The 1119402-nt window shown below is 39.0% G+C and overlaps 4 protein-coding genes, 11 long non-coding RNA genes and 1 pseudogene across 80 annotated transcripts; 8 read left to right on the top strand and 8 right to left on the bottom strand.

Annotated features, from left to right (window-relative positions):
* Positions 1-14869: 14869 nt before the first annotated feature.
* Positions 14870-323262, top strand: AKT3 (AKT serine/threonine kinase 3). Of its 11 annotated transcripts, none has more exons than XM_072830375.1 (14): positions 14875-15112; positions 25594-25751; positions 148034-148159; positions 178381-178492; positions 191769-191913; positions 199809-199940; positions 228100-228165; positions 229525-229593; positions 254263-254385; positions 262505-262633; positions 274763-274977; positions 282385-282472; positions 313391-313493; positions 319863-323262. In XM_072830375.1, the coding sequence occupies exons 2-14, from the start codon at positions 25706-25708 to the stop codon at positions 319946-319948; spliced, it is 1440 nt and encodes a 479-aa protein (XP_072686476.1). In that variant the 5' UTR covers positions 14875-15112; positions 25594-25705; the 3' UTR covers positions 319949-323262. The 11 variants fall into 11 exon arrangements, with proteins under 11 accessions (XP_072686480.1, XP_072686476.1, XP_072686482.1 ...); XM_072830383.1 differs by lacking the exon at positions 14875-15112 and adding an exon at positions 77106-77167 and having other exon boundaries at positions 25686-25751; XM_072830372.1 differs by lacking the exons at positions 14875-15112; positions 25594-25751 and adding exons at positions 70501-70619; positions 77106-77167.
* LOC140635551 (uncharacterized) lies at positions 24875-26462 on the bottom strand. Its single transcript, XR_012032878.1, has 3 exons — positions 26434-26462; positions 25764-25864; positions 24875-24989 (listed from the first exon to the last, which is right to left on the bottom strand). It is a non-coding gene; the product is annotated as an uncharacterized lncRNA (long non-coding RNA).
* On the bottom strand, positions 287203-300445 carry LOC140634830 (zinc finger CCCH domain-containing protein 15 pseudogene; annotated as a pseudogene).
* LOC140635549 (uncharacterized) lies at positions 320288-324194 on the bottom strand. The gene is made up of 2 exons (XR_012032873.1): positions 322098-324194; positions 320288-321857 (listed from the first exon to the last, which is right to left on the bottom strand). It is a non-coding gene; the product is annotated as an uncharacterized lncRNA (long non-coding RNA).
* Positions 324195-324858: 664 nt separating this feature from the next.
* Positions 324859-560306, bottom strand: SDCCAG8 (SHH signaling and ciliogenesis regulator SDCCAG8). 17 transcript variants are annotated; one of them, XR_012032860.1, is made up of 20 exons: positions 557734-557914; positions 556910-557070; positions 546280-546432; positions 545477-545562; positions 542459-542572; positions 527532-527657; positions 520868-521008; positions 514440-514504; positions 511002-511190; positions 502123-502261; positions 491911-492063; positions 481921-482055; positions 477311-477427; positions 443100-443242; positions 409448-409575; positions 407255-407363; positions 397650-397781; positions 333783-333909; positions 325459-325597; positions 324859-325204 (listed from the first exon to the last, which is right to left on the bottom strand). XR_012032860.1 is itself a non-coding variant. In XM_072830371.1 (20 exons), the coding sequence occupies exons 7-20, from the start codon at positions 520881-520883 to the stop codon at positions 325175-325177; spliced, it is 1533 nt and encodes a 510-aa protein (XP_072686472.1). In that variant the 5' UTR covers positions 520884-521008; positions 527532-527657; positions 542459-542572; positions 545477-545562; positions 546280-546432; positions 556910-557070; positions 559286-560306; the 3' UTR covers positions 324859-325174. The 17 variants fall into 17 exon arrangements, 13 of the variants coding, with proteins under 13 accessions (XP_072686472.1, XP_072686471.1, XP_072686465.1 ...); XM_072830371.1 differs by lacking the exons at positions 325459-325597; positions 557734-557914 and adding exons at positions 517787-517836; positions 559286-560306; XM_072830370.1 differs by lacking the exon at positions 325459-325597 and adding an exon at positions 553286-553400 and having other exon boundaries at positions 557734-557911.
* LOC140634713 (uncharacterized) lies at positions 365637-375047 on the top strand. Its single transcript, XR_012032102.1, has 4 exons — positions 365637-365850; positions 368081-368172; positions 370012-370112; positions 373077-375047. It is a non-coding gene; the product is annotated as an uncharacterized lncRNA (long non-coding RNA).
* LOC140634714 (uncharacterized) lies at positions 417590-427986 on the top strand. Its single transcript, XR_012032103.1, has 2 exons — positions 417590-418044; positions 427180-427986. It is a non-coding gene; the product is annotated as an uncharacterized lncRNA (long non-coding RNA).
* Positions 432961-477696, top strand: LOC140635550 (uncharacterized). 3 transcript variants are annotated; one of them, XR_012032874.1, is made up of 7 exons: positions 432961-433201; positions 465179-465341; positions 466335-466431; positions 470004-470112; positions 473845-474004; positions 474589-474722; positions 474914-477696. It is a non-coding gene; the product is annotated as an uncharacterized lncRNA (long non-coding RNA). The 3 variants fall into 3 exon arrangements; XR_012032877.1 differs by having other exon boundaries at positions 474917-477696; XR_012032875.1 differs by having other exon boundaries at positions 473875-474004.
* On the top strand, positions 488447-521050 carry LOC140635546 (uncharacterized). 4 transcript variants are annotated; one of them, XR_012032869.1, is made up of 6 exons: positions 488447-488593; positions 494352-494455; positions 495226-495272; positions 503996-504106; positions 518448-518722; positions 519116-519467. It is a non-coding gene; the product is annotated as an uncharacterized lncRNA (long non-coding RNA). The 4 variants fall into 4 exon arrangements; XR_012032867.1 differs by lacking the exons at positions 518448-518722; positions 519116-519467 and adding an exon at positions 520891-521050; XR_012032870.1 differs by lacking the exon at positions 518448-518722 and having other exon boundaries at positions 519116-519461.
* Positions 559703-691241, top strand: CEP170 (centrosomal protein 170). 19 transcript variants are annotated; one of them, XM_072830347.1, is made up of 21 exons: positions 559703-560458; positions 591237-591382; positions 611938-612027; positions 619762-619840; positions 630325-630383; positions 630479-630641; positions 631528-631662; positions 638473-638952; positions 643314-643477; positions 643664-643957; positions 655211-655360; positions 657849-657975; positions 660906-662735; positions 669387-669624; positions 675446-675623; positions 677660-677830; positions 681082-681170; positions 686132-686225; positions 686966-687017; positions 688882-689004; positions 689123-691241. In XM_072830347.1, the coding sequence occupies exons 2-21, from the start codon at positions 591278-591280 to the stop codon at positions 689239-689241; spliced, it is 4740 nt and encodes a 1579-aa protein (XP_072686448.1). In that variant the 5' UTR covers positions 559703-560458; positions 591237-591277; the 3' UTR covers positions 689242-691241. The 19 variants fall into 19 exon arrangements, with proteins under 19 accessions (XP_072686448.1, XP_072686453.1, XP_072686449.1 ...); XM_072830352.1 differs by having other exon boundaries at positions 689482-691241; XM_072830343.1 differs by lacking the exon at positions 559703-560458 and adding exons at positions 560863-560923; positions 561282-561442 and having other exon boundaries at positions 688882-691241.
* Positions 658248-668187, bottom strand: LOC140635548 (uncharacterized). 2 transcript variants are annotated; one of them, XR_012032872.1, is made up of 4 exons: positions 663389-663538; positions 662233-662794; positions 660123-660264; positions 658270-658411 (listed from the first exon to the last, which is right to left on the bottom strand). It is a non-coding gene; the product is annotated as an uncharacterized lncRNA (long non-coding RNA). The 2 variants fall into 2 exon arrangements; XR_012032871.1 differs by having other exon boundaries at positions 658248-658411; positions 662233-668187.
* Positions 691242-731609: 40368 nt separating the features above from the next.
* Positions 731610-774812, top strand: LOC140634715 (uncharacterized). 4 transcript variants are annotated; one of them, XR_012032107.1, is made up of 4 exons: positions 731610-732357; positions 732755-732805; positions 737576-737705; positions 774673-774812. It is a non-coding gene; the product is annotated as an uncharacterized lncRNA (long non-coding RNA). The 4 variants fall into 4 exon arrangements; XR_012032106.1 differs by having other exon boundaries at positions 732766-732805; XR_012032105.1 differs by lacking the exons at positions 737576-737705; positions 774673-774812 and adding an exon at positions 734923-735314.
* An 82288-nt stretch (positions 774813-857100) lies between these two features.
* On the bottom strand, positions 857101-858136 carry LOC140634716 (oligosaccharyltransferase complex subunit OSTC-like). The gene has a single exon (XM_072828478.1). It carries the CDS (start codon positions 858106-858108, stop codon positions 857659-857661), a length of 450 nt encoding a protein of 149 aa, XP_072684579.1. The 5' UTR covers positions 858109-858136; the 3' UTR covers positions 857101-857658.
* Positions 858137-901228: 43092 nt separating this feature from the next.
* LOC140634717 (uncharacterized) lies at positions 901229-911143 on the bottom strand. Its single transcript, XR_012032108.1, has 3 exons — positions 910942-911143; positions 907568-907616; positions 901229-901584 (listed from the first exon to the last, which is right to left on the bottom strand). It is a non-coding gene; the product is annotated as an uncharacterized lncRNA (long non-coding RNA).
* Positions 911144-965938: 54795 nt separating this feature from the next.
* LOC140635552 (uncharacterized) lies at positions 965939-1073593 on the bottom strand. Of its 12 annotated transcripts, XR_012032886.1 has the most exons (12): positions 1073139-1073593; positions 1071532-1071604; positions 1035966-1036140; positions 1028867-1028939; positions 1023045-1023692; positions 1011022-1011152; positions 1003001-1003255; positions 984672-984855; positions 982944-982999; positions 976481-976590; positions 972236-972358; positions 965940-966076 (listed from the first exon to the last, which is right to left on the bottom strand). It is a non-coding gene; the product is annotated as an uncharacterized lncRNA (long non-coding RNA). The 12 variants fall into 12 exon arrangements; XR_012032882.1 differs by lacking the exon at positions 1035966-1036140; XR_012032889.1 differs by lacking the exon at positions 1023045-1023692 and having other exon boundaries at positions 984672-984852.
* Positions 1072442-1100066, top strand: LOC140635553 (uncharacterized). 2 transcript variants are annotated; one of them, XR_012032892.1, is made up of 4 exons: positions 1072443-1072544; positions 1073560-1073719; positions 1077938-1078072; positions 1099904-1100066. It is a non-coding gene; the product is annotated as an uncharacterized lncRNA (long non-coding RNA). The 2 variants fall into 2 exon arrangements; XR_012032893.1 differs by lacking the exon at positions 1073560-1073719 and having other exon boundaries at positions 1072442-1072544.
* Positions 1100067-1119402: the final 19336 nt, after the last annotated feature.

Consider the following 1119402-nt stretch of genomic DNA (forward strand, 5'->3'; position numbering starts at 1 on the left):
TAAATAAAATCTTTTATTTTTTTAATACATTTATTTTCTTTTTTTTTTAAAGATTTTTTATTTATTCATGAAAGACGCAGAGAGAGAGAGAGAGAGGCAGCGACAGAAGCAGAGGGAAAAGCAGGCACCTCGCCAGGAGCCCGATGCAGGACTTGATCCCAGGATCGCGGGATCATGACCCCAGCCAAAGCCAGATGCTCAACCACTGAGCCACCCACCCACTGAGTCCCAATAAAATCTTTTTAAAAAAGAAGTGGTTAGAGAAAAATGTATAGCCTTGCATACATATACTGAAAAAAGAGAAAGACTAAAATAAATAGGCTCATCATCCATCTCAAGAAGTTAGAAAAAGAACAGCAAAATAAAACTAAAGAAAGTTAGAAGATAGAGAGTAATAAAGATAGCAGCAATTAATGAATTACAAAACAGGTATAAAATAGTCAAGTAACCAAAAGTTGTATTTTTCAAAGCGTTGTTGAAATTGGCAAACCCCTAGTGAGAATCAACCAGGAGAGGGAGAGAGAGATGAACAGGGAAGGAGAGACAGGGGAAGGGGGAGAGGATGAGAGGGAGAGGGGGAGAGTGAGAGAGAGGGGGTGGGGGACAGGGCATATCCATAAATGGTATTAAGAATGAAAAAGAGGACATTACAGATTCTTCAGATATTAATAAAAATGAGATACTATTTTTTAAACTTTGTCATTAAATTTGAGAGTTAGAAGAGATAAACTCCTTTAAAAATCACGATATATTTATTTATACAACAGAATATTATATAGCATCAAAAAGGGGGGGTAAATCCAGTTCCTCACAACAATATGGATAAATCTTAAATCCATAATATTGAGAACAAGGAGAAAGTCAAACAAAAACAAACTGAGAACTTATGGACTGACAAATTAGAGGAAACACTATAATGAAAACCAAGGGGATTATTATTCCAGGAGAAAGGGCAGCGGTTACTCTTGAAAGCAGAAGAACACTGGATTCAAGAGTGTTGCTTATGTTCTGGTTTTTGGACCTGGATGCTAGATGTCTATTTTGACATTTTTGGCCAGCCTCTATACCTGTTTTACACACTTCCTGCACAAGTATTGTAGTTCACAATTAAAAATGGAAGATAAATCAATACAGGACTTAAAGTCTACATGAATTCTTCATTCCATACATATTGGTTCAACATCTCTCTCTCTTTCTCTCCCTCCCTCTCCCTCATGCAAATATAATATACTGCATACTGTAACTAAATAAAGCACTCTTTTCGCAGGAAAGCAGTTGAGCTGATTTTGAGTCATCTTGGAATTAGAATTTGGATTACCATAATAAGGTAGTGTGTATCCTACACATATTTATTGAAAGCAGTTCTTTTAATAAAGAATTTATGAAGACAAGAGAATCAAATGCGGGTTTAAGCAGATACAAATATTCCCACAAATTACAAACATTAGACTTTTGATGTTAAATTCCAATTTCTATTCACTAAGGAGCTGTGAAAACTCTGCCAGTAGGACTAAAATGAAATTTTGCTTAGAGTCAATCCACAGAACTTTATGCCTTTTCAAGTTTCTTCCAAGTCACATGCCTATTGGTCTACATGGTCCTGTCAATTTCCTGTGTGTGGGTCTTAATTGCTACTTGTGGGAAATGCTCACTGTTTCTGTAACTGTGTAAAATTCACTTATTTAAAAAAAAATGACAGGAAAAAATAGCCTCTGAGAGTAAAGAAAATGCTTTTCCATTGCATGTAAATATGGTCACCTTGATACCTTCCCTCATCCTTATCCATCCCTTCTTGTCTTCTTATTAATCTTCCCTACCTCCCCAATTTCTTGGATTTTCCCCATTTATTTTTTTAATTGAGTAAATTTGTTGCACAGCATTGTGTATATTTAAGGTGTACAATGTATATACTTTGATACATTTACGTACTGTAATGATTGCTGTTGTAGCAATATTTATCATATTACATGATTATAGTGTAATATTGTCTACATTCATTATACTATACATTAGAACTCTATGGCTTGGGGAACCCGGATGGATCAGTGGGGTTAAGCACCCAACTCCCCATTTTGGCTCAAGTCATGAGATTCAGTGCCTTGCCCCCACACTCAGCTCCGCCCTCAGCAAGATTCTGCTTGAGATTCCTTCTGCCTCTCTCTCTGCTCCTCCCCCCCGTTTGTGTGTGCATGCTCTCTCTCTAAAATAAGTAAATAAATATTTCTAAAAAAGATCTCTGTGGCTTATTCACAACTCATTGCAGGTTCAAAACCTCCGACATCAGTCTTATCCCCCCACCCCTGGTACCCTGTTAGTCTCGGGGTTTTTCTTTATGACTTTGACTTCTTCTTTTTTACTATGATATAGGTGCAGCCATAGCACATTAAATTGACAACCTGGGTCTTGTTTTTATGTGCACTCGTTAAAAATCAGTTGAATTGGAGGAAGTCATCAGATTAATCAAGATGAAAATGAAAGAAAAATTTATAAAGAAACTTTGATTTTAAATATGCTGTATTGTTGAGGTATGTATTCAGTTGAGTTGAAGTCCAAATTCAAGTCTATTTAGAAGGTTGGACTTCTTTTTTGTGGCAGACTGTGGATTGGTTGGTTGGCTGTTTTTCCAAAGTCAGGATATTAATTGTGTAAATGGTAAATATATTTTAAAAATACTCTGAGATTAGGAGTAAAGAAAGCCTTCTAATGAACATCAAAACAAAGAAAAATAAAGTGAGGAAGAAGGTCAGGTTCATTTGAAACCCAATGGTTTGGGAGAGCTGAGATTGTTGGGGTGGTAACTCTCAGCAGTCACTGGGCAGGTAGGAGGGTGCTCTGAAGGCATGTCTTGACAATTTCAAAAGTAATTCTAGAATTTGCAATGGAATAAGCTTCCTAATGGGAAGCTGATTTGCCTCCTCTTCTGTTTCCCACAGCTTGGGAATATTCACTGAAGAATAATTGGCAATAGGATAATTATTATTTCATTTTTAATGATTTCCTTACAGTGATTTGGGTTGATAAATTGCCTGTATATTTAAAAAATTACCTCTTCTTCATTCTAAAGTTATGATATTATGATTTGAAAACACACTGGCTGAATTGAGGGCAGTGCTCTAGTGCAACCAGTGCAAACACTGAATAGAAGGGTTGACAAATGAGGACACTGTTACCAGTTTAATCCCCATATGGGCCAATTAGTTTCACATAGAGAAGAACTCTGTTCCAAAGCCACAGATTGCACCATTAACCCCAGTCAGCCGTCTCCAAATTGTGTGTCATTGATCACAAGAGGCCCAGGTATGAGTGTCGATAGCTCAGAGCAAACCCATCATCACCTCTGAGAGCCGAGTCATTCTGGTAGCTCATACATTCCTCATCTCATAGAGGGCTAGGAAGATTACAGTAAGATGAGAACTTGAAGGCTTTATCTCCCCCTCTCCCCCCAGTTCCTGCCCCTTGTAATCTTATTATAAGCAGTGGGATAATTACACTTGCCTTGTTTTCGTTCTTTTAGCAAATCAGAATGCCTTTGAGAAAACTGATAATACCATTATATTTTTAGGATTTATTTATTTATTTAGTGAGTGGGGTGGGGGCAGAGGGAGAGAATCCTCAAGCAGACTCCCTGATGACTGCAGAGCCCCACATGGGGCTCCATCTCACAACCTGTGAGATCATGACCTGAACCGAAACCAAGAGTCGGGTGCTCAACTGGCTGAGCCACCCAGGCACCCCTGATAATATCATTATTGAAAAGTGATACAACTGGTAAGCAACAAATGATTTATAGATTCATCTTATCAATACTTAATGGTACCTTAGAAATCCTAACATTGACCCAAACAGATGAGAAGGGCCAAATACACGCTTTCTAGCTCTTGTAACCTTGTTCTTCCTGGTTCATTTATAGAATAACAAAAATGAGCATCAGATATAGAATTACATTACATGTGGAATCTGCAAAATATGATACCTGAAACACTCAACTTGTCTAAAATATAAATGTTCCTTAATCTTTTTTATTCTCAAAACAAAATCTTGCCTAATTTCTGGCTGTGGACAAAGTTTCAGAGTCATCCTTAACTTGGGAGTAAGCCTGAAAAATTCATTTGGAGGGTAATTTGGGGTAAAATGAGGTCAAATTAAAGTAATTTAAAAATAGGCATTAATAAAAATAGTGTCACCCTTACCATCACTTCAGCAAATCTATAATAGATGTTTTGATACATGGATCCATTTAGCATACTTATCTTTTGGTAATAAAATGTAATTAAGTTAATGGTAAAACTGATTTCAGCAAAAAGCTGATGCAGTTCTCTGTAACAGAGCCAAACACTCTTGGTTCTTTATGAATCTTTTGAATTAAGCCAAAAATCTGGAGAATAAAAGAACAATGATTTAAATCTAACGACTGGGAGCCTGGGTAGATTCTGTTTGTGATTCTCTTCTCTTAGGCGGGAACTGCTTTGCATATAGGAGTAGAGATCATGGATATTTTCCAAACGTTGCAACCACTATATTTTTCTTTATCTTATATTCCACATCATGTTTATTTTTCACATTCCTTGTCACTCTGGCCATTTCTTGCCCCCCTCAAAGCCACCCAAACACTAAATAGTGTTTTCTTTCCTCCCCTCCAAAAGTGCCACAAGGGTGACGTTTTCAGAGAGTAAAACAACTGTCCCCTTTCCTTTCTGTGAATTTGGATCCCAACAGAGAGACAGAATACAAAAGATAGGCATCAGATCAGAAAATAGCCCGGTACAGGTCGGGTTGGAGAATGTGAATTTAGGCCTGCATGCAGGTGAGGTCACTAACACCTCATCCCAGGACCAGAAAACCACAGGCCATGCCTGGTAGAGAAGTCTCTATTGGCATGGGGGGAGCCAACTTGTCTCCCAGACAGACCCCAGAATGGGCTAAGTGCCCAGTTACTTCCTTCCAAACTCCCCAATCAGATAAATCTCTGGGGACAAGGGTGTAGGAGTGAGAGAGGTCAGGAGTGTAACTTTAAACTGCATGGGAAAAAGAGGGCTGGGAAGAAGGAGTTTGTTGCCCTCCACAGAGCTGTTCATTCACAGAACCTTGGATTTCCCCAAGGCATGTTGGCTTGTTTCCTCCCAGGTTGAATTCCCAGTTACTGCAGTGTTGAAGGAATTCAACCAAACGCATGGCATATACCATCTGACATTCAAGGTGCTGAACACGAGGAGCCATGGTCTAGCCTTCACCGTGCATGCACCCTCCAAGTATCACCACCCTGCTTTTCCTCCTCCGTGCCACCGAACTCCAGCGCTGCCAAATTTCTCCCAACCATCTATGATTTTTCTACCCAAGCCCAGCCTTTCCATGTTCTCTCCTATCTCTGGGAAGCATCCACCTTCCATTCAAGGTTTATCCTTTTATATTTCTTCTCTTTTCACACCCTTTAGAATCATTTCTTGAGAAATAATCTTTTTCCTTCATTTTCAATATCTCCTCTCACTGGCTTTTCCTCCCATTTCCCATTTATATTGTCTAATTTCTCTAGTTCTTTAAAAAAAAGTTCCATCACCCCAAATCCCCTTTTGGCTATCACTCCTCTTCTCTGCCAAATTTTTTCCAAGAGCGAAGTGGTCTAGCGGGGAGAACATTGGCTGTGGGGTAAGAAGAACCTTGGGGTGACAAACTGGGGTTTGTCCCTTGCTTGCTGGCCTAGAAAGTTCCTTTAACTCTCTGAACCTAGTTCATTGTCTGTAATGTGGAAAGGACATTACCTATTTGTGCTATTGTAATGAGGAGGAAGTGTCAGAATACGGTAGGCATGAATTTAATTCCCCCAATTTAAGTATTTAGGAAATATAACTTAATTTCTAGAACTCAACTTTATTTCTTTTTGGAGTCTCTATTTTGCTGGGTGGTTAGAAGCTTCCGTTCTGTCTGGGGTCATGATAGAGTTCTGGAGGGAAGGTGGTGGGAAGAATGGCTTCTGTGGTACCAAGTCATGGAGAGAAAGGGCTCTTGGTCTTGGTTGTGCGCACACTGGCATCCTCTGAGATATCAATCACCTCAATTGCCCCTTGGTCTTGGTCCTTCAGAGTTACTGCTGAGCTGTCCCTTGGTCTCTTCACTGTCATTTGCTGATGTGTTAGAACTGCAATGATGATCCTTCATAACAGTTGAGTTTGGGGCTCTCAGGTGTCTGCCTAGAGCCCCATGCAATCTCAGAAATCTTACTCACATGGGAATCCAGTTGGTGCTCTTGTCATGCTGAACCCCAGGAAGCTCTCCAAATGCCCACATTAACCACAGGGACAAGTCACCCTCTGGTTCTTCTTCCCTCCACCTAGTCTCTTACAAGGAAAGAAACACAACTTCCCTCGTTTTGGAATTGTGAAAGCCGTCAGGTTATTTACTCATTTTTCCGACTCAGGCTGCACCCTGTGGGCCAGGGTACAGGGCCAGCGCCAGAGACCCACCTCTCAATCTGTGTACTCTCTTCCTCCAGCTAGCTGGAGGACTGTTTTAGCAATGGTGGTGGTGGTGGTGTGAAGCCTTGTTCTTGGCCTCAAGATTCTCCCAAACTACCTGTTTTAAGTTCTAGAATCATTTCCACCCTCCACCCCTGCCCCCTGCCCAGGGTCAGGCTTTTGAAACTAAAAAGCCAGGAGAGGACTCCTTTCCTTATCAATCTACTCTGTCATGTTTCATGAGGCAATTATCTTCTGGCTCTCTAAATGGTGGGAAAGAGCTAGGGGAATTGGAAACCAGAAAGCAACAGTCAATACTTCAAAACCTCATCCTGCCACACTTCAGCAAAGTGCCGGCACAAAGCTGAGCCCGTAGTAGGTCTCATTAAATATTTGTTCCTATCCCCACCACTGCACTACCCCCTCCTCCTCAATCAGCTGAATTCTCTTGAACTCAGTTCGGTGAAGCTTTCAATCCCCATTATGATGAGATCACTTTCACGACGCTAACCAGTGACTCCTCGGTTGTAAAAGTCAGGAGGTATTCACTTGATTTTCTCCTTTACTTGACTTTCCCTACATCATTTCCACTGGATAATACAGCCTCCTTTTTTTTTTTTTTTAACATTTATTTATTTACTCATGAGAGATACAGAGAGATACAGAGACGTAGGCAGAGGGAGAAGCAGGCTTCCTGTGGGGAGTCTGATGCAGGACTCGATCCTAGGACCCCAGGATCACGACCTGAGCCAAAGGCAGATGCTCAACCACTGAGCCATCCAGCAGTCCCTAAAGCTTCCTTTCTGAGACTCTTTCCTACGTTGGCTCTCATAGCCTCTCCTGTTTTTCTACTTACTCATTTGGCTATTTTTTTTCTCCATCTACCCTCAAGTATGAGTATGTCTCAAGATTCAGTTCTTGTGTCACACTGCTGCATGGTGTCACTCACCCTGTGCTCAGACCTAGAATTTCAGGCCAAGTCTTTAAATCTCCATATTTTCACATTCCCAAATGCTGCAGATACTAAGTCAGTTAATTCTTATAGAGGGCATAGCACAGGGCTTGGTACAGGGTAAGTACTCAATCACATTAGTAACAGTGTTTATTACTATATCTACCTGAATGTCTCACAGGTGTCCATCAGTTTTAATATGTCCAAAATGGCTCATTCTCTCTTTTCTCCTTCATAACCCTGCCTCTTGATAACCCTCCTCCCCAAATTAGATAACAAGTTGTGTATGCATGCTCTCTCTTTCTCTCTCTCTCTCTCTCTCTCACACACACACACACACACACACACACACACACACGATCCTTCCTCCCAGCGAGCAGTAGGAGGACAGAATTCTGGGCATCATCCTGCCCACCATCTGGTCACTCGGTCCTCCTGACTCTGCATCATAAGTTCTCTGAAGAGCCTTCCTTCTTCTCCTTCTCAACTGCTCTTGCATAAATGTACACTCATATTTCCTCTCATGATAATTCTTCAGAACCAGCTCAAATTTTTTCATGTTCCTAAAACTTTTTCTGCACCCATTTTTTCCCTTGGAGTCCTTGATGTTAGTTTTCTTTGTGTTTCTTTCACTGCCTGAAATGTCTCCTGCTGTCCCATCAACTTTTGACCTCATTTTAAAGCTCAGCTAAAATGTCATTAAGTTCTCTTTAGGTTGCCAGACTTATTCCCCTCTCATTAATTTTTAATGCTCCCATGGTGTCTTCTCTTATCCCTTTATACATATTTCTGTTGTCACACGTATTTGGTGTATCATTGCTTATTTACATTTGGTCTCCCAATAGATGGAACCTCTTGAAAGTAGGCGCTGGTTTGTACTTGTGTCTGCCTCTAGACCTTCATCTGTATAGGGTTAACAAGTCTTTATGGAACTAAGTTGAGGTGAATGTTCAAACATGGACTATCCTGATCTCGGGTGTAAAACATTTTATCAGCGAAGACAACTGGACAAGCAAATGTGCAAACAAGCTTTTAGAAACTCTGGAGATTTAAGAAAAAGAGGTTACGATAACCCATCTTTCACTTTAAGGAGGAAGTGCAGGAAGAGTAACAAAAGTGGGGAGTGTGCCTTTATGAGTTTTTTTCTTATGAATCATCTAAAGAAGCTTTGGCTCATAGATAAGACTTGTAGATATCATGCAGCTCAAGGGTTTTCTCAGGTATTTTGAAAAAGACAGCTATAAGGGAGGAACTTTTCAGAAGATGAGAGGTAGTAGGAGGCCTACTATAGGCAAGCATGGCATGTTTATAAATTATTATTCTCTGACTTGTATACTCCAGGCTCACAGTAACACTTTTTCTTTTTTTTCCAATATTTTATTTATTTATTTATTTATTTATTTATTTATTTATTTGAGAGAGAGAGAGAAAGTGTGAGTGTGTAAGAATGGGGGAGGGGCAGCGGGAGAGGGAGAGGTAGAGAATCCCAAGCAGACCCTGCACTTCTATCAACATGGAAAAGGAACAGAAAATGTATGAGAAGTGCCCTGAGAGTACTGAGCAGAGATGCACCATTCAGTGACTTCAGAATCTTCCATAAAAAGCAAGATGTACAATAAGTGCCCCACACTTGCCTAACAGTTGGTCTGCTGGAAGGAGGTGCAGGCACTCAGCTTGAATAAGGAGATCATACCCCATGTGAGTCTTGAAAAAAATACTTTGTATATTATTTAAAAATAAAAAAATAGGAGTTAAAAAAATAAAAACATGAGCTAAAATCAAGAGTTGGATGCTCAACTGACTGAATCATTCTGGTACTCCCACAGGAGCACTTTCAGTGGAGCAAGATGAAGTCAAGAAGGTTACACTAGACACCAAAGTCCATTCCAAAGTCTATCATATTTTTTAAAAATTAAGTTTATATAGGGATCCCTGGGTGGCGCAGCGGTTTGGCGCCTGCCTTTGGCCCAGGGCGCGATCCTGGAGACCCGGGATCGAATCCCACATCGGGCTCTTGGTGCATGGAGCCTGCTTCTCCCTCTGCCTATGTCTCTGCCTCTCCCTCTTTCTCTCTCTGTGACTATCATAAATAAATTTAAAAAAAAATTAAAAAAAAAATTAAGTTTATAATTTTAATTCCAGTAGAGTTAATATACAGTGTCACGTTAGTTTCAGGTGTGCAATAGAGTAATTCAACATTCTCTGCATTACTCATTGCTCCTCATGGTTATGTGTACTCTTAATCCCCATCACCTATCTCAGCTATCCCCCTCTCACCTCCTGTCAGTTTGTTCTCTATAGTTAAGAGTCTATTTCTTTTTTTCCTTTGCCCTTTGTCTTGTTTCTTAAATTGCGTGTATGAGTGAAATCATATGGTATTTGTCTTTCTCTGACTGACTTATTTCCCTTAGCATTATATTCTTTAGCTCCATCCATGCCATTGCAAATGGCAAGATTTCATTCTTTTTTATGGCTGCAAAATATTCATATATATATATATACACACATACCATATCTTTATGCATTCATTAATTGTTGGACACTTAGGCTGTTTCCATATCTTGGCCATTGCATACACTGCTGTATAAACATAGGGGTGCATGTATCCCTTTGCATTAGTGTTTTTGTATTTTTTTGGGAAATACCAAAAAATACAGTAGTGTGATTACTGGATTGTAGGGTAGTTCTAGTTTTAAATTTTTGAGAAACCTTTATACTGTTTTCTACAATGGCTGCACCAGCTTGCCTTCCTACCAACAGTGTTCCTTTCTCCTCATCCTCACCAATACCTGTTGTGTATTGTGTTGTTAATTTTAGCCTTTCTGACAGCTGTGAGGTGGTATCTCATTGTAGTTTTGTTATGCATTTCCTTGACAGTTAGTGATGTTGAGCATCTTCTCAGGTGTCTGTTGATCATCTGGATGTCGTCTTTGGAGAAATATCTGTTCAAGTCTTCTCCCCTTTTTTAAATTGGATTATTTATTTTCTGGGTGTTGAGTTGCATCAGTTCTTTATATATTTTGGATACCAATCCTTTATTGCAAAGACCATCATTTTCTAGATTGTTTATACTTTGATATAAAACAAAGCAAGGCAACTCCTCTTTGGCAATCACAGACATCAAAGAAAACTCAAGGCAGTCGTATGCTATTAAAAAAAAAATCTATCTGACCTTCATGTACTGTACTTATCTGAGACAACTGAAGAAGGGTTGGGGTAATTATCCAGGGGACGGTTGGAAAATCATTGTCATGACTTTACTGCAAGTTGTCCTGTTGAGAAGTTCAGTCCCCACAGAGCAGGTTCTGAAACACCTAAATGCATACACCATCTTGCGAAGTTAAAAATTATGTCCTCAAATGATGTTCTGGGAATATAATATGAATGTGTTAATTTTATTGCTTACCTTGATTCTCCTGCACAGCCAGGAATAATAATTATGTATGCTGGTTGCTTTGGAATTAGATCATGAATTCTAGCTCTGAGCAATTATATAACTGTGGACAGTAATTTCTGTGACTCAAGTGTCCTGAAAGACTGCATATAATGTCCAGAGACTGCTTTGCTTGCTATCAGACTTAGTTGTCCAAGACAAAGAAGGACAATATGAATGGAAAAATAATGTTCATGCAAACGAAGTAACATAGCTGGGAGAGAAAATTTGATGACGAAATAAGAGGGAGGTTTCCAGAGGGCTTTAAGCATCCCAGATTGGTGGCATCAGATTGGTGGCATATCTGTCTTCAGGTATTCTCATGTGTTACTAACACAGACATTTGACCTATACCTTAAAAAAGACATCCTCAAAAAAGACAATTTGTACTAATAATTATTGCAATCGACCCTTCTGCTACTTACTCTTCTGGTCTTTTGAAAATGGCCTTAATGTGGTTATTTCAGAAACCAACTGTGACAGAGTCTCCCTGGCTGTTCATCAAAACTAATTTTTTTTTTTTTTTTCCTTTTTGGGGCTAGACTCCATTTCATGGCCTGCCTTGCACTTAGGTGGATCTGGAGGAGAATTCTGGCCAATGGAACGTGAGTGGAAGTGAGGTGCGGAAACCTTACCTGAGAGATCTCCATGCTTTCCTCTTTTCTGCCTGCTTGATGTCACAGTTATGCTCTGAACGTGTCAGAGCTCTGACACGGAAGAAACATGGGCCCTAAATATTTATAAGACTAAATGTTTGGAGGAACCTTCCCTGTATTCAGGACTTTACATGGATGAGAGCTACACCTCTGTTATTGTGTGCATGGATAGATTTTTGTGTTGATTTATCGTAGCAGCTAGTGTTATGTTAATGAATACATTCACATTTAGGATAAAGGAATTTCAGCTTGGTGTGCACTTACTACGTTTTAGATACTGTCTAATATTTCACTACATTTAATTCTCATAATAAGCCGTTGAGTAGTTGTAACTGTCAGTTCACAAAGGAGGAAATTAAGGCTTAGAAAAGTTAAGCAACTTGCCTGACATATAAATTCTGCTGAGAGAGGATTTGAACTCAGGCCTGCAAGTCTCCAAAGTGCATTTATGATCTTGCCAATAAGCCATCTCAAGAGGAAAGTATTGTATAAACTGTACACAGGGTACAGATTTTTTTCATTTGTTCATTCATTAATTTATTCAACAAACACTCTGTGTATGCTTTGTGCCATGTCCTGTCCTAGACACCAGAGACAAGATAAACTTTTTATTAAGGCAGAGAAGTGGCACTGTCCTGAAATTTCATTTTATTATTTTTAAAGATTTTATTTATTTATTTATTCATGAGAGAGAGAGAGAGATAGGAGAGAGAGAGAAGCAGAGACATAGGCAGAGGGAAAAGCAGAATCCACGCAGGTGGGAGCCCCATGCGGGACTCGATCCTGGATCCCCAGGATCACACCCCAGGCTGAAGGCGGCGCTATACCCCTGAGCCACCCGGGTTGCCCTGTCCTGAAATTTTAAATGTACCTTCCAGTTTAAGTAACTCCCCCTAAATGGTAGAAGAACTTAGAAATAGCTCTCAGTATCTAATTTAGTCATTGGTAGTCAAGAAGAGTGAAGAGTTTTCTTAAGATGCATAAATTACTACAACTGAGAGATGTTAGCCAAGAATATCCGGCTTAAGAAAGAATGAGGGCTTTCTCCCTGAAGTTTAGGAGGGACATTCTCATGGCTAAACGTGCTCTGCTCCCTGTGTGACTGTGATGCGTTGACAATGAAGAGGAGAAATCTAGCATATGCTCCGAATGGAGTACCATTATGCCATAATGGTCAGATTCTGCCAAATTCATGATAGCATGGTCTAAGGGAAAGAATAATGCTATTTAAATAAATAGTAGTTCCGTAATAAATAATAATAATTCTGTAATAAAAGCTGCCATGCTTTTATTATAGAGATTTATGAAACTACTATAGAACAGCAAAGTAGAAAGTTTATCATTTTTCAAATACATGAAGCTCGGAGTATATAATCCACTGTAGTTTATATAATACTTAATTTTAGGATTTAATCAGCAAAGATATATAATATAATATGGTGAGACCAGGAGAAATATTTTGGGGCAGTATGGCTTATAGGACAGATTTGGTTCTCCCAAAGATGTTGATGTTCAAATTGGAAACAAATGAAAATTAAAATTAATAAGAGATTCTAGTAATTCAGAACACCACACCTATCGGAGTCGAATATTTTACAAGAGCTTTGGAGACACTTTTAAGCTCTGGTGTCATAGGCGCTCTTTTCTTAAAGATAAGTGGAGTGGATTATTATCGAATAAAAATGTGACCCATTACTGTGTTTTACAGCAAGAAATCTGTAACCGAATGGCTTTGCCAATAGGGACTGTTAGAGGTCTGATGATTATGGGAATAAACTGTGTACGTTATACACCGATACAGTGTATCAGGAAACAAGTCTATGTTCACTAATCAGTTCTTGATGTGTTGGGAACTATGGGGAAAGAGGAAAAGCAGCAATTGAGGACTTTTCCACCAGGGAGACTTGTGTATCTTAAAGAAGGCAGATTTTGTTGTGGCATCGTCCCCGACCAGTGGGGAAAATGGACTTAGCCCCCGTTCCTCCCCCTTTTTCCTCTTAGGTTTCATGCTGTGGTGCACCCACAGGAGGAGAGCTCGGCCGCTGTCACAGGTAGGCAGGCCGCGGGGAAGCGGGGGAGCGCGCTCGTGCGGGAGGAATTCTGCGGAAGGGAGCCAGGGGCACCACCAGGAACCTGGCGTTGGGAGCAATAGCAGGTACCCCAACAGCGACAGCCACGTGGTGAGACAATACAGGTCTTTGCAAAGTTCCAGAAGCGACACAACACGGTGTCCACAACAACAACATCAAAAAACAAAACAAAACAGAAAAACCCCCAAAACAAACCCAACAACTTCTTTCATAACTTTACGGACCGCGATGGACAGGAGAGCATGGCCTTTTGCACAAGCCGTGTCTCCACTGCAAACAGTCTCGGGAGCCGTGAACTTCAAAGGAAAGAGATGGCTATCTCCTTCGTAGTGAATGCAGCACATCATGGCTTCCCCCAAGTCCACGCAAACTACTCTCCCTAAGAAGGGTGTCGTGCGAAGAGTCCCGCCGGTCCCGCGCGGCCGCGGCTCCCCGGAGAGGCGTGCTCGGGCCGCGCGGCCAGGTCTCCGCCGACAGCCGAGGAGGCTCCGCGCTCGGGGCCGAGCCCGGGGGGCGCGGGGGCGCGGGGGCGCGGGGGGCGCGGGGGCCCGGGGGGCGCGGCCCGCCCACCTCCCCGGGGGCGCCGCCGGGCCTCGGGGGGCCGCCGCGGGCCACGAGGGCGCGGGCACCGCCAGAACTTCCCGCCCGGGAGCGCCTGCCCCCGCTGCCGGCTCCGGCGGGCTGGGGGGGATGTTCTCGCGAGAGGAGAGGGGGCGCGGGGCGCCGCGGGTTGGGGGGCGCGGGGAAGCCTGCGGACGAGGGCGCGGCAGGGAGGGGAGCCGAGGCGGCGGCAGGGCCGGGGACGCGGGGAAGCCGCTCCCGCCAGTCGCCGAGAGCCAGCCCCTGACGTCAGGAGTTTTCCTCAAAGTCAACAACAAGCCCCGCGGCGGCGGCGGCGGCGGCGGCGGCGGCGACGAGCAGCGATCGGCGGCGGGGCCCGGGAGGGAGGAAGGAGGGGGCGGGGAGGCGGCGGCGGCGGCGGGGTCCCCCGGGCGAGGCGCGGCCCCCTCCCCCCCAGAGGAGGCCGCGGGCCCCCGACCCGCGCCGGGCGCGCCCCGGGCCCCGCAGCCTCCGCCCGCCGCCGCCTCGCCGGCGTGACCCGACCCCCGCCCGAGCGGTGTTTTCTGGTGATGAATTGAATTTGTAGCCGATATCCGATTCCCATGTAGAGTCTCCGCCTCCTCCTCCCCCCGCCGCCGCCCGCCCTCCCTCCCTCCCTCCGCCCTCCCCTCCCGCCGCCGCCGCCGCCGCCGCCGCCTCCCGCTCCAGCTCCGCGGCCCGGCCCGGCCGGCTCCCTCCTCCCTCCCCTGCAGCCTTCGCCTGCCCTCCCGCCGGCCGCACCGGGCTCCAGGGGGGCCAGAGGCTCTGCGGGGTGGGGGGAGGACAGGAGGGGAGGAGGAGGGAGGGGGGACCCCCGAGTCGCCCCCTCTCCTCCCCCCGCCCCCCCGGCTCCATCCTCCGCCGCCGCCCGAGCAGCTGCGGGGCCGCCGCCGCCGCCGCCGCCGCCGCCGCCGCCGCCGCCGCCTTTGCAGGTAACAGCCACCGCCCCCCGCTCGCCCCCTCCCCGCCGGGCCTCCTCTCCCTCCGGGCCCCCGGCCCCGGGCCTCCCTAGGGCGGGGGGGTGGTGTGGGGGGAGGCGGGGGCGTCTGGGTTGTCACCGCGCCGGGGGCGTGGGCGGGGGCTGGGTCACCGGAGGCTCGGGTGTGGGTGTGGGTGGGGAGGCCGGGGGATGCCCGGCGCCGCTGACACCGGCACCCCCTCACTTTCCGGGGGAAGCTGGGGGGCGGCGGCGCGCGGGGGGCCGGGGAGGGTGTTCCCGGCCTAGCGGTACCGGCCGCGTCTGCGCTGCCCCGGCCCTGGCGCCTCCAGCCGCTGCGCAGCGCCCGCTCCCCGCCGGCCCGGGCGGCGCGGCGTGGGGAGGGGGCCCCGGCCGGGCGGGGGCGGGGCGGGGGCGGCGGCGGCGGCGGGGGCGGCGGCGGGCTTATATAACGCGGGGACGGCCGGTGCCGGCGTGTTTGGGTTGGGGGGAGGGGGCCGTCTGCCGCGCGGCCCGGCGCGGGGGCTGTCTGCGCGCGCGGGGTGGGGTGCAGGCGAGGATGCTCCGGCGTCCCCCGGGGTCTCCTTCCTCCCCACCCTCCCCTGCTGCCGGCGCGCAGGAAAAGACGGCCCTGGGGGGGGGGGGGGCGGTGTGTGTGTGTGTGTGTGTGTGTGTGTGTGTGGGAGGTGGGTAACGTGCTCGTCTGTGTTTTTAATAGTAGTGGGGTTTTAATCCGCTTGGGAGTTGTGTGCTAAGAATAGAAATGTGCGGAAGATGCTGGGTTTGGCGGATCCAGTGATGCTGTCGCTGCTGGCGCGGCGGCGGCTCAGGCTGCAAGTAAACAAACCAGCCTCTTCCTCGTCCACCTCCTCCTCCTCCTCCTGCGCATCGGTCTGCATCAGCCATGATGCTTGCTGGGCCCTAAGAGCCCAAAGTTGAAGCCTAGCTGGTCGCCGCGTACACCCTGACTTCCAGGCGGGGTCATTCCTTGTTTGGGATTACCCGGGGATCTTCACTTAGGCTGAATTGAGTCTCTTTGGGGCCAGGGTTTCAAAACCGGTATTTACTGTATATTTTCTGAAAGCAGGGGGGAAAGGCTTACCCATAAGCCAAGGGTAGGATGCTCCCATTTCTTGCACCAAGAGAACGTTGTGAAAATAAAACCAACCCATTTCACCAGTGTGGTAATTGGTCGAGAGCCCAGTAGTTTGTAATTGATTACGTTTTCAAGTAGAAATTCGCAGCGAAACCTATGTATCTGTATTAAGTAGTACCATTAAGAAAATGTTCACACTTTTCTAGTTCATCTTGTAGCAAAAACCTGTGAGATGATGACTTCTTGCAGTTAATAATACCTTGCCAACTGCTTCAAATCATCAAGTTAGACATATGTTCCATATTTGTAAAGGCATGGTCATTTTATATCTTTTAGTAGGCTGTAAATTACTAGTCAACCCCTGGGGTTTGGTTTTTGGTGGAAGCTCATTAAATTAGGTTATACGTTGTTAGGAAATAGTTGAAAAAGCCAAAGCTAGATGAGTCCAATAAACATGGTTTAGGAAAGTTTGTTTTCAGAACTTAAATATCCTTGCAAAATATGTATAAATGAATATGAATATTCCAGGAGGTGGTGGTCCAAAACCAATACACACATCCAGGAAGTGGTTGTGTAAAACGTGAACGTGTTTTTTTTTTTTTATCACGAAGTCTAGTTTTTAGTAAACTATTAGCTTTTTAAGGTGAATGCATAATAATTTGGAGTATATATATAGGGACTGTTGGTTTTTTTTTATTTTTTTTTTTCTTTTGCCAACACACAATCTTGATTTTGAAAGTTTACCGAGGAGGTTGTATTTGAAGATCTGCTTCTTGTTTGTCTCACTAGGGCTGACCCCAATATCTTTGATTGGCTTGAGCTTCTAATTTTAAAGTGAGGGAGTGCATATATCACATGAATGAGACAGCACTGGAATTTAGATGAATGTACAGCTGTAGCGTTCTGTTGTATGTTTGCGGTATGTGTTTTCAGTAGTAGGTTTTCCTACAGAATTAAAAAAATACCTAGTCCAAAGTATTTCTACCAAAAAACTTAGGAAACTGTTATTTCTATTCATTTTGTCCTCTATACTTAGTCTTTCTGTAATGATTACTTCTGTAATGATTACTTTAGTGAGTTTTCCAACTTAAAATTAATTTTTAGTTTGACAACTCTAAGTTGTGTATGTAAAGGTACTTAAGGGGGTTCAGCTTTGGACTTTCAGTTTATGTAATTTTATAGCTGTAAAAATATTTTAAATAAGATTTCATTCATTCCAGCAGGTATTAGAGTGTGAACTGTGTGCCAGGAGCTAGTTTGATTAAAAAACTTTTCTTATTTACATTTCATTCACAAGATTACTACTGTTAGATATGAGAATTTGTTTTCAGAATCATGGCAAATCTAAATATGTTCTGGTTAGACATATCATAGGACAGATGTACTTAGCATAATAGATTTTTGTGCAAAGTAGGGATTTAAGATTCTTTAAACTCTGGCTTTTGATTTAAACATATAAGAGATTTTATTTCTTAAAAATTCAATGGAAATTTCCAACAATTTGGGTTTCTTGAAAAAGAGGAACCTGTTTTACAAATTGATATTGTGGAAGTTTAGAGTTTACTTGATGAACTTTGCATATTTTTGTGAAAAGATAGCTACACTTTTTTTTGTTGTTACGCTTTTTAGTTCAAAGAATTCATCCTTGGGAAGATAACGCAATTATTGTTAACTCGTGTTAATTGCATTTTTAGCATGATTTGATAGAATCTTGTCTTAATAGTGTGATTACGTTTTAAGCATTAAAAGATACTTAATTTACAATAATTTATATTTGAATACCGTAAAAGACAAGGCAGAAAAAGAAACCATTTAATTTGTTTTGACCAAATCATTTTATAATTTGACTTGCATTTTTTATTTTCTTGACATAAATTTGCACATAATGAATTTTTGTAGATTTGTGTTAGAATATTTAAATCATTTGGAGTTGCCCTGTTTTTAACTCCAGGTTTCAGGAGTGTGCATTGGTATTCTGAATCCTGGTTTTATACAGCATATACTCTTATGTAGTCACCTGGAAAGGATAGCCCTGAATCTTCTGATGTTAACTGACAGACAATTTTATTATGGTCTTTCACTTATGGCAGCACTAGGTCAGCTTTAGAGTCAGTGCCAGCCAGGGCCTGATGAGCACTTGCCATGTGCCAGGCACTGTTGTGTGTGTTTAACGTGTGTCAATTGGTTTAATCTTCACAACAGCCCCTGCTACTTTTGAGGTGGTTTTCACAAGAGAAGACACTTATTAATGCAGAATTATAAACTCCCATTTCTGTAGAACTTTCCTTGTTCTTTTTTTAAAGATTTAAAAAAAATTTATTCATGAGAGATATACAGAGAGAGGCAGAGACCTAGGCAGAGGGTGAAGCAGGCTCGGGGAGCCTGATGCGGAACTTGAACCCAGGACCCCGGGATCACGACCTGAGCCGAAGGCAGATGCTCAACCCCTGAGCCACGCGGGTGTCCCACTTTCCTTGTTCTGAAACACTTTTTTCCTTAGCATTTCTCCTATGTTGCTGGTACCTACCATTAGATTTCCCAGTGACATACCAGTTTTGGTAATGTAGTGCAATAATTTCCACAGAAATCACATTAATATGGTAAAAACAATTATATATCGACAGATCCATAACATTCTTTTTTCATTTCAGTTGTTTCAGAGGCCAGGTTAAATGCCTCAGATGTTTACATATGTTATTGTAACGGTATATAGCCTTTTGGTGTTTAGATGTAGACGCGTTTCTTTTGCCAGGTAGCCTTCAAATGGTAGTTGATAGACAAATTAATGTATGTTTCTTGACCTGGAGATTGGCTTTTCAGTACTCTCTTTATATTTATCACCAACTGCAGTGATTTCACTTTTTGTAAATGGGTCTATTTTGCTGATGTTCAGAGGGAAAGGCCAAATGATTTACCAGAAGAAATCCCTAGAAGACTTTCAAGTGAGAAATTTTCTCTCCTATATTAACTAAGAAAGCCTCTGACTCTGTTCGTGAGTCTGGGGGATGGGAAGGGGAGGAGGATGCTGTTTTGCCAGTATTGGAGTTCAGTCCAGGTTTTGTGTTAGTGGAATTGATGTTTGGATGTTTTATCTTCCAAACCACATACTAAACTTCTGAGGACAGGAACTGTATAATCATGATAGTGTCCCCTGAAATGCCATCTATAAGTGAAGTAGACCCGTGGTAGATTTGAACTTGAAGAATCCTAAATATTAGCTCTGGAAGAGCTGTGAAGCTATTTAAGTTTGTCTAGTGCTACACTTTAATTTCTATGGCTGAGAAGATTGAAGCACAGAGAATTAAAGGCCCTTAAGTAGCATCACTCCAGTGGGGCAGAGTTGGGAACAGGGACCCCAGTTTCTGGGCCTGCCCAGTGCTCTTTCTGATGAACTATTGTGGTAAATAAGCTTTGTTATAGGATATCATACCTGTGGGTTAACTCTCGGTTTAACCCCGGGGTAAAAATCCATCAAGCCAATTCCCGACACTTAATGGATCTTATACCAATTGTATTTTGTGTATATGTGCAGATTTTGTTTCATTTTATTGTCGAGGAGGTCCCCAAGGCAGATTATAGAAGGATTTTAAATGTGTGTTGGAAGAATATGGCGAGCTGTGTAACCAAAATTCTTTGAGTGGCAACCTTCAACCTGTTCCTGTTACATTACAGGTGCCTTCACATAGAGACAGAGACAAGCCACACTTCATATGAGAAATGTAGGGGATTGTTTGTCTGTAGCTTGTTCAGGGCTTTCGGTGAAACGGGAATCCAATAGGCATTTTCCTAGTTGTTTCAAATTAGAATATTAAATATAGCACGCAGCACAAGTTGTTTTTTTTAATTTGGTTGATAATGGATGTGTTGGTTGAAATGGCATTTAGATGTCATAAACTGAGGTAGGGAGAAGGGGGAAATACTCTCCGTTTTTGTATACATACATAAAAGTTTGCAAAGTTGATTTTTGAGAGTTGGCAGTTTGAAAGGACTGAAATTTTGCTTGAAAGTTGGAAATCTTGCTTATGTGCCTATTCAAATATTTTCCTATAGGGTGGAACAGTGAAGATATCTATTAGTTTTAAGAAAGTCCACAGAATCTGTTATTGTACTCTGAAGAGAGGATCCAAAATATATCGTTTGTTTGGCTCACTTTCCCATAGGACAAGTTTATGAACAGGATAACAACTCTTAAGAAGGACAGGCTGGCTGAGGGTTATTTGAAGTACAGAGCAAGCTGCCTTGAATTTCCGTTTCATTTCAGTATTTTTCCTTTCCCTCAAACCCTTTAAAAATTTTTATATAACCTTATGTATTTATTATGGCATATGTTAGTTTCACTTATTTCATGAAATTGGGAGATACCATAGAATTGTATTTTGGTTACCCTTGATAGTCATTTGTCTTTCAAAGAAGCAAGATTCTATTGTCTTTGCACATTAGTTGTCCTTTATGAATTTAATTGGACTAGGCATATCTAAAGAATGTAAAAAATTGTGGTGCAGGGCAAGTATACTCTATATAGCATTAATTATAGCGAAGGATATAGTTTAGAGCAAGTTTTATTATAGATAGTATAGTGGCTTTAAACTTAAGAATTAACATGTAGGAAATTGCCAACCTGTGAATCTTGTTCTAGGTTGTAAAAAAGAAAATTGCTGGTGTGCCTTTCAACTTTGTCAACCTTCTAGTCTTCTGTTGGTATAATTTCCTTTATGATGCCACGGTTATATTTGATTTTTAATTTATTTGAAAACATTGTGTTTACTGGACTTTTGAAAAATATTTCGATACAAAAAAAGTGTTTTAAGTGATTCACAAATGTTATTATACATCTGAGAGTTCATATTGGGTTATTTGGTAGAAAGCATACCAAACTGATAGAAGACATGGATTGTAGGCAGTCATTCTTGTTACTTGTCACTATCTGGTTATGGTAACAGCGAAGAAATAATATCATTTTTGGTTGGTCACAGGTTTCCTAGGTTCAGAATTGTAGCTGCAGTAGCTACTGTACAGATTTGTTTTTAGTCAGATTTGCAAATAACATAAAAGCACTTTGATAACAAATTATTACATGGAAAAGATTTTTTTAAAAAGTTTGTTTTGCTTGCCTCTCTATATACTCAGTGTGGTCCTTCTCACAGAGTAGGCAATCAGTACTTTTTTACTGACTACATATGTACATTACATGTTTCTTGAGTGATATTTTAGAAAGATGTTTGAAGAACTTTAGTGCTTAGAACTGAGTGGTTTGTTGCCATAAGTAAACAAACATCTTTAAAAAATTTTTATAAATATCATTAAGAAAATATGCCATTCTTTCTCTTTTTTCCTTCCACAATAGATAACTTTGAGCATCGTTGATGCTTAATTGTTTGGGACTTGAAACTTGACCTCATCTCAACAAAAAGTATTAAACGCAGAGAAAAGGAAGATAATTTTAATGTGTGCTAGTAGTCCTCACAATTAGTGCAGGTCTATGGTAAATCTACTTTAATGAATAAGGAAGAATGTTTATTATAATTTATTTCTGAGTAGGTGCTTTCGTAACATTTGAGTTCAGGTTTGTCTTCAAGATGACTTAATACCGCTCTCTCTGTTGACTTACAATATTGGTTTGTCTTGTCTGTCCTTCATTAGTTATGTAAAGCTACATCTTCGCTCTTTCATTCATCCACTCATTCATTTACTCTGTATTTGTTGGGTATATCTTCTGTGCCAGGCACTGTCAAATTGCTTTACTAAATAGTAATGCTATTGAATGAGGTACAAGATGTGAAAATGTTTTGTAAATCGTGAAGTGATATTCAAATGCTGTTATCAAATTCTCAAATAGTTTTGAATGAAAGTACCTTTAGTGTAACTGCTTTGTTTAAATTCTAAATTGAATCTGCCAAGAATTTTGTATGACATTTTTTTTAAGAATAGACAAAATTAGATTATTCAGCAATGAAATATTTAATGCAATAGGCTTAAAAGAAAAAGAAACCAAATTTTTGCCTATTAGCTCATTGGATAGAAACATACTTCTGAAGAAGTTGGGACTGTAGGAGGAGGTGAAGTTCATGTCCAGCTCATCATTTTGCAGATTAGTGTTTTTAGCAACATGGAACACTGAGTGGGAGAGCATAGATGACTTAGTGCAAGAGGTTTGCCACTATAGGGAAATTAAACCAAAGAATATGGTGCATTGCTTAAGAGTCAGTTTATACACACAAGATAGCATTTATTTCTAGTCTATTGGTCATAATTCTGGAGTAGTATACTTTTAAATGTCTTTTAAGCTATTTTCAAAGAATATCATTTTAGCTGAGAGTCCCAGGAGCAACTTTAAAGCTGGATATTATGTGTAGAATTTGGTAACATCTTAAGATGCAAGTGGATAAAGCCATTTCTATAATGAGTGGCTTTAGTGGTCCTGATGATGATTGTAAATTTTGTCCTGTTGATTTAACATCCGTTTAGCAGTCTAATCTAAATATATAAGTACCAGATAAACTTTTTTATCTAAAAAGTTTTTTTAAAGTTTCGTTTTCTTTATTTTTTTTAAGGCTTATTTATTTGAGGGGGGGAATGGCAGGAGTGGGGGCAGGGGAGAGAATGAATCTGAAGCCGGCTCCGTGCACACCGAGATGGCGACCTGAGCAGAAACCAAGAGTCAGATGCTAAATGGACTGCACCACCCAGGCACCCCCAAACAGTTCCATTTTAAAAGAAAATTCATTGATTTGTGTTGATCTGCATATTTCACTGTTTTGTTTTGTAGTGAAGGGGTAGTGCTAGTGGAAAGAACATGTGCCTGGTTGTCTGGTCTTGGTTTCCTCAGAAAGCAGCTGTGTGACCTTGGGCAAGTCTCTTCATCTATCTGGACTCTTGTTTCCTCAACTGTAAAATGAAGGTCCTTACCTGCTTTGAGATCCCAGCAATGAAATGTCAGCTTAAAACCATGGAATAAATTTTGAAAGTATTTTTTTAGTGTTCTTTAGAACATGTGTTGTGATGCAGATTATTTTAATAGAAAGGGATATGTTTTATCTATGTTTCTTGAATTTGTATTGTTTTTTGGTTATTAATAAATGTTGGCCCCTGATCTCTTCCATTTCCAATACCAAGAATATTAAGATAGGAATTTTTTTTTTTACCCAGATAATGTAATTTTATAGTCAAACCAAGAATGGCTTGAATGAGATGAGGCTCTTTGCTACAGGTGCTACCAAAGAGGCCTTCTAAAGTCATCAGTTTGCACTCGGGCTCCCTATATTTAATGTCTTTATAATTATGTGGTGTAAGGAGATAACCTTTTTAGTTACCTCGTTCTGTATGTAGCCAGTTTTCAGAAAGTTACCTAAATCAAGCTAAAATGATGTTTTGATTCTTTACTGAAGGTTTCTTGCTCTTTTTTAACGGTGTAATAAATCTTGTCTTGAATTATGTGGCCATTTTTCAAAGCATGTTCCCCTAGATATCAGTACATATGACTAAAAAAAAAAAAAAAGAGCCCTGTGGGTTCAGTAAGCTTAGGATTTGCTGAGTTACATGAGGTTATACACATCTTATATCTTTAATATGTTAATTGTGTTGTTCTAAGAGAAAGATATGGTTTGTGGAATTTTCCTGAACTATTTGACCAAAGAATTTTTTTTCTTTTTTCATCATTTTTCTCTTATTTTTCTGGAATTTTTCTTGGAATTCTTTCAAACATATTTTGGGAAAATAGACCCAGGTTTTAATATCCCTTTAGACTCTCTGCACTAGCAGACACCAGTGATTCTGTGGATAGTCTTGGCCTTACCTGTAAGTGCCAAGGGCACATATGGGGCTAGTTTGCTATTCAACCACACAGACTTTGTCAGGCTTTCTTAAGAGTGTTAGTCCTGATTCCTCACTGCTAAGTGAATTAGGCTTTCTACTTAATTTGCATTGGAAAATGAGCCATAATTTAGTTTGATAGTCGCTCAGAAGTCTGACCTTGAACTTGCCACTATGGACTATTTGTCAAAACCCGATCTGAGAAAACAGTATAATTCTACAGTCCCTCCATCCATTCTTCTGGTTATCTAAACTCTTTGCCTGTGTTTTTGGACCACATAATGCCAGTGTACCCTGGACCACATGTTTTGGTCCCTTTCTGTGGAAATATTTTTAACTCTGTTTTATCTTGGCATTTTTCCTTTTTAGGTTGAGAGGGACAATGAGAAATAGCCCTATAAAACTCATTACTGTATATATAAGGACATTTTTGAGGACTTTGTCTGTTACACTACAAGGTATCTTACAAAGACCCGTGGGATAAATTTTAGATTTTTATTCTAGAAAAAATGGATTCCTTCTGAAGCAGCAACTTTTTTTTTTTTTTTTTAATATTTATGAATGCTGTAAATACCGAGACCCATTGTGTTTTCTTATTTGCATTGCTTCCTGAAAGCTTTCCTGCTAAATTTGTGGCCCCACTTTTACAAATATGTAGACTTTTACTCTGGCTTTTTTTTTTTAATCTTTATCTGAAGGCAGTCTAGTTTTAGAGTTAGGACTGCAGGCTCTGGAGTCAGAGAGCCTTTTTCAGATCTGGGCTCCATCATTCAGTAGTTGTGTTGAACCCAGGCAAGCTGCTTAATCTCTGTGAACCTCAATTTACTCATCTCTGAAATGAAGTTAATGGTACTCTCATAGGTTTATTGTGAGGATTACCTGAGGATAATAGATGTAAGCACTTGTTCTTGACACATCTTGGAGACTTCATATTTTTTCCACTTTCATATTCCCTTTGTTTCAATTCCTGTATTTTAAAAAAGTAATCAATTTTATGTCATTTATAATGTTTATTGTAATCTGAAAATTTGTTGTACTCTAATTCATCTATTGTCTAAAATATTTCTTGGAGTAAGGCAGAGTAAGTATACATAAGTGTTGGTTTCTTAGCACATTGTGTTATACATAAAATACAGCTATTAAAAACATTCACAGTTGCTTTGCCATAAATATTCCTAAATCCACAGAGATTTTGAAACTAGACATACGTGATAATGTACTTTTAGTTCACTTAACTTTCATTTTCTTCCCTTTTCACCTCAAACACATAGCACCAAACAGATTTTCTGTATTATTTGTATAGGTGTGACATTGGTTTTCTTTAAGACATTTTTTGTTACAACCTCTTAGGTTAAAAGTTTCACTATCACTTGAAATCTGTCACAAGACCAGGGAAGTGCTTTCATTATAGAACGAACCATTGAATAAATAAGTTCCCCAGTTTGAGGAGGTAGAGTTTTATGTGAGGTCAGGCCAGTTGAAGACATTTACAAAGAATTAGTTGTTTGTTATTGCTATGTGAGTTGCAAGAATGGAAAAAAAAGAAATTCTTTCTTCAATACTTCTTCCAGGCTGAGTCATCACTAGAGAGTGGGAAGGGCAGCAGCAGCAGAGAATCCAAACCCCAAAGCTGATACCACAAAGTAGCATTTCTCCAAGTTGGGGGCTCAGAGGGGAGCCATCATGAGCGATGTTACCGTTGTGAAAGAAGGCTGGGTTCAGAAGAGGGGTAAGTACTCACCAAAGCCAAAAAAGTTGTATGCTTGGTAAGTGTGCTAACAGTTAGCGGTGTCCTAGGAGTTGATAATTGTTCTGAAGCTGTTCACCAGGTCAACAGACATACTATGTCCAGTAAAAGAGAAATGATATTTAACATATGTGTTAGGATTTGCTTGTTATTTAGGGATTCTTTGTAATTCTTGATTTTGATCATTTATCATCAGCATTAACGAAAACTTGGCCTTCTGGTATGTTGGGTGCTGCATGTTGTGGAAGGTTCGTGTTTTGTGTTTTCGAGCCATCCACAGAGGTGTCTTTTGGGTGATTTAGTATCTAAAAAGTGTCTGACTTGTATGCATTTAAAGACATGTACATTTATATTAAGCCAATTTGGGTGGTAGCAGGGGAGGGGCTTACAGGCTTAAAGGGGAAAGAGTTCACCCACAAACTCATGGCTTTGGCAGTCCTGTAAGTTAGCTAAGGAAAGTCCTAAAGTGAAAGACCAAAAGAAGAAAGGGCTTTCGTGTTGTGTGTGTGTTTATGTTTCATCTCATATTTTTATTTTTCATGATCTAGTTTTAGTATTTCTTGTTCACTGCTACTTTAGATAAATAATTCATATGTGTTATTATTCGTTTTTAACACTGAAGAACTCTTCAACGTAAAGCTTAGTTTATCCTCTTTGAGATTACCTGCTAATGTGGTCAATGTGTTTATTAAGAAATCTGGATGTAGACTGGTTGCCAGGCAACTAGTGTTTATCCACGTGGCCAAATTGAGTAGAACGAGGACTATTTCATTCTCAGGACTTTTAAGTTCCTGTGTACTGTGTCTATTTTCTGATTAAAAGTTGCCTTTTAAATAGCGATTTCAATGTCCCTTATGGATCTGTAGTTAATTCCTATGCTTGAAAAGCTGTCGTCAGTAGTTAAATGGGATTATGTATGACTGAGTTTTAAAAAAATTATCCTTATGGAGTTATAATTTCCATAACAAAATACACCAATCTTAAGTGTACATTTTGATGAATTTTGCTACGTTTATATGGTAGTGTAACAAGCACCTTGGTTATGACTTCAAACATGTCCATCACCCCCAAAGTGCCCTTTCCCCTATATCTTCTTTCCTCAACCCTGATAGCCTACTGATGTACTACCACTGGAATCTTCCTTTTCTAATATTTCTTATAAGTGGAGTCATATGGCCCTTTGTGTTTGGTTACTTTTACATAGCATAATACTTCAAGGTTTCATCCATGTTGTGTATATCATTAGTTTGTTCCTTTATTGTTGAGGCATATTCCTTTATTGTTGGCCATACCACGATTCACCTGTTTTACCAGCTGATGGCTATTTGGGTTGTTTCTAGTTTCTGGCTATTATGAATAAAGCTGCTATGAGCAAGAGAGTGCATGTTTTGGTGTGATGTATTTTCATTTTTTCTTGGGGAATAACATAGGAGTGAGATTGCTGCTCATATGGTAAGTGTGTTTCATGATAAAAACTGTTTCAGCCAACTATTGTTAAGTTTTATTTGTTGTATGTTCTATTTTAAATTTAGAAGGGATTTTCAGATTTTACTACTGTATGAAGGCATTTTTTCCTTTATTTTTTAGCTTGTCTGTTACATTTATACTACCTTTCCTAGTTTCTTTGTCATGGCAAATCACTTAAACCTTTTGGGGTAATACTTTATTAATCTCTAAAAATAAGACCGTTATGGGGATAATGGATGTGGACTTGTTTTGAGTTTTAACACCAGTGTAAACTATTGCTGTCACTGCATTTTGTCAGAGATTTAGGGTGGTTCTTGAGTTTGTTTAATTAATTGTGTCTTGAAGAAATACCGTAAGAGAAGGTTGGTATATATAGTGCATGGGATACAGAAACAAGAAAAAAATGGACAAAGGTTTCTCTGTGTTTTTTCCTGCATTGGTTAATAGGACACAAAGGTATAAAATGATAAATATAAGTCTTTTCTACCTTTTACCTCTTCAAACTGGTTTCTCTCCTCAAAGATTGCCATTTTAGACCTTTTTTTATTTTTAATTTTTTGGTGATTATTATTTCAATTTTATGTATTATATGCTAAACTTTATAGAGTAATCTCACATAATTGAGTGTATCACCATTGTGAAAAATGCAGAATTTAATGTGTAATACCTATTCTTTTCTTACTTCCCTGAAGGAGATTGATAAGGCTTTATGGTTATACTTTCAATACTTACACTCTTAATTCTAGAAAATACTTAGGCATCATCTCTGAACTTGCCACTTTATGAGTTGAGAAAAATCAGTACCCTTCACAGTTTTTCCCTGAATTCCTCATTGTTCCCTACCAGGGGGGACATTTATTTTATGTTGTCAAGGTTTGTAATAGTAACACTATGATTCCGAGAAGCAATAATCAATTTTGTGATAAGTAAACATTACCATCCAGTGCTGAGCAAAAAGTAGTGTGATGGGTACAGTGGGAACCATGGAGAACAAATGAACTCCTTCTACCATGTTGGTATTCAAGATCAGGATGTACTTTAGTTTGGCTTCTAGTTTGGGCTGTAACTGTTTTTCCTGGATTTTCTAGTTGCCACATTGCCTCCATTGTCCACCTTCTTCATTTTATCACTTGCTTATCTGGCTTTTTATCATGGTATTTGTTGAAATTCTATTGTAAACTGACTTTTTTCTGGGTAAGATGCTCAGCTAATAGCATGTTATTTAATTGCATTCTTGGGCACAGTCTGTGCTTTCTTAGATCTCCTGTCTTTCCACTATTTGTTTTGGATTTATTTTACAATGTTCTAGAAGTTTTTTAATTTTTTAATTTTTAAAAATTTCCTGGAGTACTTTCTCAGAGAAAATATGTGGGAGTATTAACAGAGTATTCAAAAATGTGCTTTTCACTTTCACACCCGGTACATACCTTGGCTGGATATAGAATTCAGTTGTGAAACATTTTTCTTTGCATTACCTTTTAAGAAACAGTTTCACTGATAAGAGGCTTAATGCTGGGGCAGCCTGGGTGGCTCAGCAGTTTAGTGCCACCTTCGGCCCAGGGCGTGATCCTGGGCGTGATCCTGGAGACCCGGGATCGAGTCCCATGTTGGGCTCCCTGCATGGAGCCTGCTTCTCCCTCTGCCTGTGTCTTTGCCTCTCTCTCTCTCTCTTTCTCTCTCTCTCATGAATAAATAAATAAAATTAAAAAAAAAAAGAGGCTTAATGCTGATAGGAATAATTTCTTTCTAGGTAACCAGTTTCTGTTATCTGGAAGCTTGTTCTGTCCATGCCTTTTTATCCTTGACATTATGAAATGTAGTTCTTTTTAACTTATCCTATAAAGATTTGGTGGACCCTTTTTCATATGTCCTCAGTTCTGGGGAATCTTCTGTATTTATTTCATTATTTCTTCCCTTCCTTTCTTCCCTGTATTCTTTTACAGCTTTTTCCACTAGAACATCTATATCATTGCTCTGGTTTTACAATTTTTCTTTCACTTCCATGTCTTCATTTTCCTGCCTTGTTCTGGAAGATTCCTTGACTTTTTCTTTGAGCCCTTTACTGAGTTATTTCAGCTGTTACTTTATATTTCTGGGAATTCTTTGTAGTTCATAACCACCTGCTCTTATTTTACAGATAGAATCTTTAATCTTAGGACGCTTAACTAGACTTTAAGTTTTTTCTCTCCTCTGAATAACTTTTTCAGTTTATTTATTCTGGTTCTTTTTTGGTAGTGTTGTATTCCTCAGGTATCTGGTGGTCTTGTTGGTGTGTTTATACTTGTGAAGGAAAGACTGAGGTTGCTGGTTGTGTCTTCTATTTGTACAATTTATGGATTTTCCCTATACTTATGACAAGTTAGATTCACTGAATTGAAGATTTATGATGGTAGTTTTAACTGTACCTTTGGAAGCATTAGTTGAAATATTAGGGGAAGCCAAACTGGGCATTCTTTCTTTCTACTGTTCTTAATTTATTCCTTCAGAGATTTTCAGTATGATTTTAATAATAACCTTGTGTTTTAGTCAAGCATTTCATTAGGTAGTCTATTGTTGTTTGGCCATATTTTGGTTCAGAGAATTTCTTCTAAAGAGCATTATTTAAAAAAAAAAAAGAGCATTATTATTTGCTGCCTGTTTACCCTGGGCAAATAGATAATCATCACCTGAACTTGGGTATACTGGTTTGAAAATACATTCAATAACATCTGCCTTCTTTCCCTCAGAGTGTGGTGATGAGCATTATGAGCTAATATGTATAGAGTATTTCTAAACTATTAATAAAAGTATTGACAAAAAGAGTTATAATAGCCCTTAACTTTGAGTATTAAGTCCTTTTCCTCAAACTTGTATTTATGAATCAGTTCTTATTAGCTGCTGCCCAGATATAATCTCATTTTTTAAAATTTTTAATGTAAATAAGTTGTTCTTCAGTAAATATCATCCCAGAAAAGGAAAAAAGCAGGCTTAAGGATAGTTAATGGTACTATGTGGGACAAATGCTTTCCTAACTTTGGTTCTGGTGACATAATATTGAAACTTTTTTTTTCTGTACATTGTTGGAGTAGTTACAAAATGGTAAGTAGGTAAGTATTAATTGAGATAACACAGTAACATGGTATCGTTGATGTTAGAGAGGACAGTCAAGAAAACATCATGTAGCACACATGGAATAAAGTGCCACTTGCATTTTCCTCCCTGATGGTTAGCCTAGGAGTTATCTGCAGATATGTTAAGCACTTGTTAACATGATGTCCTTCATAGACCAGCCTATGGCTATACTGTTGGTAACTACAGATTTCTAAAGTTGATGTCAAAAGTTTTGCTCTCTCTGGGACGCCTGGGTGGCTCAGTGGTTGAGCGTCTGTCTGCCTTTGGTTCAGAGCATGATCCTGGAACTGGATGGAGTTCCGCCTTGGGCTTCCTGCATGGAGCCTGCCTCTCCCTTTGCCTATGTCTCTGCCTCTCTCTCTCTCTCTGTGTCATAAACAAACAAACAAACAAACAAACAAACAAAATCTTTTTTAAAAACCCCAAAAACACAAAAGTTTTGCTCTGTTGGTTTTTTAATCCCATTCCAGCTAGTGGTGATATTTGCTGCAAAAAACTTAACCCCATTAATAAAGTGGTAAATTTAACCAGCCTAAAAAGTCTAAATTATAGAATTAAGTAGACTGCAATACTCTTAACCAGGGCTGATTGTAATTTATAAAATTTCATTTGCTTAATAGTACTGTTTCTTAAAAAGGTAAGTGTTCTCTTATACATGTGGAGAGCCAGTTTCTTGATAAGTTAAAATCTGTAGTGTGTTGTTAGTCAACTCATAATCTTATTGTTTTGCAATTGGTACAAATCCAAGAGATGGTGCTGCATGCATGTGATAATTTCTTAAACTTTTTGTTGCCTTAAAATCTAACAAATTGAACTTTCACATTGTGTTCTGTGTATGTAACCAGTTTGTGCTTTCAAGAAATTGTTCCTTTATTTTGCCTTGTACTAAACAGTTTGTGGTTCAAGGATATCCATAAACCATATCCTTGGAATGATATTTGTTTTATATTCTTTGAAATGATTTGTTTAGAGAAACTAGAATGTTAGTATTTGGTAACTCCAAGCTAAAACTTAATAAGTGTATGAGTTTTCTCTCAAAATAGCTTAATGCCACTATGCAGAATATTTTAGTAATGTGAAGAGTGTAAGCTGGCCTATGTTTAATGTGTGATTGTTGTGATCTGGCCAATTATAAGCTATTATGGAAAGCAAAACGCACAATTTTTTGGCTGCTTGTCCAAGTCCAAGGGCCTTCTCTTTTCCTTTGTACATACTTGCATACCTTTTGTTCATGTTTCATTCACAAAATGAGTTTTGAAATAAATTATCAAGTGATTATGGAGATAGAAAATGACAGTATGATTTTGTTTACTACTCAGCAGCATTTTTCCGTAGAAAGTAAAGAGCTGTGATAGCAACCGAATAAATCACATGATAGATTAGAGAAGTTTATTTCAACTATTGATGTTACAAATGGAGCATAAACTTGAAAAAATTAAGTTTATTTTCTAATGGCGTTGGAACTCTGAGATTTAATGTATTTACTATAATGTGAAATTTGGGGAGCTTGGGTGACTCAGTTAAGTGTCTGACTCTTGATTTCAGCTTAGGTCATGATTTCAGGATTGTGAGATTGAATCTCAAGTTGGGCTCAGTGCTGGGCATGGAGCCCGCTTAAGATTCTCTTTACCAACCACTCTACCACACCACCTCCCCCTTAAAAAATGTGAAATTTATTTTTCTCATATTTTGAATACATTTATTTTGAAAATTTTAACCAGGAAAACCAAATGAAGAGAACCATCAAATGATAAGGCTTTCATATGCATTCTAGAGTTACAGAATTGTAGAGCTGCTAGGGTAGCACAGTCGGTTAAGTCTCCGACTCTCTTAAAATAAATGCATAAAAACAAGAATTGTAGAGCTGCTGTGATGCATACACATACTCATACACTCTGCTTCCCAATCAGCCCTTGAGTTTTGTGTATTGACTTTGTATCCTGCAGCCTCATTAAATTCACTTATTCATGTTAGTTAGTTTTATGATTTTCTGTGTAGATGGTCAGGTCATTTGAAAAGAGCCACAGTTCTGCTTCCTTTGCAATCCTTATGCCTTTAATTGATTTTTCTGGTCTTGTTTTGCTGGTTAGGAATTTGGTGCAATTTTGAGTAAAAGTGGTGAGAGTGGACTTTTGGCCTTATTTCTTGGGTTATTGGGAAAGCATTTATTTTACCATTATCATAATATTCTATAATAATCAGTATTGTATTAGTTGTGGGTTTTCTATTGCTGCCTTTGATCACGTTGAGAAAGTTCTCTTCTGTTGTAGTTTGCTGAGAATTTTTATCATGAGTGGGTGTTCACTTTTTTCAAAAAGTTTTCCCAGGTCTGTTGAAATGGCTATATGATTTTTCCCATTACTATTGACAATGGTGTATTACTTTCATGGCTGGAAAAATTCCATTTGGTCATGATATATTTAATTTACCAGTTTTGATATACTAATATGTTGTTAAGGATCTTTTTTTTTTTTTTTTTTTTTGGTGTTTACATTGGTCTGTCATTTTCTTTTTTTTTCTTTCTTTCTTTTTTTTTTTTTTTTTGGTCTGTCATTTTCATTTCAGGTTTTGGTATAATGGCTATGCTAGACTCCTAAAATATGTTGGGAAGTATTTCCTTCTCCTTAATTTTTGAAGGAATTTGGATAAGATGGAATTTATTTCTAACTTAACATGTTCGGTAAAATGCATCAGTGAAACCATTCAGGTTGGAGCATTTTTGGTGAGATTTCTGATAACAAATCCAGGTTCATTAATAGATAGATATAGGACTATTCAGATTTTTTGTTTCATCTTGTGTCAATTTGGACAAATTGTGATTTTTAAGGAATTTGTCCATTTTGTCTAAGTTGATATATTTGCCATGAAGTTTTTAAATTTACTTATTCTTTAAGTAATGATAATCTCCTTATTAAATTCTGATATTGGAAAAAAAATTCTGATATTGGTAAATTGTGTCCTCCCACTTTCTTTTTTTTCTCTTTGATCAGTTTTTTTCTTTTTTCTTTTTTTTCTTAAAGATTTTATTTATCATGAGAGACACAGAGAGAGAGAGAGGCGGAGACATAGGTAGAGAGAGAAGCAGGCTCCCTGCGGGGAACCAGATGTGGGACTAGATCCTGGATTCCACGATCATGCCCTGAGCCAAAGGCAGACCCTTAACCACTGAGCCAACCAGGCGTCCCTGATCAGTTTTTCTAGGAATTTATACATCTTATTAATCTTTTTTTTTAAAGATTTATTTATTTATTTATTTATTTATTTATTTATTTATTTATTTATTTATTTATGATAGACACAGAGGAGAGAGAGAAAGAGAGAGAGAGAGAGAGAGAGAGAGAGGCAGAGGGAGAAGCAGGCTCCATGCTGGGAGCCCGACGCGGGACTCGATCCCGGGACTCCAGGATCGCTCCCTGGGCCAAAGGCAGGCGCCAAACTGCTGAGCCACCCAGGGATCCCCTCTCATTAATCTTTTGAAGGAGCCAGCTTTTTACTTTGTTTTCCTTGTCCTTTTTATCTATTTTATTGCTTTTGCTCATTATTTTAATTTACTTGTCTTTTTTTCTGGATTATGGTAAAATATTATATCATTGTAATGATGTAATATATTTATTACATCATTGTAATGATGTAATATTTTTTTGAATATAAGCATTTAAATCTATGGATTTATCTTACTTAACTGATTAAGTTCCATAAGTTTTGATGAAATGTGTTTTCATTATTATTTATTATTTAGTGTAAAGTGTTTTCTAACTTCTCTTGTGATTTCTTCTTTGAATCATGGGTTATTTAGAAAAATATTGCTTAATTTGAAAACATATAGGTGTTTTTAGATATCTCAGTGTTTTAATTTCAGCTTTTTATTTGATTGTATAGAAAATAATATGTAAAATTTCAGTCATCTGATTGTATAGAAAATAATATGTAAAATTTCAGTCACCTGGAATTTTTTGTTATTTAAATTTTTTTTTTTATGGTCCACCATATGGTCTCTCTTGAATTTTCTGCTGTTGTGGGTGTAGTTTTTCATAAATGTCTGGTCAGGATGGGTGATGATGAGTCCTATCTAACTTTACTGATTTTTTTCTTTAGTTCTATCAATTACTGAGAGAGAGGTAAATCTCTAGCTATGATTGTGAATTTATGCTTCTTTTTTCTGTGTTTTGCTTTATATGTTTTGAAGCTCTGTTATTGACTGTGTCCACATTTATAATGATTGTATCTTCTTGATGAATTACGTCTTTTATGCATATGAAGTGTTCTTATTTTTCTTTGGTAATACTCTTTGTCTTGAAATTCAGTGTGTCTATTATTAATGTAACCACTCCAGACTATTTCTGATTAATGTTTACATCTTCTATCTTTTTAAATGTTATTTTACATTTAGCTTATCTGTGTTTTATATTTAAACTGCCTCTTTTGTAGACAGCAATTTTTGGGTCTGGTTCTGGTTTTTTTCTTAATCTCATTTGACAGTCTTTACCCTTTAATTTGGATCATTCATATTGAAACCATTCATATTTAATAATAACAAGGTAATTAGTAATATGGTTGGGTTTCCTTCTTTCCATATACCTGTACTTTTTGGATTTAGAATTTTTTTTTTTTTTTTTTACTTTCTCATGTTATCTCTGCTATTGGCTTGTTAGTTATGCCTCTTATTAAAATATAAAACAAATCTGTAGTTAATGTTGTTGATTTGATTGACTTTAGGTCTACTGTTTTGTTATTTATTTTCTATTTGTCTTATTTAAAAAAATTTCTCTGTTCATGTGTATGTATATATTGTATATGTATATACATACATGTGTGTATGTGTGTGTGTATATATATATATATATAAATATATATTCTATTGGGTTAATTGAAATTTTTTTAGTATTTCATCTAAATTCCTCTATCAGTGTGCATTCTCAGTGGAGGAGAGGATATTTCCCCCAAGGGGGCAATAGTTGGTTCCAGGAGAGGCAAAAAACATAGATATTACAGTCGTTTGTGCCTTTCCAATAGGACAGATTATATAAATGTGTAAACATATACATATATCCATGGTATTAAAATTTCATGTAGGAGGTTAGAGCTATTAGAAAAAAAAAGTCTAGTCTTGTTAGCTGAGCCATAATGGAAAAAACTGAACTGCTCTATAATCTTGCATTACTTAATGGTTGTTATAGGGCAGTAGTTTTCAACCAGCCTGGGGGGCATTTGTCAATGTCTAGAGACATTTTTTTGTTATGACTTGGGTTGGGTGTGCCATTGGCATCTAGTAGGCTGAGGATGCTGCTAAATATTCTACAATGTACAAGATAGTTCTTCCCAAACAAAAAATTTTTACTTCAAAATGTCACTAGTGCTGAGGTTGAGGTTGCGATTATAATGTGCATCCTTCATTTATCACATTCTATACTGGGTTAATATTTTACTACTTCCTGTAAAATATAACTTGAAATACTATAGTTCTATTTACCCCTCTTCTGAGTGCCTTGTGCTGCAGTTCTCATATATATTAGATACAAATTATGTTATAAAACTCTGGATATTTTAATTTTTGTTTTATGTCATTTTTATGTCTTTTAAAGAATAGTAGGACAAATATAGTCTTTTATGTATAATTACCTACAGTGTTTCTACTTATTTCTTCTTATAGATTTTGAGTTTCTGTCTGATACTGTTTTCCTGCAGCCTGAAGAGCTTTCTTTAGCCTTTCTTTTAGAGCAGACCTGTTGGTGACTAGTACACTCATATTTTTGGTTTATCTTAAAATGTTTTCATTTTATCTTTATTTTTGAGGGATTTTTTAATTGTATATAGAATTATGATTGTTAGTTTCTTTCACTTTAAAGATGTTATTTCATTTTCTTCTGCTTTTCCTTGTTTTTGATGAGAAGTAAGCTGTTATTTTGTGTTGTTACCTATGTACAACATGTCAGTTTTCTTGACTGCTTTCAAGATTTTTCTAGCTTTGATTTCAGTAGTTTGAATGTGATGTGCCTACATGTTATTTTCTTTTTACATATCCTATTTTGAATTTACTGGGATTGTTTGTATGATATATAAATTTATGTCTTTTTTACCAAACTTGGGAAATTGTATTGACCATTAGTTCTAAAGAACATTTTCTACTTTGTTATCTCCTCTGCTTCTGGGACTCTGGTTATACCTGTGAAGATACTTGACAATGTCTCACAGGTCAATTAGGCTGTCTTTTTCAATTAGGCTGAGTTTTTTCAGTATTTCTTCTCTCAGTTCTAGAGGTAGAATACTTGCTAGTAAACTGTTAAGTTCACTGACTCTTCTGCCATCTCTCTTCATTATTTACTGTGGACTGTATTTATTGTTAACTATTTTTATAATAGTTGCTTTGAAGTCCTTGCCTGCTGACTCCAGCATTAGGATTTTCTCAAGTTGTTTTCTGTTGACTTTTCTTTCTTTGCCCACTTTCTCATTTCTTCATATGTCTAGTAATTTTCAGCCATATAGTTCATTGTGATGATATATTTGCAGACTTGTGATCTGTTGTTTTCTACAGAAACTTTTGGTATTTCTGCTAACTGGTATTGTCCTTCTGTTCAAATTCAACACTTTGTTTCACCTATTGTGAAGAGCAAGTTGAAATCTCAGCTTTTCTGTCCACTTTTTGATTTCTGCTGTCAGGCTTACTGGAGTTTTTTTCTATTCATGCACAACTCACGGTTTAGCTAGAATTTGGGTTGAGTTTACATGTAGGTTTTTAGGCTGCCCCATTATCATTTTTGTGGGATTTCTCTCTCTTTCTAGCCATTTTGGCATCTGACTCCAGCATTTGACTCTTTAAGCCAACAAGACTATATAGTTTTTGGTCTGAATTTTATCCACCTTATTTGAAAGGAATGGGGGAGCCCTCTCAAGCAGAAAGCCAGGTAATTGCAAATCTCACCCAATGCACTTCCTTGTTTCAGGTACCAACTTCTTTCCAGTTCCTGCTTACTTTTGGTGCTTTCTACTGGCTTAAAATAGTTGTTTTTTATATTTTTATATAGAGTTTGTAATTTTATGTATGGGAAGATTAGTCTAATGTAAATCACCCTACAACTACTGGAAGTGAAATTCTAATAGGTATAGGCTTTAATGTATGGACATAAAAATTGGTTTAAGTTTTATAATTCGCTTAATTTTGTTATTTAGTTGCTCATAACAAGTCATGTGCAGTAGAAATTTTTTTTTAAAGATTTTATTTATTTATTCCTGAGAGATAGAGAAAGAGAGGCAGAGATGTAGGCAGAGGGAGAAGCAGGATTTAGATTTGAGGAAACTGATGGTTTCAACTGGCTGAGTTCCAGTCACCTGGAAACAGCTGAACCTTTTTTCCAAGTGAATTTATGGAATTTGAAGCAAGGAGAGACATTAGAAGTCATCTTGTCTTAGACCCATTTATCTTCCAGATTAGAAAACAGGTCATTTTTGGAGTTAGGGGCTTAGCCTGGACCAGTAGCTGAGATTTCTTTATTGTCAATTTTATGCTACTTCATATTTTGTTTCTTTCGGACACTCAGACATATATTGGAGTTCTTTTTTTAAAAAGTCTCTTATTAGGACCTGGTGAGAGAGGGGCTCAGAACTGTTGACAGGAGGAGAGTGTAAAAACCCTGTGAGAATGGAAAAAGGGGAGTATCTTCCATCTGGTGGAATCCTTACACTATTTGAGTAGTATCACTTATTTTTTTTTTTTTTTTGCTTTTCTTTGTATCTTTTATTTTTTTATTTTATTTTATTTTTTTATTTTTTATTAGTGTTCAATTTACTAACATACAGAATAACCCCCAGTGCCCGTCAAGTAGTATCACTTATTGATGTATGTCCCAGTGGGGAATGCAAGGAAGCTGTACCTCTAGAACTTATTCTGTTACCTCTCTTGAAGAAACTGTTTTTATACTCTTTGACAGAAAGAAAATTTCTTTAATAATCTGTTCACATTCTGTAATCAATCACATTATTTTACTGATGTGATTAACCATGTACCTACCACCAAATATTCTTTTATGTATGTTGTTGCCTATGCCAGTTTTTCTACTTGGCATATTTTTTTCTTGTGTCTTTGTCAATGCAAACCCTTTGTGTCCTTTAAATATACATTCTGATATAATCTCAGTTTTTTCCCAGATCACACAGTCTTAGAAAGTTAGAATGATTTCTCTTGTCTGCGGTATTACATCACTTTGCTTCCTCTTGGCTTTATATTGGCTATTACAGAGATCCATTATTTCTTTTTATCCGTTGTCAACTCCCCAAGGGCAGGAACTGTGTCTAATACAACTGTATTTTGCATCTAGGATCTACCAGGACTTTGAACATAGTAGGCTCTCAGTCTTTGAATGAATGAGGAAGAAAACAGTTTTAGAAGGTCAAATAACAGTATGTCACAGATTTCAGGGCAAGGAATTAGAATTGGGACAGCTGAAGCAAGGCAGGGAATACAAAATAGATCTCAATTATGAAAGCAGCCTGTATCTAGGATAGACTTTTGGTAAGGGCAATGCTGGGATTCTAGATCACGGTGTGTATCTGTCAAGTTTTTTTGGAGGAAAACAGAATTAGGAATTGGTAGTAATGACTGAATGGTTATTCCTGGCAGAGGTGGCTGTGCAAGACTCTGATCGACCCAGAATGGATTAGTACCTAAAGTATCTAAATCTGATAGGTGCAACCTGGACACTATAGTAAGAATAGAGTTAGTGGTCATAGTCCTGGAATATTTATCCACATTTTACTCTTAGAACTACAAAGTACTTTTGTGAGTTCATGACACCTAACTTTTCCAGCCTAGAAGAATCTTTTCTACTACATTTCTGATGGATCGTTATCTCAGATATTAATGGGTAACTAAAATCTCACTATGTAAGACCTAAGTGTTTCATTATTTAACAGCTCTGAGTACTAGTGGTCTTTCATTTGCCCTCCTGAGCAATATGAAACAAGTTCTATTTTCCATGTAATAGGCCTTTGGACTATTAGGCCATAGCACTTCAGAAGTGCTATGATATTTTCCCTAAAATCTTCTTTTTAAGCAAAATGTTCTCTTTAATTTGTTCATTGTGTGACATGGTTTCTAGCCCTCATATATAATTTTGGTGTCCTACTGTGGAAATACCTCAGTTTGTCGATGTTTTTCTTAAAATGTGGTACCCAGAAGTGAACATGATCCTGCAGGTGTGGTCAGTGTAGGGAAGAGCATAGCAGGACTATTTGTTCCTACAGTACATCACAGTAGGGCTGCCACTGTCCTCCAAGGCTGCAGTCAGTTTTCTCTATTTTACCTTTCAAAGGAACTTTTATGATGTTTTGTTTTGTTTTGTTTATGCAGATAATTTGCATATGCCAATTTGTTGTCCACATGTTACCAGTTTACATTCCTATCACCAGTATGTAAAAGTTTCTGCTTTTTCATGCCATAATTATCACTGGGTGTTACTGTTTTTAGTTCTTGCCATCATATTGCTGTTTTGTTTTACATTTATTTGTTACTGAGGTTTAACTTTGTTGTTAATGCTTTTAGCCTTTTTTTCTTTGAATGAATTGCTTGTTTGTGTCCTTAGTTGATTTTTATATATGTGGCCCTATGTCTTTAGTTTTATAAATTTTACATGTTTTTATTTATTTGTAAGAGCTTTTTGTAATTGCAGAATACCAATACTTTATTAATCATTTTTTTGTTACAGATATTTTCCTGGCTCGAATAGATCTTTTAACTTTATGTTTTTGTCATGTAAAAGTTTTTAATTGTTCTGTAGTTTAATACATAAGACTTTTCCCTTCCAAGGAGGCCATTGAGGTCACATTTAGAAACTTTTGCCGTTTTCTTTGAGCATCATTATGATTAAAACAATTTGTATTATCTATTACTCCCTTTTGTAAAAGATCCAAGCAGTGTATAAATAAATAGAGTATGATAAGATTTCTCCATTCCCAATTTCCTTCTCAGAAATAACCACTGTCAAGTGGAATGTACTACTATAAAGCCAACGTTTTTCTTAAAATAGGTAAGAACCAGAAGGATACATACCAAACAATAAGTAATATTTGTCTCTTGTCAAGAGATTAGAATCCAAGAGATTAGGTGAGGGGCAGGAAGAGGGATAATTAAAGAAATGGGACTTTGCACTTTATTCTGTATACACATTTGGATTGTTTGTTTTATCTCACTTTTCATAAATGGCATCATAATCATTTAACAGTGTATCTTAGAGATCTGTCTATGCCATTGTAACATGGTCACTCAGAAATTTTGAAAAAAAGTGTCTAACTTGATACAGCTTGCTTTAGACAATCTATTCTTACCCGTCTGCTTTTTGCATTTTTAAGTATTCGTGTACTGTCAGTTTAGTCCACTGGTTAAGAGGATGGAATTTAACTTCAGATCTTGGCTTTGCCATTTATTAGTGACTGTGGGCAAAATACTTAATATGCCTTAAATTTCTCATCTGGAAAATGGTGATGATAACAAGACTCTTGATTAGCTCTTATCACAGTGCATGGGACATACTAAATCATTAATACACAATAGCTATTATTTAATAATCTCTTATAGGATATTGCTAAATTTCCCATCAGGTTTACTAGTATTTAATGTTTAGACTCATCCATTGTGTTCCTTAATAAAAACAATAAGGATACTTGCCCTTTTCAGTTTTTTTTTTTTTTTTAAATCCCTTTTGTTGCTTTGCATTTCTCAGAGATTATTGATGCTAACTGGAACTCAGCGATAAGTCATTTACTGTCTTCTCAGCACCTTTGGGCATCAATGTTTGCATTATGATGATTCTCTTTTGAGAAGATAAGTGTAAAAGAGGAGTTAATCAGTATTCCTTTCCTATTGTCTGGGCCTGAATGCTGTGCTCTCTTCCTCTGGCTTCATCTTTTAAAACTTTGAAATTCATGTTGGTCCATAACTGTTTTTCTCAATTCATTGAGGACTTAAAGATCCTCAATGGGGCTTACAGATTATAGACTTACTTCTTCTAGGTCTCTGTATCTGTTCTTTGTTACATTTCTTTCCTAACACTTTTTCCTATGTTAAATGAACTAGTGCTTCAAGCAACGAATACATACTTTTTTTCTTCCTCATTCAGGGTTGGGTAAGGTCAAATGATAGGCACATTTTAATCTTGTGGTTGAATTTTATGACTAAAACTATTTGCCATATAAGAATACTAATTTCCTTACCTTGCATAATTGGAAGCAAAGACATTCTATTCAATATTCATTGGCCTAGAAGTAGAGGTTAAGTGTATTTTTTTAACTTTATAATATTAAGCAAGAGAGAAACCAAAAATGAAAATAAAAGTAGTAAGAATTGGGAAGAAGGGTGAGGGAGAACCCAGGTTTTCACCTTCAGAATGGGAAGTCAGTTGATGTGGTTACAGGTGATAAATCAAGAGACAGAGGCATAATACCAAAAACATTATAAGTGTCCGTTTTTGAGAAGTGGAAAAGAGATCGAGGCTGTGCGTATTGTGTGTGTGTGTGTGTGTGTGTGTGCAAGCACATGGGGTGGGGAATGGTGGAAGAGATGCTTTTGTTTTTCAGTTTTCTATTCTTTCATATGCTTTCGAATTGTTGTTAATTGGTGCATGTATCCTTTTATAATAATAAATCCTGTGGCGCCTGGGTGGCTCAGTCAGTTGAGCATCTGCCTTTGGCTCAGGTCATGATCCTGGAGTCCTGGGATCAGGCCCCGCATGGGCTCCCCGCTCAGTGGGGAGTCTGCTTCTCCCTGTGCTTCTCCCTCTGCTCATATTCTCTCTCTCATACTGTCTCTCTCAAATAAATTATTTAAAAATAAGTTCTATCCTGCATGATCCCAGTTTATAAAAATAAAAAAGTACACTTTTGTATATTGATGTCTTTAAAAATTGTTTGGAAGGAAATATACCAAATATAAAAAGTGATTATCTCTAGGTAGCGAGTTTTTTCCTGCCATTATATTTTTCTGTATTTTGTAAAATTTCTAAAGTGAATATTGTGACTTTTATAGTTAGAAGAGATGTTATTAAAGAAAAATATCTGTCCTGGATTTAATTTGTCATACTTACTTGGCATCAAGAGGACTTTTTTATTTATATAAGTACTATAACTTTTTTTTTTAACTAAAAGAATTGTACACCATATTCTCTAAATGTTTGTAAGTCTATTTGTAAGGCAGGCATTCTGCTAAAAATAACAGAAAACCCAGCCAACAGTAACAAAACAAAGACTGGTTATTTTTTTCACTTTAAGAAGGGTAAAGGTGAGCAGTTGCTAGCTGTTTAGCAAATAAAGATAAAATTATAGGAGAATCAGACTCTCTCTGCTGCATTGCCTGTAGCTTGTTGGCTTTTTGTCCTGCACTTGTTGCTCTAAGGTTTCAAGATGGCCGTGCTAATAAGCATGACATTTCTGTTCAAGGCAGATGGATGGAAGATGGCTAGTGTTAGCTACACTGTCCCTTTTATTAGGAAACTAGCAGCTTTCTCAGAGCTCACTATCAGACTTCCTTTTATGTCATGTTGCCCAGAACTGGGTTACGTCTCCCCACGGCTCCAAGAAAGTGAATATTTGTCTTTCAGCCTCTGTAGGGGGAAGTGGCAAGGGTAGTGGGGACTGGAAGTTGATACTATGTTAGCCAACCAACAGTGTCCCCTATGAAAAGTTTTGATATATACAATTATAATGTTTGTACTTTGGTTGCCAGTCACATTTCCAGGAGATACAACAGCCTTTCTAGAGGTTAGGTTGAGAATGCCCTTACTGCACGGGCATTTCTAGAATATACTCCTGTGGTGATTACTCCAAAATGTTGCCATTTTGTCTGGTTGTAGGAGTACTAGGCTTGTGCTCCCTTTCATATTTTGAGGTGATAGTGAGTTAGGGGTTATGTCTGTAAAATACTCCCTAATTTGACTTTATTCCTCTTATAAAATCCAAATTTCAGTTTCTATCCAGTATTCAAAGGATTGTGAGTTTTTAAAGGGTGTCAGGTAAATTATATATAAAGATTTTCATTTTTATTTTTCAGTTAGAGTATGCAATGAAAATGGTAGTCACAAGTTTTATAGCTGATGATTCCAACTCTACCAACCCACATAGTACTGGGTTAGCCAAAAGTACCCAGATGACTTTGTTCAAAGTATGAGGTCTTATATTTACATGGATTTTTTCATGCACCTATTTTAATGGATATTACCCCTTATTTCTTATTCCTTATTCCTTATTCCTTTGTCATGGACTTCTTTAAAAAACTTTTAAAACTACAGATATATGCAGTTGCCATTGTGATGTTTATGGGTTTCAGCATTAAAATGGTGCTAAGTAAAATATGGTACTATCAAATTAGACTTGTTTATAAGTTTACGATGAATTGTCAAACTTTAATTTTACATTTGTTTTACTGTAAATCAGAGATATTTGTTTAGTCCTAGCCTATTTTTCCTTAATCCTAAAAGGTATTATTACTTCTTGCTTTTTTTTTTAAGATTTTATTTATTTTTTTATGAGAGACACACAGAGGGAGAGGCAGAGATATAGGCAGAGGGAGAAGCAGGCTACATGCAGAGAGCCCGGTATGGGACTCGATCTCGGGACTCCAGGATTATGCCCTGAGCCAAAGGCAGATGCTCAACCACTGAGCCACCCAGGCGTCCCACCTTTTGCTTTTGAGGAGTGAAAAATTGTCCTTGTAAAGGAAATGATCAAAAACAACAACAAAAAAAGGAAATAATCATACTCATTTCTAGTATTTGAAAAATTTATTTAGTTATAGAGAAATATGTGCTGGAGACTGGGGAGGATATGAAGATGAAGAAACAGCTCACCTGCCCAAATGGAGTCTAGAGTCTTAAGTAGGGGAAGAGACTCTGCATGAGTCAGTTTCCCCATCTGTGAAGTGGGGTTAGTGATACTTCTTACCTACCTCGTGATGGTTGTCATGAGGACTGAGTGAGTGAAATCATGTGAGGCTTAGAATTAGGCCAGGCACATAGTAAATGTTCCGTAAATGTTTGCTGTTACTATTATTATTATCACAAAACAGAGATTTGCACAGAATGCTTTGCAAGCACAGACGAGGCAGGGATTGACTTTCTGGAAAAGCTAGAGGAGTGTTAAATTTTTACCTGCCCTTAATTCCATGTTCATCTTTGCCACTCTAATGCCGACTGCTTAGTCAGCCCTCAAAAACTGTAGATGAATGAATTAATCAGAGAATGAGAATACACTTAGCCAAGTGGAGTTTTCTTAAAAGTATCTTTAAGTAGATATAAAATTTATAAAATTTGAAGATGTAATATTAAAACTTACTGATCTTATATGCCTGATTTAATCCTGGGATAGAATTTAGAGTATTTTTTTCAAGTAAGTAAATAATAGAAGATAATTTAAGAAATAGAAGAGCTATTACTTTCAACCTGGCTTTTGAAACAAGCTGGGTTTTCAGACAAATTAAGACATATTATTTTCTAGCAAGGACTTGGGATGCAACTATACTGCAGACTACAGCTCTGTCCATAGATTTTGGCAGTATTGTGTTGTTTTAGATCTGTTTAGTGACATCCGTTACCTACTGTTGCAGAACAGACCACCCAATACTTAGTGGCTAAAACCAATGGTTTATTATTTTTCATGATTTTATGATTTGACTTGGAAGCTACCCTGGTGGTCTCACTTGGGGTTACTCCTATGGCTGCATGGGAAAGCTGAACTGGGAGATCCAAGAAAGCCTTGCCCCCAAATTTGGGTCCTGGGTTCATTGTTGGCTGGGAGTGCCTTCGTATTCCTCCATGCCTCCCTTCCCCCACAGAGCAGCCTAAGCTGCTTGAGAGCATATAGTTGCCCCCCTCTGAGGGTGGAAGCCACTGACCCTTCCCAAGGCCAGTTCCAAAGCTAGCACAGCATTTGTTTTAATTCTATTTTGCTGGTCAAACAAGTTACAAGGCCAACCTAGATTCAAGGGGAGGAGAAATAGACTCAATTTCTTGATGGGAAGAATGGCAAAAAATTTGTGGTCCTCTTTAATCCATGATAGAAGCCTGGGGCCTTACTATTTTTGATTGGATATTTATCTTCCATATTTATTATTTCTTCCTTTATGTTTTTTATGTCTTTTCCTCTTTCCTTTCATTCTCAGTGAACTTTCATAGTTTGTCTTCAGACTGTTTAAGTGACTCAAGTTTCTGTTCTTTTGATACAAACTTATTTTTCCACAGTGTGGATCTTAGTTCTGCCCTGCTGGTTTTGTTTGGGCTATATGTTTTTCTAGTTTTATGTTAATGTATTCTATATTTTAGCTATCTCCCTTTGCTTTACTTTTTTTAACTTTAATTTTATACAGTCTATTAAAAGTTTTTAGTCATAACATACACCATAGATAGGTATGGTAGTAGGACTAGAGGCAGTATCAGAAACACTGGGGTGGTGTCTATGATACTGTGTTAGTGGCATGAGGAGCCTGAATCTTTGGTTTAGGGATCTAGTGAAACATGACCAGATTGCCCCTTTGCCTTGAGACAGTCTTCAGCTTTTGCTAGTCACTCAGCTTTTACATAAAAGTGGTTGTGAAAATGATTTTAGCAGGTTACCCATAAAACTCCAGTGAAATTATGAATTACCCAAATTTTGTGATTTAAAACATGTAAAATAAGATGTTATTAGGCTAGTTTAGAAAACAATTCAACCTAGTGCTTAACTTGGAAAAGCATTATTCATGTAAAAATAGAGTGGCCGCTGAACTACTTTTCTTATCAAGAATGTGGAAGGGATGGTGGCACAGTCGGTTAAGCATCCAAAACTAGGATGCTTAGATCATGATCTCAGGGTCGTGAGATTGAGCCACATGTTGGGGCTGTGCACTCAGTGGGGAGTCTGCTTGTCCCTCTCCCTTTGCTCACCACTCCCTCATAAATAAATAAAATCTTTTTTTAAAAGAAGAATATGGAATTACAGGCCACAAGGTATTATGAATTTGTCAGCCACTTGAGTAAGCCATCTTGGAAGAAGATCCAGTTCAAGTAGAGCCTTTTGATGATCACAGCCATGGTCATTGTCATTGCCTGTAGTGTCATCAGAGATCCTGTTTCAGGCCAAGCCACTCTTGCTCCCCTGAAACTGTGCAGTGAAAGCTCATTGTATTTAAAGTGCTGACTTTTGGGGTAGTTTGTTACATAGCGATTGCTATTACAGATTTTGTACTGGTGGTTTTGTTTTGCCAAAATAAAAATTTACAATGGAGGACTGTTTTTGGAACTTAGTGGTGGATACAAGCTGGAAAGATTTGAGGCATTTAGTGAAAGCCTGAAGATCCTTGGTAGACTGTTGATGGTGAGTTTGGTGGCCTCTGGGAAAGCTGCGGGAGAGCTTAAAGAACAGTGAGAAAAATGTTCGTGGAAACTTGAGGAAGGAAATCCTTGTTCTGCAGCAGCAGGAAGCTTAGCAGTTCAGTTGCTAAAATGTAGAAGGAGAGAAATAACCTAAGGGAAATATTGTTAACAAAAAAGAGCAAGGAATGGTTGAGTTTTAAAATTCCTGGCCTCTGTGTGACCAGTATCGCTCACATTAAGTAGTATGTTCTGGGGAAGATCCAATACGAGACACTTTCAGGAAAATGTGGTCTGCCAGTGAAGCTGAAGATGTGACTTGAAAATCCTGTGGGATCTCAGAAAGATCCCAGGTGTTCCATTGGAGATTGTTCAGTCCCCCATTCGGGGTTCTGAGGACAAGAAGAGAGCTGGCCTCAGCACTTCCTAAAAAGGGGCTTGTCTTCAGGAGAGTTGTGGGTGTGGCCTTTGTCTCCTAATGGAGTAAACCATGAGCAAATGCACCGGGGACCCACAGAATGGTTCCTTTTCTGTCTCCCTCTTTCTCTCTTTTAAAGACTGTTGAGTTGCCAGAAACACTGTTGGCTTGGATTGGACTGATAGGGCCAGAGCCAGTGCATATGACAGGCAGTATTTGGATCCCTGAGTCCCTGTGGTCAGGAAGCACACTGAGAAAATAAAACCACATGGCTTCACAGCTGGGCTCCCCTCTTGGGAAGAGAAAGATGGCTCCAAAAATAGAACCAAGCAGTGGGAGCGCAGACCCTCAGCAGGAACTGCCTGGGCCCCACTGGATTTCAGAAATGCTGTGAGCCACTGATGGCCATCCACCTCCTTCCTTACTCGCCGCCCCATTTAAAATTATTTATTTATTTGAGAGAGAGTGAGAGGGAGCACAAGCAGGAGGGGGTACAGAGGAAGAGGGTGAAGCAGACTCCCCACTGAGCAGGGAGCCAAATGGTACTGGATCGCAGGACCCTAAGATCATGACCTGAGCCAAAGACAGATGCTTACCCAACTGAGCCACCCAGGTGCCCCAATAGTTCTTTATCTTCCTTACTCCTTTTTGAGCAGCAATGCCTCCTGCATTATTGGTCCTGAGTTCCTTACTCCCAGAAACCATGAGATGATAAGGTTTGTTAAAGTACGAAGTCTTGTGGCAATCTGCCGTGCACTGATAGAAGACAAATGAAGAGACACTTAAATTGAAATTGCAAGACTGGGAAGGCAGATGTGCACGGGTGGCAGGCAGTAGGGGCAGGGGACACTAAACGCAAGGGTGAGGAAGGCCTCCCACACAGGGGCCAGGAGCCAGTTGACTCACTTGAAGAGCATGCAAACTCAGGCATGTTCGCAAATGGATGTTTTATGAAATATTGGAGAAGGAAATTATCTGACCAATAATTATTACTAAGAACTACAGAATTTTATGTGTGAAATGAGAAAAACATTTTTCTGCTTACATTACATTTAACCATTTAGTCTTGTTTGTTAGTAAGTAATGTCTACATAGTATATCTTCTCAAAGGTTAACTTATGTATTTCATAAACATACTTATTTATGTTAAAGATTTTATTTATTTGAGAGAGAGCATTTGTGTGAGCCAAGGGAGGGGCAGGGGAAGAGAGAAAATCCCAAGAAGACTTCCCACTCAGCACAGAGCCTGACACGGGGCTTGATCTCACGAGCCTGAGACCATGACCTGAGCCCAAACCAAGAGCTGGTTGCTCAAATCCACTGAGCCATCCAGGGGTTCCATTTCATATGCATGTATATAAGATGAATAAATGTTAGATACAGTGGGGCTCCATATTCTCAGCTCTTACTTCCACTCATCTGTAAAGTGACTGGAAAGAAGAAGAGATTACCTTCACTCCTAACTTTTTATTTTGGAAATTTTAAATATACAGAAAAGTTGAAAGTATATAGTGTTAATGAGTATGTAAACAGCCTTAATGTTTTGCTACATTTATTTTTTTTCCAGCCTTATTGAGGTGCGCTTGACAAAAAAAAATTGTATGTTTAAGGTGTGTGGTGTGACGTTTTGATACGGTTATACACTGAGACAGTTACAATACCAAGCTGATTAACCTATTTAACTTCTCAGACAGTTACAGTTTTTCTTGTACTTTTTTTTGGGGGGTGGGGTGGGGTTGAACCATTGGAAGAAAGTTGCAGGTATTGCTCTGTCTGTATGTCCTTTTAGCCTAAGTCCCCAGGAATAAGGTACCATTAACACACCTAAGAAAATCAATTCATTCAGTAATTGCAACTAATATGGTAGTCCAAAAAAGCACATTTTTAAAAATTGAGGGTCCATACTGTTAATTTGGTTGTGTCTCTGGCCCATATTATTTTGGAATAATAAAATTATGACATAGTTCTTTCTGAGAAATTCTAAATTTGAGGAGGGGTGGATTTTATTTCTTCAGTTGTCTTATAGAATGTCCCACATTCTGGATTTGTCTGATTTTTCCTATTACATTCATGGTGAACCTTTTGGTGAGAATATTGCATAGATGATACATACATGATCAAGAAGCTGACTTCTGAGTCTCTTACCTATAAAGACTATTTTCCCCACTTATAAATCTGTAGGGTCATAGTTCCTAACAACACTTCACTTTGTTTAAACTTCCACTGATGATACTTGCCTAAATCAATTTTTACATTGTGAATTGTAGAGAAATTGCTTTTTAATGTCCATGTATAATAGATTCATATTTGCAAGGAAAGAACCCACTGTTGCTTTTTCTTTTAAAAATATTATTTGGGCTAGGATTTAAAGATATTTATTATTGTCTGAGTTCCATGCATGGTTTTTTCCCTTAATGATAGATTTGGAAAGACCGTGGTTTAATTTAAAACAATAAGTCAAAAAAAAAAATAAAAAAATAAAACAATAAGTCAATACAGATCAGTCAGATGGTTCTTAGAATTGCTAACAGTGAGGCTCATCGAACAATCATGTAATACTTAACGCCTGGTGGGGTGTAAGGAATCACACTAGATAGTTTAATATGCTTAATATTAAAAATCGTACCTCTCAAATACTTACCCAGTTGAGAAGATAAGACACATGCATATACAAATAGAATAATAGTCACAGCAGAAGATCATAAATGCGAAGTTACTGGTGTAGTCAATAAATAACTCTGGGAAACGAACTAGGGGTGGTAGAAGGGGAGGAGGGCGGGGGGTGGGAGTGAATGGGTGACGGGCACTGGGGGTTATTCTGTATGTTAGTAAATTGAACACCAATAAAAAATAAATTAAAAAAAATAAAATAAATGCTTTCAGTGTTCAGAGAGCAATCACTGAAATTCGACGTGTGCAAAGCAATGTAGGTATATGAAATGTTTTAAAATATCGGTGACATCCTGAACCTAGGCCTTTTAAGCATGCTTTCTAGCAAATATCATGTGCCTACCATGTTCCAGCAACTAGAAAAAGAATGAAATTTGTCCCTTACCCCTGACACAATTATTGAGTGAGATGAAACACATGGGAATGTATCCTCCCTATGATCATAAAAATGCTGTAATATAATTATCTCTTTAGTGCCGTGGCTGTATGGAGGAGAGAACTAGGACTTCATACTGCTTTGGAGATGGGTGTGGGTGGAAAGGCTTCATGGGGGAAGTGGCATTTGAGTCTGATAGGCAGCGTTTAGATTGAGAATGGAAGGATATCCTAGGCATTGGAAGGTGGGCCCACATGTGAGGGGTGTGACTGTACATGTCATGGTTTTAGGGGTGCTAGTGATGCCATTTTCAGCTGGCTCAAGAGTGGTCCTGATTTGAGAGGGTGACAGCAGTGTGTTCGTGTATGTATGCCTGTAAAACTTTTTCTCATATAGGAAAAGAACACAGTTGAGATTTTAATGGTAGGTATAATTTTTCAGAAAACATGGAAAGATGAGCAGCGGACTGAGGAAGGAACTCAGGAAACACTCTAGTAGCAAGTGGGGAGTGGGAGGAAGAAGAGACTCTTTAGGCAAGCACAAAAGGAGTTATTAAGAAGAGCGCAGGGATCCCTGGGTGGCGCAGCGGTTTGGCGCCTGCCTTTGGCCCAGGGCGCGATCCTGGAGACCCGGGATCGAATCCCACATCGGGCTCCCGGTGCATGGAGCCTGCTTCTCTCTCTGCCTATGTCTCTGTCTCTCTCTCTTTCTCTCTCTGTGACTATCATAAATAAAAAAAAAAAAAGAAGAGCGCAAAAATAGTAAGGTCAGAGCTAATAGAGGAGAGGTTTTACAAGCAGATAGTTAATGTCACATACAACAGTGTACATAGGGAGTGAAAACTGAAAGGCTTTTGGGTTCCACAGTAAGAGGATGCTCTGAATTCATTTTCAGTGATTTTGGGGGGAGAGCGGTGTGGTAGCCAGATTTCTGGGGAAAAGGGAGAGTCAGATGCTTAAATACCAAATTGAAGCCATTTTTGGGGTAAAATTTGGCAGCAAAAGTAGAGGTGAAATAAAACGGGACTGCTTGGTCAAGGGAAAGTGTTTTTAAAAGACAACCCCTTGTTGTCAGCACAGAGGGGAATGGCAGAGGGGAATGTGGTGGTGGGTTGTTAGCAGGGAGAGAGCAGGCAGAGGGTGGGAAGAGATGAGAGCAGGGGGTTGCTCTAGGAAAGAAGGAGAGGCGAACCTCAGTGCAGAGGGAAGGAAGGATGAGGGAAGAGCAGAGACAAGGAAGGAATCTTAAGGCAGAGAAGAGGAAAAGAAGGAACTTGCATGTGATGGGCACATGTGCTATGTGAATTTGGTTTTAGCCCTCCCTTCTCTGTTCATGCCCCCAGGTGCTCTCAGGGAGGAGGTCCCCTCTGCCTGCACCCTCTGCAGGTGGAGAACTGCATGGCAGAAGGCTAAAGGGCAGGACAGTAGTCACATGGTATTTTCTACCCTGAGAAAAATGTTAATACAAAAAAGAAAATAAACACCAAATCTGGGCAGCCCCGGTGGCCCAGCAGTTTGGCGCCGCCTTCAGCCCACGGCGTGATCCTGGAGACCTGGGATCGAGTGCCACGTCGGGCTCAATGCATGAAGCCTGCTTGTCCCTCTGCCTGTGTCTCTGCCTCTCTCTCTCTCTCATGAATAAATAAATAAAAATCTAAAAAAAAAAAAACAAAAACCAAATCTAATAGTATTTTAAAATGTGATTATTATTAATACATAAAGATTTAAAATCACCTGCTTAGAAACAAAAAGCATTACGGGACTTAATTTTAAAAGTTTTGCTAGTATTTACATTCAAAAGCATGTCTTCGGTGTAAAAAATGGTTGAATTTTTGAATGTTTAGAATTTTGCAGCATGTCATTTTTTAAATTATTTAATTATTTATTTATTTATGTATGATAGACACAGAGAGAGAGAGAGAGGCAGAGACACAGGAGGGAGAAGCAGGCTCCATGCCGGGAGCCCGACGCGGGACTCGATCCCGGGACTCCAGGATCGCGCCCTGGGCCAAAGGCAGGTGCCAAACTGCCGAGCCACCCTGGGATCCCCATCATGTCATTTTTTTTAAAATGAGGATTTTCTCTATGAGGATAATGCATCAAGACTTTAAACATTTTAAGCGACAAGAACCAACACAAGCTTGAGCAATGAAAGAAAAATTAAAAGGGGATGTATTTAATAGATTATGTAAATGAGAACAAACTGATTTCAGGTATGCCTGATGATGTCAAACGTTCTCTTTTTGGTTCTATTCTATTCTGTTTCCATCTGTGATGGTCTCGTTGTCGAGCAGGCTTCTGCTCAGTAGCATGCATGTGGTTACTGGCAGCCCCAGGGCAGCAGCATCATGGCTCACTATCCAAAAAGAAGATAGACTTTCCCACCAGCCATGTGGTAACTATTAGAGAGATTCTGTTTGTGTAATTTTGCCATCCCCAGTTATCACTGTAGCCAGGAGTACAGCATACGCTGATAGTGGAGAGCCTGGGTTGAGGGAGGTCACCATGATTGTGGGAGGAGTGGGGGCTCTAAAATTTTGGCATGTTCCTTTCCTGTCTTATGCACATATGTATGTATGTGTGTGTATGTATTTGTTCTATAACAAACCAGGTTGTCTAGTGAAAGTCTTGTGTTGAAATCAAATTCCTGAGGAAAGAATCAGCCTTTGATTGCTTATATAAATGAGCCTTAACAGCTTCTTTAGTTTATGATTTCATAAAGATACTCTAGAAGCCTTTCCTTTTTTATAAGTAAAAGTGTTTTCCGTGCCACATATCACAATATTTTTATGTCTTCACAAAAATGGAGCAGCTGTACGTGGGTCGATTTTAGTAGCAGCAAACACAAACACAGAGAAACAAAACAACCATCACAACACGCACACAACCTGGGTTTCTAGTTGGGATTTTGAAAGTGGTTATGATGGAAACACAAGCATAGCTGCCTTTGGAGTCAGCAGTTCTGGGCTTTTAGAGAAATTGTGGGGGGATTTAAGATAACAACACAGGATACCTAGTGTAGTTCAAGGCTTCTGAAAGGTGCTTGACAAGTGATAGGTATCAGTATAATTTTTATTAATAAGCATTGATCTTTTGTGATGCTACAGAGAGCTCTGTGTGACTCTAGGAGAAGTCCTGGGATTTTTATGTCAGCTCTTTCCGTGACCAACTGTGTGCACCCAGCATATCAAGGTACTCAACAACACTGGGTCTATAAAACAGAGACGTGGGGGAGATCTTGTCAAGCTCTAAAGTTCTATTATTTTCACTAGAATGATTTGGGTCACAGAAAGATGTTAAGTAGGAAGAATCTTTGTATACCGTAAAGAAAATAAATGATCCTAGTTTTGGTGTTAGACAGATTTGGGTTTGAATTTCAAGTCCTCTGCTCACCAGCTGTGCACACCTAGACAAATTGCTAAACCTTGTCCCCTCATGTAAAGAATGGCAATAATTAGTAATAATACCTGCTCTACATAGTTTAAGGATAGAAATTCAGAAATGCATTGGATTTATCTTCAATAACATTTTACTTTTTTTTTTTTTTTAAGATTATTTATTTGAGAGAGTGAGACTGAGAGATAGAGCCTAGTGAGCATGAGTGGCGGAGTGAGAAGCAGACTCCCCACTGAGCGGGTAGCCAGGAGTGGGGTTCAGTTCCAGGACCCTGGGATCATGACCTGAGCTGAAGGCAGATGCTTAACTGACTGAATCATCCAGGCACCCCAAATCATTTTACTTTATAAGAATCTGTAAAGTTCCTTCCAGCTCCAAAATTTGATATGTGGTATTATTTGTATTATATGAATATTCCATCTTTTCTGGTAAATTCCAGCTAGGAAGATTATTGTAAGTCATGATTATTTTAAGTGTATGGTTATAAATGTATGGTTATATAGGTGACCTTTGGCACAGCAGCATTTGTGCCCTTTGAGACCTAAACATGCTGCCCTTTGAGACCACGTGATGTAGATTGTTCATATGGACCATTTCATAACAGGATTTGAGCACTTCTTAGTTAGCTACCTTACCAAGTAGTTAGGTAGTTAGGCTTAGTGGTGGAGTGTGTTGAAATTTCCCCCATAAAATTGTGCCAGCAAAAAAGAGGTGTATAAACTTACAAAAAGGAAAATCTCAAGTTGTGGACATGGGATCTACTAAGGTTCCCATGACCAAGCCAGATATCACTTAAAGATTATTGTGAAGGTCAAAGGAAATAATGTATGTAAGCCCTTGAACATAATATTTTCCATATACATTGGCTACTACTATTGTTATTTTTATCTTTCAGGAATATTTTTTCCTCTTGGATCACCAACATATTTAGTCATGGGCAAATCCAGGGGACCACCCAGTGCCATTCTTACCCGAGGGCTCTACTGGAACTGTGTATCAGAAAAAACTGAAGAAGCTCAACTAAAACCCCAAATTAAAATTTACTTTCTTTCTGATCTAGCTTTAGTTTCTGAGACAATTTTCAATGAGAAATTTTTTTATTATTCATTCATTCAGCGAATCTGTAGGACTCATTAAGGGTCTAGGTACCAAGGAAAAGAGCAGTGACCACAGATAGGTAACATACTTTGTGTTAGAAAAAAGCCAGGTTCTCACTTAAATTTCATTTCATAATAACTTTGTAGTTGCAAAATAAAATTAATCGAAGCTCTAAAATCAAATAAGGCACCCTGGTAGTATACCAATGACTTTCAGGTAGAACCTAGATGGTAAAGAAATTTGTTTAATTTGGTATTTCCGAAACTTTTTTGACCTATTCTACTCTTTCCCCCCCTCCACTGAACCCACTTTCAGAATTATAGTCTAAAGTAGGTTTGTTTAACTGGAAGTGAACAATATTAGGTTATTCTGTGATATTTGTAGGACAGAAACTACTGCCTACCAAGAATATTTTATGGTTCGTCTTAAACTAATTGGGTGACTCCGTCCTGGTTTGCCAAGGACAGTTCTGGTTGATGCCTGTTGCTCCAGTGATTAATAGTCTCTTCTTTAAATCTCAGAAGTGCCCTGGTTTGGATGATAAATGAGGTGGTCCCTTGCTTAGCGAACACTTTGGGATCACATATGTGCTACCCAGCATCCTAAGGCTCGGGTATCTAGAAACTTGGTTCTCGCAACACTCTTGTGAGGTCGGTACTGTTTTGCCCTTTTCTTTTTTTTAGCATGTGAGTAAACTGAGGTATAGAGAGGTTGAATCTTGGGATTCCACACCCAATAGATAGTGGGGTCAGGACTCAAGCACAGGTAGGCACATCTGGTCCTGTAGGTGTGCTCCTGACTGCGGAGCCTGTATATGCAGCCGTGCATGTTCAGTGAGCTGCTTTGATAGGCCAGGGTGGAGCCCAGGAAAGGGGAAGACGGGAACCCCTGGGAAAGGGGTTTGAAATCGGGAACAGGTGGAGAGCAGGAGCCAAGAGCAATGCTGCTTCTGGCTACATAATGTAGAATTTGGTTTTCTTTTTTCCTCAAGGAATTGCCCTCCTAACTATGAAGAGATGTTTTCCTTTTCACTTTTAATTAATGTCCAGAAGTCCTAGTTTTCCCTTGAAACCTAACAAAAGAGTGTTATTTAAAGCAATTTATATGTATTTTGTTTTTAAATTTAGGGATATCTTCTTTTTCCTTTGGTAACAGAAATCACACTTTTGGAAAAGCCGTTTAAAACCTATCCCAATTGATTTATGACAGGTTCTTCTGAGATCTAAAAGTTAATTCTAGGAAATATATGGAGTTTCTGTACTACCCTCTCTCTAGACTTCAGTGATAACATTTGACTTGCCCCTCATCTCAAAGGGACTCCCAATTGAACTGTGCCATCTGGAAGTTGAAGAATGCTAAAGTGTGTTATTATTTTGTTGACTGGTAATTTCTAAAACTGGACAACAGTAGTTAACAGTGTGATTTTTATAACCAGACTTGTAAATGTATAATTCTCAGAATTTTAAATGTGAGTATTCAGGGAAATTGAGCCAAACCAAACCATTAAATAAGTGGTATCTGTGCATTCAGTTAGACTGAACAAACATTAACTCAGATTCTCTTATAGTTCACATTTCTGCTTTGTACTTAGGAATAAAAAGATGCCTGTATCTCCCGCTCCCTCCCTTCATCCCTATCCACCTCCCCAGGTCCAGTCCTTCCTTCTCAACCTCCCACAAACCTTTGCTGTGTGTCTGCTTACTTAAGAGGAGTAAGTAGTGCCTGCCTTCAAGTAACTTGTCCTTTGGGAGACACACTGGCTCCTGAATCAGCTCAGAAAAGTGTGGTCAATGTTGGACTGGGTTCACACCCTGATTAAAATGGGATGACCAGAATCTAAGTCATGTGGAGGAAGGAGCGGAACTGGAATAGTAGTGGGAAATCCATGGTATCAGAGGGGCTCAAGGTGCTGGCCAGGGAGGACTGTTGCTGTGTTAAGGGGTCGACAGCCATGTTAGTTACCACGAGTTGAGGGTTGAGGAATCAACGGGAAATGAGAAAGCACTCTTGCAAGAAGCTTGATGTGGTAAAGGGGGAATAGATAAGATTGTAGGTTGAGTGTGTAGTAAGATCAAGTGAGTGTTTTTTATAGAGAACGGTAGGTATATTTGCTGCTGAGGAGGGAGCAATAGAAATGGAAGGGGATATTTAAAGACAGGAGAAAGAAGATAATAGAATCCTGTAGGAAATTATATTTCTCAAGAGCATAAATGGAAAACAGTTTTGTTTTTTCTAACTCAGAATTCAAATTACATGATAAAATAGATCATTAAACATCTTTATGATGTGAAAGCTTTTCTCATAAGGCATATGTGCTAACATTTTAAAAGAATTATATTAAAGGAAAAATACTTCCATGTTATCAAGAATTCCTGTTTGGAAATAATGACAAACTCTTTTATCTCACCTTCCTCATTGCTCGGTCCTCTAATCAAAAGCAAATGGGTTTTTGCTGAGAATAGAATATCTGTTTTAAGGGTCAGATGTGTCAACTTGTTTTGACTAGCTAGAAGAAGGGGTGCTAATTGGGTCATAAATAGCAAATTTTCTCTTTTTATAAGTCAGAGCTTGAGAATTCCGGAATCTTATTCAATAGGTCTAGGTGGGACCCAGAAACCAATTAATACATTTATCTACCAAATGTTTATCAAGTGCTTTCCTACCATATTCTTATTACCATAATAATAATACCATAATAATACATAAGTGAGGTTTGAAGGTGGCCCAGGTGCCTACTGTAATTGGAGGACAGAGATAATTAAATAGGATAATTTCATATAACAATAAGTGCTACAAAGAAAGTAAACTGTGGGATATACTAGAGACTTACCCTATCCAGGGAGAAAGATAATTTTGCACAGGGTGATCTTGGAAGTTTTGAGGAGATAGCTTTTTTAAACCTTGCTTTAAAAAAAGGTGTTTTTTTTTTTTTTTTTAATCATGGTAACATATACAAAATAAAATATATGTCAGAAAATTTATCATTTTAACCACTTTTAAACATACACAGTTTGGTGGTATTAAGTCCGTTCCCAGTGTTGTGCAGCCAGCCATCCAGCTCCAGAACTTTTTTCATCTTGCAAAATTGAAAATCTCTAAAGCTTTAAAAAAACTCTCTATTCCCCTTTGAATGGGATTACAACAGGAGATGGAAATTGCTATACTTCTTTTGAAATAGGGAAGCAGATGGATACATAGCATTGGATTTAGCAGGGAGGAAAAGACTAAGTGCATAATACTTGCAAGAACTACAGGACGGTGGCCTGAAGCTCCCCAGAGGCTCGGCTTTGGGAGGTACCAGACACTAAGGAAGGCAGGCATCAGAAGTGGAGCTGAAAATGAGTTGATTGGATCCTTAGGTTCTCTCCCTGTACACTTGGTGTAGGATAGGTAACCATCCACTACCACCACTCCTGGCCTCAGGAGGCCAAGATTGATTGATTGATGATTTTTAAAAATTTATTTGAGAGAGCTTTTGGGCATGCACGGGTAGGGGGGCATTGGGGGCAGAGGTAGAGAATCTTCAAGGATACTCCCCACTGAGCATAAAGTCCACTAGAGGCTCAGGCTCAGGACCCTGAGAATCATGACCTGAGCAGAAACCACGAGTCAGCCCCTTACCCGACTGAGCCATCCAGGTGCCCCCAAGACTTATTCTTTATAAAATTTAAATGATAAAATATAAAATTGAAGAAGTGCTTGCTTTCTGAACCAGGGGCAGTAGGTGGCTGATTGATTCAAAACAGGAAGATTAAGGGAAATCTACACCTGAATTGTGGAACTTAGTCTGTTTTCTCTGCTCTCCTTCCATAACACTGTGAAGCCTATCCTGCTGATCCCCTGCAGAAGACTGAAATATCTTCAGATATGGATAGGCTCACTACCACAGAACCCTTAAATGGATACTTAAAAGCCCCATTTCCCCACACAGACCTTTGAAGTCAATTTTTTTCAGAGCCTCATTTCTAGATAGGAGTTAACATTCCAAGACCATTGAACATTTGGGGGAAAGCCTCTATAAAAAGGTCAAAATAAGCAAACAGAAACAAAGGGGTGGAGGATGGAACGGTACTTGGGAGTATTGGGAGAAAACAGACACTGTAAGGGTCAAGAGAAAACCCCCCAAAATCCAGCCCTCTAATAGTAGTATCAGAGAAAATATGTTTTTTCTTCCCCCTAAAAAGAAGGAGAAAACAAAAGCATATTTCCATGAGGGTAAAGAGAACTGGATGGGAGATGATAGCAGACCAGAGGCACCAGCTGCATTCTCAGCTATGAAGCTGAGAACCTGACCATGATTGGTAACAGACTTAGCAGAGCCCAGACAGTGGAAACATACTTCAAGGATATGGGTGGGTGGTGTGCAAGCCAATATTGATCTTCCTTTAATTTTGATGTGCATCGCTCTATTTGGACTACTGGTTCTTAATTTTTTCATAGTATACTCTTTCCCACTTGAAGCTATGAATGAGCTGTCTATCGGTGGAGAAATTAGAATTACTAAATTTCTTACAGTTCTCTTAAATGATTGTGCTTTACTACATCCTTCTCCTTAGTGCTTGTGAGCCAGTGTTTCACAGAAGTAGATAGCTGATGCTTTTCTGGGTGCTAGAGACAGTGAGTTTGATAACGCTGCCAAAAAGAAAATAGACAAAATATTTAACCTAAAAGTATGTTCTACATTTTGTTTTAAAGTAGTTGTTTAAAACTTGGTACTTCCTTTTGGAATAATATAAAAAATGATTCTTGGATTCCCAGACTACACTAAAAGACTGTCCATCAGCAATTAAGTGGCCATTGGTGGGTTCTCTGGGAGACCTCACTGCTTTTGTAAACATCTTCCTAAGAAAAAAAAGACTTTTTTGTGGTACAGTGTCTCTGGATTTGGAGTCCCACAGACTTGAATTCAAATCCTGCCTCTACCATTTTTCTGCCGCGTATGTGTAACCTTGGAGAAGTTATTTAATGTTTTTGAATCTCAGCAGAATGGGATGAATAATGTCTAACTCAGAGGACAGTTATGATGATTAAGTGAAATTAAAGTAGATAAAGCACTCAGCCTGCCTCCTGGATGCGGTAGGGTCTGTTAAGTTTCCTTCACTTCACCTTTCTGTGGAATGTGATAAGAGGGAACATTATTTTTCTAGGACTTAAGGGAAGTGCAGACAAATTAAATTGAAGGTGTGTAACATTTTCAAAATGGGATTCCCCTGTTTTAAAATTTGCCTTATTTATTTGCAACCCATGTGTTCCTTGTAGTCTGATAGATTTGCTCTTGTAATGCTGTGGAAGGAGCATGGGAAGGGGACTCAGGAGATTCAGGGTCTAGTTAGCCTCCTTTTTCTACTACTGACTAGATGAGTGATGTCATTTGTGTGTGTTACTTCCCCACTTTGGGTCTCCTTCCTGATTTGCAAAATGAAAGTGTTCTCTTGCAATATGATTTCTCACAGTTTGCTTCTGCTCTAATGTGATCCTGAGACCGATGAAACTTAGATATCTTTTTGCGAGCTGGGTTTTATGGGGTGTTGAGGTTTGGGATACATTTATTAATATAACTCATTTTATGTATTTGAGGACTTGAGGCAATTGGACATTACTAGACTAATAGCCGATGTTTGGCTTTTCATTGGACAATAGTTCTAGCTGTGAAACCTATTTTTGCATGGAAATATGCCAGAAGTGGCCATTGCTTTTCTTCCTATAGATTTAAGTGCTCTTTGGTGCTGTTCCCATGAAGCTATCACCAGTATTTTCAGAGTCCTGTGGATTTTACCATTGCGCTTACAAACCCCTTTGCTCCCAATGGTTATGGACATTCTTATTCCTCAGATGATTTTGGGGAGTGGTGTGTGTGTTTGTGTTTGAAATTATCTTTAATGTTTGTTATGCTAATCTCAGCTCAGCTGTCATTACCAAAGGAATCCTTTTCTGACCCCTGGGCTAGATCGTGTTGTACATTTACATGTTTGTTTGTTTTTTTCCTTTTCATTGTTTGGGTTATATACACATCTACTTTCATAATAGTTTTCTTCTCAGCTGGATTGAAAGCTCTTGAGGACAGCGACCACATACATCTCTTTTGCTGACTTTCATCTACAAGGATCTGGCACGTAATTGACATTCGGGACATATTTTTTGAATAAGCGAATAAAATAAAATTGTTCCTTGACAAATATTAAGCGAGTAGAAATATAATGGTAATTAAGAGCTCAAAGCACTTACCAGAGTTAATGACTGTAGCCTTTGCTGTTACTGAACAGTGAATTTAAAAGGAAAAGACTAATGAAGGTGGTTGTATAAATGACTTTTATTATTGTTTGTGCGAGAACAGTGAACATTCCCTAGTACAGGAAGCAACTTTTAAAAACTGCTGGCAGAACTTACGAAGTCCGAGTGTCCTTGACCCTTAGATCAAATGTCTTCGAGCTGAGTTTCCTTAACTCTTCTTCAGTTTGGGATAAACATCTTGACACAATGAAAGATTTATTTCACATAATTTTTGGTCTTCCTAAACAAAGAGCTTAACTAAAGTTGCTGAAACGGAAAACAAACACTTTCTGAATTTTACTGGTTCCATTTGAAAAAAGTTTGTTTCCTTTCAAGTGCATAACGTTCAAATGAGCTCAGCTGTATTCGCAGATAAACATGTTGATTCATTTGACCCAAAGCTACTGAATGAAGCCTGGAGGGGCACAGGTTGTTCTCCCCCACCCAGCGGCACAGTGTTTTTCTTCTTCTCTGCCCTTTGGAGGGCAGGGGCCTGGAATTAGTGACCCTCCCTTACCTGAATTGTTTAGAAGGGAAGGGAAAAAGATTGGCTCACCATTTACTTCTCCTTTCCCTTGCCTTGTTGTTATCTTTAATTTATGGCACAGGCTTCTCATCCAGCACTCATAGTATAAGGGCTATTTTGTGTAGTCACTGTGACGTGTCATTTGACAGTTTTTACTGCTCTATTTTGGGTAATTAATCTATTGTGAGTCAGGTGAGATTCATTTTGAGGATGGACTTCGTTTTGAAAGCAAAAAGAAGTATGCTATATGTAGTGGTGGTGGGATCATAGATGGACTCACGTACAATGAATCCATGCAGAGCTTTTATCAGGTATCTAAAGAACTTTTCTAAGAACTTGAGGATGAGCCTTGGTATTTTGGAATAGTAGTTAGGAAATAACCACAAATATGTGGCTTGTACTGTTTTAAAAACCCTGTAATTGTTTCTTTCAGCATATATTGTGTCCCAGGTGTTTCAGATTTGCAAAGATTAATAAAAAGTCCTAGCTGCCTTCCAGTAGCTTACCATCAGTGTACCATTTCCCAAAGCATACATCATTAGTAGGTGAATTTTCCTCAAAAATAGATTTATGTCATTGAATAAGTTTTGGAAATACCTGGACTAAAGAAAATAAAAGGTTTCTTTAGTATAAGTGTACATTGTGGAATTCCAAAAAGTACTTATGCTTTGTAAGATTGTTCAGAGTTCCTCAACACCGTTTCTTTTTCTCATGAACCTTCTGCGGTGGGATCTGAGGGGAAGGAGGGGGAGAGATATTGGCAGTGATTTGTGCAGGAAGAGGATGATTGAGGACTCATGGAACCCTCTTTGGGAAACACAGGACTGATGTTATCTTCTTACGGAGCCCATGCCTCTAAATTCTGCCTCAAACGGCTAGCATTTGCTGCAAGGGGCTGTTCATGCTTCTTCACCCCTTTTAGGTCAGATAAGGGACTTGGGTCTTTTGATTGAATAGATCAGTTGGATGTGGGGATTAGTAATCGCTATGAGAAATGGTGCTTCTTTTCTCAAATTCAGACTGTCTTTAAGCATACTAACCATTTCTTCCAAAACAGGTACACTTCCCACCTTTTCTGTTCGATTAGACTGTTTTGCACCTTTTCTAGGCAGACAGGAGACCACAGTCATCATTGAATCTTTGCTTTGTCGTATTCAACCAGAGCCCCAGTGCCTGTAACCAAACACTGCCTGATTTTTCCTTAGCATTCACTGGTGTTTTCTCCCTTTCCCACTGCCATGGTTCACACAAAGTAAGTAATTAGTAAATATTTGTCGAATGATGGAATCTGGACGACTAATGTCCTCCAGTGACAGATGGGTCTCAGGCACTCCTTAGTCTTTAATTCTGAAGCACTTTGTTCCTGGTACACTCTGACTTACGCTGGATTTCTGCTCTGATATCTCAGTAGCTCATTGATGTGGGGAAGGTGGCCCAAATGTCATTACCTGGGGACCTTGTCTGGGGGCCTTGTCATTACTTGGGGCACAGGTCATTCCAACCTGGCCCTCACTACTTTTTGATATGTACTCTTTCCCCTGTACTATTGCTCACCATTTCTGTTTGTCATGAGGTTCTTAACCTTTCCAGGTTTCACCTGGTGGCATGTATCACTTTTTTTTCTTGGAGTGCCTGTTTTTGGACCACATATTTAATACTTAAATCTTAGCCATCAACAAACTCATGTTAAAAGCTGATGCTTCCACAATCTCTCCAGCTGTGAGAGCTGTTGTTCATCTGCACACACAGCTTTTCTCTATAAATACAAGTTTGTCCACTCTTGGTGCTGTTGGTATATATTGTGGTAGATAATAATATGCCCAGCTTATTGCCTCTGAAGGTATACGTTTCTCTAGGCAATACGACATTGAGTTTGCTGAAACAGATAAACCTCAAATCTCTGTGGATTAATATCACTTGAATTTTGTGTCTTGCTTGGCAAAGTCCAAAACAAGTACGATGCTCCTGCTTTTTGCTCCTTCTGTCTGATGACTGCATTGTCGTCAGCAAATGGTTCAACATGTGCTCATCTGCATGAAGCCGGAGAGGGAAAGAACACAGAAAGATCACCCTGGGGAGGTTTTCGGTGGACCAAGCCTAGGAGTAGCACTCCTCATTTTTCATAATTCATTAGCTAGAACTCAGTCGAGTGGCCACATTTGACTGCAAGGGAGACTTCTGAGGAAGCATGTGCCTGGGAAGAGAAGAGGTTTTTGTTAATATGAGGCAGTTTGTCAGCGTGCTTAGAAGCCTGCTTTCTGAAGTCAGACAAACCAGGATTTTATTTTAATTTATTTTAGAGAAAGCAGGAACGGGGAGAGACAGAGGGAGAGGGAGGAACAGACTCCCTGCTGAGCAGGGAGCCAGACTCAGGGCTCCATCCTTAGGACCCTGGGATCATGACCTGAGCTGAAGGCAGACGCTTAACTGACTGAGCCACCCAGGTACTTCCAAACTAGGATTTTAATTCTAGCTGTGTCACTTAATCAGCTCTGTGATTTTGGACAAGTTACTTCTCTTTTCAACTGTAAGATTTAAGCAATACTGCAGATAAAGTACTTGGCATATTTAATTATTCAATAAATTTTAGCTGTTATTGCCATCCTTAGCAACATATCTTGTACCTTTGTTGCGTAGGTGCTTATTAAATAAATGGTAAATGACTTTAAGCATGGCTGGTTTTAGGAGCTATCCGTGTTGTCACTCTTTTCTTTCATTAATAGTATTTTGGTGAGATCTATCAAGAGATCTATCTATACCAGAACTTACACATTATGCTATGCTACACAGCATACCTAGTTCTATTGCACTTTGCAGATACTGCATTTTTTACAAATTTTACGAAATTTTACAAATTGAAGGCTTGTGGCAACTTTGCAAGGAGCACATCTGTTGGTGCCATTTTTCCAATAGCATTTACTCCTTCATGTCTCTGTGCCGCATTTTGGTAATTTTCACAATATTCAAACTTTTTTCATTATTTGTTGTGCTGATCTGTGAGCAGTGATTACGACTTGCTTGAGAGCTTATGTGATAGCATCTTTTTTTTTTTTAGCAGTAAAGTATTTTTAAGTTAAGGTATGTACTTTTTTTTTTTAGACATAATGCTGTTGCATATTTAATAGACTGGTATATTGGAAACAGAACTTTTCTATGCACTGGAAAACTGAAATACGTACTTGACTCACTGTTGCAATATTATCTTTATTGTAGTGGCCTGGAACCCAACCTACAATATCTCCAAAGTTTACCTGTACTAAATTATATTATTCCTACCAATTGAGGATTTCATAAAGATACTTTGAAAAGAAGAATGAACAATGTTTTTGTAGACGTCAGAAGATAAAGTAGGAAAATCTCCCAGAAAGTACAGTAAAAGAAAAAGTTGGAAAATAGGAGGAAAAAGCTAGGAAAATTAGAAAACTGGTCCAGAAGTTTTTAACATCAGAATTACTTTCAGAAAGAAATCAGAAGAAATGGGGGAGGGGGATAATCATGAGATAAATCAAGAACATATTCTAGAAAAAGGACATGATTTTCAGATTGAAAGGGCCTGTTGGATACCCTGCACAACAATTAATGGTGACCCCACATTAAGGCACATAGGAAGAACCAGGAATCAGGACCTTTAGAGGTCTCAGCAGTAGCAAAAGCAGAAAGATAATGGAGCAGCAGTGCCTTTCAAATTCTGAAGAAAAATGATATCCAAAACTAGTCTAAGTAGTGTAAATGATTAATCAATATATATTTTTAAAGATTTTATTTATTTATTCATGAAAGTCACGGAGAGAGGGGCAGAGACACAGGCAGAGGGAGAATCAGGCTCCATGCAGGGAGCCTGACGTGGGACTCGATCCCGGGACTCCAGGATCATGCCCTGGGCTGAAGGCAGGTGCTAAACCGCTGAGCCACCCAGGGATTCCCATGATTAATCAATATTAAGAGTAAAATAAAGATATTTTGAGAAGGACAGATCCCGTGAGAAGGAGGGAATATGTCAAGAAAGAGGAGGATCCAGGAGAGCCGAGAGGTGGGTTTGGACCCAGGAGAGGGTGAAAGGGCCCCCAGGGTGGTAGCTACACAGCAGGCCCAGGGGAACCTGTCCAGATCAGAGCAAGTCAGAAGGCAGGGAGGTACTTTTTCAAGGAGATGAAATTGGTAGAAATCTGATGTGAATGAATATATTCAAAGGGGATTTGTCAGACTGAAGAGTCTCAGGTTAATAAGAGATAAACATATAGTAGATACATATATAGGGATAAATAATGCAGTAAACTAAGTAAATGAGAAGCCAGGCAATTATTAACTCCAGGGAAGACAAAATGTTACGCAGGAAAAGAAGGGTAATTGGTGTTTACTCCTTGGCTCAGTTCTGAATGCCCTATGTAGTCATGATACAAGCCTCCAGTATTGATCTAATAACCGGAGTATTGAAACAGTGGGGGCGGGGAGTGTGGAGAGTGACAGGACTAGGAAACAGCTCAGTCACTAGAGAATACTCCACCCTGGCCGTTTAAGAAGCAGTGACACAAATATACTGTGTTACTTAGAGATGTGGAGGTAAATTCCAGAACAACTAACCAGGGAAAGTTTGGTGGAAAGAAAATATTGGCAAGATAGGGACCAGAGGCTAGTGTTTCTTAACAAATCTTATAGATCTAGTTGATTCTTAAGAAACTCTATGGGTTGCAACGTTTATATCTGAAACTCTGGATTTTAGAGAAGCCATTAACTTTAGTGGTTTTTTTCCTAGATCAGAAGCTTTTCAAGTGCTTCAGTTTCTCACTTAAATGTTAGATTCAGTTAAATTTTCTGTAGTATATATTGGATTTGAAATGCTTAAATTCTTCTTGTTGTTGTCTTCATTATTTAGATTTTATGTATGAATAAGGTGTTGCCTGGGAGTCTGTCCACATCAGCTGCTGTAGGACCAGTTTTCCCAAATCCCCTCTTCCTGCAGTGGTTCTGCTCAGTCTCTCAGACCTAGAATAACTATTCCATCTGTGTTAGGCTCTTCTGGGTGTTAGGTTAAGCGGGGTCAATTCTTACATTAGACTCCTCACTTAGCACCCCTTTTGGGTCTTTGCTGATATCTTATTTCTTTGTAGCATTTAAGTAGTATGAATGCTTGTGTAGTACGAAGCTCTGTGCTCTTCTGACCCCTTTTCCCAAAGCTCGGGTGGAGGGTGGAACAGCGGGGCTACGGTGAGTAGCCCCAGAAGAGGAGGGTATCACCAGGCAGCATTTCTGGTTCAGCAGCTTCTGATCATTTTGCCATCTCCATCCTGGCTCTTTCTACAACTTCACAGTTCTTGATGATTGGTTTACTATTACCTGCTTCTTGCATACTTACCTCTTCAATTCAGAGTTCTTAATTGTTTGTAAAAACGAAGTTACTAATTAAGTTTTGCTAATATATGTAGAAAGGGGATTTCTTAGCACTATTGAAGGTTTCCCTGAACCAGTGGAAAGGCTAGGATTGGGATCTCAAGATGGGGCCATGTAGCTGGGAGCAGTGCCTCTGTTCCTAAGATAGCTGTGGAAGGACACTCGGTAACTGAAAATCCTGTGTTTGAAGGTTACCATTCTCTATCACATTAATGTAGCTCTTAAAAACTTGTAAACTGAGAAATTATTCCTTTTCAGGTACAGGTCATAGTGGGGCTAGTGATGATGACTGGATTTGTAGTTACTGGGATTTTATTTATTTATTAAAAAAAAAGATGTTTATTAGAGAGAGTGAGCACACCCACAAGTAGAGGAGACAGAGAAGCAGACCCCCTGCTGAGCAGGGAGCCCAGCACATGGCTCCATTCCAGGACTCCGGAATCATGACCTGTGGCAAAGACACGTGCTTAGCCAACTGAGCCACCCAGACACCCCAGTTCCTAGGATTTTAAATCCAGAGATTAGAGAAAGAGGAAATACAGTTTTTCATGAGGTAAAAGCCTAATTTTGGTCTATTTTGTACTCAAGTACTCCTTTTTGAGGAGAGTTAGAGGCTAGCCTTAGGTCAGTGCATTTCTGGGTGTGTTCTGGCTAAAATGGAATTCAGATCCCTTGACCAAAACCCTCCCCTGGTTTCTCGTCTCACGTAGAAGCAAAAATCCAAACTGCTTTTGATAGTTTTTAAGGCTCAGACTGCCCTGGACAGAGGTGAGTTTACCACAGAACTAATAATGTTTACAGCCTCTTGCTGGAGTGGCCATTTCCTAGGCTGGACCAAAATCGCTTGAGGCCGCTATAGCTTTCCACTGTGCCTTTCTTGCTGTCATATTTCCTGTCCTTGCAGACTGTGCTGGAGTGGACACTGGCAGTTTGGGAACCTCAAGGAGAGGGGTGTGAGATGCAGTACTGTGATTTGACAGTCACTGTCATGGGTAGTTTAGTGATTGCAAGCTGACACAGTGTAACACCTTCCGGCTGACATCTGCTCACGATGGTGTTGGGCCCAGGATGAATGGGGATTGGAACTTGTCCTGTGGCACCCATCCTATACTGGAAGAACATGGGCAATGGAGGAGAAGCCAGGACAGACCATTTGCAAGTGTGTTGAATATTCCAATCTTCTTGCTCAAGTGTGAAAGAAACATAAAAGAGGTTTTCACCAGTTCAATAATTTGAAATATTTACATGGTATCACCAATAGTTGTGAAGGTGCAAGAAACCTTTCTAAACAATCAGTAATAAAAAACAAATTTTTACCCTTTATTTCAGATAAAAGACTAAACTGTTGTCTCTAAAATTAATATAGAAGTGCACCGGTGAGTTAATTATTAAAAATATCATGTTATAGTTTAGGATGTTTTGATGTGGTCAACAACTTTTCAAGAATTATAATTTGATGTAGCTTCCTTTCTCAATCCAAAGAAATACCCAATTAGGACCTCATTTTGTTTTCATAGCTGTATATTCCTTTTCTTGAGAGAGCTCTTCCCCCCCAGTTGCATAAGCTTCAAGCTCCATTGAAACCTGGGTTTCCTCGTCTGCCTCTTTTCCACCTCATGTCATGTCCACACATTCCCACTCACTGGAGTCCAGGCTTACTCCTCCTGTTGTTCCTCAGGAGGATTAGCTTTGTTCCCACCACAGACCTTACACACCTGCCCAGGACACTCTTGGCTTTTCAGAGAACTTTTCATTGACTTCTCAGGTGTCTTCTCAGAGCATCTTTGACCACCCATTCTATAGTATTCTTTTCTTCCTCCCTCATCTCTGACATATCACCTGCTTGATTTTCATAGCGTTTGCCAACACCGGACCTTCTATTGGTGTTTTTATGGACTGCCTCTACCTTTTGGGACAGAAGCTCAACGTGTGAGAACTTGTTCACTGCCATGTTGAAAAGTGCCTGGACCTTATCAGGCACTCAGTGGATATCCATTGCAGGAAAAGTTACGAATAAGCTAGCGCATGTACATTTTGCTGAGTATTTGCTAGTTCAGTTTCTTATTTTGTTAATTGTTTTTGGCATGTTATTAGACAGATATTATTATGGTTTATGCATCCCTCCCTCACATCCTACTCTGCTTAATACAGGGGTATACTGAGTTCAGTGTTTAGCATTCTCATGCATTTGTATTTTAAGTTTTTTCTTATGTGTAAATGCATATATAAACAATAGATATGTTTAACAATAGAACTAGTATGTTTTTAAGCTTTACATAATGGTACCATATTGCACATTATCTCCTGCACCTTTTTTTAAACATTATGTTTTAAAGATGTTTTTATATTGATACACAGAGTCTTCTTATTTCTTCATTTGCTTTGCTGTGAGGTTTTGCATGAATAAATCACACTTTACTGAACTGTTCCATTGAGGGGCTTTAAGTGGTTGCTATTTTTTTTTCCCTATCACAAACCATGGTGTGAAGAGGTTTTTTGTAATGTTTATTTGAAATTTTTTTCTAGGATATGTTATTGAGGTAGAAATTGCCAAGTTGTAAAGATGCTCATCATTCACCTTACCTAAAAGGTTGTCACCAGTCTTCCACCAGCAGTTCAGGAGAGGCGTCATCTCCTTGCCATCACTTCAGTTTGTCAAATGTAATCATTCTGATGTGTGACAGCGGTATTGTGTGTTTAAAATTTGCATTTCTCCAGTTACCAGTGGGGTTTCAAAATTTTTTATGTGTCTGTTGCTATTTAATTTCTTTTGTAAATTGTTCTTTCTTGTCTTTTCTCCCCAAAGTTTTTTTGTATTGGATGATTTGTCTTTTTCCTATTGATTAGTAGGAATTCTTTAGCTATTGGTAGTAATAATTTATCTAAATCACAGATATCTTCTTTCAATTTGTGGCTTGTCCTTTTAGTTGCACTTGTACTAACTTTTGTTGTGTCAGACTTTTTCATTTTGATACAGATACACTTATCAATCTTTTTCTTTATAGTTTTAGCTTCTGGTATCATAGTTAAGAACAGTTTTGCCTACATTGAGGTTGTAACAGAAGTCTATTTATTAATTATCTATTAATGCTAGTAAATTGCCACTCAAGCCTACTTAGTTTATTTATTTATTTTTTTTAAATTTATTTATTTATTTATTTATGATAGTCACAGAGAGAGAGAGAGAGAGAGAGGCAGAGACACAGGCAGAGGGAGAAGCAGGCTCCATGCACCGGGAGCCTGATGTGGGATTCGATCCCGGGTCTCCAGGATCGTGCCCTGGGCCAAAGGCAGGCGCCAAACCGCTGCGCCACCCAGGGATCCCAAGCCTACTTAGTTTAAAACAAACAGTAAGCATTATGATCTCTCCCTGCCCTTGGGGACAGTGTGGCAGGGTGGTTCTCCCCTCTGTCTCTGTTTGCAGGTGAGATGGCAGTTAGTCTGCCATCATCTGAAGGTTTGTCTAGAGCTGGAGGACCTGCTTTTAAAGAGAGTCTGTTCACATGGCTGGCACTGGGTGTGGGCTATTGGGAGGGGGCCTCAGTTCTTTGGTCCTTTACCAGAGTCACTTGAGTATCCTCATAAGGTGGAGGCTGGCTTCCCCTCAGTGAGGGAGGCAGACAGCAGAGTGAGGTGGGAAATTCGATGTGTTTATGATCTAGTATTTGAAGTCACAGCCCTGCTCACTGGGGAGGAGATCCTATGGGGGCTGCAGGAGCTGGGTGTGCAGATCACTGCGAGGTATGCATATCACTGCAGGCTGACCTGGAGGCTAGCTACTGGAGTGTCTTCTCTTTTCTTTTAAGGTACCTAAAAGTTCTTTCACATTTTGATTTCCTTTCCTCCACTTTGAGGGTTTTATATTGCATGTGCATGTGGTGTTAGGAAGGGGATCTAACTTCACTGTTCTCTACAGGTATAATTTGTCCCAATCCCATTTAATTAAATAATCCCATCATTATTGTTCTGTTTGTATGTGGGTTTGTTTCTGGACTCTTTGTACTTCTTTAGCTTCTCTTTCCCTTCCTCTGCCCATACCACTTTACAATAAGCACTGATCTCTATAACGCAAGCCTCAAACTCCTTTTGTTCTTCATGGTTGCCTTAGCTCCTCTTGTCCCCCGAGGACCAATAAGAGAGAACTTGTTAGATAAATCTATTTGAGTTTTAGGATTAGTCTTCTAGGCTCCATATAAAGTCCTGATTGGATTTTGCTCATTTTAAGGAATACAAAGATATGACCTTTTTTTTTTTTCATTAAAAAAAAAAATAATAGCACTCCATAAAGATTTGTAAAATATAGATAAAAAGAAACTTAAAAAAAGAAGACCCATGACCTCATCACCCAAACATCACCATTATTGTGATTAGGAATACATATTAGGAATCCTTAAAGATTTGATTTTGTAAAAGTTAAATCTGCTCTGTAACAAAGGGCATGATGTATTGGGAAAAAGTAAGGGATTAACTAATCTTTCCTTTCCTTTCCTTTCTTTTCATAGTAGGCTCCATGCCCAGCATGGAGCCCAATGTGGGGCTCAAACTGATGACCCTGAAAGTAAGACCTGAGCTGAGATCAGAGATCAGGAGTTGGATGTTAAACCCACTGAGCCCCCCCAGGCGCCCCTAACATTCTTATTATACAGTGTGCTTCCATAAATTATTGAAAAAAAAGAATAAAGGACCCAGTGGAAGAATGGGCAAAGAACACGAACAGGGATTTGACAGAGGAGGATGTACAAAGAAGTGCATATACACCCATTCCTCAGATGGTAGCAATTTTCTACATTTGTGTTTTTTCTTCTCATCTCCTTTTCTCTCTGTCGCCTTCTTTGTCCTTCTTTATATATGATATTTTGAATATATTTATAGAGAAATTATGTAGATAAATTTAAAAATATTTAGATGTTTAAATGCATTTATGTTCAAATGTATAGATTTTTTTTCTGAACCATTTGAAAGAAAATTTGAGGTATAATGTACTTTGTGCCCTTATATATGTCAGTCTGTTTCCTAAAACGACATTATGTTACATAATGTGTAGTTATCAAAATCAAGGAATTAATCATCAGCATAATACTATTATTTCAATATTGCCAATAATAAACTTTATCCCCCTCCACCCCCCAAAAAAAACCACCTTAGGTCATCTTACACATCTCATTATGTGACATCATGATGTCTCATCCTGCGGCAGAGACATGGGTTGTCCTGTCTCTTCAGTTTCCTTTAATCAGGAGGCACAAGATGATCTTGACTGTCCCAGTCCTGGTGATGGAAACCTTGATCACTGGTTACAGTGGTGTCTCTGTGTGTTTGATACTTTGTGACTGTGTAATGTCTGGTTACTCCTCAGACATTGACCTGCCAGTTTTGGCATCTGTTATGGTTCTTGTTTGAATCAGTTATTAAGGATTCATGGTGATTTTCCAGTTCTCTTGTACCTTTTTTCATTTTAATTGACTTTTTATGAGAAAGAAGAAATTTATTTTCCCTCGTGAATTCTGGTTTTATTCAGTGGATAATAATCTTTTACTATCATTATTAACTTTTTAAAAGTTTATTTTTCTTTAAAATATTTCTTTTTAAAATACCATTATAATTATCTATATTATATTAGTGTCAGGTGTACAATATAGTGATTCAACAATTCTATACATTACTCAGTGTTCAACGTAAATAGTGTGTCTATTTCACCTATCCCTCCACCTCCTCTCTAGCAACCATCAGTTCTTTATTTTTAAGAGTCTCTCTCTCACTCTTTTTTAATATTTTATTTATTTGTTCAGAAGAGACACACAGAGAGAGGCAGAAACATAGGGAGAGGCAGAAGCAAGCTCCCTGCAGGGAGCCTGATGCAGGACTTGATCCCAGGACCCTGGGATCATGACCTGAGCCAAAGGCAGATGCTCAACCACTGAGCCACCCAGACGTCCCTAAGGGTCTCTCTCTCTCTCTCTTTTTTTTTCCTCATTGTTTGTTCTGTTTCTTAAATTCTACATATGAGTGAAATCATATGGCATTTGTCTTTCTCTGACTTATTTCACTTAGCATTATACTCTTTACATCCATCCATGTTGTTGCAATTTTTTTTTGTTTTATTTATTCATGAGACAGAGAGAGAGAGAGAGAGAGAGAGAGAGAGAGAGGCAGAGACACAGGCAGAGGCAGAAGCAGGCTTCATGCAGGGAGCCCGACGTGGGACTCGATTCTGGGTCTCCAGGATCACACCCCAGGTTGAAGGCGGTGCTAAACCGCTAAGCCACCGGGGCTGCCCTACAAGTGTTTTTTTTATGACTAAATAATAATCTATTGTATATGCACACTGCTTCTTCTTTATCTGTTCATGTATTAATAGATGCTTGGGTTGCTTCTATATCTCCTGTATTCCTTTGGCATGTCCCATCAGTTTGTAAAGCTTTTCTGACATTCTGACATGGTAAGGTATTCCAGGCTTATCATATCCTTTCCCTTTTCCAGTTTTAGAATCAGCCATTTCTCCACAGAGTTCTGGTTCCTTCTAGTGGATGATAGTATTAGCTTTCTTTTATTCTTCTATTTTCAATTACCCTTATTCTTCCTTACTGTACTTTTTTACCCTATCTTGATCCATTCTGTTTTTTCATGAGTACCATGCTGCTTTAATTATTAAATTTTATATTTTAGTTAACTATTATTTTAGTAGATCTCTTTGCTATATATTTGACACTGTGAGCAGTCATCTTTTCTTACTTCTAGAAGCTCATAGTTCCTCTTTGATTAGCTTCTTTGACTGCTTATCTCATTCTTCTTCTGGATTATTCTTCCTTGATTAAATTTTTAAAGGATAGAGTTTCCTAAGATTCTGTCCTTTCTCTGGGGATCTAGTACTGTCAATGCTCAGTCTGCACTGGTTCCATCCCTCTGGGACAATTTGATAATGTATATCAAAATTACAAGTATATGCTCCTACTTCTGGGAATGTGTCTTACTAGTATCACTGCTTATTTCATAAAGACATGTGCAGAATTATTTATATGAACTTTGTATATGATAGTAAAAGATTATTCATACAAATTTGAAAAGTTTATTAGCTTTTTCTCCCCATATCTACATGAGGCTAGATTTTTTTTTACATGTGTGACCCAAAACCTAGTGCAACAGAATGGGGGAAAAAGCCCAAATGTCTATTAATAGTGGATTTGGGGGGTGCCTGGGTGGCTTAGTCAGTTAAGTGTCTGCCTTTGGCTCAGATCATGATCCCGGGTCCTAGGATTGAGCCCTGTGTTGGGCTCCCTGCTCAGTGGGGAATCTGCTTATGGATTCTCTTGCCCCGTCTGCTCCACCCTCCTGCTCATGCTTTTTCTCTGTCTCAAATAAATAAATAAATCTGTTTGATTTGTCACATATGAAGGATACTAATTACTTTTTATAAATGTTTCTAGAATAGCTTAAAGCTAGTTTTGACACAGCACAGACTTCTACTTTGTAGTTCTAAGCCACTAGCCCACAGCATAATGTTCCTTAACACACTTTATATAAAGCCTTTGGTCTTGTTAGGTGTTTACTTTGTCATTTTTGGCGCTATATTTCACATTCTAGCAAGATTGAATTTCTTCTGGTTCTTCTCATACATGGTGCTGTTTCATATTTGTGCCTGTTTTACTTATGTTCTTCTTCATATTCCTTGTTAAAAACCAGTTTATCTTCTCTGCAGGCTGAGTTAGGCGGTTCTCTCACAATGCTCTGTATATTTGTCTCTTACTGCTCTTATCACATCGTAAGGATCAGGTCCTTTATCATACATGGACACAGACGCTCAAAAGATTTGTTTTTTTTTTTTTTTTTTTTTTTTAAGATCTTGGCCTGTAGGGTCAGGGCCATCCCTCAAGCAGCTGATCTAGTTGTTCCTGGAGATGGACATGCAGGAATGTAGTGAACATAAGACAGGTCTCCTAAGTGAGATAGTAGGCAAAGTTATACTTCCACAGAAGGTCTTTTACAGGGTCTTGAAGGTGGGCCAGAGTCCAGATGGAGACATTTCCACAGCCCATTGAGGAGCAGCACATAATCTGGTGGAGCTTCAGCAGAGAGGAATCATGACTCAAGGTGAATTGGGAAGAAAAGGAAAAACAGACACAGATTGTGAGAGGTCTAACATTCTAGTCTAAGGAATTTAAATAGTATCTTGTGGGCAGAGTAGGACTGTAGAATGTTTCTGAACAGGGAGTCAATCTGATCTGTTTTAGGATGATTACTTTTATGCTTTGTGTAGGGTGGTTTGAAAAGGAAGGAATGTGACAGCAGGGCACCCGTGAAGATACTTTATACTGTAAGCTACAGTGTTGAATATGGGATCAGAAAAGGAGTAGCCAGTAATTTTCAGACTCCGTGTTTTTTTCCGTACTGTCCATTCACCCTGGTATCACGTGTTATTCCAGCAGTGAGAGTCTATTCATCTTTTTTTTTTTAAATTTTTATTTATTTATGATAGTCACAGAGAGAGAGAGAGAGAGGCAGAGACATAGGCAGAGGGAGAAGCAGGCTCCATGCACCGGGAGCCCGATGTGGGATTCGATCCCGGGTCTCCAGGATCGCGCCCTGGGCCAAAGGCAGGCGCCAAACCGCTGCGCCACCCAGGGATCCCGAGTCTATTCATCTTTGAAGAGATGGTTTGTGTTACTTCTGTTTGTAATCCCTGGTTAATTCCCTCCAAAAGTGATTATTCGTGCCCCCTTCTGACTGTGTTTCATTTATTTCTTTTGTAACCTTTTTTATACTTTATGTATCTTACAGTAATTGTTTTAATCACCCTTGGAGTTATTAGTTGCTTTGTCCTAGGAACCTGTGTTGTTTTATGTGACCCATTCATTTAACACTTAACAAATTACATTGTTGTTTGATGGTTTTTCTGTTTATTTCAATAACTATTTCTTGGGTATCAAACCTCAAGGAAACCTTGGCGATCCCTATAATGTATGGTTAGATGTGTGAGTTCTTGAGGAGACCTTATTTTGATCTCTTACACCGAGCACAGCTGGCAATACATGTTAGACACCAATAGTTAGAGACATCAGTGCAATAGTATTGGTTAAAACCAGGTTTAAACCCTGGCTCTGCCACTGTAGCCTGGGTCCACTATAGAGAAGTTATTTAAGCCTGTCTGAGCCATAATTGTTTCATCTGTAATATAGGGAATTAGCATGGGCTGCCATAATAAAATACCAGAGACTGAGCAGCTTAAACAGCAGAAAGTTATTTCTCACAGTTCTGAAGAGTGGGAAGTCTGAGATCATGGTGCCGGCACGGTTGGGTTCTGGTGAGGACTCTCTTTTTGGCTTGTGGGCAGTACTTTCTTGTATCTTCACATGGTAGAGAGAGACAGATCAAGCTCTCTGGTATATCTCTTTATGGGCACTGATCCCATCATAAGGGTCCCCCCCTTATTACCTTATTTAAATGTAATTACCTACCAACGGGCCCTTCTCTAGACCCCATCACGTGGGGGAGTTGAGGCTTCCACATATGACTTTGGTTGTGGTGGTGAGGGGGACGTAAACTTCCCGTCCATAACACTGTCTTATATAGTGGTTGTTAGAATTAAGTAATTTATGGAAAGCATTTAGCACTGTGCCTCTAACATAGCAAGTGTTGTGTTTATTTAACCTCTTGTTATCATTATTTTGACTTGGCATAAATTTTACATGTGTAATGGTGGAAAGTTCAAAATGATCTGATGTTTTTGCTCTTCATTGATAGGGAACATGTGATAATATTAATTAAGAAGGGATGTGGGAAGAAGGGTGGGATTTCTGGCATGTGGGCAGAGATGCTGCTTTTACTCTACCTGCAGGGGAGAAGAAGGTAGATGAGATTGTCCAGTTTAGAGACGGAGCCTAACTATGCTAACAGTAGAAGGAAAGAGAACTTTCACATTCTATTCATGTGTGTGACCTTAAATGTACTTCCTGATTTGTTTATATTCAAATATTTCTTTTATTTTCTCTGATTTCATTGATAGATTGAGTTTTTTTTTGTGAGCCCAGGAAAACAGAAGTGCCTTTTAGATCTTTCTTCACAAATAATATTAAATTCATTTTCTGGATTTTAAAAAGTTGTATTTTAAACATTAGATTTGTTTTGATGTTTTAGAATTGGAGTGTAATCTATTCCTACTCGCTGGCTTTTGGATTTTGACTTTCTCCTCTCAAACTTAATGAATCAAAGACTTAATTTATGAGCCTTTCTAGAACTATTAAGAATCTCTAGGTCTTTCACTTTTGGCAATAATTGTCTCCACATTTACTTTATAGAGTCCTCTTTGGTGGAGCCCACAGGCGGAGAGGAAGCACAGGATTCGTAAGATGGCGGGCGGGTGAGTGACTGAGAATTTGGGCTGGAATTTGGAAAAAGTGGTAGTGATTGCCCCTTAATAACAGAAATAACACATGAAGTGTAAGTTTGGACATTACATTGTCTTGTGAGATCTGTAGACAATGTGATGGGCTTTTTCTTATGTAAATCTTACTAATAATTAGTATGGTGTAGTTATCATGCCATCTGTACTAAGATTTTATCAAAATTCACACTGTGACTCAGCACACAATTGACGGTTTGGAAAACGGCAAATAGTTGATCCGAGGGTATGTCATTTCTTTGGTGATAGTGGTCAAAAGTGCATCATTAAGATGCAGTTTGGGGCTTTTTGTTTTAATAATAAAAATTACACTCTTAATAAATACTATTTTAGTTGTAATTACCAGACAAATATGCTTCTGGAGCTACAGAAATCAAACTTGAAAGAAAGTAAGAAAACTTACAGGGAGGTGGTATGCAATTAATATTAAGATAAAATAATTATCAGGTGACGAACATTTTCATTCAGAAGAAAAATGATGTGTGCCCAAGATTAACTTTATTATTATATAGTATGTAACCTCAAAGCTGTGATTTCATATAACATAATCAGTATTGTAGCAGTGATACAAACAAAGGGAAAAAGTCAGTAAGTTGACATCAGAAAAGATATGGAGCCAGTAAAAGTGGAGCCATTAAAAAAGGGCTTATACATTTTACAAAATATAAAAATAACAAATTGGTTGTATTGGTTTACTGGTCAATTTATGAGTTTTCTAAGAATGTATGTAGTGGCACAGTTAGGTGAGACTGCATGTAATATATATAGGAAAAGCTTCATCTCTGGGACTTTTACTGCTTTTTCTTTTTCTTACTCCTTTAACTTCATTTGGGATCACCCTCCATAGGCCTCACCCTGTTTTATCACGGTTGAGGGGATGCCAGTACTTTTGGGCCTTGACAGGCTATCTTTGATAGATGAGTAGACACGGTTAATGGCAGGTATTTTACACTGAACTGGGGCTTTTGAAAATCCAAACAGAATTTCCTTAGGGTAAAACCTCAAACATTGGGCAGCCTCCGTGGCGCAGTGGTTTAGCGCCACCTGCGGCCCTGGGTGTGATCCTGGGGACCCGGAATCAGGTTCCACGTCGGGCTCCCTGCGTGGAGCCTGCTTCTCTCTCTGCCTGTGTCTCTGCCTCTCCTTCGCTCTCTCTGAATAAATAAATAAATCTTTAAAAAAAAAAAAAACCTCAAACATTGACATCTGTTGGGGGAGGCCTGTCAACATGCTGATGTGTGGGTGTCTGGGCTAGGCCCCCATTGACCATTTGATCTCAATGGTGAGATGGGCATTCTTACCTTTTACAGAAGAGCACCTGCAAGAGGCACAGGGAGATGAAATAACCTTTCTAAGGAGGTCACAGTGGAAGCACATCTCAAGATCAGGACTTCCAGACTCCAAAGCTTTTACCTTCGCTTCCAGGCCAGCCTTTAATAGTCATTGTTGTCTTCTTTTTACCCAAACCTCTGTGGTGGACATACAGCATCTCACCCTCAGGGATTTCTTTCCTTGGTTCTATAGAGATGAGTTCCCAGGTCCTGTGTAAATCACCATACAGACCCTGCGACTTGTGGTCCATTAGTAAAAGAGATGGCCAACAACTGCAACATTGAGTTCTAAACATACTCAGGTTTATTTTTTAGCAGATTGGCCAACCCCGATCCTTGTACTTGAGTAAGGAAATATGGATGAGTTACGTGAGAATCGTGATGTTTGGGAATGATCACAGTAAGAACTGATGAATTTGTTGTTCTTAACATTTTTGAACAGTTGTGTTCACTATCACAAACAGTTTGAAAATATTCATTCAGCAAAGAGCTATCAAGTGCATACTGTGTGCCGGGCAATGTTAGATTCTTCACTGAACCCAACACTTGAAAACACCTGGTTCTGGCCTCGGTGGGGTGGTAATTTAGAAGGGAGACAAATAAGGGAGGTCCCTACTAGCACACACTATCCTCATATGATAATGTGGGTGCACAGAAGAAGTGGGGGCACTCTGGAAGGAATAGCTAGCTGCTCAGGGGGACTCATGGAGGAGTTCAGGGAAGAGAGTGTCGTTTCACTGAAGTTGGAATATGTCCTCACCTACAAGAAGCTGTCTAGTTAGCTTACACATACTGTGTGTGGAGCACTTGCGCCCACAGCGGTTCCCTCATGTGGACACGTAACTGCAGCAGTGAAGCTTGAATGCTTAGCCTCTTCCCTTTCCCCCAGTTATCCATGGTCATGTATCTTCTTTTTCTCCCCATATCTTTTTGAAAGCTTGTCTTAGAGCTAGCTGTTCACTTGTTACCCCTTACGTTTCTGCTTTCCACTCTTAGATTTCTCTGGTTTTTGGAAGCAAGCAGATAAGTTTCTGGGTGGTCAAGCAAAATCAGATTAATGTTGATTACCAATAAAATAAAGAAATAAATCTTTAAAACAAATGTCAATTGTCTATTTCTTCATTCTTTGCAACACTGTGGTGCGTGAAGGGTCACAGTGGTGGTGGGAAATGAAGAGATGAGGGTAATGGAGGCGACCAGGCACCTGGTCACTTTATCATTTTGACTGTGGCATAAATGATTTCCTTCCATTTAGAATTAACCTCAGGACTGAAAGTGTGACTAGCTGTGTTCTTGAGCCGAAAATGTAATGGGAGGACAGTTGTCTGGAGGGGAACATTGTATTCAGTGGTGTATTATTTTCTGGCCCATTTTGGTTGTAAGGCTATTTGGTGAATTACCCTTATGAAGGGTTCCCCTTTGATTAAGTATTCTCGTGCACAGTTGTCTATCATGTAGTTTTCAGAGGCACACTGGCAGATGTCAAAGCAATTTGGTGTACTTGAGAAGCTGCATGACATTGTGGAAAGAGCCCTGCACCAGAAGTTAGGAGAGATGAATTTTGGATCTACCTCAGTCTCTTGTTCTTTGCCTTTGAGTTAGTCAACTTTTTTAGGTCTTAGTTTTTTGCTTTGTAAATGATGGGCTTAGGATAATGCTCTCTGAGGTATTACTTGGCTCAAAACTTTCATCCTTTCATTATTTCTTTAACTATAAAATCTTTTGTTGAGTGCCTCCCACATTTTGTGCTGTGAAAAGCAGACATGGAGGATGTAGGCCCTATTGGTGATGGAAGAAAATTGAGAGTCCAGAAATATACCCATACATCTGTGGGCAATTGATTTTTGACTGGGGTGGCAAGACCATTCAGGGGGGAAGAATAGTTTTCAACAAATGGTACTGGGACAACTGGATTTCCACATGTGCCAGAATGAATTTTGAACCCCTACCTCACATTATATATGTAAAAAATAACTGAAAATGGACTTAAACATGAGAACTAAAACTATGTATCTCTTAGAAGAAAATGGGTAAATCTTTGTGACCTTCAGTTAGGTGATAGTTTTTTAGATTTGACATCAAAAGCACAAGCAACCAATGAAAAGCTGATAAATTGGAATTCATCAAAATTAAAACCTTTTCTGGGTCAAAGGACACTGTTAAGAAAGTGAAAAGATGACCCACAGAATGGGAAAAAGTATCCGTAACTTATATATCTAATAAAGGTCGAGGTACCCAGAATATATCAAGATTTTTTTCTAACTCAATTGTAAAAGATGACAAATAAAAATGGGCAGAATCCGAATTGACATTTCTCCAGAGAAAATATACAAATGGCCAATAATACATGAAGAGATATGTTCGGTGTTATTAGCCATCAGAGAAATGGAAATCAAAATCTCATGAGATACCACTTTACACTCGTAGGATGTCTATAATTAAAAAGATCATTGAAAGTATTGGTGAGGTTACAGAGATGGGGTCCCTCAGACAGGCTGCTGGGATTGTGACCTGGTGAAGCTGCTTTGGAAAGCAGTTTGGCAGTTCCTAAAAACCTTACACATGGAGTTGCCAGTAGTTCCACAGCTAGAGAATTGAGTGTATATATCCAAGAGAATCGAAATCCTGTGTTTCCATAAAATCTTGTGTATGAATGTTCATAGTAGCGTTTTTCATAATAGCCCCAAAGTGAAAGTCATCCAAATGTCCAGTAACTGATATGTGGATAAACAAAATATGATGTAATCCATAAAATGGAGTATCACTCATCCAGAAAAGGAATGAAGAAGTACTGTTACATGCTCCAAAGTGGATGTACCTTGAAAACTTTCTGCTAAGTGGAAAAAGTTAGACAAAAGATCGCATATTGTATGATTCCACTTACATAAAATGTCCGGGATAGGCAAATCCAGAGGTGGACAGCAGTGTAGAGGTTGCCAGGAGCTGAGAGGAGGCGTGGATGGGGAGAGACTGCCGATGGATTCGGTGTTTCTTTCTAGGGTGATGAAAAGTTCTGGAATTAGTGGTGATGGTTGCACAACCTCTGAACAACCTGAAACCCACGATTTTTATACTTTAAAATGTGATTTTTGTGATATATGAAGTAGATCTCAATAAGATTTTTTAGAAGACGTGGCCCTTTCCTTCTTGGTGCTACAGTGAACTGTTTCTGTAATAGGGATAAGGGTTCCATGGGAGGATATGGTGTGATATTGTCTCCCAGTATGTTTAGCTGGGGTCAGACTCCTGAAATAAGTAATGTGGTGACCTGAAGGATGAATTGGAATTATTCAGGTGAAAAAACATCTAGTAACAGAAATGAGGAAGAATATGTGAGAATTAACAGCTTCCAGCCAGTGTCAGCTGTAACAGATATCAGCTCCTACCTCTGTCACTGTGTAAGACTGTCGGAGACCTTTTGCCTTAAGTAATTTAATTTTACCCCATAATGTTTATTATGAGATATATGTATGTATGTATATATCTCACCTTCTTGGGAAAAACATAGCATTTATATTTCATGATTTGACTGTAAAATTTTAGTCTTATGACATTTTATAATTTACAATGTTCATGAAACCAAAGCTAGCTTCTAGAATTTGCTTAATGCTTATTTTCTTCTATTTATATGTTTGATAAGTTCAGTTTATAGAAATTCTACTGTTTTCATTCCTTTTGACACTTTGAGGTTAATTTCTGATCCTCGTAAGCATGATTTACTGTTGAGTTAGAATAAATACAAATATTTATTTTTGTTTTCTTTTAGGTAATAAGCTGTCTTTTATAAAATTTTCAAACATGTACAACAGAGAGAACAGTATAATCAAAACACCATATAATTAATACCAACTGTACATCTACTTACTCCTTTACCTCTTGGATTATTTGGAAGCAAATCTCAAATGTCACATTGTTTCATACAGATCTTTCATTTATCTCTAAATGATAAAAAAAGAAACATATTATTGAGTATTTTTTAACTTGGAAATTTTTTCTTATGAAAACAAATTTGAAAAGTGAATCTGTTACTGGAAATTGTTACTGTTACTCTTACACAATTTTAAAAATTTGTTTTTATATTTGCATCTTCTAATAATATTAGATGTGTTTATAAAATAATAAATTGCTGTTACAAAAATATGGTTCACATATTGGTCCTTATGTTCCTCTTAGTGATTCACTAGGACTTAGGCCTGATAAAACTATTCTCTAAAGCTAGTCATTACCTGTGTTTACCATAGTCAGTGGCCTTCACCATTTGGGCTTCTAGGAGCATTTGTATCATGTAATATCATTTACTACCCACTACTTATTGGACACAACATCTCTCTTGGCTTCCTTGACATCTGACTTTCTTAGTTCATCCCTGTGTCAGAGCACTCTTTCATTGACACATTTTCTTTTGATACTCACAGAATGTTATTATATCTCATCCTTACTCTGTTCTTGAGCCTCTTCCAACCTCTCTGCGAACTCTTAGTTCTGCTCTCATGACTGTATGGTATATTAACTGTGTTAGTGAATCCACAATATTTGTTACCAGTGAATGAAAGAACCTCTTTTTCATGTTCTAGTTGAATATTTATTTTTATTTTTTAAAGAAGATTTTATTTATTTATTTATTTGAGAGAAAGGAAGAGAGAGAGAGTGTGTGTGTGTGGAGAGGAACAAAGGGAGAGGGACAAGCAGACTCCCCACTGAGCAATAGAGCCAGATGCAGGGCTCCATCCCAAGACCCTGAGATCATGACCTGTGTCAAAACCAAGAGTCAGTTGCTTAACCAGCCAAGCCACACAGGTGCCTCTCTTTGAAGATTTTGAAATTTCCCATGGATATCTCAATGTCTTCATGAATTTAGATCTTCAAAACTGAGCCCATCTTTTTTTTTTTTTGTTTTGTTAACACTTATTCCCCTGATCTTTACTGACAAATTGCTAGGTTTCTTCAAATCGCTGGGCTGGAAATGTTTCTATCTTCCACTTCCTTTAGTTTCCTCTGTACATGCTATTATCTTGTCCTAGTAATTCTTCCTTCAAAAGATGTAAGCTATTTGCATTTTTAAATTATTATTATGGACCTTTTTTTTTTTTCCATTTAGGAAACTTCCTAACTACTTTTAGGTTAGCCAAGTGCTCTTCTCTATGACTCTCTAAGCCTCATGCATTATCTAGTCCAGATGATCTATGTACATGTCTCTCCCTCATTAGAAATCAAGCTCTTCAGGACTAAGATGGGATTTCATTATGCTCACATTGTGGCACATGAGGCACTGTGATATTTATTAAAGGCTAATTGATTTGACTTGAACTTCTAATCTCTTTACCTGCATTTCTGCAATATCTACCTAAGGTCTTATCTTTTCCCTTGCAGTGCGTCCTATGTAAAGTAGTCTGAAACCTTTGAGTGTCTAAGAAAGCAATAAAATATCAGTGTAAGTCAGCCTTGTAAATTTCCATCACAGAACTTATTGCAGTCTAAAATTATTATTTATTTTCTTTTTAATTATGGGTTTTTCCACCCCTGGAAAAACCCTCTGTGATGGTACAAACCCATATCAGTCTTTTACATTTTTGTGTCCTGTAATATAACCTTATATATGGTAAGACCCTAATAAATATCTATTGAATGTGAATGGGTACTCTCCCCTCCACCCCAGTAGAGAGTAGTGCACTTATACATAATACAGATAGTTTCACAGCAGTTATAAACCTCAGTCTTTGAATCTTTTGTTTTATTGTTATCAGAATGGTCTTTCTTTTTTTAATCTTTTATTTAAATTAAATTTAGTTAACATATAGTGTGTTGCAGAATAATCTTTCTAAAATGGTACTTTTATTAGTGAAAAGTCCCTTTAAACTCCTGGGCCAGACTTAAGATAGGTTCTGAGAATACAAACATAAATAAGAATGTCATTTCTGGGGATCCCTGGGTGGCGCAGCGGTTTAGTGCCTGCCTTTGGCCCAGGGCGCGATCCTGGAGACCTGGGATCGAATCCCATGTCGGGCTCCCGGTGCATGGAGCCTGCTTCTCCCTCTGCCTGTGTCTCTGCCCCCCCCCCCCGCCGTGACTATCATAAATAAATTTAAAAAAAATTAAAAAAAAAGAATGTCATTTCTGCTTTTTATGGAATATAGGAGTAAAGAGGTAGACATACTTAAGCCTCCTTGAGGAGGAGGTCAAGGAAAGCTTCCTAAAGGACATCTGATATCTCTCAAGTTTTTCTCCAGCTCAATAATTACATAGTCAGCGGGTGGCATTCTCCTTTGCAGGAGGCTGGAGCCTGGGGCCCTGCAAAGAGAAGAGTGAGAGCTACCAGCAGGTGTTCCTGGCAGTTCCAGCAGGTTCCAGTGGCCGCCCTCCTTCTGATTAAGCTGGACAGTTCCTTCAACCTAAAGAGTAACTTGAGAATGGAAATCTAGTTCTTTACTAGATAGAGATGATTGTTAGATTACCCCTTGTTTTGTTAGTTTAGATAACTGAAGGAGAATCCACTAGTGTCTTCCATGGCTTTACTGAAGCTACTGCAAGCTTTTGTTGTTTGTGGTTTATTGGATTTTTGTTGGGTTAAGGGAATCAGGAGATGTTAGCACTTGGCACTACTGAAGTACTGTTTACTCACCAGACTCCTTTCTACCTCTTATTTACAAATTTACTACGTTTATTTTCCCTTTCATTCCCATTAGATTGTAAGCTCTGTGAGAGCAGGATCTTGTCTGTTGTGTCATTCATCACTCAACAGATACTTAATGAATGAATACTTAGGAAGTGGTTGGTAGCCTTGACAGAGTAGTTTAAATAGTGGAGATGGGGCAGCCTGGGTGGCTCAGCTGTTTAGCGCTGCCTTCAGCCCAAGCTGTGATCCTGGAGACCCGGGATCAAGTCCCACGTCGGGCTCCCTGCATGGAGCCTGCTTCTCCCTCTGCCTGTGTCTCTGCCTCTCTCTCTGTGTCTCTCATGAGTAAATTAAAAAAAAAAAAAAAGTCTTAAAAACAATAGTGGAGATGGAAGCAGGTTTATATGGTTGAGGATAACCTCAGCTGGTAATTTGAAATCAAACAGAACTCTTCTTGCCCCTCTTAAAAAGTTTGGTAAAGAGAATATTCATGAAAATTGTCTGCTTGGTTACTTTTGTTTCTTTTTTACTGATGATAGCATGTAAAATCTCTTTCAAATGAACATGTCCTCTTATGTATCTTTCTTTTAATTTATATTAGTTTTATAATTATAGAATTTTATTACTGTAAGTTCTCTGATCTCAGTTCTTACGACGTTTTAGATATCTGGAGAAAATGAAAATTTTAAGTGTTCTTTGACCTAAATGCAGCTGTGAAGTGATGTATCAGTAAATGGTTCTGGACGTTCTATTAACTTTATTTTGAAAAATTAACGTAGTAAATGTGCACCACAAGTAAATGTATGTGTAAATGACTTTACATTATTCAAAATTCTAGAACTAGACATCTGTCTAATGAATGCTGTTCTAAATGTTGCTAAATCATTAATAGTAATTAAAAGGTTAAATATAAGCTGAAGAAAGCTTTGAATTTTGAAATGTTTGCAATAACTAGAAATCTGACTGATGCAGACGTTTTTGTCAAAGTTGAAAAAGTTAGAACTAATTAATTTCTTGGGAGACATATGATGAATTGTAGGTGTGATAACATATTTGAGTAACATATGGTAGTAATGGGGCACCTTTCTAATGACAGAGCAGCCAGTTAAATATAGACTTTTTTGGTGTTTTTCTTTTATTACCGTTCTTTGTTACAGTGTATTTTTAAACCAATCTTATTTTCTAGAGGTCAGTGCTCAGGATTTAATGCTTTATATTTAAATGTTAACATGAATATGTAATTCTATTCTAAGTTGGCATAAATTTTAGTGAAAGGTTTTCTTAAAACTGTAGCCAATAATTTTTTTCTCTCAACAGGCACACGCTGCTTATCTGACTAATAAGTAAACTCCCTGTTTGGGGAAGCATAGTCTCAGTGTATATGTTGTTTAACTCCAATTGCCCTTGAATGAGGGCCAAGAAAAAAAATGTTAGATAGTTACGTTTGGCGGGTAGCACATACAGGCACTTATTTTAAACATTTATCTGTACTTTTCTTTCAGGAGGATTCACTGTTTGCATTTTGACTAATTTCCTTCCTTCTTTCCACTTTTACTTTCTGAATATTGCTTGATTATGACAACAGATTAAAAAGAAATCAACCATTCTGTTATTTACAGCATCTAACACAATTGATAGAGGAGATCTGGAGTTAAGAATTTTGCAAATAGAGGCAATTTTAGGTAATGATGTACAGTTTTCATTTTTTAAAAGTTGAGTTTGTACTACAGTTGAAAGGATTGTAATCAGGTGTCTTAAGTTGATGGTTTTGTAACTGTCCTTCAGAGCGGTCCACAGTGAAATGAGAGCTCATGATGACAGTGCTTCTGTTGTGCTGCAGAGCCAGCCACTGGAGGGTGTTCAAGGTAACGCCTCCCCGTCTTAATATTGTGCCGAGGACATAGATGGAGTGGAAAAGGTAGTGAAGGCTGTGCGTTTCCAGATCTTTTGACATTAAAGCAAAAGCCATATTTATGTCTAAAAGGTAATAAACTGGAACAGAATTTAATTTTAAATCTTAAGGGAAAGAGGTATGTAAATTCTAGAATGATTAAGGAGATAATTTTAACACTCTTCTGGCCTCTACTCCAGATGCTGTGGTTTGGGATATACTTACTTTAAAAATTGCCATGCAGCTAGGGGGTGTAGCTTCTCTAGAAACCTTCCAAATTGATTTACTAAACTTTTTTGATATCATCATAATTGTCTTCATTTACATTTAAGTATTCTATGAAGAATTTTGGTATGGGCATCTGTTCTATGAATTCTTTCTTGTTCTAAATCTGTTGTGAAACTTTTCTTGTTAATTGGTGTGCTTTTAGCCAATGGGAATAATGACATATATCCCTGAGGGGACTGCTAGAATATTTTGTCCTAGGTAGGCTTTGACCTCAAGCCTTAAGGTAGATAATGAAGGTGAACTTGCAAGTAATTCACTGGAAAGCACTAGCTGTTCAGTCATTTAATGAAATGTATAAAATCTGTGAATACTCAGTTTTAAAGGTAGCAAAGTTCCTTGAAATACAGCTTACCAGTATAAAAAATGAGTAGGGATTTATTCTGGGAGTAATAAACTTTAAATAATTTAATTGATGTGATTGTTATAATGATTAGACTCTCCAGAAACAAAATGCTGGTGGGTAGGCTGTTTATTTACTATTTAAAACTTATAGGAGTTTTAGATAGAGTAAAATGATGATTTATAAGTTGATTGGTTTTATTAATTATCAACAATAACAAACTTTAAATCAGATAATATTTCTTTATGAAAATAATCCATATAATTCTCTGTAGCTAGTAGACAGTATTTAATGAAGAATAGAAAGATGATAATTTTTCATTCAGTAGGAAAATCTGATATTTGATTTCATAATTGAGGAATTACACTTAGAAATAGCTTTTTTTTTTTTGCTTTCATAAGTTGTTAAAATATTTTCTGTTCAGATAAGGCTGTCTTTATGTCATAAAGTAAGTAAATGGCAAATACCAGATCTATAAACCAACATTAAAATTCACTATAAAATACTTGGCCCCAATCTGGAAAGCTATGGTTAGTTCTAGAAATATTTCTGGAACCAAGAGAGTGAATGATTTTGGAAGATTAGGAGATTTACATTTTAAATATAGTGTCAACAGTCCTTACCTTGCCATGCATAATTGGCAATTGCCAGATGTGCTCAGGTCAGTCTTAACCATTCACATATCTTACTTTTTTCCTGAAATTACTTGAATTTCAAGATGAAGAAGTCTTGAAGGGACTTATTGAAAAGTAGGGTTTGAGAGGAAGTCTGTTAATAGCCTTATTAATAGTATGGAAAACAGTCCATTTTGTGGAGCATGATGCACTTTGTCACATAGCAACATTTTTTTTTGGTTGCTTTCATAGCCATCTGTAGAGGGTGGATCATTGATTATATATAAGTCAGATAAAAAAGATAATTTTGACACTATCCTTCCCTAAAAAACTTGTTTCTGGGAAATGGTGTGTTAGGTTGTTCAAATCATTACATAGAGTCTCAAATTTGGCAGTTAAAAAAATATATAGTAAATTCATTGTTATGATTTTATTTTAGTATTTTCTGTTGACATGAAAAATTTTGAGAACAGATGATCATCAATCTAGCCTGAGAATAAATGATTATTTTTTTGCCTCTAGAAATGAAAAATTAATTTTAATAAACATATTTTAAATTTATCCATTTCACATTGTTTAGTCACTAAATCCATGCCAGAACTTCTCAGAAACTCAGAATTACCATGACAGTGTTAAGCTTTTTTTCAGAAATTTAGGGGGGTACTGTAGATGCTTTCTTCATTTAAAATTACCAGGTATGCTGATAAAACCCTGTTATTTTGACTTTAAGAAACTGCCCTAGCAACATAATTTCTTTTTTAAAGATTTATTTCTTTATTTTAGAGAGAGGGAATTCACATGTGGGCATCAGGGGGCGGAGTGGGGCAGAGGGAGAGAGAGAATCTTAAGTGGGTTCCATACCCAGGGTGAAGCCTGACATGGGGATTGATCTCACAACCTGTTGATCGTGACCTGAGCCAGCTGAGCCACCCAGGAGCCCCATCTCATAATTTCTTATGAGATACGGGATTTGGATTAGTATCAGGAGTTCAGTCAACAAAGATTCCTGGATGAAAGAACCAAAACTCTGGACATTTTGTCTTTAACAATAAAATAAGCATTTCATACAGTTCTTAAAATGCTTATATATTATATTCCTTGAAATACTTTCATATAATTGTCTTTGAAAAGGTTGTCTTTAAGTTAACTGGTATTTTTTTCTACCTAACATTGAATCCTTATCAGGCAGTCCTGTGTGCTTTGTAGATCACTTCCTATGTATATGTGGCTGATGATTAAACAGAGAAAGATCCTTAGATCTCTGCATAGAGTCATGGGAGGATGGTCATTGTCTTATTTGGCCCAGACATCTAGGTAACTGGGACAGAGCCTTCATTGGTGCATATCTATGCTGTAGCTAACTGTCACATGATCCCAGGGATTGGAGAAATCTTTCTAAACTATTGTTCCTTGACTTACCGAATTTTCAGGAGCCAGGGGAGGATGTTCTGTCAGCATCTCAGCTTTAAACTTAATATTTGGGATTCAGTGAGTACTTGGAGCAAGGGTAAGGTAAACGGGCTTGGCTGCATGGGAGCAGAGTCTGGCCTCAGCCAGCTGTCCTCTGTCTGTTCTGATTGAATACTTAGGTAATGGGAGAAATTCCACTTGGTGAGGTGTGCCTCCTGTGATAGGGGTCTTATCAGTGACCAGAATCTAGTCTTTCAGTACCTGGGTGATATACTGCTTTGCTTTGTGCAGGTGGTTAGGCAGGAAGTGTAGCACAGAACTGGCCTCAGAAGACAAATACTGTATGATCCCATCCTCTTATATGAAGTACCCAGAGAAGCCAAATTCATGAAGATAGTAGGTAGAATGCTGGTTGCCAGGGGCTCAGAGTGTGGGGTTGGGGAGTTACCGTTTAATGGGTACAAAGTTTCAGTTTTACAAGATGAAAGGAACTATGGAGTCATGGTGGTAATAGTTTGCAGAATGTGCATGCTCTCAATTCATAGTTCCAGGAAGAGATGAAAGAATGACAAAAGTGAAAAACAAAATGTGCAACCTCATTAGAAACCAGAGATTTGTTGTTGTTGTTGTTGTTGTTTTTTAAAGATTTTATTTACGTATTCGAGCGAGGCAGAGACAGGAGAAGCAGGCCCCATGCAAGAAGCCCGATATGGGACTCGATCCCGGGACTCTGGGATCACACCCTGAACCAAAGGCAGATACTCAACCGCTGATACTCACTCAAGCATCCCAAAACCAGAGGTTTATAAATAAAAATCACCATATGATAGTTTCTACACAAACACCACATTGGTAAAGACTAGAAATCTTGATAATACCAAAGGTTGGAAATGTTGGCAAAAACAAACACTGGCCCAACTAGAACAGTTTGGTATTATCTAGTAGAGTTGAGAATAACCATACCTTCTGACTCAGTAATAGAATTCGACTTAGAGTAATGTGTATATGTTTTCACCAGGAGACACGTATGGGAATGTCCACAGTAGCATGGCTTGCAATGACAAGAAACTGGGAACATGCCTGTGTATGATGGAATAGATAAAGAAGTTGTGGTACGCACAGTGGCATACTATACAACAAAGAAAATGAATGGACTAATGCTACACTAGACACGTATGAATCTCACACCCCTGATATTGAGTGAAAGAAGTAAGGTACAGATGATGCATAAGGTTTTCTTCTAATATAGATGACCTTCAAATGCAGCAAACATTCTGTATTTTGGGAGACATAGCTAGGTGCTAATACTATAATAAAACTAGGTAAAAGTCAGGAGAATGTTTATACCTCCAGGGGAAGGATAAGAGGATGCAAGCAGGAGGGGACATTTGGATGGCTCTTGGGTACTGGCAGTGTTCTGTTCACCTGCTGACCAAAGGCAAGTTCACTTTATAATCTTTCATCCTACTTTATTGTGTTTTATAACATGGGGCTGGCACTGTGGAGAAGTTAGTTTTGATTGTTAATGCTCATCCAAACTGTCCTTGTCCCCCTTTATTCTGTTTTCCAGGAGTACCTTCCATGTGATCTTCTAAGAACTTGAGTTAGGGTGCCTGGATGGCTTAGTCGGTTGAGCATCTGCCTTTGGCTCAGGTCATGATCTCAGGGTCCTGGCATCGACCTGGGATCCCTCGTTGGGCTCCCTACTCAGCAGGGAATCTGTTTCTCCCTCTCCTTTTCCTCGCTCTTGCGCTCTTTCTCTTTTTCTCAAATAAATAAAATCTTTATCTATCTATCTATCTATCTATCTATCTATCTATCTATCTATCTATTTAAGATTCATTTATTTATGATAGACATAGAGAGAGAGAGAGAGAGAGGCAGAGACACAGGAGGAGGGAGAAGCAGGCTCCATGCCGGGAGCCCGATGTGGGACTCGATCCTGGGACTCCAGCATCGCGCCCTGGGCCAAAGGCAGGCCACTAAACCGCTGGGCCACCCAAGGGATCCCCAACAAAATCTTTAAAAAACAAAAACTTGAGTCAGATGATCTGGCTTCTCTACTCAGAAACCTCCCATAGCTTCCACTTCACCCATGGTCTAAGCCAGAATCTTCCGTGGGATCTAAAAGGCTTTAGATTCCTCATTACTTCTCTGACTTTTTCTTACTGATTCCTTCCTTGTTCTTCATTCTCTGGCTGTCCCAGGAGGATGGCAGGCATGTTCCCAGCTCAAAGCCTCGGTGTTCTCCATGTCAAGAAATCTCTCCCCCATCTTCCCTCTCCCTCGCCTCCAGGTACTTGTGCCTAGTTTCCTCACATCTCTTCAGTTTTTCTTAAAAGTTATTTCTCAGTGATGTCCTTGGCTACCTCATCTAAAACTTTAGTCCTCTCCCTGTTTTGTGTTTTTCTCCTTGGAACTTATCAGTATTTAACATATACTCTACACATAACTGTACGCTCTACTTGTGTCTCTCCCATCAAATACAAACTCCATGAAAGCAGTGATTTTTCTCCACTTGCTCCTGTTGTGCTCCCCTTGCCTGTCAGAGAGTAAGGGACACAGTGTTTGTTGAGTGAATAATGAATGAATGAAATCTATCTATAGAACCTATTAAGAGCTTTGTTAGATAAAGCTATGTCAAAATGCAAATAAGGAATGCAAGTGTAAAAACCTTTACATTTTATTTACTCTTAATCTACATTTTGAGATAATTTCAGACTTATAGAGAAGTTGTAAGAATAACTCCGAAGCTTTTCTTTCCTGATCTATTTGAGTGTAAGATGTTCTAAGACTCTCAAATACTTTGGTGGATATTTCTTAAAAAAGGAGGACATTCTTCTGAATGAGGAGAGTATAACTATTAAGTTGAGAAATTGATATTGATAAAACAGTCACTACCCTCTAATCATCAGGCCCTGTTCAGATTTTGTCAGTTCTTTCAATAATGTTTTTTTTATTAAGAAATTCTAATCTGAGATCTTGCATTGCATTCGGTTGTCTTTATTTTCATTTAGCCTGGAATGGCTCCACAGTCTTTACTTTTATGGTCTTGATGCTTTTGAAGATTACATGCAAGTTATTTTGTAGAATGTCCCTCAAATTGGGATTGTCTGATTTTTTTTTTTTTCCCACTGTTAAATTCAGGTTATACATTTTTGGCGCTATCACAGAAGAGATGCTGTGTCCCTGTATCCTCTGGGGTGGTGTTCAGTTTCGATTTATTCCATTGCTAGTGATGTTAGCTTTGATCACTTGATTAAAGTAGTGACTGCTAGTTTTCGACACTGTAACGGTACTCTTTCCCTTTTGTTACTATTATTTTGTAAAATTATCTTTTAAAAGGTTTAGGCATATCTTTTTACTTATTCCTTTTTACTTATTCCGAATCAGGTTGCGCTGTAGCCTGGTAAGATCAGAGTTTGGTAGAGGGAAGAAGTATATTTTGAAATCTGGGGCATTTGGGAAAGTGAAGGCAGATCAAGATGGTATGACATAATATAAGAAAGCATGAAAACCTTGAAACTGGTAGAAATAACAGCAGGGTGTGGGAGAAAAGTTTGTATTGGAAAGGATGTAGAAATTATGCCCAAGGTACACTTGCCCATTTCAAGTACTTGATTACAGTGAATTCTGTGCCTAGAAGGAGTAACAAAAACTTTAACTTCCTTTTCCTCACCTTTCCATTCCAAGGACCTAGATTTAAGGTTGGGTTAGCTGGTACTGATTAGTACTATTTTACTGAATTAAATAGACCTTGGATGACATCCTCCAGTTTATAGCATTTTCTATTTATAGCTTTATTCTCTGGAACAAAACACTTTTGAGTACCCAGAAGCTACTGATGAACATAAAGGGAGCAGACCACTTATAAACCTGCAAAGGGTTTCTGTTATTTAAAAATTTAAAGTGTAGTTAAGTTTGAAAAAATAAAAAGTTGAAAACACCAGATCTAAGACTAGTGTGTAATTGAAATGAGGTTGTTTTAGACAATTAATTTTGGCAAGTGATTAATCCTTAATAAAGAATAATTGTTTTATCTATTTTAGGGAAAAATTAATTTAACAAACCTATTATTATGTGAAATTTAGGTAATGAACATGGGCAGTACATAATTTCCGTAACATTTATAGCATCGACCACAAAAAAGGCTGAATTAGTATCATCAAATACAAAGAATGTTCATTTCAGAATCAGAGCTGTTCAGAAAGCACTGCTAGTGGTTAACTATAATTAAGTCAACATTTCAGGGCTACTTAAGATGCTATGCCATGTCATTTTACTAGAGATACCTTTCAGGTGCTTATATGCTTATATGCTTTATATGCTTATATGCTTTTGGATACATATCACTTTTTTTTTTCTTTTTGGTACTTTCCAGTATTGAGTAGATTTTTTTCTTAGTTGAAAATATTCTCTCATTTAGTGATTTTTGATTTTGTATCAAAAATAAACTTCCAGTTATGTTAAATAATAAAACAGAGGCCTGCCAACAAGCCCTGATTAGAACTCTGTACACAGTGTTAGCCCTGGCTTAGCAGCTGGTTGTGATTAGCTGGCCAGACTTCTGTAAGGTAGGTTCTCCCACCATTCCCTGGACCCAGTGGAGTTTTGATTGGGTGGTGAATGGATATAGAAATGAAGAGAGTCACTAGGTTATTCTTTTGAGTTTTTTTTTTTTAATATAAAATGAAAGAAAATAGATTACAACAGGTCAAAGAAAGATGCTGTTTGGATGGGGTGGGCATGTTCATAGGTTGTAGGGAAGGTGTCAAAATACAGAGGGGAATTTTGAACATTCAAGAGAGGTATAATCATTGATGTAACCAGATCTTACATATAACAACAAAAATGGAGCACAAGAGTAAGGACTATCCCTTGACAAAGAGGATGTCCGTGTCCTCCTTGGAGGAAGAGAAATAGAGGCTGTTCTAAATAAAGCATCTGCTTCGAAATGCAGAGTCCGGAAGTTGAGGTTACTTACTTTCAGTGGTTTCCATGTTTTCTAGGAGGTGAGCTTATTAGAGGATGAGAGAGATGGAGTTTGGGGAGAGGAGTTTGAATAAGGATAAAGAAGATGTGACATGATTGATTTTGGTAAATAATCATCTATCAATTTGACTTGATAGATGTTCAAGTCAACTGGAGATGAATTAAGTAATTGCCCAGGGTTGCATGAATTATGGTTGATGCATTTGGCTTAGTTTCATGGTTTAATATTGCCATGCTCAGAGCAATTCCACAGAAAATGGATTTTACAAAAGACATAGGGTAGAGATTGATAAAATGTGTACAGTGAGGACACGTGGGTGACTCGGTGGGTTATGCAAGCATCTGCCTTAGTCTCAGCTCACCTGAGATGAGCTGGGATGTCCTGGGATGGAGCCCTGCGTCAGGCTCCTTGCTGCCTCTTCCTCTTCCTCTGCCCTGCTAATGCTCTCTATCAAATAAATAAAATATTTTTTAAAAGATGTGTACAGTGAAGGAAAAGTAGATGGGAAAAATAGAGGACTGACTAAGGACTCCATAGAGAATGAGACAAGTGAGCAAGTGTGGAGGGGAACTTGTAGACTGGGAAAACAGGCAGAATGAAGGCCTGGAATGGTGGGAAAGGAAGGAGGAAGTTCAGTAAGAATGGAGAAATTAGGATATTAGGGTAAAGTATTAATGGTAGAGTAGCTGATGGATGCAGTAGTGTTTGAGTGCCTACCATGTGCTGGGTACTGTTCGTTTGTAGTTACAGGAGATGGGAATACCAAACATGTACTGTTCAACGGAGTTGCCACTAGATGTCACTCTGAATCATATGGCAGGGCTAGCCTCGACACATTACTCTTCAAAATGCAAGGCTTTGAAAGCCTGATGTATATAAACAGGCAATCTTTAGGAGTTTTTGCAGGTAAAAACTTTCTACTAAATTAAAAAAATATATTGTATTTATTTGTTTGAGAGACAGAGAGCAAGAGAGAGCACAGGCGGTGGGGAGGAGAGGCAGACTCTGCACTGAGCAGGGAGTCCCATGTGGGGCTCAGTCCCAGGACCTTGCGATCATGACCTGAGCAGAAGGCAGATGCTTAACCTACTAAGCCACACAGGCGCCCCTATTTTTACTAAATTAATCACACTACATCAAAGTTTGTGAAATTGTTTTCTCTCCTTTGAATACTGTTTCAGTTATTTGTCTGCTAGATTGGTTCTGCTTTTATAGGGACTAATGAATTTTTATAAGCACACTAGTAAACCACTTATTTCTAAGTTATCATGATTGTGCCTTTCCACACCATAAGTGTCAAGTTTTACTTTATGTGACCTTTCTCCTCTTCCCTCAGCTGTTAAGGAAGAACATGGTATCTATCCAGCTTTTTTTTTTTTTTTTAAATCCCATTCTTGTTTTCTGTTTCAAGCAGATAGGATCATCAAGTGTAGTTTTGCTTCTTTATCTTCCTTGCTCAGATAAAGGAGCTGTGTTTAGGGAGCTTGTCCAACTTCCTGCCTGCCCACAAGATTTTCCAACTTGGTTCTTTTAAAACCTCTGAACTATTTTGGACAGCTGTGAAATATAATTATTAAATAAGCCTGTGAAAACAGACAAAGTAACAACCATGTTGACTTCCTCAACAACATAGATAAACAATTCTCTAGCACATTATGTATTTTATAAGATCTGGGTGTTTTGATTTTTTTTTAATCTGTGTATCTTAGGGCTAGGGTTAGGGTTTATGTTCAATTTTTTCTTCATTTGACGGAGGAGAGATTCTGCTAGAACTATTGGGTCTCAGTATAAAACAATTTGAAGATCATAATGGTAGAAAAGGCATAGTAGTATCACATTTTTGTGTGTGTGATATTCTGACCATATATATCACTGTGCTTTTTACCTACCTCTCTTCACTGATGACCTCTAGTTAGCTTGTGATTTCTTATGACCTTAAATCATTCTGCAAAAGCTTATACAGTGTCTGAAGTAAATTGTCTTTAATTTATCCCTTTTTGAAGTTTGTGGACAAAGTCAGTTTATATTTTAAGGTTGGTTTTCTGTAGTACTTCCCATGTAATATTGACCCTTTTGTTTGGAAAGGTGCCTGTTTGGTAACATCACATAATCAAACAGGATTAATCAGGAAAGCCTTTTACAGGACGCCTGGGTGGCTCAGCGGTTAAGCACTTGCCTTCGGCTCAGGGCGTGATCCTGGAGTCTCAGGATCGAGTCCCACGTCAGGCTTCCTGCATGGAGCCTGCTTCTCCCTCTGCCTGTGTCTCTGCCTCCCTCTCTCTCTGTCTCTCATGAATAAATAAATAAAATCTTTAAAAAAAAAAAAAAAAAAAGGAAAGCCCTTTACATCAAGTGGCACAAACTTGGTAAACTACAAAGAAAGAAACAATTATTTGGAATAACTGGAAATAGGCAGAGATGCCACTGCAGCTTGCTTTGAGACTTGTATGGTTGGGGAAAAAAGGTACTTTTTCATTGGTTTTTAAGACCAGATGTTATTAGGTGATATCTTGGTCTGTGAGGATGGCTTCTTTAAATCTTTTCATGTCTTTTGCAAAAAAGAAAAAAAAATATTTTGCTTTTTTGGACAAATGACCACAAATCACAAATACATTATATTTACTGAGGTGTAATGAGTGGAATGCTAGCGAGAGAGGAGGCCAGTGAGAACTTCCCAGCAGCACCATCAGAATTCTGCTTCCTCAAAATTATGTTGAGCCAATCATTATGAGTTACTGCCTCTGTGTTATAAAGGAATGAAGTGGGATGCAAAAATGCTCCATGAATGAAATTCTCCTGGAAGTTATTCTGTAATTACTTCTTTATTTTTAAATTCACTTTGCCGTGTAATTTTCAAAATGAAACTTCTGACATTTTTTGTTGGTGCATGGAGAGACTGATTGTTCATTTCATTTTTTTGTTTTGTTCGTTTGGAGCTTCATAGTGAAAATATCACATACTCTTTTCCAGGAATATATTCTTTTGTTGGGCTAGGAACAATACGTTTACTTAGATAATAGCCATCTATACTCTCTATCTCTAATCCCCCAAGGTCTTAACCTCCATTAGAAACAACTGTAGATTTTTGTTTGCTTGGAATAGCTTCCTGGGCATGTAAAAACTCTTTTGACATCATTATTTAGGGGCGCCCATCCTCCCAGTGGAGCCACAGCCTAATACAAAACCTTTGCAGCTGGTGAGCTCCCAAAGCCCCTTTTGGTGATTGTTTTTAAGCTCAGCATGGCAGCTTGCAGTTGTTTCTTTCCTGTCCTGGTACTCCCCCCCCACACACACACACCCCACCTCACCCCTATGTTCATGTTCTTCAAGACAATAAGCGTTTTCCAGAGATAAAATCCAGGGCTGAAAATCTCTGATGGTTTCTTTATTCTCTATTCTTCCTGATTCTTTTCCATAAGTATATTAATACAGTTTATTGGAGATTTTTAAGGGAACGGTCTCACTACTTCCCTCCTCTATCCCTGTATCTCTGTCTCTGTGTCATCTCTGATGCTCACTGTCTTTAATAAACTAATTTCTTTGATAAATTAAAAAAATACTGGCAGCACTATATATTCAGAGGTAATGGGGTGACTCTCCTTTTCTATAGAGTGTTAATATGAGACAGACCTGGGATTAGATGTTCAATCTGCATTTCTGATTATGGCCTAGTTATCAAACTTTGAAGTTTCTTCATCTCTCTCTGTTCTCTAAAACAATGGTGGTACAAATATCCCAAGCAAGTGACAATTAATGCCTTGTTAACTCAGTGACATACTGGTTAGCAAAAGAGTAAAATTTTTTTGTTTTGTTTAACTAGCTTTATCAAATATAGGCTTATATTGGTATTATTTACAGGGAAAATATTATTTAAGACAAATCAGGTTTACTTCACTGGTATATAAAGATGGGATACATTTTAACTGAATAATTAAATAGAATATGATTTACATAAGAATATATAAAATACACTGAGATGATCTGAGAAGACAGGGGACTCACATGCCAAGTTAAGCATGGATGTTAAACTACTACAAAATACACAGAGAAACATGTTTGACTAGAAGTGCTACTTGTATTTTGAATTTAGTGAAGAAAGTATCCAACTAGGGCTAACTGGAAGTAGAAACAAAGCAGAGTAAAAAATCATCAGTGAATCTGGAAGATCTTTTCATTTTGGTTCTACTTTGGAAATTTGTGTTTCTTCAGTGTGTTGACACTTGTATTAAAGTTATGTTCTAGAGTCAGTGCAAATTACTTATTTTTTTGTACAAATTTTGTACAAATTTTGTAAAAACTTTTTGTAATTTTGTAAAATTTTGTAAAAATTTTTTTGTACTTATTTTCAGTACAAAATTTACTTATTTTTTGAGGCTCTACCTAACATAGTTTTATTGACCTTATGTAACTAACATTAATTCCAAGTATACATCATACTAATTTGGTATTTGTATATATTGTGAAATGATCACCATGTGAGTCTGAAGCACTGTCTTAACAGCTATTTTCATGAATAATACTACTGCAGATGCTCAGTTTATATAGCTGATATATGCCTTGAAGTCACTAAATCCAACTTCAAAGACATTCTGTAGGAAAACCCCTTGTGTAGTAAAATTTTCGTTCCCAGTGTCAGTGATTAAATGGGCAGAAGAATAGTCTAGAGGTAAGAATAATAAACTTTCATTCTGGAGAGCTGAATACTAATTTCATCTGTTACCACTTATTTTTGTGACGTTGGGGTAATCATTTTACCTGTTTTTGTAAAGTAAGAGGAATTATTATCTAAATTATCTCTAAAATCCCTATATATTTAGCATGGTGATATCCATGTCTTTGGTATCATATTTGGTATCATACATATATACACATACCTACCTCATACTTTTATTTTAGAACTGAAATATTCAACAGGTTCATTACAAATAATTTAAAAATCGTCTGCATCACATATTCAAGAAACCTATTTTGAGAAGTTAATAAAAAATATTTTTATGAGTGCCTGGATGGCTCTCTGTTGGTTAAGCATCTTACTCTTGATTTCGGCTCAGGTCATGATCTCAGGGTCTTGAGATCAAACCCCACATCAGACTCCCTGCTAGGTGTGGAGCCTGTTTAAGATTCTGTCTCTCTGCCTCTGTCATCCTCCCTCCGCACTTATGTGCATGGGTGCATTCTCTATCCTCTCTCTGTAAAAAAAATAAAAATAAATTTTTTTAATGAGCATGGACCTTAATGAGTAATAATTATTGCAAATGTGATTCCTACATGATGACTAGAAGAGCCATTTCAAAAATTACCATTGGCCATAGTAAAGAATATTGGAACTAATAGATGATGTTGCAAAATATAACAAAATGAAGAGATTCTATTTCTGTTGCCAGTAATAATTTTTAAGGTAAACTTATTCTTAAAGTATAAGATATGGTAAAGTTAAAAGTCCTAAGAATACCCTTCTGTGAATTTTCACCCAAGTGAGTACACCATGTAACATACCCATATAAAGAAGCAGAGCATTACCACTATGTTCTAAACCTTTCCTTTCTACCTCTCCATGTCAGTATCCTCCACCAAGCTAATAGAGTGGCTTTTACATCTTAGATTAGTTTTGCCTGCTTTTGAATATGGAATCTATTGGCTTTGTTTCCCCAATGTCATATTCATGAGATTCATTGGATTTGTTGCATGTAACAATATATTGTTCATTCCTGCCTTTTGTTACATAATGTTTCCATTGTGTGACTATGCCACAGTTTGTCTGTTCTACTGTTGGATATTTGGGTTGTTTGTACTTTTTGGCCATATGTCTTCTGGTGTGTTGTGCTCATATTTTTGTTGGGTATTTTCAGTTCTACAGGTAGGACTGCAGGATCACAGGATGTGCATGTGTTCAGCTTATTCTGTAGATACTGCCAAACAGTTTCCAGAAATGTTGGTTTGTTTTTTTTCTTTTTCCATTGAAGCATGGTTGACATTGAAATGTTGGTTCTTCATAATCCCATTGGCATTTTACAACAGTTCCATCGAATCTGTTTCTTTGTCAGCACTTGAGATTGTCTTTCTTATTTTAGTCATTGGTTGGTGATATGGCTTTGTGGTTTCAGTTTTATTTCCCTGATGACTGCTGAAGTTGAGCATTTGTTTTTTTAATGTTTGCTATTCACTTGCAGTCCTAAAATAATTTTAGACACTGCATTTAAAAATAATTAAACTTTCTTATGTTAGGTAAGAGACATTGTAAATTAGATATTATCTAAAACATTTGGTGTAATCACTTGCTCTAATACTGTGATGAATTGTGAAATTCATTGGAAGTCTTTTCTAACCTAATAAAACTGCTTTTTGTATTTCAGACCATAAAATTAATTTTAAATGCTTATCTTTTTAAGTGTTCTTAAGACTGTTGATACCATTTTAAAAGACTGTCAAGATGAGATAGTTTAAATAAATAGCATACATTTTTCCCCCCACCAGGATAAAAATACTCAACATGGTAGAGGATGCAACTTAATGTTGATCTAACTTTAGTTTTATTGAAAATCAGTTACACCCTTATCTCTTAACAGGGAATTTGACATTTCCTTCAGCATTATTTTAGAGCTGTGTTTCAGAGGTAGAGACCAACTTTTCCCTGTGTTCCTACGTTTTCCAGCTTTCCATGCAGTTATGTTGCATCCAGGTGACTAATTTTTAGCCAGTGGCCTGAGAGTGAAAATCTTGTGTGTCACTGTGGACTGAGGCACTGTTCTTGCTTCCCTGATCCTTTCTCTTGCCCTGGTGACCATGGAGGCTGTGCCCTCCAGGGTCATGCATCTAGCTGGCCAGCACTGGTCTGCGTTCCCTAGCCTAATACAGTTTTATTTCAGTGAATGTTCTACACACTTTTTAAAAAAAATACTCTGAGATCCCTGAAAGTACTTTTATGTGCAATGTTTCTGTGAGCAGAGTGCTGTCTTTCTCAAGACTTTATGGAATTCAGAGGAGATGTTTATAAGGGGAGGTAGGTTTCTGATGAGAAAGTAAGGAAGACTAGAACATTTGTTTTGCTATGCTACCAAAAGAGAAGACCACATAAAAACAAATGTTTGTTTTGAATTCCCTGAGAGACATATTTATCATTTACATGGAATCTCATCATTTTTGTATGATTCTAACTGGTTCTTCTTTTAAATTTCTTAATTTTCAACTTAGGAAGGTGACAGCTCTCCTAGGAGACACCTGTCAATATATTGAAGGATTGTGAAAGTAGTATTGTAGTCTCTTAAGTACTATGAATATTATGAATATTATGTATTCATATTATGAATACAAAGAACTCATGGCCTAACTGAGATGACAAATACTTTATTTAAAAACAATGAAGGTCCTTTCATCTTCAGCTATCATTTTATTTTTTTTTATTTTAATTTTGCACAAATTTCTTTGAAAAGCTCTCATTTGCTTATTTCTTACCCTTGGCTTTGTTTTAGGAAGTATTCCCAGCAACCAAATATAAACCTGAGTTAGTACAGAGGTCAGAAGTATTTTACATATCATCACGTGTCTGCTAACATTCTTCTATTAAACTACTTAAGCAACATGAGTAGAAAACTGGAAATGTGAGATGTGTAGCTCCAGGGAAATGATAGGACAAACTTGAAATGAATAAAAAGCATGTGATAAAAATATGTAACTCTCTGATCTATTTAAATATTTTGTGAAAGATTATTGTTGGACTGTGTTCTATAAACTTGTAAAGGGAAAACCTTCTTTCCCTCCGTTTAACGTCCTTATGGTTATTGTCAAGATTAATAATCTTGCATGTAAATTTTCACAAGTATGTGTGATAGAATCGTCTCTGAAGGGTTGTAGTTAAACAGCATCAGTATGGGATAAAAAGATAAATGCTCTTTAATAAATTATGAGAATAGTTTTTTACTGGCATTCCTGGAAATAGGTGCTCTGAGGCTACTTTTTGAGTAATACTGATTTCTTTCAAGAGAAAAAGAAACATTCAAGGAAACAAAAATCAATACTGTCCAAAGACTGTTTTGTTGCAGAAAGAATACAGGTATTATACATGTTTTCCTAAAACAAAGGGCATAAATGAAAACTTAACACTATAAGTCTTTTTTTTTTTAGATACAAAAAACTATTTGCTTAGTAGCATTTAGAATGTCAACAAAACAGTGGCAACTTGTGTGTGTGTGTGCATGTGCGTGTGTGCAGTTTACAGAGGGGTATTCAGTTACCAGAGTGACAGTTACTTCATACAAGCTGCATCAGAGGCAGCTGAAGGCAAGAAAACTCTGGTTCCCATAAACAACGAGCTGGAGCAGGAGCCTGCTCTCAACTGTCGCCGGCAAGGTCAGTGGCTGTCAGAAATGCCACCAGGCCAGGGCCGTCTTAAAGACACATTAGGTAGTATGTGAACTATGCAAAACAAGACACTGTGCAGTTTAACAACAAATCTTACACAGCCGTGCCTTTTTTTTTTCTTTAAAAGGAGTGAGTTGGCTGCAGGGGGTTGAGATGGCTTTCCTGGTCAGGAGGAAACCTGCCCTAGAGCCAGTTTAGTCATCATTGTCATCTTCCTCTCCCTCCCCACCTTCTTTCCCTTTTTTTTTGGGGGGGGGTGGTGCTTTTTCAGCCTTGGTGGTGACTCCCGTTTTTGCCTCATCAAGCCTTCCTTGAGCCTGGCATGCAGCAACATCTTTTTTGTATTTTTCCTTCAGCTTGGCAACCATCTCTTCATAAGGCCACTCACTCATCATCATGCAGAGTCATTCATATCTCTTCCTGTTTCTCTGTGACATCACCATTGCATAGGCCAAGATGTTCTCCTTTGATTTGGGGCCATGCTCAGAATGAAGGAGGCCTCCTGGGATCCTTGAATTTCTTTTTTGGTTTCCCCTGTAGGACGAAGATAAATCTTCATTTCTCTTTGGTCATGGGCCTCATCCGCCTTTGGTGTGTCTTTAGGTTGTCCTTTCTTTTTGGCAGATATGGTCTTCCATTTCTCTGGCTGCTTCTTCCTGTGCCCCTCCTGGCAAGTTGGCACAGAGAATGCACACGATGACATTTTGCCTCTTGCTTCTTAGGCTCTCCTTTGCCCATGTTCAATTATTTTCCTCAGTGAGGCTCAGTGTCACCTGGCGCCCTGCCTGGCCTCTGTGGTGCCCTGTGGCCTGCAGTGGCCATGAGGGAGGGAGCCAGGCATGGCCTGCATGCAACTCTGTCGGTCTTCAGTGACCTAGGCTGGCATTTAGAGGGCCATTTTTTTTTCACTGAAAATGGAAAGATAGACGATTATGTGTGTGATGAAGTTAATGTCCGTGAGGTATGCTTCCCAGATGTAGGGCCAACGTTCCTCTCAGAAGATATGTTTCCAGGTACTTGGTAGCCTCAACAGGTACTTGGCTGTGACCCCTCCCCTCATGCCTTGGTACTCTGGAGCTTAATAACTATGCCTATAAGACTTCCAGAGACAAAGCGTGGCGGTTTCTAGAGGCCATAGGGTAAATAATTACTCATTATCCAGCCTGTATACAGTATTTGAAATACAGAGCAAAGATAGAGGCCACAGCAGATCACCGATAAAGATTAAACTGGACGCCTTAGTGTGAGAGGCAAAGGACTTGCCGATTGAATTACAGAATCAGGTAGACTTTCCAAGTGCATTTCAGCCAGCACAAGGAAGACGGTGCCATAGAGCATGGGTCTGTTTCTGCACAGTGCCAGATACTAAAGTATCTCTGTAGGCCCTACAGTTTCCTTCACAACCGTAGCTACTCAACTCTGCAGGAAAGCAGCCATAGACACTATCTAGAGTAATGGGTGGGGCTGTGTTCCAGTAAAGCTTTATTTAGAGAAAAAGGCTGCAGGCCTTGTGTGGTTAGTTTGCTGGTCTCATGTAGGAACAAAGACAAATTTGCATTTTCTACTGCAGACTAACTTCAAAAGGAAGGAAGAGAATTAGACTGAATTCCACATGCCAGGATGTTTTCCCCACATCTCTCCACCAGGAAAATGACTCCATCTCACCAGAATAGAGTGAATAAAGGGAGAGAAAGAAACCTGGGACTATGCTAATGAACTCCCCTTATAAGAAGTGAGGGAAATGTTCCTCTGACCTTCACTGTCCTTCTAGTAGACACACAAGAATCTGTTAGGCACAGAGGGTTAGTTCATACTAAAGATTCCAACTTTGAGAGTCTTGGGGTTTCAGAATTCATTTTGGCATAGTCTCATGGTCAGTCTGTTTCTGGTTGGTAGTAGTAAAACCACGTTAATGAATGCACAGGACACTTATCTTCCTGCCACGTGTGTTGAGTGAGGGCATGCATAAGGTAAGCTCTGATCACTCTTTTGATTAAATCATGTTTATTGGGTGCTTCTAAAGTGCCAGGCATTTTGATAGATGCTAGGTGTGCAGCAGTGAACAAGAGTGATGTGATCCTCCTCCCCCGCCCCGCCCCCGAGACCTTGTGTTGTATGATAGGAAGGGATCTGAGAAAAGACAGTGATGTCTCAGTTGAACCCTGAAGGATAAGCTGGAGGTGGCCAGTAGACAGGGAGTGGGGAAGAGGAGTGTCAGCTCAGCATGTTCCCTACCAGAGCCCGTTGACCACCTTGGGGAAGGGGGGAAGTGCAGGGAAGTGGGTACAGATGAGGCTGGAGAGAAGGACAATCTCATGTTGTAAGCAGGCTAGAAAGGTTGGTTTTTGTCAGAAGATCACTGAGAAGTGGACGAAGGGCTTTACGCTGGTAGATGATGGGAATGGTTTGCACATTTGAATATATTAAGTCTGGACTGGAAGAGACCAAGATTGAAACCCTATAACTGAGCCACAGGTGGCTGTTCAGCACTGGAAATGTGGCCCATGTGGCTGAGGAGCTAGATTGGAAATTTCATTTAACTCTAATTAAAAGCAGAAGCAGTATAAAATCTTTTCCCTTTCACTTTATTGTTTTGGTAGGATTACATTTCACTTAAGCTGTTGAAATGTAACATCTAAATTGAGACGTACTGTAGGTGTGAAGTACATGCTGGATTTTGAATTCATGCTCTGGAAGAAACAGAATGTAAAATATCTCAATTCTTTTTATTGATTATTTTTTGAAATTATAATATCTTGGATATATTTGGTTAAGTAAAGATATATTATTATTTTTTTTTAATTTTATTTATTTATTTATTTATTTATGAAAGTCACACATAGAGAGAGAGGCAGAGACACAGGCAGAGGGAGAGGGAGAAGCAGGCTCCACGCACCGGGAGCCCGACGTGGGATTCGATCCCGGCTCTCCAGGATCGCGCCCTGGGCCAAAGGCAGGCGCCAAACCGCTGCGCCACCCAGGGATCCCAAAGATATATTATTTAAAATAATTCCACCTGTTTGTTTCTACATTTTTAAATGTGGCTTTGAGAACATTTAAAATTATGCATATGGGTTGCAGTATATATCTGTTGGACTGCTCTGGCCAGGGACCAGTTTGGAGACTCTTGCAGGAATCCAGGTGAACCATCGTGGTGATCTAGAGTTAGGGTTGTGGCAGCAGAGTAAGATGCAGAAATTTGAGAGCTGTCCAGGAAGTAAAACAGAATTTGGCATCGATTAAGTAAGATTTAATTGTAAGGAAGAAACAGGAAGCCTCCAAGTACTAAAAATATAAGGAAATATATACTAGTAACTGAATGGCAAACTAAGCAAACAATAGTGTGTTATTTTTCATTGACAGGTGAACTAAAACGATGTAAGTTGAAATGATTTTTCTGCTTCTACTGGATTTTTTAAAGCATTTTAATATTTGTAGTTAAGTAGGTTCTAGCTAGGAATTGGTTCTTCAGAGAACCAATTTTGGTTTTCTTAGATTGTAGCCAGACTAAATTTTACAGTGTAATGATTTACCATCTTTATATTTGTCATTCATCTCCTTCGATCAGTTACCAAGTGGGGACTGGGACATGGGTTTTTTTATGTAGTTTTGAGCAGATAAGTTCTCTAGACACCCTCTGATGTGATGATTGAAACTTATTTACACTTCTCTTTAAGATTAAGTTTATTCCTATTAGAAGAAGCAGGACTTTATTTACATTTAAAGGCTTACTAGACCCCCTCTAATTTGAAGTTGAAGTCCTAAAAAATATCTGATGGATGTTAGATGCTTAATACTTTTTCCTATTGTCCTCCTAAGAAATAGGATGCATTTCTAGCTTCATTTTCCAGTCTCTTAAGCTTATGAAAGTAGTCGAGACGGTTTGTTGACCCCAAAGAGACCTTTTAGTCTCTGGCTTGTTAGACAACCAGGGCTGACTCTTCATTGGCATTCAGATCACAGGCAGCCACTGGGCTCAGTGCAAAGCCAAGCGCAGCTTTAGGATTTAGACAAAGCCACTCTGGCAGAGGAACCCAGTTGTCAGGGTAGCTGGCTGTATTGTAAAGAACTGTTGCATAATAGGGAGGCCAAGTAGGACTAGTAGGATGCAAATGTGAAAAAAATGGTGGCGCTAACCTGCAAAAACAAACATTTCTTTTTTGGTGAAGAGTCTATTCTTTGTTGCTTTCTGCTGTTTAACTTCCCTGGTCTGTAGATGCAGTTGATGGAATTTGGGCGTGTTTACCTCAATCTCTGGTCCTAACGCTACTATGTTATTTTAAAAGGAGCAGCTAATTTGTATGAAGGGACCAAAGTACTACAGTGTTTTGGAATCTTCGTCATTTACAAGTGTGTCCTACTTTAGCCTAGACTGGTATTTGTTTGTGACTTTGATTCTCATACTCGGATGTGGAATCATTTTGACTCTTGATTTCGTTTCTTTTGATTCATAGCGAAGTCTTATCCTCATTGCTGCCACCCAGTCATTTGCCCCAGTGGATGCAGTTGTCCTCCTAGTTAGCATGGAGTCTCTGTGGGCTCAAGAAAAACATGTGGAAGGCCTGACAACAAGAGTTCAACTTTATTTTATACGATCTCATTACGGAAATGTACCCTTTCCCAGTCTCTCTTGCTCCCTTCATCCCTGTCTTAAGTGTCCATTTTTTTTCTCTTGCCTGCTATTTCTTTTTCCTGCTTTTTCTCTGTACTTTTCAGCTTCCTTAGCAGAATACAGTGGAGTCCACACTTGGGTAAGTGCTGTGGGAGGAAAAGAGGTATGACTGTAATAATACATGAAGGGTCCTCTGCCTAGAGTTGAGGTCAGGGAGCAACGAAGAGAGCTGCACTTTTAAAAGTGGTGACTACTTGCCCAGCTCTGTGTCCCACACCTCACGTGACCACCGTCCTTTAATTTTCTTAGCAATCTTGTGAAGTGAGCACCATCAGAAGCCTTGTCTTGCAGGTGGGTGTGCTGAGGCCCAGAAGAACAAAGTGACTTGTCCAAGCTCGTGTAGCTTGTGTGCAGCAGAATTAAGAAGGGCGTCCTGGAGGTCATGAAGAAGGAACAGCCCAGACTGAAGGAAGTGGAAGAGTGACTTCTTGCTGTGTGAAGGGAAGCAGGTTGTTGGAAGTGGCCTAGCCAGTGTGACAGGATGGGATCCAGACCTTTCTGGAAGGAAAAGGCAATCTGTAAGGACTGGGGAGAGTTCCTGAGGAAGGGATGGGTAAGAGAGGGTGCTTAGGAGATAGCTGCTCTCCATTTACATCATGTTGTACAAATTCTCTTGAAGTTTGCCATACGTGGCCATGAAGTGCCACGAAGTATCATGAAGTGCTGGCCCTGTAGGCACTGTTCATTGAACAAGCGGAAAGAAAGTAGCAGGATGTGGCGGGCACTGGGCTGAATGGGATCAGGTGGACTTTGAGGGTTTTTAAAGGAGGTAAATCTTGAGCAGAGTCTTCATAGCTCTCTGTTCTGTTTTGTTCTAAGGTACCTCGATGGTCTCATTTAGGAGTCAGGATTCTACTTCTTTCTCTTAACTCTGAGCACTTTCCATGGGTCCCAGTTTCTTTAAGATTGTCCTGTGACTGTATTCGTCATTCTTGTTTCGCTTGCCTTTGAAGAAGTATCTTTAGACCCAATCTGCTCTAGGCCAGTGTTTTCCTGACACTCACACTTTTACCAGTTGAGCATGCCCTCCCTTCCTTGTTCTTCATTCTGTTTTTTTTTTTTTTTTTTTTTTTTCAGGGCTGTGCTTCCTTCAGCCTCTTTTATTATTAGAACCTTTCTTTTCTGGTGGATTTTTGTTTACATTGGGCATCAAGTGCAAACATTTGAGGCTTTTTGCTTTTTCCTTGACCGCAGTTCTTAGGAATTTGAATGTTGATCATTATAGCTGATACTAATTGGGGATTGCCATTTCTAACACATATTTATCACTCACCACAGTATGTACCAGGCACTGTGCTTCTTGCTTTATATGTATGATGTAATTTAAGCCTTCAGTTATGCTCTCATTTACTCACACATTCATTCATTCATGAGTTATTTATTGGTCAGTCTTTACTGTTCTCTGGAAACACTGGGTAGGCCCAAGAGATACACCTACACGCAGGGCTGAACAGTCTCCACCTACATAGACTTGATGGCGTATCTGTCACTGGTTTGAAGTTTAAGAGCATCAGCCCTCCCCAAGTTTTCTTATTGAGAAGCCCTGCCATGTATGACTTTTATGTTTTGGGTTTTTTTGTATTAATGTTGGGAAATCCTGATTATTTAAAAAAGATTTTATTTATTTAAGGAAGCACGAGAGAGCGAGTGAGAGTACAGCAGGGCAGAGGAAGAGGGAGAAGCAGACAATACACTGAGTAGGGAGCCTGACGTCGGGCTCGATCCCAGGACCCTGGGATCATGACCTGAACTGAAGGCAGATGCTTAACCTACTGGGCCACATAAGTGTCTGAAACCTGATTTTAGATGGATGCTTGTAGCTCTGTAGATAACAATTTGGTTACTCCATACTTTTTGTGATGGTTAGGCTTTTGTTCTTGGCATTCTGAATTTTCCTTCTTTTCACTCTGTTGCATATGTGCGCTCTATTCATACTATGTAGTTACCACATGGCCCTCTTAGGTCCTGACTTTTAACTGCTGTGTCATATGCCATTTGAATAGATGGCTCTGCATTTTATTTATTCTTTTTTAAAAAATATTTTATTTATTTATTCATGAGAGACAGAGAGAAAGGCAGAGACACAGGCAGAGGGAGAAGCAGGCGCCATGCAGGGAGCTCGATGTGGGACTCGATCCTGGGACTCCAGGATCATGCCCTGGGCCGAAGGCAGATGCTAAACCGCTGAGCCACCCAGGCTGTCCTAACTTTCTTCCTTTCTTTTCCTTTCTTTTCCTTTCTTTTCCTTTCTTTTCCTTTCTTTTCCTTTCTTTTCCTTTCTTTTCCTTTCTTTTCCTTTCTTTTCCTTTCCTTTCCTTTCCTTTCCTTTCCTTTCCTTTCCTTTCCTTTCCTTTCCTTTCCTTTCCTTTCCTTTCCTCTTTTCTTTTCTTTTCTTTTCTTTTCTTTTCTTTTCTTTTCTTTTCTTTTCTTTTCTTTCTCTTCTTTTCTCTTTCTTTTCTTTCCTTTTTTGCATTTTACTTACTCTTTAATTGATGGACTTTAGAATACTTACTCTTCCAACCTTCTGTTTTTCAGTACTATAGTAATTTTGGTGTTCTCTGAGTCAAAAACATGAATAGCTTTTGAAAAAGAACTCTCTCTTATTAATGTAGCTTTAAAACAAAAGTTTGAGTTGCGCTTTAGTATTTTTGGGTGGGGTGTTCTACAGAAGGCTCTGGTTTAATTAGTTTAAGTTGACCCTATTCTCTCCTCTTTTTATATCTTCAAAGTGAAAGCCGTGAAATGTTGGTCACTTAGGGTTCATAAGCTGGCATAGCATAGTGCCGAACAGGTAAAAGGAAACAAAATGTAGGAAAGCAGCTAATTATAGTAATTGCAGCTGGTTTCAAAGTACTTCTAACAGTTTGTGCATAATGCTTACTTGAAAGCATCAAATGGGTGCGAGTTGTGAAATAGAACACCTGTTTGTTGTTGAGCATGTGTTTATGCAGATGATTGTTGTTGTCAAAGCACCTTGATGTAGAGTAGTCCTGTTTACATTTACGGTCTCCCCAAAGGATTAACAGTGTTCTCTCAATAAATTTGCAGTCTATTCTCCTCTCAAAGGCTGCTGTTTGGAGGGTGGTGTGAAAGAGGCAACAAGTGCTTGCTAATCACTTGAATATACATAATTAGCTACAGTCTGGTGCACTGGATTCTTTGTCAAACCGTAACAATGCTGATTGGCAAGAGCATATCACAATAGTTGTGTTACCATCTAGCTTTGAGGATACTTGTTTGTTCATTGGTATTTATTATTTTTCTGAATTTGAGTGTATTTCTCAGTACACAGGCTCTTCTTGTTCTTTTTCAACGAACCAGTGTCAGTTACACAATAGTTCTTTAAAGTCACCTTGGAGCAGTAATGTAGCAAATTTCTAGACCAATTAGGATTTAGAGTTATTATTTAAAAACAAATTTGATGTATTTAGTAATTCCAGAGATTGAGAAATATTTAAGCTTGTTGGGTAGATAAGCTCATTCCACATTGGAGCATTTTTAAACCTATTAGAAAAAAAGGTAAGTTTAAGATGAATAATGGATCTTTCCTGTAAGCGAATACATTCTCTTTCTAGTGTTCTAGCTTAGCATCTCATTATTGTAGGAATTATTTAGACCTCAAGTTTTGCATCTTGAACTATATATGGGTGCAGACAGGGTCACTGGCTTTGCAAATAGCCTTCTATGGAAGCTGTTAGTCTGTGGTAATAGTTTTCTTTTCCTGCTCCCTGCCACATTCAAATCCATGCAGCCTTCCCTTCCTGATCCCTTTAAATAGTGGACAGGTGGTCAGTCACTAACTTAGCATTCTAGAGGTCTGAGACTTTCCTCCCTGTATTATAAAATATTCTGGTAGCGGGACGCCTGCATGGCTCAGTGGTTGAGCATCTGCCTTTGGCTCAGGGCGTGATCCCAGAGTCCCAGGATCGAGTCCCACATCAGGCTTCCTGCATAGAGTCTGCTTCTCCCTCTGCCTATATCTCTGCCTCTCTATGTCTTTCATGAATGAATAAATAAAACCTTTTTAAAAATATTCTGGTAGTGCCATCAGACTTCAGAAGTTCTAATTTAGAAGTATTAATAAAGAAGATGCTTTTTATATAGATTAGAAAGGAAGCTTTTTAACTTTATGTCCCCAGGAGGTTGTAGTGTTGACCTGTGTGAGAATTCTACAGGTGGTTGGCAGAGCTGTCTACAACCCGGTGCAACATTTCCCAAAGTATGACATTTGAAAATTATTTTAGGTGGTACCTAGGGGGACTTTTACATTTTATTCAATATTTATTTTTATATATTAGAATAAAATTAGTCTGTCAGACCTGTCCTTCCCTGTGTGGAAATCAACAGTCTGCCCCCAAATAAGAGCAGAAATAGTTTCCTCAGAGTTTGTATAGCATAAGGAGTCAGCCACCTTTAAACTGTCTCTGACTCAAAGGCAGGTAGAAGAGTAGGAAAGCTTCATAGCAAGAATAGGGAAGGCTCCAGGTGTGTGCCCTGATGGGCGATTGTTAGCATGAGGAGATGGGTATCTTACATGATTGGTTTGGGAAGCCTGTTTAGCTTTTTACTGGTTGGTCACAGCTGGACGCAGGGGCAGAGATTTGGGAATGGGCCAAGTCTTTACTGTTCTGGGCAGATTTCTGCAGAGCTTGTGATTTTTGTCTCCCCAGGCTGGTTGTAGGGGTTGGGGGGCAGAGTTTTGTTGTCACATATAATCTGGCCACTGTCTGTGTTCATAGCCCCTTAGTAGCTAGTATTGCAAGGTGAAACTAAATCTATTTAGGGAAAATATATGTACACCTATATAAAGAAGCATATTAAATAGATAATACAGATGGCATTTGGACATGGCAAAAATTTTGAAGGTGGTAAATGAAATTGGAGAAGAAAACTAAAAATTGGAAGACTATAATTATGTATTAGGCTTTTCACTAAATGGTTTCTGTATTTTATTTCATTTCATCCTCTTAATCACTCTATAGGTAGAATATTACACCCTTGAAATGAAATATGAGGATCCTGAAATTTGAGGTAAAATGTGAAGCAAATGGTCCAGGGTTGCACAGATAATAAACAGAGGGGCTGAAATGATAAACCAAAGCTTCTTGACCTCAAAGACATTGGTCGAAAAGGAGGAATGAACCCTTCCGTGAACCGAGATACTGGCTGTGTAAAAATTACCTTTCAGTTTTCCACTTCTGGGGCCTTCTGTTTTCTCTTTTTCTTCACAGAACACTCTTTTTGCCTGAAGCGGGTCTAAATCATAATTTCTTTCTCACAATTTTTAAATGTCTGTGGCTGTTAGTCTTCAGTGCTATGGCTCCATGCTCCTTGTTTGAGGCTGGCCTTGCCACGTGCCTTAGAGGATGCTTTTGCTCATGGTTGTCACCTCTGCTTTGAGATCATTCAAGAAGTCATGTGGGTCTTGCCCTTTACCTCTTCTCTTGCCCCCTCAGTTCTTGCTGCTATATTAAAGCAAATATTCTCTGCATCCTCAGAGACTTCACTGTGGCCTTTATCATGAGTGATGCCGTTATGCCATTTAACTTAAAAGTGTGGGTTGCAGGAAACATGAATGAACCCTTCCACCGCCGTATCTAGTTGCAGCAGGCGTTGCACTCCTTTGCTTTCACTCTAGATTGTGATGAATTGCTTTTAATGCCCCAGATACTGACATACTGGTTTTTTACTTATATAAAAAATAACCCAATGATGGTTTTGAAACATAAGTATTTAATCATGTTAGGAGGGAGTAAGTACAGAGGCAGGCACTGAAAACATAGACAATGTGAAAACAAATTGTTTTATTCTGGTATTTAAAATGACCCGTTCAGGGGTGCTCAGGTGGCTCAGTCAGTGAAGCACAGGACCCTTGTGTGCTCTCTCTCTCTCTCTCTCTCAAAGTCTTTTAAAAAAATAAAAATAAATAAAATGACCCATTCATTGGGGGGAAATTTTTAAAAATATCTATAAAGAAGAGGGAATCCCTGGGTGGCTCAGCGGTTTAGTGCCTGCCTTCAGCCTGGGCGTGATCCTGGAGTCCCAGGATCGAGTCCCACATTGGGCTCCCTGCATGGACAGCCTTGCTTCTCCCTCTGCCTGTGTCTGTGCCTCTCTCTCTCTGTGTCTCTTATGAATAAATAAATAAAATCTTTAAAAAAAATCTATAAAGAAGAAAATTATAATCTTTTATAATCCTCCTATCCCCAGAGTTAAGTTATTAATATTTTGTATTTTTTTCATTTTTTGTCTATACATGTATTTATATGTATTTGAAATCCAACATGTGGAATTTTATACCCTGCTTTTTTCTTTTAACACTATAAACATTTTCCCATGTTGTTAAGGACTTTTCATAAGCATTTTATATCATATTGTAATAGTTCTCCTTTATCATTACATAGTTAAGATCATTCCTGCATTTTTTTTTAGATAGAGTTTTGCAAATGAAATTACTGGCTCAATGATAGTAATTTTTATATTTCTTTGTAATGTATAAAGTGCTTGATCTGGAAAGGTCATACCAGTTTGTATTCCTGCCATGTACTAATGTTTAGAATAGCGCGTTTTCTGTTCTTTTCCTGTGTAGTTTGGATGCCATCCGTCTTCATTTTCTCTAAGACCTCTCAATTATGTCATCCCTCTCTCGAAGTGCAGGACCCTCCCTCACTACCTTCTGTCATCATCCACACCAGCATCCGAACATGACCTTGTACCTTCCATCTGAAAAACAAATGCCCTCTCCCTGGACACGTGCTACCCATTCCAGCTCCCTCCTCTATTACTGCTTCACCTTTTAATACAATTTCTTGAATACTTTGTCTATATCCCCAGCCTAGACTCTCTTACCTCGTGGTTACCGTTCTACTTTCTAGCCCACTCCAGGCTAGTTATATTTCTTACCACTTCGCTGGAAAAGCTCTTGTCAAATCACAAATGACATCTATGGTTCTCATCCATTGGACGTATTTTTTTGCTCCTCTTTTACTTCTTACTATCATTCAGCACAGTTAGCAACTGCTCCTTGTTGAAACACTTTCTTATCTTTGCTTCTTCTAACTCATTGGCCATTCCCTTTTTTATTGGCTTTTGAAACTCTGGCTGAGGCCTACATAATCAGAAGGCTTGTGCCTTAACCTAGGGCTCTTTCCCTAAAGACAGCTAGAACTCCTTAGGTGCTTTTTTCCCTAAGAACCTCCTTCTTCTCCCAGGAAGTCTGGCATTTGATTCCTGCCTTAAAGTCTGTGGACTGTTAATGGGTTTGTAATTTTAAGGCTATGTGCTTTTTAAACTCAATCTTAGAAAATTCTAAGATTTTAGTTTTCTGAGGTTTTCTTTCAACTGTTATCCTTTGAACATTAAAGAACTGACAGCATGACCAGAACTGTTTTCTAAAAGAATATTGTGATTGCCTGTCTAGTCCTAACTGTTCTTGTCAAGTTTTAGGTAAAATAAGTTTTGTAATCCAAATTCACAATGGCTCCTATGTTGCATTGGCAAGCTAAAAGTTCTCAAAAACTCTTTAAATTTTTTATCTGGAATAATTAAAATATATAATTGACATAGTATCAAATGCTGGCTTTCCGAATATCTTCCTCACAATGCATTAAGACAAAACTGAGTTTATTGCTTCCTGCAGTTTATTGCTTCCACCACCTGGACAGAACCTTGGCATGTCTTAGAAGGAAGAAGGCAAGGTTGGTATGTATTGAGGACCAATGTTTGGCTTAAGATGAGTTCATCCAGGGGTGTATGTGTGTGTATTTTATATAAAGATCAATATACGGGCAGCCCGGGTGGCTCAGCGGTTTAGTGCTGCCTTCAGCCTAGGGCCTGATCCTGGAGACCTGGGATCGAGTCCTACATCAGGCTCCCTGCATGGAGCCTCCTTCTCCCTCTGCCTGGCCTGTGTCTCTGCCTCCTCTCTCTCTCTCTCTCTCTCTCTCTCTCCGTCTCTCATGAATAAATAAATAAATAAAATCTTTAAAAAAAAAAGATATACAACAGTAAAGAATTGAAAGAATCTTAAAGAGACTAAACACTTGATACTTACCATTGAATAATTGACGGGTGTTTCAGAAAGTGAAATAATGAACAGTCTGATTCTGTGCCTGGGCCAGGGTCTCCTAAATCCTTTTAGTGTAGATGGTAAGTTGTCTTAGGGATGCAGTAGTTTCAGTCTTCAGTATCTAAGTTGTATGGGGTTTCTGTTAGGCTATTAATGTCATAGGATCACAACATTTTGCATTAAGCTTTTATACTGGTGGTTTTTCACTTGGTTTAGAGAGATGGAGCTAAATGCCACACAGGTCAATTCTTATAAAATGTTAACATTCCCTTACAAGTGACTATCAAACCAGTGTTACAGTTCTCTTGTTGTTGTTGTTGTTGTTGTTGTTGTTATTATTATTATTATTTTAACTCCAGTCAGGTTCAGGTCTATTTAATTTTAGAGTTGATATTGATAGAATGTTTGTGATGTTTCATTTTCTTGGGTCTTTTTTTTTTTTATTAGAAATATTTTGAAATACGAGGGTAGAGGTTCCTTTTCTGTGGACCAAGAGAATGTGGTCATGAGTCCTAAACCCCTAAAGTATTTTTTGAAGAAGACTAGACTTTTCAGCTTTGCATAATTCAACCTAGAAATTGCAAGTAAGGGCAAGAATCCTTATAATAATAAACCTTTGAAGTTGATTTATGAAGACTGACCCTAGGATGAAATGTTGTCTGTTGTCCGCCCTTTATTTTTCCTTCCTTAACAGATGTCAAGTTGAGCTGCCTTGTCCTGATTTTGACTGGTAGTGCGTATTTAGCCCCAGAATCTATTATGTAGGTTGGGCTTTTAAATGTTAATGTGTCCACATTCACCAGAAACACTTAGACTTATGTGAATTGCTCATTTTTTACCCTAACCTGGGGATGTGGAAGGAATCTGTTGAAGGACCCAGTGGGGCCCAGGGCTAGAGGCAGGTTTTCCCACAGTGCTGACCTCGCTCCACTTGGCTCAGGCAGGGAGCTGGGGCTCACTTACCTATACACCTGCTTGCAGAGGATGGGGTTGGCAGAATTTTATACGCCTTATTTTGGCTTTGTATGGATGGATTCATGTAGGATGCCAGGTGTTTGGGTAAAACAAGTTCCTCTTTGCACTCTGTCCCCAGCTCTTTTCATGAAGATGCTTTAGTCTTTAAGGGCTGTGCAAACCATAGAAGAAGACATATTTGACTCTCAGTTTGTGCATTCTGATCCATTTAGAATTTCCTATCTTACACCCTTGGTCCATTTTTTTTTTTTTTACGTTGTTTTGACAACTCTTGTATGGCTGTGGGACTGAGTACTTGTCCCTAGATGAAGAACTTTCTCTATGTTGAGAGGATATTGGTTTGATATATTGAGTAACTATGAAGTTTTTCATGAAAATTGTTATTTTGAGAAATTACAGTTATAAGTTATCATAAAAGCCAAGCTTAGATATTGGTCAAAAACCATATTAAATATTTACTATATTTTTAGGTTATTTTCTCCATTAGTTGAGTTCACCTTATATGTTAAAATAGTTTTCCATCTGGTAGGTAGGTCAAACGGTACTGACCCTGCTTTTTCCGGTAGATTAAAAAAAAAAAAAAACTGACTTGATCCAGGGAGTTTTTTCAGGTGTTATTGCCAGGATTCACTAAAGTGTCCTTAAACACATATTTAATCAAGTCTTGTACCTTTCATAAATTATTAAAGTGGATTTGGTCTTGATACTGGGGAGAATGTTATCTTGCTTTTGGAGCTATAGATGGATCAAAGTTAAGATCCATTATAGTGCTCAGAAATAGAGGAGTCAGGACAGACCTGAGAGGACCATTAGCACCCACCAGCATAATACCATATTAATGTTGGAGGTGTTTAACTCCAAATCTGCCCTGTATTAGGCCTTTATGAGCAGTAGTAACTTTTACTACAAAAAAAGGCAGTAGCTTCTGGTCTTCTACTAAGTGCTTGGTAAATGAGTGGAATGCACGTAATCAGTTCTGTGTGTACTTGTAGCTACTACTGTGAGAAATGTACTGGTGTGTTGCTTATTCATTTTGAATCATTATGACATCTTTTAGCCACATACATTTGGCATATGTATCTTTTTCATTAATACTCTCAAATCTCATAAGACATTACCATTTTCGCTAATTTTTCTTGGCAGTGTTGTTTTGGAAGAATTAACATATATTTGAGCTGTATTTTGAAAGAGCCAAAGTGGCCTTTAAAAGGAAAGACACATGTTATTTTCTTTTACTTACTTGCCATTCAGGACCTAATTTCTGTGCTTCATGTCCCTGCTTCCAACCCTCACTGATCCCTGTGTGCAGCAAGTGACATTTTTGCTCGATTATATATATGACTCTCATCTTTGAAGTAGAGACAGAAGAACAGCTGAGATCTGCTGCGCTGTGTTCCAGCCAGGAAAGCACACGTAATTTCTCTTCCCTGCACCTTTGCAGAGAGAGAGTGCACTTTTCCCTCCAGGGGTATAGCAGCACCCCCTTATCTGTGGTTCTGCTCGCCATAGTTTCAGTACCCGCAGTGGTGAAGCAGATGATCCTCCTCCTGAACCTCTGTCAGCTCAGCAGTAGCCTTGCGCTGTATCACAGCATTGGACTGTTCCTCCCATCCCACAGGCATTTTATCATCGCAAGTCACCTCACACATCAACACAGAAGCAGCAAGATAGTTTGAAAGCCAGGGAGAGACCGCATTCATAGAACTTTTGCTACAGTTTATTGTTACTGCTTCATTATTAGTTATTGTGGTTAATCTCTTAGGCATTTGTGAATTAAACTTTATCACAGGTGTGTGCAGAGGGAAAAACACAGTGTATAGAGCGCTCAGCACCTCCCGAGGTTCAGGTATCATTGGGGGTCCCAGCAGGTATCCCCTTCCACGGGGGGCCTCCTGTATTTTCCTCATTCCAGTTAGGTGCTGAGATCCTGCCCGGTAGTCCTTCAGGGTTAGCTCCCCTGTCAACACTTGGCCGAGGTTCCCCTTTGGGCCCCAGTGAAAGTGAATTCTCCTTCCTGGAACTCTGCCAATCCCTTGTCAAGACTTTTCTTATGTAGTTGTAATTATCATGGTAGGGGAACACCTTGTGTACTTGATTTCCCCGTCCATATATGAGGGCAGATTAGCACAGTAGTTGCCTTTCATTTATTTTTCTCCATCACCTTGTGAGTTTTTGCTGACTTGTGATTTGTTGAGGGATGGATTTTATTTTAAAATTTAAGTATCTGTCATCTCCCCGTAGGAATTTAACACTTAAGTTAATATTTTTTAAGGATGAGCTGTATCTGTGTGCTGTATTTTTATTTATTTTTAAAGAATTATTTATTTGAGAGAGGGGGCTGAGGGAGAGGGGGAGAGAATCTCAGGCAGACCCCATTTGGAGTGTAGAACCTGAGGTGGGGCTTGATCTCATGACCCTGAGATCATGACCTGAGCAGAAACCAACAGTTAGATGCCCAACCGACTGAGCCATCCAGGTGCCCCTCCACCTGCTTTTGTATCCTGTGGGATGCTTATTAAAAATGCAATTTTTCAGAAACTGGAATTCAGATTTTTAGGTTTGATATCCTGCAAGATGGTTATGTGTGCATTAAGTACTCTGGTAATTCATATTTACACTAAAGTGTACGCCTTATTTGCTTAAATTTTGAAGGAAATCAGTAGGAAAATCTAGTTCAGTTTAGGGTATTTCTTTTTTTTTTTTTTAAGATTTTATTTATTTATTCATGAGAGACACACACAGAGAGAGAGAGGTAGAGACACAGGCAGAGGGAGAAGCAGGCTCCATGCAGGAAGCCTGACGTGGGACTTGATCCTGGATCTCCAGGATCACACCCTGGGCTGAAGGCGGCGCTAAAACGCTGAGCCACCGGGGCTGCCTAGGGTATTTCTTAATACATAATTATGTCAAAATATAACTAACTCTAAGATTCGGTAAGTTTTATAATGTAAAAATTTTCCCTCAGTTTTGTGTTTAAAAAATTATGTCTTTGGAAGGAAACGAACTTCCTTATTGATTCTGTTTTTTATTTTGATTACTGATTTTTCATACAATAGCTCACTGATGTATGTGGGTTTATGTATAACTAAAAATAGAGATGTAGCCAACTGGTTCTGTTACCATGTAAAGTAGAAAATAGGACAACTGAGTAGTACTCGGTGAGGAATAGTCTCAACTGTTCTTTGAATTCTACTGGTTTTTTTCCCCTTATTTTCCCCTGATTTTGCCCTGTTTCATCTTGTCTCCATTATTTTTGGGTATATGTAGACTTTTTCATTTCAGGACCTCCTGTCTCACACAACATTGGGACAATGGCCCAGAAAAGCATTTCTGAATCATTTGAGGACGATGTATATGTATGATTTGTTGTATCTGACTTGGAAAAAAAAAGGATGTGGATTTTGTAGGAATCAGTTTCAGATGAAGGTTCTTGAGAGAGACAACTGTATTTAAATGGAATTTTGTAGTGTCATCGAACAAGAAGCCAGTGAAAATATTTGATGCATTGTTGTACCATTTCCCGTAGGGGCTGGTAGTCGGGTTATGCTTTTATCTTCTATCTGGTTCTGAAAGTAATGGTGAGGTGTGGAGGCTTTGAGTGTAGGGATCCGATCCTTGAATTCAATAACTACATAAAGTGGGAAGTATTAACGTGACCCAGTGGCTTGTCTAGAATTCTGAAGAACATTTAACTTGTAGTCTCAGATCTGGAGATGGAAGGGCAGTTGAGTCAAAATCAACTAGGTTCAAAGTGATAAATTCTATATTTACCTCTACTGTGACATATAGAAAAAGAAAATAGCTTTGAAAGCCTGGCTTTCTTTTCCTTTTTTTTTTTTTCTTCTTCTTTTTTTCTTTTTTTCTTTTTTTCTTTTTTTTTTTTTTTTTTTTTTTGAGTAGTGACAGGCATCTATGAATAGTGATGAATTCAGGAAAGCTCCTAGGCTAGACATTATCTTGACAGTTGGCGGACAGATGCTTCTGATTTGAGTGTGAGACTGAGGTATTCAGAAAGCACTTCAAAATACTCTCCTATGCCAGCCAACTTTGTTTTCCTTATATCAGGATTGAGTTTTTAGCTGCTTTACAATAATGCTTCTTGAGCTGGTCAGATATTTATGATTTGCTTATTTTGACTATAATAACACCTAGTTGATTTTATAAATTGTCTTTCAGACCGTATTACTACTTGTAAAATGATGTATTTAAAAAAAAAAGGACAACAGATAGACACCAACAGTTTCATTTTGAATATTTTAAATAAAAATTGGAAATGTTAAATGAAAAGTAGCTTTGATAATTTTGAAAAAAAAAAAGTACCCAGATTTCTTTCATCTATTTCTGGAGAAAGATAAATTACTTCCTAGACAAAGTATTTATAGTGATTTGTTTTTATGTTACATATTTGAGGTAGGATTTGTCATGAAATTTCTTTTTCTGAGTTGATAACTTTATTGAAGACATGAATCTTCACATCATTTTTCTGCATTTAGGAAGAATTTTTCCTTTTCAGGTGGGGATTAGACTGGGCGTTCTCATCCAGGTTTGCTCCAGCTTGGAATTTGCTCATCTTGTTCATTTGAAAGAATGTGTTGACTCTCTATGTGTAATGTGAGGATCCTCTATTTAAAGGCTTTTTGGCCTGGGAGTATGAGGGTCACTGGAAAAGATGTCTTGTGATTGGGGAGTGCCTTTTGTAAAACAAATTCTGGTAATTATATTGTTTTTCTCCTTTAGCATTTTATTCATGTGCATGAACTCAAAGGCGTGCATGGAATATATTTTAGAAAAATAAAAAAATTAGATGGAGCTGCTTTGATGGAATTGTAAATATAGGTTCTTTCTCCTTCAACCTATATATCTTTTTTTCTTAAAGTTTCATATTATAGTGTGTTTCTCTTATGATAACAAGTTCAAATGTAAGCATACGTGCAACATGATTTCAGCAGATATGTCAAAACATATGCATTGTTCTTAATGTTAAACGTTTTGTTCATGAGAATGACATAACACCTGCTATGACCTTTTAAGCTGTATAAATTTCAGCGACTGCAAAATTAAAATGTATTCATTTCCAAAATGTGTTTGGAAATTATTTGGAATGTTTTATGCTTGGCTCTTTTAGAGATTTTTATTATGTAATATGAAGAGATTCAAATCTAGTATAAAAATGGAAGCATATCATCATGCCTGTATTTATTTTATCTTTTAAAAAATGTTATTTATAGGGTAATCTCACCTCTGATGTTCCTTGTCCAGGAGCAACAGATAGCAAGCATTATCCAATACTGCACTAATAATGTTTCCTTTTAGCACTGACAGCCGTTGATTCTATGCCTATATTATGCGGATACCTTCTTTAAGAAGGCAGGATAGAATAGGGTTATAATGAAATAATAAATTTTATGGGTTTGTTAATTTCTTTTTCTTCCATGATATAAAAAACAGTGAGAAGATATAAGAATTGTAAGAGTGCTAGTTATTTATCCTTGGCAGCCCTCTTTGCCAGTGGAATGTGTTACAGCATCTACTTTGAAAGAATGGTTTGTATGCTTATTTTTTCTGAAAGATATACCGTGAGCTAGGAAGATGTTAAAAAAATAAAAAGACAAGTTGTGATTACATTTTGTGTTGTCCCAAACTGCATTAACATTCATTGCCTATTACTAGTGTATAATTTTAAAAGATACTTGTATTTGAGGAGAGTATCTCTTTAACTGGCTAAATTCTTCTTTTAAGGCAATATTGTGATGTTACCAAGTCTGTTTTTCTCTCCTCACATCTTTTAGATCAGCACAAGTAGGCCACATCAGGTTGAGACCTGATACAGGATAAAAACCTCAGAACTCTTAAGAAAATAGTCAAGCAAAGGAAGATTGCACTTATTGTGTTTTAGTGATATTGGACCTTGCTCATATGTGATTTAGTACTTTTTACTAATGAAACGTGTTTTTTGACTGTTTTGTGTGTGTGTGTGTATGTGGGGTTGGGGTATCTTACAAAAAGATTTTAAGTTCCTTAGTGGTTGAGACTGCCTGCCTGCCTGCCTGCCTTCAGCATGGTACCATTTATAGCTAAACAGTTGCTTTCGTTCTTTATGTGTCCTTCACAGTACAAGGCAGTAATGTAAGAATTTACAATAAGTTCCATATAGCAGAGATTGGCTACATAGTCACTCAGTCTCTGTGCATGCCATCACCAGCACCCCAGCAGGAGTTAGACCATATTTCCCAGCTGACTTAATGGCTGGTGTGGCCAACAGGCCCCCTTCTGGCCTCTGAATTGTTAGCAGCATTAAGATACGCCACTTCCAGCCATGCCTCATAAACATCTCCTGTGTCAGTTCTGTTCCTCTTGTCCCTTCTCCTGGCAATCATAAGGCCAAGGAAGGAGTCTGGGTCCCTGAATCACTGCCTGGAAAAGAGCCACCTATGGAGAAGGTGCATTTGTTTGACTTTATGTGAGCCTCAAGTCAATTTTGGTTGTGTTTGCGAGTAAGATCTTGGTGTTTAGCTCTTTCAGTAGCTCACTAATACATTCGACACTGGTTAGAGTGAATGATTTCATTTATTTAAAATTTAATTCTCATTTGTTAGTAACTAGAGGTGGGAGTCAAGAAAGGGAAGTGGAACTGAGGAGTGAGAAGTTGAGTGTGACTCCACTTGGAGGGAGGAGTCTGCATGGAACTCAGTGAGGGGAAGCAAGTGGGGTGCTGTGTTAGGAAATTGGTAGGAACAATTTAGAGCCTGGAATTGTAATATAGGCAAATTAAGAGGCCGTCCTTGGGAGTTGGAGATATAGGAGATGTTGTGAATAAGAAAATCAACTCTGAGAGTTGGAGAGGTTTTTTTTAAAAAAGAATTTACTTATTTATTTTTAGAGAGAGAGAATGAGTGAGGAGAAGAGGGGCAAAAGGAGGGGGAGAGCAAGAATCTCAAGCAGACTTCACACCCAGTGCAGAGCCTGATGTGGGACTCAGTTTCATGACCCTGAGACCGTGACCTGAAATCAGAGTTGGACACTTAACTGACTGAGCCACCTAGGCGCCCCTTGGAGAGGATTTTAAAAACACTATTAGTTGTTTAAAAAAGAATTTTTGCCTCCTCATTCCCTGTGCAGTTTTTTTTTTTTTTTGGTTGCTTATTGTAGGTTAATGAATATCTTGACACAACAATGATATTCAGAAAATGTGACATATTTAAATGAACAGAGGAGTTGCCAACCTATATATCTTGTGTGCTGTGATTTAGATTCATTACTTGAATTATTTCCTGAATGAGTCATTCTGTTAGGTACATGAAGATAATTGAATTATGGCCGTGTTTTATGCATATCTTTAATACAGTATATCATATTATACGATGCCTAAATATAGGTGAATATACCTTGTGTTTCAGACATTAAAATATTGGATAGAATATTTAAAGAGGAAAACATTCAACAACTCATTTTACCAACATTTACACTTTATATTTTCAGTTGTTAGCTTTTAACTTTTTGTGCCTCACAACTGGATTTTATCACCCAATAAAGAAAGCAAATGGTAAAATATTTGTGGCTTAGACAGCTTTTCAAAAAAGCTTTAAAAATGAAGAGCTAATAATATGTTAGTTAGAAATATACTACATGACTGACCTGATATTTCCGATTTTCATATCCTTTGTAAATGATAGTAAAGAGAATATGTGTTGTTGTTAACTTAGGAATACCCATGTCCTTAGTCTTGCCAGTGGTGGCAGTGGCTTTAAGAGGTAAAGGTTTTTAATCACTGTCCACAACTGCTTTAGCTGCACATGTGCTTAGTGCTAAGAAACTATGTGACCTGGGCCTTGGGCATCATTGGTCTGGAAGCAGTGGCTACGTCTGATGGAAAGTTTTCTTTCTTTCTATGCATACCATGCGTCATAAAAAGAATATAGTTCTCAGGGTGCTTGGGTGGTTCAGTCAGTTAAGTGTCCGACTCTTGGCCTTTGGCTCAGGTCATGATTTTGGTCCTGGGATCAAATACCACTTTGGGCTCCATACCCAGCATGGAGTCTGCCTGTGATTCTCTCTCTCCCCCTCTCCCCCTCCCCGCTGCACATTCTCTCTCTCTTTCTCTCTCTCTCAAATCTTTCAAAAAAAAAAAAAAAAAGAAAGAAAGAAAAAGAATATGGCAGTCTTCTTTTACCATATACTTCCTCCCATGCATGTAGAAGACCATAGATATGTTGTATGTTCAATGTCTTGAACTCATTATAATTCATCTTAAAAATAGAAGTGCTAAAGGTGATTTATGTTTCCAGGATTTCTAACAAATATAGCATAGAATGTATGCTCTATGGCATATAGGTTAGCTAGAACTGTACTGGACTTGCAGTCAAAAGAACCAGTCCATGCACATTTCCCTTGCCAGCCCATAGTTTTGGTTTCCTAATCTGTAAAATCATAACATTCTAGAATCTGAGTGTTACTAGCGACCTAAGGAACAATCTGGCACAAGCTTACACTCCGATTTCTTTTTTGTCTTTGATACATGGTCATCTAACAAGAAGAGGCTCAATTTCTTATCTCTTCTCTCAGGTACATGCAGTTTGGAAATGGCTGAACAAAATATCTCCCCATTCTCTGTGTGCTGTCTCCTAGGGCAGAGAATAGTAATGGGGATATTAATACCCAGCCTGTCTCCCAGGTTGAGGGGGGGACATTGTGAAATGAGATTGAGAACAAAATGACGTGTTGTAAAAACATGAAGTCTTGGGATTACATCTACTGGGTAGTGGTTTTTCAACTAAGGGCTTTATGGAGGAATGGACTACCATTTATATTAGTAACATTTTTTCCTGTGGTCAACTGAGCCTGAAATCTCTGACAAATAACCTTTGGAGGCTTGTCTATGGTTTGGCCAGTGCTTCTAGTATTTTTTATACTGCCTCATCTTTGAAAATGAATGATCCTCATGCACAGTTTAAAAACTACAGAACAAGACTTTTCTTGAGTAGACATTTAGATCCTTGTTGGGGTGGGGGGTGGCAGGAGTACAGTTCCTATTGTAACTAAAGATTGTGATACAAACAGGACCTGTAATATGGTTACATAGAAGTCATTTATTTACACAGTAGTTCCTGCCTCTCCCCCACCCTGGTGGATTATTACTTACTCTTGTAGTCTGCCTAATTTACAAATTAAACTTTATCATGGATATAAAGATTTACTAGCTGTATTACGGATTTTAGGGAAAAAACATTGTACATACAGGGTTCAGTCCTGTCTGCAGGACAGTCTCTGCAGTCTCAGGCCCCCATGGGGGGTCTTGGAATGTACCTCCTGCAGATCTTGGGGGACACTGCATGCTTCTGCTCTGCAGTTTGTGTTCTTCTTGAATATAGTGTATAAAACTATTCATTGGGGTAAAAACATAACTTTTTCATGTGCTAACAGTAAATGATGGATTCAAGTGACTTCTGCCTATGCCTTAATAGTTCTGTTTGGTGGTTATCAAAACACAAAGCAGTTTTGGGGTAAGTTTCTTTTATATATATAACATATTCAGTGACTTACTCCATAAGGCCTTTAATTATTAGTAATTTTTCCAGTTGTTTAATCTGCTAAGCTAGAAATCTCTTTCTGGAAACATACACATGTATACACACACACTTAACCTGGCCAAGTGTGCTGGAGATGCCAGTGATCTGTTGCTTTATCCACAGCCCTTTCTGAGGGAAGCTCACTGTCACCCCCTGTTGTCTGGGAGGTAAACACCCCTGTCCCAGTCAGGTTGATAAGTGGGCATCTGACCCAAGAGCTTCTTCAGGTGATTGGAGAGGCCAAAGACCGAAGCAGCAAAGCAACAGGGAGGTGAAGCCCTAGCTCATGTTGCAGTTGGAGTGGCCATTACGGGCTGCCCACAGTCTGAGTTTAGTAGGGAACAGCCCCTGTTAGCAAGCTGAGGAACTAGCAGGTAGAGACAATATGACAGATGCAGCAGACATTCTGGTGGGGAGAGGAGAGGGCTGGGGAGAGGGGGGAAGAGAGAACAGATAGAGACCCTGACCACACAGTGCACAGTCCTTGAACAAGACCAAAGGGAAGTGGTGTTTGCAATTTCACAGATCTCTTTGCTGAAGTTCTACCTGCGCTAGCTCTTTTCTTTGGATGAGGTGTTTATACTCTTATATATATATTTTTTGTTTATACTTTTATAATAAATAATCCTCTGCTTGTATTAGCTTCAGTGGGTTTTCTCTCCTGGCATCTGGAAGAGCCCTGAAAGCGCACTGAGGCTAAAGAGAAAATATCAAAGGTGTATCTTTGAAGCTTCCTACTGAATATGATTCTGGAAATACTGTTCTTCCATTTCTACATCATCATAATGATATATTAAGTAATCATTTTTAACTTGTAGGCCCTCTTAATTTTAAATTCTACAATAGGGATTATTATTAATTGCTCTGCTTTTGTTACAGAAATGAGAAATGTATTATAACTGTGGCATGGCTTGTATTTTTGCTGAGGAAGTCCACGTGCTTGGGTTAGTCTTGAATCTTGAAGGCTTGGCTCCTGTTTGCCCTCAAAGTGAGGGCACCAGTAGCCCGCTGCACTGTTTGCCCAGTGCTGTGTCACAGCTTTTGACTAACTGTTCACAAGTATTTAGGAATACGCCATCCACTATAAATTGTGTTACCTTTAAACCTTTAGGGGGACTTTAGTATTTCACATTTAACAAGAGGACCTCCCAACTTCTGTGATTGGGGGTTAGGCATGAGCCCTTAAAGAGATTCATGGTGGGTAAATCAAAATGATGATGCCTACTGGACTTGCTGGTATCCTTGGGTTGTGCAGGTCTAACTTATGCACATTTTCTTAACCTCTGCTTCTACCTGATTTTCCTTCTCTCCCTCTCCGTCTCCTGCTTAGGGAAAGGATAGTCCTCAGAATTGTAATTACACAAAGAAAACATTCTTTCAGAGCTATCATTTGTACTCTTGACAAATGCTTCATATTAGAAAGGACTTTTAAAATAGCCTTAATTTGTCTCTGTGTACAATTAGATTTTTTGCACTGTTATTGAGATAATGAGAAATGGTTTCAGGTAGTTTAGACACTGTTGATGGATTTTGCTAGGAAGCACTAATGATCAGATAAAGAAGTCAAGCTCATCATTCCCTTCAGTTTTCAGATCTTATATTCATATCCAACATCTTAAGTATTGTAACTGAATGGAGCTTTAAGCTTACAAACACTTCCTCAACCTGATTTCCCTAAATGGAACCAAGTACCTATTTATCCAAAGAATGGCTTTTTACTGTGGTGTAATAAAGAGGCCAGTCATTTGATGGCCACGTCTTTGACCCTATTGTCCAAATGATTTTATTCTCTTATTTCTTTCGCTAACTAGGATAGTTACTGTACTATATATATTTCTGCACAGTTTTAGAAAAACATTTATTTTTCTCATTGTGTAGATTGAGTCTTTTTTTTTTTTTTGACACCAGACAGTATGATGACCTTATTTACATAATAGGATTCACCTAGTTTGAAAGTTTACAGACTCAGACATGTATTACTGGCCAGATAATTCCCCAAACAAAGCATCCGTGTATATGTCAAATCAAATTATCTGTCAGAATGAGCTTTTAAGATCATTTTAATATTTGAAAATATTCCATAAATTGTAAAGCAGCATACAAAAATGAGATATTTTTATCTTAAGGTAAATTGGTCCTTTGGCCTGATTGGTACCATGAAGAGAAGCCACTATACCGGTAATGGATGATAAAGTTTGTATCTTCTAAGCCAAAATAGAGATAGATCCTGGACATTGGGGGAGCTTGTTCAATAGGGCTGTTCCTTCTCAATTTAACTACACCTGCTTTCTTCAGTAGGATCAGTCTTCTAGTATACTAACCATTGACATATGTATTTTTAAAATCACAGATGACTTCAAGCTTGAGTGGGGACTCTTTATTTCTATGTTGACCTAATAATTCAGTAAAGTATTTTACTTTTTCATATCCCCAAAATAGCGATCAGGGCAATACTTGTGGGTACATGTAAATCATAGAAATTCAGACCTATGATTTCATTCCCCTTGAAGTTTCAATGATCCTATGTGTTCTAGTCGAGTATTTCGGTTTTAGAGTGTAGTTTATCGAAGATAAAGACTTTATATTTTGATCTTTAGAGGCACACAGCTGGCATTGAAATGAATTTACTTCTGATTAGAGAAAAACTCTTACAGTTGTTTTTTACACAATATTTTGTCAGAAAAATGTCACTTTGATGTATATTGGACCTTGATAAGCAGTGCTGTTATTGATAAGCAATGCTTGATAAGCAATGATGTTATTGAAGACTTTTTTCAAATAGTAGGTGGATTTTTATAGGGTTTTGAAGTAGACAAAAATATTAAGCGAGTTTATATTCAGATTTTATTTTAGATATGTGAAGACTTTTTGACATTATATCCTCCTCCCTGTGCCTTAGCAGGGTGCTTGGCACATAGTACTGAATTAAGTATTTAATAATTGACAGATTTTCTTGGAAAAAAATTTAGGACACATACAAGGAAATTCTTTTAGGTCTAGATTTACTGATATGTATGGAGAAGAGTTACATCTGCTTCAGTGAGATACAGAATTGAACCAGATGGTCTTAATGAAAGATCATTTTGGTGATCTGGTATCTTTGAAATGGGTCCGTAGAAATGTTTTCAATAGCTATAGCTTCTTGTTTTGGAATTTTCAAAATATACCATACCTTAACTTAGCAACACTCTGAACCTGTCCTGGTCGTCCTTCTTTTTTACTGAGTTAAGGAAAAAACATTTTACCAAGTGGACACATTGTTTAATTTTGTTTTGCATTTACTAGATTGCAGTGCGAGGCCAATAAATTAAAGCCAGGCAGTTCTGTTGCTAATTACACACAACTTCTCTTGAGTATCAGATATTCAAATCCATTTTATGAATATGGTAGGGAGAATAACAACTGTAAAACAAAGCAGTGTGCATGTAAGTGACTGTTAGCGTGCATTTCAGAAAGGATAAATGCTCACCATATGGTACAATTACTGTGTCCAAGTTTTCAAATTAGCTTCTCTCATCCTCCTTATTACTGTCTTTAAAAAGAGAGGAAAAAACCCAACATGATTTATCTACTCTGCAGCAGAACTCTTGACGCAAAACAGCAGCCCAGTTCTGTCCAGTTTTTTTTTTCCCTTAGCATAATAGAGGCTGTCGGACTTTTTTATACTAATTACTGTGTGAGCCTCAGATGAACCCCCTTCAATTCACAGGGCTTTGTTAAGGGAGGAGCTGTCAATGTGTCTGCCCGTTTGCAGCTGTGCTGTGGCTTTAGCTTGCTTAACATTATGCTGCTTTTTAGACTTGACAGAAGGGATTTTTTTTTTTTTTTTATTAAGGCAAAGCAGCCTTGTAGCGAAATGGTTTAAGCAGCTGCATTGTAGGAAAGCACAAAGAAGTTATTATTGTGTCTGTTTAGGGGGGTAGGGACGGAGGGGGAGATATTCGGCTGCTGTTGATGCCGATTGTTGACTTGCCATCTGCCAGATAGGGAGAAGAAAAAAAATGACAGCTCCAGCAGGGTGTTCAAGAGGTTGTTTGGAGAGACGCATAAACATGTGCAGATGTCGAACTGAATAATGGCTAGAACTTGAGACGGTTTATGATGCTGCTGATGTTTGTGCATATACAGAATGAATGTATGTGTGGATTTGGTTAACCAAGGGTACATACTAATTATCATTGTTTTCCTGCCTCCCCCCTCCCCCTTATTTTGTTAATTAGTTTAGGGACTTAATACTTCCTCTTCCTTCTCTTATGCACGTATAGTTGCGGAAAGCAGCTTCTCCACTAAATGGCAACGCAGACTTTCTGGCTGCCCTGTAGAGACGACAGCTAATCTAGTTGCTTAATACTGGGTGTGAATTGTTAACTGCTAGTGGGAGATTTTGGTTAGGAAGTCGGGCCGGTAAATTGCCATGCTTCTAGTTGTGTACACGAGCCACGAGCAGTTTAACACTCAGTCCCTTCAACCGTTACTTGGGACTGAATGGATTTATTTTATGGCCGACCACTAGGGGTGAGATAGAGAGTCCCGAGTTTATTTTACCAAGTAATTCTGTCCTACTTTGAACTTAGATGGGACTAGCCGTGAAGCAGAGTTACATGGGAACCAGGCCTTCTTGGTTAATACTCTTTTTCTCTCTCTCGATCGTCTTTGATTCTGTAAATGACAGGCGTGCATTGTCATCATGGAGTATTGGCTTGGCGGCAGGTTTCCTTCTGAGCCATTCTTGTCATTAAGTATCAGAGATGTGGTATTGCTGTAATTTTTTTTAAATGCTACGGTCACACTTGGAATGTTTACCAAATACCTGTTTAATCCCTTTTGACTTTAAACACTTGAGAAGAAACAGGGATGTGAACTCTGGTTTCTCAAAGGCGTTTCTCTTCCAGGACACTAAATTTTTGTAAAATTTTATTTTATTTATTTTTTAAAATGTTTGTAAATCTTAAAATCAATCAGTATATGAGTAGAATTAACAAAGAACAAAAAGAGAAGCCTTGACTTCTCTTTCCCCCTTTTTCCTCGTTTGGATTTATATTACCAAAAAATGTGTGTGGTGTAATTATAAAGAATTTTTACTTTGACTTTTGGTAAACTCCTGTTTTCCTAAAACGTTTAGGGTTTTGTTGCATAATTATTAAGCAGAAATGCCTAACGTGTGGTTGAAAGGGAAACATAACTGACAGAGCTTTGTGTCCAGAGTAACGTCTTTCTGAAAGGACGGAAGAAAGATTATCTGTTATTTTCCACTCTTTGTAAAGAAATAGAGGTCAGGTCTATTTAGAAAAACTTTTGAGCTCACTGTCAATTTCTCTTCAAGTGAACTCTAATCTGTGTTTGCTGGAAAGGCTTAGAGACTCAACAGCCACACTGGACCTTGCCTTTGTCTTGTTGTGTTAGTTTTCTCTTTTATTTAGAAGGCCACAGATATGCCCTTGTTTTTGTATGTGGAATTATGTATAAATATTTGTAGTTGCATGGTCAGTGCTGACATCCCTGCTAAGTTTTGTAGGTAGGGGCATTATTAAACCGAGCGAGTGTGATGTGACAGGATGCCACTGAGTGGCTGAACAAAAGCAAGCTTGTATAAGAGCAAACTTGCAGTTTTGGGCTTTATTCATCATGTCTTATTCTCATTTCTTGAGACCCATTGACAAAATCTGAGCGGTGTGGACAAGTATACATGCTAAGGTGATTAAAACATTAAAGGCAGAGCATCTTTGAACTTAACACAGACCAGATTTAAATATCACATCCCTTAGCTGAATGACTTTATGGAAGTACTTTCCCTACTTTAGGGTCAGTCTCTTCACATGCTAGCAGAAGGCCACAAGAAACACTACGCAGAGATCTCGTGAGGACTAAATGAGATGCTGATATATTTAGAATGTCTGGACCCTGTGCCATTGTAGCTGTTAGTATTTTGGTTTTGGGAGATGTGATGCGTATGTAGGTTTGCAGGTCTGTAACTGTTGTGAGTGGGGCACCTCACGGTGCTCTGAGTGTTGCCTGGTGAGCATGCACTGTCCTTGAGGTTGTGTAAGAAATGTAAGGTGCTTTCATAGAACCTATGTCTAGTTATTTATGATTGTTTCATAAATCTAAAGGGAATTTGACTGTTTAAAGAGAATGTAAGAAAACTTTTGAATGTAACTACTTTTGGAGTGTGATATGAGAGAGTATTCAGGCATGATTTCATACTGTATCTTGTAAAATCCTTTTTCTACTTAAAAATTCAGCAAAATAGATAAATTGTATATATTCCTTTAATTCAGTATTAATCTCATTATTTTCAAACTACCGTTTTTCTCTGCTATGGCCAACACTTAAGCTGTATTTGGGTTATGATTATTTTTAAAATGAGATTTTCAGACACATCACAGTGACTAAATTTAATGATCGTAGTGAACAAACAACACTAAAAATAATGTTTTATCCTCTTGTGGAGTTTTAAAACATGATGTGATCGTCCCAGCTCTTGATTTTGCAGATGGAGACACTGATGAGGCTCACGTAGTGCTGGGTGCTGGGGTGGCACAGCGTTTTCTGGAGGGGAAGAGGGTGGCCAGGGCCGGCCACAGTGTCGGTCAGATCAGCATAGCCTGTTTAGTACCCACATGTGTGTAGGTGGTTCCGCAAAGTTTGCCCTTTAAAAACAGTGTTTTTCTTTACTAAGGTTTCCTCCCTAATTTTAGGTGAAGAGTCCAGGAATGCTGCACCTGGGAGTGCTTGCCTGATTTAGCTGTTGAAGTGGTTAATAGGACTGGGTATAGTGACTAAGGACTTCTGTTTTGGTTTTGAAGAATAAATTGGTTACACTAAAAAACAAAACAAAACAAAACAAAACAAAAACCCTCAATCTAAATGCTATAAACACGATGCTGGCTTCTCAGAAGGAGATTTTCACATGTAGTAACACATGGTGATAAATGCCAGTGTTCATATACAAATAGTTCATTGTTATCGTTTAATTTTTTTATTTTTTAATAATGGCATGTTTACCACAAACAACTTCCAGGACCAGAGAAGCAGAAATATCCCAGAGTCCATGAAATGTAGCGTCACAGATTAGGAGGAGACTCCCACAGTGAAGACCTATGAGGGAAACCGGTACTTGGTGTGTTTTCAGGATAATCCAAAAAACCTGGAGGAGCTTCTAGCGTTAATGATATATAGATGTATTTGAATTGTGCCTCAGAAAAATCCTGCATGAATAGTAATTTTTAAAAATATTGGCCAGTATGTTGAAAACAGAAGAGTATTTCTCTGTCTGACATATTCTTTAAGGCATCTTGCTAAATGTTTTGGCTTAAATTTTTTAATGTGTTTTAGTTTCAAGAAAATCTGATTAAAGATGTTGGTAAACTTGGTAGCACTTTTTAGAACAGAAGATGATTAAGATACAAAGGCAGAAACCGTGAAGTTCGTGTAGTTTTTTGGCTGGGCAAGTCACTTATTTGCTTGAGACTGGGACACAGCATCAAAGTTCATAATTTTATACTTTTAAGTGAAAGCGCATAGAACAGCAGCTGTTGTTTCCTGGCATCTCTCTGAGGAGATATTTAAACTTAAGTATATATATTTATTACAGAAAAGAATTTTATGAAGTGACCTTCTTTCCCTTCTCTGCATTTACATTATGTTCCACTGACTCTTAAGCTAATTCTTGGTACTTTTTGTTTTAGTAAACTAGGTTTATGGAATGTAAGAATTTTTTTTCTTTGACCTTAAACTTTCTGTAGTGTAGTATAGTATAATTTAAAAAGAATAAAACTGTTTAATTCCAGTAGCACATATTTTAAGAACCTCGTTTACTCAAAGTTATGCCAGGTACTGGTATAGTTCCTGAGAGGAGAATCATCCCTTAACCTGGGGAAGCAAAGGCTTTTCTTAAAAGTAAATACAAATTCTATGTAAGAGTGTATTTTCACTAAATGGAAACCATATGTCAGTAGATCTTACCGTGTAAAAGGAAAGCTTGGTACTTACCTGCATATAATAATTTTTATCTCCCCTCAGGAGGTCACTCACCATAAGATAGCTCTGTGGTTTGGGCTGGGTTTATTGTGGGACATTGGTGGTGTGCTGTTGGATGGTCACTGTATTATGTAGGGCTAGTTAGTGTTTTGAACAGCCTAAAAAAAAATCTTTGATGAGTGAATGCCAGAAAAGTTTTTTCCTACTTTGGGTGAAATAGGTACTTTATGAGGAAAAGGAAGAAATCACCCAGTGCACGTTGCATTAGGTCTAGGAAATTTCTTCATGGCCTGTGGAGAAATTTACAGTTTTAGGAGCAGTATGAAAATGAGGTCCTACCCATTTGTCATTTGTCTTATATTTTATTAATCAACGAGGGATTTGTAATAAAATCCTTTTGGCTATTGGCTGCTTGTAAGAAGATACCTGATCACCTCTGGTTTGGTGCTGAATATTAATCTCTTTGAATTACTCTATCTTTACTAAAAGGTTCATATGTTCTGGTGTCCTACAGTTTTTATTTATTTTTTTATTTTTTTAAGATTTGTTTATTTATTTATTCATGATAGAGAGAGAGAGAGAGAGAGGCAGAGACACAGGCAGAGGGAGAAGCAGGCTCCATGCCAGGAGCCCGATGTGGGACTCGATCCCGGGACTCCAGGATCGCGCCCTGGGCCAAAGGCAGGCGCCAAACCGCTGAGCCACCCAGGGATCCCCCTGTCCTACAGTTTTTAAATAACAAATTACAGAGTTCATTATGACAGAAATGTAATAGAACTTAGTATTTATATAATGCAGAATCATTTATATCATTTTTCATTTCATTGGATTTTGAATGACTTTCATGACATACCTCAAGTCATTTTCCTTGATGATGCCTTGATTTTAAGATCTTTCCTTTCAAAGTTACCAGAAACACTTGAGAACACACTCCTATGCCTGTAGAGGTACAGATAATGATGAGGAAAGAAATATTCATGTATAATGAGAAATACACCCATTTCAGGTTTTTTTAGAAGATCATTTTTATTGGAAGGGTAGGTAGATTGTTTTCTGAAATATCCTGTCTATGTGTTAGGTAATACTGCCCTCAGAGGGCCAAGGTAAGTAAATTCATTTTTAACATTAAGGAGCAGCTCTTCTGCTCTTTATTTGATCGATAAGCTTACTGTGAGGAGAGGAATGGACTTCTTTGAATAATTGAATAGTGTTTGATTTGGTCTGTTCTTTTGAAAATGTTAGCTGTCTCCATACTTGGGGTGCTGAGCACATCAAGCCCATTCAGTCCTTTTCTAAGAACATGAAGGCAGGGGACTGGCCCCAGATTGCTACATTAGATCAGTTTACAAAGAGGCTAAGAAAATTACCTAGGAAAGTTGAGATGATTTTACTTGAGTATCTTTTGCTTTCTGTCTCTTGGATAACAGATGCTCTGATGTTCGAAATTATTTGAACCACACTTTTGAATATCTAGCCACGTTCATTGAAGTGGAAACATTATATTCCCTTCCGTTTTATAAACTTAAACATAATCACATCATTACAATACAAATCAAGAATAATTAACTTCACTGCACATGTAGCCATTACATGTAAATATAAAATGCACTACAGTTGAAATACAGTATCATTCCTAAGTATTTATGAAAGCCTAACATGAGTGTTTGGTTTAAGGCATATCCAGATTCAGAGTGGTTTGAGGTTAAATAATTAACTTGCACAATAAAAAACTTGCACTTTTGACTGGTGTCAAAGTAATGAGTTGTATACTCTTGTGTTTGCTTTTTGTATGTGCTAATGTTTTATGAGATAATTAACTTGAAAGAAACATTGAGATGTTTTGTAGTAGATCCAGTGGAGTGCTTGATTTTTTTCCTCCATAGTTAATAGATACTGAATCAAGAAAGACTGTTTCTGTGACAGCAGCATTATCATTTGTAACAACAGATTTCAATTGGTTGAGCATAAATGATACACAACTCATTGTTATCGGTAATAACATGGGATGAAAATAGGATATAAGCAAAGTGGGTAACAAAAATTGATATTTCATTCACAAAGACCCAGCACCTATTCTGCTCAACTAATGTGGAATAATGGTCCCGCCAAATGAGATTATAAATTCCACCTTATTTTAAATACTACACTTTTGTTAGTTTATTTTTTATTTTAAAGATTTTATTTAGTTATTCATGAGAGACACAGAGACATAGGCAGAGGGAGAAGCAGGCTCCCTTCAGGGAGCCTTATGCGGGACTTGATCCCTTGACTCCAGGATCACACCCTGAGCCAAAGACTGACACTCAACTGCTGAGTCACCCAGGTGTCCCACTTTAATATGTTTACATGTATTAAGCACTCACTGCATCTTTTTTGTGTAGCCATACTTTATTCATTTAGCAAATGCTGTGTAATGTTCCGTATTAGCCAGATGTTGTTCTGTGTACTTCATAAATATTAATTCATTTCTTCTGAACTATTGTCCCCATTTTCCAGAAGGGGAAACTAAGGCACAGCTAGTAAGCAGTATGCCCAGAGACACACAGCTAGTTAGTGGTAGAGTCGGCGTCTGAACTTTGGACTTCAGAGGATGTGCTCCCCACCACTGTGATACGCTGCCTCCTTCCAAGGGCTTGAGCAGTATGGCAGAGCAGGATTTTGTTTACTTCAGGAGATCTTATTCAGATCTCAACTTTGTCCTTTGCCTGTCAGCAGTGTCTCAGGGCCTCAGCATGGCTGTGCAGGGTGAGGACACCCTGGCCCCTGTCTCTCCGTGTCACTGAGGGGAGATCTCAGGAGTAAAGCCTGAGCACGTCTCCTTTATCCCACCTATTAGCACTTCTGTTCACCACTTTGCTGTGAGACAAGTCACGGTCAGCCATTGCCTAGGAAAAAACGTAGGTGTTGGGAAGGCCATGGATTCAGACCCAGAATATCAGGGTTTGTGGCTTGATCATTTTGGGGTCTTGTGCTACTGGAGATTTATTACAGGAGATACTCCCATCGGTCGTGGTCTAAGAGAAAACCCTATTCTGTTTTGTTGGGCTTTATTTTACGAGGCAGCAATTAGAATATAGGGCTGGGAGGGTTGAATCACCTGAGGGTTTTTTCAGATGGCACAGGCCTCCTCCCTAGGTGCTACTGCCACTCCTGCCAGCTGCCCCAGGGACCCACTGTGATGGCTGTATATGCTGTCCATCCATTGGTGTGTTATAACAGAAATGGGCTGAGTTGTGCTAGGTTGTGTTGGACTGAGATTTCTGTTTGAGTGAGCTTTTCTGACATGAATGTGCTTTACATAGAGGTAGGTTTATTTATTCAATTAATGGATAAATACCAGCCTGCTCTGTGGTAGGTGCTAGAGATACGTGGTGAGTAGGTTGCGTTATGTACTCCCTGCTTCCGTATCTGATACTCATTGAGGCTATTTATTGCAGCACATATATAATGTAGGAAATTACATTAATTTAAACATTTAGAGAATATGGTGTGGCAAAGTGAAGAAGTTGGAAAATGTCATCTTTTAAAATTTGTCCATTTCTTCAAAATTGTTTAACGTTCTGTGGCCCTTGCTACTTTGTTAAATAGTGCAAGAATGACTGAGTGTTTAATGCAGTGTGTGGAGTTGGAGACTTTTTGCTATCATGCAGAAAGCAGATTAAAAAGAAAGCTCTGCTTTCACAATCTACAAGGGCGTAAATGTAAGCAAAATAATAATTTAGCTCACATTTAACCCAGCAGGAAGCTGAGTGCAGATTGAGTAATTCTCCACAACATATCTACTGCTATGTAAACTAATCTCATGGTTTGTTCTTCATTAAATTGCCAAGATGCTATTTTTCTGTTGGCTAGTTTCTGTGGATGCGTTTTGTTCTCTCTCATTCTCTCTCTCTCCATTCACCTTGCTTTTCTCTCAAAGTAAAACTTAATGCTGTAATTGCATTAAGATGTCTTATATTTATAAGAATAATTGGTAACTGTCACATTTTAGGTTTGAAGTGTAATGTTTTCGAAAAACAAAGGGAACCAGAGTTGTTTGATTAACTGATGTATAGAATACCTGGAAACAAATACCATAGTGCTTAAAGGTGAGTGATCATTGTGCAGTTTTCTGGAAAACAGAAGATGAGAAAGTAGGTAAAGTACCAGTGGGCCAGCCGTTCTGACCTTAGGAAAGGCTGCACTGGAACATCTGTGGTGTTCAGTGTGGGAGTCCTTTTCTCATCACTTGCTTCAGCTTCAAAGCAAAACATGGACCCCAGCCTTCTTTAGTAAGGAGATATGAAAACTATACCTAATATAAAAATGACAAGTTCATGCATTATGCAGTGGAAGCACAATTTCTTGACTATAATATACTTTTCAAAATAATCATGAAGGAGCATATGTGGGAAAGCAGAGGAATGTGGGTACATCTGGAAAACTTTTAAGGCATCTTGGAAGCACAATGCAAAATCACCAAAATTGTAAACACCTTCCATCTGGTCAGTTGTAGTGGTAACATTGACCAGTACAAGAGCAGACAAATCTCTCAGTGACCTTATGTGACAGGCAGACAAGCAGGGTGAAATCATCCTAAACATTTGAGTGTTTTGCAATATGACCTCATTAATCAATACTGTGCAGAAAACCATGAGAGAAAAAGACTGCACAGGCGGGATCTTGAAACTTGAAAGGCTCAGGTGTGTTCTACGTTATGTTAGGTGAAAGAAGCATCCTAAACTATTACCATGCCTCTGCTTATACTGTCATGAGGCTTCAAAGAGGAATGGGTACAGTGCCTGATCCCAGAACCAACACAGCAGCAAACCAGCTAGCTCTTCCATGAAATGTTGAAGGATCATGTGCTAGTAACTTCTGCCTCCCCTTTCCCCACAGGAAGGCATCAGACCGCAGTGTTACTGAGCACCATTTCCATAAGGCCCAAGAGTCCCATTGGGAAATGCCAAGCATGGAACATCTTCCTACCCCTCCATGTGACTTCTTTTATCATGAAGAATGACAAAAGACATGGGAGAGTTTCTCATCTAGCATTTTAATTGCTCAAAGCATCCACTTTTTTCAGTTCTCTCTTCTTGCAGCTGCCCTCTACACTTAAAGCTCTGTGAGGCAGGTCCTGTGGCTGGATCCTGCATTCTCAGTGCGCGTGTGTATTTTGATGCTCAATATATACTTTTGAATGAATGTATCTATTAGAAGCCCATTTCCCCCAGTTCTAAATGAAAGTGTTTCAAGAAGCTTGTTCTTTGGGTTGTGATTCTTTGAGCTATGAGCAGTACCTGAAAATGAGGGAGCAGGGCAGGAGCCTGTAGTGCTTTGGGTGGTGTTGTAGACCCCATTGAATTTCAGACTATTGAAACACAGCCAGCACTGGTTGATGACAGTCAAGGAGATTGCACAGATGACACCTCAGAGTGTGACACTTTTAATTTGCCCAAGGGCAAGGTAAGAACATGCTTGAAAGGACTTAAAAAAGGGGAATGACAACCCAGACCTTTGGGTTTGTAAGAGCTGGAATACCTGATCAACATATATTTAGTAAGCTTGTAGAATGTAGAAAAGTACTTCCATTTTTTAAAAAATTATGTTTCAGATGGTCCCTGTGAGTTGAAAAATTGTTACTATGCTAGCTCATTGCAGTGTAGAAAATACCAACAAAAAAAATTCTTAGGGTTATTTTCAAGACACTTGTAAGAGAGGACGATGATAATTTCAGTGAGAGATTGTACTTCTTTTATTCCCTGAGAAACATTCATAGGGCTTTTACTTAGAACTAATTGGAATGGAACACTTGCAATCCACTATATAAAAATGGAACAGACAATTTCAGAGATTGCAAATGTTTTGTTATGTTTATCATCATACATTTCTGCAGTAACTATATCTGGCTTTACTATATTTACGATATTTAAGACATAGCACACTATTGTGAATTATATATTCAGTATTTGTAGTGCTAATAATTACTTGCAAAAATCTCCTAATCGAAAAAAGATTCCACTCTATTTTCTTTTAGATAGTTCACATGTGTAAATTTGGTTGGCATCGGTCAACAAGCAACTAAATACTTAACTATATTGTGAATCATGAAAATCGACTTGACATTGCTATTAATATTAAACCTCTTTTTTTGTCTTAGGTAAAAATTGTCCCATGAGACTTTCATTTAAGACTAATGCTTTCTTAAAGTCCTATAAATTAATTTAACTGAAAGTTGCCATCTCTGGATTTAAAAGCTATTCTTGGGAAATTTTTAATTATTTGATTTTCACAATACTGTGCCCTGTATCATTTAATAAAAATAATTCAGAGAGATCTAAGACTTTAGCTCTTTAAAAAAAAAAAAAAACAACAAAAAAAACTCTGATATCCTACCCCTGTCTTGAAAAAGAAGTATTAAAAAAAAAAGAAAAGAAAAAGAAGTATTAAATCAGTGCTGTGTTTTGTTGTGGGATAGCCCTTTCATTTCTTCAGAGAATTCAAGTTTTATATACCCGACACCAGCTAAAGAGACTTTGTTTTTTGGGGCAATAGAATACATTTATTACCCAAGTGAGGCTTGTTGCCTCACTTACGACAATATTCCTGAATAATGTACTATGGTAATATATTACGTGGAATATATAATAATTAGTGGAATATATAATGTAAGGTTGGATATGAGTTTTAAATGATATTGCCATAAATGACAATGATATTTTTAATAACAAAATCTAACTCATGCTGCGCTCAGGTGGGCGCTTGCACATCTTGTCCTTTAGGTGGGCACAGTTGTGTTTCTCTGATTTCAGATCTGAGTTTGGGAGTAGAGAGCTTAAAGTTCCTAAGGCTGAGATGTGGAAGAGCCAGGCATCAGACCCATACTGGGAGGCTGGGAGGCTGCGAAGTCCTTGCCTCCGAAGCATTGTGTTATCCTGCCTAGAGCATTCCAAGGGTGAGGCAGAGTGGGGAAGGAACTGAGGCCTCACTGCAGAAATTTCTTGATCCTATATTGACAAGGACTATTTGTTGTGACTTTTATTATACAATATGGCATTTGTCTTAAGTAAAGTTTCTTTGGTCTGAAAATGTGACCCATGTGCCTTAAGCTGCAGTGGTAACATGGCCTGCTGCTTTTTTGTATAAATACTATTAGCTCTCCCCCTCTATTAATAAAGAAGGTGTAAAGAAGTTATAGCGAGTGTGGATATTATTCATATTCCCCCTCTGAGATAAATAATAATGTATCTTAAAAATGTGGATTGTGATTAAACTTTAATCAGGAGAGCTGAGCTTATAGTTGTTTCAGCTTTGTGATGATAACAGTGGTGCCTCTGTCCGACACGCCCATGAGCATATCCTCACCCTCTTCTTCAGGGAGCGATTAGCTTGGGAAGCCTATGTGATCTCACTTGTGAGTGGCTGTTAGTCATTTTAAAAGCCATGTCACCTGTCTTGTACAGAAATCAGAACTCCTGATTTGTTTGCAGTACAACTGTTGATAACCAGCATCTTTCATTTTCTTCATATTTTATCTTAGGAAAGTAGCTTATTTTGAAAATGATGCTTCAGTGTTTTGTCTAATTAAGTTCTAAATGATCATGTGTGTAGGATTTGTGAAAAACAGTGCTACACTTGTATAGGCTTCTTTTCAATTGGATTCTATCTATATCTATCTTAATGACATCTTAGTTCATCTACCTAATTGTGTTTTTAGCATAGCACATGATTGTGGAGGCTAGGCCTCCAATAGATGAATGAGTATTTCTGCACTGTTCTCGGCTAGTGCAGAATTGACTGCACATCTGATTTTCTGCTTCTTGAGAAATTAGAGTTAGGACCAGGTTCTAGAACACAGCCTAGCCTTACAAACAAATGAATGCATGAACCAAATATTTATCGACACAGTTCATTTATGAGGATACCAGCTGATTCATTTCTAAGGGTCTTTTTTCCATCTGTAAGTCTGAACAAATCTAGTCAGTTCCTGGTTATTCTAGATGTTAGACCATTTGAATGTTTTCATCAATCTCTTTTAGTTTTTAGACATACATTCCTAGCTCCTGCTTTGGCACTTTTTTGATGATTTCAGCTTCTAAAAAATGCAAATGTGATTCTTATTGAAGTATTAATGAAATAATCTGTAGTATGTGAGGATTAATTTAGGTTGATTCATTTATTATCAAATAAAAATGTAATTTGAAGTTAGGTGAGTAGTGGGAAATGAACCTGTCAGCTTCATCAGATAACCTTGAGTTGAATGCATATTGTTAATAAAGATGATCCACTTGAATACACTATCAAAATATTGAGGTACCGAGTGAGGATGAATTTAAACTCCTACCATCTCCCATCTGAGATGGTTATTAAAGATTAAGCCTGAAAGCCAAAATATTATTTGTACTCAGCTGGGGAAATCAAGAATGTTCTCTGTGGCCAACATTCACTGAAAAACACTGAGGTTTTTTTATTTATTTGTTTTAAGAACCTACAGGAAATAAATTAAGAAAGCTGGCAAAAAAAAAAAGAAAAAAGAAAAAAGAAAGCTGGCAAAAGTCCAGAACCTGAAAGCATTATAACCAAGTAAACTGAACTCTAGTAGACAACCTCCTCTAACCCCACATTTGACAAATAGCATTCTTTCCTATTGATAAGAGCAAGGTAAGATTTTTTTCCTTTGCGTTTATAAGGTATTAACTATTAACTATGTCTCTGTATTAGTGATGCCAAGAGCTTAATCAATAGGGGGTTTTTTTTGGTTCTATAAACAAGCCTTTGGTTAAAGTGCTAAGAAACTGCAGTAAGTTTTCTAGGGCTGCCCTAACAAATTACAACAAATGGGTGGTTCAAAACAAAAGACAATGGCAAAATCTCTCGTAGTTCTGGACACTGAAAGTTAGAGATCCAGGGGTCAGGCAAGGCCATACTCCATCTAGAGGCTTCGGAAGAGAATCTGTTCCTTGCCTTTCCAGCTCCTGGGGTCTCCAGGTGTTTGTTGGCTAATGGTATGGCACTGGATCACATGGCCTTCTCCTCTTAGTGTGTCAAAAACCCCCTCTGCCTTACACTTCTACCCTCCTGCAGGGATATTTGTGATTGGATTTAGGGCTCACTCAGATAATCCAGGATAAGCCCTTCTTCTCAAAATCCTTCACTTAATCCCATCTTTTGCCATTTTAGGTGGTGTTCCCAGGTCCCAGGGATTAGGGTGGATACATATCTTCTGAGGGGTCACCATTCAGCTCACTACAGAAACCAAACTATCAGGATTCTTATTGGGAAGTGTATGTGTTTTGATATTGGAAAGGGCCCTCTTCAAAATACATAAAACCTTCTGCCAGGGAGTGTGAGAGAGTTGCAAGGACCCTCATTAAGGTAGATAAGAAAGTTGGAAAGAGATTGTGCTGGAAATCCTGTCCAGGTGTGGCTGTGGCGCTTTCTGCAGGTTTATCATGACAATGCATGTAAATGTTGAATTGATACCCCATAAATGCTGTTGCTTTTTAAAACAAGACTTCCGCCCTGTTACAACCAAGCTGTGTGTCTTAAATTAGTTGAAGCCTATGGGCTATAAATATAAAAGTATGATACAGCTTGGTTTTAATACAGCATGTATAAATTTAGGTGTAAATGCTATGTTTAAAATACAAGATGTGGTTGACTTTTAGCAGTCTATCTTAAAAGGACTGGTGGCAGAGAGAGCACCTTTGTTCTGGGCATTTAGCCCCATAAAAGCAACGACTATCTGGCTGTATTTTTAGAACAGCCTGAGAATATGTTCCTTATCCAGACTCTCACTGCTTCAATTACCGAGTCAGTGAGGAGAGTGTTCAGATCCTTTGTCAAGACCAGCTGGACAAGAACCTCAAGGCTGCAGGAACAGTTCTACCTTTCCATCAGTGGGCATGGTGTCCTGCTGTGGTAACATGGAAAGCTATGACTTTTTATACTCTTGAGCTAGGAATGTTCTTCTTTTGTTTTAGGCCTAGTAGGTGGCAGTTAAGCTTTTTTTTTTTTTTTTTTTTAATTTCTACCTTGTGAATTTGTGTCCTTACTAAGGCCCATTTCTGTGGCAGAAAAAGAATCCCTTTTCAGTTCCTCTTTTGGAACTAGAAAATAAATATTTAATTAGGCCAGCACATCATGCAATTGTATGAACTTGACTTGAGAATGTTAATGGGAACCTATAAAAAAGGATCTGCTTTCAGGAAGTATTCAGAAGCCTCTGAATTTTAAGGGGTATCTGAAACCTGGTATAGTACTAGAATACAAAATCCAAGAATTAGAGTCCTTGTCTTTTTTATTTTTTTGTCCACCACTATGTCTCCAGGACCCAGAACAAATAAATAAGTAAATGTACTCTAAACATCTTCTCAGGAAGTCCATTCATATTATAAACAACAATCAAAAATCAAGAGTCTTAAAGTTTGAGATCCAGTTAGCTCCACATGACAGTACAATTGTTGACTTGATTGAACTGAAATCAACTCAAAATTGTTAACCAAAATTTGTGGCAAATAATAATATTTTTTATTTTATTAAGAGTGTAAATTTTGACTTTTCAATTTTACTCCTGTGTGAATGACTACTGCACTGTCTTGGTGTAATGTATTATGTGTCAGGAAGACATAACAGATTGATTTTTAAAAGAACTTTTTGGCAACCGGAAGTCTTGCTGGAGACCACATAAAATATTCTAAATTTCCCAAGATTTGTTTAACCAAAAAGATAGAAGATTTATGTGATGGTGTTTTGTGTCTTTTGACTGAGCATGACAGCATTAGTGGCTGACAGGAAATTATTCTTAGAAATGAAAACTTGATGTTTGTTTCTTTTAGTTTCGTATTTCTTGAATAAGTGTTTTCAGTACTTTGCTTAAATAAAGAATAGTGCTGTCCCATTTTTCTTTCAAAATTTTTAGACGAATTTATTTTGTCCTTTGTGTAACTATTAAGCTATTGCTTAGTTTTTAGCCTGATAGACTTAGAGCATCTTATACTAGTATGAATCTATTGTTTTATAGGAGCATTTGAAATCTAAATATGACATTACTAATTAGAGGTTTAATGTCTAATGATTTTAGATTTAATATAGGAATCCATAAGTAAAAAAATACAATAAGTAAATAATAAGTGCAATCAAGAAAGGAACTTGCTTCATCTTTGTAATGGGAACTGTGAGTGTAGTATTCTTTTTTTTTTCTTTAAGATATTATTTATTTATTCATGAGAGACATACACAGAGAGAGGCAGAGACACAGGCAGAGGGAGAAGCAGAAGCAGGCTCCACACAGGGAGCCCGATGTGGGACTCGATCCCAGGGCTCCAAGATCACACCCTGGGCCAAAGGCAGGCACTAAACTGCTAAGCCACCCAGGGATCCCGAGTATAGATAGCATTCTTGTTTTGCAAATTTGGCATGTGTTTATTAATACCAAGGCCATGTTTTTTTCAGTAAAGCAAAATGAGGGAGGGAAGTTAGGGTTTCTTCTTTTTCTTTCCCTTTGGGAGGGAAGTTAGGGTTTCTTTTTCTTTCCCTTTAAGTGCCTTTTATGTGCTGGGATGGTATTTGTATACATCTCTTTCATTTATTCATTCATTTGGTAGATTATTATTCAGCACCTATCACGTGGTGAGCACTGGAGTGGGTGCTTGGAATATATCACTGCAAGGAGAAAGAACTCACAGTACTTAGGACCAATGGTGAAAATCAAGTTCTGAAGAAAAAATAGAATATATCTGCCATTGTGAGCTTGATGGCTTCCCAGTGCCTACTTTTCTGATGATACTTTGCTAATAAAATGTGTCAATACTTGAAAGATTAGTATATCTCAGTGGACCAGTGTCTCCTAAATAGCCAAAGTGTGGTGTTGCAGAACCATGCATAGTATAAAAGATTCACTCAGTGTGTAATATAGACCAGTGGATTTTCACTTAACGGGGTGCAACAGTTTCCTTGACATGGTTTCAAATTCTACGCTGCAGTTAGCCTTTCAGAAAACTTCAAAGAAAACCATAACTATCTGAATACTCCTGCCCTTCCTGGCTACATACCTGTTGAACCAGATTGCTTTCTGTATTTTAAACTGAAACAACATACCACAGTAGATTGAATACAGAAGCAGGTATGAGAACCTGGCTATCTTCTGTGAAGCCAAACATCAAAGAGTTTTTTTAAGTGGAAAGAAGTTATGCTCTTTCACTGATTTTTTTTTGTTTTAGAAAATGTAACTATTTTCATAAAAATGTATGAGTTACATTACACATAATGAGTTTATTATTTTTAAAGGAAGTAATAAAAGAATTTAAATTTTCATTTTGGTTCCTGATACAGTAAACCTAGATGTAGTCTACCTACATACACTGTTGAAGTTGTCAGAGTTAAAGCTGTAAAGAGGTGTGAGTTAAGGAGCTTTAAGAACTGCTGATCTACATCTGAAATATATGTTAGAGTGAGATTATGAAGGAGCTTACGTTTGATGCTAAGAGACTAGTGCTAAACAAGAAGGAGTCAGAAATTTTTGAGCAGAATAGTGATATAAATCAAAGTGGTACACACATCAGGATTAATCTGGAGGGGGATAAATGCGTGAGGATGAAAGCGGGGTGAGCAGGACTGGGCCCAGGCACAGCACAGCAGCAGAAGGGTGAGGTGTGAGAGCCCCCTTTAGGTTGGCCTGGATGAGAGACTTGCCAAGGCAGCGCTGACCTAGCGTCAGCACGGGGAATAGCCCTGTGTTGTTAGCTAAAGCTTGCGTAGCTGCGGTCCAGGGAAGAAGCTTACCTGTAGGGAAAGTGGAGCTCTGTTCAGTTTTTTGTGGGACTGTGATTCAGCATTTTGAGATTGAAGAACCAAGTAGAAATATCCAGGAGAGAACTGACGAATTTGAGACCAGCTGGCCTTCTGTGTCTTTTGGTGTCACACAGAGTACCTCTGTTTCTTAAAATTAAGATGAGTCCCTCCTTAGGCAAGCATCTTGGGATCTGGTTGCTATAAAGGTCTATTTTGGTAGTTAGGTGATAGTTTATATCAAAATTTGATACATATGCATTTATTGATTATTATGTGCTTGGCATTGTACCATGTGTTCTTACAGTTATTACGGTTTGTGTGAGCATGTGTGTGGTTTTTAAGCTCCGGTAACTCATGGTCTTTCAGTCTTTCATTTCCTTGACTTATTTACAGAATTGCACAGAAGGTAATTTCTCTATTCAGAACAATAAAATGTTGTTTAAACAAGTTCTGATCAAGATTTAACAATGAAAACAGACTTTTCCCCCTTTCTTCTTAAAAAATGACACAATTAGTCAGTTAGTACTTGGAAAACAAACATCTATTTTATGTTCCTCCTTATGATAAGTGTTTTTCATCAAAATTCCTTGATACTGTGTGTGGGTGATTTACCAAGGCTTTTTAAAATGGTTGAAATATGCTCTAACAACCATCTGATAAAATGAAAAACTGAATAAAATGTGTACTCAGATGAATGATTCTCTGAAGAAATAATAGTGCAAATGAATTATCAAAGTGTGAAATCATTAAAAACAAAACATGTTTGAGTTTTTATTGAATCTTAATTGCAGGCTTATGTATTTTCTTTTGTAAGCTAAGTTAAAAGAAAATTGCCTAACTAAATTTTTGGAGGCCAGTGTTGTAGGACATATATTGTACCATAATTTATTTTTCACATAAAAGCTGCTGTTCATTTTTTTCCCCAGCATTAACATGCATGCTTTCCTCATGTAGGAGAATATATAAAAAACTGGAGGCCAAGATATTTCCTTTTGAAGACAGATGGCTCATTCATAGGATATAAAGAGAAACCTCAAGATGTGGATTTACCTTATCCCCTCAACAACTTTTCAGTGGCAAGTAAGTTCATTATGATTATTGATTCACCTTGTATTTATTTATCTATATGACCTCATGTATCAGATATACTGCATTACAGGAGAAGCCTATGCAAAAGTTTAGGTTTGTATTTAAGTGCTGGGAAATTTTCAGCTTTGATAGAATTTCAGTTTCTTAGTATAGGGGTTATTGATAGTATATGGTCTTATATAATTCAATATTGTTGAATATAGAACTTAAATGTGATAAATACAATTCACCAAATATGTACGTCAAGTTTTTCTTTATAAAATATAAATAGAGACCTTTGAACTCGGTTGCTAAGTGACATTGATTGTAAGATGTTGCAGTACCTGGTACATTTTTAATCAGTTTCCTGTCATGACCTTAGCTCTTTTTGTTGATCATATGATGAAAAACAAGTGATCTACTTTAGAAATTATCTTCTGGGGAGATTTTATGTTTGAAGTTCAATTTTTCTTCCTTACAAATACTTCAGAAAAATGTTTGTAATGAAAATTGATTTAATTATATATTTTCATGAACATAGCACAAAATAAATGGAAAGATTCTGCTGCTGGTGACACTGGCAAGGTATCATTGCTGTGTTATAACCAGGCTCTTAAAGCTGGTGGTTTTACTGATTAATCAATGGAAGAGTTTTTCTACATCAATTCAGAAATATATTTGAAAACTCATGTTAGGTTAAGATAAACTTGCATAAAAGCTAAAGTCTGTACCCTTGAGATAAAATCTTTAGCCAGACACCATTCTTAATTTTGATTTTGGTTGTATGTTGTTTTGTGTTAGTTTCATTTGAAAAAGATAGGAGGTAAAGATTGAAGCAAAAAAATAAAATGAAAAATAACATCAAATAGCAACAAAAAACCCAAGATAACAAAAGTCCTTGAATGTTATAAAAGTCATTTTAAAATTGGATAGAGCCCCAGCCCGTTTTATGGATACTATTTTTTAATTTTTTAAAATAAGGTAAAGCCATAAACCAAAGGGTTTGTGAAATCAGTTGAGTGGCAAGAATACTAACTTAAAAAAAAAATAAACCCAGACACCTCTCCATTTCTATAAATGGATTCTTATGTAGGGATTTCATTTTTTAAGAAGTGACAACTCTGTTAATCTGTATGTATTAGTTAAGGAAACCATTTTTCCCCTAACTAGAATGCTTGTTAGGTATTTATGGCTTTCTTTTAGTAGAGAATGATTTTTAAAATCCTGTTGTCAATTGAAAATAATATCTTGTATTTTGTATTGACTTAAGAGTATGTTTTCATTCTATAGATCTTTTGGGTGAGCATTTACTTTAAAGTGATAGAAATTGGCTTTTAAAACACTAACTGCACATATTATCTCCTACATGAAACAAGTCCAGTTTCTTAGTTTCTCTATTTTACTAGCAAATGGTATTGGTTTGCCTGCAATAATTTATAAAAGTACAGAACTCCTGTATCTGCTGATCAAAATGCAGCATTTTTTGACCTTATGAAATTTCACACCCCAACAAGTTTTAAAGACATACTGTATGTCACAGTCTGCCAACATCTGCTCCAACACTTCCACTGGCAGAGGCGACGATAAATGCTGCACTCTTGGGGAGAGATCCTGTTTAGTGACTGACTGTCAGCCTACCCACGAAATAAATATTAGTCGACATCTGGAATCTTCACTGGTAAAACCAAGTAGTCGTAGGTGATTGACTCCAGCGAACAAGTGAGGTTGTGGAGCAGCTCCTTCATTTTCAGCAGGGTGTTAACATGTGTCTTACACCAGATAAACTGGGTAAAACTGATGGTTCTTAAAATTGGACTTCCTGCTATCTTAAACTGCCATGCAGAACAACAAGCAATGAGATGGACGCTGGCTGGCAAAGAAGTACCAGGGTCAGCTTTGCCACGGGAACGAGTGTGACCTGGGATGGGTGATTCTCTGGAGTTCTGGGCGTGATAGGAACACTTGTCTCCTCCCTGCTGTGGTTCTGCTAGGGGTGGTTTGAGTAGCCCTTGAAAAAGGGACTAGGAATTCAGTCACGTAGGGGAGAGTGGTATTTTGGGCCAAGGGGGACAAAGACTGTTTTTATGAGACATTAAGAGGGGGAACAGTTGGATGAAGGGAGTGTTTACTTGGCCAATGGTTTCCCTCTGGCCCTGGCCCCCTTGAGCATGTGAGAAAAGGGACGATTTTACCAGGTATTTCTAAAGTGTGTTGGGAGACATATTCGTGTACATTTTGCTGATAGCTACGCGAGTCCTCTATTTTTCCTGACAATTAAAAATGTTACTTAATTTTAATTTAAATTTAAGTCGTGGGTTTTCTTGGAATTTTACCAAAATAGGCTTCTTATCCATCTGAAAAAGTGAAGTATGAGAACTAGCAGGGACTTGGAATCCCTCTTCCCAATCTTCACTGAATTCCACATTCCTTCCTTTCTGATTTAAAATTCCCCCAGAGATGCCATATGCTCATTGTTTCTCTTTCTTAATCCACCACCGCCTAGCTTTCTCTCTCTGTCACATGATTGAAACCAATCTCAGTAGGTTCTCCAGCGACCACTTACCTGCTCAGCCAAGCAGAAATCCTGCCATCCTACTTTTCTTGGATTGACACCTTAGACTGCATTTCGTACCTTTGTTCACCCTTCTCTCTTGGCATAACCTCTCCTGTTGTGTCCTGGGAGGCTGTCTTCCTGGTTTTCCTTTGCCTGTTCCTTGCATCATGGTATCTCACTGGTTCTGGCCAAGGATACTTCTCATTTTGTTCCTGCTCCCTGGGTGATCACCTTCACTTAGAAGGTTTCTATTACCCACTGGATATATCTTATTACCACAGTACATATCTTTGGGGCAGGCCTCTCTCCTGAGCGACAGGTTGTTGTATTCAAGCAATTGTTGGACATCTCTCCCCATGTATTTCTGGGACTCAGCCTGTCCTAAGCTGGATTCAAGATAATCTTGTCAATTATACCCCCTCCAGAAACCTGGGTCCATTCCATGCCTTCCCTCCCACCTTTCACATCTTCACCCCATTCCCAATTCATTTGTTTCTACTGATTTTGCAGCTTACTGTTTGAACTTCTGTCCATCCTTTCCTATAATCACCCTAGAACATGTGCTCACCATCTCTACTCTAGGTTCTTTTTTTTTTTTTTTTAAGATTTTATTTATTTATTCATGAGAGAGAGAGAGGCAGAGACAGAGGCAGAGGGAGAAGCAGGCTCCCTACAGGGAGCCCTGTGTGGGACTCAATCCTGGAACCCCAGGATCACACACTGAGCCAAAGGCAGATGCTCGACCACTGAGCCACCCAGGCGTCCCTCTACTCTAGGTTCTTAACTAGGCATTCTGCCTCTAGATTCGACCACTTACATTCTTCCTTTTCATGACTTCTCATGACAGTGACCTTTCCACAGGTAAGTGCTGACTATGCCATTCCACTGTGAGAGCCCTGCCCTAGATCCTCATTGCCTGCTGGACAAAATCCAGCTTCCTTAATATATCCTGTGGGCATGTCCTCAGTCTGACCTCTGCTTTGGACCCTTGCTTTCTGTGTCTCCTGCTGGCCAGTCACACTTCAACAGCACTGAAGCATGTGTGTGATTCCCTGTGCTAACTAACTCCACGGCTCTTCTGCTCTGAGAATTTGTTTATGCTCTTCCCTCTGACTGGACTGGCCTTCTCTCCTCTATTTGTGTGGATAATTTTTTTTTTATCCTGTAAGCTTTAATTCAACCCAGCAAATGTACCACTGGGTATTTACCCTAAAGATACTGATGTAGTGAAATGCTGGGATACCTGTACCCCAATATTCATAGCAACAATGTCCACAATAGCCAAACTGTGAAAGGAATCATGGTGTCCTTTGGCAGATGAATGGATAAAGAAGATGTGGTATATATGTATGTATATATATGTGTGTGTATACATACATATATATACACACACACACACACACACATATATATATACACACACTATGGAATATTACTCAGCCATTAGAAATGACAAATACCCACCATTTGCTTTGACATGGATGGAACTGGAGGGTATTAATGTTGAGTGAAATAATATAGTCGGAGAAGGACAATCATCATATGGTTTCACTCATCTGTGGAATATAAGAAATAGTGAAAGGGATTATAAGGGAAAGGAGGGGAACTGAGTGTGAAAAATTAGAGGGAGACTAACCATGAGAGACTCCTAATTCTGGGAAACAAAGGGTTGCAGAAGGGGGAATGGAGTAATTGGGTAATGGGCACTAAGGAGGGTACTTAATGGAATGAGCACTGGGTGTTATGCTATATGTAGGCAAATTGAATTTAAATTAAAAAGAAAAAAGATTTAGGGGCAGTTGGTTAAGTGTCTGCCTTTGACTCAGGCCATGATACTGGGGTCCTGGCATGGAGCCCCATGTTGGAGCTCCCTGCTCAGTGGGGGGTCTGCTTCTCTTCCTTCTGCCCCCCACTCCTCGCTCATGTTCTATTTCATATTAATAAAATCTTTTTTAAAAAGATGTAATTTAGACTTAAATTCACAGCCTCATTCCTTGCTGAATTAGTCTTCCCTGCTCTTCACAAAACTGTTCTCTTTTGTTGTTATTGCATTGTTTTGGTGTTATGTGTTCATATGTTATGTCTCATCTACTTATCTGAGTTATTTTAGGATAAAGAGCCTAACGTTAAATAATATACCTCCTTATATCTCCTAGGGCTTATATATTAGGGCCTAATAACCGTTTTTGAATGAGTGTTTGAAAACAACTAATCCGGATTTTTCCTGTTTTAGATGAGAAGAAAGAGGCTTTTAGAAATTGAGTGATCTGTTTTAGGTTGTTGAACTAGGGTAGTGGTAGCCAAGTATTAAGGTTAGAACTCAGATTTCTCTCCCCTCATTTACATTTTGTTTCCCTCCCCCACCCCCTTGTACCATTTTCTCTAGGTTAAGAGCCTTGAGATCTAATTTGGGGTTAGAGTTCCGACACTTCAAATTGCTAGGTGTCCTTTGGCATGCAGAATGTAGACTCCATGCCCCCTGAGATATGGATAAAAACATTTGACTTTCATCCTTCTTTGGGAGGATCACATATGAACTTTATGTGAAGGTTCCTTCTTAAAGATAGTGTTGTGGAGGGATCCCTGGGTGGCGCAGCTGTTTAGCGCCTGCCTTTGGCCCAGGGCACGATCCTGGAGACCAGGGATCAAATCCCACGTCAGGCTCCCGGTGCATGGAGCTTCTCCCTCTGCCTATGTCTCTGCCTTTCTCTCTCTCTCTCTCTCTCTCTCTCTCTCTGTGACTATCATAAATTAAAAAAAAAAAAAAAATTTAAAGATAGTGTTGTGGAAATGAAACGTCAGTAAAAAATTGTTTTCAAGCAAAGTGTATCTTAATCAGAATTATGATTTGGTCAGTTGCTCATTGTAGAATGAGATTACCCTTGCACAGGAAACATTACATCATGACCGAAGGAGGATACGGGCACATACACACCAGCACTGCTGCAAAGCTGTGCTCACACATACTTTGAGTGCAATAGCTGGGCTACCCAGTATTCATGGTCTCAGACATGTTGACAGTTACCAGCCCAACTGGTAAAGTAAAGCAGTTCCTCAGTGGAGAGTTGGAACATCTGTCCATGTCTTGGGGCTCATCCTACTTTTAATCTCCTCCCTTTACTCTCAGTGGGGGGAACAGAGAGGTGTCCCTGTGTCCCTAGCACCACCTCCTACCTTCTTCCATGTTGCAGCTTTTGGTGCATTCTGACACTATCTCTTTCCTCTCTGAAACCTTTCTTCCTTTTTTCAAAAAATAGATCAGTCTGAATTGCTTAGGCCAGTTTTAAAATCGAAATGAAATATTTACTCACTAACCTGTTTTTCTTCTTTTCTTTGTAAGAAGATAAGGAAATTATGGGGCTTAAACCTGCCAAAAAACATCTTTACCTCTGAATAAATATTAGACACGGAGATTTTAAATATGTAGAAAAATCAGTTGATTTCTACTACTGCTTTCACTGTGGTTATTTATGGCAATAGAGAAATTGCTTATGGCTTGATCCTTAGTCTTACATAACATATAATACAACCTGGAATATCAACCTATAAATCTAGAATAACTCTATACCATATAGGTATAGAATCATTGCAGGGGATCAGAATAGCTCACTTTTAAAGGGTTTATTGATCATCAGAACCATACTAGCACTAACCGGAATATAAGGTGCAGTTTTTGAATGTAGGAATTTGTCAGTGACTCTGGAAGACATGGACACACATAACAATGGGAGGAGAGAGGACGCTGGTTGCCAGAATAAATTTTATAGAAAATAAGTGGCTGTAGAAGTTGAGAGACTAGGTAAAGGTAAACAAGGGTGACTAGGTAACAATTTTAACAGGAGCTCTGAAGGATAGGTCATAACAGAAGATTTTGGAAGAAGGAGGATATTCACGGTGAAGTTAACAACATACATAGGCAAGCATATGAAGTCTGGAATTAATGAGTAGCTTATTTTGTGAATAGAATAGGCAATATCATAGGTAGAGAATTTCTGTTGGAGAGAAAACAAGATTAGATACATTGTAATCAGATTGTAAAAGGTCTTGAATGCCAGTATGATGTTTTTAGTGGAAACCAGTTGGAAACCATTGGAGACTTTTAAGCGTTAGGTGTCCAAATCAGTGTTTGATTAAAAAAAAAAAAAAACGGAATCTACCTGGTGATAATGGAAGGCAAACCATGCTCTTCCCTCCGTGAGTCCATTGGTCACCAAGGCATTGTCTTGGTTTCCTTAGTTTGCCATCTCACTGCTATCATCCTAGTTTAATTCTTCATCAGTTCCTCCCTGGACTATTTGGATAGTCTACTAATGGATCTCTTGCCTTCTATATATTCTTCTCTCTGGAGTATTTGAAGCAATGCATAGGATAGATTCAGCTTCCAAAAAAATTCTTTTTCAAGTATCATCTCCTTCCTCAGAAAAATCCCAAATTTCTCCCTTTGTCATGGGAGGAAGATGATCATTGTGATTTTTTAATGTGTTTTTAAAAAAGGTTTTATTTATTCAGAGCACACAGGAACGGAGGGAGAGTGAGAGAGAGAAAAATCTCAAGCAGACTCCCCTCAATCCCATGACCCTGAGATTTTGACCTGAGCCAAAATCAACAGTCAGATGCTTAACCAACTGAGCCACCCAGATGCCCCTATTTTTAAATGTATTATATATCAACAGTTAAACACTTGCCCAAGTCAAAACTGTGTTTATACTCTATATAGTTTCAGGATTACTTTTTCCTTTTTATTATTCCATATGTTTTCTTTTTGACATACATTGCTACTTCTATTAGGTTGAGTTACATATGAAGTTCTTAACCTCATTTTTGTTTTTAGTGATTTTTAAACAATTTTATGTACTTGACTATTTGAAGATTTGGTGCTTTTTTCCCCCTACTAAATGTGATCAGATTTTTAGGCAAACAAAAAGTTATATCTGATAATAGTAGCATCTCACTGTATGGAGTAGATGCCTTACTTAAAAATTGATCATACAGTGAATGAGTGCAACTGTAATCCGCTTTCCTTCTGTCATTTTTATAGGTGGTACTATATTCATTTATTTGCAAATTTTAATCCATAATCAAAGTTTAGAATGGGGAATGGAGAAACCCTATTTTTTAATATTTTATTTATTCATTCATGAGAGACACAGAGAGACAGAGAGGCAGAGACACAGTCAGAGGGAGAAGCAGGCTCCATGCAGGGAGACCGATGTGGGATTCCATCCCAGGACCTGGGATCACACCCTGAGCCCAAGGTAGATGCTCAACCACTGAGCCACCCGGGCGTCCCAGAGAAAACCTTTTTAAAAAACACTTTAAAAGGAGATCATAGGGCAGCCTGGGTGGCTCAGCAGTTTAGCACTGCCTTCAGCCCAGAGCGTGATCCTAGAGATCCGGGTTTGAGTTCCACATCAGGCTCCCTGCATGCATGGAGCCTGCTTCTCCCTCTGCCTGTATCTCTGCCTCTCTCTCGGTCTCTCATGAATAAATAAATAAAATCCTTAAAAAATAAAAAAAAATCATGTTTGGAAAATGACGACGAGTAATAATGCCCTAATTAGTCACATATTTTCTTCCTCTCATCTAATACCGCAAGAAAAAAATTTCCACAGAATTTCTCTTCTTCCTTCTTTTTTTCTGTAATAAACAACAAATGTGCAAAAAGAAAAAGTAGAATTCTGTTTTCATGGATATGGCTGTGGAATCCAGAGTTTCAAATCCAGCTCCTAGGTGTGAGAGCAACCCTCTGCATCTCTGAAATATTTCATCAATTCCATGTCTTTTATAAGCATAAATGTACACATGACTTATGTGAGTGTCCTATTAGTTAATCTCACTGTTGTAACACTTCCTTCAGTGGAATATTGTCAGTCTTCTAATGTCTAGTGTCATCACCTCCCTAGAGGCTTCCCTGAGCGCTCTCTTACCCCCTTCCCTGATTGACTTGAATCTAATCTATAGTTGGGCCTTTACCTTCAAAACCTCATTTGTCAGAATATAAATTAGTGGCAGGGGCAGGGGTGGCTTATGTAGAACCCAAGGGAATGATAAATTTCTAGAGCACAATGCCTGTGTATACTCATTTAAAACATTTCCTATAACATTTATTACAGGATCTGTATGCCAGAAGGTCATCTGACTGGAGTCAAAAGACCTGAGTTTGAGTCTTGGTTCTGCTCCTTTGCTAGTGTGTGATCTTGGGCAAATCACATAACTTCTCTGATCTTCATTTTTGTCATCCTTAAATATGAAAGTTAATAAATACCTACTTCTCAGGATTATGGTGAGGATTAAATGAGATGCTGTAAAAAAAATATTTAAAAACCCTAAATGCTGTATGTGAACACACTTTATAAATTGTGAAATGCTATACAAATAAAACTATTACTGTAGGATGGGAGATACTCAGTAAAATTTTGCTCAGTTGAGTTAAATGGCAGCCATTTCTCCCTCTCCAGCTAAATTACATTGGAATGGGAAGGAAACTGCTTGATTGTTTTTTTTTTTTTTTTCTTTTTTTTTTTTAAAGATCACTAGAAGTTTGAGGTAGAAAGTATTTGCAGCACTCTTCGAGTTGAGGACAGATGCTATTGCTTGGATGGGTGGGGCGGGAATCTCAATTTCATTTAATACCAAGAACTTTGATCTGTAAGGGTGAGGTCTTGTGACTAAACCACATGAGCTAGACCCTCAAACCACACTTGTAGCCTCCTCTGGCCAAGGGAGGGAGGATCAGGGCTGGTGCAGGGGCATCTCCCTGGCCTCCGAGGACCTGGGTGCAGACCACATTCTTCAAACTTTCAAGCTTGAAGGTCAGAACTTCCACAGGGGAATGATCCGAGTGACTGTTTTTATGCCTTATTTTAATCACAAGTGGTTTTTGGTTTTTGATAAAAGTAATAAAATTATCCAGTATCTTTCTGACTGTCTTAAGAGGATCCCTTGGTTACCATCCATTGGGGGAAATTTTTAAAATAATTTGGTTTTTCCATTAGATGATGACTTTTTTGAAAGATGGAGGATGCAGTGGGGCTTGTTCTTAGGGGAAGGCGAGCTTCAGTAGCTTACCTTAAATGATGTGAAGGTACCCTGGCAGAGCCAACCTTCCTCCCTCCCTCTTCCTCCTCTTCACTCTCTACTCCCCTGTACTACCTTCCATCCCTCCCTCTTCTCTTCCCTCCCTCCTCCTCTTCATCCTCTCTTCTTTCCCTCCTCCCCTCTCTGAACCTTCCTGAGGTTAACAGTTAACTGCCATTTATTCAAAGATATTTCCATAAAAGAACAGACTACATGTAATTATTTTCACTGAATTATTCTTAAACATTCTGCCTTGGACTCTTTCCTTGACTCTCTTTCCTAGATGCCCCACCTAACAGTGTCACAGGCTGAATTCTGTTTTTGAAATCCTCCACCTTGTGTGTGTATGATTTAAAGTAACACAACTTGGGGACGCCTGGGTGGCTCGGCGGTTGAGCTTCTGCCTTCGGCTCAGGGTGTGATCCCACGGTCCGGGGATCGAGTCCCACATCAGGCTCCCTATATGGAGCCTGCTTCTCCCTGCCTGTGCCTCTGCCTCTCTCTCTCTCTCTCTCTCTCTCTCTCTCTGCGTCTCTCATGAATAAATAAATAAAATCTTAAAAAAAAAATAAAGTAACACAACTTGGAAACATGAGAGTTTCACAATAAATATTGAAACGTAGTTTTAGGAAACCCAACTTCTAATGGATATTCAGGAAGTTTTTAGTGAGAGTCTCTGGTGGTCTCAACATTGTACTAGGTACTGGGGGAAAACAGAACCAAGGAAGGAAAGAAACCAGCCTTCCTTTGGGCACTGCACTATGCCAGGCCCTCTCACATGTGTTCTCCCATCTAATCCTCACAGCGCTCTGAGGAGAGTATCATGTTCTCTCCTTTAGAGACTGAGGAAGGTGATGTGACTTGGTTGAAGTCACTTATCTGAAAGATAGCTGGGCCAGGATTTTACCCCATGTATCCCAAGGGGCTAACCTTGAAGCCTCTGTTCTTTTCATAATCCACAGGTCTGGGTTAGCCCTTGGTTTCAGAGAGTTTATAACCCAGTAGCAAAACTCTGCCCCAGACCATTGGGATTGGTATTCTGAGATGTCTCCTGCTTCAGTCCTGAAGTAAGTTTTACAATTAACACATTGAGAAGAGCTTGGGAGAAGGGAGGATCATTAAGAAGACGTTCTTAGAAATTGAGATTGTTTAGAGAAATAGTAAGATTTCGAAAGATGAAGCACATTCCAGGTAACAGGAATAGCCTTAATTTGAAATGTTATTTCTGAGAAAGTTCAGCTGAATCTCTTATTGTTGATTTAAATGAGTATGAGCTCCTCAGATATGAATGAAAGCTCCAGATGGTATGTTATTTTTTTTATCCCTGTATGGAGTGAAAAATATCAAAGGAGGAAGGAGGATAAATGATAGGAATGAATATGGCACTTGAAATCTGTAGCAGAATGCTGTGATAGTACCAGACACTTTGTTTTCTCAGGGTCAGAGTTAGGCACGAGCCTTCCTGTTAGCTTACCTGGCATGGCATGTGCAGCTCATGTAGTAACATTGCTGTCCATTGTCTTTCCTATTAGGGTATCAAAGAATTTTACTGATGCAAAGAAATACTATTCCTTTTTAAAATCCCCTCCTGAAGCCAGTGTGTTTTCTTCAGCTAAAAAGGTTTTAAATGATAGCTTTTCTCTTGGAAAAGGGTACATTATCTTTTTATCTGTTTATTTAAAAAAACATAAACCCCTGACTCTTAAATAAAGGAAAGCTAAGGTGACATAGACGATGGGTACTGGGTGGGAGGCTCTCCGCCTGCAGACTGTGTATAAGAAGCAGGTATGTGGATTTATCCACACACTTGTGTACTCTTTTACATTAAGTTAATTATTAATGGGCCAATATAGCTCATTGTTTCAGGTAAAAACTTACTGAATATGTAACACCTCATAACATGAGCCAGCCTGTGATGCTAAGGATCCCTGTACTGTTGTTTTATCTCTATTACTGATCCTAGCATTTTCCTCCATGATACCCTTCCATCTCTGAAGGGTAAAAATAATTCTTTTTGCACACCATTCTGACTATACTCATTTATGACCTGATTAGGTTTATAGATTGTTTTGGGTTGAACTGAATGTGGATATCTACCTGATTTATTTGTTTAATTTCCAGGAAGGAGATGTTTGTGTAATTTTTTTTAAATTGTAGAGTAAAAACTGATTATATGCCCATCAGATTTGGTGCTTTCTGCCACTTTATAATTAATACATAGGAAATTAAGAGGGACCCAAGGAAGGGATGCCTGGGTGGCTCAATGGTTTAGCGCCTGCCTTCGGCCCAGGGTGTGATCCTAGAGTCCCAGAACCGAGTTCCGCATCAGGCTCCCCATGGGGAGCCTGCTTCTCCCTCTGCCTGTGTCTCTGCCTCTCTCTCTCTCTGTGTCTCTCATGAATAAATAAATAAAATCTTTAAAAAAAAAAAAAAAAGAGGGACCTAAGGAAGCAAGGAAAGAGAATTGGTATTTATAAGGAGCCTGCTCTGTACCAGGTTCTTTATTTATGTGATCACGTTTTGTCTTGACAAGAAGAACATGAAATAAAATTACCTAAAAAACCCCAAATGAGATAATGTAACCCAAACCTGGAGAGATTAAGAACCTTTCCCAAGCCTCAAAGCAGATAGAGGGCAGAGCTGTGATTTGGGCTCTGGTCCATCTGACATCTGGCTATAGTGCATTGAATCATATGTGGAGCTCAGAGATGACAGCCCTCTTCAAGTAGGGTCTAGTCAGTGCCCCCAGAAACTCTGTGCTGTGCCCAGGATTATACACAGTAGGTTTAATAGCAGACTCTCAGTGTTCTCCAGAACTGTATTTTATGCCATAGTGATTCTATTTATGCTGTAGCAAGGGGACAGACATGCAGGTGATACCTAGGTGGCCAATCATTTGATAGGAGTTTATTATGTAATATTTGTTGGTCCTGCAACCACCCGGGACTCATGTGTGGTGAGGGAAGTAGGATGAAGGATCTTTGTAGTCCTTCCTGGGGACACGCAGTGATTTGCCTATCAGCAACACATAGTCATTCCTTGAGACATTCAGTCTACTGAGAAGTACAATAATAGTAATTACCACTTGTGTGCTCTGGACTTTATATATTTGTTGTTAATCCTACTAAAGGTTTCTGGGATATGTAATATCTCTTCCTGATAGTCGGAAAACTAGGCTCTTGGAGTTTGCCAGTGGTCATGTCAGGTGATAGAGCTGGAAACCAAACCCACAGCTTTCAGGTTTCAAGGTCAGTGATTTTTCTATACCACGGCTTGACTAAAGAAAGCATCTCAGGCCACCTCAGGTGTACGAGATTTTCTAGCATGGGCAGTTCAGAAGCTACGGGCTCTCCATGCTTCTAGATGAGTTTGTATGTCAGTATCAGGGATCAAATCTTGTGATTTTCAACTAGTATGGGAAGATTTGTTTCAGAGCTTTTGGCTACTTCTCTTTAAGGAAACAAGCTCAAGGCAGAGGATCCACTAATGTGTGAACATTTCCGACTTCTAATTATGTTAGAGAAGTCAGAGGAGAAACACTAATTTTTAGAAGCAGAATCATCTGGATATTTAGTATGACTCATGATCATTGTATTTTCACAAATTGAACTTGAAGGACACGTGTTTTGTGGATCTCTCTGCAGTTGTATGCTAAATCACTGCCTTTCTGTTTTTTCCCCCCCGTCCTATCTTTATGTTAATTTAAATGCATTTATTTATTTATTTATTTATTTATTTATTTATTTATTTATTTATTTATTTGAGTAATGTTAAATGAGGCCCAAGGCTGGGGTGCAGGGAAGGACCTTGAAGCCTTGGAATTTGGGACCGCTGTGGAGGAGTTCTTTTGGGGTGGAAATAATACACAATCGAGCAGATGCTAATGGAAAAATGAAATGCAGGGAGAGAGAAAAGAGGCTAGGGTGGCTGTGTGAGAGTTTCATGGAGGAGAGGACATTGCCCCTTTATTACAATAATGTTTCTGCCCTATAATAAGGTCTTTCATTGCTGGTTCAGCTTTTTTCATTCACTTGTTTTGTGCTCTGCTTCCTGTTACTAATTGTCAGCACAATAGTCTTCCAACTATGAAGTCTCTGTGTCCTTTTGGACCAATTTGTCATTGTCTTTCTCCCTCACCCCCCAACCCATGCTCTCAGAATCTATTACTATGGTTGCATTTTTAGACATTTTTTATGTTTTAAAATGGCAATGCTTTTGAAACATGCCAGAATAGTTTATGATAATTGAATCATCCAACCAGCAACAGTTACTGCTTCCAAAAGCACACTGATGAAGTTTAAAGTTTCTGTCTCTATAGGATATTCTTATAAAGTAATTGAAAATAAACATGCAGTACTCTCTTTATAGCATTATTTCATGAGCATCATGTCCTTTGAGCTTCATCCTCGTCCTGTGGATGTAGGATATTTTGTTAAACAGTATTATTGATGGAACTCAAAGATTCTTAGGAGTATCTATGCCTGTAGGAAGTTACATTTTTATTGTTTTCCCACCAATGGCTCTTGATTCTTATTTTTTTTAAAAAAAGATTTTATTTATTCATGAGAGACACCAGAGAGAGAGGCAGAGACATAGGCAGAGGGAGAAGCAGGCTCCCTGTGGGGAGTCTGATGTGGGACTCAATCTCAGGACCCCAGGATTGAGACCTGAGCCAAAGGAAGACAACCACTGAGCCACCCAGGTGGCTCTTGATTTTTATAGATTATTATTATTTTAAGAAATCTGCAAATCTGTAGGGTTGGCTTAGATTGACAAGCCCGAATAAATTCTGGCTATCAGATTCCAGGCACGTGGTACATGTTACATGTCAATTCTTGTTCAGTTTTTAACATTTTGGCCAATAAATATTCTAAATGTGCTCTCAGCCTTGTACCAATAATTTAATACTGACAGAGAGACATTTTTCAAATGTAATTTCTATGAAGAAATTCTGAAACAGTATTATTCCTTGACAGTTGATCTTCCACTCGGAGCTTAGAGCTTCCCTTGTCTTATGATCATGTGATCCAAGTCTATTGGTGCTGATTTTCAGTGAAAATAGATGATTTTCATCTATTTTCTCAATAGATGGCAGTTTTTTTGAGGGCACAAAAACTAAACAACAAATTTGGACAGTTTTCTTTGGGGAAAAGATTTCAGTACTCTCTATATGTCACCTGTTTCTGTCAATTCAACTGCAGAAAACCCATAAGTGTAGTATACAATGTTCATTAGAAAGAAAGAAAACTTTACTTCTTCTCTCGTAAGTAGCTGACATTCCTAAAACAGAATGTGACATACGAAGAGGAGCCACGGATTTAGGGCTAGAAAACGTAGATTTGAGACTCTGTTTTACAACCCTAACAACTTGATGGTTTTGATTAAGTGACTTAAAAACCAGATGCTTCCATTCTTTTATTTGTGGAGTAGAAATGATAAAGATGCTCTAAAACATTATTGGGGAGATGAAGGGAAAAATAATGCATGTAAAATCTTAATGTGGTGAGGCAGCAGATAATAGGCCAAAATAATGACTTGGTACTTCACTCTTCAAAAAAATTTTTGGAGAAATGTGTAGTGGAAATCAAGGTCTCCCTACTGATTTAAATTGGGAAAAAAGATTGAAGATGAGTTGTTGTTTTTTTGTTTGTTTGTTTTTTGGGGTTTTTTGTTTTTGTTTTTGTTTTTGATTTGGTAAATTCTGCTGGACTCGGCGAACTGCTTATTCCAAAGTATGCTCTTCATTTGCAGTGCAACATAGCACTTACACTGATTTTGACATGAAGTATTTTGGTTCTATAGTGAAAGCCCAGAGGCCTCTTTATGGTAATGATCGAAACTTTTTAAAGTCAGGATAGCTTATCTGGAGTCAATATTCCCAAATGGAAAATGAGACATCTCTGTCTTCTCCTTAAAGTCAGAAGTTGTTAGAGAGTTTTCCAGATAGGTCAGATTGTGACAATGACTCTTTGGTTATCTTTATATATGTTTTTCATGAAATTAATAGGCTTGTTGGTTTATAATCTTCCAAAACTCATTGTTTCTTTGGACTGTTCCCTGTCTTACTCTGAATAGATAGGCCCATCTTTTAATTTTTCTCCAAGGGAAAAGTCCTTTAACTATTCTATAACTCTAATCCTTTCTATGAGGGAAGGAAAGTTATCTCTTAAGTGTTAGAGCTATAACTGTGCAATCAAGGATTTGATTAGGCTTTATTTTTTTTTTAATTTTTATTTATTTATGATAGTCACACAGAGAGAGAGAGAGAGAGGCAGAGACACAGGCAGAGGGAGAAGCAGGTTCCATGCACCGGGAGCTCGACGTGGGATTCGATCCTGGGTCTCCAGGATCGTGCCCTGGGCCAAAGGCAGGCGCTAAACCGCTGCGCCACCCAGGGATCCCTTGATTAGGCTTTAAATACTTTTTTTTCAAATTGATGTTTTCAGGATTTATTTATACATATATGTAAACTAAACTGTACAATTAAATTTTGAAGATATAAGTAAGATTGAGTTGGGAGAGATCATAAAGTAAATTGTGTTTCTAAGGGCATGTGAACTTTAAAATATTGAGATTGTTACACAAGAGAAAGAAGATTATTTGTGATAAACTCTTACATCAGAAATGTTTTCTGAAGCTTTTTTTTGTTTGTTTGAATTCTGGCTGTGATGAATAAAACAGAACAATTAGAAGTACCAGATCCCCTGAAACTTAAAGTGTAGTTAAGGAGACGTGCATGAAACAGCCTGCATGTAATAGTGTGTGATCAGGTACCGGCATGTGGAATGTAAATGTTAAGTGCACTAGATCTGCAGGAATCGAGAATGAGGACTGGAATCATGAGAGATTTTCAGGGACTAGAATCTAGGTAGAAGGGATGGAAAGTGTTTCAGATGAGGGAATCTGTGTGAATTAGATCCCGAAGTTAAGAATGCTCAGGGACAAAAAAAAAAAAAAAAAATAGGATACTCAGGGACATTTTAAAAAATCAAACAAGCAGAAGCAGACCCATAAGTACAGAGCGCACAAACTGATGGCTGCCAGAGGGGAGGGGTGGGGGTGATGGACACATTGGGAGAAGATGGGGTACACGCTTCTAGTTGTAGAATGAGTAAGTCACAGACTAAAAAGCACAGCATAGGGAATACAATCAGTGGTATTGTAATGGCGGTGAATGGTGACAGATGGCAGCTACACTTGTGGTGAACCCAGCATAACGTACAGAGTTGTTGAATCACTGTGTTGTACACCTGAAAGAAAAGAGGAGTCAGGGAATGTTTAAGAGTCAGTGAAGGTAGGTAGGTAGGCAGGTAGAAAGAAAAAGAAAGAAAGAGAAAGAATCAGCAGAAAGTATATTCATTGTTGTTTTTAGACTCTACATGTGATGCCACAGAATTTGTCTTTCCCTGTTTCATTTCACTTAATGTAATGCCCTCAGATGTCATCCATGAAATCTCATGTGTTGTTTTTTCTTACATCACATGTTCATTATCTATTTATCCGTCATAGGGAAGTTAGGTTGTTTCCAAAAGATGGCTACTGTAAATCATGCTGTAATGAACACATTACAGTTTTTGGAGGTATACCCAGGAATGAGATTCCTGGTTCATAATGGTAGTGCAGTTTTTAATTTTTTTTTTAGGAACCATCATACAGTTGTCCATAATGGCTGTTACCAGTTTCTCTTCCCAGCAATAGTGTATAAAAGTTCACTTTTCTCCACAACCCTTGGCAACATTTGTTATTTCTTGTCTTCTTATTCTAGTCATTCTGACAGGTTGGTTTTGGTTTGCATTCCCCTGAAAGATTAGTGATGTTGAGCATCTTTTCATGTCTCTGTTGGCCATCTGTATGTCTTCTTTGGAAAAATATTTATTCAGCTCTTCTGTCTTTTAGTCAGATTATTATTATTATTTTTTGGTATGGAGTTGGGTAAGATCTTTATATATTTTGGATATTAACCCCTTATTGGATATGTCATTCATAAATATCATCTCCCATTCAGTAGGTTGCCTTTTTTGTCTTATGGATGGTTTTGCTATACAGAAGCTTTTAATCTTAGTGTAGTCTCATTAGGTTAATTTTACTCTTGTTGTTTCCTTTGCCTCTGGAGACATATCTACAAAAATGTTTCTACTGTTGATGTCAGAGAAATTACTGCTGTGCTCTCTTATAGGAGTTTTATGGTTTCAGGTCTCATGTTTAGGTCTTTAATCTGTTTTGAGTTTATTTTTGTGTATGGTCCAGTTTCATTCTTTTTTGTGTAGCTGTCCAGTCTTCCCAACAGCATTGTTGAAGAGACTGTCTTTTCCCCATTGGACATTCTAGCATCCTTTGTTACAGATAAAATGACAAAATAAGTATGGGTTTATTTCTGAACTCTCTGTTCTGTTTCATTGACATATGGTCCGTTTTTGTGCCAGTACTATACTGTTTTGATCACTAGAGCTTTGTGGTATAGCTTGAAACCTGGGATTGTGCTGACTCCAGCTATAATATTTGCTCTTCTAATCCATGAATATAGACTTTTTTTCATTCATTTGTGTTGTCTCCAATTTCTTTCATCAAAATTTTATGGTTTTTGGAGTACAGGTCTTTCACCTCCTTGGTGGATTTTTTGTTAATCTCTCTTTCTGCTACTTCATTTTTTAAAAAGATTTATGTATTTGAGAGAAAAAGAGAGGGAGCACAAGTGAAAGGGGCAGAGGCAGGGAGTGAGAGAGAATCTGAAGCAGACTCCATGCTGAGTGTGGAGCCGACGTGGGGCTTGATTTCATGACCCTAAGATCATGACCTAAGCTAAAACCAAGAGTCAGATACTTAACCCACTGTACCACCCAACCACCCCTGCTGCTTCATTATTGGTGTGCAGAAATGTAACAGATTTCTGGATATTAATTTCATATCCTATGACTTTAGTGAATTCTATTAGTTCTTTTGGTGGGATATGCATTGTTTTTATAGTAGGGAATAAAGTTTTGAAAAGATTCTGGCTTGCTTATGAAATTGAAAGTCAGACTAATGGGATTGAGCTTTCTCTTGCAGAGACTAGTAGATTTTTTATTTTTGAGGAGAATGATCTATGGAATACGAGTTTGAGTAAGACCAATGAGGCCAGTAATATATGGGATGCATTGGACAGGGAGAAAGGTGGGCATGGGGAGACCATCCAGGAGACCACTTCAGGGATCCAGATTTTGGTGGTAAGTTTCTGGTTGGCTGTTACCAGTGGAAAGAGGCATGAAAGAATTGTTAAGGTGAATGTTCCTGCCTTAGCTATGGGTTGAGAGTCAAGGATGTCTGACGATGTGTTTCTTGGGTGATTAGGAAAATTAAACAAAAATAAGGTAAGTAGAAGCACTGTTGGATGTGGTCATTTTCAGTTTGAAGTATCCAAAACAAAAACAAAAAAATGAAACCCATTTAGGTTTGTTGAGAATGAAGAAATAATAGGGCCTCATGAGAGACATGCCAGATGGAAGGTTCAAGTTTGAGAGTCATCAGACATCAGGTGACATTTGAGGCAAAGTCACCAGTGAGCCTCCCCAGGATTACATCTGTACCCCTTACCAGGTCATTGAAGATCTTCCCAACCTCATTTCCTGCAGTGTCCTGAACCTACTTTTTACTCCAGCCACTCTGGACTCCTTGTTGTTTCTCATGGGCTCCTTCTAGCGGTGGGTCTCTGCACTTACTGTTCCTTCCACCTGCGTCCCTCTTCCCACAGATGGTTGCTTGGTGCCTCGTTTTCCTGAGAGATGCCCTTTTAACAACCCTTCTTTCTAAAGTAATACCACCTCCCTGTCATTTTAACTTGTTGCCCTCCCTCATTTCTCTTTGTAATCTTTTTGAGTACCTTCTGTGTTATAAATTAACTGTTCTACTTGGTTATTGCTTGACCATTCCTCCGCTCAGTAAAGTACAAGTGTTATAAAAACGAGGGACCTCGTTTTGTTCACTGCTCTACCCTCAGCACCTAGCTTGTTCCCTGGAAAAATGTGGGCACACAGTAAATATTTACTTAACAAATATCTAAATGTACTAAGGATGAAATTATCATTTAAAAAAAAGTTTAACACAAAACACTGAGCCTAAGGGAGCAGTGCAGCTGGGAGGAGAGAACCAAAGAAAAAATGCTCGAGAGTGGTCAGAGAGATGGCAGCAAAACTGGGCAGGTCAGTGTCCTGGGGACCACAGTGGGGGTGCAGTGGGGGCCAAGAATATCAGGTACAGCAAAGAAATGAAAACGAGAACAAGTAAAAGATACCTAATGAGGGGATTTTAGGAGGGACCCTAACCATCATCAAGGCTGTTGGAGAGGTGACAAAGGGCCATGACTATAGCTCGTGGGTTTGAGTAGCAGGAGTAGTTAGGGGAAGGAAGGTACACTTAGTGCACAGCCAGCTTGGTCTGTATGTGTATGGTTCGCTCACCTTGCTGTGCGCCTGCACAAAGCAACACAAAGTGGTGTTGAGCATGTGTGACTAGAAATTGTCCCACTGACATAAATAGAAGTGCAAGGCATTTAAGTTATAGAGTCTGTATTAAATAAGAGGATTATTCCAGCAGTGATTCCTATAAACGTAAATGCCCAGTGAAATATTCTAAAGTGTAAATTGCATTAAATGAGTTTAATTAAGTAGAAGTGGCTTTTAGATATTCTCCTGTATATTTTATATTTTAAAAATAGTTTCTTTCCCACTGTCAGCCATTTAAACTGTGGGTAGTTTATTTTGGGACGTACTTTGAGGAAAGAATCTAATATTATCTTGGAGAGGGTTTCTATTTTTGACTTTATATGATGGGAAATGTCAGACATACAGATAAATAGCTTCTTGGACTCTCTTATCCATTACTAGACTTAACATTTACCATTTTACCAGACTTGCATTATCATTTTGTTAAAACATTTAATGTAAATTAGGAAATTATAACATCTATCCTTAAATTCCTGAGTACAGATACGTGTAAACAATAAGGAATTTCCCCACATAATTACAGTACCACCATTTTTATTAGAAATCTAATAAAAAATTCATATTCAGATTTCCCCAGTTGTCACCTAAAATACCTTTAACAATTGGTTTGTTTATTTTATTTATATTAATTAATTTATTTATTTATCTTTAAAAAAAATAAAGATTTTATTCATTTATTCATGAGAGACACAGAAAGAGAGGCAGAGACATAAGCAGAGGGAGAAGCAGGCTCCTTGCAAGGAGCCCGATGTGGGACTCAATCCCAGGACCCTGGGGATCTCGCCCTAAACCAAAGGCAAGACACTCAACCACTGAGCCACCCAGGTACCCCTGCAACTGTCTGGTTTAAAGCAGAATACATGAAGGACCTCACAGTATATCTAATAGGCATGTTTCTTAAGCCTCTACTGGTCTGGAAGAGAGCTGTGTCCTCTACCATCACCCCCACTTCAGTTACATTCACTTAGTAAAGAGACGAAGCTCTTTGACCTGTAGAAAGTCCCTTCTTCTGGAAATCTCTGCTGATTGCTTTATTGAAGTGTCATTTAACAAGTTACATGACTAAATTTGTCCTATATTCTCTCCTTATGTTTATTCATTTAACACATTTGACACACACTGTGCCTAACACAGATTGGCTGTGTTGTTAGGCACAATACTCGGTAATCAAAGAGCATGGATCTTGTCCTTAGAGAATTTGGAATCTAACATACATTCTTGTCAGATTCTTTTAAAATTTTGCTATCAAATTCTAGTTTCATCATATTTCAAATATAAAGTAGTTTTTCTTATTTAGTTGAAACAACTGGTGCTTTTGATAATTTTTCAGATTTTAACACAGTACCTAATGGTAAACTATGTTAAAATGCTTAGATGTCATCCTGTTTACATCTGAATGGTCCACTTCTATTTGTTTTTTGGATTATTATAATCTGCCTACTGTGATATCTGAGTATAGTGGGCTCTTTGCCACTGTTCAGTAGGATGATGTAGACCTTCATTTATTGAAATGAAAAATTCGCAACATTAAATGAGCAGAGCACTTATGTAATATGTCCCATATGCTAGTCTTTTTTTAAAAAGATGTATTTATTTGAGAGAGAGCGAGAGAGAGAGAGCACATGCATGAGTGGGTGGGGCCGAAGAGGAGGAGAGAGAATCTGAAGCAGACTCCCCACTGAGCATGGAGCCCAATATCGGGCTCCATCACAGGACCTAAGATCATGACCTGAGCCAAAACTAAGAATTGGATGCTTAACCAGCTGCCCCGTCCAGGAGCCTTTGATGTCATTGTTATTTTTTTAAAAATGCTTAGAGAAGATCTGAAAGAATATACATTAAAACATAAACACTGGTCATACCTGTGTAGTAGAATATAGAATGATGATTACTTTTCTTTTCATTTTAGCTGTACCTGTTCATGAATTTTTCTATAGTAAGCATAGCTGATTTATACAGTAAGAGTAAATAAAACAGCTTGGTCACACAACATCGTGAATGTACGTAATGCCATAGAATTATACATTTAAAAAGGGTTGAAGTGGTAAATTTTATGTTTTGTGGTGTGTTGCTTTTTTTCCCCCACAATTAAAAAAAAAAAAAAAAAAGACTCCATGGCGATTATACTGCAGACAACAAAACCAGAAAGCAGCTTGCCTAGTCATATGTTTTGAGTCCACTAGATGTTTGCATACCTCTTAGAACTCTTGTTAGCCTTATGTCATTTCATATCTTAATTATTGTTCCATAGCAACCATAGTATATTTTTACTTGAAATTTCAAGTATGCAGAGGGTAGGCAGAAAGCAGTTGTTCTAGAGGATTCTGCAGGTGTTTTCTTTGTTTAATTAGAGGCAGGATTTGGGACTTCTGGGAGTTGAGCCATCTGCAGTTGGCTCAGGGCATGATCCCGGTCCTGGAATCGAGTTCTGGTCCCGCTTTGGGCTCCTTGCAGGCAGCCTGCTTCTCCCTCTGCCTATGTCTCTACCTCTCTCTCTGAATAAATAAATAAAATCTTAAAAAAAAAAAAAAGAGGCAAGATTTGGTGGACAAGACAAGATGGAGAAATGTTGATCGGAAACATGTTGGCTCTGAAAGTACACTTTCAGTAAATAGTGATATCTGTGGTGACCATTTTCATTAAAGAAAAATGTATTAGGAGAGGTTAACTTTAACATGTCATGATTTCAGTCCACAAATAGTATCCCATGTTAAAACCAGAGTAATGAAGTTTATGATAATTAAAATGTCAGGATTTGAAATGTGTATCTTAAAGTGAAAAACATCTTCTAGAGTGCAGTATAGTGTTAGAAACCCAATCCTACTCCCCTCTTTTATAGAACTTTTTGTATTATTTCTCCCTTTTTTCCTTCCATGGAGAAGGCTGTGTCAACTCTGGGTCATAGGTAGATACTTTAGACACAAACAGCTACAAACATGGAGCTGGATCAGTGCGAGTTTGGCAATTGCTTTTTCATTCTCAGTAATTGAAAAATCTTACTAGCTTTATTGGTATTGTGGGATGTGAGACTCTGCAGTGAGAGGACCCAGAGATTCTGCTGCCTCCTTACTACCTGCCTCTGCTCCTCATTCTCAGTCACCTTCCCTCTACCCACCTCCTTGGAAAAACAAGAAGTGCCAGGGTCCGGATTCCCTAGGGCATAATCCTCATGTTTGTCCATCCTTATGCCCTGTTCAGAGCCAGGAGCAAAGAAATGCATCAGGGCCCTCCCCCGTCCTCAAATATTGTTAGCAGGTGGAAAATGTCCTGGATTTCTTTGTAGGAGAAGAGATGTCATAGAAAAGAGGAACACCATGCACTGGGAAGGGATGGGGAGTGTAGAAGATGGAGTGCACTGCCCCGTGCTTGGACAGATGGCCACTGATCCTTTAAGGCACTTTTCCTAGCTCTCCTGAAGAGCATGCAATTTGGATTCAGCTGACCTGAGGGTAAATCCCTCTACCGTTTCTTACAAACTGTGCATCTTAGGGCAAGCTATTTAGCTAGTTTCTATTCATTCATTTATGGAATGGAGGACAAGAACACCTTATAGGCTTGTCCTCTGGATGAAACAGGAAACACTGAGGGACCAGCAGTGCCTGCAGTACTTGGCACATAATGGCACAGAACAGGTAGCCTCTACTAGACTTGCTCTTGACCAGTGCACCTGCCACACCCACGACTCATCTCTTTCTGTGGATTGAAGGAATCTTTTTTAGGACTAATGTGTTGAGTCTTACTTGCACCCTATGCATTTTGGCTCCCAGACAGTAAAAACTTAAAAGGAAGAAATGCTTTCTGTCCCCTTTAAAGAATATCCACAATAGTCTTATATCTGAGGGCTTAAAATACACTCTTTATGGTCATTATAATTGACAGCGTTGTTGACACATAATGATGTGATTTAATTATAAATGGAATCTATTATTATGCCTTTGTTTTTCATGTTAAATATTAGTACAACTTATTTTTAAAAGAAAAAAATAGTATTCAAAGGTTATAGAAGTTGAAATAAAATCTAATTTTAATAGATTCTGATCAGATGACATAAAAAATTCTTTTAGGCATACATTTTTTGATTTGACATATTCCCATTCCTCTAATTGGCCTCCATGTTTAGAGTAATTACAACTTCAAATAAACTTGGTTGTCTGTGGTTCAGAATGTGTAAAAATAAGCAGAACACTTGAAATTTGGCTTGTAGTTTAACATGCTCAGGTGAGTTTAGTATAACTAATTCAAGTACCAGTGTAACAAACACTTTGCTGGTAAGTGTCATGGGCTGTGATACTATAAAAGTTAGCTACCTGGCATTTTATATTAGAACACATGCTTTTTTCCTGTATGCAGGAGTCATACAAGAAAATGGGGTAATCATCGGGGTAATAGCTTTTTAGAATTGCTATTCGAAGCTTCCACTTTGGATTGTAAAATTTTAACATGGCTCAGCTTGAATTGGGAACATTTACTTAATTAAAAGGAAGATATCCTTCTAATGAAGTGTTGGCTAATCTATTTATTAACCACTATTGTCTTTAAAAATAGAGTCAATTTAAGAATAAGAATCCCTTTTGAGAGTTTTCAGACTTGAACCATGTTCTGAAAACGTCCATATTTTTCTTCATTTTACTGAAAACTAAGATGTGTTCATGATTCTGTATTATGGCTAGGATGAAAGAACTAAAGTTTTCGGGTTTAAACTGGCCCACATGTTTAAACATGATACTTTAAAATGTCAAGTGTTTTGATGTCAGATTCAGCTCTTTAACTACATTTATTTATGTACAGCAGTAAACCTTGGGATTTGGTGGTAGAGTGTCCTCTTCTCTTGGTACTGACCCAAGTTCCACTTGAATTATGTTGAGCCAGCTTTTGGTAGCTGCTTCTTTCTTTTACCATCTCAATCTAGTGAGTATTGTTTAGAAATAGGATTCATTTATAGAGTATTTCATATTGAAACATATAAAATATAGGCTTATTTATGTTTTACTACTTGTTCATAATAACATTTTTGTTCAACTAGGCTTCAGAAAGACCTGGTTGATACCTTTATACCACTTGTGAGATACTACTTTTTAAATTTTTTTTTTTTTTTTATGATAGTCACAGAGAGAGAAAGAGAGAGAGGCAGAGACATAGGCAGAGGGAGAAGCAGGCTCCATGCACTGGGAGCCCGATGTGGGATTCGATCCTGGGTCTCCAGGATCGCGCCCTGGGCCAAAGGCAGGCGCCAAACCGCTGTGCCACCCAGGGATCCCTACTTTTTAATGACATGTGTTAGAATGATTAATAACAGAGTTTAGTATATGTTGTAAGTATGTAGAGTTTCTTACTCCTTTTTCTTTCTATGCTCAGAATCTTCCATAGTGCTTGGCCCTTAATTGGCATATGTCGTTGAGTCCATGAATATTTCACATATTTACTCAAAATAGCCAAGTTGTGTGTAACTATATAGATCGTTATATTATTATTTTATTATTTTTCTAAAACCATCCTTTTTGTAAATACAAGCATTTTGTTCATTTCTAAACAATTCCTTTTCAGTGGTCTGTGTGAGAATGGTAATTAATCACTTTTGGGGATCCCTGGGTGGCGCAGCGGTTTAGCGCCTGCCTTTGGCCCAGGGCGCGATCCTGGAGACCCGGGATTGAATCCCACGTCGGGCTTCCGGTGCATGGAGCCTGCTTCTCCCTCTGCCTGTGTCTCTGCCTCTCTCTCTCTCTGTGTGACTATCATAAATAAATAAAAAAAAATTTAAAAAATCACTTTTGTTATTATTTTTGTAAATTACAGTAATTGATAATTACTTAGAATCTCATACATAATAATTTAAATAGCTTATTAGATTATAGCATGGAGAAGTTATTAAGATCATACCACTTAAACTTCATTTACGTATAGTGTTGTAAATACGTTGCCTTTAAAAATCTTAAATTTCTCATAGCTCTGTTAAAGATGAAAAACCTGGGGGCTTGGAGGTGTGCCTTGCCTAGGATCACCCTGCTGCTTATGTGAGAGAGACTAGATTTGGATCTGGTGTTCTGATATTAAAGTCTGTTGTCTTAGTCACCCTGACATCAGCACAACAGTGGTAAAACTGAAGAGTAGGTGGACTTGATAGGGCATTCTCTCCTCTCTGCTTTATAGAGTCCATTTTTTAATATTTCTGTTGGGCCTGCCCATCTTTGAAGTGTCTGTCCTCCATTCCTTGATTGATTGATTGGGAGGGGATGGGGGGGGGGTACATGAGTGAGAGGGAGGGGCAAAGGGAGAGGGAGAAGTAGACTCTCCACTGAGCAGGGAGCCCAACACAAGGCTCCATCCCAGGACCCTGAGATCATGACCTGAGCTGAAGGCAGATACTTAACCAACTGAGCCCACCAGGTGCCCCCTATCCTCTGCTTTTTACATTAAAAGCCACTGAATCACTTCAGTCACAAGGTATTTACGGTGTCCCCCTTATGTGCTGTCATATCCTAGGTGCTGTGTGGGGAGTTGTGCACATAATTCCTACCTTCTCAGTAACTTCTTACTAGGACATCACGTCAGCCTGTATTAAACACTGAGTAGAAGCATAATAGGGGTTTTTTGAAGAAGGAAATAGGAAGAACAGTGGTCTTCAGAGAGAGTCAGGTTGGGTCTCTGCTTTATAGATCTACATGTAAACTCTTCTGGTTTATAGTGTTGATATCTTAAAACTTTCGTATTTAAAACAAAAAGAGAAATAGGCATTCTGTATTTGGTATTTTTTAGCATTCATATTTTCAGAAGATATGTAACATTGCTGTACAATATTTAACTGTGAAACGAGATTTTATGTTGTCAGTTCTCCCACCTTTTCATTATTTTACCCACTATCAGCTTCTCACTTTCCTTCTTACGCATTTTAAATTCATCAGCTGATTCTCTAAACCACAATGTCTTGCATCCTCTCTTCTCTTTCTTGCTTTGCCAAACTTACTTGGTGAAATTACAGCTTGGCAGAAATCCAGTCCTCTGTGACCTACCTGCTGCACCCATGTAGCTGAATATATCTGGGGGAAAATACACAACCATGATTCCTGGCATTCGCTTGAATTCTTGATCATTAAATTTTAGCAGGCCCCTGATGCAGCCCAGTTGTCTTGCTATATTTCCCTAGTCTGTGTGCTGTTCCATTCTCCTAGAGGGCTGTTAGATATCTTCTCAAAGCACCAGTCCATCTTCTTCCAACTTGATTCTTAAAGATGGTTTTATATCCTCATGCCTTGAAAAAGTAGAAGCAACAAGAAAATCATTTCTGCCAGCTCCTACTTGCTGTGTACTCCCTTGACTGCATTTGGGAACCTTTTGACTCCATGTCTTGTTATGCCACTAAACTGTCTATACTGAATAGAACCAGCCCTCTACTTGTCGAGCAAATCCCATCCCTTCTTGACTATATAAGGAAGTTGCTCCAGAAATTTACCCCTCTTTTATGTCATCAAAATTACCTTCTTGTTGGTTTAGTACTATCAGAATTCATCCAGATGGACAACATTCATTCATTAAGTGTCAGCTAGGGGGAAAAAATATACACTGCCTAGGCACAGGTGGGCACAGTTCTTGGTGCTAAGAATTTATCAATGGAACTTACATTCCTATTGAGGAAACAGACAATAAGCAAAAAAGATACTATTTCAGATGTTTGAAGATGATGGTGTGAAATAAAAAGTAGATCAGGTAAGAGGGGCTAGGGAGTCCTGGATGAGGGGTGCAGATCAGTGTTTAGGAGCGTGGTCAGAGTAGGTGTCCGTAAGAAGGTGAGATCTGCTCAGAGTTTTGAAGGTGGTGAGGGAGTAGCTATGGGTTGTGTGAGGGGCAGAATGCTAGGAGAGAGGGTGCAGCATGTGTCTGAGGGAACGCACGGAAGCCAGAGTAGCATGAGAGAGAATACTTAACTAGATGAGGAGGTCAGAAAATAAAGTGGGGTGGGTGGGAGGCTCAGGTCACGTGGGACCCTTGTTCATCATTGAAAGACCTTTGTTTTCTATTCTTCATGAAATGGAAACACTACAGATTATTTCTTTTTCAGTTGATCATGTTAAGGAGATTTCTGGCTGCATGTATTGTTAACAGACTGCAGTGAGGGGCTTGGAGAGCTATTCTAGAATTTTCAGAGTGGTCAATGTGAGAGATAATGATGCCTTGTTCCGATAATAGTGAAAGAAGTGAGAAGTGATACTGGATATATTTTGAAAGCAGAGCCAACAGGATTTCGAGAATGAGATATGAGAAAAAAGAGGAGGACTTAAGGGTGAGTCCAGGGCTTCTAACCTGAGCACTTGAGAGGATGGAGATGCTGCTGTCTGAGATGCAGCTGTAGTGGAAGTTGGCAGGGGACCAAGGGTAGAAGAGATTGGTTCACTTTTGGATGAGTTCAGGTGTCTTTTTTAAGTTTTTATTTAAATTCCAGTTAACATGGCAGTGTGATATTAGTTTCCGGTGTACAATATAGTGATCCAGCAATTCCGTGCATCGCCTGATGCTCATCACAACAAGTGCTGAGTCCCAATGTATTTTAGGATACAGTTTCTAGCTTTAAGTAATGGATCTAGCCCTTCCATGTTTCTGAGTTAGGAAGAGCTGGTTTTATGGGGAGGTTGAGGCATTTGGCAGTGAGAGTCTGAAGTAAAACTGCATCCTTGGAAAAGCCAGGTAATGGCAGATACTACCAGTATCAAACAGGAGTACCCCATGTTTTCAGTTTGGATGGTAGAAAAACTATCAAAGCCAGAAAGAGGAACAGAATCAGGAGGAAAGATAGTAGATTTTAGGAACAAGTAATTTAACCAGGTAGATATGTCCACTGTCTAGTTAATCATGGGCATCACAAAATAAAGATCCAAGATGGAAAGAAGTTTGGATTTTTATATTGGTCAACCAAGAGATGATAGCTGAAACCCTAAATCTTGTTAGAAAAGAGAAGAAAAATAAGCATAGACCCTTGGGTGAATGATCTTTTTTAGTATAAGGAAGTCAGTGAACTAGTCCAGTGTGGCTAATGACTGGGTCCTGCAAAGACTTAGAGATAGTAGTTCATCATTGCTAATGATGGAAGTAGGATGATAGAACATGCAAACGCTGAGGAAACACAATTTTGTCAACTGCAGGGAAATTGTTTCTTCCAAAGAGCAGTGTCAGTAAACAACCCTACCCCACTTTGTCTTATTGTCCAGTACCATGTATCCTTAAAGTCCAGTTCAGGTATACACCTAATAATATTAGCTAACATTTTTTTTTAATTTATGAAGTGTCACACACTATGCTGAGTATTGTACCTATTTATTATTAATCCCCACATCAATTCTATGATGTAGGTACTTGTTTTTCCTCTAATATTTGAACACCAGAGAGGTTAATTAACTTGTCCAAGGTTACATAATGGCAGGAAAAGAAGTTGAACCCAGGAATACTGGTGTTAGAATCCATACTATTAGAATCCACACCCACTACAAAATACTACTTTTCTTTGAAGTGTTCCGAGATATTCCCTGACATAATTTATTCCTTTTGACCAACTGGCTCTATGGGTTATGATTACTAAGAGTTTAGGTATATATGGTCTAAAAGGTGTATAATTGAGGTAAGGGATAAGAATACCTTTGTAAATGATACCTAATAATACAAAATAGCATAAAATGAGGGATACAATAATAAGTAATGAGAATATGGAGAGGGGGATGTTTGATTTAGGACCAGATTGATAGGTAAAGCTTCATGGAAAGGTAGGATTGGTTCTAGGCCTTAATGGATAGGTATTCTTTAGACTGTAGGTGATTACATATGGGTAGGGGTGAAATCAGTGGACACTGTTCTAGGTAGTCAGAGCAGCTGGAGCAAGAGTGTAGATTCAGGATGGGGCAAGATGTATTTGGGGAAACTTAGATGGTCCAGTTTGGTTGGTTAACCGAGCATGTGGCCAGAATGGGTGTTGGATTGGAAATGAATACTGAGGTCAGGTTGTGAAGAACCTGAGTATAGGTCCATGGAAAGCTGTGAGATTGCAGTGCTTTTTGCCTGGGACTGAACTCTATGGTTCTCAACTATTTACTTCTTGGTTTAAATGTAAGTGTATTCAAAGAGACATTTTATGTTATTTCTAGAATGCCAGTTAATGAAAACAGAACGACCAAAGCCAAACACATTTATTATCAGATGTCTCCAGTGGACCACTGTTATAGAGAGAACATTTCATGTAGATACTCCAGAGGAAAGGTAAGAATTTTTTTTTTTCCTATCTTGAGAAAAAGCCACAATCGGTACAAAGATATATGTGTATCTGACTTCACCATTTGTAAATATATATGAACATATTTGTAAAATCCTATAGTCCATTAATAATTCTGTTTCTGGTCTACTAGATGAATAATCAAGGCTTGCAGCATATTAAAACTTCTAGAACTGCTGTAAGATACTTAAGAAAAAAACAGGACATTTAAAAATTAAAATACAAATTGGGACATTTTTATAACTAAGCTACCTTTAAAAAATGATTGAATTGATTGTGTTCATATTTGCAATCTTGAGGCTAGTGATAGCAAAATGTTTCAAGTAGTATACCATCATGCAGGTGGCTGCCCCGGAGTATTACATTGAAAAGGATTCTGATATTGGGACCAAGCTCCGTGAGAAAAACAGTACCAGGATTGATAGGCATCTACTTGTCCTCATTGCCAAAGAGGGGAGTGGCATCTTCTTCAAGGCCATATTGTCATCCTCCTGATCTATGCATTCCTGCAACCCTGCCTCAACCCCCAGTTCTATGTTAATACCCTCTTATCTGCTGCTGAGTTAGGTCCAACAACCACAACCACAAAACCATTTTCCTGCACGGATGTTGTCATGTTTGATCCAAATCAGCAACTTTGTGAAGTTAAATGTTCTTAGCCTTATTTTCCAAGAGAATATAGTAGGTCTTAGGAGACTTGTCTCAGATTTAAAACCAAAAAACAAAAATAACCTCCCATAAAACCTAGTAAATAAATATTCTTTTAATAATGCTTTTTTGATCAGTAAGCAAAAAGGTAATGTGTGATTACTTTAGAAAGAAAAATAGAAGAGAACTAGAAATAAAATTATGAGTACTTTGAAATATATATGAAATACTCATAATTTTATAGTCAGAGTTAAGGACAGATAATATTTTCTTTTATACACTTCCAGTCTTATTCTGTGCAGATGTATTTAGGTCTTGAATATACATACAATTTGATAGGTCTTCCCTGTCTACCCCTGTCTTCCTTGGGCATTTCTTTTTTCTTTTTTTTTTTTTTTTTTTTTTTTTTAATTTTTTTTTTCCTTGGGCATTTCTATATGCTAAGTCCTCAGTTTGCTTATACTTCTACCCATAATTGTGACTGGGCTAATTCCTGTTTTTCAGATCTGAGCTTAAAAATACCACATTTTGTACAAAACCTTCTCTCACCCTTGTAGACCAGGTATCTTTGTTTACCTTTCTCACTAGACTATGAGATTCTTGACTAGCAAGGAAGATACGGTTCTTGCTCAATATTCTATCTGTACAGGATAGTCCAGGACCCAGCATAGTATTCGTTTACTGGCTGAATGAATGGAATTGTTCCCGTCGTATATTCTTTGAAAATATTATTCTTAGTAGATTTACAGTACCCCTTCAAAGCATGATTAATTTTGCCATTTTATGTTTGCAAAGCTGGATTTATGTCATACCTTAAGACTTTAAAATTAGTTCCTGTACTTATATCACTACTTTACTTTTCTGAACAGTTTTTATTTGCATTTATGACTAGAAGAAAGCAGTTTTAGTAAAAATGAAAAAACAGCATCTTTGTATTTACCATTGGAGTCTGTTTTTCTACATTCATCTAGAATCTGGTGTTTAGAGATTTAATATGACTTTAATGGTAATGAAAACTTAGAAAAATGTAGTGAGAACTAGAAAAGCTGTGTATTTTCTGTGTTCTCTCTGCCAGTCTAAAAATCCATTCTTGCTGTATCCCTATCTTTAAAAAAAAAATCTTCTATTTGTTTTATTGCATGATACAAGTTTGGAAACTATTTTTTCCCAAAGGATGAGACCGTTGTATTAGCTCTGTTCTTCATTTCTTTTCATTGAATAATCCATTCTGTCCTCACTGATTACGGATGGCACATACACAAATATTTGTATTTTTAGTTTTTTTTCTTTTTTTCCTTTTGATTTCCTTGTCATTCTAGCACTAAGACCACATCGTTTTAATTAGAGAGTCCTTATAAAGTTTTTAACTTCTGAGGGAAAGAAAGGACCTTAGAAGTAAGAAAATTGAGAAAAGAAAAAATTTCAGGTAATAGCAAACATGTAGTAAAGGAGAACTTCAGTTATTACTGGGTTTTTTTTCCCCCAAAAACGTTCTTTGCCTTTGCAGGCATAGCATCTGCAGATATTAATAATTTTATCTCTTTCTTTCAGATAGGATGGTTTGTTGTTTTTTGTTTTTAAATAATGCATCATAATTTTCATGATAGCTTATACGTTTATATTTTTCTCTAGTTTTAATGAATGTACTTCAAATTATTCACTGTCAAATATGATTTTTCATGTATAGTTTATTTTGTTATAGTGGAACCACTTTACAGACCCAGATAATTTTCCTTTCTTAGAGCTATCACTTTCATTATCATCACTATGGGCCTGCTGCAATCAAAACCGCATGTTCATGTGCATGAATATATGCCCTCTTATGTTACAACTACAATGTACTACATGTAGTTTCCCGAGTACTAATTCTGTAGTGACTCTCACATCACTTGTGGCTCTTTTTGGCTCTTTTCTCCCTATGCCAGAAATATTTTCCCTTGCTTGCTTCTTCCTATACCACCTCATCTTGTACATCTCATTTACAAATCATTCTTCTCCTTTGGTCCCCACTTCAAGCTTAACATTGTTTTTCCTAGAACACCACTGTTCTCAGTGCAAACTTGTTATTATTTTTACCTATAAAATTTTGTTATATTTGTTTACAATATCAAATTTACCTATATATATACACTATGGCTTATTGAACTTTAGTAGGATACATATGTTAGACATTTTAATTAATGTTTATTTTAAATAAACTATCAGCTTACAAAAATTGTTTCAGTTTCCTATAAGTACTATATATATTTTAAAGTTAAATTTACTTGCTTCATAGGGATCTCCATTCTGTTTTCTGAATTGAATACATTTGCCAACATTAGTTAGGAATGAGAAATTACATGCTTTCATTAGTGAGATATTTGGGCCCAATACTTGTTTGCAGAGCATATATACATATTTTGGTTATGGTGAATGAGGTAATTTATGTCAGTAATCCACCTAAGAACTCTTAGTAAAGGTGGGCAAAACGTTAGGGGAAAAAAAAAAGGCATACATGAGGCAATTTGACTGCAAAGAATTAAAGGACTAAAATTTAATGGAAGGGTGAAACCCAGAGAGATGAGCTCACTCTTTTACCAGGGGTGCCTGCCAATTCTAGATAATAATAGAAGGGGATATGTTGACATTTGGAATAACTATCAAATCTAGGAATCTTATTCTGGAACCCAGGGCCTACCAGAGAGTGGTCATTGTACATCAGTACATTTTAAGTTGGTACCTAAGGATAAACTAGATTTAGACTTACCTTTAAAGGATTAAAGTCTAGCTTTAAATTATTTCAGATCTTAAATTTGGTTAATGTGAACCACTTTTGCTAGTCTCTTTGGAACCTGTTAAAAACAAATATAAGTAATCTCAAACTATTTACATTTTTAATGTACATTATTTGATAAGCATTAAGAAATAAACAAGTACATAAAGATTCAAAGATTCAAAAACCACAGAGACAAAACAACCAAATCAGATTCATAGGCTCTCTAGATAAAAGCAGATAGAAAAAATAAATTGCTTTCAAAGACCACCAATTAGATGAAAAGATGATATCATTAGAAACAGTTAACATGGAATATATGGGATGGAATGATAATTGGGATAATGGAATGATATTCTCAAAGTGCTGAAGGAAAATAAGTGCTAATGAGCAAAAATACTTTTCATGAATGAAAGTAAAATGAAAATATTTCAGTCAAAAATTTCAATAACTTCAGTTAAGAATTGATAGAATTTCTCACCAGCAGACTTGCAGAAGAGGAATACAAACAGTATTCTTCAGACAGAATAAAATAATCCCAGATGGGAGAAGAGATATAGGAAGGAATGAAAAACAAAATGGCAAATAAGTTGGTAAACCAAAAGAATATTGATCTGATGAATAATAATAACATTTTATGGTTTAATTATATGAAGATTATACTATTACTAAAGTAATAATATGTAAACTAAGGTTGAGGGAAAAATGGGAGTTAGTGTTGTATGACATTTCTACATTTTCTTAGAAGGCTTAAAAGTATAGACATATAATATTAGACTTTGCTAAGTTGAGGATGAATGTCATGATTTCAAGGAAAATTGCTAAAAGGAAAGCAAGTACATAATGACTACAATGCTGATATGAGGAGAAATAGAATCATAAAAAATTAATTAACCCAGAGTACATTATGTAAGTTGACTGTATGAAGTTAATGCTATATATAAAAATATGCAGGGGCACTTGAGTGGCTCAGTTGGTTAAGTGCCTTTGGCTCAAGTCATGATTCCAGGGTCCTTGGATCAAATCCTGCATTGGGCTTCTTGCTCAGTGGGGAGTCTGCTTCTCCCTCTTCTTCTACCTCCTGCTCCCCCTGCTCTGTCAAATAAATAAAATCTTTAAAAATAAGTAAATAAATAAAAAATAAAAATATGGAAAAAAAAAAAGACTGAGAAGCCAACAGGAAAATTGAAATGGAATTCTGAAAAACTTTAAAATAATGAAAAAAAAAACAGGCAGGAAGAAAGAAAGAAGTAGAAAAAAATGGTAGACTTATGTACAACCATATAAATAATTGCATTAAATATTAATAGGTTAAAACTGCAGTTAAAGGGCAGAGTTACAGAATTAAAAATACAAGGTCCACTTATGTGCTGTCTATAAGAAATGTACTTTAAGTATAAAAACATACTAAGTTGAAAGTAAATGGATTGGTAAAAATATATCATACAAACAGCCATAAGGAAGATAAATCAGATTTCAAAATAATATTCTAGAGAGTTCCAGGACACTTGATAATGATAGAAGGGGATATGTTGACATGGATGTTATAACAGTCATGAATATGGATGCATGCAATAACAGAATTAAAGAAAAGTAGACAATTCCACACCCATATATGTAGGTTTTTAAATTCTTTCCAGCAAGTGATGGAGCAGCTAGATAAAAAAAATCAACTAAATCATAGAATAACACTATCAATCACCTTGATGTACTTGATATTTACAGAATGCTACACTCAAAAGTGAGAGAATGCATATGGTACATTCACCAGGATAGGTCATATTCTGGATCATAAGCAATTCTTAATATATTTAGCAAGATTGAAGTTTTATAAAATATGCTTTCCAGCTTCAGTAGAATTGCTTAGAAATCAATAAGAATAAGAACCTGAAAAACTCCCAACTATTTGGAAGTTAAACAACATACCTCTTAAAAATCATTGGGTCAAAAACAAAATTCACATGAGCCATTAGAAAATCGTTTTAAAATGAATGATAATGAAAATAAAGCATATAAAAATTTGTGAGTGCTGAGAGGGAAATTTATAACAGTAATGCCTGTACTTGAAGAAGTTAAATCAATAACCTAAGCTTTCTTTTTCAGAAACTAGAAAAGTAAATGCAAAGCAAACATCAAGAGGAAACAGTAGAGCTCAGAAATCAATGAAATAGGAAACAAAAATAATAATAAACCTGAGCTAATTCTTTGAAATAAAAAAAAAAAGAATAGAAAACATCATGGAAGATTGTTAAAATGATAAGACATGAATTACCAATATCAACCCAAGAAAACATTAGAAAATTTGAACAGCCAGTGTCAATGAGCAGAATTGAGTTAATAATTTAACTATTTTTCCTCAATAAAAACTCCCAAGTCCACATGTCCTCACTGATGAGTTCTGTCAAAGAAATATTACCAGTCCTATACAATCTATTTGAGAGAATAATGGGGGAAGAGAACACTTTCCAACTTAAAAGGGCACTCTTGTTTCAAAAACCAGGCAAAGCTATCATAAGAAGATGGAACTATAGTCCAATATACTTGTGAATGTCAGTGCAAAAAAATTTTTTTAAAAAAGATTTTATTTATTTACTCATGGCAGACACAGAGAGAGAGGCAGAGACACAGGCAGAGGGAGAAGCAGGCTCCATGAAGGGAGCCCGACGTGGGACTCGATCCCAGGTCTCCAGGATCATACCCCGGGGCTGAAGGCCGCGCTAAACCACTGGGCCACCAGGGCTGCCCTGTCAGTGCAAAATTTAACAAAGTTTTGACAAATTAAAAAAAAAAAATGGAAAAAGAATAATACATCATGACCAAATAGAGTATATCTAAGAGTTCAGTTGCATTATCATGTGAAATCATTAAACTAAATTCACTATATTCAGAGGATAAAGTAGAAAAACTAAATGGTCATCTCAACAAATGCAGAAAAAGCGTTTGCCAAAATTCAGTATCCTTTCATAACTAGAACACTCAGCTGACAAGGAAAAGAAGGGAACTTACTCAACTTCTATCTATAAAAAACCTACAGCTTATATGATAATCAAAAGTAAAAGCCTTAGTGCTTTATTTCTGAGATCTGGAACAGTAAGAATGTCTTCTCTCACCACTTTTATTTAACATTATTCTAATGATCTGATATAGGGCATTATAAGGTAAGAAAAAGAAGTAAAATTGCTCTTATTTGTAGACATGTTTGCATGTGTAGAAAATCCAGAAAAATAAAAGGTATTAGAATTGGTACATCAACCTCTTAGTAAGGCTTCAAGGTCAACATAAATACCAACTTTAAGAACTACTATGAAAAATTAGAAAATTACACATTTTTAAAGGCATATTCCAATAGCATAAAAACTAGTTAGCAATAGGTAACTCAGAAAGGGATCTCTAAGAAAGTGAGGAATGCTGCCAAAGAAAGGAACATCCTAAGAAAACAATGAATTGGGATGCCTGGCTGACTCAGCAGTTGAGCATCTGTCTTCAGCTCAGGGTGTGATCCCAATTTCTGTGATTGAGTTCCTCATCGGGCTCCCTGTGAGGAGCCCGCTTCTCCCTCTGCCTATATCTCTGCCTCTCTCTCTCTCTTTTTCTCTCCCCCTCTCCCTCTCTCTCTCTTCCTCTCTCTCTCTCGCTTTCTGTCTTTCATGAATAAAGAAATAAAATCTAAAAAAAAAAATCAGCTGATTTTGTTCAAGGGAGATGGCAGAGTAGGAAGATCTTGAGACCACCTCCTCTCATGGACACACCATTGCTGCAACTATATATAGTACAACTCACTTTCAGAAAAACCTGAAGACTACTGAACAGCTCTTCCGTGGCTAAAGATATATTTTAACAATCACAGCAAGAAGAGTAGGAGATAAAGAGACAAACTTGGGAACCAAACCCCAGACACATTGATCCATAAGCAGGAAATCTATCACAGGTGCAGAGGTCCTCTGGGAGGAGCTCTTGGGCACCCCCAGCCCTGGGCATTTACACTGGGAATGCAAGCCTCCATAGCCCGTGGCTTTGAAAATCAGTGAGGCTTAACTCAAGAGCTTTGAACATTAGTGGGTCTTAACTCCAGGAGAGGTGGAGAGCTATATATAGCAGACAGTGCTCTTAAAGGTTCTGTGCACAATATCACTCACTCTGAGACCCACTACAGAGGCAGTAGTTTGAAAGCTTCTGGGCTCATATGAAGGAGCTTTATTAACTGATTGTAGGGTTGTGCTGGAAGATCAGGGATCTGTAGGCACTTTGGGAATGGAAGAACTGGCCAGTGCCATCTCTCTTGACTTCCTTCAACATAGTTGGCCTGATGCTGACAGGCACCAGTTCTGACGTACTCCTACCTTGCTAGCACTGCGTACCCCTGCCCTGTGGACCTGTGCTGGCAGGTGCCCCTCCAAAGCCACTCCTACCCCTCCACACCCAGCAGGAATCAATAGGAGGAAATTGACAGCAGACTAAAGGATAAAGATGAACAGATCAACAATCTGAAGACACCAAGTGAACAGCAAAAGTAAGAGGAATCTAAATATATGAAGATGTGTAAAGGACAACATCAGACTTAGTGACATTTGTGTTATAGCATTCTCAAAGAAGAGAGAAAAGGGGGAAGAAAACTTCTTTGAAGAACTACTAGTTGAAAACTTCCCTAACCTGGAGAAGGAAACAGACAGCCAGGTCCAGGAAGTACAGAGTCCTAAAGAAAAAAAATAAACCCAAAGAGATCCACATTTAAGACACATAATAATTAGAATGTCAAAAATTAAAGATAAAAATAATCTTAAAAGTAGCAAGTTATATAAAAGGGAAATGCCATAAAGCTATTGACTGGTTTTTCAGCAGAGACTTTGCAGGCCAGAAGGGAATGGCATGATATAATCTAAGTGATGAAAGGAAGAAACCTACAACCAAGAATAATATATGCAGCAAGGTTGTCATTCACAATGAAGGAAAGAAAAAAGAGTTTCCCAGATAAATAAAAGTAAGGTTTGTTACAACTCAACTAGCCTTATAAGAAATGTTAAAGGGACTTTTTTTAAGAAGAAAAGAAAGGCCATAATGAGAACTAAGAAAATTACTAAAAAATTTCACTAGTAAAAACAAACACACAGTAATGGTAGTAGATCAATCACTTACAAAGCTAGTAGGAAGACAAAGAGATGAAAGTAGTAAAATCAATTATATCTAAAATAATTAGTTAATGGATATACAAAATAAAGATGTAAATTGTGAAGTCAAATACATAAAATGTGGAGAGTGGTAGTAAAAATATGGTGCTTTTGGAATGTGTTAAATTTAATTGAACCTCAACTTTAATAGGCTGATTCATAAGTAGGGTTTTATATATGAACGTCATATGAACCACAAACCGAAACCCTTTAATAGATAAAAAACCTGAAGAGAAAAGAGTCCAAGCCTAGCCCTCAGGAAAATATAAAATCACAAGGGAGAGAACAAGAAGAGAAGAAGAAAGGAACCAGGAAGACTACAAAACAACCAGAAAATGTTACATGCCAGTTGTATATGCCAACAAATGGCAATACATACCTATCAATAATTACTTTTTTACATAAATGGTCTAAAGTTCCAATCAAAAGATTAAGGGTGACCAACCCAATGGGGAAGAAACAAAACAAGACCCAATATGCCATCTCCAAGAGCCTCACTTTAGACCTTAAGATACCTATAGCCTGCAAGGGAAGGGCTGGAAGAGCATATACTATGCAAATAGAAGTGAAAGAAAAACAGCTGGGGTAACAATACTCTTATCAGACAAAATAGACTTTCAAGCAAAGTCTAACAAGAGACCTAGATTGGAGTTACATAATGATGAAGGGATCAGTCCAACAAGAGGATAATAATGGTTGTATATTTCTATGCACACAACATAGGATCACCTAAATATATAAAGCAAATTAACAGACTAAAAGGAGATATTAACATAATAAGAGGGGATTTTGGCACCCCATTTACATCAGTGGATAAATTATCTAGAAAAAAATCAATAAAGAAGGAAACAGTTCTTGAATGACACATTATGCCAGACAGACCTAACAGATATATGCAGAACATTCCATCCAAAAACAGCAGGATACACATTATTTTCAAGTACCCATGGAACATTCTCCAGGACAGATCACATATTATGCCACATAACAAGTCTTTAAAAATTTAAGAAAATTGAAATCCTATCAGCCAGCTTTCCTAACCACAAAAATATGAAGCTAGAAATCAATTATGAGAAAAACACTGGAAAAAACCCAGAAACTTGTGGAGTCTCAACTCAATATGCTACCAGACAACCAATGGGTCAGTGAAGAAAATGCAGAGAAAATAAAAATTGGTTGCAGACGAATGAAAATGAAAACACAGTAGTTCAAAATCTTTGCTACCCATGTCCAGTGATACAGGCCTAGCAACAAACAACAACAAAACAAAAATCTCAATCTAACCTTACTCTTTAGAAACTAGAAAAAGAAGAACAAAGCCCAATGTTAGTAGAGGGAAGGAAATAAGACTCCAGTGGAAATAAATAAAATGGAGACTTTAAAAAACAATAGAAAATATCAGTGAAACTAAGAGCTGGTTTGTTGAAAAGCAAAACAAAATTGGTAAACCTTTAGCCAGACTCTTAAAAAAAAAAAAAAAAAAACAGGACTCAAAATTAGAAATGAAGCAAAAGTTATAGCTGACATCACGAAATACAAAGGGTTAAAAGTGACTAACTATGAAAAATTATATGCCAACAAATTATGCAACTTAAAAGAAATGGATAAATTCCTAGAAACATACAATCTTCAAAGACTGAAAGAAGAAATAGAAAATCTAACCAGACCAATTAGTAGTAATCAAATTGAATCAGTAATCAACTCCCAGTAAGTAAATGGTGCAAGACCACATGACTCCACAGGTAAATTCTACCAAACATTTAAAGAAGAGTTAATAGCTATGCTTATCAAACCATTCTAGAAATTGAAGGATTTCTTCTAAATACATGAGGCCAGCATTACTGTGATTCCAAAACTAGACAAATACACTATAAAAAGAAAATTATAGGCCAATATCTCTGATCAATGTAGATGCAAAATAGTCACCAAATGTTAGCAAACTAGACTCAAAGTACATTGAAAGGATCATTCCCCGCGATCAAATATGATTTATTCCATGCATGCAAGGATGGTTTCATATCCACAAATCAGTCACTAAATGTGATACAGCACATTAACAAGATGCAGGATAAAAATTGTATGATCATCTCCATAGATGTAGATAAAGCATTTGACAAAATGCTATATACATTCACTTGCAACAAAATGGGTAGAGAGGGATTGTACTTCAACATAAGTCAGACTCACAGCTAACATCGTACTTAATGGTGAAAATTTGCTGGCTTTTCTTTTAAGGTCAGGAGAAAGACCAGAAGGTCCATTCTCACCCCTTTTAATCAACAAAATACTGGAAATATTAGCCCCAGCAGTCAGACAAGAAAAAGAAATAAAAGGCATTCAACTAGGCAAGGAAGAAGTAAAACTGTCACTATTTGTATGTAGGTGAATGATACTATATATCAAAAACCCTAAAACTTGACCAAGAAAACTATTGGAATTAGTAAATGAATTCAGTAAGGTTGCAGGATACAAAAGTAACATACAGAAATCTTTTGCATTTCTATACGCTTACAGAACTATCAGAGAAATTAAGAAAACAGTCTCATTTGCAATTGATTCAAAACGAATAAATGTAATCTAGGAAATGAAAACCTGCACTCTGAAAACTATAAGACACTGAGGAAAGAAATTGAAGGTGACACAAATAATTGGAAAGATAAACCACTTTCAAGGATTAAAATAATTAGTATTGTTAAAATGTCCATACCACCTAAAGCAATCTACAGAATCAATGCAAACTCTATCAAAATATCAATATTTTTATAGAACTAAAATTTGTATGGAACCACAAAAGAACCTGAATAGTAAAAGCAACCTTGAGAAAGAAGAACAAAGCTGGCGGTATCGCAATCCCAGATTTTAAGATACAGTACAAATCTATGGTAGTCAAAACAGTATGGTACTGGCACAAAAATAGATACACAGATCAATGGAACACAACAGCCCAGAAATAAACCCACACTTATTTTGTCATTTCATCTGTAACAAAGTATTCTAGAATATACAATAGGGAAAGACAGTTTCTTTAGTAAATTGTGTTAGGAAAACTGAACAGCTAAAGTATAAGAATGAAATTGGATTACTTTTTTCTTTTTTTACATCATATACGAATATTAAACTAACTGGAATGAATACCTATATATTATAAAGCCCCTAAAAGAATACATAAGTGGTAACCTTTTGGACAATGGTTTCAGTAGTATTTTTTGGATCTGTCTTCTAAGGCAAGGGCAACAAAAGCAAAAATAAACAATTGGAACTGCATCAAACTAAAATGCTTTTGCAAAGGAAATAATCAACAAAATGAAAAGGCAGCTTACTGAATGAGAGGACATATTTGTAAATGACATCTGATAAAGGGTTAATATCCAAGATCTACAAAGAACTCATACAAATCAATGCCGAAAAACCCAATAATCTGATTAAAAAATGGGAGAAGGCTTGAATAGACATTTTTCCAAAGAAGACATACAGATAGCCAACAGGCACATGAAATGATGCTCAACATTACTCATCACCAGAGAAATGCAAATGAAAACTACAATGAGATAATCACCTCAAAACCAAAACAAATGAACAAACAAACTGCAAACAGACTCATAAATACAGAGAACAAACTGGTTGCCAGAAGGGAAAGGTATGGGGTGATGGGTGAAATAGATGAAGAGGATTAGGAAATACAAATTTCTGGTTCTAAAATAAATAAGTCACAGGGATGTAATACAATACGGCATAGCAGATATGGTCAATAATATTGTAATAACTTTATATGGTGACAGATGGTAGTTACACTTACGTGATGAGCATTTAATAGTGCATATAATGACTATGTTGTACACCTGAAACTAATATAATACTGTATGTCAACTGTACTTCAATGAAAAAATAAAATATTTCAGAATAAATTCAATTTAAGATATGCAAAACATTTTCACAGAAAGTCATAAAAGATTGCACTGGGAAATTAAATAAATGGAGACAATACTATGTTTATGGAGTGAAAAATTTAATTTTTTAAGATAGCAATTTCCCCCAAATTGATCCGTAGATTTAATACAATTCCACTCAAAATTCTAACAGACTTTAAGAAACAGATGCTGATTTAAGCATTTATATGAAAATGAATAATTCTTGATCTATAACACAAATTTCAACGAGTGCTCCTGAGACTTATTTTACCTACAAACTATGGGAACAGTGCTCCTGAGACTATTTTACCTACAAACTATGGGGACAGTGAAAGGCTTTAGCTTTGAAAACCTTTTCTTGGAACTTCTGTTGGACCACAGTAAAGACCTTGACCATGTCAATGATGAACTTAACAATGACTAGACAAAGAAGGATTTTAAGGGGCAGCCAGCTTTTGGGGGCCAGTTTACTTTATAGGTAAGTTGTATATATGCAATAAAATTTAACTGTACTTTTAAAGGATTTTAACTGAATTTTTGTATAATCCTTTCCTTCTTTTTTTCTTTGACATACATTTAAATAAATGTTCCAACAATCATAAGGTCTGTAATGTTAAATGCTTTGGGGATTAATTTCACTTTTGAGTAAGGGTGGGAGGGTATGTTTACATGTATGTGTGTGTATTATCCTGGAATAGACTTTATTTGTATTGATGTCATATTTTACACAAGGGAAATATTTGAATCATTTACCATTCTTTATTAACGGGAAACTGTACTTGTTTTATAGGGAAGAGTGGACAGAAGCTATTCAGGCGGTAGCAGACAGACTTCAGAGACAAGAAGAGGAGAGAATGAATTGTAGTCCAACTTCACAAATTGATAATATAGGGGAGGAAGAGATGGATGCTTCCACAACCCATCATAAAAGAAAGGTAGAGAATAGTAATTTATTCCCTACTTAGTATAGCGCTTATTATGTGTATGGAAGAAATATGCACAGTGTTACATGAAGTATTGGCCAATGATCTTACGTTATGCAAATATAGAGATGTGGGTGTTATTTATCCTGGTAAATCTGAAATACCTGTCATTGTTTAAAACCAAATAATATAAAAGTCACCTCGCTTTCACTGCTTAGCGCTTACCACTGCTGGTAGGACTTCTGAGGTACTTGTTGACTAAAGTGCCTTCGTGCTGATTTATAATTTGCATTTTTCTCTTATTGTTTTTAATATCATTTTAGAACTTGGAAATAATGTTTTCCCTAATGATTTGACCCTTTTCCATTTGGTGTTTTGTTTGCTCTGAAAGCAGAAGTGGTACTCATGTGCTTCCCACCTGGCACCCCAGCTTCACTGATATCAGCAGAAAAGTGAATAGTCTTGGAAATAATAGCTTTTTATTTTAATGTCTGCTTCTGAGCTAGTGAGAGAAAAGACTTTCCTTCCCCAAGTGCTCCAGATTAGTAAATGTCAAGTTATATATTGATAGAATTATAAATTATGGTTTTTATTGATATAGAAAATTAAAAAGCTGGGTGCCTGGGTGGCTCAGTCACTTAAGCATCTGACTCTTGATTTTGGCTCAGGTCATGATCTCAAGGTCCTGGAATTGAGCCCCACACTGGGCTCTGCACTCAGTGGGGAGTCTGCTTTAGGTTCTCTCTCCTTCTCCCACTCCCACTGTACGCATGCACATGTGCTCTCTCTCTCTCTCTCTCAATTAAATAAATAAGTCGTTAAAAAAAATTAAAAACCTACTTCCTTGTATGAAAATGGTATTTTAAGATTAAAGATCTAAGTGTTCAAAGTAAATGAACGTGCCATTTATCATGTTAGAATATATTTGTTATAATGAATTGTAAATTTAATCTCCATGTAGGAAAACACTAATTTTTAATGTAATTGCCCATGTAATTTGATATTAGCATAATGATTAAGAACTCTTTGGAGTTAGACTGCTTGTTCAAATCCTCCTTTTTCCAAGTGCTAAACATGAACTTGATGAAGTTGTACTGTCACAACCTAGAGCTTATTAATTACTTTCTCCTTATCTAAAATTTCTATTCTAATTATAATAATATTTTGTGAGTGATTTTGATCCAGTGTCTGAGAACTCTTTGTGTCTTCATTAAAGACTTACCCTTTATTTGTTAGTTGAAATGAATCCCTCTTTTAAGTCAGTGTAACACCAGCTTGCTCTGTAGTCATTGCAAAAAACAAAGAAACAATCTAGCTTTACTCACCTACTCAGAGATAAGGAAGCTTCTTTTGGATATATATGTGCACATGTACACAATAAATATAAAATTTGATTATGCTCATAAATTTAAAATCAGGTCCCAATTAATCTTGCCTTTGAATTCTATGCTACCACATTCATAAACAAGCTATAGTAGCTAACCACTAAGTCTGTGGACCTCCTAAAACTCTGCTTACTAACTGACAGTAATAAGCTGCTATTGAGGTGGTTGTAAGTTAAAAGTGGGGAGTTTAAAGTGCCCTAACTAGAAGTACTCTTACTATGAATGAGAGAATTTGGAAATGAATATAGAAATTATTTACCAGAAAAACTTTGAATGAAGAAAGACAAACATTTTCAAAGATGTAAAAATGCAAAAATATGGAGGATTTTATTATTTTTCTGGTAAGACTGGTTATAAATCATAAAAGCACAATGTGATTTCCTTTTTCACAGTTACCAATGTGGATTATCTTAGAAATCATCACCTTCACTAACTATCACTTGTAAACATTTATTTTGTGCTCTGCTCTCAGGAGTACTTTTATATCTATTATCTCATTTAATCCTCACAAAAATCATATGAGGTTAGGTATCATTATTATCTCACTTTGCAGGTGATTCATCTGACATTCAGAGATTAAATAATCTTGTTCAAACTTGTAAGGACTTATAATTATATACTGGATACCTTCAGTGTGCAACTTATTTCTTATAATTGATATATCATAAGCCTTTATAATCACTATAATTATTATACTCATTATATGACCAAGTTGTATTAGAGAACAGAATTATACAGATACCCTCACTTGTGATTGTACTTGGTTTCTCAAATATTTATGTCAAGCTATTGTACTTAGTGTTTTTGTTAATTTCATTTTTTATTGGTGTACTGTTGGGAAAATCAGTAAAATTTGAATATCACAGAATAGTGATAGGAAGTGAGGTTTTTAAAGTAGATTCTCTAAGAAATCTTTCACTGAAACTGGATCTCAAAAGCCAAAAATTGAGGGATTCATTGTTTTATTTGATCTATATCTGATTTCTATTGTCCTTTTTTATTTCGGTCCATTTCAAAAAAATTTTTTTTTAAGATTTAATTAATTTAGAGAGAGTATGTAGACAGAGGAAGGGACAGAGGGAGAGGGAGAATCTCAAGCAGACAACAGTGCTGAGCATAGAGCCGTGTGGGACTCGATCTCATAATCTTGAGATGAGATCATGACATGAGCCAAAATCCAGAATCAGACACTCAACCAACCAAGCCACCCTGGGCGCCTGTTATTTCATTTCATTTTAAGTGAGATGGTATAAAACTGTTTTAAATGACAAGGAGTGTAAAAAGAACCTCTGTAGCACTCTTTCGTGTGGCCCTAACAACTTGGTTAAAAAGGGTAAGATAGTCATATCACTTTCCTGGGTCTCTAGTACTATATCCTTTGTGTATATCAGGTATCCTAAAAAGAATTGCAGAAGTTTTTATTATTTTTAATATCAGACTGCATACCCTGAAATAAGAATGCCTTTCTTATAATTTACAGCGCACATTTTCTTCTTTGTTCACTTTTTTGAAAAATGAGCAATAGGATGAAATAATAGCTCCTAATTGTGTTAGCTTTGCTAAGAATTGTCTTAGCTGTTTTCTCTTGCCTCAAGCAGATAAATGGTTACTTCTCTTAGTGGTAGAGTATTACCCAGTATCTGATGCGCAGGGTGAAAAATCTTTTAGGGAAAGATACTGGGTGGTGGAAAAGAGGCAGAGGCCTCCTAACCAGATTTATGTGCTGTTCTGTGTTTTAACTAAAAGATGATCTTTCAAAGGAATTTGATTAGAGGACTCGGAAGTGCCTACTCTTGGTCTGCCAAGCAACCATTCTCTATACTGTCAGGTCTGTGAAGGAGCACAGCATAGAAGGATCAACAGCCAATAGGAGTCAAAGTTCTGCCTAATTTTAAAGTGACCAGTGTAGACCTCTCTGAGAGTAGTAGCTGCTTATCATCTCCTGACTTGGTGTAAAGTGTAAGCTGTATGTACTACTTTCCCATTATGTCTGGCTCCAGTTCTTGGAGTGTTGTTATTTAATGCCTGGCTACACTAACTCAAAGCAATGGCTGGCATGTGGAGAAAGAGTGAAGAAGTTTCCATGGAATCTGCAGAAATCATGTGCTCTCTCACTGCCTGTCCAAAGAAGGAGCAGCTGCCTAATCAGTGGTGGAGAGGTTGGCTGGACAAAGGTGAATTTCTTGAAAGCCCCGTTTTTACTTAGTACCACATGGGGCTTTGTTTGGTTTAGTTCTTAACCTTGACCAAAGGTGCTAAAACCCTCCCTGTATTCTTTTCCGAGAGGTTTCTCATATTCGTCTTCAGTTATATGTTCATATTCTTAACCTAAATTTTGTACCACATAATTAGTCTTTTTCTTATATTCTAGTGTGTATTTGAATTGAGTACATTTATTAAGTATTTGTTATATATGCCCATGCATCTCTTAACCTAAAACAGCTACATTGATGTGCTGGAGATTATGCGAAGGAAAATGTAAAATATTTACTTAATAAATTTTGGGAGTTGGGTTTTAGAAGATTAATTTTTCTGCAGGGGATCCATGCTCTCATCTTTTATTAAATTCTTACTGTATTTTTTCCTTTAACATCATCTAAAAGAGGGAAACATTTTGTAATAGGTTGCATTTCATTTGTAAAGACTAGATAATTATTGTGTATATCATGCTAATGTGAGCATTTGGTATCAAAAATACTTTTAAAATTTTCTGAAGTTTTGTCAAAATAAATACAAAATCTGTTTCTGATTTTTTTCACATACGATGTTTTTACTAATATTAATTTCCATGCAAATTCTCTTTTTTTAAAGTTTGACAGTCAAACTGATAAAGCTGTGAAATATAAAGATAAGGCTATTATATTTTTTAAAACCTCCTTTTCTCTCAGAAGTGCAATCCTTAAGCAGTATAATAATATTTTATTACATATTGCTTTTCATCTGAAAATGTCATAAGACAATTTATAAATTCCTTTTTGATTTTTATCACTAAGAATTTAGTTTCCGTTTCTATGATATTTAATAATGGGACATAGCAAAGATCATTTTTCAGTGTTAAATAAACATTGAAGAGAGTACGGCTCAAATGAAGCTTTGAGCAAAAAATATCATGGCCTAGTTAGGAGAATGATGTCTCTCAGTTTGTTATTGACATAGAATAAACTACCCAAGTTCAATGTCTTAAAACAGTAACACTGTATTTCTTCTCAGATTTTGTGGTTTGTGTGAGTACTTCTACTGGTCTCATGTGGATCTCTCAAGCATTTGCATTCAGTTAGCACACAGGCTGGTCTGGAAGATCCCAGAAAGCCTTTCTCACGTTTCTGGATTCTTGGTTTCTCCTCCATGTGATCTCTTGGTATGTGGTATCTCATCATCTAGGCCCTTTCTACATAGTATCTTTCTTTACGGCATGAAAGCCTGCTTTGAATTATGACTTTTCCAAAAGGGTGAAAGCATAAGCCGCCAGATTTAAAGGCTTCTTCTGGAACTGGCATACTATCACTTTGATCCTATTCTGTGTTTAAAGCAGGACACAAGGCTAGCTCAGGGAGAGAGAAAGTTGAGTCTGCCTCTTCAAGGGAAGGATGGCATGTGCATCCAGGAAGTCAGGGCACTAGTGGCAACCAGTGTTGGAGACTACCTAGCACAGATAGCTTTGTAGTTATATGGTTTTCCTTGAGTTTTAAACATCTATTAATAGAAACAAAATTTCTTAGCACTATGTACTATTCAAATGACACTAACCTTGTTGAGTATATTCTGTATATTTAGTGCCACATGTTTGATTTTTAGTTGAATTAATAAATGTATTTTCCTTTCTTCCCTGATACATTTTGCTGCTTCTTTTGTGAACTGGAGATATTATTGACTGGTTAAGACATTACAACTTGACATTTGGAAAAATTTTCAAATTTACAGGCAGCAGATAATGTTGAAAGTGAATGTAAGCATTTGTTTCTAAAATTTTTAGAATTTTTACAAATAATGAGCATGAGGAATATTTAGTCTGTAGTTTTCTTGAAATGTTTTTGTCTGGTTTTGATAATCAGGGTAATAATAATGGCCTCATAGAATGAATAGGGAAGTATTCTCTTTTTTTCATCTTTCTGTAGGAGTTTATATAGAATTGGTATCATTTCTATATAAGATTCTATAAGAATTCAGCAGTGAAACCATTTGGCTCTCAGGTTTCCTTTTTGAGAAGTTTTTGGCTGCAAATTCAATTTTCTTAGTAGACATAGGGCTATTTAAGTTATTTGTTTCTGTTTGAGTGAGCTCTGATAGTGTGAGGCTTTCAGGGAATTTGTTCATTTCATGTATATTGTTGTATATTGTTGATTTCATGGGCATAAAGCTGTTTGTAATACTCCCATAGGATCCTTTTAGTGTCTATAGAGTCTGGAGTAATGTCAGCTCTTTTATTCCTGATGTTGGTCATTTATGTCTTCTGCCTTTATTTTCCTGAGCAATCTGGTTAGAGGTTTATCAATTTCATTGATCTTCTCAAAGAACCAGCTTTTGGTTTCATTGATATTCTCTACTTTTAAAAAAATTTTAATTGATTTCTGCTTTTATCTTTATTATTTTCTTTATTCGCTTTCTCTTGAGTCAAATTTGCTCTTGTTCAGCTTCTTAATGTGGAAGCTGAGATCACTGACTTGAGACATTCTTGATATTTACTTCAGATGAATGGTAGAAAGGAAAAAAATACAGTTATAAAATGGCAGAAAAGTCTTCAATAACTTCTCATTATCTATAGGATAAAACCCAGATTCTTAACTTGTTATTCATAGAGGCCTGAACTGAATTTAAATTTACGATGATAGGGCAGCCCTGGTGGCGCAGCAGTTTAGCGCCGCCTGCAGCCAGGATGTGATCCTGGAGACCTGGGATCGAGTCCCACATCGGGCTTTCTGCATGGAGCCTGCTTCTCCCTCTGCCTGTGTCTCTGCCTCTCTCTCGCTCTCTCTGAATGAATAAATAAATAAATCTTTAAAAAAAATAAAAATAAATAAATTTAGGAAGATAAACTGAGCATACCCGGTTGTCTCTCCTTCTATTTAAAAGCCCATTAAAATGATAGTAAAGGCATTAAAAAAGACACGCAAATGAAAAGCTGGGTAGAGGAAAGGCATTAGTGGACAACCATATCAAAATTATGGAAATTTGTGGAAGAACACTAATAGAGCAAGAAAAGCATGCATAAAGGGGGCTGTAGAGAGCAAATAGCAGATCTGCTTGGCAAAATCCTGGGAATCAGCTAACTTAGGAGTGAGAAATGAACCTGAAAACAGATTAATTAAAGGCATTCTTAGACGTCCCTAACTTTTCTATTCTGAATTGCACCAATTGCTTTCTCAGATATAGTACTGCTGCTTTTGAGATTTCTTCTTACTGAGCTCCAGGGTTATTTTCAACATTTCTTACACACCTATCTTTCACTTCTGAGGATTTCATCCTAATTTTGCTAGAGTACATTCTCAAATAGCTTCCCTGAAAGGTACTGCTCCCTTAGATGTATTTGGAAAAGTTTGTGGGGGCATTTTTGATGACCATGTTGTTTGGGGATGTTGCACTACTAAACCCCAAAAAACCTGAGTCCTTGGAAGACAGTATCTAAGTTCCTCAAAAAATTAAAAGTAGAATTACCATATGATCCAATAATTCCACTATTGGATACTTACCTAAAGTAAGTAAAAACACTGATTTGAAATATACATGCACACCCCTATGTTTATTGCAGCATTATTTGCAATAGCCAAGAGGTGGAAACAACCCAAGTGTTCACTGATAGATGAATGGGTAAAGAAGACATGGTATGTATACACAATGGAATATTACTCAGCCATAAAAGAGAATGAACCCTGCCATTTGCAACAACATGGATGGAGCTAGAGAGTATAACGCTAAACAAAATATCAGTCAGAGAAAGGCAAATACCATATGATTCCACTCATATGTGGAATTTAAGAAACAAAACAAATGAACAAAGAAAAAGAGACCAAAGAAACCAGACTCTTAAATATAAGAGAACACATTGGTGGTTGCCAGAGAGAAGGCAGGTGGGAGGGATGGGTGAAATAAAGGGGATTAAGAATACAGTTAACTTGATGAACACTGAGAAATGTGTAGGACTGGTGAATCATTATATTGTACACCTGAAACTAGTATAACACTATATGTTAATTATACTTCAATCAATCCAAAAAAGGCTTGAGTCCTCGAAAGTAAATGAAAATGATTCTATTTTCCATTTGCCCCTGCACTTGACTGATAGCTTGAGTGGCTGAGGGATTTGAGGTTCAAAATTATTGTCTCCAGTATCTGAGAATTGCTTAAATTATTTCTAGTATCCATGCTTGCTGGTGAGGCAGCCATTGCCGATCTGATTCTTACTCATTTAAGTGTGTTTAGAAATTGGTTAAATTTGCTTTTGAGATGTTGCAAACATATACCTATATATTTATAAATAAATTGCATCAAATATTTCATACTATATTTTTAATTTGTATTTTTCAGACAATGAATGATTTTGACTATTTGAAACTACTAGGTAAAGGCACTTTTGGGAAAGTTATTTTGGTTCGAGAGAAGGCAAGTGGGAAATACTATGCTATGAAGATTCTGAAGAAAGAAGTGATTATTGCAAAGGTAATTGATTACTAGAGTTAATTACTAAATTTTGCTTTATGGTATGCACTCATGGCATACACATGACTGAGGCGTAGAAATTCCATTAAAAAACCAAAATGTTGATTGTAGGCTGTTGTTGCAGTAGTATCTGTATATCAGGATTTATTTATAACATTATATATTTCAAAAATTTATAATATTATCTGAACATTGTATACTGAAGCTATTTTATTCTCTTGAGGAGATAAAAATATTTATTCTATGTTTTTGTGTTTGGGGGAATGTTTTGACTGTTTTGACCTATATCACTAATCCACTAGTGTTGCTTTTTGATATTTTTCCTCAATATTCTGAATTTTTTATTATTAAATTAAAAAAGTAATTCAAATAGCATAAGTGATTTGCACCCATAAGTTTACACAGCTCATATTGCATCCATAAGTTACACAGCTCATATAAGAATGAATGGGAAAGCATCCTTAATAGATTTGAAAATATGAGAATCCTAAAATTAAAAGAAATAATAGTCTCTGAATTTTTTTCAGGAACCTTTAACTCCCACTTTCATAACTTTATTCAGCTTAGACATACACAAATAACTAACATGTTAATGATGCCAATTCTCACCCAGAGTTCTGAACTGAATCCTAATACCCTCAATAAACAAATTCAATATACTTTACAAATTGGTCCATGCCTTATGTTTTGTTTGATTGAACAAATGATACATAATATTATTGGTGTACTTAATGGACTACTTTAACTTTCAAACCACAGTTGACCCTTGGACAACTTGGGGGCTAAGGGTGACTCCCTGCTCAGTTGAAAGTCCAGTGTCACTTTGGACTCCCCCCAGATTTAACTAATAGTCTACTATTGACGGACAACCTTAGCAATATCATGAACAGTCACGTCTTATATAGTGTATTTGTACAATGAAGTAAGTTAGAGAAAAGAAACTATAATTTAGACAATCATAAGGGACATAAAATATATTTACATGACTGTATTGTATTTAAGTGGACCCCTGCAGTTCAAACACATGTTGTTTGAGGGTCAACTGTATAGTTTCCTCATCTGGAGCATATTGCTCTACACACTATGAAGCTGTGCTCCTCCTGTCTCTAACATTTGTTTTCATTTCAACTCTTACACAAGTCTGTGTCTGGTATTGGAAATAACACTGACCTTGGAGTCTTATAGGCCTGGATTCACACCCTAGCTTTGCATCTTAAGATTTCATAACCTTTAACAACCCATTTTTTGGGGCAGTACGGCTCTCTTAGAGACATTTGCAGTGTTTTGGGGGAGCATATTTGCTTATCACAAGCATATTTGCTTATCACAGTGAATCAGGAAAAAAGAAACTGCTGACCATCATAAGGCTAATAAGGCCGTGCATGCTGAATGTCCTGCAATGTGTTGAGCAGCCCAGCACAGCCTTGCATTTTTTATTTGCAAAATTTCACTTGTTAAAAGAAAAAAAGTCATTTGAAGTAAGGAGCACTAAGTGTTGTATGCAACTGATGAATCACTGAATTCTCCCTTTGAAACTATTAATACAGTGTATGTTAACTAAATCTAAATTGAAGAAATTTTTTAAAAAGGTATTTCTGGACAGGAATATTAAGGATTAGGATAGGCAAAATGTTTGGCATCATACCTGACACTGTTCATTAAACTTATATTTTCTGGGAGCTAGTATAGTGCTACTTACTAAATGAACCCAAACAAATTACTCTTTATGCCTTCATTTCCTCAGTTGTAAGATGAGGATAATATAATGCGTATCTCATAGATTTGTCATCAGGATTAAATGAATGAAGAAGTATAATTGCATTTGCTGAAAATAAAATTGAACTAAGATTAAAATAGTATTAAACGAAAATAAATACATTATCACTCTAAGTATTTGCTATGATTATTATTACTCTTACCACCTACCCTGTGTGAAGCATCAGTAAATCATTTCTATTTTGTTTTTTCTTTTATGCATTAGCCTCACTTGAAGCCTATTTTCCCTAACTATTAATTATACTTTCCTGAATAACTCTATAGAACTGGGTATATTTTACAAGTGATAGCATATCCAGTGTGGTGTACTATCCTTGATATATTTTCACCATAAATCCATTTATCCATTTCTTGAAACAAAATATGTCTGCTTATAGTAAAATGATTAACAGTATAATGTTTCAGAGTCTGTCTGATAAGACCTGGGGTTTGAATCATGATGTGCCCATTGCAGAGCCTCATATCAAGGAATAAATGATGTCCATGGGCCTTATTACTGTTGATGTTAACACTAACCACTTGATTAAAGCATTGTTCCCCAGGTTTCTCTACTGTAGGCATTTTTCCCATTGTAATTATTAACTATCTTAGGAGGGATATCTGACACTATACAGGTATTTTTTTTCTTCTTAAATTTTTGCCCACTCATTTTAACTTCCATCAGTGGATCTTGTCTACAACAGTTATCACTGTGGGTACTAATGGTATTTTCTATTTCCTTCATTCTTTATGCATTTATTCTATTGAGTCTAACTGAATAAAGGTTTGATAATTTTATCTTTTCAAAAAGTGAACTTTTACTTTCATTTATTTTTCTCTATTTTTCTATTCTCTGTTTTATCTCTGCTCTAATCATTATCATTTCCTTCCTTCTGCTAGTTTTAGCTTTAGTTTATTCTTTTCTCACTCCCTGAAGTTGTAAAGTTAGGTTGTGGATTGGAGATCTATCGTCGTCTTCTTCGTTGTCATTGTCATTGTCATCGTCTTTGAGAGAGAGAGTGCATACATATGGAATTTGGGGCTGAGGGGCAGAGGGAGACAGAGAATCTTAAGCAGGCTCCAACTTCAGCAAGAGCCTGACACAGGGCTTGATCCCAGGACCCTGAGATCATGACCTGAGCTGAAATCAGGAGTTAATCACTTAACCAACTGAGCTACCCAGGTACCTCAAGATCTGTTTTCTTTTTAAGCATAAGCGTCTAAGGCTATAATTTTCCACTTAGCATTGCTTTTGATATTTCCCATAAATTTTGGTATGTAGGTTTTTCTTTTCATTCACCTCTCAGTGTTTTCTAATTTCCCTTATGATTTCTCCTTTGATCCATTGATAAAGACTCTTTTAATTTCTACAAACTTATAAATTTTCCAGTTTACTTTCTGTTTCTGATTTCAGACTTTATCTTATTGCTGTTAGAGAAGGTACTTGGTATGATATCTGTCTTTTTAAATCTGTTGAGACTTAATTTGTGGTCTAACATATGGTGTATGCTGGAGAATTTTCCACCTGCACTTGAAAAGAATGTGTAATCTGTTGTTGGGTGAAACATTCTCTGTGTGTCTGTTAGATCTAGTTGGTTTATAGTGTTAAGTTTTCCATTTTCTTACTTCTCTCTAGTTGTTCTGTCTCATTATTGCAAGTAAGATACTGAAGTCTCCAACTATTATTGTAAAACTATTTCTCATTTTAATTGTCTTATTTTTGCTTCATGCATCTTGATGGTTTGCTATTAGGTACAAAAATGTTTATAACTATTATTTGTTGCTGGATTTGAGCTTTTGGTAAATATATAATGTCAATTCTTGTCTTTTGTAACTTAAAAAAAATTTTTTTTTTTGGTCTGATAATGAAATAGCCACCCCTGCTCTCTTTTGGTTACCTTTGTATGTAATATTTCATCCTTTCAGTTTCAGCATATATGTGTCTTTGCCTCTAAAATAAGTCTTTTGTAGACAGTGCATATTTTGATCATCTCTTATCTTCTGATTGGAGGGTTTAATCCATTCACATTAAAATAAATACTTATAAGGAGGGAGTTCTGTCACTTTGCTATTTTTTTTCAATATGCTTTATACTTTCTTTGTCCTCATTGTCTGCAACTGTCTTATGTTTAGTTGATCTTTTTATAGTGAAACATTTTAATTCCCTTCTCATTTCCTTCTCTATGTATTCTGTAGCTATTTTCTGTATGGTTACCATGGGGATTACATTTAACAACCTAAAATTATAACATTCTAATTTGAATTTATACCACCTTAACTTCAGTAACATACAAAAACTGCTTCTCTGCTGCTATGCTACTCTACTCAACCCTTTTAAGTTATTTATGTTAAAAATGACATCTTTATTCTTTTTGGTGCAATTATAAATGGGATTGTTTACTTAATTTCTTTTTCTACTACTTTGTTATTACTGTTTAGAAATCCAAGAGATTTCTGTATATTAATTTAGTATCCTGCAACTTCACTGAATTCATTTATTAGTTCTGGTGGTTTTTTGGTGTTTCTGGGTTTTCTATATATAGTACCATGTCACTGCAAATAGTGACAGTTTTAATTCTTTCTTACCAATTTAGATACCTTTTATTTCTTTTTCTTGTTTTATTACTGTGGCCCAGACTTCCAGTACTCAGCTGATTAAAAGTGGTGAGGGTAAGACATCCTTGTCTTGTTCTTGATCTTAGAAGAAAGGCTGTCAGTTTTTACCATTATGATGTTAGCTATGGGTTTTTCATATATGGCCTTTATTATGTTGAGGTATGTTTCCTCTAGCCCTACTTTGTTGAGAATCCTACAGTGAATGAATGTTGTAGTTTGTCAAATGCTTTTTCTGAATCTATTGATATGATCATATGGTTTCTATCCTCTTACTAGTGTGATATATTACATTGACTGATTTGTGAATATTGAACCACCTTTACCTCTCTGGACTAAATCTTACTTGACTGTGGTGAATGATTTTTTAAAAATGTATTGTTGAATTTGGTTTGCTGATACTTTGTTGAGGATTTTTGTATCCATGTTCATCAAAGATATTGGTCTGTAATTTTTATTTATTTACTTTTTGTAGTATCTTTATCTGGTCTTAGTGTCAGGGTAGTGCTAGCCTTATAGAATGAATTGGGAAGTTTTCCTTCTTCTTCTGTATTTTGGAGTAGTTGAGAGTAATAGGTATTGATTATTTAAGTGTTTGCCAGAAGTCATCTGTGAAGCCGTCTGGTCCTGGACTTTTGTTTGTTAAGTGTCTTGGTTACTGACTCAGTTTCATTTCTAGTAGTTCATCAGTTCAGATTCTCTATTTTTTCCTGATTCAGTTGGAAGATTATGTTTCTAGGAATTTATCCATTTCTTCTTGGTTGTCCAGTTTGTTGGCATATAATTTTTAATAAAATTCTTTTATAATCCTTTGTATTTCTATGGTGTTGGTTGTTATTTCTCCTTCATTTCTGATTTTATTTATTTGAGTCCTTTTTTTTTTTCCTTCTTGATGAATCTAGCTAAAAGTTTATCATTTTTGTTGATGTTTTCAGGGAACCAACTCCTAACTTAATTGATTTTTTATATATATTTTTTAGTCTCTATTTCATTTATTTCTGCTCTAATAATGATTATTTCATTCCTTCTACTAGCTTTAGGTTTTTCTTTTTCTAGCCCTTTTAGGTATAAAATCAGATTATTAGTTTGAGATTTTTTTGTCTCTTTAGGTAGGTCTGTATTACTATAAACTTCCCTCTTATAATTGCTTTTGTTGTGTCGCCAAATTTTGTACCATGTGTTTTCATTTATCTCCATGTATTTTTAAATTTTCTCTTTGATTTTTTGGTTTGTCCATTCATTGTTTAGTAGCATGTTGCTTAGCCTCTACTTGTTGTTCCCAGATTTCTTCTTGTAGTTGATTTGTAGTTTTATGTCTCCGTGGTCAGAAAAATTGCATGATATAATTTCAGTCTTAAGTTTATTGAGACTTGTTTTATGGCCTAAGATGTGATCCATCCTGGAGAATGTTCCATAAGCACATGAATATAATATGTATTCTTCTGCTTTTGGCTGAAATGTTCTATATATGACTGTTAGGTCCATCTGGTCTAATATGTCATTGAAAGCCACTGTTTGCTGGCTGTTTTTCCATCTGCATTATCTCACCATTGATGTAAGTGGGGTGTTAAAGTCCCTTCCTGTTGTATTACTCTCAATTTATGTCTGTTAGTAAATTGCTTTATATAAATTTATAGTTATAATTTATGTAATTTACAATTGTGATATCATCTTGTTGGACCGATCCCTCTATCATTATGCAATGCCCTTTTTTGTCTCTTGCTACAGTCTTTTTTTTTTTTAAAGATTTTATTTATTTATTCATGAAAAAGAGAGGCAGAGACATAAGCAGAAGGAGAAGCAGGCTCTCCAAAGGGAGCCTGATGCAGTACTTGATCCCCGGACCCTGGGATCATGCCCTGAGTAGACACTCAACCACTGAGCCACCTAGGTGTCTCTACAGTCTCTGTTTTGTGTATTAGGGAGGTCAGCCACATCTCCTGGTTCTAAAAACAGTGGCCTCATGTAAAAGAGGTCCTGTGGTACCCTGTAATGCCATACCCCTCCCAGGTCACTAAATAAAGGTGCTCCAGGGGTGTCTGCTATGTGGGCTGTGTGTGCCCTACTGTTGTGGCTGAGCCATGTTTGCCTTCATTCCAGTCGGCTGCCGTGACCTGCTTGGCCTACTGCGGGAGCACGGGGCAGGATTTGGTCCCTGTGCTGTTGGGGTGCCTGCCAGAGGCTAGTGGGATCTCAGCGTTGGGTGGGATCAGCAATTAGGCTGAGTGTCAGCACTTAGTCTCTCTTTCTGCCACAGTGGTAAGCACACCACGTGGCAGGACTTTTCTTTCTGCACACTCAGCCAAAAGGTTCTGCTGCTCAAACTAGGCATACAAGTGTGTGGGTTATCTCCCTACCTCTCTCCATGACAGAAGTCACTTTGGAATGGCACCGATCCCTCATGGGGCTGCTTGTGGGATGTGGCATGGCAGGAGTCACTTTGGAGGGTTGAATGGGACTGGTCTTCAGGGGAACACCAGGGCAGAACACCATTGTTAGCAAGGTAGGAGGAGGGTGCTGGTGCTGGCTCCCACAAGTGTCTAGCTCTCCAGACTGGGGGAGGGGAAGAGAAATGGTGCCCATAGCACTTTTCTTCTTGGAGATGTGTCCTGAAGATGCCCACCTCTCCAGCACATGTTCTGAGATGAGTAAATAAATCTTCATGTATACCCCAGGTGCTTTTTTTAACTACTGCTTCTGTGCTGTGTCTCAGTGAGTTACTTGCTGGCCCTTTAAGGATGGTAAGTCCACTGATTTTTAACGTACCTGGAGTTAAGCTCCATTGACTTGAAAAGCTCCTAAAGTTAAGCCCATTGGTTTTCAGAGCCAGCTGTTAGCAGGATTTTGTCTTCCTGATGCAGGGACCCAACATCTGATGGCTCTCATGTCTCCGTGGTTGTGGTGTCTCTCCTGTTTGTGGTGAGTCTTGCCAGGAGTTTGGTTCTCAACTCTGCCTCTGCCCCTCCTACCTTTTTCCAATGGCTTTCTCTTTACAGTGAACTATGGAATATCTGTTCTACCTGTCTGCAGATTGTCTTTGGTTAGTTGCACAGATGTAACTGTTGTCTAGGTATGTCCATGGACCAGGTGAACTCAGGATCCTCCTGCTCTGCCATCTTCCCAACCACCCCTTGAAATGTACTTCTAAATACAACTCAAAAGTCAAAAGTACCCCTTGATCCATGGACTACAGAATGGATGTTGTATTAGTGGGCATGAAAACAACACTAATCCTGTTGTCCATTTCCATTAGAGTTCTTGGGCAGTCAGGGGTGTTGTCAGTAAGCAGTAATATTTTGAAAGGAGTTTTTTTTCTGAGCTACTCAGTGGTTGGCTTAAAATATTCACTAAACCGTGTTGTAAATAGATGTACTGTCTCATCTGGGCTTTGTTGTTCTGGTCAAAGAGCACAGGCAGGGTAGATTTAGCATAATTCTCAAGGGTCCTAGGATTTTTGGAATGGCCCATGAGCATTGGCTTCAACTAAAAGTCGCCAGTTGCATTATCACCTTTAAAAAAAAAAAAAGAGTCCGCCTGTCCTTTGAAGCTTTGAAGCCAGCCATTGGCTTCTCCTCTCTAGCTATGAAAGTTCTAGATGGTATCTTCTTCCAGTATAAGGCTATTTTGTCTGTATTGAAATCTGATGTTTAGTTTGGCCTCCTTTATGAATTCTCTTAGCTGGATCTTCTGGATAACTTGCTGCAGCTTCTGCAACAGTAGTTGGTTTTTCATCTTGTACTTTTGTATTATGGAGATGACTTCTTTAAACCTTGTGAGCCAACCTCTGCCAGCTTCAGACTTTTCTTCTGTGGCTCCCTCACCTCTCTGAGCCTTCACAGAATTGATGAAAGTCAGAGCCTTCCTCTGGGTTAGACTTTGGCCTAAGGGAATGTCATGGCTATTTGATCCTCTATCCAGACCACTGAAACATTCTCCATATGAGCAGTAATGCTGTTTTGCTCCCTTATCATTCATGTGTTCACTGGAGTATAACACTTGCAATTTCCTTCAAGAACTTTCCCTTTGCTTTCACAGCTTGGCCTAGCTTCCAGCCTCTCAGCTTTGACCTACCTTCCTCACTCAGCTTCATCACATCTAGCTTTTGATTTAAAGTGAGAGATTATACATCTTCTCTTGAACACTTAGAGGCCATTACAAGATTATTAATTGTTTAAATATTAATTTCAATATTGTGTGTCTCAAGGAATAGGGAGCCTCAGAGGGAGGGAGACTCGGGAATAGACAATCAGAAGAAGATTCTGAACACACACACACAACATTCGTTGATTAAATTTGCTTTCTTATATAGGCAGGGTTCGTGGCACTACAAAATAATTACAATAATAATATCAAAGATCACTGATCAGATATCTCCATAAAAGAAATCTAATAGTAGTGGGATGCCTAGATGGCTCAGGGGTTGAGTGTCTGCCTTTGGCTCAGGTCATGATCCCGTGGTCCTGAAATCGAGTTCCAATCGGGATCCCCAGGGAGCGTGCTTCTCCCTCTGCCTATGTCTTTGCCTCTCTCTGTGTGTCTCATGAATAAATAAATAAAATCTTTAAAAAAAAATCCAATAGTAATGAAAAAGTTTGAAATACTGTAAGAAATGCCAAAATATGGCACAGAGACACAAAGTGAGCAGCAAATGCTATTGAAAAAATGGCACTAATAGACTCTTGATGCAACATTGCCACCTTCAATTTGTAAAAAATGCATTATCTGCAAAGTGTAGTAAAGTGAAGCAAAAAAAAAAAAAAAAAAAAGTGAGGTATGCCTGTACAGCATTTTAAACTCACTTTGATTAGATGAGCTGAGTCAATCTAATCCTGCTCATATCCTCAGCCATACACAGTGATTGGGTATAATGTTTATGTCATCAGGATAAAAATAGAACTGACCTTCTTACAATGTTACTGAGTTGTCTGACTTAGGTAGGCTAGGTTCCCAGTTCTGGCAGCTGGCACCCTCTTTTCTTGGACATTTCTGGGGTCAGAATGGAGTGGTCAAATTGCTTTTCTGTTTTCTACCTCATCAGAGTCTTAAAGTGTGCCAGCTCGTTTCCTAATTCACATAGTAGAATCTATTTTCAGCTTTCCCATTCAACAAGAGAACCCATGTTCTATTACTCTACCTCGTTAGTCATTCAAGAATATGAACAGAGGACTGAGGATCACCAAACAGATGAGAAAAATCTAAAGACAGAATAAAATAGAATGAAGAAGAACAAAGGAATAGTTGATCCTCATGAAAACAGACAAAACAGGGAACTGAAGATACATTCACAATCTCTAATTAGTATTTGCAGAGAAGTAGGAAAAAATGTTGTATTACAAAACAAAAATAGGCTGAAAAATAGAGCACAAGAAAGTAATTATAAATTTAATGCGTGATTACTAAAATAAAACATTTAATACAAGGATTGTAAACAAATTTTGGGGTAATATCTAAGAATGAAGAGCCAAAAATACAGCAATAGAAAATACTGAAAGAATAGTTAGGACATGAAGGCTTAATAAAGGGCACTCAGCATGTGTAAGAATTTAAGGGAGAAGGAAAGAGTTTAGAAGTAATCAAAGAAAATAAAATTGATTGTAGCTGAAGGAGTCTTCAGATTGAAAGTATCTACTGAGCGCTGAGCCCAAAGAAAAGAAAACTGGGCCCCTGACTGGCTGAGTCAGTGGAGTTTGTGACTTTTGATCTCAGGATTGTGAGTTTGAGCTGCACATTGGGTATAGAGATTACATAAAAATGAAGTCTGGGGGAAAAAAAGAAAGAAAAGAAAATGGACAATAGACACCTTCTTAAATCATTAGGAAAGTTTTGAATCTTAAAGCTAAAAAGATCCTCTAAAAGTTTTCAGAAAGCAAGGAACAGACTACCTTCCATTAAGGAATAAAAACAAAATTGTGTGGTACTTATTTTAGCAAAATTTAGAAGGAAATGTCATAGTCAGAGATGGAGTCCATGAGGCAAGAGAACTTACGTTCAATGTGCATGATAAGAAATCTCAAGATGACATATGTATAAATAGCCGGTCATTCCATAGTAGATCATTTGACTAAGGTCGATTCTAATGGTAGAATAAAGAAGGAGGAGAAAAAAGGAGGTAGGACCCTACAAGGAAAAGTAAATATTTCCTCGAGAAAGATATAGTCCAAATGTGAAGCAGAGTGAAATATGGAATGATCATGACCAATGGATGTAGCATCAGAGACAGTTTGGCCTGGACACATGGAAAATTGTCCCTGGAGGAGCTTAGGATTATTGATGAACAGTAACCTTTCCTTTTTTACTGATTAACCATACTAGGTGATTCTGCTGTAAATGATATTTACCTATTTTTATAATATTACAAACACCACATTGGTGTTCAGTTTTCAGAATAAATCAATAGACAAAGTGTACAAGACTTATTTAGAGTTACAGGATAGACTGAAACTGTTACGAGCCCAGGCAGTGTAAAAGAAATGGTACAATTGGTGGATGCCGCTGAAAACATGCTACTCTGAAACAGGAAGTGTGACTCTGAAGCCAGAGCCAGAGAAAGGCACAGATGCAGAGGCTACAAGGCCCTCCATGGGCCTAGAGAGTGGAAATGCAAATACCAAGGATTTCTCAGACCTAGGGATCTAAAGGAATCTCCTCTGCTGAACTTGAGATGGGTGATCTCTTTATTTCCAATTCCTCCCTTTCAGAATGGGAATATCTGTCCTATGCCTGTCACACCATTGTATTTTGGAAGCGAATATCTTGTTTTCTGGTTTAATAGGGCAACTGATGTCGATGAATTTTGCCCCAGGATGGGCCATCCCTGCATCTCTCCCGTATCTAACTTCACTATTTAGATGATGAGATTTGAGACTTTTGAGCTGCTGTTCTTTAAATGAGGTTTTAGCCTTAAAGTTGATAGTGTGAGTCAAGACTTTTGGAGATGTTGGAATGCGTAAATATGTTTTGCCTGTGAGACAAAAGTGAATTTGGGGCACCAGGATTGAACTGTAATGGTTGAATATTGAACCCCAAAACGGTATTTCCACATCTTAATTTCTGGAACATATTAATGGGACTTTGTTTGGAAAAGCCCTTTTCTCAGATACAGTTAAATGAAGGATCTTGAGATAAGGAGATGGTTCTCAATTATCTGAGTGGGCCGTATATCCAGTGACAGTTGTCATTAAGGCAGAGGCAGGTTTGATTCACATGGTAAGCAGAGATTAGAGTCCTGGAGCTTCAAGGCGAGAAGCTCCTGGCAGCCCCCAGAGGCCAGAACATCATGGAATGGATTCCCCATCCCCCCAGCACCCGACCCTCTGAATGGAGCTTATTAGCTCCCAATCTTGATTTTGGACTTCTGGTCTCCAGAACTGTAAGAGAGTAAATTTTTGTTGTTTCAAGCCACCAAGTTTGTGATAATTTGTGACAACAGTCACATGAAATGAATACAGGCAAGTACCTAGAGATATGAACTTCCCATTTAGGGTAAGTATGTGCTGAAGCAAATTGCCTGCAGTACTGGAGGTCTACCACATACCTTTCCTGCAGTCCAGTCTCACTCATAGGGTGAGTTACAGAACCAGTGAGCTCTCTTGACAATTAGGCAACACAGCCACATTCACTGTCAACCCTGCTTTTCCTGGAGGGAGTTCATCCCATCAGGGCCTTAGGAATTCCAGCATAACACTAACAGGTATAGTTACAATTTCTTGCTAAGGAATGAGCCCTCCTTCAAGCACCCATAGTGGTAGCCCTGGTCCAAGGATCACAACATCCATCAGGTAGGAAGAAGGAAAATTGTGGTGATGTGGTGAAGAATTTCAGAGTCATAACACAATCTTCTGCTACCCCCTCTTTCCCATGTCCTCCAGGAAAATGGAGGACTCTATCAAGCAGGGACCCACCCCCTTCAGCCTTCCTCGTGTTCAGTATGAGCACACCTCTGAAGGCATGGACTCCATGAAGGGCTCCTGCATGTCTTTATCTTCTCTCATTTTAGATAACAGATGTTACAATTTCCCATTCCAATTCTTTATCAGACTCTTAGATACCCTGTCCATTTGATGTGCTACCTCTTTGCCTGTTATTGGTTGCTATGGGCTATAAAGGATGTTTCTTGGTTGGATGACCACCAAGGTCCAAACTGGTATGTTATCTTCTGTTCTAGTCTTTTTATAGTATTTTGAATTTTTATCTACCACTGAGTATGCAAAGCTCAGTCCAGAATAAGTTTCTGTCCCTGTCCGGTCCCATGTATAGCCTTGGGGAATGCTGGTGGGGACTGCTATAGTGCACTTGCCAACTGTGTGCAGCAGGGAGGTCTTCCTCTTGGGGAATCTGCCGCCTAGGCATCTACTCTCTCTCTCTCTGGCAGACTAGATAGTTCTTACTGATATTTTGTGTCTCAGGGGGTGCAGAGGAATATGTTGATGGTCAACCTAACTCTGCATTGCCACAGCTCTCCTATATCTACTCATTTTATGAACTCGGGTGGCCACCTCAAGCATAGGAGGATGTCCACTTGCTGGTTCCAATCATCTGCTGATCTCGGAAGAAGGTACTTCTATGAGCATCAACTTGCCCTACTTTGATGAACCTCTTAAATTCCCATTATGATTTCCGTAGTACTGTGCCTTCTTGGTAGTCCATCCCTCCAATAGTCTAGCTCTGCACTGCCCATCACACTGACCACAAGGCCAGGCAGATGGCCACTGCCCATGCATCATCACCTGCTTTGTCATTTTTCCTTTTCCCTAACAAAGCTCTGGCCACATTTTTTTTTAAGGATTTTATTTATTTATTCATGAGAAACCCAGAGAAGCAGAGACATAGGCAGAGGGAGAAGCAGGCTCCCTATTGGGAGCCCGATGCAAGACTCGATCCCAGGACCCTGGGATCATGCCCTGAGCCAAAGGCAGACACTCAACCACTGAGTCACCCAGACATCCCATTCTGGCCACAATTTAGCAAGTCAGAGTTGTTCTAAAAAGTTTTACTTTTTTTTTTTTTCCCCAACTTTGAGGTGTAATTGACCAATGCAAATGTATTTAAAAGTATACAACATGATTATTTGGAATCATGGAGTGATTACCAAGATTCAGTTGGTTAAAATATCAGTCAGAACATCATAGTTGACCTTTCATGTGTGTGCGATGAGAATTCCTAAGATCTACTCTGAACAGCTTTCAAGTATAACATATGGTGGTATTAACTAGAGTCACCATGCTGCACATTAGATCCTCAGAACTTACTTTTCTTGTAACTGAACATTTGTGCCCTATGCCTTATACCTCCCCATTTTCCCCTCTCCAGCCCCTGGCCATACAATCACTCTCTCCTTTGTTTCTATGAAATCAACTTTTTTCAGCTTTTTTTTTTTTTTAAGACTCCAAATGTAAGTGAAGCCATACAATATTCGACTTTCTCTGTCTGGCTTATTTCACTTGGCATTATGCTCTCCAGTTTCATCCATGCTGTCAAAAATGGCAGAATTTCCTTCTTTTTTATGGCTGAATAATACTCCATTGTGTATATATACCAAAGTTTCTTCAAGGACATTTAGGTTGTTTCCATATCTTAGCTATTGTGAAAACACTACAATGAACATGGGAGTATAGATGTCTCTTTGACATCCTGAATTCATTTCCTTCAGATATATATAAGGATAGGATTGTTGGATCATATGGTGGTTCAATTAATATTTTGAAGAACCACCATACTGTTTTCCTCAGTGGTTACATCAATTTACATTCCCACCCACAATGTGTAAGGCTTTCCTTTTCTCCACTTTCTTGCCAATACTTGTTCTTCTTTTTTTGATAGTAGCCATTCTAACAGGTATGAAGGACATCTCATTGTGGTTTTGATGTGCATTTCCCAGATGATTAGTGATACTGGGTACCTTTTCATATACCTGTTGGCGATTTGTTTGTCTTTTTGGAAAAATGTTTAAGTCTTCTGCCGCCTCCCTTTTTTTTTAAGATGTTATTTATTTATTCATGAGAGACACACAGAGAGAGACAGGCAGAGGGAGAAGCAGGCTCCATGCAGGGAGCCTGACATGGGAGCCTGACTCGATACCGGGTCTGCAGGATCAGGCCCTGGGCTGAAGGCAACGCTAAACCGCTGAGCCACCCGGGCTGCCCCCCCTTTTTAATCAGATTATTTGCTTTCTTGCTATTGAGTTATATGAATTCTTTATATTTTTGGAAATGAGCCCCTTATCAAATACATGGCTTGTAAATATTTTCTCTTGTTCTGTACCTTTTCAATTTATTGATGGTTTTGTGCAGAAGCATTTTAGCCTGATGTAGCCTCACTTATTTATTTTACCTTTTGTTGCCTTTGGTTTTCGTGTCTACACAAAAATCATTGGCAAGACCAACATCAAGGAACTTTTCCTTATGTTTTCTTCTAAGAACTTTACATTTTCAGGTCTCACAGTTAAGTTTTTAATATATTGAGTTAATTTTTGTGAGTAGTGTAAGATGGAGGTCCAGTTTCACTGTTTTAAACCATATGGTCTTGCTTACTGTATGGTTTCTTTTATTATAGCTTTGGAATATAGCTTTTGGAATATAGTTTGAAATACAGAAGTGTTTTGCCTCCAGCTTTGTTCTTTTTTTAGATTGCTTTGACTTTTGGGGTTTTCTTTGGCTACACACTTCACTTCAGAAGAAAAAACTACACTAAAATTGGTGTGTAAAAAAAGGCCATTGGAATTTTGATAGGGATTGAATTGAATCTGTATGTATCACTGACATTTTCACAATGTTAATGTTTCCAACCCAAAAACATGGGGCATATTTCCATTTGTCTGTGTTCTTCAGTTTCTTTCAGCAATTCCAGTAGTTTTTAGTGCATAGGTCTTTCACCCCCTTGGTTAAATCTATTCCAAAGTATTTTATTCTTTTTGATGCAGTTGGAAATAGGATTGCTTTCTTCATTTCTCATTCAGGTATTTTATTGTCAGTATATAGAAGTGCAACGGATTTTTGTGTGTTGGTTTGGTATCCTGTAACTTTACTGAATTCATGTATTAATTCTAACAGTTTTTTGCTGGAGTCTTTAGGTTTTTCTTTATATGTATATAAGATCATATCATCTGCAAAAGATAATTTTACTTTTTCTTTTTCATTTTATGTCTTTCTCTTTCTCTCTCTCTCTCTCTCTCTCTCTCTCTCTCTCTCTCTCTCGTTTTCTCTTCCTAATTGCTGTGGCTAGTAACTCCAGTATTGTGCTGAGTAAAAGTGCTAATAGTGGGCATCCCTTTTGTTCCTGATGTTAGAGGAAAGGCTTTTAACTTCTCACCACTGCGTATGATATTAACTGTGGGCTTGTCATACATGGCCTTTGTTATGTTGAGGTACAATTCCTTCTATACCTAGTTTATTGAGAGTTTTTATCATGAAAGAGTGTTTATTTTTGTCAAATATGTTTCAGGATCTATGGAAATAATCATGTGCTTTTTATCCTTTAATCTGTTAATGTGGTATATCACTTACTGAATTGTGTTGAATCAGATGTGTTGAATCTTTGCATCTTAGGGATAAATCCCATGTAATCATGGTATATGATCCTTTTAATGTGCTCTTGCATTAGGTTTGTTGGTTCTTTGTTGAGGGTTTTTGCTTCTAAATTCATCAGAAATGTTGGCCTATTATTTTCTTTCCTTGTAAGGTGTTTTTGTCTGGCTTGGGTATGAGAAATATTAGCTTTGTAAGACAAATTTGAACATGTTCCTTTCTCTTCAATTTTTGAAGAGTTTGAGGAAGATTGATATTCTTTAAATGTTAGAATTCACCCATGAAACCATCTGCTTTTGAGCTTTTATTTCTAGGGAGATTTTTGATTACTAATTTAAACTCTTGCTCTTTATTATTCTGTTCAGATTTTCTGTAACTTCAAATTGTGTGTTTCTAGGATTTATCCATTTCTTCTGAGTTACCTAAAATTTTGGTGATAATTGTTTACGGTGGTCTCTTAGGATTCTTGTATTTTTGTAGTATCAGTTGTAATGTCTTCTCTTTCATTTGTAATTTTATTAATTTGAATCTTTTTTTTAAAATCTTTGTATCATTAAAGATTTGTCAATTTTATTGAACCAATTCTTAGTTTTGTTGTTTTTCCATTGTATTTCTAGTCTCTATTGCATTTATTTCTTTTCTAATCTTAATTATTTCTTTCCTTCTACTAACTTAGTGTAGAATGTTCATTTTTTAGTTCCTTAAGGTGTAAATTCAGGTTATTTTGAGATCTTTCTTTATTCTTAATGTAAGAAACTTCCTTTTTATGACTGTAAACTTCTCACTTAGAACTGCTTTTGCTTGTTCCATAAGTTTTGGTATGTTGTATTTCTATTTTATTTGTCTCAAGATTTTTAAAATTTACCTCCTGATTTTTTCTTTGAACCATTGCTTATTCCACAGTATTTTAATTTCCATATATATGTGAAATTTCCAGCTTTCCCCCTGTAATTCATTTTTAGTTTCATACTGTATTGGTTGGTAAAGATACTTGATATGGATTAAACTCCTTAAATTTATTAAGAGTTGTGACCTAATTTTTTTTTAAGATTTTTTATTTATTTATTCATGAGACACACACACACACACACACACACACACACGGGGGGGGGGGGCGGGCAGAGATACAGGTAGAAGGAGAAGCAGGCCCCATGCAGGTAGCCTGATACGGAACTCGATCCCAGGTCTTCCAGCGTCACTCCCTGAGCCAAAGGCAGGCGCTAAACTGCTGAGCCACCCAGGCTGCCCTGTGACCTAATATTTGATTTATCCTGGGAATGTTCCATGTGTACTTGAGAAGAATGTATATTATTATTGGATAGAATGTTTTGTTTCTGTTAGCTCCATTTGGCTAACGTGTAGTTTAAGTACATTAGTTCCTTACTGATTTTCGATCGGGGTGATGTGATGATGAAAGTGGCATATTTGAGTTCCCTACTACTGTGATATTGCTGTCTGTTTTAATATGCAGATTTGTTAACTATTATATATATTTACAATTGTTATAGTCTCTTGGTGAGCAGACCCTTATGTCATTATATAAAGACTTTCTTTGCCTCTCATTATAGCTTTTGACTTAGTTTCTTTTGTCTGAGATAAGTATAGTTGCTTACCCCTGCTCGTTTTACCTGCAACATCTTTTTTCATCTTTTCACTTTCAGCCTATGAGTGTTCCTAAAGCTTAAGTATCTTTTGGGCAGCGTACAGTTGGATCTTGGTTTTTTGTTTTTTGTTTTTTGTTTTTTAATTTACTTAGCCATTCTCTTTTAATTGGAGAATTTAAACCATTTGCATTTAAAATAGTAATAAAGACTTGCCATTATTATTTTGTTTATTGCTTTCTAATTGTTTTGTAGTTCCTTTGTTCTTTCTGCTTCTCTTGCTCTTTTATGAATTATTTTTTTGTAGTGGTATACTCTGATTCTATTTTTATTTGTGAATCTATTGTAAGCTTTTGCTTTATGATTACCAGGATGTTCATAGTACATCTTACTGTAATAAGTCTTATATCAAGCTGCTAACAGCTTCAGTTGATTGAGAATATTCTACACATTTACTTGTTCCCCCCAACATTTTCTGTTTTGTTTTTTTTTTTACATTTTCTGTTATTGATGTCCACATTTACTTGTGTGTGATGTTGTAGCAAAATACTGTAGCTATTGTTATTTTTTTATTGTTATTATTTTTTAACATTTGTCCTTAAGCCTGTATACTGGAGGTCAAAGTGATTTACACGCTATTATTTCAACAATATAGAATTTGACTATATTTTTACCTTTTCTAGTAAATTCTATTCTTTTATATGTTTTCATGTTCCTGCTTAGCATCTTTTATTTCAGCTTGAAGAACTTCACTTAGCATTTCATGTAAGGCAGGTCTGGTTGTGATAAATTCTCTCACCTTTTGTTTTTCTGGGAAAGTCTTTATTTCTCCTTCATTTTTGAGGGACCACATTGCTGGGTAAAATATTCCTAGTGGGTACTTTTTTCTTTCATCATGTAGAATATATCATCTTACTGTCTCTTGGCTTGCAAGGTTTTGCTGAAAAATTCACTGACAGCCTTGTTGGGCTTTCCTTGTATTTGATGAATATATTTTTTCTTGCTGCTTTCAAAATTCTCTGTGTCTTTGATTTTTGAGGGCTTGATCTCAATAGAGATCTTTTTTCGTAGAATCTCCTTTGGTATCTTTGAGCTTTGTGTACCTGAATGGTCCTATCTCTCCCCAGATTTGGGACATTTTCAGTTGTTATTTCTTTAATAAGAAATATTTCTTTGTTATTTCTTTAAATAAATTTCCTATTCCTTCCTCCCTCTTTTGTCTTCTCCTGCTGGGACTTTCACATGTGAATATTGTTTTACTTGGTGGTATCCCATAAATCATATAGGCTTTCTTCACTCTGTTTCATTCTCACATCTTTTTTTCCCTCTAACTGGATAATGTCAAGAGGTCTCTATCTTCAAGTTTGTACATTCTTTCTTTTACTTGACTGAGCTTGATTTGAAGCCCTTTGATGCATTTTTTCATTTTGTTCCCTGTTTTTTCCAGCTCTAGAATTTCGGGTTTGGTTCTTTTATATGATTTCTATATTTTTGTTGAAGTTTTGTTCATGTATTGTCTTTCTGAGTTCTATTGAATTATTACTGTGTGTTTCCTTGAGTCTTGGTGAACTTTAATTATTTTCAATTCTTAGGTAACTCTCAAGTCCATTTCTTTGGTGTCAGTTACTAGAAAATTACTGTGTACCTTTGAAGATGTCATGTTTCCTTCCCTTTTTGTGTTTCTAATGTCTTTGTGTTGATATCTGAGCATATGAAGGATGCTTCCCTCTGTCTTGCTGAAGGAGTGGTCATCTCTTCTAGCCTTTCTGAACTGATTTCTTTAGAGAGAGACTTTTGCCTGAAGGTAACTGTAAGCACACCAGCTAGCTGTGGCCCAGTGTCTGATTCCTGGGAGGGTACAGAAGACTGGTCCCCATGCAGCTCTGTCAGCTGAGACCAACATCAGTGAAGACTGGGGGTGGTCAGGGTCTTCTATGGCTAAGCCTGTAGAGGTTCTGTGGATGGCAGTGGTGTCTAGGGCTACTCAGATCCTTAGAGATGAAGTTTGCTGGGGTTCTCCTGTTCTTTTTTTGCCTGTAAAAAGAAGTTCTAGCTGGGGGAATCCCTTTTGGTACCAGATGTGATGTGCTGACAGTGTCCGCAGAGCTGGTGTCATGGGATCTAGTACACACAGAGCTACCATGGCACCTGAGCCCTGGAGCACAAGTGTATTTGGGGGGGGGGTGCTGGTATCTGAGATGCAGGTATATGCAGGTTTCCTCTGGAACTGGGACCTGGGTCTCTGGGGATCACCACAGTGTTCAGGACTTGGGGTGGAGACAGATGCACCAGTGGCAGGATAACAGTGCAGTGGTGCCTTAGGACCCAGTGGCAGTGTACAGAGCATTCACAGCACCAGTCCAGTTATGTTTGGTCAAAGCCCCTGCTTGGGACACCAAAGGCAGGGTGCAGAGCCACAGCAGTGTGGCCCTGGTGATTGTAGGTCAGAGCCCCAAATTAGGATCTGGGTAACTCAGCCCCAGTTATGAATGGTCAGACCTACAACTTGAGACCCAACGTTGGGTACAGAACATTATTGGCACAGCCCCATTTATGGCAAATAAAAGCTGCAACTGGGTGCTGGAGGCAGGCTGGGGTGGGCAGCAGCAGCACAGTCCTGGTTATAGCAAGTTAGAGTCCTAGTTTTGAACATAGGAGGATGCAGAGTGGTGGCAGCAGTATAGGGTAGGTCAGATCCCTGACTTAGGACTCAGTGGTAAGGCCTAGAGCAACTGCAGCTTGGCCCTGTGGATGGTCAAGTTTTGTGGCATCCTGATCCCAGAGAGTGGGCCCAGCAGCAACTTGGGTCCCCAGGGGTGGGTTTCACTGCAATGACATTCTAGTCCCAGGGAGGAGATGCAGTGGTGGGGACTTTGGGCAGCGCTGTCAGCTGAGTTCAATGTTAGTGAAGACTGTGGGCAGCCTTGGTAGCCAAGGATGCAAACATATGTGGTGGTGATAAAGCTTGCTGGGTTCTCTTGCTCTAATTTTCCCATAAAATCCTACTGAGCAGATCCCTCTTGGTGCCTGGCTCCTCTGGATTTGAGGATGGAGTGCTGCAAAATGTTTCCTATGCTTTCCTATTAGCCATCCTTGTTTGTTTGTTCAGCTTTATAAGATTTCTGCTGCTTTATTGTTTTCTGCTGACTTCACTGTAGTCCAGAAGTTTTCCAAAGCTATATTCGTCAGTCTGTATTTGTTCACTGTTTTTTTTTTTTTTTTTGGTTTTGGTTTTGGTTTTATGGGGGAGCCTAGCACTGGGCCTCCAGCCCTCTGTCTTGCTGATGTCACCCCTAATAAATCCCATAGCTGATGCTGTGTCCGTTGTCCTTAAGACCCACCTCAGGCTAACTATTTTGTTAGGACCACAGGATTCAGAAAAGCTGATGTACTTACGGTTACGGTTCATTATACCCAAGAGATACAGACTGAAATCAGCGAAGGGAAAGGCACATGGGACAGAGTCCAGGAGAAACCAAGTCTAAGCTTCCAGGTGTTCTATCCCAATGGTCTCGCATGGCCATGCTTCATCCTCCCAGCATCAGTGTGTGACAGCATGTACAGAATGTTGTCCAACCTAGGAAGCTCACCAAAGCCTTGACGTCCAGGATTTTTGTGGAGGTCAGTCACATAGGCAAGCAGCACTGCTTGACTTCCCTTAGCTGCTCAGATTCTAGCCATTCCGAGCAAAATCAGGAGTGTAGCCCTCACCATTCTTAGAGTTGTTTGTATAAACTATCCAGTCAGACTGGTACTGTGTGGTCCAAGATCTCTGATAAAAACAACTATCATACAGAATATTGAAAGGGGTCAGAGTTTATTTCCCAGGAGCTGGCCGAGTGCCAGTCCTGAAGACTGGCCATTCTTATGAATGCAGAGTCTAGCAGCCCAAGCCTGCTCCATCAATCCTTTTCCTGCACACTTGCCCACTAAAATATAAACTCAGTGGTTTGGCTTGACCACTATATCTCTGTGTCCTTGGATCTTCAGTTATTGCTGGTAGACCTTAAACAGAACTTCTTAACGTCATCTGCCAGCTTCTCTGATCCACTCTTTGAGATTCTCTTGAACCTCTGTATTAAACATTGTGCCAGTGATTGTGGTTTACTGTGGGAGACAGATAGTGAATGGATTTGGTTTGATCTGCTGTATCTTTATCTGCTCATTGTGCTCTTGGAGGAATTAGTTCATTCATTTGTGTTCTGGTTTGCTTCTTGGAATTTATGAAGCTTGTCATTCTTCAGTAACATATGCTAAAGAATAATTATTTATTGATTCATTCACTCATTCTTTCAATAAATATAAATTGAGCCCCAAATTATTTAACATGCATGCTCTAGACACTGGGACTTTGTGAATGAATAAACCTGACCAAACTCTACCTCCCCCATTGGAAATTACACTCTAGTCTGAAGATGGACAATAAATACGCATTAAATGAGTAAATCACACTGTATGTAAGAAGCTAATACATACTAATGGAGAACAATAAAATAGGGCAGGGAAATGAGGAGTAATGTTTGTGGGTTTTGCAGTTTTAAATAGGGTAATCACAGAAGGCCTCACCATTACGGTAAAATTTCAGTGAGCATTTGACGGGGTTGAGGAAGCAAGCCTTTGAGGTATTTTGGAGGAGAGAGTTGCTGCAGACGGAGGGCTTCACAGTTGAAAAGGCCCCGAACAAGCAGCATAAGTAATATGTTCTCAGACTAAGCTAGGAGTCTACCGTGACTTGCATGGGTAAGAAGAGGATAGGATTGTGTAGGTACTTGCAGCTGTCATAAGAATATTAGGTTTTACTTTAGATAAGTAAGAAGCCACTGGAAATTTTTAAGTAGTGTAACATCATCTGGTTTTCATTTTAAGAGCATCTCTTCTGTTGTAGAGTTGAAAATAGACGGTGGGTAGGAAGCAGGGAGTTTGCTAGGAGTTAATTGCAATAATCTTGATAAATGATACTCGTGGCATGCATCAGGGTAGTATCAATAGAGGTGGAAAGACACATTCAGATCCTGGTTGTATTTTGATGCCGAGCCAACAGATTCCTGACAGGTTGAATGTAGGGTGTGAGAGAAAAGGGTTGAGGATCAGTGCCTGGTTTTGGCCTGAGCAACTGCAAGGATGGTATTGCCATTCTCAGCAATGGAGATTTTTATTTGTTTTGTTTTGTGAGGGAAACAAAGCTTTTTGATGGCAGATTAGAAATTAGGTTTGTCTTTTTGTGGGTTTTTTAATATATTTCATTTATTTATTTTGAGGGAGAGAGAGCATGAGCAGGGGAGGGGCAGTTGGGAGAAGCAGACTCCCTGCATGGAGCCTGATGCAGGGTGGATCCCAGGCCCTCAAGATCATGACCTGAGCGAAAGGCAGATGCTTAACGACTGAGCCACCCAAGCACCCCTAGAAATTAGGTTTTGGATGCCAAATATGATGTTTCTGTTACACATCCAAGTTTAAGTCCTCTACTAGACATCGATGGCAAACAGGCGTTTTGGGGGGTGAAGGATCTGTTTGGAAGTCCATCACCATAGAGACTGTTTGGAATCATAGTGAAGGCAAGACATCTGAGGACTGAGTTCTTGGGAGGGTACTCCTAGAATAAGGATTCAGAGATAAGGAAACAGTAAAAGTTTGAGAAAATGGAACTACTGATGAGGGAAGTAAGAGATTGTGATGTTCTAGAAACCAAGAGAAGGGATCCCTGGGTGGCTCAGTGGTTTGGCGCCTGCCTTCGGCCCGGGGAGTGATCCTGGAGTCCCGGGATCGAGTCCCACATCAGTCTCCCTGCATGGAGCCTACTTCTCCCTCTGCCTCTATCTCTGCCTCTTGCTCTCTGTGTTTCTCATGAATAAATAAATAAAAATCTTTAAAAAAAAAAAAAAGAAAAAAATCAAGAGAAGAGGTCTTCAGGAGGAATGCGTCATCAAACGTATCAAATGTTATTAATGACTAATACTCTGCAAAGAAAGTAGATCACATTTTGAAAGTATGTGGGAGCAAAATTGAGATAAAGAGAGAAACTTAATGAGAAGCTCCTAGACTTGAAAGTGACAGACCTGGGCCTCTGTCCCAGCTCAGTAGCTTGACAGGTGTAAGTAGCAGACGTACCAGGCATGGTAGTAGCCCTGGGAACGTTTTAAGAGCACTATAATAAGGACTGGAAGAGTGACAAGTAAAAGAATCCTCTGAAGATTCAGCTGAGATTGAAGAGGAAATTGTAATGGTTCTAGTCAGTATGTTTATGTGATTTCTTAACCCTTTAGATGTGGGATAGAAAGGTGAGAAGGTAGAGACTGGTTTATTCCAATATTGGGAATTCAAAGGGGTAGAAGAAAAGAATGCAGTGCAAATAGGGGGCAGGATAAACAAGCAGCATACTGTACAATTTAAGAAAGACTAGGTTCCCAAGTGATTATATCATTATCAAAGTCAGAGGAGCCCACATAGCCCTCCATCCAAGCAATATTTGGAACAAGAGGATCAAGAACAAAGTATCAAATGACTATCCTTGAGAAAGATAATGTAGTGTTCATAGACAACCGAGGACAACTGTGCTTTCATTCTCTGCATCAAAGTGAAAAAAAATCATAAAGAAAAGAGAAATAGTAGTTAAGGAACAGTGAGAAGACAGTGTGGTGCCTGGAGAGTGGGAGAGCAGGACAGGGCTGATCTGGGCAGTGCCCTAGTTTTGAAAAGAGGAAGTTAGGACCCCAAATTTAGAGCTTAAAATGTGTTACGTCTTTCCTATGGGGAAAAAAATGTATAGATTGCTAACCTATGGTGTCAAGACAGAAGAAGTACATAACGTGGGAGTGCCCATGGTTTAGTTGAGAGTAAATGAAATGGAGCACAGACCTCTCTGCCCTATTCTGGTTATTTCCCACCTGCCTCCTCCCCTTCTGGGTCTTTGTTATTGCTCTGATGGAGGGAGGAAGGAAGTGCTTTGAACTTGCCATATCTTGATTTCAACTGGCTTCTGATAGAGCAGGTCATTAAAGTCTTGCATTCAAGTTGGAGAAAATACTGTGAACAGAGTGATTGTGCCCAGTTAAGGAGATACTGAGCACTTGAATGGGAGGCAGTGGTGTGGAGCAGAAGTGACCCTAACATGGGCCTTAGATGTGGAATCAGTACTGACTCTTTCACTGCAGCCTGAACAGGTTAATTTCTCGGCACCTCAGTTTCTTTATGCAGAATGGGAATAAGAAAGCCTACCTTGCTGAATTGGTATAGGGGTGAAGGGACCTGAATCCCTTGTCCCTGGCCAGCGGGTTAGAGATCTCTTCGTTCAGTTCTCTGCCATGTCCTACTCCTGACCCCTCATGAAATACCCAACAACTGCTCGACAGTACGGGGCAGGAGGAGGCAAATGAAGGCAGAATTTTAGACCATCTGCAGTAGAAGGGAGTGGTAAATTGGAGATGATTGGGAAAATAAATGTGAGAAGAACTTTTCTCTGCCTCATGTCCTCAAGAAATAAAATCCTATTCCTATGAGAGAAATTAGATTTAAAATTCATTAGTTACTATTTTGCCGTGGGTGAATATACATGAAACTGATTTTCAGAAGCTTTTTCATTAAAACATTAGACTTCTATTGTACACTCAAGCATTTTTAGCCCCCTTCATTTATAGTCCTGATCAACGAGTGGATTTTTTGAAAGGCATCACATTGTTTTAGCCACTAAGTTTTATCACTGTTATTTTTAACTTTTTGTTTTGACATATTGCTTTTAACTGTAATTAAAAATTATTGGCATCTGTGTTTACTTTTTAGCTGATGCATACCTTATCTTCATAGCAGAAACTAATTAGTATGTGAAGTATAGTACTATTAAATCTGCATTAAGGGGGAAGAATTCTAATCTGATCATATGTAAAATATGGTAAAAAATACATTTTAACATTTGAAAGATATGTACATGGTATTAATTCTGTTCACATTCTTATGATAAATATTGGTTTAGCATTTGTTGCCATATATCTTGCCTTGGCTTCTTCTCTGTGGTTAGGCAGATTGCAGAATTTAGGAAAAAACTAATCTTCTATCCTGAAACTTACAAAGTGATTTATAAAAATAGCTATTGTATGTGGTAGGCTTATTTTAAAAAATAGAATGGGGGTACCTGGTGGCTTAGTCGGTTAAATGGTTAAGCTTTGAACTCGATTTTGGCTCAGGTCGAGATCTCAGGGACATGGTATTGAACACCCGTCCTGTAAGACTCTGTACTTAGCGGAGTCTGCTTCTCCCTCTCTCCCCCGCCCCACTCACTCACTCACTCTCTCTGACTCAAATAAGTAAATAAATCCTTAAAAATAAAAAACAGAATGAACTACCCTCTGGAAATATTTTCTGAAGTATTAGAATATCTTTTCTGGTTTCAGATGGGTTTCACACTTACCTTTCTGTAGTCTTTTCCTGGCTGGCTGCTTCCAGCCACTTAGCGTCCTCAAGCATAACCTGCAGAAATGTTATCTCTTCTGTGAATCTTCTTCTGACTGCCTGCAAAGAGATGTTTCTTTTGAGTCACGCTCATGGTAGAGGCAGGTAACTTTTGAATTATGACTGTTAGTTTTATATCTCAAAAAGATTTCAAAATGGTCCCCCTTTTTTCCTGCTCCTACTGATAACACAGTAGTCTAACCCATCCTGGTTTCTCTCTTGGACTCCTTGTTGTTTCTGCTTGATCCTTGCTATTTTTGTTGTCCTTCTACTCAGAGGAGCCTGCGTAAACTTTTAAAAATAGATATTAGATTATGTCACACCCTTGCCTCCCACATCATCACATTACCCACCCTATATAGTCTTTCAATAATGTTAGTTTTCTTTCATTATGCCATTTATGATCATAGATTCCCCCATTTTTTCTTAATGTCAGTCATCAGAATTAGTAATTTATTTGAAGTTGGATATTTACCCATCTGTTATGTCTTCTCCACTAGCTTGTGACTCCATGAGCAGAGAGATTGTGTCTTTTTTTTTTTTACCACTTTATACCTGCACTGTCATTAGCATTTAAGTGCCCATCAAGGGTTTTGGTTTTTAATGAATTTGGTTGTGTTTGTCACAAAGTAGCCACTTGTGTAATGCTTCCGTATGTAAATTTGGTTGTGTTTGTCACAAAGTAGCCACTTGTGTAATGCTTCCGTATGTATTTCATGTTCATTACAAGATGCTCCTAAACTGCAATAGCCCTGGCTCCATTTTTTCCCCCTTAGCATTGATCACCATCTGTGTAGAGAGACAGAAAGTTCCCTGAGGGCAGAGATCCTTTTGTTTTTTTGTTGTTGTTGTTCAGGGCCCTATTTGCACCCAGTAGGTTTGGTTGCATATTTGTGGAGGGAATGGGTGATTGATTTAATGGAGTCATACACTCCTGACATCTGGAATTTATTCCTGTGATAAACAGTTCAGTTCAACAAACATTTATTGTCTATTGTGTGCTAACCACGATGCTAGGCACTGTGGGTGTCAGAAATCAGTAAGTCATGCTCTCATTTCTGCTTCTGATTTAGTTTGCATTAAGATGTGTGCTGTTCTAATTAGTTTAGAAACTGTGACTGACAGAGGCTTTTGAATTGTTTGAGCACTTAATTCTAATTTTTATTAAACAGATAATTCAGGAGTGGTTTCATACCCATACTTTGTTTCACTATTAGTTTTAAACTCTGTGTTGTAAATAACACTTGGCTTGTTCAGATGAAGCTGGTTCTGCCCTCTTGGAATGGCTTCCGGGGCTTAGCATTTTTGATCAATTTATTTCTCATTTATCTTCTAGGTCTGATTAAGGTCAGATGATAAATATAATGTAGTGACCCAATGTTTTGCTCTCCACATCTTACTTATAATTTAATTGTGATTTGCTGACAGTGTGGAGACATTAATCCAGCAAGAGCCTTGTTTAGGCTCTTGCTGGAGGCAGAGACCAGAGAGACCAGCTGTATTAATTTCAGCAGTGTCTTCCTTTCCTTTCTTCTTTAAGATGCTGTTATTTTTGAAATATGAAACATTCTTCCAGTTTTCCATATGTTGAAGAAAATCTCTCCTAGTTCATTTTGATGTCAAGATGAGATTTATGTACAAGATTGGGGAAATACACTTATTTTTGGTTTGAAATAAACCCAGATTTTTAAAATTGTCACCTAAGTAGGTTGTAACTTTTTTTTAAGAAGCATGTTAAAAAGCCACAAACAAAAATATACAAATTTTATATTCTGTTGCTATTTGTAAAATGTATAGTTGATAATTAAATCTTATCTGTATATTCTGTGTTCCTATTTTCAGGAACTGATTTTTTCTTTTAAGTAGGAGACTTAGAAATTCTATGTTCTTTACTGAAATACATCCTTTATATCCTCCTGAATAAAATATACTACAAACATGGGAATATTAACTACTCCATGCCTGAATGTTAGCTGCTAAGGCATTGCCTCAAAGGAGAAAGGTTCACTATTCAATCACCTGTGTCCCTGATAACTTTTTGGTGACTTTTATATGATTATCAATATACTTTGATTAACTATGAGTGTATATGTGTTTATTACACCTCACAGCCATCTGATTTTTTTGTCTCTGGGTTTAACCTCTTCTGGTCTTAGAGAAATAGTGAATATTTTCTATTGCTGGTGCTTAGTCCATATATTAAAGGTTTACCTTTTTCTTTTGTAGGATGAAGTGGCACATACTCTAACGGAAAGCAGAGTGTTAAAGAACACTCGACACCCCTTTTTAACAGTAAGTGACTGAGGCCAGGTGCGCTCACCTGACCTTTACGTTCAAGGGAGGGCAGGTGTACTCATCTGATACTTACATTCACAAGAGTGTTATTGCAAAACTAAGCCATGAAAAATCTCATTTGTCTACGTATGCCATTTTCTTTGTAGACAGACTCTAGGTCGTATTTCTTTCGAATGATTGCAGTGTATGGCTGAAGTTTACAATATGTGTGTGTTTGTGATCCTCCTCTTACATGGCCATTACTTTTCTGAAACTTTTTCCCCCCATGAATGTCACTGCCTTAAAAAACAAAAAACCATAGAGCAAATATACAGAGACCACTGAGAAAATGGTAGACTTACAAGAAATTCTTAGTATCAAATGTAAGGATTTTGTGTTTCCTCTGCTTAATGGCTTCTGATACATATTTCAATGATCAAGCAACATTGTCTCCAGATATGAAAGGCAGAAAATCTTTACTGAATATTTTTCATAGAAATTGAAACCTCCCATAGGTAGAGAGTACTTGAAGAAACAGGAATCCTGAATACAAAAATTAAAGATAGGATAAGTCATGATGTTTTTCTTGACTGGACAAAGTGTAAACAGTGACTTACATGCATATTACTTGTTTTGAAAGAACTAATTTTTTTAGGCCTGTACTTAGATTGCTTATAATAGAGACATAATTTGTTCTGGTTCTAAAGAAGTATATTAAGATGAAAAATAACTCATAGAAAAGAAAGAGGAAAAAGAAGTAACAGGTAGATGTTCCAAAGGAGGAGCCTTTTAGAGATTTAGGATTATGTAGTAGGAGTTTTTTCAGAAGAATAGTTACATACCTAGGCTTACTTTGTTACATTGCTGTCAGTCTGTTGTCCAGTGTATTAAGATAGCTCTAAAGTTCTGATACCTTTATAACTTATACAGTTAAATGAAACAGCTCTGTTGAATTCACTCATGTTCTGCACCCAGTATGCAAAAAGCAGTGTTGAAACTGTATTAGGAGCAGGAGCATAGCTACTCCAGTTGTATTCCTTAGACTTCCTCACTTGAAGATCCTGAGGGTGAGGACCTCAGGAACTAATACAGTTGCAAATAGCACAATATATTGACAGGTGCTCATCACAATTACTAAGTGTATTTTTACTTAAAATTTTAATTTTAACTTTTTCCCTAACAATAGCCAGTGCTGATCTAAACAAAATTTGTTTTGTGTTCTTCCAAACTCTTAACACTTTTAAGGAGTTAAATAGACTCGTCAGGACAAGAACAATTCATTTCATCCCTGGAGCTTACTGTTTCTAAGTATTCTATTTTGGTATCGTTATAAGAATTCTGGATTATAATGTAACATTTTTTCTTTTTCATTTCAAGTCCTTGAAATATTCCTTCCAGACAAAAGACCGTTTGTGTTTTGTGATGGAATATGTTAATGGGGGAGAGGTGAGTCAAGAAGTAAATCCACCACTTGAATATGCATGGTAGTATTGTCATCATTTCTTTAATTATTGAAGATATAAGTTATAATGTAATAGTTCTCTTCTTCCTGGCAAGGATTTGTGTAGCTCCATCTACCACTGGGTAGATGGGAGCTGAATCATTTATAATGAAACATAATGATCACTAATTTTTTTATGACTGCTTTTACATATTGGAAAGCATAATTATATTCTTTTTTTCCCTATGTTTTTTAAATGTAAAATATTTTATCACAAATGTGCTTTTGGAAATCGTGTTATTTAACTTTGAAACCTGGAAATACAGGATTTATGATGCTTTGCAAAGTTCTTTTCAAGTGTTTGTGAAATTGGTAAAAGATTTAGCCCATTTTAAACTCACTTGAGCAATAGTCCATAGGCACGTCATGGCTAGTTCTCTCTTCTTTTACATAGTAGTTAGAATAACTTTGACTATATTTAAGAGATTTGAAAGGTTTTTGTAGCTTTGAAGAGAAATGCAGTCAGCGTAGTGGTACATCTCACCTCTTTGTTCCCTGTCCTTTGTCCTCCCCATTTTGGATTGTGAGGGAAATTTATAATTTACTGGCACACTTAACTGGAAATATTTCACATTGTGGGTTTTCTGAAATAAATATAATTATTAAGCAGGGGATTGATTGTATGTCACAGACTTTAAAATAGTCTTATTTTTCAAAAATAAGTGGATTAAATATCCTCTGTGGAATATTTTCTCCTGTAGAATTATATGACTTATAGGAATTAATTGCAAAAATGCATTCATTCATTTGATAATCACATTTTAAATGCCAAGGCAGTGTGGGTTTATCAGAATGTGCTAAGACATGATCCTTTCTATGAAGGAGTTTGTAATTTACGTTGTAAGTGTACTATAAATTAGAACATATATAGTGAAAGACCTAAGTGTTCATAAATTCATATTAGAAAGTACTTTATGAAAATAAAAAAAAGAAGATGCTTTGTGGGTGATTTGGCATTAAGGGTAGACCTTTGATTCTTACTGAGATCTCAGTAGGGGAACTGACTTGAGATACTTCAGGCAGAGAGAGGATCACGTGAACAGAATCACCAGGGTGAGCACAGGACTGGAGGCACTTGAGTGGCTGGAGGAGAATAATCCAGGCATTGGACTCAGAGGTGTCTGAGAAAATACAGAGAAGGTGAACATCATAGAATGGCACAGGATTGGTCCATCTTCATGACCAGTGAATTGGGTATGGGTAGAAAGAGAGAAGGATCAAAAGTGGCTTTGGGTTGGAATTGGGGATAACAAATACAGTGTACTTAAACAAAGAATATGTTAAGGGTAAGATTATAAATGTGGTGGTTTTCCCTAAGGTTCCTAGGAAATGTGTATGTGGAAAGAACGTGAGAACATCAGAGAGAGTAAGTGGGGAGTCAGAACTGTGGGTACAGATTAGGGAGTCATTTTTTTATAGGGATTATAATTTATGTTATGAGGGTGGATATTTCCCATTTTATGGGGAATTAAATGGTTGAATCCTCTACATTAGTATCTGTCGACATAAAAAGTGCTCATTATTTTTGGAGCCAGCAGTTTCACTTCCAGGAATTTATTCTACAGACGTATTCAGAGATACACCACAGAATGATACATGGATAAATAGATTCATTGCAGCATTTGTAGAACCTTAGATAAGCATTCGGTAAGGAGACTGCCTAAATTAATTGTGTTGTATCCACGCAGTGGAATACTTTATATCCATTAAAAAGAATGAAGGTAGCCCAATGTGGGCTAATAGGGAATGACTTCTAAGATACATTCTGAAGTGAAAGAGACAAGATGGAGAGGATAAAGCATGCCACCATTGTAATAGTTAAAAGAAACTAGGACCATGTGCGTGTGATACATGTTTCTGTGTATGCGTTGACTGTCTCTGCAGGTATGCACTGATCATTAGTGTGTACCTTTGGGAAGATAAGACAAATGGCTGGGGACAGTGTGAGAAAGACAACTTTTTAAATTATGTGTTCTTGAGCAGTTTGTGTATTTTGTACCACAGATACATATTTAAAAAATGAAGGAAGGAAGTTAGATGGACCAATGTGGACGGATGGATAGATACATGACCAGGGAAGACCATAATATCAGAAAAATGATAAATTACAAACAAAAACTTGGAGAAATACTCTTAAATTATAGAAATAGTCTTACACAGTGTCATACATTTACACCTGTTAATAACAATTATCACTTTGTTTTAAAATTACCTATTTACTTGTGTATCCTTCCTGCTAGACTCTGTGTGCTCCTTAAGGGCTTTTTTGCTGGTATAACCCCAGCACCTTACACACTACCTGGCAAAGTAGGAACTAGACAAATAATTTATTGGGTTGTTTGAGTGAATAAATTAAGTGAATGGATGAATAAATTCTCTCTGGAGCAAGGATCAACAGGGACGTTTAAACTGGAAACTGCTGACAAGTAGGAAGAAAAATAGAAAGTAATGTACTACATAGTTTATTTTGGGAAAAAACTTGAAAATGTTTTTTTCAGGAGGGAGTATCTTTGAGTGTCTTTATAAAATAGGCATTTTTTGAGGTTTTGTGCAAGTCACTCTAGTAGGTAATATGGGATATAAAATCTGAATTAAACCTGGATCTTACCCTCAAAGAGTTTATAGTCAGGTGGGGGAGATAAGGTACAAAGCCCACACTAAGTGTAAAGTGATAATTATTGCTTATATCAGAACTACAGATGAAGAAACACAGGACTTCACAGGAGGGAAGAGGGTCTGTGTGGTGGGAAGCCTCCTGGGGGGGCCTGCTGCACCCACACTCTCGTTCTAAACCTAGAGTACTTCTGAGATTAATTAAATGATAATTGTTGAAAAAATTTTACACACAAAAGCAGATTTTCAGACTAGCCAGATGGTTTTCTTTAGCACTGAAACTCCTACATTATTTCTCTCTTTTTTCAGAATTTCTGTTGTGAGAATATGTTATAGATAAAGACTAAATTATTTAATGGATTGCAGCAGGTGAACTGATTCTGTATGTGGTCTGTAATTTTCAAGTGCTTGGATCATAATCACAGCATTGCCATATATATATATGTATATGTATATAGTAATATGTATATTAGTAAAAATGAAAGTTTTATATATATAATTTCCCAATTTTTCTTTCTTTTAAAAAATTATCAGATACACTTTTTAGTTATCAGATACACTTTTAAATACAGTTTAGATGTACTTTTGAATGTACTTTATGAATACTAACAGTTATTTAGTTCTTGAAACTTAATGTGATTATTTCTGTTCTTAAATGTATCATTTCTGCAAAGGAAATCTATGTTCACTATATCTTTCTTGTGACTTACTTGATTTTGATTTTGCTTTAGGTTCATTGTGACATTTATTCTGCCCAGGGATGCTTCCTAGAAATTTAGAAAACTCCATTGCTATAGAAAAAAACCACTAAAAATGGTACTTATGTTTGGAAATAAGGTTGAAATAGAGGTAAAGTAAGGGAAGCCATAAGCTCACACAGTCCATAAGTTACCCTGTGGGGAAACTCTGGGTGGCATCTAAGAACTGTGGGTAGGAGATGCCCGGCCTGTTGAAAAAGAAGCTCTGGGAGTGCCTAGGTGGCTCAGTCACTTAAATTTCCAACTCTGGATTTTGGCTCAAGTCATGATATTGCAGTGTAGGATCGAACCCTGTGTGTTGGGCTCTATGCTCAGCGGAGAGTCTGCTTGTCCTTCTCCCTGTGTTCCTCCTCTCTCTCTCTGTCTCTCAAATAAATAAATAAAACGTTTTCTTAAAAAAAGAAAGAAGGAAAGAAAATGAAGCTCTGATAAAATGTTGCTCACCAAAAGGGCAGCATCCTCAAATCTCTTTATATCCAACCACTGCCCTGAGGTGGGCTTATTCAGTGGGCCTATTTAAGTAATTATATCTAGCACAATTTTTACTTAATTCATGCTTGTCTTGATTTTTAATTAGCAATAGTCTCCTTTTAGCCTGTGTTCTGGAATGTTTATCATGAAATATACATAAAACAGACTACGAGACTGCATGGAATGTAGCATGCTCATGGCCATGCTTTTTATTGTCCCTGTGTTTGCCAGTGTTGCTTAAAGCACTAAATAATCTTGATGGAAGTGGATTGAGAGAGGATATTGGTGTAAAAAAATCGATAAATAGATAGATACAGTTAGAAAGGAATGGAGGAAGGAAAGAAGGAAATGGTGATTCTGCCGTTCTTCTCAATAACTGTGTTCACAGAGTCACCTTAAGATGAGAAATAAATTTGCTATTTTACTCTATGTCAGTTTCTACTTGCCACCCACTGAGTTTCATGGGACATAAACTCTGATGTTTAAAAATACATAGTTTTCATAAATCATTGTCATTAAGCGCATTGTAACTACAGATATCCGTCTAAAGAAACTGTGGTATTTCAGCGCTGGAGGAAGAATTGCTGGGCTTAACTATATTGAGACAATATGTTGGGTCTGCAGTGTAATACCTTCCTCAGGAATTTTCAAGAATGATTTTGATTATACTCGATAATTTATGTATGAACTTTAGAACCTATTCCATTATAGTCCATTTGCCTATTAAATATTTAATGAGTAAGTACCATCGACTGGACCTCAGCAGATGCAGAAATAAGGAAAACATAGTACTCTCTTTTAAAAGATAACCATCTAATTGGGGTTATAGACAAGAGAATATGCATGTACTTTATAGTGTCATTATTGCTATGATAACACTGCTTATTGTGGGATACAGAGAATGGGCACTGGAATCAATCCAAAAAGGAAGAGAGAAGAGAAAGGGGGAAGATGCCAGGTAGGAAATGAAACCCTTCCTCAAGTGATTGCTAAGCTAAGACTTTAGTTTAACTATAAGTTCGATCACTATGAATGAAAAGGAGCACATTTCTGTACAGAGGAAACAAAATATGTGGAATGTGCAGGAATATGCCAATCCTCCACCACCTGCCCGGCTATATAATACAGTGTATTGGTGACGCACAAAGTCCTGCAGAAGAAAGCCAGAAGATTCTGAACAAATAGCATCGTATTAGGATAGATTTTCTCTCCCAAGTAATTTAGATTTTATCCTGAAGACAGTGGACCATCATGGAAGGATTTCTGTAAGAAAATCTTTCAGAAAGAATATTTTGTAGCAATATGAAACTTGGATTGAAGAAGACAGAATTGGGAACCAGGAAAATACTTGAGAGGATACTGTATTTAGGTTTTTAGTAATCCATTTATAAACTTATAGGGTCATTAACTGAAGCAATATTAGAAGGAATAAAATTCTAATCATGTTTAGGTACTAGAATTTCCAGGACTGATTGATTTTTAAAGATTTACTTATTTATTTTAGAGAGAAGAGATAGTGTGCTGTTGAGGGGTGGTAGGGGGGTGGGCAGAGGGAGAAGAGAGAGAATCCCAAGCAAACTCTGTGCTGAGCATGGAGCCCAACATGGGGCTTGATCCCACCACCCATGAGATCATGACGTGAGCTAAAACCAAGTCAGATGCTCAAATGATTGAGCCACCAAGTGCCCCTAGAATTTCCAGGATTTAATGACTAAATGGAAAGAGAAAAATGTCACAGTTTCCTGTTTACTGCTTGGGGGGAATTGTGTGGATACTGGACTGTTCAAAAAATCAGGAAACACAGGATTAAGAATGAATTCTAGTGTGATTATCTTATATTTGAGGTACCTAGTGGGGCTAACAGGGAGGTAGAGTTAGGTCAGATATACAAATAGGCTTCATCAGGAGTGCTAAAACCAAAGAAGGGAAGAAATGTCCAATGTGAGAAAAGTATGTAAAGTTAGAACATTAGTGGCCAAGAATGGTGCCTGGAGATACCAACAGTAGGGTTGTTGGTGTTGAAAGAAGCCTAAGGAGCTTCTTGGCAAAAGGACCCAGGCAAGAGAAGCCTGTGAAGCTGAGTATGGTATATGAAGTATTACTTTGTAGAGTGAATCCTGCAAGATAACAATTGAAAAAAGTGCATTGGATTTGACAAATACTAGCTCCTAATCAGAAGCATGGATTTTTCCTTTTTCTTGGGTTGATGCAAGGTGTGAACCTTGGCAATAGAATGGAACGTACAACACTTGGTTTGGATCTCAAGGTTTGACAATGAATTCAGGGCAGCCTTGGATAAACAGTCATCCAGCATCTGAAGAACAAATTATAAAAGCACCTGAGTAATGTGACCAGTAACACTGCTCCTAACATACCCAGATCAACTCTCTTTTGGTAGCTTAGGTATTAAATTTACAAATTTACATAAGAAGGGACGCCTGTAGTTAAAGCTCACCCTCACAGTTAAGCTTCTGCCTTAGCCTCAGGTCATGATCCCACATAGGACTCCCTGCATGGAGCCTGCTTCTCCATCTGCCTGTATCTCTGCCTCTCTCTCTCAAGAATAAATAAAATCATTAAAAAAAAAATTTACATAAGGAGAAAAATATTCTGGGAAAAAAAGAAAAAGTAAACTGAAAACCGACTAAGATGGTGGTGGTTGGTTTAAAATGCCTCTACGTAGGGGCATGTGACTGGCTCAGTTGGTAGAGTGTGACTCTTGATCTTGGGATTGCGAGTTTGAGACCCACATTGGGAGTAGAGATTACTTAAAAATAAAATTCTTTAAAAGCTAATAATAATAAAAAACAAGAATGCCTCTACTTAGGACTCTTCCCCCAGATCTTACCCAGCCCTATTTCTTTCTGGACCTCTATAAACCTCTCCAGGCTGAAATTGGAAGTTAAGATATCCATTAGGGCATAAATGAAAATCACTATGTAGAAATGTATACTCTTCTGATTAAATTCTTCACAGTCCTCTACTTATGTGGATATGATATGGATGAAACTGACACTTTCAGTTATTCGCTATTCTTGCCTATACTTAGCCCATGGTACACTATATTAATTATTTTGATAAAATTCACTTCATTTTTTTCATTTGCCTTTCAATTTCATGCCAATCTTGAGATCCTCTCATATTTGTTTCAGATTTTCATTATTTGGCTGGCATTTTTGTCTTCAGTGAACCAAAATCATCTCATTTTAAATTCACATGAGGCAGAAGTGCCGACAGTCATCATTCTAATTCTACTTACTAATTTATGGAGGTGTGATTTGGGTGATTTTTAAATTAAAAGTATCATTTTATATTCACAATGATGATTTTGAAAGTTTTACTAAATTTATATGTATATAAATATCTTTATTGTCAGGAGTCTGATGAGTTCATTTTTTAGCTGTTTTAGTTATTAATATATTATGTAGGTTATATCAGAATTCTATAGCTTTCATCTAAAGCTTTTTCAGAAATTCCTAAGCCAAGAAAGTTACATTATAATATTCACTTTAACATATAAAGTTGAAGGCAAAATAAATTTGGGAATATTTTTAGTGTATACTTTAGTATATACTGTATTTTAGTATACTTTTATAATAAATTTCAAGGCTAGTTTTCTAAAATAAATCTTTAAACCAATATATCACTCCATCTAAGGTAACAATTCAAAGCCTTGACTAGCCTCAACATCTAAGAGGCTTACTTACTTTCATTTCTGGAATCTCGGATGAGGTGACTGAACTGTAGGAGCTGACCAGGTTATCGTACAGCACCACATTTTCAGGGTAATTAAGCTTCTCACACAAAGGTTGGATTATCCAGAGTGAGCATACAAAGGAGAGAAAACCAAAGACACAATATATGTACAATTGGTGACCTTGAAGAAAAAAATACAGGGCAGTTCAACACGATACCTAAATATTAAGAATTATAACTACGTTCCCCCCCCCCGAGTATAATTTCCAAGCACAGTATTTAGTCATTTATGTTCTGCATCTTTCACTTAGCATAATACTTTAAAAATTCACAAAATGGTTGTGTATATCAGTAGCTTGTTTCTTTTTATGGATTTACTTCATTACATAGTTGTATCATAATATGCTTATGCAATCATTAGTAGATAGACATTTGGGTTCTTTGCAGTTTGGGCTATTATGAAAAAGTGTGAATATTCTGGTACAAAACTTCATATGGACATATATTTTCAGTTATCTTGGGTAAATATCTAGGAATGCAGTTTCTGTATCATTTGGTATGTTTGTTCAACTTCTTAAGAGACTGCCAAATTGCATTTTGCGTTTTTAGTATGTTACTTAACGTCGTCACCACACTTGACATGGTTAATCCTTACATTTTACCCCTTTTGGTGGGTGTGTAGTGGTATTTTGTAGTTTTTTGAACTTCCTGAACAACTAATGATATTGATCATCTTTTCCTGTGTTGATTTGCCACTTGGAGATTCTTTCTTTCTCTTTCTGTCTTTCTTTCTTTCTTTCTTTCTTTCTTTCTTTCTTTCTTTCTTTCTTTCTTTCTTTCTTTCTTTCTTTCGTAAAGATTTTATTATTTATTTATGACAGACAGAGAGAGGCAGAGATATATGCAGAGGGCAAAGTAGGCTCCCCGCGGGAAGCCCAATGCAGGACTCAATTCCAGTTCCCCGGGATCACAACCTGAGCCTAAAGTAGATGCTAAACCACCGAGCCACCCAGGTGTCCCTGGATATCTTCTTTTGATAGGCTTTTTTAGAAGTATCTTTTGAAGGTAAAATCTTCAAAATTAGATGAAATACATTTCATACATTGTGTGTGTGGTTTGTGCATTTTGTGTTTAATTTAAAACATGTTTTCCTCACCCAAATTTAAGATTTTTCTCCCATGTTTTCTTCTAAAAGGGTGAATAGTTTTAATACTAACATTTAGGCCTGTGATCCATTTCAAGTTAATTTTTGTATATGGTGCTATATTAGAGTCAGTGGGTTTTTTTGTTTTGTTTTAGATTTAGATATTTAATTGTTCCAGCATATTTGTTGAAAACAGTATATTTTTCATTACCCTGACATCTTGGTCAAAAATCATTTGACCATGTACATGAGGGTCGATATCTGGACTCTGTATTGTTGCATTAATCTATATATCTATCCATTCTTATACCTACCACACTTGATTTTAACACTTTCATGACAATAAGTTAAAAGTCTTCCACTTTTGCTTTTTAAAAAAATTGTTTTTGACAACCTTATTTCCTTAATATTTCCACATAAATTATAGAATTAGCTTGTTGATTTCTATGTAAATGTCTCCTATTTTTTAACTGAGGTTGTATTAAACTATTGATCAATTTAGAGAGAATTGATATATTAACAACATTGTGTTCTGATCCATGAACATGGTATATCTTTCCAATTATTTAGATTTTCTAAATTTTTTTCAACAATATTATATAGTTTTTAGTGTATAGGTCTTGAACATTTTTTTGTTAAATTTATCCTGAACTGTTTTATGTTTTTGATGTTATTGTAAGTGATTGGTCTTCCAAATTTGATTTGTTGGTTGATAATATATAGAAATGCCATTGATATTTATTGTCCTTGAATTTTGCATTCTTGCTAAAAAAAGTTTTGAGATATGTTGACATTCTCTGTGTAGATGATCATCATGTGAGAAGAGGCAGAATTTTACTTCTTCTTTCTAATCTCATGCATTTTTCTTCTGTTATTGCCTAGGACCTCCAGAACAGTGTTAAACAGCATAGTGAGAGCAGACATTCTTGCCTTATACATGATTTTAGGGTGAAAGTATCCATATTTTCACCAAAAAGTATATTGTTAGCTGTAGGTTTTTTCATAGATGCCTCCTTCATCAAGTTGGAGACTTTTTTTTTAAATTTATTTATTCTTATTCCTAGTTTGCTGAGATTTTTAAGAAATCCTGATGAAGTATACTATTTTGTCAAATGATTTTCCTGTATCTATTTTGATGGCCATATAGTTTTCTTCTTTATTCTGCTAATATCTTGAATTGTGTTGGTTGATTTTTTTAATGTTAAACCAATTTTGCATTTCTTATATAAACCCAACTTAGTTATGAGATATTATCCCTTTGATGTTTTGTTGGATCCAATTTACTAAAATCTTATTAAAAATTTTAAATATTTGTTCCTTAGTAATATACTTTAGGTCTCTCTTTTTCCCTATCCCATGTAATGTCTCAGGGTTTGGATTTAAGTTAATGCTAACCTCTTGAAGTGAGTTGGGAGGCATTGCTGCCTCTTCTGTTTTCTGGTAGATTTCATCACTGAAATTTTTGGACCAAGAATTTTCTTTGTAGGAAGGTTTTTAACAATGAATTGAAAGAAAAAAGAATATATATGTGTGTGTGTGTGTGTGTGTGTGTGTGTGTAGCCATGCATTTTATTTTTTCTTGAGTGAGCTTTGATAGTTTATGTTTTTCTAAGAATTTGTTCATCTAAATTTTTAAGGTATTTGCTTAATATTGTTAATAACATTCTGTTGTTACTGCATTAGTGTCTGTAGGGAGCAATGGTTAATGTCTCTCTTTTAATATTGCAGTGTGTGTCTTCTCTCTTTTTATTTCTGATCATTCTTCCTAAAGGTTAATAATTTTTATGGATATTTTCAGCTCTAGGTTCGATTGGTTTTCTATTATTTTGGGGTTGTCTATTCATTGATTTTTACTCTTTATTATTTCCTTCCTTCTGGCTACTTTGATTTAATTTGCTTTTCTTACCCTTGTTTCATAATATGGAAACTTAAAGCATTTATTTAAACCTTTTTTCTTTACTAATATAAAATTTTAATGTATAAACTAACCTGTAGAAACCAATTTTATATTGTACTTATATATGAATATAGCATATTTTACATATGTATTCTCATGTTTTTTATTTGTTAGAACTGTTCTTTTCCTAAATTTACTAATTTCTCATGTCATGTTTTCATTGACCAATGGTCTATTTAAAGGTGTATGTTTTCCAAATAAGGTTTGTTTATCATTCAGAAATGTTTATTGAGTGCTTATTGTGTTCTGGTCTTAGGGTGTACTGGGATGATTAAAACAGCCATATTGTGAAATAAACTCAATAAATGTATTATAATAGCAATGAACAGAACCCTGTGGTATGAGAGAGAATAATGGAGAACCTACTTAACTATAAATTGAGTTACTCGTTTGAGGAAGTAGCACTTAGACTGAGGCTTGCTAGCAAAATATTTGGGGAAGCAGAAACTGGGGAAGAACTGCCTGCACAGAGGCTGTGGTGAGGGCAGCTTTTTGAGAGTGAGACCCTGTGTAGGTCACAGTTCTAGGTGTACTGATCTTTCAACAGAGATGTGCTGTATTCCTGTTCTTGTTCTATACTTTGAGAAGCTGTGTTCTATGACAAGTTCTTTCTCTTACGTAGTTCATATTATGCAATTATGAAGGAAATTTATGAAATTTCTTCTTACTAGAATAATTTATACATGTATCATCTCAAATTAATAGAAACTATAATTTTAGCATGATAAATAGATGATATGCTTTAGAGACCACCTAAGTTTGAATCTCAACTTTACCACTTAATAGCTATGTGATGCTGGGCAAATTTTATAACATCTCTAAGCCTTAGTTTTCTCATTTCTGAATGCAGATAATAATTTTATCTATTTTATAAGAGTGTTTTGAGGACTATGCATGTAAGTCACTTGGTACAGTACCCAACAAGTAGCAGTACTCAAAAATAGTGCTTCTCGTGGGGCGCCTGGGTGGTGTAGTCAGTAAAACATCCAACTCTTGGTTTTAGCTCAGGTGGTAATCTCAAGGTCATGGGATACAGCCCCGTGTAAGGGCTCTGTGCTCAACCAGGAGTCTGCTTGAGATTCTGTCCCTCTGCCCTTCCCCACATACACTCTGTATCTCTGTAAAATAAATAAATCTATTAAAAGTTAATGCCTATTGTGATAGATAGTAATGGGAATAATCACTTATTACATTTAGTCATCTGTACTGTGGAGGTGACATGTAGCTTTTATGATTGTTGCTAGAATGTACTGCTATTAATGCTCAAAAATGATAATGTTTATTATTTTTATTGTACTGGTATTGGATATATTTCACAAATAGCCCAGATATTTCACATATATCCTAATAAATATAAATATTTTAGAATAATTACCTTGAGAACTTTTTACCTTCTTAAAAGTATATTTTCCAAATGAAGAAATCTATTAATATTTAATGTGATTAGAACTGAGCAGTTTCTTCTTTAATCTTGATAATATGGTTTTAATAAAATATTTTAATTTATTTTAATTACAATATTGGATTGGGAATTTAAAATTATTTTTTAAAGGAAACTATTTTTTGTACTTTTCACATTATTAAGTATTTTCAGTAGGTGATTTTTTAATCCCAGAAAATTTTCTTTTTTTTTTTTTCCCAGAAAATTGTCTTAACTTGTATTGCATTACTTTTTTAAAAATTGCCAATGTACGGGCTACTCTTTCAGATTTCAGGCACCTAGTTGGTAAACTAGAATTCTTATTTTTTCAGACTTGTAAGAAAGAGGCCAAGAAGTAGACAAATAGGACTTAAGGCCTTAGCTAATAATTTATGGCTAACACAGTTGCCATCAAACAACTGTTCCACTGTCCAGCAGCTCTGACTTTAGATCCTTTCAATTTTTCTATGGCATCCTAAAGGATGTATTTCTTGAAATACAAATTAAACTATGTTTTAAGATTTTATTTATTTATTTATGAGAGACACAGAGAGAGGCAGAGACATAGGCAGTGGGAGAAGCAGTTCCCTGTGAGGAGCCTGATGTCAGACTCAATCCTAGGACCCCAGGATCATGCATGACCTGAGCCAAAGGCAGATGCTCAACCATTGAGCCACCCAGGTGCCCTGAACTATGTTATTAGAATATGACATTTTTATACTTATGTCTATATCACAGTCATTTCTGAAAGAACCTTACTTAAAAACTACAAACATAGATTACTTTGCATTAATTTTTCTGTGTGAAATAAATACAAACTATGAGCTTAGCTTGTGAAAAGGATAGACATTATCTGGAAGATAATTATATGAAGAATTGCCTGTTAAATGTAAGAATACTTCCATTTGATCCTATAAAATTAAGTATTGAGGTGTTTATTTCATTATGTAATTAATACTATTCCAATTGTGTTGTATTTTCGATAGACTGAGTATTTGTCCCCTTCTCACCAGAAAACTCATGTGTTGAAGCCTAACCCCCAGTGTGATGGTACCAGGAAGTGGGGCCTTTGGGAAGTGATTGATTAGTCATGAGGGTAAAGGCCTTGTGGGAGGAATTAGTCCCCTTATAAAAGAGATCCCAGAGCTTACTTGCCCTTCCTCCATATGAGAATGCAGCAAAAAGACAACCATTGGTGAACTGGGAAGGAGGTTGTCACCTGACACTCAGTCTGCCAGTGCCTTGATCTTAGATTTACCAGTACTATGAGAACTAAATTTCTCTTTTTTTATAAACCTCCCCAATCTTAAGTATTTTGTTATAGCAGCCTAAACAGACTAAGTAAGTGTCATTGCGTTGTTTCTCTGTGGGTGAGCCAGAGCCATTCTTTAAGTCTTTTTGTAAACCCAAGGGACATGTTGATCTGCATATGATGCAGACTGACATGTCTTGTTGCTTAATTAATTAGTCATCTTCAGGATATGCAGGTTTTAAGCTCAGTGGATATTATAATAATGTCATCATTGGAAATAAGCATATTTTGATACTCTCTAGTTCACCTTTTTTTTAATATATATATTACCAAGGAATGACTGAAAAATATAAAAGTAGTATTTGCAAGAAAAAAAACTGAATTTAAAATATTAATAATTCTTTTTTTTTTAGATTTTATTTATTCATGATAGACATAGAGAGAGAGGCAGAGACACAGGCAGAGGGAGAAGCAGGCTCCACGCAGGGAACCTGACGTGGGACTGATCCCGGGTCTCTAGGATCACACCCTGGGCCAAAGGCAGGGGCTAAGCCGCTGTGCCACCCAGGGATCCCTTGCAGTGATAATTCTTAGAAATTTTCTATGTCTAGATTTTTTTGTTTTTTGCAAAGTTTGTTGCATTAAAAAGTAAACTTTTGCACAGTGAGGGAAACCACCAATGAAATGAAAAGGCACCAATGAAATGAAAAGTTCTACTGAATGGAAGAACATATTTGTAAATAATACATCTGATAAAGGGTTAATATCCAAAATATATTAAAAATTTACACAACTTAATATAAAAAAGAACTCTGTTAAAAATGGGCAGATGACTTGAATAAACATTTTTCCAAAGAAGACATGCAGATGGCCATCAGACACATGAAAAGATGCTCAACATCACTCATTGTCAGAAAATGCAACTAACAGTGACGATAGGATATCACCTCACACCCATTAGATTGTTAATAAAAGCAGAAAAATTAACAAGCATTGGTGACAATGTAGAGAAAAGGGAACCTTTGTGCACAATTAGTGGGAATTCAAACTGGTGCAGCCACCATGGTGAATGACATGGAAGTTTCTTAAATTAAAAATAGAATGACCCAACAAATTCCACTTCTGGATATTTACTCAAAGAAAATGAAAACAGTAATCTGAAAAGATATATGCATCTCTATGCTCATTGCGGCATTATTTACAATAGCCAGGATATTTGAAAGCAACCTAAGTGTCTACTGGTAGGTGATTGGATAAAGAAGATGTCATATATACATACACACACATACACATATAACTTAGTTTTATTATTTTGTATATACACCCGTGTATATATACAAATATACACATATACAATGGAATCTTACTGAGCCATAAAAAAAGAAAGAAGTCTTCCCATTCATGACAACATGGATGGATCTGGAGAACATTATGCTAAGTGAAGTGAGTCAGAGAAAGATAAATACCGTATGATTTTACTTATATGTAGAATCTAAAAAACAAACGACAAAACAAATCTATTGATAAATACAGGAAATAAGCTGTGGGTTACCAGAGGGAGGAGGGCGAGTAAAATAGGTGAAGGGGGACTAAGAGATACAAAATTTTGGTTATAAAATAAATAAGTCATGTGGATGTGGTGTACAACATAGGGCTTACATGGTGTCTGGTGACAGATCATAACTAGAATTACTGTGGAGATCATTTCATAATATATAAAAATACCAAGTCACTATCACTATGATGTATTCCTAAAACTAGTAGGACATAATATGTCAATTTTTCTTGAGTTAAAAAAAAGAATAGAACTTTTTCAAAATACAGCAATTTATTTTCAAAAAAACATTATTATGAGTTTTGTAATGAAGTACAGACTTGTTTATTTAGTAAGTTAATCTATTTACATTAGTGTTTTCTAACAGCATGACTAAGTACAATACACAAAAAAATATGTAGTCTTTCCCTTAAAGGAGCCTAAATTTCTAAACATACACTTTTTGCCTGAGTACCAAGTAATGCATTATTATTTTTGAACAAAGGAACCTTCAGGTATTTTATATGATTTTATTATGATTCTAATAAAAACACTTTATCTTTAAAACTGTTAACTTTATTTTCCCTCTAAATAATTATTTGAAAAGTATTTTTGAATTTCCCTTTATTCTTGACATATTTATTAAGCACATAATACATGTGTGCATAATACTAGGTGTGGTGCCAAGAAAGCAAAACTATAGGGTACTTGCCTAGTCTTTCTCTTTTCCTTGTGTATCTGCCAAGAAGACAAAGTTAGAGTATTAAATTTGTCACAAGGGTTAATATTAATAGTACATGTATTTGAAAGCTTTGTACATTTTTTACTGATTATAAATGTAACAACTGCATGTTCATTGCAGAACATCAAAAAGCCAAAGCTATTTCAGTTCAGTTGAAAAATTTATTGACTGCTTTCTATAAGCTAATCACGGTGCTGTGTACCTAGTATATGACGTGAACAAGACAGATGGTCTCTGTATTTAAGGAATGCATGGTGTTTTGGGGAATTAATATTAAACAAATAATCACAAGTAATTTTCAATGTATAAAACAGAAAAACCACTCTAAATCTCACCATCTTTAGCAATAATTGCTCTTAGCATGTTGGTGTATTTTCCTGGTTTTATACTGTACACATATTTTCCATTTTATTCACTATTTTAAAATATATCCTAATTGTCTAGTGATTGATTATATAGATATACTATAATTTATTAAGTCCTAACCAAATTTTTGAACATTTAGATTTTTCCATTACCTAATCAACTTTGCATAGGTATAATCTACATACAATAAAACATGCTTACTTTAAATATACAGGTACATGAATTTTGACAAACATGTATATGCATGGAGTCCCCATTATAATAGAGAGGTGGACTATGTCCATGGCCTCAGAAAGTTCTGCCACAGCCTGTCATGCCATGTCTCATTCCATCCTGCACCCACACCTGGCCCTAGGCAGCCACTGACCTACCTTCTGACACTAAAGATTTGATTTACCATGTCTGATATTTCTTTGAAATGGATTCATACGATATTTTCTGTTCTGTGCGTTTCTTTTCCTCAACCTGTTGTTTTGGAGTTTATCCATTTTTTGCATTTCTCCCTAGCCTTGTGACTTTTCTTGCTGAGTCTTGATGCAAATCCTGGCTATAGGAAGGCTTGTTAATCTACCCTGCTCTTGATGTACATTTGGATTAGTTCCACTTATTGCTTATTATTAAAGGGGATATGCACATTCATGTACAAGTTTTCTTTTCTCTTGGATAAATACTGAGGAGTACCATTGCCGAGTTTATAGTAAGCATATGTTTATGTTTTTTTTAGAAATTGCAAAACTGTTTTCTAAAGTAGTGGTGTCATTTGACATTTCCAGTACTGGTTTTATGAGAATTCTTGTTATTCCACATCCTTACCAGCACTTGGTTTGGTCAGTATTTTAATTTAGTTCTTCTAGTCAGTGTATAGAAGTGTATTATGGTTTTAAGTTGCATATGTCTGATGATTAATGATAATAAGTATCTTTTCACAGACTTCTTGGCTGTTCAAATACATTTTTTGTGACCTGTCTAAATATTTTGCCTACTTACTGATTGGATTGTTTTCTTATTGTGTTATAAGAGTTCTTTATATGTTCTGATTACAAGTAGTTTGCCAAATGTTTCACAGATAATTTCTTCCATATTGTACCTTGTTTTATCATAATCTCCCTGATATTTTTTGACATCAGTAGTTTTTAACTTTGAAATCCCAATTTATCAATTCTAGTCTTTTCTGGCTTTTATTTTTTGGTCTGCTATCTAAGAAATCTTTGTCTATTCTAAGTCACAAATATTTCCTTCTAGAGCTTTTATAGTTGTACCTATGACATTTAGGTCTATGACCTATTTTAAGTTGATTTTTATGTATATGGTAAGGTAAGGCTTGAGGGTCATTTTTTTCCCACGTAAATATCTAGTTACTCCAGCATCTTTTGTTGGAAAGGCTATACTCTGCCCAATTGAAGGACTGTGACACCTTTGTCAAAAATTGATGCCAGATATTTGTTTCTGGATTCCCTATTATGTTCCATCAATTGATGTATTTTTCTCTACACCAGTACCATACTGACTTGATTACTATAACTTTAAAGTGTATCTTAAAATCAGGAAGAACACTGTTGTTTCTCAGAATTGTGGTGTTCCTTCTAGATCCCATGCATTTCCGTATCAGTTTAGTATCAGCTTCTTAATCTTTATAAAAGAGTCTGCTGGGACTGTGATGGGATTGCTTTGAGTCTATAGATTAGTTTGGGGAGAATGGACATGTCAGCAATAGTACTGTTCTGATCCAGCAGTACTCGGTATATCTGTTTACTTATGTCTTCTATAATTTCTATTGAAATGTCTTGTAATTTTCAGCATATAGGTCTTGTATAACTTTTTAAGTTTTTCCTTACATCCTTCTTTTGTATTTTTTTCATTACCAGTTGTTTGTTGCTAGCATATAATACAGTTGATTTTTTGTGTACTGACCTTGTATCCCATGGCCTTTTGTAGCTCACTTACTAGTTTTATAATTTGGGGGGTAAATTTCTTTGGAATTTCTATGTAGATAGATTTGCACTTTGTGAATAAAGGCAGTTTTACTTCTATTCCAATCTGTATGACATTTATATATTTGTCTGTCTGTCTATCCTTATTTCAGTTGGCTAGGAACTCCGGTGTACACTAAATGAAAGGAGTGAACATCCTTGTTCCTGGTCTCAGGGAAAAGAGATTCAGTCTCTCATTATTAATAAGTGTGATGTTAGCTATACATTTTTAAATTCCTTTTATCAGGTTGAGGAAGTTCTCTCTTGGTTCCTCAGTTTTTTAAGAGATTTTAGTATGAGTGGCCATTAAGTTGTCTTAAAAGCTGCTTCTGCATTGTTTGCGGTGATCATATGGTCTTCCCTTTTTTTGTTTGTTAATATGACAAATTATATTGGTTTCAAATGTTAAACCAATCTTTCATTCTTGGAATTAACCATCACTAGTCATGACATATTATCATCTTTTGTTGGATATGATTCGGTAAAGTTTTGTTAAGTTTTTACATCTATGATTTTGAGGGATATATAAGCACTGTTTCATATAATATCTTTGTCTGGTTTTGTATTAAAGTGATGCTTGCCTCGTGTAATGTGTTGAGAAGTGTTTCTTCCTCCTGTCTTCTGGAGCATGAAATTGTTATTAACTCTTCTTCAGGAGTTTGGTAGAATTCACTAACACATTGTTTATAAATTAGGGGGGGGGAACTACAATTTGGGGGGGTTGGTTTTTAAATGCAAATTCATGTTTAACTTACTCCATTTTTTAAAAAGGTTTATTGATTTATTTGAGAGAGTTGAGTGAGTGAGAGTGGGTGTGAGCATGGGGAGGGGCAGTGGGAGAGGGAAAGAGAATCTCAAGCAGATTCTCTGCTAAGTGTGGAGCTGGACACAGCGCTCAATCTCATGATCCTGAGATCATGATCTAAGTCAAAAATAAGAGCCACTCAACCGACAGAGCCACTGAAGCACCCCAAACTTACCCCATTTTATATTCAAGTTAGGCTGTACCATTTTTAACTATTGTAAGACCCTTCCACCAGTACACCTTCATTTTCCCCCTTCAGGCTTTGTGCTATTGTTAATACATTTTACCTTTACATATGCTATGAATTCCACAATGCATTATTTTTGTTTAAAATCAGCACTGTCTTTTAAAGAGATTAAAAACATAAGAAAAATCCAACGTGTATTTACCCACACAGTTATGATTTTCAGTCTCTTCTTTACTTTGTGTAGACCCAGTTTTACATCTGGTACCATTTTGCATCAGCCTGAAGCATTACCTTGAGCATTTATAGTGCAGTGTTTCTGAGGATGATTTCTCTAACCTTTTGAATGTCCCCAGAAGACTTTCTTTTGCTGTCATTTTTGGAAAGATATTTTAGCTATGTATAAAATTGTGGTTTGCCAGTTCTATATTTAATTACTATGAAGCTGCCTCTCCTCTTTCTCCTGGTTTGCACCATTTCTGACAAGAAATCTGCTCTCATTCTTTGTTCCTTGTGGTTACTGTATCTCATTACCACCACGCCCTGGCCTGTCATGGTTTCCTTTTACCACTTGCTTTCAGCTATTTAATTCTGATGTGCCTTGTAGGATTTTCTTCACATTTCTTTCCATTTTTTTTTTAAGACTGTCAATCTGGGCTTAGAGTTTCCATCAAATTTGAAAGCTTTCTGGACATGATTCAAGTATATTTTTCTGTTCTTTTCGTTTCTCTAGTCCTGTCCTAAGAGTTCACTTACGCACTTGTTAGACTGTGGGATACTGTCCTCACGGTTCATTAATGCTCAGTCCATCTTTTTCATATCTTTTCCTATATTTAATTTTGGATTTGGTTCCTGTGTCTTGAAGTCTGTTATCATGGTTTTCCTCCAGTGTCTAGCATACTGTGTTCTTTCAATCCAGTTTTTCATTTTTCATCTAGGACGTCTCAGACTTTATTTCTTGGAATTTAATTTGTGACTTTTCCTTTTATATTTCCCATTTTATTTCCTTATTATGCTTCTCTTTCTACCTTTTGAACTTTTAGACTATATCTTAATAGCTGTTTTATCACAGTGTTCTATTTCAGTCATCTGTGTCACTTTCTGAGTCAGTTTCTACTTATTCATATTTTTTCCTAGTAATGGGTTCTATTTCCCTTTCTTTTTGGGCCTGATAACTTTTTATTGGATGAAATTGTTCTTACTTATAAACAGTGATCTTTTCCAGGCTTGCTTTTAAGCTGAGCCTGGTCACACTAGCCTTTGCTCTAACACTAATATTGCTGTGCTACGGAGGCCATAACCTCACAGACACCCCCAGGTGCCACATTTCTTAGGAAGCCTTTCCTTCCTTCCTGGAGAGGATGCAAAGTACTTTGGGCTCTTTGTGAGCCTGTGGTCATGTCACTTGATCTTTTCCATTGTTTTTTTCCCTGGCCTTAGTATTTTTCTCACATACATGTGCTTCCTATTTTATGGATTATTCCCACTGGATGCAGAATTTTTAAGATACTTTTTTGTTTTTTATTTAGCCGTTTGGGTGTGTTGTTCCATTGCCTTTTTACTCATATAGCCTCTGAGAAGTCTAGGATTATCCTCCTATTTGTTCCTCGATATGTAATGTTTCCCCACTCACACATAGAATTTTTTTAAGATTTTCTATCCTTGGTTTTTCTGTGATTTGCATATGGTCTGACTTCTTATGTTCTGATTGTTTGTGCATGCTTGTAAACTTTCATCATGTTGGGGTTCATTGAAATACACTTATCTATGTGTTTATCATTTTTATCCAAGTTGGGAGAATTTCAGGCATGATTTTGCAAGTGTCTCCCTCCCCGTTTTAGGAACTGCCTTTATACATATGTTAGCCTCTTTGACACTGTCAACAGGTTCCTGAGGCTTTTTTTTTTTTTTTTTTTTTAGTTTCAGTTTATATAGTGTCTTTTACTCTGATTTTACATTGATTGGGTTTTTTTTCCTCTTACAATGTCTATTTGTTGTAAATCCCATCTTGTGGATTTTTTACTTCATATATTATAGGTTTTGTCTCTAGAAGTCACATTTACTTTTGCTTTTATTTTCCTTTATCTCTTCTTTCTACTCAATTTTAAAGTCAAACTGTTACATCATTTCTGCTATTTTTAAGGTCTGTGTCTAATGACTGATTTTTCTCTTGGTTATAGGTCACATTTTCTGCATCTCTCTGTCTCATAATTGTTAATCAGAGTACCAGATCACTGGAATTTTACGTGGATGTCTGGATTTTGTTCTCTTCATATTTGTTAGCTTTTGTGTGTTTAACTTTGGCTGTTTTAAAATGTCTACTGAATGCCAGGCTGTTGGGTAATGACACTGTTCTGACTGGTTAGAAATTGAACATCTCAGCTCTGAGTGACCTCCAGGAATTATTTGGCATACAGATGTCCATTCCTTCTCTGCTTGTTCTCATAGAGCTTAACCTGACCCACGCATTGTTATATATTCAGCAGCAGACTCAGTGTGCGGATTTTGTATAGCATCTTCCTCATTGATATTCATTCTGACCTGCAAATGCTAGCCACCTTACCCTCCTCAAAATCTGCTTTTCACTTTCCAATAGTGAGACCTCTGAGTTATGCTTGGGACCTCCTTTCCTGCTGGTCATGTTCCACAAAGTGCCCTCAGACAGAAGACCAGTGGTTTTAGGTCTCACTCATTTGTTTCTCTCTTCACAAAGATCTTAGTCCTGCACTGCCTGTTGTCCAGCATCTAAGGAGGATTCTGTTATAAATTTTTTTCCCAATTGTCATTTTTCCGTTTTATGTATTTTTGCCCAGTTGTATAGAGCAAGGGGGTAAATCTGGCCCTGTGGGCTTTTCATTCTTATTTTCTAGTTTTTAATTAGCTTAATATTTTATATTTAACTATGAATTACATCAGAATTTTATTTTGTGTGATACTAGATGAAAATCTAATTTTATTTTTCCACATGGCACGAAGGCTGTTTTTGCATTTTTACCATTATATGTACTACTACAGAGAATATCCTTTTGAAGACTTCTACCTTTCCTTTTTTTTTTTTAAAGAGGAACTATGGTATTTTAAAAATTATCTTAGTATCTATTGCCAATTGCCCTGTGAAAAGTTGCTATCTGCTTACATCCCAGCTACCAGTGTATAAAGATACTTATCTCCCAGCACTTTCACTGACAATGCTATTTCTGGATATGCTAAATTCTCTCATTTTTGTTTTTATCTCAACTTCATTGATTATTATAAGTGATATGTTTTCATAAACTGTATTCATTTGTGTTCCGCTCATTTTAATTGTCTGTGTCCCTTCCATTTTTTTCTTTGTGCTTTGGTCTTTTATTGTTTTCATATGATTTCTTTATGTCTGTATGCCATCTTTGTCTCTCCCTGGTGCTCAACACAGTGACTTTAAAATAATTAATGCTCATTAAATGGAAAGTTGGTTCAAAGCCAAGGTAGAAAACTGAGGATATAGAGAATTAGGTAGAAAAGCAGGAGAGAGCTTTATCACCAAAGCCAAAGAGAGGCCAACAGCCGATGTGCTCAGGTCCAGAACAGGAAGAAGTACAGACTATAAATAGATCATTGAATTTGGCAATCAAGAGATTCTTGGTTATCTTTGCAAAAATAAGTTCCATAAGGTAAAACGGGTAGACATCAGAGGACAGCAGATTGAGAAATAGTTTTCTCCTTAAGTATCGTTTTTTTAGCTGATATTTTTATAGAAATTGGCTGGGAGACAAATTGAAGAATATGGTCTAAATAAAGATCTAGAAGCTTGCATGTATTATATTGATTTAGGGAGGATCTATATCTTTAATACAGTAGATGAGGAAGTAGTAGGCTTTACATTATTTTTCTAAAAATTCAGAAATGTAAACAATATTTTCATCCCATTAGAAGATTGCCATAAATTTACATAGAGATCATAGGAGTTCCTTCATCCAAGTTAGTGATATTTTGAATAAAGCATGGCAGAAATTATTTTGACCCAGAAATTTTTCAGAATGGCTTTACTGGTGATAGATACTTCTTTCTCCTCTCATCCCCATTTGAATGGTAACACATTAATAATATATATTATCTGCCTATATAAAATGAGTAAATTTGAAGAAATATTCCTGAACAATTGTATGCATTGGTTTGATTTTTGGCATACTATATTGGATCATTTGTAAGACGTATTTTAACATTTTTGCAGTCAGAATGCCTTTTACACTTGATGGTTGGTTATAGCTTTAATTGGCAACTTCTTTGTTTCTGGCTATCTTAAAATGATGATGGAATTCCAATCAAGAACATCGTAGACCTGATAAAATATGACAAGATAGTAGAGAGCATTAGAGTTTAGAGACTGTTAGTCAGATATTTTAGTTTTACTATAACTAATGTTAAGCCAGTCTTTTTTGGCAATTCTTATGTCATATTCCCTCCCACTCTACTGTGACAATGGGTATGTGTAAAGATTATCTTAAAATAATGATAGACTCTTCAGTGGAGGTGGAAAAAGGAAAGAAATCTGTCAGAAGGAATCTGTTTTTTATGTTGCTTAAATTAGGATTTGGTGTGTGAGGAACAAATCTTGGTTAACTGTAATTCTTACACATTTGTAGAAGCGCTAAGAGTCCGTAATCCATGAGAAGGTGTAGTTAGTTTGTGATCTTATAGTCAAGGAGACACTGATTGATTGGTTCATTTCTTTAATCACAGATGTGTATTAAGTACCTACCTTGATACCTGGCAGTGTACTCAGCACTGTCAACAAACTTTCATTGTTCTTGGCAGATTTCTTAATACAGTGAAATAGTGCATTGGAAGTCCATTCATAGTGCCTGGAACCTGCTCCTTCCCTAGATGCATTGTTGAACTGAGAGACGAGATGGGCAGTTTTCTAAATAAGGAGCTGGCTTAGGCTTTAGAGGGGAACTGAGTGTGTGGCCACAGTGAGCAGCCAGGAAGGAAATACCTGTTGACTGCAGAGTGGTCTGTCCTGTAGATGATGAATAGGAAGTGAATGAGCTTATGGTTTTAGGTAATTATATGAGGGGAGGTTGGTGTGGCAGTTATTGTAGACATAGAACCATAAGGGGAATAACAAGAGCGTCTCAGTCCCTTTTGGCCATTACCAAAATGAAGCCTTATAGTTTGTCATTGTAGAAAACATTGATTTGGACTTTGAAAACATTTCTAGAGATTTGATGAAGCAACAACAGTTGTAGAATATCACAAGTTCACATCCATCAGTTTTAGCACATCAACGATCCTTTCTCTGAAATCAAATGTAAATCAAATAATTAAGTAGAAATATTACATCTCTGTTCTCTACATTTATTTTAATCATGTCTCAATGCAACGCCTAATCCTTGAAAGAGGGAAGCAACAGTATAGTGAGGAGGAAATGCAATCTGATGATGTATACTTTTTTCCTCTGGTAACTGAAGGTTAAATGGGTAGCAAGCAGAATGCCTTAAACAAGATTGGTATATTGATTAAAACGCTGATTTAACAGCTCGCAGTCTCCCCTTGGAAACCTGGAGAAGATAAGCCAGCTGCTGTGTAAGAGTGCTCAGTGTCCACTGAGAGTACACTATCTATCATCACAATATGGTGATGAGAGGTGTTTTATGTTTGTGTTAATTTCCCCCACTAAATCAGTAATTATTACAATCCTGTCCCTGCTGTTTACCCTGCAGCTGTTTTTCCATTTGTCGAGAGAGCGGGTGTTCTCCGAGGACCGCACACGTTTCTATGGTGCAGAAATTGTCTCTGCCTTGGACTATCTACATTCCGGAAAGATTGTGTACCGTGATCTCAAGGTAAAAAAAAAAAAAAAGTAATCAAAATTTGTTTTTGCAGAGACTACAGGGACAAACACAAAGTAATTACAAAGTTACACAGTTTGGAGAAAAGCAGATTTAGTTGGGAAAAAAAGCACTCTGTTTAAGAACGTAGTTCATTGCATTTGACAGGAATTCCATTCACTGATACGTACATAGTTCCTTTATGTCCGAGTCTTTCACGTGCGCCATAGTTTCTGCTTGACTGCTCTGATCAAATATGACCTACCAATAATAGTTTCCTTTTTCTGGAAATTTATGAGTAACGTTAAACATCCGACAAAGTGTCAAGTGACTTTGCCAGAGACATTCTAAATTAAGTTTCACTATTACATTCTACCATCATATGATGTGTTATGAAGAAACGTTTATAATACGTAAGATATTTTTGGGAGGAAATACTTAATTTGATTTTGGTATTCACTTTGTGACGGGTTTAAATACCTGAAGCATTTTAATAAGGCCTTTGATTAATTTGTTTAGTTTCCATTTTAAAAAGTACTAGATTGTTTTATGGACAGTAGTGACTTGACTTCTCTGAGTTTTTCCTGACAAGACTCTCGGAACAGCTCAGGGATTGGCAGACCTTCTGTAAAGACTAGATAGGCTCTGCTGCCCATAGTCGCCTCTGCAACTGCTTCCCTCTGTGCCTGTAGAGCAGTAGGTGCATGAACATGGCTGGCTATGTTCTGGTCAAACTGGATTTGCAAAACCAAGTGGTAGGCTAAATTTCGCTCACAGGCCATCCTTTGTCAAACCCTGGAGTTGCCCATAAAAGATAGTAGTAATTCTCATGACACTCTTTTGTTTTTTTTTTTTAATTTTTTTTTAAATTTTTATTTATTTATGATAGTCACACACACACAGAGAGAGAGAGAGAGAGAGAGGCAGAGACATAGGCAGAGGGGAGAAGCAGGCTCCATTAACCGGGAGCCCGACGTGGGATTCGATCCTGGGTCTCCAGGATCACGCCCTGGGCCAAAGGCAGGCGCTAAACCACTGCGCCACCCAGGGATACCTTTTTTTTTTTTTTAATTTTTATTTATTTATGATAGTCACACAACTCTTTTGAATTAGATTGGCCACGTTAAGGAAATGTGTACCATGACACATTTTGAACACATTCTAAATGTGACTGTCTTACTTTGTAAAAAAGTAAATCATTTAGTAATCTTGGCTTAAGATTTGATACAGAGTTGCTCGATTTATTAAATATTAATTCATTTCAACTATGATTTGTAGAAATAGAAGTCTTTTATGAAATCCAGTCTGTATGAAATGAGGTATACATTTACATACTGTAACAGAAATCACAATTCTCCCCACCCTTTTAAACACCTGGGGTTCCTAAGTTTTCTAAGCACTTGCCTGGGTTCTTTTAAGATGTTCTTATCATGTACATTTACCCTGTGAATGACCCTAAGGCTGATCATCTCGCAAAGTATTTGGTACGCTGACAATGAAGTTTATAGTATATGTATAACCTATTATGTGTTAAAGTTTAAAAGAAGCTATAAAATACTATATTTAGGAAAAATGAACTATACGACTGTAAACCATTTAGATCACGGATGCCAAAGTGCACCAGAAATGAACCCAAATCAACAGTGTGATTGTATTTAGCCTGAAGTCTTTGTAATCAGGAATGTGACAAAATGAAGCCCCCTGTTTGATGTCTGCATGGCCAAATAATCCAGTGATGTTTACATGTCTTGAATCTAGGTATTTTTTGAAAGGAAAGTTAGTTATATGACATGCTGAAATGTAGCATTTCCAGAATGACTTAGAAGTAGCTCTTCTCTGAGGCTGTTCTCCCCATTCATGAAGTGTCATGTTCTATGGATCTTAGTTATAGGGAAAAGGAGGGCTTCCTCGATTCAGGGAGATGAGAATAATTTGTAAGTACTCAGTAACCTATTCAGAATACTTCTGCTGGAAGCAGGAACTATCAACCTAAACAAACGGGAAAAGAATGCTCATCTGATTGCCAGTATTGAGCAGTGAATGATATCATTGGGATGGTCTTGGTCAATAGTCTTTGTTAATCATTTCTTAAAAAATGAATCAACATGTTGGTATATTAAAGTGCATTTAATAAGAGTTTCATTGCCCTGTCCTTTCTGATGTTGGAATTAGACCAAGATCATTAAATAGCAATATATATACATATATACCAGTCCATGTAGTTACTTATTCATAAACCACTAAGTTTACTACTAGACAGTTAGGTGGTCTCTGCTCTCTGAAGTTTATTTTCTTAAAATATAGTATTAGCTTAAAGGTCTGAGTAAATATAGAACACAGGACAGAAGCCACATGAATACACACTGAGAAGAATACATGTGACATTAAAAGCCTAGCATTCAAATTTATACAAGTGTTATTGGTATCTGTAGTGCACAGGTTTGTGCGTAACAGAATGAGATCCTATAGGTGGGATCATTGATATTTCAAATTGGTCCATACTTGACAGGTGGTGTCATTGAAGCTGGAAGCCTAGCAAGTGACTTACTTGAAGTCAGGGACTAAGGTGGTGACTTGGTCAAGATTATGAAAATCATGAATCCTAGATCCAGGCCCGGTATCCTGCTCCTTACACCCTTCTGCCTGTCTAGAGTTGAAATGAAATCTGCATGGGGGAAGGAATGCATTGGATTAACTAGAGGACATCTTTGTAAATCTAAAATTTGAATAAAGCTGCCAAAAATAGGAAAATGGGTGTTTTAAATATATTTTCACCAGATACATTGAAAACAGCATCATCAAATACTGATTTAGGTACCCACTTTAATTGATCAGCCTCAGATTTGTCTTGATCATCTCCTTACTAATGACCTTATGTTTATTGAAATGCAAATCCATTTGCAATGCCTATCATTGCTGCGTCTCTCAAGGAAATCCGTACCTATTTGCTGGTGCCTGACTGATCATTGGAGGGAAAACTTTATTTCATGTGCAAGTTAATTTAAGATATTTTATTAGTTCATAGTTCCTAATGAAGTTGGTATTCATAGCAGCAGATAAATTATTACAACTTTTGTTGCACTTTTCAAAGTAAGTTTGCTTAGTTTATCAATACACATCATAATATGAAATTCTCTTTTAGTGAGGACTCAAATCTCTTGTGATTACTTAGGAAAAACTGGCATATCTTCATGATAGTGTAAAAATTTGAAGAAGTCTCTTTTGAGATTTTATCAGTAATGCGAATTATATTAAATCTTCCTTTCTGCTTGTTCTTATTTTGCAAGTGAAAGCTTTCTTTTCAAAGTCCATGCCATCCAAGTACAGAATGAGCTGAGTAGGGACATATGCAAAGGTGCATATAAGGATACTGGAATTCTTTAAGAATTAATTTCTCTAGACTTTATATAAGAGGGCAAACGGCAGAAAATCATACATCAATTGCTACCACATTCTATTGGTAGTTCATCTGATCTGGTTCTCTACCTAATTACAGCATTTCATGGTTAATGTGACCATTTATATTATTAGCATGAGAAACCAACAAATAGATTAGGTAGGTTCCGATGCTCGATGCTGGTGCAAAAGGATAGTCTGAGAGTCTTCTCGGTCTTCTTCAGCTCGTGACACTTGCCCCAGATAAACCCGCAGGCTAAACCGGAGCAGTGTGTTGGCTTTACCTACGAGTCTCGAGACCCATCCCCCAGCTCCTACTTCTCTGACTCTTGTCCGTCACTCTGGATTCCCTCTTCTATAAAAATTTTAAGCCACTGCCATTAAGAACCCTTTCACCCTCGAAAATCAAATTGTACTGTTGGGCTACATTCCTTATGTGTAGGCGGGTTCTTAAGCAGCCTGGCCGCACAGGTGGGGTCTCTGCTGTTATACGTCAGGAATCCTGTACTAGCTCAGGCAGGTCAAAGCAGAGACGTTTTTCCTTCAGTATTTCAACACACAGTCTTAACTCTGTGGTCATTAAGTTCCTACAGGTCAACTTGTATGACATGTTGACACTGATACCCCTAAACCTGAGAGGGCAGTATGCAGAGGACATTCCTTATGCCATCCTTGGGCCCGAAGGCAGCTTGGTATGGAACATTGGGTTTGACATAATGGTGCCATGATGGAGCCTAAGAGTGAGTGAGGGGGATTGCTTATACTGTCCAACAGCTGTCAGAGCCCTTGGGAACTGCTGTTCTCATTCCTTCTTTTAATCACAGTGTCATCCATTTAAATAAAATGATACCTCAGAGATAAGTACAATACTTAGATATTAGAATGTGTATCTATATTAGAATATTAGGGAGTGTACAAAAACTTAGCCAGCCTGGCGTGTATCAGAGCTTCCCAGCCTGTGCACCATAGATGGGTCACAGGTGTGCCCAAGCCATGGCCTCCCGCAGTGCGCAGGTGGCTCAGGGAGCCTCTGGGTCAGTCAGCTCTGGCCTCAGGCAGCCTGTCCACTGATCCTGATACGCCCTACAGATTTCATTTGTAATTGTACTATGAAGTGTTGAGAAGCACTATATTAAGGACAGCAAGGATTTTTAGGGTTTTATTTTATGCTAGACACCAGCAAGAACAAGAAAGAGCATAGTACTTTCTTGCAATGATTTCTTGTCCACAAAGCATAGAGGAAAAAAGATGTCAAATCTAGTATATATTTTTTTATATACACTGAATCAAGACCTTTTGTCAGGTAGAGGCTGTCCACTCCTGTTGGGTAAAAATGTTACCATTTTTTTTATGGGAACCCTGTGAGGTAAGGTCTAAACATTTTTTTTCTCTCCTCAAAGAACGAAATGTTAGAAAGCAACCCTCTCTAACTGGACAGATAATAAGCATCACTCAGATTGTTAATAATTATAATTTTTTCTCTCAAACCTCCTATTTGACTTTGTCATTGCTTTTGCCAGTGGAGGGACCCATGGGGCAAAAACATAATGCCTGTGTTCAGTCTTGGAAACTAGACTGATTGGAGGTAAAAAACAAATGGATTTGAAATTTACAAGTAGAGAGCACCTGAACAGTAAGCGACACTGTGCATTGTGTGCTTTCCAGCCAGCCAAAGGAAAAAGGATAGCCATGAGATTTAGGAAAGAACCAAAGAGATCATTTGTAAATATTTTTATTTTTATTTCTCCTTTACACAGAATGTGTGATTAAGTAAGTCCCCTTTAGTGTTAAATGCACGAAGGAAGTGATTTCCAGGTGAAATTTATTATACTTAAGCCATTGATCTGCTTTGAAAAGATTTCCAGGTGATTCTGTGCATCCTTCACATTCGTTAATCACAACACTGATGGTATTTAACATTTTGCAGAAACTTTGCTAGGCATCTGCATCAAATTATTATGTATTTTTTAACAAGATCGGATACTTGGCTACCCCCAATTTATCTTTATACAAGAGTAGATTTGGAGATATCCTTTCTGCAAGGGGATGCATCTCTATTGTTGATACTTTTGATGGATAAGTTGTTTTTTTTTGGCAGTCGTTCTCAAAAAAAATGATATTTTAAGATGGTGAGAAAGCAAAAATAGTTGGTGGGAGGAGGTGGACACCATTAAAAAACGGGCTCAGGGCAGCCCCAGTGGCCCAGCGGGTTTAGCGCCGCCTTTGGCCCAGAGCATGATCCTGGAGACCTGGGATCGAGTCCCATGTTGAGCTCCCTGCATGGAGCCTGCTTCTCCCTCTTTCTCTGCTTCTTTCTCTCTCTGTGTGCCTCTCATGAATAAATGAATAAAATCTTTAAAAAAAAGAGCTCAAAAACAATGAAGTATTTATGTTTTGTTGTTTTATTCAGTAGAAATATCGACTGTGTTTTTAACAATGTCACTGAGCTGACCAAAGTGTTTTATTGGGTTCTGTTCCAGAACTTTCCTGTGTTGTCTTGAAGAGCACACACCGTTGTGATAACTTTTAAGTCATCATTAAGCTCTCCACTGTTAATAAATGATCAATACATCTATCGAATGCTTATGGTGTGTAAAGTTCAGCACTCCATATCTAATTCTCAAAGCAACCACCTTGGATGCTCCTGTTACTTACCTCTGTTTCATAGATGAAGTTGAGGGACATAGAACTCAATAGCATGCTTAAGGTCGCACAGTTAGAAAGGACAAAGCTTGAACTTAATATGTGTTCCCTGACTCCATATATGGCCATTTTGCCCTCTTCTGCCTCCCCTGCAGTGTGCTACCTCACTCCACCTCTCACTGTCATCCCTTAGGCTGGCCTTATTTCTTACTATTTTATTGTAATCACTTTTTAAAAAGCTGATTTATAAAACAAGCAGGAATTTTTATAATGTTAATGAAAAGAGATTTATTAAATATTTTCAGAAGACGTTTCAGCATTTTATGATTTAATTTGAGTTTTTATTTTTTATTCAACAGACAGACTCTCTGGCATATACTTCTCAGTAGGGCGAGATGGGAAAGAGTAGAAGAGGGTGTTTTTGAAAGAGAAGGAAAAGGGATAGAAAACAAGAGGCATGAAGAAGAGAAAGACCAGAGCCAGGCAGTGGTGATCTGAAGAAAGGGACATAGAGAGACTCTTTCTGGATGTTTTTGGCTGGTTTCAGTATTCAGGACCTGTTGCCACTGTGCAAATTAGGCTTGGTTTTTAGGTTCCAGTTAGTGGAGGAGCAGAAGGAAGATGCAAGATATCTGAATTTAGATAAAATTAAAGAACTTATATTTTTGAAAGAGTCAACAATATATTTAGGGTTCGTTCATCTTCCTATAGACCAAGGAAAGACATACTTATGTCCCTGAAGTCTGTACAGTACATGAAACATGCACTGAGCATTTAGTTCAGCCAGAACCACATCTAAGTACTATATTCAAGGACTTAGGTCTCTTCTCATGTTTTCTTTAGTGAATATAGCTTCCTTAACTGTATTTGGTTTTTCTTTTTTTTTTTTTTTTTTTTTTTTGTATTTGGTTTTTCATTTGTAAGACCTTGGATAATATGACAAAGTACAATATCACATTTTATATGATATCTATTTATATTCTTATATGGAGTTCTGTTTTGAAATTGATATTGACTTCAGAAGTTCAGGTAAGCACTGTTATATGTCATCACATAAAGGAGGAGAATCAGTATTACTCCTTAACTAAGTTAAATGTCATTTATCCTGCTAATACATTTGTCACGTGTTTCTTGTGTATGTATTTTCTTGTGTGTACCTTTAGGTTATATCTATATGACTGAGGAAGCTTAGGAGCCTTGTCTATATAATGCTGCAGGATCACAAGTTAGAACTCCTATGTGTACTTGTGTGATGATAATCCTAAATTTAGGTTCAAATTGGGAGGAAAAGATCAGTTATTTTTGCTATTTTTAATTGCATTGATTTTGCACAAACTCCTCCCTCCACTCCCCACCTCCACTCCCGACATTTATAATTTCCACTTGAGGTCAATGATCTTGCTCTTTGGTTCTTTGGTTAAGTCTTCATGATTCTCTTTGGTGTTTTTGAATTAATGGGTTCAAAGAGATTCCAGTTTTATAATATTTGTGCTATATATTTTCACTAACTGTTGAATGTTTGACTTTGATATTCTTTTTCTTTTTATGTTTAAAAGGGTTGGTATTTCTTTATTACAAAGATCTTCAAAAAGAGGATATCGCCTTACCTTACAAAATAAGATTTAGGTTTGATTTACAACAACCACCAAAAAACATTTCTGTAAGTGAATATTTTATAATAGCAATAGATTCCCAAGAGCAATTGTTGAGAAAACCTTCTGTATATATCTAGAAGAAGATGCTCGTCTCTTTGGGGTTGTTTAGATCACAATTTATTAAGAAAAAAAAAAAAAAGGATCGCTGTTATCTTTGAAAAGTTACTTAGGTTTTAGTACTCAGAACTTACACAATAATGGTTCTTACTGCCATTGGTTTAAAAAATCAATAATTTTATCATCATGAAGTATTTGATAAAACATGTTTCTTTTTACACATGACAGGAAGCTGTAGGGTTTGTAAGTGCTGAAAGTTCTATTAACTACAGCAATGTCCTCTTTCCAAAATAACTTACGCAGCATTCAATAATTTTGCAAAGCAGTATTTTCCTATTTTTGAAAACTATAAAACAAATTATGTCATTTTTCTTACTACACAGTTGGAGAATTTGATGCTGGATAAAGATGGCCACATAAAAATTACAGATTTTGGACTTTGCAAAGAAGGGATTACAGATGCAGCCACCATGAAGACATTCTGTGGCACACCAGAGTATCTGGCACCAGAGGTAGGCTATGCTTCCATTCATAGGAAAAACTAACATGGCCATAATGTTTTATGAAGTAAACCATATAGCTTTAAAAAAACACTGCAGTACCTACTACTTTTTAAAAATTTTTAATTCCGGTATAGTTAACATACAGTGTTTTATCAGTTTCAGGTGTGCAATATAGTGATTCAACATATCTGTACATGACTCACGGTTCATGATAAGTGGGCTCTTATTAATCACCATCACCTATGTCATCCATCCTCCCACCACCTCCCCTCTGGTGACCCATCAGTGTGTTCTTAACTACAAAGAGTCTGTTTCTTGATTTGTCTCTTTCCCTTTGCTCATTTATTTTGTTTCTTAAATTCCACCAATGTGAACCAAAACTATTTTTCTCTGACTCGTTTAGCATGGTATTATAGAGCAAGAATAATGTAGCGGTTAAATTTTTTGAACACAAAGGTACTAATAGCTTCAGTAGAGTAAGTCACTTCTTATTTTTGGCCATATACATTTTATTTCTAGATTATGCCCATTTTGATCCATTCATTAAAATCAAATAATCGAATGGCATCAGCAAGAATGTTTGCGGTTTTATAAGCCATCTTGGATTTTCCATCAAAACAAAGACAGTTTATATTCATAGTATTGTGGATTTCCATACTTCATTATTGGAAAGTATTTTATAGGGAAAGTTAATGAAATGACAGTAGCTACATCTTGGAATTCATGCCAAAGGAGGTCCCAAACAGTGACCTCCCCATGCTGAGGGTTCCATGATAATTTGTTAATTTGTTTATTCAATAAATATATATCGTGTGTCAACTACGTATTAAGTATTTGCCTGGGTGATGTGGTTACAGGAGACATAAAAGACCCTGCTCTCTGCAGCAAAACAATAAAAATAAGTAAATACCATAATGTCATCTAATGAATATAAGGGTCAGGAAGAGCAATAAAGCTAGATAAAGGGAAGGGTGTGGTATGGTAGCTATTTTAGATAGAATTCAAATTACTATTGCCTTGTAACAAACCATTCCAAATCGTAATAGTGAAAAACAAGCATTTTATGTGATCTCTGATTCAGAGTCAGGGATACTCAGGGGACAGCAAGGATGGCTTATCTCTGCTCCACAGCATGTGGGGCCTCAGCCAGAAGGACTTTACAGCAGTGTTGGGACCATGTGGCTGGAGGCTGGAACGTGGAAGCATCCTCACTCATCCGGCAGTCGATGCTCCAGTCTGCTGGTACCATGACATGCTATCAGCTGGAGCAGTGACCTAGAGCCTCAGCCTCACCATGGGTCTGGACTTCTCTGGCTTTGGATTCTAAAAGTGGAAGTCCCAGGGAACAAGTCACCAGCTGCTTCCCATTGTTTTTGCTTTTTTGTTCCCCTAGTAAACCATTAAGAAATGTTTTGTTGGTTTTTTGCAAATTCTTTTTCACGGTATATTTGTAATAATTTTATTAGAGTACAGGCCACATACCATAAAATCCAGCAGTGGTTTTTTACTACATTCACACAGGTGTGTAACTGTTACCACTGTCAGATTCCACAGTATTTTCATCATTGACAACAGAACCCAGACCAGTCTACTTTGTCTCTGTAGATGTCATTATTCTGGATATTTCATATCAGGGGAATCCTACAATAGGGAGCCTTTGTAGGCTAGGTAAATACATACTTTGAATGTATTTACTCTTACTGCGTTCTGTGTCCTGGCTTCTTTCACATAGTGTGTTTTCAAGATTCATCCATGTTTTTAGCATGTTCTTGGTACTTTGTTCCTTTTAACAGCCAACTAATATTCCATTGAATGGACATGCCACATCTTGTTTATCCGTTCAGCAGTCAGTGAACATTTGGTTTGCTTCCAATTTGGGGCTATAATGCTGTTGTGAACATTTGTGCATTGCTTCTCCTTTATGGCCTGGTTTAGGAAATCATGTATTATCTCTGTCATAGGCTGACTGCTTGAGCAGTCTGAGCCGACACCTGTTGAAGGGGTGGTGACATCGATCTCCACGTCCCCATTGTAGAAGAGCACAGAAGGCACTGTTGCAGTTGTCTTTGGAAGATGCAGTCTTCTAATGACAGGCTGCTCAAGGAAGTGATGGTTGACCAGACACCTGAATGCTAAGAAGGCAAAAGCTCTTGTGGAAGTAAAGGAGACAAGCTTTCCAGACCCATAGAGCAGCTAGTGTAAAACCCTGAGACATTAACGTGCTCAACTGAGAAACTCTTCCCTCAAACTCTAAGAAGATTGGTGTGGCTGGAGCCAAACAGGGAGGCAGTGATCTTTGGTGGATGGATATTAGTTTATTGAACATCTGCTATATATATGTGTTGCATGTTTGGAATGACCTTTGGTGATAGCATCCCAGATGGTTTTTTTAAAGGTGAGAGAACTGAGGATCAGAACCTCTTTTTAATGGAGTCTGTACACAGCAGGGATTTGTCAGCAAGAGGATCAGGGGTCTAACTAGGTCCATCTCATAAAGGCCACTCTTCCTATTTTAACTACATATATGATGGCCCCCAAAGTCACAATTTCAAGACCACTTAATAGACATGAATAATTGTCATTTTTAAAATGAATGCTTTAGGAGATCCCTGGGTGGCTCAGCGGTTTAGCACCTGCCTTTGGCCCAGGACGCGATCCTGGAGTCCCAGGATCGAGTCCCATGTCGGGCTCCCGGCATGGAGCCTGCTTCTCCCTCCTCCTGTGTCTCTGCCTCTCTCTCTCTATGTCTATCATAAATAAATAAATTAAAATAAAATTAAAATAAAATAAAATAAAATAAAATGAATGCTTTATAAATGCTCAAAAGGAAAAGGTAATTAAAAGAAATTAAGAAGTAGGAATACATAGAGAACACTAGCATTCCCTATACCTGTACCTAACTCATAGCAGTTTGTTATTACATTTCAAGAATGTTGCACTAATATAAATAAGTGCTAATAGTTTGAAGGACAGTACATTTCCAAATATTATTTCCTTGCAGGCTGCCAACAATATTATTTTTCTCTGTTATAAAATCTGGAGTTTAAGATCCTCCATTTTTGTGATGAATTAGGTAAAATTTTCGGAACACTTTTCCTTATTTATTCAAATATGAGATCATATTTTCTAGAATAAGGTTGTTTTGTGAATGTCATGAAGAACACACTCTTTGTTTCTCTGGAGTTCAAGTATCCCTGCGCCATAGATAATACTATCGTGTATTGAGAATAACAAAATTAGTTGTGTCACAATCAGGGGAAATTATTTCTGAAGAAGATAAACACATTTCATACAGAAGCAGTTGATCTAAGAGGCAAAGGTACTGTTTTACATGCTTATATCATCAGCTGAAGAACAAAACCAAGAATTTCATGCAAGAAGAGTCCAGTTGTTTCTAAATTGAAACTTTATAATTCCCAAGAAATTATCATTTTATTTTTAAAAACAAGTAAGAAATTTCTGTTTACCTTTTTCTTTTCTTTTTTTTAATATTGCAGATGTCTGGTCTTTAACAGCTATTTCTGTATCCATGGCTGATGTGTATTGATCTATAATTACAGTCTCAACCCCCTTTTTTTCCCATTTACTATCCTTACCATTTGGGGATGACAGTTCCTGAAACAACTAACTTCTCATGCAATTTAAATTCTTACATTTTAAGCATTTGTGTCAATCATTGCATTTTTGTTAAATAGGGGTAACTTTGAATGTATTTACTCTTACTTTTAAGAACAAGAATTTTAAGTTCTTTTCTCTGGTCTCTGATAGGGGCCATTTCACTGAAGAACATTCTCGTTCGTTAAAGAGATATTTGCAGAGTATTTATTAGGTGCCATATGTTATGTTAGGGGCTGGGAATACAAAGATAGTAAGAAATTGGTTTTGTCCTCAAGTAGCTTGCTGTTTACTCGGGTGATAAGAGACAGATAGCATGGAGCAGCGGTTTAGCACCGCCTTCAGCCCAGGGCCTGATCCTGGAGACCCACAACAGGAGTTCCACATCAGGCTCCCTGCATGGAGTTTCTCCCTCCCTCTACCTCCCTCTACCTTCCTCTACCTGTGTCTCTGCCTCTCTCTCTCTCTCTGTGTGTGTGTGTGTCTCATGAATAAATAAAATCTTTAAAAAAAAGAGAGACAGAAAACAATCATTACTGTGCAAGAAAATAATTGCTTTACTAGAGTTATGCCCACCATAGTGGGAGGAGAAGTGTAGTGGGAGGGTGGGTAGGCCTTCAGGGAGGGTCCAGTGGCAGTGAACGGGAAGCAGGAGGACAGGAGATAGGGCAGAGAGATGGGGACTGGAATGCAAAGGAGTTGAGGTTTGATCTCTTGGATAAAGAAAAGTCACTTTTGAATTGAGAGCCAGGCAATAATGTCATCAGATCAACATGATCAGAGTTAGAGGGGTGGGCAAGAGCTGAAACCAGTCTCTTCCCTTCAGATGGTGTCTCTCACTTTTCTTAAACCTTGAAATTTCTAGTACATTCCATCATCAGTGCCAGACTTTCTTCATGGTGTCTAAGTTGTAGTTGCTTGTCAGACCTGGAATACGTTCCTGATCACTGTTTCCCTGGTTCACTGTCAGCGTTTTCTCTTCCTACACAAGACTTGTTTACACATTATGGAGAGGTCTCAGTGTCACCTGTGCTTCATCTAGCGGTGGTCACCCCCTGCCTTTTCCATTGTCTTAATCTAATCTGGCAGAAATGCTTTGCTACTTAAGGATATATGAAAATATACTTCAAAAAAGACTTAGCAATCAAGTCAAAACCGATTGTTAGCTGTCCGAGATGTTAGTCATAGCTGATGTTAAAAACAAATTTTAAGTAAACTTAAGCTTTTTCTTGCTCCAGAGAACACCAGGAAAGATGACTCTTACGATATAAAAATGCCATTTCTGGGAAAAAGTATTTACAAGTATTTGTTCTCTTATCTCTTTTGATGAAGAATTAGAGATATTTATTGTTAAAGGAAAAAAATCATGTCTTTTTTTTTAAGAGGTTGAAGAAATAAAGTCCTAACAGATGTATAAAGTATGCATTTAGTGTCCCACATCTCTAAAAATGCATTACTGTCTGTGGTTGTAAATGAACATGTTTTTGCTCTTTCCTATATTAGAAAGAAAGAAACTTCACCTGCCATACATTATGGACAATAATATATTTTGAGGAGATTTTGTTTTTGTGATTGATACTGTATTTTCAACCGAGAAATCATAAAAGAAACTGGAAATCACATATAAAATCTTACTGTTAAATTTTATTATTTGATTTGGCTCTCAGTGAATCCAAACCATTTTATGCAGTGCTAATTATTTAGTCTCAGCTTTGCTCTTGAGTTAGCAGTACCTGATCAACTTTCCAACTGTAAAACAGTTTGAAAATCAAATGTAGCTTACATGCAAGACCCAACAAAATTAAAAGTGTTAAGTACGTTTTGGCAGTTCACTTTTATTATGCCCAGTCCTCAAATGTACCAGCAGATAATCATCTGAATGTTAGTTATTTTTCACATGCTTATGTGATCACACAAAAAAGTACATGCTAAAAAGAAGCAGATGGTGACAGATGGGGAAGGTTGAATAAGGTGGTTTTGGAAACCTAGAGAAATGCACTTCTGTAATAGTGTAAAAATAAAAATTATTTGATAATCAAGTTAGAACTAACAAAAAGATTGCAGAAAAATGGCTTGGCTGTTGGAAAATACATAGTATCGAGTTGTGGTTGATATTCAGAAAAAATATATACATAATTTGATTTCATGTAAGTGTAAAATATTTTTTTCCAATGTCTAAAGATGCATTGTTTGATGTGTTCTTAGTTTTCAGAACCTCATTTATAGAAAACGTTCACTTGCTGTCATTTTATTCCCTTGTCTTTTGAAGCCTATCACCTTTACTATCTTTCGTATAATGTATAATTTGAAAATATCTGAAAGAGACCAGAATATTTTGCTGATGATTTTAAGAAAAAGATTTTGCTTGAAGTTATCGTGATGCTATAGAGGTAGTAGCACAAATGGATGTTAAATTTCTTAGAAATTTAAAGCCAGAGATACACAGTCACTTGTTCCGAATGAACTGGGAGCATCCATAAATTAAGAATAAAGGTAGTTGCTAGCACAGAGTGGTATAGACGTGGGGAGCAGTTAGATCCCCAACTTGATTTAAAGGTATGAAATGGAATTTGTATGTATTTATCTTAAATGCAACAAAGAATAGATGTAAAAGACATCATTACATGGGTTCTTGTCAGTATTGTCTCTTGGAGATTTTAAGAGATGAATGAGTCCAAGTTAACATGTGTTTGCACATTTAATCCATAGGTCAAAATAGTAGCACACAGTTGCAGTTTGCTGATCCCTTGGATGAAATTCTACTACATCTAACAGATTATGAAACTAAGTCCTGAAATGCCTAAGCATTTTGTAAAAATACAAAGTTTTAGTAGCCCTTCTTATACTGTGTGCATCCTTACTTTATGTATTTATAATTCATGCAACACTCATCCTCTTAAGGCCTTTTTGAAAACCTTCATCCTCCTGAATGGCTCCAGAAAGGATTCATCAATATTAAGGCAGAAATGAAGTGAAGGAGCATGGTCATTAGTTCAGGTAGATCATTGTCTGTTCACGTATAAGCATAGTTAAGGACTTGAAACTGTTGTGAGTCGGCTTACTGCTTATATTGTTTCTGGATAATATTAAAAATCATCCCAGGGGATCCCTGGGTGGCTCAGTGGTTTGGCTCCTGCCTTCAACCCAGGGCATGATCCTGGAGTCCCGGGATCGAGTCCTGAATCGGGCTTCCTGCATGGAGCCTGCTTCTCCTCTATCTGTGTCTCTGCCTCTCTCTCTCTCTCTCTCTCTCTGTGTCTCTTACGAATAAATAAATAAATAAATAAAAGAAAAAAATCATCTCACTTTCTCCCCAAATTGGATATTATTTAAATATAAATGAAAATAATATTTCTAGTTCAACTTTGACGGTCTCTTGGTGTCAGTAAGTTGGGGCTCCTTCCCCAGAGGCCAGTCAGTTCCTGTGGCGGCTAGTTTTCACCTAAAGTTCTTCTCAGCTATGTACAGTGTTTTGGCTTTAACAGTATGAATATTTGCATTCAGTGCTTTAGGATGATTCTAGGTTAAGCATAAAGTGTAATTGTAGATTCTCTGAAGCATAAGAACAGAGACAAAATCCACCCCAACTGGCTGCATGCTGGTGATTGCCTGTAGTATGTTACATCAGCTGTTTTAACTTCAGTGGCAAAGGCCCCAGTTTCCTGAAATCCCTTGATGTCTGTTGTTCCGGGATACCAGGGAAGTTGAGAAATTTCTGGGAAGCTGTGCATAAGAGTGATTCGGCCACTAGCGTTGCATCTTGTTCAAGCGTGTTGCCTGTGCTAGCCAGAGATTGCTTTAGAGAGCGCGCGGTCAGCTGTACTGAGGTGTATGTGCTAGGACAGAGCATACAGCTTACAAGAGCTAGTGGCCTGTACAGTTTCAGTCTCTTGAGAATTAACAGAGCAGTGAAGCTCCAGGCAGAAAATCTGTATTTATGAAGAAAATACTGAGAAACCTTGGAATTCATAATTCTCATGAAATACATACTTCCCCTGAAGCTGCCGTACATTTTAGAATCTGGATCAGAAGACTTAACAACCCTCCCTTTTTTTTAAAAAAAGATTTTATTTATTTATTCATGAGAGGCAGAGACATAGGTAGAGGAAGAAGCAGGCTCCCTGCGGGGAGCCCAATGTGGGACTCGATTCCAGGACCCCAGGACTATGCCCTGAGCCGAAGGCAGAGGCTCAATTGCTGAGCCACCCAGGTGCCCCTTTTTTGTTTTTTTTTTAAAGCAGATTCCTATGATGATAAGGATACGTAAAGGATTTCCACAAATGACAAAGTATAGAAATGTATGTTTATATAGAAAATACATGCATACCCATTACCTGAAATACAAGGTTACCAGGGGGAAAAACTCGTTTTTGAATTAGTGGTAAATTGGTTCATGCAAGCTCGCAGTTTACTTTCACAACATAGGTGTACAGACAGTTTGTTTGGATGTTTAATTTTTTCCCCCATCTGTTCTGTCTGGATTATTGATTGAGCAGCAAGCCACTTAGGGGCATGCATCCCCTCCTTATAATCGCTTGCCTTAGGTGCATTGTGTGGCCTGGTGGCCTCCAGTCTTCCAGTAAGTCCTGGTTGGTAAAAGAATACTGGAGGGAATATTGTTTTTGAAAGTGCCCATCAGCCAAATAAGTATTCAGCGTTGGGAACTTTAACCAATGGTACCGTTTTAAAATACATAGTTTATAATTTGATGTCATTCTTGAAATTTGTAACCATTCAGGAGCCACTCTTGCTGATTTCTGTTTAACTCATCTGGCTGTTTTTAGATGTGGAAGCATCTACCTCAAATAGTACCAAATATTCATCAGATATTACCAGAATATTTAATAGTAATGGATACCTGCTATGACCTCTTTGAAACCAGTTTTATTATATCAGAAAGTGAAGCTTTCTGGTAGAAAAATGGCTCCTGGTAGAAAAATGGAAACTCAGCCTTGTTTCCTAGCCTTTGGGTTCTGTTTGGATGCTGATTCGATGTGACCTCTTATCATTGTTTAATATTTACATTACTTTTAGGGTTCCAAATCACCTCTTGTTCTTTATGTCTATCTTTTGCATTAAATGTAGTTACAAAGTAAATCTACCTCTGTGGTGACAGAGATAATAGGGTTAAAAGGAAATACCAAATGTCTGCATTCATATTGAAACCTTGAGTTCAGTTTAAAATGTACAAAATAAAAAAATAAAATGTACAAAATCAATGATTTTGTGGAAAAGGGACACTTTCTTTAGATTAATCCTTCAAGACAAGTCTTTCAGTGGGTTGTTTCTCTAGGAGCAGGTTTTGATTTGCATTTATATCCAAATTATATGATCAGTCTCATGGCAATGGAGTTGAAATCCACTTTGCCATTGTTGGGCCTCCGTGTTACCAATTATCCTACCTTTTGGATCTGCTCTCCTGATAACCAGGAAGTATAATGGCCTTTTTTCTAGGGGGGAAAATCATCAGAAGTAGCCAGAAGGAATTGCAACTCTTAGGTTAAAGAATGTGAATATTATATGTTACTGTAATTTGGGGAAAAATATGTGCTTTGAGTAAGGGAGAAAAAAATCTCTTTAAGAAATAATATAGGGATCCCTGGGTGGCGCAGCGGTTTAGCGCCTGCCTTTGGCCCAGGGCGCGATCCTGGAGACCCGGGATCGAATCCCACGTTGGGCTCCCAGTGCATGGAGCCTGCTTCTCCCTCTGCCTGTGTCTCTGCCTCTCTCTCTCACTGTGTGACTATCATAAAAAAAAAAAAAAAAAAAAAAAAAAATATATATATATATATATATATATATATATATATATATATAAAGGAGGCTGTGGATTTTAATTTCACTCAAATTTCTAGAGCATTTTGAAGTACTGTCTTCTGAGATAATTTAGATTTAGGGAGAGAAAAGATATCTGAATAGTGGTGTTACATGTTTTATATACTGTATCCACATGTAAAATATGATCACTTTTATTTTCATTCCTTGTGTATTTCATCTTCCAGCTGTTTGGAGAAATCTTTCTTTATAATTGATAACAAAGACTCTTAGATAAAGAGGGCTGGCTGAGTTTTTAGGGTTTTTTTCTCCTCAACATTGCTGGGTTTCACATGTCGATAGGAGAATATATTACATCAGACTTGTTCAGTTCAAAGTAATAGAGCACACAGTCATTGTGGCGTTATGTATATATATATTCATTAACCCCCGTATGTTCAGAAGCAAAACCACTTATTTTGAGAATCAGTGGTCATTTTACAAAGCTAAATAAAATATATTTTATTTTATCAAACAGATTTTTTTACAATATAGTTTTATTTTTCAGTTGCTTTTTTCTCTTCAAAAATAAAACCCCTTTTTTATGTGCTCACTTTCCCTTCTGGCTGCAAACCAGGTATTTAAACAAAAATAAAGGATTGCCAGTTTTGCCAGCTGGGGATGAGAACCCGGCTGGTGAAATGTGGGTTCGGGAAGCAGTTAATCCAGCTTTTATGCTTTTTATGGTTTTATGAAAAAAGAGGTTAAAAACCACATTTGGCTCTTTTTCGCATGTGCCACTGTTTTGTTGGTGTTGTAGGAACTCAGTAAAAGGTTACTTAGATTTTAAAATTGTCTGTCGTTAGGTAAAATCCTGATCTCTTCGATTCAGGCCCACAAACAGTACATTCTACTAATTGGACAGGAGATAGATTCTTGAATAATCAAAAGTCACTGGTATTTAAAAATCATACGTACATTTCCTTTCACTGAAGTTAAGTATACAAGCTGAATTTTTTCTGCTTCTTTAGCTTATTTCTTCTTTTCTGTGTGTTTTTACGTTATTCATTTCAAACAAGTAGAAATTTGAAATATTTTTAGCCAAAGGGGAAAACTAGAATTTGTTATTCTTCCCCAAAATATTTTGCTTAGATTGTTACTCTACAGAAGATTTTCGGAAAAGACACAGGAACTAGACTCCTGTTCATATCTTGCAAATGCAGTTCCTGTGTTGTCTTGGAACTGTAATACAACTGAATTAAAAATCTTCTCATCATAACATTTGAAAAACATTGCTGAATTAAGTAACATAGTTTTTTTCTCAAAATTACATTCTCCATGCATATAAATACACTGTCTACCAAGCCTTTCGTAGTGTCCGTAGGTAATCATAGTATAACTGTCAAACATACCATGTACAATTCTATGAAGTTGTTGGTAAATTTTAAGTAAAGGTCACATGGGGTAATCTTCAACAACTTACTTAACTCGAGCCAAGAAAGTTTAGAACATGTACACTAGTTCTGTATCAAATTCTTATGTAATCGGTTATGTTTTTAATTGATAAATTTCACGGGTATGGTTTTCTTGCTCTATTTATCCCAAAGCTAAGAGAATCAAATAAAAGTAGGGTTTAAGGTTATTCAGATACAGTAATTTAAAACAAAATATTGAAAGACCCTGGGGCACCTCGGTGGCTCATTTAGTTAAGTGTCTGCCTTTGGCTCAGGTCATGATCTCAGGGTCCTGGGATTGAGCCTCGAGTCAGGCTTCCTGCTCAATGGAGAGTCTGCTTGAGATTCTCTCTCTTCTTCTGCCTCAATACCTGCTTGCATGCTCTCCCTCTTTCTCTCTCAAATAAATAAAATCTTTTAAAAAATATATTAATAGATTCAAATAGATGAAAAAAATTGCATTAGACAAGGAACATACCTAATAAAAAAGGTAAAAACCAACACTTTCCTGAGACAAATGGCAAATTATTATGCCTCAATTTGAATAGGTGGCTCTAACATACCCTGATATTGTTCTATTCTTTCTTTCTAAATTTATTTTGCGTGGAATGTATTTTGGGAAATAAGTTTAAGGGCATATACCAGAGACAAACTGCATCCGTGATTTTTGTTGTTTGTGTTTAACAGAAATTTTATTGTGAGGTACTAAAGTTTTGGACACACTCCAAATGGTAAATCTTTATATCCACTTTGTTGACTATTTCCTTAAAGAGTTTAAACACATAGGGGCCTCCAGAAGTTTTCAGCTTGATCATCTTGTTTGCCTTGCCCTGAACTCGTCTGTCTGTAGGACTCCTCCTACATGACTTCTGTCTTTCACAGTTTGATTGGAGTTACTTAGTTCTCCTTCATGCAAGAGAGTATAAGGTTCCTCGTATGCTCAGTCAGCATGACTTGAATTACTTGAAGTCCACATTAGTGGAACCAGAGTGAAAAGTTCAGTAGGCCTCAGAGAAAACAAATTGCAAACAATTTTCATGTGAACCCTGCATTGTCATTTACTTGGAATTTGCTGCATGGCCTGTCCCCTTTCTCATACACTGGCCACTTCAGGACATGTATTGAACACTTCACATCTCTGATGTAATTCTTGTCTTTTGTGGGATCCTTTCTAGTTTAAATGTGAAGATATCAGAATAGCCTACCTAGGCTTTGCAGGTTAGGATTCACTTAGATGTAAAATTCGTACGTTTTGTAAATGTTGCTCTAAAAGTTAATGTGCAATAATGAATCTTTTCACTGGTTTCCCTCTTAGGTGTTAGAAGACAATGACTATGGCCGAGCCGTGGATTGGTGGGGACTGGGGGTCGTCATGTATGAAATGATGTGTGGGAGGTTACCTTTCTACAATCAGGATCATGAGAAGCTTTTTGAACTAATACTAATGGAAGACATTAAATTCCCTCGAACACTCTCTTCAGATGCAAAATCATTGCTTTCGGGGCTCTTGATAAAGGATCCAAATAAACGGTAAGCCACAAATGACACTCAATGGGTTACTGATGAATGTGGTTATAGAGATTCTGATGTGTAAATTAATTCAAATATAACTCCAAGGAGCAGTGTATTTGGTGGAGACATCTTTCCATGGAAATACTGACTTATTTTTAACTGCATTATAGAGAAGATTTTTTAAATTTCTGTAACTCTTTCCTAACTTGGAAATTTATTCACATTTTACCAAATAAGGATTTTGAGGGGTTTATCCATATTGTGAGCGAACAATTTCTTAATTGCCCTGATACCTGCTATTGTGGGGATAGGAAGTATCCCTCCCCTTTTTCTTTCCTTTCAGTCTCTGGGCCTTTATATTTATGCTTATTTACATAATAAAAAGGATAGCCATGCTCTCTACTCTCTTCTAGTTCCAACCTGTGTTAACATGCCCTACTACTTTTTTTGTTTGCCATTTGAAGATACTCTTTTCCCTGTGTGACTGAGAGGATTAATGGCAACATATCTTTACAAGATTTGTTTTTCTTTTGTAGCTACAACTGTGACCTAAAGAGTCCTACAGCCCTTTGTTTAATTAGCGAACTGTAGTATTCTTTGTTCATATTTGTATATTCATTTACACATACAATTTGTAAGTCATATATGAAATGACTATTACTGTAAAAATGTCCTATAATCTGTGTTTGTGTATACATGTACGGAGCCATCCTTTCCTGTCAATTTATAGGCATATCAGCATTGCCCTGAAAATCACTTAGCTATTAAGCATCTTGAGGATAGATTTCAATATTTTAATGTCAAATCTTCCCTCACATAATGTGTTTTTACAAAGTTCTATTTTTGGTTGCTGCCCATTTTCTATTTATTGACAGACTGAATTAATGAAGGAAGGAATAAATGAATCCTCAAATGTGGGTTTAGTTTACCTTCTAGATGGTTTCCATCACACACTTCTAGCTTCTAAGTTCACGAGGATCGTGATTTTACCTTTGGCAGAAATAAGCAAACATAATAAAAGAGAACACCATCCTTTTGCTTCGTGAAGAACCTCTCAAAACTGTGTTTTGTGATCCTGGTAATGGAGAGTTTACCTAGTATTTATAGAGTGATTTCAGGTTGTCTTTTTCAGGGCATTTGCATCTGTTTTGTGCTTTTTGCTGTTTTGGTAGCCTTGCAGTTGATAGGTAGAGTTTATTTTCATTTACATTTGATTGAGGACAAAAGTGAGGCCTGGAGAGGTTAAGTGATTTACCCTACAGCAAATTCCTGTGGAACCAGAGTAATCAACTTTCTTGGTGCCTACTTGGTATTTCTCTTGTGTCTTTTTTTTTTTTTTTTTTTTAAAGATTTTATTTATTTATTCATGATAGTCACAGAGAGAGAGAGGGGGGCAGAGACACAGGCAGAGAGAGAAGCAGGCTCCATGCATCGGAAGCCCGACGTGGGATTCGATCCCGGGTCTCCAGGATCGCGCCCTGGGCCAAAGGCAGGCGCCAAACCGCTGCGCCACCCAGGGATCCCTTTTTTTTTTTTTTTTTTTAAAGATTTTACTTATTTATTCATGAGAATACACAGGAGAGAGAGGCAGAGTGTGGCAGAGGGAGAGGGAGAAGCAGGCTCCATGCAGGGAGCCTGACGTGGGACTGGATCCCGGGTCCCCAGGATCACACCCTGGGCTGCAGGTGGTGCTAAACCGCTGAGCCACCAGGGCTACCCTCTCTTGTGTCTTATTTGCAGTGCATCCATTTTATAGTTGGTTCAAGTTTTGAAACGTGTTCCATTTAGTGTGATTACTTCACAAGTAATGTAAGGGACAGCACTTGGTGATAGGTGATCTTTAAACAGAGCTAGGATTTCCATTTTATCTACTTGATTTGGGGATCTAATATTTGGCTTGGATTTCAAGGCAATGGATTTTTAGCCATCCTTTCCAGACTCCTTCAGGTAACTTGATGGCCCCTTCTGTAAGGAGCTGGTAAAACACACTTATATTTGTGTTTTTTCCTGTCTGTGTCTCTCATTCCTTTTCCTATCTCGACTCCCCACCCCTCCCCCTATCCCCAGGGCAGGGAGGAGGAAACAAGTAGCAGATACTAGATAATTGTTGAGGAAACATGAGGAAAATTTCTAGAATGATAGTGGCCCATGTGTAGGACAACCCCTGAAGGTTTGGCCACGTAGAGGTTGGGATTAATCTAAAGGAAAGGCGGGGTATTTTCAATGATTTGCTGTTTTCATTTAGGGCAGATGTCGCATTAAAGTATCAGGAATGCAAGGATAAGCAAGACAAAGAAGCTCTGCTCTCAATGTTCATAGAATAATGTGGGACACAGAACGGGTATTCACAGATGCTCAGGCCTGTTGAAATTATTAGCTGGGGGTGGTGATGGGAAGGGTTGTTGTCTGCTAAGGTGTTCATGCAGAGAAACTGATGTGGGAAGGAATCTAGAATTGCAAGTGAACGTGCCATTTGAGAAGTTCAGTGACTAGAGTGTAGACTGAGTTGGGTAACACTGGGAGAGGAAGCTGGAATGGTAGATTGCAAAGACTTTATGCTTCTTAGAAAATATTTACCCTTTATTCAGAAGGGGATAAAAAGCCACTGAATTATTAAAAGTAAGCAATAGTGTAATTGGATTTGTGTTATGAAAGGTAACTGGCAGCTTTGTCTTGGATGAATTAAAACACGGAAGGGCCTGGGGCAGGTAGGCAGAGCCCTTGAGAATGTGTAAGGGATTGTCCAGATAAAGGATGGGGTCCTTCCAGGGGCCATGGTAAAGGAGCAGTCATTCGGACTTTGTGAACAATTAAGTAGAAATGGTGAGGAAGGGGAAGGAGTGGAGGTGGTGGGTGGAGGGATGCCTAACTCCGGTGACCCGTTTGGAGAATGGAGTGTTATTAACAGACAGGGAACACAGGCAAAGGAGGCTTGTGGGAAGGATGCTGCTACTCACTTTGGCTGTTCCAAGTCAGATCTATAAGAAAACCTGGATGAAAGCGTGAAGCTGGCAGTCGAAAATCCTGCCAGTGTTTAGTAGACACACAGTGGCTGGCTATGTGGTTTGGGGACCCACCGACGTCTCAGAGACAGCTGGAGCCATGAGAATAGTTGGGACAGACTTATACAATGGGAAGAGGCCCGAGGACGGAATCCGGGGAAACATCAGAATTTAAAAGGTAGAGGGCAGCCCCAGTGGTGCAGCGGTTTAGCGCCGCCCGAAGCCCCGGGTGTGATCCTGGAGTCCCACGTCAGGCTTCCTGCATGGAGCCTGCTTCTCCCTCTGCCTGTGTCTCTGCCTCTCTCTCACTCTCTCTGAATAAATAAATAAATAAATCTTAAAAAAAAAAAAAAGAATTTAAAAGGTAGAAAAAAAGATAAAAGCCACTAAAGGACTGAACCCTGAAGTCTTTGGAAGTGTAATAAGATAGTGTTATGGTAGATCTCATTATTCTTCCTATTCAAAGTTTGAAATACTGACGAATTTTTCTGATACTCTTTACTGAATTTCTGTCAGTTCTCCCAAAGGGTCACTTGTGATTTTTGCCTTTATTTCTTACTCTCCATTACTTTATGTTCATTCTGTTAGAATCTCCTTAGTCCCTCTATGCAGTTTATGGGGAAAACATGACCTCACAGTGCAATCAGTAGCACCAGGAAAATACACATTCCATGATGTTCCTAATAATGAAGAACCCATAGTAGCTGAGGATTTAGTTTGGCATTCTGATATTGGAGTTTACTATTCTTAGACATAAATATCTTAGTGCAAATCATATTTTGATATTATTTTGAAGTCTTAAATTGTGTATTAGGGAGTCATTGACATTGAAATTTTTGACAGTTTCACACTTGGAGGAAGTTCGTGTTAAAGAATCTCTCCCAGCTTCTAAAATGGCAGTCTAAGATTATATTCTTAGACTTCGCATAGTACTCATGGCTGATACTTTAGTTTTTTATGTATTTGATAAATATAGATTAAATGCTGGCAATGTCCAAAGCCAAGCTATTGCTAGAGAACAGAGGGGTGACATAAAATGAATAACTGAAGCTGGATTAAAACCTTCTATTTACAAAATGATTATGGTTCTCTACGCCCAGCTCCCACCTCCCCCATCATCTCATTTGTCATTCAAAATGAAAACAATAGCGTAAGGGTAAGAGAATACCATGAGCTCACACAGACCACTTTGATGCATACTTTGGGAAGTTAAATTCTTTTCAGCGCATATTTTGGTGTCTCTGTTTTTCTGGCTCCCTAAGTAGAAGCTCAGAATGCTTTTTGGATCATCCAGTACCAGTCTCTGCCGTCAGAAGAATTTGCAGCCCAGCCAGGGAGGGACACATACAACTTGGAATAGAGAAAGAAAGAGCCAGGCCAGGGGGTGGAGTGCTGGCATTAACTAAATACAGAGCCGCCAGTCGGAAAGTCCTGCATACGAACACCGAACACTGCTAGTACCATCTGGTCCAGTCTAGAAGTTCCCTGTAAGTGCTGTGGTTCGTTCTGTATGATCTGAGGACAGGAGACCTAGATTGTGGGAACCATGGATCATGACTACAGATACTCAGATATAAGTTGGTTGTATTTTCCTCTCTGACTGTGTGTCAGGGAATCCTGGATTCTTCCCCAGTTCGTGTATTCCTTATACCTAATAATAGCTAGCACTGTTAGATTGTAGTATTGCTTGTTTATTATGACCTATTTGTGTTTCTTCCTACCCAGTGTTGTGTGGGAGTTGGCATGTACCAACTCATGAAAACCAGATGTTAAACTTCAAGGATTTTGTGAGCTGATTGTTTAATACAGTCATTGTTAAAAATCAAATTTTATAAACATACGAATCAAATCAAGTACATTAAAAACAAAAGTAATAAATACTCAAGTCATCAGTCTTTAATAATTTTGTTAAATTTTACTCTTTTCAGTGTTTTTGAGGTTGCTTTTATCTGTGTGTCTGTACAGAAATACTATGTAACGACCTGCTTCTAGAGTGCACCTCTTCCCACTTCTGTGTCAGTGACATCAGGTTGCTTACTTGAGATTAGCCATGGGGGAGTATTTATATCACCAAAGTTGGCAAACTTTGTAAGTCAGGGCTTGCTTTATTGTTTTGTTGATTGTTTAGACTTTAGAAACTAATAGAGAAGATGTTAATAACACAGATTACATTTTTATTTCTGTGTTTTTTTGTTTTTGTTTTTTTTTTTTAGAACCGAGAATGCAGGGGAGAGAGGTGAAGGGGGAGGGAGGAGAGAGAACCTTAAGCATGCTGCATGCTCAGCCCAGAGCTCATGACCCGGAGATCATGACCTGAGCTGAAATTGAATAAGACACTTAACTGACTGAGCCCCTCCAGGTGCCCCACAGATTACATTTTAAAGTTTGTTTTGTCTGTATGCATAACACTGTGAATAGCACTCCAAAATGAGATTATTCTTCCACTGTTCCAAGATGATTCACCATTCATCAAAGAAGTCACTCCTATAACTGACAAGCCAGGGAAAGTCTGACTGTGTGTCTTTGTTGTTTCACTCTCACCACAAATGACACGAACAGCCAGTATTTGTGTTGGAGCTCCTCCTAAGTCAGTTAGTGGCTTTCAAGTTTAGCAAAATTAACAAATGTTTTCTGCGAGCATCACTTGGCTACTTTAGAGAAAAGGGCATTCTATATTTTATTATTCTTAATAAATTTTGTGCCTTGTGTCCTTTCTATCTGTAAAATTATAACAAACATATCTATATAATCTGCACATGTAATATTGCACATGCATCATTTTGCCTGGATTGCTGGCTCTTAAACATTTATGGGCACACACTGTCCCTAGTAGCCATGAGCAAGAACAGAGAAAGCTTGCTGTATTGATCCAGATTTAAATGGATTTCCTTTCCTTTCTTTTTCTTGTTCTTTCCACATTCTTTTTTTTCCCCCTTCTCTCTTTCACTCCCTCCTTGCTTCCCTCTGTGGGTTATTTTTTTCTTTTTTCATTCCTTCTTCATAGTAACTAGTATGAACTATAGGAAGCTTAGGAAGCCAGAAAGCACCTGAATTTCACACTGTGCCCACTCTCCGTTAAGTAAGAATACCTGCAAAGCTGGGGGGAACATCTTTAAATTCATAGTGTGTATTGCGCTTTGCATAATAAATTATGTAGCAGTGGTATTTCCTAGATTAGTGATGTCATTTCTGTGGAAATTCATTTGAGGTATGAAAATAGCCCTCACGTTTCTATCTATTAACAATCACTGTACAAGTTGCTTTTTCTAACTAATTACTTAGTTAGTTTGGAATTTATGGTAGCAAGGATGCAGTTTAATCTGAATCTTAATCAAAATAAATATGGTTTATAGAGGCACCTGAATGACTCAGTGGTTGAGCATATACCTTCAGCTCAGGTCATGATCCCGGGGTCCTGGGATCGAATGCCACATCGGGGTCCCTGCAGGAGCCTGCTTCTCCCTCTACCTGTGTCTCTGCCTCTCTCTGTGTGTCTCTCATGAATAAATAAATAAAATCTTTAAGAAAAAAAATCTGGTTTATAGAATCGACTGTGGTAATTGCTACCATTTGTTGTGCTAGGTGCACTTATCTGTGTTATGGCTAACCTTCATGGTGGCCCACCAGGCTGGTATTGCCCACACACACACACACAGTAGAGACACTGGGAGTAAGCAGCTTGTTCATTGTCACATATTCATAAGTTCCAAAGCTGGTTGCCTGTTTCAGTTTTGTCCCCAAAGCCTGTACTCTTTTCAGGTACCACATTGTCCTGAGGCTACTCCTTTTTTTTCCTTCTCCTTTTCTTTTTTCTTTTTTAAGATTTTATTTATTTATTCATGAGAGACAGAGGGAGAGGGATAGACATAGGCAGAGGGAGAAGCAGGCACCCTGCAAGTAGCCTGATGTGGGATTCAATCCCGGACCCAGGGATCACGACCTGAGCTGAAGGCAGATGCTCAACCACTGAGCCAACCAGGTGTCCCTTTTATTCCTTTTTGAAGATTTATTTGAGAGAGAGCATGCTTGCAGGGGTAGAAGATTGGGGGAGAGGCGAGGGAGAGAGAATCTCCAGCGGACTTCACGCTGAGTGCAGAGCACAATGTGGGGCTCAATCCCATGACCGTGAGATTGTGACCTGAGCCAAAATCAAGAGTCAGGTGTTCAACTGACTGAACCAGCCAGGCGCCCCGAGGCTACCTCTTACTAATAGCAAGTTAGGGAAATCAGATCTGACAGTAAAAGCTTTTTATTGGTACAGCTCTTGATCTCAGGAACTATGTATACCACAGAGAATTACATTTCATGGACACTTTCTTGTTTCCTTTTGGGCTTATATAGATCTCTTAATGTTCTCTCTTAATGTTCTCTCACTCTTGTTTTCTCTCTTAATGTTCTCTCCACTCTTGTTTCTGTCTCTTAGCCTTGGCGGGGGCCCAGATGATGCAAAAGAAATTATGAGGCACAGTTTCTTCTCTGGAGTCAATTGGCAAGATGTATACGATAAAAAGGTAGGTTATTTTCATGGAACAATCCTTATATATTTTGCCTAAGATGAATTTACGGCCAAAAAAAAATTTTTAAGTGAATAAAATTTAATGATATTAATAATATTCTTCATTTTATTCTACGTATTTGAATATAATATTGAACTTCTTAGCCCAAAAATTTATCGATGATTCTGACTCCCAAAATGCAGGTTGAAATGTTACTCAGTGTGGTCAGTTGATTTTTCTTTTATCCCAGTAACATTAATTTGCTTCTCATTGTTTCCTAAATATTAGGAGAAAAAATAAAAACCTTGATGTTACGTTATTCTTTAAGAAAACTAGCAAAACGAAATCAGAATGTTTTTCCTTATCTTCATGTCTTTAATTTTAAAGTGAACTCTATAAATGTATTTATACAAAACCTTACTTGAAAGGGAATTAAAAGCAATTTAGTTTTTAATATTTAACAAAGGAATGGATATTTTTCTTAGTTGGGGTTTCTCTGTTATTTGAAATGGAATTTTAATGTCCACAAAGTGGATGCTACTGATTTTATAACTTTATTTTTATTATAATCTGCTTATTACTTGTGTTTAATACTGTAATTTTTCCTTAGGACAGGAAATTATTGTGTCTAGTCCTTTGTTGTAATCTTTGTCTATTTTATTTCTACTATTTAAGGTATTGTTAGTACAGGCACTGATTTCACTGATTTTGATTTTTAAATGCTCATGTAAAAATTTTACTATGAAATTTTTATGTAATACCATAATTGCTTAGAATCTTTAGTTCTTTTGTGTAGTTAGTCCTTCTATTTCATTTTATTCCAGTTTTCCCTGTTTTCTCAGAATCATACATAATCAACATCATTTAGAAAATGTCTGTTTTGGGCAGCCCCTGTGGCGCAGTGCGTAGCACCACCTGCAGCCTGGGGTGTGATCCTGGAGGCCTGGGATCGGGTCCCACGTCGGGCTCCCTGCATGGAGCCTGCTTCTCCCTCTGCCTGTGTCTCTGCCTCTCTCTTTCTCTCTGTGTCTCAATAAATAAATAAAATCTTTAAAAAAAAATTTTTTTTAAATGTCTGTTTTGTGCCAAATATCCTTCTTTATTAATCCCTAAAGTAAAGATAGAATGAAATCATTATGACTTACAAGGAAAAAGACAAGTACTGAATTTCTGCAGTACGTTATGGGAATAGAGAGTATGGTGGTTTTCTAAGCATTTCTTGTGAAATAGTTGTATGATATTAAACACTTCTCAAGTTTAGACTCCCACCATGTACCAAGCACTGGGGTAGATGTTGGATCCTTCTCAACTCTTATGAGAAGCATGTAACCATTTTTAAATGTTTATTAATTTCATGTAGAAAACTAGACATCTACTTTATAATAGTGATGGTGTTCTTTATGGGTTGCATCCCTATTTAGACCCTAATGATGGCTGTGTGCTATTTTTAATAGATCAGTTCACTACAAAAGACCCTTGTAAAAGAGAAAGATCAGAGTCTTCTTATATCTCCCAGAAATAATACATGGTCAGAGGTTTTCTTTGGCATACAAAGCTGTAAGCCACAAACAGAAGTCCCTTTTACATACCATCACCAAGGATAACTCAGTAATAAAGGGGGTAAAGAGGAAGAGAGAGAAGGAAGGAGAGAAAACATTCCTTGAGGAGACAACTGTGAGTCCCAGGTGTGTCACTGCTAACTTCAATAGGAGGCAAAACATGTACTTTCTTCAGTCCTGTCAGGAGACTAAAATATACCACAAAGATTTCTTCATCAGGTTTTGGCTCTCCATGTTAAGTGGGAGTTTGGCATCACTCAGGGAAAGCTCTGACATGCCATGGAGCTCGACACGCCCAGAGCAGTGACAGTAAGACACTGGCCAGCTGCCTTGAGGTGAATGGGCTTGGAGGGGGCTAGCAAGCCAGGAGAAGGAGCTGCCAAAACATAGCTTTAAATGATGTATTGTGGAGACATGGGTTTCAATTGTTAAAATTGATAAAAATAGATGCTACTTAATCTGAGCAAAGACGTTAAGTGTCTTATGTAAAGAAGCACAACCACAAAAATTACGAAGTTTCTGTGAACAGAATTCATCAGGAGCTGACCTCTTCTGCAGGTTTACTTGGATGGATGTCCGATGAGGCTCTGGTGTTTTAACCACCTTACATGCTTGAAGGACACTACAGCAGCATTATAATAGCACCCTCACATTTTGAGTCTGTCTCTAAAAGGCTTTGAAAATGTGATCGGGTCTGTCTGGATTTGTATCATATCACTAAGAAACAGAGAATTATGGGAATGTTGACACCCGTAACTGTAATGAATCCAATTATAATTCTACTCTTCAGACAGTATAAATTAGGAAATAATTTAGAAAATGAAACACTTTTATGGGACTCATATGTCTTTAAAATATGTAACTGTTTCATAAGAGGTTAATTTACTTCTAAGATCAGGTATTTTTTTAATTACAATTTTATTAATATTCTTTGGGAGCTTTACTCTTTTGTAGATTTATTATCACCTAATTATTGGCCACTTTTCAATATATTGTGGCAAAACTAGAGATAAGACATAGAGAGAGGCTAGTATCCTTAAGGGAAATCTAGATCTCTTCCTAGGTTAAGTAAAAAAAAATAAATTAATCTTAATTGTGAATGTAATGAAGAGCACAGGACTGAAGTGTGGAAATCCATGTCCTAGATTTGCTTCTTCCTTCCTATGGGGAAATGGACAAGTCATTTTACTCACACAAAATTAGGATCTCCGAAGTGCCTTCAAGCTTTAAGATTTAAGAAGATATTTTATAAGATGAATTTATCCAGATAAATTTCTCTGTAGACTTTGCACTCAGTTTGTCGTCTTATACAAAAAATCTGCTGGGATTTTGTGTGATACTGTGTTGAATCTAAGGATCAGTTTGGGGCAGAATTGACATTTGAACAGGATTGAGGCTTCAGATACATGAACATCATATACCTTTCCATTTATTTGGCTTTTCTTTAATGTCTCTCTGTAATGCTTCATAATTTTCTGTGTTCAAGTCTTACCCATATTTTGTTACTTGTCTTTAAGTGTTTTATGTCTTCTAGTATAAATGGTATTTTTAATTTTTATTTTCATATTGTCTTCTATGATTATATAGAAATACAATTGATTTTGTATATGTACCTTATGTCCTGCAGATTTGCAAAACCCACTCATTAGCGTTAGTAGCTCTTTTTTTTTTTTTGGTAGACAAGTCTGCATAGGTGATTATATCTTTTGTAAATAAGTTTTTACTTCATTTTCAACTGGTATGTATTTTCTTTCTTTTTTTTGCCTCGGTATATTGGCTAGGACCTCACTATAATGTTGAGTAGAAGTGATGGAGTGAACATCCTAGTTTTGTTCTTGATCTTATGGAGAAAACATCTTTTATCATTAAGTATGATGTTAATTATCACAGACAGTGCAGAGATCTTAATTTTTTAAAAATATTTATTTACTTATTCATGACAGACACAGAGAGAGAGAGAGAGAGAGGCAGAGACATAGGCAGAGGGAGAAGCAGGCTCCTTGCAGGGAGCCCAATGTGGGACTCAATCCCGGATTCTGGGATCACGCCCTGAGCTGAAAGCAGACACTCAACCACTGAGCCACCCAGGCATCCTGAGTCTTAGTTTTTAAATATCATTCTTCAATAAAAAGAACCAAGGTTACTTGGAGAAGTAGTGACTTCAGCACTGGGATGAAGAAGATAAAAGACAAGGCCAAGGAATTTAGAGGTGCCAAAAAAGTAAAACAAAAAAAACAAGGTTAGATAGATAAATAGAAGTACATTAGTAGGATGCAGGAGCCAACCCTTAAGTCCCAGGGGTGAAAGCTGGAACCATTTCAATAACAAAATAAATAAAGCTTATTTATAATTATACCTTAGTCTATCATGACTCAAAGAATAAAATATATATCTGTAAGTCCACACTACAAAAATAAATGATTGAACAAATAAATGTTGAGAAGAGACATGTCTTCTTGATAGATGAATTGCAATTAATAAATGTAGAATGAAGTTACCTAAAGGAAAATGTGTGTATATACTTCTTATGCATTATATTGCTGGAAACATATTAAGATCCTGGTAACATTGGTTGCCTTAGGAGAGGGAGCTAAGTTAATGATCCCTCTGGTGTGTGTTCAACTTTTCATTACATGTGCTTTTGCAACTTTTGAATTTTCAACTATGTAGATATATTATATAGACATAAGTAACATTAAAACTTTAAGAAGACAAAACATTTAAAAATCTATCAATATTTAGGGCAGCCCCGGTGGCTCAGTGGTTTAGTGCCGCCTTCACTCCAGGGTGTGATCCTGGGGACCCGGGATCAAGTTCCACGTTGGGCTCCCTTCATGGAGCCTGCTTCTCCCTCTGCCTGTGTCTCTGCCTCTCTCTCTCTGTCTCTCATGGATAAATAAATAAAATCTGTAAAAAAAAAAAAAAAAAAAGTCTATAAATATTTAAAGAATCCCATGAATGTCAAAATAGAACAAAAGTAGAAGGAATGAGGTAACTAGTAAATCACCATAAGACCCCCAGGGTGGGACTTAACTACATGTAGGATCTACCAATGAGTGTTAAAATCAGTGGGCAAAAGTTTAAGAAAGAATATTTGCATAGCCTTAATGTATTTCCTCTCAAACATTTGTTATTTACAAGCTTTAGAGAGTAACTTTATGGTAGAAAAACTTGGCCTACCATGTGTTAAGCCAGCTGACCAAGATTCAGATCACTGGTAGTAAGACCGACTGCTGCCATGTAGCCTGTGACCGGAGACTGTGGGAAGGCTGTGTCACTGCTGTGGTATTCTTTCTCAAAATGCATGACCTCAGCGTAATCTTGGAACCACCTGGAGGGGACACTCCTCAAAATCACTGGCCATGTGGCCTCAAAAGCATCCACTTCAGGAAAGGCCAGGAGTGGCTGTGGAACCAGGGACAGTGGAGATGGAGAAGAGGGGCACAGTGGGAAGGTGGTGACGTCCAGATGACAGTTCTGTACTAGCGCTGATTTCTTAGTTTTGAGCATTGTGCTTTGGCTTTATATTAGCCTTAGGGGCAGGTGTGATAACGAGATAGGAGATCTTTTGTACTACTTGTAGAAGTCTTCTCTAAGCCTAAAATTATTTCAGTATAACAAGTTCTAAAAATATGTTAGTGTAAGCTTTCTATACCTCCTTTATTAGGATGAGGAAGTGCCCTTCTGTTCCTAGTATGCTAATAGTTTTTATCTCGAAGAACTGTTGAATTTCATTACAAGTTTTTCTGCATTTGTTGTAATGACCCTCCGGTTTTTCTCCTTTATATTCTATTAAGATGGTGAATTGCACTGATTGGTTTTCAAATGTTAAGTGAACCTTATATTCCCAGGGGAAAACTCACCTATTTGTGATGTCCTTATTATGTATGCCTAGATTTGATACAATGTATTTCTTTCAGGATTTTTGCATCCCTAAATCACAAGTGATACTGGGGCTGAGGCCTCATCTTCTTTTCCTAAAATGTCTTTGTTTGATTTTCATTCAGGATCATGTTTGATTTTTTAAAATGAAGAAGTATTTCCTCTTCTTCAATTGTATGGGATTGTTTGTTTAGAATTCGTATTATCTGTTCTTAAAATCTTTGATAGAATTTACCAGCAAAGCCACTTGGGCTTGGGGTTTTGTATTTGTTGGGAGGTTTTTAGCTATGAGCTCATGTTCTTTCATAGTTGTGAGGCTATTCTGGTTGTCTGTTGCTTCTTAAATGTTTCCGGACCTTTTGTCTTCTAAGCTTTCTAATTTATTGGCTTAAAAATATTTATAATATTCCCTTATTGTCTTTACAGTGTTTGTTATATATGTGATGATGATCTCTCTTTTAATCCTAATATTGGTAATTTGTGTGTTCTCTCCACTTTTTCTTGATAAATGTGGTGAGAGATCCATCAATACTACTGTTTTTTGTTTTTTTTTTTTTCAAAGAATCAGCTTTTGGTTTCACTGATTTTCTGTATTGTTTTTCTGCTCATTATTCACTAATTAATTCTGCTACTTATTACTTCTCTATTCTGCTTCTTTTGAGTTTGCTTTGCTCTTCATTCCCTATTTTCTTTGAGAGAAGCTAAGATTACTGTTTGGGGACCATTCTCTTTTTGTAGCATAGCACTCAAGGAATGCTGTGAGTTTCCATAGAAGGGCTATTAGCTTTGTTTTGCAAGTTTTGATTTGTTATGTTTTCATTTCAAAATAGTTTTAATTCCTCTTGTGATTCCTTCTTAACTCTGAGATTATTTAGAAATGTGTTGCTTGATTTCCAAATATATGGATTTTTCAGATTTTTCTTTTACTGATTCCTAACTAAACTCTCCTGTGTTTGGAAAACATAGTATATATGATACTAGTCCTTTTAAATTTGAGACTTGTTTTATGACCCAGAAAATGGTTTCTTTTGGTGTATATTCTATGTATACTTGAATGTATATTCCGCTTTTATTGCACAAAGTGTTCTACCAGTAGCCATTAGTCAAGATGGTTGGTGGTGCTTATCTTTCCTGAATTCTTACCAATTTGCTGTCTACTTGTTCTGTCAGTTACTGGAAAAGGATTATTGAAATCTAGGGCTATGATTGTGGATTTGTTTCTCTTTTTAGTTTTGTTTCATGTATTTTGAAGCTTCATTGTTGGTTGTGTACACATTTAGGTTTGTTATATCTTCTTGGTGAGTTCACACCTTTATCATTATGAAGTGTTCCTCTATATCCATAACCGTAACCTTGTTTTGAAATCTACTTTGTCCAATATAATTAATATGAGTACTCCAGCTTTCTTTTGATTTTATTTATCATGTCCATCGTGTTAGTTTTAATCTACGTCAGTACATTTGAGTGAGTTTTCTTTTAAGCATCATATATTATTTGTGTGTGTGTGTTTCCGTGTATATAACACTCTTTGTTTACAACTTTATAGCAAAAAAAGAATAGGGAAAAGTTTAAAACAGGGCATTCCAACTGATCTTGTCAGATTAGAAAAATTCCATTGTATTTTATTAATTTATTTATTTTTAAAACATTTTATTTATTCATGATAGACACAGAGAGAGGCAGAGGAGAAATTCCATTTTAAATGCCCATCCCAGTGCCCAAAGGTAAACAATAATGAATCTACATATGCAGTTTCCTTTATGAAGTGCAGTGTTCATATTTTAGGCATCTTTTAAACATAAAAATTCTAAAAAGTGGATTCACTCCTTAAAACTACATAAATTAAAGGTGTTTTAAATTTAAATTTATGTTCTCGTAATAACACATGCCCAATGAAAATCAAAAGCGGAAAAGCAGCTGCACTTCCTATCTGAGTGGACAGTTACAACAATCAATCATTTTATGCAATGACCTTTATATTTTCAATTTATCATTAGCTACTTTGAATTTACCATGAGATGTGGACAAAGTCAGAAGACAAGACTTAGGGAGAGGACTTCTTTTTTGGAGGGAGGTTAAGCCTTTCAGAACTGGCATGGGAAATATCTTGTTGAAGGATTCCGCATGGAAAAATTAATGTAGTCCGTGTCCACTCCTGCTGAACTGGCTTACTGTTTTCATTGACATGTTTAGTGTCATTTTAAAAATCTACTGTGTTTAACTCTTCTAGTTGATCCAAATCTTCAACAATACAGAGATTTTCATTGATAGGAACAACAGCCCTGGCTCCGAGTTCCTGCCTCTTCCCTTTGTTGTGCTATTTCCAGATCACTTCCTTCACCACTTCAGCCCTACCTCTGGAAGGCTCACTTCATTGTTTTCTGAAGTACATGTACTGAATCTTTCAGGACTGGTTACTTTTCTGCCTCTCTCATCTACATCTCTTGGAATGTACAGGTTTAATTCTCCATTGTTTGTGTGCACTGAAGCATATCCCACCTCCCCACCCCCACCTCCCCACCTCTTGCCTGGATGTCACAGATACTATCTCCATCCTCATTATCATCGACCAAAGCAGGATGAAATTCCAGCTCTTCATGCCCACTGATCACCAGTGCTTTCCCTGCTTTGATGTATGCTTGCCTTCCTTCCATATCTTGCTCAAGTTCCATCAATGTTTTCTTGTTTTTCCTTTCTTTTCATGCAGGAAAAGGTTCAAGGGTGATTTTGGTAATATTTGAACCTAGGCAAAACACTCTCAATTAGATCTCATGCAATTTCATTTTCTTTCTCTTCCTTCTTTATATCTTTCTTTCACACAAATCCAGGAGGAAATGCACAGTGAAACATATAAGTATCATCCCCTCAGGCCAGCCATATTTGTTGTTTTCAAAAGCTTCAAGAAATGTTTGCACACTATTTAAGGGTTTTTTCCTCTTTTCCAGCTTTTTGTTCACTGTTTACAGTTTTATCTCATCTCACTTATCCATAGTATCTTTTTCAAGCTCTTTATGTCTTGCATCACATTTTCTCCCCAGAGTCAATTATGGGAAAACATACAATTACCTCCCTTTGTTCACTGCCTTTGCTCGAAGAGCACACATACTGCGATTTGAATCTGCACCTTTGCTTGTTTTTTTGAGCAACAAGTATAGATTTAAATAGCTCATTTAGCTCTTGCAATTCTTTCTTGTTGTCTTTAGTTTCTTTTCAGCTTCACTTTATGCTGACATGGATTTTGTTGATTAAATTGAACTTGATGACTGATAGCTTTGATAAACTTATATATATATATTTTTTTGCCCCCCTTATTATTCTTTAGATCAAATACTTTAGGGGCACTAGGGTGGCTCAGTTGGTTGAGTGTTCAACTCTTGATTTTGACTCAGGTCATGATCTAAGGGTCATGAGATTGAGCCTCATGTCAGGCTCTGCACTGAGTGTGAAGTCTGCTGGAGATTCTCTCTCTGCCCCCCTCAATGCTCTCCCTCCCTCTTTGTAAAAAAAATAATAATAATTTATGTTCCGTAATTTTCTCTTTTTTTGCTCCATCTTTTTGCTGCCAACAGCCTGACTCTGTTTCTTGGAGGGCATTGTAGAGACAGGTGGCACCAGCCAGACTTAAAGCTTAGCTGGACACCATCAAGAGATCTGGTCCCATAGCAGGAGGAGGAGGAAGACATGGGCCTCCCTAGCCACCATTCTGTGCCTTTTTTCTTATTCATTAGGTAATATATGATTTTTAAATGGGCTCTGAAACCCATTTTTATTTAATGTAAGTATTGACAGAGTTGGGTTTATACCTGCTATTTTGGGATTTGTTTTTGGTTTCATTTTTTATCTGTTCCTTTCTTTATCTTTGCCTGCCTTCTCTTGGATTTATTGAATATTTTATGATTCTGTTTTGTCTTGGCTCCTATCTTACTAGCTATCTCTTTTTTTTATTGTCTTGAAGTTGTTTCTAGAGTTTGCTATAAACATATTTAACTTCTGACAGATTGCTTTCAATGGATACTAGAACCACATCACATTCAACAGCACATTAGTTTTGTCTCCCATTCTTTATGCTATCATTTTACTTTCACGTTATAAACATCATAGCATAAGAGACCTTTATTTTGCTCTCAAGAGTTATGTTTTAATAAGACTAAAACTATGTATTTATACTTTTAGCATTCTCCATTCCTTTATGTAGATCCTTGCTTCCATCTGGTATCTGATTTTGGGCTTTTTCTTTGTTGCTTTTCTTTAACCTTTATTCAAAGGCTCATTTATGTAGCTTCACTTCTCAGACATGACTCCCTGGGCTTGGAAAGATTCCTGGAAAAAGAGGGTATTTGAAGGAAACAGAGGATAGGATATGATGGGAATGTGACGTTTCAGAAGTGGAGGCCAACGTGAGAATAAATCAGGCAGTGAGAAATGAAGTACGTGAAGATCTGCTGACTGTGAAGAACCTACAGTTCAGGGTGGATTGAGACTGGGTGCAAAAAATGGAGCAGGGCCCCTGTTGATTTGGGGTAGTTCCTGCAAGGTTAGCTCCTCCTGTTTGCTTGATGCACCTGCTTACTAGGACAGTAGCTCCTCCAGTAGGGAAATGCTATAACATGATTGGACCCTTTCAGCTTTTGTTCGTATAGACTTTTAGGCAAGAGAGCTCGGAAAAGAAAACCTCGGAAAATCAAGAGACTGCACAGTGATAGTAATGTTTGATTCTGAATGCAGTTACCCAAGGGCTAGAAATACAGGACTAGCACTAGAAGTGAGAACAGGAATGGATATGGCTATCTGGGAACTCTGTTATTGAGGGCTGTGGGAGTGGATTTCTTCTGTGAGCAGGAGAGGGATGCGAAAATCGATGGGAAAGAAAGTTGGGGAGGGAAGACGGTGTAAGGACACTTGAGAGCCACGGGTGTGTTAGAAAATGTCCAGTCAGGAAGGGAAGTTGGTTTGAGGACATGTTTTTACAAGGTGTATCCAAATCCCTTGTGAAGAATCATGCAATAGTTGCAGGGACACCTTTCTGACTAAATCATGACTCTATTTTCTGGCTGAAAAATTCATCTTGAGGAGTTTGGTGATTGATGGCAGTTATGCAGATGTTAGTGATCACTGTGGTTTCCGTCAGTGAAGCAAGGTTCCAGTATAACACAAACACTAGCAGAGAAGACAGATCATAGCTACAAATATACTTCCCGGGCATTCACACTGATACACTCCTTACCTGCTCTAATGATGGCCCATTTTTAAGCTTTGGATCAAAGAAAGATAAGCTCCAAATATCTACCAGACACTCTTATGGTTTAATGTTAAAACTACTTCCGGTATGCCTGGGTGGCTCAGTGGTTGAGCCTTTGGCTCAGGTGATGATCCAGGGTCCTGGGACAGAGTCCCGTATCAGCTCCCCACAGGGTGCCTGCTTCTCTCTCTGTCTCTCATGAATAAATAAATAAAATCTTTTAAAAAAATAAAATAAACTACCCTTTCATTGATCAGGGACGTTGCACTGTGGATACAAAAGAACACAGACAGCTGTCCAAATGTTAGTTACAGTGCAAAATGTGAATGACCAAAGTTTTAAAATCCCTCAAATTGGATTAAAAACAAAATATAACAAGATGTTCCTTATAAGAATGTCGCCTAAAACAAAATTACACAGAAAAGTAGAAAAAATAAGAGGATGATTAGAGATTTAACAGTCCAAATGTTATAAACAATAGTAACTTTGGGCGAAGTTGATTTCAGTATATAAGTATGAAATGTGAAAGGTCATTTTGGCATAATGTACAATATTCACCAAATAGTAGCATCTACAAGCACAAAACACTATCAGAAATGCCAGAGGACTTGGTAGAAAAACAATTTATTGCTCAATGTGGCAGAGGTTTTAGCTGACAAGATCTAGCTTGTGGTTTTGTTGATTTTCTTCATCAATTTTTTTTTTTTTTTTCAGTTTCATTGATTTCTGCTCTGGAACTTATTTCTTTTCTTATCACAGATTTTATTTGCTCTTTTATTTCTAGTTTCCTAAGCTTGAACCTTAGATAATTACTTTAGATCTTTCCTTTCAAATACATTCAAGTGCAATAAATTCTCCATTAAGTTCTGTTACCCCACGAGTCTTGATAAGTTGTACTTTCGTTTTCATTTAGTTGAAAATACTTCTCCTGGGACTTCCTACTTGACTCATACATTACTTAGAAGTGTATTATTTAATCTCCTAAGTATTTGGGGGTTTTGAGCTATCTGTCTCTTACTAATTTCTAGTTTAATTCCACTATGGTCTGAGAGCATTCCCTTGAATGTTTGTTCTTTTAAATTTTTTAAGGTATGTTTTTTAGCCTAGGATGTGACCTATCCTGGTCAGTGGTCTATGAGCTTGGGAAGAATGTGTATTCTGCTGTTGTGGATGAAGTGGTCTGTAAATGTCAGTTGGATCCAATTGGCTGATGGTGTCTTTCAGTTCAGTGATGCCCTTGCTAATATTCTTCCTGCTGGATATGTCAAACCCTTATAAAGGGGTGGTAAAGTCACCAAGTATGATAGTGAGTTAATCTGTTTCTCCTTGCAGCTCTATCAGTTTTTGTCTATTGTGTTTTGATACTCTGTTGTTCTATGCATACACATTAGCAATTCTTATGTCTTAATGGAGAATTGGCCAAGTTATCATTATGTTATATCTCTCTTTATCTGTGATGATTTTCCTTACTCAGAAATCTGCTTTGAAAAAAAAAAAAAAAGAAATCTGCTTTGTTTGAAATTAGTGCAGCTACTCCAGCTTTCTTTTCCCATTAGCATGGCAAGTCTTCCTCCATCCCCTTTTAATCTCTTGGTGTCTTTACATTTAAAGTGGATTTCTTGTAAATAATACACAATTGATTCTTTGGTTTTTATACACTTTACAGTCATTGTTTTTGTTGGTGTTTTTAGACCATTGAAATTTATTTATTTTTTTAAAGATTTTATTTATTTATTCATGAGAGACACAGAGAGAGAGAGGCAGAGACACAGGCAGTGGGAAAAGCAGGCTCCATGCAGGGAGCCTGATGTGGGACTCGATCCCAGGTCCCCAGGATCAGGCCCTGGGCTGAAGGCGGTGCTAAACTGCTGAGCCACCTGGGCTGCCCAAGGCCATTGAAATTTAAAGTGATTATTACCACAGTTGGATTAATATCTGCTATAACTGTTACTGCTTTCTAGTCATTGTCCTGTTCTTTGTATCTTCTAGTGTGTTGTACTCTTTTTCTGACTTCTCTGGTTTTAACTGAGCATTTTCTAAGACTATTTTTTTCTCCTCTTTTAGCATCTCATATTTTTTTTTACATTGTTTTAGTGTTTTTCTTTAAGTTTGCAATATATATTTATAATTAATTGAAGTCCTTTTTCAAATAATACCACACCATTTCATAGTGTAAGTACCTTAAAGCAGTATTTCTAATTCCTCCTTCCTGTCCCAAGTAACATTACTCATTAATTTCACTCATCCATAAGCTATAATTGTTGTATATATTATTGTATTATTATTTCAAACAAACTGTTACCTGGTAGATTAATTAAGAATAAGAAAAGGGGGGCACTTTGGTGGCTTGTCAAGAGTTAAGTGTCTGACTCTTGATTTTGGCTCAGATCATGATCTCATTGTTGTGAGCTCAAGCCTCACACTTGGCCCTGCACTGAGCATGGAGCCTCTCCCTCTGTGCCTCCTCTACCCACCCCTGTCCTTCTCTCTCTCAAAAAAAAAAAAAAAAAAAAAAGAATAAGAAAAAAAAATATTTTACCTCTGTTGGTTCCTTTTCTAGCTTTCTTCCTTTCTATAGAACTAAGCTTCTATATCATTCTCTTTTTTTCTGATGACTTTTTTTTTTTTTTAACATTTTTTGCAAGGTAGGTCTGCTGGTGACAAATTGCCTCAATTTTTGTTTGTCTAGGAAAGTCTCCATTATTCCTTATTTTTGAAAGCTAATCTTCCTGGATACAGAATTCTAGGTCATTGTTTTTATCTTTCAATATTATGTATTTTACTGTATTTTTTTTTCTCACTTACATGGTTACTGAAGAGAATTCAGTGTAATTCTTGTCTTTGAACCTCTATAGAAAAGATTTTTAGTGTGCACATGTGTATGTTTCTGGCTTCTCAAAATTTTGTCCTTGTCTTTGATTTCCTGCAATTTGAAGATTTTATTTACTTATTCATGAGAGACACACAGAGAGGCAAAGACATAGGCAGAGGAAGAAGCAGGCTCCCTGTAGTGAGCCTGATATGGGACTTGATCCCAGGACCCTGGGATCACACCCCGAGCCAAAGGCAGACGCTGAACCACTGAGCCAATCAGGTATCCCATTTTCCTGTCCTTTAAATATGATATGGTGTATATTTGGGGATCTTTATCTTGAGTGCTATTTTCTGAACTTAAGAGATACGTGTCTTGGTGGGTAGCACTAATTTTGGAAAATGCGCAGTCATTATTGCTTCAGTATTTTTTCTCCTTTCTTTCCCTGTCATATTCCCGTTTATAATACCTATTATAATTGCTTAATGATTTTTGAATAGTCCATTTTCATATATTCTTTTTCCATTTCAGTTTTTGAAGTTTCTATTAACATTTCTTCAAGCTCACTGAATCTTTCCTTGGCCATGCTCTGGTTATTAATGAGCCCATCAAAGGCATTCTTGATTTCTCTGATGGTGTTTCTTTATTTCTAGCATTTCCTTTTTATTATTTCTTAGAGAATTAATTACTTTACTTATAGTACCCATATGTCCTTACATGTACTGCAGTTTTCCATTAAAAAACCCTTGCTGTGGGATCCCTGGGTGGCCCAGTAGTTTAGCACTTGCCTTCGGCCCAGGGCATGATCCCGGAGTCCTGGGATCAAGTCCCACATCGGGCTTTCTGCATGGAGCCTGCTTCTCCCTCTGCCTGTGTCTCTGCCTCTCTCTCTCCCTGTGTCTCTCATGAATAATAAATAAAATATTTTTTAAAAAACGCTGCTGTATTTTCATAGAGGAATTAAATTCCAGTCTGATAATTCCAGTATCTCTTCCATATCTGAGGCTGGTTCTGGTGCTTGCTTCTTATTGTGAAACTGTATTTTTTTTATCTTTTAGTATGCCTTGTAATTTTCTGTTGAAAGCCAGACATGTACTGGATAAAAGAAACTGAAGAAATGGAGGTAAACAGGTTTTGAGTTGAGGTCTTATGAGTTTTTCAGGCTAGTTTATCAGGAGAGAAGGGCAGAGGGAGAGGGAGAATCTCAAGCAGACTCCCAGCTGAGAGTGGGTCCCCTCACAGGGCTTGATCCCACGACCCTGAGATCATGATCTGAGCCAAAACCAAGAGTCAGGTGCTTAACCAACAACTGTGCCAGCCACCCAAGGTGCCCCTAGGCAGCTTTTATCATAGATTCTAATAAGATAAGATGATAAAAAAAAAATAAGAAAAAGAAATAAGGGGTATTTGATTTTTAAAGGAAAAAAAAACCTTAATAGATCTTTGATGGTGGAATATGTAATAATTGCATTTTGTCTTATTTTAACAGTGGAATACTATACTGAATTAAAAAATGAATAGGTTGGATTTATAAGTATCAATTGGTAAATTAAGTATTTATTGGTACATCTCAAAAAGACATAAATATAAAAAATCAAGTTACATAAGATATTTAGGGAATGATACCATTATTGTAAAAACTGAAAATGAACTAAAGAAAATTATATCTCTCATAGCCTATCTATGGGAGAAAAGTACATGCAATGATATAGAGCACCACAATATTTGCCTGAATTATATGTAATTGTAGTTTTGGGGGATTAAAAATGGGTCAACAGGGATGCCTGGGTGGCTTAGTGGTTGAACATTGGCCTTCGGCTCAGGGCATGATCCCGGGGCCTGGGATCGAGTCCCTGCACAGAGCCTGCTTCTCCCTCTGCCTATGTCTCTGTCTCTCTCTGTGTGTCTCTCATGAATAAATAAGTAAAATTTTTTTAATGGGTGAACATTAATGAGGAGAAAGCAATAGAAATAGAAATAGAAAGCAATAGGTATGCAGCTGCATCTCCATGTTTTATATCTTAAAAATATCCAGAAGTGCGAAACTATCTATGACTAAACATAACATCAGATTCAGTTGTTGTTTTATATTATTTTCTATTCTTTCCTTTATGTTCAAAATAGTTCTTTTTAAATTTTGTAAATGCAGCGGGAGGTAAAAGAAATGGAAGCACCAAGCGTAGTCTCCTCAAGAAAATGGAAGAATAATGAAGGAAGGAGTAGGGGTGAACCGGGAAACAGCCTACAGAAGGGATTAGATTTTAGATTTGGCCTTGCTCTTGTGTTGGTCTGTCCCTGGGGGAAAATCCAATCAGGACTCTGGAAGTGGAGGTGCATGGAACAAGGTAAGTTTCTATGCAGACAGCAAGATGTATTGTAATATAGAGATTGTAGGTGTGAGACTGATAAACATGGGGAAAGTGAGATAAGAACAAGCAAGACTGTGAGGCCTTGCCAGAGGGCTTAGTTTTCACAGAAGAGGTGGGGCGCCTTCTTGGTGACACTGATGGGAAAGAAAGGGAAACGCCCTCTGAGGCAAATATTTTTATAACTATTTGGTCCTGAAGCTGAGGTAGTAGTTCCTGCCTGAAGGCCCTGCCTTCTTTCCAGGAGTCCTGCCTTCTTAGAGTGAGAAGAAAGTATGAGGCCCACGTTAACTGCCTGAGGAGAGGGTACTGGGGGACCCTCATCAGGGCCAGGGCAGGGGCGCCAGCCAGTGTGTGGTGGGGGGAGGGCCCAGCTGAGGCAGAAGATTCCAGAAGTTCATGGAGACTGCTGAAGCTCTAGTCTTTGTAAGGAAAAAACATTCTACTATAAAACATGAAGACCACTAAAGGGGCTTTTAGAGAAGATGGATTTGGAATCTTTGGCTCATTGTGATCTTACTAGAATCTTACCTCATTTTGATCTACCTTTTACTTATCACAATTGTACGTACTTGCCAGAGATTCCCTGCAGAAAAGAAAACTTGCTTTTGTTGTGCCCAAGATTGCGAATCCAAGAAACCACCAAGGAGCCGACACCCATGCAAGCGCATGAGGGTTTATTAGCAAGCTCGAGCTTGGGTCCAAGTATACCCAACACAGCCGAGCAGGCACTCGGACCCTGAGGGGGGTTACAGCTGGGTTTTTTATAGGCTGGTCTAGGGGATTTTTAGAAGGAGTGGAGGAATTTCTCAAGTTCTGTTTACATTCTGATATGGGGCTTTCAAGGGCATTGAGCTCTGTTCTCATTCTAATATGGGAATTTCTACCACGGGCGTGGGCTCTGTTGTCTTTCTGATATGGGATTCCCTGCCGAGGACATTCTGCAGTTTTTCCTGTAAAGTTCAGCTCTTATTCACAGGGGCCTAAGATGGCTGTACTTGTGCTAATACTAAACTTTAGGTGGCATGGCCTTAATTTTTCTCGGCCTCCGCAGCTTTTAGAGAGTAATTTAGGTACTTCATAATTTATTTTGGTCACTCATTTGATACTCATTTCAGTGAAATGGCAACTGTTTAAATGGGCAATTATATTCTAGTCCCTAGTGGGAGGAACAGAGACGGGCCTGAATGAAATAATGCTTGAGGGGGGTGGGGAGGAAGGGTCACCGGGATCTTCCACACCTTATTATATGAGTTTAAGTCTTTGGCTCCTTCCTTACGCTTCTGTGTTCCAGTTTGAATATTAACCTTCACCTCTGTCCGGATGCTAAGTTAGAACTTTAAGTATTTGTTATCTTTTTCCATGTTCACCCTTCTTTCAAATACTCTTTTTTTTTTTTTTTTTAATTAAAAAACAAAAATTGTTTTTGCTGAGCTCTGATTCACTCTATAAAGTGTACACATAAGGTCAATGTTGGTATTGACCCGGAGTCCCTGGTGCTGCTGTGGGAAGCAGAGCAAGTGCTCCTCTCTCATCATTCCTTCTTGAAGACCCAGTTCCTTTCTGGTACACTCCCCTTCAGTCCAAGAAACTGCCCTCATTTCTCAATAGTGCATGTATGCTGCCAAGGAACTTGTTTTCTTTATCTGATGGTGTCTTTATTTTGCCCTCACTTTTGAGGGATATTTTCACTGAATATAAAGTTGTAAGCTGATAGTTTAGTGAGTGCTTATTCAGTTATGTGTCCCTTTGTAAATTATGTGTCATCATTTCTCCTGCTGCTTTCAAGATATTTTCGTTTGTGTGATGGCTTTAGAATAAATCACTGAGTAGGCTGAGCTACATTTTCCAGAATTCTCCTGTAAGATTCCAAGAGCAGAAGTGAAGCAACAGCCACTGGTAGCTCCTGCTCTTGTGGGTTGTCTGTTAGCTCACTTCCCCAGTGCTGACCCTGAGGCAGGGGTGAGGCCTGCATCTGCTCCTGGTCCCCCTGTGAGCCCGGTCACCGGTCACCTCTGCCACTACTGGGCCAGCGTGCATGTTCAGCCTCATGATGCAGGTCCCCAGCTTGTGCAGGAGTGCCACACCATTGAGGTCCAAGGTGGTGACCATGACATGGATTTCAGCCATCCTGTGGGCTCCAGTTCATGCTTCTGGGTTTCATATTGCTCTTCTCCCTGCTTTACATGCATCCTCCCCTCCCACCTCCTGTCCCATGGACACCAAGCTCCACATGTCCTTAAACATGAAGACAGCAGCCTCACAGAGACTGTGGCCAGCCTCCTCCCTAAGTTGATGGAGTTCAGAGCCCCCTAATCCCCTTCTCTGCCCTCTCCTTCTTTTTCTTCCTCCCTCCTCTTCTTCCTTCACTCTCCCTCTCTCACCCTCTCAGTCTCTTTGTCTCTCTTTCACACACACACAAACACAGACACACACACACATGCACACACACACATGCACACACAGTGTTTCTGCTTCTCTGTTTGAATCCTGACTGAGATTTGGTTTTCAAACTATACTGTTTGTAGGTGAGGTTTTCTTTGTATTTATCCTACTTGGAGTTCTCTGAGCCTTTTGAATCTCTTACCTTTCACTAACTTTGGAAGAATTTTAGCTATTATTTCTTGAAATATACTTTTTGTCTTATTGTCTCCTTCCTTTATAATTCCCATTACAATACCTTTGACCCTTTGACATGATCCCACAGATCTTTGAATTTCTGTTCATTTTTTTCTAGTTTTTGCCTGTGGTCATCAGATTGAATTGTTTCTATTGATAAATCCAGTTTACTGACTCTGCTGTAATCTTTAAACCGCTGTAAACCCATATGGTGAATTTCTTATTTCAAATGTATTTTTCCATTTTAGATTTTCCATTTGATTCTCCTTTTTTAATAGTCTCCATTTCTACATCTCTTTAAGCATTAGGAACATATTTTACTTCACATCATTGAGTGCAATTATAAAATCTGCTTTTGAATTTTTGTCTGCTAATCCCAAAGTCCAGGCCTGGTTCACATCAGCCTCCCTCATTATCTCTTTGTGGTACATGGGCCATCTTCTCCTGTTTGTTTTTATGTTGAGTCATTTTGGAATATGTCCTGGGCATTGTGACTGAGACACAATAGGGCCTCTGAAATCTATTAGATTACAACAAGAATATTGATTTTTTTTCTTTGTATTTATGGACAGTTTATGATGGCTTAAGTCAAACTGCAGCCTCTATGTCCTCCCCAGTGAGTGTCAGTTAAAATTTGAGGTTGGTTTCTTCAGACATCCCTAGGGAGCTCAGACTCTGCCCTGAGTGTGCATGGCTCAGGGAGTCAGCCAGAGACCTGGGCAGACTGTACTCAGAATGTGGCATTCTCCCTCCTTTGCTCCCCTACTTGAAGCTGCTGTACTTCTCCCAAACCTTCATTCTTTGTGATGTAAGACTGTAGATGTCTCATCCAGATTTTAACCCTGCGTGGTATAGACTGGAGCTAAGAGCCACAAAAGTGGGGAATTCATTCAGGACCATTCCCTTCTTCCTACTTTCAACTTCCTTCCAAAACATACCTGTTTCCAGTTGCTTCCCAGACGTTCTGATTTTTTCCTGAGTTTATAATTATCTGCAGGAGGGTGGATCCAACAGGAGCTGCTTGGCTATTAACAGAAGCAAAACTTAGTATTTATTTTTGATTATGCATTATTGCAAGTCAAACATAGCCTTGCTTCTGGTGACATTTTTTATTCATGCAAAGTACCCCCCAAATTCACATTTGTGCAGCCTTCCAAAGAATGTGTGTAGGTTAAAGAGCTTTTTTAGATGCTATGAATTAGCAGTGAATGTGTCGTTATTTCAGTGCACCTCCCAAAGATAACTCGGCTCTTCCCTTGTTTGCTTGTTTGCTTGTTTGCTTCCCTCCTTTGCTCTTAGTAACAGACTCAGACTCTCCTAGAAAATGTGCAGTTTGCATCACCTTTTGTCTTGAGTGAGCCACAATCACCGCAAGACCAGAGGACCTCATATGACTGTTTTACACTGGTAACTCACCATTTACTGCTCATCCACTTTGTAGCAAGGGTTAGGAGTGTGCTGAGCATCTAAAGGGAAGATCCGTGTCCCCAAGTTGTTCACAGTTTAGTAAAGAAGGCAAAATTAGCAGACTGTTGCATTTGTGTGACCTCAGGGCTGAATTAAAAGTAATTGGAATTAGAGGCACCTGGGTGGCTCAGTAGGTGAAGCATCTGCCTTCGGCTCAGGTCATGATCTCAGAGTCCTGGGATTGAGCCCCACGTTGGGCTCCCTGCTTAGCGGAGAGTCTGCTTCTCCCTCTGCTTCTCCCATGGCTCGTGTTCTTTCTCACTTGCTCTCTCACAAACAAATACAAATCTTTTTTTAAAAAAAATAATTGGAATTTTATTTATATTCTTATGCTTTTGGATAACTGACTAGTATGAAAATTTGGGGCCTCAATTTTTTTCATTTTAAAATGAGGGGATTGGATTAGATCTACAAGATTTTTCAATGCAAATATTTTATAATTCAGTTAAAAATGTGTTGAAAAGAAGAGGTACTCAAAACCCCACTTCTTTGTTCTTCATAAGGATTTGGGTATGTTGAATCACTTAAGCTATAGCTTCACTGAGAGGTGCCAGGATTAGCAGGTAGTGCTGCTTGTTATAGCTCCCATCCTGTACAGCCTAGCTGCACCGTGCACACCTGCAGGGGTCCTTGCATGCATAATCAACTTAGGAAAAATGCATGTGTGTTTAGGTCCTCTTATGCCTTACCTCCCTCCTTTTACCCTTGTTGGGGGCCAGCACAGCTTAGCTCCTGCCTTTGGGATTCTTCATCCAATTCTGGTTAGTTTCTACAAATCCATGAATGAACACTGTGACAGGGCCATAGGAGCTCCTCACAAACCCAGATTCTTTCTGCCCTCAAATTGAGCCTCCACATTTTCCTGCTCTGCTTTTAAATTCCCTACTTTCCTTCTTCCCTTGCCACCAAAATCTTATCCCCAAACCCAGAGGCATTCAGATCACTGGGTCCTTTGTAGATATTGGTCTGATGTAATCATGAGAAAGTGGCTGTGATGGTGGTGGGAAGGTGGGCACAGGGATAGGTTCTTGGTCATCTTCATGGGAATATGATACGGATGTCTCTGGAAAAATACTATAAATCTTGTTGGGAGCTTTATTATTATTACTGTATCTTTTTCTGTATTTTAGGTTTAGACTTTGACTAAGTCTGTACAAGTCTGTACAAGACAGTACTGTGACTGCCTGGGAGTCTAATCATATTTTATAGGGTTTTTGTTTGCTTTGGTTTGGTTTTTGTCTATTGATACAGGGTCTTGAGTTTTTTTCAGCTTACACCATTTCTCCCCAGTTTACTTCCTCATTTGTGCCCATGTTCATGAACATTTCTAATCAGAAATACTGATGAGTGGCTACCACACTGCTGATGCTGGGCCATGCCTGTGCGGTCAGCTGGAGGGAGGATGAACAGTGGACTATTACAGCAGGTTCTTAGTGAAATCCTGAGGCTTGTAATGGATGCGGCTTGCCCATCGTCACTGCCATAGCAGCAGTCTTTTTACTAACCTCCCCTGCCTTTCAGAAAGGGCCCTGTTTCACTGATGAAAGTTATTTTACCTCCATAAGCAACTCTTCTCCAAGTATAACTGAGATGCTCAAATGATATGATGTGCCTGTGGATGTTTGTGAGCAGCATCACCTGTCCATAGACCCACAGCCAGCAGAATGTTTGTGAAGCTCTTTTTAACCGAGGAAATTGAGGGCAGCCCGGGTTGCTCAGCAGTTTAGCACCATCTTCAGCCCAGGGCCTGATCCTGGAGACCTGGGATCAAGTCCCACATCAGTCTCCCTGCTTGGAGCCTGCTTGGAGCCTGCTTCTCCCACTGCCTGTGTCTCTCTGCCTCTCTCTCTCTCTCTCTCTCTCTCTCCTGAATAAGTAAATACAACCTTTAAAAAAAAAATAAATGAGGAAATTGATCAAGGAAAAGAAAGCATGAGTTCAGATTTTGGGGGATTACTTTCAAAGCAGTGCAAACCATGCATACTGTGTGTTAAAAAGCCCTTCTAAATTCCAGCAGGGAAAACAGATGTATTAATTAAACATTTAATGTTTGTTATAGCTAAAATATTCACTTTGCTGAGTTCAACTTATGATATAATATTTGTATATTAGTGTGATACATTCTGTGGGAACCTTGGTGCATTTTTTTATGGGATCAAGGTCAACATTATGGACCTGAATTGCTATTGTGTGGTTTTGTGAAAATGAAGTATAGTTATGAGTTTCTGATCATCTTTAAATGTTAATTGGTATTATAAAGCTTAGCAGATAATATACTTAAGTAATGTTTGCCATAGATTTACTAGTTTTGGTAGAAATAAATCCTCTTTCCATATTCTCATTTTTCCTGTGTGTGTGTGTGTGTGTGTGTACATGCGTGCATGCATATACATATATATACACACATACAAAGCACCATAAAACCAGTTTTTCAGGAGGAGTGCCTGGGTGACTTGGTTGAGCATCTAACTCTTGATTTCAGCTCGGGTCGTGATCTCAGGGTTGTGAGATCAAGCCCCATGTGTCAGGCTTTGTGCTGGGCATGGAGCCTGCTTGAGATTCTTTCCCTCTGTACTCCCACCTTCCACTTGCACTCTGTCAAAAGAAAAACAAAAGCAAAAACGGGTTTTCAGAGGAACAGAGATTAAATAAACTAGAATCGCTATCTAAGCTCAGTTACTCTCTTGAATTGTTTTAATAAGGCAGGATTACAGCAGTAAATTATCATCCATAGTAAACCTAAGCATTCAGTAGTGTTGGCAGTGTGTGTGTTCCCAGGCTTTTTGATCCATATTAGAGTGGTGGACATTCAAACAGGATGACCATTAAGGTTCTGTAGTCACTGTCTGTATCAGCTTTCCCTATAAGTTTCAAGCCCTGCTATTTTTTTAGAACACCAACACTGAAAACAGAAGAAAGAACATAGAGACCAGACAATAACAATTGATTTGTTGCTGAGGAAGGTTGGGGGAAGACTGACCCTCAGAGACTTTGGTGTCCATATTCCCCTGCGGTCATTGTAGCCACACCATGAGTGGGGACTGTGACCTACTTGAACAAGTGCAGGGGCATGTTTTCTCTGTTCTTTCACTTACACTATGAAGAAACACAGAGTGACTGGGTACCATGTCAAATCTGGTAGAGGGTCAGCATGGAAGGATTTCAGGGGCTGCATTGTTGCCCACCACTCTGTGGTCTTGAGGCTGCACAAGGAAACACAATCCTATAAATGCCTCTTCGGTAAACTGGAAGTCCTGAACCCAGCACTGTGATCTTCCTGTTTACATCGTCTGGAACTATATTTCCTGAAAACCAACGAGCTTTTAAAGACAGATACATTCAAGGTTTAATGCATTCATTGTCAGATTCACAGTTAATGGCATCCATTGAGTTAACATATAAAGGTAGCTGAGATTTCCAGTTGCGTGCTTCTGACTCTGCCAGTACTTGTACATTCCTAAATGAGAGTCTGCAGTGTGTCAGTTGGTACAGGAGTGTTTTGAGAGAGATTTCCAGAGCAAGGGAGGGAAAACTAAGATGATACTGGTTTAAAGGCAAAATAGAAAATTAACATTACATAGCACCACAGTCTGGTGCGACTTAACAGAAATTTGTTTCCCCATGGTTCTGGGAACTGGACATTCAAGATCAAGGTACTGGCAAGGCTGGTTTCTTCTGAAGCCTCTGGTTGGCTTATGGATGGCCACCTTATCTATTCTTCCTCACATGGCCTTTCCTCCATGTGTGTGAGCATCTGGAGTCCCTCTGTGTGTCCGTATTTCCTCTTCTTATAAGGACATCTGTCAGGTTGGACTAAGGCCCACAGTAACACCTTGTTTTAATGTAATCACTTTTTAAAAGACCCTCTCTGCTGATATAGTCACTGGGGGGTTAGGACTCCCAATATGTGGATTTGAGGGAGGAGGCACAATGCAGCCCATAAGTATGAATATTTGAAATGTGTTCAGTTGTTTAAAGTGAATGTATGCTCTGGGAAAACCCGTGGCTGGGCATACCCAGGATGGTGTGTGGTAGCACCTCTTTTGGGACCTGTGGCAGTTCTTTGCATGTTCTCTCTCACACTTTTCCCCATGTACAGAATTAGGGTTCTCGCTTCCCTGTTAGATTTTTATACTTTACTGTGTTGTCCTCTGCTTCTGTGTGTGTTGAGGAGAGAAAATATGCCCCCAGCATGCATGGCTTGACTTTGACTAATGTCTGGAGAAGCACTCAAAAGCAAAAGCATTTTCACACCATGTCTGTCCAGGCACCACACTAGAGAGAGCTTGGGATTTAGAGGTGGAGGGTTGGCTGCTCTTGTTGCTGATTGTATCATCTTTAGCAAGTCATTTTACCAAGTGTCCTCATTTCTAAAAAGGTAGGGCTAAATAATAGGAGTGCAAGAAAAAATAGACAAATCCACATTATAGTTTGATATGTCAATGCCTATCTCTAAGTAACTGATAGAAGAAACAGAGAGAAAGTCATTAAGGTTATAGAAGACAATAGTAGTTTAATTGACATTTATAGAACACTACCCTACAACAGAAGAACATTCATTCTTCTCAAGATCACACGGAACATTTGCCATGTTATACCATATTTTGAGCTAAACAACTCTGTAGATTTTGAAGGATTCAAATAATTTAAAGCATGTTCTTTTGAATGAAAAGGGAATAAAATTAGAAATCAAAACAAAGATATATATTATATGTAAATATAATATTTATTATAACATTTATATTATATAATATATAATAGTATATATAGTTATATATTATATATAAAATTATACTTTGCATAATTTTAGCAAGTCAAATCAATAATAAATACAAGGAAACTCTTCAAGTATTTGGAAACTAAGTACAATTTTAAATAATCCATGGGTCAAAGAAAAAAATCAAAAGGGAAAGTAGAAAGTGTTTTGGACTGCCTAAAAATGAAAATAAAACATGTTTTTCTGTGGGATACAGCTAATGTAATACTTCAAGGACGATGGGTAGTACCAGAGGACAATATTCAAAATGAAGAAAGATCTGAGATCAGTGATCTTATCTTCCATCTTGAGAAACTAGAAAAAGAAGAATGATTTAAAGTCAATGTAAACAGAAGAAAGGAATTAATAAAGATTGGGGAAGCAGTCAGTGAAATAAAAACTGTAAAATTATCAAGAAAATTGATGAAAGGTGGTTCTTTGAGAAGATTAACAAAATTGATAAATTTCTAACCAAAGTGAACAGAAAAGCAAGAAGACAAGTTATTAATATCACGAATGAGAGGGGTAATGTCACTACAGATTTTATGGATATTAAGTGGATAATAGGAAATAATATGAAAATCTTCATGCCCATAAAGTCAACAATCTGAGACGCCTGGGTGGCTCAGTGGTTGAGCATCTGCCTTTGGCTCAGGGTGTGATCCCAGGATCTGGGATCAAGTCCCACATCGGGCTCCTTACATGGAGCCTGCTTCTTCCTCTCCCTGTGTCTCTGCCTCTTTCTCTCACTCTGCTTCATTCTCTCATGAATAAATAAATAAATAAAATCTTTAAAAAAAAAAAAAAGTCAACAATCTTGCTGAATGGACAAATCCCTTGAAAAATGCAAATTAAAAAAAAAAAAAGAAAAAGAAAAATGCAAATTGCCAAGAACTAGATATCATGAGTAGCCTGGTATGTGTAAAAGAAATTATATTTGTAGTTAAAATGTTTCTCACAAAAAAAGACTCCTATGGCTTCACCAGTGACTTTTCCCAAACATTTAAATGAAGAATAGTATTGGTTCTACACAGAGAATTGAAGATAAAAGCAGTATGTCCAGTTCATTCTATGAGGCTCGCTTAACCTGATATCAAATCAAGCAAAGATAATACAAGAAAACTAGAGACTAATTTCCTTAATTAACATATATGTAAAAATACTTCACATAATTTTAGCAAAGTAAATCAATAAATACAAGGAAAGCACATCATTAACAAGTGGGGTTGATTCTAGAAATACAATATTGGTTTACTATTCAAAAGTCAATCATTATGATTTATCATATCAATAATAAAGAAATATACATGGTTATCTCATTGGATGCAGAAAAGAAAAGCATTCAAGAAAATCCAACACCCATCTGATTTAAACAAAAGCAAGCAAACAAAAAGACTCCCCCCCCTAAACTAGAAATGGGAAACATCTCTACCCTGATAAAGGACATCTGGGGAAAACTTACCACTAACATCCTACTGTGGAAAGACTGAGTGATTTTATAAGGTGAAGACGTTTGCTATTCAACATTGTACTGGAGGTTCTGGCCAATGCAGTAAGGCAAGAAAATGAAAGTAAATGTATCGGATTGGAAAGAAAGAAGTAAATCTGTCTTTTCATGGACAATGTGGTTATCTATAGAAAATCAGATGGAATCTACAAAAAAGCTAAGAAAGTTTAACCCATTAGTTATTTGATACAAAGTAAATATGTAAAAGATTGCACCACACAAAAATAATTTATACAGCTGCAACAGACAATCCAAAATAGAGATTAATAAGAATATCACTTATGATAGCAACAGAAATATGAAGTACTTACGGATGGGGAAAAGATGTGAAAGGCCTTCATACTGAAAACTAAAAAATATTGTAGAGAAATTAAAGACAGCATAAAGCAATGGAGAGATCTAATGTGTTCATGATTTAGAAGACTCAATATTTTTTAGATGATAGTTCTCTCGAAATTAATACATAATTGAACACAATCCTAATCAAGATGCCAGCAGGCTATTTTGTAGAAATTGTTAGGTTGATTCTAGAATTCATATGGAATGGAATGCCAGGAAGTTAGGGTAGCCAAAACAACTTTGACAGAAAACAAAGTTGGAGAACCTGCACCACCCAATTTTAAGAGTAAGTTACAGTAATCAGGATAGTTTGTTATGGACTGGTGACATCTTTTTTTTTTTTTTTTTTTTTTAGATTTTATTTATTTATTTATTTATTTATTTATTTATTTGAGAGAGAGTAAGAGAGCAGGCATAAGCAGGGGGAGTGCAGAGGGAGAGGGAGAAGCAGACTCCCTGCTAAGCAGGGAGCCTGACATGGGGCTCAACCCCAGGACCCTGAGATCATGACCTGAGATGAAGGCAGACGTTTAACCTACTGAGCCATTCAGGCACCCCCATCGTTAAAAAAAATAAATAAATAAAAATAAAAAAGATTCATTTGGGGACACCTGGGTGACTCAGGGGTTGAACATCTGCCTTTGGCTCAGGGTATGATTCTGGGGTCCTGGGATTGAGTCCCATACCCGGCTCTCCACGGGGAGCCTGCTTCTCCCTCTGCCTGTGTCTCTGCCTCTCTCTGTGTGTCTTTCATGAATAAATAAAATCTTTTAAAATTATTTATTTGAGAGTGTACGCACACACACGTGCAGGTTGAGGCAGAGGGAGAGAATCTTAAGCAGACTCCCCACTGAGTGTGGAGCCCGAAGCGAGGCTCAGTCCCACAACCCCGAGATCATGACCTGAGCCAAAATCCAGAATTGGACACTTAACCAACTGAGCCACCAAGGTGGCCCCTGGACAGATAACATCTTTTATTTACCTACAAAGAACCTAAAAATCTAGACCCTAATGTATGATTGACTTAAAATAGAAGTGCAAAGATAATTCAGTTCAATAAATTGTGATGAAACAATTAGACATCCCATTTTTTGTTTGTTTTTTTAATTTGCAGCATATCCAAAGTTATCTCAAAACTGATCATAGCCATTAAGTGTAGAGGCTTCTGGAAGAAGACACAGGAGAAAAACCTTTGTGGTGTTAGGTTATGCAGAGATTCTGTAGATGAAGGCAGTACATGACCCATAAAGAAAAACTGATAAATCAGACTATGTGTAATTAAGAATGTGTGTTCTTCAGAAGGCACTGTCAAGAGAAGGAAAGGAAAAGCCACAGACTGGTAGAACAGTTGCACATCACAAATCTGATTAAAGACCTGCGTGCATATTATGTAAAGAACTCTTGAAACTAATTGACCAAAAAAAAAAGATAGGCAAATATTTGAACTGACCCTTCACCAAAGAAGTGAACTCAACAAAAAAGATGATTATTCATTCATTTATTCATTGTAAATTCAACCCATAGTGAAACACCAACACACCCTGGAATGTCTGATAGTGAAAAGACCGACCAAACCAGCGCTGGCAAGATCATGGAGCGACTGGAAATTTTGTACACAGTGGTAGTAATGTCAAATGAAGTGACTGCCTTGGGAAACAGTCTGGCAGCTTCTTAAACAGTTCAGTGTACATCTAGCATGTGATCCAGCCAGTCCACTCCTTGGTATTTGTCCAAAATAAATGAAATCTCATCTCTGTTCAAAGACTTGGGACACCCAAGAGTCCTAGCAGCTTTATTTGCAATAGCCCCAAACTAGAGGCAACCCAGGTGTCCGTTGACAGGTCATGGATAAACAGATGGTGGCACACCTGTATGGAGTGTTCCCCAGCAATACAGTGGGTGAGCCAGTGACACTTGAAGTGACAGGGATGGACGTTAAAGTAATCATGCTAAATACCAAAAATCAAAGGATACATGCTATATGATTCCATGTACATAAAAGTCCAGAAAATACAAACAAATCCATCGTGGCAGAAAACATGTCAGTCATTGCCTGCCAGGGTATAGGAGGGAGGACAGCCCACAATAGGCTCATGAGAAAACAGACACTTCACCATCCTGGTTTGGGTGATGGTTTCATGGGTGTATACATATGTCAAAATGCGTCAAATTGTACACTCTTAGCATGTACAGTTTGTTGCATATCAGTCATACCTCAGTAAAACTGTTCTTATAAGTCCTCACCATCACAGAGCTTAGGTTTTGTTGGAAGAAGGTATAATGGTGGTGGCATGGAACAAATATATGTATGTTTCGTGCATGTCTGTGTGTGCACGTGTAGGTGTGTTGAGTCAGATGTTGAAACTCCTGTGAAGGCAAAGGAAGGCAAAGTGTGAGGATGAGAGGTGGCGGGAGGGTGGCTGTCGGAGAGTGGGGTCAGGGAAGCCTTCTGGTGCATGGGGGCTCCTGAACAGAGGCTAGCTTAAGCCCCCTGTAACCTTTGGAAACTTTTAAGATCTGTTCCAGCTTTTGTTGAGTGTCAGCTACTCTCTCTCACTTAAAGGTTAGCACCTTTCCCCCAAACCTGAGGCAGATTTCTGGTTTTGCCCTCAGAAGGAAGCAGATGGGATGAGTGGGCAGAGGTAAGCACAGCCTACTCCACATGCCCAGAAGCCCACCTCCGCTAAAAAAAAAAAAAAAAGCATTTCTTGTGGTGAAGTTTTGACCGGAAGGATGAGGAAGAACCATTTGGGGGGCATTTGTAGGATGGGGACCCCAGCCGGAACCCCAGCCTCCAGTCTCCTGCAGGTAGAAGCAGTGACCTTTCCGTTTCCAAAGAGGAAACCCCCAAGTTGTCTGGTCCTGATCACCCTTGTTGTTCTTGTATGCTTGCGTGTGGCACACGTGAAATGCATGTCCTTGTGTCTTGAGTGGAAGAGGGAAGATTGCCATCAGCAGAGTGAATGTTTGCATGGCCCAGGCCGTGTCACAGAGCAGGGCCCACACGACAGGAGCTTGGCCCAGGTGAGGTCAGGGGTGTGGAAGGAGAGCCATATTGTTCTGTTGAAGCTACTGCCCATCAGAAGTGGACCCTAAATAGGGTCATCCCCCAAAAAAGTGCCTGCTCCTAACAGAGACTTTAGAAGAGCTGTGTCCTTGGGCAGAGAGAAAGGATGATAAGAGGCCCAGAGATTAAAAATGCCTTGTTACATGTGCCATAAACCGAGATGTGTGGTCCTTTATTCTAAAACATGCTTTTCCTTCTGCTCACTCCCTGGTTTTTTAAAACATAGTCTGTCTAGAGAATAATGTAAAGATTTTTGCCTTATTATTTAACATAAATTTGGTGACAAGAGTGGGAAAATGTATTGAGCCAAAGCCAGTTGTGTGTTTCTGTTTGTTTCAGTAAAATTTTTATAAAACATACAGATTTCTGTCTCTCTGTTTTCCGTATTTCTGTCTGCTTGGGAATTTCTTTCTACAAGCAGCATCTTCTGGTCAGCAGGGTACTCATGAGAGCATGGACTGGGACGCCAGGCCCTGGGACAGGACCCCCTCTGTGAACATTGAACCATAGACTCTCTGGCCAGAGCCATGAGATCTAGGAGTCCCATCCCTGCTTCTGCTCATCCCTGCTAGTGGAGGTCACAGAGGCTTGGGCTTCTGTGGCTTTCAGCAGCCCCAGACATCCCCTGCCCCGTACCCCCATGCCGGGTACAACTCTGAGGGAAATGCGTCCAGCCCTGTTCAGTCCTCAAAGCAGTTACTCTGACCCTCTTTTGGATCCTAGTCCCCTTTGAGAATTAGACGCAACCTTGGGACAAAATGTTCACCCGTGGCTTCAGGGGCTCCCAAGACCCCTGTCCCAGAGCAGAGCAGGCATTAATGCCCATCTCAAGTAAGCGGGTGTGCTTCTTTTCAAGTCTAGCACTTTGTGACCTAGAGAATAACTATCATTTAGTTGTGTTCTTCATAATAAACTGTTGGACCAGGCGTCAGGAAGGAAGACGGGATGAGTCATGCTTTCACTGCATGGGGGAGAGCCTGCATTTTGTCACTGGGGTTTGTATCCACATGCTTTTTGTGTGTATGTGTGTGATTGGGGGGAAATTAGGACTTTGCAGTATCCTCTTTCCACCCTATTCTTTGGTTCTCATTTGTTCTATTTCACATAATCCCTCAAATTTTATACAGAACAACCAAGTACCTCCTGTTCTGTGCTCAGACTGTTGACTGGGAAGCCAAACGCCATGTCTCCTGTACGCAGTGACTCAGCGGTCTGGTCTCTGGCACCGCTGAGTTCATTATTTGCTCTCTAATTTTATCCTAGAAATGAATTTTCCTAAAATGAAATCTGTTAACAGTACTTTCTTTGTTCTGCTTGCAGCTTGTACCTCCTTTTAAGCCTCAAGTAACATCTGAGACAGATACCAGATATTTCGATGAAGAATTTACAGCGCAGACTATTACAATAACACCACCTGAAAAGTGTAAGTAAATTGAATGGGCAGTTGATAATATTCTGATAGAACAGAAGACAACAGCTGCTTTTTTGGTTGGATCTTTTCAAGGTCAAATTCCAGTGGCTTACTCCGTTCCACTTAAGAATATGGAGTTAGGAATGTGGAGGTGTCAAAGACAGGTAGCTGAGAGAGAAGTTTTGGGGAGTAAGAAAAATTGTAGACTGGGAATTACAGACCAGCTTGTAGACAACATAGCCCTTCCTTACTGTTCTAATACATTCTTCCACCATCAGCCAGAAGGACCAGAAACTGACTCTTCCCGTGTTTGCCCTACAGTTTACCCACATGCCCCCTTCTGGTCTCGTGCTTACTTAATAGTTTTTAAAAATTACATTAAATTGAATCACCTTTTTTTAAAATTTAGCTTTGTCTTAATAATATTTGTGAAGACATGGTGTGCCAGTAATTTGTTGAAACATATAAATTAAATTACATGTCTATTAAAACAGTACATTCATATACCACTTTTGTTTCACGTATACTAGTGTGTACACACTTCGATAAATGTCCTAAATAAGGTATCAGATTTAACTAATAAACACTCTCGTACTGATAGAGGACTATGAATCTGTTATCATTAGTTTAGCAATGAGGATAAAATCGAGTTTCAGGGTCATATTTGGAAAGCCAAAGATTCCTTCAGGTCATACATCTTTTGGCTCCCAATCCCATTGTGTTAGCTCTTCTTTTCTTTTCTTTAGATCCCCTCCTACTTTTCTTCTCCCTTCTCTCCTTTGTCGAAGTACACCAGTACTTCCAGAGTAGCTAGAAGTATTGGTGTACACAGCGAGTATCCACAAGAGGGAAAGTTGACTCACGATGTCCTTCCAACCATGGATACGGTCATCTGATTGGATGTGGAAAGACAAACCAGGAGTCATCCTGGTCTAGAGTTTTCAACCCGTGGCCTGACAACAAAGGCCCGTGAACGCACCCTGAGATGAGACATATGATTATGTCCGCATGTGTGCACTTTTCTTTCCTTAGACTTTCCAGAAGTTAAGGACCTCTTAACTTTCATTTTGGAAGAGAAGAAATTGAAACCCAGAGAGACACTGAGCTTCCCAGGTCGCATAGTTAGCATCAGCAGTAGCCAGGGTGGGATTCCCCAACATGGCCAAGCTGTGAACTATTAACGTGGAAGAACTGCTCATGGCGTATTCCCAGTGGGACGATGGGCCCCCAACCTGTGTTGTGTGCCATTGCTGACATTTTAGCATCCATCAGCATAGAAGACAGTGTTGGAAAGCCTGTAGATTGGCGGGCAAGTAGCTCAGGGCTACAGGGGGCTCAGGCCTCGGCAGTCTCCCCTGGCCCCAGATGGACTGTGGGGGGTCTCGTTGTCTCAAGTGCAAGGCAGACCAGGGAGGTGTTGGAATGGCCCCTGAGGCTTTCCACTTCAGAGCATTTGCTCGGCCTCATCACTGGGATAGGACCTTAACTGTAATCAGACCCCACCATTCCCCTGCCCACCAGCCTCCAGTGGCTCAAGCTCTGCACTCTCAATCCAAACTGCTCACACTGAAGTGCACAGCCCTGTCAGGTCCCTGCTCCTGCTCCACCTTGCCATGCACCCCACCCCCCTACCCCACCTGTGATGGGCCACCCCTTGAAGGCGCCGTGCCTTGCCTTGCCTCGCCTCAGGATGCGTGTCGCCCATTGTCTCTGCCTGTGGTGCTCTTTTCCCTGACATTTGCATGAACAGCTCTTACTCCCTCAGATCTCAGCTTAAATGTCACTTCGCCAGAGAGCTTTCTTTAACCTCCCAGCATCTAAAGAACTGTGCAGCCCATTGGCCAACGCCTCCCCCACCCCTTGATTCTGTACATTGACAACTTGCTGATCTTCTGGTTAACGTGTTTGTTTCTTTGTTTACTGTCTGTGCAACTTGGAGGCCATAACCCTGAGGAGAGGGGCTTGCTTTCCCATTCGCTGCTGGCCCCAGCTCCTTGCTGGGTATCTGGCCTGGCGTCGGTAGTCAGCAAATATGTAGGAAGCAAAGGAATAAACACGTTATGGCGAAGGCCTGTGGTTTCCCGGCCGGGAGGAGGCCCAGTCTTTACAGATGGCACTCTTGCCGGGATTTTGTGCTTCGACTTCCCTCCCTGCATGACGCCACAGTGGCACTGAGAGGGTGAGGTCCCTCAGCCTCGGCCTCTTGGAGGCTGCTCTCTTTGGTAGTAGAGCTATGACATTTGTAGAGTCGTTTAAGAGACCTAAACTTGTGGTCTCTGGAGTCACAGGGATAGGAAGGCTCCGCAAATGCAGAGCCAGAGCACGTAGTTGCTTGAGAAGGGTAGGAGTCCCATCCTCATGTGGAAGAGAGCCTAGAGGCTGAGTCTCAAGGAAAAGTTGCTGAAGAGGTGAAGAGAGCCCGGTGGAGTGACCGTGTCACACCTGGCCCTGCCACTCCCTCCCTGGAAAGGGGGTGCAAGGCTGGGTAGTGTCCCCGAGACCTAGCTGTGCCTGGGAAGCCATCCCCCTGAGAAAGTACCCGGAGTTGGACAGCTTCGAAGAACCCTAGTTTTGGTTTTATTGAAGTGCCGGGTGAACCAGTCTGGAGCATTCTTTGTTCTGGACACACTGCCTGAAGCGTGAGGCTGAGTCCAGAATGACGAACACCCTACAGATGAGAGTGGGCGCAAATCTGGGGTCAGGGGACAACTGATAGATACCGGTAGAGCAGCACCCACGTCCATGACTAGGGATGAGTTCAGTCTAAAGCTCTGCAGTGTCCGCTACCCTGGCCGTCAGGATTCCCTGGATTCCAGAGCCCTGGCTGTCAAGATCCAGATCCCTTCAAGGGTCACCTTGCCTGCCTTCCCCTCACTCCAGACTCCCATGGCACTTGTCACCCTGAGAATATGTCATTAACAGGCACACTGTGGCTTTGTTTCCAGAACTTATAAAATGAGACAGAGATGTTAAAAAGTGTCTTAAGTCACCCAGCAGGGTTTCTAGAATATCACCTGAACCTGGTGTTTCAGCTTCTCTATCAGTAAAAGAATGGCACATCATCATAGAATGTTTCATCACTAACAGCAGGCTGTTCTTGAGAGACTCTACATCATTGTAGACTCAGGGAGCGCTCTATACGCCCAGTGACTCCGGGTTCTGGACTGAGACAGGGATCAGCAGGAGGCTCACACATTGGAGTCCCTCACATCGTGGGTTCCAGAATCCACCTGCTGTGGAGGCCTGTGAACCTGTGGCTGTTGCAGGCATCTGACCCCAGAAACTCGAGTCCGCAGCAGCACCCTGTGTCTGTTGGATTTCCCGGCTCAGGGCCTCAGTAGAGGGAACAGGTGACAGCACCTGGCAGGACCCCCCACCCACCCACCCCTACCCCTGCCTTGGGCAAGGTTGGAGAGCTGTAGCTCCTGGGTTGCCCCGGGCACAGGGGCCAGGTCTTCAGTGGGATGGTCACTGGAAGGATCCTAGATCTCCTCAAGAGGTAGATCAAAGGGGATTCAAGGAAACCTCAGCCTATGATTACTTGTAACAAAATCTTCTCGCAGCTTTGAGGGGTGTTGCTGGCGAGTGGCCCTGCAGCCGCTAGAGCATGAAGGTTTGTTCATCAGAGCCCTCCGTGGTACTCTTAGTGACTGCTGTTTTCCCACTTGCCACCTGGCTTTTAGGACAGAGTAGAGTTACTTTTTAGGACAAATCAGCAGTTAGACGGCCAAGTGTTTCTTGCCTACAAACAGCTGCGGTCACATGCCAGATTGTTCTCACTGGTGTTAATTGAACAGATTTTGGAATGTGTCGTCTTGCATTCTGTCCCTTAATGGTCCTCTGCCTTCCTCTTATGGGAAAAGAGGATTTCTTTGAGATCAAGTAGCTCTTAATGCATGTCATTACATTTGCTGAACACTGTAAGGAAGTTAGGCTCCTTGGGCCGTGGATTCTGATGTGGGATGGGGAGTCAATCCCTGCTTTCTGGTTTCAGACATGTCTTGTGTTTTTAGCATGGCTCCTGTATGTCATCAGCATCGCAGGAACACGTTTGTAGCTGTTGGGGGGTGTGACGGTCTCTGACTGGGGCAGTTTGCTGCCCCTCCCTCCACAGCCCCCCACCTGTGGGCACAGGGCACCCCCCCCCAACAGGATCAGATACTGGCCCCTTGCTGTGACTGAGCAGGAGGAAGCCGAAGCAAGTGGTGTAATCAGGCTTTAAAGAACCCCAGGGTGTGGGCTCTTGCTTGCTCATCTGTGAGGTTGAGATTTCTTTATGTTTGGAAACGTGATTTGTTTGTTACCAGAGTGACAGAATGAAGACTCTCTTAATTCTCAGCTGACGTGCAGCCTAGAGCACTAGATGCTCCTCCTCGGACTGGAAGCCCGGTGCCTCCCGTGGAGTGTGGAGGGCCTGCTGACCAGGGCCAGGCCTGGGGCCACCCAGGGAGCCAGGGCTATGTGGGCCCCAGCCTCCCACATGAGCGGTCTGGGGCCCTGTGCACATTCACTGCACAGAAACACGCAGCCAAACAAAGCTGTTAGTGGGGAAACTGTTTCTTTGAAATGTGATTGGCATATGTCAGAATGTGAACATGAAGCTTTCAGCTGCCTTTTCTCTAGTTTTTATTCTTTGTGACTCAACACCAGAAAGTGCATACTGCCTTTCGTGCAGCCAAAAATACTGTGGAAGGTATTTGATCTGAGTGATGCATGTGGTTTGCTTGGGAACCTAACCAGTATTTGATAAGGAGGCAGAGATCAGTGGTCTACACGGAGCAGGGATTCCCAAATCCTCTTCATGGATTGGTTCCCACCTAATCCAGTGATATTTTCTAGTACATTCGAGACCACACATTTTGGTTAGCAGCTTGACCCCATTTCTAGAATCTTCTGTATTCAGAATAGAATACTGAAGACAAGGACAGTGAGAAAAGAGTGCAAACATTTGCTCTCCAGAGGAATGCATGTCCTCAGGGAGTATAGAGTATTATCCTTGTGTGATAGGGTCGGTGCCCCCCATACAAAGGCCTGTGTGCTGATGTGACATCCATGCTCCTGGAGAGGCTAGAAAGTTTAAAGAATTGACACTGTGCTCCCTATAGGGATCTGAGGAAGTAGAATTATTTTGCTTGAGGAAAAGTTTAGGTGTTTGAACCCCTCTTCTGGTGCTTCCCCCGTGGGACAGCATCTGACCCCATGCAACTGGAGGAAAACAGGAGAGGCTTCGTAGGCATCTCCTGCATAGATGGGGAGCCCTGAGGGTGGCCGGACTTGGCCCAGTGCCTGGAGCAGGTACACAGGAGATGGTGTGGCCGGGGTGACCAAATATGTGACCACATACAAGGAAGAGCTTCCTGGCCGTGCAGGACTTTAATCACTAGGAACATTACAAGAAGGGCTTCGGGGTGGGGATCATCTGAGATCTTTCAAATACAGGAAGGCAGGGAAGGTGAAAGGGGCAGCCCAAGTGAAAGCGGCTTCCTTCCAGGCCTTCATGTCTCTGCCCACTTTTGGTTTCCTGCAGAGCTAGTGTTAGATGCTGACATCTCACCCTCTTTGTCTTACTCTCTTCACTCTGGTTTAAAGTTGCATCTTACAGGACACCTGGGTAGCTCAGGCAGTGAAGTGTCTACCTTTGGCTCAGGTCATGATATCAAGGTCCTGGGAGCAAGTCCTGGTCCCGTGTCAGGCTCCCTGCTCAGCAGGGAGTCTACTTCTCCCTCTGCCCTTCCCCTGCTTGTGTGCACGCACTTTTCTCCCCCCTCTCTCTACCTCTCATATAAATAAATAAAATCTTAAAAAAAAATTATGTTGCATCTTAGGGAACCTGGGAATGGTGACCAAAGGCAGATGTGAGATGGAGAGTAAATAATGTCAACAGTGTCAGATCAAGGATGCATACAAAGCTTGATTTCACAGTCACACCTAAAGCACCCCCCCAAAAAAAACAATAAATAAACCACACATTTGAAGGTGTTGGGACCAGATGCCAGACGGATACTTCTGGTGCCTTAGGACTGACTGGCTTCTGTAAATGTTGACGTGTAGTTTCATGAAATTGAAGGTTACTGAAGATTGTTCGCTCCATCTTATTTTTAAAAATCTGGTTCTCTTCAATAGTAGTTCCTTATAGTGTCTTGAATCTTAAGATGTTCATGGCTTGAAGGAGACGATGTGATGGTGGTATTTCTTCACAGATGGTGTGCTTAAAAGGGAGATCGTTTGGGGAGTTAGTTTAATTCCTCCGTGTTAAGAGCCATGAGTTTGTAGGAACTTGCCGTTGTTGATGTTCATTGTGCTAGAAGTTAGAACCACATAGACCAGTGATACCATTGCAAAGAGTAACCATGACGTTAAGTGGCCCCTCTCTGCCCGCAGATGACGAGGACGGTATGGACTGCGTGGACAACGAGCGGCGGCCGCACTTCCCTCAGTTCTCCTACTCCGCCAGCGGCCGGGAGTAAGGCCCTCGTTCTGCTCCTTCACTGTCATCCCAGATTTCTTCCTGAAGACGATTCCTGGACATCACAGCAGTCGTAGCTCTTACAAAGCAGGAGCGCCTCCAGACACCCCAGCCCACTCTCACCCCCACAAGAACACACATGTACGCAAACACACTTGTTTGTTTTTGCATGAAATTGTATCTCCGTCTACGGTCTCATGCTGCTGCTGCTACTGTCTTACTATTCTAGCAACTTTAAGAGGTAATTTTACAATCTTTGGAAGTCATGAGCCCACCATTGTTCATTTGTGCACCAGTTGTCATCTTTCGATCTTTTAGTTTTTGTTTTTCCCTAACAGTGAAGGCTAATCTCATTTAGATACACTGATTCTAGGTACATTTTTTAACTTTCTAGAAGATAAATCAAAAACTAATTAGACTAAGAAGATTTAGTTTATAATTCAGAACAAACAATTGTGGCAGGGTGGTGATGTGCATATGCAGAATTTTAGGAAGGCACAGGAGATCAGTGCGTACCATGGGGATCTCGCACCCAGACCTGGCCGGAATCCATAGGGAAGCATCTGAGAGAAGGACCGAACAACTGTTGAGCTAGAGCGATAGATACACACGTAGTCCCTGTTGGACACTGCTGAGGAAGCCCGCTATTCCACCTGGACATCCAGATTTCACGGGCGGTCGTTGGCAAGATGAACACTGTTCTTCCAGGGAAGGAGGCATATGCACAGCAGAGGCAAGGTCGCTTACAGGCTCTATGACACGATTTGCACCAGAGAGCATTCCCCCCCCAACCCCCACCCCGTGCTTGGAAACCTTTTTCCCTTCTTGATATTTATCACCTCTGATGGCTGAAGAATGTAGACAGGTATAATGATCCTGCTTTTCACCAAAATTCGTACACCAAGGTAAACAGGTGTTTGCCTTATTTGTTTTAAGTTTTGACTTTCAGTTCTTCGTGGATTAGCTTTTTCTCGGATGTTAAACCTTTGAATGTCCTTTTATGATTTTGTTTATATTGCAGTAGTATTTATTTCTTAGTGAAGAAAAATTGTGTGTCATGTTAGCAAATGCAGCTCCAACTTACATGAACTAGACTCACTGCAGTTTATTTTGACCCATGTGCAAGGAATGTACACGCCAATGAGAATCATGCACTTTTTCTCCTTTGTAACAAAATCTGATGAGGCTCTGAAATTGTACATATTGGTTAGAATTGGGCTCTGGGAGAAGAGATGCTGGCACTGAACCCCTTGGTGCTCAAAGTGAGAAAATCCCCAGGTCTCCGTGCTGAGGGGTTAAGGAGATGGAAGGATGGAAGGATGTTGCTGTTGCTCGTTTGAGATGGAAATGCTCTGACGGCCTGGTGACATGGGGCCGTGAAGGAAACAGAATCTGCGTGACCGTGACAAATGCACCGTACTTGGCAAAATGCACACATCTCGAGTATTCAGAGTAGGCAGTAAGGGATAAGAACCTGGTGTGTTTATTCCGATCATGGTACATTTATCACTGAATTAAGCCATCAGGGAGAAAACAAAACAACACACAAAAAGAACACCTCCAACTTTTCTTTTTCTGTATATACTCATGTCCCCAGATTCCAACATTTCTCACTGAAAGGGGACATGTATGCAAACCTCATCTTTCTCCTTCATTAATGATGATCTTCAGATTAAACCCTTTGGTGCTAGGAGCTGACATTTTCCAAAGCAGCCTATGAAGTCCAGGGGCCGGGGCCGTGGCTGCGATCCTGGAGAAGGATGTGGTCACCCGATCTGACAGCTCCCCGTGGAGGACGGCAGCGTGACCGTGACGTGGGATCACTGTTGTCAGAGGAGCAAGTGACTTTCTGAGGAGGATGAATCCCATTCATATGCAGATGTCTTAGCCTCGGACGCTGGAGTGTGGATCTGTAGACGAGACACCACTGCTGGCGGTGGGCAGGCCACTGGGACTGACGGGGGTCAAAGGGCATTTTACTAAGGCAGCTAAGACATATTCAGACATAGGTTGATCCTAATTTTTCATCTTCCTACCTGAGTGAAGTTCATCCTTAGCATGGAGTAGGAAGTTACAGGAAATGGTAGTTCATTCTTACTTACACATGTAGCTTCACTTCTTCCCCCTTGGAATTCTGTTGACTGTCTCACCTGGACCAGAGAGTAGCCTAGAAGGTGTGTCCTGCAAGTCGTCTCGCAGCGTCAGGGCCGAGGGGCGCGGGTGCGAGGTGCGAGGCCGAGCGGGCGGCTGAGGCGCCCGGTCCTGCGGAGCCGCGGACCTTCTGGGCCCTTCGAGGGGGAGGCGACCCCGTACACCAAGCACTTCCGTAGCTGCCCCCCCTCAGGGGACTTCCGTGACCTTGGCCAAGGCGGCCTCCTGAGGACGGGTGACCGCTGGCCGGGCCGCGAGCCGGGCTCGCTCCCTCGGGCCGCGGGCGTCTCCGTGGCTTCCAGGCTGCCTCCGCCTCGCGCTCGCCCCCGGGGGGGAGGGGGGGCGGGAAAGCTGACGCGTGCGTGAGAGTGCGTGCGTACGCACACGAGTACGTGCGTGTGCGTGCCCTGCGCGCGTGCGTGGAGGTCCCGCGCCGCCCCGCCCGACTCCCCTGGCGCCTGCCCTCCCGCCTCCGCGCCGCCATGGGGGGGGGGGGGGGGCCGTGTCCGCTTGGGTCGCTGGCAGGCTGCTCACAGCTTTGCTTTCTACACTCACTCCGTCGCGTCAGTCCAGTATTGTTTGCAGCGCCCGGTCCTGGTTCCGGCTTCTTCCAGCTGACTGTTCTTGCAGGGGCCCCTCGCTTCTCCTCGAGGGCAGGAGGGAGGGCCGCCCTACTAACTGCAGGGTCTCTGTATTACACCTCAACGTACACACTTTGCTGCTACTGTTCGTACTGTCTACAGTAGAATCTCCTTATCTTGCTCCTGGTAGTGCGTTACAGGCAAGCATGAAATGTAAAGTATTTATTTAAATAAAAAGAAAACCTCTAAATTGGTAATTGAATTACCTCCCTGTAGCTTTATAGTTTGTGACATTTCTTGACCTTGCTAGTTCTTTCATTAGATCCGCGCAAGATCTAGTCATCTGGTTAAGGATTTTAAGCAGACGCAACTATGAACCCAAGAAAAACTGTATTACTATTATTGTCGGTCATACTAAAACTGTTCATTTCCTTAAGCATATGACCCACAAGGATGTGAAATAACTACAAGAAACTGTTTTTGTACACTGTACATCCTTAGTATTTTTACACGTATATGATAGGGATGCACATTATTTTCCTTCGTACAGACGGCTTAAATAAAGCACTATGTCAATCTGCTACTTCTCTGTTTATTGTTGTTGGACGTGCTTCTGTAGTCTCAGAAAATGGAATATTATTCTTTTCTGGAAAAAAAAAAGATTCTTAATAGCTCCAGCTGGTATTAACGCCCCCCCCCCCCATAAAGTGTGCAGGAGAATGACGTCCGTCTCTCATAGCCCAGGTCGCACACAGGATGGCTGTGCTCCTCCTTCACTAAGATGGCAGTAGTGCGGTTGTGCCAACGCGGACGAGGGGCCCCACTTCTGACGGGGAGGTGCCGACCGCTCCGCGAGTTCTGGGGCAGGAAGAAGGTCTCCTTCTAACTTCCCACCAGGCGGCTCGGGCCCAGGACGCTTCAGGAGTGTCGCTCCTCGGTAGTTGAGTCTTCCTGAGGACGTTACCCGTGTGGCTCCGCAAACTTCTTCCTCAGAGTGTGTGTTGGCAAATGAACAAACTTAGTCGTGGGTGAGAGGTGGGTAGGGCGGCTGGCCTACAGCCTGATCATCTAGACTTGTTTTGGATGGGGCCTTTTTCTGATTTTACCTCATAAACCTACTCTTGTACAGACTTGGCTTTGCTCATGTGACTAATTGGCTTTGGGACCAAAGTCAGGCAGGCACGCATGCGTATGTCGCACGCCGACTCTGAGGGCATCCTTCCGTGTGCTCTTACCGCACAACCACCGGGATGGACAGATCCAGGAGGCTAACATAAAGTGACCTCTATAATTCTTTAAGGGTGCTATTTGTAGAATATCGTGTGATTTATTTACTGTAGTCCTAAAACAGAATTAGGGACGACTAACCGCTCTTCCGTGACAACCTCGATGTCTAGCACGTTAGAGCAAATCAAACACTGAATCCAGATAGAAGTTCTGCTCTCTCAGGCTGGAACCTTTTCCATGCTCCAGAGACTTAAGAACAGGTCTTTGCGTGTGTATCATCCCAGCCTAATCTCGGCCCTTCCCGAGAGGCCACAGGGGGCCCAGGGAGGGGGGCCCCGGGGAGGGCGGGGGGGTGGGGGGGGAGGCCTCATGCCTGCCGGCTAGCCAGGAGACCTGCCTGAGGTCCGGGCCTCCGCCTGCAGCCTTGCCTTTACTGCTTCACTGTCCTTCTCAGAGACAACACGACACTTTCAGTGCCCGTTTCTATTACTTTTAAGCATCTGAGGGCTTAACTGTGTGTGTAGTAGAAATACTCTCTTAAACTAATGATCTGTGTACAGATACCTGCTAGACCTCGAAGTCAATTTTGTAATTCCACGAAGTACATTTGTAGGCTTCTCTCAGATACCGCACATTGGAGAAGAGACCCGACCACCAAGCCAAAGACACTTTGTCTGTTTTCGTTGTGAACAGTGGACAGGATACAGAGTGCTTCCTGATGCCTCCTGACTGTGCAAAGAGTAGCAGGATGATAAATAATGGGAGACTTCCGAGATGTTGATTCAAAGCATAAGCAGTGGGAGGATGATCCCTAGCTCCTGAAGAGGGAAGGAAACGTGAATGGCAGGAAGAAAGTCTGGTCCTTCGTACCCTTTGGCCTAGTTAAAATATGTGCCTTTTTGGTGTGTTTCGTTCATCACTACAAGGTAAAAAGGAAACATTACAATTCAGGTCTTTAAAAAGTTCATTTATTGAAATCCATATGTGTAACAGCATTACAAATGAGCATATCTAAAAACATAATCACTTCAAGCCATTTCTGGAAACATCCTGCAGGAGGGCTCCTTGTCTGGCACCAGAGCTGAGCTGCAGCCCACCCGGCTCGCAGGTGTCTCCAGGCAGTGGACAGGGCGCGGACCCAGCAGCCCGCTGCCCTCCAAGGCTCTGGCCGCTGGCAAGGTCGTGGTGCGTTGTGGCATCTCACGAACAAATCAAATGAATGTAAATATCTCTTTGTAAACCATTTCTTTCACTCTGTTTCGTCCAGGTCAGCAATCAGATTGTCGCATGCTGGGTAACTGGAAAAAAAAAAAAATGAAAATAAAAAGTGAATTTAAATAGATCCTGTTCTTCCCTGTGATTTGTCTTCTGCTGGTTGAGAGGTACCCCTTCTATGTTTACAGAGAAAAACAACTCTTGCTAAAAATGCAGAGAGTGTATGTAAGCAGACACAGGAAAAGCTTGCGCTCCCCCCAACCATGGATCAAAGGCCTTGTCAGATAGAAGGGTGAAGTGAAATATTTTGTTTAAAGGCTTTAAATCTAAAAACCACCTGGACTCCAGACGTGTGTCTGCCTCTTGAGGAAGGGCAGTCCAGTGACAGGGCAAGGCTGGCGAGCCACCACTTCCCTGTCCTGGGAAGGAGACCTCGATCCATGCCAGGGTGTGTTTATGGATTACAGCTGCTGAAGCTAGAACAAAAACAGGATGTAGGCCGTGTGTCTCTCAGAAATTCCTAGTGAAATCAAAACGAGCTAAAACCTCCCAAATTTTTAGAGTCACTTTATTATAACATCTATAAAGGCTTTTTTTTTTTCACATGGAAACAACCTCCTGCATGCTGGAAGAGGGAATTTTGTGTATCTGGCCTCTTCATTTTAAACAGGAATAAATCTGGGGCGCCTGGGGGGCTCTCAGGAGCCGAACCATTTACCTTCGACTGGTCACCATCTCAGGTCTTGGGATTGAGCCCCACATCAGGCTCTCTGCTCAGGGGGGGTCGCTTCTCCCTCTCTGCCCCTCTCCCGGCTTGTGCTCACTATCTCTCTCAAATAAATAAATTCTTTTAAAAAATAAAAATAGAAAAATAAACCAGAATAAATGTTTCAAGACTAGGTGGTGAAAACTGGGTTGAAGGAGTGACAGATCAGTGGAGTTGAGAATACCATTGTCTGCCCTGGCCCACGTGGCTGCTCAGGTTAGCTTAAGCCACGGCCAGAAGTGGTGCCAGAAACCACTGCAAACAGCTGCACTCCACACAAGGCCCCTACTGTCTACCTACCCTGTACCACATGGGAAGATGAATAAGGCACAGTCCTTGCCCTCCAGCAGCGGGAGGTCCTAAGATGGTGCGCAGTCCCCTCTGGCTGGCTGGCAACCATCTTCCAGAAAGATGCATGGGCCTTTGCACACACCCCAATGCAGATTTCCTGAGCTAGAACTGGCAGGGGGGCCGGGGCCTCCTGGGAACCCAGGCTAAGCCACGATTACTTGAGGATTTCCAACACGGGACAGTGAGGGAGAGATCAGAATTCACGCAAGAGAAATAGGGAATCCAGTCTGTTGCCTCTTTTGAGAAATGCAAAAAGGTAATGTTGACATCCCGGGCAGGCTTCTCCCGCTTCTCCCTGGTGCCGGGATCTGTGAGGAGGAGGCCACCAGAGGTCAGGCGCGCCGCCACCGCGCCGAGCGGGACAACCAGCGGATGCGCGTGCGGAGTCCGCGGAGACGCAGAAACGGGTCAGGCAAGAGCAGGATGTGACCGGACCCCAGGCAGAAGCCCCCCCCACCCGGGCCGCGCACAGAGCGGAGGTGAGGTCCAAAGAGGCGTCCCACAGACTGCACCCCGAGCGTGAGGGCGGGCCTCGGCGGGGTGCGTGCGGCCTGTCCGCTGGGGGCCCGGCCGCTGCCGCCTCCCCGGGCCGGGCGTGCAGGTGCGAGCCCCGCAGCCCCAGCCTGCGCCCCCCGCCCGCCTGCCCCTCGGCTTGGGCCGATGCCGGGCCGTCCTGCGGCCGCGGAGACGTCGGGGCCCGGTCCCTCCCCGCCACGCCGCGCCGCGGCTGGGTGTCTCGTGTCGCCGGAGCTTCGGGACGAGCTTGCCCGGGCCCGGGGCGGCGGCTCGTCCGAGAGGCCCCCCACGCCAGAAGGGCGCCCTCCTAGCGCCCGCCGCTCGACCCCTAACAGCCTTCTCTCCACAAACCCTCACTTCTGTGTTTCTTCCTGGGGTTTGACTTGAATTCGGAGTTGAAAAACGGAGTCTCCGGGTGCTGCGAACTGCTCCCCAGGTGACCCACTGTGGGGGCCGCAGAGCCTTCTCTGCCCCCCCACCCCCCGCGGCTCCTCTCTGCGGACCCCCACGCACTGGTCCCCCCAGAGCCGGGACCCCCACCACCTTGCTCATCTGCACATTTCCTGTCTCTGTGTGGCCAGGTCCAAAAATGGCCCTGCTCCTGTGCCTCTGGCCAGAAAGCCTCTATTTCTAACCAGAGACCAGAGTCCCGCCCCCACCTCTGCTGGGGCTTCTGAAGCTTGTCCCGAGGGAGCCGAGCCGGGGAAGCCACCAGAACCGACTGTCGGGGAGCCAGAGCTGGCTGCTCCGAAAGACACACAGGTGGACGCCCCGGGGTACTAACACCACGTTGTCAAGAAGTTCACCTCCCTGCCATTCACTTTCCAGTTCTGCTCACCTCACCTCTAGGCCTCATTTGTCCTGCCTGTTGGGAAAGAACGTCAAATGACTGATGCAATGGCCCCTTGACGCCCATGATCTCCGCGCCAACAGGGCTGGCCTCATGGTCACCTGTGCTGGAGGCAGGGTCATGCGGGGGTCCCTCTTGAGGGAGGCTGGCTCTAGTTTTAAGGGTTTGTTTTTTTTGTGTTTCTGTTGTTGTTTTGGGGTTTTGTTTTAGTTTTAAGGGTTTTTCTTTGGGTTTGGGGTTCAATTTTGACCAGGACCTGAGTGATAGGAAAGCTACACAATTTGCCAAGAGTGGTACAGAGCAGAGATCTGAACCCCGGCAGTGCGACCTCCAAATCCTGGCTCTTTCATGCGAAAGAGCACACAAGCCACCAAGGGTGATCTGGAAGGCCAGAGCCCGAAGGGCAGCTGCATACACGGGCCTCATGGACTGAGTGGTCACCGACTGGCTCTGGAGGAAGCTCTCCTCACCAGTCCTCTGCAGACTTCGCGGAATGTGGCCTGTAGGGGGGACCGAGACGTGACAGATGCCGCAAGGCACACGGCGGGTGCCCCTGAGTCAGCAGAGGCCTGCCTTGCGCCCAGGGGAGTGACCCACACGCTCGCTGACCTTCCTGGAATCCAGCTGTTGGCACACCCAGTCCTTTCTCCCCTCGGGCTGCCCGGCCCCGCCTCTGACGACCACAGGTCTGCACGGGCAGAGGTCAGGGCCCCGGGTGCCCTAGACCACGGGGACCATGGGCCTGGCTCCCTGCCTCTGGGCTCCCCAAGAGGGAAGGGGCCATAGAAGCCAGAGAAGGGAAAGGTAGAGGCAGGAAAGCCTTGCAGAACGAAGGCAGGCCAATGATTCCTCGGCTTTCTGGAAAACAGAAGCTGCGGCTGGACCGGGGACCCTCAGCCCCGCGGGAGGCGGGAGGCCTGTGCACCCAGGGCCCGGGTCGGAGTGCCAGGGCGCCGCTCCTCCCCAGAGCTCTGCAGACACAAGAGTCCTACACCTCGTGCCATGCGGCTGTGTAGTCTTCCAGCTTTCTGGAATCCCTCGAGTCCTGCGAACTTTCTCTGCACATGGGCAGGTGTCTGCGTTTTATAGGGACCATGTTTCCATGGTAAATAGATTTTTTAAGAATTCCCAAAGGACAGACAGTGTCACCAACAGCAGAGAGAGGAGCCTCTGGCTGCCTCATGTTTGAAAGCGTTAAGAATAAAGACAACACTGACATTTGGGGTTGTAATGTGACGGAATCACAGTCTTTTAAAGGCAAGAACCACTTCTCTACACTCCATGCAATATTCAGTGTTTTGTTCACTTGTCTAATTGGATTAAAATATTTAGCTCCCTTTAAAATCTTGATTGTGAATTTATATTGCAAAATGTAATGTCTGACTCAGGAAGCAATAAGTGCAGCAAGTATGTATCTGAAGCAACAGAAAATCCCATTTATTTTTCTTCCATGAGTCTCATTCTGAAATTATTCACTCTTGGACAAAGTGAACTGTTAACGGGAGAGCAAGTGTGGCTTCAATAGAGCCGTATGTGCTTTTCAATATTAATTACACACAGGGCCTTCCATGAAGAGGAAAAAAAAAAAAGTTAAACTATGCTATTTGAGTTGCTCAGGGAAGTTAGTCTGAGGGTCATGAGACCCTTATGTTAGAAACACAGCACCAGGGGTCTCGTGTCACTCTTTAAAAACATTCAGGCAGCAGGGAGTTAATGACATTTTAGCTGCATATGTTCAAGTGTATTTAAAAAAATATGCAAGTCACTTTGGTTGACAGTGTCTTGTACACAGTTTTGAAAGAATCAGGGCAAACTTTAACAGAGTCAGTTTTTATTTGAAAAATATTTTCTGGGAATGTATCAGTGTTTATTTTTGAGACTGACAATTCGGGTGAAAATCAGGATAAAAACAAAAAAACAACAATTTGGTTGAAATCAAATTGTTTGTTTTCATCTATTTAGAATTCTTTCCAAAAAATCTTGGTTCAGGAGGAGGCTTTCTAATTTATTTTATTCAGTGTATTTGCTGTTCTATTCAAGCACCATCTGTCCTGCAGGTAGCTAACTTTGTGGAAGCGCCCACGGGAGCCGGGCGAGGCCCCCAGGGCACAGGAAGGACCCCTGCAAACCTGTGTACACCTCCAGGGCCCACCCTGGAGGAGCTGCTGGCGCCCTCTCCTCAGCAGGACCCCTGCCTGGTGGCCCTCACGTGAGTTGGCATTTCTGAAGCTTCAGGTCACAAATGGGTCCTGACTTCCCTGCTCCTCTGTGCCCATTTCTTGTGCTCATTTGGGCTCTCTTGCACGGGCCCTTCAGAGTAATGAGATAATGTCCATGATTTTGAATATAATCACATATGGCTGCTGGATCCACGCAGGAGTTTGAATCAAATTAGAAAGTCCATTCACTGCCAAGAATGCTCAAAAGTCACAGGGCCAACTGATTCATCACTGATAAGTCAGCCTCTGGAGCTGCTTCCTGCCTGTAGAAATGTTTCCTCCACAGGGAGGAAAGGGAGCCCCTCCCCAGACGGAGCACTGACCACAGAGCCCCAGGCCTGTGGAGAAGGCGGCTATCACCAAATGCCAATCTGCTGAACCCCAAGTCATTGCCCAGTGAGTAGCAGTACACAGGCAAAGTCTCAGCTGTATAAAGCCATCCTCGAAATGGCCAATTTCTGTTCCTTCCCATCTCTCAGATGCTTTTCTCCCCAAGAAAAGGCTGATTTCCTAAGCAGCTGGCACCTCCCTTCCTGGCCAGATGTTAGAGCCCCAGGGTGCTGGGTCGTTCAGAACAGCGCCCCTGCTGCCGGCTGCCAGGCCCTGCCTGCATTCCCCTGTCGCCTCGGACACCAGCCCCATGCCACCATGGCCAGAGTCTCTCTGTCCCCCCAAGAAGAGGTGACAGGGCAAGTGCCCAGCCCCGCCTGTGACAGAGCTGCCTGCTGTGCCTGGGGACAGCCTGGGGGGCTGTGTTTGCAGTCAGCCTGGGTGGGTGTCTTCAGGCTCTTCTGTTTCTCCACAGTGACCAGCAGAGCCATTAGAGGACGTTTTAAAAGCCATTTTCTGGAAGTCACCTGTCTGCAGCATGAGGCAGGAGAGTGACAAGGCCAGTTTCCAGTCACACAAATAATAAGTCAGATAAGAAGCCCTGATGAGTGGTGGGCACCCTGCACCATGCACCTGACTGGCCCCCTGCACGAGAGCAATGTGAGGCCAAGCCGGGAATCCTCATGGTTAAAAATGTCACTGTGGCCCAGTTACAACGATGACCATCTCCCTCTGCCAGACATGCTGTTGTGTGCCTTTCAGAATTTAAGCAGAAACCATTTAGAATAATAAGCCTTCTGAATAGACATAGCTGCTTCCTGTCAGAGACCACAAGCCAACCCGAGGCCTGTCATCTGCTCCAGGGCCCAGGGCTCAGGACACAGGAGCAAACCAGAGGCATGGGACTCAGCCGCAGAGCAGCTGCCCAGGCCAGGAAATCTCCACTTTCTGTTGGGTGGTGGGTGGGCAGAGAGACATATAGTTTGACATACACAATTAAGTCATTATGCCTAATCCACCCAGGCTGAGAAAACGGAAGCCATCCCTAGGCAGAGATGAACCAGTGTCCCTCCAGGAAAACAGGGAGCACAGTTGATCACTTGGGAGCTTGCAGCAGGCAGTGTCCTCTGATATCCCTGCTGAGGGCGCACAGTGGCCTTGTTCACTTCAGGGGCTGGAAGCTAAAGTCACAGTTTCAGGGTATTCCATGGCCAAAGCAGGTGTAACACCACACTTGGGTAGAAAGAGCAGGGCTGCGGTTTAGATATTCAGCAGAGAACTTGCAAAACTGGATCCCTGCCTCTCCTTTGAACAGTAGTATTTGCTACTGAAAGCCAACAGTCCCTCTATGAAATTTCTTTTGTCGTGTTCATATTAAAATAACTCCAAATGTACTATTTGAATCTGAAAGATCCCTTTAGAGATGAGCCAGATGGGCTGATATCAGATAACTCAGGATGGTCAAATCATCTCTGTTGCTTCAGGCAAGAGAAGAAAGACCTGCTCATTTTTCTAAGGATTTTTTGAGGTTTGGGGTTTTTTTTTTTTAATGCATTTTATGAAAATTTCGCAATCCATTTGGCAATTATCAAGTTTTTAAAGCCCTGGAAGAGGTTTCTAAGCATTGATGGTCCATGTTAAGATCTGAGTGATTGTAAGGTAGGCAGATGGGGAGTTAAAAGGGAAACCCTACATGATAATGATCTGGTCCAGAATGGACAGGAAACTGCCATGTGCTCGGAGCCCGTACAGAAGACTACCCATAAGTCATTCTGAAGTGGTTCTTGGCTCCTAAAGCCAAAGGATTTGCTCACGCTATGAGCCTCTGTCTCTCCACCACGTGTGACAGGAGCCCAGTCACCTGCCTAGAGAGCCGGTGGCCCCCAATCCTTGGCGGGCACCACCAGGGCCTCCTGTAGGACCTGCCCAGGCATTTAGAGTGTGGCCGCGTCGGCCCCACAGGGGCCGTGGGAGGGGCCTGAGGGCGTTGGAGAAGAGCAGGGGAGCAGTGGGCACAGTGCTGCTGGCCCCAGAGGCCTCTGCCTTCTCGCGCTTCTGCTGGGCCTCCTCAGGTCTTGGGCGGGGAGAGGCAAGGGAAAGCCCTGACATTTCCTGGGCCTACCGTGTACAAGTGATTCTGCGCAGCACCTGAGGGCTATACTCATGACAATTCCAGTATCCCTTGGGGTTAGACTTCAGTTGACTTATTCTGAGCCTCACAACAGCGGAACAGTCTGGAATCATGCTCCACTCTTTCTGCCTCCAAATATTTCAGAGGTTCTCAAACCTCCATGTCCCTCAGAATTATCCAACCAGCTTGTTAAAATGCAGATTCCTGGCCTGTGTGAACACAGGCCCCGGAATCCGTGTTCCTCAAAATTGCCCATTTACAAGCCTGCCGGACGACTGTGCTGCGTGGCATGAGTATCACCAGGGCGCAGAGTATAGGTGGGTCCCCAACCCCAGGCCTTAATTCAGGACTGGCTCTGGGAGCATCCTCTTACTATACGTGGAAAAATGAGTAGTATATGGCGGGGGATTTGGTTCACTGAATATGAAAATTCACTCAGAGGACAGCAGCTCCCCAGTATCCGTTTGGCACATTTGAAAGAATGAGAGACAGTTTCCCATCCTTTTCATTTCGAGAGGCATTTTTCCCATTAATCATTCCAAGCACTCGCTGTGTGGCATCCCCAGGTGCTCACAAGGCATCTGGGTGCCATCCTAATCCAAAGCGGAGACCATGGCCAGGCCCTGGACCATCCCATTATCCTGACAACTGCTTGATGGGGCACAAAGTACAGCTTCTCTGACAGGAAGAGAAGTAACTTTGGGGAAAGAAGTCTCATTGCACACTCCAGACTCCCCTAGATATTCTCTTTCCTCCATTACCCCTTCTGGCAGCCCCAGATAGAACCTCAATGGTGAAGGCCTGGGCTGTTGCATCAGACTTAGGTGCCACTGGTAGTGTCCTTACTTGCTAGCTGTACAGGCTGTTTGTGCCTCAGTTTCCCTACCTGCAAAGTGGAGACAATAATCTATCTTGCAGGCTCGTTCAAGGGTAACAAGAGTCCGTGCAGTGCTGCCAGACCTTCCACAAGCACTCGGAAGTTCAGCTCAGTTATCCCACAGCTGACTTCAGACAAGACCTCTGCATTCCACTCACAGTGGCTCCCCCAACTGGCAGCACCTCTTTCCTCAACCAATTCAAACCATACACATCCCAAGTGGCAGTTCTGAGTCTGCCTCCTGCAGAAAGCCTGCTCACCACTACAGCCCTCCGCATCTTTCCACTGGCTGTGCCACAAGGGAACCGTGCCCACACACAGCTCAGCACTTAGCGTGGCCTGTTCGATCATGGGTTGTTCTTGCACACAAACTTTAGCTCCCTAAAGACAGCAGGCTGGTGGCCCATGCAACCCATGTCCCCCACAGTGCCCAGCACTATCTTCAGGATCCCCCTGCCGGCTTACTAGCTGAGCCACGTGATCACTTGGGGGTTTCACCTGCGAAGATACAGCTCTGAAAAAAGGAACAAGAATAAGACCCATATGCAGACCCCTGCTGGGTTCCCTGGTAGGTGAGCTGGCCCTGAAGATCCCCACCCCTGCATTAGGTTTACACAGTACCTGGGATCTCAGACGCCCCACCTCTTCTGACAGACTCTGTCTCTCCAGCAGAAGCTGGTTCTGCTTGTTGAGAAGCTGTACCAGCTGCTGGGCCGTGGCCTGGCTGTGCTTGTCCAGCTGCTTTAGCCTGCAGAGAAATCCACCACAGAGTTAGGGATGGATCCCGACACATGGGGGCAACAAGCTTTAGAGAGCAAGGGAGACAATGGCCAACCTAAGGCCTTCAATGTGCTCCACTGCTGTCTGTGTCTGCGGGCAGCTCTGGACAGTGAGCCAGGAGCCCTAAATCCACGTGACCCTGAGATGTGAGGCTCCGGCTGGCCGGAGGCTCTTGGAATGCAGCATTGATGACACCGAATGGAATTGCATCAGACGTGAAAGGGAATCAGGAGCTCTCTCCATGACTTGTCAAATAGGAAACACACAGATAAGTTGGATAAGAAGACAACTGAAACCTTAAGCTCACAGAGGTGGAGGACTAGGGGCCTCAATGGCTCCATTGTTCAGCTGGAAACGTCTCTGGCAGGCTGGAGCAGACAGCCCGCCCTGGCTGGGGAAGTGGGCGAGGGATAGCAGAAACACTGAACTAAGGGGTTTCCATTATTAATCACTCAGTCAATCATGAGCTCCGGCATCGCTGACCAGATGTCTTTAAAGATCCTAAATTTGTCATTCTGCTGATGGGCCCTCCTCTCCAGACTTGCTAATTCGCTCAAACTATTATCCTCATTTGTCCACAGACGGCTTCCTACAGCACACTCACCCCTGGAAATGTAGGCTTTGGATTAAATTTAGAGTTGCACAACTACCCAGAACTGTTCTGGAAAGAAGTTGAATGTGTCAGGCACCCTTCCTCACTGACCAAAGGCACCGTTGGTAAAATTAACTTGTATTTTCTTGTTTTTTTTTTTTTTTTAAGATTTTATTTATTTGAGAGAGTGAGCAAGAGGGAGAGAGAGAGAGAGCATGAGTGGGCGGTAGGGCGCGCAGAGGGAGAGGCCGACTCCCGGCTGAGTAGGGAGCCCAATAGGGGGCTGGATCCCAGGACCCTGAGATCATGACCTGAGCCAAGGGCACACACTTCACCACTGAGCCACCCAGGCATCCCTATTTTCACAAAGAAAGGATTTTAAAAGCTGAGATGTATTTCAAACTCCAGGCTACCCATGCAACACTCACTGGGCCCAAGGCCCCGACGGGACGCCCAGACGCTGGGCCGTCGGCGGTGCAGCACTCCCGGCACAACCAAGCACCGCCAAGGCAGAGACTGGGCCTGGGGTGGGCGCGCTCCTCTCCCCACATAATAGGGAGCCGGCACCTGCGGGCAGGCCAAACTGCATTCTGGGAAACCTGATGATGTTCTAGTATCGACTCCCGCCCGCCCAGATTCTCGTGCTACCTGCAACCCTGTCCATTTCCGAGACGGCATCCACCCCGGGCCCTGCCCGCCCTTCCCAACTTGGGAAGGATCTTTGTTCAAGCTGCCCCTGAAGGCACACGTGCCGCAGCTGGGGTCCCCACCCAGGTCTCCTCCTCCTCACGCACCGCGGGCTCCCGCTTTTCAAGCACGCCGGGCCTCCTGCTACCTCCGACAGCGGCAAGTGCGAGGAGCGGGAGACCCCGAGCGCACGGCAGGTGCCCAGGCAGCAGGGCACGCGCTCACACCGGCCGCCCCGCCCCCTGGCCCTGGCCCCGCCCACCGGCCCTGGCCCCGCCCCCTGGCCTCCTGCCTCCTGCTGGGTTTGGAGAAAGAGCAAGGGCATGACTTAGTTCTTCCACTTGTGTGTGTGGCCGGCCAGGGCCAGGGTCAGGGGCCCCGGATCACAGTGGGACAGAACCGAACACAAGGAGCCACCACCCGAGTTCGAGCGCTCCCTCCTTCGGCACCGTAATGCTTCCTTGCCCCTGGCGCCCTGCTTCTGATCTCGGTGAAGCCAGGGCACTGCAGCTTTGGGAAGCCTCCTCTGTCCCCACCACCACCCATCACACTGTCACATGGGGACAGTTTTTCCTGAGAGCAGTCTCAAAACCACCCCACGGGTGTCAGACCGAATACTTTTCCTGCACCACCTCCTGGACAGAGCACAGCAGGGAGGGGAAAGGACATCCCAGGGCGGCAGAGAAGCCCAGCCAGTGGGCTTGGAGGGCATGGGGCAGGGGCATCTGCCCGGGCTGACCCTCGGACAGATGCAGGCAGCCACCACTCATCTGAGTGGGTACTGTGCTGTCAGCATTGGATCGGGTCCTCTAGAAGATGCAGAGTTGAGAAGAGCCTTTTTCCTTGAGAAGCAGACAACCTAACACTTGGATATTTGAATCAGACTGGCCAAAATCATCATCATTAGCAGTGGAGCTGTCTAAATCCTTGGGTGGCTTTCCCTCTCCAATCAAGTCCTCGGTGTGGAGATGGCCACAGGCTAAGAGCTCTAGCCAGGTAGTAGCCCATTGGCTTCACGCTTGCTGGAAACAAATGCAACAGAAACATGTGATAAATAGATGACCCCATTAAGGCTTAAAGGTAACAAGGTGCCAGGAGTGGCCTTTCTCCATGTGGTCCCTTGCCCTGTGCTTTGATCAAATGGGATCACAGTCCTATGGACTGATGGCTTCAGTATGTGTTTCTGGGCTCCTGGAAAGAGGTGGATGCCTGGTCCAGAGCTATGGGCTGAGCCAAAACCTGCTCTCTCAGCACAAAACGTCCACATGGGCTTACAGCCAGAAATGGAGCCAGTTCCTGCCTAGACCCTCCTCCCTTGGAGCCCCTAAAACCTAGATGAGGCTCTCTTGGCGATGTTCTGCAAACCGAAGGCTTCAGATCCCTGTGGTGATTACCAGAGTGCACCCAGGCCCCACCCGGACTGGCTGAATCAAGTCCCTGGGTGTCATCCAGCAGAGCACCACCCGGGCATAAGGAGTAAGGACCTCAGGAGAGCCCTGCCTCCCCTGCCACCCCTAGCTTCACAGCCAGAACTAACCTGAACACTCTAGGCAGTCTATCTTGGGGAGCTTTTCTTCCTTTACAAGACATGCTCCCTCCTTGTTTGTCACTGTCTATTATGTCGCTCCACGTGCAGCAACAAAGTCAATCACAAACTCAGAAAAGGTAAAAGCAACAAACCCAAAGCCACATTTGTTAAAAGACAGAAACAAAGAAAGAAACCCAGATTTTAGATAAAAGGGACTTGGTTAAGGAAATTGATTTCAACAGCCGCTCTCTTGAGGCCTTTTATTTATATTGGGAAGACATTTTTCTTTTCTTTTTTTTAATTAACAAGCTATTTTTTGGAACAGCCTTCCCCAAACACTGCAAACCCTACACATGCTCTGTTCTTGGATGTTTCATTACTGTCGGTTAGAAGAGATATCTTGGGGTGTCCTATGACACTAATGTCATCCTTCATTTTCCATGCTGCTTTTTGCTCTCATTTTTGTCCTTCTAAATTTGCGTGCTCAGCCAACCACAGCTGCAACTACCACCACTGCGAGGAGCTAATATTTACTGAGCCCTGTGCTGAGTCCTCTGTATAGGTTATCTAATTAAAAGGTGGGTGCTAGCATCCCATTTTATAGATGAGAAGCTGAGAGGTTCAATGAACTTGGACAAAGTCATCCAAGAAGCTGCCCAGCCCAGAGGCACATGGCAACAGTGCACAGGTGTTCTTAACTATTGTTAATAGATGGTTTATTCATTTAGTTAATTCAGCCAACCAAACGGTTAACCCTTGATGAGCACCTCTCCTTCATGGGTCAAGTACTATACGGTAGATACTTGGAATACATCAGGAATTACAACTGGTCCCTGCCTTTGGTGGTGGGGGGCGTGAGGGGGACTTCCAGCCAATTAGGGAGAAAACAGCTGGAAAAGGAAATGGTAGGACCCTGAAACTGGACCATGTAAAAGCAGGAAAGCCAGGGGGCACAGGGCAGGTGCGGGGTTCAGGAGGCTGGCACCTACCAAGGAAACAGACCACATCTCCGGAGCGCTGTGTGCCAGGCACTGCACTAAGTGCAGACAACCACCCCACAAGGCAGGAACTAGTCTTACTCTCACTTTGAGGACCAGGGAAGCCCAGGCACAGACAGGGTAAATGGCTGATTGGGGCCACTGAACTGGCAAGTCAGGATGTGAAAGAGGAATCGGTGTTGTCTGGAAGGGGCGGGGCAGGGGTTCCCCACAGGAGAAGGGGTGCTGCAAAGGCAATGCTGTCTGCTAACTGAAACCTGGGCGGTCCGGCTAGACAGAGTCAGCAGGCTGCTCACAGAGGTGATGCGGGCCCCAGCTGAGCTTCGTAGCCAAACTAACAGATGTGGATCTTGCCCTCCAGGGCAACGGTGGTGCCCTTCACCAGGAAGGAGAAGATGGGAGAAGGGACAGGCCTGGGATAGAAGTTCTGGGGTTAGGGGGAAGAACTGAGCAGTTTTGTGGCCTGGTGCCTAGGACAGGTCTGGCTGGACGTCTGGTTGTGCCAGCTAAACCTGTTGAGAGGTGAGGCCATTGAATGCAAAGCAAGATTCACCCAGGAAAGCTTGGAAGAGCTTTTCAAGCCTGTTAATAATACAGGTATTGTTGGGGGCACCTAGGTAGCTTAGTCAGTTAAGCATCCAACTCTTGGTTTAGGCTCCTCATGATTTCATAGTCTTGTGATGGAGCTCTGAGTCAGACTCCGTGCTCAGAGGCAGTCAGTTTATCCCTCTTCTTCTGCTCCTCCCAGTGCTTGTTTTTGAAATATTTATCTCTCTCAAATAAATAAATAAATATCAAAAATGTATGTTCCCCCCAAAATATATGTTCCCTATAAGCTATTGGCTATGCATGTCTGCCACAGTGAGAGGCAACAGGGTCAGGACAGGGCCTCGGGGATCAGCCACATTTACAGGCTAGTAGGGGACAGGGAGCCACGGAGACAGCCGCCCAGAAGGAAAGAGGAAATCCAGGAGAAAAGAACCTGGAGCTCAAGGGAAGAAAAGATTTCCAGAAGGAAGAGGGGGCCTTTGTGTGAGATGCTACTTGGTGGTGGAACATGCTGTGGACATACCTGGCCAAAGTGGCCTGCCCTTCCAGCAGGATGGTCGTGGAAGCCTGATGGTAGGATGTTAGAGGGGAGACCATTCTGGAGAGGGGCTTGGCTGAGCGCAGGGAAGCAAGAGGGGGGTAGAAGATGGAAGAGGCTTGAGAGGGTGGGCAGGAGGCCCGCAGGAGAGAAGAGAATTCCTCAAGGCAAAGGGTGCCAGGCTTCCCAAGGCAGGAGGGAACCTGCAGCAGAGCCCAGGACCTTCCTCCCAGACGCAGGGGGGAATGCCGGCAGGGTGAGTGAGGGGAAGCCCCCATTCAGCAGCCTTCCTATTCTGTCCCAGTTACAGGGCACAGGTATTGGTTGAGAAAGGCAGCGAGGCGACAGGGTGGTGGCCAGGGAGCTGCTATGAAGGATGTGGGCACTGGCCAAGGGCAGGGATATCAGGGCCAAGCCACTGGAGAGCCTTCTCATGTGCATGAGGGCACCCTGACTCATCCTTTGGACGATCTGTCTCGGCCCTGCAAGGACCCCTGCTCTCCAGCCGCCCAGACGCCCCTCTGCTCTCCCACATATGTTCTTGGCACTGGACAGTCCCTCGGCCTGGAGTGGGACCCCCTCCTATCTTCAAGGTTCAGCTGTCAGTGTGTCATTCTGAGAGCTAATTTCTTGTTCTGTCTGGGTCCCTTGTTTGAGCCGTTTCTTCCTCATGGCACGAAGGAATTAAAGGAGAGTGGGGCTGCCCTCCCCAGGTGCACTTTGGAGTCTCTCTGGGCACCAGCCCCCCACCCCACCCCCCCCCACCCCCGCGAGAAGGAGCCCCTGACAGCCTGCAAAGCACATGGCAGGAGAGAGAGGTGGAATCCTCAGATTTCAGAGCTCAATCCCTAACCTGGACCTTCTTCCCCAAGGCCTACATGCACCCCATCTCTGGAACAGGTAGCTACCCTGTCCCTTCCAGATGCCTCCAGGACAGACTTGGCATCTGCACTGTGCTGTCACAGTACCCAGTGAAGCTATCGCCAGGCCAGGCTGGCCAGGGGCAGGAGGCCAGTCCTCTCCATGAGGTAGCTGGTGCTCCTCTGCCCTTGAGGGTGCTGAGGGCTCACCCAGTTGGTGAGGAAGGGCCCCTCTAGGCCCCTCTCTACCCCAGGCTGGGCTGACCATCCTGACTGCAGGTGCAGAGCCCATTTCCTTACAGACCTGTGGGTGTACAACCACCACCACTCAGTAGAAGTGGGGCCTGTAGGGGAGAAGAGCAGCCATGCCCAGGCTGGGGCAGAGGGGTCAGTAGGGCTGGCCTGTGCAAAGGCTCCCTGGGGATTACAGGCGGGGTGGGGGAAGTAATGGTTACCATGGGAATTAGCACCTGGGTTTTCAAAACCCAGGATGCAGATCAGATGTGAAGGGGCTGGTGTGTGCACTGGACCTGGACACAGCTCTATTGATCCAACAGTGATCCTCCCTGCCACACCCCGCAGGCATGATCAGAACCAACATTTTTTTTTTTAAATATGCAAGACTTCAGGATAAGATGGAGCAAGTGGCGCAATACAAAACAACTTTATAGAGCTGAGTGGGCTGGGTAAAATATCTTATGCAAAACAGAAGCGGTACAAGCTGCCAGCTCTGGTCCTATGCTTCAGACACTCATTTGCTATGAATACTGTGAAAGCAAGTGAATACATATATTTAAATTTTTTTATGTTGTATGTGATACATACAAAATATATGCAGTGTATAAATAAGTGATGAGGTATAATAATCAAATGAACACTTGTGAAGCTGGTATCAGCACCCGGGGCAACCCTCCATGTCCTCATCCCCAAGCCCGCCTCCTTCTTCCTCCAGAGGTGGCCAATATCCCCATAAATATACATTTTTTAAATGAGAGGCTTTAGTTTCACTCAGTAATTTCACCCAGGAGCTTCCTACCAGTTTACTTTGGGGTTTGTTTTTTCTTTCTGTTTTTGTATTGTTTTGGTTTCGGTTTTGGTGGTGGTCAAATGTCCTTTATCAGAGAATGTTTTCAGACCGGAGCCCCTCTGTTTGGTTACTCTGGTTATAGAAAAGATTTGCCCTGCCCTTCTTAGATAAGTGTTCTCAAATGCTCAGACCAAAAATTCACTGGGACAGGGGGCCTCCTCAAGGAAATGAAGAGCATTTTTCAACCAACATACGGACTTAGAAGGTACAAATATTTGGCTGTAAAATATACACTTACTTCTCTGTTATTCCCGGTGAGTAATAAGCATTTTACATTCATTAACCAATTTAATCCTCCTAACAATACCAAAGGGTAGGTATTACTATCATGTTCATCATTTCTTGCTTGAGAAAAGCCAGGCACAGAACTTAGTCACTTGCCCACACTCAACTAGCTAGAATGACCAAGCCACAAATGGCTTCTCACTCTGTGTCTCTCTGTTGTGGGTGGGACCATCTCCAATGGCCTGGATCTGAGTCCTCCATGCTACTTCCTCCCTCGCCCTTCCAGTCCACACGGCTCAGACTCCTGGCTCTGAAGACTGGGCCCTGACCTCTCCCCAGCTTTCTGCAGTCCATCATCCCAACCATCCCACCGTGTTCCCATCTACTTACTATAATCGTGGCCACTCCCACTGAACTCACTCAGGTTCCCTAAGGACAGAAATGGGGTCTCATTCAGCTCTCCATCTCCAGCACTTAGTGAGGTGCCTGCCATTTAGACTGTGCTGGATAAATGTGTCAGGATGAACAAACTACCTACCAATGGATAATATTTACACCAAAGAGAAGACCTGTGATTTCATCTATGGTATCAGGATGCTTTCATATGTAATAACTTTGAAAAAAACATAACATATACATTAAATCATTTGTAGTATGCTACTGAAATTCACCCCTAACTTAAGAGGATCCTAGAACAGATGAGTGTCTGCTGCATGTGCATGCAGAGACACGAGTTCAAAATCTCACCATGAACTACCTATTCTGCTTGGGCAAGAGGCTTGATCTCAGTCTTAGGCAACCTCACATTCTTCATTTCTACAACTGAGAAGGGAATACCTCCATACCTCCCAAATCAGCTACACTGGGGTGGGGCCCAGCAGTACATGTTTTTATAGGCCCTCTGGGTGATTCCTGTGCATTCTCAAGTACGGGAACCACTGGCATGCCATACTTCACAATATTATTCATGCATACAAAATAAGTTTTTGTGAAGAATGGTTTTCTTCCGTGGCTCCTACTTTGATCATCAACCAACTGTCCGAATGAAAACTGCTGTAGTCTACTCCCAAGCTTGGATGTTGGTCATGATAAGTTAAGCAAAGCACACGATCACGTTGTTTCCTCCCCTGGGAAATGAGAGAATGAACTAGAATAGGGGTCAGTAAATTTCACAGCCCAGGGCCAATCCACTGCCTGTTTTTGTACTGGCTTCAAGTTAAGGATGGTTTTACATTTTTAAATGACTAACCTAAAAAAAAATCATAAGAAAAATAACGTTTTGTGGTGCAAACATTCCATGAAACGCAGCTTTCGTTCCCTGAAATAAACTGTCACTCAAACACTAGGCTCTTCGTACACATGGGTGCTATGACTGCTCTGCCCTGTAACAGCCAAGGTGAGAGGCTCTCACTGAGCTTAAAATGTTGATGCTTTGAACCTTAGGGCTGCTGGGCTCGGGGACAACTGAGTTCTCAGCTGGTGCACACATCCACAGTGCCCTGACCCTACACAACCTTGCTGTGTCTTCATCCTTACCCTGCGGCCAGCTCTGGTCCCAACAACCCCTACTGCCCAACTTCAAGCTTGAAAACCTATGTACCCCCAACTTATGGCTCCAGGTAATTAGCTGTGGTGCATAAGCCACATTCATATAAAGTTGTACATTTGGGGGCAGCCAGGGTGGCTCAGCGGTTTAGCGTCACCTTCAGCCCAGGGCGTGATCCTGGGGAACCAGGATCAAGTCCCACGTCAGGCTCCCTGCATGGAGCCTGCTTCTCCCTCTGCCTGTGTCTCTGCCTCTGTCTCTCTCTCTCTGTGTCTCTCATGAATAATTAAATAAAATCTTAAAAAAAAAAAAGTTGTACATTTGGTTGTCATACTTGAAAATCACTTGCCACAATTTACATAGTTCTGTTTCAGTTACCGTAGCTGCACAGAGTCAGCGAGAAGCAGCCACGTTCTGAGGAATCTGGAACACATGCTAGCCCGTCACCCTCACTTAGATGGTGAAAGCAGTTTCCAATGGCTGCTCTGCCATTCCAGTTTCCTTTGTTCAAATCCACCCCACTCCAGGTGATTGTCAGAGAGTCACTCATTCTGAAGATGCTGCAAATCTGGGGAGAATCTATATTCCCAGCAAAGAGATTTATGTTCTTGTGGCACCCCTTTAGTTTTTCTGCCTTGAATTTCCAATCGGCCTTGGCTGCCTGTGGAAGTGGGGCAGGCGGCTGCTCAGGGCAGCAATTAGGGAGAAAGACTTGGGCTCTTCTCTTCAGAAGGATCAGATCACAAGGTCACGTAAGATGTGAGGTCATTCAGTCCAGCCAGCGACGGTGAACCCAAGGCCCATAGTCACATAGCCTGTGTGCAGGAAATCTAGGACCGCAACCCATGTCTCCTGACCCTAAATCCAGTGCTCTGGAAAGCTTGTCTGAATCCTTTAGAAAAAGGCCTGACTTCTTTTCCACACTAAAAATAATAAGGATTTTCGGCAAAGACCATGAGAAAGGTGACCACTGGGTGACCCAGTGGGAGCCAACAGAACAGAGTCATTCTCCGAAGCCTGGGGGTTGGGGAACCCCACACCAGCTCTCTTCCACCTGGCCCAGGGGAGGGACGGTTTGAGGTTTGCTTTTTATTCCTTTTTAAATTTCCACTCTGCTGCCAACTTAGAGTTTTGGGAAGTACCATAAAAACACTGGGGCACTGATGGCCATAAACATTTCTAAACACTGCTTCTGTTCTTATCTTGTCACCAACCAGTTTGTGGCCTCCTCAGTCTGGACACCACACCGACTAGTCCAGACTGGTGTGGGCATGAAGGATGCACAAACTAGAGGCCCCAGGCTCCAGAGACCCATTTGGAGAGCTTGCTGTGGGCTGGCTCCCCATGTCCTAGCACCCTGAGGGCTCTGACAGTGCCACCATGCTCTCTCACAGACCAACTGCTTAAAACAGAGCATCCACTGGAAATGAGCCTCACTCAGCTTCATCACAGAACTCCAAGAACATCTGCTGCATCACTGCCTTGTCATCCTAAAGAGCAAGTGCTAGGTGACACAAGCTGATCTTGTGATCCCCTTGCAGGGCCTGGCAGGAAGAAAGGATCCTTCCTGCACCGTGGAACAGTAGGGACTGGAGCTGATGCGTCAAGAATCTGAGACTCTCCAGAACCAGGACACCACTTGCCTTAAGCCTCAGTTACCTTTAGCCAGCTCTTTTTAAGGCAGCAACAGTCAGGGACACTGTGCAAAACCAAATGGGACAGAGGAGTGAGAATGGTTGAAAATCACAGTGTTTGCAGAGTAGAATCCAGGCCACATCTGGCTCGTGGCCATTTAGAAATCCTAGCAGAAAAACTCAGACTGTGTCTCATACTGTTCCCTACCTAAACTTAAACTTAAGCATCCTCTTTTTAAAAACTATTTGGAAATAGTAACATGCTTATAAAAAGTTGCAAGAATTGTACAAAGAATACCCACATACCCTTTATCCAAATTTACCTACTGTTATCGGGTTTTTTTGTTGTTATCATTTAAACCCATTTATTATTCTGCTCGCTCTCTCTGTCCACCCCTTCTAACACACACATGTATATTTTTTATTGCTTTCTGAGTCATTGGACAGTAAATCGAATATATAGACCTCAGCGTACATCCTAATGATAAAGACACTCCAATATACCATAGTATATTTTCAAGTGCAGTACTGGAACAGAGATATAATAGATATAATATCTTTTTCCAAACTACCGATTTCCAATTTTGTCACCTGATCCTAAAATGTGCTCTTTCCTCCCTACCAAAAAGATCCTTTGCACTTAGATAACCATGTCTTTATCTGGCACAATTAAAAGATCAGTTTTATTTTGAGGACTATTTGCAACACAATTAAATCATCTTAAAACCAGATATGAAACTATCAGAACTTGAGTCTCCTGCCCAGTTGCCCTCTTAGAGCTTTTTTTAAAACAAATTTTAAAAAATATTTTATTTATATTAAAGATTTTATTTATTTATTCATGAGAGACACACAGGGAAAGGCAGAGATACAGACAGAGGGAGAAGCAGACTCCATGCCGGGATCCCGACGTGGGACTGGATCCCAGGACCCCAGGATCATGCCCTGAGCCAAAGGCAGACACTCAACCGCTGAGCCACCCAGGCATCCCTTGGAGCTTTTTTTAAAAAGAGATTTTATTTATTTATTTACTTAGAGAGAGTAGGGGGAGGAGCACAGGGGGATGGAATGAGACTCTCAAGCTGACTCCACACGGAACATGCAACCCAATGCAGGGCTCCATCCCATGACTGCAAGATCATGACCTGAGCTGAAACCAAGAGTCAGATGCTTAAGCAACCGTGCCCCCCAGGTGCCTCGACCCTCTGGAGTTTTCGCAGCAGTGTGGTGTCTGCGTGAAGATTCGTTTCCAATGAGGTCCCCCTGGTGCTCCCGGACACTCAAACCATCTGGGAGCAGTCCTGGAGCATACCAGGTTCACAATGTGGCGAGCTTGCTCTCTATTCCTTCATGTTTGACCATCCTTGGGATAGGCCAATTGGTCACAGAGGTGTGATCCAGTAAGAGTGAGCCCACAGCAGCTAAGTAACCAGATCCAATCACTACGGTACATGGATTGGCACATATCTTAATTAGGTTTTAATGCAAGTAATTTGATAAGTACTCCTGGCCAAGCCACTACAGAACTGTCAATGCTGAAAGCTTTTTATTTAGCTCCTCTTCCATCTATAGTCTATACCCAGGCAGCCTCCCTGCTGACCCTTGTCAAAGAACCCCATCTGCTGGTTGCCACGGTAACTGAAGGCGACCAATTGAGCTGAAGAGAGTGACTCAGAAATAAAATCTGCAGCCAAAGGAATTCTGCTAAGAGTAATAAATCATTTAGTAAAAGGGGGTCCTCTGCACAGTGATGAGTGTTGGGATAATGTGGTGGCAGAGCTCTTCCAGCTAGAAGGGCCGGCCGCTCGTTTGGTTTCCAGTGGGCTCCGGCAGCAGAAGGAAGAGTCTGATCCTGCCCAGTTGCATGCCATCGTCAGGGAGAAGGAACCAATTACATCAACGGTTTAATGTTTGGGCTAGGAAATTTTGAATTTTAAAAGTGGCAAGAGAACCAGTCTAGGCTTCCAACTCTCCTTCCTCTATTTAAAAAAAAAAAAAAAAAAAAAATAGAACCAGGACACAAAATGCCCCAAGTAGCTCAGGAAACCATTGTGGCCCTGAGGGAGGTGGCAGGGAGATGGAATATTAAGATTGCTCTAGAATGAGGAAGGCTACCACCACCTCCCTGTCATCAATCAACTTTTAGATGCTCCAAGCAGAAGCCAGCTACGTGTCCAAGGCATGCAGTCCTTGAGACAGCAGGAGAGACAGACAGGCTTCAGTTCAGAGTGCTGGGAGCCTCATGACAGTATGGTTGAGGAGGTCAGGGGCTTTCTCTCTATGGCAGTGGGGCCATGTTCCTAACAGAGCAAAATATGTATCTTAAATCAAGATTTCCTGAATGAGAGGAACAGGAAGGAAAGGGAAAGAAGGGGCTTCCTGGGGACTACCTCAGCCACAATAGGCAGCACACTGCAGGCCGCAGCCGGGGCTCAGTGTTGTGCCCTAGGCCCTGATGGCACAGGCCCCCTGGTGAGCTCCTGCTGGGTAGACTAGGAATCCCCTGTGGGCAGCAGTGCCCAGGTTTTAAGAAGAAGAAACCCCAGGTATGCTAAATCATCCATACAACATTTAATCTCTACAGGTCAGTTCCTTGGTGGTTGTGATAGAGCAGCAGTGGGAACAAGAGCCCTGACGGCCAATTACCAGGCAGTGAGGGGCTAGAGGACGGGCGGGACAGTGGTGGCAGGCTGGGGACAGACTTACCTTGCCATTGCCTCTCCCCACAAGCTGCATATTGGCATTTTAAGACGTGTGGGTGCAGAATACGGCCAGCCCTCCAGCCCTGATCCTCGCGGCAATGGGAGGACCCTGCACTAAATCATCCCCAGGGATAAGTTCCTGCTTTACAAAAGAGCAACTGCTAAACAGAAGGTAGTAGCTGTCATATGCGCACCCTCCCCCCATATTCTAGATGCTGCCAAAGAGAAGCTTCATCTGAGAGTTGCAGTGAGATCCCGTGGACCGAGTTGGGAGCGCCTGGAGCTCGCAGCCGGCCTCCCACCGCGCGCTGGCCACCTCCCCCTGCGCCCGCTGCGCACCTGCACCTGCTCTCAGGCCGTCTCGAGCGCCGGGCCCGGGGGCGGCCCCTCCGCAGGGGGGCGGGGGGCGGGGGGCGGCCGGCTCCCGCTCCCTGCGCCCCGCAGACGGCCCCCGCCCGGGCCGCGCCCGCCGCGACCTCCGGGCCACGCCGGCGGGGGGGCGGAGTCGGGGAGCCGGGGCGGCGCCCGCACCTGCTGCGAGGCCGAGGCCGGGGCTGCGAGGCGGGTCGCGCGGGGCTCTGAGCTTCGGCGGCAGGAGAGGCTGAGGCCGAAGTGGCAGTGGTGGAAGGAGATGGGCGAAAGCCTCATTAACTCCGGGCTCACGTCCCCACTTCTTTCCCCGAAGTGAAAAAAAGTTTGGTTTCCTGGTGATGGGAAAGGTGCAGCGTGACCGTCTTTGCTTTTCTTCCCTTTCAAGTCCTTATTTGTAAACCAAACATTAATCGTTTGTTGTTGATCGCGGAAGACTCGGATTAGAACAGGAAAAACATCCTGGCTAATAGGCCGAAGAAATATTACAGCCCGCTTTAATTTCTGGTAGTGATTAGGCTTCTCCTGTTACTTAACTCAAAGTGTCAAACATCTGAAGAACTCGAGCACATCAAAGTTAAAAGGTGCTGAGCATGACATTGCTTTATCGGATCCCCCCGTTATGGTCCAATAACCCAACTGTTTTTTACGATCTGTCCTAAAATGTGCCACGAGAAACAGGACTTCGTAAAAAATAATTTAAGCGGCTTTAGGACACAGTTGTTCCTACTTGAATTCCCTCCGTATCCTTACAAAGTTACCCTTAGTTTCACTTCTAGATAAAACTTCCCATTGCTTTGTCTCCACTCACTCCAATTCCCCTCCATATTTCAATTCCCAGATACTCTTGAACTTTTGCACACGCTGCCAGTTTGAGCCTGCACAGAATAATCAGTATATTAATTCCACTCGGAGAGAGTGAGGTTTTTCTAACACAATCTGCGCAACCTGAACTCTTTCCTTCAGAAACACTTTGCCTTTAAAAAGAAACTCCCAGCATGAACCTCATAAGAAGCGACATGTAACAGACAGTGCATGTGGCGCTGGGCATGCAGCTCAGAATTAAAAGAGAATTTTTTACTTTGTTTCTTCGTGCCATGTGCATAATGTACATGTGGACGAAACTGACATCAGACATTTAAAGCAAAAAGGGATGGGGGGAGGGGGATGTGATGGTGGCGGGAAAGAAAGAAAATGTGTTGATAAAAACAGTAACTTCTGTTAATCTACATTTTTCAGTTACTGTCTTAATTAAGAATGTTAGGAAATATGTTGCAGTTTAATTGCATTGTTTCAAGAAATTCTAATGCTGACAAATTTGGGCCCATGTACACTTGGATGGTAAAAGGGATTAAAGTGGTAATTTCTTCCAATTGGTAGATAACAATTAAAATTATACTTCCCCCTCTGCGCCCCTCCTTCATCTCCCCAGATCCTACGTTCCCAAGACAAAGTGAGAACAGCCTAACACTTGAGGTGTTCAACATGAAATGAGCCCCGGGGGGGGGGGGGGGGCGGGGGGCACAAAGGAATGTGTTTATAACCTGTGTAGATGAGATAGGAATGATTTTTTAATACAAAGAATTCACAAAATGAAATAGCACTCAATCTGAAATTTCTGGGTGATATCGGTATTCTTAAAGAAAATAGTTATTTATGAAAGAAATTGGTAACAATCTCCAGAGGTAATTTTCAGATGACCCTGTGTCAAGACAGTAAAAATCATTTGCCTCAGACACAAGTACACAAAAACGACGACAGTGTGAAGACGTGCAGATTTCTAGACACTGTGCCCTTTCCTCCCACTGGAGCCCAGTCGCAAATGCTCTAGGTTTCATTTCTTTTGGGGGCAAGGGGAGCCTTTGCATCATTATGCAGCAAAATAAACTATTTTCATTGCTCAAAGTACTTTATTTTTTTATTATTTTTTTTAAAAATTTATTTATTTATGATAGTAACAGAGGGAGAGAGAGAGAGGCAGAGACACAGGCAGAGAGAGAAGCAGGCTCCATGCACCGAGAGCCCGACGTGGGATTCGATCCTAGGTCTCCAGGATCGCGCCCTGGGCCAAAGGCAGGCGCCAAACCGCTGCGCCACCCAGGGATCCCTCAAAGTACTTTAGATAGAAGTTGTAGTAGACATTTCCCACAGTTGACCAGAGCTTGCATTTTCTGTAACCTGGGTGCTCACTCCTTACTTGCTACCATTCTCTGGGGCTTGTACAGTTGGCCTCCCCACTTGTCATGGGCGGGGGGGGGCTCAGACCCCGAAGGAGGTGTTACTGTAATTCAGGTGTGAGGCACATACTAGGCACCAATCAGAGACTCCCACCAGACTGGCAGCATCATAAAACTGGTTTGATCATTTGGTCAGATACCTCAACCAGTTCTTTCACTGAATCAGCTACTCATCGCACCTTCCGTGAACCACAATGTATGATACACCATGGCGCCTCAGACATGGTCATCCATCTCAATGGAGAGGCACACCCAACTTTCTAGTGGCTAAAGATGCTGCACTGAATGCTTTAGTGGCTCTGAAATGACAACAAAATAAGATCTGTTTGCCCTAGAATGCAGCCAAAATGTCCAAAGAGCTTGCTCAAGAGAACAACTGCAAAGATCTGCCCTGCCAGAAGGGCTCCTGGGTCTTTCTGCCTCCATCTCTCAAAACAAGAACGGACAGAGAATTTGGCCATGGATAAAATACTGTCAAAGCGTTGAATCACAGAGCCACCTCTTAAACATTTTGTATCAGGGAATAGAGTCCTGAGGTCACCAAAACTTCTCGGTAAACGGCTCATGTGACCTGAATGTCCAAAGAATTCGCTGCTATGGAATTAGTACTTTTTTTTTTAATGCCACACACAAGATCCAGAATAGTGAAGGGACACATTTCTTATGTGCTCAACACCTGGGGCCGCATAAAACTCTGAGATGACCCACTAAGGAATGAGAAGAGTTTCCATCTCTTAGGGTTTCTGGAAATTCTGGTGGGAGTGCACACACCCCCAATAGCCAGGCAAGCTCCCTGGGAAAGGCCTTTGTCAGGAGGCACCAGAAGGAGGGGAGCGCGGTGCCCAGACCCCCCGCAGAGGGCCACGGGAGAGGACCCAAGGATCATTAATTTCCAGGTCAGAGAGAAAGGAAAGTTCAGGCAGACATCCAGGCAGGGAGAGCCGGGAGCGTCATTCTAAGTTGCAAAGTTCAGAGTCAATTCTCCGAGTTTGAAGAACACTAAAAGAAGAATACATAACACTGGGGGAGAAAAAAGGGAAGCAGTACCCGCCGGAGGGCCGATTGCCTCTCCAGCAGCGGCAAGGCTGTTCCTGGGCTCGCAGGACCATTTGTTCTATTACACAATCTCCTGAAGCCATTTAGAGAGAGCTCAAACAACTGCCTGTACCAACACGACACATGGCTTCCCATCCCGACTCTTTGCTAATCCAGACGCTCCAACCATCTTTCTTTAAGATGCCATATGGTTGGCAGAAGCCTGTAGATCTAGCAGCACATCTGCTTGTATGTTTCTTCTTCCCCTCCATCCCCCTAACAAAAGAGGGGTAGAGAGACAGACCGAGAGGAGGGCATGCATGTTACCTCTGCCCACAGAATAGTTATTTCTTTGGAAGCTGGCTAACGAAACAAAACTATTAAAAGGGATGATCGGATGATCGAATATTATTCAGGACTCGCTCGCTCGTTTTTTTTTTTTTTTTTTAACTTGACAACAGGGCGATTTATTTGCTAGTCATGATTTAAAACAAGATTAGAAAAACAAAGGATGGCTGGTCTCCTTTTTCCAAAGCCTGATTACTTGCAAACCACTTCAAAGCTCTCCCTCTGGGAATCCTTGGGATGCTTTCTTGCCACAGGAAAGGGACAGCACCCTTGCCTGAAGCTATTTCTCCTCCTTTTTGGTCAAGGAAGACAGACAAGCTGCGAAACTAGCAGATACTCAGAGCCTGCTTTGTTAGCAAGCACGGCGCGGCTGTATGCTAATGAGCCGGCACCGACCCACTGCTTTTCGGTATGATGAGCAAAGATTGTTGACACTGTTGAAATCCTGGCTCTCCTGGCCTGTGAGCGCACGGGCTGCCTCCTTGGAATCCGGCCCCCAGAAAGACAGGCTGCAAAAAAATAATACATTCTACTCTCCTGATGACTGAAATCTGGCCATTTGTAACTTAGAACAGTTGGGGGTGGGGGAGCGGGATTGGGAAAATATTCTAAAATATTTTATCAGGCCAGGAATCAGAAAGACACAGGTGACAGTGATGCGCTTCTCCCAAACTAAGAACTTAAAGACGGTGGACGCCTGTGAATGATGCGGGCCAGGACTCTGGCTTTCGGGAGCAAAAATCTGAAAGTGGGGGTGAGGGGCAGTTGCTGTAGCCTCTGGGACTTGGGGACAGCTGGGACATTCCCTCGGCACCCTGGCAGAGAGCCCTCTGCAGATGGGACAGCCCCACTGGTGGCACCATTCGGCTACAGGTGAAAAGCTAAGTTTTTGATCTTGGAAATTTGTCTGAACCGTGTGTTGGTTGCCCACGCATGGTTTTCCAAGTCTGTGGAAATGAGAGATGGTAAAAAAGCAAACCAAATAATCTACTGTTGCAAAGACCTTTTTTTTTTTCTTCATAAGTCAAAGGGTGGAAAGGAAGCTCTGCAGTTTGAGTGCTGAGCAAGTTAAATGAAATATCCCTTCATCTAAGGGAATTAGATGAATCTAAGGAAACTAAGGGACAGGTATTATTATTTTGATTTAATAGATGTGGAGGCTGAGGCTTAATAAGGATAAAAAAAGAAGCAGAACTTCAGCAAAGCTGTGCAGCTAGGAACTGCCAACCCCAGAAGCCACATCAACCTCCCGTCAGGTTTGCAGGGACACTGCTGCACAGACACACCTCCTAGGATCTGCCCTGGGTCCAGGATGCCCACCTGAGCAGACCACTGTCAGCTGGCGACCAATAGGCTAGTTCAAATTCATATGCAGGCGAGAGCACCAAGCTGTAAATTCCGTTTACTTGAAATCTACACTATGAATGAAAATTCATGTAAGTGAAATGTAAAATGTAAAAACATGAGGAGCGACTAAAAAAGCATTGAATGTTATGATGAAAGTATGAGAATGCAGCCATTCAAAAAGTCTGCCCTTTAGATATCCCCCATGAGGATGGCACAAGTCTTCAGACCACATTACCACTGCCTAGGTCTTGGGGCACATGTTCCTTCTTTCTGAAACTCCCTCCATAGCCTCGGGCTTTATAGACAGACACACACTCAAGTGTATAATAAACTCATTTCCTCAAAATCATATGTTTTAATATAAAATACACGCAGAGGATATTATACCACTCATTGAAGACACAACTGCTCAGATTAGATGCTGGAAGCCCGATTCTATTATCAACAGGAACAATAAACTATTATTGACAATTCTGTTGTTACCATTGAGATGTGGCTATGTAGAATGATGATTCTGAATCTTAAAAAAAAAAAAAAATCTAGGTTGAAATCTGAGCATGATCCCAGGCAAATTCTTCTAAGCCTGTTTCATTTTCAATATAAAATGATTCTACTATCTCTCGGGACTATTTGGAGAATTAGAGACAATGTGTAAAGTGCCAGGCACTGTAGATTCTCAGTAAGTGAAAACACAATCATTGTTATTAATATTTTCAATAAAGTGCTTCAGAGCATATGCGAGGTGCTTCCACATACATGCACTTACCTAACTCTGAAAACAGCCCTTCCTCTCTCTCTCAAATAAATAAATAAAATCTTTAAAAAATAATAATAAAAATATAAATAAAATGATAATAATAAACTAAAGCAATAAACAATATGAACTATTATTACTATTTATTGAGCCTTTTCTCTGTGCAGTTACTATGCTAAGTGATTCCCCAGCCATTTTTAATCATTAACCTTCTCTTAAAGAAGGTATTATTGATACTATTGTGATTCTCATTTTATCAGAGATGCCACCAATATCTTGCCTACCTCACACAGTAAGTGGAGAGCTAGAAAGCAATTCCAGGTCTATCCTCTGAACCTATGATCCTAACAATAGTTATAAAATAGTGAAGGCAGGCCAGATGTCTCTGTTTAAAATCTGGTGCTCCTTTGTCTATACCATGCTGTCCTTGGATGGAACTTAAGTAACGCTACTACTGGACATTTGATAAGGAAGTTTCCTAGCATAAAAATCTTTGTCTACCAAATGTCCACACATGCTTAGTAGATTCTATAGGGTCCGTGATTCCAACCATGTACATTTACACAGAGCCTAAATGCTGGGTGCTCCCTACAGCACAGTGAGAAATTAAAGCAGGACATGGCATGTGCATTTGAATGCACTGCACACAGAAACACACACCGACAGAGCTGTCATTACGTATTTGAAATCTAGTTTAACATCACTGATATTGTTAGAAATTTCTTATCAAGAGAATAGTTTTTCAATACAAATTAACTATCAATAGAAGGCTTCTAAATCCAAATTATCTGCTTGGGATGCTAGAACATTTGCAGGCTGCTGCTTACATGCTGACGTGGGGCCCTGGGAGCTGTGATGCACATATGTGCCTAAGCAGACAGCTCTCCCCAGACAAAGCCCCGACCCCTCCCTGTGCCTCTCTCTTCTGGCGTCTGGGGCAGGGGACCCCAGGGGCTGTCATCTCAGGTGAGTTTTTATCTGACCTCTGCTCTTTCCCTCTCTGCCTCTCCATCTGATTGCACTCGGACTGATTTCCAAAATCCCCAGTTCCCCCACTGCTTCTAGATTCCTAATTTCACCACTGACTTCAACCCGTTTCAGAATGGAGTAGGATTTTAACCAACCAACCAACCAACCAACCAACCAACCAACCAACCAACTTTGCTATCACTTCAATGCTTCCAGATTCATAAATCTTTAGTCACGTTTTCAATCAACAGTCAATAGCTTCCAGAAGGGTCTGAGCATAAGAGATTTGTGAACAGAGATGTGATGCTTGGAATGAGTGCTGTAGAAATACAAAGTGCCCCAAGGATTTCAAATTTAAAGGATTTAAGGTTCTTGAGAGTATTCTGGAATGGGAGCATTCTGATCTGTCAATGTAGGGCTATTAACCATACCCCTGAAGGTGAGACCCAGTGCCCCAGAGGCAGACACTGTGAATTGTTTGTCCTTCATTCATTTCAAGGCTGGAATAGCTCTGGATTACAGCACGAGAACAAAAATGCTGTTTTATTCTAATTTAGCTAAAGGTGTGGGGAGGACCTATTTAATACCCACCCCTCCTGGGGAAAAGTACCAGCTCTGATTATGCCCTGGTCTCTGGGCCAAGCACTTTAGCAACTCACAAAGCTAATGCTGATTGAGTTACTTACCATGCGCCAGGCACTGCTCTGAACATTTCTCTGTAATAATTCACGCAATCCTCCTAAGAACCCCACGAGATCCATAACACCACTGTCATAATCTTACAGATGGAGACATTTAGGCCCATGTTAAGTAGCTTGCCCCACATCACAGAGCCCAGGGGTGGGCAGAGCCAGTACTGGAAACCATGCCATCTGGGTTCAGAATGCACACTCTGAATGCCCCTTCCCTACGATGACTCTCAGGGACATTTAGTAGGAAAGGATATGATTCTCAGCCTACCAGCCATGGGAATTTGGTGCTACTTAGCTTCTCTGTGCCCAAATTTCTTCAAAGTAAAATCTCTTTTTCCCCATACTTGTCCCACCTGTTTCACAAGATTATTGGGAGACTTCATCTGATTCATATTCTCACGCATGTGATTCTCTGCTTCCTTTTCCCTTTGTGCACAAGTCTTGGGTAGGCCCAAATTGTGACCGTTTTGAAGGGAGGGCCAGCACCTGATATATCTAGGTAGCCCCTGTGGCCAGGACTCATGGTTGGCTGTGACTGCCTTCATCACTGCCTCAGAAATGGCCTCTTTGGGTGTGTTTAGGGGCCCTAAAATAAAAAACCAAGGATCTCTTGCTTTGCAGTTGAAGAAGGGGGCATAGATTAGTTCAGCCTGTAGTTACTGTTTAAATGCCTTTCCTGAATGATCTCAGATAAAATGAAAAGGCAGTGAAATCAGCCAGCCAGCCCCACTAAGTATACAGGGACTCTGATCTGGAATAAAAAAACATGTGGTGTCTTCTCTCCTGGAAGCCCCTGAGGTCAGCCTTGTCTTCTGCCCATGGCACTCAGGGGATACAAAAAATACTGCCACAGCAAGGGAGTGAAGGCAGCTAACGTGATGGGAGACAAGATTAGATATAAAACAGAAATACTGCCTTTCCAGAGAGAGAAAATTGTTAATACAAATGAACAGCTGTTTGGGAAGAAAACATTATTTCCCAAACCCAGACAAAGCTCTATTTATTACATTTCAGAGACACTTAAATTATAGTGTCTGAAAGCTATCTTATCATGAGTATATGTGACACCTAAATTATCCCAAAATCTGAAAGGTTAAGCCACAATAAAGGCTTTACTGTGAGAAAGACACACAGAGAGAAAGTTCCTTTTTTTCCTCAAAGGAGCAGGTGAATAAATTCAGTGTGTAGCAGAACCAAAGGAGTACTGAATCCCAGCACCAAACTTTCTGGAAATCCAATAGAATATCAAATTCAAACTTCATTCCAAGATGCTAATGTATGCTATTTAAAAATCTAAATGTGTATTCACTATTCCCAGTGGTCTGTTCATATTCTTGTGTTCACAAGGGTTCTCCTGGCACTCGGCTGCTCCCAGTTCCAGCCCTGCCCCAGGTGCTCCACAGAAGTCCTGGAATGTTCTCTGGAACATGCTCACAGTGCTAGGCCAGTCCTGTTATGGGAGCTGCTAGATGTGGCATCAACTCTGACCCTCCCGAGGCTCACCAACACCTTTCCCACTGACTAGCTGTGTTTGACCACCTGGGGGCATCTCTGGAAAGTAGACTGTCACACCCTGGTAAAAAATTCTGGTTAAGAGAGAGAGAAAAAAATTTATATTTACTTGGGTCTAGGGAATGTTGTACAGTGGACCACGTGGCCAGATTAGGAGACAAAATCCACAACTGCCTGTGATGCTCTTCAGTCTCGTGCTCCCTTACCTCGGGGTGACTTGAACTCCAATGCCAAGGGGCCACCCACTATCTTCATCACCCTGTGTGAGCACAGTTGCTTCTCTCCTTCTTCCAGTGTCTTGCTTTGTTCTACCTTACTTCTGACGCACCTCGTGGGGTGCTGTACAGCTTAGTGAGTTAGCGAAGGCTTGAGATTCCTCGAACGAGAGGTGTTATGGTGTTATGTAAATACACAGTATTATTTTGTCTTTATTCCAGCATTACTGGTTTGAAATAGTTCAGTGTGTGTAAATATGTTTAATAATGTGTATTAATTAGATTTTTTTAGTAATTCCCTGGCATCCCAGTTAACTAAGTTGTAGCAGGCTCACTTGTACAGTCAACTATTAAGTATAGTCTCAAATAACTATCCACTGGTCTTTGTCCCACTCAAAGCAAATTCTAGTGAAGTGAATATCTACTCAGTGCTTGTAATCGTTTACCTGAAGACAAGACCGAATCACTACGTTGTGACCTCCTGTGGAAATAAAGAGGCAGGTTCACAACAGAGCCACCAGCTCAATCCAGAGAATGGGAATGTGTGTGCAAGTTCCCTGTAAACAATTAGTATGACCAAAAAGCCCAAGTGTACAATATTCAGAAGAAAAAAAAATAGTTTAAGTACCACCAATACCACTACCCCTTTAAAATGAAATTTCCAAAAATAAATATTACTCAGAAGATCAAGTGTTTGTCAGGGCCATGTTAACTCTTGCTAGCCACTTTTGTTGCCTCCATGAATATCATTGTGTCCAACCAGGTCAGCAATGTTGGGTCAAGAGGATCTGACCATGGCAACCCAACTTGCTTTACAAGGTTCTGAATAAAGGGTTATTTCTATCCTTCTCTCTAGACAACAGCCACCTACACCTACTCAATTTCATAGGAACACTGAGAGTTCACACGATTATACAGACAGGTATTTCCAGGAGATACTGCTTTTTAAATATCTTGTGTGGGCATGTGCCCATGTGGCAGAGTGGTCTCATTATCTTCCCCATCACAGATGGCAGAGAGTACCTCCCATGCAAATGGAGTCAAAAGCACAGGCTCTAGAATTATCATAAAGATGGGGAGAAGGTGTCAATGAATTACTGAAAAACTCACAAAACTCATCATATGCTGAGTTAAATGAGTAATGTTACCATAGAGAACATGTTTTGTTATGTATATTATTTTCTCCCTCCCAAGTTAAAAATCTGCTCAGAGACCCACACTGTGATTGGATTTTGCTATAGGGGCATTATAAGAAGTGCTTGAGTCTTGGCTGGACAGCCATGGGAACACTCCCTGCTAGCTGACTGAGCCACCAGGAGGCATAGAACCATGCCTCAACATTGGGAACATAAAGAGGTCAGACAGAAATCACGTGCTGCTTCTTATCTTGGGTCTTAACTCTAAAATTATCTTCTAGGGGCGCCTGGGTGGCTCACTTGTTTAGGCATCCAACCCTTGGTATTGGTTCAGGTAGTGATCTTGGGGTTGTGGGATCGAGCCCCATGTCGGCCTCCATGCTCAGTGCAGAGTCTGCTTGTCCATCTCCCTCTGCTCTTCCTTCCACTCTCTCTCTCTCTCAAATAAAATAATTTAAAAAAATAAAATAAATAAAATGATCTTTCAAAGTGTGGAATCCAAAGAATATGGTTAGAAAAAGTAGGGTCTTTTTTTTTGTTTTTCTCTCTGCATGCACTGTGTTCTCTTTAGGAATCAAGAATCACTCCTCTACAAAACCTTATCTGATCTCCCCCTACCTGTTCCTTCTTCTGAGTTCCTCTTTATGGCTTTTACTGCAGAGCATTGTAACTGTCTCCAGCACTAAGAGGCTGGTTCTTATGGGTATCCACAATGTCCAGCACAGAGCCTACCAAAGGTAGGTGTTGAACAAAAGAAGGAATTGCAATGCTGGCATCATAGATTGTGCTTATAAAGCACCTACTGGCCTGAAATCAGATAGCACCACAGTATAAATTCAAAGATTTGCTCTACATAGAGAGCTTTCAAAGAAACCTCAGCAAAAGCTACCATTTCCACATTCAGTTGAAGTAGAGTTAGTTTCATCTGTGGAAGTCATGTTGCTTTTGCTTTCTGAAGAATGTGGGTTTTTTTTTTCCCCCTAAAAGAAAACCAGATGAAAGAAAGGGCAATGCCTTGGTGCAGAGAAGGCCTTGGGGACTTTCTAGGAAAACAATTTCATTGGCAGCAGCTGGAGATTCAGCAGCACTATGATTTTGCTAAAGCTGTTTAAATACCATACACACTATAGATGCTCATGTTTTCTAGCTGACCAAGAGGCAGGGACTTTACCACAACGTGAAGAAAAGACCACAACATTCATCTGTTTAACATACATTTACCAAACACTTCCAATGTCCTCTCTACTGGGTACTGAGAAATGGGGGAGAACCAGACCGATAGGATTTCACTCCAAGGAAGTCATGTGGTTGTTAACAAGATCCATATTTGTGGGAATTTTGCAAAGATGCTTTGAGAAAAACCTCACTGTGCTAGGAGAAAAACCTCACTGGTGGAAAGGAGGCAAGTTAAATCTAACCTCCTCTGATTGAGATTAAGAAATCATAGAGTGATGTCATTGAGGTGACGTGATTCAGTTAGATTTGTTTAAACAGAATTCAAATGCATTTTTTGAGCTCCAGTTACAGTGGCTACCCAAATATATTGGATACCAGCCCCTCCCCTCACAGAGGTCACCGCACCTCTACAAAGACCTTTGCACATGGGTAAGGAAGGCAACAAACAGGTGTGCGAGCTGAGGGCCCAGGGGCAGGTGAGTAGTCTTTGACTTCAGAAGACAAATTCATTCAAGAAAGTTTCTCCATTAACTCCACAGCATTGTGTGTTACTGATAAACAACAATAACATAAAGGCACCACAGTACATTTACAGGCACCAATAACCCTGAAATAGAATAGGATGGAAATAAAATGTACTAACTGATAACAAAGGTTTCAGTGCAATCAGTTTCAAAACACCGCAGAATAGTAATGTAGTGCAAATCTGACTGGATGTGCCAAGAGAGAAAATGTTTCCCATCGATGCAGATTTTTTGGAGACTAAGAAAATGGACTTCTAAAGCCTCACAAGGACTCTGCTAGTCATGCCACAGACAGAAGGAACTGCTAACTCCTGAAGCCACACTGCAGGATTAAAACAAAGACTGCAGAGATGCTGCTTTCCCCAACCAGCATGCACGGGATGGCGAGGCCAGGGACACCGTTCAGAGTGCATAAGGGAACTGGCATGCTGACCCACTGTACTTTCTCTTTGATCAACCTTATATTTGACTGTATTTTAGTAAATTATCCATGTAGTTGTATTTTGACAGCTCTCTTTACAGCAGTAAAACAAAATGTGTGCATCGCAAATGGCAAAGATTCAAATTTCAGCTATGTTTATCCAAAATAGCACTGAACTGCTTCTGTACTTATGCTATACTGCCTACAGCTTTACGGAAGGGAAGACAGATGGGATGAATTTAGCAGGGAAACAGCTGTGGCTTGAAGAAGAGACAAGCAAAAGTTTTGCTATCAGGCTTCATTATGTATCAAGGTACCAGTAAAATGTGTATCCGTAAGGCAGCCAAAAAAGTGTTTTTCATTTGACTAGTGATAATTACCCTTTCTCAACAGCTGACAATGTTCTAAGTGGCATTAAATAGGTATAATAATTAAGCAATAAGATACAACAGGCAGTGCCCTACTGGGAATCATGGTTCCCCTCAGGTGAGCTGGAAGGCGCAGGCAAACGGCCGCTGACTTCAACCACCTGAGAGATGCAGCAAGCCCCACAAATGGCTGGCAGAAGTGCACACAAATAGGAAACGGGAGTAAGAACTCCCAGGCAAGACTGGACGTTGGGAGCTTATCAGCGTGACGGTGACATCACTGAGAGAAAGTTATGCACTCACCCCCAGCCTTGTCCCCCCACTCTTAATGATCAACATGCGCCCTTGGCACTTTGCCCCCACTGGACCCATGATTCCTCAAGCTGTGGAAATGGAGGTTTGGGCTGCTTATCCTCCAAAACATCTTTGCCTGTGTTAAAATGTCCAATTAGATGTTCCCCAAGACTGGGCTGTGTCAACTGTCAGTGAAGAGGAAATTTCCAGGCTTCACAGTGGTGAGGTGGTGATCAGTCACTTTGCCAGTTAAGCACGCTGGTGGACCATTCCTGGCTGCTACTGATTCCAACCTCACGTGTACCCTCAGGGAAAACTGATAGTTGCGCTGCTGCAAATCATAGAGACACTCTTATTCAATAGTGCTCACTGCACAAACTCTGCATTTAAAGGAAGAAACCATGCATTTTGTGGAAAAAAAAATTGTGTCTCTTTATTTTGCCTTAAGTAGAGGCCTCTAATTGGATGAACAAAAAAGAGAAAACATATATACATTTATATTTCATATATGCACATGATTAACACCTGATAAACTGCTCAATTAAAGTTTTTTTTATAAATCTAGTTTGGGTCTTGCTGATGAATAACACCCTTCTGCTCCACCCAGATCCATAACATTCATACTCCACTCAGATCCATAACATTAATACTCCACTGTAACAGAAAGGAGCCACACACAGCCTAAAAATGGAACAAACATACTGCAACAGATAGGCAATACTCTCCCTGAGTGGTAAGATGTGGAAAGCATTAACATGTTCAAAAACATGTGCGAACAGATGAGAAACTCACTGCCTTCCTGAGTATATCAGCATTGCCTTCTATTCACACTTGGGCAAGGGGTTGTCCTTTTTTTTTCTTTGACATACACCTATTGTCCCCAGGTAGCCTTTTTGTAAGGTTCCTCCACTTTTCCAGTGACTTTTGTTCCTGGCAACACTTCTCAGAATCTACCTGACTGCGTCTTGACAAGTCCCCCGAGAGTCACTGCTTCTCTAGGTCCACTGGTACCATCATCCCCTTTAGAGGAAGAAAGACAGTGTGGTGTAGCGAGCACGCAGGCTCTGGAGTCAGGCAAACCTCTTGTAGGGCACTGAGTGTCATGTCACAGTAAATTGTCATACTTAGCAACGACGTTTTTTATTATGGGGAGAAAAGATTTTACTAAATTGCCCTTCCTGCCATTCCTTTATTTTAAATTATCATTACTCTTCATTTCCTTCTCACTATTCATCAATCTCAAATTAAGGTAACAGAAACATATTTGAGAGGGTGACTGTTTTAGGCTTTCTACCCACATTTTATCCCACTGATCGGCATGTCAGGTTTTCACATGGAGACACAGGATACTCAGGTGTAAGATATGTGTACAACACTTACGTCATGTATGTTGGGACTCCAGATACTGATTGGATGCTGCTGTGGGACCACAGTCATGGTTTAGTGCCAGGATAGCAGCTCAGAAAACATAAAATAATACCATATTTGATTGGTACCACAGCAAGAACTCTTTAAAAATTGGTAGCATGCAGAGCACCTGGGTGGCTTAGTCAGTTAAGCATCTGACTTTTCATTTACTCAGGTCATAATCTCAGAGTCGTGAGATCGAGCCCCATATTCACTGCGGAGTCTGCTTAAGATTCTCTCTCTCCCTCTCCCTCTGCCCCTCCCTGCAGGTTTGCTCTATCAAATAAGTAAATAAATCTTTAAAAATCAATCAGTCAATAGATAAATAAATAAATATTGGTATGATGGGAGCTAAAATATTCCTAAGATTCTTCACATCTGCATCCCTTCTTCATAGACATGGGAGCAATGCTGCATGGGTTCAACTTCCACCTCTGTCCTGTAATAGCTGTGTGACTCCACTGTGCCTCAGTTTCCTCAGTAGTACTTGCCTCATAGGGTTGATGTAAGAATTAGACATGTTAATAAAGGTAAGTACTTAAAACAAAGACAATACTATCTAAAGTTAGCTGCTGCTATAATAATTCTTTTTTTAAAGATTTCATTTATTTATTTGAGGGAGAAAAAGAGAGCAAGCAGGGGGAGGAGCATAAGGAGAGGGACAAGCAGACTCTACGCTGAGTGTGGAGCCTGACACAGGGCCTGATTCCATGACCCTGAGATCGTAACCTGAGCCAAAATCAAGAGTTGGACACTCAAGTGACTGAGCCACTCAGGTGCCCCAGCTGCTGCTATAATAATGATAATAATTGTAATGATAATTTACTACATATTTATTACGTGTTATATAATTATGTAGTATGTAATAATTATCATTACTGTGAGGTGTGTCAGAAAATTTGTACATGGTAGCAACAGGTTTAGTACAATGTATAATGGCTATCAAACCACAAAAACTGGGAGTCAAGAAGTCTGGAACCAAGAACCCTTAAGGCATGAAATGAGAGTACAGACAGGGTCCTGGGCCCATAAGGCTGAAGGTGTGGATGAATTACTCTTATAGCAAAGATCGTAAGATCATCATCTTGAATGACCAGATTTCTTTGTAAGAAGTATGCTCCTAGAATTAGTGACTTGCTCAGACACAAAGTCAAGATCAAATTGAACTGTGTCTTGTACCTCTTGAGACCTCATATCAGGATGGATCCTGAAGGTTCCTACAGAGACATCTCTATCCATACCAGGATGCTTAATTATATTTCTGACACAGAGAGATATGGTAGATATTGCAGCCAAAAAGAGAAGAAAGCACATGCCAGTCCAGCAGCAATGCTGGCTCAGTGCAAGTCAACAAAGTCTCGGTCTCTTGCTTTCCTCATGTTGTAAGTGATGATAACCACCCTTGATAACCACTTAACTGAGGGGATGGAGAGTGCCAAATGAAATTCATAAAGCATGCATGAGGTTGCAATCATACAAACACAGAAATGATCTTTCAAGAATCAATTCTGAGTGACTTCAATCAATACATTAATGACAAAAGCTTTCTAAAACTAATGAAACATTAAACTTAAGATACTGTACTTTGACATCAACCACCAACAGTACAAATGTCATGTTTGCACAAGGACTGCCACCAGCAAAAAGTTTGGAAATAAATATACTGCATTTAAAAAAAAACATTTCTCAATGCACAATGTCAGTCAACAATGGTGGGAAGCCATTATGAAAATGGAGACTGATGCACCAGGCAAAGCCAAGGCATTTCTACTTAAAGGGTAGATTCTTTCCCTCTATTTTCTGCATGGCTGCTTTATTACATTTAAAAAGAAAGAACTGTGCCTTGGATGCAAAACCAACTCTGAAACAATGTGGACATTTACATGAGTTATCTCTAGTTTTGTGATAATTTTCATTGTGATTGGACAGAGAGAATGAAACTTCCTTCGTTTCTCCAGGATCAACACAAGAGACACAGGCTAAACTTGAATATCCACAGGATTCTTTGCATAAAGAAAAATTAGGAAATAATCAATAAGCCAATTGTGATAAAGCAGGACACCCATTTATTACTCCAAGCACTAATGTTTCTAGCATGCGAGATGAATACCTCTAATTCCTGCATCCATTTTCATTTTTGGAAGTTCATCTCTGTATATTCTGTGACAATCTGCTCCCCTAGAATTTGGAATTTGAATAGAGCAGATTTGGTTGCTTTTTTTTTTCCCCAGATGAATGCACAAAGACCCTTAAAAAACAAATGTTCTTTAGAAGACAGCACGATGAGGGTATTTCACATTTATTAAAAATACAGCATCCACCAAAAGACCTTCAGGCTGAGCTCTGGCCACACCCCTCCCCCAGGCCAATCCCACAATAGGAAGTTAAATAAAAGCATAATAAAAGGTCCAGGAAAAAGCACAATGAGAAAGAGGGAATAAAGATGGAAGACTGCCCCCTCAAAATAAAAAGAAAAGAAAGAAAGAACCTCCCTCTCACCAAAGACAAAAGGTAAACTACTTTCCCTGGCCCCACCTCCCCTTTTTAATGCTGGGAGTGACCCACTCTGACCTAGGTATATTAGAATAAAAATAAAGGCGAAAAAGACTTATTTTCCTTATGTGTTTGCATGAAAAGAATCACAGGCACAGCTAACAGCTCACTCTAATGTCTTCTAAGAAATCTTTTTCCAAAGCAGATTCTTCCACACTGCCTTCATTATAACTGAGGCATCCATTTTTTAAAAATACTTTTTCTTTTGCCACTGTCTGCCCAAATTTGTCCTGACTCTACTGCAGGCTCTGTGAACAAATCCCCTAAGATGCACCTCCCCACACACATCTTTTAGCTTTCAATAACCCGAATGGCCCAGTGAACACATGACCTGCACCTGCATGACCCAGACCAGCTCCAGAACTGTAAGGGAAGGAATTTCCTCACTGGCAAGGGCAGGATCAAGGATGAAGACAGAACCTAACCCATCTTCTCACACCTAATTACATCAGGCTTTTCCTTTCAGTTGACCAACACAAGAAGAGGAAGGAGAGGCAAGACTTTCCATCAAGACAAACTCTACAAGCTGCTGCATGCCCTGGATGAGTTGGAGGACACACAAAACTTGGCTGGTGAAGACCAGAGGGGAGGCTAGTGCTCCGAGCTCCCCCTGCGTGCCCCCTTCCCCGCTAGGGGAAGGTAATCATTCCACTCCTCCAGTCTCTGAAAATGCATGCCTTGGGCTCAGAGCCCATTGTGACCCATGTTTGTTCCCTTAGGGCCCAGGATAAGTGCCCTAACAAATCCTGGGAGAAACATGAAATGGCTGGTTTGTTGGGTCACATCCTCAAATGTACTCTGCCCTTGAAATGTGGCACAGAGGGTTCTAACCAACTGAATCACAGTTTATAAGCATTCCGAGGAAAATTTACTACAAGGATTCTGTTGCTAAGTGAGGAATGACCACTTAACTAATCCATTTTGGAAATTTGGATTTAATATACCGGGTTTGCCTAGAGCGAGATATAGTGACACCAGCTTGGCTTTCTATCAAGCTGAATTTGGAGTAGACATTTTGATTTAGGGTCATTTATTAAATTCCAGAGCCTCCGGTTTCTTAGCCCAATTGAGTGTGATCAAGATAGATTGAAGCAAAGCAATTATATGTTTAGCAGTTGGCCCACTTTTCCACATGAGGAGAGAAAAAGACTGCAAAATTGCCTAGGAAAGTTTTTGTTGCAGCTTTTAAAACCTTATATTCCTTCATTCTGAAATACAAAGATTCCCTTCTTTTAATACTGTTGTACTTTTCTTTAAAATTGTGCCCTCAGTTTTTCTTATTTTATGCATTGTAACATTTTTATTAAAAGCAGTATACATAACCTTAAAATTAATACTGATTTGGGTTATGGAAACTAAAATGAACGCTGTTACAAAGTTAATCTATTCTACCTCCCCCAGGAAATTTTCTCGGACCAGCAGACACCCGCACTGTGAGCGGCACATCTGGTGCACTTACTGAAATCCTAACCACACAGATGGTCTCATCCGGCTGCTGTGTCGCTCACTGTGCAAGACACGGGAGCCAGTAGTGAGCTCTTCTCTCCAGCTGCTCAGCACCCAGTGGAGACAGGCCGATGTAACCGGGAGACAGTGCAGGTTACAGGTGGAGCATGCTTTTAGAAACCTCAATGATTTCATAATGTGACCTCTGATAAAAACTTTTGACCAAACCTGGTCGGGTTTCTCTGAGCCTCCTTCTCAACTCGGCTTTGACTTTGGGCTTCAGGGTCTGCCCTTGTCAGGCCTGCATTGCCCAGAATATTGTCTGATATTTGATCAACTTTGACATCTGATCAGAATTCCTCCTCCTCTTACCATTCTCCAGCTGGTATATGTTCACCCTGCCTGCTTTCAGGAAGAGTCCTCTCTCGGGCTGCTTTAGCCAGAACCCCCTTTTGCCATCTTTCCATCCACGGATTCCCCTGCACCCACTCCATCCTGCTCCTCACCTATAGAACCCCACTCTCTCTTCCAATTTGAAATTGAGGCTACTTCTATATTATGGTCTCTCCTCCTGCCCCCAATTTGCAATAGGTCCTGAATACAATTGTTCTTACTGCCTTAACTCCTGTCAGGCTCTGATTTTTTCCTTGACACCTCCCCAAGCCACACTCTGCTCCTCTGGAGAACAAGCCCATGACTATCAATAGTAATAATAAATGAAATAATAATATATTACGCTTAGCTAGAGCCAAATCCATATTAGCCACCCCCTAAAACGCTACCTCTTTTCTTATTCATACTTCAGCTATGCTTCCTAATACCCCAGTGGGATACGTAGACCATAATGTCCTGGACTTCAGGGCAGGAAGATATGCACTTGGAGAAGATGCATTACCTGTACAGTCCCAAGATGACCCCATGTTAAGGAGGCCTTTCCACCCCAATGACAGTGTAGCCTGTCAACAGAAAACTTAATTTTTTATCCTGTGACAATTAGTTCTCAGGTGTTCTGCTCAGGCTGTACGTCTCAGACCCATTGTCTCAAAGGGAAGACAATACTAATAATCCATCTTGCACAGCGTATATGAAAAAGAAGTATCTATTTCATGTTTTAAAGGTCATTGAATATATAACAGCTAGATAGTTGAAGCAAAATACCATATTCATCAGTGAAATAGGAAAGTTTAGCAGCATTCATCTGTTCTCATTTTAAATTTACCACAGTATGTAAATGAGAGGATTTAAAAAAGCACCAAGCAAAAATCTGAGCTAGGTGCGAATGAAAAGCACAATCAGAAGCAAATTTGTGAGCTTGAAGTGCAGGAGTTTGCCAAATGGGCTGGTGCTTAGATTTTACTACTAATCTGAGTTTATATAAAGCCAATAGAAAGATCCCAATTATTGTTAAATACCCAGAGTAGAAATTTGCTGCTAAACTGCTGTATAGTATCGGTCTCAGGTTGGCTTTTGTAAACATCTTATTTTATGTACTGAAATTATCACAGGAATACCACACACAAAGCTGAACTTTAAACACAGTCCTAGTCACACATACAAAAAAAATGTCTGAAGAAAATATACAAAATACAATTCGGATTAGAGATGGAATTGCCTGATTTTAAAAATATTTCGTTAGTTGAGAGAATCTGCTTAACCAGAAACAGCAGTTATTCTACCCACTTAACATCTCAAAATATAATTGACGGCAAAATGAGATAATCTGATCATTCTCTGCAGGAGTTCCTTAGGTTTAGAACATACATCCGCAGTATCAGACATTCATACCGCATCAGTAATTGCACAAGGGTGAGTTTGGGACTCATGTTTTTGTAGATCTTGGTGGGCCAGTATGTCACCTTGAGACTTCAGCCCACTGTTTAAACAATACCCAGTCTGGTTTCTATAGAATGAACTACCTTCAAACACAAAATGAACCATATTACATGAAGCCAAAGGGAAAGCAAAACTCAAAAGCCTTGTACCTTCTGTAACCTAAGAGTTAGGAGTCAGGAGGTCTGGGTGTTCCTACTGTGCTAATCCTATAGACTTGGCCTGGGGCCCTGAGCCTACCAAGGAGTGGAATTTAGAGACAGAAAGAGCCTAGGCAACCACAGGGTCCAGCCTGAGAGACAAGGAGACAGACCCCAATGCAGGTGCTGATGGAATGCTGTTCCACAACAGTCAATTCTGTGACAGCATTGAGCATAAAGCCCAGGTTGACTTTCCAGAGTCTCCTGATGCTTGTGATTACCTTTACCTCTTTTCTTAAGTAACATCATGACATTTATTCAACTCTGAAAAATGGGGATAGTAAAAGAAAGGTCTTTTCTACCTCATAATGTTGAATCACTGGAAATGTTTCACTTTCTGAGTGCCCCACTATGTTTCAGGCACTGTTCTAGGCAGTAGGAGACTGGTGATGAGCAAGACAGACAAGTCTCAACTCATGGCACCGACATTCCAGGCAAGGAAACTAAACAGAGTAAGTATGGAGAATGGGGGGAGGTCAGGAATTCTTTGATGTTTTTGAGAGTCTGACTGAGGATCAGACCTAGAACCTTGCCTGGCATAATGCAGGCACTCAAAAACTAACTGGATCTGATTCCCAGAAAAGAAATGCATAAACATTAGATTTTTGCATCCATTTTTGGAAGATTCACTTAATCTTTGGATTTCAGCTTAAGAATTTCATTGCAGGGGTGCCTGGGTGACTCAGTCGATTGGGCGGTCTGCCTTGGGCTCAGATCATGGTCCTGGGGTCCTCGGATCCAGCCTTGAGAGCCCACTTCTCCCTCTGCCCCTCCCCCTCCACTTATATGATCGCTCTCTCATCTCTCTCAAATGAATAAATAATAACTTAAAAAAAAAAAAGGACTCTTGTTACAGAGGGAAGGGAGAAGAGGTCTATGACGGTGATGAAGCCAGGGGCGGGGAAGGAAACCAGGAGGAAAACATGATGAAAACAGATCATTATAAGGCAAAGATACAAGTGCTGGACAAGAAATCAAAAGGGCAAAATGAACAAACAGAGGGAGGAAGCTAACCATGCTTGGAAGGGGTTAGTCAGGGAGGGTTTCTGAGAAAAAGGAGCAGAGCCTTGTCTTTAAAATTTTTTCTACTGTTTCCATTTCCTTTTACAACGTAACACTGCTCAGTGCAGGAAACTTACAAATTCTTGGAAAACTGAAGAAAATACACCAATAACCCCAGTGCTTAGAAACAGCTAAGTAAACTATGACACTCCTAGGTGTGCACATGTATGTGCCTGTGTGTGTGTTTGTGTAACAGGATGGGCAACAATGTATTTACTGGGTGTTTGGGTGAAACAATTTGATAATCTGAGAAGATTCCAGAGGTACTGCTGAAGTTCTGTGCTCATGAGCTGGCCTCCTATGCAGTTTCTTAAACTCTGGGTCATGAGCCACTAGTAGATCATAAAATAAAAAAAAAATATGGATTGCAGTCTACAGTGAAGGTAAGTACTATTTTATTAAACTTTCTTTTGCTGTATGTGTATGGGTGTGAGGTTTTTACTCCAGATGCAGGCTCCTTGAATGTATGTGCTGGGGCCAATTTGGATTATTTTCCATAACAGAGGGGTAAGGAATTAGCATTCTCAGGGTGTGACAAAGCAAAGACTGGGAGTGATAAGGAGAGAAAAAGCCAGAGAGAAGACACAGGTGCCTGAGTGGAAATACAGTCTTGAAAGGACTTTGAAAGAGAGAACCATATCAATGGAGACTGATAGGTTGCTTCTACGGGATGTGTGGTATGAATGCCCATCATCTTCTTTCTTATAATATCCTCTACAGTAACACCCATGCTGATCAGCAGTGCTTTGTGCATATGAAGCCTTTTGGGGAACTCAGAGAGATGCCGAGTTCCACATATGAGTTGGCACAGAGCAAAAATTGAGTCCACATGTGTGGGATATAAAAGCTAGAGTGTGAAGAAGATATTTTGGGTATATATCTGTATCTATTTTTTTTGGCAAAAATGAAATCATATAAGATATACTACTTTTATCCTATTTCCCCTTGCAGATATGGAGATATTTTGAACATCTGTCATGTCAATAAGCACTTTTCTATGAATAAGTGACTTTATTGGCATTTTAGAGTTCCATTGTAGGGAATTTATGTAAGCCGTTTATGTAACTAATCTTCTAATATTGGACATTTTGATTACTTAATATTTTGATTTGATTATTTTAATGCTCTTCTCCTAGAAATAATATACTGCTTAGAGTTATAATCAGTAGGGCTGGCCAAAGAAAAGTATCTTTGCTTATTACAGTATATATACTTTATTATCTATTTAGGTGTCTGTCCTATAAAGGAGGACCCTTTTACCAAGCACCAAGGACAGTACCAGGTGTACGGTCGGTGTACTGCAGGGAACAGGGAGCAGCCTGGCTGGAAGGTGAAGGACGACTATACATTTGAAATGTTGGGAATTAGTAAATCAGCTACAATCTCTCTTCTGATACAATTCTTGACACTCATTTCTTGGGATTTAAAGTGCTTCCTGTAAAAACTACAAATCTAGTGTGAATAGTCATAGAAATATACGTAAATCTGAAAATAAAAATTAGACTTGTGTTAGGGAAAATTAAAGCCAAATGGAAATATGACCAACAACTGTCATTTTAAAAGTCATTAGCTTTTCAGGCCTCCTGTAGGTTCATTCCCAGAGAAATAAAAAAATGTCACTGGGGGGGCACTTGGGTGGCTCAGTTTGTTAAACGTCTGACTCCTGATTTTAGCTCAGGTCATGAGATCGAGCACCATGTCAGGCCCCATGTTGTGTGTGGAACCTGTTTAGGATTCTCTCTCCCTCTGCCCTTCCCCCAGTCGTGTATATGCACACATACTCTCTCAAATAAAAATTAATTAATTTTTAAAAACCCACTGGGATTTAGACCAAAGAAATAGGTACTAATAGTAATAGTCATGAGCAATATTATTTGATTCTTGATTTCTCTACACTTCTCATATCCCATCAACAGCTACTTTACCTCCTAAATATTTCTCTAATCTATCCCTCCTCTTCATCTCTATCACAGGCACCAATCATTTCCTGTCTTGTTTCCCTACTAGGCTCCCTGAAATCCACCCTTCAGGCTACCACTAGTGTGAACTATTTGAAATGCAAACCCACTATTGTGCCCTATTTACCACTCTTCATTGGTTCCCTAATACCTATGGGAAGCAGAGACAGGTAGGTCTCTGGCATGGATCTCCAGTGCATTCCTGCTTCTTCCCACCTTCCAACATGGCCCTGTGTGTTGTTGCTATTCCATATGACATCACTTCTCTCTCCAGGTTTCCTCTCTGCCTGGCATGAGACTTCCCTCTAAAGTTAAGTCGTGGAGGTGCCTAGGAGGCACAGTCAGTTAAGCGTCCAACTCTTGGTTTCCGCTCAGGTCATGGACTCAGGGTCATGAGATCCAGCCCCACAAGGGGCTCTGAACTCAACACGGAGTCTGCTTAAGACTTTCTTTGCCTCTCCGTCTGTGCCCCCCTGAGCTCGTTCTCTCTCTCTAAAATAAATAAATAAGTCTTTAAAAAAAATAAATTTAAGTTTTGGTGTTCCTTCTTCCAGAAAGTCTTCCAACATCTCCCAGACCAGATTTGTATCTCTCTTCAGTGTTCCTATGCAGGTACACAGTCATCTCTACCAAAGTCTTTACTACATGGGGCCTATGGAGCTAGAGTAGGACTTCATACCTCTTTCTCCAGAGAACAGAAGTCAGGGATCATTTAATTTATTTTGTAGATCTCCATGGCCTGTAGTTCCTATCATGTAACAGGTATTCACATTCCTTTGTCTGGTTTTTGTTGTTGCTATTGCTGTTGCTGCTTTGGATGGACCAAATCATATTATAGCTTAAAGGTTGAAAAACGTAAAAGGTTGAAAAACTGCCTAATAAAAGCCAAGTGAGTTCCAATCCTAAAAGGCTAATGGAAAGAAACGAGGGCACATATGCAATCAGTATATATTAATACTAAGCATCAGCTAACAGCTTTTAAGTTAAAAGAGTTGCAGTTCCTGGAGGATTATTCATTAATTCACATAGTTTTATACACTTGAATGTCCAAGATTGGAGACTTCACAATCTGACAACAGGAGAGGATGTACAATGCCATGAATGCAGTGCTCCAAGTGCTGGAAAACAGAAGCATGGGAGAGAAGAGGAGGGGGTGCCTAACTAGGGAGGATTAAGCAAGAATGGTCCTCAGTGAGAGCTCAGAGTTTCCATTAGCCTCACCAACCCAACCTTCCATGTAGTAGTTCTCATGTGAGATATCTAGAGAGCAAGCCCAAACACATTTTGCAGCCTTTCCTTGGGGTCATTTACTCTTCATGCTCAAGAGAGGGAGATCTGGAGCCAAAATGGGAGCATGTACCCCAGCAGGGGGTGAAGTGCGGGAGGGAGGAAGGGCCCTGCCTGGGCTGCTCACCTACACTCGCTCAGGCCTTCCTGTTCTAGCAAAAAGCTAGAGGAGCCCAGGACGCTCTCTCTGATCCAGCCAGGCCCTGCAGGAGACAACCCTGCAGCTGAACATGGTGGCATAATTCAAAATAACTATGAATGCAAGACTGATGGCCTTATCTTTTAAGGGCCATGTGGAAAAACTGGAGCGCTCCAGACACAGGTCACAGAAATGATTATTTTAAAGTGGGAGACATAACAGAAGTTGAGTATATTCGGTTGGAGCAAGAAATGATAACCTCTTTCCAAGGATCAGCTTTCCAAGGATTGTTCTGCCTGGCCATGTAAAACAAGAAAAATTTTCCCTTCCCTCGATTCTATATTATCTCCATCGCCTGTGATACAGCAATCACTAGCATTATGTAAAACGTCAAATTTGGCTGATTAAAAAAAAAAAACCTCTCACCAGATTTGCAAGTTAACAATCATTCTTTAATATATCAGGCCACTGGGGAAACTGAAGGCTTGGAAAATATATAACTCATTCCAAACGACTGTCATAAAATTTGTAAAGTCAAAGACATTTACGTAACTGCTAACAACCCTAACCAGCAGCTCCATTAAACATGACCTCCAAACCTTAAGAAGCAACTAATAACACAACGAGTAGTTCAATGGCTTGAATAGAGTGAGGGAGCTCTTCCTGTTTTAATGAGACCAAAGCATATTAAATGGTTGTGATTGATATTTATCGAGTGTTTACTGGATACCCATCATTACACAATAAAACTTTAGATTTGTATTACTTAATGATAGTCATTAAAAACACAGATATTGAAGATTTTTTTCCAAATGTTAGGATATAGATAAGAGGTTATAAAGTATTTTTTAAAAGTTGTACATACACATAAATTCTGCTTTTAACTCATTATTTTTCCCCCCTTCTACAGTTCTGGCAGACTGAAAAAGGCGAACTTGAAGATAAAAACCATTAACAATTCACTGAGTGAGTATCCTGTAAGTGCCTGGCATTGGGCTACATGCATAAGAAACAAAAATGACCAGGATATAGGCCCTGCTCTCAAGGAACTCCTGTCTAACAAGTCAGACATTCAAAGAATAACTATGACGTCCTGTGCCCTTGATCAAAGTGTGGTTTGAACAAGTGTTGAAGAATGTGGACAGTGAGTTAAGGAAGGCTTCCCTGAGATGACAACTGACCTGACTCTTCAGAAACAAGAAGTCTCTAGGCCGAGAAAGAAAAGGTATTTCTGACTTCAAGAAACATAGGCAAGAACATCTGGCCTGTGTGTTCTCCAAGACCAGGGTTCAGCCCCCTGCATCTTTCACCCCGAAGCCTGCCACAGGTCCCTGCTACCACAGTTGACAATCAGGAATTATCCTAAGTGTGTATATATAAACACCGAATGAACAAATTAATAACGAAATGAACACAAATCTTTCTGTAGATTCTCAGAAATGATTCTAGATCCCTGAGAAGGAAGAACATAAACAAAAAGTCCTTTTTGAGAGCCTTTGGACTGAGAAAAAGATGTTTACTCTTCTTGCTCATCACAGCCACGTCGGCAGTGATGGAGATATGCAAGTCCTCCTATTTCTCATGAAATCCATTCCACAACACAGTCTTGGGTCATCACACCTCAAAGTTCACCTGCAGCTAAAAGACCTGCTGTTTGGCAGTGCCTGTGTATGCTGTAGCCATGAGCAGTTCTTCCTGCCTGTGAGAGAGAGAGCATGGACCTGGTGATCATACCACACCATAGAGTACAAAGAAAATGCAGTGAAAGTAAAGCCCAGAGCTGGAACACAGTGGTGAAGGGATGAACGATGATCACAGAGCCATGAGAAACCATGTGATCCTCTGGGAGGTGCCACATGGTCACTTCTCTGCTTAGACAGGCGATCTGTCTCCTGCAGGGCAGCCTGTAGCCCTTCATGCCCTATCTGTACACCCTTGGCTGTAAAGTTTTAAAGTATTACAGATATTCTTATTTATATTATTATTTCAATGAAAGCTAACTTAAACTTTAAAAATATCTAATGATTTCTAAGATTTTCAAGGCAATTTTAATATACTAATGTATATCTTGCGGCTCCAAAGAGTGGGTAGACTTTACGCAAAATGTCCCAAATTAAATCCTGTAAGGCTTTTCTCAAAGACCATTTTGTGGAACTGATTGTTCATAAAATACATAGGGAAAAATGCTGTCCCATCCCTTTGGGCCACAACAAAGGTAGCAAGGCAGTAAAGAGGCAGCTATATTGTATCATTTTTTTGGTGTGTGAAGCAGCTGTGTGCTATAATCACCATTTTGGCAAATACTATGATCTAAAAAAGGAAAAATGGATGGATGCTTGGACAAAAAAAAAAAAGATAAAAAAGATAAGTAGAAAAATTATATTCACCCAATTTAGAACAGAGGTTAGTTGTTCATTACTTGTTGGTTTCTTCGTTCATCATTATTCTAGGAAAGGGACTTTATGCATTTATAGTACCCAGGCATAGGTTCTCAATCCAAGAATTTATCTAAACCCATTTGGAAACCATTTGCATTTTCAGCAGCCCAACCACCTAAGAAAGCATTCCTTCTAGGACACTTGATGCAAGGAATAGATCAGCTCCCTAAAGAATGCAGGGCTACAACCCCTATCTTCCCCAAATGAGTAGCAGGTCACTCACAAATCCATACATGAGCAGTGACTCTCTAGGCTGAATAATGGCCACTGCTTTGACTGCCAAGCGGCTGTGGAAAGTTCGCTTGGTATAAGAATGCTCCAGGGCAGCCTGGGAGGCTCTCCAGTTTAGCGCTGCCTTTGGCCCAGGGTGTGATCCTGGAGACCCTGGATTGAGTCCAGTGTCAGGCTCCCTGCCTGGAGCCTGCTTCTCCCTCTGCTTGTGTCTCTGCCTCTCTGTCTCTCATGAATGAATGAATGAATGAATGAATGAATAAATAAATAAATAAATATTAAAAAAAAAAAAGAATGCTCCGTTGGCCCAACTTTTGGGTGGTGTGAGCCTCATCTTCTTGACCCAGGGGAAGATAAGGGAACAGGGCAAAGGGAACAGGGAAAGCTCCCTTTCTTCTGCCTGCAGGTTGGCTGTCTCCTCTCTGGTACAAAGGGAATAAATGTCCATGGAGCATGCTCTGCAGATTCCTCTTATAAAATGAGTTAGCATTCTGCCTATTTTCATTTGTCTGACTCCACTGGTTCCCTCCAAAGTAGAGCTGAAGCTCCCTGAACTGATGGCCACTTACCCTGACCATCTAATGAACCAACACTCTCCTTTGCTCTCCATAAAAGGTACTGAGTAAAGTCCAGGACACACTCAGTACCTGTGGCCACTGGCTGCCAGTTCCCAGTACGATTGCTCACCACTGCTCCCACCAGTCATGCAGTGCTTCCAGGCAGTTGTGTCTCTTTCCAAGCCTGGTTCTGCTGCTTACACAAGCATAACTTAATGTTTCGTGAACTCAGAAATATGACTGCTGATTCAATGAAAACAAAGTGGAGTGATTTAGAAAGAATCAACAAAGCAGAGGGTTTGTTTTTGTTTTTTACAAAGTCTGTCAAATTAAGTGTGTGTGTAATAACTGTAAAAGACATGGTGGGAGGGGGTCATTGAAACAGTCAATTCTGCAGGGAAGTTTCTCCCCAAGTGTCTTTATGTCCTCGGCTGGTTTAAAGAAACCCAAATTGGAGGCACCAGAAGATGCAGCTTTGGTGTGGTGCACCCAGAAAAACTGATGTGACACTCCAAATTGGGTGATCCATACACAAAGAAAATGTCTTCGTTCAACATATCGATCACTTGTTTTGATTTCCTGACCTTTGAATTAACCATCCAACTTCTGGTCTCAAGCTTACTGGATCAGCCGGCTTTACTAAACATCTATTTATTACCTGCACTTAATATTTTCCTCCCTCCTTCTTGAAACATACACATTATTGAGTGAGTTCAGTAGAAAACACTAGAGCAGCAGTCAGAAATCACAGATTCTGGTCAATACCTGAACCATATCTTAGGAGTCACCCTATGTCGTCAGGTCTGTTTCCTTACCTAGAAAGTGTCTGCTGGGGTAGAGGATGGAGGGTGAGAAGTAGATGCTAGGACAGGGGAGGTCACTAATCTTTCAGGTGTCTCTGACTCTTTAAAATGCCATTCTGTGCAGTTCAGCTCATAGAATACACACAGTGTTCCCCAAAACATTTAGTCATCTTTATTTAGGATACAAAATACAAATATTTGGAAAAAAAATATATATTTTTTGTTAATGTTCAGAATAAGTAAATGTACTTGAGAAAGGTAAATACTATTTAAAAATTTTTACTTTAGAGAATAAAATGTGAAGTGATATATATTCTTCTAATGCAAAAATACAAGCTTAGATATATAAGCATACCATATGTGCGAGTATGTGCATGTTTATATAATGATTCAAATACAATTTAAGTTACCCACATAAAATTGATTATTTGTTTCCTTCTGACTTGTGAGTGGGAAAAAGTCTCTAAGATGCCACATCTTCAATGTCCATGCTTCCTATAAGAAACTTCTGGAAGAAGCTATACTTATTAATTTGCAGTTCCAAAGTAGACTGCAGAGCTTTAGTTCTGAGAACAGCATGTATTATGAAACTGTTTAAATATTTTCCAGGATTAATTTCAATTTCACAAGCACAAAATTACAAATAATTCCTGACTGGAGAAAATAAACTACTCAAAGAAACTAATGCTGCCTTTGTTAAAATTGTAGTTCTGCAACAGAACGACAATGAAAAATTATGCTCAAGATTCAATTTAAGCCACGACTGACTTTCTTTAACAGCAGTGAGGCTTGTCAAAAAAAATGTACTTGTAGATAGGAAGAAAAATTATTAGAGAGCACTAACATTGTTTTGATATTTCTTTCACTTTAATCAGAATGGCACCTGAGTTACACTTTGTGCCACAAATATGAGACACAAAACCTAGGCTCCTATACAAAGATAAGATTTAAGTTGAGCATCCACCATCTTTTAAAATAAGCGTTTGCCACCTGTAAGAGGGAAAAACAATTGTAATATTCAGTTTACATGCTGCCTTAGAGTCTATATCAATTTCAAGTTTTTCTTTTATGATGCAGCTATTCTAAGAGTTTGAAAATGTTTCATTAAAAATTAATGTGTTATCCACACAAATGGCAAATATTGAAAAATGGGAATATAAATACAAACTAATAAAAATAGTAAGTCTACTAATACTGAAGAGGAAGGAAGACAGGAGGGGGGAGGCAAGCATGTGAAAGGGAGAGAGATTTTAAACATCCGGTTTCTATTCTGGACCGTTTATAGAAACAGACAGACACAGCAAGCGGAAGCCAAATATATTCTCGGGCTCTGACAGGATTTGTTTTCTAGCTTGTCATTATTTGTACTATATTCTTCCTAATACTGTTTCTCCAGTGTTCTAGATTTCCTGACCGACAATCCCAGTCTTACTCAGAGCTTGTGCAGGAGAGCTGGAGAGGGGTGGGCACACTCCCCGAGCCTGGCTGCCTGGTGAACTGAGTCCCTGTGGTTTGCGGCTCTCCCAGGAACCCCTCAGCATAAAGGCATGCAGCCACCGCAATTGCATCCTCCCAAATTCCTCTGAATGGCTTTCTGAGGCTGGAGCACTTGATCCCTGGTCTGCTGCACAAAGGTAGAGATGGATGCCTGGTGCCTATTTCACTAAGGCAGGCACAAAGGCAACAAAATCACTCAATCTGCATCCTCTTTGTTTGCTCTTTTTATAAGAATGATTCATGTCGAACAGCAAGCAAGGACCTACCTGATTCTATCTCAGCTCTTGCAATTTAAATGCCTTTGAGAGAAAGTCACATTGCTTATTAAACATGCAGCCACGGACACACATTTGTCCCTACATCAAAATAACACACAATAGAGTTCTCCTACACCAAAGATAATGAGGGAACTATTTTGAAAATATGAAAGATTTGTTTATGCAGACTATAAAAACATCCCTTTGCATCAAAATAAGTGTCCCTCTTTATTGCACACTCATTATTTTCTATAGAATTTAAATTGTACATGAAAGTATAATTGTGCCTTGTTTAATGTAAATTGATTGTCTCAATTATTGGGAAAGGATTTGAATTTTAATGGACTATTTTGCTGGAGATGTGCCAAGCAAATCAGCAAAAACTCTAATAGCTCTAACTGTGGAGGTACACAGCCGAACAGTCATATAAATCAGGAAAGATGGTGGGTTCTAGAATCGATCCTAAAGTGGTCTGGAAATGGTTAGTAAGCTTTTCTCCCCGAACAAGAAATCAGCCGTTAACTTTCAATGTTGAAAGATTCTGTATCAGTGAGCCTGTAATTTGGTTTCTCACTCTGAAAAAATGGTAAAGTCTACCATATTTTAATGTTCTTTCTTTCTAAAGATTAGGTTATCTATGGAAATCAGGGATTTACCCTGAAGGTAGAACTGACATAAAATCCAGCAGCACTTGGGGCACCTGGGTGGCTCAGTGGTTGAGTGCCTTTGGCACAGGTCGTGATCTCAGGGTCCTGGGATCAAGTTCCACCTCAGGCTCCCCGCGGGAAGCCTGCTTCTCCCTCTGCCTATGTCTCTGCCTCTCTCTGTGTGTCTCTCATGAATAAATAAAAAGTATCTTAAAAAAAAAAATCCAGCAGCACCGTGTCACCCAAGAGCTAGGACACACTTAAATGTCCAAGGGAAGCCACCCCAGGAAGCTGGCTGCAGACATACCCATCCCAGCAGCATGCCACCATAGTTACTGCTTGACATATCTCCTTTTTTATAAATCCAGTGTCTAGGAAGTCAAGCAAATCTCCTCCACACTTACAATCATGTGCAAGAGCAGACCTCAGCTGTTTGGCTACCCAGATGGTTGCAACATAGCTACAGTTAAATTATAACCAGTGATGCCCGAGGTATAGATACACATCTGCCCAAAACTGCCAGTTTCCTACAATCTTTTTCTCAAAGCCTCAGCCTCAAGAAGCACTGCTGATAGACGTGCAAAAATCACCTCTGGTCATAGCATGATGAACTACACAGCCAACCTTCTATCTCAGCTATAAACCATCAGGAATTTACTTTAACTGCTATTTGAGATATTTTAGGAACTGCATATACGAAGTTTTAATCATTTTACTCTTGAAAGAGCCTTTTTTGCAATGGAAAAGTATTAAGCTAGACATATATGCAGATGTTATGTGCAGAGTACAGGTTAAGATTTGGGAGTAAAAATTTCTTCTATTCATCAAACTCTCCTGAATGAAAGTCTATGATGTTAAAGAATCAAGCTGAATATAAGGCATTTCTTTTTATAACAGACTCCAGAAACAGCAATAAATTATGGCCAACTATAGTTTTGACTGACTTATTCCTAAAAGCTGATCTGGCTTGTAAAAAGCAACCTCATTAAGATAGTTCAATCTGGGGTGCTTAGGTGGCTCAGTTGGTTAATCATCTGCCTTCGGCTCAGGCCATGATCTCAGGATCCTAGGATTGAGCCCTGCATCAGGCTCTTTGCTCAGTGGGGAGCCTGCTTCTCCCTCAACTTCTGCTGTGCTCTCTCTCTCTCTGTGTCAAATAATAAAATCTTTTTTTTTTTTAAGATTTTATTTATTTACTCATGAGAGACACACACACACAGAAAAGCAGGCTCCATGCAGGGAGCCCGATGTGGGACTCGATTCTGGGACTCTGGGATCACGCCCTGGGCTGAAGGCAGGTGCTCAACCACTGAGCCATCTAGGTGTCCCACAAATTACAAAATCTTCAACAAAAAAAAGATAGTTCAATCTTTACATGTCTTATAACTTTTCTTTTCTCTATGAATACAGAATTCCCTGGCAACTAGATGTTTGATTAAAACGCCACTTTTCAGGCACTCCTGGGTGGTTCAGTTGGTTAAACCTCTGAATCTTGATCTCAGATCAGGTCTTGATCTCAAGGTCATGAGTCCAAGGCCCCAACTGGGTTCCATGCCAGGCATGGAACTCACTTTAAAAAAAATTCTGTGTTTCTTAGTAAGTCTCAGATTTTGGATAACACAACCTAACACTATGAATTTTAATTAAATGCCACACCCAAGGTACACCATTTCACTGTATGAGTATGAAATCTGGCCACAAATGGGTATCTAAAAATAAAGAGCCAAAGCAAAGCAACAGAACCATCACAAGGGAGAGGAAAAATAATGTAAAAGTGAGGAGAGAAAGAGACAAAGAAGGGTAAGGAGGGGATGTGGCAGGTGAGTAGCCCTGGCTGACTGGAAAGCAGTCATGGATTTGGCATCTTTGATACCCATCCTCTCCCCATCTCCACATTTGCAGAGGCCTGACTGCAAATTTATTCATTTAGCAGCCAGAGTCAGTAACGCATCAGCTAGAAGGATGTCTACTTTCTCTTTTGTCTAGCATATAAAAATTAAAATTTATATTTAGTGGGAAAGAATGACTCAAGTCACTTAATGCTGCTTTTCTGTATTTCTACAAAGTGCCTTTAAAATACCTGCTCTTTTGGGGTGCCTGGGTGCTCAGTCAGGTAAGCATCTGTCTTTTTTTTTTATTTAAAAATTTTTTTTAATTATTATTTTTTGTTTTTTTAAGCATCTGCCTTTGGCTCAGGTCAAGATCTCAGAGTTCTGGGATTGAGCCCTGCATTGGCCTTTCTGCTCAATGGGGAGTCTGCTTCTCCTTCTCCGTCTGCCCTTCCTCCCACTTGTGCTCTCTCTCTCTCTCTCTCAAATAAATAAAAAAAATCATTAAAATACCTGCTCTTTAAATTGTTGCATGCTAGGGATGCCTGGGTGGCCCAATGGTTGAGTGCCTTCAGCTCAGGGCGTGATCCCGGGGTCCTGGGATCAAGTCCCACATCGGGTTCCCTCCAGGGATTCTGCTTCTCCCTCTGCCTATGTCTCTGCCTCTCTCTGTGTGTCTCTCATGAATAAATAAATAAAATCTTTTTAAAAACCTGTTGTATGCTTTTCACGGATGATGTGAAAATGGCTCTGCTCATGTTCACACACACACACACACACACACACACACACACACAAAATATTTCAAGGACAGTAGTAATTTTTTACACCAATTAGTTTCTAGAAAATGAAAGCCCAGAAAATATCACTGTATATCATCAGGATATCGTTCCCAAACTAAACATTCTCTTTAATCTGTTAAATTTCCATTGCCAGCAGCCTGCATGTTATACATGGAGAGACCAATGCATCAAATTGCTTCGCCCTTTCCCCTAAAAAGTACATGTTCAACTCTACAAAGGAAAACAATTTAAAAGGTCTAAAGGCATTGTTCCTGGTATAATCACCTCAGAAGTTATTTTGCCCAAAATTACCAAAGAAATGTTAAAAACAACATGGAATTCCACAAAGGAATCCATTCATTATATTCGATTGACTCTAGATTTCAGTCTTTTGTGCAATGCAAAGAGCTACATAAGCACAAAAGCATAGTGCCCAAAGGCCCAGGCACACCTCTTGCTCTGCTTAAGTTCCCACCTGCCAGGCTGAGAGTGCCTGCTCTTCCTGGAGCTGCCCAGTGGGCTCTGGACAGGGCAACTGAATTGCCCTCCCTAAGTCAGCTGCCTCGGAACAAACCCCACAAAAGAGCCTCAAATAGTATTTCCTGAGAAAAAGTGAGGTCTGGCCATTCTACCAACAGAGCCTATGTAGTTTCAAAGTGAGACCTGCTATTTTGTGTTTTTCTTTCCTTCTGATTTGTTTTTTTATTTAGTGATGATACACGATTTAATCTGAATTACAAAATAAGACCCTGGAATGAATTATTTTATTTAATGAAAACACATATCACAGCCACAGACTCGAAGTTGAGGCAGTGGGAATCTTTCTTCTCTTCTGTTATGGATGAGGAGGCTGAGTCATTGAGAGAGAAGTCACTTGCCCAGGAGAGGAGTGACAGTCTGTTCAGTGGTGGGGCTGGGATTAGAACCGGGGCAGAAGGCTTCAGAAACTGCATGTTCCTAACTACTATGCACCATATGCTGTGTTAGTAATTAAAAAAATCTTTTCAAAAGCTCATTTAGTCTGGCTGTAATGGGTGGGGGGTTGGGGGGTCTCTAAGGCACATTAGCCCAAAGAGTCCCTAGCAGAGAATTTGACTTAGATGCCACGCTGTCACTCTTTGGTTGGAATGGGAAAATCTGCCAGGGAGCTTTGGAGCTCAGGGCTCTGGGGATCCTGAATTCCAGGCCCAGCTCAGATGCCGGCTGGCTGGGGACACTTGGGGAGGCACTGCAGTGTACCCAGTGAAGGGTGGGCTCTGGCATCAGATGGCCCTGCATTCCCCAGACTGGCCCTATCACCATGTATCAGCTAAGTGAAAATGGTGACCATGGTAAGTCACATAACCTTTTAGAGCCTGCTTCCTCTCTAAAACACAGAAGACAAGAATACTATCTAATAGTACTGGTCTAATAGTCAAATTCCATATGGCCTCTCTGCTTCAGATTCTTTAATTATAAAGCCGCAGTCTTGTGTCAGAGATCACCAAGTCCCAGCTCCCTAACAAATGTGATGTCATGCTGTAAGACGGTCGATTTAATCATAATACTGCACTATATTTATACGGTGCAGAGTGTCTCCCTCCCCCCACCAATTTTCATACACAGGATCTGATATGATCCTCATAACTATCCTGCATGGTCTTTAATCCCCATTCCATGGATAAGGAAGTTGAGCCTGGAAGAGTTTATGTGGCCTGTCCAAAATCATAGAGTAGTAGGTGACATCAATCCTGAGCTTCTGCTCCCTAGCCAGTGGTCTTTCCTTATTACAATTTGTTGTTTCCACAGAAAACATGAATGACGCCTTTGGTGTCATTAGCGTCAATTAGCTTACAAATTGATGGAGAAAGTGGAAGACTATGAAAGATAGAAGTAAGTACGGACTGATGAAGGGTCCTAGAGGAAAGGAAAAGCTGTCTGGCTGGGGTGTGTCATGCAGTTTGTACTGAGGGATGGTCTTAGGCATCCAGAGAGTGCAGCACTCAGGCTTGCCTGGAAAGGAAAAGAAGCCAAGCTAGAGATTCCAGAGGAGAATGAAAAAAAGAAAATGAAACCCACCTAGCCAAAGAACACATTTGCAGATATGTGCATAAGCCAAGACTAGTGGATGACTCTGGAAGAGAAGCAGCAGGAGAGAGAACAGGGCATGCACATAACTGAGTTTCTCTCCAGGGCTGGCCTTGAGGCTGACACTGTTTAATGTTATCATCCCTGATAGGTATGTCAGCATCTCTCAGGGCCACCCTCTCCTGGGCTCTCAATCCCTCGCTGCTGCCTTTGGTGACCCTCTTGGTCTGCCACTCGAGTCATGCTACCCACACCTTGAGTCAATGTTCCCTCCTACCACTTGGGAGTCAAATGCCATGCCAAAGACAAGAATTTAGGATTTGGTTTCTGAAGCAGCTGCTAAAAGGACTGGTTAATAAAGTCTAAAGAGCAGGTGAATTCTTTCCCATGGGGAAAATTCTGGACCCATGGGAGATAGGAGACAGAATCTGGGGAGATAGAATCCCTTCTCTTTTCCTCCCTCTGGTGGGCCATTTGGAGGCAGTTTCTTTGTAACAGGCTGATCCAGAAACATCCGTGTGGTTGTGTCTCTGTGGCTTATCATGAAACAGTCAGTACAGGATAACACATTGTCTTACATTGTTCTGCATTCTTCCGTGCTTCACCTTCCTTTCCCTCGCTCTTGATGCCCTGAGACTGCAGCCAAAACACTGACCCTTAATTCTTGCTCAGGTACTGAAACAATGGAAATGAAGGGATTGGCAAAATCTTCACAGATACCATCCACTTGGGTAGTTAACATATCTAAAAATGGACAGAGAAAGATATATACCAGAGGAATAAGTCATAGAAATGGAAGTAGTCTGATAATGCAGGCAAAATAACTAGTGAAAAGAATCAAGGAGCTCAAGAACTAGAAGCAAGCTACCAGATTAAAGATGGGAAATGCTGAGCAGAAAGTGATCAGTGGGCCACTCTGGTTGAGCAAGTAGGAGGTAGACATCACCGTGTTTAAGAGATTAACATCACATAACTGTCTCACCCTGCTGAAAAGCCTTCAAAGGCCTTCCCCCTCCTTCGCAGTGCTCAGAATAAACTCCAGATTTATGTTTTACATGATGCAAGGGAAAGACTCTTCCAGACCTAACAGCTGAGCGTTCTACTTCTTCTTAGGATGCAGGGAGCCACACATGAACATAACTCTTACCCAACAGGAGAAAAAAAAAAGTTAGATAATCAACAAAACCATATTTTTTCTTGAGCTAATCAGAGCTGAGGTTGCAAGATAATCAGGTGAAATCATTCAAAAGGGTGATTTGCCTCTCTGAGGTGAGACTGAACCCTTTGAGTTGTTCTTTGATAGAGCATGGCAAAGAGTGATAGCTCCTATAGATGTGTAAAGAGGGAAGGAGGCAAAATTTTCCTGGATTCTTAAAGTGTGGGCTAGTTGACCCTCTAGAATCCCTGGAAGCCCCAGACACAGAAGGATAAGAGGATTTGCACTCATTTTTTTTTTTTTAAAGATTTTATTTATTTATTCATGATAGTCACAGAGAGAGAGAGAGGCAGAGACACAGGCAGAGGGAGAAGCAGGCTCCATGCACCGGGAGCCCGATGTGGGATTCGATCCCGGGTCTCCAGGATCGCGCCCTGGGCCAAAGGCAGGCGCCAAACCGCTGCGCCACCCAGGGATCCCAGGATTTGCACTCATTCTCAAGCACTTTTCCACAGGCTTCCTTCTACTAGATACTCATAAGAAAGATGGTGGCAGGAGAGGAAACTAGAGATATCCCCTGGCACCACACCAGGTGGGGCACAAGCACAAAACCCTGCCACCTCACCAGACTCCTTTTTCATCTGAAACAAAAGCCTCAAGCTTCTGGAGGAAAGGTAAGAAACCTTCCCAGATAGTTTCTGGGGAAAGGTGAAAAGCCAAATGGGTGGACACTTTGTGCACCTGACCTGAGAAACAGATACATTGTTACTAAGGGAGGGGTAGAAGCAAAATCCATCAGTGGTATGATTGCAAATGTTTGAAATACAGTTCTCTTGGGGCAAAGAGGTCCTGTTTCATGATGTCTGCCAATTTAGCTGATGTGAATACTTCCGCCATGGTCAATTTAAAACTATCAACATGATGTTGAATGCCCCATATGTTTATAAAAACTTAATAAATCAGCTCCAAAATATAACTGCATCTGACCCTGAGGAAGCAGTAGGTGGTCCTGTTCCCCATCTCCAACATAAGCCATGACCACAGTCAAATAAACAAAAAAGTATCAGAAATAAAGAATATATTTGATGGGTTATTGGCAGAATGAACTCAACAGAAGGGGAAAATCATTCAGTCTGAAGACTGGCCAACAGACATGATCCAAAGTGAAATACAAGAAGAAAGAAAGGAGTTCAGGTCGGGGACAGTGCCTGGAACAGTGCGCCTAAGAGCCATGGGACAGCCTCAGATGGTCTAACCAATGTGTAAGGGGGGGGGGGCGGTGCTGCTTACCATCTCCATCTCATCTATTCTCCCTCCCCCATTAGATTTAAAAGCCATGGTGTCATTCTTGAAGAGACCATGTTCTCCTTGACCCCCGGGACCTTCAAACATGTACTTCTTTATCTCTGTGAAGATTACTTAAAAACGCTAAATTAAATTTTAAATCATAAGGGTTAAGAAAGTGAAAATGCTAACCAGAAGTTCTCGATCTACTTAAACAATAAAAACAGAAATTTGGCTTTAAAGAATGAACTCACTCAAAGTGGTTTATGTTAGATTTATGGAAAAAATGTTTAGGCATTTTAAGCATGGAAATATACTTTCTGTCCTCTAAGAACAGAAATTTGCCTTCTCTTTTAAGCAAAAGTTCTGTCCAAGGATTGTTTAATGCTCATAACCTCTAGTGGTCCTTTGTACAATTTGAACATATGTTTAGTACTTATTTTTAATTGAATATTTTTATTATCCAGACTTAATTGTGGAAAAATAAAAAATAAACATTATAAAAATGTTAAAATTTGTTGGTAATAGTTGATTTGCTAAAATATTTGCCTCCAAAAATGTATTACCTATTTACTATTACTTTATGTTCTTAGAGTTTTTTCTTTTTAAATTTTTAAATATTGTAACAACTTCCCTCCCAGGAACAGAAGTTAAAATCTGTTAGCTTCTGTTTGTTCTCCTCACTGTCTATTATGCTGAAACTATGACTTTTTAAAATAAGTAGGTAAAATGTATTCCTGTTGAAATTTTGGGGCTTGAATTGAAAACTTTCACCACCAAATAGAGGACATACACACATAAACACACAGACACAAATATTCACAGATACTTAGAATACTTCAGGCATTTCCCAAGTATGATCCAAAATGATTTATGGTTCCATAAATCAGCTGTTGAAAATTCAAAAGGGATGTTCCCATAGAAATCACATTATCTTTAAAAAGATTTGTAAGATTATTTATTCATGAGAGTCACAGAGAGAGAGGCAGAGACACAGCCAGAGGGAGAAGCAGGCTCCCTATAGGGAGCCTGATGTGGGACTCGATCCCAGGACCCCAGGATCACGCCTTGAGCCAAAGGCAGACACTCAACCGCTGAGCAACCCAGGTATCCCTAGAAATCACATTGTATAAACACAGTGTTTTGGTTTCACAGACCTGCTCAGGAGAGCCAATGTAAACCATGAAGTAAATAAACCTCCTTCTAGAATATTAGCCTCTGAAGGTCCTGTTGTACCTCCAGAATCTAGAACAGAGCCTGTTGTGTGTTAATGGGCTGATAAGTATGTTGAATGAAGGCATAACAGTGCCAAACATTTGTCAAGCACTAAGTCTGTGCTAGGTACTATTCTAAGAGTTTTCATGAATTATTTTAGGTAATTATCATGTCCTTCTAGGGTTGCATTTTTCAGATAGAGAAAGGGAAGAAGTGAGGATGATGAAATATAAGATTTAAGGAATTTGCTCATGACAACCTGGCTAGGAATTGGTAAATGAGGAGAACCCAGAGAATCTGGTTCTAGGGTTCATGCTCCTAACTACTGTACAAAGTCTCTTTACTTTGGGTTGTTGGTCAACTCACCAACAACTAGAACCTGAAGGCAGCTTAAAGCATTACAAAAGGGCAGGGATGTCTGTCTGCTTGTCCAGCCATTTATCCAAAGCACATTGATGCTATATAATAAATATCTGATGAATAAGTGAGAGGGAGTTTTCTTCTTTTTCTTGGGTATTGGGCCTATTCTATAAAGAAGTGTCAATTATACTAAAATGTCTTCGCATTTTCCTTATTCTCTTTTGTTGGATATCTTTCCATGTAATCTACTCTCAGGTAAACAGTCGTGATAGTGCTTGACTTATTCCAACTGCAGTGTCTAGACAGACTGCTTTAATAGCTTATTACCTGCTCCCAGATAAAAATTCTAATCCCTGCTGTTAGAACTTCCTCTGTTATTGGGAGGAAAACAATCTGACTTCATGTCTTCCTATTAAAATATAATCGAACCTGTCGTCCAGTCCTCTTAGGGACTTGTCAATAATACATGGGATAATTGGATTTTAAGGAGGTTGCTGTTAACCCCAATTGGCTTATAATTTTGGCATAATTTGGGGGGAAAGGGTCAAATTTTCTAAGCTGTTCTTGGTTTTTACAGCTTCCTCCTTTCTAATATAAAATATTCGCAGATCATTTGTCCTTTGAGCCTTTAGGGGAGGCAGTCTACCTAATCCCCACATTTCCATGGTCTAGGAACATGAAAGCTAGAGATTACCAAGAAACATTTCAAAATTAACAAGAAGCAATGAGCTTCTTTCCTAGCAAATATGGGCTATTTATCATCTTTTATAATTTTATATTATAAAATAATGGCACAGAAATCTAAAATAACATAGCAATTATGTTAATTTACATTTAATAGTATGTTGTCAGTTACCCAGGGCTCCTGGGTGGCTCAGTCGGTTAAGTCTCTGACTCTTGATTTAGCTCAGATCATGATCTCAAGGTTGTGAAATGGAGCCCCACGTGGGGCTCTTCTGTGGGTGGGCATGGAGCCTGTCTCTCTCTGGCTGCCCCTACCCCTCCCCTGAACTACTCCCACACACATGTATGTCTGCATGCACACACACTCTCTCTCTCTCCCAACAACAACAACAACAACAACAACAACAACAACAACACATCCCAAATTGCCAAGCAGCACATTACCAAAGGAGTGCCTCTCTACAGCATACTGGTAGGGGCTGGGGGAGATGGGAGGTGGAGATTATATACACATTTGCTTTAGCAAAAGAGATGTGGATGATTCACTGGTGAATTACAATTCATATAGGACTTGAAACATAGTTATTGAGAAACCGATACATTGCTGAAACAAATATGCAATTTTGTACTCCTAAGAGGTTAAGGAACAACATAGGACGAATGATTTTAATTACCATGACACTAAATTAAGAGCATTTTATAATTAAAAGCAAGAATAGCAACATTAAAAACCCAGATGACCTCAGTAAATGTCCTTTTGCCCCCAAATAATGGGAAGTCAAACCGGTGGAGCTTGGGCAGGATCAGGGGAGACTGGCAAGGGGTAGAAGCCAGTGGAATGCTGCAATAGCATCCTCAGTAAATTACCGATTTCCTGATTCTCAGTAAATCATGACCCAGAGCACTTTGGTTTATACTTTGAGTACTCTTCTAAATAAGGAAAGATCAACTCAAAACATTTCCTCAGGGACAGGGAAAAGTTTTACGACTATAAACTCAAATCTAGTATCAACAGACTTCTGGTTTATACAAATCAGAGAGAACAAAAGATCAAATAAACACTCCACTCCAGGGCAACCAACTCTTGCCCAGGCTGCCTATGGAGGCGAGTCCCCCAGAACCCTCCTCCTTCTTGTCCATGGGGTTTCTGGAGGCACAAGAGTACCCCAAGAGACAGTGAGTGATGTCACAGCTGCTCTGGATCCCCATCAGCCCAAACAGAGAGAAAACCTGCAACCAGGGGATAAGGAGTGTGGACCTTTTTCATCTCTGTACCTCCTGGCCTAGTGTGGTGGCTGGTACCAAACAGATGCACAATAAACAGAATAAACCAATTCTGGCATCAGCTCACTTTGCCAGCACCTGATCTGGAAAGCCACATTATAAGCTCCTATCTTCCTTTCAAGCCACAGTTGAGATTGGTGTCCCATATCTCCTCTCCTCTGTCTACCTCAGCATCTCCAAATTTATCTGATCAGTAATCAGTTAAATTATTTTATAGTTTTTACATGATATGACTTGGAGGGATTTTTAAAATAACAAATTTTATTTTAAATAGGCATATCTTTAAATTTTATAATATAAAGTTGTGCCCAAGATCGCGAATCCGAGAAACTGCCAAGGAGCCGACACCGAGGGTTTCCCCGCTGAGAGAAATTACTGAGTGTCTAAGGACTACTAAAGAGAAATGAGAACTAAACGCAACATAGAATCTTGGACCAGAACTAAAGAATACTAGGGGAAAGCTAGTGAAAATCTAAGAAGGTCTAGAGTGCGTTCCTAGTATTGCACTGAAGCTAATTTTCTAGGCCAGATCACTGTATTGTGGTTATGTAAGATGCTCACCTTGTGCAGGGTTGGGCGAAGGGCATATGGGAACTCACCCATTAGTTCTGTAACATTTTTAGAAATCAAATTATTTCAAAATAAAAAGCTAAATAAAAGTAATTTTCCTATGTAATGAACAATGCCAGCTACTTCACTTACATAAATTAAATCTTTAATGAATTAATTATATAAGAAAAAAGGCACAATTGGCCAATAACATGTTTTAGTAACAAAATGTGCTCTATAATGTAGATTTGAAATTAAATTGATGTGTAAGAATAAAAAAACCCTACAAAAATAGCTTCATGATTTTTTTTTGGAATTCTTGTTTTTTTAATGTAAAATTCAATTTATTGCTTCATTTTTTAAATTAACTTTTTTTCATACTAATTTAAGACTGAAGGGAAGACTCAGCAAAAATGAAGGGAAAGCTCAGAAACTTCTCATATGCCCTGTCCCCACACAGGTACAAACCAACCCTCATTATCCACATCCTCCACCAGAGTGATATGTTTGTTACAAGTCATGAAACTATGTGGACACATCACAATCACCCAAAGTTCATAGTTTATGTTACGCTTCATTTCTGGAGTTATTCATTTTATGGATTTAGACATGTATAGTGACTTGTAGACACTATTATGGTATCATACAAAATATTTTGCACTGCCCGAGGAATCCTCTATTCTCCTCCCCCCCACACCCTTGGCAACCACGGACCTTTTTACTGCTTCCACCATTTGCCTTTTCCAAAATGTCATAGAGTTGGAATTGTACAGTTTGTAGCCTTTTTAGACTACTTCTTTTACTTCATAATAAACATTTAAGGTTCCACCATGTCTTTTCAAGGCCTGGTAGCTCATTTCTTTTTAATACTATATATATCATCCCACTGTCTGGTTGTACCACAATTAATCCATTCACCTATTGAAGAGATATATCTTGGTTGTTTTCAAGTTTTGACAATTATGAATAAAGTTGCTATAGACATTGCTGTACAGGTTTTTGGGTGGATATAAGTTTTCAGCTCCTTTGGGTAAATACTAAGGAGCATGATTTCTGGATCATACATTTAAGTTTTGTAAGAAACTGCCAAACTGTCTTCCAAAGTGTACCATTTTGCATTCCCACCAGCAGTGAATGAGAGCTCCTATTGCTCCACATCCTTGCTAGTGCCTGATGGTGTCGGTGTTCTGGATTTTGACCACTCTAATAGGTATCTCATCGTAGTTAGTTTTAGTTTGCCTTTCCCTAATGACATATGATGTGGAGCATTTTTCATATGCTTATTTGCCAATATGTAGCTCTTCTTTGATGAGGTGTCTGTTAAGGTCTTTGACCTAATTTTAATTGGGTTGTTTGTTTTCTTATTGTTGAGTTTTAAGAGTTCTTTGAGTATTGTGGACAATAGGCCTTTATCAGATGTATAATACTTTCTTCTAGTGTGTGGCCTGTCTTCTCATTCTCTTGACATGGTCTTTCTCAAAGCAGAGCTTTTATACTTGAATAAAGTCTATCTTATCAATTACTTCTTTCCTGGATTTTGCCTTTGGTGTTGTGTCTAAAAAGTCATCATCATTCCCAAGGTCATCTAGTTAACTTCCAGGAGTTTCAAAGTTTTGTATTTTATATTTTTGTCTGTGATCCATTTTGAGTTGATTTTTTGTAAGGCATAAGATCTATGTCTAGATTCTTTCTTTCTTTCTTTTTTGCATATGGATATCCAGTTATTCCAGCACCATTTGTTGAAAAGATTATCTTTGCTCCATTGTATTGCCTTTTCTCCTTCATCAAAGATCATCTGATCTTTGATTTGGGCCTACTTTTGGGTTCTCTGTTCCATTCCATTGATCTACTTGTTGATTCTTACTCAAATACCACATCATCTGGATTACTATGGCTTCTTAGTAAGTTGGAAGTACTATAGTTCCAGCCCTCTGATTTCTTTCTTCTCCCTCATCATATTGAAACTATGTTGGCTATACTGGGTCTTTTGCCTCTCCATATACTTCAGAAGCAGTTTGTCACTATCCACAAAATAACTTACTGGAATTTTAACTGGAACTACATTAAATCTATAGGTCAAGCTGGGAAGAATAGACATTTTGGAAATATTGAGTCTTCTTATTTATGAACATAGAATATCTCTCCATTTATTAATTCTTTGGTTTCATTCATCAGAATTTTATAATTTTCCTCATATAGATCTTGTATCTATTTCATTAGTTATACCTAAGCATTTCGTTTCTGGGGTGCCAATATAAGTGGTGTTGTGTTTTTAATTTCAAATTTCAATTGTTCATTGCTGATATATAGGACAGTGATTAATTTTCATATATTAACCTGTATCCTTCAACCTTGTTATAACTGCTTATTAGTTCCAGGAGATTTTTTGTTTTACATATATGATCATGTCATCTACAAAAAAAGACAGTTTTATATCATTCTTCCCAATCTTTATATCTTTTATTTACTTTTTTTGTCTTATTGCATTAGCTAGAACTCCCAGTATGATATTGAAAAAGAGAAGCAAAAGGGAACATTCTTGCTTTATATCTCATTTTGTGGGAAAGCTTTTGAATTTCTCACCATCAAGTATGATATTAGCACTAGATTTTTTGTAGATGTTCTGAATCAAGTTAACGGAGTTCCCCTCTACTTTTAGTTTACTGAGAGTTCTTACCATGAGTAGGTGTTGGATTTTGTCAAATGCTTTTTCTGCATGTACTGATATGACCATGTGATTTTTCTTTCTTAGCCTATTGATGTGATGGGTTACATTAATTGATTTTTGAATGTTGAACTGATTTTACATACCTTGGATAAATCCTACTTGGTTGTAGTGTGTAATTCTTTCAAAATATTGTTGGATTCTCTCTGCCAATGTTTTGTCTTTAAATGATGAAATAAAGGTTAAGATTTCAGGCTTCTATTTTCAGGTACTTCTCTGAAAACAATGAATAGTCTTTATTTCCCCAAAATGGAATGTCACATTAGATTAAAATCAATATTTTATTTCCCTTTTTTTCTAAGTAAGTTCTAGGTCCAACATGGGGTTTAAACTCAGGACCCAAAGGTTAAGAGTCACATGCTCTATCGACTGAACCAGTTGGGTGCTCCTACTTCCTATTCTTAACACTGGTTTTCAAGGAATAAATTTTCTATTAGAAAAATACAACTTAATAGATTTGGTAAAAATCATACTGTGGTAGTTTATAGAAGAATTACCGATTTTAAACTCACTAACTTGCTATATTTCAATCAGCAGCTGCACATCTTCTTTAATGATTTTTATGTATATAATTTCAATGATACATTACCACAGGAAAGAAAACAAAACCATGTAAGAATGTATAACTGACAAAGCAGTGACGATCGCTGGGGGTTGGTAACCCAATACTTGACCTCTTGACAGCACATAAGTGCACTCAGTGGGCCTCTACTAGCTCTAGGGCTTGTTCCCTCTGCAGACACTGTGGAGCTCTCACATGGTTCTATTTTCTATGACAAAATACATGAATAAATACCTTCTTAAAACATTATCAGAAATAATGTCATTGCTATCTTCAACATGAATCCCCTGGACTGCCTTTCTAGACGCCAGGGATTCCAAATCACCAGCTGGAAAATGTAACTTCTCTGACTCCACAACTTTAATGATCTTGACTATCAGAATTTAATACATTCACATCTACTCCAACATAAAACAAAAAATTATCTGTTTTACAATGCCCTCCTAATACATTCTCTCACCACCAGATGCTTGGTCTATCTCTCCTGTTCTTTAATGGTTCCCACTTTCCTTGGCCAGTAAATCTCATGAAAAAGTACTTCAAAATTGCTATGTCACTTTTTCTATTCACACTAACTTTTCAATCTACTTTAATATGGTTGCTGTACTCTTCTACTAACAATATTTTTGTTAACATAACGAGTGCTGTCTATTGTCACTAAGTCCAGTGGATACTCACAGTCACTTAATCACTCAGTAGCATCTGGTTGATCCTCTCCTCTTTCCTGAAGCATGCACGACAGCACACTCTTCTGGTTTCCATTTATTTCCCAGGTTACTTGTCTTAATGTCTTTTGCCAACCTCTACCTTACCTTTAAAAAGGTTGATGTTCTAGGGGTGCCTGGGTGCACAGTCAGTTAGGCATCCCATTCTTGGTTTCAGCTCTGCTTGTGATCTCAGGATTGTGAGACTGAGCCCTGGGATGGGCTCCTCGCTTGGTATGGGGTCTGTTTCAGATTCTCCCTGTCTCCCTCTGCCTCTGCCCCTCCTGCTCGTGCTTTCTCTCTGTCCCTCTCAAATAAATAAATAAATCTTTAAAAAAATGTTGATGTTCTTTACATGTTGAAGCCCTTTTTGCTTCTTACTGTGTTTTTCCTCTAGGTGATCTATCTCATTTACTCTCAAGGTTTCAAATATACTCTATAGGCCAATGGAGATTTTTATCTCCAGCCCAGACCTGTCTCTTAAGAGGAGTCCCTATGTCATGTCCGCCTGTTTATTTGACATTTCCATTTGTACAAGGCATTGGCACATTAAATTTAACAGGGCCAAAATGAACACTTGGTCATCTCAAACTCAAGCCATCTTGACCACAAACCTGATTCTTTGTATATCCTCTAGTTCTCTAAGTGGCACTCTTGTTCAAGTCAGAAATATGGGTATTATCCTTGGCATACCCTCTATCCAACACAGCCAAACAATTATTAAGTCCCACTGATTTTGCCTCCTACGTATTTCTCCCATCTATTTACAACTATCATTATTATCATCACTTCAAGTCCAAGCCATCATCATCACTTGACTGACTACTCCAGGAGCTCCCTAACTGCAGCTTGTGCAAACTCTGTGGCTCTGCTCTAATACATGATCTACTCTGGAACTGGAATGCTATTTTTAAAAAATATTATTTATTTATTTTAGAGAGAGAGAGAGAGAACATGAGCAGGAGGGGCAGAGGGAGAGTGAGGGAATCTCTAGCAGACTCTGTGCTGAGTGAGAGCCTGATGTGGGTCTTGATCTCACAACCCTAAGATCATGACCTGAGCCAAAACCAAGAGTCAGATGCCCAACCAACTGTGCCACACAGGTAGCCCTGGAATGCTATTTTTAAATTGCAAATTTGATCACAGTCTTAAAAAATTTTTTTTAAATTATTTCTTCTCTTTAGAAAAAGGATAAAGTAAAAAAAAAAATAGAAAAAGGATAAAGTAAAAGGTCTATAATAAAAACCTAAAGGCCCTATCTTTAGGTCTGGCTCTCACTTACCTCTCCAACCTCATCATGTATCATTCTTTCCCTTATTCTTGATGTTAAACACACAAGTTTCTCTTCTTCCTCAAAAGTCCTAAACTCATAATCTTCAATTTCACAGTCAAAATTCTTTTCTCTAGAATGGAAGCTGGTCAACTTCTTTAGGAGAGGGCCAGATAGTAAGTATTTTAGGACTCACAGGCCACCAGGTCACAGACTCTGACTCAAACACTCAGCTCAGGCACTGCAGCACAAAAGGAACCACAGACAGTAGTAGATGGACAGATGAGCCATGCACTGTGGGCTGTGGGCTGGGGCAGTCTGCCAGCATCTGCCCTAAAAAGCCAGCCACCTCTATCCCCATGCTTACAGATTCATTTCAAGCATCACTTTTCTCACTGAAACTTACTGCGCAGGGAAGTCACTTTATTAAATTTGCTTTTACCACAAAGTATATTTGTCTTTCACAGAACTAATTATTACTACAATTACTTAGATATTTATGAAATTATTTAATCTCTATCTTCCCTATAAGGCTGTAAATTCCATGACACTGGGGACTACATTTACTTTGCTCTTTTATCCTCAGCGTGTGGTGGAGAACATGACACATGAGAGTGATCAATAAATACCTGCAGAATGAATGAATGAATGAATGAATGATTAATTTGGTGCCTAACCTTCAGTTGGCAAATGTAGATTTCCAAGCTTCCATTATATATCTGGAAACGGAGAATAGTTACAGCTACTTTCCAGTAAGATAACATGGGTGAGTGCGTTTTGTGGACTCTAACACAAATTTAAGAAAAATAAATATTACAAAGAAGCTTTGGTTGCCTAGTATGGCAAATTGCAGCCCAAGGGCCAGGCCAAATCCTCTGGCTCGTTTTGTTGGCCCTCTAGCTATGAATGGTTTGGCTTTCCTAAAGGTTATAAAATACAAAAACAAAACAAAAAGGACTTTCTGACAGAAATCACATATGGCCCATAAAACCTAAAATATTTTAGTCTGGCCTAAAACAGTATCTCTGAGTTTAAGTAAATCTTTTAATGAGTAAATAAATGAATGATTAATACCTCCCAAATACACCCATATTTTAATATTTCAGTGACTGAAAAGCAGTGCCATTCTCTGACTGCCTTTCTTCTTCTCAATAGAGCAAGTGATCAAAATTATAAAATATTTACCCCCTCCCCAAGGACTCTATGTTGACTTTTAATTTTAAAATAGGGACGCCTGGGTGACTCAGTGGTTGGGCATCTGCCTTTGGCTCAGGTAGTGATCCTGGAGTTCCGGGATCGAGTCCTATGTCGGGCTCCCTGCATGGAACCTGCTTCTCCCTCTGCCTGTGTCTCTGCCTCTCTTTCTGTGTCTCTCATGAATAAATAAATAAAATCTTTAAAATAAAAAAATAAAAACAAAATAAAAGGAGTCTATATCCATTTTCATTTTCCTCTCAATTTTATCAAGTGCTTCCAAAACAGAGGTGTGGAATGTCTGGTGAATGGGATAGGAATGGGGGGCTGCAGACCAAGAAAACCGCTGCAAACCCGCTGCGATCGCCACGTGGAGTCCAAATCTACCGCAATCAATTCATTGCAGGGTGTAAATACTGACTTTTTGCCCCTCGGGAATCCACCATTGTACAGAAATTTTATATGACACATTTATAGAAATCGAGAAGAGGCTGTGTTTATTACAAAAGAACTGCACTAAACAGGAAAGGAATCTGGAGTTGAATGATCAAGATCCACGTGTGAACTCTACCACCTCCTCAATCTGTCCCTTGGGGCAAATCCATTAGTCTCTCTGAGCAGCTTATGTTTCTTCATCCAGAAAAAGGGAGCAAATATCATTGGTGCCATTTGGAAGGTGGCTGTTAGGAGCCAGGTGCTTGACATACATTTGATTTTGATCTCAAACTGCAAAGCGGTCACTATTAGCCACAGTACACAGATGAAGACACTTGCTGAGGGAGGTCAAGTAGCTTGCTCCAAGGCACACCACTAGGAAGAATCAGAGGGTTTGGAGTCAATCCTGACTCGAGCAATACCCTCGGTTAGTTGGGCATCCAACTCTTGGTTTCAGCTCAGGTCATGATCTCAGGGTGGAGGGATCCAGCCCCATGTCAGGCTCCTTGCTCAGCAGGGAGTCTGCTTGGGGATTTTCTCTCCATCCCCCCACTCAAGCGTGCACACTTGCTCTCTTAAGTAAATGAATAAATCTTAAAAAAAGAGATACCTGACCTTCTTACTTATTTTATCTTACAAAAAACACATGAAACTATGAAATCCCTTCATATTACATTACCGACTTACACCTTAAAGTCAGATGGTTCTCCTACAATGCCCTCTGTTAAATCTATGTCTAGAGAATAATAAAGAGAAGATATGCTCTCCCCTCTGTATTATAAGAACAATCTAAGTTGAGAAAGCATAAATACTTAAGAACATTAGATTTTGACATGTCTCTTGAGTGCCACGGTGGCCATGAATTCTATTTATTCCATATCAATTTCCATTCTGATTTTGAACCCAACACCTTTAAGATACAGCATGTCAGTTGATTACTTAAGCCATATTACCTTTGCTTCATTATCTCATGTAGTCTTCCATGTTGGACACACTGTTCCTCCAATTCATCATTTCTTCTCTGTAACTTTTCCAGTTTGTCATATGTATACTTTTTCTCTTGACTGAGCTGAGCTATTTCAGATCTAGAGAGGTAAAAACACAGAAATGATGGATGTTAAAGTATTTATTACAGAGCATGTTTTTACTGTATAACCTTGGCATTCTCTTAAGTCTCATGCTTAAAAATGATGGTGTAAATATTTTATGTAAAACAGAATATTTCAGAAATTGCAAAATATCTAGTGGAGGAATATATGCATTGCAGGCACTCAAGTGGGAGACAGAGAAAGGAATAATGATTTACTCTGAAAGAGATGGCTTCTTCCAGGAACAACACAAAAATGATAATGATTCATATTCATACCCAATATTTATTGAGTGCCTATTATAGGCCAGCCACCATGCTGCTACAGAAGCAACCCCAGGCCTAATCTCTAGGATGGAGCATTGCTTCTTTTAATTAACATAGCTAATATAATGGCACATGATTAAAATCATATAGTTCCAAAAAGCATAATAATGAAAAATGACATTCCCCTACCCCACCACCTCCCCCGGCCCCATCTCCAGCTTGTCAATATAATTACTAGTATTTCAATGTGTAGTTAAAGCAATAGCCACATTTATATCATGTGATTATCTCAATATTGGTCTTTGCTGGCTAAGTACTTGATTATGATCACATATGCACTGGTATACATTTATTGTCCCCAGATGAGTGGGATTTAGTGTAGATTGACAGAATGTGAAGCCACCCTTTTCAGTGGGAGATTCCTAATACCAGTGTGTACAATTCTTTCCTCTGTGGCTCTTTTGCTTCTCAAGAGCAGAATCCTCCGGCTCCCTGCTTGTTCTGTCTGACCCTTGCCAGCAGTGGTCTAGGAGCCGGTCGGAGATAGAGAGGTAGGGATCTCACCTTTCAGAATGCAGACGTCAATATTAATTTCTCTATGCTGCCTTCAGTGCCTCTATTTTAAGCAGAGCCTGCTGGTTTGTTTAATGTCTTCAGAGAGGAAGCCCCCAGTTTGCTGGGTGGAGGAGGATAGTCATGGCTGGGTAGGGTGGGGAGTAGAACTGTTGATTTTGGTTTCAGTCCTATGCTCCACTTCTGCCTTCCGAATTTTTCTGGTATCCCGAGAGCAGATCAGTTTCTTTCATTCGCAAGTGGCTCCTCTGGAGACACATAAGATTTGCCTTCCTCCATTTTGCCACATCAGGTTCTATTTATCCAATCTTCTTTCTGCCTTCACACATCTCATTTGGGATCACAGAGGGCTCCTTAGGTAATGATTCACGTCTCTCAGGAAATATGCTACCTCTTCAGTATCTTGGAGGATTATCTCAAGTCTCAAAATTTAAAGATCAGAAAGATACCTATCTGAGAAAAACCATATCCCTGTCCTTGTTTTTGGTTCAACATGGTCCCTGTGCCCCCCGCCCCCCCACCATGCCCCACTGCCTCACAGGTACTGAAAGTTTAAAGCTCTTGCATACAGTTAACGACCGGTTGTTTCTTAAAGTTTAAGTAAGACATTTGAAGCAGAATGATGTCTCTCCAATGAAAGGATTCTTCCATTAGGTGAGAGAGCCTTTTCTTCTTGGTCAAGAAGAGATGTGGATTTGCTTAGAATTCATCCCAAGGACCAAGTGGCCTCATTGTATGAAGCAATTTCCCACTTTCCATTCACCTCATTCCTCATTTTGTTTCATTTTGGTTCCAGGTTCATCTCAAAGGAAGCTTGCTCTGATCAATACTTTGCAGTTCTCAATATGTCAGCACATTTTTTAAAACTACCCCCAGCTTTTATGCATGTATTAGCTTATAATTTATTCCTCTGAACTGTGGCTCGATGCCTATCTTTCTTATTAGATTATACATGAGAGCAGGGATTATCTCTTTTTCAAGCTCAGATCAAGCACTTAATCTACGTTTGCTTCTCTTAATAAGAATTTACCTATATTTGAAATAGTCCAAATCAGTTAATAATGATTTATGCTTCTCCTTTCAAAATCACATACAATATCTGGTAATTTAAGGGAGTTATAAGAAATTGTTAAGTTAGTGTTCTTCCAAGATTAGTATCTCCTGCCACAACATGTACTATGTACTAAAATAAACTCCAAAAAGACAACAGATATCCTTAACCTGGATTAGGAAAACATGCAGAGGAATATTTATCTGTTCTCAGTTATTTCCCCAGGAAAAAAAAAAAAAGTCACTTTTTAAAAGAACAATCACAAACGAAACATAGATTTTACAATATAAAAATACAAAACCTTTACATACAAAAAAATCATAATGTTCACAGTAGCAATTCTTTCTAGAAGCAGCCTTGCTCTGCAACCCAATATATGGAAACTGAATCTAGAAATGTGTCAACAGAAGATTGGTTACATTACTTATACAAAGGAACATCAAGAGGCTATACTGACAGTGAGAGCTATCTGTTGGTGGCACTATTTATTAACTGAGAAATATGATTTATTGACCTAAAAATATGATATACTGGTAAGAAAGGAAAATATTGAAAAATCAGCATCTATAAAAGTGATACCATTTTATAATTAAGAATACCTTTCCCCCCCCCTTAAAATATTTTGATGTGTATATTACATTTTAATATTGACTCTTTCTAGGTGTCAAAATTAGGAATTTTTAAAAATTTATTTTCCTTTTCCATGTTTTTTGAGTTTTTACAATGGACATAGATTTAAGACAAAAAATAAAGTCACTTTAGCTGAATCTATTGTGGCCATCATGTCATAATACATATACACCTCACCATCAGGCTCTACATCTTAAACCTAGATGGTGATGTATGTCAATTATTTCTCAATAAACCTGAACAAAAAAAAACTGAAAGTCATTTTGATTTTGAAAACAATTCATGAAAACCAAAAGGAACTGGGAATAAAAATTTCAAAATTAAAACAAGAACTGGGAACACATAAAAAATGAGACAAACGAGTATTAGAAGCCTCATTTAATAAAGTGCTATTCCACTCTCCAGCAAAATTCCAATTAAAAACAAATATGGGGAATATGAAAAATATTCACAGAGGTCAATAAAGATTTATAAAATACTCAATTTCTACTATTATTTTAAAAATGCATAACAAAGCCAGATTCCAGTTAAATATTTAGTGCATGCCTAGTCTCTTCCAGATAGCTGAATGCATCCTTTTTATATGATCACAATTAATTCTTCAAGGTACGTGTTTATTTCCTTTTCTCTTTGAGATAAGTAGGAGGTCACCTAAATGGTGATTAGCCCGGCCCAGATACAAACACTGGCCTGTCCAACTCTAAAGGGGTTGTCCCACCCACTGTACAATACTGCCTCTCACTTTTTCTTTTTTAAACCTCGCCTGTTTGTGTTACATATTGATACGGGTACATGTATACTGAGAATTTAACGTAGCACCTGATCAAAGTCATCCACCTCAACAGCCTTAAAAAGGGTCCAAATTATTGCAACAAAAAAAGAGACAAGTTCAGGGTCTCTGGACCAGCGATCCCCTGTTAGGCATCTTGCCTAAGGGAATCAGCAAAAAAAATTCAGAGTTATGGACAAAATTATTATTGTATTCTTCATAACAGTTAAAAACTGGAAACATCTTAAATGTCTAATGAAGTATCATGCATATGAATGATTCAATTAAAAGTTTCCAGAGTAGTGATGTAGACAAATGTTCACCAGATGACAGTAAGTGAAAAGCAGGATACAAACTGTATATACAGAACTCACTCACCAGGTGAATGCATGTGCCCATACATTCACACACAAACTTACTGAAAGGAGATACTTCACAGCTGAACAATATACTTCACTGGATGGTAATGTCAAAAGAAAATTTTTTCTTAATTTTTCTTTATAGTTATAGCCAAATGTCCTATATTGAGGATTTCTTGCATGACCATAAAAAGGTAAATGTTATTTTGTAAAGTGCACATTACTATCAGGTATTTTACTGCTATATTTTTTTCTGCTTTGCATATTTTGGGGTTTCTCCCCTCCCTTTGTTTATAATGGTAATTTGCCTTACAATTTGCAATGTTTGATAAAAATTTGGCAAATACATATGGACATCATCATTTGTCTGTCTAGGGCCCATGATATATTGAAAGAACTAGTAGTTTGCAAAGTTCAGAGAGTAAACTTCCAGCACAAGTTTCTGTGTTGATTCAAGATTACATGTGGCATGATTATCCCAATGTCATATAAAAGAATAATTGACTCTAATCCATTTTTATAGAAAATTTAGGTAATTCCTGGCTTCACAGAAGCATGAACTTTTCCCTGCATTTTTATATACCAGTTATATTGTATAGTGGCACTTGCATGAAGTATAATATTTTACTACTACAATTACGATTACAATGAAAATTGCTTTTTAAGGGAAAACCTGACCCCTTAATTTTTTATTCTTTTAGATTCTCACTTAACTTTTGGTGACAATTAGCAGAAGGCCAGTATGAGTCTCTCCTTGCAGAACATAATTTGTGCAGCATCCCAACCTAACATCATCTAAATATGCGGGGGGAAAAAATAGTTCAACCGGGTGTGTGTTCTTTACTTCAATTAAACTCACACAGTTGGATACTGAGTGTTGCCAAAACAGTAATATAATTTATACATTATAGTCCACACAGTAAAACTACACTAAAAGTCATTTAACAATATTTATAACACCATAAAATACAGTGTTAAAATATATGAACTGCAATATGTACCAAAATTATAAAATTTGTTTCTCATCATCAGTGATTAAAACCAGGATCATTGCTCTAGCCTCAATACCCACAACCCTGGTGACAGATTAGAATTCAAATCTTAATGATCAATTTACAATTAACAAGATAGAAGTGAAACAAATTAAACCAACCATTATATATAACGAGACCCAATGGACTCCCATTGTTCCTCTTAATTACAAAACGCAAATCACAAATACACAATGGGCAGTGTTAGACATCAATCCATAAGCCTAGCAACCCAGAAAGTGACAATGACGGGAAAGAAAGAAGAGAAGCAAAACCACCATGTAGACCGGGGTTCTGTGCTCGCTGCTAGCCTGTCTCTCCAACATGCAAGTGCCCAGGGGCTGCAACGGAGAACAGGCTGGATCTTCACCCTGCAGCTGGCAGAGGCTCATGCCTCCCAGCGCCCAACACTTCTCAGCTCTTCCCAGGCCACGGTCAGAGCACTACAAACTGCACTCTGAACATTTTACTGCTGATTCATCCAAGCGCCTGCAGAGAGGGAACACTTCCCTCACTCTGATAAACAGAAATCACAGTTGCCCCAGAAATATTTTAAAAGCTCCACTTTTAAAAACAACCCTATAGCTGTAATAAGCTCCCAGGGTTCTGGAGAATAAAGACGAAAGGGTAGCTAAAGTTTATGGGAGCATCAACTAAAATTAGCCAGAGTGTCTGCCTGGTGCCAATTAAAAACAAAATGGAACTAATTCTCTTCGTCTCATGGTCAGAAACAAGCTATATAAAATGCACAGAATCGGCAGTTCATTTTTAGTCTGAAAATGGGATGTGCCATTCACAAACCCGAGAGTTAAAGACACCACCCAAGCGGTGTGGAATGCGCGGTGCACAAAGTAGCGTGCTAATCACTGCGGAGGGCTTCCAGACAATGGGAGGACAAGGCGCTGCCACAAGACGACCTACGTTACTTGGGGAAAAAACATGTAAATGGACACACACGGAGGACCCATTTCTAAACACTTCCACAGAGCAGCCTAACACGAGGCTGGGGTAACGAGTTAGAGCCTACGGAATGGTGAGCCCAGACTGTCAGCTTTCCTAGGGACTGCATGGGCTCTGGTTAAAGGGCTGGATCTGTGAGTAAAAAAAAATAAAGCTTATTATAAATGGTGTGACTCCATTTGGTTAATATGGGATTATAAATAACATGGAACTCTTAGAGAAATGTCACGTTTAAGAAAAAGGGAGTCAAAAAATTGGTTTCAATTGTTGATCAATACAGAATAAATATACCTACTTTAAAAAAAATATTACTGTAGTACTCTGAGGAAAAGCAGGTTCAAAATTACCATGTGATTTAATTATTTTGGAGACTGAAGTTCCACAATGACAACACTTTAGAAAGCTCCAAAAACTCCAAGATTTTCCTTACCTCAAAATGCAGGAAAAATCATTTATCCAAAGTTTAGTATAGGATATACAGAGCTCCTGGAGAGTATCTATAGGGCTTCCTAAGTTTATAATCTTTATTTAAAAAGAAATACTCTGATCCCTTCAAGTTATATAGGTGAATTCAAAGCAAAAGGTAATGTCAAAATCAAATGATAAATGTTGTATGCATTTTGAAAATGTCATAGTCTTCATGGAGGGAGCCAGAAAGAAAAGAGACTCAGTGGACAAGAAATTAAGAGTAAAAAACAATCTTTATCATATGTACCACTTTCTTGTGAGACACACAAAATGAATATTTAAAAAACTTTGGGAGCTCTTAAAAGTTTTAACAAATATAAGTAACGGTTTCTTGAATGTTTACGATCGCCAGGACTTAGTTTTGGATAAACATGTAAAATTACAGTAGATGCCTATTTGAATTCTTCAGATTTACAAAACCAGCCATCAGAGCAGGACTTGAAACACAATCAGATCCACATTTTCCTGATCCTACTTTGCCTTTAAAAAAGGTTTTCCTTGTGGTATAGAGTTTATGTCTGTCAGAATGGCACTCAGACCCTCCCTGGCAAAGACAGTAATGGCTAGATCAAAGTCAAATCCAAACTGCTCTAGTCAAGACCTTAAAACAGTGCTATCACCTATGGTTACACTTTTGTGTGTCAAGCACCATGCTAGGTGATTTATATACGCATGTATGTGTATGTGTGGATCCATGTATCTCTCTATATTTCTAATTCCCACAACAATCTTGCAACATAGTTTTAGAAATGTTTTAGGGGCACCTGGGTGGCTCAGTCACTTAAGCATCTGACTCTTGGTTTCAGCTCAGGTCATGATCTCAGGGTCAAGCTCCACACTGAGTGTGGAGCCTATTTGAGATTCTCTCTCTCTTCTCCCTCTGCCCCTCCTGACCCCCTTCATGTTCTCAATCAGTCAATCAATCAATAATTTAAAAAATATATATTTTGTAGATGGAGAAGCTTAAGTTTAGAGATATTAGGCAATGTACCCAAGGTCACGCAGCCAAGTGATAGTCAAACCTAGTTCTTCCTGAATTCTGAAATGGTTTTTACTGCACCTTGCCTGTCATCAACAAAGGAATAGGTTGGGACCAGAATCAGGGCAAGATATGAGGGTGTAAAACCATACCTGTTTCATTCATTTAGTCAGTGAATATGTACTGAGTGCCATGTGTGTGTCAGACATAGAGGAACACACTCAACACAGTAGTGGTCAGACACCGGAGGGATCCAAAGCAAGAGGAGGTGGAGAAGGCCTGAGGTTCAGTCTGTACAGGGTAAATGAATAGATTTAGATCAGCAAAAAGAGGGCCTGGGGCACAGGGCACAGGTTGACCCAGGCTCACAGGCTCCCCTCCCATGACAAGCATGCCTACTTCTCCAGGGGAATTTAAACAAGAATTTTTCTTTCCCAAACTTCTTCATTATCACTACTTTGGCCTCGATTTTCTTTGGTAGTAGATATAAAATATTATACTTATTACAAGAAAGATTATAGGCCTTGGAACTAGAAATATCTATGATAGACTCTAGCTCTCCCACTTTCCAGCTATTTAAATACTCTGAGTATTGGCTCCCTCACATGTAAAAGAAGATAATAATTCCTGTCTCAAGTTGTAAGAATTAAATAACATATACCAAGCATAGTACACGTCCTTCTCTTTATATGCTGCGATCTCCAGAATTACATCTTCTTAGAGAGCAAGGTAATTAATAATTGATCACAAAGAATCTTAAGATAGTACAATCCTTTAAGTCCCAGACCGATATAACTTTTTCTTAAATTATATGATAGTCTTTTTTTGTTTATTTCTAACAAATCCTTTACTTTGGAGTTTATGTGAGGCAAATTAAATATTTCTAATTAGCAATAGCTACTATTGATATAAGGGTCTCTTCCATGAAAAAATCATTTGGGTTTCCCTGTCAAACTTCCTGAAAATATCTGGGATTTTGGCACCCTGAGCTTGTTCTCTACCCAAACAAGATATTTAATTAGTAATTGCTGGGGATCTCTGGGTGGCTCAGTGGTTTAGCGCCTGCCTTCAGCCCAGGGCGTGATCCTGGAGTCCCGGGATCAAGTCCCACGATCAAGTCCCACGTTGGGCTCCCTGCATGGAGCCTGCTTCTGTCTCTGCCTGTGTCTCTGCCTCTCTCTCTCTGTTTCTCTCATGAATAGATAAATAAAATCTTTAAAAAATAATAATTAGTAATTGCTAAGGAAGTGCACATGTCAGAGCATATTCTGGTGCTTTTTAGGAGGCTCTGTCTTCCTATGAGCAGAACGAACTGGATTCATAAGCATTCTGGTTTCCTACATGATTCAGGGATGGGGATTCCATCAGCTAAACCACCTCATTGATGCAGGAACCCAAGATAGGGCTCAGGTTGATCAGATTTGCTCTGATTCTCTTGGAAATTCTGAATGAGATACCTAAGTCAGAAATTTGTTGAGCTCTATCACTTGCTCTGTGTAGATCTTAGTGAGCTTCAGAAAAAAATAGAAGATATCTACAGGTTATTTTTCCATTAGGTTGTATTTTAATGGGACATCTGATGTCTAGTTAGCTACATGAATGATGCCTTTTATAGTTCAGTTCAAAGTGATTCTATCCAATATCATTCATTTATAAGAGGAAAGCACAGTTTAAGCAGGTCAAGTAAATTTGCCTAAGATTACACACTCTCAGAGCTGAGATGAGAATTCAGACTTCTTGTCATTTAGAGTATAAAATCATCCATCCATGGGAAGTAATATGATTAGAAAATGTGCAGAAAATAATTTATGAAGATCCCAATCAATGTATCTCATAAAAGAACAGTGTATCTACAAAATGAATGATAGCTGTTACTGTAAAACAAGTCAATTTTAGGAGAACAAAAGGATGGTTTGGGTTTATTTATTTTCAAGTATCACCTACTTTCATTTTTATAGATACACATTTCATCTATTATCATTTGACCTAGAAACAGCTTCTGGGTGTTCGTGGAGCACTGTGATAACAGATTAAAATGTTAACTGTACCAACGTAAGACTTTAAAACTGCTTGATTGATTTATCTGAATCCTTTATTAAAATACTTGCCATCTTGAACTTTGTGTTCTGAAGTTTTATAATTATCAATTCTGAACATTAAAAAAAGTCAAATAATAGTACATACACATAATCATGAAAAAACACCTAGGTGTCTGTATGGATAATTAAGAAACTGTCATACAGAGAAAATATTTTCACAGGAAATATGTCAACACATATCTAATTTTGACATTAGCTTCAAATAGTGGAAATACTGTTTTTTAAGAAAAAAATGACAGTATTCACACAAACAGTGCTCTGAAAGTATTGTGTAACATTACCTACCTGCTTTTCTGAGAGATTTGCTCCAGTTTCTTGGCTAATGCACAGCACTCTTCCTTTAACTTTGTCAAAAATGTATTCTGGGAGGTCAGCAATGAATACTGTTCATTTTCTAGAAATAACAATAAACCCCCCACCAATATAAGATATTTATGGTTGTAATTCTGCAGGGCTTCCATATGTAGATTGGTAAAAGTGCTAAGACTGCTACCCATTTCTGGTAAGCCACTTGGTCAATTTCAAGGTCCTAAGTCAAAGGACCACTCACCCGGAAAGACACTGAATCTTGGGAGGCATTAATTTGTCTAATAATTACACACCGAAAACATTTTTGATCACTCTAGCTTGGGGTAATGTTTTAAGGTGTTGATAAACTGTCAGATATCTCAACTGAAGCCATAGATGCCTGTATCTTTTGTAATACGCAAGATATTATATTTTTATTTTAACAATTTTACTATAAACTGTCAAAAATGATCACAATTAGATAATTCATAACTAAAATAACGGAGGAACTCTCTTCTATACTGTAATTCGTACTTTATGTTTCATATTCGCCCACGTATCTCACTGTTCCAACCCCTTGCATATACTTCTTTAATTATGAAGGTAAAATACATGATTTTCCTTCAAATTTGGATTTCATTGTCAACAGTATGAGTTTCACTGAAGATCTGGTCAAAGGAACTGAAGAGAGTGTGATATATTTGTACAAAATAAAAGGAAGTGTCCTTAAGGAGCTCTTAACAGTTAAATATTCTCACGGAGTATTTAGAATCAGAGATTCTGCTCAACACTCCTTGCTTACTAGAATCTTGCGAGCAGGAGGGGTAAACACTAATTTTTCCTAGGATTTCCTCCTCTTATTCTTACTGGACAAACAACTACTGATTCTGGAAAAATGCTAGAGGGAATCATGTGAGTCAATCAATATGACATTTGCCTTTTAGAAGCAAATAAATGATTTAATGAATTTTATCCTACAATTTTTCACCTATAGGATAAGCAATAATTTTTTTTACCATGTCATCAAAAATAGTGCACAGGAGATCATGTAAAAATTATCTTTAAGTGTAAGGTTTAACAAATCCGTTTATTTCTTTCTGATTTTAGCTATTTATTGGCAAAAAGCATATAATCTACAAAGCAAAATAAACCAAGGCACTAAAAATTAAGCAACACTTTTCTGGAAGAGACAGGATCAATTAAACTTTTGTTTTAATAGTACAATCAGCTTGGAGTATGTGGTGTGGAATTATAATGACTGACATGGTCTTGTTTTGACTAACACTGTCTGTGAACACACAACTCAAAAGTGAAAGGAACCACAGAATGCTCCGACTGAACACATCAAACTGCCTGCTTTGAACAAAAGTGCATTTTACTTTCAAATTAAAGGTAAAGAGTTACTGGCCAACTCAGTCTGCAAAATAGCACCGATGTGATGAAAGATGGCAATTTTTAGCCAAGCTGCCAGCTGTGGTCAATGCCTTGTATTAGTGAATTTTCACAGCAGTTTGAGAACTTGAAGAATGCAAAGGATTAAACATCACTCTAGATTGGGCTGGGGGAGGTGGGGAAATCATACAAATGCTAAAAATGTTCGAAGCTGCAAAGATTAAATAAAGGAACATATCAATTTGGAGCCACTGAATTACATCCAGCTGCGACAGTGAATTAAGAACCGATTAATGGCTAAAGCTTTTCTCCAGTTTGGATGCTGAAGCAAACTCATTAGGCTTTTAGAGTAGCTATAATGTGTGTACTGTGGGAACTGTTCAATGCTATTCAGGAGACTCTAACTGTAAGCTCAGAGCATTTCCCGCAGAGCTTCTGATGCTATTTTTTTATATAACATGTGTGCCTGAAAACCCAGCCAAAAACAAGCCCTTTGTTTTTCTACTTTGTTGTGGTCTCTCTCAGCTTTACGTTTCTTGAACACAGGTAAATAAACTCATAATCCAGATGGTGCAACAGATGTGAGAGCAGCACTCTGAAATCAACAGACAGTGGGCAATACTTTCCATTTTCTCTTTTAAACGCTAACTAATATGTAATTCGGAATCTCCGGTGTAGTTAGCATCTGCTCCCTTCGGCCAGCCAAAGGTTACAGGTGTTCCTGATGTCATTTCACAGTAAGGCGTGGGCCTGGCTTGTGAGCCAGTGCCCAGGCTCTAATCTTTCCCTACCACCTACCAGTTTTGTCATGCTGGGTCTCCATTTGCTGTATCTTCTGTGTCAGCTCCTGCTCTCTTTGCTGGGCCTGAAGGGCTTGAGCCTTTGCTTCGTTGCTAAAGCTCTGCTGAATGCTATCTTTTTCCAGTCTACAAAGCAGAGAGGAGACAGACAGAAATGTAATCTACAGATGCATCAAGGCCCACCATTTCCCCTACAGACCACAGAGAGCTGATACATTGTAAATTGTGAAGCAGAAGAAGACAACAATCATTGCCAGACTCTCCCGCAATCCCTCCCCACCCCCTGCAGGGGAAAAGCCAAAGGACCTTTCATACCGTATTCAATACATGCCATACATTGAAAGGGACTAAAGTATACAACTTTAAAAATCAAAACATCATGACCTCTGAATATTTTGTAACTTTAAAACACATACCCCCTTTTTGGTTAAGACTGTCAACGTTCTGTGCCACCAATTGTTGTTTTAGCTTTTGAATGGTCAGATTTCCTACGGATCTTGTGGTTCCACAAAAGGCATGATTCAATACACCAAAACTTAAATTCTTGAAACTAAGCTTTGTAGACCACTCTGCTTTTCCTCTCCAACTTAAAATGGAATCTCAGATAGAATGTAGGAGATCCTATCTAGAAGCAAATAAATGCTTCTGCCACGTGCATGTTTTCAGTATACATCTTCACACATTAGGCCACATAATGGGAATATAAATATGAATATGAAAATGAATAACTTCCCCCAGCATTTCATAATAAGACCCCTTTTGGGTCACTTGAGAGAATTTCCAAGATGAGAATATGCCACAGTCCAAGACAATATCCCACCCCTGGGTGATGGGATATTGACTCCTTGAGATGGGTCATCCCACCAGGTCAATATCCCATCACAGTGGTTCCTAAAGAAAGAAACTGTCTAAACAATTAGAAGCTGAAGAATGTACAGGATCACATTGCTGGCAGCAGTGTAGATACTGACACCACACACACACACACATTAGGTTTGTTCCTCATACTCTAAATATGGGTAAGTGAAATGAGGGTTTCCTTTAATTAACTGACTTAGTTATTTCTAACTCCTTATCTCCTTGTGGGCATTTCTCATCCGTGCTGTTTTAGTTTACTAATTGAGATATTTACTGCCTTGCCTTTGCCAAACTAAAAATAAACAATTCCATAAAGCTATCACTAGTAGTCTACATACCGCTGTGGAGCTTCGATTCATTGGCTTCTAATTATAAAGCAACATAAGGAAAGTCTGTATTGAAATTGGTCAATGCATGCAGTAATGTTGTGGTGTAAAATTTCAGAAGGAAACTATACCCATACCTCACTCAAATGGAATCATCAGGAGTCCACGTTAAATGTGAAATAAGGTCCCTTCTGGTGCTTCTAATAACAACACCCCCCTGGACTTGCTCCAAGGTCTTCCCTCACACTAAGTTCCAAACTGGTATATTGCAACAAATAGATATACTAGGCCACCTTTTGCCTCTCCAGTCACTTCATGCATCTTCTGCCTGTGGATCACTGCTTATGTCTCTGTTTTCCTGGGATGTCTTCCCCACCATCCAGTTCCACCCCCACCCCTGTCCTTCTACTCAATGTACCCTGGTCCTTTGAAGTCTGCTCAAAATTCTCCCCTCTCCTTCCATTCTCTCTTAAATCAAGTATTCTTTCCTCAGCGACCTTAATATATGTTGTAAATGGATACATCCTACTAAGATAGCATTTATCACACTTGAATTATTGCTTCTTGTCATCTTTGTGTCTCTAAATCCTGAGCCCGCCTTAGGATTGGCACATAAGAAGTCAGCAGTGAATGCTTAATGAATAGATGTTCTTATATCCTTACCATGGGGGACGGGAGGGTGCAGTCTTTAGTGAGGCTGGAGAATCTGCTCAAGCTGGTAATGAGGGGGCAAAAACTTTTCAGACATGTTAAAAAGAAGAGTGCCTGGATGATAGTGGCTCTGGTGCCTCTGTCAGCTGGAGATCATGCTCCTGAAGGAATGAGCCTAAAAAAAGAACACTGTGAACTCTTCCACTGAGTAACCACATTTAGGTCAGACCCCTGGTTATAGGCAGGGAGATGTGGGGCTCTGAGATCACTAAAAACCGGGTAGCCATACAATGCACCAATACAAATGGATACAAAACCAATATGCATTTGAGAGTGAAAAGGAGAGCTATTGATAATCATACCAGGACAATAGTGATAACTGGGGCTACCCTTGGTAAACTGTGGCTATGGTTCTTCTACATAAGGGTCTCAACATCAATTTTTAGCATGAGAAGCTGCCTAATAACTGATATTCTAAATTTATAATAGAAAAAATAACTATTGTTATTGTACCTCTCCTTATAAAATAAGACAATTTAAAAGAATACTCGACCAAAGTGCCTGGGTGGCTCAGTCAGTTAAGCGTCTGCCTTCGGCTCAGGTCATGATCCCAGGGTCCTGGGATTGAGCACCAGGTCAGGCTCTCTGTTCAGCAGGGAGATTGCTTCTCCCTCTGCCCCTCCCTGCCTCTTATATGTGCACTCTCTTTGCTCTCTCAAATAAATAAATGAAATTAAAAAAAAAAAGCTCTACCAACAAATGTTGAGTTATACACCATGTCTTGTTTCTTGAATCCTTCTCCAATTTTTACTGTATTTAAGAAACTACATATTATTTTATAATTTTAATTGAGGTATAATTGACATATTAGTTTCAGGTGTACAACATAATGATTCAATATCTGTGGTACGAAATGATCACAAGTCCAGTTCACATTTTTTTTAATGGATAAAAACATGGCATACCCGTACTTTCCTATTTCCTCCCTTCAGCCCCCATTACTCCCGTGTTGCGTTCTCCTCCTGTAGGTTCTTTCTGAATTAGTAGGCTTTTTTTTTTTTTAAGATTTTATTTATTTATAGAGATGCAGAGAGAGAGAGAGAGAGAGGCAGAGACATAGGCAGAGGGAGAAGCAGGCTCCATGCAGAGAGCCTGATGGGGGACTCGATCCAGGGTCTCCAGGATCACGCCCTGGGCTGCAGCCGGCGCTAAACCGCTGTGCCACCGGGGCTGCCCCGACTTAGTAGGCTTTTTATAAAACCTTACAATGTTAGAACTGAAAGGGAATCTCAGATCTGTCTAATCACATCCTTTCACATTACAGCTGAAAAAAGAAATCTGCTCAAGGTTACATTGTAAATGATGTGAAGGCAGAGGTGGTATTTGAAATATTCTGATCTAGGGAAACCTATTTTATGACACTCCAGAGGTAATGTAATCATGGATGAAAGAATTAATAAAAACCACTTATGTATCCAAGGGAGGGATTAGGGAAGAATTCAAATCAATTCATTTAATATTTAACAAAACTGTATTATGTGAAAGACACTCTGCTAGGCACGGAGTCAAATAATGACAAATATGGCATAGTCCTTGCTCCTGACAGGGAATTCAAAATGGCTAAAATAGGAAGTAGAAGGTGGAATACATGATAAGAAAGCTATAAGGGTAAACTACCAAAGCTAAGAAAAATGAGACGTCAGTCCCAGTGGAGTGTGAGAGTGCCCTGAAGGGTAGCTGAGCTGGTCTTCCCCAACTGGGTTTCTTTCCGTTCTCACTCAGAACACTGATGATTTCACTTAATCAGATTTGTAGCTAGCCATATTTTATAAACTGGAATAAAAGCAATGTCAGTAAAGAAGAATTTCTTGGTTGTGATTAAAATGAGGCTGAAAGATGTATTTATAATAGCTAAAAACTAGAAACAATCTAAATGTCTATTAACTGCCAAGTGGATAAACGAATTGTGTTATAGCTTTACAGGGATACTAGGAATAGTAGGAATAAAAAGGAACAAGGTACTGTAAGTATAACTCACAAGTGAGCCTCAAAATCAGTATGCTTAGTTAAAGAAGCCAGGCACCAAAAACATATTGTATGATTTCATTTACATGATGTTCTAGAAAAGTAAACACTAGAGCGACACATGAGTGCCACCAGGAACCGAGGACAGGGGATGAGTGTGAGGCAACAAATAGGCATGAGGAAAATTTGGAGTTGACAGAAATATTCTGTATTAGGATTATGACGGTTCCACCTCTGTATACATTTGCCTAAATATATTTCATTGCACACCTAAAGTTGGTGATTTTTATATTTAAATTTACCTCCATAGAGCTAATTTTAAAAAGGAGCAAATGGACTACAATAGGAACATCTTTCTTCTTCCCCAAATTATTCACAATCACCAGTGGCCACAAATGCATGCGTGGCCATGTCAATGTTTTCTTGATGACAAGAGTTAAAGTCAAAAGTACTGGATAGACTTAAAACACAGACTATGTACACACAGAGGTTTTGCCACTCCTTTTTTCCAATTATAGTTGTGGTTGATTATATTTTCTAAGAATGTCTGCAATGATATATACCATCCCATTAAAGAAACAGACTGAGGAACTGTTCTGATCCCCAACATTTCTGGATCATTATTTTAAATCCTGCTATTTTAAAAATATTCATGTCGAAGAGAAAAAATGACTTACTAGATTTTTTTAAGGACATTTAAAATTTTATAGATACATTGAAGAACTAAAAGTTTCTGATGATCCTAAAGTTCATCAATGAGTCTGGGACAGAAATGATGAAAGCTTCAAGTCTAACCCGAGAATGAGGCCTATAGTGGCAGTGATTTGAGGCACCAGTCCTGTCTGCCATGTTTCTAGTCATCTTTTCACTGAGGGCTGAAAGTTCTAGTATTAAACTTAAAACCCTTTTGGTTAAAAGGTGTTTCCCTTTTAAAGTACAATATAGAGAGCTTTGTGACAGTATTGGTAAGACAAAGTTATCAGACCTTTTTTAAAAAAAATTTTTTTTTAAGATTTTATTTATTCATGAGACACACACACAGGCAGAGACACAGGCAGAGGGAGAAGCAGGCTCCATGCAGGGAGACTGACATGAGACTCAATCCTGGGTCTCCAGGATCATGCCCTAGGCTGAAGGTGGTGCTAAACTGCTGAGCCACCCAGGTTGCCCTATCAGACCCTTTCTAACATGCTTTCTAGCCAAGAGCCATTCCTGATGGAATTATATAGAAAAGCAGCAGAGAGGTATGGGTGTTATTATGAGTTAAGACACATGATGTTCATTTGTCCCAACATTAGCAATATTATCTTTGAACACTTGTTTAATGTCATTGGTATGCTATAAAATGTTTAATAACTGGTCTCCAGAGGGACAGAACTGTTTATTTGTAGTGTTTACCAATTTCCAGTGTAAATGCTTCTACCATGGCCTGTTTTAGGCTACCAAAGTAACATCACTGAACACACATTTGGGACAAAATACACACGGTTGGCTTTCATAGGCTGGCATGAGGCAGCCCTGGTATACCACTGGTTAGGTGGGCTCTCCCAGGCTTCTCCACTATAAAGGTACTACCTCCTTCTTTGTAATTGATAGGTAATTTGTTGGGAGATGCTAAGACCACTTAAATACCCTATTCCTCATTAAATTCTAATCCACTAATTTTACATCCAATGGTGACTCTTCTATTCTAACATTCTTCCTTATTTGTTAGTTAACATTGTGCTGCAAGAAAAGGTCTTCCTGAGATCCCTGGGTGGCGCAGCGGGTTTGGCGCCTGCCTTTGGCCCAGGGCGCGATCCTGGAGACCCGGGATTGAGTCCCACGTCGGGCTCCCGGTACATGGAGCCTGCTTCTCCCTCTGCCTGTGTCTCTGCTCTCTCTCTCTCTCTCTCTCTCTCTCTCAATCTATCATAAAAAAAAGGGGGTCTTCCTTTCTCTCCCTTTATTAATTCATTGATATCAGCATGGAGTCATAGATTTCTATTTTACTCAGTGGGCTATAATCTAGTACGGTCATTATTTATTTTTTTGTTTAGCTCATCCTAGATTTGGCCAGTGAGAACCCCTTCAAGCTGTTTCCTATATCTCTCTCTTACTCCTATGAATGCCTTGGCCTTCTATCCCCACCAAGATGTTCCAGGCTCATCTGGTACTATCCTTGTACCAGTCTTGCAATCATCATTTGTCCAAGGAACTCTTCTGCCTTTTAGTGGAGAATGGTATTTAGAACCAAGATTTGTCATCAGGTGGTGCACACTGCTACTGAGAAGTCTGCTTCTAAATAACCTTAGTAGACAGTACCAGGATAAGAATATACATACAAAGGTAGAAATACATAATTATTTTTTCCACATAAGTGCATATTAATAATACATGTACATTCACACTAATCTTTCTAATTCCAACCCAACAGCATAGATAAAACCTAGTCTCCCTTCTTTCCATCACTATAATTTTCTTCCTCAACAGTGAGAAACTTGGCTCCCATTATCTTCAACATATTTACTCATTTGTTCAAACTTATATTGTATACACAGAAAATTGCTAATCTGCTATAGAAAGCATATCTACTATTAACTAGAATTAAATATTTGCTGACAGTTTTAGTGGCTTTGTGGCTTTTAAAATTTTTATTTATTTTTTTACACAAATGTATACATACCACTTTCAGTTTATTTTCTTTGTGTTCTGGAAAAATTATATCTTGAGAGGAAACAGAAAACAGTAGAAAAGTCACACAGCTACAGTGTCAAATCATGGCATTCACCTTCTTGTTACTTATGTGGCCATGGACCAGTAACTTAATTCTTTTAATCCCAGGGTTCTTCATTCAAATAGGGCAGAAAAAAGATCCTACCTTAAAGGATGAATAATTTTGGTAAAGTATTACTTATTAATGTATACTGTATGCTAAACTCTTTACATTTTTCCTTTTATTTAATTCTCATACCAAGCCTCTGAGGTAGATTCTTTTTTTTTTTTTCCTGAGGTAGATTCTTATCCTTACTTTATAAACTAGGAAACTGAAGCCTAGAAAGGTTTTATTACTTGATCGAAATCTCCTAGTTATTAAGGGCCATAGCCAGGAAATCCAGGCCAACCTGACTCTAAAGTCCACAGTATGAATCCCTATGTTTCAATCTCTTAGTTTTTCAGGGGTGCAGAGAAATGAGAGAAGGTTAAAAAGATAACTGAAATAATTCAATTATCCGTGTGTGTCTTTTAAGAGTTATATCATCCACCTTGATAGCTGAATTCCCTGATAGTTCTCCTTCTCCATTTGTCCCATATGTTATTGGATCACTTCCTCCTACAATGACACTATCAATTAGTCATATCCTCCTTAAAGAAATACACTGAGCTTTACAAAAACGTTAAAAGGCACACAACTACATCTCTGGCCTCAGAAGATAAGACACGTACATCTTATGCAGAATGTAAGTACCTAAAAAATAGAGTCCTTGGTTTTGCTCACTAATTTATCCCAAGAGCCTGGAGTGGCCTGGGACATCGCTGTGTGGTCAACAAATATTTGATGGACGAATAAATGAATGAATGAATGAATGAATAAACAACTGTTAAGAGATGGAAAGTACTAAGTCTCCACAAGGTTTAAGGGTCCTCCTATCTACTGATTGGAAGAGAACAGGATAAGATAGTCCCTATTTTGGCCAACATCTAATTTAGTTTTATATTGTTATGGACAATAACAACAAAATAAAAACAACAGTAAAATTAGTAGACAACATGATGTCTTCCATGTTTGACAAGAACAAAAAAAATCCTATACTTGTTTACAAGGGCTAGGTTCTTGTATTTTAATAAATACATAAACAAATTTAAAAAAAATACAAGAGGGATAAAAAAAATACAAGAGGAGTAGCTTTCAGCAACCCCTACTTCCTCAAGTACGCAAAAAAAAAAAAAAAAAAAAAAAAAAAAACCTAATGGCATCACTCATATTTCCTAGAGTAAATTATTTCTATTTTCTTCACTGCAAAGTGTGTCAGAATTTTAAGTACAATGTTGAAACATGAGTTATCAGATTAGAACATGAGTCACTTCTAGGAAAGGAAGCAGAAACAGAAAGGAGATCAACATCTTTCAAAGGAATAAACACAAAAGAAAGGAAATAATTAACAAAAACATCCCTAAAAATAAGTGGCTCTCCAAAAGTGTTCTTACAGTATCTCCAAAATAATTTGGAAATGCTAACTGTCAAGCAAAGGAGGCCGTGCTTGATGAGATATCTTGTGCGCCACTTGCATTCACAGCAGACAAAACCACGCAATCTTAACCAACTCAGTGTCTCCCCACACTCGTGCTTTCTGTTTTGTAAAGAACATTCAAATGAATTGACCTCTCTACTCTTATAACAATTCTGGAAGCCAGGAAGATGGAACAGTTAACCCTGCTTGACATGAGAGACAACTCAAGCCCAGAGAATTAAGATATTTGCTCAACGGTGCACAGCCAGTATGAAGTGGCAGAGCTAGAACTGACATCTATCTTTTTGCTTCCAGTTCAATATACTTCCATTTCATGGCATCGCCTCACATGAGTGGTTTCGTCAGACTCCTACTGCTCATCCATTCGACAAATACTCAAACACCTACTTTGTGCCACACACAGAAGTGTGGGGATGCATCAGTGTACAAGACACAGACCGTGACAGTGCCTTCAGAACTCATGGTGAAGAAGACAGAGAAGAAAGAACAACTAAGACAGAATGGTAAATATGAAAATAGGGCTAAATGCCTGCTATCATACAGGAAGACGGGACAGGAGTTGGAGAGTGGCAAGGTGCATACAGTCAGGGAGGGTTTTTAGGAAGTTTAAAAAATTACAGCCTGAGGGTGCCTGGGTGGCTCAGCTGGTTAAGCGTCTGCCTTCAGCTCAGGTCATGATTTCGGGATCCTGGGATCAAGTCCCACTCCCTGCTCAGCAGGGAGTCTTCCTGTCCCTCTCTGTCTGTACCCCTGCTCATGCTCTCTTTTTCTCTCAAATAAATAAATAAATAAATAAATAAATAAATAAATAAATATTCTTAAAAAAATAATTAGAGGCTGAAAATGAGCTATAAATAGCCATGCAAAGAATGAGAAGAATATTGTGACAAGCTAAGTGGACAGCGTGCCCAAAGATTCAGGGAGGAGGGATAACCCAGGTGCCTTTGGAAAATTGCAAACAGCCTTGGCAAGACCGAAGGGTGGATACACACGTTGCAGGGTAGAAGCGAGCTGCTGGTAGAGGGAGATTGGAGAAAGAAGAGACTGAAGATGTAGGCAGGAGCCAGAACATGAAGTTATTTTTAAGGACTCCATCCTGAGGGAAATAGGGAGCCAACGCAGGGCTTTAAGCAGGGGAGTGTTGTGATCACACTCATGCTTCAGAAAGATCACTCTGGCTGCAGTGTGGGGAACAGATGGGGAGGGACAACATCAGAAGGAGGGAGAGCACTTATTACTACAGCAATAGCAAGAGCAATTTCTGAATTTGTTTCGGAGAGATGGTAGCTGCCATAGGTAGATACTGAGACTGAACAACCACCAAATGCACATTTCAACGATTTTTACCCTGAACATTTTTTGAGAGCTCAGAGGTCTCTGATGCGTAAGTGATTGTTAGTCTATTCTATTTTATGACATCATGGGCCCACTTCACCAGAGCAAAGAATGAGAATATGCTATCACATAAAATAAATTAGATCATGATTTTGCCTATGTATCTTCCTATTGTCAAAATATCCATATTTTCTATCTGTAACCCTTCTATATAAATTGATCACTTTGGTCCATTCTTGCCTGTCCTCTCTGAAAGATGACAGCTTATCTACTAGTTCTCATAATTCATCCTTCTGTTGAGTCACTTCAGATCAGACATCAGTAGGATCGATATATATTATAATGGAATTTCTGTAACCTGTCAATGGATATGCATCATTGTCAAGTTGTGATACTGCCAATTGAAAAAAGTTTCTATTTTATTAAAATGTTTTTGAGGGGGCATCCCTGGGTGGCTCAGTGGTTTAGTGCCTGCCTTTAGCCCAGGGCATGCATGATCCTGGAGTCCCAGGATCGAGTCCCGCATCGGGCTCCCAGCATGGAGCCCGCTTCTCCCTCTGCCTGTGTCTCTGCCTCTCTCTCTCTGTGTCTATCATGAATAAGTATATAAAATTTTTTTAAAAAATGTTTTTGAGGGGATCCCTGGGTGGCTCAGCGGTTTAGCGCCTGTCTTTGGCCCAGGGTGCAGTCCTGGAGTCCTGGGATTGAGTCCCACGTTGGGCTCCCGGCATGGAGCCTGCTTCTTCCTCTGCCTGTGTCTCTCCCTCTCTCTCTCTCTATGTCTATCATGAATAAATAAATAAAAATCTTTAAAAAAATAAATAAAATAAATAAAAATAAAATGTTTTTGAAAATTTTTTTGTTTTTGAAATTTCTCAGATTGATTATTAAATGGGGAATGTGTTGGTTGCTTTGTGGCTACTAAATTTCTTAAGAAATAGGTCATAATAGCAAAAATTTTTAAATCTACTTTATAGCATCTCATTTCTCAAGTACAATAGAATAATCCTTCATTTATCTGGGATGTTGAGAGGTGAGGTGTTCCACATGAGAGAACTTTCCAGGCATAAGACCCACAGAAATCTGTTTACAGTAGAAATATGTCTAAAATATATATTTATTATGGCTTTGTTTCCGTGAGCAATCATAATCAACTCCACTTGATAATCAAGGTCGTAATGTCAAATGAGGAAGGTCTGCTTGCTACTACCATCACCACTGCTGGGATGCTCTTAGGGATCAGGGCTCACCATTGTACCTTCAGGTGCCTACTACTGGTGACTGCAAACAGGAGGCCGTTTATAACAGCTGCTGCATGAAAAGACTCAGATGCTGTTCTAAAGAGCCAGAAAGCAAATCGAAGTATACTGACCTACTTCTTAAAATTTTTTGTGTCAGTTGTCTATGAGTTGGTGCTATGTTTTGTTTTCCCTCCTTTTTTTTTTTTTTAAAGATTTTATTTATTTATTTATGAGAGACACACAGAGAGAGGCAGAGACATAGGCAGAGGGAGAAGCAGGCTCCCTATGGGGAGCCTGATGTGGGACTCAATCCTAGGACCCCAGGGTCCTGAGCCGAAGGCAGATGCTCAACCACCGAGTCATTCAGGTGTCCCTTGTTTTGCTTCTTAAAAGTACTTTTTAATTTATATCTCAGTTTATAGCTATGTGTCAAACGGCTGAATTTACCAGAAGTCTGAATTTAAGTGGGGGAAATGCTGTAAAAAAGACAGCGGAGTTTACATTGTTGCTGAAGTGGTGAGCTTCTGGTCAAACATTAAGTATGTCTGTACCTAGGAATTAGGATTGTGTTCTATTGACTAATCTTGGCTTGATAACAAAAATATAGCTAGTTCATTTTTAAATCTTGATTGAGATATCTGTAAACTTTCCATTTTTGCACAGGATTCTGGAGCTGAAAAGCACAATTATATTTACAGAAAAAAAAACTGACCGGAGCTCAAGTGTTTAGATTCCCATCCTAGTGTTATCCTCACTTTTCCAAATAAGAGAAGCATGTTCTTGCCACGGTACTGAGGTTCATTTTTCTCAAGAAAACATTTTTCCTTGTAGTCATTTTTATGATTTAACATGATTTCTATTTGACTTGGAACACATGCTTATAATTTGTCTTTCCTACCTTCTGAAAGGTTCCTTCTCTACAGAAACATAAATGTGTTGGTTTTCTTATTTCATGGCCGTCAAAAGGCCATGATGCTCAGCATTCCTATGGCTACAGAGCTGCCCCTTCTGTTCCTGAAGACCTCCTTCTTCCTTTATTCTAAATCTATATTCAACTTCATTTCTACAGAGTAGTCTGTTCTGAGCTTACCCCAAACAGGGGAATTCATGCCCTGAGGAATATAAAGAATTAAAATCCTAAAGGGCCTCTAAAAACAACATTGGGCCCCTGGACTTGAGGCCTCAGCATGTAAGCCCACTGCCAGCAGGGCTGGGTCATGAATTTGCACACAGGAGCCAGAGGTTAAGAGCTCAGACCTTGGTGTAAGCTGGATGCGGCATCAGAGTCCCAACGTGTCGACTTATTAGCTGTGCACCATAAGCAAGTCACTTACCTGATGTCTCAGTTTTTGCAAATATGAAATGGGGTTAATAACATACCTCTCTTTAGGAATACCATAACACTGTATGTAAAATGTGCTTAGTACAACATGGTCATATCCTGTGATCAAAAATATTAATCAATACCATTATTATTGTTATTATTTTCTAGAAGATGACTATTCAAAGTGTAACAATCAATACCATTACCTCAAAGACTCACAAGCTCAAAGAAATAATAAAAAATTTCCTTAGTTTACTGATAAAAGCAATATGGGAGGAGTGGTATTGTAGAGCAAATGTGAGTTTGGGCTTTGGATGCACACAGAGCAGATTTGGGCCCTGGCCCCACCAGGCACCAATTATGTGCCATTAGACGGGACCTCAGTCTAAAGCCATTTTTCTCCTTTAATGAAATGATATTATCAGGATACGTGAGACAATCTATATAAAGCAGCCAGCAACATCTGGCCCCGACCACCCTTTGAAAAAGGTCTAAACTCATCTGGTGAGCTCATTGTCAAATTTATCTGCCACAGCTGTAAGGTGTAAAGGCAAAGATGGGCCCATAAGACAGGAAGAACTTACTCTCTTGGGCTGCTGGTACAGCCAGAAGTTGAGCTGCTCTTCAAAGAACGGCAGGGAATGGCAGCTTCCTCTCCCTCTCTTGCTCAAAGTGGCAATTCTTCAAAAAAGTACTAATCAAAGACAGGCCTGGCTACTGACCCCAAAATTACAGAAGAACCTGACACGATTTCTTGTTTTATAGAATGATTCCAGTTCTTGTAGAAACAGAATTCAGATTTTACACTCATGAGAAACCAACCGCAACCTGACCAGGCATTGAGGAGAAGCTGGGAAAAGTGAAAACAAGAGCCTAGGGATGCCATGGTTTGTACCGTAGCTACTGGCTGCATGTGGCTGCCATGCACCTGATGCGTGGCTGGGCTGAAGGGAAATGCCCTATAGGGGTAAATAATGTGCACTGGGCTGTGAATAATTAGAAAAAAAAAAGCGAAAAACCTCATTAATTTATACTGCATGTTGAAATGATGCCATTTTATTTATTTTATTAGGTTAACGAAATTTTTAGAATTAATTCACCTGTTCCTTTTTACCTTTTAAAATATGGTTATTTGGAAATTTTAATTAAATATGTGGCTTGCATTTTGTGGCTCTCCTTGTATTTCCATTGGACAGTGTGGGTTTGAGCATAACTCCTTTGTCTACTTCCCCAGAGCAAAGAATCATTTTTAATCTTGATGGGCCACAAATCAAAATAACCATGTTGCCAAAACCTGCTAACTTTAAATGCCTCATGAAGATATCAAATCTCATAATTTTTATAAGAAGCAAAAGCTATTAAAATAACATTTTTTTTTTTACTTTGACAAATTTCTCATTTAAATCGGTCTGTCACCATTGCTTGAAAGGAGAATGGAAGGAGATTTCTGACAGAAAATGAAGAATTAGCTAAAGCTGAAGCAGTTACCATATTATACAAATGGAAGCAATAAAACCTTTTTTAAAAAAAAATCAGATCTGGTTTGAAGCACCTCCCAAAATACATATTCATAATTAAAATTAAATTATAAAGCATATTAAAAATTATTCCACATAGTCAAGCAGGCAAATTATAGAAAAATATCCAGTTATGAACATGCATTAAGACTCCTAATAAGGTAAAGTGCATAGGGTTGGAAAATCTTTAGCATTTCATAGTCTTTCTGTAATTATTTAATGGAAATAACAAATTCTCCAAGAGATTTTTCCCCACGGATTTCCCTTTTTTTTCCCAAAGATTTTTGAATCTCTAGTCATCAATCTTGTATAATTCATTACTTGTTTCTAGTAAAAATCTAGCATTTCCATAGTCTGTCAAGAGGACCAAATACTCATATGAGTTAGTGTGTCAGCCAGTTTAATAAACTATCCCACCGCCTGGTGAGCTAATCTGTTGCCTTTGTAGTTCTCACTTACTGCAAAACATAATCTGCACTTTGTGGAATTCAGATAAGCCAATGAATGGTTTCAACTCTCTACAAAAATTGCTGGAATTTGTTTGTTGGAAGAAATAGAATTCAAGAACCCAGAAAGGGGAGGGATGGGTGGGGAAGCCAGGACCACACATAGTAAGCCCTCATGAGAGTCACAGTTCCAGTCATCATTATCACTGCAACATCATTATTTACAGAAAAATCTTACCAATGGGAGCTGCTGGAAAAAATGATAAATTATAGGCACCTCCAAGTGTATTTACAAAAAAATTAACACATTATGAGTTCTCAACTTCTCGACTTCTAGAGCTTACTATCCATGAGTTAGTTACTCCATTTCTTCAGGATATAGGAAGGGATATACTTGGAAGGGAGGAAGGAATATTAGGATAGCAAGAGTTGAAGGAGAATAAGGTCTACTGCAGAGTCTGATTTAGGGGCCCAGACTTTGAATCTGTGCCAATAATTCCTGGCAGAGGTTTTTTTTGGAAGGATTTATGTCCAAAAGTATCCATTAAATCTTACTCTATGAAATCTTATTCTAAGGGTCAAGCTTTGAGAGAGATACCTAAATCTGATCAACTGACTGGCATCTAGTTATTTGCCAAATTTATTTTCAAGAACTATTATCATATAAAGGGCCAAGTTGAAATGGTGGATCTGGAGGACCCCATTGTAATGTGACACTGGCACAGCTAACTATTCACGTAATGGCCAGAGATGCTCCCCCATGCTCACCCCACTTTAGAGGACAGACTGCACTTAAATTGAAAGGTGCCACCCACCTGCTCTCTGCATGAATCGAAGTGCAGCACGGAGCAGGGCTAGGGAGAGAAGTTCCAGAAGTACTGATAAGAAAATAAAAACTTGCCACGTGAAAATTCAGTTATCCTACCACAAATTAATTTCGATTAATTCTTCCCCAAGTGTATTCCTAAAAACCTGATTCCTGGGAGACATGTAGAGATTTAATGAAAGAGTTTCCATAAGTCATATAGATTTGGAAAATGCTGAAAACTAAATCCCTTTGCAAGAGAGTCACAATGTGCACTAGTTAGCATTTCCAAGGCTCTGAGAAGCCCTACTGGCAAAAGCCCTATTCAATTCAACTTTCCAAAAGGAATTGATCACAGAATCAATTTTCTCAGAACACCCACCATCAGAGGCAATATACTAAGTGTAATAAATAAACGTATACTGGAGCCTAATTGCTGAGGCTTGAATTCCGACTCTACCTCATTGCCAGTGCTGTGACCCCATGCACCTCAGTTTTCTTATCTGTAAAATGGGCCCATGGCAGAATCTATCCAAAAGGGTCATGTGGAGATTAAGTGAGTTAATGTGAGTAACGAGCTTATCAGAGAGTAAGTAGGGTGTCAGGGGAGCTATCTTGACCATTACCCCCAGGAAGAGTGTTCCAAGAAGTAGTAATTGGTGCTTTTAAGTTACAGCGTTTTTGTTTTTATTTTCATTTATTTATTATGAGAGACACACAGAGAGGGGAAGAGAGGCAGAGACACAGGCAGAGGGAAAAGCAGGCTGGGACTGCTTTTTCACACACACACAATCAACCCATTATCCCTTCACAGGCAGAGGGTAAAGCAGGCTGGACGCAGGACTCGATCCCGGTCTCCGGTCTCCGGGATCATGCCCTGGGCCGAAGGTGGCGCTAAACCGCTGAGCCACCTGGCTGCTCAAGTTACAGTGTTTTATTTGTTTCAAGAACTTGTAACCATGTGGAAAAGACCAAAAAGAAAGCTGCTTTTCCTTTCAGCAACAGGTTGTGCAGGACTCTGACAGAAAGATTTTTAATAGGTTTATTCAGACAAGTCATATTATCACTGAATATCAGGGTTATATAATGCAGAGTACCAGGAAGAGCACTAGACTAAGAGTAAGGAAATGGAGATTGAAATTTTCAGTGTCCACTGAAGAACTGCTGACCTTGGGCAAGTCACTTAACCTCCCTCACCTCAATCCTCACATATAACGAGGGCTGGACGGATGAGGCTTGTTCCACTAATTCATTCACTCACAATGATAAAGAACATTTATAAATATACTGTTTTATGTTTTACTATATTTAATACTGTTCCAGATTTAACACAAATACGTGCATGCACATACACACACATAGGTAGTTATTATGTACACCTTATCCACTAGGTTGTAAGTTACCTGTGGAGAGGGATCATGCTCTCTTCATTTAAAACATCTTCAGCACCTAGTATAGCTAATGTTGAATGAACGCCTGTTTAATAGCAATCAACCCATTATCCCTTCATTCAAAAAAATTTCAAAACCCCTATGACATAAGACATTATGCTGAATATAGCTAAGTTTACATATTTCTGGGAAGTTATTAGTTCCACCTATAAAGAGTTTGCAGCTTAGTTTGTGAGGCACCAAATGATGACTAATTGTTGTGGTTTCTTTTTACAACCTTTCAATTTGCATCCCATAATTCAGGTGAGTTTTATGGTATTATTTTATATGGCAGCACCATGCTAGTTTTTTATATTATTATTAAAAGGCTCAATATTGTTATTAGAAGGATTTTATAAAGGTACTCAGGAACTATGATGGAAGAGGTGGCAAACTCAGTACATTACAATTAGAGCAAGTAAGCTCCAACCAACTTTATGTAAAATTTTAGGTTAATAAGAATATATATTAAATGAAAACTTCTTAACAAGTGAGGAGAAAGAGGCACATTTTGGAGCTGGTTGTAAATACAGATGATCAAATTCCTTCTTTTGGAACAAATCATTTACTCGTTTTCCTTCAAATATACAGTTGTGTATAGCCTCACCCAGTCTTAAAAAAAAAAAATGACCAAGAGCTCGGCTCTCCAAGAACAACACAGGCATGAATCAACATCTTCTATAACTGCTAATCAAATTGCAGTTCTCTCTTTTCACTGACAAAAACATTCCAGGGATCGTAGATGTCATCTCTAAAATCAGAATGTTCCGAATATCTGCCCGAATCCAATGGTAAACTATCCGATCCAGGCTGCTCTGAGATGGGGAATGTGAACACAGTGCTTGCTGAGTATATCCTGGGTATTTAATCTTTGTGAAAAGTGTGCAGCAACTCTTGTGGATAAATTACTAGATCTTTAACACCTCAAAATAATTGTGCATTTTCATCATTTTTCTTGGGGATTGCTTCCTAGCAGCTCCTCCTCAATTGGCAGCTCTTTATCAGTAATGTAACGTAGGAAAATTTCAAGGACAACAGTGGTAGACGAGGGTCCACATAAATGGCATGTGTGATGTGACCAGGCAGATGATTACCAAGGATGTCTTTGGTTTGCAGAAAGTTTAATAAGTCTAAGAAAATAAGAAAGTCCTCCCTGCCTTGCCCTACTGTATACACTGTTCCTATTGTATATGCCTCTTGAGTTTGCAGGTGTCTCCTTAAAGACAGGTCATGGAAAGTCAATGACAACCAGGACACCTTAGCAACAGAAATTAACCTGCAGATCTGGCAGGCAGATATACATTTTAGGGAGCATTAATCTTACTGGAACTATCAAACTGGACTTCACGAAATGAACAGAGACTCAAAACAACAAAAGCAACCAACAGCATCCATTCCAACATTGCAAATTTCTTAGATATTACAGATGTCACCCAACAGTGCGTGCATTTGCTTCCCATATGTGAACAAAACTGAGGCATCACAAGATAAATTTGAATGGAATGTTAACCTTCACTTAAATTTTTTTTTCTTTTCCTAGCTGATGACACAATTTTAGTATTATCACAACGGAGCTTCTGGCTGGAAAAAATTAAATTAATGGATGGATTAAAAAAAGCTTAGAAACTTAAAAAAAATAAACAACTTTCAAATATCTATCCTTGATGGTGTCAAGAGCCAAGATGAATGTATTTCAATTGCAACTTCCAAACTAAACTCACAAATTACTACCATTATGCTAAGTGTTAGCTACCCCACTGTGCAGTTTTGCTTTGTGAATTTTTACCTTCCTCTATGAACACTTTTAGCCACTGATCGCACAGCCTTTCAATGTTTTCTGCCTTTTCCTTTAAATAAACTGGCTCTGGCTCCTTCCATCTGGTTCCCCTTCCGTCAGCAACCCTGCACCTGTTCACACCTCCTCTCCTGTTGGATTCCACTGAACATTTCCTCCTCTGCCAGGGCTATTCTGGCACTCGCAACCTTTCTGTCATTCAATCCATCTGTCAGAAGTGAACTTTGTTTACCGCAAGCTTCTGCTTTCTTCTTCAAGAAGCAAAGCCCCTCAAGGTCATTGTCAAATGAACTGTCGGCATGGATTTAAATCCTCTACTGCTAACCAGCAGAAGATGAAGTTCTGTTGTGTAATGTACTTGTGAAAATTACTTTTGGGTTCGGGAAGACAATAATTTGGAGTCAAAAGTAGTAAGACATGGTATTTTCATGATCATTTGTAAAACCAGACAGCTGATATGTATTTCCTTCATGTGTGTCTGCACTTCTTATTATATCAAGTATGAACTATATGTATAAGAAGCAAAATAAAAGTTTTAAAGTGAAATCAAAATATCATAAACAAGTTTACACTATGTAAAAATTGCTTCATACTATACAGCATTAACTTGAGGAATAAATATTTTCACTAATGAATTAGCCAAGGGAAAGAGTATTCCAATTAAGAAATTTTACACTGAAATGCTTAAAATGTACAAATATGTACCATTTCAATTATAAGCTATATATTAACACACAGCTCCATTACTGCTTTGAAAGACTGAACCCATAATATACAAATTGAGTATATTTTAAATTCCATCATTTAAAAAAATAAACAATTCTGCTTCAATAATATTCAAATATATGTTGCCCAACAAGCACATCATCATCTAGCTAAAGAAATAGAAATTGTACCAATAGGACAGTTCTGTGAAAAAAAATTAACTCATAAAAATTAGGTGAAAATTATACTCTCAAGTGAATTTATTCTGTGTCATCCACTGCTATCAAGTATTTACCCTCCCTTCAGAAATCGGACATGAAATCACTTTATGTTGAATTATTTCCCAGTATTTCAGACAACTATATTCTCTAGGAAAAAGGTAAACCAATGACTCAATTCAGTTTTCTTTTAAGAAAAAGGGAGATCACTTTTCTAGGAGAAAAGAGATGACACGAATTTTAACCAAAGCACTGTTAGAAATGTGAAGCTAAATGTAAACCTAAGTGGTACTTCATTCATAATGCTGCTTTTATATTTGGAGGAATTACCCCAAGATTTGATCCTATTGCATATGTTTTTATTAATAAGCACAATTAATTGAGCCAGGAAAATTTTCTAAATCCTTTGTAGAAAAGGCAAAAATGAAAGCTTTTCTCACTGACATAAAATTGCAGGCAGGTTTTATTAATAAAAGCAGTTTAAAAACCTGCAATCTAAAATTTGAATCTTAAGGGTTTGGTTGATTAAATATTTATAATTTACAAAAAAAAAAGACTTTTCCAGAACAATTCTTCAGATGTGTTAGAGAAAATTATTGTGATGCTAAATATAAAAGCAAAAACAAAACCCGACAAAGACAGCTTCAAATCCAAGTGCAGAGACATTCTTTTTTAGCTCGAATTTCAACTCTATTCCTAATCTCCAAAATTCCCTATGTCCTATAAATCATTCTTATGAAACATATATAATGTAATTGAAGGTGTGGCTTTTGAACACAAAATATGAATTCTAAGAGGTGCTTCCTTTTCCAGCTTCCCAAAACATGACTTCTAAATAATCTCTATTCATGTGGAGAAAATTTCAGAAGTAGTATCTAATTTACCCAGCAAGTTTGTTTAATATTTTTCTCTGTATTTTATCCCCTTTAGTGTAATCTGTGCCTGACAGTAGCTTGGTTACCTGGATCCCTGCTTCTGAATAGCATAGAAAGGGTACTGGTAATCTGATCACTTCCGTGGTCTGATTTGCTATATAAAAGAAAGAAGTATTAGCAAAATGCTAGTTTCACAGGGGCTGCTTAAATCACCGTGAAGGAACGCTCCATTCTTAGCAAATTGCATTTCAGAAACCCACTAGTAGGCTTGTTTTAGAAAATGTATATGACAAGAACATAAACAAATGAAAAACCGCTCAGTTGAACAGCACTTACACTCACACACGGATGCATGGGGTGTGTACACACATCTACTCTTCCCCTCCATAAATACGTAAGAAAAAGAAAAGGGAAATAATATCACGATTACTCTTCCAAATAGACCGATTTAAGGAATTCAGAGAATACTTTACAGTTATCTGCCTCAGGTGTAAGATGCTTGTTTTATCTTTTAAGCAGAAAAACTAGGAAAAAGTTTTAGATACTTTGATACCAGCATCTGAAAGACAAATTTCACAGAAGAATAAAGATAAATAAAAAAAAAATAAAAATAAAATAAAATAAGGTGGCATTGAAGCAATGTTGCCAGGTTGCATTAGAGAACAGGGAAACCATTTCCAAGGGCCCTGCTAGGTGTGGAGGAAGAGCTGATGTCACTCACATTCGTTCATACCAGTTTTTCTGAAGCAGCATATGTACGTAGGCTGGAAGGTAAAAATATTTCAGCTCCTTAATAGAGAACTGACCGGCCTCATTTATCGACATTCTGAATGAGACTAGCAGTTTTGCTTTTCCAAGAATTTAAAACGATGAGAATACAACGATTTTTCCCTGGTGTATGTATTTTTCTGCCTATCTATCCCTGCAGCCTTTTAACAACAGAGGGTACTCCTTCTTCCACCCCCTTCCTCAGTTACCTCAAGGCAAGACCTTGTTTCAGATGTGAAAATATTTGTAGGACTTCAGGACAAAGAACTGAGACATTTTCACAGAGTTGAGCAAGGGGGAGAAGACAAATTTGTGAGATTCTGTTAAGAGTAAGGAGAAACTAAATGACAACTTTAAATCTGCCACAATCATTTACTAATGTGCTGTTATATCAAATAAGTCTAATTTTTTGACAGCACCAAATTAGATTTATTGCAGAAACTGCTGCATAAATAGCATATGGCTATGTTATACCACCTATTTCAAATCCTGGTAATGTTTCCCCCTCCCCCTCCAAAATGAATAAATTGAGCCAAGCTACAAAGCTTCTGCAAAAAAAAGAGAGAGAGAGAGAAATATACTAGTTCAAAAACAGATGTAGGAGATCTGGATTTCTTTGTTAAAATAATAGTTTTAGCATCAATGTCCCAACTCTATATTTAAAAAACACGATTCCTTAATGAGTTATTAAATTTAATAGGTCATTTTCTCTTTCATTTCTTTCAGAATGACTTGCTTTTATTTTTGTTTTAAGGTTGAGTTCTGAATTAGGCTTAGCATTCTGATGTTCAATCGCAGTTTTACGGGAGAGAAAAGAAGGTCAAGTGGCTCTGGATCAACATGGCTCCAATTAGGTTATGAGAAATTATTAGGCATAAATGCACATATCATCTGTTGGTCTGGGCTTTCATTTGTTAAAGACATATGTGGTAGAAATCATATCAAAAAGTCTCTTCTAATTTTAACCATAGCCTCAATATCAGAAACTCTCTGATGCATAAAATACATAAAGCGATCCTTCCCTGTGCCACATCATACACATGAGGACGGCAGAACCACACAAACAGCAAAAACCAAAGTTCTGTGGGAGCCAGGGATGAAAATGCATGCCCCGACTTTCGAGATGGACAATTCTTCCTTCCTCGCTCTCTACCCTGATGCCCGCCCCCACCCCCAACCGTGCTACAAATTCAACTCAATTTTTCTTTTGAAACAAAAGTTTCCGTTCTTCCGTGGATGGGAAAGACATTGCAAGGTCTTATCTCAGACCAATGGGCACACCACTGCAAACATCATGGCACTCGGCTACCCCGCAGACTCCCTCTCTGTGGTCAGTCTTCCCAGCTGCCCTATCTGTTACTGTCTGATTAGTTCTGCTAAGGAGCCCCTCCCCTGCCAGCTTTCGATGCCATCTGTTCTACGCAAGATGGCTGCTGCCCAGCAACCTAACACTGCCCTCCTACCTGGCACCCGGCTACCATCCTTACCCCAAAGTGCTAACACAGGTTCTCACTGCTGGCAGAGTCAGGATTTCATTACTACTACTTTGACAAGTGCAGGGTTGTTTGTAATTTCTCTTTTATCCTGATTTTGATTGTACAACCACCTCCCACTGATTCAGTTTGCTTCAGTTTTGTTGCTCACAGATTTTACTCTCCACATTAATCTCCCTCTGGCATGTTACTGCATCTGTTCCCTTTTTTATTATTAATTTTCAAATTCCCACCATTTTTGACAAAAAGGAGGTAATCTACACTCTGTTTCTGCCCATTTCATTTTCTTTAATTTGGAAGATAAGTATGAAAGCATGCCAAAGAAGTTAATTCTCCGTTAACAGTTTATTTTCTGGCATCCCCAAGCCTTTGTATATGAAAAACAGATAGGAATAAATGTTGACTGAATCACAACAACAAAGTCGCAACCATTCCTGAATTTAATGAAAAGCAAACATATGAAACAGCATCTCAAAAGTTGATTAGTTACATGAGTTGTCTCATGCTGTCCTTCTTTCTTCCACTTTTAACAGACAGACAAGCCTTTGTGCAAATCAATCTGAGCGCGGGACCTGAATTTGGGCTCCTCTTACATTTCTGACATGGGCTCTCTTTTCACCGGGGATGGATTTTATCTAAGTCCTAAACGTAATTATCATCTTTCCTCACTGAACATTGTCGACTAATTCAATAGTGACTGATCCTGAATAAACGCCTTATTTCAGAAATAGGGGAAGAATCCAGAACTGCCATCAGTGCAACAAGGCAGAGCTTAAAGAGCCCCAAGGTTGCAGAGCTACTCCCATTATTTCTCACTTGACGAACAGCTAATATCAGGAGTACCAAGGTGGTTTTCCTCCGAAGACAAAGAGGGCCATCTAAGAGTTAGAAAGTGGGAAGTCATATATTTAACGATATATTCTCTTCATGTCCCTGACTTGTCACCATCACCACCTTGCCAAAAAAAATTTGAGTAATCTGATCTTGCTGCAATTGCCCTAAAGTTTTCTAGATTGAGCAATGCACTGTGACTGCTAATTAATATATTTTACACAAATTCTCATTAGTAGCATCATCCCTGAACAGATGAGGAACCCCTCAGATTTACAGAACCCTGAATGAGTTTTGTGATTTTCATATTCACATATATCTTCATAAAATTACAGTTAAGATCTGCAGGAAATAAAATGCAGTAGGAGACTTTTCCCAAGGTGACAGAAGGTCCTCAGAAAGAGAACCAGGACTGGTGTCAAAAGCAAGCTATGCCCAGCCTGGTGAACCACACTTCAGATCAGCTACTGGAAAACCAGCAACCCTCGTACCTGCTAAAACCCACTTTTAATGCCTCATCTTGAACTCCCTCTTCCCCCTACCCCTTGCATATATTCCAATAGTGACTTCTTACTCTATTTTATATACTTCTTTTGTTGCTATAGCTACATTAGAATAATTAGAATAACTGTACTCTCAACATAGGGTGGATTCTTTTGATAAAGGGATCCCTTCATACTCTGCTTGGCTCTCCCCCCAACCACCTTGGCCAGGGCAGGAGATGCTCAGCTCTCCCTCAGGTGACCAGTGCCTGCTGTGGAGAGGTCATGCAGAGCCAAGGTGGAGCAGTTTTTCCCTCAGCTGGACGTCAGTGTCATAGGCTGTTTCCAAATGTTTCCTGACCCATTTGGTGCCCACTCTGAGTTCCTGAATTCAGGTAATTGTACTGTCTGCTAAGCCAATCTAACAGAGGAGTAGCTTTATTAAAAATGTGTTTAGTTGCATTGGACCCTAGTCCCTGGTGGGACATGGATGGCCCTGGGGTGGACCCTGAGGAAACTGGATATTCCCCCAAACCTCTTTATTTCCTGGGACCCTAAAAATGAGCTTTGATTCCAACATTTCACATCAATGAATCACTGTATAATCTCCTTGTGGGTATCAGGGAAACATCAAATAACAAGTGAGTCATACCCAATAATCGGTCTAGCCAACACTTCCAATTAGGAAGAGGTGTTTAAAAAGAAATTAAACATCAAGTTTTTTTTTAATTTACCTTAAATTAATATTGGAGATCAGAGCTTCCTTTTAGAAAAAATATTCTTACTTAGAGCTACCAAAACAACAGTTCTATGTTTTTGCTTTTTTTCTCCTTCTATTTGCATTGAACTTGATGTTCATTGTTGTTGAGTCGGGCAAATGCTGTGGGCAATCCTTTCTCGGTTTCCTCTGGGCTTCTTCAGAAAATGAGTTGGCTGCCACCACCACCATGCTCCAGGCTGTGGGCCTGTGTGGCAGGGGAGAAGAGACATCCCCGGTGTCGATTTTCATTGCGCACACATTTGAGCTTCACAGAACGGAGAGAGAAGCGAGCCAGGGAAAGTTAGGCAGAGCCCACCCGCAGAGACACATGCTCTGGCAGCCTCCACTCTGACCTTTCTCGCCCAGGGCTGCACCGAGACCAGGGTTCTTAGCCCATCAAACAGGTGGAGGCAAGGGCACTCAGGCAACCCGGTGTCCACCAGAGCAAAATGAAACGCCTTTGCCTTCCTGGCTCTCTGACAGCCCGTTCTCTCGGGTACCGGGTGGGGGAAAGAAAAGAGGACGCAATTTAAAACAGTACCAAGGCCATCTATTTCAAGACTTGAAGATGTTGGTTGCACATATATCCATTTAAAAGTATTTTTGACACGTTCTCTGCTTAATTTATTCATGAAAGGAGTACAAGAAAAAAATAAGCTTAACTTTTAAATGGAAACTTGAAGCTAAAAATTCTTCAATAAAACTCAGGAGGGAAAAAAAAAGTTCACCAAGGAATAGCAAGATTACATGTCAATGCTGTACTCCTCTTTCCAAAATGAAGAGAGATTGGAAGTTTGGTTCTTTGACCTAAGCCAACTGTCATCTGAAAATAAGTGCAGTTTCTTCTTAATTTTCCCCTAATAATAAAGAGCGGAGGCAAAGTTGTGCAATGCTTGTAGAGAATTTGCTAGACGCAGCCTGATGTCAAACGTGGTTCAAGAGACCTGTTTCCTAGACTATGAACCGAGATTCTGCAATCAAAAGAGTATTTCTACTTAGCTCTGAAATGCATTTTTGCATCTATCTGTGAACAGGAGCTCAAGAGCAGAGGCTCTGGACTCTGACAGACCTGGTTCAAAGCCTGCTTCTTCGGCTTGGCACCTTACCTCCTTCCCGGTTGCATGATTTCAAGCCTCAGCTTCCCTGGGCTTGCTGTAAGGACTGAGAAGGCAGGGAGTTCAAACTTCTTGTGTAAAAGCTTATTTTCTCAAAAATTTTTTTGCAAAGCATGAGTTTATAAAATAGGAACAAAATGAGTTACAATAATTTTTTTAAATATTAAAAGACACAGAAAAAAAGGAAAAAGTCCACTGATCATGCACTTGGTTGGATATTATGGCATTTTAAAATAAAAGTTACTAAGTACTCAATCTTTGTATTTATGGTAGACTTATCATTTATAGTCTATCACAGGCCACATTTCACGTCACACTGCTGCTGGGAATCAGGCACGGTGCTTGGCTAGTACTAGGGGCTCATTAATGCATCTTTTGTACATCTCTCTTTTTGCATTCTAAGAGTTCTCTAAAGAGAACCACAAAGTCACCCTGTGAAGAAATAACCCTGCCTCCTTGGCCTTACAGCATTATGACAATGGAGACTATCACTCACAATCCAATATGAACAGAAATGTACTCTTCTTTCCCCCCCTTGCACTTTGTTCCTAGTCAAGGGAAAAAAAATCAGAGATTATATTTTTAAAGACGAGAAGGGATGCCTGTTGTTTATTATCCCAGGGGTCCCTGGCCCCTTTTCCCCTAGTAAGAGCACTTTTTTTTTGCTCAGTGTAACTCTCATCCTTTACTCCAGTGCAGAGGACTGTGTGTACCCAAGGGGTGGCTGTGTGATCAGAAGTAGGGGAGCCAGGGAGTCATATTCTTACAGTCTGAAGTCACGGGCATCATGACTTTACCTTCATTTCAGACTGAGGGATGTGACTCCATGGTACGGAAGAACCTGAAGGAATGAGCCAACATTCAGACAAAAGTCAAGCCTGGGATCGGCAGAAAAGGACAGCATCCTGGTGCGGACCCATGTCCCTGCTCCAGGAGAGCCTGAGGCCAGCTGTGTCTGGATTTTACATGGTCTGGTTATCAGGCTAATCAGTTCCTCTGTTCTGGGTTTCTGTTACCTCAACCAGAGTCCTGACTCCTACTGGTAACAACTACATTCAAGAAAGCATTTATAGTCCTTAGTACCAGAGGCTAAACACTCTGCAATGCTGCACAAAGAAAGACTTCATCACCTCTCTCCAAGTAAATCACCTATCATAACAGGATAACACAGTGACCTCTCTGTTATACCCTTTCTCACTTTTTTTTTTTAAAAGATTTTATTTATTTATTTGAGAGAGAGAGGAAGACAGTGACAGAGATAGCAGGAACAGGGAGGAGAGGGAGAAGCAGGCTCCCTGCTGAGCGGGGAGCCCAAGGTGGGGCTTGATCCCATCATGACCTGATCCGAAGGCAGATGCTTCAACGATTGAACCACCTAGGTGCCCCCCTTTCTCACTTTCAGAAAGATACAAATACTACAGTTCAGGTTATTATCTCTCTAGGTCAAAGGTTAGACCTTCCCACCATGTGGATTGCAACCATAGGGAAGAGCAGAGAATCCACTCTATGGGCCTTGTTGAGATTCCTGCTGATTCTTTGAAGTACCTATCACTGAAAACATAGTTTCTGGAAGAGAAAAAATAAACATTTGAAAGGCAACTCAGCTGAAGTAAGCTGGAACCTGCAGGTTTAATGGCAGGTTGGTCTGCCTTCTGTTTTGCACTGAGAGCCACTCAAGTTCTAAAGTCTCTCTAAAGTAAACAGAAGGTTTCCGGCGGTAATTCCCCTCCTCAGACCGGAGGAAAGGATGTAAGAATATGTTTCAATACAGATACAGCAGGTATGGAGAAGAGTGTTTGCCTCCATAAGTAGTCAACAACAATCATATAAACATTTCAAAATGTTCCAATATATTGTATCATGAAGTAATCTATCCCATTGATGTAAGTGGTAATCTCATGAGAGGGGTCAAAACCGGTAGCTCTTTAAAAATGTTTGGACATGTCAGAAACAAATATGTGAAGGAATTTCCACTTTGTCGGAAAGACCTCTCTTTCCTCTTGAGTAAAAATGAAGTGAAGAAGGTAAGATAGTTGTATTATGGTATGTTAAAACGTGACTAAGGCAACTGACCCCAACACAGTTTCTTAGGAAAAGCCCAAACCAGGACTAAAACACACTGACACGTATTTATATCAGTGTATGAGGTGGCAGCTAACACTTATTTCAATTATAAATTTATGCTACTGATTTCTCCAACTGTACTTTCAGGAACAACTATCTTAATCATTTTCCTTGGAATTTACACAGAGTTCCAGAGTGATAGATAATGGTATAGGCCTGGTAGGCGAGCTGAGCTGCTGGGGTTGAAAACCTGCTTCTATAAGATGGCAGCTGTGTAAATGACCTTAGAGGATCATTTTACTTCTCTGTACCTTGGTTAGCTCAGCTGTAAGACAGGGAAGATAACAACCTGTACCCTCTTGAGCTCTGGGTGGGATGGGGGACACTAAATGAAAAGCAATGAGCTCAAGTCTTGGAACACAGAAGGGATTCGTAAGTGACAGCCACAGCCCTGAGCCATTACCTCTGTTCTTATTTTTTTAAAGAGGTACTGCATGAGCATGGTAACCAGGCGGATCTTAAGATGGATACATTCTTAATCTCAGAAACTGATGCTTTTAGGTATTTAGAAGACAGGTTGTAAATAAGAGGCTACCTGTCTCTCTGCTCCTGTAATACTTCATCTGGAATCTCCCTTCTGGATCTTTTCATTTATCTTACCAGCTTTTTGTGTATTTTCTTTTCTTCCCTACCACCCTGTAAGTTTCTATCAGAAGCGTCACCTTTTAATTATTGAGAATGCTAACTTGGAACTGTGTGTGCATGTGCATGTGCATGTGTGTGCATGTGTGTGTGTGGTTTTTATGCAAGCATATTTAAGTGAGAGTATGGTATATTTTACCAACTCTACTTGAATTGTTAGAATGACTATCATTTGATTCTACTATACTTAAATATGTATATGCATACAAAGTTAAAAATGAAAAAAGCTATTTCTATCTTTTCTCCATCTTACACTTTTTACTCTGATATATTTGAGAATATATATACATATATATGTATATATTTGTTTATTAATACTGGGCTTTGAAAGAACAGTCATAAACTTGTAGTACATTGGCCATCCCTATAATGAATTACTGAGCTCTAATTCTTTGCAAAGGGCTGAGCCAGATGCTCTGAAAAATAGAACATTAATAAGACCTCTCATCCCTCATTTGAAGAATAACACATTCCAGGACGTAAGAAAAGCAAGTACATAAAACCCTTCAGAGTATTAACTCATTTTTTTTTTCAGATTTTCATTGTCCCTGTTTTGAGTAATTCACTCAGGATATTAAGCCTTCAGCTCTGAGTGGAAAGGAGGATTCAAAGGGAGACACACTCCTCTGGTAGTGGGGCCATCTGGGAGGGCTACAGTGGAAAAATCAGGATTTCAGAGAGACCTGGAAAGAAGGTAAGATTACAATAGGGCTAGAGAAGGTCAAAGGGGTATTCTAGGTGTAGAGAATAGCAAAAGGGGAGAAAAGCTCCAAAGTGCAATTTGGCTTGTGACATGAGCCCATGAGAATGATGATAAAACTGGAAGGCTGGGACCCTGTCCTGGAATGTTACCCATGAGTGGTCTAAACCTCCTGTAATAGTGTAACACCAGGGAAGGTTTCAGGAGCAGGTGACAGAGTCAAGACAGTGCTTATGAATATTCAATTGGCAGTGCCTGGTGAGAAAGACCAGAAGGGTCCATGACCCTTGTGAGAAGGTTAGCAGAGCCTAAGTTATGATGAATGTAAATGGTAGGTCTCTGAAGGATACCTCCAGAAAATCTCTCTGAAGTTCAAACTAAGAAAACACCTTTAAAAAAGAAAAATTATTTATTTATTTTACAGGGGGTGGGTGGGGGAAAGGCAGAGGAAGGAAAGAGAATCTCAAGCAGACTCCCAGCTGAACATGGAGCCTGATGTGGGACTTAATCTCAGGACCCTGAGATCATGACCTAAGCCAAAATCAAGAGACAGATGCTGAACCAGCTGAACCACCAAGAGGCTCCCTAAGGGAACATCCTAAACAAAGAATATTTCAAGCAAATTAAATGCCTAACACTGGGAAATGGGCACTTCGTCATGGGGTGTCTTCAGTCACCATTAGGATCACTGATGATTAGAGCTAGATGGAAACTTAGATATCAGGTTATAGCCTCATTTTATAGGTAAGCAAGCAGGTTCAAAGAATTAAGCTATGTGTCAAAAGTTGCAAAGACGGTCAATGCCCAGAAGAAGATTCTAAAACTCGGCTTCCTCAATGCTCAGAGGCCCGGGGACTCCCCTAAGAAAAGCATGTGACTTTGTTACATCATTCTGTATTCTTTTCTTAGGACTGATGATCCCTTTAGTCTCCTTGGCTGGTGGAGCTCCACTCTCGTATTCTAAGAGCATGACCCTCTTATGTTTTCACCCATTTCCTTGGCTACTACCAGTAGCTTTACATAAAAGCATCTAGTAAAGAGCCTCACGCCTTGACCTTTCTCCTCACACTGGACCTACTCTGCACATCTCCACCTGATTCCCAAAATACAGTGTATTATTTTCCTCTGTTATTCCTTTTAAGTCCCCTAATGGAATTAATGGCTCATTCAGTTAACATAGGCTAGAAAGTCTGGAATCACCTTTAATTCTGGCCTCTCTCATTTGCTACTCAAATGCCTCTTAAAGATGATATTTCCGTTCCATTTTAATGGCAAAGCCATGCCCAGGACTTCATGACTACCTCCTGGACTGGGGCTTATACTCTAATCGGGGTCCCTCAGTCAATGATCTCTTTCTCAGGCAATCTGTCTTCAATTACCCTACATTTACCTTCCTTAAATCCATATTTGAACACCTTAAAGTTCAAGCTCTCTTGCTTTCTTACTTGAATTACACAGCCTCCTAACTGAAGGGTTGATAAATTGTTTCTGTAAAGGGCCAGATGATATTTTAAGGCTTTGAGAACCATACTCAATTCTGCCATGATAGTCCCAATACATAATGCATAAAGGATAATCATGGCTGTGTCCTATAAAACTTTATTTATGGGTATATAATTTTTATGTGTCACAAAACATTATTTTTCTTTTGTGTTTTTCTTCCCCAGCTATTTAAAAATATAAAAACCATTTTTAGCTCATGGACAAAAAAAGACAACAAGCCATATTTATAGACTGTAGTTGCTGACTCTGCCCTAACGGGTCTTCCTATTTCTTACATCAGCTCTCCAAACTTACTCTCCACACTGCTGAGTCAGAACATCGACCCAAAGAAGTGATCATGTCAACAGCCTTACTTAAAATATATCAAGAGTAACCCATTACTGTCAGAATGGCCAAAACTCCAGAATACGGACCACAAGGCCCTGCCTCTGGTCCCTGTTTGCCTTTCCAGGCTTATCCCCTGCCAAATACCTAACCTGAGTGTGTCCCATCTTTATGCCTTTGTATATATTGCTCCATCCACCCAGGTTACCCACCCCATCTTCTTCCATTTTGAGAATTGCTATTGAAGAGCTCATTAATCAAAACAGCTCCAAACGTCTCCTCTTTCAGAAAGCTTTCCCTGTCATCTTCACCTCCAATGCACAGTGAGCCAATTCTTCTTCCTATGTGCTCCTGTGGTAACTTTATTTCTATTACTGCATTATTATGGTACTTGATTGTAACGGCAGTAGCAGAGTGTGAGCAGCTTAAGGGGAAGAACTGAATCTGATTTTTTTTTTCTCTAGACCCAAGAACCTAGTAATGTACTTGAAAGATAATAGGTGCTCAATAAATATTTGTTGAATGAGTGACTGTTAAACTTACCAGTTGGGTCTTTCAGTTGGGTCTTTTCCATTTTTTAAAGTAATCTCTCTGCCCAACGTGGGGCTCAAATTCCCAACCCCAAGATCAAGAGTTACATGTTCTACCAACTGAGCCAGCCAGGAGCCCCTCTATCTTCTATTTTAAGTCTAATTAGACAATAAAGAGGAAAAGACAGATGAGTGATAGCTGATGTATCTTTCAGATACAGATGATCTATAGATTAATACTCCAGTTTTTCAATTTTCTTTGCCCTGGGAGATCTGCATTCTTATTTCATCATTACTTATAACGTGGTTTTCATATTTGATGTTAAACTTTGTTTAGACTATGTCATTCGAAATGTTTAAGTGAAGACTAAGCTACCTGTGTGGCATTTACTTATTTTGGCTGGTCTACACAGGCAAAGAAAGACGTAATGTTTCTCAGCCACATACTTGAGTATACCGAATCAATAAAGACTGTCTAGGAAATGCAAACTCTTAAAAAAAAAAAATATATATATATATATATATATATATATCAGAAATATTCCCAACAGCAAACACACATTTTCAGTACAAAAGAGAGATACATGCAGTTCTTTGCATTTTTAATTGTCATCTTTAAATTTATGAATGTGGATTTTATAAAACACAAACACAGACTAAATGTAAAATGCTTACAAAAGAGTGTTGCACTCAGAAAATGGGTAATTAAGTTTTATTTTCCGTAAAACTAGTTTTCAATTTTTGTAGACTTGCTGTAAATAAAGCTCAACAGAAAGAGCTTTCTATGGAACCAAGCAAAACCGTTTTTCTCAAGAACAAAGGAATTAGTTACCACTAGCCCATTTTCAGCAGTTGCTGTACCTTAAATATGCTCTATTTGCAAGAAACTAGTCTTGTCAGACAGTACAAATTGATACTGCACAGAAAAACTCCCTGTAGGACTCTGACTTCAGAAATTAACTCTCTGAATGAGACAGGATGGCAGAGGGGACAAAACCAGCATTAATATTTATTTTCTGAGGCTCAGCCACACTGAGACTCTGAAAGCTGTCCTATTTTTGTGGTTTAATAAGTGCTGAGCACACAAATGGTTGTCTCCCAACAGAAGTCTGACAGAAGAAAAACTATTAACTATCATGATAAAGCTAAATTTTGAAACTTCTGAGATGAAATAAGCCATAGGAACTATGTTAACATGACGTTCTTAGTTCTATAAGACAATACTTTGAATGGGTGTTAAAAGAATGGTTATCATTCTACAGTATTAAGGAGTTTCTTCTCATAAAAGTGTTTTATCTCTTGGGATTTTTCCAGATATATCACATGTGTATAAATGATTTTTCTTGCTTGCTTTTTCCCTTTTTCTTTTTTCTGGTCCTCTTTCACTGTTTAAAAGGGAAGTTGGCAAACCATTTGGGATATTATCATAACAAAATGTTTTTAACAAAGTTTGATTTTTAACAGAACTGGAGGCATCTTAACACTAACCCAAAACTTTGGGAGGTTCACCAACCTCTAAAATATTTTTTTTCTCCAAATGCAGGCTGTTCAAGTGGTGCTTTTCTCCATCTGTTATCATACCGTGCTCAGAATTACATTGTCATATTTAATGTAAAAGGGATCAGTCCCCTTTCATAGTTTAAATGCAACATATTACTATGATTAGAAGACCAGTATTTTTCTAATTTATGAACCAAACCAAAGCTCATAAACTTACATGTGTATTTAGATGAAGTTCTCTGTAAAAACTGAAAAACTCTCAGAACTGAACAAACCCAAACGCTTGATCTGAAATATGAAAAACTGTACTAAAACCCGAAGTGAGAAGAAACCACTTATATGGGAGTGTAAAATATCTGCAACCTCTATTTGAATTTTTCTCTGCGTATGTACATTTGTGTGTATGCGTGTCTGTGTGTCTTTTCCACAGAGCAAATTATAGAGTGCTTGCTATCTAAAATGTCTCCTTGTAACCTAGGGCTGAGCTACATGATCCCTAAATTTCTACGACATTAATAATTACATTGCAGTATCTTGGTGACAGAATCCATGTAATCTGATACCACAAACGCACGGTTACAATCATGGTCTGAACATGAACGGTGTCAATCAATTTCTTCTCCCAATTTCATAGCTCCTTAGGTCTCAGCGTCCTTACCTCCCATCAGTCCCATCTCAGCGGGCATTTCAGGAAGTCCTTTACTTTGTCTCTTTCACCACTGACAGCATCTGATTCTCTTCCTAAATATATCCCTCGGATCTTTCAGTTCAACATTTTTATTAGACACAGAATTAACAGGAGAGGTAGTGGTGATGGTAGGAGAAATATGTCGTGTTGCTTATATTGGTAGAGAACCACCTAAATATTTGAGCCTTGTAGATGGAAGGTTTTGTAATATATCAGTAATTCCCTGCCACACTTATCATTCACATGTCTGGGTGTTTTGCTTACCACATCTCCACTTTTCTTAATATGCCTGAAAGCTGTGTGTGAATTGAATGACTAAGACGAACTCTAACAACTGTTTGGAAGCCGGTGGCAAAAATCAGCGGAATGGAATTGGTGCTCTGGCGCGTAATGGGATTAGGGAGTACCTGGTGAGGTGCAGTTGGTGCTCGGATTCGCTCAGCAGTTCTGTCAATTTCAGGCTCTCCTCTCTGGCCCGGGCTGCCTTCTGCTGCTCCTGTTCCAAGTGCTGCTTGCTTTCACTCACTTCTAATCTCAATTTCTCGATTTCCTTAGGTAGAGAGGAGAGGGAAAAAGCACCCATGTAAACTCTATGCACTGGAGTTCAAAATGCTCTCATTTTTAGGTTTGTCATGAGTTTTAATGTGATGAAAAATTATTAGAAAATTTAGGCTAGCTTCCATTTTATGACAAAGGGAATTAACACAGCCAAAAATGCACATTAGTGAGGTTTTTGGGATCGTCTAATTTCAGAAATGAAATGATTAAATGAGAGTGGTCAAATGGAGAATCTGCACTTTCATCCTTAAGCTTCAGTCCCTTTAAAAAACAATGTGAACTTAAAAATGTCACCACTTTAAAATAGAACATTTTCGTTTGTGAGATCCGATCAGATCCATGAAGTGATTTATATCAAATATGTGATTCTATTCTGAAAGGTATATTTATGGTTTCATTGTGATGTTTTGAAAGCCAAATTAAAGGGTAAAATAATACATCTTTTAGAAAAATGTGAGTTGTAAGAGAAGGCATGATTATGATGCTCAACATTATTTGGAAAAAAAATACTTTAGGAAAAAATAGAGCACGAGACCCTTTAAGCTTTAGAGTACATGAGATTTCTGAGCTAAAATAATATTTACACTAAAATGGCACTAAAAAAGGTAACAAAAGCACTCTAAGATTAATAAATATAAATATCTAAAATCTATGAAAATTTATGATAGTTTATTCCTTGGTCTCAGGATAAAATTATCCTTATCTTACTGAAACTCAATATTCCAAAGCAAAAATAGCTTATATAGAACACAGTCTTTAATAATTTACACACTAAAGTACAAATATTTATCGTATAACATATATAATTTTTTTTTAAAAAAAGAGATAAATAATCAGACTGTTAAAAACAGAAAAGCAAATAAAAGGGAAAGTAAAAGGTAGAAACATTTTCAAATTCAACAGAAAGCAAGAACTAATTTTAATTCACAAAAATGCAATCTCCTTTTGGAAAACAAAATCATGTCTAATAAAGAGTTTTAAACTTAGTATTCAAGTACATTTCAAATTTCCTCATGTCATTACTCAATATGCTGAACACTCTCCAAGTACATTTAATACATTAGGCAAGATAAGCTAAATTATTTGTTTTTTTGACATTTATTACACTATATTCAGTTTATCTCCATCAAAACTGTACATTATCCACAATTTAATAAAACAACTTATAACGAGTTCTCAAATATGGTTTCATTTTTAAAAACCTATGTAATAATGAGCCTATCACTTTCATTCAGAGTAGATTTTCTATATCTTTCAGATCAGAATATTAAATGAAACTGATCTGTTTTTGTAAAATATTTCAAACTGATAAAGTTATACCAATTTATTTCTAATCCCATTATTTAATATAATTAAAGATATGAAAAAATATCAAAGTCTATTAAGTTTTATTCACCTAACATTCATGAAATTTACAAAAGCAGATATGCATAGAATTGGAATTATATGTTGACTTTAAAATTTCAAAAATTCACTCATTAATTTTGTACACAGTGCTTGCTCTATGCAAGAAACCATATGACTTGAGTATTATGGTGGGCTCAGAAAGCTTTCATCTCTACACTTAGGAGTTAACATTTCAGATGGGTAAATGAGATATACACACACATACACACATAAAACTATCAAAATACAAAGCACTTAAGAAACAAGTGAGTAGTAGAGAAAATCTGTGTTTCAATAGGTCAGATTAGGGATTTATTAGCATGGGCAAGAAAGGAGGGAAAGAACGTAAGGACATGCTAACTCATAGAATAACAGGTGGGACCTCATTGTGAAAGGTCTTGACTTCCAGATTAATAAAGCTGTATTTTTTTTATAGACAATGGAGAGAGATTAATGGTTAAACAGATATTCCAAATGAGAGTAGCTCAGCTTTAAAATAACTGGAGTCACGTTTATGATCAATTTAAGATGGCAGACTGGCAGAAGGGAGACCACGAAGAGAGTTGCAGTATTTCAGACGTGAGAATAGAGACACCTCAAATAAATGTAAAAGGAACATGGTGAATATATGGAAATAAAAGGAGAGATGTCAGGAGATATCAAAGAATTATGAACTAAGAGGATAGCAAAAAAAGACAGAAATAGAAAAATGTGTAAAATCCCAAACTTTCTTAAAAAGAAAAGATGCGACTATTTTTATGAGCACTATGTGACAATAAGGAGACATACAACCTTCTATTGGTAATTAGATTTTGAATATAAATCAGCTGTTTTCTTTCTTGTTCTCATGTAATAAAAAGTCAGAGGCCGCAATGAAAGCCAATCAAACACAGAAATAAAAACATGGACCCTGCTTACTATGATGAGCACTTGTGTTATACGTAAGTGATGAATCACTAAATTCTACACTTGAAACCACATTAACTAGAATTTAAATAAAAACTTGAAAAACAAAACACACATGGGCCCCAGAGTCAACACAAATTAGGGTTTCAGACACAGCTCTAACACCTTCCAGCCCTGTTACCTTGGACAAGTCACTCAACTGTTAAAGATTCTTCAGCCTAACATGGGACTGGTGGCTGTAGCAAGCTCCCAAAGCTATCAGGAAGATTAAATGAGGTGCTGAGTACTTAGCAGAGTGTCCAGCACATAGTAAGAGCTGAATAAAACACAGCTAGTGTTATTATTGCTGATTATTTTCTCTACTGATCTTTCAAGAACAGCAGAGCAGTAAGTAGAAAAACTGACTGCAGGAGGATATATGGCTACATTGAGGACTAAACAGTTCTTGATTTAGTTCAATAAAATTTCCCCCAGAATTTTGATGAAAACTGAATAAAACTTTATTATAGTTTCAAAATGCAAAAAGCATTTTTCTTAGGAAGATGGAAAATTACTGCCTGCTTCTGATTATCTGGGCCAGAAAAAGAGCTTATTGGTGCAGATCATCAAAATCAACAAATAGTCTAACCAGCTGGACCAGGGCTCAACACTTACTCCCTGAGTCAGGAAAATCTGCCATGGCACCAACTCCAACAGTTAGAAGAGGAATCTATTGCCAGAAATGCCATGCTCCCACTGGCAGGATAACCCTTTGCCTCACCCAACTAGGTCAGCACTACTCCCTTGGCTGTATATACTGGTTCTGGGATGAAAGACCAACAACACTCAGAGGCCAGTTGTACATTAATCCCAAAGTACTCCATTAACCTGCAGTGTCTACAATGCAGTTTGATGTGGCCATCTTTTGGCTAACTAGGCAAAGACAAGTCCAGATAGCTTTACACTTTACCAAAAGATATACTTCAAGTCATGAATGTAACCACCAGAACAACTCAAAGTAGAAACTTGTTAAAAGTGGCTTTCTTAGGAGAAGCGCACCAACCACAGGACAGGGAAAAAGAGAGACTTTTTTACTATTTATTTACAGTCTTCTATACCATAGTTAAGTTTTTTTTTCTTAAACATGGACATACATAACTTTATTATTTATGACATTTTCGTATCAGGGTAATTTCCTGATTTAAGTCAAATAGTACTCAACTGCTCATAACAAAAAAGGGCAGTGCCCATACTCTACACCCTGCACCCATCTCTAAGCCTGATCCTCAATGGCCCACCCTATGCACTCTTCTGATACTTATCTTCATATTTTATTTTATTTATTTTTTAAAATATTCTATTTATTTATTTATTCATGAGACACACAGAAAGAGAGAGAGAGAGACAAAGACCTAGATGAAGGGAGAAGCAGGCTCCATGCAAGGAGCCCGATGCGGGACTTGATTCCAGATCCCAGGATCACACCCTGAGCCAAAGGCAGACACTTAACCACTGAGCCACCCAGGTGTCCCATTTATCTTCATATTTTATAGGATATACTTATAATGCTATTTCTTGATTTTCCAATATTAGACATTATCATTGATGTCCTACAGTAAAGAAGTAACAATTTAAGTCACTCAACAGACCTATCTCATCCTCCCATCTAACAATTCTGGTTAAATCATTAGTCAGTAGTTCATTTACATTATAATGATTATAGAAATATTATTCACTCCTGAGACAAGTCTTATTTTAATTTTTTATACAAGATTTTATTATTTCTGGAATTAATTGCCTACTTTTTAATAGCTTATGTTTTAGGTTACTGACATTTTTTTCCCCAATGTTCAAACAGATCTGTCAACTACCCATCAGTAATATATTTTTTTCCAATAATAAAACACATCAGACAAATTCCCAGTTCCTTTAAAATTTTCCTCCTAGATATATCCTTCTTGGTGCCTATGTCTGTCCTCACTGATCTCTGTCTTGGGTCAACCCTTAGACATGATCCTATTAGAGTTTCCTGCTTTCTGGCTGGTTAAGTCATCCTGTTTTTCAGTTTACTTCCTGTTTTAGTTAAAGTATGTTTTCGAGATAACTTTCATAAGAAAGAATATATGAATAATACATTTTAAAAGTATTTGTATGCCTGAAAATACCATTTTTCTATGTATACACTTGACAGTTTGACTAGGCATAAAAATCTATGTTGAAATTAATTTTTACTCAGGATTTTTAAGGGGCTACTCCATTGTCTAAAAGATTGCAATATTACAATCGAAAAGTCCTATGTCATTCTGATTCCTAATACTTGGTCTGTGATTTGCTTGTCTCTGAAAGTTTTTATAATAATTTCTTTTCTCCTGCCATTTTGAAATTTTGCACTATTGGATCTTGGAATGAACCTTTTTTCATGCTTTGTGCTGGCTTTTCAGTAGGTGTTTTTCAATCTAGAGGTTTGTTCTCTTCAGTTTGGGGAATTTCTCTTCTATTATTATTTTAAAATATTTTGATGTATACATTTTAATATTTCCTCCTCTTGAAACTCCTGGACATGGATTTTGTCTCCATTGCATTTATCAACTAATTTTCTTCCATTGTCTCATTATCTTTTTATTCTAACTTCTGGAAGATTCTCTTGACTTCATCTTCCAAAGTTTCTACTGAATTTGGGAAAAGATTTCTACCACATTTTTCATTTCCATGAGATGTTTCTTGCTTTCACTGTTTTCACATAGCATGCTATTTTTATCTTATGGATACAATATCTTACCTATTAGAACATTATAGTATTTTAAGTGTTCTCTTCTACTCATTATATATTGCCTCAATTTCCTTTTTTTCTGCTTGTTTATTTTTAGACAATCCCTTGTGCTAGAGGCTTTCTTCAAATAATGTTATTTCAAATCCAGAATGAAGCTGTAAACAACAAAAAAAAATGTTTTTTGCATAATGTAATAGTTTACATTATTGTTCAGAAAATTTTTACTTTTATCCCCCTTCCACTGGAAATGGAATACACTATCTCTTCCTAATGACTTTGGACTTAGCCATGTGATTGCACTTTGCCAATGGGATATTTGCGGCTATAAGGTAAGCAGAAGTCATACATATGTTTATGTGTTTTGGCTTTGCTCTTGTATTGTGGTGATTCTCCATTAGAAAAGCATGCCCTGGACAGCTACTACCCCTTTTGCCTGGACTGAAGAATAAATACGTGTGGAGTAGAACCAAACCCAAGCCACAGCCCAGACAACCTACAACCCATAACCTGAAGCAGAGCCACCTAGTCAAATGAAGCCTAGATTAGCCAAATCTCAGTTGACTTTAAGATTCATAAAATGAGCATAAATGATTGCTATCATAAGCCATGAGTTTTTTCAGTAGAAAATGATTGACAAACCACTCTAAAGGAATATGGAGTATGAAAACTGTCTATTCCCTTAGGATTTTATTTGATCTTTAAAACAACTGCATGAAGCACATAGGGTGGTTGTCCCTGTTTATACAAAAAGAAGTTGAGGATCAAAGACATTGAATGATTGTCCAAAGAAGTAAATCTCAGCCTTAACCCAGATCATCTGACATTACTGCCTCCACACCATACTATTAGTTAAATAATGACTTTCAATCTTATTTGTTTTCTTTTCTTTTTAAACAAGACCATGGTAAGAAACCCATTTTACATCACAATTCAGAAACATGCACATTTCACATACACACTTCTAAAATTTTTTTAAAAGATTTTATTTATTTATTCATGAGAGACACGGAGAGAGAGAGGCAGAGACATAGGCAGAGGGAGAAGCAGGCTCCCTGCGGGGAGCCCGATGTGGGACTTGATCCTAGGACCTTGGGATCACGATCTGAGCCAAGGGCAGATGCTCAACCACTGAGCTTCCCAGGTGCCCCTCACACACACACATTTGAATATAACTAGCACTTAATAAGACAGTATTAATCCTTACTTTGTGTGAAGTGCTCAGATATGTCCTAGTCCTTCTTGTTCTATATGCTTCTTTAAAAAAACTTTTGGATGCAAACTATAATATTGTTTTCTCAACCTTGCAATTTGAAAAGCATTGTGTATTTCTGATAAATAAAAAATGCTTTTTAAACATAAATTAAGTAGAATCAAATAAAGAGTTTTACTAAGAGAAGCTCTATGATACATTTCTCCTGATTTCCTCTTTCAGAAAAAATATCTGGAAAAATGAACATAAAACCCATCTGAAAAATTACATGTCATCTTAATCCTAAAAGAAACTTTACGTGGAAAGAAAGTAGCATACATGAATTATTTTAATCCAATGGTTGTGATTTATCCCTGCTACTAAACATTATGTGACTTAAAAATCATTTAATAATTTTTAATATAGGATAACTTCATTGTATATGTGAGGAAGAGAATAGGGAGAAAAGGGGGAAAAAAAAACAGAACAGTAAGAAGATCAGAACCCAAAATTCTTGCAGAGTGAGAAGAACTTGTGGTTTTGAAGATGACAAGACTTGACAATGTGAACTTATCACTCAGAAACCAATGGATGAATTCAAAGAATATATATAGAAAATAAAATTGTATATGATACTAACAAACGAAACACATCAATACATAAATTGGGAGAGGAATAATAGTTTCTGTCAAGTTCTGTATGGGTAAAAACAATGTACTTACTGGAAATTTAGTATGTGCTGGTTGACATTTCTATTAACTTACAAATGTTAAGGATGATTTTACCAAATCACTAATAAGGTTTTGTCTGGAGCAACCCGAGCTACCTGTGGCTATTTATTTATTTATTTATTTATTATTTTGGCTATTTAAATTTAAATCAGTTAGGGGCAGCCCGGGTGGCTCAGCGGTTTAGCGCCACCTTCACCCCAGGGCCTGATCCTGGAGACCCTGGATTGAGTCCCACTTCAGGCTCCCTGCATGGAGACTGCTTCTCCCTCTGTCTGTGTCTCTGCGACTCTCTCTCTCTGTCTCTCATGAACAAATAAATAAAATCTTTAAAAAAATTTTAAGTCAGTTAAAATAAAAAGTTTAGTTCCTCATTTGCATTAATCACATGTTAAGTGCTCAATATGGATTATATCTGCCATACTGGACAGTGCAGGTATAAAATATTTTCATCACCACACAAAATTCTATTGGATAACACTGCTCTACAATGTAAATATAGCAATATGTATTTCTAAGACTCACTCTCCAAACTAGACTCTTAGAAAACCAGCCTATATGAATAAAAGGATATTAAAGGAGGTTAAAAAGTCATTTAGAAATGGACAAAACTGGTTATCCTTCTTAGTGTAGTAGATATGGAAGGCTGTTGCTACCATTCTAGAAGTTCTGTTCGTGGTTATCATTGTTGAGGGCACACAACTTTGATTTAATATGTTTTTATTGTAGGCCTAATAGTATTAGTGATCAGCAATCATCATTTTTGAGGGCTTACCCCGTGTAAGGCATTGTCTTTGTATTGCTACAGGTAGCACTCTGTATTTTTAATCTCATTTTGTGTTTGTGACAACCTTATCAAAATCAGCATCCTATTCCTGTTTTACAGATGGGAGAGCTGAAGCTCTCAGATGTTTAGCAACTTATACAAGATTCTATAGTTGCAGAGCTGGGATTCAAAAGTGGGTTAGTCTTGGGATGCCTGGGTGGCTCAGCGGTTTGGTGCCTGCCTTTGGCCCAGGGCATGATCCTGGAGTCCCAGGGTTGAGTCCCACATCGGGTTCCCTACGTGGAGCCTCCTTTTCCCTCTGCCTGTCTGCCTGTCTGTCTGTCTGTCTGTCTCTCTCTCTCTGCGTCTTATGAATAAATGAGATCTTAAAAAAAAAAAATCCAAAAGTGGGTTAGTCTGATTTCAAGTTCTCCAGTCTTTCTACTAAACCACATAGGTCTCCCTAAACAAACCCTATAGGTGTTAAGAGAAGACAAAGAGGAAATGATGTAATATGCTTTCTAAAACCTCTTGACCTACAATTCAGAATGGAAAACAGATATTGGAAGAAGTGTAACTCAGATGACCTTGATCAAACACCACACCAGCAAGTATGACAACTGGGATTTGCAAAGCCCCAGCCAAAATTCACTTTGAAGAAGCATTTCTCTTTGAGAATTTAGTGGTGCTGATCTCAAGAAGTGGAGTGAGGTGTGTTTAGCCTCAGGTCACAGTTTCCATTGCTTACAACACAGTGACTCCACACTAGCATAAGAACCAATGTGGCATTGACCTTTTAGCCTTCCCAATACAGTATGTAACTTTTTCATGAAACTTTTCAGTTTTCTAATTGTTTCTCATGTGACTACTAAATCCATCCTTATTCTAAGCAAATGTTCCTTTTATTTTTTTTAAAGGTTTTATTTATTCATTCATGAGAGACACAGAAACAGAAAAAAGAGAGAGAGAGAGAGAGAGAGAGGCAGAGACACATGCAGAGGGAGAAGCAGGCTTCACACAGGGAGCCCAACGCGGGAATCGATCCTGGGACTCCAGGATCACACCCTGGGCCCAAGGCAGGCGCCAAACCACTGGGTTTGGGATCCCCCCTAAGCAAATGTTCTTTAAAAAATTTTAACAAAAGGGTTTTGTTTGTTTGTTTGTTTGTTTTTGCCTTTTCTTAACATTAAGGGAAGTGGTATGAACTAATCACTTATATTCAGAGGCACTTCCCTGGAGCTAAAGTAACTCTCAGCCAAAACAAGTGTTTAAAACAGATGAGAAGGGACCATGGCAGAAAAGAAGTATCTTTCTAAAAGTACGTAACCAAAGAAAAGAAAAATTTAAGACATCTAAAATAAAACAGGTTCTGTTACACTGTGACAATACAGCAGACATTTTGGTGAAGCCAAGCTTATACCACTGTTCTGTGATGCCAGGAGATTCAAAGGCAAAAAGAAGAATCCTTTTAGCTCTGGAGTCAGTTTACCAAAAAGAGCCCAGGTGATAGCTCTACTCTTTTGGACTGCTTTAATAAATGCTTTATTCTTGTGAGAAGTAGAGAAATGGCTTGCTTTGTATTCTCATGAGTGAAAATTTCTACCTATCACAGATAAAAAAAATATTAAGTCATTCATAGAGTCTAATATATTTCTTGAAAATATGGAGGTGCCTTATTTTGTGCCCTGAATTCTCTCATGCTCTTTCTATGTTCTAAAAAGGCAAATTAGGGATGCCTGAGTGGCTCAGAGGTTGAGCATCTGCCTTTCGCTCAGGGCATGATCCTGGGATCCAGGATTGAATCCCACATCAGGCTGCCTGCATGGAGCCTGCTTCTCCCTCTGCCTATGTCTCTGCCTCTCTCTGTGTGCCTCTTGTGAATAAATAAATAAAATCTTAAAAAAAATTATAAAAACGTAAATTATTGGGGTGCCTGTGTAGCTCAGTTAGCTAAGCATCCAACTCATGATGTCAGTTCTAATCATGATCTTAGGGTTGTGAGATCAAACCCTGTGTTGGGCTCCACGCTCATGTGAAGCCTGCTTGAGACTCTCTCTTTCCCTCTGTCTCTGCCTCTGCCCCTGCTCTCTCTCTCTCTCAAACTAAATAGCTAAGTAAGATATTTAAAAAAATAAATAAATAAAAGGGTAAAATATTAACATTGTTCAAATACTCATATGCTCACCCATTCACATTGTAAACACCATGGAGAGAGAGAGAGATCTTGACCTTTTATGTCTACTTATGTTAGCAGTATAATATTGTTGGGAATATAAAGCAGCATTAAGATGGCCCTGGGTGAGGTAAAATTTGAAATAAGAGGCAATGTTGGAAAGCCATAAAAAAAAGAGGTAACAATCTTTTCTAATGATCCATTGCAAAAGAGTTGTTAAGGTACAAGAACATGGCTAAGAATGGCTAGGTGAGTTAGCTACAAATCACAAATTACAAGGGATAATGAAGTCCCCACACTGTGAGTAAAAAGAGTTAAGGAACACAATGCTAAAATCAATGTTAGATTCTTAAATTAATGAAATAGTCAAATACATAAATCTGCTAATTGTTGACCATACCAGTTACTGATAGATGTACCAATGATGTGAAGTTTGAAAATTATCTGAGAATAAATTTGGTTCAACACCAGGAAAGTATTGAGAGCTGCACTAAAAAATGACAGCTATCAATCATGATGTTAAGAAAAAATCTACCACCTTGAGAGACACACCTGCTTCCTGTGGGAAACCGAATCCTTCATTTTCTACCTTGAAGGTCCCCTGTTCTTTTCTGTAAGTTGATGCCAAGGGCTCCCAGTGTGTAGGATCTCACATCACCCTGCTGTGTGGTACATTTCATCCTGTCTTCATTCATCATGATCACAGAATTAGATGGTTTACAGTTAATGTTAACAGCAACAGGAATACATAGTAGAGCCACAATGCAAAACACCAAGAGAGACATGGAAGAAATGTACATAACTCTGTCTACCATTTAACTCAGTGAGTGAACATCTTGGAATGAATATGAAGATTGAGACATGAATATACTGAGCCTTTGGTCAATCATAGCACATGTATACCTCTTACATTATAAGCATCCCACCACACTAAATGCAATTTCATCTAAGAGACAGATGTATTTTTCATACAAATGGGCCCCCAAACATAAGCCAATTTGTTTTTATCTGATCCCTGTCTGAATAAATGGCAATCTGTCCCAACAATGGAAATAAAATAACATGAATTAGAATTTCTGAGAAAGGGTATGAATGTCTCCAATGTGGGAGGACTATAATACTTTAAACGCATATAAAATTAATGCATACAAATCCCTGTAGACTATGCTCATTATGAACAATATATGAGATTTTCAAAAGTAATTATGACCATATAGAATATTTCCCTTTCAAACTGAATTTAGACATAACCTTTTCCTGATATGTCACTTCACTCTAATGAAATAAACTGAGTTTATTTTAGTAATAGAATTATTTCAATAGCTTCACAAATAATTTTATTCCTATATTTATAAACATTCTAGAAGTTGAAGGGGTCATTTATATATTACTGTATTTAATTGGAGGAATTAATTGCTTTTGCTATTGTGAAGTCTTCGGGATTTGTCCCTACAAATAATCAAGGGTCTGCTCTAACTTCAAACATTTGAAAATGGCTTCTTAACACTGCCCCCTGTGGCTCCCTTGTCCCCTCAACTGTGAGTTGACTAAATGACAGGGGAACTACTAGGTTTAAATATCTCTAGAAGTAAAAACCTCCTAGGAATGTTTGATCTCTTACAAATCAACCTAATTGAATTATCATCCAAGAGAATATTTCTGTTTTGTTCATAGCTGTATCACGAGAGCTATGTTAGTGGAGAAATTTTAATAAACTTAAAACACTTCAGATCTTTGGCAATCCCCTGCTTTACATAGCTGGTCATGCCATGGCATCTATTCTACTGCACGTACCATAAAATGCTATATTGGGACATTGAAATGTGACAGGTCTTGTAATATTGTTTGTGGAGAGAATGTAACTAAAAAGACCGGTGCAGGTCTATGTTCCTGTGTACATAATATGAAAATCCTTTAGTATCTTGTAACCATCCTATGTTATAAATTTATTTTTTTTAAGACTTTATTTGTTTGAGAGAAAGAGAAAGCATGAGCAGGAGGAGGGGCAGAGGGAGAGGGAGAAGGAGACGCCTTGCTGAGTAGGGAGCCTGATGTGGCACTGGTTCCCAGGACCCCAGGATTATGACGTGAGCCGAAGGCAGACACTTAACCAACTGAGCCACCCAGGCGTATCCTCCCCGCCATGTTATAGCTTTTTTTTTTTTTTTTAAAAGGAAGGCTTTACATAGGTAACAGTTTGGCTTCTTATTTTCTAGAAGGAAATTTATGTTGGCAATGTGCTTAACATTCCAATTTAATAAAAGGAGGATCCATTTTACATTTAAAATGTGAATATATAAAATTAACTTATGGGAAAGTAAATTGGTGCAACCACTATGGAAAACAGTAATGGAAAGTCCTCAAAAAATTATAAGTAGAACTAACAGATGATCCAGCCATTCCACTTCTGGGAATTTATCTGAAGGAAACAAAATCAAAAAATCAAAATCACCATCTCAAAAAGATATCTGCATTTCCCATGTTCAATTCAGCTTTATTCAGAGTGGTTAAGATAGGGGCACAAACTATGAGTCCATGGATGAATGAATAGATCAAGAAAAGGTGATTTTAGATATTTAGCCATAAAAAAAGATGGAAATCCGTGACAAAATGGATAGACTTTGAGGGCATTATGCTAAGTAAAACAAGTCAGACAAAGAGACAAATACCATTTGTGGTATTTGTATGTGGAACAAATATGTGGAACTTTATATGTGGAACCTAAAAAAAAAAATCCAAACTGAACTCATAGAACTGAGGGGTGGGCCAAACTGTTGAAAGGGGTCAAAAGGTACAAACTTTCAGTTATAAGATATCTGGGGATTCAGTACACTATGATGACTAAAGTTAACATTACTGTACTGTATATTTGAAGGTTACTAAGAGAATATATCTCAGGAGTGCTCCTTACAGGAAAAAAAATGTGTAGCTATGTGAAGTGATGGATGTTAACTAAATTTATTGTGGTCATCATTTCACAATATATACATATATCAAATCATCATATTGTACACCTAAAACTAATATTTAATTAAGTTAATTTATTTATTTGAGAGAGAGGAGAGCAAGCATGCAAGAATAGGAGGGAGGGGCAGACCAAGAGAGAGAGAGAGAGAGAGAGAAGCCAACACCTCACTGAGCAGGGAGCCCGACGTGGGACTTGATCCCAGGACCCTGGGATTATGACCTGAGCTGAAGACAGACACTTAACCAACTGATCCATCCAGGCACCCCAAAAACTAACATAGTATTAAATGCTAATTGTATCTTAATAAAATGGGGAACTTATATGTATTACATGAATGTATTATTTAATAATTTACATATATTTAAATACATACACATTTAAATATGTACATGTTATACATTATAATCTATTATATGTGTATGTATGTTTTAAGTATATGTAATATATTCAAATTAACTTCAAATGCTAATTTAATAAAATAACAAGGGATATTAGTAAAAAAAAAATGGCCAAGAAGAAACTGTGCCTCCTTCCATTCTTCCCTGAAATGGGGTCATGTGGACCAAGAGGCAGGCGGGTGGCAAGTGAAGACAACTCCAGTTTCTGGGATGTGAGTCACCAACACAAAGGACTCTTGGACCCGTAGTTCCTAATAAATAATGCAATTCTCTTTTATAGTGACTTCCTATGTGATTCATATTAAAAATGTTAGACTAACTGTAAGCTAATTCTTTAAGGAACTTTAAAAGTATTTTACTTGCTACAGTAAGTACACCCAAAAGAAAAATAAACCTGGAATTGTTTCTCTCAAAATAAGCTATAATAAAAACAGGAAGATCCTTTTTCTGATGGGACATCCTTATATTAAAAGGTAGGTCTCTTCTAAGGGCAAAAAATTATTTCATATGTTTTTTTCTCTTATGAAAGAGGCACTACTCAACTAGTACAAATGCTGAGAGATAAAAGAATTACTCAAGAAAAGTATCTATAAATGGCTACTCTCAAATGTTCATTATAATTGTTGACTTTTGTCACCATTTGAAAATTATTTTATCACCAACTGAGAAAATCACCCACAGCAAAAATAAAATAATTCCAATTTAGGAAAACAAACTGTTAATTCTTGTAAATAATTTCTTCCCAAGTCCTCAATTCAACAGAAGTATTTTTGAGTGCCTACTATGTGCTGGACATTGTATAGTATATATATATATATATATTTTAAATGTATATAATCCAGATGACCAGATAATTACATACATGTATACATCTCCAATCTGTCCACTCTTCATCTCACTCTTTCTTGTCCTTTATAACTATTAAAATATAAACTAATTTCCTATATTTTGATTAAAAAAGAAAAACAAAATGATACATCTAATTTTTCATATTACCTCCTCAAATTTACAAGCATCTGGGCTACAGTAAATAACAGAAATTATTGCAACATTCTTATTCAGTTCTTGTAAAAATTTATAGCAGAAAATATCTTGTAAGTATTAATATTAAGGCTCCAGGATTCATGTTAAATGAAGTCTAACCACAATTTTCACATTACATTTCTATATTTTGGGCCATCTTATTCTGTGTATCTTTGAATACTAAAGCTATTAATATTTTATGATAAAATAATTGAAAATATACTGAAATATAAGATTAAAATAACTTTGGTCATATTGCCCACTACTAATTACAGTGTTGTTGCTACTGCAGTATTCCCCACTGGTAGAAACGGAACCAAACACAAATAAAAAACAAGATTAAATATAAAAACATGCTAAAACAATTTTAAAAAACGAGAATGAAAGGCATTGTCAAGTAAGATAAAGATATTTTCACCATCTATAAAGATAAATAAATTGAAAGAACTGAAACTACTGCTATTCTAAAAGTTTTATCTGATTTTGCTACAGGAAAAATTATATGTAAATTTAAATGTGTGAAGTTTTTATAGTTTAGAAAACATCTTTTTATTATTAAATATATTTATAATACCTTCAGGTTCTCATGATAAGATTAAAAATACTTAAAAGACATCAAGGATATAATTTCTCATCCTAAATTAAATAGTTAATTTCTGAAATTTTTTTCAAAATTGACAACTACCTTACATGAATTACAGCATAAAGGTTTCTATTCTACTGGCTTCTATTGACATAAAGCAATACAGAATTCCAATGGTTTTCTAGATTTTCTATTTCTGCTTCAAATGTAATGCTTTTTAAATACTGTAATTACAGGAATACCAATATTCAAGTATACCTTTCAAAACCAAAAATTTTTTTGAGTAGACATAAAAGTACAATTACTAAATGACAATTTCCAAAGAAAATGAGTTAGTAAGTCTGCTGCTATTCCAACAGTAAGCATGGTTTCTCAGTTATGGTTCAGCTATTAAAAATTGTGTGAAAATAAACTGCCCATTTATTCTTAGTAAAAAAAAGCAGGCAGTTGTGGCAAAACTATTTTATCTCTTAGATAATGCACGCATTTTTTATTATTTTTCAACTAGAACAAATTATAACTATTATATTCAATGTTACTTTTTTAGGAGTTGTCAGAAAAGTATCAGTTAAATATTCTGATTCCTAAAAGGAAAACACAAGAAAGCTTTAGGACTATTTTGCACCTAACTTTCAAGACCTTGATGTGCATTCTTTAATTTGTCAAATAAAATTCCTCTTCCTTAAGTATTGTGCTAATTGATTATATTTTATCTAAAATGTGCTCCTACCAAAAGGGCCCTAAAACATTTGGGAGGATCCTAAAGCATTTGGGTGTTAACTTCCCTGTTTACATCAAGACTTTAATAAAAATACAGGCCTTAAAAAAAAAAAAAAAAGGTACAGTGAGAGATAGAAGATATTCAATTATCATCTTTGTCTATCTTGTCCCTTTACAAATGCGAAAATTGGGGTCCAGTGGGATCAAATCAAACAATCGATTGAAGTTCTCTCAGCTGGACTAGAACCCAGGTTTTGGACTCTTCACCGAACTCCATTTCCACTCAAATGTGGAATCATGCTAAACCACAATGCTAACTCAGTTAACAAGCATCAACAAGCTTCTATTGGCAATAATTAATTTTTTTTAATGCAATAAAGAAGACACATCATCTGTTTCTTTTCTGACAACTGTTATTCAACAAGAAGTTTTTCTCTGTGCTCTGTGTATTCTCTTATTAGTTAAATTCTGTCAATCTCTGACAACCAGAACAAATTTAAGACTCAGATCCCCTTTTTAAAACTAGGTTTATAAGACCATATATATCATTTCTTAATTTAAAAAATGTATTTTATAGGATTTTATTTTTTATCAATTTTACTGTTTAGTATAGGTGCTGGAGCCAAATAACATATTTCTTTTCTCTCAAACCAAGAAAAGCTCAAACATTTAGACCTATTTAAAATCTCCCAGCCTTTCCACTTGAAACAGAATGATTTTATAAGAAATCATATTTTAATTGTTCACAAAATCAGTTTGAAAAGACTGAGAAAAAGGAAACCCTCCCCTAAGGTGTCTAGACCACTTAACGGTACAGACGATGGAATTTAGCCCCCCTTCTGTCCCATATAAGTATACTGGACCTCCAAGAGGTCACCCTCTTTTACCACCTCCCCACTTTCTGTTACTCCTTGGTGAACCCGATGACAGAGAACATCCACAGCAATGCTCTGGCTATAAAACTCTAAAGAGAGTAAGAGAGGTAGAGTTTTACTACACCTAGAACATCCAAACCTCTTCCCTGAACACTTAGGCTTGGATTCAAAATACTCTGACCACTGAAACCGCATGTCTGTCTTCAACTCACCTCTTAGCTGCTACTCTGCTCGTGACACAAAATGGATTCTCTTCCACTGGAAAATTGGACAATGTAACCTTATCTTGTTGGACGGTTTTCACTGAAATTAATGAGACGGTCTTATGTGAAGAGGAAACAGCAAATTTTAACAACAAAACTGGGTTTATTTTTAGAGACATAACTGATTGAAAAAAAAATCCTTCTGTACTGAGACATGGTGTACGTGATCTCACCTTATGGGGAGTTTTTAGAAAATTCACTTTAGCTGTGAGTTATAGAAATATTTCTGTAAAATCTATTTGGGGAACTTAAGAATTTATTGTACTTTGCTTTAACTCAAAAATAACCTATATTTTCTGACTAATTTGGCAAGAAGCTTCTAATGTAAAGTAGATGTTTTAGTTAATAAATATTTTGAGTATGACTCTTTTACATTAGCAGCATCCACATACAAAGAAGTAAATTTATCTATTCAATTTATTGACCATGTATTCAATCATGACGGCTGTGTGTATATATATATATATATATATATATATATATATATATATATATATATATACAGCTTTTCATAGTTTAGAAGACACTTTCATATAAAGTACTAAACTTATATGCTATGACAATTAGAAAAATAACAGAACTCTTGCCTTCATCCACTTTCAAAAAGAAAAATGAAGGAGGCAAAGAACAGAGAAATATTGGGTAATGATTAGGATGGAATGTTTTTTTTTATCAAGATAAAATTGATATATAACAGGGTTTTACTGCTGACCTTGAACAACATGAGTGTTAGGAGTGTGGGCCCCTGACAAAGCTGAAAATCCACATATAATTTTTCATTCCCCCAAAACTTCACTATTAAAAGCCTAATGCTAAAAAAAAAAATAAAATAAAAAATAAAAAATAAAAGCCTAATGCTGACCAGAAGTCTTATCAATAATATAGTTGATTAACACATATTTTGTATATTCTATGTATTATATATCATTCTTACAACACAGTAAGCTAAAGAAAAAAGGTTATTAAGAAAGTCATAAGGAAGATAAAATACACGTATAGGACACTACTTATTGAAAAAAAATCGATGCATAAGTGGGCCCTAGTAGTTCAAACCCATGTTGTTCTAGGGTCAACTGTACTTTTAGGTATACAGCATAATGATTTGATAAATGTACATGAACATGCTTTTCAAAGGAGAGTAGGTCAATGGACTTAAAAGAAATCTGAAAAACTGATTTTACAGAGTCGAATTCCTCAAATTTCCAATGTAGTCTATTTATCCAGATTATTTAGATGAAGAAATTGGAATATCAGGCAGGCCCATCCCTTTTCCATGGGGAGTTTACCAACACAGGTTTACCTGCCAACTATACATCTGATCCCTATGTACAAAGGCACTTTGAGTTCTTAGCGATCTCTGCCTAATTTCTTCAGTATTTGCCATCAATCTAATCTGTCACTTGGCTCATTGGTGCCTGCATGCACTGTTAGTACATAGTAGGTAAAAAAGTCAATGCTTTGATTTGACTAAAATTATTCTGAGGAAGGAATATGGTCTGGTTCTCAAACAAGAAAATAAACCAGCAGTTTAAGAAAACATATGGAAGACAGAATGAAAATATCCAGCTATAGGGAGGTCACCGGGTTCTGCGCTGTCATGTGTGCTAAACTGTTTAAACCACTGACTTTACTAAGGACACCAATGATGTGCTGATCAAATCTGCCTGTGACATAGATGTGAGAGTCTAATTTATTATGTAGAGATGTCAAAAACAGAATCCAAAGTGGTTCAGACCAGCTGACACAATAGGTCCAAAAAAATTATCAACTTTCAGGGAGACAAATGCAGATACTTATATTTACTGTCCGATGTCAGGCAGCAGACACATGCCATTTGGAGTTTTAACTGAACTGAAGCTCAATAAGAATTCACAGTGAGAAATGTTTGATAAACACATAACGCAAAATGATAACTGGCTCTGCTGTTAGATTAATGTAAGCTCAGATGACTGGTCAGGTCATACCAAAAAAATCATATTCATTTATTGTGGTTCTAGAAAGCAACTAGATAAAATAAAACACAATCAGGAGAAAGAGATAAGGGTGGAGAATAGCAGTCATCAAGACATTAGAAAAAATAAGTTATTAACATTAATAGACCAGTTATTATTTGTTGTGTACTGTGTCATGGGGTTAACACAGATTATCTCAAATTTTACAAAACCTTGTAATGTAGTGATTTTAGGGGCACCTGAGTGGCTCAGTCAGTTGATTTCAGCTAAGGTCATGATTTCAGGGCCATGTAATCAACCTGACATCAGGGTCCACACTCAGTGGGGAGTCTGCTTGAAATTTCCCTCCCTCTCCCTTTCTCTGCCCCTCCTCCTACTCATACATGCTCTTACTCCAAAATAAAAAATAAGTCTTTACTAAAAAAAAGTTTTTTAAAACTGTTAATTTTAGGATGCTTGGGCGGTTCAGTGGTTGAGCACCTGCCTTTGGCTCAGGGCATGATCTCAGAGTCCCAGGACTGAGTCCCACATCGAGTTCCCCACAGGGAGCCTGCTTCTCCCTCTGCCTGTATCTCTGCCTTTCTCTCTCTCTCTCTCTCTCTGTGTCTCTCAGGAATAAATAAATAAAATCTTAAAAAAAAAAACTGTTAATTTTATCTATCCTCATTTACAGATAAGAAAACTGAGGCTTGGACATCTTAAGTGATTTGCCCAAGTTCACCAAGTAGTAGGTAGTGAAGTAAGAATTTGACTTCAGACATCTACTTCAGGGCCTAACCTCTTGGCTACCACTCTACCTACCCATCCATCCAGTTATGGGATCCTAACTGCATGCAAGACACTGAAGCACTAGAGATATTAGAACAACGACTTAAAGGCTGGTGATCCACAGAGTTATTGTGGGGAACAGTGTTCAGACAAAGGGAACATCAAGTACCAAGACCTTGAAGTGGGAGTTTATCTGATGTGTCTGCAAAACACCATGGAAGCCAGTGTAGCCAGAGCAGAGAGATGGGGGAGAAAAGTAGGAGATGAAGACAGAGAGAAACAGGATCAAATTGTGTAGCACTTTCACCTTGTACATCTCTGTAAGGACTTTGCCTTTTACCAGAACTGAGATAGGGAACCACTAGAGGGTTGTAATCAGAAGAGTGACAAGATCTGGCATAAGTTTTAACAGGGTCCCTCTGGCTGCAAAGGGACTAAAATGGGGAGAAACAGAGGGAAGGGAAATCAGTTAGGACATTCTTGCTATCACACTGACAAAGAGATAGTGTCTTGGACTACAGTATAGGAGTGGATATAACTGGTGGGAGTATATGGATGGCAAGGAGGTACCCAAAAAGAGGTCTAATATCATTAATGATCAGGGAAATGCAAATGAGAACCACAATGAGATACCATTTTACACTATTAGAGTGGCAAAATAAAAAAAAAGTCAAATTTTATACTAATTAACTGCTATAAAAGAAAAAAAAAGGAACATTATTATAAAAGAAGGGCTTTTTGGGGTTGTTTTTTGGATTCTCTTAGAGAAAGAGAGGGGCAGGGGCAGAGTGAGAATCTTAAGCAGATTCCATACCTAGTGCAGAGCCCAGACATGGGGTTCGATTTCATGACCCTGACATCATGACGTAAGCTGAAATCGAGTCAGACACTTAACTGACTGAGCCCCGCAGGTGTCCCAAAAGAAGTTAGTTTCATCTTGATTCTGCCTACAACTTTTTGCCTGCCATAGCAAAATAAAGATGAACTAGGAGTTAGAGGATGTGTCCTCTAGTCGAGGCATTATCATTTATTACTGAAGTTCATCCTTCAGCTCACCTATGCATTCATTTACTCATTCATTCAACTGACAGATAAAACTTATTGTAAGCCTTCTCTGTGCTGGGTCCTGGGGACACAGAATGGATAAGAATACAGACTCTGACGGCAAATGGTTTATCACTATTACCGGCAAGTGATTTCAGCTTTCTGGGGCTCAGTCTTCCATCCTCATCTCTTGAGCCCTCTTCGTCCTGCAGGTACACACCGAAGAGTGCCTCTGCATATTCTGTCCCTTTTGCCTGAATGGCCTCCCCTTTCTGTCTCTTTGATCCAGACTAGGATGAAGTATGACTTGTATGGTAGGATCATTTTTTAAGCAACAGTGTCATTGATACAGTTCACATACAATTCTCTCATTAAAGTATACAACTGAATGTGTTTTAGTCTATTCAGAGTTGTACAACCATGATATTGGTCAATTTTAGAACACTTTATGACCTCCAAAGAAACCCTATGCTCACTAGCAGTCCTCCTCATGTACCCCCAACCTCCTCAGCCCTAAGTGACCACTAATCCTTCTGTCCTATAGATTTGCCTATTCCGGACACTTCCCACAAGTGAAATCATACAATATGTTGTCTTTCATGCCAGGCTTCTTTCACTCAGCATACTCTTTTCAGGTTTCAACCGTCTTATAGAAAGTACCAGTATGTCTTTTGATTTTACTGTCAACATATAGACAGAGATAGAGAAATAATAACATTTTATTTAGCCATTTATTAGTTGATGACCATTTAAGTTGTTGCCAGTTGGGAGCTATTATGACTAATGCTGCTATGAACATTGATGAACATAGTTTTGTGGGGACATGTTTCATTTCTCTTGGGTATATACATTGTAGTGGAATTGCTGGGTTATGTTGAACCTTTGGAGAAACTGCCAGACATTTTTCCAAAGCAGCTGCACTACTTTACAATCCTACTAGCAATGCATGAGGCTCCAATTTCTCCACATCCTTGCCAACACTGGTTACTATCTGTCTTTTTGATTATAGCCATTCTAGTAGGTGTGAAATAGTATCTCATTTTGATTTTGATTTGCATTTCTCTGATAGCTAACGATGATGAGCAACTTTTCACATGCTTTTTCTGCCAGCTGTATATCTTCTTTGGAGAAATATCGATTAAGATTCTATGCCTGGGAGTGCCTTGGTGGCTCAGTCAGTTAAGCATCTGCCTTCGGCTCAGGTCCTGATCTTGGGGTCCTGGAATTAAGCCCCATGTCAGGCTCCCTGCTCAGTGGGGAGTCTGTTTCTCCCTCTCCCTCTGCCCTTCTCTCCCCCCACAACTCAAAGAAATAAATAAAATCTTTAAAAAAAAAAAAAAGATTCTTTGCCTGTTTTTAATTGGGTTGTCTTTTTTGTTAAATTGTAAGCATACTTTTTGTTTTTAAGATTTATTTATTTATTTTTATTTATGATAGACAGAGAGAGAGAGAGAGAGAGAAAGAGGCAGAGACACAGGAGGAGGGAGAAGCAGGACCCATGCCGAGAGCCCGACGTGGGACTCGATCCCGGGACTCCAGGATCGTGCCCTGGGCCAAAGGCAGGCGCCAAACCGCTGAGCCACCCAGGGATCCCCAAATTGTAAGCATACTTTGAAAGTCCTAGTCATAAATCTCTTAACAGCAACATGATTTGTAAACAAGTTCTCTCACTGTGGGGGCTGTCTTTCCACTTTATTGATGGTGTCCTTTAAAGCACAAAAGTTTCCAATTTTGATGATGCCCAACTTATCTATTTTTTTCCTGCTCCTTGTGCTTTTGGTGTCATATCTAAGAAACCACTGCCTAGACCAAGGTCACAGTGATTTTATGCCTATGTTGTCTTCCAAGAGCTTTAGAAGTTTAGTGCTTATGTTTAGGTCTTCACTTTGAGTTAATTTTTGTAAATGGTACAAGGTAGCAGGTTCATTCTTTCACAAATAGATATCCAGTTTGCCCAGCACCATTTGTTGAAACACCATCCTTTCCTCCAATGAATTTTCTTATTATCCTTGTGGAAAACTGGCTGTTGAGTAGGATCTTTTTGAATTCTCTCCCACCACAGGAAGCCACCCCTTGCACTGAGCCCCCATCTTATCACATTTTACCTCCTTACCAGACTATATGAGTTGTGTAAGCAATACACATATTTTATTTTAAACGTATCTCATTGTAACCCCAATACTTATTTGTGAGTGCCATATAATAGTTTACCAACAACTATTAATTAAACAAATTAGTGCCTAAAAATGAAGTGATCATTCTCTACTCACCTGCTGTCTAATTATCTACAATATGAAGGGGACAGAACAAGTCATTAAAAGCTTTCTGGTTCTCAGTACCCATCATACCACTGCTTCTGACAACCCAAGGCCCTCCCTTTGATTTTTCATGTGACCAATGAAAGGAGAGAGACTAAAGAAAAAAATCACCTCCATGAATTATATTGCTATGTGATTAGAAAGCATCTTCTGAAAAATGCCAAGCTATATCAAGTTACTCTCAACAACCAGTAATGGTTTAGGGTGAAGATGTGGAGAGAAGGAGGTTATAATAGCTATTATAGTTTTTAAAAATCTTATTGTTATTATTATAGATCCCTCCTCAAAATACTGGATAGAAGATAATGATGGATCTGTGGTCATGTTTGCCTTCTCTGAGCTAGAGTCTAATGGGAAGCAGAATATGTAGAGGTAAAAGCCTGGTTATTCTCTGTGTAAATGTCTTTAGAATGCATTCTAAAATATTTCTCAGGGCAGCCCCAGTGGTGCCGCCTGCGGCCTGGGGTGTGATCCTGGGGACCCGGGATGGAGTCCCATGTCAGGCTTCCTGTAGGGGTCCTGCTTCTCCCTCTCCCTGTGTCTCTGCCTCTCTCTCTCTCTCTCTCTCTCTCTCTCTGTGTGTGTGTCTCTATGAATAAACAAAATCTTTAAAAAAATAAAAACAAAAAAAAAATCTTTCTCATTTTCTCCTCTACTTCCCTACCCCCTTACCCTCCACTCTTCTTTACTCCTCTTATTTTTATAACTGAGACAGTAACTCTAGGATCATCTCGTGTCTTCTGGCTGATGAGGTAAATCTAAGGTACCCTAAATTCAGCATTTAGAGACTTAAGACTTTAGGCTCTGATCAAGAAAAATCGTTAGCTAGTCATAACGTCTTGTATGACATATTAGTAAGATACACACAAAGATAAATATCCACATGCAGATTTTCAAATATAAACACAAATAGATATCAGATCCATTGTTCTAACTCCTCCTTCAGATTAAAACATATCTGGTTCTTGTTATAGAAATCTTTCTATTCCTTCAATCACTTTAATCACTATACACCTTATATATAGTAGACCTCCAGTAAGCAGGAAAGAAACAATGACCCAGCCCTATAATTCAATATTAAACTTAAGTGCAGAGACTCAAATTAGGACAGGACAATTATCTCTTAGTATGAGTAAATTCAGATGTCTTTTTTTTATTTTTTAAAAATTGAGAGAGAGAGAGAGAGAGAGAGAGAGAGAGAGAGACAGCAAGTGGAGAAGAGAGGCAGAGAGAGAGAAAGAGAGAGAGGAAGAAAATCCCAAGCTGAGTGCAGAGCCCAACATGGAACTCGATTCCATGACCCATGAGTCAAAGCCAAGTGTCAGATGCTCAACCAACTGAGCCACCTAGGTGGCTCTGAGTGAATTCAGATTTCTGTGCATGAAATCCTGAGCAAATTAAAAGGGGTCCAAAAGAAAATGCAGTACTTGCAATGATGGGATAGTCTTTTAAGTGGAACAGTTCTTTCTAGCCTATCTCCTTAAGATACCCATAGAAGTTTTACCTCCCTTTTTTCCTTGGCTACTATTCTAAGAAGACCAGAGCCCTTCCTCACACTTTAATGGGAACTTTCAACAACGAGTTTGACTTATGATTTCCTAAGCCAGGCTAATGCTATCAGTTGCATGATTTATTACCATGGAGAGAGACAGATCAGACACAGAATGAATATCAGAACTTCAGCTGTTAAGTAGAGAGATTTGATACACAGAACAATTTTCCATTCCTCATGGAGAGGACAGAAGGCAAGCCAGATGTAAGGACACTGGTGCTTTATTGTCTTTTCCCTAAAAACTAAATGTTACTGCAGCTGATCCACTTAAAAACAGATGTTAATAGCAAAAAGGGTTAAATTACTTTGACAGCCTGTTAACGAGAATAATAGGAAAACCTAGACACTATGCAATTTATTAATAGTCAGCTCTATCTAGAAGCTTTGTCTCAGGTAGTCTTTCACACCGCACTCCAATGAGGGTCAGGGAAATATTCCAGGAATATGTGAGATCTCTGAGAGGTTAAAAAAATTATTTTCATTCTGATGATTTAAAAAAATCAAAATGCAGAGACTTAACATAATCATATTCTAACCACAGGATTTCATTCCACGGAAGCATTTATGCAAGCACCAAGTGGAAGCATTAAGGGAAAGCATTAACTATTAGTATCATTGTTCTCTAACAGGAGAACACTCCTGTCATCCTGTGGATCATGGGTTCACAAGGAAACTCTGGCTGAGGATATTTAATTCCACGGGTTTTGGGAAGGCTGGCTACTCCTCTAAAATACTTCCTTAGACAGTTTGCTTTTGCCTGAAATGTTTCCAATAGAACTTCATTCTTAATTCAGAAGAGGGCTTTAATCCTTATTGCAAATTAAAGTCTATCTTGTAATTAAATTCAACTGCTTAAAAGACTAGACATTTTATTGTTCTATTATGAATCATAATGAAAAGAATATGATCTAAAATTGATGACAGTAAAATTTCATCTTTATCAAATCAGGTGAATAACTGGAAAATCTGAAATGACACTTGAGACTCCATGTAATTTATATTGATTTTATTAATACTTAATTCATAATTAAGAGGGGTAGAGAAGTATTGCCTATGTTTTTGGTAACAAAGGAATTTTGAGCTAGAGAAAAACCTTAGCTATCATTTCTCCAAGCTTTTCACTCCCCTGGGAAAAAAGGTGAAGCTCTGAGAGGTTTGCTCAGGAAATTAGCCAAAAAGCCAAATCAAGAAGTCAAATAAAACTCTGTACTCTGTATTTTACCTTCCATCGTTAGTCATGTAGAAACCTTCTACAAATCATTAAGGTAATTGTGAATACTTTATTTCTAAAAACTAATCCTACTTGATTCCAACATTATTTACAAAATGACATTTTATTGTATATTATCTGAAATTTGAACATCTTGAAATTATTCCATTATATAGAAAATATTACAAAGGAAATGAAAAACCTATGCAAACATTCCCCAAACACAGTATGATTTCTGTGCTTGACTGCAGAGTGTGCAGTATGTTATATAATAGGCAATTACACTGGGATTCTGAACCTTATAGAAAGAAGCCCATTCTCTATGGGCAATCTTTTATAATGGAGACGTGGCACTGGAGATATTGAGGTCAGTTATACTAGCGTGCCTTGGAATCAAAAGACACATACATCCATTCAATGCATCTTCCTTTCCCACATGCCAATCCCACTCCCGCCTTTGCCCCATCCCCATTCCTTTGCTCAAGCTGACACATTGGACCTCCCAACCAAAATGCCTTCCTCTCATCCACTCTGGGCAACAGCCTACCCATTCTTCAAGGATGCCAGCTCTCCCTCTTCTAAATCCCCATACCCTTGTATAGTTTGCTAATTATAGTTACTGGGATCTCTTGAACATTTACATATTTGCATACCTGTCTTACACTTTCCCTTCTTTAAGAACAGAAAAACAGAAGCTCATTCGAGGCCAGTATGGTGCATGCAGTATATGGTTGTTGAATTAAAGTGAAGTTGAGGGCAAAAAATTCTGAATTTGCGTCTGTTCTAATCCAAATCTGACTTATTATTCTTTCCTTTGAAAGTACATGTAAATGGCCCTATTAAAGTGATCACTCTGAAGAGCAAGCAGCAACACATAAAAATGCTGGAGGTATCGTTACATGAAATATGCAAAAACCAAAATTATACCTAGGCTTTGTTTATTACTTGAAAATATCATATATGCATATGGACAAAAAGTAGAAGGTAAAACAGAAAAATGAAAACAATTTGCTCTATTGGGTGATGGATTTATTGGCTTCTGTGAATGTGCTTATGTTTATATGATAAATATTGTTTAAAATGTATACATCTGTGGTAATTAGTAATATTTATACTGAATATCAGTACTAATATTTCTGGACTGTTAAAAAAAAAAGGCACACATAGCTGTCCTTTGTCTAGTGCTTTCTAGCTCGCTGGCCCATATGGACACACAAGGAGTTTCAGGCCACCTGGTAGCTACCACAATTGCAGAGCTGGTACCTGAAAAGATGCTCCGCAAGAGGGGCAGGTAGGTTTGTAAGTTCAACTATTAAAGTCAAAAGAAGCATGCAAAAAAGTTTTTTTAAGAACCAAACTATAAATCATCCAGTGAAATAGAAAATATAGCAAAAATTCCTTGAGTTCAGTTTAGTTTTATATTCCTATCCAAAGACAAACATTTATTTCTAAATGTTTACCCCATAAGGGATATGCTTTCTAAACGGGCTTGTTTTATGTCCAATATGTACCCTCATCTCTAAATCGCCCTAAATTGCTATCTTCATATATATTGTTTCTGCTTATACATTTTATTTTTAAAAAATACATTATTATAATGAATAGCATTACCATCTTTCCTGGAGAATCAAATGACTCTTTTTTGGGTGTATGAATTTCTACTGTGTTTTCATGAAAGACATACACATGTACTACCACCTAAAACCTCTGCCCAAATCATTAACAAAGTTACAAATGGTAAATGCCCCAACTACTCCAATTAGGTATTATTCACTGGGTTGATTTGGAACTGTTCCTTTGTGGGGAAAAAAAAAAGAAAGTTACCTTTTCACTGCTAATTTTGTGACTTTCTTGATATACTTATGGTTTAAAATGAAGAAACAAACTTTGGTGTTTGAGAAAAATTAGAAGTTCAATAATCTTCTATTAAAGGAAGATATTTTTTATTTACATAATCCCATTTATCCCATTTAGCATCGTGCCACGCAAGAACAAAAGAGGCTGATTTATTAGACACACGCCAGGCTGAAGAATTTTCTCAGAATTCTTGGTTAGGCTGTGATAAGAACAGAGATTTATCTGAACAATGCTTTAGGGCGTACTTAGGGAAGATGCTTTAAAAAAAAAAAAAGCTTTATTGCATCATACACATGGAACCAGATTCTGACTCTCATGGGCTGGAGCCAGCATGAAGTTCACACTACATTAATTTGCACTTGTCGATATGCTGCTTTGCAAGTATTTTGTAGGCATGTTCAAATGTGTACCCTGTCTCCTCAACTAGAATATAAACTCCCTCAGGGCAGGACCTGGGTCTTCCAGCTACCACCCCCACAGTTCCACTGGTCTGGGTCAGGAGCAGGGAGAGTCAGGAGCAGAGAGAGGGAGGTGCTAAGCCTCCAGTAGTGGAAGCGGGTGTGAAGAACAGTGGAGAGCAACTCTGTCATCACCAGGACCGAGTGATTACATGTGCTAGCGGCATGCCCAAGTGGCCCCTCTCCCAGTCAGTTTTTAGAGGCAGAAGTGAGACTGCAGGTGGTAGTTGGAAAGTCTCTCAAGTCTGGCTCTCCAGAAGCTATCCATTATCTCAATATATCCCCCCAAGCCTTCTGATGAGCGTACATGGCGTTACAGACACAAAGTGGAGAACAGAGCTGAGGAGGATTTCACTTTAATGTGTAGGTGCTAAGTTCCAAGTAGAAAAGACGGCTACCACTACTAGCCACTTTAGCAGGCAGAGTGAAATATTCTGAGGATGCTTTTACAATCCACTAAGAGACATCGGACCTTAGAGGTCCATGAGCTGGGTCTTTGGCAAACTGCCAGTTCTGTTTGAAACTGGCAATTTCAGGGAACAAAGTTCTGTGACCTGTTACTGTGATCTACTTCAACCTTCCTACTGTCTGAAAGTTCTTATGTCAGGCTATTGTGATTACCAATTGCTGTGATTAAATTGCTTTGTTCTTATTCCTTCCATACTGAGGATCAAGCACAGGTGTTTAACTTCTTCCTTGAAAGAATCTGTCAAGTCCTTGTCGGCAGTGAAGCAATGTTTTAGGCTTCTCTAAGTAAAAAGGCACAATTCTTCTATTTTTCTTAATTGTTTTAATTTCTCTGGGCTTAAGTAAGACCTCCTTTTAGGACTTGCAGGGTTTCCTCACATCTTTACACAAACCCATACAAAATAGATGCACTTATTCCAACAATCTAATTAATTCAACTGAACTTTAGAGATAATTCCCGTGTTGATACAATCCACATGTAATGTCAGTACTAAAGTGCTGAATCATACTGCTGGAGATAGGAGCTCAAATTCTTTCTTGCCCTAATTCTTGTAGCCAAAATTTTCTGATCTACTTCTTTTTTTATATGCCCTACCCTAAAATATTTGATCAAGTAATTTTGAACCTCAATGTTTCCTGTTTAATTGCAACCACAATTCCAAAGTTATAACTCATGCAATGCTGGTTAAAAAAAAAAAAAAAAAAAGTCTTCTTGTCTCCTGAAAAAAATTTTACCAATGTAAAAGAAACTCTAACTGTAAAACAAGTTTTATATCTATGTTTACATCTAAGTCATTATTTTTAAAGAGATCTATTTATTTATTTGTGAGAGAGAGAGAATATGGGTAGGGGATAGGAGTAGAGTCCCCACTGAGCAGGGAGCCAAACTTGGGGCTCGATCCCAGGATCCTGAGATCATGACCTGAGCTGAAGGCAGACGCTTAACTGATTGAGCCATCCAGGGGCCCCTCTCATATGAACCATTATTAAGCCATGTACCACTGCTAAGATAACAACATTAAAACCTATCATACCGTCATTTGGCAATGCTATGAGATGACTAAGAGACCAGGGATGAGGCCATGTGCCATACTGCAAAATACTCTAAAACTATTAAGTTATCATCTAAGGTTGATTAGTCTTTAAACTCAAAGCTCCACTTTTTAGTAAGGCAGGAGAAACTTAAGCCATGCAGTTCTATTTCTATACCAAGGTAGAAGGTGACAAACTTCTACAAAGGCTCAGATAGTAAATATCTTAGTCCTTGTGGGCTACAGGGACAGAGTCTCTGCCACAACTCCACTCTGCATAGCAGGAAAATGGCCATCGACAATATATAAACAAACATATATGGCTGTGTTCTAACATAACCTTATTTGTAAAAACAGGCAATAGGTCAGATTGGCCCATGAGTTGTAGTTGGGCAGCCCTGTCTTAGGGGTACAAGGACATGGGCATGTTAAACACTCGTGCATGTCTGTATGTGCAAGTGGGGTGTTTCTATTTGTAGCAGTACACCAAACGTCTGCCTGCCTATCCTCACAGACTTGGTAGCATTATGGGCCTGTGGTCAGTGCAGTAATACAGGGCTTAGAAGGTTGCTGTTTAGAAGGGTGCTGAGCCTTGCTGTTTAATGCTCTGTGGTCAACATCTTGAAATTTTTAATGATTATGTATTGGCATTTGTGTTTTGTCAGAGAAGTCTGATGGGACAGTGGCCACCCACTCCTATCTGTGGTTCTGTCTCTTCATTGCCTCCCAGCAGCCTCGAGGTGTTACTCAGACACGTCCCCTGCAGTTTCCTCTTCTGGACCATACTTTGGGATTTCGCAGCCATCTGCCTTAGGTGGAACCTGGTCATAGCAGTGTAAGGGTGGGTGTGGGTGTGGGTGTGGTTGTGTTCTACTATTGCCCTCTGCCTCTGGCAGGAACCCAGATTGAGCCTAGGGAAGATTAGGTTGAGTGTATCACCCTTCCATCCCAGGATATGGAGGTGATCATCTCTGCCCAACTGCCAGCACTATTGCACACTCAGTAGACCAATGTGGAGTCTCTGCTCATCCTAATCCAGATACCCATATGTCTACACTCCCCCATGAGAATGACTATGCCGAAGGTAGTCCAAAGTTAAATAGCAAATAAAAAACACCATAACTAGGTGAGAGAGAGAGAGAGATTAAGACTATAAAAGGACAATGTTTTATATTATAAATATAAAATATAATATAATGCTACCTCTAGCATCACTTTTTTCCTGCATTTTGAACAAAGAGTCCTGCATTCTTCTTTTCCACCATGCCCTGATCAACCCTCTGAGCTCTAAAGAACTACCTTCTGAGATTCATCTACCAGAATAGAAGGTGGCAAGGAAAATTCTACTTCTGCATTGGCCATAACCTTTGTAAGTGAACCTTTGCAATGCCAGAATAACAAGGCTTCCTGCAGCATTCTCCAATCTTAAATGTAAGACTCTGAAATTAATTATGAATTTTGGGTTTCAGAAGCTAAAAGGATATGATGATTGGGGTTGCTGCATGGTGGCCAACTTCCCTTATATAGTTTGCTATAGGATAAATTCATATTTCTTTAGAATGATGATGTGGCACATTATAAATATAGAGCACAATCAAAACATATGTAGGAAATTTAATATGACAACGGTAGATAAAGAAAGTTGAAATTTTTCTAAGATATCCCTTTATTTCCTATTAAAGAAGATAAAAACCATAACATTCTGACATATAAAAACACACCTGAATGTCTGGTTTGAATAAAATAAACCAGCTTTATAAAGCAGAGATTGTGGAGATGGTCAGAGAAGTCTGAGTATGGGCTGGGCATTATAAAATATTAAAGAATTATTGTTAGTGTTGTCAAGTGAGATGACGACATAGTGATTATGAAAAAAATCCCTCATAGACACACATCGAGGGATTCATTGGTGAAATAATATCATGTCTGAGATCTTCCTCAAATACTTTTCAGCAAAAGGAGCAACAGAGGAAGGAGACAGAAGAGAATGTGGAAGAGAAGATGAAGAAACAGACAATGACAAAATGAGAAGGAGAGGAAAAAAACATGAGATAGATGGAATAGGATTGGCAAAATGATGAACTGAGGTGATGGAAATATGGGAATTCATTATAACCTCCTTTTCATATGTTTTTCAATTCCCATAATGGATTCTGTGTGTGCATGTACGTGTGTACCTGTTGCCTAGAAAAATTTTCAAATAAAAACTGGGGCACGGATTTTTCATTTTCCTCCATACCAAATGTCTTTTTTTTTTTTTTTTTTTTTCTGGTGCAAGAAGTATCCTCTCAGGCTGACAGGAGTGCTCTACACTGAAGAGATACAAAGGAGTTGATGGGAAGGATAATTCGCCCATGAGTTCCTGACACAATATAAAGAAGAAAAAGAGAAAGTGGGAGGAAGAGATCGCTATTGTTATTCCCCTAACCCTTCCTTCTAATTATGCCAGAGTCAAGGCTCGGGTCACAAAGAAAATGATTTTGGTGGTCAACCATTTGCCCTATTTTGTCTACATCAAAAAAAGCCCTTGTTCTTACCACATTCCAATCTCACAGTTTCCCACCTACTTTAAAAATATATCAAGAGGCCAGATTAACAAAAATATGAATAAAATGACTAGATCACAAGGAACGCTTTGTTTGTAAACTGAGAGATGGCCTTCTTGTGATGCTGAATTGTATGATGTGTAACACTTTAAAAGTTAAATACACTTTATATTATTGTAAGTATTTCTGATAAATGTTCAACATACCCAGCTTTTAAAAGTTGAATGTAAATTTCTCTCTTGAGTGCAGATGGTGGCCAAGCAAAGTAGCTCTTTGGTCTTACAGACAGAAGGTCAGGTCATGGCTGAAAGACCAAAGAACAATTGCTGCTTTGCTCCTCCAGATCATCCGTGGAATGAGACACTACCACTTTCTTTTCTGAAACTGTCTGTTCAATACAAAATAGTTACAAAGAGTACCTATAAGATTTCCTCACATTCTGTCCAAGAGAAAATGATAACAAGCACATCACATCACAAACATCTTGTAATCATTCTGAGGGTTTATTTCTAACCCTCTGACCTCCTAAGAAGGCACATCTTTATCTAAAACAACACTAGAAATCATTATGAAAACTGCTAATGTTTCACTATTTAGCAGGAAATGTTTACAAATGAAAACAGCTCCTTTTAAAATCCTGTAACTTCAGATCATTACTGGTTAATTGCAATGAGCTATATCTCTGAAAGACAAATATTGCAAATACTTCTACACATTATTTACAAGTGATATGATAATCTTACTATTCCAACAGTGTTTTTCTTCCTAGAACATTATCTTCTAATTTTAAATAACTCACTCTTCCTATTTTTTTTCCAGTTAGTCCAAGTCGGTATATTGGGCAGATACTATAGAATAATACAAAAGTATATAACAATGCTAGGTAGCATACCAAGATGATACTTTTTTTTTTTTTTTTAAAGTCATAATATATCAGGAAAGGAAAGGAAAGTTCTATTTGGTTTGGTAGTGCTAAACCTTTAGTCGCCGATAGAGAGAATTTACAATTCCACTATCAGGCACGCCCCCAACTGGATGCAATAAAAGAGTTTAAATATCTGTATGTGTTAATAATGAAAATTCTGAAAATTAAAACTCCTAACACTCTGAATATAGTGGTACTAAAGCAGAATCTGATTTTGGTTGTTCAGATATTTATTTAGTGCTAGGAATTTCAGTTATGACTTGAAAAACTATTTCAAGTACTAAATTTCATTATCACTTTAATTTTTAATACTTTTCCCAATTGTCTTCTCATCGCCTGAATGAAGAGTTGAGCGGGTTGAAAGGGAAAAAAGATGCTGGAAAGTATGATAAACAGCTATGAACTAGAAATATATTTGAAAAATTTACTTTTACATTTACCTACTTTTAAATTGTGATTTTTAAAAAATATTGACACTGAGAATTCATTTTAATTGAATAGATTTAACAATCTGCTTTCGTTGAATATAGAGAATGAAAGCCTTTGATGTTCTGTACTGTAACACAAAAATAGAAAATCCAAAGTAAGTCCATTAGAACTGCCTCTCAAAACTTTATCCATGTCGTCAATTAAAATTGGAGTATCTACACGATCTTAACACAGATATAACATAAAACATCTGTTCAACTGAAATGAAGTAAGCAGCATTTTTTCCTAACATTTTTAATTTCCCTGTATTTAAGGCTTCTTGAGCAAAAGTATTCATGGTTATCTTAGTTAAAACTGGTTTCACTCTGCCAACAATCAATTTGATTGACATATTTACATATCAACTCATCTCATCTTACAAATTTTAAACTTTTTCACTTAAAATTGGATTCAAGTTGGCATCTTTCAAGAACTTTATGTACGTATATTTTAGGTTCAAACCGTGCATTAGAACATTTTTTTTTTTACTTTTGTAAGTAATAGATACACATATCCAAATGTATATTTATGACCTGTCAGATTGGGATTTTATATGCAGGCAGTTGTATTCTCACCATCTCATGTGAAAGGTGATAATTTTAGGCAACTATAAATGAAATTCTTTTAATAGTATACACTGGATTGTTCCATTAGTTAGAAGCAATATAATAGAAATAAATAACTTACGTCTTTAATTATGTCTTTAATTATTGCAGTTATACTTGTCATCTCTTACCTCATCTTTAATTTCAAGATCCCTTTTAGTTTTTGTTCTGTACTCTCTGTGCTCCTTCTCTGCCTCATCTTTCTCCATTTTGGTTTTATTCAACTGATAGCGCATTTCCCCGCACACCTGTTAGATTGTAAAAACTAGATCAATAGCTGCGGGATTCTACCAGGCAATGCCTGCAATTAGATCTTTTGGTGCCCCCTAGAGGTCATATAAATAAAATACAATAGAACTTTCCTAAGAAGAGGATTTTCTGTTAGAATATTCAATTTATTCTGTTAAGATGTGAAGGTAGTATCAGGTATTACCAGGTTTAACAATTTCAAATTATTATAAATAAATGTATAACTAAGAAACTTAATGAATGTTCCCAAGACTTTTTGTGTAATATAACAGCTTCAATTGCATATTATCATCCAAAATGCACTATCATCTCCATCTTACGTAGATAAAATCATTAATTAAAATATTAAGCTATGTGAATATTCATTCAAATTGTTATGGTTAAATATACATTCTATATAATAAACTTCTCCTTTAAAGATTTGATGAGTTAGGCTTTATTTAAACTTTTGGGTGCTTTATTTCCTTCAAAAATAAAGGAATTTTTCTCTCTGCTAAGAGGCTATATGGTATTTAGGTGCATAGTAGAACACAGTATTTATTATGATCTTTGTAGATAATGTCAATCTTATGCACAGTGTGATATATGTAAGTTAATAAACCCTGTCCAGTAAAAGTCATGGACTGGAACCATGCACTCTGCATTTATAACTGTAGCATTCAACATAAAAGGAAATACACATTTAGGTGAAATTATTTTAATATATCATTAAATAATGAATACACAGAGCATCTTAAAAGTGTTATATATCATCCTTAATATGATTTTTTTTTCAATCCAGGGTCTCTACAGACAGGTAAATATATGTGGAAAATGCAATTAGCAGATAAATCTAAAAAAAATAAAAAACAAATTATGAGTCTTTGAGACAATTGAGAACCTACAGAAAGGTTAATACACAAGTCTTCCAATTCAGGCTCTGACTTACAAATATAAGTTATAAAAAATCATGTATCATCCAATGGTTATAGTTGCTTGAAACTTTTCAATTTTGGTATTTCTCCAAAACTGATGATTGGAACTTCAGAAATTAGTTTTATCATTATTGAGATATTAGAATCTTATAAAACCTCTATCTATGTCCCATGTTCAAATAAAAAAAACCTTTGAAAAATAAACAAATCTGTATCTAAAGGTTATAGTGACAAAACAGAGGAGATAGTTTCTCCCCATTGGCCCTCAAAATGCTGGAAAAAGAATAAAATTACAAAAAATTTGATTTGAAATTGAAATGCCCTGAATGTGTCAGAGCTGATCCCTCTCATTGTAAAGAAAAAAAACCTAGTAATTTACAGAAAGTTATTAATTTTAAAGCTAGATAAAGTTTAAAATTTAGATGACAGAAAAAAATTAGAGGGGCCCTAATTTGCTTGCTACCTTATTCTTATCACAATCTATTTGATTTAAATACATGAATGAAATGAAAAAATCCAAATCAATAACATCAAAAAATAATAATTACACAGCCCTGGTGCTTCAAACCTAATACTAATACATAATTATTGTATATTATTATATGTCTAGGCATTAAGTTTTATTTAATATCAACTTATCCCTTAATTTTATTTTAAAGGTTCCCTTGCCTTCCTACTTTCACTTTAGCATCTGCTAAGTTTATCCATAACCCTTAGGTTTACCTAAAATAAACTGACAAATTAAATCGAAGTAAAATGATATCTCATGGTTGGAGCCACTTCAGGCATGCTTCTGATGCTTGAGTCTTTCTGGACAGTTATAAAGACAAAGGAACCATATTTTTTTTATATGAATTTATTTTTTATTGGTGTTCAACTTGCCAACATATAGAATAACACCCAGTGCTCATCCCGTCAAGTGCCCACCTCAGTGCCCATCACCCAGTCACCCCCACCCCCCACCCACTTCCCCTTCCACCACCCCTAGTTCCTTTCCCAGAGTTAGGAGTCTTTCATGTTCTGTCTCCCTTTCTGATATTTCCCACTTATTTTTTCTCCTTTCCCCTTTATTGCCTTTCACTATTTTTTATATTCCCCAAATGAATATAATGAGCATATAATGTTTGTCCTTCTCCAACTGACTTATTTCACTCAGCATAATACCCTCCAGTTCCATCCACATCGAAGCAAATCGTGGGTATTTGTCGTTTCTAATGGCTGAGTAATATTCCATTGTATACATAAACCACATCTTCTTTACCCATTCATCTTTCGATGGACACCGAGGCTCCTTCCACACTTTGGCTATTGTGGACATGGCTGCTATAAACGTTGGGGTGCAGGTGTCCCGGCGTTTCATTGCATCTGTATCTTTGAGGTAAATCCCCAGCAGTGCAATTGCTGGGTCGTAGGGCAGATCTATTTTTAACTCTTTAAGGAACCTCCACACAGTTTTCCAGAGTGGCTGCACCAGTTCACATTCCCACCAACAGTGCAAGAGGGTTCCCCTTTCTCCACATCCTCTCCAACATTTGTGGTTTCCTGCCTTGTTAATTTTCCCCATTCTCACTGGTGTGAGGTGGTATCTCATTGTGGTTTTGATTTGTAGTTCCCTGATGGCAAGCGATGCGGAGCATTTCCTCATGTGCTTGTTGGCCATGTCTATGTCTTCCTCTGTGAGATTTCTCTTCATGTCTTTTGCCCATTTCATGATTGGATTGTTTCTTTGCTGTTGAGTTTAATAAGTGCTTTATAGATCTTGGAAACTAGCCCTTTATCTGATACATCATTTGCAAATATCTTTTCCCATTCTGTAGGTTGTCTTTTAGTTTTGTTGACTGTATCCTTTGCTGTGCAAAAGCTCTTATCTTGATGAAGTCCCAATAGTTCATTTTTGCTTTTGTTTCTTTTGCCTTCGTGGATGTATCTTGCAAGAAGTTACTGTGGCCGAGTTCAAAAAGGGTGTTGTCTGTGTTCTCCTCTAGGATTTTGATGGAATCTTGTCTCACATTTAGATCTTTCATCCATTTTGAGTTTATCTTTGTGTATGGTGCAAGAGAATGGTCTAGTTTCATTCTTCTGCATGTGGATGTCCAATTTTCCCAGCACCATTTATCGAAGAGACTGTCTTTTTTCCAGTGGATAGTCTTTCCTGCTTTGTCGAATATTAGTTGGCCATAAAGTTGTGGGTCCACTTCTGGGTTCTCTATTCTATTCCATTGATCTATGTGTCTGTTTTTGTGCCAGTACCACACTGTCTTCATGACCACAGCTTTGTAGTACAACCTGAAAGCTGGCATTGTGATGCCCACAGCTATGGTTTTCCTTTTTAAAATTCCCCTGGCTATTTGGGGTCTTCTCTGATTCCACACAAATCTTAAAATAATTTGTTTCAACTCTCTGAAGAAAGTCCATGGTATTTTGATAGGGATTGCATTAAACATGTAAATTGCCAGAGGAGCCATCTTTACTGTACACATTCCAACAGAAAGTTCTCTCCCTACATGGACTGAATGCTCTCACCACCAGCTTTCCCCCATATATCTGGATTAGCCACTGCTAGCCCTTTACACACATTCCCATACTTCTACCCCTACCTCCACATAAACATATTGATGATATTGGCAAATAAGGTATTTTTAAACTTTTACATTAGCTAGTTTGAATTTTAGAAAGTAAATGGAGAATTATAGAAATTCAAGTCAAGAAAAGAAAAATGCTTTGTTTCTTCTATATATTAAAGATAATTTTACTTACTAAATTATAAAGTAACAAAGGCATTACATATGTGTCAACATTTAGGAAAATACATTGATAAGTAAAATGCTGTATGAAAAGGGCACACATTTCAAACAAAATTACCTGTGTCATTTTGACCTGTGTATATTGATAATAAAAAATCAATTGGTTTAATTTATTACATTATGCATGCCTGTATTTAGTTTCTTAGTTTTAAAGCAACTGATCACTGAAATCTACATGGACTTCTAGCATTTCCTAAATGTGTACCTTACAGTAATCAGCCAAGACTACTAAACATTTTAGTTTTTGGTTCACAAGTTTGTGATGCCAATAGCACAGACACTGTGATATTTTAAAGTATAAATTTAGGGACCAATAAAATAAGACACTCAGTATTGGAACCTTGATTTTAGAGCCCAGGTCTGAGAGGAATGGGACATGGAGAATTTTTTATGTTAAACACACTCTTCGTGTGGTGAATAAATCTCTTTTTCTACAATTGTGGAGGCCAAACCAATGCTAGTTCTGGCAAACATTTCTCCTGTTTAATACAGAAATGTAAGTTTTATCAAATATTAAGTATTAAAGTAATGAAACTTGCTTTTTGACAAGTCCGTCTCAGCAACTTATCCTTGGGTTCAAGGATATTATTTGTTCTAATTAATCTTTTGTATTTGCAACACCCATCAGAGGGCTTGCCCGTAATAGGTAAACGCTTGCTTAATGAACTTCATGTGGACTTTTACTATCTTAAATAACAAAATTTTTCTATTTCAAACTGCTTTCTGGGCCTCATACATTAGGAAAAAATTAGAAACTAAAATCTCACTTTGTACCTTTGTGGCCTCCATTTCCTTGGAAGCAAGATGGTTTTGAATTCCCTCTAGTTGATTAATAGCTGAAATCTTCTCTCTTGTAATCTTTTCAACCTGGGCCTCCAGTTGTGCAATATTTTGAGACAGGGACAACATCTATAAGAGGAAATAAAAGTCCTAAACAATAATGTCATTTGACAAAATAAATATTAAGAACATTGATTTCTCAGCCATAAAAGAGTGAGATTTTGCCTGTGCAACAACATGGATGGACCTAGAGAGTATAATGCTAAGTGGAATAAGTCAGAGAAAGACAAATACCATATGATTTCACTCATTTCTGGAATTTAAGAAATAAAACAAAGAAAAAAAAGAGAAAGACACAGACTTTTAAATACAGAGAACAGGTGGTTCCCAGAGGGGAGGTGGGTAGAGGATGGGTGACACAGATGAAGGGGATTAAGGGTATACTTATCTGGATGAGCACTGAGCAATGTATAGAACTGCTGAATCATTATTTTATATACCTGAGACTAATATACTATGTAAAAAAAAAAAAAATCTGGGATCCCTGGGTGGCGCAGTGGTTTGGCGCCTGCCTTTGGCCCAGGGCGCGATCCTGAAGACCCGGGATCGAATCCCACGTCGGGCTCCCGGTGCATGGAGCCTGCTTCTCCCTCTGCCTGTGTCTCTGCCTCTCTCTCTCTCTCTCTCTCTCTCTCTCTCTGTGCCTATCATAAATAAATAAATAAATAAATTTAAAAAAAAATCTTAAATTAATGGGAGTCTCTGCATGGCCACTTCACTTAAGTCATTTCTCTGTGGATTGGGTATGTCAATTTTTCCACTTCCTCAACTCACCCATTCCCCTATGACTTAAATATGTATTTCCTTTTTTTTTTAATTTTTATTTATTTATGATAGTCACAGAGAGAGAGAGAGAGAGGCAGAGGGAGAAGCAGGCTCCATGCACCGGGAGCCCGACGTGGGATTCGATCTCGGGTCTCCAGGATCACACCCTGGGCCAAAGGCAGGTGCCAAACCGCTGGGCCACCCAGGGATCCCTGTATTTCCTTTTCATTCATTCTCTGGTCTCTACCCTCATTTTGAGAACATGTAACAAGATGATAAAATCAAAATCTGGGTTGAAACTTTAAGGTTATAATCCTATAAATTGTAGAGGGGATTAATATGAATAAATTTCAGTTGAGGTCAAGAAATCAAAGAAGTCTTGGGGAACCTGGGTGGCTCAGTCAATTGGGCATTGGACTCTTGGTTTTGGCTCAGGTCATGATCTCAAGGTCCTGGGATGGAGCCCCACATTGGGCTCCCTGCTCAACAGGGAGTCTGCTTGAGGGTTCTCTCTCTCCCTCCCTCTATCCCTCCCCCTGCTTGCTCTCTCTCTCAAATGAACAAATAAATCTTTTGGGGAGACTGGATAGCTCAGTCAGTTAAGTGTTAGACTCTTGATTTTAGTTCAGGTCCTGATCTCAGGGTCATGAGATCGACACCCCCTCCCCTAGTTGAGCTTCATGCTCAGCAGGGAGCCTGCTTAAGATTTTCTCTTCTCCCTCTCCATCTGCCCCTCCCCCCCCCCCACTCTCTCTCTCAAATAAATCTTTTAGAAAAGGAATAAATCAGGGATCCCTGGGTGGCTCAGCGGTTTAGCACCTGCCTTTGGCCCAGAGCATGATCCTGGAGTCCTGGGATCGAGTTCCACATCGGGCTCCCTGCGTGGAGCCTGCTTCTCCCTCTGCCTATGCCTCTGCCTCTCTCTCTCTCTCTCTCTGTTTCTTATGAACAAATACATTAAAACTCTTTTAAAAAAAGAGAAAGAAAATGAATAAATCTTTGTAAAAAATCAGAGATGTCTTTTTTTTTTAAGATTTTATTTATTTATTCATGAGAGATACAGAGAGAGGCAGAGACAGAAGCAGGCTCCATCCAAGGAGCCTGATATGGACTTGATTCCGGGACTCTGGGATCACGCCCTGAGCTAAAGGCAGATGCTCAACCACTGAGCCATCCAGGCATCCCAATCAGAGAAGTCTTAAACCCTTAAGGACATAAAGACTGGTTGGGAGACCTGGAGAGGCAGATATCTTTAGAGAGAACAGAGGTTCAGTGGATCCTACTACCATCACTCCAGCACCAATAAAGAAGGCTCTGTGCACTTTCCTTGCTATAAAACTCCACTAGCCCTCCTGTTATCTAGCTACTGCTATTCCTCCTCTAAGCCATTACCCCCTCTCCTTCGGAAGGTTTCTTTGACCTCTTGCTCCCAGCACAAAATAGGAGCCCCTTCACACACAGAGGGTTGCTATTCAGCTATTGTGTACTGGGACAGCCATGTCTGCTGTTTGCAGCTGGCATCCATTCTCATGGATTGCTGCCCATGTAGGCTGGTGGTTTAATATCTTGACTCTCACTCTGGCATGCGCTGCCACAACCACCTCTATATATTTCCATCACACTGCAACCTGCAAAGTCCGCATACTTCCAGCCTGTACTTATCTGTTTAGACAACTGTTTAGTTGTCTATTTCCTCCTTAGACTACAAGTTCCTCAAGGGCATGTTCCTCAAGAGAGACTGATCGTTTGATGAATGAGTAGATCATTGGAATAAACAACTTTCCTAAGGAGCCATGCACTCTATGGATGTCAGGTCCTTAGCTTTTATCCAAGGGTGAGAAATGCTTTCTAGATCTTAGATTTAACCTTTATAATTTTTTCATTTGCAATTACATTTTACTCTGCTCCAGGAAGTCAAAATTTCCTGGACTCTTAATTTCTTATTTGTATTAGCAGTTTTTTTTTTTAATCTTTTTTTTTTAATTTTTATTTATTTATGATAGTCACACAGAGAGAGAGAGAGAGGCAGAGACATAGGCAGAGGAAGAAGCAGGCTCCATGCACCGGGAGCCCGACGTGGGATTCGATCCTGGGTCTCCAGGATCACGCCCCGAGCCAAAGGCAGGCGCTAAACCGCTGCGCCACCCAGGGATCCCTGTATTAGCAGTTTTAAAGCAAAGAAGAAATGCTACTTTCCTTGAGACGGAAACACATAGAGACACCTACCAGTTTTTAATCTGTTAAAAAAGAGCTCGTAACAAAATTGAAATATTTAAAATCTACTGTTGTACACTGACAAGGGTGGGAATTCAGTTTTACAACTGAATTCAATAACACAAAGTTTGTGATAAAAATCAAGATTGCCTTTGAATTATGTAACAAGCTAAAGTTGACACGTGAAAATAATGAGCCCTGGTAGTGATTTTTCTAATTAAATGGTAGATGTACTCATTAACTTTCCTGGAGATTGTGGAGAATTGTATGTTTGACTTATGGCTGTTTACATGTCCTTCTTATCATTAAAAGTCTGGTTAAAAATATAATTTGCACATAAAATTATTAATACGAAGTTACAAACTATGCTAATACACACTGCAATCTGAACCCTAAATTGAAAGTCAAAAGACGTTAAATATAACAAATAAAGAGATTACTTTATATCCTTAATTTAAAATTCAAGTTTATGAGTATCCATATTATGAATATAATTATAGCTTTTCTGGAACCATACAACAGCAGCAAACTTTAATTACCAGCTACTAAAAAATCATACTTATGTGAAGATGTATCTTATGGTAAATATATTAACATTGGTGGTTTTTGAAGTAAATATGCAGACATTTACTTGCTAATTGTAAATTCCAAGTCAGTTTCTATTATAAGCATGTAACAAATCACACTCCTTCCATCTGATTCCCTCCCTCTGCCACCCATCACTTCTTTCCTCTGCCCACTACCTGTCTGCTCCCTCCTGTCACCCACTTCCTGAGGCCTCCGCTCCTGTTGTCACACCTTCTTTTTCCCCACGCCCACCATCTGGAAGTCAACATTACACTGCAGGAGCTTCTCCATCCACATCTGTTGCGGAGACAGAAGTACCGCAGACAGCTGCAACACTGCTGGATGTCCAGGGCGTTGACATCAGGTAAGTCCTTTAAACTTTGACAGGGGCAAGCAAGAGACAAGGACACCCAGGCTGGGAGAGCTTGATGGAACTCTCTAGACTACAGCAGTCCCTAGTGTCCTGAACATGGTATAATGTGGTCCTCCCTATATAACAGGTGCAAGAATGAAGGATTCTATGAAAAAATGTATAGACCAAAGGGGGCGCTCACTAATATGATAAATGACTGAACTAACAAACCGGGGCTCAGCGCAGCCAAGGACCATCATTGAAGACAACAAACAAACTCACAGCAAGTACTGTTCATGGGGGGATGATTCAAAATCTGTCTAGGTAGAAGACATCTGCTCTCTTTGAGCTTCCCACACACACACAGAAATTAATGAGAACGAGTCAGAAGAAAAAAAAGAAAAATAATAAAAAGAGAAAAAAAGTCTAAAAGTCTTCACAAGCATTCCTGACTGCTCAGAAAGTGGGGGCAGGGGATGCTTGCTTTACCCTAACTACAGAGCTCTCACAATGTTAGGATGAATTGTTCAGTCTCCCTCTTAGAATAACTTCCTAAGCCAGGCAGTATGATGTACATTCTCTCTTTTTCATCACCTTGAAGGATGAATTATATTGAATTAATTTTCAGTTGAAAAAATGAGATTCAGAAAATTAAGGAATCTGCCTAAATTCATTCAAAAGCTAATGAATAAAAAGTAAAGCCGGGCTTTATAGTAAAAAATGTCTGCTTTGCTAATAGAAAGGTCTAAGAAATCTATCCCATTACCCTGTTTCTCTTTCTCCAGAGTAAGAATGATAGTAGCCTTGAGCTAAAAGTTATTAAATGTCCACTCTAAGCCAGGTATATTAGGTCCTTTCGAAACATTTGTACTTAATCTTACCAATTCCTTGAGTAGATTAACTCTATTACTTACTCCTCTGAAATTTGAAAGGTTAAAAGAATTGTTCAAGGTCACAGGAAGGTCGAACTGGATTCAACTCTAAACCCTTCGACTCTTACTGCCATATCCTGGTGACAGCACTTGCCTGAGTGCTAGGACCACTTTCAATGAATGTCTTTTTTTTTTTTTTAAGATCTTATTTACTCATGAGAAACACACACACACACACAGAGAAGGAGATAGAGATAGAGAGAGAGAGAGAGAGAGGCAGAGACACAGGCAGAGGGAGAAGCAGGCTCCACGCAGGGAGCCTGAAGTGGGACTTGATCCCGGGACTCCAGAATCAGGCCCTGGGCTGAAGGTGGCGCTAAACCGCTGAGCCACCTGGGCTGCCCCTAGGACCACTTTCAGCTCTTTATTCAGACACTTTATTTAGGGTAGGACCTTGAGATTAAATGCCAGCCAAGGCTTATTCCGGGCAAAACTCAAAATGAATCAGACTCAGACATACATTTTACTTCTGTTGCTGCTTTTATTCGTGAAATAATTATCAGTGTAAGAAAGTGGTGCTGTTACACGAGAGCACCTGGAATATAGCGGCACTTCCAGTCTTTTTTTGTCCTCCCTTATCAGCAATTCTCAGCTCCATGTTTGTATATGGTAGAACTATTCAGCAAGGCAAAAAGTTTCCACTCTTCCAACCCAGAAGAGTCTCCCACACATGAATAATAGCTGGTCTTTGCTATTGGTCCTATTCTCTGTCACACACACAACACTCAATTCACAAAGTTACCTCTACTCCATGCCATACTTGTTGTAGCCAGCATTCCTCGCCCCATACTTTACATTTCTGAGTCCTACCTGCACTTTGACACTCAGTTAAAACACTACCTTCCTCACAAAATCATCCATGATCTCTTGCAGACATAGGCCATCCTGATCCTCTGAATTCACAAAATCTTAGCCAGACCTTTCCAATGGCACAGGGTCTTTTTCTATATATATTTGTCATTTTTTCATTCAACAAATATATGTGGAGCACATTTTATATGAGTGGGATGTGCCAAATGATGACAATGTTAACCAACCACATATTCAAAGGACTCACAGTAAATTGGGAGAGAAAAATGATGCAGTAAGAATTTGCAATTAATTGAGTTATAGGAGCCCATAGGAGGGGCTCTCAATTCATCTCTGGGAGCAGGTTTTATCAAAAACCCTGAAGGATCAGTTATAAAGGGCACAGGGCAGAGGATTTCTCTAGGTAAGGGACAAAGCACATACAAAATCCTGAAATGAAAAAACAGTATGGCAGATTGGTATGTTTGCAGTGGAGTTAGTGTGGTAGGTCAGTATGGTGATGGTGGCAGTACAAGAAAGAAAAGTGAAGGGAGATGAGATAGGAGAGCTGAAGAGAGGAAGGGAAACGTAGAATTTTCAGGCAATGCTGAAGAATCCTAAATTTTATTCAAGGGGTTGCAGGGAGACATGAAAGGATTTTAAAGCAAGAGACTGGCGTATTGACATGTTCATTTTAGAAAGATCATCCTGGCTGTGGCTCAGATGAGAAGGCGAGACTGGAAGCAAGGAGAGGTCTTGGGGCTATAGAAATAATCCAGGGGTGAGGTATGAATAGCAGTAGGGTAGAGAGAGAGGGTAATGAAAATTCCTAGGTGCCTGAATCTCTAGAATTTGGTGACCTAATAATGAGCAGGGTGAAGGAGAGAAAGGACACAAGAATGCCAACAAGATTCGGGGGTTGGCAACTGGATGAATAGTGGCTCCTCTGGGAGAAGGAGGATGGGAAGTGAAGCTGGCTCACTTCCAGGTGAGGATGGGAGCTCACCAGAGAGCTGAGGATTTAGGAATCAATTCCATATACGTGAAACTGGGAGACACTGTAATGCCAAAGATCCCAAAATATAAAGCTCTCTGTTAAACTCTAGAACTTTCCATCAAGTTGCTTTCTGGATATGTTTCCTTTCTTGTCTCAAAGGCACTTTAAACTCAGAGCAAACTGAAAGGCACACACCATCATTCTCCCAAATCAAGAAAAATCAAAGAAATCAAGAAAAAATCTTTTAAAGAGAATAAGAACTAAAAAATATTCCCTAAAAATAGTAAAAGGAGGGCTTTGGTGAACATAATGAGGTAAGAGAATGAAGACAACACATACAGACAAACCTTTCAAGAAATTTGCCCATTAAGGGGAAGAGTTAGGAAGGACATGGAATTTACTGAGGTGGCTTCCAACCTTACACTGGAATCACCTGAACAGCTTTAAAAACTGCTGACACTTAAAATCCGACCCACAGTTATGTACACATGTTGGTTTGGGATGCAATGAGATTTTTGGAGCTTCTGTGGAGCCAAGATTGAGAACCACTGGATTAAAAGAGTGTTTATTTTAATGGATGAGAGACTCTTGAACAGATTCTCCTCTGTTCAACCCGACCCTGAGATCATAACAAAGAGGCTGCTGTGAGGGAAAGACAGGATTCAGCGGGGGAGAGGAAGAGGAATGACAGCTATGAGGGGCTGGGTGGCTCAATCAGTTGAGTTTCCAACTTTTGGTTTTGGCTCAGGGCATGATCTCAGGGTCGTGGGACTGAATCCCCTGTCAGGCTCCACGCTCACCTCAGAGTGTGCTTTTGCTCTCCCTCTCCTTCTGCCCCTGCCCTCTCTCAATAAGTAAATAAAATCTTAAAAAAAAAAGAAAAAGAAAGAAAAAGAAAAAGAAAAAGAAAAAGAAAAAGAAAAAGAAATGACCTCCCTTAGGTGGAGGAAGAGAATGGAACTCAGAGCAAGGGGAATGAATTAGCATAAGGCCTCTCCTGTTCTGACAGGGTTGGTATGCCAGTGAGATCTTATTGGAAGGCCCAGGTGAAGGGGAAAATAAGTAGTTGAAGTTTTCAGTTTTCTTTGTTAGGTAAGGCTTTCCACTGAGAATGAGGGGAACGATGGTAGAGTAGATAATTGAGGAGAATAAAAGTAATTTAAAATAGTCCTTGAAAAAGGGCCCAAGATACCATCATGGCCACCTGGACTACGATAATTACCTCCCACCTGATCTCCAGGCATTTGTTCCCATCCTCCTTCCAATCTATGGACAGATGGTACTTCTCAAATATAAATGGCATCATGATGCTGCCCAATTTAAAGCCGTTCAAAGGTTTTCCATTAGTTTTAAAATTTTTTTAATCTTTCACATGGACTTTAAGGCCATTTATGCTTTGGTCCCTGCATACTACTCCAAACTCATCTCCCACTATTGTCCCTACTTCCTATGTTCCCGTCACCTGGGTCTTTAAATTTCTAAAAATTATGATGCTTTTTAGCTTCAAAGTCTGGGTGGTGTCATTTCCCTGGGTCTGAAACTTTCCTTCAACTCTTCACCTGACTATTCCTACTCAACCCTGTTGAGTCTTTCAAAATTTCTTTCTTAGGAAAGTCTTACACAACTGTCCAGACTGGGTCAGGTGTGCCTGTTACATATTCTTATGGTACTCTATACTGTACTTTCTTGCCTTTACTGTGGTGGTAATTACAAACTCACTTATGGAAGTATGTGTTTAATGTCTTCCTCTCTCTTCCTCTGTAAGCAGGACTGCACTGGTCCTGGGACACCCATAGTCCCAGGCCCTCCAGTTACTATCTGTTGAATGTGGAATGAACAGGTGAGAGGAATGTGTGGCAAACTGCTGGAAAGCAGCAAGAGCACCATGGATGTAAAGGCCATGATGCACCGTGGTGTCATCTGCCAGGCTCAGATGGCCCATCCAGGTCAGAGAAGGTAGATGATTAGATTGATAGAGTAAGGTTCTGACAGGCGCCATCTTTCTAAAGGCTGAGACAAGGGGGTTTACAGTAAATGCTTCAGAATCCATAAGACTTAAAATCTCCTGGACAGAATTTGTGATGTTTCTCTTTTCTATATCCTCAGGATTACACACTGCCTTGCACATGACAGATACTCAATAAAAATGTGCTCAATAACGTAATTCTCACACCCTGGAACATTATAATAAAAAAGCATTAAGGGTACAAGCTGTGAGTTGCTTTAAAAATAAAACAAAACATGTTGGGATGCCTGGGTGGCTCAGCGGTTGGGCGCCTGCCTTCCGCTCAGGTCGTGGTCCTGGCATCCAGGATCAAGTCCTGCATCAGGATCCCTGTGGGGAGCCTGCTTTTCCCTCTGCCTATGTCTCTGCCTTTCTCTCAGTCTGTGTCTCTCATGAATAAATACATAAATCTTAAAAAAAAAACATGTTATAGCCCTTTTGGTTATTTTATGGACCATCTTACTCAATTTTCCTCTACCTTAGCAACTTTAAAGATTTATTTATTTTAGAGAGAGTGAGATAGCGGGTGAGCTGGGGGAAGGAGAGGGAAAAGTAGAGAAAGAATCTCAAGCAGACTCCACACTGAATGAGGAGCCCAACTTCGGGCACAATCTCATGACCCTGAGATCATGACCTGATCGAAAACAAAAGTCAGACACTTAACAGACTGAATCACCCAGGTGCCCCCATTGCAGCAACATTAAAGATAGGTTTCAATTCTATATTCCAGTTTGTTACTGTTTTCCAAACAGTGCCCATTTCACATTAGTTGTTACTTTTGCCTTTCATTTCTCCCATCCATGTGTTCATCTGGTTATGTTCATTATCCATTATGCAATTTGTCAGAACCTACTTTGTATGGTGTATATAATTACTTTTTTTGGTTACTTGGTTTCCTACATGTGTTTCATTTTCTGCAAGTCTAATTCGAGAGTGGGGGATACGGTGGGGAGTCATCTCTCCTGGATTTAGACCAGGTTGAAATAAAATCTGGATATCCACAGAGCACCTGCTTTTCTATGACAAACATGAGAGAGGGCATCAAACAGAATGGCGGGATTAATGTATAATTTCACAACTTCCTACCATGGAATCGAACAGATTATTTTATTTGAAGAGGTCTGAGAATATGACAAAACATGGAAAAATGGAAAATTTTTATGAACTCTGAATTATAAGCAATTGACTACTAAGGGGTTTTTAAAATTGAGTGTTCAATTTAAGAGTTGCAGTCCACAGCATCATCAGTGACATCACCACAAACATCTCTGCCACAGCAAGGAACAAATTGAATCCCAAGTACCTTTGATCCCATGTCCTCCCTTTCTTTTGTTATTTCCTTTCTCATCATCTCTTTCTCAGAGGCCCTTTTCTCTTGCTGAGCCGTGAGTTCTTTTTCAAGTCTTTCCGTCTGCCTCTCCAGTTCATTCTTCAACTGTTCACACTGGATTAAAGCCTGCCAGAGTAAGACAGAGGAAATGGGACGTTAGAATTTGAAAAAATAAGAGGGCAATGAGACAATCAAGCTTTAGTTTTATTTAAAATCATCACAACCCACTGTAAAGCCCATTAGAATAATTTTATGTTTGTCAATATCAATTACAGATCTAAACCACAATTCACATGTTAACATTTATTCACCTATTTCAATTTTCACAATTAAGTCCGAATTAACTAAGCAGTAAGAAAATGGTTAATGGACGCTGATGAAGCCACAGATGGGTCCAAATTTTGCAAAAGAGCATCAGAAAAATCAAATGTCCTAATATTTTTCAATTAAATGTCATGTTTATACTAAATGAAATAGGTAAGTATTCAATTTAGCTGACTTTTCATTTGATCATTGTTAAAAATTAGTAAAATCCTTCAAAATTTAAAATGAGATGCATTAGTTATTATATACAGGAATCTATTTTTGACTATCAAATGATCAAGTTTCCTTAAATACAGTAAGATAAGATTTAGTTCACTCTCCTTATAAACATAACTAAAGTAAAAATCAGGTAATAATAAAAAGTTTCGGGGGATCCCTGGGTGGCTGGGCGGTTTAGCGCCTGCCTTTGGCCCAGGGCATGATCCTGGAGTCCTGGGATTAAGTCCCACATCAGGCTCCCTGCATGGAGCCTGCTTCTCCCTCTGCCTGTGTCTCTGCCTCTCTCTCTCTCTCTCTCTCTCTCTCTCTGTGTGTGTGTCTCAGGAATAAATAAAATCTTAAAAAAAGAAAAGAAAATCTTAAAAAAAAAGTTTCAATAAAGAAAGACTCAAAACATTTACTATCTAGTTTCATAAAATGAGAAGTGCCATCTTTCACTGCTCATAATTTGCAAGTTTACAATTGTTTTTTAGTCTTGATTTCCCATTCTGAATTTCTAGAAGTAAAAACTTTCTAACTTCCTTTTAACTACATTCACAGTATCTTCATGTAAAATACCCAATAATTAACTTACTTCAAAATCTCAATTAAAAAAAAAAAAAAAAAACCAATACAGGTAAGGTACTCGACCTAGAGAATCTGAACCATTCTATTGTTTCTTAACCTTATTCCAGTGGCTCTTATACAATATTCACCTCATTCAACCACTATGTTACTCTGAATTGGAAACCCAAGGAAGCAAGTCTCATATGACCTATGAACTGTGTAAGTGTGTATTGAGTTCTATATGTGATAGCTACATTTGTTGTTCATGGTGAGGAAGTGGTCTCAGTAAGCACTGCAAGTTTTATACATAGCTATGCTTCCCTCTGTGAAAGTGATAATAAACACAGACAAATAATCTAGGGTATGTGAATTTGTTTCTCTTCATCTGGAAAGCATTAAACCCTAATCTCTTTCAAATTCTTCTGGGAAGTTTCTGTACTCCTAGGCAGAAAATATAAGGGTAAAACTCAATTGTCTCAGGTTAATTGACAAGCACATATAGTGACTGACAATTGATTCTCCCAGGACTCAGTCCCAAGTATGATCTTAGTCGAGAAGGTCTGGAAAATAAAATTTTCCATTAGATTGTAAAAGAAATGAAAAAGCATAGTTTTTCTATAATTTAAGCCCTTGGAATTTGATATATTATGAATTTTAGATTTTTGTATTTCAGAACACAATTGCTGTTGTGAGAAATATTTTATATGAACCTAATAAAAGTGTTTATAACTTTCACTGATCCAATACCAGTAGCATGAAATAACAAAATGATTATTGATGATAAACCAATATTTCCAATCAGAAGCTTTTTTCATTGCACAAAAACTCAAGAGTCAACATTAATCCAGCACAGAAGCAGTGGAAGGGATGGCTGAAGATCTAAATATCAGGCTGACATGAAGATCAACCAAAGAATCAATTCCAAGAATTCAATTAGTTCGGGAACAAGGACCAGTAACTGATCCTGATAGGATAAGAGGTCTAATGCCAAGGTAAGATGATATAAACAAAAAGTACAAAGCACAAAAGCAAGAAGTTGTAAATCATTCAACACCATTGCTGAAGCCTTCTCCCTATTTGGACTGGCCACCACATAGTGGTGATGATAAGGAAGTATGAAGGCAGAACTTTTCTCTTGATTTTAATATATATGCCTGGTCCCAATGAAGAAAATATTGAGGATCAATAACACTTGAATTTAGAAAAGTGATTTAATCTTTCTAGAGATATCTCTCTTACCATGGACCTCACATATTAGAAGATCATAGCAAACTAAAAAAGTATTTATACACTCTTTGCATTAAAGCTTTACCTTTTCATTCCAGGGCTCCCTCTCCCAGCGTCCAGAATCCCAGCTGATCCAGGACTCCCTGATTCTGCTCATCTATCCATTCCATAAAGGCATAATAACTGAATTCTCACAAGCGAGGTCAGTAAGTGGTCGGTTACAGCTAACTGATAGATCTTCAGAGGGGACGAAGTGGATTTGGGGTCTGTAGCTGCCATTTCTCCCAGTGGCTCCCAAGGGGGTAGCTTCTTTCTTTCCCTGAGCACAGCCCTGTTTTGGGGCAAAAGGCTGTAGCTCTTGGGGAGTTAAATGAATTACACTATTCCCCCCACCCAGTCAACTCAATTGTCAAGGGATCTTTTCTGGGAAGTTTCTTTATTTGTGGTTATTCTATGCTGGCCACATTAACACAGTTTTCAAAACATAATTTATTGGACTTGATATTCCCCTCTTTGGTTCTATTAAACTGAGTATGGGTTACTATTTTAATGGGGTCAAAATGTTTTCTGAAACAAATTTGTATCTAGTCAGCTCAACTTTTTAAAATAGGAAACCTATTTTATGACCTATGAAAGTCCTTCCCAAGTGTGAGGGTTAGGTTTCTAGAAATCTTTGTAATCGAACTAGTCACAACCCAATAATTAAAGACTCATGAAAAACAACAAAATTCACACTTCAAAAATTAAATTTAAAATTCAATTAATTTTAAAATATTTAAAATTTAAAATAAAAACTTGCAAAAGTATTTTCATTTTTATGAACTATAGCCCACAAAACTAAAATGATCATCAATATGTTTTAAGCATTTAACTTATGAACAATAACAACTATTGATTTTTTAATTTATAAACTCTTCTTTGATAAAAAACTGTCTCCCCTTTTCAAGATGTCTATTATTTTTTTTGTGGCAGATAATGTACATATCAAGAAGCAATGGAGCAGCCGGGAAGCTCAGTCAGTTAAGTGTCAATTTTGACTTAAGTCATGATCTCTGGGTCCTGAGTTCAAGCCCCATGGTGGGCTCCCCGCTGAGCATAAAGCTTGCTTAAGATTCTCTCTCCCTCTCCTTCTGCCCCCTCCCAACTCACCCACCCCTTCACCCTACTTGCTCAATCTCTGTCAAAAAAAAAAGGCATTATATTCTCTGCCTGTGCTTGCAATCAAATGATCAATTGTTTTGATCTTTTTAAGTTTAGGTTTCTAAATTTTCATCTTTTTGATTCTGGTGTAGTATAAGAAAAATAATTTGGAAAGGAAAAGAAAAAGGGTTGGGGACATTTATTCAACCTCTCAGGTTTTTGTTTTCTTTTTTTAAAAATCTTCCCTTGGAGTGTTATCTCATTATAGATAAGCTCATGATAACTTCATGTGAAAGCCAACAATTTCCCTTCAAATAGAAGCAAGCAGATCTGAGGCCTACTAAACCTTTTCATCTCTGTAGCTTCACCAAAGCATCACTGCAAAACCTCTACTTTTCTTCTTCATTTCTTCTGAGGATATTTTTTTTTCCACTCTTTTAAAATTACCCCTGGTTGTAATGGCTTGCAATTTTCAAAGAAAACCAAAACAATTTATTGACCACTCACCATGAGCCAGATACTTTGCTAAATGGCTTCCATTGATTAACATATTTAACACTCTTGCTAAATTTTAAGTAGTTCTTACTACTCAGCTAAGGAAACTGTGCAGCTCTGAGACATTAAGTAACTTGCCCAGGATCACAGACCTACTAAGTGGCAGAGCAGAGAGATCTGAGCCAGGGTGGTTCCACGGATGAACTATGCACAGCACTACAGGTTCCCTGTGTTATAGACTTATTTGCTTATAAAATTTCCAAGTGAGGTGCTTGGCTGGCTCAGTGGATTAAGCATCTGCTTTCTGCCGGGGTCAGGGTTCAAGGTCCATATTGGGCTCCCTTCTCAGTGGGGAATCTGCTTCTCCCTCTGCCCCTCCCCCATTCATGCTTACTCTCTCTCAAATAAATAAATAAACAAATAAATAAATAAATAAATAAAATCCTCAGGTGTCTTCACTGCCATCATCAGTGTTAATATAGAACATGAAATAATTCCTTCTGTGCCCTTACTTAGCATGCAATATGCAAACTGGAACACTAGATGGCAACAAATGTCAAGAATATGTAAGAACAAAGTACACAATTCATCAGCTCAACAATCAAGTAGTTTGTTTCAAAATTAAAATATGGATGCCATTTTATGTTTTACTTTCAGAAAGCAAAATTCCTATTATATTTTAACATACCTGAGATAAACACTAGTAGATGTGTATTGTATTTTGTAGACTGCATAGAAATCAGTTCTTGTATTAGTAATTCAAGGAAAAATGCTTTAGATTCACAATACACAATAGCTTCTTTTGTCAACTGTTAAATTTTTAAAAGCACTAATTATAAAAATTCATATTCATAGTTAAAGCTAACAATTGACTTTGATTCAATTCAACAAACATTGTACAATTAATATGTAAATGGACACAAGAGGAATACAATGGTAAATGCCAGAGACCTGCCTTTTAAGGTCTTTCGGTGGTGAGAGCTATGTAAACAGCTACCAAAATTAAACAGCTACCAAAATTATAAACAGCTCATTTGGAATATGGAGGAAAAAGAGATTAATTCAAACAAGAAAGAGCTGGGGAAAACTTTGAGGAAAATTGCCACCTGGATTGAGCCCCAAGGTTGAATAGATATACATCAATACAGTGCTATAAATTATAACATGAGCAAATTCATGGTCACATTCAGGAAGGTCACATTCCTGACCTTGTAAGTCACATTCAGGAAACAGCCCAGGTCGTATGAAAGAGTATAGTGAAAAATATGGGTAGAAAAGTTAGGGTGGCCACATTGTAAAAGATCTGGAAGATCATGCTTTTATTCTACTGCAAGAGAGGAGTTACCAGACAGGGAGAGTTACAACTGAGGAGGACTTTGGTAGCAATAGGAAAGATACCCTGGAACTGGAAGAGGCTTGAGCAAGACCAACAGAAGTCTACTGCAATTGTCTGCATAGACTTGAACCAGGATGGAAAGGGTGGGCATAGCTTAGGATGGAACTCCAAAGTCCCAAAGACAGTGAGGGTTTGGCAACTGATTGGATGTTGAGAGTATGGGATGGGGAGGGGCCAAGATATTTTAAAGGCTCTGAGCCAGGGCTGCTGGTAAGATGAGGATGCCATTATCTGAGAAAGAAAACACAGACAATAGTAGAAGGAGGAGAGGTGGAAAGGAAAATAGAGAGGAGTAGAAACTTGGTCACATAGATTTTCAGATGCCAACAGAATGTCATACATATACGGCAAGAAATGTAGGTGTGGTGCTCAAGAGAGCCATTAGAGCTAAAGGTACAAGGCAGGGGTGTTCAAATGAAGGGAATGTTTTAGACATGGCAGGAGAAACAAATTCCTGGAAATTAGGACAATGCAGTGGAAGACTAGGAACTACTGACCAAGTAATGCCTGAGTTGAAGGCCTGTGGAAAACAAGTGAAGAGAGATGGAGAAGAGTAGACGAGCAATAAAAAGAGGACCCACAGGAGTAAATGTCAGATATATCAAGGGGGAAAGATGACATGTTATGATAGGACACCCAATAACTTCCAAGACTGCAGAGTTGGGAGTCAAATGAAGATGGAGATGAGGTCACTGGGCTTAGTAATCAGGAAGTGACTGGTGACCATTAAGTGAGCAATTCAGCAGCAGGAAGTCAGATTACTTTGTCACCAGCCTGACTGCAGTGTGTTCAGAAGTGAACAGAAAGCTGCAACAGTGGACACTCATTTTGAAAGGTCTGTGGGTGATGTGGTGATGAGAAGTTAGTCAATAGAGTGGAAGCTGATCAAGTAAAGGCTGCCTGTTTTTTGTTTGAACAAGAATTATGGCTGGAGATAGGATGGGAATGACAGAGGGGAGGATGGAATTTGTATTTCTGCCTACCATACAGAAAGTGGTCAACTGCAAAGAAGAGAACTGCTCAATAGTACTTAAAATCACTGAAGGTGACCAGTATCACTCTCCTGTGGAATTCATTCTGTGGCCTTCTTCAACCAACAATTGATAGGCTGAAAGCAGCGAAAGGAAAAAAATGTGTGATTGAGCCTCTGCTGGGTACTGGCAGTGGGGATAAACTGGGAAGATAAGAATAAAAAGATTTTAGAGTGTTACTGAAAACAGATTACAATTCCCTTACTTAGTGGATATTTTCTGAGAACCTATTACATACCAAGCAGTACGCAAGATGCTAAAGAGTTACTAGTGATCAAGATGCATTCCTGTCAGAGATTTTAAAGTTTAATGGAAGGGGTGCTGGGGTGATTCAGTCGGTTAAGTGTCTGACTCTTGATTTCAGCTCAGGTCATGATCCAAGGTCATGAGATCGAGTCCTGTGCAGGCTCTGTGCTGAGTATAAAGCCTGCTTGGGATTCTTCCTCCCTCTGCCCCTCATCCCCACATGTGTAGACTCTCTAAATAAATATATAAGAATAAAGTTTAATTAAAGATAAAGACAAATAAGGCATAATAATATACTTTGATGAGTGCTGTACATAATGGGAAGTAGTTCTTAGCTGGGAGCAATTATGCATGCATACGCACATACACACATGCATGCATGAGCACATATCTGTGGGAACCTTTAGCAATGTATGGAGATATTTCTGGTCGTCAGAACTTGGGGAAGAGGAGGTATGCTACTGGCATTTAGTGAATAGAGGCCAGGAATACTGCTAAATATCCTATGATGTGCAGGCAGGACAACCTCTAAAACAAAGAGTTATGCAGTCCAAAATGTCAATAGTGCTAAGGTTGAGAAATCCTGCTATGAAGGCACATAAGAGGAACATCAAACTAGAGATTTTCTATAGACAGCAGAAGACCTCTCTAGAGATGGAGAAGATATCTAGGTAGGGAGTGGAGAAGAATTTACATGGTGTGTATAAAAATCTAGGGGGTAAAAATAACAGTGCATAAACGGGGAATAATAGCCAGGAGCATCAGTGGCACCACTGTTGAGGAAATACATTGTGCCAGAGATCTACAAGGTAACAGATACGCATTTTAGGATGCAGTCCTCTGAGTCAGATATTATTTCCATTTTACAGATGAGGAACAACTATGGTTCAGGGAATGAAGTAAGTTGTCCTAGGTCATGTAGTCAGTGAATGGTGTGGCTGGAGAGCTGATTCAAGGTTTGCTAACTAATATACCCTGACCAACCCCTAAAGTCGACTGCCCTTTCAAGCTGACACTGGCTGAGTCTGTTGGAAGAGAGTAATCAGGAAGCACACGACAGACCTCAGAAGTAATGCCAAAGGGCTTAAAGACTGTCCTGAAATAGTGGGCAATCCCAGACAGATCAGAAATCAAAGACTCACAGGATCAAATCTGCCTTGAAGAAAGGTCACTTCTGGCTGCAGTGTAGGGAACAGGGTGAAGGAAGAGGATGTTGTAATTCACAAATCCATAGATTATGGTATCCTGAACAAGAAAGGTGACAGTGAGAAAAGAAGTCAAGAAGAGTTCAGAAACTAAGATTTATACTTAGTGATTGGCTGGAAGTCAAGCATGAAAGAGAGGATGACAACCAGGTTTCTGGTCAGGGCATGGTAGTAGACAGAGTTGCCATTCAAGGCATACAGAACACAGTAGCATTAGGGGAGCAAATGTAATGAGTTCAGTTGGGGATGTAAAATTCATATTTAAATAGGGGGGGGCGGTGCCTGGGTGGCACAGTTGGTTAAGGGTCCAACTCTTTATTTCAACTTGGGTCTTAGGGTTGGTCAGGCTCAGCTCTTAGCAGGGAGTCTCCTTGAGATTCTGGCCCTCCCATTTGTATTCTTTCTCTCTCAGATAAATAAATCTTAAAAAAAAAAATACTAAAATAAATAAATGGAAGGGGAAAAAGACCAGCCTAGAGACAATAGATAATATAAGATAGGAGAGGCGACTGAAGCAGCAGAGGCAGGAATGAGGACATTGAGTATGTTTAATGGGGACAGGGAGGCAGAGAGGCACTGGTCAAAGGGAGCAGATGCAGAGTTGGAGATGCCATGGACACATCAGTTCAGGTGACAGTCACTATAGAACAGGGAAAATGTTAGAGGCAAGCAAGCCGAAGTATGTTGGGACTATGGTGTTGTGTGTATTAACAAGATAGATTAGAAACCTTTCAGGATAATCAAAGGAGGAAGGTAGAGGGTGCTGTGGACTGAAGGTTTGCGACCCTCCAAAATTCATGTGTTGAAACCTCACCTCCAACATGATGGTATTAGGATGTCTGGCTTTTGGAAGCTGATTAGGTCCTTAGGAGGAAGCCTGCATGAATAGGGTAGTGGCCTTAATAAAAGAGGTCCCAGAGAGCTCCCTCACCCCCTTGGCCTTGTGAGGCCACACAGCAAGAAGACAGCTATCCATGAACCAGGAAGCAAACCCTCTCTAGACACCAGATCTGCTGGCACCTTGATCCTGGACTCTCCAGACCCCAGAACTGTGAGAAATAAATGTGTGCTGTTGAAGGTAGTCAGGCTATGGTATTTTTGTTATAGCAGCCTGAGCAGACAAAGACAGGGCCAGATGCTAACACTCTTAAAAAGTGTCCTATAGCTAACAACTATTTTATAAACTCAAGTAGTAAAATGGAGGAGGTTTTGTTTTGTTTTGTTTTGTTTTAAAAAAGTGTCAAATAGTAACATCTAGATTGAGTTTATACTGATTAAAATTAGGGAGAGGAGAGACAATGATGATTTCAAAGAGGCCTCATCACAGCCAGATGAAAGGAATGAGTGGCAAAGGGCTTGAGGGTCATGGTATCATCAAGAGACTGCTAGAGTTCAGTACAAATGAACAACTAGGAATATTTAAGGAGACAAAGCCTGTTAGGGAGTTTGGTCAGAATGGACGTAAGTTACAAAGGCACCAGGGTGTTAGTAATGGAAGCTATGATGGTCAATGGTCTGGGAAGAGCCAGGGATGTACTGGATAGAGACAATGGACAAAGGAGTGACTGAGGAGCTGAATACAGAGGTGAAGTGCCTCATACCTTAATAAAATACTGATGCTAATGTAGGGCTTAGACCAAAGCTATGCAAAGGAACTCTCTCTGTGATGCTGGAAATGTTCTATATGTGCACTGCCCAATACAGTGATCACTAGCTACTTGGAGTGTGGCTAGTGTGTCTGTGGAAAACACACAGCAGCTTCAGTGCATTGAGGTGTAGCTCCCCAAAGACAGCAGTGAGTCAACAATAGCCTCCTATGACTTAAAGTGCTTACAACACTGCTTGATCATGAAGTGGTAACAATTACTGTCACTATCATTCAATGTGTTTGATTTAGCATCTGTGGATCCAGACCCATTCCTAGCCAGAGATGCTATTCAATACACATATATTATTTATTAACTGTGGCGTGTTGCATGTCCTCAAAATTTCCCATGCACAAGGGAAAAGCATTTGTCAGTGGTCATACATGAAAATGTACAAATGGTGTTATGGTCTTCACAGCATTCAAACTTGATCAGCAAATGAGAAGATTAAGCAGGCAGGTCTCTCCAAGCACTCTCCCACATTGTGCTATATTCTCTGACTAGTGACAGAACAAGGAGATTTGCAGAGGAATAAGAATTCTACCAGTAAATCTGTTTAATTTTGCAAAGTCAACATTAACAGATTGGGATTCACTTTGCGTGTTTGGAAAAAAAAAAGAGTTTAGTTATGGAAGAGTAACCACAGAAATAATTGGAAAAGAAAAGAGGGCAATTCTGGTGTGGCTTTATTTTGGTCTTTTGAGACTTGCCTTGGTTTTCTCAAAATTGGCCTCCTCCGTCATTTGCACGGCTTGTTTCACCTGCTCATAAGCATTGGCTTCTCTCTGCTGCACATCTGTCAAGCTGCTCCTGACGGAAACCAGCGCAGACATTAAATCATCCCTTTCCCTGTCAGCGCAAAAAGAACATTCGAAACAAGCAGTGGTCAGATGATCTTGTATTCGTAAGTCAGGAAGAACAAGGCATTAACATGTAGTGGAAGGAGAGCCGGGGTGGGGTGGGCTGGCTCTGCACTCTGTAAAGCACCCCCAGAGAAAGACCCTCTGTCCTCCCTTGGCCAGGGGCAGGCAGGGCAGCCAGGAAAGGCTGAGCATTCATGGCAGGACTGCATCTGTGGGGCACAATAACTTATTGTGGGGAGGACTGCCCCACTCTAGGCTGCAGATTAAAGCCCAGAAAAGAGGAAGTCAGTTTAAAAATTTGAAGGGCGGGGGGTGGGGTAGGGGAAAAAGGAATAAGGCAGAGAAGGTGGGGACTGTATGTCAAAGGAGAACATATTTACTTATATATTCAGGGCCTACTAAGGTCCTAGCAAAACTGCTGACTCACCTCTCGTTTGTCTGAACAAATAGGTTCTTTCCTGTTTGTTTTCCTCCACAACCCTCTTTTCCACCCTTCCCTTTCAATTAAAATCTTTCACCAACTTATGAACACATTTCTTCTTTCAATGGGAAGGACTGATGAAACCCTCAAATACCCTGGTCACGCAGAGAACATTCACGATTTAACAAAATCTCATCCCGCTGGCTTCGATCACTGCCTGGCCCCACACCCTTGTCAGCAATTCTCAGAAGTCCTCTGAGCTAATCATTTCTTGGGGATTGATGCAACCAGATGCCAAAACACTTTGGTGTGTAAAATAGCAAAGAGTCAATCTCATGGGTTAAATAAATCATGTATAAGATTTTAGGATATTTGGGTTTTATTCACTGGATAAAAATGACCAGTAGACCGAAGAAAAAATGTGGTGGGAAACTTTCTATACACACAAAGCAAAAAAAAAAAAAAGTAAGTTGGACAGCTCTGCCTGCTATTCCACGCTTTATTAAAGAGCTCAAGCTCTAAACTGTGGTTTCAGATTCAGTTCAAGTAACTGCTTGCAGTTTCCTTTTTTTTTTTTTTTTGCCAAGTTCTAAACTATCAGGAAAGAGCCAGCTCTGATTTTTTCTTCTTAAGTTTAGCAACCCTTAAGGAATAATAATTTCAAAGGTTATAATCTCTGAGTTTGAGTTGCTTTCAGAATTAACCAGTGATTCCATTAAAAAAAATTTCTTAACGATAAAATAATTTAAACTATTTGTGGTATTTGGAAAGCACTCATATTTTAAGAAATATGCAATACTGAACAAAGTTACAATTATTAGCAGTTTCATAAAAGCCTGTTTTGTTAAAAAAAGAAAAATAATTGCTTCAACTATCATAAAATTCATGAGAGCACAGTGATCTTAATTTAAGAATTTCTTGGTTTGTTTTAAATTGAGAAAAATAATTTACTCTTATTTTGTTCTAAAGGAAATGAAAAAAGGGAGTTAATTATTTTGATCAAATACAAACACAATGGTTATGTAAAGAATAGAAGAATCAAAGCAAGGTGAAATCATTCTAGGTAAGAAAAAACAGATTATTTGAAGGCCAAAGTGAAAGCCACTGAGAAAGCACTCAGTGATACTTGGATCTGTTTGTGATGCCATGCCCTCAACTTAAGCCAAAGTTCCAACTAAAAAGAATTAACAGAAAAGCTCAGTGTTGATAGTATGCAGACAGATCACAAAGGGAACAAAATATAACCAATTTGCTTCTTACAGGAGATTTAACACTTAGTATTATTTAATCTTTTTTCAGTATGCCCTCTTACAGAGAGGAATATGCCACAGTAGCAGATAATCAGTGGAACAGAGGACAAAAGACCCAATGAATGAGTAGTGACTCTGCTACAGAAGGGCACCAAAAGAGGTAAAGTTCTAGTTCTAGTATCCTAGGATCTAGATTTTAAAAGTCACTTGGCTACCTAGAGTTGGAGACTAAAGAGTTTAATTGTTCTGGTCGGAAGGTTTTCAGACAATCAACTCATCAAGTTCAGACCACAGAAAATCATCAAAGATAAACACCCCCAAATACTGATGTCTTATTAAGCTCATCATTCAACAGTGAGCCCATGAAATGATTACACTAAAAATCTGTATGGCCACCTGACTGACACACTCCCAATTTTCCAGTAGAGAAATGTACTGCATGCTGTAAGATGGCCTTCAGACTACCTGGGAGGCTCTAGAGAGATGCCTAAATTGCATACATAATTATAGGTACAGGAAGCCATCTTGCTATTTTAGGAATATCTACTCAGTCGCTACATTTTTGTTTTGCTTTATTTCAACTCAGTCAGCCCTTCCTAAAAGCAAGCCCTGAAAACAAACCAGCTCTGGGCATGTTGGCCTGTCTTCCTACAAGGCTTTGCCTCCAGTCTCAATTCGAGGTCACCTTTGTGATTTAGCTCCCCCTCTTCTGGCCCCATGCCATTCTGCATCATCCGGCCTTCAGGAAGCAGTCAATTCCAGCCATTGAGGAGAACCATCCAGGCAGCTACAGGTCTGCTCCAGAGCTCCCAGTTCACAGGCCCAGCCCAGAGCCCAGGCCTGAGCATGCCTCTCCCAGTGGGAAGCTGTACAAATACAGATGACCTACCAATATGATTGCAAAGTGGCAGTTATCCAAATTACCATCTGCAATGGCCAGAGGTCTGTGAGTACTTCAAGAACACCATGTGTCATCAAGGAGTCTTCTGAAGCAGAGCAAGAAAGACAGCATCAACACTGTCACATTCCATGATCAAATGATCCATGAAGTGCAGCTAACACAGAAGTGGAGGCAAGGAGGTGCGTGCAAGTTCTGGGATGAACCAGTTAATAAGGAGCATTCAGTACTTAAGGAATTTAGTGCAACAATCAGAGCAACAAGCACTGAGAAAGTCCCTGAATAATCTGGGTCAAATGTCTATCTTTTTTTTTTTTCCATTTATTTATTTGGTGGCGGGGGGGCAGGGGAGGTGAGGAGAACAAGCAGGGGGAAGGACAGAGGGAGAGGGAGAAGCAGATTCCCGGACAAGTAGAGAGCCTGACATGGGGCTCAATCCCAGGACTCCAGTATCATAACCTAAACCAAAAGTAGATGCTTAACTGACTGAGCCACTGGGGCACCCCTGGGTCAAATGTATAAAATAAGGAAAAGAGAGAGCTGGTATGATATACATATATGCATGAGCTTCATCTTGAAAGATAAGGTGCCTAAGAAATGCCTGAAATTCTGGTTATTCCACAGTGAGTAGCAGTTTCAAGCAGAATTAGTAAGTACTATCCCTGTCTTTTAAAAGCAAGTCTAGGAGGCTGACTACAACATTTCCTTGTTCCTCATTTCTGGGAAGTTCCTGCATAGTTTTTCAAAGCCAACTACACACAACATTGCCAAGACCCACTCGAAATTCACAAGCTGGTCTAAAGTCCCAGGAGAGTACAGTAGTAATCACTTCTCTTTTCTGAACGGTACACAGAAACTTCTCCAAGGCATGAGGAGCTACGGAAAAGGATCTAATATAAAAGTTCCATCCTGATTATCATTTGAAGGTGCTTGATCATTACGTAAGAGAGGTTACTGTCGCTCTTACCCACCCTATGACATAATGAGGCCTGAGTGTAAGTCAGAAGTTCAGAAACACTATAAGGCCTTCAAATCAACTTTTAAAATATATCCAGTGTCATCAACAGTTGTTAAGTATACTCTCCTAACACAAGGCCACAAACATACTGGTGGTCTGCCTGATCCTGTCCTTCTCAAGTGCTCCAGTTACTCTTGTCATATATTCAATACATTCCATGCTAAAAGTTCAACAAAGGAACTTACAGCTCGTGTCACAATGCCACATTTCAAGCAAAGGCTGGGACACTCTTTTGAGGCATCACATTTGGGATATAGTTTTTTTTAATTCCCTCTTAGAATCCTGCAGGAAATTCTATGATAGAGGGCACTGAGGGTTTAGGCTTCTAATTATGCATAAAACTAGAAATTCAGACCTAAAAAGTGCTGGCCACCCTTCAAACTCAGCATAACTTTCAATATACAGCATTCTGAATTAATAAGTTGAAAGAAGCTGAACACCAGCTTAGGCCAAAGGAATCTTATCGACAAAGGTTTCATTGACAATAAAATCAGGAGCCTTCCACTATACTCTGTTATGAAAGTAGAACATGAGTTCATGATATGCTGACAAAGCAGAAAACTGAACAGAGAAGGTTGATATTTACTTTAAAAGACTAAGAGCTAAAATTTAGGATGGAGACAAAGGAATAGATAACTAAATAAGAATCCAATTTCTAAATGACTGTCAGCCCTGAAATCAATGCAAACATTGTAGTTTCCTCTTAAAATATTACTCTCATGAACTATAAGGATAATATGAAAGGCAAGAGGGGGAAAAAAACCCTGTCTTTTATTTGTTGGTTTAGTTATACCAGACCATTTAGTTAAACTCTGTATCTCTTCATCTATGTGACTTTGAATATGCTTTTTGCCCCTTTCATTACATTCTCCTTCTAAACATAATTACCAACACAGCTAAAGACCCATTTGACACATACTTTGATTTTGGTACCATATTCCACCACTCAGTGGCAATCACTGTTAAATACTGGGTGCTTATCCTTTAAAATCTTTTTCTATGCCTATGTATGAACCTGAAGAAAATACATAGTATGTTCAGGTATGGACCTTTTTAAAAAATAAAAATACAAATGAGTTTCATTTCAGATGTGTCTTTTTCATTTTTATTTTTTTCCTTCAACAATACATTGTGGAGCTTAAGTCTCACATTGGTACACATAAATCTACCTCATTCTTTTTTTCTTTTACTGTGCATAACATAATTTATCTAAACCTTTGAAGGATATTTAGGTTGTTCACACCTAAAAGAAATACTTGTTTTCCTCCACAGTTTCTGTATTCACACTTCTGACACCTTATGTGTGTTTTCAACACCAAGCTATTCTCCAATTCTCAGTTGATATTCACTCAATTGGGACATTAATTTCCTGGAGTTAGCACAGACCCCTCAGATTAAGGCTCAGTCCCACAAGACTGTCTCCCACTTCAGGTACCAATTGCAAGTCCCAGATTGTCACCTGTACTTCTGAACAATTGGCCAGAAATCAAGGGCTCTCATGACCCGTACCTCAGTTTTGATAATTTGCTGACAGCTCAGAACTCAGGAAAGTGCTTTACTTACTATTCCCCTATTATAAAGGACACAATTCACAAACGGCTAAATGGAAGAGATGCACAGAGCAAAGTGTGTGGGAAGGGGGGTGGAGTTTCTGTGCCACCTCTGGGCATGCCACCCTCCCAGCTTCTTGATATGTTCACCAACCTAGAAGCCCTCCAAATTCCATTGTTTAGGGTTTTTATGGAGGTTCTATAGGCATGATTGATAAAATCATTAGGCATTGGTGACTGAACTCAATCTCCAGTCCCCGCCCACTCCACAGAGATTAGGGAGGAGGGCCTGAAAGTTCCAATGCTCTAATCACATGGCTGATTGCCCTGGGAACCAGCCCCATACCCATCCTTAGTGGGTTTCCAAAAGTCATCTAATTAAGGTGAACTCAGGCATTACTCAGAGGAGCTTGTTAAGAATAACAAAAGATGTTCCTTTCACCTTGATGTTCAAGAGCTATTTCAGGAGCAGGAAATAGAAACCAAGTATAACAAAGGATATTTCTATTGTTTTTATCATTTAGGAAATTATAGTTTAGGAGCTCTGTGCCAAGAACTAAAGATGAAGACCAAAATATGTATTTCTTAACATATCACAATGTCACACCACCAATTACAAATAATGTTGCAAAAACATTCCCTAGAATGACTCCGTTGTATACATACATATATATGTTCTTTGGGTTAGATTTTGAAATATACTTTAACTATTAATGGATAATGCTAAATTACCCGAAAAAGCAGTTATTGACTTACAGTTCCCACAAGTAGGGTGTGAAAATACTGGCTCACTCGCAGCTCCCCAATTATTGTCACTATCAATCTCTTTAACTTTCACCAATTTGAGGGGTTGGTTTTTTGAAAATCTGCACTTCCCTGAATAATAACAGAGTGAATACCTTCTCTTATATTGACATCTCCCTATTTAATTGCTCACCAATTCCTTTTAAAAAATATTTTATTCATTTATTTATGATAGACATAGAGAGAGAGAGAGGCAGAGACACAGGCAGAGGGAGAAGCAGGCTCCATGCCCTGGGAGCCCGACATGGGACTCGATCCCGGGTCTCCAGGATCGCGCCCTGGGCCAAAGGCAGGTGCCAAACCGCTGAGCCACCCAGGGATCCCCTCCTTTTTTTTTTTTTTTAAGATTTTATTATTTATTTATTTGACAGAGAGGGAGGGAGACAGCACACAAACAGGTGGAGCAGCAGAGGTGAGCAACAGACTTCCTGCAGAGCAGGGAACCTGATGGGCAGGCTCAATCCCAGGACCCTGAGATCATGACCTGAGCCAAAGACAGACACTCAACTGACTGAGCCATCTAGGTGCCCCTGCTCACCAATTCCTATTCTTTATCCACATTTCAACTGTACAGTTTGTCCTTTGTGTTTGTTTCAAAGGATGTTCTTTAGATAATATACCATTTTTTTGTTATACAACATGCAAATATTTTCCCCAGTCTTTTAATTTCATTTGCGTCATTATATCATAAGTTTCTTTTTTAATGAAGCTAAATGTAAAATTTCTTCCTTTATGGCATTCATTTTCCATACCATGTTCAAGATTTGACCTACCCAGAAGCCATAAAGATAATTTCCTATATTTTCTTTTAATGCTTTCATAGTCTGAATTATATCTGGGTCTTTAAACCATCTTGAATTTGTTTTTGTGAAGTATGGTTCTATTCTTTTTGTTTCTAGTGTAAACATGTACATTTTTAATTTCTCTGAGCCTCAGTTTCCCTAGCTGCAAAAATGAGGGTAATAATATTTACCTCATAAATGCTAAAAAAGATTATTTTTTTAAAAACTGCCTGGCAGGGCAGCCCAGGTGGCTCAGTGGTTTAGCGCCTGCCTTCAGCCCAGGGCGTGATCCTGGAGACCCAGGACCGAGTCCCATGTCGGGCTCCCTGCATGGGGCCTGCTTCTCCCTCTGCCTGTGTCTCTGCCTTTTTCTCTGTCTCTCATGAATAAATAAATAAATAAATATTAAAAAAAAAAAAACTGCCTGGCCGAGTCCTTGGTATGTAATAAATGTTTGCCACACGGTAGTTGGATCTGAAAATATATTTAATATATACTTACTAAATTTTATAGTTATGTGAAATAAATAACAATAATTTAATAATATATTTAAAAATATAAGAATAATTTAATATAATATTTAACAAAAAAATAGGACCATCAGCTCAGATTATAAAAACTATTCTTTAGTCCATACTAGAGAAATTCAGGTTTTTTTTTTAAAGATTTATTTATTTATTCATGAAAGACACAGAGAGAGAGAGAAAGAGAGAGAGAGAGGCAGAGACACAGGCAGAGGGAGAAGCAGGCTCCATGCAGGGAGCCCGATGTGGGACTCGGTCCTGGGTCTCCACGATCACACCCTGGGCTGAAGGCAGGCGCTAAACCACTGAGCCACCCAGGGATCCCAGAATTTCAGTTTTTTTTATTTTTATTTTTATTTATTTATCATAGTCACACAGAGAGAGAGAGAGAGAGAGGCAGAGACACAGGCAGAGGGAGAAGCAGGCTCCATGCACCGGGAGCCCGATGTGGGATTCGATCCCGGGTCTCCAGGATCGCACCCTGGGCCAAAGGTAGGCACTAAACCGCTGCGCCACCCAGGGGTTCCCCAGAATTTCAGTTTTTATGTAACAACCAAAAGGTTAGTCACTTATGGAAACCATGGCTACTAGACATTTTGATTGCTTTTGGAGTATGAGAGGCACAGAGGAGTTTTAATATTTATGGGGCATTTATTATTTGTCAGAAACTCTTTTAAGCACTGTATAGGTATTCTTTCAAAGAACCCTCAAAATAACACTATTAGGTACTTCTATCTCCATCTATCTCTAAAATGGGGAAATTGAGGTATGAGAAGTTAAGTAACTTTCATGAGGTTATATAGGCAGTTAGTAGTAGAACCAGAAAATGAATCCCCAGGCAATTTTGCTCTAGCCACAAGGCTAAGTGTCCCAGTAAAATCCCAACATGTAGGTATTATTCCTCCAAACAAGAGAAGTCCAGGAGGTACCTGAGTGGCTCAGTTGAGCGTCTGCCTTCAGCTCAGGTCAGGATCCCAGAGTTCTGGGATCAAGCCCCAAGTCAGGCTCCCTGCTCAGTGGGAAGCCTGCATCTCCCTCTGCCTTTGCCTCCCTTAATCTGCCAGTGCTTGCACACTCTTGTGTTCTGCCTCTTTCTCAAATAAATAAAAAATCTTAAAAAAAAAAAAAAAAGAATTCCTTTCAAATTCACTTTTGTTACAAAAAGTGCCGGATTTGCAATTATAGACTCATAGACAGGAGCAGAATTGAAAAGATTATTTACTTCAATCCTCTCACTTCAAGATGAGACCGAGGCCAAGAGAGGTAAAATTACTTGTCCCAAGGACCTGGTCACACACAGCTGGCAGAACTCACCTGTTCTGTCTTTAAGAAAACTCCAATGAAATAAAATAAAATCCATTTTATTTGAAGCTCAGCATCAATCCCACAAGAGACAGCATGGGGATGAAAGAGCACAATGCTCCTTTAAAGACACAATTTTCCATGTTGCAAAACCTCCGTGTGGAGAAGCATACTTACTTAGTCAGTCTTTCAATGGTCTGCACATGAACATTATTATGGGTTTGGGAGAGAACAGCTTCATGCTGAGCACATTTCAAACAAAGGCCACCAACTCGATTAGAAATATTAGTAGCAAGAAGAGATTCTTTATGCTTTAGTTGCTCTTTAAGATCTTCACAATTTTTCTGATATTCAGCTAGGTCTTTCCTGAAAAGAAGGGAAAGAAAGTTCTAGCAAGTACTAGGTACATTACTTTCACGTATTATCCCAGAGATAACTGCTACTATCACTTATGGGTGCTTACCTTATGAGGTGCTCTGTATACAATATCTAATTAATTCTTACCACAACCCTAAAACGTAAGTGTGATTATCCTAATTGACACTTTGAATAAAATGAGACTTGAATATATTAAATAATTAGCCCAAGTTCTTGTAAGATTTTAACACAGATTAGTCTGCCTCTTGATAACTGGCTCTCTGTTCAAAGGATCCCATCTCCATTACATTATATTACCCACTGATCAAGAATAAAACTCCAAATACAAATCCTAAATAAATTCTCTCAAAAAAGAAGTGAGGCAATGTAACATCCTTGAATTGAGGGAAATGCCCTATTCCAAGTGTTAACCCTTAGAAAATTACATAAAGCTCATGAGTTTTATCCAGAAGTAACTTATTATTGCTCATTCTTCCTTAGGAGATAAAAAACTTTAAAAAATTCTCTAACCACAAAGTTCTATAAAGAGCTATTTCATAAGAAAGTGGGCTGCTCTCTTCCTCTAGAAAGAAGCTATATAGAATTTACCAGCCCATGGAGATTTATAAAGTAGCAGCTATTAGCTGGAAATAAGCAGCTTGCTAAAAGAAAGTGTTGAAGAAGTGTATATATGTGTGTGTCTATGTGTGTGTGTCTATTTGTTTTATTATAGGAGATCATCCTTGGATGAGTTCTTCTCCATGCTGACCTTTTAAGGATAAAACAACCAATGTATGGGTTGTATTTTCACCCCCATCCTTTCTCCATAAAGCTTTGGTAGTCAACTGGGACAATTGAGCTTCCTTGCACAGATATTCCTTTCCTACTGTGTGTGTGTGTGTGTGTGTGTGTGTGTGTGTGTGTGTGAATAAAACGTCCTAGTTTACAAAGGAGAAAATAGCCCTTAAATACTTGGACTACTGAAAGCATGTATTTTATCTCCAGCTCAATCAGTTTCTATTATACTCAGGGAGCTATAGCTCTCCTAACCAGCTATCACAGAAGAGAAACCAATAATCGAGTCACACAATACCTCCACTCTGGAATGGAGGTGGGGGGGTGCCTTTCAGGCAGCACTGAGGAGGTAGGAAAGATCCGCAGGCAATCTAAGGGTTAAAAAAGCTAATCTAGGGCAGCCCCAGTGGCCGTGGCACAGCGGTTTAGTGCTGCCTGCGGCCCAGAGTGTGATCCTGGAGTCCCAGAATCGAGTCCCGTGTCAGGTTCTCTGCATGGAGCCTGCTTCTCCCTCTGCCTGTGTCTCTGCCTCTCTCTTTCTGCATCTCTATGAATAAATAAATAAAATCTTTAAAAAAAGTTAAAAAAAAGCTAATCTAATGACAGTCTGAGGTGAAAAAAAAGCTGTTTTTGCCCTTTGCCCAAGATATCTTCAGCATAATATGTTTTTTTTCTAAAATATCATGTAGAAAAAGTCTGACTTTCAAAGTCTTTGTAAAAGGAACTTTGGAAGCACATTCCAAAATCAAAGGGTCTCCATTACTATTTCTGTCAGTTTCAAATTCAAAACACTCAGACAGATGTGATTATTTGAAATGCCAAAAAAATTAAAAAGAAATAAATACCAGAAAGCCAGAGTTTCTGAGAGTGGTGGTTTTATCTCTTTCTTAAAGAAAATGACTCCAAATAATCTTAAGTTATACTAAAGGAAAAAGAAAGAAATAGAAGCTGCAGGGAACAAAGTCTAGTTCATTCTAAAGTAGTATTTTAATGTAATTAAAGATGGCACATTTGACTTATGAATGAGACAAAATAAGTCAAATTACCACAGTGACCTAGAAATATATTACTTTAAAAACTGAAGAATCAAAACCCAATGTAAATCAAAATATAATAAAAGCAAGAAAGCAAAAAGTAGGCCATTTTATAAATGCTAGGTTTCTTCATGAAAAAATAAAAGTCTCTGCAGAAACCCTAAAACTAATCAGGATAAGTTATAAAGTGCATAAAAGCAAATTAAAATAAATGATAGTGTGCATGAAAGCCAAGAGTTCTGGTTCTTAACATTACTGTGCTTATGTCTCAAATAATATGTGGCCTGAAGATTTTAAATTTTATTTCAAATTAGACTTATTAAAGTTATAAAAAGTATTTTAAAGTTTGTTTGATTGAAAAATATTTCATTGTCACTATTTAAAATAAGCTTTAACACCTCCCAAAATCAACTCCTGATATCATTTTCTGCCCATAATACATACTAATCGTTAATCTATAATATATAGGTTTTATTGAGATTTCTTTTAAAAAAGTCAAAAAATACTTGAAAACTTACTGTGTATATAAAAGTACCCCCCCATAGTTTCACTTCCTATGATTTGAGTTACTGAGGTCAACCAAGGTTCAGAAGCAGATGATCGCCCCTCTGATGGATGATCAGAAGGTCAGTGGCAGCCTAATCGTCCATGTCACAACGCGTATGTAATTCCCCTCACTTTATCTCATTACACGGGGAATTTTAGATCTCATATCATCCCAAGCATCAATGCAGGACAATAAGCTATTTTGAGAGACCATATTCCCATAACTCTTTTTTTTCCATAACTCTTAATACAGTATATTGCTATAACTATTCTATTATTAGTTAGCTGTTTGTCTCTTACTGTGCCTAATCTCTTATAAATTAAACTTTATCATAGATATGTATGTACATAGAAAACAATATATATATAGGGTTCAGTACTATCCACAGTTTCAGGCATCTCCTGAGGGTCTTTGAATGTATTTCCTACAGAAAAGAGGGGACTAGTATACTCATATTCATAATATATAGAAAAATGCTCAAACTATTATTGTTAAAATTTTTAAAATTAGATAAAAATACCTATAAAGAAAAAACTACTTGCTTCTAATTTGAAAACCACAATGCTTTATTTTAAGTATTTTATTTTAAAGGCGTAATTTCTACCAGAGCAGCTAGTGATTCTTAATTCCATGAGAAAACACAAATATTTCATAACTGATAAAGGGACAAAATTTATAATTCAGATCACAGTTCTCTGAGATGGGACTTCACAATTTTATGCTCCTGTTCCTTTAATACCTGAGGATATTTCTTATATTGAACATAAAATGTCATCAAGTCATTCTTATATAGAGTAAACCTAGCATGTCAGCAAACATTCGAATATATTTTACCATCATTATGCTTTTGCTATGATTTTTAAATGGATGATGATACTTTACCTTAAAAACTTCAATTGAGATTCCAGGATACCAGTCTTTTCTTCATAAGTAAGATTTAGCCTCTCCTTTAGAAAAGAAAACAAAAAGTGTGCCTTTTCTCCATGCTCTGTGTTTTATTAGCAAATTTTAATTACTAATACTAAACTCAATTTCCTTCCTTTTACCCAAGAGGAAAGATAATGTGTCCTCTCCAGAAACACTTTCTGTAACTCACTTTTATTGAGTGTATACCCACAAAGAACTACTTAGTCATGAAATGGTTATTTGCTGCCCCTCCCCATTTCTTTAAAAAATGCATACAGCAGTTCTTACTTTTAAAAGTGTGACTCTGGGAAAAACCAATTTTAACCTATAAGGTCCATGAGGGCAAGGATCCCACACTGTGAATGCTGTGTATTGACAAACTAAATGAGTCCTGGATGAATGATAAAAGGAAAGTTATAAATCACAGTAAATGACAGACCAAACTGATATACTAATTACAAGAGTTGCTAGTATCCTCCTGTTCTTTCATTCAGCAAATATTTATTGGGTATCTAAGATGGAGATGACTTTAACCCCAAGGAGCTTATATTCTCAGAAGGAATAGAAAAACAGGAGGACAGGGCAGCCCCGGTGGCTCAGCGGTTTAGCGCCACCTTCAGTCCAGGTCCTGATCCTGGAGACCAGGGATCAAGTCCTACATCGGGCTCCCTGCATGGAGCCTGCTTCTCCCTCTGCCTGTGTCTCTGCCTCTCTCTCTCTCTCTCTCTCTCTCTCTCTCTCTGTGTGTGTCTCTCATGAATGAATGAATGAATGAATGAATAAATAAATAAATAAAATCTTTAAAAAAAATAAAAGAAAAACATGAGGACAATTTCAATTATATATAATTCACTCCAGGGAGGTATATAGAAGGTAAACTGAAATCAGAGATGCAGGAACTTGTAATTCAGCTTAAGAGAAGTAAAGAAGACTTCATGGAAGAAGCACTAATACTTAAAGGATTAACTTCCAATAGAGAAAAAGGCATAGAGGCTAGAGAAAACATGTCTGGCCAGTGAGTGGATCTATATCCCCACAGATAAAAAGCTAGATGGAAGAGTGGATAGAGATGGGTGGGACAGGTGAGAATGGGCCATGGAAAACTAAATATATAAGACCTTTACCCAGACAAGTCATGTAATCTCCATGTAGTAGAGGCACTGGGTGAACATTGAAAACTTTATCAGATTTGAACCTTAAGTCACTCTGAAGTATGGAAAAGGGAAGACCAATGAGGAAGTGCACTGCAACTACAGAGGGAAGAGATAGGCACGTGAATAAACGTAATCAAACAGTAAGGAAGGAAAAGAAAGAATTTAGTAGGGAGCTATATAAGACCAAAATTGACAGAATTTTATAATTTAATAGATAATGGGGGAGAAAAATATATTAAAAATAATCCTAGGGCAGCCCCGGTGGTGCAGCAGTTTAGCGCCGCCCACAGCCCGGGGCGTGATCCTGGAGACTCTGGATGGAGTCCCATGTCAGGCTCTCTGCATGGAGCCTACTTCTCCCTCTGCCGGTGTCTCTGCCTTTCTCTCTCTCTCTCTGTGTCTCTATGAATAAATAAATAAAATCTTAAAAAAAAAGTCCTAAGTTTCTGCAATTGAGCAATTGGGGGAATGCTGGTGCTAAAAATTTTTTCAGACTGGTAAAAGAAGGCAAAATTGAACCATAAAAATATTCAACTGATTCAAAAGAGGCAAAAAAAAAAAAAAAAAAAAAGGAGGGGGAGGTAAGAGAAAAAAAGATCAGAAAAAAATGAAGCCAAATAGCAGGATAGTGGACTTAAACTCAAGTACATAAATAATTGCATTTAAAAGGCAGATATTGTTAGATTGAATAAGAAAGCAAAACTCAGCTATAAGAGACCCAGATTAAATATGAAGATACAAATTTATTAAAAGTAAAAGGATAGGGTGCCTGGGTGGCTCAGTGGTTTGAATGTCTGCCTTTGGATCAGGGCATGATCCTGGAGTACTGGGATCGAGTCCCACATCAGGCTTCCTGTGGGGAGCCTGGTTCTCTCTCTGCCTCTCTCTCTCTGGGTCTCTCATGAATAAATAAAATCTTAAAAAAAATGTAAAAGGATAAAAAATATACCTACTCAAAAGAAAGTAGGAGTTGGCCAAAATACAAAAACCATGTGTCTGCCCCATCCCACCAAGGAGGACTCAGCAATGAAAATTTTAAAATATTTATGTCATTTATGATAATATCAAAGATAACTAATATAGAAATAATTCTACTGAATGATATGAAGACCTTTACTCAGAAAATTGTAAAAGGTTACAGACAAAAATTAAAGGTGACCTAAGTAAATAGAGTGATCCATAAGTTTAAAGGATTAGATGATATAATACCATAAAGATGTCTTCTCCCCTAAGTGACCTATAGCTTAAAGATAAACTGAGTCAAAGCCTCATAAGGGCTTTCTGGAATCTGACAAAATGATTCTATATTGTATTTGGAAATATAAAGAGACAGAAAGAAGATGCACTCTTTATTTATTTATTTATTTATTTTTTGAGAGAGAGAGAGTGAGCATGAGCAGAGGGGCAGAAGAAGGAGAGAGAATCTTAAGAGACTCTGTGCTGAGTGTGGAGCCTAATTGCCTAACTCAGGTCTCGATCTCACAACCCTGAGATTAGGATTTGAGCCGAAACCAAGAATCAGATGCTCAACCGACTACACCACCCAGGCGCCCCAGAAATAAAAAACTCTTGAGGACAAAGTATAACGTTGGAAGATGTGGTATGTGGTCTATCAGGCATAGAGCTATAACAATCAAGAGAGGATGATAGTAGCATAAAAGCTAAAGAAATAAAACACAGAGTCCACACATATATGTAACACCTGATTTATGACAAAGATATCAGACAAAGGACTGTCCTTCTGACAAATGGTACGGGGATATATATATATATATATATATATATATATATATATATATATATATCTTTTTCCATATCTTTTCCATATGGGAAAAGAACAAGAATGACCCCCTATACATCACATAAAAAAATAAAGACAGGTGGATTATAGATTTAAATGTTAAAAGTAAGACTATAAAGTTTCTAGAAGATAATATAACAGGATATCTTTATGACCTGGGCCCGGAAAACATTTTTTATATAGGATACAGAAAGCATTAAACAATAAAGGGAAAAATCTGATAAATTAGTTTATAATAAAACTAAGAAATTTTTAGATTAGTCATGAAGAAAAAAAAAGAAAAGAAAAAGTCAGAAAATATATTTACAATAATCCATAAAGAGCTTATATCCAAAATATATAAAGTAGTTTAAAAAAATGTCAGTTACCTTAAAATAATGAATAGGATATTTGAACATGTGCCTCACAAAGAAGGACACTGAAAAAAAAAAAAAACAAAGAAGGACACTGATAAATACATGAAAAGATATTCAATCTCCTGAGTAATTAGAGAAATGCAAATGAAAATCACAATGAGATAGCACTATAGGTCCATCAGAAAAAACTGACAATATAATGTGTTGGGAATAAGAAGAAATGATATCACTCCTATGCTGCTATAGAAGTGTAAACTGATAAAAACCACTCAGAAAGTTTACCCTAACTACTCATTGTGAACACATACGGATCCCAAGACCAACAAATCCACTTCAAGGTACATACCCAACATAAATGTGTGCCATGCACACCACCAGGTATATTAAAGAATGTCTATAGTAGCAATATTCACAATATTCTCAAACACTGAGAAAGATCTAGGACATAGGGCACACAGATGCAAGGATGGACCTCTGACACAAACTGGATACAAATGAATCCATAACAGTTATAAATACAACACTAAGCGGAGACATAAAAGAGAAATTAATTCTAATGTAAGAAACAGAAGAGCAGTAGAATGTAATCAGGGAAGGCAGAATCAGAGGGGGCATTTGTTTTGTTTGTTTTTTTTTTCTTTTTTTTTTAAATTTTTTTATTTATTTATGATAGTCACACAGAGAGAGAGAGGCAGAGACACAGGCAGAGGGAGAAGCAGGCTCCATGCACCGGGAGCCCGACGTGGGATTCGATCCCGGGTCTCCAGGATCGCACCCTGGGCCAAAGGCAGGCGCCAAACCGCTGCGCCACCCAGGGATCCCCAGAGGGGGCATTTGAATGAAGTCTTACAGGATGGAAACCTTTTTGGGGCAGAAGATAAGGAAACATTTTAGGCCAGGATGTCTGCATAAACCACAGTCAGCAATGCAATGCAAAAAGGAATGGAGGTAGGTAATAAGTTTATGAAGTAGTTAAGTAGTGAGTGATCTGTGTGTCTACAGTAATATTGGAGAAACTGACAGAAATGAGGCCAGAAAGGTTGTTTGAGGCAAATTGTGGATGGTTCAGGAGATTGATCTTTATCCCATGGGTGGGTATTAAGTAGTTATCAGAGATTATTCAGCTGGAAAAACAATATGACTTATTTAGTCTTTCTTTCTTTTTTTTTTTTAAAGGAACTCTTTCCAAAATAGCAGAAAAAGCTTGAGTTAGGGACAGAGAAAGGAGGGAGGCTGGGGCCAGAAAGAGACTTTAGAAAACTATAAAAATAACACTGAGAGATGATAATGAGAGCTGAACTATCATCCATTCTATCTTTCCCTGAAACCCTCCATTTACAGTGTCATTTTTACATTTTCATCATTGCTGATCAATTCTACCACGTCAAATTTAATGCAAGGAAAACTTCAAACAGGAGGAAGAAGAAAGGCCTGTTACACAGATCAAAAGATTGGAAAGTATCATTTATCTGAAAATAAAATTATTTTTGACTCTGGGAAGTGAGTATATTTAAAACCAGCTGTGTTATATGAGGGAAATTCAGAAAACCAGGAGCATGTCCAGGAAAGACACATGCTCAGTCCTGAGAAGACCTTAAGCTTTCAGCTCAAGCTGATCTCTAGGCTCAGAGCAAGCCCAGCTACATGGTGAAGGAATGCCCCAGCACTGAGCACACCTGCAAACACTGGCAGAGGTGGCTATTTTTCTTTTTCTTTTTTTTTTTTTTTTGATTTTCTATGCATATTTTTTTTTGGTGGTTGTTTGTTTACTTGTTTTAGCTCCTGGCATTCATGGGAATCTCTGTCAAACATTACCTAAACATGAGCTAATGAAAGAGACTTCAGTAATCACACACAACAAAGAATAGTCTACAGAAATAATCTGGAAAAGTATCAAAACAAAAGGGACAATATAACCTTCAATAATAAAAGAGACAGAACCATAGGGAACTGGGATATTGGATTTCCAGAGTTATCACAGTGTAATAGTTCATTTCAATGTCTACTTTTCAATCAAAAAAAAATCACAAAACATACAAAGAAACAGGAAAATATGGCCCACTTAGAGGTACAAAATAAATCTACAGAAACCACCATTAAAAAAAATCTATATAAAAAAAAAATCTATAGATACCAGACCTACTAGACAACTCTTTAGAACAATAATCTTAAATATGCTCAAAGAGCTAAGAGAAAATATGGCCAAAGGACTAAAAGAAATAAGGAAAACAACTGTACACCTGAAACTAATATAATACTCTAAGCTAACTGAAATTAAGATAAAAACTTAAAGAAAGCAAATTATAGAAGGAACTAAACAGATCTGGAGCTGAAAATACAACAAATGAAATAATTCCTAAAGGCATAGAAGAGCAGATATGAGTAGCAGAACAAAGAATCAGCAAACTTTAATATAGGACAGTTCAAATGACTGAGTCTGAGGAGCAGAAAAAGAAAAGAATGAATTATCATATGATCCAATCATTCCCCTTCTGATTATATGCCCAAGGGAAGTGAAAGTAGGGACAAAAACAGACTTGTATATTGATGTCCATGGTAGCTTTATTCATAAGAGCCAAAAGGTGGTAACAAACTAAAATGTTCATGAGCAAATGAATGGATAAACAAAGTATGGTGTATATGTAACTGGAATATTACTCTTAAAAAGGCAAAAAATTCTGATATGTGCTACACCACAGATGAACCTTGAAAACATTATGCTAGATGAAACATGTCAGACACAAAAGGACAAATATTGTTTGATTCCACATATGTCAGGTACCTAGACTAGGCAAATTTATAGAGATTGGAAAGTAGAAGAGATTGCCAAGGGTTGGGAGAGAAGGGGATGGAAGTTATTATTTCATGGGTACAGAGTTTTTGTTTAGGATGGTAAAAGTTCCGGAAATGGAGAGTGTTGTTCACCATGATTGTATTTAATGCAAATAAGTTGTACACTTACCATGGTTAAATGGTAAATTTTAAAATGGCAAAAACACTAAATTTAATAGTATGTATATCTACCATGATAAAAAAAAAAAAAAGAGGTACAAAAAAAGTAGATGCATAAGAGAAAAGCACCCAAATTCTTACCAGTTCTAGTTTCCATTTCTCAGTCTCACTGGCAGATGGACCCTTGACAGTATCTACATTGCCATGGGAGAATCGTTTCTTGGCAGCTTCATCCATCCCAGAGTCTTCACCTGTTGTAATCCAAGAATTCTTCAGGTTTCCCTAAAATAAAATGTATGAGTAATTACAACCTGCATTTAATTGTTAATCAATATGCCAGTTTTACGAATGGAACACTGATTCTCATCTGTGATGAAAGGAATACAAAGCAGATTGCTCTAAACTACACATCAAGCACGATTTTACATTTTCAGGCTATTAGGGTCATAGTCCACAAGTGTTACAAAGTCAAATTCCTATGGGTCCAGGCAATAACATAAATGAGCAAAGAGGACTGGCTGCCAGTGTTTCAACAAATGAACTTGTTTCTTACTTCTCTGAAGACATATATTCTTAAAACACACAGCCCTCTCTTGATTTCATTTTCCACCTTTCATAAAGGCATGACTAATAATAATGTTAATACATACAGTGTTTACTAGGTGCCAGACACTGTTTATGTGCTTCACATATATTAACTCATTTAATCACTATAACAAACCCATGAAATAAGTTCCATTGTTATCTCCATTTTATAGAAGAGGAAACTGGGGTGCCTGGATGGCTCAGTCAGTTAAGTGTCTGACTCTTGATTTTGGTTCAGGTTATGATTTCAGGGTCATGAGATGGAGCCCTATGTCAGGCTCCATGCTCAGCGGGAAGTCTGTTTGAGAGTCTTTCTCTCTCCTTCTGCCCCTCCTCTCCCACCATGCTGCTCTCTTTCTCTATCTCTAAAATAAACAAATCTGTTTTTTAAAAAAGAAGAGGAGAGCAGCCTGGGTGGTTCAGCAGTTTAGCGCCATCTTTGGCCCAGGGCGTGATCCTGGAAACCTGGGATCAAGTCCCTTGTTGGGCTCCCTGCATGGAGCCTGCTTCTCCCTCTGCCTGTGTCTCTGCCTCTCTCTGTTTCTCCCTGTGTCTCTCATGAATAAATAAATAAAATCTTTTAAAAAAATAAAATAAGAGGAAACTGAGTCACAGTGAGTAACAGGTAAGAGTCACAGAGGTAGGAAGTAGCTAATAAACAGCAGAGCTAGGATCTGAACCCTGGCAATCTAGTTCCCTAGTCCATGCCCTGAACCGCTATGCTGTCCTGCATTTCCAGAAAAAATATTTATCTTCAATAAGAAAAATAGTGCACGGAGACAAAAACAGAAATGACATGTAACTTGCATGTCAGGAACTCACAAAAGAGTGGTGGGGCAGCCACTACTCAGTTCCAGGCAATTGCTGCCATGTGTGAATGCAAACTCCCATTACAAAAAAATCTTTTGATTTTTTAAAAGCTAACCCAGAGATCTGACTTTTCATTTGAAACACTGTTACATACTGGTTTATGGTTTGTCAAACATATAAAACATACCTACAGATTGAATTTGGTATATACCCATTAAGTTTGCCACCTCCAGTACCCTCTCAACATTCAATGAAATATACAGCCCAAAGATCTGAGTAATTTATGTGTACAATAAGGATTGAAATATTAATTCAATTCAATAAATAATTATTGAACTCTTCTAAGGGCCAAAGTATATAGTAGTACTCACAAGAGAGGACAGGTCCCAAACTAAACTATACTGCAGTGTCATATCATGCTAGAATGAGGTAAGCTGCATTCATCCCAATTAGTATTCTGAGGGCCTATCCTATATTCTTCTGGAAGTCCAGTTTATGCAAACATTTGGGTATGATACCTCCTACATTCAGACACTGCACTAAGAGCTTGGAGGGTAAAAATGAGCAAGACCAATCTTACCCTCAACACAAACTGCTAAGCAGATAATTTCAATTTAACCAGTAAGTGCTAGGCCAGGGGGTGTATAGGGGATGATGCCAAAACAGAGGAGGGGTACTAAGAACAACCAGAGATTCAAGGAAGGTTTTATGGGGAAATGTTGACATTGGTGGGATATCTCAGATGAAAAAGAGTGAGCTAGATGAGAAGAGCATGCCAGGAAAAAAAACACATGGGGAAAGTCAAAGAGGTGTGAAAAAGTCTGGTACCTCCAGGAGACTCACACAACTCAGAATTACTAGAGATCGAAGCACAAAACAATGGACATCCAAATGTCGAGCTAGAGATTCATGTAAGGGTCTGGAAAGTATGGTATAACAAGCTTGAACTCGATTTTGTAGGTAAGGACTAAACCTCTCAAGATGTGAGTGCATCCAAAGTTGCCTTAGAGAACTATGAAGAATGGCAGCACTAATTTCCTATAGAGAAACTGGAAAAAGTATGTAACTCACAGATCACTGATTCATGATATAAAATATTGTCATTCTTTGGAAAGAAGTGCTAGCCTAATTGACACTTTGTCCTTTCACAGATAACATTTAAGAACTTGAATGGTATTTGACCAAAATTTTATTTTATTTTTTTATTATTTATTCATGAGAAAGAGAGAAAGAGAGAGAGAGAGAGAGAGAGAGGGAGGGAGAGAGGCAGATAGGCAGAGGGAGAAGCAGGCTCCATGCAGGGAGCCCGATGTGGGACTTGATCCAGGGACTCCAGGATCATGCCTTGGGCCAAAGGCAGACGCTAAACTGCTGAACCACCCAGGCGTCCCTTGACCAAAATTTTTAAAACTTAATTACATTTACATCTCTGGACATCACTGAAAACCTTTGATTTCTTAATTGAGAAGAGGAGTGGTAGCGAGGGGATAAATGTAGACATAAAAAGAAATGGCTCAGAAATTTTCTGCTTTAAAAAAAATTAAATCTTGGGCAGCCCGGGTGGCTCAGCGGTTTAGTGCCTGTCTTCAGCCCAGGGAGTGATCCTGGAGATCTGGGATCGAGTCCCATGTCAGGCTCCCGGGGAGCCTCTTTCTCCCTCTGCCTGTGTCTCTGCCTCTCTCTCTCTCTCTCTCTCTCTCTCATGAATAAATAAAATCTTTTTAAAAAATCTAAATCTGGGATCCCTGGGTGGCGCAGTGGTTTGGCGCCTGCCTTTGGCCCAGGGCGCGATCCTGGAGACCCGGGATCGAATCCCACATCAGGCTCCCAGTGCATGGAGCCTGCTTCTCCCTCTGCCTGTGTCTCTGCCTCTCTCTCTCTCTCTCTGTGACTATCATAAATAAAAAAAAAAAAAAAAAAAAAAAAATCTAAATCTTCGAATGAGTACAAATGCCAAATGTCTTTCTTTTTTTTTTTTTTTTTAAGATTTATTTATTTTTCAAGGGTGGGGAGGGGCAATGCAAGTCCCAAGCAGACTCTCTGAAGAGCACAGAGCCCAATGTGGGGCTTGATCCCACGACTCTGAGATCATGACCTGAGTCAAAACCAAAAGTTGGATGATGAACCAACTGTGCCACCCAGCCGCCCCCCAAATTTCTAATAAATAGCATATTTTAATATTATAATTTTTTGAACTCTGGAGAAAAACTTTGCATGGAAAGAAATTTCACTTAAAAATGATGAAAAATGAAGATGGAAATGGTTTTTATTTTTAAAAAATAATGATTTTTCATTTTAAAAACATAACCTGCTTGTTTCTTCAACCTTTGGGCCATAAAGTGGGCTAAGAGCTAAAAGTCATGTAGGCTACCATCCAAGTCGATGACTAAAACTCAGGAACAATAAAGGATGTCCCTCTCCTCTGGGGAGAATCTTCTACCCCATGGCAAACAAAGATAGTTGGGTTCAATACTGACAAGCTATTCCTAACTTATACAGAAAGACAGTACAACTCAAGGCTAGGCAGATGGATCTGGTGAGTTAGTCCCATGTTTGAGTCCTTGTTTTCCCATTTTCTAGCTTTGTGACATTAGTAGAGTTGCTTTGTTTATTTAACTGCCCTGTACGTTAATTTACTCATCTGAAAACAGACCTAACACCTGCCTTCCTTCACTACTATAAACCTAAAATAATTGAATGTAAATAAAGTGCTTGATGTAGTGCCTGCTACATAACATGTAGTCATCAGTTACTAATCATTACTATATAACTATTTTAATTATTTTTCAAAAGAAGGCATTAAGAAATACTGAATGTCTATATTCAAATCTGCCAATAGCTTTGGCAAGATCTAACCATCAGCATGCTAACAGGCTTAGTAAAAAGAGTTCAGGGGCAAAAAAAGATGTCCCTTGATATGTTTATATTTAAGATATTTTTTTTTGACAAAGATGCAATTTAATGGAAGAAGAATAGTCTTTTCAACAAAAGAATAATTGAATATCCATATGGAAGACAATAATAAACAATTTGTGATCCATACCTGATAAAATATATAAGAAATCAATGTCTTAAAACAGGTCTTGGACCTAAATGTAAAATCTAAAATTACAGATATTCTAGAAGAAAACAAAGGGAAAATCTTTTTGACTTTGGGATAGACCACGATTTCTTAAACCCAGCGGTATTGACATTTGGAGCCAGGTAGTTTTTTTTACTGTGGAGAGCTCTCCTGTGCATTTAGGAAGTTTAGCAGCATTCCTGGCCTCTCCCCTTTATTTATTTATTTTTTAATTTATTTTTTATTGGTGTTCAATTTACTAACATACAGAATAACCCCCCAGTGCCTGTCACCCATTCACTCCCACCCCCTGCCCTCCTCCCCTTCTACCACCCCTAGTTCGTTTCCCAGAGTTAGCAGTCTTTACGTTCTGTCTCCCTTTCTGATATTTCCCACACATTTCTTCTCCCTTCCCTTATATTCCCTTTCACTATTATTTATATTCCCCAAATGAATGAGAACATATAATGTTTGTCCTTCTCCGACTGACTTACTTCACTCAGCTATTTAAGATATTCTAAGAAGTTTCATTTACACGAAAACTCTGAACACAGGACCATATATACATTGCTGAAATGCCCCAATTCACCTACACAAGCCAAAAGCAGTAGGGGTACTAATTCTGTAACAACAAAATAACGTAGAAGACTAACATTAAAATAGATATCAAGGTCTCCTGACACATCTGCAACAATCATTTTGAATTTTTGTTTTTAAAAACCACTTTACAACTTTGTTTTTGCCATAATTATGGCTGTATTTTTCTTCAGCAAGTTTCCTTTGTTCATATAGCAAAGCATGTGTGCTTTTACATTGTTTCCTTCCTCTTCAGTGTTACTTCTCTTGCCCTCTGGTTCACTTGTCTGCCTAATTTCCTTTCTCATTTCACTTCCCCTTCTTCCACTTCTTTGCCATTGTACAAATACTGAAGTCTATGAATAAGCAAGTCACTGTTTGCTAAGTGACGATGTATTTGGAAGAAAAGCAAAAGAATATATTTATTTTTAAAAGGAGCTACTTCAAAGTATTTTTCATATGGCTACATCATCTTCAAATTGACATTACAATAATAAGCAACTGAGATGGAATTTTTAACTAATAACATTGATAACAAATAATATATACTCAGAAAAAAGTCTTCTGGTGGAGGGAAAACAGCTGGACACAAACTGAAATGTACTGCAGAAAAATAAACTTAGCACAGTCAGCTACTTCTAAATAGGAAATTCTAACACAGAACTCAGAAAGATTACAAATGAGACATCGGGTCAGGTTGACAAAAAAATTTCAAAATAAAAAATTAGAGGACACCTAGGTAAAACATTAAGACACTCATATTTTTTCTTAATCAGAACCGATTTACCTATGACAACTAAGTCAAAACCACCAAAATCCACTGTAAAGTAAGGTTGCAACAGGCAGTATTAAAACTTCCCCATGGAACATTGAATTTGTTTCAAAAAGCAGAACAAGCTGTGATTAACTATGTCCTACAGCAAAAGAGTAAATAACATTTTTAAGGCAACAGTATCTCTGACAAGTCATAAGGAGATATTAAGTTTAAAAACTACTTAAATATCATCACAAGAATTTTGTGTCATACAATTATAGAGATCATCAAATCCACTGTTCTTCAAAATGTGGTGTACTGGTACTGGAATTACTTAGGCAACTTGTTAAAAATTCATATTTTTAACTCAAAGATTAAACTCAAATGCACTGAATCAGACTCTCAGGGGAGGGAGCTCAGGAATCTGCACTGTCAACAAGTGTCCCAAGTGATTGTTACTCACATTAAAGATTCAGAACAGTTAATATATGTGAATCTTCTCAAATTGCCAATAAACAGAAGATACATGAGGTCAAACCATGTTTGAAAGCCCCGTAAAATTACTTGTGAAACACCCAGCTTTTCAGGAAAACTAACATGCTGATCCTGACACCCTCAGGCTGGTGTTCTCTCTGCTACATCATGCTGCCAATTAGACTTATTCAGAGCACAAGGAAAGTATAGAGAAATACAACAGAAACCCAAGCTGCAGTTGGAAAGTTTCTGGATTTAACAAAGTCCTTCCTATATGACCTGCTTCCTGCTTCAGACCTACTCTTTCCCTGTGGGAAAAGCATACACGGTATGCTTGGAGAGGAAAGCAGTACAGAGATTCGGCATCACTACATCACATTTCACTTGAGGAGCCACTCCACCATGATGAATCTTAATGAGTGAGTAACAGCACAGTACACCTGCCAAAATTCAAGTTGAGAATTTCAGCAGTTCAGTAGGCTGTGGGAGAGAGTAGGAAGGAACATTCAAACCGGATATAATTTATGGCTTTAAGAAATGCTCACAGATACATCCAGAAGTGTTTGTTCCCTCATTGCTTCCTTTTGTCTCTGAGATTTCAGCTCTTCTTGGAGCTTTTCATTTTCTAGCTCAGCTACTTGTATCCTATTTTTCATTCCAGAGAGTTCATCCTGTAAAAAGTAGAAACAAAAATACCAAATACATTAAGTATTTTTAAGCAGTGTTAATTGCTGATTACTAGATGATCCAACATGACATAAAGTGTGGAAAACATGCTCTCTACCCATTTCTGAAATATTGTAATTATATTTAGACAAATAAGGCAACATTCAGTTAACAAACAAAAAGAAGCCTGGGAAATACAGCAAAAGGCCTGCTCATGGTCGTATCACAGAAATGTGTCCTTTCTGAGAGTTATTTTGTAGGCTTCCAGAAAGACTTTAATTAAAAGGGTTATCTAAAAGACTTTTAAGAATATGGTAGACTTTCAAACAATAAGGTAAGATATATGATTACTCATGTTCAAATGTTGACAACTTGTTGAACCTAATGGAGGATAAAAGGGATAGGCATGGAAAGTGAGACTAGTTATAACCTCATAACCTGATGAGTTATAACTCATAACCTGATGAGTTATGAGTTATAACTCATAACCTGATGGAGGGAAATTATGAATGAGATAGTTTGGTGGAGAGTTCTAAAAGAGATTATCCCTGGCCTTCCAGGCATAATAAAAGGAATTACAATTAAAATAGCTATTGAGTGGCATTTCACTCTCTAAAAAGAGGTTAAAAATATCAATACATTGATGGCACAACACTTTATTACCAATGTAATAAAAGGCTATTAAACAATATAGGCAAATTCCAGTTCAATTATTTTATTCAGAATAAAGCCAAAACCTCAGTCCATATTTGAAAGTTCTAACTAAAAAAAGCATTGCAGAATTCCAGTTTTTGGTCTGGCACATAATGAGCTTGGAAGACATCATTCACAACAAGAGCAAAGCTGAACAAACCAAAAAATTAGCCACTCTTCTTAAATCCGTTAGAGAATTGGGGTCCCAGGGAAAACCACCATCCCCCAAATTGGACAGACAGGTGTTCCTAAAAATCACAATCTACCTGAGCAGAAACTTCCAGGGGAAGTAGGGCTAGGAAGGAAAATGTCAAGAAAAATTGGAAGCTCAGGATAGACAAGTTTGAGGATTAAAAACTTCAGAAGGACCATCTGAAGGGGATTCCTACACTTCTGTGAATTTTATCTCTAGAACAGGTTCTTACAAGCAAAGACTATAGAAAAATCCCTCCAAGCTTCCTCTAGTAGGAGAGGAAAAGTTGCCATTTTGAAATATGCCCAAAGCATCTCTATTCTTAAAAAGGCCTGCTTCAAGAGAAAGTATTTTACCAGAGCCTAAATAGCTGGCCTTTTTCACAACCTAACTGACCTGTGGGAAGAGAAATACCCAACTCCAGCTCCTTCTAGCCTTCCCATCTCACGGTGACAGAGTGACTGAGAAGCACTTGTGATGGTCAAAGCTAAAAGGGCACAGACTCACCAAAAGACTGAGACCTAATCACAGGGCTATAAAATGCTTCCTCTACTCCTACAGCCTCCACCACGTCAGAAGTGTGCCTATAAAATAACAAGGGAATACACTAAAATAGCTGCACATCTCAGACTATAGAAGAGTTCTCAAGGGAAGCTCAAGCACAACAGGGGGGATGTAAAGGAGGACACTAGAGGAAATTTAGCCTCTGACACCTGTAGCAACACCAAACAGTAAACACAGCCTAACTCCTACCATGTCAAACACAGTATCTCACACTAAAAGCTTATTCCCTCAGTTCCTTTAAACCACTACATCACGGCCAGCATTCAACAAAAAATTAGAAAGCACACTAAAAGACTTAAAGCACAGTTTAATAAACTAAGCAAGCACAGAACCAGACTTGAATATGGCAGCAATGTTGGACTTATCAGATTGGAAGCTTAAAATAATTATGATTAATATGTTAAAGGGTTTAATGGAAAAAGTGAACTACATGAAAGGACAGATGGGAAATATAAGCAGAGATGGAAACTCAAAGAATCAAAGTGCTGGAAATTTAAAACACTATAATAGAAATGAAGAATGCTTTTGATAGGCTCATTAATAGACTGGACACCACCAAGAAAATAATCAGGAGCTTGAAGAACTGCCAATAGAAATTTCCCAAACTAAAATACAAAGAGAAAAAAAATGAAAAAGAACAGAATATCCAAGAAACATGAGACAATTATAAAAGGTGACAAAAGAAAGGACAAGAAGAAATATCTGAAGAAATAATGACCTAGAATTTTCTGAAATGATAACCACCAAACCACAAATCCAGGAAGCTCAGAGAACACCAGGCAGTATAAAACAAGCAAAAAATCTATACCTTGGCATATCATATTCAAACTGCAGAAAGTCAAAGACAAACAGAAAATCTCTAAGGAAATCAGAAATCAGAGTTCTCTTCAGAAGCCATGTAAGTAAGAAGACAATGGAATATTTAAAGTATTGAAAGAAAAAAAATTCACCAACCTAGAATTCTGTATCAGGCAAATGAACCTTCAAAGGTGAGGGGAAAATAAATACTTTCTTAGATAAACAAAAATTGAGGCTATTTGTCTCCAGTAGACTTTATAAGAGATGTTAAATTTTATAAGTTCATATGTACACAAAAATTAAATTAGGAAAGGAATATATGGTGATAAAACAAAATATTTTCTTTTTCTTAATCTTACCTAACATATAACAGTTTGCTCAATATCACAGTAGTAGCACTATATATAGTGATTATAGCTTATGAATAATTGAACTGAATGATAGCAATGTTATAGAGGACAGGAGGGAGGGATTGGAAACATTCTCTTATAGGGAGCTTGCCCTACCCAGGCAGTGATATAGAGCTATTTGGAAGTAGACTTAGATTTCTGGTCAATGTAACTGCAAACTCAAGGACTTACAAAAAGTTAAAAAAAAAAAAATTTCAACTGATACGCTAAGAGAGGAAGAAAACTGCAATCACAGAACAGGCTCATTTAAACCAGATATGGCAGAAAAAGAGAGGATGGAAGGATGGACAGACAGGCAGGCAAACAAGGGCAACGAGTAAAAAACAGTAACAAATATGGTAGATGTTATCCAACTATATTGATATCCAAGTATATCAATAATAACTTTAAACGTCCATGGTCTAAATACACCAATAAAAGACAGAGACTATAATAGTGAATAAAGAACATGACGCAAGTATATGTTGTCTATAAGAAGCCCATCTTAAATATAAAGACACAGATAAAGTAAGGTAAATAGGGACCCCTGGGTGGCTCAGCAGTTGAGCGTCTGTCTTTGGCTCAGGGCGTGATCGTGGAGTCCCGGGATCGAGTCCCACATCAAGCTCCTTGCATGGAGCCTGCTTCTCCCTCTGCCTGTGTCTCTGCCTCTCTCTCTCTCTCTCTCTCTCTCTCTGTGTGTGTGTGTGTGTGTGTGTGTCTGTCTGTCTCTCAGGAATAAATAAAATCTTAAAAAAATAAATTTTCTTCAGAAAGAAGAAAAATGAAACAGACTATAAGCTCATATGTACACAAAAAATAAAAGAGAGCATCACATAATAAGTGGATAAATTCTCCTTGCAGACATAATAATCTGTAATGTGTATGTGCCTAATGATAGAACATCAAAATACATGATGCAAAGACTGATAGAATTGTACAGGGAAATAGATGAATCCGTCATTTCAGTTGGAGATTTCAAAGTCCCTCTGTCAGTAATTGACAGATCCAACAGATCTTGCAGATTGGCAAAACGTTGGTAAGTACATAGTTGAACTGAACAGCAACAACCATCAACTGGATCTAATTCTCATTTATAGAATACCTCATCCAACAAGTGAATACACATTCTTCTGAAGCTAACACAGAATATTCATCAAGACATACCATATCTTGGACCTAAAAACACACCTTAACAAATTAAAAAGAATAGAAATCATAAAAAGTATGTTCTCAGACAACAGTGTAATTAAACTAGAGATCAGTAACAGAAAGATGGCTGGAACACTCCCAATATACCTGGTGATTAAACAACACTTCTAAATAACATGCAGGTCAAGGGAAAAATCTCAAGAAAAATTTTTAAAAACTTTGAACTAAACAAAAATGAAAATACATCTTACCAAGATTTGTGAGATGCAACAAAATCAGTGAAAAATATTAGAAAAGAAGATTCCAAATCAATAATCTAAGCTTCCATCTAGGAAACTTTAAAGGGGAGTAAACTAAATCCAAAGTAAGCAGAAAATAAAATAAAAATTAGAATAGAGATCAAAGAAATTAAAAATAGTAAATCAATAGAGAAAAGCAACAAAATCAAAAGCTGGGTCTTTGAAATGATCAATAAAACTGGTACAATTCTAGGCTCTAGTCTGGCTAACTAAGAAAAAAGGAAGGAGACACAAATTACTAATATCAGAAATGAAAGGGGGGGTCATCACTACAGATTCTTAAAAGGATAACAAAGGAACACCATGAACAACTCTATGCCCATAAATTTTATAATTTAGATGAAATGGACTAATTCCTTAAAAGACACAATCCTCCAAAACTCATGGAAGGAGAAACAGACTGAGTAAGTCCTCTATTTATAAAAGCAATTGAATCAATTGCTAATAACCTTTCAAAACAAAAAGCACCAGGCCTGCCATTGGTTCACTGGTGAATTACACCAGAACTTTAAGGAATAAATTATACCAATTCTCTACACTATCTTCTATAAAGTGTCCAAGAGAACACTTTCTGACTCATTTTATGAGACAAGCATTCCCCTAATACCCAAAGCAGGTGAAGACACTTTGGGAATGAAAAACTACAGACCAATAGTATATCTCAAGAACATAAATGCAAAAAGCCTCATCAAAATATTAGCAAATCAAATGCAATGATGTATAAAAAGAATTATACAACAGGACCAAATGGATTTATTCCAGATATACAAGATTGGTTCAATATTTGAAAATGAATTAATGTAATCCATCACATCAACAAGCGAGAAAAATCATTATGATCATATCAATAGATAGAAAAAGCAAGTGACAAAATCCAGTAGCCATTCAAGAGAAAAACTCTCAGCAGACAAGAAATAAAGGAAAACATTCTCAAATTGATAATCAGCATCTACTAATAACATATAGCTAATATCATACTCAATGGTGAGATTATAACTGATTTCCCACTAAGAATAAGAATAAGAACAAGGGAAGGATGTCCCTTCTCATCGCTCTTATTCAGATATCTATTCATATCTATCCTACTAAAAATTCTAGATAATGAACAAGATATGAAAAAGAAATAAAAATCACACATATTGAAAAGGAAGAAATAAATTCTTAAAAAGACATATGAGTTTTTGTTAAAAAATGACACAATTCTCTACAAAAAATCTCAAAGAATCAAAACAGCTAGAATAAGTGATTATAGCGAGGCTGCAGATTACAAGGTCAATATACAAAAAAGATTGTTCTTATATACTAGCAATAAATAATTAGAATTTGAAGTAAGAACACATTACCATTCATACCAACACTAAACATGAAGTCTGAGATATAAATCTCACAAAATATGTACTAGATCTGTACAAGGAAAACTGTAAAACCCTGAAAAGGAAATCAAGGAATACCTAAATAACTGGAAAGACATTCCATGTGCATGCATAGTAAGACTCAGTATTGTCAACATTTCAGTCCCTAACCTGATCTATAGATACAACACAATCCCAATCAAAATCCCAGCATGTTATTCTGGGGATAATCAGAATTCTGGATATTTACCAACCAATTTTAATTTATAGAGAGGGGCAAAAGACCCAAATAGCTAACACCACAACAAGGAGAAGAACAAAATAGGAAGACTGACACTACCCAACTTCAAGAATTATAAAGTTCCAATAATCAAGACAGTGTGGTATTTGCAAAAGAACAGACCAATAGATGAATGGAACAGAAAAGTGAGCCCCAAAATAGATTCAAACAAATATAGTCAATTGGTCTTTATAAAGAAGTAAAGGCAATTCAATGGAAACAGTCTTCAACGAGTGGTGCTGAAATAACTGGATATCCACATACAGAGAGAGAGAAAGAGAGAGAAGAAGAAGAGGAAGAAGAGGAAGAAGAGAAAGAAGAGGAAGAAGAGGAAGAAGAGGAAGAAGAAGAAGAAGAAGAAGAAGAGGAGGAGGAGGAGGAGAAAGAAAAAAATCTAGACAGAGATCTTATACCTTACACAAAAATTAACTCAAAATGGAGGATATATCTCAAAGTAAAACACAAAATCATAAAATGTCTAGAAGAAGAATGGGGAAAATACTGTTGACTTCGAGTTTGGCAATGATTTTTAGATAGAATATCAAAAGCAAAATCTATGAAAGAAAAAATTGGTAAGTTGGACTTTACTGAAATTAAAACCTTCTGCTCTATAAAAGACACTGTTAAGAGAATCAAAGACTAGCCACAGACTAGGATAAAAGAATTGCAAAAGACATAGCTGTTAAATGACTGGTACCCAAAATATATAAGAAACTCTTAGAACTCATTAAGAAAATAAACAACACAATTTTAAAAACAGGCAAAAGAACAGACACCACATCAAAGAAAGTATGTAAATGGAAAGTACATATATATATATATATATATATATCTTCAGGGAATTGAAATTAAAACAATAGGTACCACTACACACCTGGAATACATTAAAAATCCAAAACACTGATGACACCAAAAGCTGGCAAGGGTGTGGAGCATTAAGAACTCTCATTCATCACTGCTGAAAAAGCAAAATGGTACAGCCACTTTGGAAGACAGTTTGACAGCTTCTTACAAAACTAAACATACACTTACCATGTGATCCAGCAATTGAGCTTCTTGGTATTTACTCAAATGAGTTAAAAATTTATATCCACGAAAACCTGCACATGAATATTTATACCAGCTTTGTTCATAGTTGCCAAAACTTGGAAGCAAGCAAGATGTCCTTCAAAGTAGGAATGGATAAATAGACTATGTTATAACCATACAATAGAATATTATCCAGTGATTTAAAAAAAAGATATATACAAGCCATAAAAAGACATGGAGGAATCTTAAATGCATATTACTCAGTGAAACCAGTCTGAAAAGGCTGTGGCCTATATGATTCCAATTACGTAACATTCTGAAAAAGCAAAGCTGTGGAGACAGTAAAGATATAAGTGGTCGCCAGGGTTTGGTGGGTAGGGAAGGAGAGATGAGTAAATGGAGGACAGATGATCTTTCATCTGTGAAAGCAGCAAAACTATTCTCTTTGCTACAGTAGTGATGGATACATGTCATTCCTTTTTTTCAAAAGCTACAGAATGATACAAAGAGTGAGCATTAAGGTAAAATGTGGAATTTAGCAAATAATAATGTAATAATATTGGCTCATTAATTGAAACAAATGTGTCACACATTGATACATGGTGTTAAGAATAGCAGAAACTGCTGGGGAGGTATGAAGGGGAACTCTAGGTACTTTCCACTCAATTTTTCTGTAAACCTAAAACTGATCTAAAAAATAAAGTCTATTAATTAAAAAAACTAGTAAGATAATTCTACCAAACATTTAAAGAAGAGTTAATACTTATTCTTCTCAAACTATTCCCAACAAATAGGAAAGGAAGGAAAACTTCCAAACTGACTCTAAGGCCAGCACTACCCTGATGCCAAAACCAGATAAAGACACCACAAAAAAAGAGAACTCTGGGCCAATATCCCTGATGAACACAGATGCAAAAATTCTCAATAAAATACTTGCAAACCAAATCCAACAATACATTAAAAAAAAATCATTCACTCCAATCAAGTGGGATTTATTCCTGGGTTGCAAGGGTAGTTCAATATTTGCAAATCAATCAACATGACACACTACATTAATGCAAGAAAGGATAAGAATCATATGAGCATTTCAACAGATGCAGAAAAAGCATTTGACAAAGTCTGACACCCATTCATGACAAAAACTCTAAACAAAGTAGGTTTAGAGGGAACATGCCTCAACATAATAAAAGTCATATATCAAAACCCCACAACTAATATCCTCAATGGGAAAAAACTGAGAGCTTTTCCTCTATGGTCAAGAACAAGATAGAGATGTCCACTCTCACCCCTGTTATTTAACATAGTACTAGAAATCTTAGCCACAGCAAACAGACAACAAAAAGAAATAAAGGGCATACAAATTGTCAAGGAAGAAGTAAAACTTTCACTATTTGCAGATGATATGATACTCTATATGGAAAACCTGAAAAACTCCACCAAAAAACTGCTAGAACTGATACACAAATTCAGTAAAGTCCTAGAATACAAAATCAATGTATAGAAATCTGTTGCATTTCTATACACCAGTAATGAAGCAGCAAGAAAAAGAAATTAAGGAATAAATCTCATTTACAATTGCACTAAAAAGAATAAGATAGTTAGGAATAAACCTAACCAAAGAGGTAAAAGATCTATACTCTGAAAACTATAGAACACCTATGAAATAAATTGAAGGGGACACAAAGAAATGGAAAAACATTCCATGCCCATGGATTAGAAGAATAAATATTGTTAAAATGTCTATGCTATCTAAAACAATCTACACATTTAATGCAATCCCTGTCAAAATACCAACAGCATTTTTCAGTGAGCTAGAATAAACAATCCTTAAATCTGTATGGAACCACAAAAGACCCCAAATAGCAAAAGCAACCTTGAAAACAAAAAGCAAAGCTGAAGGCATCAAAATTCCAGACGTCATGTTATATTACAAAGCTGTAGTGATCAAAATAGTATGATATTAGCATAAAAATAGACACATAGATGAATGGAACAGAATAGAAAACCCAGAAATGAACCCGCAAGTATATGATCAATTAATCTTTGACAAAGCAGGAAAGAATATCTAATGGGGAAAAGACAATCTCTTCAACAAATAGTGTTGGGAAAATAGGACAACATGCAAAAGAATGGAACTGGACCACTTTCTTATACCAAGTACAAAAATAAATTCAAAATGGATTAAAGATCTAAATGTAAGACCTAAATCATAAAAATCCTAGAAGAGAACATAGGCAGTAACTTCTTTGACATCAGCTGCAGCAAGTTTCTTTCTAGATATGTCTTCTGAGACATATCCTGAGGCAAGGGAACAAAAGCAAAAATAAACTATTGAGACTGTATCAAAATAAAAAGCTTCTGCACAGTGAGAGAAACAATCAACAAAACTAAAAGGTAAACTATGGAATGGGAAAGATATTTGTAAATGATATATCCGATAAAGGGTTAGTATCCAAAATATATAAAGAACTTATAAGACTCAATACTAAAAAAAAAAAACAAATGATCCCAGGATGTCTGGGTGGCTCAGGTGGTTAAGCATCTACCTTCAGCTCAGGTCATGATCTAAGGGTCCTAGGATTGAACCCTGTGTCAGGCTCCCTGGCTTCTCCCTCTCCCTCTCCCCTTATCCTCCATTCATGCTCTCTCTTTTAAATAAATAAATAAATAAATAAAATCTTATAAAAAATAATCTGATTAAAAGTGGGTAGAAGACATAAATAGACATTTTTCCAAAGAAGACATAGAGATGAACAACAGATGCATGAAAAGATGTTCCACATCATTGATCATCAGGGAAATACACATTAAACCTATAATACAAAACTAAAATGAGCTATCACCTATACCTTTCAGAATGGCTAAAATCAGCAACACAAAATAGGTTTTGACAAGGATGTGGAGAAAGAGGAACCCTTTCATTGTTGGTAGGAATGCTAACTGGTGCAGCCACTCTGGAAAATAGAATGGAGGCTCTTCAAAAAGTTAAAAACAGAACTACCCTACAATCCAGCAATTGCACTAGTAGCCATTTGCCCAAAGAATACAAAAATAGTAATTCAAAGGGCTACATCCACCCTGTTTATAGTAGCATTATCCACAATAGCCAAAGTATAGAAAGAGCCTAACTGTCCATCAACTGATGAATGGATAAAGAAGATATGGTATATATATGTGCATACATACATGTATGTGTGTGTGTGTGTGTGTGTGTGTGTGTATATATATACACACACAATGGAATATTTTTCAGCCATTAAGAAGAATGAAATCTTCTTCTTCACAGACAGAGCTACAGAAAATTGTGCCAAGGGAAGTAAGGCAGAGAAAGACAAGTATCATATGAGTTCAGTCATATGTAGAATTTAAGAAACAGAACAAATGAGCAAAGGAAAAAGAGAGAGAGAGAGGCAAACCAAGAAACAGACTCTGAAGTATAGAGAACACATTGATGGTTACCAGAAGGGAGGGGGATGGGGGATGGGTGAAATAGGTGATGGGGATTAAGGAGTGCACTTGTCCTGATGAGCACTGGGTATTGTATGAAAGTGATGAATCACTACACTGTATACCTGATACTAATACACTGTATGTAAACTAACTGGAATTTTTTTTAATATTCCATTTATTTATTCATGAGAGACACATAGAGAGAGAAAGAGAGAGAGAGAGAGAGAGAGAGAGAAGCAGAGACACAGGCAGAGGAAGAAGCAGGCTCCATGCAGAGAGCCCAATGTGGGACTCGATCCTGGGTCTCCAGGATCACATCCTGGCTGAAGGTGGCACTAAACCACTGAGCCATCCGGGCTGCCCTAACTGGAATTTAAATAAAAACTTAGGTAAGTCTGGCTAGCTCAGTTGGTAGAGCATGTGACTCTTGATCTCTGGATTGTGAGTTCGAGCCCCATGTGTGGCATGGAGTTTACTTAAAATTTTTTAAATGTTTAATAAGAAAATAAAAACTTTCAAAAGTAAATTTTTAAAAAGGATATAAAAATAAAAATTATTAAAATTAAATAAAATACTAGAAATACTAAAAATACTAAAAAAATATGCTAAAAATACTAAAAAAAATATTAAAAAACTAATAAACCACTTCTAAGCCCTTAAATGTTACTTTTATTCTGCTATTCCTTTGTTAAAATGTACCAAGTCATACTCTGTCTACCTTTCAAGGCTTTTGTAATCTTCCATTTCCCTAGTTCAGCATTGTTTTAATAATTTCTAACAGACATCTTCTACTACAGGAATTTAGAATAGATGCCTTGTGGCCCCCATAAATAAACCATATTCATCCCGAATATATCCTTTCAGTGCTGCTGTTTTCACTATGGAATGCTTTCATCCTCCTGCTGATCTAAATGATCCTACTCCTTTAAGATTTTCCTCTCCCAGAAAAACATCCCCCCAAACTCTAGCTTTTAGTACCTTGCTACTCTTATTATAATTACACTTTATACTATAGAACACAGACTACATTATACTCTATAGTGTTACTGTGGTGCTCATAGGTTTTAGTATTTTTCTCAACTTGATGGTAAGTTTATTACAATTTATATTGTGGTAGAATCTGACACCCCAAAATATACCACTTTGGAATAAGAACTATTTTGAACTAAAAGCACTTGAAAACCAGCAGATACAAAAAGAGTGCTCTGACCTCTCCCTTCTTCCTGAAAGAAGGAGATAAAGCTCTCATGTGAAACATGTCCTCCTCATATCAGGAAGAAAGAAACATTCTTATCACCAGACATAGGGAATGGAGGCTAAAAGGAATCTGTGCAAACAGATCTCATTAAAATAATTCATCTTTCCTTTAGCCTTCTCATATATTTTAGTTATGTTTATACATTTCCTTCTTTGTTCAACATAAAAGCATTTAAGTTTCACCATTTCTTTGGGTCATCATCTCCTTTTGAGGGTTCTCATGTCACATAAAACTTATATTAAAACAACCCATTTACAGTTGCACCAAAAGGAATAAATCCCTAGGAATACATTTAACCAAGGAAGTTAAAGATCTACATTCTGAAAACTCTAGGACACTAATGAAAGAAATTGTAAAGATATAGACAAATTAAAAGATATACCATGTTCATGGATCAGAAGAACAAATATCATTAAAATGTCCATTCTACCCAAGGCAATCTACAGATTCAATGCAATTTCTATCAAGATACTAATAGCATTTTCCACAGAACTAGAATCAATAATCCTAACATTTGTGTGGAACCACAATAGATTCTGAATAGCCAAAGCAAATCTTGAGAAAGAAGAACAAAACTGGAGATATCACAATCCCAAATTTCAAGATTATACAGCTATAGTAATCAAAACAGTATGGCACTGGCACAAAAATAGACACATAGATCAATGGAACAGAATAGGGTCCAAAAATAAACACACCTATAATGGTCAGTTAATCTATGACAAAGAAGGCAAGAATATACAATGGGGAAAAGACAGTCTTTTTAATAAATGGTGTTGGGAAAATTGGATAGCTACATGTAAAAGAATGAAATTGGACCATATTCTTATACCATACACAAAAATAAACTCAAAGTGGATTGAAGACCTACATGTGAGATCATAAAGCTTCTAAAAGAAAAAACATAGGCAGTAATCTCTTGGATTAGCAACATGTTTATAAAAAGGTCTCCTCAGGCAAAGGAAACACTGAAATAAAAATGATTTTACATAGCAAAAGAAATCACCAAAAAACAGAAAGGTAACTTAGTGAATAGGAGAAGAGATTTGCCAATGATATATCTGATAAGGGGGTAATATCCAAAATATAAAAAGAACTTATACTACTCAACACCAGAGAAAGGAAATAATCTGATTTAAAAATAGGCAAGAGCCCTGAATAGACATTTTTCCAAAGAAGACATACACATGGCCTACAGATACATGAAATGATGCTCAACATCACTAATCATCAGGGAAAAAAAAATCAAAACCACAATGAGATATAACCTCACACCAGTCAGAATGGCTACTATCAAAATGCCAAGAAATATGAATGTTGATGAGGATGTGGTGAAAAGGCAATATTCAATCACTGTTAGTAGGAATATAAATTGGTGCAGCCACTGTGGAAAACATTATGGAGTTTCCTCAGAGAAATTAAAAACAGAAATACCATATGATCTAGTAATTTCACTACTTGGTATCTACCCCCAAAACTGACACAACTCCAAAAAGATTTATGCACCTCCCTGTTTACAGCAGCAGTCTTTAAAATGGCCAAGATATGGAAGCAACCAATGTGCATTGATAGATGAATGGGTAAAGAAGATGTAAGAAGATGTGAGTTGTGTGTGTGTGTCTGTGTCTGTGTTTGTATACATACACATATATGTATATGTATATATGGAATAGAATATTACTCAGCCATAACAAAGAATGAGACCTTGCATTTGTAACAACATAGGTGGATCTAGAGGATATCATGCTAAGTGAAAGAAATCAGACAGAGGAAGACAAGTATCGTATGATTTTACTTATATGTGGAATCTAAAAACAAAATAAAGGAACAAACAGACTCTTAAATATAGAGAACTGGTGGTTGTCAGTTGGGAGGTGGGAAGGGAGATGATGGGTAAAATAGATGAAAGGGATTAAGAAATACAAACTTTCAGTTATAAAATAAATAAATCACAGAAATGAAAAGTAGAGCACAGGGAATATAGTCAGCAATAGAGAAGTAACATTGTATTCTGACAGATGGTAACTACACTTATTGTAGTGAGCACTAAGTAATATATGGACTTGTTCAATCAATATATTGGACATCTAAAAATAATATATTGTATGTCAATTATACTTCAATAATAAAACAAATGTGTATACTTTCATCCTGTTAATCTGTTTTATGTAAATTTAATTATAAATCCCAGCAGAAAACCCTAAGAAGGAGAGATAAAACTCCCCTACAATGTCTTTTAAGTTTTACCCGTAGCATCTTAGGGATTAGCAGGAGCTTGTTAAGAAAATGAGTCCTAGGATATTGTTTTAGTCTCTTTGGTAATCCAAGAATACTTTTACAGTAATAATTGTATCCTCCAAGAACAAAGACAAAGTGACATTTTAAGATCAGGAACTTCTTTGAAATGTCAAGACAATGAAATGTCAAAAGGTGGGGTGTCTGGGTGGCTCAGTTGGTTAAGCTTCTGTCTTTGGCTCAGGTCATGATCCATGATCCAAGAGCCCTATGTCAGGCTCCCTCCTCAGCAGGGAGTCTGCTTCTCCCTCTCCCTTTGCCCCTTCCCCTGCACATACGCTCTCTCCTTCCCACTCTCTCTCTCTTTCTAATAAATACATAAGATCTTGTTAAAAAAAAAAAAAAGAAATGTCTAAAGGTTTCGGAAGTCACATATTAGACCTGGACCTTGGAAGAGTAACTAAAATGTAAAAATATAATTCATTGATATTGAATAAAAAAGGAAGAAAAACTAAGAACACATAGCTTGGAAAGGCAGAAAAGCTCTGATGGCATTAATGACATTACTGAACTGCATACAGTTGAGCAATATAACCATCCGGTGTTACAAGCTGTAGCAGACACATTTGGTTTCTTGGTTATTGTTATCCATACCCCCATGAGCCATTCTTACTCAAAGCTAAGGCAAGAACCTGTATGCTGACAATGGAGTAGACCTAGCCTGGTAGCTTAGAATCCCTGGTTGCTGCACCAGAGCTTCCCAAGGTTGACACGTGTGGGAGAGTGACCGGCATTACCATTCCAAAGCATTTGCCATCAGCTGGGCTAAAGAACAAGGAATGGAAAGCAAAATCTCTGGAACATGAGAGCACATTATCAGGATATTAGACAGTTATGAGCCACTGGGAAATTAAGCATTCAGAAATAGCAAGGTCAGGAGTATCATTCCCCAGCTGAGGAAGCCCCTGAAAATATGTCTTTACCAACATGTAAGCATGACAGCTGTTAACATACTGTAATCCCCATGAAGATTAATAATAGCAAATTTTCATATAAGGTATCATTAATACAGGCTTTCATTTAATTATGTTAAAATTTTTAATGAGAAACTTACCTTGTAGAATTTGACTTCTGCTTCTAAATGATGAATGTATTGAGACTGGTCATTGATGATAGGAACAAGATTGTATACGGTAGGCATATTGGCTTCCTCACATTCTGATGACTTCTAAGGCAAAAAACAAAAACAAATTAAGCATGTTGGGATTTAGAAAAGAATCAGGTAATATCACCTCCATATTCAACTTAGTACTGATGTTATATAAATATAGACACACTGTGGCCAATAGTATTTCTTTGTCTGACAGTCCCCCTGGACCAGGAGCCCAGCAAACAGACCTCAGAAAAAGTGATAATCCTACACTTTGGCAGCATTCCTGCATTGATTTTATTTTTTTTAATATTTTATTTATTTATTCATGAGAGACACAGAGAGAGAGAGAGAGGCAGAGACACAGGCAGAAGGACAAGCAGGCTCCCTGCAGGGAGCCCGATATGGGACTTGATCCTGGGTCTCCAGGATCATGCCCTGGGCCAAAGGCAGGTGCTAAACCGCTGAGCCACCCAGGGATCCCCCTGCATTGACTTTAATGTACACCCGACTTTCTCCTAAAATGACTGTAACATGGTTTCTAGAATCATTTATCATTCCATGATATTTTTTTTAAAGAAAAGAGGAAACCAGGAAGGGAAAATGAGTGTCAACAGTTCAATGAATCTGGAGAAAGCTCAAGATGAGACACCCAATCATTGTTTCTCAGTCTGGTAGGAATTCCTTTTTTTCTTAAGATTTTATTTATTTATTCATGAGAGACACACACACACACACACACAGAGAGAGAGAGAGAGAGAGAGAGTCAGAGACACAGGCAGAGGGAGAAGCAGGCTCCATGCAGGGAGCCCAACGTGGGACTCGATTCCGGGTCTCCAGGATCAGGCCCTGGGCTGAAGGCAGCACTAAACCGCTGAGCCACCGAGGCTGTCCCTGGTAGGAATTTCTAACAACAAAGTACCAGCAAAACTCTCCTGAATTATTCTGCCATAAGAGCTGGTACTGGATATCCACATTTCAAAAATTTAAGTAATACTATGTGGATATATTTTCCATCTCAACAGTACCTCAATTACTGTCAATAGAGCCCACATATCTCTTGTATGTCATACTGGCTACGAAAGCACATCTAAGGGGCACCTGGGTGGCTGAGTCAGTTAAGCATCTGACTCTCGGTCTCAGCTTAGGTCTTGATCTCAGGGTTGTGACATTGAGCTCTGTATCAACAGAGCATTAGGCTCTGTACCGAGTACAGAGTCTACTTCAGATTCTTTCCCCCACCCCTCTCTGCCCCACTCTGTTGCTCCCCTTCCCCTGTCACACTCACACACACACTCTCTCTTTCTCAAATAAATAAAATCTTTTTTAAAAAGATGAAAGAAAGTGCATTTAAAGTGCTTCTAAACCTTCAAATGCCCGTTATTATCCTTACAGCTTGTTATCACACCACGTGAACTATATACACTCAGAGTCTAAGTTGGATCCTTCCAATAGCTCCATATAAACAGACCTGTGTATCTGTAAAGTGTATACTGCATATACTGAACAGATGATGCTCCTGGTGAGGCTCCTCCTGCTACCCTAAATTCAACCAGCCTGTAATATCACTGCCCTGTTATATCTTTAAAATGCTAAAGAGCACGTCTGAGCATTCAACAGATTCAGCAACCTCATCTACTCCATTGAAAGTACTCCACCCACTGTGTGCTTAAGAGCACTCTAGAAGCCAGGTGACAACAGAAATACATTCACTGAATGGTGAAGTATATTAAAATTATAATTGATAGCCATAAATATTGAATAGGGGCCTGTAGTACTTTTCTCTAAAGTGGGAATTAAGCATGAAGGTTTGTGTCAGGCTGAAGTATTAATATGGGATCAGGGCTATGACATTTCAGTTGTGAATTAAGGAAAGTGATGTGTCTCCACAGTTTCTAGAATGTAGCTTGGCTATCCAACTGTCATGCACACTGAAAATGTAAGTTAGTTATTGCTACTATGACATGTTAGATTTGTGTCAAGCTTCGTAAGTTTCTAAGAATTTGAAGTATATACTCTTATTATTACAGAAATGCTATGAGGTATAATATCCTTCTAGAAAGTACATAATAAGCCCTAGACAGACCTAGACTGTTATTTTGACCATTTAAACCTGGCCAAATCCTTCCCTCATACCTATCCCTCCCTCACATCTATCTTAGGCTTTAGCGTATCACATTGCTTCAATCAGGAATAATTCACTCTGTCAAAGCAATAGTAATAAAAAACAATTTCAGAAAAAAACAGAATACAGCTCCTCATTTCATACAATTTTATAACCATGTATTTTAAGATGCAGAACAAGATTACATACTTTGGCTTTCACATTCAAAACAAACAAGAACAGCTAGAAATACAATTAAGTAAATTCTAAAAATGATAGGATATCAATATGTATAGGATATAGATAGGATACCAAAAAGAAATGGCTCTTCTTTTCCATATATTGTTCCTTTTTTATATATATTTGCCAACAATTGCAAAGTAATTTCTCCAATCTGTTTCCTCATTTATATTTTTTAAGTAAATGATAAATTTAAAACTCAGGATTCCCTTTGCCATGGAAGTCCCTCTTCCTCAGCCAAAATAATAATAATCAGAGGGGAGATCATTTCTTTTGATGCTTTATGCTATTAGAATGTCCTTCTCAGAATTTGTTGAGAACATGTACTACTAAAGCAACTTTGGAGAGTTAAAACATAGAGGGGCACCTGGGTGGCTCAATTGGGTAAGCATCTGACTCTGGATTTCAGCTCAGGTCATGATCTCACGGTTGTGAGATTGAGCCCCATGTCGGGCTCTGTGCTGAGTGGGGAGGCTGCTTAAGATTCTCTCTCCTTCTCCCTTTGCCCCTCCCACTGTTCATGCTCTCTATAAACAAACAAACAAACAAACAAACAAACAAACAAACAAACAGATTCTTTTAAATAAAAAAACATAGAAAGACAATGCTCTTGTCAGGTTGCAAATGCTGATACGTACCAGAGCAGACACATCGTGTTTTCTTGATGGAGACACCTCACTTTCCTTACTTTTTTGTTGGTGCAACAAAGCTTTGAGTTGATTGACTGCAGAGCAAACACAAGGGATTTCGTTAGCCTTACTGCAGATCCATGGCTTCTCATCACCTATCCATGCTTCTAACCACCTAACAAATATATTTTAAACATGTTGTAGGCATCAACAACTGTCCAATGGACTGAGGATCCAAAGGCAAACATGAGAAAATCTCTACCACTTAAAAGCTAAGAATCCACCAAACAGGAGAGATCCACTGACAGATATAAGAAGTTCACATGTAGATATGCAGGTGTATATGGTGCTGTCAGAAAAGGAAGCACCTAATCATGCCTGTTTTTACGGAGGAGTTAACATTGTAAGGAGAAACAGAAGATTACCAAGCAGAAAAGAGTAAGAAAAATCCCAGTCAGGAGGGATGGATGGCATGTGCAGAAGCATAAAAGCAGGGCCAATAGGTTGATGTGACTAGAACATGGTTTACCAGATGGACAGTTGGGAGGAGGATAGGAATACAAGGCTGGAGAGGTAGCTTGGAGCCATCTTGAGAAAATATTGCTAGGACATACAAAGGATTTTGGACTTCAGTGTAAGGCTTCATGAGTCAAAGAGAAAATATTAAGCAAGGGAATTGTATCAGCTGATTTGTGTGTTAGGAAGAAAATCCTACCTGCTGAGCAGAGGATGGCTTGGAGTCTTTACTGTTCAGAGTTCAATATATTCAATGTGTGTCATTCAGACTAGGGCTGACCTCCACTCACACTCACCAGCATGGCTGTGCTGCAGTTCATACCAGGCAGTGCCAGGATCCTCATCTCCCACACTGGTACTAAATGTGGGATCCAGTGCATCTTCTCCCACAGTGACATCACCTTCTTTCAGGATATACTTCAGTTGGTGAATGCTTCTATTCTGACGTTCTGCAACCATAATGTGATGAAAATCAGGGCCTGTGAAGTCTGCACATCCACATAAACACTTATTCCAACAGGCAGTTTCTAAAGGAAAAGCAATTTTTTCTCATACTTTATGGGAAAAAAGCAGAATTTTGGTTCTAGCTCACTGAGGACTGTGCTAGAGGAAGAGAGAGATAGAGTTCATGGGTCAGAGGTAAGACCTGATGATCTCTAAGGTCCCCAACGTGCCAGAGGTAGATATTCACAATAAATAGCTCTACTGCCAAGAAGGACAGAATATCCTCCCCACCTCACCCTCTCAACACTAACCTCACCCTCAGAAGGTGATCCCCTTCCCCTCCTTGCGACACAGAACCAGCAGGAGGGATTCCACTACACCAAGTTCCCACCCAGGGAAGCCTACTTGCCCCTGTGAACCAGATATCTCTCCCCACTGAGAGACTGCCAACTGCCGGGCTAGTTCTGATTAAGGCTGGAAGAGCCAAATGAAGTGCTTACAAAGCTAGCCTCTGTAATGTAGTCCTTCCTGTGTCCTGTGGGCTCACTACATACTTTTAGAAATTCTTAGCACCCGTAGGATTGAAGCTTCAACTTACTAGCACATACTTAACACTGCAGCCTAAAATGAAGTATCTTAAGGTTTATTATACTATAGTAGTTCATTTCTATAAATAGCCTCCCCCCCAAAAAAAAAAACCCAGCTTCTCCCCTTGTCCCCTCTCAAGTTGAAACTAAGTCAGTAACTTGCACTCACTGACAGAATGCAGAAGTTACAGTATGCCAGACCAGGCTTCGTTTGTTTTTTTAGACTGTTTTATTTAATTTTAAAGAGACAGAGAGCACGTGCAAACTCATAAGCACCCGCTGTGCACACATGAAGGGGGAAAGGAAGTGGGGTAGCAGGGGAGGGAGAGGGACAAGCAGATGTCCTGCTGGTTGTGGAGCCCACTCAGGGATTAATCCCATGACCCTGAGATTGTGACCTGAGCTGAAACCAAGAGTAGGGAGCTTAACTGACTGAGCTACTCAGGAGCCCCCAGGCTTCATTTTTTAAAAGCTTCTGCTTCCTCCCTCCTGGAATGCTTGTTTTTATGATCCTTAAGCCACTAAGTAGGAAGCCTGCCTACCCTGCTGGAGAGATTGTGGAGGTCCATGTGGAAACAAGAGGCCCTGGGACTTCATGGGAAAGGAGAGAAGCCCAGCCCTGCTGACAGCCCAGTGGAGTTTTGAGAGGACTTGCCAGAGGCCATCTCACTGCAATGGCATGAAAGAAACCCGAAGAACTGCCCAGCTGAGTCCAGTCAACCCAAATGCCGTTAGTTGTTGCTGTCAACCATCAGGCTTTACAGTGGTTTGTTATGCAGCAACAGGGAACTGAAATAATTATTCAGTGAAATATCCAAAAACGTTTTCAGTAAAGGATCCAAATCTTAAATTAAAAACAGAACTAAACCAATGATACTAGTGATGGTACTACTAAGATTTCTACCTTACTTTACGGATATTTTTTACATGTCTAACAACTGGAGAATCAGGCAATTAACTGGTAATTTCATTAATTAAGGTCCACTTATTTTTTCCATTTAAACTTCTTGTTTCTGCTAGTCTCTCTCTCTTTTTTTTTTTTTTCTGCTAGTCTCTTATGATTAAATTCACTGGTTCCAATCTAGAAAACATTATAACAAAAAGTTTTCCTTGTACGTTAGATTTGGGACCCAGATTTCAGTAACCCTGTTCGAATTTTGACATCTATATTTGAAACTTATTTTTTAGCCCACTGATTAATTTACCAAACATACCCATATATCTAACATGGAAATTTATGTTAGAAAAGAATGAATTTCCATTCAAATTCATCTACATCTATTATCTATTTCCTTGAAGATTTTGTTTATTTATTTGAGAGAGAAAGAGCATGTGTGCACACTACGTGGTTGGGGGAAAGGGTGCAGGGGGAGAGAGAGAAGCAGATTCTCCTGATAAGCAGGGAGCCTGACAAGGGCCTCAATCCCAGGACCCCAAGATCATGACTTGAGCCAAAGACAGATACTGAACTGACTAAGCCATCCAGGCATCCTATTATCTATTTCAAATGGACTCCACAGAAACAATCCTTAAGATCCTCAAAGGGAGATGGTACTTTCCCTAAGAAGGAACAACTCATAACAACGATGACCAATGTCATTCTTGCTCTTCTTTGACAACTCAGGTCTATTCCTTCTTATGTCCTCAGGAGAAAAGCTCCTCATCTTTGCTACCTATTTGGGAACCGTAAGAAAGCTACAAAACAACCATCTTTTTTCATTACCATTCATGGATGAAAATATATTTACAAATATACATCAAGGTCTACAGGACCTTGAGAAATAGATTTTACTTTCTCCAAGCTCATTACTTTCAAATCTTTTTTTTTAAGATTTTTATTTATTTATTCATAGAAACACAGAGAGAGAAAGAGGCAGAGACACAGGCAGAGGGAGAAGCAGGCTGCATGCAGGGAGCCCGACATGGGACTCGATTCCAGGTCTCCAGGATCACAACCCCAGCTGAAGGCGGCACTAAACTGCTGTGTCAAACTGCTGCATCACCGAGGCTGCCCCAAGCTCATTAATTTCAAAGTTTAGAACAGAAAAAGTATAACTCGGGATCCCTGGGTGGCGCAGTGGTTTGGCGCCTGCCTTTGGCCCAGGGCGCTGATCCTGGAGACCCGGGATCGAATCCCACGTCGGGCTCCCGGTTCATGGAGCCTGCTTCTCCCTCTGCCTGTGTCTCTGCCTCTCTCTCTCTCTCTCTCTGTGACTATCATAAATAAATAAAAATTTAAAAAAAAAGTGTAACTCAGTAAAAAAATAAAAAAAAATACTCCATGCTACAAAATATCTAACATAGGTTCTTCACTTACAGCAGTTCATTTTATTTCTTGATTAAAGAAAACAGGTCTTTCAGGTCAGGGTTCAACAATGAAATTTTATTACTAACTACACAAGAGATCCACTAAATTTATTGCTATATTTTTCTCCACACACTAATCCTATTTCCACACAGACCTTTCTCTGACAGGCATTTGATACTGAATACTAACCCCTTACTCATCATGAGTTTTGTTTTTGGGGGTGTTTTTTTTTTTTTTTTCTTTTTTTACTCATCATGAGTTTAAGAAAGACCCAGATAAGACACATTCCTGGTTTTAACAAAATAAAAAGGAGCAGTAGTTTTCCAATAACTTAATATTTTCTAAAGAGATTTGTTAATGGAAAAGGAAAATCAAAGTGTTACATGATTAGCAATTTAGTTCAGAGCTTTAGATTTACACACATAAATGTATGAATAAAGCACTTATCTTTATTGCGTCCATTAGGAAATAGAGGGTTTGACTAACGTTAAAAGTGTGCTCAATAGAGCTATGAAATGATTTCACTTCTAAGCAAAGGATAATCATTTATTTATACCTAATCTGACTAAAAGCTAATACGCTATATTAGGAAAAAGGGAGGAAATCTGGAAAAATGTTGCAGTTGAAAACGTCTATAGAGTACTTTTATCAGATTACAATGATGGCAGAGTTTCATGAGCCCATTTAACACCTTTTCCAATATTCTTCTTTACTCCTTTAGAATTTATGATATTCAAAGACTACGTACATGTTAAAATTACACTATGAAAACAGTTATTATGTGAAATAGTGAGCTACTGAAACAACCATCCCCAGGAAAAGTGATATCTAAGACATGAGGTTTTTTTGTTTTTTTTTTTTTTTGTGTGTGTGTGTGTGTGATCCCTGACTTCAGTTACCAGGATCAGAGAGGAAGGGAAGGAATTTGCAAGAACTGTGTTCTAAAACTAAAACTAAGGAGGTCAAGTGATATTTTTAAGTCATTTCAATAGCACATTTCAAAACACACTAAATGCTCTTCAAGTATATACATAGCAACATAATTATACACTGTAACAAACAGTTAATCCTGAGGAATAATGCTTAGATGATTCAAAACAGAGGAAACTCTATTGCTCTTCAGCTGGAACCACTGCAACTGAAGGCCCCGTAGTCCTTTTATTTTATTTATTTTTTAAGATTTTATTTATTTATTCATGAGACACACACACAGAGGCAGAGACAGAAGCAGGCTCCGTGCAGGGAGTCTGATGTGGGACTCGATCCCGGGTCTCCAGGATCATGCCCTGGGCTGAAGGCAGGAGCTAAACTGCTGAGCCACCCAGGGATCCCCCTTGTAGTCCTTTTAAAGAACACTACTCCCCACATGCAGTTATCTGCTACAAACTAGATTACACAGGAGGTTCTAGTTATCATTTCCTATCCCACTGCAACTGGGTACAGCTTTATCTGTCCGTAACCAAGAGACGGAAAGAATACTCATTTCCCCTTCTCTCCAGAGAGGACAGTAAAAGTATTTCACAATGTATCCTGATTTCTTCTCCCAACATCAACCATGGCCTGGAAATAAACTTAATTATCAATATAATACAATACAAACACAAATAGGTCCTCTGAGTCCTGCAGCATCACAAGAACATAAAGGTAAGTAAATCATATTTCTGGTTGTCTGCTATCCAAACATCAATCAGTACAATAAGCACCAAAATCGTTGGCCAATTTCATTCTCTCTTAATCATTTTTGTAGTCCAGTTCCCCCCATTCTTTCTCCCAGCTTACCATCAGGCCTCGCTTAACCAAGGTGTTTTTGAACAGAAGATAAATATGTCCCAGTCTAGGAAGGATCATCACTTATATACACACGTGAATTATTCATGCCTACGTTCTCCATCTGCACATGGAGATGCGAATGAGAATTACCCTGGCGACAGGGTGAGGGAACCACACCCCAGGCAGCACCCAGCTATCTCTGAGAAACCAGGCCATGAACCATACCTCCCCGAGGCTGAGACACAAAATGCACTGCAGTTCTCAAACCAAGCTGGGGCCAGGGCAGACAAGCAGAAAAATGAAACCACAGCAAGATAAGAGATACATGTATCTGTCCACACTTGACCGGGCCTCAGCTAGTTCGGAAGATTGCTGTTGCTGTCTATTAGAGGACTGCTAGGTAGGACAACCAAGATAAAAATGGCCTAATCCAAAACCAGACAAAGCCAGCCTTGGAAATGGCAATGACAACAGTGAAAGGGATTAAAAGTAACATGTAGAAACTAAGAAAATTTTAGAAGAAAATTCTATCATAAAAGAAAAGACACTAACAGCTGAAAAATGTGAAGTGGTTGGTGCCAGGAGTGGAAGATAATCTGAACAAGAACGTCAACATCTTAAGAAAGCAGTGGCTGGAAAAAAAGAAAGAGAAGAAAGAAAGAAAAGAAAAGAAAAGAAAAGAAAAGAAAAGAAAAGAAAAGAAAAGAAAAGAAAAGAAAAGAAAAGAAAAGAAAGAAAAAAAGCAAGCAAGCAGTGGCTGGAAGATCATTAAGATATGTGGATGTTGACAAACCAAGGAGACTGACTATATATATATGTTATGAGGGATACATCAGGTGTATTTTTAGCACCAACTGAGAGGATTTATGCACCTGTCACTTTCCACTGATAAAGAAGTAATTCTAATCAGGGTGGTAGAACACAGGTAAAATCACCAGCCAAGTACAATCTGTATCCTTAATGGTAATTACTCTCAAGGATGATTCCTGTAGAACAAAGGCTATGAGCAAGGCCTTGCTACTTCTAGGTCACAGTTTTTCAACCTAGCACTATTGATACTTGCACCTGATAATTCTTTACTGTAAGGACCTGTGTTGTGTATGTTTAGCATCAAATCTCCTACCACCACCACCACCAGCTGTGATAACTGGAAATATATCTGTACATTACCAAATGTCCCCTTGGTGGAAAAATCACCCCTGGTTGAGAACCAGTGTTTTAGATCAATAAAACAGGATAGCTAGTGTTCAAGTTTTTGATGAGTTGGGTTTTTTTTTTTCTTCAAATTTTTATTTAACTTCTAGTTAGTTAACATACAGTGCAATATTGGTTTCAGGAACACAGTGCAGTGATTCATCACTTACATACAACACCCAGGGCTCATCATAACCTATCCCCATCCCCTATCTAGCCCATCTCCCCCAACCTACCTTCCCCCATCAACCCTCAGTTTGTTCTCTACCTTTAAGAGTCTCTTCCGCAATTAATTGCACTACTAGGTATTTATCCAAAGGATACAAAAATACAGATTTGAAGGGTTACATGCTCCCTGATGTTTATAGCAGCGTCATCAACAATGTTGAATTTTGAGGAGAGACCTCCCACATTACCATGTTGTAACTATAGCCATGTCTTAATGAAAAGTGGGCAGGACAGTGAGCTATTCAGTGGTGGTGGATGGTGCATAAGCCCCAACCATCACTGCCGTGATGGGTACTACTGACCCAGCTGTTCCTACTGTAATCAGGAACTGGAAATTCATATTTAGCTTCATGTTGTTTCAAGGCCTAACATGTGAAGTAAGTTACACTTCAAAGCCATCTTTCAGAGCCAGCTTAGGTGATCTTCCTATAAATAAATACTCTAGTGAGTCTTGATGAAGAACACCCCTGACCCCACCCACCCCTGTCCATCAAGATTGCTTTAGCCCAGTTCAGCTACTTTCTCTATCTTTTGACCCCGAGAGGAGTATCACTAAGTGAAAAGGTGGGAAACCTTAACCCACACTGGGTAAGTGATCAGAGCATACATTTGTAAACATCTCAAGAGAAAATGTAATTATTCTCAGTATCTCATTAGCTTGAGAACAATTTAATCTCTTTTTCTGCCCAAGAACATGTGAAAATGCTCTTAAAATTTCATAACAGTGAACCATTGTTTTGGCACTAAATTATTTCAGGGATGACTACTTACTTGTAAAATAAATTTTTACTGGCTTTTCTTTTCTGGCCGTTAAATTTGATCCTTTGCCTTCTTTACCTCATCAGTAGTGAGAAAGAAAAAATGAGGTTCTACTAGCTTTGTTATTCTGGTAAAAGAAATGGTTATAACAATCTAAAAACCATTTAGAGCAGATAAAACACACACATAAAAAGAATATATGTACTCTAAATTTTATCAGCAAAAAAATAAACTCAAATGTGTTTACAAATTTCATTTGCATTGCCAATCCTTATTTATTAATAGCTAAACCATTCCATTTCTTTAATTTTGAGAAAAGAGAGCGGGCTGTTTCAGTCCACACTGAAATACCAAAATAATTTTCTCATTTCATGACAAATGCTTCCAGGGGTTTTATTACATTGCAGTCTATCTTGTTCTCAATGAGGCTGAGAGTAAAACAAACAAGCAAACACTCACTGTGGAGAATGTGTGTGTGTGCGAGCATGTGTGTTTACACATTTATAGTGTACATGGCAAAACATTCGGAAAACACTCAAAAGCAAAAATAAAAAGGAGAAATACAAGTTTGATGTGTAAAACTGAGAAAAAGAAGAACTTTACTTCTTACAAGTTGCACATATGTTTTCTTAAGTTTATGAAAGGTCCAGATGATAGCTCTACTGGCTGATTCAGTGACCAAGGTGTTGGCAAGTAAGAAAACAGTCTGTAGGATCTGGGGAGATGTGTCAATCATATATAAGTAAAACATATCAACATTATTGTCAGTTTTCTCAAACTCGATCAATTTACAAAGGAAAGAATCACCCCCAAATTATATATTTTCTCCCATATTCAAGCTCTCAGCTTCTGTGAACCTACTTCCACTCCTTCCTCTCATTTTTAAAAGGTAGAAACATAACTTTTTTTTTTTTTAAAGAGAGAGAGAGAGAGGGACAGTGAGAGGGAGAATCAGACTCCCCCCCTGAGCAGTGAGCCCAATGCAGCACTTGATCCCAGCACTTGATCATGACCTGAGCCAGAGGCAGATGCTTAATCAACTGAGCCACCCAGGAGCCCCAGAAATGTAACTTTTATCATTCACATGGTCCAATCAGCGTTGGCAGAAGGGATATTAGAGATGCAGGGGTCTGAGAAAAATGCCTGCAGGGGGAATGAGGTTCTCAGATATGTTTTGCTAACCAAGTATGGGAGGAAGAGAGAAGAAAAAGAAATTTGAATGTTTTAGTTTTTTTAAGATTTGTTTATTTGAGAGAGAACGCGTGTGAGTGGGCCTATGGGCATGAGGAGAAGGAAGGAGGATCTCAAGCTGACTCCCCGCTAAGCATGGAGCCAACATGGGGTTCAATCTCACAACCCTGAGATCATGACCTGCATTGAAACCAAGAATCAGAAGCTTCACTGACTGAGCACCCAGGCGCCCCAGAAATTGGAATGTTTTTACAAAAAGCATAAACTGCCCAGTTTGGCCATAAGCCTTGTGTCCTCCGTAGACTCCACCACATGTTTTGTCAACTGCTTGGGTCCTAAAGGCAGTAATTCTGTCACCTCCTGCAAACTTTTCCTTTTACAGACGAGGGAACATGAATCTAAGAACAGTTTACTAACTCACTTAAGGTGACACCAATGGTTATCAGCAAAGCCACAGTAGGGTTTCAGGGACCGGGCTCCTAGTTCTACATCCTCCACTTGGACTCCACCAAACTCTTTTGGAAATTCAGTCTAGAGCCCAGAATACAAAAATGTTGAAAGAAAAAGAGGAACTAGCTTACAAAATGTGTCTAGAAAAGAATGATGTATTCTTGTCCCAATCTAAGCTTGTTCCAGATTTCTTTATGCCCACTTAGCCAAGGGTGGCTAGGAACTAGGTGAATAGGGGAGTCATGGACACAGTGTTGTTGATACAACTGTATCCACAACCAACACTACAGCAAGACACGGGACATGATTCTGGTATTAAGAATGGAACACTGAAAAAAAAAAAAAAAAAAAGAATGGAACACTGCTTTTCTAACAAGTTCTCTTCTTTCTATTATCACATCTCTATGTTCAGGGCACAGATGTTTAAAAAGCCCGGATTCCCTTCTACAATGGCTTTTCTGACCCTTTCTTGGCTATATACTAGCTTATACCTCATGGCCTCTGTACGATGATGTGTTGGATTTAAATGAGAGAAAGGTATTTGCTACACTCTCCAGTTCCCAAGATTGTTCTCAGTCATTCTGTGGGTCTTGAATGCTAGCTGCCTACATTCACCACAAAGAGAATGAACACCTAACCATACTGCCAGGAGACCTCCCAAGTCACTTCTACTTCTAGATGAAATTTCGTGATTCCCAGGGTACTTGGGATACTTTCTCCACACTGGAAACTTTCAGATCATCTACTGGGAAGCAATAATATTACAGATCTGTGGGGCAATGAAGCCTTCTCTTTTTGTCAGAATACTTACTTTGAAGGACAGTCAGTAAATCTAATTTCTTGCAATGAGGGCACAAACAATCCAAAGCAAGAGAGACCCTTAGAGGGGATAGAGTGAATACATCTGGAAAGTGTGAGGAAGGAAAGGACGACAGGAGATTGTGGAGTCTGTCAATGGGCTCCCTCTTTCCATGGCTGTTCTAGGAGCATGGCTGTTCTAGGATCACAAGTCAAGAAGAGACAAGATTCCTACTCCAGTTTTAAAGGAAAGCAAGAGGCAGCCCGGGTGGCTCAGCGGTTTAGCTCCGCCTTCAGCTCAGGGCCTGATCTTAGAGACCCCAGATCGAGTCCCATGTCAGGCTCCCTGCATGGAGCCTGCTTCTGCCTCTGCCTGTGTCTCTGCCTCTCTCTCTCTCTCTCTCATGAATAAATAAATAAAATCTTAAAAAAAAAAATAAAAGAAAGCAAGCAGGGTGCCTGGGTTGGTTAAGCTTCCAACTCTTGGTTACAGCCCAGGTTGTGATCTCAAGGTCATGATCTCAGGGTCATGAGACTGAGCCCCTTATCAGGCTCTGCACTCAGCACAGAGTCTGCTTGAAATTCCCTCCCTCTGCCCCGCCAACCTCTCAATTAAAGAAATCTTAAAAAAAAAAAAAAAAAAAAAGCAGCTTTGATTCTGCCTTTCAAATCAGAGCTTCAAATTCTAAAATACTATATAACATTACCTAAAATTACATTTAAAGCCACCTGGGTGGCTCAGCGGTTTTAGTGTCTGCCTTCAGCCCAGGGTATGATCCTGGAGACCCGGGATCGAGTCCCACATCGGGCTCCCTGCATAGAACCTGCTTCTCCCTCTGCCTGTGTCTCTGCCTCTCTGCCTCTCTCTCTCTCTCTCTCTCTCTCTGTCTCTCATGAATAAATAAATAAAACCTTTTTTTAAAAATAAAATAAAGTAATGAGAAAAAGCTACAAAAATGGGGGACTAGCAAAGAAAATTGTGAAAGCATCTTGCATTTTTATACTGTACTTCCGGCTAAATATAAATGAAGGGATATTAATAATAATTACACGTACAGTTATTTAGGAACCAGAGGAGTAACACATGAGGAAAGACCAAGAATACTTATTAGCCTTTCTTTAAGCATGAACTAGGCAAAACATTTTGGGGACGTAATGGCAGATAGACAAAACCAAAACAAAAGAACTTCAAATTACGTTTTATCGGGATCCCTGGGTGGTGCAGCGGTTTAGCGCCTGCCTTTGGCCCAAGGCGCGATCCTGGAGACCCAGGATCGAATCCCACGTCGGGCTCCCGGTGCATGGAGCCTGCTTCTCCCTCTGCCTGTGTCTCTGCCTCTCTCTCTCTCTCTGTGTGACTATCATAAATAAATAAAAATTAAAAAAAAAATTACGTTTTATCTGATTGTATCGTAACACAATTCTCAAGTCATTAGGCGCAAACACTTAAAATAATGAAGTTCTACATGTAAAATAATGCCACCATACTTTGTTATTAAGAAACACAAATTTTTAACTCTAAAGGGAATTATCTTAATTAAAAGGGCTAATTTATACATGTGAAGGAAAGAACTTCTGATTGTGCTTTCATTCAGGATTAGCTGTTTCCTTCCATAAGCTGTTATATAAACTAAATAAACATAAAAGTTAGAATGCTACTAAATAAATAATAAGTCCTGAAAACCCATAAAAAATTTCAGGTTCCATTTCCTTATTCATTGTTAAAACCATCAATAAAAAAAAAACAACAACTTTTTTTTCTCTGCTTCATGTTTGCTTTTGATTATAAATGTTTTTACAATCCTATATTATGCTAAACTTAAAATTTATTTTAAAATGTATCATCTTTTAACGAAAACTCTCCACTCTATGTAATTATTGAAAGCAGCATTTTCTTGAAATTAACCACTTTATTGTAGTAAAAAGCCCAATATTAAGCCTCACTGCTTACATAAAGGTTCAAAATAAGGTAAAAGAGGAGAAGCATTAGCAAAAACTTATGACAGAAAACAAATTTTTACCAGCCTTGAAAATCACTCATTATCATTGTGCACAGCATTTATCTTGCTTTCAAACGAAAAGTTAGAAATGGTTATTTCTGTATCTAACAGCTCTTGAAGTATCAGTAGGCTGATGAAAGTATTCATCAAGACCAATTATTTTACTCTTGCAGTTTGAGTATTGAGAATGTTGACAGTTTAGAACACTGTTGACAGATGGAAACAATACAGAATAATGCTTACAAAATCTAGAGTCTCTAAAAGATAAACTTTCTAATCTCCTTGAAAAATCTTTAAGTACCAATTATAAATAGCAGCTGACATTGGAGTGCTTATGTGCCAAGCACTGATCTTTACCCTCATTCTCTATCATAGTAATCTGTAATTATTTTATCATCTTTCTCCTCCTAACTAATCCAGAGGCTCCATGGGGACAGGGACTCTACTTCATTGCATCCCCCAACACCTCGCATGCCTTACACATAGTAGGCACCACATGTTTAAATGATTCATTGTTCCAAACACTTTAAATAATTGTTTAAAAATGGTTGGTCAATGATCTAGAGGGCTAAGAAAATGCAAAAGAATAGAGTGTATTTTATTTAGTACAATATTCTTCAGTGAAATTTTTACATGTATACGTCCCATATAAAATGTATTTCTTACCAATGGGTAACAGCAAAAAAAAAAAAAAAAAAAAAAGGTTGGAAAGCTTTACATGGATTATTTCATTTGCTCCTCATAATAACCCTGTAGCTGACATAACTTCCTATTTAAAAATAACAAGACTGAGGTTTCCAGATGGCATATATGATGTCCAAGATGACAGATCTATAAGTACGACCATCACTTCTATAAAGTCTCACTCATAAGGAGCCATATTAAGAAAATGTGAATTAACTAAATAAGGTTTCGGTAATAATAATTGCGACATGATTAATAAAGAAAAAAAAATTTTTTTTTAATTTTTTAAAAAGAAAAAAAAAAATAGGCTTTTAAGGCTGTCAGCCCTGAATACCCGGCTGTGCCACCAACCAGCTGTGCGGACTCTGGCCTAACTTAACATCTTTGCACCTTGATTTCCCCACGTGTCAAAGAGGGATATTCATAACGTTGCTGTAAGTTTTAGCTTATCTTGATGTATGTAAATAGCTCAGACCGCTAAGTTGAAGCTGCTGTGATTAAAATAATTAGTATTTTCTTTCTCCTGGTCCGCTAGGTCACATTCAGCCCACTACACCACAATCCGAATGTGTAAAAAGCGTGAGTCAGGAGTTTACTGGCCAGGAAGTGGGCAGGAGTGGGGGAGAGCCACCCACGAGTTTCTGCGGGCCTCGGGTGACAAAGATGCTTCAGTCGAGCTCGCTCGGGGAGGCGGTTCAGGTAGGTCACCATGGGAATCAAGGGAAACAACACTGCTTAACCGTAAAGACAAACACAAACTACTTCATCTTTCCTCAAGGTTCACAGCACCATCCATCTTCTTCCTCTGTGTCCTGGCGGGGGCTGAAGCGGGGTGTGAGGAAACGCACCTGGGCAGCCCCCGCCCACGCAGAGGTTCGGCGCAACTCACCCCGGAGACTCCGTTGATACTTCCCCAGAATCTCCTCCAGGGTAGAGTTCTCCGGGGACTTCGCCATGCACAGACTCGGGGCCCAGGGATGGGAGTTACGTAGGGAAGTGTCCAGTGTCGCCCCTCGGGGAGCAAGAGGCCTTGGCGCCGGAGCAGCACCCGCCTGCTTCCGGCCGCTGCTGTCACTGGGGGAGCAGGGAACCCCGGACCGAGCTCGCAGGGGGCGCTTCCCACCCAGTGGCCCTCTTGGTGGACGTCGGGAATTGTAGTTCGCAGACTGCTGGCCTGCAGTCACGAGGCTCCTAAACTACCCCTCCGACTGTACTACAATTCCCGGAGGACATCGCGCTAAAAGCTTTGGCGGTTTGGCGGCCAGATCCGGTTGCCAAGAGACTGCTCGGAGGCTCCGCCCTCTTTCTCTAGCCCAGGCTGGCTGAGTCCTGCCTTTATCCCGCCCTGCGGTTTGGACCACCCAACTGACGGAGGCCTTGACTCTTTTCCAAGTTTGCTAGTTTTCGGTTGGTCCTTGGGTCTTCTCAAGAACACAAATAACAAGCTCTCCACCCGCCAGCCGCGACATTTGCCAAAACGGCCAAATACATCCTCAAGAAGGTTGAAACCTACCGAACAGCCTAACTGTGAAGGCGTCCTACACTACAAATCCTAGCATGCCCAGCAACCCAACGTCCGCTTGCATTTGGCGCGCTGCCCTCTGGGAAGCGTAGTCCGCTTTAGTTGCGGTCCCGACTAGCGCCAGAGCCCTCTTTATTGTTCAAGCGGGTCTTTGGAGCACGCCTGCGCAATAGGCAGCTGGAGAAGCCTTTGGGTGAGACCCTCCGCACAGCCCCTTTTCATTGTCTGCGTCTGGCGCCTGCGCAGTTGGAGATCGTTGGGACTGGGCCGGCGGAGGGGATAGGGCCCGGCTCCTCGCCCATTCCTCAGGCGCCTGCGCACTGGGCGGCCGCTCTTTGCCGTTACCGCTATGTGCGGGGCGTGTGTGGAATAACGTTATTGCCCAGCGGAGCACAGGGCCGGGAGCTCGACCGCGGCGGCGGCGGCGACGACGACAGCGGCGACGACGACGACGGGGTGGGGGCAGGACGGCGTGCGAGAGACTCACGGGACGCGACGCGCCCCGCCTCCCCCGTCCGGTCCCTCTCTCAGCGGTGAGGGGTAAGTGATGCGCTCAGCTGCTCGGTCGGGTTCGCCGCCGCCGCCGCCGCCGCTTCCCCACATCCTCCGGGGTTTGCAGCGGGGGCTCAGGGCGCGGCCTGCCTTGGCCGGGAGTGCCGGGCCGGGCGGCGGAGGGGGCGCTTCCCGGCGGCTCCGCGCGGCCCCCCCCCCCCCCCGCCCCCCAGCCGGGGCTCGTCGGGGCCTCCGCTCCCCTCCCCTCCCCCACTCGGCCCGCGCCCCTCCCCCGCCCCCTCCTCGCTGCCCCTTCCCGAGGACTTCTTGAATCCTTTTCAGCCCTCTCTCGGCTTTGTGCAGCCCTCCCCCCTGCGCTGTAGCAGCTCGCGAGGGGGTGCGGGCGGAGCATTGGACGGAATGGCTGCGCTGGCGCTGGGGAACGGATTTTTTTTTTTTTTTTTTTTTCCCACCCGGGTCGGAGCAGCTAACCGTGCCGGGCCTTTTTGTGAGGTTGGTTTGCGGATGTGGGGTGGCTTGGGGGAGGTCAGGCCGGGCGCCCTCTGGACGCGGTTGGAGGGCGTGGAAGACGTGGTGTCACGCACTGTGCCAGGCGACTGCACCCGCGCAGGCTCCGGCTCCGTAGTAAACCCAGGGGAGGAGAGAGCGGCTTCCTGTCGGCTTCATTGTCCGAAGATTCAAATGTGGGGTTTGGGTATGCTTCCCTTGGTTTCGTGCCTGACACTAGGCGGGAAGACGTGGGATTTGTGTCCTAAGTTAAGAGAACCGCCGGGGCTGGGGGCGGGGGGGACGGGGGGCTGGGAGGGAGGGAGGGTGGTGGTTTAGTAGAGCTTTAGGTGTTTGCTTGAAGGATGGAAGGCCCTGGAAGACAGGTACAGCGCCTGTCCAAGCACTGCCAAGGCGAGCCGTATGAAATTACTGGATAGCGACGAAGATCGTCCTTAGGAAGGGCCCGACGACGAGGCTGTTCTGTAGCAGGGAAATGAACCAGCAGAATTGTTTTTTCATTGGGTGGGTAACGCTTTCACGTTCCTGAGGGAATAGATTGGGCTACATCTTTCCGGTTCTTTTTTTTTTTTTTTTTTTTTTTTTAAGCAGTCAAAACAACAACAACAAAAAAAAACCAGGCCTGGTACATTTCTATTCCTGATTTTGTTTATTCATACTTTTATTCTCTTAGTGAAATCCCACCCTATTTGGGAGAAATGTGGTGGTGCAGATGATCGTTGATTCGAAATGCATCTTTTAAAATGATTTCATCTTAAGCTTTCAATGCTTAAAACCGTTTGCTGGCACTAAAACAAGCGGAAGAAAGAATAAGCAGGATGGGGAGGAGCAGGTGGAGGAATAATGGGAGAGGAGGGAGTTACATTGTGAATACTGCATCTAGAGCTTCACTGATGCAATCCTAGCTGGATATGCTTCAAAAATTTAGTGATTCAGTTCTGGAAATACTACATTGCAAGTACAAATAATTTCGGGTTTGTTTTTTTTTTTTCTCTGCCGTTATTTTGTCTTGAAAAGTAAAACCAGAGCTGTTTTTGTCCTTCCCAACTTTGTAGATATTGTAGAATTTTGGTGTTTTAAAAGTCAAGAATCTAAGTGCACTTGACACGGAGGAAGACGCTAAAACTTGGGAAGTTAACCGAATTGTCTGTCCAAGCCTAAATGCTAATGGAAAGGCAGAGGCAAATAAAACCAAGATCTGTTCTTGCAGTGCGCTCTTTTGGTTTTTTCACTTAGTCCTCCTAGCCTGAGAAAACTTCAGGAAAGCTTCTCTACGTGCTCCTTGAGTTTCTTTACCGATCAAGTTCATTGATACTCTAGTTGTATTAATCTAGTCCTTTTTCCTTGTGATGCAAAAATATGTGGAGTTTTAGTTTTATAAATTAACTTATAAGGAAAGATGCCCTAAAATGAGCTTTTCATAAAAACAAACTCTTGGAAGTTTTTCCCTATTAGTAAGCATATTTTAATATTTCCTGATATTCAGTAGTATTTTATAGTATGAATTCTATAAGCTTGGTTAAAAATAAAATTGCCATGTAACAGGAAGCTGTGAAGTTCATTTTTCTTCAATTAATGAATTATTTTCAGCTTAGCTTTTGAGAAAAAAAAATCTGTTGAACTTTTTATCAAAATTTACCTTTCTTTTCATTGAGTTGCTTTGGACATAAAGTGCTTTTTTTATTGCTTTATAATCTTACCCTTTAATTCTACATTGCATTTAATAGAGCTTTTAAAAATTTATTAATAGCCCCTTCTAAATCTTAGCTTACTTAAAAATAATCTAGCTAACTTCAGCCTGTGAAATTATATTAAACCAAACGTTAAATGTATTTTACTGGTTAATTTTGCTGTTCGCATTTACTTTGTATGGAAATAAATAGCCATCTGCATGTTTTCTGTCCTAGCATTAGAATAATGAAATTTATGCTATAAAGTCATCATACGTTATGCCCATTAATGCAAATATCAAAATGTTTTTAAAGACTCTATGTTTAGTGATTTATTTATTCTAAGTATCAGTTTATTTCCTTTTATCACTGAAGAAAAACCTAGTTTTATTGTTGCATTTGTAACCAGGTATCATTCATGTCGTACTGAATACTGTGTATGTTTAAACTTGTTAATGTTTTTTTATTGCAACAAAATTATATTCCTATAAAATAATTTTTACTATTTTAATTAATCTGTAATGATTGATTTCTGTTCTCTGTCCTGAACAATGAGGTTTTAAGCTTTCCCTTTTTTTTTTTTTTAAGATTTATTTATTTATTCATTCAGAGAGAGCCAAGAGAGAGGCAGAGACACAGGCAGAGGGAGAAGCAGGCTCCATGCAGGAAGCCCAATGTGTGGGACTCGATCCTGGGTCTCCAGGATCACACCCGAGGCTGCAGGTGGCGCTAAACCGCTGCGCCACTGGGGCTGCCCCAAGCTTTCCCATTTTAATAAATATCTAACAGCAGTGTATTAAATTGCCAACTAAAATATCTGTATAGTTGCAAATTATTATGGAAGTATAACAAAAGAGCAATTAGATACCATCTGAAAAATCCTTGGTGGATAGATAATATGGAGGAGAATATTAAGTGTTGCTGTGTTTCAGTAAAAAATGAATTTGTTCTTATGGGGAGAAACTTCAGACCATCTTCATTTTATAAACTTTTGTTAGTAACTAAGATTTCCAATAATCAACTACCCTTGGTGAGATGGGATTTAATTTATTTTCTTAAATATTTTTTGAGGGAAGTGCTCAGCAGTGAGTTAGTGTGGACAATACAAAAGAGTAAGAAGACATCTGTCTGGTAGTAGAGTTGATTATATTAGACATATAGTCTAGTTTAGTTGAATGATTATGCAACAGTATATCTATATTATAATTTGGGCTTTTTTGGCCAAAATAAATGACATAGTCTGTATATACTGAAGGTAAAGAAAGCCCTCTTTTATGTCAAACAAAGATAGAAAGGAAACAAAAGCAAGGTTAAAGAAAACCTTACAAAAATTACTTACATACAAATAGGGATTATACAAAACATAAAAGTGGAAAAGAATCTCAAGCATGCATTGCTTAGGTTTGAGAAACGATATGAGACATAGAGAATAACTCATTATTTGAATATATCTGTAAGTGGTAAGTATTATGGAACATATTACCCTTTGGGACATAATATTTATTGAATCAATGACTAATACGTACCACATGTTGAAACCTACTATGTGTCAGGCAGTATGTGTGTGTGTAACAGTCTTGTGTATGAGGTATAAATGCAACAGTCTTGTACATGGGTATAAATTTACACATTTAAATTTGAGGATATTTGAAGCCCAGAGTTGGTGAATAATTTTACTTCTGTGTCAGACATTACTAAGTAGTAGAGCCTATAACTAAATCTTTGTCTTTTTTGACAAAACCCCGAATTCTTTCCACTCATCATTTTTGGTAAATTAAAAAAGCAAAATGTACTCTTTTCTGATTCACAAAATTTTAGAACTACAGGAGACTTTATTTAGAGTCATCTGGTATAGTGTGCCTTCTACTACTACTCATATCCTTGAGATCTTATCAAGTCCAGCTTTTCCAAGAACAGCACTTCCATGAACAAAGAGGCATAGGATGTCTCATTTAGCTTTTGTAAAGTATAATAGAAAGATCTTAATTAAGTTGAGCTACTGTCTGCCTTACTTCTCCCCATTGGTTACAATTCTGTCTTAAGAGTAAGATTCAGTAAAGTATTTCTTTGCTAGGTTTTCTCTTTCCTAAAATATATAACTCTTACAACTTCATATGATATTGTTTCCTTTACCTTTCTCATCTCTTGTCAACTAGATTGTTTTGTCAGTGTTGCTCTTTTTGTTCTAATCTAGTTTTTATATTTAATTCTATAATTATGGTCTGAATGCAGTGTAGTGAAATTATCCCTTTCCTTAATTCAAGCTATACACTTGTGTTTACAGTCTAAAATTGTGTTAACTCTTTAACAGCGGTGATATCTTTGCTAGTTCTAAGCAAAAAAGAAATGAGAAAAAGTTATATGGCTTTTCAGGTTACAGGCATGCAATTCAAGGGACTTGAGTGTCTGTATTTCTACTTTTCTAATGTTAAAATGACCTCTTTATGAAATGATAGTGTTAGTATGTAGTAATTTCTTGTAATATTTGCTTTGGGTTTTTTGTATTGGTTTGGTTCTTAGATGAACAGTAAAAGGTTGGCAAACTTATGTTGTTTTTCATTTTTTAAAAAAATCTGTTTGGAAATCACTGATATAGTCAACATAAGCTAGTGTCTTTCTTAAGATTTTTCCCATTCTGTAAGTACACATAGATGATTTTTTGAAGCACTGTTTAACTTTGTCCCTTTCAGATAGTATCTCCTTGAATATACCTATAGTTAAAACTTGTTGAAGTCTTCACAAATCATGATACTGTCATCCAAGGGATTCACTTTCCTTCCTGTCTTAATAGACATTTATAGATTTAACAAGCCAGCCCTTTTATGTCTTTGTCCTGGCCATGTACTAGATATAGACAAGGACAAAGCCATGCAGATTTATAAATGGAGTAAATGTAACATAAATAAAATATACTTGAGATGATACAAAGATAATGAAAACCATTTGAATGTTTTTTGTTTTTAATTAAGGAGAAAATTATTATATTCTCCAGTACTAAAGGAGTTGGTTAAAGCTTAAAGTCTGTTGGGTGATATGGATAATTATAAAATGGAGAGTGAAGTAAGCATAGATGCTATGAAGAACATGCAGAATAAGGGGGTGGACTGTGATATTGGGCTGCTGTTTTTCATTTGTTTTTAAGTAGTCCCTCAGAACATTCACATGGTTCAAAGAAATCAAACTGTTTTAAAAACAAATACTGTGAAAAATCCTCCTATCCCTCACCTTGTCTGCTGGGTTAGCACGTTCTCTAATCCAGTAGCTAACTTTTTATTATTTCTTCTTTATCATTCCAGTGAATTTTTTCAAGTTAAACAAATATGTATTCTTAACCCGCCTCTCCTCTTTTACACAGAAGATAACCTCTTAAGACAATATTCTGCACCTTAAGAGTTACCATTTTAGGAGCAATTAGGGAATACTGCTCTGTAAGGAGGTGGCATTTAGCAGAGAATTGTATTAGGTAAGGAAGTAAGCCATGGAGATATGTGGTTGGACTGTGCAGTGGTCCTGAGATAGGAATGGGATGAGTGACTTCAGAGAATATAGAGACCACTGGCTGAAGGTGAATGAGCAAGAGGAAGAAAGAATCGGAAGAAATGAGGTTGGATAGAGATTGTAGGGCTTTTAATTTCAAGTGCTTTCAGAGTTCATTGGAGGGTTTTGATCAAAGGAATGACAAAAGAATTGTGTCATATTTTTAAAATGTAGTTCTAGCTCTTTTGTGAAGAACAGACTGGTGGGGAAAAGAATAGGAACATGGGGCTGAACTAAGAAGATAACTGGAGCGATCTATATACTAAGTTGTCAGTGGTTTCCACTAGAATAATGGTGGAGATAGTGAAAGTTGCAAGGTTCTGGTTTTAAAAAATAAAAGAGTTTTGGAAATGTTAAGTTTAAAATGTCTGTTCAACATCGGAGTGGAGCTAGCAAGTAGGCAGTGGAGTACACAAGTCTGGAATTCAGAGGAGTAGTTCAGGCCTGAAGATATTTAATTCTTAAGCATCACCAGTAGAACATATTTAATTAAAGTCATAGACCTGGAAGACATCACTTAGTTTGAGAGTTGGTTAATTAGGATGAGAAGAAGTCCAAGAGTTGAGACCTGATACTCTTCAACAGTGAAAGCTTAGCAAGGGAGAAAGAGCTATCCAGAAGGATTGAAAAGAAGTGGCTAGTGAGGTTAAGAGTCTGCTGTCACAAAAGCTGAGTAAAGATACTATTTTTAGAGAGAGGGAATGTTTAGTCAGGTTATACTACCTTTAATAACCTGAATACTCCTTTAAACTGTGGATGAGAACATTTTGTTAGACATCTCTTCTAGTTTTTTGATGGGGATGTTCACAATCATTCTCCTCCAGAAACTACTAAATCTCAACAAAGCCCTGAACAAAGTTTTCTTTGTAAATAGGCCCCTGCTGTTTCTTAGGTAGATGGGTTATGGCTGCTGCTGTTGCTGAGTACTGAACAGGAGAGGTGGTGGTGTTACTACTGGGAATTGATTCAGAGCCCCTACTCGTGTGATCTTAAACATGTCACTTAATTTCAGAAATTCAGTTTCTTCATCTATAAAATAAGCTAGTGATAGTCCATTTACTTCAGAGGTTTATGTTGAAAAGCAAAAGATGTAGGTGTAAAAGACGGATCTCTTCCCATAGCCCTAGATGTGGCAGTGTCACTTAGTAGTGTTACACCTGAAGAAATGTTTTGTTTGGAGTGATGAATAGAAATATTTTTTTCAATCTGACACTGTAGGAATAGTTTTCTGTTTCTTCTGCATTTTGTCCCCATAAGGCATTTTACACATAATTTTAGTGTTCTTGGGAGTGGAGAAAAAGACATGATGTGAGAAAGAGGCTTTGAGATTATTACTTTCTCCAATCCTAAATTCATCCATAATTCCAAGCATAATGTCTAAATGAGAATGAAGTCAGAAAAAAGTAAGGAGTCCAGCTTACTTTTTTTCCAGGCCAAAAGGAAATTTTTCCTCTTTTTAACTGGCTTTTTTTTGTGGAAGGTGTTTTTTACCAGGTAAGGGTTTGTCACATCTTACATGGAATAATAAAGTACAAATTCAAAGCTGAGGGGTTGTAAGGAGTCTTGAACTCAGGGCAGCCAAATAGAAACTGATTTGAGGAGACAGAGGACAGAGGAAATGAGCATACTTGATACAGAGGTAAAGTATAAAATACTTATTTTGGTGAAAAAGGAACATTGCAAATAGAGGACTTTGAGCAATAAGTCTGCAAAGGACTATCACTTCAGAATACCTGTCTTGAGGACCCCATGTATTATTATTTGCTTTGGTTGCTCAGTAAACACTTCTCATTGGATAAACAATGCATTGCAAATTGAAGCCCACCATATTCCTTCAGGCTATTTTTTTTTTTCATATTACAAATCTAATCCTTGTCTATTGCAGAATATTTAGAAGATACCATTACGTCAGGAAGAACACTTCTCGTAATCCCGCTAGCCAGTGATGCCACTGTTAGGTTTTCTTGTCTGTTTTGGCTTAATTTGTAACATTTTATCATAAGATTAAACTTTCTGACTAATTTTCTTTTATGACCGTATAGGAGTCTGTGTTATCAAACTTGTAATTTACTTAGAATTTATGGAAATTAAGAATATTTTAAAAATTGTGAACAACTGTGAATTTCTGTGCAAATTACTATTTTTCTTTGCCAGTATTTTAAGAAATTAAATGTATTAAAGAAAATTTGAATTTGAATGCCTTATCTAATTTTCTGATGAAATCAATCTCCTCTCCCTGGTCTTTTCCAGTATACACTTCCATCATTGGCGTATGAGATTGTTGCTTCAACCCTACACCAATGCTGGATATTACATACTTTTAAAAAATTTTGCCAAGGTGATAAATTGAAAACCTTATTTAGATTTTTCTTATCAGTAATATATCTGAAGAACTTTTTAAAAAATAAGTTTGTTGGCAAAATATATATATTGGCCACTGTATTTCTAATCTGAATTGCTTGTGTGTGCCCTATGTTAATTTTTTCTGAAGGAATGTTATTATTGTATATACTTGTTACAACTCCTTTGTCATATACGTTGTAAAATCTTTTCCCAGATTGTCATTATCTTTTTTATTTTTACCCAACAAAGATTTTAACTTGTGTGTAGCCCAATTTCCTTTTCTCCTTTATGAAGTAATACCACTGTACAGTTTTATTAAATATATACCTGTATTAATTCTCATGGATTTTATGATGTTAATATGTGCAAATGTGTTAGTTTTTCTAAAATGTATTTAGACCTATGTATATAGCTTTCCATACCCATACCATTTATTGCATTACTTTTCATTAGTTGATACAATTTGATAATGTTCTATTAATATGCTTAGCTTTATTTCTGGATCTTTTTATTCCATCTACCTATTTCTGCACTGCTATATTATTACTGTGTTGTATAATATAAGTTTGTAACATCTGTTTATAAATGGGACAGACTGGGGCAGCCCCCTTGGCACAGCGGTTTGGCGCCCCCTGCGGCCCAGGGTGTGATCCTGGAGACCAGGGATCGAGTCCCACATCGGGCTCCTTGCGTGGAGCCTGCTTCTCCCTATGCCTGTCTCTCTGCCTCTCTCTCTCTCTCTCTCTCTTTCTGTGTCTCATGAATAAATAAATAAAATCTTTAAAAATAAATAAATAAATGGGACAGACTGTTCTCCCTATACTACATTTGCTTTAACAGAATTTACTTAGTTTTCCTTGTATGCTTATTTTTTTTCAGATGTGTTTAAGCATTATTTTGTCAGGCTCATTTGAAAAAAAATCCTTTTGAGGTTTTGATTGAGCTTAAACTGAGTTTATTGATTTTTTTTAAAATGATCTGAAAGATGACAAGGGGGTAGATTTTGGGGCCTTATTTTTGTTTCTTTTAATTTCTAGTCTAGTGTAGTGTAGTCTAAACTAACCTACAGGTTATATTAGTTTCAGGTGTACAACATAGTGATTCAGTAATTCTATACATTGCTCAGTGCTCATGGCAATAAGTATACTCTTAATCCCCTTCACCTGTTATACACATCTCCCACCAACCTCCCCTCTGGTAGCCACCTGTTTGTTCTCAATAGTTAAGAGTCTGATTTTGGTGTGTCTTCTTTTTTTTCTTTTACAAGATTTTATTTATTTATTCATGAGAGACACAGAAAGAGAGAGGCAGAGACATAGGCAGAGGGAGAAGTAGGCTCCCTGCCGGTGAGCCCGATGTGGGACTTGACTCGGGATTCTGGGATCACGTCCTGAACCAAAGGCCAGACACTCAACCGCTGAGCCACCTGGGTGTCCCCCCCTTTTTTTCTTTCTTAAATTCCACATATGAGAAATACTAGGGTATTTGTCTTTCTCTGACTGATTTCACTTAGCATTATACCCTCTAGATCCATCCATTTTCTTGAAGATGGCAAGATTTCATTCTTTTTTTATGGCTGAGTAATGGTCCATTGGGTATTTGGGGTCTTAGTTTTTGATAGTGTTTTCAGATCTATTCAAGTTCCTACCTATTTTTTTTTAGTCAGTTATGTCATTCTCATTTTCCTAGAAGTTTATTCATTTGAGATTTTCAAATTTAGAAGTATAAAGTTATAGTTCTTAAATTTAAAAAAATCACATGTGTGCCTATGTCTTTTTATTACAAAACCAAATGTTTATGATGAACGAAGCAAAAAATCTGTCAGGAATTTTAGTACTTTTTTTTAAGAAGTAACTTCTGATTTAGCCTTCTTATTTTTGTGTTTTTAATTCATTAATTTCTTTTTAAATTTTTAATCCTTTATTAGTTTGTTGGATAAGTTTATTTTTTCTAGTTTAGTAGAAAATACATCTAAGGCTTTAAAGTTTTTCTTACTTCAGCTTTTGGTGCATTCCTTAGATTTTATATAAATAATGTTTCCAGAGATTTGACTTTTTAAACTATCTTATTCTTTCACTAGTGTTAATTGATGAGATGGGTTGTTTGAATACAAAGGTCTGTGTGTATGTGGTTTATCTCAAATATACAGGGAAATTGGAAGAATTTCATAGTGAATACTCACCTCACCATTTGTACCATTAACATTATATTAGGGTTTTTGTTTTTTAAAGACTTTATTTATATATTTGAGAGAGGCAGAAAGAATGAGAATGCAGGAGGAGGGAGAGGGAGAAGCTGACGCCCCACTGAGCAGGGAGCCCAGCACATGGGGCTGGATCTCAGGACCCTGAGATCATGACCTGAGCCTAAGGCAGATGCTTAACCAACTGAGCCGCCCAAACACTCCAACATTATATTAGTTTTATCACACATCACACACATATATCCATTGTGTCTGTTCATCAGTGCATTTTACATTTTGAAGCATTTCAAAGTAAACTGCAGACATGAATGTGTGCATGTAAGAAAAGGGCTCTTTTTTTATTTTTAAGATTGTATTTATTTATTCATGAGAGACACAGAGAGAGAGGCAGACACAGAGGGAGAAGCAGGCTCCACACAGGGAGCCCAGTGTGGGACTCGATCCTGGTACCCTGGTACTCCAGGATCACGCCCTGAGCCGAAGGCAGTCGCGCTCAACCACTGAGCCACCCAGGCGTCCCAAGAAAAAGGCTCTTAAATCATTTGAAACTATTTCACTTTTAAGTTTTTTAGATGTGCTATTGAAATATTTTCTAACAATCACTGTTAAATTAAACAATGAGTTACAGACAGGTGACAGAGATAAGGGAAATTGTCAGCTACGGAATTGTTGAACTAGGGAAGGTGAATCAAAGACATTTGGCTTTCAAGGTCTTACAGACTCTTAGTTCATACTGCTTTCTTCCTACTGTCAGCCCCTTCTGTAGATGTTTCCTGCTCCTACTGATATGTGACCCAACAGTTTTTCAGATCATTGTTGTTCAGTGAGCCTAGGGATAGTTTACTCTTCTTTCAGATTCTGAGTTTCTGATCCATGCTGAACCCTCTTTACTAAATTCGCCTCATTCCTCCAGATGAGTCAGCTGATTTTTTATCTGACTTTAATATAAACTGATTGATTCTTATTTGTCTACAGACTTCTCAGAGAGGCAGTCTTTGGAGCCTGCTGGTGGCCAAGCAGGAGGGTAAGGGGTAGATTAAAAATAGACTGAGTCTTGCATGAATCTTCAGTGTTTATGGCTTAAAAAGATAGTGTCAGAGAATATTATCAGGTAAAAGTTTTCTGCTTTTCAGTCATATTCAAATTCTTAAGCCAAGTCTGAGTTTGTAGGAGTTGGCATCACTAGCATCATTTTAAGATACTCGAGAAAAATATGATGGAGACTGTGATTGTGGGAGCAGCCCAGAACTTGGTGTGAAAGCCCCGGTTTGAATCCAGATGGCTCCTGTTTACTACTACTAGATTTGTGACCCTGTAAGTCATTTAACTTTAGCTTTCTTGAAGGCAAAAATGACTCCCATGCACTTCTTCTGGGAGTTAAATGAAGGCTGAGAGTTTAAGCACTTAGCACAGTTGCTGGCACAAAGAAGGTACTTGGTAAATGTTTGAATCTAAGTCTTGAATGATTTCTTGTAAAACAGCAGTTAGGTTTTAACAAAGTTGTGCACTTCTACCAAAGAAAGCAAGTCAGACTTTACATTTTTCATAAACTGGCAGAGGAAACTTGGCAGGAAATTTTAATGCCTAGATAATTTATGGAAATATAGAACTTATTTTCTCAAGCATTTTCTTTAACACTTTATAAAATGATTTTTATGAAGAAATCCGGTCTTTTTTTTTTTTTTAAGATTTATTTATTTATTTATTTATTTATTTATTTATTTATTTATTTATTTATTTATGGTAGACAGAGAGAGAGAGGCAGAGACACAGGAGGAGGGAGAAGCAGGCTCCATGCCAGGAGCCCGACGTGGGACTCGATCCCGGGACTCCAGGATTGCACCCTGGGCCAAAGGCAGGCGCTAAACCGCTGAGCCACCCAGGGATCCCCAAAATCAGGTCTTATTAAATCACTGGCTTTTCCTATCCAAATTAAGTCTTCTTTTGGAAATATGTGATAAACTCATACAGAATATATGGCTATTGATACTAGAATGTCATCTTCATTTTTTGTGAAAAAATTTTTCACAGTTTAATGCCATTTTAGGTGAAAGTTGTAAATTACATTTTTTCTCAATACTTTTTTCTCAGTATTTGCTTTGTTTTTTGAAACATTTAATTAATTATATGGTAAAGGTAAAATTTGAAGCACTTATTTCAAAATAATCAGGAGCGTATGAAAACAAAAATTTTCCCAGTACCGAGTTTGTTCACATGAGCATAGAACAAGTATTTTGGTAAGTATCCAAAAACAGCACAGCTGTGGATTTATTGTTTTGGATTAACTGTACATTTCAAGTGGGGGTAGGGCTTTAGAAGAAAATTTTTCCCAAGATATATTTTTCATTTTTGGTCTGGTCAAGTTATATAGCAGAGCTGAATTTGTGAATATGATTTAAGTGTATGTCACTTTCTCAGAGATGTTTCCCCACACCACTCAACCTAAAATACCAACACCCTAAAACTGTTACATTATGCTGTTTTCTTTGTCTTTTCACATTCCTGCCTTCCCATTGTCACTAAACTTGTCTTCTTTTACTTAGCTCTTTTTTGTCTATTTTTACTTCTGTGTTCTGTGGGATAAAGAACTTTTTCTATACTGATTATCACTCTTTTCACTCTTACCTATAGTACTTAGTGATTAAATACTTGTGAATGAAAAATAAATAGATTAATTCATTTTAGAATGTTTCCTAAAATTGAGTCCTCAGGTATAAATTGGTACATACTGTTTATGTCCATTTTCTAGAACTTACATAATTTTTGTAGTTAAAATCAATTTTGTGATCATACGTATATGAATGAAGTTCTTAGAATGGTACATGCTCAGTAAATGCTACTTATTATAAATAAAAGATTACAGATAATTATATCTGTTTGCTTTTATAACATATGATCAATTATATCTATACCTTCATTGAGTCTGAGTCTTTAGCTAAAATGCAACCCTAATTTTTTTTTTTCCCAAAAGGCAAGAGGCTTTAATGTTAAGAATATTTTCTACAGGGATTTTAGTATGGGGAAAATGTGAAATAAGAATTTTGAATATATACATTTGTTTAAAATTTTTTCAGTTATCTTTTGGGTACTTGGTGTGATGGGATAAAAAGATATGGTATTAGTAGGAGTTTGATTTCTAATTGCTAAACCTTGGAAACAACCAAGATGTCCTTCAGCAAGTATATGGGTACATAAAAACTATGGTAGACCCAGACAATGGGATTTGGCTCCAAGAAGAAATGAGCTATGAAGTCAAGAAAAGACATGGAGGAACTTGGAATGTATATTAGTAAGCAAAAGAAGTCAATCTGAGAAGGCTACATACGAACTTTATGATTCCAATTTATATGACAGTCAAAAGGCAAAATTGGTGACAAGAAAAAGTTCAGGGGTTATAGGGGAGTGATGAGTATGCAGAGAGCACAGGATTTTGGGGGCAGTGAAAATACTCTGTGATTCCGTAATGATGGATATATGTCACCATACATCTGTCTAGATCCATAGAAAGTGCCACACTGGGGGTGAATCATAATGTAAACTGTGGACTTTGGTTAATAGTGATGTGTCAGTGTGAGTTCCTCAGCTGTAAAAAATACATCACTGTGGTGGGGGATGTTGACACTGGAGGAGACTATGCCTGTCTAACACAGGTTAGAGTATTGGGAAATCTCTGTACCTTCTCCCTGAATTTCGCTGTGAACCTTACTTAAACTGCTTTAAACAAATAAAATTTTAATTAAACAAATTTTTAAGGGCCTGGTACAAGTTCTAACAGCCTTATGGCAGTTGATGCAGCAGCTTAGTTCACTTTAACGTATAAGCTTTACTGTTAGGTTTTTTTTCTTCAAGTTTTTATTGAAATTCCAGTTAGTGAACATACAGTGTAATAATTAGTTTCAGGTGTAGAATTTAGTGAGCCATCACCTACATATAACACCCAGTGCTCATTACAAGTGCCCTCCTTAATCCCCATCACCTACCAAATCCATCCCCCACCCATCTCCCTCTAGTAACCCTGTTTGTTCTCTATAGTTAATAATCTGTTTCCTGGTTTGCCTCTGTCGCCCCCCCACCCCACCTCCCGCACACACCGCCCATGTTCATCTGTTTTGTTTCTTAAATTCCACTTATGAGCAAAATCATACAGTATTTGTCTTTCTCTGACCAACTTAATTCATTTAGCATAATACTCTCTAGCTCTGTCTGTGTCACTGCAAATGGCAAGATTTCAATTTTTTTTTGATGGCTGAGTAATGTTCCAGTGTGTGTTTGTGTGTGTGTGTGTGTGTACGTACCACAACTCCTTTATCCATTCCTCAGTCAATGGACACTTGGGCTGCTTCCATAATTTGGCTATTGCAGTTAATGGTGCTATAAATATTGGGATGCATGTGCCCCTTTGCAATATTTTTCTAACCTTTGGGTAGTTGTACTGCTGGTTTAAATGACAGTTTCAGGAATTGAAATTTATCACTTTTTTTTCCTTTTAGGTTTTCATTTATTTTGTTAAGAAAATCATATTTTCTTTCTTCTACTACTGTTGTTCATTCAGGAAACAGAAGTAAGTAGGTACTGGGCCAAGCCCATGAAGACCCTTTTCACCCTTTCATGCCTCCTGGTACCAGAAAACCATTGGATTCATCAACAGATAATATCGTATTAAAATAAGAATTACATACATTAGAGGAAAGCATTTTCAGCTGCATGGATTGATAGTCCTAATGCGACTCCAGTTATTTCTTACTCTGCGATAGCAGGACTTGTGGAATAGGAGGAAGTTCATTCTCTATAAAGCCATCTGGTGATGAATCAGCCAGCTGATTCCCAGAAGCAGAGGATATATTGCCCTTAGCATGTATTTTAGCTCAAGTAATTGCATACGCTGAGGATCATTTATAGAATAGTTTTTCTTCCTCAAACCTAATAATCTGAGTTAAACTGGCCTTTGCCATTGGTTATGTTATGCATCGTTTCAGAGAACTGTTATAGTGTTACTACATATCAAGTACACTATTATCTCACAGCATTCTAGTAATTAATCTCACTTGGCTTCTTGCCACTAGTCCTCAATTTTAATTATAAGTGACTTGATGCAACATTTTTTAAATATAAATAAACAAAACCAGAAAAATATAGGTGAGGTTGAAACTTAGAAGTGTAGTTGAAGCAGTGTCCTCTGCTGAACATATGCATCTTTTATTTTTTAATTTAAATCTTAAATATTAAATTTTTAGTACATTCAATTCTGAAATAAGCTAGGATCTAACAGGAGAGTCCATTTTTAAAGCCAGTTATAGCTATCAGGAACAGGGAAACTGGACTGTGATTCTGGGCCAGTGTTTACTTCCATCTGACCTTCAAAGGTCAGAGCTTTAAACTTTTGTCAGTTAGCTGCTGCATACTATGTGACAAGATAAAGAATATGGAGGAGACAACTGAAGGCAAAGGTGGAAATGAGGATTTAAGGGCTTTATATGTAGCAAAGGTTAAATGATTAATTTCTCACCTTCTGTCCCTGAAGATTTCCATTATCCACTTCAAGATTTGCCACAGCTCCAGAACTACTCATTCATTCATTAAAAATAGCTTGTCAGATACTAGAGGCTGAACGCTGTGTTAGGCTCTGGGGATACAGAGATAAACTTCGTAGTTCAGCTGTGCATGGACTTGAAAGGATACTACCCCCAGTGTCAGCATTCCACAGTGGAGTAATGACATCCTCCTGTTTGTTCAAGTGTCACTTTAGGTTTATCTCCATCATGGCGTCTACTGACCAACATTCCCCAAGGACTAAGTTCCTTGTGGAAAGCTTTTGTTTTGTTTTGTTTTGTTTTGTTTTGTTTTGTTTTGTTTTGTCTTCATGCACCCTAAATGCCCAGAGTACTTGGATTTGGTAGGTTTCTCTATAAATATTTAATGAAACACTGGGGATGGAAGAAGATAGATTTTTCTTGCTTTCAAAGAGATCACCAGCTAGACACATTATCATATAATAGTGCAGCAACATTAATGCTATAAATTGTAGTTTAAGTGATAGCATGAAAGATGTTTGAAAAAGTATCATAGAACTACAGAGAAAAGACGGGCTTACTCTGCCATGGGAATAGATGTACAGAAAGGCATCTGTTAGTTTTGTACATTGTCATACTCTGAGATTTCTTCAGTGCTAAAATTAAGCACAGAAGATACAGACTAATATAATTTTGTATCAAATCTAGTCTGCATTTATTTTTTTTTAAAGATTTAATTTTTATTTATTTATTTATGGTAGACATAGAGAGAGAGGCAGAGACACAGGCAGAGGGAGAAGCAGGCTCCATGCCGGGAGCCTGACGCGGGCCTCGATCCTGGGACTCCAGGATCGCGCCCTGGGCCAAAGGCAGGCGCGAAACCGCTGAGCCACCCAGGGATCCCCTAGTCTGCATTTCTAAGGCTGTAGGCTTTTAAAATTAAGTTGTTATGGTGTTAGAAAAGTCATTGAGGTTTGCTGGTATGGGAAATAGAGTTTTGAGTTGCATTTTAGTTTTATTGTTAATCATTTTAAATGAAGCAGAGAAAATTGTATCGATTTTTCGTTAATAAATAGGCTTTCATATTTGTAATTCTTAAGTGAAATTTCCTGGAATTTTTACTGTTTGTAATTAAAGCTCTTAGCTGTTTCTTCTATCCAAAACGTACATATTTACAGTTTTTGTTGATTTTTCATAATTAGATATAAAACTCTTAGGACTCTGAATCTGTTTAGGTTTTTAATCTAAATCTAAGCCATACCTATGCTAATTATGTATTTCATGATTGATGGGTCAGCATACACCCATGGTCTAATCCCTGAAACTTTACTAGTAAGTTTTTGTGCTAATCTTTTGGTTTTTAAAGTTCTTGTACAATTCTAGTGTTATACTAGAGAGTAAATTAGTAGTACTTTGGTAGTATCAAATTTCTTTATTTGAATTCAAAGAACACCAGGATTTTTATTTAATTTGATCTTTAATTTGGAAGGATGATACTTGGTTTTACAATAGTATTCTGCTTGTAGAGTTCTTCTACTTACCAACTAAAAATCTAAACATAACTAAAGCCTCCAGAGTGACAAAAATTTATGTAACAAAACCACCTAATTTATTCACAGGAGCTCTTGTGTAGATTCTATTTGTTTGAGCCTAGTTCCAACATACTTATATATTTTTATGGTTTTGCAGGAAGGAGTAGGGCTAAGACAATGAAAAATGATTGATAAGGGAGAAAACAGAAAAAACAAATTATGTGAGTACAGAGTTTCAGAAATGTAGAACAGTATAGTATTAGGACTGATACATGCATATTAATAATTTCTGAGAAACTCACTATTTTGCAGCATAGTTTGGTAACTGTTAATAATAGTAATAATCACGACCCACTAAAAACAGTGTTCAATTTTCAGTTGTAAGAAATAGATAAATGTGAAATATAATTTAAAGTATTTTGGGGGTACCTGAGTAGCTCAATCAGTTAAGTGTATGACTCTTGATTTCAGTCCAGGTCTTGATCTCAGGATTGTGAGTTCAAGTACTGCAGTGGGCTCCACACCCAGTGGAGCCTACTTAAAAAATAAAGTAAAATAAAGTATTTTCATCCAACATGGGAAAGCTAAAAACTAGTATTAGTCCTTTAAGGCAGGGATGGCAAACCTTTACTGTGAAGGGCCAAAAAGTAAATATTTTAGGCTTTATAGGTCATATGATCTGTATCACATCTCAGCTTGGCTGTTTAAATGCAAACATCTGTGTGCCTACAAATCTTTATTCACAGAGTGGCTCATTTGGTTAAGTGTCCGACTCCTGATTTTGGCTCAGGTCATGATCTCAGGGTCATGAGATTGAGCCCCATGTCAGGATTCATGCTTAGTGTGGAGTCTGCTTGAGATTCTCTACTCTTCCCTCTGTTACCGCCCGCCCCCCCCCCCCCCGCTCACATGCACATGTATGTGTGCTTTCTCTCTCTCAGATAATAAATTAAAAGTATCTTAAAAAAAAAAAAAAAAGACTTTCTTCACAAAAATAGCAGAAGGCCAAAGTTAGCCAATCCTTGCTTTAAGGGAAAACTTGAATGTCCAAAACAACTTGTTCTAAAGGCAATCAGAAACAAGTACAAAACTAAGCAAAATAAGGATTCACTATGTCTCCAATTTAAAAACAGTGATTCAAGGCAGAGAGAGGGCTCGAGTGGTTTTTTTTCCCTCCAATTACATTTTAAAAATATTGTGGTTAAATATACAGAATATAAAATTTACCGAGATGCCTGGGTGGCTCAGCGGTTGAACATCTGCCTTCAGCTCAGGTGTGATCCCAGGTCCTGGGATCGAGCCCCATGTTGGGCTCCCTGCAGGGAGCCTGCTTCTCCCTCTACCTGTGTCTCTGCCTCTCTCTCTGTGTCTCTGATGAATAAATAAAATCTTAAAATATATATATAAAATTTACCATTTTTAGGCATAAAATTCAGTGACATTAATTGCATTCACAGTGTATAACATACTACTGTCTATTTCTAGAACTTTCTCATCATTCTAAACAAAAACTCTGCACCTGTTAAATAGTAACTCCTTCTTTCCCCAGTTCTTGTAACCTCAGTTCTACCTTATATCTACATGAATTTGCCTGTTTTAGGTACCTCATGATAGTGGATCATATGATATTTGCCCTTTGTGTCTGGCTTATTTCACTGAGCATAATGTGATGAAGTTCATCCATGTTGTAACATGTTAAAATTTGATTTCTTTTTATGATGGAATAATATTTCATTGAATGTGCAAATCGTATTTTATTTACTCATCCTGATGGGCACTTGAGTTATTTCTCCTTTTTAGCTTTTGTGAACAATGCTGCAGTGAACACTGGTATATAGGTATCTGTTACTCCATACATTTCCATTCTTTTGAGTATATACTTAGGAGTGAAACTGCTGGATGATATGGAAAATCATAATTTGTTTTGTTTTGTTTTGTTTTTAATGAGAGACGGGGGGTGGGTAGCGCAAAGCAGAGGGAGAGGAAAAAAGCAGGGTTCCGCGCTGAGCAAGGAGACAGATGAGAGCTCCATCCCATCACTGAGCCACTACCTGAGCCAAAACCAAGAGTCAGGCTAAACTGACTGAGCCACCCAAGTGCCCCTCTGTTTGACTTTTCAAGAAACCACAGCAGCTGCACTTATATCCCTACCAGCAACACACAAGTGTTCCAGTTTCTCCACATCCTCATCAACACTAGTTTTCATTTTTTGATAATAGATCATACATCCTAATGGATGTGAAATGGTATGTCATTGTGGTTTTCATTTGCATTTTTCTAATGATTAATATTCTGGGCACTAATCCCTTATCAGATAAACGATTTTCAAATATTTCTTCCATTCCTTTCACTGTTTTGGTAGTGTCCTTTGATGCACAAAAGTTTTAAATGTTGATAAAGTTTGATTTATCTGTTTTTTTCTTTTGTACCCTGTGCTTCAGTGTTATCTGTAAGAAACCATTACCAAATACAAGGGTCATGCAAATCCCCTTCTTTTTTTCTTATTAGAATTTTATACAGTGTTAGCTCCTATGTTTGGGTCTTTGATCCATTTTGAGTTAACTTTCACATGTGGTCAAGTGAGAGGCCAACTCCATTCTTTTGCAGGTAAATATCCAGTTTTCCCAGCATCATTTGTTGAAAAGACAGTCTTTTCCCCAATAAGTGGTATTGGCACCCTTGTTGAAAATCAGGAATCTGTATATGTGATGGTTTAGTTCTGGGTTCTCTGTTGTGCTTCACTGATACACGTCTGTCTTTATGGCAATATTTTAGTTGCTGCTGCTTTCTAGGAAGTTCTGAAATCAGGAAACGTCCTGAGTATTTACACTTCGGTTGTTTTGGCTCTTCAGGGTCCCTTGAGGTTCCATATAAATTTTAGGATGGATTTCTCTGTTTCTTCAAACAGTGCTCTTGAGATTTTGATAAGGATTGCATCAAATCTACTTTGCATTGGATAGTCTTGTCACCTTAACAGTGTTACATCTCAAGTTCATGAAGACACAGTGCCTTTCCATTTATTTAGGTCTTCTAAACTTTCAGCATTGTTTTATATTTTTCTTTCTTATTTTTTTTTTAAGATTTTATTTATTTATTCATGAGAGACACACAGAGAGAGAGAGGCAGAGATACAGGCAGAGGGAGAAGCAAGCTTCACGCAGGTAGGCGGGTGTGTGGAGTCCCAGGATTAACGCCCTGGGCCAAAGGCAGGCGCCAAACCGCTGAGCCACCCAGGGATCCTGTGTTTTATATTTTTCAATGTATAAGTCCTGAGCCATCTTGGTTATATTTAATTCTAAGTATTTTGTTATTTTTGATGGTGTAATAATGAACTCTTAAAAAAATTTCCCTTTCAGATTGTTCAATTGCAAGTAGAAGTGCAACTGATTTTTGACTGGATTTTATATCCTGCAATTTTTCTGATTCCCTTCATGCTGTGAACACTTTTGGGGCCTTCTTTGGGGAGGATATAAATTTTTTACCTATAAAATCATGTCATCTTGGGAGAAAGATGATTTTACTTCCTTCATTCCAATTTTGATATGTAATGTTTCTTTCTCTTCTTACCTAATCACGATGGCTACGGCTAGGATTTCCAAGACCATATAAAATAGAAATGATGAGAGTAGGCATTGTCTTGTTCCTGATTTTAAGGTGCAGGTTTCAGTCTTTCATAATTGAGTCTGGTGTTAGCCATGGGATTTTCATATTTGATTTTATCATGTTCTCTTTTATTCCTAGTTTATTAGGTGCTTTTTTATAATCAGAAAAGGGTTTTGAATGTTTTCAAATGCTTTTTTTGTGTATCAATTGAAATAATCATGGTTTTTTTTTTTCCTTCATTCTCTTAATATGGTCTGTCACATTGGTTTTTTTGTATCGAACCATCCCTTTTTTCCAGGAATAGGTTCATATGGCTATGGTTATATAGTCCTTTTAATATGCCAATGAATTGGGTGCCTGAGTGGCTCAACGGTTGAGGACATGATCCCAGGGTCCAGGAATCAAGTCCCACATCAGGCTCCTTGCATGGAGCCTGCTTCTCCCTCTGCCTGTGTCTCTGCCTCTCTCTGTCTGTGTCTCTCTTAAATAAATAAAATCTTTTAAAAAATACGCTAATGAATTGAGTGTGCTAGTATTTTGTTAAAGATTGTTGTATCAGTAGTATAAGATAATGGTTTATCAGTTTTTTGAAGTTTTTATGTCTGTGGTATCAGGTAATGCTGATTTCATAGAATGAATTAGGATATCTTTTCAAGTTTTTGGAAGACTTTGACAAGGATTGGTGTTAATTCCTTTTTACCTGTTAGGTAGAACTTACCAGTGAAGACATCTGGTCCTTGACTGTTCTTTGTTGGGCATTTATTACTGATTCAGTCTTCATAGTATAAGTCCATTCTATTTTTCTGTATTTTCATGATTTAACTTGGTTTGGTTGTGTGTTTCTAGAATTTGTCAATTTCATTTAGGTTATCCAGTGTTTTTGCTTACACCGGTTTGTAATGTTCTTATAATCCTTTTTTATGTATCAAAATTAGTAATGTCACCATTTTTATTTCAGATTTTAGGGATTTGAGATTTGAGTCATCTTTCAAAGAAATAACTTTTACTGATTTTTCTCTTATTTTTTAATGCTCTTATTTCATTTATTTTTATTCTTTATGATTTTATTCCTTCAGGTAGCTTTGTGTTTCGTTTCCTCTTTTCTCATTCCTTAAGGTGTTAAGAATTACAGATGATTAATAGTTAATAACAAGTTATTAGTCTAAGATATTTCTTTTTAAATATATACATTCACAGCAGTAAATTTCCCTCTTAATACTGCTTTTGTACAGTCCTATAAGTTTTGGTATGTTATGTTCTTATATTCACTTGTCTCATTGGATTTTTTCATTCTCTTATGACTGCTTCTTTTACCCATTGGCTGTTGACAGTGTGTTAAGTTCCACCTATTGAGAATATTCCTGTTTTCATTTCTGTTACTGATTTCTAATTTCCTTCTATTGTGATTGGAAAAGTTGTTTTGCACTTTTCACTCTTGAAATTAAGTTGTTTCTGGTCTAACATAATGGGCTGTCTTGGAGAATGTGCTTTGTGTACTTGAAAAAAATAGGATTCTGCTGTAGCTGAATTGAGCATTTTATATATGTCTGTTAGGTATATTGGACTGTCAAGTCCTTTGTTTATTGATCTTCTGTCTAGTTTTTGTTTCATTGTTAAAAATGGGGTGTTGAAGTTTCTTACTATTATTGTTCAGCTGTCCACTTTTTAAAATTCTGTTAATTTTTGCTTTGTATCTTTTGAGCCTCTGTTGTTAGGTACATATGTTTACATTTTTTATGTGTTGCTATGTTGAATCTTCTATCAATATGTAATGTCCTCTTTTGTTTCTTATCTTTCTTTGAAATTTATTTTTTCTGACAGTAATACAGCCACTTCTACTTTTGCTCAAAAGTGGAGACAAGTGTCTCCAAAGTGCATGGAATATCTTTTTTCAACCTTTTAACCTCTTTGTGCCCTTGTATCTATAGAAACTCTTGTAGGCAGTGTATAGAGAGATCTTATTTGTTTTGAAGATTCATTTATTTATTTTAGAGAGCTCATACAAGTGAGGGCAAGCTGGAGGGAGGGACAGAGGGAGAAGGAGAGAGAATCTCAAGCAGACTTCCTGCTGAGTGTAGAGCTCAACTGAGAACTCCATCTCACAACGCTATGATCATGACCTGAACTGAAACCAAAAGTCGGATGCTCAACCAGCTGCTACCCAGGCACCCCAACAGATCTTGTAATTGTATCTGACCTCCTTTTTCCGCCTTTTTAGAGGAGAGTTTAATACATATGTGTTTAATATGGTTTCTGAAGAATTTACTTCTGTCACCTATTTTTTACATTCTTTTAAGTTTTGTTGTTGTTGTTCCTCCATTTCTCCACTACTGCATGTTTTTTGTACTTAGTTGATTTTTTGCTAACGTGTCATTAGATTTCCTTTCCTGTGTGTTTTTTTAGTTATTTTCTTAGTGGTTACCTTGAGGATTGCAAATAACATCTTAAATTTATAATAACCTAATTTCAGTAATACCAACTTAATTTTAAGAGTATACAAACACTTTGCTTCTGTACATCTCCCTCCCTCCTGTGTTATTTTATATTTGTCACAGATTACATTTTATATATTGTATTCCTATTGACATCGCTTTATAAGTTTTCTTTTTGTAAGATTTTATTTATTCATGAGAAACATAGAGAGAGAGAGGCAGAGACACAGGCAGAGGGAGAAGCAGGCTCCCTGCAGAGAACCCGACTTGATCCCAGGACCCCAGGATCACGCCCTGAGCCGAAGACAGGTGCTCAACCACTGAGCCACTCAGGCATCCCGCTTTATAAGTTTTGTTGTATGTATTTGCCTATTAAATCATACTGGAAAAAGAGAAAAGCTGCAAATCATATCAGAAGAACAATCATCTTGGATTTATATTTACCTACATATTTATTTTACTTTTGTTATCTTTAATTTTTCGCATGGCTTCTAGTTACTGTCTAGTGTCTTTTCATATCAGCCTGAAAGTCTTTCTTTTGCATTTTTCTGTAGGTCAGTATACTGGTAATGAACTGTCAGTTTTTGCTTAACTGGAAAGTCTTAATTGTGATTCATTTATAAGATTTAGTTTTATTAGATACAGAATTCTTGGTTGACAGTTTTTAACCCCAGACTTTATAAATATGCCATCCCACTGCTTTCTCACTTCCATGGCTTATGAGGAGAAATCAGCCATTAATCTTATTAGGGATACATGACAAGTGTCTTCTCTTGATGTTTTCAAAATGGTCTTTTTCTTTCAGTTTTGGCAGTTTGAGTATAATATGGCTGAGTCTGGATCTGAGTGAATTTATCCTGCTTGGAGTTTGTTGAGCTTCTTGGATGTGTTTATATCTTTCCTCAGACTTGGCAAGTTTTTTGTCATTATTTCTTCCCCTTTCTCTGTTTCTTCTCCTTCTGGGACTCCTATAATGTATGTGTGGCTACATTTGACAATATACTACAGATCCCTCAGGCTCCGTTTATGTTACTCTTTTTTTTTTTTTTCTGTCACACTAGATATTTCAAGTTGTCTTACCTTCAGATTTGCTGATCATTTCTTCTTTTTGCTGAAATCTGCTATTGAACTTCCGTAGTGACCTTTCATTTTATATTATTTGTATCTTCCTGTTATGATCTTGGCTTTCTCATAGATCATTTTGCTGATTTCCCTTAGTTCTTTGTCACATAACACATGTAAGGCAGTTGATTTACTACCTTTGACTAATAATTAAAATGTCTGGGCTTCCCCAGGGATGGTTTCTGTCCATTTTTCCCCCCTACAAGTGAGTTTTCCTGTTGCTTGCTCTCTATATAGTTTGAGAACCAAACTGGATATTAAAGTATTATATTGTGATAAATCTGGAAATTTAATTATCCCACTACTTAGGGATTGCTGAATATCCCTTGTTGAATGCTGAAGCCAACATTTTACTCTTTGAAACTGTGTTTGCAAGGTGTGTATTCCTTGTTGTGTGTGGTCACTAAAATTTCTTTTTTGTCATCTCTGTGGTCAGCCAGTGACTTCATAAGGATTTCCTTAAATACCTGATTCCCAAAAGGGAAAGAAAACAAAGAAACATGCACACTTGACTCTCCAAATTCCTTAAAAGATGTTTCAGCTTTTAGGAGTTGAAGCAATGATGGCCAGCACAAAGGCTCATGATAAAAAGTATCAATCAGCAGCCAGAGCACACAATCCAATATTTTGATGAGAAAGTCTTTATTATATATCCTCTCCAGTGAGTCACGCTAGAAATTCAGGAGGATATCCACAAGCTACTTCTTGGAGCTTTTGGAATAGGAAATGGGGATGGTACGTGCTACCATGCCAAATACTGAAGTTTAGCAGTTGTTTGGCTAGACACCAGAGCCCCCAAACAGTTACTTCATATAGTTATTAGGAGTTCAATAGTCATTTATGTGGAGAAGTGATTCCTGGAGCTTCCTGTTTCCACATTTTTTTGATATTCCTAAGCTTAGGAATTAAATTGTTTACTAGAGTAGAAGTGCTTTGCTTAGCCAAGGAGATTAATATGTAGAAACTGCAACTAGAGCAGTGAAACCCCCTAAACCACTTCTTTGTTTAGCTCTTACAATATCAGCAGTGTGTTTATTGCCCATTAGTGAGGGATATGGGAGTAGTCTCCTGTAGTAAACTGAACTCCATAGGGGAAAAAAGTAAACTAAGGATATTGCCTCCCCACCCAAAGAAAGGGAGCTTGCATTTTCTACCACTGCTGGATTTTCCAATTATTGGTTCTTTGTTACAATAAGCTGAGAGCTTTACCTCTAATTTTTAGTTTTGTGATATATATAGCAGCCTTATATTTAATTATACAAATAAATGTTACCATCAAGAAAAGAGTAAATTGGGAAAAGAGACAATGAAAACATTTCATTTGTAAATTCTAAAGATACTCAAGTGAATGTATTGGACTGAATGTACTTACGGAAAGATACTGTATTTTAGTAAATTATACTCCGTGTGCATTATATTATAGTCAGTGGTGAAGCAAATCAGCTCACATCTGTTAGGGACTTCAAACAACATTTTCATTTTTTGCTCATATATCTCTTGTTCAGCTGGAGGTTGGATGATACACTGACCACCCTATTTCAAGTTATATGTTAGATCTATGTCTGTTTGACATATCTCTCATTCATCTTGGACAAATAGGCTAGCCAGGGCATGTTCCTTTTTTTTTTTTTTTTTTTTTTGGTGATGGCAGAGGTGCAGGAGGGCAAGCCAATTGCCCAAGCACATTTTAGGCTTTATTTGCATCACATATACTGATGTCATCCTGTTGGCCAAAACAAATTATAAGGCAGAGCCTAGAGTTAAGGAATGGGAGATTATACCCCACCTCTGATTGGAAGAATGCAGAATCACAGGGCAAAGGTTATAGTTTGTGGTATAATTTGAGTATGTAAGAGGGCCTGGGCCTGCAGTCTTCAAAAAACTCAATGATCCTCTGTACAATCATACTTTAGATCCCAATGAAGACTGTTCATGCTTTGAGAAAATGTTGTAGGAATTTTAATAAATGATCCATTAAACTTCTCTAGAATTGAAATATGAATGAAATATAAAGACTAACATTTTTAATTTTATGATTAATCCATGAGCTACATTATATTGTCACAATTTTTATCCTGAAGTGTCCTTTAAGTGAATACTTTAGAGAATTGACATAGAAAATACTCAATAAATGCTACTTGTTTGGTTGATATTGTTCTAGTCTCAAGTTACAACTTTAGGGTATTATTTGGCAGAAAAGATTAGGAGGAGAGGGAGAGAAGGAGACGAACATTAAGTGGGTACCTTCCATATGCCAGGTATTATAAGATACCATATCTGTGTTTCATTTTGTCTTTAAATATTCTTTCTTTGGGTTTTTTTTTTCTTTGTACAGATATATCTAAAATTGAGAAGCATTTGTTGTTATTTTTGTCATTTTTGAGGTTTTGAATCACTTAGTACGAGGGACTGGGGTTTTAATTCAGAAAGTCTACTCCAAAATACATGTTTTCTTGGCTCATCCAGAAACTGTACAAGGAAATGTAACTGCTATCACATCTGGTCAACACTCGGGCATTTCTCTACAATTGTTGAACCCAAAGGCTTCTTACTCCCCCAACCCTTAGAGGATCCTGAGCTGAAACCTAGCTTGGACTTTGAGGAAGCTCTCAACCAGGTTTCAGTTTTATCTGTGTGTGAGTGTTTATATTACTCAGTGAGTAGAAAAAGATCATTGGAATTGAAGGACCAGTGAGAAAGCTGTCTTAGATAAGGAGAGAGCCCTATGTAAAAATGGAAAAGCAGTAGCTTTTTTTGTGATATCTCATTCCCACCTGCTGTTGAGAAGCTAGAAGAGGTCTCAAGGCCATTGTACCACTCCAGTAAATAAATACCCCTCATCTTAAGGATAACTTTTATTTTGTTTCAGAAATTATGTATTCGTTTATTTATCTTTTAAGTGTCAGTGAAAATCAAAAAAATATATTAAAAGCCATTATTTCATATTTTATGTAATTATATGTAGTTGACCCCTGAACAATACAGGTGTTAGGAGTTCCAAGCCCTACACAGTTGCAAATCCATGTATAACTTTTGACTCCCCTAAAATGTAACTCCTAATAGCCTACTGTTGACCAGAAGCCTTACCAATAACAAACTGTTAACACATATTGTTATATTACATGTATTATGTGTTATAATCTTAGAATTAGGTAAGCTAGAGAAAAGAAAAATGTTATTAGGAAAATCATAAGGAAGAGAAATTGTAATTATCATACTGTATCAAAAAATCCACATATAAGCAGGTTCATGGAGTTTGAACTGTTGTTCAAGGGTAAACTATAATTATTGTTTGTATATTTATATTATAGAATTATAGATTATATATTTGTGTATTAATATAATTCTATTTGATGTTGTCTAAATACTTAAAACAGTGTTTTTGTAGCATACAAACAATGTTCACATAAAATTTGATTTTGAAAATGTTGTATTCCCATTACCATATTTGGCTGTGCTGTTTTAGTTTTCAGTGTTTAACTTCATTTCCTTTTAACATGTCTTATTGTAGTTTTTTGTTTTCCAGTCCCTTTAAATAAATATATAAATAATAGCTAACTTATTAATATCATGTTTCAAAATTGTTCTTTTGTTGGTTTATAAACGCAGTATGCAACGTAAATGCTGTATTTAGATTGGAGGGTTTTTCTTGCATAAAATTTTTTTGATTCTGTGTTGACTTGGCCAGGATGTACATGTGAAATGCTAAAAGCCAATTTGATAGAGACTAGACAGTTGGAAGATTAACAACATTTCCAGCACAGAGTTAGGTGGATGAAAGATTTAAAAATCCAAATAAATTGACCATATCAATTGGTAAGCTGAGAGTGGAGCAAGACTTGATTGTTTAGGCTTTTTTTTTTTTTTTTTTAAGATTTTGTCTATTTATTCATGAGAGACATGGAGAGAGAGAGAAGAGGCAGATACATAGTTCAGAGGGTAAGCAGGCTCCTCACAGGGAGCCTGACATGGGACTCGATCTCCAGATCGAGTCATGCCCTGAGCTCCCAAAATCAGACGCTCAACTGCTGAGCCATCCAATAGTCCCTGTTGTTTGGATTTTACAGAATATTATTTGCCTGTTTTAGTGAAACCCACTGTTTCTTGTATGTGCTGATAAATTTATAATCCATAATATTTTTACCTTGACATAAAATTCTACATTTTGTAGGATTTTGCTTTAATGTATAGATATAGTTCTTATTGCAGAATGTTTCAGTTCACTGGAGTATAGTTTGCTTCTATTTAAATTATAACAGAATGTGCCATTTCTTGGGGAAAATATTTACAAATAGTTTTTTGATTCCTAAGAAAAAAGTATTGAGTAGATACTATCATTACCCCATTTTAGGAAAGAATAAACCAATGAGCAGGAGATAAGTAACTTGCCCCAGGTCATGTTGAATAAAAAGTAAAGTGTTGGAATCAAGAGACAAGACAGATTCTTGATCTGTCAATCTGACTCCAAAGTTTAAGTTCTAAATGACATAGCCACCTTCTGTAGCACAGTGGTTCTCAAAGCTCAATCCACAGGCCTCTGGGAGTTCTGAAACCATTTCAAAGGTTCAAGAGGTTAAAACTATTTTCATAATAACATCAAAACATTATTTACCTTTTTTGAACTTCTAGTATAAAAAGAAAGGTAGGTAAAGCTGCTCGTTGCTTGGCATAGATCTAGGCTGAACTATACTAATAGTAATTGTATCCTTCACTGCCATGTACCTGCAGTTAAAAAAAAAAAATCCAGTTTCACTTAAGAATGTCTCTGATAAAGTGGTAAAAATGAGTCACATCTTTTTAATATTCTGTACAAGTAATTGGAAGGACCTATAAAGCACTTATGTTGTATACCAAAGTACCTGGTTGTCCCAATGGGAAGCATCTGTATCATTGAGTTGTGAACTGCACTACCCACTTGTTTCATGGTGCACCTTGTTACTTGAAACAATGATGAACAAATTTACGGTTTTGTAGACTTGAGTATTTTGCAAACAAAGCCTGTCATCTCAAAAAAAAAAAAAAAAAAGAACTGGTAGTATTTTGTTGTCAAAATTTGAGCTTTCAAGAGAAAACTAGGATTTTAGAAAACTTGATTCTGCCACCATGATCCTCACAGCTGCCTAGCACTTAAAGGCTTTTTTGAGGAGATGAGTGGTGAAATTAATGAATGGGATGTTTTTAAATAATAAAATGAATGTGTCATCATTTGGAAGATCTGTGTAACTCAGGGAACCAATATTTTCCAAATGATGAATTTATAATACAAGATTCCTTCAAAGTTGAAGAGGAATTTTCATGTAGCATACTATAAAAAGTTTCAGATATCTTATTATAAGTAAACTTCAAGAAACTTTCAAAGTTTTGATGTAGTATCAAAGAAAAAACTACAGTTCTTTGAGAAAACTATTAAAATAAATTTCTCTTTTCTAATTATCTGAATGAAGGCAGGCCTTCTTTTTTAAATGAATAAATCTTCGTTTCTCAGTTTTCATTTCTTTTTATGGTAAATGACATATGTAACCCATATAAACAAAATGCTCTTTGGGGTTCTTTTTTTAAAAAATAGTGAAATGAGGGCTGTCTGGTTGACTCAATTAAGCATCTGCCTTCAGTTCATGGTCCTGGGGTCCTGGGATCCAGCCCTGCATGGGCTCCCTGCTCACTGGGGAGTCTGCTTCTCCCTTTCTCTGCCTTTCCCCCATTCATGCTCTCTCTCGCTCTTGCTCTCTGTCTCTCAAATAAATTTTTAAAAAAATAGAAGAGTGTAATGGGTTCCAAGAACAAAAAACAAAAAAAATTGCTACTCTAGAAAAATGTCCTAAGAAAGTGAAGTACATGTGAGGACAGAGAAATTGCAATTGCATATTTTTAAAAGTTCTTTCAGTGGTCTATGCTTCGTTGACAATTTCTTTGGTTTTTATTTACAGTTCTTAATCAGATATCAAATATATACATTTGAAATTAGTCTTTCTCAAATTATCTATAAATCAGACATTTATTTGTATAATGTTGGTTTTTACTCAGGTTAACATAATATCATGATCATTTACTTGAGAATTGTAGACCTTTATAAGCTGTGCTCAAAGCCTTTCAGAAGTGTGATAAGTGTGAATTGGTTGACTAATTTAATATCTTCCTTTTTAATTGAACTCTTAATATTGAGTCTTTGGACTTAATACACTCCTGAGAATTTGGTAAATCTATTATGTTGTAGGACCTCTGGACTGTTTACTTAGCTAGGAGTAGATGATGCAGTTCTATTCTTAAGCCTGCTTTAAAAGGTTTGATGAATAGATACTAAAGCTAAAAATATCTGAATGTATGTTTTTCTTCAATATCTCTGCAGGATGACGTAGTTTTGCCAGAGACTTAGAAGCTAAGCAGAAAATGAGCTTAACATCCTGGTTTTTGGTGAGCAGTGGAGGCACTCGCCACAGGCTGCCACGAGAAATGATTTTTGTTGGAAGAGATGACTGTGAGCTCATGTTGCAGGTAATTGCATTAGACTTCTAGACGTGTCTACTCAAAACCTGGAACTGGTATAAAATATTCTTCTGTTCCTTTGGAGAATAACACTACATAGATATGAACTTTCTGGCTCTCCTTCTTTTAACTCTAGCTACCAGTTTAATTAATTTTCTCCCTCTTGAATCGCCTAAAAATAAGCTTTAAGTCTTGGGGAATATATTTTGAAAAATGAGATCTCAGAGTAGAGAAGTTTATTTTCAAGTAAGAAGTTTCACATTATGTACTTTAAGACTTGTAAATAATTCATAAAATTAGCATAGCATGAAGTAAAACTGAATTTTAATCACGAATGCTTCAGTGATAGGGAAATTAGTTTCTCTGCTTCTTTTCAAGATGTTCATTATGATACCTTTCAGTAGATTGAGCATAATTAAAGATTGATGGTATTTACTGCATTATATATAAAGAAGTTACTTTTAAAACATATTTACAATGTATTTGAGTAAGGTAATTAGCAGAAAAATGGATCTCCAGATTTTTGAGAATTAGTTATTTTAACAGGTTCCTGTCAGTTTGGAATTAAGTCTTATCCCCTTACTCTTCCTCCTTTTTCTGTTGTTAAAAACTGTAAACAAATACTTAAGGTTAGAAATGTTCTTTCTGTTAGCCTAGTAGTTCTCAGCTGGGGTGATCTTGCCACCCCCTGCCCAAAGGACATTTGGCAATATCAGATTGTTAAATGTGGTGGGAGGTTGGATGTGGTCACAGCTGACATTTAGTAGGTAGAGGCCAAGAGGCCACGTGTGCTTTTAAGCATCCTATAGTGTACAGCATACTTCTCTCCCCACCCTAAACACACACAACAAGGAGGTATCTATCTATAGTGCTGAGATTGAGAAACCCTGAGTTATCCCTAGAAAAATCAAATTTACATATGTTAGTTATACACGTTTACTTTAAAATTAGGGAACTTATTTTACAGTTCTGGGGCAATAAAACTGAAGCCACTATATAGCTATGTGAGTATAGTATATGAATGTACTAAGTGTAGTGTATGAGTAAGTTGCATACAATGACACCTTAATTAAACAACATAAGTGCTAGGAATAGAGTAGTACAGATATTTTTTTGTGTTTCTCAGTGAGATAAGGTGTTGAGAGTGCCAACTGACAAAAAGGCAGTACTGATTCTTTTTGGATAAAGGCCTCATAGAATTGGACCCTATCTTAGGCACAAATAGGGGGAGCTCATTTACCAGAGAGTGAAGAGGTGCTTTCTATGTGGCATTTGTATCAACCAGCCAAGAAATGTGAGAATGATTGTTAAGGAGCTTGCAGGATAAGTCTCGTCTTAGATGGAAATAAGAATATTAAGAGACATGACTGTTATGGTGTCTATTCCTGGACTATGTATAACAAATGGAAGTTGTCTGACAATTTCTGAGGAGGAGGGAGGAAACTGTGAGTCTAAGGAGAACAAGGTAGTTCCAGTTCACAGGACATCAGAGAGGAAAGAGGTACACAGAAAAAGAACTTGGCAGGGGTAATCCTTCAGTATTCTGTAGAGTTTGTCTAGCACAGATATGTGAAGAAAATAACCCAGAGAGGGGGAAAAAAGCAAAGAAAAGGATAGAGTTGACAGTGCGGGGCAGTAGCATGGTCAGGAATGGTGCCTGTCCTAACAGCAAGACTGCAAAACCTCGTAATTCATGAGGCATTGATCTCTACCCCCTCAGTAGTAGCGAGTAATTTACCAGAGACTGAGTTCTGCCTTCAGCTAAATCTGAAAAGCAGTACCCAAGGGTCACACTCTTTTCAAGTAACTTAACTATGTCCCATAACAAAGTTCAAGAATATTTATAGGAATACAGAAATATCCAACATTCCCGAAAGGCAAAATTTACAGTGTCTGGTATATAATAAAAACTCAGTCTTGTAAAGAAGCAGAAAAATGTGACCCATAATAAAGACTGATAATAAAAGATGTTTTGTTTCTGAAGAGTTTGGCTAAGTTTGGCAAAGTAAAAACTTGTCAAAGTCTGGCAAAATTTAAAAAAAAAAGGGTAAAACAATCCTGAAAAAGATTTCAAAACGCTACAAAGCTGGTGATACTGACTTGTATAAAGGGCAGACTCTATATAGACAAGTGGAATAGAATAGAGAGTGTAGAAATAAACCTCTGTATGTATCTGTGGCTGTATCTGGTTTGAATTGTGTCCCCCTAAAAAACGTATTGAAGCATTAATCTTCCATACCTGCAAATGTGCCCTTATTTGGAAATGGTCAAGATAAAGTCATTAGGATGGACACTAATCTAATATGACTCGATGTCCTCATAAGGAAAGGAAAAGACAGACCCAGAGGAAAAACAGCTATGTAAAAACAGAAGTGGAGATGACAGGCTGCCAGAAACCAAAGAACACCTGAGTCCACCAGAAGCTGGAAGAGGCAAGGAAAGAAGAGATCCTCTCCACAAGTGTTAGAGGAAATAAGGCCCTATCTTATTTCCTTGATTTTGGATTTTTAGAGTCCAGACTGTGAGAGGATAAATTTGTGTTGTTTTAAGCCATCTTGTGATACTTTGTTAGGAAACTATTACAATGGACAACTTATTTTTTTGAGAGTGTTAAGTTCATTCAGTGTAGGAAAGAAAGACTCTTTCGCAGATGAGGCTTGGGATAACTGGATTTCCATATACAAAAGAATGAAGTTGGATCCCTGCCACACATCATATAAAAATTAACTTAAAATAGACCAATGACCTAAATTTAAGAGCTAAAGCCATAAAGCTCTTAGAAGAAAACATAGGGATAAGCCATCATAACCTTAGATTTGGCAGTGGATTCTTAGATATGACACCAATAGCACCAGCCCCAAAGGAAAAAGTAGGTAAATGAGACTTCATTAAAGTAAAAAACTTGGATATCTAAGGACATTACCCCTCAAATGAAAAGACAACACCTAGAGTGGGAGAAAATATTTGCAAAATTATATATATCTTATAAAGGTTTAAATCCAGAGTATATAAGATGGCGGAAAAGTAGGATCCCCAAGTCACCTATCTCCACCAACTTACCTAGATAACTTTCAAATCATCCTGAAAACCTACGAATTTGGCCTGAGATTTAAAGAGAGAACAGCTGGAATTCTATAGTGAGAAGAGTTTGCACTTCTATCAAGGTAGGAAGACGGAAAAAAATAAATAAATAAAACAGCATCCAAGAGGGAGGCCCTCCACCCACCCCGCCCCGCGAGGAGCTGGGCTAAGGCCCGGTAGCGAGTGCCTCCAGGACAGGGAAGTCCAGTCCCGGAGAAACAGGAACTTTACCAATCTTCCCTGACGGAAAGGCGCTCACAGGGAACTCGGGCAGGATCCCAGGAAGGGCAGTGGAGCCCCCAGGTTCCTGGGGCTACTAACAGATGAAGTGTGGCCCAGGGGAGAGGGCGCCACACACCGCGGGCGGAGCTCTGAAAAGGGCTGGAGTGCGCCCGGCAGGGCCCCGGGAGCCACTCAGGCAACAGCTCTGTGCAGAGGGGGCTGTGCAGCCCGGGAGCACGATTTCAGCGGCGCAGACCCTGGAGCCCAGGGCGCTGGGGGACATAGCCCAGGATCAGGTGCTCCCCTTGGGACAGGCGGGGGCTGGGAGGACACAGGACAATAAGGACGCTCCTGCCACCATCGACCCTGAGCTATGCAGATCAGCACCCCCTGCCCCCAGAGCATCCAGGCCCCTGTGGACTGGGAGACAGCAGTAGTTGCTGATAGAGCTGACTCCAGAGCTGGAGAGCTGGCCGCTGCCACTGTTGTTGTTCCTCCTGGTGTCGCCTTGTGCCTGGGACTGAGCAGGGCGCCAGGGAGCAGGGTCCTCACAGGATAAACAGCTCCCACAGAGCCCAGCACCCAGCAGGGGGTGGGGCAGCTCCCCCAGGTGCACACACCTGAGAATCAGCACAGCAGGCCCCTTCCCCAGAAGACCAGCTGGAAGGACAGGGGAAGAGCAAGTTCTTGACCAAGCAGCACTGGAAAGTTCCAGGGGAAGTCTAGGGACTTACAGTTTATAGAATCAGAGAATACCCCTCCTTGTCTTTTGTTTTTTGTTTGTTCCCTCCCCTTTTTTTTCTTTTTCCTTCCTTTTTCCAGTACGACTTGCTTTTAGCCACTCTGCACTGAGCAAAATGACTAGAAGGAAGAACTCACCACAAAAGAAACAGAAATAGTACTCTCTCCCACAGAGTTACAGAATTTGGATTACAATTCAATGTCAGAAAGCCAATTCAGAAGAACAATTATAGAGCTAGTGGTGGCTCTGGAAAAAAGCATAAAGGAATCAAGAGACTTCATGACTGCAGAATTTAGATCTAATCAGGCCAAAATTAAAAATCAGTTAAATGAGTTGCAATCCAAACTGGAGGTCCTAACAACGAGGGTTAATGAGGTAGAAGAAAGAGTGAGTGACGTAGAAGACAAGTTGATGTCAAGGAACGAGGCTGAGGAAAAAAAGAGGAAAACAATTAAAAGATCATGAGGAAAGGTTAAGGGAAAGAAATGACAGCCTCAGAAGGAAAAATCTACGTTTAATTGGGGTTCTAGACGGCACTGAAAGGGACAGAGTATCAGAAAGTATATTTGAACAAATCATAGCTGAGAACTTCCCTAACTTGGGGAGGGAAACAGGCATTCAGATCCAGGAGATAGAGAGATCTCCCACTTAAAATCAATAAAAACCGTTTAACATCCTGACATTTAATAGTGAAACTTGCAGATTCCAAAGATACAGACAAGATCCTTAAAGCATCAAGGGACAAGAAATCCCTAAACTTTATGGGGAGAAGTCTTAGGTTAACAGCAGACCTCTCCACAGAGACCTGGCAGGCCAGAAAGGGCTGGCAGGATATATTCAGGGTCCTAAATGAGAAGAACCTGCAACCAAGAATACTTTATCCAGCAAGGCTCTCATTCAGAATAGAAGGAGAGATAAAGAGCTTCCAAGATAGGCAGAAACTGAAAGAATATGTGACCATCAAACCAGCTCTACAAGAAATATTAAGGGGGACTCTGTAAAAGAAAGAGGAAGTCCAAGGAAACAATCACAAAAACAAGGACTGAATAGGTATTATGATAACACTAAATTCCTGTCTTTCGATAGTAACTGAACGTGAATGGGCTAAATTATCCCATTAAAAGGCACAGGGTTTCAGACTGGATAAAAAAGGAAGACCCATCTATTTGCTGGCTACAGAGACTCATTTTAGACGTAAGGACACCTACAGCCTGAAAATAAAAGGTTGGAGAACCATTTACCATTCAAATGGTCCTCAAAAGAAAGCAGGGGTAGCCATCCTTATATCAGATAAACTAAAATTTACCCCGAAGACTGTAGTGAGAGATGAAGAGGGACACTATATCATACTTAAAGGATCTATCCAACAAGAAGACTTAACAATCCTCAATATATATGCCCCGAATGTGGGAGCTGCCAAATATATCAATCATTTAATAACCAAAGTTAAGACATACTTAGATAATAATACACTTATACTTGGTGACGTCAATCTAGCGCTTTCTACACTCGATAGGTCTTCTAAGCACAACATCTCCAAAGAAACGAGAGCTTTGAATGATATACTGGACCAGATGGATTTCACAGATATCTACAGAACTTTACATCCAAACTCAACTGAATACACATTCTTCTCAAGTGCACATGGAACTTTCTCCAGAATAGACCACATACTGGGTCACAAATCGGGTCTGAACTGATACCAAAAGATTGGGATCGTCCCCTGCATATTCTCAGACCATAATGCCTCGAAATTAGAACTAAATCACAACAAGAAGGTTGGAAGGACTTCAAACACGTGGAGGTTAAGGACCATCCTGCTAAAAGATGAAAGGGTCAACCAGGAAATTAAGGAAGAATTAAAAAGATTCATGGAAACTAATGAGAATGAAGATACAACCCTTCAAAATCTTTGGGATGCAGCAAAAGCAGTCCTGAGGGGGAGATACATCACAATACAAGCATCCATTCAAAAACTGGAAAGAACTCAAATGCAAAAGCTAACCTTACACATAAAGGAGCAAGAGAAAAAAACAGCAAATAGATCCTACACCCAGCAGAAGAAGAGAATTAATAAAGATTTGAGCAGAACGAAATTGAGACCAGAAGAACTGTGGAACAGATCAACAGAACCAGGAGTTTGGTTCTTTGAAAGAATTAATAAGATAGATAAACCATTAGCCAGCCTTATTAAAAAGAAGAGAGAGAAGATTCAAATTAATAAAATCATGAATGAGAAAGGAGAGATCACTACCAACACCAAGGAAATACAAACGATTTTAAAAACATATTATGAACAGCTATACGCCAATAAATTAGGCAATCTAGAAGAAATGGATGCATTTCTGGAAAGCCACAAACTTACCAAAACTGGAACAGGAAGAAATAGAAAACCTGAACAGGCCAATAACCAGGGAGGAAATTGAAGCAGTCATCAAAAACCTCCCAAGACACGAAAGTCCAGGGCCAGATGGCTTCCCAGGGGAATTCTATCAAATGTTTAAAGAAGAAACCATACCTATTCTACTAAAGCTGTTTGGAAAGATAGAAAGAGATGGAGTACTTCCAAATTCGTTCTGTGAGGCCAGCATCACCTTAATTCCAAAACCAGACAAAGACCCCACCAAAAAGGAAAATTATAGACCAATATCCCTGATGAACACAGATGCAAAAATTCTCAACAAGATACTAGCCAGTAGGATCCAACAGTACATTAAGAATATTATTCACCATGACCAAGTGGGATTAATCCCTGGGATGCAAGGCTGGTTCAACACTCGTAAAGCAGTCAATGTGATAGATCATATCAACGAGAAAAAACAAGAACCATGTGATCCTCTCAATAGATGCAGAGAAAGCATTTGACAAAATACATCATCCATTCCTGATCAAAGCTCTCCAGAGTGTAGAGATAGAGGGAACATTCCTCAGCATCTCCAAAGCCATCTACAAAAATCCCACAGCAAATATCATTCTCAATGGGGAAACACTGGGACCCTTTCCCCTAAGATCAGGAACACAGCAGGGATGTCCATTCTCACCACTGCTATTCAACATAGTACTACAAGTGTTCACCTCAGCAATCAGGCAGCAAAAAGAAAAGGCATGCAGATTGGCAAAGAAGAAGTCAAATTCTCCGTCTTTGCAGGTGACATGATACTGTACATAGAAAACCCAAAAGCCTTCACCCCAAGATTGCTAGAACTCATACAGCAATTTGGTAGCATGGCAGGATACAAAATCAATGCCCAGAAATCAGCGGCATTTCTATACACTAGCAATGAGACTGAAGAAAGAGAAATTAAGGAGTCAATCCCATTTACAATTGCACCGAGAAGCATAAGATACCTAGGAATAAACCTAACCAAAGAGGTAAAGGATCTATACCCTAAAAACTATAGAACACTTCTGAAAGAAATTGAGGAAGACACAAAGAGATGGAAAAATATTCCATGCTCATGGATTGTAAGAATTAATATGAAAATGAAATGCTGTGAAATGTGATTTCACAATAATGTGAAAATGTCAATGCTACCCAGGGCAATTTACACATTTAATGCAATCCCTATCAAAATACCATGGACTTTCTTCAGAGAGTTGGAACAAATCATCTTAAGATTTGTGTGGAATCAGAAAAGACCCCGAATAGCCAGGGGAATATTAAAAAAGAAAACCAGAGCTGGAGGCATCACAATGCCAGCTTTCAGGTTGTACTACAAAGCTGTGGTCATCAAGACAGTGTGGTACTGGCACAAAAACAGACACATAGATCAATGGAACAGAATAGAGAACTTAGAAGTGGACCCTCAACTTTATGGTCAACTAATATTCGACAAAGCAGGAAAGAATATCCACTGGAAAAAAGACAGTCTCTTCAATAAATGGTGCTGGGAAAATTGGAAAGCCACATGCAAAAGAATGAAACTAGACCGTTGTCTTACACTATACACAAAGATAAACTCAATGAGATGAAATTAGAATGGATGAAAGTTCTAAATGTGAAACAAGAATCCATCAAAATCCTAGAGGAGAACGCAGGCAACACCCTTTTTGAACTTGGCCACAGCCACTTCTTGCAAGATAACATCCATGAAGGCAAGTGACACAAAAGCAAAAATGAATTATTGGGACTTCATCAAGATAAAAAGCTTCTGCACGGCAAAAGAAACAGTCAGCAGAACTAAAAGACAACCTACAGAATGGGAGAAGATATTTGCAAATGACCTATCAGATGAAGGGCTAGTATCCGAGATCTATAAAGAACTTATTAAATTTAACAGCAAAGAAACAAACAGTCCAATCATGCAATGTGCAAAAGACATGAACAGAAATTTCACAGAGGAACACATAGACATAGACATGGCCAACAAGCACATGAGAAAATCCTCTGCATCACTTGCCATCAGGGAAATAGAAATCAAAACCACAATGAGATACCACCTCACACCAGTGAGAATAGGGAAAATTAACAAGACAGGAAACAGCAAATGTTGGAGAGGATGTGGAGAAAGGGAAACCCTCTTGCACTATTGGTGGGAATGTGAGCTGGTGCAGCCACTCTGGAAAACACTGTGGAGGTTCCTCAAAGAGTTAAAAATAGATCTGCCCTACAACCAGCAATTGCACTGCTGGGGATTTACCCCAAAGATACAGATGCAGTGAAACGGCAGGACACCTGCACCCCGATGTTTATAGCAGCAATGTCCACAATAGCCAAAGTGTGGAAGGAGCCTCAGTGTCCATCGAAAGATGAATGGATAAAGAAGATGTGGTTTATGTATACAATGGAAAATTACTCAGCCATTAGAAATGACAAATACCCACCATTTGCTTCGATGTGGAACTGGAGGGTATTATGCTGAGTGAAGTAAGTCGATTGGAGAAGGACAAATATCATATGGTCTCATTCATTTGGGGAATATAAAAATTAGTGAAAGGCAATAAAGGGGAAAGGAGAGAAAATGAATGAATATATCAGTGAGGGTGTCAAAACATGAGAGACACCTAACTCTGGGAAACAAGCAAGGGGTAGTGGAAAGGGAGGTGGGCAGGGGGTTGAGGTGACTGGGTGACGGGCACTGAGGGGGGACACTTGACGGGATGAGCACTGGGTGTTAATGCTATATGTTGGCAAATTGAACTCCAAGTAAAATTTTTTTTAAAAAATCCAGAGTATATGAAGAATTCCTACAACTCAACAACAAAAAGACAAGCAGCTGAATTAAAAAATGGACAAGAGACTTGACTAGACATTTCTCCAAAGAAGATCTAAAAATGCTCAGTAAACACATGAAAAAGATCATGAACAACATCATTCATCATTAAGAAATGCTAGTCAAAACCATAGTGAGACAGCACTTCACATCTACTATAATGGCTATTATTTTTTTAAAACAGGAAAATAAATGTCAGTGAAGATGTGGAGAAATTGAAATTCTTGTATGTTGCTGGTGGGATTGTAAAATGGTGTCACTGCAGTAGAAAATAGTTTTTAGTGGTTCCTCAAAATGGACATAGACCAGCAATTCCACTTTTAGGTATATATCCAGCAATTGTGTGCAAGGTCTGGGTCACATGCTTGTGTGTCATTGTTCATTACAGCATTCGTTATTCACATAACCAAAAGGTGGAAATAGCCCCAGTGTTTAGCCACAAATGAATTGTATAAACAAAATGCAAAAAAAAAAAAAAAAACAAAAAAAAAACAAAATGCAATGTATATACCTATAATGGATTATTACTCACTTGTAAAAAGGAATGAAGTTCTCATACATGCTACAACATAAATGAACTTTGAAAACATTCTGCTAAGTGAAATAAACCAGACACAAAGGACAAATGCTACATAATTTCATTTCTTTGGAAATAGCTAGAATTGGCAAATTCATAGACATAAAGAGGGTTAGCAGCTACCAGTGGCTGGGAGAAAGAGGTTTGGGGAGTTATTGGTTAAGAGTTCTAGAGTTTCTGTTTGGAGTGATTAAAAAAATTTTTGGAAATAGTGTTAGTGTACAACATTGTGGTAGTGCACGTTGTGTTTGTGCACAACATTGTGAATTTAATTAATGCCATAGAACTGTATACTTACAAATGCTTACAATGGCAGGCATTATGCTATAAATATATATATCACCACAGTGTAAAAAAAGGAAATAAATGGCTATAGAATTTTAAAGTATCTTTGAATTGAGTCAGGTGATTCATAGCGCCTTTATGAAACTTAGAGGAAAAATTATTATTTTAATGAGCAGGAACCAATATTACAGTGCTGTAAAAAGTCAAAACTTAAAATAAGATTTTAATTTAAATTTCATTAATGTTTGTGGTATGAATATCCACCCTTATCTATGACTGTTTTTATTTATGCTTTGTTTTTTAAATAGAATGTAAAGGAGATAATGGAACTCCATGAACAGGCAAGAAAAAGAACAATTTTGATCTGTTCCTCAATCTCCACCCTTAAAGATACTTCTGCCCTTTATCTGATGATAGCACACTTTATAGCCCTCCTCTAGACACAGTAGATTTCTCTGAAAGAGATCTGTGAGTAGATTGGCATACTGGTAATCTGGTAGTTTGAATTAGTGCTACAAATTGATAGCACTCTTCGTAGCACTAAAGGACATCTTATCTACGGAAGTAAGAACAAATATTTGCAAATTTTATTTAGTTTTTAAGTGGTTTAATGTTAATCTTTTCTATAGTAGTAAAATAAATGGATAATTAAAACTTACTCCTTTTATATCATTTTAAAAATGAACTAAGCTTATGTACAAATTACAGTGTTAGAAAAGTGAAGAATTTTGTGTTTATAAATGCAAAAGGTATTTGTTTTGAAAGATTAGTGCTCTAGAGCTATTGCAATTGTGTTTTCCTTTTAAAGCCTTTACATAGCTTCAGTGGTTCTGCATTGGCTAGGTTAGTCAGTGTGACAATTAAAATTGTTAGAAGTGCAAATAGCTAGTATTTGATTGCTTTTAAATGAGTAAATAGAAGATCTTTAAAATTTTGGTTGATCTAAATCTGCATTTATGGCTTAAAATCTTCAATTTATAAGGTACAGGAAATCACTTGTTAGGTCTTAGAATCTCTGCCTCTGAATAATTTTAAGTAGTTTCTTACCTGTAAAGATTTCAACTACAAATAGATTAACTGGTCTTTGGTGATAATATGGCTTAAACCCAAAGCCGAAGGGAAATAAATGATCCATAAGGTTATATGACCTGCTTGATTACAATTAAAAATTTTTGTTGTTTTGTGACAAAAAATAAATTTTTTGAGTTTTATGTTTTTTTAATTTCATCTCATTCCAAAAAGGTAGTCTAAAGAATGTGACGATTAGGAAGAAAATGTACCTGGATATTAGAGTAGATGGTTAAACAAAGGGTTCTGGAATTAGTTCTCCCACTTACCCTGGAAGCCTCCAGCAAATTATTTAGACTTGCTATGCCTGTTTGTCTTGCTGTAGAAAGATGACTGTGCTATGTTCCATAAGACATATTATGCAAAATAAATCTTAGCCAAAGATGAAAGCTATAAAGTATAATTATTAGATGGAAATTACACTTTTGTCTGGAGTAACACACGTTAATACAACTATTAAAAGTACCTTGATAGTACTTTTTATTTCTCCTTGTTCATTTATGTTATTTTGGTTGTTCCTCTCACCATTTTCCTTAAAGATAGAATCATCCCCATTTTACAGATGGTAAAATTAAGATTAGAAAGACTTAGAGGGCCAGCATCACATAAGCATTAAGTCATGAAAGCTAGTATTAGAGTCTTGGTCATACTGGCTCAAAATCAAATGACCTTTCTCTTCTACCACTAAGCTGCTACTGCATGTATATAATCTTAAACTGGTTTGATAACTTACTTCTGCTAGTAAATATATTCAAACTTTTATTGCAATATATGGGATACTTCTAAGTACAAATAGAATTGCACTTTGAAAGGTTCATTATCTAAATCTAATTTTATCTTCATAAAATTTTTTATTGCACCAAATAGTTGAATTTTGCTCTGTTTTGAGAAATGTCATTGTACTGACACATGGTTTTTTTCCCCCTAATGCATAATAAAGACTGTAACGAAGTTATATTTGACTTACTATTTTAATATTAACTTTCAAAAAATATTTTAACTTTCACACTAGTAAAAGAACAGTCCCCAGGAGGATAATGGAATATGTTTTGAAGATCATAGGTAACTTATTTTCTTCTGTCCTTGGGGGGCATATAGCAAAGAATAAGTCTCTGTGTATATTCTGTAAAAATGCAGTTGAGCTTTAAAGAGTCAGCCACAGGGTCTTTAAAAAAGATTTTAAAAGAGTGATGATGCACAATGTCAATCTTTCTTTTTCTCATTAGGTTTTTTTTTTTTAATCCTATGTTCCATGTATGTCTGTGTTTTAGTAGGAAAAAGAAGTAATAGGAGAAGAAATAATGTTAAGAAGTAGCCATTTCATACCAAAAGCACATATGACACATATAAGGTAGTCATTTGTACCATTTCATGTGTTAGCTTTTAGTTAAAATTAGCTTTTCATTGTGCCTGGCCTAGAATTTTTTTTTTTATTATGACTTATTTGATATCAGACTTTTTGTTGTTTCTTTGTTTTGTTTGTTTCAGAAAAGGAAGTATTTCTTAAATGTAGCAGTGTTGTTGCTTCATTTTAATACTCTTATTTTCCACAGTTTTCTGGTTATAATTATCTTGTCTGAGGTCCAAAATTTTTTTGTTTGGGTTTGATTCTGTTTTAAGCCATCCAGTTTGTAGGCTTCTTAAAATTTGGTCTGAACTTTGTAAGTTCAGTACTTTCAATATTTTATTCTCTTAAGAAAATTTTTCTATCTTCATTCTTCATGAAATGAGATTGGCTAAATAGCATCTGTTTTCTATCCAAAGAACCTTTGCTAAGCATCTACAAACAGGCCCCATGCTGGCCACTGAGGGATCAATGCATATACAGGTAAGGCCTCCCTGTCCTTGTCCACTAAACTAAAAGGAAGTGTCCACTAAAAGGAAGTGTGCATATAAAGAATAGACATTACAGCACAGAACAGTGATATGTTTGATGTGAGGTGCACAAAAGACAGATTGATCAGTCCTTCCAGCAAGGAAATGTGGAGATGAGAAGTCTGGAAAATTTTCACAGAGGAGATGGCTTCTGCTGAATAATCTTAAAAGATGAATAAATGGTTTCTGGAAGGTTTAGTGTGTGACTCAGTACATGGTATTAAAGAAAGCATTGGCATTCCGTGTCTATTAGGCAATTTAAATAGTCCCTTGTGATTTATATGTAGGATGTGAAGGCAAACATTTTGAGAGATTAAGACTTGGAAGTTAGAAGAGATGAGATCTTGGAGGGCCTTATGTGCTAGATTAAAGATTGTATTTTACCTTAGCCAGTAAGTATGCTGAGTTTTTACACAGGGCAATATTGCCTTTTTTAAATGCTTCCCATGCCTTATGTCATTTAATCCTCACAAACCAACCTCTGAGATAGGTCTTTTCTATAGATGATTAAGACAAAGATTAGTTATTTTACTAAGGCCGCACAGTTGTCAGATGTCTCGACCAGTTCTTTTGGACTCCAGCACTTGCACTTTAAACTGTTAATCTATATTGCTGCTCAGAAATTGGAGCACAGAATTGTATAAGCACTTAGGAGGTGAGGTGAGTTCTAAAATGAAGACAAAAGTATGAGAGGGATTGAAAAGTTAGGATGTACTTTCTAGTTAATGAGGGCCAGAGAGAAAAAGAGCCTCAGACCTAGCATCTTTGGCATAGAAATGAATGAAATAACGTTTCAGGAGGTGTACTTTTGAGGAACCAGGTAGTGAGTTTGAGGTTTTGAAGGGACATCCAGATTGAGATAATCAGTAGAAAATAGGAAATAAATATGTGAAGCTGAGCAGAGTAGTCTGAGCAGAAGGTAGACGTTTGGGAGTTGGGAGCATGAAGGGATAGAGAGAGCCAGAGGGAGCTGGATTACAGGGAAGAAAGTAAAGGAGTGATAGAGTATGGTTGCTGGAGAACAGGAAGGGGTCAGAGTATGAGATGACCTACTACAGTCAGAGCACTGAGGTTGCATAATAGTAAGTAATTGTAAATAAGTGAGAGAACTGGAAGAAAGGAGAAAAGTAGTCATAGAGAAAATACTATTTTAGATTCCAGGTGTAGAATCTGTTTCACATAAGATCTAGCAATGGGAGTGGTATGCCAAGATAGGGTATGGAGTTTGGTTGTGGAGGTCAGGAAGGCTAGACATGGTTGTCTACATAGATTTTTTTTTTAAGATTTTATTTATTTGAGAGCACATGAATGGAGGGGAGGGGCAGAGGAAGAGAATCTTCAAGTAGATTCCCTGCTGAGCATAGAGCCTGACATAGGGCTTGATCTCAGGGCCCCGTGTTCATGACCTGAGCTGAAACCAAGAGTCAGACACTCGACCATCTGAGCCACACAGGTGCTCCCTATATAGATGTTCAAAATCGGTCATGATGAAGTAGGAATTTGAATGAAAATGAAGACTATGAACCATAACTCCAAACTTTAGTCAAAAAGTTAAAATGAAGGCTGCTGGGTGGTTTAATCAGTTAGAGCCTGTGACGTAGATCTTGGGGCATGAGTTCAAGCCCCAGACTGGGGGGTAGAGTTTACTCAGGGAAAAAAAAAAAAGTTAAAATAACCACAGACGATTGCAGCAATCTTAGAGGGGTGTGTATGTGTGTGGAAGTATATAGTGTGTATATATATTTGTTTATACTTGTATTTATATTTATGTATAGGTGGATAACAAGAACTTGAAAAAAAAGTAAAAGGCTTTTCCTTGAAGGGGGAAAGTAATGATCCAAAAGTCACAATAGTACACTGTGGATTTATTCTGTTTCTGAACTCAGCAGAATGTTGGATTTAGGAGATGGGCATCCACTTTAAAGGAACGCAGCAGAAATAGTGTTCTCTGGGGGAAAGACAGATTTCAGTTGAAGGAAGTAAGAGGTAGCCATCTGTGAGAGCTTGAGAATGAAGAGGAGTTTCGGGTAAGGTGGATTCTTGAGAGTGCAATGCAAAGCCATGGGAAGAGAATCTTTCTAGAAAGTAAAAAATCACAAAGAAGGAGGTACATTCTTCTGGGTATTTTCTATAAGGAGGCAGTAACTAGAGAGTCTGGCATTTTTTTAAGTTGAGATAGAATTAACTTATAATATTTATTAGTTTCTAGTGGGCAATGATTGACTGTATATGTTGAGAAGTGATCACCCTAGTAAGTATAGTTAATGTCTGTCCCCGTACAAAGCTACAGAAAAAAATGGCTTTTCTTATGATGACTTTAGGAGTCTTGCATTCTTACTGGAGTCTTAAAGTGACAAGAATAAGAGAACTACTAATATTGACAATCTTTATAGTTTACACCCAATCAGCTAAGGTTTTCCCATTAGGACCACAAACTTGATGAAGTTAGCAGCCTTTGTCAGGATTTAAATTAGATGTTTGAGAAATTATTAGATTTGCATTGAAATGTCCAAATGGGTTGTGAAAATTAAGGTGTAGTACACCTTCTCCTGGCTTGTGTAATCTAGAGAAAATGTGGATTTGATTATCTGGAAATGAAAATGCATTAATTAATGCTTATATGGTTAGATGTAAGTAGGGAACTTTCCTTATTCATAACTTCATTTTTTCTTGAGCACTCACTAGATATATTATGCTCTATAATTTTGGTTTTCTGCTAAATTTCTTTGATGGATGCTTAAACAATGCCTGCCACCTTGAAAATAGTAGATTGTGAGCAGTCCCAGTGGCCCAGCAGTTTAGTACCGCCTTCAACCCGAGGTGTGGTCCTGGAGACCCGGGATCGCGTCCCACATTGGGCTCCCTTCATGGAGCCTGTTTGTCCCTCTGCCTGTGTCTCTGCCTCTCTCTCTCTCTCTCTGTGTCTCTCATGAATAAATAAATAAGGTTTATTTATTTAAAAAAAAAACAAAACATCAGGGGCTCCTGGGTGGCTCAGTTGGTTAACCCTGAGATCAAGCCCCATATCAGGTTCTATGCTCAGCACGAAGTCTACTTGAAGATTCTCTCTGCTGCTTGCCCACCCACACATGATATGTGCTCTCTCTCAAATAAATAAATCTTAAACAAGATGCTTTTTCTGACCCCACATAACATACTCAGTTCATTCCCCAGTCCCTAGAGTTGGAAAGGCATCTCCACTCAGACTATATTGTCTTCTGGTGTCTTAATGTTTGCTCTACATTCCATGGGAGGCATTCTTGTACTTACCTATCCCCAAACAATTTGAGGGCAAAGTGTATATCAGTTCAGGATTTTCTGGTTTCTAGCAAGTTTAAGTGGCCTCTCCTAATTGTTTCCTCCTTAGACCATTTTTTTTCCTTTTCTTTACTACCTTCTCTGGTGCATGTTGATCACTTCCCTCAAAAGCTCTGGTTCCCTGACTCCAGAAGGAGCCACTTGGCTTATTTTCCAAAGCTTACAGTAGCTCCCTTTTCTGTGTGATTTTTGTGTTCTCAGCTCTTAGATTTTCCCCTTGAATTTCAGTTTGCCATTCTAAGGACTTGAACTCTTTCTCTGTTTCCTTTGTCACAGAGAGATTATTTATGACCATTCATTCATGTTTATTAAGTGCCTACATATACCTGCAATTGCACGTGTCTTACAGCATGCAGAGATTTTTATTCCGCAGACTAATGCAACTTGATAAATCCACAATAAGGAGGAGTGATTTTCCTAAAAGTTGCTACATGTGCTTTTTGTCACCTGAATAACTGAATTTCATACTTTATTAATTTAAACAGAGCAGCAATTTAAAACGCAAAAATAAAAACCAGAATGAAGTTTAAGTAACTTACAGATTTAATGCAGATGTTTCGTAGTGCTAATTGTTGTAATTTGACAGGTAAGCTGTAGAGGAGTAGCAGTAATCCTACAATACAGAAAGTTGTTCTTAAGTCTGAGGCTTGTAATTTTTCCTAGAGAAATTGAGGTTTCAGAGAAAACTAAAGCAACAACTTTTAAAACTTTCAAAAAGAACAAGAGTGTATGTATGATGAATGTTTGAGTTTTGTTGAAAAATTGTTTGAAGTCATATACTGTTTCTTCCAAATGTTGGAAGGAAAGACCAAAACTTTTTCAATATGGAATTGAAGCTAACTGAGGAAGGAACTTTTCACTTTAGTGATAGTTATTTGGAAAGGTTGATTTCAACTAGGATATACTCTGTATTGTTGTTTTACTAGTTGCTGACCTTCTCATTTTGTTGCTGTATCTAGGAGTCAGGCTGTGTTCACTCTTGGCTGTAGTAAAAGTATCAGGGCTAATATTTCCTATAGTGTCCCTGTTTTCGTCTCTTCAGTTGATTTTGGAGTTTCTTTAAAGTCCCTTTATTCAATAATCAGAATTTAGCAGTTTTTCCCATTGTAATATCTCTTGTGGGTGTGGTGGTGAGATTTGGAGGGAGAAGAGGCATTCTATAATGCTGTGATTAGTTCTCAGTCTTTTGGTGGGACTTCACAAGTGCATCTTAGCTCTTCTTTGTCCCCTCTTTAGGTGAGACAAGAAGGCTAGAGGACACTCTAGGACACTGGAGCTTAGTATTCCCATTCCCCCATGTCAATTAGGCTCTGGTAAAACCCTTATGGTGGAACACTGGTAAAATAGTCTTCTTTGAAGACAGGCCATTGTCTGTCTGTCTGTGACAGCAGAATGCTCTGGGTGTATTTCAGAATGGCTACTTCTACTCCCAGGCTGAGGGGACACCAGAAGACTTCTCCAGTCTTCACCCTGACATCCTGGTGGGGCTTCTGGAGGTAAAACTCAGAAAACTCCTCAAAGAGGAGTATCCCCCGCGGCTTTGCCCCTAGGAACTTTATCTTGCAAGCTAGTTGATTTGATATTCATGTCTCACAGTTACCTTACCCTTGAGTTTTCCTGCCTTGCTGGCTGCAGCCATGGTTTCTGTTCTCAGGAAGCTGGGATTCTCTGTATTCACCTCTCCATTTTTTGGGTGGACCTCAATTCTCTGATAAAACTAAGACTGGTTTTTGATTTTCCATTTGTGCATCTTTTTTCTTGTTGTCAGGATGGGGCTGATGACTTTTTTATTTTTATTTTTTTGACTGGGTACAGTATACTTTATTGATGGTACATGACAAGGTAGGGCTCCCCAAGCCCCTCCCCTTCCTCGGGGTCTAGGATGTAAATTTGGAGGTCAGGAGATTCTCAGTGTGTTGGGGGATTAAGTTGGGGCAGGAACTCCCCAGCAGCTGAGGGCCTCTCTCTTCCTCTTGTTCTTGCTGGGGCTGGTGGTCCAGGAGGCTCATACTCCTTGGAGGCCATGTGGACCATGAGGTCCACCACCCAGTTGCTGTAGCCGAATTCATTGTCATACCAGGAAATGAGCTTGACGAAGTGGTCATTGAGGGCAATGCCAGCCCCAGCATCGAAGGTGGAAGAGTGGGTGTCACTGTTGAAGTCACAGGAGACAACCTGGTCCTCAGTGTAGCCCAGGATGCCCTTGAGGGGGCCCCTCCGATGCCTGCTTCACTACCTTCTTGGATGTCATATTTGGCAGCATTCTCCAGGTGGCAGGTCAGATCCACAACTGACACGTTGGGGGTGGGGACACGGAAGGCCATGCCAGTGAGCTTCCCGTTCAGCTCAGGGATGACCTTGCCCACAGCCTTGGCGGCGCCAGTGGAAGCAGGGATGTTGTTCTGGGCAGCCCCTCAGCCGTCATGCCACGGCTTCCCAGAGGGGCCGTCCATGGTCTTCTGGGTGGCAGTGATGGCATGGACGGTGGTCATGAGGCCTTCCACGATGCTGAAGTGGTCATGGATGACTTTGGTGGCTAGAGGAGCCAAGCAGTTGGTGGTGCAGGAGGCATTGCTGACAATCTTGAGGGAGTTGTCATACTTCTCGTGCTTCACCCCCATCACAAACATGGGGGCATCAGCAGAAGGAGCAGAGATGATGACCCTTTTGGCCCCACCTTTCAAGTGAGCCCTAGCCTACTCCATGGTGGTGAAGACCCCAGTGGACTCCACAACATACTCAGCACCAGCATCACTCCATTTGATGTTGGCGGGATCTCACTCCTGGAAGATGGAGATGGACTTCCCGTTGATGACAAGTTTCCCATTCTCAGCCTTGACCGTGCTGTGGAATTTGCCATGGGTAGAATCATACTGAAACATGTACACCATGTAGTTGAGATCGATGAAGGGGTCATTGATGGCGACAATATCCACTGCCAGAGTTAAAAGCAGCCATGGTGACCAGGCACCCAATATGGCCAAATCTGTTCACTCCGACCTCACCATCGTGGTGTCTCGGGGACGTGGCTGGCACTGCACCAGAAGATGCGGCTGTCTGTAGAACGGGGAGGAGCAGAGAGTCAGGACTGATGACTTCTAAGCTCTTTACATGTTAGATTGGAAACTGGAAGTGATATCTCTCCCCATTTGGGATACTTTGTTTGCTTTTCATTTACCCAGGTTCCTGTAGTGGCCCCATGGTACTGAATTCAGCTTCACTGTGGTTCTCAGACTGTTTCTTCCTGTTACCGTACCAATGGTTTCTTTCAATAAAAGTTTCCACAGGCTTTTGTATAGTTCACCTCTCAGGTGCTTTTATCTGCAGACAGCTACTAAGCTCTGGAGCTGTGTGCACACATGAGTGTGTGGATTTTTAAGAAAGACTGAAAAACAATTTTCAGTAATCATTTGCCATTTTAATTTCCTTTTTTTAAACTTTCTCTCTCTTTTTCTCTTAGCACTCTCCCATGAATTCTAGTTGTTGTTTTTTTTAAGATTTTATTTATATATTTGCGTGAGAGAGAGAGAGAGAGAGTACAAGCAGGGGGAGGGGAAGCAGGCTCCCCACTGAGCATGAGCCTGATGCTCAATCCCAGGATCCTGGGGTCATGACCTGAACTGAAGGCAAATGCTTCACTGCCTGAGCCCCCCAGGTACCTTCTATGAATTCCAGTGTTAGAACCCATATTTTAAGTGAGGATAATTTTGTTCAAGGATGTATCACATCATTATTCGTTTTCTCTAAATCTTTGGATTCCTTATATAATTTACATTGTAATTTTCAATATAGAAGAAAATCCTGTAGGGTTAGTTCTTTTTATACAGTAAGACACATAAAACATTACGAAATTATAATTCGCATGACTTCCATGTTACAGTCTTATTTTAAAAAATTGTCATTTGATACATTCAGCAAAGTCACCTGATTTAAATTCTTTAAAAAGGACGTATAAATTTAGTTGAAAAGAACATCTTCAAATTTTGGCTGCTTTATTCTTTGGGGAATGATGCCAAATTTGTGTTGTATAGTAATACAGTTTAAATCTCATTTAATCTACTTTACTTTGATATTTCTCTATATTTATCTACTATCCTATTAATATAAAGTAGCCAAAAACATTGTGTTTGTTATTTTTTCTAGTATTTTCTTATATGTACTAACTCAGAAAAATTCCTTTCAGTCTCGTAGTGTGGACAAGCAACATGCTGTAATCAATTATGATGCCTCTATGGATGAACATTTGGTGAAAGATTTGGGCAGCCTAAATGGGGTAAGTAAAAGATTTTCTTTTTTGTCTTATTTCAATATTTTCTTAATATTGTAAGAAGATGGATCCAGCTACATTTCCCGTTTGTGCTCTGTTCCTTTTCTTTAGTTTGCATTTTACTTTTAAAGGCTTAGTAGGTACATAGTACTTTGGGGACCGTACAGAAGAATATGAAACTAGCCCTTGTTCCCCAGAAACTAATAATAAATGCAGGAATTCAGATGGTTATTGGTTGTTATTACCTGTAATGGTTAAAAAAATTTTTTTTCTTTAAGGAGATGAGATGAAAGTTGACCTCACTGGATGCTTGAATTTATATGTGGAAAAACAGTAGAAAGTCATGGCCGTTAATATGAGTAAAAGCACTCTTGGGAGATAAATATACAGAAACTTAGAAAATAAAGGTGAAAACATGGTTTGATGCCAGATGGTGGAGGACTTTCTATACTAGAGTAAAAAAGACATGAAACACATTCATTTTCCTTAAAAATATAGCATGTGATTTTTCGTTACTGCTTTTTTCTATTCCTACTTCAAAGGTATTTTTGTGTTACTGCAGTGAGGTTTTTCCCTAATTCTTCATTTGGTCTTTCCACATTGTCAGAATATAAGGAGCCACAGAATAAGAGAATGCCAAAGTATTGAATAATTTCTTATTTCTTCAATTTTCTTAATGGCCCTGCTAACATAAGCAAATGCAGCATTTTCCCATATCTGAGCTGTTGAAATTGTTAAAATGAATTTAAAAGAAACTAAATGGATGCAAATGCTTGTTACTGCTATTGCTTTTCAAAGTATACATTAAACATTATATGGGAAAACATATGCAGAAATTTGGCAATTACTGTGAAACATTTTTTCTTCTTCTGAATTGGCCTGCTACTGAAAGACTGATATTTACTCTTTGAAATACTTTTTCTGTTAGTTTTTTTCAAGCCTTTATTTGTTTCTCATGGCATGCAGAATTAATACTTCAGGTATTAATACCAAAGTTTTCCAGATTCCTGCTCCATCACACTTTCCCTTTCTGTACATCCCCAGTAGTGATTCTCCTGTTATCTGTCTCCTTCTCAAAATAATTTGTTAGATTTTCTTGAGCCTAGTGCTTCTCCCATCTGCCTTGTCATTTATAAAAGTTGTACTTAAACCCAAATTCCACATCTTCCTGAAGGGTAGGAACTAAGGAGAGGTATTTAGGAATATTAACTTGCTGATGTTGTTAACCTGTCAAGTGGATTAAAGCAGAAAGAGAGGAAGATTAGGTAGAAACCATTTTAACATGAAACCGGTAAGTAAGCTATTTTGATTCCCAGCTTCTAATTTGCAGAATTACTTTCTTCCTTCTCCGCACCTGTAACCTTCTGTTTTAATCGTATTTTGGGATGCTTTGTCAGCCTTGTAGTAGATCTACTTTTACTTACCTGTCACTGTACTGGATCCAGAACAGCTCATGAGCCTTTGCTTATAGCTCTGTATGATGCATGAACACAGTAAATCTTTTTTTTTTTTTTACAGTAAATCTTTATTGAATGGAATTTAATTTTATTTTCTATATGTAAGAATTCATAGAGGAAAATTTTAATCTATTTGCATATGTGGACTATTTTAACTAAAATGTTACATTCTGGTGTTAAGCCTAGAAATTTTCATCTCCACTACAGTGCTGTTTGTAGGTGTTTTTATGTTATTATCTTGGATGATAAGTACAAATTACATCACAGTGTTTTATTCTTTTAAAAGATTGTGATCAGATATAAAAGTTACTTGGTGTTATTAAAAAATCAGGTGAAATACCAATTCTAAGTTTCTCTGGGTTCACCTCTCTCTTAATTTGATTATATTCAGTAGTTCTATGGAAGATAATTACTCCTAGAGAGCAACATTTGCAATCTGAACTCAAAATAAGGACCATGATTTGAATTTCTGTCTGTAATGTACCAGTGGTGTAACCAGGGAAAATCGTATACTCTCTGCAATGTAGTTTTCTCATACATCTTCACATTAGTTCCCAGAGTTGTGGGAAAATGTAATGGGCTTGTTAATTTGAATACTGAAAAATTCAGTTATCTTGCTTTAGATTTAAAATAATGAAATGACATTTCCTGCTCTGTAGTGTTATGAGGATAACATGTGACAGTACATGTAGATATGTGCCTGGTATGGAGCTTGAAATCTTCACATGAATGACAGATAACTGTGCTGTTACCTAAATGATGGCCTAGGAAATATGCCAGGACAAAATTGTGAACTACCAACTGTCATGCACTTTATTCATAAGTAGACTATTACTCACAACCTGTTTACTCTTAATATTCATATAATTCTAGAAATTTGAGCATCAAGTTAAAAGTAGTAATTTTATTTTATTTTATTTTTTAAAGATTTTATTTATTCATTCATGAGAGAGACAGAGAAAGACAGAGAGAGGCAGAGACATAGGCAGACAGAGAAGCAGGCTTGATGCAGGATTCCATCCTGGGACTCCAGGATTACGCCCTGGACCAAAGACAGATCCAACCACTGAGCCACCCAAGCGTCCCTAAAAGTAGTAATTTTAGGAAGTAAGGGGACACAATGTGGTGGTTATGAGCCCAGCTTGAATTCTTACTGGTGATGTAACCATAGACAGGTACTTAATTTTTCTGTGCCTCAATTTTTTTCAGTGTTCATAGCAAAATGATACTCCTCTCAGGTTGTTGTGAAGCTGTAATGAGTTCATAATTGTAAATGATTAAAATGACACATAGTTAGCATTCAATAAATGGTGGTGGTGGTATGTTAAGAAAAGCACTTAAATTTAGCACCCTGTGGCCTATATACTTTTCGATGAATCCACTGCTGTATGTTTTTTTTAAAGCACTTACCAGCTAAACCCAACTTATAAATAACTCTGGCTGTGATCACTTTCACTCCTTCCTTTTATCCCATCCTAAAATATGCTCCCAAGGGCCCTAGATCTCTACTTGATGTTATTGCTACCAGAAATGAGACTGCTCTGCTTGAGGAAGCTGGAACTAGTTTTGTAGTTGATCTTATCATGGCCCATTTCCCTGCAAGCCCCTTGAAGCTTCTCTTTTTATGAAATCCCTTGTTTGCTGTCACTTCTTCCTCCCTCCTTCCTCTACTGGAGCACTTGCCCCTCTGAGAGTCTCTGCCATATCACTCCTTATCCCATTCCACCTCTGGCTTCTGTTACTAAGCTGGCCCCTTAGCTCACTGTGTTCCAGCTTTCTGTTCTACCCCCTTTTCACACTGGAGTTTCTGTCAGCATCAGATCAGTGTGACATAGATCAGAGAAGGTCTAGGGAAAATGAGATGACTTTTGTCACTGGCAGTGTGATTGAGGAGGCTGTGCTCCTGGCCACTGACTGTGTTCAGATTACTTAGAGCATTAATATAATACACAGTGGTTATATGGTTTTATAAATCAATTCTGCAGTTGTATGTAAATTAAATAGATGTTTATCTAGTTTGTTTCACTTCTGTGACTTAGTGGTTCAGAAGAGGGAATTGGAAGAGCTGGCTTGGGCACCCAGGCTTCCTTCAGATGGAAAGAACATGAGATTTGTAGCTAGAGAGACCTGAATTTGAATCCCAGCAGTTCTACTTCTGAACTCTGAAATCTTGTTTGTTACTTTCTCGGTGCCTCATTGTCCTTACCTATTCTACCTGCAAGGCAGAGGTGTGATGAAACCATGTTGACATAGAAACAAAACCTATATTTCCCCATATTTAATTTATTAAAATGCTTTGTAATTGATTTTTTTTAGATTTATTTCAGGGAGAGAGAAAGAGCACAATCAAGGTGAAGGGCAGAGGGAGAAGCCAGCTCTTCACTGAGCAGGGAGCCTGATGGGGGGCTCAGTCCTGGAACTCTGGGATTATGACCTGAGCCAAAGGCAGACACTCAACTGACTGAGCCACCCAGGCACCCCTATAATTGATTCATTTAAATGATTTGTCTTTTTTTTTTTTTTTTGGCCTGTTGCTCTTTGAAATTTTCTCTTATTATCTTAGACCTTCAGGAGAGTTTTTCCCTTCAGATGTTTTCACTTGTATTTCTGTGAGTTGAAACTTTGTATCTGATTTACATTTCCTAAGCCTTTTTAGACCTTAGGGAATATTTCTGCCTGAAGTGCCAGTATGTTAAAATTATATGTTTCTTGAGTTTTGCAAGTACCTACCTAATATATATGATAAACACACAGTAGGTGCTTAATTAATTAAGAAAGTTGAGCAGTATTAAGCTTTATGTGGATCTGATTGGTTATCTTAGGCCTTTTGAGTAAGAATGATATTTAGGAAAAAAAAAAGAATGATATTTAGGTTGAGACAGTTTTAAGTGAAATTGACTTAGAACTGTGGCATACCTCTGACACAGTGTACCACATTGCTTGTCTTCTGCATACCAAACATCAGTGAATTAATGTTTTCTTTTATTCTTCTCTTTTCCATAATTGTCCTCAATTCTTCTGTTTTGTAATAATACTTAGAATATTTTGGTAAACTGAAGGTGTAACTTTTAAAACACTCTAAAATGTTCATTTTGAGAAGGAGTAAGAAGTTTTTTATTTTTTAATTTTTTATTTTTTTATTTATGATAGTCACACAGAGAGAGAGGCAGAGACACAGGCAGAGGGAGAAGCAGGCTCCATGCACTGGGAGCCCAATGTGGGACTCGGTCCCGGGTCTCCAGGATCGCACCCTGGGCCAAAGGCAGGCACCAAACCGCTGCGCCACCCAGAGATCCCAGGACTATGAAGTTTATACATGCCCGAAGCCTTTGAATTTTCCTTCAGCCTTTCTGTCAGGAATGTTGGAAGCTTGTGTTTTAGGATTACTCATAAATCGTACTAAGGTGTGATGCCAAGTTTTAGCAGTATTGTGTTGTCTCTGTATATCTATGCTTGGAATTATGATCATAACTTCTTCTAATTTTTTCTGTAGATTTACAAACTGATATTCCATGACATATTACAAAGTGCCTGTTATGCATAGGAATTTGAGTATTTGACCATAACAAGATAATTTCCTTATATATTTTACTATGTGTCATACAGGACCCTTCTAAACTTCCTCATGATGGAGGGAGCTTTCCCAAACCAGGGTATCCTGGCCATCTCAAATCCAATAAAATATAAGATTTAAGAAATGGAACTCAAAAGGAAAAAGTAATTTTTAAAGTTTCAGCTGATCAGAAGAAAACCTGGATATTCATATGATATTTTCATTCTGGGCAATTAAGTATAACAGTATTCTGTGTTCTATGAATCTAGCAAATTCCAAGTCTTTAACTTCTTGTGTGCCAGGAAAAATAATCATCACCGTTTACCATCTGTGTCTAGTCGACTCTGTAAGTCTTTTTACAAATAGTTTGCAGAAGTAAGGATAAAAGGATAATGAAAAACAATAGAAATTTTAATAAAAAATTAATCCTGACAAACTCACATTTTTATTTATTATTTTTTTTGAAAAGTACATAATATATAAAATGGGTATGTTCATCGGTTGTCCAGGGATACCTGGGATGTATATCCATTTTTTATTTTTATTTTTATTTTTTTATATCCATTTTTTAAATGTTTGTTTCAGATTTCAAGTACATAATAGATGTTCTAGCTTATTATTTCTGGTTCTTCTTACATTGTATTGTCAAAATGCATTATTTTAAAGACTTTGACAGCTTAAAATTTTATTAAGATGATAGCTATCTTCCATAACTGTAAAACATTTTTTAGTTTTAGACTTATTAACAGAAGATTATTGGTAAGTTTATTTCTTTTGATATCATCTTTCCTTCTAGTTACCTTTGTGTAGATATCTGCCTTGGGCATTTGTCCACTTAGAAACTTAAATAAGTATTGAAAAACAAACATCAAAGACAAAAGAATGCTGTGAAAATTTTAAATACAGAATAATTCAATTTCTTATTGAGAAATAATTGCATGATTCTTCTTAGTGAAAGGCTAACTAAATGAAAAATACCCTATTTCCTTTTTCTTCTTGAAAACAATCTTCTTTTACTACTTCTTACATTAGACAAAATTCATCTAGGATTAGCTTTATCTGAAGACTCATGGTCTGATATTCTGCTACATTATTATCAGTTTTATCACTATTAATATAGTCTAGAGCTCTGCTGTCTTTGTGTTCATCTTATAATTGTGAAATACCATCCTGTTTCTTCTCTTTGCCTTTATGGATTGTTAAGTGAGAAATTCTGAATCCTCAGTAGTGCTCTTTAGTAACTTATAAAAGAGAAGGACAAAGACTGTGTTGCCAGATGTGTATCACATTTTCTTGGAGAGATGATGCAGTTTTGTGGGCAACACAGGAAAGAAAGTGAAGGTCGAAGCAGCAGGAGTGGTTTACTACATTGTCCTTCTAGTCCTGGGCTTCCCACTACAGTAGCCACTAGCCCTTGAAAGCACTCGAAAGTGGCTAGTCAAAACAAAAAAAAGGGCAGCGCTGGTGGCTCAGTGGTTTAGTGCCACCTTCAGCCCAGGGCCTGATCCTGGAGACCCGGGATCGAGTCCCACGTCAGGCTCCCTGCATGGAGCCTGCTTCTCCCTCTGCCTATGTCTCTGCCTCTCTCTCTCACTGTGTCTCATGAATAAATAAAATCTTTAAAAATCTTTTTAAAAAACCATGAAATATCTTATTACTTTTTATATTGATTATTTGTTGAAATAGTACTATTTTGGATATATGGGTTAGGTTAAAATATAGTATTAAAATTAATTTCATCTTTTCTATTTTCTGTTTTATTGTGCCTACTAGAAAACTTAAGATTGGGACACCTGGGTGGCTCAGCGGTTGAGCGTCTGCCTTCGGCTCAGGGTGTGATCCCAGGGTCCGGGGATCGAGTCCCACATTGGGCTCCCTGTGTGGAGCCTGCTTCTCCCTCTGTCTGAGTCTGCCTCTTTCTCTGGGTCTCTCATGAATAAATAAATAAAATCTTTAAAAAAACAAAAAAAAAGAAAGAAACTTAAGATTGTATGTGTGGTTTGCATTTGGGGTTTGCAGTATATTTCTGTTGGATAGTAGGGTTTTAGGTAATTCCATTATTCTGTTTTCTTATTATTTTGGTCATATTTGGCACACTTAGAAATCACTGATGAGTAGTGACAAAATGATGAGGGGATGATGAAATACCAGTGTTTTAAGAAAAAGGGAAAAGTAAGGTCAGTAGAATCCCATAGTGTATTAGAGTCATAAAAGGGTCGAAAGGACTCATGGCAATTGTAAAATAGAAAATACGAGTTTTATTCCATTTTTTAAAGTAAACTTTTTGTTCTTTGGAAGAATTCTAAGAATTAAAGAAATAAAATTATTATCAAGCCTCACAAATAGTTAGAATTGTCCAAAAAAACTAAAACTGAGTCCAGTGAATCCTGATGATCTATCAAGAGTTTAGTACTTTACCCTTTACAATTTGCTAGCTTCAAATTAGGAACTTTTCTTAGCATCATTTTTGGGTGCCTGAATTTGTCTTGGCAGCATGGTAGACTTGGACTGCAATCTGGTTCTTTGTGTGTTACAGTAATTAATAAAAGGCTTGGTACGAAATCATTTATCAGCTTGTAAGATGCATGGCACACATTTTATGATACACAAGCTGTGTTAGCCACTATATCTAATGTACTTTTAAGTATAATATGGTTTGAGTATTTGTTTGTGTGAAAGGTAATAATTAATATTCCATATATAACTTAACATCTTTTTCTCTCTTTGTAGACTTTTGTGAATGATGTAAGGATTCCAGAACAGACTTATATCACCTTGAAACTTGAAGATAAGCTGAGATTTGGATATGATATCCTTGTATGATTTTGTGCATTTATTAAATTTATTCAAAAATTTTTTCTGGTGTAAATTAACATTTCTTGAGATGTAAAAATTTGTAGTGGAGGCGTACTAGAAGTCTCTTTGCCCTCCCAAACTGAAATACATCTTTAAAAATAATACATACATATTTTTGGTCAGTTTGTCTATTCCTAAAAGTAATCCTAGAAAAGTTGATAGACTCAGCCTTCTTCCCCCCCTTCCCGCCCCATTTACTTTCAGTAGAGATTTCCCTGAAGTGGTATTACATATATAATTTTGGTATAGGAGAATGTAACAGGGAGAGGACGGGATGTTTAATATTAGCCCAGACCAGGGATTTTGTTGTTGTTGTTTGGATGGTCATGGCACAGATCGATCTCAGAGGGGTGTAAGAACTTATCCCTACCTTTTTTTCCATTCATACCTGTACTCTGTTTTATGAGTTCTATCTCTATTGCTTATTTAATTCAGATATTCCTGTATCCTAAATCTGAGACCTGCACTCCCTGCTTAGGTTAATTATGCAGTTAGTGTGTATTTCAGGTTCTTTTGTTTAAAAATAGGATTCTAGGGGCATCTGGTTGGCGCAGTCAGTAGAGCATGCAACTCTTGATTTTGGAGTTGTTAGTTCGAGCCCCATGTTGGTTGTAGAAATTACTTAAAAATGTTAAAAAAATAAATAAATAAAAATAGGATCCTAAAAACCGGACCAAGGACATGACTTTGTCCTTCCTACAGTAGGGTAAAGAACCACTAGCAAAGAAAAGGGACAAGATTGATTGAAGAAGCATAAAACATTTCTGTTCATGCAAGGCAAAAAGCTCTGTAGTAAAGGACTAAATTTTATTAAAATACAAATATTCCATATTATACTGAATGCTTTTCTTCTGTTTTCATTTTTTCAGTTACTACATTTATATGGATTTCAGTATTGAAGAATGTGTTAAATGTGTATTGGCAGCCTAGATGGACTTTATTACTGTAGCACAGAAAATGTAGTCTCAGTTATCTGACTTGATGCTTAGATAAAGTAAATGTACTAACACTTTAAAATTGTTATTAAAGCATAACTGTTTTTTTTTTTATTTAACTTAAAATTGGTGAAAAGTGTTTTTGTAGCATATCATATAAACCTTATACTTGTGGAGCAAAGGAACATGTGAAGAGTGAAACCAGTAATATTAATACTTGTGAGTTGTATGTTTTAAATCCTTTTAGAAATACCAACCACATTAAATGACTTACGAATGAACATTAAAACCTTGATTCATGGGCCATTTTTCACCTAAGATGTTACATCAAACAGTAAATATAAATATATTTTGAATTTAATACATCCTTAAGCCATTTGACCATAGCTGTTTCAAAACATAAGAAAATAGTAAGAAATCTGAGTTTCAATAAACTCTCTACTGTTTACGTTGAATTTGAAATCAAGAAGAAACTACTGAGAAGTAACTCTTGCTTTTACACTTTGTATAGTGATTTCTTATTAGCGAACTAGTATCTCCTTTTTATGTATTGATTCATAATATGTCTTTCTGAAATTGCTGGGACAAATGTTTTGTTCCAAAGGACTGTTTCAGAGTTCTAAGTCAGAGTTGAACCAGAGCTGGTATTCCAGATCCTCAGGATAGGCCTACTTAACTTTATTATTTTAAAATAGCATCTCAAATTGCTTATGATTTTTAAGTACTATACATAGCAAACTTTGGGCTGTTACCATGGCAGAAATTTTATTATATGGGATGACATTTTTAAAACAAATTTTATATGTTATACTTGTTTTATATTTGGCTGTACCAGACTGAAGTAATTATTGTGCTTTATTCATATTAAAATTAAGCTTAATAGTTAGCCAGTCTACAGACTGCTAAACCTTGGAGTGGAAAACTCCACATATTATTAAAATGTCACAGCAGCAGAAAGAACATTTTACCATGAATTGAGGTAGAACGAGGAAACAAAATTTATCTGCTGCAAGTATTTTTTCTAACTAAAGAGATTAAGTGATTTGGGGAAGCCAGTAGTGAAATACCCAAGTTTAAGAAATGACTGTAAATTCATGAGAGATAATAAAACACTGCAGTAATCAAGATAAACTTCAGAAAGAGCTAATAAGGCTCCAGGTGGCCTGAAATGTAGCAGACAAGCGTAAGATCATTCACCACAGCTATTAAATGTCTCCTGTGTGCCAGGAGACCCCTGTCCCCATGGTCTGAAAATATGGTGGTTAGTGAAACAGACCGCCTGTCTGTGTCCTCATGAAATGTATATTTTAATGGGGTTGGAGGGAGCTGACAGCAGCACACACAAATAGAATAAAAGAGGATGGTAATTTCTAAGGAGAAAAAGTGTGAATGGGGGGATACAGAGAGCTAGTGGTGGCAAGTGAGAAGTTATAATTTTAGAAAAGGATATTTATGAAGCCCACATTCAAAGATATGGAGAAAGTAAAGAAGCTGGCTATATGGATATCTGGAGAAATATCTGCTCTTCAGGCAAAAGAGTTGAATGCAAAGAACTTGAAACAGGAACACATTTGTTTGGTATGTTTGAGGAATAGCCATAAAAGTCTTTGTTGCTGGGACAGTAAAGAGTAGGAAAATATGAGTAGGGGGACCTAACAGCCCTAATATGCCATTCTATGGATTTTGACTTTTATTCTAAGTGAAATGAGGAGCCATTTAGAGGGAGGGGTTTGATCAGAAGAGTGACATGATAATGACTTAACATATGTAAAAAGATCCTCTCTCTGGCTACTCTTGTTCAAAAAAAGACTAAGGATGGATAGAAGTGAGCAGGGACAAAAGAGGGAGACCAGTTAGGAGGATGTGGCAGTAGTCCCAAGGGAACAATCATAGAGGTTTGCAGCTGGGTGACAGAAGAGGAAGTAGTTACAAATGTTTGGATTCTGGAAATCTTTTGAAGATGGATCCAGTAACATTCTTGATTAGACTGGAAGTAGAATAAAACAAAGTTCAAGGTTGAATCCCAAGATTTTGCAGTTCACTTTAGCAATTAGAAAAAAAGCAAGTCACCATTAACCGACAGTTAATTCTGTGGGTAGAGCAGATTTTGTGGAGAAAATAGGGAGAATCTTCTCAAGCTTTTGGTTTAACTGAATTTTATCTGTTACTGTTTTCTCTTTGGTTTCATCCCTTATTTTTTCTAGATGTGAAAGCTGAGGTCTTTTTTTTTTTTTCTTTTATAGGCTTTTAGTTCTATAAATTTTCTCCTAAGTACTGCTTTAACATTCAAAATACTTTCTAATTTCTCCTGATTTTTAAATGTAGGTTGTAAGTTTGTTAAAATAATTTGGAGATTTTCCCAGAGATTTTCTGTTACTGATTTCTAATTTAATTCCATAGTGGTCAGAGAACATACTTTATATGTCTCAAATCCTTCCAAATTTATTGAGACTTGTTCTGTGATCCAGAATAGACCTGGAATATACCTCATCTGTCTTGATAAATGTTCCATATGTACTTGAAAAGAATGTGCATTCTGTTGTTTTTGGGTGAAATGTTCTGTTGTCAGGCCAACTTGGTTCACATCCTCAATATTTTCCAATTTGGTTGTCTACTTGTTTTGTCAGTTATTGAGAGAGAGGTATTAACATTTCAGCCTGTAATTATGGATTAGTCTTTGTTATTTTTTTTTGCAGAAGTTTTTGCTTCATGTAATTTGAAATCTAGTTTTTAAGTATATAAACATGTAGGATTAAAATACCTTCTTGATGAATTGATCTCACTTATTATTATAAAATGACCTGCCTTATTCAAGACAGTGTTCTGTGCTCCAAAATATGGTTTGTTTGGACATTGATATCTTTGTTCCAGCTTTATTTATTTATTTAAATTAGTGTTAGCATGGAATATTTACATTCTTTTACTTTTAACCTATTTGTATCTTTACATTTAAAGTGGGCATCCTATAGTCGGTCTAACTTTTTTAATTCAGTCTGAGAATTTCTGCCTTCATTTGGGAATTTAGGTCATTCACATTTAATGTAATTAATGATGTAGTTAGAGGGGTTTTTTTTTACTTGTTTTGTAAGATTTTATTTTAGAGTGAGAAAGAGTGCACACAGCAGGAGGAGCAGAGCTGGAGGGAGAAGGAAGGGAAAAGAATCTCAAGCAGGCTCCACACTGAGTGTGGAGCATGAGGTGGGACTTGATTTTACGACCCTGAGATCATGACCTGAGCCTAAAACAGCAGTCGGATGCCTAAATGACTGAGCCATCCAGGCTCAAGATGATAGATTTAAATTTATTATCTTGATACTTACATTCTGTTTGAGTCATCAGTTTTTTGTTTTCTTTTTTCTCCTAATTTCTTTTGGCTTATTCGAACATATTATAGGATTCCATTTCTGTCTTTTGTTGGCTTATTGGCTATAACTTTTTCTATTTTAGTGGTTGCTTCAAGATTTGTAATTACATCTTTTAAGCTGTATTTTCAAGTGACATTAAATATATTCACATACAGTGTAAGAGCCTTATAATATATAGTATACTTCCCATTTCTTCTGTCCTGACCTTTGTGCTATGATTGTCAAATTTTTATTTTTAGATATATTACAGCATACTACATCATCATGAGCAAAAGGTCCATTATCTTTTAGAGATTTAAATAAGAAAAATATATTCTATCTTTATGTGTATTGTACTCACATCTTAAACCAATGTAAATATCATTTCTCCTGCTCTTCATTCCTCTTTATAGATCCATGTTTTCATCTGGTATCATTTTCTTTCTGCTCAGGACTTCTTTAACATTTTTTGTAGTATGGTTTTGCTGGTGATGAATTCTTTCTGCTTTCATGTGTTTGGAAAAGTATTTCACCTTATCTATTGAAAACAATTATTGCTGGGTGTTGAATTGTAGGTGGCATTTCTTTTTTCAGTATGTTAAAGTTGTTGCTTTGCTGTATTCTCACTTGGATTATTTCCCTTTATCCCTGGTTTTGAGCAATTCAACTATCATCTGCCTTGGTGTAGTTTTTTCATGTTTTCCCTGCTTGAGGTTTGTTAAGTTTCTTGGATCTGTAGGTTTATAGTTTTAATCAAATTTAGAAAGTTTCAGCCATTATTTTTCCTGATACTATTTTGCCTTCCTCACTTCCTTCAAGGACTTTAATTAAATATTGTTAGGGTATTTAATGTTGCTCAGCTTACTGATATTCTGTTTATTTATTATTTTTAAATCATTGCTATATTCCAGTTTGAATTGTTATTACTACTCTGTCTTTAAGTTCACTGATCTTTTCTTTGGCAGTGTCTAATCTGCCATTAATCCGTGCAGTATAGCTTTCATCTCTAGAAGTTGTTTGGATTTCGTATTTGATACCTCCCAAGGTACTACTTTTTGAACATACAGAATATGGTTATAACTTTTTGTTGACACTTGGTCAGTTCTATATCGGTTTTAATTGATTTAATTTGCATGCAAAGTAATTTTTGATTGAATGGCATCGCGAGTTTGTTGAGTATTGCATATATATTTTTGTATTCCTATACATATTTTAAGCTTTGTTCTGGGACAAGGTTACTTGGAAAGTTTTATCACTTTGGGTCTTGCTTTTAAGGTCTGTTTTTATTTCTAAGCTTAGTTTGAGACTAATTATTCCCCACTATGGAGGTAAGACCTTTCTGTATACTCTACTGTGGAGGTCAGCAAACCCAGTGACAAATCTGGCCCTCAGCCCATGTTTGTAAATAAGGTTTAGTGGAGCACAGCCATGCCCACTCATTCGCATATTTCTATGGCTGCTTTTGGACTATCACAGCAGAGTTAAATAGTTGCAGCAGAGATCATATGGTCCCAAAGGCCTAAAATATTTACTCTGTGGCACTTTACAGAAAAAATTTGTGACCTCTCCTTCATCCAATGACTCATGATTCATGATATTTTCCCACCTGGCTTTTAGGAACAGACACTCTTCCTGGCTGTACTTGAGCACTGGGCACTATTACCTGTAATACTGTTAGATAGTTTTTCTCCCAGACCTAGGTAGCTTTCTCACATCCATTACTAATCAGTACTTAACTGAATACTTGGGCAAGGTCCTCAGAATATCTGAAATTCTTTTTTCTGTTCAGCTGTCTTCTCTTCACTACTCAGTCCCATGAACTCTAGTCACCTTGGTCTCCCCAGACTCTCAATCCTGTTTCCTTCACAGCTCAGGGAACCTGCCGGGCTTTGCCCAGATTACCTCTTCTTACAATGTGATGTGGAAGCTCCCTTAAGGTAATGAGCTGGTAACAGTGATTGGACTCCCCTCGATTTGTTTCTCCTCACTCAGGAATCACTCTTTTGTTACCTGATGTTGGTTATCTTGAAAAACATTGTTTTATAATATTTTGTCGATTTTTTGGTTGCTTCAGGTGAGAGGGTAAATCTGGTTCCTTTTTCTCTGTCTTGGCCAGAAACAGGAGTCTAAGAATTTGATTTTGGCCATTCTGAATATACAGATTAAATCCAAGGGATGAGGTATAGGCTAGAGACAAAAATTTGGGCATTTCCATAGTCTAAATAATACTTAATATCTTAAGACTAAATGATATCAGCCACAGGAGTGAAAATAGATAGGTTAGATGCCCAAGGACTGAAACTTGGTACATTCCAATATGAAGAGGTGGGAAAGATAGGAACCAGTTAAAAAGGATTAAGAGAGAATCACTGGTGAACTAGGAGGAAAACTAGAATATGGTATGGTTTCCATGTTCAGTGGAAAATTATTTAAATATTACTTACATACCATAAATCTCAAAATCCTCACCATCCCAATCATATGAGTCAGTATAAGAATCTAGGACCTTGATTTTTTTTAATGAGGTTCTTTTTCCCAAAGAAGTCTATTCCCATAACAATGGGCCACAAAATATTAGAAGCAAAGTAAAGATCATTATCATAGCTCTCAAGATCATGATTTATTTATTTATGTACTTGGAATATTACATGTGGCACTGGGTGCTTGGGTCCCAATTGTGACTGCTAAAATGATCAAGAGAGGGATAAAACAGAACTAAAAATCAAGGATTCTTCATTTAGAGGAGTTAAAATCCTTCCTGATTAATGTGATTGATATCTACAACAAAACATGCACACACTCTCCAGATTTCAAAAATGGAGGACATTTCTCAAAGCTTGAAAGAACTAAATTTAAGAAATTGAGGTGAGCTAGTAAATAAGGAATAATGTCACAGAAGAAAAGTTAAAAGCATTTGTTTAAAAATTGTGTTCTTATAAAACAAGGTTTTCTATACCTACTAAAATAAAATACTTTTTTTTTAAAGATTTTATTTATTTATTCATGAGAGAGAGACAGAGACACAGGCAGAGGGAGAAGCAGGCTCCATGCAGGGAGCCTGATGTGGGACTTGATCCCCCGTCTCCAGGATCATGCCCTCGGCTGAAGGCGGCACTAAACTGCTGAGCCACCCGGGCTGCCCAATGATGCATCTTTCTGAAGATGTAGACAAATGTAAACTAGTAGAAAATAAAATTTTCCACTTGGGAGGCTTTTTGTCATGAACTTTTTAAAAAGCTTTAGCATCTCCTAGGACCTGCCTTGTTAATACAGTGTACAGTCTATTTTAACATAAAATACTGTATTTCAGTATTGAATATAGTCAAATGTCCCATATTTCTAAGGAGAAGATCCATAAAGAATGCTTTTCCCCCCATTCTTCCACTGTATAAAGTAATTGTATTCAAATATTCTCATATATTGTGACATCTATTGTCTTCATGAGAGTCACATTCTTTTTAGTATATAGTTTTTCAGAGAATATTGTAATTAAATTGTTTGAGAATACAACACTTTTTGAAACTTAAAACGATGAAAATCTTGTCCCAAGCAACTAAAGCTCATATGTAATACTGAATTTCTTCTGTAAGTGCTTGGTATTGCCTCAGTGAAACAACTTAGTGACTTAATTTTTAAAATGATTTTTGAAAGATGAGTTCACAGTGATTATCTGACACCTGGTATTTTTAAGGTCCTAGGAGTAACCAAAACTGTTGAAATTTTTGTTCTCCTTTTAGTTCGCTTTGTCATTTAGATAAAGGAGGATGTCATAGAGCACTTTGCTAGTATGTTGATGAGTCTCTTTGACCCCACTTTTAGATAAACATTTGTTGAATAAATTGAGTTCAGGGAAGACTTTTAGAATAGCAATAGGGAAATAACCTACAAATATTTTTTTTTTTAGATTTAATTTATTTATTCATGAGAGACAGAGAAAGAGAGAGAGGCAGAAATCTAGGCAGAGGAAAAAGCAGGCTTCATGCAGTGAGCCCAATGCGGGACTGGATCCTGGAAAGAGAGAGAAGCAGATACATAGAGGGAAGAGCAGGCTCCATGCAGGGAGCCTAATACGGGACTGGATCCTGGATCCCAGGATCATGCCCTGAGCTGAAGGCAGATGCTCAACCGCTGAACCACCCAGGTGTCTTCAAATGATTTTTAATAAGCAAGAATTTAAAGTTTTTGTAACTTTTTTATTCAGATACAATCAACGTGACTGTTGTACCATATCGTATATTTTTAACTTAACCGACAACAGGAGTAATTGTATCTTACTTAGTCATTTTTTTAGATTAACATTAACCGGAGTCTATACCATTAGAAAGATGATAGCTTTGGAGATAAAAGTAGGGACTAGGGCAGTCTCAAAATCTCATGATACCAGGGTTCTTAGGTAAATTCATGACCCAAACAAGAGGATCCTGATATTTTTGGTTCCACAGACACAAACTGTTTTGGAAGGTAAAGTGTTTGATGTCAAGAAATGTGGCCTCTCTGAAGCTTTTCCTGATCTTTTAAGAGTCTAAAGTCTAAAGACAATACCCCAGACTAGTCTTGGGGAATAACCTAGAATACTTATAGGAATAAACTTGAAGTACCAGAAAACCATCAGGGTACAGTCATTGTGTTTCCTACTGCAAAAATGGAAATGGCTTTTACTCTTTTTGAGACATTGTTTTCTTTTTTTTTTTTTTTCACTGTAATTTATTTATTTATTATTTTTTTTTATTTTTATTTATTTACTTATGATAGTCACAGAGAGAGAGAGAGAGAGAGAGGCAGAGACACAGGCAGAGGGAGAAGCAGGCTCCATGCACCGGGAGCCCGACGTGGGATTCGATCCCGGGTCTCCAGGATCGCGCCCTGGGCCAAAGGCAGGCGCCAAACCGCTGCGCCACCCAGGGATCCCGAGACATTGTTTTCCATTGGAAATGTAGGAATGCTATGAATATTCTTCAGGGGTTAATGTGTTTCTTGGGGGTAAAACAAAGTTATTGGACCTGTTTTTCATTAAGTATGAAATTATTACAAAATATATTTTTTCAACTATATCAGAAAACATGTATCTGCGTGTGTACCTAACAAAAAAGGAAAATTCTAATATTTCACAGCTACAGGAACTCTGAACTGGGATTCAGCTGACTAGATTGTTGTTTTAGGTTCTGCCCCTACAGTCCTCAAGTTCCCTATATAGAATAGGAGGACCAGTTCATGGAATTAAACCATATATTCCCCAAAGCTCTTTACAACTCCCCGCAAATTCTGAGTTTTAATTATTCTAATGAGTAGAAATATAAGTTAAATACTCATTTGCAAGTTTGCTGCTCCTTATGTGTGAGAACTATTTTTACCCCAAACGGTTGTGATAATTAGAGCTTTCTACCCTTGAAGTCATAGGGTGCTATGAATTGGTAAAGGATTATAGAATTTTAGTACATGGTTATAAAAGTCCTTTCAGTACAGGGTTAAGAAATGGTGGGAAATGTGACCTCTACTGTGTAGTGAAAGATGTTCTTTAATATACAGAGGCATTGTTCTTTTTGGCATAATAATGAAAGCATTCATTATATCTAGCACTTGGTTCTAATCTGTATAGAATCAGTTGTTTGTTAATGTAATACGACCTTGATTGCAATGCCTCAGGAAAGGGGCGATTGTGGTTGTTGTAAGGACCCTTATTATAGCATTTCTTCTGCACTTTGAAAATGAACTTCATTTTTATCAATGCTTGTGAAGTCTGAGTAATCAAATTCTTTCAGGATTTACTTTTGGGTAATCACTGATGAGATACTTCCTTTCACATTTTTGTGATTAACTATCAATATAATTTGATCCAGGTACTTTTTCTTTGCAGTCATAGTATTTGGTTTTTTTAGAATTGAAAATATCTTTTGTGCTGTAATTACCCAGTTATTTGCTTCACCAAGGCCATTATTGCTGAAGTTTAGAATTACTTGCTAGATTTTAAGATTTTCTCTAGTATTTAAAAATTAAAGTCTCATGGTTATGAGCATATTGTAGCATTTAACTCTTAAAGAGAATATAATGCTTCTGTTGTAATTACCTGTTGAAAATAGGACAGTTTCAAAAGTATTTTTGATCACTTTAAGCTTGATTATCAGAATTTGGAAATTATATTCTTCCTTAGCTCTGTCTACATACAAATCTTTTCACTGTAGTCCGAGGAGAAATGAGGGTCCCTGAAGAAGCTCTAAAGGTAAAGATTATTACTTATTTCTTTTGTAAACCTGTCATTTGCTAGAGTTGATTTCACTCCTACATGTTTCTCTTTTATTCTTAAATGTTTTATAGCACGAGAAATTTACCATTCAGCTTCAGTTGTCCCAAAAATCTTCAGAATCAGAATTATCAAAATCTGCATGTGCCAAAAGCATAGATTCAAAGGTGGCAGATACTTCAACTGAAGTGCAGCACAAAGCCACAGAAGTACTAAAATCTGAGGAAAAAGCCATGGGTAAGTTAACCTCTTTGAAAATAACATACTTGATTATGAAGACAGTGCATGCTTTGTTCTAAAAAACTTGGCCAGGTCCATATTGATTATAAAAATAATGACAGTTTTAGAGTGAAATTTAATACAGGCAATGCTTTCAGTAGAAAGCATTATATAACACATAATTATATATGGCAGTTATATGTAGGTGTGTTTAATATGTTTAAATATTTGAGGGAGGTAAATCTAGTTTACAGTATTACTATTATCTCGTGCTTTTTTATGTTATAATAACTGACATGAATTAAAAGGAAATATCCAATTTTGTTATGTCATAATAATTAGCATATTTATCGTGTTCCAGGAACCGCTCTACATAAATAATCCCATTCATGCAAAAAACAAATTTTTAAATTGATAGGTATTACCAGATTTGCTCAGATATAAATCTAATCATGTTACACAGCTGGTTTAAATTTAGTTACTCTGTATTGCCATTGGGCTTTAAAAAATATTTTTAATGGTCATTCACACCAAAATTTACTTTAGTTTTGTCTTTTTATTTAGACTTACTTGATGAGCCATTTCTGTATACCAAAAACCTGATTACGCCTTAACAAAAAGCTATTAGTCTAACGCAGTTTGCATTACTTAGGTATTATTAGACAATGCAAAATGTCATTTAGTCATGTCCAACACTGAATAAGGTCTTACACAAATAACAAATTTTTCAACTTAGAGTACTTTTCAACTATATAGACTGTACTTTGTTTTTATTTTATAAATTAACAGGCAGTTCTAGCATTCTGCAAAAGGATGTTTGGTTTTTTTGGTTTTTGTTTTTTTTTTTTCTGTTTTATATGCTTTAGACAGATTCCTTTTTTTTTTTTTTTTAACCTCTTTCCAGACATTTCTGCCATGCCCCGGGGCACTCCCTTATATGGGCAGCCATCATGGTGGGGAGATGATGAAGTGGAGGATCAGAGGGCTTTCAAGTCAAATGGCAAAGCCGAAGAAAAAAGTCATGAAACTGGAACAGCAGGTAAGGAAAAGCTCAGGCTGACATTCATTGGGTATTTTGGTAAGAATTTGTAATCTAAGCAAAAATCTGGCAACCCTGGAAAGAGATCTATATCTACTATTCTTTAATAAAAAATGTTGTGAGTATCTTAATAATCTTGTCATTGTAAGTTTGTTATGAGTATTTCTCACTTAAAGTATGAATTCCATATCATTTTTATTTAAAATATTTTTCCAGCTTATGAGATTAAAACATGGAAAATAGATGAATAATGTAACTGGGCATTTAAAGTATTTTAAAATAATTATTAAAATGTTTCAATTAGACCAAAATAGTAGGCACAAACTAATTTTGTGTGTTTCATTAGATTTACAGGCATGTATGTAATCATATCTTTAAATCAACAGTTTCTGTTATGTTCAGAAATGGGATATATGAAATTCAAACTTTTTTAAGACCTCAATGTGCTTTATTTGTTGGGATAAGGTAGCAACATGATTAGCTGAATTCAGCAGCTAGAATGAAAAAATTGTTCTGGGTCACACTAATAGTCAAGGAACATATTCTTTTGTTGCTAGAGGGATTTAGTGATGAACTAAGTGTCCCATAAGCCAGAAAATCAAGATTTCTAGGAAATAAACGGAGGTATCAGTTGTCACATAAAGACTTTGGCAAAGACATCAATACCGAGGGGTCAAACAGCCAGTTTCCATGATAATGGCAGATAAGGATCCAGAACAGGAGAAATCAAATATGGGTACCAGGAAACCTAGCAGTATGGAAAACCAAGTCTGACTCTGAGTCAAAGATAGATTCCTTCAGAACCCTTCTCAGTTTTCTGCCCTTGACCCTAGTTGTACAAGATAAGTAAGACTTTTTTTTTTTTTTAAGCTGGAGAGTAAAAACACTGTTCTTCTTCTTCTTCTTCTTTTTTTTTTTTTTTAAGATTTTATTTATTTATTCATGAGAAACAGAGAGAGGTAGAGACACAGGCAGAGGGAGAAGCAGGCTCCATGCATGGAGCCCCACGTGGGACTCCATCCCAGGTCTCCAGGATATGCCTGGGCCAAAGGCGGCTCTAAACTGCTGTGCCACCCAGGCTGCCCAAGAACACTGTTCTTTAAAATATGCTCTGATTTTGCCAGGATACAAGTCTAAGAAAGCTGGCTTTATGGACTCGATTTTACAAGTGCCACAAACTGAAGTTGTCAACTTTGCAGATAAATTCCTGTCATTGCTTCCTTGGTGCTGTCCACCAGCAGTTTTCTTCATGTCCAAGCTTAGAAATACGAAATATTAATACTTAGTATCATTTAGCATACCGTCAGATGCAAATAACAGAAATGTTCCCTGAGACTAAGCAGGAAGGAAATTTTCTGGCTAAAATAACTGGCCATTTGGGGCTGGTTTGTGCACCTCTGCACTGGCATCGCTGGAGTCAGTTTCTCCCCCTTTCTCAGCCCTCTGTCTCAGAGTGTTTGCCCTTATCATCATCTGAGTGAATGAAACTGAATTCTTATGATTATCAGCTCATATGGCCTGTCTCAGTGTCATTTTTGCCCCATGACAAAAGCTGTCTCATAATCTTGGGGTTATTTTTGAGTGAGCAGGAATTAAGTGATTTATGTCTTGTGTTAAGTAGCTCAAAGAACTCAGCCAGGGGATCCCTGGGTGGCGCAGCGGTTTGGCGCCTGCCTTTGGCCCAGGGCGCGATCCTGGAGACCCGGGATCGAATCCCACATCGGGCTTCCGGTGCATGGAGCCTGCTTCTTCCTCTGCCTGTGTCTCTGCCTCTCTCTCTCTCTGTGACTATCATTAAAAAGAAAAAAAAAAAACTCAGCCAGATTCAGCAGGTTAAGGGCCTTGTGAAGGTCTTTTCTGCTTTCTTACATTAGTGTGAGGATATCCTTGTCTCACATTTATTACTTGCAGTTTCTTAAAACCTAGGATAAAGGGAACAGTTTACTGACCTGAATTAACTTACGATATTAATAGAGATCATAGGATCAGTATGAAGATATATACTAAATCTTATTTAATTTGATCATTTCAAAATTGTTTTTATCAGATGTTTCAAATTATGAAATATAAGTGATTCGTTTATACTCTAAGCATGCGCTTGTAAAAACAAAGTGATTTGCTTCTTGGTCACCAATTTTTAGAATGTAAAATATTAGTAATTATTAGGAGAGGTGAACATTTCAGAAAGGGTAATAGAGTATGTGCTACTTACTGATTTCCTTTGTCCCTCTCAGTGGGTCCACATGTATCTAGAATCTCCTACAGACTTACTCTTATAGCTTAAAAAACCCTGGAAGCAAATATGTATGCTGGAGCTACCAAATTCTCCTGAAATTGTATGAATATTTTTAGTCCTATTAGGAAATTTTGTCCTCATTTTTTACTATAGGTGTGCTCTTCTATCTGCTGACATGGTTTAAACATTTATTTAGGTGTAACATGTAAAGGTCTTTAAAGTGTTGCAAATGTGAGGAATAGATTTCTGGCTCTTTTACATTGATTTTAATCAAATCACACTAAATATGGAAACTTTCCAGTTGTGAATCCTTTTTCGCAAGAGATGTTTCCTGGTTTTTGTTATTTGAGGTACTTGAATATGCCAGGTTGGATATATGTTGTAAGCTGGATGAATGCCTTATCATCATTATAGCCTTTATCATCTTGAATTAATTGAATATTTTACTTAATTTAGTACAGAAGAATGAAAGGTATAGTTTTTCTGGATTATGTATATTATAAGGTTCCCAAAAGGTGGGGCACAATTATCCCTGGGTGGCGCAGCGGTTTAGCACCTGCCTTTGGCCCAGGGCGCGATCCTGGAGACCCGGGATCAAATCCCGCGTCGGGCTCCCTGCATGGAGCCTGCTTCTCCCTCTGCCTGTGTCTCTGCCTCTCTCTCTCTCTCTCTCTCTCTCTCTGTGACTATCATGAATAAATAAATAAAATCTTTAAAAAAAAAAAAGTGGGGCACAATCATAAAATACCCTAAGAACTTAGACAATATTATCACCAGTTGCTGTTCTGATTCAGATAAACATAATTAGTTCTAGTATAACCAGTTAGCTTTAAATATCTAGCAGTTGAGATTATAACAAAATATCAGTATACACAAAATATTATGATATTTCGTGTATTAATTTAGTAAAAAAAATAGATTTTGAAGATGAACGGATATTAAATTCACAAATTTCCAGAATCTGGTCTGTTAGTGTTCTGGTCTATTTAATTTTCAATATTAAAAAATAATAATGATAATTTTCAATATTAATTTAGAAGACTCCCAATGATTTTTCTAGTAGGCCTACACTTCCCAAGTATAGTAGGTCCGCATGTGATCTGTTTTTATCATCTTCAGAGAAATGAATTCCTTCACATAATGAATTTTTCAGATGACTGAACTTTTTTACAATTGACAGTTTCTTTTAAGAGTTTAATCATTTTCTAAATTTCTATTAAATGAATTATCCATATCACTGCTTTCTTAAGTGGAGAAGGCTAACTATAATTTAAGTTTCTGGTTAATGAAACTTATCATCATGATGAGTATCAGTTCCTGATGTGTGATACATTACAGTGATGTCCTTGGTGGCCATTGAGGGATGTGGGGCTGTTGGCTCTATATACTGAAGAGTTCTGGACAGCTGTGGTTCTGACCCATATTATGAGCTCTTATTTTTTGTCTCCCCTCTGCCATCTGATTCTTACTTCCCAGTGCTGTATGTCTTACCTTAATCCTACTGCAGGTTTGCTTCATGTATCTGAGCAGATAGTAAAAACACTCTCGAGTGACCTCCCGATTAGTAAAGGTCATCAACATGGGAGTATAGGTGCCGTTGAATCTCTCTTAGATTTTTAAGAGTTAGAATTTTTTGTTTAGTTATTTTCCTGATTCTTAGCTATGTTGGAGAATTGAGGAAAAGAGGGAGATGTTTATTTGTGCCGGGCCTTGTTCTGGGTAACATATTATCTCACTTAATACTTAACCTCATTGGATCATCATCACAATCTGATGGATAGATGGCATCATTTTTGATGAGGAAAATGAGAATTGAAGACCGACAGAAACAGGATTTATCTGATTGCAGATCTCTTCGCTACTTTCCTGCCTCGTTACAGTCATCAGGTCCTAAAATGCTGCATGTGCCACCTGATGTTGTTAGATAACTGATTTTGGGGGAAATTATCTAGTAAGTCTCAGGTTTCTAGTCCTTGGAGTAAATAAAGGTGACTTTGAAGTAGGACCAGTGGATGATAACCTTAAGAATAGTGACGCACAACAGCTCTTGATCTCTGCTGTATTTATGTGTTACAGTGTGAAAACATGCTGAAAGTATGTATGTCAGTATTAACAGTGAGCTTTTCCTTCACAAAGAAGGAAAATATTCCTTTAAATTATGAATGATAAGTGGAAGATAAATGTTATACACCTGGAGCAGCTTTTTGTGGGTTTTGCTTTGTAGTTCAGCCACCTCATTTTATTTGGGTATACAAGTTGGTGGTAGAAAGAAACTATACCACCCTTTATCTCCAGCCAGCATTATCCTGTTACCAGAAGGATGAGCAAAGCAGAATAAATGACTCCGTGAATGTCATTTCGCTGATAGGCTAGGCTTAAAAGCCAGTTGTATTATATGGACATTGTAATAAATAGTAAATAAGCCAGTGTATGAAAAATTAAAAATAACATTAATCAGTTTACTAATATATGGGAGTGACTGATGCAGTTTACTCTCATGGGAATTTTTTTTTTTTTTTTAAGATTTATTTATCCATTCATTCAGAGAGAGCAAGAGAGAGGCAGAGACACAGGCAGAGGGAGAAGCAGGCTCCATGCAGGAAGCCCGATGTGGGACTCGATCCTGGTCTCCAGGATCACACCCCAGGCTGCAGGCGGCGCTAAACCACTGCGCCACCAGGGCTGCCCTCTCATAAGAATTTTAAATGACAGGCCTTCAGAGTAAAGAGTGCAAGTAGGCATTTTATTATTAAGATAAATTAACTTTTTTTAAAAAAAGATTTTATTTAATTCATGAGAGACACAGAGAGAGGCAGAGACACAGGCAGAGGGAGAAGCAGACTCCACACAGAGCCCAGTGCAGGACTCGATCCCAGGATCACGCCCTGGGCCGAAGGGAGGCATGCAACCACTGAGCCACCCAAGCGTCCCAAGATAAATTAACTCTTACAGAAATTTAAAACATGACTTTAGGTTATTTAGTCTTATTGTATAATTTCTTCTCCCAAATAGCATGTAAAATTTTTGCTTTAATGACAGTGTTTTCTGAAACACATTTCACATTTTTAGTTATACGAAAAATTAAGTATATTTTGTAAAGAATAATTTTTTACATTGAAAAACATTTTTGTTACTCTGTTTACCTTCTGTATATTGAGCTTTTTTTTTTTTTTTTTTGGAACTGGAGCTTGATATTTTCTGTATACCCTGTTCCATACATTGATTACAGCAGTGCTATTGTCCCATTCTTATAACCTAAAAGCAAATAGTTTTGTTTATGTTCAGAGAGTACTACCAAGAAATAATTACAGCACCTGTAGAATCCCATCAAGATTCAATATTTGAAAAGATGCTTCAAGAGACCACAAATACTGCTTTACTTAATTAGGGCATGATTGGAAACAACCTAGTCTCCCTGTACTGCTTCCTAATAAATTATCTGCACATGGTATTTCCATCAATCTGTTTAAAAATGGAATGCTTCTGAGAGCTTAAGGGAAATATTTTTCATTTGAACTCTTTACGATCTTCATAATGGACATAGTTCTCTTGCTTCCTGAAAAACAAGGCCGTTTAGTCTTTTTAATTTATCTATTTAGTTATTGCTTGCATTTGTACTAATTACACATACTTACAAGAAAACATTTCAATAATCATTTGTTTATATATTTTATTTACCTATTTTATTGACATATACTATGCATATATTTTTATACCTTTATATTTATTTCTGAGATAGCAATTGCTCACTTTTTCTGCCAACTCTGGTTGTTTTGATCTGAGATTTATAATTCAGCTTTCCTCCCAAGAATTTTTGACACTTGCGCATATTCTGCTATATAGACATACACATGAATTTTCTTCTAGAATTTTTGGCTGGCAACTAAATTTTCTATTTTTACCTTATTTCTTTCACATTGCTGCTTCGATAGCAATGCTGCAAGCAAACCACGTGTTTTATCTCTAGTCCTTTTATTCTTTATAGAATGTATCCATCTTCTTGCAGGGATCACACATCAGTAATGTTATTTTTATAATTCTAAAAGTAATGTCTCTAAATGTGATGGTGAAGAATGGTAAGTGGAATCATTGCCTCTAGAACATCACTTGCATATTGACTTCATGTTTATTTCTTCATATGAGCACCTGTTCTCCTTCAGAGCTCTACTTTGTGTTCATAGATAATTTATCCTCCTGACTTGATAAGGAAATTCATATTTTTTCTCTGTCTCTAGATGTATATGTTGAATGTGCATCTTCATCTCCATTTGATTTCAGTTCTTTTGCACCTTGATTTCTAGATCCAAATTGGAAAAAATACGGATCTAGCCATGCCAGGGTCTGTCTCTTAACTGCTTTGTTCTTTGTCACTGCTGCTGCTTATCTTGCATCTTCTGTTACTGAATGCTATTTATAATCAAAATTATTCTTTCTCTGTGACATTTGCCAGATTTTCATCCAGGCTGTGATCTGCCTTCCGAGTCTCATGGCATAATACAAATAGCCATATTTATTCTCCTTCAAGTTTTAGAAGCTCCCAAATATTTTGAATTTTCTCTTATTTTTTTCATTAGGGTGCAGCATAGATGCCAAGCAAGTTGAGGAACAGTCTGCAGCAGCTGCAAATGAAGAAGTACTTTTTCCTTTCTGTAGGGAACCAAGTTACTTTGAAATCCCTACAAAAGAATTTCAGCAGCCGTCACAAATAACAGAGAGCACTATTCATGAAATCCCAACAAAAGACACACCAAGTTCCCATACAGCAGGTGCAGGGCATGCTTCATTTACCATTGAATTTGATGACAGTACTCCAGGGAAGGTAACTATTAGAGACCATGTGACAAAATTTACTTCTGATCAGCGCCACAAGTCCAAGAAGTCTTCTCCTGGAACTCAAGACCTGCCGGGGATTCAAACAGGAATGATGGCACCAGAAAATAAAGTAGCTGACTGGCTAGCACAGAACAACCCTCCTCAAATGGTATGGGAAAGAACAGAAGAGGATTCCAAAAGTATTAAAAGTGATGTTCCAGTTTACTTGAAAAGGTTGAAAGGTAAAGTGAATTGATCATTTCAGAACTTCCTGTTTTGTGATAAAGAAAATTCAGTCTTCACAGTTAACCAGACTACTCCTAGATAAATAATTATATGATAGGAAACTTCAGCTTTTTCAAACCTTTATATTTGATTTTGAAGCTCAAAAGCAAGCCACACTACCCATGTCCACCTTACTCATGAAAAATAGTCTGCCTTCATTTTCTTGCCAAAACCAAATTGGTTTTGTGAATTTATATTTATGCCATTAAAAATGTTTCTTTTTCCTGTGGAAATAAAAGATTAATTCTGTTCACCAATGGAATTCCCTAGAAGGACAGTTCTCATCATTTTCTTGACTTCAGGAAAAACTATATTCAATTCTGTTCTTCTCTATTGTGATGCTTCCTGTAAAATGTCAAAATCTAGATTTTGAAAGAAATTTTAAGCCATTTGATAATGGGCCAAAAGTTCTACATTAGTAATATAGTGACATTGTTGATAGAGTGTTTCCAGCTTTTCTCAGCAGTTACTCATGAAACAAAAAAACTTGTGGTCTAGAGATACTAGGAATTAATTGAGTTAAAAATGTTTTTGATATTAAAATTTATGAAATCACAATCGAATGTTTATTTGTGAAATAGTCAATATATGCTTTTCAGTGTAACACTTGACCAAAATTAGGCAAATATCTATACTTCTATATCAGAGTATCAACTGAATAATTTTTACATTGTTTTGCTAATTAAGTATATTTTAATTACCCTATCTTTATTTTATTTAATTAGCTATCTTTAAAAGAAATGATTGCATGCTAATCTGGCCATTCTGTTTCTCTGCAAGGAGTTAATAAGCTTAAAAAAATGCTCATTGAGGTCATTGTATCCCTGACATTTTGCCTGGGGACTTAATTATGTGGCAAGTACTCGGTAATTTGAATACACAATGAATGACTTCATTATCAGTGATAAGACTAACCCTGGCCTAACCAGTACTTTAGGCCCTGGGATTTTGTTTGGTCAAGTCATGAGGAAATACCTGTTCTGATTTGCTTCTAAGACATTTCAGGATAGTGAAGTGGTGTGATTACTTAATTCTTTGTTGGGGCCTATTACTATATTTAATTATAATCGTAAGCAGTTACCTAGAATATATACTTTTCACATGTGATTGTTCCCTTTTCTTCTATCAGGTAATATTAAATACATAACTAAGAACTATATATATGTGTATAGGTTAAAGTTCACAAATAAAAGCTACCCATTTGGAAACTGACCATTTTTATGAATTTATAAACAGTACTTCTATCCTAGTAAAATATAAAAGGTAGCATAAACCTTGAAAATTTAGAATTGATGTGGTCCTTCTTAAACTACTCTTAATAAATGTCAAAAAAAATGAGCTAAAAGATTCCTTAAAAAGCTACTATTTTACAGAACCTTTATCCCTTTATTATAGCTGCTTCTTTAGTCATCTATAAATATCTGTATTAGCTATTATTTTTAAGCCATCATTTTTGGACATTCTCTTCAACAAGGCCCATTGTAAGCCTGATTCCAAACAGAGACATTAATGTTCATATTCTTCACACTATCTATGCATTAATGATTAGATATTTTTGAACTTTACCAGATATAATACAATCAAAATCCTGTTGTCCCTCAAAGTTGATTGAGATATATATTTTAGGATATTGCCATTGCTCAGAACCCTTCTTTTGGATTTGCCTTCAGACTGTTTTACAAACCATCCAAGAAAATGGGAATATAACTCCTTTTTGGTTCAAGATCCATTTTATTTCCCCAGGCATATTTATAAATGACATTTGACTTTTCCCCAAAGTTAAATATTCCATCATTAGATAAAATTTTTCCACAATATAGAATCTTGAAAGTGTATACATAAATTTTAAATAAAGGTAATTATGGCAAACAGTAACAATTTTACAGTAATTAGACTTCAGCAGTTTTTTTGAATCAATCTCAAAGACTTGAAAGTAAGTAAAATAAAAGCAAAACCTTTGCTCCTACAAGAGTAAAGTGCACGCGCTTTGGGACAGTGAAGAAAATAATGTTCACAAAGCCCATACACTTTTACCCTTTAGGAGAGTTGCAACTTCTTTGACCACAGCTCCTGACTTGGTATAGCCAACCTACCCTAGAAAATACTAAACCGACTTCAGCATATTTAGGCATGGTTAATGGTAGACAAGACCAGAAACTTGGTGTTTCTGAGAGTTTCCTAGTGATTTGTTTCTTGTTGAGTACAAAGAGAGTGTGCAATTCTGATCAGATATCTCACCTCCTGTAACACAGAGAAATACAAAAAGGAATAACAATCTTCCAAAAAAGAAAATGGCTAACCCATAAAGAGAAGTTTTTAAACTATAGTTTAAAGAAAAAGATACTGAAAAGTTCTGACACCATATAAGTGCCAAATTTTGTGTGTTGGTACAAGTACAAGAATTGAATTCTGTAAAGATGGTGTTTTCATATCGTGTGTATGTGCAATATGGGTTATTTGGTCTTATCATATAGGAAATATTAGAGTTTAGTTATTCCTGGCTCTTACAAACTGATTTCTTTTCAGTTTATCCAATGCAACAACTAACTATGTTGTAAAATTGCATGCTTTTAACGAGTTTTCTATTTGAGTTAGTGGTTTAGTTTGGTTTTACATTCCATCTGCTATCCCTGATTCTTAGCGTAATTACCTGAGGGATTCCATTAATTGAACATTTGTTTTGTTTTATTCTTTTCAGATTGCATTTTGAATAGTTGCTAATTTGAAGAAAGATTTTTCAGATCTGTTGTCCTAGCTGATATTTATAACATTCATCAGTTTTACTCTGCTGGGAGTGCTTCCCCAATCGCCTTCATTTTGGTTTATTTCTCTCCCTTTGTTTCCCTAGCCTATTACTTTTTTGAAACACTACCCTTTGTGTGTGTGCTTTTTCTCTCTGAATCTTCTCACACCTTTTAGGTACCACATTTTGACAACCAGTCCTTTTGTGTTAAACCATTGGCACCAACTGGGTAACCTGCTAATTCATTAGAAACAAACCCACAAATATTAAAACTCAACTTTTTTCCATTGGATGAATGCCCTTTGCCCCCACCCAGCCAACAAGTCTTCAGTTCTGGCATTGTCTTGTTACTATGTTATTAAACAGATATTAAGATTCAGATTTGTAACCCAGAAAAAGCTTAAACTCAGCCCTGGAAGCCACAGACTGACTGCACCTAGTTGACTAGGCTCATTTACATTTTTCTTCTACAGAAGCCCTCATTTAAGCCCTCATTTGTGATTCAGGCTAAAACATGCATAGAGTAATTCTTGACTTTCCAGTAGTAAATTTATGCTGTAATAATGTAATTACCATTTGATTATTTCTTCTAATGTACCTATTTAAATACTGAGAATTCTAAATCATTGAAAAACAATTTCCATAAAGTTTCACATCAGATCCCTAGTAGACTTATGAAGGGTAACAGAAAACCTCTTTTAGGAACCTGATGTTTCAAAATTCAAATGTATTCTAACTTGACTCTGTGTGCTTTATAGAGAAGACAGATTTTTAGCTGCTTATATTTAGCACCCTGCCATTTGCCCAGAAGGTAGCTACATTTATATAGGATTTCATAGACTATGCTTTTCTGTGATAGGCCTTTAGCATTCTTTTTTTTTTTTTTTAGCATTCTTTATTTAACTTTTAAAGCCACCAGAGTTTAGATCACAAATTTAAGTTTACAAAAATTCTCATAGCTAGAAAGACACTTGTAAAGAAGTGTATAGTTAATTGGAGAAAACTACAAATGTGTATCTTCTTATAAACATTTTGCATACTTTTTATTGAAAGTATGCTATACTTTCAGAAGTATTGAACATTGTTGAAAGTTAAAATTCATCACGTTTTTGTGGCACTTGCATTTTCTTTTACTGTGTCATGATAAGCGTTTCAGGAGGATCACCATTTTTTCTTTTTGCCCCTCCTGCTAGAAGCAAATTTTTGATTGCTTAAAGAAAGTATAAGGTTTGGAGGCAGGATTAATGTTTATTAATGTTAAAAGTACAGACTATCATGATGATATAGCATGGCTTATCTGTTACGGCATTGATGAATCATTATAAAGTTAAAATTTGGAGAAAGAAAAGCAATCCCATTCAATTGTTTATAAAGGACCTCATTGTTGGTTGATAAAATTTGAATGTGAGCATTGCAGTTGAGGGAAGTTTGCAGAGCCTGTTACTGAAAAGAACATATGACTTGGATTGAAAAGGGGGAGGGGGCAAAAAACAAATAGCACTTTTGTGTATGTGTCTAATTTTCTACATGGGATTTTTTTCCCTCTGTATTATGTGGTTTCTTTTTTGTGTGCAGGAAATAAACATGATGATGGTACACAAAGCGATTCAGAAAATGCTGGGGCTCACAGGCGCTGTAGCAAACGTGCAGCTCTTGAGGAACACTTAAGGCGCCACCATTCCGAACAGAAAAAGCTACAGAAGGCCCAGTCTGCTGAAAAGCATCAAGACCAAGCCGTTGTAAGTCAAACTGCTTTTATGATTGCATTCTTTGATGAAGACAATCCCAGAAAAAGAAGGTCATACTCTTTTACTCAGAGTGCGGGAATCTTGTGTCAGGAAACTACTTACTCAACACCACATACAAAACTTGAAAAAACAAAATCTCCAACAGCAGATGCCAAAGTGGTTTCTTTGTCTTTACAGACAAGCTCTACGCATCACAGAGGGGGGCATGGTGTTCCACATGGGAAATTGTTAAAACAGAAATCAGAGGAGCCATCGGTGTCAATTCCCTTCCTACAAACTGCATTGTTAAGAAGTTCAGGGAGTCTTGGGCACAGACCAAGCCAGGAGATGGATAAAATGTTAAAAAATCAACCTACTTCTGCCACTTCTGAAAAGGATAATGATGATGACCAAAGTGACAAGGGTACTTATACCATTGAGTTAGAGAATCCCAACAGTGAGGAAGTGGAAGCAAGAAAAATGATTGACAAGGTAAATAATTGAAATTTGGGGATGGTGGACGTTTTCTTTTGGTATATTTGACTGTTGGAAATTATTGGAGGGTCAAGCATGGTATGTTCTCATGCAATCAGTAGTATTGGAACTTTAGGATTTTGTGAGGGAACTGCAAGACTAAAGATAAAACCAAAGTGCCTTCTGATTTTATTCTGCTTATATTCTGAACTTTTGCCTGAGTTTCTTATGTAAAGTCCTGTACATTTAAGTTCTGTGGACCTTTTAAAGTTGTGTAAATTTAAGATAGAATTTTAAAACTGTGTGCTTTGTGTGACCATCCTCACTCTGCATTTATATAAAAACTACAAGACAAAGCCAGGCTGCTATACCTCTGTTGATATAAACATAAATGTCAGCTGATAATATTAACCACAGGTTTCCTGCCTACTAATAATCATGTTAGAAACAGATGAAAGTGTGTATGTTTTAGTCCATTTTGTTCTTTGTCCTTATTTTCTTTTCTTTCTGTTCACTGCTGCCTTTGGAGATAGAAGTGCATGAAAACAGAATCAGTTTTCTTATGATACTCTGAATTCAGCCACTGAAGTGTATGCCCAGCCATGATGGTTATTTACATTTTAGATTTGTTCCTTGATGTTACTGATTAATGCATATAATGATCATTGTATGGTTTTAAAAGCAGTTTTTATCAGTTTTGCCCATAGTAATGTAAAGTTGACTTTAGAATCAGCTGTTAGAAAACAGCAGCTTAAGTTTGGCTAAACATTAACTTATTGTTTAAGTTCTTGTTACTCAGAGAGTGAGCATCAATTTAGGAGCTTATTAGAAATACCAAAAAATCTTAGCCTTCATCTAAATACACTGAATCAGAATCCGCTTTAAAAGCAAGATCTCCAGGGTGATTCACATATCCCTAAACATTTGAGGTGCTCTAGTTTAGATGATGAGTTTACAGGCCAGGGCATCAGGAAATTAAACAAGATAAACCTTAGGGACCTGGGAAAATTATTAGGACTTCTGTTTGCTTTTAATTTCATAGTTCTTATTTACATTTTGGGATATATTCTATAGTGGATGCAATCTATTATTACATTGGTATACGTATATAATTTCAAAATATGTACTTATTTGAAGAGCACATGCTCAAAATTCTTTACTGTTGGAGTGTGCACCTTCAAACTTTCAGAGACCCATTAGCCTGGGAAGTAGATGCTGCATGAGCAGTGTTATAATAGTTGTTAATAAGAAAAACAAAGCAAGTAAGAAAAGATGAATAAAGTGAGTTTCCTGGTTATATTAAAAGAAGTACAAGGACACAGTGTTAGCACAGAAAATGACTCTTGGTGATTTTGAATTATTTTCATCATTGGGAATTGATAATGATACTTCTTTCAGATTGTTTTAAAGTTCCAAAGTTTCCCTCTGGTTACTGAAAACAAGAATATTGCTATCTAAAATACTGTAAAATGCAAAGTAAAAGAATTGGTTTTGAAAAGGAAAATAGAAGTTTTAAAATTTTAGATTAATATTAAATTTATCCTATTATGCCTTTGTTTAGTTTATGGATATTATATTCATAGTGATTGGTGTTTTTTCCATTAGGTTATTTTACAGTGAGGGATTCTTTTGGGATTGAAGAACATGAACACTTGCAGGCAGATCTGGAATTGAGTATAAACTCTAAATGAATTGGATAGGTGCCCTTGCCCTGGAGTAAACTAACCTCTTTAAAACTCTGTTTCTATTTTCTCTAAAATGGGAGAAAGTTCACCAGGTCTTATAAAAAGAATTCAGATGAAATATATAAAATGAGTATCACAATGCTTGTTTTGTAATAAGACGTCTAAAAATGTTAGCTATGTTATGACCCTTACTAGAGGTCTCCACATGTGGATCTCTACACAAGGTACTGATAAATCCTAGAAAGTTCTTTTAGCTTTCAAATCTAAAGCCCAAGGAGATGTGACAGTGCCAGGGAGCATCCAAAACAGCAGAAAACCAAGAAAGAAGTCACTGTTACACATGAGACTCATAGGAAACTGCTGGATAGAGAGGAGGGTGACCACAAACCCTGGTGCATACCTGCTGTCTATAATTATCACAAGCATCCTTTTTCAGTGGCAAATTATACAGTGCCACTATGGATAGAGAAAATGAAGATTTTAAAGCAGGATTCATTTAAGGGAGTAATGGTAGTGTGTGAATGAGTGGATAATTCAGAATCATTCCTAGTTTGTATAAACCACAAAACGAAGCTGCCTATAACTATAGGAAGAATTCACTGCATTATCTTGTGGATACAAATTAAAAAAGCTAAGAGTCACTAGTTGTGGTTACAGCCAGAAGCCAAATTCAGGCTAAAATCAGGCACTGGGAAACAAAGCAGAGAAGCAGGAGTCAAATGTCTGAAGAAGATGAAGTAACTGTGGCATAGAGAAAACAAAGACCAAGACTAGCCATAATCAAGGCATAAGAAGCACTCTGGGAGGGCAGAAGTAATACAAGTATCATATCCAATTGTTTGGATGATTTAGGGTATATGGACAGAAGTTGGGGCCTTCAGCTGCTATACATCTAAATTTAATTGTTGTTCGGCCCTGAAAATGCATGTGTGGTCTCTTCCTTTTTCACACCATCATTTGAAAACTGATTTATTTCATTGACTTATTCATTTAACAGCTTTTATTCAACATCAACTATATGCCACCCTTTGTGGTAGAAGAGAGAGATTCAAATTGAAAAGACAGAATTGTTCCTCTCAAAACATGAGTCTGTTAGAGGAATGGAAATACACAAGTAAATACATATGAACTCAAAATATGATGAGTACTTTGTTAGACATAAGCTATTGGAGGAAGGGTGCCAGTAGTTCCCTAAAGATATTTCTACAGATAGTTTCCTATTTGTTTAGTCACCTTCCCACTCCCCTGGAAGGTATGCACGCATGGACACACACCAATGTAAACTCCATGACTATGGGAATCTAGTGCCTGGCATTGTATATGTCAATAAATATTGAATTTATTTGCCAACTGAACTCATATTTAAGCAGGTAGAATCAATCCCATAACGAGGGTGGTAAAGTCGGGTTTTCCAAAAATATGGAGCAACCTGTCCCAGATACAGAGCATGGGAATAAGAAGGACTTGTTCACAGGACCACAGTTATTTAGAGAGATGAGGTCAGACTAGATATTAAAGGCCTTTGTGTATCAGATAAAGGACCGTAGAGTTTTCAAACTCGGCGGGAAATCCCTGAAAACTTTTAAATAGTGCAGTGACAGCTAATCACTGTCAGAAGCATAAAGAATGGATTGAAAATTGGAAAGGCCAGAAGCAGTAGAAGCAGAGAAGGCAATTAAAAAGCTGCTGATGTGTCCAGTAGTCAGCTGGATAGAAAGGTATAGAAACATCTGGATCTTAGGTAAGAGGTCTGGGCTAACATCATAATTTGGGAAATATTAGAGAGTAGCTAGATGCAAAATAATAGGTGAGATTACTTAGGAAGAATATATAGAGGGAGAGGAGACCAAAAAATGAAGTTCTTAGCAACATGAACATTGGTGGACAAAGAGTGAGCAAAGGGGGCTGAAAAGAATCACACAGAGGAGACAAAACCAAGAGAAAATAGCATGTTGGAATCAAAAACAGAATCAAAAGGAAGTGAGTAAGCCACAGTATCACATGATACAGCCCTGAATGCCTTTTCAGTTTTTCCCCAAAATACATTGTACTCCTGGGCCTAAAGAAGATAATTAGAACAGGTATTTGCATCTTAGGAAAAGTTGCATGTGCTTAAAATAGGATCTCTTTAAAAAAAATTATCAAGCTGGAGTACCATCAGCTGGTTTTGTTTTTTGTTTTTTGTTGCTGGTTGTAGTTAAAAGGTACTGAAATGCCCCTTCCCCAGACCCCGAGTTATGGGATTACAGTATTTTGGTTCGTATTTTTGTGCTATGTGTTTGTCAATAGGTACTCTTATTTTACGTATTGTCCCTAAATTCACTTATAATATTAATACAGATGCTTGTTATTTATGAAGACCTCTTGAGTTTTATGTCTAAGCTTACATGGAGATGTGCTCTAATAAGAAAGTGCTGTTGACTGCCTGGAGTAAAGGTAACTGTCTTAGTAGTCATCATAGCCTTCCCAGCCCCCTCCCTCCTTCGGCTTCCCTGTGGTGCTAGAGAACCCATCATAGTGCCAGCTTCTTCTTCCCACTCCATCAAAACAGACACTGCTGTGAGGGAAGAGGAAGACATTCATTAGGGCTATTTCCTGTCCTTCCAAGCTAAGGGAGAAAAACTTATACTGAGAATAGAAAGCTAAATATTAAATTAATGAAAAAAAAAAAAAGATAGAGGGCTTGAGGCTCTGTCTTTTGAAAAAAGTGCTTTCCATGAATTTCATACCATAGACCAATTCTGCCCTGAGTGTTGATGCCTGTTCATGTGTCCATGGCAACATATATGTCTCCCAAAATGCCTCTTATTAGCATATTCTCTTCTCTCATGGGCCTTGGGTCTACCAGTGCTGTTCTTCAGGCAGCAGGTGGTAGGGAGGAATCCAGAACCAGGAAAACTATAACAACACTGGAAATACAAAATGAAGAAAGTCAGTGCTGAGGACCTGGATCATCTGTCAGCAGTTTGGAATTGGGGATATTCCAAATCTTGAAGCTCACAGCAAGATTTTAGATTAGATCCAAGTTGGAGCCAGGGGACCCCTGATAAACTAGAGTCAAACTCTAGGTGACAGTGCCAGATCGAACACAAAAAGGCAGCCTGTCCCAGGTCCACTCAACCACAGAGTCAGATATGTGTGAGAACTAAAGAGCCTGGAGCAGGGGGAGAGGACCTTGTTCATGGGAAGCATTTTGATTTGGACTTAATATTTCCTTCAACTTCTTGCCAGTCCAGAAACCATTTGAGTTAATGGGCCAAAGCAAATAGCAGCTCTTAGCTGGCGAATTCAGAGGCCTTCATGTTTCTTCCTCTTCCACTAATCTTTCTTGCCCTCTCTTCACTAAACAATTTTTTTAAAAAATCTTTAGCAAGAGCATTCACTCTGGGTCCCTCTGATGACTGCTCTTCTCCACTTCTCAGCTCCTCTTCTTAGAACTTCTCAGGTACGGGAAACCCTCTTCTGCTGTGCTCCTTCCCGAAGCTTCACATCCACACCTTCCTGTCTTTAGTCAGAAGCTTAACATTTATGAGCTCCCCCGCTTCCTTCCTGTGTTATTATATGAAATCTTACTTATTTTCCCTCTTATCGGACTTGGCGGTTACCATGCCTTCAGCCCATAAGCTCTTCCTTGCATTTTTGCATGCATTGCTCCTTCTTCTAGTCCATCTTCAAAGGCTTTCTGTCCTCTCCCTGTCTCAGGTAGCCCTGCTGTTCATCTCTTCTCTTTCCATCACATTACTATGTCTTATTTTCCTTGTAGAACTCCCCTCTAGCTAGTTTATTTTCTGCCAGTTCTTTCTAGAATGACCTTACTTGTCTTTATCACTTCTGTATTTCTTGTGCTTAGAACAGTGGCTGGCATATGGTAGACATTCAGTCTCTTTTTAAAGAATGAATAAGAAGACTTTGTGATACGCTTTTTCATTTTCATCAGTATGTGTGTATGTGTATAACATGTTATACACACATACTGATAGCTATAGATCAGCTGATTTAATTAGCTGATTTATTAATTAGATTATAGATTAATTTATAATTTATAGATTGGTCAGATTTATAATTTACAAATTATTTTTAATTAATTTATAGATTGGTCAGATTCCACCATGCCTCCACAGATTTTCCTATATTTTTTTATTTGCTGAAACCAGTTTGTATCTTGATCCTAACATAACTTGTTAAAATGTCTAGTTTAGAACCTTGTATGTGTTATAAGCTTTACTTTGTAAGTAAAGTATGAAAGCTGCATAAGAGTATAGGTTGTATCAGAAGAGATACATGTATAAGTTTCAGGGGAATTACCTTGACTAGTAGAAGAATGGAGATGCCTTTGAGTTTCTAGCAATACCCAGCTAACAGCTTAGTGCTTAAAAATCTGCTTGGCAAGGAAAAGGTATGATGGTCATTGATGAGCAGCCAGATTTTAGGCATGAAAGGAAGGAATGCATATCAAGGAAATGAGCCATAAAAAGAGAAATCGGATACTTAAAAAATAAATAAATAAATAAATAAATAAATAAATAAAGAAAGAAAGAAATCGGATACTTTAACTGTAGAAACATGAGATTAAACCTGAACATAATTCGAAAATACGAAAGGAGAAGCTAATAGAAAAAGAATGCTAAGCAATGCTGGAAAGGGAAGAGGCGTGGATATAATACTCCTAAGGAGTGGGAAGAATCAAGGACCACAGGGTAGATCCAGAGAGAGGGCAAAGGTCTGAGCATGGTTTTTCACAGGCAGAAGTAAAAAGGAAGATCAAACTAAATGGTGCCTTTAAAAAAAAAATGAGGTAAAATTCACAAGACATTCACCATTTTAGCCATTTAAAGTGTATAATTCATTGACTTCCAGTTACATTCACAAGTTGTGAAACCATCAGCACTGTCTAATTCCAGGGCATTTTCTTCACCCCAAAAAGAGATACCATACCCGTTCCATTTCCTCCAGCCTCTGGCAACCACTAATCTACTTTCCCATGTCTATGGATTTGCTTCTTCTGGGCTTTTCACATAAATGGAATCATATAGTATGTGGCCTTTTGTGACTGGCTGCTTTCGCACAGCATGTTTTCAAGGTTCATCCATGATACAGAATGTGTCAGTACTTCATTCCTTTTTATGACCACTGTGTGGATAAGCCACTTACCTATTTGTTGATGGACATTTGGGATCCTTCTGTCTTTTGACTCTTGTGAATAATGTTCCTATGAACATGCATGTACATACCATGATAAATTATTAAATGTCTCCCTTAACCCCATTCTTTATTCTAATAATTTTATCTGAATTTTACATTTAAAGGTTGATTATAAATATGTTATAAAAATCCCATTGTTAAACACTTAGGACCACTTATTCTATTGACTTTTAAGGGATTTTTCTTTTTTAAAAATGAAGTTAGATTTTTATGGAAAGTTGCATGTTTAAAGAAATTCTCCTCTATTAAATCATCCTGGTTTTGTTTCCTGATGTTAGAAGCTAGGATTCTTCATAGTTCTTAAAGTATGTGTCAAATGATTTTCATAGGCCATGGGAACCTTTGCTATTGATTTGAATTGGTAAAGACCCTGCTCTCTACCCAGGAGAGGTCCTTGCTCATTGAGGAGAGAGTTCTTCTGGTCATCTGAAGTTGAAACTTGAGTGCATATTTACATGGACAGTTTGATATGATTGATACAGTAAATGCAATACTGTTCTTCAGTTACTAATTCAAAATAAGCCCACAAAAGCTTGATGTTCAACTCACCATTATGTTTCTCATTTCTATGGAAAGATGAAATCTGAATTCAGTTGATTTGGAAATTTTTTTAACTAATAAATTAAGGACTATGGCTGTTGAATTACCATTTTGCTCTACATATATACCTATACTAAATTCATATGCTTAAGTAAGTCTTCTTCCCCTTTCTCCACTGTCCCTACTTTGTCACGATAAGCAAAACTCCTTATCTGATGTCACCAAATAGAACTTGACCTTTCTTTACAAGAATTTAGTAGGTGGGATATTTACCCCCATGAAAATTGACCCTGTATTCTTTGGTTTGATATACCCCCCCCCCCCCAACTCTCCAGTTTTAGAATTAGAAACTGTGGATGTTATTCAGTCTGAGCTTTTAAATAATAGTGACAAGGATGATGATACAGTGGTGAAAAAACCAAGGTCAAACTTTTCACATGTACTGCACATACTAGACCTTTATGATCTGGAGAATGTTTCATTTTTATAAATTTAAAGCTGAAATCTAAAAATAGAGTCTGGTTCTTAAAAAATGTTGTTTTAATAAGCTTCCTTGTATTACACTTCAGCTCTCTGAGAGCAGGCATTAAGTTGTATATATTTTTGAAGCCCCTTTGTTGGCTCACTCAGTAGCCTGAAAAAATAGTAAGTACATACTTAAGGAACAGGTGGTTAAAATTGTTTAGAGTAGCCACTGAGATACGGATGTGAAATCCCAAAGTAAGAGGCCAGATATCATATGCACACATCCAAAGAAAAAAGAAGACATTGCTGTTCCCTAATTATTGGAGTAGGATGGTGAGGGAAGTGCTGTTTTCCTACCCTAAATCTTGAGGCCACAGAAGGGGTCACAGGTCACCCAAAATAGAGATGCATCTCCTTTGATCAAGGGACCTAGAGGCACAAGCATCTCCACCCCTAAGATGAATGAATTATCTTTAAGCATCTGCTAGGCACAGAGAGCTCAGACAGTGCAGGTTCAAAAGGAGATTTTCTGTTCCCAATCACTCCTTTTTTTTTGCTCCCTCCTGGAAGAATTAGAAACTGACGGACAAACTTAGGGTAGGGAGCTCTTTTAGAGAGGAAGCATGAACAGTTGGGTATCTGATCTCTCTCCCTTCCTCAGTCTAGACTTTATAGCCTAAAAAAGTCCCTAGCTGAATGAGAGAACCTAGTCTTGTAATATATCAGGTTGGGGGTGTGATTGAGCCCAGGGAAGGGAAGAGAAGTATGGGCCCTGGTTAACATAACACTGCATCTGAAATACCTTTGAGCATCTGAAATACCTTTGAGCCATCTGTGAGGGGAGATGCCAGTGAGCAGCTGTCTGTGGTTAAGGGAAGCCTTGGATGTGGATGAAATCACCTAGGGACAAAGCCTACAATGAAAAGATGAGAAAATCTAGCAAACTTGGTCTCAAGTTTTGTCCAGCTATTGGATCATATGTCAGATTACATGTGCTTTATAAAATGTGAAAACTCTGATAGCTTTAAGGTACACAGACACTGTGTAAGATGTTTACATCCTCTTTGTTTTCACATGAAAGTTCTTGCAAGTGGATGTTTTTGTAGTGAGACACAAAAAGGATGATAAGGACTTCAAGCTGGGGTAGGCATTACTATCAGTTTGCCAAAACACTCAAAAAAAAAAAAAAACAGATAGGAACTTTGAAGACTTCTTTCCTCACATAGTGCCTTAGGTCCTATTGCATGTTTGAAAAACAGATGATGATTTAACTATTCTGACAGGTGTATGCAGAGCTATCTCTGATGCTTTACCAGGAATCTGTAGAAAGTCATCCGAGTGTTCTTTCTGTACAGTTTCAGCCCTATTTCCCCAGAAGCATCACTTCTTTGCCTATATTTTGTTATCATTTCAAAGTAGTGTCAGAGTGATTTAGAGAGATTTATTATTATTTTACTTGAAACTGGCAGTGCTTAAATGTTTGAGGCAAAGAAGTTTTGGAAGTCCGTTTTGAATATGACATAGAAGTAAATGTCACCAAATTTGAAAATCACCTGAGATTGTTTGTAAATTAACTTGCCAGATACCATGTGCAAGTATTTATGTGTGAGTGGTTTTATCTTTTACTTAAAAACCGGAGTTGATTTTTCCCCAATAATTATAAAAATAAGGAAATAAATTCTAGTAAATTTGGAGGTCAGTACCTTGAGTTACAAATAATTTTAAGTTTTTATTTTAAGACAGTCACAAGTAGCTCCAGTAGCTCTAATTTGCCTTCTTTACAAGTGGGACTAGAGGCAGAATGCATGGAATGGTATATATACACAGCATTTTTTACTGTTATTGTTAAACTTACCAATTCTGATGGTTAACAAAATGAAACAGGTTTATTTTTCCCCTTCTGTGCATAATTGGTATTATTAAAATCCATATTTGATTTAAAATTAGCAATCTACAATTTACTTTGAAAGCAAAGATAATTCAAATATTGAATGGTTCAATAGATATTAAATCACAGTTCTTGAAAGCTATGGTTATATTTGAATTAATATTAAGTAATAAGGCCATCTAGTGGTAAAATTTCCAAGTTTTAGTGAATTTGAAAATCTGATGTCTTCTTTACCAAATGTGGGCTTCAGAATTGTATCAGGTGTATTGTATGATTGTTAAAAAGTCTTTCTAGAAAATAGTTTAACCTAAGTTATTTGTCCCTTTTTATAGCAAAGAAGGCCCTTCCATTATATGTATATATACTTATTTATTTATATTTTTTTAGAAACTTTTTTTTTAAGATTTTATTTATTTACTCATGAGAGACACACACAGAGAGAGAGAGAGAGAGAGACAGGCAGAGGGAGAAGAGGCTCCATGCAGGGAGCCCGATGTGGGACTCCATCCTGGGTCTCCAGGATCATGCCTTGGACTGAAGGCCGTGCCAAACCACTGAACCACCCGGGCTGCCCCCTTTCATTATATTCTAAAAATCCTTTCTACAAAGCACTCATTCAAACACGTAATATTTTTCTTGAATGTAATCATTGGAGCCACCAATAAAATCTATAAATAATAAGCACTGGGAACAAAGAAACTTAAATAGTGAAGTGGAATGTTAAAGTTATGTAGTTCTGACCTTCCTCCAGGCTGTTAGATGCCAGGAAATGAGCAAGACTCAGATCCTGCCCTTGATTGAGCACATGGTTTTTGGTCCTTGTATTTAAATACCCCACAGGTGTTGACCATAGTCAGCCTGCTTGTTGTCAATGCTCATCTGTGGGGGGAGACCCAGGATCTGCATTTCAGAGGCCTTTCAATGAATTTTTAGGCAAATAAAGTGTGAAGATCATGCTGTACTCTATACAGAGATCATACAATAAAATCTGTTTTTTGGGACCTTAGAAGATTTCAAGTATAATTTTAATTCATGTATGTAAATGTTACACATTTATTAGAGAAGGAGCCAGTAAAATTAGCCGTATGTTTATAGTTCTGCAACATGCTTCTCAAAAATAATAGAGCAAAGGGAGAAGCTGAAAACAAGCTGAAGTGGTATTCTTCCCTAACTCTGCATTATTATAATATTTAACATTTTTTCACAAATCAAAGAGTAATATTCTGGATATTTCTTATTTATTATCAAATAGTACTTGGCTAAATATTAAATAAGATAGTTTTATTTACAATATAGTAAGCTGCCAGGGCCCAATTTTTCTTTCCAGTGGTCACTGCATTTGGATGTTATTCTGTCCTGAAACACATTTCCCTCGCTATTGAATTACCCATCAAAATTAATTTAGAATATTTTTATTTGCCTCTGAAGTTACTGATAATATATTAATCTGGTGCTCAGACTTTTCATTTATAAAAGAATTTCTCCTCCTAGGTATTTGGAGTAGATGACAATCAGGATTATAATAGGCCTATTATCAATGAAAAGCATAAAGATCTGATAAAAGATTGGGCTCTCAGTTCTGCTGCAATAGTAATGGAAGAAAGAAAGCCACTGAGTACACCTGGATTTCACAACTCAGAGGTATACATCCCTTCCTCATATGTAACTTTTACACATAAAATGTAAATTTGTATCATTTATTATATTGATATATCCCCTTGAGAGTTCTTCTAAAAACTAAATTCTTACAAATTTGTTTCTAATAAAAACCTAAAGCAATTTTGTGGTAATTATTTCAGGTTTTGTTATGTTCTTTTAAATTATGTTCAGTGAGGGGAAAATGTTAATTTCAGAAAGCAGTTGATGAGCTATATGCTCACTCTCGGATCGGCATTATGAGATGAAACAAAAAAATATACACTGCTTATACTATTTAGCATGAACAGGCCTGTCTGTCATGCCAGGAAGCATTTGCCAGGTAGAGCCAGACAGATAAAATTTACAAACCTAAGTAAGTGCAGGTACAGAGCAGCCCTGGATGTGATTTGGATAACCTAAAGTTAATCAAGGATGGCTTGGCTCAAAAGTTAGGTGGTCAGCCTGGTACCATAGAGCCTGGAAGACCTGAATGCGAATCCCAGAGCGGCTGCATCTGTGTTGGGCACTTCCCCTTTAGCTGCAGTGTTCTCCTCTTTACAAAGCGAATTGTTGACAAAGCCTATTTACAGGGAGTTCAGTGATGTATATGAAGCACTCAGCATAGTAATTGCCCAAGATTTATGCTCTTAACAAGTGGTTATTCCCTTATTGGAAATAATATTAGAATGTCATCTCACATTTCTTGTGCCCGTCTACGAATAAGGAAACTGAAATATGTAGAAATTAAGTTGATGAAGGTCATAAAACCGAGTACCTTAGGGAGCCAGAATTTGAACTGTAGTAAGCAGCCATGTTTTCTTGACTCCTTCTCTTACTTGCCATGCTCCCTCTCAAGAAATGAGCTAATTTAAAATACACAAATGGTAAATAGATATACAAATGGTAAATAAAATCTTAAAATATAAATAAAACAATTTCAAATAAAATGTTATATTTGTATGAAATGTAAAATATTTCAGTAGACAGGTAAATCCACCTTTTTAAAAATTTTTTAAAATTACTGTTACAGTATTCTAATTGGTCCAGTAATGATTCTGACAAACATGAACTTTAAAAGACTCCCTCTTCCCTTCTTTGTCCCCTCTACCCCTGCCAAGTGCACTCTATATATAGCCCCAATATGCACCTGCCTTTGAAGGAATCACCTAAACAGGCCATGAGAACCTCTTTACAGAATAGTTCTACTACCAGTGAAGGTGTGAGTGGCTCTGGGACTTCCTTCATGCTGAGAACTTTGGGCAGTTAGCACAGAATCTTGAAAGGGAATTAAAGGATTCAGCAGGCTTTGGAATCCTTAATCTTCATTGTATGTATGTCACTATGTATACTTACTTTTAATCTATTCTTAAAACCATATATATAGTCTGTATGGAATATGTACCTCATCAGTTTTTAGCATATCATCCTTAATACAGTAAATATGATACTTAAGATATTGTTTTGAATAATTCATAATACAATTTTGGTTAATAGCCTTCCATTCCGTAGTTGTCATTACAGTCTCAAAATTAAGCTTTGACTTAGATTTTTTGTGAAGGAACATATTTTTTTCTGTATTCCCTAGATCTTCCATATTAAATGCCTAGATTGTCCTGATGTTAAAAATTATCAGTATATGTCCATAAATCTGTGGAACCATATCATGAATTAAATGGTTTCACACTTGACTATAAAGGTTCAAAGAGCACTTGCCTTAAGGCCAGATCTATACGTGCACAAGTCTAGATTCAGACTAGTTATCGAAAAATTCTTTTTTTTTTTTTAAGATTTATTTATTTATGATAGACATAGAGAGAGAGGCAGAGACACAGGAGGAGGGAGAAGCAGGCCCCATGCCGGGAGCCCAACGTGGGACTCGATCCCGGGACTCCAGGATCGTGCTCTGGGCCAAAGGCAGGCACTAAACCACTGAGCCACCCAGGGATCCCCAGTTATCGAAAAATTCTTAAGGGTTAAGTGATTTCTAGCTGCTTCTGGAAACAGTAAAATGTTCTAAAAAGAGGTCTGAAGCTTTGGGTTTGTTTTTGAAATCCCTAAAGACATGATCTGGAAGGTTTAATACTCCTTGAGACTCTGGAACCAGTCTGATTCCTAGAAGCATCTAGAGGGCCAGAGAACCACTAGACTCCTGTTCCATAGAATGAAGTAGAATCAACTCCACTGTCTTAGCCATAAGGCTGTGATAATTCACCCACGTTTGTTCAGCCACAGTAAATTTTAAGCTCTAAGTGTTTATTTTAGTGCCATCATTAGTATTTCATAAGTAGAGAAAATTAAACTACACTTAAAGTAATAATAAGATACAGTTAAAAGGAGTACCTAGAGAATCTTCATTCTATATATAAAGAAATTTAATAATTGATAATATGGCAATGTGAGGTTTAAACATGGCTTTGTATGATAAGATAATGTGACTTTATAGAACTCTGACTAAATAGACTGATGTCTTTACTTTATCTTTCTCCTTTAGGAAGGCACATCTTCATCTGGAAACAAACGCTGGGTTTCACAGTGGGCTAGTTTGGCTGCAAATCATACAAGGCATGATCAAGAAGAAAGAATAATGGAATTGTCTGTACCTGTTCCTTTAGAGAATGGTATTTCCCCCCCCCCCTTTTCTTTTTTGTGACTCCTACATCAGTTTTTTTAAAAACAAACTAAATCTGTATAGTGAGAAGTAAACTAAACCTAAATAAACATAATCACATATTCTCATGTTTATACTAAATATATGATTTTATTTGCACTAATAATGCAGATACCATTAAAATATAAATAACTGAAGAGCTAATATGTAGGTGAAAAACACGTACATGTATACAAATGTATATATATGGTAAAAATATAAAAATGGAAATTTTATTATTTTTTTAAGATTTTATTTATTCATAGACACACACACAGAGGCAGAGACACAGGCAAAGGGAGAAGCAGGCTCCATGCAGGGAGCCTGACGTGGGACTCGATCCCGGGTCTCCAGGATCACACCCCGAGCTACAGGCGGCGCTAAACTGCTGCGCCACTGGGGCTGCCCTGGAAATTTTAAAGTAAGATAATTTTAAAGTAAAACAACAGTTCCAAATTACAATATTCATTAATATCATTAATACAACAAGTATTTTAATGCTACTTTGTGCATTTAAGTAAATGTACAATTCAATAAAATTCAATATTTAATACAATTCAATAAAATTCGATAAAAAAGAATACTTAATTTACTTAATATCTTTTGCAAGGCTATGTAATATGACTTTTATTGCCTTCTAATAATTCTGTGAATTGAAATAAAAGTTTTCTTTAAAAAAATGAAATTTTATGCCTCTAATGATTTTATTAGGTTGAATTAATTAGATTCTTAATTAGAAATAAAACCCTCAAGAAGAATTTGCATGTGGCTTTTTATCTATATTCTTAATTTTGTTATTGTTAAAAATGGAATTTTATTTTGTCTCTGGCTTATGGCACCCCAAAAATCTGGTTTAGGAATTTTGTAAACTTTATTTAGCAAGCATTTGAGCAGGATGCATAGCAATGTACTAGAAAAGCTATATCACTGATTTACAATAGAAACTAGAAGTACGGGATCCCTGGGTGGCGCAGCGGTTTGGCGCCTGCTTTTGGCCCAGGGCACGATCCTGGAGACCCGGGATCGAATCCCACATCGGGCTCCCGGTGCATGGAGCCTGCTTCTCCCTCTGCCTATGTCTCTGCCTCTCTCTCTCTCTCTCTCTCTCTCTGTGTGACTATCATAAATAAATAAAAATTAAAAAAAAAAACTAGAAGTAATCAATAGTATTACCAAAAGCTTCTTGAGAAGACTGAGTGATTTGTGCAGATTGATTGACACAAACTGGTCACTGTTTGGGGAACAAGGAACCCAAACAGAGGGGGTCAGAGGGTCAGAGGTATGTTTACCAAAGAATGCATTGTGAAATTAGTCAGTTTAGCTGAAGAAAGCAAAATTCTACCCTTGTTATAAAATATAACAAACAAAACAAAAAAAAACAAAAACAAAACAAAAAAAATTAAATATAACAAACAAGCTGACCCCTCATTATCTTGTTTCAAAATGTTTCATCATCTTCTAAATTAATTTATTTAGATAAGCTGATAAATGCACTTCAGTACTAAAATATTCTTGTTAAACATTCATCGCATGTGCCTTAGAAGCAGGACAATTTGAGAAATGCTAGAAAAATACAAAAAGATAAGATAGGTAGTACAATTTAGGTACTTACAGTAGCACTATCGAGATGACACATAATACAGTAATGTCCTGACTAATTGCTAAAGTTCAATCAGGAAGTTTAGTAGCTGTTTTCCTGCATCATAACTATTATATTGCTGTGAAATTTAAATGTTCAACTTTCAGAATTATAAAGGGAGAAAAGACCCACAGAAGTTAGGTCTTGGTATCTTGCCTCCACTTACCCTCAAAGATGAGAATACTTTATATGTTAGTTTTTATTTCCCTAAACAGATGTCCCTTTTCTCAGAAATATATTCCAAGTATAGTAGTCAGCAAAATCCTCAGGTATTCTCAAATTCTCTCACATAGAAATATCAAAGTGTATATATTCTCACTGTTTTCTATGTAACTGTGAAAAGAAAAAGTGATCATGTGTTTCTATATGAGGTGTTAATATACCAGAACACCATAATTTTAAAATCCCTCAGTTTATAAAAGTACAACAAGTTCTGTTACTTTGTTTCACACTTAAAATTTTTCAAAATCTTGGGGTACCTGGGAGGCTCAGTTGACGAAGCTTCTGACTCTTAATTCAGCTCAGGTCATGGTCTCAGGGTCTTAGGATCAGATGCTCCACAGTAGGCTCTGCGCTCAGGAGGGAGTCTGCTTGTTCCTCTGCTCCTACCCCTGTTCCGAGCTATGTAATAAATAAAATCTTTAAAAACAATCCTTTTAACAGAGTTAATTTTTTTTTTTTAGAAAACCTTCTAAAGTCTTGCATTTTCTGTTTTACTTAGGAAATCCAAACTTGTCATTCTTTCAGATAGATTACAATGCTCATTAAAAAACAATGTGGAACTTGAACTCATGACTCTGCGATCAAGAGTCAGATGCTTAACCCACTGAGTGACCTAGGTGCCCCTAGATATATTCTTCTTCTATACTATGTGATTGAAACTGTTTATTAGGCATTCTCTGTGCAATTCTACAAAACATTTTCTTGAGCAACATTTCATGGACCTTATAAAAACCAGAATAAACACAGTGACCTTCCCTGCCATAAAGTATATTGAAAGAGAAAGAGCAACAAATGACCCTAATTTTCATGTCATAAAACTGCCTTTTTGACTACCCCTGTTAGTAATCTGCCTGTTTGTATCGTGGCATTGTACTTGCTCTTGAAATGGCTCTATCACGATGCTGGCATGTTTATTCAGAGTTTCCTTGTACACTAAGCCATTTCTTAGCTTCCACTGCAAAATCTAATGTGATATGATATTATTTTTATTTGTACTTTTTTGCTCTAATACATTTCTTTTTTGTGGTTTTATTGTATAGATACAGATATCAGCGAGTCTGGCATTTCATTACGAAGTACTGGCTCGGCAACTTCCCTGGCTAGTCAGGGAGAGAGAAGGAGACGCACCCTTCCCCAGCTTCCAAATGAAGAAAAGTCTCTTGAGAGCTCCAGAGCCAAGGTTATAACACAGAGGTCAGAGATCGGAGAAAAACAAGACACAGAACTTCAGGAGAAAGAAGCTCCTACACAGGCATATCAGAAGGATAAACAAGATGCTGACCGACCCCTGAGTAAGATGAGCAGGGCAGTGAACGGCGAAGCTGTTAGGCCTGGTGGAGATAATAAAACCCTTCTTCACTTGGGCAGCTCTTCTGGAAAGGACAAAAGTGATACTGATAAGGAAGCTTCTGTGGTAAAGCAGACATTGGCCAAAATTCAACAGGAACAAAAGGAGCAGGCACAGTGGACACCTAGCAAGTTGTCTGCTTCCAAAAATGTTTCAGGTCAGATAGATAGGTGCCGGGAGGAATCTTTTAAACAAGAGTCACAACCTCAAGAAAAAGTTCCAGGACACTCTACCAGCAAAGGAGAAAGGGTGACACAAAATGAGAGCAAGCGAAGAAAAGCTGAGGATGTTCTCAAAGGTCAGAGTTCAAAAGGTGGAGACAAGAAGGAATCCTCAAAGTCCTTAGTGCGACAAGGAAGCTTCACCATAGAGAAACCTAGTCCCAACATACCCATAGAACTTATTCCCCATATAAATAAGCAGACTTCATCCACACCCCCTTCTCTGGCATTGACAGCTGCCAGCAGGATACGAGAAAGAAGTGACTCTATGGATACTGATTCCAGTATGGACACAACTCTTATTCTGAAAGACACAGAAGCAGTGATGGCTTTTCTGGAAGCCAAACTGCGTGAAGATAATAAAACTGATGAAGGCCCAGATACTCCCAGTTATAATAGAGACAACTCTATCTCACCAGAATCTGATGTGGACACAGCTAGTACAATCAGTCTGGTCACAGGAGAGACTGAAAGAAAGTCAACCCAAAAGCGAAAGAGTTTCACAAGTCTCTATAAAGATAGATGTTCCACAGGTTCTCCTTCCAAAGATGTTACAAAATCATCATCTTCAGGTGCTAGGGAGAAAATTGAGAAGAAAACAAAAAGTCGTTCGTCAGATGTAGGCTCAAGAGCGGATGGCCGTAAATTTGTACAGTCCAGTGGAAGAATGAGACAACCTTCAGTAGATTTGACAGATGATGACCAAACCTCTAGTGTACCTCATTCTGCTATCTCTGATATTATGTCATCTGATCAGGAAACTTACTCTTGTAAATCTCATGCCAGGACTCCACTTACCTCAACTGATGAGCATGCACATTCCAAACTGGAAGGAAGTAAAGTAACTAAATCTAAGACTTCTCCTGTAGCACCTGGATCATCCAGTAAATCAACCACTCTTCCAAGGCCGCGACCTACCAGGACTTCCCTCTTGCGCAGAGCACGACTTGGCGAAGTGTCCGACAGTGAACTGGCTGATGCTGACAAAGCATCCGTTGCTTCTGAAGTGTCCACAACCAGTTCCACGTCAAAGCCCCCCACAGGAAGGCGTAACATCTCTAGGATTGATTTATTGGCTCAGCCTCGTCGAACAAGGCTTGGCTCATTATCAGCTCGCAGTGACTCTGAGGCAACGATCTCTAGAAGTAGTGCCTCTTCGAGGACTGCAGAAGCCATCATTAGAAGTGGAGCCAGATTAGTACCTTCAGATAAATTTTCTCCTAGAATTAGAGCTAACAGTATCTCTCGACTATCAGACTCCAAAGTCAAAAGTATGACCTCAGCACATGGCTCTCCTTCAGGTAATTTGGATCCAGACTTTTTATAATATTAGCATATTTATTTCATGTTTTGGGACTCCCTTTAAAAAAAAAATTAGATGTCTAGTGTTAATTCTAAAAATATTCAACAGAAAGGTTATGCTATAAGAGAATATTTTCTATAAAATTATTTTAGCTCATTAGTAAATGGAAGATTCAGAAGTTACACACACTTCCAATTAATACCCTGGGACAAAATAGTGACTTCAAAATTAGTATCTGTTTAGGAATTTTAATTGTCTGGTTGACGAGATATCTGGATTCATGTGTCGAATTAGAGGAGGAATAGTATCTGGTTTAAATAATAGGAATTAACAGGAATAGGGATTCTTAAATATCCTCACGTAATTCAAAGCCCTTTGCAGAAGCCCTTTATCTGAAGAAAAGTAGTATGCTTAGCAGAGCTAAGTGAAATAATTGCTGTTTTATCCTTGCTTTCCCATTTATGTAGAAATGTTTTATATTTTTTGAAGTTAAATCTGTTTATAGTTGGGACAGGTGAAAACTAATCCTTAATTTATTTCAGTGGAAGAAGATGGATTCATGACATAATCCCTAAGTATATATGGGTCAAACTGGGCTACAGAAACCTGATTACGAGCACTATCTCATAAAACACCGTTCTGTCACTTAACTATAGTAATTAGCTGTCAATGAATACTAATCATTCCAAAAGCTGTTTCCTCCCCATGCAAATTGAACGGCCTCTGGGATACTTGTCTGTTGGTGTACTTCATATTCACAGCTGTAGCCCAGGAGAGTACGAGTGTGTGACCATAGTACTAACACAGATGCTTGTGTGTACCCTGTACGCATGGACTCTTACTTCATAATCAGCCTCACCCCTGGGTGGGGCTACAAGGGCCAGTGAGGGGAAGCCAGCTGGTCAAAGACTTAGAGAGCTCTTATTAGCAAGCATCCAAGTGAGCCTAAGTCTTGAGGGAAGAGTGAGGGAAGGTTGGTATACAATCCCGTGTTCTGACTTTCATGTCTACCACGGTGGAGTCCACAAGACTCAAAACTAACAGTGCTCCTCATGTTCTGTTTTCACTTTTAATTCCTCCTCTCTTGTCTTCACTGCTGTTCCCTCCCCTGCACTCACAGCTCCCTCTCTCCTGGTCAGATCTGTGGTGGGAGTGCAAGTAGGTGGGAAATAGGGATTATGTAATCAGGACTCCAGAAGAATAGCTGATTTTCCTTCATGCCCCATCGTCCCTGCTTCTGCACTGGGAGCTCTTGTTGCTGGTTCATGCAGTTATTGCAAGCATTTTAAAACTGACTGCTGTCTGTCGGTTTGTGTTCACCCAGTATTGGTGTTCTGTTCCTTATGGCTCTACCTCTTCAATTCACATTTCCTTTGTGCTGCATTCTATGGTGTGTACTGTGATAGAATTTCTTCTGTCACATGGCTTGTTTGATCACCTCATCTCTATTTCAGTAATAGAAATGTTCCAGTTTTCTCCTGTCTCACTGTAAGCTGTAATGCAAGCCATATGTCACCAAGTAGCATGGAACAGTTCCTTCTGTACTGGTTCTCTGGTCTGTGACACATGAGTGATCTGTTTAACATGAAGGGCTTCTGTGAGGTGCAAGCCAAAGAGGACTACTTAAGCAAATCTAAGAAACTGTTATAAGATGCTATGTCTTCAAAGATAAATTTTGTTTTCTCCTTTGAATACAGAACTTGATAAACATGCAGTTTCTATATCCAAAAAGCACCTTCAATTGCTTAACGATATTCCCTAGTACCTTTTGGCCCTTCTTCATACTTAATAGTAGTATATTAAATAATTAGAACCATAGAATTAAAAACTGGAAGGATTATTCAGTTTACGTAACTTAGGCCAAGAGATGCAACAACCTGTCCTGGTCACATAGCAGAGGCAGGGACAGGATGAGAAGCCCCAAGGCCTTTTCATTCCCAGCCTCTTGCTGTTTCTACCACATCCTGTCTGGCTCTCAGAAATACTCTGCTTACAAGCTTCTGGGCAATGCCTGGAATTTATTGGATTATTTCCAGAAGTATATACAAGGCCAACATACAATATATTTGGTATGTTGTCCACTATAACCTATGTAATTCTGATGTGTTACTAAATTCATGAAGCCACATTGTGATCCAGGATTGTATGTTTGGATTCTCTCAAGATGCCTGTTTATAGTATTCTATACTATCTACAAGGACAATGGCTAGCATCTCATAGTTAGTGGTCACACACTAACATAGTTATATGGGTAGGCAATAAAAAAACAAGAAAAGCAGATACTTGATCTAGTTGCTAAATGGGTTGTCTTTATGTTATGGCATTTCTACTTAAGACAATTATATCTTGACTGGAAAAGAAAATAAAAATTCTTAGATTTTGAAATATGATTTAAGAGAATGTAAAATCATACTGGTCAGTGTTGTACAAACTGTAAACTTAAAGGACTTAGAGGTCTCTGAACCTAGAGCCTTGATATGTCCAGATTGGCATATGTGAAAATAATTCTGTAATGTTTCAGATTTCATAATTTAGGCCATGTCTAAAAAAAGTTTTCCAAAGAAATGTATATGATAAAAATAGAAGAATGGAAATCTCTGGCTTAGAAACATTAAAAGTTCTTTGATGCTTCTTTAATTCTGATGTAATTTGCTTTTAGGAAAGTCTAGTCTCCACTACCCACCCCATTCCTTCAGTAATCCTTTAATATCAAGTTATGTTAAAATATCCAGATTTATTTTGATAAGATATATTTAAAACTAAGTGTGCAAGGTTTTCAAAGTAAAGCAGTTGGTTTTCATTAGGTACACATCCTTAGATTTTTTGCTTTCTTATTTTTATTCCAAACCTCAAATTTTATAGATGGTAGGAATTAGATGTTGGGCACGCATGGCTTCAGTTATTTCTTCCTCCAGGTCAAAGACCAATACACAGAACATTGTCAGGGATCTTTTTCCCCAAATGATCTTAATTGCTACATGCTTATAAATATACCTGTAAAGTATGTTTGTGGTTCATTTCCCACAAAAATATTCTGATATAAAGTGTGAAAATGCAGTGTTTGTTTCCTGAAATGTATTTGTTACATCTATAGATGTGGATGTGTTTTAAGGCCAACAAAGTTTTAGTTAGCAATGAAAGAAATCAGAGCATTCACAAATAAATAATCCTGATAACTCTTTCTTCCTTTTTAAATTCTCAATAGTATGTTTTCATAGTGAATATAGTAGTTTATTACTTCCATAAGAGGAAGTGTTGCATAATTTTGTAACTAAGCATTATAATTAATGTAACTAAAATAATTTTCAGGTTAGCTACAAAATTAATTAAGCTGATCTTAGAACTTTGATTTTATTTTATGTGCTATCTAGTATCTCACCAATCGAGGAAGCCTCCCTAGGGCCTGGCATTGCAAATACTTTTGTTATAATATTCAATTTAATGATTTATCTGAAATGCCTTCCTGGTACCAATAATATATCAAATAAGCCTAATGCTGCATTTTAACTCTATACAGGATTTTACTTAGACAATAAAATTCAAGAGGAAGAAGTAAAATTCTTCACAGATAGAGATCACAAAAACTATCATTCTATGAGAAATTGAGGATATCTTTTCAAAGAATTAGCCTAACTGGAATCATAAAAAATTTTTTTTAAATAAAGATTTTCTAACATGTAACTGTGAAGTATTTAGAATAGCAACAAATGAGCTATGAACTCTGGGAGTCGGTAAACTTGGCTTAAACTTTGATTTAAGTAAGGCAAGACCTTTCTGGGCCTGTTTTTCTCTCTCTAAATTGAAGAATTTATGCTAATGTTAAATAGAGATTCTTATGTTCTAAAATTCTATGAAATAAGTAGTCAATAGGGAAAGTTAAAAACATTCTAATTTGAAGTTTACTCTGCAGTAACTAGTCGATGGTAGGGATTTTTTTCTTCAGATAAGTTCTTTGGGAAATAACAGGCCCTGGCATTAAAGCCCCTCTCCTGGTCTCTCTTCTGCCGGTAGTGATCATCCCACTGGTCTCCACTCTCCTCTTGGCTGTTAAACAAGCCAAGTGGTGTCTACACCATACTTGAGCTCTGCTTCCTAGTACTCCCCATATGATAGGTGTGCCATTAATAAAGATAACCCTTAATCATTTAAAGATTTACTAGCCATATTTTCATTTCTTGGCTATCCCCTGTTTATTTTATCTCCCATTTTGCCCTCAATTTTAAGAGAACAGGCCTAAATATGTTACCTTTCCATTTTTAAAATATCCTTATGGTACCTTATGGTTGCTTTTCTCTGGAAAGCTATTCTTAAACTTCAGTAATCTTGCTGGCCTCTAGATAGACCTGTAAAAATAAGTGGAAACTCTATGAATGTCATTTGAAAAGAAGTTTTTCTCTTTTTCCCCCCAAAATGTAATTATTTTCTGATCTTGAGACTCAAAGTTCATTCTAATGTGGCATGGATTACATGCCATCACCTGACATTTAGCACTTGGTTCTCAGTTTCTCGTTCTGCTTTCATATATTGTGCTACTCATGAAATATAGTAGCCAATGATGGCATTCTTTGTCAGTTACCTCTAAGTCAATGACCTAGTTTCATCATCCCTACCTATGTTTTCACATCTCCTGCAATTTATTAAAACTCTTTGCTATTGATTTTGTTTTCACTCCAAACAACTTTCAGTTGTTGTAAGTATGGTTTCCATAGTTTCCAAATCAAAAATCAGGAAATCAAATCTATGAATGGTCCTTTTCTTATTTGTGAACTTGTTCTCTATGAATGATATATTCTAAACATTAATGTTTAATGGCATGCCTTTATTAAAAAGTATAAACATTGCAATATTTCTATTTTTTTTCTAGAGTCTTTTTGCTCTTATTCCTAAAGTGTTTCTGAAATTGTTTTCAAGTCTTGGGGTTAGTTCAAATCGTAGGACTTTTCAGATGTCTAAAAACTAGTAATTTTTAGTGGTAAAAGTATTTTTATGTTAATGAATTATCTTGTAATGGCAAAACTGGAAAATTTATTGACCACTACCTCCAAAAGACGTTATGAATAATTACCTAGAGTTCTGTATATGTGTTTGCATACACTTTTCCAGAAGGCCATGAAGTTTCTGCATATCTTCTTATACCCATGAATCTCGTTCCAAGCTCTAGGAGCTTCAAATGGGAGTGTGAATCAGGATGAATTGGTAGGCTCTGATTCAAGACACATTCCCGTTTATAGATTTCTCTGCTTCTTAAACCAACTCTGGTGGCATTGTATATCAGTTTTATTTGACAGCCACCTGAGCCATGCTAGGCAAAATTGTGGTTTGGGGAGGAAAAGACAGGAGAGGTACAAAATTCCAGTGAAGCAGGATGAAGGAATTGTAGACTTGACCAATCTTTGCAGCCTAGGGTCAGTTTCTGTTTTAAAAGAGGGGGAGCAAAAAAAAAAAAAAAAAAAAAAGGGAGTGAGAGAGAGAGAAAGAAAACTCTTCTAATATTAATGGCAATTGGAACTTATAGCAGATGCTGAGTTTTTGTCACTTAGCCACTAAAAATATTTCATGCTTTTCACTGGGTTTTACCTAATCTGTGAAAAGCAGGTGGTCAGTATCTAGGAATTTATTCAAAAATATTTTTAAAACATTTGCTAGCCAGACACTCTGCTAAGTGCTAGATATGCAGTAGTAGATTAAACTGGTGTGGCTCCTGCCCTTGTGAAGTTTACTGTGAATCAGTCATTATTGCCCTATTTGTGACCTCTATCTTATGCCTCACAAATTGTTTGTTTCGTTCTTACATTAACAGTAGTAGTGAAATTAATTTGTCTTCTGATTTTTTCAGATGTGTCAGCAATACCATCTCTTAAATGTCTTTACTAACCTTAAATAAGAAAGTGATTGCCACTTTCTTTAATGTGAATATCACAGTATCTTCTGTGCCTTGAATGTCATTGGTTGTGAGAATAGCCTTGTAGAGCTTTGCTCCTTGTAGGTCTTATGCCATTGTCTATTTTCGCCATATGCTTTCAGTGTCAAAGCAGAGTTGTACTGAAGATGCTTTGTTGTGTTTTTACCATGTAAAAAGATTTTTTCCAATCATAGCATAACAGGATGTTGAATGACAGAGGTAATGTTTTTTTCTGCCATAAAAGCATAATTTCCACAGCAGGAATTATGCACATTTGTATGTTGGGAAAAGAGAGATTACCATCTCCATGTTGAAAGTCCATGTGGCATGAGGAAATCTTTTCCCGTATTTTTATTTTTGTTGTTGTTACTGTTACTGTCATTTAAAAAAATCCATACCTTCACTCAAATGATATATATTTGCAACTAAAAAGTATCCGAGTTAAACATTTATGAATAGAGCTTGCTTAGTTGTTTATCATTAGTGAATTTTTCATCTAAGTGTTTTATTCACCATACTACGGAAAACATGGTCTTTCAATTGTCTTTAATTACTCATTGTTTTTAATTCACCAAAATGTATTGTTTCTATCTTTAAGAAGTAGTAGACATGATTTTTGTTAGGTATGTGTATGTCAGTTTTTGAAAATTGTGCTGTGTTTGTCTCATGGTGTTTTTGAAATCATGATTTTTATCTCCTTTAAAAGGTAACATAATAATTCTTTTTTTAATAATTAAACTAATTTAGTAAATTCAAGATGGAGGCGCTTTCCTACTGATTATGCTTCCACCTCAGAAGATGAATTTGGATCAAACCGTAATTCCCCTAAACATACTCGTCTACGTACTTCTCCAGCCCTGAAAACCACTCGGTTGCAGAGCTCTGGGTCAGCAGCAATGCCTACTAGTTCTTCGTTCAAGCACCGGATCAAAGAGCAGGAAGACTACATCCGAGACTGGACAGCCCATCGAGAAGAGATAGCCAGGTTGGTTTTAATGGATCACCTTTAAGAGCTGAAATTTTTTGTCAGTGTTTCAACTTGATAACAAAGGTTAGCTTGTATCTGATTTGTGTAAATTAGTCCAAGAAATGAAATCCATAGGTAGCTATGAACTTAGTTTCCTCCAAAGTGTTCCTCTCCATGCAGTTTCTCCCGGTTCATGTTTTTAACACCAGTGCTACTAACATACTGTACAACTGATTTATTTTGGTTGCAGCCCCCCTTTCTTGTTTCTGGTGAAGATACTGATGAGTTAATATCATTCTTGAAAGGTAATGTCAGCTTTATATAATTAAGAGTTGTGCAGCTGAGTTTTTTATTACTTTCCTTTTATCTTCCAAAGAGGTAATAAGCACACTTGTTGGAGATATTTTGCTCATGTTCTCTGGGGAGACTTAGAGGAGATGGATTTTTACTCACAGTTTATGAGTTCATTAGATTCTAGCTTAATTCAATCCTTTATTAATTATTTTGAGGATTAAATAAATTTGTAGGACGCCTGGGTGGCTCAGTGGTTGAGCATCTGCCTTTGGCTCAGGGCCTGATCCCGTCCCACATCGGGTTCCCTGCAGGGAGCCTACTTCTCCCTCTGCCTCTGTCTCTGCCTTTCTCTTTGTGTTTCTCATGAATAAATAAATAAAATCTTCTTTTGAAAAAAGATTATTAAATAAATTTGCTTAGTGTAACTAAAAGTTGTATCCTAAAATGTAAAATTCATGCTGCAGAAGTGATTTTTTTTAAACAATTTTTTTTTTAATTTTTTATTTATTTATGATAGTCACGCAGAGAGAGAGAGAGAGGCAGAGACACAGGCAGAGGGAGAAGCAGGCTCCATGCACTGGGAGCCTGACGTGGGATTCGATCCCGGGTCTCCAGGATCGCACCCTGGGCCAAAGGCAGGCGCCAAACCACTGCGCCACCCAGGGATCCCTGCAGAAGTGATTTTTAATTAGTACCTTATCATGGCTAAACATTGAAGAGAGGCTATACTCAAACAGATGCTAACTGTAGTTAAAGTATGTTTTTTTAAGTTTGTAAGATAACTAAATTTTACTGCAGTGTTTTATACCCTATGTCACCTAAAACATTTTCATGTTTATGTGCTACAGTTATTTCCGCCTTCAGTTTAAGGCTCTAATCTTCAAGTTTTATATTAGGTAATATTATTATAATTAAAGAACATAATATGTAATAATCCAAAAAAATAAACTCTTAACATAAATTTTTTTTAATTTATTTATTCATGAGAAATGGAGAGGAAGAGGGGCAGAGACACAGGCAGAGGGAGAAGCAGGCTCCATGCAGGGAGCCCCGACATGCTACTCAATCCCGGATCTCCAGGATCATGCCCTGGGCTGAAGGCGGTGCTAAACCCCTGAGCCACCCGGGCTGTCCCTTAACATAATTTTAATAGTGTTTATCTTGTTTTTCTTTGTTGACTTCTATGAATTATGTTTTTTTTTCTGGCTCATTACTTTAATGTAATGTTTATGTTTTGGGGTCTTTAATGACTATTTACTTATAATTGCTTTCAATTCTTTTAGACATGCCCTTTAATTTTTTTTATTTATTTTTTATTTTTTTTATTTTTATTTTTTTTTTTAATTTTTATTTATTTATGATAGAGAGAGAGAGGCAGAGACACAGGCAGAGGGAGAAGCAGGCTCCATGCACCGGGAGCCCGATGTGGGACTCGATCCCGGGTCTCCAGGATCGCGCCCTGGGCCAAAGGCAGGCGCCAAACCGCTGCGCCACCCAGGGATCCCGAGACATGCCCTTTTAATCTCATTGTACTGCTTAAACATTTTATTTTACCGTATAAATAGCTTTTTGTGAGACAAATTATTGAGGCATTGTGAGCCAGTTCCAGTTAGGGAACAGACCTGTCTGTGCTTCAGGATCCATTAATTGTCATGAACCCACAGGATGCCTGCAGGGAGAGAATCTCCCTCATGTTTTATGTTTTATTATTATAAAACTCATGTTTTATTCTTGTGGGTGCAGCCGGCAACAGCAGACTTCGCCCTGTCTCATCCTTTCCCCTTCCTGAGGAGGAGAGGTCCTCCTACACCAACTCAAGAAGTACCTTGAGGGAACAGTGGGTGTGTCTGCTTCCCTTTGAGGGGCACCCCCCCCCAAACTCAGACCCCTTCTTCTGGGCCGAACCCCTTCCATGCCCCCACCCAGGAAAGCTACCACAGAGGAGACCGTGCACAGGAGCTCAAGGTGACATTTTTCACTTGGCTCTACCTTGTTACTACATGCATTCTATCACCACCGTCTCTGCATGTCTCGTTAGCAGGACTGCTAAACTGCCTATCATTTAACTTCTAATGACTTTATTCCTTTTCCTTCTAGTTTGTTAGTAGCACTGTGGTTATAAAACTTGCCTTTGGGGGATCCCTGGGTGGCGCAGCGGTTTAGCGCCTGCCTTTGGCCCAGGGCGCGATCCTGGAGACCTGGGATCGAATCCCACGTCGGGCTCCCGGTGCATGGAGCCTGCTTCTCCCTCTGCCTGTGTCTCTGACTCTCTCTCTCTCTCTCTGTGTGTGACTATCATAAATAAATAAAAAATAAAAAAAAATTTAAAAAAAAAAAAAAAAAAAAAAAACTTGCCTTTGGGATTTTATTTTTTAAGGTGTATTTTTCAGCCATGTATCTGAAAGCAAGCAAACCAGATGGATTGCAAAACTCCAAATAAAACATTTGTATCATTTTAGAATTTCGTCCTCTAGCAGTTTTGATAGGAATGGAGACAGAATATGAACGATTATGAGCTTCAACTTAAAAAAAAAAAAACACACAGATCAAGAGATGTCAAGAAATACATTATTATAAAATATTCCAATGACTGTAACCTAGAAGCATTATGGAATAAGTCAGCTTAGAATTAACAGCTATATAAATAGGTCCATACTCTATATTGAATTATAAATCTGTTATTTCTGCTTGAAGATATTTATTACTTTGGTTTTCTTGATAATTTTGCTTTTTAGAATTCCTAATGCTGGTTTTTAGTAGGTGCTGAGACTTTTAAGCAGTGTGGATTCAAACCAATTTAATGGTCTGTATTACTGAGTCAACTTTAAGATAGGAATCGTCATCACACAAAGAAACAGCTGGCATGTACATGATAAACTTGCAAATTAAAAGGCGGCTTTTAAGGTGCTCACTGACCTACAGTCTATGTCATGTATACATTAGAGTTCTTCATGTTAGCATAGTTTTTACTGCATAACCTGTTGAGATTGCTATTGTCTGTTTATTTAATTCATTTTTTTCTAATTAACTCAGATTGCTATCTACAAAGATCAGAAGCTTCATTTTACAAATGTCTGCATAAAAAAACTTAAAAAGCAAAAATAGATTTTTGGATAAGCTCATGCTTATCTATGTTTTGTCTCTTTTAAGCTTGGTTATTTGGTTTCTCTGAATTTTAGTTCATTTATTTCAGAAATGCAAGAATTGAATGTAGTATCTAAGAAAACACCATAAACTCTTCCCCAGAAGAATTATATCAACAGTTATAAAATTACAAGTTTTTACAAGTTACAGTTACAAGTTTTTAAAAATTACACATGGAATGATAATGTGAGATATAGCATGACCTAATAAAAAGATCTAGTTACACCATTTAAGTATTTGTGACTTTAACCAAAAAGTGTTCAAATAACTTCTCTTAAGCCTTATTTTCCTTATCTGTAAAACAAGATGATGAGTACCTCTCCTACAAGGTGGCTGTGAGAATGAAGTGAGTTGAGTATAAAGCTTCTTTCTAGGGGTGCTTATTATCATATAGTGGTTTTGGTCATATTATAATATACATTACATAATTATACATAATGTGCTCATTATATTTATTCTAAGCTTTTAAGAGCAGGGACTCTATCTGCTTCCTCATCATTATAGCCCTTAGGGTATATAGCATGGTGCCTGGAACGTGGTAAGAGACCAAAACATATTTACCAGTGTACTTCCTACCTTTTTGTATTGGTAAATAAAGGAATTGACCATAGATCGTGTCTGTTAGGCCATAAGCTTCCATTTAGCTTCTCTTTTTAAATCTGTTAAATTGTTATGCAGTTACTGCATTCCTTAAAAGTCTTTCAAGCTTACATTTTGCCCAAGTTAAAAAAAATGGTAATTTGTACCTGCTTTCAGTTTTAAAGTTGCAGAAGCTTTCACTTGTTTTAAGAATGTTCTGTAATTCAGATACCTTCCCTGTGGAAGTAGCCAAATTGACTTCAGTAGATGCATTACTTAGAATTTTCATGTCTCATTGAATTGAGATCTTTTTGAGAAAAGCAAGATTATCACTGGTAGATTATTAAGTTTTCTCCCTCTTAAAAACAGCAGCATTGGAAAAAAATCAGTTTTTTCTTTTGCTTATCACTGGTAATACTTATTTAGTTCTTCAGTCCGCGTGGCTGGTAACACAAATAAATGGCTCTGTGGAAATGAGCTCTACACTTGGCATCTGGCCTTGCCTTAGCTATTAGTAAATTATATTATCACAACCAAGCCACTCACTTTATCTGAGAATGTGTCCTTATTCACATTCAGTTAGAGAAGTCCTACCTCACAAGAACCTTGTGACTCGCAAATGATATAACAACGTGTACTATGAAGTGCTGTGTGTCGCATGAAGTCAAAGTCATGTGTCAGAGTTACTGACCTCTTTGGCCATTTGGGGAAGTTTATGGAGCTCCTCCCAGAATAGTGTTTCTAAATGCATCAACATAAAATACTTAGTTGTGTTTCAGTAGGACTGCATTTCTTTATAATATTATCAGATCCCTGGGTGGCGCAGCGGTTTGGCACCTGCCTTTGGCCCAGGGTGTGATCCTGGAGACCTGGGATTGAATCCCATGTCGGGCTCCGGGTGCATAGAGCCTGCTTCTCCCTCTGCCTGTGTCTCTGCCCCTCTCTCTCTCTCTCTCTCTCTCTCTCTCTCTCTGACTATCAAAAAAAAAAACAAGAAATAATTTATCGGGATTCCTGGGTGGCGCAGCAGTTTGGCGCCTGCCTTTGGCCCAGGGCGCGATCCTGGAGACCCGGGATCAAATCCCACGTCGGGCTCCCGGTGCATGAAGCCTGCTTCTCCCTCTGCCTGTGTGTCTGCCTCTCTCTCTCTCTCTCTGTGTGTGTGACTATCATAAATAAATAAAAATTTTAAAAAATACATTATCAAAATATTTTTAAAGTGACAGAGCAATAATTAGTTCTTTGTTAACATACTTACTGGAACATAATTGCTGTGGGTTTAATGACTGCTGTGGGTTTAATTTTGAAGTAGTAATGACTAGTTGTTTTAAGATACCTATAGCAACCATAATGTGATTTCTGTTGGTGAAAAAATTAACAACCCAATATTACTAATTGTTTGTTACTTGTACTTATAATCAAAAGAAATGCTAAGCTTCATTTGACAAAGGTTAGTGAAAATGAAGTTGTAATTACTTTCTTATTCAGGTGCAGCGACTCCTTGGATTCTGTTTGCCATTGTCCTCTATTAATGCTAGTCATTGATACTAACAGTGTGTTTTAAAAGACATAGCACTACTTCTGGGTGTTAACATATTTTTCAAAGTGACAGTTTATGTGAAATTTAGTTTTATTAACTTTTGGAATTAAAGTTTAAGACTGTTAGAGTCAAAATAGTTAATAGAATTTCTAAAAAATCCTAAGTTTTTGGTGCAAATCTTTAATTAGATACACAACTTCTATAACTGATTCTATCACAAATGATTGTTTCTAGAACTGTTATTTAAAAGGGATTAAACTTCTTTTCTGAAATTATTACCAGGATCAGCCAAGATCTTGCTCTCATTGCTCGGGAAATCAACGATGTAGCAGGAGAGATAGATTCAGTGACTTCATCAGGCACTGCCCCTAGTACCACAGTAAGCACTGCTGCCACCACCCCTGGCTCTGCCATAGACACTAGAGAAGAGGTAGGAGATCTTCATGGAGAAATGCATAAGGTTCTTTCTTTTCTTTATTTCTTTTGCTTTTAGCTTTTTGCTTAGTTTATTTTAGTTACATCCACCCTCCCTGTTTGCATGAAGCACTGCATTTTCCAACTTTGGTTTAAAAAATTTCTTTTTATGTTTTTGTAGCAAAACTAGTAAAGGCTAACATTTGGTCTGCTATTAACATGAAGCTGTAAAAGTACTTAAAACAAGCACTTTGCCAATTATTGGTGTATAGCTTTACTTTAAAATATGAGTATAAAAATATGAGTATAAATGGCATCTGAATAGCAAACTAAAACTTGATAGATGATTGTGTAATGTTTCTATAAAGTCTGGCTATGAAAATACTTCAGTTAAAGGGTATTTTTATACCTGCTTAGCTGGTCGATATCTCTACTAGCAAATAAAGAGAAAATTCTACAGTTTTCACTACTTTAAAAAATTCTTTTGAAGAATACACACGCATATATACTCAAGGATGCACTTTGAAAATTGAAATGTATTTATACATTTATACACACACACACACACACACACACACACACAAATACAGATATATTCAGTTTTGAAACATTCTTGCAAATTCTGGAATGTAAGGTAGCATATATAGATTATTGCTCTTCCAAAACCAGGGCCTCCTATTCTCTGGCTTCAGGGCCCAATATTTGCATAACACTGCTCCAGAAGATGCCTTTAACAGATAACATAAAATTAATGGTACTCTGCCATGTTTGGTCTCTTGATCTGGTATAAGCAAAAGATTGGCATTTGAGAGAATTAATTAAAAGTTTTATTAGAACAAAGCCACATTCTTTATTTAATTATCATCTGGCTGTTTTGTATTGCAATGTCAGAAATTAGTAGTTAGATGGACACTGAATGGCTGCAAAGTCTAAAATATTTATTATCTAACCTTTTGCAGAAAAAAAAATATGTCAGCCTCTAATAGCTTCTCAATTTTATAAGATAATGTTCTCAATAGTAGCCCAAAATGGCTAGCCTTTTTGATAGATTTGATTCTAATAAACTGTGTTAATATTTTCTTACTTTGCTTTTTGTCACATTCCTTTTATAATCTAATTCTTCGATGGTCATTGTTTTGTTTTGGTTTTTTCTCCTTCATGTGTTGTCTGATTTGGTAAATGAGCTTTCATGAATCTGTGTAGAGTTTTGTTACCACATTGATCAATTGTAAATGTATATAAAATCATCCTCATTGTTGAAAAACAAAAGAATCTTCTTGGTGGCAAGACATACACAATTCTTCTGGTACATTTTTTAAATGATAAGATATTATTTTCTCAACTATCTAACTAAATTTTATCTAACATGATTATGCATTCACTCAGACCCAGTAAAATTACTCAACATTTCATTGAATAGACTTTAATTTTTCTTTTTTATTTTATTTCTGAATAATGTACTAAAGTTTATTCCTTCTTCAGTAAACCTGAGTTACTTTGTATTGTATTTGTATAATTTGCACTGTAGGTGGCAGTATGTCATTTTTACTAAAATATGTAATCTTTGTAGCATTGTTCAAAATTTACCTAAGACCAAAATACTTCATTTAATTTTTTTTCCTTTCGTACACTTAATTGGAATTTGCTGTTTATGTATCTGTGAAGAAATTTGGCACCTGGATTTGGGGAGAAAAAAGAAAAAAACAGATAGGAAACTAAAAGAAAAACATTATTTTACATTGGTAATACAATGTGAGTAAAACGAACATGTCCATCTAGATGGCTCAGCCCTTTCTACTTAAATCTGTTTTCCATTTTGGGGAAATCTTATCCATGGAAGAATTGAATTTAACATAGTTATGTATTTTGGATTTTAAAAATAAAATCTATGTAGGTGAACATCTATTTTATTAAACAGGTACCTTTAAAGTACTTATAAAAAGAAAGAGTAATTGGTTTATTGAAGATATCATGCTTCTGTTACTACCTGACAATGGAATAACTTCTGTCTAATAAAATTATAATGCCAATATCGGGACTTTTCCAAATTATTCTCATAAGGATCTGCTTTTGTCTTATTAGTTGGTTGATCGTGTTTTTGATGAAAGCCTCAACTTCCGAAAGATCCCTCCATTAGTTCATTCTAAAACTCCAGAAGGAAACAACTGTAGATCTGGTGATCCAAGACCTCAGCCAACAGAGCCTCCTGATCACTTAACAATTACAAGACGGAGAACCTGGAGTAGAGATGAAGTAAGTAAATCATTAACTTTAGCAAATGTCAGAGGAGGCATGTCTTGTGAGAAAAGGAGGGAACTGTTGGATAAATGAGGCTAGGGCAAAAAATAACTTGTTCTTTTGAGTAGAATGAAATTTCATCTGACATCACATCGTGTATACATAATTAATTATAAATTAAATTTCTAAAGGATGCAAAAGCAAAACTTTTTGTAAAAAAAATATAGTTAAATACCTTTCCACATTATTGCAAGGAATGATTTCTTAAAAGACACAAAAAGCTTCAGCTATAAAATAAAAGATTGATAAATTAGAGTATATTAAAGGACTTTTATGAAACAGAGTCAGCAAAGGATTAGTATACAGGATACATAAAGAAGTTCTACCAATCAATTTAAAAAGACAAAAACAACCCCCCCCCCCAAAAATTTCCAAAAGACATAAACAGCATTTTACTGAAGAGAAATTACCTAAGATCTTCAAAATACAGAGATGTTCAACTTCCTAAGTATTTAGAGAAATACATTTCAAGGCTACAGGGTGATTCTTGTTCAATTTACAACAAACTAAAAGTCTTAAAATATTAAGTAATAGAGAACGTGGATACATGGACTCTCATGTGTTGCCGATGGAGGTTATATTGCTGCAGTCACTTGGGAAAATGATTTGACATTATTTCCAAAGTTGAACATAAACATATCCCATGATCATACGACACAGTTTTACTGCTAGTAAAATACTCAAGAGAAACCCTTTCCTATTAACAAAAGTCATCATGCAAAAGGATATCTATAGTACCACTGTGGATGCTAACGAAAACTTGGGAACAATATAACCGTTTTTATCAGCAGAAAAGCGAATGTATAAACTGGTATGTTCACAAATTGAATAATTACAGAAAAATCAAAATAAATGAACTACAGCAGTGTGCCACAATATGTATGAATTTTAGCAATATAACATTAAATGAAGGAAATAATTCCCAAAAGATTACATATAATATGATTCTTTGTCATACGTTTTTAAAAGTGAAAACATATGCTTAGGACAGAAATAAATATAACAAATGATATGAAAAGGAAAGCAAGGGAATGATGAATGGAATTCAGGATATTGTTTAACCTGGGTGGAAGGTAGCAGGGAGATGGGATGGAGGAAACCAGAGGACCAGTGGTAGATTACATCAGTCAGCTACTTCTGCATAACCACAAAAATCTCAGGGATATAGAGCAGTAAGTATGTATCACACACCTGTGGGTTACCTGGTATAGCTCAGCTGGACAATTAAAAGTTGTAGGCTGAGTCCAGGTCTGCCCACGTGTCTGTCATATTGCTTGGACAAGTGGGCTAGCCAAAGCTTGTTCTTGTCTTACTTTTATCAGAAGCAGAAGAGGGCAAGCCCCACCATGCGGGCACATTTCATGTTCATGTCATTCATGTCTGCTCATATCCCATTGGTGAAACCAAGTCATATAGTGGAGGTCAAAGACAAGTAACCTCTTCCTTTGGGATAAGGAATAAGTATTTTGGCCATCTTTTCTGTCACCTGGTCGTTGCTGTATTCTAACTTTTGTTTTGGCTGTTAGATTATTATATTAAAGAGAAAGAAAAAGTAGTCTAAATTGAACTTGTGATTTATGTCATGAATGAAGAATTATGATTAATTCTGTGTACCTAAATATGGCTGTGAGAATCAGGTATAGAGAGCTTTATTGAGAAGATTTATGATAATGGAAATTAGATGAAATGAGTTTGGGAAAAATTCAAGGATATGAAATTTATTCACCAAAGAATGGTTATTTCAAATAGCACCATGGGAAGAGCTGATTGAGGAATGACATGCAGTGGTAGTATAGGTAAAGGCTTATTAGGATGTGGGTAGAAGGAGAAATTAGGAAGTAGCAGTGGACAAGAAGGGTTTAGTCATAGGTTGGCATCCTGTTAATCCCTAGATTTATGCAACAGGAGCTAAAAGTTAGTATGTAAGAATGTGTATGTTTGCAGTATACTACTGAGTAGGAAAAAATGTCCAATGGCAAAGCATGAAGCCAGCTCCATAGTTGCTACTGCAATATCCTGGATAGTTTTAAAACACACTCTGTCTTTGCCTAAGTAATAGATGTCTTCCACTCCTGCTTTGGCTTGTTTCCTCAAGGCTCACAATATACCATTATGTTTGTTTAGCCTTTCATTCCCTGTATGTTGCTGATCACATCCTAAGTAACTTTTTATCCCTCGCTAACTCCACACGGTAGGAGTTATTCTTAGGTTCTAGTTTTCCATGGCACCTTCCTTATTTACACTACCCTTCACTGAACTCCTTTTCATTAGAATTCGTGTAACACTGAATCACAAAATTTAGTTATGTTCTTTGAAAAAAAATATTTAATACTGTTTCCTATATACTTTTAACTCCGGCACTGATCTTGAAACCTGCAAGGTCATATCCTATTTTCTGGATTGTCTTGCAGAGTCTAGATACGGTTCTGAAATACAAAGAGGTGATTTGGGACCCCACACCAACCCCAAGTTTTCTTTTCTAGCTTCTGCAGGCCAAATCCAGCCTGCCACCTGTTTTTGTAAATAAAGCTTTATCTCAACACAGCCCAGTCCACTTACTTACATGTTATCTATAGCTGCTTTCACAACAATGAATTTAGTAGTTGTGACAGAGACCAGATAGCCTAAAATCTTTACTCTCTGGGCCTTTACAGAAGAAGTTTGCCAACCCCTATTTTTGCCCATAAATTTCAAGTAGGGTGGTATCAACTGCCATCATAAAAACTTACTTTTTAGAGTAAATCTTTAAAAAGAATCTCTCCCACTAGACTCTGGCCAAAGAGCAAGGATCGTAATCTTCTTGATCTCTATATTCATATTATTTGGTGAAAGTATAAATAATAAACTGAGTATTCTAAATTATTTGTATTTTCCTTTTTATGATTATTTAATTTGGAGGCTAGAAAGATGGGATCATGATAGTAATTGAAGATAGGATTATATGGATTATTTTTTTTAAATGATACGACCAAAATAATATGGAAACCAGATGAGTTATTTTTTGAAAAGGAACTCCTTTATCAATATTTATTTCTCTTTCTCAATTTAGTTATACATAACTCAAATGATATTCCTCATTGATTTTTTTAAAATTAAAATTAGCATAAATACTAAATCCCCCTAAATATAGTAAGCTGTGAGTGGTGTTCTTGGTGTTTATACAATACAGTGATAATATTTTAATTTAATTTCTTTGGATGTTTCAGGTCATGGGAGATAATCTGCTGCTGTCATCCGTCTTTCAGTTTTCTAGGAAGATAAGACAGTCTATAGATAAAACAGCTGGAAAGATCAGGTACTGTTCTGTTACTCAAACCTCCTGGCTTATATTGTTAGGAGACACCTGTTCCATGCTGTGCTCACTTGCTACCACCTACAGCTGAGAGGAACGAGTGAAGGCAGTGCCACTGAGCTTACTGCTGCCACTGTCACGTTCCTTCTCTTTTTCAGGTATAAGTAATAGCCAGAAGCTAGACCACATGAAGGGGGCAGAAAGGGAAATAAATGTCCTAAGTAATCACCCCTTTATAATGGAGAGTTAACAGCTATAATTACTTAGATTAGTTTTGTTAATAATCAGATACAATTTACTTCTCCACAAAATAATAGTGAAGTATTTTAAATTAACAGACCTTTTGGGCTTCTTTTATAAGATGTGAAACTTAAGGCTAGTTTTCATCTTCCTCATCAGTAAAGAAGACGGTACATAATCCTATCAGACTCAGAATACCTGCTCACTCGCCTGCCTTGTGCACTCAATCGTGAGGGCATCAGAACTGTGATGGACAAATAATATGCAGTCAAAAATCATTCAGTCCGATGAAATTTGAAGACTTCATTCCCATATAAGAGTCTTTTAATTAGCATTATTTCATTTATTTATTCCTTTGGTTAATAATCCTTCCAGTATGTCCTGGTTTTAGAATATAATTTTAGTGGAATTATATTCAAAATAACAATTTCATCAACTTCAACTGCATTGCGTACTTGAAGCAAACTTCAGGCATGCGTGATTTCTGGTATTAGTAGGCATGTGATTAGACCCTATACATTTGTTAGTTATTGTATAATAACTTATTAGTTAGGCTTAGGGTTTTTTTTTTCCTACAAATTTCATTGGATGGACTTCATTTTCTGGCTACATGCTATATTGGCAACTCATAGGAGGACGGGTTGTCATGGCAAAGGGGAACTCTGTGACCTATGAGAGAAGAAGGTAGGATCAGCAGACTTGGAAGTTTTGTAGTTGCTGGGGAACACACCTAAGATGATAGTAGAGTGCTGATTGCTTAATCACTAAGTATGATGAAAATAAAAACAGTAGGCTCAGGGCACATGGGTGGTTCAGTGGTTGAGCATCTGCCTTTGGCTCAGGTCATAATCCTGGGGTCCTGGGATCGAGTCCCACATCAGGCTCCCCGCAGGGAGCCTGCTTCTCCCTCTGCCTATGTCTCTGCCTCTCCGTCTCTCATGAATAAATAAGTAAAATCTTAAAAACATCAACAGTAGGCTCACTTATAAGCCCAGTCAGAAACTACAGAATGTGATATTCATAAATAGCATGCAACTAATTTAGTTTCTTTAAAATCAAATGCAAACCTTAAAATGCACACATTTTTAAAAAAGATTCTATTTATTATTCATGAGAGACACAGAGAGAGGCAGAGACATAGGCAGAGGGAGAACAGGCTCCATGCAGGACTCAATCTCAGGTCCCCAGGATCATGCCCTGAGCAAAGGCAGATGCTCAACCACTGAGCCACCCAAGTGTCCCAAAATGTACACATTTTTTAATTTAGAAAGAATCAAATATAATTTTATATTGCTTATATGTTGAAATAATTGGTCATTAGTGTTTGATGAGGATCTAATAATGGTAAAAACACATTGAATTGAACATAATGTTATTTAATTGTATGGCTGTCTATTTAAGAGAAATCGTTTAGATAATTTTTTTCCAAAACTATTTCAAAAGTATCTTTTAAAAATATTAAGGTGTTCTTTAAAAAAAAAAAAAAACCCACATAAAAGTGTTTTAAACTACTATTAAAAAATAAATACACTACATAAAAGCAGTTTGCTTTATCTTCCAGTTCCCATATAGCTAGATTTTGCATGGTATTAGATAGTCAAAAGCTGGGTTAAAGTAAGAGGGCTAGGAGGTGATGAGAGTTGACACTGGAGAGGTAAGGAGGCCCGTTACTCAAGAGTTTGCACTTTATCTAAAAAGCTGTGGAAGGCTAATATGTTAAATATGGGCTCCCTTGATATCCCAATGTTATCCATAGAAGTACCTGTAAGTCTCATCATATGGTCATGTGACCTGCCAGCTGGAAAACTTTGACATCTCCTCACCTACTACCTACTGAAATACAAGTCGTCCTCCCACACTAACTGGGTCCCCATCTGCTCATTTATTCATCCAATACATTTTCATAGCACGTCTGACTGATACATTCTCTCTTCCTGTTGACTATTCCTCAGTCCACACTGAACTCATCCCTAGTTTTCTCCAAAAAAAATACTTTGTCCCTTTGACATTTAATTAAAATTGAGACCAAAGAACACATTCATTGGTTAACTCTACTGTCTCAGAAATTTGACAGTGTGAGCATTAAATTTTACTATTTGTAAAGCACTATAACAGGCTCTCTGGAAGATAACCAGGAAGATAGAACATCATGCCATCCTTACAAGGTTTACAATCTGGCCAGCAAGGCGAAGCATGTAGGCAATTACTGTACAAGGTAGTGTGTGCTAGATCGGTGCCCAGTTAGTTAGAGGTAAAGGCAGACAAAGGGTCACTTTCACCTAGGACAGTGAGGGTAGGCTGTATAGAGGGTTTCATTCAACGATGGGTGTTTTAATCAGCACATCTAAGGAAGAGAGCCTGAGCCCTTTGGATGGAGTATCAGGGTAGTTTGGGAAATGACTGGTCCTTAAGTTTTGTGCCAGGAGTTACAAACTCAGATGCCTAGCTGATCCTAACAGTATGTGCCTATTTAAATTGCCCCCATACTTTCTATGGGCACAATTGGAAATATTTATACAAAAACTGTTTTACAAAAAAAAAAAAAAAAAAAAAAACTGTTTTACAGCATTCTCATGGTATTCTATGTGAACGTGACCCTCTGAAGCTGTGTAGCACGGCCCTCTCTATATGCACTACCAGTTTGTAACCCTGATTTGCATGTGTTGAGGGATGGGCCAGAGAATAGATAGTGAAGGTCTTAAAATATGAACTGGAGACTTTATTCTAAAACCAATTGCTTTATCGAAAAGAGTATTTTAGTTAAATAACTGAAAAAAGTTATCCTTAGCATTTTTACTGTGTTTTCCATGTTAACATTTAGTCTGACTACTATTTTGAATCTATAACGTGATAAGATCACTCAAAAGCCATGAATTTTTTTCTGAAAGATCTATAGTGACCTTTAAACAAAGACAGCTAAGTTCTAGCCATTATGGCCTGGTCTAAAGTCATGACCTTGATCTAGTTTTCTGCTTCCTTAGTATTTAAATAGTATATTTGAGCCTACTTCCTAAAGTCAAAATGCTAAATTTGGTTTCTTAAATCCATAGCACAATACTCACACATTGTCTTTTTAAAGTAAGTTTCTTCTTATTTCTTCAGTGGCTTGGAGGTCTAGGGGGCTTTTCAAGTGAGTCAGGAACCTCAGGTGACCATCCTGAGCCATTTTCAGCAAAGGTGATTTATATGTCCTTTAACAGTTTGAGAAGCCTAAGCATTAGATCCAGTAGCCAAATTCTCGCAGACTTCACTGGGTTTTTAGTGCAGACTTGCTGTATTATATACAAGTCCATTCTCATTTGAGAACTATGATGACAGTCTGATGCTGTCAGGGACTTTTACAAACCACATAATTTACTTACATGCCTTCGTGTCATGGTCATAACAGTAACAGCTCTTAGACAGCTGGCAAGGAGGTTTACTAGTTTTTCCTGTTTCAAAAATTTCACAGAAGAATATTCTTATATCAGTTTCTAGAATTATTATTGCCCTTTAAGGAATGGAGATGTATAATTCCAGATGTTCTGGACTTAATTTGATGTTGATGAATTTCATGTTTTTCAAACTTAAGTTAAAAGTAAGGCATATTGATCTTTAAAGAAATACAAATAATATAATTTAGTAGACTACTTAAAAACTGACAGCTTCTAGTAGTAAAAATTTACTTACCTGTATAATGTTGATGTTTATATAAGGCAATTGAATTAAATTTCCAGGCTATTGGGATCCCTGGGTGGCGCAGTGGTTTAGCGCCTACCTTTGGCCCAGGGCGTGATCCTGTAGACCCGGGATCGAGTCCCACGTCAGGCTCCCTATATGGAGCCTGCTTCTCCCTCTGCCTATGTCTCTGCCTCTGTGTGTGTGTGTGTGTGTGTGTGTGTGTGTGTGTGTGTGTGACTATCATGAATAAATAAATAAAATAATAAATAAATAAATAAATAAATAAATAAATAAATAAATAAATAAATAAATAAATTTATTTCCAGGCTATTTAAGGCTCAATAAAGAAATTTTAAAAGAAACCAGAAAGATGCCTATTATTTATATCTCTCAAACTGCCAAGTCATATCGAGGATAACTACTTTTAGAAGACAACTCAAAACTTTGTAATACTTTTTTTATAAGTTAAGATATTTGAGTTTAGCTTCTAATGTAAGGATAATTATTTTTATTGGCAGTTGTTTTTATCAAAAGAATAGTGAGTGTCTTAACTCCTATGGGTTATTATAACACAAATATACTAACGTGAGTTAAGATTTTTAAGGAAAAGCACAGTGAGTACTCCAATTTTCAGCCTTTTAATCAATAATTGATCATACCTAATTCAGTCTGTTTTCATCTTATGTTTATACTGCATATGCTCCATCTGAACAAAGTTGTGTTTTAGTAAGTGCTCATTTTATGGTTAATTACAAGTATTAGATAAAATGTGGGGGCTATCTCATCTACATTTGTTTTATATTTGGGTTTCAGTAATAGATGGAATAAGTATGAAAGGATTTATGTGTGTATTCATAACCACTCACTTTTTAAATACAGATTTCTCACATAAATGAGTTTATTGGTAATATTGGTTCAGTACTTTATTTTCATTTGTGTAGTGTTTAGTGGTTTCTTTATCCTTGTGTAGCTTTGAAAAAATACATTATTTTGGTATCATTGTTAAACATATGACAGGTTTTTAAAGCATGGAAAGTAAAATGCTTATGTTTTCTGATTTCTAGAATATTATTTAAAGATAAGGATCGGAACTGGGATGAAATAGAAAGCAAGTTAAGAGCTGAGAGTGAAGTCCCTATTGTGAAAACCTCAAGCATGGTATGATAATTTATCTTGAACATTAAACATTTTAATAGACAGGTTTATTTTAAAGGAACAGTGTGCTTATTTTTGAAGTGTTTATTGATTTAGATTTTTAAAAGATTTGGCACAGATTTGGCAAGTTTTATGCCTTCAGCTGTCTCTCACAGGGGTTTAAAATGATTGCTTCAAAGTTGCAGACAATATGAAGGAGGAACTTTCTTTATGTTTCTCACTAATACATTATTGTTCTTATAATAATTACACACTATAAATAGTTTGAAATAAAAGCTGAATTCAAAGAGAAGTGGACACAGATCATTTCCTTTAACTCAGTAGATTGCTCGACTCCTTCTTAAGAATCTGTACAGGTTTTCATGGCTCAGGCAGTTATCCTAAAACTGAGATCACAGTTCATGTATTTTTCAAAGAAAATCTTTACGCACTTCCAAATTGTTATAGGGTTGATCAATGCAAGTTTTTCAAAATCTTTGCTTATATGATAGTATTATCTTAAACCTTTCATCTTTTATCATTATCTCATTGAAAAAATAATTAAACATTAAAGATTTTAAATTTTGAATCTCATCATGGAGATAAAATTGGTATCATCATTATTTCCTATCTAGTTGTTGCAGATGTAGTGCCATGTAGATATTGTTAAGTATTCCAAATAAGAGGAGTGGGAGATTCACTGCTTATCAAATAAAAGTGCCTTATTTTCAGTAAACTAATTTTTGTCATTGCTTTCCCTACAGGAGATTTCTTCTATATTACAGGAGCTAAAAAGAGTTGAAAAGCAGCTACAAGGTACATTTACTACTGAATTAAGTAGGAAGAGCTAATGATTTCAGACAAGTACATTCATTCTAAGTGGTATCTCTTAAAATATTCTCATTATTACAGAGTGATTGGTTAAATATAACAACATGTGGATAAAAATAAGTTCTACATATTCAAATCACTCATAAGGAGGAAGTTTTAAAACCCAGTTTGAATAGGAGTGCCTGGGTGGCCCAGTCCGTTAAGTGTTCAACACTTGATTTTAGTTCAGGTCACAACCTCAGGGTCCTGGAGTCGAGCCTTATGTCAAGCTCTGCACTGAGCACTTAGTCTGCTTGAGAGCTTCTTCTCTGCCCTTCCCCCTGCTTGTGCACTCTCTTTCTCTCTCACTCTCTAATATATGAAAAATACGTAAAATAATGTATTAAAATGTATGTATGCAGCTCAGGATGCTTATTAACAGCTGGCATTATTTATTCGATTTGACATCTCAAGTTACATTTATTATGTTATCCAAATGAACTTGTATTCTGATACAAATAACAGTTATTTGGGTAAACCACAGAAAAGAGTGTATATTGGCCAAAGGGAGCAGAAAAGGAAGGAGAAAAAAAAAAAAGAGACTATGTTTGCCTCCTTCCTGTACTTTGACAGGGCCATTATTTCTATATGTGGCAGATCTTACTCAGGCATTATTGCCTGTGTGTGTCTTGAACTAAAAGTCTGCAGTGGTACAAAAGCAGCTTCCAGAGTCAACTACTCAGTCTTTGTTGCTTGAATTATCAAAGGCTTAATAAGTGGGCCCTAGCTAAGTGATTCTTAATATCTGGTCAGCCTCCATACACTGAAGGGTTATGTTTTACCCCAATGGGGAAAAGTGTCTTGCTAATAACACAGTGAGTATTAGCTGGTAGAGCGGGAGTATACTTGAGTGATTCCTGTATCAAAGGCACTTCCTTCTGCCATCTCCCCACTCTACCTGATGCCAAGTTGAAAATCACTGCCTAAGATTTTTGCTTGTCCAGTCTCTCAAGGATCTTTTGGATTGAAAGCTGTGCTTTCACTGGCTCCTCCCGTGGAGTAGGAGGTCTGTATGGCCTGCTGGAGCCACCATGGGGTATTTGTATCTAGGTTCTGAGGGCATCCCTGTGGCTCAGTGGCACACACACACACACACGGCTAATGACCCCACACTCTTACCAGGATGAACATTTTGTGGTAGCCTTCAAAGCGTGTTGATGTTCTCCAAGCCTCCCCAAACTTCCAGTTAGTCTGAACCCCATCTTAGCGGTGAATCTCCAGTTATCTGAGTGGTAATTATAGCTATGAGTCTCATTAAAGTCCACCTGGTGTTTTCCCTGTCTTACAATGATGAAAGCAAATTTCAAAAAGATCTTTCTCAAATTCTACACCTTCAAATCTTAGTCTTTCAGCAGACTCCAAAAGGCCTATATGTGAGCCTATTCAGAGCACCAGAGAAAGCATTCAGGTCCATATAATCTACAATAGAGGTCAGGCCCAGAATTATTAAAAATGAGTTTTAAATACAGTATCAAAAGGATTAGCCAGGGGCAGCCCAGATGGCTCAGCGGTTTAGCGCCGCCTTCGGCTCAGGGCCTGATCCTAGAGACCCGGGATCGAGTCCCACGTTGGGCTCCCTGCATAGAGCCTGCTTCTCCCTCTGCTTGTGCCTCTGCCTCTCTCTCTCTCTCTGTCTCTGTGTGTCATGAATAAATAAATAAAATCTTTAAAAAAAAAGGGATTAGCCAAATTTAAGCTCATACAAGCATCAGTAGTTGAAATATTATCCAAGACATAAGCAGTGTTTACATCCAAATTTAACTGCATCTACAATTATCTTTTTTCCCCCATATTCTTGTTTTCCCTTCAGCAATCAATGCGATGATTGACCCAGATGGAACTCTGGAGGCTTTGAACAACATGGGATTCCCCAGCGCTATCTTGCCATCTCCACCAAAACAGAAGTCTCCCGTGAATAACCACAGCAGCCCGGGTCAGACACCGACACTTTGCCCGCCAGAAGCTAGGGTTCCCCATCCTGCTGCTATCTCAGTGTCAGCTGAATTTGAGAATGCCGAGTCTGAGGCTGATTTCAGTATCCATTTCAATAGGTTCAACCCTGATGGGGAAGAGGAAGACGTTACAGTACATGAGTGACTTTCTCTCGATGTTTAAAAACCAGTACCTGTGGATGACTAGGAATACTGGAAGCAGCATAGTGTTGACTTAACAAAACAAGACCGCTTGATCAGCTACAATCTTGTTCTCTCTGTCTTCTTAATTTTATTTATTTATTTTTTACCTATAATGTGGTATCCTATTAATCCTTCAGACCATTAGAAAACTACGTGATGCACATATAGGAAAAAGCAGATTGTGGCAGTTTCGCCTTTTGTGGTTTTATGATTTTCAAATTGAATTCTCTCATTGCATCCTTTCCCTTCATAGATCTTTGTTTTTTTTCTTTAAGCCATGCTGTGACCTACAAGCAAATTAAATACCCAACATTTCTGACCCCCATGTCTTCTGTGCCAAGCTGCTCCCGAAATGGACTTCCTCTTCATCTGTACAGATTTGTTAAACGCTTATATTTACTTCTTAATAATAGGATTTATATTAGTATTCATTACCATTGGATACAATGACATATTACTCTCCACAGTCCTGACCTTTCAAAACAGTCGTTCTTGTGTTCTGAAATTTTCCAGCATATATGTGATTTATATAACTTTGTTGCTACGTAAATTGTCTTGGGGTTTACGGAGATGAACTATTATGTTTGCACTAAGATTTGCCGGGAGTGGTAGGTGGACATAGCTGTATATCAATAAGGAAGGACTAACCGTCTTTTTTGTATATAGGATATTGATAATACTGTATTTGTTTTAACCCCTCGGTGTTTTACTCCACTTTCAAAATGCTCAATTTGGCACTTTTTTCAAAAATTTTTTTTAACGGAAGTAAGATTTTTGTCTCATTTTAGAGCAGATGATAAGTAGACAGATTAGACTGTTTAGGTGGAGTATATTTTTTAAACTGAGAACATGTATATTGGTCCTGTGTTACCAAGTTTATATGTGACAGTTGAAAAAAAATCCCCTTGAGATGATCATGAGGTTAAGATTTGCTTCTTTAGGAGACTTGGAGAACCAGTAGTCATAAGATTAGTGGATAGTTTCACTCCCAAGCAATGAACTGCTTCTGTGTGTTCCCCAGTAGGACCCAGTAGTAAATCCTGTCCGTCTTACACATTTAGAAGGACCCTGCAAGACCATAATGATGAAGGCTCAGGCCTATGCCACTAAACAGGAAGCCTGTGGAAAAGTACCTTCTGTAAACTTGTGTTTTCTCCTTCCAGTAAGTTCACATTTGGATAAGTTTTAAAAGAAAGTAATTATCTTTGTGTTTCCAGAACACTATAATTTGGGCGAATCTTAATTCCTTTAAATATTACTTAGTAGACTTGGATTTCCCCCTTGACCCTATCAGTCTATAAAGATTAATACTGCAGTTTTTGCAACTTTTACGAATGGTCTTTAGTATTTCAGCAATAATCCTGTACTACATTGGTTGCAAGAGACTAACTCTGGACGTATCAAAACTTTACAAGATTTAAAAACTCCTGTAATGTTGGGCCAGTTAATAGAGATGCAAAAAAAAAAAAGAAAAGAAAAAAAAGAAAACCCACAAAAAAACCCTTTTTATAGAGATGTAAAAAACAAAAGACTGTTGTATAATGAATCTCATATTTTTCTTTAAATTAAAAAAAGGTAAATGAACTATTCTCCTTGTAAAGCTAACTTCTCCATTCTATTTAATAAAGGAAGACTGAAAAAAAGTTTTAAAGAACATGAATGGAATGATACAAAAATGCTTTGAAGGAGGAAGTGAAACATTAAAACAGGGTCAGTCCATTTGAAGAAAAAGTCAAACAAAATAATCACCATTGCTCTCTCTTTTATTTAATGTTTGGGTACTGATTATATCCCCATGGAAGTAGAAGGTAAGGAGTTGTTTAGGAAAATATTAGCATCTACTCTACTTACATTATCCTTTAAGTGTTTACACCGTTTTGTTCAATTATAAACATTTGGCCTTTTACTATGTTATTTTTATTTTGTATGAATACATTTCCTCCTTATTTATTTTTGTTACATTTATTACTTATGTTATTTTGTTATGCATTTACAACTCCATTTTTAAATAAAGTGTTTCTGGAACTTTATACAATGATTGTACATTTTATTCTACCATCTGGACTGCTAGTACTCCATCACTTTACCAAGTAACTATTTATACACCATTTTCCAAGGATTAGCAAAACAAGGAATTCCTTCAGTTCTAACTAATATGTGATAATTGTGAGACTTCACAGTATTTTGACTCAAGAAGAAAACATTTTCTTAGCAGATTTTTGTAAATCTCATTCTCTTAGCTTAATGTAATATGTGCACACAAGGCCTTTATTTCTAGCTGTCCTGGAATCATTAGAAGGCTTTATGACAGTGATATATTTAGGGAACAAAGAAGAAATTTAAAATATCTTGGACATCCTGAACTTGAGAACCATCCATTTGGATTCATTTTCTTTCATTGTATCACCCACACCCTAGAGCCTTGAACGTCTCCCTATTACTGTTCAACATTCTGTTCCTTATCTTGACCCTTGGAGGCTTTTCATAATCTGGTCCTTATGTGTCTGTGTATACCTGATACAGACTGTCCCACGAGTGCCTTACAGTCTGGAGCTTCTTGCCGCCTCTCTTGCTCCTTACTTCCTGCTGACGCACTGCCCCCTCCCCTCCCTTCTTCAGAGGCCTACCAACCACTTGACTGGGCCCCAGTACAGGGTACTGCCAGGCCCTTGCATCTTTCTCTTCCCTTTCCCCACTGCATATACACATATTTCTTCCTTCTAAATCACTAAGATAATCTTTATTTCCTGAACAGATCCTATACTTTCAAACGTGACGTTTTGCTTGCCAACTCTGCCCTTGGCTTGCTTGTGATCTCTCTGCCTGTCAGGACCTGAACTTTTGACAAGGGAACTAGACCTAGAAGCTTGGGTTCCAGACACATCCCTCAATAGCTAAAATATGTGTCTCTGTCTTCCAATCTGCAGAATGAGAGCATCGTTGTCGTTCTCTGCATCCCAAGTGGAGTCCAGTCCATGTGATCTGTGGCCGTGAAATGGCTCCCCTTCCTCTTTTTCTCCAGAAAGCCTTCTCTGATTCTTTGTTCTGTAAAACCTTCTCTTCACTGTATTCTAACACCTTGTCCTTTGTGATAGCCCTGATTATAGGTCTATTCAACAATATGTACTAAGTGCCTAACACCTATTGGAACTGGGTTACTGGCAGTGAGAAGTAAGTGGTCTACTAAGATTCTCCCTTCTCTGAAGGAGAAACAACATCCCTGCAGATCACGGGGTGCTACAGTGCTGGGGGAAAGGGCCAGGAAGGGCTGGACCTACAGAGGCAGACTTCACTCTGACAGCCAGCTCAGCACAGCCAAGAGGGTTAGAGGAGGGAAAACTACCTGATTTTCTCATTACATTTCTAAGCTCATACTCCCAGACCAGATCCCTCTGGCTACCACATCAGACCCTAACATTTGGCTGGTAGTCTCTGGGAACTCCTTTTTTAGGTTTTTCTAGAGCTAGTGTTCACGGAAGTGTTCTGTGGCTGCCATAGTGGTGACTGGGCCAGGGGCCAAGTGAGAAATCCTTCTCACCAGGTTGTGCTAACCCATTTGGAAGCAGATAGAAATTTCAGGAAAACAACCAGAATCCAAGCTTGTTGGGAGCCTGTGGCTTGGATGGGGAAACTGACAGCATCAAGGATCCATTCTCAAGAGAAATGGAACATTCTAACCCATTAGACCTCACAAGTTTTCCATGTTTTACATCTTAAGAGAAAAAGCACACTAGGAGCACAGGCAGTGTAAGATAAAAGTGGACTCTGCAATGGAAAGTTATTTGGCCATAAAAAGAAAGGAAGTACCGACGCATGCTACAATATGGATGAACCTTGAAAACATTCTGACAAATGAAAATAGCCAATCACAAAAGGCCACTTATATGATCTCATCTATATGAAAGGTCCAGAATGGATAAATACATACAGAAAGTGGACTAAGTGCTGCCAATGGCTGTGTCAGGGCAGGGGATGGGGAGGTTAGGGGGTTATGGGTCAGGGATACAAGGTTGCTTTTGGGGTGATTAAAATGTTAAAAATTGTGATCATGGTTGCACAATTCTAAATATACTGAAAGTTGTTGAACTGTACATTATAAGTAGTTGAATTACAATACTGTATATCTATATAAATTAGGTATGTGAATGAGATCTCAATAAAGCTCATTATTCCAAGAAAAATGAGTAAGAAAAGTAGAAGGAGGGGGAAGTGGGGAGAGAAGTGCAACATCAGGTGGAGATGGCTGCTCATCACTGTGCCTGGAAGTGCCAGCTTGCACCTGTTAGCATTCTGCTTGAGCTTATATATGTCTGTCCTCTGCAGTTGGCTTTGTATTGAGTTTAACATCTTACTGTTTCCCCCAATAGCTGATGATTTAAATAAAATCTTTGCCATGTGTTCTTTTTTAAACAGAGAAAATAGAATATGTGAAGATTTTTGTATCAAAATGTGTTGTATTGCAGGACGCCTGGGTGGCTCAGTGGTTGAGCATCTGCCTTTGGCTCAGGTTGTGATCCGAGGGGTCCTGGGATCGAGCCCCATATCGGGCTCCCTGCACAGAGCCTGCTTCTCCCTCTGCCTGTGTCTCTGCCTCTCTCCTTGTCTCTCATGAATAAATAAATAAAAATCTAAAAAATAAAATTAAAAATGTGTTGTACTAGGAGAACTGGAAGCCAAGAGAAGAGTCAAGACTGTGTTCCTACCAAGAAATTTGAGTATCAGTCTAAAATGAGCAACTGCTATTGCTGACACTGTGTTAGGTTCTTTAACACTTCATATAAAATTCACAACAGGGCAGCCCAGGTGGCTCAGCAGTTTAGCACCGCCTACAGCCCGGGGTGTGATCCTGGAGACCCAGGATGGAGTCCCACATCAGGCTCCCTGCATGGAGCCTGCTTCTCCCTCTGCCTGTGTCTCTGCCTCTGTGTATGTCTCTCATGAATAAATAAAATCTTGAAAAAGAATTAAAAAAATAAAATTCACAACCACCCAGAATTATAATAGATGAGGATTATTAGTCCCATCTTATAAAGGAGTAGAGGCTTGAGTTAAGTAAGAGGCTCTGGGAGCCAAGATTTGGACCTGGGTCTAACTGACTTCTATAGTCTTTATTCTCAGTCATGAAGAGACAATAGAGCAGGGTGGACTCTTGGTTCTCTTCCCCAGATTTGTGGCAGAAACCTACCCTGTTACCTTCATGGTAATTCTGCCTCTCTTCTCATCCCCTTTAGCAAATGACTCACCAGACACTCTCCCTCATTGTTATTCTTAAACTGCTTCTCCCAGAAATCTTCCAGTTCTATGGCTCCACCATAATAGTTGACTCCTTTCCCTTTGGCCCACATGAAGAGTGATGGTGGTTTGGGGCGAACCAGGATGTCCTAGTGATGATGACACCACTTCAAAGAGAAAGGGCCTAGCAGTTACCGAACCTCTTCTATATGGCAGGCACTACTTGACCACGGCTGTATTTTGAGAATTTGTTTTCCCTCATATTTCTCTCTGGCCAACCAATTGCTCCTAAGCTCTGAGGAGGAATGTGGTAGGATAGAAAGCAAAACTCACCTGTAATGAACTCTCTGGTTTTGAGATTTTGAAGACCAAAGCCCTTGGGGGAAGTGATATGACTTTCAGAGTAATGAAATGAAAGTAGATTCTCAGGCTTTGAGAGAATGCCTTAGCTGGAATTTAAAGAGAGAAGGATACCTTCTCTAGCAGAAAAATGAGGACCCCCAAGTCCTGGGAGCAGGGGGAAGGGGAGAACAGTTGCTCTAGCTTTACTGCAGTGCCACCCATGAGATGGGCAACATTCCCAAGGGAAGCCATGGCACAGTGTATCTGGCATGTGGGCTATCGGTAGTGTGGGAAGTTCCGCATGACCTGGTCTCCACCAGGAAGCAAGAAATGGTAGGCCTCTCAGAGGTAACTTCTGTGGACAGCTTGACACAGTGTGGAGTTCTGTAGCATGCCCCGATGTGGGGTGGGATATCTCAAAAAGAAGTCTGGCATCCTCCCAGCTGCAGTGATGGGGCGTCTGAAATGAAAATTAAGCTGGTTTAGAGAAAACATGGTGTACATATCCAAGTGTGTGGATTATGGACCAATCTGTATGTAAATATCTATCTATACATCCACATCTATGTAGGTATCTAGAGATACAGATCTGTCTACACAACATGCTCTCCTTATAGGCATATAGTATGTATGTGTGTCCAGCCATACCTCAGAGATATTACAGGTTGGGTTCCAGACGACTGCTTTTACAAGGTGAATTGCACAATAAAGTGAGTCAAATGAATCGTTTGGTTTCCCAGGACATATAAAAGTCATGCTTACACTCTAGTCTGTTAAGCATGCATTAGCATGATGTCTAAAAAAAAACAACACACCTTAATTTTAAAACACATAGGTAGTAACAGCACAGATGGGGTTTGCATATACATCACTTCGCCTGGGACATTCTTGGCAAATTATAAACAGTGCCCCCTTCTATGAGCAGCCTCACTCTCAGGGAGCCCTGGAGACAGGTAGCAGTGAGGAGATGGGCATGCACAGCGCAGGGGGCTTGGCCTCCCTGTCTCCCTGCCTCCCCACTGCGCTCATGGGGAGGGACAGTCCCCGGGGCCCAGCCAGGGTATGCACCCCAAGCCTGTACTGCTGAGAGAGCCATTTTAAGGGCAAGGAATAGAAAATTATAAATACAAAATTTGGCACTGAAGTGAAGATTTATTTAGAGTGAGACAAGAAATCACAACTAATTACAAGTTTCGACACTACGACAGCACCACCAAACCCAGAAAAAGAAACCTCTACCCTATTTTTTCCCTGTATTTTGGGAATGCATTCCCTGTAATGACTTTGCTCCCTCTACACTGTTACACATCGGATCTCTGTTACACTGATCCACAGACCAGCGTCCAGCTCCACACATTGCCCGCCTGGTTTTTTCCCACTACCCACATGTTGCCTGTGTGGGGCGCTGCTGAGCATGTTCTTACTGTGTCTGCACCATCCTGTCATGCCTGCCGGTGGAGTTGGCACCAGTGGCTGGCAGGAGAGTTTCTGGAGACCGTTCCTACATTGGAAAGGTACCAGCAACACCTTAGCTATGCTGGGAAGAGACAGGGAACCACTTAATTCTATCCTAAACCCAAACATAATATATCCTCAATTCCCCTTATCCATGCCATGACCATTTCTTTTATATGTCCATATGTAGTAGCAGTACAAGCAGGGTTTGTGCCCAGGTCACTTTTCCCGGGACATTCCTGGCAAATTATTAACAGTAACCCCTTCCATGCGCAGCCTCAATCTCAATGAGGAGGTGGGCATGCACAGTGCACGGGGCTTGGCCTCCCTGCCTCCCTGCCTTCCTGCCTGTGCTCTTAGTTTTCACCATATATGTGGGACAAAGGGAGAGGGAGAATCTCAAGCAGACTCCACACCCAGTTTGGAGCCTGACCCAGGGCTCAATCTCATGACCCTGAGATCATGACCGGAGCTGAAATCAAAACTCAGATACTTAATTGAGTAAGCCACCCAGTTGCCCCAGTCATGACCCTTTCTGTTGTCAACTGACACTGGGGAAGTTTTCGTGGGAGGGAAGTTGAAAATGGAAGAGACAATAGCTTTAACAATTGCAAATTATAAGCCTGTCTGGAACTTGCCCTTGTCTTCCCCTGCCCCATGCCTCTCCAGCAGGAGCGCTTGGGTTCAGCCCTCTGGAAATGTACTAAATCACTTATTCATTCAGGAACTACATTTTGAACATCTCTTTACCCTAGGCACTGTGATTAGCACTGGAGTGTGGCAAGGATGTCAGAAAACTTCCTGACCTGGAACTTTCTGGGCTGCCACACATTAAAGCTGGTTTCCTCACTTGGCATCAGTCCTGATACAAAGTCTTCTGACTCACAAAGCAGTTTGGAGAGGGGAGAAGATTTGTGAGCTGGAGAGAAGCTTCTGCTTGCTGAGGCCCCTTTGTTCCCTACCCCCAGCCAATCACTTAGAGATTTCTGGAATCAAACATCATTATCACCCGGAGGCACTATCTTAAGTTTACTGCAGGCATCAAGGAAGGTACTCCGAAAATCTTCAGGTGAGCGATAGATGCCTTGACTTGAAATGCCGGCATTTTATATTCATAAGCTCATTGCAGTGATCAGCAAAGTACTCCTAAACTTAACTTATGACTTTCCAGCTACTGTGTTCTATTAGGACCCTGGGAGAGTCATCAGTATATCCTGAGGGAGGGAGAAATCTGCCAGAAGATATATTTTTAACATGTGTTGTCCTGGCCTTCTAATTCCAGCAAAATAAACCAGATATAAAATCTCTCTCCCTCTTAACACCTAAAAACACTGGGTAAAGTATAACAAAAACAGTTTTAGTAGCATACCTTAATTCTAAATTTCCCAGTGTTAAGGATTAAGAAGGAAACCGAAATACAGAGCTGATTCTGCATCTGGCAGAGAGATTGCTGGTGGCTGGTTCCTGGTGACCAGAGGCTTGGGTGCAGGGAAAGACATGAGCCTCATGTGTGTGCATGTGAGGCAGTCAGAATGGAGATTTTCACATGAGCCACCTCAAGGAGAGGGGGACCTGGCATGAGACTGAGGCATTATTCGAGGAGAAAATAGAGGATCTTTTCCCAGAAATGACACAGATCCTCAGACTTATAAATAATAGTAAGTCTCAAGCCTGATATATTTTTTCTGAAATACCTGGTTATGTTGTAGAGAAATTGCAGAACACCAAAGTCAAAGATAAAATCTTAAAATTAATCGAAGAGAGAAGAGACTTTTTTCACCAAGAGCTCCAACTAGACTTCCCAACAGCAGCAATAGCTAGAATGCAGGGGACTACCATATTATTTCCGGGTACAGATGCATGCAGAAGTACAAAAGCATGTATGGGAATGACTCACACTAATACCTGAACTGAGTTATTCCTAGAGATGGAGAGAAGAAGGAGGTGGCCACTGGGTGAGTCTTAGTTGGGTCATAATCTTTTGTGTATTAACAAATAGCATTTTGTTTACTGAAATGATGGTTTAAAGGAAATAAGCCAAAGTATTAATAACTGTCTCGTTTGATGGTATGCCTTAGAAACTTGTTACTTTCTGTGATTTTTGTATGCCTGAGTTGTGTCAGGTTTTTTTTTTTAAAAAAAGAAAGTGTTTTAAGATGTATTTCCTTTCCCTCTCTTGACATGTGATCACAGAACATCAATCAGTTAAGAGAAAAATTGGTACTGAACTTCTGGCATGTTTAACAAGGAGAGTAATTTATCAGACCCACTTGTCACTCATTTGTTTTTTTTTTTTTTTTTTTAATTTTTTTTTTTATTTATTTATGATAGTTAGAGAGAGAGAGGCAGAGACACAGGCAGAGGGAGAAGCAGGCTCCATGCACCGGGAGCCCGATGTGGGATTCGATCCCGGGTCTCCAGGATCGCGCCCTGGGCCAAAGGCAGGCGCCAAACCGCTGCGCCACCCAGGGATCCCTTGTCACTCATTTGAAGGAGATAAAATGTAAAAAGACCTAAACTGGCACTGAACTTCCGAAACTGAACTAACATTGCGGAAAAACAGTGAAGTCCACTAAGCTCATTCTTTGGCTCATGAAGTTATAGACACTAGAACCTACAGCCCACATTCAGAACTCTGTTACTTTGCCTCTTCTTTAGGAAAATTTATGCTCAATGAAGATCTGAATACCTAATGAATTTACTAGAGAAGATTTCAAGGATTTCTTTTTTCAGAGAGTTGTGCTTTTTTTTTTTTTTTTTTTTTTTTTTTTTTTTTTTTTTTTTTTTTTAGTCAGTGACTTAGTTGTCGTCTCAGCTAGATCCAGGGGGTCTATTCCTCCAAGAGTCCCTTGATAATCCATCACAGACTACTTAATATATGTGTCTAGCTTATTGTTTTATTTTATTTTAAGATTTATTTATTTATTTATTTATTTATTTATTTATTTATTTATTCGTGACAGACATAGAGAGAGAGAGAGAGAGGCAGAGACACAGGCAGAGGGAGAAGCAGGCTCCATGCCAGGAGCCCGACACGGGACTCGATCCCGGGACTCCAGGATCATGCCCTGGGTCAAAGGCAGGCGCCAAACCACTGAGCCATCCAGGGATCCCCTAGCTTATTGTTTTAATTGGCTTCCAGAGTTTTCTCATTTGGGGGGTGAGGAATTGGGGAGAGTGAAACAGGAAGGCCAATGATGTCTTCTCAGGTCATCTCTACAGGCTACCTAGGCTTGATCCCAGCAGAACCACCTAAGGAGCTGTGTAGACTGTGCTTCAGAATAGACAGGGAGGAGCCTTTGTTCACCAGCTCCCACCTCCCATTGTAAGGATTGCCTCTTGGGGCACTGAGTCCCTCATGCATGCCTGTATGAGTGCTGGTCTGGCTCCTGCAGATGTCCCCTGCTGTGCTATCGACAGACAGTTGGGAGGAGTCCCCCGGTTCCACCTGTTTGAAGCTGTGGTTGTAGTAGCAGTGGCTGTAGTAAGAGAAGGACAAAGATGATGTGAGGCAGAGCACACATTTCATCCCATACAGATAGTCACTCCAAAAATGGTAATCTCCTGGGTTGGGAGATAAATACAAACCCCCTTATCTACCCTTTTCCAATAATTCAAGAGACAATACTGGATGAATCCATGTGTTGTTTCCATCTTAACATTCAGGGAACAAAAGTGTACATCAAAGTTGCTGGCTTTTTTTTTTTTTAAAGATTTTATTTATTTATTCATGAGAGACACACAGAGAGAGAGAGAGGCAGAGACACAGGCAGAGGGAGAAGCAGGCTCCATGCAGGGAGCCTGACCTGGGACTTGATCCTAGGTCTCCAGGATCACTCTCTGGGCCAAAGGCGGTGCTAAAACTGCTAAGCCACCCGTGCTGCCCAGTTGCTGGCTTTTAGTATTGGAAATTATTCTTCATTCCTATGCATTTGTTTTTTTTTTTTTTAAGATTTTATTTATTTATTTATTTATTTACTTACTTACTTACTTACTTATTCGTTCATTCATTCATTTATGAGAGTCACAGATAGAGGCAGAGATAGGCAGAGGGAGAAGCAGGTTTCCTGCGGGGAGCCTGCTGTGGGACTTGATCCCAGGACCCCAGTATTATGACCTGAGCCAAAGGCAGATGCTCCACCACTAAGCCACCCAGGTGCCCTTCATTCCTATGTGTTTGAATCAAAACAATATCGTATGAAACAGGTCATGTCCTAGTTTTCAGAGAAAGCAGTAAATCCATTCTAGAATCCCTCAGAAGTATGCTTATGTGCATTTGGAGATGCCATTCACTAAAGGCTATTGGGGTTATCTCATTCTTAAAGTAATACGCAAAAAAAAGTATTTTTCACGTTCACATTTTATGTAATAAGAGTGTATCATAAAAATACTAATGTCAGGGATCCCTGGGTGGCCTTTGGCCCAGGGCGAGATCCTGGAGTCCCGGGATCGAGTCCCAAGTCGGGCTCCCGGCATGGAGCCTGCTTCTCCCTCCTCCTGTGTCTCTGCCTCTCTCTCTCTCTATGTCTATCATAAATAAATAAATAAATAAATAAATAAATAAATAAATAAATAAATAAATAACTCTTTAAAAAAAAGAATACAACTATTCTCCTAAAGCTGTTTGGAAAGATAGAAAGAGATGGAGTACTTCCAAATTCGTTCTATGAGGCCAGCATCACCTTAATTCCAAAACCAGACAAAGACCCAACCAAAAAGGAGAATTACAGACCAATATCCGTGATGAACATGGATGCAAAAATTCTCAACAAGATACTGGCCAATAGGATCCAACAATACATTAAGAAAATTATTCACCATGACCAAGTAGAATTTATCCCCGGGACACAAGGCTGGTTCAACACCCGTAAAACAATCAATGTGATTCATCATATCAGCAAGAGAAAAACCAAGAACCATATGATCCTCTCATTAGATGCAGAGAAAGCATTTGACAAAATACAGCATCCATTTCTGATCAAAACTCTTCAGAGTGTAGGGATAGAGGGGACATTCCTCAAGATCTTAAAAGCCATCTACGAAAAGCCCACAGCAAATATCATTCTCAATGGGGAAGCACTGGGAGCCTTTCCCCTAAGATCAGGAACAAGACAGGGATGTCCACTCTCACCACTACTATCCAACATAGTACTGGAAGTCCTAGCCTCAGCAATCAGACAACAAAAAGACGTTAAAGGCATTCAAATTGGCAAAGAAGAAGTCAAACTCTCCCTCTTCACCGATGACATGATACTCTACATAGAAAACCCAAAAGCCTCCACCCCAAGATTGCTAGAACTCATACAGCAATTTGGTAGCGTGGCAGGATACAAAATCAATGCCCAGAAATCAGCGGCATTTCTATACACTAACAATGAGACTGAAGAAAGAGAATTTAAGGAGTCAATCCCATTTACAATTGCACCCAAAAGCATAAGATACCTAGGAATAAACCTAACCAAAGAGGTAAAGGATCTATACCCTAAAAACTATAGAACACTTCTGAAATAAATTGAGGAAGACACAAAGAGATGGAAAAATATTCCATGCTCATGGATTGGCAGAATTAATATTGTGAAAATGTCAATGTTACCCAGGGCAATATACACGTTTAATGCAATCCCTATCAAAATACCATGGACTTTCTTCAGAGAGTTAGAACAAATTATTTTAAGATTTGTGTGGAATCAGAAAAGACCCCGAATAGCCAGGGGAATTTTAAAAAAGAAAACCATATCTGGGGGCATCACAATGCCAGCTTTCAGGTTGTACTACAAAGCTGTGGTCATCAAGACAGTGTGGTACTGGCACAAAAACAGACACATAGATCAATGGAACAGAATAGAGAACCCAGAAGTGGACCCTGAACTTTATGGTCAACTAATATTCGATAAAGGAGGAAAGACTATCCATTGGAAGAAAGACAGTCTCTTCAATACATGGTGCTGGGAAAATTGGACATCCACATGCAGAAGAATGAAACTAGACCACTCTCTGGCACCATACACAAAGATAAACTCAAAATGGATGAAAGATCTAAATGTGAGACAAGATTCCATCAAAATCCTAGAGAAGAATACAGGCAACACCCTTTTTGAACTCGGCCACAGCCACTTCTTGCAAGATACATCCACGAAGGCAAAAGAAACAAAAGCAAAAATGAACTATTGGGACTTCATCAAGATAAGAAGCTTTTGCACAGCAAAGGATACAGTCAACAAAACTAAAAGACAACCTACAGAATGGGAGAAGATATTTGCAAATGACCTATCAGATAAAGGGCTAGTATCCAAGATCTATAAAGAACTTATTAAACTCAACACCAAAGAAACAAACAATCCAATCATGAAATGGGCAAAAGACATGAACAGAAATCTCACAGAGGAAGACATACACATGGCCAACAAGCACATGAGAAAATGGTCTGCATCACTTGCCATCAGGGAAATACAAATCAAAACCACAATGAGATACCACCTCACACCAGTGAGAAGGGGGAAAATTAACAAGGCAGGAAACCACAAATGTTGGAGAGGATGCGGAGAAAAGGGAACCCTCTTACACTGTTGGTGGGAATGTGAACTGGTGCAGCCACTCTGGAAAACTGTGTGGAGGTTCCTCAAACAGTTAAAAATAGACCTGCCCTACGACCCAGCAATTGCACTGTTGGGGATTTACCCCAAAGATACAGATGCAATGAAACGCCGGGACACCTGCACCCCGATGTTTATAGCAGCAATGGCCACAATAGCCAATCTGTGGAAGGAGCCTCGGTGTCTATGGAAAGATGAATGGATAAAGAAGATATGGTTTATGTATACAATGGAATATTACTCAGCTATTAGAAATGACAAATACCCACCATTTGCTTCAACATGGATGGAACTGGAGGGTATTATGCTGAGTGAAATAAGTCAATCGGAGAAGGACAAACATTATATGTTCTCATTCATTTGGGGAATATAAATAATAGTGAAAGGGAATATAAGGGAAGGGAGAAGAAATGTGTGGGAAATATCAGAAAGGGAGACAGAACGTAAAGACTGCTAACTCTGGGAAATGAACTAGGGGTGGTAGAAGGGGAGGAGAGTGGGGGGTGGGAGTGAATGGGTGACGGGCACTGGGCGTTATTCTGTATGTTGGTAAATTGAACACCAATAAAAAATAAATTAAAAAAATAAAATAAAAAAATAAAAATAAAAAAAAGAATACTAACATCACAAAGCTCCCTCGAGGCAATGTATTGCTTAAATCACACTATTAATCTCTATATTCAACTTTGGGTTCTTTGAGTAGCAAAGATTCACCCTTGTTGGGTTTGGAGGAAAAAAACCTAAATATCTGAAGATATTTTTTTTCTCCTGGACCCCAAGACCCTAATGAAGAATTTAAGTTAAGCCTGTCATACAAATTGCTGAGATAACCTACCAGAAATGTCAATGCCCTAGGCATGTGTGCGCATGTCTGCTTGTTATAACTGTTAGCTCCTTGGAAAGACCATGGAAGAACACTTCCCAAAGCGCATCTTCCAACATTCGGGGAACCTGAGCAAGTTCACTAAACTCCAGATTAACAGGATGAAGAGAAACTCTTGGAGGCTTTGAGTGAGGTAGTTTTCAAACAAAACAGCTGGGGGAATTATTTTATGCTTAAACAGGAAATGTAGGGGCTTTGTTTCACTAAGGGAACATATGGAATGGAGCTATAACCTATTTAATAGTTAAAGAATTCAGATTTTTCCATGGATGATCAAGTTGTAATGGCTTTTAGAGAGATAGAAAATGCTTTGGGGCAAGTTAAGTTGACACGGGGAAGGTGATTGGGTGTTGTCCCCACATGTCCTCCCATCATCCTAAACACGGAGGCAGCAATGGGTAGACCAGGTGCCTGAGCTAGGGGGCAGGACTAAACTTTGCGGAACACCCACCGTGTTTCATATCATCCTTCCTCCTCAACCCAGGTCAGGTGAGGTCATCGCTGTCATTTCGCAGAGGCAGAAGCCGAACTTCCTGAAGATGAGCAGCTTGCCCAGGTCACATGGCTAAGTGTGTTCCTCCCTTCCAAGCCCATCTGTCTCAAAGTGTCTTCTGGCCCCTCCAGACCACACCAGGGCTGGCCCCCATCCGTGCTCCATAGCCATCCAGAGCAGGGAGTGGGGAGCTCAGTGGTAGCTGAGCCCCAGTGTTGTCTGGTCCTGAGGCTCTGGGACCCAGCCTCAGCAGCTAGCTGGTGTGGGACAGCTTCCAGGCACATCATGGGGCTTTATGTAATTTCTGATTTTATGAGAACATAAAGATCTTATGTTGCTCAAGGAATTCTACAGGGATTTATCCCAGAATGGACTAGGCAGGAATGAAAAGGAAGCCTATCAAAAGAAGAAAAAGATTCAGTGACTTTAGCATTTCCAAATTGTGGTTTTAGATATCGGGGATCTTGAGACTCTGGTTTAATTTATTTGCTGTGTTTCATCCCAAAGCAAACAATGGGCACCTTTGACGAGACCACCCTAGTGAATCAGCAGCTGCAACAACAGTGTGGCCATTTTCGATCCTACGTTAGAATTTATGGCCATACACACATGCCACTGAATGCTCACGATATCCCCGTGGGCGTGTTGTATTGTCCCAGGGCACAGATGAGGAGAGATGAGTGTGCTAGTGACCTGCCCAAGGTCAAAGAGCTCCCAAGTGGTAAGGCCAACATTTCCATCTGCTTCTGTTGGCTCTGGCTCTAGTCGGTCTTCCAAGACACCAGACAATGGAAAAGTGAGACCTGTGTCACCCCGGGGTGAAGTGGAAATCTGCTCAAATGCCCACAGACTTTACAGATTTGACATGTTTTAAATTAAACACCTAATCTCTCATTTTACACGGAACCTGCAAACAAGCAAAATCCTTGGAGGCATCCTCATCCTCCTTGTTTTCTCACACCCACAAAATCCTCCTGACTTTACCTTGAAAAATATCCAGGATCTGATGGCTTCTCACCCCTTCCATAGCTGTCCCACTGGTCTGAGTTACCCTTGTCGCCTGCATGGATTCTTGCAATTCTTGCAACTGATCTCTCTGCTTCTCACCTCTGTTTCCAAGATAATAGCCATGGTGATCTTTATAAATAGGACATAGCACATAAGCCAGATAGACTGTTTCTCTGCTGCAAACCCTGCACTGGCTTCTCATTTCACCCAGAATAAAAAGCTAAAGTTCTTGCAATGACTACAAAGTTCTGTTTGTTCCTACTCCCCCCGCCCCCTTGCCCATTGCCTTGATCACCTATGCGCTCCTGTTCCACTCCAACGTCACTGATTTCCTAACTATTCCTCCAAAATCCCAGGCACGTTCTGACTTCAACGCCTTTGCTCTAAATGCTGCCTCTCCTGAGAGTGCTATTTCCCAGATTCTGTTTGGCCAACCTCCTCACCTCCATGACCACTTTGTTTCCCACTGTGGGCTGTCCTGAGAGCTCTTTGATACTATGTTCTGCTCCATACCATTCTGTATGGCCTCCTTCCTCTGTTCTTATTTCCTTCTGCTTTATTATTATTATATAATATTATAGCAGGTAACAGATAAGCTCTGTTATTATTCAAATATATTCTCTGACACTCTCTGGGAGAAGATTATACCTCCTCCACTTCATTGACTTCCAACATTGCTGTAGGACTTGCTCTGATTGATGACATGTAAGAGGAGGTGATCTTACTTCTTTGCAGAAGATTTAGGGCCAGCATACGGTCTACAGTATTTACCACTCTGCCATGATGTCTTTCATATTTGAATTCTTTCACGTAGCGATATTTTTGAGTTCATCCTTTTTTCTTCTGAATTTATAACATGCTGTGCTTTTTCATTGCCGAATAATATTCAAAAGAGTCACTATACCACAATTTGTTTATACAAACAAAACAGATAATGGCTGTTCCAACAGACTGGGTCCCAGGGGGAAGGCAGCATGTGACAGAGCTGCAGCTAGCCAGCAATGGCCAGGTAGAGTGAGTCATCAATGAAACTTTGTGGTGGAAGCCATTGAGATTTTGGAATAGTTTGTCTATCCTAACTGATACATATGTCTCTTCTGCCAATCAGTGTATCACAAGCATCTAGAATAATTGGAAAAAGGACTAAAGAGTCAGCCATCCATTGTCCAATAACCCATGTCATTGAATAACCCTTGTTCTAGAAGCTGGACCATGGAAGAATTAGACATATGTTTCTAAAACCATTATGACACAAGTGATCTATTTTGGACCATTGAACTTCTGTTATCACTAACACTGTTTTTTAGGATTATACCTTTAAAATAGCTTAACTGAGGTATATTTGCATTGAAAGATCCACTAAGTTTTAAGTGTCTAGTTTGGTGATTTTTGATATGCTTATGCAATGACAGACCTCTACCGCAGTCAAGATATAGAAGAGTTCCATCCCTACAGCAAGTTTCACCATGACTCTACCATCAGACCTCTTTCCCAGTCCCCAGCCAATGGCCACCACTGATCTTCTGTGTCTATATTTTTGCCTTTTCTAGAAATTAATATGAATGGAATACCACTATTTGAGAATTTTTGTGTTTTACTTCTTTCATTTGGTGATAATGTTTTTGAGTTCATCCATGTTCTTGAGTAAGTAATATTTTGTACTTTGATTGCTGAATAGTATTCCAAGGAATGGATCGTCACAATTTGTTTATTCATTCCCAAGCTGATAAACATTTGAGTTGTAGATAGTTTTTGTTTAATTATCTTATTGCATTAAAATATACATAAATAAAATCTACCATTTCAACTATTTTTAAGACTACTATTTAATGGCATTAAGTAGATTCATAATGCGGTGCAACACCACCATCCATTTCTAGAAGGTTTCCATTATCTGCCAAAAGAAACTTTTACCTGTAAGATGCTAACTCTCCATTCTTCCCATCTTTGAGCCTGTATGTATGAATTCTACTCTAGGTATCGCAAATAAGTGGAATTATTTAGAATTTGACTGTCTGTGACTGATTCATTTATTTCATGTTGCCATAATGCATTTAGTGTTCACCCATGTGGTATCATGTCTCAGATTCTCATTTTTTAAGGCTGGAAGATTGTATCCATCATATTTTATTTACCTGTTCATCTGTTGATTGACATCGGATTGTTTCCACTTCTTGGCTATTATGAATAATGCTGCTGTGAATCTTGGTGTACAAGGATCTGTTTGACCCCCTGCTTTCAATTTTATTGGGTATAGCAGTTGAAATGGAGTTGCTAGATCATATGGCAATTTTATGTTTAACTTCCTAGAGAACCACCAAACTGGTTTCCACAAGGGCTGCACCATTTTACATTCCCACTCCTAAGGGCTCCAATTTCTCCACATCCTCACCAACAATTTTTATTTTCTGTTTTTGGGTTTTGTTCTTTTACTTTTTAACTTTTTATATTAGCATTTTATATTAGGATTCTAATTTTACTTTTTAACATTTTATATTAGCATTCTACTTTTTAACTTTTTATATTAGGATTCTAATGGGTGTGTAATTTATGGTTGTGATTTGATTTGCATTTCCCTAAAAGCTAGTGAGACTGAGCATCTTTTCAAGTGCTTACTGGCCATTTGCTTGTCTTCTTTAGCCCATTTTTTTAGGTGGATTATTTATCTATTTGTTGTAATAGATCTTTCTGGATATTAAACCCTTATAATGTATGATTTGCCAATTGTTTTCCCATTCTTTGGGGTGTCTTTCCACTCCCTTGATAGTGTCCTTTTATATATGAAAGTTTTTAATTTTGATAAAGTCCAATTTAATCTATTTTTTCTTTGGTTGCCTCTGCTTAGGTGTCCAAGAATCACGACAAATCTAATGCCATAAAGATTTATGCTTTGTTCTAGGAGTTTTACAGTTTAAGGTCTTATATTTAAGTCTTTAATCCATTTTGAGTTAATTTTTACATCTGGTATAAAGTAAGAATCCAACTTCATTCTTTTGCACATGGATATTGAGTTTTCCTAGCACAATTTGTTGAAAAGACTGCTCTTTCCCCATTGAATAGTTTTGGCACCTTATCAGGGACAAGTTGACCATATATTTGGGTTTATTGCTGGATTCTATTCCATTGGTTTATATGTGTCCTATATAAGTATCACACTGTTTTAATTACTGTAGTTTTATAGTTAGTTTTGAAACCAGGAAGTGTGAGTTCTCTAACTTCATTCCTTGTAAGGAATGTCTTAGCCCTTCAGAGTCCCTTGAAGTTCCATAAGAATTTTAGGATATCTTTCACTATTTCTGGGGGGAAAAAAAAGCACTATTGAGATTTTGATAGGGATTGCAATAAATTCTATGAAAACTGTATATCATTTTGAGTAGTCTTGTGACCTTAATAATATTGTCTTCCAATCCATGAACATGGGATGTTTTTCTCCTTATTTATGTCTTCTTTAATGTCTTTTAGCAATGCTTTGTAGTTTTGGTACACAAGTCTTTTGCCTCCTTGATTATAATTATTCCTATTTTATTTCTTTTAGATATTATAAATGAGATTGTTTTCTCAATTTCTTTTTTGGGTTGTTCTTTGTCAGTGTATGGAGATACAACTGATTATTCTGTGTTAATTTTGTGTCCTGCAACTTTACTGAATTCATTTATTAACTCTAATAGATTTGTGTGTGTGTGTGTGTGTGTGTGTAATCTTTCAGCTTTTCTACACATCATATCATCTGTAATCAGAGATAAGTTTATTTCTTCTTTTCCAATTTAAATGCCTTTTACTTCCTTTTCTTGCCTAGTTTCTCTAGCAAGAACTTCTAATGCTAACTTCACTAAGTGGTGAAAGCAGGCATCCTTGTTTTGGGTTATAGTTTTTGGCTGTTTTGGTTTGAATAATGCTGATATGAACCTACATGTTCAAATATTTACATGGACATATTTCATTTCTCTTGGGAGATACCTAGGAGTTGGATTGGTGGATCACATGAAAAGCATATGTTTAATTTCACAAGATACTGTTACACTGTTTCCTAAAGTGGCTGCACCATTTTACATTCCTACCAGCAATGTGTGAGGATTCCATTTGGTCCACATCCTCACCAACACTTGATTTTGTCAGTATTCTAGCTTGAGACCTTCTATTTTTTTAAAAAAGATTTTATTTATTTATTCATGAGAGACACACAGAGAGAGGCAGAGACACAGGCAGAGAGGAGAAGCAGGCTCCATGCAGGGAGCTCAATGTGGGACTTGATCCTGGGACTGCAGGGTCACGCCCTGCGCCAAAGGCAGATGCTCAACCACTGAGCCACTCAGGTGTCCCAATGCTATCTTCTTTTCTAAGGCTGTTTGCCCCACACATACTCTGGAAAAGGTAATCCAGAAGAAAGGTCTCTGCTCACAACACATGTGGAAATGTGAGAGATCCATGGAGAATTATCTTCTAGCACTAACTGCCTCATTACTATCACCACAGACATATTTGCTCCGTTAGCTTTATAATGATGCCATTTATGGATTGCTCTCTAATATATCTTCCTTACTATGCAAAAATATTTTATAACAAGACCAATAACTAGAATATGTGTCTGTTATCTGTAGTGCTAAAGAAGTCATCCAGATGGCTTGCAACAATTAAATAAAAAATCTCATCCATAGGTGTGGTTTAATCACAGTCTATTTTCAACAAAACCCATAGATGTACTACTTGAATGTCTCTTTTTCACACAGAATCATGATAGTCCATGTAATAAAACACAAAATTCCTAAAAAAACAAAGCCTAAGATAGTCCATGACTTCAAGTAGTTAAAAACAATTTTGATTCCATAAAGGAGTTGCCACAGTATGTGACATTAACCAAGAAAAGAGGCTAAGTTAAATGAAAACAAAAGCATTTATCTGGGTCTCAGAATTGCAATTTGGAGAACACAGATTTAGGCAGGAGCCCAACTTGTGCTCCCTTGCTCCCTTCTCAAAAAAAAGTCAAAGGTTTAAAAAAAAAAAAAGGCGGATGCTTGGATATGTTGTTTACAAAGTACTTTGATTGCTGTTCGGAGCAGAACAATAATCTTGGCTGAAGATCATTGGTTGTTAAGGCTGTCACAAAGCAAATCCTCATTATAGCAGATTGCAGGTGTTTGGGCTGAGTCCTTAGAAATTTGTGGTTGACTCAGGTCAAAAGTTCATGGCTTCTCCGGTGAGGATATGCATAATACCCCTCTCCTTAATGGCCTCCCAGCTCCATTTTAAAACCCCCTGACATAAACCATCCCATTTCATTTCACTCTTGCAGTCATATGCTATCCGGTGATAGGACAATAAAGGTTTGTAAGGAAAAGCAGGTTTACCAGATGCAGGAAACAGTTATAAGTTATTTGTGCTTATAGCTAATGAAATGGTAAATTACTTTGAGGACCTAATAAGGCAAAGAACACCAAATTTTTAAACTCTTGTTCTGCATAATGTCAGATTACTTTTCTGACAATAACACAGGAAGATTTTACAAGAGAAAACATTAGCTGTCCTCTAAAATTCAGGGCAATGTCATTCTGATAATACCATCATTGGATCCAGAAAACCTTTTCAAGGTTGATTTATGTTTTCAGTGTTTTTGCCTCTAGGTAGTAAAGAGAGGCATTTGTGCTGGCTGCTGTAATAAACATAAATTGTACTCTCCAGATATTCACTCAGGTAACAAATACAGGTGCTTGCTTTGCTCAGAGCATGAGGTAGATGGTCCCGGAACTCAAATATCAGAAAGGCCCATGACCAGGGAATGAAAAGACTAGCCAGCATACAATGAAGCTAATACAAGGGCCAGAGCAGATAGAAAGCAACATGTGCCTACAGAGAGGTATGGAAAAGTGTTTTGTGCATTCATATGAAATTTGTATTTATCAAAAAAATACAAAGGATAATTATCATTTATATATTTTAAGAATATCTTTGGTTTTACAAAAGAATTCGTTATAGCATTCCTCTAAATGGCAGCATTTTTTTTTTTTTTTTTATTCATGAGAGGCAGGGAGAGAGGCAGAGACACAGGCAGAGAGAGAAGCAGACTCCATGCAGGGAGCCTGACTCAGGACTCGATCTCAGGACCCCAGGACCATGCCCCAAGCTGAAGGCAGATGCTCAACCACTGAGCCACCCAGGTGTCCCAAATGGCAGCATTCTGTTTGAATTCAAACTGTCATTTGATTGGCCACAGTTGAATTTATGTGCAACTCTTCAGCCACGTATTTACTGGCTAAAAGATGTTACTCCATCAGCTCCTTATATTTGTTCTCAAATTGCATTGAATTTAATAATTAATGTAAAGCAGCATCTAACCAGGTATAATCCCAGGGTTGCAGGGCCATTAAATAAAGAATTCTATTTACCAAACCAAACCAAATTCCTGTTCTATGTCTGAGAGCAACTTCTAAACATGCAGAACAAACCAGAACCTCATTCTCTCTTGTGTGTTTTGTCAACTTCTTTCATGCTCTGGGATATTGTAAAATTCTCTTAAAATAGGCAAGGGAGAAATACAATGACATCAGGTGATTGGTTTCTAATCAGCACATGAACATCAAGTTCCAGATGGCAGTGCAGAATTGTAATTTTACTGTGTTCTGGATTATTTATTGATACCTATTGAACAGCCAGCAGCCCATATTCTGGACTGTACTTCAGTGATTCTAAATGACTTAGATCTGCATTGTAAACATGCCTGCTTCTCTGGGACTGTTGACATTTCTGGAATGGCATTTGATTCTGTTTTGCCTTGGCCTGTTCCCAGGAGGCCAGTTGATATTTATAGACATAAACCAGTTTTCTGCTTCCTTCATCTTTCTTCCTCCTTAAGATGTGCTGAAGCTGTGGGAGTTCAGGCAAGTGTTAATGACAACAAAAGGTCTTGTCTGAGGTCTGACCTCCCAGGTGCACTAGGTCCCAATAAACATAAAGTTCAGGGGTGCCTGGGTGATTCCATTGGTTAAGTGTTGGACTCTAGGTTTCAGGTCATGATCTCAAGGTCAGGTCATGATTTCAGGGTTGTGAGTTTGAGCCCTGTGTCAGGCTCTGTACACTTAGCATGAAGTATGCTTGAGATTGTCTTTCCCCCCCCCTCTCCCTTTCCTGGCTTATATGCTCTAAACAAACAAACTAATTAATTAATTAATTAAATCTTAAAAAGAAAACAAAAAAAAAATCCAAAAAAAGCCCCCATAAAGCTCAGAGATTGTCAGCCCTGAGCATTAGTGGTCCAAGAAGACAAATTGTTGGGGTCCTTAATGGAATGAAGAGGATTCAGAAACAACATACATATGGTTAAATAGATAAGAGACAGGACAACTCACATCATCAGATAAGTGATAGATCTATAGGAGTCAGCTGGGCAAGGAGGAACTGGCAGGAATCTGGGTCCAGGCAAGTGACAAGCATATGGTTCATTCATAAAATGTTAGTTGAGCACCTACTAAGTGCAGAGCTATATCCAGAGCCCGGGCTGACCAAGCCAAGAGGTAGGGATCAGGAGATAACATGAGATGATGGGAAGAATGGAGCAAGGAGGCTTCCAGAAGTTTAGGAACTGGCCAGAGCTCTGCCAATGAGAAACTTGAGACAGGGTCCATGTAAATTTATGTCAAAGTATGTTTTGAATGTCCCAAGAATCTTGCCATTTTAAAATGGCAAGAAATTCTCAAATAGTGGTCTGTAGACTCATAGTATCATAATTGGAGGGGCAAAAAGGAGAGGAATGATAAATGCAGACTCAGGTGTCTCATCCCAGACCTACTGAATTGGAATCCCTGAGGCTTCTGAAATCACAAAGAAAATAAAATGACTCACTTCTACTAATCGTGAGCCTTTGGGGAAATGGCAGGGTGCAGAGGGAAAGAGAGAACCCCAAGCAGGCTCCATGCTCAGTGCAGAGCCTGACCTGGGGCTTGATCTCATGATTTTGAGATCATGATCTGAGCCAAAACCAAGCGTCAAACAATTAACCGACTGAGCCAGGACCAATCATAAATCTTATGCAGCTTTTTGAAAACCATAGTTTTAAAGAGATCTTTTTGGTGAACATATTTTGTAAATAAAAAAAAATCTATCATCTATCTAATCAATCTATAAACAGTCTTTGAAAAGTGGCTCCTAAAGTTTGAACTAAAGCCCACAATTCAATAATAATTCCCTTAACTCTTTTGCTAGATTTCTCTATTGGCACTGTTGCTCTCACTATTTACATTAGTACTTCTGGGTGCATGAAATAAGGCAAGACTTGAAGCTGGAATCCGGGAGCTTGAGGCTCTATAACCAACTCCCAGTCAGAGTAGTATCTTGTTGCCAAGTGTCTAGACTTCCCTTGAGGGCAAGGCCTTCCATTTTGCATATCTCTAACTGCCCAGTTCTTAACCCATCTCTGGAATATATAGGGAGTCAGTAAATGGTTGATTGGTTTGCTTTTGCTGCTTAACTAACCATCCTCAAATTCAATGGTTTAAAACAAATATCTTGTCTGGAATCTGTGGGCCAGCTGGGGGTGGGCTTTTGGCTCAGCTGAGTTTGGCTATCAGCCACAGATGGGGCTCAGCTCTGCTCCCCATTTCTCTCATTGTCCTTTGACTAGTCAGTGATGTGGGGCATGTTCCCCTCATGGCAATGGTAGAAGCCCAACAAGGAAAAGGAAAACACATGTAACCTCTTACTATTTATGCATAGAATTAGCAAACTATCACCTTGCTTCCATTCAATTAGGCAAAGGAAATTACATGAGCAAGCCCAAAATTATGGATTGGGAAAACTTTACATTTTTAGTGAAAAGAACTGCATATTTACATGGCAAAAAGTATAGATCTGGGGAAGGATGGACAATTGGGGCCAATAACTAAATCTACCAGTTAGTGAACATGAAAAAAGCATAGTTTTATACTTGCCAGAGTGCAGAATTGTGGAAACGGGGAGGCAAGACAGTTTCAATGTGACAGTGAATTACTTATGTTCCAGATTCATTAGGAAACCTAATGTAAGACTAATTACGGTCTCTGTTGGCTTGATGAAGACTGTTAGGTAATTCATAACATTTGACATTTTTTAAAAAGCTAAATGTAAGAATGTCAAGAACCAATCATAGTTTTAAGCACAGAGGACAAAAAAATATACTCTTAGTTCACATATTTTGCAGCTCTCTGGGATTTGCCTAAACAGCCATGGCTATCCATAATCACATCTTTCCTCTGGAGAATTGAAATACGAGTGCTGTTGTAGTTATGCCTAAAATGACCTGTCTGTGATTTGACACTTGATGAATGTCACCAAAATCTCATTAATCTTCAATTATCCATCAACAGGCATTTTGCATCTTACTACAGTTTTCTCATCCTGAGAAATCATAAGTGGTTTCTGGTCAAAGGCAATTATGTCAACAGACAGAACTCATTTCACACCTTAAGTATAGGTCTTCAATCCATAATGGTGTTTAAGAGGCAGAATGCCTGTGCTTCTTGATTGATGCTGGTTGATGACCTGTGGGAGTCCACCTACTCCACCATGTAGGGATCCTCAGCACCTTTCCTTTACCAGATTCTGTATTGTTCCTCTCAGACCACTAAGGATTGCTCTACATTAGACTGTATTGGATACTATTTGAAGTTTGTCTGGCTCTCATAAATGAAGCCCCTGTCCCCTGTCTGTGAAGAACTCTGGCTGCCATTTGCATTGGTTTTTAGTACTATGGAAATACTCGAGGTTCTAAATAAGCTGTTTCCAGATTTTCCCTTCACCAGAGAAAATGATCTCTAGGCCACCCTCAGGAAAGATTTTGTTGCCTCTTATTTTGTCACCATTGAGCTCTTTTCAGCATCACACTAAATTAACCTCAAGAATTCATGCTTGGAAAATCATCCTTTAGGGACAGTCAAGATTCAAGTTCATTAACTACCTAATTTCATTCTGGCTTTTTCTGTAGTTTGTCAACGTCTTCCTTCCTGGGAGCAGATACCTTCACCTCTTTCCTGTGACTTCAAGTATTATGGAGGAATTTCTCAAGATGGAGTCTTTCTTTAGCATTACTTAGTAGGTTTGTATTCTTGTAAATCTTTTTATACACTGTGTGGTCTATCCACTGAAAAAGCAATTGAGCCACTTATACCTGGTGAATTCATCACAATGTTCTGGCAGGATTTCTAAATACAAAGAAAGGTGACTATAGAACAATTTATTATGCAATAAGCTTAGATAGACCATCCATGGACACATTTTCTTTTTAAAGATTTCATTTATTTATTCATGAGAGACACACAGAGAGAGAGGCAGAGACACAGGCAAAGGGAGAAGCAAGCTCCATGCAGGGAGCCCGATGTGGGATTCGATCCTGGAACTACAGGATCACACCCTGAGCCAAAGGTAGATGCTCAACTGCTGAACCACCCAGGCATCCCAATGGACACATTTTTGATTATCAGTTTTAATTAGGACCAGAAAGAGCATGGATAATTAAAATTCTCTGCTATCCCACAGATGGTGTTTTAGTTGCTGTGGTGGTTTTTAATGTGTCAATGTGTTGGATTACATTTCCTAGAAATCTCTTTCCTATTGGTTTCTGGTTAAGATGGACCACTAGACAGATTCTTATGGGAGATTTTGGGGAGTGAAGTTGCAGCCACTTTGTAGCTCACACACCTTGACTCTCTTCTGGTTCAGCTTGTTAGCATGAGGCAGGAGTCAGGCCTAAAGTTGTTCTACCATCCTCTGGATTCTCCTTCAGCTTCTCCCACACCTGGGTGTGTGTTTAGCTTGATGATGAAGGGTGTTGGCTTCTGAAGGACATCCCCATTACCAGGGTCATATGCAGCAAGAACTGGTAAGGATTCCCTTCCTTTTTTGTGGGTTTGAGCTCATGCAATTTGGTTTTTCTTTACTCTCCCCACCTTCAAGTTTGTCTTCCCTTCCCAGCTGCCTGCCTTAAGGAACTATATATATTTATATCCTCTATAAAATCTAGTGGTTCTGCTTCTCTGATTGACCTTGACTGATACAGTGAATTTGGTCAAATGTCTCCCAACCAGAGCAGCAGTTGAAGAGAAGAAATGTATTGAAGACGAAAAGCAAACGATCATATTTTGGAGCACATTAAAATCTGGATAAGGGCAAGGGCCCTTGGCAGGTGATGGGATACTGAGTGCCCTTCCCTGAGATTGGACTGGATCTTCTTCCACTTGCTGGTTCTCCGACTGCTTTTAAGATTTTTTCTCTTTAAAACTGGATTTAAGGGATGCCTGGGTGGCTCAGCGGTTGAGCATCTGCCTTTGGCTCAGTGCATGATCCCAGAGTCCTGGGATCGAGTCCCACATCAGGCTTCCTGCATGAAGCCTGCTTCTCCCTCTGCCTGTGTCTCTGCCTCTTTCTCTGTGTCTCTCATGAATAAATAAAATCTTTAAAAAATAAAAAAAAATAAAATAAAACTGGATTTAAGGCGCACCTGGGTGGCTCAGTCAGTTGTGTCTGGCTTGGGCTTAGATTATGATCTCAGGGTCCTGGGATGGAACCTTGTGTTGGCTCCCTCCTCAGCCAGGTGTCTGCTTGTCCCTCTCCCTCTGCCCTTCACCCTGCTTGTACTCTCTCTCTCAAATAAGTAAATAAAATCTTTTTAAAAATTAATTAAAAAACTGAATTTAAGCAATTTGATTTTGACGTGCCTTAGTGTAGTCTTTTTCCTGTTTCTAGTAGGTGGAGATTTTGGTCTTGGGTTTACAGCTTCCATCAAACTAGCCAATTTATTATTATTTCTTCAAATGGCAATTCTGTTACTCCAGCTCTCTCATTTCTTATTCTGAGATTCTAATTACATGGAAATTAGGCTGATTAAAATTGTTCTGATGCTCTGTACATTTCTTTGATCTTTTTTTTTTTTGGTTTCATTTTAGCTAGTTTCTATTTCTTTGGGTTGACTAATCATTCCTTCTGCAACATCTAATCTTCCATAAATCCTTCCAGTGTATTTTTTATCTCCGATTATATAGTTTTCATCTAGAAATATGATCTGGGTCTTTTTAAAAATATCTTTTTATATTTTTCATGACTACTTAACATGCTCCATCTTTCCTCTACTGTCTGGAATATATGCAACATAGTTTTAATAACAGCTCTATGCTCTTTGTCTGTAACTTCTTTCATCATTGTCATCTTGGGGTCTGTTTCTATTGATTATATTTCTCTTCATTACAGCTCATACTTGCCTGCTTCTTTGTATGCCTGGTAATGTTTGGTTACTAAATATTTTGAACTTTACCTTTTTGAATGCTAGGTATTTTTGTTTTCCTATAAATATTCTTGATCTTTATTCTGGGATGTAGTTAGTTACTTGGAAACAAATTGATTATTCTGAGGCTTGCTCTTGTTAGGTGGAATCAGAACAGTCTTTAGGTTTGGACCAATTTTGCTCCTTTACTTAGGAAAAATCCTTTTATTGATCTACCCAATGTTCTATGAGTTAAGAATTTTTTCTACTCTGCCTGGGGGAAACACAAACTATAGGCATACCTCAGAGATATTGCAAGCTCAGTCCCAGACCATTGTAATAAAGTGAAAAATCACAACAAAACAAGTCAAATGAACATGTTCAAGTTATGTTTACACTATACTATAGTCAATTAAGTGGCAATAGCATTATATCTATAAAAACAATGTATATACCTTAATTTTGAAAGACTTCATTGCTAAAAAGTTTTAACCATAACCTGAGCTTTCAACGAGTCATAATCACTGATCACAAACCACCATAACAAATAGAATATTAAAAAAAAAGTTTGAAATACTGTGAGAATTACCAAAATGTGACACAGAACACATAAAGTGAGCAAATGCTATTCGAAAAATAGCACTGATAGATGTGCTCATCACAGGGTTGCCACAAACCCTTAATTTGCAAAAAAAATTAAAAAAAAAAAGAAAAAGAAAAAGAAAACAAGAAAAAAGAAAAAGAAAATCCCCCAGAAAACACCATAAAGCAAAGTGCAATAAAATGAGATATGCCTCTATTTCCAGCCTTATGTGAGCTCCTGGGGTTGTTTGTCCTACATCCGTGCTGGTCAGTGCTCTCTTAAAGAATCAAAGGTGACCCTCCACAGATTTCCTCTACTCTTTCTCTGTTCAGCTCTCTCTTCCTTAGTACCCTGGTCTGTGACCTTTAGCTACTTGCCTGCCTGGACACACAGGTCTGTCTCTTTGCACCTGAGAGACTGCTAGGACCCACCTGGGATCCCCCTCTCTGAGCTGCAGCCTAGAAACTCTCTTGGGGTACCTATAGGAACCAAGTTGTATGCTTCCCTCTTTTGTGCTGCCTGACATCCAATGACTGAAAACCTTTGTTTCCTATTTTCTGTCTGTGTTTTTAGTTGTGTAGGAAGAATAAATCTGGTCCCTTTTACTGCATATTGACTGGAAGTGGAAATCTCAATTTACATAAACTAATTTTGAGATGAAATTTTTCCTGTTTTGTCTGCTGTAGAGTATCCTGTAATTGCAAGTCAGTTACTAAAAAAATAAAATGAAATACATAAAAAGCTCTGTTACCACATACAATTACTTGTATGTGTAAGTCATGTCTTTAAAATACATTTGTTTATAACTGATGAGGAACAAGGGTTGGCTGAGGACAAAGCACAAGCTGACACCCGACAAAGAATTCCCCTCCCCAGGGTAGGGTAAGTGGGACATTCCTCAGGATGTTCCCAAGTGTCTTAATGTTAATACCTTGCTAGAGGGAAAAACAACCTTTAAGTCGACAATGGCAAGGCCTCCAGTATCTTGTAGGTCCTCTTTAGCATATGAAAGTCCTTTTGGGGGCAGCCCGGGTGGCTCAGTGGTTTAGTGCTGTCTTCAGCCCAGGGCGTGATCCTGGAAACCTGGGATCGAGTGCCACATTGGGCCCCCTGCATGGAGCCTGCTTCTCCCTCTGCCTGTGTCTCTGCCTCTCTCTCTGTGTCTCTCATGAATAAATAAATAAAATCTTAAAAAAAAAAGTGAAAGTCCCTTTGAAACCTCGCTTTTCCTTACCTACCCCAACTCTGCAGATATATAATCAGCCACCCAACCCAAGTTCTGGGCAGCAGCCCTTTCTGTCCATGGGTCCTGTGCCTATGCTTTAATAAAACCAACATTTTGAACCAAAGACATCTCAAGAATTATTTCTTGGTTGTCGACTCTGGACCTCACCCCAGCAAACCTCACCTATATTCCAAAACTACATCAATAACCAAAACAAAACACAAAAACCAGTTACATGCTGAGAGTTATGTAAGATGCTTATTAATGTCCATAGCTCCCAATAAGAAATGTATTTATTTATATTACTACTTTACTATTTACAAATTAATGTAAAGATATATGTCTAAAACACATTTATAGTAATGAGACGCTCTTTTTATCTGTTATATGTAAAGATTGTAGCACTTTCTCTAAGAATTCATTTTTAAAGTGTGTTCCTATTCTTTAAAAAAGTCCAAAAACAAGTGTTTTAGGCTGTCATGTAAACTGTTCTGTAAATTGTTCTGTAGCTGCTGTTGTTAAAGTATATAAGGTGCACAGTTGAAGGTCAGAAATGAGGTACACATAGTTATAGTGTGGGACCCAAGGAATTTAACAAAAATCCCCTACCCCTGGACAAGCAGAGCAGGACTAACTCCATTTTGTGCTACACTTGCCATCTCATGTATCACCCCCACATGACCTGCTTATTGCTTAAGGCGCTGCCCCACCCTAGTCAAGCCACAGAGCACAACCTTACTGGAAACCGGCTCATATAGGAATGTGGAACCCCTAACCGTCAAAGAATGTAAACCCCGCCCCCCGCCAAACCTGCGCGCCACTTCTGACCAGAGTGATAGGCTAGTTCAAATGGTCACTATAGAGTAAATTGTAATTCAATTGGCCACCTGTCTGTGGACTGACATGTCTATACAACTTTCTGTGTGTGTTACAATCCCATTGGCCACTGGCCCCTATAAAACTGCTACGCCTCTTAACCTCGGAGCCCAAGTCCCTGCTCCTCTGTGTCAGGTAAACTTGGATCCAAGCTCCACCTTGCAAATAAACCCTCATGCTCTTGCATCGATGTCAGCTCCTTGGTGGTTTCTTAGGTACGCAATCTTGGGCACAACAATAGCAAAAGGGTGTCAACCCAAAATAGTGAATAGTATCAAGTCCTAATGCATTGTGTGGACATGGGCTCATTTCAAAAGCAATATGTGTACATTCAAGACTGTGATTTTGCTGTGTCCCATTTCTCCACATCAGGCTTTCTTAAACTGTATTCCAGGAGATTTCTCAAACACAAGTTTCAGATGTGAATAGGTACTTTGTGGGCAAAAGTGATTCTGGGAGGAAATAAGTTTGGGAGAAACATTGAAAAGGCCTGAATACAATGTCCTATTCCTGGATATGCACAATCTGCAGGAATAAATAATCCTATGCCAAAGAGATATGTTTTGGGGTGACCAATTCCACTTCCTATTAACATTGAAGGATCTAACAAGTCCTGTTTCATTTTGTTTAATGGAACATTTTATTCCCTGTAGGAAAAGTGTTATTTGCAAAACTAATTTGGGAAGTTCTGATGTAGATGTTAAAATTTTTTATAATAATAGAAAGTGCCATTATATAATTATCATTCCCATTAGGAGTTTACTTTAAATCTTAAATTTTCCTATTTTATTGTTCTAGTGTTGCTTTGCGTGAGAAGTGGTTAGCCACATATGGCTATTTAAATTTAAATTAATTAAAATTAAATACAATTTAAAATTCAGCTCCTCAGTCATACTGGTCACATTTTAAGTGCTCAAAAGCTACATGTGGCAGGTAGCTGCCAAAGGAAAGGGCTGCTCTCATTTGTTTTTTTAGGTACAAAATAAATACCTTATTAATGCAAGTCTTCATAAATTTCTAAAGCATGCAATGTAGACATTATTATCCAGAGTTCTCAAACACCTTTGAAAACAGCAATTTATTAATCTTCATAAAAGCTTTGTGAAGTACTAAGCATAATTCCTTCCTGGAGAGAGGATCTGCTGGATTTAACTTAAATGCTCCACTAGTCATTTGTAAAAGCTCCCTGTGGTCCTCTGAATGTGCCATATGCAAAAGAAAAGGATATACAAAACCAGAGACCAAATCATCACCATTTCATGATAGGAAGTGGGAGAAACCTATGTGTTCTGGGTATCCTAACAGATACAAGTAGAGATGGGCATGAGGCATTTGACCCTCATCTTGGGGTGTAACTTGAACTTTGAACACTACTCTCAATAGGGGACTAGGTGCTCTGCTTGGCCTTTGTTGTTAGGAATTGTTCATATACCCAACATCAGTTCAATCAGCATAGCGGAGTCAAACACATAGATGTATTTCCAAGCGAAACATAACTTCTGAAAGGGGAGTGGAATTGGTCACCCCAAAACATGCCTCTTTGGCATAGGATTATTTTAAGCTGGTTATTTTTAAGAAACTGCAGACACAAGAGAAACTCTGAAAACAGAGTAAAAGTTACATTTTTGTAAGAGACATTTACATTTAGAAGGGGAATTTCTGTTTATAAAGATGTCTTTACCAAAAAAAGAAGGATGACTCAAAATCTTTAGAAACTCTTATCAATGAAGAAAGCAGAGACTTAAATCTACATAACAGCCACAACCTCTCTTACTGTGCTTTTCCTGGAAAGCTCCCACAACTGACTCCACAACCCTTCCTACCCCCAACATCTTTTGTTTTTAATTGGAGATAGTATATTGGGTGGTCCCTTGGGCCATTTCAGAGAGTTACTCAGTTTTCCTTGGTGTCTCTCAGGTATACAGGAGGTATACATGTTATTTAGCTTCTTGTTTTTCTGTTAACCTGTCTTTCAGTATGGTGGTGGAGGGTGGTAGTGTCTTGGATAGGAACCTAGAAAGGTAGAGGGAAAATTATTTTTTTCCTCCCCCACATTTATTTATTTCTTTATACTAATGTGATTAATCTTTTCCAGGAATCTGAGAGGAAGCAAAATACATGACTCCAAAATATTGTCACTTTGGCATGTGAATTATTTTGAGCTGAAGGCAATCAAGACCCAGGAGACTCAAGAAAACTTTTACCTCTTCCTTAACTGTAATTAAAGAATGTAGTTACAGGGCATCAAAAAGAAAGCCCCAGTCCAAAATGGAGTCCTTAATGCTAGGTCACATAATCAAAATAAAGCTTAATACCTATTAAATTGGAGTTTCAACTTTCCCCAGAAATGTGGTTTTCACTGGTCAGTCAGGAATTTTGGGGTCAGCACTAATGAGGTAATCTGTTGCATGTGCTCCTTCCATCCCCCAAAGGAAGATGAGTTCATCTACATGGTAAGAGTCCATGCTTTTCCCCCAAGAGTGACCTTGGCAGGTGACCTTGCCTGAAACAATCTTTTCTTTTGCTAATAACTTCCTTACCCTGCTCTCCTTCCTATAAAAACCTTCCATTTTGTACAACTCCTCAGAGCATCTCTCTGCTTGCTAAATAGGATGCTGCCTGATTTTTAAATTACTTAATAAAGACAATTAGATCTTCAAATTTATTCATTTTTGTTCTTTAACACAGGCCTGCCCTAGAACGAGAGCTATGACCAGAGATGACTTTTTATCTGAGAGAACTTTTTGTATGGCAGGACACATAGCTAATTACCAAACAGCTGCTTTTTATTGTCCTATGAATTGCCCCCCTCCCTTTTGAAGCCCAGGCCCCTATCCCATCCTTAGGTCAGGATGGCACATAAGCCTCAACTGATCAACTTGTTTGGTGTCATATTTTTTATGGGGTCCCAAACATAACTAAATTTGATTTTCTCCTGTTAATCTGTCTTATGGCAAATTGATTAATTGACCAACCCAAAGAACCTATAAATATAGAACAAAAAAATTTTCCTCCCCTACAAGTTCCTAATCTGCAAGAATGGAAACAACTTTAAACCTGGTAATTAAAGGTAATAAAATCTCATCCCTTTTAGATTATCTTGTTCAATCACTCTGGCTTTCAGACTTCTGCTTCCAGTTGTCCCTACCCAATCCAGTGTCTGGGTATATGTTTCTAGATATCCATGATGGTCATGTGGAAGGAGCCTCTGGGTCTAGAGGCTCTGGAAAGCCACTGGACCCTTGCTGTTCTCTGCCTTGAGGAGATGCTCTGTTGTATTCTCTGGCCTTCTGACTATTGAGTGTGATCTCTCAGCTGAGGTTGTCAGGCTCAGCAAATAAAATATGGAACAACCAGTTAAACTTGAAGTAAAGTAAACAACCAGGGACACCTGGGTGGCTCAGCCATTGAGCGTTTGGCCCAGGGTGTGATCCCAAGATCTGGGATCAAGTCCCACATCAGGCTCCTTGTATGGAGCTTGCTTCTCCCTCTGCCTATGTCTCTGCCTCTGTCTTTCTGTGTCTCTCATGAATAAATAAATAAAATCTCAAAGAAAAATAACAAATAGTGTTTAGTATAAGTATGGAACTAACAATAAATTAAAGTTATTCATTGTTTATCTGAAATTAAAGCTTAATTAGGCATCCTGTATTTTATGTGGCAACCCCACAGCACTTCTGAATTTCTTCCCAAGGGTGCAAAGGAACTTCCAGATCCTCTGTTCAATATGCACAGATAGATCCATTCTCACCTTCCCAGTAACATTCCCTAGCACTGTGTGAAGTTGAACATGGGGTTTCCAGGAGAGGCTTGTGGTCTCTCTCCAACCTGCAACCAAGGAACCTGAACGGTTTTCTTGGGTGCTTTCATACCTACTCCACTTCCTCCTCCGTCCAATCACCACATTAGGCTCAATCCACCTCCCTTTTCCTTCCACAGGGGCCAGGCTTACTTTCCGTATTCCATCTTCTCAGGGACACAAGCTTCAAACATACAGCCTAAGTCTTCATGGAGTGGCTACTTTCCATGATGCTGGAAATGAACGATGACCTGGGGAGGCTGGGTGTAGCTCTTATTATGGAGCGATTTGAAACTGGGGACAACCAAAGGTAAAAATACATTGTTTTAAAAGAGGATAAATCACGACTTTCATACAAATATAAAATGAACAAACATCAAAGATTTTACTTAACTCATTAATTGAGGGAACCAGAAAGTTGTTACAAATGATTCAAAGGAGGAATCCAAAAAGCAGACACAATTATAAGCCTTTTAGAATGTAGAAATATATTTGCATTAAGCAAATTAAAAGCAAAGTGAACTAACTTCCTCCACAATGGGGGGAGGGAAGCCAATTGAACCTCCTTGGGACAAAATTTGCATTTCTATAGCAGGAATTATTTGATTACTTTTAGTTTTCTACAGCCAATTTTCATTTCCACAAAGTTGTAAGATAGCCTGGTCAAATACCATGAAAGTGTTTATCCATAAATCAGATGGATAAACTAAAGATAACCAAAAAATTTCAAAGTCTTTCTCAATTTTTCTTCTGACCGTGTAATATAAACACTACCCTATTACAGGTGTTTTCTCGCCTTTTAGTGTCACCTACTGGCCCTACTTGACCTTATATGTGACTGAATTTTTTCTTCCTCAGAGACACATTACATAAGAAACAGAAGTGGTGAAAATATCATGAATTCTGGAATCATATCTGGGTTTGAATCCTGGCCCTCTCACACTAGCTCTGTGACTTTAGGATGGTCACATAATTTCTGAGTCTCATCTTAAATGAGTATAATAAAAATCCAAGTGCCTACGGGAACTGAATGAGATAATGTGTACCAAGTTCCAGGGTCTTCTTGTGCCTTACTCTGTTCTCAGAACTATGAGCCTCATCATGTGCCTTCTTACAGTGTTCCCAGATGATGATTTGATGATGGATTCCTACCCCAGTGCTAATGAACTCAGAGGGATTAAGAGATTTATTTTTATTTTAAGATTTTATTTATTTATTCATGAGAATACACAGAGAGGAGAGAGAGAGAGGCAGAGGGAGAAGCAGGCTCCATGCCTGACGTGGGACTCTATCCGGGTCTCTAGGATCAGGCCCTGGGCCAAAGGCAGTGCTAAACCGCTGAGCCACCCAGGCTGCCTGTATTAAGAGATTTAGATCAATAAAGTCAATCCTTTCATTTTGCAATGAACTGAGACCCAGAAAAGTTAACAGGGAGTCCAGGTCACCTTGATGGCAAAAGGTAGCATGGAGCAGAGGACAGGGCAGTGAGTGCAGATTCCAGTTTGGGCTCTAGCACTTGCTTTTCTGACCTTGGCTGATGTTAATCATTAGCAGGTACCAACCATCTAGGCTTTACTGGGTGCTATGCTGGGTATACATCATAAGCATCATCTTGTTTCTGTCTCTGATGAGCCTGTGACAACAACTCTATGACATCAATCTGGGACTCCTATTCTCATCTCTGGCTCTTAAGCCAAAGGCACCACACTACCCTCACTTAAATTTGTTAAACTATGGATGTTTTTGTCTTCATTTTCCTAGAGACTGTAAGGAAGGCTAAGTGTCAATACATACAACTTCCTTTGCTCTTTGCTTCAAACTTGCATGTTCTACCCATCCTCTCTTTCCTAATTCTCATGCTCTGGATGTGGAAGAAGGCTATGTTCTGTCTCTCCTCCTGCCTCTTTACCATCTCTCTACTCACTTGCTCCAAAACTGCACCATCATTCATATCTTCTGTCTCCTGGTTCCAAAAACTGGTCCTTTGTACTGCCTCCTTGCCCTGAATAAATAAGCTCTGTTGGATCTCTGTCTCAAACTTGACCATCTAGCAGAAGCTCAATTTCTTTATTTTCCTTTCTGACCAAACTTCTTGCAAAGCACTGCAGCTCTTTGTCCTCATTACCTCTCCATCCTCACTTCTTAACCCTTTACAATCTTGAAATTTCTAACTGCCAAATCTTCAGAAACAAAACAAAACAAAAATCCTATTTCAGACAATATCTTTTTAAAATTTTATTTGATTTACATTCAATTAATTAACATGTAGTGTATTATTAGTTTCAGAGGTAGGGCTCAGTGATTTATCAGTTGCATATAACACCCAATCCTCATCACATCATGTGCCTTCCTTAATGCTCATCACCCAGTTACCCCATCCTTTCACCCCTCCCCTCCAGTGACCTTGTTTGTTTCCTCGAGTTAGGAGTCTCTTATGGTTTGGCTCCTTTCTGATTTTGTCTTATTTTATTTTTCCCTCCCTTCCTCTATGATCCTGTTTTCTTAAATTCCACATATGAGTGAAATCATATGGTATTTGTCTTTCTCTGACTGACTTATTTCCCTCAAGTTTCATCCACATCAGACAAAATCTTACTTGAGTGCTTGGAGGTGCCCCATTCACATGTAAGGACAGACATGAGCTAAAAATAAGAGGTTTAATTCTTCCTGTTGAAAATAAGAGACGAGACTCCTCTTCTTCTCAGAGCATTTACTTTAGAAAACTTACAACTGTAAATTTTCTCCTCTCTGAGACATGTTTATAAATCCTTGTGAAGGCTTCATAAGCCTTTTGTCAGATCTTTCCCCAAGAATGTCTTTTAAGGACACAAAACCATCTCTTTGGAATATAAACATCAAGGGAGAGAGTGCCCCTGTCTCTAGTTTCTGTGGGGGTTAAGAGCCTAACTCACGTGGTGGTGGGTGCCTTGCTCCAAGCTGCAAAACTACCTCCTGCCATAAAGTGAAAAGGTTGTTTTCCTTCCTATAAAGCCAATTTGCTAGTACAAATGGTCCCCTCAACTATTGGGTAAAGCTAGGAGGAACTGTGTATGACAAATGATGCCATCAGATCCTCTTACTTGGGGGCTAGTTATTGCTTCTATTAAGCCATGATGCAACAGGTTGTATCTGCCTGACTGTATAAGAGGGCGAGGTTTCTTTCTGTCTTGGCAATCTCTGAGCAGACTGCCTCACATTCTGGCTTAGTGCTTATGCAATGAAAACCCATTCTCCTTCTCAGCTACCCTTGAGAAGAGGATTGCTGGACTGGGAAGGATTTTGAATTTAATTGTATTTGACCAGCACATACTTGTGGGGGCTTGCCATAGCTGACACCCCCATTTGGCTCTATGACATCATTCCACTCTGTATTTTGTCCTAGATTCTGGCACACTTTGGCCTCTTATGCTGGCACACTTGGCCCATTCCTTCAATAATGTGTCCTCCCAGTTTCCTGCCCCAGTTCTGGTTTCTTCTTAATCTAAGTGATTTCAGCCATGCTCAGCCTGTGTGCAGATGAGAGCCAACTTATTTATTTATTTATTTATATTTTTAAAAGATTTATTTATTTATTTATTCAGAGAGAGCGAAAGAGAGGAAGAGACACAGGCAGAGAGAGAAGCAGGCTCCATGCAGGGAGTCCGAGAGCCAACTTCTTTAAATGCCTAGTCCAAGTCTCACTTTCAGACTTGAATTTTGAATTGGTTATTGGACATCATCATAAAGCACGTTTGCCTGATAGCATGTCACATGCCACATGCAACGTACCAGAGCAGTGGAGTGGACAGAGAAAATTTTGGTTTATTGTAAGAAAATCTTTGTTCCTACACCAGAGCAGAGTCATGGTTCAGAGTCAGCTCTGTGACCATGGAAAAGTTATTTCTAACCAGTCTGAGCCTCATTTTCTCCATCTGACAAATGAAAATAATAAGAACAGTGTTAGTGTATTAGAAGGGTAATAATATACATAAAAACTGACACATAATAGGCACATAATAAATTGTAATTGTCATTATTATTTGTTTGAAAACAAAATAGCTCCCCACTTTCCAATATATGCTGTCCTTTCTTCTTCTTTTTTTGTCTTGGCTAACAGCAGCATCCTCTTAATCTCTGAAGCCATGAAGCTTGTTGACTTCAAACAAGTTACCAGATCTTATGAATTGTACCTTCTAAGTATCTTTCAAATCTGTTATGTCCTCCAACCTTGCTGTCTCTGGCCTTTATCATCTCCTACTTAGATAACGAGTTTTTCTCCTATTCTTTAGGCTACCGCTCTTGAGCCCATTCTCCATATTCATCGAATATCTGATGAGTGTTGTTGTCAAATAATGCAATCAGAGTGGTTTTTTAAAAATGAAAACTTGTCTTTATTTGAAATCCTTTAACAGTCATCCTTTTCTGCAAGAAAAAAATCTTTTTTTAAAAAATTTTGTTTATTTATTCATGAGAGAGAGAGAGAGAGAGAGAGAGGGTGGCAGAGCCACAGGCAGAGGGAGAAGCAGGCTCCATGCAGGGAGCCCAATATGGGACTCGATCCTGGGACTCCAGGATCATACCCCGGGCTGGAGGAGGCGCTAAAACGCTGAGCCACCCAGGGCTGCCCATGAAAAAAATCTTTATTCTTTATTCTGGGATATCAGGTCCATCTGGAGTCCTCTCTGCTTTCTGAATTTGTGCCCTGTGCCAGCCTCACTAGGACACCCCCTGTCCCCTGCCCACATGCTCTGTCATGCTCTGAGCCTTGGTGTTTGTCTTTCTCTCTACTGAGAATCCCCTTCTCCACACTTCTTTCTTGCTCAGAGAGTTGCTACACATTCTTGCCAATTTTGCTTAGATACCATATCCTGTCTGCTGTTGACCATCCAGAACAAGACATCTGTATTGGTTTCCTATCATGACCATAATAAATTATCACAGATTTAGTGGCTTGAAACAATACACATTTATTATCTTATGGTGCTGGAGGTCACAAGTCAAAATAAGTCTCACTGAGCTAAAAGCAAGTTGTTGGCAGGCAGTATTCCTTCTGGAGGCCTTAGGAGAGAATCTATTTCCTGACTGTGTCAGCATCTAGAGGCTGCTTACCTACATCCCTTGCCTCATGGCTCCCTTCCTTTATCTGCAAAGCCAGTCAGGTAACATCTTAAAATCTTTCTCTGACTCTGAACTTCTGCTTCTCTTCTCCCCCTTTAGAGGACCATTGTGATTAGATGGGACCTGCTCAGAAAACCTGGGATCACCTCCCTTCTTGAAGATCAGTTGGCTATCAAACTTATATCCATCTGCCACCTTAATTTCCTTTCACCATGTGATCTAACATATTCACAGTTCTGGGAATTAGGATGTGGACTGGGAGGGGGCATTTTTCTGCATATCTCAGGGTCCTTGATTCTCCATGGCACTTTGTATCAACTCACTTATAGTGCTTATCACATGGTATGGTGGTCCTGCTGAGGAGCCCAGGGATGGTTAGAACAAGAATTTCAGGGACTGGGATCCCTGGGTGGCGCAGCGGTTTGGCGCCTGCCTTTGGCCCAGGGCGCGATCCTGGAGACCCGGGATCGAATCCCACATCGGGCTCCCGGTGCATGGAGCCTGCTTCTCCCTCTGCCTGTGTCTCTGCCTCTCTCTCTCTCACTGTGTGCCTATCATAAATAAATAAATAAATAAAATTAAAAAAAAAAAAAAAAAAGAATTTCAGGGACTTAACTGCCTTTTATGAAAATGTGAAAATTATTTAACTTCTCTCTATCCGTTTCCTCGTTTGCAAAATGGGGATGATAGCAATGATATTTATGAAATGATATCTATTTTGCAGAACTGTTACAAGGATTAAATTATATCTCATAGCACCCACAAAGCACTTTTAGAAAGTGCTTGGCATGGACCAGTTGCTAAATAAATGTAATATTGTTATATATGGTCATATGGCCATAAGAAATCTGACATCTAGTAAAGTCTGAAGGGTATGAATTACATTCCTTTGTCCTCAACCCTCAGTTTGATATCTTTTGATTAGACTGGAGGTGATAGAACAGTGGAAGGGAGGAAGAAAATGTCCCATATGTATTCTGGAATCCAGATCTAAGAAGAAATTCCATCCTCAATTAATGTGATAGGCAGGAGACAGTGTAAACCCACTGGGCTGTTTGACGGATGGTGAGACAAAGGCCTGCAAATGGGCCTTAATGGGCTGCCAGTGGGGAAGACCTGGGGACAGGCAGGAAGATAAACCTAAATAAAATGTGGAGAAATGGCATGGTCTTCAGAGTTCCTGGAATGTCAGCAACATCCAAACATGGCAGGGATCCTTATTTCAAAGTGAATTGAGATTTCCTCAGTAATTGGCAAGTGAGAAATGCTCAGAGTATCTTCAGTAGGTCCAGAACAAATGCAAATGGTGAGAGGAATTTGATTAATCAAGTGAGCTAGGCCGGCCAATTGGTCTTAGAACATTAATTTAGAAAGAGTTATCGGGTTAAGTCTTTGGCAGGAAAGCAGTGTGAGGTCATAAAGAATGCCTTTTCCTGGACTCAGAGAGAATTTCTTGGTAAAGTGGTGTCAATTTTTGTTTTGAGGCAAAGTCCTTTGCACTTTTGACACTTCGATGTTCCGTGGAGACAGTGTACAATTGCCTTGGAAAATAACTTTAGCTCAAAGAAATATCAAAATCTGCCTGAGCAAATGAACTAACTGTACTTAAGCCAAAATATCTTTTAAAAAATTTCCTGTGCACATGCATGTGTGTGTATGTGCATATGTATGTGGGTTGGGGAGGAGGGTTGTGCTTTTTTGTCCCCTTAAAGTGAAAGATTTGCTCCCTCTTTCTATGGATGTTTTTGGAAAGACTCAAGCATGCAAATTTATGAAATCAAATAACAAAGCAAGTTGATGTATGTATCCTGATGTAGACAACCTCTCTGTGGCTGATACATTGCAACCACTAGCAATATTCAGAATGTTATTTGTGAAATCAGGTGCTTCATTGAGAATGAGATATTTTTAAAAATCCAGGTGATTGCAGGAGCACTTGGGTGGCACAGTCGGTTAAACTCTGACTCTTGATTTCGTCTCATGTCATGATCTCAAGGTTATGAGATCAAGTCCTGATTTGGACTCCAGGCTGTGCATGGAGTCTGCTTAAGATTCTCTCTCTCCCTTGGTCCCCCACTCCTCATTTAAAAAACAAAAATCCAGATGACTGCCATTTAAACGTTTCTATCAGTGTTCTGAGCCAAAACAGGGAATTTGATTCACTTTTGAGACAGATTTCCTTAAAAAAAGGTATGAATTCTGTTTAGCATTATAAGCTGAATGTATTCACGTCTGTGGTTACAAATAGTAGAAGCCAAGTATGTGTAACATTGTGAGCATCAGGAGAAAAGGAAATAGAAGCTAGCTAGCTCAAGTAACTAGCTCATGGAATTGATGGAAAAGTTGGAGAATCAGGGTTGAAAAATAAGTATCTAAGAACTAAGGAAAGTTATGTAGTTGACACCACAGACAGGTCATGACACAAGAAGACCCTGCTTAAGAAGCCATGGTCACCAGAGGACCTGGCGACTGCAAGCTGCCCCCATTGCTCTAGATGGTAGTCATTGGAGGTTGCCCCTCTTACACCAGGATAAGGTCTAATAATGCTGCCTTGTCACTTGCTTCTGATTCTAAGTTCTGGCAAAGAATCTGTAACTTACCAAGCTTAGAGCATGAGCACTATGCCCTATCTTGTTCCAAGACCCACACAATGGTGGGTTTCCCAAACATAGAATGGGTTTTAGATCCTGGGAAATCAAGATAACAAAAACTAGCCAACCAACTAAACAAAGAACTTCAAATATTAAGTATCTACCAAATATAGAATTTTCCCTCCAAGTTTTGTTTTAATCTACACTGTCCCTAGTGGCCATGTAACTTACAGTCCAAACTGGGGCCACTTTGAGAGTGAAAGCAGGTGCTGGGACAACTGTAAATGAGGACAGTCCTGGGCAAACCAAGATAAATGATTGCCCTACCTATATCTGAAAAATTATTACTTGCCTTTGAGAGTGCATCTTTGTCCTACCTCAGAATTTACTCATGGGTACAACAACATGCTGAACTATAGCAACAGGGTTGTAAGAGCCTGATATATTCTTTTACTCAAGGTGAGGGATAAAACCTTTGATGAGGAATGGAATTGGATTTGGTGTGGCTCTATATCACTGGGAGTTCTAAAGGTAGAAATAGTGCAGACTGTACTCTCCAGTCTTTGGACATCGACTATGCATTTTTGTGATTGAGTTGTCTGGGCCCCTTGGCTGTGGGCTTGGAAGTACTCTGAATAATATGGATGTCCTGTTCATCATGTTTGGAGCTGCAAAGGAGGAAAGCTTTGGAAGGAAAGGGGAAGGATCTTTTCCTCTCAATAGAGTGAAATGTCATTGGATTTACACCTCCAAGGTGAAAAGATGTTTGGAAGTTCCTGTTCGTTGTGGTGGGGCTGATGAGGGTGGGCCCTGCTGTTGAGAGCTAGAAAGGAACCATGAGATTAGGTTTTACTATAGTGTACCTGCATAGTTTTTTATGTCCTCACCATGCTTGAGTATTATAGCACCTTTTTGAGTCTGTGGCTTGATATCTTTCATTTATTTTTAAAATTCCCTTTTTTGAGAAACAGTCTCAATTTACAATACAAAGAACTTTTTTTGGAACTATTTGGGGTAGCTGACATGATGTCCTATAACCCTTGAATAGTTTAGTATGCATCACCCACATAAAGAACATTCTGCAAAACCATAGTGTAACCATTAAAAGCAGGGAAAGAGCTTTAGCTTATTATCTACCATCTAATCTTCAGATTCTGTTCAGGTTTTATCAACAGTCCCAGTGATGTCCTCCATAAAGAAAGGTGAGGAATCATGCATTTAAATTCCATGTCCTTTTACTCTCCTTTAGTCTAGGGCCACTTTCTGTCTATTCCATTTTGTTCTTGGATTTCATGACTTTGACAGTTTTGTATATTATAGGCATTATTTTGTAGCCTGTCCTTCTGTTTGGATTTGTCTAATGTTCCCTCATCATTAGACTCACAGACTGCACCGTTGGCAGGGATGTCACAGAAGAGATGCTACTTTGTAACATTTAGGAAAGTCACTTGAAATGTCTGCATGGTTGTCTCTTTATTGATAATGAAAGTATGCTTTTATAAGGAGGTATTATTAAGTGTAGAAAGTGAATAAAAGAATGCCTGTCATTATTGAACTATATTCCCACGGATAAAAATAGCTCATTTTCCTTATTCATTAAATGGCTCAATAATGCTTATCTCTCAGAATTATTATTGTGCTGTCACAAATAAATATGACAGCATATAAAATGTGTTCAATACAGTACTTAGCATATAATATGTGCCCAATAAATGGTATTGGTTAATTTATAATAACAATATTTTTATTATTAGAGGGTAGATGTGTATGTAAAAGGAATAGAGTAGTGTCAAAAGGGAGATTATTTTTGAAGCTCTCTTAGTTTCTGTTTGTGGTTTTGGTTATATACATTGTGCTTTAGTACTCTGATAATAATTCACAAAAATTAAAAGTGTACTAAATAACTTTGTTGAAAACATAAGGCTCCACTGTACTACTGGTGTTAATAAATCAGCTCATTTGGAAGAGGCATAGCAGAGCCCTTGGAGTTGACATGACTATACCTCCCTGCAGTACTTTCGTTGACTACCCTATTATACATGGATCCTGGGGAGATCCTAGTTTATTATCTACAAGGAATACTGGGAAAAATGATGCTATAAAAGTTTATTTTTAAAGTAAGTTAAAACCAGGTGAAAATAGACCTCATGTTCCAGCATTTTCCAATGTCTTGGTCTTTCCCACTGCTATTTGTATATATTGTCAGAATTCTGGAGTTGATACAAGCCTATAAATCAAAATTATTCTTCTCTATCTCAATTGCATTGTGGTTAGAATGAGATAAATCCAGTTGAACTAGAACAATAAGATTATAAGAATAGAATTGCTCTTTTGGGTGTTTCCTCAGTACTTGGGATTTGACCTTACCTGAAAGGAATTTCAAAACTAAAAATATCATATGAATAAAAATGGAGAGTACATTTTTTTTTTTTTTTGAGAGTACATTTTTTAAAGGTATTTCAATCCCTGTGGATTTGTAAGTATGTTAACCTCACACAATTGGAGATATAATACAGAAAATGCTTGGTATTGCAAAGACTAAGGTAGTAATTCTAATAGCACATGGCATAAGAATATTATAACACACCTTGAAAATAATATACAGCATATAAGAAAATAAAATTCATCTAGGGGATCCCTGAGTGGCTCAGCGGTTTAGCGCCTGCCTTCTGCCCAGGGCGTGATCCTGGGGTCCTGGGACTGAGTCCCACATCGGGCTCCCTGTGTGGAGCCTGCTTCTGTTTCTCCCTCTGCCTGTGTCTCTGCCTCTCTCTCTGTGTGTGTCTCTCATGAATAAATAAATAAAATCTTAAAAAAAAAGAAATAAAATTCATCTAAAAGATGTCATTGGCAGAAGAAGCCCTAACACTTGCAGAAAAGCTGTATATAATTATAGGAGTGAATAAAAGAAGAAAAGAAAATTAGTTCTTCAAAGAACTGAGGAAATTTGGGAGTAAATGTTGCCACTAAACAGAGAAAAGGCAATATGACCCTACAATCTAGTTATGATGGAACGTTGTTCTAGGGGAACCTGGGTGGCTCAGTTGGTGGAGTGTCTACCTTTGGCTCAGGTCAAGATCCTGGGGACCTGAGATCAAGCCCAAGACTTTTTTTTTTCTGAAGCCAGCTCCCTGCAGCAGGAGGAGCTAGGGGAGCAGGGATGTTTTTGAAACCTGAGTGACTTGTAGCTAACTGCCTAACAGTAAATTCACATGGTAAAATGCAGAATAAGTCAACATATAGCCAAGGTTTACATTATATCTAGAAATATGTTTTATGCTTTAAAAAAATTGCAATGCACTCCAAAATTTTTTTTCAGATAATTCCTGTACAACCGAAGGCATTGTTATCCCATAACCCCATTGATTCTGCATGGCGGAAACCTGAAACGTGCAATTCAATTCAATCTTCTACAACCACCTTGGTCATTCATCCTTTGGAGAATAGGATTGGTCCTTTTCTGTTCACTGATGACGTCTTCTTTTGATTTCATACATTACAATAGCTGCTTAGAATCTATATTTCGGGGTGAGAAAGGTCAAAGGGGAAGAGGGAGTGGATAAAAGTGCTGCCTGATGCCCGAGTTAATGGGCACAGCAGGTGGGTGCTGAAGAGCAGCCCACTCTTTTCCTCCCCTCCTCAGCAGGGAGCCTGCTTCTCCCCTTCCACCTACTCTTGCTCCTGCTCTCTCTCTCTCAAATAAACAAACAAGCAAACAAATAAATAAATAAAATCTTTTTTAAAAAAGGTGGAATGTTGTTCTTAGTAGCAAATCAATGGAAATCATCCAATCTTGACATCTGTCCCTTGTCAGCATTTTGGGACACAGGTGACTCATTAACACTATTTCTATTTAAAGGAATACGTATTTTCCCAACTCTTCCCCCCATCCTCTCGGTGCCCCCATCCCCTGCCAAAACAAAAAGAAAGAAAATAAGTCAAGAAAGGAAGCAAGAGGGGAAGGGAGGTGCATACCTCCCTTACTTTCTTCAAGGCAGGGGAAGAAAGTCCCTGTCCCATCAGTGAATCCTTCACTGGGGCACTTACAAAGTCCTCAGCAACATGCCAAGGACAGGTTGGCATTGCTGGTGCATAGTGATTTTTAAAAAGCAGACACATTTTTACCCAATTTTAAATTCTCTACAGACAATGCCTACTTGCTTCCATGGGAGCTGACCATTCCCTCTACCCTGCCCTTGGTACATCACTGAGGACCTTTGGGCTTCATAAATCAAGTCATTTTAAGTTACAATTACATGAGGGAGTTTGGGGGGGGGGGGGCAGCATGAAATTCAGCTTAATCCCAAATGTTAATTATTTGGGAGCTTTTTAAAGGCCACTGCTTTTCCTGATGGACTCTTTGTTTTCTGTCATCTGTTTGGATCACTTGTACTTTCTGGTTTTTTGGGCTCTGTATTGTTGAAGTCACTTCTGTGGTTCATGACCCATAAAATTGCTTTCACAGTGAAATGGCACAACCAAACCAGGGTTCAAAGCAGATTTTTATGTCCCCTCTAGGTCAGAATTCAGAATATGGAAGGAATACAGGTATGTCAACCTTCCAAAGTAGTCAAGCTTTCGAAAAATCTACCTAGCTACCTAGTTTTGTAGACCTTCTCTCTCTGAAAGAAAAAATATCACACAACATAAATACTTTTTCCTAGCTAAAAATCCATGCTTATTAGAGAATATAGTAAGCAGAAAGAAGAAAACAGAAGGCAACTCTAATTCCACTACTTAGAGATAACTATAATTTCTTTGGGTGTATGTATGCTTTCAACTCTCTAGACCGTATATGCACAGTGTGTGTGTGTGTGTATACATTAATATATATATATATATATACATACACACACACACACATATATATATACTGTTTCACAATCTTTTCTCACTGAATAGATTATGAACAGTTGTTTATGTTATTATGACAGACTTTTTCTTGAAGGTTTTCCAGAATCAAGCATTTGCTCCTCTATCTAGAGACCCCATACTTTCAACAGGCTTGCATTCTGTCTGTTAGAAAGAGCTATTCTGGCTGTAGTTATGGCAAGAAAGGAGGTATAAGATGAGGCCTAAAATTAAGTGCAGAACTACTCTTTTTTGATGAATATTTTATTGTTTAGACAGGATGTAGAAGCATTCTGAGCTTCAGGCTATTTGGCCACCACCCATTAGGCTCCTTTTGCAAGTGGCAAAACTCAGATGGCTTGTGGAAGGATTAATATTTTAATGCCTACATCAGTAACAGGAAAGATCCGAAGAAATTCAGGATCTTGGGTCTTGCCTATGTGATCCTTTGTGGGAAGGACAATCATTTGTTTAAGTAGGACTGCGTAGTGGGTTCAGTACCAGCATCAGATTGCTGAGTCTGAGTGAGTCTTAGAGGTGTGAGGGAAATGTTCTGTCAAGAACAGGAATATCTTTTGCAGTAGCCCTGACAGCAGGTGGCAGCCTAGCCTATGATTGAGTTCCATAGGTGATGGGGAGGGAGGGTTACTCTTCTGATTGCAATCCACATCACTGATAGATCTAAAAAGTAAGGACGTAATTGCTTATGTTGAACTAATTTCTGCCTCCCGATAACTCTCTTGCGTGTGTCTAACATCTGCTTTCTGGACCATCATAAGTTAGTCTCCTTCTGCACAAGCCTTTATATTTGTCATTCTGGAGCCTTTCTATGCTAGAGTAAATGCCCTAGGTTTTGTAAGGGTTGACATACCAGGTGGCTTTCTTGCGATGCACTTCTTGTGTACATTTCTTTCTCTATGAAGCGCTCAGATTGAGCATGAGTTCCAGGTACGTTCTGTGCAGAGGACCGTAGGACTGAGATCTTTGATGATCAAGACCTAGAATATATATCAATAGACCTGAGACTGGATTAGCTTTGTTTATTTTTAGTATCTGAGTAATTCTGTTGGATGAGAATCAATGTGCTGATTATTTTCTGTTTGCTTTCCCCTGCCTGATAGGTTCCCCAGTTTTGCCCTCCCTAAAAGATTAGGAGCCTAATCTCTAAGGAACGTATTTCTCACTTGGGTTGCCTTGCTCTCTAGTTCCGGTTGGGTTGGCCAGTGGGAGGCCTCAGCACAAATTCTGAAGGTAAGAGCAAAAAAGTATTGAACTATTAAAAAAGGGGAGTGGGGAGGAGGTTTTCCATCTACCTATGACCTTAGCTCCTGTTGGGAAGTCTTGGTGCCAGTCCCTGGGTGATTCACCATTACTAGTTAACTGCCATGACACTCCTTCCATTAAACTTCTTAGTTAAACTCTTTGACAGTACCATCATTTCCTACTGGGACATGGACTGGGTATAAGAAGCATACAGGCACTAAAATGCTGAGGAATTTTTCAAATGAACAGCACCAGATCAGGTCTTCCTGATTCTGTATGTGTAAAACTATTTTTTAACTCCCCAAATATAGTACTTTGAACCTAGCTGTGAGAGCCTTTCATGTTAGTGTCAATCATTTCAGATTGCTGAGATCATTTAGATACTGATTTTATTGATCCTCTTAACCTCCCTTCTCAACAATTTTCTAACCGTGTACAAATTTTATTAGTATGTGATATGTGATCTCTACCTCTATCCATGGAGAGGCAGTATAGTATCATCACGAAAAATTGACTTTGGAGTAGATCGAGTTAGGTTTGAATTACTATGTGACTTTGGAAAAATCACTTAAACTTTATGAGTTTCAATTTCTTCATCTATAAGATAATCGTAATGTCTGAAAATTTTGGTGTAAGTTTAGCTAGCAAGAATATCTGAAAAGCTGTAATGTCCCACTTGGCCCACGATAAGCATCTGGTAATTTGTAGCTTTGTATACAGGAGAGAAATGTGAGCTATCCTAAAAAAGAAATAAAGGAAATAAGAATACCATTTGAGATGTAAATATAGAATGAGAGGGGTATGAATTCTCCCTCTCTCTCTGCCTGTGTGTGTGTGTGTGTGTGTGTGAGTGTATGAGTCTGAGTGTGTGTGTGTGTGTGTGTGTGTGAGGGAAGGGGAGTAGAAAAGTGAACTCCCCTCAAGCTTCCATGGAGAGCAAAATAATTTTATAAGGCACTGCAGTCATTTGAAAACATGGTAATTTGAATATATATATATATATATATATATATATATATATATATATATACCTCTGGCTTTCTTCTCCAGCTGTGTTTATTCATTGAGCTGTCTACTTTCTTCTCTGCCCCAATCATCCCTTCCCTCCCCTAATTCAAATTTTTCCTCCCTCCTGCCAAGATAGAGTACTTTATTAACTAATTCTATGTTTTTGTTCTTTATGTATTGATCTCTACTTTCATGTATATTAATGCATTATTTCTGCTTTCCTAGGAGTACTTATCTTTTACTAATTTTTAAATTTGATAATTATTTATTTTCATTATATTATAACTATTTTCATATGTAATATTTTATTGCCACAGTTTTCTGGATAGATATTTTGCAAATTTTATTTTGATTTCTTTTTGACATAAGAATTGAGAGAGCTTATAAATTCTCATGTTGTAATTTCTAGCTTTATTGCATTATGATCAAATAATGTCATCTGAAGCAATTCTACCTTCTCTACTTTGCTCAGATTTTTTTTCGGTGGGGGGAATGTCTAATATGTTCAATTTTATAAATATGTTATGTATATATATAAATTCAGTGTTTCTGTTTTCTCATTACAAGTTTTGCTCTATAATATTATATATGTGTATTAAGGCCCCTGTATATTTTCTTTGTTGCCTTTCTTGACTATCATGAAATTAGAGGGTGAGCAAAAAAGCCTCACTAATTGATATTTTTCTTTCTATATCTCTTGCATTCTAAGTTTCATCTTTACAAAACTTGTATACATAAAAAATCATGCATATAATTTTTGCGCATAATATTTGGATTTCATCTTTAAATGGCATTTTTGCCCACCTCCCTCCCTTAAATCTGGCTGAGTGTTGTTAACAGCATAGGTTTTAAGTTCTAGGGAGAAATTTAGTTAAGATTCAGCCAGATATCAGGGTTGCTGATAGTTGTTCAGAACCAGGGACAGCTCCCTGCTCCAGGAAACATTTTGGTTACCCTACTTCAATGTCTTGAACACTGAATCACAGAGTTAAAGAACAGATATGGAGAGTCCCCTTAGGATGACACATTGATTTCTGGTCTTGCATAAGACTTATAAAACCGCCAATAGACTGTTCCAGCCCAGAAACTGTCCAAAGTCGAAGGGCCATTCCTAGTATCTTCAATTAATATACCCCCTGGGCAAGATTAATATACCCCCTGGGACCGCCTTAAGCTATTTTGACCAAGGCACATTTCTAAAATTTATCCAATAACTTCCCTTGTTGTGATTCTTTGCTCACCAAACACTATTCTGATTATAATTCAGCAACTCATATAACTCCATGTACAGGGAGAGAATGTACTAGGCTTGACAATGCTAACATTTCAGCCCCTGTACTGCAAGAATCGCAGTATAATTTGATAACTTGGCATCTTAGTTTTATACAATATTCTCTATGTTCTTAGTTAGTGTGATAATTTCACTTCCAGAAATACTCATCCTTTCTTAGATGTGGATAAATCAGCTTTGCATCTACGAGGTTAGAGTCAGAGCTTAAAACTTTATGAATTCTCCAAGACATTGCCTGTGATGGTGATCTGCCAAATGGCTCCCTTTTGGGGGCACTTTGACATCACCGTACACTTTCCAATAAAATCATGGACCATATGTGATCAGAAGGAGAGCCCTGTGGCAGTCTACCACCCTCCCCCCCTTCAAAATCACATGGACTTATTACCAACACTCACTATCACATGAAACTCTGTAACTGAATCTGGGTGCCTGGCATGATGGAATGGTATGAGGGTCAAACAACAATGTGGATATCAAACACCTGTTTATTTCCTGGGAGAAAAATTTTAAAGAAAAATATCTTTTAACAAATGTTTATATTTGACTAAAGACAAGTAAGCAAGAAATTCATGAATTTGTTTTTGCTATTCTTAACTGAGAACATTGGTTGAATATTTGTCACTATTTCCCAGACTCTGCCCAGATTACTCCCAAGGACTAAATGATATTGTGTCTACAATGGGCTATAAGGGCAATCCTGAGGCTACAAAGGCTGTCACAGTGACACTCATTTGTTTGGGCCCTGGGAGCATTTTTCCTGAATATAGTACAATAGGCTTTGTTCTTATGTGTCACACACACACATGAATATACCGAAAATCATTTATATTTGACTTTTTTTTTTTTTTTAAAAGAAACCCATTACTAGGAAGGCCCATCAATGCATTTCTCCTATGCTAATAGTAATTAAAGCGGCTCTGCTTTCTTTTTAAGGCATTTTTCTTACATATTAAATGCCAGGAAAAGGGCACTCCTTAGTTTTAAGGAGACTCTTTCTTTATGAAGTCAAATGGCTATGTTTAGTCAATTTCAGTCAATGATATTTACTAAATGCCACTAGAGGAGAAGTGAATACCAACAGAAAATCGCATTTACAAAGACCTTAACCTCAGTATCCTAACCTGCCATGTCATAATTCTGAGGCTACTTTTCTCCATTGCAGTTGGTCTCCTGATGTGGCTAGAGGAATACAGGTAGCCTCCTGAGACTACTTGTATGACCTTTATAGAAAGGAAATTCTTGGATAATGAGGTATTTTAAAAGCTGGAATGAGTCAGCAGCAATAGCAGAAGGAGAAAGCAAGTGTGGTCTCTCCAAGAAGCCATCTGGCAGCTCAGGGTTCTGTGGGAAACCCCTGGTTTAAAAAGCAGCTCAGGAGACGCTTCTGTTGCATTAGGGTGGGATGGTAGGAGATTGGGAATACTGAGGTTTAGCTCCCTAACTTCTTGCCTCAGCTCTAGTGCAAATGAAGAACCTTATTTCAAGGATTTCTACTTCTGCCACTGTAAAGGATATCTGCCACTGTTTGGCCCTGAAACATCCACACGTTTCCTATTAGCACAGTGATCTCCTTTCATCAGGAATTCTGCACTCTGGGCAGTTTTGTTGGTGTAGGTGAGGACAGGTGACTTAGTTTCGGCTGCTGGGACATTCTCAATGGGATTTTGAAGAGTGAATGAGTGAGAGGGCAATCTTGCCACACAGAGACAAATGGATTCAAATGTTCCCCTGGCAGCCTGTATTTTCTGCTACTCAGCCCAGTGGGGGAATCCCTTTGTCCTGACCTGTTCTTCAAGCCTTGTTCTTCATCACTTCTGTGAGTCTCTCACCCATACTTTCAAATAAATCCTTTATTTTTATTTATTTTTTAAAAGATTTATTTAAGTAATTTCTATGCACAATGTGGGGCTCGACCTCATGGCCCTGAGACCAAGAGTCTTATGCTCTACCTATTGAGCCAGCCCTCAATCCCTTATTTTTAAATCTATCCAGAACACTCAGAACAGATTTTGAGACTTTCAACCTAGGACCTTGACTAAATGTGCCTTCTCTCAGCATTCACTGACTTATTTATTACACATTTTTGTACTGAATAAGTCAGGATAGACTAGGTTATGCTGTGTTAACAAATATCCCCCATAGGGAGCTCTACTCCTCATGGTCACTTGGGACCCAGGCTGCTGGGTGTCAGGCTACAGTAGGTGGAAAGTGTGTGAATCACTCTCTAGCTCTTAAAGCTTCTACTAGAAATTACACATCACTTTTGTTCACATTGCATTGACCAAACAAATCATGTGGCCCTACCAAACGTCAAGAATGGTATGGAGGTGCATTCCTACCATGTTTCCAATCACCACTGCAGTACATGTTTATAGCCCTTCTTACAGAATTTACTGTGTTCTGGTTGTGCAAATTTTCTACATGCTCAATTAGGAAGGAAATTCTTAATGGGAAGAAATAATTTTAAATTTCCTTTAAAATGTCGATTTTGCAACTCTGGCATGGTGGACTTGTGGAGTTCTTACTGATGGGCCCAATCTCCTCAATAAGTTGAAATATTGAGAAATGAGGTTCAAATTGTATTTTATTTTATTATTATTATTATTTTTAAAGATTTTATTTATTTATTTATGAGCGACAGAGAGAGAAAGAGAGGGGCAGAGGCTCCATGCAGGGAGCCTGACATGGGACTCGATCCTGGGTCTCCAGGATCACACCCTGGGCTGCAGGCGGCGCCAAACCGCTGTGCCATCGGGGCTGCCCAAAATGAGGTTCAAATTTTAATAACATAGACCAATGGAAAACTTTAAATGGCCTTTTAAGTAATTGAGACAAAAACAACTGTGATATCAATACAATTCATTTTAACTATGTATTACATAATTTGCAAAATAGGGAGAACAAGTTGATAGCCATCACTAAACCAGAATTGGTCTGATTTTTGCTATATTGCCATATTAAAGTGTAATAAATACTTCAAGTATCACATAAGCATAGCCTATGTTCCTTCAGAAAACAGAATTTGCTGGTAGCATTATTACTGAAAACTGCAACATGTGTATAGCTCTTGTAGGTTGTCAGGTTGTCTAGAAGTACCTAAAAAGTGACAAAACAACAAGCACAGGGTTTGATTATGAAAGTATAGCCTCTGGGGAGCACCTGGGTGGTGCAGTTGGTTAATTGCCTGACTCTTGGTTTCAGCTCAGGTTGTGATCTTGGGTTGTGAGATCAAGCCCCACATTGGACTCTATGCTCAGTGCTGAGTCTGTTTAAGACTCTGTCACCCTGGGCAGCCCTGGTGGCTCAGTGGTTTAGTGCCACCTTGGGCCTGGGGCGTGATCCTGGAGACCTGGGATCAAGTCCCATGTTGGGCTCCCTGCATGGAGCCTGCTTCTCCCTCTGCCTATGTCTCTGCCTCTCTCTCTCTCTATCTGTTTTCCATAAATAAAAAAATTTTTTTAAAGACTCTCTTGCCCTCTCCCTCTGACCCCTCCCTCCCTACCACACACACATGCGTGGGCATGATTGTGTGCCCTGTCTCTCAAATAAGTCAACCAATCTTAAAAAAAAAAGTATAGCCTTGGGCTAAAATATAGTTTTGGCTCAAGATGGCACTAGTATTTCTTATAGCTTATCATCTGTTACATGGAAGCCCTTGGACTGAACATCCCTATTCTTCATTTCCCATTATCCTACCACCTGGTCCTGAAACACACATGCACATGGGCACACACACACACACACACACACACACAACCCATGCAATTTCACTCATTTGGGCAACTTTGCTTATATTAGGAATTAGTCTTCCAAACGACTTTCTCTTTAGAGAGACTGAAAGAAACCCCAAACTCATTTTATCCACTTAGCCTGATGAATCCTGTAACTGTCCCTGTCATGTTAAAAACTAATAAAAGAAGTAACCAATAAAACAAGCTCATTTACTCCTGAGGAAGTTTAGTGCTAATCTTTTGAAGCGTATGCTCTGAGCCTGGAGTGGTGACTACTAGAGGCTTTGGTGAGTTATTCTCAGCCCAGTGGCGACAAAAGTGTTGGCTGCAGCTCTGAAGTGGAGAGTCCCTATTTGCCCTTCAGGATGTCTGCCCGAACTAATTTATGGCTCAAACGGAAAAGCAGTTTTTTTTATAACTCACTGCAGTTGTACCTCCTGTCTCTCCCACTCTCCTGCAAAGGGTATTGAGAAAATGCCTTTGTAGATTTCTCGTACTCTAAGTGACCAGAGAAATTACACGTTCATTGTTACCTAATGAGGACAAAATGGGAACATTTTGAAGTCCAGCGTCCACCTGCCAGCGCACATAGACACCTGCCTCCTGTCCTGTCTCAGGGTGTGCAGAGGGTTGCCTTCAGAGACCACCTACCTTTGCCCTTCATCAAGCCAGTGTCCATATCATCCCCCAGGAAATCTCAACTTACAGGCAGCAAAGGATTCATTCAAAAGATAAGATCGTTGTGAGGGGTTTTTTTCCCCTCGTTGACAGTTTGCATTTTTCTGGGGTTTATAAATCTTCTAGTATTTATCAAACTTCCTGGTTTGATGTAGGCTTATTTGTGAAGCTGCCTGTTATTGTGCCCAAGACTGAGGGGGCTCACAATGCAGCTAGGAGGTGTGGCTAATTCCAGCTGTCTCTCCCACCAGCTTTTGAGCAGCGGGAAGTTCTCAAGTTCTGGGGAAGAGGCCCTCCAGCCATATGGATAATATCCTACTGCTTTTCTCTGTCACATTGAGCCACCTGTCAGAACTGGTGACTGGTGTTCATGTCTCTCCTAAATTCATTTGCTGGTTTGTCCTTGAGTGTCCTTGGATGGAATTGCTCTCTCGTGTCCAGTGTGGTTTGGGTGTTCTGACTCCTGGCTTTGGCAACCAAGTTGACTCTGACCCTGAGTTAGAGCAGATGCTAGAGGCCCAAGATATCTGCAAACTTGGCGAAACCTGAGATGCTGACGTTTTGCTTTGGGACTCAGGAAGGAGGGAACCTCTAAGTGAATGCATCTTTTGGACTACTGGTTAGAATCATGCCCAACTCTTTATAATGGTTAACTCTGGGCTGTGGGATTATGGGAGACATTTACTTTTTTTCCTTAGATTTGCCTGCATTTTCTGCACATCAGTAAAATACATGATGCTGTTCAGAAATTGCCCCATTGTCATGGTGCTGTTGTTCTTTCTTTCTCTCTCTCTCTTTCTTTCTTTTTAGAGAAAGAGAAAGAGAAAGCACACCTGTGGGCGTCAGTGGAGGGAAAGGGGTGGGGGGAGAGACTCTTAAGTAGACTCTGAACTGAGTGCAGAGCCTGATGTGGGGCTTGATCTCACAACCCTTAGAGTCTGATGCTTAACCAACTGAGCCACCCAGGCACTCCTGTTGTTTCTGATAGACAGACATCCAGGATGGACATTCCAGGCAATATAACTGGTATTTACTCTGATAAGTGTCCTTATTTCTTCTCCTTAGAAATTTTTTAAAGATCTTTTCAAAAAGATTTTATTTATTTATTCATGAGAGATACAGAAAGAGAAAGAGAAGCAGACTCCATGCAGGGAGCCCAATGTGGGACTCGATCCCTGGACTCCGGGATCACACCCTGAGCCAAAGTCAGACACTTAACTGCTGAGCCAGCCAGGCATCCCTCTCCCTAGAAATTTTAAACACAAAAGTGTTCTGTGTGATCAATAGGTTTAGAGAGTAGAAAGATATCCTGGTTGCCTCCTTTCTATCCCTCCTAGTGGCTGCCCTGGCTCACAGCAAGTTGAGAATGGTGATTATAAAAGAAAATCATGGTGCCTTTAAAGAAGGACCATTCAGTCCATCTTACCTAGTGTCAGACCTTCTCTCTGCCTCAGACTAGCCACACTCTTTAGCTTCCCAGATATCATCAGGGCCAACAGACTGGTCATGTCCCTTGGTTTCTCCCCATAACCTTCAGAAAGCATTTAGTTTATGCTAGTGCCACAGATTGCAAAATGCAATCACATATTCCTAACTTGGTCCACATGTCCCTTTGCATGGGTGTGCACATGTGACTTTTTCACTCTTCCCATCAAGAGAAGGAGACTATTTATGGACTCTGGGCAGGCCTTGGAAATTGTTTTGCCAGTAAAACATAGAGGAAGCAATGTTATGTGACTTTTAAGGCTAGGCTGTAAAAGGCTTTGGATTTTCTGCATTTACTTACTGTCTTCAAATGCGGCCCTGAGAGTACTGTAAATAAGAAGGCCTAGCCCACCAGAGGATGAGAGGTCAGTAGAAGAGCATGAAGGCTCTCAGTCAACTGCCAGTCATGTGAGTGAAACCATCTTTGACCTGCCAGCCCCTAGACCTTTCCACTGAACACAGTCAAATGAAGGAGCCCAGGCAAACAATAAATCATGTGGTTAGTTTGGGGATGGTGATTACACAGCAATAGATAATTGAGAAGCCCAATGCCTTTCAGAGATGGAAGCACCAAATTCTGTTCATGGTACCGTTGTGGGAGTGGCACTGATTACAGGTCAGGTAAATAAGCAGTGGCCAGAACACAAGGCCTTTTGTCCCACAGCCAGGAGTTCAGACCTAACCCTGAAAGCAGCCATAGAAAGGTTTAGGCAAGAGAGTAAGATGGTCAGACTTTTTACTTTGTTTTATGTATTTTTAAAAAAGATTTATTTGTTTATTTGAGAGAGAGAATACAAGCAGGGGAAGGGGCAGAGGGAGACGGAGGGAGAATCCCAAGCAGGCTCCCCACTGAGCTCGGATCCCCAGACCCAGAGATCATGACTTGAGTGGAGGACGCTTACCACACTGAGCCCCCCAGGCACCCCCAGATTTTCCTTTTAGAACATCACTGTTGTAAACCCATCCATACAGAGAATGAATTAGCAGGTACGGAGGCTGGAGGCAGGAAGGCCAGTGGGAAGCTATTACAATCTATTTAAGAATTGATGTGGGTTGAGGAGTGGGGCAGGTGTTGGAGAAAACAAAGCAGATTTGAAGATTTGAGAGGTATTGAAAGTGGGAAATTGATGGGACTGGTTGATTGGCGGAGTAAGCTGAGTGGAGGGTGGTGCCACCCCAGGTGGAGGCCCCTCATCAGGGGAGGATGCTGGGAAGGACAGGTGATGAGTTTAGTGTTTGTAAGCACTGTTCGTGGAGGAGGCTTTCCACCAGAGAATGATGATGAGCTTCATATAGAGTCTTGCTTCTAATGAGATCCATGGTGAGCTCACAGTAAGATCGAAACCACCAGTAATCGTCAATTTTAAATAAAAAATTATTTTTCTTTCTGGTTAAAAGAAGTGCCTGTGTTAAGTCAGAAAGCCAGACATTTGCTTCTTCTGGCCAAAGGTTATTGTGTAACCTATAGAAAAAAGTGTAAACACTGAGCTTAAAAATTAACCATAAAGCTTGTAAGCGAACAAGCTTGCATTTGGTGATTTATGTAGAAGAGGTAACATTTTAGAGTTGATTTCATGAGGGAATTCATTAAGCCGATAGAGAGCCATGCCATTTTAACTGTAGTGTTTAAATATCTTTAGCTCTGATTTTTTAATTAGCAGAAGCAAATAAAGAGAGCTTCGTTTTACTGTGGGAAATCGCTCTTCTGTACATCAAATGACTTTAGATTTGTCCTGATGCTGTTGTCCCAACGATTGTGCAACTACCAACCTCATTATTAATTTCCTGAGTACAAGTTCACACTTTGCCTCAGTTTCTCTCCTATGAGATTGGATAGGGAAATGGAGGTAAGGGTTGCTAACAGGTCTTGTTGATAGCCTCTGCGACAGCTACTAACATGAGATATCAGACAAAATGTGTAATATTTTATGCAATGTTAATTATATTATTATATATTTTACAGATATGTATCACTTTCTTTTTTAGTGCCAGAAGAGACCTTAGAGATTGTTCACCTATCCTCCATCCGACTCACACTCTCTCTGACACCACCACCCACCCCCACACACACCACTCTGATGCGGACACAAACAATAGTGATATACCTACTACGTGTTGAGAACTTCTTATGTAGGAGACACTGCTTTTCTAAATATTTCACATATATTAACTTATTTAATCCTCAAAACCCCGTAAGTGGATGCTATTACTATTCCCTTTTGTCCTACGAATGAGAGAGGTGAGGTACAGAGAGGGTAACTAACTCGCTCAAGGTTGCCAAGCTGGGGATCAGTGCAGCTGGTTCCCACACCATCCCACCAGAGAGTGTGGGTATTGGCAACCCTGTGGGAAACTGCAAAGGGCCAAGTGGAGCTCAGCCTCAGCTACTGAATTCCACTGCAAGATTCCCTTCCACATTCTGGCCTCGCTCCCAAACAAATTAGAGCAGATTAGGAAGCAGTCCCAACTGGGCCCTCCCCTCTGCCCTCCAGGCCGGCCCCCTCCCCAGATTGGGTAGCAGCCTCTGCCAGCCCCCACAGGGCTGCCCCCAGTCACACCTCCTGGGCAGGCAGCACAGGCCAGGGCCAGAGGGGTTGGTCTTCCCCCAGACCTTCCCTCCCTCTCTTCAGGTCTCTGCCCAAGCAAGGAGCCTTCTTATGGAGTCCTGCCCTGAGCTTTCTATAGCAACTGCCACCCTCACACCCTGCTTTCTTTTTCCTTAAAGTCCTTATTGTTACCTACCATCATATTATACTAACCATCCCCCTATTTGAAAAGAAGCTCGGTGAGGAAAGGGATTTCTCCTGCCATGTGCTCTTGGAGCTCCAGAGTCTATCATACTGACTGACACATAGTAGGGGCTCATTAAATATCTTGTGTGTGAATGAAAGGTGCTGAGCTGGGCCTCGCTTATGCTTCAGCATAAATATGGTGCCCATAAGAGAATTTAGTCCCTCAGAGCAGAGCCTTGAGCCAGGTTGGGTCGTGGGGTCTCGAGGCCCCAATCCTAAGCTGAGACTAAATTCCTTGGGTTGCTGATTTGATCTCCATCATGCCGTGGGGACTGGCTTGAAGCTTTCATCACTGGCTTCTTACTGGGAAGCTGCTGAGCTGGTCTTGGCTGAGGGAGGGAGGCTGTAGTTCCTGTAGGCTCTGCTCAGCCTGGGCACCCATGAGGGCTGCAGTCTGGTGTGTACATTTGGTGTGTACAAGACACCGGGATGTCTGAGGAGGGGACATTCTCTGCCCCAACACAGAAAGTTCAACAACAATAGAGTCTTTAAGGACTTGTGTTTTGAGCTTACCTGAAAAACTCAGGTCCTGTCTCTTCCCAGTACTGTTTGTTGCTTAGCTTCTCTGAACCTTTTTTCTTATCAGTTTAAGAACTATACTTATTTTGTGAGGTAATTCTTTGGATTCAATGAGACAACAGATGCTTTAAATAGTAGTCATTATTACAAAAAGAATCACCTTATTTCTGAAATGGGCAACTCGACCTTTTTCCAGGAGCTTTTTGGTATGATTTCAGATATTTATGGGATTTTGTGAGTAGGCTTATTGTAAATAATTTTCATGCTCCAGTGTTTCTTTCTCTCTTTTTTAAAAAAGATTGATTTATTTATTTGAGAGAGAGAGAGCATGAACAGTAGAGGGAGGGAGAGAGAATCTACAGCAGAATCAGTGCTGAGCACAGACCCCACATGGGGCCCAATCTGAGATCCAGACTTGTGCTAAAACCAGGGGTCAGAAGCTCAACTGACTGCACCACCCAAGCACCCCCATAGTCCAGCATTTTCTTAAACAACAGGATTTCCAAAGTGCATCCCATGGAATATTCATCAGAGGGATGGTAATAGGTATCACTCAAAAGCAGGTAAATATTGTAGAACACAAATGTTGTGTATTTGGTAGAAGCCATGGCTGCTACAAATATCAAGAGCAGTATTTCCCAACTTACTAAATTCATTAGATCATGGTTAACCTCCAAAAGAGCAAAGAGCAACTTTATTTAAGTTAAAAAAAAAAAAAAGAGTTTATTTAGGAATAGCAGAAGAATGGCACTTTGAGACAAGCAAGCTATGATGAGCTACAGGCAAAGAGTCTAAAGAGACAAAGGGAAGACAAGCTTTTGTTTGGTTTTAGGAGGAGCCTGGGGAGGGTTGATCTGGACAGGAGTTTACCTGAGAAGGAGAATGTAAGGTTGTGGTGGTTTCTCATTGGCTGCAAGTGGTGATTAGTACATTGTTGCTGGGGCTGCAAGGGATCTTCCTTCCTTCTCTTAAATGCAGAAAGTCCTATGTGAAAAGTACCCTCCCTTGTGCAAAGAGCTCTGTCTCCCTTCTTCTGGCTGGTTACCAGCTGCGCCAAGTCATCGTGTGTGAAGCTTCCCCCTCAGAGCTTGCCAACTATCTCAGACGAGTGTTCCTTATTTACCTGCACATCCCAGACTCTGCTTTTAGTGGAGACCTTAATAGAACTCATGTTCCATGGAAAGAATTTTGAGAAATACTGCTGAGAAAAGAAAAGGACTAAGTTCTGCTTCAGGGGAAATATCTGGCATCTTATTATATTAAGCAATCAAGTCCTATCCAAGAAGATAATCTCATTGCTCACAGACTTTAGGTCAGGTTGTGGGACTGAAGGGAAATGGCCATTTTGAATGATCCATATCCAGCCAGCAGAGTGGCTCAGAGTCCCATCTGGGGGGTCAGGAGTGAAGGGAATATAAGATTAAGTGCACTTCCATAGCTGAGAAATCCTGAGATGAATTTGTAAGGTGTGCTGTGAACGGTCAATATATTTTAAATTCAAGAGCCTCCCTGTCATGGTTATGGTCACAGTTACTGTTTAGACCTCAGGGTTGCTTTAGGCAGAAGCAATTTCATACCTAAGCCACACTGATTTTAAGTGAAATATTGGAAACCATTGTTGAAATTGCATAGAGGTCATCAGCCAGCAAGTGAGGTTCGAATGCCTATCACTCTTCTCAAGCTGAAGTCTCTCTAATGTTCTTATTTGCAAATCCATTTGGCCCAGAAAGTACATGCACAGTTAGTCAAAGATCACCTCCTTGTATTCATCTGAGGTCTTCCTTTATGAAATGGCTTCCAATTCATTCACTGAGAAACAAAGTGGATTCAAAGATTATGTCAGTAGGCACAAAAAATTTTAAATAAGTGCCAGCTGCAAAAAATCATTATTCTTTGGTTGAGAATTTCTGTTCCTCTTGCCTCTCCCCCTCATTCTATTTGTTCTAGACCTGGGTTCAAATGCTGGCTCCATGGGCCACAATCTCTCTGAAGCACCACTGAGTCTGAAATTTTAGCCTTGGCTTTCTCACTTGAAAATTTTTTTGGTGGGGGGCAGTATTTATGTCTGCCTCAGAGGGTGATGAGAACAGAGGGACAGAGAGTGCTGTTAGTGGTTCTGCTGTCATTCAGTGCATCCCTGCGGCTGTGTCCTGTCTCCTGGAGAGAATGTGAGGTGACATTCCTCTAGTGCAGTAGTTCAATATACAATGAAAATATCAGCACTCTTTTCCCAATGAAATCATAGGTGAATGACCAGAATTTGTGATGCAGGATGTAGAAGGCGCTGGCCCTGAGGAGGCAGGGGGTGTTGGCAGGAGGAATATGATCCCAACCTGCGCTGCCCCTCAGGAGCACTTAGGCCTCTTTGGAATAGTTCTAGCAACTCATGTCTGAAAATTAAATGGTAATTTTGGGGCAGAAGCCAACCACTTTTGGAAGTAAGGGGGCTCTGGCAGCTGAGCCAGCAGCTCCTGGGCCTGCTCACACAGAATTCAATCCTGCTTTGCCTGGGGCTGGCTCCTGGAGGGTCCAGAGAAGCTGTCCAGCCTTCTATTGTGTCTGGTCTGCAGAGCCCGAAGGAAGCCTGGCCCTCTGTAGGAGACTGAGTTTATGCAATGGTGGGTCTGACCTCAGAGTGATGACTTGGGGCCCAAGCAGAGTGGCCAAGATTGCTACTGGTCTGAACCACATCTCTTTCATACATTTCCTATCTTTCTTCATCCATTTATTCAACAGAAACTTATTATCCAGCAGTAAATATTATTAGATACTAAGCCAGGAGCTGGAGAGTTAAGATGAATAAGACTCTGTCTCTGTACTCTGGGGGTTCTCAGGTTATTAGGATGAATTAGATGCATGGCAATAAACACAGTACATCCAATGAATGCTGCAAATGGCATGTTCAGAGTGATGGTTCAAGTCTTCAAGTCTCAACTTTTGATATGGGCAAACACAGACTCAGAGACTTTATTATTAGTGTGTCTATAGTATTTTGTGCTCACTCTCCTTTTTTCTTGTCACTTATATTCTCCTTCTCTCAGATCATGATTCCAAATTTGGGAAGAGGGTAGACTAAAAAGGGACCTTTCTGCAAAATTTTTCTTGGGAATGAAGACTTGCTTTCCTCTTGGAGTCTGGTTGTAGTGCTTACTAGCATTTATTGACTGTTTATTACCCATTGGGCTCTTGCTAAGTCTTTTGGATATATTATGTTGTTTAATTTTTTTGAATCTACATGATAACACCACAACAAAGACACTTTTTATGAATAAGGAAAGGTGAGATTCAAAGTAATCAAGAGATTTTTCCCTCCCCCCAAACCAGTAATATGGTAGAATTTGAGCTCAGGTTTGTCAGACCCCAAATCCTAAGTCTTGTGATAGTTTTATGTGTCAACTCAACTGGACTAAGGGATGCTCAGGTCATACATCATTTCTGGGTGTGTCTGTAATATTTCTGGAAAATATTAGCATTTGATTTAGTAGGTTGAGTAAAGAGATCCACCCTAATCAATGTGGGTGGGCACCACTGAGGGCCTCAACTGAACAAAAAGATGAAGGAAGAGCAAATTTTCTCTTTCTTCTTGAGCTGGGACATCTATCTTTTCCTGCCCTTGGAGATTGGAGTGCATGGTTCTCTTTCAATTGTAGTTTATTTACCCCTTCATTGCACTCTCCTATTCCAGCCTATTCCCCTTCTTGGAGAAACTGTTCTAGTAACAGCAAAGAATGTGTGCCTGGGCACAGCTGATGGGACCAGGGATGGACACCTGGGGTAGATGCCCTTGTCTGGCAAGTGGGGATTGGGAGATGGTGGGGATTGAGCTGGAAGGTTGGCTGACTTTAATGATTAGACTGCCATTTTGTAGGAACTTTGACAGGCCCAGAAATGGATGAGTGAAGAGAGAAATTAATCTGCAGAAAGAAAAGGATAGAGCAAGACGGTGGGTGGCAGAGTAAGAGGACTCTAGGCCTGCCTTGTCCCATGAATCCAACTAAATAACTAACAAATAATCCTAAATACTTAGAAATTGACCCTAAGGCTGATAGAACAAACTCCATAGGGACACCTGGGTGGCTCAGTGGTTGAGTGTCTGCCTTCGGCTCACGGTGTGATCCCAGTCCGGGGATTGAGTACCACATTGGGCTCCCTGTGAGAGCCTGCTTCTTCCTCTGTCTATGTCTCTGTCTTTATCTGTATCTCTCATGAATAAATAAATAAAATCTTTTTTTTTTAAAGAACAAACTTCACAGTGAAAGGGGGGAGAGGAAGACACCTTGAAAAAGGTAAGAAATGTGGAGACATAGTTTAAGGGAGAAACAAATCCCAGCTGCTGCAGAGGGGAAGGAGCTATGGTTGTTGAGAAGGCTGAGAGAGAAAAGAGCACACAGGAGAATACACAAGAACATTTCCCCATAGCCACTGGCTTGGAAAACAAGAGGAGCTGAATTTCATGAGTTCTTGCAATGAGAGAGTAGTACTTAAAGCCTGGATTTTTTTTTTTTTGAAATTTTTTTAAATTAAAGATTATTTATTTATTTATTTGAGACAGAGTGTTAGAGAGCAAGCACAAACGGGGGGAAGGGCAGAGGTAGAGGGAGAAACAAGTTCTCGGCACAACGTGAGAACAAGAGAGCACAACGTGAGGCTTGATCCTATAACCCTGGGATCATGACCTGAGCTGAAAGTAGTTGCTTAACTGACTGAGCCACCCAGGCATCTCTAAAGCCTGGAATTTTATTTTATTTTATTTATTATTTATTTTTTTTTCATTTTTTTAGAAAGATTTTTTGTTTATTTATTCATGAGACACACACACACACACACAGAGATTGAGAGAGAGAGAGAGAGAGGCAGAGACACAGGCAGAGGGAGAAGCAGGCTCCATGCAGGGAGCTTGACATGGGACTTGATCCCAGGTCCCCAGGATCATACCCTGGGCTGAAGGCAGCACTAAACCACTGAGCCCCCCGGGCTGCCCTAAAGCCTGGAATTTTAAAGGTCATAGGGTTTGGCTGGGATAGAGCCCTGAGGATACTGAAATGTACTCTAGGAAAGAAGGCAGACAAATAACCTTGGGGTGGGGGTGGGGGCAAATGGGATGAAAGCAGTGACCTGAGCAGTGCCTGGTGCACAGAGTGGGGAGATTATTTGCTCTTCTTGGAGCCTGTCCCTGAGAGGCAGTGTTCATGGAGACATCTCTTTGGGAACAAAGGAGCTGACCAGAACTATTTCCTTCCCCTGTCCCACAGCATAAATACAGAGCCAACTTGAGAAGTAGTCCAATAACCACACTGTTGCCTAATTTACTTACACTAAGCCCACCCCTGTGCACTCTGGTGGAACTGCCCTTTTCAGTCATGTTTGCCTCAGTTCCAGTGTGGCAGGTCCCTCCTCCAGAAGACCAGCACAAACCCCTGCCCACACCAAGTCTCCTAACCAGAGGGTTTTGCAGGGCCTCAGTTCCAGTGGAAGTGGTGACAGATCTCATCTCACAAGCATATGTTAAAAATCACCACATTCACGCCAGGGATGAAGCACTGCCCACAGCAGACAAGGAGAACTTTGGAACATGGCTCGTCTAAAGGAGAGAGTAATCAGAACATAATAGCAGAGCATATGCAGCACACATTGGAGACTCTCCCTGAAGCATGAGGCCCCGGGAACTATGAGACCTCTTCTTGAGGCCATTACTCAAGGCCATTACTTTCAGGAGGAGGAGACATAACTGGCTTTCCTAACTTAGATAAGAAGGCAGAGACCTAAACAAAATGAGAAGACAGAGGAATTTATCCCAAATGAAAGAACAAGATAAGGCTATGACCAGAGATCTAAGAAAACCAGATATAAGTAACATGCCTGATGGAGAATTTAAAGCAATGATCATAAGGATTCTCACTATACTTGAGAAAAGGTTGGAAGACATCAGTGAGGCACCACAAAGATAAAAAGCTTAAAAAAGAATCAATCATAGATGAAGAGTGCAGAAAGACAAGATTAGAAACACCTCTGATGGAATGAACAGCAGGCTGGAAGAAGCAAAGGAATGAATTAACGACCTAGAAGACAAAGTAATGGGAAGCAATGAAGCTGAACAAAAGAGAGAAAGAAGAATTATGCAAAATGAGAATAGATTTAGGGAATTTAGGACTCCATTAGATGTAATAACATTTGTATTATAGGAATCCCAGAAGAAGAAGAAGAAGAGAGAAAGGGGGCAGAAAATTTATTTAAAGAAATAACAACTGAAAACTTCCCTAATCTGGGGAAGGAAACAGATATCCAGATCCAGGAGACACAAAGAACTCCCATCAAAATAAACAAAAACAGGCCAACAGCAAAATATATTGTAATCAAATTACAGTAATAAGAAAAAATCTTAAAAGCAGTAAGACAATCTCAGGTGGTTCACCTGAGACTCCCTGAGCATTGACCCAGTCCCTTGCACAGTCCCATTTCTGCACCGGCAAGATTAAAGAAACCATTATGAACCAGGAGAAACTTGCTAAACTACAAGCACAGGTGCACATTGGTGGGAAAGGAACTGCTCACCAAAAGAAGAAGACGGTTCATAGAATGGCTACAGCATATGATAAAAAACAAACAAACAAACAAAACGAAACAAAACAAAATGAAACAAAACAAAACAAAACAAAACAAAAAAACCTTTCAGTTCTCCTTAAAGAAGTTAGGGGTAAGCAATATCCTTGGTAATGAAGAGGTGAATATGTTCACAAATATCCATGATCCGCTTTAACAGCCTTAAAGTTCAGACATCTCTGGCATCAAACACTTTCACCACTCTAGGCCACACTGAGAAAAGAAGCCAACAGAAATGCTACCCAGTGTCTTAAAGTAATGTGGTACAGATAGTCATACTAGTTCTAGAAGCCTGGCTGAAGCTCTGTCCACACAATCTGTGGATGGAAGAGCACCCTTTTGCTACCAGAGAGGATGATGATGAAGTTCCATATCTTGTGGAAAATTTTGATGAAGCTTCCAAGAATGAAGTAAACTGAATCGAGTCAACTAAAGAAGGTAAAACTTGAAGGGAAGTTCCTGGGAGTTGCTATTTTATAGTGGTTGCTTTTAAAAATTTTGTTCATGGATCTGATAAAAGCTAGATCTCTAATATTTTAAAGCCCAAGCTCCTTGGACATTGCAATTCTTTTCAGTGCAATTCTTTTGCTTAGACACAATTCATTCTTTGCAGCTAATTAAGCTGAGGAAGGCTGGGAATAAAGTTTGAAACAAGGTTAATGAAGTTCTTTGCCTAGTATACAGTTTTATTTTTTATTACATTGACACTGATTTGTACATAGAAAGTAAAGATGTTTATAGAAAGCTAATCATGTTTATAGAAAGCATGTAATATGGCTAGTAATCTGATAAAATTGATTAAAGATTTTAAATGGAAGTGTAATGTAAAAAAAGTTGGTATAAGTTCTCATGTTTTTAAACTTTTCCCCAGCAGTTAAAAAAACAAAAACAAAACCAAAAAAACCCCCCAAAAAACAGCAAGACAAAAGAAGTCAGTAATGTACAGGGCAAACCACATAAGGCTGGTAGGAGACTTTTTAACAGAAACTCGGCAAGCCAGAAGAGGGTGGCATGATATATCCAAAGTGCTGAATGGGAAAATCTGCAGCCGAGAATACTCTTATCCAGAAAGGCTAAAATTCAGAATAGAAAGAGATGAAGAGCTTCCCAGTCAACAAAAACTAAAGAAGTTCATGACCACTATACTTGCAGGGCTGACAACTTGAACAGACCAATACCCAGCAAAGAAGTTGAATCAGTAATAAAAAAATTTTCTCTGGCCCAATGAGTGGAGTTTGATAGTAATTCTTGCTACAAGTAGAAAAAAAAAAAATTCCCAACACACCAGAGTCCTGGACCAGATGGCTTCCAAGGTGAATTCTACCAAAATTTAAAGAAGAGCTAATGCCTATTCTTTGCAAACTATTTCAAAAAATAGAAAAAGGAGAACTTCCAAATTCATTCTATGAAGCCAGCATTACCTTGATACTAAAACCATATAAAGACAACACAATAAAAGAACTACAGTATCTATGATGAACACAGATGCAAAAATCCTCAACAAAATACTAGCAAAACAAATGAAATAATACATTAAAAAAGTCATTCACCATAATCAAATGGGATTTACTCCTGGGTTGCAAGGTTGGTTTAATATTCATAATTCAATCAACATGACACAGCCAATCAATAAAAGATAAGAACCATATGATCCTTTCAATAGATGAAGAAAAAACATTTGACAAAGTATAGCATCCATTCATGGTAAACACTCTGAACAAATAGGTTTAGAGGGAACATGTCTCAATATAATAAAGGCTATATATGAAAGGCCCACAGCTAGCATCATACTCAATGGGGAAAAACTGAGAACTTTTCCTCTATGGTCAGGAATAAGACAAAGATGTCCACTCTCACTACTTTTATTCAACATAGTACTGGAAGTTCTAGCCACAGCAGTCAGACAACACAAATAAATAAAAGGCATCAAAATTGACAAGTAAGAAATAAAACTTTCAATTTGTAGATGACATGATACTCTATATAGAAAACCTGAGGGCACCTGGGTGACTGAGTTGGTTAAGAATCTGCGTTTGGCTCAGGTCATGATCCCAGGGCCCTAAGATTGAGCCCTGCATCGGGTTCCCTGCTCAGTGGGGAGTCTCCTTTCCTTCTCCCTCTGCCCTTCCCCCCCACTCATACACACACTCTCTCTCTCAAATAAATAAATAAAATCTTTAAAAAAAAGAAGGAAAAAGAAAACCTGCAAGACTCCACCAAAAAGCTGCTAGAACTGACAAGCAAATTCAGTAAATTTGCAAGATACAGAATTGATGTACAGAAATCTGTTGCATTTCTATACATCAATAATGAAGCAGCAGAGAGAGAAATTAAGGAATCAGTCCCATTTACAAATGCATCAAAAACAATAAGATACCTAGGAATAAACCTAACCAAACAGGTGAAAACCTATACTCTGAAAACTATGAAACATTGATGAAAGGGATCGAAGACTATACAAAGAAATGGAAAGATATTCCATGCTTATGGGATGGAAGAACAAATATCATTAAAATATCCATACTATCCAAAGCAATCTCACATTTAATGCAATTCTTATCAAAATACCAACAGTATTTTTCACAGAGCTAGAACAAACAATTCTAACATTTATATGGAACCATGAAAGACTCTGAATAGACAAAGCAACCTTGAGAAAGAAAAGCAAAGTTGGAGGCATCACACTTCTGGACTTCAATTATATGACAAAGTTCCAGGAATCAAAACAGTATAGTATTTGCACAAAAATAGACATATAGATCAATGGAACAGAATAGAAAACCCAGAAATGAACCCACAATTATATAGTCAACTAGTCTTCGACAAAGCAGAAAAGGATATCCAATGGGAAATAGTCCCTTCAACAAATGGTGTTGGGAAAACTGGACAGTCACATGCAAAAGAATGAAACTGGATCACTTTCTTATACCATACACAAAAATAAATAAAAAATGGATTAAAGAACTAAATGTAAGACCTGAAACCATGTAAATCCCAGAAGAGAACAAAAGAGTAACCTCTTTGACATCAGCCATAGCAACTTCTTTCTAGATATATCTCCTGAAGCAAGGGAAACCAAAGCAAAAATAAACAGTTGGGACTGCATCAAAATAAAAAAAACTTCTGCATAGCAAAGGAAACAATCAATAAAACTAAAAAGCAACCTATAAAGTAGAAGATATTTGCAGATGGCATATTGGATAAAGGATTAGTATCCAAAATACATGAAGAACTTATAAAACTCAACACCCCAAGAATGAATAATCCAATTAAGAAATGAGCAGAGGAAAACAAAACAAAACAAAACAAAAACTAAATAAACAAAAAAATAAAAAATAAAAAAAAGAAATGGGCAGAGGACATGAATAGACATTTTTTCCCAAAGAAGACATACAGATGGCCAACTGACACATGAAAAGATGTTCAACATCCCTGGTCATCAGGGAAATGCAAATCAAAACTATAATGAGATATCACCTCACACCTGTCAGAATGGCTAAAATCAGTCACACCAGAAACAACAGATTTTGGAAAGGTTGTGGATAAAGGGGAATCCTCTTGCACTGTTGATGGGAATGCAGCTAGTGCAGCCGCTCCAGAGAGCAGTAGGGGTTCTTCTCAAAAAGTTAAAAATAGAACTGCCCTAGGAACCAACAATGGAACTGCTAGGTATCTACCCAAAGAATACAAAAATATCGAGGAATACAGGTACCCTGATGGTTATAGCAGCATTGTCTCTAATAGTCAAATTATGGAAATCACAAGTACGATGAAGGGATAAAGAAGATGTTACACACACACACACACACACACACACAGATACACACAATGGAATATTACTCAGCCATAAATAAGGATGAAATATAGCCATTTGTGGGATCCCTGGGTGGCGCAGTGGTTTAGCGCCTGCCTTTGGCCCAGGGCGCGATCCTGGAGACCCGGGATCGAATCCCACGTCAGGCTCCCGGTGCATGGAGTCTGCTTCTCCCTCTGCCTGTGTCTCTGCCTCTCTCTCTCTCTCTGTGACTATCATAAATAAATAAAAATTAAAAAAAAAAAATTAAAAAAAAAAAAAAAAAAAAAGAAATATAGCCATTTGTGATGACTTGCATGGAGCTAGAGTATTATGCTAATTCAGAGAAAGACAAATGGTATGATTGGAATGAAATCTTGCAGGACATCTGGGTGGCTCAGGGGTTGAACATCTGTCTTCCTTTGGCTCAGGTCATGATCCTGGGGTCCTGGGATCAAGTTCCACATCAGGCTCCCCACCGGGAGCCTGCTTTTCCCTCCACCTATGTCTCTGCTTCTCTGTGTCTCTCATGAATAAATTTTAAAAAATGAAATCTTGCCATTTGTAATGATATAGATGGAACTAGAGTATTATGCTAAGCTAAATAAGTCATTCAGAGAAAGACAAATGCTATGATTTCACTCATTTGTGGAATTTAAGAAACAGAACAAATGAGCAAAGAGGAAAAAGAGAGACACAAACCAAGAACACTCTTAACCCTAGAGAACAAACTGACAGCAGAGGGGAGGTGGGGGGGGGGGATGGGTCAAATAGATGATGGGGATTAAGGAGTGCACCTGTTGTGATGAGGGGCAGGTGATGTAGGGAAGTATTGAATCACTGTATTGTACACCTGAAACCAATATAACATTGTATATTAACTCACTGAAATTTAAATAAAAACAAGAAAAAAAGAAAGAAAAGAATGAGTAATGAAGCACAGAAAGTAGCAGAGATAAGAGATTTTTTTTGTTTTTTTTTTAATATATACTGAATATCTTTTACTGGCTTTTTAAAAAATTTTTTTATTTATTTATGATAGTCACACACAGAGAGAGAGAGAGAGAGGCAGAGACATAGGCAGAGGGAGAAGCAGGCTCCATGCACTGGGAGCCCGAAGTGGGATTCGATCCCGGGTCTCCAGGATTGTGCCCTGGGCCAAAGGCAGGCACCAAACTGCTGTGCCACCCAGGGATCCTGAGATAAGAGATTTAAAGACCCAGGTGGTGAGATGGAGGGAGAAGCTGCGTGGTGACACCTTGGATTCTAAACACGTTCTATAAGAGCTCTGTACCCATTCTACAGATCTCTCCTTGAGCTGCTTTGAGTGGGTTTTTGGTTTTTGAATGGTCTCTGAATGAGACATTGGGTTCTGCTCTGGTTTGATCCCCAAACTCAAATGAATAGTGTCCTCAGAAATAGTCACATGTGTATGAATCTAGGCCACATGGCTTCTGGATTAGGAGCCACTCTTCATGTGACTGAGGCTCCACTGGCTGTAAGAAAAAGTGTCTTTAAGGTTACCTTAAATAATGACTATTTTAAAAAATAAAAATAAAAAAATAATGAATATTTTTTAAAGGATGCATATAACACATAGAAATATGGAAGGCAGTAATTTTAGCCATCTGGTGCAGGCTAGAGGAATTTTGAGACACAATTTTTAAGACAAATCACTATTTGAAAGGATATCTCCCTCTCTATACCAGGAAGGGAATGATAACTACATTTCTAGGAACTCTTATCAATGGAGAAAGCAAAGGCCTAAATCTACATAAAAACCTGACTCTCTCACTGTACTTTGCCTAGAAACCTTCCATAACCAGCTCCTCCTCCTCCCCAACATTTGTCTTTAGCTGAAAATGGTTTTTAAAGTGGTGGCTTGGGCCACTTGAGGGAGTTACTCAGTTTTCCTTGGTCTCTCCCTTGTAAACTGGAAGTATACATGTTATTTAACTTTTTTTTGTTTTGTTTTGTTTTTCTCCTGTTAACCTGTCTTTCATTATTGGGGGGTGGGGGGAGGGAGGTCTCAGTCAGGAACCTAGAAGGGTAGAGGGAAAACTTTTTCCTCTCCTGCATGATTTACTATAAAGGGAGCCCAGACTCTGCAAAGTTACATGTTATTTATTTATTTATTTTTTGTCTGGTAGAGGTGCAAATGATTTCTTTCCTGTGTAAAGATTTGATTGGCTTATAGGACATCAACCAATTTTAGTTCCAAATTATCACATTTATTTCAACGTGCCATTCCTAACAGTCAATCTAAGTCTTTGGCCTCCAAATTCTACATGAAAATAGCTTTACCATTTTCTGATTCTCTAGTTTATGAAATAAGTCTTTGATACACATTTACTATGTGCTTATATAATAACATGTTTAATTTTTTTTGAAAATTATATTTGGACAACTCAACCAAATAGGCTGGGGAAAATCTTTTGAGACTTGTTAGACCAGCTACCTGGTTAGAAGTAACAGGGCAGAGCCAGGTTATTCTTTATCCTGGTTGACTTGAGGTTTATTCCCAGATCTGAGTATCCTGGTCTGGGGTCAGATTGGGAGTGGGGTGAGCTCTATGGCTGGGATACCCACATGGTGAGAAAAAATAGGGCCCATAGTAGGACAAAGCAGGAAGGATGATAGTGAAGACAAGAGATTAAGCTTCTCATTAAATTGGGAAAACAGACAAATGTATTGCTGGATAAACAGAAAACCTTCACACAATGAGCAGAGACAAACTGGGAACATCCCTTGTCTGGAGAGCTCTGACTAGGTGCCAATACTCCTATCTGTACTAGTGTTCAGAACTTTACTTACTAGTAGTAATAATTTTACATGTACTCTAAGTCTATAATTTGCTCCACCTTTTAAAAAACTTTTTATTTAAATTCTGGTTAGTTGAACAGCCTGGGTGGTTCAGGAGTTTAGCACCTGCCTTCCACCCAGGGCACGATCCTGGGGACCCGGGATTGAGTCCCTCATCGGGCTCTCTGCATGGAGCCTGCTTCTCCTTCTGTCTATGTCTCTGCCACTCTCTCGGTGTCTCTCATGAATAAATAACATCTTTAAAAAAAATTCTAGTTAGTTAACATACAGTATAATACTAGCTTCAGGTGTAAGATATAGTGATTCAGCACTTTCATACAACACCTGGTGCTCATAAGTGCACTCCCTTTTTTTTTTTTTTTTTTTGAGAGAGAGAGACAGAGAGAGTGAGCGCTCTTGTGCATCTGGGGGAGGGGCAGAGGGAGAGGGAGAGAATCTTAAGCAGGCTCTATGCCCAGGGCAGAGCCCCTGGTAAGGCTTGATCTCATCACCCTGATATCATGGTCTGAGCCAAAATCAAGAGTTGGATGCCCAACCCACTGAGTCACGCAGATGCCCCATGACAAGTGCACTTCTTAATCCCCATCACCTCTTTCACTCCCACCCCCTCAACTCCCCTCTGGTGACCAGCAGTTTGCTCTACAGTTAAGAGCTCCTATGTTTTGATTGCCTACTAGTGCTAGCAGCTTTATGTATAGTACTGCTGATCTTCACCATGGCCCTGGCAATTGGTGATATGAAGGACCAGAGGACTTGAAGAAAGTCAGTGACACACCCATGTTTTTGCACAGTTAGAATTTTATAGAAAGGACTTAAACCTAAGTTGATCTAATTCCACAGTCCATGTGCTCACCCCTGCCTCTCCTCTTCTTATTCCCTCTCTCCCTCCTTCCCTAACATTACTGAGGACCTACCAGGTGCCCGGCACTGTGCTACTGTGCTAGGCTCTTGGGAGATAGTGGGAAACAAAGTCCTTGCTCTCAGGGAGTTTACAACACAGAAAATAATAATAATAATAATAATAATAATAATAATAATAATAATAATATAAAATCTCCTGTGATGGCACATTTCTTTGTTTTCTGCCATGAACAGTGCTTTTATCCCATGCTACATCCCCCACCCTCGCGTGGAGCTTATACTGTGGCCCGGAGAATCGGGAGCACTTCAGAGAAACACCTGCAGTCTCTTTGTGTGGGGGCCTTTGGTAGAGAGAAGCAGTCGCAGCGAAGCAGCGGGGTGCGGGCAGCCAAAGGCTGAAGCACCCCTTTGGAAGGCGGGGTGTGGGCTGTGTGGAGGGAGGTGGCGGGGCAGAGTCACGCTCACCTGCCCGCTCCTCCCTCACCGAGCAGCCTCAGAGTACCAACTGCAGATTCTCGAAAGTTTCATCCCCTCTGAGGGGTCAGGAGCAATCCTAGCATGATCAGTAGCTGAGTTAAAATTCATGCTAAGAAAGCATTTCTATTAAGTCAGGATCTCAGCGGAGGGAGCATGACAGTGATTAAAACAGGCGTCAAACCTGAATAATTAGCCCGCTCTGCAGAGCTGCTGCACCTGTTCACAGGACTTCCGGTTGCAATGCATCACCATAAACAACAGAGAGACCATAACATCTCAGAAAAGATAGGTTTCCAGAAACTTTTGGAACACTGACACTTTGGAGGCTGTGCCGGGAAAGCACTGCTTTTTTTTTTTTTCCTTCTTTAAGGTTGTTGACTTAAAAACAAAATTTTTTTTGGTTTATTGTTACATTAATGGGTTCTCTAAATAGCAACTTTGTATTTTAATCGCTTCCAGGAATTCCTCCTGATTCCGAGTGTGAAGGTGGAGAGGCCAGGGATTGCTAACCCAAGGCTGGTGCATTCGGGTGGAAGGCTGTGTGCGGACAGCCTTGGGCTCAGGGTCCTCTTTCCTCATGGACTCAGGTCCCCAGTGATGTCACCTAACTCAGCTCTTCTTCCTTGTGTGGGGTTGGTGGGGCCCTCACAGTAGATGCTGATGAGGCCATGGTCACTGATTCAATGAGGCCAGTTACCAAGGGGCGCATAGCCCCTGGCAGCACTGCTAGCCCTGGCTCTGTGTATTCTCAAACTTGCCTGCACGTTGGAATCACCAGGAGAGAACTAAAAAACCCAGATGACCAGGCTGCATCCCAGACCAATGAACTCAGAATGTCATGGGGCCAGGGGTCAGTAATTTTAAACAGGATTCCAAAGCTCAGACAAGTTTGGAGAACCACTGTCCTGAGGATCATGAAAGTGAGGTGGTCTCACAAGCCCATGAACACAGAGGAAAACACAGCCCAAGGGGTCACGAGTGCACAAGGTGTGTGTGCCTTTGTTTCTGTACAGTGAACACAAGCCTCACGCAGGACGGGCAAATAGCATGGTGTTCTCAGTGGATAGAGAACTCATGTGGCATAGCATGAGGCAGCCGTGTTCCAAGCCAAGCTCTTATTCCCATTTTACAGAGGAAATTGAGGCACAGAGGTTAGGCAAAAACCCCCAGGGCATCCAACTGGAAGGGGCATTACCGGTGTGCATGGCACGGAGGCGTCTATGCCATCCCTAGAGCAGAGGGGAGACCAGCACAAATTTCACTCTGGCTCTGTAAATGGGTAGCCCTTAGAATGAACAGAGTAGAGCTTTTGCACCAAATTTCCATTTCAAAGAACTAACTTCCAACCTTAAATCCAGTTGCATTGGTTCTCACAGCTCTGGAGCTGACCCATGTTAGTTGCAAACCCTCCGTCTGATGGGCAGAGCCTTCCCTCCATCTGTTGACTCTGATGGTTATTGATGGTTTGGCATGAGACACATGGAGCCACCCAAGCCATGGTAACGCTTTAGAAAGTTACCACGTGTGCTGTGGCTGAACCCAGCGCTCACTGAGCCATTGTGAAGAGTAAATCAGCTGTTGAACCCTGAGAAGGGCTCTTCCCATTTAGCCAAGAAGGGTGCCCTGGGGATGGAGAGAAAGGGGAGGACAGAGGGTGGCACACAGGTTGTGTTGGGGAGTGGGATGTGTCTCCTAGGGCTGATGGTGGTGGGACAGTGTGGGGCTCTTCACGAGACCCACTAGTGCTGAAGTGTAGTAGTTCAAGAGTGCTGACTAGGGCATGGCTCCCTCAGGCAGAGGAAGGAAGCACCAGGCCATGCCCTGACCCCTGGAGTGGGTTAGGGACAGACAGCATGTTTCTTCTAGGGATCGTACTATGGATGGGTGAACATGGATGTGATAGTGGGAGTTAGGTGGGGAAGGAACACAGCTCCACACAACTGCCTTACTCAGCATGTCCCACTTCCTCAGGCAAATAAGACCATAAGGACAAACCAACAAGAAGGCTGTTCATGTGTTGGTCTGTCCCAACATGCTTTGATTCTGGAATGGCCTCTCCTACCCTCTTAGCTGCAATCACCCTCAATCCCACCTCTGCAAAAACTACTCCAGCAGCGAGTCTTCCGTGACTTCCCACTGCATAGAGTGTTGTTCAGAGCCTTCACTCAACTCCAAACTCCTCTCCAATTCAATCTTTCCCTACCTTTCTGGTCTTCTTCTCTTTCTCCTTCTCATTCTCCTTCTTTTTGTGATGTGGAACTCGATCTCAGGACTCTAGGATCACGACTTGAGCCAAAGGCAGATGCTCGACCACTGAGTTACCCAGGTGCCTCCCTTTGTCATCTTATTTCCACTCACCCACCTTGGGCTTCTGCAGGTTGGGTCTAATTGCCATTTCCTGAAAATGCTCTGAAGTGTCCCCGTTCCAGGTCTCTGTCTCTGAGGAGATGGATTCTGGGACTATTTATGGGTACTGGTCTTTTTGATTTGCTCCTGAAACTGTCCTTACAATTTTTGTGCATGTATGTATTTTCATTGGATTCTCAAAAGGGTGTTCACCCATCAGACATCCATACCAGAACAATTAAATCAGAACTGCTGGGGGTAGTATATTCTCTCGGGCAGCCCGGGTGGAGAACCATCGTTGTACAAGAAACAGTGGGCTTGGAATATAAGTGACCTTGGTTTTTCTTCTCTTGGCCACAGGACCTTAGAGAAATCATGCTGAGCCTCATGTGCTGAGGGAGATAATAATGGTAAATCCTTTCACAGTTGTTACAAGGATTAAAAGTGTGTAAAAGTGCTTTGCAAACTGTGAAGTGTTAGCATTTGCCACCTGTCTTATCAGTGTGAAGAGACACTGATAAGGGAGTGGGAGAAATATTTTGAGTGAAACAGAAGTCAGAAAGTCACATCTATCAGAGTTAAATATTAGATACTATGTACTTTCCAGGTCTGCCGCTGCTGGGACTGAGTAAATTGTCATAACCTTCCTGAAAGGCAATTTCCCAATGTATATAAGATGTGTAAAAAATATCCAGGCTCTTTGACCCCAAGATAACATTTCTAGGGATTTCTCTTAAGGATTTAATTAAGGACATGAACTAAGATTATAGTAGTACAAAATTGGAAACAATCTAAATTTGTAACAATAAGGGATTGTCTAATGATAAATGAGGTATTATTTAAACATTAGCATTCTTTTGCATTTAAATATTTCACATGGAAAGAGACTTATAGTAAATAGTATAAAAGGCAGTGCATAAAAATGATATGTATAATATGTTCGCCCTTATTTTTATTTTATTTATGTATTTATTTTTAGAGACAGAGACCAAGCATGCAAGTGGAAGTGAGAGGCAGAGGGAGAGGAAGAGAGAGAGAATCTTGAGCAGGTGAAGCCAGACTTGGGGCTGGATGTCATGACCCTGAGATCATGACCTAACCCAAAAATTAAGAGTCAGAGGCTTAACTGACTGAGTGAGCCATCTGGGCTCCCTTGCACTTATTTCTAAAGACACCTAAAAGACTTGCACTAAAACAGTGACAGTAGTTAATTGCAGGTGATGAAATTTTGGAAAATATAATTTTTTTCTTATGTTGACTCTGTATTACTTTTAAACATAGTTTTAATTTAAAAAGAAAATTTAGGTAAGTCTATTAGAAGTGCCAGTGTTGTTGAGGGCCGAGGTGGCTTGCAATCTTCCTGAGAGCGCCATCCGTTTCTCTTGTGCCAGGGGAAGAGACCAGAGCAGAAATGGGGCTCCTCCTGGCGCCAGGGGCTGACTCAGAGAGATAAAAGGATTATCTCCGTTTCTCCCAATGGCTGGCCATCTGGCCCACTGAACTCTCCATTTTCAGCTGGACCAGGATTTTTTGAACAAAACGACTTGCTGAAACCCACCATGAGCACATCCTGCCTTCTGGTGTGGTCAGGTGGAGCAGCCCCTTGCCAGCTGAGTCCTGCCAGAACTGGGTCCTCTCACTGATCACCATCCTCTGCACCCCTTCTCTTTCTCACGGAGCTGGAGGAGGTCTGCCCTCTGCTGAATTCGAAATGATTACAAGGTGTGGAGTTAGGCATAATGCAGACCAGGGCCCAGGTCTAGGCTGACCAGTTAGCTGTGTGGCCTGATGATGGACATGCTCCAGGTTTTGGTTTCCTAATCTCTAGTTGCCAAACTCGTCAGTCGATTAGAATAGCTCAGATTGACCTAAGAACATTTGTGGACTTGGAAGTGTTCATATGGAACTTTTTTTAAAAAAGATTTTATTTATTTGAGAGAGAAAGAGAGAGAGAGAAATTGAGAGAGAGAGAGAGAGAGAGAGAGAGAGAGAACACATGAGTAGGGGGTGGGCAGGAGAGGGAGAAGCAGACTCCACCCTGAGCAGGGAGCCCAATGTGAAGCTCCAGCCCACGACTTGAGGATCATGACCTGAGTGGAAGGCACCCCTTCCTTCATATGGCATTTCTGACCAGACCTTGTTTTCTGCTTCTCTGAACTACTTTGTGGTGTTTCAACTCTAGAATCGTTGCTCATGACCTGCAGGCTCACCATGCACACAAGTCACCAGCTGAGCTGCTATGGCCGCACTTGTCTCCCTGCAGTCCTGTGCTAAGCTCTGGCCTAGGGTTCTTCTCTCTTATGTGGCTCTTCCCACTGCTCTACCTCGGGACTGGAAACCGGAGCGTTGGTCCGGGGTTGCTGGGAATCTGTGCTGTCATTACATTCTCCGTGGGTTCTCCTGCATATGAAGTTTGATCACCACCGATCCAGAGCTTGAATACAGAGCATAGGCCTCTCAGATGCTGTCTGCCTCTTTGCTTCCTTAGCTGACCTGGACTCACTTACTGGACCCTGTTCATTTCTAGGTCTTAAATATTTCTCATGCACTCCCTTGTATTATTAATACACTTTTACTTACAGATGAACAGAACCCAGTCCCAAATGATTTAAGCAAAAAGAGAATTTATTGTAAAAGTTCAGGAATATACTGCTTTCAGGCATGGCTTGATCTAGGCACACACTCTATTATTAGGAGGCAGTCTTCCTCTGCCTCTTCACTTACTGTGTTGGCTCCATTTTTCAAAAACATTGACTCTGTGGTAACAGAATGGCTGCAGGGGCTTCAGATCTCATACCTTCTCAGATTCCAGTCCGGTAGAAAATTCAAGTCCAGAATTCCCATCAAAGTCTTATAGACTCTGGCTTTGATGGGGTTACCTGTGCATCCCTGAGTCTGTCACAGAGCTCAGAAGGACAAGTACCTCTGATTTACCAGAGTGTGGTGGTGATCAATTCTTAAAAGCATACAGACTGAGGTGTTTGTAGCACATTCCCGGATGAAAGTTGCGGGTTTTTCCCAAAAGTAGAGTATGTGAGTGTTAAGTGATTCTAGGGAGTGAATGTCCATTTATCTCTTTTGTGAAGGCTGTCTGGACTCTTCAAGACTGTTGTGACTGAGGCCAGGAGGGCTTTGTGTTAGGTTGTGACCCTGTGGGTCAGCTCCTGCCTGGGACGGGCACCCAGCTCCTGCGGTCCCACTCTGGCCATATCCGCCCTGCCCTCTGAGTGTCCAGCCCCCTGAGTGTCCAGCTTTTTCAATAGGCTCAGCGTCCTCCAACTAGGTAGTCGAAAGATTCACTATATTACCCGTATCCAGACCCAGAAGCACAACACATTTCTTTTGAGATCCAGAGTGGTAGATGAGCAGCTGCATTCAGACAAAATGAAGGGTGAAGAAACCTCTTTTATTAAAAGCCTTTCCTTCCATCAGAGGTGATTTCACTCAAACTCTTAAAAGCTCAGGATAATTCACCCCCCACCAGGCTGCACTCAAAGGGAATGGCTGGTGGGCCTGAGTTGATTGCAAGATAAGAGACTGCATTTTGTCCCCGGGGGAGAAGCCGGGGTTGGGAGTCCACTCCCCACCCTGCTGGTTAGACTTAATGAAAAGGAGTGAGCAAAGAAGGAGCCTTGGCCAGGGACTGACTGCCTTTGTTCTCTGGGCCACATGCTGGAGCTGGAACAGCCCCAGCAGCCAGTGCCGCTCTGGGTTCAGGAGGGGATTCCAGCAGGAGTCATATTGTCTGCCTTTCAGCGTATGAGAGATTAGCTGCTCACCTTCTCTCACCTTTGCGCTGAGATGAATGTCCACGGAGAGCATGGATGAGGATGGATATTCCCAACAGGGCAAATGTAATGAGACTAGATGCCAAAAACAAAAACAAAAACAAAAAACAAAAAAACAAAACAAAAAACCCCCCCAAAACCCAAAATACCCAAAAAAACAAAAAACTCTGAAACCCTAATTAGATGCCAAGCCCTGACTAATGATCAGATTCATACATGTGAACCGCCAGGAGTCAGGGCTGCAGTGGTCCTGCCGGGTCTCCCCTGTGGGGTCTAGGTGGAGCTTGTGCCAGGAGTGGGAGCTGCACTGATGCAGTTTTGGAATATAGGTGAGGTCCAGGGCCGACAACCAAGAAAGAATTCTTGAGAGGTCTTTGGTGCAAAATGGTGGTTTTATTAAAGCCTTGGGACGGGTGGCTGATTATATACCCGAGGAGTTGGGGGAGGTTAAGGAAAAGGGAGGTTTCTAATGATTTTCATATGCTAAGGAGGATCTACAAGATACTGGAGGCCTTGCCATTGTCAAGTTAAAGATTGTTTTCCATCTAGCAAGGCATTAACATTAAGACAATTGGAAGTTTCCTAAGAAATGTCACATAGATCCCACCCTGGGCAGAGGTGGGGCTGTGGAATATCAACTGTAATTTGACCTCAGCTAGCCCTCCAGTTCCTCATCCGCACTACAGACTCCATGGCTGTTCTAGAACCTCCTTACATTCAACAGCTGTGGAGTCTGCACTCTGGAATTTGCTTTCCATGTGTCCAAGGAAGAAGGTCTGTGGATGCCTGAAATTGTTTCACGTAACCCATGTGCTAGAATGACAGGAAGAGGACAAAATATGGATGCTTCCCCTATACTTTAAGATCCAAAGGGATTGTCACCAGTGGTTGACTGCTGTTCTACCTTCACTCCAGATGGGGGGAATCTTTCAACATCCAGCGGAGCTTGCCCAGGGATTTCTAGAATGACAGCAGAACAGTGGGAGAGTGTTCTTTCAGCTCTGGATTCTGGGAATTTCCCAGTTTTCTCTGTGTGAGAGAACCCAGCCCCATTTGAAGGCCTAATTCAGCAGAGCCAGAAGCATGGAGAGAGGAGGGGTGAGGATAGAGGAACATGGTTCTGGCTAGCCTCCCTTGATCCCACATTGGGGTTGATCTCACATGGTGCCCAAGGGACGACCAGCAGTGGCCCTTCATAGCGTCCAGGTCTTGGGTGCAGGGCCACAGATTTGCTTCATACTGAAAGGTCTAAAGCTGTTGAAACATATTAGAACATCCTCAGTATCCTACGGGGCTGCCTTTGGTCTTCTTGCCAGAGAACTAATGTCGGTTGTGAGCAAAAGGGCCACATCTGAGGTAGAGAAATAAGATTTTTAAAATAGTGTTTCCAGGAGTGTCTTGGCATCTTACAGAAAGCAGCACATCAAAGTATTGATTCAATCACGTCAAGTGCATTAGCAGAGGATGCCTATCAGACTCAGACATCCGAATGTCTGCTCCAGTGAAAAAAGCACACATAAGGAGCATAGGCTAAACTTTGCATCCTTGTATGAGCACAGTGCATGACGTGGCTGTCAGGGTTGGTTTCTGCTTGTTTTTACTTTTGGTTGGATGACAAGATGAGCAAGAGCTTGACATTCGTGTTTACTCTCAGTCCTGACCAACACTGCCTGTTTGGGAAATAATTTGTTTCCTTGAACTCATTGTAAGGCTTTGTTTTTAACCAATAGGATCAAATGGATTTTATAAAACAAACTGAATGAATTCCAACGAGGCCAGAACCCAAGAACATTTCCATAAGTGTCAGGTCGTTGCTGGTGTGTCCTCTCAACTGAGGTACAAAATGTGCAGGCTACCCCCAGGAACCTTGCTTGTTCCAAGAGCTCAGAAATGAGGAGTGCTTCCGCTGGAGTGTAAGTGGCTTAGAGCATCAAAAGTACACATAGAGATTGACATCGAAGTAATTAACTCAGCCACCAAGATGTTTGACTTCCATCATGCAAAATAGTCATCTGCACTGAGTCTTCGCATTTGAGGTCATCAGCACAGCCTTTGCTGAGTTTTCTTATATAATCTTAATGAATTCCAAGTCCTGTGACTTTGAAATATCTGGGGGATATTTGACCACTTGGGGACTGACGATGTGGTCTGAGAGAGCAGAGCCTCCTCTCAGGAAGATCTACTGATTCTGCTCCATGAAAGAAGTCTGCGAGGGAAGAGAGGACATATTTCCATTTGTTGCCTACAGATTTATTTGCTTGTATTGCTTTGGGAAATGGGATGACTGTGTGTGTCTGCATTATGGTTGATGGAATAAAGCATCATTCCATATCATACCTGTGAAATAAATCACTTCTGAACCTACATAAAAATAATAAAGTGGGTCAGTTCCCTCTGGGAATGTTCTCCCGTCCCTGGAATCCAGCTTCCATTAACATATAGAAATGATGCCTGACATTGCTTTATAGTTATGTGCCTATCAACACCGAATTTATTAATGCACCCCTCATGCTTTCTTAAGTTCCATAAGGTGATGAAAACAGTTTCAACGGTAATCCTATATATCCATCCGGACATATCTCAAACAAAACAAAACAAAACAAAACTCTTTCTGCTGAACGGTAAACTGTTTCACGAGGTAGAGGCTGTTTGGAAGGGCCTCTGTGGTATGAGGGCGTGATGATCAGGGATGGATTGGCCAGGTTGGTGGTACCTGTGAAACCCAGCTCCGGTTACTCTGGAGTGGTCCTGGCTGCTGAGTTAGTTCTTGCCTGTCCACTTCTACCACTGTTTTATGACTTTGAGATGACTCTTTTTCCCAAATCCTCTGTCCCAAATTGTGAAAAAATAAGATAGCCGTTGCCAACTTGAAACTGAAGGGAATGGCTGTGTTAGTATCCATTGTGTACCAACCATGTGGTTGGCACCTGGAATGTTTTCCCTCTTACTGTCCTCCTGGCAACTCCCTCGAGACTGAGCCTGTCACTTTTTGTGCTTTGCAGTTAATGGAGTGAGCAATTGAGAGGGTGGGGTCCTTGTCCCCAAGCACAGGGTCAAGATGAGTGCAGCAGAGTACCTGAACCTGGGCTCTGTGCCAGGAAGGCTGCCATCTGCCTCTCTCCGGAGAAGTTGCTTACCTGTGCCTGGGACCTTTGGAGGCACAGGACCAAGGATGCTTCATGGGTTATGTTGCTATGTCACCTTTCCATAGCACCCTCAAAAGGCAATTTCATTCATTAAAAAACAAACAAACCACTGAAATCGAGCCATCAAATCTTTCCCATCAGTTACACAGAGTCTTGGTTGCCCTACACACTGTTGTTGAGCAGAGAACTTTCCAAAGCCCTTGTGGTTTACTGTGGTCAACTCTTTCCAGCTGAGAAAGCTTTCCGAGGCCCATCATAGCCCTTCCTGATAACTGAAACACAGTGATAAGATGGTAGAAAATATTCAAGGAGGAAGCATTACCCCAAGGCCTTCTACACAGATTTCTGACCCAAGGAAGATTTCTAATTCAGTTCATGGAGCAAGAGTGCGTACCTGGCCCATTCCTGGCACCACCACTGGGCAGCAGGAGGACTTTCAGGAAGTGATTTCACTTCCATAAGCATCGGTTTCCTCATCTAAAAAATAAGGATAATATTAGTAACTACCTCTCACTGTTCTTTTTTTAAGGATTGCTTTTTAAACTAATCTCTAGACTGACATGGAGCTCAAACTCACAACCTGGAGATCAAGAGTTGCACGCTCAACCAACTGAGCCAGCAGGCACCCCCTACCTCTCACTGTTCTTATGGGGAAATATGCAGAGAAGTCATCAGCATGAGACCAGGAACAGAGTGAGCATTCAGTAAATGTGCCCACTGTGGTTCATGAAGACCATCTCATCTTTGCTCAAATGCCCTCAGGAATGGAAAGCTAACTACCTCCCAGAGTAGCTCGTTCAAGGAATCTTAGAATTTAAGACATGAGCTCCTGACCCACTCCAGTGTCCTTTCCTTACATTGTGTCAAAGCCGGCCTCTGTGTAATAGTCTCCCTATGGGTCCAGCATTCCTCTTGTCATGGGCCCTGGCAAGAAATACTGGATCCTTTTAAAATGTGAGTGTCAAAGTTTGATTTCACACTGTCCATTATTGGACTTTAAGAAATACTCAAATTGTTGTCTTTTTCTTGGCACTTGTAAGTAGTCCACAGATAGGTTACAGAGCCAGAAAAGCTGCCCTTTCTCCCATGGCCTGACTGAGCTAGCTCCTGTATTCCCTGTGCTCACCACACATGACCACCAGGTTTTCTCATACCTGGCCTTACTGTAACATCTTGGTCATCCTTCAGTTCATCCATTTGTTGCTCAAAATGAGTCCCTCCTCTTAGCCACATACTGTGGATGTACACACAGAAAACTACTATCTGCTCCCCAGATGCTCATGGAGAAGTGGAAGGATGGATCAATAAACTGGGTGATAGTAGAGTGGGGACAGATGCTTGGCTGTCTAGAACACAGGGGAAGGAGGTGCCAGGTGCAGAGGTCATCTGCAGCCATAGGGAGGTAAGTGGTGCCATTACCATGACAGACACTGGCTAGTTGTTCAGAACTCTGTCTCCCCTTGTTGCTGGGCATGACAGCATCCCTCGTGGTCGGGAGGCCACATGACAGCATTGTAGCCAATAAAATGTGAGCAGAAGCCATGAAGGCTGCTTCTAGGCAGGGCCTGCAAATTACCTAACCTGTGATTCTTTGTATGTTCTCTCCAACTACAGGCTGGATGCAGACAAGGATGGTGACTGGAAGTCACAGGCAGCAGAAGGTGGAGCCACAAGATGGAAGGAAGGGACCAGGTCCCTGGCTTAGAAGAGAGAGCCTCCTGCTGACCAGGAACATGTGTCTCAGACTTTGTGGATGTGAGAAATAAACTTCTCTTCTGTTTAAATCCTTACACTTGTGGGGTTAATTTGTTGTTGTTGGAGCACCTAGGGTCACCACCACTACTGCACTTAGTAAACCTGAAGCTGAAATTGATTTACACGGTGTTGAAACCAGCCAGACTAGCTAAGCCAGTCCGAAAGAGATGCAGCGGTAATCCTGGCTTCTTGGTCTACGAGATAATGAGCCAATGGGAGCTGGACTCACAACATGCTCTCGTCCTGGAAAATTCTATTTGAGATGTATTTGGGCCCTTATCCCTAAAGAAATCATCTTAGCCCTGATTGAAATGTTCCTGTTTCTCATAGATAACATGGCTTACTCTATTGCTGGTTGCTGCTGCTAAAAATCTACAGCTTGCTTGCTTTTTTTTTTTTTTTTTCTAAGCCAAAAGGAAGGAGCAGAAAGAAACATTACTCCCTATAAAGGGAAGGGAAGAGGCTTGGCAGCTCATATATGAGTGTGGAAAAGACAAAGAATGAAGGGTATTTTGCTTCTTGTCAGTGGGATTTTTCTGGGCTTTCCCTCCAGTTAGCCAGCCATGAAGCCAGGCCTTCCACATCTTTAACTTAAACTTAATCAGATTGTGTCATATTTCATTATAGTTTTGTTATTACTTTTGACAGGTCTGCCACAAAATAGTCCATGGGCTTCAATCAAATAAGAAATAAGTTTAATAAGGACACAATCAAGTAAGGAATAAATTAGAGAATTCATAAGAAAAAAAGATGTCTGATTATTGACATTCCTCTGGTACTGACATAGGCAACGTGTTTTCTGTTTATTCGTTTGTGCATCTGTTTTAGTTACCTACTGCTGACAAAGTAATTCTACAACTTGGTGGCTTACAATATGTCATTCATTATCTCACAAAGTTTCTGAAGGTCAGGAATCTGGGGACAGCTTACTAGATGATTCCGGGTCTCATGGAGTTGTGGGGGACTGGACGAGTCCATTCCAGATGGCTCACTGGTTTTGGCTGTTGGCTGGAGGCCTCCATTCTTCATTATTCAGTTTTCCATTAGGTGGGCTGTATCATAAGGCCACTCATTACACGTCAGTTCACCCCACCCGGAGTGAGCAATTTCAGAGAGGATGAGTGAGTGAGGCCACAGTGCCTTTTATGATCTAGCCCCCAAAACCATACATCACCCTGTCTGCTTTTTTCTTTTCATTAGAAGTGAGTCACTAAAGCCAGCCCACACTCAAAGGGAGAGGAATTAGGGCACCTGGGTGGCTCAGTCGGTTAAGCATCTGCCTTCAGCTCAGGTCACAATCCCAGGTCCTGGGATTGAGCCTCTGCATCAGGCTTCCTGCTCAGCAGGGTGTCTGCTTCTCCCTCTGCCTCTGCCTCTGCCCCTCCCCCTGCTCATGCCCACGCACTCTCTCTCTCAAATAAGTAAATAAGTAAATAAATAAATAAATAAATAAATAAATATCTTTAAAAGAAAAGAAAAAGAAAGGGAGAGGAATTAAATCCCACTTCTTTCAAGAAAGAGCATCAGAGAATTTGTGGGTGCATTTTAAAACCTCCAATATTGATATATTACCTTCTTTGTACCAGGTACCAGTCAAGGAGCTGAAGATCTGGGAGTAAAGGAAATAATCAATATTTAAACAGCATATTGCTCATAAACTTTAGTAATCAATGTCAACGAATCAGCTTGGAGATATCTTTTCCACCACTTTTCCCCATGGTATGCTGTAATACCTCAGTCCACCAGTGGTCTTTGGTGATTGAACGCCTACCATGTCTTGGACAGTGCAAAGAAGGAACATATTATATATGGAAAGTCTAGTTGAATACACACCAAATTTTTGTTTTCTGCCTGGAGTTTCTCAATCATAAATATAGCATACATATTTAGATATGCTTCATATTATGTACTGATGAACATCAAAGAGACCTTAATACAACCAAAGATTGACAGTTTTTCCCCACAAATTCTGTTTTCTGGCCAAATGTTCTTGCTGGTAAGTTGCAGACAGAGTAAGAAGTAGAAAACAAACCAAATAAAATTACCATAACTTTTGTGATATCATCACAGTGAGCCATAAGTGGCTCATAATAATAATAATAAGTACCTAAACAATTACATACCTGTGAGATCAATTAACTCACACAGCTCCCTTTACAGCTTTTCTTCTGATAAATGAGTAAATGGAGGTTACGTTAGTAACCTTGGGTGCTCTGACCTGTGCCAGCTCTGGCTTCAGAGAAGCCATGCCTTACCATTAGAAGAGGCAGCTCTCCATCCTGCCCTCTACACCCTCACAGCGTGGAGCAGAATGCACTGGCTGGGGCCCCCACTCGACTCCTAGAATCACACAGGCAGAGGTGGAAAGCGCCCTGGGACATAAACTAGTTCAACTTCTCCACTTATCATTGTAGAGACTGAGGCTTACAGATCACTTTGGATCATGTGGTGGTTGGTGGCAGCTGTGAGATGACAATCCAGATTTCCTGGGTCCAATCCTGACTTCTCTCTCTGGAGCCTACTCTGCCTCTTGCGGGAGCAGTCCCTGTGGATGCCCACGAGCAGGGGCAATGCTATGTTTTCAGAGGGAAAGGCAGGTGGCTGTTGGCCTCTGTGCATCCTACTCTTTGCAAATTGTTATCCAAATATTTTGTAAAATGTGATGATAGCCAATGTTTTTGAGGACTCTTTTGCCAGGAACTGTTCCCAAATTCATTTAATTTTACCCCAATGAAGTTATTACTTCGATCCTCTTTTTACAGCCAGGGAGTCCAGGCACAGAGAAGTTATGTAACTTGCTCAAGGTCACATAGGTGGTAAGTAGCAGAGCTGGTGTTCAAATCTGAGCAATCTGGCTCTAGAGCTCATGCCTGTTTGGACCAGGCTGATACTAATGGTAATTCTTTTAACCAACAATGCTTTCCTCTCAGTGCTATTCTGTTCCTAGGTGGGGGTGGTCTTTGCTTGTTGTGCTTTGCTGGAGTCCTCCTGTGGACTCCTAATTTGCTCCTTTACAACCCACAGGTCTGGCCTCTTTTGAGAAGCCTTCCTGTATTCTTTCCTGGTTGTCAGGCAGTAACTTTGCTCCTGGATCCTTGCAACACTTTTCTGGCCTGCACTGTAGCAGAAGCTATCTTTCTACACAGATAAATGACAGCTGTAGATAAGACAATGGCACAAGCAGGGTCCTAGAACAAGAAGGCCAGGGTATGAGTTTCCATTGTGCCAGCAATGTGTAGTGATCCTGGAAACCCCGTCAAGCCATCTGAGATTTTGAATCTGCAAAAGTGGTGCTGGTTATTCTGCAGCGCTCAGTGAAATGGTTGAGACAGGCAAGGCTCATCAGTATACGCTAGAACATTAGGAAAGCAGGTGTCGGGGAGCAGGTGTTTGTGTGTTTTTAATCCATCATGCCACACATTACTCACTATTTGCAAAGGGAAAGCATGCCTCTACTCTGGAGAGATCTGGGGTCACCATTTTACCCAGGCAGTCAAATGAGCATCATTAGTGGAGGGACAACCTGAAATTATGGGTCCTTTGATGTGATGCGATAGAGAATGCACCGCACCATCTCTGACAGCTTGACAGAGGTACAATTCACACACCGTACAATTCACCCACTTAAAACGTGTATAATTCAGTGGTTTAAAAAAATTTTTTAGGGATGCCTGGGTGGCTCAGCGGTTGAACGTCTGCCTTTGGAGTCCCGGATTGAGGTCCCCATTGGGCTTCCTGCATGGAGCATGCTTCTCCCTCTACCTCTCTCTCTCTGTGTTTCTCATGAATAAATATATAAATAAAATCTTAAAAAAATTAAAATTAAAATAAAAAAATTATTTATTTACTGTAGAGAGAGAGCACAAGTACACTGAGAGGGGGGCAGAGGGAGAGAGAATCCCATGCAGACTTCCTGCTGAATGCAGAACCACATGTGGGGTTCTATCTACCACCTGAGATCAGGACCTGAGCTGAAATCAAGAGTCAAGTGCTTAACAGACTGAGCCACCCAGGTGCCCCAATTTGGTGGCTTTTTATATTCATGGAGTTGTATAACCATTGCCAGAATCTAATTTCAGAGTATTTTCACCACCCCAAAAAGAAGCTCCAGACCCATTAGCCGTCACTCCCATAGCTCCCTCCCACTGCCCAGCAGCTCTGGGTAACTGCTAATCTGCTTTGTGTTTCTATAGATTTACATTTTCTGGATACTTCATATCAATGAAGTCATGTAATATGCAGTCTTGTGTGACTGGCTAATTTTACCTAGTGTGTTTTCAAGGTTTATCTGCTTGTCAGTGCTTCATTCTTTTTTGAAGAATTATTGAAGAATTTGATATTATTATAGCTTAATAATATCCGACTGTATGGAATGGAATGTACCACATTTTATTCAGCCCTCAGTTGATGAACACTTGTTTTTTTCTACTTTGTAGCTATTATGAATAATGCCATGCTTAACACTCATGTACAGGTTTTTGTGCGGATACGTTGTTCCATTTCCCTCTTGGGTATATTCCTTAAAGCAGAAATGCTGGATCATATGCTAACTCTATGTTTAATATATATATTTTTTATTTTTAATAAAATCAAAATTTTTTCTTCCTTTTCTCTGTTAATATTGTGTATTCTTACAATGTTTACTTAAGCCTTTTTTTTAATAGTACTTTTGGGTTTACAGCAAAATTGAGTGTAAAGTACAGAGATTTTTCCATATATCCTCTGCGCACCCCCCCCATCCCCACCAGAGTGGTACATTTGTTACAATTGCTAAACCTACATTGACACATCATAATCACTCAAGCTTGTCATTTAATTAGGGTTTACTCTTGGTGTTATAATGGTATGTATGCATCATTATAGTAGCATACAGAGCTTCCTCCACCCCCTTTTTTTTAGAGAAAAATTGTGAGTGTGAGCATGCATGCCCCAAGCAAGTAGAGGAAGGATGAGGCAGGAGGGCAGAGGGAGAGAGAGAGAGAGAATCTCAAGCAGGCTCCATGTTCAGCATGGAGCTGACTCAGGGCTCAATCTCAGAACCCTGAGATGAAATCAAGAGTCAAGTGCTTAACCCATTCAGCCACTCAGGTTCACTGCCCTAAAAATCCTCTGTGCCTATCCTATTCATCCTTCCCTCTCACTCCAACCCCTTAAAGCACTGATCATTTTACTGTCTTCATGGTTTTGCTTTTTCCAGAATGTCCTATAATTGTAATCATATAGCATATGCCCCTTTCAGATTGGCTTCTTTCACTTAGTAATGTGAGTTAAAGTTCCTCTATGTCTTTTTATGACTTCATAGCTTATTTCTTTTTAGTGCTGAATAACATTCCATTGTCTGGATGGACCACAGTTATCCATTCACCTACTAAAAGACATTTTGGTTGTGTCCAAGATTGGCAGTTAGGAATAAATCACTCATAAATATCTGTTTGCAGGTTTTTGTGTGGATATAAGTTTTCTATTTCTTTGGGTAAATACCAAAAAGCACAATTGCTCAAATATATATTAAGAATATGTTTACTTTTGTAAAAACAAAAATAAAAAACCCCACCAAGCTGTTTCCCAGAAGTAGCTGTAAAATTATATATTCCCACTACCAATGAATGAGAGTCCCTGTTGTTCCACATCTTCAACCACCTTTGGTGTTGTCAGTGTTCTGGGTTGTGGTCATTTTAATAGGTGTACAGTAGTATCTCATTATTTTAATTAGCATTTCCCTGGTGATATATGGTGTGGAGTATCTTTTCATATGCTTATTTGTCATCTGTATCTCTTTTTTAGTGAGGTGTCTGTTAAGGTCTTTGGCTTATTTTTAAATTGGGTCATTTTCTTATTGTTAAGTCATAGAAGTTCTTTATATATTTTGGACAACAGTCCTTTATCCAATATGTCTTTTGGAAATATTTTCTTCCAGTTTTTGGCTTGTCTTCTCATTCTTCTGTTTTTTTTTTTTTTTTTTTTTATTGTTGTTGTTGTTGTTTTGTTTTATAGAGAAGTCTTAAGTTCTAATGAAATTTAGTTTATCAATTATTTCTTTCATGCGTTATGCCTTCAGTGTTATCACCAGACCTAAGGTGATGTAGGTATTCTCCTATGTTATCTGCCAGAAGTTTTATGGTTTTGCATTTTACATTTAGATCTGTGATCCATTTTGAGTTCATTTTTGTGAAGGATGTAAGATGTTTAGATGATGATGTGTTTAGATGATGATGATGATGATGATGATGATGATGGTGATGATGATAATGATTTGGCATGTGGATGTCCAGTTGTCCTAGTACGACTTGTTGAAAATTTGTCTTTTCTCCATTGTGTTGCCTTTGCTCCTTTGTTGAGGATCAATTGACAAGATTTATGCGGGCCTATTTCTGGAATCTCTATTCTGTTCCATTGATCTAAATGACTATTCTTTCACCAACACCACAATGCCTTGGTTATTGTAGATTTATAGTGGGTCTTGAAGTTCAGCAGCATTAGTCCTCAAAATCTGTTCTTCTTTCTCAATATTATGGTAGCTATTCTGGGTCTTTTGCCTCTCCATATAAATTCTAGAATCAATTTGTTGATATCCACAAAATAACTTGCTGAGATTTTGATTGGGATTGCATTGAATCTATAGATCAAGTTAGGAAGAACTGACATCTTGACAATATTGAATCTTCCTATCCATGAACATAGAACATCTCTCCAGTATTTAGTTCTTCTTTGATTGTGTTTATTAGAGTTTTGTAGTTTTCCTCATATGGTTTTGTAATTTTCTTCATATTTTGTTAAATTTATACCTGAGTATTTCTTTTGGGGAGAGGGTACTAATGTGAATGGCCTTGTGCTTTCTTTCTTTTTTTTTTTTTTAAGATTTTATTTATTTGAGACACAAAGAGAGAGAGAGAGAAAGAGAGAGAGAACGAGCCAGTACAAGTAGGGGGAAGGGCAGAGGGAGAAGGAGAAGCAGACTCTGCACTGAGCGGGAAGCCTGATGTGGAGCTTGATCCCAGGACCCTGACATCATGACCTGAGCTGAAGGCAGATGCTTAACCAATTGAGCCGCCCAGACTTCTTTGGTATTGTGTTTCAGATTTCAAATTCCACTTGTTCACTGCTGGTATATAGGAAAGAGACTTACTTCTTTGTGTTCCACAACCTTGGTTATTAGTTTGAGGAGTTTTTATTGATTCTTTTGGATTTTTCTGTATAGATGATCATGTCATCTGCAAACAAAGACAGTTTAATTTTTTTTCTTCTCAATATGAATCTTTTTTATTTCCTTTTCTTGTCTTACTGCAATGGCTAGTACTTCCTGCCTAATGTTGAAAGGAGTGGTGAGAGGGAACATCCTTGCCTCATTCCCAATATTTTTTAATATTTTGAGGAATTGCCAGACTGTTTTCCAAAGTGTCTGTACCATCCTTCATTCCCATTAGCAATGTATGAAAGTTTTCTTGGCAAACATGTTTAATCAAGACATTAGGCCTAACTTTCAGATTATGGGAAACATTAACAGAAAAACATTTAATGGGCACTGAAGAAGCAATCAGAAAAATCAGATAATCAAAAATGATATAATCTATAACTGGCTTCTTTAAGGAGTCAATAAGGGGGCACCTGGGTGATTCAGTCAGGTAAGTCTCTGCCTTTGGCTCAGATCATGATCCCAGGGTCCTTGGACAGAGTCCTGCATTGGGCTCCCTACTCTGCAGGAAACCTGCTTCTCCCTCTCCTTCTGCCTGCTGCTTCCCCTGCTTATGCTCTCTCTCTCTCTCTTTGTGTCAAATAAATAAATAAATATGTTTTTTTAAAAAGTCAATAGGTCAATGTCCTGAACAAAAGAGGGGTGATGGCTAGAAGATCCTCCCTCAAAAAAGTAACAACTGACTCTAATATGTCAATTTCAGTTGGATCCTGGTGAGAACAAAACAAAACAGTTCCAAAAAAACTCATATTTTGGGACAGGTTGGGATATTTGGATATACACTGGATTTTAGATGGTATTATGAAATTATTATAAAATATCTTAAATATGACAGTAATATTGTGGTTAAATGGGAGGAGAATGTTCTTACTTCTTCTAAGAGAGGTAGCTGAATTATTTAGGGGCTTCTAGTGTTGTGATATCTGCAGCTTCTTCATTTTTTTTTAAGATTTTATTTATTTATTCATGAGAGACACACACACACAGAGGCAGAGACACAGGCAGAGGGAGAAGCAGGCTCCATGCAGGGAGCCCCGATATAGGACTAGATCCTGGGACTCCAGGATCAGGCTCTGGGCGGAAGGCAGGCACTCAACTGCTGAGCCACCCAGGTATCCCTGCAGCTTATTTTCAAATTGTTCAACAATCTCAATCTCTCTCTCTCTCCTCTCTCTCTCTCTCTCTCTCTCTCACACACACAGTGATAAAGCAAGTATCAGCAGATGTTAGATCTTTAATAGAGGTGATGAACACGAGTGCACAGTATACACTATCCTCTAGCTTTTGAGACTAACATTTTTCATAACAAAAAGTCGGAAAGAAAGGAGATTACAAGTGCCATGATTTTTTTAGCTTTATCTCTCAATTAGACTGCAAACCCTGGAGGTCTGGGGCCTGCTTTGTACCTACCTATTATAGCCTCTGTAACAAGCCCAGTGCCCAACACCTCAAACGTCTCCAGCCATCATGCCTCAATACAGATGTCTAGTCATTAACCAGGAGGCAAGAGAAAAAGGCTAACAGACTAGCAATTCCAAGTGTCATTGGAGTGAAAGGAGACACTGACATCCTTCACTTTTTATAGCCCTAGATTGGAAGATGAGTAGGTGGTAATTGGAGTCCTGTTTCTCAATGCCTGCCAGCAAAAACAAACTTTTATAACTTTGTTCCCAGAGCAGTGAACGCAAAAGAAAACAGAAATCAACGAGCATCCCAATTAGCATCACTCATTTTGATTACTGCTTTTAGGTGAAGCTAGTCAGCAAAGTAAGATCTTGAAATAAAATATAACCCCTGGGGTTCTGGACTCTATTAGTCCTAAAATATAGAGATTTTTGGAAAGATTCTTGGCAGATATGCACTATTCCATTGCATGGGGTCATTTCCACAAGCAGCCTTGGTGGAGGATGGGTTCCTGGGTATTTTTTTTTTTTTTTTTTTTGGTTCTTGGGAATTTTATAAAAACAGTAGTGTCACCTGGACCAAATAAGAACTATCTAAGCTAATATTATTGTCAGTCTTCCATTCTTTCCCTGACTTCCACTGCCAGGTGGTAGAAAAGAATGCATCTTCCTTCATTTTAAAAACACAACTTGTATCACTTTTTCCCTACAGTACTACTTTTAGGATTATGAGTGAATGTTAGAAATACAACATGGACCTCAAGAGAAATGGAAAAGTAAGTGCTTGAACTCAATAGGTCTACGTGGCCATTCTTCATTCAAAAATAGCACATTGCAAATCTTTTGGAGATTTCTAATTTCAAATGTTCCACCTTGTTATTCCTATAAACTGATAAGATGTCCTGGATATACTTTTGTTTTGAAATTGAATCTATATTTCTCAGATGGCTTATCTCCAACCCCTTGTGATACAAAATTCATTTTTTAGTACATTGAGTCTTATTGGTTTTGGGGAATTATGGTCACCATGGATGTTGAAACACCATAGATTGTTTCCCTGATAGATGACAGCTTCATTTGCACAGGAAGTCTGACCTTGTGCTCTGAGCTCCAAGGGCAGCACTGATTTCAACATTCTGCCCCTCTGTAGCCATGTATCCAGGCACTGTATTGATCTAACATATATTAAACTTTTGTTTACAGACACATGGTGGTCATTGGTCTGCCCACATGTTACCTTTATTAGTAACTACACTCCTTGAATTCAGTTAGTAACAGAATGCAGGCTTTGGAGAGACCATATTGATCATCATGAAGACTTCTAGACAAAACCAATCCCATTACGTTTTACACAGGGGAAAGAAAACTGATACAACAAGTGACTTACCTCTGGTAGTATTTCTTAAGGTTTGGGCTTATATCAGAGAAAGAAACTGTGTTCCCACAGATTTGGTAAAACTGTACACCAGATCCCTTTCTCAGAGAGTTTCAATGCAGATTAACATATTGAAGTTTTAGGAAAACCCCTCAGTAAAGAAATCTGTTTAAAGTTAATTCAGCGTTTGCTAAATTTATTGCCCTATGAGATTTATTTTTATCTTTTAAAGATTTTGATTATTCATTTGAGAGAGAGAGAGTGAGTGAGAGAGAGCACAAGCAGAGGAAAAGGCAGAGGAAGAGGGAGAAACAGACTCCCTTATGAGCAGGGAGCCCACTGTGGGACTTGATCCCAGGACTCTGGGATCATGATCTGAGCCAAAGACAGATGCTTAACTGACTGAGCCATCTAGGTGCCCTGAGATTTATTTTTAAATTGCATAAACTTCAGTTAACATCTCAGGGAAGACATTTTGATGACCTATAGTAACTATAAAGAAGGTAAAAAAAGAACGTCATATTCAGACAAACTATAAGAATAAGTAGGAGACAATCAGAGCAATTTGAATGCTGATTGAATATTTGATGATATTAATGAGCTATTATTAATTTTTAATTGTATTAAGATTCATGATTAGTGAGATTAATGATATTAATGAGATTCAGTTCTGCGTTGTTGTTGTTTTTTTCCTGACTCCTTTATTACCTGCTGAAACGTTAACAAATGACTGACTTGGTATCTGAGGTTTGCTTCAAAATGATCCAGAGTGGAGTAGCTTGTAATAGGGGGCTTCGTGAACCGAAAGCAGTTGAAATTGTTCAAGCATTTTTTTTTTGGCTCAGATCATAATCTCATGGGCCATGGGATAGAGCCCCACCTTGGGTTCCACACTCGGCAGGGAATCTGGTTGAGATTCTCTCTCCTTCTCCCTCTCTCTCCCTCCACCCACTTGTGCTAACACACACACACTCTCTCTCTAAATTGAATAAATAAATCTTAAAAAAAATTTTTTTCTAACATTGGAGACCCGAGTACCTGGTTGCTGTTTTGATAGGATGAGCTGGCTTCAGAAAGTGTCTCCAAGTAATTTCTAATTTACAGACCAGTTGTAAAATGATTATTTCTAAGCAGATGCTAAAGACCTGACCTAGGAGCACTACCCAGTACCTGGCTCCAGCTGCCATCCTGAAATAAACACCTGCTAATCAATGCACTGACTTGGTGGTTTAGCCAGAGGAGCAAGCATCCTAACTGCAATGCATTTTGCTTATCCACACCCCTGATTTCCATGGGTGGGGCTTGCTAGGATCCTACAGTCTTAAGATAGTAGGCTTAAGATCTGATTTAACAAGTTTCATCCAGGAGTTCCAGAGACTGTCTTCATCATAGTGTTCTCCAGAGGCTCCAAGATACAATGGAATACAGATGCTGCTCTGAATTGGAATAATAATAATATCTTCTTCATAAAACCATTGTGATGATTAAATCAGATGATCTGATATGATCAGATCAGCACTGGCTTTGCAATGATCGCAACGATCCATCATCATCATCCCATCAACACCATCTTGCTGGCTCATCAGTGGCTGGGTAGCTAGGCAAGGTCCCTGAGCCCTGTGCCCTGACAAAGAATGGGCAGCAGTTATGAAAGCAATGGAAACATGTACCTGCCAAACAAACACGATCATTTTTAAAAGGTGCAAAATACTTACTTTTGTACCAACATTATGAAATATATTTTCTCTTTTTGAGCAGTCTTCATTGTCTGGTTGAGGAGGGCAGACAATACCATCCTACACCAACTTATTGATGTAGAAATTGGGTTAAATTTGAAATATAAAGTTGGTCAGTGGCATGTTACATCATTGCTAATGTAGATTATTCTTGCTTTAAATGTTTGTAACACTCCTGAAAAAGGCATATGTGGAGTGAATATTCACATTTTGAATTCTACTACCTTTAATAATAACTTTCATCATGATTTCAGAGATATATCATCTCAGGAAAAGCAATCAAAAGTGATGTTGCATTGAGGGACTTAGGCATCCTGGTATTTCTCTCAAGGTACATGTGGTCTTCGTGTGCCTCAAATTCCCTGCATAATCCCTTCAAGAATTCAAATACTCATTTCAGTTGCTTTTGGAAAGTTAATGAATGCACATGTTTAAAAGAATTGTGTTTTTCATTCCCCTGGAATTGACACAGCAATTTCTTAGAATTTAAAGGAAAATCTTCTTCAAAAAGAAGGATGTGGTAGCTGGGTGGCTCAGTTGGTTGAGTATCAAACTCTTGATTTTGGCTCAGGTCATGATCTCAGGGTCCTAGAATCAAGCCCAGCATTGGGCTCCCTACTCAGCATGTAGTCTGCTTGAGACTATCCCTTTCCTTCTGTCCCTCCCCACCCACAATCTCTGTAAAAAAAAGAAAGAAAGAAAGAAAGAAAGAAGAAAAAGAGAAAGAAAAGAAGGAAGAAAATCTGCCCCAGGTATTCAGAATATTGTAGCAATATAAGCAACTCCTTGATTTTCATTCATCTTAAAAGCAGCAGGATGGAATGAGTGATATGATCCAAGACTAAAGGCTTTGTGGACTCATAGACCCAGATTCCTCTGAGGAAATCATTTCCCTTTGCTAAGCTTTGCCTTCCTTAGCTATAAAACAGTTTTACCTACTGCAGTGGTTGATTCAAGAACTGAAAGGTGCACAGTATGCAAAGTTTGACACATAACATGCTGAACACTAGCCACTATTATCAATGCACAACTGTCACATAAGCAATGGACTTTTAAAAAGGTGTATTAGCTTGATGGGAAGTTTAGAAATGTTGACTAAACGTATCAATGTTACTTCTGTCCTGGTTCTTTGACTATTGTGTCCATTGCTGGCCTGCTAGTGGAAGTGAAAGAGTTGTATGTATGGCTCTCTCTCCTTGGTACAATGTCTGCTCTCCAAGAGGCTGAAAAATGTTATTCTTTTGTAGACTGTGTCTTGCTGGGGTGGGAATGACGTTCTCTCATGATTTTATATCCTAAGCCAGAGAGGAATTCCTGTTGGGCTCCTTTAACACTGTTGATGCTAGCCTTGCCCCCCCGCCCCCTGACTGCTGCTGAGACATGGTTCATGCAAAAAAGATAGTAGACGGTTGAATCAGACCATTGCCTTCACAGCTGAATCGCCATGAGAACTGAGTATCTTTAAAGAGACTCTTTTAAAAACACCTTTAAAATATATGGGTCAGTCTGTGCTTTCTGGCTAGTGAAGTAGGTTGTCGGACACATTTCCTAGTAAAGTCCAAACCCAGGCATGCTTAGTTCTATAAAAATGGATATGTCCAAGAAAAAGATGGTCCTGAGGGTCTGTGATCTGTCAAGGAGCAGTAGGCTTTGCTTCTTTGCCTTTCTTTCCCTTTCTCTTCGAGATGAAGCAAAGAAGCACAAACAAAACAAAACTCTGAATGAATCAGCCACTCTACTGAAAGATTCTATCCCACTCAAAAAAGCAAATATAAGTGAGCTTATTTTCCCAATGTACCCTGCAGCTGGTCCACATGGATATAGTTTATTTTTTCAATTTGTAAGCAGACCTTCCTACATCATAATGAAATGCAAATGGGTACCCAAATCCACAGGTGTGCTCATCATCGCCAAGTGAAATTTCTAAATTTTAAATCTTGGAGATTGCTAGTTGTCCTTCTGAATATTAAAAGCCAGGGAGTTTATTACAGTGGTTTATTACCTTATTAGAATGGTATCATATAATCTCAGCCCCATGTATTCTTACCTCTTTGATCTCTTTATTCTCCTGAGCTCAAACACTGATAATGAGAGAAGCATTGAGATTAGAAGTAAATGCATTTAACTAGTAATTGTGCTCTGGATGTGTTATTGGTCTCACATCTTATATCTTAAAAGGACAGATCTTTATTCTTATAATTCACTGTTGAGAGTCAGGATCTTCAGAGTGTAAGTGGGACTTTAAAGTGGTTTCCGTCTGATGGTTACCATTGTCAGAGCTCATGGGGACAAGTAGAGAGTGAATGTCTCAGCTTCTCTCAAGGATCCAATGCTCTCTCCAGGTGTGGGGAACTAGCATGCATTCAATCTGAACTAGAGTATGAAAGTATTTGAATCAATTTAGGGTCAGAGAGAGACCGAACCCATAGTTGACAAAGCAGTGCGATCAAATCGCTGATGAACTATAGTCATATTCATATTCTTCCAGGCTCCAATGGAAATCCATTTTACTCCAGCCCATGGAGGGTCCGAAAATAAAAGAGTTCTTGGCCAAGGCAAGGACAGAGCTTATTTAGCTTCCTGGTGTTCCTTTCTGATCCTGTAGAGTCATTGGGTTAAAGTTAAATAGGTTTGTTTTGTTTTGTTCTTTGTTTTTGTTTGTCATACAATGGAAGGGATATATACGTTAGAGAAAGAGGGAGAGAGATTAAAAAAAAAAGTCAATGTTGCAAAGAGTGGAGGGGGAAAGAGTACACTCCTAGCAAGTTCTGAAGCAGAGGCAGTTTGGGATACAGTCCTAGAAAAATAGGATCTACTTCAAAGGCAAAGGAAAAGCTGTGTGTTAAACATGGGGCCCAGATAAGAGGGAGTCCTATTTGTTTAGTGCTGAAGATTCTCCTCATTTGTGGGTACCAGTGAGACTAGGATAACAAGTCTCAAACCATGAGGCAATCAGTACTCACTCAACTCCTTAATACAAAGACTTGTCTAAAAAGCAATATCCCAGATGAGGCTACTTTCCTTTTCATCCATTCTTTCAGTAATTGCTGTGTGTCTTTATTTCTTTTTAAATATTTATTTATTTATTTACTGAGAGAGAGTGCACTCAAGAGCAGGGGGAGAGAGGATCTCCAGTAGACTGTGCTGAGCCCAATATGGGGCATGACCTGAGCTGAAATCAAGAGCTGGATGTTTAACTTACCGTGCTACCCAGGCAACCCTTTGCTTGGTGTCTCTAAAGATCTAAAATATCCTAGAGTCCTTGGCTGTTGACAGGACTGTACTTAACCTGCCAATCATTTGGGAAGGAGCAAGGAGAGCTGTAATGTGGGCTCTGGAGGCAGAAACCTGCTGGGGGAATGACGTTGGGTGAGATGCCACGCCACTGCTACCGACCTGTGGCCAGCAGATCTGGCCTGGTGGTCACCCTGAGAACTGAGTTGGACATGGATTCATAGATGCCAGTGAGCATTGGAAAAATCCCAGAAAAGCTGTCATTAAGACAATTTGGTATATCCAGCTGCATAGTTACCTTTATTGTTCTAATTGATTTGTCTATAGTCCTGGTATGTAATTAAAGGAAGGATAGAATTAATGCCCTTTTGACAAAACCATCCACCCAGTAAGATTGGGATATAATTTATTTCTTAAGAGTGCTATCAACCTGAGCATGATTTGTGGCTGGCTTTTCAGCTGGGCTGTAACCTTGAGAAATCTCCACTCCACCCTGGCAACAAATACATTCTTTGCCTTAAGGGTTCTAAAACCAGTTTCAATGTCAGGTAGTGGCCAGAAGCTAAAAAGTTCCAGTGCCTTTTCTCAGCCGATGATACTCTGTTCACAGAAATATACAGGGGCCAGGATGGAAAGCAAGGATCACAATGTGTTCACTACTCCATCCCCAGCATCAAACCTGGTGTATAGTAAACACTCCACAATAATTTATTTATCAATAAATTGATATATATATATATATATAATACATATATATGTATGTATGTATGTATGTATTGGGAGCCACTCAGGCATCCCAAAAAGTTTTTATTTATAGTCTTGGGACAATCTCCTTTCTATTAGTCTTTACTCTGACCTATCAAAATAACTTATAAAAATATTTTATTTATTTATTTGAAAGAGAGAGAGAGCATGTGAACATAAGCAGGGGTAGTGACAGAAGGAGAAGGAGGAAGGCACTCCTCACTGATGGGGGATCCCAATGCAGGGCTGGATCCCAGGACCTGGAGATCACAACCTGAGCCAAAGGCAGATGCTTAACCATCTAAGCCACCCAGGGACCTTGACCTAGGAAAAAATCTTAATCTCTTTTGTACATTCACTTATTATTTGGCTCCCTGCAGTAGAGTGGGTAGTGGTAGATAGCGGTGAATTCCTGCCCTCACTTAGGTAGTCTGTGAGGATAGATGATATACAAATATATATATGATATATTTTTACAAATATGTAGCCAAAGACTGTGATAAATGTGAGGAAGCAAATATGTAATATCTGAGAAAGACCAACAAAGGCATTCTGTTTAGAATAAGACTCTGAGAAAGGAGTTTAGAAAAGGTGACATTTAAAGAGAGAACCCATTAGCCAGAGGAAGAGAAGGGAAAATAATATTCCACCAAAGGGACTAATATGTGTGGTGGAAGCTGGTCACATCCAGGAACCAGAAGGCCCACGTGGCTGGGGGATTGGGAAAGTGTAGGATTGCTCAAGGCTGGTGGTGAGCCATGAGGGTTTATACATTTGAAATTATCACTAGCATTGTACACTTTTTTTCCTCCCTTGGGTAAACTCCCTAATTGTACCTATTCTTTGTTAGAGGGTATATTTTCTGGTCCAGGAGTCTTTTCTGACTCCATCTCCTGGCAAGCTTGTGCCTGGCTCAAGCTCAAAAGTGGTGTAATCTTCCAGCTGCCCTAGGAGTTCGTGTGTATATCCCTGAGTAGCTACTCTTGTATGTTCTAGTATCTTGTGTGTGTGTGTGTGTGTGTGTGTGTGTGTGTGTGTAGCTTTCACATATATGAGATGGGATTCTCAACCAATAAGAGTCCATTTACAACAATAAAAAATTCAATTTTATGGTTTGACTACAGCTTTTATTCACTGCCCTAACAGAGTTTAACCAGGACTTGCTTTCTACCTGAAATAATATTCATGGCTATACCTTCACTCTCATCCCAGATTGCAACCTCCCTGGGGCAGGATCCAGGACTGAATCATTCTGCACACCTGACACAGACATTCCCTCCAAAATGAGATGTCATCACTTACCAGTTTCTCTAGCTCTTTTCAAGCACTCAGCCCTGCTGTACAACCGCCAGAGTGGGCATAAGGCAAGCAGTTGGGACAAGCGGTCTTAGTTTAACAACCCCCTCAAAAAAACACACAACTCAAGTATGTTTAGCACATATTTTGAATTTGAGGGGCTTTCTTTTACCATATTTTCTGCTTTATTATGAGATATGGAATGGCTTGTGCTACAGGGATCTGGGGAAGATGTCTTTCCAGTCATGTTTTTGGTTTAAAAAGAAACAGATTGGGCAGTCCGGGTGGCTCAGCAGTTTACTGCTGTCTTCAGCCCCAGGTGTGATCCTGGAGACCTGGGATCAAGTCCCTCGTCGGGCTCCCTGCATGGAGCCTGCCTCTCCTCTGCCCCTGTCTCTGCCTGTCTCTTTCTCTCTGTGTGTCTCAAATAAATAAATAAATAAATAAATAAATAAATAAATAAATAAAACCTTTAAAAAAATAATTAAAAAAGAAACAGATCAATTAAGGAAGTAATGTGACACTTGGTTGGAGGAATGACAGAGACCATTAGTCTTTTTTTTTTTTTTTTTAAGATTTTATTTATTCATAGAGATGCAGAGACAAAGCAGAGGGAGAAGCAGGCTCCACACAGAGAGCCTGACATGGGACTCGATCCAGGGTCTCCAGGATCAGGTCCCGGCTGCAGGCGGCGCTAAACCGCTGTGCCACCGAGGCTGCCCGAGACCATTAGTCTTTATAGAACACTGTTAATATGCAAGTTGTACCTGGCATGGGGTTTAGCATGTTTTGTAACAGTAAATGATTTGGGTCATAGTTTTCTTTGGCTTTTTTAGAAATTCATCACTTTTGACAGAGTTGCTGTCTTTTTTGAGTTACTAAATTACATTTAGTCCATTCTAAGGAAAAGGATTGTGTTATTCAACTTTGCGTTCCAACACTCGGCACAGTGCCTGGAACATAGAGGCACTCACAGATATTTATTTACATTATTATGGGATTTTAGGGCATGTAGTTGCTTCCTGGAAATGTTTCTGTTTATATCTTTATGCTGGCTACATTGCATTGAAGTTTTAAATGCATCTCATTACTTCAGGCTATCATAAGGTCTTGTCTAGATCCTCTGGTGGCATGAAGTGTACTCTGTCCTGGACTGGAGTTCCACTGGAACTGGAGTTGCTCACTAAGTCTAGATACTGGGAGCACAGAATCTCTTCTTAGTTATCTTCATAATTACTTAGCACAGTCCTTGGCACATAGTAAGTGGCCAACATGTTTGTGGATTGCAGAAAAAGAATACATCACTGATTCCATGGCTGTGATCACTAGAGCAGTGAATGGTCAACTTTGTAGAGATTTGCTTCCTGCCCTGGGTCAATGTCTAAAGATTCATTTGCTGGTGCCTTTTTGGCCACTGATGATGATATTGTCCAGAAGGGTATCAACTTAGATCATTAAGTAAATCAATCTGCCAAAGGGGTCATGTGGCTGCTGGGGGTTGAAGTCCCTTCTCTTTCTTGGATGGGGGACAAGTCCTGTTCTTTCACTGGGGATGCAGTTTGAAAGGTCCCTCACTGCCTCGGTGGTTTTGGGTAGTCTTGGCCATCCTCAGAATCTGTGGCAGGGACCCAGCTGTCTGGCTTTGCATATAAATAAGATCCTGCAACCTCTGGGGGAAATCTTTACAGCCAAGGCCAGAACAAGCCATGTTTGTAGTAGAAACTATCAAAATGCTGTGAATAGAGTGATGAAGAAAGCTGTTGACAATCCCCACACAGCCTAGTCTACCTCCCTTGTACCACAGAGCACACTTCTCGAAGAATGAGAAGTTTAAGATGACACATTTGCTAGTTTTCAAATTATTGTAGGTAATGTACTCAAATTTTTTAGAATCCTGTATTAGATTGCAAGAGTAGATGTCAATAGGGAAGTAGGGTAGGGATTAGGGACAGAGCTTAGTATTAAGAGAGGGAAAGGAGGAGAGAGAGGAAGAGCAGGAAGAAGAAAAGGAGTGTGTGTGTGTGTGAGAGAGAGAGAGAGAGAGGGAGACAGATGTCACTCTATGTTAAATGCTAAATGGAAACCACAGAAATTGGAACACTAAATTTAATTATGTTCTTACTTCATACTTTTTTTGTTGTTAAATCTTGTGAATATGAAGAAGGGCACAAATAAACTGAATATTCACATTTTGGTTAGCTAAACAAAAATTTGGCAGGTATTTATTTATCATGGTATCCCCAGTGCCTAGGACAGTGCCTTGAACCCAGTGGTCCCTGAACAAATGTTTGAAAGTAAAAATATGAATTGAACACCACCCAACATTTCAGAAGAATTAAAAACTAACTCCTCACAAACTCTTCCATAAAACAAAATGGGGGTAGGGGGAACATTTCCCAACATATTTTGTGAGTCTAGTATCATTCTGATGCCAAACCATGGACATCCTAAGAAAACTATAGACCAATATCTCTTATGAGTATAGATGCAAGAATCCTCAACAAAGTACTAGTGAATCAAATCTAGTAACATATACAAAGGAGGATATGCCATGAAGTAGTAGTATTTACCTTGGGAATACAGAGCTGCCTTAAAATTTGAAATTGATTAATGTAATATACTATATCAATAGAAAAAAAATCAGAATGTACATGATCATCTCAGTAGAGAAACCATTACTCTTCCATGATAAAAGCACTCAACAAACAAGGGATAAAGGAAACTTCCTCAACCTAATAAAAGGCATCTATAAAAAACCTACATCATATCTAATAATGAAAGACTGGATGAGTTTCCCCTAGGAAAAAATGTCAAGGTTATCTATTCTCACCATTTCTATTTAACATTGTACTGGAGGTTCTAGCTAATGACAATTTGGCAAGAAAATGAAAAAAAAAAAAAAGGGCATTCTGATTGGAAAAGAAGTAAAACTATCTGTATTAACAATCTGATTTAGTATGCAGAAAATTTAAAGGAATCCACTAAAAAACTAGTAGAACTAACAAATGAATCCAGCAATGTTTCAGAATATAAGATCAATGAGTAAATATTAATTATATTCTTACATATTTGCAATGAACAATCTGAAAATGAAAGAAAATGAAAACAATTATATTTACAATAGAATAAAACACTTAGAAAAAAACAAAAAAGTGCAAAGCTTATGTTCTGAAAACTGCAAAATATCATGAAAGAAATGAAAGATGATATTAATAAACTGAAAGATAGTACATTTTCATGGATTGAAATATTACTAAGATGGCAAATTGATCTACAGATTCATTGCAATCCATATTAGTGTCCTCACTGGTTTCTTGGTAGAAACAGACCAGCTGATTTAAGCTTTCATATGAAATTGCAAGGGACCCAGAATATCCAAAATAGTCTTGAAAACAACAAAGTAGGAGAATTCATACCTTTTAATTTCAGAACTTATTACAAACTAATGGTTACCAAGGATATGTGGATAATTATGGGCATATGGATTGATGAAATAGAACCGAGTGTCCAGAAACAAACCCATGCATCTATGGTCAGTCGATTTTTAACAAGGGTATCAAGACCATTTAAGTGAATAATCCTCAACACATGGTGGTGGGACTATTAGATATCACATGTCAAAAAATGAAGTTGTACCTCTACCTCACACCATATACAAATTAATTCAAAATGGATCAACCTAAATGTAAGAGCTAAATGTATAAAACTCTTTGGAAAAAAAAAAAAAAAAAACAGAGGAAAATCTTCATGGTCTTGGATTTGGCAATAGTTTCTTAGATAGATTAAAAGCACAAGTAACCAAGGAAGAAAATAGACAAATTTAACTTCATTGAAATTAAAAACCTTTGTGTTCCAAAGAATTCTATCAAGAAACTGAAAAGAAAATCCATAAAATGGGAAAAAAATTTTGCAAATCATAATCTAGATGTCTAAGTATCTATAAATATCATGTCTAAATATCTAAATATGAATCTAGAATATGTTAAAAAATAACTTCTTATAACTCAAGAGTAAGAAAACAAACATCCTAATTAAAAGATGGGCAAGGAATTTGTATAGACATTTCTCCAAAGAAGACATACAAATATCTAATAGAACATGAAAAAAAATGCTTGACACCATTGGTTATCCTGGAGATACAAATCAAAATTACAGTGAAATAGCACTTTCATACTAACAAGGGTAGCTCTAACCAAAAAGTCAGGTAAAAACAAGTGTTGGTGAGGATGTGGACAAATTGAAACTCTCATACACTGCTGGTAGGAATGTGAAATGCTGCAGTACTTTGGAAAACATTAGTATAGTTCCTTAAAACGTTAAACCTAGAGTTACCATATGACCCTGCAATTCTAGTTCTAGGTATATACTCATGAGAAATGAAACATATATCTACATAGAAACACATACATGAATGTTCATAGCATCATTACCCATAATAGCTGAAATAACCAAAAGTGAGAACAACCCAAATATCCATCAGTTGACAAAGGAATAGACAAAATGTAGTATATTCATACAACAGATATTATTTTGCTAAGAAAATTCATAACAAAAAAAAAAAAAAAAAGAAAATTCATAACAATTACTGATGTTACAACATGAAACATATGCTAAGTGAAAGATGTCAGTCACCAGAACCACAAATGATGATTCTATTTATAAGAAATGTCTAGAATAGGCAAATCTATGAGAGACCATAAGTAGATAGTCATTGCCTGTGGATTGGCGTGATGTGGGGGTTTGGGGCTTGATTTGGAGTGATAGCTAAGAGGTACAGTTTTTTTTTCTGGAGTGATAAAAATGTTCTCAACTTGATTGTGGTGATATTTGCACAACTCTGTGAATACACTAAAACCATTTAGGGGAAGCCCGGTTTAGTGCTGCTTTCGGCCCAGGGCATGATCCTGGACACCGGGGATCGAGTCCCACGTCAGGCTCCCTGCATGGAGCCTGCTTCTCCCTCTGCCTGTGTCTCTGCCTCTCTGTCTCTGTCTCTGTCTCTCCATGTTCTCATGCATAAATGAATAAAATCTTTAAAAAAATAAAAAAAAATAAAACCATTTAACTGTACCCTCTAAATGGCTATGGACTATATGGTAAGTGCATTGTATCTCTATAAAGCTGTTATCAAAAAAAAGAATCAGTTAATAAGTTGAGAGTTTTGATTAGAGCCTATTATATAAAGAAATAAATACATAAACTACATACCTAAGTTCTAAAATTAATCAGCAAAACCTTTAGAAATCACAGGTTTCTTCTACATTATTTTATTTTATTTTTTTAAAAGATTTTATTTATTTATTCATGAGAGACACAGAGAGAGAGAGAGGCAGAGACACAGGCAGAGGGGAGGCAGGCTCCATGCAGGGAGCCCAATGCAGGACTCAATCCCAGGACTCCAGGATCACACCCTGGGTTGAAGGCAGGCACCAAACCGCTGAGCCACCCAGGGATTCTGGTTTTTTCTACATTAAAAAAAATATTAATCTTTGAGGGTTGGATTAGGTTTCCTGCCCAACATTCAGACTCCATAGAATAAATTTTGAGAAGGAGCTTCTTCTTCGCCAATGTTGAGATAAGTAAAACAACATGATGTATTTCAAGACATTTCCAAGGAGCACCATAGATTTGGACCCAAGAGGGACAGCCTACTTAACTGCTAACTTGAGCTCCCTGGGGGCCCAGGCTCAGTGCAGTGTGGCATTGGCAGGAGCGCCCTGCTGATGGCCAGCAAGAGTATTTGAGAAGCAATTTCAATGTTATGAATAATTCCGAACCATTATTTTTTTTCTTTAAGATTTTATTTATTTGAGAGACAGAGAAAGAGAGAGAGAGCACGAGTGAGCACGGGGAGGGGCAGAGGCAGAGGGAGAAGCAGACTCCCCTTGAGCACAGAGCCTGGCACGGGGCTCAATCCCAGGGCCCTTGGCATCATGACCTGAGCCAGAGGCAGATGCTTAACCAAATGACCCACCCAGGTGCCCCTCCAAGCTGTTCTTAACACTGAGCAAGCTTATTAACATCTCTCTGACATTTCCCTCTGTTTCTCAGCAACTCCTGACCTGACAGCTACTCAAAGAAGCTTCCCCTCCCTTATCTTTCACCCCTTCCTCTCCCTCAAGCTCATTCCAATTCTGCCCTTAAGGCTCTTTTCTTCTTTCTCCCATCCCATCCTCTGTGTGTAGTCTATATTCACTGGTTGATGATTACCTGTCATTTCCAGTGTAAACCAATCCAGTTCATTTTGATGACTTTTAATCCCCCTCTCACCCGTTACCAGATCCCTAGGACCTTCCCAAGAAGGTCCCGAAGGCAGAGCGCCCTCCAGGAGGCAAAAGTGGGGAAGAAGCTACAGTGCTACTTTTCTGGTCACATTGACCAATACATCTAAAAATTAGAGGTGATAGGTTAAGAGTTGCGGCAGGAGGAAGTTGGTCCCACTCTGTACTTTCTGGATCTTCTTACCAAGGCAGCCAGAACATCAGCTGGAAGCAGAGAAAGGGGGTTTAGTTTTCTGTGTGTTCAGTGACTGTCAACCCAATTTGAAGGAAAATGGTTTTAAATTTTAGAAGCCTTGATCCTAACATTCATTTCTCATCTTAAGGATCTAAAAGAATTCACAATGATCCAAAGCTTTAAAACAGAGGCCCCAAAGGGCATGTTTTAAATGCCAATCTGAAGATAGGGATGACAGGGATTAAGAAATCACCAATTCCAGGAGCATTCAGACGCTTTTCAAGTTATTTGCCAGTCAATAGCACTTACTGAATGATTGTCCTCTGTGTATCCAGCTCCACGTTAGCCTTTAAATTACAAGTGCTGCAAAGAGAACCTTCCCTCACCCTTCTGCCAAAGTAAGTATATCTTTCTCTGCAAACGAACTCCTGCCGGGGAGTCAGAGGTCTGTGCTTTAATCTCACAGAAATAGAGACTTCTCCCTGGCTCCCCTGCCTGTTGTCCTGTGAGCTGGAGAACATTTCAGAGTTGAAATCCACACCAGCACAGCCTTGGCTAACTTTAGATGGTTCACTTGATTAAAGATGATTTTCTGACCTGCCATCTCTCTACTTATGTTGAAATCGTTCCATCTTGGCATCTTTCTCTGAAAAGGGGCAACATCAGGAATCCTGCACAGATGGGGTATCACTGTTTGAAACGTGAGTTCTCGGAGGGGAGATGCTGGATAAGGTGCAGTCTGCGAATGAGTCAGACCATTGGTATTTACACACATCAAGGGAGTAACTCTTTAGAGGGTCAAGGAACTAGTTTCTTTCATTTGAACTCTTTTTTTTTTCTTCATTTTCTTCTACCAGCCCACCTTTTGGTTATTTTTTCAACTAGTTGGCATGATGAGATACAGGGTAAGGGAAAGAGAAAGAAGAGCAAATCTCCCTCAGTAATACTCAGGTGAAGCAGTGCCGGGGGCTGTGACTTGAAACAGGGGCCAGAATTTTGTGAAAAGCATCCACGACTTCTATGTTTTTTGTCTGTGGATAAAGAAAAGTGCTAATAGGATTCTAGACTGAGAGGTCTGACTTCGATATGGAGCTCGGTTGGCTATGCATCTAACTCATGAAAGACACGGAGTCCTCTGATCTGAACAAGTAGATGCTGTAGGAAATAAGGTGCCGGGTCATTCTTTTTGAATGGTCATCCTTAATTTCGCCCTGAAATGTGAAGATTCTGAAAGAAGAGGGTTCTTAAATTTTAAAAATAAAAAGCACTTTGCCTTTCTGGCAACTGAACACGGGGTGCTGTGAATTAGGGTTGTCTGGGAGAGGTGCACAGGTATCTCTTCAGCATCAGTGCAATGGCAGCAACACCATCATCATGAAGTGACTGGTGCTATCTTGTGTTGGCAAGGCAAGGGGTAGCCCTTCTAATTAGTGTGTGCATTGGGACATGGGAGAAGGGAGGAAGTGATAATGAAATGATTGGTGGCCTTCCAAATGCGTGGCTGTTTACGGTGGTTCAAGTGTGTCTGTGTGTGGGGAGGCTGAAACCACAAAGCAAAACCTCACTGTGATCATGACCACCCCAGTATGTTTCCATTCCCACAACCACCAGCACTTCTTTCATGTTCTAGAGTAATTTTAATAAAGCATACTGTTTCTACAGATGCTGTTTCAATTTTCCATTCTGTGCCTAGTACGTGACTGCTAAGGCTGCTTAATAGCTGCTTATGTATATTATTTTATTTATAGACTGCCCAAAATTTTATTATACTTGGTTTTATTACAGTTTTTGCCTGGATTCACTGTCGCAATTGATTATTAATGAAATCTTAAACATTTATTTGGGATATTACAATGAGTAAGCACAGCCTGTGTCCTCAGGAGCTCGTAGTCTAGTGAGGGAGGCAAAGAAATAGACAACCTGTCATAAAATCCTGGAGTAAATGCTGTATTAGGGTGGGAATGAAGGTCTATTAAAGGTAAAAATCACAAAGGAGGGGCACCTGAGTGGCTCAGTCGTTGAGCATCTTCCTTTGGCTCAGGTCGTGATCCTGGGGTCCTGGGATCAAGTCCCTCGTTGGACTCCCTGTAGGGAGCCTGCTTCTCCTTCTCCCAATGTCTCTGCCTCTCTGTGTCTCTCATGAATAAATAAGTAAAATATTTTTTAAAAAAGTAAAGCACAAAGGAGGTGCTTCCCTGCAACCCTTTTCCCTGGACTTAAAGGACTGGTATTTTCTGCCGGAAATGGCCATGCAGGAATGCCTGGGTCATTAGGGAAGAATATTTCTACAGCATAGAATGTAATGCTACAACACTAGCTTCATCATAAAGGGCTACCTTAAAGACTCAGATTTCAGGATTATTTAGATACATGTCTCTTACATACATTTAGTCATATGCAAAGGGTCCTGGCCTTACTACAGATCTTCCATCCTCCCCAGCCCAACAACAGTGAGCTAAATTAAATACTAGGAGCATAGTCTACCACTGCATTAGTGATGGATTATATCCTGCAAACAGAAGAGTTTTGATCTTGCAGCTGGAGGGGATGTTTTATTTCCTCCCCAGTAGTGCCTGAAACAGCACTGCTTTGATCAGTGGTCACACAGCCTTAGGAATTAAGGTTCTGTAAACAGATGCTGGAAGAAAGGCACTGATATTGTGGCACATCGGTTGGAAAGCACTATGATTGAGAGTTGCTCCGTCAATCAGAGGCTTCTCTTGAAGTACTCTTACCCATCGATTCTGGAGGGGAGATCATTTGGTAGCAGTTTTGGGAAGGGCTTACCAAGGTCACACTGTAGTCCAGAGTAGCATGAAGGCAGTATTTTCAGCCATTCTAAATCTGCCATGTTCAGAAACTTTCCTTCCATCCTTCCAGAAGGCTCCCTCTGAAACACAGAGGTACCAAACTCTCTTACCATATGTTCTTCTCTAGAGCTGTGGGCTGTGCCAAGCATGGGCAGGGGAATCACTGAATTGAAACTGGCAGGCTCTAGGGCAGGTTCTCAAGAGCTTACCATGCTGGCAGTGCCAAGGCAGAGGCTATGAGCCTGGAAGAAGAGCAGTCTTAGACTGATACTGAGCAGAGGGCTAGAACAAATTTTGTAAGCAGTGGGGAAAACTGGGTAGAAGCATCCTGTCAGTGGGTAGGGTTGGGGGAACACAAAGGGACTGTCTCCACTCACTTTCAAATACATCTGAACAGTGTCTGACTCTGTTAAGGTCAGATAATTTCTTTATTTGCTCCTTTAACAAATATTTGTTGAACAATGTCAGGCATTGGGATGGTTAATTTTATGTGTCAACCTGACGGGGCCGTGGATTGGTTGAGCTTTGTTTCTGAGTGAGTCTCATTTCTGGATGTGATGAGCATTTGGGTAGGTAGACTGGGTAAAGCAGATTGGCCTCCCTAATGTGGCCTTGTCCCCTAAAGTCCAGAATAGAATAAAAGGCAAGGTAGAGAGAATTCTCTTTGCCTGATTGTTTTCAAGTTGAGACATTGGTCTTCTCTTGCTTTTGGACTTGGACTTGGAGTAGAATTTACATCATCAGCTCTCCTCCTTCTCAGTTTCTCCAGAGAAACAGAACCAATGGGATGTGTTCATTATAAGGAATCAGCTCACACCATTCCAGAAGCTGAGAAGTTCTGACCCAGAAGAGATAAGAGTATAGTTCCTATTGGTTCTGTTTCTCTGGAAAACCCCAGCTAATACAGCCTTGTTATAGGTCCTGAGATAAAGTGGTAAACAAGAAAATAAGGCCCTGGTATCACAGATCTTACATTCTTGTTGAGTAAGACACAAAGGAAACAAATAAGTGCACATGAAAGATATCAAATAATGATCAAGGCTGTGATCCCCACAGAATTCAAACAAAGTGGCGTGATGGTAAGTGGCTGAATGGCTCTTCTAGATTGGTAGTCCAGGAAGGTCTTTCTCAGGAGGTAACAGAAGACCTGAGAAAATAGCCTTTCCAACAGAGAGAATAGTAAGTACAAAGAAGCCCTGAGGTGGAAACAAGCATGATAACCACTGCTTGTGACTGGGTGGTACTGTCTCCACGAGACCAGGACTTTGATCCATGATGACCCGGCACAGCCAACACTCGCCAAATGTTTGTGGAAGCTCTAGTGAGGGGTCATGTACTTAAGTGAAAAATACATCCAAAAATGTAAAAAGGAGATGGCCCCCTTGGATGGAGAGGTGAGGAATCTTGGAAGAGCCTCCATGGCAATTTGAAATCACCATGCATGCTCTCAAGAGCCCGTCAAGACCTCTGAGCTCTTGCTTCTTTTTTAGAACCTGTTCTAAAAGGTTCTAAAAAAGGACAAGGAGACATTCATCTCAGCTCTCCTTGAGCTGTTCCTCATAGTCTCACAAGCTCACTGGGCTTGTTCCCATCTTGATGCTTTCCTCTCTTCTAGAATGGTCTTCCCCCAGCCTCTCTGTTCTAGTTCTAGCTCAAGTTCAGTTTGCTGTCCACGTGTCCCTTTTTCGTCTGAGTTCTGCAGGTCCCGGAGCCTGTGACCAGTGCTTCCTTGTGGCTGGCTTGAACTTGCATTTGGTTTGCCTTCTTTCTCCTTCCCAGAGGACTAGAGGTGAGGTAGATATGCAATGCAGTTATACTTGTATATTAGAGTGATTACTTAGGATTGTGGCAAACAGCCAATCCTGTGTTTGGGTGATGGTCTCTGGACGATGCTGGAAGTGGGCTATAAAAAATGCTCTTTCAGGGAGGTGGAGGTCCAGTTTCTGGGCTTTGGGGTGATTTTTAAAAATTTTTATTTATTTATTTGACAGAGAGAGCAGAACAGGTGGTGACAGACAGAGGGAGAGGGAGAATCAGGCTCCCCTTGGAGGCTCTAACCCAGGACCAACCCTGGGATCATGACCTGAACCAAAAGCAGTTGCTTAACCAATTGAGCCACCCAGGTGCCCCCAAGTTTCTTTTTTGTGCACTTAAATTAGATAACAAATTATTCTATTCTTATGTAGTGAGTCAGCAGATGACTTATTCATAAGATGCTATATCCTTGTCCTCAGAAGAAGCTTCCTGCAACTGGTTGATTCAGGGGACTCAAGCTGCCCTTCCAGCCTAATGGATGGAGCTGGAGCACAGGCTCACTTCTGGCATTTTCTCTGAGGCTGTTATATGTGTGTTGTTTGAGTCCTCTGAATGCTTGCCTCCTTCAAATTGTACTGCTTTTTCACCTCAGCTTTATTGAGGTATAAAATAAAATAATTTTAAATAAAATAAAAATTGTGTGCTTTTCAGGTGTACAATAAGATGATTTGATCTGCATATACTTTGTGAAATGATTACCACAGTCAAGTCAATTAACACATCCATCACCCACACAGTCATCATTTCCTGTTTTTTTTTTTTTTTTTTGTGGTGAGCACGCTTAACATTTACATTTAGCAAATTTCAAGTACACAATATGGTATGTTACCTACAATCTCTCCTTGTTGTACATTAGCTCCCAGGACTTATTTATAATATGTATTTCTTGTATGCCAACTGCAAGGCGGTGTCCCAGTGGTGGCAGTATGGTGTGTGCATTGGACTGGTGTGGAAGAAAGCCTAAGACATATTAGATACCTCTGCACCTGAGAACCACAGTTAGCTAGGGAGACTGGACATGCCTACCCAGCTCCAGGCCAAGCAGAATCCATACTATATGGATACCTCATTAATATGGAAATACCCTCATTTCTATGGAAACTCTCAGCATTGCTCACAGTGTTGTGTGGGTCTTGCTGTTCATGACCAGCTAGGATGCCATCATGGCTTTGACAGATGGTGGGTACTCTAGCACCCAGATTATGGCCCTTCTTTCCTCATCAGGCCTCAGGGCTGGGTGTGGGCAGTGTTGGGGAGCCTCTTCTTTCCCTGGCTCTGCCTCTCATGTCCTCTTATCTTCTCTGTGTCCCAGCCCATCTGGTAGGTGCCCCCAGTCTCTGAGAGAGCAGCATTTCTGGCCTCAGGTTATTCTAGGTGTGAGTGGCCTTATGGCTTTCACATTCTGTAAATTATAGCATCTGTAAAACAAGCCAACTTGTTTCTCACCGATGTTGGTCAAATCCTCAGAGACATTACAAGCACAGAGTCTCTATTTATACTAAGTCAGACCTTCTTTCCACCCACTGGAGGAAAGGGAGGAAGGGGGAGGGATGAAAAGGACCAGAGCTACGTTTTTCCACAGGCCAAAGAGAAGCAGTGAAAGGATTTGCCTCACAGGCAACTCCTCAAATTTAAATGGCAATAATGCAAGCAAAGCCCATGGCACAGTGCCAGCCACAGAATAATCTTTCAACAACCATTATCAGTAGTAGCAGTATTGTAGCTATATCCTGAGGGCTAGAGGGCCTTGGATAGTTGAGATGCTTCAGTGGTAAATTCTTCTAGAATCTCTCTCATAATTGTTCTAGGCTCTTTGTTAGCGCTCTAGTTAAGCTATTTCTAACAATCCTATGGAAAATATTGCATTCATCAAGATTTTAGTTTTTTCGTTTGCAAACAACTGCTTTCTGGGCAAGTGTAGCAAAAAGAGGAAGGTGCATGGACATTCCCCATGAATTCCAAACTGTTGGACCATGAGGACATGGAGGAGGTCAGAGCTAAGCATCTCTAGGAGTCTGAGAGGCAGCACTTCTTGCATCTTCCACCAACAGACCCATAACTGGGTCTGTTTCCTTATCTGTTAAATGGAGATGACAAAGGTAATGGTACATGTACGTGAATTGGTTCTGAAGATGTAAACAGTGATAGAGCTTAGAATGGTGTCTGGCACCCAGGAAATGCTCTCCATGTTTGCTTTATTATTATTTTTTAAATTATTATTGCTGTTGTTTTTGTTAGCACCAGAGACTTCATGTGTCTGTCTTTGTGCAAACATAAACTTCCAGAAAAGAGAAGTGAGTTGCCTTATATTGAGTCAGGTGTCACCTTGGATGAATCAGTAGAGGCACAGGTGGAAAGATGGCTTGGTACAGACATGGCTCTGGGGACTCACAGCACTGTTTGCAGAGACGGCAGCTCTCCCAGAAGCTGTTTACCGAGTCACTATTCCCACTGTACAGAGGAGGCAACTAAAATTCAGATAGGGCATGTTACATTCTCAAGGGCCCATTGTCATCAGTGAGATGTAGAACTTAGATTAAAATGTAAATTTCTGGGGCCCCGGGGTGGCTCAATTGGTTTAGTGTCCAGACTCTTGATTTCAACTCAGGTCATGATGTCAGGTTCATGTGGCGCTCTGCACTGAGCATGGGGCCTGCTTAAGATTCTCTCTCTCTCTGCCCATCCTGCTCTCTAAAAAAATAAAATGTAAATTTCTATGCCTTTTAAAGCCTACAATCTCTTCATGTACTGTCTACTATGTTATCTTACCTGCCTCCATTCCCACCCCTGTGCCAGTCTGGGCAGGTGTAACCACCTACCTTTGAGCCAAAACCATGATGTGGCAGGTTCTTCCTACTGGAAGGATCCATCTGGGATAAATAACCACAAGAACACAGTAGTATGTTAATACTGACTTCACAACAAACTGACGAGAGACAACCTGAGGTTCACCCTTCCATTTTAAATTAGGTTACACAGGCCATTAAGCCAAGTAATAATAGATTTTTAGATATTTGGACAGACTGCACAACAGCCAGAACTTATTGTTGTGCAAATGAAAAACCAGCCTTTCAAGGTCAAATACCTTGATTCCAGCTTAAAACTAACCTTGTCGCCAACACTGGCTTTGAGTAGGGAAAAAGCTTTTTTTAGGCATTTATCTTGACTTGTTTTCACCACATGCTTATCTTCTAAATGCTTTCTATCTGTAATGAAAGGACTTTCTTAAAATGAAAGGACTTTTTTGAAAACCATTGTCAAGAAATAGAACTTATCTTGGTTTTGGAGCTGGTACTGATGGTGGGTCTTCTTATTACAAGAACCATGGTCCCTTTCTTTTAATTACACCAACACAACCCATCCAGCCTGCTGGTGTAACAGTGAATGGATTTCAGGAAGCTGTGTAGAACATTCTGCAAGTTCTGGGTGTTGGTGGATTCTTTTTAAAATTCTCAACCTTGGAATGCCTGGGTGGCTCAGCGGTTGAGCATTTACCTTCGGTGCAGGGCATGATCCTGGGGTCCTGGGATCGAGTCCCACGTTGGGCTCCCTGCATGGAGCCTGCCTCTCCCTCTGCCTCTCTGCCTATGTCTTTGCCTCTCTCTGTGTGTCTCTCATGAATAAATAAATAAAATCTTAAAAAAAATAAAATAAAATTCTCAACCTTTCCAATGTATGTTCTTAAACAAAAAATGACAATAGGAATGTAGAACACTGCTTATAAATTTTCCTTCTCTAGACACTCTTTGCTTTACCAGTAGACTGAATGCTCCTCATGGACAGGGACCTTGTCTGGCTTGCTCATTATTGTACTCCCACGGCCTGGCAGAAAGTTGTATGCCCAATTGATCTTTTCCAAGGGGAAGGATTCCAAGGACTTTGGCTTCTATTACTATTGTAATCACTACATACAAAGGAGTAGCAGGATAGAGCAGATAGGATTATAAGTATCTTGGAGACATGTAAAATGAGGCAGGAAAAAGTCAAGTTACCTGTCCCAAAGTTAAAAAGCCAATGAGTGAAAAAGCAGAGGCTGGCCCTGGGCTCCGGCCTCTGAGCTTGTCTGTGTGAACCTGAGGTCGGTTTCCCCAGCTGGGACAGCAGGAGTTCCATATGCGGCAGGAACGGATGTGAGAAGTTTTGGAGAATTATTGTCTTTAGTTGCTATAAGATCCTTGTGTGAATGTTTCCATATGAAAATATTTCAAAATTGATAATGAATTAATAGATATTTAGAGTTGATTTGATATCATTTTATTTTCTCAAACCAAGCCAAGTACTTCCTACATCCACAGTGATGACATTTATCATCATTTATATTTTCTTTCCTTTATGAGTAGTCAACAGGATCATAATTTGTTTGTAACTTCACTGTGATCAATAAACAAGCAACCACATGGTTCCCCCAATCATTTTATCTACCGAAACAAATTCTGAAACTCATGGCAAATATGTCCTAACTCCAAGCATTTTCATATCATTTAGCAGCCAATGTTTGGCCTCCCCAATTCCAGTCTAGCTTCCTGAAATTTTCTACTTTCATTATAGAACACATTCCTGGTTTTCTTTCCATCTTCATGTTATATCCTTCCCTAACTCCTCCAAGTCTGGATTATATTTAAGGTACACTGAAGAAGCAGTTGTATGTTCTAGAGGGAGCTCATATTGGCTTGCTAGAGACAATTGGTAAATTTTCAGGAATTTTGCAAGCTGATCATTCACCACAGCCATTATTAAAACTTAAAATTACTTAAGCTTCGCGGCACCTGGGTGGCTCAGGTGGTGAAGCATCTGCCTTTAGCTCAGGTCATGATCTCAGGGTCCTGGGGTGTAGCCCCACATGGGGCTCCCTGCTCAGCTGGGAGTCTGCTTCTCCCTCTCCCTCTGCCCCTCCCCACAGCTCGTGCTCTTCCTCTCTATCAAATAAATAAATCAAATCTTTAAAAAAATTACTTAAGTAACATTTAAAAAGGTAATAAATATGTAAAATGTATTACTAATTATTTTACTACATTTTGCTATTATGTATGCTCTTGGGGTTACTGGTCCATTGGTGGGATTATGATATAATGGTACTTCCTGTCCATTTCTTCCCCACTCTGTGTTCAGTGATGTCATTTTGGCAACTTGAAATAGGCCTTAGTGGGAGTGTTTCCACCATGGAAATTAGCAAACAGAACAAAGCAGGGATTGTTCTTCTATGAGGCCTCTTGTTAACATTGACCAGCATACCGCTGAGTACAGTGAGGTGGGGTAGATAGAGCAGCAGGAGAATGATGTAGCTCATTCTAAGTTCTGTCAATGGCTGGTCACCTGAGGTGAGATGCCTGACCTCCCTGAGTGTTAGTCTCCTCATCTGTAAAGTGGGAGTGTTGTGAGATTCAATCAGTGCAATGCATATAAGACACATCACAATTCTTAGCTCAGCCTGTGGAATGGGCTCTAGAAATGCTGGCTAAAATAATCCTTAAACAATTCCAGGCTTCTCTGCTTTCTCTGGTAGGAAGAAGTCAGCATGTCTTTCTAGGGATATCTGCTGTCTGATGCTCCTTTTGTCGCCTACAGAAGGAGTGCCATTTGTCTCAGGGGTGGGTTTTCCCAGCAGTTAAGAACACACCTTGGTGGAGTCTGAGGGGCCTCATGTGGGTGGAAAAGCAAAGCCCCCTCGACACAGCCTGTTTGGCAACATTAAGTACGAGATGGAACTGAATTCACTGGCACAGTAAAAGGAGAGGAATTTTGTGATTTGAAGGTAATCCAGAAAGGAGCAGTGAAAAACCAGCAGGATTGGAACAACCCTGGGAGTTGGGGGTAGAGATGTGGCCAGCAGGGTGGGGGTGGTATGGGAGTGGTGGTGGGGGTGAGGGTGGAGATGTGGCTAGCGGGGTGGGAGTGGGGGTTCAGGTACAGTGAACCAGGAGCCAGCTGAGCCCATGAGAGCAATCCCTGGGGGGAAAATGCTCTGCTGTGTGGGAGAGTGGGAGGTCCAGCTTTCAAGGTGAAGCTAGTTCTGGGCTTGGCTTTATTTTCCTCCCTATTGCCATATACAGAAGTGTGGAACATCGTGTTAGGGGTGCTTTGAGGAGTCAAAATGAACCAATTAGGAGGATCTTAGAAAATTCAATGAAAGGAAAAGTTGTAGTCAAGATGGTATGTGCACCTACCCTGCTTGGGAATCTAGAAGCAGTGAGCTTCCTGGGTTTCCCAGAGCACATCAGATGGAAACTCCAAGCACCTTTCCTAACTATCACAGGCAGCCTTCGAAGACATTTGAGGGGCGGACTGTGGGTTACAAGCAGCAGCCTATCCAAGCTGCACACAGATATTGCTCCAGTCTATAGCTGGCCCTAATCTTTCTCAAGCTGCAGCCTGTCTGTCCAGCTTCCTGGTGTAGCTTCCCTATGGGCACCCTCTACATTAACAGATGAACCTGAAGTCAGTAACTCTTCCCCACAAACAGGCTCCACTGTGCTGGTCATTTCATTAGCGAACCATTTCCTTCCAAGATGTTTGAAGTAAACAACTGCTAGAAACAGCAACCTACCGGCTCATGTCCCCCAAACCCAAGATACAGCCTAAAGGCTTTGCTGCTAATTTATGTGTTCCCTTTTCTATAAAGGATTCTTTTTCTAAAGGATTTTATTTATTTATTTGAGAGAGAGAGAGAGAGAGAGAGCACACAGGAGCATGAGAGCAGGGAGGGTAGGAGGGAGAAGCAGACTCCCCACTGAGCAGGAAGCCTGATGCAGAGCTCAATCCTAGGACTCCAGGATCAGGACCTGGATCAGGACTCCAGGATCAGACCCTTAACCGACTGAGCCCCCCAGGCACCCCTCTGTAAAGGATTCTTGATGATTTATAAAGTAGGTCTCTCCAAGCTACCTCCCATGACTCAGACAATAGTTTTGTAAATCATCAGGTTTCTATGTGTGGTCTTCTAAATGATAATTTGTTGGCTACTAAAGATGTCCTCGTGATTCTGAATAACCAAAAGCAACAGATTTATTACATTTAACTTTTACTTACTTCTGCCTTTGCCCGTGTGATTAGAGCTATGGGAGCCAGCAGTGACTGGCACACATTACTGGCAAGATGATATTTCTCTTGTTTCTGACAAATCTTTGATATTTGGGTGCTTTTGCTTTTAGCAAGGAAACTTTAAAGTGAAGAATCAGGATGCTCTCAGAAAGCGTTTTATTTTGAGGTGGAATGGGAGAGAACAAAACCTAAGTGTGCTGGTGGGCTTCCAGGTGAGGTGCTTTCCTGTATAAATTGGTGGTGGTTCGGGGTGGGGTGGGTACTCCTGCAAGGGCAGATCCAGGATTCTCAGGGTACAGAGACTAAGCCAGGTGTAGACTCTTGGCAGGGACCACCTGGAGCTTGGTCTGATGCCAGGATGGAAGGGGTGAGAGTGAGTCTTATGGCTACTAATCAGTGTTGGCTCCCTTTGCCCTCCATATCCCCTCCAGGTTAACATCTACACTTTCCTCAGGCCCAGAGTATATATCATCTTCTTTTACCTCCTTCTCTGAGGGGGTCTTCCTTGACTCACCCAGCCGAGCTGATTTCTCCTTTGTTGTGTTCACATGGCATCCCATCATTCCTCCCCCTTTCAGATGGTATTGCTTTATTTGGACAGATTCATACCTGTTTCCCCAGCAGGGCTCTGAGTTTGGGTGGGCAGAGATGATTCATCCTCATGACCCAGGGACCATCCAGTGTCTCCTACCGCATGTTAGGTTCTCAGGAGATGCTTCTTGGAACAACCGGCTAATGAATGGAAGGGTTAGCTGAGCAGGGTGGAAGGTGTAGGGCATTGGAGGGCTGGAAGCAACAGGGTCCAACAATATGGGTATATTGTTCTGGTTAAAACTTCATCTTAAAAAATGGTGTCTTTGAATTGAGAGGAGAGGGGAAAGCACCTACAACCAAATGGCTGTTATGTGCCAATGAACGTGAGTGAAAGCAACTTAAAAGCACATTACACCCAAGAGCTCTTCTGTGGATGTGTTGGACATGACCTTATTTTATGCTGGAATAGAAGAATTCAAGAGGGCAGGAAGGGATACCGGGCTTCATATCCATTATCCAGACACGCGTGTCACAGGAGTGGCACACATACTCGGGACCAACTGCCCTCACATAATTATCTCACTGAAAGATGCACCTCTCTAAGCGACCTGGACAGGAAACACAGACATTTAGTTCCAGTCCAAAGTGTTTGCCAGAAAATAGCCAAGCTATCAATCTCTAGAGTCTTTGGAGTTATTTTTACTTTTTATTGCCTTTTTAAGTGCTAGTGTGAAAGGGTAAGTCAGAAATGAGAACTTAGTGCAGCGAGTTTTGGATGAGAGCTTTGACCTAGCCTTCTGAGAGGCCGAAATAACCTCTCAGGCCCAGAGTGATGCCTGCTGTCCGCCAGGGCACGCAGGAGGGAAGAGTCTGTGTGTGATCTAGGGGCAGAGAAGCCAGGTGGGGATGGCTGTTTCTCCTCTTCTTTGGAGAAATTAAATTAGTTGTCTCAGACTTGGAGAAAGATAGACCGAGGGTCTTGAAACACATCTAGTGTCTCCGATTTTATAGGGAGGAAGGGGGAGAAGGGGAGGGGAGAGAGGATGCAAGAAAGTGAAGTGACAATAGAGAAGGGAAGGGAGCTGCGGTTCTCATTTTCCCCACAGGACCAGGGAGAGAAGTATTCAGGCAGGTGGAGGCAGGTGTTAGGAGTCGTGTGGTCCTGGCATTGCCTCCCCAGATGGGCGTCTCCAGCAGGACTGGTTTATGGAGTACAGCAGTCCCTCCCTTATCCAGGGTTTCAGGCATCCACTGGGGGTCTTGGAGTGCATCCCCCATGGAAAGGGGAAGAACTGTGGTGCTGTCAGGAGCAGCCACCTAACACCCATTGCAGGCTCTTGTCAGCATTCAGCCAAGTCCAGCAACCTTTCTCTTTTTCACTGGCCAAGCAGCATATTGCCTTGAGATTACAATTCCCGAGACAGCAGAAGACCTTAAGAAAGGAGCTTTACTGAGGCCTCCTGTTTGCAGCATTAATGCATCACTGAAGTTTCCTTTGAATGAATTTCCAGCCTCTCCTGCTACATCCCACTGCACCCCAGGGGAGGGATGCACAGGTGACTGCAAGGACAGCATCGGTGTGGAAGTTGAAGGGTACTTCCTGATTTGGCTCTGTGCCTGCGGGCTTCTCACCTTGGATATTGGAAGAAGATGAGGCAGGGTCGATGTGAGCAGTGGGCAAGAGGTGTGGGTTGTGTTGGCGTCTCCTCTGTCCTCTGAGGCTTTGTTAATATCCACCCACAATTTGAACTGGAAGCATGAGGATTGGTTCACTCAGCTATTTATTCCTGTGTCCACTCACTTGGAAAGGAGAAAGCAGGAAATATGAAGCAAATTACATTTCCTTCATAGCTGAGTATGTTGGACTTGTTTTCAGATTCTTACAGTTACCTCTGCACGTTGCAAGAGAAATAGATGCCATAGTTTTTCAAAGATTATGTCTTTTTTTTCTTAGCTTTCCTCTGGTCTGGAGTCTTTCTTTGTTTTGCAATTGATTTTTGAATTTCCTTCCATTGGCTCCTTCCCTGGCCCAGCAGCAGTTTGAAGCAGCAGGTATAATGGTCCAGTCCAGGATCAAACACTGGAGCTGGGTTTTGGGTACCTGAGATTGAATCTCACATTACCATTAACCAGTGGTATACTAACTAGTAGGACACTTTTGGTAAGCCGTTTGTCTCTTCAAAGCTTTAGTGTTGTCATCAGTAAATTGGAAAAGTGGCCATCATGTCATAACACAGGGTTATGTACAAGTTAAAAGAGAGAACATAGTGCAGGAAACGGGCACCAAAGTAAGTGTTGGTGGCATAAATAAACATATGGATGAGTAAGCCTTGAGCTTGACTGAAGGACAGAATTAAGACAAGTCATTGTGAATTTTTTTCTGATTGTTGAATTGTTTCATTTTACACACTTAGAATTTTGGCTGATAAGACAGCGGTCATCTGAGTTCTCAATTGAAATGCTTACTTTTCTGGATCTTTAAGAAATTTATGCACATATAGTGGGTGTATGTATGGGATGTATGTGTGTTTCCCATATTTTATGGTGGAGACTGGTGTTTTGGTGTCATCCAAGCAGTTTCTGTGTGGTGAGCCAAAATACACTAAGCTTCCAGATAAAGACATATTTTTCAAGCAATGCAAATTGAGACTGCGTTCCATGATTATGTATTTCTAGCACGATACTTTATACTATAAAAAGTAGCATCCAGTGTGGTGTTTCAGGGAGTTTGTGGAGACTAGAACTGGGTGGTTTAATCCTTAAGTGCATGAAATGCTTTATACTTTTCAAAGTTCTCTTATTTACAAGATTTTACTTGATTCTCACAATACCTCTTGCAGATATATAAGTTTATTGTTGTATCTCCATTTTATAGATTGTAAAACACACACCTGGTAGTCTTGGGCAAGTTTTATAGAGGAGATGGCATTAAAATCCTCATACTGTCACTGGAGTATTATTCTTGTTCGCTAGCTGGTCTCCCAGTTTCCTTTTTGTCCTTCCATAGCCTGGTTTCCACACAGCAGCAAGAATGATCTTTCAAAGTGTGGGTCAAAGCATGTCACTCTCTTGCTGGAAACCCTACAGCAGCTCCCCATTGCAAACCCTCAGTCTAAAGCCCTTGGAATGGCTTATAGGCTCCTGGGTGAGCTGACTCTGGCTACTTCTCTGGCCTTGTCCTTCCATTCTTTCTCTTGCTCACCAACCCCCAGCTCTTTGGTCTTTGTTTCCTAAACTTGCCAATGCTTTTTGGCCTCAGGGTTTTGGTATGGGCTGTTTCCATTGGCTGGGATGCTCTTTTCCTATGATGATATCCAGTTTTATGATATCATCATGAAAACATATTTGAGAATCAAAGCTGGAATCACCCTGTATTATTTTCTTCAAAACACTTATGACTATCTGAAATTAACAACTTCATTTACTTATTTCACCTCTTCTCACTAGAATGTAACAGACTTTAATCTGTTCATCCCTATATATCCTACAATGCTTAAAATAACACCTGTCACATAGTAAGTGCTCAATATTTATTTGTTGAACGAATGGCTCCTCTTTATTACTTAGGAAGCAATGTAAGAATAGGAAACTAGGTTAGGATTTGGGGTGAAGTAATCCAACAGCTGTTGGCAAGGTATCTTAAACCTGAATTATTTTAAGGACTTAAGCTGCTACTATAAGCCCAGACACAGAGTAAATGCAGTTATGTAACATTATTCTCCAAAAGAACCAATTCATAGCAAAATTAGCAGATTTGAATATATGCTAAGTATGAGGCTGTGGAGGTTTCTGCCAAAGTCAGTATTTGTAAATTCACAATTTTTATTTAATATTTAATACTGAAACCAAAGTGCAGAAATTTACCAAAATAATAACTTTCATTCTTTGGGGAATATGATAAAATTGAGCTATAAAAACAAGCTTCTCTTTTATTGTGAGTTTCTGTTTCCAATAAATTTCAGCCTAAGTCAGTAAGTAGGTGACTGAAGGTCCAAGTGTGTGAATGAGCAAAATTACGGCTGTAATCTTGACTGCTGACTTCTGATTTTCTCTTCTCCAAGAGAAAGTATAGAGGTGCACAGAGAGTTACCATTCCATGCAAAAGGGAAATTTGTGCTAATAATAATATAAATAAGGTTCCATGGATGAATTTTATCTTCAGTTTTCCATAAGAGTTTTGTCATCAAAATGCTTACAAAGAAGTTGATGTGCGGATTTGCCTTTTTCCCCTACCCACAAAATTTCTACAGCTCACTGACGCCTTCCTTAACTCTTATAACCCATACTTGGGAAGAACAGCAGAGCTCTTTTTCAATTTAAGGAACAAACACAATCTCTGTTGCCAAATTGGTATGAAGTGTTTTCTGACAGTGGCTTCTGCCACATGAGTTCAGAAAGAGTCATTATTTGGGGAAGCGGGGTACTGCGGATCCTGGGACAGGCGCTGGATGGAATCATGTCCCTCTATACTTGATGCAGAGCTATGCAGGGGCAGGAGGGTGCGTTCTGCTCTATCCCTGTTCTTTCATTTTTTTGGTATTGATTTCTTGGAAATAAGTTCCAGTCAGTCCTCTGGAGGCATTACCAGTTGAGAAGGGACATTAGCAAAGAACAGTCTTAAGCTGTGTCTACATGAGTATGATTGGTTTCAAAGCGACACATTCGGTCAATCAGCCTTTATCTTTAGATGAAGGAAACAAATGACCCATTTTACTGACTTTGCTCCACTGAAGAAGGAAAATTTTGCCCAGATTGACTAGTCCATTTAAGACTGAGCAGCTTTTGTCTACGTTACAAAACAACGGGGGAGAAAAGAAATTGAGCAATTAGATCAAGTAGCAGGTTTACCTGGAAGAAACTTTACCTGCGTTTTTTGTGTCTTTTTAAAAGATTTTATTTATGTATTCATGAGAGATACAGAGAAAAGCAGAGACATAGGAAGAAGGAGAAAGAGGCCCCCTTTGGGGAGCCTGATGCAGGTCTCAAAACCAGGACCCCCGGATCATGACCTGAGCCAAAGCAGACGCTCAATCACTGAGCCACCCAGGCATCCCCTGGGTTTTGTTTTAATTGAAAGTAAAACACCTTTCAGACTCTGAGGTTGCTTCAGGCTTGTCTAGGTGACTAAGTGGTTTTTTGTTTTCTTCGTGACCCACGGTGAGGTCACTGTGACCTCTTCCTTGGGCAGGCAGTCTCTTTACTGTCCTGCTGACAGGCTTCCCTCAGTTCCCACCACTGTGCCTTTGCTTCACTGAGCTGCTTTCTTTTGTACCATATGTGTTGGAGGAGGACTCAGGATCTCATTTTAAACAAATATTCCAGGGGGTCTTAAGGCAGGCAAGTTAGTCAAGCCAAGCTGCAGTGGGATGGTAAAATGACTCAAGGTCATTTGTGGGCAGCCCCTGCTTCAAATCCTCTGCTCTGGGTCATCCACACCAGCATTCAGGGCCAGGATTAGTCCTAAGGCTAGAAGCACCAGTCTGTATATTGGAAGCCACCTTGGAGCTGATGCTCAATTTATGGAGGAGGAAGCAGAAGCTTCCCTGGGAACTTGCCTTGCCCACATGGAGCATTGGAGGGAGAGCTCAGATGGCCAACTCAGGGCTGGTTTCATGGGCTTTTGCCCTCCTGCACCCCTGCACATTCAAGGGCTCCACCTGCGGGGTTTAATGTTCTGTTGTTATCATTTTGAAATTTGGAGTAATTTTATCTGTGAATGTGTGTTTTGTGAGTGAAGGCTGGTTGGGCAATGGAGCATGCACACAAATTCACTGGCCCCACACTCCCTGCAGAACCGAGGGGTCCCATGTGGCAGGTATATAGGAGTTTGGGAGACTCCAGGGGTGTATATGGTGTGAGGCCCAAAGGCTGAGTGAACTGGGCACTGAGAGCCCAAAAGGCCATGCTTCCCTCTCGAACAATTTACTTCCAATACAGGAAGGAAATGCCATTTAAGAAACCCATGTGACCAAGGAACCCTATCATTTCCTTTCTTACTGGTGTTCCTTATGTTTGCATGTTCAAAGGGGGCGTTCTGAAAATGAACAACATAAAGGTGAGTGGTAAAAGTTATCCTATTAATGTAAAATTTTAATTTTGCTTTCCTTGGAGCAGCCTTCACCTGCAAGGTGAGAGGGACCGTGGAGGGAGGATAGAGCTTTCTCTGTGGAGCTTCCAGCACAGCCACCTTCCCTACAAAAGGCAGGAAGGGCAGCGCAGCAAGGGGGCCCCCAGAGGCTCCAGTGTCTCCTCAGGCAGGGTGATGTCACTCTGCCTTTCACAAGGAAAATCTGTGCTGCAGCTTTACCTTGGTCTCCATGGAAACTGGGGAAGTATTAACAATGAAAAGTTAAAACACCTTTCTGCTGGCTCTGCTTTAGGGAAGGATCTCCCTTAACTGAATTATGTTAATGGATGTAGCCTGCGGCTGGCTCCTGCCATGCTAGTGACAAAGCTCTGTCCTTTCAAGCACAGTCTTGTCTGGTGAAGTGATCACTTCTTTTCACCCTTCCAGGCCAGCCAACAAGAGAACACCAGCCCAGTCCCTTGTATCCCAATGAGGGAAGGGGCAGGAGCTCAGGCTTCTCTGAAGATGCACAGATGAGCTGCACAGCTCCCAGCTTTCTGTGAGTTGTAGTTTGATTTTCTTAGATCTGAAAGCAGACATCTTTTGGAAGGTTTGTTTATACTTTGGTTTGAGCCAGCCTTGGAAGAGGGAACTTGCTCCCAACATTGAGATTATGAGATTACCGTGGGGAGAAGGGAGTGAGTTTCCACATTCCCACCCACCCTGAGCTTCGGAGGAAGGAGGCTGCCCCAGGGTGCTAGCTGGGTGCTAGCTCTGGGAGCACTTTGTTCTCTCTCTGGCTGTGACCCAGAGACTTTACAAGGAGTCCTCCCAAGAGAACACAAGGGAGGACACTGAGTTGTGACACTCCCTGCTCCAAGCAAAATACCTCTGACCCCGGCCCCCAGTCCTCCTCTGCAATAGTACACACATATACACACATACACACATGCATGCGCACACACAGTTGCTTGGCCATGCACCCAGGGGGCCATGGCTGCAGGGGCTCTAGGGCACAAACTCACCTGTGTTGCTTCCAGGAGCCCTAATGGTGCATTTCTGTGGAGAGGAGATAAGTGTCCTAATTAGGAAGTCTTCGAAAATGAGTGATTGAGTCATTATTGGATCTGATTTGCACATCACTACAGTCTGAAGCCAGAACACATTAAACAGCTATGAATTAGAGCACCGGGCAGGGTAGGCAGAGAGAAAGAAGTGTAAAAGGTCTATTGGGGAAGAAAATCCTTAATGAGTTTTCTATTGAAATAACTGATGAATGGCTTGTTAGAAATAGGCCAAGGGAAAAAATATATTTATATATTCACACTCTCTCTATCCTTTGTGTCCAAGTTGCTGTCCGGAAATCTTTTGTTCTGTGGTCTATTACCATTAGAGCATTAACACAAGTAACGATATCTTTATATCATGGTTTCAACATGGCAAAATAGTTTAGAAATATAGTGTGCTGGGAACCAGGCTGGTGTCTCCTTGTGGGAATCCTTAGGTTGCCCTTCAAATTCTTGCCTTTTTAGAAAACGACTCCTCGTGAAGACTTTTGGCGTCCTGCTTTTCTCTCTATGCATACCCTCCTTCTTCCTCTCTCGTAACAGGTTTCAAAAACTTTTTAAAATGATTGTTCATAGTTTTATTTTGTCCTTGCTTCTGTTAGTGCAGTGGAATAGTGCAGTAGGGAAGGCATGGGGATGAAATATGAAGCAGGCCTGTATGCAGAGTCCTGCTTTCTCCAATATGAGTCTTGTGTTTTTAAGACAAGGTGTAACTCTTGATTTCTTCAGCTGTAAAGCAGGGATGATGACAATATCTACTTGGACTGTTGTTATAAGATTTCAGTGAAATAATAAATGTAAAATGCAGAATGTGCACTGTTTAAGAATGAATGTCCACGATAATTATTCAGGCATAATTACTGGTACTATTTCGATAGCTTGCAATCCCTAGAACTTGTGGATACGTTACCCTATGTGACCAAAGAGATCTTGCAGATGCGATTAAGTTGGGGGCCTTGAGATGGGAAGATCATCCTAGACTTTTTGGGTGGGTCCAGTGTTGTCACATGGGTCCTTAAAAATGGAAGAGGGAGGGGGCACCTTGGTAGCTCAGTTGGTTGAGCGTCCGACTCTTGATATCAGCTCAGGTCATGATCTCAGGGTGTGAGATTGAGCCACCGATCAGGTTCCATGTTGGGTGTAGAGCCTGCTTGGGATTCTCTCTCTCCTTCTGCCCTCCCCACCTGCTCACACACGTGCACTCTCTCTCTAAAGAAATGGTGGAAAAGGGAGACAGAAGAAGGGTGGGAGTAATGAGATGTGGGGACTGCACCCACCATTGCTATATTTGAAGATGGAAGAAGAGCATCAGCAGCTCAGAAATCCAAGTGGCCCCTAGAAGCCAGAAGAGGCAAGAAAATTTATTGCCCCCTAGAGCTTTTCATAAGGAATACAGAACTGTGCACACCCTGATTTTAGCCCAGCAAGACCAGTGTCAAGCTTTTAACCTACAGAACTGTAAGACAATAAATTTGAATTGGGCACCTGAGTGGCTCAGTGGTTGAGCGTCTGCCTTTGGCTCAGGTCGTGATCTGGGGGTCCTGAGATTGAGTCCTGCATCAGGCTTTGTGAAGGAAGCCTGCTTCTCCCTCTGCCTGTGTCTCTCTCTCTCTGGGTTTCTCAGGAATAAATAAATAAAATCATTTTTTCTTAAAGCCACTAAATTGTTGGTAATTTGTTATAGCAGCAATGGGAAACTAATCTGCTCACTTTAAGGATTACTCTCCACCCAATAGCCAGAGGGAACTTTTGAGAACTTTGGACAGATCATGTTTCCTTTCTGCTGTGGACCTCTACTGTGTCCAACTTGCTGTGAGTGCTCCCAAGTCCCACAACTGTCCTCAAGACCCTACGAAATTGAACTCTGCTACCTCCTGGACCTTTGCTCATAAGTCTTTTCCATCTCTCTTTGTGGCTGCTCCTGAGACAGGGTAAGCCTTCTCCTCATCATTGGGCCTTTGCCTGAATTGCCCTCCACCTGAGACCCTCCAGCCTCAGGTGGATGTGATGGGGGGGGGGGGGCGGCGGTAAATACACTGACTCAGGCCAGTGTGCCTGGGTTCAAATCTCACCCCTGCCACTTGCAAGTCAATTATCTCTTGCGTGTTTGCAGTTTCCCCATCTGCAAAAGGAGGCTAATCATAGCACCCCTATCATATGATTTTGATGAGAATTAAAAGAGTTAACCTGTGTAGAGAATTTAGAAGTGTACCTTCTTCTAAACAGTTACCTCCTCAGTAACCATTCCAGTGTATCTGTGTGGCTCAATGCATTTTCCTGTCTGCTCTTCTTACCTCTTCCTATCATCCTCTGGTACTTTATCCTTCTTTATCTCCCTGTGCTCATCACCACCTGACATGATATGTATTTATTTGCTAGTTTCCTTGGTCTCCCCTAGACTATAAGCTGCACCAACAGGAACTTTCTTTTGATCATCATTGAATCCTCAGCCCCTGGACCAGTGCGTGGTTTCAGTAGGCACCCAATGTTTGAGAACAGGTTCATTCCTGTCGGGAGTGTTGGGAGGAGACATCTGCAGTGAAGTTGAGGGTGAATGAGTGCGACCTTTAGAGTTATTTTTATCCCAAATTTGAAGATGTTCTCATGTTCAGAGCAGTAGGTGTAAGAACCAGCATCTATAGTCCTGTTTACGTGTCTGGTATCTCAGGCAGTTCGTAATAGCTAGTTTTCATGTCCTTTTTCACCAATGCCTTTCCCAGTGGGCCCTCCAGTGGGGTTCCTGCTCCTTGCCCTGGGAAACACATTTTACTTGCTTGAGTCCTTAGATGCCTACTTGGTGCCATGTGATAGTTGATAACTATGACTTCATAAAACAAGCTATATCCATGGAGGGAGCATGAGGCCCTAAAGGAACTAAAGATGCCCATGACCTCACATTACCTCTCAAGTATTGAAAATGAGGTGAACAGGAGGAACAGCCCTGTGGAAGACTCCTAAAGTCACATCACAAGAACTGACATTTGTAGCTCTCACAGTGGGCTGTCATTTGTCGGTGGTGCTGTAGAAACTGATTAAAAGTAGGATGTGGCTGATTTGGAGATATAAATCCTGCAGAGCTATGGATTCTTGAGTGTAGTCTTATTTGAAGACTTTTGTTCCTTGATATTGGTGGCACCTTATTGCCACCTGTAGACTTTGTGCACACAGAAATACTGGATGGGGTATTTTGACTTAGTTGATTATCAGTCCATTGATAGATTTTTAAAAAAATAAAATGATGGCTTATTTGATTGAATTATGAAAATCTACTGTTTGACTTATATATCAGTCATGGTTATGGTGCAGGTAATAAGTACTGATCTAGAGGCACCTGAGTGGCTCAGTCAGTTAAGCAACTGACTCTTGATTTCAGCTCATGTCATAATTTTGGAGTTCTGGGCTCAAGCGCCATGTTGGGCTCTTTGCTCAGTGGGGAGTCTTCTGGAGATTGTTTCTCTCTCTCTTTCCATCCCCCTCACTCTCTTTCTAAGATAAATAAATATCTTTTTTAAAAGTAAGCACCATTCTATGCTTTTTCCCTTTACTTCATTTTATTGTGGTAAAATATACATACATTTAAACTTGCTGTGTAACCATCTTTAAGTGTACAAGTTAGTGGCATTGAGTACAGATACAGTATTGTGCAATCATCACCACTGTCCATTTCCAGAACTTGTTCATCATCTGAAATAGAAACTGTATTCACTAAATAATAACTTGCCATTTGCCCCAACCTGAAGGTCTCTAATAGCCTTTCTTGTAGGCCTGGTTTCATGATAACAGATTCCCTCAGCTTTCGTTTGAGTGAGAATGTCTCAATTACATTCTTATTTTAAAAGATGGCTTCGCTGATATGGAGTTCTTGCAGGACAGTTCTTTTCTTTTGGCCTTTTAAGTGGATCATCCTCACTGCCTTTGGGCTGAAAGACTCTACTGAGAAACCCACCAATAATCGTATGGAGGATCCTTGCATGTAACAAGTCATGTCACTGTCATCGATTTCCCTAGTCCCAAAACCTTTACTCTCCATATTCAAACTAAAACTTGCAGCTGTGCTCCCCCCAGTTCTCGAATGTATCTTCCTCTCTATCCTCATGACTTTAGTTCACCAGCTCTTGTTAGGATTACTATTTGCTTCCAACCATGTTTTTCCAAGCATGCTTTTTGCCTTTCCCTGATATGCTTTCCATGTTTCACAAGTTTGACTGATCAGAGGCAATTATGAACAAGAGATTCACTTTTTGAAGTTGTTTGTTGGTTCCTCCTTGCCTTTAGCCAATCCAGACTCCTGGCCTTGACATATAAGGCCTGTTGGCACAGGGGCCTCCAGCCTACCACTCCCCTCTGTCTTTGCCCCGGTTTTTCAGGCTCACTCAGCCACTGGCAGTTTCATGACAGTGTTGTGGGCATATTTTGTAACCATTTGCCCAGAAAGTACTTTCTTTTGCTCTTTACTTGGATCATTTCCACTCACCACTTAACCCTTGGCCTAAGACATACTTCATCTGGGAGCCTCATCACACCATTTTCTCTCCAGCACAGATAAAGTATTTTTCGTACTCCCAGAGCATTTTGTACATGCTTTCATCACACCACTTAGCTCTCTGCCTCATACAACCTTCTGTCTGTGAAAGTGCTTTCCCACCGTATAGTAGGGAAGGGACATTTTTATTTGATTTTATGTATTTAATGCCTAGCAAAATGTAGGCCCTATAAATCCTCGTGGAATGGATAAGTGAATGATTCCCCACCATCCTTATTGTAGGAAAGTGTTTTTAGAAGGCTGTCAGCATCCTTCTTATCGTTCTTTAGAGAAAATAAAAAAATAAATTACTCTATTAGTAATACTTTATCCAATAGAAGGATATATGGGAAGAGTCTGGCTAGTTTCTGTATCTTTCAGGAGAAAGAAATGGGATTAATGTTCTATGAATAGATTTTTTCAATACTTTTTTATAAAAAAGTATTGAAAGAATTTTTTATGTAAAAAATTTATTCTTTGATTTTTCTTTTTGAGATAAAGAGAGAGAGAGCATGAGTAGGGGGAGGGGCAGAGGGAGAAGAAGAGAGAATCTCAAGCAGACTCCCCACTGAGCATGGAGCCTGATGCAAGGCTTGATCTCATGACCCTGAGATCATGACCTGAGCCAAAATCAAGAGTCAGATGCTTAACCAATTGTGCCAACCAGGAGCTCCTCTTCTTTGATTTCTTTAGGACAATAAACACAAACCATTTTTTTTCTCTCACTTGGATGCTTGTACACTTGTGCCCATTCACATGACTCTTATTCAACTATTCCTCCCTTCCTGTCATTGCTTAAGCATCTACTTTTATTGTTTCCCATTCATATCTTCTTCCCAGACTCCTGTCACCAAGTGTAGACCCCAGAACAGAAGTTATTTTTTCTTTCACTGAGGGAAGCCTTAGGTCAATGCCAAACTGGTGGTTCTTCCAGGACCCAAATTTCTATCACATTGAATGACATTCTGTTCTTGTATTTGTTGAATGTTTCCACAGATCGACTTGCACCATTGCCCTTCCTTATGACTGAGCTGTCTTCTGATTTTTACTGTGAATAATATAATATTCATAATATAATAATTCTGGAGTATAGCCCTTCATATTGCACTAAAGAGGTCTATGTAAGCCATCAGAGCTGGAGAAAGACCAGAGGAAAGAGTACTAAGTCAGATTACGTGAAGTCCTTTGAGAGAGAGAGACATGCAGTACCCCTACAAGCTGACCAGTCATTTCCACAGTTGTTTCTTTTGGAGGGGACAACCAAAATTGGACCTTAGAGAGGTGGCAGTCTAGATGAAAGGGGAAAGCAGCTTTGAATTTCCGTGGGACAAACTGCCTATATGTATTCCTTGGAAGATCCAGAAAACATAGGTCCTACAAACTCAATGCTACGTCCCTCTTCAGTTTTTCCCATTGAGCTCACTATGCTTTAGCTCAGTTGGACTACTCATTCTTTCCTAGTCATCTCTTGAGCATCTCTGTGCTTTTAAATCCCCTCTTTGGTTGCCTCTCCTTGGAAAATATCCATTACTGTCCAATTTGTCTGAGTTCTTCCCAGTCAAGAATACAGGTGGCTATGTGGAGCTTCACCATATTCCCAAAGAGTAATCTCTTCTTGCTTCTGTAAAGCCTCAAAGCACTGTCTTCAGTCCTCTCCTTGTTATCTACTTTATGTTGAGGTGATTTGACTTTGTTTATTGTGCACCTTAAAACCCCTTGTCTGTGCCCAGCACCTGCCTTGTGTCTGATAGGTGCTCCAAGAATCAGTGTTGTAGGATGCCATGGAGAGCACCAGGAGATACTCAGTAGAGGGCAGACAGCTGGGCCCAAGGGGGTGCAGAAGTATGAGAGATATCAGAACGTGGCAGCATTTTCACAACTGAGGCATGGAAGACCAGATGCTAAGTCAAAAGCTGCATTAGAAACTTCAGGGCTTTGATGTATTCTTGCCCTTTGGGAGGCAAAGAAAGATGCAATAAAGAGCCAAACTGAACTGATGTCCTGCTCTCTTCTGCCCTGTTCTGGAACAGTTATTTTGGGAAGAAAAAGAATGTGACGGAGTCTCAAGGAAGGTGAAGAAACCCAGCAGACGGAGACTTTTACCTTTCTTACATTGAACACATTGACAGAATGACCTAAGCTTTTTCTATAAGGAGCCTTTAGGTTATTTTGGCAACCCTCAGGGAACCATCGGTATTTGGACAGTAGGTTCAGGTAAAAATAACGCCAGCCACATGCACTCAGCTCTCCCGGTGGTCTGGGTCTGTGTAACATTTGCTGTTGCTGATAGAAGTTTGATTTGCAAAGTCCTCTGTCAGCTGTGGTTCCAACCTGGGACTCCAGGGTCCAGGTCTGTTTTTCATACCTCAGTAATCTCAAAGGAACTTACATGTTTACCCATGGCAGGCCACTCAGGCCAACTAAAATGTCAAATGTTTTTACTCTAGACTGGAATTATTTCCACTCTAGGTAGGAACACTCTGATGCTAATTTGAAGTTGATTGGTAAAACGTGAACTACTTTTTTAAAAATGCAATTTTTTGCTAGATAGGCTCTTTCACATATGGGTTTTCCATACTTCTAAGAACAAAGACTTCAAAGTGATTTTTCCCCTTTGTTCTGTTAGGAGATATTTTAACCCTGCAGCTCTGAAGTATCTGCATTCCTGTAAGTTGTTACTACTTGTACAGGTCTGACTTTGTCTTCTGTACCTTTCTCTCACTTCACCTATCTTTTGCATATTTAAGTAACTAATTAGCATCAAATTACTTCTGTAGGTTCAGGTTTGCCAACAATTTTAGGCTTTTGTAATCTACTAGAGCCATTCATGTAAAGGGACTGTTTATTATTTTCTTCTGAAATTTAAAATTGCTGAGTATAATACAATATACAAAAATGTAAAAAATATTTTGTAGTATGATACTTCATAACTGCTTTTGTAAGAAGACTATACTTACATCTATTGTTTCTTTTTGACATTTTAAGTCAAATGATGAGGTAGCAAAAAACAATTTCAGGGGAAAATTGTCTTACCTAATCCCACAATACTAACATAAAATTGTCTCATTTTTGTGTTTTATCCTTTAGAATTTGTTTATATAATTTCTAAGTATTTTTTAGTCATGTTGAAATCATTGTATAGGTGCCACTTTGTTGGTATTTTTTAACTATAAGTTATATAGTCTCAAAAAGTTTACCTAAAACAAATAGGATAAGAAATCAAGAGGATAACAATAGAAAATGGTTTGCTAAGAATTGGGGGAGAGGCAGAACTGATGGAATTACCAGGGAAGAGAGTAGAGGAAGTCATTGCAAATTTTTTTTTTTGGTAATTAGACAATTAGGTTTTAAATAACAGTTGGTATGTGCATGACAATATAAATGATATATATGTAAGCTACAAAGCATAAGAATACAATGAATGCCTGGAGCCCACCACTCAACACAGAATCTTGAACAAGTATCCATCATTTGCATCTGTGAGTTCTTCCAACTCTTGATTCCAACTCAGGTCATGATCTCAGGGTCAGGACAGGGGCTCTATTTGAGATTCTCTCCCTCTGCCCCTCCCCCTGCTCCCACATTCTCTTACTCTCTTTCAAATATATAAATAAATCTTAAAAAAATAGTTGAGATATGTAGTAACATAGCTTCAGGCATATAACTTAAAGCTAAACCCATGTAGAACCCAACCCAGATTATAGAACTTTCAAAAATCTCAAGAGAAAATCAAAGAAAACATTAAATAATATAAACAAAATGGAATATAAAGAAAAAAAACAATAGAGAGGAAAGGTATAAAAGAGATATAAAATATGATATAAAATGAAATGAATAATAAAACTAAACTTAACCTGTTTTATATATATATACATATATATATGTATATATATATAAAACTTAACCTGTTTTAACAGTGAAGGAGGCAACTTAGCTCTTGAAAGAAATTTGAAAGAACTTAAAAGACAAAGGCTCTGAGAATGAACTTAAAAACAATTATCTAGCAATCTGTTGTCTAAAAGAGACATAGGTAAAATGAAGTGATTCAGAAACTTTAGAAGGAAAACAGTGAACAAAAGTTTGCCAGAAAAATATGAAAATATTAAATATTGGGAGGGTCATCAACAATGAGGTTTCAGTACTCAATGAAGCTATTAAAATTATGCAATTCTAGAAAAAAAGAAAGAGTTTTGAAATACAAAGAGCAAATATCTTTGGAAATGTAAGTGAAAACTGCTAGCAGCACCAGGCTCTTAACAGCCCCTACCCCAGGCCTTGGTAAAGCATGCAGACAAAGGAAAATAACAGTATATGAATGGTACCAGTCTTGATGCCACCTTTAAAGCTATACATCAAACCTTATGTGTTGCAACAGAAAATACAAATTCTTTTCTACTACTGATGAAATGTTTATAAACACTGACCATATACGACATAAAACAAGTAAGTTCCTCAGAGTAAAACAGTACAGGCTACACACTCTGAACTGAATTAACTATAATTAGAAACAAACAGTAAAAGTAGAGTTCACATGCTCCATCGTAAATTTATTTTATTTTATTATTTTTTAAAGATTGTATTTATTTATTCATGAAAGACACACACACACACACACAGAGACAGACAGAGACAGAGACACTGCCAGAGGGAGCCCGATGTGGGACTCGATCTTAGGACTCTGGCATCACACCCTGAGCTGAAGGCAGACACTCAACTGCTAAACCACCTAGGCATCCCAACCCCATCACAAATTTAAATACCATTTCCTAAATAACTCATGAATCAAAGAAGACATAAAAATTGCAATTCCCAAAGAGTTATAAAATAATTAGAATGTTGAATATATGGATAGAAAGCCTTGAAGCCTGTTTGTAAAAAAGAAGTAGAAGTAGTTTATTAAGCCCCGAATTCACAAATTAAGAAAAAGACTAACAATCATTAGTAGAGTAGGAGAAAATAATGTAGATAAGCATAGAAATTAATGAATTACAAAATAAACAAGCCTACAGTTTTAAGAAGTAATCTCAAGAACAATATAAAGCAACCATAAAAGTAGTTAAAATACTACCTATCCTAATCTTAAAAATAAAACAGAAAACACAGATATATACAAGTAGGATTAAGGGAAGAAATATTGTAGTCATCACAAAAGAAATTACAATAATTATAAGAAATGCTCTGCTCTTACGCTTGTAACTGAATGAGAAGGAAGATGTTTGAAGAAATGAGAAATAAGCAAAATTGACTGAAGAAATTCAAAACCAAATGTGTCAGGTGTCTGTAAGACCAGCTTCAGACTGATGATGTGTGGAAGAACTCACAGAACTCAGAAACACTGTTTATTGCAGTGAAAAGACACAGATTAAAATCACAGGAAGGAGGTGAATAGGATGGAGTCTAGGAGAAAGCATCTGCAAGCTTGTCCTCTCCCAGGGACTCCCATGGACAGCAGCTGTGTGGGACCGCACAGGCAGAGTGTTGCCAACTAGAGATATTTACCTGAAAACTCTGGTTTTCATGGAGACTCAGTCATGTAGGCCTGAAGTACTCCTGGGAGTGACTTTCATACATAAGTTCTAGCCCCTTTGGGGGTCAAACTGACACAGCATGGTCCAGGACCCCATGTGAACAAAAATAGGCATTCACCTTAAATTGCATTGCTAACATAGACTCTCTGGCATAGCCTGAGGCCTCAGGTGTCCAGACATACTCTTTTTAGGCAGGATATCCAAAGGGCTTAGAGGTTATGTCCCAGGAGCTGGTCTAGCATTGGCTTGAAGACCATTGGAATGAGTACATTCTTTACTGCACACAAATAAACCAGTTATTGTAAAAAACATTTCAAAATTGTCAAGATCTACCATGCAAGGGGGCACCTGGGTGGCTCAGTTGGTGGAGTGTCTGACTCTTGATTTTGGCTCAGATCATGATTTCAGAGTCATGAGATCCAGCCCTGAATCAGGCTCTCTGCTAGGTGTGTAGTCTGTCTCTTTCCTTCTGCTCCTCCCTCTTCTTTTTCTTTCAAAGAAATAAATAAAATCTTAAAAAAAAACTAACATTCTAGAAAGCATGAGGCTTCTATAGCTTCATAATTAAATTCCTTCAGACTTACTTTATTTTTAAAAAGATTTTATTTATTTATGTTAGAGAATGAGAGAGAGAGAGAGAGAGAGAGAGAGAGAGAGCAAGGGGAGGGTAGGAAGGTACAAGCAGACTCTGTGCTGAGCACAGATCCTGACATGGAACTTGATCCAACAACTCTGAGATCATGACTTGAGCTATAATCAGGAGTCAGAGGCTTAGCTCACTTAGCCACTGAGTTGCCCTAAATTCCTTCAAACTTTAAAAGAACAGATAATTGCAGTGTGATTCAACCCTTTCCAGAGTTTATAGGAAGAAAAAAATTCCTCATTATTTGTATAATTTCTTTTTTAAATTAATTAATTTATTTATTCATGATAGACAGAGAGAGAGAGAGAGAGAAAGAGAGAGAGGCAGAGACACAGGCAGAGGGAGAAGCAGGCTCCATGCAGGGAGCCTGACATGGGACTCAATTCCGGGACTCCAGGATCACACCCTGGGCTGAAGGCAGGCACTAAACCGCTGAGCCACCCAAGGATCCCCTTATTTGTATAATTTCAACATGGAAACATACTATCAAAAACAAATGATAGCACAGAAAACTACAAATGAATCACACCTTTGGATATTGATGCAAAAACCCTAAACAAAATGTCAATCAGTAGAATCTTACGGTGCACTAAAAGATTAATACACTGTGACACATGGAATTCATTCCAGGAATCCAAGTATGGTTCAGTAGTTAGACAGGAATCACAGGGCACCTGAGTGGCACAGTCAGTTAAGCATCCAACTTAAAGAAATGAATCACTAGGGACATCAGGGTGGCTCAGTGGTTGAGCGTCTGCCTTTGGCTCAGGTTGTGATCCTGGGGTCCTGGGATTGAGTCCTGCGTTTGGCCCCTGTGAGGAGCCTGCTTCTCCTCTGTCTATGTCTCTGCCTCTCTCTGTGTGTCTCTCGTGAATAAATAAATAAAATCTTAAAAAAAAAAGAAATGAATCACTATATGTCACTATTAATAGTTCAATGGAAGGAAAACCTGTATTACTCCAATAGCAAAATAATATTTGATAATTTATAATTTCAAGATAAATTACGAAAGTATTTTCTCAACTCAGTTAACAATGAACATCTCAGATTATTAATGAGACAAGACCTGTCACCATATGACTTTTTTTTTTTTATACTTTTCTCATCTGTTTTTTTTTTTTTTAAATTTATTTATGATAGTCACACAGAGAGAGAGAGAGAGAGAGGCAGAGACACAGGCAGAGGGAGAAGCAGGCTCCATGCACTGGGAGCCCGACGTGGGATTCGATCCCTGGTCTCCAGTATCACGCCCTGGGCCAAAGGCAGGCGCTAAACCGCTGCACCACCCAGAGATCCCCATATGACTTTTTTTTTAGCTATTTTTTCACTGATTCTGGAAGTATTGGCTACTATAATTGGATAAAAGAAACACATATTGTAAATGAATTTTAGTATTGTTTTTTGGCAGATGGTATGACTACATACCAGGAAGAACTCAGGGAGCCAACTAGAATTTTAGTATCAACTATAGAGGAGGTTGATAATGTAATTGGTTAAAAATGCATACAAAGAAGTCAGTGTTTCCAGTTTCCAGCAACAATAACTAGTTAGAAATTTAAGAAATGACTGCATTTGAAATAATAACTAAATAAAAAATATCTGTGAATAAACTTAAATAAGAAATGATATCTATATGAAGAAAACAAACTCCTTCCAGGAATATAAACAAAGATTTCAATAAATAGACATATCTTCTATTTGAAGAGAAGAACTCAATATATTCATGGTGCCTATTCTCCACAAATGAATCTAATAAATCTTGATAAACTCATTCAATCCTGATGTCAACTCTAATAGTATTTCTTTTGACGCTCTTAAAAAGTGGTTGTAACATTCATCTTGAAGAATAAATATATAATAGCAGCCACGAAAATTAAAGCAACCAAAATATCAGAATGTTACTGCTTGAGAATAAATTAGGTTGAGACATTTAAGAAGGAAGCACTGGGAGAGCAGTCCAAGATGTGGCATAGGGAGATCCTGATTCATGCCCTCCATGGACACACTCAGTCTACATATGGAACAATATTGTTTGAAAAAGACCTGAAAACCAGCCGAGCAGCTGCTTCACCTCAAATGAGAAGCCCACATCCAACCTCCAAGAGGCTGAGACACAGTCTCACCAAAAACCCCACTCCAGTCACCTAACACACAGTCAGGAGGGGCTTACCATCTGGAGCTTGACTCTCAAGAAGGCCTGGGGCTACTGTCCTTGTGCCCTTTCTCTGTCATGCTCCACAGTGCTTGTGTCTGATGGTGGGGAGTTTTACTCATATCTGGTGCTCCAGTTTTGAACATCTGGCTCTGGTGACCAGGGTCAGGGTAGGAGGGTGGCTCATGCTTCTGGGTCCTGTGAAATTGTAATGGTTGGAGAGACAGTCTTTGGTAGGCTCCCACCCCCAGGACATTGCACAGAGAGCAGACTGAAACACATCCCCAGTCTTTCTGTGAAGGAGTCCTTCTTTCTTGTCCTGGACCTTCAGGCTAAGAGGCAGGTTGAAGATTTGCCCCATAACCAAGGGCTATAGAGGTGCTCTCAGGGAACATAGGCCAGGGAATGCCATCTTTGTGCCACCCCTCTGCCTCACTCCAGCTCACCAGTACCTCTCAGAAAGGAGATTCTACATGTCTTGAGCCTGGATCTTTGCATCTGTTGCACAGGGGACACCTCCAGATCTCCTAGTCTGGAGGCCAGCAGCATTTACATTTGTAGCCCACTGTATATATTTGTATAATTTAGAAGCTGCTCAGTGTGTGGTTTCCAGTCAGCCTGAATCTAGGTGCTGACTGAGATCCCTCCCTTGCGAACACTGGTGTGTCTTGGCATACCCTCAACAACTGGAGCTAATAAAAAGAAATCAGGCTACTTAGATAATCACTGTTCTAGAGACAACCAAGAGCTATGGCAAGGTTGAACCATAACGTTCATCTATGTGAGGTCACTCTGTCAAGACTGGGAGTGGTAGCTCTTTCACCTCACACATAGAAACATACACACAGGCAAGCAAAATGAGTAAAAAGAGGAATATGTTCCAAACAAAAGAACAAGATGAAACCTCAGGAAAAAAACCTTTAATGAGACAGACTTAAGTAATTTACCTAACAAAGAGTTTAGGGTAATGGTCATGAAGATGTGAGAATGGCTAATATCAAAAAGACAAGATGGGTACCTGGGTGGCTCACGGATAAGCATCTGACTTCTGCTCAGGTCATGATCTCAGGGACCTGGGTATGGAGCCAAGTGTTGCACTCTGTGCTCAGTGGGGAATCTGCTTGAAATTCTCTCTCCTTCTCTCTCTACCTTCCCCCCGACTCATGCTCTCTCTTTCTTAAATAGTTAATAAAACTTTTTAAAAAAAGACAAGAAATACAAGTGTTGGCAAGGATGTGGAGAAAAGGGAACTCATGTGCACTGTTGATGGGGAATACAAATTGGCGCAGCCACTGTGGATGACAGTATGGAGATTCCTCAAAAAGTTACAAATAAAACTATCATACAATCCAACAATTCCACTACTGGGTATTTATTTAAAGAAAACAAAAATATCCGCACCCCCATATTCATTGAAGTATTAGCTACAATAATCAAGATATAGAAACAAGTCAAGTGCCCATCAATGGGTAACTAGATAAAGAAGATGTGAGGTGATAGATGATAGATAGATAGATAGATAGATAGATAGATAGATAGATAGATAATGGAACTTTAAACTACCATTAAAAAATGTAATATTGCCATTTGCAACAACATGGATGGACCTAGAGGGTATTATGTTAAGTGAAATAAGACAGAGAAAGAAGTATCATATGACTTCACTTATATGTGGATCCTAAACAAAACAAGCAAATGAAAAAAATCCATGCTCATAGACAACAGAACATGCAGAGAACAGAAGGGTGGTTGCCAGAGGTGTGGGGTGGGCAAAACGGGTCAAGGTGTCAAATAGTACAAACTTCCAGTCATAAAATAAGTAAGTCATGGAGACGTAATGTACAGCATGGTGACTGTAGGTAATAATAGTCTTACATATTTGAAAGTTGCTAAGAGAGGAAATCTTTAAAGTTCTCATTAAAGAAAAGAACTTTGTAACTGTGTGCGGTGGCAGATGATAACTACATTTATTATGATGATCATTTGGCAACATGTACAAATACTGAAACATTCTGTTGCCCACCTGGAACTAATATAATGTCCTATGTCAAGTATACTACTAAAGATTTTTAAAAAGAAAAGAGTACTGGTGAAGTGCAGACACATATAAGGGATAGGTGTCTGGAAAACATAAAGACCAGGAGGTATTTTATCATTAACTCAGCATTCCCTCCCATGCCTGCTTTGAATCTAAATACTGGTTGCAAATGGCAGCAGCTTGTCCAGCCTCTCTCTGCTGCCTCAGGTGTGTCTGTTGGCCAGCTCACTTCCCTACATAATAGGAACTGGAGGAAGTAATTTTTAACAGTGAATAAGGGGCAGAGACCATTTGTAGTGACCTAAAGCAGCTGGTGAAATCATGCAGCCAGAGACTGGATGTATGTGCCACTCAGACAACAGCCTATTGTGAAGTCCCTATTGTTTTGGTACTCTGGGGAATCCAAGTCTCTAATGACTGTGAAGAATTAATAAAGCACTTCGGGTGTGTAAACCAGAAGCAATCTTTGAGGACAGGCATGTTATTCCTATGTAACAAATATCTTCTTATTAAAAGTAACAAATCAGGGCTCCTTTGTGCCACAGTTGATTAAGTGTCCGACTCCTGGTTTCAGCTCAGATCATGGTCTCTGGGTCCTGAGATTGAGCCCTACCTTGGGCTCCATGCTCAGCATGAAGTCTGCTTGTCCTTCTCCCTCTGCTTCACCCCCTGTGCTCTCTCTTTCTCCCTCTAGAATAAATAAATAAAATCTTTTGAAAAAGTAACAAATCTACTTTTGTTTGACTTATAGGTGGTTAGAACTGTCACTTTCATTTTTTGAAAATAACTAAGTGGAAAAATAAGGCTAGATATTAGGCTTTAAACAGGTACTATAGTGGGATGAGAGTCTCAGAAAGCTTTGGAGCAGGTGAATATATTTTGTACTTGATAGAAAGAAAAGTACTTGGGCTAGAGGGCAGACTATGGTAGGCAGGATTTTACTGTGGCCTCTCAAATTCCTGCCTCCTGGCATGTGCAGCCTGTGTAGTCCTCTCTCCTTGAGTGAGGATAGGTGGAGCTAGTGAATATAATGGGATATTATTCACATGATTAGGTTCCTGGCCACTTGGCTAGATTAATTGCAAAACATTCTGGGTGGGCCTGGCCTAATCAGGTGAATCCTTAGAAAGGGTGGTACTGGGCATTTCTTGAAGCCAGAAAGAGTCAAAGCAGTATAGATATTTTTCTTGCAGGCTTTGAAGAGACAAGCTTCTATGAATTCCACCACACAGTGAACTGAATTCTACCAACAGTCTGAGTGAGTGTGGTAAAGGACCCTGAATTCCAATTCAGAACACAATCCAAATGACAAATAGACACAAGATTAAGGCCCTGTGACACCTGAGCTGAGAGGCTGGCCAAGCCCTGCTGGGACTTCTGACCTACAGAACAGAGAGAATCAATGAGAATTGTTCCAAGCTGCTGTTTGTGGTAATTTGCAGTATAGAAATAGAAAATGAAATCCACAGTGTCTGAGTAGAAGAACAAAGGGGAAGTTATGGTGGTCGGGGGCAGTTTGTTTTGTTTTGTTTTGTTTCTTCTAAAGCAGTAATCATAGCTTTAGCTATGATTTTACATCATGCCTGTATTTCTTACTTCCCTCCTTTCTTTGTTTCTCTTCCTCCCTCCACAAATCTTCCTTTGGAGTGTCCCTTCCTAGTCAGACTGGTCCCTGTTTCTGTCATGCTAGGTGACTGTAGTACAGCCACATACACTCAGAATCAGTGGAGTTGACAGGGTCGTACCTGATGAGAGCTCCACTGTCGGTCAGCCCGGTGATGTGAGCAACACACATGATCGTCTGCAGATGAGTGGGTGGGCAAGAATATGTCTGAAGTTCTTATTTGCACAGATGCTCATGGTTCTATGAACTGCCTACATCTGCATGCAAGGAGAGAGAAAATGGTGTCCTGCTGCAGGGTGCTTTGAAGGATGGCAGGAATGTTACAATCAATAGTGCACCTCGAGCTTGCGGCCACCTCTTCTGAGAACCGGCTCATGTTTCGAACTCTGCACTGCCTCACTGAAGAGCCCCAAAGAGTCCATAAAGACTGAGCTTCCATCCCAGGCCGTCCCTGATGTAGTTTTTCTTACCAATAAAGTGGACGAGATCTAGAACAGATGCTAGAAAGATAGGCAAGAATTCAGTCTAAGAGCAGTCCTCTCTTCTGATGATCTCTCAGGAGGTCAGAGTTGGCCTCTGTGAATTCCACCTATACATGATCAGCGTTACTCTTGTGTTAAGGATTAAATAATGAATAAATGAGACTCAAGTAGCTTACATTCTGGTTGGTCCAGTTGGTGTGTACTTGACTGTCAACAATTGTTAAGCAACTTTCAAAACCTCAAGAGGAATATTATAGGGGTTCAGAAGAGGCAGATTTTAAAATTCGGATTTTGCAGTACTCTGAAACCTCTCCCCACCTTGTGGGCCTGAAGGCACGGAGGGGAGAGAATTTGTGGGGAGCACTGTTCGATTAAGTCACCACCACTCACCTGTGGGGAAGTTTGCAGATGCTCTCTCCTTCAAGCTCTGAGCCTGATGTATGTCCCAGGCAGTCTGAGGGATTGTGAGCTTCCAACTTACCCCGAGGAGGTGAAACAGGCCCAAACTGAGGCAGGCTGGCTCCTCTATGGCTGCAGAAGAGAAGCTGGGTGAGTGTGACCCACATGATTCATTGCTTGAGGAAAAGTTGTAGTAAAGGACTGGAGGTAGTCATGCAAGTCAGCATGACTTCATTTCACATCCTGTAACAGAGGCTCGCCTAGAGGGGGAACCATCTCAGCAGAAAAAACTTGGGGTTTCTGGACTTCTAGGGCTAAGGAAGTGATTCTTAATTTTTTCTGGTATCAGGATCTCTTACACCTTCAAAATTAATTGTGGACCTTGAAGAGTTTTTGTTTATATGGATTATAGCTACTGATTCTTACCATATTAGAAATTACCTGAAAAAATTCTTTTTTTTAAAAAAATGATTTTATTTCTTTGAGAGGAAGGGGGCAGGGGGAATGGCAGAGGGAGAGGGAGAAGCAGGTTCCCTGCTGGATGCAGGGCTCACACCCAGGACCCTGAGATCATGACCTGACCCAAAGGCAGCCGCTTAACTGACTGAACCACCCAGGTGCCGCTTTCACGTTTGTTTTTAAATTTGGAGGGTAGAAGAGGAAGAAAAGCTAGGGTGGTTATTTTCATAAATTGATTCTGAAAGGTATTTTTTCCTTTTAGGAAGAAGAGATATCTGTGTGTGGAAAAATAAATCTTGTCTTCTTTATCTTTCTCTCCTTTTCAGATTTCTTTAAAAAGATTTTTGTATTAAAAAGCTTGAAAAAAAAAAACAGAGATGTAGGAATAGTAATGTAATTAATACTCCTTATCCACAAATTCTTCTTCCTAGATTAAAGTTATCTCTAAAAACACTTTACCTGTACCCTTTCCTACCTGCTCCCAAAAGAGAGAAGTTGTCTTCTGACTATGGCTTTGAATTCAATCTGATTTTAGCTCCTTCACCTGTAGACACTTAGATTCTAATAAAATGGCTCTATCTAGAGTTTTGAGTTCTCCTTTCCATCCACTTACTACCTGCCCTTCATTCTGAAACATAAGAAGACTCCTTTGGTAGCCATCTTCACAGGGATGCTTCTAGAATTAATAAGCTGAGAGAGATACCGTTTTGAGCTTCTTTGGGAAAAAAAAAATTAACGTACAGCCTATTTCTCCTGCTTCACTGTATTTTTAGAATAAGAGACTGTCTTATCATTCTCTTACACTTATACTCAACAGACACCACTCCAGGATTTACTGCAGGATAGAAACTGGGGCATAGTTCTAATTGAATAATGATAACAAGAAGAGATGCAGGGCCATTCTGAGACATGAAAGTAGGAAGAATAATTAACTGATAATGGAAAGGATAAAGCCAAACTGGTTCTTCACTTATCAAGGAGCAAGCATGTACAAAGCACTATAAAGTTATTTCTTATATCAACTTGCATTTGTTCACTTATTTTAGGTCTTGTAGCTAATTTTTAATTATTTTATATGATGCCACAAAATCGTAAGAGCAAAGGTGTCCCAGCTTCACCTGTATTAGCTGCACAACCGTCAGCAAGTAATTTCCTGTTTGTAAGCCTCACTGCCCTCCTGTGCAGCTTGGAGATAATGAGGGGACTCATGTCATTAGGTGTCTTGAGCATCAGATAGAATAACTTACGCACAGGTGCGTAACAGGTTCCCCAGGCCTGGGTGCTGCTGCTTCTCAGCTCAGTGCTGGGGTTTTGGCCATTGTTTGGAATGAAAATTTACATTACTCCCAGAAATCCACAGAATGACTGCTTTCTATCTCTGCAGTCTGGATTCTGTGAGGTGGGAGATGCTGGTCCCCAGAGGGGACATATTATTGCCAAAGGCCACAGCGAGGTTCCCAGTGAATTTTGAAGGATGGCTGCCACCTGAGCAGTTTAGGCAACTCGCGTCAAGGACAGACAAGAAGAGGTGTCATTGTCACAGCGTGGGTCATTGGCCCTGAGCTTCCAGAAGAGGCAGGGCTGTTATTGTGCTATGGGGTAGGGAAGGATACATAGGAAACCAAGATGATCCACTTGGATGCTTCTTGGGACTGTCTTTCACAACTGTGATTGCAAATGGACAGAGACAGCAACTTTAGCCTGTGAAAGACATGTTTCAGAGGTGATGGTCTGGTTTGTGGCCCAAGTAAGCCGATGAGACCAACAGAGATGGGAGCAAATGATGAGGGTAATTGAGAATGGATAGTACAGGAGGGAGACTAGGAGTATCCATTGCAGCCCTGAGGTCAACTACAGTGGAGGAGGAACAATTCTTCCCCCTAACTAGCCACTGTCTTCTAAGTTTCTCCTGAGGAAAAGTCCACAGGAAACTAGGAGGGGACGATCCTGAGTATATAGGAAGAAGTGAATCCAAATGGACACAGAGATGCACTACCTATGTCTCCCTTCAGGGGAGGATTTGCCACTTAACTGTGGGGTGACCAGAAGGCAGTCTCTAGTTGTCCATACGTTTCAGGGTCTGCCTCAGTGTTGGTGCTCCAGGGCTCCTGGCTGAGAGGATTTTCTGGATGGGCTTCACGATTTGACTTCACTCTCCGCACAGTCCTGGATCCTGTCCCTTCCATTCACAGATGTTCATCCCCTATAAACATCTTGTACCCCAACCTTCTCAGCATTTGCTTCTAGATAACTCAGCCCATAACAGCACCTTATTTCTATCCATTTGGAGCCATGACACTGGCTGATTCCATTCACCACCAGTCCTCCATTTTTGTTACATGCTTTTTAATTTTATCGTATATGATTGTATTTCTTACTCATAATAACCATTGGCTATCTCCCCCCATGTCTCTTAGTGTCATTTGTAAGACTCTTATAGAAGGATTCATTTGTGTTAAAAGTTAAGAAATAAAAATCAATTCTGGGCAACTAGAGGGAAGAGAAGGAGAGGAAAATTGAAAGACGATGGTAGAGCCCACAGAATCCAAGAAAAACATGATTTATCTGGATCCAGGGAAGGAGAAATCCCATGGGAGCTCTAAAGCATCTAAGAGCAAGAGTTCAGAGGTCTCCTTCCCTGGCCAAGTACTGCTATCAGCACCGCTTCCACCATTACAATGTTCCATTCCAGACTTCTCATATGATCAAGCAGCCTCTGTCTGCTTCATTAGGGGATACAGAGGGAGACCCTAGGAGTCCCCTAGCTGAGAAGGGGATGCTCCCACAGGAGAGGAAGTCATTGTGGCATCTATTTCAAGAAATATTTATTGCTGTTGGTAATAAATCAATGAATGAGGTGAGTTTCAAAGACATACTTGGCTGATAGAAACTTTGTTAGCAGAGTTGAAAAAATATAGGAAGGTGAGGCCTTTTGTTGTTTCTTCTCTATCATAGCTCTGCCACTCTCTCTTCCTTTCTTGGTTTTTGGGGTGCTGGGCCATAGTCCTTTTGGCTCTTTTGAAGCCTAGGGACATCACTTCCCCATGATCTGGTGGCCACACATGTGAAGTGCTGGGTTTTATTCCTCTGTTCCTGGGTGACCGACTCTTCCAGGTCAGTAAACAGAGGGCAGGTAAAACCACTGACATCCCCTCTTTAGCTCTGAAGAAATGACTCTAAAAATCTTGGGCCCTCTGTGTCATTGTAACCTGTTTCTAGAGGTAGTTTCCATTCTGTTGTTTTAAGAATAATTGCATTTCTGAAGATAAATTTATGAAACGAAAGCCAAGTAACAACAATATGTTTCTCTTTTTCCCTCAGTGGCTGGGAAGGTGAGGTCCACAATAATTTTCCATGAGTAGAAGTTTATTCAGCTGTGGCATCTACTAGCCTGAGCTCTTTCCCTTTCTGGGGGCTCCTTTTTGCTCTATGTTTCAATGTCTACTGTGCCTGTGAGCTACATGTCAAAACCATGAGCTGGCCCCAGGTCCTTCTGGAACTACACAGTCTATATGTCTTTAAGTAAATAAAGATAACCTATCTTTTCTCTTCCTACCTCCAAAATAGAATATAGCCATCATAGTTCAAAGATAAGTAAATGGAAAGGTTGTGATGTGACCAAGTTGCAGATAACTGCTGGGCCTTGCACAGAATGAGATCCAGTTTTACAGAGAGCACACAGGCTCTTAGCACCAAGAAAGAAATTTTAAAACACACAGCCTCTGCCAGAGTGGTTGCTGCAATGAAGAACTGCCAGGTCCATCTGACACAAAGGTACCCATGTCCTGCCCTGTTTTTAAATTTATTTTTATTTTTTATTTTTTTTCTTGCCCTGTTTTTTTTTTTTAAGCAGTTGAGCAAAAGATCTGTTTGTGTATACTCTGCATTCACTTCATTATCTCTTAAAAAGTCTCTGAGGAAAGGATATTTTGGGGCTAATTATCCCTTTTGGCAGAAATTAGAGTTGTATTGATAAATAACTTCTGTGGTGAAAGCTTCTGCTTTTTTAGGCATGTAATTTTTAAGGATATAACTTGCACTTCCCTTTCTTGGACTGCTAACATATTTGGGTGGATAATCAGTGTTAAGGGGACCAGAGTTCGATGGTTTCACTGTGTGGACAGAAGCTTCTGTCCCAGAGTCTCCCTGTTTTGTACCATAGGCATAGAGTTTGCCTGTAGTCCCGAGGAACCATCCTGTAAACCACAAGGTGTGGGGCTGGAGGAGAAAGTCTCCAGTTCTCTGCAAGTGTAAGCAGAGTGATGAGGGCAGTCCTCCAAAGACTGCTAAGGGTGTGAGTGGTGGAAACAAAGAAGGAGGGGAGCGGGCACATAAAGACATAGTAGGGGACAAGCTACCACAATTCATCTGGTAAGGTTGTTCACAGTGCAGGACTGATCTACCATGCATTCCAGATTCCATGCTCCACGGCTAACACTTGTGCCGGTCTAGACAGCTTGCCTGGTTACCTGGCCCAGATTTTCATCCCTGAAGGATCAGAGTCCTTGTCAAGCCATGGTCATTTTAATGATCTCTTCACAATTAAAACATGGGCATGAAAACACCAAGGTATTTCCTGGCGGGTAACCGTGTTTTAAATATATTCCTCTCCACCCCCATTATGTAGCAACAGCTCTACCACTGTTCTATTATCCCTGCTGATAAAATTTCTTTGCCTGCTGGTCTACAAGCATAACCTAAAATCACCAGACAGGTGCCGTGACTTTAGGTATGGAGGAACTTTATAGTGTTAGACGTGTTCCTTTTCTGGGAACAAGGTACCCTAGACCTTCAGTACCTGTTTGTTTCTAGTGGGACATTAGCAGTGATGGTGAGTGGAACCACTTCTATTTCCATCCCTTGGTTGCTAGACTTTCATATTCTACACATGTAGAACACAGAACCATATAAGGACCACTGGCTCAGGGTATGTACTGCATTCTGAAGGACAGTGCATCAACATAGAAGGGTGTCATCTCCAGGCTTGTGCCTCAGCTGCACCTTCAAGTGACTTTCCCCATCTTCCAGGCTGGCAGCTTCTGTGTGGTGCTGTACAGCATGGCATAGGACCACTGACTAGTGGTCATAGGCAACGATCATTTGCATGCCCTTTGCTGACAAGCAGGTCTCTTGGTCCAGGGCAATATTACATGAGATCCTATTCTGGTCATTGGACATTGTAATACCCAATTACTGTTGACTGGTGCCACCACAGGTTGGATATGCAGCAGTGGCAGTGGCTACATTGGCTTTGATGAGAGAGAGCTTTTGGTTTGAGGCCCATGCATGGCCTTCATCTATTATACTGTGGCTATACTCTGCACTGGCCCATTTTGCAAGCACTAGGATTGCCAAAGACTGAGGCTTGCCAACATTTAGTGGATGACTCATTCTGTCCACTGGTTGTTTAGTGCCTGTCCTGCAGTGGATACTGTCTGGTGAACACTAATGTTTAGCACAAAGAATTGCTCACTTGGTGCCCACTCCCACATGCTTCTTCCATATGCCTCTTCTGCAGACCCCTTATCTTTGATGTTGCTGTTTCGCTCAGTACAACCCTATGACAAATCAGCAAAGCACTTCCCCAAAGGCACGAATGTGTGCTTACCCCTTCTTTCTCTCAATGAACTGGATGACCAGATGTATCTCCTGAAGCCTCGCCCACTGGGAGGGCTTGCTTTTATCGTGTTTCAGGCTCATGCTTGAATGAATCTGTAGTCCAGCAGCAATATTTGTTTCAGCTTATACAACCATATTGAGCTGACCCCTCTGGAAACCAGCCCCAGGATTTTTCCACCTCTTCCAGCTTGGTGTAGAGACTTGCAGTAGGAGGCCATAGATGTGAGGCAAAGGACAGACATTAGGGCAACAAGGTGGGGAATGCTGGAGCCTGGCTACTGGTTCATGTGCCTTAATTGTGCCTGATGATCCTGCTTGTGCCCAGTCTACGATGTACCTCTTCCACTGTATAATGGGTTATTGCTGTACTCAGATGACTTTATGACTTGGTTGGTCTGATAGCACCCAGCTTGTGATGGGAAGCTCCAGTTTCATGGTCACTTAATCTATGGTCAGAGCTCAGTCTCTAGGAGGGCACAGTACTCTACTAGAAGATGCTTTCAAATGGTCTTACTCCAGAATCCTAGGAGCTTGCCCTGAAACTCTCCTGTTGGAGCTTTCCAGATACCCAATTTCTGTCTATCTACTACAAATAACATTAGCACCATGGGATCTGCTGGCCCATGGGATCTGTAGGATTCATTCAAAACTGCCAGACTACTGAGCCTACTGATCTATGAGTTGAGCAGTGTTCTTAAGTTTGGTGCATGCTACCTTATAGTCTGAAGAGATCTATTCAGAGCAGTATTTCTTAGTGACAGAAGCTGCAAGATGTGATACTTATTTTTTAACTTGGAAGAGAGATCCTAGCATATCCTAGACCTCTAGACTCCCCAAAATTCACCAATGTGGTAGGTCTCTGAATCTTTGTAGGGGTTTTCTACCACTCTCTGGACACCCTCTGATGTGTCTCATATGGACAACCAGGAGACCTGCCTCTTCCTGCCAGTCAGGTCCAATTAACACAAAGTCATCAACATTATGGGCCAGGATGCTACTCTGTGGAATGCCTAAACAATAAATTCTCTTTAGAGAAAATTATAAAGAGAACAGAAGCGTTAACAGCCCTGGGAAAAGATTGAATTTATGTTGTTGTCCATCCCCATTTAATGTGAACTACTTCTCGCCCTCTTCCCTGATGGGTTATTGACAAGAATGAAATTATCAGATCTACAGTCACATTCTGTATAAGATGCTGTGTTTATCTGCTCTAATAAGGATAAAATTGCCCAGAAACTATAATTAGGCCACTTCTTGATTTGGTTTGTGGTAGTCTACCATCAACCATTATGACCCATCTGTTTACTTCAGTGGCCAGACTGTAGAATTAAGCGGGGGTATGATGAGGTTCCCCACTTCTGCAAGTGAAGTGTCACTTTGAGAGTGACACTAATCTCTGCCATTCCATGCAAGAGATATTGTTACTTTTTGCTTACAATCTTGGTGGGAGAGTGGGAGGACCAGTTTCAAGGGCTTCTTCTTGGCTTTTCTTAATGATGGCTCTTACTTCACAGATTAAGGAGCTAAAATGAGGATTGTACTGTATGCAAAACATGTCCATCCTTCACATTGCTATGCATTTGGAAACTGAGGAAATGACCACTGTAGATGGCCCCAAACCAGGAACCCCCTCATCATCTGCCCTCTACAGACCTCCACTCTCACATGGGACCTTGATAACTTTGGATTTCCCCCAGAGATGGTCAGGAAACATGCTATGTCCAACAGGACAGATCATGTTGGGGGAAAACTGAAGCACCAGTGGAATCACTACGGCCTAATCTATGGCATTGCTGGTTACATGGCTTTCTATGCCTGCTCCTATCTCCGCATGCCAGGGAACCTACTTTCTGGCTCCTCTGCCTCCATGAGCACTGCACTAGAGCTCTGGGAACTCTGCTTCTAACTTACTAGGGCTACATAATATCTGTGTAATGAGGGCTGTGTTTCTTCCCTTCTGTAATTCTCTCTTGGTGTGGTTCATGTCAGTATTCTTGTGAAAGGAAGAAGAGGAACAGATAGAATTAGGTGGCATGCTTACTGTCTGCAACCCCTGGAGATTAGGTTGTTCTGAATGGTGGGTTTTCCAGGATGGCTGAGAATTTGACACTGTACACTACCAAACCATAAAATAATTTAAAAACATTTTTATTGGAATCTTTCTAAATTACATTAGAAAATAACCAAGTCTATCTCCAAGGGACATCATTCAGAGAAAACATTCATTTCCTGTATAACTCATTTCCCCAGGCCTATTTTACATCATTTCCTTTAGGGTCCCTTTGTTTTTAAGGGACTTAATGAGCTGAAATTTCTAAGCAGAGTTTAACCTGCTCTGTAGGTTAGCTTAACACTTCTCTGTAGAAGTGTGTATTTCTATCTGAGCAGTTAAAATCTAGGGCAGAAGTGCTGAATCCTAATCTTTCTAGACCTCTGTTTCCTTATCTTTTTCATCTTTATAAATCTGCATTCTAAGATGTAAAGGACTGTGAATAGAAAATGATTTGAGAAGCAGAGTGCTTATGGAGGGCAGGAAAAAAAATAAATTATTGTCTAGCAAAGATAGCATCTGGTTCACACTGAAAGGTCCTCAAACTGGACATGTGTTTCTAGCCCCAAGGAGCTTTTTTTTTTTTTTTTTAAGATTTTATTTATTTGAGAGAGAGAATGAGCATGAGGGGTGGGGGAGCAGAGAGAGTAAGAATCTCAAGCTGACTTCATGCACTGGGCAGAGCTCAACATGGGGCTTGATCCCACAACCCTGAGGTCATAACCTGAGCCAAAACCAAGAGTGGGACACTTAACCAACCTAGCCACCCAGGCATCCCCCCAGAAAGCTTTGAGTAAGCAAATGCCCTTTTCCTGTACTTGTACTTAATCTAGGCAAAGCAAATTCAGGACAAGGCCTGCTTTTGGAGAAATTTGGGCCATTATTTTTTATAGATCAAAGAAAAGGAGTATTTTCAAATCTGGGTGGTTGATCTATAAAATGAACTGAATTGATTAATTGATCCTTTCATTAATTTATTCAACAAATATATATGAAGGAACCTGCAATGTCTCCAATTCTAGATGGCACAAGGGATTCACTAGGTCAGACAGAAAGATCCCTGTCCTCAGAAAACATTTTCTAGGGGCGAATTCAGATGAAACAGCACTGGCCATGACATCTAATGAGCATGGTACCAGGGCCTAAGGAGGCAATCTTGGGGAACAGAACAAGGGTCCAGCCCCAGAAAGGCTGGACTTAGCTGCTGAGATATTAGATGTTGCTAAGAAAATGCCATTTTACTAATTTAGTTCTGTTAATCTCTAAACTCTATGTCACCATCTTGTCTATATCCTCTGGGGACACACATGGAAGGTAAAGATCTAGCACTGGTAAGAAATAAGACCAAAGCAAATGTTTCTCTTGCACTTTTCATTAGAAGGCAATACAATTTGGGCACTGAACCAACTGATGGCTAAAAGGAAGACTTTGCTGATATTATTCATCTCCTTCAAAAGAGCTCAAGGCCATTAAATTTTTTTCTAACTCGTCTTCAAGATGTTCTCATAAGTTTGGGGCCAATCTGTCCTTCCTCCCTGATTTTGTCTCTCCTTCCTGTCTTTCTCTCTGGACTTGGCCCTCTTTATAGCTTTCTAGAAAAACATTCTAGTGTCTTCAAAAATATCTTTTTCTTTAGAAGATTTATTTAGAGAGAGAGCATGGGGGCACACACACACGGCTTGAGCAGGGCAGGAGGGGCAAAGGGAGAGGGAGAGAGAATCTCAAGCATACTTCCCACTGAATGTGGAGCCTGACACCAGGCTTGATCTCACAACCCCAAGATCATGACTCCAGCCAAAATCAAGAGGCACTCAACTGACCAAGCCATCTAGGTGCCCCCAGAAATATGTTGAGTGCCACACTCAAACTCCATTTTGCACATGTTCACTCTGTGTTAAAGCTCCCTATTACTGGCCCTTCCCCTGGCTTCATGATTTATGTTCCCCTGCCCAGTCCTTCTGTATTAATGTTTCACAAGTGCTGTATTATGGAGTGTTGCTTGCTATGACTCTGCCTCTAGAGACCACCTCTGGCTCTCTCTCTCAGCTGCATTGTCCATAGCCCTTAGCCTTACCCAGTCCCAAGTCTACCCCCTCTAAGAACCTGGCACAAGCTCGATTAAACAAATATGTAAGGACTACATGAACTGGGGAGAGTTGTAGAAATGTCATAGAGTCATATAGGACCTCAAAGTTCTTCTAATTTAAATCCACATTTTGCAGAGAAAGAAGTGCAGCCAATAGAGAGTGTGCAATCTGCCACAGCTTGTTGGTGGTAGATCAAGTATCACACCTAGATTTTCTGACCCCAAGCCCAGTGTTCATTGTGTTTCCTCATGTTGCCCTTGGACTGAAGAAATTTTAAAAAGTAGTTTGCAAAATTGTTAATCAGATAACATGTAATATAATACAGCTTGATTTCTGTTTAATCTTCTGAGCCTAAAGCTTTGGGACTTTTAAGCCATTGAAACCAAGTGCAATATTTAAAATTACCCATTTTCTTCTGTTAAAGACAAAATTTCCTTAGGGAAGAATACTAGAAATGCTAGTGGACCTCACCTGAAATTGCTTCCTGGTAATGTCAGCTATTGCTTCTTAAGCCCTGGAAGGTGGATTAATAGATCTTGAATGGTTTGACATTAACAATTTTCTGTGACCCACTTTTATATAAAAGATCATGTTTGAGGGTAAAGAAAGAAACAGATAGATATCTAAATGAAGAAATATCTATTAATGGAAAAAGGAGATCTGAGCTGCTTCTTTCCAAATATATTAAGGGAATTGCAAAAACACAATGAGAGGATGTGTAGTGTTATAAGAAGAAAGCTGAATATAAATGAAAGTCAGCGGAAAGACATTTCGTGCTTTTATTGTCCTCATTTCTCCTTGCTAGAATGAGTTGAAATCATGGTCCAGTAATATTTTCATTGAAGTAAAAGTCATCTTTACTCAGATGTAAAAGGGTAGCTACAAGAGTGATTCAATTTGTGCGTGTGTGTGTATGTGTGTGTGTGTTTGTGTGTGAGTGACTGAGGATTGGAGTGAGATTTTATTTTTAGGAATCTTCTTTGAAAAAAATGTTAATAGCCTTCAGAAAAGTATGATGTTAAATTTGGCCAACAAATCATTGTATGCGATTGTGAACATAACCACACCCAAAAGCATTATTAAATTGTGGTTGAAAGCCAAAAACACTGAGGATGCTAACCAGAAAGACCATGGTGATCTCAAAGATGTGGACTTTCTAACATTTAGTCATTTTTTTCTGTATAATAAAGATATTCTCTTGATGTCTTTATGATTACTGTGAACCAATAACAAATCACAAATTTAGAATCAGATCCAAGAATATAGGAGATGAAAGTAACTAAAAATTATGCTTCCAAGCAATGAAATGATAATGGAAGTGAATCATTCATTATGTGCAGTGAGTGTACAATTATGTTATTTCTTATTTTCTTCTGATTTATGATTTTTCTAAACTTGTGGGATGGACTAAAATATAACAACTTCATATCTTTGTTCCAGAGTAATTTCTAATAATCTTTGCTTATTAGGAGCTTAAAAATGGAGCTTCCATTTGTCTATAGGTTCTTCCAGATTCCAGTGGCAGATAGGGGTATAAATGATTTCAGATTCTCAGTTCAGCACTCAGTGGAATCTGCCAAATAGGCTCCTTTCAAATGCAATTATGCTTCTGTCAAATTTATAGAATGTTTCATACATGAATGATGAAATGATCCAACTTTATACTTTATAGAAAAATTATCTCTGATCACTAGAATTTATGGAATGGCTTCCCATAAAGGTTTGTTGACAAGATGACATTGGCTGATGTAAGATTAGAAGAGAAAAATACAAATCACAATGTGTTCTATATGTCAGATAAGACGCTGGTTTGAAATGATTGAAATCATTCCTGGAAAATTGTCTTAATCAGCAATCAATATTTTTCTTCAGCAGCTGAACACTGCTGAAGAACTTCATGGGTTTATGAGTAGAGCAAAAAAGAACCTTGAAAATAATCATAAACATCTTCCTTTTTATAAGTCAGGAAACTTACAGATCAAGGGTAAATAACTTGTCCCAAATCTCACAACTAAGAAGTAGCTGGGACAAGAAATTAACTCTTTTACCTGACAGCCTAATTAAAATGGGATAATCTGTCTCCACATGAACTTCAGCAAAATCTACTTCCTTTTTTACACATGGCCTGATAAATCTAAGCTTGGGCTTATGGACAGGATAAAAGGCAAAAACTCAAAAGGCTATATTTTTCTGACTTGATCTTTCCTTGTCTCAGGCAATTTCACTACAAAAAGACATCCAGAAAAGGTGCAGCCTGGGTGGCTAAGTGGTTTAGTGCCACCTTCAGCCCAGGGCATGATCCTGGAGACACGGGATCCAGTCCTAGTCCTATGTCTGGCTCCCTGCATGGAGCCTGCTTCTCCCTCTGCCTGTCTCTCTCTGTTTCTCACTAATGAATAAATGAAATCTTAAAAAAAAAAAAATCCAGAAAAGACAAGAACAAAAAGGTGACCAGAGTGTAATTTTAGCATAGTGGTGGGGAGATTGAATTAATAAATTCTAAGTTTATATTTAAAACCGGATGTAGTCTTGGGTGACAGCTTTCAAAATTTCAGCACCAGACAGCATTCCTACTCAACATAGACTTTAGAAAGGGAGTGATCCTTTGTGAAACGTGAATTGGAACTTTCTGGAATATGGAAAAGAAGAATTCTTCTCTTTTTGGGGTAGAGATTTTACGAGTCTTGGTATTTAAGCAAGAATGTGAACTAACACAGTTTAGCAATGTTTTTTTTTTAACATCACAGATAGAAACAAAAGGAATTCTCTGTTTAATCCAGAGTGAATCAGAACATTTAATTAGCCAAAATACTCTAGAGCATCTGGATTAGTTAAATTTTTAGTGGAAGAGAGGTGCTGAATTGGATTTACACTGAATTGGATTTACATTTGGATTGCATTTGGATGCACAGGGGGATTCAAAGCAGGATGTGTTGTGTTCTGAATTTGAAACCCGAGAACAATCTGTCAGGTGCTGAATGTTGGAAAAGTCTTTATCATTAAAGAAGATTCCAAAGGGCATAAAAGAAAGTAAACTAGGTGACATCATGATCATTAACAAATCCACCAAGGAGCAAAGTATAGCACACTGTATGTGCTACTAGCTAATATGAAAAATTCGGTGAGCTAGTTACCTTGTTTGCAAGGAATGCAACAATCTACTGGACACTTTCCATGTTTGATTTAAATCAGTGTGCTGGTGCTGGTTATGTACAACATAGCTTTATGCCTCAACCTGGACAGAGATCATATCTTACAGCTGTGATTGGGCTTCTCTCTGCTGCTCATGCAGAGCTTCTGCACATTTGAGTTCTCTATAAGCATGAACTCTCTAATCTTATTTTTTAGCCTGGAGAGAAAAAGTTATGACTGCTTCATTGCTGCATCATCAAAAGATGTTGAGCCAACATCACTTTTCTTCTAAGGTTTTCATTAAATAATACCAAACCTTGAGTTTTATGTTTTCTTTTAAAAGATTCTACTAAATTAAACATTAGTTATTTTATGAAAGATACGGAGTCCATAAAGTTTTTATTAAGCTCAGATATAAAGTTAAAGAGAGTAATTGCTTTGGAGTGTCAAACTACAGCATTTGGGCTCTTTCTGCTCCTAGAAAAGTGCTGGGCCAGAAAAATCAAGAATATGCATATATAGTTCACAAGAATGATGTGCTCAAAAGCCCTGATTGCCTGAATAAATTTGTCCTTCAAGCTCCCACTCATCTTTCTGATATGCAATAGGGCAAGAAAAGATAAATTTCATAACTGGTTTGGTTCCCAGACATCTTCCCTGCTTTTTCTTCTCCATCTTGAATATTAAGGTGGGTGCCTCTCACGTAGATTCACAGTGGCCTCAAGGATGGCATTGGAGCTCAGCTTTGTGAACTGGCACCCAAGTCTATGGAGTCAAATACTGCTCCCTGGGTGCTGGGCAGCACAGGGCCACCAGCATAGAGGGAAAAGCCATCACTGGATCACCACACCAGTCTCTGGGATTAGGTATTGTTTCTGATGTGTGCTCTGGAGCTACAGTCTGGGGGAAGAGCCCCAGTTCTTTCCAGCTCTGAATAGGGAGTTTATGACAAGACAGTGCATGTGCAGGACTCCTGGCACACAGCCTGTATCAGAGCCAATATCTGAGGTCCCATTTTCATTGCCAGCTTCCGAAGCAAACTTTATTGCAGATACCCAGCTATTTTTTTTTCTGTCTTATTAGAACTGCAGGGGAAAACTAATTTTCCCCAAGATTTTTATTGCAAAAAGGTAATGAGATTCCTTTATACCAATCCAGGATCACAATAAGTACTTTTGAATACTTTTAATAAGCAGCAAGGACGGTTGGATTAGGGGAGAAAACTTAGTCAGCATTAATAAAGCTATTAAAAATGTTTTCTTCTGAGTACCAAGGAATAGAAGCAGTAATAATAGTAGGGCAAATCTCATCTATGGAGATGGGTTGGTATTTACAGTCACAGCCTCAATAATAGCTTCTCATTTGTAACCTCTTCTTTCTTCCATGTTGTACATTTGAAACTCATATAACACTATATTTTAACTCTATTGGAATTTAAAAAAACCACAAAAAGGCATCACCTCATACCTATCAGAATGACTATTATCAAAAAGATAAGAAATAACAAATGTTGGGGACACTGTGGAGAATATATACACATATATAATCAATCTACCACAAAGGAGACAAGAATATACAATGGGGGGAGGGGGGATCTCTGGGTGGCTCAGTGGTTTAGCACCAGCCTTTGGCCCAGGGCACGATCCTGAAGTCCTGGGATCAAGTCCCCGTGGGGCTCCCGGCATGGAGCCTACTTCTCCCTCCTCCTGTGTCTCTGCCTCTCTCTCTCTCTATCATAAATAAATAAATCTTTTTTTTAAAAAGAATATACAATGGGGAAAGGACAGTAAATGTGTTGGGATAACTGGACAGTCATATGCAAAAGAATTAATCTAGACTGGTATCTTAGACTATACACAAACACTTACTAAAAAGAGATCAAAGTCTTGACCCTAAAACCTGGAATTATAAAACTCCTAGAAGAAAATATAGGCAGTAAGCCCCTTGACATTTGTTTGGTAATGATTTTTTGGATCTGACTCCAAAAGCAAAGGCACCAAAATAAAAAATAAACAAGTGGAACTACATCAAAAAATGCTTCTGCACAGCAAACAAATAAACAAAACCTAAATGAAAAGACAACCTGGTGAATGGAAGAAAATATTTGCAAGTCATATACCAGATAAGGGTTTAATGTCTAAAATATATAAAGTATTCATGCAGTTCAATCACAAAAAAAACCAAAAATCTGATTGAAAAATGAACAGAAGACATGAAGAGACATTTTCTTAAGAGGAGAGATAGAAGGAGAGAGGAAGGGAGAGCGAGGGGGAGAGGGAAGAGAGAATCTTTTTTTTTTTTCTGAGATTTTATTTATTGTTCATGAGAGATAGAGATAGAGATAGAGAGAGAGAGAGAGAGAGAGAGAGACATAGGCAGAGGGAGAAGCAGACTCCATGCCGGAAGCCCAATGCGGAAGTCAATCCCAGGACTCTGGGATCACACCCTGAGCCAAAGGCAGGAGCTCAACCACTGAGCCATCCAGGCATCCCTAGGGAAGAGACAATCTTAAGCAGACTCTATGCCCAGTGTGGAGCCTGACATGGGGCTCAATCTCACAACCCTCAGATCATGGCCTGAGCTGAAATCAAGAGTCAGATGCTTAACTGATTGAACCTCCCAGGTGCCCCTGAACAGAGATTTCTCCAAAGAAGATATCCAGGGATCCCTGGGTGGCGCAGTGGTTTGGCGCCTGCCTTTGGCCCAGGGCGTGATCCTGGAGACCCAGGATCGAATCCCACATCAGGCTCCCGGTGCATGGGGCCTGCTTCTCCCTCTGCCTATGTCTCTGCCTCTCTCTCTCTCTCTGTGACTATCATAAAAAAAAAAAAAAAAAAAAAAAAAGAAGATATCCAGATGGCCAACAGACACATGAAAGGTTGTTCAACATCACTCATCATCAAGGAAATGCAAATCCAAATCACAATGAGATATCATCTTATACCTGTCACAATGTCCAAAATCAAAAACACAGGAAACAAAAGGTGTTGGTGATGATGCTGAGAAAAAAGAAACCTTATGCACTGTTGGTGGGAATACAAGCTGATATAACCACTCTGAAAAATAGAGTGGAAATTCCTCAAAAAGTTAAAAATAGAGCTACCTTACAATCCAGTAATCACACTATTGGGTATTTGCCCCCAAAATACAAAAATACTAAATCAAAGTGATAAGCCAAGAAACAGACTCTGAACTATAGAGAATAAAATGCTGTTACCAGAGGGGCAGTGGGCAGGGGGATGAGGAGAAACGGATGATGGGAATTAAGGAGTGAACTTAAAAAAAAAAAAAAATAGGAGTAAACTTATCTTGAGGGGAGGGGCACCAATGATGTATAAAGTGTTGAATCACTATATTGTACATTTGAAACTCATATAACACTATATTTTAACTCTATTGGAGTTTAAAAAAAACCATAAAAAGGCATCACCTCATACCTATCAGAATGACTATTATCAAAAAGACAAGAAATAACAAATTATTTCTGGGATGCTGTGAAGAAAACTCTTGTGCACTAATGGAGGGAATGTAAGTTAGAACAGCCACTATGGAAAATAGCATGGAGGTTCCTCAAAAAATTTAAAATATTACTATCATAAGATCTAGCAGTTTTCCTTCTGGGTATTTATTTTAAGAAAACAAAAATACTAATTCAAAAAGATATCCATACCCTTATGTTCAGTGCAGCGTTATTTACAATAGCCAAGATATGGCAACCTAAGTGTCCACCAATGGATGGATGGAAAAAGATATGGTATGTGTATACACAAACACACACACACACACACACACACACATACATCCATACATACATACAGTGGAATTGTGTTCAGCAAAAAGGAATGGAATCTTGCCGTTTGGGACAACATGGATAGAACTTGAGGGCATTATACAGAGTGAAATAAATTAGATAGAGAAAGACAAATACCATATGATCTCACTTATATGTGAAATCTAAAAAAACGAAACCAACAAAACACAAAAATCAAACTCCTAGATTAGAGAACAGATTGGTGGTTGTTAGACAGGTGGGGGGTAGAGGTGAGGGTAAAATGGTTCGAACAGGTCGAAAGACACATACTTGCAGTTATAAGATAAATCATGGGGAGATAATGTACAACATGGTGACTATAGTTAATAATACTGTACTGCCTATTTGAAAGTTGCTAAGAGAGTGTATCTTAAAAGTTGTCTCACAAGAAAAAGAAGAAAAAAATTTTGCAATTATGTTTGGTGACAGATGGTAACTAGATTTTTTGTGGTGAACTTTTTGCAATGTATGCAGATATCAAATAATTATGTTGTACACCTGAAGTATTAGTATAAAGTTCATGTAAATTAAACCTCAAAAAAAAAAAAAAAAAAACCAACCCCAACCCCAACCCCAGAATAGTCTTCTAATTCCAGTAAGGATTAGCTCTCATAAATGTCATGGCACCTCTCAGGGATTATTTAGCCTTTAGTAAATGTGATGAAACTTCTCACAGGATTAAAGCTACATGTGAGAAATGTCTAGCTATGGAGTAATCTGTGGCAGAAATTGTCAATTCTCCTTCCAGCCTACCACCTCCCTTTGATAGTGTACAAGGAAGAATTGACTTGGTTCCAGAGTCCTCACTTAGATTGGTGGCTTTTGATGGCAAATGACTCCCTGCCTTGAGCAATGTCTGGAGACAGCTTTGGTTGTGAAAGTTTAGGAGATGCTACTGGTATCTAGGGCAGAGAAGTCAAGGATGTTGCTAGACACCCTACAATAGACTCCTCCGTAAAGAATTATCTCATTCAAAATGTCAATAATACTGAGGTTGAGAAACCTGATTTAGAACAATAGCAAGGGTTTCAAATGAGAGCATTCAGGAACAGATATTGGGTGGCCTCAATCATAAACGTCTTAATAATTGGAGTGAGCTACGGGGAGCAGTGGAGAGAGGGCATGTTAAGGATTCTTCCTAGGAAGGCTTCAGTCTGTTTCTCTGTTTGCAGAGCCTGATTCCCTTATGTGGCCAGACACTGTAAGGTCAAAGTGCTATGGGGCACTGACTCCACTGTTGACAAACTCATGTGAAACTGATGTATAAACCCGGTCAATATACTACCGTATAACTAGAAATATAATTTGTGAACAGACACTTGAATCATCTTATCAGGATAATCTCTCCCTGCAGGGAAATTTATAGGGACAAACAGAGAAGCAGAAGATTTCTTGGTAAACATACACTTGGAGAAAGGGGAGTTGGCTGGACCAGTGACATATCCTATGAGAGCTTTCTGTCTCCGAGGCCACTGTTAACGCACTTGTTAAATGGGCAAGATACTTTTTTATCCATAATTTTCTATTTAAAAAAAGTTAAAAATTATATGTGTATAAGGTGTACAATGTGATGTTTTGTCATACACACACATTGCAAATGGATTAGATCACTACAGTCAAGATATTGAACATATCTAACATTTCACAAGGCTACCACTTGTGTATGTGGGCGAGAGAGGAACTTAAGATCTACTCTATTAGATTTCAAGTCTATGGTACAGCATTAATTATAGCCACTTTGAGGTGCATTAGATCTCCTGAACTTACTCATTATACATAACTGAAGCTTCATACCCTCCGACCCCGCCCCTGGTAGCCCCATTCTGCTCTCTGCTTCTATGGATTTGAGTTTTTTTGATTCTACATAAAAGTGACATCATAGGGTATTTTTCTTTCCATGCTGGCTTATTTCACTTGGTATCATGTCCTCCAGGTTCATCCATGTCATCACAAATGGCAGGATTTCCTTCTTTTCTTTTTTTAATATTTTATTTTTAAGTAATCTCTACAACCAACATGGGGCTCAAACTCACAACCCTGAAATCAAGAGTCACATGCTCCACCAACTGAGCTGGCCAGGAGCCCTTTACTTTTCTCTACTGTTCTGTTCTGTTCTGTTCTCTTCTCTCTTTTCTTCTGTCTGCACCCTTTCCAGCACTTATCTTTTTCTCACCCTTTTGATAGTAGCCATTCTAACAGGTGTGATATGACATCGTGTTTTGGTTTTATTTTATTTTTTAAAGACTTATTTATCTATGAGAGAGACAAAGAGAGAAAGAGAGAGAGAGAGAGAGAGAGAAAGTGGAAGTGAGGGGAGAGGCAGAGGGAAAGAATTGTAAGCATACTCTCCACCGAGCATAGAGCCTGATGTGGGGCTCCATCCCAGGACCCTGAGATCATGACCTGAGCTGAAATCAAGAACCCGATGTTCAACCCACTGAGCCACTCTCCCTGCACTATGCTTTGATTTGCCTGTCCTTGACAATTAGTGATGTTGAGCACCTTTTCATATATGTGTAATTTTATGCATAATTTGTATATGTATAATTTTCCCTGTAATGTATTCTGGGAGTTTTATGGTCTTGGGTCTTCTGTTTAAGTCTTTAAACCATTTGGAGTTGTTTTTGTGTATTGTGTAAGGGTCAAATTTAATTTTTTTGTATGTGATTATCTAGCTTTTCCAGCATCATCATTGAAGAGACTGTCTTTTCCCCGTGTGTTCTTTGTACCCTGTTGAAGAGTAGCTGTGCCATCTTCAGTTTCTCTCCTCAATATTTTTTAGTTTTCAGTATACAGATCTTTTACCTCCTCAGTTAAATTTATTCCCAAGTATTTCATTCTTTGTGATATTATCATAAATGGGACTGTTCTCTTGATTTCCTTTTTGGAGAATTCCTTGTTGGTATAAAGAAATACTACTGGTTTTTTAATGTTAATTTCATGACCTGCAACTTAACTGAATTCATTTATTAGTTTCAACAGTTTTCTTTTTAATGGAGCCTTTCTGGAGCTTTCTACATATAGGATCATGTCATCTGCAAATAGAAATAATTTTACTTCTTTCTTTCTGATTTTGATGCCTTTTGTTTCTTTACCTTATCTAGTTGCTCTAGGACTTCCAATATTATGTTGAATAGAAGTGGTAAGGGTTTATTTTTTATTTTTTTAAGAGTTTAAAGCTCTGTTTTTCTCCCAAAATTATGTTAGTTGTGGGATTTTCATAAACGGCCTGATTATGGTAAGTTCCTTTTTATTGGTTTTGTTGCGTTTTTATCATAAATGAAAGCTGAACTTTGTTAAATACTTTTTCTGTTTATTGAGATTACCATGTGGTTTTCATTTTTTATTATGTTAATGTACTATATCACATTGATTGATTGGGGTAAGTTGAACCAATATTGCATCCCAGAGATGAATCCCACTTGGTCATGGTGTGTAATCTTTTTGATGCATTGTTGAATTCAGTTTTCTAGGATTTTATTGAGTATTTTTGCATCTAGATTCATCAGAGATATTGGTCTATAGCTTTCTTTTCTTTAAGTGTCTCTGGTTTTGGTATTAGGGTTATACCAACCTCATATAATGAATTCAGAAGCATTCCGTCTTCTGTTTCTGGAAGAGTTTAACAAGGATTGGCATTAATTCTTCTTTGAATATTTGTTAGAATTCTCCTGTAAAGCCATCTGGTCCTGGGCTTTTCTTTCTTGGGAGGTTTTTAATCTCTATGCCCACTATGGGGCTCGAACTGCCAAACCCCAGTTTGAGAGTCACTTGCTCTAGCAAGCGAGCCAGCCAGGCACCCTGTCTTGGGAGGTTTTTAATTACTACTTCAGTCTCTTAATTTTTAGTGGTCTGTTCAGGCTTTCTAATCTTCCTTGGTTTCATTTTGGTTACATTATATGCTTCCAGGAATTTATCCATATCTTTTAGGTTATCTAATTTGTTGGTATATAATTGTTCATAAAAGTTCCTTATTAATCTTTTTATTTCTAATGCATTACTTACAATATTTCCTTTCATTTCTGATTTTATTTATTTGAGTCTTCTCTCCTTTTTAATTAGTTTGGTTGTGGGTTTTGTTTTTCTATTCTCTTATTTATTTCTGCTCTGATCTTTATTATTATTTTTTTCTTCTGCTAACTTTAGGCTTTATTCCTCTTTCTGATTCCTTGAGGTATAAAGTTAAGTTCTTTATTTGAGATCTTCTTCTTTTTTTTTTTTTTTAAGATTTCATTTATTTATTTTAGAGAGGGAGAGTACAAGCAGGGAGAGGGGCTGAGGAAGAGAGAGAGAGAGAAAATCTCAAGCAGTCTCAACACTAAGTGGAGAGCCCTAAGTGGGGCGGGCTCAATCCCATGACCCTAAGACCGTGACCTGAGCCAAAACCAAGAGTCAGTTGCTTATGTCACTAAGCCACCCAGGCACCCCCCCCGCCTTTTTTCAGTATAAGCATTTATTGCTATAAACTTCCTTACTCATACTGCTTTTGCTATATCTCATAGACTCTTTTTTTTTTTAAATTTTTATTTATTTATGATAGTCACAGAGAGAGAAAGAGAGAGGGGCAGAGACACAGGCAGAGGGAGAAGCAGGCTCCATGCACTGGGAGCCCGACGTGGGATTCGATCCCGGGTCTCCAGGATCGCACCCTGGGCCAAAGGCAGGCGCCCAACCGCTGCGCCACCCGGGGATCCCTGCTTTTGCTATATCTCATAAGTTTTGGCATGTCATATTTTTATTTTTATTTGTCTCAAAATATTTTGAAAATTCTCTTGATTACTAGAGTCATGGTTATTCAAGAGTGTGTTTTTGGTTTCTATATATTGGTATTGGTGAATTTTTTCATTTTCTCAGTGTTGATTTCTAGTTTCATCCCATTGTGGTCTAAAAAGATACCTGTGATAATTTAAGTCTTATTAAAAAATTTAAGACTTGTCTTGTGACCTAACATGTGATATATTCTGGAGAATATTCTTTTTTTTTTATTAATTAGAAAAATTATTTATTTCTGCTCCTTTCATACATCTTATTGTGCAGAAACAGTCTCACACATATCTGAATAATGTACTGTCACACTGTTTAAAGGCAAAGCACCATAGGTAAAGCTGATCAGAGTTCTCAGCTTATGGGATCTCGCTTCCTGATTTTAGATTAATTTTTGAAAGTCAGAAATGTTATCTCCACAAAATGTTAAGGGGGCTATAAGAAATAATCACTTTATTCAATATTATAGTTGTGGAAATGGGAGTATATTTTCTTTAAGAAATGAAAAACTAAGAAAAAAATGCCACTAAACATCATTGGTTTGTCAGTACAGGCCAGCAGGAGAAATACTGTGAGAAATTTGTCTCTTTGATACCAAGAAGACATTCTAGTTCAAGCTTTAATATGATTCCTATTTCTCACGAGATGCTTCTTTTCTGCTGCTTCACTCTTTTTCCATATTTCACATCAGAGGATTGGTACAGCCTTTAAAACTTCATTAACAGGAGCAAATCCAATATCCACAGATTTCTTGTCAAAAGGCATTTTTTAACCCATCAGGTAGCCCGGCAGTTTCATTCTCATGAATACTCTAGCCATGAAAAAACTCAATAGGACACAGACGAATCCAATGAATAGAAGAAGAAATCTATTGAGTTTTGGAATGTTTGGTGCATTCGATCGGTCCAGGATTATGAAACCTAGACCCCCCATTGTAAACAGGAAGCTGGATGCAAGTCCTTCCATAATATATTGTCCATTTACTCTGTAGGCCAAGAAAGCTACTGGTCTCTGATGTCCATGTTCATCAGTCATAGAACCAACACTTGGAGGTTCAACAATAACATCATAAATTATTCCTCCGGTGATGAGGCAGTAAGACACCACCACCAGAGCATACACCGTCATGGCCGACGGCATGTGCACCCAGGGCGGCTTCTTCAGCTTCAGGTTGGGGCATTCGAGCACTAAGAACGGGACGCGGTACAAGGTCTCCATGTTGGTGGCGGCAGCTCTGGAGAATATTCTGTGTGTGCTTGAGAAGAATGTGTATTCTGCTGCTGTTGCATGGAAAGTTCTAAATTCATCTATTTGGTTCATTTGGTCTATAGTGTTGCTCAAGATAGTTCTTTCTTTATTGATTTCCTGTCTGGATGTTCTTTCATTATTGGAAGTGGAGTATTAAAGTTTCCTACCATCAATGTATTGCTGTGAATTTCTCCCTTCAGATCTGCCGACATTTGCTTTATATACTTAGGTGTTTGATGATGGGTATGTATATATTTATAATTTTTATATCTTCCTGTTGAATTGACTCTTTGATCATTATATAATGACCCTCTTTCTCTCTAGAGGCACTTGTTGACTTGTATATAGCCACAACTTTAATTTGGTATCATTGTCCCAAAATATTTCTTAGGGACAAGATACTCTTGATGGGTGAGGGGAAGGCTCGCTGGATGGAACACAGACTTTCACTCAAGGTTCCACTAGAATAGCTCTATTTATATTTGCTTTATTCATTGGGGTTTTGTTTAAAATTTCATTAGGGGAAAAATGGTTCTATTATTCACAAAGTTAGAAAATCCTCTGTGTTGTCCACTGACCCACCACTCCTCCCTGACATACTGACATGTTTACTCTCTGGCTGGTCTTTCATAGATGCTCCAGGCTGAATCCTGTTGTGTTTACAGAGCTCTTCTCTAGACAGCCACTGAGGATACAACCAATTACGTTTTGATTTATTAAACTTTACTTCCTGCTATGGATTGGATTATATTACCACAAAAGTCCTAATTCCTGGTGCCCCTGGAATGTGACCTTTCTTAGAAATAGGGCATTGGCAGATTGGAGGTTAGATGATCCTCCCGATGCAGTATGACTGTGTCCTTTTAAAAGGGGAGGACATTTGGACCCAGGGACAGACATGCATACAGAGAGAACGTTTATGTGAAGATGATGCATCTGCAAGGCAGAGATTGCCGGCAAACTACCAGAAGCTAGGCAAGAGGCCTGGAACAGATCTGCTAACACTGATCTGATCTCAGACTTCTAGCTCCAGAACAGTGAGACGGTAAGTTTTTGCTTTTAAACAACCCAGCTGGTGGCCCTTTGTTATGGCAGCCATAGAAATCTATGGAAGCCCACATTTTAGCTCTGAGCTTCCAGGCCACTGAGATTGGAATTTTCAGGGTTCCCAGACCTTGTCAATTGCACATTGACAGCTCATCTCCAGGACTATTTTCACCTCTAGATAATCTCATTCATTGGGGTGATTGTTCATTTGCTTCAGTTTGCTGGCAGCCTTAATTACAAATTCTTAATTAGGGCATACAGGGCACATGTCTCATAAATTCTTCCTTGTATCAACAAAACATCATATACTGGGGTTCTTTTTGGTCTCTAAAATGCAGAAGTGAGAGAATCAATGAGGAAATCAAGGAATCAAGGCTTTTTAGAAAAAAAGAGCTGGCTCATAGTGGGTTTGTACTATAAGGTTTGTACTATAAATAAGGTCATCTTAACTTATTCTTTTCAGAAGTAAATTTATTATTATTATTATTATTATTATTATTATTATTGCCAAAAAGTCAAGGGAATAGGAGGGTCAGGGACTTCTTAATTATCTAGTATATACTCTTAAATTGGGGAATGAGTTGGCAAAACAGACCTTGACAACAAGCAGTTCAAATAAGTTGGTGCAAGATTAATAGGTTTCTAATTGCCAATTTCCATGCAAATGTAGTTAAGGCAGTAGCTGCTGCCTTATAATAAACTGGAGGCTTATTTGCATTGTTTTCTAAGATTCTTGGCAGTTTTGCAAGTAATCAGGAGTTTGCAACCAATAGGTTACCCACCTCAATAGGTTACCTCACAAAGAATTTTTAGCTTCCTTAGGCTGGGGCTCAAAGATCATGGCTGGCACAATGATAAGCCCGGCTCTCAGAGTCCTCCAGCACATTCAGACCCAAGCAGCCTGCTCTAGGTCCTCTTCCTAAAAAACAAATATCTCCACATTGGACCTCTTCTAAGCTTTTCTGCCTTAATGATCAACATCTCATCCACTGAATTGCTCTGAGTCCTAAGAGTCATCCTCGATGTCTCCCTCCCTTGCTGTCTTGTAGCCAAGCCATTTCCAAGTGCTATCATTTTGGACTCCTAAATATCTACAAATCCATGCTCCCCTCAGGATGGCCACACCCCAACAAGCCATCATGACCTCTCACTTGCAGGGTGGTAATAACCTCCTGACTGACCTCCTTTCATCTCTTCTTGCTCTGACACAAATATAGACAAAGACATAGTTTTTTCCCTTATCAAGCTTAGCCTGGAAGGGGTGTGGGGTGGGGGAGGAAAATTATTAACCAAAAAAATTATATAACTTTTTATAAAGGTAAAATTATTATAGTGATACATGCTAAGGAGAAGTGCATGGGCTATAAAAACTTTTATCAGAGGAACTAATCCTACTGGGGAAAGATTCCTCCAGAAAGTGATGATTGAAAGGTCTGGATTAACCCAGGTAGAGAGGTAGAAAGTGGATGAGTCAGTCCCTTGCATGAGGGAGCAAGGCCTGTTGAGGAAAGAAAAGTCCAAGTGTCTGATGCAGACTCAGAAGGGTAATGTGAAGGCTTTGGATCTCTATCCTAAGAGCAGTAGGAACACACTGAAAGGTTGTATGGGTGAGTGTATTGTGGAATATTGAATAACAGGAATTTGATCAGATTTGATTTTTTGGAAAGATCTTTCGGGCTGTAGTGTAGTCAACGTAGACTTGAGGAGAAGAGGTAGGACTGCAGAAGGCCAGGCCAGAGATGACACTTGTGGATCAGAGTGCTGGTGATGGAAGTGGGTCAAGTGGCCAGACTTTGTGGGTAAATTAATGGGAGTTCCCACTACTCTTCTGAGGAAGCACATAAGACAGCCATCTGTTCTGTCTTATGAGATCACATAAAGGTTCTTTCTGGAAATAAGGCTGGGCTGAGACTTGAGGCACAAATAGAGATGGGTCTTCAAAAGTAGAATAAGAGGATGGGGGTAAAAAGACTGAGATCTCAGTCTATGAACGTCTGGAAAGCAGTAAGGACCATGCCATTTTGCCTCATGTCTTCCAATCCAGAGTCTAACCTTGAACCTGGCACATTCTGAAAGGGAATAGTGGTTAAATAAACATGAGTGAACTTAGGAACAGGTATTAAAAGCAGTCTGTCCGATGCCAAGAGTCAAGCTCTTTTCTCTCTGTCAGGCTGCTTCAGATAGTAATCATATAATATTTCTATCTCTTTATTATAGATGAGGAAACTAAAATTCATCAAATTTCAAGCATAAGCAGGAGAAAAGACTGATTTCATGGCAGATTAAAACAGATGATTTGGGAAAGACAGGATTTTGTCAGGTCTGTAGATTTATTAGTTATAAGTTAGTATGAATCAATCTTTTTTTCCAGAAGAAACAAAGTTTGTCTCTAAGTTTACACATCAGAGCCCTGGAGTCTGATTTTAATGTTGGGATCAAAAGGAAGTTGGAAGACTGTTATTAGAAGTTTTGTTTTTGTTTTATTTTTTGTTCAGTATGCTTATAAATCTTCTCCCTAAGTGATAGCAACTAGTCACATAAAAGTCAGAATAGGCAAGATTGGGGCACTTGGGTGGCTCAGTTGGTTAAATATCTGACTCTGGATTTCAGCTCAGGTCATGATCTCAGGGTGGTAGGATTGGGCCTTTTGTCTGGCTTCAAACTCAGCAGGGAATCTGCTTGTCCCTCTTCCTCTGCTCCTGCCTCGCCCCCTCCCCTGGTTTGTGCTCTCTCTCAAACAAACAAACAAACAAATAAACAAAAGGAATAAGCAAGATTATGCTCTAAACTCCAATTTCACTTTCTTTTCCAAAAAACCCTTTATTTATTAAATAAACATTTATTTATTTATTTATTTATTTATTATCTTTTGTAAAAAGATTGAAATGTAATTGATATATAACACTGTATTACTTTTGGGTGTACACTGTAATGGTTTGATATATATATATATATAGTGCATTATGTATGTGTATATATATATGTATATATATGTGTATATATATGTATATATGTGTATATATATATATGTGTGTGCGTATATATATAGTGCATTATGCATTATGTTGCGCACCACAGTAATGATATGGCATATGATTACCACAGGAAGTTTAGTTAATGTCTACCATCACATCTACACATTTTTTTCTTGTGACAAGAACTTTGAAGAGCTACGCTCTTTGCAACATTCAAATATCTGAGTTGAAATATTTGAAATATTCCAAATATAGTGAACTAACATCACCATGCATAAATTAGCCCCCAGGACTTATTTATTGCTGAGAGTCTGTACCTCTTGACCCCCTTCACCCATTTGCCAACCCCCCACTTCTGGCAACCACCTATCTGTTCTATCTATGAGTTCACTTTTTTTTTTTATGACTCCACATAGAAGTGAAATCATACAGTACAGATGATCCTGAACAATACTGGTTTGAACTGTAGAGGTCCACCTATATGAGGGTATTTTTTTTTTAATTATTTATTAATTTATTTAGAAAGAGAGTGTGAGAAGTAGGGGAGGGGCACAAGGAGAGCAAGAAGCAGACTTCCCAGAACACAGAGCCTGATATGAGGCTCTACCCATGACCCTGAGATCATGATCTAAGCCAAAATCAAGAGTCCCATGCTTAACCGAATGAGCCATCCAGGTACCCCATGATTTTCTTAATAACATTTTCTTTTCTGTAATTTACTTAATTGTAAGAATACATTATATAATACATATAATATATGAAATATGTGGTAAAGCTTCCAGTCAACAGTAGGCTATTAGTAGTTAAATTTCTGGAGAGTCAAAAATATATGGTGGATTTTTTTTTATATGGTAAATTTTTGATTGTACGAGGGTTGGTTCCCCTAACCTCCCAGTTGTTTAAAGATCACCTGTATTTGTCTTTCTCTGTCTGAGTTACTTCACTTAGCATAATACTCTCAAAGTCTATCAATGTTGTCATAGAAATCTCAGTTTCTTGACAGAGCAAAAGGTAATTTCTTGTTTGTGACTCATGGACCCAAGCTGATGGATACACCGAGACCTCAACAGACAGCCTTTGTAATCAGGAGAAGAGAAAACACAAGAAAACAAAAAAGATGAGAGATTGATGTAGGCAGGGCCTTTGATACATTATACTTCTGCTCCCATCTCAGTAACCAGCTCTGTGTAACTTCATCAGGACTGGGAGGTATAGTCTCCGTATAACTAGAAAGGAAATGAAAATTGGATATTTCATCAACTATAGAGTCTCTAATCTCCTTATTGAAGTGACATGTTTCCCGACTTTGATAGATCATGCAAAGTATCTCTTTAGAATAAGGAACAAAGTATTCTCTATTTCACTTCTAATAAAATCAGATAAATAGTTGATGCCAGGGATGAGAGGAAATAGACACAGATTTTCTTCTTACCATCTACTATGTACCAGGCACTAGCCTAAGAATTTATAGAGTTGAAGTCACATGGGAGAGAAGGAACTCAGAGTTCTGGCTTTTATTCTTGGCCAGGGCTGGTCTTTGTTTCAGAGTTAACCTCAGTGGTGGCTCTCAAGTATTTGGTGTCCATGAACCAATTTAAGGAAAATACGAACATCAATTTAGGTAAACATATACTTTAAAAAAATATTCATTATGAATTTGAAATATATGTAAATTATTTAAAATAATGGTAACTATGATTTCAATTAGTGACTGAGGTGATTATTTCAACTTTCATCAAAGTAACTCTATTGAGCTTGAGGGCAAGTAACTTGAGCCATAGATCAGATTTCATGTCTACTTTTTATTCATACCTTTTATTTCTACTAAATTGGAAACGTCAAATTCACAATTTTAGGTCCTTTAGAAAGGTTGCAAATATTTGGTGGCTGTCAGTGCTGAGAACTGGTCACAATGAAACACTAGAAAATTCAAAAGTATAATTAGGGAGATAGGAGAAAATAGATTACTAATGAATTCACTGATTGCATGCTGTTCTGGAAATTAAAATGATATTTTGTTCAGATATTAGATGTGGTTTTACATTTTTTCATAGTCGGTGATTAATTTCACCCTCTAATGAGTGACATAAAATATCAAAATATTGGGACAGAGTTGAATTCTTAGCAATTGACTTATTCAGTTCATTGCTTAAACTTCTTATAAATCCTGATTAAAATCCCAGTATAATCTGTGCAGGTTACTTATGACCCCCACATACATTGTTGAGTTAATTTCTTCGGCTGAGCCACTCGAGGTGGTAGAAATGATCTTTACTACAATTGCCATGTCATGAAAAAATGTTTTCTTATTTCTCCCCTCATTTCAGAAATGGACATGAGCATTTTGCCCTTAACAGTTAGCAAGGTCTTGTCCTTATCGCTCATTTCTTTGCCCAGCATGTATGGAGATGTACACTAAGGAAAAAACTGTTTTCATTATTTTCTTCAACACTGAATCAGGAGGCTCATTACTGATCACCAACTACTGTCTGTTAATAAAGCAGTAAGTTTCTGAATTGGGATTTAGAGACAACTTCTATTCATAAAGCTAAGGACTGGTACCCTGCTAGGAAACATGCCAACACACATTTTTTTCAAAATAAAAATCAGACCAAGGGGTGCCTGCTAAGTCAGTTAAGCGTCTAACTCTTGATTTTGGCTCAGATCATGATCTCAGGGTTATGAGATCAAGCCCCACACCGGGCTCCACTCAGCATAGAGTCTGCTTGAGATTCTTTCTTCTCCCTCTATGTCTCCCCTGGCTCACATGCACGTGCGCTCTCTCTCCCTCAAATAAATAAATGAAATCTTTTTAAAAAATCAGACCAATAAACAATTGTTCCTACTTTTAATGGCATTGATTTTCAATGCCAAACAGATAAAAGTCCCTCTGTTATACATACTATACATTTTCCAAGTGCTTATTCATGCTTTGTACAACGGTGGTATTGTTCATCCCCAAAGCAAACTATTTTCTCTCACACATATGTGATGGTGGCTATTCCTCTACATCAAATGCCATCACTTTGCTCAGGTTCCATTTCAGAAAGGATTTGTGCTAATAGCACATTCTGCATTCTCTCTGAGCATCATTTCATAAACCTTCCTCCTGTTTTATAAGACTTTTGGCAATCCTGTAGCTTGCCCCATTTTTGCTATAAAGAATACAACTTTGAATGATGACTTTGTGATTTTGATTTCTTCTTTGCTTTTTGTGACTAAGATCATTAATTTTGTACTAAAAAGCATTCTTTTAATTTAAGGGGCTTACAAGTTAGGGTCCTATCTTTGCAAATGATGAAGCATTCTTCAGTGACTCCCAAACAACATTTGACCAAGTATCACAACAGAGAACACTAGAAGCCCTAGAAGCAAGTAGTAACAGCTAACTAGTCTTTGTGTTTTCATTATTATGCTCCTGTTCACTTGTGTCCTTATCAGCTGCTGCAAAATCCTCACCTGTCTCAGAGAGTGCATGGTGCTGGAATTCCTATTCCTCTTCATGTTTATTGTATTATTCTGAATTGCTGTGTTTAGGTTCTATTTTCATCACTACTTTCATGCATCAGTGCAGTGTTTTGGAGTCAGCCATCCCTTTTTGTCAGTTTGGAGATATTATTCATCAAAATAATAAGGAGAAAAAGTAGAATTTAAACAACATAAAACATTACATGCCATTGACATGAAAATACATTAGCCCAGATGTCCTGGCCCTTGGAATGTTAATCAAGATAATATAATTCTTCATCTTATTTATTTATTTATTTATTTTAATTTTTAAAAAAAGATTTTATTTATTTATTCATGAGAGACACACACACACACAGAGAGGCAGAGACACAGGCAGAGGGAGAAGCAGACTCTATGCAGGGAGCCCGATGTAGGACTCCATCCCTGGTCTCCAGGATCAGGCCCTGGGCTTAAGGTGCTAAACTGCTGAGCTACCCGGTCTGCCCTCATTCATCTCCTTTAGTGTAAACAGATGGTTTAAGAATATAAGCATTATCAAAAATACAGAATATTTTTGTTAAAGAACTAATTAATTTTTATGTTTCTAATGTAAGGAAACTTATTTTGTAGTTTTTTGCTCCCAAATGGCTAAACCACCTGTAAACAGCTTGAAGGATTACCAGGGATTTCTGGGAATAGCCTGTAGTCAAAGAACTGCATTTGGATAAACTCTGACCTGGTAGGGAAGAGTGAGAGCTGTGGTCCACTGCCCAGATTCCCCCTTCAGGTCAGAAGCTCTATTTCCCTGGGTGATAGGATGTTTGGCAGTTGACTGCTCTAGGCTGTCTCCCTCAGGGACTTTCCCTTGGCTGAAGAGAGCCTCCTTGCCATGGTCACAACCCTTCTAATGGGTCAATATCCATCCGAAGGTTGGTGGATGTTGGGTACATATATTTGATCCTCTTATCTCAATTCAGGACAATTTTCAGTTGTTTCAAGTCTTTTGGTCATATGAATTAAGTTTTTATGAACATGGACATATCCACCATCTTCTCAGGTATATATCTAGAAATGCAACTGCTGAGTCAAATGTTTAGCATAGAGGTAAGGCAAAGAATTTTCCAGGGTGGTTGAACCAATTTCCATGGACCACAGAAACGTTTGAGAGACTGCCAGTTTCACATTCTTCCTAAATTTGATATTTTCTTTTTCATTTTAGCTCTTCTGATGGGAAGGTGGTAGTATGCCATTTTGATTTTGATTTGCATTTCCCCAATAAGGACTGATTTTAGGGAATTTTCCTATGCCTATTTACCATTTGGACATTCTCTTTTGTAAAGTGGGTAAGTCTTTCACCTATTTTTATTTTTTAAAAAAATTTTAAAAAGATTTTTATTTATTTGAGAGAGAGCGCGTGAGCGCATGTGCACGAGTGGGGGGAGGGACAGAAGGAGAAGCAGACTCCCCACCAAGCAGAGAGCCCAATGTGGAGCTCGATCCCAAGACCCCAAGATCATGACCTGAGCTGAAGACAGATGCTTAGCCAACTGAGCCACCCCGGCACCCCTCGCCTATTTTTAAAAATTGGGCTTTTTCTTATTAAGTTGTAGGCGTTCTGGATACAAGCTCCTTTGTGTGTGTAAAAAATATAGATATATAGTATGAGAATATATATAATTCATCTATAAGGGTATAGAAAATGTGACATAATATGAAAAAATATATGTAGATATACATGTATATCCTCATTTTATACACACATGTGTTTCTCAGCTTATGGCTTACCTATTTGCTTTCTTAAACATGTCTTTAAAATGTAGATTTGCTTTATTTTATCGAAGTTCAATTTGTCAAAAAATTCCCCGTGATGGTTAGGGCTTTTGTGTCTTAAGGAACCTTTGCTTAACCCCAAGGTCATGAAAATATGCTCCTTTGTTTTCTTTTAAAAGTTTTATTCATTTAGCTTTCACATTTATATCTATGATCCTTCCCAATTTAATTTTTTTGTATAAAGTGAGGTGGAGTAAAAAATTATTCTTCCAGGTAGATATCCAATTGCTCTAGCATCATTGATTTTTTTTTATTGACTATTCTTTCTCACTGAATTGAAGTGACACCTTTGTTTTAAATCAAATTATGTTATTAAATATGGATCTATTGTTGATCTTTCTTATTCTGCTCCACTTTTCTGTTTTTGTATCTTGAAACAATATTCTATTGCTTTATTTTCTAAAGCTCTAGAGTCTGTTCTAAAATCTGGCTTTTAAATCTTCCAAATTTGATCATCCTTTTCTATACGGTCTTAGCTTTTCTGGATTTTTTTTTTTTTTTTTTTGCATTTCCACTTGGATTTTATAATCAGCTTGTCAATTTTAATGAAAAGTAAAACTGTTGAAAGTTCGATTGAGACTTCATTGAATGTATAAATCAGTTGTGAGGAGATTAATATCTTAAAGAAAGTGAGCCTTCCAATCTATAAAGAGATGGTATATATCTCTTTAGATTTCTCAAATTTCTCTTAACCATAGTTTTTAGTTTTCAGTGTAGAGGTCTTTCACATATTTTCTTAGATTTATTTCTAGAACTTTAATAAATTTTTATTCTATTATAAATAGTACTGTTTTAAAATTCAATTTTCCAATTACTTTTTTCTAGTGTATAAAATATATAAAAATCCAAATGATTTATATTCTTAAAAGACTTGTTTATTTTAGAGAGAGAAAGAAAGAGTGGGGGGAGGGACAGAGGGAAAGAGAGAATCCCAAGCAGACTCCCTGCCAAGCTCAGAGCCTGACATGGGGCTCTGTCTCATGACCCTGAGATCATGAACTGAGCTGAAATCAAGAATCAAAAACTCAACCAACTGAATCCCCCCCCAGGTGCCCCTAAAAATTCAGATACTTTCTATCTAATAAATTTGCTTCCAGCAACTTTGCTAAGTTCACTTATTCATTCTAGTATGCTTTACTGTAGATTCTTTTGGATATTTCCATGTAAAATCATATCATTTGTAAGAAAAATGTTTATTCTTTACTTTCTCTAACAATTTCCTGTAGTTATCATAAAAATTGCCACAAACTTTGTGGCTTAAAATAATAGAAATTTATTAACTCACAGTTCTGGAAGCTTGAAGTCTGAAATCAAGGTGTGGGCAGGTTCTCACCTTCTTTGGAGGTTCTTGGGAAGAATCTGATGCTTGGCTCTTCAATTTTCTGGTGGCTGTTGGCATTCCTTGGCTTGTGGCCACATCCCTCCAGTCTCTACCCACCTTCTGCTTGTGTTATTGTTCTTTGTTTTTCATAATGGCATAACTTGTGATGACATGTAGGGATGATCTTATCTCAGGATCCTTAACTTAATTGCATCTGCAAAGACCTTTTCTCCAAATATGGTAACATTTACAAATTCCAGGGATTAGGTCTTTAAAGATTCTATCTCACATTTTGTGGTACAGTCACATTTTGTGGTACTGGGGTTAAAATTTCAATATAAGAATTTGGGAGTGGGGAGACACACTTCAGCCCACAACAGATTCTTTTTGATTTCGATGGATGGCTTTAAATAATAACAAAAAAACCTCCCATGATGTAGTACCTGGAAATGTCACGCCCTGGGACCAAATGATTATTCCTACTTCCAATGTGTCACAAAGCAGAATGGCAACTGGGGAGTGTGGCTAAAAGCACTGTTACGGACTCTCAGCTCTACCACCACCACCTGTGCAACATCCAATGTGTTCAACCTGTGTGAATGAATGATACTTCCTAGTTCATGACATTGAATTATTGTGGGTGTTAGATGAGTTAATATTGGCAAAGTACTTCCAACACTTCTTGAACGAAGTGCAGAATTTACAGTGTCTTGGGATTATTATTTTTTAAAGGTGTATTTGGAGGAGAGGGCAGGAAGGAGCAGAGGAAGAGGGAGGAGGAAGCAAACACCCTGCTGAGTGCTGAGGCTCCATCTCCTGAGCCCAAGATCATGATCTGAGCTCAAGAAATCAAGAAATCAAGAATTAGTCACTTAACTGAGTCACCCAGGTGCCCCAGTAGCTTGGGATTCTTCAAGTGACGCTGTGCTGCCACAAAGGTCCTCTGCCATCTTCAGTCTGCCAGGCTTCTCTTAATTTGTGGCTGCATCAAAGCCAGAGCAGCCCTATCCCTTCTTGTCTTCAATCTCCTCCTCATTATTCTTCAGTGTTATCTCTCCCAGTTCCCTCCAGAGTGCATCTTGGACCACTGATGTCTTCCCCCAGGAGGCCAGTTCCCTCCTTCATGGCCTTGCTCACTCCTCTCCTGATCCTTGTCTTTTCTGCTCTGACCCTCATCCCGGTCTGTCCTGTAACATAATCTGGCTCAAACTCTACTTCTACTGGAGTCACGGGTCACACAGTATGACTGGGCACCTGGTTTGCATCCTTCAAGACTTGAATTGGGCTTGTTGTGCTATTTATTCCTTTGTTCTGCTCAACATGCAGTTTTATCCTCATACTTCTCTGTCTGTTTGATTCCCAGGACTAGTTATAAGCCAGTTGAAGAGTGAGTGTTGGCTCTGGGGAGTTCCGCTTACGCAGTGCTGATGGAGAATCAATAGAACATTGCTATGAATCCTGAATCTGGCTTCATTTCCTTACCTTTCTGATGAAGATCCGGTTAGCTACAAATGCTTCCCATTTCCCCCATGAGAATGTTTTCCTTCTTAAAGACAGTGTTTATCATTTTCTTTTGCCAACTGAGAGGCTCACATGAATTAATATTTAATTTTCAATGACAAATAAAAGCGTGCCAGAGCAATAGCCAGTTTTGGGAGCAGAGGAGTTTTAATATCCTGAATGTCATCTGCATTTGCTTCTCTGAAGTATCCCTGCTCTTCATTGCATTTTTGTATGTGGTGTGTGGGGGGAGCAATTTTATATAAGGTTAAGGACCTGGGCTTCCAATGTAAAACCTACCTACCTCAAAGAGTTGTTTGTGTATTAAATAATACTCAAAGTACTTCGCAGAGTACCCAGACCATTAGAATATCTCCATAAATGTTAGTAATTACTATTAGTACTCAAACATTTCATGTTATTTATATGCACACTCTTGCATTTCACAAAGAGAATCATCATGTAATTTTACATGTTTTCTTTCTCCCAACCTCCTGCATACTGCTGTGCCTCCCTGCAAGGCCAATGTGCTCCTGGAAAAATTGTATGGGCTTTACCCTTGACATGATATGAAGCTTTCAGATGGTTCTGATTCCCCTGATCATTGTTTTCCAGTGAAGCTGAGTTGTCATTTAAACTTTTGCAGGGCTGGGTAGGGTTAACGCTTACTTTGGGAAGAGCCATATGCCAAAATTCTAGGGTTTTAAATGTTTTCACACTGGTTAGTCCCCATGTTGCTCTTCCCCCCAGATCTCCAGCAAATTTTGATATCTTGCTGCATTTTCTTTTCCTAAATATAAGACACATCTCATGTTAAGCAAGAACTTCAATTATTGTTATACCAAGGTTAGCAAATAAATTTCATCTCTTGTGTCAACCTCTATCGATTGGTAATGGAAAATTGGAGTCCTGTGTTGTAAAAGATTCTGAGGCATTGGCTCCTGGTGGGGAAGAGTATTTGCCCAATTACTAGTATCTGTGGTAGACACAAGAATCAAGACGGGATATAGCGTGCTTGTCAGGTGTTTGCTGACATTTGCTAAGACCTGACTCCCATTGCAGAGTGCTGTGGGGGTGAATCAGGCGTCAAAATTGCCTCTGTTCTGCCTGAGTGTGAATGCCAAGAGTAATACAACCGAGTTCACAGCCCTTCTCACAGAGACATAGCTGAGAAGTTTGTGCTCCAAGCCTAGGGAGGTGAGTGAGAACCTGTGACCAATAAACCCAGATGAAAAATGACAGCCTGTTTTTCAAACAACTTAAAACAATTATATGACATAATATGACGTTTGTGGCAGATTTTCTTTTTTTCAATGGTGTCAATGTCATTCTGACGCTAACCCAGATGTCCCTTCCCTCTTTTGGGGGAGATAAAATCTAGATGCTAAGATATTAACATTGTCGAGACATTATAGGATTTAGGGGCAAATAGAACAACTTACATTGAGCCCTCCTCACCCCACTTGCTTTCAGATGCCCAGTTTTTATGCTGCCAACTCTCCCACCCTCAATCCCTACCCACATGGACACCCTTCTCACCTCCTTGGTCTTCATATACAATGCCAGGAGGCGTCCAGGCATGAATGCCCTTCTCACTCTGCCCAGACTCCAACACTTCCCACCAGGCTGCCACTTTGTGAGGATGTCCTACTGATGCTGCTTGGTTTCCTGATCTGTACAGGTCTGGCCTCCCAGTGTGGACATCTCCTCACCCCCGCCTTGGGCTCTGATGCCCAATACGAGGCTGCCTTCTACGGAAGTGCCCTTCTGCCTTTGCTGGGACTCTGACTCCTTATATCACACCACCCACCTCGGGACAACACCCTCTCTTTGCTTGGGCTCCAGCACCCTACACTAGGCATGCCTCCTATGTGATGCCCTCTGCCCACGTGTGTTCTGATGCTCTGCTTTGAGGCACAGTGGCTCATCCACCCCTATCAGCCTATCCTGCTCTGCCTTCACAAACAGCTCGAGGACTGGGTTGTTCTGGACAGGCTGGGAAGGGAAGAAAAAGAAGCACTTTAAAAAATTTAATTATAAAAGAATTAGCTGAAAACATGTAAAATCAGAAAAAGCAAAGGTGGAACACCCAAACTGATCACAACAATCAAAGATACCCTGGTCAAATGCAGAGATTGATATTTTCTATGTATGCATTTTTTCCTTTTTCTGTGCATGCATGTTTATATCTAAAACTCATCTATTTTCCCAGCTCTATCTACCTATCTGGATCCATCTTGTACTTTTATGAATGTTAATTACATCAGTTGTACCTAAACACAGAAATCAAAAGTGTTCTCTTGGCATTTTTAAACAGAAAATTTAAAGAGAAATCTTGATATTTTTAAAGGCTGAGACTTTACCTATGACACTAGGACTATCTATTTTCTATAGACAGAGTCTGTAACTCCATCTGTTTGGGTTTTTTCTTTCTCCCTGAAGATTTTGGTCAAGGAATTGGCATAGAAGCTAAGCCAGCCTATCTCAACTACTCTGTGCACAGGCATCCTCTCTGTAAAAAGAGGATAAAATCCTCGTATTTGAAATGCTTTTAGAATGATTTGAATGCATTTTATGAAGATGATAAGTGTTCAAGAAATATTTAAATAAAAGTAGTTTATTTTTCCTAATCTTCTGGGGGTTATAGGCATCTCAAGAAACATGTAATCAGCTTTAAGACAAAGAAATATCAGTATACTTAAAAAATACTTTAATTGGGGGCCGTTGCGTGGCTTAGTAGGTTAAGGTCAGCCTTGGGCTCAGCTTACGATCCCATAATCCTGGGATGGAGTTCTGCATGAGGCTTGCTGCTCCATGGGGAGTCTGCTTCTTCCTCTCTCTCTGCCCCTCCCCCTATTCGTGCTCTCTCTCAATAAATAAAATCTTTTAAGAAATACTTTAATTGTGAATTTAACCAAATTTCCATTAAAGTTCAAAACATATAGCATATATTCTAGGCAAGAACATGGAAGACCATAGCCAGAGTTTAATAATGTTTTATTGGACTTAGATCTATTTATATTGTCTATTTATATTTATATATTTAATTTATAAATATAATTTAGAAATATTTAAGTTAGTGAAAAAATATATATGCAATAAGAGAGAAATGTGCTCCTCTTCTATAGATCTGTGAATGCTCTTTTGAGTGAGATACACATTGAAGGAGAGATGGAACAAGATGCAGCTCTTTTTATAATCTTTTAGAGGAGAGGAGCCAGGAACCAGACCTGGCCTTCTCACTCCAGATCTGAGCCTGTAAGAAATGAAGAACCAAAGCACACACCTGATGACAGAATCCAGATGAAATGCAGCCTGAATGGATGTGTAGCAGAGGGTCTGTTTCAGAACTGTTAGTGGGGGTATGGTTGGCCTGTCTCAGTGAGGACTCTCACCAATATCCAACCATCGCCCCCTGGGAAGGACATGGGGTGATGTCAACAGCAGGCTTTCCATACCCAGTGTCCTCATCCTGCAGGCTGCTGTCAGGTGCCTGAGTGCATCTCTGGCTTTGAGGGACCCTCGGGAATCCCATTTTTGAACACTGGTCCTCACATTCCCTCCTGGCACCTTGTTATCCAAATCAGTACATCTTGGTCCTTATTAGCTGCATAAATATTTATATTTCTAAGTGTCAGAGTCTCTGGGCTCTTGATAATCTGTAACCTTTGTGATGCTGCTGCACATGATGCTGCCTATGAGCATGCTGGAATGGATTACATGGCCAGGAGGGTCGAGGCAGAGTTTAAGATGCTCACCCTGGCCTTAGACAATGATGCTCTAGGCCAGGGCAGTGGGAGCAAGAAGCCATATGAGCACTAAGTATGAGATACATTGCAAAGGAAAAGTAATGAGCCCTAGTTCTGCCTCCAGCTCCAGGACCTTCAGGACCTACTGGATTGACCCTCAAGGTGACAGATGGCTCATCTGCCTTGTTTGACATGCTGCATCTCTGCCCTTCATGTATTCGCTTAAGTTTTACCTCCCTGAAATTAAATTATCCCTGCTTCCCATCTGCCAAACCACTTCTGACCCACTATAAATTATCTTTTCATAGTTCTTGCATTTCTCAAGGTTCTATGTCATTTAGGGAATGACTCCATTATAACACAAGCAGGTTTAGGAGAAGGGCTCTCTCTTAACCTATGAACTAAACAACCAGGGCACAACTCACAGGTACTGATTGGCTGACAAGTAATACAAGAATCATTAACAAACACAGACCCACCTTTGTGATCTTTTCCTCTTGGAAAATCCAAATTTTGTATATTTCTATATAGACATTTTCAAAAGTGATAATATAGTTAGAATATCTGAAAACTTTATCTATTTAAAAGATAAATATCGTCCAAAATTAAGAACATTTCTCTCCTGGCTCTCCAGGAGAAATGGGCTCTCCTGCCCATGCCTTTTCCTTCCTCCCTCTCCCCCCTTTAAATCTAAAACTAACAAAGTGGGATCCCTGGGTGGCGCAGCGGTTTGGCGCCTGCCTTTGGTCCAGGGCGCGATCCTGGAGACCCAGGATCGAATCCCACGTTGGGCTCCCAGTGCATGGAGCCTGCTTCTCCCTCTGCCTGTGTCTCTGCCTCTCTCTCTCTCTCTCTCTGTGTGACTATCATAAATAAATAAAAAATTAAAAAAAAAATAAAACTAACAAAGTACGTTTAAGGGCACATTGAACCAAATGAAGCTAACATTTGCACTTCCCCCTCCATCCCACATATTGGCTTTATTATTGCTCCGTCCTATTCTAAATAAGCCCTCTTCAACAAGCCTGTGTGATACATTCACATTTTCAGAGAGCTATGAGTCTGTTGCCAGGAAGTCAGCAAAGGGCCAAGGAGAAACTCCTTGTGAATTCATGCTGTGTTTGACTCTGAGACCTTCAGGAGAGTCTAGAGAGGAGGGCCTAGATGGAGAGGAAGACAGGGGGGCTGCTAGGTTTTAGATTTCTCTCTTCTTGGAAGAATGAATAGCACTGTCTATAGAGTTTTTAGATGTTCTCAGAGTAGAGGGATGGGAAACCAAGAATGAGTTATTGACAGTGAAGTAGGTCTGTCCTCAAAGCTAAGTTTGTTCTTCACATATTTTCTTAAGATGTTGGTTTGCTTGCAAATGCTTATATTTTATACTTTGGTATGGAGTCAGTTATGAACCCTTACTAAAACTAGCTTAGGCAAAAAAGAGAATTTATTGGCTCACAAAACTGAAAAGATGTAGATTTCAAAAACAGGACTTAATTTATGGCTTAAAAAATATGGGCCAAGACCTCCTTTTCCTCCCTCCATTTCTCAGTGCCACTTGCTGATGTGCTCTCTGGGCTCCAGGTATCCACTCTCCTGCAGTCCTGGCATCTTAGGCTGTAATCTTTCTTTATGGAGTACAGCGGGATATAAGCTGAATCATGGCCATGAATCTAAATGGTCTTGATTGGCCTTCCTTGGATCATATGCCAATTCCTGAGCCAATAACTTTGGTTGAGGTGAAAGGGACTCTAAGCTAGTTAGGGCCCATTCATGGATATGGGCTTGTTCAATACCCCCTAAATACCATGACTTTTAAAAAAAAAAAATTTATTTGAGAGAGAGCGAACGAGAGCGTGTGTGCATGTGCACAAGGTTGAGAAAAAGCAGAGAGAGATGCGGGGCCTGATCCCATAATCCTGAGATCACTGCCTTAGCTGAAACCAAGAGTTAACTGACTGGGCCATCTAAGTGCCCCTAAGTCACATGACTCTTAAGTGTACAGTGGAAATGGAGTACAAAGACTTTGGTTCAAAGTTCAGCCCCATCAGTTAATAACTGCATGATCTTTATGAATTGTTTCAGGTCTACTAACTTCACCTTCCATTTTGGTTCCTTGGAGATAAGAATAATAGTTATCTTATAGCAAGACTGCTTGCAGACATCTGGGTGGCTCAGTCAGTTAAGCATCTGCCTTCGGCTCAGGTCATGATCTCAGGGTCCTGGGATCAAGCCCCTCGTTGGGCTCCCTGCTCAGTGAAAAGTCTGCTTCTCCCTCTCCCTCTGCCTGCTGCTGCCCCTGCTTGTGCTCTCTTTCTCTCTGCCAAATAAATAAAAATAAAATGTTTTTAAAAAGCAATACTGCTTGGATTAAATGAGATAGTCTATATAAAGTGCTCTGCACAGTGTTTGGTTTGTAGTAGGTGCTTTGACTTGCTTTCTCCTATGATTCCCTACCAGCTGTTGGACCTCTACCAAGGTCACAAGAGCTCTTTTGACAAACTTCCTCTTGGAAGCTTGGGAAGATAGCAGTAGGCCTCTGATAGAAGTGTGGACCTCAGCATGTGCTAATACTGAAAACCTGACATCATATTCCTTTCTAATCTTTGAGGCCAATTAATCTGCTAGGCTTATATTCCCACCTCCATTGGACAATGCAAACCACCCTTTCTATGTAGGCATTCCCAAAGAGCTTGAAGGTTCCTGATCCCTGACTCATCCTTCTGAGACCATTGCCCTCTCTAGGAACAATGTTCTGCCACTGCCCATGTGGCTATGGGTGTTGGAACTAAATGCCTCATCAAATATCCTTGTGACACCTTTGACATCATTTTTCTCCATCTTGAATCCATGCCAGCCCACCTGAGGACTCCCACATTCCATCATTGCACAGAACCATTCCATTGTCAAAGATCTGATCTGCAATATCATATTTAGGACGACAATCTCTCACATTTCCAGTTCTCCAAATCTCATCTCCCATCCTATCTGCTCTTCAATCTAATATAAATTTTAGTTCCTTGATGCCTCATTTTACTTCCAGTTAGTAAACATTTTTAAGTCTTCACATTTTCTGAGACCAGTGGCTTGTCAGTTGAACCACTCTGTTAACCCCATGAGCTTCCACTACCCTCAGTCTAAGCTCCAATTCTTTTTTTTTTTTTTTTTTCTCAGCTCCAATTCTGAGGACCAATCCAACCATTTGTTGTTTCTGCTCCTCTGTCCATGTTGCTAAGGATTTCTGAGGAACGTCAAAAATTATGCAAATTTCTGCCATTGTGATGTCATTGTTTCTGAACACAGGTACACAGCCCTGACAATGCCTTGCAACCCTCAGGGGAGTTTCTAGACAATTCCTTATGTAATCTGTTCAAAATATTCACTGTTCTTTTCAAATCTCTTCTACTTCCTCCTTCTGACCTGTGTCACACACCTCCTCCTTCGTAAAGAAAATATGCTGTAAGTTCCAGATCATTTCTTTAAAGAACCTGCTCAGGGATGCCTGAGTGGCTCAGTGGTTGAGCTTCTGCCTTTAGCTCAGGGCATGATCCCAGGGTCCTGAGATCAAGTTCTGCATCGGGTTCCTCACAGGGAGCCTGCTTCTCCCTCGGCCTATGTCTCTGCCTCTCTCTGTGTCTCTCATGAATAAATAAATAAAATCTTAAAAAAAATAACCTGAGCATTTAAGTTATTCTTTCTTTTTCTGAGCTAAAGCAAATTTCACCTGGCTCTATCCCTCCCTCATCAACAAGAAGTAATTATATCAGTGACTCCCCCTCCTTTGGCATTAGCTGCCTCCTATCTCCTAATTCATTCCCATCAGCACAGGGACTGTGATCTTATCTTCCAAATCTAGCCATCAACTGATCCTTCTCTTTCCACTCATAGGCACCATTCTCCCAATTTTACTTTCTCCCAAGTGTTCTCATTTATTTAAATTGGAAACATTTCTTGCTGACATTATCACTGACCTTTCAGTTATCTAATCAAGGGAACATTTTTCAGTCCTTTTGAACTCTGTGATATTTGGCAATGTTACTCATTCCTGATTTTGATCTGGTTCTATAGTCTCATGGCCATTTTCTTTTCAATATATTTTCGGTTCTAATTAGTTCTAATTAATACATAAGTAAAATTGTATTAAGTCAATGTTTCAAATGAAACAAATTCCCCTTGACATACAATTCTTAAGTCCAGTGGTTTTTAAACTATAAAAGAAATAAAGCATTTTCTTCAAATATAGATTTATGCAGAAACCCACTATTTATCCATTTGTTTGTTCATTCCATTTATTCATGGCTAAATATTTATTGAGTACCTACTTAAAAGGCCCTCAACATTCGAGGCAATGAGAGTAATTATGGAAAGACAGTTACTTGCTGACAGTGACAAATATATATATTTGTGTCTAGGTTCAGCCCTGTACTTGCTTGCTATTCTCTATCTAAACTAATTACCTGCATGAGCTCATCCAGTCTCATGACATTAAATGCCATCCACATACTGATGAAGCTTCCTTTTGTATCTTTCGCTCAGACTCCTCCCTGAACTCTAGACTCATATATCTACTTGCATGTTAGACACATCTCTTTGGGTGTGTACCAGGTAATGGAAGAACAAAAGGCAAGCTGAAGGCAAAAGACAAACTGATGCTCCATATGCTACCCCCCTCCCCACAGTGGGAGTGGGATATATGTGACATTTCTCAGATGCTCATGACAGCCCAAGAACAAAGGAAGGAAAAAGCAAATGGTTTACTGCAAAGGATCACACAAACAAAGGACACAAGTCACCATCAGTTTGTAACTGTCTTAATGATTTGCAAGAAAAACACAATCTTGAGAATAGTCAGAGCTTCAGAAACCTATACCCTCGATTTTCTGGAGCCCTAATGTTGCCTTCCCCTTCCATAGGATGAAAAACTCTTTATAATCAGTCACTCCTCACACTTATAATGCAGCTCTTTCTGCCTACAGGTCCTATTCTCATGCTTTAATAAAATCACCTTTTCTGCACCAAAGCTGTCTCAAGACCTCTTTCTTGACCATTGGGCATCGAGACCCTCTGTCAATAGGTATCTCAAATTTACCATGTTAAAGTCAAAATTCTGATTCTTTATCTTATAAGTCTGTGCCTCCCATGGTAGTTGCCACTTCTGTTCATGGCAGCCCATACTTCTAGTTGATCAGGATGACCACCTCGATGTCATTCCTGAACTCTCTTTCCTCACATCTCACATCAGGCAACCAGTGAATCCCATGGTTCCACCTTCAGTGTACATACAGAACCAGCCACTTCTCAACACTTTCACTGCTACTGGCTTGGTCCAAACCACCATCATCTGCTGCCTAGGTTGTTGTGATAGCTTCCGGATTGTTGCCCCCGATTCCCACTGTCCCTTGCAGTCCATTTTCAGCAAAATGGCACCTCACTCAGAGTCAAAGAAATCCTCACATGATTTAATCCTCTCCTGTCTTCCAGTTACCCCTCTTACTACTTTCTAGCCACTCTGGCTTCCTTACTGTTCCTCTAACAAGCCAGCAAGAGTCCTTCCTCAGCATCTTTGCACATGATATTCCCTCTGCTCAGAATGCTTTCTCCATGTATAGCCTTATAACAAATGTTATACTTTTGTCAAGTTTTACTCATATACCACCTTCTTAGTGAGGCCTACTCTGATTACACTTTTAAAAGATATACCCCCTCCCCCAACCAAATTTTAAAAATGGAGCACCTGGCTGGCTCAGTTTGAAGAACATGTGACTCTTGATCTTGTAGTTATGAGTTCAAGCTGCTCCCCTCACCCTGCACATAGAGATTATTTAAAAAATAAATAAATAGGGGCACCTGGGTGGCTTAATCAGTTAACCATCTGACTCTTTATTTTGGCTGAGGTCATGATCTTGGGGTTGTGAGATGGATTCTGTGTTCAGCAGAAAGTCTGCTTGAGATTTTCACTCTCCTACCTCTGCCCCTCGGCCCCCTTAAAAAAAAAAACAATAATAAATAAATAAAACTCTAAAAAATAAAAACAAGACCCCCCACTATTATCTTTTTTTCTCACAAGCACTTAGAAACTTTTAACATTTTATCTAGCTAACTAGTTATGTATCTATCACCCATCTATCCATAGTTTTTCCTCTCCCTGACAAGAACTAAGTTCTATTAACACAGGAATTTTGTTTTGTTCACTGATGCATACCTATAAGTTAACACTTAGTAGGTGCTTGATGACACTTTACACTATAACATTTCATAAATATATCTTTCATTTATCTATTTTTTTGTGGATGACCTTCATTTGTTTTTCTCATGTTTCTTTTTTTTTAAGACTTATTTGTTTATTGAGACAGAGTGAGTGAACATGGGGGGGAGGGGCAGAGGGAGAGGGAGAGAGAAACCCAAGTAGACTCTGCACTGAGCGTGGAGCCAGGCATGGGAATCTATCCCACGGCCCTGAGATCAGGATCTAAATTGAAACCAAGAGTTGGTTGCTCAACTGACTGTACCACCCAAGTGTCCCTGTTTCCATGTTTCTAGCGTTGCTGCAATGAACATGTAAATAAACCTTGGTGCACTTTGGATGGATTTCACTCTAGGTCATCATCTAGATTTAGAGAAGACTCTGATGTTTACATATACAAGATGCTACTGTGCAGTGCTCTTTGGAACAACACTGGGTAGAGAAAAAATTTAAACTGAGATGTACTTACAAAAGAAGCCTCAGGTCTGCAACTGATGTGGTCATTCAAGCTGTCTGAATCGGGGTGAGGCTTGGTCTCCATCCCCGTGTTGGATATAGGCTGCCCCCAGCAGGGCATCCACTCATTGTTGGGTGAGGTAGCTCCCGTCAGTAAGAGCATTTTCCTGAGAAGAAGTTAGTGCCTGAGTCCTAAGGGGCAGGATCCAAGAATTACACCCAGCACCCATAGGAGTATTTTAAGAGGAAAATTTTAGGTTAGAATGAGTGCATCTTCAATTTAACTAGATTTTGCCAAATTGTATTTCAAATTGGTTGTACAAAGTTTTGCTCTCTTCAACAATATATAAGAATTTTTGTCGGTATTCTCCCTTTTGACATTTTCTTTTTTTTTTTTTTTAAGGTTTATTTCTTTATTCATGACAGACCCACAGAGAGAGGCAGAGACACAGGCAGAGGCAGAAGCAGGCTCTTCTCAGGAGCTGGATGCGGGACTTAATCCCAGATCCCAGGATCACGACCTGAACCAAAGGCAGCCACCCAACCACAGAGCCACCCAGGTGCTCCCTTTTGACATTTTCTGTATCTTTTATTTCCCTGTGCTATTTTCTGGATAATGTCTATAGATCTTTCCTCAGGTGTAAAAACTGTATTTCTTTGGCTGTGTATAATTTACTTTTTAAGTTAATGGGATTTTTATTTTTTCTCACTGAGGTTTTATTTCTGGAAGTTTCATTCCTTTTAAAAGACATTTTTCCCCTTAAAAAGCAAATAAATTTCTTATGCTCTGATTTTTTATTTTACTTTTGAATAATATGAAGCTTGTTTATTCCTTATACTATAGTAAGTCGTTTTATTTTTTGAAGTTCTGAGGCTCTGATCTCACTTGCTGTGGCACCTGGTGATTCTCATGTGGGCTTGTCTTTTCATATCTATATCTATGTGATCGTGAACAGAGAATTGTGGGAATTCTCTACTGCCTATATCTGTCCTCCAGAGAGATCTTAAATCTACTTCTGCCAGGAAACCCAGAACCCCATGTCTCTTCTGTTAACAGATCTTATTTTTTAGAGCAGTTTTACGTTCACAGAAAAACTGGGCAGAAATTCCTATATGCCCCTCCTCACTACTGCTTCCCCCACTATTGACACTGCCACCCACCAGAGCCATATATAGGGCACATTATCACTCCAAGTCTGTGGCTTACATTAGGGATCACTGGTGACCATTTAAAAAAAAATTTTTTTTAGTTTAGTGGAGAATTTTAAACACACAGAAAAGAAATTAAATATTAATGCTTCATATAAGAGTCTCAATTTCAATTCCATGTCTTTTTTTAAAAAAAGATTTTATTTATTTATTCATAAGAGACAGAGAGAGAGGCAGAGACACAGACAGAGGGAGAAGCAGATGGAGAAGCAGGCTTGCTGCAGGCAGCCCGATGCAGGACTCAATCCTGGAGCTCCAGGATCACATTCTGCACCAAAGGCAGGTGCCAAACCACTGAGCCACCCAGGGATCCCCTCAGTTCCCAGTCTTGAAGATGCCCACAGCCTTCCACCCAGTCTCCATGGGGCAGCTACCATCCAAGCTGCTTGTCCCTGGGGTCAGCAAAATATCTTCATAAAATATGCTCACCCTTCTGAGGTTCATTGTCCTCTTCATTTGCATATTTAAGGTTTTCTTAATTTATTAGAAACTCAGCTATGCCTTAGAAATATTCTGGGGGGCTCTTGGGTGGTGCGGTTGGTTAAGTGCCTGACTCTTGGTTTTGGCTCAGGTCATGATCTCAGGGTTGTGGGATTGAGCCCCACAGCAGGCTCCATGTTCAGGGAGGAGTCTGCTTGAGATTCTATCTCCCTCTCCCCTGTCCCTTTCCAACCCCTCACTTGCATTCTCTCTCTCTCTCTCTCAAAAAAAAAAAAAAAAAAAAAAAGAGAGAGAGAGATTTTTTTGTTATGTATTAAACAACTTACGTGAGTATCTGAGTAGAAGCAAGCTTTTTGGATGATCTACTCCACCATATTTCCAAACTAGAAATCTCTCATGATTTTCCCACATTTGAATTGCTGCTTCCTACTTTCTATTCTTTTTCATGGTGATGTGGTTTGGAGTGGTGGGGTCTGGAGCCAATGGCCAAGAAAGAATTCTTGATATGTCTTTGGCACAAAAAGGGTATTTTTATTAAAGCCCGGGGGCAGGACCCATAGGCAGAAATAGCTGCACCAGAGTTGTGAGGAGTGATTGATTATATAAGATTTTCTATCCTCTAGAGGAGAAGGTGATGTTAGGGCTCCGGGAAATTGAGTCTATGGGTTTCCAGAGATTGTTTTCTTCTTGTAAATCATTAAGACAGTTGCAAACTGATACATGTCCTACATGACTGTGATCTTTAGCAGTTAACCATTTATTTTTCTTTCCCTCATTCTAGGGCAGCCTAGAGTGCCTGAGGAATGTCACATATATCCCACCTGGGGCAGGGTAGGGTGGGGGGTTTGTGGGGTGTCAGCTTGTGCTTTGCCCTCAACCTACCTTCTGTTCCTTCATCAATGAGGCTCCTCTTACTTCTCTGCCCTCAGATTGCCCCCAGGATTCCACCTCAGCTCTCTTCTCTTCTCGTACATGTCCATGTGTTCAACTAAGTTGGTAATTCCCAAATTAGTACTTCTAGTTAAGACCTTGCCCTGACACAGACTTCCTACTGCTTAATAGACATCTCCTCCTGGTGTCCCACAGTTACCTGCCCATGTGTGCCAAGTTCAAAACTGATTTTATTATTGTCTTCCAGTGATTGGCTTTCTTGAGTTATTGTTCTGAAAACTGAACAATTAAAATCACAGTTTATGGAACATATACCATGATTCACTAAACATTGTATATGGGTTTATGAATATAGGTTCATAATGTCTGAGGCCCTGTCAGGCTCATCCCCATACAAAGCCCCAGACAAAATTTATGGGAGTGTATGTATAGGGGGTTACATTTAATCACAGAATCCAGGCTTTTCAGGCACAGAGTTGCTTCCCCTGACCCAGAGAAATGGAACTTTCCAAGTCAGACAACAGCACATCTGACTGGGATCCGTGCATACTCAGGGCATCCTGGTGGGAATTATTTTCCTTAGCATTGTTCTCATTCCCAAATTCATGCAGCCCCAGCCCCCCCTTTGGCCCTTGCATGGGGACTTCCAGTCTTTACATCATGGTTCAGAAAAGGGGACACTGGGGCACCTGGGTGGCTCAATGGTTGAGCATCTCCCTTTGGCTCAGAGCATGATCCTGGAATCCTGGGATCAAGTCTCTCTCTTTTTTTAAAGATTTTATTTACTTATTCATGAGAGACAGAGAGAGAGAGAGAAAGGGAGAGATACAGGCAGAGGGAGAAGCAAGCTCCATGCAGAAGCCCGACATGGGATTCGATCCCGGTCTCCAGGATCACGTCCTGGACCGAAGGCAGGCACTAAACCACTGAGCCACCCAGGGATCCCCCTGGGATCAAGTCTTACATCAGACTCACCTCAGGGAGCCTGCTTCTTCCTCTACCTATGTCTCTGCCTCTCTCTCTGTGTCTCTCATGAATAAATAAATAAAATCTCTTAAAAAAAGTGGAGGACACTGGTGATCTGCAGTGTTTTTCTTTTTCTTTGTCTCAGGAATATATGGCACATTGCTGTCATGTAGCAGACTTTTAATTACTTGTTGAGTTGAATTAATTCTAATTCTCACTACTACTTGGAAAAGGTCATCTGAAATTGAGCAAAAAAACATATGTAGCTTTATGGTGGAAATGATGGACTCTGATATGTTCACGTACAGGGAAGTAGATCAAAACCACTTTAGAAGTCAGGATGAAACACGTAAAATTGTTGCTTTGTCTAAAATTTCTGCTTGAATATAGTGATCTGTGATAGGCATATATATGCAATAGGCATGGTATTGTGTCTCAAAAACAAGAAGAAAGATGAACCAACAATGAGACCTTTTTCTCAACAGTGCTGCATTGAATAGCATATTAGATCATCTGAACACTTTTCCTAATTTAGCAATTTATTCCCTGCTTTTGCTTCTGTTTCGTAGCTCAGATTTTGTTTGCTATATAGATCATTCACCCTGTGTTAATCTGCCACCAGATTTTGATGGATAAAGCAGGGTGTTCTTGGGACAGGAACATGGACATCTATAAATCTTAAACCTTGAGGTATTGAGATACCAGATGCCAAGTGCAATTGTCCATACCAGGGTTGGGACAGAGAGCTGAATTTGATCTGGTTTTCCCTTTCCCTGCCCCCAAGCTTGCCTTGTGTTTCTAGTTTCAGTTGATCATACTACCACCCCCTCAGTTACTCAAACCAACATTCCAGATTCTTCCTTAATGCTTTCACCTGCCTTGCCACATTCGATTGGTCTCTGTCTTATGGATTTGGCACGTTAGCTGGGGCAGGACTGTCACCAGAGCACTCCATCTGCTCCCTAATTAATTAACACCTCTCTCTCATTCATTTTGTACACTGCTTCCTAGGTAATAATTCTAAAAGCAAGCTTTATTATTTCCCTCCTTTACTAAAATCCTTGGGTGACTCCCCACAAAGCCTTAAGGACCAAGTTCAAATTTCTCAGTCCTACCAGAGATGAGCTACTCATGTTGTCATCTCCGGTCATTTGTCCCTCAGCATCTCCACCTTGAGCAACTTCCCCTCCCTGTTTCCCTCCCACATTGCATTTTCCCCATGTTTCTCTCTCTCCTGAGGCTTAGTTTATGCTATTCCCTGTGCCTGTCACCATCCCCTCTGCCATTCATGAGCATAATCTGTGGCAAAGCCCAAGGCTCAATCCAGGCATTACTTTCTCGGGGGCATCTCCCTTGATTCTTCCATTTGGTATCTGAGCACATACTGATACTCTATTTTGTGTCAGAAACTCTACTTAAAATATCATATATAATCTTCATCAAAGTTCCATGTGGCAGGTCCTACTACTCTCCTTATTGTACTGATACGGAAAGTATACCAAGAGGTAAAGTTATTTGCATATACAACTAAGTGACAGAGTGGAGGTTTGAATCCAGGTTTCTGTGGAGGGCAGAGCCTATGTCCTAGCCACCTGTAAAGTAGTAGTGTTTACCTGGCAGGTGTTATTGCTTAATAAACATTTCTAAGCTGAATTGACCCTGAGGCTTGGTTCTAGACCCAATCTGGAGCAAGAAAATATATTTTGGAGTTTTTTAGCCTCCCTTTTAGGGCTCCAATTTTCCGTACAATGTCTCAACCCTCTCAAAATATATGAGATTAATTTCTTCAGATTTAATGAACACCAGTATATTTTAATGTGCTCACACTGGCTTAAATCAGGTGTATATTGATTTAGGGATCGTTGGAAGGACATTGCCCTGGGATCCAGTGTTCTCATGCTGGGGCAAGTTGAAGATAGAGGTTGTACTGGATAAAAGAAAGGCCTGGGGACAGATTTGTGAGAGATAAAACCTTCCAGAGGGCCTCAAATCACATTTCTACATGATTTCTTTTCTTTTTCTTTTTTTTTTTTTTTACATGATTTCTTCTGTAGAGTTAGAAGCAACTTTGTTTGCTTCATATAGAATCAACTAATCAGCTCGAAAGGGCACTAACATAATAAGTTAAAGATAAACAAACTTATTATTTAGTAACAATTATAAAACCAGTCATTAGAGAAGTTGTACCCTGGAGTGCCAGCAACCAAAGCTTGGGGTCCACTGTTTCATGGGCTGAGCTACACATCCAAAATCACATGTGTTCATTGATTAAAAAAATAAATGAAATAGAGGCACCTGGGTGGCTCGATCAGTTAAGTGCCAGCTCCGGATTTCGGCTCAGATCATGATCTCAGGGTCATGGGATCAAGCTCCACATCTAGCTCTGTCCTCAGCAGGGATTCTGCTTATGGATTCTCTCTCCCTCTCTGTCTGGCCATCCAACCTGCCCCCCCCCCCCCCATCTACCTATCTGTCTTTAAAATAAATTAATAAATCTTTAAAAAAATAAATGAAATACTACTTTAAATATTCAGTATATCCATTTCAGGGTAAAATCAATATTCATTTAATTGTCATATTGTTGATATTGGCTTTATATTTATTCTTGGTAACTGAGCAACCAGAAGCTTCCATTCATTCCTTTCATTCCCTGGTTAATGATGAATGAAGATTCACATCTTAGAGGCATTTTAACTCCAATTGTAAACAACTACTTGTCTGTCCTGAAGCTGTAAGCTCATGGTATTTTCCTCAGGTTAGTAGTGAAGCTGGGAGGATAGTTCTGGTGTCCCACCTTCCAATATGGCACTCCTGGCAAATACAATTACAGTCTAAAGTTAGCCTTCCTCCTGTGTGTGTTTCTTTCTTAACCTAAACAAGTTCTTGAATATAACTTTTAAAAAGTGAGGTAACTTTTAAAAAGTGAGACTGTAGCTTTTTGTTGATTCATGAGGGAGAGACAGACAGGAAGAGACCCAGCAACATCTGTCCCAATCTACCTCTGTTGATAATCCTTCCCACCCACATCCTCTAAAATGCCATTGGCTCACCATCTTTCAGTCTTCAAACAGCCATGCCATCTATTTTCTCTATTTTTGTTTTTGTTTTTTCTCTCAGCAATGCATACACATTCACACTTTCAAGTCTCAGCTGAAAGGTCACTCTCTTGGAAAACTTCTGCTCCCCATTGCAGAACTGGGCATGCCCTTCTTGGGGATCTCTCAGCATTTATTCTCACTCCTATCAGACAGCCCACTGTGTTTCAATCACATGGGCACCCTGTCTGTCCTCTGCCCTGTCCTGTACCACAGGCCAGCCAGAGGGACTCTCCAGGACATTCCTCTGGAAGGAATAAATGACCACTGGAAACCCTGAGGGCATTTGGGAAAGGGTACGACCACCTAATTCAGTATGAAATGAAAATTGAAAGTGAAGATGCTGCTATTAGGTTTCCTGTTTTCCCCATGGCAGTGTTTACAAGATGTCAAGACTAAAGGGAAAGTGAAAAATGCCAGTCATAATTTGGTAGTTTTATGTAAATAATGAAAAATAACTGTTGGATTCCTTGCTCCTTTGACTGAGTTATAGGCAAAAACAGACTTCCTAAAAGGAAAGAATAGATAAATTTGACCTCATTAAAATGAAAGCTTGTTATCTGTGAAAGCCCATGTGAGGAAAGTGGAAGGACAAGCTACAGACGAGGGGAAAATACAGGCACATCTCATTTTATTGCTCTTCACTTCACAGATATGATTTTTTACAAGTTGAAGGTTTGTGGCCAACCTATCTGGAGCAGGTCTTTCTGTGCCATTTGTCCAACAGCATTTGCTGGGTTTGTGTCTTTGTGTCACATTTTGGTAATTTTCACATTTCAAACTTTTTCGTTATTACTATGTTTCTGATGGTCATTTGTGATCAGTGATTATGAGCCATTGAAAGCTCAGATTATGGTTAGCATTTTTTAACAGTAAAGTCTTCGGTTTTTTTTTAAAGATTTATTTATTTATTTATTTGAGAGAGAGAGCATGGGGGGAAGGGCAGAGAAAGAGGGAAAGAGAATCCCAAGCAGACTCTTCATTGAACATAGAGCCTTATGTGGGCTCAAACTCATGACCCTGAGACCATGACCTGAGCTGAAATCAAGAGTTGGACACTTAATCAACTAAGCCACCCAGGTGCCCCAGGAACAAAGTCTTTTTATTTTTTTAAAATTTTTTTAAAGATTTATTTATTTATTTATCATAGACAGAGAGAGAGAGAGAGAGAGAGGCAGAGACACAGGAGGAGGGAGAAGCAGGCTCCATGCCGGGAGTCTGACGTGGGACTCGATCCCAGGACTCCAGGATCGCGCCCTGGGCCAAAGGCAGGAGCTAAACTGCTGAGCCACCCAGGGATCCCCCAACAAAGTCTTTTTAAATTAAAGTATGTATATTGTTGTTTTAGATATAATGCTATTGCATACGTAATAGTATAGTACAGTATAGTATAAACATAAATTTTATTTGAACTGGAAATTAAAAAAATCGCTTGACATGCTTTTTTAAAAAGATTTTTATTTATTTATTTGTTTGAGAGAGAGAGTGTATGTGCAAGCAGGGGTGGCAAGGGCAGTTTAGAGGAGAGAGAACATCCCAAGCAGACTCTACACTGACTGCAGAGCCCAATGAGGTGAGGGGCTTCATCTCACAACCCTGAAATCATGGCCTGAGCTGAAATCAAGAGTCCGATGCTTAACTGACTGAGCAACTCAAGTGTTCCTATTTGACTTGCCTTATATATATTACTCTCTTTACTGCAGTGGTCTTGAACTGAACCCAAAATATCACCAAGGTATGCCTGTATTTCCAAACCCTATATTTATTAAATGATTAATATCTAAAATACATAAGGAAACATCAACATTAAAAAACTAAAGAATCCAGTTTAAAAATGGACAAAAAAAATAAATTGGCCAGATAGAAAATAGCATACAGCAGAGCTCTTGGCTGGCTCAGGCAGTACAGCATGGGACTCTTGATCTTGGGGTTGTGAGTTTGCACCGCACATTGGGTGTAGAGCTTACTTAAGAAAATTAGCACAGGAAAAGTTTAATATCATTAGCCATCATGGAGATGCAAATTAAAACCACAATGAGCTATGTTTAGCTACACCTATTAGAATGGCTAATGTAAGAATAGTGATAACACCTGATAAGGATACAGAGAAAGGAGCTTTTGCATTTCTGGTGGAAATGCCAAATGGTACCACCACTCTGGAAAATGTTTTGGCAGCTTCTTGTACAATTATAAATGCAATTATTCTATGACCCAGCAATAGAACACGTGTGCATCTATCCCAGAGAAATAAACATTTTTTCTCACATCAAAACTTTTACACAATTGTTCATAACAGCTTTATGCATAATAAGCCCAAATCGGGAAATAGCTCAGAGGTCCTTCAATGGGAAAAATGGCTAGACAAACTGTTGTGTGATCCTTGAAATAACTTAGCAACAGACAGGAACACACTACTGACATACTCCATCAACTTGAATGAATCTACAGTTATGCTGAGTGAAAAAAGCCAATTCTGCAAGGTTACGTGTTCTATGATTCCATTGCATGACATTTAAAAAATGAGAACATTAGAAATGGAGAACAGATTAGTAGTTTCCAGGAGTTATGGATGGGAGGGGTGCTTAGAAGGAGTTGGATTTGGTCATAAAGGATCAACACAAGGGATGCTTTGGGGTGAGAACTGTTCAGTACCTTGACTATATGATGGTGAACACATGAATTTACACACATGATAAAAGTGGATGATACCGTAAATACAAATCAAAACCACAATGAGACACCACCTCACAACAGTGAGAATGGGGAAAATTAACAAGGCAGGAAACCACATGGAGAGATGTGGAAAAAGGGGAAACCTCCTGCACTGTTGGTAGGAATGTGAACTGGTGCAGCCACTCTGGAAAACTGTGTGGAGGTTCCTCAAAGAGTTAAAAATAGATCTGCCCTACGACCCAGCAATTGCACTGCTGGGGATTTACCCCAAAGATACAGATGCAGTGAAACGCCGGGACACCTGCACCCCGATGTTTATAGCAGCAATGGCCACAATAGCCAAATTGTGGAAGGAGCCTCGATGTCCATCGAAAGATGAATGGATAAAGAAGATGTGGTCTATGTATACAATGGAATATTACTCAGCCATTAGGAACGACAAATACCCACCATTTGCTTCGATGTGGATGGAACTGGAGGGTATTATGCTGAGTGAAGTCGATTGGAGAAGGACAAACATTATATGGTCTCATTCATTTGGGGAATATAAAAAATAGTGAAAGAGAATAAAGGGGAAAGGAGAAAAAATGAGTGAGAAATATCAGAAAGGGAGACAGAACATGAGAGACTCCTAACTCTGGGAAATGAACTAAGGGTGGTGGAAGGGGAGGTGGGTGGGGGGTGGGGGTGACTGGGTGACGGACACTGAGGGGGGCACTTGATGGGATGAGCACTGGGTGTTATTCTATATGTTGGCAAATTGAACACCAATAAAAAATAAATTTATAAAAAATTTTTTAAAAAGTGGATGATACCTAATACATACTCTCACACACACACACAGATTCATGAGCACAAGTAAAACTAGGGAAATTTGAGTAAGATCAATGGATTGTCAATGTCAATATCATAGTTGTGATGTTATCCTATAGTTTTGCAAAACATTACCAGTGGGGGAAACTGGTAAATGTGTCTATGGGATCTCTACGTATTATTTTGTTTGACTGCATGAAAATCTATTCTATATTCTAATTATGTCAATAAAACTGCCAACAAAAGGAGGGAGGGCTTATTTCTATCCCTTATATTTTTCCTCTAGCGACTTCTACTTTTCTTCAAGAAACTTGCAAAGAAGACTATTTCTCTGCCTTAAATTAAAAGTCACAAAAGCTGAGGAGAATGGCACCAGTCAGAATTTCAGCTAGAATGTAGTACTAGAAGAGGAGGTTATCCTTCTACTTAGATCTTACTGTATCTGTGGTTTTAGATTGTGGTGCAAATTTAACCCCAGTATTATGTTTATAATATAAGCAGAACAAGTTGTGGTTTTAGAAAACTTTTCTTTAGATTATTGTTTGTGCCATAACACTGTAGTTTCATGTTTTATTTTTAAAATGTGCAATATGCATAAACATACAAAATAAATCCCCAAATAAACAAATATTAACTTTTTTTTTTCAAAGTTCTTTGAGTTTCCTTCCCCAATTCCATATATTCCTCATCCTTCCCAGAGTTAGGTATAATTATGAATTTAGTGTTTCTCCAGTCCATGTATTTTTAAATTTTAACATACACAACATATATTATTATTTTTGTAATTACACATGTAGTATACTATACGTAATATTCTGCAGGCTTTTTTTCTGTACCCAACATTGTTTTAGATACTGATTCTGTTGACATATGTGCATCAAGTTGATCTTTACAATTGTATTTTACAATACGGATATACCATAACTTGCCTATTCTTCTATTTATGGAATATATGTGATCTCCAATTTTTTCCTAACGCAAATGTAAAGCAAGAACTTGACACTTGCAGCAGTGTTTGCTTAAATGCTAATCAAACCAAGAGTTGTGTTTCAGTACAACTGGTTCTAATAGAAACTGATTGGCAACTAGATGCTTTGAGCGATCCTCAGTGACCTAAATCTCTTTCTTGATAATAAGAAAAACAATAGAACCTTTAGTCTTAGAAGTAATAAATGAATATTAGAACTGGTTTTAAGTGTATTTATTTAATCAATGATAGGCCAGTAGTCACGATAACAAGTAAACATCAGAATTGGCTTTTTATTTTTTTTTAAGATTTTATTTATTTATCCATGGGAGACACAGAGACAGATGCAGAGACATAGGCAGAGGAAGAAGCAGGCTCCCAGCAGGGAGCCCAATGCCAGACTCGATCCCAGGACCCCAGGATCACGACCTGAGCCAAAGGCAGACGCTCAACCACTGAGCCACCCAGGGGCCCCCAAAATTGGCTTTTTAAACCCTTTGTTAAATCATAGCCAACCAGTCAATGAGAGCCTCATGCTTTGAAAGGCAGCCAATCAGCATCAGACTCACTCCAGTTAAGCTTCTAAGACTGATGACAAGTCACTCCCACTCCATAACTAACCCAAAACATGCTCTGTAGGTAACACAATCCATGCTTCTGAAACTAAGGCCAACCCACTTCTGCATCTGTAATCATCACTGCCCAAAGTAAGCTTCCCGAAGAACCTAACGAGCGGTTTGATTTGCTAAATGACTGTATACCTGACCAGCATAACCCCCCTCTCTTAAGTAGGGAGTAAGTTTGGGCTCTTGGTTTCAGACATTGTGTGATATTTTTCTTTTTCAATATTTACTGTTGATATTTTTTAATCAACTGTGCATGGCTCTAGAGTATATAAAATATTTAACTCTACCCCAAATGCAAGCTCCAGTCTATAATTAATGTGGTTTCCATGGGCCACCTCCCCTACCCTCCCCATTATAGGACTACTCAGTGAATTACTTGACTTGCATGTCTTCTCTTTCCAGGCAAGCAAACAAACTCTGTATTACTCACTACAATGGTTATTATCCTTTATATAAACAGTACTTCAATAAACAATCATTTCCATGTTTTTTTATCTAGATGTAAGACAGAAGGGAACAATAGCTTTACTAGAAATTGGGAGATTGCTCTCCAGAATGGTATTAATAATTTAGAGCCACACCATGAATAGTGTTATTCTCACCAACATTTTGTGTCATCAGACTTTAAATTTTTGCCAGCCTGATGACTATGAAATGGTAACTTAATGTATTAATTTATGTACCTTGGTTACTCAATTGTGCTTGAACGCCTTTGGCTGTTTATTAGCCATTTAGGTTTTTTTGCTGTGTCAATTGCTCCTTCTTAAACCATTTTTCTGTTGTATCATTTGTCATTTTCTTATGAATTTTGTGAGAGTTCTTTATGAATTCCTATATTAATTTTTTACCATATAGGCTGTATCTATTGTCACGTATCCACTTTTTTTAAAACATTTTTTTTTAAGTAGGCTCTATGCCCAATGTGGAGCTTGAACTCATGATCCAGAGATCAAGAGTCATACACTCCTGGCTGAGCCAGCCAGCCACCCTAGTTTTTTAATCATAGTTGACCATTTAAGTTGTTATATTATCAATTCAATCAAGTATTTATCTTTGTGATTTGTGATTCTTCTTCTTGTTTAAGAAACCCTTCCATATTCTGGAGTAATAAATACATCCTGCTGTGTCTTCCACTAATAGTCATTTTCCATTAGTTTTTAAAAATCAACCTACAGTTTATTTTTGAGTAGGGTATAATATTTGGAGACTTGAATTCATGTTTTTATATTGAAATACAATTTTCCCCTAATGAGCTATAGCTACATATGATGCAAATGAATCTTACAAAGTTGATGTTGAAGGAAAGGAGCAGGTCCCACCAGTCCTGACAGCATTAGCTAATAGATTGGATTTAGAAGTACTCAGTAATTATAAAATCAAAGGAAACAGTTTGAGGCCCATATTCCATCTAAAATGGACTGTGACATAGTTATTTTAATAACACAATCTCTGTTTATCATAATATTTCAATGTAGTGATACTTCATCATTTACAAAGCACGTTCACAAGAAAATTACCCCATTTAAAAACGGAGCTTCGAGTAATGATTCCCCAACCATGGACCAGCATCATCATTGTCACCTGGGAGCTTGTGGGAAGTGCAGAATCTGAGGCTTCAACCCAAACTCTGGGAATTATTATGCACTTTGAAGTTTGATAACACTGGGATGCGGAATTTATTTGTATGAAGCTTCCCAGGTGCTTCTAACAATGAACCAAACATAGGGAAGAAGGGCCTACAGCATTTTCTTCTGGGAAGTTCAAACAGTTAGCATAAGAATCAGACTTATAAGTACAGACAACATACTACTGGCTTTCGGAAAGGTATGGGTAGGGGGATAGGCAAAATGGGTGAAGGGGAGTGGGAGATCCAGGCTTCCAATTATGGAATGAATCAGTCATGGGAATAGAAGGCACAGCACAGGGAGTGTAGTCAAGGATATTATAATAGAGTATGACGGCTGACGGGTGACAACTATACTTGTGGTGAGCACAGGGTAACATGTAGGACTGTTGAATCACTATGTTGTATATCTGAAACTAACGTAACATTGTGCACCAACTATACTCAAATTAAACCTTTTTTTTTTAAAAAAACCTCCAATAGTTGGCATACATTCTGTCAATCTTAATCTTCAGAGCAGTTTATTTTGCCAACTTCTCTATCCTGTAGAAAATAAAGTCACCATATCATGTGTACAGAGTTGGTTGCTCAGTTGGAGTGTGATCAGGTGTCTCTGGTCTTAAATTCCAGGAGGTTAGCTCTCATGATCTTGGTGAAATGAATACCCTTAACTGGGATATGTTGAGGGAAATCAGCCTATTTACCAGTTAACCCACGTCTAAAATTCTTTAACTGTCTAGATTAGTTAGAATGCCTCTTGATCCAGTATTTATAGGGTGGACTATATTGATACAATATTTTGGGGATTAGTAATATATCTACAAAATTTGCAAACTCTGCCAGGTCCTGAGGTGTTGTCTCAAGACTTACCTCTTTAAACAGAAGAAATGTTTCATGATTGTTCTCTAAAGAAGGTCAGTTTTTTGATTAATAAATTCCTTGAGGTTGCACTAAAGAGGAAGAAGGGACAGCTAATGGGTATCCTTTTGTTTGGGTTTGCTTATTCATTTTGATTTAGATAAATCTTGAACTAGACTCTCTGTTCTTATGTGACACTCACTGCATTGGCAAATCATTAAATAATTGAACTTGGCCAACTCCTTATTGCTAATTATTCTTTTGCCTAAAGAGAGACCCATTATCTTCCCATCACTCCCAGGGCTGCATGTCATAGAACATCCCATTTAACCAATTTTCAACTATCAACCAGAACTGATTTGCTAAGATGATGAAGCTAATGATATGTTGTAGTTGCCCACAGGAGCTAGCACTTGTTTGATGTAGAGGGAATGGAAACGCACTCTTTGGTCTATCACTTGTGTGGCATTCATATCACATTCTTTAGTGAATTGTACCTTAGAAAAAAGACGTTGAATGAAAACCTGTAGTGAAATTGAAAAAACATTAGGTGATTAGAGAACTGATTTATTCTTATTTTTCCTCTTAAGATTTTGCTAACTAGCTCCAAGTACAGGCTTATTTTTCCTGTACCTAATGGGTTCCATAGCAGGTTTACTATGTGTCCACCTCATTTTGCTTGTGCTTTATCACCATTTAATTTTTCCTCTCAGTCTGAGTGAATAAAATAATAACAAAGAAAGCAAGCATTTGTTATTATTTATATTACCATTTTTAATGTTTATGACTCCTCACTTCTTTTGATGAAGTAGAAAGAAGAATATCAGATTTACAGCTTGTTTTTTTACAGATTTTATTTATTTATTTATTTATTTATTTATTTATTTATTTATTTATTTATTTACGAGAGACACAGAGAAAGCAGCAGAGACATAGGCAGAGGGAGAAGCAGGATCCCTGCAAGAAGCCTGATGTGGGACACTATCCAAGGGCCCTGGGATCACGACTTGAGCCGAAGGCAGATGCTCAACCACTGAGGCACCCAGGTGCCCTCAAATATAGTTTTAAAATGAATGATTCAGCATTTTGAGGATACGTGCCTAAAGACCTAGCTCAGGGCAGAAGAAAACAAAAAAGTCAAGAAATAGTGCTATGAATTGAGCTGTGCCTGACCTGCATAAAAAAGTAGCTTCTTCCTCATTGTTTATGTTAGAAGTCTATAGGAAATGAAGTGAGTGAATGATTTAGTTTGATGAATGAAACACATCATTTGCCAATTGATAATGTATTATTATTTTTATTGCCATCAAAATGATCTTGCTCAATATAGAGTGTAACAGGATAGGAAATGATCAATACTTGCATAATATGTAAGCTATATGGGCAAAGTGTGACCGTGGTCTTTTGACTTATCTGTTTACTAAATTATTTCTCACTCTTAATTTTTAAAAAGATTTATCTATTTGAAAGAGAGAGAGAGCATGAGCAAGAGGAAGAAGAAGAGAGACTATGAAGAAAACTCCATGCTGAGCATGGAGCCCGATGGGGCTTGATTTCAGGACCCTGAGGTCCTGGCCTGAGCTGAAACCAAGATTTGGACACTTAACTGACTATACCACTCAGGTGTTCCTCCTTTTTCTTTATTTTAAAGAATTTGAAAGGAAGGTTTAAGAGGGAACAAGTAAAATTACCTCTCTAACCCTTATGATCATATCATGGAAGAGATAGTTTAGACTCTTTGAGATCAGCTGGGATTCATGAACATCTCATGGTAGCTCACATTATTACTGAGTGGAGCTCAGTCAGTGGCACTTTATTGACACAAAGTAAAAGATAGATATTTGTACCTGCTACCACACAAGCTTTTACATTTGGTGCAACATTTTGCTCTCACGGTTGCACTTAAGGTTGTGATCTACCTTGGTTTCTCATCCTATAGGCTTTTCCTTTAGAGATGATCCCACACTGGCTCCTGAGTCTGATCATGTCAACCTTGAAGGAGAAGGGTTCACCAAATTATGATTTGATAGTGCTTCACAAGCTGGGTTCTCAAACCTCCTGCCTCAGAGATCATGAGCCTTGGAAGTGACAAATCTGACAAGCTCCCTGTATGATACTTGGTGCACATTATATTTTGAGAACTGTAGCTTCAGTGAAAAAGCAAGTTGTCAGAGATTATGAATGGTCCAGAAGAGATGGCCATCCACCCCTAGAATGTTTGAAACTTGTGGGTATTAGCTACTCCTCCTACAGCTCCTGAGTTCTATAGACTCTCTGCATCCCGGCGAGTCTGTGTTGTTTTTTCTTAGATTGCCCCAGGTGTGTATACCTGAAGCTAAGATTTAGTAAATGCTATAAAGTACATATTTGTATTCCACCAAAATTTATATGTTGAAGTCCTAATTCTCAATATGATGATATTTGGATGTATGGCCTTTGGAGGTCATTAGGTCCTGAGGATGGAGCCCTCATGATGAGATTAGTGCTTTTATAGGAAGAACCAGGAGAGAAATGAACTCCCTCTCTACCATATGAGGACACAATGGGAAAGCAGTCATCTGGAAACAGGAAGTGAGCTCTCCCAGAACCTCTCTCACCCTGATCTTAGACATCACAGCCTCCAGAACTGTGAGAAATAAATTTCTGTTGTTCTAGCCCCACACTCTGTGGTGTTTTGTTATAACAGCCCGAGCTGGCAGAGACAGTAAATGACAAAGTGGGCCAAAGCAAAAGGAGAATACAAGTCTTTGGTATGTATATGTGTACGTCAACTATTCAGGTTAGTTTTGTTTTTTCAAGCAGCCAAAGTGTCTTCAGATTCTCTTCACTTTTCACTCTCTAATTTTAGTGCTAGAACTTTTCTAGTGTGTTTCATTCTACAATCTAAGCAGAGCACTAGTCTTTTCCCTCGTCTCCTTGGAATAGCCATCTGTGACAAACAGAAGTGTGGCCCTTGTCTTTGTAGCAACTTTCTGCTTTTAATAGGATTTTCTCTAAATATCTGTCTGGAAGAGCTGTAAAATAAGAGTCAGGACTGGATGAGGTAAAACTGTTTTTACCTTTAACAGAAATGGTCACCATGGCTAAATTCCTGAATGGCCTTTGGCTTTAGAGTCTCATGGTTTTTTGGGACTATACCCGTCTGCCTGCCTTCAGGAAAATGACTCCATGGAGATCAGGATCTGAACTCTTCATGTATCACATACAAAGAAAGGTATTCAAATTCTTTAACCACAACTAGCACTACTGGGAGCATCAGTGTATGGAGGCCCCTGCCCCACATGAAATCAATGAGCCAACGATGGCTCTGTTGTCCCTAGGTTGTTATTTTTTCATGTCAGGTAGAGGAGACCTGTTAGCTGACAAGCTTGCTGGTGCCACACTCAAATTTTTACATATCCAGTTGTTTAAAAATAACCCAAATGAGTAGATTTTTAGCTGTTTAGAGTCTGCCTGCTTTGCATACCCTGTGAAACCTCATCCAGCATCTGCTGGCCATTAGTAAGATAGAGCCCTAAGCTGCTACTGTCCACTGACCCAGAGACTCCCTGCTGTCCCGCTGAGGGAGCTGGGGAGCAAGAAAGGCTTTCTTAAAGAGTGGACATTTAAGCTGAAGTCTGAGGAATGGGGAGGAATTAATCAGGTTCAGGGGAAAGGAAATTGTCCAGAGAGAAAATTGTTTTATGCAGAGGCTCTGAGACGAGAAGGAGCAGGGAGTCTTTGGCTTCAAGGCAAAGCATGAATAGGGAAGATGTCAGAAGTCAAGGCCAGTGGGATGGCTGGATCACACAGGATCTTATCAACAGGTGAGGGATTCTGTGTGCATGTGCATGCACATGTGTGTGTGTACTTTGCACTTTGGTATAAGGAAGAGGTGGTAGCATGAAGCTATCAGAATCTCAGCCTGGTGGCCCAGAATCCTGGTAGTTTAACCCAACTTATTTTGGAGAGGTCTTTCATATTTGAACACAGGGAAACACAGAAAATTCTTTGGTCAAAAACCACAGAACTAAGTAGGACAAAGGTTACAAATTCATCACCAGTCAGGTCTTTACTTCGAAGATGTATTTTATTGAGTTAAAAAATAAGCATTGACTAGCTTGCCATCATATAAGAATGGGGCTATTACTTATGAAATATGAGTATTTGGCTTCCTTTGAAAAAGTAGAGATACAAACACTAATATCACCCTTTAACAGAAACACAGTTTGCTGGAGATGAATAATGACAACCACCTGATGGCTTTCTCTCTCCAGCCTCTCCTCCCCCAGTGCCCTTCTTGTGCCATCTGCATGCCTCCAGGCACTTGAGCTTAGGATATCATAATTGGAGGATAAAATCATCTCCTTGTGTTGGGGACAGGGATGATGGCCATTTGCTGCCAGGCTCTTGGTGTCTGACACAGTCAGGCTCCAGCCCCTGGTAGATACTCATTAAAACATATTAAAGGCACAAAGTGAGTTAAAATGGGGCAACAGGAGGCATCTATGTCTCTCACATGCATTGGCTTAAGGTCCGACTCTTGAGACAGACTCATCTGTAGAGCTGTTTAGTTAGGACTTGAAATTACCAATACCTCCACTTGGCATTAAGGGAAATTTAGAAGAATTGAACAAACTGAAAGCCAATTGGTGTTGTATTTAATTTACTTGTACTTTGGAAAGAAATATGACAGTATTGTTGGAAAGTCACCCACGTGAGTACAATAAAAGATATTATGCACAATAAGAAGTTTAAACAGGTTCCTTGTCCCAACTGTTTCCTCAGGAAGAACCAAGGTGGAATTATGAAAAAAAAAGAAAAAAGGAGTTAAGAGCTAATATCAGCCCACATTTTTCTCCTGAGGAAGCAGCATTATTTGAGACTTTTAAACACACAGAACTAATACTAAAGTGTAAATTATATGAGGCAGAGTGAGTATATGTTGTCTTCTTAAAAACTCTTTATTCTTCCCCTTATGTTTATGTGAATTTCATATCCCACATCAAAGCTAAAAATACATTACTCTGCTTTCCAAAATGGATTGACTTAATATTGGATTTTATTGTAAAATGTGTTCATTGTAGAACATGCAGTTCAAAAAATATAAAGAAAAAATTAAAATGAGTACATAAACCCCTAGCCTAATGTAGTCCCTGAGAGCCTAGACTGGTATCAAACTGCCTGTGTTCAAATCTGCATTCTATCATCACTGTGTGTGACCTTATGCAAATCACTTACTCCACTCATGCCTCAACGGCATCATCTGTAAAATGAAGATCATGCTGCATCTTTCAGAGGGTTATTATGAAGATTATAGGAATTAATATTCAAAAAGTACTTATCAAATAGTGTCTGCCACATAGTGAATGACATATTTTGTTAAATAAATGAGATACTCAGGAAAATAACTGTTACAATTTTTTGCTTATATCATTCCAGACTTTTTTCTATGTACACATGGATACAATTTACACAGACACATTTTTAAATGAATAGGCTTATTTCCAAATAAGATTTTCTCACTTGTATGTTTTGGTGAGTTTACAATAGAAAGTTTTACTCATGGTAATTTTATAATAATTTCAAAACATAGTTTTTAATTTTTTGTATTGTGAACTATTTCATTGAAGAATCTTTAAAATGTGTATGTAAAGAATGAATTAATAATGTTATAAAGTTTAAAATGTTTTCAATAGATGTTTTACCCATATTTGGTAGGGTTTATCCTAAATTACTTTTATGTTGCCAGATAGTATGCTAAAAATTGCGTTTTTTTAAAAGATTTTATTTGTTTACTTGAGAGAGAGAGAGAGAGAGAGAGAGAGAGAGAGAGAGAAAGCACAGAGGGAGAAGCAGACTTTCTGCTGGGCAGGAAGCCCATTGCAGGGCTTGATCCTGGACCCTGAGATCATGATCTGAGCAAAAGCAGATGCTTAATTGACTGAGCCACTGAGATGCTCCTAAAAAATTACATTTTCTAAGTGATTATTAATGTGACATAGAACTGCAATACATTTTTTATATTCATCTTTTATCCCAACCTCTTACTAAATTCTATCATTAACTATTGATTTCATTGTTGATTTTGGGTTTTTGCCATAAATCATCATCTGATCTGTAAATAATTTCAGTTTTATTTCTTTGTTATCTGCATATCTAAAATCTTCCTTTGTAGTTATAACTTGGGTTTGTCAAGGTGATATTGGAAAGAAAAATTACAGCAGGAAGGGCAGGCAAGAAAAGTTTTAAACTGTTTTATTGTTTAGGCCTGAATATCCATAGGTTGTTACAGAAAAACAGGTAGTCATGATGTTAAAAATAGCTATTATTTTAAACCACATTATTATATTTATCTGACATCAATGGATCTCAGGTTGCTGCCAATGTTGTACCCCTAAGAGAAGTGTGTAGCACACAGATATCCCTGAGGTCAAAGGACAGGTATTAAATAGGTAAAAAATCCAATAGTTGACATGCAATGGTCCATTAATCCAATTGTACAACATAACATAAATGACAGAGTTTTTGAGGGTCAAATTTCAATATTAGCCCTGTGATTTGTTCAGTAGTATCCTTAATCTTTGGGCCAGCAGCAAAATGAGAGAACTTGTCCAGAGTCCTACATAATCTTGGACCCCTACAGGGGCTTGAAATAGTCTATAGATCAGTTGTGTCTCCCTGGATCCTGTGCAGAAGAAAACACAAATCCTTCTGGAGAAAAGACTTCTAAGATGCCTGTGGATAGAAATTAATCAAATATAGTAGCTCACAATCATTCATTGATAAATATATAAGGAAACAGAGTAAGTAGAATGCAAAACATTTAGATCCCAAAGATTTTGGGGGATACTAGAACTAACAAATAGGGAATACAAAATAATTATGTATAAAATGTTTAAAGAAATAAAATATAGGATTATAAAAATAAGAAACAAATGCCTTTACAAAATGAACAGGCAGACTGGAAAAAAATAACAAAATGAAAATATAGGTATTGAAATAAGTTCAATATTAGATTAGATACAGCTGAAGAAAATTGTGGAATGAAAGGCAGCTCTGAGGAACTTGCCCAGAATGTAACAGGGAGTGAAAAAAGAAATAAAAAATATAAAATAGGGGCAAGAGCTATGGAAGACAGAGTGGGAGTATGTAAGAAAGGGCTAATTAATGACCCAGAGAAGGAAATGATGAGAATGATGGAGACCATATCTGAGGAGGTAACAGCTGACCAATTTCCACAACCATGTTTTCTCGGAAGAACAAATAAAAGAAACCATAGTTTGTAGTGGAACAGCAAAGAGAAGAGCATAGAAGCAGACAGGGGTAGGATAGATATACAAGGGCATGTAGATGACTGCAGAGTCGTGTGCAGCAACATGGGGTCCCGAGGAGAGCAGAGTCACACCTTGTTCACACCAACGGAAGATAACTATCAATCTAGAATTGTATGCCCAGAAGAATCTCTTTGGGGTTAAAATAAAGACATTTTCAAAAAAGGAAAGATGTGTTGAGTTTACTGAAACCAAAATACTTCTGAAAAAGAGCAGGGAGGGTATGAAAATTAAGAAATTCTAAAGTCATTGTTATGAAGGTGTGAGATATTAATTTTTGTTTTGTTAAGGAAAGTATGGTAAAAATTTTTAAAGAAAACCATTAAAATAGCAAAAACAAACAACGGGGAAAATCGAAACATAGTGATAGAGTTGCTGTTTCACTAGCACAGGAAGAAAATTACCCTTCTCCCAAAGAACCCTTTATATACTTGTGATTTCCTATTTTCTCCTCTTTAATCACACAAAGAGAAAGGGACATAAATTTTAAAAATGAAAGACCAGTTCTTCTTTAATAAAGCCAAACGAAAGGCACCTGGGTGGCTCAGTCAGTTAAACATCTGACTCTTGATTTAGGCTCAGGTCATGATTTCAAGGTCATGACATCAAGCTCTGTGTTGGGCTCTGAACTGAGCATGGAGTCTGCTTAGGATTCTCTCTTCCTCTCTGCCTCTGCCCCTCTCTACACCTTCCTGCTGCTCATGCCCACATGTGTTCTCTTTCTCTCTCTCTCTCTCAAAAAAAAAAAAAAAAAAAAAAAAAAAAGCCAATAGATGTAGAGGGTTACAGGTGGGAGAATCATTATTTATACAAGAAATTGTTCTTCATTTTATATAAAAAAACCCATAGAATTATTTCTACAACACATGCCCTTCATGTATTTTTACCCTAGATCTATTTTTTAAAAATAGTGGTAAAATATAGATTGTAAAGAGAGTACATAAAGAATATATATGTAGAGTTTAAAGACCAATAATAAAATGAACAGCATATGCCCAACAACCATGCCAGAAAATGAATTATCATAACCTGGAAGTTTTCTGTGTGACTTTTCCAATCACATTACACAATATATCTGCCAAAAGTAATCACTTAGCTGAATCCTTGGTTTTTCTTCACTGTTGTTACTAGACATTTTTATATCCTTACATAATATACTGATTAATTCTGAGTGTATTATGGAATTGGAATCATATCTATACATTCTTCTATGACTGCTTAAAATTATTTAAAAAATGTTATCCATATGCATTTTTGGAGCTGTAAATAATTTTCGTTGTTATATATTATTCAGTTCAGAGAGGTAGTAGAATTTATTTATTTACTTCAACCTACAATTTGGACTGATTCTCACTTTTTTTGCTGCAAATAATTCTCCTAAAAATACTTGTATATGTTTCCCTGATGAATATGTGCAAAATTTTTTCTTTCTCTTTTTTTGAATTTTTCTGATATAAGTGAAATTGCTGTGTCCTAGGATACGCATGCATTCATCCTAGTGTCTTAATGTCTAAATGAGATGTAGCTGACTCAAGCTACAGGTCAACTACATGCGATTATGTTGTCTTTATTCCAGAACTTTCACCCAGTGGGAATTTACAGACAACCTGGAACATCGAAGAAAGGTGGAAAATTATGCTTTCCCTCTTAAATTCTACTATTTAAAAATAATACATATAAAAAAATAATGCATATCACTTCTGCTCACATTTATTTCATTGGCTTTAAGCAAGTTACATGGTCACACCCAGTTTCATGGGAGCAGGTAAGGTACTATCTTTCCCACTGGATGAAAGACAACTAGGAATATTGGTCAGGACCTCTAACAACTGCCATAGTCCACCGTTCTGGACCCCAAATATTTGGTTCATTCTCCTTTTCACCAATGCAGAACATATAAACACCTTTCTCAGGGAGGTCAGTACAGATAGCCCTATCCAGTCATGGCATTGAGCTCAAAGTTCATGACCTTGGGGTGATGGGCAACAGCGCTTAAATGAGAGGTTTCAGGGGTAAGATTTATGATTGAATTGTCACCCTTAAAAAATAGGTTGAAGTCCTATTACAAGCTGGTACCTGTGAATGTGAATTTATTTGGAATTGAAATCTTTGCAGATGTAATGAATTTAAGGTGAGGTCATGCTGGATTAAGGAAGGGAGGGCTCTAATCCAGTGTGACTGGTGTCCTTGTAACAAAAGAAGAGATGAGAGAAGAGAAGGTCTTGTGACAACAGAAGTGGAGCTTAAAGTGTTGCTGCTGCCAGCTGAGGAATGTTCTGGATTATTGGCAAACCACCAGAAACTAGAAGGAGACAAGGAAGGATTCCCCCTTATGGGTTTCAGTGGGAGCATGACTTTCTGCCATCCTGATTTCAGACATCTAGTATCCAACTGTGGGACAGTAAATTTTGGTTGTTCTGAGCCACTCAGTGTGTGGTATTCTGTTAGGGCAGCCCCAGCAAACTAATACAGCTAGATCATAAACATTTGTCTCTATGTTAGGTACAGCGTAATTCCTCTTGAATTTAAAACCCATGATCTAAAAAGATATGTTTTTGCTCTCCCTTTTCTCCACAGCAGAATTACAGAGCTGGGACAGGGCCATGGCAGGTGCATATATTCTGCATGAGGGACAAAGAGGAAATGATTATGTGACCAGAGGAGTGGAATGTGGCAGATATCACCACCTCCATGGATCCCCAGTTCCCTGTCCTTCCAGCTTTCCATTAGGATTGTCCCTCCATGTCTCTTTGAAGTCAGGCACAACCATGTTACTTGCTCAAGTGAATAGGTTTGGCTCAGTTGGTTAAGCATCTGCCTTCAACTCAGGTCATGATCCCAGGATCCTGAGATCAAGCCCCATTTCAGGCTCCCTGTTCAGTGGGGAGTCTGCTTCTCCCTATGTGTCTCCTCCCCCCTGCTCATTCTCTGTATCTTTCTCTCTCTTTCAAATAAATAATATCTTTTAAAAAATTAAAGAAATAAATACTTGAATTTAATTTCTAATGTCCCACAAAGCCTTTATTCTTCAGACTGAAAGGGATCTATGAGTGTAATGACTCCCCAATCCAATTGTCTGCTCAATGCTTTGGACTCTATTGCTATTAGGACTGCTTGCACTCACTCATACATTTATTGAATGATAGCTATATATCAGGCAATGACAACTAAAGATAAAAAAGTCACAGTTCCTCATATGACTTTATTCACAATCTGAAGAGGTATTCAAGGATGTAAACTCTTCCTGTCATGGCAGTGTGAGCATTTCTACACAAATCTTTCCACTGTTTGGTCCCCTGAGGAGACTGAGTCATCCTTCTATGAGCTGCCTTTTGGGGCAGAAATCTGGGGTGAGAAGTCCCTGCAAGGTACATGTGGCCAGAGAGGAAAATAAGGGACAGGTCATAATGTGATTCATTAGTCTGTGGAGAACCTAGGCTAGAAAGAAAAGACAGTTGTGGGAATCCAGAAATCAAAAGGTCCAAGTGTTGGAGAAGGGCAGAAACAGGAAGAGAGGAGTGGGCCACACCTGGAATCTCCAAGATAGACAGAGTGGCTCTGCCCTGGGGCAAACTGGAGACCTGAAGATCAAGGTGGGTTCCAAGCTTTCACTGAGAGGAAATGACATTTGAATTGCTGCTGAAGGATAACTAAGGGTTCCCAGTAATCAAGTGTGCAAGATTCAGTGCATGGTGGATAAGGAATGTCACAAGTCTTTTGGGGTAGAGAAAAGTGACATGGAATGGTCTCTGGCACCAAGAATGGAGGAGCTGGGGCTCCAGACCATTGCACAGAACTTTGTACCCATGCGTGGAGATATCAGAGACAAGACATCAGTGAAGTTGTAAAGCGGGACTCAGTATGACCTGAGTGGTTATTTTGGACAGGGTAGCTTTGCAGCCTCACAGAGAATGAGCTGATGTCAGGCGAGTCCCGTGGCAGGACAGTTGTACAGAAGGAGCCTGCAGCCCCAGCAGGGCACAGTGAGAGGCTGGATCAAGTCAGTAACAACAGGGATGGGGTGGAGAGAGGCAAGATGTTTCCAGAGCTGAAGGCTGGGATTGGGGGCCCTGGCTGGATGCAGATATGAGGAAGCCTGGTGAGTTAATGCAGATCAGGACTTCACACCATGGTGATAAACACCGGCTGGCCTTGGGGACCTTGGCTCTATCAGTGCTGCAGTGAATTGGTGATGGACACCAGGACAACCACGTCCCCCGCTGAGTTTACTTGTAAAAGGAAGGGGTTAACTAGAAAATCAAAAGTTTCTTCCTGCTTGAAGATTCCATTATTCTAAGCTCCCCACCCCCTACACCCCCCCCACCCCCGCTTTATCATACTTGGTTCTAAAACCAATGATAGATGAAACTGCTAAAATTTTTCTCTAAAGTAAACCTAGAAAAATATATTTTGCATGGCCTTTAGGACCCTAAGGGTCCAACATTTATTGAGAACGTGATGAGCCGTGTGCTGAGGCAGAGGACTTGGCTTTGGAATTTGACCTTGAAACAGTGCATCATAAACAGACCCAGAGGGAGGAGGTGAGGAGAGCTCAGAGATAAGTCAGGAAATTTGAATTGAGCAAGATAATTAAAAATTGAGAACAGTTTTCCTCCTCGCTTGCTGTATTTGTTACAAGCTTGTGGGTTATAGAAAGATTGAACTTCAGTTTTTGAGCAAAACATGTAATGAAACCAATCGATTTTTAGGCTGTTTGGTCATTCATATCTTTTTAATCATTAAGAACACTTCTGAAAGGTTTAGTTCTTTGTAGTGGATCGTTTATGAGATCTGTGGATATAACCTCCATTATCTGAGGTAAGTTCCTGAATACGGTACAGGAAAAATGGTCACAAACCACACATTTAATGGGAATGATTAGCAATAAAAAATGCAACCATTTCCCTCTGCATTGCCAGCAGACCTCCTGATGAATGTTTTATGTTAATGTGCAAATGTTCTTTTTGGTCTGTCTGACTTTAGTGAAGCAGCTTGAAAATATTTCATCCCACATTTCAAATACTTTGTTCCAAGGATATGGAATAATAAAATGTGCTTCCCAGCATCTTGAATAATAAATCCATTTATTCATGAGGCAACTAATTTTGTAAACTTCATGTAATTTAGGTTTTTCTGATCTGATGTAAGATTTTCCAAGAAAGAGGAAGGATACAGAGTAAATAAGAATCTTCTCTTCTTCTTTTTATTTTTCTGAGTGTCATAGTAAACCCGAAGATGCCACACAGACTCTTAGAACTAAAATATGGGATGTTTTGCTCAGAGCCAACCAGGCTTATGCTTTAATATCCTTAAAATCGACAATGGGCTTATGTCAGTGATGGAAGACAAATGGATAATGACTTCTCGAGAAATAGCTTTTGACTTACCTTCTGTTGTGGAAGAACACAATTTAAATCTGTGGTGCCATGACACAGCCTGTAAAGATGCAAAAGGAGGAAGTAAAAATTGTGAGGCACATCTCCTGAGGCTCTGCAAGGAGGCAGAGAGAGAACCTGTCATTACTATTTGGAAGTCACTGGGTTAGGGGCTAACCATCATTTTGATCTGGCTTGAAGTTTGGTTGGGGTGGGTAATGTGGCACATTGAGCTGGACATGGGATTTTGGTAGTTGGTAAAAGTGGTGGAAATGAGATTATTTATATTCATTAATTCATTTATTCATCCAGCCAGCCATTCATTCAATAAATATTTGTTGACACATTGTACACACTGCTGGGAAGAGAGCAGTGAACGCTATAGACCGAAACTCCTGTCTTCACGGAGCTTATACTGTAGTGAAGGAGGCCAGATAATAAACAAATAAGCAAGCAAAAGATCTAGCATGTCAGAATGTGATAAGTGTTGTGGAGAAAAATAAAGCAGGGAAGGAAGATGTGCTGATGGGGATCCAGAGGCTATTTTAAATCGACCACAGGGCAAGGTCTTGCTGCTAAGATGACATTTAAGGAGTGAAGGAGAGGATGGAGACCAAGTCAGTTGGGAAGAGGGGATACTCACAGGCAAGAGCCTTTCAGATAGAGGACAAATAGCATGAGGAAAGGCCCTGGGACAAAAGGATTCTGGCTCATTCATGGAAGCAGATGGATGGAAGAAAGTGGGCCCAGGAGAGAAGTCTCCAAGACGGTGTGCGAGTTGGGGCTATCCAGAGCACATAGTGCCTTGTGGATTCTCACTTTGCCAGAGATAGAAGCCACTGCAGAGCATTAAGCTAAAGGGTACTGTGATCTGATGTGGATTTTAAATAATCACTTTGGGTGCTGTGTGGAGAACAGGGTGTGGGTGGGGGTAAGGTGAAAGCAAGGAGTCAGAGATGGGCATCTTGCAGTCATTGAGATATGGAATGGAGATGCTTGAACCTGGGAAAAAAGAGCAGAGGTAAACAGCTGTTGGATTTAGAGGAGATTCTGAAGGTAGAACCAACGGGACTTACTGATAGACTGGATATGCTGTATAAGAGAAAAAGCAACATAAATTATGAAAATAGTCATCTGAGCACCTAGGAGGATGACACTGGAAATTGGGAGCCTGTGGACAGTTCAGAGGACAGGTTAGGAGTTTCTGTCTGAACCCATTAGATTTGGAATGTTTCAAAGTGTGGAGGGAAGACAAAGTGTTTACTCCCTCGGACTTTAATATTTATTGTCCAGGAAGACAGACATGTGTGATAAAAGTTTGTAAAATAGAAGGGAGTGACAATCACAAAATTTAAGGTAGTAGCTTCTCCACTGGGGGAAGAAAGGGCAGAGTGTTGGCATCGGGAAGGAACCATAAGTCGATGCCATGAAACTGGTGATGTTTCATGTTTTAAGTGGATGAGAATATTCACTGGTGTTGATTTCATTATGTTTCATAACTTACATATATTCTTTTGTATCAATCGGATATTACACGACAAAAATATTAAAACAGAATGAGAGGAATTGGAAACAGGGATTCTAGACAATTGTTTTGAGGAGTGCTTCTGCAAAGAGGAGCAGAGAAACTGGGTTAAGTGGAGTAAGGAGAGGGTGTTTTAAAAATTGAATAACAATAATAATGAAGGGCTGTATGCTGCTGGGAATGCTCAACTGGGGGGCCGCATTGGTGGTGCAGGGGGGCAGGGTGAGCATTCTGCAGACTCATCCTTGAGTGGGAGAGACAGTTTGCAGGGTGCCGCCCACCACCTGTCCATTGATGGAGTTCCTTTTATATTCTACATATAAATCCATTATTGGTTTTAGATATTGAAGGTGCCTTTTCCTGGTCTGTCAACTCTCCTTAGCATCATTCTTCATTGAATAGACATTCCTATTTTTGATGTTATCAATTTAACAAACATTTTGCCTGTGATGCTGATTTTGAATTTTGTTTAAAGCAGTCCTCTTCCAGGTCATGGAGATCGTCTCTTATGTTTTATTATATTAAATTTATAATGTTAGGCCATTAAGCCACCCAGCATCTACCCTTGTTTGCAGCATTAGGTAGTGATCCAGCTTTAAATTCTCCAAATGGTAAATCAATTTTCCCAACACAGTCTGCTACACAGTTTAACTTTCCTCATCAATTCGTGGAAAAATAATTGCTAGTATCCTCCTCGCATCATTGTTTTCTCCAGGTTGCCTTTTTGTTCTTCGTATGTTTTGGCTTCTGTCTTTCTCATTCAAAGTTTTTACTCAAATGTCTGGTGAGTCCCTAACTGTGTGTTTGTACGCTTTACAACGGTCACACGGACAAGCTGACTGGAAGCTCTGTTTGTGCAGGAGGACCTCCTGCTCATAGGCCGCTGGTGGGGTAGTCTGCTGGTTAGTGCCTCAAAGTCTCTTCAGCTCAAGGGGCAGATTCCCCCAAGAAGGGTCTTCTCCTATCCTGCAGAGGATATCATGGAGCTGCTGGCTTTTAGAAAAGGTAAGGAAAGGCCTGGGGGAAGGGATAGTGTTGAGGGAGGTTTTCAGACTAGAGTATACAACTGTTTTATACAAGCCCTCTGGTTTTGGGGGTGGGCACCCCCTGACTTACACCACATCTGTGTGTCTATAAGCCCAGAGACTTTCAGTTCACACTATTAGAGAATAAATGTTCAAGTCCTCTTTCTGGGTTCAGATAGGGGAACTGGGCTAGCTAAACCAGATTTGGGGGACATGTACGTGGTTCTAGATTTTTGCAGAGAAACTGGGCTCAGTCCCCTCGTTTTAGCACCTCTATCCCCACACTCTAGACATCCTCAGGGACTCCGTGGAGTTGAGGAAGTAAACCTTTGGCTTCTTGGCTTGAGGCTCTTCAGGCTAGAATTCAGCTTTCTTGTGACTTCTAGGTCATCATTTAACAAACATTTTGCCTGTGATGCCGATTTTGAATTTTGTTTAAAGCAGTCCTTCTTCAGGTCTTGGAGATCGTCTCTTGATCTATTTACTTCCTTGCTTCCAGAGTTTAGGGGCACTCACTTCTTTTCTACATCTTTCTGTGGGACTAGAGACTTACAGCTCCCACTACCAGGCTTTCTCGGAAAAAAGCTGTTTCAGCTTCCCTCAAAGAGGAGGCCTCCAGGCTGAGGCTTCACTAGCCTTCCTGGCTGGCCCCTGAGCTACCTGGCACGTATGTGAGATGCCACCACATTTAGAGGAATTCAACTCGCCCGTCTATGATGACACACAGAACAAAAGACAGCTTGTGTCCCAGAAGCGGGCCAGGCCCAGGGCCCCCACCCCCTTTTTGTCCACCTTCCCTCCTCCACCTCCTTCCTGGCCCCACGAAGGAGTCTTACCTGATGCAAACTGAGCCAACGCCTCTCTGGATTGAGCCTGGCTATGGGTGGAGAACGTAATTATGTCTGTGAGCTTTTCTCAAAGCTCATGGACTCTAAATTTGAGAGCCCAGCTGTGCAGCAAGAAGCTGCGAGACACCCACTGCTTCGTAGAACTCTCCAGCAGACCTGTGGGTGGATGCAGCTGGTCAGAAAACAAAGGCCTTTGTCTCCTGCCTGAATGATTGCACCTGGCATTCTAACTGGAAACAGGTGGCTGTGTATGTTCAGTGCTTCCTTCTGAGAGGGCAGACGTGCCATATTTAGGCTTCCGCTAAGAGGAAGGCAGTTATCCCTGACCTTGTGTCAAGGGTAGTCTAGCCTGATCCTGCCTTGGACTATAACATGATTTCCAGATCTGTATCATTTTTCTCCCAAGGAGCTTTGCAACACAAAAACACATTTAAATCCCACCCAACACCCAGTTTGTAGCTATGGAACCAGAGGAATAGAGATGCCAAACATATTCACTGCAACTCCACATCAGAGGTGGGTGCTGGTACAGAGTTCAGGCTGTGTGCCTTAGCTGACTCCTCCAGAGACTCTAATTTTTCCGGGAAGATTATGGGAAGAGTGCAGATAATTTTCAAAATGCTCTAACCATTTCTTGGAATTTTCAATGTTTGTTGATTAAACTTTCTGACCTGAGGCCATGGTGATGGATTCCCAGAATATTTTTAAAATTAAAACATAAAAATGTTAAAAAGACACTGAACATTTTGTTGGTAAAGCTGAGCCTGCATAGGCTGGAAAGTTAGAGTATAATCTTTCATGAAGGGAAGATTTGGATGATGAATTAATAATGGAATAATGATATTAAGTTCCTAGGATGGAAATTGGGTCCATTGCATGTGCACAGGGAAAGCTGGATGAGGAGAATTAATCAGTTACTTAGGATTTCACACAGAATTCTGATTAGTGTATTTCTTTCCAGTAGTCATAGCAAAATAAAACACCTAATGCTCTATCAAAGATGCCTCACAAATGTGCCAGGCAATAGTACAGTCACTGTAAATTGCCCTAGATTTGGATCGTGTTTCATAAAATGGGGAAGAGTGGTGGCAGTTAGGACAGTTGAGGCCTAGCGAGGACCCATGGTCCTGGTTCAAATCATAGAACTCCCACTTCCGGTTTTTCTGAACTACTATTTATTGTGTGTTAGGTTGTTTTTTTTGTTTTTTGCACACACCCCCCCCCCCCCCCCCCCCGCCCCGGTCAAGGTGCCTTTGAAGCTGAGGTTCTCAATCTGTTGTGTTCCTAAGGTTAGCAAATGTCAGGACAAAATGGGGGGTTGATGTAATTGCCACCATGTGGTAGAGTGAACCAGTAGTCACATTCCCGTCTCCCTGTAGTGTGGTTCTACCTTTACAACCTTGACCCCACAGAGAATGGAAAGTACTTCACTCTTGACTTTGGGCTCAGCTGTGGGATTCAGTTTGCCCTGTGGAATGTTTGGGTTTTCTCTCTTGCTTCTCTGCCATTGTCATGGGAATAACATGTCCCAGTCCCAGCTGCCCTAGTGGCCCAGAGGGAGAGGCCTAAGAAATAAAGCTGTGCCACCAATCCATAAGAGTGACCAAGAAATAAATCTTTATTCTTATATGCCATTGAGCTCTGGGTGTTATGTAGAATTGTTGTGGCTATAACTGATAGACCTACTCAACATTTTATTTGATTTGCCAAGCAAGAATAGCAAAGGGCAAAAGTTCTCGTTATAATTGCCATCATTTCATATTAAACAACATCTTATTACTGAAACCCGGAAAGAAAAAATTTAGAATAAAGGATTTTCCTTCAAACTAAAGTATTTAACTCTACGAAGAACACATTAATGACTTTTCATTTTCTTCATTTTTTTAAATGGGAACTGTGAAAATGTCATCATTGGCTTGTAGCAGTCTGGGAATAACTATAGTCTCTATGCAGAGAGAAGGGTCTAGTTTGGGATCCCCCAGAATAACTCCTGGGCTCTCCAGCTATGTATGAGTTACAGTTCCTGCATATTTCTTTTCCTGTATCTCAGGATACCATTTTGCTATAATGACTTTCATAAAAATCTCTATTTAACTCTTCAAAAGGCAAGTGACACCCCTTGCATTTAAAGCACGCTGTTTCTGAGACATGAGGATGTATGGAAATAGCCAGGTGAGGTCCTTCATGAGGTGTCCTGAGTGGAGCAAATGCTTTCTTTGTTTCATTCTGTGGTTCTGGGTGCCCATGCCCAGGGTCTGTGACCAGCCGTCCTCAAGGAGAACCACCAGATCTGCATGGATTAGGCAGTGTGATGTTTGATTTATTTTCTCCACCTTACTTCTCTTTCTTATTTTTAGCATCACTGTTCACAAAGAAAATAAAGAAAATTGTCCAGAAGATTGAATATTGAATTGCTGGTTGCAGAATATAAATTATAGCCCAAGAGAAGGAATTTGGCCTTTCCTCTTGTTATAAAGCATGAAAGTGGTTATTCACTCAGGAAATCATGGTCTAGGGGTAACAAAAACAAAGGAAATTCAAATGAAGACCTTCCTGAGACAGGTGGAAAGCTAATTGAGTCTTCTAGATGAGAGCAAACCTACTGCTTTCCACCAGACCTGATGCCCACAGCCTGTGAATTTAGCCAGGTACCCGGGGAGGAGAATGTACCAGTTCCATGGCATACCAGGAGGTGATCAGGGGCAGCTGGGGTAGGCTCTGCACCAGTCGTGGAAGGACTCTACTCAGTTGCCAGATGTTTCTGGTTCTTGTTTCTATTGTTAAAAAATAAAAAGCAAACTATATCTACACATACAAATGATTGTATATAAAAATGGTAAAAACTGAATATGGTCTGGAGTAAAATTTTCTATATTGTACCAGCATTGATTTCCTGGTTTTGACACTATACTGAGGGTTGCTAGATTTTACAAATAAAAATATAGGACATTGAGTTGAATTTTAATTTCAGATAAACAACAAATTTTATGGGGACATCCTTCTACAAAAAAATTGTGTTTATCTGAAATTCAAATTTAACTGAATATCCTGTATTTTATCTGGCAATCCTAGTTGGACTGCAATTATTTTCAATGTCACCATTACAGGAAACTGGTTGAAGATGTGGATGCCATGAACTTTTTTTTTGCAATGTCCTCTGAGTCTGTAAATATTTCTGAAGAAAAAGTTTCAAAATTATATCCTCTGCTATCTACCATACATGTAAAAACACTAGAATACAGGCATCCCCAGGTAATCTGGGAATGAAATGCATTCTCTGCCTTTGTGGTTTATATGTTATTCATTGAGCTACAAGGGCTTGAAGAGGGTAGGTACAATTCTCTCAACTGTGGGGCAATGCAGTAAAGACAATTGGCAAAGATAAATTGTATGTGGCAAGCTTCTCATCCTGTTCTGTTAAAGTCCTGAATGCCCCTCACCTGCTGGCAGTTGGGCAGCAAATAGCATTTTCACTCTGATGTGTGGAAGTGAGCTCTCTTTGATTTCCTGCATCCCCATTGACAAACTGTCATGGCTACCAAAGTAACTTGGCTAAACAGAAAATAGGAGCTGAATTTCTATTTCTTATCCTTGAGAAATTGCTTTTAAGACTACTAAATATGTTGAGATGCACAGAGGAACAGCACGATCAGATTTTCTGAATTCTAAGGGACCAACGTCAAGTGACAGTCCAAGGAAATATACTTTATCCACTTTGTTAGGTATTTGGCTCTGCATCATTGGTGGTTTCCTAGGATGATGAGGTCTGGGGCTCCCTTTTACTCTACGATTTAAAACCAACTCAAGGAATCTAAGTTCTTGGCTCATTTTTCATGGAACCATATACTAGTCATGGAGATCCAAATGTTAGCACTCAGATGTGTGCGGAAAAATGAGTAAGGTTTGAGAAAAGAAGACTAGAAATCCTTGCCCAAAGTAGCATTTTTTTGAACACCTCACTCTGCATTTTCCTGTTCTAGTATTCAGAGATGCTTCAAATATTTGATAAACATGATCAATGAATGACTGATATACCAAGAAGCTTTCCTATATTTTAAATCTGCATTCTCTATGATCACCTCTTTATAGGACAATCTTATAGTATTGTTTTCACCAGAGAATAGATAGACCAGTCTTTCCTCTTGGATGTCTAAGTAAAAAAAAATTTTTAAATCACATTTGTAGTTTATAAAATTTTCTTTCAGCTTCACAACTTGCTGCTGGCAATGTCTTGCTAATTTTTTAGAGTTATTGTCAAATTTGGAAAAATCATACAAAATTACTTTCATATACGAGCAGTGAGATTTTAGGGACTTTCAGTTCTCTTGTTCGATAACTGCCCCTACACGCTCTAAATTGGTGACACTCAGTGACCAGGTATCAAGCTATTCTTCGCAAGATGTGGGTGAGTTGTCCCAAGCACTTTAGGAGTATCCCTGGGAAGTAACAACATCAAATAAGGTTTAGCAAGAAAACCTACCTGTATATGAAAGTGAACTGCAAAGTACATAAATATTTTTTACCAAAAGCAAATTGAACCACTATTTGCTTTTATCCTTTGTATCCTTTGGATAATACCTAGTAGTGCAATTGCTATGTCATAGGGTAGCCCCATTTTTAACTTTTTGAGGAAGATCCATACTATTTTTCAGAGTGGCTGCACCATTTTGCATGCCTACCAACATTGCAAGAGGGTTCCTCTTTCTCTGCATCCTCACCAGGTGATTCAAAGGGGCACATGCACACCAATGTTTATAGCAGCAATGCTCACAATAGCCAAAATATGGAAAGAACCCAGATTCCATCAACAGACGAATGGATAAAGATGTGATATATATTTTTTCTTTTCTTTTCCTTTCCCCATTATTTTATTGTGAATTTCCAGTTAACTCATTTCTCTCTTCTTTTAGTTTTTTTTTCTGTTGATTTGCAAGACTTTAAAAATATATATGAAAGATAGTAACCTTTATGTTTTGTGTATGTTATGGATGCTTTTCTATTTGAGTATTAATCTTGTTTATGGTGCTCTCTGCTGCATAGAAAGTTTTTAATTTTTTATAATTAAATCTACAAATTTTGTCTTTTATGGATTCTACTTTTGGCCTCATTCTTAGTAATTCCCTCTCTATTGCAAGATTTAACAATATTGGCCAACTAAGAGTGGTAGCAAAGAGAATAGAAGTAATAATAATTCTTAGAGCTGCTGTATCTGTTTATTTAGTACCTGCTATTTGCCAGAGATCTCACTAGATACTGAACTTAAGTGATTATACTAAATTCTTTTTAGTCCAGCAACCTAGATATTGTCAATTTCAACAAAAATATCCCTGTGGAAATTTGTTTGACATTAAAAATGGACTCTTCATATGTATGATCATGCTCTGTCTCTTTATTTATTTCATGCTTTCAAGTGAAATTTTATGGTTTTCTTTATGCTAATCTGTTTCATCTCCTAAGGAGAGTTTTTGTTTTATTATAAATGAGATCTTTCTAAAAATTATACTTGTAGCTAGTTATTATTACCATATAGCACACCTTTTAATTTTTACATGTAGATCTTCTATCTGGCCACTTTACTTGACTCTCTTCTTTATTCTAATAATTTTCCAGTTGATTATCATACAGTTTTTTGGTAGACTGGCATGGAGTTACAAAATTTATGTCATCCTGCAACTTACATTTTTTTTAAAGATTTTATTTATTCCAGAGATAGAGAAGAGATGTAGAGGGAGAGGGACAAGCTGACTCAGTGCTGAGTGCAGAGCCCGACCCAGTGATCCATCCCAGGACCCTGAGATCATGACCCAAGCCAAAATCAAGAGTCAGACACTCAACTGTCTGAACCACCCAGGTGCCCCCTACAACTTACGTTTAAGAGAAAATGTAGTTTCTTTCCTTTGCCCATAGTTGACTTGGTCTTCCTACTTGCTAGTTAACAGCAAGAACATTTAACTTAAAGTTCTAATTTAGTCCAATCTAGTAATTTAACTGTATTCTCTATAGAGCATTGCCAGTCTCTCCAGGAAAAAACACGATTGTTTGGTGATCTGCCCCTTTGCCCTTCATTTCCCCAGGATGGGGTCTGGATATAGGAGGAAACCAAATCTGTCTTCAGGGTGGCACTGGGAGGGAGGATTCCACTGCATGCAATATTCTTGTTCTGTCTTCTCCATTACCTCTTTTACTGCTCTGCTGGGCTTAGTATTGTAATTTGTGGCTGTGATTTACAGTTCACTCTGTTCTACTTCACCAATGCTCCTGGATGCAGTGATTGTACTCTCACTGGCCCTCCTCCCTAGGCCCCCACACTATTATATAGACTTCCCCCAGTTCTTGCTGCTGCATCCCTGAGTCTCTGCCTCATCCTCTCCGGCCCTCTGGCTTGAGGGTCCCTCCCAGCCTCTGCTCCCACGGCACAAGCCTTCAGGCTCTCCACAGAGATGGGAACAGAAGGTGGTAGCCTGTGAAAGCTGCACATCAAACCTCTCTCTGCGTTGATTCGAGTCCCTTCATGGTATGGGGACAACCTATGAGGCGGAGTCCCTGAGTCCCAGGCGGGGAGCAGAGACAAGAGAACCCATCTGCCCTCTGTTTCATCTGATCTATCTTTCACATTTCTCTTTCCTTGTCCAGAGACGAACACTGGGACAGTTGGCCTGCTTTTCTCTCTTGAATCCCTTTCCTTTCCCAGCCCAGAAAAAGAAAAGATTTCTTTGAAATTTGCCCTCCACTACTTTTCTTTTTCTGTCATGGCTTGGCAATCATAGGAAGACATGGTTATCTTTTCTGCCCCAAAGAACACTAATCCTACTTGCATGTTAGAAGCCAAATATTACTGGATTCTTTCATTTTGTAAGATGAAATTATAATCTCTATCTCTACTTGCCCTTCACCAATTAGGGCAAATATCATGTTCTAAATGATTTTCAAATATTGGCCTATTTTAAGGTCATCATAATAATTGCAAATTATTTTGTCTGTATTCTTCTTAGTGCACCAAGAAGGGGCTCTAGGACAATGCAGAGTGATAGGATTGATAGAAGAGATACCTAAACCTGACTTTTATCATGTTACTTTTAATATTTCACAATCATGTTATGACGTCTTCTGGCAGATATGCTTAAGTTGAGAAAATGCCCTTCTATTTTTAGTTGACTACGAATTTCTTTAAAAAATTAGGCATAAGCACTGGATTTTATTTTTTTTAGTCCCAGTATAATTAACATACAGTGTTATATTAGTTCCAGGTGTACAATATAATGATTCAACATTTCTATACATTACTTAGCACTCATCATGGTAAGTAGACTCTTAATCCCCATCACCTATTTCACCCATCCCTCCAACTACCTCCCCTCTGGTGACCATCAGTGTGTTTTTTATAGTTAAGAGTCTATTTTTCTATTTGTCTCTCTTTTTCTTTGATCATTTATTTTGTTTCTTAAATTCCACATTTGAGGGAAATCATGAAGTATTTGTCTTTCTTTGACTAATTTATTTCACTTAGCATTATACTCTTTAGATTCATCCATGCTGTTCCTGTTTTTGCAAATGGCAAGATTTCATTTGTTTTTATGACTGATTAATATTCCAGTGTGTGTATGTATATATACATATATATATACACAAATATACATACACACACATATATACATGTATAAATGCTATAAATGTAGGGGTGCATGTATCCCTTTGAATTAGCATTTTTGTATTTTGGGGGTAAATACCTATAAGCATTGTATTTTAGTAAGTGCTTTTGGAGAGGGTGCTTCTATTGAAAGCTTTATGTAACTAAACTATATTTCTAGATACTCTAACTGTTCTGGTTGAATTTCTCTGGTGGCAAACAATGAACAATAATCCTTGAATAACAATGAAGAAAAAGTGCATTAGAAATATAGTGTAGGTATTTTGCAGAAGCAAAGTAAAACCTGAATGATTACAGCTAAAGAAAGACAGGAATCAGGATTGCTCCAAGGAGCAGAGTAGCGGAAACCAGTGGACCATTTTGCTACTATGGCACTATTGTATAATTGACCCTAACTGCTTTTGTTGCTTTGTGACACTTCAAGAAGCAGATTTTAAGCAGAGAGAATCTGATTGCTCAGGCTTAGGGCACATGTCCACTCCACTGTCGAGAAGGAATAGTGTGTGCTCTTTTGGAATGGGGGCAGAGTAACTCCTTAGAGAAGTGGCACTGTTACCAAAAGATTAGTGGTTCATGATAAGAAATAGATGTGGTAAGCAGGAAAAATACTGATAACCATAATACATGCTGGATTGGATTCCCAATTTTAAAAATAATCCATATTGTGCATATACATTTGAATCTCTGGGGTTGAATCTGTTTTATTTTTTTTGGGCTGTTTGAAGTTTTCTATCCTTTTGGGGGTATATTTTGAAAAAAAAATTAATTAATAGAAAACTTTTTTCTAGCTTGATAGAATTTTCCTAGATCTGGCATATGATTATCATTAGTTAATGATACCATGAATATATAATTATAATATTATAATTATACCATGAATAATGGTATTTTTAGGTTTTCTTGCCTCTTAAGTTCTGACTAGTTATACTTTTTTATTAATGTGAATCTTTTTTTTTAAGATTTTATTTATTTATTCAGGAGAGACACAGAGAGAAATTGGCAGAGACACAGGTAGAGGGAGAAACAGGCCCCATGCAGGGACCCCAATGTGGGACTCGATCCAGGGTCTCCAGGATCAGGCCCTGGGCGGAAGGCAGGATCTAAACTGCTGAGCCACCCAGACCACCTGTGACTAGTTATACTTTCATAGAAAATTGTTCATTTCATATAGACTATCAAAATATATAGTGTAGCAAATTTGTATCTAATATTTTCTCATACTTAAAACAGTGCTTTCTTCTTGTGGTTTAGGCATTTTACCTATTCTTAATCCTGCTTACTGATTTCTTCCTTATCTTTCTAAACAGATCTGTCATAAGCTTTTTAACTTATTGGATTCAAAAAAACACCTGCTCTTGCTTTTGTCCTGTGTTTTTTAATTAACTGAATTAATTCATCTCTTCTGTTATCTTCACTGACCCCCCTCCTACTTCCTTACATGTTATTTTGTTGTTCACTTCCTAGCTTCTTTAGTTGAATGCCAATTTATTCATTTTTATCACATTTCCTAAAAAAAATTCATTTTATGAAAAAAATTCATTTTATGGTCATTAATTATTTCTATGAATACTTCTTTGGCTGCTTTTCATAGGATTTTTCTAAATAGTTCATAATTTATATTTTTATTTCTTATTTTATTTAGGCAGCATTTTTAAACTTCTAAGTGAATAGGTTTTTTTCCCCTGAAGTTTTTTTTTTTTCTATTATTGAATCTGAGTGTTATTGTACAGCAGTCAGAGAATCTGGCCTATGCTCTTTCTACTTTTTGAAAATTTATTGAGATATGTATATTGGGGTAAAAAGAGTAGCCAAATAACACAACAGGGGCAGCCAAAACATAACCACAGTCATTATGGCTGAAGGACTTTGATGAAAGGTATGTCTAACATTAAGGTTTTTGTTGTTTGTTTTTTTGTTTATGTATTTGCTGGGCTGTGCAATTGTGCTCACCCCTGCCCCAGCCCATTAACTCAAGTCTTCTGTAGAGTGAACTACACACACAGACACACACACACACACAGATTTGATGACATGAAGTGATGGGGGCAATAGTCTGTGGTGGTATATCCATGCAGTACAGAAGAGAAACTGTACATGTAGGAGGCACTCTATGAGGAGGCATAAAGCAGGTAGAGAGAGTGGGGAGGGTGGGGAGGGTGGTATATCAGCCAGGGTTCTCCAGAGAAACAGAACCAATATGATGTGTACATTCACAGAAAGATTTGTTTTAAGAAGTTGACTCACATAGATGTGGGGGGCTGGTAAGTCTGAAATCTGCAGGACATGTTGGCAGGCTGGAGACTCATGGAAGAGTTCATATTGCAGCTCAAGTCCAAGGGTCATCTGGAGGCAGAATTCCCTTTTCTTCAAGGGACTTCAGAATTTTTTCTCTTAAGACCTTCAGTTGGTTGAATGAGACCCACCCACACCATGGAGGATAATCTGCTTTACTCAAAGTCTGATTTAAATGTTAATCTCATTTAAAACATACTTCCATAGAAACACCTAGATTAGTGTTTGGCCAACCACTGAGTACCATGGTCTAGCCAACTTGTCATAAAATTAACCATCATTAGTCTACCCCTTGTCAACTTGGCACCCATCCGTATCTCCTTACATCATACTTAATCTCCAAACAAAGATGAGAGCAAGGCCATACTTCCTCTTAACATGATACAACAATTCTACATTTAACTGAAAATGCACTTTCTCTTTCCCCAGAAGAGGATGTAAAATTCTTGGTGATGTTTACTCTTCTTTTTGATGTTCTGTGGTATATAGAGGTATATGTGAGCAACATCACCCACTTAGTCTTCTATCTTCCCCAAATCGTATAGATACTGGAGGGAATGCTGACTTTAAGCCACATTTTTCTTAGAAATAAAGGACAGTATTCCCAGGAGCTAACTTCTGAGCTTTACTAAGCCTATTTCAAAGTTTTGCCAAGGATCGACCATGCTTTGACTATTTTTAATACCTATATCTTACACCAAAGTCTAGAAATAAGTGGGATAATTAGGAGCAGCCCAAGCGTTTCCCGAACTATTTGAATTCAACTATAGTTCTTCTACTTACAGCTAAATAATATGTCATAAAATCTTAGATTTGGAAAGGCTTTTATAGGCCACCTAGTCTGTTATTTTATAAACCCTGGTCTATGCCTAGGATTTCACTGAGAAGGTTTTAGGTGCAGGGTTTTGCTGTCCTAAGAATATTTGAGAAGCTCTTGGTCTAACCCAAACCCTCTGGTTCCTGGATCCTCCCTCCATCCTTCCATCAGGTGGTCATTGCCATGAGGAGGAGCTCACATGCTCCTCTTGGCAGCCTATTTCATCTTTGTATGACTCTCATAATAACTTTATATTGATTTGACATCCTATGTACAGCTCTATAACTTAACCCATTATAGGAACTGCTTCTTTTCTGGTTACTCAAATAAAGAAGAACCTTAGCATTCACAGATTTAACACCAGCAATTTCACCACAATTCTCAAAGTTTCATGAAATGACCTAACTCATAATTTTGTTAGGACATTTACTTGAGTAATGTTTTCTGCTAGGCTGGTCTGTAGAATTGAGTCACTTGGCTGGCAAGTGACCCATCTAGAGAGTCAGCATTCACTTTTTGATTTTTTTCTCCTTTTTATGTTCACAGTAACTCTCCTGAAAGGAGTAAATAGTCGAATAAATGACTTTGGTCCTGTATTTATTATTTATAAAGAACTGAAAGCAGTCAGATTTTTAAGCTATTTGTTATTAAATTTTATGGGAAAATGTATGCTCTAGTGGTATTTATGTACTTGGGATATTTGAAGACCTTGAGAAATATTTCTAACGAATACCAATGGTTACCATATGATGTTTTCAAGGGCATTTTTTCCAAAGAGCTCCAAACATTGCTTTAGTATTTCATTATTGCTAGGAAGAAGGTGAAAGGGAGATATATATTAAAGCCTATAAACATTTTGACATGTCAAAAATCAAATAGCATTTTAAAAGGAAACAAAAAGAATAATACCTGGATTAGCATTAGAAGGGAGCAAGCCAGTAGAGTGCTTTGACCAATGTGTGCCTCGGTTCTGTTGGTGGAAATCTCAAGATAAATATTTGTGTCCAAAATTTACATGAAGGAAACTTTAAATGTAGTAACTCTTCTTTACAAAATCAATCTATGTATTATTTTATTTTTACTCCCTTTTATTTTAGAATTGATTTGAGCTGACTTATAAGGCTATTTAATGATTTGATAATACAGTTCTAGTAAAAAGGTAGCAACAATATGGGTGACTTTTTAAAAGTATGCTTAAAAGCAAAAAAAAAAAAAAAAAAAGGAAAAATGCATTCAAAGAGACTACTAGAGGAGATCACATATTTCAGGTTGGCCAACTATGGCCCATGTGCTGAGTCTGGCCTTGTTTATGTATAGCAGGCAAGGTAAGAAAGGTTTTGATATTTTTTAACGGTTTTAAATAAAAAAAAAACCCCAAACAAACAAAAGAAGAACATTCCATGTCATTTGTGTAAATTATATGAAAGTCAAATTTCAGTGTCTATAAACAAAGTTTTATTGGAACACAGCCATATTCAACCATTTACATATTGTCTACAGCTGCTCTCTTGTTAAAATGCCAGAGTTGAGAATGTGAGAGACTGAATGGCATGCAGAGCCTGAAATATTTACTGTCTGGTTCTTTATAAATAAAAGTTTGCTGAACTCTGATGAAGATCACTTAGAACTACCTTCTGCATGTGGAAGGCTAAGAGGAAGGGTGCCCTGGATGACCATTTGATCCTTGCCCATCTCTGTAACAGCTTAACTGTGTTCTGAGTCATTGTGATGGGGATGGCAGCAACATGGCAGTCAGGACTCAGGTGCTTGATTCAGAGAAGGGACCAGGAAGGTGGCAAGGCGGGGACCATAGGTAGTCAGTTCTGAAGCTTCTTGAGTGTCTGTTGAAGCCCAGCAATGAGATTAGCTCTGAAGACTTTAGCTGGAGTGCTATGGAAGGCTTAGAGCATGAACAGTGAGGAAAAAGAGCAAGAGAAAGAAAAGCAAATGGGAGACAAGTGTGAGATGAGGGAGAAAAGAGGTGAATATTGAAGGGAGTCACTTAGACTGGCTAAGTTTTCTAACTCAGATCTGCATCATTGGTGAAAAAGGGGTAGAGCAGAAAGAAGAAAATATGCAATGTTTAGGAAGATGACTCTATTTCAGTCATATTGGTTTAGACTGACATGTTCATATGATCAATATCATGCAGTCAGATGAGTTGACCATAATTCTGGAAGTGATGTTAGAGTGTTGAAAATGTTCATGATATTGTGATTAGAAACCCTGAAAGGCCCAAACCTTGGCTAGCTAGTAATTTTTACTACATGACCCTATCCCTGTGCCATCTGAGCCTCCTCAGCTGCAACTCTCTACCTTCGGAGCTACCACCCAGGAACAACAGCCAAATGAGAGTCAAGGTGATAAACTGATGCCCAAACTTCTGATGCTGACTGATAAAAGGTGGGTTAGAGGATGAAGTTTAAGCTCTACCTATGTGGGCACTATCTGATTACCCTAAGCCTGAATGGAAATTTTGGGATCTTACTACCTTCAAGTTCCCATGGAAGAGAAAGACATCACACAACCACCAGTCAGGATGCACGCAGACCATACTACCCAAAAGTTAAGAGCAGGTTCCACGTTTAGTAACAGACAGCCTCACTGGAAAAAGAAGTTCAAAGAAGATAATGGAAGATATAGCCACTTGACATGCCCCACTGGGTCAGAGTTCACAGTGGCCAATTAATGCCAGTGATATCAGCCTCTAGTGAAGAGGCCATATCAATGACTTGGATTCTTGATCAGCTAAATTAGCAGCTTTTCCTTCTATGTGAATCTGTAGGTTGGGAGGAGGGCAAAGTAAAGCAGGGGGAAAGTAGTAGAAAGTTCTTTATAATAATTATTCCCCAGTTTTTTAATCTGTAAAATAAAGATGAACTACGTGATTTCTAAGGCACCTACTTGTTTTCAAATTCTATATTCATAACTTTTAGAGATGAAGACACTGCTTCAAAATCCTTACTGTTCTGCTAAAGAATCTTTTCTAAAAATGCAGCTGATTAAAAGCTTGAAACAGACAAATATGACCCCAAATTATCTCATAAATCTTACTATAATGAGTTCTGAAATAGCATACTTCACACAGACTTAGTGATGCTGACATGTTGAAATATTTGCAATTCAAAATATCAAGATATTGATTTAAATACATCTTATGGTTCCAGTCCAAGATGGTGACATTAGAAACTCTTTAACTCCCCTGCTCCTGTGGACACACTGAATCTACAACTACCCACAGAGCGATTTCCTGTGAAAGAAATTCAGAAACTACACATTGGCTCCTACACATCAGGCAAATGAGAAAATATCCACATAGAAAAACTTAGAAAATACTGGGACATACCTTCATCATAAATCCCATCCCACAGAATGCCATAGAATCAGGAGGGAACTCCCACTCCCAGTTTCTCCCTTATGAGCAAAGATTTGGAAATGCACATATAGCATCCAAACTTTTAAAACTCCCACCTAAGGGATGGACCCCAAACATCTAGCACTGAAATACAGCAGGGAGTGCGTTCATAAGACCCACAAAACTATAGCAAACAAATAAACAAAACTAGTTTTTAATTGGCTTATGAGATCATGCTATGGCCATGCCCCAGGACTCAACATAGAAGGGGGAGGCAAAAAACAGCAATCTCTCAGTCTTTCCTTGAAAGATACCATTTGACAAACTTTGAAAGGTACCACCTGAGTCAAATTTCTAATTTAACACACATCTAGGGGTTGACTGTAATCTTCCTCAGAGAAAGGGAAAGCCAACAGGTATCAGTTTAGCCTTCTTCCTCTAGCCCACTGCAAATTGCAATAATGTCTCTCTAGAAGGAGCTTGTACACATATTTGGCACCTGCCACTAAAGGAATGGGTCTCTGGATCTCCTGGTTCTGAGAGCAAACGGCACTTGTGTTCACAAGTCTCAAAGGACTGCAGCAAACTCAGAATCAGTTCTAAACAGGTACAGGAACACGTCCCCCCCCCGCGCCCCCCCCCCCCCCCCGTGGCTATACAACTATATCTAGTATGGAGGAAGCAGGTAAAAATACCCATCTCCAGTTTCTCCCTAGAAGGACTCTAACTCATAGGCTCCTAGCTGTTGCCTGAGGGTCTGGCTTCTGGTCATTCTGCACCTGGGTTCTGACTGTGATCCTTCCCTTTGGGACACTGGCAGGTCTTGGTACACCCTTAATAATTGGGAATGACTAAGAACAAAGGAGGCATCTTAGACAATCACAAAGGTTTAAGAGCCAAACAAGAGCTTGGGCAAGGTTGGTGAGTAAGGCTCATCCCCTACATGAAAGATTGGGAGAGGTGCCTGTTTTATCTAGCACACAGAAATCAACACAGAGAGGCAAGGAAAATGAAGAAGTAGAGAAATATGTTTCAAACAAAAGAACAAGATAGAGGGGCACCTGGGTGTTGCAGTCGGTTGGGCTTCCAACTCTTGGTTTCGGCTCAGGTTGTGATCTCAGTTTTGTGGGATTGAGCCCTGCATCAGGCTCCATGCTTGGCACAGAATCTGCTTGAGATTCTCTCTCCCTTTCCCGCTGCTTCTCACATCTGTGCTCTCTCTAGCTCTAAAATAAAGTAATTTTTTTTTAAAGAAAAAGGTAGAACTTCAGAAACATCTCAATGAAACAGAGATAAGTAATATATCTGATAAAGAGTTCAAACTAATGATCATAAAGATGCTCACCAAGGTCAGGAGAACAATGCATGAACAAATGTGGATTTTAACAAAGAGAATATACCAGAAAGTAGCAAACAGAAACCACAGAGCTGAAAAATACAATAACTGCACTGAAAAATTCAATAGAGGGGTTTAACAGCAAACTAGATCCTGTGAAGAAAAGAATCAATTTATAGTGAGAAGGCCTACAGTAAGAAAAATGAAAGATATCAAATAGACAACCGAAATTTACACCACAAGGGACTAGAAAAACAAGAACAAACTAAGCCCAAAGTTAGCAAAGAAATGAAATAACAAAGCTCAGAGCAGAAATCAATGAAATAGAGACTAAAAGGACAATGGAAAAGATCAATGAAATTAAAAGCTGGGGGTACTGGGTAGCTCAGTAGGTTAAGCCTCTGCCTTTGGCTCAGGTCATGGTCTCAGAGTCCTGAGATCAAGCCCCGATCAAACTCATTCTTGACAGGAGCCTGCTTCTTCTTCTCCCTCTGCCCCTTCCCAACACTCGTGCTCTCACCCTCACTCCTCTCTCTCTGTCTCTCATAAATAAATAAAAATATTTTTTTAATAAACTAGGCTGATTTTTGAAATTATAAATAAAATATACAAACTGTAGCTAGACTTACCAAGAAAAAAAGAGAGAGGACTCAAACAACTAATCCCTGTCAAAATTTCAATCCTATTTTTCACAGAAATAGAAAAGATAATTCTCATATTTAAATGGAGTCAAGAGGCCCTGAATAGCCAAGGCAATCTTGAGAGAGAACAAAGCTGGAGACATTGCACTTCCTGATTTCAAACTATATCACAAAACTATGGTAATCAGTGGTATTTGCATTAAAAGAGACACATAGATCAATGGAACATAATAGAGAGCCCAGAGCCTTCAAGGGTCAATTTGTGACAAAGGAGCCAAAAATATAAAATGGGGATAGTCTAATAAATGGTGCTGGGAAAACCAGAAGCTACATATGCAAGAGAATGAAACTAGACCACTCTCATATATCACACTCACAAACTAACTCAAAATGTATTAACAACTTGAATCTAGAGTCTGAAACTATAAAACTCTTAGAAGAAAACATAGATGTTAAGCTTTTTGACATCCATCTTGGCAGTGATTTTTTGGATTTGATATCAAAAGCAAAAGCATCAAAAGCCAAAAATGAACAAGTAGGGCGGTATCAAACTAAAATATTTCTGCGCAACAAATAAAACTACTAACAAAATGAAAAGGCAACCTTTTGAGTGGGATGGAATATTTACAAATCATAGATCTGATAAAGGATTAATATCCAAAATATATAAAGAACTCATACAACTCAATAGCAAAACAAAACAGGACATACACACACACACAAAAAAAACCCCCAGACCGAACAAAATAGGTAATGGGAGAGGATCTGAGTAGAGATTTTTCCAGAGAAGACACACAGATGGCTAACAAATATAAAAAAAGTTGTTCAGCATTGCTCATCATCAGGGAAATGAAAATGAAAACCACAATGAGATATTACCTCACACACATTAGAATGGCTGTCATCAAAAAGATATGAAATAACAAGTGTTAGCAGGGATGTAGAGAAAAGGGAATACTTGTGCACTCTAGGTGGGAATGTAAATTGGTGCAGGCACTCTGGAAAACAGTAGGGAGGTTTCTCAGAACATTAAAAATAGAATTACCCTATGAATCCCACCTCTGGGTATATATCCAAAGGAAATGAAAACAGGGTATTGAAGAGATATCTGCCTTCCCATGTTCACTGCCCCATTATTTACAACCAAGATATGGAAACAACCTAAGGGTGTATCAGTGTATGTATGGTTAAAAATATTTTATACACACATGCACACACCCATGTGCAGACAAATGAATATTTTTCAGCTATGAGAAAGAAGATCCTTCTATGTGTGACAATATGCATGCCCCTTTAAGGGCATTATGTTGGGACGCCTGGGTGGCTCAGTGGTTGAGTGTCTGCCTGCAGCTCAGGTTGTGATCCTGGAGTTCTAGGGATCAGGTTGTGATCCTGGAGTTCTAGGGATCAGGTTGTGATCCTGGAGTTCTAGGATCGAGTCCCACATCGGGCTCCCTGCATGGAGCTTGCTTCTCCCTCTGCCTGTGTCTCTGCCTCTCTCTGTGTGTCTCTCATGAATAAGTGAATAAAAGCTTTAAAAAAAAAAAGGGCGTTATGTTAACTGAAACAAGCCAGACAGAGAAAGGCAAATAATTATGGTATCACTTATATGTGGAATCTAAAAGGATATACACACCAAGCCCATAGAAAAAAGAATAGCAAAGTGGTTGCGCAGGGTTGGGGATTAAGTAAACAGGGCAAAGTTGGTAAAAATGCAGAAATTTTCAGTTATAAAAAGAATAAAATCTGAGGATCTAATGTATAACACGGTGACAGTGGTTGATAACACTATATTGTATAATTGAAATTTACCAAAAGAGTAGAACTTAAATATTCTCCCCCCTCAAAAGAATAAAAAACAAAGAAATATATAAGGTAATAGATATAATAATTAACTAGATGGGGGATCCTTTCATAATATATACATATATATACATCTCAGATCATCATGATGTATACCTTAAATATCTTATGAGTTGTTGGTTATACCTCAGTAAAGCTGAGACAAATACATTTCATAAAATATGCATTTTCTCTGTTTCTTGCTTGGAAGATCAAAATATAGCAATGAGTACAATTTCCACTTTTCCTCCAATTTTTATAAATTGTATCACTTAAGATTATATTTGGCTGCATAAAATATAATAGAAATTTAAATAAGCTACAAGTGTATTTGTCTCATATGCAAAAGAAATCCTGCTGCAGGTAATTCAAGTTCAGTCTGGTATTGTGGCTCCAAAGTCAGGGATGACTCATCAACAGTCATCACCTTCAGCACATCACCTCCAACCTCAAAGTCACCTCACTGTTCAAAGGGGCTGTGGGGGCACTGGTCATCGTGCTTGCACCTTGGGACAAAAGAGCAGTCTTCCTTAGTAAGAAGCTCTCTATAAGTAGCCTTCCTGGAAACCACACATCATTTACATCTATATCTCATTATCAGAGCTTAATAGCTTCATCTTGGTGCAAGGGGACTGAGATAAATATATGTTCTATAGGAGTGTATTGATGTCTGAATAAAAATTGTAGACCTACCTTGAAGACAGGAGATTGTATGGTAGGGGAGAAGTAGCAGCCTCTGTTATAATGATGAAGAAATGAAGTTGCATCAATAAGTTGTTTTTGGACGAGACACTGAGGACACTTGGGATGGATTTTCTCCATTTAGTAGATGTCCCAGAAGCATGGGCTTCTTCCATATCCCAGGTATAGTTTCTTTAGAGCTTGGTTCATTTGAAAGAACATGGGTCAGGGATCAATCTCCATTTGGCCTCAGTTGTTACAAGTAATGTATCTTGGGCAAGTCACATGCCCTCTGAGTATATTTCCTTATTTGAAAATTCAGAATCTTATGATATATCTTCTCTACCTTCTCAGGGTTGATGTAAGGCTCAAAGATGCAGTAAATAAACATTTTTTAAGGATTCACTATATTTCAGTCTGTGGGCTGAATGTTTTATGCACAGTATTTAATTTCACTAAGAGGTTGGATTCACATTCAAGATTCTACTAAATATTTTTGACATGTCTCTTATATGCAAGATATTTGAATTCAGTAGTAAATAAGACAATGTCCTTACCTTCCTGTGATTACCTTCTGTCAGAAAGTCAGACATTAAATGTTAGAAGGGACATCTGTGAGTCTGTTCCAGCCAAACACTGCTGAAGCAAGAGGTAGATCTGGGGGATTAGGCGCACCGCCTATATGCAGTTTTTATAGCCCAGTACTGTAAATGTATTTTCTCTACCATATAATTTTCCTAATAACACTTTCTTTTTTCTAGCTCAATATACTGTGATATTGTAGTATTTAATACATATAACATAGAAAATATGTGTTAATGCACTGCTTATGTTATTGGCAAGGCTTCTGGTCAATGGTAGGCTACTAGTAGGTAAGTTTCAAGGAGTCAAAAGATAGACGTGATTTTCAATTGTTTGGGCTTGACACCCCTAAGCCCCACATTGTTCAAGGACCAACTGTAATTACTTTTGACAAACTGAATTTCTTCCATCCTAGCTAATCTTGCCCTGCCAAAATCCCACTGAAGTTGAACTAATAGAAGATCTAAGAAATAACACCTTGTACCATTTCTTCACACAGTTGGAGGGCTGTGATGCTTGCTGCCACTTTGCAAATTTGGATGATACCCAGGACCAGGGTTCTCCACAATTCTCTCTCTTACTCATGAGCCCAAGGCCAAGGAAACGCCTCTGTCAGGAAATACGCTGGAGCTGCCAGTTGACACTTCATTATCAGCAAACCTCCATAGTCTGCTTGCACAAAATCATTGTCTCAGCCAAGGAAAGGCAGTAGAAAAAGCATTGAAATTAAGTGGGAAGCCAACCAAAATACCAACATTCTTCTTTTGCTGATGGTTTTACTGCCATATTTGAGAGAAAATAACTTACCTTGAATTTTTCTGCTTAAAACCTTTCTCTAGGGCATGCTCAGGCCCTGGAAGTGACCTTCAAGATCTTTAAGACTCTTAGTATTAAATGCCTTCAAGTGGCTTTTCCACAGTCTTCAAGTTTTATCAACAAAAATCATATATTGGATTTTTACTTTTTCAGAGGTAAAGGTATTGTCATCTTGATGCTCCCTCTTAGCTCTTTAACATACAGATCTGTATCCATGGCAAAATAGAGAATGACCAATGGCAGTGCTATAGCTTGAGAACATGAATATTTGATCATTGGCAATAATGACTATCAGTTGTTTTCTTAGAAGTCTCTGGCTCATTTATTTTCAAGAAGATGTCTGTCAAGTATTCAAGTCTGAACAACCACAGTTTCCTAGTTGTCATCAGTTTTTCATTCAAGTAAACAGTATTCCCTGTGGAAAGTGGGTAGATCAGCTTACAACGTGAACAGTTGCACTAGTGCTTTTCTGTGAGGCACTTCAGTGTGTCGTAGAAGACCCTAGTGTGTAGTTCCTACAAAGGGTACTAAAAAGACGTGTTCTCATGAATTTGTACAGTGAACAGTTTTTATTGCTTCTCTGTGGATCTATTTAAGGGAAACTGACCTTCCTCTTTCTGTGAGTGCATGGTAGTGAAGAATACAGTGATTACTAATAAAGTCTGGTGCCCTGCCTAGGTTCCTGCAAAGACACCAGCAATGCAAATCTCAGCCCAGTGCAAAAAGCAAATAGTGTTTTAGTATTACTATGAAAATAGTTTCTTTTTTAATATTTTATTTATTTATTCATGAAAGACACACACAGAGAGAGGCAGTGACATAGGCAGAGGAAGAAGCAGGCTCCATGCAGGAAACCCAATGTGGGACTCGATCCTCCAGGATCATGCTCTGAGTCAAAGGCAGATGCTCAACTACTGGGCCACCCAGGCATCCTATGAAAATAGTTTCAAAGCCAGAGACCTCCTGAAGGATGGTGGGGATCACCAGATGGGCATGGACCACACCTTGGGACCTGCTGTTCTAAGATGTAAATTGCTTCAGTCTTTTTTAGAAGCGCAGTCTCATTCCTAACCTTGTAGGATAATGAGATGCTTCAGGAATTTGCTTACATATGTTTGTCAAATACAAAATTCCTAGGAATTCTAGGTCTTTTGTCTTCCCATACAAATTTTAGAATCAGCTTGTTGATATCTATGATAAATCCTTCTGGGATTTTTATTGAATTTGCATAATATCTGCAGGGAGAAATGTGGGGAGAAAGTGAATCTTCCAATTGTTTATGTGATATTTGTGTCCATTTATCTGGGTCTTTATTGCTTCCTAAGTTGGAGGTGGGGATAGTGATGGTGGTATTGGTAGTGGTGGTGGTTCTCCTCCTCCTCCTCCTTTCTTCCTCTTCCTGTTCCTCCTTCTCCTCTTTCTCCTCCTCACCAACTTCTCCTTTTCCTTCCTTTTGGTGCTATTGAAAATGGTACTTAATTTTTTTCAGACTCTTATCATTAATTTTTGGTAAATAGGAATATTGTTGCCTTTTTGTATTGCTCTTGCATCCTGTAACATTAGTGAACTTACCTAATGAGCTCAGTACGGACTCTGAGATAATTTTATACATGACTTGGGCTGTTCTACTAGCCAATTTGTCTATGAATTCAGACATTTTTGTTTCTTCCTTTCCAGTCTGTGTGTTTTATTTATTTGTCTTGCCTTATTGCATTTCCACTATGATGGTGAATAGGAGTGGTGAGAAAGGATATTTTTGCCTTGCTCCCAATCTAGCAGTGAAAGCATTCAATCTTTTACCATTAAGAATGATATTAGCAAAAAAAAAAAAAAAAGAATGATATTAGCTGTAGGGTTTTTAAATGTCTTATCAGGTTAAAAACATCCTCTTCTATTTCTGGATTGTGGATAGTTTTTATTATTAACGGATGTTGAATTTTGTCAAATGCCTCTCTATTTCTTTTGCAATTGCCCTATAATGTTTTTTCTTGTAATCTGTTAAAATAGTGGATAACATAAACTAATTTTAAATATAAAGCCAACTTTGTGTTTCTGGGGTAAACACATTTGGTTGTGATGTGTTATCTATTTATATGTTATTGAATTTGATTTCCTAAAATTTTGTTGGGAATATTTACTTTTATTATTTTTTTATTATTTCTTAAAAGATTTTATTTATTCATGAGAGTCACAGAGAGAAAGAGAGGCAGAGACACAGGCAGAGGGAGAAGCAGGCTCCATGCAGGGATCCCCATGTGGGGCCCGATCTCAGGACCCTGGGATCACGACCCCAGTCGAAGGCAGATGCTCAACCACTGAACAACCCAGGCATCCCTGTTAAGAATTTTTATATCTACATTTGTTAGAAATGTTGTTCTGTAGCCATCAAAGACACAATATCTTTGTCTGGCTTAGTATTAAGGTAATGCTGACCTCATGAAATGAGTTGGGGCATTCCTATGTCTAATTTCTGAAAGAGACTATTTATAATGGGTATATATATTTTTTTCCTTAAATGTTTGTAGAATTTACCAGTGAAACTGATTGAGCCTGGAATTTTGTTAGTAGATTTTAAGTCACAAATTCATTGTAAAAATAAATTTAGAACTCTTAAAGTCATTTATTTCTTTTTGAGTGAATTTCAGCAGTTTTTGTCTTTCAAAGAATTTATCCATATCATTTAAATTGTTGAATTTATGAGCATATTTGTTAGTAGCACTTCCCTTTAAATGTCAATGGGGTCTGTAGCAGTATTCTCTTTTCCATTGCAAATATTTGGGGGATTTTCCATATATCTTTCTCCTATTAATTTCTAGTTTAATTTTGTTCTAGCCCGATATCATATTTTTGGGGGGGTTAAAATTTTATTTATTTACTTGAGAGAGAGAGAGAGAGAGAGAGGGCACACAGGAGGAGGAGAAACAGATCCCTGCTGAGCAGGGAGCCTGATGTGGGGCTTGATCCCAGGACCCTGAGATCATGACCTGAACTGAAGACAGATGTTTAATGACTGAACCACCCAGGTGCCCTTTAAGATCATACCTTGAATAATTTCAATACCTTTAATTTGCTAAGGTTTAAAATATGTATTCTACTCTTCTTGGGTAGAAGTTCTATAAATGTCAATTAGGTCAAGCTAGTTGATAATACTGTGCTAGTCTTCTTTGTCCTTACTGATTTTATGTCTGTTTATTCTGTCAGTTACTGAGAGAAGTATATGAACTCTCCAAGTATAAGTGTGAATCTATTTCCACTTTCAGTCCTATTAGTTTTCTTTCTATGTATTTTGATGCTCTGTCATTAGGTGTATATACATTGAGGATTGATGCATATTCTTAGAGGATTGACCTCTTTACTATTATGTAATGAAGTTCTTTATCCCTGGTAATATTTCTTGCCCTGAAGCTTACTTTTTATTAATATAAATATAAAAATATTAAGATAGTTACTCCAACTTTATTTGATTACAATTTCTTTAACATTATTTTTTTTCTCCTTTTACTTTTAACCTGTTGATGCATATATTTCAAGTGAGTTTCTTATAGACAGCCATCAGTTGAGCCATCCTTTTTTTAAAAAATAAATTCGACAATCTTTTAATTGGTGTTTCTAAGTTCGCTGTGTTCAGACTGTTTACATTTAATGGAATTATTTATATGGCTGGATTAAAATCTTTATTTGTTCCATCTATTATTTTATGCTTTATCCTTTTCAGTTTTTTCTTCAGTTAATTAAGCATTCTTTAAGATTACATTTAAAATCATAAATACATTTAAGATTACATTTAAAATAAATTTATTTATACTTCCCTTTAAAATATTTTTAGTATTTGCAACCTACATCTTTAATTAATCTAAATCTACCTTTAGGTGGTACTACTAGTACTACCTTTATAAAAATACAATCTATTGCTACTATTATTGCTTTAGATAGTCAGTTATCTTTTGAAGCAATTAAAAGTATGAAAAATAAATTTTATCTTCATTTCATTTCTGACACTCTTTATTTCTTTCCATAAATATAAGTTTCTATCTGGTAGCAACCACCTAAAAAAACTTCTTTTAAAGATTTTTTGTAGTATATGTCTGACAGCAGTAGATTCTCTCCATTATTGGCCTGGGGGAAAAAATACCTATTTCTCCTTTATTTTTTTGAAAGGTATTCTCCCTACATACTGAATTCTGGGTTGATAGTTTTATTTTTCCTTTTATCACTTTAATAATGCTACTCCATGTCTCATGGTTTCAGATAAGTTCTATTGTAATTCTTTCCTTTGTTTCATCTGTCTCCATGGGATCACCTGTCTCTAGAGTTCAGCCCCTTGATCACCATGCAATCTCAGGTTCCTGATGGATTAAAGAAAAGTCATGAAATTATAGTTTGCCAGGTTTTTTGTTTTGTTTTTGTTGTAAGCATAGAAGCAACATTCTTTCCAATTCTTTACACCCCAACCAGAACTCATAAATCCTCTAATTTATGGAATAATTTTGCAGAAAAATAAGTAATGCAATGAGCACACAGTTTTTGTGCATCTTACCATGTACCTGTTTCTTAGAAGCAACTGTTCTTAGTGAAAATATTATTGAAATATCAGTAAGCAATGATGGACAAGAGACTCTCTTTAAGGTTAGGGAAACATCCTGCAGGTTCTATGTAGTATGCTCAGTTTCAGTGGTCAATATAGTGTCTGATTTCTTCCATAGTCAAAATAGAATGGTTATTCAACCAAGGGATGAAAATTATGAGGCACCTCATAGTATTCCTGAAAACCTCATTTCCTTTTTCTCTGCAATCTGGTGTTCTGCTGGTTTAGATCTTAGTTTATAATGGATAAATAGTATCACTATTGGTTATCACAAAAATTCCATTAAGTTCAGTATTGCATACTGCTGCCCATCCATTCAGAGCTCCCTAAGCCATAGCATAAATATGGAACAGAGAGGGTTATCATACTGATTGCATTGATTCATCTCAGTTATCAAGGGAAATTAGGGTTGTCCCTACACAATAGGAACAAGGAGAACATGTCAGGAGGAGTGATTCTCTGGAGCCATTCTTGGTGTTGTCATGTCCAGAGGAAAAGTTAATTGAAGTCTATAACAACATACTGACAGGACTACCAAGAGTCTCAGAAATTCTGGGAATGAAGTGTTGGGTCTCCTACCAGGTAGAGAACCCTAGCTTTCATTGATGCTGGCTGAGGGCAATGGGAACTTAAAGAAGGAAAATCATTAAACCAACTATAGCCTTGTGAATAGCTGCAGAGATAGAAATATAACATTTATGTATATTTATCTCTTTCTGTGTCATGTATATATTCTAGACCTTTAGCTAGTTTTATTATTCTTTCCTATATTATTCCCCCATGGTTTAAATGCAGATTATGTTGTGATGATTTACTTTATAATTAAGTTTATAAGCAACAAATAACAAGATTAATCACAAAATAACTACATTTTTGTTGGTTAGTGGGGCTCATGAATACAGAATATGGGATAGTCAATGGGGTGAATCATAATCTCTAGGCTTCCAGGTCTGTGGTTAAAAGGTTAGTGGCAGTTATGGTAAGCTCACCATATATCCATGTGTTCCCCTCATTTTCGAGTCTTCTTGCAGCGGATTCTGTCCTGACTGATTCTAACTAATGATCAATGTGTGAGTGACACAGGTTTTGGGCTAAGGCAGTTTACAGTTGTGTGTTGATTTCTGTTTTCTTCCATCACTACTGAAATCTTGGAGGCTGTGTGTCCCAGGTGGTGTAGCCACAAAAGCAGACTGGGCAGACTGAGAAGTCTATTTCTTCTGTGAGCAAGAAATAAATCTTTCTTGTGTGAAACCAATGGGATTTTGAAGTTATTTTTTTTTTATCATATATAATGTATCCTATCATGACTTGGCTGCAGCTTTGATGGCTACACACGTAATTTTGTTTTATGACATAATTAGACCCATCCTTTTCATACAGTTTCATATTCACTTTTGCTACTTAACTTGATTATCTTTGGTGTATAAATAGGAAGTTGTGAGCAAACTTATTTGCTACTATGTTAATCCAGAAATCTCAATCTCTTTATGTCATGGATTCTATAAGTGTGGATAGTCCTTTTTTATTAAGATTTCCCTTTAAAAAATAAATGCTGGTGAGAGGCACAATGCCTTTTTTTTATTAATTTTTTTCTTAGAATATGAAGAACTTTTACCTTTCCTGTCTGTTTTCTCTGTAAGAAATTTGAAACAGTATGAAAAAACTTGTGTGTGTTTGTTGAAAGGTCAGGAACTTGTTATAGGTCTAAAATACTTTGCTGGTTACCTCATTTGCAAAATGAGAACAATTGGACCAAGTAATCTTGGAGGTTCTTTTCTGCTCTAAAATTATGGATTTTGCTATTGAAAAACTGCAATTTCCATAAAATGTATCCAAGGTTAATTTAATTTAGGGTGACCTTGAATGATCTTTAGATTTTCCAAGCAATGTAATAGAATACACCACTCTCTGGAGAAAAGCAGCAGTCACAGAGGTATAAGAGATAGGAGCCTAGTGTGGCCATTTTTATCCTCACTAATGGGACCTAGATACAAATCTGCCACTTGGCAGCAGAAAGGTCCTTTGAAGTCCACAAGATCTGGCTCCCAGGGTGATGGGGACCCTGCTAAAATGCCTCTTTGACTGGAAGCATTTCTTCTCAGCCCTACCCCAGGAGGCATCTATACTCCACAGCTATCACGCACTACATCGGGGAGGGCTCTGATAGGCTATTTACTTCATTGGCAACAAAAACAACCACCAAGGACCTATTACTTGGTCCTACCCTAAATGAAATTGCAAAGTCAGGGAAATTAGTTATTTTACCTGCAGGCATTGCTTCTTCAGTTACTTTCTTCACTTTATAACCCAGGATTGAGAACTGTCCCTCCAATCAGGGAAAAGGTCTTGACAAACTCGTGCTTATTATGTTATAAGGAACTTACTGTACAGTCTCTCCAAAGATAATTATATTTTAAAATAGACTTAATAGGAAAAGATAGACTCCAACACAAATGAAACTCTAATGCTGTAATTTCATACATGGGATAGGAAGGGCAGGGTAGGGGTCCCAGCAATCTTTTCTTTCTAAGTAAGACTATTTGACCTGCCTCAGGCTGGCTCTGCTCTTTGGATCTAATCACATGTAGCTTAGTCTTTGAGCAAATTTATTAGACCACCCACTGCTTCCAAGGACTTTTCTGACATTTCTGAAGAGTTCACATAAGCCAGATGTATTACTAAGCAGATCAACTGTCATGGATAAGATTTTGTGATCCCAGGTCAATGTCTTTCCCCTGCTTTGACTCATGTTTGAATGATCAACAAATATCTTCAACCCTGGCAAAGAGGCAGATAAAATGAATCCTCTGTCTTAATAGCTGTTCTCATTATCTTGGCGAAATCCATCATCCAGGAGTTGAAACCCATCCAAAAGCAAAATCCATTGTCTAGGATCTGAACGCCATCCAAAAACTAGGTGCTTTCCCAGACAGAATGGGCTTTGGAATCAATTCTCTGAGTCCTGGCTAGTTGGAGTTGTATGAAGTCCTTATTTACAGTTGGTTATGGAGGCCTTATTATAATATGGTAATTATAAAGCCCAACAATATAACTATACCATCTCCTACCCTTAACCTATCTAGGTGAAACCATGGAATAGGAATTGATTTTAATTGTCAGGTGCAGACTCTTTGATATCATTAGACAACAAATAGTCAACATTTTAATGGGAAAAACAAAACAAAACAAAACAAAGCCATGAGGTTTGGAGCCAGAAATCCATGATTTAAATTCTGTTAGTTGGGGATCCCTGGGTGGCGCAGCGGTTTGGCGCCTGCCTTTGGCCCAGGGCGCGATCCTGGAGACCCAGGATCGAATCCCACATCGGGCTCCCGGTGCATGGAGCCTGCTTCTCCCTCTGCCTATGTCTCTGCCTCTCTCTCTTTCTCTCTCTGTGACTATCATAAATAAATAAATAAATAAAAAATTAAAAAAAAAATAAATTCTGTTAGTTTAGTAGTTATGTGGCCTTGGATAATGAACTTAATCTTCCTGAATGTCTGTGTCCTCATCAAGAGCAAGAACAAGCATCACAGCAATGACAGCAAATGGGCTAATTCCCACTCTGTATTGCATTTGTGTGAATTAATTGCCAGGAATATGACTGTCTGATACAGTGCCTGTTCCTGACTGAGCTCATCTGAACACTTTTGTCCTATCCTTTTTCCTTGAGACTAAGTAGAATCAGCATTTTATTCCTCAGCATGCACCTTTTAAAACTGCTACTTCCAGTGGATTAACAAAGTATGCATTAAGCACACATGACAGAAAAAGCCATTTTCTGTATGATGTGGGGGTTACAGGAAACATGAGCTTGAACTCAAGGTATTTGCACATTACTATGTACATGTATGAAACTGTTCAGTTGCACAGGAAGATGCTATATATAAAAATTCTCTAAATTAAAGGGATGAACAGCACAAGGTCTTAAAGCTCCAGGGCTTTGTACCATTGTGGCAAGGTAAATGAGATATGCTTTATTCTTCTGCATTTAGACAAAAATATCCTCCATGATAAAAATTTCCAAGGTTGGGTAGGCTTATGTATATGTAGAATCAATTGGTATATGGGACAATTTTACTGGAAAAATGAATTACACAGTCATTTTTCCTCCTGCATCTGTACTTCATATGGCCTCCAGTAGCTACCAAGAACCTCTGCAGAGGGCATTCCATGCCTTCCTTCCAAGTCTGGCTGGTGATCACATTACTTAAGTTATGGCCTGTTTTTCTAGTGAGCTGGTAAAATTGTGATAATTATGTAATCTGACTTTAATGTGGATGGAAGATTTGGGGTAAAGTTTAGTAAACTTTTCTTCAGGAAACAAATAGATTATAATATTAAGAAATAAGGTAATGCTAAATTCAACATATTTTAAATAGGTAGGTAATTTAAAAAAACAGTTATTTGATTAATAGTGCATGTGAGGGATGCCTGGGTGGTGCAGTTGATTAGGGTCTGACTTTTGATTTTGGCTCAGGTCATGATATGAGGGTCCTGAGATTGAGCCCTGCATCAAGCTCAGGGTGAGCAGGGAGTCGACTTGGGATTCTCTGCCCCCCCTACTCTCTCTTTCTCAAAATAAATAAATCTTAAAGAAAAAAAAAAAAAAGCATGTGAGACTTGAAGAGCCTGCCTACCCATCCAGGGAGGGTGTGTGCTGTACGTGGGAGGAAGCTGGAACTCAACAGTCCTTGCAGAACCACTGGGCTCTGCTGTTCCAGCTCTTTTCCTCATGCCCACTGCTGAATAGCCCTCCCATGCCAGCCTTGGAATGAGAACATTTGATAAAGATGTATTTTGTAAACAAATTTTATTTTAGGGCGAAAAAGTTTTCCTTTCTGAGAAAATCCCTCTTGAGCTCATAACCCTCAGGCAACATTGGAATTTTATCATAAATATTGGATTTCTTTTTAGAGTAGCCACATCCTTAGAGCAAATATTAAAATAGCAGTGGTTTACTGTTAATGAACACAGTAAAAAAAAAAAAGCCCAAATCACAGGTAAACTTAAGAATCAATTTTCTTTTCATTGTGTTATGACATATCTGAGACAAAGGGAATGTGATGTGGATATGAACACACATTAAAATTTACCAGTCTGTACACTTAGGATTTGAGGTTTATATACTGCACTATATGTAAATCATATCTAACAAATTAGAAACATAGAATATAATAACTTCCAATTGTAAATCATGATAAACACAAAATTCTATTTCCCATCACCCAACTTGATATAGCACCTTATTAATGCTGTGGAAGGCCCCTTCCTTCTGCATAAAAGTGCCCCTTTCTCTGCCTTTCCACAGGTATCTATCTCCTGGATGTTATGTTTATTCTCACTTTCATTTCTCTGTGATACTAGCATGCAATTCTACCAAGGGGCATCATTCACTTTTGCTGGGTTTTGAACTCTATGTAAATGACACTGAACTGTTTCTTCCCTTCAGCAACTCATTTTTTCTTTTTTTCTTTCTTTCTCTCTCTTTTTTTTTTAAGACTTTATATATTTATTCATGAGAGACAAGCAGAGACATAGGCAGAGGGAGAAGCAGGGAGCCCGATGTGGGACTTGATCCCAGGATCACGCCCTGAGCCGGAGGCAGCCAGCCGCTCAACCCCTGAGCCACTCAGGCATCCCTCACTTTTTCCATTCAACACTGTGTTTGTGAGATTTATCCATTTTGATTTTTGCAGCTGTCATCCCAGTACTTAAAGAAAATGGAATATTTCTATGTCACACTAGGGTGAGGGATTATATTATACTCCCTGTGGTTAGAGCAGGTGACTCCTTAGCATTCCTTGGACATGTGCAGAACCCTGTGTGTTTTGTGTGTACATAGTGTGTGTGTTTGTTTTGGTGAAAGTTTGGCTAGTCTCATTAAATTAGTTGGGGCTTACTCCTTTTTCTATCATCAGATAGAGTTTATGAAATATTGGAATACTCTCTTTGCCAACCAATTGATAGGATTCTCCCATAAAATTATTGTAAGCCTAATATTTTCATTGTAGGAATGCTTTAAATTATCAATTCGATTAATTTTGAGTTATAGGACGATTCAGTTTTTCTGTATCTTCACAAATTAGTTTATATTATGCCAACTTTAAGAAATATCTTTTTTATTTATTTATTTATTTTAAAGATTTTATTTATTTATTCATGAGAGACACACACACACACACACAGAGAGAGGCAGAGACACAGGCAGAGGGAGAAGCAGGCTCCATGCAGGAGGCCTGACATGGGACTCGATCGCGGGTCTCCAGGATCATGCCCTGGGCTGAAGGTGGCGCTAACCGGCTGAGCCACCGGGCTGCCCGAGAATCTTTTATAAAAGCTTGGTATACAATTAATGTTCATGAATGTTACATGTACACTTGAAGGAAGTGTATTATTCATGTCTTTGAGTCAGGATTCTATATATATTTATTAATTCAGTAATATATTTTCACGTACTCATCAATTTTTTTCTTTGCTTAACCTATCAAATATCTAGAGTTGTGTTAAAATTATCCACTTCGATGGTGAATTTGTTGGTTTCTCTTATTTTGTCAATTTTTGTTTTATATGTTTTGGAACCATATTATTAATTGCATAGTATTGTAGGATAGTTATATTTTCCTGAAGAATTAATCCTTCTGTCACATGAACCTCTATCCATACTAATGACTTCTGCCTTAAAATTTATCTTATTTGAAATTAACATAACTATCTCCTTCTCTTTGGCTTGGTATTCCTTTCTTTCATTTTTAATGTATATTACACGTATACGTTTGAATGTATATCCTAGTTCTCTTTCAGCCAGCCTCAATGGCTGTTCAGTTATGACCGTATTGTTTCATCTAAAACACCATCCACTCCTTCCCTGTCTCCCTTCCCCTAGACTATTTTGAAGCAAATCTCAGACATCTTGTCATTTCTTTTATAAATATTCAATGTGTATTCTTTAGAAATATGGATACTTTTAAGGAAATAATAACACTATTATTACTATACTTAAAAATTTAACTTTATTTCCTTAATGTCATCAAATATCCAGTCATTGCTTAAATACTTCTGTTTGTCTCATTTGTTAAATGCTTATTTCAAACTCAGATCCAGATAAGATCCTCACATTGCAATAGGTTAATATGTTTCTCATATCTCTTTTAACCTATACATGTTTACTCTCAACTTACATCTTCTTTTCATGCAGTTTATTTATTGAAAATTGCCTTGTTTGTCCAGTAGACTTTCCTATATAATAGATTTTGATAATTGCATCCTTGTGAAAGATTTCAACTCCTGCTTTTGTATGCTTTGTTCTGATATGTATTTTCCTATTTTATTTCTTGTATATTATTATGTTTTAGGGTTGACACTTTTAGACATGATTTTTCTGGGTTTTGTTATCCATTTACAATTATTTTAATGATGTTATTTTGGCTTTATGTTCATCATCTTGCTTTTTGTTTTCTATTAGTTAAGCTTTTTCTATTCAATGTTTTTTGCTCTCATTTGAATTGATAGTGATTTTTTTAAAAATTCCATTTAAAAATGTCTGTGGGTTTATGTTATATGTAACTCCCTCCTCCACCAATGTCTATTTCAGCAACCTATGCATTTCTAATTTAGCATTTCTCACAAAGTTTTATTTAGTACTATTCTAAATGTTTGTTGTGAATTATGTTTTTATTCTACACAAATGAGCTACGTTCAACTTATTATTATTCTTCATATATGAGGAAACTCATACAGAGCAGTTACATAATTTAGCTATGATCCCATGGACAGGAAGTGGTGCAGTGCAAATATAAATTCACGATTGAACTCCAGAGTCTTTTTTCTTGATTTTTCTTGCTTAGGTTATTAGCTCCTTAAGGGCAGGGCCATATTCTTCATATTCTTCGTGTTATCCATACATGCTGCACTTAGAGCAGGTCCTCAATTTTTTAATGAATAAATCTTTGCTATATCTCTCTCTGATCCCAATATGAAGGATTTGGGGAAAGGGGAAGCCCTGGATTCTGGAGTTATATTCTCCCTCTGCCACTACTCTTCTAATGCGACATGCTTTTTTTTTTTCCTTCCAAAATCAGCTTGGTGATAGAGTTGCCAGATTAAATAAATAAAAATATAGAAAACCTATTAAATTTGAATTTTGGATAGACCACAGAAAATTTTTAAAGTATGTTCCATGAAATTTTGGGGGCACATATCTAATAAAGAATTACTTATTTTTTATTTGAAATTTAAATTTATCTGGTCAGCTTGTATATTGTCTGACAAGTCGACATGGGATTTGCTTGGGAGAAACCTATGGTTCCTGATACTGATCCACTGCTCCAGATTAGTCCCTGCCCCCTTTTCCCTGAGAGTCTAAAAATGTTGGCATTGAGCAAAGTCTGTGCATGTTATTACACTGTCATTCTTTTCAGTAACTAGCTTAATTTATTCTCCTGTTTTGATTGATTAAAACTACATACCACGAGTGACTAGTGACTATAAATTATAGATCTGTTTCATAATTACCTAGCTACTTCTACTCAGTTATGCATAAGTGACTCTGCTCTCAAAGCTTTACTAACATTGCTCATTATCAGAAACATTTTTCTATTCTAAAGCCTTAAAGTGATAAATTATTTACTAAAGAAAATAAAAGTAATAAAGAAAAATGGAAAATACATGGAAATAGAAAGAAAAGAAAGTAGTGGTCTTCAATTCTCTTCTTCAGGGATAGCCACAGTTGACACTGGTTTTTAATTTACTTCAAGTCTTTAAAAATACTTAAATAGTATATAGATGTATATACTAGTTTATATTTTTTAATATTTATCCCACTTAGACAAAGCCTGATATTGAACCAAACTTTTGTTTAACTTGTTTCCAATTTTTTGTTACAGCTTTAATAAAAGTGTTGCTTTTATTCCATTTTTGGTATTCATGTATGTGACAGTCACTATTATATGCCCTGGAGTTACAACAGTGAAAACAGCAATGTCTCTACCCTCAGACAGTTAATAGAGGAGATATAAAATTGCCAAAAATACCAGTAAGATATATAACATATCAGGAAGTGACAAGTGCTGTGAAAGAAAATGAGCGAACAAAGTGAGGTGGAGAGAAGAAGATGCTATTTTAAAAGAAGGAGGAAAGAAGGCCTCTCCCAGGACGCGATATTCAGGCAGAGATCTCAATGAGCAGGGAGTGAGCTGTGGGGATATGTAGGGATAAGCATTCCAGGTAGAAGGAACAGTGGGTACACCTGCCATGGAACAGTAGGCTGCTCAGTGCTCCTTCCTGGTTAAGGCACAGAAGAAAGACCAGTTTTGTGGACTTTGGGGAATGGGGAGAGTGGTAGAAGATGCAGCCAGGGTTGGGTTTTATGTCTTATCATGGTGAGAAGCCATTTGTGTTCCATGTTTGGGTTGACCTCTGACCACCTCATTCTGGCTTCTGCATGAGGGGTCAGAGTGGGAGTGGGGATTCAATTAGGAAGTCATCACAGAGGGCTGAGAGCAGACATGACAGTGGCTGGGGTTGAATATGTGGGAATGGAGCTGTGAGCAGTCAATTCAAGATAAATTTTGGAATTGGTGTTGGCAGAACTTGCTGGAAGACTGATGTGGGATGTGAAGGAGAGGGGGAACCAAGGGGGATTCTGGGTGTAGTTAAAGTATGAGTGATGGTGAGATAGAAAATGACTGGAAGTCTAGAAGTTACATGTGTGGGGGTGGGGGTGGGGAAGGAGTGGTGACGGTGGGGCTATGAATCAGGGAGAGGACCTCCTAAAGAAAACAACCACACTGGCACCTTGATTTTGGTTTCCCAGCTTCCAGAGCCATGAGAATAAATTTCTGTTGTTCATAAGCCCAGTCTATGGTCATTGTTCTAGCAGCCCGGATGGTCTAAGACAGTTGCTATGCAATTCTGTAGCTCAGAACTGAGGTCAGAGCACAGTGCTGTGCTGAGCCATACTGGGTCCTGAAGCAAGAGGAAAAATAAGTAATACTGATCTTTCTGTAACACGTTGAGATTCCATTCCTGATGCATTTGGGGGCATTAATTTTTAGAAATTTTGCATTAAAATATGGTATACTAGTGAAGAGTTTTTGATACCCTTATATTTAAGCTTGAGCCTTGAAAAGCAAACTCAGTTGCCTCACCCCAGTCCTGGACCCTTCGGGACTCCACTGCATGGGTTTGAATGAGTCATCAAGAAAGGAATGAGGACAGAGAACCCAGGAAGAAAATACCCAGCAAAGGAGAAGGTGAAGGAACAGCCAGTGAGCCAGGAAGAAAACAGGGAGAATGAAGTCCTGGAGGTTGGAGAAGACAGTGTTCAATGAGGAGGGAGTCATCAGTCATGCCTGTTTGGACCAAGCGCAGTGAGCTGCCCCCAGAAGCCTGACAGACCAGGGACTTCGTTCAGATGGAGCTTGGGGCAACTCAGGAATGCTGTTTCAATCTGGGGAGCAGTGGGACAAAAGGGGGCTGTGAAAGTTCAATCAGAGAATTGGAGTGAGTTGGGGAGAGAATGGGAGATAAGGAGCACAAGCATAGACAAGGATGTCTAGGGGTTTTCCCCTGAGAGAGTGCAGACAAATGGAGTGGAAGCCAGGGGAGCCTGTGGGGTCCACAGAGGGCTTCTTTTTTTGAAGATGGGCAATATGCAGGCAGTTCACATCTAGTGAGATTGACCCAGTGGACAAGAAGACACCAAGGGTGCAGGCAAAGAGAGGGAGGTTTGTAAGAGCAGAATCCTGGGCATCTGGAGGTGCGTGTGTAGTACACATGGAGGGAATTGGCCTGGGCAAGGTCAGGCATCTGCAGCTCAGGACAGGAGCAGAGTAGGGGCCATAGAGGGTGGTCTGCTGGGCCTGTTGAGAACATGAGGCTGTCCCTGTGCTCTCAGACAAGTCTGAGGAGGAGGGCAAGTATATAAACTGGTCATCATGGAGAAAGTGGATTTCTGTGGGTGAGGTAACAGGCCTGTCTTTATTAATCTTATCAGATTCAGTTAACTGTTCTGTGCTCTTTCTGGATTTCCCAAATGCATACCACTATCAACTCTGCAAATAATCAGTTGATCATTTTCTCTCTTCTGTTTCCTTCCTTGTGAGCCCAGACAGAACCTTCTAGAGGGAAAAAAAAAAAAAAAAAAAAAAGAACCTTCTAGAGGAATATGATGGTGGACATTTTTGCTTGCTTCCTCATTTTAATAGGCACTCCTTTGGTTTCACACTGTTAATTGTGGTGTTATCTCATGTTTGGATATTGATATTGTTTAATCAGGAGATGATATCATCACATGGCCAATTTATTAAAATGTTTCATTAGTAGTGATTGTTGATGGTCCTTTAACTTCCCATGGTTATGTAAAAGCTTTTTCTTGTTTTAAAGCTTTAATTGTAGTCTTTCAGACTCTAGTGGGTACCTTCTCTTTCTCCTGCCTTCCAGCTTTAATTTGATCCTTATTTAGACTTACCTAATATCTGGTTAGGGACTCCTCCCAAATGCTCTCAAAGTACCCCATGCCAGCCCCTATTATATTGTTTGTCTCATTTTCCTATTTATCTTCCTCCCTAGTCTTTAGGCTACGTCAGGACCTTTTTCATTTACCACCACATCATTAGCTCCTGGCACAGTAATGTTTGTTGAATGACTTAATGATGTAGCCAGCTGTGTGCTGGCTCTCTGTATCATTAATCCTCCAGGTTCATTCACCCTAACAGGTGGGCTGGGAGTGGGCATTGATTATTATTAACAATTATGACCACCACTGTAGCAAATGCATTTTATTTATCATTCATTTAATCATTGTAACAATTATAAAGAGATATATTATTACCTCCATTTTGTAGATGAAGAAACAGACTTAGAGAGGAGCAGTTGTCCAGTTCTAGTATATCTAGAACCTACCACACATGCTCTTGACCACTACATTCTGTTGCATTCTTCTGTTCATATCCACATCTCCCTCTTTGTTGGGCTGTTCTCTGCAATTTTTGATGCAAGCTCAGTAGGAACACCCATCCTAAATTCAATTCAATTAGAAGATAAGATGGGCAACTGTTTTGTGAGAACTCTGAGTCACTAAGATACAGTTCATGATATGGACATTTGCTGAATCAAAAAAGTCTGAAGGATATTTTGTTCTCACTTCATCTTCTTAAAAAATTCTTCTCTTTCCTTTACTGCATGTTGTTTACCTTCCTAGCTCAGTCTTCCAGCCCAGATGTTTTTCCTTTTTCTTAAGATTTATTCATTTGAGAGACAGAGAGAGAGAGAGAGAGAGAGAGAGAGAAAGTGTGGGTGGGGCAGAGGGAGAGAGAGAGAGAGAATCTCAAGCAGACTCTGCACTGAGCATGAGCCCAATATGGGACTTGATCTCACAACCCTGAGATCATGACCTGAACCAAAATCAAGGGTTAACCTACTACACCACCCAGGTGCCCCTTAATGTTTTTCTTCAAGAGCCTTAGATGAAATATTTGTCTACACTTCTTTACTTTTCTCACATCATTTCATTCTGAAAACAATTGTGTGAGCTAGAAACTATTACTATTAACCTTTCTTAGATGAGGCAAATGAGACATACAGTGGTCAGGTAATTTGACCAAAGCCATAAAACTAGTAAGTGACAGAATCTGAAATGAACTCGGAAAGTGTGAGTTCAGCACATTCTACTGCCTCCCGTGTTATAACCTGCCCTTATGATCATTGGAGAAATTTGTGTACTAGACACAGCTACTGACGATTTAGGTGTAGACCCATCTCCAAATGAATTATTCACTCTTTAGTGTGTCTTTCCTATGATCTAACCCCTCTAGAATTGTTCACACTCGTTCATAATAGCCCGAAGTGGCCAATATTGATAACTCCAGGGTTAATGCATTCCTGCAGTGACAACACCTGTTTATTTCTTTCCAGTCTTGCTGGCATGCTGCTTTCCCCTTTTAGACACTATTAAGTCAGCACTCTGCACCAAACAATTTTCTCAAATTGACCTGGCCCTTCTGATAAACCTGGCAGTTTTTTTAAGTGTATACTTAGAGTCAGAAAAAAATATTTCCCAATTTCAACCGGCAGAGAGTGAAAAGCTGCTTATCTTCTTTTTTCTCAATGGCATTCACTGCCAACAATAAGCCCAGTGTAAGGCAGGAGAGGCACAGGCCTGGTAACGATTTCATGACATTTGAATATGGAGGGAAGAAATTGCTTTATGAAGAGGAAAGCATTTGTCTTTAACTCTCAGCAAAATCTCAGGCTAGACAAAATTCCAGTGCCCACCTGAGACATTTGGGTTCCTGCTTAATATCTTTTAAGTAATTTTGCAGTGGTGCTTTTCCTCTCTGTCAGGGTGTCTGGGTGAATGATTTAATATTTTCTCATTTATAGAAATTTGGTCACCTTTCTTAGCCTTTCTAGGTATTGTTCTCAATATTTTCTCTCTAGCCCCGGAGAAATTTGTGTGCCCCAATAATCATAGATCTTATTTCCAGGGGGATCCCTGGGTGGCTCAGCAGTTTAGTGACTGCCTTTGGCCCAGGGCGTGATCCTGGAGACCCGGGATTGAGTCCCATATCGGGTTCCCTGCGTGGAGCCTGCTTCTCCCTCTGCCTGTGTCTCTGCCTCTCTCTCTCTCTCTGTGTGTCTCTCATAAATAAAATCTTTTTTAAAAATCCCATTTCCAGAGAAACTGGAGTTTGCTGTGAAATAAATGAGCTGGTCAACAAGTTTGCCAGTGTTTTCTGGTCACCCTGTTCTTGGAATGCCTTTTCACAACCTGAGCTCTAAATGATCCTATTCTATGGGCACCCTCATATTCACTTCCTCTCAGTGGTTTCCAAATGTTATTTTTTTAAAAATATTTTATTTAATTATTTGGGGGTGGGGGGCAGGAGAAGCAGATTCTGTGCTGAGTGCAGAGCCTGATGCAGAGCTCAGTCTCACAACCCTGAGATCATGACCTGAGCCAAAATCAAGAGTCAGAGGCTCAACTGACTTAGTTATTCAGGTTCCCCCAGATATTTTTCTTTGGGCAGACTGTGTCAGAATCACCTTGGTCACTTAGGACAACTGCAGCTCATCAGGTCACATTTGAGATCTACAGAATCAGATTCTCTAAGGACTGAATGGCCCAAGAATTTGTATTTTTAATGGACTCTCTGGGTGAGTTATTTTTAAATCAAGCATCCTGTTTTTTGACAGCTCCTTCTTAACCACTCTACTCCCATCCTCTAGAATCTCTTCCCCAGACATCTTTCAAGCACAGAGATCTATCGGATCCACTGGCCCCAGTGCTTTTGCCCCATCCCTCTCTCTGCTCATGTCTTTGCTTCTAACCTTATTATCTACCAAGACTCAGAAACATCAATTCCTGACCTCTCTTCTCTATTCCTTCCTCTCTCTCTCTTTCTCTCTCTCTCTCCCTCCATGCAACTTTCTTAGAAAATTCTAATTCGGTTTTTGTCTAACCATCTTCCTATCCTGCCTGTACTTGAACCAGCTAAATATTTCAGAAGGAAACCACGAACTAAGCCGTCTGGTCAAATTTTAAGTTATGATACATTTCACACAGATATTTGGTGCTCTTAAAATAATTCTAGCATCCCTCCCCCACTTTCCTATTTCAAACCCTTTTGTCCTCACTGTAAGTCTCTAAGCCTCTTCCTTAAGTCTCAAAATGAAGCATTCACATGGACAATCCTTCACCCTGCCACTGAAAAGTGCAACAGCCCACCTGCATCTGCACCCTCATGCCTTGCTTCCACACTGGCTATGCTGACAGATGTGTCCTGTTTCTGTCCAAAACCAGACCCTCCCCTTATACTTTGCACCCCATTTACCCTCTATTCCTCAAGAATTGCATTTCTACAATTTTCCCCGATCTCCTTTCTGCATAATTATGTTTTTCTCTCCCTGATCATTTCTATTAGTGGAAAAACATGCTTACATATCTTCTATTTATAAAAGACTTCTTTGATCCCATTTTTTTCTCTCTACTTCATACCCATTTTCTGCTCATCTTATAGCAAAACTTCCTGTAAGATCTGACTGACAGCTAGCTCGTCTTTTTCATGGTCCTGTCTTGTTCTATTCTAACAGAGCTGTCAATCACAGTCACCATTTCACTGAAACATCATTTAATGAGATCCTGGTAGGTTCCATCCAACAGATCCCAGTGCCAAATCTCTGTGCTTCCCCTTACTCAGCATCAAATTTGATTTGGCTTTAACTGTTGATCACACTAATCTTCTCTAAAGTATCTTCTTCTCTAGATTCTACAGTTTTCTAGTTTTCCATCTGCCACAGATTGCTTCTCATTAGTTTCCTTGCCAAAAATCTAGGAGTTATCTTTGAAGCCATTCTTTTCTTCATACCCAACAACTGACCTGTTTCCTCTAGACATGAGCCCTTCAAGTCATTCTCCACAAAGCACTCACTGCAACCTTGCTAAAAAGCACAAACCTAACACTGTCAATGCCCTGCTTAGTTAAAATCCATTGTTAGCTTACTCTTTCAATGAGTTAAGAATACAAACACTTTACCATGTTCTGTATGGTTCTGCATTTACTTGTCATTTTTGAAAATGTATTGAGTATCTATGAGCCAGATACTATTTCAGGTATTGAGAGAATATTACAGAACAAAATTAAAATCCTTCCCTTGTGAGGCTGACATTCTAATGGAGAAGATAGGTAATAAAAAATTAACAAAATTAACTATATGGGCTATCAGATAATGATATGTGCTCTGGAAAAAAATAAAAGTCGGGGGGGAGAGGGGAAGAGATTTCAGGAATATAGTGGTGGTGTGGTAGACGAGGCCCTCCCTGAGAAGGTGGAAGGTAACATCTGGAAAAGACCCAAACAAGTAAAGGGGAGAGCCATGGGGTTGTGTGAGGGAAAGAGAGCTCTAGACATAGGGACATTCAATGAGAGGGTTCTGATGTGGGAATGGGCTTGTGAGGGGGTCAAGAAATGGCTAGGAGACTGGTGTTCTCCAAGAAGGGGGCAGTTGTAGGAGAGAAGTCAGAGTGCTAACCAAGCAAAGGAGGAGTTGGAGATGGAAAATGTGGCGCCTTATTGGTCATATTGAGAACACTGGCTTTTGGTCTGAGTGAGATGGGAAAATATTAGAAGGTTTTGAGCAGAAATAACTAATATTTTTTAAAGACTTATTTATTTTAGAGAGATAGTGGTAGGAAGAGGGAGAGAATCTCAAGCAGACTCCCCACTAAGTGTGGAGTCCCATGTGAGGCTCGATCTCACAATCCTGAGATCATGACTTGAGCTGAAACCAAGAGTCAGATGCTTAACCAACTGAGCCGTCCAGATGCCCCCAAATGACTAACATTTTAAGAGGATCACTGTGGGACCTCTATATTAAGAAGAAACTGAAGGGTCCAAGGTTAGAAGACTTGCAGTAAGTGTTCTGAGAGATGCCAATGGCTTGGACCCAGGCAGCAGCAGGGGAGGTGGTGAGAAGTGGTCAGATGCTGGGTCCATTTTGAAGATGGAGATATCAGGATTTGCTGACAGATTTGATGAGGGGTAAAAGGGAAAGGAAAGAGTCAAGAACAACTCCAGCATTTCTTGGTCTGAGTAATTGGAAGAATCCAGTTGCCATTAACTGTAACAGAAGATGTAAAAAGAGTAGTTTATTGAAGGGGGTGGTGAAAAGTTCAATCTCAGCTGTATATTCCAGGTACACATAACTAAATGACCTGCCACTGTCCATCTTTCTGATGACACAGAGGCCCTGGTGACTCTTGGTGGCAGCCTTGTGGGACCTGGCAGCAGGAGACCCAGCTAAAGGATGCCCAGTATCCAGACCCACAGAAACTCTGAAATAAGAAATTGTGTTGTTTTAAGATGCCAGATTTGTGGCAATATTGTTACCCAGAAGTATATAACTAAGACAATAAGAATGTGTTGTGATTGGTTTGATTTTTTATTTATCAAAATTAAAGTCAAAGTTTATCAGAATAGCATAAGATGAAGTATACTTGCCTTAGGGTCAAAATGCTAACACTTGTAGAGGTTTTAAAAGTATAAAGGTTTTTTTTTTTTTTGTCATTTCTATTTTATTCATCTTTTCAAGATTCTTTCTAGAAAGGGTGTCTAGATCCATAAGCCTGGTTTGTTAATCTGGCATATCTCACACTGGTTCAGTCAAAGGTAATGAAAGACACCAAAGTGGTTGTGGTATAGAATCCTGGAGAAATAATTTTTGAATTCTTATGACATTAAAATGTTTTATAATATCAATGTGCAAGTAAATTCAGCGGATTGCAACTTAAACATATTACACAATTCATGAGGAGCCAGTAAATGGGAAATTTGGTTGTTCTGAATTCCTAGGAAATCTGTTCTCCAGCCCTGCTGGTAATAAAAGAACTATGCGGACAAATGAGTCTGGCTAAGACAGGCTGCTGAGGCATGCCAGAGAGGAGGTGCTGTAATAGCAGTGTTCCAGACACATTGGAGGCTGGCAAAGTAGGGTTTGGTTTGGGGTTGGTTGTTTGTTTAATGCACTTTTTACCATATAATCAAGTGATTTTTTAAAAGCATATAATTAGACCAAAAAGCCATTAGCTACCATAAATCAATCCAACTTTCTTGTCTTCATTGCAAAAAGGCATTAGTTGACAAGCTTGCAACTGTACTTCAATCTACTTCCTATTCACTGATTTTGCTAATACCATCAGGTTGCCTCTCCCCAAATTTTATTTTTTCATAAGTCAGTGTAAATTTTTATCTTCTAAAAGAGTAATGATTTTCAAAATTTTATTTTCAGATGGGAACATAAAACTATGGCAAAAAAAAAAAAACAAACAAGGAAGTTAGAGATCTTTGCTTGAACCCAGAGGAAATACTCAAGATCATACTAGGTCAGAAAGCAGTAGAGGTTCATTTGACAGTGCAGATGGGAGTGACACTCTCCCACTCCTAGAGAATCAAGGATCCTGGTGAGTTGATCAAAACTGTGTAATTTCAGTGGAAATGCAAAGAATATTAAGCCATGTCAGAGCTTACTGTACTAACAGCACGAAACCCATAATTTAAAAATTAGTAATGTTAATTTAGAATAAAATACTCTAACTAAAAGAGACAGATCTTGATTAGAGCACACAATGAGAAGTACCCTTAAATAAATCATTTTTTTAAAGTGTGTTGAAGCCTCCGATAAAATCTGTTGCAGTATTTCTGTCTAGGTTCTACTCACCCAAAAGGAGACCGTTGGATGAAACCTTGAATCTCTTTGAGTGGAAAATGCCTCCCGAGCTTAAAGGAGGCAATTATTAAGTGACACCATTATATGATGTGCTCAACAGACTATTTAAACAACTGGCTGAGACACTAGGGTTGATCTGGTTGTTTTCATTGCAGATGGCTGACAGTATGAGCAGAAGTAAAATGCTTGTTTTATTGGCCTTGGTTACCACATTTATAATGATGTTGTCTATGAAGGTATCAACTTAAAAAGGAGTTTTGGCAAAAATCACTGGAGAAGACCTTCTCAACAAGATGTATGAGGAATTTAGCAGGCACTCTATCAATTACAGAAAAAAACACATGGCCATGTGCACGGATGGAGCTAAATCTGCAAAAGCAGAGCTGAAATGAGGAATGTCTCCTACCAAGGCTGTTAGTACACCCAGGAAAAGACCAGCATCCATCAGATTTTTTACCAAGACACCTCACCTCAGAAAATATGTCAGTTTCATAGTGTGTTCAATAAGAGTGGGGGACCTAAAATTTGACTTTTCTGCAAAAACGATTGCTTAGAACTCTCATCTTTTTAAAATAAATTCGTCAGGAAACCAGAAATTTCGTTGAAAGTTAGCTTGCTGTTTGCACAGATGTAAGCTGGCTTAGTCAACCAGAAGTGTTTGTCAGAATTTATTTTTCCTAAATGAACCTCCGGAGTATAATACAGGTGAATCATAAGCCAGTTTCATGTCATACTATCATCTTTAATTTATTCATAAAGCACCTTTGTATTATTTATTTTAAAATATTTTATAATAATATGATGAATACCTGTAAACTCACCACCCAACCCAAGAACTAGACATTAATAATGACTTACATCTGCCTTTTCTTTCATTGCTTTGCTTCTTCCTCAACAACCTGAACTTTGTGTTGATTCTCTGCTTTAAAAAAAATACATATACATATCTAAAGTACATTATTGGTTTTAATTGGTTGTAAAAATTATAAAAAGGTTTTTATGCTTCATATAGTCTTCTGGGTACTTACTTGCTTTTTTTATTAATCATTTCAGAATTACTAAGAACCTTCTATTTTGCCCATTTCCTCATTGGATTGTTTCTCTTTTTACTCCTATTTTAAGAGGTCTTTGTGTGTCTTAAATATTAGCCATCTATCAGATATGTGGTTTGAAAATATTTTCTCCTATGTATAGTTATTCTTTTATCATTTTAACAGGACCCTCTGCAGAACAAAAGTTTTCCTGAAGTCAGAGTTCTCAACTTTTCCTTTTGTGGATCATGCTTTTGACATCAAGTCTAAGAACTCTTTCTGTAGACCTAGATCCTGAAGTTTTCTCATTGATTTTTCTAAAGGTTTGTTTTTCTAAAGGTTGTTTTTCATTTGAGTTAATAATCTTTGAGATACCTTTTGTTTAGGTTGGGGGGTTTAGGTTAAAGTTCTTTTTCTCCCCCTAATGGATATTCACTTGCTCCAGCACCATTTGCTGAAAACGTTCTCTCCTTCCACTAAAAGTCTGTATCTCTGGATTCAGCATTCAGTTCCATTGATATATGTGTCCATGCCCCTGCCAACACCACCAGTCTTAATGAAGTTAGCTACATAATGTCTTGAAATTGTGTACATTCCTTCTTTCCACTTTCTTCTATTCTTCTCATTTTTCAAAAATGATTTTAGCCATTCTAATTGCCCTGCCTTTCCATATAAGTTTTAGAATAATCTTGTTTTAGCTACAAAACATTTTGCTGGGATCTCAGTGGATTTATGCTTTTTGTTATTGTTGTTGTTTTGGTACATTTTGGGAAGTATATAATCATTATTTCTTTGAGCACTTTTCCAAGTCCTGCTCCCCTTTCTTCTCTCTTTCTGAGACACTGCTAACACAAATATTATATCTTTTGTTATATTCCCATGGGTTTCTAAGGCTCTATTCTTTTTTTTTTCTTTCTCTTTTTTTCCACTTTTCCACTCTTTAATTCTAATTGGGTAATGTCTATAGTTCTATCTTCAAGTTCTCTGACTCTATCCTTTCTCCCTTCCATTCTACTATTGAAACCAAGCACTGGGCTTTTTATTTTGGTTATGGCATTCCACAGTTTTTTAAAATAGCCTTTTGATTCTTCTTTATATCTTATATTGTTATAAAAGTTGAGATTTTTAATTTTTTGCATTTGTTTCAGGAATCCTGTAATTGCTTGCTGAGGCATTTTTATGATGGCTGCCTTAAAATCCTTGTCACAAAGATGTGCCTAGGGGGTGCAGTCAGTTGAGTGACTGACTCAGCTCAGGTCATGATCTCAGGTTCCACTGTCTTCATTGACGTCCTCAGGGTGATGTTTCTTATGGGCTGGGACTTCCACCTTCCAATCAGGTCTTTTTCAACACCACTCCAGCAGGGAGGGACAAGGTCACCTCATTATAGGAAGATGGGCATGGAAGTTCAGCCTCCTCACTTGTTCTCCATTGCCATCATGGTGGAGGGATTTGTTACTCCTTAGAGAGGATGAAAGTTCTAATTCCATAATTGTCCTTCTCTGACACTACCCTAGAGGAGGTCTTGTTAGAGCCTCATGAAAGTAGAAGTCTAGGCTTCTCACCTTGCCTTTACTGGCATGGGTGAGGATGGGGCATAGTTTTTGTGTCTTTTGGCTGGAAAGGAGCATTTACTGTCTAAAGTTTTTGTCTTGGGCAGCCCTGGTGGCTCAGTGGCTTAGCGCCTGCTTTCGGCCCAGGGCATGATCCTGGAGTCCTGGGATCAAGTCCCACGTCAGGCTCCCTGCATGTAGTCTGCTCCTCCCTCTGCCTGTGTCTCTGCCTCTCTCTCTCTCTCTCTCTCTCTCTCAAGAATAAATACAATCTTTAAAAAAAATAAAGTTTTTGTCTTGATAGATTGTACCTTTTCTGATCTTTTAGCTAGAGAAAGCAGGCTTTCATTGGGGCTGTATTGTCTGTGTCCATTAGTATTTCCAGTTTTTCAGGTTTTTTTCAGCTCCAAAGTGGGATGTTTGAGGCAAAAAGAAAATCCAGGGAACCCACCACTGTGCCATTCCCTGGATAGTGAAGTCTCTAACCAGTCTGTCTCAGAATCTTCTTATGTTTGGATTTATATATAATATCTAAGGCTTCTAGTTGTACTTAGCAGAAGGAATATAGAAAAACACATCAGCTCTCTAATTTTTGATTTTTTTTAATAATTTTTTTTTAATTTATTTATGATAGTCACAGAGAGAGGGAGAGAGAGGCAGAGACACAGGCAGAGGGAGAAGCAGGCTCCATGCACCGGGAGCCCGACATGGGATTCGATCCCGGGTCTCCAGGATCGTGCCCTGGGCCAAAGGCAGGCGCTAAACCGCTGCACCACCCAGGGATCCCAGCTCTCTAATTTTTGAAATTAATTTTTATTCTTCCAGAAAAATAGGTGAGAACAAATCCCAACTCATCTTATGAGTATTATTCATTCATTATTATACATTAATTATTTACAAAGAATATTACTCATTCTAGCATTACCCTGATACTGAAACAAGACAAAGACATTGCAAGAAAGCTAGAGACCAATATTCCTTATGACTATGCATGCAAAGATCCTCAACAGAATACTAGCAAACTAAGTCCAACAATATATAAAAAGAATTATATATATAATGACCAGGTAGAATTTAACTAGTGATATAAGGTTGTTTCAACTTCTGAAATCAATCACTATAATACACAATATTAACAGAAAAAAAGGATGAAAGCCACATACTCATCTTAATAGACATAAAAAAAGCATTTGACAAAGTCCAACACCCTTTTATGACAAAAACACTCAAAATACTAAAAATAGAGGAGAACTTTCTCACCTGATAAAAAGTATCTAAGAAAAACCCATAGCTAACATACTTAATGGTGAAAGACCTAAAGCTTTCCCTCTAACATCAGGAACAAGACAAGGATATACGTTGTTGCCATTTCTATTCAACATTTTAATGGAGGTACTAGCATGCACATCTTGGCAATAAAATGGGGCAGGAGGGAGAGGAAGGCCTCCAGATCCAAAAGGAGAAAATATCTGTTTGCAGAAGACATAATCATGTATATAGAAAATCATAAGAAAATCACTAAAAGCTATTACAGCACATAAACATGTTCAGCAAGGTTGCAGGATACAAGATCAATACACAAAGATAAGTCGTGTTTCTATACATAAGAAAAGAACAATCTAAAAATTAAATTAAAAAATAATTCAACATGCAATAGTATCAAAATAATAAAATACGTAAGAATAAATTTAATGAAAGTAAAAGTATTTGAACAAGAAACTGTAAGACATCTTTGAAAGAAATTGCAAGGGACCTCAATGAATGGAAAGACGTCTCATGTTTATGGATTTTGTTTATGAATATTGTTAAGATTGTAATATGCCCCCAAATGACTTGTAGATTCAACATAAGGTCTATCAGAATCTCAGCTGTGACTTGCAGAATTGACAAGCTGATTCTAAGAGTTATGTGACAATGCAAGGAATTCAAAACTGCCAAAAGAAATCTTGGGAAAGAACAAAGTTGAAAAACTCACACTTCCTGATACCATAATTTCCTGCAAAGCTCCAGTGATCAAGGCTGTGTGTCACTGGTGTAAGGGTAGACATTGAGTTCAGTGGCATAGTATGGAGAGTTCATAAATAAACCCATACATCTATGGTTAATTGATCTTCAACAAGGGTGCCAAGATAATTGAGGAAGCAATAGTTTTTTAATAAATTATACTGGAACAATTGAATCTTTAAATATAAAAGAATGATTTGGGGCCTCTTCATACTATGTTTAAAAACTAACTCAATTTGGATAAAAATCTAAATAAGAGCTAAAACTAATAAATCTTAAAAGAAAAGATGTATAAATCTTTGACATTTTGGATCAGGCAACTGTTTTTTAGGTATTATACTACAGGCACACACACACACACACACACACACACAAAAAAACAAAACAAAGAAAAAATAAACTGTACTTCACCAAAATTTTAAACTTTTATACTTCAAAGGACATCATCAAGAAAATGAAGACAATATGCAATGCAACAGACTGGGAGAAAATATTTGCAAATCAAATCTGATAAGGACTTAGTATTGAGAGGATATGAAGAACAACTCAACAATAAAATGAAAACCCAATTTTAAAATGGACAAAGGATTTGAATAGATATTTCTTTAAGGAATATATACGAATAACCAATAAGCACATAAAAGAATGTTCAATATCATTGGCCATTGGGGAAATGCAAATCAGAACCACAGGGAGATACATCTCACACCCACTAGGATGGCTATCATCAAAAAGACAGTAAGTGTTAACAAGGATATGGAGAAATTGTAACACTTACACATTGTCATTGGGAATTTTGAAGTGGTTCAGCCACTATGGGAAACTGGCAGTTTTTTCATAAAGCTGAAAATAATTAGCAATTCCATGCCTAGTTATATACCCAAGAGAACTGAAAACATATCCATATAAAAATTTGTATGCAAATGTTCATAGTTCAATTTGTATGCAATAGTTGATAGTTCAAAAAGTGGGGAAAACTCAGATGTCAATTAATTGATGAATAGATTAGCAAAAAGTGGTATATCCATGCAATGCAATATTATTCAGCCATAAAAAGGGATGGAGTACTAATACATGCTGTAACATGGATGAACTTTGAAAACATAAGGCTAAGTGAAAGCAGACAGACCAAAGAGGTCACATATTGTATGATTCCATTCAGATGAAATGTACAGGATAGGAAATTCATAGAGACAGAAACTACATTAATGGTTTCCAGGGACTGTGGGAGGAAGGTATAGAGTGGCTGCTAATGGATATGGGTTTCTTTAGAGAATGATGAAAATAATCTGGAAAAAGATAACCACTGGAATTGTACACTTTGAAATGGTGACTTTTATGTTTGTGAATTATAGCTCAAAAATTATATGAAAAAATTAGCATCTTTGTCTTTCACCCATTAAGTACTGGCATATTTTCATGTCCCTTGATTTCCACCCTTCTCCTTTGTTTGAAAAGATTGTCTAGACTTTTAATGCAGGAATTTTTTTGGACACATTTTATCTTTATTTTCATTTATAAACTGTTGCATAACACAGTTTATAGTGTGATTTTTGAAGAGTTTCTAAACACCCCTCTAGCAATGTTTAGAAATATTAGTCCAAATATTTGGCTTTATCACACTGAAAGGTGTTGTTGTGGGCAGCAAATAGCATAAAAATTAAAGTGAAGTTTTGATGTGCTTTTAAAAGAAAGGGCTAAAGGGAGAAGGTTTGGTGGCAGGCATCTCTGGAGAACATGCTGACTAAAATAAAAACTCATTCTATAGCTTTTCCATCTGCTGCACACTGGATTTCTCCTGAAACATAAAATACATCTGAATGTAAAATACATTGAAGAGGGAATACCAGTTACCAACTTCTGCCCAGGTAAATGCCCACTCTAACAAATGAGTTGCCTGTGCAGATGCTCGGTTATAATTTTTCATGGCATCTGGTCCTAATTTCTATCTTTAAAGTACATTTTAAAAATCCTGCAATGAACATTGAGTTTTTAAATTCAGAAGATACAAGATAATCTTATTAGTGATCTGGATAGTAACTTTTCTTTAGTGGGTGACTTCTCTATGAATCTCGGGAAATCCCGAGAATTCATTGCCCCTAAACTTTCTGCTCAAAAATTTCTTATCTATATAGAAGAGTCTGTGTCATGCACGCTGTTGTGAATCTGGGCTGCTGAAGAAACTGGCAACCTAGACAGATACCCTGAGAATGACGAGGTAGAGTGCATCAGTCAGTTTTTGCCACAGTAATGCTGCATAACAGACCACTCCAAAGTACAAGAAAATGTCTATCATTCTAGCTTATGAATATGTGAGTCAACTTCTCTGGGCTCAGCTGGGTTTGACTCCAGGCCACGGGTCTAATTTAAGTCTGCTCCAAGAATCTTATTTCTCCAGGATAAGTGGACTAACCCCCAAAGCATGTTCTTCTCCAGGTGATGGCAGAGGGCAAGAGGATGAGACTATGCAGGTGCATCAGATAATACCCCATTGGCTAACGCAGACATTCTGCTCAGCCCAAAGCCGAGGGGCAGGCAAATACATTCTGCCTCTAGTAGGAGGGACTATAAAAACACAAGGCAACAGGTGTGAATAAGGAAAGGGTGAAAAAGTAGAGCTAGGAATTCAATCTGCCCGCAATGTAGATTTTTTTGGAGTACATCAAATTATAATAGAATAAATTCTAAATTTTCTTACCTTGAAGTTATAGCTTGTGTACACCCTTTTCTCATTCAATATACCCAGACAGGAAGCCTCTTTCTACAGTGTAGTGGTGATTTTCAACTATTTGCACATTTTAATATTTTAAAGCATCAGAACCTCTTTTTAAAGCAATTTTATGTAGAACCTTAATTTATGAAGTGGATAGTGGTAGGGCTGCTTCAGTGCGAGGGCAGAGAGAAAGGAGATTTAAGTTTACAATTTTAAAATATAGGATGCCAGCTAAATTTGGATTTAAGATAAACAATTAGTAATTTTTAGTATATCTCTTTGGTATCCTTTTTCTTCTTTTCTTTCTCTTTCTAAAGATTTTATTTTTTTTTATTTATTTATTTATTTATTTATTTATTTATTTATTTATTTATTTTAGAGAAAGAGAGGGGGAAAGAATCCCAGGCAGACTCTGCACTGAGCATGAAGCCTAACGCAGTGCTTGAATGACCTGAGCTGAAATCAAGAGTCCGTAGACCAAACGACTGAGCTACCCAGCACCTGGGTAGCTTGCTTGCTTGCTTTCTTTCTTTCTTTCTTTCTTTCTTTCTTTCTTTTTTATTTCCTTCCTTCCTTTCTCTCTCCTTTCTTTCTTGTAAATCTGTTGTCTTTATAGGGCTCTTCCATAGAACACACAGCTCAGAAGTACCTCTGTCCCCAGTGCCTCTGTACCCTGGGCTCCTTAGGTGAAGCTTTTAGGGGAGAAAACTATTGTGTGGCTGAGGACTGAGCCTAGAAGAGCAAGCCGGAGGCAGACTGAAATTCTCCAGCAGCCACCTATACTAAATCGTGGAGTGAGTGCTGAAAAAAGAAGCTGCGTGAATTGTTTGGAAAGAGAGTTCTCATGCTTAAAAAGATGAAGGGAAGGAATGATTGGAAGTCCTGCAGCATTCTAGTTTCAGATCAGTGTAGTGATTGATTCCCATCGAGCACCTGAAAGACTGATTTTTGCTGAACGCAGAAGTGGAGTGGGCAGGAGCATGACTGCTCCCCAACCCCCTCCCGTTCTCCCCACTGGAGCAGCTCCCCCACCCGCACTGCCCCTCACCTTATGGAGGGTCTGAACAGCCTGCTTGATTACATCGCAGGGTGCAAGTTTCGATGGGCAAGGCAAGCAGTGAAGCATCTCTTCTTGCCTTTTGGAAGTTCAGCTTCTTGACCCTCTGACTACACTGTTTTTGCAGAACAGTGAGCCCCTTATGTTTACACAAAGCTAATTGGCTCTGTTAGAACGGATGTGATTGATTTTCTCCCTTCAGTGCAGGGATTTAAATTGTGGGGAGTCCAGGGAGACCTCGGGCCACCGTGAAATGGAAGTTGCTTTAGATCTGTGCCTCTGTAGACCAGCAGCAGATGGACACGTAAGAGCCTGAAAACTGTTGCATTAAATATTGCTCCCTCAACAGCATGCCAGTCTTCCTGACCGTTTCAATGAGTGGGAAATATTTCACGTACTTTCATGCAGACATCAACAGTGAGCTCAAAAGTTCTGGGAAGCAGTTAAATGCTTTTGCTTTTGTTGCTTCAATTTTCCATCTGCAAAGGAAGTCCAGAAGGTATAGGTCTGTGGAAAACTGAAATCAAGCCTGGCTGCAGTCAGTTCTGGGGAGGAGGACCAGGGATGGAAGGAAGCCTTGGACTCTCTCCTGGGCTCTCCCATCCTTCCCCAGCGGTGGGCTGAAGCCACAGCACCAGTGTGTCCTTTGGCCTCCTGTCTGTCCATCCAGAAGATAAATAATGCTTATTTATCTTCTTATTTACTTATTTACTTCCTTGAAACAGTAACTGGACAAAGTAAAAATCATTCTCATGTCTTGGAAATGACCAAAACTTGTATGTGCCTTGAAGAGAAAAGCCTACACAGCTTGCACAGAGCAAGGAGATGGTAATGAGAAACCAGACCGTGAACACAGTGAGACCCCATCCGCAGTGAGGACAGATGATGTCCCAACCTCCCTTTGCTGAGAAAACACAAGATGTGTTTGTTCTCCTCAGAGTCCTGCCCTTCGACACCAAAGGGTTTTGTTTGTTTTAGGAGCAGTGACTAAGGCTGGCAGGAGTGGGTTCTCCTGTTGTGCAGAGGCCCGTAAAGCACCCACAGCCGCCAGCAGGCCATCTCCATAACCTCGTTAGATGGCCCTGGGACGGTTGCTGGGCAGGATGAAGTTACCAGAGCGCCGTGAAGGGCTTTGTGCACCTGAAATGCGCTCTGGAGGCAAGCCCACTTACTGCGTGTCGGCCCGCAGTTCTGCTCACGAACAGAAAGCACAATCAAAGTTTCTACCCTTCTACCCAGAAGGGCCCAGAAACACAGTGCAATCTCATTTCACCACTTACGTGAAAGCTATTGTGGAGATCCTATTGCGCATGTAGCTCAGAACCGTAGCTATAGCATTAAGGTTGTAAACTTTTTCTTCTCTTGCAGCCTTCATGACGTATTTCCTGCTTCTAATAATCATAGGAAATAGTCCCTCCAAAATGAATAAATTTGTAGGATTTCACAAAATCTGAAATGTTGTGCTACTCCCTGAGAAAAGCACCGTGCGAGCTGCGTGGTGGGAGGCTCTCTGGAGGCTCATGAGCCTTCCCCGCTGACCTGTGTCAGGCCAGCCTCTGAGCAAGCTTTGAGGAGAGCCTGCTAATTATAGGCATGCAAAGTGTAATTAGAAGCAGCCCTCTGCTCCTTTTGGCTCCTTGTGGGATTCTAGTCATCTGTAACATATCTTTGTGACAATAATTGTTTCCGGTGTTTAACCTCTGAAAGTCCACTTGATCAAAGTTGCCCTGAATTGTCATGATCATTTGATTTTACCTGTACTAATTGTTGGGGAGGGGAAGTAATAATAATCCTACTGATATGGCCTGGGTTATAACTGAGCATATACTTTTTCCACAGGGAAAAATTTTCAAGTTAAAAGACAAAGATTATTTGTGTGTTTGTGAATGTGTGTATTTGTGGTGTGAGCATGAGAGATAGAGACAGAGAATGAACCAGCCTTGAGGGGGGCCCACTCTCCGGCCTGGGCTTAAACAAAAGATCATCAGAAATAACCAGAAGCAGTTTGGGGTGAAGCAGAGGCTATGCTACTCTCCAAAAATGGCTCTGTTGTCACAAATTTCTTTCAGAATATGCAAGAGTGAGATATGAAGAATGACCTTACATATGATTGAGCATAGTGTCCAGTCGAAAGCCACACTGTCCTATAGAACTTTCTGTGGCAGTACAAATGTCCACCACGCTAACCACTACCATACATATGGCTGTGCAGCTCTTGAAATGTGGCTGATATGACCATGGAACCGATTATTTAAACATTAATTTATGTTAACTTTAAATATAAATGGCCACAGGATCCAGTGACTACCACACCACAACACAAATCCGAAGTGACACATTTAGAAATGAAAACGCCTGCTCTTTGATGCCTCCTGGGTGTCACTTAGCCAGGTGACCTGGGCTCGGTCAGTTTCCATCCGCCCTCAGCTCTCTCAGGGGGATTCTGAGAGGACTCCTGCTTTGAAATTCTTTCTGTTCCAGGAGCCTGACTGCGAAGGAAAGAGAAGCTGACATTTCACTACTGTGTGTAGTTCCAGTTCTTTTTTCTCTCCCCTGCTATTAGAAACCTACTGCAGACTGAATAATCGGGCCTCCAAATTGTTGGTGGCTAGGGAATGTATTTTCTTTTCTACACAGAGTTTCTTAAAACATAGATTCAATCCACTTAAAACTTTGTGCAGGTTCTCCCAGGGATCCGGGGGTAGAGCTCCTCCATCTCAGTGGCTCTGAGCTCTCCTCACACCCAACTGTGTGCCTTCCACAAGAGGCCAGCCTTTGGGGCTCTTGCCAACTTGGTGTGTTCGCCACCTCAGCCACGTGATGGAGGCCAGAGGAGGGCGGGCAGGCTGTCAGCAGGGCTCAGAACCAGAACTCTTGCCCGTAAGCTCAGCCCAGGTAAGCATGACTCCAAGACCAAGTATGGAGACTGGTGGTGGTGGTGTTCATGATGGGGGCCGGTGGATACAGATAGGCTAACCAGTGTTCACAGTGAGCTCTGAGGGTGAAGCCAAGGTTGGTCAGGCCGGGCTTGGGGTCCAGAGGCTCAAATGTGGCAGAGGCCTTGAGGAAGACAAAACAGGTAGTTGGCTTTCAGGACTCATGTTCTGCCTTGGTTTATTTATTTATTTTTTTAGATTTTATTTATTTCTTTGAGAGAGAGCAGAGCAAGAGAGAGAGAGAGAGAACACAGGAGCAGGGGGGAGGAGCAGAGGGAGAGGGAGAAGCACACCCCTGCTGAGCAGGGAGCCTGACCTGAGGCTCGATCCCAGGACCGTGGGGTCATGACCTGAGCCAAAGGGAGATGCTTAACCAACTGAGCTTGGGCGCCCCCTTGCCTTATTGCCTCTGACTGTACCTCATCCCAGAGATCACACAGCCCTCTGGCTCGGCTCCCTCCCCTCCCATCCCTTCCCTCCCATCTGAAGGCTCCCTGTCCATGTCCCTGTCTTGCCAAGCCAAGCCTGATTTAGGCCCAGTGGTGGGAAGGAGTACGGAGTTATTTCCCAAATCACATTCTTTGTCAATCAGACATAGGACTCATTTTCCCAAAGCCAAGTCGGGGTCAATCTCTCCAAACCCTGCTTCTAGTCCTCAAGCTGCCTCCTGTCTTTTGTCAGAGGCCTGTCACTAGAATCTCAAAGTATATCAGTGAGGAGGCAAGCAGGGAGGGCGTTCAACCTGGGGGCCTGGAAACAGTGTTCACAGGTGGCCGAGTGTAGTCGCACCAATGAACATGTGGCTGGGGCTGTTGATTCCAGGAGAGGGACCCTCTGTAGCAAGCATGCACATCCTTGTGATTTTTCTTTGTGGTGAATGAACCATTTATTTAGAAAGGAAGCCCAGGGGTCTCTGAGGAAAATGCCCAGAATCCTGATAGGTGGACTTTTCTGGGATGGTAGCTGAAGTGGCTCTGGCTGTGAGGCTGGCAGATGAGCAGTGGTTTCTCTGCAGAAAAAGCAAGTAGAAATAGACTAGGCTTAAGTTCCTGAAACCTTTTCAAGAATTCACAGTGCCTTCTTAGCTCCAACTATGCACGGGGTCTATGCTGTATCTGATCCCAAATGACTGGTGATCCTCATGTCATGAGCACTGAAACCTGGAATATGTTTGCTGCTCTTTGGGATGTGGCTGTTGGCTGCCTTAGGCCCCCACAAGGAAAGATGTGGGATCTGCTGTTCCCCAAGGACCTGCTGTGTCCTAGGAGTTGTACTTGGTGAACAACGTAACCTGACTCACTCTGTTCTCTTCTTTCTGTAGCAGTCTACTTGCCAAGCCCTTTCTGTGCCCTCGACTGGAAGGGACAATAGTATCCATGCGACAGGTGCAAAGCTGTTATCTAAAGCACAAATGCCCAGTCTTGGAAGAGCAGACCTTAATGTTTCTCTTCTAATGACAGTGAACCTCTGACCATTTAAAAATGTAGAACACTTTTTTTTTTTTTTCTCAAATGAAACCTTACCTAGATGGTAGACAAATTAAAAAGAAATAAGAATTTTAAGCAAGCCGAGGTGCTATTCTGGTTGAAGGGATTTCTGAGTGGAGCTTGGATCCCAGCCCCCAATGCCTCCAAGCACACCTCCTTGGCTCTTGAGAGCTTCTGGGACGTTCAGTGGAGCACAAAGGCATCAACAGTGCCCACCTCGACACCAAGGGACTGCTCTGTGTACAAATGTTACTAACTTTTTACGTACAGCATTCCTTTGCTATTTGTAACACCGTGACGTATATTATTATTATTAGTTGCAGTTATCAGTATTATCATTCCCATTCTGCAGAAGAGAAACCGAGGCTTAAAATGTCTAAACATCTTCCCAAGTGACAGAGCCTGGATTTAACTCTGGAGAGTCTGACTCTGAGGCCAACATTCTTAACCATTGTTCTTTGATTCCTATGCTCAGCAGTTCTTTATTGAGCACCCTCTATAGGTCAGGCATGCTGTCTGTAAGCAAAACAGATAAAACCCCTGCCCCTGTGGAGCTGACCGTTTAGCTGGGGGGGAGTTGGTGGATGGGATACAGACAGTGGATAAGTAAGCAAGAAGTAGTATGTGAGTGGTAAGTGCTCTGAAGAGGAAAGGATAATAGAGAGCATGGGGGAGGGGTTAAACATATAAATGGGGCCAGCGGAGTTCCCCATTAAAGTGAGAACTACAGGGGCACAGGTGTTTATGCATTGGACTCTTGGTTTCAGCTCAGGTGGTGAGATCAAGCCTCATGTCGGACTCTGTGCTCAGGGCAGGGTCTGCTTGAGATTCTCTCTCCCTTTCCCCCTGCCCCTCCCCTTTGTACTCTCTCTCTCTTTAAAATAAATAAATAAGTCTTTAAAAAATAAAGTAAGAACCACAATATTTTATCTGAATTTGAAAAAAAAACCCGACCTCGGGTAGAATTAAGAAAGATACTATTAAAGAAGTCATCAAATTATATTCATGAAATGGGGAAAATGGTAAAATGAACAATACCTTGAAATCAAGATCTTTCAGTGGGTAAAATATGTACAGGCAGTCGTAAGGTAACCATTAAAATGACTTAAGATGCATTTAAACATGGATTTCCTGTGTCAGCATGTTTGTCCAAAGCATGGAAGTTCTTTTTTTTTTTTTTTTTTTTTTTTAAGATCTTCATTTATTTGACATAGAGCCAGAGAGCATGAGCAAGGGGAACAGGAGAGCGAGAAGCAGATTCTCCACTGAGTAGGGAGCCCAACGTGGGATTTGATTCCAGGATGCGGAGATCATGACCTGAGCCAAAAGCAGACACTTCACCGACTGAGCCACCCAGGTGCCCCAATTTTTTTAAAGATTTTATTTATTTAGTCATGAGAGACACACAGAGAGAGAGAGAGAGAGAGAGTCAGAGACACAGGCAGAGGGAGAAGCAGGCTCCACACAGGGAGCCCCATGTGGGACTCGATCCCAGGACTCCAGAATTAGGCCCTGGGCCGAAGGTGGCGCTAAACCACTGAGGCACCCAGGTGTCCCAAGCATGGGAATTTTTTAGAGGAAAGGTTGCTCATGCACATGTGTTCAGGGTGTTTTGTGGAAGCTGTCATATGCGGCATCTCGTTTGCCAGTGGTAGTCATTCAGGGTTTGCTAGTTTTGACAGTAGCCGCAGGATTTGATTAGGAAGGATTTCGTTGCTGGTTTTAACAGAATATTGACACATTATGTTCCTTCACAGTTTGTTTAGCAGCTGTTTTATTGCAAATCCAGGCAAACTCTGATTAATTTAGCACTGATTAAAAACTGAATCCTCAAATGGTGAGATCACTTCACACAACTATTTTCTTCCCCACTTAGGAAAGTGACTTCCTAGGGAAGCCTGGTGCAAAACATACAATCAGATCTCAAGCTTCTTTTTTTATTTTTAAAGGTTTTTTAAATTAATTAATTAATTAATTAATTTAGAGCATGAGTGGGGGGAGGGGCAAAGGGAGGGAGAGAAGGAGAGAGAATCTCAAGCAGACTCCCTGCTGAGCACAGAGCCCAATGTGGGGCTCCATCTCATGACTCTGAGATTAGGATCTGAGCTGAAATCAAGAGTTGGATGCTTAATCAACTGAGCCACCCAGGCGCCCCCAGGATCTCAAACTTCTTAATTGCTCATAAACTTCAGCAATCATTTACTCTCTGAAGAAAGTCTGGCTTCCTTATGCGACCACCTTATGTTTTCTGTTCATCACGTGTAGTACCAAAACCACAACAGATCACAGGGTCATCAGCAAAATGAGAAGCAAGACCTGAATTTGTGTCTGGCTATCAGGCTGGCTGTGAAGTTACAGTTTTATAAGCAAAAGTGGTGATAGCAATGAATTGAAAGCCTCATGGAAATGTTGATGAAATGATTATACGCAGAGCAGACCATCCATGTGGGCAAAATAGAGCCTCCCACACCATCATTGCCAGGCCCTCCACGGGGTGCTGGATTTTCAGTGGTAGATGGTGATTGTTGGGTAACCAAGGGGTGGCCGAGCGGGTGCTTCACAATGTCAGCTTCAGGGGCCTGACACATATGCCATATCTATGCCATCAGGGCAATTCTGGGAACTAGAACATTTTCTCTTGAACGTCCTTGTCACATGTAAATGTGTCATCTGGAAAAGGGTAAGATATTAACCATTACTTGTGCTAGCAGAGCTTAGCTTTGCAGCAGAGTGGGAGATTCATCGGTTTGTTCATAGGTGATTCATTTGTTTGAATGATCTATTGAGAGCCTGTATGTGTCAGGCACTGTTTGAATAAAACAGACATATATTCCCCGCTCTCAAGAACTTCCATTCTGGTTAGAGGAGAGAGACACACAAACTAAGAAATATTTATCTGATGTGTCAGATAGTGAGAAAGAAGTCAGGACAGAGGGGTGGGGTGAGCCATGCCTCCTTTGCACAGGGCTATCAGGGAAGAGCTTTTTAATAAGGGAGCACTTAAACAAGGGCTGAAAGGGGGTGAGACCAGCTATAGCCTGGGCAGAAGGATGGGGAGAGCCAGGGCCCCAGGGTGGGAGGGGCTCTGGGTGCAATGCAGCGATGTGGTGATGAGTCCAGTGTGGCGGGTTTGGAGAGGTCCTAGAAAGAGTAGCTGCCGACAAAAGACAGATGGAGACAGGAGATCATGAAGGAAAATGCATCAGCAGATCTGCACAGGAGAATGGACCCTGAGGCCACCTGCCAGTTGGCAATAGATAGAGGGGTGAAGAGAAGGTTGTTTTACAAGGAAAAGCAGAAATGATGGGAAGAAATCAAAGTGTCCAAAGACCAGTCTCTCCTCTCTCATATTTCTCTATCCAGGCCTGGTCTCTGGCTACACATGATCATCTCCCATAATGTTACACACTCATCTTGTCTGTGGGCTGAGTCAGAGCTGGCTCCCAGTCAGTCTGCTCTTGTTGGTGTTTTCCTCTGCCTCCTTCTCCTGGACCAGCTCCTTGGAAAACCAACCAAACCAGACTGAGAGTCAAAAGACATGTTTGTTTTGTCCTGGCTCTGCTATTAGTAACCATGTGACTTCAGGCATGTCTTCATTTTATAGATTAGAGATCCCAGGACCAGTGAGATGAGTTCAGCTATATCTGCCTAGAACGTGTAAGTGCTTGGTCTGGGCACAACTTAGCCTTTATTCATACATTTAATTTTATCCTAATTTTCATCACACATTGATGCTTGTAAACTCTTCTCTCTAAACACCCCATGGGCCCTAATCAAGTAAACACCCAGTAGAGGCTTCAAAAGAAAGATAAGGCGGGGGGCACCCAGGTGACTCAGCCAGTAAAGTGTGCAGACTCTTGGTTTTGCCTCAGGTCCTGGGATTGAGCCCCCACACTGGGCTCTGTGCTCTGCACGGAGTCTATTTGAGATTCTCTCTTTCTCTCTTCCTCTGCCCCTCTCCCTGCTTACTGGCTCTCTCTCTCTACTTAAAAATAAATAAATCTTTTTTTTAAAAAAAAAGAAATATAAGGAATCCTAGTTTGTGGATGGATACACACGTCCTCAAATTCAGTGATTTTCCTATTATAGCTCCTTACAAATGAATCACCTGGGAGCTTGTTAAAATGCGGTTTCTAGAGAATATCCACAGATTTAGATTCAGTACGTTTCAAGTTATTTTAAATTTAAATTTAATTTTAATACAATGCCCAGAGGATTCTGAATCAGGTAGCAATGGGCTATTCTTTGGGAAACAATGGCATGCATGTTAATAATTATTATATCATTGGGATGATATAGGTGGTGGTGGTGGTGGTGATGGAGCTGTCTGGAGATTAGTGGAAGTGGTAATGGCAGATGGTAGCAGTGATGATGGTGGTGGAGATGAAGGTATTGGTTGCATATAGAAGTAGGAATGGTGGCCTTGGTGTTGCTGGTGCTGGCAGTAGAGGTGACGCTATTGTTTGGGAGTAGTACAAGTGGTACTGGTGGTGTTGAGATGGTGCAAGTTAAGGTCGTGATGGAGGTCATGGTAGTGCAGGTGGTAATCATCACTTTCAGGTGCAGTGTCACTGGTGCTGTTGCTTAGTTCCCTTGAGGACTCATCATGCCTGATAGTATAGAGTCCACTACACTCACTGGAGTTGACTTTCATTTCTTTAGGTGCATGGGCCTCTGATGGCTATATTCATCCTGAGATGTATCTTTTTAGATCTGTTCTATAAACTGAACTCCAGAGTTCTTCTGAGTGACTACCAACATCATTTCTTTTTTTTTTTAATATTTATTTATTTATTTATGATAGTCACACAGAGAGAGAGAGAGAGAGGCAGAGACACAGGCTGAGGGAGAAGCAGGCTCCATGCAGGGAGCCCGATGTGGGACTTAATCCCGGGTCTCCAGGATCGCGCTCTGGGCCAAAGGCAGGCGCTAAACCGCTGCGCCACCCAGGGACCCCAACATCATTTCTTATATCCAGCCAAGTAGCTCATGTTTATTGAATGCTTCTCATGTGCCAAGAATTCTACTGGATTTTCTCATTATATTCTTACTACAGCCCTATGAAACAAATGCCATTATGATGCCCAATTTAAAGATGAGACACCTGAGGTTTAATAACAGCTGGGGAATGGTAGAGTCAGACCTAGACCCAGAGAGCCTTTGGTAGATTCTGGAATTAGCACAGTTAAGCCACTCCATCAGTTTCTATGCTGGGCACATGACAGGAACATAAGTATCTGAATGAATAAATAAAGCAATATGACAGTATAAGAGCAAACCAGACAAAACTATACTTCATTTATATTTTACTTTTTGTAGTCTACTCAAAAGTGAAGTAACAAAATCTCTGAGTGATGGCAAGTATTTGTTTCCAGCATCTATCCCCGTACCCAGCATACAGTTCATGTCCTCAGAAAACACTTAGTAATCCATAAATGAAACATTTCCACATAGAGTTTGGTAAATAACTCATAGTAAAAAGAGTCACAGAAAATTCAGAGTATCTGACCTTGTATACATTGTTTTTAAATCATAGGAATCTTTGGAAAGTACTTTCCTGAGATTCTGTGGAAGAGCTCATCCTGCCGGACATATCAGATTAGACAAAGAGAAAAGATGAAGTTGTCCCATGAAGACAGTCCCATGGCAGAGCTAGCAGAATAGGAATGAACATTACCTACCGTGGCCGGGGGAAGGTAGCACCATAGGAATCTCCCTCACTGGCTCCCTGACACTTTACATCCCTTTATTAAGAGGTCAGTCATAATTGCAGTTAGATTGAAGGTTTCCAAAGTAATTGACCCCTGCAGAGGAAAGGCTTTGGGTTAAATTTGCTCTGCAAGGGAAGTGGCTAGGACATTGGTGGGGTGTGGTGGGGTGTGGGGAGAAAGGAACATTGTAGGCATAAAGGATGGTTGTGGCTTCACCAGCTTTCAGCACTGGCATAGATCCTCCCTGTGTTCTGACATCCTTTTACATTTTTAACCACTCCATCGTCCCACTATTGGGCTCCAGTTTTGCTCCACAAGAAGTGTTAAGTCTGCTCAGGAATTAACAGCTTCCGGTTGTGTCTATTGGGATGAAAGGATCAGTATTGGTTCTACTGCTCTTCACCTGGAGAAGTGTGCCAGGCCACAGACCCAGGACCCTGCCTTTGGCTTCATGATGCTCTCAAGTATGTGACTTTAGTCTTGTGTCTGCAGTTCCATGATTGCCCAGAGTCTTGCAGATTCCCCTGCCCGTGTCCTCGCTACTTTCCCTTCAGTCCAGAAACTGCTTTTTAGCTTGAAATGTAAAAAATAAGCAAGAAGGGAAACTTCTCTGCAGGAACAGTAGCTTCAGAGCAAAGCAATTATAGTCTTTGATTATGAAAGAGCACTCTTAAGAGAAGTATGTGTAAATGTTCCTGCCCAGTCTCCTTTTGACTTCCCTATGAGAAGCGTTTGTGATCAATAGCAGGAAATGAGGGGCCCCAGCCAGCTGAGGGTGTTGGCTCCAGTTCAGCTTCATGGCCCAGACAGGTGAATAGTGGCTTTGCTTTCAGCTTTGCTTTGGTCTACTATAAGATTTGAAAGAAATTTACCAATAACCTCAAAGTGTTTAGGTTTGAGAGCTGCTTACAAAAATGTGATCTGGATTTGATATATATATATATATATCATCTTCCTCTGGGGATTAGATCCTTGAGGGTTTTCCCAGTGCTAATGGCTTGCCAGGCACATGCTACATTCCACGGGGTCCTGGCTGGGATGTATAGTAACGGGACTGCCCAGGGAACTTTGTGCAATGTTGCAAACTCTCCAAATGGGGTAAAAGAAACCCTGATTGGAAAGAGTGTGGAGACATCCATGAATAGCTAATGGTCACCATTTCTGTAGGGCAAGTGCCAATGTGCTTGACTTGCCTCATTGTCTGCCAATCAGTGTTTTTAACTGGCTGGACTGTCATTTTCTACATACGTATTTGTTCTGCAGTCATCAGCATCTGCTCTGTTCCAGCTGTCTTTAGGGTGACAGGGCAAAGACAAAGTTCCTGCCTTCAGGGCGATCACTTGTTAGAATGAGACACAGAAATGTAAACCATTAATTAAAATACCACTTAAGTGCAGTGATGGCTATCCTATGATCTGGAGTTAGATGGTCCTCTCTAAGTATTGGTGATCTGGGGGTGGGGGTATTATCACATTCCCTGTTTCTCCAGTTCCATACTACATGTACCCCCCAAAGTACTCCTTCCCTCTTCAGAGTCTCCAACAAATCCTCCTCCTGGCTGTAGGCCAACAAGCCCTGCCACATTTTCTGTGGTTGGGAAGCCAGCTGATACCCAGGCCTTCAGAAAGTGTGGGCCTGTTGTTCACTTGGATTCAAATGTACGTACCAGGAAAGGAAAGAGCGTGATTCACTCCTCTCACAGATCACGAAGGCTTCACACAGAATAACAACTGATCTGAGTCTTGAAGAAGCAATAAGAGCTTTGTAAATGTCAAATGCTGTGCCTGAGAAGCACAGACCCCATTCTTCACACAGCGATGCATCGCCACTCTTTCTGCAGACCTGGTGGTTTGGACCAGCAGTCCTTCATACCCTGGCTTCTCAGCTGCAAATAAAGCTTTCTCTCCTACGAATGCCTCATTACTGTATCATTTCACAGCATTTCTTGAGTGGTACTCTGGGAATGGAGATGTGATAAAGGTTGTGTGTGTATGTGTGTGTGTGTGTTAAAGAAAAGAAATAGGAGATCCCTGGGTGGCTCAGCGGATTGGCGCCTACCTTTGGCCCAGGGCGCGATCCTGGAGTCCCAGGATCAAGTCTCGCCTCGGGGTCCCAGCATGAAGCTTGCTTCTCCCTCTGCCTGTGTCTCTGCCTCTCTCTCTCTATGTCTATCATGAATAAATAAATACAATCTTTAAAAAGAAAGGAAGAAAGAAAGAAAGAAAGAAAGAAAGAAAGAAAGAAAGAAAGAAAGAAAACAGAATTCTGCATTCTATGAGAACAGGTGTCAGTAAATTAATGTGGGTGTTCTATTATCCAGTGTAGAATTTATGCAAACAAAATTGATGACCTGTTATCTTTATAGCAAAATAAAACAAACAAATAAAGGAGAGGAAGAGTTTCAAGAAGGGTCTTGTGGGAGCTTCTAAACATCAGGCTAACAAAGCTCTAAAATTACAGGGAGCCAGACATACAGACGACAGGAACTCACAGTGGTCCAAGCACCAATGACAAATCAGATGGCCCTGGCTTACATAATAAAAAACATGATTTCAGCTGGTCTCTTCCTGTTATGCACTTTAATTCTTACAGTTTATAAACAAGAAGGAATTGGAAGGTGTTTCTCTCTTCTTTTCCTCATGGATTTAGAGGTGAAGATGAGAAATCAATCGTAGATAGAGTATTGCAAAGGATATTGTCGGTTTGCTTCAAAGTTTCCTAGCCACGACCTCCATACCACCTTCCACTCTGAGCAGAGCTCTTGGACACACCACAAGGCCTCATGCTCATGATCCTGTACCTGCCCCATGTGTAAAATAGGACTATTAATTTTATTAATCTCTCTTATCATGTTCAAAGTAGATTATAGTGGGGGAGGGGCCAGGTGACAGGCATCATAAAGATCATTCTGAGTGGTGTCCTGTCTGTTCTTTCCTCCAGAGAGATTATTACTGCTTAAGTTAACAGCATTCACCAAGCTCCCAGTAGAGAGGTTCCAAGTACAGACTCAGGAGTCACACAAACATGGGTTCGAATCCCAGCTCTGCAGCCTGCCAGATATGTGACCTGGACAAATGCCCTGCCTATGCCTCAGTTTCTCACTGGAGAAAATATAAACCCATGTCAAAGCAATATTCTAAAGAATAAGCAAATTATATGGTAGTAAACCTGCAATAACTAATAGCATTAGTGCTATACTTTAAGCAATACAAAGTAATCAATGAACACTTTTTTTCCAATTAAGGATAGGCCACATTCAAAACAGCAAATGATTTTCTCTTAGAAAACAAGACATTTAGCTCATCTGTTTTTAATTTTAATGGCTCTAATTGTAAAAACAGGATCATGAAACTTTATTCAAAATGTAAATTAAATGGAAAGCTAGTCAGATGTATTTTGTATAATTTAGAATGGAGAGAAGATAAAATGGAACAAAAAGGAAAACGTGGGATCCCTGGGTGGCGCAGTGGTTTGGCGCCTGCCTTTGGCCCAGGGCGCGATCCTGGAGACCTGGGATCGAATCCCACAACAGGCTCCCAGTGCATGGAGCCTGCTTCTCCCTCTGCCTGTGTCTCTGCCCCTCTCTCTCTCTCTCTCTCTGTGACTATCATAAATAAAAATAAATTAAAAAAAAAAAAAAGGAAAACGTGAAGATGGTGTGAGCACAAGAGAGGAAAAGGCTTGAGGAAGGCAGGGAGAGGTGGAGAAGAAGGAGGGGCAAGAGAGCAGAGTCAGGAGCCAAAGGGAATGCTGGTTGGAGGCACGTCCTGCAAGTCCTGGGATCTTTGATCATCAGAATAATACCACTCATTCTTTCTGTCTTTTCAAATATTTATTAGTTCATTAGCCATTGGTCGCATTACTTAATTCCATTTAAGATAGTGATAGCAAAAGGAAAATAGCTAATGCTTGGCTGTTGGAACCACAGAACAAGATAAGAGGTTGAAAATGGGAAACCATAAACATATAGGGAAAAGTAAACAAGTAAGAGACACATTCTTCTAGAAGAGAGGAGAGAGAAAAAGGACAAAAACTGAGCCAGGGGTACATGCAAAGTCAAGCAGAAGGAAGAGGAGAATGGAACAGGCAGAGTGGTGCCAAGAAAGCCAAAGCAAAATAGAATTTTACAGAAGAGCTGATAGATAGTGTCTAATGTTGTAAAGGTCAAGCAGGATCAAGGCTAGGAACATTTAAATCTATCTTGGTAAGACTGACCTTCAATGTTTTGATAGTGAGATCTTCTTAAGGGCAATTTGGCAATATGTATTCAGTGTCATTAAAAGGATGTATCCATTGACCCAGCTCTTCTACTTCTAGGACTTTATCTTTAGAAAGGAGTCAAAGATTTGAATAAGAAAAGTAAAGCATGATCATTGTAAAAAAAAAAAAAGTATTTTTTATAATAAGTAAGTATATAACAAACATCTAAAAAGAATCACCAGAGGAAGTGGGTTACACAAACAAGGAATATTGATATGTTCAAATGACTATAGTCCTAAAAAACCATGTTTTTAAGTAAAATTTTAAAAATAGAAATATAACATTATGAGATGAGAAAAGTGCATAAATCAGAAGTGTACTGTTCCATGAATTTTTACAAAGTGAACACCATGTAACCACCACGCAGATCAAAAAATAGAACAGTATCAGCATCCTAGAAGTCTCTCTCATGTGCCCACTTGGTCATTACCTCTCCAAAGGTGACCTCTCCTCTGCCTCCTGTCATTATAGATTAGTTTTGCATATTCTTAAACTTTGCATATATGGAATTATCTAGTATGTACTCTATTGTATGTCTTCTCTTGCTCAAAGAAACTATATTCATGAGCTTTTTCCATGTTATAAATATGTCCCAATGTATCTATCCATTCTATCATTGATGGACATTTGGATTGTTTCCAGTTTGTAAATTATTGCAAACAATGTTATGGACATTCCCCTATGTGTCTTTGGTGCCTGTATGTATTTATATCTGCTGGTGTATACCTAGGAGTAAAATTGTTTGGCTGTAGGGTATGTCTCTGTTAAGCTTTAGCTGCTAGCGTCAAATTATCTAAAGGTAGGCGTCCTTAAGCAGTGTACTGTAATTTCAGTTATATTATATTCTTGTCAACAGTTGGTATTGTCAGCCTTTTTAATTATAGAAATTCTGGTGCATAATGGTGGTGTCCCATGTGGTTTTATTTTGTATTTCTGGATGACTATTGAGGTTAAGCAATTTCCTTATATTTATTGACCATTTTAGCATTTTTCACTAAATCTCCTGTCCAGGTCTCTTGCCATCTTTATTAGGCTGTTTCTCTTTCTCTTATTGAATTGTAAGAGTTCTGTGCTCATCCTGGAAAAGATTATTTTATCGTGTGTGTGTGTGTGTGTGTGTGTGTGTGTGTAGCAAGTGTTTCCTCCAATTTTGTGGGCTTCCTTTTCACTGTCTTAATTGTGTGTCTTGATAAATCCAAGTTTTTAATTTTAATAAAGTCCAATTTCTCAATATTTTTACAGTGAACATACTTTTCCTATTTAATATTTGCCCACTCCAAGGTCATGAAGATATTCTCTCATTTTCTAGAGACTTTGTTTTATCTTGAATCTTCTATGGATCTATAATCTTCCCGTAATTGATATTTGTAAATAGTGTGAGATAGAGACCAAAAATCATTGAAAAAATTTCTGTTTATCCAACTGACCAGACACCAACAATCAAATAGAAGATACTTTCTTTACCATGGCCTCTCTCAGGCACTCTTAGGTTGGGGGCCGTTTCTGGACTCTGAGCTCTACCAGGGCCTATTGTCTGTACACTGTACTCAGTGTTATGTCACACTGTCTTTCCTTCTACATCTTGGGATTTAATCTGCTCACTTTTTCTAGTTTCTTGAGAGAAGTTTCTAGAACTTAATTTCTCCTCTAATATGTGGATCTGAAACTATAAATATCCCTCTAGGCACAATTTTGTCTATATCTGTATCCCATAAGCTACTTTTTTTTTTAAAAAAGAAAAGTGTATAATAATTTACATGCAGTAAAATTCACACTTTATGTGTGCCATTTGATGAGTTTTGACAAATATATACAGTTATGTAACTACCCTAACCACCACCAAAACCAATGTGTAAAATATTTCCATCCCCTCAGAAAGTTCCTTCCTGCCCTCTGTAGCTTGTCTCCCATCCAGCCCTTCTCAACCACTCATCTTTGTGTATTTTTTGCCTTTTCAGTATGTTATGTAAATGGGATCATACAATGTGTGACCTTTTGTGTATTACTTTTTACACTAACCATAATGCTTTTGGGGATTGATTCATGTTACTCCAAGTATCAGTAGTTTGTTCCTATTTATTTTATGGATTTTCTTATTCATACAGGGGTAAAACATGCTTGTTCTAGACAGCTTTTAGCATCTCACAGTGGATTTGCTTCGTATGTCTTTCATAACTAATAAATACGTATGCATCTTAGTATGCTTTGTTACCTGCCTGCCTTCTTTATTGTAGTGCCTATTTGGTATTTTGAACTATTTTTACTGTTGTTTGACTTATTAAATTGTAAGATTTACTTATTTTCAATACATATCTTTTTCTTAAATATTTTATTCATTTATTCATGAGAGACACACAGAGAGAGGCAGAGACATAAGCAGAAGGAGAAGCAGGCTCCCTGTGGGTGCCTGAGGTGGGACTTGATCTGTGGCTTGCCTTTTTATTTTCTTAATAGTATCTTTATTTCTTTTCTTTTTTTTTTTTTTTTTAAGATTTGATTTATTTATTTGAGGGAGAGAGAGAGCGTGTGTCAGGGTAGGGTCAGAGGGAGAAGCAGACTCCCTGCTGAGTGGGGAGCCTGATGTGGGGCTCAATCCTGGGAATCTGGGATCATGACTGAGCCAAAGACAGACACTTAACACACTGAGCTACCAGGCACCCCCTTAAGAATATTTTTCAAAGATACTTCCCTTTTATGAACTGCGCTGTCTTTCCTAAGAGATCTTTGCCTACCTTGAGGTCACAAAGATTTTATCCAGTGATTTCCAGTAGATATTTTATACTTAGAAATTTTATAGTTAGGTCTACAATTGATTTCAAGTTTATTTTTATATATGGTATGAGGAAATGGGGTGGGGCTCATTTCTGGGGTCTTTCTTGTGTTCCATTGATTGTTTGTGTCTATCTTTAGGCAAATCTATTGTCCTATTTACTTGGATTACAGAAAGTCTTTAATTAAACTAAAGCAATCTTTCTAAACTTCTTTTTTGGATTTTTATTTTTCCAAAGTTGTTTTTGGGTATTTCCACTGTTTTGATTTTTTCCTATTCAGTTTAACATTGCTTCTCAATTTCCACCCAAAAAGCCTCACTGGGATTTTGCCTAGGATTGTATTGAATCTATAAATCAATGTGAAAAGAAATGACATCTTAATAATACTGAGTCTTCTGATCTATTAACAAGATAAATCTCTTATAAAATCCCTCACTCTGTGGATTTGTTTAATTCTCCTTTTACTAGGTGGGGTTTCATTTATGTATTTTGAAGCAATGTTATTAGATGCATAAAATATAGAATCATTATATGTTACTATTGGTGTAATTAACTTTTTATCATTGCAAAATGCTCCTATTATTTCCTGTAATGCTCTTGTCCAAAGTCTTCTTTGCTCAATATTTATATTGCTATACCCCAATTTTCTTTTGGTTAGTGTTTGTGTGGTATATTTTTTCTATCCCTTTACTTTTAACTTCTATGTGTCTTACATTTAAGATGTATCTCTTATAAGCAGCACAGACTTTGCTTTGCTTTGCTTCAGTCTGATGGTTTTTTACTTACCATAGGTAGAACATTTAATATTTTATGCAATTCCTTGCATAGTTGTATTTATAGCTAACAAATCACTATTTGTTTTCTACTTGCCTGATCCGTTTTGCTTTCCCTTTTACTCCTTTCTTTCTTTTTTTTTTTAAAGATTTTATTTTTTTTAATTTTTATTTATTTATGATAGTCACACAGAGAGAGAGAGAGAGGCAGAGACAGGCAGAGGGAGAAGCAGGCTCCATGCACCGGGAGCCCGACTCGGGATTCGATCCCGGGTCTCCAGGATCGCGCCCTGGGCCAAAGGCAGGCGCCAAACCGCTGCGCCACCCAGGGATCCCCTTTTACTCCTTTCTTTTAAAAAATTACTTGGTGTTAATAATTTTTAAAATTATCATTGCATTTTCTTTTAGTGGTAATCCTAAATATTAAAACATGTAGCTTCCTCTTCATTTAATCCACTGTCAATTAGCATTTTTACCATTTTCCAGACAATGGAAAACCTTATAATTTCATTTATCCTCCTCTTTCTCTTTTCACTATTTTTGTCATCATTTAAATTATATATACATTTAGAATCCTACAAAGCATTATTAATCCTTTTTACAGTCATTGTTAATCCATACTTACTCACATTTTACATCTTTGATTTTTATTCCCTTCTGAATTTTTGTGTTTAAAGGATCAATTTTTACGTCTTCCCAAAAACTTCTCTTTAGTTTCTCTTCAAATATACGTTCACTCACAACACATCTTTTTTTCAGTTTTTGTTTTTTTTTAAAGACAAAGAGAATGCTTTTATAAGATTTTATTTATTTATTCATGAGAGACACAGAGAGAGGCAGAGACATAGGCAGAGGGAGAAGCAGGCTGTCAGCAGGGAGCCTGATGTGGGATTTGATCCCAGGACCCTGGGATCGCACCCTGAGCCAAAGGCAGATGCCAACCACTGAGCCACCAAGGTGTCCCAGTTTTTGTCTGTCTTAAATGTGGTTATTTTACTTTAATTTATCCAGGATATTTCCTCTGGATATTAAATTCCAGAAAGGCAATGTCTTTCTTCTGGGATTTTAAAGATATTACTCAATTTTCTTTGATTCCATAATTTTGCTTTGAGAATTCAGCCTCAATATTATTGTTCTTTGTAAAGTTATATGGTTTTTTTTCTGGCTGGCTTAAAATTTTTTTCTTTTCTTTAGTTTCAGCAGTGTTAGTAAAAAGTGCCCTGGTCTAGTTTTCTTTTTATGTATACTATTCAGTTTTTGTAACACTTCCTAAATCTGTTTGATATATTTCATCCATTTATAAGAATTTTTGGCCATTTTCTCTTAGAATGTTGCTTTACCCATTCTCCTACTCACATTCCAGGATTCTAGTTTCATGCATATTATCTTTTCCTATTGTCTCATGTTCCTGGTATGCTATTCTCTGTACTTTCCATGTTGCTCTTCTCTGTGCTATTTTCCAGATAACTAATCCTCCTTCCCACTGTGTCTAGTTACTTTTAAATGTATTTGTTGTGTTCCTAATTACAATGTTATGCTTTTCTGATATAGAATTTCCACTGAATCCTTTTTTATAGTTTCTAATTATCTTCCAAAACTTCATTTCTTGTCATCTAATTTGTCAAACATATTCATTAAAATTATTTTAAAGTCTGTTTTTGATAATTCCATGGTTGTCACTTTTCATCATTTTTATCTATTTAGTCCAATCTGGTAAAACTGGTAATTTTTCAAGGTTGTAACATATTTTAACACAATCATAACACAATTTTAGAGATTCTGTCTACTTTGTTCTTGGTGTAGAAATTAATTTTCTCCTGGTAAGCAGTCTGAGTAAGGCCAGAAGAACTTGGCAATATCGGACATTTGGATGGTTTGAGACTGGCTTTTAGTTTTGGTGATGGCTGATCTTTTACTGGTTTGCTTTTTTCCCTTGAGATGAAGCTATTCCTTCATCTCAATGGAGGCTCGTGTGTTTACTTGGACTCCTCCTTAGGGGTTTCTGAACTCTTCTTTTTATTTCTCCTAACAATATTGGAAACCCAAGTGTTCTTAGCTTGGGTGTTTTTATCAGCTACCTCCATATTGACCCTTTGGCCTCTCACTCAGAGGCCAAAATGCATAGTACATTTTTCTTTTCTCATCTTTCTTTTTTCTTGACCCTTTGAATTCTGGAACATAGTCATTTTTGCCACCCCTCAACCCCTTGTTTGTTTGCCCTATGTCTCCTGAAGTGCTTAGGAATAGAGATAGACACTTTAAGGGGGAACACAGGAGAAACATTGATCTTATAACAATGCAGTTCCCTTCTCTCTAGGATTCCAGTCCCTCTAGGTCCTTCTCCAATGCTCTGTCTAGATGTATTTCTGATATTTTATCCAGTTTCTGTAATTGCTTTCTGAAAAAGGTTGATTTGATATGGTCTATTCCATTACAGCCTGAAGAAATCCATGTTTTAAGCTATTTCATCACATAGGAATGTACTTCCAGTATCATACTAAATTTAGAAGATATTATATTAAACAGAAATTTAAAATTTTTTTAAAGATTTATTTACTTTAGAGAGAGGGAGAGCATGAGTGTGAATGGGGGGGGGGCAGAGGGAGAGAATCCCTAACAGACTCCCTGCTGAGTGCAAAACCCAGCCATGAGGCCTGATCTCATGACCCATGAGATCATAACCTGAGCCAAATTACGGGTTGGAAGCTCAAGTGACTGAGCCACTTACACATTCCTTGTTTTTTAAATTTATGAAACAAATGATATAGACATGATAGATATATATTAAATATAAAATTGGTATTATACACATAGATACACATATGAAAGAAATACACCATGGTAGTTGATTTCAAGTAATGACATTATACTTACTTTTCAATAGTTTCCAAATGTTCTGCAGTGCTTTACTTTGGCAGTAAGCAAAAGACCTGTTGTTTTAAAAATAAATGTTTAGCAAAGTATAGTTAACAGGCTAACAGAAAGTTAAGCTGCTAGACGTTTTTATTCTCAGAAGAACCTGAGGCCAGAAAGGGTTTAATTTGGACTGGGTTCAAAGCAATTGGCTGATTCCCTGGGGAGAGGTCAGCTTTCAGGATCTTATGCCCCTGGCATGGGAACAGACTGTGTGTGTAAGCACTGTGGAGGGAGGAGAAAGATCATATTGGTCTTTTCAGCAAGTTTGGTATGAGCTTTGGGAGTCAGATGAAACTTCCTTTAATTGTTCTTTATCAGCTATGCCATTACCTTGGTCTCTCCTGTCTGGGCACAGCCTCTGGCATTGTTTTCCATCTTGTAAATGTATTACCCCCTCATAGGGATAGGTTACTGTATTTGTAGAAAATAACTGTAGTTTGATCTGGTCCCCCTTGCTCCCTTTTCTAGGGCAAGGAGGAGCATTCGCTGTACCACAATATGTGAAGCATGGGAAAATTTTGGAATTATCCAACCTCTCAAAAGTATTCAACACATGAAAATTATATCATTCCAAAAATTTCTCCAGTAGGATAGCTCCTCACAGCTTACTTAACAGAATGCTCTCTGTTTCCCTTATTCTAGATTTAATTAGTACTAATCTCACGGAAAATCTCCATCTCTTCTCCACAGTTAACTTTGAATTTATCTTTGGTGGCAAATGCAGCACAGCAGAGTGTGGTCATTAAGCTCCCAGGTCCTGGGCCAGACAGCTGGGGTTTGAACCCCAGCTCATGCATTTATACATTAAATATATTCTTATTTTCTATTATGAGTTAAGCTCTTTTTGGGAAATACCTTGTACTAGTGGTGTTATCTCAGACAATTCACTTAACCTTCACTTAACCTCACTGTGGTACAGTGAGAATAATAAGAGGAATTCACATTTGACCAATAGTTTCCAGTTTTGTCTTCACACACATTATCCCATTGATTCTATTGTCAAGGCAGGTCTTATTATCCCAATTTTTCATAAAGAAGGGCAATTTTAGGATTTTTCCTGATATCTAGTTCTCCCTACTAATGTTATAGAAAATAACACTGGATCTCCATAACATTTCTTTCCTCATAAAGTTAATAGTATCTTAACTGCTTTTTGATAAAATAGATACTTATGCTCACTCGCTCCTTTTCTTTCTTTTTAGCATTATAAATAGATGCCAAAACAGAAATAATCATTTTCCTTTTGATTTTGAATCAAAAGGAATTTTGCATTTGAATCATCTAAATTATTTTGAATTTGAATAATCAAATTCCTTTTAATCTGATTTGGATTTAGGGGGGAAAAATCTAGGAGGCCAGTGGGCCTTTCCTTCCCCTCTGCTTTACTTCACCTCATCTAAATCAGAAGTCTGTCCCTAGTCCAGTACCCTTCCTACCTGACAGCTCAGGGCACAGGAATTCTTCATGTACAGACTTTTGTTGACTGTGGCAAGGGACCCTCAGCAGAGGCTAAAGTGAAAAGAATCCCAATTCCTTCTGAAATAGCAATACTTGGAGTCACCTTACTTTTACCAGCTGAAAATAGAGCTCAGTGTCATGTCCTAAGTAAGTTCTCTTCACTCCGCCTTTCCTTTTCCAATTACTTGGAAATGCCCATAATTTAAGGGAATACTTTTATCTGCTCACCATTGACAGAATCCAGGTAAGATGATGTTCTCATAGAAGGAAATGTCAGAACAGCGAGTTTGAAGTTTAATCTCAGGTTGGCACATTCTGGTGAGGGGATCTCTCATCTGGTCACATCGCCTTTGAGAGGATCTTAGAGTCCAGCTTTCTTTTCCCCAGAATCATTCATTTTCTGTCTGAGCTGCTGTGTGAGACACATGACAAAGAAAGACACTTAATTAGGTGACCGTTGTCACCAAGGAGTGTCGGGGAAAACAGAGAAACTGATTGTCAACCTCAGCTGAGGCATTAAGTGGTTCATTTAAAAGAAACAATATTAGTGTTAAACACTGCTTTTTGGGATCATGTTAGTTCCAACAGTATTTTATTTCAGTTTTGAAATGGTTAAAAGTCAAAGGACAAGAATCCTAGGGACTAGAGGAAAGAAAGAAAAAGAGGTTTGATAAAACCTGAGAAAAGATGAGACATCAAAGAGCTGATATTCTGAATGTAGGAAACCACTATTTTTTGAAGATTTTGTTTATTTGACTGAGAGAGAGAGAGAGAGAGAGATGGAGCAGAGGGAGCAGCAGAGGGAGAGGGAAAAGCAGACTCCCCGTTGAGCAGAGAGCCCAACATAGGGCTGGATTCCAGACCCTGGGATCATGACCTGAGCAGAAGACAGCAGACGCTTCACCAGCTGAGCCACCCAGATGCCCTGTGAAGAGCATTTTGAAGGAAGACAGGGGGGTTCTCAGAAAGAACATTCACCTATACATCTGTAATTCCAGAGAAGTTTATCCTTCTTAGGTGTATATGCATGCATGAACTTACTGGGCAGTACATATGTAGTACACATGAGAAATAGCATTTCCTGAGTTCTTACCATGACTCAAACTGTGTGCTAACCTCTACATATGCATTTTCCTAATTAGTTCCCACAACTATCCTATGGTTTAGAACTTTTGTTGTCTTCATTTTACCAAACAGTTGAGCAGGTAAGAAATCAGGCCACGGTCACACTGCCAGTAAGTGGCAAATGTGGGAATCTGTGTGTGTGAACATATATTTCCAATACTTTAGCCCGTTAAATCCTTAACACTGTATCATATTGGGAGAATTTGTTCCAGATGTTCTAAAAAGGATTAAGATATGGACTTAAGAAAAATGATGATGTTAGGATAGGTAAAATGACCCAGAACTGCTGATGATGTCAGAAGGATTCACTATCAGTGACTAAGTAGAGGGTTAACCTGATTAAAAGATGAAAAGAAATAGAGGGGAAGGTACAAATATTTGACCTTCCAGATACTTTTCATTAAATCAAAATCAGATTAGTCAAAATGAAATTAACTATCCAGTTTAGACTTATTTCTATTTATAGTTCTAATAAAAGAACATAAATGTATATATTATCAGAAAGCAATTAAAATCTAAATCTCATATATGCCTTAGAAATTTTTCAGGACCATCTTTAGTAATTTCCCACTTATCTCCAGGAATATCACAAAAACATGAAATCTAAAAGCCAAAAAGAGAGAGTACATTTATTTACCAATAGCAAACAGAATTCAGTAAAAAGACCTGAACTCAGGGCCTGCAGCCACCATGTCCAGTTGTGTGACCAGAACATTCCCTCAAACTCCTTGCATGAGATAGCCTCTAATGACTCCCCTTTACCTGCTGCTTTCTCAACTGGAGGCCATTTTGCTTTTTATACCTCATACCCATGTATAATTTTCCCCCTCTTCCAAAACCCTCAGTATCCAAGGGCCCCATGAACCTACCACTTATCACTGTGGCCTTCTGATTTCCTGGCCTTCTGCTTCAAGGCCCTCTCCATACCCATGTCCTCCACCATTGTGGTGAGGAGGACCCCCACATAAGATGACTTCAGTCTGTCAGGCTCTGGATTGGCTCCATTCCAGACCAAGCATCCGTTCCTTTACTCAGTGGTCATCACTGGGTGTGTGCTCAATGCCAGGTATGCCTGCTCTGATGAGCACTTCTTCTAGCGCACTGAGTCAAGAGCTGCTGCTGGTGTGAAGATGCAGCCCAAACTTGAGCACTCGAGCAGCTGTGTCCTGCGTCCTGCTGTTGCCCTTGGTAGTTCCCTCTCTCATCTCCAGAGATGTGATCTCATAACTGATACTCTCACCTCACACCTCCCGCATCCCTTCTCTTCCACTCCTGCCCCAACTCCCTGTTGACAATCTTGCTTTCTGCTTCACTAATAAGACAAAAGACATTACAACTATCTTTCCACCCCCCAAGTATGCAGAATATCCAGGTGTGTACATGCCTTTCTCTCCCATCACCTTACTGTGGAAGATTTCTCCACTTTTATGCTCTGTGATCTCTGAAGAGTCTTTGATCATGAGTTTTAAGTTTCTCTATGCAACCAGTCCTTCTGCTGGATCGTCCTTTTAGTACATGAATACCATCCACTGTCTGCCTTGGCCTCACTTACTTTGTCATCTACTGAGTCATTTTTCCTGCTGACCTCAACAAAACTCCTTGAAGTAGACTAGACTGTGAGTCTCTGTTTCATTACCCTCTACTCATTCTTTCAGCTCATTCCAATCTGGTTTCTCTTCCCAACATTCAGCTAACGCTGTGTTTGGGAAGTCTCCCGTGATTCTCCTGGTGCCAAATCCAGGGGACACTTACCTGTCCTTATCTACCCACCCTCTTCAGTAGTATTTTACACATGTGAACATTTGCTTCTTTTTGAGGAACTCTTTTTGGTTGGCTTCAAATCACCACATTTTCTTAATTCTCTTCCTACAATTTTGGCTGATGATTCTTAGTCTTCTGTGCTGACTCTATCTCCTCCACCTAACTTCTAAATGGTGGGTAGCCTCACAGTTTAATCCCCAATCCTCTTGGCTGCTTATACCTTCTCTCTCTCCAGATTTAGTGCCTTAAAAACCACTTGGAGGGCCATGATTCCCAATTCCTCACTTCTCCCCCAAAACTCCAGACTCATGTTCAACTGTGTATTTGATATCAACATGTGGATGTTCAATAAGTATTTCAAACTCAGTATTCCACAAACAGAATAATGAATTCTGCCCGCCACTACTTTGTACTCCCTCTGCCCCCACTTCTTTTTCTCTCACTCAGTAGCTATCATCTCACCACTCACTCAAGCCCAAAACATACATACATACAAATCAGGCAAACAAAGGGATGGATCATCTTTTATTCCTTCCTTTCTTTGTCTTTCATATTGGATCCATCACGTGGTTGGCTTTATCACTTACTACTATCTAACCTCTAATTTATTTTTCTTACTTGTCAATTCCTCCTCTATCAGATGGTCAGCTTCATGAGAGGAGAGTTTTGGGTTTGTTTTGTTCTCTTCCAGAAGAGTGCCTGGTACACAGGACACCTGTGGCTATAAATATTTGCTGAATAAAAGGCTTGAGGTCAAATCCCTTTACCTCTTCCTGAGCCTGTTGTAGCCTGAAAGACTATAACATTTGACCACATTTCTCCACTCAAAGCAAAAGGCCATACAGCAAATAACTCATGGGATGATATTTCTGTTAAATTTCAAAATCATTGGGGCATCTGAGTGGCTCAGTAGGTTAAGCATCTGACTCTTGATTGTGGCTCAAGTTATGATCTCAGGGTCATGGGATTGAGCCCCAAGTTGGGCTCTGCACTCAGCATGGAGTCTGATCAAGATTCTCTCTCTCTCTCCCTCTTCCTTTGCCCCTCCCATCATTCACACACTCTCTTTAAAATAAATAAAATAAAATAAATCTTTAAAAAATAAATTTCAAAATCATTGATCTCTTCATGTAATTTTTTTTTTGTTTCTCTTACCATGGAAGACATGGAGTAGAGCTAACATGGTCAGTAAATCAGAGAAAAAGGCCATAACACAGTAGCTTCGTTTTTGTCCAAAGCTTTAAAATTAAGTAGTCAGAGTCAGCTCTCTCATTCCAGTGGCTTTCCTACAGGCAAATAATCTGAGGCTTAGCACAGTGCAGTAATTTGGCTAGGTCACAAAGCTGCTGAGTAGGACCTCCCAGCTTACATTGTGGTTTTCTGATGTTTAGACCAGAATGCTGATATGTAGACTCATTCATGTATACTAATTACACTATCCAGTGTATGGCCTTTTTTAGACACTTATAATCAGATGGATTTGTGCATGTTGTATTACCCTGTTGTCCTTTTAAAGTTACTATTGATTCTCAGAATCCATTCCTAGAGGAAGAATCAATCTACGTATGAAGTAGCATATATGTGCTAGAGAATTTGAACCTGGGCCTACCACGAGGCAAACCCCACTTGGGTTTAACTATAGCCCATATGTACTTTATCTAGGGGAGTAAAACATAAATGTGTTCTTGATTAATCCATTTTGATTCACTGTATATTTGTATCAGGATTTTATTCAAAGATCAGATTTTGGAAAGCATTGTGAAAATTGGGATATGCTGTGTTGGGGTTCAATTCCAAATTTATGAACTGGAAACAAAACTAAAGATTCTGGTGATCTCGCTTTACTTTGAACATGAGCCCATAGAGTGGGAGGAACTGTTGAAAGCTTTTTTACTGGAAGGGATCCAAGAGCCTATTGATTGGGTATCACATTTTATGTATCCAAATCTTTATTTTAAAACCATAGGAAGCAAATAAATGGAGGTATAGCCAGAGCTTTCATCTTAATACACATGGACAGAAGCAAAACTACATAATTTTAAAACATGCTGAACGCACAGAAAGTTAGTTTTATGGCTACAAACTAATGTAACAAACTGGTGGAGGAGAATTAAATGTGCTAGTTTGAGGGTTTCCTAGCAAAAACCTATCACTTATATAGAAACTTTTCACCGTATGCTGATGGCTGGGCTCAGGAAAGGAATAGCTGAATCTAAAAAAGATGCTTATTCTTCCATTGGTTAGAGAGTCCACAGTAGGTCAAAATCACATATCAGTTCAGTATGGAGAATTTTTTTTTTCCTTTGGGTAATGCACATTTCAGCATAAATTTCACTTTTCCCAGAAAACAGTCTTATCCTTTTAGAGTAGATCTTTTTTTTTTTTTTTTTAAGAGTAATCTCTACACTAAGCGTGAGGTTGGAACTCACAATCCCCGAGATCAAGAGTCACATGCTTCTCTGACTAAGCCAGAGAGGCACTAGATCTTTGACTTGTGTTTTTCACAGAATGTTGTCTGTATCTTGTCAGATCGTTTATAATACTGTATTGAAAGCATGTATTTCCTTTTATGATTCTCTCCTATCAAGGCCAAGCCCTTCTTATTTTCTATTGTGTGTTCTGCATTGCACATAATAGATATTAAAAATATGTGCAGATGAAATAAATGCATGGATAGGAAATGTATAGGTGTAAGCATGTGCTCTCATGTGTGCGTGCACACACGTGTGTGCACGGACACACATGAAGAACACCAGACACAAAGATGAACCAAATGTGCAGTTAAGAATGATGGACTCTCTGGGACCTCAGATGAATTGGTGGTAACTGAAGTCTGGGTGCATTGAGGAAAGAAATTAGAAATTAGATCCATTCTGGGCCTTGAAAGGTGAGTGGTAGGAGGTTGATAATGATCAGGCTAGATGCAGGGAGCTGCAGATCAGCGTGGGACTGGGGATAAAAGCCAGTCCTGAAACTGTGTCTTTGGGTGTGCCTGTTGGGTCAGATCCTGAGAGTATTAACTTTTATGCTACACTTCTGTCTCAGCACTCCTGTGTGTGTCACCCACACACACAGCAGACTCTTGAGTTTTCCTAGAAGCATTTGCCAGGCCGTCACAACACTCTTCTGTGTGTGTGTGTTGTTCTAGCTGCAGCTTTGGCTCAAAAGATTTGGTGCCTCTGCCCACCTCATCAGCTTTATCTTGTCTTGAAATAATTTAAAATATTTTCATCTAAAACTACTTAGATTTTTTTTCTCTATTGTTCCTGTTCAGTAGTTGTGTTGCTCATGGAAGGACAATCTGATAGTATAGACAAATGCTAAAAATAAAACTTAATTATCATCGTATTCTCTCTGCCTCTCCGTGTTACTGAGCAGAGTGAGAGGACATCTCCAAATAAATGATGAAGATATCTGGTTACTAACAGTCCCAGTGGCTCACCTGCTGCCCTGGAGGCTATGAAGGAGACAGCATAATACTGTTGGTTCTCTATGCACACATCATGGGTGTTGGGGGTGGGGGTGGGGGGCTTGGCTCACCAACGGGAGGTGGAAAGTGACAAGTTGGCAGAGACAACTTGGTTTTGAATGAAAGATATTATTGTACACAGCCTGAGACAATGAGGAGACATGGATGCTGGGAGGCTGCAGAGTCGAAATATGGAGGATTTGGACTCAACCTGCCCCCTGCATTAAGAGAAACCTCTTTGAGAGAATGAATCAGTATAATCAACAAATCAGGGCAGTGTTCTATGCAATTAGTTGCCAAGGCTATTGTGCAGAGTGTGTTAATTAGCACACGCTTTTATTTCTTCTCCCTCCCTATTGGCTAAGCTTAATATAGTAACACACATGATTATGTAAAACCATTAATGACTGTATTCTGGCAATTTTTTTAAGCATCAGCAAGTGGAGGGGGAAACGCAGAGATGAAGATCTAACTGTGTTCTGTTCATACTTCTGGGTCACAGCTGGGGTGCCAGAACTAGCTGACAACGGGGAAAGGCTGAGTATGGGTGCACTCAGTTCCCCCTCCGTGAGTGGTCTGGTGAACTCCGTGCCAGACATGGGTCAGGAGGAGGAGAGAATCTCTGTCTAGGTCCCTGTGTTACTTGGGACTAGGATCTTAGGTAGTAAATTAGACACTTCTTTATAGCTTTGGTCTATATTTCCTGGCTTCAAAGCAATATATAGTAAAGAAGAGGTTCAGCAAAACTTTAGAAACAAAGGGATAATGCAAGTCAGGTAGAGCTGTTACCAAGATTGCATCCACTGGTTAGGGTCTGAAATAAGGTCAGTTGAGGCAAAACCTAGTATTTGCCTAAGAGTCAACAAATCTTGGCAGCTAGCTTCAAAGGAGCAAATACCTCTTTTTTTCTAAAGTTATAGCTCATTTGTTAATGTATTGATTTAAGCCAAAATGTAAATGATTCTAAGTGTGTGTGGCTTGAGGTAAAAGAAACTTTTTTTTTATTTTAAAATTTCCATTCAGTAATGTCTTCCTTCTATTGCTCTTGTTTGATGCTTACCCTTTATCCACAGTTCTGTTTAATTTCATTTTATTCTACAAACAGAGCGGAGAGGACTTTCCAGCAGGGAGGAGAGCAGCCTATAGCATTTGCCAGGTGTGTTTGGGAGTGAGCACTATGGTACTTGCTTTGAATCTGCTCCCCTTGACCTTGAAGCTTGGACTCCTACTCAGGACCTTATCAGCTTTCACGTGACCTGCACATGACCACTAGATTTGTGCCAAACAATGATGGTATGTGCCCAGCTAATGTTCTTAAAGCAGGTGGTCTCTTTCTGTGTCCAAAGAGGAGTTGATGCTACTCACAGATGCACCTGGAGCCCTCCTTTTAGACCAACTCCTGAGCATGGCACTGTTCTCTGAGGGGGAGCATATCCAGATGGCAGCTTCTGAAGAGCCCAGCATCTGAATCAGTCCTGTTTTATGCTCAGAACACCTAGTGCCAGACCTCTGTGTCAGATGCTGAGATGGCATGGGCCTGCCAAGGTCTGACCCTCAGGCTTCATGCTGGGACATGAAGGAGGACAAAGAGAGATTTTGGCTTTCTGTAACTCAAGGCAGAAAATTCTGCTTGCCTCAGACTTGTAAGAAGATTTAGAGGCTATTTTAAGGGGTTCAACTGAGCCTGGGGAGTCCAAAAGGAATAACTGGACCCACAGCTGCTATTCCCAAATAAGCTTTCACTCACATAATTAGCTCCCCATCACACTGGGCTCTGAGAACATCCTAGATTTGGTTTGTAGAGCCTGAAATGCTTTAGCTACCCCAGGAGCAATGAGCATAACCCCAGTGGCAATGCAAATGAATGGGTCCAGTCAGGTAGTCTGCAAGGACATTGCCTACTGCTGCATACCCAACTCTGTGTTCTGGGGAGCCCCCTAGCGTGGCACTGAGAACAGAGAAGGCATGAGCCTATGGATGAGGATGACCAGTACTGTGACTGTCTCAAGGAGCTCAGAGGAAGAGCCTTTAATACAAGCTGGCCTTGAAAAAAGGCTTCCCGAAAGACCTGACCTGTGAGCTGGGGCTGGAAGGAGAGAGCCCCTGGAGGGGAGGCAAGTGGGGCAGGTGGAGGAGGTTGTGTGCCTACCCGCCATCTGCTAAAAACATGCTAAGACCTTTCCCTCCCTGGCCCAATTGCCCCTGGAGGCAGACGGCTGAAAGGGTTGACAGCATCAAAGGTGGGCTTTTAGGACACACTTTTCTAGTAAGGTGAGATCTCTTTCGTCTTGTAATTCTGTCTTTTGCAATCTTGAGTATTTCTGCGTCTCTGAAATGAACGCTACAGCCATGTTGTTCCATGTAATATAAATATAGGGGTTCAAGGTAGTTCAGAAGGATGTTTTAGGCTATTGGGTTTTCTCTGATTGGGGTGAAAGTATAGAGAAAAGAATGTTTCAAAAGACTTTTCCCAGTGTGCTTCTTTTTTTTTTTTTAAGATTTTATTTATTTATTTATTTATTTATTTATTTATTTATTTATTTATTCATGAGAGACACAGAGAAAGAAAGAGAAAGAGAGAGAGAGGCAGAGACATAGGCAGGGGAGAAGCAGGCTCCATGCAGGAAGCCTGATGTGGGACTTGAACCTGGGACTCCAGGATCATGCCCTGGGCCCAAGGCAGGCGCTAAACCACTGAGCCACCCAGGGACCCCCCAGTGTGTCTCTTATCACCTGTAAAATTGGCTTAGGGATACTCAAGTCTCACTTTCTCATCAATAGTAATGAGATGAAAATGAAATAAGCTATCTGAAAGTGTTTTGAAAGAAGATAAAAAGATTATTTAAATGTTTAATTTATTTATTACTAGTTTTATTTATTATTAATTACACCCTTCAGGAGAGCCATATGATTTGGATTTACTATAACATCTTGTTTTAATTAAACATTCGTTTCATAGTAATCTGAAGATGTTATTGTATACTTTATCTGATTAGTCAGTATTAATGGCTGGGAAAGATATTGCACAGATTTCTAGATTCAAATAATAGCTGAGTATTGTTGGGTGAGTAAATGGTGGTATTTATTTTCAATCACATTTTCTAACTATGTCCATGTTTTTCTTGGAATTCTCTTAGTGAATTTCCATCTTCCTGGCTGTCAATCAGTTTCCAAGCAGACTAATTGGAAGGTGCTGCATTATGATATTGCTTAGAGAATGTTTCATTTGGAAGATTGTGTTTAACAAGTTGGAAAATTTGGATTCCAAGTTTTAAATGTGCAGAAATGAGAGGCCTTATAAATTATATGCATTGTTTTAGGTAACAAAATTTTGAAACAATGGAAACATTTGTCAACACCAGTTTTTCAAGTGTTCTCATCATCTTACAAGTTTTTTCTCTTAAAAATTAGTTTCTGGGTTTTTTTTTAAAGATTTTTAAAATTTATTCATGAGAGACACAGAGAGAGAGGCAGAGACATAGGCAGAGGGAGAAGCAGGCTCCCTGCAGGGAGCCCGATGTGAGACTTGATCCCCAAACGGGGGATCACACCCTGAGCTGAAGGCAGACCCTCAACTGCTGAGCCACCTAGGTGTCCCTTAAAAATTAGTTTTTCTCACTCATTTTTCAAAAGTCACCTTTACAGTGAAGGGACCCCTGAACTGCATTTGTTTTGTTAAGAGTTTTTCTTTAGGACATTTTGCTTTGTTAAACATTTGAAATACTTCTGTCTCTATAGAAGAAATATGTGTAACTCATTTACATAACATCAGTTCATATATAAAATATTTAGCAAGGCTTAATTTTTTAATAATTTTGGTATATTATCTCTCTCTATAAAAGCTCCATCTCAAAAAAAAAAAAACAAAAAACCAAACTCCATCTCTTCTTCCTGTGCCCTAATGCATCATAAGGGTTGTGCACACCCTACTTTATTTTTTAGTTTTCCAAAAAGATTTACTTATTTATTTTAGAGGGAGAGAGAGCAGAAGCAAGGGGAGGGGCAGAGGGAAAAAGAGAGAATCCTCAGGCAGACTCCCCACTGAGTGCAGAGCCTGGACGGGGCTTGGACCCGAGGTCATGACCTGAGCAGAAACCAAAAGTTAGACACTCAACTGACTGTGCTCCCAGATGCCCCACACACCCTACTTTAGAGCCACTGCTGTAATAGTTGGGAAAAGGACAGCTTGCTCTATCTGTTAGGAAGCCAGGAAATTGCTCCTGACAAGGCACTATGTGGCAGAAAGTTTTGGGTCCTGTCTTCTATTGACTACAGTATGTCACAGAAAATGATCCTAAACCTCCCCTCTCCAACCTGTATTTATCCCACCGGCTCCTGAAACGCCCCAACTCCAGTCAATGTTGAGGTTCCTTCCTTCTTACCTGTCTACAACTCTTAACCACCTCACTCTATATAAGTTCTCAAGATCTCAGTGCTTCTCACAAGTCATGAGATTCATGAGACTACATCAAAAATTCATGACTAATTAGAAGCAGAAGGAATACAATTGTGTGAGTCAGAGTTTCCTCAGCTATAAAGAGGCTTCAACTATATTTCCAAGATCTCTTCTAAGGATTTAAGAATCTTTCTAAAATTTCTGACTCTCCCTAAGCCAAGCTGCACCAACTCATATTTAATTTGAATGCTTTCACTCACTAGCTCCTCTATGCTCTCAATAGAAGTATTTTTCACTGCATTGTAAGTTAATTCATGTTATAATGATTTGTTGAAAATATTTATTGAAGAATGTAGGGAACCTTCTATCTTTTTCCACTGAGTTCTTTCAACTCCTTCCATTCATTCTCAGATTTGAAACAGAATTAATCCATGTGCTTCATGTGCTGCATGCCATTTCGATAAACCCAAACCCATTATTATTGACCTTGCTTACCATTTATATGACATTTGATATTTTCAAATTGGCATTGCAATTATTTGAATGCACAGAGTTATAACAGTAGCTAACATAAATTTCTCCTTCGGTTTTGGCAGAAAAAGAGTTTTTTTAAAAAAAGATTTTATTTATTTATTCATGAGAGACACAGAGAGAGGCAGAGACACAGGCAGAGGAAGAAGCAGGCTCCATGCAGGGAGCCCACGGTCTCCAGGATCATGCCCTGGGCCGAAGGCAGGCGCTAAACCGCTGAACCATAAGGGATCCCTTAGAAAAAGTTTAAGTTTAATATCAATAATAACATGATAATAACAACTGCCTTGACATAGAATCATATTTTTGGGGTGGAGATGGATATATTCATTACAGATACTATCAGTTGTATTGACAGAAAAGGAAGTGTGCTTCTGGGAAACATAACCAAAAAATAACAAATATTTATTGGGAATCTGTTACCAGGCACCATGGCAAGTATATAACAGGTTGTTCATTCAGTAGGTGGGGACTTGGAGTATTCAGGCCAGTAGAGGCACCATTTATCCATGGTATGAGTTTCAGCACTGACCTGAGGACTCAAGCCTCCCTGGATAGACTTGAACCTCTCCAAGTGAAACCTCAATCCAACCCCATAGATGGTCTTCCAGGGTGATGATAATTCAGGATTAGGTCAGGAGACCCCTGCTGCTTTGGCAGAATTCATGGAAATCAGAAGATAATTTAGCTCCTTGAAAGTGCATGGATGTGATCAGACTGTGCCACTTACTTCCTGTTTTAACACAGAAATCCATGCATCTAGGGAAACACTTCAATCCCTGTCAGACTGGGATGGTTGATAGTATGCAATCAGCCATGTGCTGTGGCCGACAACTGCACACTTGTACCTGTGTACCTAGAGGTTCCTCACTCTTGTTACTGTAAATTTCATGTGGATATTTATATTTCCATCTACTCTGTAATTCTGCAATAACTTCACTTTCTTACTCTTTCAGAAGTCTATTGCACATCTTCTCCTCTATCTGCCCCCTACCAACACCCATTCTCACCCATTCTCATCAATTGATGGCTGATTAATAATTCATTGGAAAGGGACGCCTGGCTGGCTCAGTCAGTGGAGCATGTAACTCTTGATCTTGGGGTTGTGAATTCAAGCTTCACGTTGAGTATAAAGATTACTTTAAAATAAAATCTTTAAAAAATAATTCAGTGAAGAAAAATAGATGCAGATGTCAATAATCTCATCTTCTCATCTTCTCCCCATCCAACCCAAATGTCTGCCTTGTTCTGTACGTAACTCTCCTTTCTCTCTTGTTACAATGCAAAATGTGGCTTTGTTCCTAATGATTCTACCTTTTCTTTCCAGTTCAAGAACTTTTCTCTTACAATATTTTATTTCTTTGTTTCATACATTTTCTCTCTTTCTACTGGCTGCTCATCATTCAAACACTAATAACTATATAAACAAAGAGTTCTTTAGCTCTCCAACTAATTAAAAAAAAAAGAACTGCAATTGGACGTCTAACAAAAACCTCAAAACTTACGATTAAAAAGATATGTTTTCACTACAAAGCAGATCCTTTCAGTAAATAACAACATTATCTACCTAGTAGCTCCAGCTAAAAACCTACAAATAAATCATGGTCCCATTCTTTCGTTTACTGTCATTTAATTCATAAACAAGTCAATTCTGTCCCCAAAACTAGCCTGACTCCAACTACTCACCATCTCTAGTACTTCAGCCCTCTTGGAAACCACCATTATCTGATGCCTGACTGATCTTAACAGCCTCTAATTCAGTTTTTTATTCCCACCCATGACCTCTTTATAGTCCAATCTCCACATAGCTCCCTGAATGATGTATCTATTTTTTAATGTTGATTAAAATGAAACTGAAGTCATATTTCCTCTGTTTAAAAACCTTCAGTGGCTTCCATCGTAGTAAGAAAAAAATTCAGACTCTTTATCACAAGAAGGTAAGTCTCTATGATTTCTCTCTTCCTCTTTTCTTCTGCTCACCCCACCTGAGCCACACTTCCTTTCTTTTTGGACTTTGAACACATCATACTCATACCTATATCAGGGCTTGTGTGGTCCTTCCAAGTGGAATTCCCTATTCCCACATTGGAGTGTGTTTCTGTTCTTTACACTATGTGGATCGCAGCTCAAACATTGCTGTTTGAGAGAGGAATTTTGGACCACCCCAGCTGTCATTGTGATTTTAATTTGCATTTCTCTGATGAGCAGTAGTGTTAAGCATTTCCTTTGTGTGTGTATTGGTCATCTGTATATTTATATATTTTCTCTAGTGAAGTATCTCTTTAGTTTTTTTCAATTTTTATGGGTTAATCATATTACTGAGTTGTAGAGCTTTTTTCCCCTTTAAGTTGTCTTGAAACAAATTTTTGTTAAATATATGTACTGCAAATATTTTTCTCAGTCTGTGGCATTTTCATTTTCTTATAGTGATTTTTGAAGAGGTGAAGTTTTTTATTTCGATGAGTTCCAATCAATCATTTTTAAAGGATAATTTTGGGTTTTTCCCAGCTTTATTGAGATACAAATGACAAATCATACATTATAATGAAATTAAGTTATAGTGTAAACTTAAGATCTACAATATGTTGATTTGATACATTTATAAATTGCAAAACGATTACCACCATAGCATTAGGTGATGCCTGAATCATATAAAAAAGGTAGTATTCCTTTTTTGTGGTGAGGACATTTAAGATCTATTCTCTCAGAAACTTTCAAATATATGGTACTATTAACTATAAATACTACGCTGTATATGAGATCCCCAGAACTTATTCTTATAACTGGAAGTTTGTACTCTATGACCAATGTCTCCCCTTTCACACCCTCCAATCCCCAGGGGCCACAATTCCAAACTGTTTCTATTAGTTCAGTTTTTTCAGATTCCACATATAAGTGATAGCATACAGTAATTAGCTTTCTCTGACTTTTTAACCTAGCATAATGTCCTCAAGCCCCATCTATGTGGTTGCAAGTGGCAGGATTTCCTTCTTTCTCATAGCTGAATAAAATTCCATTACATGGATGGATAGATAGGTAGATAGATAGCCCACACTTTCTATGTTCCCACTGGTGGCATGTCACCATAGTGATTAGAGACAACCTCCAGAAAATCTCTCATAGTACTTCATAGGTGAAACATGGTTGACCTGGAAGATAATTGTTTAGAGCATGTAGAGCATATGTTCCATGGTTGGTTTCTGGGGTCACTGCCTGGGGAAATTCTGGTAATTGTCCCTTAGCCCTATCTCTTTCTATAGCATATAATTCATATGTTTGTTTGTTTGTTTTAGCTGGCCAGAGAATTCTATAAACTTCTTGCCCTCTGTCTTTCCAGAATTGGCAAATTCTCTCTCTTTCCTGAGGGTCCATGATTTAAGCTCTGCCGTAAGGGAAGGAGATTGTAATAATAATAATAATAATAATAATAATAATAACACCCTCTTCTAATTGGAAAAAAGATAAAAATGATGTTTATAGTCATTTTGCCTCAATATCAAGATCCTGGAATCTAAAGCATACAAAACTTAGTATATTTTCCCCCCTTTCCTTGACTTCTCCTTTCATTCTTCCCAGAGAAGCTTGACTTTCATCTTACGTCTCTATCTTGTGTAAGCACCAACCATGCCGTAAGCTAAGAGGAGCAAATGAAACTATTCAAATTTTTCTCATTGCTCTTTTTTCCTATTTCTTGGGCTCCATAATGCCACTTCCCCAGATGACAAGGCCAAAGTGACAGATAAAATGTAAAACCAAAATGGTCTACTGATGCTCTAGTAAGCGGTCAGTGGCCTCACAGAAGTCTCTCTGGCAACTCTTCACCCCCTCGTGTGCTGTAGAACAAGTTAGGCAAGACTCCCTCACAAAGGAGACTCCCTGGGCCCCTGCCACAGGCTTTGACCTGAAAGTAGGGGGCAAGAAACTGGTTTCTTGGGAAATTAGAACACACAGACTTCCCTGTTATTAATGAGCAAAAAGTCAACACAATTTAACACTTTCCCTTTTGATTTAGAGTCATCATTACATGGGCATCAGCATTTGCTGTACTGTAAGCTAGAGATGTCCTTGAGGCTGTTGTGGAACATAGCTTCTCTTGATCAACACTAATAGACCAGACAACTAAGCTTTCTTTGTTCTTACATTTTGTCTTAATCTCCTGGCTCATTCTTCATTGTCAGGAAGTTAGATAATGCATCTTGCTATTAGCCTGCTCTTCTTTAACAGCCATATTCTCTTCTAATTGCTTTGGGCAAATAACCCAAATGAAACCAGTTTTTAGACATGAATATAAAATGAACTTGGGAAACATACATTTTTAGCTAATAGACTTTAGCACGTGGACTGTCATTCCACAGGCTTCTAAGCTTTTAACATTTATCTTCATGTTAAGCTGCATTTGGGAAGAGGTTATTTGAGGTCTGATCCCTAGATATTTTGCTAGATTGTTATTATTAGAATTTTATAAGCTTGATTTTACAATAGATTACTCTCATTCAACACACACACACACACACAGACACAATCATGCTTTTTGTTTACAGTCCAGTTGCAAAAGACAGGATCCACTCTAGCTGGTCTAAACAGAATGGATTGCACTAGACTAATAGAAAGTTTATAAATATCATTGAAAGGGTAGGTGCATAGGTGCAGGCTGTAGGCTCAGCTTCCAGGAACAGCTCTCAGCACTTAGAACCATTCTGCTTGTGTCCCAAGTAGGAAAGGAAACTGCTACTGTCACTGCAAAACCACACTGTCTCCAGCATGAACCATGCCAGTGGAATGGATGCCCACATGCAATGTGTTTCCCTCGATATCAAGTCTCACACAATAGATAAGTCAAATCTGTCACATCCTGAGCCCTAGTTTCAAGGGATGCTGGGAATTGTAGTTCTATATTTTCAGGATCAGCACTGTAGGAGGTAATTCTAGAAAAGATTGGAAGCATGTATTAAGAATCCAATTTATAGAATGTCTCCTCACATTTAATAATCGAGCCATACAATTTTACTTAAACAAATTAAATTTATCCATCACAAAAGAACTATAAGAATATTCCAGGTGCCTGGGTGGCTCAGTTGGTTGGGCGTCTGCCTTCAGCTCAGGTCATGATCCCAGGGTCCTGGAATTGAGTCTTGCACTAGGCTCCCTACTCAACAGGAAGTCTGCTTCTCCCTCTCCCTCTTCCCCCCTCCTCCCACTTGTGGCTCTCCCTGTCTTTCAAATAAATAATTAAAAATCACTAAAAAAAAAAAAAAAACAAAAACATTTTAACAATGTGCTAGTGGTTATGTCTGATGAAATATTTGACTTTTTATGTGTGTCTGTATGAGTGTATATACATATGTGTGTATATGTGTATACCTGTGCATATATATAATATATATATATATATATATATATATATATATATATATATATATATATGTTGGGGGGCACTATGGTAGGGAGCAGTCATGTTGCACCAAATATGGCTGACTATGCCACTCTTTGGGCAGGGACTAATTGTAGGATTTACGATGGTGAGGGGTGAATGGACATTATAAAGCTATGTGCTGACTATACAAAGACAAGTAATTTGGTCCATGTCATCTAGTGAAAGGGAGATACTCATGAATAAATTGTTATAAGACAACAGGGTAAGTTTTATGCAGGAAAAATACAGCTCAAATTTTTCATCGAAATATCCCTGAACTGGAGATCAGGAAAGAATGGGGCTATAGCTTATAGTGGTTCTCTGTAAAAAATGAATTTATTTGCTACCCATGGGAATCTTGTTGTCTATCTTATATTGGTAATTAAAATATATATATATACATATAACATATATATTTGTGCGTGTGTGTTTTAAGTAACTTGCCATCATGAAAAATAAATTTTTTTCTTTTTGGCTCATGGACAATAATATTGGTACACTAAATCTATCCTCATCAGAAAATAAGACTAAATTGAAGTGGGCTGATGCTGGATGAGGAAATTTTTTTCTCTGTCTTGATGTCAGAATATTTCTAAAAACCTAGGCCTACTAAGGTATATATGCCTATTAATGGCAACTTTTTTCAGGATTTTTATGAGCATTCTCATTTTGTGAGTTATCCTTTATTCTTACAATTAACAATGAACTCATTCACTTTATTCAGGTCTCCCCTCTTGTTGCAATTTTTTCTCAGGAAGAAACAGCAGGGAAGCTGGAGTCTGCCAACTCTGAGTAGCACCTTCTTCAGCTAAGGCAGCACCCCATGGCAGCTCCATAACAAGGGGGGTGCGGGAGGGCTGCAGGGGGTCCACACTTGTGGGGGAGGAGTATGTATATTATCACTGAAATGATCTACAATTGTTGGAATATGTGATGTTAATAAACAAACCAATTTTACAGGCTTTGCGATGATTTTTCAATTCTCTACAGACAATGCATCCCTGTACTGCTTGTCTCCAAGACAGATGGCACCTGCTGACCAATTTAAGTAGTCACCGCTCTATTGTGTGAGCAAATCTTCAAGTTATTTCCCATTACTCTGCCCTGTGACTACAAGGTGATTATTCCATGTGCTTTTTTCCTTTATCAAATTTATCATTTTGACCACCTCATTGAACATGCACAAACACTTCATAAATTTCATCTTTATAAACACAGGGAACAAAGAAACCAATACACGAGCCAGCTCATTACATCTAAGCACACATTCAAATGTAACACAAACAACCGGGTTGAATTTGTTTTCCAACCAATTGTTTACATAGGTCTGTGGAGAATAACAAAATCAGTCCTCTGGTAGTGAGGGAGTATCTCATTCACCTTGTTGCCACTTTTTAAGTCTGAACCAGGACCAGCTCCATGGTTCCAACATCTTTTCCTCTTTTTTATCACCTACTCTGCAAAGTGTATCTGGAACTAATTTCAAAAGAAGTCTCAAGTAATTTCTAATGTGCTGGTTCCATTGTGTTTTCCATGTTGTTCCTGCCCAGGACTTGCTCCATTTTCATTGCAAACAATCCTGTTATTGTTGTTGTTAAATTTTTACACTGTTTTTTTTGAAAGTATTTCTACAATAGTGATAGTTTTGGGCAACTATGGCTCAGGATGTTTGAGAATGTGGAAGAGCCCAAGTGGGACAAACAATAACACTGGATTTTCTAATAACCCCGAATTCCCAGATAAAAGTCATTTACTTCTTGGGAGTTTTTTCTTCCTTTCCCTATTCACTGTATCAGTTAGTTTTTGCTTCATGGCAAATCATCTCCAAATGTAGAGGTTTAAAACCATGATCATTCATTTACCTCATAATTCTGTGGATCAGCAATCTGGAGCTGGGCTCAGCTGGGCAGGTTTTCTGGTGTAGGTTGGGCTGATCTCTTCTGAGGCTCATTCACGCGTTCAGTGAGCTGACAAGCTGCTCTGAAGCTGGCTGACTGGCAGCTGGGGCGCCTCTGTTCCTCTCATGGCCTCTCATTCTCCAGCAGGCTAGGGTGGACACCTCATATCCTGGCAGTGTTCTAAGAGCAGCAATCCCAAGCACAGTGCTTTTCAAATCTCTGCAAGCAATACATTTTACAGATATTAGGGTCCTCCCAGACTCAAGGGCTGGAAACAGCCCCAACGTCTTCATGGGAAGAGCTGTAATGCTACCTTGCAAGGATGTGGATACAGGAAGGGGAAGCATTGATATTCATCTTTACAGACTACCACATTCACATCTAAATATAGCTGACACACAATTTGGGGTAGGCCAACATAGAAAAAATGGAATTCTGTTAATATGTACTTGAATACAAGTGGTTCAAAAATGGTTGAGATTAAGGGGCACGCAAGTGGCCCAGTCTGTGGAGTGTCTGACTCTTGATTTCAGCTCAGGTCATGATCTCAGAGTTGTGTGGTTGAGCCCTGCATTAAGCTCCACACTGGGCATGGAGCTTCCTTAAGATTCTCCCTATGCCCCTCCCTGCTGCTTACGCATGTGCATGTGCACTCTAAGAAAAAAAAAGATTTTAAAAATTAAAAGAATTATGTTTAAGAGATTAAAATAAAAGTTTCCCAAGTCTTCAAGTAAAATTGGCACTTAAAAGGAGGCATTCTATGGGATCTGTTGGTTTTTGTCAATCACGTGGCCCACCATAGTGTATCCCTGGGAGCAAATGAACTGTACTTGAGAAATGAGTTGTCAGAGATGAGTAACAAATCTGTGATCACATGAACAACAATTGTCCCCAGAAATAGGGTGTTGGGAAAGAAGGGAGGAGTCAAATAGTGTGACAGAAGAGGTAACAGGAACTGAGATTTAACATTGGGTGGGTGGAAGGAAATGGATATAAAGCAGAGAAGAGCTCCCCAAAATAGAGAGATGAACAAATACAGGAGAGAAAATTATGGCATAATCTCTTTAACCCTGAAGTACAGGACCACTCACATAGTATGACACACACAATACAATGGATCTCTGTGACCTGCCACTTTGCAAAACTTGAGACTGGGATTTCAGATACCTCCCCAAAATTATTTTTAGAGAGTTAATTGAAATAGAACAGAAATAGACCAACCAGATGCTGCATCTATCAGCTTTCTAAAGGATTATTACTTATTGGTCACATTGCTTGGAGATAAGTAATATGAAGCATACATAAATACAATGGGGAGGAAAGTTGGAATTCTGTCCAGAAGTGCCTAAGCTGGAAGGTTCCCCAGAGAGCTTCCTAGAGGAGAGTTTGAGCCAGGCCTAGAAGTGGGATGGATCAATAAGAATGTTCTCTCAGTCTGGGAGCCTAACTGAACTGACTCAATCTGTGAACCTTACCATGCACACCAGGTAATTCATCCGTGGCCCACAGTGACTTTTGGAGATAAGGAAAGGCAGCCAGAAAAATCAGTCCCACCAACTAGTGGGTCAGGGACCCTCATGAAGGATCCATGTGACCTTCTGTCTTTCACATTGGGCTTGTGTCCAGTACCTGCTGCTGGTGGTGGTGGCACATACACGCATCCCTGAAGGCTGGGTGCTGCTTTCCCACTAACAAGCAACTAAACACATCTAGAAAACTCCAAAGAAGGTTCAAACAGCCCTTTATCCTGGTAAATGGACTCCAAACTACTGAGCTAGAGTCCAAAGTGTGCTTAGTGGGATGGGTGGTGACCATTTGCTGTTGGCATCCTTGGATATAGCTATTAGCCCAGCCCTGAAGGCAAGCCTAGAGCTCCCTCCCCAGACCCTGTGGGCTCCTTCACAGTCCCCTGTGTTCATTACACCTCACGTCCTCTTCCTTCTGGCGCCCAAGTCCTGGTGACTCCCTCCCTGCCGGGGTTCTCCCGGAGCATTCTTCCCGCGAGAAGCCTTCAGTTTCTCACCAAAAGAGTGAGGTGTGAGTCAGAGCTCCTCTCCCCCTATTGCTCAGAAGCGTGTCGGGGACATGTCCAAGAGCGAGGTTGGGGAGGACAAGGAGATCCAGGCTGCCTCTGGCTCTCCACCACCTCCCTCCTCTTGTATTTTTGCCCTCCTTTGGGCAGCCATGATGTGAGTTAATAGAAAACACACACACTGGCCTCTGCGCTACTACACTCTCCTGACACGGGGCGCCTGAAACCCCTGCACGTTCCTGGGTGGTAAGAGCACCGGAGCATCTCTAGCTCTACTGAGGAGACTCTGCGGGAGCTCCTGGACGGCTCCTGGGTGGGGCTGGTCACCTGAGAGGACAAGCCACGATCAGAAGCTGGAATTTCAACCCCACACTACCCCACCCCGCACTTACCCAGAGACGGGGAGGGGCTGACCACGGAGGTCATGATCCATCACGCCTGATGGAGAATCCTCCATAAAATCCCAGTGGCGCAGGGTTTGGAGAGCTTCCCGGGGGTGGACACTTCCACGTGCAAGACATGGGGACAGATTTCCCGAGCTCAGGACCCTCCCAGACCTCATCTTATGCGTCTCTTCATCTGGCTGTTCATCTCATCCTTCATCATGTCCTTTAATAAACTGGCAAACATAAGGAAGTGTTTGCCTGAGTTCTGTGAGCTGCTCTAGCAAATTAATCAAACCTGAGGATGGGTCAGGGAACCTCAGATTTATAGTCAGTCAGAAGCACAAGTGACAACCTGGACTTGCACTTGGGTTTCCCCTGACACACCTGGTTATTTAACAGAAAGTCAAAGGCCTCTTGCTGTGAGGGAATTATAATATTATAATCTACTTTGTTGACTTGTGTGTGAGGAGCGAATGGGTTAAAACCTGCACAAGCAGTCGGCCCAGTGCCTGGCATATCCTTGGTGCCCAGTGATGCCAGCTGTACTCATTTTTAGTTCTCTGCTCGGCACTCCTGGTATTCAAGCATAGACAGCAGCGTCTGTGGGTGATATACATACACCAGCAAGTCTGTCACCTTCAATGGCACAGTGTCATGAGGTCTAGGATGGTTCCAAACTGCATAGTGCTTGGTGAAATTGCTGAAAGTGACTTTTTCCTTTTGGTGTGTTCCAATCTATCACAATTACACCAGAGCAATACCTCCTTGTATCTCACCAAGTTTTGAATAAATCTTGAAAGGAAATTGCTCTTTTCGCTTGTACCCATAATTCATACCATCCTTAGACTCTGGGCATGGGTTGATGGAATGATGCAATGATATTTGCTAGGAAAGAGAGACCTGAACTATTGGATGACTTTACCTGGGTGTTCCTGGCTACAGATTACTTACAGCATTAAACCCAGAGTCTCTGAGACAGGGCTCCCTGCGGAATATCACACATACTCCATACCTCTCTGGGCTGTAACTTGAAAGTATGTGGGGGAGCCCAGTAAAACCTCACTTGGAGAGCTCATCTATTATTCTGTCCAGAGACCAGGTGTCCAAAATGGAAAGGACACTGGGTGCCACATGGCCTGGGAAGTCACAAAGGTGTCTGTGTTTTGTCTGTGCTTCTTAACTGACTGGATCTTTGAAATAATTGGCAAATCTTGGTACTGGATAGGGGTTCACAGAAGTCTGAATTGACAATCTGATCCTGTCTGTTAATTCTATGTTTCATGTGAGCACAGCAGAAAATATTCTTGCCCCTTATGGAGCTTCCTTTCATCCTGGGGAATCCTTCTTTCTTTTGATAACTTAGGCTTTGCTGCTGAGTCAAGCTCAGCACGTGACAGCATTCAGGTAAAAGCAGGACTGACGCTAGACTGCCAAGGTTAGATCCTGGTCCTGCTGCTTACAAGCTGCGTGACTTCAGGCAACCTACTCTACCTGTCTGAAACTCACTTTCCCTATCTATAAAAAGGGGATCATTTTGGTACCTACCTCATGGGGTTGTTGTAAGCTGAGTTAACCCATCTGAACGTGGGATGTGCTTAGAATAGAGATGGCATGTGGTGTAGCTCTGTCAGTGTTAGCCAGTAATACTCCTTGAAGATTTCTTTTTTAGGCATCTTAGAAGTCCTTGGGGCAAAATAACTGGCTAGCCACCTAGCAGTTCATCAGATGTGTCTGGATACCATTCATAGACACAATTTAGGCTTGCACTGACACCTTACACTTACATAAATCACTGTCACCTTCGTGTATGTACATATCATACACTGAATTCATTTGGAACTGAAATCACTTATTGAAGCTTAATTTTTAAGACAGCATCCATCTGAGGTTTTTTTTTTTTTTTTAAGATTTTATTTATTCATGAGAGACACACACAGAGAGAGAGAGAGAGAGAGAGAGAGGCAGAGACACAGGCAGAGGGAGAAGCAGGCTCCATGCAGGGAGCCCGACGTGGGACTCGATCCCGGGTCTCCAGGATCAGGCCCTGGACTGAAGGCAGCACTAAACCGCTGAACCACCTGGGCTGCCCCCCCACCCCACCCCCCGATTTGAGGTTTTATTTATTGTGATTCCTCCTAAACCTAACTATTCAAACTTTATTTCTAGGAGAACTCGCAAAGCAAGTATGTTCGGATTAGGAATGATTATACAACCCATTCACATATAATTTTTAAAAATATTACTTAATTTGCTGTAAACTGAATCTTCCCTGCAGATAAAATGTTAGCAGAAAATCGTATTGTATATTATTAATCTACCAGAGTTCCTATTCCCTACCTACCTCGAGCAGATTTATTTGAATGTGGCCTCAGGTGCTGGTGTTTGAAATGCAAATAAGCTCCATTAAACTCAGCAGCTGGAGCTATAGTGCTTCGCTTACACCCACACCACAGGTCGAATAAGAATTGATTCGTCAGTGTGTATATTTTGGATAAATTACAGGATTGCTTAGTATTCTGGCATCTGTACTGTATCTCTTCCCTACTTTTTGAATGAGATAATTCCCACACAGAGCCCGTTACTGCCTTGCTTTTGTATTTTATTTTATTATTTTTAATTATTATTATTTATTTTGAGAGAGAGTGTACAAGCACACGTAGGAGTGTGGGGTGAGGCGTGCTGGGGAGGAGCAGAGGAAAAGGGAACGAGAGAACCTTAAGCAAGCTCCCTACTGAGTGCAGAGCTGTAAGTGAGGCTCCATCTCAAGACCCTGAGATCATGACCTGACTTGAAATCAAGAGTTGGACACTTATCCAACTGAGCCACCCAGGCACCCCCATTGTTTCGTGCATTTTAAAAATTATTTAATTTTAATGGAGAGAGCTCTCCTTCTATAATTGCAGTCTCTCTCAGCACTTAACACTTGGTCTGGCACATTGATGGGTGCTCTTCTAATATTTGTTAATAAATACATAAATGAATGACATGCTACTTTCTGGAAGGTCAAAGAATTTGGCCAAGTTGTGCCTATCGTACTCTTTGTAAAATTACTTTTTATTGTTCTGCAAAGAGATTCTTGTATATTTTCTTACTCGTTGAATTCTGTTTAAAAGTAGTTTACAAAGTTATGGGGCAACATTGGTCCAACAATCCCATTTTACAGGTAGGAACACTCATGCGTAGATTGCATTAACTACTTGTCCCACGTTACTGACCCAGCAACTGGAAAGCTCAAGTCTATGTTCTTTCAGTGTTAGGACACAAGACAAATTATAGGCAATACTACTTAATTGGTAAACATCTTACAGCTAGAAACAAATGGAAGAGAACCTGAAGCAATTTAAAAACTGTCAGGGAAATCACTGATTAGAAAACATAGTCACATACTGTTCTTTTTTTTTTTTTTTAAGATTTTATTTATGTATTCATAAGACACAGAGAGAGAAGGGCAGAGACACAGGCAGAGGGAGAAGCAGGCTCCATCACGGAGCCTGATGTGGGACTCGATCCCAGATCTCCAGGATCACACCCTGGGCCAAAGGCAGCACTAAACCACTAAGCCACCAGGGCTGCCCTCACACACTGTTCTGATGAGCAACCTCATTGGTATTGTTTTCCCATATCCCCTTTAGAGAAAACATTTCCATGTTCTATTGATGCAATGGGAAATTCTAGAGGGCTATTCAGTGATTGATGGGGAGATACAGATGAGTCCATTCACCTGTGCAGCTCAAGCACAAGCTCCTCTAAACTTCTGTATATTTAGGGTCATTTCTCCCAGGAGATCATAAAATGCTTGTCTTCCAACTACCTAAAGTAGTCCTTCTCCTGGCTGGTAGACCTCCAACCAGAAACAGCTCTAAACCAGTTTGGCCATGCATCCAGACCAAGCAAACTGGACTCGTGAAACCCTGCAGCAGGCAAGGTCCACCAATGAACCAGCCATCAACTACATTCAGGGAACTCCCACCTTTCTTCACCCCACATATTACATCTTTTTTCTGAGTACCTCTGTGTGCAAAAGAAGATCAGTCAAAGGCCAATTTTTCTCAAATGACTTACAAAGAGTATAGAAGTGGAATGCCAGGACTGAAACTTAGTATCTCAGCCATCATACCTATGAGGTATTTCTGAGCCCCAGGTAGCCCTGGGAATGAAAGCCTGTGCCCTTCTTTGCCACACAGGGCATGGAACTCAATCTGACATCACACTGAGATGCAAAGTGGTGTCAGTTCCAACAAGAGGGCTCTCTGAGCTCCTACCTGGGAATTAAGGGCTGTGGAGGTGGCACCATGATTCCAACCAGAATGATCAAATTGGTTAAAAATTCAGGATGCCTCAGGAACACCACCTTGAAGTTAGTTTCTTCTTTCCTTGTCCTTTTTGAAGAACAGGACTATATGGGGCAGTCAGGGAGATGGCTCCAAAGAAATGATGCAAAGTGTTTTAAAGGAAACATTTTCTTGGAAGCTGGAAGTAGTCAGCAAGAGAAAATGCTTCAAGGTGCAGCCTTCAAGGGCTTTTGAACAGAAAACCACACACTATAGAGAAGTTTTAAAAAGAGTCTATCTCTAAGATAGAGAATCATGGGATAGTTAGATCCTCATGTTTGGAGCAGGGAGGAATATATATATCCACATATTTATATATACATACACACTAAACAGTTACTTGTAACTTACTTCTATTAACTGCTTTGTGTCTGTAAGTGTTGGTCGGAATTGTTTTATCTTTTTCAATATGTTTGATTAGGTCTAATTAACAATTTTATTAACCACTTAAAGTTTTAATTTACAGAAAAATAATATTTAAATGCAATTGCATAACAAATTTCCTAAATCTTTCATGTCTATGGAAGGTGGGCTTTATGGAACACGTCTATAGCACATAAAGTACATTTTATCCAAGTTTTATGTGTGGAAAGGGCAAGGAAAAATAAGATTGGTCCTTGAATCCCAACCTCACAAACACAGCTTGTAAGTGAAATGACACTTCCAAACGTGGAATTCCAGACCCAACAAATACAATGTGTTTTGGGCTTAACAGACAAATGATTAAAAAGAACAGTATTTTCTTCTGAAATTTTGGAGGGCTGCTCTCCATGAATCCTTTTCAGTTATGTTACCAAGTTAAGCATTTTGGTTCAAACATCCCCTGATTTGGTAATGCACAGAGTGAATTGTAGCCTCACATCTGTCCTGTAAAATGTCATTAAATAATTGAAATGTAATTAAAGTTTAAGATGTCACAGAAACTGTGCCAAGATTCATTAGACCCGAAAATCACCTTCAGTGTTGATTTTGTAAGAAAACAATGGTAAATGAAATGCAGAAGTCGTTCTGAGTGACCTTGAAGTTCTTGGTTGGAAACTCAAGACATAATAACCTGTCCTTTTCCATTTATCTTAATGAAGGACTCTGATTATAATAGAGGCGGGACAGAGCTTGCATTTTATCTGCCTGAACATATGCCAGAATTCCATCTCCAGGTCTGTAACTGTTTGCTAGAATGATGGATTCATACTGTTCAGCTGGGATACGCTAGGATGTGCTGTAGTAACAACCAACCTCCAAACTTGGATGGACTGTTTTTCTCTCCACCTTCAAATGCACTGTAGTTTGTAAGGAGCTCTGCTCCTCGTCTCCTCTTTCCAGGACTGATGTCATTCGAGCAGCCATCATCTCAAATAATGTTGTTGCTATGGTGAAAGGAAAGTGTTTCAGAGGACCTCACTGTGCTGGGAATTAAATGCTGGATTCTAAAGCAGCACTCATCACTCCCACTCCCAGTTTATTTGCCAAATCAATCACATGCCCCCACCCAACCCTAAGGTGGCAAAGAGATGCATCCACACGTGTTCTGAAAGCAGAGAGCCAGAAATCTTTGTTACACATCACTAATTCCCATCAGGCTGGATATAGGCTTCAGTCTAAGAAACAAGTACTGAGAAACGTCCAGTATAGAAAATTATTTAAAGTAAACCAAACTTTTGTGCAGACTTTTTGGGGAAAAGAAGAAAGAGTCTGATAGAAAACCATAGGCTGAGCAAATATGCAGGCATCCTACATTCCAGGAAAGCCTTAATGTTGGGAGACTTAAAAGTCATTTAATTGCTTTTATGTGTGTGTGATTTCAAATGCTTAATTGCAACAGAGGAGAAGTAGTAATAAAATGACTTCATAAATATCCCTGAGTGCTGGTGACATAGAAGACATTCTTGAAACACATGCATGGCAGATAGGTCTTTTTTTTTTTTTTTTCCTGAACAAATATATATTAAAAGGGAGAAAGAGAAAGATCCAGAACCTAGGAAATTTCCTGGAACCTCATAGGATTATCAGTATTTGTTGAATGAAAGAGCTCTTTTTTTGTAAAGTATGTTCTTACAGAGAAATTCACGTCCTTGAAGATGATGTCGAGAATAGTGCCTGCCTGCCACACAGTAGTTGCTGTTTTGTATGTATGTGCTATGTTGTGTTGAATTAATGATTGAATAAGGACAGAGCACAGTGACTGAAGGTGAAAGAGGAGAAAGAGAGATACTGGAAAGGAAACACATGGTTTACCCAAACAAGCAGGGACAGTGGACAGAGGATCAAGCATGGAAATATAAGGATTTACAGAGAGGCAAGAGTAGAATCTTCTTCAACAAAGTTGACATCTGCTCTGTGAAAGCTAGAGCATCTAATGATAAATTCTTGCTTGGCCTTGGTCACAATTTCATTTCTCAATTTATAGGAGATGGGAGAGAAGTTTCTATTCCACACTTCTATTCCTTTTTCATCCAAACTACTAGTAACATAAGGGCGCCTGGGTGGCTCTGTAGTTAAACAATCTATTCTTGATTTCGGCTCAGGTCATGATCTCAGGGTCATGATCTCAGGGTCTTGAGATCAAATTCTGTGTCAGGTTCCATGCTCAGTGGGAAGTCTGCTTCTCTCTTTTTCCCTCTCCCTACCCCACTTGTACTTTCTCTGTCTCTCTCTCTAAAATAAATTTAAAAATCTTTAAAAAAAAGTTCTCGGGATCCCTGGGTGGCGCAGCGGTTTGGCGCCTGCCTTTGGCCCAGGGCGCGATCCTGGGGACCCGGGATCGAATCCCACGTCAGGCTCCCGGTGCATGGAGCCTGCTTCTCCCTCTGCCTGTGTCTCTGCCTCTCTCTCTCTCTCTCTCTCTCTCTGTGTGACTATCATAAATAAATAAAATTTAAAAAAAAAAAAGTTCTCAATGCAGCACAAAAAACTGCTTAAAAAAAGTACTAGCAATATAGAAATTTAAAAATAATAATCTTAGACAAAGTATTCTGCAAGCTCATTCTGCAATGGATTATAAACACTACATGTAGATTATCAGACATATATCTAGATTCTGGGAAGATAGACATCAAAACTATTCAGAAGAATTAAAGTTTTCACCCCATGGACAAAATTCTGAAAGGGAACGTGGCCCACAAAGGATGGAACATCATTAAAAAAAATGTACTTCTGACCATCAAAGAGCTATCAAAAGAACTCAGACTGGCTCCACACAGGAGCACTCTGATTAAAAAGGACATCTATAAAAGACACTATCAAGGTTATGTGACCAAAAGGATGACTTTTTGTTGTTGTTAAGAATGACACATTTTTTAAGCATCATGAAAACCAAAGTCTCCAATGAACTAAAACATATTGTAAAAGTCCAAAGTAAGCATTTTGTAAAAAAAAAAAAAAAAAAAAAAATTTAAATAACAAGGCAGCAGGTGATAGACCCATTGTTGGATGTATAAACTGATAGTTAATAACCAATAGGCTAAAGAACCAGTTACTATTACTTTGCTTCATCTTTCTTCAGCCAGGATGGTATACTCTACTTTTAAAGGTATAGAACAAATAACTTAAAAAAAACTTAACTACCCAAGAAGGTATAATGAATTTCATGTGGGGGGTTGTCTAGTGTGAGAGATCATCAGTGCTTAGCTGCCCAAGGAGGCATGTCAGAATGGTTTTAAACAATGGATAGGAGGGGTGCCTGACTGGCTTAGTGGGTAGAATGTGCAACTCTTGATCTCAGGGTCATGAGTTCAAGCCCCATGTTGGGCTTGGAGCCTACTTTAAATAAATAAGTTTTTTAAAAAAGAATGAATGGGAGTTCTTCAGACAGATGAGGGTAGGGTGGGGAGGGCAAAGATCCATCATACCAAATAGCAAGGCACATCTGAAAACTAAGACTAGATGGGGAAGGATGGGCAGCAGTGTGAAATTTGTAAGCAATGAGTCAGAAGAGCTTTCAGTGTGAGAACGTGAGACTCCTCTGAAACAGAAAAAACAAATGGGCAAGATTTGGCCAGAGGTACATCCCAGGGAGGGAGGAGGGGCTTGAGAAGGTGGTGAGTCTGGGACATTTGCCCCAGAACTGAAAGTAGAAGCTGAATAGGGAACTATAAAAAGATTACCAGAGATCACTCAGAGCCCAAATGAAGCTGCTGTTCAATGCCTTATAATAGCTCTGCTGTGGATCAGACTGGTTGTAACACAAATAGCATTTCCACACAAAAAGATGCACAATTCAAGGATTGTGTCTTTTGCTCAAACCCCAGTAATGCAAGACAAGTAGATCTACTTTTATAGCCCTGGAGGTGGGTGTTCATGCTGGAGGTCACCAAGGAGAATGTTTGAGAATAGATGTGTGACTTAGTATTAATTCCAGAGCAGATCAAGGATGTTATGTCAGGTCTATACCTGTATCTGGGAAACAGGATAATTCTGTTGAGATTTGTAACATTAACCTAAAGCTCCTAAGCATTCATGCTTAAAACAAAGAGTGGGGAGCATGCTCCTGAAAACACAGACAAATGGAGAGACCATGACTGTGATAAATTAAGCACTGTTACATTATTGTGATAATTAGGTTTTTGTTTAGGTTCAAAACATGCATGAATATGTAGAAACTCTGCTATTTTTAATATTGGTTGAGTAAAAACCACTGAGAATTCACCTTATGGGGGAAGCAAAGAAGTCTTAATCTGACAATGTATCTGACATACTGAGTTGAAACATAGGCTGAGGGGCTGGGCCAGAGGGCCTCTAGATCTCCTGCTCTAAGATTCCATGACGTAAAGGGACTCTTTACAGAAGGAGAGGAAGAAATGTTTATACTGAGTATCTGGGACAAGAGCAGCTCTATGGGATTTTCCTGAAAGGCCAAACATTGGTTTGAGCTTTATAAAGAGCTGTAAAGATACAGGAAGTCCAGTCTATAGGGTATTTCTTATTTTCAGAAATTCTGGCATGATTATTCAGTAACAATTGTAAGGATTTTAAAAAGCCCTACAGACCTTTTTATGATTTATCCTTTCTGTATTTGGTTTCAATAATTTGCCAAATCACCTCACAGAACTCAGGAAAGTGCTTACTCACAATTATCAATTTATTGCAAGGATATTTAAGAGATGCAATGAACAGCCAGACAAAAAGATAAATAAGGCTCTCTGGCCAGGAACCAGGGGCAGAAACCAAATATATATTTATTATGTCACAGGCACATGCACACACACACACACACACACAAACATATATACATCTGTTCTCTAGTAAGCATGGGTTTTGGAGATAGATATTAGCTGCATCACCTGGACAAGCTCTTGAAGCCTATTTCCTTGTCCAGAGAAGAAGGTGATAAGAATAGCATTTACTTCTTAGGGTCACCCAAGAGTGGAAAACAATGCTAAATATGAAATGCTTGTCATATTGTCCATTGTAATTACCATTTACTGGCATACCCTTCCTGCAGGCCTACCTGATGACAGCCTTCCAAAGAGGTTATCAGCATGATTCCCTTGGCGTGTTGGGCTGATTCTCATTTGATGTGGGAGTAAATCAAGTAAAATGTGATCTTTGTCTTAATTTTACAGGACATAAATGGAAAGGATAGGTAAATTTTTGCACTGATAAACTTCACATAAAAATTAAAACAGGAAAGTGGCAGAGCAACCTGTTTTCAGGAGAATCTTTCAAGATAGCACAAATATATTCTTAAAATTAGAATTTAGAATTGGATTCCATAAATGGCCTTCCATGGTATACTTCTTAAGATTTCGTCTCTATTTTTCATTAAATACAGGTTTATACATTAAGATCATACAAATAGTTATGAGGCAAATAATTATACCTTTGAAGGACTTGAAAACACTTTATTTGGAAGAAAAATATCAAGAAAAGCACAGTGATATACATTTTCAAGTTTCACAAAATGAGAAATTTCTAAAATGGTAATTTTTTAACCTAAATTATTTGTCAATGGATTGCTAAGAGTGACAGTGGATATTCTGGGCAGTGGTACCTGTGACCATCACAGTATTCAAGCATTTCTTAAATTTCCCTTCTAGAAGAATTTTATTTTAGCAGATTATGTTTTTAACATTTACTAAAATTTTTGTTTGGGTTTGATTAATTCATAAGGTAAGAGTTCCCATGAATATTATTGCTTTTTTTGGGTGGCCATTCTATATGTGTCATTAAGCTATTTCAAATTTCACAAACCTTTTTTCCTTACTACATCTCTAGAATACGCCCTAGATTTTAAATTTCTTAGAACTGAAAAGACTCATGAAAAGAAGAAAACTTTGATCTGTTTAAATGTTAAGGTGTATAAACCATGGAGTACTGAATAATATTGAAAATTATAAACTAATCTATGTCTATCATTCTAGACCATCAGAAATCACATAATAGCTATTGCTCTAATCCCAATACAAAGTGGCAATGTCATTTAGACAGGACTGTGTTCAAGTTCCTTGACAGTTTAGGTTACATATCAAAAGCATGAGAAATGGTGACAGATATCAATTATTCAGAAGTGAAAGCTGAAAGCAAACTCACATCCCTAGATATTATTATGCTGAGGAATAACATAAAACAATTTATTAAAGAGATTTTATCTATTTGAGAGAGAGTGAGAAAGAGCACAAGCAGGGGGAAGGGGCAGAGGGAGAGGGAGAAGCAGTCTCCTTGCTGAGCAGGGAGCACTATGTGGGACTTGATCCCAGGACCCCAGCCGGGATCATGACCTGAACCAAAGGTAGATGCTTAACTGACTCAGCCACCCAGGTACCTCTAACATATAATTTTTAATATAGTTGGTTTGTGGATAAGATATCACTGAAATATCAGCTTCATAATACCATTTTTGACAGTGTTGGTTACTAAACAAGCCCCTATGTCTAAAAGACTAGCAATAATAGTCCCTAGGAAAATTTGTCAAATTATTGGGGAAATGTTATTAAAAACAAAATTGTCTTCTAGCACAGAAATCCTTTCCCCAAAGGTAGTAGAGAAAGAAAATGTTTTTATTATTGAACAAGCAATAAACCAGAGTGCGATGCTCATCACTGGCAACCCACTGAGATCCACAAACCCCAAAGATAGAAAGAGATGACATCCTTTTATAGCCAAGCAGATACAACCCATTATGTATATACACATAATCAAGAAACAATGTGTTTCTCAAAGACTGTGGCCTTGACAGCATCAGTTGTCATACATGATCTGTTGTAACTTTACCTGCTAGATGGATGACCATCTGTATTATCTAATTGGCTTTATCCAGAGGAAAATACTACCTCCTCATATCTTTATGACAGGAGATAATTTTGCAAACTGAAGCAAGGAGCCCACTGAATAGGCCCCTACCCTCTCACAGAGAGCGGGGAATAGGGATGTATGTCCTTTGGGGTTCACATTCCAAAGAGAAGGCTCTCAGGTTCTGAGAAAGACATTCCTGGGTCATAAAGCTGAAAAAAAGCCCTCCTACTCTTCAAAGGGATTTATATGCATTTCGAAGGCAGGAGAAATATGTGTACCATGACAAGCTTTCTAAGGCAAAACACTCTAAGTAAAAGGGGTAGAAAGGAATCTCTTTCCTTATTTTCCAAAGGACGAATTAAGCCTCTTATTTTAATGTATATTTATCTTCACAAAATGAAGGAAGATATTTCTATTTCTACCATCAAGCTGTATTTTATCCTAGAAGTTAAGCATAACTGTTGACTCAGTTACCAGTGTCTAAGTATCTATACTTAATATTGGGGTTTTACTATAAAAACAAGATTGAGGGGCAGCCCGGGTGGCTCAGTGGTTTAGCACCTCCTTCAGCCTAGGGCATGATCCTGGAGTCCCAGGATTGAGTGAGTCCCAGGTCAGGCTCCCTGAATGGAGCCTGCTTCTCCCTCTGCCTGTGTCTCTGCCTCTCTCTCTCTCTCTCTCTCTCATGAATAAATAAATAAAATCTTTTTAAAAAAAGAAACAAGATTGGGAAAAATCCCGATACATTATCATTTACTTTTAGTAAAAAATAAACAACATGATTTGCCTTGATATCACATATATGAACAGGACCTTAAATTGTGTGATAATTGTTCTTTTCTATCATGAACATCAGCCTGTGTGTGTGTGTGTGTTTATATGTGTGTAACTATGTAAACACTCATTAATGAACCTTTAATGCTCTTCCAGGATAAATGTAAGATTTGCAAAGCAACTAAAACAGTGTTGCAAAGAAACGGATTAAACTAGGGGAGATGTGTGAAAGTCAAGCTCATTTTATCTTTCAACATTAGATTAATCACACCTAAAAGGATGCTATCTTAATTGAACTAAAAAAAAATCTTTGATTAGAGTAATCTTAATGATAATTCCAGTTGACTTTTCATGTGTAAATCAAACCACAGGGTGCTCAGAAGATGTTAATTGGCAACGAGATTAATCATTCCTTTGGGTTTAATTCACTTGATAGGAATCCCTCTCCCCACTCCCTGAGACAGCTTCCTCTTAAGCACTACGAGTGAAAAGCAATGACAAAATAAAGATCTTATTGTCCGATAGTAAAGAATTTTTCTCTGTCCTATAATCTATTTCTCAGATGTAGACATGGATCAGGTTGCCCTAAATTTGAGTGCTTCTTGGGTACAAATGGTTCATTGTCAGACACTAGAGGGATTCCCAGAATTTCCAGGTTCTAGGTTCAAGGACTTTTATCAGCTTGGATCCATCCACGGATCTCATCTATAATTTGGCTAAAAAATTCTAGTCCTCCCGTAGAGGTGCCTATCACTAGATGCCATATGTGCGAGGCTTGTGCCTATGGTGTATATGCACCATTGCATGTTGTCCTTCCAGAAATACTATAAGTGAATTTTCACAGATGAGAAAATGGAGGCACAGGTGGACACATGGTAGCCACATGGACAACAGGTGGTAGTTAAATTACCCTAAGTCACATAGTATGGCAACAGCAGAATGGAAGTTAAACCCAGATCAGGGCAACTTCAAAGCACATGCATGAGAAGGCACTTCTCTTCCACAAAAAAACCATGGCCAGTGAAAAATCAGTTGAATTAAATACTAGGTAAGGTCTTTAAGCTATGCCCACCTTAAGAAAAATCACAGAAATACGTGTTAAATATTAATCACAGAAGTGAGGACTTAGCTCCATTAAGGCCAAATGAGAGCTGTAGATAATTAGAAATGATTAGGTGTCTGCCTTGCTTTTTAGGATTTCATTTGTGAATTTAGAGGTTTCTTCCTTCAGGAAATTTTGGTGGATAGCTTCTCAGGAGAGAAGCATCTTTCAATCACCCTCACAACTACTCTGAGTCACAGTTTGCTGCCTGCTCTAAAGATATTCCAGAATGAAAAAGGCATTTCTCTTTTATGAATAAATGTCTCCTGGGTAATAGGATGTTGTCATTTTTTTTTTTAAATGACGCTAAAGTCCTGTTAGCTTATCTAATTTTCCACTAAGTGAGCTTAAAAAGAAACAGAAGAGGAAGGTGCTTTCTTTCTTGGTGTAAATGTATTTAAGTTACAGTACATCTATTGAGTTAAATAATCTGAAACCAGCCCCAGGCTGCTAATGTGCCACCAAATCCCATCAGGCTCTTTTTGTGGAGGAGTAGTAGCCACATGGACAAGAAGAATGCCAGTGCCCACCTTTTGCTTCTTAGCAAAAGGTATTTCTACTTCTGTAGAAAACTTCCAAGATCCTATGATAAGTTCACAATGAACTACAAGACAAAAATCACAGAGTGGAGGTGCTCTGCACAGAAACTTATACAGTCACATGTGAGAGCCATTCAGGAGGACTGAAACACAGGAACTAATATTAGGGAATACTCTGAGATCAATGTTTTCCATCACTAATTACTGCCATCTTGCCACATAAATATGCTCTTGAAGAATCACATCAGAGTCATCTGGTTTCCTCAGCCAAGTCTCCACTGGAGAACTAGTGTGAGCTAGATACAGTACAAAAAGCAAAAAAATAAGACTGGAGAAGCCAGCACATATGTGTATAAAAAGGAACTGGTCTGTTTAGATATTATTTATCTCAGGCAAATATGTATTTATTTGAAACTTATCACATCCCTGTTCTAGGTCCTGAAACTAAAGACCAACAATCCTTGGGGTCTCTCACAGTAGATTTATGGCAAAGGTTCTCAATCTCAGATTCAACTCAGCTTCACAGAGACCTCATAAAAGACTAGGGACAAATTGTGTATGAACTTGTGTGTGTAGATTTGGATGAAAGTGAGTTTAGTGGACCGGTCATAGCTTTCATCAGTTTCTTAGAAAAGAAAATTATGATTCTAATAAGTTTTAAAACTATATTATATAGATATTTTTGTATATAAATCCAGAAAGTTGGTGAAAACAAAGGACCAGTGAAAGCTCTCAGTGTCTTTGATCATTGGAGTTATAAACTTAGAAGAAGTATCTATTGTTTGGGAAAAAAAATTTTCAATCTTTTGTCTCAGACCATGCTGGTTGCTACCCCATAAGTAGAGATGACTATTAGAAAATTGTGAAAAAACAGAGTGGCAAGTAACAATAAGTTCACTTGAGAATAATAATCAGGCCTCAACCAGAGAAGTACATAGAATCCCTGTGTCTTGATGGAATTTGCGAAATTCCACATGAATATTATTTGATTTGTGTCCCCTTCAGCCCCTAAAAACAGCCACCTTAAGTTGGCTGCTTCATCTCTAATCAAGCAACAATATTACATCTTATCTGAGCCAATTTGCCTGCTGAGAATTTGGAAGCTCCCCGCATGATTCATTCTGCATAAAATCATTTGGTTTTTGCTCGCTGTAGATAATTGGTTCTTGGCAACGGAACTTAAACTATTTACAGTCCAAGTCTGTTAAAATGACATTGAAATTTAGCTTAAACAAACAGAATCAAAGTTAAGGGTATGTTTTCTTAATACTGTTGGTTGTATCTGTTAAAATTAAATTTTATGATGCCTACAAAGATCTATGGTAGAAATCGAATCCATTTGATGTAGTCTTCATAGGAAGAAGGAACAAAACTGAGGGCCAGAGAAGAGTCTTCCTTCTTGGGGAGGCATTCACAAGGGTGAGTCAGTGATACATAGTTTAATTGCAGGTATACATACCACATCTCCCTTCTATTTATCTATTGATGAACACTTGGGTTGCTTCATATTTTGACTATTGTAAACAATGCTGTAATAAACACAGGGGTATTTGTCTCTTTTTGAATTAGTGTTTTTGTTCTCTTTGGGTAAATACCCAGTAGTGGAATTACTGGATCATATGGTAATTCTATTTCTAATTATTCAAGGACCATTCATACTGTTTTCCACCATGGTTGCATCAGAGGGTCATCTGCCCATTTTTTATTTGGATTATTTGTGGTTTTGGTTATATAAGTTTTTGAGGTTATATAGATTTTTGAGTTATAGAAGATCTTTATGTATTTTGGATATTAACCGCTTATCAGCCATATCATTTGCAAATATTTTCTCCCGTTCAGTAGATAGCTTTTTTGTTTTGTTGATGGCTTCCTTCCTGTGCAAAAGCTTCTTATTTGATGTAGTCCCAATCATTTATTTTTGCTTTTGTTTCCCTTGTCTGTCAGGCAGTATTTAAAACAAAACATAACATAATAAAATCTAACAATTTGCCGTCTACAAAAGAAGTCTAAAACAGATACATTCAGAAAGTTTGCATGTAAAAACATAGAATTGATTGATATAAATGCTAATAAAGAATCAGTGAAACTAAACTTACAAAGAACATTCCTACTGATAAAGAGGTTCATTTCAGAAGGGTAAAAGTTTCTATCTACCAGGAAGATATTAAAGGTTTAAATTTAGAAATAGCAAATAATATTGATTCAAAAAATACAAAGGAAAAATTGGCAGAACTAAAAATGAGAAGTAAATAAACCTATAACTATAGGTGGAGGTTAAAGTACATGTCTTCTGGTATTTACAACATAGGCAGACCACAGATTACTGATTTCCAGAATATCTGAACAGCACTATTAATACATTAACTTATTGGACATATATTGAACATTGCATCATGCACAGAATGGGAGCCTAATGCTCTTTTTTGGTACCTTGGCAAAGGGACTTTCCTAATAATTGAGAATAGATATTTTCATATAGCAGTCATATACAGTTTGCATATAGTCACAGAACACATAGAAAATAATAATATTTACTCAGTTGTCCCTATCTACCTCAAGCCCAGCTCAATTTCCCCACACCTGGGGAGATCAGTATCTCCGAGCACCTTTAAGTAACTCAGGGTTGTCAGTGGCACAGTTGGAAGCTGTGGCATAAAGGATGCTTGCGGGGTGGGGGGAGGGTGGTTTGAATGTGGAGGTTCAGGGCTTTGTGCTCAGGTATGGTCACAGGTCACCAAAAATTAATACCCTGTGTTTAACCCAGAAAACCCTAAAATGAGTTGCTAGGTAGTAATCTCTATCTTCTCCTTTTATGGTAAACAGACTCTAGCATGTTCCCAGTGATGCTCCCCTCCTGATGTTCATTCCTCTAAAGAGTCTCTGCCACAACACATAGGGTGAGCTTGTTAACCCAAAGGACACTGCAGGGGCACCTGGGTGGTGCAGTTGGTTGAACATCTGACTCTTGGTTCAGGTCAGGTTGCAATCTCATGGTCATGAAATAGAGCCCCACATCAGGGTCCATGCTGAATGCAGAGTCTACTTGAGATTCTCTCTCCTTCTGCCCTTCCTGCTCTCTCTCTCTCTCCCTGAAATAAATAATAAATCTTTTTTTTTTTAAAGACATTGCAGTAATGATGAAGTATGACTTCTGAGGCATTGCACTTTTCAGCTTGTTCTCTTTTGGATTACTCAGCTAGGCAAGCCAGCCAGCATGTTCTGAAGACACCCCAACAGCTGCATGGAGAAGTCTGCACAGTGAAGACTACAGGCCTTCCACCAACAGCCAGCACTAACTTTCCAGCCATCTCTGTGAGCCTGCTTGATCACAGACCCCCAATTTCAGTCCAGCCTCAGATGCCTACAGCTCCAGTTCACCTCTTAACCACAACTTCATGAGAAATCCCAATCCAGAACCACCCAGTGAAGATACTTCCAAACTGCTGAATCACAGAAACTGTGAGATAATATTTTTGTAAACATTTTAAGCCTTTGAATAAGAAGGTAATTTGCTGCACATCAGTAGATAACTAATGCAAAATAGAACATGACATCTTTTTAGCTCTTCACCCAAATTTCAGGGTGTAATATTCCATATAGATTTAGAACCATACCACAAAGTCTGCAAGTTGTATTACATTCTCTTAAATTTCTTATGGGCAGGAGCAAAAATGTTCCAAAAGGGCTTGTGGAGATTGTGGCAGGAGGAGCCATGGAGCAGAGGTGACCTGAAGCTCCTTCTGCCTTGCCAATGACCTTTCCATACAAAGGCTGGCATTTTTTTTTCCCTCAGCACTGTTTCCCAGGTGAAGTGATTGTTGTATAACCACCAAAGCATCTGTGTTGCCATAGTGATGGGCATATTTGAAGTAAGAGTATCCAGCTCTGTGTGAGGTGGGTGGAGGAGACCGCTGGAAAAACCTGCAGAGGCTTCTGGAGGATCAGGCCTGCGTGGGCGGGAGGAGCAGAGAAATAGAAGGACGAGTTCAATCTATGACTTAAGAGATAGGCAGAGTCCAAAGCAGAAAAGTGGACCTGATGTCCAATTCCCAGGGTGAGAGGTGGGCCTGGGTACAGGAGAACAAGTGCAGATCCAGGACCCCAACCATAGTAGAGCAGAGGCAGGAACACAGCACCTGCGCGAATGAAACATGAGGGGTGGACTTCCCTTGAACTGAGAGGTGCTGCCCTGAGACTCATTTATAGGAGTGCAGCAGAGCTTCTCCGGTGTCCAGAGAGACCTGGATGATTTTCTGAGGCTCCTGATGAAGCACAAAAATTACCTAAATTAGGGCCATGAAATAATAATGTATTTTACATGTTTAGATTTCCCAAGCTTATATTTTAACAAAAAGTAATGCAATGTGTGTGATACTTCCAAGGTGATTATAGGTTTTATTTAAGAGTAATGGCTGGTGTTTATTTATTATTATTATTTTTGAAGATTTTACTTATTTATTTGACAGAGAGAGAGCACAAGTAGGGGGAGCAGCAGGCAGAGGAAGAGGGAGAAGCAAGCTCCCTGCCAAGCAAGCCCAACGGGGGGCCCAACGGGGGGCCCAATGTGGATCCTGGGATCATGACCTGAGCTGACGGCAGACCCTTAACCAACTGAGCCACCCGAGTGTCCCTGGCCAGTGTTTAAGTCTAAAGCTCTTAGTGACTATGGGTTGCTGGGACTAACAATGCCCTTGAAACATCCCATCAAGGAAGTCTTGGGTACCAGCTACATGGAGCAAGGCCAGCCTGCCATAATTTAAGGCAAGAGGCTGCAACAAATAAAAGCATGAGTCCAGGGGGAATCAGGCCCTGAGAGGGATGCCTGGAGGATGAGGGGCAGCAGAAAGAACAAATAGAACAAATGCTATTCCCAGTACTCTCCGGGTCGCCAGGGAAAAGCAGGACAAGTCCCACCCCAGGTTCTGTTTCCCCGCAGCCTGACTTCATACTTCGGTGCTGTGTTACTTTAGACCAGCAATTCCATCCCTTTCTACATCTGTTGCTTTTCCTATTGGAAATGGGATATGTTTCAACCCCATGAAGAAACCCATAGGCAAATGTCAGTAGAGTCGTCAGGTGCAGCCTTTCAAACAGTGTCCACTCACTTGGCAATTCAAAACTATTTTTAGTGCTGGCAGTAGCTAAGCATAATGAAAATAATCTCTGCCCTATAGAGAATGGTTTCTGCTACATTTCAGAATCAGCAGGAAATATTTCAAGTCATTTCACTGGGGTACTTCTTTTGCTCGGTTCACGTCAGAGACAATAAGATCTTTGCTCTCCCCTTGCAGTGAAGATAAAGGAGCAGGTGTTTCTGAAGGAATGAAAGGATGGGTCTCCAGATGGGCCCTGTGCCCATTGCTGTTAACACTCCAGCATTTCCTGCTTCCCACAGGGCGAGTGGCCTCGGCAGCAAGGGCCTCCTCAGTGGGCTCCCCAGGGAACGTTGCCTTGTTTTCAAAGGCCTTTACAAAGGGCCATAAATGCCCAATGATAATAGCTATGAACTTTTAAAATATGCAATGGAATATAAATGTCACATTAATAAAATAATGCTAACCTTTTACCATTATATAAGTGATTTATTTTTTTAAGGATCTTATTTATTTATTTATTTATTTATTTATTTATTTATTTATTTTTTTTTTTTATTTATTTGACAGAGAGACAGAGCACAGGCAGAAGGAGCGGGAGAGGGAGAAGCAGACTCCCTGCTGAGCAGGGGCCTGATGCAGGGCTCCATCCCAGGACCATGAGATCATGACCTAAGCCAAAGGCAGAAACTTAACTGACTGAGCCACTTGGGCACCCCTATATAAGTGATTTAAATTCTAAATTAACTGGAACAGCTGGTGAATCTGTACATTTTCTCCACAGGGTTTTTATAAGAACATTTGAAAGTTGGTGTGATTGGAGGAATAGATGTTTATTTATTTACATCACAAATCTTTTTTTTTTAAAGATTTTATTTTTAACTAATCTCTACACCCACCATGAGGCTTGAACTCACAACCCCAAGATCAAGAATTGTCCACTCTACTGACTGAGCCAGCTAGGCAGCCCTACATCACAATTTCTTTGAATTCGTTCTGTTATTTGTAGGCAACAAACTTGAGCAATGGAGCATAGGCAGGGCCCACAGCGGCCCCCTGGCTGAGTTGAGACAGGCCCAGCAGGCATCCATCTCAAAATATCCATAGGCCCTTAACTCGACTATGGGCTACTTACAACCAGGCATGGTTACCAAAAAAGAGAAAGTCCCATACAGCCCCATACCTCTTCACCTTCCCCCTTTAAATATAACACCTACCCACTGCCTCCTGGCAGACAGCCTCTCCTCTGCTGTCTGCCTGTAGCTCCCTTGCAGTGCATTCAAGAAACTACTATCTCCTTTTTCTGCCTTGGATGAATTCTTTCACCTCCCCTGCCACAGGCTTCTACCTACATTTGGGCGTCCCCATCCAATTGACAGAGACACCACATTATTGACATTATCTATAGGGTTTATTTGGAGCGTGTGTTCCAATAAACACTTACTCACCCCACTATGCGCATTACACACACACACACACACACACACACACACACAGGTCTGTCTCTCATGCAGTTATTTCTGGTTATTTCGATGGAATTAACTGTCATGACATCTTTTTGGTCACCACAGGGGAACTCAGTCTGAAACTTGTGGGTGGCTGGGAAGCTACCTGAAGCAGCTGCCACATACTCTGGGCTCTGTGGTCCACAGTTTGTTCTGGTGGCAGCGATTGGGGAAGTTTCTCTTCTTAGATCATCACATGCTTTGTTCCAGGGTCCTCTGCATTTTGCAACATGCAATCACAATATCTTGCATTCACATTGTGCTTTGGGATCCATAAATCAGAAACGACTTTTTACCTATCTTGGTCATGGTGCTTCTTGGTTCACCTCATACTACACCGCCCACCCCCACTCTGCCTAAATGTAATTTCTGGAAGATAGGTTTACATTCTTTTAAGTTTTACAATGAAATTCACAGATATAAATATTCTTTCTGCATTCTAATCTATTCCAAGTAGGTGACAGCAGATCCTTGATTCTGGAGGCATAATGCAATTAGACATCTCTTGTTTAATTCAAAGTGAATCCTGAGAGTGCATCAAAGTCCAAGGTGAGTATCAGGGATGCTGCTAGTTAGTTCACAGAAATGCAAAGCAGATCTGTTTGAAAAGCCTGGGCAGCCTGGGTGGCTCAGCGGTTTAGCGCCGCCTTCAACCCAGGGCATGATCCTGGAGACCTGGGATCGAGTCCCACATCGGGCTCCCTGAATGGAGCCTGCTTCTCCCTCTGCCTGTGTCTCTGCCTCTCTTTCTCTCTGTGTCCCTCATGAATAAATAAATAAAATCTTAAAAAAAAAAAAAGCCTGATGACTTTCCTACAGATATAAATCTTCCAGGAAGCTGTAACAGGGAACAGAAAACGATGTCTGTTATGGTCACTTAAAGTCACTTTGTAGAATACGATGAGTCTCTTTTTCTCAGTCTCAGATAACTGTGTGGGCATAAGTAGCAGGGGGCAAGGGAAATCAGGCCCCTGAAGGCTTCTTAATTCACAAGGCTGTTCAGAGGAGTCAGGGGGATGGTGCTCGTGGAGCACGTAGCCAGTGCCTGACTATGCTGAGCCAATGTGAGTTAACTGCAATTACCGTTTAATGCACGATAAGGATGAGTGAGCCAAACTCTGTCTCCCCGTAACTTCCCACAACCTGAATGCACCTGCCCTCTGAAGGTGCACGAGTCAGCCTCTTTTCCACCTGCTACCCCTTCAGCTGTGTCCTCTGCACTCTGCATTGTCTCCAGTGAGGGGACCGTATTTTCTCTGGTAACTCACTGGTCACACACTGTGCCAGGTGCTGGGAGTGCAGAGATGGATGAAAACACTGTCTGGTCATAGAAGGCCAGAGGAGGGGTCTGACACAGGGAAGACGGTGCAAGAAAGGAGAACCATGGGAACATGGGGAGGGCACCTGAGCCAGGTCAAGGGGTAGGGCATTGGGGAACCTGGGCAATCTCCTCACCCTCACCCCCATCCCTGGGGAGAGGACCACTGAGCTAGGCTTGCCAAGGGAGCAGGAGCAGGCTGTGGGCACACATTTTAAGCAGACATGATTATGTGCCAACAGCCTGAGGGCCATAGTCTGAGTCTTTCTAGTGAAGTTGTGGCAAAGAGAATGGCAGGAGAGAATATGGATGAAGAACATGTGTGCCAGCCTGGCCAAGACAGGGAGGGAGTTCCTGGAGGGATTTCTGCAGAGAAGCAGCACAATCTGACTGGGGATGGAGGTTCCCGATTAGAAGCAGGCAGCCTGGTTTGAGGCTGGTGCAGCAGTCCAGTGAAAACAGGCCTGTTCTAAAGTGATGGTGGTAAAGATGGAAAAAAACAGTGTCCTTTCTGACATATGCTTTCCAAGTGAGATGTGCTCTGATCACCTATTTATAATGCAAACTGCTTCCTTCCTGGCATTTCCCATCCTCCTGACCCTGCTCTGTTTCTTCCCCAGAGCTGTGATCATCTCTCATAAATTCTATAATCTATTTGTTTTGCATTTTGCTCTTCTCCCACTAGAAGATGCAGAAATTACTAGACTAGGTAATGTCACAAGTTTTGCACTAGTGGGTTGTAAGCACCTTACCAACATCTTAGCACATCATGGGCACCTAATTCATACCTATTAATATCATTTGAATATATGAATGTCTGCAGGCTTAGGGCAAAGCCTATCAATTTAGAGGCTTTCCAAGATGTAGAAAGATACCAGCAATAAAGAAGGGTGATTTATCAAGAAGGGATCAACCTTCTTTCCAAAGTTTTCACCTAAGGGGCCCTTTGATATTTGGGACTTTGGAGAATAATATCTTCAGGTGGGACAACAATAAGTGCTGGTGGAGAAAGGTTTATATCAAGACTAGGAGTCCCAAAACTCTGGGTGGTCACAGGTATTTGAGTTTTTATATCCCCCATGTGACTCTAAGGCACAGCCCAGAAGATGAGGGATGACCTCCAGACCTAACCCTGGCCTTCGCACCACATCAAGCAAACTCCTAGGATCTGGGGACAATTGTTATGCAATCTACACAACAAAACGTGACAATAACAAACACCACAACCACAATCCTGAAAAACAACACCACTGACAAGGACAACAACACACAAAACACATTACGTTTACATTCATACATCTATCCATGCAACATCTCTGTAAGATCTGGAGCTGAGGTACAGACTTGCACAATTCTGTGGGTTCTCCTAGAGGCACTCTGTATAACCAGCCCTTCTTCCCCAGGCTAAGCCAGAGCTACGGCTCTTGCTATACACGCCCATAACCCACCCCGTACATACCCAATCAAAACTCTTGTCACATCTAAAAGAAACAATTTTAGTGTCCAGCTTCTCAACTCACCAACTGTGACCTCCATGAGGCAAGGACTCTGTCTTGTTTCTTCACTGCTACACACTCAGGAGTCAGCAAATGCCTGGCACATCAAAGAAATTCAGCGTATGTTAAATTAATGAAGAAGTGAACAATGAGTGAATGAAAGTCCCCATTTTTCACAGTTTTCAGAATTATTGTCAGGACCACCGAGGTATTGAGCCCCCTAGGGGTGAAGGTTAATGCTGCCATCAGTTCTGGGCCTCTGTGAAACACTCTGCGTATCTATCTTGAGTAGTATGATGCCATACAGATAGTAAATTAAATATAAGCCTGCCTTTAGGATGGGATAAATAGGACTCACTCTTTTGGCCCCAAAATATCTAGTACCAAGCTTTTTGAATAACGTATAATCAAAACAAGTCATTGAATGAAGAGATGAACATTTTTCCTCGTAGCAGGATGTGTATGCATTGTGACCTAAAGAAAGCCACGGATAAAGAAACTCAAAAGCAGAGATCTCTAATGACGGTAGTTCAGACACTGTGCCACAGTTTGGATGCTGTGGAGGGTAAAGAAGACTTTCTGAGGGCCTTTGAATCATCAACTTGTTTATCTGACAAATATTTATTGAGGACTGCTCTGGGCATTTAAAATATGTCAACGAATCAGACAAAAATCCATGCCTTTCTGGAGCTTACATTTCAGGGGATACACTAACAGTAGATATGATAAATAAGTAAATTTTATAGTGTGTTTAAAGGACATGAGTTCTCTGAAAAATATAGAAGTAGAGCCGGTGGTGGGGTCTGGAGGGCAGGAGTTAGGATGATGTGAGGTGTTGTAATGTTCAGCTCAGTGGTCAGGGTGGCCACGGTGACTCCAGCTTCTGTCCATGAGGACAAAGTCAATCTGAGTAGCTGGATTTGCACCAGGAAGGCTTCTGTGTGCTTGAAAAGTATAGCTCGAATCCATAGTACCAAAACATTTGTTCTAAATTGAAGAGAAAGGCAGGAGATTAAAAACTTCAAAAAGTCTTAATTAGCCTTGCTTACAAATACTTAAGGAAGTAGAGCAGAACAGGAAGAAAGAGTAATTTATTTGATTTGATGAATATTTGCTATAAGCTTTAATGTGTGTTTTGGGTAATTAGAGGTTGGTTTCATTATAAGCCATGTTTGTTGCCATTTAAAACAGGCCATTCTTAATAAAAAAAAAAGAGCGGGTTTGGGAAGAGCCACGGGCTGGGACTGCCTCCGTGGACTGAATGGAGAGGCAGGATGAGCCCAGGTCTATCCTCCGTGGGGCAGTCTGTGGAGGGCCACAGAGGAGGGACCTAGAGGAGAGGCCTAGGCCACAGAGGAGGGGCCTAGTCCCACAGAGGAGGGGACTAGAAGCCTGTGGCTAGCTGTTACAGAACGAGAAGGTCCAGTCTGAGATGAATCATGACCCACAATTTCTCTATAGGTCCCTCCAGAAATTATTGTTTTCCATTGTCATTGCATGGAAAAACATTGAATTGGAGTAAAAACAGATGAGCTCTAGTTAGGGGAAATAGGCTTTAATTTAGTGAAGATGGTGGGAGATAGTGACAGGGCAAAGAAGATGCCACAGAGTAGTTCCCTGCCTGTGAGCTCAGAAAAACCAGAGTTCCCATTTGAGGCAGAACTGTGCAGGCACCAGAGCTGGTGGCCAGGCTTGGGGCCCGAGGCTTATGTTAATATTATGCAGAGAAAAGTAACTTACAAATGAAGAAAGTACTACTTAGAGGCTGTGTTTCAACTAGATGGACACTGGAAGAAGGTTTGGTGGCAATATGAAGCAGTTATGTTCACAGGAAGATTAAGGTCATCTAGGATTTGTCTTGAGATGCAAATAAAAGGAATTGTATTGAGCCACTAGATCAACACATTCCTTGGTGCTGGGGTTCTGCTGTTCTTGATGTGGTCATGGAGTAGATAAACCAAGACTTCAAAGGAATCACATGGCCCTGGCTATCCTAGTGGATTCTACACCTTCAGAGAGAGAGAAACTCATTCTCCTGGTACAGTGGCATTTTGGTAAGGGGCACTTTTACTCACTTAACCTTAATTACCTCAATTAACCTTAATTACCTACATTGGACTTTGCTACTCCCAAGGAAATTGAGCCATGGACATGGGTAAGGATAGGATGAGGAGAGAATTGAGAGCCCTAAAACTTCTTGTTTCACACCTATATAATATAATGACTTGAATAAACAATAGATCTTAAAGCAAAGTCAATGAAGAGACTTTTTAGATTTTTGAATAAAATACATTGAAAACTCTAAGTAGTAGCTATGGGTCTATCAAGGACACGGGTATTTTTAAAGGAAAGCTCCAGCTCCATAGAGCTTTTCATTTTTCTTGAATTTCCCAGACAAATAAGACATAACAAGAAATAGGCTGACTTCTTTCAAAAAATTTTATCTATTTATTTATTTGAGAGAGAGAGAGAGAGTGTGTGTGCATGAGCAGAGGAAAGAGCAGAGGGAGAGGGAGAGAGAGAATCTGAAGCGGACTCCCCACTCAGTGCAGAGCCTCATGTAGGGCTGGATCTCCTGACCCCAAGAGCATGACCTGAGCTGAAACCAAGAGCTGGACGCTTAACTGACTGATCCACCCTTGTGCCCCAGAAATTAACTAACTTCTATAAACTTACCTGCTCTATTTATTACTATTTATCATTTATTATTATTTATGCATATTAATGGTAGTTTTAAATATACATATTCATTTTTAAAAATCAGAAAAATATAGAAAAGTAAAAATAAAGAAATAAATATCACTTGAAGTGCACAATTCAGTGGCATTTAGTAAAAAAAAATAAATATCACTCATAATTCAGAGAGATGAGCACTGTTCTATTTTGGTGTATATCTTTCTGGACTCTCTTTTCAAAAATCTTATCTTAACATACATATTATTTTATGACAATGATAACTGTAAAACAGATGGTAAGTCATTTCCTATAAGTCTATATCATATGGTTTTTGATCATATATAATGGGCACCTGAAGAGAGCACTATGCTTAAAAACTAGGAAGAGATAAATAAAAATAATCATTAAAAAGGTCTGGACTAAAACTATAAAAAATTTAGAAGAAAATATAGGAGAAAATGCCCCATTGCAGCATGGGGTTAGGCAAAGTTTTCTTAAGCAAGATGTAAAAAGCATGAATCAAACAAAACTGCAACAACAAAAAATAGATTTCATGAAAATTAAGAATTTCTGCAAAATAGATATCTCACAAAGAGTTTTTATCAAAAATATATTTTTAAAACTACACAATTACATCACTAATCATCAGAGAAACACATGTCAAAATCACAATGAAATATCATCACTTCATACTTGTGAGAATGGCTAAAAATAAAATACACAAGAAACGTAAGTGTTGGTGAGGATGCAGAGGAAACAGAGCCCTCATAACACGGTTGGTGGGAATGCAAACTGGTGTGGCCACTGCGGAAAGAATACGAAGTTTCCTCAAAAAGTAGAACTCCCCTACCATCCAGAAATCACGCTTCTGAGTATTTACCAAAGAATACAAAAATACTAAACCAAAGGAATACAGGCACCCCTATGTTTATAGCAGTATTGTTTACAACAGCCAAACTATGGAAGCAGCCCAAGGGTCCATTGATAGATGAATAGATAAAGAAAAAGTGGAACACAAGGGAATGTTATTCAGCCATAAAAAAAAAAAATGAAATCTTGCCATTTGTAACAACATGGATGGATCTAGAGAGTATAACACTAAGTGAAATAAGTCAATCAGAGAAAGGCAAATACCATATGATTTCACTCATATGTGGGATTTAAGGAATAAAACTAATGAACAAAGAAAAAAAAAAGAGACAAACCCAAAACAGACTCTGTAACTATGAAGAACATACCGATGGTTACCGGAAGGGAGGTGGGTAGAAGAATGTGGATCCCCTGATGGGGATTGAGAGTCCACTTACCACGATGAGTTCTGAGTCATGTATAGAATTGTTGAATTGCTATGTTATACACCTGAAACTCATAAAGTACTGTATGCTATATGGAATTTTAAAAAACTAAATAAAAAGAATATAATAACCAAAAGAGAGCAAAATAAAATATATGATCATAAAAAAACACTTGATTATAAGAAGACAAACAACACTTTCACCCCACCGAGAAATAGACAAAATATTTGAACAGACACTTAATATAGGAAGATACATGCAGATCATTAGGCATCAGAGAAATACAAACTAAAACCACAAAGAGATACCACTATACTAGAGTAACCAAAGTCAAAAATACTGAACATATCAAGTGTTGACAAGGAAATAAAACAACTGGAATTCTCATACACTGCTGCTGGGAATGTACAATGTATAAAGTTATACATATACTAATCATACAGCTGAGCAATCTCACTCCTTGGGTATTTACCCAAGAAGAATGACAATACGTGCTCATGAAAACACTTGTAAATGAATGTCTATAGCATCATATTCATCACAGCAAAAAAAATGAAAGTAATTCAAATGTCTATCAACTGATGAGTGAGTTAACAAGTTACATAATAATCATACAGCAAAGGAATAACATGTTAAACGCACAACAACATGAATGAATCTAAACAACTTTGTGCTGAGTAAAAGAAGCCAAACATGTGAAAGTACATTGTCCGATTGCCTTTATATGACCTTTATATGACCTACGAGAAAAGGCAGGGCAGTTGGGTGCTTGGGGACAGTGGTCACAAAAGAGGATGGTGACTGTACACTTAAAAAGATGATTTTAGGGGCACCTGGGTGGCTTAGTCAGTTAAGCATTTAACTCTTGATTTTGGCTCAGGTCATGATCTTAGGGTTGTGAGATGGAGCACTGCATGGGCTCTGCAGTGGGCATGGAGCCCACTTAAGATCTCTCTCTCTCCCTCTCCCTCTGCCCCTTCCACCCTGTTGGTGCTCGTGCTCTCTCTCTCTTTCTCTTTCTCAAAAAGATGATTTTATTCTGTATACGTTACGTCTGATACACTAGAAAAAAGTGTGGCAACACACACATGAAAATTACCATTAAAAAGTCATTGTTTAGATGCCTTGACCATGCCAAAGTCGCAGAATCACTGTCTCTTTAGTATCAATATCACCTCTGATAGATAGGACTTTCAGAAGACACTTCTTTGCTTCAATCAGTCCTTACTGATTTGTGTGTTGGACTTACATAGCCAATATTCTGTGAGTGCTCAAGTCTTTTGCACAGAAACCGAATCTTGTCTATATTCAATATGCGTGAAGTGTAAACAACAAAAGAAATAAGGATGAGCTAAAAGATGTGCAATAAACATCAAAATCGAAGAAATTTGTAATAATAAGCTACAGTATAGTCACATCAGCAACTGCCTCATGGCTAAGACCTTTGAGTCATTATATGCATCACTTGCAGCTTACATAATGGGCACAGATACATGATTCAATTCAACTAACGGTTTTGGAGTCTTTTCAAAGTACTAGACGTTTTTTGAGATCTAGTTCAAAAGTACTAGACATTTTTCTAGGGGTTCAAAGATTGTGACACACACAAACCTGGCCCTCAGAAGCTTTGAAAAGAGAGGCAATGTCCCAACAAGAGAAAATACATTTTAAGAAGAAGAGCATAGTCACACATACTCAGGATGGCAAAGACTGGGAGGAAGTGAGTACTAGGGATTAGCCAGCTGAGCTGGGAATCTGGAGAATTGAAAGGACTTTGAGAAAATTGTTGTATCAATTTGCAGTAGGGATGCTGAACTGGGGAGTGAAAGGGAGAGGCCAAAAGCTTTGGGCAAGGCTTTGACCCTGTAATTTCTTTCTGTATCCTAAACACTCTGGACTGGAAGGCACAAGGGGCCCCAAAACTCCCTAAAACTGTGATAAAGGAAGATCTCAGCCTGTCAGCCAACTGTCCTGCTCACCACAAGTCTGCAAAGAGCAGCTCAGGTGGTCTGGCAAGATCCTGGGAGTCCCTGCCCACTAGGTGTGGGGATCACATGCTGTGATCCTGGAGCCAAGGCCCGCCTCCCTGGCCCAGCCCAGGGTGCTGCCCCGCATCTCCAGGAACTAATGGTCCCCAGTACCCTGTACATGAAAAATGCATTTCCATGGATCATGACGGTCGCAGGAGGGTGGGCAAACATGAAAAGAAAGGATTCAGAGATAGCTGTACTTCCCAAACTACTCTTTTGTGTTGTCTCTTTCTGTTTCTGTCTAACAACCATCTTCTATTCAGTAGTTCTTTCTTTGTGTTGGATTCTCATTGTTTTCTCAATACTTCCTAAGGTTTAATGTGGAGGAGAAAGCCCAGACTGAAGAAAGTCTGTGTGGGGAATGAACTTGGAGACAGAATATGCTGCTAGACCAAGGGTATGTGCCTCCTCTGATCTGCTCAGCGCCACTGGCTCCAGGGCTAGAGCACTTGCTCCCTGAGGAGCCCTGATTGCTGCTACGTGGCTTAGCCTCTGAGCACCTCAGGCTTTTTTTGCTTCTCTTGGGATGAGGAGCAGGAGGAGCAAAGTCTCCATCTCATCTGACCTCCCCTGACCAGATGGACTACAGCTCTCAAACAACTTCTAGATTCAGATAAAGAACCACACTGGTGTTTCTAGCAGGTGTTCCCAAGGGGCCAAGCGACACAGCCTAGAATGGAAGCGCAGCAGAATCAATGACCATGAGATAAGCTTTGATCAGTAAGAACCAGGAGATGGAAGGAAGCTATGGTTTCCTTTTCCTCCTGCCCTGCATCAAAGCACAGAGAGGCATGGCATTTCTGCCCAGCCTGTCTAGAAGGCACTTCACCTGGTCAAGCCCTAACTGTGTTTCTTGTGAAGTTGTGGCCATTAGGATAAGGCACTACCTTGAATGTGCTTTTCCCTCCTTCTTGTATTATATCTTCTTTTCCCCCTTCCTGACTGCTTGGAAAATGGTCTTGGGCTATTTTCTGTGGAACCCAGGTTAAGTCAGAGAAACTTAGAAGAGAGAATTGTTGGTTGAACTCAGAGTCTGTCTTTAAAGGCCATCCAGCTCAAACTCCCACCCAATGGAGGAAACTCTTTCACATGCTCGAGCATGTCTAATAAAAGGATACTCACTTCCTGGAAAGCCTGTGCACCCCATTGTGGAAAACACAGTCCATGGAAATTTCTTTCCTGTATTGGGACACAAATCTGTTGTTTTTATAACTTCTACTCATTGGTTTGAGAGTTTACTTCTTCTACTTGAGTGTCAGACTTTAAAGAAAAGCATGACCCATCTGAAAATCTAATCCTGAAAGAGAAGACATAGAAATTACTCTGAATTCATTGAAAGTATATGAGTAAGGAAACTTGTGTTAATCCATTCCTATTTTATTACAAAAAATAAGGGCAGTATAACCAAAATAAATTAGATTACTTAATTTGCTCTTCCCAGTTAACCAATTGGTAAGGAAGTGCTGGTTATATTTTGCCAATTTACACTACCTTCCCCTTCAATGTTCCAAATGAAATTTAAATTGAGTAAAAGGAAGTCAAGCTGCTATGTAATGCTTCTCTAGAGACTGCACTTCAAGCCTGGTTGGTCACTGAAGCACCCAGTCACTCTTCTGCAGAGTCCCTGTTCCTCCTCTGTATCTCCACTCATATGCTACCTGCCTTTTTTTTTTTTTTTTAAGAGAGAGACAGAGATGGGGAAGGGGAGAGAGAGAGGAAGAGCGAGAATCCCAAGCAGGCTCCATGCCCAGTGTGGGCCTGGTCTCACTACCTTGAAATCATGACCTGAGCCTGAATCAAGAGCCGGAAGCTTAACTGACAGAGCCACCCACATGCCCCTCACCTGTCTTTATCATGACACTCACTGCATTGTGTTACAGCTCCTTGTTCATGTCTACTCCTCCTCCACTAGGGTATGGCTTCCCAAAAGTAAGAACCGTCTTCTTCATATTTCTAGTTAACCCCCTACCTCTGATCCCTACAATGAAGCCAGCCATCCTCTTCATAGGAGGCCTCAACCGTGTGATGCCGGGATTAATTAATAATCCTGTGTCCTCATGTATAAGCTAAAAGTATAAATCCAGGTAGACCTGTTTCTCTGGCAAGTTAGGGTGGCTGTGGCCCAACAACTGAGAAAAACATCTGAATTTTTTATGAGTTTTTCTAAAAGTAAAAGGAAATATAAAGTGAAATATTTTTTGACATTTCTAGTAGCATTTGGGTAAGTGGCTTGAACTAGGTTTGTGGAAAGAATGTTATATACACACGTACACACACACACATATACATATATACGTGTATATACATCCACATACATATGTATATAAGTATATGTGCATGTATGTGTATAAGTATGTCTGTAAATATACATATGTATGTGTATATATGGATATATACATACCTATGTATGTACATGTATATGTACTTATCTATTTCATCTATTTTATATATGAATACATATATATGTATGTATTTATATGTATATATATATAAACTATATATTTTATTTTTAAGTAATCTCTGCACCCAACATGGGGCTTGAACTCACAACTCTGAGACCAAGTGTCGCACGCTCCCCCAACTGAGCCAGCCAGGCACTCCAAAAAACTGTTATTTCTCAATTATCTCCTTCTGATCTTAATTTGTGCCTCTTTCATTTTTGTTTCTCTTCCAAACAGAGCTCTTTGGTCCTTTTCCGGTGCCCTAAAGAAGGCCTCAGGGCCAGAATGTCTGCGTCATGCTGTAACACATTACCTGTGCAAATTGTGCTTTATAGAAAAAGCAGCCCTGCAATGCAAGCACAATAATAGTTTTATTTTCAACACTGCTTATTTTGACATATTTCCCAGAACTAAAGTTTGGCATATTTATCATTTTCCCTCTATTTCTTGCAACTCTAAGTGAGGAGACATGTTTATATATGAAGATCGTGCCGCTAACTTGTTTACAGCAAAGTCTCTGCTTCAATTTCATTTTCTCCCAGTGATGATGAATTTGTGCCTCTCCATCCACTTCTATCACCCCTTCCTCTTGTGAGGAACTGTGTACATTTGTCAGAAAGCTAGCTTAATTTAAGACTGTGGTCTGTGGCCTTGAGTAAAAGCTAAGGTGCTGCCCTACTTCGAGCCACCTTTGGTGTGAGGACACCTGCCTGGTGTGATGTGATGAATGTTTAGAGGGTTTCCCAGAGAGGGGAAGGAAATTCACTCTTCTTTATCCAGCACCACATTTGGGTAGCTCACTCTTCTCACTGCTAAAAGCAACAAGCATTCTATAAAAATGCACAAAGTGACCTGAGAAGGTTAATTTAAGGTCATTCCCAGCCATTAACACCTCTGTTCTATTTACTTTATCAAATTGATTAGCTAGTAATGCGGCAAGTCCCTAGAAGAAGATTTTGATGGGGCAAGGCAGGAAACGTCTGGGTTCTCTCTTGAGCCTGGGATAATGTTAAGTGAGTAAAGCCTGACAGGGGACAAGAGTAGGGGCTTGTGCTTGTAAAACAACAAAAGGTGGCAGGAGCTGGGGGCTTTAAGAGAAAGCCCAGGGCCTTTGACGGAATTTTACAGTGACACAAGTTTGCCCAGCAGCAATCCTGCCTGACAACTGCAGCTGCCCTACCACATTACTGATAACCAAACATCAGGAAGTGGGGACAGGGACAGGGTAGAGCTAAGTGCAATATAATTTCAATTTGAAATTCCAGCCTAGTTCTGTTCATTAGATATGGTGTTTGTTAGCGCTGCCTGGGATATATCTTGGCAACGAAACAAACAATCACACACTCACTCCTTCTCTCTCTCTCACACACACAACCTGAAAAAGAAACCACTTAAATTGTGTATTTAATATTTCATGCCATCTACAGTGGAAATACTTATTTACTCTGGAGTTGGCTGGACTAAAACAATCGCTTCCCACGTTTGGATAGATTGTGGAGTATATTATCTTTCATCCTGTGAAATAATATTGGGCAGAGTCCTCCAGATTTTCTTTTTTTTTTAATTTTTATTTATTTATGATATTCACAGAGAGAGAGAGAGAGAGGCAGAAACACAGGCAGAGGGAGAAGCAGGCTCCATGCACCGGGAGCCTGATGTGGGACTCGATCCCGGGTCTCCAGGATCGCACCCTGGGCCAAAGGCAGGCGCCAAACCACTGCGCCACCCCGGGTTCCCTCCTCCAGATTTTCAGGGAAATGACAATGAGCTTGTAAGAATGCAAGCTGCCTTGCTCCGTGTTCATTTAGCAGCAAGTACAAGAGAGGCAGGGAAAAAATGCTTTTCTCTCTGTATCTAGGAAGAGTGTGTGTGTGTGTGTGTGTGTGTGTGTGTGCCGGGGGGTGGCATTAGATATGGTCACCTCTCTTCTATCTGGGAGAGAGGTCTCTGATTAATATAAATCTGTGTGCAAAGCCAGAGGGGGATTGTGGGTGGCAGAGAACATAGCCACAAGGAACAATTTAGCCATTTATTTAAGTTTAGATTTGCTCCTCCGGGCAAATCCTTCATGTTCTCCTTTTAATAAGACAGTGGGAAAAAAAAAAAAAAAAGACAGTGGACACCATGTACAGAGAGAACTGGAAAGAATCAAGGGGACAAATTCCCTAACCAGTCTTCTGCCTTTTATAGAGATGGTGAGAAGGCTTTCCATAGCAGCTCTTGATGCTATTAAGAATTGTTCTAAAGAGTTGTAACAAAATTGTAGAACTGTCTGCAATCAGTGTTCATTAGTGACACAATGTTAAAAAGTGATAAAACTGGGCACCCCCGGTGGCTCAGCAGTTTAGCGCCGCCTTCAGGCCAGGGTGTGATTCTGGAGTCCCAGGATCGAGTCCCACATTGGGCTCCCTGCATGGAGCCTGCTTCTCCCTCTGCCTGTGTCTCTGCCTCTCTCTCTCTCTCTCTGTGTGTCTCTCATGAATAAATAAATAAAATCTTTTTTAAAAAGTGATAAAACTGGGAAGTATGTGCCTAGAGGAATTCTAATTGTCTTACTGTGGTTTCTTTGCTGTCACCATCACCATCACCATCATCAACCACCATGTACTGAGCATCATGACACTTAAGACATTGATGGTCCTTTGGGCCGCAAAAAATAATAATGAAAGTATAATATCACACTTTAAAAGAAATATACCAATTGCCAATATAGGCAATTACCTAGAATGGATAGCTATGTATGTGCATATATATGTATGTACACCTATGTACATACATATATTTGACTATACACAGACACATATATAACATATATATTTTTTAATTTCTCAAGTCATGAAATTGTTTTCAGGGTTAAATGAGACAATTCACTTAAAGCCCTTTCTGTCTGTCGCAAAGTATCCAATAAATGCTGATTTTTCCCCCCACAAGCATGAAGGAAGGCACTGGGCAATTTTCATTTGGAGAGAGCTTTCCCTTCTAAATACCACCTCCTCAGGACATGGTACTTTTTGAGTGAAGGCAGGTAAATAATAGGTATTCTGGGCCACTGAGAGGACGCAACAATAAGAGTGTTTGGATGAAGTTCGGCAACATCTAGGGCATGGTTGGGCCAATCCTAGCCATGCACAGATCTTCACTGATGGAAAGTCCTCACCTGATGGAATCAACACCTGGATGGTATGGGGGAGAGGCTTATCCAATGGCAAAGAATGGACTTCAAGCACTCACATGACTTTTCTATTGTCAGAGTCAGCCCTTCATGATGTTCAACTAATGCTTGATACAGTCTTTATTTCTTTCCATGTAGTCCCTCCAGATTGGATTCTCTTACCTCTGCCACCTCCAATCTCCTCCATAAATTTGTGCCATCACCATCTCCTAATCCCATACAATGATTCTGGCTTAAACTCTATTTCATGATCCATTCAGAAAATTCCATTTTGAATCTCAAGAATCAATTCCGGAGATCAGAAAAATGAAACTTACTTTGAATTCACTTTTGCAGTCCAGCTTTAATAATGATAATTCTTCTACCTGCTGGGATGGTAGAAAAAGGAAGAGTGAGGGGCACCCGGGTGGCTCAGTGGTTGAGGATCTGCCTTCGGCCCAGGACGTGATCCCGGGGTCCCAGGATTGAGTCCCACATTGGGCTCTCTGCATGGAGCCTGCTTCTCCCTCTTCCTGTTTCTCTGCCTCTCTCTCTCTCTCTCTCTCTCTCTCTCTCTCTCAGGAATAAATAAATAAAATCCTTAAAAAAAAAAAAAAAGAAAAAGGAAGAGTGAAAAGGAGCAAATACATAATGATAAAGAATTCAGAATACTGTACAGTATTAAGATAGCTCCAAATTAGAAATTCTGTGGGTTTTTTTCCAAATTAAAAATTCTTTGGTTTCTTGACACAAACCAGGTTCACAATCCCTCTGAAGAGACAGAACATATATAAAAGCCAACGGCATAGGGAACAGCAAACATGAAGTGCAGGACAAATGACTTAACCAGAAATTCAAGAGAAGCTTGAAGGAGGTAGGAAAGACAAAGCGAGCTGGGGTAATCTCCTTTATTGGTAAGGTTTGTCACATACTAGGGGATCACTCGGATTTATACTTAATTCTATTTCTGCCATCAAAGGAGTTTAATAGAAGTTATTGAGAAATAAACAGGACTGCAACACCCGAAATGAGCCTTGGAGGCTTATATATATGATGAGCTTTGGGTATCTAACTTGTGAGTAGTTCAATTCTGGATTCAGTTTTCCTTCCTTCATCCAAACCCACTTGACTGGGATCCTGATACCTTACCTGGATCTTTCCTGCCCCTTCTACATGGCGGTCTCTGTCTAAAGACTTCTCCTAAATAAACTGATCCTATAAATTCATGAATAGGCCCACCTGGTTGTAGTATTACTGGCTCTCTGGACCTTTCACTGACATGGCCAAACAGGACCTCACAGCATCACGACCTGAGCCAAAAGCAGATGCTCAACCATTGAACCCCCCAGTGCCCCCACAGGCCAGCTCCTTAACGCTATCTCCAGTGGTTGGGAGTTCAGGGCATCTTACAAACTGGCTTTCTCCTCCTCCTCAAAGGCTTAAATGTTAAGTCATTAGCTTGACCCAAACATACACCTTCATATAAAGTCAAGTGATTTTGGATAAAGATGTCAAGGTAATTAAATAGGGAAAGGATAATTTTTCAAAAAATAGTGCTGGAAAATTTGGATATTATATATGGAAAAAGAGAGAACTTCAACTCTTACTTTATACTATGCAGAAAAATTAAACTAAAAATGGATCACAGACCTATGTGTATAAACTAAAACTATAAAGCATCTAGAAGAAAAAATACAGATTTTGTGACTTTAGATTAGGTAAGGTTTTCTAGGAGAGAGCACAAAAAGTATGAGCCATAAAATAAACAAAATGACATAGTGAACTTCATAAAATTCTAAAACTCCTTGTCTTCAAAGGGCATTATTAAGAAAATGAAAAGGCAAGCTCAGGAAGGAGTGAAAATATTCTCAAAAATATCTGACAACTCTTACAAGTCAATAACAATAATTTAAATAATCCAACAAAAAATAGGCCAAATGTATCAATAAACACTTTCCAAAAGCAAATAAGCACATGGAGAGGTATTCAACATCATTAGTCAACATGGAAACGCGTTAAAACTACAATGAGATACAAACAACCACTCTGGAAAATACTTAAGAAATTTCTTAAAAAGTCAAATACTTGTTTACCATATGACCCCGCAATTCTACTCCTAGCTATTTACACCAAAGATATGAAAACATATGTCCACACAAAGGTATGCATGGGAATGTTCAGAGTAGCTTTATTTGGAAAAACCAAAAAAGTAGAAAGAATCTAACTTTCCTTTAATTAAAAAAAAGGAGTTATTTAGCAGAAACAAATTTAATAGAAATTTAGAAATAAATGTTGGACTAATTTTAGAAATTCAAATTTAAAAATTTAGGAACAATACCAAAAATTCACTTATTTAATAGAAAAATACTGTAGTATATCCATGCAATGGAACACTACTCAGCAATAAAAAGCAGTGAGCTATTATTAGACACAACATGAAAGCATCTCAAAAGCATACAATGCTAGTAAAAGAAGTGAGAGAAGCCAGTCTCAAAGTCTACAGGTTTGATTGCATTTTTATGACATTCTTACAAAAGCCAAATCATCACAACAGAAGGCAGAACAGTATTTGCCTGGGGCAGCAGGATGGTATTGGTTTTAAGGAAACTCTGAGGAGTGATGGAAGTGTTTTATGTCTTGATTGTGGTGGTGGTGGTTAGACAACTGTATCCACTTGTCCAAGCTCATTAGACTGTATACTTATAGTTATATGATTTATTGTCTGTAAATTATGTCAATGAATCTGACTATAAAATACTGGATATATATCTCCAATGTCTCTGTACTATATTTAAACTCTGTTTTTAAGAATCATCTCCCTTTATTCAAAAGCTATCTTAGTCAGAAATTTAGAAAAATACAGGAAGGAATGTAGGAGGGTGGGAAAGAGGGAGGAAGGAAAGAAAGGAAGGGAAAGAAAGAGGGAGGGAGAGAGGAAAGGGAGAAAAAACAGCCTAGCTTATCTGATTGAAGCACGGTTTGGAGCCTTGAAGCCCTGCTCCTTATTCCCCTTCCCCTACTAACTCCCAGCCCTGAGGTCCATGCAAACAACCTCTGAGACACAATTTAAAAATTACCATTTCTGAGGAACTCTCGGTTCAGGAGCGAACTTTGGAATATGGAATATGACAGTGATCAAGCCATTTGAATTCTGCATTTAGGATTTAATTTCTAGGTAAGTTTTTCTCCATCTAAAATCCTAGAAAGCCTGAAAATACCTTTACCATTCTATCTACTACAACTGAGTATTCTAAGTGCCTGTGAATAAAATGCCCCCCTAATGTATCAACATTAATGCACATTATTAAAGCTTTGTTCATCCCATATGTCTACTAATTTTGCTAGATAACACTAGGTGATGCCATTCATGGTTTGAGATTTGGTTCTACTCCTCAACTGTCTGTTGCTTAAATTGATAATAACCGAAGTCCTTTTGAAGAGTGCAACTGTAGGGTATGTAGATAACTCTACAAGGTCATGGGAAGCACTTATTACCAACAAACATTATTGAACCCAAGATATGAAAAGCGTAAAATGGAAACAATGGTACAGTGAAACCTCAGGAGTAAAACACTGACCAATTAATACTGTGTATGAAAGCTGAAGGCAATTCCTACCATGCAAGAAAATTAATCCTGCTGTGTTCTGCTCTTTAAGATACTGAGAAGTAAAATACCAAAAAGAATTATGGCAAATAAACTTCAGTCTTTGCTAAAACTCCAGAAGCACAAGGGATATTGTTTTTAAACAAGTGCAGTATTATCAACTCTGTTTGTCTGAAGCTCTGTGGTATATCTTGAAATGGCAATAAAACTGGTGTTTACTGCTCATTTTATTTTCCTCAATTAAGTGCACTATAGCAATAAGGGACTGAAATGAGAATGAAAGACAATGGATTCATCTCCTTCTGGGCCACCCATTCTCTCCATAAGAATGATCTTGGGTAGGTCATTTGAACTCCCTGTGCTTTAGCTCGTATTTGTAAAATGAGGTCATTAGACTAGATAGGGTCCCCCATTGTACTTCATACTAGAAATACAATACCCTCCGGAACTCTGTTAATGTCGGCACCAATCATGCCCACCTTCTCCTTGACCCCTGCCTGTTGCGTTGTAGAGATGGGCAAGATTGCAGATCCGAGATGGGGAGAACTGGAGGAGGAAGTAAAGCCTAAGGCAGGTTTAAAGCCAGCAATAGAAATTGGAACAGCAGCTGGCTTCATTTCATTCCTTTTCCCTTCCTGCCCTAGGTTATGTTCAGATCTATAAGAAACTCAGAAAAAGTGTCTAGGCAGAAGTCATTACCTCCCCACCACCAGATGTACTCTTATATGAAATGTATGAAATGGAGAGAGGAAACCCAGGAAACTTGTCCCCACATTGCTCATAATTTATTGTCATACTCTGGAGAAAAGAAATCAAGGGGAAGGAACTGAGAAAGAGCCTAGGGAATGCTGATGCCTTGGACCTCATCTCCTCGGGGAGAGATTAGAGCCTCCCCGAACTAGAAAGTATGAGATTGGATTGTGAGGTTAGACAGAGTCATACTGACGCTTTGATACCCATGGGATAGGACCATTCTCTACATCTTGGTTTTGCTACTTATATATCAAGGGATAATACTAAAAATTCTCCCCAGCAAATATTAATTGAACATTTCTTCTGTCGTAGGCACATGGACAACAACTTTCAGGAGCTCACAGTCCAGTGAGGATGATGGACATGTACAAGACCAGCTCAGCACTAAGATAGCCAGTCATTAGAACTAAGGTAGAGGGAGGGCGAAGTGCTGGGGAGCCAGACAAGGGTGATATTACTTAGCCTGCCCTTTCCCTTTCTGCTATCTGGGACAGGGTAGCCTTTTCCCATTATCTGCTGGATTTTCTGGAATGAAATATCTCTTTGCCAGAACTTAGGTCATTTGTCTTTGCCTTTCAATACTCAGTCATTGCCAAACAACCTGTTAATGATCAATGAAGACTGAATTGACTGTCATTTCTGATGACAGATGACACTGGGTGAACCTCATCAATTGTGGGACTGTGGCAGACAGAGATAGACTGCCGACCCCTCTCCACCAAAGCATGCCTCCCCTCTAGTAGCTCACTCTTGTGCAAGTCATGATCTCTTCCTGGTTCCCAGTCAAACTCAGGATTTTCCTACCATTTCATAAACAGACGCTGAGACATATGAAAGTGCATTGAAACCCTTTCAGAAAAATAATTAGCTATCCTTGTGGTGCACAGGGCTTTTGGATACAGGGAGAAGGGGTGGAAGAGAATATGGATAGAAAAGTGATTTGCAGACATCCTGGGTGGTTCTATGTAGCCCAACTTTTATAGCCATGAAGTCATTTCTAAAGTGTAATCCAAACTACCCTCCTCCCGCTTTTTTAAAAAATTTTATTTGAAAAAAAAAAAATTTTATTTGGGAGGGAGAGAGAGAGAGAGAGAGAGAGATCACAAGCAGTGGGGGAAGGGCAGAGGGATAAGCAGACTCTGCTGAGCAGGGAGCCCAACATGGGACTTATCCCAGGACTCTGGGATCGTGACCTGAGTTGAAGGCAGAAGGTTAATGTACTAAGCCACCCAGGCATCCCAAATCACCCTCCCTTAATAAAATAAATGTTACCACTGTCCTGCCTTTAGCAGAAAACGGGCAAACTTTGAGAGGTCCTTCTCAATCATTATTGCTTCTAACAAGTACATATATTTGGAGTTTTTGAGTCCCAGGTGCCTTTAATGGACCACTTTCTTTGAACTTCTGTTTCCTTTTGTATATCAGTTTTCATTTATAAAATGGGGATGATATTGCAACTATTTTATAGGGTTATTATGAGACTTCAAAGAGTGTTTCACTTAAAACACTTATAACATTAACCTGGTATATAGAAAGCACTTAGAAAATGTTAACTATTGTTCTAGAATGCATGCTATTCCTGTGCACTCAAAGGCCATGGGAATACCTTGTCTCTCCTCTTTTAGACGATACAGATCTTTACCCTAAAAAAAAAAGGTCTGTCAAACTATGGGCTTTGAGGACATTTAAAGCATAATGATCTCTACTGGAGTACTTTTTCTGCTACTAACAAGCTGCATGATTTGGGGCTTAATCTTCCTAAGCCTGAATTTCTTTTTCTACAAAGTGAGGATAATAATATCTACCCCATATGTTTGTTGGAGGATTAAGTGAGCTAATGTATGCAACTTTCTTAGCAAGATACCTAAATAAATTGGCTGATGATAGTTCCTGCCTTGCTAAGGAAAATGATTCTTCTCACCGTCCCTATAGATGCATTCACCTTCAGCAAGAAATTACACACACCTTATAGCAATGTCCTCGTGGGCTCTAGCTCCTGGGATTGTAAGCAGGCACCTGACCCAAGGTACTCACAAATTAACTCAGCGTAAAAAGAAACATGTCTAAGAGGGATTAGTTGAACCAGTCAAATACTTGCTTTTGGAAATCTTAATCGGGAAAATACCCAGGGAATTAACTGTCAGCAGTGAAATAACAGAATGGGAGACATAATGAGATACAGTCCAGACCATGAGGGAACATGACAGAGTTAAATTAAGCATAAGCAAAGCTGTAATCACAAGAAAAGATATACAAAATAGAAGCCAAGGAGGCCAGCAAGAGGAGACTAGAAGGAACACTGGAACGTATTTGAGTTCCTCTACGGTGAAATACTTGGTAAAAGATCCAGGGCATTTTGCCACTGACCCCCAAATAGAGCATCCTCTTTCTGGACCCAGTCAAACTTTGTTTTGGTCTTCAGCTTCCCAAGTGGCCCTCCTGTCCCTTATCTACAATGTTCCGTCCCTTCTCTCCCCCTCTTTTCCTTTCTCGAGCTAATCTATGGGAGTCTCTGTTCCTGACATCTGAGCCTAACTGACATCCAGGCACACAGGAGACCTTTAATACACAATGCATATTATTATTAGGTTGGAAATGCATCAGGCATTTTGTGACTTAAACTGGTAAAACCCACAAATAGAGGATACAGTCAAGACCACTGAAGGAGAATTCTAAGAAAATATATTCAAATCTATAGCCTAAGTGTTACAAACACTCGAAACTCCAAAGTTAGTAGGGTTAAATCTCAGGGAAACAGTACTAGAATAAGACTGCAATTTCTTTATTTTTTAAAGATTGTATTTATTTATTTGAGAGAGAGAGAGGGCAAGAGCAAGAGTGAGAGAGAGAGAGAGAGAGAGAGAAAGAGCATGAGTAGGGTGAGGGGCAGAGGGAGAGGGAGACACTGAGCAGGGAGCCTGATGTAAGGCTTCATACCATGACTCTGGGATCCTGATCTGAGCCCAAGTCAGAGGCTTAACTAGTTGAACCACCCACATGCCCCAAGACTGTAATTTCTTAATAAGAAACACCAATTATAAATCACACTGCTTGGAGAAAGAGTGTATGAACAGAAGGTGTGGCTGGTCAGCATAGAAGAAAAAAGTACAAAAGCCTGATGTAGCAGCGTTTATTAGTACCATCTAGGAAGAGACATGATAAATTATAGATACGCACATTTTCCAGTCACTGGGGAAATGTTCCAGAGCAGAGGTGATTCTCTGGATCTTGCCAGACCCAAGCAGAATATGCCTACCCATTTCTTTGGCTTTAATTTCATCCTCACAAAGCAATCTTTTGATTGCTATTTTGGCTTTCCGTGTATTCTGACATTATAAGAAGGTATCAGGAGGAAGGCATGAGCATTCAAATGGCAGAAAAAGAAACCACCCTTTTGTAAAGCAAATATGTGGCTGATCTAGTTTGTACTTGTCAGACTTTGTGAAATGATAGGTGGAAGCCAGTCTCTCTGCCTAGGACCATGTATATGGAACTGAAGATGCTAGGAGACAAGCTTCTTGGAATAAACTCAACAAGAAAATGCCCTTCTGAGCAATATGTTGGTAGAAGACTTATAACCTTGTGTGATATAATAAAACCATGTATTTATGTTTTGTTCAGACAATGAAGTCTAAAAGAACAGACTGAATTGAATAGCCTAGCCAAGAAGTCTCTGAATCAAGGAAGGAGAAGCTGTAGGTTTGGTGATGTGAAGTAATACAAAATACATATTTGATTTTTGTCCCTGGTTCCTGGCACAGAACTCCTAAAACTATTGGATCTCCTGAGTGGTGAGTGCCTTTGTAGCTAATGGGATGACCCCTGGCAGGGTCCTCAGGATAGCCTCGGGATAGGGGCTGGTCATCAGAAAGACCAAGCCACAATTGGAGGGTTAGAACTTTCTGCCCTACCCCCTTGACTTCGAGGAGAGAAGGATAGGAGATTGAGTTCAGTTATCAATGGCCAATGATTTAATAATCATGCCTACATAATGAAATCTCCATAAAAACCCTAAACAATGAGGTTAAGGGTGCTTCTGGGTTGGTGAGCACACGGAGGTGCTAGGAAATTGGTGTGCCCTAAGAGGGTATGGAAGCTATGTGGCTCCTCATCATATACCCTGCCCTATTTATCTCTTCCATTGAGCTATTCCTGAGTTGTATCCTTCATAATAACTGGTAATCACAAGTAAAGTGTTCCTGAATTCTGTGAGCTATTCTAGAAAATTATCAAATCTGAGGGGGTGTTACAGGATCCCCCCCATTTGTGGGTGGTTGGGCAAAAGTGTAGGTGGTCAGGGCAGCCCATTTGCAGCTGGCATCTGTAGTAGGAGCATCTTGTGGGACTGGGATCTGACCCCTGGGACCTAATACTAGCTCCAGGTCCGAATTGAATTGAATTGTTGGATTTCCAGTTGGTGTCAAAGAATTAGAGAATTGGTTATTGGTAAGAAAAAAAACCCTCAGATCTTGTTATCTTTCTCTGTCTCCTTTTTTTTTGTTTGTTTGAACTTTCAACACTTGATTATTGAATGAATAGACACTATTTGATTCCTAGTCTAACAAAGTTTGTTAGGTATGTGTGTGTATTGGGAGGAAAGTTTTCTATTCATAATCTTAGCCCTATGGATGCTTGCTGCTCTAGAAGAATACAAGACAGTTTTATGACCTTGGGAAGTAGTAGCTATTGAATATGAATTTCATACTGTACTTGATTGCTAGATGCTTCCATTTCTAGTAGCTAATGGAGCAACTGTGCTTAGAGATAAAGAAAGAATTAACTTATTCGAGATAAAAATTTTAATGATACCACCATATACTTATATATCATCATTTATAAAGAGCTTTCATGGACTCTCATTTTATTTTCACAGTTCTGTGAATCATGCCTATTTTAGAGTGAAGAAGTGAAAGTTTAGGTCACAAAACTGTTAAAAGCAAGACGAAGGCATGTTATAAGTTTTAAGACTTTATGAGGACACAAATAGGTTCAAGTCAGACAGCACCAAACCAGAAGTGGTTAGGAGTGCTCAGCCGACAAGAAGCTATGGGAAAGACTTTTTTTAAAAAAACAAAACAAAACAAAAAAAAGCAAGATTGTTCCATTGTCTATAGCTTAAGAGGTTGCCTTATTTGGGAAAGTCTGGTTGGCTGTTTATGATTGGCTGTTCATCATAGGCTTTTTAACCTTGAGGCATTACAGAAGGTTTTGGTTTGTTTACATAGCCTACTAAGGCATTAAACCCACTGCAATTAACAACCTCCTTGCTTAATTAATTTAACCAAGCTAATAAACTGTAGGTCCAGCATTCAAACTCATTTGTTTTCATGCTACTTCCAACATTTTCTTCCAGTAGGTGACAGAAACCCCAGATAACCATAAATCAGAGTAGCAAGTAACCCACTTAAAGCAAGAAAGGGGCATTATCTGTGAAGGATATGATTCTAGGACAGAGTTGTGAACAGAAGAGGGTCAGGGGCCCATCCATGTGCACGGGAAAACATGTTCCTGGGAATACTGCAATATATCTACCCCAAGACTCCTCAATCATAAAATAGTCTTAAAGTCATTGGGAATGCAAAATGTGCAGTGTGCAGATCGTCACCTGGAGAAAACCAGCCTCTCCCAGTAAGCTTGGTTGGAAGATTGGATACAGAAGAAGTATAGAAAAATATGTCTCCTCTTGATAGATGACAGAATGTTTGCAAAGGGTTTTAAGATACATATCTGATGAACCTTAGAATGTATATATGAAAAGTTCCTTGGCTCCTTCCAAAACCTGTTAATGTATTCCTATATCTTCAACCCTGGATTTAGCCTTACCCAGAATTCTCCTTTTCATATTTAATTTCCCTTCTATGATCTAAAATAATACCATTAATTATTTTTTTATTTCTATTTTTTATGTTCTGATAAATAAATAGGTAATTATTGAGGGATCACTATATTCCAGGCACTTTTTCATATATTGTCCTAGCTTCTTCCCCAAACTATATGAAGTAGGTGCTATTATTATCCATCAGACCAGAGAGGGAACTGAGGCTTGGTGGGAAATAACAGATTTGCCTCCAGACTGCTGGTTTCCACCAACCTCGAGCTCAAGTGCCCCTGACACCAGCTCCAAATGCACCCATAAGCACACGGTCCCTCTCCACTCCCAATCATCTCTCCCTCCTGTACGTCCTTCCTTCACTGACTTACTTCCTTTAGAAAAACTGTTGCTTCTCTGTGGTCAAAAACCACCCTGTAGCTGCAGTTCTTTGTCCTAAGGAGCTCGCTACAGTAGGTCCAGCTCAGGTCTCTCACCCTTGACTTTTTCCTACACATCTTACAAGAATCTCTAGCGAATGTTCCCTGGCAAGGTGAAAGAAACAGGTCCAAAATGGTACTATTACCTATTCCTCCTTTCTCATCATCATGGATGACATTCCCATTTGTTGGGCTTCAAACCTGGGAATGGCCCAGGACCTCTGGGTCACCCAGCACTAGCACCTAGCACTAAGAAGCCTGGTGCCTTCCTCCTCTACATGCGCATCATTAGATTGACCAGAAACATGGCAGGGGCAGAGAGACATGGCCTTGTCCAACACCCTTTCTATTCTGTTGTGCCCAAGATTGAGAATCCGAAAAACCACCAAGGAGCCGACACCGATGCAAGTACAGGAGGGTTTATTAACAAGCTCTAGCCTGGGTCCAAGTATACCCGACACAGCGGAGCAGGGACTTGGACCTAGAGACCAAGAAGCATAGTAGTGTTATAGGGGTCCATGTCCAATGAGATTGTAACATACGTAGAAAGTTGCACAGTCATGTCAGTCCACACACAGGTGGCCAATTGAATTATGATTCACCCTATAGTGACCATTTGAACTGGCCTATTATTCTGGTTAGAATTGGCGTGCAGGTTTGGCGGGCAAAAGAGGGGTTTTCATTCCTTGGCTGGTTAAAGGTCAGAGGTCCCGCATTCCTAAGTGTGCTTGTTTCTGATAAGGGTGTGCTTAGTAGCTAAACTAGGGTGAGGGAGTGCCTCAAACAATAGGCAGGTCGTGTGGGGGGTTTTACATGAGATGGCGGGTGTAGCACAAAATGGAGTTAGTCCTGCTCTGCTTGTCCAGGGGTAGGAGATTTTTGTTAGATTTCCTGGGTCCCACATATTCCCCCCCCGGGAGGCCACCAGCTCCCACGCTATGAAAGTGTCCACCAGTTAAGCTTCTCTTTCTTTGACTCTCTTGCCACAAGTCTCTGCAGATTACCCCTTCCTACAGCCATTTCTGGGGTGGCGCTTTCCCTCTTCCATCCATTGCCATCTGGATGCACTTTCCATGGTGACCGCTGGGTAGTGTCGTGCATGTGTATTACGAATGTGTGGTAGTAGCCCTCCTGGTCATGTCTGCATCTTGAGGACTGCCCTGTGTTTACCAGTTGGGCTGCCAGCTTTGCCCAGGACGAGAGGAACAATAAATAGCTGGGGTACAAAGCAGTGTCCTGGCCTGGGCTCAGCCACTGAGAACTCACCACATTGGGGTCCTGCCCCAGCCACTATCTGCACAGAGCAGAGATTTCCTGCTCACAACCTGCCCTGGCACTGCCACAGTGGGGCAAGGCTTTGATGTGTCGGGCTGCCTTCTGTTGCATCTGGCTGCTCTGGCCACATTAGGCATTCTCATCACACTCGCAACATTCCAATTCTGTGCTGGGCTGTAGGTTGCCTTCTGAATGGGGTACAAGGCCGAGGCGTGGGCGCTGATGTGGGACCAGCTCCTGAAAGCAGGAGTTCACTGAAAAATGCTCAGAGACACACACACACACTGCTAGAAGGTGGGTGTCATTATAGATTCCCGTTTCCTCAGCTGCTTCATTGAGCGAGACCTTGAGAGAAAACATGAAAAGCACTTTATCTTTTAGGAGGTTCAGGGGAAATGTACCAGCACTGAATATTTACCCAAAGGGGGAAAAGGAAAGAAATCTTGCAAAATTGTGCTCTCTCAAATGCAAATGAAACTAAATACCTTGAGGAAATTAAAATACTATATGCTCTGTATGGAAAAACTAACAGGATCTTACTCTGTTAACAACCCAGACCCACAGTCCTCCACTGCCTCTCATCCTCTTAAGCATTATAACCCCTCAGGTAAGCTTTTTAACTTGCCTCACACTTCCTTTGCATGCAGCTGACTGAGCCTTCACATGAAAGCACTTTGGACAAATGCTTCCCTGACACCTTTTATCTTCAAACCATTGTGCACTCTCGGGTTCATAAAGATACAGTCTGCCTTCCCCCACAGATGACTCAGGACACTTCTTATGCATCTAGCCTTGATGTCACCTGAACATCAGTGTCTGAACACAGGAAACTGCTTTGGCCTCTCTCTGAATGAGGAAGATGTGGGCATGTATGGATGAAGGTGCAGAGACAAGCAAATAAACATAAATAGCACAAGAAATAACTCTAAAGTCAGTAGATAATATCTTCATTTTTCAATAGAGAACAGAGCAATCCCTCAAAAGCAAAAGATGAAGTAATGCTCTTCATGTGAGTTTGTTAAAAAATCATCAGAAGTCATTTCTTTACAATTAATAGCCTTGTGCATACATTATTTCTTTATTTTCTTCTTTTGCCAGTGTGACTGGGGAAGAATTCTAGAAATTGCATTACTGAATTGGTAGGTAAATGGATATAATTTTTGCTGGATATCGCCTAATTCCCACTGTATGCTGTAATAGTTTAAACCTAACAGCTCAATATAAAGATGTTTTCGTTTTGTTGTTTGAGCTTCAGGTTCAAAACAGATCAATGGAAACTGGGCATACAGAGCTGTGCAGTCACTTGGGAACCGAGGCCGTTGGGGGCTTCACGCAGCACACCAGCTTCACCAGGGGGAAGACCGCTCGTGAACAAAGTGCTTTGTCCACTCAGAGACATAGACCACTTTTGCACATGGCCCATTCACCAGAACTTGTCACGTAAACTGCTGATCCACAAGGGGTCAGAACTGGGAGGACAAGAAATCCTGGATATCTGGGGAGCAGTTGCTATACACAGCCATTTCATCTTTGAGGTCACTTGCCAAGATTTTGCAATATAGATGCTCATCAAAGAGCTAGTTGTTATAGAAAGAAGGTGGGAAAGAAGAATAGAAGAAAGAAAAGAAATAAATTTAGAGGTCTAACAATAGGGAAGGGTTAAATATATGATAGATTGGACACACAAAGTCAAAGCTGATTGAGATGATTCAGGGCATAAATTCTTAGAGTTTGAGAGCTCAGGTATCCATTCTGTTTCTCTTACTGTCTGGATGTGTGGACTTGGATATATTACTTAAGCTTGACTTTGATTCCTTCAGCTATATAATGAGGATAATAATACCAACTTCTTAAGGTTATTATGATGATTATATTTGAAAAAGAATTAAAAATTCTTAGCACATGGCTGGTTCTAGCAAACATTATCCTATTATTTTTCAGGCACTAAATTATGCATAAAGATATTTACTGACATGGAAGGGTGCTCACATTATGATTTTGAATGAAAAAGAAGCCTCAGAACTCTTTGCTTGCTATAATAAAAATTATTTAAAAATCACAGATAGGGATGCTCGAGTGGCTCAGTGGTGGAGCATCTGCCTTTGGCTCAGGTCATGATCCCAGGGTCCTGAGATCGAGTCCCATATCGGCCTCCCCACAGGGGGCCTGCTTCTCCCTCTGCCTATGTCTCTGCCTTTCTCTGTGTTTCTCATAAATAAATAAAATTTTTTTTTAAAAAATTAAAAGAATAAGAAAAATCGCAAATAGATGCATAGAAAAATCTGGAAGGTATGCCAGAATGTAAACATTGATAACCTTAATTTATACTTTTTTTTTAAGATTTTATTTATTTATTCATGAGAGACAGAGAGAGAGAGAGAGAGAGAGAGGCAGAGACACAGGCGGAGGGAGAAGCAGGCCCCATGCAGGAAGCCTGAGGTGGGACTCCATCTCCCGTCCCCAGGATCAGGCCTTGGGCCGAAGGTGCACTAAACCACTGAACCACCTGGGCTGCCCAATTTATACTTTTCTGAATTTGTGGAAGAAAATAAAATTCAATCAAGAAAAGATAGAATTACACTTAGATTATATATACAACATAAGCCAAATTGCCTGTAGATTATGAGTCTTTCTTCCTACAATATCTTGTTCCTATGGCTCATTGGGGAGACTAAATCTATGTCTCTAAATACACTTATAAAAATGTAAAATTTTATGTTCTAGGAAACTAGCCCTCCATGCAAGCAAATGTACATACTGCCCATGCTTAGAGGACTCTGGCAAATCTTATGGTTATTCTGAAAAAAAAAAAAAAAAAAAAAAAGTGTACTTGTAAGACACAACTGCATGCACTCTTCTTTTTTAATTGTAATATCACTCTGAAACTCTGCTGGTCCTTTTTTCTGGCAACATCTTCCTATGAATAGTTGCTGTGGACATCTCCCCTCACTATGTTGTACCCTTCAAGGAATTCTCTGCCTCTAAGAAATCTAAGAGAAAAATAATTTGTAGTTTATGTGGCATTTGTATCTCAGTTGTCCTATGACTGCCACCACTAATTAAGAGGTTATAACCCCATATTCATACCATTAAGTATTCTTGTTTTCCAAGCATAACTCCGTTTTGAATGTGCTGATTAGTTATTGACATGTAATTATTGTCATAGGTACTGAACTTGGATCAGAAAGTTTACATCTTGGGGCATCTGAGTGGCTCAGTGGTAAAGCATCTGCCTTCGCCTCAGGGTGTGATCCTGGGGTCCTGAGATCAAGTCCTACATCGGGCTCCCCACAAGGAGTCTGCTTCTCCCTCTGCCTATGTCTCTGCCTCTCTCTGTGTGTCTCTCTGAATAAATAAATAAAATCTTAAAAAAAAAAACTAAAAAAGTGACATTGATTTGGAAAAGAATCAAATAGAAACTTTAAAATTAGAAAATACAATAACAGAAGTTTTAAAATTTGATGGATGTGGTTTAATAGCCGATTGTACATGGCTGAACAGAGGATTAATAGGCTGGAATTTGAGTCAAAAGAAAATATCCAGAGTATAAGAAGACAAAAAAGAATTCACACACACACAGACACACACACACAGGCATGCACACTAACCACATCATAGTAAAGCTGAAGTAAAAGCTAAGTTAAAGAGAAAATCTTAAAAGAAGCTAGAGAAAAAATTCAGACTGCATTAAAAAGAGCAACCATTGTCACCTGACTTCCCAACTAAAAAGTGGAGGCCAGAAGATAATGAAATGACATCTTCAAAATGGTAGGAGAAAATAACCTAGGGCATATTACTATAGATTACTATATTGCTATTGAAAAAGAGTAACAGGATATTATGAACAACTTTATGCCAATGCATTTGAAACTTCAATTAAAAGTAATAAATATGGGGACGCCTGGGTGACTCAGTGGTTGAGCATCTACCTTTGGCTCAGGGCATGATCCCGGATTCCCTGGATCGAGTCCCACATCAGGCTCCTTGCACGGAGCCTGCTTCTCCCTCTGCCTGTGTCTCTGCCTCTCTTTCTGTGTCTCTAATGAATAAATAAAATCTTTTAAAAAAAAGAAGTAATAAATATGCATAGAAAAGCACCAACTTAACTGAACTTACATAAAAAGAACTGGAAAGCCTGTGTATTCCTATAATGATTAAAGACACTGAATCCATAATTGAAGCTTGGTCCAAATAATCTCACTAGGGAATTTTGCCAAATATTTCAGGACTAACTAATGTCAATATTACATAAAGTCTCCCAGAAAACAAACAAACAAAAAAACAGAACATTCTCAAACATTTATTTTGAAGCCAGAAAAATTTTGATGCCAAAACCCAGCAGGGATATTACAAGAATTTCAGAAAATTTTCAGAAAGTTGTTGTACATAAATGAAATGTAAAAGTCAGCAAACAGAATTTAGTAACATATAAGAAGGATAATCATGACTAAGTTGTGTTAACTCCATTAATGAATGGTTTTTGGTATTAGAAAATAAATCAGTGTAATTCTCTATATTGACAGAATAAAAAGAAAATTATATACTATCTTATCAGATGCAGATAAAGTGAAAAATTTCATTTTGTTTTTAACAAAAGTCTCTATTCTTAAAAACAATTAGCATCACTGTTTTACAATGAATTGAATTCATATCAGTATATCAAAAAAAAAGAAGAAAGGAGAAAAGAAAGAAAAAAATAAATACGAATAAAAACAAGTAAGAAAGAAAAAACAATCATTTAGTAAAGGAATCTGTCCTGTAAAGAGAGAGTTGGCCTTTGCCCAGACTCAAGAGGTAACATCTAAACACTTGGAATTTCCTGAGTGGTAGGAAGGACTGTCTTTGTTATTCCTGGTGAGCCCCTCAGATCCTACAGGACAATTTGTGCTAATGAGGTGATTCTTGATGGGCCATGTCATATCAGCCCTATCCTTGGAAATTCCATCAATCAATCATGCCTATGCAATGAAGCCCCAGCAAAAGTTCTGAACAGGGGGATCCCTGGGTGGCGCAGTGGTTTGGCGCCTGCCTTTGGCCCAGGGCGCGATCCTGGAGACCCGGGATCGAATCCCACGTCGGGCTCCCAGTGCATGGAGCCTGCTTCTCCCTCTGCCTATGTCTCTGCCTCTCTCTCTCTCTCTCTCTCTCTCTCTCTGTGTGTGTGACTATCATAAATAAATAAAAATTAAAAAAAAAAGTTCTGAACAGAAAAGCTCAAGTGAGCTTTCCTGGTTGGTAATATTCTGCATATTGCCACTTATAAGCCCAGGAGGAGATAATGTCATCCATGGCTCCACAGGGAAAGGACAAGAAGCTCCACACCTTCTCAAACTCTGACCTATGTGTCTTTTTAAATGGTTTGAACTTGTATCCTTTCTCCATAATAAATGCAATTGTCACTATAATAGAGTTCTGAGTTTCAAATCTGCAGTTGCTTTTGGGAAACACCTGCACTTGGTGTCAGAAGTCTTGGGCAGACCTAGTGATCTGGAGGACTGTGACTTTAGCCTTGAGTTTGACTAACTTCACATCTTATGCACACAAGCATATCAAAAGATGTGTGCATAGGAGAAAAACCCATAAACTGATAAAATATTAGATTAGTGAATTTAGCAAGATCTATGGATTCATGATAATTATAAAAATTCAATTGTATTAGTATCATCAATAACCACAAAATTTAAAAATATCATTTTCAATAACATCGGATATATCATATACTTAGGAATAAATTTCATAAAAGCTAAGCAAAATTTCTCTGTAGGAGACTGTAAATATTTTTAAGAGAAATTTTAACGATCTGAATCAATTGAAAGATATACCATCTCCCTGTATTGAAAACACATTTTAGACATGTTAATTATCTACAAATTAACCTATAAATCCCATGTAATCCTGGCTAATTTCCCAAGTTTCTGTGTATATTTTGATCAGCTAATTTGTAAGTACACAGAGAAAAATACACAGGAAAAAAATAAGCTAAAACTCACTTGAAAAGAATAGTGTGAGAGAAACTGTTCCACTAGATAGCAGTATTCATTTAAAGTAGGCAAATCTTGTTGTATGGATAAACAAATAAAATATTATAAAAAGGCAGAAGACTATAAAAAGGTATTGAGTCACTTACCTCTTGATACGTGATTTATGACAAAGGTGGCATGCGGAGCAGTTGGGAGAGAAGAGCTCTCTTTAACGAATGATGCTGGAGAAATCAAATGTTCATCTAGACCTCTATTTCATTCCAAAAATCAATCCAGAACCAAGGTTGAAAAGTAACAATTTTGAAAAGTAATATATATCTAATATAATTCAAAATCTCATGATAAGAAGATACTTTTTTTGAGAGAGAGAGAGCACACAAGAGGGGGGGAGGAGCAGAGAGAAAAAAAGAATATTAAACAGGCTCCATGCCCAGCAAAGAGCCCAAAACAGGGCTCGATCTCACCATCCTGAGATCATGACTTGAGCTAAGATCATTACCTGAACTGAAATCATGAGACAGAACTTAACTGACTGAGTCACCCAGGTCTCCCAAGAAGATACTTTTTAAATAATCAAACAAGAATACTAAAGACAATGAAAAAATAATTGAATACATTAAAAGAATATGTCTATTAATTGAAAGTAACCATTAAAAGAAAGAAGGGTTTTGTTTGTTCGTTTGTTTCTTAAATTCCACATAAGAGTGACATCATATGGCATTTGTCTTTGTCTTTCTCTCTCTCTCTTTTTTAAAAGATTTATTTATTCATGAGACAGAGAGAGAGAGAGAGAGAGAGAGAGAGATACAGAGACACAGGCAGAGGGAGAAGTAGGCTCCCCGCAAGAAGCCCGATGTGGGACTTGATCCTGGATCCCAGGATCATACTTGAGCTGAAGGCAGACATTCAACCACTGAGCCACCCAGTGATCCCTGTCTTTTTCTTTCTTATTTCACTTAGCAGTATACTCTTTGGTCCACGTAGGCTGTTGCAAATGGCAAGATCTCATTCCTTTTCATGGTTGAGTAATATTCCATTGTGTGTGTGTGTGTGTGTGTGTGTGTGTGTGTGTGTGTGTTCTTACCCATTCATCTATGGATGGACACTTAGGTTGCAGAACTTAGGAAACAAAACCTTAACAAACAAAGAAAAAAAGAGAAAAAACAGACTCTTAAATATGGAAAGCAAACTGGTGGTTGATGGGGGGCAGTGGTGGGGGATGAGTGAAATAGGTAAAGGGGATTAAAAGTACACTTACTGTGATGAGCAATGTATAGAATTGTCAAATTCTATAGAGTAATGTATAGAATTGTCAAATCATTATTTTGTACACTTGAAAATAATATAATACTGTATGCTAATTGATACTTCAATAAAAATAATCTTTTTTTCAAAAATAACTGGTATTTATTTTTTTTAAGACAAAAGGGAATCCTCTGAGTAAGAGAAAATATTTTTACATAACCAACTAAGGGACTCAAATATTGAAAATATAAACAACTACAAATCAATAAGAAAAATCAGATATCCCAAGAGAAAATTGGGCAAGAAATTTGAAAAGAACTTCCCAAAAGAGGATATTCAAGTGGCCAACAACCAACCATATGATAAGAGATCAACCTATTATTAACATCAGGAAAATGTGAATTAAAACCACCATGAGATACCAGAAGTGATAAAAAGAAAATGACTGGAAATGTCACATTGCTTGCAGAGATGTGGAGTAAATCATACTGTTACACACTGCTGGAAAGAGGGTAAGTGGGTACAGTCACTTTGGAAAGTTATCTTGACATTATCTTCTAGAGTTTAAAATACACTTGACCCAGCAATTCACTCCTAGGTATACACCCAAAAGAAATAGATGCACATATGCTCCAAACAGTGATGTGCAGGAATGAGCTTGCCCCAAGTCAGGAGAGTTGTTATCAAGTATTTACCAACTTACCACTGACTCCAGAAAAGATGCACAAAAATGTTCTTAGAAGCATTATTTATAATATGCCAAAACAGAAACCATTCAAGTGTCATTCAAGGGTAGCATGGGTAAATTCTTCATAAATATTAAAACAATGGGGTATTATATTCAATAAAATGAACTAGAGCTACACACAATCACACACAGAACTCTCCCAAGCATAGTACTGAACAATAACAACAACAATGATAAAACAGTGAAACACAAAAGTATTTCTATAGTATTATTTCATTTATATAAAGTTTAAAATTAGTGAACTCTGAACTTGCATTGCTACAAACTAAGAAGCTAAAAGTTTGAAGAAAAGCAAGAACGTGATAACTATGAATATCTGGGGAATAGTTATATTCAGAGGGGTAAAGGGATTGTGATTGGTAATGAGCAGTGGGTGGGGCAGAGGGTGTGCTCCTGGGGTGCAAACAATGGTTTATTTCTCGATACAGGCTGCAGTTACACAGGTGTTTATAGTTCATTAAGATGAATACAGTTGACCTCTAGACAACCTCTCCACAGCTGAAAATTTGAGCATTTACTTTTAACTCCTCAAAAGCTTAACCAGTGATAGTCTACTGTTGACTAGAAGCCGTACCAATAACAGAAATTGCCAACATAATACATATGTTCTATGTTTTATATATTTCAAGTATATTCTTATAATAAGGTAAGCTAGAAAAAAAGAATATGTTATTAAGAAAACCACAAGAGATAATACATTTATAGGACCATACTGTATTTATCGAAAAAAAATGTGAATGTAAGTAGACCCACACAGTTCAAACACATGTTGTTCAAGAGTTAACTACATTTAGGGGCACCTGGGTGGCTCAGTCGGTTAAGCGTCTGCCTTCAGCTCAGATTATATCCCAGGGTCCTGGGATAGAGCTCTGCGTCAAGCTCCCTGCTCACTGGGGAGTCTGCTTCTCCCTTTCCCTCTGCCTGCTGCTCCCCCTGCTTCTTTTCTCTCTCTCCCTGTTAAATAAATAAATAAATAAATAAATAAATAAATAAATAAATAATCTTTTAAAAAAAGAAGAGGCAGCTGTGTTTTGTTTTCTAATAATTATATCTAAGGGATTTTTGTAGTCAATAACAGTCCCTACCTCCCAGAATGGGGTTAAATAAATTAATACACAAAAAGCTTTTTGAAATATGTTTGGAATATAGAAGCACCAATTACAAATGAGCAAGTAGTGGTGGTATCATAAAATAAGATTTTAGTGGAATCTGTTCAAAGAAATGGTAATCTTGAATAAAGGATTTAGGATGGCATTCTAATTGGATATAAGAATAATAAAGCATCCATTTTAATAACAATTTAAGTCACTTTCTTTTCTTCTGAAATATAGACCAAGTCCAGTGCTGGATGCTGGCTTTACCAAAATAGATAAGACACAACTCCCACCTTGAACCTAAAATCTAGTGAAGAAGAGAATTCGTTTACTCATTTAATCACTTAAACATTTATTGGGTTTGTACTTTGTGCCAGTTTATTAGAGACACAAGTAATTTTTACAAGGAATATATATACCATCCTGGAAAAGCATACAAAAATAAGCATATCAGCATATAAACACTATGCTGAAGATATGTGTACAGGACAAAGGGAGGCAGGAGAACTAGCTATGATTCCCCTGTTATGTAAATGGAGTGCCAGAGACTCTGAATTAATTAATTTTATCTCCATGCCACATTCATACAAGTTAGAGAAATTAAACGGCTAACATGAACGCTTTCCCAACTCCCTTGCAACAAGGATTCTGAATACAAATTAGGTTCTCAATTAGATACATTCATGTGATATGCAAGGCAGGGTTGGCTGGGGCCATCTTTTGCAACTATTGGCCCTTTCTGCTGGCATGTCAGTCAAGGCAGTGGAAGGTTTCCCTGCAGTGGTGTCCCTACACATGTTCCTGTTTCCTGAGTGCTGACAAGTTATGGAGGTAGCATTAGTTTGATGATCTGACTCCTTGCTCCGGGGATTAGATTTAGATGCCCATTCCCCATCTGCATGGTTGTTGGGAAGCAATAGAAGCAACAGCAGTCTCTTATGGCCTGCACTAGGGGTGTCCTCAGAGGTAGCATTCCCTCCAGCTGGACAGTCACACTTTGTTCTGCAATGTCCTTGAAGACTCAGATGGAATCAGCTCCTTCCAACAGTTTTGTTAGGACCTACTTCCCTATATTTAATCTCTTCCTACTTCGAGTGACTTTTCTGCACCGGGTCAGGAATAGTACAAGTGGAAGCATGAGTTTTCATTTACTAAAACTTATTGAAATAATGAAGTTTACACATTTCTGATTATAACTGCTATGAAGATAATATCTATTGTTCTAATTACCATTGTTTCTTAGGAAATGCTATACATAGCAGTTAGCTCCGCAGATGCACGGCCCAGAGGGAAAATAACTTGTGCAACTACATATCTTCCCAAGAATAGGTCTCTGTAATATTTTGTATATAGAAATACATCTGTTAAAAAAAAGAAAGAAAGAAATACATCTGTTATTGCAAAGAGCACTTTTTCCTTTGTTGAAGTTGAGTAGTAACATGTGATAGATGTGTCAAAAATGCTCACGCGATGTATTTTACTTCTTGGAAATGCCTGCATTAAAGGGTAAATTGGCTTAAACAAACAGGTGAAAAAGAGGCTGATACAATTTCATACTCATTTTCAAGGGTGAGCTAGTTACACGGATAAATAGGACACACACACGCACACACATGCGCACACATCTACCACTCTTTGTTTGCTTAAGGAATTCTAAGCATTGCACTGGAAATTTTCCAGGAAGAAATCTGTTTCTTGAATTCTCAAGAGCCGAGAATAAAGGGAATTGCCATATGCTGATTCACTAACACATCTCCTTTAAGAAAATGGTCCCCTGAGCATAATAAGAAACCAACCAGGTAGAATTTATGCCTAAGCCTTCTAATCAGGGAAAAACATACTTCATCAGTTAACAAGGTACTGGTTGCCTTGTGTTCTCCATAGAACCTGCTCAGATGTGGAGGGTTCTTTTCACGTCTATTTTTCCTTTGCCCTCCTGTGTCCCTTGGGCAGGATTCAGGAGAGAAGAATAAAGCACTGGAAAATAAAGCACTTGGCAGGCTCTCAGAGAAGGTTAGCCATGACCAAAACACAAGCCAGCCAGTTGCTTCTCTAGAAGGACAGGAATGGTCTGTGCCAGTACTCAGGTATACTGTACTCATTCGATTCTCACAGAAACCCTGCAGAGTGGGTTGTATTGCTATTCCCAGTTTACGGGTAAAGAAAATCAAGGCTCAGGAAGTGATTGTTGCTCAAAGTCACATAACCCAAAGGTTAGAGCCAAGAATGCAAACCAGGGTTGACTTCCGTTGGAATCCACAATGCTAGCTGTGGGCACAATACACCGCAACATGAGTTTTCATTGGCATTTTATGTGGCCAGATGCATTGCCAGCCCATGCTCAACTTCTCTCTCAGTTCCCAGATACCTCCTAAAAAACTGGAACAGTCTGTGACCATGGACTACTATCGCCAGTAGAATGCATTTTTTTTTTTTTTTTTTGGCAGAATGAGGCCAATGACCCAACTTATTTGCTTATTTGTTTCTTTTAGAAATTCAGGTTATGGTAGGGGTGCCTGGGTAGCTCAGTTGGTTAAGCATCTGCCTTTGGCTCAGGTCCTGATCCCAGGGTCCTGGGATCAAGCCCCACTTTGGGCTCCCTGAACAGCAGAGAGTCTGGTTCTCCCTCTCTCCCTTTGCCCCTCCCCCCAGCTTATTCTCTCTCTCTCTCTCTCTCTCTCTCTCTGTCTCAAATTTAAAAAAAAAAGGAGAGAAATTCATGTTATGGGGACACATGTATATGAGGCCAAATCCCCACATTGCTTCATAGGGTATGTTTTTGTGGCATGTGGCACCTGAGGACCAGGGAATGGTGCACACAACTAGACATTCCTGCAGGATTGTGTCCAATGCCTCAGTTTTAAAACAGAACTCCAATAAAACCCAAAAGTGAAAAATCACAATGCTAATGTAAATTCAGAATCATTAGTAAAGGTTAATCAGTCATGTCAATGAACCCTATGTTATTAAAGTTCACTTCTCTTTGGGTCACAAAACATATCAGCTCCAAAGTGGCAAAATATGATGTGGAGAGAATTTTAATAATTTAGTGAGTTGTATCAAATACCTTAAGAAGAATTAAGAGTTTCCAAGGAGCTGTGATGTTGTCTTTCAAGATGTACACCCCACCTACCTAGCTTCAGGGGAAGGCATTATCAATTCATGTACATATCAAGCCTTTAACTCCTATTAACTCAATATCTACCACGTACCATCACTGTTTCAAAGCTGAGTCACCATGTGGTAGGACAGTCATTTACTGAACTATAGGCAAAATAAAGATTTCATGGAAGTCACTCGAGATCTATTGTGATGCTTTTTAAAACTGAAATATTATGACATGCTTGGGTTTTTACTTAATGCTTGTTTTCAATATCTCCCCAAATTAAATAATAGCAAAGGCAAAGCATGGTGAGCTCTGACCCCATTTGTATTCAAGTGAAATAAGTTTAACTTGTTGTTAGAAGGAGACACCATACTGGGGTCTTCCTTAAGCCTTGATGGTCTGGAGTTATCTGAGCCTAAGATCGGGACCCAGAGAGTTAAGTTCTAATTCTTTTCAGTGGTGGAGGTTACAGAACTTGGTAGCCATCAGAGGCCTTATCTGCCACCATGAAAAGAAACAATCTATAATAAGAAAGAACAAAAGAGGGCAGCCCGGGTGGCTCAGCACCTGCCTTCGGCCCAGGGTGTGATCCTGGAGTCCCAGGATCAAGTCCCATGTCGGGCTCCCTGCATGGAGCCTGCTCCTCCCTCTGCCTGTGTCTCTGTGTCTCTCTGTGTCTCCCATGAATAAATAAATAAATAAAATCTTAAAAAAAAAAAAAAAGAAAGAAAGAAAGAAAGAACAAAAGAGACAAGAGCTGGGACAAAGAATGGCATGATATCCCAGCTACTTTCATGCTGCTCATTGGAGTTCTTAAGGCTTAACTGCATTCCTGCTGCCCCTGTAGTTTGGTTAAGATAATAAATACATGTTGTGAGCTAGAATTTGGTCACTTGAAGCCAAGAATGCTGAAAAAGTAAAACAAGATCTACTATTCATTGAGTAATAATTTTGTTTCAGGCAGGGTTGAGTATTTTACACATACCTGTTATCTTACATGATATTAACAAAAAACATCGCAATCTAGGAACTATAACCCCTATTTTGCATATGGAAAATCAAGGCTCAGAAAAGTTAAGAACTCACCCAGTGTCATATACTAGGAACTGTCAAGCTATGCCAGGAAGTGCACCCAAGCCTCTGTAATGCCTGGTCCCTGCTTTTTCTACCTATCTTGTGCCTCACTGTGATGATTATTTTTTTCTTCTGAAAAAATCTGAAACTTCAGTAGCCTCTTTACAGAACTTTTGGGAACTAAATTATGCTATGTGTGTAAAGCCTCCTTGGAAACTGTAAAATGAATATACAAATATTAAATGTTATTACTGCTTCAGATAAAATCTGACCAGGGATTTCACTGCAAATTCAAATAAAAATGGTCTTTTTGAGAGTAACAGTCACACTCTGGGCAAACTTAGAAACATCTTTACTGAAATTGTTTTAGCACTTCCAGATTTGAAATGACTTTTTTATTACCTGCTTTGCCCAACTAGAAGCTGTGTCAGAAGTGAAGAGGTCAGCGTGTTGCTGCTGCTGCCTGGTCCCTAGTGTCTTCCTCACTTCCCTCCTAGGGCTCCTTTTCTGTCTTCCTGTACCCAACATGGATTTACAGCCTTGCTCTGTGATATGCCTGATTCCCAGGGCTCCTGCTACAAGGGCACTTTACACATGATTCTAAATTCCCAGAGTCATTAAGAGAATAGAATCTGGAGTCAGTCGGACCTGTTGTACATTTTACATCATCTCTTATAAGCTGCGGGTCTGGGGCTTGTTACCCAATCCCTCTGTGTTATTGGGAAACTATGCAGATTACAGACATGGGCTAAATGTTTATATGTTGCTGCTGGAGTGCCAGGCTGACTTTGTGATGGCTCCTTTAGCATTTGTACACACCCTTTTTTTTCTGGTGGAGCATCCTGTGTGTTCTTGTCTTTCTCTTGAAATGTCTCTTCCATGCTGTCTCTGCATGCTGTGGTCTGCATCCCGTCTCCTCCATTGACCCTCTTCTTTCTGTGAATCCACCTTTAAATATCTGGCATAAAACTGCACTTTCTTTCCTTTTTGGACATGCTACTGCTGTTTGCTGTAAACCTGTACCCCTCTCCTGCCTCTCTAGAACTCTGTGCAGTGCTTCAGACTTTGGATGAAGCAATCTTCTGAATTCCAGTGTCAGGGTTAGTTACTGTAGATTCATCTCATGATATAAGGGATTATTTAGTTAGTCTTTATCTGCAATGGAATCATGGTGGGGCATTCAATTGTATGGGGTTTGGCATTGAAAGGTATGGTTTCAATGTCCAGGTCAGCCACTAACTAGGTGTGTTGACCCTAGAAAAATTGCTTTGCTGCTGGAATCTACAAATAAAACAGAGATGATGATCCTATTAATTTTTATGAGGATCCAATGAGATAAAATGTGTTAAAAATTCTTCGCAAACTAGGAAAACACCACACATAAATGAGATATTATTCTCTTGAAATATACCATTATTTTGGAGAAAAGAACATGATTCTAGGAGGAGCCATTAGAAAGGACATTCCTTCAAGAAACTCAACAAACACATGCCCTTCCTAACAGTGCTTCCCATCACCTACAAATCACAGCAAAGTCATTGTATTTTCTACTTCAAAGAATATGAGAAGCTTTTCCCTAGGCAGAGTACTTTGCCTTTAACCCTTTCCACTTGGGTCCTTTTTCAAGATTGTCAGTCTAAAATCTTTTTTAAAAAATATTTTATTTATTTATGTATTTATTTATTTATTTGACACAGAGAGAGAGAGAGAGGTGGCGGGGGTGGGAGGGGGCAGTGGCAGGCAGAGGCAGAGGGAAAAGCAGGCTCCAGGCTGAGCAGAAAACCCACTGTAGGACTTGACCCCAGGACCTTGGGATCATGACCTGAGATGAAGGCAGATGCTTAACTGACTGAGCCACCCAGGCGCCCCTAAGATTGTCAGGCTAAAGTCTTACTAAACCATAATATTTGCATCTTTCTCCTTGGGGAACTAGTGTACAGAAAAGCCCATATTAGTTTATGTGCATGTAATTTGGAATTTGTAATAACTACAAGTAATACTTGGTTATAGTTCCCTTTGCTTCATGTATGAGAAACAATGTTTTCTTAAAAAGTTACATAATAAATAATAACTAGTTACAGTTTTAAATATGTAAATGAAGTAACTATTTTTGCATATTTCTCACAGGTAACTTGGAAACATGTCTTTAATAATAATAGCTGATACTATATGAAAAGCAGGCTTCTAAGTGCTTTATATGAATTCATTTACCTAAGAATCATTGACATGATTTCAAAACATTCTTATCATTTAATTGCAGGGGAAATTTCTCTAGGCAAGATAAATAAAAAGAAACCCATATCTAGGCACACAGCCAAACTGCTAAAAAGCCAAGATAAAGAAAACATTTTGAAATAACCTAGAGAAACAATTAGAATCACTGCTGAATTCTGATCAGAAGCAATGGTGACAGAAGACAGAGGATGACACCTTCTCAGGCAGAGAAAAATAATTGTCAACCCAGAATTCTATATCCAACAAAGTATTTTTCAAAAATGAAGGTGGTCACTGCTGTGGGAAAGCAAAATGGTGCAGCCATATTGGAAGACAGTTTGGCAATTTCTTTTTCTTTTTTTTTTTTTTTTAATTTTTATTTATTTATGATAGTCACAGAGAGAGAGAGAGAGAGAGAGAGAGAGGCAGAGACACAGGCAGAGGGAGAAGCAGGCTCCATGCACTGGGAGCCGATGTGGGATTCGATCCCGGGTCTCCAGGATCACGCCCTAGGCCGAAGGCAGGCGCCAAACCGCTGCGCCACCTAGGGATCCCGGCAATTTCTTATAAAACCAAACACACCATTTATTGAAGAGACTGTCTTTTTTCCAGTGGATAGTCTTTCCTACTTTGTCGAATATTAGTTGATCATAGAGTTGAGAGTCCACATCTGGATTCTCTATTCTGTTCCATTGATCTATGTGTCTGTTTTTGTGCCAGTGCCACACTGTCTTCATGACCACAGGAGGTTTGTAGTACAAACTGAAATCTGGCATTGTGATGCCCCCAGCTCTGGTTTTCTTTTTTAATATTCCCCTGGCTATTTGGGGTCTTTTCTGATTCCACACAGATCTTTTTTTTTTTTTTTTTGGAGTTCAATTTGCCAACATTTAGCATAAATGGTTCTGGGAAAATTAGACATCCACATGCAGAAGAATGAAACTAGACCTTACACCATACACAAAGATGAACTCAAAATGGATGAAAGATCTAAATGTGAGACAAGAATCCATCAAAATCCTAGAGGAGAACACAGGCAACACCCTTTTTGGACCTGGCCACAGCAACTTCTTGCAATATACATCCATGAAAGCAAGAGAAACAAAAGAAAAAAATGAATTATTGGGACTTCATCAAGATAAAAAGCTTCTGCACAGCAAAAGAAACAGTCAACAAAACTAAAAGACAACCTACAGAATGAGACAAGATATTTGCAAATGACCTATCAGAGAAAGGGCTAGTATCCAAGATCTATAAAGAACTTATTAAACTCAACAGCAAAGAAACAAACAATCCAATCATGAAATGGGCAAAAGACATGAACAGAAGTTTCACAGAGGAAGACATAGACATGGCCAACAAGCACATGAGAAAATGCTCCGCATCACTGGCTATCAGGGAAATACAAATCAAAACCACAATGAGATACCACCTCACACCAGTGAGAATGGGGAGAACTAACAAAATAAGAAACAGTAAATGTTTGAAAGGATGTGGAGAAAGGGGAACCCTCTTGCACTGTTGGTGGGAATGTGAACTGGTGCAGCCACTCTGGAAAACTATGTGGAGGTTCCTCAAAGAGTTAAAAATAGACCTGCCCTACGACCCAGCATTTGCACTGCTGGGGATTTACCCCAAAGATACAGATGCAATGAAACGCCCGGACACCTGCACCCCAATGTTTATAGCAGCCATGTCCACAATAGCCAAACTGTAGAAGGAGCCTCGGTGTCCATCGAAATATGAATGGATAAAGAAGATGTGGTTTATGTATACAATGGAATATTACTCAGCCATTAGAAACAACGAATACCCACCATTTGCTTCGACATGGATGGAACTGGAGGGTATTATGCTGAATGAAGTAAGTCAATAGGAGAAGGACAAACATTATATGGTCTCATTCATTTGGGGAATTAAAAATTAGTGAAAGGGAATAAAGGGGAAAGGAGAGAAAATGAGTGAAAATATCAGGGAGGGTGACAAAACATGAGAGACACCTAACTCTGGGAAACGAACAAGGGGTAGTGGAAAGGGAGGTGGGAGGGGGGTTGGAGTGACTGAGTGATGGGCATTGAGGGGGGCACTTGGCAGGATGAGCACTGGGTGTTATGCTGTATGTTGGCAAATTGAACTCCAATAAAAAATAAATAATAAAAAATAAAAAAAATAAAACAATAAAACCAAACACTCTTGCTATGTATCCAGAAGCTTCATTCCTTGGTATTTACCCAAAAGATTAGAGAATTTATGCCTACACAAAAACCTACATACATGTATTTATAGCAACTTTATCTGTAATTCTGTCAAATCTTAAAAGCAACTAGTTCTTCAGTAAGTAAATAAAAAAAATCCAGATGTTAGAATATTATTCAATGATAAAAATAAATGAGCTAGGAAGCCACAAAAAGACAACGAGGAATCTTGAATGCATCTTGTCAAGTGAAATAGGCTACTCTGAAGAGGCCATATGCGTATTATTCAGGGTTCTCCAGAAAAACAGAATTGATAGGAGAGATAGATAGATGATGATAGATGATAGATAGATAGATAGATAGATAGATAGATAGATAGATAGATAGATGAAGAGATTTATTAAAAGGAATTAGAGCTCACACAGTTATGGAAGCTCACAAGTTCCAAGATCTGCAGTCAGCAAACTGGAGACCAGGAAAGATGATAATGTAAGTTTCAGTAAGAGCCCAAGTGCAAAGGCAGGAGAAGATCAACGTCCTAGCTCAAAGACAGTGAGACCCTCACTCAACTTTTTGGTTCCATTCAGACCTGCAACAGATTGGATGGAGCCGATCACATTAGGGAGAGCAATCTGCTTGACTGTCTCCTGATGTAAATGCTATTCTCATCCAGAAACAACCCCACACACATACCTAGAATAACATTTAACAAAATATCTGGGCACCCCATGGCCCAGTCAAGTTGACAAATAAAACTAACCACCATATAGTATGATTCCAACTAGATGATATTGTGGAAAAGGCACAACTATATAGAGAGTAAAAAGATCAGGGTAGTCATGCGTATAGGGGGATGAAGAGAAGGATGACTAAGTATAACACAGGATATTTTTAAGGCAGTGAAAATATTCTGTATGATACTATAATGTTGCATACATGTCATTACACAACTGTCAAAATCCACAGGATGCACAACCCACACAGTGAACCTGATGGAAACCACAGACTTTAGCTGACAGCACTTGATCGATATTGGCTCATCAATGTAATGACCCCAGTGAACGACTCTAAGATGTTACTAACAGGGGAATCTGAAGTGAGGGAGGGGGCATTTATGCGAACTCTCTGTACTTACTACTCAACTCTTCTGTGAACCTAAAACTCCTCTACAAAATCAAGTCTATTAATTTAAAAACCAAAGGAAGGTAAAATTAAACATTTTAAGATTAAAGAAGGGCCAAAGTTTCTCAGGCTGAATAGAAAGAGCACCAAATCTTTTTTGTAAGGAAGGAAGAGTGCTGGCATTCATAAACATGAGGAAAAATGCAAAAGGCTATATTTTCCCTCTTAATTTCTCTTCTCAATCACCTCTGTTGGTCAACATAGTCACCCTGAGGCTAGTGAATGAGAGAAAGATGCAAACTAACTTCTCAAAAATAGTCAGTAATTTATATTGTTTATACTTTAAAAAAAATCTTTCATCCCAATTAAATTGAATTTATGGGAGGATAAACTAGAAAATATGTATGATAAAAGAACAGCTAGATTGTAAAATACCTGCTCTTGACTTGACTTTGGTTGATTCAGCCCAGTGTTTTCTGGCAGCCGTTGGGGGGCCCACTCAGACCCTCTGCAAGACAGAAGCCATAGATAGGATTGCCATCAGCCAAGAGCCTCTAGCTGCAGTGCTTTTGGGATCCACTAGAGCATTCAAGCCTGGGACCTAAGAGCTTGCTTTCCTGGGCAGCTGCACCCAGCCACAGGATAAGGTTGCATGGAACAAGGTGATATAGGGTCTTGTAGGCCACAGAAAGGACTTTAGATTTTACTGTGAATGATATTCACGGCCCAGGTGATCTGACTTATATTTTAACAGGGTCTCTCTGGCTGCTTTGTTGCAAATGGAACGTGCATAGGCATGTCCACCTTCCGGGTCTCGTTTCTGGAAATTTCTTCTGCTGAATGCTCTTCCTTCAGACAGCAGCATCTCCAGTCCCTGTTTTTCTGTGGAATTGATTCCAAAGTTGTTCAGATTTCAAATGAAGGTCCACTCCACCCCCTTTGATTTTTTATTTGGGATATGGCACTTGGGATGATACTTTACATTATATAAGCTCAGCAATTTATTAAAAATTGTCTACACACACACACACACACACACACACAACCCTTGCTCTTGGGTGGCCAGTGGGTACTGCTTCAGAACGGGCTGTACTCCTAGAAACAGATACCCTTGGAATTGATTCTTTCCAAATTTAATAATTGAAATAGTCCTAAGTGGTAGAATGTAAGCCATGAATGGTGGGGGCCAAGCAGGAAATTGCAATTGGATACTTAAATACCCAAGCCAAGATGGGGAATGAGACAGTAACTCAGAGGTGTTTACTGGGCTGGACGCAGATTATGACACGGGAGGCTGGAGAGCAGAGAGCCTCAAAATCAACCCCTGCTGTCAGAATTGTAGAATCCAAAATTACAGACTGTACATGACCTGGGGCAAGTCATTTAACCTGTTTCCATTTCTTCATCAGATGATGATACTTGTGCCCCATAGGGCATGGCAAGATTAGGTAAGATGGTTTCGAGGACTTGCATGACTTAGCACAGTGCCATAAACAGTGATGAATGTCCATCTCTTTACGATCTATCACATTTTAAAATGTAAAATAGTTTTCCTCTTATTTTAGACAGCAGTGCTCAGATTTTATACTTTACATTTTTTAATTAATTCATTCATTTGACAGAGAGTGCGAGAGAGAACATGAGTGGGGTGAGGGGTAGAGGGAGAAGCAGGATCTCCACTGAGCAGGGAGCCCGATGAGGGACTCAATGCCATGAACCCCAGGATCATGACCTGAGCTGATGCCACCCAGGTGCCCCAGATTTTATATATATATATATATTTTTTTTTAAGTTATTCATGAGAGAGAGAGAGAGAGAGAGAGAGAGGCTGAGACACAGGCAGAGGGAGAAGCAGGCTCCATGCAGGAAGCCCGATGTGGGACTCGATCCCAGGACTCCAGGATCGGGCCCTAGGCCAAAGGCAGATGCTAAACCGCTGAGCGACCCAAAATTTTATATTTTAAATAAATGCGATTAATTTCTTACACACGAATATTATACATATAATCATATGTTAATTATGATATTGCTAGTGCCTTTACCTAAAAGCGGTCGTCTTCCTTTGTCTAAAAGCAGTGGGTATCTATTAGGCAGGCAGGGCGCATGGAAATCTGGGTACCTGAGTGGCTTGATTTTAGGAGGTCACAGAAGAGGCTCCTGTGCTCCGCGGGCTGCATTCCCTCCGTCTTCCCTTCTTCTTGATGTGTTAGGCTAGATGCCAAGATGGGATTACACGTGCAGGGATATTATTGAGGAATATGCCTGTGGGGGGGGGGGGGGGGACTAGGGAGTCAGGGAAGGCTGGAGAATTTTCTATCTGATCCCAAGTGAAGGAGAGAGGTAGAGAAGGCAGGAGGTGCCCTAGACTGTCGTCCAGCTGTCTAAGGAAGGCTCAACAGAGCCTTGGGGAAACCGTGAAGCCAAAGGCATCCATGACAGGAGCCCCCTGCCTCGGGCCTGCAGGTCCTGCTCTAGCTCAGGCTCCATCCACACGCACTCGGGCATTGTCTGGGAGCAGCCGGTGGGCGTGGCTTCCCCGGTGACGTCAGAGGGGAGCAGCTGCCTGGCCAGCCCACACCTGAGCTGGGGGACCGGCGGGGAAACCAGGAGCAAAACTCTCAAGGTGAGCCTCGAGGAGATCTGCTTGTTAAGGCTGCGGTGCCTCTGTGCACCCGAATTTGTTAGCTCTGTTTATCCTTATTCTAACTAGGAGATTTAATTCCCAAGCTTCAGTGGTATGTAATTCTAATGAAGTGATAGCTTATCTATAGAATCTAACAAAATGTTCCACACTCGAGGAGCTTTTGCTGATTAAGTCTCAGAACCCATTAATTTTTTTCACTATCAGGCACCAAAGGCCTCTTGAGTGTGAGGGCAAAGGAGACACTGTAGATCCTGCCCTCACAACAGATATTGTTATGGAATTTTGTAATGTCTACGATTTCTCTGAAGTGTGATTGACTGGGACCCTCCTCCCCCCCCCCCCCCCCCCACCAACCATGATAAATCTCTCTAAAAGTAAGCTTGAAAGATTATAACGTTATACATATTTAAGAATAAAAACTATTCCTACACGTTTAAAGATTTTTTCCCCCCTCACGGAAGCTCTTGGCAGAGGTGAGAATAGACTGACCCTTCTGAGTTTTATCAGCCTCAGGGGCCTCCCCAAGCTTCCTCCTTCTCTGACAGGAATCAGTTTCTCTGGATTTGGATTTCATTTGCTAACAGATTTGATGTGACTTACAATAATATTTACATCCCTCTTGTCAAGTCCTGTGCTGCCTGATTAAAACTCTGGTCACATTTTGATTAATTTTAGCCTTTATTTATTCTATGTACTCTCTCAGTGGAATTAATTATTTCTGGGACCCCAAGTGCCAGGACTGGCAGCACAATTGATGGGCACTACCCAGAGTCATGGAGAAGTAGAGTATTGCTTTCCTGGGGGCCATTCCTCCAGGGATGTATTTGTCAACAAAGATGGAAATTTCTTCACCAGATTTATATACAAGCAATCCCTGGTAGTACAGAATGTAGTGAGTGCCATAAATCTTGGGAAAACTTTGTATATATCTCCACCCTGGAGCCTTTAATATCCTTATACCTTCTTGCTCATTGATGGTATCACTCCTAGATGGAAATCTGAGTTAGGCCCTCAGATGCCATAATGTTGGTAGAGTAGGGCACATGGTTACCAAATGTTTGAATCTGGTAACCAAGGTCCAGGAAACCTAATTCCATTTGAAACAAAAAGTGGTTGATTTTTCTTAGATATAGAAATCAAAGTGATCTACACTGAACATTGCAAAACTGAATCTCATTATTGCCAAATTCTAGTTACACTTCCACATGTTGGAGATTTGCTTGGAAGTACAAATGAAATGAAGAACCAGAGAATGATTCTCTTCCTCTGAGCAGATCCTAATATTAGTCATTCTAAGTGGTGAACTTTAATCTTTGACAAATTGCTTATTGCCATGAAGTCTATGAATATATTCACCTTTGGTTGGAACCACAGTGTGGTAAAACCAATTATTTTAAAGGTCATTGCACTGCTCCAACCCTCTGTTATAGATCTTTTAACTTGCTAGACCTTCTGTTTATGTGTGAGAGTTCCCCATCATAAATAATATCTGAACTTGGGGCTTCAATTTTCATTAGAAGTGGGTGGCGTTAAGTCAGAGTAATTCTCCATTAACCATTACTATACTTTGTATTACCCAATGGAAATCGTATGTGATAACTGACAGTTTAATTGAAACTTTGGCCTTTGCTCAGTCGACAGGAATTGGTTTAAGGCTTACCCGTCTGGGCTCAGTTTATGGATGCCTGCCTCCAGATTCTTACAAACAGCTTCAGGACCACTAGGACTGGCTCTGATAAATCCAGTTAGCACTTTCAGAGTCAAGCATAAGAGAAAAATCAAGGAGAAAGAGGGGTCAGCAGCATGGAAGCAGATCAGAGACAGGGAGAAAGCTCGTCAGAGAGACATTCCCAGAGGGGAAGAGAATGGCTGAGGAAATTTCCAGATGTGTAATATCTGGAATTAAAGTTGTCCCTGTCCTATGCTATGCCCTTTTGGTAACCTTCCCCACTTCCTAGCTGAGACCTCCAAACTTGAAAGAAAGTTCCAGCCAGGACAGCCTTGTGTTGGAGGATCGGGAGAAGTTAAGGGACAGACAATAAAGGGAAGTGCAGTCTTCTCTGCAACACCCTGCCAATACCCTGAAATATCTCCTGGAAGAAACACTTCCCAGGGGGAGTCCTAGGGCAGAAGAACATCTACGGTGGTAGGGCATCCTCTCCTTAGGTGGGACCAGAGATGTTAAACCTGGAAGGGACATTTGGGTCAGTCCAGCCCCTCATATGTATGGGAGGTAGGTCTTGGAGAAAGGGGGCCTCTGGTGACCTAAGCTGAATTGGATATGGGTTTCAAGCTGTGAAAGATGCTGATGTTGTCTGCCCCATGATTGCAGCTCCCAGAGCTCTGGCTGCTTCTGTCCCATTGCCCAGCACCATATTCTGCCCCCCCGCCCCCTGAGAAGCTGGTCATAGGTTATTTGTTTGTAATCCACCTTTATTCCTTCTCAATACTGTCTTGCCTCTCCCACTCACCTCCTTTAAGGGCTGAAAGAAACTGGCGTTTTGAATTTAAGGACCTATCTGTTCCCTCCAATCCTACTTATCCATGGATACCCCATGTTTCTAGGTGAGGGACAACACATACTTAGTAGGAGATTATTGAAATCTACAATTTGACAAATATAACTTAAAATGATGATGCCAGTTGAGGTGTTATGTGGATCTTAAAGTGACTTTGGAAATGGATCAATGTTCCTGACAAACTGATACCACATAATTCTTTCTTAAAAAAAAAAAAAAAAAGTATAAAACACAGGGCTTGAACTCACAACCTTGAGATCAAGACCTAAGTTGAGATCAAGAGTCAAATACTCAACCAACTGAGCCACCCAGGCACCCTTGATATCATGTAATTCTTATCTTCTTGGGCCAATGAGTAAGAGAGTGGGCCTTAATATCATAGGGTTGTCTCCATAGAGGAAGACCATGAAAGGGAGCTGGTGGCCACTGAAAGAATGAAGAAAAATCAGCTGGTACCAAACCTTGGCTTCTTTTCACAGGGGAAATGAAAAGTGGGAGGGAAGTCCTGGGCCCCTGAACATAAGGAAATATTGCTCCCAAGTGGGCAGAGGTATCTATTAGGGAAGTGGAAACACTGAGCACCCTCCCTGGGCTTCTTGACTTAGTCCAGAGGTATCCCTCCTTTCCTTCCATTTGCACAAATCAGTGAAGGTTCTGCTGGAAAGTAGTTTTGTCCAGTGCTCCTGAGTGGGAACATTATCCAGTTAACAAACTAACCTGATCCATATGATTTTTTTTTCCCTAGGCCAGCTTCGTTACAAAACACCCTTGTTCCCAGGGACTTGAGCTACGCTCATTCTTTATCTCCTTTGTTGTTTTGTAGTCATTTTTAGCTGTTATGAATTCTTACTTTTAAAAATCACGTATGATGATTCCCCATTTTAGAATGCTGGAAAGGATTGAGGCTTTGGAAATCATCTCAGATATTAGCCACTGCCACTAACATTGAGGTACCTTTGGAGAAGTGGTTTGGGGATTTCCTCATGGGTGAATATTGGAGGTCATGAGCCCCCTTTTTAGAATGTTTGTGCAAGTTAAGGGAGATTATGGATATGAAAATTCCAGGTACTCTGTTGGCTCTGAGAAAGTGCTAATTTCCTTCCCCTTCATCGTCGATATTCTAGGATTCACATTGCAGAAAAAATATTTAACCTTGATGTCTACCCAAGAAGCATGTACCAGGCCTGCCACCTATTTTGCAAATCATGTTTGATTGGAACCCTCCCTTTCTCATCCTTTTCGCATGTTGATGGCTCTTTCATGCTACAAAGTTTTGTAGGTTATATGTGTTATAGGTGTCTCACAATGCCTGAAATATTTATCATTTGGCACTTTTCAGAAAATGTCTGCAGATCCCTGGGATAGAGCAATTCTAGGGCCAAAAGGAACCTGGTTTAGTAGCTGAGTTATTAACAATATATCCCCCCCCATCTACCTGTGCTTTCTTCAACTCGTCCTTAATATAAGTTCACCTTCCTATATCCATATGTTGAGAAATTTTGCTTTTCTTTTCTCTTCTTTACTCAGGAAAGTTAGAATTATTTTTAGATGGATATTTAAATAGCTACTTCTTATAAATAAAAATTGTTGAAAGATATTTATAACACAGGTAATATTCAGAATTTATTTCCTCCTCAGAAAGGTGAATTTTAATGCATGAATGCATTTTAATTCTCAGACAGGACTTGCAGAAACATCAGTGGAGGTGGATCTCTGGATGTGTATGGCTGCAGATGAAGAAGAGTCTCTGAGGATGGGATATTATAAATTTGTATGAATATTTTCCCTACCACTGTTGAGATTTCATCTCATAGTAAGTTGCTTTTCTACAATTTACTATGAGGAACTGAATGTGAAGGAAAAGAGGTCTTGGGAGCTACCAGTCTTTGCTTTGCCCAAATATTAGTTCCCTTAACCAAAGTCCTCCTATGCCCACTCTATGTAACATAATTTTTTAAAAAGATTTATTGATTTATTTGAGAGAGAGAGAGAGAGAGAGCATGAGCACACAGGAGGAAGGGGCAGAGGGAGAGGAAGAGAGAGATTCTCAAGTAGACTCCCAGGTGAGTGCAGAGCCTGACACAGGGGCTTGATATCACGACCCTGAGATCATGACCTAAGCCAAAATCAAGAGTCGGATGCTTAACTGACTAAGCCACTCAGGTGCCCCTGTTTTCAATTTTTAAGATGTACAAGATGATGATTTAATGTATGTATACATTATGAAATGATGATCACAGTCAAGTTTATTAGCATATCCACCACCTCACACAGTAATCATTTGTGTATGTGTGGCCAGACATTTGAGATCTATAGTATTATTAACTAGAGGCACCACACCTATATTAGATCCTTGGAATTTATTCTTCCTAGACCTCAAAGATTGTACCCTTTGATCAACATATCTCCCTATTTCCCCAATCTTTAGGTCCTGGCAACCAATGTTACACTCTGTGGTTCTAGGAGCTTGATTTTTAAAAATTGCTGTGAGATCCTACAGTATATGTCTTTCCAAGTCTGCCTTATATCACTTAAACAGAATATCCTCCAGATTCATCTAGGTTATTACAGATGGAAGGATTTTCTTCTCTTTTATGGCTAAAAAATAGAGCATGATGTATAATATATATATATTTGTGTATATACATTATATATATTACATTTTGTCTATACATTTATCCATCAGTAGACACAAAGGTTGTACACAGTAAAGGAAACAATCAACAAAATGAAAAATCAATCTATAGAAGAGGGGAAAATATTTGCAAACTATATATCTTGCAAAAGGGTAATATCCAAAATATAAAAGGAACTGCTACAACTCAGAAAAAAAAAATTGATAAAAATTTGGCAAAGGACTTGATATACATTTCCCCAAAGAAGACCCCTTTCTATCCTGTTTTACCAATTTTTTCCCTCTGTAGTAGAGTATAGCATATAAATATGCTACTCTATATGTAAACTTTAAGAAATTCCTCACTGGGCTCCACATCATGCTCCAGGTACTTCATCACTTCCTTTCTCAATTTCTCCTCAAGACCTCAACGATTGTTGATACTCACTGACTCTGATTCCTTATTACCTATTCTTCCTTTCACAATTTTCTTAAATATTTTTTAAAAGTGAAAGTATTAGGGGTGCTGGTTGGCTCAGTCAGTTGAGAGTCTGACTCTTGATTTTGACTCAGGTCATGGTCTCAGGGTTGTAAGATCAAGCCCTACATCAGGCTCCTGGCTCAGCACATCTACGATTACAATTCTACTTTCTTTTACCATAGATTCCTTCCATCTATTATCAGATTTCATTGTAAGAAATGAAATGTGAACTCTTTGGTGTCTGGCTTCTTCACTCAATCCAGTGTGTCTGAGATTCATCCTCACTGTTGCATGCATCAGTAAAATGTAACTTTCTTATTGTTGAGCATTATTTCACAATTATTTTTATCCTTGCTCCTACTGATGAATATTTGAATTTCTTTCCAGGTTTTTACTGTTGTGAATAAAACTTTTGTGAAAATTTGCATACACATCCTTTTGTGGACATATGTTTTCATTTATCTTGGATACATACATCTAGTAGTGGAATTACCTGATCACAGAATAGGAACACGTTTGATTCTGTCAGATACTGTCAAACCATTATCCAAAGTGGTTGTAAAATTTTATACGCCCACCAGAAATGCATACATTACCAGTTAATCTACATTTTAAAAAATAAAATTCAGTGTTGTATAGGTGCATAATGACAAATAATTATCATTTTAATCTGTGTTTCCCTGATTCCTAATGATATTAAGCATTTTTTCTGTGCCTGGGCCATTTGTATGTCTCCTTTTGTGAAGTATCTGTTAAATCTTGCTGATTCTTTAAAAAATTGAGTTTGTCTTATTATTGAATTATATTAATTTTCCAGTGCTGCATTACCAATTACCATAAATTACTTATTTCACAAATTATCATTATTGTTACTTTTTAAGTGAGTGACTTGAAGAGCATACAGCTATTATTTCACAGTTTCTGTGCATCCAGAGCCTGGGCATGGCTTGGCTGGGTCTCCTGCCAGCATCTCACAAGGCTGCAGTTGAGGTGATGCCGGGGCTGCTTTCTCATCTAGAGCATGGTGTCCTCTTCCAGGTTCAGTCAGACTGTTGGCAGGATTCAGTTCTTTGTGGTTGCAGAACTGAGGCTTCTCTGTCTACAGGTCATTCACGTGACAGCTTGTTTCTTCAAAGCCAAGGTCTCTCCTGTTTTGAGTCACTTTTGAAAAGTTCACCACATAGGATATTCTCCCTGTAGATTAAAGTCAACTGATTATTGGAGGCACCTGGGTGGTTCAGTTGGTTGAGATCTGACTTTTTGGTTTCAGCTCAGATCATTACCTCAGGGTCCTGGGATCTAGCCCCACCTTGGGCTCCATGCTCAGCAGGGAGTCTGCTAGAGATTCTCTCTCTCTGCCCCTCCCACCACTTGCACATATGCTATCTTTCACACTCTCTCTGTCTCTCTCAAAATAAATAAATAAATCTTTTAAAAAGTTGACTGATTATTGGTTGTAATTACATCTGCAAAATCTTTTACTTTTGCCATGTACCATAACCTAATTACATCAGTAGCATCCATCGTGTTCACAGAGGCTGCCTACACACAAGGGGAGAGGATTATGGTCTGCATGTACACCAGGGGTGAGAACTGTGGGGACCATATTAAAATTATACCAAATAAGAGTTTTTAAAAACATAGATATGAGTCTTTTGTCTGATATAATTATTGAAATTATATTTTCTCAAGCTGTGGTTTCAGTATTTGCTTAGTGATAGCTTTTGATGAGCAAAAGTTTTTTAATTTTAATAAAGAGTAGTTCATCAAAATTATTCCTTTATGGTTAATGATTTTTATCTTTTGTCTAAGAAATATCTGCCTTCCCATGTGCTCTGAATATCATCTCCTGTTTTTTTAAGAAGCTATATAGTTTTAGTTTTCATTTTTATATTTAGGTCTATAATTCATCTTAGATTCTTTGTGTAGGGTATAGGTGTGTAAAATAGGAGGTAGGGTCTTTTTACGTCCCCCACCCCATATAAATATCCAATCATTCCAGTACAATTTATTAAGAAGATTTTTATATCTCCATAGAATTGCTTTTATGCCTTTGCCAAAACTCAGTCTTGGGACCCTTTATTTTATTCCATTGATCTGTGTGTCAATTCCAATGTCAATGGCACATTGTCTTGATTAGGGAAACATCACTGTAAATCTTGAAATCAGACAGTGTAAATCATCCAACAAAGTTCACCACTTGAAGGATTGTTTTGATAGTATCCCATCCTGCTTCAAGTTTTCTCAGGAGCATCAGGAGGGGTCCATGGAGAGGAGTCTGTACATGATGCAGACTTTTCTTGTGTCTGTGTCTCCCAAGAATTCTATGGTGTTGTGCTAGCCCAGACTTGACCTTAGTCCTTCACTACAAATCTTCTTGTTCACTTGTATGGTGTCCACTGGCTCTTTCTCCTCCTACACAGATGCCAAGCTGGCTCACTTTTTGTTTTCAAGAAGACAGGAGACAATATTCTTTTCTTCTATTTCAGACTACTTTACTTCCCTGAGTTCATAGCTCTGGAGGGCTCGATGAAAATTAAGATCACATAGTAGTTTGTCCAGCTTTTTCTTGTTAGAGTGGGAGCAATGCTCACGTGGTCTGCAGTGATATCTCCTTTTTCATTCCTACATTGGTAGTTAATCCTGATATGCATGTTTTCTACTGTGTCTTGATCGGTCCTGTCAGATTTCTCAATTGTGTTAATTTTTTCAAAGAAACAAAGTTCAGTCTTGTTGATTTTCCTTAGTTACTTGTATATTTTCTGTTTCACTGATTTCTACTTGTTATCAGTTCTTCCCTTGTACTTACATTGAGTGAAACATTTCTTTTTAGATTCTTAGCATGGAAGTTTTAGATCACAGAATTTGAATCTTTTTCCTTTCCCAATGTAAACATTTATGGTTATAATTTTCTAAAGACTACTTTAGCTTAAACTCACAAAATTTAATGTTTGGTTTTTATTATCATTCACTTATGGTTTCTAAGTTCTCTTATTTCTTCTCTGTCTCATAAATAGTTTAGAAGTGTGCTCTTATTTCCCAAGTATTTAGAGACTTTCCGTATCTTTTTGTTATTGTTTTCTAATTTAATTCTTTTTTTTTAGTTCAATAACATACTTTGAAATGGGACACCTTGGTGGCTGACTCTTGGTTTCAGTTGAGGTCATGATCTCAGGGTCCTGGGATTAAGCTCTGCATAGTGCTTTGTGTTCAGTGGGGAGTTCTTTCTTTCCCTCTCTCTCTTCCCCTCTCCCAGTTCCTGTGCTCTCTCTTTCTTACTCTCTCTCTTTCAATAAATAAATCTTTAAAAAAAGAAGATACTTTGAAAGATTTCAGTCACTTGAAATTTATTAAGAATCACTTTTATGATCCAGAATATGATTGCTACTGGTGAATGATCCATGTGCACTTGAAAATAATATGTATTCTGCAGTTTGGTGTATTATATAAATGTCAATTGAGTTACCTTTATCGATGATAGTGTTCAAACCTGCTGTGTCCTTGGTGTTTTTGCCACGTTTTGCACCCCTGCTTCCCACTTCCCTTTCTTTGAGAGATGAATGTTAAAGTTTCCAACTATAACTGCAGCTTTGTCTATTTTCAGTTATGCCATCTTTGCTTCTTGTGTCTGAAGCTCTGTTCTTAGTGACATAAACATTTAGAATTGTGATATCATCCTGATAAATTGACCTTTTTATCATTATGAAATCTTTCTTTGCTTCTGGTAATGTCGCCTGCCTGATATTAATATTATCACATCAGCTTTCATACACTTAGAGATTACAGGTGTGTCTTTCACATTCTTTTATTTTTACATTTTCTGTAAATAGTATATGGTTGTTCTTACTTTTGGTAAATCCATTCTGATATACTGCCTTTTAATTGGTTATTTCCTTCATACACATTTAATGTTCTGTTGATGTGGTGAGGCTTAACTCTATCACTCAGCTCTTTGTCTTAATTTTGTTTGTTTTCAAGAGCATGCAAGTCCTTTCTTTCATCTAGCAGTTAAATTGAGGGAGTGGTCACTCAGATTTCTCCTAGAGTTGCTTTAGGCTGTAGATGTCCCAGGTTTAGATAGATGGAAGGCATCTGTGTTAGCTGAATCTCCAACCTTCCACATGCGACCAGTGTGTTTTTAGTACTGTCAATTTTTGACCTGGGAGAGGACTAGACAACAGTTTCAGATAGTTTTTGCCCACCTTTGGATTCAACCCCAGCAGTAGATAATATTTGTAGATAATTCTACAATTATCCTGTAGATAAATCAACAGGAAAATGCCCTATGCGATGTGACTCCTTGCTGCTCTGCAGGACCATTTCCACCACTTCTCCCCAAGATTCAGGAGGCAGGGATGAGGCCAGGGGTTGTCAGGCTAAGCAACTATTTTGTTGTAAGTTGTTTTTTTTTTTAAATTCAATTTGCCAACATATAGTATAACATCCAGTGCTCATTCCATCAAGCCATCAAGTGCCCTCCTCAGTGCTTGACTCCCAGCTATCCCATCCCCTCACCTACTTCCCCTTCTGCAACCCTTTGTTTGTTTCTCAGAGTTAGAAGTCTCTCATGGTTTATCTCCCTCTCTAATTTTTCCCATTCAGTTCCCCTCCTTTGCCTTATAATCCCTTTAACTATTTCTTATATTCTACATATTTTGTTGTAAGTTTATTTTGTTTTACTTTGCACTTTTATCACACTTACAGATTCCAGTTTGCCCCACCAGCCTACTCTGTAGTTTAAGGCCTGACTGACTTCTTCCCTCTGATAAGTTTCTCCCCTTACAGTAGACATGCCCTCCTGTTTGCCCAGACCAAGTACAGAGGCTGCCATGGTTCTCTAGCCTTCTTTGAATACCTGTTTCTCTTGGGAAGTCAAGTCCTCAGGGCTTTCTTGTCTCACTAGTTTTTTGCTTGACCTATAGGAAAATAGGATTCTTATTTTTCTCAGGTTTTTCTTGATGTCAGGGAACAAAGATCTTTCATATCTTCTGCATTGGATGGAACTGAAACCTCTTATGTTTCTTGTCTTTCTTGAACACATTCCAATTATGCTTTCTTTTATTCTGAATACTCAGCTGAAACATCTTTTGTCAAGGTCAACAATGACCACCATTTCGCAAAACCCAGTGGTCAATTCTTAGTTCACATATTATTTTATTTGTGACCTTGTGACACTGTTGATCACATAGTTCTTTAAATACTTCACTTGGCTCCTGAAACATGACTGTTGATTCTCCTCTTATCTCTGTGATTACTTTTTGTGTGTGTGCACATTTCTCCCAATCTTCCCTGCTTCTAATTAGTGGAGTGCCCCCAAATCACACCTCTCTGTTCTATTTGTGTTCACTCAATTAATCATATTATCCAGCCTCATGGTTGTAAATAGCACTTTTATGTTGATGGCTCCTTGGTTTGTATTTAGAGCCCAGAATTGTTCCTGAACTTCACACTTCTATATCTAAGAACCCAAATAATATTACTCTCTGCTATATAATTTACCTCACAAACAGTGTCTTCAAAATAAAACTCCTAGTTATTCCTCCAAAATCCATTTTTCTGCATTCTCTCCCCAAAAGTTGCTTAGATAAAAAAGTCTTTAGTTTATTTCGACTCTTTTCTTTCCCTAGTAACTGACATACAATCAATAGGCAAATCATGCATATTTGCCTTCAAATTATACCCAGAATTCACACATGAACTTCACTGGTATCACCTAGTTCAAATCATTATCCTCTCTTCCCTGATAATTGCAATAGCTTCTTAACCAATTTCCCTACTGTGAGACCCAACTGCCACCTCTCAGCTTCTGCTTCATAGTATTCTCAATAGAACAGTGAAAAAACTCTGTTTAACCCTCATCACAGCACCCAACTTCTTTGTAGAGAACTTTCTAATGGCTTCCTTTATCATTCAAACCGGAGGTCAAATACTTTCAGTGGCCTTAAGAGACCTTATTTGATATTGTTCCCTGCTAGTTCCCTGAACCCTTCTGCTACATTCTTTTGTTTGCACATTCTGTTCTAGCCACGTTGGCCTTCGTGTTATTCTTTACACATAGGAAGCATTTTCTTGTTTCATGTCTTGCTCGTGTTCATTCTTCTCTAAAACATTTCCTGCCCGAAAGCCTCATGTTTATCCCAAGTTTCTGTCTTTTTTTTCTATTGTTACTTTAAAAAATAAAAGACTCAAATTTTTAAAAACAATGTTAAGTACATAGCAAAATTAAGAAGAAAGCATAGAGATATCCCATATGCCCCTGCCCCCAGCCTCCCCCTGTTATCAACCTCCCTCACCAGTGTGGTGCATTGGTTACAATTGATGAACCTGCACTAATACATCATTATTACCATATTTTATTTGCAGGATGGGGGTGGGTATGATACCTAGTTTATTCATTAGAGCTCTTAACATATTAATCTGTTTTAATTACTGGTCTAAGAATTTCAACATCCCTGCCATTCTGGTTCAGATGCTTGCTCTGTCTTTTCAAATTGTGTTGTTTGCCTTGTAGTATGTCTTGTAATTTTTTCTTGATAGCTGAACATGATGCACTGGGTAGAAAGAGCTGCTGTAAGTAGACTTTAGGAATATGGTGATGACCTGTGAGAAGGGAAGTTATCTATAGTCCTATGATTAGATCTTAGTCGTTTAGTGAGCCTTTGCCTGGATTGTGAATTTCACAAGTGTTTATCCTTTTTCTTTTTTCCCCATATAGGTGGGACAAAATGGCCAAAGTAGGCCTGGAGTTAAGCATTTCCCTTCTCCACATCAGGTGGGCTCTGATAACATCCCAGCAGGTTAGAATACAGTTAATTAATTTGCCCCGAGGGCAGGATCTGTTAAAAAGAACAGAGTGCTCTGGCATACTTCACAGTGGTTCTTGTTCCTCAGAAGCAAGAGGAAATTTTTCTGATATTTCCTGTGGGAACCTAGCTCCTGCAGGAAAATCTTACAATGCTTTAGGGGCCTCCCTATGACTAAGACCCCTGAAGTTTTTAACTCTCAGATTTGCTTCCAGCAATTTGTCAATTACAGTTCAGGCACTGGTTCCTGAAGCAGTTCCACTCAGTGTCTGTGCCCTAGGAAGCCGTGACTCCATATTCACCTGTCTCTGCAATCTGGGGCACAGTGATTTGCCCTGTATCCTTTTCCTCTTACGGATCCAAGAAGAGTTGTTGATTTTTCAGTCTATTTAGCTTTTTACTTGTTAGGACAGAGTGTGACTTCCAAGCTCCTCCCATATAGAACTGAAAACTCCTTCAAGTCTTTGATTAAATACCATTTCACTAGATCAGCCTTTCCTGACTAATCTATATAAATAATAATACTTCCTGCAATCCCCACTCACTCTGCCTTTCCCCTTCCTGCTTTGCTATTCTCCCAGCCCTGATCTCTCTGTGACACAGGATAGTCTTAATCCTTTGTTTATTGTCTTTCCCTCCTGGGAAGTATGCTCAATTATGGCAAGAATTTTGTCTGCTCTGTTCACCACTGTATCAAAAGTGTCCAGAACATGCTGGCATAGAACAAGAGCTCAATAAATGTTTACTTAATATATGAATGCATGGGCTGGGGTCCCACTCAGATCTTTTCACTGTTGGTATTGTATTCTGTGACTCAGTCTCTTATTTATTCACTCTAAGTGCTATAAAACTTTGGGATGCAATGGCATCATTTGAGGGAAACATTTCCCCATATTGTTCTGATTGATTTTACTTCCCAAGAAGCTGATGATTAAGATCTGAGGCAGAGACATGACCCAAACCAAACCTGGCTAGGTAGATATGCCCTCTGGCCTCTCTGCCACCTTGCCCCTAACTTTTGTGCCCCTCTAATCTAACATTAGAGCTCTGCTTGCTTGGCCCCTTAGTCTTTCATGCCTCTGTCTCAAACCACAAAGGCTTCAGGAGTAGCACAAAACCTTCTCAACAGATGCTATATTGCCAATAGAATAATAGCCACACACTGTTCCGGTATCTCTGCAAATTCTACTGTAAAAAATGTCCCTTCAAGTAATTTGTAGCTAGGAACACATATCAGAAATTAAAATAAAATGAAACTATTCCTTTGTTCTATAAAATACTATGAAGATAAATAAATCTTATGCAATCTCATGAAATATGTGCAATAAAAATCTCCGATATTAGCTCCCTTTCTACTTTCTCCAGAGTGAGGCAGCAAGGCCACTAAGCTGGCAATAGGAGACTTGGTCTTATTTCTGATTATGTTGTTGATTAGCTATATGACCTTAGATATGCCACTGCTACTCTTTCAGTGGCTTAGGTCGAAATCCTTGGATTTGTTTTAACTCTTTTATTTCTCTAATAATTTCCATACAATCAATTAGTAAATCCTGTCTATCTACCTTGAAATTATACCCAGGATTGAAACACTAACTTCACTGGCATTACCCTGGTTCAAGCCATTGTCCTCTCTACCCTAAGCTTTTGTTTTCTCTTTTCCCAGCTTAGATAACTCTTGGTATTATATGCATCTCTAGGATTGATATGGATTTCTCTCTAAGATTCTATGGGTTTTGCGGGTTTAGGATTCCAAAGCTTTGACTCATTATCCCAAATAATAGAATGTATGTGGCAAAGGAAAAAATGGGCCTGTGGGCAACTTCTATCCTGACAAGCAAGGGAAGAATTTCACTTGAAATATGTTTTGGAAATTCGTATAGCCTTCTGCTTACACTTCTACAATTATTGCTGCTTTTACACTTCTAACACCAAATGTGTGGGGTTTTTCTATACCCTCAACCACTTTTCTAGCTCTCTAGACATCAACTAGGCATCCTACTGGTCAGTTCAACTATGACACTAACTACCTTGAGTTAGCATCAACTTCACAGGTGTAAGCACTCAGTCCCAAAGACTGCTCTCACTTCAGATGCTAATTATAAGTTATGTGTGCCCAGACCACCCATAGTTCTGTCTGATTTGGCCACAAAGTCAAAGGTTCCCATAACCCACCCTTTTAGCTTCAACAATTTGTTAGAATGGCTCACAGAACTCAGGAAAGCAATTTACTTATGATTAGTGGTTTATTGTAAAGGCAATAACTCAGTAACAGATGAATGGAAGAGATGGATAAGCCAATGTATAGTGCGGAAGAAGAGGCAAAGAGTTTCCATACCCTCCCTGGGTGTTCCATCCTCTTGGTATGGGGATGCATTCAGTAACCCTGAAGCTCTCGGTTTTTTATAGATGTTCCATTACATAGGCAAAGATGGATTAAACCATTGGCCATTAGTGATTAACTCATTCTCCAGCCCCTCTCTACTCCCTGGAGGTTGGGAATGGAGCTGAAGTCCAAACCCTCTAATTATGTCTTGCTCTTGTGACCAACACAATCCTGAGCTATGTAAGAATCCACAGACACTAGTCGTCTCATTAGCATACGAAAAGCAGTTTTATCACTCCAGAGATTTAAATTAGGAGTCCTGTGCCAAGAACAAGGGAAAAACCCTAGGAACCAAGACTGAAAAGCAAATATCTATTTTTTATTACATCACACTACCAAATCCACTGCTTCTCTTTCTTGGATACAGAGACTTCCTAGCTAGGCTCTTCAATTCAGTCTCTTCTTTCAGACTTCATTGTCTGTTTGTGACAAAGTGGAGCCAAATTAAAAGTTTAAAAGAATGATCATGTTTAAAAATAAATGTTTTTATAAAAAGATATGATTTTATTGATACAATACGAAGCCAAGAATTGTTGTAAAGGTGAGTTTCTCATAATCGTAGACAGAAACACGAACTGTTAATCTAATACATAGGTCAGATCTTATGCCCTCAAATAGGGCTATAAAAAGTCTCAGAGTGATGTTTATGCCAGAGGTTAGCTGGCTTTATTGCTTACAGCTGTTTTGGTTGAATATCAATCAGAATAAATTAATTTATGCTACGCTAGCAAACTACCTCAAAAGCACAGTGGCTTATAACAAAACTAGCTAACCTCTGCAATAGACCTCTGGATGGCCTTGAGCTCTGTCTCAGAATAAGATGCTCTGTCCTGGAAGTGACACCTGTAACCACAGCACACAATTCATTATCCAGAACTAGTCACAGGGTCCCACTCAACTAAAAAAGCAAGGGAGTACAGGGGGGCAGTGTAGACAAGATGCTCAATGCTATCATATGTCCAGAAGGTAGAGAGCTAAAATATTTGATGAAGAACAACATTAAGAAAAAGTGCCACATGTTGCAAGTAACAGAAGCATAATGTAAGGAGAAGAAAATGGCTTTTTATTGCAATATAATTGACATGGAACATATTAGCTTCAGGTATACAATATAATGATTCAGTATTTGCATACATTGCAAAATAATCATCACAATAAGTCTAGTTAACATGCATAGGTACAATTTTTTTCCTATGATGAGAACCTTTAAGATCTACTCTCTTAGCAACTTTTCAAATATGTAATATGGTATTATTAACTATAGTCACCACGCTGTACATATATCCTCAGGATTCATTTATTTTACAGCTGGAAGTTTGTATCTTTTGACCACCTTCATTCAGGCCACCCATCTGCCACCCCCCACCTCTGGCAAGCACCAATCTGTTCTCTGTATCTATGGGCTTGTGTTTGGGTTTTTGGTTTTGGTTTGTAGTGGGTTTTGTTGGTGTGGCTGTTGTTTAGATTCTATATATAAGTGATATATAGTATTTCTCTGTGTGACTTATTTCACATAGCTAATGCCCTCAATGTCTATCTTTTGTGGTCACAAATGGCAAAATTTAATTCATGTATATGGCTGAAAAATATCCCAGTGTATGAGTGTGTGTCTGTGTGTGTAAGTGCACATGTATTTGTGACATTTTCTTTAGCCAGTCATGCATTGGTAGACACTTCAGTTGTTTCCATATTTTGGCCATTGTAAGTAATGCTGCAATAAACATATCATACATATATCTCTTCGAGTTAATGTTTTATTTTCTTCAGATAAATACCCAAAAACAGAATTGCTAGAATATATGGTATTTCTATTTTTTATTTTTTAAAGGAACTTACATACTGTTTTCCATAGTGAATGCACTAATTTACATTCCCACCAATAATGCACAAGGATTTCCTTTCTTCCACATCCTTGCCAACACTTGTTATTCTTGTTCTTTTTCACAATAGCCATTCTAGTAAATGTGAGGTAATACTTCACTGTGATTTTGATTCACGTTTTTCTGATGATTAGTAATGTTGGGCTCTTTTTTGTGTACTCATTGGCCATTTGGGTCTTTGTAAAAATGTCTTTTCAGATTCTTTGCCCAATTATTTAGTTGAATTGTTGGGGGGTTTTTGTTTTTGCTTTTGCTGTTGAGTTGTATGAATCCATATATTTTGGATATTAAACCTTTATTAGATATATGATTTGCAAATATTTTCTCCCATTCAGTAGGTTGCCTTTTTCATCTTGTTCTTTCTTTTGCTGTGCAGAGGTTTTGTTTTGTTTTTTTTTTTTAAGATTTTATTCATTTATTCATGAGAGACAGAGAGAGTGAGAGAGAGAGAGAGAGAGAGAGGCAGAGACACAGGCAGAGGGACAAGCAGGCTCCATGCAAGAAGCCCAACGTGGGACGAGATCCTGGGACTCCAGGATCATGCCTTGGGTGGAAGGCAGGCGCCAAACTGCTGAACCATCCAGAGATGCCCTGTGCAGAGTTTTTAAATTTACTTGTTTATTTTTGCTTTTATTGCCTTTGCTAATGGTGTCAATCCCAAAAATCATCACCAAGACCAATGCCAATGATTCACTCCCTGTGTTTTCCTCTAAAAACTATGATTTCAGGTCTTACATTCAAGTCTTTACCCTACTTTGAGTTAATTTTTGTGTATGGTGTAAGCTAGTGGTCCAATTTCATTCTTGTGTGTGTGTGTATGTGTGTCCAGTTTTTCTAGCATCATTTATTGAAAAGACTGCCCTTTCCTTGTTGTATCTTCTTGGCTCCTTTGTCATAAATAGCCCACACATGCATGGGTTTATTTATGGGCTTTCTATTCTGTCCCATTGATCTATATGTCTGCTTTTATGGCAATATCATTCTGTTTTGATTACTATAGCTGTGTGATACAGCTTGAAATGAGGGAACATGATGCTTCCAGCTTCATTCTTCTTTCTCAAGATTGCTTTGACTATTTGGAGTCTTCTGTGGATCCACATAAATTTTTATATTGCTTGTTCTGTTTCTGTAAAAACTGCCACTGGAATTTTGATAAGGATTGCATTGAATCTGTATATTTCTTTGGGTAATAACAACATTCTAACAACCTTAATTCTTCTAATCCATGAGCATGGTATATCTTTCCATTTATTTGCCTCTTCAATGTCTTTCATTAATGTATCATAGTTTTCAGAATAAATCCTTTCACTTCCTCAGAAAAAACATTTTTTGAAGGATCTAAAAAAAATGAAAATGACTAGACCTCAGGAACTGCTAAAAGCAGAGAATAAAACAGCACTCTCTTCATCTCTCTCTCCCCTCTGTTTTGTGCATGACTTTCTTATTTCTTTTCCCCATATTCTGGTTTCTTCTAATTCTCTGAGACACATGAAGAAGACAGCTTGTATCAGATCCCTAATTGTATATCTTACCATCCAGACACTCCATTTAAATTGGTTTATTTCTTTCAGTTCCAGATGAAAGACCCTGATAGATCATGCCTTTGTCAAATGTTCACAAATGGTCTAAACAATTCTTCCATTTGTCAGGGTCATTGTGAAGGAAAGCAATAAATATTGCAGTTGCCACTTGAATGTGGGCAGAAACAGTTCTTAGAGAGAGGCTATTTGGCAGATAACAAATAAATACATACATAAAAAAATAAAAATTTGCTACATGTCTCTGTATATATAAGACAATGAGAAAAATAGTCCTTGAGGTTTCCCTGTGAGCTTAAGGCATAAATGTAAGGGGGAAAAGATGATTATATAAATACCCAATACTTGAATGCTATTTTTTGTTCAATTCTTTACAATCTCTGAGGATTTCGCTATTTAGTACAAAGAACCTAGAGTAAGACTTGCTCTAATATTTAGAACCTTATATCTATATGTGAATTTTTAAAAAAGATTTTACTTATTTATTCATGAGAGACACACAGAGAAAGAGGCAAAGACACAGGCAGAGGGAGAAGCAGGCTCCATGCTGATGTGGGACTCGATCCTGGGACTCGATCCTGGGACTCCAGGATCACACCCTGAACCGAAGGCAGGTGTTAAACCACTGAGCCACCAGGGATCCCCTATATATGAATTTTTTAAGATCAAAGACCACATCTGTAACCCTAGGTCTTACCATATTCATAAAAGATAAATATAAACCTAAGGGGAAAAGCCTGGAGCAAAAAAGATTATATCATCTTTATGATCATCAAGATGAAACAATAAGTTTAATTAGTAGGTTTAAATTCAATTTACTAATAATATTGAAAATGTATGCAGTGAAATGTGAACAAAATTACAGGAAGATCAGTGAAATACGAACAAAACTACAGGGAGATCAGTGAGATGTGGACAAAATTACAGGAGGATCCATTATGGTAGATTTTTGATAAAACAAGCAGATCAAAAATCATTAAACATGGAATATTCAAACAACACATTAAGAAAATATAGCTAACATACGTATAAAGATACTGTACTGTGTAATACATAGAGTATTTACAAATAATAGCCATATATTGGACGTCAAGATTAACATTTCAACAAATTTCAAAAGCCTGATGTAAATCTTTCCCAATAACTCATTAAAATGAACTCGAATCAGAAATAAATTGCAAAAATTAAATTCCCATATTTTGATAATTAAAAAGTATATCTATAAATACCTTTCAACAAAAGGACAAATTAATGCAAATCAAATCATATTTAAAAGTGAACAATAGGGCAGCCCAGGTGGCTCAGTGGTTTAGCCCTGCCTTCAGCCCGGGCCCTGATCCTGGAGACCCTGGATCGAGTCCCATGTCAGGATCCCTGCATGGAGCCTGCTTCTCCCTCTGCCTGTATCTCTGTCTCTCTCTCTCTCTCTCTCTCTCTCTCTCTGTGTGTCTCTCATGAATAAATAAATAAAAATCTTTAAAAAAAATAAAATAAAAGTGAACGATAATGCAGTGCCTAGGTGGCCCAATCTGTTAAGTGCTGAACTCTTGATATTTGCTGGGGTCATGATCTCAAGATCATGGGATTGAGCCAGCGTTGGGCTCCATGCTGAGCTTAGAGTCTGCTTGTCCCTCTCCCTCCCCATCTACCCCTCCCTTCTGTCTCTGTCTCTTTATAAAAATGAATAAATAAAATATTTTTTAAAATATGAACAATAATGAAAATACTATTCTCAATTTGTGTAGGCTGCAGGTAAAGCAGTATTAAAAAAATCCATGGCCTTAAGTGCTTACAACATAAAGGAAGGAAAGATAAAAAGTAATGAGATAAACATTTGACTCAAAGAGGGAAAAATAGCAAAATAAATCAAAATAAATTGTAAAAAGAAAATAAATGCAGAAAATAATAAAATAGAAAATAAAATTAAAATTAGTGAATAAAACAAAGTTAAAAGTTGATTCTTTGAAACAACTATAAGAAGATCAGTGACTCTAGTCTCTGACTAGAGACTAGACTCTAGTCTAGTCTTGACTCTAGTCAAGAATAAGAGAGGATCCTGTATGGCCCAATTGGTTAAGTGTCTGCCTTCAGCTCAGGTTATGATCTCAGTATCCTGGGATTGAGCCCTGCATCGAGCTCCCTGCTTCTCCTTCTTCTTCTGCCCCTCCCTCATGCTCTCACATGCTCTCTCTCTCTTTCTCTCTCTCCCTCTCAAATAAACAAATAAAAATCCTTAAAAAAAAAAAAAGAATAAGAGGATCCACAAATTAACTGTATTTGGAGTGAAAGGTGATATAGAAATTGCAGACAATAAAAAGATGGAAGAGGATACTATGAACAATTGTATGCCAGTACATTAAACAGAAATGGATAAATCTTAGAAAAGTATAAACCTGACACAAAAAGGAGAAGAAACCTTATAAATTCTATAATCTTTAAAGAAACTGAATTAGTAGTCAAAAATTACTCACCTCCCCAAAATAACAATTACTATATGACTTTACCAATGAGGTCCATGATAAAAAGATGATAATTCTAATCTTGCAAAAAGTCTTCCAGAGAACAATCCAGAAAAAGAGGAAATCATTCCCCAACTCATTTAATAAGGCTGGACTAATTTCAATACCAAAACCAAATCTGAACAAACATGGAAAAGATAAATTACAGATCATATTAAAAAAATCATAATAAATTAGCATACCAAATCCAGCAACGTATAAAATACATAATGTAATGATTTTTGATTTGGAATAATGTAAAGTTTGTTAATAATAATTAATTAATTTACCTAAATTACCACATTATCTAAATAAACGGAAAAAAAGAGTCATAATAAATGCAGAAAGATTGCTAGAGATTATTCAACATCTTCTTATGAGTTAAAAATACTCTGTAACATTATGAACAAGAAGGAAATTCCTTAATGTGATAAAGGGTAGATAAAATAAGAACACAGAAGGCATTATGTTTAATGGTGTAATATTGATAGCATTTCCATTTAAATCAAGGACCACACTAGAGTGTCCACTATCACTTACCAGCATTGTACTCTATACTGTAAGTTCTAGCACATACACAGTTGATAAAGGAAAAAAAAGGCATAAAAATCAGAAATATGATTATCATCAAAAAATCCCAAACAATATCCAAATAAGTTTTATAGTTAAGAAAATTTGGCAAACAAAAATCACTACCTTTCTACATAGTAGTAATAAATAGCAAATGGAAAGATACTATTTATGTAATGTAAAAGACAAGAAGTAGCCACTATAATTCTCATAATACATGTGCCATGGAGGCCTGGGTGACTCAGTTGGTTAAGTGACCAACTCTTGGTTTCTGCTCAGGTCATGATCTCACGATTGTGAGATTGAACCCCACACTCCACACTGGGCTCCTTGCTTAGCTTGGAGTCTGTTTAAGATTCTCTCTCCCTCTCCCTCTGCCTACCTCCCCCCCCCCATGCTCACTCTCTCCCTCCCTTTCTCTCTCTCTCTCTCTTTCTGATGGATAAATAAAAGTTAAAAAATAAAACCCACAAGTGCCTCACATAAAGATAAAATTATAACACTTTATTGGAAGTCATAAATAAATTAAAATGTCATGGTTTTATATAGGAAGACATATTTTAAAGACATCTCCTTAAGTGGGTAAATTCAATGCAATGTCACTCAAAACACCAGTGAGTATTCTATTGTAGTTCTTTTTGTCCTTAGAATATACCATCAGGGCAGCCCCGGTGGCTCAATGGTTTAGTGCCACCTTCAGCCCAGGGCTGATCCTGGTAGACCCGGGATTGGGTCCGCGTCGGGCTCCCTGCATGGAGCCTGCTTCTCTCTCTGCCTGTGTCTCTGCCTCTCTCTCTCTCTCTGTCTCTCATGAATAAATAAATAAAATCTTTAAAAATATATATATATATATACCATCAGTAAACATATAGTCAGAATACTGGTTTACAATTATTTGTATTAATCTTTTCTTCTAAGTATTAAAATTTGAAATGGTTGGTTCATCTGTTTCTGCTGACATGAAATTTTAGCATTTTTAAAAATCATTTTTATTTCTTGAATATATAACATATTAATATAGGTCAAAGGCAAAGAATATGTTGAAAAATATGTAGTAAGTAAAGTCTGCTTTTTTCACCTGCACCCCTGGGTAAATAATCTCATTACTTTCTGGTTTATCTTTCTGTGTTTTCTTTTGCCATATTCTGCAAATGCAAAAGGAAAAAGAAGCAAAGGTCTAGTACAGAGGATTGAGTAAAGAAACTGTGACACACTTGTACAATGGGTATTATGGAGTACAAATGAAGAGACTATATAGCAAGACACATGAGCACATATTGAAGGAAGAAATAGATAAATTCACAAATCAGAAAAACTCAATGTATGTCTAAGAGTACATAGGTAGGCCATAAAAGGACAAGGGAAAGCAGGGACATGATCACAGAAGTCAGAGTCATGGCTGCCTTGGGGGCTGGAGAAGGAAGGTTGTCAGTCTGGTTGCTGAATACTAGGGGGCAGTGCTCTGTTTGGTAACACAGACAGTGGTTATATAGGTGTCTGCTTTACTTTTTAGTCTTTAAATATATATATCTGATGCATTTGCAAGTTAAAGAAAAATTGTAGCCCAAATATGATATTTTGAGTCAAGATATATAGTTTTATTCATACTAAAAATTGAACTTGAAAGGTTAATGTTTTTATAGTCTTTCACTATGATTATTTCTACAAATTGTATTTATTGACTATTAACTCCTTGGTTTGGAGTGAAACTTGCATTTACCAATATTGAATTGATGAGAAGGGAAATGAAGTTTATTTATGTCTCCTTATTGTCCACTGGTAAGATAATGAGGCCTAGGTTCTCTTCAGCTGTGGGATAAAGGAAATGATCAAAGTGGTGGACAAGGTTGTAAATTTTTGACTATGACATTCAGGACCTGGCTAATCTCATTATTTCCACCAATACATCCAAGAAGGGGTAGAAAGATAAGAGAAGAAAAAATAATTGCCTCCATTGGTCATTTTAATTTATAGGCTAACAAATTCATTTTAAGGGAAATAAACCTAGAGATACTCCATATAAGGTAAACAGTCTGTCATTTTTATAGCTCTGGGATGTGGTTTTCATTCTCAGTCCCCTATGTCTATCTCCAATGCGTCATATTCCAGAAATGTTCTTTTCTGCAGGCCCTGAGTCAGCTCGAGTACCTAAATGATCTGATTAGCAGGAAGAGAGACCCTGATGTCAGTACAGTATGACCTAAATGATAATGCAGTCATCTGGAGTAGGTGACCCTTGTGCTTTTTGGGGATCTATTGCTCATGGCATGAGTACCAACTAAAGGATTAAGCAGAGAATCCCAGCCCATTATCTAAGGATGATCAGTAACTGGAGATACAGCCTCTGCTGACCCAACCTCACTCTCCCCCTAAGTGTGGAGGTGGGGGGACAACATTCAGTGCAGAGTCCCTGTGGCTCCCCCACACTGAACTTCCCTATGGAGCTTGAGGCAGCCTTTGCCTCTACACTTACAGCAGCCCTCCCTTAACACTGAGAGAGGGCAGGTGACAGGACCCAACACTTCATAAGCCCATGTTAGGTACGTATCTCTTTTAAAAAAAATTCCTCAAATCCCATTCTCCTATGTTCTCCTCTATTCTTAAATTTTCAAAGTCATTTTATATCAGTTAAGGTTTTATTTTGACATTCACAGCAAACTTGATCTCAGTAGGTTCTCACACAAGTGGAAAAAAGGACCAGGGTGTATGGAAGTCAGGAGACTTGTATTTGGAGGTCCTGGAGCAGAGAAAAGAGTTTAAGTATATGGTGGAATATACCTCTCAAAGTGGACTTTCTTCACTTTATGCAAAGGTCTATATCCAATAACTTGAATTTTTGTTCTAGTTATCCAAAGGCTACAATTTTGCAAGAGGAAAGGGGAGGCATCCCCTTCCTCTCAGCTTCCTTCCTTCCTCTCTTTATACTGAGAAGCACGGCCAAAGCTGCTACAGCTATAGATTTGCTTCCTGGCCTTCAAGTCAAGTCTTGGGAAGAGGAAAAATCAAATCAAACTACCACATAATCCTCCCTGAGCCATAAAACCAGCCAATTCTGGCATCATGTTTTGTCTGTGTGGTCAGTCGGCCTTGGTTCTTCTAGAATGCAGCAGTGTCAGATTGATACACTGATTCTTTTACTCATGAACCAGCCCTCCTTGAGTGTGATACTTGGTTCTCTGAACCTTGTTTCCACATCTGTAAAATCAAGAGAATAATAGCTAACTGGGAGGATTCTCATGAGTATCAAATAAAATCATGGAAGTAAGAAATTTGCCCATGAGAGACCTTTTTAACAGTTATTATTTGTCTCTAGCCAATTTTTGGTGTAACTGTGCCATAGATATGTACCCCCCCACAAAGCAGGTGGAGGATGTTAATGGGTAATGGAGAGTCAGGAATTGGTGAACAAGCACAGTGTGTAGAGTTCAAATATCTGGGTCTCAGAATCTTCATGTACAACAGGCTTGCAAAAGGGATGAACTAGATTTCCAAAGACTGTCTCTAATGTCAAGAGAGGTCAACGTACTTCTTGTTAATGTTTTCTTTCCTTCCCTCACTTGAGTTATTTTTTTTAATTTTTTTTAAAGATTTCATTTATTTATTGATGAGAGACACACACACACACAGAGAGAGAGGCAGAGACATAGGCAGAGAGAGAAGCAGGCCCCATGCAGGGAGCCCGATGTGGGACTTGATCCTGGGACTCGATCCTGGGACTCCAGGATCCTGCCCTGGGCTGAAGGCAGATGCTCAACCACTGAGCCACCCAGGAATCCCCCTCACTTGAGTTATTAATCAGTAACCTACTGGTATCAGCAAGAATCTGACTGACCCCTTCATCTCACGGAGAATAATCAAGCAGGGGCTGAGAAACATCTATATTCCAAGTGATGAAGAAGTAATGAGTAAGAGTCAGGATCTAAACTCAGAGCTAAGGCTCACTGGTCAAGAGTTCTTTTACTGTCCACCACAGCTGCCGGGATTAAAAGTAGAGGGTGAGAATCCATCACCTTCTGTCTTTCCAATCATGAGAATAATACAAGAGCCAAGGAACAGAAACCAAAACACCCATCGTTAGCTCTTGAACATTCTGGAGTTGGCCATGAACATATGCAAGTACATCTATGTATGTATATGCATACATGCGTGTATGTGAAATGAGTATGTGTATTTTGCATGCATCTAGATATGCATGTTGGTATGCACTATGTATACCTACAAAACCATATGAAGGCCACCATTTTTATAAATTCTATTTGTATTGATGTTGATTTTAACTTCATATTTCCTTCTCCCAGAAAGCGCATTTTTTTATCATTTTATTTTATTTTTCTTTACCTTTCTTTTCATCATGATAAATGTACTCTGTAATCCCCAATCCCTATTTCCCCCATTTCCCTACCTAACTCCCATCTGGTAACCATCAGTTTGTTCTCTGTAGTTTGTCTATCTCCTTTTCTTCCCTTTGCTTGACTCACAGCAAATTCTTATACTAAAGGCATGACAGCTATGTTTTTAGGGAGCAAGAAAATACTCTAGAAGAAGTTTTGAATGTATATGTATTTTCATTCATGATGAAAAATTATAATCTTGTTCAAGAAAGTGTAGAAACAGCAAAAGACAATGAATCACTTTGAATCTCAGTGCCTTACCACGATGATCCTTAGCATTTTTATGTCATTCTTTCCTTAGGCAATTTTCTTTTCAATAGTTCTTTCCTCACCCGTCTTAGTTAAAGTATGTTAAATCAATAAAATAACTCAATAATCTAACTGACAGTATTAGCCATTACTTCCTCTCCCAGTAGATTTTAAGTTCCTTTAGGCAGGAACCATGTCTTATTCAACTTTCTATTCCTGATTTCTCTCTTTCCCCAGGGCCTATCGTACTGCCTGTACCTAGCAAGTATGCAATGAATCCTGCTGAATCATATTTTGCATGAAAATTGTAGAAGACCTAAGAAGCCCTGGGAATAAAGATTCAAGTGTCAAATGAAAGAGGGGTTTGAAATTGACATAGTAATAAACTATCTACACTTTTCCCAGGCCAGTCTGATTCCAAATAGACTCTCAATATTGCTATTTCTTTTTTCTCCCAGGTAAGTGTGTTCCAGTTTGCTGGGTTCATTCAGAAGCTGGACAGACTCTTGTCATTCAAATCAAGTTAGCCTACAGCAATGGACTTACGTGGGAGGAACACACAAAGCAGATTTTGATTAACAAATGCTCTGCTCACTCTCCAAAGGAAGTGACAGAAATTTTTTTTCCACAATAAGACGATTAACTAAATGAGGGACTGAGTTAATCTTTAACTTTGCCCAGGTTGTCCTTGAGTGTGCTTTTGGAAAATAAAATTGGAAGGTCTTGATTTCTCTGTTTTTTATTTTTTTATTATTTTTTAATTTTTTATTGCACTCTTATTCAATCTACCAAATAAATTTCAAGTGTGGATGAAGTGTGTGTGTGTGTGTGTGTGTGTGTGTGTGTGACAGGATGTCCCACTTTTGTCTAAACTTTTTGAGCTTTAAAGTATTATGATCATCATAATGGCAAAATAGGAAGAAATTTTAATAGAATCATGGTATTTTGGGTTCAGTCATCTCATTGATACCTCCTACCAATATTTAAACATGCATACCATGTGATTTCTTAGTCTCTGCTAGAATATTTTCAGTGTTAGGGATTTACTGCCTCCCCTGCCACGCAAAAAAGTCCATATTTGAATGTGAAAATTTCTGGACCATCTCCCTGTGCCTTCTACCCATTTTTAAGGGAGAAAGCTAATGAGTTATGATTGCACATTAAAGCCATACCTTTGCAATCCACTTATGCCTCCAGACTCACCCAGGAGATTTAGTTACTAGAGCGTAGCTGAGGGAATGGCAGATACAATTTGCAGAGTGTCAGAGGTAGATAAAGATTTTTCATGGAAAGATGGCAGACCCCGTAGAACTATGAGAACAGAACAGAACTAGGTGGAGTGACCTGGATGTGTGTAGGGGGGGCACGGGGAGGGGTTTACAGGACAGAAAAGGGAGTAGATTCTAAGGCAAATGAAAAAGAGCATCAACTACCTCCATTTTGACCTCAATGTGTGCCTTCTAAGTGATTAAGTTCTTCTTTTCCAGCTTATCTCAGGTAAGAGACCCAGTGGGCAAAGCATCCCCTGATGGGAACCAAAATGACCCCCTCAGGAAATAGGGACTGCCTGAAGCCAGCAAGACCCCACTTGATTGGCCTCAAGATGATGATCAACTTGACCTTTACTGCCCGACTCCATGTACCCACCCACTTTGGTTCCACATTTTCCTTATATAAACCTAAAAGTGTGTTTAGCACTTTGGAGACAGTCTTTGAAATACTAGTCTGCTGTCTTCCAGGTGTTGGCCTCACTGAAATAAATTCCTTTCCTGTTTCACCACCACTGTCTGTGCCTTTGGATTTTGTCAGAGGTGAGTGGCCCAACCTGGTCTCTTTGGGACCCCTGGAGCCAAGTGCTCTTTTAGGCTTGCACCCTGGTTAGGCAGAGGGTCCTCTGGAAACCAGCAAAGGGGAAACAACACATGAACATGAGAAAGATTTTGAATTCAAATCTTGAATGCCCTAGATTTTCTAGTGGATCTGTAGGAGTGCTGACCACACTGACTCTATCTTTGGCTTCCATTTGTTCTGGTATATGTAATGACCTCCTTCAGGACTGTGTGCTCTATGCCTCCTGGAGGTAATATATGCTCTAACCAGAATGTGGGAAGGCTTGTTTCGATCCTCCCTAAAGCTGTTTAGACAATTAGTAGAGATAATATGTTTTCTTCCCCTTGCAGCCCTCTGGCACAGAGGTGATGACAGGAGGTCTATTAAATGTTAAACCCTTTGACCTTACCACAATGACTTCTACAGCTTCCCTCACTCTATAAAATCTAGATTGAACTGAGGTTGGGACTTTGCAGAGGATAGCTGTGTAGCACCTGGATCACCATCCACCTGATCCCCATTCAGGAGGTCACCCTGAATAAAACTCTGTGTAAACAGTATGGAGTGACCTGCTTCATTTTTCAATATCACAGGGCCTTCTCCACCCTCTAACATCCTCATTGCGCATCCATCCATTATTCCTCTGGAGCACCCAGGTCAGGGGACAGGGACACAGGCCATCCTCTGTGAGCTGGCTGCTCAGAGAAACTTTCTAAAGACAATACTAACAACAATTACCATTTTTGAGGATTTGAGAGGGCTTTTACTTACATCATCTCTTTGCATCTCAGCAGGCAATCTTTTAGTTATTCTCATTTTATGGATGAGGAAAATGAAACCGAGGCAGGTTAGTAACTTGTTGAAAGTGAAACAAGTTGGGGCACCTGGGTGGCTCAGTCTGTTAAGCATCTGACTTTTGGTTTCAGCTCAGGTTGTGATCTCAGAGTTGTGAGATCAAGCCCTGTGTAGGTTCAACACCCAGCAGAGAATCTGCTTGAGATTCTCTCTCCCTCTCCTTCTGTCCCCCCTCTAAAATAAATACATAAATCTTTTTTTTTTAAAGTAAAACAAATTAATGACAAAGCTCAGGTGCAGACAAGATTGTGGGACCCCAGAGCCACAAGCCAACATTGGCATCACTCTGCCTTTACACTGGAGCTGTACAAGCCATGAACAGGTGGTGGTAAGGTGGTGCTGGCAGTCTGGGTAGGATATATGTGCTTGGGCTTCTGCTCAGTTTGCTTGTGGTTGCATGCCACTAAGGTGGCCCAGAGAATATCTCCAGTCAGAGAACAAACAACTAGATAATTTGAGTCCATTAGAGGAATAGAAAAATATGAATATCTGTTGAGACTCAACCATATGCCAAGCAGAGTGCTAGGAGCTTAAGACAATAATAAACTATATATTGGTATAATAAGCTAACTAATAAAGTCTCTTTCAAAACCTAAAAATTGCCAGTCAGAAGACCTATTATGAAATAATTTTTTTTATTATTTATTTATGATAGTCACACACAGAGAGACAGAGAGAGGCAGAGACATAGGCAGAGGGAGAAGCAGGCTCCATGCACTGGGAGCCCGATGTGGGATTCGATCCCGGGTCTCCAGGATCGCGCCCTAGGCCAAAGGCAGGGGCTAAACCGCTGCGCCACCCAGGGATCCCGAAATAATTTTTTAAATTCAATGTGTACATAGACCTTACTCTAATTACATGTGCTTAATATATTTGTCAAATTAATAATAGATGGGTAAAGCCTTCTTTTTAAAAAAAAGGTGAAAAGAGGGCTAAATTAGCACTATTTCTGAGCATGGACCAGAATCCTATGCCAGTGTGGCTGGGATATAAAATGAATATGACACAGCCGCCCACCCCTCACACACACACACACACACACACACATACACACACACCAGACCAGACACACACCCGCATCTACAGAAAAGATGGCATATGCTAAGTGTCACACATGAGTGCACAAATGAGGAAATAAAGGAGAGAAACAGGGTTTATATAAAGGAGAGAATAGAAGGAGCTATTTCCCTGTCCTTGATTTTCAAAGCTCAGCTTTGCAAAATTGAAAAACAACAACAACAACAACAATCCTTTTGTTCTCACACATAAAACAAGTCCCAAAGTACCCACTATAGTGACTAATGATGACTGAGCTGCAGATGTGCTTTGGGAGGCGACTGTGCAGACACACAGCTTGCCCTTGTTTCCAGTGGGATTTACAGGGAGGAGAGCTGCTCATGGAGCTTCAGACAAAGCATATGTGTGTCAGATTGACCTTTACTGATAAATCTCAAGTGTGGGTCCCCTGTGGTCACTGCACTATCACCTGCCCTCAGCCTTCTTTTTTTTTTTTTTTTTTTTTTTTTTTTCTGGCGACGGAGCCTGTTTATTGGGCAGGTGGGTGGGCGCCGTGCCCTCAGCCTTCTTAATGTCTCCCTCCAAAGGCAATGTGCTTAACTCTTGGAAGCCAAATACAATTGTGTGTGGTCTTTGTTTGTTTGTTTGTTTTTTCAGAGAATTCTTAAGGCACTAGTGAATTCTGATTGATCAATTTTCTGCCATTCTCTGTGAAGGTTTGGGTTTTTTGTCTTATTTCCAAAGACCATCAAATTTTCATTAAAGAAAGCTATAAGACTGGAGTCCAGGGGCATTGCTGAAGACTGTAAATGTATTATGTGCTAACAGAAGAGTGGGGTGTCTGTGACTCTCTGAGTTTATTTTCCAGGAAAATGAAAGTGATCAAAACCAAGGTGCAAATAGTATGGAGATAAATGGGCAACCAAGTGACACAGGGTCTTGAGAAAAGCACGTCGTGTACACATGGTGGTGGGAGTCCATGTATGGTGCCTCACACCAGCTCTCAGGAGGCAAAGGGGACCCTGGTTGCAATGGTTGCATCTCCTCCTGTCTTCTGTGGGCTCCTCTGCACAAGGACAGGTAAGTTAAATGCTTGCTATAGCTACTTAATATTCTCATCAACAGGATGATATCCCAGAAAGTATCTGTTCTTTTGTTCATTATTTTTTTCTTATTTTGGAGACAGAGAGAGAGAGAGAGAGAGAGAACACATGTGAGTGAGCTGGGGGTCGGTGGGGAGAGACAGAGGGAGAGAGAATCTCAAGCAGACTCCCTGCTGAGCATACGCCTCACACAGGGCTCAATCTCAAGATCCTGAGATCATGACTTCAGTGGAAATCAAGAGTCGAACCCTCAACTGACTGAACCATCCAGGCACCCCTCTTATTCATTTTCATCAGGAACAAATCTTTTAAATAGATAAATAACATGCTAGTTTTCGGCTTCGTCTATGAAAACATGAACTAGTATTTTGATGAAATAGGTATTATAATGAGATAAGAAAATGAGACACATTCATCTCTTCTCCTTGCAGTAGTGAATGTTAGGTGAATGTTAGGCAGCCAGCTCTTGGAGGGAGGAGGTAGGGGCTGGGGGTCCTGGTGTTTCCATGATGTAAATACTGCCAGCATTGCTGATGTTGAGTCACCAACCTGAAGTCACTGCACACAGATTTGGGAAGCTATGGGCACAGCTGGTGCTCCCTCCCTGTGGGTGCCGGCACATACCCTGGCTTGCACCGAACTAAGCAAATAAGATTCTACAAGTAAAATTTAGCCCTGGGGTTAGAACTCAAATATTCTTCCTGAGTCCTGATTTGGCAAGCGTACTGTTGCATTCAAACTAAGATAAATAAGTTACTTACTATGATATCATCACAGTGAGTATCGCATTCCTGATATACTTTCTGCCCAAGTGGACCATCATACTCTTACTCTAAAAATAAGTGCTACCACTTAAAGCTGACTTCACACTGCCTGTTTTCGTACATGGCGGCTCTGTGCTTTCCTGGCAAGTCAGAAAACAAGATGCTTTGTGTAGCCTCTTTTGGTAAATAATGGTAATTTCTTGGGCATCATTTATATTCCCGGGGGCACTCTGGGAAGAAAGTATTATGATCTAGCAGGGAATCTCTTTTTAAGTATTCTTACCCGAGGATTTCTGTTTAGTCTCTTAAAATAACTTCATCCCCTTTCCCCTGGAAAGCATGCCAATGAAGTCCAATTGCTTCACCAGAAGGTCTGCAAAAAAGAGATGAGGAGACAGGCACAGGCAAATAGAAAGAAATGATTTATAAATTAAAGGAAGGAAGATACTCAAAAATTATTCTAAGTTCCAAGTGTGAGACTTGAGGGAAACAATGAAAGTTTTGAGATTTAATATCCACAGATTTCTGGATTCATTCTAATAATACAAAAAAAAGCAAAGGTGGAGGGATGGGGGAAAGTGAGGAAAAGAGGGAGAAAAGGAGGAAGGAGGGAGGGAGGGAAGGAAGGAAGGAAGGAAGGAAGGAGGAAGGAGGAAGGAAGGAAGGAAGGAAGGAAGGAAGGAAGGAAGGAAGGAAGGAGGAAGGAGGAAGGAGGAAGGAGGAAGGAGGAAGGAAGGAAGGAAGGAAGGAAGGAAGGAAGGAAGGAAGGAAGGAAGGGGAGACTGAGTATCTTTCAAGAGATAAGTTTAGGGGCGCCTAGGTGGCTCAGTGGTTGAGTGTCTACCTTCAGTTCAGGGCATGATCCCGGGGTCCTGGGAAGCAGTCCTGCATCGGGCTCCCCACAGGGAGTCTGCTTCTCCTCTCCCTCTGCCTCTCTCTGTGTCTCTCGTGTATAAATAAACAAAATCAAGAAAGAGAGAGAGAGAGAGAGAGAAACCTGTACCAGGTACAGGATCTTGTTGCCTTTTCCTTTTAACCAGTGAGCAGCCATCCTAATCCCCAGAGCTATTTCTAGGAAGTAGAAACAAAATATATCACTCCCTCTGGTCAACATAACATAATGTGAAACATCATAGGATACCAGTCATGGAATTCCGTCTGTTCTTCTCACCACTTTCCCTCTTCCCCTCCTCCTACAGGCTTCACCTCCCCTAGGCAACAGGATGTGCCACAGTAACTTAATCTTCACAATGAGTCATGATTTATGCAACTTGAGGAAATGGAAGTATTGCACTCTCTACCAGTCCTACCAGCTGTGGACTTGCCTTTCGCGCTCTGCTGCAGTGTGCTAGATCTTGTGAGGGTTTTCTCCTTTCTCCTCTTGAGGTGCAGTGTGGCACATTGAAGGAGTGAACGCCCTGCCCACTGCACTCTTTCTTGTGAAAGAAGGCAGAGAGGAAGGTCTGTGGTCGGGGGCCAGGGCAACGAGGTTCTCAGCATCTTTGTAAGTTAATAATAATTGTTATGTTCCTTGATGCTCCAGCACATTCTGAGGCAAGAGAATTCTTGCATCTGTCATAATTCTGCATCTGTCACTTCCATAAATAGGATTAGAATGGCCACTGGATATGTTCCTTTTTCCTTTTCTTTTGTTTTTAGATTGTATTTATTTGAGAGAGAGAGAGTGCATGAGCAGGGGGAGGTGCAGAGGGAGAGAGAGAGGGAAAATCTCAAGCAGACTCCTGGTGGAGCACAGATCCCAATGCAGGATTCAATCTCATGACCCCTGAGATCATGACCTGAGCTGAAACTAAGAGTCAGATGCCCAAACGACTGAGCCACTCAGGTGCCCTGGGTATGTTCATGATTTATTGCAGCCCAAAGGAACGCTAAAAATCCTTTCCTCCCAGAACACAAGAGGCAATATTCATTATACTTTCTCTTCCTGGCCAGTTCATACTTTAAAGAAATGCGATAGGAAGTGGGCCATTTTAAGGTAGAGGCTAAGGAGAGAATTTCCAGATCTTTTTTGTCAATGTTTTCCTATGCCTTAAAACACCATGAGATCCTTGGGATCTTGCACCGAGAAGCTGCGCAGTAAAAATTTACTTCCTAAAGAAATGAATGAAGGAATGCCTGAGTGATAAAGTGCTCCAGCTTTACCACCTGGATCCATCAGTTGGCTGTCACACAAGAGATTTCTTCTACTTTGTGTAGAAGAATAGGCAGAAAATGGGATCTGCTTTTCAATGACTTTTAGGTAATGGTCATTATTTGAATATGATCAATACTTGACACTATAGTTGCTTTTTTGGTTTTATTTTTTGACAACTTATTTGGCAAGTACAAGTCACTTAATTGTTTCTCGACCCTACCAATATGTTAATCAGGCTTGGCTGTGCATCCTTTCTCCTTACTTTGCCATTTGTTATTTCCTGATAGCCAAGGAAAAGAATGGATCCATAAAAACATCTGTGCATTTGTGAGCAAGGCTGATGTAACAAAAGGAAGCTTCAGTCAATGGGATGAATCCCTCTTGCTGCTTGATGAGAGACAAGCTACTAGAAGGTAGAGACTGGGTTTCTCCTGCTTGGTCTTGGATTCTTTGTAACTCTCAATGGATGGAGTCAGTGGCAGTCAGACATTCTGTCCAGTGGTGCATGGTGGAGCCAGTTGCCCCTCCATACTGTGTCCCACAATTCATTTATTATTATCGGGAAGGGGTTTTCCAGCACATTTTATGGAGCTACCCAACTGTGTACTGTTGAATGTATGTAAAAGCCACCTTGAAAGTACTATTTCAATGCATGCTGTTATTGTCCACACTACTTTTTTTTTTAAGATCTATTTATTTATTTTAGAGAGATAGAGGAGGGGGGAGGGAAGGGTGGAAGGAAAAAGAAACTTAAGCAAACTCTGTGCTGAGCACAGAGTCCAATGTGGGGATCGGTCTCACAACCATGAGATCATGACCTGAGCCAAAACCAAGAGTCAGGTGCCCAATTGACTGCCCCACGTAGGTGCACCTATCCACTTTTCTAATGACAAATATAATACTTTATGTCTTGTACTTCATTTAAGGCCTTTTCTCTTCTAACATGTAGACGATGTTGTCCAGTATCTTCCTTGACTTGACAGCTGCTTAAGACAGAAGACTGGAAGCAATGCAGTAGGTGTTCTTAACACACTGATTCACAGAGTGAGAATTGGCTTGACTTTCTGCCAAGTCCCTGGAGGAATTATTAGACTAGAGTGGAAACCACAAAATGCAGGTGCTCCTGGTAAGAGTAACAAGCACTCGGTATTCACAGCCATTGTCACCCTTATCTGTTAGTGGATTCACATTCCTGCTAGTGTATTTTAAGATTTATGTATCAGAACAGGGTTATGGTGTTGATTAGGCTCCCCCTGTACGGACTGTGTAACCTTGTGAAAATTGGTTGCCATGACCAGGGGGAGTACAGAACAGATCTCAACTGCTCTCAAAATGCATAAGCAAAGGCATGGCCTAGATGGCTGGGGGTAAATCATCAGGTAAGAAGAAAATGTAAATATCTTTCATCAGGGAGATTGTTCAGGGTCTTGTTTTCAAAGTGTGATGTGTGAGAATAAAGGAATTCTACCTGGAAGAGAGGAAGATAGAAGAATTCAACATAGGATTCTTCAGTCCCCATCCTAGAACACCTCCCTGATCTTCCTATCACAAAAGAGATGGGCTCTCAGTCTCTGCCCCAGAGTGAGGATGCTCGTGGGGCTGTCACTTTACTGTGGCCTCCCACAAGTTGTCTAGAATCAAGCAATTCCTAGCCAGTGAATGAAACCATTCCTTAGTGGATTCAAGCAAAAATGGAAAACACAACCAGGTTCATTCCAAAAGGAGGCAGTGGAAGAAAATGGGGAAGGAAATATGTGGGAGCACACATGTATGCCATACAACATCCAAACTACTGGTTTTGTTCAGCTGAGAATATCACTATCAGAACATTTGGACATAAACTGTAGAAAAACAGACACTGACTTTTTTTCTTCTATTGAGTTAATGGGTCATAAAAAGTGAAACCATTTGAAATACATCAAATAAAAATTAGATAGGAATTAATTCCCAAACTCATTATTCAAGGCCAGTGGTTGGCTGACATGTGATGTTTGCAGGAACTTCTGTGAGACCGAGGCATTAAGCAAATGAGCAATTTGGGACAGTCTTTGACAGCTGGGGTCCATTCTAAATCCAGTAAGTGATGACGTGGTACAGATGGAATATATTCAGCATTGAGCATTTGGATCATGCATTACCAGTCACTATTTTGGCAAGATCCTGTTGGTCAAAGCATATAACATCAGTCTTGGCAGGGATAGCACTTGGTAGAAAATCTGCCTGTTGGGGATATATGTTCCCTACTTACTCATCATCCTGCCTTCCTTCCTTCTTTGGGCGACCTTTAAACACTCCACTCGCCTTAGAACTAAAGAGGGCTCTCAGGCCAGTGTGGGCAGATAAATGAGAGGCAATCTAATGAGATGGCATGCTGACGGCTGCCTTAATGTCTCAGACTGTTACCAGAGACAGTGAACATAATGCCACAGATGCCAGCGGCTCCTAAGGCACCAGACCAACCTTGCAACAGCCTACTTCAAAACCAATCCTTCCAGTGTTAGCCTTTTACCTACTTTTAAACTAGACCAGAAAGGCAGATAATTCACTGAGTCGTTAAGGAAGCCAATTGGTGAAGATTCCTCAGAGAAAGGGACATTTTCTCCAGCCATCTCAAGCCAAATGAGAGGTCTCCCAAAGAACCAACTCGAGAACTTGAGGGATAACTCCTGGAGTTTGGGGAACACTGGCCCTAGTACCCCATTCCTTTCTGTAAAAGCCTAGATATGGAAGGCCATGCTTTTCTCTTGAAGAATACAAATTCTGGGCTACACTGAAGAAAAAAATCTGGAGTTGAGAGCAAGGATGTCTGATGTAAGAGGCTAGAAGTGAGCGTTTTCACCTTTGAAAGATCCATCATCTTTGAAAGAAACCTGCTTGGAAGGTAAAGTGGCCCAGCAGAGGGATGGACCTGAGGGCACCAGAATGGAAGGGTGGGGAGTTATAAGCAGTGAGTCTGAGTACGTATGATCAATGAGGAGAACAGCAGTAGAGAGATCCTCAGTGATGGGAAGACCTTCAGAGAGACCCCAAAAGCATCCCCATAAGAGGTAAACAGTCTGAATTTAGTATCTGGTGTGGTCAAAGAGCATCAGGGCCAGATGACCACCAGGTCAGGAAAACCTTTCTTCCCTTTTTTCTTGTTCCCTATGGTTGGTGCTGTACTGCGCTATGGAGACACCTCTTCAAAAAAGAAACATGTATCCCCCCAGCTTTCAAGAGTGCTGCCTGGGGTGGCTCTCACCTACCAGCTTTTTTGGGGGATAGTCTCAGCTGAAGACAACTGCCTTGCCCACGGTCAGAACATTTTCCGCAGGAACAATCCATCCAGTGACTGAGCAACATGGAGTACAAGTGAATTCCCAGCCCCTTGCTTCAACTCAGGCCAACTCTGAAGGGACATCCAGCTTCAGAGCTCTCCAAGGGGCCATCTGGAGCCTTAGTTCCGATCCATCTGCTCCTTCTGCCCCCTCCTTTCCATCGGTGGTGATTCCCCAAGCATTCTTTGTCCATTAAACTCTGTCTCAGAGCTGATTCCTGGGGAACCTCCAACACTCCTCATCCTGTGCCCAACCCAGAGGGGTCATGAGCAGCAATTAGCAAGCAGTAGAGGAGATAAACTGACACTGCAGATTTTCAGGGGGAGGGCAGGACCTTTCAACTGCATATTTGGAGTTACATGATTTCTAGATGGAACCTTCTTAAAGTTAAAAACTGGATTTCCAGTTCTGACATTTATTTTATGTGGCCATGAGCAGTCACTTAAACTCTGGGATCCACATGGACTATAAAATGGAGATGATAGTAGATCATTGTGGGGATTAAATGAGATGCTCACAAACTCCTAACGCAGCACCTAGCCTGGAGTAAGCATTCAAACTTGCTCTCCTCTGAGTAGCTTCTGTGGTTTCCCCTCATGCAAAAATCTCCTGTGGTTTCCCCTCATGCAAAAATCTCCTGGGGAAGTCTGGAAAGTGATGCCTCGGGCCAGGCTCTGCATCTTCTCACGTGTGAAAAGTTGAGACAGGGTGAATCCTAAGGAGTTTATATATAAATCATATACCATTTTATTTCCCGTAATAAAATTATAAACAGAAGCAATGATTCTTTGCAATTTCAATTGGCTTGTTGCAATTGTTTCTTCTTCTAAACTGTTTCAGGACAGTTTACATTCAATTTACTAGAGGCACTTAACAGCAAAGTCAGTTTTTCTCCTGCATTTGCTACGCAGATTGTTACCAAATGCTGATACCAGATTTTGTTAACTTGTTTCTAGCCTCCCCTCCCTTTTGCTTCTGAGGTCTTGGTCTGGAGATGTGTGAGTCTTCCTGTCTCTCCGGGCACTAAGGGACCTCTGGCCCAGGTTTTCTGGTTAAAATTTGTTCTTATTTCCATGGTTTCACCTGCCGACCTGTCACTATGGTTCCTCTGCTGGAACTTACAGCATCCCTCATCCATCACTTGCAGATAGGTACATGCTGCTATCTCTGATAAGTGTAAGTCAGGGAGCTTCCTTCATGGAGAATCTAAAAGTTTTCATTGCCTTTTCCTTGTGGTGTATACATTGGCTTTGAGATCCTCTGTCAGAACTTTAGGAAGTGCACATATTCAGGGAGTAACTGTAGATTTTGGCTAATAAGCTATAATAATTTATTCATGTCAGTAGAATTCTATGTACACAATCCTTGGAATAATACTAAACACACTGATAGTTTATTATATTAGAGTTATAGTTTATGCATCTAAAGTAGTCAAATAAGTAATTGGACAATTTGCTAATAGGATTGAAAGGGGAAAAGTCATATGCACCTGTTACTATGATGTTAAATGTAACATATTCCTCATGTCCACTCATAATAAAGAGACTGAAGGTTTCTACATTTACATTATCATTCTGAGGCTGGGATAACACCAAATTATAACCCTTATCCAACTCTAAGAACAACTCTAAGAACAGCTTCCTGCATATTTGGAGTTACATGGCTTCCAACTACTTGGACCTGCTTTCCCGAATCAGGCTCTAGTCCCCAAACTCTAGTAATGTGTATTTTTTCAACATTTCCTCCCCCCCCCCCCCCCCGCTTTTCCTTTTTATGAAATGCTGCCTTATTTGGGAACTACTTATTCAGCATTCATTTTCTTGATCTATCAGAATCTTATGGTATTTGTGGTTTCATTAGAGTCTGTCTACTTTTTGAGATCACAGATTCAGTTATAAGAGGGCTTATGATTTCTCAGAATCTTGAGCCCCACACCCTAATCAAATGGTAAGTGTATGCTGAAAACTCCATACATGTTTGTGAAGTTGAAATTCTGAGTCTGATTTAGCAAAGTTGAACTGTCTCCCTGCTAATTTCATCTAAGTGTGTAGCCATATTTTCTTTTTTTTTTAAGTTTTTTTTGTTTTTTATTTATTTATGATAGTCACACACAGAGAGAGAGAGAGAGGCAGAGACATAGGCAGAGGGAGAAGCAGGCTCCATGCCGGGAGCCCGACGTGGGATTCGATCCCGGGTCTCCAGGATCGCGCCCCGGGCCAAAGGCAGGCGCTAAACCGCTGCGCCACCCAGGGATCCCGCCATATTTTCTTTTGAGAATCTTATCCCTATCTGGGCCATTTTTTTCTGGTACCTTCCCCCAGCTCACCCTCTGCCCGACACACCTGTAACTGGCACAGCAGTTGGAGAGCTGCTTCTCCAGCCAGATCAAGTTTAAATAATTTTAAATTTTGTTTTCCTTTATTTATCTTGGGTCTCCACGGCCAAGCACACATCAACTGCTAAAATAAGTGCTTTTGGAAAGAATAGTGTCTTGAGCATACTTAGAATAGAAATGTTGAAAGAGAGAAATGGAAGATATTTAATGTGCCCCCATCCATCTTTGTAGATCAATTTAATAATTTTTATAACTTGAAACCAATCCATCAGGTTGACATGTTGACAGTTCCTTGGTTTATGACAGATTAACTAATTCTGCATCTATTATTTATATTCTGCCTACGTTGAAAAAAGCCATTAGTAGAAAACAAAGACCAGAAAAATAACATCATTAGGACAAGGGCAAGGAACTAGAACCACATAATAAAAAGGGAGAAGGACATCATTGCCCTAGAAAATCTAACACCAATGAAAGCTCCAGCAACTGAGCATAAAAATTAGCTCTGAGCTTTCTGAATTTTATTGTTAGGAAATGAATATGTTACCTCCTACCTTCAAAAGATACTGTGCAATGCACATCAGTTAACAACAGGAACTTGGACAAGCATTGAGATGGTACACATTGGCTTATATTTGTTTAAGTGATTTACTACAAAAATTACTCTGATCGTCAGGAATACAAGATCTAAAGAGTCAGCAAATTCCTTCTTAGCACAAGTGAACAAATGGAAAATATCACAAAGGTATCCAAATAGTTTTATGATATTTACTAATTCCATATCATTGGTCTCATAATATCACTGGTTCCTAAAAAAGAACAAAAAGAAAAAACCATGACCATTACCAGTGTAGCATAAAAATAGAGGAAACCACACAAAGTCCATCCTTCATGGGTAAACAAATGCAGTAAATACATACTATTCTCACATCCCTTAATTTAAGGTTAGATTTCAGTTTTATGAATCTAGGGATGAGTAGGAATTATGGTGCGGCTTACATTATCATCAGATACTCCCTTCAGGTTTTTTTTTTTTTAAGATAGATTTATTTATTTATTTATTTATTTATTTATTTATTTATTTATGACAGAGAGAGAGAGAGAGAGAGAGAGAATGGCAGAGACACAGGCAGAGGGAGAAGCAGGCTCCATGCAGGGAGCCCGACATGGGACTCTATCCCGGGTCTCCAGGATCACACTCTGGGCTGAAGGCGGCGCTAAACCGCTGAGCCACCTGGGCTGCCCTATAGTTGAGTTATATGTACTTTATATAGAATGCCACGATACATTAAAGATCGTTCCAGGTAATCATAGTAGAATTTAGATTTGGAAGTATTAATTCATAGTCTGAAGCCTGAGGGCATAAAGGCCAAATGAAATGACAATTCAAGCAATTGTCTGATTGATTTAATCCATCTACATTGTGAGTCAAGATAATTCGGATTTTTTCTTTCCTAACGGAAGCTTTTAATTATTCTAAGTGTTCATTTAATCATTTTAACTATTCTTTTTATTTTTTTTTTAAGATTTTGTTTATTTATTTGACAGAGTGTTTGAGAGAGCACAAGCAGGGGGAGCAGCAGGAGAGAAAGAAGCAGGCTTCCTGTTGAGCAGGGATCACAATGAAGGGCTTGATCCCAAGGCCCTGAAATCATGACCTGAGCTGAAGGCAGATGCCTAATTGACTGAGCAACCCAAGCACCCCTATTCTCTTTATTTATTTATTTTTCCCTTGGGAAAGACATTGGCTAATTCTTGGTGACAGAGCCAATCAGATGTATTGATGTGATGGATCTGTCCGATACTCACTGTAAAACCCAACTTCGTAATTTAACCATTGCAACTTGACAGATCCAATTAGGGAAAGCAGTCTGATTAAGTTCCCACTGTTGGTTGGTTGTCAACTGAACTGGCACTGGAAACAAGGTTTCTAACTCTCAGAAATATCCCAGGGCCATTGGATTTGGTTCTCCTTGTAGGAACAAAATGGCAGCCTCTAGGTCACAGCAGAAACTCACTCTGCTAGGGGCTCATCCTGGGGGATCCGCCACCTCTCGCACTACTCACCAGCTCTCCAGCTCAGGTGGGGCTCACAGCCCAGTGGAGATTCATGGAGCCCAACCACGTAAGGCCAGGCAGTTTTGTGCTGTAAAAAAGTACTGAGAGTCAGTGGAGCCACCTTGAGTTTTAGCTTCGCCGTTGCCTCCTATTAATGATGTTACCTCCTATGAAACCATGTTTCTTGGGCAAGTAAATTTTCCTGAGTCTTTGTTTCCTCATCTGTAATATGGGATGGTTATGCTTACTTTGTGGGGGTTTTCTGAGAAACAAATGATATATATAATTTCTTTCATGATGGACCACCACAGTGACCAGGACACAGGAGATACTCAAAAAATGAGCTTAAATTAAGTCTGTATATAGATACATCTATTTTGTTCATAACTTAAGATATCATTAAAAAATTCTCATTTTCATTTTATAATGAATCAATAATAACTACATGGCTAAAGAAAATACTAGGGTGGAGAAGACCCTTCTCAGGGAATAATATACTACATTCATGTTTGTACATCCTTTCATGAAACATTTTTAAATCTAAGACTACTTTAATTTGGTTCTAAGGGATTTGCTTTATTCAAATTTTCTATGGAAATAATCTTATAATTAACATATGTATTTATAAAAAGTAATGCTGTCTAGTGCTCCTTGGTATTTACCCAAGCAGTTGAAAACTTAGGTCCACACAGAAGTCTGCACATGGATGTTTATAACAACATTATTCATAATTGCCTAAACTTGGAAGCAGCAAAGATGCCCTTCGGTAGGTGAAGAAATAAACAAACTATGGTCCATTCAGACAATGAAATATTATGTGGTGCTAAAAAGAAATGAGGTATCAAGCCAGAAGACAGGATGGAAACCTAAGTGTATATTACTAAGTAAAAGAATACAACCTGAAAAGTCAACATACTGTATGATTCTAGTTATATAACATTCTGGAAAAGGCGAAACTATGGAGACAGGATAAAAATCAGTGGTGGCTAGGGGTGTGGAGGCTGGCAAGGAGTGAGGAGAGATAAATAGGCAGAGCAGGAGGAGAGGGGGAAGGGGATATTTAAGGAAATGAAAATACTCTGTATGATACTGTAATGATGCATACATGTCATTATACATCTGTTCAAACTCACAGAGTGTACAACACCAACAGTGAACCCTAACGTAAACTATGAGCTTTGGATGATTTTGATGTATCAACGGAGGTTCATCAATTATAACAAGCATACCACTCGGATATGTGCTGTTGATAATGAAAGAAGCTATGCATGTGGGGTGGGGGGCAGGGGATACAAAGGAAGTCTCTGTGTTTTCCTCTAAATTTTGCTGAGAACCTCAAACATCTGTAAAAAAAACAAAACAAAACAAAGTGTTATAAAAAAGGAACACTGTCTTATGCTGCTGGATCCACTTCTTGACAACGAAGAATAATTTCCTGGGTCAGTGTTTTCATACGGTCTTGCATAGTTTGAGAGTTATTAGGGAGGATCTAAAACACACTGCTGAGAAAGGTCTAATTATTGAAAGGTTTTATTCATCAGCAATAAACCTTTAAGAAAGCCTGGTGCAGCTTAGTAAAAGTAAACACATGAAAAATAAAACATGTAAGTATTGAGAAGCATTTACATGAGATTTTTTTGATATGAAGTGGTGAAAAAAAATCCTTTATTTAGGGTCAATGGCTTCTAGACCAGGTGCTATGACTTATTAGACACATAGTGTTGGGCGGGTCTTGAGCCCATCTCCACGAGCTTTAGTTTCTTCCTTTAGAAAAACGGAGATGGCAGCAAATACCGAGACTACATTCAGATAATTTTGTCATGAAGTAAATGTACCAAAGGATATGAAAACATGCTACTATAAATGTAAATGTTATGGAAATGTAAGGTATTATTATTGTTATAAAAGGCTTGAAAAAATACTCCCTGTGACCTCTTCTGGGTACCTTCAGCCTACTCTGGCCTGCAAAATGCCTTATTCAGACAATATTAACAATTCTTGGTCAATAACATCCTTTGAGTTTCAGTTTGAAATCAACAGATGTGATGGCTCCTGTATGTTTTACCTGGAATTTTTATACAGTTTGAAAGTATTGTGTAAAATACCAGTAGCAACTTAGGGAAAGTATCTCTAGAATAAATATAAACATTTATGAGATGCAATTTTATGGCTGAGTGCAGTTTCTATGATTAATTACAAGCAATCAAGATTAAGTGATATACTGCCAATGAACATGATAACCTATCATTAGAAGAATGTAAAGAACATTCCTGTGCCTGAATGTTCTAAGAACAATAACATAGCCTTGTATAGTTCATATAATGTTTTCTCATGAATTACATCAGCTCAGCTACTACTGTAGCAATCATTTGATGTAGCAATGATTATTCTCCATTTATTAGATCAATTGGAAGGCTATTGAAATCAAATGAAAACCCAGAAAGTCACAATTAAGTGATTAACAGAGCTGGTTCTAAAACCTAGATCTTTAAATGTTTTAAGTCCAGTGTTCTTAAAAACAAAGGAATAAAAACATGTTGTGAAGTGTTAGCACAGTAAAGAATCAGGAATGGCCCCAGTTCCCAAGAAGCCATGACGAGGAGGATGGATAATACATAGCACCTACGCTGCATTCAGACCATGTAAGGGCTATGAACATGTACAGGGAAAAGTGCCATGGGAGTTAATTTGTAAATTCAATGATACTTATACATTTTGATAATATTTGGGGGGCAAGATTCACACTCGCAGTTGACAGTACTGTGTGCCCTACCACAGTTTAAATTGAGCTCAATTTCATATGAAATATTCTTTTGAAGGTCAATGAGCAAGTCTCATATTACTGTCATAAACAATGACCCTGAACAAGTATCTAAGACAGAAATAAAATTGTGAACACAATTTCACTCAGGTTTATTTGAATGTATTGAGTCTGTTTTAATGTCTGGCACTACATACTAAGTAGGTTAAGTATGAAGCAGTAAAAATGTATGCTTTGCTTGACATTTTAGATCCTAACAAACATCATCTATGGATTGATTATAATGTTCAATTCAGTAGTTTGCCCATAACATATACACTATCAGCGCATTCCTTTTAAACGTAACTTTCAACTCCTATAGTGTTTCCCCTATAAAGGTATAGTTAAAAAAAAATCTACTTATATGAAAACCTGACTTGACATGAAAACCATTTGTTTAAATTCTACTACAGTGGAACACTCTATTAGTACTCCGAATTGCAAATCTGTCACTTGTCAAGGTTTGCATACATCACATGACCTTCAATATGCTCTTACAGAGCAAAAATCAGACATACCCTTGGCAGAAGGGCAGTCAGGTTTTTCTAACACCAATATTATAGAAGATATATAAGTGTTTATAGTCATGTCAACTGTGTGTTTAATACTTTAAAAGGAAGCAAAAGCAGTGAAGTTTAAATTGTCATAGCAAAAAATGAAAAACAAGATAGTGGAAGGTACGGTGTTGGAAGCCTTTAAATTCTGGTTCCAATGTTTGCTTTGATGTGTCACTTCTGTGTGAGTCTCAGTTCCCTTACCTGGAAAACGGGCTTGATAACCTTTATCTTGCAGAGTAACTGTGAGATTTAGAGAAAATCTGTCTGTTGGGGGAACATACAACTCAATATGATTCAGTCCCTTAAAAAACTAATCTGGAATAACTAGAAACTGTGGGTGGGTGTGTGTGTTACTTGTTTTTAGTTGCTTTGTCCCCAAATTGACCTCCATCATTACAATACCATTTATTTAAATGGAGACATGAGACAATCCTTGTCCTCACAAAACCATCACACTGCAACCCGGAATTTCTTTGCAACTATCATCCAAGGCGGACTTTTGGGGAACAGGTCAGCCAAGGGCTGAAGAGAGGTTTACCCTCCATGCCCTCCTCTTTAAAACCTCCCAGATACTTCTGCAGCTTTCACACACTTCTCAAGCTTTTCAAATGGACCTGAGACATCCTTGACACGAGTTGTTATTGAGCTTCTCAGTAAAACCAAAAAAATGTTCTGGGATGCTGAATGCAAAGACAGCAGAAGATAAAGAGATTTAAGATTTAACTATTAACATGCCGCCCTATTTCCAGAAAATCATCATGCCTGGCTGTTTTGAGACTGGGTCCGGGAGGGAAAGCAGCAAAAACCCTCCGGGTAGTAAAACCTGGCCCTGGAGGTGAGGTGGGGGTGAGGGACGGCTCCGAGAAAGGACCGCAGAGCTCTCGGGCCACCAACACCTCGCGAAAGGCACAGTCGAGGCAGGGCGTTTGCAGAGAGGCTGCCTGG

This window comes from Canis lupus, chromosome 6 (assembly GCF_048164855.1).
Source record: "Canis lupus baileyi chromosome 6, mCanLup2.hap1, whole genome shotgun sequence".
Lineage (NCBI taxonomy): Eukaryota > Metazoa > Chordata > Mammalia > Carnivora > Canidae > Canis > Canis lupus.

Coding starts and splice junctions, on each gene's coding strand:
- CEP170 (XM_072830340.1), top strand. CDS start 591,278: ATGAGCTTAACATCCTGGTTTTTGGTGAGCAGTGGAGGCACTCGCCAC. Junction 630,642..631,527: donor ATCTGAGGAAAAAGCCATGG/GTAAGTTAACCT, acceptor ACCTCTTTCCAG/ACATTTCTGCCATGCCCCGG. Junction 655,361..657,848: donor CTGGATTTCACAACTCAGAG/GTATACATCCCT, acceptor TTTCTCCTTTAG/GAAGGCACATCTTCATCTGG.
- AKT3 (XM_072830372.1), top strand. CDS start 70,516: ATGGGGGCTGCAGGAGCTGGGTGTGCAGATCACTGCGAGGTATGCATA. Junction 228,166..229,524: donor CTCGACACCCCTTTTTAACA/GTAAGTGACTGA, acceptor TTTCATTTCAAG/TCCTTGAAATATTCCTTCCA. Junction 313,494..319,862: donor AATAACACCACCTGAAAAGT/GTAAGTAAATTG, acceptor CTCTGCCCGCAG/ATGACGAGGACGGTATGGAC.
- LOC140634716 (XM_072828478.1), bottom strand. CDS start 858,108: ATGGAGACCTTGTACCGCGTCCCGTTCTTAGTGCTCGAATGCCCCAAC.
- SDCCAG8 (XM_072830359.1), bottom strand. CDS start 557,771: ATGCTGTGCACAATGATAATGAGTGATTTTCAAGGCTG. Junction 492,064..502,122: donor CCAATTTTGAGAAAACCAAG/GCAAGTCTCAAA, acceptor TTACTCTGGCAG/GCTTTAATCCAGTGTGAACA. Junction 333,910..397,649: donor CATGAGATAATGAAGCAAAG/GTAATATGGCTT, acceptor ATTTCTCTGCAG/GCTAAAGCAGCTGGACAAGC.